This window comes from Triturus cristatus, chromosome 12 (assembly GCF_964204655.1).
Source record: "Triturus cristatus chromosome 12, aTriCri1.1, whole genome shotgun sequence".
Classification (NCBI taxonomy): domain Eukaryota; kingdom Metazoa; phylum Chordata; class Amphibia; order Caudata; family Salamandridae; genus Triturus; species Triturus cristatus.
The window spans coordinates 171,623,369-172,776,801 of NC_140595.1; the positions used below are offsets into that span (position 1 = coordinate 171,623,369).

General features: G+C 44.7%; 1 protein-coding gene across 3 annotated transcripts; it reads left to right on the forward strand.

The window, feature by feature from the left end:
- Positions 1–144,274: 144,274 nt before the first annotated feature.
- On the forward strand, positions 144,275–679,729 carry ANKRD34A (ankyrin repeat domain 34A). 3 transcript variants are annotated; one of them, XM_085636968.1, is made up of 2 exons: positions 144,275–144,601; positions 670,254–679,729. In XM_085636968.1, the coding sequence occupies exon 2, from the start codon at positions 670,357–670,359 to the stop codon at positions 671,983–671,985; it is 1,629 nt and encodes a 542-aa protein (XP_085493094.1). In that variant the 5' UTR covers positions 144,275–144,601; positions 670,254–670,356; the 3' UTR covers positions 671,986–679,729. The 3 variants fall into 3 exon arrangements, 2 of the variants coding, with proteins under 2 accessions (XP_085493094.1, XP_085493093.1); XR_014971938.1 differs by lacking the exon at positions 670,254–679,729 and adding an exon at positions 288,101–289,840 and having other exon boundaries at positions 144,401–144,601; XM_085636967.1 differs by lacking the exon at positions 144,275–144,601 and adding an exon at positions 516,712–516,998.
- Positions 679,730–1,153,433: the final 473,704 nt, after the last annotated feature.

The following is a 1,153,433-nucleotide window of genomic DNA, read 5'->3' on the forward strand; positions in this document are numbered from 1 at the left end:
TTTTTAAAAAAAGAATGCAGCGTCCCGCTAGTGGCACGCTGAAAGTTTACCAAAAAAAACAGTGACGTGAAACTGATCGTGATCATCAATAAAGGGGGACGGGAAGAAGGTTGAAAATGAAACTGACGAATGGGAGAAGGGAGAAAAGTAAATAAAAAACAAGCAAAAGTGACGTGAAACTGATCGCGATGATGAAGAAAGGGAGGCGAGAGCTCGCATCAGGAGTAACAAGCATTGATCTTGATCAAAGCGAAAGTCGTGCGGCCGAGTGGTGCTAATGACTCGTGAATGGCGGCTGCACGCGTTCACGCTCGCGTGAACGCAAGCGCTAGGCCAGCCAGTAGCACTTTGAAAACTCACCTACTAAATGTCTCTCCAAGCCAGCGCATGCGCTGGGCTCAGCGAGACCTAAAAAGGGTGGGCCGGGGATGTGTTCATAGTCGGATTGAATCAGCATTTTCAATATGAAGTTTGTTGTAGCTTGTAAACATCCAGTGCAGTCGCCTCGAGAACAGAGGGGAACTCAAGACATTTTTACAGAAAGCACGCACACCTCGACAAAATGCTGGAAGCAATCAGAGCTGCTTCGTTGTAACTCATTTCTATCAGTAGCAGCCAGTGGTGGGAGTGCTGCAGGGCGGTGAGGCGGGCGGGGGTGCAGCAGGGTGGGGGGTAGTAAACTACAGCATATGGTCGAACAGAGGTAGGTAAACAAATAAATAAATTTTAAAAATGTCATTGCGCGCGCTGCATTGCAAAATGCGAAGCAGCGCGCGCAACAAAATTAGTTTTATTTATTTATTTGTTTATTTACATCCGTTGGGCCGTATTCCATAGTTTACTACCCCCAAACCCTGCTCCACCCCCGCCTCAATGCCCCGCAGCACTCCCACCACCGGCCGCTACTGATTTCTATGTGGCGTGCCTTCCGCCGAAGAGGATGTTGTGAAATGTGCCGAATTTGATGGGACACCCCCAATTGATATAAACCGAGGGCTCTGGCAACTTCTTCAACACAAGCATTTTCAATGTAATAGGTCTCGCTTTTGCGAGCGTTTAAGTGATTGGCATTGTAAATTACAATGCCCTTTATTTATGTGTTTTAAACCCAACTCATGTATAAAAGGCATTGTTATTTTTAATGCCAAAAGCTCAAACTACCGCAAACGTGAGAGCACTTTAATGTTGGCCGTGCCCATTTACTTAGACGCTGTTCACAGTATTCAATTTACAGTGAGAAGCATCTAAACAAATGGGCACGGAAAATATTAAAGTGAAAGCGCATATGGTGCGCTTTCACACAAAGTAAAAATAAAATATTTAAGAAACGTTCCGCACGGCCGCTGAAGTGAAAACGACTTGCGCTATTAATTAATAAAATAAAGGAGCACAGCCGCTAATGTGAAAGCGGCCGCCTGTAAAACAAGCATTTACAATGCAATGGTCTCGGCATTGGTAAAGTTAGAGCTATTGGCATTGCTCATGACATTATTTTTGTTTATGTTTTTGTGTTTAAAACATTTAAAGAAACGGCATTGTCATGAGCAATGCCAATAGCTCTAACTTTACCAATGCCGAGACCATTGCATTGTAAATAGCTCTGTACATTTAGGTGTTGCTCCCATAGATGATAGGTAGAGGTGCATATTAGATTAACAATTTTGGCAAGGTTTTTAACCCCTTCAGTGCCCATGACGAGCTGGACTCGTCATGGGCCGCGGTTGCGCTGTGCCCATGACGAGTCCAGCTCGTCATAGACCCCGCCCGCTAATGCAACGGCCGGCACAGGGCGGGGAAAGGGGCGGGCACTGAAGGGGTTAAAGAAGGATGTGGTGCGTTAAGGTGCGTGTTATATAACACTTCGTGCATTAAATGAGGTTGTGGCTGTAACAGTAAGGTGCGCCGGTGAGAGTGGGGTAGTTTAGTGAAGTATTGTGGAGTTTTCTGTCAGTCTCTTATCCAGCAGGCCTTCTCCTCCTCCACCCCTAACGGACAGACAGAGTGAAGGAATGTGGCATTTACAAGATGTAGAGTTGGCAGCATGGCAAGGTCATCGTGGTCGATCCAAGTTTCAGTTTTGGCAGTGAAGGTAAGTTTTAGAGGGGTCAGTATTAAAAAGGTTTTTATTACAGAACCATCTAGCATTCCATAGGCTGAGTAAAATGGCGCTGGAATTGGCAGCGAGGCTGTAAGCATAAAGTACAGGCTCTCAGTTCACAAAGGTGGTTCTCACACGATGGCCACATACATGGTGTAGGTCACAAATCACAGGTGGTGCAGGGAACCAATCGGTCAGTTCTTTAGAGGAGTGCAAGGCAAAATTAGAGGGGTTTGGGGCACCAATCTCTCGAATGCGTGAAGGCCACATGGTTAAGACGATATCAAGTGGGGTGCATTCCAATGATCAACTGGGATACATGAGGGGTATAGGTTACTGGCAACATTCATAAAAGAGGACAGGCTCATATCACCAATCACTCAGATTCCTGGGATCGATTTATGAATGAATGCGTTTTGAATTATGTGAAACACAAATATATTTTCCGGATTAGAAGCGTTCCAAGCAATGAGTACCTTCTGTAATGACTGGTGAAAATAAAATTTTCGGTATTGGATGTTCAAAGATCGGATGAAATACACCTCAATTTACAAGGCAATGTTCATGAAATACAAGCAGAGAAGACGCTCAGTGTCATAGTACTGAGGCACACAAACCTTAAACATGGCATTCAAATTGACACAAAGCTGAGCTGAGCGTGGCCCTCTGTGAAGCACTGCTAGTATCGGTGAACCACGTACACCGGTTTCATAAACCAGCAGACGTTGCTGCAGGAGATTAGGGCCCAGGCAATCTTCATGTAACCGGAAACCATCGGCGCACTTCGAGATAACAATTTCAAGCGGTGCTGCGGTGCCATGCGAGCCATGAATGGAGCCGGGCTGGTGCGCAGCGGTGACATAAGTGGCGGCAACACAAACCCCATCTCTCAAAGAGCATGGTTAATAAGGCCATCGTTTCTTCCTGTGTAATTAATGGAAGCATGCTAACAAAGCGCCATTGTGCTGAGGTGACAAGTGACAGAGGAGCGGCCATCCCTGGCCGGGTCAGATAAACCACGGGAGGCATGTCTTTCAGACACAGCATCGCGCCTTTAACAAGGGGGAAAGGCGTCCAAAGCACGGTGCGGATCCCGATAGCAAAACAAGGAGATCAGGTGAGGGAGCAACGCCGGGACACCACTGCCTTTCTCCGAGGCAGAGAAGAACTGCCTCGGAGAAACGCAGCCTCAGTTTCGGGGGCGTGTTTCTTTTTCTCTCCTCTTGCCATTGGCTGGAGGAGAGAAAAACACGCCCTGCGAAAAGCAACGAAAAAACACGCCCCCCGATCCGAAAAGGACGGGGCTTCAACGGAGTGACTGGACCTCTTCTCCAGTGGCTGGCCAGCATTTAAGAGGCCAGCCAATGGAGAACAGGAGAGAAGAGGGGCGGGTGCAAGCCCCTCTTCTCAAAGTCACTCAAAGTCATTAAATCTCGGAGCGAGACTGCGCAAGCGCAGCCTTCGCAGCCGAGACCTAATGAAGAGGTAGGCAAACAGAAGATGAGTGAGTGGAAACAGTGACAACACCGCAAAAACAGGAGGAAACGGTTTACCATTAATTTTGAAAAATAACATTTTGACTGTGGTTTTCTGGTGCTTTCCATAGCACAGAGGCCTCGTGTGCACGTGTGCAAATCGTCGTGAAGTCCGTGTGCACTTCAACACCTGGGCATGCTCAGATCTGCCTCTGTGTCCCCCTCCCCCCCAATCCCCTGTCTCCTGGCTGCGGTATCTCTTGTGCAAATACCTTTGCAGGGTGTTTAGCGGATGGCACCGTGTGGTGTCTCCTCACACCACGAGTATATGTTCAGAAAAGGACATCTGGCGTCCTGCCTAAAATATGCAAATCAGAAAAAATCTAGCGCTCCTCCGCCCTCCGCCCAGAATAGGCCGGAATCCGGCTAGATTTCGAGAAGTTGCACTCTCATGTAAACAGAATACGTGATTTGAAAACACTAGCTGAAATAACCATGTTGCATTCGTATGATTTGCGTTCTGTGTAAACCGTGCTAAGGAGCACGTCATAAAAGGAAAACTGACTTCACAAATGTATACAATGGTTTTGTATTGTTCTTAAAACGTGTGCCTAGCAGTTTTGGGACTTTAATTATTAAAAAAAAATCCTCACAAAACTATTTGAAATTTAGTCAATTATCAAAATATGCCCTTTAATATTAGCCTAAAAAAATCATATTTTATATGATGTCATCGTTTGATGACTGGTGGTAGGTAATACTGAACGTATTAAAATGCTAACGTGTTCATTGTCTACTTACAAACTTAAGCCGTAAATATATCACCCGTCAGCACGTTACCCAAGGGCGCGCGCGGCGCTGTGGACTTCTTGGCACACCCAGCAGGCCTTAACGCGACCTTGGACTCCCCCGAGAGATCACAGACTCTTTTCACCGGTCTCGAGGCTCGGAGGACCCGCAGGGCCGGGTCCAGCACTCACTTCTGATGGCACCGCTTTTACAGCGCTTGCAACGGTCAGAAATACTACAAAGCGCTACATGAAAGGGACAATAATTATTATTGTATTATTACCATTATGATTACAATGAATAATACAGTTCTAATAATAATAATAAGAGCACCCGTCCTTCCTTGTTCCACCCTGGAAACGTCATGCTGTTTTATAGACATTTTGAGGTCACCTATACGTAGGGTGACCAGACCTCCCGGATTCGCCCGGACAGTCCCGTTGTTCCACCTGCAGTCCCGGCAGATTTCGGCAAGTTTAGCTCTTGTCCCGGTTTTTAGAGGGGGTCGACTGAAAACAGTAAGAGGCACATTTGGGGGTTTTCTCAGGCTGAGCTAGTTAGCTGCTGTTATAAGTCAGCAATTTGATTAATAGGTGTGATGTTGGTTGTAGAAATTACATTTTATTTATTTTCTTAATGCATCGTTTGTTATCCTATGTTGATGAGAGCTGTCATTCTGCGCCATTCCGTGGATGAAAAATTGGAGTCCTTCTTCTATGTTTCCGAAATGTCCCGGTTTTTTGTTCTCAAGATCTAGTCACCCTACCTATACGTGAGTCAAGTGCGGTACAGCCAAGCGTCGAGGTGCAGTGAGTGTTTTTTCGCCCTAGCCGGCCTCCGTCATACCACTGACGTCACCAAGGCCGAATGGCTGGCCCACGACGCCCCCCGTGCGGTGGGCGACGCAGCCAGTGGGTGACTCATGGGTGGGTGCTGTCCCTACGCGCGAGTGCATTAGATAGAGGGGTCCCTGTGTGTCCAGATCAGGTGTCCACTGCATCCACCCCACCCATTCCCAGTGGCGGCGCCTTTCTGGGTAGGGTGCAGAAGGAAAATGAGGGTGCACGCCGCCTCAAGCGCCTTGAGGCTTCCTGCGCCTAACAGCTGTGTATAAAAGTATATTTAACCCAAAATAGAGCTGCAGCCCTGGTTCCTGTGGTGCCAAAGCGCCACGCAGGACAGGGGGCAGACGGGCCTTTCATTCTTGTACACACAAGCCCACCCAAGCCCCCTACGCGCACAGCACAGCCTTATCAGCCGGGCCAGAACGAGGGAAACCCTTGGGCGAGATATGAAAAGCGCCCATTGTTCTTCGAGGCGCACTTAGGGTCCCTGCGCGCCCCACGTGCGCTCCGGGCCGGGGATTACTCGGCGCTCGCTGTGTTTTTCCAGCAAGTTTATGCAGAATACATGAGAGTTCCAGGGCAGGATATGTAAATATTTAGACGTTTTCCAATTCTGGGGGAGGGAGGGTCTTTGCAGCGGCGAGGCTGCCAAGGGCACTGGACGCCAGAGCAGAGCGCAGGGCATGAGCCAGGGAGGTGTGCGCTGCGCTGTGATGGAGCGCCCCCTGGGGGTGAGCTGGGGTTACAGAGAACACCCACGGGCCGGCACTGTTTCAAGCTGCGGCACAGACACTTCTGACTTCACTCTCAGCACATTTCTTCATTTTGTACCGATTTTAGACATTTTAGAAATAAACCATAAATTCTGTGTCTGCCTAAATTTCCGGGTCGAGGGAAGGCGTGTTGAAATATCAGAGGAGAACGAGGAAGTACAGAAGTACAGGGGCTAATGACGTGCAGAGACATCTATTACCAGAGGCTAGCAACCCTACAAGCTAGCCAGGAACCCTACAAGCTAGCCTGAGGTACTACCTGAATTTAACAGCAGGCCAACACACAGCACTGCGCCGGGACACCACCGCCTTTCTCCGAGGCAGAGAAGAACTGCCTCGGAGAAACGCAGCCTCGGTTTCGGATTCGGGGGCGTGTTTCTTTTTCTCTCCTCTTGCCATTGGCTGGAGGAGAGAAAAACACGCCCTGCGAAAAGCAACGAAAAAACACGCCCCCCGATCCGAAAAGGACGGGGCTTCAACGGAGTGACTGGACCTCTTCTCCAGTGGCTGGCCAGCATTTAAGAGGCCAGCCAATGGAGAACAGGAGAGAAGAGGGGCGGGTGCAAGCCCCTCTTCTCAAAGTCACTCAAAGTCATTAAATCTCGGAGTGAGACTGCGCAAGCGCAGCCTTCGCAGCCGAGACCTAATAAATAATTTAAAAAGTGAATAAGTGCGGCCACTATAGTTAAAGCGGACCGTGTAGTAATTTAAATAAATTCAGTTGTAAGCTTGCGGCGTGCTGCGATGTCATGGGTGGAATAGAGGAAGAGCATTAAGGAAAATAGTGCTCACCAACTTATAAAGCCGGGCATGTAACAACAGCAGTAAAAGGTCCAGTCCGTTTAAAGGAGACAAGAAGGTACCAAGGGGGGGTTAACAAGCTTCATAATGAATCAGAAGGCAGCATTTACGAAAAACAATGGCACAAGCTAATTCAAACTATGGGCAGAGAGTGGACGGGGCTTCTAGTGCATACCCTAATACAGCATGCCTGCTAGGCTCGACCTAACAAGAGCATGAGTCCGCGTATATTTTTTGTGCCACAGATTCGCGACTCCTTTGTGTTTCTGTGTCAATTTTTTTTTAAGCGTCTTTTGGCCCTGTCGGGGTCACAGGGGACACCAGGTCCACAGTTATGTGGTCAGGGTACTCCTACACTGCCCCTATTTCTTTTTTTTTTAAAGTTTTCTCAGCTGATACAGAGTCCCAAGATGGCTGCCAACACTTCCTGGTTGAACTGTTGGCAGCCAATCAAATTTGAGCACGGGGACTGTCAGATCCTCAGAGGATTTCCTCCTCTATGTATATCCAAATTTGAATTATTTGTAATATCTCCCAAACTACTGAATGGATTTGCACCAATTTACAAGAAGGTTGCTTTCTAGACCAACAGCTACCTTTGTGCCAAATTTGGTGTAATTCCGTTTAGTGGTTCGAGCTGTAGTCGTGTCTAAAATTCCTAGGGGAATTAACAAGGAAAACACACTTTTTTTTACTCTCCCCCCCTTTTTCTCTGCCCCTGCTTGACGGATCGCCCTGAAAGTTTCCATGCACAACAAGAATCACCAGCACACTTTTTTTTGGAAACTTTTGTGAAGATTCGTGAAAGAGCATCAAAGATATAGTCAAGTCAAAAAATGCTTTTCCTATGGAAACTAGGTCCTAACTATAACTACCTACTAGCAACTGCTAGTAGGTAATATAGGATATATATTTATGTATGTATATATTTTTATACACACACATATACAAATATATATGGGTGTGTGTATGTATTTTCAAAGAGAGGCGGAGCTAGGGATCTTATATCTACCTCCATATATGCACTTACATCCTCTATGTTTAGTCCCTCAATATTCTGTCCACGATATTCTTGTATGTCGATATTCTTGGGCTCTAAATTTAGTAATAGAGCCGCAAGCTTTTCTCACATGGACCGTACTATAGACCCACAATCTGCCACCAAGCCCATAAATAACGAAGTGTCGTACCTGTCTATTGAGAAGTGCTTTGAAGCCTCCCCAGGGTAGCCAGTGCTATACAATACAACGTAATTTTAATACTAAAAATATGGGTTCATGAATCACAGCATGCACAGTGCTGCAGGTTATGCAGCTGAAGGTATATGATTGAAGGTATCATATATGATATGGGGCAACACTAAAGTGTGTGCTGTGTTTGAAAGTATAGCCCACAGAACCAGGCCAGCCATTAGGGAAATCGAAAAATAGCACAATGTAGTCGTGTAACTATAGGCAGTAATACTGTTGTAAGAGTCCCTTGTGCTGCCGTGCTTGCCCTACTCAGCCCCAGCCCTGTCCGCCTTTAAATGACCCAGGCTGACAAAGAAATCTCTCACAGTACTTACACCTCCCAGCCCTGTGTTGTGCCACTTGACTGGCACGCTACTCTACGCAGAACTCTACTAACTGATGGCAATATGGACTTCAAATGTCCTCCACCTCAGAACCAAAACTAGTTGTCTGCAGATTCTCTGGGGAAATGGTAACATAGAATGACAAATCGTTGTTATCTCAATCAGGCACCCGCTTCCGCTTTTTAAGTGTCTCGAGTTAGCTGCATGCATTGAAGGGAGCTGAAATCACTCTGAGTCACAGCAAGAGAGTTCTCATTGGCTACCGGCGCTAAGCAGCCGCCGCCTGATTGGAGCAGCCACTTTTTCACGCGCAGAGCCACGCCGGACACATGCTGTGGGGTGCTGCAATCAGTTCCAACTGTTTCTTTTCTGTTGCCTAGCCTGGGGCTTGCTGTACAGGGAGACTGGGCGGGACTCTTTCACAAACGCCTTTCCTACGAGTACGTCTGTGGCTTGGCTCCTTCCCAGGTGATATCTCCTTCACACACCCTTTAACATTCGATCCTGGCAGCTCTGAGCATGCCTGAATTCCAGGAAACCCTGCATTGTACATGCAGTGCCCAGGAAGGGGTACACAATGCCCAGGTAAACACATCGCATCCGAGAGGCCGGGACTGGCTAAGGAGACCAAGCACAGTGCAAGAGCAAAGGCAGAGAGTGTCTGCCTTGAAGCTGCAGGTAGGAACATTAATGCACAGCAAGAAAAGAGACAGACCCAGGTGGGCCTTGCGGTCTAAGACACCTGTCAGCGTCAAGATGTGGGTGAATCCACCCTGTCGCAAAAGAAACGACTCTAGCTGCTCCCCCCCTAGCTAAGATGGGCCCTGCATCCAGAGCTATGAGTGGGATGCAAAAACTGAGGGGTCTCTCAAAGGGGCGTGGCCAATGTAAATAATGGCATGGCTTAAAAAAACTTAAGCTAAATATCTGTGCCACACACAGTGTGCCGCCCGACTGGTGTTTTGCTGCTTCTGTCATTGCATCCAGGGACATAACACAAGTAACGTTACACCTACAACAAGCCAGTACTATCGGCCTTGTCAAGGGCTGTTGGTTGCATAAGATAAATACGCAACTACTAGGGGTTTGTGGTATATAACATTGAAAATGCTTCAGTGCTGAAATGATGAGACTGTGAAATAACTAAAACTAGTCTCTTTGAAGTTACAACAAAGACAGTGAAGGGTGGTACTGATGCAGAGTTATAAAAAAAATGTGTTTTACCCTGAGGGTGAAAGCAAAAATCAAGAGCCGGAGAGGGACCCCTCTCAGCACCGCCTTTTTAGAACTGGCGGTACTGAGCACCGGCAGGACCCGGCCCACTTAAAGCCATTCCTGCCTGCACAATGCCACATCTACCCAAAGACTGCACGCTGTGGGGTTCACCCCTGGCTTCAAGGGAAGTGCGCTCACAGGAGCCACAGACTGACACCCAACAAGTGCCTAGAAGCAATTAAGTAATAAAATTGTGTGCTGTACAAACAAAATAACCATGAACATCTGGGCGCGCGCCCGGTCCCATCGGAGCCAGGCCATTGCCTCCACGTCCCTCCCTCGCTTTAATTCAGCACCAATGAGGCGTCATTGCCTCCTCAAACACAGTCCCAAGCCAACCCCAATCCATTATCCAAGCCCTCTTCCCTCGCCAGCTTCTCCTGTTCGTAAACAACAAGCTCGGGAACAACACAACTCCGCTGCTCCGGACTGGGAGAGCAGCTGGATTAAAGCGAACAGGCAGGGCTAGAAGTGAGCTATTGAAACATTCGCCCACACGAACGAGCATGGGGGCAACGAGGAACAGAGAATTACCTCCCTGCACAGCCTCATCCTTTCACGCACATTTTTCACTGCTGGCTTCGGGCACACCTGCACGCGTTCAATGTCCGTGAGCGCCAACGAAGGCTTCTAGCCGCCCTGGCGCACGAACAAGCCAGGTGGCAAAACCCTATCACATAATCTATAGGTCCAGGAATTCTCAGAAGCAGCGGAGCTGAGCTGGTAGCCCTGCTGCTTCTGAGAATTCCTGGACCTATAGATAGTGTCTTAGGGTTTTGCGTCGACGGTCACGTGGCGCGAAGTAACGCACAGCATTGCTTCAAGTTATTTACCTTTTCAAACTCCTGTGGGCATAATGCAGAACTGCGCACAGCCACTCAAGCAAACCTTAGCAATAAAACCTACACTGTCTCAGAGTGCTTTGAAGTGGCCATCAGGCACCATGACAGCGCTATATACAACTGTCCAACGCTCACATCTTTTCACTGTATGTCATTAAGATCCTTGTGTACTGTTTTCACTCATTTTGTTACATTAATACTCGTCGCATGTCAAATTTGATTAAAGGTGGGTGCCTCATCTTTGATGTCATTTGCACAATTTATTTTGCAAACTGCATTGCGTGAATCATAGGCCCGCTGCACTCCAGCCATCTGATCTCAGGAGAACTGCACTACCAGTGCAGGCAATCCCTGGCCACTGACCAGGTTGTGTTCCCCAAAAGTAGTAGTTTTCACCCTCTCATATATCAGGAGCCAGGCTGTGGCGTTGGTCATCTGGTGGAACCAAATGCGCAAGGATGGCTCAGTAAGCTGAACGTTGGCCTTTGACAATCCAGGTGATCCGAATGCCACAAGTTCAGTTCCCAGCAGGTCAGGCTCAGCCTTCCATCCTTCCGAGGTCCTGAACATTGAGTACCATAAACTCAAGTAATAATGACGTCTATCTCTTACACCCTATGTGGAGAGAATCTCTGCATTAGACCCAAATTATGCTTATCCCGTTTTAAGCAACATTAGTAATGGTGGAACCGCAGGCAGGTATAATGGCTACTAAATTGTTGAAAGAGAGGCATCTCACCACCTTAATAGCTCTGTGCACACACCTCAAACTAATGAGGCTCTTGGCATGCAATTAAACGATGTTATTATTTTTTTACGCAATCATGCCAATTTTATCTACCCTTGACGGATGAATGGCCGAGTGAGTCCTATCTGGAATGAGACGGCTGTTAATTTTTTTCTGAGTTTTTGTGCAGCACAGACTGCTCTCATAACAAGGGTGTCAGACTGCTTTACAAGAAGACAATGGCTGGTATGGTGCAGTACGGCAGTAGTCCCATTAGGTATGCAAGAGAAAGCATAGCATTTGAATCAAAAACTGACCCAGCTTTCAGAAAAGGAAGAAAGGCCTGGCTAGACCCTCAAACATGTTTTTCAGTTGGCCTCAGCCTACAAGAACTACCGGGCTGTTTACGCAAACTGCAATCCCATCTCTCACGCTCTTTTGGCCCTCACATCATGCAATTTGCTTGGTGTTGGTTGCCAGCCCTACAGCTTTTCCAATGCTTGTTTTTATGTTTGGTCAGGGTTTTAGCCAAACGTTATTGTTGGGGGATCTGGATTGTGCACGTCAATCTGAAGAAAAACAAAAGGTGGCTTAATGGAAAATATTTTGGGGTTTCAAAAAAGCTCACTTTGCAATTGTAGTCCCTGTCACTCACAGTGATGTTAGCCAATGGCTGAAGTGGGCTGACACCTTACCTCATGCGGTATGGTGTAGTGGGCGGAAGAAAAATGTGAATGACATATTAAAAGACCAGTGGGCTGAAAGCCCCTCTAAGTAGGTATAGTATACATATAATTTTACTAAAATCAAAAGGTGTTGGCTGGCGCCAGACCAAATAAAAATAATGTATGCCTGTCACAATGATCGGAGCACTTGTCAGACCTCGCCTCACACACTGCACCAAAACAGGGAACTCTTCCAACCAATGTAACTAATGGCTCTTCCAACCAATCGTAACTAATGGCGTTGCCAAAATTCCTCCATTCTAAAAACAACTTTGGGCCTTGAACGAGGTAGGACGCGCTTATTAAATGCAACAACTACAATTAATACGTCTGTGAATGCTTCACTAAAGTCCCTTTACAGCAGGAGCACAACCCGCTGAGCTGTAGACCGATACACGGATATTCAGATTGTTAGGGACCATTCACCACCTCAAGTTGGAAGAGAAGTTGAGAAAGTGCGTCATGGAAGTGCAATGTGTTTTTTTATTTCAGAAATCGGTCGGTGCTGGAATCTTCCCTGAGGGGGTTACACAATGCAGTTAGTTGCTTTAGCCTTTCCCAATGCTGAGCGAGTGATTCCCTGTTCCAGCAGAGGCCAATTGTGAAACAGAAACTGGCACCGAGAGTTTGGCGCCACAAGCCGTATTCGTCATAGAGAGATGACGGTCCCTCTCGCGGGTGGGTAGAGGACGGACCGCACCCCTCATTGTGTGAGCTCTGTGACCGATGAGTGTCAGGGATGGCTGGCATAACCGAAAAGTGGCATTTTTTTTCAGCATGTTATCTGTTAAGGGAAATTAGGATATTTGCGCGTGCACACACACATTCTCTCTCTCCCCCCTCCCCCACCGATCCGGTCCTCACAGTGCGGGGGACACGCGCGCAAACAAACGCACACTCCCTGAGTGCTTCTGAAAAACAGGAAGGACTAAGCCAAACTCAAGTACAGGACAGTCCTATAAGGATTTGGGGGGCAGGGCCGGCTTTAGGGCAGTGCGACTGGTGCGGCCGCACTGGGCGCTGACCTGTGGAGGGGGCTCTGACCTCAGGCGGGGCGATCTGTTTAGCAAAAATGTATGTAAATGTATGTGTCTTGTAAAGCGCACTGCTGCCCTGAGGCGTCGTGGTGCTGTAGACCGCTGGGGAACCTGTCCTGGCTATCCCTGTTCGATGGTCCCTCCTGGGTATCTCCAAGGTGAAACCAGGCATCCCCAGCGAATGTGGGGGGCCATTGTGGAGATGAGGCAAGCTAATGCCCAGAGTTGCTGAATGTGATCCCTGGTTAGAGTAGGCACCGAGGCAAGAATTATCGAGTCCGCTGGCCCTGGTCCACAACTCTGACGCGTCGGGAATTGAACCCTGGTCCCGGGCTGTCCTCTGCTTCCGGGTCTGCTGCCTCTAACCAGTGAGCAACACCACTAAGCAATAGCTTATGATTGGAGAGATGAGGGACACTTTTGATCAGTGGTAGTGAGAGATTCCGAGGAGGCAGGCATTGGGTGTGGGGGCGCCAAATATGATTGTCGCACCTGGCACCACCAGCGCTAAAGCCGGCCCTGTTGGGGGGGCAAGGTCTAAGACAGAGGGGTGCCTCTAAAATGCCAGTAGAGATGGAGAACCCCTAGCACATCTGCTCAGTAGAGAAATTCTGGAGAATTTAAGACTGGAGGGGGCCCCTTAAATGCCAGTAGAGCCCCAGGTTCTGTTACGTCAGCTCTATAAGGAAACCAGGAGATTTTCTCGTAGGAGGGTGTCTCTGAAAGAACCATAGGCCTTAGGCTCCCTAAAATATTGGTCTTAAGGAAAATGTAAAGATTTCCACTTTGACGGGTGCTTCAAAAACCAGTAGGGTTGAAGTAGGCGCTCTTTCTATGAAATTTGGTAGATTACCAGATTAGTGAAGGCCGCTAAAAGGGTCAGGTTGGCCACGTTTATATGTATTTATTACCATTTTTATATGGTGTCAACTTAACCGGAAGGTATAGGACCCCTTTATATGAGCACCAGTTACATTACACAAGTACACAATCATAATTTTTAGGCACAGGGAGATTAAGTGATTTGCCAAGAATCACAGAATAAAACCTGGTTCTCCAGTCTCAAAGTGGACAGCTCCGGCCATTCTATCCCACACACAGATATAACATGTCAGCTCCACAAGGAACATGAGAGATTTCTTGATAGGAAGCAACTGTACTACATGTTCTTCACTTCTGGACTGAAATGGGCCAGTGCTTAATTTGAGCCAGTGGTTTCCTGTGCTCTGCACCAGAACTTCATCATCAACACCGGAGCTTTCCACAAGCACCAATTAAGGACACATTTATTTACGGGGAGATTAGGTGATTTGTCCAGAATCACAGGCTGTTGAGCCAGCACCGAGACTCGAACCTGGTTCCCCAGCTCTCTACATTGCGCCACACCCTCACTCCACTTTCATAGTTAGTAGTTGGTTCTGTTTTAGGTGATGCTAACAGGAGAAATGGGGAGATACAAGCTGCCTCCTGACTACAGCCCTGGCACTTCTTTTTTTTTTTTTACAATTTAACCACTGCAACGGGCCCAGTGTTTTTAGTGTCACAGTCTCCCTAAAGGCTTCTAGCAGTACTTGTGCCCTTATAGGCAGTGCCACTAGAATTATGCGATCACTGCATTTTACACTCAATTATAAATTTGCAGCATTTGCCATACCATCCAATCGCTGCAGCATAATGAGCAGACTTTAACAAAAAATATTGATTCTAGCTCAAACGGGTCAAAAGTTACCAAACAAACCTTCAACCTGTGTCAGTGGAGCGGAAGGCCCTTCGTAAAAGTTGCCTGTTCCCTATTCACTTGCTTGTTGCTGGTTGTAAAACTGTTATTAATGTGGCGAAACCTTTGTTCAGGCTATGGTAACATATGTAAAATGGCATTAAAGTGAAGTCATACAAGATGTGCCATATTATGAAATATAATAAGCATTTTCTTGCAGCATAATTTAGTGCATCCTTTCTTTAAAAAATTGCTATATTTTTACGGAGTTTTATATAGCGCGAACTTGACCCGAAGGTATCGGGTATCAGAGCGCTTTACACAGCACCAGTTGCGTTACACGAGGACACATTCATTTTTGTTAGGCACTTGGGGGCATATTATCAAGGACGGCGTTAAAAATTATCGCCGGTTTAGCGGCAGAAAACTGCCGCTAAAGCGGCGATAATGGACTTGATAATATGCCCTTGAGAATTCCAATAGAAGTCCATGTTGACACCAGAACATGGACTTCTATTGGAATTCTCTGCGGCATATTATCAAGCCCATTATCCCTGCTTTAGCGGTAGTTTTCTGCCGCTAAACCGGCGATAATTTTAATGCCGTCCTTGATAATATGCCCCTTGGAGATTAAGTGATTTTCCCAGAATCACAGGATGTGCAGCGTCATTACCGAGACTCGAACCCAGTTCCCAAGATTCGAGGTTGACCGCCCTAGCCGTTAGGCCAACGCCTCTCCCCTCCTTGCAGAATTTGGTGCTCCCCGGACACATATTTCCATGGCCTGGTTCATAGGACACTCGGTTCATGGTGCATGCGTTCTGGAAGTCCTTCTTACTGAATTTTACCTACATTGAGTAGTGGACTTAGTCCCATGAAGTTAAGCTTTTATGGAAATGGGGCATTCAAGGCCATCTGTGACCGTTTGAGGGCCACCAGGAGGACCTGGGCGCCACTGGGGAGCCTGAGCACACTTTGATGCACGCTGTTTACTCTTTTGTGTGTTTCCTGTCGAATCCCCCTTCAACCGGTGGTGGTTTGGACTGACACAGCAGGCCTAAAGGGAAATTTGGAGACATCCAGACCTGTATTTGCCTCTAAAGGACCAGATGGCAGCGATGGAACCTAGAAAGAAAACTGGTGATTGACAGACAGGAAGGCACTCCACAAAGCATAAAGGCCTTGCTGAAAAGTGGCTAATGCAGCAGACCTTTATCCTAATTGAGAGTCCCCAAAAAGGAGTCCGTCAAATCCCAAATGTGGCATTTAGAGGAACCTAGCAGATTTGTGAATGGGTAAAACCCCTTAGTCGGATTGTGACGGTGTTTTCCAATTCTGGCCTCAACATTCGAATTTCTGGTAAGGCGAAATGACCTCTCTCTAGATGCTTATAACCACACTCATTTCTCCAGGTACACCTTGAAAGAATTTGCATGGGGAAAGCAAAATATGCAGAAAGAAGGTGCTGTGACTTTGGTTATGAAGATTAACACTCGTTCCGACCTACAAAACTCAGACTAGCGTGTAACAGTCACTGCGGGATGATCCTGCAAAGGGCTGTATCTTATTTTCCAAATGGGGAATTTGTGGCCTCGTAATTGCCTCAAACTGCGAATAGCCCCATAGAATCCACACTATTTTGACCCAACTCTTAAGGGCGTAGATTACTCGCTAACATAGTCAGGCCTGGGGTCTATAATTTATAACAGAATACAGCAGGTACCTCTGAAAGGCCAGTAGGTTCGCCAGTAGCAAGGATTCTGGGATTTCTCACATTCTTCTGCCTCTGTCCCTGGTTCTAGGGCCATATTTGATATTAGTAGGTGCACCCTTGCTTGAGAAGATCTAGGCAGGTACCTGGTTTGAATTTAACTCAATTCAACTGTCAATAGGGCTGGGAAAGAGTCGGTCACATTGTAGCTCTAAAATGGGACATTTTCAGACAAGAGTCTGCACTGCTAAGTCAGAGTGGTTGAGGAAAAGTCAGTGAAGATAGCGCCTGGCATTCAACCCACTCCCCACCAAGTTTTCGGTAGCGCATTTTCATAGCTGAACATGTTCCTTGTAAAACGTAAAAGCATTTTAAGACGGTGTTAGTTGAGTCTGGAAATCCAATACAGTTAGTGGTTATTCTTTTAAACTAACCGAAATTAAAATGCATGGATGTCACAATTCGTAAATCAACCGAGTGACGCCTTCACATGACCGTGGAGCCTCGCTGCCAGACACATTCTTCCCAAAGTCTTCAAGTGATGATAAACAAGGTATTTTGCGAAACTCCCCCGATACTTCTCCTTTTCCTAGCATTCTAGGTGCAGGCAGGCTGCACGAGCCACCGACTCACTCCGATTGGTTGGCACTCCGCACTTGCTGCACGCGGATTGGCTGGAGGCCGGCTGTGCACGCGCTGCCTTCATGCTTACTGTACATTCCGTGCCAAGCCACGCTTTGTCTGTCTCGTGTTGCTGCAGCTGGGGTTTGATTTCCTGTGTGAGTCATGCTGTATTCGAAGGCGGTAGAGGGCACTGTTTTCAGACTACGCTGTAACCTGTACAGCCCATAGCAATCCTGACACGGGCACCGTTTGATGATAATTATTTATTTTTCGTGGGTTTTAGCTGTACAAACATGCCACCATTTTAACGAGGGCGAATATTGCAACCAGAGACTTCAGAAAATTGTTGCAAACAAAATGGCCCTGTAGGCAAAATAAAGACAATTCTTAAGCGAAATATCTCCTTATTCGTAGATCTCGGGTTAACCCGTGTGAGGTGGGATCATCGAGTTTTCTTTCCAGTACCAATATTTTTAGCTTTGCCATCAGGTTTATGAATGGAAGTTACAACTGCCCCAGTACAAAAGCAGCAAACATTGGCAAAGCTATTAGGATTCGCCCGCACAAGAGCTAGAGCTATTGGCTTTGCCAGTGTCTTTTAGGCATGTTGTACAGCGTTGAGTGGAGTACAGAGGGGAGAAGTGGATTATTATTTTTTTGTGCATATTTATATAGCGTGAACTCAACCCGAAGGTATTGGAGCGCTTTACATAGCACCGTATTTACATTACACCTTCAGGCACGGGGAGATTAAGTGATTTGCCCAGAATCACAGGATGTGGACGAGACCTCGAGGCTCGAACTCTGGTTTCCAGCACCAAAGTCGGCCGCGTAGCCGTGGTGTGGAGTGGTGTAGAATAAAGTGGCGTATATTGGAGTTGATGAGAGTGGCTTGGAGTGGCATAGATTGAAGTGGCGTAAAGTAGAGTGGTGTAGCATAGAGTGGCTTACAGTAGCCTACAGTGAAGTGTCATAGAGTGGAGTGGCGTAAAGGGGAGAGTAGGGTGTAGAGTGCAACACATAGAGTGGTTGTGGCATAGAGAGGAGTCTCGGGTCTCTTTGTCCTTTGTTGTAAGATGTTCGGATCTGAGGTTATGGTGCCAGGGGAGCCCCGTAAATCCTACATTCAGGGTTGTTAGGGGTGTGGGTGCTAGTAGCCAATGGGCTACTAGCCTCCACGGCTAATCCATCCCTGAGGTGACCTCATCCGGGGGTGTTGGCCACCTTTTCTACCCAGAAGCCTCTATTCTGCAATGTTTAGCAATGGCAGAACCCTTCTTCGCTGTGTGACCAGTTAGCCCGCCCTAGGGGTGTGACTAGCCTTCTGGGGGTGTACGCCTCCTGACTATCTAATTTCCTACCTGCCCGGGTTGCCGAAGCAGCTGAGGCAAGGGATTGGCATTTCTTCCTCTGGGTGGAAGCTAACTTGCATATCAGAGGCGGTGGAAGCTTCAAAGCTAACCACTGTGATATGCCACTTCACTAGCCATCCTGTCATGGAGGGAAGTGACACCTCCCGCCCAAACAGGTCTTTGTTTCTGCTTCCTGGGAGAGTTCACATCTCCAGGCAAGGGGCCAGATTCCTGTGTTGGGGCAGCAACTGCAGGCTGTCAGCCAGGGCACAGAAAAGGCTGGGGCAATGAGGTGGGCAACATCTAAGATAGTCACCTGGGTGCATGTCACATTAAATCTGACCTGGGGATCAAGTTTAGTTTGATGAGCCAAGATGTTTGAAAGCAAACATGACACGTTTCAGTAGGACCATAATGGAGCTGGCTACCTCAGATTGCCCAGGTTCTAGCCTGTATTATTCTATGCCCCCCTGATCACTTATAGTAGCCCCTAATGGAAGGATGCCACTATAGGGACATATAGATTTGTACTTATATGTCCACACTTTTAATATAATGCACTCTGCCTTTTGACCTCAGGAGGCCTACCTTAGGAGTGACTGGTACATATTAAAAATAGTGCTTGGGCCTTGCCACACAAGGTGAGGGCAAATTGGCACTGCTCATGCAGTCTTGCAATGACTGCTGGCATATGTTTACTTGGGTCACTCAGGGTAGCACATTCAGGCCCTGGTGAACCGTTTAACTCCCATGCCCTGAGTACCACAGGTACCACTTAACAGGGAATTATAAGGGTGCTAAAGTTCTTGCCAATTGGGGATCCAAATTCACTTACGTCATATTTTAGGGAGAGAGCACTAGCACTGGGGCCTGGTTAGCAGGCTCCAGTGCACTTTCACAGTCAGTCAGTCAAAATAAACTTTATTGATTTAAAAATAATTCATAAAAGCGAATCAATAAATGACATTATTAAAAACACAATCCATTCACAGAGCAATAAAGGCATTAAAAACAATTTAACAACCACTAACGTGTAGAGCATACGGTATGGCATATATATGCCGAAACATAATCCGATAACAAATCTAGTGGTTACATATAATTCCTACCCACTGCTATCCGTACTGCTTCCTAATAGAAATAGCTCCTCTAATAAAGCTTAAAACTGCTGAGCAAATATCTAAAGAGTGCAAAGAGAGCAAATAATTAAAGCCATCTATATAAGCCCATTAACGGAGTGGTCTCAACAACGGGAACAACATTGTCGCTCTTACATTCTTATACAAAGGGCAAAACATAACAAAGTGCAAATTGCTCTGTTTTGTTATATTATTAAATGGACACATGACAAGGTTATCAGACCAGCACTCCCAGAGTCAAAACCATGAGCACTGGAAAAAAAAGTAAGAGATGGCCATACAAAAAGGCCACTTTCTTACAATACTGAGCTCGCATGGTGGGTTTTTGCGGATTTCAGTGCTTGTTAATGTATTGACAAATAGTGTTTTCAATTGTGAACCAATTCCTTCTGGTACAGTTCTTGTGTACTTTTACATAACTAATAACATAGCAAGTTGTTCTTTCAAACCTGTTTAGCAGAGTTGTTAACTGCATATTTTATGCCTCTCATTTTATGCCAATTAGCTCTCTGTGGCAGCCGGCATTGCTCGTGGGTGGTGAGGCAGGTGGGGGGGTGTAGCCGGGCAGTGGGGTAGGGGGCGCAGGTCACAATAAAAACACTTACCTTCCAGCTGGGTTCCGCACATTTCTACTGCTACTCTCGCATTCCAGGAACAGTAAGCAGGCAGCCAGGCTCCCCCCTGATCAATCACAATGCTGCAATGCAGCGGTGTGATTGGTCTGAGCGCCGTGACATGGCGCTCAGCCAGGGGCTGTAGGGGTGGGCATGTTCGCAATGCAGGCTTTAATGCAGCCTGCGTGGAGAACAGGGAAAGTGCGCATGAATGTTTTGGGCGGCCTGAGAGGGCTGGTCAAACAGTCATTGCACACTTAGGAGGGTGTGCCTCCTCCCCTGCTCTTCAGCCCCGCCCACCCCTTACACAAGCCGCAGCAGCAGGAGGAAAACATAAAATTATAATAACATTACTTTATTATCATTTTATTTTTTCCTTTCTTTTCCTGCCTAAAGGCAGTGGGGCGATGCTCCTCCGCCTTAGCAGACGAGCCGCCACTGTTAGCTCTATCATACCACATGTCAGCAATACATTGGCGTTGCTGCTAAATTCTATCTCTACGTCCATGTTTGTGTTCTCTTATTGATGACCTTATTTCATGTTTTTGCTTTGAGATATTAACGGCATATTGTCCACTAGCATGACGGAAATGACTGGATTTTAATTCCATGGCTTGGAACAATAACTGCAAAGTCAACAGAAGAATGTGGAAGTATGCAAACAACAATAGAATTTTTGCATGGCTTTACAAACATTAGATTGAAAAGCAACTCACCACAAAGAGCTTGCAAAATGTAATTATGGGTAAAGGTTTGCCTTCACTTCAAAATTAAAATGTCACTTTCTACACCTCCAGTTTTTTTTTTGACATTTGTGCTAATTCCAGAATCGGTAATTGAGCATATCTTCTGATGTTGCATTGTAGTCCGGAAACATTGTATACAATATTTACTAAACCACTACTTTATACAATAGAATTGTAAGTGGAATGAATGCATATTGTATTTATGGACCTGGTAGTAGCATTTTCCGTAAATTGGCAAATCCGTGTAAGTCAGGTCGGGCAGAGCTTGCTGAGTTTCACTCCGTGGAATTACTTGAAGTTTCCAAAAAGCTCTGCAGAATTCCCTGGAATTCCGTGAACGGGCAGAGTATCTCTCGGCCACCCTTAATTAAGTCCCCTTGGCTACTAAGGGTCGTTGGGGGCCAAGAATCCCTATTGTTGCCACAAGTAAGTCCTCCACAATGGACTGCTTAGACGTTGTCAGAGGCCTGCTGCCTTTCTCCCCCACTCTGCAAAGGGGCCTCCTGGCGCTCTGCTTATTGGGGGATGAAGTCCCCTTGGCTGCTGAGGGTCATTATGGGCCAAGAATCCCTATTGTTGCCACAAATAAGTCCCACTCAGTGGGATTGCTGGGACGTCATCGGAGGCCCTGCCACCTTTCTCAGTCACTCTGCAAAGGGGCCTCCTGGCTCATTACTGGTTGGGGGATCAAGTCCGCTTGGCTGCTGAGGGTCATTGGGGGCAAAAAAACCCGCATTCTTGACACGTAAGTCCCCCACAGGGGGATAGCTGAGACGTTGTCAGAGGCCCCGCCACCTTTCTCAACCACTCTGCAAATGGGCCTTCAGGCACACTACTGGTGGGGGATGATGTCCCTGTGGCTGTGGGGGGTCATTGGGAGCCAAGAACCCCCATTGCCACAAGTAAGCCCCCCACAGCGGGATTGCTGGAACGTCGTCGGAGGCCCGACCCCATTCTCAACCACTTTGCAAAGGGGACTTCTGGTGCACTATTGGTTTGGGGATGAAGTCCACTTGGCTGCTGAGGATCGTTGGGGGCCAAGAACCCCTATTGATGCCACAAGGAAGTCCCCCACAGCAGAATTGAAGAGACGTTGGTGGAGGCTCTGCCCCATTCTCAACCACTCTGCAAAGGGGCCTCCTGGCACAATACTGGTTGGGGGATGAAGCCCCCTTGGCTTCTGAGGGTCGTTGGAAGCCAAGAGCCTCAATAGTTGCCACAAGTAAGTCTCCCATAGCGGGATTGCTGAGACTAGGGGTTAGCGTGCAGGTAAACTTCGCTCTGCCGGCGGGTTGGTGGAGTATTTGCCCAACTCCATGTTCCAAGCGGAGCGCGGAGTTGCAAAACTCTGCCCGCGGAGCAAAGTCTACCTCCCACCGCTAGTGTAAGATAGAATTGTAAATGGGTGAAGCACATACTGTATTTATGGACACCATAGCATGCCTGCATTAAAAAAACTCTGAATCAGAAAATACATTACAGGCAGTGTAACCTGCAAACATTCACTTCCTGAGTCCAGCTATTGGACTACAGGCACATTTAGCTTTTTGAAAGAATTAGCATTGAAGTACTGGCCTTTATTCTTACAAACATTATTTAGATTATTATCTATGAATGGTTTGCAGGAAGGACAAAGACAATTAAAAAACAATTTAGCAGCCTCATGGAATGCAATGCAAGAACTTCCTGGTATACACCAGGCATTAAAAGATATATCCAGTGTTTAATCTGTAAAACAGTAAGTGCCAGGAGCCAAGTTATTTCGTGGGAGGCCACTGCAGCGTGCACACTCTGCCAGTGCAGTCAAATGCTGTGTATGTTGAAGTTTTAAAGGCCTGCTGATGTACTAGATATATCAGAAGTCATGAGACAGAATGTATGCTCTGGCAATGGCACCGTATTTGAGTTAGACATGACATGAGAAAGCAACTAAAGTAATTTTTTCACAATATACAGCCTGAAAAGGCAAACAGTAAATCTATAATTCCTAGACAATGCTGTAAAAGACTGTACAAGACAGATTTTTAAGGTGCATTTTGCAATGCAAGACATTGCAGCACAAGTGGCTGAATGACATAATACCATTAATACATCTCTAGAGGCACACAGGTCGGTTCTTGAAAGCATGGAGACATACATGTTGAGAAACCTACAGCGAAGATGGCCGAACGCAGAACTGAGTACCACAACACCATATTCTAAAATAACAACTTCATCAAACTCAGATGTATCAAATCCAATAACTCATGTCAGATCAAGCATGAGACGTACATCATAAAAAGTGAAGAAAATTGTTGACCCACATGAGAAGGAAATACATGATACTGACTAGAGATAGGAGATGTTATTCTTAAAATAGTTCTTAACAAAAAGTTACACATTGTATGATATATGTATACTATCAATAGTTTAAAATATTATTATCTGTTTCTTTATTAAGAAAAAGTTAAGAAGAATATTCTTTATAGTCATTGAACACTTCACTTATGTTTTAATAAAAGCATTAATAGAAGTGTATAATGTTTAAATAGCTATGCACAAAAATATTAACCTTCAGAAATAAAAGTGAATGCAGCATAAGTAAATGTTTGTCTGTACTTATTAGGCTTGTTTTTAAATGATTTTTATTGAAATGAAAGACGTTATACAATGTATAAAAATAAAACATTTTATCAGCATTTCAGGTGACAAGAGAAATGTTGGTGTACACCAGTAGGATGCGTACTGGTAGTAATAATAAGAACAGTCCACTGTCTGTCGAAATTTTCCTGGGTGATCAGCAAGGGGGAGAGTAGTCACTCCCATGCTCTCAAAGTTGAGAAATTCATCCTAATATGTAAACAAAACGAATGAAAGTAAACCACTTCAAATAAATGTCTTCAATCCATAAAATAAATCTTCTTTCATGACAGACATCTTTGAGAAGGCAATATTCTAGCCAATCAAAACGTGTTTTGTTAAGCAAGAGTAGCCAAATGGTAGAAACATTTCTTTCAGCCAGTATATGAATGCATGTATCTGTTCTAATCAGTGTTATCTTGGAATAAAGATTTATCTCTAACCTTGTAGAAAGTTAATTACCGGTACCTAAACTCATTGATATCCTGACACGATCTGTTTATCTTCACATTAGCTATTTTTTAATCTTGATTAAGTTGTCTAATCCTTGTATAACTGATTTTCTATCTTTGCACAAATTGGGTTCTTGTGGTGCAAACTCATTTTCATTCCTGGTATGATCTCATTTCCTGGTATAAACATTTTAACTTGATGTAAACTATTTAAACTAAGTATAAACTCATTTTTAGGCAGCTTACACATTTGTTAGCAGATATAAGATTCTTTCAGTCTGATGTAAGCTTTTTTTTATTATGATACAGACTCCATTTTTAACCTGCTATAAACTCACTTAAATCGGTGTAAACACATTTATAATTAGGTTACATTTTTTTCAGCCCAGTATACGCTTCTTTAAATCTGTTTCTTCTGTTCTGGTATAGAGTCACTCTTTAACCTAGTGTAAACCTTTAAAACTAGACATAAACATACATTCATCCTGGTATATACCTTTTTTAGGAAATCAAACAGTTCGTATCCTGATATAATCTCAATCATTTTTAATCTGGTTAAATATTTTAAACCTGGTGCAAATTTATTTTTGTCCTGATAAAAGCCTAATTATTTATCTGAAATAGATTTTTTAAATCTGGTATAAACACATTTTTTCTGAACTAAACATTATTATTACTACTAATAATTTTTCTTAAACCAGTTATAACGATTAATAATCAAGTGTGAAATTGTTGTATAACCATTTATCATCTGTTTAGTTTGCTGCAAGCTCATTTTGCATGCAGATCAAAAAGTTTTTGTTCTGGTCTACATTTCTATTTAATCGTGGTATTAATCTATTTTTTTCACCTCATATATACCTTTCTTTACCAGGTATCAATTCAGTTTTATCCTTCTTAATACTTCTTATCCTGGTATAAATGCATTTTTCCAACCTGCTTCAAAATTAAATTACCTGACCTACACTAATTTTGTAACCTGGTATGATCTATTTTTCTTCACACAAATTAATTTTTCATCCTTGTTAAACTGTTTTATCCTAGGATAAACTAAATCCCTAACCAGGTATACATTTTGTTAAGGTGGGTCAAAATACATTTCAGTCCTCGGATTATCTCTTTACCCTAGCATAAGCTGATTTTTTAACATGGTGTAACCTTCTTTTAATCAGGTATAAGATTTTATTTAACCTGCTTTAACTCATTTTAAACTTTTTGAATCTAATGTAAATTCATTTTTCTCCAGGTTAAATTTTCATACCCTGACATAACATTCTTTCAACCAGCTAAAAGATTAATTTTGATCCTGATATAAACTTGTTTTGAACCTAGTGCAATGTGTTTCATCCAAATAGGAACTTTTTTTTCAACTTAGTATAAATTTCTTTTGCTGATGTAATTATATTTTTTAACAGCTAAATATTTTTAACCTGGTATACATTTACTTCTGTGCTGCTATAATCTCAGTTATTTACATGGTATGAACATTTTTCCACTGGTGACATTTCATTTTTCCACGTGCTAAACGTTGTTATCCTAATATCAAATGAATTTAAAACCAGGTATAACAATTATTAAAGTTGTCTGAATTGCACAGGTCTGTCTAGAGAAGTGGACAGGTCAGATCACCAAATAGCAATCCACAGAGAAAATGTATTTGATGATATGTGTAATGGTACAATCAAACAACAATACAATCAATGAAATAAATAACTTTAAGGTGCACATCAAAATTGGTTAAACAAACATGATTTTTTAAACAAAATATTTTTGTTGAACTTAAGGATACAATTCAGAGGATATAGGTTATAAGAAAAAATACATTGAAAAGCTACTGGGAGATAGTCAGAAATGGAAAGGAATGAGGAGTAGAAAAAACCTAGATGGCAACAAATCAGTCTAGGTCACTTTCTTGAATACAACCACGTTTTTTCAGTTGTCTTAATTCTGTAACGTCCTTGGAGTACACCTGTGAAAGCGCAATTCAATAAACACTCTTAGGCGTGGAGGTTCTCTGAGAGCGAAGTGTTTTATTCCAGCTGAAAAAACAATTTAGGTCAACATTGGCAACCACATCTAATACTTCATCACCAAGCATGGAAAGATATCCCCTTCCAAGAAATTGAGATTTCCAGGTGGTGAATACAGAAAAACAATAGGAATTCATTAGTAATACATGCAATACCTTATTCTGGCTCAGATGATACAACTAATGAGAAAAAAACCATACTTCCCATCGAAGATTCAACTTTGAAACACAGCTGCAAGTCTGGGACCAGAATACTGTGAGCATCTGCCAAAAATGATTCGTACAGGAAAGCCGAGCTCTGCAAGACACACTTTTACAATTTCTAATGTTAACCCGGCTGTGTGTCCATGTGCTATAGTGTTGTGGCTATGTGCTCTAAACAAGATGGAGTCAACGAGGTAATTATATGACACTTAAATGTTCACACTCACAGCCATCTCCTCTTCCTCTTTCATGGCATTTCTAAAGGACTCTTTCTAGATATGGGTTTTAGTAGTGCAGCTGTTAAACAGACCAATCGCAACAATATGCAGAGAGTGGGCTTTGGGTCCTTCCCTTTCAACCACTGGGCTTCTACCACCAGCCCTTTTCATCCATTGACTGTCAATGATGCTGTGACTCAACTCAGTGTAGCATTCATCTCTCACCGAATACTAATGGCTGTTTGTGTGTATCCCTCCAACTGCACTCAAGTGCTTGCATTGAATTGCATTTGAGAAGACTCTACACTTGTAGCCTTCTTTGTCTTTTACTTGCTAGCTCCTGTCTACCTCACTCTAATGTGCTATTGCTATACGTGTCAGCACATTAAGCCTAGACATTCTAGCTTTGCCAGTAATTTGGAAAACACAAACCTTCCCCCACAGACAACCCACACTGTCTCAGGTAGAACTAGCCTGATTGAAGTACTGTGAGAGAGAAGACAAAGTTTGAATTTGAAAAACATTAAATCTGCAATACCTGCCCTTTAGGCTAGAGAGGCACAGCAAGTTTGCTCTCATAGTGTCAGAGAGCTCCTGTGTCCTTTCTGGTTGAAGCATATGAAGTTGTTATGTCAACATACCATGTTTAGAAACGGATAGTGAGACCAGTCTTGTTTATTTGAATGGATAAGAAAATGACCTAATGGCCCTATCATGTGGAAATACCCAGAACCTTGCGCTGGCATTGTGTGTAGCAAGTGCCTTGGTGAGTGTAGTGTGCGTATAGCACACGTAACAGTATTAGGACTTTGTGGGCGTATGAATCTGAGAACTGAAGGCATTGACATTCATTTTGGATGCCATTGATTGACTCTGGCTCCAGGTGGAGGATAAGTATCTACTTCCTAATGCAGTAAGGGTATTGCCTACTTTCCTACCCCTAGAGGGTGGATACTGAAGTGAGGAAGATAGAGCAAGGGCTCTCTTTAGACAATCTATGAATACTTTGTTAGCACCGGGCTGCTGATCAGTTCTTTTTGAGCACTGCAGGTTGGTGAATGATAGGGGTGAAGGGTGGAACTTCAGGTTCTGCTGGTCACGGTGATAAAGTTCATAGGTCAGGCCTACCTTTTGTCTATCTCTTTTCAGGGTAGCTGATGACAGCCAGATGCAGTATTTTCACACTTTACTGTGTCCTTTTGCTCGGTGCTCCAATTTGGAGACAGATCAAGTGCTACCTCCTATGAGAAGCATCATTGTATTCAATGGCTGTGTCTGGAAAAATGTCCGAGAAGGACACTTGAAAGCGGACCACTCCAAACTGTTCCTGAAGTTTGAGGCAATGGATCCACATCGCTGTATAGAATATGTGTATAAAAATGGAATGCAAAGCCCCGTACTTTGTTCCTGTTCCAGGTACTTCATGACCAAGAAAACAAGTGTTCTGCGGAGCAATTGAACAACTTCTGTGTGACCAGTGCTGGTGTCTGTGCGGCAGCCAAACCAGAAGAGAGTCATCATCACCTAATATGTGCACTTACTCCTGGAGGAGCTGATGGTCTGCCGAGTACCTAGTGCCTTGAAGCTGTCTGCTGAGAGACGGAGAAAACATCTGTCTGGTCGTCCATGAGAAGATACTGTCAAGGAGGATGAGCCCAGCGTGGAACACCCTGAAAAAGCAGACCACCCAACAGCAAAGCAATGAGTGACTCATACTGTAGAAGGTCTTCTGATCTCTCTGCGGTTTTCCTCTACACCACTACAAGTGTATTTGTTTCCAGGCCATGCGGTCATGGCTGCAACTGCTTTGGGAATCGCATTGGCCTAGTTTTGGGCTGTAACTACCATGGTGATCATATTGCGCATTCGGAGGCTTAACTTGCTTTTGTAACTATACCTGCTCGATCAGAGCTGCAGATCTGTGGGTGATCTCATTGGGTCCACAACCGCCTTGGTGTTCGCTTTCGCCCATTCAGGGCCGGCACCTGCCTTCGTGTTCTCATCATCCCAATGGGGGACTGGTTTGTCTTGTTGTACTCACTGGCTGGGACACGGGTAGGATGCTAAACCCACACCTGTATGGTGGCGCAGGAGCCACTGATTTATCTGAGTAGCCCAGTAGAGACAGATGCGTGTAGAGTCCGACCTCCTCCGCAGCCCCCAAGTAACTGCATCGGTTTAATGGGGGCCTTTGCATTCACTGGAATCAAGCCGCTAAGATCACTCTAGATGAGTGCAAAGAACTAAGAAACTGAATTTCTACCCGATCCAACACCATGGGTCAGAACTGAAACAGAGTGTATTGATTGTGCATTTGACTTGTAGGATAATAGAATCTGCACTTAGGCCTTATTCATGCCTCTACATAATTTCTGGGTGACCAGTTCATGTGGAGTGGGAGAGAGCACAGGGGGAAATTAGGGGTGTGCCGCCACATTAGATTTACAGATATGATCACTCCCTGTGTACGGGATTGGCTTCTGTAGGTCAGGCTCCCACACACCTAAACAGCTGATTTGCCAATAGCCAATCAATGATAATAATGACTAGCCTCAGTGTCAGCTCAGTGTCCTGAGTGAGCATACAAGCATAATGTTATTAGAGAAAATATGGGTTTGATTGCCAGGTTATAAGCAGAGCCAATGAAATAAATTCTGTGATTCTGCAACCAGCAAATCTTCCACATAATTGTGGATTTATCACTATTTGGATGTAATCCATCATTTGCAGCATAACTTCAATATTTCAACAAAATATGTTTTTAGTTGCATAATTTGAAGATGTCAACAAAAAAGTTTCTAGCTCAGACATTTCACAAGTCACCATACAGTGTGGTATGTGCTTCACTCTTCACAGAGTGACCGGTTGCACAAGCAAGGGTTAATTGGCCACGTTTCAGTTGCTGATTGCTGTGTTCAAGAGTTAAACTGGTGCTAATGAGCTGAAACCTTTGACCAGAGAGTATTCACGTTCTTTTTTAAGCGCTACGCTCACCCCTGAGGGGTATCTTGGCACTAGAAACAATAACCAAGTAAACAACAACCGACTATTGTGAATCTACACAGGAGGAACACCTTTAATAAAGTTTAGAGAACAGACACGTCTTACGAGCTTTCCGGAATTTACGTTGATCAGTTTCCTGCTGAAGATAAAATGACAAAATAGTGGTGCCACATAATATGATTCATTATACCGCACAATGTGCCTTTCCTTTCTGCACAATTGTAGTCAAGTCTGTTGAATAAATCGGTCCTTCTTGGTCACACGAATAAAATAACCTTGCTTTAATCATAGATGATGTAAAAAAAAAGTAGCCAATTGGTCTTACTTGTATATAAAGTTATGATAAACCGATTGGCATTGCCAATACTTTTTAAGTCTCGCCTGAGCCAGCGCATGCGCTGTCTGGCGAGACATTTAGGAGTGGAGTTTTGAAAGTCCGACCACAGCTTTGTGTGGCATACAGTGTGTGGTTACACGCACAGGCATGAGCAGAGGCGCCATCTGGTTTTCCTCTCGCTCGGCCAATCGCGCGCGCCTCACTTCAATGCCCCTCCCCCACCACAGAGCACGTCTCGCAGCTTGTTTGTAATTGAAACTTTCATCGCGTTTTCACACGCGCATTCCTTGTATTCTTTTGTTGTCAGGGAGAAGTTTTACAAAGCTATTGATGTTCGCTTTTCACGGACTCTAAGGACCCCAGCATACCAATTTTCCTGCACTGATAAAAACCTTTCACACCTTGGGCAAAATTGTTCATCATGTTCAAGGAATGGAGCATTCTGTGGAAGTTTAGCTGGGGGAGATTCGAAACACTCATACCAAAGCATTGCCCATTCCTTACAGCTTTATTTCTAATACCAAGTCCGTTTGGTTCAAAGGCGGATAAAAATGGAAAAGCAAAGCGTTCAAATTCACTGTTAATTAAATTACTTTACTGCCACCTGCTGGACAAACATAAAATTATACAAACTTATTTCAATTCACAGCGCCTATATTCATTGCATCTTATTTATTATTTTAACTTGACAATGATACGTTGGGAAAAAAAAATAGGAAACCTAAGAATTAAATAACTTGAAAAAAATGACTCATTTTAATCGACACCCTTTCTTCATCATATCCCTTATCGAGATATTACATATTCATATTGCATGCAAATTGGGCACAGGCTGTCATTACCCAAAGCTGACCACTTACATATGAAAGAGGCAGTTGTTAAGGTCCCCAATCTAAACTTTATGTAAAGCATTTTGGCTGTGGGAGGTTGTATCAGGTCCATATAGTCTTCAAAATATAGTCCAATTCAACTGACCCAAAGTGCACGCCACTGGTCGTTAAGGCAACACCAAAACCTTTCCTTAACGAAACCGTGTGCTCCTGCCGAAAAAATGTCCACATCGGAGCAATAGTTTAAAAGGCCAAGGTTTACAAGTGACTGCCATAGCTCAACCACAGTATTGTACTCGCATTTCGCCTCCCTATCACATCTGGCAAACTCTCCCTGTAGGACACCAAGTCTTTACTAGTTCACACCCAAACCCAGTACAGGATTGGCCTCAACCTCACGTGGTCAGCAATAGATTTCATGGACAAATCAAATCTCAAAGGGAGCAGAGGAGTATTGTAGTATTTACATAGTCTTTATACTGGATTCTTCATAACAAGTAATCAAGGCAGAGCAAACACTGCCCTTCTGAAAGCGTTTTCAGCTTTCTCAAAGCTAGATACTTCACAATGCCCCCATAAATCTAATCCATAAATGGCTCCGCTTACTGCTTGAGCTCTATACATCGAGAACAGGTGATATAGGCTAGTATAATGTTTGCCTAAGGGATTTACAGACAGGCCATGGTCTGTTTTTTAGTAAAACTGTACTTTTCAGCATTTGCTTAGAACACGAGTAAGTCAGATATCGTGACCCCAGGATAGTCAAGCTCCCTCACTGTTTAAGTTACTCCCACCTATCATTTTTTTACCTTTAGATTTCTTGTGTGGGTTTAATGTCATAAGCTTAATCTTTTGGACATTAACCACTAACCCATAGGTGGAACATAAAGCAAATCTCTCAAGTAGAATCTCAAGCCCTTCTCAGTCTTTGATGTTAGCAGGGTGTCATCCACCAAAAAGAGGGGGATTTAAAAAAATGTTTTTATCAGCCAGTAAAGAAGCATAATTCGCACAGTTTAAACAAGCATTGGCATAGCCAATAGGTCTCGCCTTTAGGACCTTAGAAGTGTTTACGTATCCAGCGCAATATCCTTGGTGGAACAACATCAAGTGTTGCATGGCTAAACACTTATAAGGTCCCAAAGGCGAGACCTATTGGCTATGCCAATGCTTGTTTTTTTTGTTATTCCCTCCTCTAAACTCTTATTGTCTTTTTTTTTTTTTACTTTCAGTGTCTTTCTCTTTCCGGTTCATTATCCTATTTTTACTTGTTATTACTGACCAAAATCTTTGTCATTTTTTCATATAAATAATATACGCCCAAAAGGATATTGTATTTGATTCCTTCTTGACAAATGAGGTATTTGCTCTGTAATTCTGAACTAAAATAACAGGGCTCCAGTTCAGAGAAATAACTCGCTCCAGTTCAGAGAAAGTTTTTAATGGTTTCAATCCAAGAAATGTGATTACTGCACCAGTGGCCTGGAATCTATTTCTGGCAGCAGCTTTTATAGACATGTTATGCTCTCTTGCACTTTTATGGTGCAGTCAAGGCAGTGGTTACTCAAGGACGCGCCATTGAGCAGGAATGTGGCCACTTTTGAGTTTTAAAGAGAGGAGAACAATTTGATGAGAGCAGTAAAGCTGGCCAGCCACAGTATCATGAATTTTGCTTTATTCTTGCAGCCTGTAACACTCTTTTGAAAGGTGTTCGTGTTTTAAGAATTGCATCTTTTTATAATTTTTTCTGGTATTTAGCAAGGGTTTGTTTTTAATTTATTTGCCTTTAGGGGCAAATGGCTCAACTAAATGTGATATGAAACATGCAGTAATCTCAAGCAGGCATGTGCGTCCAGAGGCACGTGAGTGTACCGTACTGTGTGTTTACATTTGCTTAGTAAAATCTTTAAACTAGGCTCTCACTGCACTGATTTTGTCTCATAAAGGAGTGTGCAGTGTCACCGAGACTTATCTCTTCGACTTTATAAACTTTTCCCCCTAAATAAGCTGTAAGATGATGAACATGTATCTTAACCCCTTCTGTGCCACGCCCTTTCCCCCTCCTGTGCCGGGCGTTACATTAGTGGGTGGGGTTCATGACGAGATAGTCTCGTCATGGGCACAGCGCGACCGTGCTCCATGACGAGACTATCTCGTCATGGGCACAGAAGAGGTTAACTTATTAAACCGGGGAACCTATAGAAAGTAACTTTTTCTCTCAGCAGTAGAAATGATGTCTACAACCTAATTTGGCAGTGGCGGACAGCAATGGTAAGCGCGGTGTGGCGGGGCAGGGGGGGGAGTCAACAGACAATGGAATAGATTATTATTATTTTTTTAAAATATACCTATTCGTCATCTGTCGACTTCCAAGCCCTGCCGTACCTCCCCACTGCGTTTACCTGTGCCAGCCACCGCTGTAATTTGACTCAGGTTCCTCAATAGTCGGACACATCTGTTGCTGTACTATGTGTGAGCTTTGTATATGTAATGTTGGTTATCGTTTTTAAGTTGGAGAACTGAATTTAGGGCCTGATTTAGAGTTTAGTAGACAGACTATTACTCCATCACAACGAAACAGACACCCTGTCTGCCATATTACAAGTGTGATAGGATATAATAGACTTGTAATACCACGGATGGGATATCAGACACGTTTGTGATGGAGTAACCGGTCCATCAAACTCTAAATCAGGCCTTTAATTACTTACTTTTAGAAATTGGAGTAATTTATTTACTTTCTCAGAGTACAACTATTTATTGAGTGTAACCTCCTGTTTTATTTAAAGTTGGATTTTTAAATGCTCACTTTTTTCCAGAAAGTGATATTCACCGCACACAGAGAAGAAGAGCTGTCTTGCACATAACTAACATTTCATTTCAGATTACATGCAGTGTACCTGCTGGAACATATAGGCATAAAAATGTGGGGATACCAATGTGGGCGGTGAACTCCGCTCTGTTCACGGAGTTTGCGGAGTTATCCGCACTCCAAATTTCACGCGGAGTTCTGAAAAATCCCGCAACGCGTAGCAGAGTTTTTTCTTTGCTCGTGTTTGCTAACGTCATGTTGGTAGGCGCGAGCGAGGAAAACCCACCCTCGGTGAGATTTTTCAATGCGGGTGGTCAGATTTCTCAACGGGGCAGTTGTGGATGGTCGCGAATGCTTGCATTGAGATGCCTTCCGTTCGCCTTGAGAAAGCTGCCGCTCGGGCAGACAATCTACGTGAGCGGCAAGAAAAGAAGCAGCGCCCCCTTGAGATGTGCATGATGCCGTTCCAGGTGATATAATAACACGGGACAAACACCGAGCACTAAAAATCAAATGTGAACGGCATGACCAAATGCAGTCCGCCACTTGGGGAACTCCACACACCGTGGCAGAGTGTTTTGCTTACTTCACGGAGAACTCCGCAAACTCTGCCTAGGCCTTCTGATGACAGCATGCCATCATTATTTCTGAGTTAACACAGTGCGGCTGTCAAGCAGACTTCGGTCCTGTTTTAGAGTCTGGAGAAAAGGGTACACTGTCGCAAAGCCAAAGGAATACCCTCTCCGCCAAACTGAAGTTCCGCCCGACTAACAAAGTTGGGCGGAACCAAATTGTATTAGGGGTGGAGACAACTCTGTCTTTGCTGCTGACATACATCTCTAACAACCTGATGGAGGACCAGCTGTCTGCAGTTTCAGTTGATCAAATGGCCAGTTTTCAGTATCCATCACCGCAACGTAAAACCTGCCGATAAGGGGCAGTGAAAACTTGTGCATGACCCCCACAGCATAGGAGCAATCTCGTTTGGTAAGGGGGTCATTGCTTTTTTATTTTCAAAATGCAAATCCCCAAATGGGATTTTCTATTTTGAACTAAAAAAAAAAAAATGGAATAATTGCTGTATGGCTCCATCATGTTGACTGAGCCATCCGCCAAACTTACAATGCATTAAATGGAACCACTGCGATGGCGGTTCTTGCTAATGCAAGAGATGTCCGCATCTCTAAATTCAGTGGGCGGGTACTCCATCTTGACCAATCACTTTACTCTGTCCCTATGACAGAATAAATCCCTTCCTCTGAAGTTTAAATCAGGCTCTAAGATACAAAACATCATGGACTAACCAGCATTTACACCAGTTAATTACTGACTACAATAGGCTAGATGGATGCATATATTTAATTTTGTACCCACATTATTTAAATTTGTCTTTTGCCTTTTTTAGTTTTGTATATACACTTGTTTTCCTGTATATAAACACACAAGCACGAACACTAAATTTAAAAAAAATTGTGCGAGTTATAAAAAATATATATATATTTGTTTATTGCTCTATATATATATCGTTGCATGGCCATGCCTCCATTTTGTTTTTTTGAAAACGCTTTTACGTCAACGGTAATTTTTCAGTAAAACACATGGGTAACATGATTTGTTCTTAATGCCGTAATGTGATCAAACATACTACTAACAGCAACAGGTATGCACTTTTATGACTTGATGATTGTGTGTCACACATCTTGTTTGTTGCACATTGGGAAGATCTTGATTAGTTTTTTCACACGTTGAGTTAGTAGTCAGGGTCAAAATGCAGTCTCGCCAGTGAATGCACTTCCAGTCAGGTCTTTGAATCCCAGGATGGGCTGCACACATTTTCATCCTTCCACGTTAGATAAACAGAGTATTATTTAAATTAGGAAATAGCAACACATATTATACATTATACAAATTACAAAATGGCAGTATTTTGTGTGAAACAAAAACAAGTTTTCTTGCTCCAAACAAATTGTGCCTTTTTCTTGTGAACCTTCTATTTTCATCTGTCTATTCTTGAAGTATAATAAGGGCTCCCTATTTTGAGGTATTTATTTTTTTACATTTCCGTCGGTATTTAACCATATTTATTTTGTGTTTTGCGTATAAATGAAGTTGAAAAACTGTACATTTCCATATTTATTTAACTGATAGATGCGCACTCATACTTTGATGTCTGTCGTGTTTTAGCTATTTAAGCTGTCAAAGATGACATAATAATACATCATCTGGTAAATACTAGCATTATACCATAAATGTTTGATGACATATGCCGTTATTTAAATACATTTCATCCTGTTTTGTAATTTCCATGCTGTCCATATGCTCAGCTGCTGGCCTATAACTCATCAAAGACAGCATGGAGAGTCACTTAAAAAGAGTGCAATTTTCTGTATTTATCCACTTTTAAAAATGAATGCAGACAGAAAACACATTGTTTTCTGTCTGTATTTATCTGTAAAAATCCGTAAAAACGGAAAAACAGGAGCCTTAAGTATAATCTATAAGAGAGCCCTAAAGTGTTTTCAAATACAGTAAATTTAAATTATTGTATTAGCATATGGTTTAATGAACGGCCACTGAGTATCAAATGGTACATCGAAGAAAATGGCCACAGTGCATTCCATGCTGTTGTTTCGAGAGCTGTTCTAGATTCATGATTACTTTGGGTGCCCAAGAAAACCCTTATCTATGTTTGAAACCATCTTGCCACCAAATTTCTAGGCATCTCGTGGGTCAATAGGTAAAAAAAAATTCTATGATGAAATGATTGTTCTCTATCCAGTATTGAAAGTATTCAGCTTCGGAACAGGCAACATGCACCCATTATCCTTGATACCCTGAAGGGTACGCAAGTCGGTATCGCCTTGCCACTACATCACTCCCATGCATGCTGCAGATGACCTCTAGTAGGACCTTTTAAGACCAAAAAGGCCAAAAACCTACAAAAATGGGAGCCATGAATTTACAGACTTTAATAGACATATTTGTGGACTATCAGGGGTATCCTTAAATTAGTGAAGACATTTTCCCATGATCGTTTCTGTGAGACTCTACCTCCATTGGCTGCTGATTTGCCTTTTTGTGCTCAGCCTGTTAACCAAGCATTGGCAAAGCCAATAGGTCTCGCCTATGCATGCTATGGGTTTATAGCAACACTGCATAGCATCCCCTATGATGTGCAATGTGGCTAAAAATGTTTAAAAAAAATAAGACTTTGACACGGTCACCATTTTGTAGCCTCGTTCCTACGAATTGATGCAAGTTTTTTTTTCCATTGCGGTTAGCAATACGAGTTGGATCTGTGAAAAAAAGGAAATAAAATACGGAAAAGTGTTTTTTCTTTATTTTAAAAGAGCCGGGGTGGGGGTGGAGACAACGGGGGAGCAGAATCAGCACAAGTAGGACTTGGGAACATGGAGGCAACACGGGAGGGTGGGCAGAAGGCATAAGCAACACACGGGAGGGTAAGAGAGAGACAAAAGCAACAAGTGGCATGTGGGAGGTACGAGGAAGCAACACAGAGTCCCGGGTGTGATAGAGGAACAATGGAGAAAGAGGAGAGTGCGAGTGGGTGGAACCAACACAGAGAGTGTGGGGAAGCAATGGAGAAAATCACAAGGGCAGGTGCAACAGGGACCGGGGCAGGGAGAAGCACTTGGGCAACAAATGACAACATGAGTGCAGGGGGAAGAAATACATGAGAGACAGCAGTAAAACACATGCATTCTCATGGAGTGCTTAACACAAAAGAAACAAGTAGTGCTTGAAAAACAGTGGAAGCAGAGTATCCAGCCTATCAGATAGTAAAAAGACAATGCTCCATTGGAGGGACAAACACAAGATTAGCAAATAAGAAGCTGTCAAATGAGAGTGCCAGGAAAGGAAACAAATGGTAAGCAGTGGGCCACTCCAACCCTCTCTATTTTCGTGGTAAGACACAATATGCCTCACAACAGACAGCTCATGCACTGTCTAGTAGGCTCGACCTAAAAAGGAAGTAGGAGGAAGCATATAAAATAAATATAATTTCTGAAAAGGTCGTAAATGATATTTTTATCAATTGCCATATAAAGGGTGTATAACAATCTTACTTTGTAGCTGGGATCAATATAGTATTTTCAGCTAACCTGTAGGTGCTAAGAAAAGAGGTATGCAGCTTACAAAAACATCCTTATACTCTTTCAAACCAAATGACAATATAAAAGGGAAAGTTGTCTAACTTGCCTGACGACTGTAAGCAACAACTGTGATAGGCTCAGGTAGGTCTGTTGCTTGTACCAGATGGGAATGGCTGTTAAAGATTAACACAAGCTATTGTTCGAGGAGGAGCTTCATGGCTAGATTAACAGCAGATAAAATGTGCATTGCTGACAGGGCGCATCATCAGTACACATAGACTAAAGGTACAAATGATATGGTTGCCATGGAAGGCAAGTAGTGGCAAACTCAATAAGTCTGACCCTGGCAATCCTGGTTCATTAGTTCCTTTTTATTGCAAGCATATGCCATATCATTAAAGAAAAAGAAAAAAAGTAACCATGCTGCATGAACACAGGGGCCATAACATTCAATTCCTGTGGACCACTGACTATTCCCCAGCCAGCTTCTATTTTTTAACATTCACAAGGGAGAAGGGGTCCTGTCCCCAAGGGACTTCCTCCTTGTAGTTAGTGCATGGTTTACTATTCCATCTTGAGGCTGAGTAGCTTTTCAATGATTTACAACCGCGATTTCAGACATAAACCATTGATACACATTGATAGGAATAGCTCTTTGGAAGGGACACCAACTACACCCTCCTTCCAAATGGTGATTCCTTACACATTTGACAACCCATTTTGGGAGTTGGTACAAAGTTACTGACTCTTAAAAAGGGTTTGGTATATTGCCAAAAACATATTTTCAGGGATAAACTGTAAATTGGAAGGTTTGCAACTGGAAAAATGTTTTCTACATCTGGCCCTATAATTCTAAGTGCTTAAAAATTTCAAATATCCCTCACATAGTTTTTGTTTACAGAGTATATTCCAAGCTGCATCATCTTGGCCAATTTAGATGTTAGATTAATTTTAAATACTGGTCTGAATTTAGATCTGAATTCACTATCATCATGATAATTATAGGGATCATTTATACAGGTTACACCTGAAATGAAAATTATATCTCAGTGCTTAAACCATGGCTGTTATTAATAGCAGACGTAGAGCCTGCTGAGTTTGGTAAACAGAATACTCTGCTGCTGCAAACGCAATGGAGCACCTTGCCCTCAAAACCCTCATTTAGAGGGAGGGTGGACATACAGGGGCCGATTCCGGTCTTGGTCGGAAGGGCACCGAAACGGGATCGGCCGGAAAAACTACGAGCCGTACACGTGTTTTCCGGCCGACTCGTACAGCTGTACGAGCGAGCAAGTACGATGGGAGCTACATGAAACTCACCGACCAAGTCGTTTCCGGGTCCGAACCACTTAGTACGTCCCGGTCGGAAGCTAACCGTGGTGTGCAATGGATGCCAGTACGATGCACGCGTCGGACAGCCTGTGCGAGCCGGAGTGTCCGGCTCACAAAAGCTCCCAGAGTCAGACTTTGGGGGTCCGCGTCGGACTCCCTGACACCCGCAGCCCTATGACTCAGACACAGGGGGAGACCTATGGGTCTCCCCAACACAGGCATGTACGGTGCGGGTGGCACCGATGCATACCCACTGAAGGGGGCGCACTTGTTCGAGACGTACCCATTCAGTCAATGGGAGCCCATGTACGCGTCGTAAGACCGGCTCCCATTGACTTCTATGGGAGTCCGACTGAACCGAGTCCGACAGCATACGTGCGCATCGTACTCGCTCGGTTGGACTGTAGGGTCCGGCTCGGTCGGAAAACACTCCGGATCCGACTCGGTCGGAGTGCTTTCCGACCCGGATCGGAATCGGCCCCTAAGTATTCTTTTGATGGAGCTCTCATTGCCTCCTCCGAAATAAGTCCTCCTCAGGTGACCCAACATAGAAGGGGCCATGAGAGGTATGATATTACACTACATATCTTATTTAGGGTAGACAGTGTAATGTAATTTGTTTCCTCTCTGCCTGGAAAAACCTGATGGTGAAGGACAGAATATTTTTTAATAACCCCCACACCCTGCGGGAAAGCGACCAGGGTGTGTGGGCATTCGTTTTTTGTTGTTGAAAAACTCTCTCTCACTTTGTGAGTTTGCTTTTGAAAAACAAAAAAAACTGTTTAGTTTGGTTCATAGTAGTTGAAACTGATGGCGGGCATCTACCAAACTCTTAGGACATTGAAAGGAACTGCCGTGATGGTAGAAATGTCCGCTGGCCATCAATAGATTTGGTGGGTGGTAGTCGGTCAGGGTGGTGTAGATGTCCGCTGCCACCATGACCGACTGCACTCTCTCTGCCAGACTCTAAATCAGGCCCTCTGTGTTATTATTTTTATCAGCTTCGGAACAATGGTAGGGACCTACACTGCTAGGATTTAGTCAGTCCTGTGTCCTGCAGGTCACATGCCCGGTTTTAGTAGCCAAATGTATCATTAGCCAGATCAAATCACTGCACAGTGTTCACGCAGCTTCTTTGATGCAAAATCGCCACTTCTCTTTGCAGTTTCAAATGGTGAAGATACTGTCTGATAACGGCAGAGCATTTAAACGGGCAGATCCTCAGCTCCCGTGCATCATAAACCTTAGATCTGATGTCCCACCCACAACATGGCTGTCAGGTCACTATGACAGTTGCATCATTTCATTGAGGGTGGGTCAAGTCCCTCGTTTCTCGTACTTGGGACAGTCATGCGAGACACAATGATCCCTCGTATGGAAAAAGTACGATCCCGAAATACAGGTTGAACTATCCCTGTGCATTAGGATCAATGGGGCATATGTACAAAGGGCTAACGCCGCCTTAGAGGCACTTTTCCAACGGTTTTGCGGCGAGATTGCTATCGCCATATGTACAAGCTGTAGCTAACCTCTGTTAGCTGCAGTTTTCCGGGGAAAACGTCCATTCTGAAGTTCGCCACTTCTGTTACCGATAATTACATGCAAGGGAGGCGTTCCTGTGCAAAAACGGCCGCTAACCCCACTTCACTATATTTACAAGGGGATTCCTAAAGTCTGGAGGACCCAAAAAAACTGCCTCTAACTGCAGTTAGAAGGAGTTGTTTAAGACCAGAAAATAGATGGTCTTAAAAATGGAGATAACACTTGGGGCCTCTTTCCAGCAGGTTTGGGTGCTGGACAGCGCTGCAAGTAATGTTGCAGTGCTGCCCTGCGACAAAACTACAGGGCAGGAATACGCACCATCAATAGGATAGTGCACATTCCTGGGCCTCAGTCATGAAAAGTGTTGCAGAGCTGCGACAAGACATCATTGCAACACTTTTCACTACGCCCTTCTTGCGACACCACGGATCCGCAGTATTCACTGGACAGCGCTCCATGAGGCAAGTAATGACAGATACGTCTGGAATCCTGACGAATCTGTCTATGCTAAAGTCACGCATTGATGCAGTCGTGTCACAAGCATGATGCAACTCCAGCAATGCATGGGGCCAGGCGATACCTGTGGCTCTGCGTCACCCTTACGCCTGCCATCAGGCAGGCATAAGGTACTGATGCCGTGCCGTCCTACAATTGTTGCAGTGAAATCAGAGGGATTTCACTGTGCCACTCCTATGAGGCCTTGTTGTGTGGAAATGCTCACCCTGGGTACATCATACCTGATGCAGGTATGATGTGGCACAGGGGTTCACAAGGTCACGCATATGCCTACATGCGTCACTTTGCAAATATGGTGCAATGTGGTGCTAGTTTTGCCTGGTCCATTCTTGAGGGGTGCCAAGGTGTCAGCACGATTGGAGATCCATCAGTGGCGTTTGCGCGCTGTGGTGTCATCGTCTGTAAGCGTTGGCAGAGTGATGATGCTGAGGGAGTTGAAGAGACATCGCATTCCATTACAGCGCATACGGCCAGCGCAACATCATCCGGCCTGTGATGAAGAGAGGCACCTCCCACTGTTGGTAATGCCCTCCATGCACCTCGGTGTAGTGGTGGATCGTAGTATGCAATGCAGACCTCCCTGCATTGGTACGCAGGCGCGCTTCTACCATTCACAGCTCCAAAGGGCTCAAGGAGGTCTTCTCACACAGGTCAGCAACGTGTCTCCATGCGACCTGCCAGACTTCACCAGCAGATACAGGCGATCGCTGCGCCTCAATGTCTGCCACCACTGCTCATCGGCTCCACAGCTCCTCCGCATCCCACTCCAGGCTCCAGATGCAGGTCCAGCGAGGCATCCAGGCTCCAGACGCACTTCTAGTGAGGCATCCAGGCTCCAGAAGCAGATCCAGGAAGGCATTCAGGCCCCAGGCGCAGGTCCAGCCAGGCATCCAGGCTTTAATCCTGGTCATCTTGGATGTTGGGTCGCTTGAGGGGGTTGTTGATGTGTGCTGCTCTTGGCCCTGGCTGCTCCATTCTGCATTTCATTGCTTTTTTTGCCTATTTTCTATTGGAGGTCGACTGATAGGCTATTTTTTCCAATAAAGGCAAAAAAACTCACATTGGGCTGACTAACATGCGTTTTTTTTGCCGCTAAGGGGCCTTTCATTGGTTTTCGCCCGCTAACGCCGGAATTCCTATCCCCTTCATGCTAATGTTAGCTGCAGTTTTCACCGCTGATCCCTGAAGCTATCGCCTTGTAGCGACGTCTTGTACATACGTCGCTAACAAGGCGAAAGTTGAAAGGGGAAGTCGTTGCTTTTGCCCACCTACGGGATGCGTACAGCATGGCACCAACGGAAACATTCCGATACATGCAGATCAGGCACGCACTAGTGGGAGCTATCCCACCAGGAACACAGTTACCAGAGACCTCACCTTTAGAGGACAGACTCCTTACTGATTATATGTGTAAAAAGGCCTTCTCTCGGACCTACAGAAAATTAATCAACAATTAAACAGACCCCACACTGACCCTGAGGACCCGGTGGCAAATAGATGTCGACGACTTAGACGACACTGACTGGCAGGAGGCACTCGCGTCACCGCGAGAGATTGCGATCTCCTCCAAATTCAAATTAGTGCAGCTAAAAATCCTTCACCACATATACTACACATGCACTACCCTACACCGACTAGGAAGATCGCCCACTACCCTCTGTCTGCGACAGTGTGGCCTGCCGGGCACGTTCTATCATATCCTATGGGAGTGTCCACAGATCGCACCCTATTGGGCATCGGTCAAGCTGTACTTGCTTTTTGGGGTCCAAGATTTTTTGCAAGGACGGCGTTGCACACGGAAGGTGGGACACTCTTCCCGGACTGTATCTCACGAATTTTGGGTCGACCATGACCTGATGTCACCTAAGGGGTGCCTTCGATAAACACCGGCCAAACCTTGGACTTTAGTACGCAAAATATCTTGGACCCCAAAAAGCAAGTACAGCTACGTGATGCTGCTATTATCACAAGATAAAAAATACAGAAGAGAATTTTAAAATACGTTTTCGTAACTGGGGACTACGATATCCCAGTGATACAGACAGGATAAACTCGAGGTGGCATCCAAGTTAGGAGAACAAGTATATCTCCCAGAGGACAGTCTATGAGCCCTGAAGAAGTCCTAAAATAGGACAACACGCGTTGGCTACTGTGAAGAAAGAAGTCTTAATAAAGGAATATGTAAACTATGATATTTTGGTGGAACTGTCTGCTTACTTCTTATTGTGTGCGGATCAAATTCTTTATGCAATTGTTTGTTGTGAAAGTTTCTTTCACTAATTTAGGAAACAAAGGGGTCTTGTTTCCTTTGATCTTCGCACCAATAGCCTATATTATTCCCAAGTTGCAAATAAGTGCGGTATTGTATCCTAGACCTCTACTGTAAATACTTTGCCAAGCTGGCACAGCAAACATGGCACCCCCTCACAAAGTTCAAATACAGAGATCGCCACGTGCCTGGTTGTCCACACCCTCCACTGACCTAGCAAGTGGGCTGGGCACGACATGTGCTAAAGTATAAATGACAACAGTGCATGTGCCAAAACTGGAGCTCCTCAGCCAGTCTCTGGCCTTCTTCAGAGCCATGCGGGTTATGAACTTCATACCATAGGATACTTCAGTTATGAAGAATGAGGAAATACATTATTTTAGTATGTATGTATATATATATATATATATAGAAATATGTGTATATATGTATATATTTATATAATTGTAGTATTTCACTGCTTCTAATTTCTCTTGAAGCAGTAGAAATGAAGCGGCACTGCAGTGTCAGATTTTCCGAGTTTTTTATATATCACTGTTAGAGCAATTTCACTGGGACAGTCAACACGTTTAGGCACTTGCCTTCCACAGGACCATGTATATACATACATGGGTACAGTCCAGCAGTTATTTTCTATGGGTGTAGCATTGGCACTCCGGGTAGAATCGCCAAGTTCTCCATGGGAAGATCCTCATGCACACAAAGCACAGGGAACTTTCCTGCAGTGAAGTCCTTGTCTAATATTTCATTAGCCCTTCCCTTGTCCCCTTCTGATTGCCTTTTTTATGGGACATCCCTCTCCGGAACTTTGTTGTTCTGAAGAAGCTCAACATCGAATGGCTGAGTAGGGACAGGCCAAGATGTGGAAATGAAACTTTGAATACCTTCCGTATCCCACTTCGATATTTTGTCTCTGGGTTATCACATGTTTATTTCAGTTTATTTTGTGGCCTATGCTTGCATTAAAAATATACACCAGGCAGGTGATTCACAAAGTACATTTTGTAGTGCTACAAAATGTACTACACAATGCTATACAAAAAACTTACATGTGGAGTTTCCCGTTCTCCTTTTTCTGAGGATAGATCTCCTCCTGACTGCGGTGTCTCCGCCAAATGTAAAATATGGTCAAAAGTTACATGCAGTGACTATACAGTTGTATGTTTAGATTCTTCGAAATCAACGGAGGGGGTGGAGACATGTAAGTTACAAATTTGTGATATATTTACACTCGGATTTTGTAAATAAGCAAAAAGTAGTAAACTTACTCAAAAGTGTAAACTACTCAAAAGTGTAAGTTACCTTTGTGAGCCAGGACCCATGCATTCACATTATTGTAATCTGCAAGAGCAGTTTCTTCGACTAGTCATTTACTTTCTGGATTGATTATTGAATGATTCTATTTTCTAGCTTTTATCAGCACTAGGCTTTTTATGAACTATGGTGATGCTCCATTTAATGTCTGTTGGGTAGGGATGGGACAGGAGTTGTTGGAATTTATTTTAAAATTTGGTCACATTAATTTCATATTAAATTCACATAGGCTAACCAATATGATCAGCGCATGTTCTCGTGTTAAAAAGTAATGCATTGTATTGGAGCATAGCAAATCCATAGGATAGAATAGGGAGCCCACCAGTGCGTTGTTGACTGCCCTCTAATTCTAGTCTGTCTCAAAGAGGCCTCACTTTGAATTAGATTAATACTTGACAAAGGGAAACCCGTAAGGTAGGAAGGACCCAGGGTACTTACTAGTTTGAAAAACAAGAGGTCCTTCAAAAACAATGCAGCATGCGATAAATATAGACCAGAATCGGCTCTATATCATTTGTACAATGCCCAGCCGGACATTGAAGTTTTAATGATCAAATAGAAGTAATTTTTGACATACGTTAGGATGTAGAGTGGGACACAGTCCTGTGTCCTTACAAACTAAACAAAAAGTACAGACAATCAAACACATGAAACATTCATCAGGCTGAAGAGTGAAGCTTGTAGCCAATACGAGATACAAGGGCAAGCTTTCTTAAGGGTACAGTGTCATGCACAATTTTTAACAAATGCGTTTAAAATGCATGTTTGTACATGGGGTCGACGACGTTTCGATCTATTCAACCAATACATAGATCATCATCAGGACTAGAGAGAGTGTAAGCCTGAATTTACAATTCCTGTAAGAATGGAAGTGGGAGAGAATAAGGGAGAAAGGAGAGGTACATTAAAACCTAACAAATTTGAGAAGAAACAATGATGCCAGTTGTCATGCACGGCATGCCATACGTGAGGAATAAACCAGAGAGGCTGGTTGTTGAAGCGAAGGAATTTGTGAGATTTCACGGTGAATTAACCGGATGATCGAGGCAAGACCACACAAACGGACTGTGAAGAGTACGCGTGAATATGTGCAGGGGGCTAAATATGGTCCGTAGTTGACCTTGTGGTGGACCGCAAGATGGTATAATTGTGCGGTGAGCTAGTGCATGATTGAGCTAGCGAACGGCGTGAGGACTGGAAGGTGTGCCGGTTAACGTCGTGGCAGAAAACGCGAGGGAGGCGGGAAACTAACCCATTTCGGAGACGAGTAACTCCTTGAATAATTTCACAATTTCCAGGTAAGGAAGTAGTTGCGCGGAACAGCCGGCCAGGACAATACCATGGAAGGGTACAGCTGAAAAACTAAGGACGGGACAAATTAAGGAAGGATCAAAACACTGAGGGAAGGGCGGAATAAGGGAGGGGGGACTCACCAATGGTACGCTGCAGCTTATCGAGGGAATTAAGGGAATGACCAACTACCCAGCGTAGCGGCTTGAGAATCCAAGGTCCGCCTGTGGAAAAAACGTAGCGCGGGAATTAGAGGTGAAGGGAGCAGGGTCGTGGAGAGAGAACACGCGCCGCTAGAGCACTTACCAGCATCAGGGGGAACTGCACGATCGCAAGTTGGTGGTGACTGGCTCTGCTAGTTGGTTAAGACAGCCAAGGGAGACACGTGACAACCGAGCCTTAGTCATGTGACAGGAAGTGCACGGTGTGCTGGGACGTGATTGCGCGAGTGAGTTAACAGCGGACATGTTGGGTCAGTGTTTAGTGATTTAGGAAGCGAAGAAAGTAATTGGGAAAGGCAGATCAAGGTTGAGTTAGAACAATGCCGATAATTGTACAGTTGTTACAGGCAAGGAACAATAATTAAGTCACAGAAAATTCCAGAAAAACAGAAAGGTCTAAATGAGTGAAAGCCAATCCTCATTCCTGTTTAGACCATTACGAATTGTGTCAAGTTGAATAATAAGTTTCAACTCTTCTTTATTAAGGATTTGTGCCGGATCGCCACCTCTTGGTGGCAGCTTGATGATTCGTAAAACAGTCCATTTGATCTCATTGTCCTGGTGATTAGCCTGTTTGAAATGTTCAACCAGTGGTGCGTTACGGACATTACAGCGAATCCTGCTGCGGTGTTGACCGATCCTCGTTTTAATCTTCTGGGTAGTCTGCCCAATGTAGTTCTTCTTGCATGGACATTGAATCAGATAAATCACATTACATGTGTTGCAGTTTGAAAAACCATTGGAGTTAGTGACAGTGTCGCCAAACGAGAAAGTTTTGCCTTCTAACGTAAGATCACATAAATTACAATTGCCACATTTCGCGTGCCCCACCAGTGGTGTAAGACCCCAATATGAATTAAGGGTTGTGGGAGATGTTTTTTTGGGGATTGCAGCGCTCACTAGGTGGTCTTTTAAATTGCGGTTTTTACGGAAGGCAAATAATGGTCTTTCCAGATTGAGGCTTCCCGCATTCAGTATGGGCCAGTGTTTCAGAACAGATTTACGCACATGGTTGGAGATGACAGAAAAGGTGGTGACACATGCAATTCTTTTGGTTTCTTTTTTGGGGTTGAATTAGTTCACGATTTTTAGCGGAAGATTGTGCTCAAACAGATGGGCCCGATATATTAGCTGTTTTTCCAATATCTCATAAACCCTACACTGCACGAAGTAGCAGCGGCGGCTCCTCAGCTAAGGCGGAGGAGCGTCGCCCCACTGCTTTGACGCAGTGAAAGAAAGGAAACAAAATGATAATAACTCGAAGTTATTATCATTTTATGTTTTACTGCTGCAGCAGGTTTGCGGGCGGGGCTGCTCCGATGATAGAGGAGCAGGTGGAGAAGTGGTTTGCCCGTTCTAAGTGCTCATGAACGTCATCAAAGAGCGATTTTGTTCTAATAAATGGTAATGATATTATGTTTGCAGTGGGCATGTTTCGAGTTATATAAATACATAATAATAAAAAAATACATGTCTTACTGCTATTATCTCCTGTAATGCAGTTTTATTTTGAGTGGCTAAATACTCATCTTAAAGGGATTTTTTTTTAAGAATGCTGGAGCGCCGTCATTAATACAGGGTGCCAGTGTACCTTCTTAAAAAAATGTGTATTAAAATATTCACACAATTTTCTTTATGCTGAGACCCAAACGGGGGCGCAAGCGGCCAAGTACTTTGGTAGCACTGCTGCTTTATTACAGAATGCTTGAATGTTCCATCCGGCTATCTTCCTTATTACATAACTCTCTCAAACATGTGTACATCTAAAAGGATGATAATAAGGGTGTACATCTGCCACCAAGAGTACTGTAGCTTGGGTGCTTATTTACAATTGAGTACAGTGAGATGAGCTTACACAATATGGCACACCCATCAAATAGCAGAGCAGGCCAACACCCCTAAGGCCACTCTCACAATGTGTGTTGAGGAGCTACTGAAGTGTTGTCTTCTCAGACCGTGTGAAATGGGTAGTAGAATGTCAGTCCCACGATACTCTGCAGATATCATAGTGAATTTATAGTGGTAGGTTTTATAAAACCCATTTGTGTAGGCTACTTTGAGGTTAGTGCATCAGCAGTGCATCCCGTTCCAACATGGCGGTACGCACTTGCATAAAACATATCACTTCTCAATGCTACAATGTAAATGTTGTGCCCTTGAAGTTTTCTCATTTAAGAGTTTTATGATGTTTAGGACTTTAGTAACAAGCTGATCCAATGTTGTCCCAAAGACTGTTGCTGCACTGTCAGTGAACCTGGCAGACGCATACCTGGGTCGCCAATAAATACTGTCAAAACGTGGCGCAACATGCGCTCGCTGTAACAATGGTACCAATTTCAGGACTATTTTCTGGAGAAGTATAGGTTTTGCAGGAGGGTTTGAAGCGAGGTAGGTGGATACAGTTCTTCGACTCACCTCCATGCCTGAGGCCCCTATTATCACATCTGCAGCACCCACTGTACCTGGCACTTGGCACCCAAACATAAAATGGGGATCCAGTGGGGTTCCTCCGGTAAATAGGATATGATAGGATAGGGTTTTTTAAAGGGCTTGAATGCCGAGGCGTCTTGGCACTGAAGGTGAGATAAAGGGACTGCATCAGCTATACCAGTACCTTAGATCGGGGGCGAACAGCCAAGTTTTTAACAATTTCCTAAAATGCTGCCTGTTAGATAGTAGTCTCATGGTGATCGGCAACTGATTCCACTGCTTTGCTGCACAGTGTGATAGACTCCTGCCTCCCCATCTGACTCTGTGAATTTTAGAGATACAGATGAGACCTGGGTTTGTGGATCTAAGGTTTCTCATGGGAGTGTACCAAGAGAACAATTTCTGGAAATAAGCAGCCCCTCCGCCATTTAGTGCCTTATGAACCAAGCGAAGGGCCTTAAATTCTATACGTTGTTGAATAGGGAGCCAGTGTAGTGACCTTATGGCAGCAGAGGTGGGATGGCCTGAACCGACCAAGGGTAACTTAACTCAGTGAAATCTCCCAGAGTGATTCATTTGATCCAAGGTATGCAGCCCTCTTGGGTGTTTTAAAGGTAATTTGTGCTTTTATGGTGAGGCACCGGTGTTGCATTATTGTTTGTAAACACTACATATTAAAGAGCATTGGTGACATTGAAGCCTGTAATTATTAGGCAGTAGGAACAAGAACTGCTGAGCAAGGAGTGAACTATATATAGTGAGAGACAGCAAATGAGGCTTAGGTCATTCTTGTGAAATTTGTCATCCAAGAAGCACTGGAGAGCATTATAGATGCGGTACGCAATGTATGATTCATACTGTAATAACGATAACAGCAATTAGAAGAACAACAATTATCATGTTTTATATAATATTTCATACTTCATATCTGGCATTTTCTTTAAAGGGTCAGTTTCAAGGTGCATCTGTGCCTCGAGACTGTCCTATCACAGTCGGCCACTCAGGGAGGTTTGTAAAAGGAGGAATTGTTTAGAGAATCTTAGGGCCAGATACATCAACAATCCATTTTGCGATTTTCTAATTGTGAATTCTTGCTATTCGCAATTAGAAATCGCAAAATGGAATGCATGAAAATGTGTTTAACACTTTCTGTGATTCCTAGAAGATCGCAAATGACCTACCTCATGAATATTAATGAGGTAGGTTGCAATTTGCGACCCCCTAGGAATCGCAAAAATCACGGAGATGGAGGCCTGCTGGGGTCAGCAGACCACCATGTCCGTGATTGCTCTTGAATAAAGCAATCTTTTTTTTTGTAAAGCAGCCCTTTTTCCTTAAAGGAAAATGGGATGCTTTAAAAGAGAAAATGAAAACTTTTCCTTTCATTTTCTAAGAGCAGGCAGTGGTCCGTGGGACCACTGCCTGCTCTAAGAAAATGCATTTACAGATATTCACAAAGGGGAAGGGGTCCCCTGGGGACCCCTTCCCATTTGCGAATTGGTTTCCACCTAGTTGAAGTGGGTGGTAAAATGTAAATGTTTTGCGACCATATTTCGGTCGCAAAACATTCAAGTATACCAATGCGATTCAGTATTAGGAAGGGACGCCCTAAACACGCCCCTTCCTAATAGCGAATTTCAAGCCCATTTTGCGATTCGGTAACAGGTTAAAGCATCGCAAAATAGGGTTTGCTGCATCTGAAAGGCATTTTTTTGCGTTCTCAAATGGCCAATTCCCTCTGTGACCAGAGAGCACTCTTAAGCGTGACGCCTTCCCATGGCCATTGTAGCCGCCAACAGCCTTGCTTGTTTGTTTTCCCAGGAGGGGAGAAGTTGCACCTGGTTCAAGGACTCCGCAGGGTGGGACCATGCTTCCCGTCACCCCCTGCGACCAGAGAGCGCTCTTAATTGCGATGCCTGCCTGCGGCGTGCGCTTGAGGTATGCACCCGGGCCTAGGGTGGGCCTGTTGGAACCCGGAGGAGGCTGATCTAGGCCCTCTCTCTGACAAGTTAAGTTGCTTAAGGATCTTCCAAGCTCGACACAGAAAAATATAGCGGATCCAGGAAATGGTTAAGCGGAAAGCTACAAATGATCAAGCGGGGGAGAAATAGTGAACACATTAGATGCATTCCTATTGTGCGCAGCAAACGTTCTCTCACAGGAGATAGAGCTTACAGAGCGAAGACTATCATTGGAGCTCTCTCTTTCCCTGAGGCGAAGCTCCCTAGGGGAAAGTAGACTGAATACTGATTTTACACATCCTCCATCAGATGTACCCTCTGAACTGCTTGCAAACAGGGGACCTGAACTTCCTTCTGCTTCAGTAAATAGTCCCATAGTATCTATGAGCGAAGCTGAGTACTCCCTCCAGCTTGAACCAAAAACTCAATCACTGGTTAAGAGAAGAAAGGGCGGCAGGAGCTAAAAACCAAAGCCCGCAAGAACTACCAGAGTGGCGAAGGCGGTAGTGTCCACAGACCTTGAAAACAGTAGGAGTTATCCTTTCCCCTCCAACCCCTCATCCCTACAAGGCCATTAGGAAAAAGCTAGAAAACATGGCCACCCTTCTAATTGAGCCACTCCTCCACAAATTGACGGAGATAGAAGGAAGACTATCTCACCTTGAAAATCATCGAGCAATCAGCTTGCAACCTCCAATACATCCCCGCACAGGGAACACTCATCAAGTGCAAGGGAGGAACCAAATAGGGGAAGTTGACCCAGATTATGTATATATTGGAAATCCTTTGCCCCCCACATCGGACACCATTCTGTGTGCACAACTTCCGGCACCCCCCACACAACAAGAGAAACTAGCAGAAGCAACAAAATAACCACCCCACAGAGTCCAACTGATCCTAAGGGGGAATAATGAGGGGTGCGGTACGGAGGCAAGAAGAAGATAGGCAGGGGTGGAATATTAGTTTATACCAGACATTAGATCCCCCCCCCATATCCTCACTTCTTGTAATGATTTGGGCAAAGGTACCAGTCTTACGGGAGGGGCAGGTGTAATCAACGACTGAACTAATGGCTAAAAGTCTACACTGGCTATCCAGGCAAACAAACAACTTTGAAGATGGGGGCGGGATTTTGTCAAACCATATTATCATGGCCAGGAGAGTGGGGTGGGTGGGCTCTTCTAGATAAACACTGTCAGGGGATTGTGTGGTAGTCAATTTTAATAATACATTTGTAGTCCGGTTCCTCCTAGGTCAGATTCATAAAGCAGTTCTCTCCGGGACCCAGATCTCCGCCCTACCGTTGGAGTATTTCTATAGCCACATCACACTTTCTATTAACAGGCTCAGGAAAGACCCGATGGCAGGGATGGTGGGTAACAGAAAAGATAGAAACATGGGGGATTGTGAGCTGAGATTGAAGAATAGATTTGCCCCCTTGATAGATTTAGAAGCCTACGATTGACTACCCTTGGCTGGATATGGCCACGATAAGGGGCTGGCACGATCCCATGTCAATATCCAAGGGGGTGAAAAAAAACCAGATAAGCAGATAAGGTTCCATAAAGAATGTATTAAACTAGGCTCTTGGAATATGGCTGGCATCGGCTCGAAGCTAGGCAACCCACATTGGCAATCACACTGGCAAAACCAAGATATCATATGCCCACAGGAGATATGGGCCACTGACCATCTATACTTAGATGGATATCACTCATTTCAAACAGAAGCAATGTCACCTTCATCATCTTCGCCAGGTAGGGCCAGAGAGGGTCTATTAACTCTAATCTCAAACACCCTACCAATAGAAATAAAAAGGTTTGAGCACCCTAGGCCCCAATTATATTTTCTTCTGGCTGAGGGTGACAGCGGTCAAGTATGGCTCCTAATAAATTATTATAGCAATTTGAGGGGGTACATGCAGTCAGTGGTGGTTGCACTGGACAGAGAGATTGCTAAAATTACCAGTCATGCTGGCAAGGGAGGACTTAGAATTATATGGGTAGGTGATTTCAATGTCCACCCTTTTAAACACACACAAAATCAGGTCTGAGGCTTAGAAGACATTACTGGTGACCCTATTTACCATTTTGCCCACCATGAATATGGAAACACCTTAAATAGGATGTTATATACGCCAGATATATGGTAATAGCTAACAGGGCAGACATAATAACAGGAACCTAAAAAAACTTTCAGACCTAATGGCCACAAAACCACAATTGATTTTATATTAGTATCCAATTCACTTAGCGACAAGCTTACTCACGTGGATAGACTATTTACAAGTTTCAGTGTTCACGCAATCCACCTTACTCAGTTGACCCTGGAGTTTAGGAAAGCAAGGCCACCACCAAAAATACAAAGGCCAATTTTAGCTGGAAAGAAGGGATATCAACTAAAGTGGAGCCAAATTGACAAGATGAAACTGATCCCGCAAATCTTACTTAATACTATGGGGAATGTTTTAAACTGCCTAGAATTAGAAAGCGGCCCTGCCTCGTTGTTACAGCAGTTTGTCAACTTGCTTGAAAAAGTGAAATTGGCCCTCACCCGGTATAAACCAGCGGATAAAGCCACAGTAAGCCGCTAGTTTGATCGCCCATGCACAAAATCTTTAAAAGCTCTCTAAAAAGCCCTGAAAACCCAGCTCTGAAATAGCACCCTGATAAGCGCAGGGACTATATAATTGTCAAGAATTCCTGTCATGCGAGGGGAGGAAAACGGTAACCAGCGAAAACGGACTACATCTCCCAGGATGCTTAGCGGTTGAGAGGTTATGTAAACAGGAGAGCTGTTACATAACTCAAGGAAAACACGCCCTTATGTAAACAGGAGAGCTGTTACATAACTCAAGGAAAACACGCCCTTATGTAAACAGGAGAGCTGTTACATAACTCAAGGAAAACACGCCCTATAAAGGGAGGAACCGGGAGGTACAACGCTGTCGGATATTGTGTTTACACCGACGTACCTGCTTAGTGAAGAGCAGTGTTCCGGAGTGGTGCTCCAGTAAGGCAAGAACGGAGGTAGGTCGAGTCGTTACTCCCTGGGCCGTGTCTTGCCCCATCGTCACCTGTGAAGGACCCGGAAGCTCTACCGGATAACCATTGAGCTTCGCTTTTTGACTCGGCTGAGTCAAAGTGCAGTGGCGCTTTTGCTGGTTGGAGTCGTAACTCCCAGCCCGACCAGAGATACAGGGACTGCCAGCTGTAACGCACACCAGGAGGTGTTTGCCGGGTTACAGACTCGGAAGTCCACAGGATCGATCGAGCGGCTGCTCTCGGTTCAGTCTTCTTTGCTTGTGATTGGGGTATTGGTGACGCATCACCAGGAGGTGACTCCGCGTCCCGGTGCAGTCTGAGGAGGAGGTTGAGCGGCTGCTCCCTTCAGGTAGAGACCCCGGCTGGGTGTTTCCCTGACTCCTCGATTCTCCCCAACACTCTTCGTGCCCCTCACAGCCTACCGATTGGCATTGTTGGCCATTTCATTTCTGCCCTCTGTTGGCATACGCCGGGATCGGCGTATATGCAGAGGACGGTTAGGACCATCCGTGCTGTGGGCTGGTAACGTACTTAGCCTGGAGGATTCCAGTGACTATAACCTTTGTTTATTCCTTGTATTGTTTTTGCCTTCATTAAAATAACTAAACCTTCACAAGTGGTTGCGTTCTCATTATCGTGTCTGTTAAACGATCCTGAGACGTTCAGGGCGTTACAATAATAGCCAGGAAGACTAGAGAAAGGGTTATGAAGGAGGAGGCATGGGCAGAACTCGAACAAGCTGCCAGTACTAGAAGTAGCAGAGACTTTTGGAAGGTAATCAATGCTCCACTCTTTAAAAACCCCAAGGATCCCACGCTGGACGCCCCCGTTAGCGAAGCATGGGTGGCAATATTTAAGCATATTTGTGCTTCCGATAATTACTCTCCTAGCCCAGATATAGCCTTGATTGACCACCTAACATTTTCATTGGCAGAAGTAAGAAGAGGGTTGGCCACCTGTCAATCAATCAATCACAGAATTTGTAAAGCGTACCACTCACCCGCGAAGGTCTCAAGGCGCTGAGGAGGAAGAGGGGGGGTTGCAGCTGCTGGTCGAACAGCCAGGTCTTGAGTCTCTTCCTGAAGGTCAGCAGGTCTTGGGTCTGTCGTAGGTTCAGAGGAAGGGTGTTCCAGGTCTTGGCGGCGCGGTGGGAGAAGGATCTGCCACCGGTGGTGGTTCTTCGAATGCGCGAAGTAGGAGAGTCGACTGTTGAGGTAGGCTGGGCCGGTCTTGTGGATTGCCTTGTGTGCATGGATGAGGAGTTTGAAGCAGATTCTCTTTTCGACGGGGAGCCAGTGCAGGTCTCTCAGGTGGGGGGTGATGTGGCATGGAATGTCGAGGATCAGGCGTGCAGAGGCGTTTTGGATTCTTTGTAGTCGTTTGATGAGCTTGGCCGGGGCTCCAGCGTAGAGGGCGTTTCCGTAGTCGAGTCTGCTGCTAAGTATGGCCTGGTTGACTGTTCTTCGCGTGTCCGTGGGGATCCACCTGTAGATCTTGCGGAGCATGCGGAGGGTGTTGAAGCAGGAGGAGGAGACTGCGTTGACTTGCTTGGTCATGGAGAGCGTTGAGTCGAGGATGACTCCCAGGTTGCATGCGTGGTAGGTAGGTGTCGGGGTGCTCCCAGGATCGAGGGCCACCAGGAGTCATGCCAGGCTGATGGGTTGGAGCCGAGGATGAGGATCTCTGTAATTATGGGAAGGCTTCGGGCCCAGTCGGGGTCCCTATAGACCTTTTTCTGGAACTTCAAGATTTGTGGGCCCCCTCATTAACAAAGTGTTTAACGTGATAGCCAAAGTTGGAACCTAACATCATGGAAGTCTAGTGTAATCGTTCCCATACACATAAAAGGTGATAATGAGAATCTGCAGAACTATAGGCTGATTTCCCTGCTGGATACTACTGCAAAGCTCATGGGTCAATTGTTGTTACATAGGCTGGAAGAGTGGGCACAAGAGAAGAATATGTTAATTCAGGCGCAGTATGGTTTCCAAAGAGGCTGGGGCACAATAGATCAGTGTTTAAATCTATCTTTGACCATAGACAAATACACTAGAGCAAAGGGTGGTAAGATCTTTATGGCCTTTATGAACCTATCAGCAGCATTTGACTGCTTGAGCCACTCCATGGTATACAATGGAGTCAATGGGGATTGAGCCTGCCGTAATCAACTTTATTCGTCAACTGTACTCCCATGCCACTGCTTCTGTTCGCTATGGCAAACACGGGGAGTGCACTCGTCGGTTCAAGATCGCAAGGGGAGTCAGGCAAGGGTGTGTCCTTGCCCCATTTTTATTTTCCATCTACACAAATGGGGTTGATGCAGCACTCTTGGATTCAACTCCAGATGTCCCTGTGTTTGACACCCTCCCCATACCAATATTTGGTCTACGCTGATGACACAGTATTAATTGCCATAACGGGGTGGCTCTCCAACGTCCAATAACGGCATATGCAACGTTTATGGCATCACTGGATCTGAGAGTTAATGAAGCTAAATCCTTTGTCCTCGTAGCACCGGCCGGTATCCGTGATAGAGTACCATATTTCTATAAGGGCTCAAGTAAACTAGAGGTGGTAGATACCTTTCCATACCTGGGGTCCTGTTCGACAAAAAAAAAACTTGGTCAAGCTTGGTGGCAGGCAGGCAACTGGTTATGGAGAGTAATATGGCAGCTACTATGTCATTTTCAAAGAAGCTGGGCTCTAGACCTTCAGATCCAATAAAAAAGATCTACCAAGCAAAGACTATATCAGGTGCTACTTATGGGGCAGGAGTATGGGTATGTTTTCTATAGATTCCCTCCAAATCCTTTAAGACAGATTCTTTAAGAGAGTGGTTTCCCTCCCTGTTTTCTACTCAAATTATCTCTTCCATATAAAGGTGGGATTATTTTATGTGTCAGACAGCATTAGGTTAGCACCGATTTTATTATGGCATTCCATTTGGAGAAGGGACACTGAAAATGTAACACAAACTATAATAAAAAAACTGCTTAAAATTGGATAATAAACATAGCATCAGGTGGCTGCAATATGTAGTCAACCCTGACCGCCCATGGGTTAGCGGATTTATTAAACGACCCAAGTGCGTGCACGAAGATTACGAAACAAAAATTAAAGATTACCTTTATATCTAGGGCCACCTATGTCCGACAGGAAAAAAAACGTGCAAAATAAACAGTTCTTTTATATCAGTTAAATCTGCCCATCATAAAGGGGGGTACTCCTAGCTTGAGAGTATTAGATTACTACAGCATAGATATATTTTACTGAGGTTCCGACGGAACCTAATCCACCTGATGTTGGGTTTTCCTGTGAGAAAATGTAAGCACTCTGAATTGACACCGTGCTCATGCGATAACCAATCACAGAGTCTGACCTACATATATTTCTGTTTCGTGCGCGGTATAGGATAGGAACAAGAGAATTTTATTCTACCGATTTTAAGGCGCCACAATTTTTGGCAATGTCAAACAGCATTATATTTTTTAAAGAATCTCTCTGAATATGTTTCTCGATAGCTGTAGTCTTATGAGCTTGCATAAGGAGGAGGAACCTCATGGCACCCTAGCCCTCTTTAAGGCTACTAGGTTATAATAAGCTGAACCGCAGAGACTATTATATATTGTTATTATGTAGCCCATAAGATATGTTTATAAAGAAAGTTTTGAAGGTTTTAGTGACGCACTGCCTGTTCCTATGTCATCTTTGACTTTTACACTATGAATGTTTATGAGTTATCTAGTTAATTGTATTGCATATACGGGCAAAGCTTAAGAGGCACACAAGGGGTCTTTTATGAATTGGGCCTAATATGTTTATTATTGTTTTCTTTTGCATTTGTACTTTTTATGCTCTGTATTTTAAATGGATCGAATAAAAGAATATTGAATGAATGAATGAGTGAGTGAGTTCGTGTATGAGTGGCTGTATGGGTGATAGAGTGGATGTGTGTGTAGACCTATGAATCAGTGAGTGGGTGTGTAAGTATGGGTATGGGTGTGTCAATGGTTTTGAGAATGGTAGTGTGAGAGTGGGTATATGAAAGGTTATATTGGGGAGTGAGTTGGCGCATCAGAGATTCTGTGGATGATGTAATCAGTGGTGTCATTTGAGATGTCATCAGTGATGTCACTGACCATGTCATGAGTGATGTAATATATGAGGTCATAAGCAGTGCATTGCAGGGGCGCAAGTTATAGTTAGCTCAGTTAACTATAACTGCTAAATTTCTCTGAGCCTAACTATAATGTCTCTGTAACCTTTCTTTTTTTCAGTGAATTTCTAAGGTATTTTTTAATCCCATTTTCTAACTATAACTGGCTTACTGGACACAACAGGAGGTCTTGTTGGCCCCTAAAAACCCTTTGCAGCCAAGGGGACTTCATCCCTCAACCAGAAGGGCACTAGGAGGAGCGTTTGCAGCGGAATGAAGAAAGAGGGTGGGGCCTCCGGCAAGTTGGCAGCTTTTTCCCCACCTATTTTACAAAGGGGGCCACATGTCCCCCATCCCCGGAAAATGTCAGGCCCCGGGGAACCCATCCCCTTGGGCCCGGTCTTTATTTAATTTTTTCACAATTCCAAGGGAGGGACCCCATCCCCTGGGCCTGCCCCCCTTTTTTTTAAACAAAAAAGGGAGGGGGCCGTATGCCACCATCCCGAGGTCGATTTCGGCCCCGGGGGCCCCATCCCTCCCCGGTCCAGAACTTAATATATCTTTTTTCTAAATGCGGAGTGGGTCTCGCACGGCCTCCCTCCCAGGCCCACATTTCCCCAGGGACCCAATCCCCTGGGGTCTCACCACTTTGTTGGGGACCACAGGAGGAACTGAAGGGCCCCACAGTCTCTGTCAGAACTCCGCCTCCTGCAGGAGCCAGCATTGCTTTGAGACCCAGGGAGCTGCTGAATATGCAGCTCCCCGGATCCCAAAGCAATGTCTGTTTCCTACTTGCTTCACAATAGGCAAGGGAAACAGACATGCACTGGAGGAGGTCTGCGATGCCCCCACATAACGGAATTAGCCGGGGGGAGGTGGCATGCTCCAGGGCTTTAATAAGCCCTAGGAGGGGAGCCACATGCGTTCCTCCTATATTTATTATATGCCCCTGGGACCTTGCCCACCCGGAGTTAATCTAAAGCAAGCGCCAGAGCTTTAAAAAAGAAATGTTGCTGTGAATTCGCAGATCCACAAGTCCGCATCAGAATATTTAAAAAAATACTTTTTTACCCCCGGCGTGGTCCCTGAAGGACCCTTCCACCATATCTGGGGATCAGGGTATTCCTACCTTGTCCCCTTTTCTTTAGTTTTAACTTTTGTCTGGGAATCGTCTTCAAGCAGAGTTCCAAGATGGCTGCTAACACTTCCTGGTTGAAGTATTGGCAGCCAATCAAATTTTAGTAAGATCCGCACATCCATTGCAAGTACTCGCGTCCCCAAATATCTATTATTCTTGAAGTTAGATATCTCAAAAACTACTGAACGCACTTACAGCAAATCACAATAAGCATGCTTTCTGGACCAACATCTAGCTTTCTGCCAAATTTGGTCTAAATTTCAGCAGTTTCGTCTGTTGTCGTGTTCAAAAAATTTAAAACTCCTACAGACTTAACATGGGGAAAACATGTTTTTCGACCTCTTTTCTCCGCGTCCGCTTTTCGGATCACCCTGAAATCTTACAAACAGCAGCTGAATCAAAAAGGGGAAGTTTTGTGAAAATTTTGTGAAGATTTGTCAAGCGGCGCCAAAGTTATTAGCAAAACAAAAACCGCTTTTCCTATGGAAACTTTGGTCTTAACTATAACTACCTACTGGTGACCGCCAGTAGGTAATATATTCACTGAAAAAATAAAGGTTACAGGTACGTTATAGTTAGGCTATAAATATATAAATACCATATACATATATTATATATATAAATATATATATATGTGTGAGGTGGCAGTATCAAGTTACCAGGATCTCCATTCCTGGCGCCAGAGCCCACCCTGCAGGATCGGGGGCCCCCGGTAAATGGAGTTGTTTTGGTGAGATATATATCCCGCGGGAAGTGGCGCACACGGCGGCGGAGCGCGCCGGAAAAGTAATCCTCAAAACGAAAAGAGTCAATAACGTGCGCTCTCAGTAACAATAAACTCCACATAAATCCAAAGTTCCAAGGGTGTTTTTCACAACGCGTTTCGGCTTGCTGCAAAGCCTTGTTCACGGAAAATGCTGTGCACAAACAAGTGACTGATAAAGCATTGGACTCTAGTCATGAAAGAAGAACATCGTAAACAACGTGACATCTAAAAATGAAGCGCAAATACGGCAGACATCTTAGAAAGGTAAACGTGAGTAATTGTGACACAATGTAATCTCAATGAAATTCATAATACATTGTATAAACTGTCCTGGATAGCATGCTCCCACAATAAGAAAAGCAATATCATCACAATGCAGTTCATAATAACACATGTCGACTTTCCTGAATCGTGTGCAATTGCGTGAGTGATGTCAAAAGAAAATCCTCGTAAATTGCATCGACCGAAGTATCTGAAAGTGCAGATATGTGACTTGAAAAATAAAACCAAAATGGATGAAAGTAGTCATACATAGAGGAAATTATGAAGGGCCAGTGCCCAGTGCAGATCATGAAAGTACAGGGATCTAGAAAGGTCAATTAATGGCCGCAAAATATGCAGTTAATGGCCAAATGCCCGAGGGTGGAGAGAACTCTGATCCAACATATCAAGGTCAAAGCAGAAAAACAACAATGATTACATATAACACATGCTCATTTCGAAACCGCAGAGAGAGCATGGTTAACAGGCAAATGCCTGTGCATACCCAAATTGATAGTAAGTATTGTAATTACAATGACTGGCCGTGCCCAATTTGTAAACTATAGTCCAACGATCTCATGTAACACATTCCCACAGTACCCATCAGTCAGCAATATTAGGTGATAAGGGGAAAAGGGTAGGTTGCACATGAAAGGTGAGTGCTGGTGTCTGGGCCCCTTCCTTTCCTCCTGTATCGAAAATAAAAGATAAAAGGAAAGAAATTAGAATTACAAAAGTTTAAAATCAATGCAGGAAATCTTTCTCTGATGCACAGTGTTGAGACATGGAAGGACAAAAGGAAGTGACTGGAAAGCTGCCACATAAAACAATACAGTTAATGAATACAATGAGGTGACTTGGCACCGCTATATTAGTCCCTAAGATCTATTGCCAGTTCCTCATCATGATTGAGGCCCCCTGGGTCTTTGGTCTGAAAGTCCACAATATATTTAGATTCTCTCTGCCTCAATTTTAACACTCTATTTCCACCCCTAGGACTGTTAAAGATTTATTCCAAAATGAAGAATCTGAGTAGGGTCGGATCTCTAAAGTGGCGCACAACCGGATATTTTTCGTCCTTATGTGTGATTGCTCGGCTATGCTCTAGTACCCGTTTCTTGGCCTGAAGAATAGTACTGCCTGTGTACCAGAGTTTGCATGGGCACTCAATCACATAAATGACGAAAGTGTAACTGCACGTAAGATATTGACTAATCACTTTGTCAACCCCATTGTAAGTGGTCTTATTAAGGAAAGTACTGTTTCTGCAGGCCTTACAATGGCTGCAGGGAAAAAAATCCCTTGAGACCATGTTCGTGTCTTGTGGGATAAGTGGTAACATCGCTGTGTACCAACATGTCTCTGATGTTTCTACCTTTCCTATATGTGATGCTGGGACAAGTAGGAATATTTGTACCAATGGTGTTATCACATTTGAGGATATCCCAATTCTTTGCAAGGATCTTTTGAATGTTATTCGAATCAGCATTGAATGTCATAATGATGCGGGTGTTACTCTCATCTTCTGCTGTGGACTCCACAGATTTGTCAGCTAAGGTGAGAGATCTAGACACCCCATCTGCTCTTTCTTTGGCTCTGAGTAATACCGAATTGGGATACCCTCTGATCCTAAAGCGGGCCAATATCTCCTTGCTTTCAAGTTCGTAAGCGGCTTCAGTATTACAGTTCCTCTTTTCCCTCAATAGTTCTCCATACGGAATACTAAATTTAAGGGTCTCAGGATGACTACTGATGGCATGTAGGAAACTGTTGCCAGCAGTGGTTTTTCTGAAATGGGTGGTATGCACTTGGTTATTTTTGATGTCCAACCTGATATCTAGGTACTCTGCCTGTGTTTTGCTGATGTAACCTGAAAGAACAATGTTGTTGTTATTGATTTTCAATTCGTCAATGAATTTGTGCGCTTCCTGTTCACTGCCCCTCCAAACAATAAACAGATCATCAATGTACCGCATCCATGTAGTCACATGTTCAAGATGTTGCGCATAATCAGGTATATATTATATATATATATATATATATATATATATATATATATATATATAAATATTCACTTAAAAAACCATAGGTTTCACACAAGTTATAGTTAGGTGGACATTTCCCTCGTAAAAAACCAATGAAATTCCCCCGTTATAATTAGTTCAGATAACTATAACTCGCGCGCCCGCAATCCACTGCTCATAACGTCACATATTACATTACTCATGACATGGTCAGTGGCATCACTCATGACATCACTGATGACATCATCCTTGTGATAGAGTGGCGGTCGCGCGAGTTATAGTTATCTGAACTAACTATAACGGGGGAATTTCATTGGTTTTTTACAAGGGAAATGTCCACCTAACTATAACCTGTGTGAAACCTATGGTTTTTTAAGTGAATTTGCAAGGTTTTTTAAATGCTAATTCCTAACTATAACGTGTGGGAAACCTATGGTTTTTTAAGTGAATTTGTACGTTTTTTTAAATGCTAAGTTATGTATTTATAATTTTTTTTTTTTCAGGTTTTACACCGTGCGCGCACCGTGTGCGCGCGGTGGGCGCTCGGTGCGCTTCTCACACTGTGCGCCCACGATGCGCTGTGTGTACCGTGCGCGCACCCCACGATTTTTTTTACTAAAAATTTTTAAAAAATCACCCTTGGGGGTCCTTCTGTGACCCCCTGACAAAGGCTAGGGGGTCAGGAACTGTCCACCCTGCCCCCTTTTCACGTTCTACACCTTTGTTTTTCACTGCCTCAGACTGCGAGAGACAAAATGGCGGCCGACACTTCCCGATTTCGACCGATTCGAATGTTTGCTGACATCTAACAACCAATCAGAATTGCGCTCGCGCACGGCACCGTGCGCGCACCGTGCGCGCGTATAGATGTTTATATGGTTTTAAATGCTATTTTCTCAGGAAATACTGAACAGATTTACACCAGACCTGCAAAAGGCACTTCCCTGACCTGAGGACTACCTCTCTGCCAAATTTCAAGTAATTCTGTTCAGCCGTTCGGGCTGTACCTTCGCCTAAAGGTCCCTTTGGAAAAATGCACGGGGAAAACGCATTTTGGGCCCCCCCTTTTTTCTCGGCCCCCGCTTGACGAATCACCCCGAGACTTTCAGGGTAGGAGCTGAACGGAGAGCCCCATTTGTTTTGAAAATTTCGCGAGGATTCGTCAACCGGCGCCCAGTTATTCAAAATAGAATGTTGAGGTTTCCCAGGGTATATATTAACCCTGGGCGTAGCACTACGCTTTGCCCACGTAGTGTACGTAGCGCTGCCTGCTTCGCAGTTTTCGAAGTAGGCGAAGCAGGCAGCACTACGCACACGCCAGGGCGAAGCATAGCTGCCTGCCGCCCACCACCCGCCTCCCGCCCGCCCTCCTTTTAAAACATACCCTGAATGTATAATTAATAAAAGTAAAGACACTTACCTGAAGCGCGGCGTCTCCGGGGCTCTCTCTTCCTGGTTTCCAACTTCTTGCGAGAAATGCGCATGTGCGGACGCCCACGCATGCGCATTTCTCGCAAGACACTTATTTCCCCATTTATTCTTCCATTAACCTTTAGCTATACATATATAACAAATATTTATTTTACAGAAAGACACATATGTCATCAGTGATGTAATATCTGACGTCATCAGCAGTGGATTGCGGTCGCGTGAGTTATAGTTACCTGAACTAACTATAACGGGGGAATTTCATTGGTTTTTTACGAGTGTAATGTCCAGCTAACTATAACATGTGTGAAACCTATGGTTTTTTAAGTGAATTTGCAAGGTTTTTTAAATGCTAATTCCCAACTATAACGTGTGTGAAAGGTATGTTTTTTTAGTGAATTTCAAAGGTTTTTTAAATGCTAATTTATGTATGTATTATATTTTTTTTTATATATATTTTTTTTAATTTAGATAAAGTTGAACAGAATAGCTAATATCTTCTATAAAATTATAAACAGTTTTTTATGGGTTTTTCACCGTGCGCGCACCACGCGATTTTTTGAAAACGCACCGTGCGCGCACGGTGGGCGCACCTCGCGATTTTTTGGAAAAAAAATAAAATGTTTTTTTTTCACCCTTCGGGGTCCTTCTGGGACCCCCTGACTATGGCTAGGGGGTCAGAAACTCTCTACCCTGCCCCCTTTTCATGGTTTTATATGTTCTTTTTTCGTTTTTTAAGGGTTTTTCACTGTGCGCGCACCCCGCGATTTAAAAAAATAAATAAATGTTTTTTTCACCCTTCGGAGTCCTTCTGTGACCCCCTGACAAAGGCTAGGGGGTCAGGATCTCCCTACCCTGCCCCCTTTTCACGTTCTCCACCTTTTTTTTTTCATAGCGACACACAAAATGGCGTCCGACACTTCCTGATATCGGCCGATTCGAATGTTGACTGACATCTAACAACCAATCAGAATTACGCTCGCCTATAGATATTTATGTACTTTTAACTGCAATTTTCTCAGGAAATACTGACCAGATTGACACCAAATATGCAAAAGGCACTTCCCTGACCTGAGGACTACCTCTCTGCCAAATTTCAAGTAATTCTGTTCAGCCGTTCGGGCTGTACCTTCGACTAAAGGTCCCTATGGAAAAATGCATGGGGAAAACGTGTTTTGGGACCCCCTTTTTTCTCAGCCCCCGCTTGACGAATCACCCCGAGACTTTCAGGGTAGGAGCTGAACGGAGCGCCCCATTAGTTTTGAAAATTTCGCGAGGATTTGTCAACCGGCGCCAAAGTTATTCAAAATAGAATTTTCAGATTTCCTATGGAAACACGGTCCTAACTATAACTATCTACTGGCGACCGCCAGTAGATTATATATATATATATATATATATATATATATTTTTTTTTTTTTTCAAAACAAAAGACGCCCGCACTCTGGAACCTTGTAAGAATTTATTTAGTTAACAGAGCCCAGTCTGTCACACCAACGCGTTTCAGCCTTTTCGGCCTTGCTCACGGCTGTTGAGCGATCCGGATTAAGCCACATTGAAAGAAAAAAAAAAAAATATATATATATATATATATATATATATATATATATACAAAAAAAAGAAGAGAACTCTGGTTAGTTCTCAAGTTTAGGTGGAAAGCAGCTCTTGTATAGAGCACTCTCAACACCAGCGACACTCTAGATCTGCTCACCTCAAATGTCTGCTTTTCTATCAAAGTCTTTAAGCATAGGATTCAAAGCTGTAATACTGTGCCTGGAGTGGTAAACGGCTTTTGTCATTTTACAGCTCGGCAAGGTCAGCACTGTGCTAGTCCTATGCTTAAAGACTTTGCTGTAGAAATGGCAAAAGACTTTGTCCATTTCTATCTCGGCATGGATAGCACTATGTTAATCCTATGCTTAAAGACTTTGATAGAAAAGCAGACATTTGAGGTGAGCAGATCTAGAGTGTCGCTGGTGTTGAGAGTGCTCTATACAAGAGCTGCTTTCCACCTAAACTTGAGAACTACCCAGAGTTCTCTTCTTTTTTTGCATAGTTTATTCGTCACTCTATGCCTAAAAGGGTGTCTTTTTGATATATATATATATATATATATATATATATATATATTGAATGCAGGCTGTGGGACGTACTACAATCCCCAGAAGACACTGGGGTCTCATCTGAGAGCCCATTGGAGGGCAAATATTTTAAAGATGGATGTCAAACAGCAACGCGATGAACTTGAGCCTCGCCTTTGATGAAGGAACTCTCCGAAACGCGTCGGCGGACCTACCTGTTATTTCAAGTCTGCCTCCATGTCTGATGGTAAATAAAGACATTGTCTTCTGCTTTCCGAGTGCGCCCTCAACTCGCTGAAGCGAACTGTGGCATGATGTATTCGCGGCGGTTTCAGGCCGCGGAGGGCGCACCACCCTAAGAAGACGATAGGGGCTGTGTGGCTCGGAATATTCCGGACCCTGTTGGGAAAGCAGCCTTTGGATTACAGACATTGTGGCACACTTGGCGGCCCATTGGGACCGTTGCTGGTATGTTTGGGCTCAATCCGACATGGTTTTGAATGCAGGCTGTGGGACGTACTACAATCCCCAGAAGACACTGGGGTCTCATCTGAGAGCCCATTGGAGGGCAAATATTTTAAAGATGGATGTCAAACAGCAACGCGATGAACTTGAGCCTCGCCTTTGATGAAGGAACTCTCCGAAACGCGTCGGCGGACCTACCTGTTATTTCAAGTCTGCCTCCATGTCTGATGGTAAATAAAGACATTGTCTTCTGCTTTCCGAGTGCGCCCTCAACTCGCTGAAGCGAACTGTGGCATGATGTATTCGCGGCGGTTTCAGGCCGCGGAGGGCGCACCACCCTAAGAAGACGATAGGGGCTGTGTGGCTCGGAATATTCCGGACCCTGTTGGGAAAGCAGCCTTTGGATTACAGACATTGTGGCACACTTGGCGGCCCATTGGGACCGTTGCTGGTATGTTTGGGCTCAATCCGACATGGTTTTGAATGCAGGCTGTGGGACGTACTACAATCCCCAGAAGACACTGGGGTCTCATCTGAGAGCCCATTGGAGGGCAAATATTTTAAAGATGGATGTCAAACAGCAACGCGATGAACTTGAGCCTCGCCTTTGATGAAGGAACTCTCCGAAACGCGTCGGCGGACCTACCTGTTATTTCAAGTCTGCCTCCATGTCTGATGGTAAATAAAGACATTGTCTTCTGCTTTCCGAGTGCGCCCTCAACTCGCTGAAGCGAACTGTGGCATGATGTATTCGCGGCGGTTTCAGGCCGCGGAGGGCGCACCACCCTAAGAAGACGATAGGGGCTGTGTGGCTCGGAATATTCCGGACCCTGTTGGGAAAGCAGCCTTTGGATTACAGACATTGTGGCACACTTGGCGGCCCATTGGGACCGTTGCTGGTATGTTTGGGCTCAATCCGACATGGTTTTGAATGCAGGCTGTGGGACGTACTACAATCCCCAGAAGACACTGGGGTCTCATCTGAGAGCCCATTGGAGGGCAAATATTTTAAAGATGGATGTCAAACAGCAACGCGATGAACTTGAGCCTCGCCTTTGATGAAGGAACTCTCCGAAACGCGTCGGCGGACCTACCTGTTATTTCAAGTCTGCCTCCATGTCTGATGGTAAATAAAGACATTGTCTTCTGCTTTCCGAGTGCGCCCTCAACTCGCTGAAGCGAACTGTGGCATGATATATATATTTATATATATATATTTTTTTTTTTTGTTTTGTTTTGTTTTCCTTGACAAAAAGCAAAGGGTACAGGGACGTTATAGTAAAGAAGAGAATTTTAAAAAGTTACAGAGATGGTATAATTAGGCTCAAATTTCCCTCATACAAATCCAGTGAAATTTAGCAGTTATAGTTACCTGAACAAACTATAACTTATGCCCCCACAATGCAATGCTTATGACCTCACATTTTACATTACTAATGACATGGTCAGTGACATCACTGATGACATGTACAGAACCACCCACAGACCAGCTCACACACCCACACAAGCTCTCACACACCCACTCACACACCCAAACAACCACTCACACCCACTTACTCATCCACAGAGCAACTCACACACCCACTCACTCACACATACAGCCATTAACACAGCCACTCACTTATCCATACACCTACTCACCCAGCCACTCACTCACTTATACAGTCACTTACACAGCCACTCACTCACCCATACAGCCACTCACACACCCACTCACTCACCAATACAGCTACTCACACACCCACACAGCCACTCACACCCGCATTCACTCACCCATACAGCCTGTCAACAGAACCACTCACTCACCCATGCAACCACTCATGCATCCACTAACACACCCACATAAGCACTTATATACCCATTCCCAAATCCATAGAAGCACTCGCACAACCACTCATTCACCCATACAGCCACTAACACAGACCCCTTTAATAATCTCTGCACTGGAACTGCCGCATCTCTGGAAGATCCACGTCCCTAGATATACAAATTTGGATTTTAGTTAATATCTCAAAAACTACTTAACAGATTTACACCAAGTAACAACCTGGGCTCTTTTTGGACCAAGATCTACCTATCTGGTGTAATTCCGTCCAGCAGTTCAGGCTGTTGTCTTGTTCAAAATTACTATAGGAAATAACATGGAAAATTCACCTTTTTATACCCCCCCCCCTTTTCTCTTGGGCCCCGCTTGACAGATCACCCCGAAACTTACCATGCACAACTAGAATCACAGCACACTTTTTTGGGAAAATGCAATGAAGATTTGTCAAAGGGTGCCAAAGTTATAGGCAAGTCAAAAAGCCCTTTTCCAATGGAAACTAGGTCCTAACTATAACTGCCTACTAGCAACCGCCAGTAGGTATTATATTTTTGGGTCCTCAGAGCCAATAATGGCTCGGGGGCTGCTCAATGCCCTCCACTTTATTTTTAGAAATGGCCCTGGGTAATGGGGTCCCCAGGGCCTAGCAAGGCTTGTGGGGGGTGCATGGCGCTCCTCCTCCTCCCCATTAATAAAAAAGCAAACAACTCTGGGGGATGCGGTCACCAGGGCTTACAAGACTCTGGGCGTGGTCCATCTCCCCCTTTAACATATATTCATGGCCCTGGAGGATGGGGTCCCCAGAACGTAAAGAGGCTCGGGTTGGGGGTCACACGCCTCCCTCCACTAATAAAAAAAAGGCTCTGGATGAAGGGATCCACAGGGCCTTATGAGGCTTGGGGACGGGGGTGAGGATGGGGTCCCAGGGCCTAACAGAGCTCGGGAAGGCAGGGCTGGACAGCGCGCCTCCCCTTGATTGAAATGAGTGTCCCTGGGAGAACCCAGGGCCTAACAAGGCTCAAGGACAGGGCCCCCCTCGACTTTATTTTTAGTAATGGCCGTAGTGGATGGGAAACCCAGGGTATGACAAGGCTTGGCAAAGGGGGAGTCCTCCACTTTATTGAAATGAGTGGACCCGGGGGATGGGCTCCCAGGGGCATTATAGGTTCGGGAGCATTTCTGTGGTATTTTGAGTTGAAAACTTTAATGTTCTCAATGACAAATTCACCTAATTATAACGTTATTTTAACCATTGCTTTTTTCAGTGAAAAAAAAAAATATGTATAAATATATCCACTATATATGAAGTGCTCTTCTATGCCTAGTTTTTGCTAGCGCAAAAAATGATGATCACAATTACATCAGATTTGGCAGCAAGCTAGATTTTGGACCAGAAAGAGAGCTTTTTGTGATTTGGTGTAAATCCTTTCAGTCATTTTTAAGAAATTGAGATAGAAAAATATTTGCATATCTAGACGGTTGCCTTCGAGAGACTCTTGCAAGAGTTCTGCGTACACAATTTAAAAAATATATAGCATACTGATTGACCCAAGGAGCTTTATTTCCCCTAGGCCAATTCACTCCTGTGGGATTCAGACTCCCTCAGTAGTGAGAACTCTGATTGGCTGCCGGCAACATGAAGAAAATGGTTGCTACCAGCCCTTACAGGACTAAAGGACGTAGTCCCCTGTCCTGAAGTTTAGAAGTAAAATAAAAGATATGGGGTCAGGGTAGGGATACCCTGCCCCCTAGGCCCTGTGTGGGGGACCCAAAGGGGCCGTCCTTGGCCCAAAATGTAAAACTACTGCTGTTTTTGACGTGATCCTAAGGGACTCCCGCAGGATTGCAGCAAAATCCCAAAATTCAAAACAAAACAGCATCCACCATTTTTTTTTAAAGTATTTGGAGTGTGAGTGGGGGCCCCCTTCCAGAGACGATTTGGGCCCTGGGACCCCCTTTCCCAGGGCCAACTCCTACAAAAAGGGGAGGGGGGCATGCAGCCCTGCTACCCATCGCCCTGTGCCAACTTACATATGAGAGAGGAGGGGGGACATGCGGCCCTTCTCAATGAGCCTTTGTACGCCCTGGGGACTCCAACACCTGGGGACGATTTCTTTGAAAAAAGGGAGCAGTGCTGCATGGCTCCCCCTCTTGAGCCATTAAAGAGCCCAGTTACTCGATCCCCTGGGGCGAAATGGTAAAAAAGGGCGGCCCGGGTAGTACTTCCCTCCAAGCCTTTGTAGGCCCCAAGGACCCCATCCCTGGGCGTAACATACGTTTTAAGGGAGAGGGGCCACCCAACTAAGTTATGGTAATTGGACCTGGTGGATGCGGTCCCCGGGGCCCAAGAAGGTCACACGCCCCCTTCCTATTTTTATGCAATTTGGACCCAGTGTGGGACGGGGTCATCAGTGTTGTCATCCCTGATGCCGTTTGAGATGTCAAAAGTGATGTCTTAAATGATGTCATAGAACATGTCATGATGAGTGATGTAATATGTGAGGTCATAAGCAGTACATGGTGGGAGCGCAATTTATAGTTAGTTCTGCTAACTATAACTGGTGATTTTCTGTGTTTTTTTTAGTTCAAACGTTATGCTGGCACTGACATATTCACCTAACTAAAACGTCACTCTAACCTTTGTTTTTTTTAATTGAATATGTATATAATTTGTGGTAAGATAAAAGATAACTCAATATATAAACCCTCCTGCTGCAGAAATCTTAAGTGTCATCCGAATCCGAACTCACTTTTAATCCTGTCCAAGATCCATAAAATGATATTACTGAGCAGCCCAATGGTTTTACTTCAGCTTATTACAGCGCTATGAACGGGAGAGAGAAAAACAGGTTTTCATTACAAACAAAGAGATTGTTTTGTGTTTGTTCCTTTTGTAGACCATCCAGAGTCTTGGAAGACAGTGGCTAGCTGACACCAGGTCTTTCTTGTGTTGATATTTCCATAAAAGTAGTCTCCCTTGAGTAATCTTGTGCCAAGAAACTAAGGGGCATATTATCAAGACACGGCGTTACAATTATCGCCACTTTAGCAGCAGAAAACTGCCGCTAAAGCCGCGATAATGGGCTTGATAATATGCCGCAGAGAATTCCCATAGAAGCCCATGTTCTGGTGTCAACATGGGCTTCTATGGGAATTCTCTGCGGCATATTATCAAGCCCATTATTGCCGCTTTAGCGGCAGTTTTTTGCCCCTAAAGCGGCGATAATTTTAACGCCGTGCTTGATAATATGCCCCTACATGATTTGGGCGTGGGGAGTGGGTTGCAAGTGTCAGCCTTTGGACTCCTATGGAGTCAACCAGTATGAATACTGATCTTGTAATAAGATGTTTTAGTCATTTCACAGCAGGGCGGGTAAACAAGAAGCAATCCCATAGTACCAACGTGTATGGTAAAAAGGACACAGTAGACCATATTTTAGCCTGTGTGAGCATTTATCTCATGTCAGGTTTGCCACTGCAACAGGGATGGAAATGTCGCTGAGAGGTCTGAGGGTTCTAGGTCAGATTTGTGAAGTTGTGTAACTTCAATGACTTGTATTTACGTGTAGTTTTTTTTTTAAACTATGGAAGCTATGTGATATGTGTATATTCATAATTTGAGTCCCGCCGACAGTTCTGAGTATACAAAGTAGGATGTTGATCAGTCGTGGCTCGTACAGGTAAAGAACAGTGGAGTGGTGGGGTCTGGTTGGGGGGGATTCGACAGACGACCACGAGGGAAAATTAATTTTCCCTCATTGTTGTCTGTCAAAATCTAACTGATATTGATGCCCTACCAAGTAATCTTGCTTCCTGTTTTCTTTCTTAGTGTTTTGATTACCTGAAAGCCTACCTCCCGCGTACCCCCTGTCCCGTTGCCGCCATCAGCAGCATACGTCAGTGGCGATTATAGTCACAATCCCAGTACCATAATGAATAGTCATAGCCGCACTGAGGTATAGCCCACATTATTCCCAATCGGGTGGGACAACCACCTTTAGGTGATGCACACAGTAATCCAACAGGGGTAAAATAGTCACACCAGGCTATTGTCTATAACAGTTTAGTTGGCTAAGCACCGCGGGATAGTCAGTTTTGGGTATTATACCATGGTTAATTGGTAGTTACTCTTGGGAATAATCTTATTAGGAGGTGAAGGGGCTAGGGATAACCACCACTGGCCATGATCATGGGCCTGCTCTCAGTTCAACAGGGAAAAGTAGTCACTGGTCTGTGGAATCCAACTTCACGTTCAACAGAGTGAGCCACTTCTCTATCACAGAAAGATAGTCATTCCGGGGTTTATTCCTACTGTTGGTGAAATAGACAATTCTGTAATGCTATCCCCAAAGAATTTGAAAACCTGGAGAACCCATCAAGAGTCAAAGTATCTAACAGTTCTCTCTCAAAAGACAGCATCGCCATAAGGGCAGACACAGTCAGCCAACTGTCTCGTCCCACTTCTAAAACGCTCTCTGAAAAAGAGTTGCGCGTACTCGTGAAGCCGAGGAGGCCATTTGGATTACCATTAGCTCTCAGATACTCCTAAAATCCACAAAGACGTTGCCCCGTGCCGTCTCACAGTGATCCATGATCTGTCTTCTTCTATTTTACCTTTGCTCTTAACCCTATTAGGAGACCGGATAAAATCCTTCAGCCTTATATGCTATAACTACACAAAACACACAATCCAAAAAACACTTACACATCAATACAAGATGAATGCCTTCATGCTTGAAAGCATCAATGACGAATGACCACCTGAAACGTAACACTGCAAGAGTAAATGCGGCCGTACGGCCAAAGGAACTTGATGCCCCATCACCAACATCAAGAGAAACAAAGAACCTCAGAGTGCCTATGAACTCATGTCTATCACTAATCCCAAGGACCAATGAAGTCTAAAGGACACAATTAAAAGACTGAGATGCATCGTCCACCATCTTGGATACCAAAAAAAAGCTACAAGCTGTCCTGGCCGTTGTGACCTCTGCAATTGATAATGCAAGATGTCTATACCTTGGCAACCCTTGCTTCTTGATACGCGCACTGCAACAGATTCAGAATACTGTAACCAGACCTTTCTTTTGCTTACGTCCCAGGAAACACATGGCACTAGTCTTCCAAGCCCTTCATTGGCTGCCTATAGCTAAAGGATCAATTTCAAGAGTACTCTGCATCCTCCACGGAGCCACTCGAGGACAAGTCCTATGATATCTCCAGAAAACATGAGGACAATACTCACAAAATAGAACGCTAAGCTCCAGAATAGCACCAGAAATCGATGTACTCCCAACTCTGATGCCAGTTTTCCTGAGAATAGCTAGGGCTCCCGGTTTCATGGTATTCATTTTTTAACATTTCCATCTGTATTTATCCATATTTTTTTGGGGCCACTTCATTGGTATTTATCCTATTTATTTTGTTTTCTGAGAATAAATGGAGTTGTGAATTGGTATGTTTCCACATTTATTTTCCTGATAAACATGCACTCACACTCTTGTGCCTGTCGTGTTTTAGCAAATTAATCTGCCAAATATAATGAAACACTACACCCACAGGTAAATAACAAGGTTATAATACAATTATAAGGTAATGTATGCCTGTATTTAGGGAAATCCCAACCTGTTTTTTAACTTTCCATGCTGTCTGCTCAGCTGTTGACAAAGACAGCATGGAGAGTCTCCCCCATGAAGCACAATATTCAGCATTTTTCCGCTTTTAAAAACAAATACAAACAGGAAACACATTTTTTTCTGTCTGTATTTATCTGTAAAAATCAGTAAAAACGGAAAACTGGGAGCCTTAATAATACCCCATAGGCCCCTCTGTTCATCTGCTGCCAGGACTGGTCCAGCTTCCTTCCACAGCTGATCGTGCTGTTCCCTGATGGTGCAGCTTATCCTTCCCAATTCCTGCTCCAGGAAGACCAGGTCAGGTACAACCAGGAGCAAGAAATGGACAGGAGTGTTGCTACTAATGCTTAGTCATAGGAAAAGGGGAAACTCTTGATAACATGTAAATCCAAAATGTGCCAATTTCCAGGCAGCTACCCATCTATATGGTCCAGCTCCTAGGTAGGGTGTGGAAAGGTTTCAACTTTGCTCACAAGCGGAGTATTCCGAGAAGGTCAATTTTGGAAGAACTAGTAGAATTCTGTACTTCTGAGGTCCTGTTCACACTGTCTGATGGTGCGCTGGAATACCGGATTGTCCCATGGGCAGAAGATCTTGCGCTAGAAAATACAGAAGTCGGTAAGAGGTGTCGGATGGTGACGGGACAGCATTAGGGACCCGTGGAGTGAAGCTCCAGTGGTCTAGGAGTGGCATAGATGGAAATTCGGACCTCTCGGGGAGATGGAGGGGGAGGGGATACATCAGTTATGGACTCTGTGGGGAGGAAGGGACCCCTCATACACAGATGGGCAGGGACGAGGTCTTCCCCAAATGTTTTCTCTTGAAGCTTTCAAAGTTTTCGGAAAATACCCAACTCTGATGCCAGTTCCCACCTCTGTCCCCCGGGGGTAACAAGTCCAGCCTCCACGTCGTGTTTCCTGGCTTCCGCTGCCTCTCACACAGCCGGGATATGCTTCAGAGTGGTCTCTGCCGCAGTCAGCCACCTTGAACTTCATGAGTTGTTTGCACCTCTCCTCAGTCACTGTTTATTAACACTGCTATCCCCTAACCAATTACGAAACAAGCATTGGCATAGCCAATAGGTCTCGCCTTTGGGACCTTATAAGTATTTAGCCATGCAACAGTTGCATAACTAAATACTTATAAGGTCCCAAAAGCGAGACCTATTGGCTATACCAAGCGGCCGTGGGGCCGCGAAAGTGATCGCGATCAAACATCAAAGCGGCAGTGCGGCAGCGAAAGTGAAAGTAATTGCGGTCAAGCGCGGCGCACGCGCCCGCGCACATGCACTGTAGCTCTAGGCTGGCCTGGTAGCACTTTTTGGAGCCCTCTCAATAAGTCTCGCCAGACCAGCGCATGCGCTGGGTCAGGCGAGACCTAAAAAGCATACAGTCCTTTAATTGGGGTTAAACTTCATGTGATGTCACTTCCTGTGATGCCACTGTTGGCTAAAAAGTGTGTGAAGTCACTTACCGTCGTTAAAAAGGGCATCCTATCATTCCCACTCGTTTTAAGATTCTGTTTAATTTACAACATAATTTCAAATTGTATCCAGTGCTTTCAACGGGCCGGCACTGTCAGGTTCCGAGTACCTGCACTTTATGTTGTAAGGGAGTGAGAACACCTTGGGGCAGATTTACAAGCCACTTGCGCCAATTTTTTGCGTCACTTTTCCCATGTTAAAAGTGACGCAAAAGTGGCGCATGGGGCTTGTAAATCTGCCACCTTGTACTTAGCGCTTACGAGACGTCGAAGCGCTTTCATAGCATGCTGCTCTGCATTTCTCAACAGAGGTGCAATACTACATGCTGGAGAATACCGCCAGTTCTTAGAAGTAAGCACGCACCCGGGAATTCCGTACCAGCATGTCTATATTCCCATTACAAGTACTGATGGTATCTCCTCCTAGGGCGAAAAACATTCCCAGTGGGGAAGCACAGCGCGAGCCCACGATTTTCCGAGAGGCGGGGCACATGTTTGTCTACGTCATCAGGCGATATCAGGGCAGCTGGCAGCCCGGTGGTCGCTGTCACGGAAACTTTCCCACGAGCGCTGTTATCGCCCTGCGCAGCCCACAGTCTGCCCGCCCAGAGGAGCGTTCTCACCGGCAAAAACACAGCAGTTTCCCGGAACCCGAAACTAGCGTCTGCAGTGGGGTCCGGGGCTGGTGGCTCAGGGGACAGATACGCCCAGTGTAGGGGCTTGTGTTCGACCTCAGGGTCGGAGATTCAAATCCCAGACTTTCATCCTTCCGAGGTCGATTAAACGAGTACTGTGGGGTTAAAATAAGCATCTGTTCAGCGCCAAGATACCCTTGGGGGACGATTCGCATAACAAATGCTTCTGTTTTGTGTCTCTGGCGGGAGGCAGAATTCAAGTCCCTTGCAAAAATAAGTAGAATAAAAGAGAAGCATTTTGTGGTATATTGAGGGCTTGTAGCCATTGACTGGAAGTCCCACTCGAAATGCAAGATAACGTACCAGCAGGCCAGGGCCACTGGAATTATGCGGCAAGATAGGGCAAAATTATGCGACAGGCTTGAGTGAATGATGCATTAAAAAAGGCAAACTATGCAACATAATGCGCCACATTTCGTAACACTGTTACATCATTATTTCATCATTTTTAAACTTGGTAACACTGTTTGGGCATTGGTTGCACCTAATTAGTACCAGTTTGACACCCAAACATAGTGATAAGCAACAGATAGGTGACCAGTCCACCTATAGAAAAGGGCTTTTCGCAGTGCAGGAACATATGTCACTGCATTTTGAGTAACTTTTGACCAGTTTGAGCTCGAAACAATTTTTTTGGTTAAAATCTGCGGATTATGTGACAAATGCGGCAAATCTAAAATATGCGAAAATCGCAGAGGCCGCACAAACTCATAATTCCAGTGGCCCTGCATAAGGCACACATGTTGGGGCCTAACTTGCCTGTTCCCTCAGTCATACCTGTCTGAGTAATGCAGCCCCACCACCCAGACCTCTAGGATGTGCCCGGGGCCCTAAGTCCCTAGTCCTGCTGCCAGCAGGGTCACTGGTATTACTCCTCTGCCCACCACAAATAATACAACCAGGAATGATTCCAAGAATAACAACTGGAAAATTTTGTTTATTATAAGCTTGATTTAAATATTTTTTTAGTATTTCGTGTCTGGTGCAGCAAAAATTGCACATAGTGTGAATGTATGAATATCTCTTCTGTAAAGTTAGTAATGTGCGGTTTATGCAATTAGCACACAATGTAAAAAAAGAGAAATACAAGTATATTTAAGAGTACATTACTATTTACCTTTTATTTTACTATGATTATTATAGTCCCTAATCTTGTGAATATAATTTGCATTAATTTATACATTTGTAGACAAAAACAAAGAAGCAAAGTTTATAACCAAGTATATAAGTCTAAAAGCATTTGTACGGAATTATTATTAATCAATAACATAGTCCAGTGTGAAGAAGTTGTTGCTATACTTTTCGAAATAAATATTCCGTTGTGCTGAGATGGTGATTGAGAATTGCCGTAATCTGAGATAGAATTCCTGGCAAAGTTTTACTCAGTATACAAGGCAAAGGGGTCTTTCCACAATTTGTCCTTGAGTGCGTGACTAGCTTTTAAGGTTTATTCTCAACGAATTAGCCAGTTTGCACAATTTAGAGATCCAATCCTAATGGTTGGCCATCTTGTAGACTTCCTATGTCTCAGAGTTCCTCTTTTTCCCTTTTACCACTTCCTTTTTGATTTAAAGCTTTTGGTGTTAAGAAATTTCTGTGTCTTCTCTAATTGACTAAAGATTCTCACGGGTTTGTCTTTAATCTTTTGAGATGGTAATAGTTATTAACATTATTTTTGTTATGGGTCTCAGAAGCCGCTGGGCTACTGTTCTGCTGCATGATACGCCTTGCTGGTCCGGCGCCTGACACTTATATCTGGCTCACTGCCTATACCATCTATCAATACATACATGGGGAGGGGGGCAATAGGTGAGCCCCAGCAGCTATTGGTTGCTGGATGTGCCATTGCCATGTTGATCAGCACACGTTACAGTCAGTAGTTGCTGTGATTGCCATTCATGCCTTGGCAATGCCACACGTCCACCCGTGTCCTGCTAACATTAACCCGCGTGCCTCCGTTACAATGCATGGACTATTTAAACACATGGCCTTAGCATCTTACAATGGGATCATTGCCTAACAGTGGAAATGTGCCATTGGTTTTGGGGAAATGATGCTTTCAGTGGCGACATCATCAGTGCATGGTATAGATGTGGCTTGAGCAGGCTGCCACGCTCATCCCCTCTCTTCGTTCCGTGCCTGTGTCCCATTCTACAGCTATGTCCCACCTTTCCTTTGAGGCAGAGGTCAGTGCAGCATCCATCTTGTGGCACTCCAATGTGTCAGCCTTGGCCGCCTTTTCTGTCCTCAACCAGCACAAGTTGATGCCTGGTTTTGAAATGGCTGCCACTGCAGATACAGCTTTAGCCACCAATGACGTCTATTGAGTGCCTGGCTACAGTGATGACCTACAATACCCATAGCACCGTGCAGTCTTTATGCCACTGATGAAAAGAGGCACCATGGCTCAGTGGGAGCATGGTGCAGGCTTTGCAGCGAGGGTGGTGGCAGCCGCTGACCGCGGCATTTGTTTGTGGTATTTTGCCACACATCTCTGTCGATGCGTTATTTTCTTGAACCCTCTGCTCAAGTGAACGTTCTTTGACTCCTGTGGTGCTCCCCACTGCCATCTGGCAGCAAACTGCCCTGCCCACAGCGGGTGAGGGGACTTTCAGACATTTTCCATACCTCACGCTCCTCAAAGTCAAGAGCAGTGCCTAATTTATAAAAACATGACTGCCAGGGCTCTCGTCAGGAGGCCACTGCAGCTTGCACCACAGATTGGCCCAGCTATGCTGCCAATTATAGTAACAACACAACTACTAACCATCACACTGCTACAAGTGTGACAAATTAGACTATTTCAGTCTCCCAAAGCTACAACAAGCATTGGCATAGCCAATAAGTCTCGCTTTTGGGACCTTATGTGTTTAGCCATGCAACAGTTGCATAACTAAATACTTATAAGGTCCCAAAAGTGAGACCTATTGGCTATGCCAATGCTTGTTTCTGTTTATTACTGCTCTGTAGTAATGGCGGCGCACGGGTGCCACCATTACTACATAGAAGTAATAAACAGGAGAAAAAAAAACGGGCTCACGGAGAACGGCCGTGGGGCTGCGAAAGTGAAAGTGATCGCAATCGTGATCAAACATCAAAGCGGCCGTGTGGCCGCGAAAGTGAGGCGCGCATGCCCACGCACATGCACTGTAGCTCTAGGCTACAGCGGTAGCACTTTTTTGAGCCCTCACAAAAGCCTTGCCAGACCAGCGCATGCGCTGGGTCAGGCGAGACCTAAAAATGGCTTGGGCAGCAAGTGATGGTCATTTTTAATGTATATTGCATTCATAATTAACTGTTGTTGTGGTCATATCTAAACTAGCCAGACAGCACCACCTTGTGGCAGGCTGTCCCAAGCGCTGGTGCTGACTTTCAAGTGTCAGTGTCGAGCACCAGAAACCACCGGCTCAAATTAAGCACTGGTCAAGAGGAAATGCTTGAGCGCACATGGGGTGAAGCAACCTGGATGAACCCTGGGTAAATCCTGGGGCTGGAGCGGGAATGGCCTGAGCTATTTCTGACATGTGGGAGGAGAGAAGTGTTCAGGGCAATTCAGGATGGTAGCCCAAGAGGTCTTTATAGGGGAGCAGCTTGATAGAGGTACAATAGAGTACAGAACAGGGTATGAGGAGGACAGGTGGAGGAGTTAACTGTGTGCAATAGTGCACCTGGGTAGTGAGGGGAGGTTACATGGTGAGATCCGTGTGTATACAATCACACCAATTCATTCATCCACTCACACTCTATCTATTCTGCTATGTGCTAACACTGATGTGCTAATCTATTGACTTTGCATTCATGCACCCACTATTGTTAATTTCTACAATAATATGTGCCGGGTAGCAAAGTTTTGCTCAGAAACCAGATGCCGGCGCTATCGAATATTACGGGTGCTGAATGCTAAGGCTGCATAGTTTGGAATTCTCCTCATGCCTCTTTCATCCAACACCCTTTTATTCCAAGTTTTCCTGTATGTTATTCTTAATTCCTGCCTCTTTTCTTTGTCATGGTTTTCAATCTTTCTCTTCCTTTCCCGCTTGTGTGTTTTTCTCTCTCTTCCTCTGGGTTAAAGTGCGATAAGAAAAAATAAGAGTTGGTTCCCAAAAATGAGGGCCGGTGGGCCTCACTTGCAGCTACTGGCTCCAATTAAGCATTGTGTATCCTCATGTCATAAATGCACCCATATCTCCGCCCACTGAGTTGTGCATTCTTACATCTCAGTCTGTAAAAGCTTTGCATAAGGGTATCTGTATCTGTGCATCAAAGCATACCACACAATCCCCCAATGGTGGCTGCTAATGAATAGTACGGGTGAGGCGGGTGTTTAGAAACAAAAGCACTTACCTGCCTCTCGTCTGTCCTTCTAATGTCCATAACGCACGGAAGCAGGAAGCACACAGGCTTCCAGACTCCCCTAGCCAATCATGACGCTGCTTTCGCTAGCATGATAGCAGCATTGTGATTGGTCTGAACGCCTAGTTCGCTGCTGAGACAGGGATTGGGATCCTGGGACAGTTCTTCACTCGGCTGTACAACACAGCCAGGTGGAGAAATGCTAAAATGCACATGATGGTTTGACCGGTCCAAGACGGCCAGCCAAACTGTCTTGCACACTTATCAACACATCAACCACTCCTCCCGTGGCACAGCCCAGCCCTGCACCGGCCAGCACCAAAAAACAAAATTGAGTTATTATCATTTTATTTTTCCTTTTTTCAAGTGGGGCAATGCTCCTCCAGCTTAGTGGAGGAGCCGCCGCTACAATCACCATTAAATACAATTGAGAACCCATGCACCTAAAATAACCAAGACCTATTGGCCTTGCCAAAACTTGTTTATGTTTGTTGTCTGAATTAGTTTGCTTGCAATTGTATTGTGAAAGTCATGCTTCACATTTGTTAAATGTTGTCTCAACATGTCTATGTATGTCTCACTACCTACAGCACCATAAATCACTAAAGAACTATTATTTAAAGTAAGGTAAGGTAGCTCAGCAAGTTGAGTGCTCACTTTGAAATTGTTGTGACCCACAAGTTGGGGGTTTGAGTCCAGATTTAATCTTTCCTTCTTCCAAGTTCTTAAATTTGCAACTGAAAATGTGTGTATTTTGTGATGCTATGCACAGCACTGCTGTAAGAAGGTGCTGCACATTTATTCAATAAATGGGCATGCCAACAACAAGGGTCACCTGACCATATTGGTAGTGTAATTACTTTCGCATGGTCAGTCATGTTTCAGAGACACTCCTCTGTAATTCTATTTTCGGCTAATTCAAGCCGCGACGGATCAATGGTCCTCATATCCTGTCTGTCCATGGTTTGAAACACTATTTTAACTGGCACAGTCGATTATTTTTTTGTTGTTGTTGTTTGTTGGTACATAATCACATCATTACTGATCCCATTCATTTCGAGCTCTAATTTAATATGTTACACGCGTTGATAGCCACACTTCTGAAGTATGGAGTAAAACAGGATTCATATGTGTATTTCCTCCTGTCAGAAGAATATTTGCACTTGGTGAGCTCTGTGGGGTTTCTAGACCGAGTTGCACTGCTACTGCTCACACTAGGTAGCCAAATATGACCGTGAGGATAGGGGGGCAATGGACGCTTGCCTGCCAGGTGATGCATTTTCAAAATGGCCGCCACTCAACATTTCAGTGAAAACGCAGACGCGATAACTCCATGGTCACCATACATTAAACAGTGCAAGGCGTCAGGGCATTCACCAGATTGCCTAACTCTAACACTATCTGACTGTACCGGCCTGGCCGTGCTGGCATTTCCCCTGTGGGATAGAGGCCACTGGGCAGATTTCAGGATGGACTTCCATGACTAGATTCCTAGAATTAAAGGAAAAAGTCCTAGAGGCAGAAAGTGAAGGACATTTACTCCGAGATGTAGAAACGAGGAGAACTCTACCACGACCCAAGAATATATATAAACAGCTAGTTGCAGAAGTTGCCGAATAAAATATGGAGGAAAGAAAAAGAATAAATGAAATGGGAATTAAATCAGGAAAACTAATAGCATTGTAGGACACATATAAAAGGATAGATGAGATTGGAAACAAGGAGGAGAATTTGGGTTAATGATGAAAAGACTCCTGAATTTAGGCCATAATATAACACGCTAAACAGCATGAAAGACCAGGCTGATGACTTTCCTGGATTGTCTATACATACACAGGTTAAGACCCACAGGTAGGAGTAAATTAGATGACCCATTGAACATGGAAGAAATAGCCGCAGTCATAAGCCCGCTCTGGTCAAGTATTGCTCCAGGCCCCATAGGGCTTCCGATAGACCTTTAAAAACATCTCTCAAATACCCTTACTCCCCAGTCAGTGCAGCTATATGCGGACACAACATAGAACTGGTCCATGTCTCTCGATATGCACCGCACTATAATAGTGGCAGCATCCAAACAAAATACACCAAAAATTCATGGTCAATTGTGCCACTGACCCTTCTCCTTAATTTTGAGGCACAAATCATAGCAGGAGAGCTCAGCAACTGGCCATTGCCTCACCAACCATCTTTTCTACACCCGCAATGGCTGGGATTGATGCCACGTAGAACTACCGGACTGAACCTCTGCTGTCTCCACAATTATCTATTTTATGCTGAAAGCCTCGATGTGTCACTTGCGGTAAAGTCGTTTAATGCTGAAAAGGTGTTTGACTTTGTGGACTGGAGATACATGTTTTGGATAATGTATGTAATTTGCCTAGCTAGGGCAACAGCTTACTTTGGGCGCCTCCCTGCTGTATGGTAATATGACTGAGTCCATCCGAGTTGATGGTAGACTACTGACTAGACTACTAAGAAAAGTTATCATGGGTAGAGCTACAAAGACGATGCCCTCCCTTCCTCGCGGTGGAACCTCTGGTGTGCTCTGTGCGTCAGAATCTGAAAATACCTACTGCTTTGTCCATGGTACTGTCTAGTTGATCAAGATGTCCAGAGTGATAGGTTGGGACAAAAAAACTGAGAAAAGTTTTTGGGACAAATAAGTACCAAAATGAACAAGCATTGGCATAGCCAATAGGTCACGCCTTTGGGACCTTATAAGTGTTTAGCCATGCAACAGTTACATAACTAAACACTTATAAGGTCCCAAAAGCGAGACCTATTGGCTATGCCAGTGCTTGTTTTAACTGCTGCAATCTATTGAAGCCTCATGGAGAACATCAAAGGGATCGCGATCAAACATCAAAGCGGCCGCGAAAGTGAAAGTAATCGCGATCAAGCGTGGCGCGCGCGCGCGCATGCACTGTAGCTCTAGGCTGGCCTGGTAGCACTTTTTGGAGCCCTCACAAAATGTCTCGCCAGACCGGCGCATGCGCTGGGTTAGGCGAGACCTAAAAAGGATATAAAACGCGGACCTCACAGTTATTGTTAAACTAGGCCGTATGATCGGAGAGGTGTGCATCAATCCTTACCCGAATTATAAAAGTAATTTGGGTACCTACAAATTCAGTGTGCTCTAGAAAGTTACAGGATGGAACAGTGAGAGGTTCAAGATAGTTCCCCCTAGAGGCATAACTACTAATGGCTTTGATGAGAAAGGTTATGGTTTCATATACATACAATACTATTCTAGGGTTATGTGAAATTTGCATAAATTGCTTTTGCTAATATGCAAAACTTCTGCAAAATTACAGGAAATGCCAATCTGGCAATTTGTGATATATTTTAGCATAAAATGTGTCCGCATGTCTCTTTTGGGTGTGAAGATGCATTTAAATATATTAAATGAATTATCTATCAAAGTATAATTTCATAAAAACAGTGACTGGCGTTTTGTTGTTTCCGTGCATTTACTGTAAATTTTAACCTGGAATAGTGAGTAGTTAACCCCTTCCATGCGGGGCGGATTCCCCCGCTGTGCTGAGCGCTGCTTGCGCGGGCGGGGTCATGACGGAACGGTTCCGTCATGAGCACAGCTCAACCGACGCTCATGACGGAACCGTTCCGTCATGAGCACCGAAGGGGTTAAACAAAGTGGTGCAATGGCGTAATTTTGGGAATTTTGTGTAGCAAGCGTAATGTGAAATTCCTAAAATTATGTGTACTATGCCGGCGTAATTTAAATTTCGGACAGGCCTATACTATGCTAGGCAACCTGCCTGACAACATGCGGGTGCGATTTGAGAGATGGACAAGCGATCTGGGGTAGCTTCAAGATGAGGAATGGGTAAAATCCGTAGTTCAACCACGAGCAGTTCCTTACAAGCGACATACAGCTGATAAGTATTCCAAAAATTATACTATGCCGGTCTCAATTCTACACAATGGAACTGACATGCATCCTCACCTGTGTGAGATGCTGACCAGCGATGGACATGTTCATGTGCCCTGATCCAACCCTTCTGGATGGCAATACATGAGGAACTGGTAAGTGTGTTAGAAAGGCAGATATCTTTGACCCCACACATGACAGTACTGGACATAGAAGTGGAAACTGACCTTAACATATACAAATGTATATTCTGTTCCCTGGGTCTCATTGTGGTGCTTTCATATCTAACTACTTGGAGATGATGCATGGGTTGGAGCATGACTATTGAAAAACATATGAAAGTAGAGGGTGCCCAAGAAAATGGGAGAACATATGTGCAGCCTGAAGAAACTGTTGAATGTACACATGTTATATGACTTCAGCAATATTGTGGGTAGGACCAACCAAGCTAGTGACTGAGAGGGCGTGCAGAGAACCAAATGGAAAACTGTTTGGTTGTTCCTGAGGCATGTAAGCTTGTCTCCCTTATACAGCACAACATGATTCTGTGACAACGTGGAAAATTGTTTGTATTTCTTCAAGTAAAACATATATATATATTTTTTTAATTATGTGTTATTTTGCGGAACCATTGCGCTTCAATAATCGACCTCTTAATGATGAAAGTTGAATTGGGCATTCTTTGGCCTGCTGATTGCTCATAGATCTCTGTAAAGCACCCAGTCCTCTGAAATGTTTTAAGGGTCCATGAACTCAGGCACCTGAAGTTGCCCAAGCCTTTCTAGGTCAAATATTGGCCGTGATCAGGAATGAGTGGTAAAGGCTGAGGTTGCACCAGGCACGATATTTCAACTGGTCGATATGGTACTCATCAGCAGTAAACTAGCCAGTGTGTCATGGGCCCTAGTGCGAGGAAGGAAATGGCCCCACTGGCTGCTGTCTGTATTGTATAATGCAGCAAAAGTCAGAGTTCAGTGCAAAGCTTAATTAGAGCCGGTGGTTTCAGGTGCTCAGCAATGGCACTTAATAGTCAACACGGTGCTTGTGCATTCTGCCACTAGATGGCGCTGTCTGGCTAATTTAGAGATGACCACAACAAAAGTTATTGACTAATTCAGTATACATTAAAAATTACTATTACCAGCCATTCTTGGAACTCTGGGGGCTTGAAATAGTCGAAATTGTCACAGTTACAGGAGTGTGATGGTTAGTAGTTGTGTTGTATTGTCACTGGCAGGATAGCAGGTGTAATGGGTGCTGCAAGCTGCAGTGGCCTCCTGACAAAAGCCCTGGCACTTAATGTTCTACAAATTAAGCACTGGTTCAGCACGCCTCCTAAAGCCTCAACAATGGCCAAGGGTTGCGATCACTGGATCTGTAAGTAAGATCTCAGCGATCCATCAAAAGCCGCAGGCGACTTTGCTGTAAAAAGACAATAATGAGCTGTGATAGGGTTTTCATAGGGTAAGAAAAGAATACACGTGTAAATGTCGAGTTATTGCCTTAGCGTAAGTGTAACCGCTGCAACCATGTGTTCCTTCTCATGATCAAGAAAGTGCCCCTCTCTGATTCAGCCTCTCTTTCACATCTCGGCTCCCGGCACCAGAAAGTGTTAATTAACTAGCTCAGCCGAAACATTTTATATTATACTCACAACCTAATGTCCTCATTTTCCCTTCCTCATGATCTCAACCTTGGGCACCTGTTTATGTTTTTAACAAACTCACTTGATCCTTATTGGAAGCCTGGGTGTAAAATGCTAGAAATTTGTCCCAAGCTTTTCCTTTAGAAGTTTGCTCCAACATTTGATGTGGGGCCGAATCTGTAAGTCACATATAACTAATTATATATACTTAATTTTTCGCTTGTTAAACACATTCAGACCTTGATTGGTGAATGCAAGGATGTTATTTGCAACAAAACTCTGCCTATAATTAGGACCGCTCATAAATAGAGATCCTGCTGGCCTCGTAATTTTTGACAGAGTGTTCTTTGGTTATCCCAGAGAAATATATTTCAGCGCCAAGACACCTCCAGGTATACGTGCGCTTTATAAATCAAAGTAACATTAACATTAACATATAATCAGTCAATCAATGGCATTAAGACTATTGATACTTATATCAAAATGGCCTTACAAAGAAGAAATGTGTTGATTTTTCTAGATGACCTTAGATATAAAGACAATGAGCAGAACAAGGGTCTAAACTGTTAAAGTAGTTGGAATGTAATGAGACTGTGGCTACCTCAAACCATTTAATGCTGTTTTTATTATACATAAGTGATTTATTTTATGGAAGGTAAGGTATATCCCCATGCACGTAGCATGTAATGGACTTTTTAAAACATATTTGATCAATTATGTATCTTTTATGAATTTGCTTATAAATTCGAATAAAGATTGACTTGACTTGACTTGACATGATAAAACTATTAAAAATAGTATTTTGTAATTAACTTTAATGTGTTTGAAGAATTTTTAATTGCACCCCAAATAGGCTAAAAACTATAAACGTATTACAAATCTTCGAAAACTGCAGAAATTGTACTTCATTTCCATAACGCTATATTACTGAAAATAAGTTACTCACAGTGCACAGTAAATCCATTTTTTCCCTTCACATTTTAGTACACTTGGAATAGTCATATTTGTACAGTGGTGATAGTGTGTTCATTTTGATCATATTTATGTCTTTTTTAGCATTAAGACATCCTTTTCCGGAAGAAACACACTTGGACAAAAACAGCGATTGTTATCTGATGGATCATAAGCAAATTCATTTATATTTTGATGTATGAAAATCAAGAGTGCTGCTCGAAAAGCTTTCTTTTGATCAAATTGAGTTCCAGAAGTAAACTGGTAAAGAATCGTGAGTAACATAGTACACCAGGGCCCGGATTCATAAACAGTTTGCACTGTGTCTGCATCACAAAAGTGATGTGCACCAGAGCAATTTTTTTTGTTATTTGCTTTTTAGCACAATATGTGTTTTACTTAAGCCCGGGCGGGTAACTCCGCTCCACTAGCAGAATTTACGGAGTTCTGCCTACTCTGCGCTCCGTTGAGAAAGCAGAGTTCAGGCAAAACTCAGACTCCATGGCGGAGCGGAGTTAGCCGGCCCCTCCACACTTCCTAATTTAATTATAAATTTTAAAAAGGCACTTACCTGCTGTGGTTGCCTCCTCCTCGCCATGGTCTTTCTTTCCTTCCTCATCCTTGCCGTCCTCGTCCATGGAAACCCCTACGTTTACGTCTTGTGTGGAGGGTGGAGGGGAGTGGAGCAGAGTTCCACAGAGTTTCTTTCCAACTCCGTGGAACTCCGCGTAATGGCACAACGCCAGCTCCGCCCGGGCTGCATTACTTAGCGTTAATGGGGCGTTACATGGGTTGTACGTGGGTGTTCTCACGTAACCCTCCATGTTTTTTTAATGACAACCCTATCTACTAACATTAGTAGACAGGGTTTTGCGCCAGAAATTAACGCCGCTTTGAAGCAGGAATTAAAAAGGAGAAATGCTTTTATTTCTCCTAACGCTTCCCTCTTTGCATGTGTGCTGTACTGTACAGCACACATCTGACGAGGGAAGCGTTTTAAAGTTAGTCTATGCATAGCATTTTTTGCTGAGAGAGTATCCTTCCAGTACAAACCTTATGCTAGACTCATGCGCACACTCTTGCATTATGGCGCAAAGGTGTGTGCATCACGCTTGGCAGCCTGATTGTGTGCCAAGAAATCTCTGTAGATATGGTGCTCTCCCTCTCCTGCAAGGCAGCACAGCAGTTTTGGGAGCTACGCTGCGTTGTGTGAGAGTTTTGTAAATCTGGGCCCAGATATGCACATAGGTATAGAACTAGGCATACCAAATCTATGCAAGGCTAGGCAATAGTGAATATGAAGGCTGTACGCATGCAAACATTGGACTGGTGAGCTCAATGGGCTCAATCAGAACATACAGATCGTATGTTCTGATTGACTCTGACGATGCCGAGCTGGAGCGCTTACCCGGAGGTACTCACTTCTACCCAGCACATCTGGTCATCACCTGGAGGGCCACACCTCTAACCTGGGAAGTGGCAGAATACCCTTTTCTAGTGAGGTTTGGCCTTTATTATGGACTCTAACATTTGACCAGAGAAAATGACCTTTACCCTTGAGGGACCTTAACCCCAGGGTCCTGTGCAGAATGAAGGTTCTTGACTTAAAGACGAGGGCTGGGTTTTCACCCCAGGAAGCAGACATCTTGTTTATGTAAAGCAGCTGACCGTACTGACAGAGCTGGCCTGGACCAGGACCTGAACTTGACTGATCTTTGCCGAAAGACTGATCTTTGCCTGAAGACAGCGGCGTCTCCACCGCTATAGTGGAGGAGCATCGCGCCTCAACAACAGCAGGAATTGAAAAATAAAACAACGCTCATTGTATGTATCCTTTTTCCTGCAGAGTCGTGGGGGCGGGGCCTGGGAGCGACAGGCACTGAGGGGAGCGGTGGTGCACTCCCTTCACTGTCCATGACAGTTTGGCCGGCCACCTGCGTAATGAAAACTGTCTCCAACACAGCAATGCAGCTGGATTGGACAGAGCAGGCACAGACTCACAGTCTGTCCTGGAGCACCAATCGAGGGCACTTGGGCCAATCATGGAGCTGCTCTCATGCGCGAGAGCAGCTTCAGGATTGGCCGCAGGGTATTCTGAGGAGGTGAAGAGGAGCAGAAGAGCGCAACGGGATGGCTGCAGGTACATTAAGAAAAAAACAATGTATCACCCCCGGCGACCCTCAGTACCCTCCCCCTGCCCCCTTTCCCACCCGCCCGCCTGTATTCCGGCTCCTCCCGCATATGGCCGCTCTTACCTAAAGAATGTAGTTTTTTTCCAGGGGATCCCTGTCCCAAAAGGCAGCTGACATACACCCATGTGTAGCTGTAATTCAGCCATTAGGACACACCTTTGGTCCCAGAGGGACTGCCATTGACATGGACAGCCGTCCTTTACTCATCACCCTGAAGATGCTCCTTGCCAAGGAGAGGCAGCCTCCCCTTACCCCCCACTACACTAAGGCTGCCCTTCGCCTAGAGCAGAAGCCCTGCATCAAGAGGCTCTCCTTTCCTTAGAGCTGTCCTTCTATCCTTTAGAGCTGTTCTTTACCTGACCACTTCTTTTAACTAGAAGAAATGGAATTTAGGCAGAAAATCTGGTCTTACCCATGTGGAATTTGTCATTAGACGAGGATGGCATCCTCTAAGTATGGAGCTGGCCTTTCTTGGTGGAAACTGACCTTTACGCAGAGGGCAGCCTTTTAGCAAAAGGCAAACAATGGCTTCACCCATTGAGAGATGTCTGTACAGAGCAGAGCTGGTCTGTGGCCAAAGGAGCTCTTTATACCCATGTAGGTGCTGTGCCTTTACACAAGGGGAGGTGGTTTTTAGGTCGCGCCTTGGCAGTAATCACATTTCTTGGATTGAACCCATTAAATACTTTCTCTGAACTGGAGCGAGAGAAGTAGGCACTGTACACAGAAACATGGCTCTGTTATTTTAGTTCAGAATTACAGAGCAAATACCTCATTAGGTCGAGCCTGGGCATCACATGCGCTGCTCTGCGAAGCATTCTGTATTGGATTATGGAATAGAAGCCCCGACCACTCTCCGCCCATATTTTTCATTGGCTTGTGTCATTGTCCATCTTAAATGCTGGCTTCTGATTCGTTAATAGGCTTGTTAGTCCCTCCTTAGTACCGCCTTGTCTTCATTCGCAACCCCCGCATGAGGACTGGCCCTTTTACTTTGGTTGTTACAAGGTGAGCTTCTTTTAGTATGTAAAAACTATTTTCTTTAAATAGTTTCTCCTACTGCAGGCACGACATGCTTTCCATCACATTCAGCGCCATGTGCGCTTTGAGTTTCCAAGCAGCCTGGGACAATGGTGGCCGCTTCTTTGAACAGGGCTTGCATTTAGAAGAGTTTAAGCTATTGGCATTGTACATGGCGATGGCGATGCTTTTTATTTATGTGTCAATTATCAAAACATATAAATAAAAGGCATTGCCATTTACAATGCCAACAGCGTAAACTCTCACAAATGCGAAACCTATTGCATTGCAAATGCTTGTTACACTAGAGAACTGGCCTTACTCTAGGGAGCTAGAACTCACCCCCTATGAGAAGATAGTGTTAACCGAGAGAACTCGGCATGCAATTGCACTAAGAATGATTTAAGTAGCTCTTACTAATTTCTTTTTCATTTAATTTCTTTTATAACGCTACTCTCCCCAAAGTACAGTGTCAGAGCGCTTTGCATCACAGACACGCACATTAATCAGAAACAGTGAATCATTCGAGTATGCAAATCAGTGCCCAGGAACACTTACATAACACACTGTGCGTTACAACATGTAGAAGTCACACATCATCCATAATGGTATGCATTATAGGTTATGACCGCTTGGTCTGTAGAAACACAAGGTCAGGTTTTCAAAGGTACACAGTGACTGTGGTTATCTGTACTAATAAGGTGTTCTTACTAACCAATGTATCACTTTTAGCTATCTCCGATAAACGGAAGATTGAGAAAACAACAAGGTTCTAAACATATGCTCCTTCATAGCTCACTGTGCTATATTAGGATTGTAACTTGTGAACTGCAACCAATAAAATTAACTCTGTGACAAAAGCAGTAACCCACTGAGCTGTCCGCATCATAAAATATAAATCTTTGATCTGTATGTTAGATGCTGAGCTTTGTATAAGGTACTTTAACCGTATATGCTACTTTGTGAGTCAAAACTGTGACTAAACAAAACACAGATCTCTCCAGCACATGCGCATTAAACACCAGAGATTTCATACTGTGCTAAATAGTCCTGGGCATAAAAAGAGATGTGCAGGAGGCACCTTAACCCTCTAAGACAGTGATACTCAAAGTACGGCCCAGGGTCCGCTGGCAGCACTCTTGACCTTTACATGCGGCCCCACTGGTGAACAGTAGCACGAGCTACCGTTTAGTTGCTGAGGACTAATATTCTGAATAAAATGCTAAATAAACGGGCAAGGATTTATTAACCTACAAATAAACGCTTGCCCGTTTAGTTGAAAAAAAAAGACCTCCTTACACAATCTCTGACCCACCCAGACCCCCTACCGCCATCCTTATTGGTATCAGTGCGGCCCTCGGTCACACAACAGACTGTACTTTGTGTCCCCTGGCAAATATTTTGTGTGTACCAATGCTCTAAGAAGTTTTGAAATGCAGCATTTAGCGAGCCAGAACAGATTTACTGTCACATTTGTCCTTGTAGCCAATTTCATTTTGGCAGATGTTTAATACATGTATAAATTGACTGTCAGACTCTGCCTTTCATGCCTCTGCTGGCCATGACTCCACCCACTTTCTGTGCCTCATCTTGCAGCCTAATTTATGGCATCCCAGATTAAATGTTTTCCATTTCTGGCACTGCGGCAATCATGTGCCTGAACAAACCATCTAGTTGCCACCTTGGATTGAGATCACACTGTGAAATTACTTATGATTGGCTTAGACATTGACCAGCCAATCCTACAGCTTTCCAAACATTGATTACTTAATTGCACTCTTGGCTTGCAGTTATTTTGAGGCATCTCAGTGCCCCTTCTGACTCTTTTTTTGTTTTTCGGCAGGTGAACTGATAAACAATGGATCTGGACTTGCGCGTGACCAAACACGTATATCAGCGATGCAACTAGCTGCTACCAGCTCTCAACAGTATCAGTGGTGTGCCACCGCTGGTTGTGTGATGGAAAAACGCATGGCTCAACAACGCATGCCTTAATCACGCGGTCTAACCCCGACCGCGTCTTTACCACACATGCCTTTACCACGCAATTTTGTGGTAAAGACATGTTTGTTAAATGGGCATGTGCGGTAAAGATCACATTCCTGCCCCTCTGCCCTAAACCCTAAAAACACCCTAAACCTAAAATCCCTACCTCCCTCCTACCCCAGCCCAACTGCCCCCTCAACCTGAAAATTGCCCCTATCCTGTCCCCTACCCTGAGCCCTACAACTCAGCCCCCTTAAAACTACTCCTTCCCCAGCCCTACAACTCAGCCCCCTTAAAACTACTCCGACCCCAGCCCACTCCCTGAGCCTTAAAACAAGCCCCCACCCCCTAAAACCTAACCCCACCTACCCTCGCCCTAGCCCATCTGCCCCCTCAGCCTTAAACGTGCCCCTTTCCTGTCCCCTGCCCAGAGCCCTAAAACTCCTGACCCCCCAGCCCAGTAAACTACACCGACCCCCAGCCCCAAAACTACCCCCCTCCTGGCCCTGAAAACTACCCCACAACCTCTACAAACTACTTCCTGCTCTTCCGCCTGGCAGGAGCTGCAACTAAACCACGCATATGCGTGGTTAAGGCATATTCGTGGTTTAGACATGCGTGGTACCGCCTGCGAGGTTCAGCCCCGCGTGGTTCACGCTGCATGGTTAAGGCTGTTTTCCGCCATCACTTCACCGCAACCATACAGCCAGGGCTGCAGTCCCACCATCGCTTCAGAAGGACCCAGGGCATGCATTGCCAGCACTTAACTCTTACCCAGCAGTTCCCGCACTAGACCATCACTAGGGTGACACACTCATGGCCTGCCAATTAATACCCCTTTTGAAATGTTTGAATTCAGGCAAGGAGGAAAAGAACCCTCTCCTCTGAAGGTTGGGCCAACAACACTTCCTTTTTAGTTTCTAATGTCAGCACAAGTGGGTGTATCCTTCAAATATACCCAAAACAGTAGGAACTTGAGTATAAAAGGGAATATTTGGAAATAAATAGATTCCATTAAAGTTGCTTTTACAATTAGATACTTTATTGTTCTTCTTTTTCTTGCATGAATGAAAATTTAACCGAAGGAAATGTCTTCAGAGTAAGCGTTTGCTCTGAAGATATTTTCTTCGTTAATTTTTTCATTCAATCTGATAACTCTGAGTGTGGGTGCAATCGCTGTTGTGCAGAGGAAGTTGCCTACAAAGTACGTAACTAGCACAACAAATGTTGTTGACCACAACTTCTGCCAGGGGCATCGAATACAAGAGGCGTACCCATTGAGTGAATCCTGGACCAAACCCCATTTTTTGGAGCACAGCCAGAAGATAAGGCAATTCAATAGTATCAAACGCCACAGTTGCACCAGGGATACAAGTATGGCTGGTTCTTGTATCGTGGCTGCTCTACCCAACACTCCATGAACTCTGCGCAGGTTTAGAGCTGTGTTGCGGCGTGGCATGAAGCCGGACTGATCAGGGTGCACCAGGCCAGATATAGTTTTAACTAGATGGTTAGCCAGAACCTTGGCGAGAATTTTGGGTTCCGCGTTGAGGAGTGAGATTGGTCGGTATGAGGCACAGTCCGTTTTGGCTTTGCCCTCTTTATGAATGGTGACAATGGTGGCTACTCTTTGATCAATTGGAAACCACCCCCACTCCTTGCTTTCATCAAACTAGGCTTTTAGATAAGGGGCTAATTTATCAGGCCTGAATTTATAAAGCTCGATAGGAATGCCATTGGGACCAAGAGCCCTTCCCCGAGTCCAACGATCTGATCGCCCGCGCTATTTCGTCCGTCGTCAAGGCACTGTCCAGTAACTTACGCTCCTCTATAGAGAGGGTGGGGAGCGCAATGTCTCGCAAGAGCTCGGAGGAGTCTTCTTCAGTATATGGTGCCACGGTGGTGTACACCTCGCTGAAGTGTCTAGCAAAGCGATTCGCAATTTCCTGTGGGTCGGTTATGGAAGTGCTATCTGCATCCCTGAGTTCTGGGACTAGCCTGCTCGCCCACTCTCTTTTATCAAGCCAGGCTATTAGTTTCCCCGCCTCATCTCCCAGGCCGAATAGCTTGCCAAATTTCTCTTTCCCTAGGGTTTTGGCCTTATCAGTCACCAGAGCTTTATATTCATCCTGCTTGAGACGTAGCAAGTGAAGCGACTCTGACGTGGTCTCCACTTCCATCTCCCCTTCTAGGCGATAGATCTTGTCCTCTTCTTCCGAGATCTCCTTCAGTTTATCTTTCTTCTGTCGAGATGTGAGGGACAGGGCCTGACCCCTGATTACCGATTTAAAGGCCTCCCATAGCGTCTGGGATGAGTCCACCGTTCCCTCGTATTTACAAAAATAGCTATCCATGGCCTTAATAAGATCCCTACGAATTATGGGGTCCCAGAGGTACCAGGGGTTAATTGGGGCTAATCTCCCCATCCTCACTTGGTTAAGGACTATGTGTGCCCACACCGGGGAGTGATCAGAGATGCCTCTGGCCAAGTGTCTGATTTCATGGATATTTGGTATTTGCGGGCTGGGGACTAAAATATTGTCTATTCGGGAAAGGCTGTGGTGTGCCCCGGAGTGAAAGGTATGTTGTATTTTATCAGGATTATATGTTCGCCACCCATCCGCTAGCCCCAGGGCCTCAAGGAAGTCCAGTAGCCATTGAGAAGATAGTCCCATTTCGCGTGGGGGATGGCGATCCAGCCTACCCGAGACCACTGAATTAAAGTCTCCCCTCAATATATTAAAAGACTGTCCGGCAGTGACAGCAGGATGGCGCCCAAGTCCTTAAATGTGGTAGCCTGTAGGCCAGGTGGCATGTAGATTGACAGAAGTGTTATAGTGCGTCCCTCCCAGGAACCTGTGATTCCTATGTTCCTGCCCCTGTCGTCTGTCCATGTGGAACTTATACTGAGGCGGAATTCGTTTTTCAGCATAATACCAACCCCCGCAAGGTAGTTGTGAACCGCGCATGTGCTACTAGTTGTATCCCCATCTGTGCATCACTTTACAGGAGTTTCCTACCAAATGTGTTTCCTGAAGCAGGACAATGTCAGGGGCCTGCCTTTTGATATATTGAAGGACCACACTTCGTTTGATTTTATCCCCAAGTCCATTAACATTCCATCTCAGTATTCTAGCACTCTTATTCCACTGTGTATTCATTAGGTCCAGAATAAGTCTGTATGTCCTCTGTCATGCCGTCAATATGCATAGTCGAGAGAATTGCAACAAAAAACAAACTCAAACCCCCAAACCAATGACCCCCCTCCATGCCTCCCTGCCCTCTGGGCTTTGACCTGCCCATTAATAACTTGCAGAGTGCCTGTCGCCCCAAAGGTTAACTGAATGAAGAACTTCGTGGGGTGCCGCTCTTCGTCTCCCCGTCTCCCTCGGTGGCAACCATATGTTCCCCCAAGTAGAGTCACGTTCCATAGTTCTAATTTAAAAGGAACTGGAAGAGTACTCCCATCCGACGGCAGCCCCGGGGGGGCCCCGGGTACCTGTCTCAACGTGGCTGTGGATCCGCTCTGAGTTGATGGTGTCTCTTTGTATTATCGGGACCGTTCACATCCTGTTTCGGGAGGCTGATTCCTCACCTCTGTCTCGACTGTTGAGGTGTTGATCTGACCGGCTCTTAAGCCAGTCTGAGACTGTCTCTGGTTGCTCGAAAAACCGGGCTCTGCCTCCTGCCTCCACACGAAGTCTCGCTGGGAACAGCATTGAGTATTTAAACCCACCCTCTCTGAGTTTCCTCTTAACCTCCAGGAATGTCCGCCTTTGTCTCTGCACCATTTGTGTGAAATCCGGGAAAAAGGTTATTTCGGCATTGTCATATCGAAGCGGGGGTCCTTTCTGTGCGTTTTGAAGAATCACATCTCTGTCCCGGAAATTTAAAGCTCTTGCTAACAGCAGGCATGGGGGGGGCCCCGGCTTCGGACGTACACCTGGGACCTGTGCGCCCGTTCGATGAGGAAGAATTTGCTGAGGCCTTTGGGCTGCAGATGGTTCAGTATTAGGTCTTCCACAAAGAGATGCGGGGCCTGCCCTTCAGCTTTCTCCGGCACCCCCAGTATCCATCCGTTGTTCCGCCGAAGACGCCCTTCATAATCATCCAGTTTTCATTCAGTGGATTTGCTGAAGGTTTGTAATTCATGTACCTCACTTTGTAGCTGAGTGACATCACCTAGTAAGCTTGTCGTTGTGATTTCTACTTGCTTGACTTTCTCATTGATTTTGGTGAGGTCTGTTCTAATAAGGTTCACTTCGATCGAGATGGAATCCATTTTATGCTCCTGGGTGGTTTTAATTCCAGATATAGCGTCCATGACATCCTTTAGTGTCAGCTCCTGACTCTCTCCTCCCGGGTCAGCAGAGGATTTACTTTTGGCGTGGAGTTCTTGCAGAGCGTCCTTGGAGAGGGTGTAGCGATCCAACGTATTTGTTTGGGTTGTTTTGGGCCCTTTCGCCCCTGCTGCTTTGCTGCTTCTCAAGGTGCTTCGGTCTCTACCAACGAAGCCGCAGGGGTGCCAGTATTCGCCGTGGGGTGCCGCCCCCGTGGAAGAGTGGTATGCACCGCACATCCGCCGCCGCCAACTTGCTGTTTTCAGGAGGATTGCGAGGACGGGGGTGGGGTAATGTCGCGTGGTTCACAGTCCCAAGATCGGCTCTCTACTGTTACCCGCCGCCAACTCCAATGCGTATCCAGTGCTTTTCAAGGGTCTCCGCACCTCCACTAGGCGTCCAGGATCCTTTTAACTCCACTGTCGACCGGCCCCCGACCGGGTGTCACTCGCGGTGCCGTCATTACCCTTAAGTCGCACGCCACCACTCGTCGAGTGCCCAGCAGGTGTTTTTAGACACAGTGACGACGGCGCTTCACTTTTCCAGCAGGACCCGGGAGCCCCGGTTGGGCGGGGCCACACCTCCCAGTCACCTCCGCGGCCGCCGCTTGTACTCCAGTCCCCGGCCTCAGCACCGCCACAGGCCGCTGAAGAACGGACGGGATCCGTAACTCAGGCAGTATGCAACCCGCAGTCTCTGGAGTTGTTGGGATTGGTGCCCCTTGCTTCCTGGAGAGCTTCATCCCTCCTGGGAGCCGGATTGGTGTGCCGCATAGACGTCTAAGAGACAGGATCGACGGAGCCGATGGATCAAGCGGCCATCGCGCTCTGCTGCTTGGCCATGCCGGTTGTGTTATTTTAAGGATACTCCGTTCCAGCTTGGTCTTGGGGACTACTGGCCTGACAATCCAACATATATCCAAGGAAATGGTAGAGACCACTTTCTGGGCTAACAGGTGACACCAGGATGTGTGCATTGCTCTTATCAGTGGATTACTTGATATCAAGCTACACAATGTGTTTGAACCCTTTTTGGATTACATACTTATTCCAGCCACTAGACATTTGTATCTCAAATTTCGGCATGGCAGTGTACCACTCCAGTCTTTCTGCTCTGAATGGAAATCCAAATCTGACCAAGCATCATTTGTCTGGTATGCTTGCAAGCGGAAGAAACTTTACTGCACTTTAGTGCATTTCATTTTCTTCTGCCCTGGATACGAACGCCCAAGCAAGCATTGGGTCCTCCCGAACTGCAGACAACTCGGGTGTAGGCAGTGCTATGTAGTGCTCAGGATGTTACGCCAGCAGCAAAGGAGTCCGTTGTGTGTGCGGTTGCTAAGTACCTACAGTGGAGCAGGAGCATCAGAACTAAAGCGCTACGGTAACTTCTTGGCTTACATAGGGTAGATCTTTTAGCCTTTTTTTCTGCTTAGAAGTTTAAATTTGTGTTAGTAGTTTTGGCAGACTGTCACTTTGCATTAGTGCCAACTGCTATAATATGGTACTGTTGACATAAATAGCATTACCCCAAGCATTTCAGCTAGGACAAGTGTCATCTAAGCTCCGACACATAAGCTCTTATATCAATTGAGTACAACTGTTTTGCTATCTAATAGCAGATTCTCCACAGTATTACCCCTTTATGGTTTCTTCTTTAGCATGTTGAATGACTTACATGATTTTATATTTTTTACATATACTGTGACACTGATACCATGAAACGTTTACTGCAAATTTCTAAATTGGAGTATAACTAACTGTGATTTATCCTTGCTTGTCTGTGCTGTTACGTGTATTTTTATGCGTTTTATAATATTAAGAAAGTATTGATGATGATGATGACAAGTTTTGAGCTTTTGTCTGCGATCGAGGTTATTTGTTTTGGCGATGGACTACGATCGTTGCTGCAAGGTGGCCATCTTTGCAGCATGATGCGTGGCTGTGCTGTGTGGTGCAGGTCATCGTTGTGAGATGGCTGGTCTTAGTGCTACATCATTGGCCTTCTAGTATAGTTGTCAGCACTGTAATGAGGTGCGGAATTCCTTAATGATAAGGTGGTTGGCTTGGTTGGGTAGCGGTCAACTTTGTTGAAATAGGAATAGCTTTATTGCAGGCTTGGCAGCTTTGCAGTGAGGTACGGGTATTGTTAAAGATGCTAATTTTGAATATATGCTGTAGTAAAAGCTATTCACCTACAAAGTTCTGACCTCCTGCTGTGGGCTAATGGGATCTGGAGAAGACGTTTCCCAGAGAACCGTATGGCACATCCAGAGTTGTGCGGCTATAATTTGTTGTTGGGAAGTTGTGAGGTGGCTCATGAGTTAGCACTGAGCTAGAGCAGAGATTTCACTATTTGTGAGATGACATCCTTTGTTGTTCTTCCCCACTACCAATCCTGCAGCATTGTTCTGCATTACTTGGAGGTGGGAAGTTGTCTGTCTGGGCGGTCCACGGTAGATTGAATTGATTCAGGTCCGAGTTGAAGGTGGAGTACTTCTCCGAGGTGGCTTCAGGAGAGGATGTGTCCAAGAAAGCAGAAGTAATGGTGGACCACTGAAGTCATCTGGTTGTCAAGGATAACCCTGCAGTCAGGATCAACTCCTAATTTTTCACCTTGGTGCAGGTAGGTTGATTGACTGACAATGGTTGAATGCAGGGATTTGAGTTGATTAGAAGGTTGCGGTGCACTTGGTGTCAAGCAGCAGATGTTCCACTTTGCTGTCAGGGACATTTAGGAACCTCTCTGCCAAGTGTGGTCTATGACAGTCAGACAGGTTTCCTGGTCATGACGTTAGTTTTACCTGCTTATGACCCCCTTAGAACTAGATATCATCAGCACTGACGTGGGTGAGTGAATTAGCGGGTAAAACAATCATGTCCCATTCCAATGAGCTTCACTGCAAGCATAAATCTGCAGACAGCAACCAGAGTGCTTAATCCTTCCCCTCCATCAATTGCGACAAGGACATTAGAGGTGTTAATTGGAGGCAAACCTTACTTGAATAAGAGGAACAACCAATCAAAGAAGGCTTCCCGAGACGTCTGACCTGCACTCCCTCCCCCCTCTACAAAGTGAGTCATGATGCTCTGATCTTGGGCAGTACAAATATGAGTGATATTTTGATGTGTGTGAGCTTCACCTTGATGAGATCCATGGGGATAGTTTCCACTCTGGTGAGTTCGCTTGACATTGTTCCACATTTGTGGGTTACCTGGAGCTCACTTTCTTTTTTGGAGTTTATCCCATGCATGCTTTCCTGTTGTTTACCTTTTGGGCTTGCTAGACATATTTGCGAATTGATGGTTGAGCTGGTGTACATTTTCTTGTTGGCGTTTTACCTGGAACAATGTTTCCCTGTTATTTGCCTTTGGAGAGATTACCTCACTCACATTTCGAAACTGGCTGAAACCGGGAGCTCCTATCCCCATTGGACATTACATAGCATATGTGTCCCTTGCGGGCGGCTTCTAGCACACATTTTTTTTTACTTTGTTGGTTATTTTTTCCTGTTGGTGGTTTCCTAACGTGTATTAACCTGTCGGAGAGTCATCTGGCATGTACCTCGCTGTTGGTTAATTTCCTGGGTTGTGTTTCCCTTTTGTTACAGCATCTGGTACGCATTTTCCCATTGGTGGTTTCACTATATGAACTCCAACATAGATGAGGAACTGGTGTTTATGTCTTGTTGGCTCTACCTAGATGCATTCAACTGTTGGTGAGTCACCTGCAGCCCCTTTACCGGTTAGTGGGTAATCTGGCTCAGGTTTCCTGGCTGCCATTTCCTGATTGGTGTTTACTTGGTGTGGTTCACTCTGGCAGGTTATCACCGGCACAGAGACCCTCCCATGCCTCTGCCTCCTAGCCCACACCAGGTGAGTGCAGTCCAGTGCTATAGTGTTATGTGTTCCATAAAAGATACTAGCGAGGCGAAGGCAGACTAAGGGGTTTAGGAAGCTGGCTCTTTATATACTATACCAAAATGAGGTATAGGGTGTACAGAGTCCAGTGGAACCCCAAAGGTAGGCAGAGGTAAAAGTAGATATCACCTTACTCTCTATTTGGGGTAGTGTGGGCGAGCAGTAAGGCTTTATCAGAGGGTAGTGTTAAGCGTTTGATGTACACACTCAATTAGCAAACGATGTCACATATTCAAAGACTGAACTCAGACCAATTTGATTTGTATAAAAATATTATTAAGTTATTTTATTTCTAGAACCAAGCCAAGCCTGGTGCAGGTAAATGAAATATTACTTTGCAAAAACTTATACAATGTTTTACAATTGAATGCAGGTTCAAATGCAGTTGGTTGAATTACAGGTAAGTCAATGTTTTGAAAGTACTGTTCAGTTACTTTTCAGATTACTTTGTACATTACTTATTGGATTACTTTTCAGATTACTTTAGCTAATCAGTGTGATATGCCTAGATGTCACACTGAGACATTTCTTAGACAAAAGGTAAGTAAATCACTTTTAGCACATTTGCAGTTTTGTCAATGTTCCCTACAAACCAACTCCACACTTAAAACAATTTTCAAGAAAAGCAGTCAATGCACTCTTATGGAAGGAAATTGAGTTATTGGTTTACAGGTAAGTACATGTTTGTGGGAGTTGGTATTCTGGGGTTAGAACCAGGGTTCCCCAGGTTCAAGGATACACCCTTGAAAAACCCTCAGTGGCACTAGGACGGCTGGGTGTAGAGTGCTGCGGCCCAGTGTTATCCAATGGAGGTTAGGAGGCCTCCGGTTGGTGGTTGCAGGCCACAAGGTTGTGGGAGAAAAGCTCCTGGTGTTAGGCTCAGGGCAAAGGGGTATCTGAGTTAGCACCCAAAGTACACCTGCAGGGGCGGCTGGGTGCAGGGTGCTGTTTTGGCGTCGGGTGCCGGTTTGGGATTTTGGCTACAGGCTCAGTCCAGGAAGACTTCCGGGAGGAACCAACGGCTGGGTATGTAAGTTGGAGGGCTCCGAGACGCAGGTGCACCTTGGGTTCTCTTCTCTAGGGCGCAGGGCAGCTGGATGTAGGGGTGTCTTTTGAGGTCAGATTTCACTGTACCAGGCCACTTGCGGTTTGGGGGGGTCTACTTGCAGAGGCTGCAGGCGACGTCGGGGAGTCTAGGAGGGGTCAACCCATGGTGGACTCAGACTTTGGAGTGCTGAGGGACTTTGCTGGGACCAGTGGGTCACTGAAACTTGGGCTGTAGGCGACTGCTGCAGTGGTAGTTGCAGACGTCGGGTTTCTTTGTCCTCAGCAGGCTCAGAGTCTGTCTTGGGAGTTTCTTTTGAACAGAGCTGCTGTTCACAGGAGATCCGGTCTTTGTTGAAGGCAAGTCAGTACTCCCAGGGTTCTGGAGGTCGCTGGCTGCAGGACAAGGTGACATTTGGCGCAGGATCTCTGGAAACTGAAGACGGGCCGGTAGGGCTGGGGCCAAGTCAGTTCTTCTCTGTAGTCTCCTCTCCTGGGCATCTTCTTTCATCCTTCTTCGTAGGTTGCGGGAATCTGCCTTCTTGGTTCAGGTCTGCCCCCTAAATACTGTATTTAGGCGGCGTTTTAGGGGTCTCGAGGTCAGTAGCCAATGGACTACTACTGACTTTAGGGTCACTACACCCTTGGTGTGCTCACCCCATGTGGGGGAGTGGGCACAATCCCTAATCCTGTTGGGGAGTGCCTGCCATCTGCAAGATGGCGGGCACTGAAGAGTGGGCTTCACCTCTCCTCCCCCACCTGAGGTGTGGGGTTGGCAGAGGTGGGCACACCTTCTGGGCTGACTACTTTTTCCTGCCTGTCTTCCCGCCAAAAAGGAGGGAGGACAGGATGGGGACCTGCTCTTGCTAGCAGGAGAGGCTGGGGGTTGAATTACAAAGGCGGCAAGGCCTTCGAAGCTCCACTGCCACAGATGGGTCTTCCTGGCCTGGGGGAGGTGTGAACACCTCCTCCCAGGAAAGGCTTTGTTTCTGGGCTCAGAGAGCGGAGGCTCCCACCCCAGGGGTCCAGAAACATGTCTCGTGGTGGCAGGCTGGTGTGTACCAGTCAGGAAATCCACCAGAGGCTGGTCGTTTTTCAGGGAGCATCTCTAAGATGCCCGCTGAGTGCATTTTTCATTAAATCCCACACTGGCATCAGTGTGGGTTTAAGTGCTGAGAAGTTTGATACCAAACTTTCCAGTTTTCAGTAAAGCCATTATGGTGCTGTGGAGTTTGTAATGACAAACTCCCAGCAGCATATACTCTTAATGACAGTACTGCACTTACAATGTCTAAGAATTGGTCTAGACCGGCGGTACTCATAGTACATTCCGCGGGCCGCCAGCGGACCAGCAGGCCTTCATTGGTGGCCCACGGACTTTGCCTTGCCGTTTCTGTGTTTCCAGTGAGGCCGGCAGTAAACACAGAAGATGACCGCAGGAGCATACATAGTGAATACATATTAAATAGGTATTCACAATGTATGCTTCTGCAACCATCTTCTGAGTTTACTGCTGCCTCTGTGACATCACACACCCTTGGAAAGCTTCCCAAAAGGCCCTCAGCTGTAAGCTTTCACAGCGACTTTTAAAGGGCCTTTCCTTTTGGGAAGCTTCCTCTTTGGTATTGCCGACGTAAGCACATTCAGAATTTGGACAATAGCGCCTGGAGAGACAGTAAGACAGAGCCGGAGACACAGATAGAAAGACAGAGACGCAGATGGAGACAGGGAGAAAGAGACACAGATAGAGACAGATAGATAGAGACAAATAGATAGAGACAGATAGATAGAGATAGATGGATGGATACAGATAGATAGATACAGATAGATAGCTAGAGACACAGATAGAGAGAGATATATAGAGACAGAGACACAGATAGAGACAGATAGAGCGAGATAGATAGATGGAGACAGATAGATGGAGACATATTGATAGAGACAGACAGATAGAGACAGATGGATAGACACAGATAGAGACAGACCAATAGAGACAGATAGAGACAGATAGAGACAGAGATAGAGACAGAGATAGAGACAGAGATAGAGACGGAGACCAATAGCGATAGAGACAGAGACAGATAGAGATAGAGAAAGAGACAGATAGATACAGATAGGGGTAGAGACAGAAACGGATAGAAACAGACAGATAGATGGATAGAGACAGAGAGATAGTTGGATAGAGACAGACAGCTAGATAGAGACAGGCAGATGGATAGAGACAGACAGAGATAGATAGAGATAGATAAAGATAAATAGATATAGATAGAAAGATAGAAAGATAGATAGAGATAAAAAGAGATAAATAGAGATATAGAGCTAGATAGAAAGAGATAGATAGATAGAGATAGCTAGATAGAGATAAATAGATAGAGATAAATAGAAAAAAATATAGAGATAGATAAAGAGATAAATAGATCGATAGAGATAGCTAGCTAGATAGATAGATAGATGTGTTTATGCCGGGTCTGGTGGCTCAATGGACTGTGTTTGACCTCATGGTCACAGTTTTTTTATACTCTAGCCCCGCCCCCACTGACCCCGCCCCACCAGTGCGGCCCTCGGCCACAAACCACACTGTAAATTTGGCCCCTGGAGAAAGTTTGTGAGTACCATGGTCTAGACACTGTAGGGGTACAGGGCTCATTGTATAGTGCACCTAGCTAGAGGGGTGGCTGACCTATGCCAAGGCAGTGGGTTTTAGGCATGGCACATAGTAATGTGTGCCATGTAGACTCTTCACTTTGTTTTGCATCAAAACACGCAGCCTGTAATGGGGGGAGGGGGAGAGAGTGAGAGTGTGAGTGAGTGTGAGTGAGTGAGTGTGTGTGTGTACACACCCATAGCACCTTTTACTCGGGACTGACATGTGGCCAGATAGGTGCCAATTGGGGGCACAAGGTACAGTTTGGGGAAAGAACACAGGCCCTGGGAACCTGATTGGCAGGAACACAGGGCACAGCAAGTCAAAGTGCATCAGTAGTCTGGCAGAAAGTGAGGAGGAGGCTTCCTGCAACAGAAACCCAGCTTCCTACAAGGGGTACAGGCATATGTTTGGTATGTTTTTCAATCTTTAGGTAAGCAAAGGTGGATGTGAATGTTTGCTCAGCCCCACTATGTCTTATGCAAGCCAACGAACATACGCGTATTTTAACTTGTACCTATGCCAGACAGTTATTTACTTTTAATTTATCGCTTTAGATCAGCAGAGGTGCCATTAAAATGTACCTTTTTGCTGAATTTTTGTCCTGATTTTTACACTTAGTCAGTAATTTTACAGGCAGTGAGTAGCCAGAATTTGCCTCCACGCCATGCAGTCACCTCACTTAAACCTGAGGACCCAAGCTCTGCGGAGAGGCAAAAAAACACTGGCCTGAACCCAGTTCCTTCCACGGAGAGCAGTCAAATCATGTCTTGCTTCCCTGTCTGCCAAATACTTCCTCCAGCTGCCTCGCCTCCATCCTCCTCAGCACCACTGCGTGCCAGGCACCTCATTGGTTACCCCGGAAGACAGCGGCCTCTCGGATTGGATGGGCTTCCTTTTCGTGTGGGCCTGCACCCAGAGTCTGCGTGATCAGCTCCTGCCTGGCAGAATCCTCGCTGGGCAGCTTTCCACTTTGTTTCCAATTAAAGGCAGGGCTGTGGAGGCCAATTCTAGGATCTGAAATAGCCTGTTATTGTGAGAGGTGCTATGTTAGCAGAATCCAATCCCAGGTACATTGCAGCGCGGCCCCTCCCTGCGCCTTGGTTCACTCTGAGGGCCAGTGGCTTTTAATACTGACGGCGTTTTGAAGAGACCTACGCCTGCATGCATCTATCAATCAATCAATCATCCAATCTTCCATTCACCCAACCATCCATCTGTAACAATCTATAGCACCGAAGGTTTGCTGACTTAGTACATGTAACTGTTGCCGAAATGTGCCCATAACTGATAGCCCCAGTGCAGTTCAGCCTTTCATCTCAGCTGTGGATAAAAGGGGTGCCATTATCTAAAGTAAACCAAAAAGGACTACTGTGAAAAGAACTTCAAAGATGCAGGCCGTGTTTCGAAGCTCTCTTAAAAAAAATGCTGCTGTTCGCCTAACTCGGTTGTTCTCATTCTGTTCACTCCAGAAGAATGAACAGCTAAGTCAGTCTCGGTAGAATGTACATCTGCGACGCTAGAAGGTAAACACAGACGTGTTGCTGTGCAGCAGGGGCTAACGCCACAGAACGGGTCTACTATCTACGTGCCCGCGCCCCCGTCGCCTTAGCACGTAAACAGGAGCACCCTGTTGTCCAATCAGCACTGTTGCCTAAAGGTCAGCGCCCCGACGCTGCTTAAATTAGCCTTCCTTGCCCTTTCGCACCCCAGGGGTCAGGGGAGATACCAAACACAGACAGATCATTTTCAGGGGGCGCACCAAGGTCACACGTAGGAAGCGTGGAACGTGCAGCCGTTCGAGGCAGGCGACCTTTCACCCAGATCCTGGCTGCCATGACAGGCACGGTCTCCGGCACGTGCCGTCGCCGACCGAACACTCGAGGTGGAAGAACAGGTTTGCGCTAGAGATGACTTTGGCAGGCGGCCCAGTCATTTACTAGCACCAGTAAACACTTTTATACATAGATGGATTGGTAGATATTAGTAAGCACAACCACATACATAAATACATAGGAGCTGCAACTAAACGCAGGTCCAAGTTTAGAAAGATACGGTTAAAGCTAGCTCACCTCTTCAAATGCACAGTGAGAGTGATGGAATAACAAGCATTTGCAATGCAATAGGTCTTGCATTTATGAGCATTTGAGCTATTGGCATTGTAAATGACAATTCCTTTTATTTATGTGTTGTTTGTTAAACAGATGCATAAAAGGCATTGTCATTTACAATGCCAATAGCTTAAACTGTCGCAAATGCGAGACCTATTGCATTGCAAAGCTGTTCGGTGCCCCTGCTATAAAGATTTTTTTTAAAGCGTAATTGGGAGAATAGCAGGCAGGACAAAGCAATTTGAGAAAATAGTGCCCGGAGGCTGTAATTAAAGCCTACTGAGTAACAACACACGTAGCAGGGGGTGTCCTCATGGGAGGTTACAAAATGGGACACAGAGGTACTAAGGCGGTACTACTAAGCCTACTGACTAATGAAAAACCACAGTTTACAGTGGACAATGAGACAAGCCAATGAAAAATATGGGTGGAGTTTCAAGTCCATACGTGAAAAAAGCATGCCTTGCTGAGCAGCACACGCGCTACCCAGGCTCGACCTAAGAGGGGCATACACCAGGTCTGGATAGAGCTACATTGTGGGAGTTTGAGGGTGTGTATTGTAAAGGCAAAGGCACAGTCGATGTATTAGCATTGGGATACTTGTGAATGCTACAGGTGTTGGGTAGGGAGGAGTGGATCCAGTACTTGGAATCTACAGCATGAGGCAAGTTAAAATGGAGAAGCTTTAGGGGATCCCTGCAGCTAACTCAGGGTAAGGACAGTGCTACAAGACAGGTCAGGGTGGCTTTCCGTCAGTGATGGGATATCAGTGCATACTGATAAGGAAAGCAGTGAACTGTGAGGGCTCTGTGGATGTCTTTGTAGTGGGACAGTGATGCAATGCACATCGAGATATAGGTGTATTGTAAGAGCTCTGTAGATATCTCAGTATTAGGACAGTGGTACGTTGCAGATGGGTACAGACAAGTCTCAGTAGTAAGATACTGGTGCATGCACACAAGGACAGGGTGCATTGTGAGGGATGTGTAGAGATCTCAGCGGTAGGATAGAGGTGCACGACTAGTCTGACTAGACTAGAGGTATATTGTGAGAGCTCTGTAGATATCTCAGTAATAGGACAGTCGTACATGACAGGGGGCACAGACGTGTCTCAGTAGTGAGATAGTGGTGCTTGCACACAAGGACAGGGTGCATTGTGAGGGATGTGTAGAGATCTCAGCGGTAGGATAGAGGTGCACGACTAGTCTGACTAGACTAGAGGTATATTGTGAGAGCTCTGTAGATATCTCAGTAATAGGACAGTCGTACATGACAGGGGGCACAGACGTGTCTCAGTAGTGAGATACTGGTGCTTGCACACAAGGACAGGGTGCATTGTGATAGATATCTCAGCAGTAGGATAGTGGTGCATGATTATTCCGGCTAGAGGCATACTGTGAGAGCTCTGTAGATATCTCATTGTTTCATTTTGTACATGACAGGGGGCACAGAAGTGGCTCAGTAGTGAAAATTAGTGCACGCAGACATTGAGACCTCTGTACTCTGATGGCTCTGTGGAGGTCTCAGCAGCGATGGTGCTTCATGACAAGTTGGGGTAGTGGTATATTGTGAGAGTTCTGTAGATATCTCAGTATTAGGACAGTCGTACATGACAGACAGGTATAGACAAGTCTCAGTAGTTAGATACTGGTGCATGCAGACAAGGACAGGGTGCATTGTGAGGGATGTGTAGATATCTCAGTGGTAGGATACAGGTGCACGACTAGTCCGGCTAGAGGTATATTGTGAGAGCTCTGTAGATATCTCAGTATTAGGACAGTCGTACATGACAGGGGGCACAGACGTGTCTCAGTAGTGAGATACTGGTGCTTGCACACAAGGACAGGGTGCATTGTGAGGGATGTGTAAATATCTCAGCGGTAGGATAGAGGTGCACGACTAGTCTGACTAGAGGTATATTGTGAGATCTCTGTAGATATCTCAGTAATAGGACAGTCGTACATGACAGGGGGCACAGACGTGGCTCAGTAGTGAAAATTAGTGCACGCAGACATTGAGACCTCTGTACTGTGATGGCTCTGTGGAGGTCTCAGCAGCGATGGTGCTTCATGACAAGTTGGGGTAGTGGTATATTGTGAGAGTTCTGTAGATATCTCAGTATTAGGACAGTCGTACATGACAGACAGGTATAGACAAGTCTCAGTAGTTAGATACTGGTGTATGCAAGGACAGGGTGCATTGTGAGGGATGTGTAGATATCTCAGCGGTAGGATACAGGTGCACGACTAGTCCGGCTAGAGGTATATTGTGAGAGCTCTGTAGATATCTCAGTAATAGGACAGTCGTACATGACAGGGGGCACACGTGTCTCAGTAGTGAGAAACTGGTGCTTGCACACAAGGACAGGGTGCATTGTGAGGGATGTGTAGATATCTCAGCGGTAGGATAGAGGTGCACGACTAGTCTGACTAGAGGTATATTGTGAGAGCTCTGTAGATATCTCAGTAATAGGACAGTCGTACATGACAGGGGGCACAGACGTGGCTCAGTAGTGCGATACTGGTGCTTGCACACAAGGACAGGGTGCATTGTGATAGATATCTCAGCAGTAGGATAGTGGTGCATGATTAGTCCGGCTAGAGGCATACTGTGAGAGCTCTGTAGATATCTCAGTGATGCATGTTGTACATGACAGGTTGACACAGGAGTGTCTCAGTAGTGAAAATTAGTGCACGCAGACATTGAGACCTCTGTACTCTGAGTGCTCTGTGGAGGTCTCTGCAGCGATGGTGCTTCATGACAAGTTAGGGTAGAGGTGCATCGTGAGAACTCTGTAGATATCTCAGAAAGGAGACAGTCATATATGACAGGTCGGCGGAGGAGTGTCTCACTAGTGAATAGTGGTGCACGTAGACATTGAGAGCACTGTACTCTGACTACTATGAGGGGGTCTAGTGGTGCAGACACTTCAGGGTCGACGTACATTCTGTGAACTCCTTAAATGTGGGTTTGGGACACTAAGGGTCAGTGAAGGGAGGCCCATATGGGCTAGAATGGGATAGTGCCTTTATAATGCAAATTATATATGAATGTCAATGACAATATTGAAAATCTATCCATCTCAAAAGAATCCAAAGTAAGGCGTAACACTGCACTGCTTACCGCCAATTGTGAATTGTGGCTTACACCCGATTTCTGCACCTCCCAAAAACCCCTTTGATCCTGTGGCACAGCGCAAAGGATTGTGGGTGTTGTGAGGAGAAATGAGCTGTGAGAGTGAGATTAAGTTGCATGAGAGGTATAAACTCTCATAGCGCCCCTCGCCTTGTTTCTAGGCACTTGGAACTTTTGAACTAAAGCAGTGCTTTAAATGGGCTGGTACTGTCCGGTACGTAGTACCAGCACTTTGCTATTTTGAGAGGGAAAGTACAGGCACTTCTCAAGAGTGATGTAATACGTTTAATTGGAGAGTATCAGCACTTCTCAAGAGTGACGTAATGCGTTTAATTGGAGAGTACCAGCACTTCTCAAGAGTGACGTAATACGTTTAATTGGAGAGTACCTGCACTTCTCAAGAGTGACGTAATACGTTTAATTAGAGAGTACCAGCACATTTCAAGAGTGACCTTATACGTTTAGTTGGAGAGTACCAGTACTTCTCAAAAGTGACGTAATACGTTTAATTGGAGAGTACTGGCACTTCTGAAGAGTGACGCAATTCGTTTAATTGGAGAGTACAGGCACTTCTCAAGAGTGATGTAATACGTTTAATTGGAGAGTACTGGTACTTCTCAAGAGTGAGGTAATATGCTTAATTGGAGAGTACCGGCACATCTCAAGAGTGACGTAATATGTTTATTTGAAGAGTACCTGCACTTCTCAGAAACAAGCAGGTACTCTGATACAGAGTACCTGCACTTCTATTTTTCCATTTCAAGCACTGAACTAAATTAAACATTTAATAAAAAGTAACCTGTTTCTGAAAGAAGCAAAAAGCCCCAAGGTGGTTGATTCTTTGTCATACATTGTAGATACGAAAGTATGTCTTCTTGCCTGCGAGATTAAATTTAGAAAGGATGAATAGCTGCTTTTCAGATGACCCTAATGCTCTGTAGCGGCAAACATATGTCATTCCTACTTAAAGAATAAAAATCATCTTTTAATGCCCCCTCCCCTCAGTGCTTTACATAGAACATTTCTATTCATAATTCTTAGCACCAGATGATACATGTCTGACTCATTTCAACAACCTCCAGGGAATGAAGACTGGCTCACCTTGGCCAAGATGTTCATCTGTGACCTGCAAATATCATGCGTCTCTCCAAAGTTCAACTCACTGAGTTATCTCACCAGCACTTCCTGTATAGTGTAAAAGCACATAGAGTCTGCCTTTGACCAGCACCGCCATGCCCTTGTAACATGCATGAAACATCTACCCCCTCCCTTTATTTCATCTGCCATTGCTCCTCGATTGAGATGCCCCAAGAAGCTTGTTTTCAATTCCCCAGGACCAGCAACCCAAGGCCCAAAAATGAAACTCCTACGACTTAGATTGGCCAATAGGATTGTTCACACTGTGAATTAGTATGGTGAGGTTTCACTATTGGAGTTTAACAGACACTGCGGGTGTGTAAATGGAATCATTTGCCGTTTTTCAGGCCGTTGACCGGCTCCCTCCAGCAGCCGCGGGCCCTCCAGTCATCAGCAGGTCATACAGAGTCTCTGCTCGACCCCTGGTGCCCATGGATAAGAACCTCTCCCCATGACCTATCTCCAAACCCGTCACCTCCTCTCTCACCATCAATGTTCATTCGACTTTGCGTGCTGGCTCCGACTTTCAGGCACTTGTAACCGTGTGTTCTTGGGCTGCACCTACGTAAATTGATGGTGCTGCCCCTGCGAACACATTGTTTAAAGGAGGCCACTGTGCCTACCACGCGGCCTGTTTGTACCGGAATGCTGCCTGAACTCCGCAGGGGATGCTGGGGTCATTAATGCACAAAAACATGTTTTGCTTCTCAGTTGAGACGCCTGGTAACACGCTCCGCGTTCTCTCCCTATTGCAACACGCGAACTGAGCAGGAACCTAAGAGTCGGTTTGTGCCCGTTTCCTCTGCGGAGCGCGTCACTGCGGCCAGCGTGCACTGGGCCCCTGGGGCTATGAGAGAACTCGAGCCAGGCTTCGCCGAGGTGCATTCTGGGAAGATAGTTCTCAGACAGTTGCCAATTTCTTGCATGGCCTGCAGCGAGAAGGATGATTCTAGTCCTGGGATTTTCTAATACAACGCATAGTTATGAGGGCTGGATTGACCCTGTATACCATCGGGCATTTCCACGGTGGTTTGCCCGGTGGGCTGGTGCCATTGGAGGACAGGTTCGAAGGTCAGCTACCTGGCATTAATTGCAGTTTGCACCAGGAGACTCGAGAGGGGGTGGGGAAGAGAGCAAAACATCAGAGATGGATGGATGTGAAGAAAGAGGTGGGGTTAGCAGAGGAAAGGAGCAGGGCTATTTACCACATCCTTTCTTGGTTCTCCAGTCCTGCATAGCCACCAGGTGGGCCAGGTTGGAGGATTCACAGGAAGCTAACATTTCTCCAGCTAGCAAAAAGCCCCGTGTTTCTTGACCCTGTGTCTGGGGGTCTGAATACCCACTCCTATGGTCTTCTCAATAGTTTAATTCTAAAACCTTTTTTTTAACCCAACTTGAGGAAGTGCTTTTCGGTGCCCTGTGCCCTCCATTTCTGGAGATCTGTGTCTAGTGCTTCATTTGTAAAAGACTGAAGGGCAGATTTACAAGCCCTTGCAACACTTTTTGTGACGCAGCGGTGGCGTAAACAATGCGCCACGTTGCAGCCCATTTACAGCGTGACGCATCTAGGGAGATGCCGCATGTTGTAAAGCAGTGCGTCACATTATACCTGCGTCAGGTATAATGTATCTAGGGTGGGCGTTCCCACGCAGGAAAGCCTCGTACAAGTGACGCAGTCAAATCTACAAGATTTTGCGGTACCACTTCTAGGACACCACTGCGTCAAAACCCTACGCCTGTGTAGTGAGGAACTCTCAGCATACGAAGGTGTGCGCCAGGTGTGCAACGGCCATTGGGCTCAAAGGGCTTCAGCTCCCCCCGTTGTGTGTGTCAGCCCGGCTGAGAAAGCTACCCGGGCACACACACAGCCACACCCGAGTACTTCACAGGTCTTTAGAAGACCATTTACGCATTAACAAGGCTTTGTTGTTATTCTCCTCTTCTTCGAGCCCCTGCATCTCCACTCTGTCTATTGCTGGAAGAATCAGCCCCCTCAGAAAGTTTTAGTAGCCCCCCACCCAGAATTTTGGCTCTAGTTGCGCCTCTGGTGTGTGCCAACACGTAAGCTTTATTCCAGACAGGGACTGCGCGGCAGCCAGCACATGAGAGGTACAAGAAACGACTGAACTGAGTTGATGAGGGGCAGATCCATAGTTGAGAGCCTCCTGGGCCTATGAATTTGAACCTGGAGTTCAGTGAGAGCCAATGGGCTTCATGCAAACACTAAGTTGTGGCGTCTGTCTTCCCATTGAAGTCCAACCTTGCCACCTGATGTTGTTCATAGGGCTGTGCAAATTCATGTGTTTTTTACCTACATACTTTTAAGCTGTATGTAGTTTGCTGTGCAGACACACTTTCCATACAAAAGAGATACTAGCAGCAGACTGGTCTGAGCAGAAAATCTTAGCAAGCCATTTTATGCATGAATCCGTCTTTAGAATGCAAAACGTATGTGAAATCGCTGTGAGAAGTTGGCCTGGTATATGCTGTCCACTAGTTATAGTGGGCACCTTGTACCAGTCCAAACAACCCTTATTGATGATATGTTTAAAGACAACCTTTATTGAAAGCTATCCTAGTGGTAGCCATGGAGAGCAGCCTTCAGGCTAAGTCTCGAAGGAGTGTAAATCAGCTTGGTTTACCAGCTTATAACCTCTTGAATTACTAAAAGAAAGGAGAACCACACAAGGTATTTATAAAATATATGTATTTATTTCTAAACACTCACTACTAATCTCTTTATGAGATTAGAGTCCAAGATACACAATAATACAGTTCTAAAATGACAGTAAATAGCACAATATACAATGGGCCCTAGGGGCGGACCAAACCATATATTAAGAAAGTGGTATAAGAACCACGACTTGACTAGACACAGTGCCTAGAGCACGTAGAATCGCTGGGACCCCAAGGAACAACCCAAGGTGCACAGGAGACCCACGGGGGATGCGTGCAGTGTGAGAACACAGGAACGAGCCCTGTACTATTCTATGGGAAAGTCGTGGTTGGAATTTTAGAAGTTAAGGACACTTAGGAGCGGACTTTGAGCAAACCCCTTTAGACTTAGCGGGTTCTAAGGCCGGCACCCACGGGAGCACCGGAGTACTCGAGTTACCTCACCTAGGGAAGCTGGGTGCATAGGTGTCAAATGGTGTCGGAAATCGTTGTTGATTTCATTGGCGATCTGCTGCAAAGCGCTGCTACCGGGAAGGAGAAAAGTGTCCAGTGTGATCCAAGCCTGGATCAAAGATCAGAAGAACCTGAAAGCAGAGGGGACAGAGTCTGGGTCACTTGCCAGTGACCAGGGGCACGATAGGCGAATGCCAACCAATGTCGGGGGATTCAGGTGCGAAGAGGTGAAACTTGACTCTGCAGCTTCGAGGACCAGGAGGCGTCGATGACAACCAGGAGCTGGATTCGCGCTGTCTCACAAAGGATGTCAAGTGCTGCGGTGTCGGTGTCGGTGCTCGGATTGAACACAACAAGCCTTGGCAACAGCAACCCACGCAGGAAGGAAAAAGATGCTTCGGTGCGGACGAGCAAGGTCCTGGGGACTCCCCAAGCGATGGAGAGTCAGGGCACGTCTGGAGCAACCAGATAAGCCCAATTAAAGTTAAAGTTGCCTTCACAGGGACCCACCAGTCGACAGACTAGGGATCGCGAAGGGACCTCGAGAGAAAACACATAGGGCCAGCTCACGGAACACTCGTGGAGTGGAGGCGGGCAATCTTTGGTGCAAATGCTGCTCGGGTCAGGGCTACAAGTAAATCAAAGCTTAGCTGCAGGAGTCATTGGAAAGCTGATGCTTCTGCAAAGTGATGCGGTGTCCAGGGGTTCAGGTTGCATGGTCGTCGCGACGGATACTGGCCTCAGACTTGCTGTGGGCATTGATTGACCTCTAAGACCACGGAAACCCACCTCCTGTGTTGCAAAGTTCTTTGGAGTCCTCAGGAGCTTCGGAGATGCAAACCGGTCAGATGCGTCTCTGGTGCCTGCCTTGCAGGGGAGTAACTCCTTTACTCCAAGGGAGATTCTTCAGTCATCTAGTTCAATGTAGATCGTCGAAGTTCCAGGATTCTGTATCAGAGTTTCATCCAGGTGTAATCTAAAGTCCTGTAGCCAGGGGTTCCTATCTTATACCCAAGGAAGGGGCTAGGGACCCACCTATGGGAGGGTCAGGAAAGAGGGGTGGCTACACCCATTTCCTTTGTCCAGTTTCACACCAGAACAGGGGCTGGTAGCCCCTGCAACTGGCTTGAGCTGGACTATGCAGAGGGACACCAAATGTGCCCCCAGTGCAGACTTCAAAGCACTCTTGGAGTGCACCCACCCAGCCCCAATACACTAAAGCCTTTCTGGGAGGTGGTGACACCTCCCTGTGACAGGAAACCTATTGTCCAGGCCTCCCTCACCGGAGTTTCGTCCAGCAGCAGGAGGGCAGACTCGTGTCTGTGGCTGGCAGCATCCATTTTGTGATGCCAGGGCTCTGTTAGCTGGTACCGGGTATACCGGTGCTGTCATGTCTCTCCCTCTAGAAAGGTGGGATCATACCCCCACACCAGTCGGTGTGGGGATATGATTCCAAGGTGTTTGACACCAAACACGACATGTTTCCGTGCAGCCATCCCAAAGTTAGCATTTACCGTTTGGTTATAATGCACTTAAGAGTATATGGTTTGGCTGCATCACAAACAACCCCGGAATAAAGGTTCCGAAGGCTGCAGAGGGGCTCTGCTCATGCATGGGAACCCTCTCACATAAAACCCAGCACCCTGCCTTCAGGATTGGTAAGGCCTGCCATAGGGGTGACTGATAGGTTTATATGTGCAGAGATATAGTGAACCTATATCTCAGTAAGGGGTGCATGCACCACCTTGCCCAGGCTGCAGTAGCAGTCCTGTGGTGCCATTTTGGAAGGCTTCCCAGGGGTGCATAATACATGCTGCAGCCCCTGGTAGGCCTCTGGGGTGCCTATGCCCTGGGTACATAGTATACCATATACTAGGGACTTATAAGGGTACCCCAGAATCCAATCTGGAGTGTACCTAAAGTACTGGTAATCAATTTAGAGAGGAAGCAGCTAGGCTGGGGTCCTGTTAGCAGGGCCCCAGCCAGACGAAAAACAGTGAAACATCAGCAAAAAGTGGGGGTAACCATAAGAAGCAGATCCTACTCTCCTACAATCGCTTATCCTTGAATGTTGAAAAATTGTATGTTTCCCATAACACGAAATTCTGAAATTTTGTAGCTTTTGTAAGCGTCATTTAAATGTTAGCAAAGGCTATATCCAACGGGGTTTGGGGCAAGTAGCCACAGGTGGTAAGAGGAGCTTTGCGGGTGCCGCTCGGAGGCTTCGAGTATTTATTGCCAGCTCCTGGAGGAGCACGTTGGGACACCGACTTTGACCCTTGAACCAGCCAGGACATTTCACAGTTGCAGGGGGGTATCGGCGGACCGGAACACCGGACGGGACTGCGAGGTCCAGGGTGCACGCCTACAACCTCCACGAGCACACCTGGAGCCTCTTCCCTGCCCCGCCTCCTACACGCCCCCTCTCCTATAGTAAGGGCCAAGCAAACACGCGCTAGCGGTACGCGCGCGGTCGCAGCCGTTAGAGGACGGGAGAGGTCGGGCCTGGGCCACTCCCCCTGGATCTTCCAAATCTACCAGTAGACACAGAGGGTCACTACTGGTACGTGTCTGCAGGGATGCCACCAATTGAAACCAGAAGCAAAAGCGCCATGGCTGGCGCATCGACCTCCAAGGGTACACTGGACAAATACTTTGTAAAAGCTGGGTCGTTGCTAATAGAGGACATTACGTTACTGGAAAGACGAATCTCTCAAGAACTGGACTGGGTGCGGAGATCGTCCATGGGTCCTCTGGCACAGGCAAAATCTCCTGTGGTAAGCTCTGAACTGATTGTGTTGGACACAGGGGGGGAGGGCACAGGGGGGGATGACACGAATAATCTCACTGGGTCCCCAGATATATTAAATTACACCTCACAGTCAAGTCGAAAGGACCCTAGTGACTCTATTGATTTCAGCATGTTAACCCTCCCGCCTGCTCAACCCCTCCCTAAATCTATAAATCAAAGCCCCGTGACTAATAGGGATAATCCCAACTCTAAAACTGCTAAAGTGAATAAGCAAAAGGGGATTAGGGAAGGAGCTATCCCCAAAAAGAGCGGAGGATCTAAGACCAGGAGGGTGCGCAAATTAACTCCCATAAAACCTTGCACCAGCTCGTCAACAAGAAGCTCCGTTTTGAATGACAGGGAAATCCTACAAAAGGGCAGAGCTGGGCATACCAGCTCCAATGTAATAGGGGAGACAAACAACCATCCCGATTTAAATCCATGTGAGTCTGTTGAAGAGGACATTACCCTAGCTGACATCGGCACCCTTATCAGGAAACTCCTAAGCCCACTTGAGGAAAGACTGATAAAAATAGAAGCTAGGTTGGTGGCTATTGAGAAATCGACAGTACAACTAGCTGATAGTTTGAAACCAGCAAACAGGGGTGGAACAAAGGGTCCTAACGGGGTTACAAAAATTGGCCGCCCTCAGCTTAATAATCAGGCCAAAAGCCCCGCACACTCAATACAGCAGGCACTACCCACCCCGCCGACAAACACCAATACAAAATCGAGGGCAGTCGTTCAAAAAAACCATACAGACCAGCTTAATCACCCATCCTCCCCTCTAATAAGGGTTAGCAGATGCGGGCAAAGCAACCCCGCCCCTAGTGAACTATTGAATAATGTGGACCCATTGGGAGAGGGAGCGAAGAAGAGGCCAAACCCTGGGTTAATAAACCTACTACCAGAGGCAGCCCCATATACCGTTGTACTGGTAGGAGTGCCAGAACTGAATGCTTCCACTAATGAATCTACTCTTTCCCTTAAAAATAAGGTGATCAATTGGTTATGTACCTATAGACCGCTACCTGAAGGTATTTACAGCCCCGTTCTAATGGTACGAAGGGTCTCGTGGCTGGGCAGTCTAACCAAATCTATTAACGGTGACTGTATCATAGTCAATTTTAAAGACCCAAGGACAGTCCGTTATATTAATGGATGGGCTGCAAGTGAAGAGGGAACGACCATTCAATCCCTACCCCTCTCTTTCTTCTATCCTCCACGGACACACAATAGGGAAGGTGAGATTTGGGAGACCCAGATGCAAAGACAGGTTGGGTGGGGAGCCCAAAATGTAAGGGGAGTGTTCCACCACCCTAGTAGACAACATCAAGGGCATCCCGATCTCAACACAGTCCACTCCTACCCAGAGAGATTGGGAGGGGGTCCATTTAGAGGATGGAGAGCATCATCCAACCCTCGAAGAGAGGAGTCTGCCCACCACACTCCCAACATGGCCGAAGAGGGCTGGGAAATTTATCATGGGAAAGGAGGCAACTGGGGTGCAGGTGAGCACAATTATCCCTCCCGGAGGCCCCACCACCAATTCCATCTTCCAACCTGGAATAGCTACAGCACTTTAGAAATGGTCGATTGACTGCCCGCAGACCGCAGCGGGAAGTCTAATCCTGTAGCACAGGAGATTGAGGATGAAATAAATCAAGAACTAGAGCACCCCACCGACCTGGAACATTACGTCCCCCTGAGTAACCCCACCAGCAATACATCCCAGGATGCAAAGGGACAAATAAGTATGCCTCTATCGCATAGAGAGACCATGAGTAACAACAAAGGGAATGATTGTACCCGTAATATCTCCCGGAGTGACAGATCCTTGCCACTCAAAATTTTATCGTGGAACGTCGCGGGTTTGGGAAACAAGTCTGATTGTAATGAATGGACTGAATATACTGTTACCAAAGACCTCTGTATGTTCCAGGAAACCTGGGAGAGAGAGGTACATGAGAGGCAGGGTTTCGCTGTATTTTCTATCCCCGCTAAATGGGGCGGTAGGGGGCGGCCATCAGGCGGTCTTGAAACGTGGGTTGCTGCCCATTTGGGATGTAAAGCAACACAATTCCCTGTGGCCTCAGATGATATTCTAGTGGTTTTATTGGAATGGTCCTACCACTGCAGACTAGCGGTGGTGAATGTCTATTCGAGACCGGTTCCAACCTCGCAGGAATCGCCTACTATTGACAAGCTCACAGACCTTTTAGCTGAACTGCCCCCTGGGTTCCCATTCATTGTGGGAGGGGATTTGAACTCACACTATGAACCCCTACCCGGTCTTTTAGATGGGGCAAGTCTAGAGGAAGAGGCAAGATGGCAAGTCCCACTGATCGAATCTATTCCCCCAAAAGCTTGGAGCCCGCTGGCAGTACAGATTACAGCCCTAACCTTGAGACATGGACTTAGGGCTTGTAACGGGCGAGCCAAGTCTGATATCCCGAGTAAACCCACATTTAATCGGAAGGGCAGGGAGTCAAGACTTGATTACATTTTAGTGCAACTCTCCTCATGGCCACATGTCGTTGATTTTAAGGTCACCGACAGAGAAGACAGCGACCACAACGCCCTAGAATTGGACTTTCTTCTCCCCGGCCGGGGTCGTGGGGAAGGAGAACATCACAAGATACACCCCGACCTGGTCGTAGAAAATAACAGGAGAAGAATTAAGTGGGAAAAATTAGTAACATGTGTAGACAAATTACCTCGGCTTTATAATAGCCTCATTCCCACTTTGGAAAAAATGGCGCTCTTGGGTGTTGAACCTAGTACAGGGGCTAATAACAATCAAATATGGCTACTCCATGAAGAACTCGTAAAGACCCTATCTTCGGAGTTATTCAATAATGGTCCTAGGAGGGGCAGAGGAAGGAACCACCCCACTTGGTTCAATGTGGCGTGTCGTAGGGCAAGGAAGGATCTCTTGTCGAGTATCAAGAACCGCAATAGCAGGTCGGAGATACAAAACAAGAGACACGAATATAAGAAATTAATTACTAATGCCAAGCTCGAGTGGGACCAGAACAAATGGGAGAGAATTGCAAGTGCTCTAGCCTCTATGGACTCGCGGAAGTTCTGGAGAATTGTGAATTCTGGCTCTGAGGAACTTGTCTCGGCTATAGAGCCAAATATTTCTCCAAAAGCCTGGCAGGAGCACTTTCAGTCACTATACTCAGAGGTGCCAGGCAACGGTAGCACTAGTATTATCCCGCAGGTCCGTAATTGCAAGGAAGGGGATCCATTTACTATAAGGGAACTCCAGCTTGCTATATCAGGCTTGTCAGCGGGAAAGGCACCTGGTCTGGATGGTCTCCCAGGTGATCTCTTCAGGCAAGAGCCAGATATATGGGCCCCTTATTTTATGGTGTTGTTTAATGCGATTTTAAAGGGCATGGAAATACCTTGTACTTGGCTGGGCGCAGAGGTGGTCCCGATTTTTAAAAAAGGCTCCCCCCTGCTCCCATCCAACTACAGACCCATTAGCTTGATAGACGTGTCGCAAAAGCTTTTTGGGAGGGTTATTCTCGACCGTCTTTTGAATTGGATAGAGGACACCGCTACCATGAGCCCTTATCAGGCTGGGTTTAGGAAGGGGGTATCCACCATTGATCAAATTTTTCGCCTTAGTCTCATATATTGGAGGACTGCGCATTTGGAAGGGGGCAGCCTGTACACGGTATTCGTGGATCTAAGGGCTGCCTTCGACCTGGTGCCTAGATCAAAACTTTGGAACGTCCTGGGTGATATGGGAGTCCCGCATGACATCCTAGCCATACTGATTAAATTACACCAGAATAACTTTGCGCAGGTCAGGTGTGGCAGGATGGGAGGCTTAACAGAAAGATTCCCCGTTGATAGGGGGGTGAGACAGGGATGTGTATTAGCACCCACCCTGTTCTGCCTCTTTGTCAACGGGGTAATCGCCCACTTGTCTAGGATAAATGACATTGATGCTCCTAAATTAAACGGCAGCAGGGTGCCCGCTGTAATGTTTGCAGACGACACCCTGCTGCTCTCCAAATCCCCCATGGGAATTCAAAGGATAGTGGACGGGTTTTTGGAATTTTGTATTGAGAGGGGTTTAGAAATTAACGCCTCCAAAACAAAGTTCATGATTCTGAACCCAACACCTTCAACACGTCCAAACCCTCTCTTAGGTAAGGTGAGACTGGAGAGGGTCACAACATTTGAATATTTGGGGGTTACCCTGAATGAGAAAATGACATGGGGGACCCATTTGGCTAGGGCAAATTTGAAACTATCGCAGAAGACGGGGGGAATTCTAAGAATGGTGGGTAAATCCATATATCGCCCTCTGGGCCCTATGATACAGATCTACAAATCTCAAGCACGGGGTTCAGTTGTTTATGGGGCGGAGCTCTGGGGCCATGTATCTACAGATAATTTAACAACAACTGAGAACAGGTTCCTCAGGCAGTTAGCGGCCCTTCCTTCGAGTACCCCACTGGTGCCCCTAAGACTGGATCTAGGCCTAAGGCCAATCGCCGAGGAGCTAGGACTTAAGCCCCTGGCCCTTTGGCGAAGAATATGGAGCAGCCAAGACCTCGAGGATTATAGAAAAGAGCTCCAAGAGTTCATGGCCTTACCAATCATTTCTAGAATCCCATGGCTAAAATATATAAGGAGTACATGTGAAAGTCTAGGTCTTTCCGAACTTTGGATCGACCCTCTAAACTCATGTAACAGGATTTCTAGGAAGGCACTTTCACAATTATACTATCAGTTGAAATTGTCAAATAGTATAGCCAATACACGGATGGGATCTTTAACCTACGCATTTATACAATTGAAAGATTCCTATAAAATGGAAAGTGTACTGGATGGAATGGGTCCTGTGCTGGCAAGAAAGTTATACCTACAATGGAGATACGGATCTCTCCCACTGAGGGCCTTTACGAGTTCCTGGTTTAGGCCCCCGGGGGTAGAGCTGTGTCCTGCCTGCACATACCCTCATGAGAATGATTTACACGTGACTCTCTTCTGTAAAGCTTATCAAAGAGCGAGGAAATATTGGCTTTTACCTATTCTTAAAAACATGGGCTTTAGGAATTACTCACAGGCATTCAGAATTCTCAAAACTGATTTGTCACCCCCGATCGTTTTTGCATTATCAAAGTATCTGATGGCAATGTGGCATGTTCGATCTCGCATTTTAAAAACAGGGGCCTCTGTATAAAGTTTAAAGTATAACTTACTGGTGTACTTTTTAAGATTATTTTAATGCTTTTAAATGTTTTGAAATATGGAATTTTTTTAAGGTATTTGATTGATTGAACTTGTTTAAAACATTGTTAAATGCTCAAAGTTCTTTTTTATGTACTTTTATCTTTGATGGTCCAAGAGACCGAGAATAAAGATTGAAATCGGAATCGGTAAGAGGAGCTTTTCAGAAATGGGGCATGTAAGTGGCTGGTGGGGCTCACTGTCCGATGTACTCCAGTTAAACAGCACCCTCTAGTGGCCCATTGGATTTACTCCTTACATTCCAGAGGCCGTTGTTCGGAGACCTCAAATGATCCATAGTGACATTTGGTTTTCAATGGAAAATCTGCAGCCTTTAAGATCACCCAGTTTACATTTCCAGCAGGCTTGGTCCCAGATGCGCAAATTCCATAGGGCCCAAAGGGCTTCAGCCCCCCCCCCCCCTCCCCCATCATGTGTGTCAGCTGAGACATCTTTCCGGGCACACACACACAGTTTTTGAGCTGCTGTGGGCTGGCTGGTCTGGAGTTTGTCTTATTGTAGCCGCACCTGAGTCCTTCACAGGTCTTTAAAAGACCATTTACTTGTTAACGAGGCTTTGTTGTTTTTCACCCCTTCTTAAAACCCCTGCATCTCCACATTGCCTATTGGTGGAAGAATAACACCCCCACCCCCGAAATTTTTATTAGCCCCCCCCCCCCTGAAATTTGGCTGTAGTTGCGCCTTTGGTTGGTCACCGTTGTGCCTTCCCTCTCCCCACGGCATTCTCCTTAAAAATAACTCAGTGTTCCTGTCAGTGTTTGGAGAATGAAAGGGCGCTCTGCTATAGCAGTTACATTGGATGAGTCGTGCAGGGCCCACTCAGTCATTCTTACTTTCAGTGTTGATAAAATGAAGAACTTTATGCCATGTGCTCTAGAGTGTATACCACTCAGTAATGAGGCAGGGAGGGTATATTCCTCGCTATGCTATCTTTCAGATTTAAAACAGATCTCTGTAACAACTGAAACTCAAGTGCTAAATAAACCTTGTGTTTACCAACGCAGGGTAACAGCTGAAACAGCATAACTGCAAGCCACACTGCCTCGGGTGACTTTAGAGACTGCACAGTTATCCCTCAGCTTATACTGGCAGGGCTGGGGCAGTGTCAGCCACACAATCATAGTTGAGGGGCATGTTGTGAACAGTGGCAGATTGAAGAAGTTGGAGTCCAGAGTCTATCTCAGTCACACAAGCATCTCACACTCATCAGCAGTGAACCTCATATCTACTCAGGTGTGCAAGAGGGATGTTCACACTCCACACCCATTCATTCCTTGGCCTCTCTGCTCAGAATGCCTACACACCTGTGAAACGAACTGTTAAAATAGAGCAGACCTGATGTGCTGGTACTGTCCCATAAAACGCATAGCAACCCTTCTAAGAAGTGCATGCACTGTCCTCTTATCAGTATGGCAGCCAAGCTGTGAGGTGCATGATCACTTCAGAAGATATGTTTGCTCACTTGAGGACCTTCTGTGGTGCAGTTCATTAGCCCTAACTGGACTTCAGCTTCAAAACTGAATTACTTACATGCTGCTGCATCTTAAAAAATGTCATAGGCCTTTTTCTGTTCCAAGCGAAACACGTGTTGGCTGATCTCTCAAATCTATGGTCCTGATTCACAAATGATCTTATGTGTAGAAAAGTTATTAGTTCGGAGTCGCTGCACTCGGGGTGGAATGTCCGCATTTCAGTTCTCAGAGTGGAGATTCCTCCCGAGTTTACAACACATAAGTACCTTCCTGAATGAGGCCCACATTGTGCAGTGCCATGATGAGTAAATATTAGTAAAAGTTTAGAAATAATGGGCTATTTTCAGAGGAAAAACAGAACAGTCTGCCAAATCGCTTATTGTGAAATTTCAAACTAGTGTACTTGACTGAGTACCTGCAGTATAAACTCTTTAACTCCTCTGTACTATTTGTGTTGCATATAAGGTGTTTCTAGGCCCCTGACACTAAACCAGACCCAAATAACTATGATCACCCACGGGACGCTTCCTCCTGCAGCCAACTATCAACCCTCTTATCTGACATCAAACATTCATCTATGTAACACCGCTGACCGACGCTGGGAGTCTGACCTCAAGACCTTCGTGCTACGCAAGCGTGGAGCGCACAGAGAGGACGCACGGGCGCGCGCTGTCTTCCACTGATAATCCTATCATGGCGGCTCTTCTGGCGCACAGCGCATGCGCAGATGGAGGTGCTTCAGGGATGCCGCCTTTTCACGCCAGCCGGCCTTATCACATAAGGAGAGGGCGCTCTGCTATCAGTGCATAGCATGCACTGCTCTGACACGCACACACGCTGAGGACACGGACACGTAGTCAACAAGTAGTGGGCACAGACACAAATACTGTGCACAAAAGAAACGCATCCAGTACCCATACTGCATAGATACAAACGCATACTGTACACAGCACATTGTACGTGAACACAGGTACTGTGCGAATACCCACAGAAACAGAGGAGCAGCTGGAAAGCTAAACTACCCCCCACTTTGAACCACGTGTGGCATGACCTTGAGTGAGTGAACATGCGAATTGTGCAAACCCACATTTATCCAGGGAATATCAAGAGATGGGCTTTGTACAGTAGAATTATTGAAGAATTTAGAGAAAAAGCTTCACGTCTTCCAGCTATTTCTCTAGGAATTGGATACAACTTAAAGCCTGCTTACTGAGGCTCACCATCCGCAGGGTTTTTTGTGGGTTCCTTCCAAGAAAGTAGTGATGCCTATAGCTTCCAAAAACTTAAATCATGTATCTAATCAATGTATACCCAGATCACACATCTAATCTGCTGTCACTCACTACCTTTTTTTTATTTCCTGTTTTATAAGTTTAAAATGCAGCAACCAGCGTAGATGAAATTATTATTTGTTACATATCAGTAATTAAATACCCTGGCTAATCGATCTTTAAAGACCAATATCTTCCCTTTCTTAGTTGTTCAAGGCAGCGAGCTGTTGAAGAGGAATTTCAGTATTTAAGAACCATATTACTTTCTGGTAATGGGCTTGCACCGCAGATTTCAACACTCTGTGGGGCATATAACCTCAACTGCAAAATCGGGGGGGAAGAATAAAAAATAACCTTTCACCGTAATCCAGCCATATATGTGAGAGGATACAGTTGTGCAGAAGTAGATGTATGTTTAGTTACAGTAGCGGCCAGCAACATTAAAATATGGTAGGGCGCCAAGCCCAATAAACTCACCATGTTTGTTGCCCTGGCACGCAGGGTCCCGCTGCTCCTCAGCTCTCCTCAACGGTGACTAAGGGTGGTCTGGCGGAAAGGGAAGGACTTCCTCCCTTGTGGAAAAATGAAACCAACCAATCCTGGAGCTGAAGCGCAACTCCAGGATTGGCGGGGGCAGGCTAACCCAACACTTATTTTGAGGATGGAGGCCCTGCTGCTGCAATCCCTTGGCTGTTTCTCAGCCATGGGATTGCAGGCTCTGATGTGCGCATGTCAGATTGGCTGGCTGTAGACCCTGGCCAATCTGACATGCGCACTGACAGGGGGCTAAAGTAATAGTGCAATTGCACTAATCAGCCCCGCCTCCTGCCCTCTTGCTGTAACAGCGCAAGCCTGGGACGCCTTATAATAAAATGGTACTTATTGCCATTATATTATTAATGTGTGTGCCTGCTGCGCTCGCAGCAGGCCGGGGGCGACGCTCCTCCGTTATAACGGAGAAGCCACCGCTGTTTATTTATGCCAATAATTAAGATAGAATTTTTTTCCAAACGAGAGAAATCATTGGACAAATGAGTATTGTTCATCTCTAGTGTGGAGTGGCGTGTAATTTGGCAAGGAAGGGCGGGCCCCTGCTGCACCCCCATTCACAAAAGGAACTTTGGAATATGCTGTTCTGCTTGTGCATTACAACGTCTCGGTCACTCGGGGGTGCAACCCTAATTGCCACTGGTAGTGTTGCTCAGTTTGGCACCTGGTCCTCTTTTCCTGTCATCAGCGCCTAAAAGTTTTGGTAAGAGTTTACCGCCCCCCGCCTAAGCTGGTGGAGCAGGGGCCTGACGGCGCCACTGCACAGAAACACACATAGGACCAGTGGTTAATTTGTAAAAAACATAAGTGCTGGGGCTTTCGTCAGGAAGCAGCTTGCACCAACCTATTTCTCCTGTTGGCGAAGCCTTAAACAAAGCCAACTACTAACCATGAAAGTGGGGAAAGGTTATAGTGTAATGGCCAGAGCTGCAGACTTTGGAACTTGAGATCCAATCTTGAGTCTCGGCTTCGGCTCAACATTCTGTGATTATGGGCAAATCACGTAATCTCCCTGTGCCTAGTCTACCATAAATGAATGTGTCATTAACTGGTGCTCATGAAAAGTGCCGGTGTTGACGATTAAATGCTGGTGCTGAGCACCGGAATTCACCGGCTCAAATTAAGCGTTTCATAGGACATACATGAGACAAAGTGTGTGCACAATACCTACACCTAAAGATAGTTGTGTAAGAGTAGAGAAACCCTCTCCTGTCCATAAGCACACACTCTAAATATACAGGCGTATAGGCCACAGGACCAAACTGTAGGCATAGTGCACAACCCTGTAGTGTACGTGCGCACACACTCATGTGCACTCTTTACATGAGAAAGGCGAGGGCACAACCCATGCACTAATGCATACTATACACCCAGGTTACTTAAACTCCTGAAACACATAAACAAGCTGCTTGTATATGCTGCACACTCCCCTAATAACACACACACACCTAACTGCATGAGCCCACCTGCGGAAGTCTCCAGGCTCTGCCATCTCCTATCTGATGGAGTCAGAGAGGTTGCTGGTGTTGGTTTTTCACTCTGTCCAGTACTGTACTGCAGGCCACGATTTTTCATCAGTGTTTGGAACAGTTAAAAGCACTTTGTGTCATGACTGCGGAGACAGAACAGTCCAGGCCATGCTTGCTCCTTTAAGAGTGGCTGCTTGTAGACACTGAATGTGCCAGAAAGGTGCAGAAAATCCAAATCTCTTGTTTTGAATTCGTGCTTTTGGTTTTAGGCATGCCAGAGGGGTTGGGGCTGCTAATTCACACAGGGACCTATTGCACGCTTCCCTTTCCAGGTCTTGCAGTGCTTTAAATGGGCTGGTTCCGTCCTGTAATGAGCACCTGCACTTCTTTCATTTGAAAGGGAGAGTACCTACACTTTTCAGCTCCGCTGCAATACATTTAATGCGAGAGCACCGGCCCCTCTCAGGCGCAAACAGGTGCTCTGGGATAATGAGTACATGCACTTCTATGTTTCCATTTAAAGCACTAAGGCTTAGGGAAGGTCTCTAGGATTCTGGGTTTCTCCAGATCCAGGGGTGTTCGTGATCAGGGGCTGGGATCAGGCCATGACCCCCTCCACATTGGTTCTTCGATACCCAAACACTGCTGGGCCCCAGGAAGTGCCTGAACTTAGACAGTGAAGAGGGACTGGGTACCTGCATGCCTCTTCTTTATTGGTTTGTAAGGTCAGGTGGGTCCGTGAGATCATCAGACTGCCACATGATAAATTGAAATCTTCAGAGACTAGTTGGATCCTAGGGGCATGGGCCAACTCTAGGCCAGGTCGCGGCAGCCAGCCCTGGACCACAGAAGTGGAAGAAGGCCCTGGCTGGTGATCGGATCTTTTACTGATGCCTGTTGCTGAAGAAGGAAGACCTCTGAGATGCTGTGGCTACATAAAGAGGAAAGATAGGCCAAGGTGAGACCTGTCACTGTTGTTTACGTCTCTCGCATTGTTTACTGCATTTTCTTCGGGTGGGTCCAAGGAGATGTGGCCTCAGAGGGAACACACGTCGAAGTGTCCTGGACCCACGCTGATCAGGGCTCGTGGACTGCTTATGCCCCCGCATTTTAGAGCGTCCCGCAACCTGTGGCCACTGGAGTTGGGATGGGGGTCCAACTGCAGTCGTTGCGGTAAGACTGTTTATTGACCACTCTGCCACCAGGGAGGACTCAGAGCTACTGACTATTCAATATCAATGTGGTGTGGATCCCTCCTTAGGGTATTGCAAAACTTTCTGACACGCTGGCTGAATTTTTCTGTGATTCAAATTTGAAATGCACCCATATTCCTTTACATACGTAATTTACCTCTGCAGACAGTCTGCCCCTGACTGAAGCTGGGTCAGAGGGCACCTCATTTATCAGTTTGTCCCATAAACCTTGTGGTACTTATAGACTCATCTTCAAACCTTGTTGCCCTTACAAACTTTGGCCTCTCGGCTATCCCTCTGCTGCTAATTCAGCACGTCCCTCCTCGCAGCGCATGTTCCATACAACGCCAAATGGGCCTCCAGTGTGCACCATTGGCCTTTAACAGTAGGGACTAGTTCTGCACTAATTTGAATAGACCTAAACAATAGTTTGACTACTGGTTCTTGCATATAATTGCCTGCATGCCTACCTTTTGCATCTAATAGTAATTCCTTCCATTTTAGTCAAAATAAATAGAGTCTTCAGTATATGTTATGTTATTGAAAATTTGTAGAGCACACGTTCACCAACAGGTCTCTTGGCGTATATGTATTTATGTAGGATGATATCTGTCCTAGATATTAAGTATCCATTGTACCGAATAACGCAGACCAATCGAGAGGGTGGAGGGATTTTTTTTTAGCAAGGGAACTTTTCCAAAGATTGAATTTTCACTATTGGGGTTAACATCCTGGAGTCTGTTCCAAATTCGCAAAACACTGTTGACTCTGAAACCTTCCAAACATTACATTGACCCTCTGCCATCGAACTTCTTCCCGGAAGTGAGATCCTCCTTACTGACATTGTGGACTAAGATCGTCAATGCATCACGTCAGCAAGGGGATATTCCGGACTGCCTAAAATCGGGGCAAGTTACCCCGATCTTAAAGAAACCAACAGCTGATTCCACGGACCTGCATAACTTTCACCCAATCTCCAACATCCCCACCCTGGCAAAGCTCCTGGAGAAATGTGTGCTGGCCCAACTCTGCAACCACATTGATAGTTTCCAACTCCTGGACCAATGCCAATCTGGTTTCCGCCCGGGCCATAGCCCTGAGTCAGTTCTAATGCATATTGATGATGATGCGCTAAGAATGCTAGACCACAATGCGTTGTGCCTACTGATTTTTCTCGACCTCTCATCAGCATTTGATACTGTCAAACACGATAACTTAATTGACCTCCTGGAACACTGTATGGGGTTGCCTGGGCCGGTGCTTAACTGGTTCTCTTTGTTCCTCCTGAATAGATCTCAAACCTTCAAGATGAACCAATCCTGTCCCATCCTGCACCGGTTACGCTGGGGGTTCCACAAGGTTCAGCACTCTCCCACACTCTTTAACTTGTTCATGGAGCCTCTAACAGAAATTCTGAAATCATCCAGCATTCACTATCATATGTATGCTGATGACATCCAACTTTATTTGAAGGCCGCCTCCCCTGAGGACATTCAGTCCCTCAATTCAGTCCTGCTGGAAACACAAAGCTGGCTGACAAGGAACCACCTGAAGCTAAATGCTCTGAAACCAGAATTCCTCCTAATCTCACCCCACAAGCAATCCCCGGTCATGGAACATTGGCTGAATCAGTTTACTGCTCTTAATTGTAGACCTCACCTTGTGGATTCGGCATCCTCGCTTGGTATTATATTAGACAATAGTCTGAAAATGCAAAAGCACATTAGCTCCCTCACCAAAGGAGTGAATTACCAACTCTGCATCTTAAGGAAGCTGAAACCCTTTCTCCCTGCCCAAGACCTAAAGGTTGCAGTGCATGCATTAGTGATCGCAAAGCTGGACTATGGCAGCACAACGCTGTGTGGCTTGCCCAGAGGGAAAACGGCTCCGCTTAGGGTGCCCCTCAATTCTGCCCTTAGGCTCATAATGGGAACTAAAAGATGCAACCACATCTCTCCGGACCTGCTGGCCCTGAAGTGGCTCCCATATGAAGCTCGGATACAGTTGAAAATTGCATGCATGGCACACCAAGCCATCCACTTCAAGACCCCACTGTACCTCGCCCAGAAACTGGAGCTCTCATGTGGTACAAGAGCCTCCAGAAGTTCCAGCATCCTTTTACTCAAACCACAAAAATTCGAGAAAAAAAAGGACTTGCAATCGATCCTTCTCATGCATGGCGCAGAGGATCTGGAACTCTCCCCCCGGAAGGTCAGGGCGATCCCTTCCACTGTCCGCTTCAAAATGGAAGTTAAAGGACTCTTGATGACGAAATATCTGCCTCAGTCCGCCTTTCCCACTTGACCTGGATCCATAGCTGCTGTTTGTAACCCAGGGGCCTTGCTGGCATGACTGCTGGACATTTCTTAAAATGTTGTACTTTTCGCTTTTTTGACTCTGTATGTTTACCTATACCCTCCTGGCTGCATAATCTGTAAAGCGCTCTGATACCCTCGGTGGTCATGCTCGCGGTATATAAAACTTTATAAATAATTAAATAAATAAATAACATTCATAGTTCGGTTTACCTCTACCTGTGCAAAGTTTCTTCCAACTATGCGGTAAATCTTTTAGCTCATTGTGAGATAAGTTTCAGCTAAGCCGTAAATATATACTTTTTGGAAAGCTTTTCTATGTAAAATGACACTGTTTGCAGATTTTTCCATTTACCTTTTGCAGAGAATGTCTTTGCTTAGTGGTATTGCACAGGAAACAAACACTTTTAAAAAAAAGTTCTCTGTGAACCAGAACTCTTGGGGAGAGGATGGAGCCTTCCGGCTAGAGCGGTCGACCTCAAAGCTGGGGAACCGAGTTCGAGTTTGGGCAATGACACAACTTCCTGTGATTCTGGGCAAATCACTTTATCTCTCCGTGCCTAACAAAAATGAATCTGTCCTTGTGTAACGAAACTGGTGCTCATGTGAAGCACTCTGATACCCGATATCTTAGGGTCTAGTTCGCGCTATATAAAATAAAAAAAAATAAAAAACATTTTGTTAGTGTTGAATGAGGAATGGATATGTAAACATTTCAAGATTTTCACGAATAAGTAAAAAAGGGAATTAATATGGTTTGCAATCTTCGAAGGGTAGCAAAAATGACAGCTTGTAAACAAAAAGCAGTTTCCCAAAGTCGATTTGTGATTTTTTTTTATGTATAGAGCACATATGTCATTCAAAAGGCCTCAAAGCAGTTTCTCCAGCCTGGGGCAGTTTATGCGTGTCTCTGTGGTTGCTCCGAAGTTAAGCGAGTCCATGTATTTCTGGGCGTGAAACCGTCGACTTGCTGACTCCAAAGTGTCCTCACTTGTGCTGTGTAAACCCTGTCAGCAATAACTCCACTGCCCCGCCTTAGAAGTAGTTCACCATGGAGTCACGCGGGCCTGGACACCACAAACTCTAAAATAAGTCGAGGAAGCCATTTTGGGGCATTCAGCACATTTGAGCGTCTTTCGTCATACAATGGCCTCAGAAAAGCCTGCGGTGAGCACACCCCGTACTTCAAATGTGTTCATCGGTCGCCATGTGGGCAGCAGCGACGCCTCGGCCCCTGACGCATGTTCGAGGTAAAGATTCAGAAAGCACGTACTGCTGACCAAAGAAAACATGAAGGGAAGGGCCATGCCCAAGCTGCTGAGATAACTGAGCGGGTTGGGCAACTGCTGCTCAGAAAAGAGTATACTACAAATCTGATTTTCATCCCATCAGGGCAAATAAAGTGACAGCTGTTTAGTTTGGTGGTAATGGCATTGCATGTTTAGGTGGCCTCACAAAAGCATAGCTGTCTCGCCAGCCTTATGTTTTTCCGACACTAGAGATATAAATGTACATACAGAGAAATTTGGTCAGCCCTTTTGAGCCATTGATCTGGTCGAGTGATATTCACGTTTTACTTCTGCCAACCACAGCCTACAGCTTGGGCACTGGCCCCGCCCACTTCATCCAGCTGTCAAGAACTGTGGGTATTGACACTTTGCCTGATCACATGCGGCTAGCTGCCTGAAACGGAGTGCACATCAGGGCTGGTGTGCCTGGCGCTCTGAGCCACTCCTTTATTTTTATACATGTTTTAATATGTTGCCAGTTTATTTGCATTTTGCATATATTTGCACAAAAATAAGTGTAAACAAGCAAATCTAATAGGTCTGGTTTTAATGTCAAATCAGATGTAAACACAGGCCTTCACTGATGCTGTTTACATACATTGTTTGGTCAAATTCTGCATTAAAGCCTGTCCAGTTGCCTTTGACAATGCTGGCAAACAACACCAAAAAGGGTTTGCTTTGAGTACAAAATGCATACATGTTATAAAGATTTGATTGTGACAAATCGAGTGATGACTTAGTGTACTTCTCTGATGAAAAATAGTCTGTTACAGTCAGATGGAAGCCTTTCGGGAAGGCGGAATGATACACCAAGTAGCCAACAGGAAGGGGCGAGACAGTGATACTCTTCTGGCTGTACCTAAAGCCCATACTATATATTTGTTTAAAGAATTTATCGCAGCGAGAAGGAACCATTGTTGCATATGCAGGCAGAGTCAGCCTCTGTGAACAAGTTGAAAGTGCCGGACGCCGAATCGCTTCCCCCTCTGATACTCCGGATTGTGGTGAGACAAGGTGCTGAGCCGGGAAGTGTGTCAGGGCTAGCACGGTGGCTGTAGTCAGCCACTGCAGAGAGAGTCCGGGGGCCTCACAGAAGGGAGAACGACCTTCACATCGTGGTTGTTACACCGCGGTATGTTTACATCGTGGGCATTACAACGCAAGTCGTTACAACGACTTGCGCTGGATGGCGCTCTAAGCTAAGGGATAGTATGATTTACTATTCCAACACCTTCCCTACTGTGACGTAGGCTGGAGTTGGAATACTTAATCATACTATTCCTAATTCCAGCGCCCTCCAGTGCAAGTCGTTGTAACGACTGGCGTAAGGAACGCGACGTACAATACCGTATTGTGAATGTATGCGTAGTAACGTCATACATTCCACAGAAGCGGCCCAGCTAGGTCTGGTGCAGCTTGCTGGGTTGTCTGGCAAGCTCCTGCTTGGACCCCATCTCTTTCCTCCCTTGGGGCCGCCTGACGGCTGTAGCTGATGGCAGTATGCTAGCAGTGTAGTGGTCCTGGGATTTGGAGCACCTGGAGGAGGCTGATAGTGGGGAATGCAGGAAACCCCGTTGGCAGCGGCGGCTCCTTCGCTATGGCGGAAGAGGGTCACCCTGCTTGCTGCGAGCGCTGGTTTGCGCTGTTACAGCGCGAGGGCAGGGGTGATTCATGCAATTGCACTGTTACTGCAGCCCTTTTCAGTGCGCATGTCAGATTGGCTGGCTGCCTACAGCCGGCCAATCTGACATGGGCACTTCAGCCTGCACAATCCCAGGGCTGAGAAACAGCCGAGGGATTGCAGCCACAGCCCCCCAGCTGCAAAAAGGGTTAGCCTGCTCCAACCAATCCCGGAGCGATTGGTTGGAATCACGTTGCACGAGGGAGGCAGTCCTTCCCTTTCCTGCTGCCTGCTAGAGTCACTGCTGAGGAGAGAGACACTGGACCTGGGTCCATTAAATACATGGTGAGATTTTTGAGCATCGCGCCCCACTGTATTTTAATGTTATCTGCTGCCAGGGCCAGACTGAGAACACAAAGTAGCCCTGGCAATTTTATCAGACTGGTCCAGGGGTGTGGGGGGGGTTTGGGCGAGAGTGCAAGTGTGAGGCACTGCTGCTTAACTAACCAGCCCTCCTACCCCCAGCACTGCTGCTTTTGTTACTGGGGGGGCAATATGGCAGCACTGCTGCAAAACCGGCCCCTAGTAAGAAAACTGGCCCCCACTCCTCCAAAACTGGCCCCCATCCTTCCAGCCTCTCAGGGAAATGCCTGATGCCCGCTATGTCAGTCAGGCCATGCGGGCTGCCACTACCAGCTGGGTGAGCAGAGGCCACCTCGGAAACAAAAGGGGACAAGTTTTAACAAGATTTAAACATATTTTTGTCAAATCAATCGACCAAAAAAACAGTTCCAGTAAAAATGTCCAGTAAAGATGCCCTGAGTACTGGCATCCAACTGGAATTCAACTGACACATAACGTATAATTTAATAGGGAAGTATCAAAGCCAGGGTAGGGCTGTGCTTTGCCAGTATCACCCAGAGAGTATAGCAACCGTGCTGCCATTAAACACGAATTAAGCACAAACCTAGCAATCATCCAGAGCACACAGAGGCAGGAAGGCGAGAGCCCCTGACCCAAAGTAGGTAGTGGCGCTTACACTTAATCACACTCAATCACCTCCAGCCAAAAAACTCAAAGAATTCAAATCCAAACTGGAGCCAAGAAATTCTGCAAACAACAGAAAACCAGGTTTAGGGGACCAGCATGGCACACAATCCAAGGAAAGGCACACAAACAAAGTCCAAAAATCTAAAGCCCCGTTTCCTCACTCCCCCACTGGGCACATGTGTGCAAACCTTTTAAATTCCCAAAAATGAGAACCCGTAGCTCTCTTCTGTTAATGGCCCATGATAGCGCGCAAAACATGTTTAGGAAAAAGAAATTGACGAAGGATCCCTCTCGCGCCACATAAAGAAGCATTTGCAATGCAGTAGGTCTCGCATTTGCGAGAGTTGAACCTATTGGCATTGTAAATGACAGTAACTTTTATTTATGTTTTAAAAACCAACACATAAATAAAAGAGATTGTCGTTTGCAATGCCAATAGCTCAAACACTCGTAAATGCGAGACCTATTGCACTGCCACAGTGAAAGCGCACACCCCCTTATCCGCCAGCATTGCAAGAACTTCTAGGCGCTCTCTTCAGAGAGCAAATATTCGAACTCGCCCAACTCGGGCTCGTATGTGGATTACCTCTTGGTGCCCCCATAAATTTCACATTAGCTAATGCACATTATGATACTGGTAACTAGGACACAAGCCATTTCCCAGAGGTTTAACGCCTCCAGCTAGAAATCGTTTTTACGCAAGCGCGCCCTTTGTCGGGCAGTTGTAACCAGCGCCAGCTCGTATACTTTATTTATAAGACGTCTGACGTATCCCAGGTACCTGAAAGAATCAATCACCAGGACACAATAGAGCCCTTCCCAAAGAAATCTAGTCAAATGCCGATCCCCGATGCTGAAGCAGAAAAGGTAACCTCTAAAACTGAAATCTGAGCCGCGTCGTTTAAGAGATGAGGGAGATATCCATAAAAATACGGCCCTAGACCTCCCAAGTGCCAAAGATTTGAGTAGAATTGGGCCAAAGGGAGGCGCAGCACAGACCACAAACAAGGCTTGTTAAGTGTGAAAAAGGCCGCTTTATTGAAGTCAGATGCTCCTTACAACAAATATCCTTGGCCTGTGCTGTACAAAACTAAACCTCACTAAATATTTTCTTCCTGCTTTACCCCCCACCCCCACCCCTAAAGTTTCCCCCTTTGCAAACATTTATAAACCCCCAACTCGGTCATACCTGCTGACCCATTAAACTTGTAAGCTCTTACCAATTCCTAAGATAACTATCTAAGTAAACTTTCCTATGCTACTTCCTCTTCCTGTCGGCTCCTGTAGTGACTTTTCCCAACCAATAAACTTAAACTGTAAACAATCTAACAACTATTACCACGAAAAAACACCAAATTAAGCTCTTCCCAGAAAAAACACCAGCACCTGCGTCAAGCGACAACCCCATTTACACCTTTCCCCCACCCAGTGCACCTGTCCCCAACAAAACAAACCAGGATAAATAACGAAAACAAAAAGGAAAAAAACCCTTTTACTCCTGCCCCCCCCCAAAACCTGTAGGCAACTGAAAAATGGGGAGGGAGGGACAAAATCTTTCTACCCTATCCCTATAAAGCTGACTGTTGTGTCACCCACCGAAAATGGTGTCTGGTGACCTAAGATGGCCGGTCTTATAGGGCCAGCCCAACTGTAGCCCAGCCAGACCAATTGGGCTCTGGGCTGCACCAATGGCCCAAAATACCCGGGGGGGGGTCATGCCCGGGGGGGGGGGGGGGTCAGGCCTCCCGATGGTTGGCCTCCCCCCCAAAGCCCTATTGGGCCAAAGGGGGGCACAGCACAGACCACAAACAAGGCTTGTAAGTGTGAAAAAGGCCGCTTTATTGAAGACAGGTGCACCTTACAACAAATATCCTTAGCCTGTGCCGTACAAAACTAAACCTCACTAAATATTTTCTTTCTGCTTTACCCCCCACCCCCACCCCCAACCCTAAAGTTTCCCCCTTTACATCCATTTATAAACCCCCAGCGTGGTCATTCCTGCTGACCCATTAAACTTGTAACCTCTAACCAACTCCTAAGATAAAAATCTAAGTAAACTTTCCTATGCTACTTCCCATTTCTGCCTGCTCCCGTAGTGACTTTTCCCAACCAATAAACTTAAACTGTAAACAATCTAACAACTATTACCACGAAAAAACGCCACTCAGAAAAGACTCTCCAGCTCAGACTTTTCTGACCCCTAAAAACTAGGGTCCAGGCTGTTTCGGATGCCGTCTAATATCCAAAGCTCTGTCTAAAACCTCCTTGATCTGTATGATGTATAACTTCAAACCAAAACACGACAAATGTACCCCATCCTCTCTGAAAAAATATATTGCAGCATACCTAAGCTCCAGATGCTCTACTCTCCCAATGCCCTCCTTGTCACAAAAGCTTATCATGTCCCGGTTAATCTTACACCTGGACTTATTTATTGCTGCTGGCCGCTCCGCCCCCCTCCAATGCCTCCTAGGGATGAATTCCGACCAGATAACATAGCACCCTGACCATTGCTGTTTTATCTCAAGCAGATTCCTCTTCATTTGTTTCAGCAGTGCCAAACCTTTACACAAAACCAGGTCCTTCTCCCCCAAATGAATAATCAAAACGTCAGGACAAATACTGCCTCGCACCATCCTGTTTAAGGCTGGAAACAACTCGTGCCACCGCATGCCCCCATTTCCTTGCCATGAACAATGGAACAACGTGTTGTCCAGACCCAAATTCACACCTTTCCCTTTTGACCGCTCATAACGCACTGCCCATTTAACAAACGAATGTCCCACAATCCTTAAGGACAATTCCGCCACAGCAGGCCCAGCCACCGCACCTGAAAAGACACCTATATGAGACAAGAAAATGCACAGAACTACGCTTCCCCCTCCCCAAGCCTCGCAGCTGAATGTATGTCTTAAAGCAGTCCGACTTCCAGCGACCCAAACGCATGATCTCGTCCTTCCCCCATCCCAGCTTCGCTGCTTCTGTTGTTGCCCCTATGCGAAAAGAATGTGTCCCAAACTGTCCAGGTGCTTCCCCCAGAAATAGAAGAGCTCGCCTCATGATCCATAACAGCAGCGCCGCCGTCACCCGGCCACCCGCCTCCCTGTTGAACACTTCCCTGTCACCTGAATCCAGACCCTTGGACACTTTCCTCCCCCAAAATACTGGACATACCCGTTTATCCCTGGCAGTACCTATGACCACCGACTTCCCAACTCCCTGGTCTATTTTGGATCGATTAAGCCGCACTTCTACCCCTTCATCCGGAAGCTCCACATCGTACCATTGCACCCCCTGTGCCCCCTTTCCACCCAGCAATTCAGAGACCCAAAAACCCCCGAAATACATCCAAGACATTAGGGTGGAAAACAAAACAACCTCCTCCACATTTCGGCAGATCTGCGGCAAAACCCAGATCAAGCCGGCCAAGAGCCCAAAGGACAAAGGCCTCCTCGCCCCTTTCCCGTGCCCAACCTTCCAGGAGGCGACTGCCCAGCTCCCCCGCCGAGGGCTTATAACCCCACCATAGTTTGCTCATGAACGTTATGCCAGACAACTTGCCTGCTATAGTGACCTTCGATAAACCCCTGTCAATCATGGACAGTATAACCTGCACTACCTCCTCCTCCCTTGCCCATTGCTCTGATTTTCGCTGTGCCCCACCCTCCAGGAATTCCTTCCAAGCCTGTTCATATGCCGTCCATGTGGATGCGGCCAGTGACCCTAATACCAGCTGGAAAACCCTTTGTCTCCTACATACCACATTCCTACTGGAACCGGTGTCCTGCCTCTGTCCGCATCCATGTCTAGACCATGGAACCTCTGCCACTGCGAACGAGACAAAGCGTCCGCAATGTCATTGTCCTCGCCCGGCACATGCTTGGCTTGAAACAAGATATTGCGTTCCAAACAGCTCAGCACAAAACCCCGTAACAACTTCAGCACCTGGGCCTCCCTCTCTGACTGCCTGTTCACCACCTGCACCACTGACATGTTGTCGACATTAAAAATCACCTTCTTGTGGGCCAAGTCCCATGCCCATACTGTCACTGCCACCACTAGGGGAAAGAGTTCCAAAAAGGCAATGCACCTCCACCCATTCTTCCAATGTTGAGGTCACTCTTCTGCGCACCACCTCCCTTGCTAGTAGAGACCAAAACCTCCCGCCCCTGCAGCATCTGAGTAGATCGTGACATCCCATTCCTCCGGCGGCACCATTGGGATGCGTTAAATTCTGCCAGAAATGTGCCCAACTGCACAAGTCTTCCTTAGTTCCGGCTGACAGCCTCATGTGGTGATGCGCCATTGTCAAACCTGCTAGGGACATCCCCAATCTCCTGCAAAAAGTCCATCCTGCCCTTACCACCCTACACGCAAAATTTATATGCCCTAGAAATACCTGCTCCTTCCTGACTGTCACCTTCTTTTTGACCAGTAAACCATCGATCAGCAGCAACATGTGCAGTTTTTTGTCCATCGGAAGGCGTGCCTCCATTGCCCCTAAATCTAATTCAATGCCAAGAAATCACAACACCGTACTTGGACCGTGCGTCTTCTCTGGTGCCAGGGGTACTCCCAGGTAACCCATGAGCTCTTTAAAACTTGTCAGCTGCTGCTGACAGTCCGCAGAACCAGGCTGGCCCACCAGGAAGAAGTCGTTGAGGTAGTGTGTCACCGTCTCCTTACTAGTGTGCCATGAGAGAACCCATTGCAAAAATGATCTAAAGTGTTCAAATAATACGAATGTTATGGAACATCCCATCGGCAGGGATGTACGATGTTACAACGTGAGTTTTTACAACGCGTACCGTTACATCGCGGTCGTTACAACGACTGCGATGTTACCGCGCCATGCCTTTACAACGCAAGTCTTTACATCGACTTGCACTAGATGGCGTGCTAACATTAGAAAAGCGTAATTTACTATTCCAACTCCAGTCCACTTAACAGTAGGGAAGGTGTTGGGATAGTAAACTACACTATTTGTAATGTTAGCACGCCATCTAGCGCAAGTCGATGTAAAGACTTGCGTTGTAATGGCATGGCATGGTAACATCGCAGTCGTTGTAACGATTGCGATGTAACTGCATCGCGGTGCACTAACCGCGATGTTAAAGCTGTTCCCCCATCGACAGCGCCTTGTCCACAAAGATGGAACCCTCAAACTGTATGCCTAGCAACTGGTAATCATCAGGGTGTACTGGCAGTAAGCGAAACACAGATTTAATGTCGCATTTTGCCATGAGAGCACCTGGCCCTACCGCGGCAACCAATTCTCGTGCCACATTCACCGAAGAACAGGACACAGACGTCAAGTCGGCCGTTATGAAGTCATTTACCGACGCCCCCTCCGGCCAGGAGAGGTGTTGGATCAGCCTGCAGTGCCCTGGGTCTTTCTTTGGCACCACCCCAATTGGGGAAATGATCAGGTCTCTAATTGGGCTAACCGTGAAAGGGCCTATCATGCGTCCTTCCTGTATTTACTTGAACAATTTGATGCGCACTACTGCCCCGTGTGTCTTCGCAGATTTCAAATTCTCCGCCCATCTGTCAACCCGAGGCCCTTCATACCCTACTCGAAAACCCTCCTTAAAACCGCATCTCAAAAGCTCTGCGTCTTCTTTCCGTGGATAAGACACCAACCACTGTTCCAAGCGATCCTGCCTAATGGGTGTATGAGCCTTTTCCCATAGTCCCTTGCGCTCCTCTGCCACCCCAACCCCCCGCGGAATGCTGTGTGCCCTGGTTGGGCTGCTGACCCTGTCCGCTGAACCCAATGGCTTAGTTATCCCCATGTAAGGCAACTTCTTCAGTTGAACTTCGTGGCTCTCTTTCCTCCCTTCTGTGGTTCCCCCGTCTGACCCTTTTTCTTCTGTAACTGGGACCATGCTTGGCCCCGCCGTCCGACCCTTCCCTTGTCCGGGTGCCGCAGCCCCCTTCTTTTTCTCCTCCCTGCTCCCTTGTTGCGCCTCTGGGCCCACCCCTTTATCTTTGACGTATGCACCTCTCAGCAAGCGAACTTCCTCCTCACCTTCCCCCTATGCATCTGTACCCACGGACACCCTGCCCTGCGTTTTGTTACCCTTCTGTGTGCCTGCCTATTCTATGCCTGGCTTCAAGGCTGGCATCCTCCACAGATCCCGCCGCCCTACCAGTCCGCACCCTGATACCCTGTTGTTGCCCCAACTCCACGCCTGCACCCCCACCACCTCCCCCATGCCTCTATACCAACTGCCGCACCGCCCCACGCTGTGCTGTTCCTCTGCGTGCGTGCTTTAGCCTTACCTGGTGTCAAGGTTGGCGTCCTGACCGGATCCCGCTGCCTATCCAGTTGTGCAGGAGGTGCCACCACTCTATCCGTGACCGTGTACGAACTGTCTTGACCCTTCTGCAAAAGACTAGGCACATCTGCCCCTCTGTCCCCTACCTTGGTGCAAGAAGCCCTGTGACTAACCCGGAGCCCCTCCTCGGTGCCCCCCGCTCCCCCCTCCTCCCCATCACTCCACTCCAACATGTCTATGAGCCTCTTCCCCGTTCGGCCCACACCCAACCCTCTGTACTGCGCTGGGGGTACCCCGCTACCACCTCCACCGGCGCCCCCCGCTGCCGGGAAACCCCCCCCATGCCCAACCTCCGCTCTCTGACCAGTGCTGCCTGATCCCCTCAGGGGCCCTCTCTAACCACCCTCCCTGCTCCAGGGACGGCATAGGTACCCTCCCCCCTCCCTCCCCCTCCGAACAACCTCCCCGGGGTACCTGAAACCGCCCCTGGATGCCCCTCCAGCTCCCCCCTCACCTGGCTGCCCCATGCCTGTCCCCACCTCCCCGCCCACCGTGCAACCCTCTGCCTGATTAAGGGTTACAGCCTCCCCCACTCCCCCCCCCCCCGGCTGCTTCCTGGTGCGCTTCCCTCCCGATGGGGCCTCTCCCCTCTCCCGCCCCAGGTACAAACTCCAGAATGGGCTTGGGTGCTGCGCCCCGCCCCCGTGTTTTCTTCCCATGCGGTGCCACCTTAGTAGTGTGGCCGCGTCCGCCCCCAGCAGTATTATCCCGAGGTTTGCAGGTCCGCGGCAGCGAGCATGCTAACACCGCAGCGACCCAGCCTGACGCCTGCTGTGAAGGCCTCACCTCAGCTGCAGGACGCAGCAAATCCATGCGGCCCGCTTCCGCGAGCAGGCGCATGGCCTCCGCCACCCTGGGGTCATCTCCCGTGGCCGCCATCGTTCGTCCGCCTGCACACGTCCACAGGAGCCTGCCCCACGCTGCCTGTATTCCAATGCCTGACAACCGCGGGGACCTACCACCGCCTATAAAAAAAACCCACAACACTACAAAATCTACAAAATCTTTCTACCCTATTCCTATAAGGCCGGCTGTCGTGTCACCCACCGTAAATGGTGTCTAGTGACCAAAGATGGCCGGTCTTATAGGGCCAGCCCAACTGTAGCCCAACCAGCCCAATTGGGCTCTGGGCTGCACCAATGGCCCAAAATCCTCCGGGGGGGGGGGGGTCAGGCCTCCCGATGGTCAGCCACCCCCCCAAAGCCCTATAAAAGTTCAACTGAAATCGTGAGATTATTTTTTTTTATTCATTCTGAATGGATTACTTGAGTCTGAGGGTGTATTTTAGCAAGATGATTCAGTGCCTTTGTAAAAGTCTGATTGATGGACAATCCCGATGAATTGGTCAATCAGTTTGTTTTGATATTACAGAGATGTTAGCGAGTTGACCAGTCCGCTGCAGCTGGACACATTAAGCTAACCCTCAGGTGTAACTAAAGAGCATGCTTCAAGAAACCAAGCGCTGAAATCAAAGACTTCACTGACTTGTCATAGTGATCTTGTGGCGTACTGCTACTATATAGAAGCGGCCCCCTTTTCCGGTGTCCCGTGAGTGCCGGGGGGCTGGGATGGGGGGCAGCCACAGCGAAAGCACGCATGGCGAGCAGATAATACATAGAAGCGGCCGCCATAACCGGTGTCCCGCAAGTGCTGTGGTGGGGGCATGTAGGGGGGGACACATTCACAGTGGAAGCACCCCTGGTGTGCTGGTAATACCTAGAAGCGGCCGCCATTGCTGGTGTCCCACGAGTGCTGTGAGGGGTGGAGGGTAGCCACAGAATAAAAGCTTGCATGGCGCCCTGATAATACATAGAAGCGGCCGCCATTGCTGGTGTCCCACGAGTGCGGTCGGGGGGTAGGTGAGTAGGGGGGACACAGTGGTAGCGCCCATGGTTCGCTGGTAATACATAGAAGCGGCCGCCATTGCTGGTGTCCCGCGAGTGCTGTGGGTGGGGCACACACAGCCACGGTGGAAGCGCCCATGGCGCACTAGTAATACATAGAAGCAGCCGCCATTGCTGGTGTCCTGCAAGCTCTGCATTTAACTGGATCAAGTCATTCCTTGAGGGCAGAACGCAAGCAGTTCGTCTCGGCCCCTTTACCGCACCCAGGATGGACTCTTCTTGCGGGGTCCCTCAAGGATCATCCCTCTCCCCTCTTTTGTTTAACCTTTACCTCAGACCCCTCATCAGTTTCCTAAAACACATGAAGGTCACCACATTTAACTATGCTGACGATCTCCAACTCGTCTTCACACTCAGTGGACCTAACTCAGCTTCCGAATTTCAAGACACCATGCTCCACATCCAGCGCTGGATGAACTCTAACCACCTTAAACTTAACCCCGGCAAAACCGAACTTGTCCTGCCAGGAAACAGCGCAACCATGTGGGGCCCTCATTTTTGGCCCTCTGATCTCGGCCCCCCCCTACTCCCTCCTCCTCAGTGAAAAGTCTAGGAGTGATATTAAACTCCGATCTCTCGCTTAGAGGGCAGGTAGGGTCGGTGGTCTCCTCTTGTGTCTTCCAGCTCAGGAAAATCCTGAAAATAGCACATCTTCTTACCCCCTCGGCCCTCATCCAGGCAGTCATTGCTCTTGTTCTTTCACGCCTTGACTTTTCTAACTCTATCTACCTTGGCCTGCCCATGTTCTTGCTTAGACGCCTCCAAATGGTACAGAACCAGGCAGCCAGGCTAGTTTTTAAACAGCCCAAATGGCATTCTGCCAGGCCTCTGCTGGCTAAATTACATTGGCTCCCAGTCGCACAGCGCGTGGCTTTCAAGACCGGGTGCCTCCTCTTTAAAGCCCTTCATTGCAGAAGCCCTAAATTTCTCAGTAGCCGCATTGTGAAATACACTCCTAGTCGCACCCTACGGTTCGGCAACCTTAGGTTGCTTGCCATCCCTAACATCAAACTCAAACGACAAGGAGGGCTCAAATTCTCTTATCTTGCACCTTGCCTTTGGAACTCGCTGCCCCTAGACATCAGAATACAGGATAACCTTATGGGTTTCAGAAAAGCCCTCAAAACACAGCTATTTGCACTATCACATAACTAGCTTCCCTGCCGTGTCACTGGGCCTCAATTTAGCGCCATGAAACCTTCTGGTGTACGTGCGCTTTATAAATTCGTTATAACATAACATAACATCATGGAATATCCGGGCTAACCTCCTTCGCGCGATACAGCTCTTGTATTCTGAAACCTGGGCAAAAGTTAGCCTGGGCAAGAACAAGGGCCTTACTCTGCCAATCTCAACTTGAGGAGGCCTTAAACAGGGGTGTGTACTTGCCCCAACATTGTTCCACCTCTTCATTTCAGATTTGAGTAAAGCACTGAACCAGGCGCACTCACACATCCTAAAATTGGGACAACGTCTGCTAACATCACTCCAATACTCAAATGATATAGTCCTCATGAATTTAACACCTATTGGCCCACAGAACTTGCTGAACACACTTGCTCCCCAATGTGTAAGAAATCAGATGACAGTCAATCTGGACATAACTAAAATAGTTATTTTCGGAAATGAAGGGAAAGTGGTAACTAGTGGGTAATCCGGTAGAAAAGAGTTCCAGCTACATATGTTTAGGGGCCTGGGTCCAAATTCACCATTCCCCCAGACGCCACCTAAACACACTAAACCTTGTCCTGCTTCACTCATCTTGTGCTTTTTAAAAACTTGAAACTGCGCAGTAAAATCTCCACACCAACCAAAACTGGCGGCAATCAAAGCAAAACTGATCCCAATGTTAGCTTACGGTTCAGTATCCTTCCCGGGAAAGCTAAGCCTATTTTTGAACAATGCTCAGAGTAAGGTTTTTCACCTCATATTCCACTCCAGCAGAGTACCTCACCCGCACAAATTTGTTACTGAGCCCATGCTAGAAGTGAGGCTTTAAAGGCGCTGGACTCGTGACATGTCTGGGCGACACATTTACCTCATAAGGCTTTTAAACTCGCAATGAACAAACAAACACAGCGAATGGAAAGGGGGGGCTCTGGGCCCCCCCGCCTGCATGGCAGTGCGGCGACCTCCCCCGAACTTCTCGGTGGTGGGGGCGTGTCCACTGGGGCGCGCCCTACCACCGATTGGCTGCTTACGCGACCCGGATGTCGTTAATCGACATCCGGGTCGGAGGGGAGGGGGGGCGGGCCACTGGGGGGATAAAGAGGTGGGGAGCGCCCAGGTGACCCCCTTGTTGCCTGGACGCTCCCCCACAACGGACGTGCCCCGGCGTTCAGGGCGTTAAATTTTGTGTGCCTCCTCCCTCGGGAGGACCTTTAACCTTTTTTTTTTGTATTTCTTCTCTGCTTTTAGGACCGGAGTCCGAGGCCGGGGATCCGCGTTTGAGCCTTCGTCAGGAACGTCATCATCGGTGGGGAGCTGCGAGCCTGGGAGAGCACCGGAGGAATTCTATCCTCCTCGATGGAAGTGTGCCAGCCGGTTTGGGAGCTGCGGAGCCCCGGAGACCATCAGTGTTTTTTTAGAGGCTAAAGTTAAGTCGTGCGACCACGCTCTATGCCTGCAGCCTGCTTGGCTTATATAAAGCAAAGTTTTTTCAAAGTTAATTTCCACGCTACTTTGGCACTCGGTGTAAGTGGTGAGCTACACGCAGGGACGCCGCAGCTGTCCTTTCAGGGACCTCGAGTTAGTTGGCACAGGCGCAAACGGGGTCCAGTGGCAGGCTTTGCAGCCAGCTCCCGCCTCGATGTCGCTGTAAAGCTTCCCTGGCCGGAGAAAACGACCGGCTTTTGAAGCGAGTTTTTGATTCTCCGCTAGTATACTGAAATGTTTCCCGCTTGTTCTGAACGGGGTTGACTGGCTTAGCACGAGTAGTTCACTCACCGGAACCGGTCTCTCTTGGCCCTGCTCACAGTATTCCGCCTAGGACGGGAAATACAGGCTGTGCTCATTCCAAAACAGGAGCAGTCTAGAGGGCGGCGAGATGTGAACAGTATCAGGTTATTTCGGCGCACAGGTGCTTTGCATAGATTTAATGACTTCTCCAGCTATTTCGGCAAACTGATGGGGTCTGGTTAAATATCCCTGGCATGTGAGGAAACTGTACTTGAGAGCGGAGAACAGAACACGGCATTCGATCTAGGTGAGCACTGCGTTTTGCACAAGCTTAATATTTAAGTGGTTAGCGATTTGTAATAGCAACAGAAATGAGTCATATGGGGCAGGACGTGACATGTTATGGAAGAAAGACTTGCAAACTCGTCTCCTTGTGATGGAGGCATGTATTTCTTTGTTATGAACTTTCCGACTGCTTCCTAGGCGTATCTTGGCGCCCAATAATATCCCGGCAGATGGTCTATGCTACACTCTTTCCCGCAGGGTGCCTTCTAATAGTTCATTAGCACCGCATTTTAATGCCTCTCGGGAGAATAAACTGTGCACCTTCATTTTGTCTGTGGCTATAAAGATTTATTTAGCTAAACAATCCGCAGCTGGCGAGCGTAAATTATGGGATTCTAAATCGCGTATGAAATGTCTATTTTGTGAATTGCCACGCAGTTCCAAATGAAGTTTATGCAAGAATTTTCCGATGGTTTTTCCCGAAGAAGCATTGGGTTGGAATGCTTTGATATCGGGCTGCTAAATATGACCGTATTTTGGGGAAATGCACGCGTCTGCGTCGAGGCATGCACCTTGCAGAATTATAGTTCTAAATATATCACAGTACATACATCAGGTGTTAAAACTGGTAGCGCAAATATAGTTGTCTGTCTATATTTAACCTTCATGATGTGGTTGTTGATAAAATGTTTTGACACATTATTGAACACCTTTGCTGCTAGGCTTTTTGTGCTATCAGCGCGCGGACTGTACAGCCCCTGTTGTCATTAGAAGCATTCTGATTTGTATGTTAAGCGCGAGGCAGGAAGTACATAGTACAAACAATGTCGCTGGGTCGGATATATATAGTAACTGTGTGTGCATGTAACCACTTGTATTCATACTTGGTCTTTGCGTATATTTTTCCATATCATGAATTAGCACAAGATGCGCGTTTACCTGCGCAAAGGTCGCATATTGATAGCAGCCAAAAAGACCTGTTAATCCTCTAATTACTAAAGTGCAGCATGGGAATCGCGTTTCTTTTTTGTGGTATACAACCCTTTAGCTATCAAACGTACAGGTCTCCTGTGTTTGTGAGTGCAGGATTTACAACAGTTGTAGTTGGTGTCCACCCTTAGTAAGTGCCTGTGAAGCGACGAAAGTGTGATATGGAACGCTATATAGGGGCGCAACAGTAGGGCAGGCATTTCGCTGCAGGGTAATTACCGGGCCCGGCTGCGCATGCGCACACCAGTAGGGGAAGCGCAACAAGTAGGACCTGACACCGGTTAGCGACCTTGCCATATGGCCCAGAAATGTTAGTATACAAAAATGCAGAGGAGGATGTTAGACTCGGTTAGGAAACAACCTGTATTAGAGTCTTTGTTAAAGATAGTCACTCACACCTGTTGACAATAATGTATCTAATGTCCTGCTGATTTTTGTATAACTGTTTATCATTTATTGTTTTGTACTTAATAAATACGGCCGGGGGGTCTCGCGACCTCCCGCCTTCCAAAGATACCACGTCTATGTGCTGTGTCCGGGGGTGGTGTGGTCATAGGGGGAGGGCGGTAGCCAGTCACTGACCATGTATCGTGGGAGCAAAACAAGGCTCGCTTACGAAATACTCGGGCTATGCACACAAAGCGCCTACTCCACAGTTATCTATTTGAATCAATCACAGGTTTCTACAAATCCCGGTTTTTAGCGCTAAGATTCGGCCTAACACCAACAAATGATGCGCTGCCGCTGTGAGCCCCAAAACCTAGTTTGCCGCTATACAGGCTGTGTCAGGATCCAGAAGAAACTCTTTTGTCTATACTGTGCATATGTCCCATTTTGCAATTTGCTCACAGAAAGCTGTTAGCTAACATCTTTAATACTCGCGGAATAATATTTTGCTCACCTGGAAGGCTTGAGTGCCCAGGTAATAGTCTGCCTGGTAAAGTTAACCATTATTGCTGGCATTCAACCAACCTCATGACCATACCGCCAAGCGCATCTGCTTTTGCAATTTGTACGGCTCATGCACTGCCACTTTTTTATACTCATGTTTTGCACTATTAAAGACAATATTGAAATGAACTGTTGCCACTGGTGTGCGAGTCTTTGAAACATGGTATCGGTTTGATCTTGATAGCATATCGTTTTTTTAGATACATGTTTTAAAAGAGTTCTTTGCTAATGCACTTGCTTTTTATCTGTTTTTACAATTGTAATTATTATTATTTTTTTCCTGTAAAGGTTTTAATTAACTGTATCATTATTTATAAATACAATACAATTTAAAGACTTTATTAATTGTGTCTTGCAGTCGCCTGTGCCGTCAAGAGCGACCTAAACACCTTGGCTAGCATTCCAGTGCCAAACCGATTAGCTTTGCCAATGCTGGTCTAGGATGTAATTTTGTTTTATCATACGAAAACACATGAAGTCATTTCATGCGACATTGTGGCGTAATATCAAGCCATTAGAGCAAAACAAAGTTTATTATTATAACGTTATTTCAAATGTAACCTAATATGTTACATGTGACCTAACATGGTATTATCTAATATTAGAACCTGGATCTACAGATAATGAAATGTAGTCACAATATATTGTATTTGAACATACCATATCACATAACACAACAAAATATGACATGTAATGCAACGGCACGTTTCAAAGAACAGACTACAATACACAACACTATTTATACATAACAGCTGAGGTCCAAGATAAATTGGATAGATACAGAAACCTTTTTTTAGCCGAACTGTTGACACTGTATCAACAGCCTACCCGCCCTCCTGAACACACACTTGCTGAACATAAGTTTACATTCTTCACGTGCCCTCAGATAGAAAGGGCGCAGATTAGGAAGATTAGCATCGGAACATTGTGAGTACTTCTGGTGTTTACAAGGCCATTGGCTTTCAATTTCACCTCAGCAGCTCGGCGGAGTGTTGCTGCTAGGCCTCAGAGGCGTCGGGCGCAGGCGCAGAAGGGCCAGGCCTGTGCCAGAATTACACGATAACCAGAACATAGGCAAATCTAGATGTATCGGGAGGTAGAAGTCAAATTAGAGCTAAGAGATTTGCGGTAAAACCTGAGCCATCAGGTTTTAACCCGGTTGCTGTTCACTGGCAAAGTATTGTGGGGGGAAAACTACTCAGAAAGAGGGGAGCATGTGCAAACTAAGTATGGGCAGTGAACTCCACTCCGCTCGTGGAGTTTGCAGAGTTTTCCGCACGCCGTGTTTTTTCCTCGTTCGTGCTCGTTAAGTTGGCGAGCGCAAGCGAGGAAAATCCACCTTGCGGCGAGATTTGCCTCATTCACGCACATCGACGTCAAGTTGGCGAGTGCGAGCAAGGGAAATCAACCTTCTGGAGAGATTTCTCATTGCTTGCGGTCGGATGTCTCAATGTAAGTGGTTGCGTATGCTCGCAACCACACGCGTATAGAAACCATCTGTCCATGTTGAGAAAGCTGCCGCTCGAGTAGAAAATCTATTTGAGCGGCAGAAAGGAAGCAGCGCCCGCTTGTGCCCACTTGGGTTGTGCATTGTGCCGTTCACGATAATTCCACAGTGGGGACAAACACCCAGTGCTGAATATTACAGCGAATGAATTTTTCTAATGCACTCTACCTCTTGCGGAACTCTGCGTAGCGCGGCAGAGTTTTTTTTGTACTTTGCATTTTTCCGCATAGCAGACCTCCGCGACCTCCGCCCAGGCTTAGTGCAAACACCAATTTATAGTCACTCCCCTTTCCATTCCGAGGGCCAAAACATATAATCTGCATAAATGCCTCAACCAACAATTGCTGTATCAATTTCTGCGTGCAATATTATTCATCGGTTTTCAAGCGGGACTAAAGGAGTCCCAAACATAGGACTCACAACAGCACAAAACCCTCCCTGCTCAAAGGGCTGTTAAGTCAAAGGTTTGCATCTTCCACCTTACCTAGTGCCGAGAATTGAGGGAAGAAGCCAGCGATATGCAAAGAACAATTATTAAGCATTGGCAAAGCCAAGAGGTCCGAAGGGGACAGAGAAGGCTGAGTCTGAAAAGAAGTCTCTCATTTAGTTCAATGTAATTCCACCAGTGGAGGTGGAAGGTGTAGGAGAGTAGGGTCTGCAATCCTATGATCACCCAGATTTTTTGCTTTTGCTTCATTGGTTTGCGACTTTCCCTGGCTGTGGGCCTGCCAATCCGACCCACAGCCTAGCTTTTCTCTCTCGAAATTAACACACATGTACATTAGGTGCATCCACTAATTGGAACTGGGCCGCCTTGTCAGTCCCTGTCTCAGCATACCACAGGTATCCAGGGCATCGGTGTACCCAGGGCCTACCAGGGGCTGCAGCATGTATTATGCCACCCCTGGATGGCCGCCCAAATCTGACACAACTGGCTGCACGACAGCTGGGGCAAAGTGGTGTAATCACCCGTTGCTGTAGGTGTAGTATTCCTACACCTAACCCTAGAATGGACACATGGATTCCTATCAGTCACTCCTATGGCAGGCCTTATCAATCCTGAAGGCAGAGTGCAGGGAATCATGTGGGACGGTGCTCTGGCGCGAGCTGAGCCCGTCGACGGCTGGCGGAACCAAGTCCTAATAGCCGTTCCATGGTGACGCGGGCCAACTACTTAAAAGGCATTATAATCCTTGCGGTTATTTGCTAACTTTGGCATCGCATCACCCACACATGTCGAGTAAGGTGTCATACGAATTGGAATACGAACCCCTCGCCAAGTCTGGCGACGGGGTTAGCATTCCCCCCTTTTAGAGGGGCACGACATGGAAGTAAACCTTGAACCCCGTTTAAAGTTGACTCAAGCCTCAGCATCACAAAATGGATGCTGCCACCAGACACAAGTCTGACCTCCTGCTGCTGGGAGACCTTCCAGCGAGGGGAGCTTGGACAAAGGGTTTCCTGTCGAGGGCGGTGTTAGCACCATCCCAGACAGGGTTTGTGTATCCCAGGTAGGCAGGGCTGGAAGGAAGGTGATTGCAAGTGGCACCCCGGTGCTCACTGTGCATAGCCCGGCTCAAACCAGTTTCGGGGGCAACCCTGCCCCTGAGCTGGGGCGAAGCCGTACAAAGGATAGGGGTGTAACCACCCCCCTCCTGGCCCCACCCATAGGTAGGACCTAGTCACGGGCCAGCCCCTTTTCTTAGAATAAAGGTAGGAGCGAGTCCCCTTCCCAAATTGGATAATTCTGAATCTTGAACTACTTTCCACGAAAGGAACTCTTGACTATTTCTGAAGACTCTCCCTTGTGGCTAAGGAGTAGCCACCCTGCACCAGCAGGCACCACCTAAGCGCTTGCGGTTTGCTGTACGTCTCTCCCACGGATCAAGACTGCCCAGCTCGACGAGACCCGAGTCCCTGCCATCTCTGACCTCTACCTACATCATCAGCCCAGCTGAGAGTCGTAGGTGCGACGAGACCTGCGGGACCGGCTATCTTCAGAACCTGCACGACGCTTATCTAGCACGCCCACCGAGGGACCCTCGAGTGAGTGCACCTAGGGTTTGAGAAGCCCTAACCCTGAGCAGCTCCAGCACCGAAGTCTGCCTCCCCAGCATCCACGAGATCTGCGTGGGGGCCCTTCCGCTCCTTGCTGTTCACCGCGTTGTCCGACCACTCGCCGACCGGCTTGTGGCCCTCTTCACGACGCACCGCAATAGTTTCATCACCGGTCTGGTTGCTCCAGACTGGTTCTTGCTCCCCTGCAACAGAGGAGTACCTCGGACCCTCCTGGTCCACTCCCGACGCCATCTTGACTCCACCACGTGGGTTTGCCACTGCCAAGACCTGCTGCCCCACTCCTGGGCCCAGCATCATCGACAGCAGACACCTTCGTGGGACAGCTCGCCCTCCATCCTGGTCGCCGCCGCGCCTCCTGGTCCGAGGAACAGCCGAGTCCGACGTCATCCACTCACCTGGTCGAGGTGACTTCAGCCGGTACCCTCCTGGTGCCCACACGATCGCTGGCTAGCGGTTGAGAACTGAGTCCCCTCTGCTTTCAGGTTTCCTTCATCACCGATCCAGGCTTGGATCTCGCTGAACATCGACACTGGTCGCCTGCCAGCAACTTCTTCTTTCAGGCTCCTGAGACTACAACGAGGACTCCCGACATCTTGCCGAACTTCACGCAGCCGCAGCCTCTGGGCTAGGTAACTCGAGCATTTCGGTGCTCCATCGCAGGTTCGCTCTACAAGTGTCCAGTTCCTTTTTCGTTTAGTCCCACTGATCGGATCACTTCGGAATCAGTAACTCCAGACTCTAGCCATTCGCATTTCACTGTTAGTGTAGATGGTTTCTCGTGCCCTCGGGCATTTGTGTAAATTGTGCAACTTGAAGTATTTTCGTAAGAGTTTTGTAGTGTGCTTAGCTCCCTGACTCATAAAGAGCCAGGGTAGTCTTGTTATAAATAAATATCCTTTATTTTCATAACAACTTGTGTGGTGTCCTTTCACGTGGTGTTCAAGGGGTAAATGTGGTGGTAAAACAGCTGGCTTAACACGCCCTCTAGAGTTTAGCCTAAAGACTGCTCGTATCCACGCTACTAGGATAGCTGGTCTAAAAGGTTGACTTACAACCAATCATCAATAAGGGTCGTTTGGAATGATACACAGTGATCACTAGAATAGTGAGCACTACATATCAGGCCAACTTCTCACATTGGTGAGCAGCGGTTGGGATTTGAGCTTGCTGTTGTTTTACCACACACGTATCCTAAGAATATCGAAGTGAAAGATCACATAAGTACCCAGGTACATATAACTTAACTTAGAATACTCTGAGTTCTACTGAACCAGCTGTTGTAGTGTAACAGGGCTTAGCACACCCTGACTACAACTCTTAGCAAGGGATCAGTAGGTAAACACATAGTGTAGGTAGGTGCATCACTTACACCTCACTAGAAAGCATGTCGGTCCACGGAGAGTCTGCAGAGACTCCCTTAGTGGTCAGTGACCCTCCACAGGTCGTGTCACGATATGCCGCTCTTAGCTTCAAGGAGATGAGACAACTGTGTGCCTCCAGGAAGCTAAACCAGGGTTCTAACCCTACCATCGCAGTTCTGATAGGTCTCTTAGAGGCGTACGATGCTAGGAGGTCCTCTAACACAGGTCCCCCCAATGCTGATGGGAACATGCCTCCCTTAGAGGGAACCCTCGGTGACCCAGACCTCGACCTCCATACAGAGGAGGAGGACGAAGAGGAGTTATCAGAAGACGAGGCAAACAAAGGTCCAGTGGTAGTCCGCAGGCTTACGAGGACCAACTTAAGCAGGCATGAGAATGGAACTGGGGGAGCCCCGGGCCCACGCTCAAGCAGGCCTAACCTTGGGAACGGACGAGCTAGGTCTCTCTCCAGAGGCTCTAACGGATCTGTTCGTACACATGTCTCTCAGGCATCTTCTCAGAGAGGAATGACGTCCCCTCAGAGAAGGGAGCATGAAGCGAAGATGAGGGAAGTCAATCTGAGGATCGAGCGGGAAGAACTTGCCCTCGCCAAAGAAAGACTTGCCTTGGCCCGAGAGCAGAAATTAAGTGGGTTAGATCCCACTGGTGGCAGCATTCTCACTAGAGAGAAAGACAGGGGTATAGACACTAGACACCTGAGTAAAATAGTGCCCCCCTTTAAACAAGGGGACGACATCCACAAGTGGATAACTGCTTTGGAGAGGGCCTGCACTGTCCAGTGCGTCCCCCCAAGTCAGTGGGCAGCTATACTGTGGCTCTCCTTTGAAGGTAAAGGGCGAGACAAGCTCCTCACTACTAGAGCTGAGGATGCAAACAACTACCAAGTCCTGAAGAACACACTGATTGATGGGTTCGGCTTAACCACGGAACAGTACAGGTTGCTGTTCCGGGACACCCAGAAAATTCAGTCTCAGGATTGGACTGACTTTGTCGATTGTGCCACTAAGGCTTTGGAAGGCTGGTTGCTGGGTAGCAAGGTTACTGATTACACAGGATTGTACAATCTTATCATGAGAGAACAGATTTTAAACAACTGTCAGAACCAATTGTTGCATCAGCACCTTGTCGACTCGGATCTGACCTCTCCCCAAGAATTGGGAAAGAAGGCAGACAGATGGGTCAGAACAAGGGTCAAGCAGAACCAGAATCAGAACCAGGGTGGTCAGAAGAAGGCAGACCAAAAGGGTAGTAACAAGAACGAACAAAATGACCAGAAGTCTTCGACAGGTCCCCAACAAACCAAAGAGGGTGGGGGTCAGGCTTCACAGAAGAAGAAGACTCAAGAAGGCCAGTCAAAAAGGTGGTGCCAATACTGTAAAAGTAAGACTCACTGGTTTAGTGAGTGCACCAAGAAAGGAGGGCAAACTCCTGCCACTGCAGCCCCTAAGGCACCTGCACCCCCTAGTACAGTCAGCAGTGGTAGTGCGCCTCCCAAGGCATTAGTTGGGTTAACCTTGGGAACCGAGGGGAGTGACGACTTAGTCAGCACGCTCACTCAGGCCGTCCTTGTCTGTACAGGGGATATGGATATGTCCCCTGATGCCAGTCCCAATACTTTGGGCAAATACAGACAGACACCTTTGATCAATGGAAAAGTGGCTCAGGCCTACAGGGACACTTGTGCCAGTGTCACCATGGTGACGCCTAACTTTGTGGACCCTGGACAGATCATGCTAGGTACCGATTACCTAGTGACCAATGCCAGCAACGTCACTACCAATCACAGTATGGCAGTTGTTGATTTCTCCTGGGGAGGGGTAAGTGGCCCGAAAAAGGTTGTGGTTAGTTCAGACCTCCCCGTAGAATGTCTGTTGGGCAATGATTTGGAAACGTCACAATGGTCAGAAGTGGAGCAGAGGACTCACATGGAAATGTTAGGCTTGCCAGCACATGTCCTTGCTGTGACGAGGTCACAGGCCAAAAGATGCCCCACTAAACAGGTACTGGATCCTGGAAGAACGGACCAGACACCTTCCAAGAAAAGGAGCAGTAAGGGTAAGGCTTCGCCTTCCCCTTTGCCCCAGGTCGTGGATCAAGTCTCTGAGGAGGCTGACCTTAAAGAACTGAGGGAGACTGAGCCGAAAGAACTTGAACCTGGTCAGGTTGAGTTTCTGGGCTCAGGGGGACCCTCCAGGGAAGACCTGGGGAAGGCACAGTTAGACTGCCCCTCACTTGAACCCCTCAGACAGCAGGCTGCTGCTGAGGCTGCAGGGAACGCCACAGGTACCCACAAAGTGTACTGGGACGATGGACTCCTGTACTCCGAGGCAAGAGACCCCAAACCTGGCGCGACCAGGAGGCTGGTCATCCCCTTGTCTCTGAGAGGTTTCCTTCTCACCTTGGCCCACGAGATTCCCCTTGCAGGTCACTTAGGCCAGAATAAGACTTGGGACAGAATTGTTCCACACTTTCACTGGCCCCACATGTCCGAAGATACGAAGGAGTTTTGCCGCTCCTGTGTCACCTGCCAAGCCAGTGGTAAGTCAGGTGGCACGACAAAGGCCCCCCTCATACCACTACCGGTGGTGGGGGTACCCTTTGAACGAGTGGGGATCGACATTGTCGGACCAATGGAACCCCAGACAGCATCAGGGCACAAGTTTATACTGGTGGTGGTGGACCACGCCACCAGGTATCCTGAAGCTATTCCCCTTAGGACCACTACAGCACCTGTGGTGGCACGGGCCCTAGTTGGAGTGTTCTCCAGAGTGGGCTTCCCTAAGGAGGTCGTCTCAGACAGAGGTGCAAACTTTATGTCGGGATATCTGACTGCAATGTGGAAGGAGTGTGGTGTCAACTACAAGTTCACCACACCCTATCACCCACAGTGCAATGGGCTTGTTGAGAGATTCAACAGGACCCTAAAAGGGATGATTCACGGACTACCTGAAAAGCTTCGGCGGAGATGGGATGTCCTGATACCCTGCCTCTTGTTCGCCTACAGAGAGGTCCCGCAGAAGGGGGTTGGCTACAGCCCTTTTGAGCTTCTGTTCGGACATCCTGTAAGGGGACCCCTTTGTTTGGTAAAGGAAGGATGGGAGAGACCTCTCAGAAAGCCGGCATCAAACATTGTGGACTATGTGCTCGGTCTCCGCTCGCGGATGGCGGAGTACATGGAAAAGGCATCTAAAAACCTTGAGGCGAGCCAAGAATTACAAAAAGCTTGGCACGACCAAAAGGCTGTCCTGACTGTGTACCAGCCTGGACAGAAGGTGTGGGTGCTGGAGCCGGTGGCCCCAGCAGCACTCAAAGACAAATGGTCTGGGCCCCACACGATCATTGAGCAAAAGGGAGAGGTCACCTACTTGGTAGACCTGGGAACTCCCCGGAGCCCCCACAGGGTGCTCCATGTAAACAGGCTCAAGGCATATGTCGACAGGGAGGGAATGGGCTTGCTCATGGCCACAGATGAGGGACAGGAGGAGGAGAGTGACCCTCTCCCGGACCTGCTCTCTCAGAACCCTGACGATGGGTCAGTAGATGGTGTTGTCTTTTGTGGCAGCCTCTCTGGACATCAACAAAAGGATTCTAAACAGGTTCTTCAATCCTTTCGACATATGTTCTCTCTGACGCCCAGTCAGACCAATTGGTGTACCCATGAGGTCGACACTGGGGACAGTCTGCCCGTAAAGAGTAAAATCTATCGGCAGCCTGATCATGTCAGAGACTGCATCAAGACAGAGGTGCAGAAAATGTTGGAGCTGGGAGTCATTGAACCCTCGGACAGCCCCTGGGCTAGTCCCGTAGTTCTCGTGCCGAAACCTCACACCCAGGGCGGTAAGAAAGAGATGAGGTTTTGCGTGGACTACAGAGGTCTCAATGCAGTCACTAAGACTGACGCCCACCCGATACCAAGAGCAGACGAACTTATCGACCGGTTGGCTTCGGCCAACTACTTAAGTACGTTTGACCTGACAGCTGGGTATTGGCAAATCAGGTTAGCTGAGGAGGCCAAGCCCAAAACAGCACTTTCTACCCCGGGTGGGCATTATCAGTTCGTGGTAATGCCCTTTGGTTTGAAAAATGCACCTGCCACCTTCCAAAGGCTGGTGAATCGAGTTCTCACTGGGTTGGACGACTTCTGTGCGGCGTATCTGGACGATATCGCTGTCTTTAGCGCCACCTGGGAGGATCACCTGGTCCACCTGAGGAAAGTGTTAGGGGCCCTGCAAAAGGCAGGCCTCACTATCAAGGCCACTAAGTGCCAGATAGGGCAGACACAGGTTGTATACCTGGGCCACCTTGTAGGTGGAGGCCAGGTTCAGCCATTGGAGAGCAAAATACAGGCCATCCAGGACTGGGCTCCTCCAACCACCCAGACTCAGGTTCGAGCTTTCTTGGGCCTGACTGGTTATTACCGGAAATTTGTCAGAAATTATGGATCCATTGTGACCCCGCTAAACGACCTGACAAGTAAAAAGATGCCAAAAAAAGTTCAGTGGACAGCAAGCTGTCAGAAGGCATTCGATGACCTAAAGCAGGCCATGTGCACAGCACCTATCCTAAAGAGTCCAGACTACTCCAAACCATTCATTGTCCAAACAGACGCTTCGGAGTTGGGTGTGGGAGCTGTTCTATCTCAACTGAATTTTGATGGTCATGACCAGCCCATAGCTTTTATTAGCAGGAGGCTGACCCCCAGAGAGAAGAATTGGTCAGCTATTGAGAGGGAGGCCTTTGCTGTGGTTTGGACCCTGAAGAAGTTGAGGCCATACTTGTTTGGCACTCACTTCAAGATTCAGACCGACCATAAGCCCCTCTTGTGGCTAAATCAAATGAAGGGTGAAAACCCCAAACTACTTAGGTGGTCCATTTCCCTACAGGGGATGGACTTCACAGTGGAGCATAGACCTGGCACTGATCATGGCAATGCAGATGGGCTGTCAACAAAAGGAGGGATAGATGGGTAAGTTTAACGAGGTCCAGTGTACATACCCAAGCGACTAGTAAGACAAAAAGGGTACAGAGTTCCTCAGGTCAGTTAAGAACAAGTAGTGATTTCAGCAAAAAGTTTTCGTCTGTCATGAAAAAAAGGGGGGAGACCCTTTAGTCGGAACTAGGGCCCTCACACACCCAGCAAGCTAGGTGTCATGCTTCATCATTTGAGCCTGCCCCTCGTCAGGTCGGCGCTGCAATTCCTGACGGGCTCCCAATATTGGGGCTCTTTGGCGGGGATCTTCTGTTCCTGCCGAAGGGTGCTGTGGGGGTAAGGGGCCCTAGAATGTGTAGATGTGGTGTACGGATAAAATAGGTACTGTTAGTCCACAGGAAATGTGTTTAATAAAGTGGTAAACAGCCTAGTTAAAAAGAAAGTGAGGTGGGGATAGCTACTAGTGATTATGATGCTAGTTGTGTATGCCCTACTCTCAGAAGGATCAACATGTTTCTTGCCCTTAAAGCCAGTAATTGGTCACGGCAATTCGTCAGGATCAGGAAAACATAAACTATCTACAACAAGGTATGTGTGTTTTACATACCCGAAAGGTGCTCTGGAGTCACCTATGGAAACATTGGAGACAGAAAACAAATGACAAAACTGTGAAGATAAACAAAACATACATAACAACTTCAGCTGAAATCATCGAGAGTCTCATGGGGTGAAGCTCTCAGGGTGAATACTGGAAGGTCTCGAAGGACAGAATAAATCAAAAGACAGGACTGGGGGCGGAGACGGAGCGGAGGTTGTGAACTCACCTCTTGCGTTAGCAAGGCAATCTTGCTGCAGTCTCCGGCGGGTAAAAAAGGGGACTCCTAACGTGGGTCCTGAAGTAAAAAACCGGGAGGAACAATTAAGAAACCAGGGAGGGATGAAATTAAAGGTGGCATGGTCAGCCCGGCAATCCATGTGGTAAGAGCAGTGTCGGGGGGTAATGACAGCCTTGAATATCAAAAGATGCTAACATGAGCGATTAGGTGTGCAGCCATGGTGACCATCATGCTCAGGGGCCAGGGTGTGTCGCTGCCCAAAAGTGTTCAATGAGGTCAGTAACAGGTTGCCACGAGAGACTCAAGAGCAAAGTAGGGGGCGACCGCCATCGCCCCTGGTAGCGGATGGATCAGAGCAGGACGTTCTCGCTCAAGCTGCCAATGAAGTCATGGAGGCGTCACGAATCCCCCTTTGCAAATACCCAAACTCACCTTATGGAAGACGGCTTGGATGAACCCTGATGCACTCACCTGCGTCAGGCGACGCGTGGGATGGAAGACCTACCCCTACCGCCGGACCTGGGATGGGTTCCGAACGGAGTCGGTGTTCGCCAGATAAGGATATCGGGGGGTATGGAATGTGTCACATGACTAAGGTAATCACAAGCCCATTGGTCGGGGAGTGTAAAGCGGGTCGGCCATTTTGGAACAGGTAGAGAGAGCAGCCATCCAAATCCGGTATGACTCTGGAAGTAATACTCAGTGGGTTGGTGTGCTCACAGGGATTGGTTACCAGAGCGGTTGTATCAATCCCATTGGTTGGGGAAAGAGGGGCGGCCATGTTAGAGCAGGTAGTGTGGGGAAACTATCGGCATCCGGTCTGAATCCGGAAATGATTCTTCGTGGATAGATTTACTCACAGAGTTGGTTGCCATGGTGATATAATTAAGAACAGGCAACGTGTAGGTGACCAGACTAAATGTCAAGGGTAACACATGGGAATGTGGAAAATAATAAAAAATAAATAATAAAAGCGGTGGTGATGGGGTTCGCGGGGGCCGTGATGAAGTATCAAAGTCCCACAAAATTGTACGGGGATGTAACCCGTGAATGGGGGTTTAAAAACAGAGCGGCAACCATCCGCATCGGAGACCGGCACATAAAAACACACAGAGGGAGGCACATAAAAAGAAATTGGATACCAATAAAGTGTATCTATTCTTAAAGCAGTGGAAAAGAGATCTAGATGGTTCGTGATCTGTTAAAAAGGTGTATTTTCAGAGAACATCACTGCTAAGGATTAAGGATCCGCATCCAAGTTAACAGGTATGGCCAAGGTGGTCGTAGGCGTACCAAGGGCACGTAGTGAAATCCGGAAGGGTCACAGGTCCTACCAAGGAGTATGTTTACCTAATGAGTGTAGACCATGGGATGTCGTCGTTAAGACCAGTCAGGTGTGAAGATATTCTAAGGACCCATCTTTGCTCAAGTTTAAACAATGCATTTTGGGACATCTGTGGGTGTGCTTCTAGGACCAACCAGTTGATGGAGTCTGTCTGGTGTTGCATCGTTTTAAAATGGGTGTAGAGTTTGGTGGTCACTTTCTGACATCGAATATTACTCTTATGTTCCATGATCCTGGTCTTTACCATGCGGGTTGTCATGCCTACGTATACCAACTCACACGGACACCTGATCATATATATGCAGTTCTTAGTGTTGCAATTCGTGTGTCTATTTAGTGTCCAGTGGAAGTTATTCGTGAAAGTTATGTCCTTGTAGGTGTTAGTCAGTTTGCACACTACACATGAACCGCATGGGAAATGGCCCTTTACCGGTGGAAGCTCCCATATCGTCCTTTGTGGACCAATGGTGTGCAGTCTAGGTCTAGTGTGGACAAGTAAATCTTTGATGTTTTGTGTGCGTCTGTAGGCAAATCTGGGTTTGGGTATGCTAAGATTCCCTTTGTCTAGAATACCCCAGTTGTTCAAAATGATCTTTCTGATCCTGCTTGAATCAGATGTAAAAGTCGTGACACAGGTCAGAACATCGGCATCTGGTTTGGTGTGTGTTACCAGTAGTGTCTCCCGTGGGTTGTTCCTGGCCCTTTTCATAGAGTTACCGACACACCTCGGTGGATAACCCCTAGCCCGCAGATTTGATGCTAATAACTTAGCTTCTGAGTTATAGTCTGTTAGCTGAGTGCAATTACGTCTGATGCGTAGGAATTGCCCAACGGGCAGGTTGTCCCTCAATGCTTTGGGGTGGTGGCTATCGTAACGTAAAAGACTATTGCGGTCTGTGGGTTTTTTGTACAGTGTGGTGGTTAGGGTGCCTTCAGAAAGAGTGATGTTCAGGTCCAGGAATGGTACCGAATGTTCTGATATAGTGTGGGAGAACTTCAGGAACTCATTCTGCTCATTAATCCACTGTATGAAATTCATACACTCAGTATGTGTGCCATGCCAAAAGACGAGTATATCGTCTATTGACAATGCAGATGGGCTCTCCAGGTATTTCCACTTAGAGCAAGAAGACTCACCTGGTCAAGGTTAGCTTATTGTCCCAAAGTTTGTGGGGGGGTCATGTTGGAGAGTAGGGTCTGCAATCCTATGATCACCCAGATTTTTTGCTTTTGCTTCATTGGTTTGCGACTTTCCCTGGCTGTGGGCCTGCCAATCCGACCCACAGCCTAGCTGTTCTCTCTCGAAATTAACACACATGTACATTAGGTGCATCCACTAATTGGAACTGGGCCGCCTTGTCAGTCCCTGTCTCAGCATACCACAGGTATCCAGGGCATCGGTGTACCCAGGGCCTACCAGGGGCTGCAGCATGTATTATGCCACCCCTGGATGGCCGCCCAAATCTGACACAACTGGCTGCACGACAGCTGGGGCAAAGTGGTGTAATCACCCGTTGCTGTAGGTGTAGTATTCCTACACCTAACCCTAGAATGGACACATGGATTCCTATCAGTCACTCCTATGGCAGGCCTTATCAATCCTGAAGGCAGAGTGCAGGGAATCATGTGGGACGGTGCTCTGGCGCGAGCTGAGCCCGTCGACGGCTGGCGGAACCAAGTCCTAATAGCCGTTCCATGGTGACGCGGGCCAACTACTTAAAAGGCATTATAATCCTTGCGGTTATTTGCTAACTTTGGCATCGCATCACCCACACATGTCGAGTAAGGTGTCATACGAATTGGAATACGAACCCCTCGCCAATTCTGGCGACGGGGTTAGCATTCCCCCCTTTTAGAGGGGCACGACATGGAAGTAACCTTGAACCCCGGTTAAAGTTGACTCAAGCCTCAGCATCACAAAATGGATGCTGCCACCAGACACAAGTCTGACCTCCTGCTGCTGGGAGACCTTCCAGCGAGGGGAGCTTGGACAAAGGGTTTCCTGTCGAGGGCGGTGTTAGCACCATCCCAGACAGGGTTTGTGTATCCCAGGTAGGCAGGGCTGGAAGGAAGGTGATTGCAAGTGGCACCCCGGTGCTCACTGTGCATAGCCCGGCTCAAACCAGTTTCGGGGGCAACCCTGCCCCTGAGCTGGGGCGAAGCCGGACAAAGGATAGGGGTGTAACCACCCCCCTCCTGGCCCCACCCATAGGTAGGACCTAGTCACGGGCCAGCCCCTTTTCTTAGAATAAAGGTAGGAGCGAGTCCCCTTCCCAAATTGGATAATTCTGAATCTTGAACTACTTTCCACGAAAGGAACTCTTGACTATTTCTGAAGACTCTCCCTTGTGGCTAAGGAGTAGCCACCCTGCACCAGCAGGCACCACCTAAGCGCTTGCGGTTTGCTGTACGTCTCTCCCACGGATCAAGACTGCCCAGCTCGACGAGACCCGAGTCCCTGCCATCTCTGACCTCTACCTACATCATCAGCCCAGCTGAGAGTCGTAGGTGCGACGAGACCTGCGGGACCGGCTATCTTCAGAACCTGCACGACGCTTATCTAGCACGCCCACCGAGGGACCCTCGAGTGAGTGCACCTAGGGTTTGAGAAGCCCTAACCCTGAGCAGCTCCAGCACCGAAGTCTGCCTCCCCAGCATCCACGAGATCTGCGTGGGGGCCCTTCCGCTCCTTGCTGTTCACCGCGTTGTCCGACCACTCGCCGACCGGCTTGTGGCCCTCTTCACGACGCATCGCAATAGTTTCATCACCGGTCTGGTTGCTCCAGACTGGCTCTTGCTCCCCTGCAACAGAGGAGTACCTCGGACCCTCCTGGTCCACTCCCGACGCCATCTTGACTCCACCACGTGGGTTTGCCACTGCCAAGACCTGCTGCCCCACTCCTGGGCCCAGCGTCATCGACAGCAGACACCTTCGTGGGACAGCTCGCCCTCCATCCTGGTCGCCACCGCGCCTCCTGGTCCGAGGAACAGCCGAGTCCGACGTCATCCACTCACCTGGTCGAGGTGACTTCAGCCGGTACCCTCCTGGTGCCCACACGATCGCTGGCTAGCGGTTGAGAACTGAGTCCCCTCTGCTTTCAGGTTTCCTTCATCACCGATCCAGGCTTGGATCTCGCTGAACATCGACACTGGTCGCCTGCCAGCAACTTCTTCTTTCAGGCTCCTGAGACTACAACGAGGACTCCCGACATCTTGTCGAACTTCACGCAGCCGCAGCCTCTGGGCTAGGTAAGTCGAGCATTTCGGTGCTCCATCGCAGGTTCGCTCTACAAGTGTCCAGTTCCTTTTTCGTTTAGTCCCACTGATCGGATCACTCCGGAATCAGTAACTCCAGACTCTAGCCATTCGCATTTCACTGTTAGTGTAGATGGTTTCTCGTGCCCTCGGGCATTTGTGTAAATTGTGCAACTTGAAGTATTTTCGTAAGAGTTTTGTAGTGTGCTTAGCTCCCTGACTCATAAAGAGCCAGGGTAGTCTTGTTATAAATAAATATCCTTTATTTTCATAACAACTTGTGTGGTGTCCTTTCACGTGGTGTTCAAGGGGTAAATGTGGTGGTAAAACAGCTGGCTTAACACGCCCTCTAGAGTTTAGCCTAAAGACTGCTCGTATCCACGCTACTAGGATAGCTGGTCTAAAAGGTTGACTTACAACCAATCATCAATAAGGGTCGTTTGGAATGATACACAGTGATCACTAGAATAGTGAGCACTACATATCAGGCCAACTTCTCACAGAAGGATACACCTAAAACAGCCAATAGCTTTAGGCAAAATATACATACTCCCATGGGCTGAGTCAAGACAATGGTTGACAAAGTCTTAGGCCATTAGCATAAAGAGTCTGGTCAAGAAAGTCAAGGGTTGATATTGATGGATCCACAAACTCACTCTAGCAATAGGTCATTGTTGCAGATGTGCTGTCAAACCCAGACCTACAGATTCCAGTGCATGTTACAGGGGGAGTTTATACATATTTCTACATGCCATCCTGTAATAATGGGGTTTATTTCTGTTTTGTAGAGTTTAAATACATCGAATCTCATAGCACTTTGTGGGAATAATGAGACATGTTATAAATATCAGTGATTTGGTGCTTGATGTTACTGCATGAATCTGACTTTAAAGAGAGAGCTGAGAATCAAACTTTACACCTATACTTCTGACCACTTCCACAAGTGTAAGTGGGAAGCTGGGTGCATGTGGTCACCATTGGTCAGTCCATGATCCATGATTGTTTCCCAGAATGGTCTTATCAGACTTCAGTTTTAGATGTTTTTTCTTTATCCAGATTACAATAGAGATTAAACAAGCTCTGAATATTTTTTGGTTCTCGGGGGTAAGAATCCTGCTCAGCAAGAGACAGGTTCAACTGTGTGCCATCCGCAGATGATAGCACCTCGATGCCATTATTGCGAATCAGCTCGGCAAATAGAGACATATAATTGTCAATCAGCATGGGGCTCAGGGCAGACCTCAAGGGAACACCACAATCTACAAAAACAGATTTGGAGTAAAAACGAGGGAGTCTGACCGCTTGGTGCCTGTCTGCCAGGAAGTTTTTGATCCAGTCAAGTGCAGAGCTCCCAATACTAATCTCGGCTAGACGATTAATAAGTATAGTATGAAATATGGTATAGTATGAGATATAGTATGGAAGGCGGCAAATAGATTTAGGAGAATGAGGGTGGACATGGCCCCAGATCACATTGTCTGCCTAAGATGGTCTGAGGCTGCGAGAAGAATCAACTCCGTGCTATGGGCAGCTCGGAAGTCAAACTGCGTAGAGTTTAGAATTGTATTCTCATCTAAAAAGGCAGAAAGTGTGGTGCTAATGTGAGCCTCTAGCATCTTAATTGGAGCAGGAAGCAGAGATACGGGTCCACAGCTAGAGGGACTACAGGGATCAGTATTGGCTTCTTCAAGAACGCGGATATCATTGCTAATTTCCAGGAATTAGGTCATGTAGGGGCCTGAATGGAGGACTTAAGTAGATTGTTGATAATGTGCATTGGTATTGGAGCTGCTAGTTTAAGAATGGACAGTGGGCAAGGATCATACGGTGAACCTGAGGTACACTTGTTTAAAACAGTAGCTTTATTTGATTCAGAGATTGTAACTATTTGCTAAGAAGTCACCAATCTTTGCCACATTGGCGGACACTGAGAGGCTCGTTAAATTTCTCAAGAGAGTCGTGGATGGCGAAAATGTTGTTTTTGAAAATGTTCACTAATTAGTCACAGGCCTCTTGGGAGTGCACAGTCCTTTGATTAGTTACTAATGGTTGTGTCATCGCTTGGATGATAGTAAAATTCTCCGTAAGAAGAATTTGCAGCCTCCGTCTTGGAAGAATAGGATTCTGTTTTTTCTGACCTAATCGCGCTGTGGTAGATGATTATAGCAATGCTGTTTTCTGTTTTTCATCAGGTTCCTCCTGCTTAATATACCACTTTACTTCAAATTTTAGGGGCTAAAGCATCAAAGGGCAGATCGTATCTGATTCTGATAGGAGTCGTTATCTTTCAAAACATAGCCAGACATGTCTTCTAATAGTTGAGTTAATTCCCAACTTTTGATCTGGTGCCACGCTTGCCGGGGAGCAAAATGTTAATGATGGTCTGTGTTATCTGAATGGAAATGAATTAATATGCTATAGAAAAATGCTGAAGGAAGACAACTGGTGCAGGAAAGATTCTCTTCATTGGAAAAAATAAGGTCCAATAAATGTCCCACCAGGAGAGTAGGCTGGGTTACCACTTGGGTAATATTCATGAGGACAAATCTTCAAGGCATCGTTGTGCTGGCCCATCAGTTGCAATATCAATGTGGTAATTAAAGTCTCTAAGTATTGTAAAATCCAAGCCCTTTATTAAGTGAGGAGTGATCACTTGGGCTGCTTCTTTGACGAAATCTGTGGCATAGCCGGTGCTCTATACATCAGTGTGCCTGAAAAGGTGTAATTAAGTGTCACATTTAGCGAAAAGATCAGGCCCTCCGAATTTTTAAGATTGGTGATGGGAGTGCCTATACTGGTATAGATTTGTTTAAAAACAGTAGCCACTCCTCCCCCTTTCTGAGCTGCCCAATTATGGCGGTTCCTAGAAAAGCTGGGCGTCTGTGAGATCTAGGGCTGGGCTGGCTCCCAGCCAGGTTTCTGTCAGAAAGACATCAAACAGTGTGTTGTCCACAATAAATGTGTCTATTTCTGGTTTAAGTTTTGGCATGGATCTAACATTTGTTACGATCATTTTAGGAGTCTTACCGCACTTGTAACCCAAGGAATCTGAAAAGGTTTCTAATTATTTTCCTGGCAGAGGAGGGCGATGACCAGTTTTAGGACATAAAGGGTAAATACATTGTTTGTTGAATGCCATTATCTCATCGAGTGGCGTGCACTTACCATGAGGTCGGAGAGCAAGGCGCGCCAAACGGGTATAGGACACAACGTCTTGGGGAACCACCACGAGGGGGCGGTGGTTTGGGTTACAATGGGGAGCAGCTGTAAATGCAGTCCAGGCGCAGACGGGTTGAGATGGGCTTGCATTCGGTATGTCAGCAGCACAGCTGCTGTATGGCAGTGGAGTATGGCACTTTCTATTTATGTTCATGAAGTGGAGAGTTGGAACGCTAACCAAAACGGGGAGAGAAAGTGTGCTGAATGATGGGAAAAGGGAATTGGGCCAGCGTGCCCTCCACTGCCCTAAGAGTAGGTCAGGGACTTAGATCAGATAATAAAATACATATATGGTGCTGACTGACACCCTGCAGACTTTGTAGAGGCTGGCAAGGCTCCTTTGTATATTTCACTTCTAAAACCTAAGAAAATCTAATATAGAAGTTTAGTACTGATGTTGCTGGTCAGATTTCAGGTTTTCTGCATGGATACAAGTATAGTTGATACATGGAAGCGTGCCTGTTTCCTCAGGCATGGTCCCAGGGGACAGATCAAAGATTTGGATCACAGAAGAGAACTTACCCAAATGGTCACAAGAGTCAAGTTGGTCATTGAGATCCTCTGTTCTACTCAATGTTGCCTTTAAAGAAATTGATACTCATTGTGAATTTTCCATGACAAGAATTTCACCTCAATTTCCTGTGTTCTGAACATATCTAACCAGACTACCACTTCCTACAATGAGAAGACACCTTATCAATATCTCAGCCAGAGCGTCCTGTAAAAACAACTGCTTTGTGGAGATGGTGCGGCAGAATAACTATTAAATACCAGAGGTGGTAACTCTCTTCCCAGGGAAGGGAAGGAACGATCAAGGACAGAGCAATACAACAGATGTTCTATTCAGGGCCGGCTTTAGAGCTGGTGGCGCCCAGTGCGACAATAATTTTTGGCGCCCCACCCCATGACCACCTCTGTGAATTCTCTCACCACCACCAGGCAAAAGAGCCCCTCATCTCTCCAATCATAAGTTATTACTAAACACAGCGCCCCCCCCCCCCACCTAAGGTCAGCGCCCCCTCCACAGTTCAACTCACAGTGCGGCCGCACCAGTCACACTTCCCTAAAGCCGGCCCTGGTTCTATTTACTGGGAACCAGAGTGCCTAAATCTGACTTCACCGAGTTACATGAACAACATCAAAAGTTGAAACTCTTTGAATATTAAAATCTGGGTTTCTTTCTGCCCCCACTGGCTCTTTCTCTGACATAACTCTTTCTTATCCGTGCAGAAGATGCTGAACCACAAAGAGGAATGAAACTCTTTGCTGATTCGTCTGATGCGACCCTCCCCGCTAACAAAGCATTGATACAGCACATGTATATGGCTGACCCGCTCATCCTTTCGATAACTTCAGCCCCAGGGAATACTGACTCCAGGGGCACCTGTAATCAGGGCATTACAAGGAGGACCCCGGGGGACCGCTTCAAAATAAGCCAATCATCAAACTTTATACACAAGAACAATACACAATCAGAATAGTGTACAAACACATAAACATGCCGAATGCACACAAATCAACTCTCATACGAAAAACAACTCATCCGAACAATTAATATACAGCAAATCATTTAAAATGCTCAGCCAGTTCATTATAGGGTGGCCAATAAAACCCAGTTATAATAAATAAGTAAAATACATTAATAAATTGGAATCACCATTGCAAGTTTGTATCCTTTCCTAACTGTTGAAGCAGCATATATGAAGATAATTACTGCAAAACATATTTCTGGTTTTTCCTGTTGCTCCCAGTGTTTCTTTGCAAAAAATACATCCATTTCTGATTGCATTTAAAAGGAGTTTGAGAGACATATGGCCCATATGCAGGAAATAAAGAGCAACATTACAATCCGTGAATAGGGTATAAAGTGCAGTGAAAATGACTTCCATTAATTGGTATCAAAATGGCGTTTAAGATTGATTTAAACTGACCATAGATTCCAAAATGTAAATGTCAAGTGTATTGCTACAGTGGTAGTCGGGCATTGATGTCAGGGGTGATAGTCAAGCCATTGGCCAATTTAGTTCCATTTACCTGTCAAGTAGGAATTTGACAACCACTTTCTCTAAAGCCCGTACTCAGCCCCAGGAACAGCTAAACTGCAAAAAAGGGCAAAACCTAATCATTAAACAAAAACCTTTTTTCGGCATTTGCTATTAAACAATAAGGTTTACGCACCACTATATTAAGGCATTCTAAGAGAGGCACTTGAGTTGTGGAGATTCCTTCTCTACGATCAGATCATTAGACCATGAGCTATTTTGTTTGTGTTTGGCCTAACAAGGCTCTCCGCTTTATAATCCACACCCTACCCAAAAATGTAGCTACTGCACAGCTATAAAGTGGTCTAATCAATCAATCAATCAATCAATCAAATAATTTGTAAAGCGCACTACATAGCCGCAAGGGTTTCAAGGCGCTGAGGGTGGGGAGAGGGGGGGTGCTGTTGCTACTGGTCAAACAGCCAGGTCTTGAGTTGTCTCCTGAAGGTTAGAAGGTCTGTTCTTGATAGTCTTAGGGCCTCCACATGATTCAGTGTACCCACATGAGTGCATACTGGTTTATCCAAGTGAGCCTGCGTCGCGTATAAGCTACGCAAGCAAACAGAACATGTGTAGCCTATAGATACAAATAAGCAAAATCTGAGGAGAATTGAGTGATTACCAGTGGAATAGGACTGGTATTTTCCAATGCCCCTGGTAATCCTGTATTCTTGTTTTTTTGTCAAGGTGTAGTAGAAAAGGTTGTAAAGAAGAAACATAAGAAATTTGATGATGTACATGAATACACTTAAATACACAGCATCATGAAAATTTATCTTTCTCCCAAATCAAGTTAGCAGCTGCTCAGTGTTAAACTTCTGGCGCTCTGCAGAATGTGTGAATGCTTCCTCACATATGTGACCACCTGCACATATCAGTCCAATATGTTGCAACTAGGTTCACATTAGGGTTGTGGGAGACCACGAGATACATGTTAGTGCTGCACACAGCCACCCAATACGTTGTGCATCCCTCTTCTATGGATCTAACCATCCATCCACGGATTCGTCCATCCATCTGTCAGTTAATTCATCCATACAACCAGGATATGCATCCATCTATCTCTCTAACCTTTCATTCTGCCTCTCATTCACTCTTTTAATCAAACCTTCATCCATTGGTTGGCCTGACCATCAATCCATCCATCGACCAATACTGTTAACCATGTATCTGTCACCTGTCATTTAATGTGTCTGCTTGTCAATCCCTTGTCTCAAAGCCCATCTTCAGATCCATCAGTACTTCTAAACATTCATCCACCTATTAGTCCATTCTTGCCTCTGTTAGTCCAGCCTTCCATCAGACAAGCCATTTGTTCACCAATCCATCAATCATTCTCACCTCTTTTCAGTCTGCTTGCCCATCAATCCATTATGTCAACCTGGCATTAGTCTGTTCATTGATCTTCCCTCAATTGTCTACCTGCTTGTTTATCCATTCACCAATCAATCTATCGTTATATCAATCACCCACCAATCAATTTTGTCCGTACGTCCAGTCCATCTTTCAGTCTGTCCATCCATGCACACCTTTTTACTTCCATCGAAATATGAAATAATGCCCTAAAGGTTTTACACACTGCTGAAATCGTGCAATTTTTCATGTTTTTTCTAAACTTTGCAGCCAAATTATTGTTTTGGCGAGTGTAGTGGTATTCTGCGAATACATTAGGCCTATTGTAAAGCCTGGGTGCGCATTCCTGATTTCTGTAAGCAGGTGTGCATATATTTATGCGGCCGACGTGTAAGTGCACTCCAATGTTTTACTCATGGGTGCATGTTTAGTAGAATGTATGTTCTGCATTTATGCATGTGTGCTTGCAGCTTTGTCTGCTTGTGCTTCAAGATCATGCAGTACACGAAAGATGGGCTTTATCAATGCTTGTTTTATCTCGTAGCATGTTTCTCTGTTTCCTGCTTTTGCTGCCAAACTCTCATCTCTCACCTTTCTTCGTCTTCCTGACTAGTTCGGTATTCTTTCTCGCTCTCTGAATTCCCAAACGTTTGCTGTCCATTTTCAGTGTCGCCTGCACATATTTCTGTGCCCTTGGCACAATCTAGCCTGCGGACTCTGCAGAGTCCGGGCATAAACATGACATCTGGCATCAACAGCACAGCGGAATGTCGATGTTCTTGATTGTTAGACCCAAACAACTACACTCAAGTCCATCTTTACCATAGGTATGTCAGTTTCAGTGCAGGAAGCACCGAATTCCACGTTTTGGAATATTTCCAGGCTTGATCTCGGAACAAGAGGTATTATCTGACACAATAAACACTCCATGCGTACCTTATGCCCATCCATCACACGCAGGATTAGAGCTATGGCGCACAACAAAGGATCAAACACCTTCTTTTATAGCAGGGACGCCAGGATTAGATCTGCAAGGCCCTTTCTTTGGTAGAAGTCAACCCACTAACTAACTAACTTACTGGACACCCTCAATCATGAGAATAGTACATGCACTAAGCACATACCGTCTCCGATCATCGATTCCAGGTGCGCGTGCACATTCGGCCTACGCATCTGTGCGTCAGGGCACGTAGAGTACGGGGTACACGCGGCACGCTTCCGGCACAGCCTGGACGTAAACATGTTTTCTTTCTTGGGAGAAATCCAGCCACAACTGGATCTTACATGATAGAGGGAGGAGGCCGACGTCACAGCCCTTTTCTCAAGCGGAGGCGCGCCTCCTGGTGTGTCCTAGTGTTCAAACATGTCGTACCCTCGGAGGGGAGCCCGCCCCATCTTGGGGCCTGGAGGCGGGGACCCGTGGGAGCAGACAATCCTGCACGTAGGCCGGTCCAGCATGAGGGAGGGGGCGGCTGTGGAACACCACGGCTGCCGCCCAAGAGGCCAAGTGAAGGTGGAAGTGGCTGAGAACAAACATGCTTCGCAGAAAAACACATGCCTCAGATCATACGGCGCGAAAGTGCAAACATCTGCCTTAGGCCGTGTGCAAAATGTACTCAGCGCGGACGGTTCCTGTCACTGTTACGCAAACGTTGCAGTGTGCGTGAATAATCGCCGAGCAAATCGCATGCCTGTGCTTTTAGACCGAATTTGTCAGGTCAGGAGGCCTCGCTTTGTTTATAATAGATTAAAAAGCACGACCTTAGTCATAAACCACAGCGGAAAGCCGCACAAAGCAAGTACCATACGTGTCCGACATGCAAGTATGTGTATTATTGGAAATCCCAAAACATGGAGTTAGAATTGGCAGGGAAGGGAGATGCTTTTGGATGGCTAGAAACTTTTAGCAAACACAGACAAAGCTAAAAGGTCTCGCCTTGGCAAGCATGTGTTTTTGTTTTGCAGACATATGCTACTGGCATTATAATTTAAAATGCTCTGGTCTGGTTATGAGGTGGATATGTTTTCCAAATAAATAAGCCAAAAAATCCATCACAAATATAAATTTAAAAAAACGAAGTGTAAACAGAGATAAGGGAATTAACTTTGGCCTATTAGGTTGTAATGCACATGTACACAAGCAAATTGCCACCAGCCACAGTAAAAAATGCCAATGGCTGAAGTGGACTGACCCACAGCCCCCGAGGCTATAGAATTGATTGCAGAAAAATATGAATGACACTTGAACAGACCAATGGATGAAAAGGGCTGGCAAAAAGCCTTGAGAGTGGAGTAGTCTCTTTGTGCCCATGGGCCCCCATAGCGCATCCTCAAATGCATCCTCGAAACAAAGCCCTCCAACCATTCTCTTGACCCCATCCCTAGTGCCATTGCCATTGCCTTCTATACTCATTCTCTTTCCTATTGGACCACTCTGGTTAACTTCTCCCTCTGTCAAGGTTCCCTTCCTGTTTCTTTCAAAACTGGGCAGGTCACCCCTCTGCTTAAAAAACCCACCGCTGATGCGAAAGACCTCAACAACTTCTGCCCCATCACTAACCTACCTTTACTTGCGAAAATCACAGAAAGATGTGTAGCGAAACAACTCTCTCGTCATATCAAGGACAATGATCTTCTTGACAATTTCCAGTCCGGCTTCATTCAAAACTGCAGCACTGAAACAGCCCTGCTGCAAGTGATTGATGACGCGCTGCGGATTCTCAATTTGGGAGAGTCTTGTCTTCTAATTCTCCTTGACCTTTCTGCAGCCTTTGACACTGTCAATCACAACACTCTTCTTAACACTCTTCAACAGAGAATGGGCATGGAGGGCACTGTGCTTAAATGGTTTGCTTCCTTCCTCTCTGATAGATCCCAGATGATCAAAATAGCGAACAGTCTTTCATCTCCTTTGGCGGTCGGTCAAGGTGTTCCTCAAGGCTCTATACTTTCACCCACATTGTTCAATCTCTATTTAGAACCACTGGGAAATCTCCTAAATAAATCTGGGATCCCCTATCATTTCTATGCGGACGACACTCAAATCCACCTTAAGGTGGCCTCCACTCACAATCTCTCCATCCTAAGCTCTACTCTCGACTCCATTCAAAACTGGATGTTAACTCATCAACTGATTCTGAATCCCTCCAAAACTGAATTCCTCCTCCGCACTTTCTCCTCCCCCGGTTCAACCATGGATGGATCAGATGAATCTAATTAACAATAAACCCATCATTGTCTACAGCGCAAAATCCCTTGATGTCATACTCGACAGAAAACAATCTACTCTCCCACATCAATTCCATTGCAAAGTCTGCTCGATACCAACTGCGCCTTCTTTGGGGGATTCGTCGCTTCTTCCCGGAGCAAGACCTTAAAACCCTGGTCCAATCGCTGGTTCTCTCCAGACTGGACTACTGCAATTCTCTTCTTACTGGCCTCCCCAAATCCCACCTGTCCCCCCTTAAATCTGTTCTCCATTCAGCAGCTTGTTTCATATATGGGGCCAAAAGAAGCGACCACATCACACCCATTTTATCCACCCTCCGTTGGCTTCCCATCGAGGCAAGAGCTATCTACAAGACTGCCTGTATCACCCACAAAGCCTTGCACTCTTCCTCTCCTCGCTACCTGGCAAATAAACTGAAACTCACTGGAGGCTCTAGACCATCACGTAATGCGGAAAATGCATTGCTTGAACCTCCCACTTTCAAGAAGGAAAGATCGATGGCCCAATCCTTTTCAGGCAACGCGGTGAGAATCTGGAACTCACTTCTGCCTCAGCTCCGGACCACCACCTCTTCCCAGGCCTTCAAAACTGACCTCAAAGTTCTCCTCCTTCAAAGACACTTCCAAACTTAATTTCACGCCCTCTCTATTATCTGAAGGAAGTCCTTCCATTATAGGAAATTCGGTTCTCCATGACTATAGAAGTGCCTTCCCAGTGTGTTCTTGTGGTTTGAGTGTCTGCCATTTATTGCAGTATTATACTTCTACTTGTATTTTGTACTCTTTTGTAACATACACACGTCACTTTTCCTCTTGTAACGTATCGTTTGCTACCTCTTGTATTTTGTTTGCTTTTGATACATGCACAATTGTCACCATTGCCTCATGTAACGTAACGTTTGTTCTTGTGTTTTGAGTGTCTGCCATTTATTGCAGTATTATACCTCTTCTTGTACCTTGCACGCTTTTGTAACATGCACACATGTCACTTTTTCCTCTTGTAACGTATCGTTTGCTACCTCTTGTATTTTGCTTGCTCTTGATACATGCGCAATTGTCACTATTGCCTCATGTAACGTAACGTTTGCTTTTGTAACATGCTCACTTGTAATTTTCTCCTCATGTATCATTACTGTTCCTATTGTGAAGCGCTCTGACACCTTCGGGTATAGTCCGCGCTATATAAAAACGCATTAAATAAAAAAATGTTTTAAAAAATAGCTGCCCCCTTTCAGTACCACGAAACAACAGAAAACGAATGAAGGGTGTACAGTGCCGGTATATGTAAATAATGGGAAAAAAACTTAAACCACTGAAGGTCCCTGACTTCCACCTGTAAACATCTCTTCAAGGTCACTCAGAGGATTCTAAAGCTACCAGGAGGCCTCATGGCTTTACCCTCAAAGGACCCACCAAGTGAAGCCGTCCTCTTTTCACAGATTCCCCTACCCTATCCAGCATGTCTCTTTACAAAACGTGCCAGTTTGAGGTCATTCAAGGACTATAAAGTTGAAGGTGTGTAGATTAGTGGTCATGATCAGATGGCAACCCAGCCGACGCATTTCAGCCAGGCTTTCTTATTGCCACAGCATACATGAGAAGAAACTAAGAAGGAAAGATCTGGCATGGTTTATATTGACCTCGTGAAAATAGGCGATGCCCTGGATTCTTATAGCACCTAACAATTGTGCTGTGACCTGCTTCTAGGCACAACCAGCTTTATAGTCAGGAGAAGTGAGCCACATCCCTCACCTACATCTGATGTGACGCAGAGAGACAATAGAAGGAGGGACGACGTGGAGGGGGGTTTATACATGAAGGAATACAGTATGGAAAGAGTTTGAACATGAGGGGAGAACAGCAAGTTGACACTAAGAGTGTGAATGGAAGTAAGGGTTGCAAACGGGCATTGGACATCAGGGGTGAGACAGAAGAATGGCAGCAAATTAGAAATAAAAAATAAGAGGGAAACTGATGACAAGTGTAGAATATAAGGAAGAAATGAGATGCAAGGGAGAACGGAAAGCGATTTAACATGGACAGAAAATGGAGGGAAACTGACACTTGGAGAAGGGTAGACGAAGAATAAATTGATGACAATTAGTCAAACACATGGGGAGAGTAAAGGGAGAGTTGCATGGATAGAAGGTATTTTTTATTTACTTTTAACATTTATAGAGCGCTCTGTCACCAGCTGGTATCCTGACGCTATCCACTAATACGGAGAAGACTAGAAATTCGGGGATTTGTAAAGAGCTGCATATTAAGAATGACAAGACAGAAAGACCAACGTCGATACTGAAAACTCAGTTATTTCGGAAAAAGCCAGGTTTTGAGGGTCTTTCTAAAATTAACTGAGGATCTCAACGAGACAGGAAGTTGATTCCAGAGCTTGGCCACTCCAACCGTAATGGCCCGGCCACCTTGTCTGGATTTCTTAAACTTAGCCACACAGGCCAAATTGGCTGAGGAAGAGCAAAGAGATCTACTGGAGATGTATCTTTTTAGCCTCTTTTGTAGGGGAACTGGACCCCATCCCTGAATAGCTTTGAACACTATACAAAGTGATTTAAACCAAATTCTCTGTTCTAGTGGCAGCCAAATAACCTCCTTCAGAGCTAAAGAAGCAGAATCTATTCTGGGTCCACTCACAGCAAGTTTAGCTGCCGCAATCTGAACTCTAGACAAAGGATGTAACAGATATTTTGGTGCACCCAGCAGTAAAGCATTACAATAATCTAAGCGACTAAGAATAACACTGCAGATTACCAAGGCTCTCGCAGACGCGGGTGGCACCGGAAAAATCTTCAGAAAGGCTCTCAAAAGAGCAAAACAGGTGGCTGCGGTTTTGTTAACATGTCTCTCAATACTGAGATTATCATAAAAAATAACTCCCAGATTCCAGACTGAATCGGCGGGAACAATAATCCCGTCGGAAAGTACTGCCCAGAAATCAGCTGGGAGTACGACCGGATCTTTATTAGCTGAGCAACAAATTAGCTCCGTATTATCCCCATTAAACTTCAGGGAATTGAGATGGAGCCACGGGATGATATCCGCCGTGCAATCATGATAGGAGGAAGCTGCTGATTACTTCCAAGCGAAAAGATGAGTTGAGTGTCATTGGCATAATTGACCAAATTCACCTTGTGAGATTTGATAAGTGTAATCAGGGAGGCCATATAGATATAAAATAATATCGGGCTGATGGCTGAGCCCTGTGGCACACCCTGTCTAATCGCCCAGTACTCTGAGTGAACAGAGGGAAGGTAGAGGTGATTAGACTTGCAGTCGATGGGTTAGGGACACCAGTTAAGCAACTGAACAGATCAGGGATTAATTGGGAGGAAGGAAGTGAACTAGACAGGAGCGATATATGGAGCAAGAGATTAGACAGGAGCGATATATGAAGCGAGTGATTAGACAGGAGCAATATACAGAGCGAGAGATTAGACAGGAGCGATATATGGAGCAAGAGATTAGACAGGAGCGATATACAGAGCAGGAGATTAGACAGGAGCGATATATGGAGCAAGAGATTAGACAGGAGCGATATATGGAGCAAGAGATTAGACAGGAGCGATATGCAGAGCGAGTGATTAGACAGGAGCAATATACGGAGCAAGAGATTAGACAGGAGCGATATATGGAGCAAGAGATTAGACAGGAGCGATATACAGAGCAGGAGATTAGACAGGAGCGATATATGGAGCAAGAGATTAGACAGGAGCGATATATGGAGCAAGAGATTAGACAGGAGCGATATGCAGAGCGAGTGATTAGACAGGAGCAATATACGGAGCAAGAGATTAGACAGGAGCGATATATGGAGCAAGAGATTAGACAGGAGCGATATACGGAGCGAGAGATTAGACAGGAGCGATATACGGAGCAAGAGATTAGACAGGAGCGATATACAGAGCAGGAGATTAGCCAGGAGGGTGGGGGCAGTCATGTTTCACCATGCTTTGCTTTACCCGTCAAACACTCTACTGTAAATGCTACCATTCAAAGGTGGTCCCAAAGGGGGACCTGCTTTACTGGTCAACATTTTGGGGTGACATATACAGATAAAGAGTAGGCAAGGCACACCAATTAAAACTCAGAAGTGAGGCCTAGTTCGGGAAAACATTCTCATATTGTCTTGATACCGTTTACACTGTTGGAAAATACCCAAAGACCCGGGCAGAAGGAGATGCACTTGTGCAGTGTTAACAGGCAATCGCACAAACATGTCTCTAGGCATGTTTAATTGAACTGTGCTCAAATGGTAAATATTTCACACAGACTATCCCTTCATGCGCCTTCATGATGTGGAATCAATCAATCAGTAGATTTGTAGAGCGCTAGTTGTCACCCATGAGGGTATCCAGGCGCTGGACAACACTATAGATCACTTACCCTTGCAGGCAAATATTGGAATATGCCTGGCACTGTAAACTGTCAATGATGAAGAACTGAATACGACTTGTGGGAGCTGGGCATTAAGCCCCACCTTCGTTAATGTGGTTGCCTCCTTCCTTTGCAGACGGTGGTGTAGCTATGAATGGTGAAACATGTGCAGTGGCACCGTGGCCCCGGAGTCTGGGAAGCCAACATGTATCACGTCCCTCAGCATTGGAAAAAACGTCTGTCTGATACTACCCAACCAGTTGAATGTTGGACAATTTGCCTTAATTACATTACAGAATCCATGCCACAGTTTGCAGGTGTCTAGGTTTCATCTGTTTGTGGGACTGCTTGCCCCATTGCAGCCTCGGAGACCGGACTTCCTGTAACCGTGCAGGCATTCTGGTCATTTATGATGACTGTCCGAGTTCACGCCACATCTGTGGATTGCTCATCTGCATCCTCTGGGCGGGCTTCAAAAATGTGCTGTGCCTGCCTGTATCCAGTCTATGCCTGAGAGTCTTTAGAGAACCTATACACCCTGAGTGGGTTTAATCGGTATGTTCCTTTCAGCCGTACCTCTACCACCAACCACTCGAAAGAAGCAGAACCTTAGCAGCGCTTGGATGTGAGGCAAGTCCCACGCACAGCTATCTCTCACCCCACCTCATTGAACTCCACGCATGATTGCAGCTACATGATCACACCAATATGAGGCATGCATTCCGGTACCCATCACTCGTGACACCACAACATCTCCCTCGGGAAACAACCATTACAACGCAGTCATTACAACGCAGCCATTACAACGCATGTCACTACAACGCATGCCATTACAACGCATGCCACTACAACGCATGCCACTACAACGTATGCCATTACAACGCATTATAAGCCAAGTAATGGAAGTAGTAATTTTTACCCCTACACTATCCAACACTTACCCTGCTGTTGCACTCATTGGAGTGGGAATAGTAATTTTTACTCCTACACTATCCAACACTTACCCTACTGTTGCACTTACTGGAGTGAGAATTGCAATTTTTACCCCTGCACTATCCAACACTTACCCTACTGTTGCAATCACTGGAGTGGGAATAGTAATTTTTACCCCTACACTATCCAACACTTACACTACTGTTGCCCTAAAAGTATTATGCGTTGTAATGGTATGCGTTGTAATGGAATGCGTTGAAAGTGTATTTTCCAAAAATGCGTTGTGATGGCATGCGTTGTAAAATCATGCGTTGTAATGGATGTTGCGATGTGAAAACCGTGTTGTAAAGGCATGCGTTGTAAAGGTTTGCGTTGTAACGTGTCCTATTCATCTCCCACATAGACCACATCCATAACCCACATCCTTTCAACTAGATACCAATACATGAAAGTAACCTGTATGACTTCCGTCAATTGCACGCCTTCCATCCTTTTTATGCCGAGGGCCAACAACCTGTGGGTCGGCGTAAGGGCAGGATCAGGTTGATCACGCATGACATCGCTACAAATGACTTTTCTTCCAACAAAGCTGTCCTCGCGGTATAAGGTCTGATAATGTGCTGAGCCATCTAGTTAGTGGTATGAAGCGCTATATAAACGCAACTGCAGTTCAAGAAAACTGACCTTTTAAGAGCTCTTGAAAAAATATTTTTGGCTGGTCTATGCATAATAATGATGCCAGTCTTACTAACTCAATGGGTAGTGATTCAAGCTACTGTCTGCAGTGCTACGAAGTTACAAGTCCGCAGCCCCAAGCACTATATTAAAGTAGTAGTCCTAAAATATTGGGAGCTAACTGGAGATCCTCTCCAAATGGCTACTTGAAGGTAGCTTAGCCAAAATTCCAAGTTTCTGATTTAGACAGTTTTAAATCTACCAACCTGATCAGTGAAATGCTAGCGCGGTTTCTTGTAAAACGGTGATTAGTTTACCAATCATATCAAACTGTTGCTGGAGGTTTATGTTTTTTTCTATGGTTGCTGGTTAATCCCACGAATTGTGCTGATTAAAGAAGAATAAAGAATATAACGGGACCTCAAATAAGTTTATTGCTCGTAGAAATTGGGGTGGGTATAAAAAAACCCATCTTTTATGGGAAAAAAAAACCAATGTTTTCTCCTTATTGGGCTTTGGGAATGCTAACCAGCTAGCCCATGTTACGTCTGATTGCTAAAAAAAACCTCCCTGGCTATTATTATACCATTAAGTTGTGTGTGAGCCTCGAGCCACTCGAGGGACCGTGTGGCTGCAATGTCTATTATCTGGACAGCTTCTCTACGTCTGCAGCGACCTTTTCCTGGAAGGAATCAGAAATACCAGTCCCAGGGACAGAGGCGATGCCAGCCTTGCCCTGCAGCGGGGCACAGCTTTGTAGTAAACAGCCCTGCCCAACAAACGCCTGGCACTTGCCGGCACCAAGGTGCCTCCGCTCTAAGAGCACGCGGCTTGTTTTGCTTCTGTTACGTCAGGCAATAGAATCTTCGAGAACGCCGCGTACCACAAGGCCGGAAGCAGAGAATGATGTAAACACACTAAGACAAACAAGCCTGTGTGTCATTAGCTCGCAAGGACTTAGTTGTACTCAAGGTATGTTATGATGGGCAACGGGTCATTCTTAGGTAAAGATGCAGGGACGATTCGCTAAGCTGTTTACCGTGGCTAATGGCTCCCTTTACACCTGACAGCTTTACACAAAAGAATATAGGCTATCATCAAACAGATTTACTATTGCTTACACACACGAGTAAAGAATGCAAAAGGAGCGAACGGGGAGGAACAAGATGTGGTGTGCCTCGTAAATCTGTGGTGGGCCACAAACTTGTGAGTTTGTTTGTGACAATCCACGTACTGGTATCTGATCCTTTCCCAGTCTGTGTAGGGTCGGGGATTTTACGCCTGCAAATCTTAGATTTACTCCCTGTCATCAGTGAAAAGGGGAACAGACTACCCCATATGTTTTCCAGACATGTAGGGGAAGAGCTTCGTCTACAGGGAATAAGGAATTCCCCTTGGAGGAAAAAAGGGAAAAAAACTTCGTTTCAACATTGCATAATTACGCACCATGTACAATTTCATTCTGGGAAATGTCAAATCGTAATTCTTTGACATGCCACTACAAGTAGTATTTCCTAGAACAGTGTTTCTGGTTTTTCAAGCACAGTGATTGGAATGTTTTTGAGTTGCAACAAGAATGTACATATTAGTTCAAGCGAAGGTGTAAAACGTTTGCATGGACTTTAAGACTTTTTTTGTGAGTAAGGCATACCGTGTTGTTTGTGGGGCAGACAGAACTACAGCACTTCAATCTAGACTTTCTCATGTGACCAAACTGTGTGATCGGAGTAAAACATCTTCAACTTTCTGTGGCACAATTCTCCAATCTGCCACTAATTGTGACCACCTTCCTGCCTTCTGGGTACAGTACGGAAAGCTGGCATACACGATTCATTCATAGAAACCAGGTACATAGTATGGGTAACAACAGTGCACGTTTTTCTACACCTACACGTACTGGCAAAGACAATAGGTCTAGGTTTTGGAAGCTATTAGCTTTGCCAATGGTCTTCACATGTGCTTTATAGCATCTCCAATGCTGTGCAGTATAGTTAAATTAAATAAAAGGAGCTATGATGTGGCAGACACATCATTTTGAAGGTTCTCTCATCATGCATGTGCACAACTACAAAAAGACGCAAGCTTTTTTTTTAATTTACTGACTAGGATCAGTAAATTAAAAAAAGAAGTAGGATTTTTTTTTTAAAGAACTTATCAGAGTGGCAACAATGAGGTTGTGGGTGGGAGAAGCAGCAGAAAGGACATGGGTGTGATGAAACAACAGAGAGGGCCTAGGTGAGGGTAACAACTCGGAGGGTAAGGGTGGCAGGACAAAACATGGAGGTTGCTGGGAATGGAAGTAACATGGAAGGCAGTGTGAGAAGCAATGTGCAAGAGAGAACAACAGGAAGCTTGTGGTGGAGATTCACGCGGTGAGGAAGCAAAACAGGTGGGGGAGAAGAACACAAGGGTGAGTGCAAAATGGAGGGGGTGGTGGAGAATAGGTACACTGGTGACAGAGAGCAACATGAAGTGCGACTGGAGTAGAGAAGTACTCGCGGGAGGGCTGGAAAGCACACGCACTCTCATGAAGTGCTTAGCTCTAAGGAAAACGTAGCGCTTGCAAGAATGGAGTGGAACAAAACAAGTAATGCACAGATTCTCTAGGGGATGGACAAATAAAAGAACAGGATGGAAAGCATATCTAAGCGGACAAATGAAAAGAAAGCATATCAGAGTGACAGTAAAGCCAACCAATAGTAAGCTATGGTGGGATCTAAGGCCACAGTAATCTGATAATAGGGGTATATTTAGAAGGGGATATCGCCATCCAGAATGTCACTTTTAGTGATGTTCTGGTGGCGATATCTCCTTCTCCTTATTTACAAAGTGGCGTTAAGCCACTTAACGTGGTTTAAGGCTGCCTTGTAAATAAGGCCACTTTTTTCACTTTATTTAGAGTGAAAAAGGCAGGCAATGGCTGTTGCACTGGGTGTTCCGCCGCAAAACCCATTGATATTTTTATGCTGCTCCCTATTTACAAGCCTGGGGCAGCTACAAAAACTAAGACTAGGGTCTTATACTGGCGATACGACGAGAAATTATTAATTTCTCCTCGGTTTTTGCTCTTTCTGAAGCACACATAGAAAGAGCAGATCACCTTTTAAGATTGTTTATGTGCAGGAAGGTGTCCCATCCTACACATAATCAATTGCCCCTGTAGCGCAGGCACCCTTGCAACATGGCGCAAGGGTGCCTGCGCTGGCTCTAGGCAGCTTTATATGCTCCAGCACTATGGGAAACACAGAGGTGCACCGTATTTTTGTAAATATGGCGAATCCCTGCGTTTTAAAAATGTCAGAGAGCGGCATTACAAATTTTGGCCTAACACCACGCTCCGACATTTTGTTGTAAATTTCCCCCCTTAGTTTTTTTTTACAACAGACAGCTTCTGTAGGCGAGATCTAAAAACGCACAATAATGCCGAGGCGTACAAGCCCCTTCTCACCAATTATATTAAAAGTGCAACCTAGACAGCAGCATTGCATGCTTCCTTAGATTATATACGCATACATACACAAAACTAGTGTGGCACACACACTACTACACCAAATGATCACCACCTCCTCAGGTACACTACAGAGATCATGTTTTATATTGGTGGTGACAGTGTGAAACTGAAACAAACACACACACACACACACACACACACACCACCCCCCCCCCCCAAAAAAACCCATAAATGATCCATCCCAGAAAAGGTGATATGTGAGGCAGCAGTATCTAATTTATAGTAGATCGAGTATCCATCAGAAATGCTACTAAAATTAAGAAATTTGTCTCTCTTGTAGCCACATTTTACAGGAATTCATCGCATTTTAGAGACTCTCAAAGGTGTGACCATGCCTAAGGCGGGTCTGAGGATAGACGACTACTCTGACACCAGCAATTTCCAGAAACTGCTGAACGGAATTGTAGCTTCAACCTCATATCCAAGTCGAGAGAGAACACCTTGTGAAGGTGTGCACATATACTCAGGTGACTGCCTAGCCAATCAATCAGATCAGATCAGACAGCATTGTTCAAAAATTAGAAATGATCAGAAAAGCAAATATATCAAATCACACTAAATTTTAAAACCATTAAAACGGTGTGTGAAATTCCTGGCCGTGTTACGTTTAAAATCAAAACATCATATGACTCCTAACACGGAGAGCGGTTTTAAGACATGTGCTGGCGGGCTCGGTGACTGTAAGTACAGTAGGGCTGGTCTACATCTGGTTATCCCTGAAGCCCTCAAAACTGGGATTAGATAGGGTCTTGTAAAACAAGAGCAACATCTGCAAAGAAACACAAATGCAACAAACTCTGTGGGGAACATTCGTTGCCTGGGCAAACAGGGATAGAAGGGTATTCATACGGCGCACCACTGCCACCCAATATACCCAAGCCTGAATCTAGTGCAAAGAAACCTGTCCAAAGTGGCAGTAACGAACTTCAAATATGGTCCGAGCCCTAGCTGTAATCTGCATTTTGGTGTCTTAATTAATTCTCCTGCTTCCCTTTCCCACTACGCAGCCTTCCCGGCAGTGGAAGCAATTCTGCCTACCTAGTAAGTAACACATCCGCTTTACGTATGCCAGCCATGGACTTTGGAGACCCATGCTATATGATAAACACTCCTCAATGATTTCCCTGTTAAGTAGGGCTTGAGGATTGCTCCGTATAGAGCACCACAGTAGCAATAGGGCCACGAAGATGTGATCCTCAACATACTCCAAGCCAAGCTCCTCGCGTAATTTAAAACCTGGGCTACATAGCAGGAGGCCTAAAGTCCTCTACATACCCTGTTTTTCTCTGCTTGGAGGCTTGAGACCTTTTTGTAGCCCCAAATGCTTGAGCCATAAAATAAACCTGGAAGACTTTTCCTCCTATAAACCTCTAAAAAGGGGCAATGATTTTTTAACAAATAAAAGAAGCCAGGTTAGAAATGAACTCAGTGCAATTAAGAAATCGGATTCTACCCTGCATATACACACCAACCAAGAACCTTGTGAATTGAAAGTAATCCCAAGATTAGAAGATCCATTAACTCTTGTTATTGGTTTCCCATCTATAGGCAAGGTCCGCATTTTGACATGCCTTGGGCTGCAGGCCATTGAAAGGTCACAGCCAGCTTCAAAGAGGCCATAAAATCGATGTAGCCTTCTACTAACAGTTGCAGGGCTTTTGGAGTTCTGGAAAGTAACACCGCTTCATCTGCATAAGTTAGGGCAGGAATAGGGATATTTTTAATCATGGGAATGTCTTCTCCCTTGGCCAACGGTGCCTCTTCTAAGCCACTGACATACAAAGGGAAATGTATCAGGGCAAGAAGACACCCTTGACACACCCCACGGCCTGAGAAAAAATTCAGTGCATTCACCCCCAGGTCCATACCTGACAAAGGCAGAGGGATCGTAATGTAGGGCCCTCAAGAACTCAGCTAGACCCTTATTGATTCCTAAGCCCTCCAGTTTAGCCCACCATTCGGACCTCACCACCCTATCAAAAGTGCAGGTGAGGTCCATCAATACTGGAAAAATAGACCCTTGCTTTGCTACAGTATATTTGTTAAATATGAGACACAAATTGAGGCATTGCTCCATGTCCCCGGCACTGCTCTAAACCCATACGGAAGCCTACAGAGAATGCCATTATCCTCCACTCAGACCAGCAGCCTTTCTAAATTTATCCTGCCCACTATCTTAACCGTGGAGTCTATAAGAGAATTTGGCCGATAACAACTGTGATTAATTTGAGAGCCTTTTTTATATACTGGAACAAATATGGCTGTTCTCCACGATTGAGGCAGGGCAGTTTTGCACGCCGGGTTAATAACATTCGTAACAAGAGGGGCCCATAGTTCCATATTTGACTGATATGGATCCTTTAGTTCCAGGAAAAGAACTATAGCATATGATTTAACATATTCTAGTCAACTATTAACTTTGTTTCCCAGCGAACCCTGTGATATTCCAACTTGAAATCGTGATCTCACTGAACCCCTTATTTGGACTTACTGACTCCATAGGATTGGAACTTGGCGTGCGGATCTGAGAAATTACATTTGTCACAGGAATTACAGAGGCTGGGCCATTTGATTTGCTAAGGGTGAACTGAAGAGTTATTGTTGGTGGTTCCCTAGCTGCGTTACCATCCCCCTCTGCCACGTGGCACCCTTGCTCCTGTAAACCTGAAAGAACCAAAAATCTACTATTGGTTAACAAAAGTAAACACTCCCCCCACCCAGCAGGAGCTGTAGTATTTACTGCATGTGCCGTTAATGTTTGGACTCCCCCGGCCCCCAGTGTCCTGAAATAAAAACCCCAGAGGTAAGACTAATATTTCCTAGGCCAGTTAATTTGCGATTTAAGATCTGTAACAGTCACAGATCATCAACCATTTGTGGGTTTCTAAAGTTCACAATGATACAGTCACTTCCCAGTTTGTTGGGTCCAGGCCCCACCCAGTCAAATCCATGAGCGAATAGGGTGCCCCCGAACACCCACAGGCTATTATTGGTATGTTTATGTAGGCAGTGGGTCACTTTGTTCTTCAACTGTTCTGTAGACTCAGAGGTATTGCTAGATAACCTAGGCATGTGAGCTAAAATCAATATAAAATGGCAGGCTGCTGGGGACAAATGGCAAACTGAGATCTTCTTTCTGCTACTTCTTATCACGTTAGAGATACTGCTATAGAGCAATTCAGGTCTGCCTTGAATTCGCAGATCACCGGGCATGTATCAGGCACCCTTGGGTCCTGTCTCCAACCGATCTGTGCTCGTCTGGAGAAAAGTGAATAGTTCTTGTTCTGGAAATCACGCACAGAGGGGTGGAACGCCCATAAAGCGGCAGCCTCTGAATTCTGTCAGCCTGGAGTGACAACCGTTGTTGACTCCTTCTACTAACTATGAGGAGCAGACGAGCAACAGCAAAAGAGCCGCAGTCCCAAAATCAAATGCTACCCCTATCAATGTGAGCGGAGCATCTGTGCAAGCTAGGACCCATTCATATGCCACCACCAACATGCCGCCTCTTTCTCTGGATCTTCAGACCTGGTTGGCTAGCTCTACCCCTCCCCCAACTCTTGTAGCGACTGCCTGGCCAAGATAGGGGCGCCCTTCAGAAGTGCAGGAGTGCCTGCCTTTCCTTGTGTGGAATGAGCCCTGGAACCTTAAGGTGGGTCTTTTTATGACAGTTTTCAGCAAAGCATAACACATATGGCTTCCCTTCTGGACACTGTCTTCTTAATTAAGCCTTTACCTTTTTTGGGCCTGTGAATTTGCTAATTTGCTGTATTCTCTTTGTCACTCCGAACCACGTCCAAGGGAACGCACCTAAGTGGCCTTGTGCTCTTCTGTGATGGATGCAGAGGTGGGAACAAATCTGGAATCAACACCTGAGAGATATGGGGCATAGGATCGACCTTAGACAGTCCCAAAAACACTTGCATTCGCCAAAAAAAGGATGTCACGTGATTGGAAGATAATACCTGAAACACTCCTATCCTCCTCGCTAAAGTAAGTACCACCAGGAAACTATTTCCAAAGTTCCAAGGACAAATATGGAAAAGTTCAAAACGGGTCCCCAAAATGAATGTTGATACCAGATTAAATCCCACACAGGGGACACAAAGGGCTCTGAAGGGAAATAATTTTGAAGATCTTACTGAAAACTGATCATGATAGGCTGTTCAGATAGAAAGGAGAGATAGCCTCATGCCCTGTAAGTAAACCTGACGGCCAGAACCAGGCAGGATAACAAAGATATGCTAAATGCCAAAAAGTCAGAAGTAAAGAACTCTTTGGCCAGAGCATACTGCTGTAAAAGATTCCTTGACCAGGACAGAGGTAAAGTTTTAAGCTTTGTTCTGCTGAAAATGCTGACCACGAAGGGAGGTATAGTTACGGCGCAATTCCCTTCATTGCGCTGTTCGTACCTTTTTAAAGGTGCGCCCAGCGCAATGAAGGAAAATGTGCAGTATTATAATGAATGTGCTGCCCCCAGGGCAGCCGCGAACTCACGCTGCCATGCGGGCAGCGCATTCATTTGAAAATTGGGGTGGATGTAAGCAGCCGCCTCCTGTTTTCACAGTGCAGGCGGCAGCCCGCCTGCACTTTTAAAGGGGTTTAGAGTTCCTATTGCAGGCGGGTGCAGTCAGTGACTGCACCCGCCTGCAAGGGGATGTCTGGGGGGGGTCCATAGGACCCCCTTTGCCTCCTGCAGAGGGCTGCTCTCAGGAGGCGCACTGACAGTGTGCCACCTTTTAAATTTGGTGCACTGTCAGGGCGCCTTCAGAGGGCTTCTTTGCCACTGCGCCTGCATCTGTTATACGGCGCAGGGGCACAGGCAAAGGAATTCCCTCATTTGCATAGGGCACCCAAATGAGGGAACGCCCCCTTGAAGATAGCACTGGCGCTGTATGTGTGCCAGCGCTATCGGTATGAGAGAAGGGACAGCACAAGTGTCTGCGGCCCCTTCTTTAACCCCTTCCCTGCTCATGACGGAACCACTCCGTCATGAGCCACGGTTGCGCTGTGCTCATGACGGAGTGGTTCCGTCATGCGCGGCCGTTGGCTGCCGCTCCGCCCACGCGGCGCCTTTTCCCCGCCTGTGCGGGCGTCTAACGTAAGTGGGCGGTGCCGTGACGGAACCACTCCGTCATGAGCACAGCTCGCCCGTGACTAATGACGGCGTGGTTCCGTCATGAGCACAGCGGCGCCGCGCACACTGAAAATACCCCCAGCGCTGCGGCGGAATTCGCGCCGCAGCGAAGGGGTAATACCAAAGTGCCCCGGGACACGTTGTGTGATACGGCCCCAAATCTCTTGGGTGACAGGCCAAGGGGACAGGTCAGGTCATGTCAAGGGAATTTGGTTCTATTGGTCAGAAGGGTCGCAGTTCGGGGGCAGCGCAGTGTATGTCACATGGTTCTTCAAGGGCCTAGTTAAAATTAAGCAATGGCTTTGAGGATTCTTCTGAGAAAGCACTCATCTCAGGTAGATAAGCATTATTACCAGGCTATGCCAATGGCATCCTGTTGTGTATGAGAAGGGGCCACTGTCCACTTAATCATAGGGTGGGAGCGTGGGAGAAATATATTTCGACACCTCTACTGACTTCCTAGCAAACATTTGATGATCCTTCATTAGAATAAATCTTAGCTGCCCTCTTTATAACTGGTCTGAATTTGAGATTGTTCATTAGAGGTGCCAGACACTGCAGAACCCAAAATCAGTGTTTATAAAGTAAGCACTAGTGCGGATGCGTCCCACACCTTACATCGGACCAGGCATCCTTGAAGCCGACCTGCTCTCTAGCAACACTGGGGGCAACTGAGTCAATGTGAGGGAGAAACCTGGCTCTGACCAGCAGCCAAAGTCATCGCGACTTGTGGGTCATTACAATGCCAGTTGTTCCCTAGGCACTGCCAGGGGATCGGAAATGTTTGAGGTATTACAACTTTCAAGGCTTTCATCTTGGGGAGATCAACACTGTAGAGGGAAGGGCCATATGAGCTTGGGATGGAAATGTGTGAAGAACTGAAATAGACACAAAGGAGGAGTGAAACAAGTTGCCAGGTGTCCTAGCACAATGTTTATAATCCCTGAGCGTGGCTTATGGTGCAAGTAGGAGGAAGAATGATATTGCTTGTTGTGTGTTTTTTATGGCTTGGGTGGTGACAAGACTGCCCCTCACTGAAGGGTGTTTGACTCACAGAGGAGACCCATCTTGGTGTTCCTAAGAAGGGGAGCGAGAGGTAATCCTCCACTCTTGCTGGTATGATGCCAAGGAAATCTTTATTATAACCAATTTTATTGATTTTCCACAATGCACAACGAAACATACAAAACAAAAGAAAAGAGGCCGCAACCCTTCCCGCCAAGAGGGATGACAGACAACATGGTCAATAATCAACAGTATACCAGCACAATGATAAACAGCCAATATCGGCATCCGGTCCATGGTGACACCTCCCCCCCCCCCTCACCCCCCCCAACGGACTTCTCATGTTTACGAGGACAACCTGGGCCTCATAGATGGGTTGCTCCTGTTGAGCACACCAATCTACTCCCCGCTGCCACTCCACCAGTGTGGAGGCATCGGGGATCTCCATTTATGAGCCATATCCAGCTTAGCCGCCAATGCCACCACCCCAGTGAAGAAGCGCTCCATCCTAGGTGCACCCACATCTTCTAACAGTCCCAACAGCGCCGCTCTGGAGGTAAGAAGACTTCAGCCCAGAATGACCGACATCTCACTCCCGATCCCATCCCAGAAGGGTATGATACCCGGGGAGGACCACACTACATGGACAAAGCCAGTTAGGAACATCTGGTACAGTTGACCTGGGGAGCCCTGCATGCTCAATGGGACTGCAGGGGAGTCATGTAGGTCACATGTAAGTAGTTGAGGTGGACCAAACGGAGGTGTGTGGAGCTAGCCAGCTCCCGGGACGCCATCCGAGCCTTGTGCCAATCTGAATCCTTGAGGTCTCCCACCCAGGCCTCCCATCGCCAACGCAGCCTGGAGAAGTGACCTGGAGCATTGACAAACAAAGAGTGGTAAATCACAGAACTAGCCCCAGCCTGCAACCTTCCCATCAGTTGTTTAGCTTCCTTGGGACTGAATTCCGGGGTTGCATGTCCGGGGGAACATTGGCCAACAAGGCATGACCACCTGTAGGTACTTGTGGAATTGTGTGGTGGAAAAATGATAATGTTCCTGCAGCTCCTGAAACACCCGTAGGTATGTGCCCAACCAGTCACCCCCAAGGTGTGTGATCCCAATCCTATCTCACTGCACAAAGCCTTCCAACCCCGCGGTATCGTACAGCCATGTTCCCTGCCACAGGGGAGTCAGCCCGGTAAGCTGACGGTCCCAACCCACAAAACAAATCATCGCCCTCCAGCACAGCTGTGTTGCATGGGTACAGTCAGGGGAAGAATGGGAAACAGGGCTCAATAGAGCAGTCGCAGCAGCTTGTCCAAGCCAAGTGAAGTTAATTCCACTCAGTAAGTCGGGTTGTCACACCCCGGTGAACCAGTCATTGATCACGACCAACTGTGAGACTAGGTAGTAACAGTAAAGATCTGCGATCCCCCTTTGGCGGAGGAATGGGGAACACCGGCAGTTCGCAAGGCCACATGGGGGCGGCTAGGCCCAAAGGATAGTACAGATCTTCAAAGTAAGAGACTGGAACCCGCGCCGGGGGATTGGAAACGGAAAGCTCGATAAAACATATAGGAACCGGGGTAGAACCATAACTTTAAAGAGGGCCCCTCTCACTAGGACATGCAGAGTCAAGTGACCCCACCTCCGCAGGTTCTGCTTCATTTTAGTAACTAGTAGTGTCAGATTAAGACTCCAGGCTATGTCTGGGAGGCGCAAAATTGGTATCCTAGGTGTCCTTAGTATCTGAAGGACAGGTGACGGAAAGGGACGGTGGAGTGCCACGGGCAAGTGCTGACATTGCCAGCAATGAGGTCCAACAGGGATTTAGCCTTATTGACCTTAAGACCAGATGCCACCCCGTAGATCAGGGGAATTTTCAAGCATCGTGGGCCGGAGGTCTGGGGGTTCGCAAGGAACACCAAAAGATCATCAGCATACAACGTGATCCGCTCCTCAAGGCCACCGTCCCAAGACCACCCCTGGATACCGGCATCACAGCGGATAAGGGGCGCACATGGTTGGATCGGCAAGGCAAACAAAAGAGGGTAAAGGGAGCAGCCTTGAAGGGTGCCCCGAAAAATAGGAAAGGAAGATGACAAAATGCTGTTGACCTGGGCTCAAGCAGCAGTGCAAGTGCACAAAGGAAAGGCCCCAGCCCTGACCGCTAAAGCACTCTGCTCAAGTCATAAAGGACCAGCCTATGGTGTCGAAGGCCTTCTTGAAATCTACTAAAAATAAAGCTGTGGGCAGTGAAGACAATGGGCCTGGACAAGGGCCTCCTAGACCCTATGGATGCAGTGTCACGTGCCACGGGCAGGCATAGAGCCACACTGGTCTGGATGAACCAGATAGGACAAAGTGCGATGCAATAAATTGGCTAAGACCTTGGCAAACACTTCCACTTCATTGTTAATGAGGGAAAAAGGCTGGTTTGAAGAGCACTTGTCGAGTGACTGGCCCAGTTTTGGGATCAAAACGATCATGGCTTCATCTAGTACCACAGCAAATGCCCCACTGTCCGCCACCTCGTTCTACGTTGCTAGCAGGTGAGGAAACAGAAGACCGGTGAACCTCTTGTCCTGCAATACAGGGTGTGTCATCTCCTGGGGAGATCAGGGTCTATTTGCATAAAGCGAGCCATAATTAACTGCAAAGACCTCTGTGATGTCAGTGGCTCATTTGCGCAATCATTCCTCATTGTCCCTAATTGAAAACGCCACCCTAGAGACGTCTCTGCTGGCAGCCAGTAGAGCAGTCCACCTGATTTATCATCATGTTTGTAGGCCCTCTGTGTGGAGGCCCTCCAGCACTGCCGCACCTCCTCCAGCGAAATCTGACACAGGCAGTCCCACGCCAGCACCAGCCGATGGTCTTGCTCAGTGGATGTCCGCCTCAGTGCCTGCCACTCTACAGGAAGGATCTGAGTCTCTAAGTCCTTTGTATGCTCCAGCTTTACGGCCTCTTGACTCTGAACATATCCCTTAACCAAGCCTTGTAAGGTGGGTTTGCTAGCAGCCCACAGCGTGCCCCCGACATGACCGTACCGCAGTTGAGCTCCAAGTAGGAGCGAATTCCCTTCTCAAAAAAGTCGGGTATGCCAGATCCGTGAGATACCAGGCGTTAATCCTCCACAAGGGCCACAACACTACTGGGGCCCGGCCACTCTGGAACAAGAGGGGGCGTGGTCCGAAATACCCTGGTGGAGGACCTCAATATCCGAGAGGTGGACAATGTCCATCGCAGAAAACCACACTAAGTCAATATGGGACATGGTTTTATGCACCACTGGGGTATGGGTAACAATAGAGTCATGGGGATGCCATGTAAGCCGCAGGTCACAAACTCCCACAGAATCCACACAAGCCATCAACTGATGGGAGCGCGTCTTGCCACCCGGCCAGGGGAGGGGGCTCCATAAGTGTCTACTGCAGGATTGGAGAACACATTAAAGTCGCCCCCCCACTATAGTGACACTGTGCGGGAGGGTCGCTCCAAGGGACTGCAGCGTGACCTGAAGTTGAGGCTGTGGAATGCAGGCGACCATGAAATGATAGTGCTGGCCCTCCAGCCGACCCTCTATCCCAATGTACCTTCCCTGGGGTTCACATGAGCCTCCGACACAACTGATGGAAATCCCCTAAGCAGCAAAATGCCCGCCCCGACCCCCAGGGAGAACACTGCATGAAAAATGCTATCATAACCAAAACGACCTAAGAAGGGAATATGTGTGTCTAGAAGGTGAGTCTCCTGAAACATGAGAACCTCCAGCTGGAATCACTAAACATAAAGGACAGAAGATCTCTTAATGTGATCCAGTAGGCCGTTCACATTGCAAAATAGTACCTTAACCGCCTCCATAAAGAAGGAAGAGCAGTCGGATTTGGCCCGCGTGGAGTGGTACCGGGGGGGGGGTCTCAATGAGAGCAGAAGTACTACTGGTAGGAGCATTGCATGGCTTAGAATGCTGAAAATTGACAAAAAAAGGTGTGGTCGGTCTCTTTAGAACAACAAGAACACCAGAACACCCCCAATGTCGCCCACCCCATTTTTCAACCCTGGAAGCATCTGTCACCATAACCCCACTCATAACGTTAACAAGCACGCCGAAGGTTAACAGCCCGACAACCCTATAGGCCCTCCATAACCATCTGATTCTAGAGCCTGGCAGCAATCAAGGATACAGTCCTTTATGAAACCTGCAAGGAAAAAGCATCAAAAGAAACTACTACAAACCAACACAGAACCTGGACCAAAACGAATGGAGCTCCAAGGGAATATATGACGTTACAATGCAAACATTTACAACGTATGCTTTTACAACGTGGTTTTTACATTGAAGCATCCATTACAATGCATGATTTTACAACACATGCCATCACAACCCATTTTTAGAAACTACATTTACAACGCATTCCCTTACAACGCATTCCATTACAACACATACCATTACAACGCATACCATTACAACGCATAATACTTTTAGGGCAACAGTAGGGTAAGTATTGGATAGTGTAGGGGTAAAAATTACTATTCCCACTCCATTGAGTGCAACAGTAGGGTAGGTGTTGGATAGTGTAGGGGTAAAAATTACTATTCCCACTCCACTGAGTGCAACAGTAGGGTAGGTGTTGGATAGTGTAGGGGTAAAAATTACTATTCCCACTCCAGTGAGTGCAACAGTAGGGTAGGTGTTGGATAGTGTAAGGTAAAAATTACTATTCCCACTCCAGTGAGTGCAACAGTAGGGTAAGTGTTGGATAGTGTTGGGGTAAAAATTAATTACTAATCCCACTCCAGTGAGTGCAACAGTAGGGTAAGTGTTGGATAGTGTATGGGGAAAAATTATTCCCTCTCCAGTGAGTGCAACAGTAGGGTAAGTGTTGGATAGTGTAGGGGTAAAAATTACTAATCCCACTCCAGTGAGTGCAACAGTAGGGTAAGTGTTGGATAGTGTAGGGGTAAAAATTACTATTCCCACTCCAGTGAGTGCACCAGTAGGGAAAGTGTTGGATATTGTCTGGGTAAAACTAACTATTCCTATGTACCCCAAAACCCATTCCCACCCGAAAACTTAAAAAATCCCCATTACTTAGCTTATAATGTGTTGTAAGGGCATGCGTTGTAGTGACATGTGTTGTAATGGCATGCGTTGTAGTGACATACGTTGTAATGGCTGCGTTGTAATGGCATGCGATGTAAAGGTAGTTGTGTTGTAACAGCCACGTTGTAAAAGTAGTGCGTTGAAATGACGGTGTTGTAATGGATGTTTCCTGCGCCAAGAACTTACACACATCCCCCCACTCCCTAGTACCAGCAGGAGTCTAGGCAGAGCCCAATCACCCACGCGGGTTCATGGAGGAATACCAGAGTCCGCATCATCATCTGCGTCTCTGAAAAGCTCCAGTGTATCTGCCAAAGTGTAGTCAGGGGCAATGCGCACCAGTTCCACACTCCCGGTGTCTGAACCAGAGGAGTCCCGAGACTCACGGGGGCGCAAGAGAGTACTCTGGGAGTGGGCATGTTTCCTCCGGGCCAGCTTGGGGGCAGACGCGGAGCACCTTTAGCCGCGCCAGTAATAGGAGCATGGATTGCAGGTTAAGGGCCAGAAGTTTCTGTGTGACCCCCTCAAAAGACCCCTGGCGTTGCTGGACTGCATGGGTGTGGTCGGGGAAGATCATAATTCTGGGGACCTTTGGGAGCAAAGGTCAGGGTGTGCCCCCGCCTCTCGGTAATGGTATTTTCCTCTTTCCCTTGCGCACATCCACCAAAAAATGAGTCCACTTCAGTGCCATGAGTGACATTTATTTCTGAATGAGTCATTTTCTACTTTTAGTTTTTTGCAAACATATGCAAGTCATTATATTGTGAAATGTGTACTTTTTATTACTTGTACACTTGTAATATTCATTGCATATAGTTCCAAAAGAAGAATTTTTTAAAACTGCGTCAAAACCAAGGTCAGGCCTTTTTTTCCAGTGCTTATTTTGGCTTTGGACTCTGTCTGGACAAAGTTGTCCAAGACGTCAGTGTAATGATCTAGACCCACACACCATCTTCAAGTTGTTTGTGAACTCAGACAATGTGGGCTTGCATACCCAATAGGCTTGGTACCTCAGTGGTTTTTGGTGAGGAAATGGAGTAACTGACATATATATATATATATATATATATATCACCACAAAACTCCTCCTCACAAAAGAGCAGAGGCCACAACGGGGGACAGCCATGAAAGCACTTTATTATCAAAATATTGGCGAATGTATTTCGGCACAGAATTGCCTTCCTCAGCGCCCAAGTGTTCAGGAGGCTTCCATCGTCACAAGGTGTCCTGCTGCCTTCTTATTCATACAAGACGGCTCCGCCTCCTGAGATGTAATTTCACCTGTTTCAGTTCACGGGGTATTCGCGGACTGCAACACCCAGAATGCAGAGTTCTCATTCCAGTTAGGTGATGTGTGGAATTTTAGTTGAACCTAATATATATATATTTTTTCTCGTAATTTTATATAGCGCAACCTTGACCCGAAGGTATCGGGTATCAGACGCTTTACATAAGCACCAGTTGCATTACTCAAGGACACATTCCTATTTTGTAGGCACAGGGCGATTGACTGATTTGCCCAGAATCACAGGATGTTGAGCGTCATTGCCAAGACTCGAACCCGGTTCCACAGATTAGAGATCGACCGCCCTAGCCGTTAGGCTATATCCTCTCCCAATATATTAATATAAAAGACATGCAAAAATAATAATGGAGCTCTGGACTCATGAGGCTCTGGACCAAAGAAAAATGAACTTACGTTACTGGCATGAGCACCGCTCATATGGACTTGTGACATCACTGCTGGTAAAAGTTAGAGATCTAGTGGGACGCTTGGGGTTATTTATAAGAAGAGGTCTCTTCAGGAAGAGGCAAACATCAGAATGAGTTTTGTTAATGGCATGCTCTTGATGAAGCATGGCTTGATGGCTAGGCATCTGGTGAACTCTCAGACACCAGTGGTGATGGGTGTCCTTTGTAAAATGTGATGAGGGGATCCACAGAATTTCTCTTACAAAGGCCTTCAATTGAGTTTGGTCCTCTGAGAGGTGTGTGATTCCCCTTATCACATGGGCTAAAGGCCTAGGTAACCCAATGGCAGATATGGTAATTGTATTGGAAAGAAATATAAAAATGCTTTCCCATGTTACAAAATTAAAATAAAATAATGATTTCTAGTTTGCAGCACTCTTGTCATATCTTGTTCAGAGCTTAAAAAATCACAGGCTCATGTGTCAAATATTTTGTTTTAGCTTAAACATTTTCTAGTCAATATATAGCTTATTAATTGCATTTGAAACGCCTTTAAAATACTACCGTATGCATTTGACAGCGGACAGAAGCTGGATTTTTAATCTATGACCGCAGCCAGAGATGATCAGGTGAGTCACACTTCCACAACATGCTTGATGGAAAGTGAGTGGCAGAGAGCCCAAGTGTGTATTTGTGTGCATCTGAAAGGTACCCAGTTGGCTTCTCAACAGACATTATATATGGTTGCCGGCTGCCAGCTTCTGTGCCAGCTCCCCAGTCTGTCGCGCCAGCTTCCTGCCTGAGACTGTTTGGAAAAACACTGTGCCGGCTCATCACAATGAGGCTGCCTACAAATCTGTCCCAGCCCTTCGGCCATGATGAGTTGCTCACTGACTGCTCATACCACGTCATACTACTGTGCGTTTATGAGTTACCAGTGTGTGCCTCCTCCGAAGTCTGTAAGGGTGTGTGGTTGCGAGTCTGGGCCTGCCCAGTGGGCAGTGTGCATTGCTTATAGTCACAGCTTGTACCATCTAAGAAGAGTATACGGTGCAGGATGTTATTTGACACTTGCATTACCGACAACTGCCTCAAGTGGGACTGTCCAGAGCGATTACTGGCGGAACAGTATGTTTGGGTTCTAAGGACCTTGCGTTAGTATGACAAAAGTGTGAAGAGTTGCACGAGGTCCTGGAAGGTAATCTAGTGTTGTTGCTTCAAGCATGGCACTATTTGATAAATTCCCAACTTTAAAGAGTATAAGATAGATCCATACAGCTTTATTTTACATTAAAGTTGTTGAGTTCCTGGTGACCGGCAAGATGGCGGCTGCGTGACCACTGTGAGAGTCACTCCGTGGCCGTTGTGCTGTTTGATCGGTATCTAACGTAACCTATGCCTAGCTGATCTTAAAAAAAACCCGATTGAAACGGATCTGTAACCTTGCTCATCGCCCCGGATGATTATCCCACAAGATTTACATGAACTATTGATACGCGCAGCAGCGGGGTTCAGTATCGGCGTTCTGAGAAGCCGGGCTTACCTGCGGACATTGTGGGCGTGGCTTGCCAGGAGCCAGTGGTCGAGCGTGATCGCGAGGCATAGCAGGATGGCTCCACGGAGAGTTGCATCGAAGGAAGGAGTGACTGGCTCCAAGACCGCTGTGGCGTCTAAAAAGTTGCCTGCCCCATAGGAACTGGAAGCTGTTCGAACTCCCGCTCAGGAAAGAACAGAGAGGGTGGGAGCAAGAATGGGACTCCCGGTAGTGAACGGTGCCTTCCCGACAGGAGTATGAGAGCAAAGATTCCGACGGTTCCGGGGATGTTTTCCGGCGAAACGGTAAGCGGAAAACAGGCAAAATCTTTGCTGGAGGAAACACCATGTAATTTGAGAAGCACAAGCATTGCTACTAATATTGTCTGCAACAATGTATCGGATATAGTGGAAGGGGTTGTTACATTTGATCTTCCCAGCATTTTAGAGACATGTAACCTGCCTAAGATTTCTGACGCTTTATATGCCCTAACAGGGGAGGCAGAAGCAATGTTTGACAGGAAAGAACAGGAGGGGGCAGTGGATAAAATTGCTCTTTTAGCCCGCAGCGAGTGCGTTAGCGAGCAGCAGGAATCAAGGGGTATAGTGCCCGGAACTCCAGACGGAGAAAACTTCTTTTCTTTGGCAGAGGAATCCGACCTTAACAATGCTAGTGACCCTGCCAATACAGATGTAGATGCCTCGGGGGATGACAGTGATAGCCCCCCCCACGACAATAGACACTCTGAGGAGGGTTATTAGCCGGTCTAGAAGGGAAAGGAAAAGCTCTGACGGTTTGCGGCATGAAAGCTCTCATTCAGAAACCAACGAGCACCTGCAATGGAACTATTCCACTTCCCAGCTGGGAGCTGTGGGAGGGGCAGGGCTTGGATTTCAGGATGATGATCCCAGGGCGTCTGGCAGTAAACCTGAGCCGGTCCCTTCTATAGGTTTAATATATGCTACACTTAAGGCAATGCAGGTAGAGGCTCGCCAGGAGCATAAAAGAGCTCAACTTGCGACCCAAAAAATCCTGGGCGCAATTCGCAAAACAACAAAAGCCTGCACCGAGATTGTAGCAAGAACTACTGCCTTGGAGGAACGCGTGGTGGGACTGGAGGCTGGCTTGGAAAGTACAGAGCAAAAAACAACTGCAAATGACGCCAGAATTATGGATATTTTGTGGAAGCTGGAAGAATCTGAAAACAGACAGCGGAGAAACAATCTACGCCTGCTGGGTGTTGAAGAGAAAGCCGAGGGGAGCGATGTGCGAGGATTTGTGCTGAAACTTTTTAAATCTGCCTTTCCTGAATTATCGCACTGGAACTGGGAGGCAGAGATCCAGCGAGTACATAGATTTCCTTTGATGTTAAAGAGCAACCCTGGCCCGAACCCAAAGCCCCGAGCAATTTACATTTTTGGGGGGAACTTTCTACTGCGGCAGACGATATTCGAAAAGGCAAGACCGGACGCAAAGAGAACAGCCGAGGGGCAGACATTTTTCGTGCGCCCAGATTTCTGCCACACAACAGTGGAAAGAAGATGGCGGCTGCGGCAGCTGATCAGCCACTTCCAAAAATTTGGATGTGAAGTGTACTTAATGAACCCTGCTCGGTTGAAAGATATTTACCAGGGGAGGGTCAGGCTGTTCACCTCCGAGATCCAGGCTGAGAACTACTTACAGGAACTAACTGGTTGTTGATCGAGTCTGAGTCTTCTTGCTTGTCTTGTCTCTTTAAAGAGAGGGGTGGAAGGAAAGTGATACGGGCGTGATATTGATTATTGTATTTTTAGGTTGTTCTAAAATGGGCTAGGTTTCTTTCCTTTGTTTTTTTTTCAGATAGGTTGGGGAGTGACAGGGGGTGCACAGTGTAACGCGGGAGGCATCACAAGGGTCTGAGGACCTTTCTTGCCTCAGTGAGGGGTGTGGGGGAGAGCGGGTGGGGGAGGTGGATCCTATTGGGAAGGAGGGGATTTCATGTGGTGTTGTTCTGAATTGTTTAGATGTTTTTCTTTTTGAGTGTCAGGGATATAGTGTATCTAGATGTGTTCTCCACTTACAATGGGGTGCATTAGGATAGCCTCTATCAATATTTGTGGATTAAATGACCCAGTAAAAAGGCTCAGGATAAGGGAAGATATCCGAATCTTGAAGGTAGATATCATCTGCCTCCAAGAAACACATATAGAAGCTAGTAGAAATAAAATTATGGATCTCGATGGGTTTAACTAATCTCATGGACAAGGCAAGAGGTTAAAATTAAAGGTGTTGCTATATTTGCACGTCGGGGTATGGCTAATTTTACGCTATCTCTCTCGGATAAATATGGCAGATGGGTAATTGTACAATGTTCAATTGACAGCAGTATATTTACACTATGTTCCGTTTATGGACCGGTATTCAATGACCCTGAACTGTATAATTGGTTGAGCTTGGAACTGGTGGGTTGGCCATCCCCAATTATATTATGCGAGGATTTCAATATAAATTTGGGCTGTGCGGTATCTAACCACCCTGAGATGATTTACCAAGGGCGGAAACCGAAAGTTTATAAGTCTCTTTCCCAATTAAAGGCATTGCATAGGTTAGTAGATATATGGGCACAACTAGAAGGAAACAACCCAGGGTTTACTTATTTTTCTGCTCCACACAGAACCCACGCAAGATTGGATAATTTTTTTATTTCTCATTATATGGTTCAGGGCAGTAAGATTACTAAGTTTCCTAGAGTTATGTCCGACCATAACCCTTTGGTACTTGAAGTGAATATTAAATGTAAAAAACAAGTAACCAGCTGGACTTTCAACAGGGCCTTGTTAAATGACAATTCCTATATAGATCATATGGCAAAGTGGACAACTAGGTCTTTAAATGAGAATATGGGAAGTAAGGGGATTCAAAATGTTTGGGACACTCTCAAGGCAGGGATCAGGGGTGAGACGACGCAGTTTGGTTGGGAGACCCAAAAGAAAGAGAGGAATAAGATCAATGAGCTGTATGAAGCATTGGGGAAAGCTGAGACCAATCTCGTTAAGGTGCTATCAGAGGGTGGGGAGGCCGAGAAAGCACAAACTAAAATTACAATTGCGAAATCTGCCATAACCCAAATTTCATTTGCCAAATCTGCGGGTAGATATCTAGCTTGGCGGTCTAAGCTCTATGAGAGCAATGAAAGGGTGGGTCATATGCTGGCTGTCTGGGCTAGAGAAAAGGAGGCACAAACACGGATTACAGGAATCTTAGATCCAGATATTGGTTTAGTAACTGATACAGGAGCAATTATTTTGGCCTTTCAGAGATTTTATCAGAAGTTATACTTGGAAGATATAAGTGATAATTGTGGGATCCAAGCTGAAATTAGGAGATATCTTAGGGAGGTTAAATTAGACCAGGATATGTTGGATGCTCCGATTAGGTTGGAAAAAATACAATGTGCTATAGATTCACTTCCACCAGGCAAAGCTGTTGGGCCCGATCTCTTACCAGGCGAATTTTATAAGATCTTTCGAACTCAGCTGGCTTTAACTGTGCTTGAGATGTTTAGCTTAGTACAGAGTGGAGATACTCCTCCTGACTCCTGAGTCCTGGAAGACGGCAAAGATTGTTATATTTTTAAAGAAAGGGAAAGTGGCGACTGACCCAGGGGCATATAGGCCCATTACTCTGATAAATAGTGACATAAAAATGTATTCCAAGATTTTAGCAAATAGATTGGCGTCAGTTATTAAAAAAATGGTTTCTCCCCAGCAACACAGCTTTGTGCCCGGTCGCGAAACTATCGATCATATTCGCCGGACAATAGCATTATTTGATTATACTAAGGTTACAGGAGACCCCATGGCCTTAATTCTGCTGGATGCAGAAAAGGCATTCGATAGGGTCTCCTGGCCTTTTTTATGGGCTGTCATGAAGTATAAGGGTATTGGGGAAGGATTCATAAGAGCTATTCAAAGTTTGTATAAAGATCCAATTGCGAGAATTGCGTTGATGGGAGCTCAGTCGGGGATAATTAATATAACACAAGGTACGAGACAAGGTTGTCCGTGCTCCCCCCTGTTATTTGCCATCTACATTGACCCTTTAATTAGGAAGATTCTGGAAGATCAAAAAATTCAACCTGTTCATGCTAGAGGGGGAAATGTCAAAATGTTGGCATATGCCGATGACCCAGCCATTATAACCGCTGATCCCCGCTCTGCTCTAGAAGAAATAAATAACTTAACATCGCAATTCGGTAATATATCAGGTTATCACTTGAATGAATATAAAACTCAAATTGTCATTAATGACAAAATCATTTTAGTGGATCAGCGGATAGTACCAAGTGCTAGATACTTCGGCATAGAAATAAGCTCTAAATCCGAGGATATCGTTGATATTAATCTGACACCATTATTACAGAAAATCAAATCAGATTCCAGAAGAATGAATAATTTACATTTGACACTAATTGGGAGAAGCAATGTCATTAAAAGGATATTTTTGCCTAAAATCTTATATTGTTTTAGAGCAATCCCTTTAGATATAAATAAAACCTGGTTCCAGAAACTAGACCAGTTAGTTTCATGTTTTCTATGGGCGGGGCAGCGCCCCAGAAAGGCTCTTAGATAAATGACTCTAACCAGAGACAGGGAGGGTGGTCTGTCCCTAATTTTCAAACTTATTATTGGGCAACCGCGCTGAAATAGATGGGGGAACTGTTAAAAGGGGGCAATCCGGGATGTGGGGAAATATCAATTTACCATCTAATTTATGGGATAGAAGCTAGAGGACTTCTCATGCGCCACATAGATTTTTCCTATTTCAAGAGGGTCAAATTTAAGGTTTTGCTTGGTGCTTATAGGGTCTGGACAGCAGTCAGGAAAAAGGCTGGGATTGGGCGGCTGCATATATATTCCCCTCTAGCAAATAATACATTACTTCCGGAAATATTTCAAGATGCATATTTTAAACACTGAACTGAGAAAGGTATCCTGTGTATAGGGACGCTTATATTCAATGCCGAAATACAAATTTTTGAGGCTATAAAAGAGAGATTCGGGATCAAGAACAAATATTTTTAAAAATATTTATAGATAAGGGATTTCCTCACTAAAAAACTCATTTCCCGGAACAGAATTCCCTTATTAAATTTGATCATTGGGGGTCAATCTACATCATCTTTATATAAACTTCTAAATGGGAAGATGGGCGATGATTTAGCCAAACATTTTGACAGATGGCAAATGATTTTACAAGCCGGCAGGGAGAATGTGAAGATTCTCTATTGTTCAGCCAAACGGCATGTATCTCAGCAAGTCTGCAGGTACAATGTTATAAGACATGGTGCAACTTATATATAACTCCGGCGCGCATTCATCGATGGGGGGGTCCTCGGGATACACTGTTCTCGGTGTGGGTTGCTGGCCGCAGATAGTGCACATATGTTTGCCACCTGCCCTGGTCTTTCTCAATTGTTGGCTAAAATCGAACCGCGTCTAGAATCTGTACTGGGATATTTAGTCTCATTGACCCCCCAGGTTATAATGTTAGGGATCTGTAGTCAGGAAATGGAGGAGGCCGATAGGAAGTTGGTGTATATTGCAATGGCTGTATTGCGGCTTTGCTTGGCTACTGCGTGGCTCGATCAGGATCCTCCTTCGATACATGTGTGGTTTGGTAAATTAGTATTCCTTTACAACTGGGAAATTTCTGTGTTTAGGAGAAGAGGAAGTACGGCAAGGGCAAAGGGGGAAAAGATATGGGAACCATTAACTAAGTGGTTAAATAAGGATTAACTGTTATTGTGATGTGAAGTACCCCTATGTTTGCTTGGTGTATTTTTTTCTTTTTTTGAGGAGATCCACCGGGGTGGGGGGGGGGGGTTTAAAAAATTTGAAATCCGGACATCGGATATGTTTTTCTTTCTCTATGTATTTATGTGCAACATTTTAATTCTTGTCTCTGTTGTCCTAATTAAAAAACTAAAAATTAAAAAATAAAGTTGAGTTCCTGTCTGGGGACGCAGTGTACCTCTGCTGCTTGTTTTTGCCTGGACTGGGGGGACCCCAATCCCCAGATTGCACTGCACGAAGGAGGAGGGGCCGCTTCCCGCAACGCCGCCATAGCGCTCTAAATAGGGCGACCAGATGTCCAGGATTTCCCCGGACGGTCACCGTTTTTGGAGAAGTGTCCCGACACTTTTCTTCAAATTGAAGAAATTTCCCGTTTTTTGGGTAGTGCCTGGGTTATTTAAAGGAATGTCCCGGTTTTTAAGGGAGGGTCGGGTGAACCTGCACGTTAATCACACTGTTATGCAGGCTCACATTTTGACTGGCCCTCTTAGAAATGGGGACAGAAGTTCACTTCTTTAAACTCTCCTGCTGTGCTGCTTCGCCTCATTTAAGAAGTACAGCAGGATTTAATGAGGTGTGAATCAGGGCTGCAGAGGCCATAGGGCAAGGCCAGGCCCAGCAGTAGCCGGACCCTGGAGCTCTTCGCAGAAAGGGCGGTAATGTGAAAATACATATTTTTTTAAAAGAACACAATTATATATAACTATATATATATATATATATATATATATATATATATATATATATATATATATATAATATATATTTGTATATAAGAAACCCTGAGACCTAATAGGACATTTAGTCCTATTTCTATGTCTGTGCCGTTCCGGCTTTTCATTCTGAAACTCTAGTCACCCTAGCTACTTAGCGCTGGTCAACACTCCGCTGGATGTGTGGGGTCGCACCCAGGCTAAGCAGACGCCAAGGGCGGGCCTGTCTGGGCCCATCCGTGGTTGACCAAAGCCGTGCCGAGTCCCCCTCTTGGCTTCTGGTTTTGGAAGAATACGGTGAGACTATCTCCTGTTCCCATTTGTTTAAGAAGAGATTTGGTGTGATTATGGGGGAATGTAAACAAAGCCAAGAATTTACAGGAAATAAGACTAAGTCTGCTAAAACGTCTAACGTGATACCTAATTACCTAAGAGATGCCATGGGCAGAGTGAATGAGGACATCGTTGATATTAAGGCCAAGCTCGTGGCCACAAAACACGCACTACGAGAGGTCTTAGCCGAAGTTCATGTTGCTGGGTCTAGCAATCCAGCAATGTAGTAATATCAGACGCTAATCCCAACATTATTTCAACGCTGTCCGTATTAAATGACAGTCTAGTTATAACAGAGTTACCAATTCCTGAAGACCCCGCTGAATTTGCCATATCAAGTAATCAGCCAGTGAAAGCTCCCACCATTAGACCTATGAGATTAGCAAAGCAGAAATCATAGGAAACATCAAACCAAGATGGAAATGATACATTGTATCACAACATAGACCATGTCAAGGATTACCCCTACACTAAATAATCTAGAGCCTTTGTTCAAAAGATTGCATAACAAAATTGTTAATATTGAGCAAAAGCTCCAAACAGAAATAAGGTAGATAAAAGAATGTGTAACTGTAATTGAAAAATCAATTAATGACTCCCTAGGGAAACATAATACATTGGTTAGCACTTCGATAACTACCATTGCGTCTGGGTTGGCTGCAACTAGTTCTCTACCAACGATGGTACTGACAGAAGGAAGGGGGGGGGGGAGTCAAATGAGCTCATCAGAAGATAATGAAACGGCAACACGGAAGAGGGTGCTAACAGCACCCGTCCCTGTCCCTGTCCCTGTTTGTGAGCCCCAAGCACGGGTTTTGGCAGAATCAGGGAAATATAAGGAGACAATCTCTGCTCAAGCCCACCTACATTTGCCCCCAGAGGCCACACCTTATGTACTTATTGTGAAAAATGTACCATAATTGAAAGCATGTACATCAGAGTCGTGGGCAGGACAACGTAACAAGGCAACGCACTGGATGCCACAGGGCATATGCTCCTTGGATGTGTTAAGTCAAGATATCATCATGTTTCGACGATTGGCATGGGTTGGACACTCCAGGAAACAGGAGACTTTATTGTGAAAAATGTCCAATGTCTAGCATTGGTTAAAATACTTTTAACTGATCTCTATCGTAGACAACTAAATAAGCCTACGGCTAAAGAGTATAAAATCGCTCCTGTACTTCTGGGTTTCTTGTATAAACCGAACATGAGACAAGACGGAGGAATATCTCATTGTTCAAAACCAGTTATGAGCAGTCAAGCTTGTAGCACCCCCCCTCATGGGAATGTCCAAATAGAATATACTCTTCTTAGTGGTTGTGAGGAGCTAGAGTGACGCTGATATTAATACGAATCAGTTAATTTTCCCGACAGGAAACATTACAGAGGATGTTACTCTTATTCATTCAGTAGGACCTCCCATAGCATCGGATAATTTGTATCCAACTTCACAGAATAAGAATTTTACATTTATGTCATGGAATATTGCCGGAGTAAAGAACAAGATAGAGAACAATGAATGTCTTACTTTTTTTTAAAAACATCAGATGTAATTTGTTTACAAGAGATGTGGCATACCGATAATTTTTTTAATAAATGTTTATACTTCAGTTATCACTAACCCTGGGCGATGTGGTAAAAAAACTCCACCGCACGACGCGGATCTCCGCGAGTGGCGGAGTTTGAGAGAAAAATGCTGTTTGCGGTGATTGCACAGTGCTGGATGCTTGTCCGCACTGTGTGATCATCGCGAACGGCATCATACATAGCGCAGGCTTTCCTTTCCTTTTCTGCCGCTCGAGTAGATTTTTACTCGAGCGGAAGCTTTCTCAACACGAACTGGCAGTTTCTCAACGCGAGTGGTCGCGAGCATACATGACCACTCGCAATGAGAAACCTGACCCCCGCGATGATAAATCTCGCCGGGAGGTTTATTTTCCACGCTCGCGCTCGCCAACTTGATGTTGACGATCGCGAACGAGGAAAAATCTCGCCGGGAAGTTGATTTTCCTTGCTCACGCTCGCCAACTTGGCGTTGGTGAACACAAGCAAGGAAAAAAACTCCACTCCGCTGCACAAAGCAGAGTTTTTGGGAACTGCGCGATCTCCGCGTAACGCGGAGTGCAGAAAACTCTGCAAACTCCGCGAGCGGAGTTCACCGCCCAGGCCTAGTTATCACACCGTCTGACCCTTCACCTAGAGGAAGAGCAAAAGAAGGCCTGTTGGTATTGATTTCCACCTTAAGCCCGTACACGTTGATAAAGTCATACACATGTTCCCCAACTTTTCAGATTTTGTATTTTCGGTTACATAACGAGCCGGATGTTGTATTGATTCATTATTACAATAAAAAGCTTGACAATAACAAGAGTGCAGTGGTGCATTCCCTCCAAAAGACGCTAAAAATATTTGTAAAAGACATAGCCACCCATATTAATATTTGGGTGGGAGATTTCAATATTACTGAATGCTAAATCCCAACTGATAAAGCTTGCGAGCATATAGACGAGCAGGGAAATGGCCAACCACACTTCACGCATGATGTATATGGGGAGTCTCTAAATGAACTAAGGTTTAAGTAGGATTTGGAATTGATGGTACAGAATACAGGCAAAGAAAATGTAGAGTTACCGACCTTTCGGGGAGGCGGGTCATTTCTGAATTATTAACCATACCCTAATCTCTAGATTTGGTCTTATAAGGCTAGATTCATATAGGGTTTTACCAACCCCTTTTAATGCCAATCAACAACTTTCCCTTGTCTATAAAGTCAAGATTAAAGATACGATAGAAGCCCAGACAGTGAGTTGGCTCAAAGTGGAAAATGAGATCACCCTAAGATGGGCTAGTATAAATGAATCTGAGATGTTGGGAAAAAAAACTAGAGAAAATAGAGAAGAATTTATGGAACGTACAGAATGGAATAACTGTTAACGCCAAATACTCATAGCTTTCCACAAATTGACTCACGCTATAACAGATAGCTTGAAAATTAAGACTAAAAATAACAAAGCTAGCAAAATGGCATGGTTTGACCGCCATTGCACATGGGCGAGTAATAAGCTTAAATTTACCTTACAGGCGATGCCTATGAATAGGAAAGAAGTGAGAGAGTTGCGATTGACATAGAAACATACACTAGAGAAACAGAAAAAATACTTACGAGAGAAATCATGGGAAGACCTGGAACCAGCAGCTACATTGAGGGACAGCTCCTTATTCTAGAGAACAATTCATAAACCCTTCCTTATGGATATTACCGCACCTGTTATAGCGACTCACATTCACCCAGATGATTGGTTGACGCATTATACTGAGATATTTAACCCAGAAAAATATAACTGTGGGACCTATCAATGATAAGAATATCTCACAAACCCCCTTTTTAACTTTGATTAAGGAGGGCAAAGTAAATGTGGCCTTAGGGAAATGTGCAAATAAGAAGGGGTCCCTGTAGACACATATAAGTCACACCTCATGCTTTGGGAACCTATATTAACTCAAGTATATACAACAGCTACAAAGGAATGTATACCTGTCACGTGGGCAGAAAGCATAATTGTCCCCATATATACAAAGGGAGCTTGAGGGGACATGAAATGCTATAGACCAATTTCCCTCCTTGATACCTCAGTTAAGGTGCTTGGAAGGATATTAATGGAGATGTTGAAAACATGGGCCGAGGGCAACAATATACTCACAGATGCACAGTTTGGTTTTAGACGAGGAGGTCTTCACATTAGAACAATGTATCAACCTAAACCTGATCGTGAATAAATATACAGTAGCAAAAAGGGTAGACTTCATTTTTGCTTTGCAGATCTAAGCAGCACCTTAGACCTTTTTTTTTTGGGGGGAGTTTTATATAGCGCTAACTAGACCCGGAGGTATCAGAGCGCTTTACATGAGCACCAGTTACGTTACATACGGACACATTCATTTTTGATAGGCACGGGGAGATTAAGTGGTTTGCCCAGAATCACAGAATGTTGAGCATCTCTGCCGAGACTCGAACCCGCTTCACCACCTCCGAGGTCGCCCGCCCTAGCCGTTAGGCCACATTCTCTTCCCACCTTGTCAGTCACTCAAAGTCTTGTAAAATATTGGTTGATTTGGGAGCCCCACCAGATATAATATCCTTTCTCTTGCAATTATATAGCTATCTGACTGCACATGTTCACTATGATGGTAATGGAGAATGTAACCCAGGCTTTAAGATTATGAAAGACATTCTGCAAGGGTGTATTCTCGCACCACTCCTATATCTTTATATATTAATGAGTTTGATTTATTACTTCAACAAATAGATGCTGACCCCCCCAAAATAGGAAAGCGGCCAGTCAACCCTACTGTATGTAGATGATGTAGTTTTGTTATCATGAACTGCAAACGGCCTATACTCCATGACTGAAGCCTTTAACACTTTTATGGAAGAAAGGGGTAGGAGACTCAATCCATCTCAAACATTCGTGAATGTGTGTGGCACAGGCAGCATAAAGAGATGGACCCATCAACTAAAAGGGCGGATAACTACAGAGGTCGCAAACTTTACATATCTGGGTGTACATTTTTCAAATAACAATGTGTGGAATGCTCACTTAAAAATTGCTTGTATGAAATCCGCCAGAAATGTAGAAGACATTTTCAGATTTGTGGCAAAAATTGGAAATAAACCGATACCAAAAATATTACAAGTGCAGAAAAGTAAATGCAGTTCTAATTATGGGGCTACTTTGTGGGGGTTGTCAACAACAAAAACACTACAAATTCTGGAGAATACCTTTTCATGTAGGCTCCTTGCTGTACCCCATTCTACATCAGCATATATCGTTCATAAAGAACTTGAACTCCATATATAGGAGATAACATTTATACTAGTGCTCCTTTGACCTAGTATGGAAATTGGGCCAGGAACAAAATGTACTTAAAATACTAGGGACTGTTTGGCCTACGGTGGGAGGGATAAAATCCCTTTGTTTGCTCACGTGAAAGATCTCATAAAAATTATATACATTAATTTTAATCTTGATGGCCCTTACAGAGTATTAGCTTATAGTAAAAATAGAACTAAAAACGATTGTCATAGGCCAGAGAGAAATTCTGAGAGAAACCAGAGAGTATATTAAACCATCTGTAAAGTGCTACCTTAACTGTTACATGCCTAATATTATTCAGAGTTATTAAACAACTGTAACTTGTACAGAGGATAGGTTTTATCTTACTTGGCGCCTTCTATGCACTTTGCACTTTATTGTTGTATTTCCACAAATGGGGTCATGGGCTAAGAATTTATCAAGTTGGCAATGCAATACCAAATTTGCTGTCTACCCAACATTGCACTCTTTTTTGTAAATTTTTATCAGGCTCTTAACTTTGTATGTAATTTAAATACCATAAACGTTTGTTATGTATAAGCTGCATCTATTATATTGTATTGTATTGTATTGTAATTGCATTTATATAGCGCTTACTACCCCTGACGAGGCGTCTATATGTGCAATAAAATGAAGGAAAACTCCTATCTAGAAAACTTCTTGTATAAGAGAGCTTAACTGTATATATCTAACTAGTAAACTATGATTAGAGTATAATTATGATATGATGTCTGGATATTTTGAAAATGATTTGTTTTATATTGGTACAATGCTGCTAGAGAATTAGAATGTATACGAGAATTTCTTGTATGGATTTTTATGTCCGAATAAAGATTCATTTGAATTGAGTTTGTTGGGAGAACACAATTAAGCAAGATGTTGTGTTCAGTCTCTTTGTGGCATCCATCATAAAACTGCACAGCCGCCACCAGGCCAGCTCAGCCGTAGCTGCCTCACTGTTGCCTGGGAGGAATAGCACGCTAAGTGATGGGTACAAAGATCGAAAGGACCGCATAACAGTTAAAGTGGCAAGAACATATGTAAGAACTATAGACCACAAAAGAGTTCTTGTCTGGAAGACCTCTTATCTTGTTCTACATTGTGGTTCAGTTGTTTTTTGATTGAGGGGTTTGCCTTGGGGCTTACTCGTCTTGTTACCGATGCTTGCCAGCCATCACATATCTACATGGCAACGACTATAGCAGTCTGTGGGGTTATGTTCATGTGTGAGACGTCTGTTTAAACTGGTCTAATGGTGTTATTTATTGATATATTTAATAACCTATGTAACTGTATTTTTGTAAGCTATTTGTATGCAGTAGTTACTTCGCTGAAATACTCTTAACTTTATGTAAAAATTGAAAATAAATATATCAATAAAAAAATCAAATGGGAGTTTTCTTGGAGGTTGTCTATGTATCACATAGAACCCGACATCGGATAACTACAGTCTTTGAAATTAACGATTATAGTGTTTTGCATTCTGATTCCCTAGTTTGCTGGTGAGTGGGTGTTTTCTTGGAGATTGGGGGACCGAAAATTCCAAAAAGTTAGGTGTTCTTGTAGTTCCGAAATGTGTGTGGGAGAGAGTTCCATAGCTTGCTGGCTTGGAAAGAAAAAGTTTAAGGTTTTTTTGAAATATTGTACTTTTAGCTTCAGCAGTGCTTTGGAACCGCGGCTACGCCCATGGGAGAGGGTCTCACATTTTTTTTAGCTGGAATGTTGTTTGTATTTTGTACTGTACTCACTGTGTCATAGAACGTGCTTTGTAGAAATTGGGCACCAGTGAAAGGTCAGAAGGCAGTGTTTCAGGGTTTGAAGTGTCGGCAGACCCCGGGCCCCAGGGTTTGCCCTCATAATTTACTTAGGAGTGAGTTCTAGGCTCCTAGGTATAGTCTGTTTGTGTAGTACTAGTGAGCAAGAGCACACAATTAGCTGTAGCTTGTACATGTGTGGAAACCTAGGTAGGGGAAAATCCATCCTAAGATTCGGAGTATATTTGTTAAGGTTGTCTCCAAAGTGTCTAGTTGCGATTCTTGTGTAAAATCCAAATCTGGGAACAATCCTTTGCTTTTTGTTGTGTTTGTTTGTGGAGACATCTTCTGGTCTAAAATCAAGTTGGGATCACTTGTGCTGGTGGCCAATTTCCATATCTAAGGATTTCAGTGGTGTCCAGGTTCAGCTTTAGGTGGTTAGAAGTCCCCCAGTTCTTCACCAAGATCAGGAAGCGTGCCAATCTCGATGACATATCTTCATGGAGGTCGCTGAAATTTCAGGCTAGTCTTGTATCATTGAGTGTAAAAAAAATAGTTCAAAGTAGTGAAGCAGCACAGAGAAAACGCAGAGGTAGATATTGAAAAGAAGGGGAAAAATGGGTGAGCTGCGTGATAATGTTAAGAGGAAAACAGTGGTATTAAGAAGACGTTTCACCGACTGAATGGGAAAGAGGAGTTTCAAATCAAAAGCTTATCTTGGAGAGCCTTCACACAACGAGCTTGGTGTTCTTTCAATATCCTCATTTTACACTCACCTTAAAACTGCACAAACTACTGAGAGCGACTTCAGTGAAATTACACTGAAAAATACCCCCTTGCCACTCAATCATATATGACGTGTTCAACAACGTGGATGTGAGATCTAATTTAAATGGAGGACAAAAATTGATATTTCCATGAAAAATGTTCCGAGTGTTTCACGCGGCCTTGCATGAAGTCTGCTCACATTTAAACCACTTTGGTGCCCAAACTCAACCACAACCAAGCTTGACACAAGGAAAGACGTGCAAGCTGAACTTTGGCATAGCTCCTCCTCGGAATGAAAATTAGCACTCCCTGTGTTGCTGATATAGTGGGTTTAGCAAGTTAAGTCAAGCGAGCTACCTCAGTGAGTGAAATGCTCAGTTTAAATGTCTGAGGGCGCTATGTAGGTTGCAGGTTTGTATCCTGGCTAATGCACCTCAGCCTTCTTTTATTTTTCTGAGACTGATAAAATTAACAGAATGTCGATTGAATAATGATAATTGTATAGCAAATAGCAAAGGAAGTGTTTTGGAAAAAGCAAGCTATTGGGGATGGATTAGTTGGTATGTTGCAGATCTTATGAAGACCTGTTTGGAGCCACAATGTCATGGGGGATCCAACAGTTCATAAAACCAGTGAACCGTATCCTCACGTCAAGTATAAACGGGATAGGTCTGAACCAGAGGAAGCTGGCGTATTGACTGAGCTCTGGAGCCTGTCGGGAAGAACCACTCCTCTGGATCTCAGCAAAGGCGCTTTCCGAAAGAGAATGCTATGGTTGGCCCAGTTGCGAAGTTCTACTCTTTTGTACACAACCAGATACGATTGCTGCTCAAAGAGAATCTTCAATGATGCCATCACGGTCGAAATGAAGACCGGGTGACTACACAATAAATGCCTTAGACTGGCACACCGAGGGAAAACAAACACTCGTTCTACGTCCATGAAAGGCAAGTACACGTTAAAACATACTAAGGCAAGATTATATCAGAAAGGGGAATATCTACAGGAACCAAACAGAAGCCCCTCCTTCAAACCCTAGCAGCGTAACAAGACTCAACAGCTTCCATGTGAGCCCAAAAATGGACGACTTTGTAACACAACTCTCAATGACAGCTGGATCCACTTACACTTACCTTGGGTTAAAATATTGCCTCTTCTGGTATGTGCAACAAAGAGGCAGCGAAAGAAGGGTTGTCCTGGTTTCTTTGATAGCATCTCCATGGAAATGCAGAGTTGACAGGCCACTATGCGGAGGAGCCATTTTGAATCAGGATGCAGTTCTCTTTGTTTTCATCAAAGGACTACAGAGATAGATGCTCGGCACATTCAGGAACCCCAGAAAATAAGATCACGAGGATCATAATTAAATGTCAGCAGTGTCCGTTTAAGGATTTTGGGGGCCCCGGGCAAGAAGTATTTGAGGGTCGTATGTGAGGTAACTAAATGAATTTTAATGCACATTTTTTGCTAACTCAAGCCCTCCGTTGCTTAACAATATTGAATTATATAATACATATTAAAATACAAAAATACACAAAAGTGAAAGTGAAAGTGAGCTAGAGAAAAAGCTCACTTTCCCAGGGGGGGGGGTCCTTGGAAGATGGGGGCCCTGGGCAACTGTTCACTTTGTCACTGCACTAAAACGTCTCTGATGTCACATAGAAGGTATAACGTCTGAAGGATGTAATGTTTTTTTAACACAAGCAGGCTGACAAATATTCAGCAAAGTAAATGTGTGACAAATTGCAAAAACCTGCTCTTTTGTAGAAGCTGAAGAAAAAAAGAAAAACCAAAAAAATCTGTACTTTTATATTCTGCCTACACTCATATTAATGTTTAAAACCAAAACACAAAAAAACCAACTTCAGAATGAAAAAATACTCCAAGGCAAAACCCCTGACCGAACAGTCAAAGCCAGGCATCTGTTGCAGGTGCTACAGCCACAAACACCTATGTTTGGAGCTTGTTGGTGAGCTCTTGGTCACGAGATTAGTAGGGAACTAAGTTTAAGAGGCAGCTGGTACCACCCGATTTTAATGTTATGGTGAATAAAGAAAAGAGGAACAACCCCCTACAAAACGCAGGCTAAACAAATATTCTCCGAGATGAACTGATAAATTGTATGATATTTCTTCACGAATTCCAGGAAGACAAAACATTCCAGTCACAACATGTTTTTTTTATTAGAAAATATGTGCCGTTCTAGTCTCAATCATACCAAGAGACTCTAAAACATGAAGTGGCCTGAAGTTTACTGACATCCAGGCGCTGTTGCAAGTGGGTCTGAAGTGGAGACTATTTTCACAATTAAAATAATAATAATAATATACCTCAAAAATGTTGGGGTTTGGCCTCCGACTGCTGGAGAGCGTTTCTTTCCCAAGCTTCATGCAGTCGTTAAAAACGCGAACCCCAAGGCACATTGGCTGACTTTCAAACCGTTACATACACAGAAAAAAGCTATTAAAATAAGGTGCATAAGCAGTTTATCGAAACAGTTCAGAGAAGAAAGGTTAAAAAAAGAGAACTCTATTTTCAGAAGATAGGAATAAAGGCTAAGATGGGGAAAGTAAAACATTTGTTATTTTCTGGTAAAGAATACACATAACCATGTGTATAAGATACGGAGGAAGAAATCATTCAGAAAATAAGTACATCTGAAACGTTCTTCTAATCCAAAATTGTGTTCAGTCTCAAATGGCAAACACAGTCACCATCTGCGACATTTTCTACACTTGCGATGGGGGTCGCACTTCGGGGTATGTATTCTAGGACTCTTAATGAGGATGATGGACTGTCCACCCGCTAAAGAGAATCATAGATTATCCCACCCCGTCCTTCTTCTCTACCCCATGTACTGCCTAGAAGACAGAATCAAAGACGACGCTACCTTGTTTTGCTTCCGATACTAGGGAGAAAACACAAGACAGAAAATACAATGGTCCAACCGCATCCATCACCAAGTGAACAGCTCCCTCTACTGGTTTTGTCTGAGAATGGAGCGTTAAGTATTTATTTCTAGTCTTTGTCCAAAGATGTCGATAATATATAATTAGCAAGTTCTATTTTCATCACAGAAAAGACCACCTTTGTTTCACTTTGTCAATGAGAAAGACAGTAGTTGGTTTGAGGCAAATACCCGCCTTGTCCGTTCCTTTTTACGTAAGTAAACTAATTTACTCTAGCTGCAAATTCATGCCGCTCCCTTTTGTGCACCGTGCAAGGTATTTACACAAAATGGCACCCCAAGCCACAGAGCTAGCTTTGTCTCTAACCAAACGAGTCAATTTTTATAAAATCACCTCGCTCACTTTTGCCCCATTCGAAAACATTTTAAAAGGGGTCTTCTTTAACTGTTTCTCATTTACTTCTAAACCAAATTAGATTTACTGGAGCAATCCACAACTAAAAAAGCTGGCATTAAATTAAGGCCTTTTCTGAGACGCAAAGTCTGGAATTTATTAGAACTGGGTAGGCACATCCAATAACAAGCTGTAGACCCCCTGTCGACGGGCAGATCTTTAGTGCACATTGGCAATGCAGAAGTCAGGCACAAACAGGGGCTCATCCAAGCTAACAACATTTTAAACGCGCCTTTGTTCTTCAAAGACAGACATCACAGCTCCATGATGTTAAAAAAACGCTGACGGTTTGGGGCTCATTGGTGTAACTGACCTGGAAGGGTGTATGTCAGTCACATGGTGAATAAAAACAAACAACCTTAATGTTAAAACCAGCAGAGAAGATGGAATATGTGCAGCTCTTATGTGCAACTGAAAAGTTAGAATTTTCTTTGGTTTGGCACTTCAGGATGCTGTAGTCAAAGTTGTTTCAATAATGTTACTTTAAAATGAAATAGGATTTTTAAAAACACTCTTGTCTCGGTTTAGTGGACCGAGTTCTGAATGTCTCAAATGATTCAAGAATCTCTGTTGGTGGCTTGAATTCTGAGCATCAGTCTTCCCACTGGGCTCTGTCCTCGGGGGCTCTTGCTGCCCCGGTTTCCAGCCAAACGTTGTGTTGAGATGGGCACTTGTTTTTGTGGTAGCCTCGCCAGACTTCCAGATGCATGAGCTGCCAAGACATCTCCAGTATTCCCAACAGTCTGGCCTGCCTCTGGGGGGCGCAGCAACCAGATCCAGCTGCTGAGGGAGAATGAACTTGTAAAAGAGAAGCAGCCCTTGCCATTAGATCAAGTTACTGCACTGAGGACATACCTCATGCCAAAAGGCTTTGAATAAAAGCAGACATTTTATGGAGTAAACTACAACTCCTCAGTAGACCTGGGCCCCTACACTTACATTGAAATGCACCTTGGAAAGGATGCCCAAGCTTAAACCAGGTGGCATCAATATGGTCACCTTCACCACTCGTACTGCCAGTGGGATGTCCTGAGTGGGCGCCCTTCTAATGCTTAATGTGTCCCTTCAAAGACCATAAACTCCAAGTTAATTCAAAATAACTTATTTTGCTAACGGAAGTAATTGAAATATACCTTTAAAAAGTTGACGCTCCTCAGTTTCGAAGAATACATCCCTTACGTTTGTCAACCTTCTCCCTGATGGACCCTGAAGTCACAAAGTCCTCCAGTTGACTCACCCTAACCATGCACAGCGCACCGACCACCAGTTTATTGTCAACCACCCCAATGTCGTAAGCTGCATTTCCGCTTCTATGGTTTGTGAAATATTTTTTAACTTTGTAACCATTTTAACCGCTTGTATATATCTGTGTTTGTTCTTTTATGGCGAATAACCGAAATAAAGAAATATTGGATTGGATTGGAAATGTTTTGATGCAACTGCACTATTATGTTAAGCTTCCCAATACCCAATACCTCACGGTCCCAGTGGACTATAAAATGCTTCGAAAACATAAAAACGACTGGATGAAGTCCTTAAAGACGAGTGCGAGTGCTGAGGAGGAAGGAAGCGGCACCCATGGTGGCCTCTGCAAGCTCCACTTCCATAGGAAAATGCAATCATTCTGGTGCTTGCTGTGGCTATAGAACTGGCTTTCTGAACCACCATTTGTATCCATGGAAGTGGAAGTTGCATTAATTCTGGTGGAACTGGCATGGTAGACAAGAAAAATCAAGAATGCGGTCTATACCCTTCCTCCTTTTAAATCTCCTCAGGGACTTGTTTTCTCGCCGCACAGCCTTTGCCAGTACAGAGGTATTTTAATAAGCCTGGGATGGGCCCACCCGAAAAATCACCCATCCCGAAAAATCTCTCCTCAGTACATCATCAATAATAGACTGCAAAAAAAATGGACTTTCCAAAAGGTTAGGTACACTTTACACATCTAGTTCAGTCAATTTCCAAATCATATGGAAGCGTTGGCCCATTGGGCAAGTGTCATTGTAGGCGGCCAATGCTCGGATGCCTCGGGGGAAGACCTTACCAGTCTATCCAGTTTTGGTGACTGCCCCTCCAAGGGTACGCATTAAAATGCATTTGGTCTTTGATTGGCTCTCGGGGTCATGAGTGCTAATAAGAAATGCTGGATCCAGTGTGGGCATTCTATGCTTTACGAACACATTTCTACACTTGGGAGGACTGACATGTGGCTTGACCCATGCTATAAACATAATCGTAATCAAAGACGCAGAGAGAATAATAAGGTCATGTGGTTGCTGCATCCTGAAATTTGTCGCTAAGAATGAGTGATGACGCTGGACTTTACGATATGGAATGTAGCGGCGGCTCCAATGTTCTAATTTTAGTAACAACACTCATCGATCGCAGGACATTTTCCCTCTAATTAGCCATGTCCAAGAATTTGAGAAGGAGGGAATCTGTCTGCTGCCCAGCCTCCTTCTTATCCCATGATGGAACCCTGGAGGCTGTGCTGGGACAAGATGCCAGGAAACATGGAAGCTGCCACAGAGCCAGTGATATTCTTGATTTACACCATTTATTCCTCAAGTAGGTAGTTGGCCACTTACTTTTTGGAAGTAGGTGAGTAGAGGTCAGTTTGAATGTGAAAGCTGGTGGCCTAAAGGTGTCTACCAAATGTATGGACCTCGTACAGGCGCGATGGCATCTGACAGCGACAGTATAAAGATATGAAGGCTTCAGATGCCAAGACTTGAAGATACGGCATCACATAGGAGCCATTGAAAGCTGCTGGCATCAGCAGCAACCCTAATGGGGATGCAGAGGTTGAAGGTTTATTTGGAAATAAATAAAGTCCTGCGGATCTTTGCCATAACAATCCAGTCTGATATAGGTGAGCTTGAGCTTCAATATAAGACATAAAACCACATTCGAGCACGCGGAAAAGTTCATGACTAATAAGGATTATTAGAATTCCAAGTAAATAATTATATGGTTCACAACAATGGAAATATGTGATTCAGCAGTCACAAAGATTTCGGTTTGATTATGGATTCACCGCACAAGCCACAGAACAAAGCATTCATCCCATAATTTTCAGATTTCGACTAAATAAGTCATTTCTAGCCCAAAAAAATCAAAAGTTACTAAACAAAAGTGGCATACAATGGCAGAAGCTATTTTGACCATGATGCTCACAGCCTACTGAATAAGCATCAGAAACGGTGCTCCGTCTGTGTACAAAATGCTTACAAGTCCTTTCTGTTCAAGCTATGCAAAAAACCCTTTACGCCTCTCGCCTCATGGTGGAATTTTTCTCCCGCCAGGCTCCAGAATCTAAGAGCTGGTGAGAGTGAGTGAGATTTGGCATCCCCTAGCACGATTTTCTAACATAGGCAGTGTCGGTCACAGGGCTGCCTCTCGAGTAGATTTGCTACGGCTCTAGTACATTTTCAACTGGAGCAGCAGAAAAATAAACACCAATGGCCACGCATGGCGCATGTTCAAGCTTATTTTGTAGTGATGCACGTGCTACCGGCCCTAAATTGAAGCACGAGCGGTATTATATTCTGCCCGCTGGCGGAACTCCGCGGAATCTTGCAGAGTTTTTATGTAACTCAGCAAGTTCCACCCACCCCTACATTTTACCACTACACGATATCTACAAACATTGCGCTGTTTTATAAGGGTTCGACAGCGAAAGCCTGCCCTCTTCATGCTCCTGGTCATCATAGTCCTCTTCTTCTCCCTTCTCCTCCTCCCCTTCCCTTTTCTTCTCCTCTTCTTCATCAGATGTCACTTTCTCTTCTTTCTTTTCCATAGTCTACATAAAAAAGGGGAATAGCCAAAATCATCACATGGTTATAGATTTATAGTTGTGTGTTTTAAAATAAATGTAGTTTACAGACAACTGTTCTCTTCAGCCTCCTACATGATAATCAGCCAAATTGGGTGAATCGGGCACTGCATGGAGAAGTGCGTAATTAGACCAAACCAGCGGCACAACATTTAGAATCATCAAAAAAGCAGATCGTCTTCATTTCACATGCAAAATAAGGAAGAGTCATTTATTTTGAAAGTTTTTGGGCTATATTTACTCCTGTTTTAAAAGGCTGGGAACTCTTGCCACGTGCCAGAAATGGCCCGCTTCGCGAAGCCCTTTAGGCTTGTAAATCTGATTTATAAGTGCACATAGATGGATTCAAGATGGCAAGGGATTCACAAAATGTGACATTGCAATCACAAATCCTTTTTATTTTCCTCGTGTTAACTCTCTGTCGTGTAATATCATGCTGGACTAAATCCTCAGCAAGCAAAGGGAGTTTCTCTTGCCAGATTGTGAACAACCACAAACTTATCTCGACCCCTTTCACACCACAGAAACTGTCGGAGACATGCTCCTATAGCAGAGTAGAGAAAATCCCTCTCCGGGGCAAAAAGTGGAACAAACCATCGCCCAAAACGCTCTTAGGGGAGCAACCTTTACATCGCGGTTAGTACACCGTGATGCAGTTACATCGCAATCGTTACAACAACTGCATGTTACCACGCCATGCCATTACAACGCAAGTCTTTACATCGACTTGCGCTAGATGGCGTGCTAACATTACAAATAGTGTAGTTTACTATCCCAACACCTTCCCTACTGTTAAGTGGACTGGAGTTGGAATAGTAAATTACGCTTTTCTAATGTTAGCACGCCATCTAGTGCAAGTCGATGTAAAGACTTGCGTTGTAAAGACATGGCGTGGTAACATCGCAGTCGTTGTAACGACCGCGATGTAACGGTACGCGTTGTAAAAACTTGCGTTGTAACATCGTACATCCCATTCTTAGGATGCACAACAGGGGCTTTTTCCACTTAGGAAAAAAAAAGAAAAATTGTGAATCTGCACAGAAGCACTCTTCTATATATATCTGACGCACTTCAATAGGTGAGTTACATTAAACTTCACACTAAGTAACATGAATCCCTTTAAGGGCAACTTGACCCCTTCGGCACTGCGCAAATTCTCCTGCTGTGCGGGAGAATTAATAAGTGGTCATGTTTCGGATGGCCAGGGGCTGTCCTTCGCACACGCCCACCGTGACGTCGGACGGCTGGGGGCTGTCCTGAAAACCGAAGAGGAGGATAAGAGGAATAAACAAGATGATGAAAATCCACCTAGGACCAGTGGAACACAGAACATGCTGGATCGCCTAAATCAGTGGTTCTTAACTTTTTGACTTCTGCCCTCTTAATCCCTCCTGGAACCTGGGACCCCAACTGAACCATTACTGTAGTCCGGGGACCCGGCCTCAGCATTTTCGCTTGAGTTGCAGAACAATACACATGAAATACAGAAACAAACATTCATCAAACAAATACACAAATTATGAAATAATTTATTTAATTCCCAAATATAAAAAAAATCCTAAATTTTCATTTTAATGGGAAGGTTGGAGCTTTTCCAAATTCAATTGAGGTCACCCAATATCGATGCTATATCTGAGGATCCACTTAATCGTTAGCCTTTGAATTTACATTTTGCTTCTTTATTTATCCCCCTCCTCACCGCAGGGCTGCAGGGGGTGCATTACGCCACTCACACTTCATTAATCTGTTAATGTTATTTAATTTCCTAAGCAGTCACAGACCCCCTGAGTAGCTTTTGCGAACCCCCAGAGTCAACTAAATACCACCTGGACAAATCACGTTTGTCACAGGGCAATGGTAAACTACATATCACATAGTAAAAATTAACAAAACACCTAAACCAATCATAGTCGTTACATAAATCTAGCCCTAGAACTCAAACTCTAGCTCTGAACCTATTCCTAAACCTAAACAGCATATAATACTTTAATGCTCACTTGATGACATTTTTTCAAACAATTGTGGTCACCCAGCTTTGGTTAATTTGCCTTTTACAAGGTTCTTAGGGCCAGATGCCCGGAGCGGTGAATGATGCACTTTCCAAAAGTATTTCCATTCCTTTCGACCACTAATATTATGGTCAAATAATACAGAAAACATGATATTTCAATAATACATCCCAGAAGATGATGGTGAGGGTTCAAAAATGCTATGTACGCACAATGTAGATTGTGTGTGTTTAATATAATTTTTTAAGTAAAGCAAATACAGACATTCTCAGATCACATTATTTAAATGAAATTATGGAGTCACTTGAAAGCACAACTGATCTAAAATGTCCTGGATAGCTCTGTGGGGGATCCGAACCCAGTGGCGTAACAAAGCCCCCTGCAGCCGGGGGTGCTCCAGAGGGCACTCTCAACACAGTAGCCTGGCCTGAGAGCTGCTGAGTGAGTCCCGAGGAGGGGAGGCTCCATGTACTTTGCAGGAGGGTCCCCTTAAGTTTCATTAAACAACTCTCTATATACCATGCTGCCAGGAAAAGAGTACATTTGCCATTATAGCATTACAGACATCACTTCACCACCAGAAGTGCATTATCTCTGATGAGTCTACGGTATATAACAATTTACACTAATTCCAACCATAAAAGAATTACACCATTCGAATACATTTTTTAATGAAAGAAGCAAATGAGGAAAAATAAGCATTAATCTAAAAAATAATCAAAGGGGCATCAAGATAAGAAAATAGCAAGAGCCGGCCTTGGTAAGTTGCCAGCCATGATTCCTGGCGCCTCTTCAGTGCTCGTGACGTATGTACTCAGGGTCCATGGATTTGATTTTTATAATTATTGAGGATGCTCCAGTCAGGCCGGCTGACTGAAAATTCACATTTATTTGTGTTGACATTTTTCTTACTGTATACATTTTAACAGTTTAGGTTGGTGTACTCTGCTCTCACATGACTTTCATTACTCAGTGGAGTGGTTGCCTGTATTCCACATTTTTAGAAACTGATGTGGGCGTGACCTGTGTGTGGAGACTACATTGAATTTTAGGGGCTCAGACATTATGTACTTAATGCACCATGATGGGAGCTCAGTCGGGGATAATTAATATAACACAAGGTACGAGACAAGGTTGTCCGTGCTCCCCCCTGTTATTTGCCATCTACATTGACCCTTTAATTAGGAAGATTCTGGAAGATCAAAAAATTCAACCTGTTCATGCTAGAGGGGGAAATGTCAAAATGTTGGCATATGCCGATGACCCAGCCATTATAACCGCTGATCCCCGCTCTGCTCTAGAAGAAATAAATAACTTAACATCGCAATTCGGTAATATATCAGGTTATCACTTGAATGAATATAAAACTCAAATTGTCATTAATGACAAAATCATTTTAGTGGATCAGCGGATAGTACCAAGTGCTAGATACTTCGGCATAGAAATAAGCTCTAAATCCGAGGATATCGTTGATATTAATCTGACACCATTATTACAGAAAATCAAATCAGATTCCAGAAGAATGAATAATTTACATTTGACACTAATTGGGAGAAGCAATGTCATTAAAAGGATATTTTTGCCTAAAATCTTATATTGTTTTAGAGCAATCCCTTTAGATATAAATAAAACCTGGTTCCAGAAACTAGACCAGTTAGTTTCATGTTTTCTATGGGCGGGGCAGCGCCCCAGAAAGGCTCTTAGATAAATGACTCTAACCAGAGACAGGGAGGGTGGTCTGTCCCTAATTTTCAAACTTATTATTGGGCAACCGCGCTGAAATAGATGGGGGAACTGTTAAAAGGGGGCAATCCGGGATGTGGGGAAATATCAATTTACCATCTAAATTATGGGATAGAAGCTAGAGGACTTCTCATGCGCCACATAGATTTTTCCTATTTCAAGAGGGTCAAATTTAAGGTTTTGCTTGGTGCTTATAGGGTCTGGACAGCAGTCAGGAAAAAGGCTGGGATTGGGCGGCTGCATATATATTCCCCTCTAGCAAATAATACATTACTTCCGGAAATATTTCAAGATGCATATTTTAAACACTGAACTGAGAAAGGTATCCTGTGTATAGGGACGCTTATATTCAATGCCGAAATACAAATTTTTGAGGCTATAAAAGAGAGATTCGGGATCAAGAACAAATATTTTTAAAAATATTTATAGATAAGGGATTTCCTCACTAAAAAACTCATTTCCCGGAACAGAATTCCCTTATTAAATTTGATCATTGGGGGTCAATCTACATCATCTTTATATAAACTTCTAAATGGGAAGATGGGCGATGATTTAGCCAAACATTTTGACAGATGGCAAATGATTTTACAAGCCGGCAGGGAGAATGTGAAGATTCTCTATTGTTCAGCCAAACGGCATGTATCTCAGCAAGTCTGCAGGTACAATGTTATAAGACATGGTGCAACTTATATATAACTCCGGCGCGCATTCATCGATGGGGGGGTCCTCGGGATACACTGTTCTCGGTGTGGGTTGCTGGCCGCAGATAGTGCACATATGTTTGCCACCTGCCCTGGTCTTTCTCAATTGTTGGCTAAAATCGAACCGCGTCTAGAATCTGTACTGGGATATTTAGTCTCATTGACCCCCCAGGTTATAATGTTAGGGATCTGTAGTCAGGAAATGGAGGAGGCCGATAGGAAGTTGGTGTATATTGCAATGGCTGTATTGCGGCTTTGCTTGGCTACTGCGTGGCTCGATCAGGATCCTCCTTCGATACATGTGTGGTTTGGTAAATTAGTATTCCTTTACAACTGGGAAATTTCTGTGTTTAGGAGAAGAGGAAGTACGGCAAGGGCAAAGGGGGAAAAGATATGGGAACCATTAACTAAGTGGTTAAATAAGGATTAACTGTTATTGTGATGTGAAGTACCCCTATGTTTGCTTGGTGTATTTTTTTCTTTTTTTGAGGAGATCCACCGGGGTGGGGGGGGGGGTTTAAAAAATTTGAAATCCGGACATCGGATATGTTTTTCTTTCTCTATGTATTTATGTGCAACATTTTAATTCTTGTCTCTGTTGTCCTAATTAAAAAACTAAAAATTAAAAAATAAAGTTGAGTTCCTGTCTGGGGACGCAGTGTACCTCTGCTGCTTGTTTTTGCCTGGACTGGGGGGACCCCAATCCCCAGATTGCACTGCACGAAGGAGGAGGGGCCGCTTCCCGCAACGCCGCCATAGCGCTCTAAATAGGGCGACCAGATGTCCAGGATTTCCCCGGACGGTCACCGTTTTTGGAGAAGTGTCCCGACACTTTTCTTCAAATTGAAGAAATTTCCCGTTTTTTGGGTAGTGCCTGGGTTATTTAAAGGAATGTCCCGGTTTTTAAGGGAGGGTCGGGTGAACCTGCACGTTAATCACACTGTTATGCAGGCTCACATTTTGACTGGCCCTCTTAGAAATGGGGACAGAAGTTCACTTCTTTAAACTCTCCTGCTGTGCTGCTTCGCCTCATTTAAGAAGTACAGCAGGATTTAATGAGGTGTGAATCAGGGCTGCAGAGGCCATAGGGCAAGGCCAGGCCCAGCAGTAGCCGGACCCTGGAGCTCTTCGCAGAAAGGGCAGTAATGTGAAAATACATATTTTTTTAAAAGAACACAATTATATATAACTATATATATATATATATATATATATATATATATATATATATATATATATATATATATAATATATATTTGTATATAAGAAACCCTGAGACCTAATAGGACATTTAGTCCTATTTCTATGTCTGTGCCGTTCCGGCTTTTCATTCTGAAACTCTAGTCACCCTAGCTACTTAGCGCTGGTCAACACTCCGCTGGATGTGTGGGGTCGCACCCAGGCTAAGCAGACGCCAAGGGCGGGCCTGTCTGGGCCCATCCGTGGTTGACCAAAGCCGTGCCGAGTCCCCCTCTTGGCTTCTGGTTTTGGAAGAATACGGTGAGACTATCTCCTGTTCCCATTTGTTTAAGAAGAGATTTGGTGTGATTATGGGGGAATGTAAACAAAGCCAAGAATTTACAGGAAATAAGACTAAGTCTGCTAAAACGTCTAACGTGATACCTAATTACCTAAGAGATGCCATGGGCAGAGTGAATGAGGACATCGTTGATATTAAGGCCAAGCTCGTGGCCACAAAACACGCACTACGAGAGGTCTTAGCCGAAGTTCATGTTGCTGGGTCTAGCAATCCAGCAATGTAGTAATATCAGACGCTAATCCCAACATTATTTCAACGCTGTCCGTATTAAATGACAGTCTAGTTATAACAGAGTTACCAATTCCTGAAGACCCCGCTGAATTTGCCATATCAAGTAATCAGCCAGTGAAAGCTCCCACCATTAGACCTATGAGATTAGCAAAGCAGAAATCATAGGAAACATCAAACCAAGATGGAAATGATACATTGTATCACAACATAGACCATGTCAAGGATTACCCCTACACTAAATAATCTAGAGCCTTTGTTCAAAAGATTGCATAACAAAATTGTTAATATTGAGCAAAAGCTCCAAACAGAAATAAGGTAGATAAAAGAATGTGTAACTGTAATTGAAAAATCAATTAATGACTCCCTAGGGAAACATAATACATTGGTTAGCACTTCGATAACTACCATTGCGTCTGGGTTGGCTGCAACTAGTTCTCTACCAACGATGGTACTGACAGAAGGAAGGGGGGGGGGGGGAGTCAAATGAGCTCATCAGAAGATAATGAAACGGCAACACGGAAGAGGGTGCTAACAGCACCCGTCCCTGTCCCTGTCCCTGTTTGTGAGCCCCAAGCACGGGTTTTGGCAGAATCAGGGAAATATAAGGAGACAATCTCTGCTCAAGCCCACCTACATTTGCCCCCAGAGGCCACACCTTATGTACTTATTGTGAAAAATGTACCATAATTGAAAGCATGTACATCAGAGTCGTGGGCAGGACAACGTAACAAGGCAACGCACTGGATGCCACAGGGCATATGCTCCTTGGATGTGTTAAGTCAAGATATCATCATGTTTCGACGATTGGCATGGGTTGGACACTCCAGGAAACAGGAGACTTTATTGTGAAAAATGTCCAATGTCTAGCATTGGTTAAAATACTTTTAACTGATCTCTATCGTAGACAACTAAATAAGCCTACGGCTAAAGAGTATAAAATCGCTCCTGTACTTCTGGGTTTCTTGTATAAACCGAACATGAGACAAGACGGAGGAATATCTCATTGTTCAAAACCAGTTATGAGCAGTCAAGCTTGTAGCACCCCCCCTCATGGGAATGTCCAAATAGAATATACTCTTCTTAGTGGTTGTGAGGAGCTAGAGTGACGCTGATATTAATACGAATCAGTTAATTTTCCCGACAGGAAACATTACAGAGGATGTTACTCTTATTCATTCAGTAGGACCTCCCATAGCATCGGATAATTTGTATCCAACTTCACAGAATAAGAATTTTACATTTATGTCATGGAATATTGCCGGAGTAAAGAACAAGATAGAGAACAATGAATGTCGTACTTTTTTTTAAAAACATCAGATGTAATTTGTTTACAAGAGATGTGGCATACCGATAATTTTTTTAATAAATATTTATACTTCAGTTATCACTAACCCTGGGCGATGTGGTAAAAAAACTCCACCGCACGACGCGGATCTCCGCGAGTGGCGGAGTTTGAGAGAAAAATGCTGTTTGCGGTGATTGCACAGTGCTGGATGCTTGTCCGCACTGTGTGATCATCGCGAATGGCATCATACATAGCGCAGGCTTTCCTTTCCTTTTCTGCCGCTCGAGTAGATTTTTACTCGAGCGGAAGCTTTCTCAACACGAACTGGCAGTTTCTCAACGCGAGTGGTCGCGAGCATACATGACCACTCGCAATGAGAAACCTGACCCCCGCGATGATAAATCTCGCCGGGAGGTTTATTTTCCACGCTCGCGCTCGCCAACTTGATGTTGACGATCGCGAACGAGGAAAAATCTCGCCGGGAAGTTGATTTTCCTTGCTCACGCTCGCCAACTTGGCGTTGGTGAACACAAGCAAGGAAAAAAACTCCACTCCGCTGCACAAAGCAGAGTTTTTGGGAACTGCGCGATCTCCGCGTAACGCGGAGTGCAGAAAACTCTGCAAACTCCGCGAGCGGAGTTCACCGCCCAGGCCTAGTTATCACACCGTCTGACCCTTCACCTAGAGGAAGAGCAAAAGAAGGCCTGTTGGTATTGATTTCCACCTTAAGCCCGTACACGTTGATAAAGTCATACACATGTTCCCCAACTTTTCAGATTTTGTATTTTCGGTTACATAACGAGCCGGATGTTGTATTGATTCATTATTACAATAAAAAGCTTGACAATAACAAGAGTGCAGTGGTGCATTCCCTCCAAAAGACGCTAAAAATATTTGTAAAAGACATAGCCACCCATATTAATATTTGGGTGGGAGATTTCAATATTACTGAATGCTAAATCCCAACTGATAAAGCTTGCGAGCATATAGACGAGCAGGGAAATGGCCAACCACACTTCACGCATGATGTATATGGGGAGTCTCTAAATGAACTAAGGTTTAAGTAGGATTTGGAATTGATGGTACAGAATACAGGCAAAGAAAATGTAGAGTTACCGACCTTTCGGGGAGGCGGGTCATTTCTGAATTATTAACCATACCCTAATCTCTAGATTTGGTCTTATAAGGCTAGATTCATATAGGGTTTTACCAACCCCTTTTAATGCCAATCAACAACTTTCCCTTGTCTATAAAGTCAAGATTAAAGATACGATAGAAGCCCAGACAGTGAGTTGGCTCAAAGTGGAAAATGAGATCACCCTAAGATGGGCTAGTATAAATGAATCTGAGATGTTGGGAAAAAAAACTAGAGAAAATAGAGAAGAATTTATGGAACGTACAGAATGGAATAACTGTTAACGCCAAATACTCATAGCTTTCCACAAATTGACTCACGCTATAACAGATAGCTTGAAAATTAAGACTAAAAATAACAAAGCTAGCAAAATGGCATGGTTTGACCGCCATTGCACATGGGCGAGTAATAAGCTTAAATTTACCTTACAGGCGATGCCTATGAATAGGAAAGAAGTGAGAGAGTTGCGATTGACATAGAAACATACACTAGAGAAACAGAAAAAATACTTACGAGAGAAATCATGGGAAGACCTGGAACCAGCAGCTACATTGAGGGACAGCTCCTTATTCTAGAGAACAATTCATAAACCCTTCCTTATGGATATTACCGCACCTGTTATAGCGACTCACATTCACCCAGATGATTGGTTGACGCATTATACTGAGATATTTAACCCAGAAAAATATAACTGTGGGACCTATCAATGATAAGAATATCTCACAAACCCCCTTTTTAACTTTGATTAAGGAGGGCAAAGTAAATGTGGCCTTAGGGAAATGTGCAAATAAGAAGGGGTCCCTGTAGACACATATAAGTCACACCTCATGCTTTGGGAACCTATATTAACTCAAGTATATACAACAGCTACAAAGGAATGTATACCTGTCACGTGGGCAGAAAGCATAATTGTCCCCATATATACAAAGGGAGCTTGAGGGGACATGAAATGCTATAGACCAATTTCCCTCCTTGATACCTCAGTTAAGGTGCTTGGAAGGATATTAATGGAGATGTTGAAAACATGGGCCGAGGGCAACAATATACTCACAGATGCACAGTTTGGTTTTAGACGAGGAGGTCTTCACATTAGAACAATGTATCAACCTAAACCTGATCGTGAATAAATATACAGTAGCAAAAAGGGTAGACTTCATTTTTGCTTTGCAGATCTAAGCAGCACCTTAGACCTTTTTTTTTTGGGGGGAGTTTTATATAGCGCTAACTAGACCCGGAGGTATCAGAGCGCTTTACATGAGCACCAGTTACGTTACATACGGACACATTCATTTTTGATAGGCACGGGGAGATTAAGTGGTTTGCCCAGAATCACAGAATGTTGAGCATCTCTGCCGAGACTCGAACCCGCTTCACCACCTCCGAGGTCGCCCGCCCTAGCCGTTAGGCCACATTCTCTTCCCACCTTGTCAGTCACTCAAAGTCTTGTAAAATATTGGTTGATTTGGGAGCCCCACCAGATATAATATCCTTTCTCTTGCAATTATATAGCTATCTGACTGCACATGTTCACTATGATGGTAATGGAGAATGTAACCCAGGCTTTAAGATTATGAAAGACATTCTGCAAGGGTGTATTCTCGCACCACTCCTATATCTTTATATATTAATGAGTTTGATTTATTACTTCAACAAATAGATGCTGACCCCCCCAAAATAGGAAAGCGGCCAGTCAACCCTACTGTATGTAGATGATGTAGTTTTGTTATCATGAACTGCAAACGGCCTATACTCCATGACTGAAGCCTTTAACACTTTTATGGAAGAAAGGGGTAGGAGACTCAATCCATCTCAAACATTCGTGAATGTGTGTGGCACAGGCAGCATAAAGAGATGGACCCATCAACTAAAAGGGCGGATAACTACAGAGGTCGCAAACTTTACATATCTGGGTGTACATTTTTCAAATAACAATGTGTGGAATGCTCACTTAAAAATTGCTTGTATGAAATCCGCCAGAAATGTAGAAGACATTTTCAGATTTGTGGCAAAAATTGGAAATAAACCGATACCAAAAATATTACAAGTGCAGAAAAGTAAATGCAGTTCTAATTATGGGGCTACTTTGTGGGGGTTGTCAACAACAAAAACACTACAAATTCTGGAGAATACCTTTTCATGTAGGCTCCTTGCTGTACCCCATTCTACATCAGCATATATCGTTCATAAAGAACTTGAACTCCATATATAGGAGATAACATTTATACTAGTGCTCCTTTGACCTAGTATGGAAATTGGGCCAGGAACAAAATGCACTTAAAATACTAGGGACTGTTTGGCCTACGGTGGGAGGGATAAAATCCCTTTGTTTGCTCACGTGAAAGATCTCATAAAAATTATATACATTAATTTTAATCTTGATGGCCCTTACAGAGTATTAGCTTATAGTAAAAATAGAACTAAAAACGATTGTCATAGGCCAGAGAGAAATTCTGAGAGAAACCAGAGAGTATATTAAACCATCTGTAAAGTGCTACCTTAACTGTTACATGCCTAATATTATTCAGAGTTATTAAACAACTGTAACTTGTACAGAGGATAGGTTTTATCTTACTTGGCGCCTTCTATGCACTTTGCACTTTATTGTTGTATTTACACAAATGGGGTCATGGGCTAAGAATTTATCAAGTTGGCAATGCAATACCAAATTTGCTGTCTACCCAACATTGCACTCTTTTTTGTAAATTTTTATCAGGCTCTTAACTTTGTATGTAATTTAAATACCATAAACGTTTGTTATGTATAAGCTGCATCTATTATATTGTATTGTATTGTATTGTAATTGCATTTATATAGCGCTTACTACCCCTGACGAGGCGTCTATATGTGCAATAAAATGAAGGAAAACTCCTATCTAGAAAACTTCTTGTATAAGAGAGCTTAACTGTATATATCTAACTAGTAAACTATGATTAGAGTATAATTATGATATGATGTCTGGATATTTTGAAAATGATTTGTTTTATATTGGTACAATGCTGCTAGAGAATTAGAATGTATACGAGAATTTCTTGTATGGATTTTTATGTCCGAATAAAGATTCATTTGAATTGAGTTTGTTGGGAGAACACAATTAAGCAAGATGTTGTGTTCAGTCTCTTTGTGGCATCCATCATAAAACTGCACAGCCGCCACCAGGCCAGCTCAGCCAGAAAACTCTGCAAACTCCGCGAGCGGAGTTCACCGCCCAGGCCTAGTTATCACACCGTCTGACCCTTCACCTAGAGGAAGAGCAAAAGAAGGCCTGTTGGTATTGATTTCCACCTTAAGCCCGTACACGTTGATAAAGTCATACACATGTTCCCCAACTTTTCAGATTTTGTATTTTCGGTTACATAACGAGCCGGATGTTGTATTGATTCATTATTACAATAAAAAGCTTGACAATAACAAGAGTGCAGTGGTGCATTCCCTCCAAAAGACGCTAAAAATATTTGTAAAAGACATAGCCACCCATATTAATATTTGGGTGGGAGATTTCAATATTACTGAATGCTAAATCCCAACTGATAAAGCTTGCGAGCATATAGACGAGCAGGGAAATGGCCAACCACACTTCACGCATGATGTATATGGGGAGTCTCTAAATGAACTAAGGTTTAAGTAGGATTTGGAATTGATGGTACAGAATACAGGCAAAGAAAATGTAGAGTTACCGACCTTTCGGGGAGGCGGGTCATTTCTGAATTATTAACCATACCCTAATCTCTAGATTTGGTCTTATAAGGCTAGATTCATATAGGGTTTTACCAACCCCTTTTAATGCCAATCAACAACTTTCCCTTGTCTATAAAGTCAAGATTAAAGATACGATAGAAGCCCAGACAGTGAGTTGGCTCAAAGTGGAAAATGAGATCACCCTAAGATGGGCTAGTATAAATGAATCTGAGATGTTGGGAAAAAAAACTAGAGAAAATAGAGAAGAATTTATGGAACGTACAGAATGGAATAACTGTTAACGCCAAATACTCATAGCTTTCCACAAATTGACTCACGCTATAACAGATAGCTTGAAAATTAAGACTAAAAATAACAAAGCTAGCAAAATGGCATGGTTTGACCGCCATTGCACATGGGCGAGTAATAAGCTTAAATTTACCTTACAGGCGATGCCTATGAATAGGAAAGAAGTGAGAGAGTTGCGATTGACATAGAAACATACACTAGAGAAACAGAAAAAATACTTACGAGAGAAATCATGGGAAGACCTGGAACCAGCAGCTACATTGAGGGACAGCTCCTTATTCTAGAGAACAATTCATAAACCCTTCCTTATGGATATTACCGCACCTGTTATAGCGACTCACATTCACCCAGATGATTGGTTGACGCATTATACTGAGATATTTAACCCAGAAAAATATAACTGTGGGACCTATCAATGATAAGAATATCTCACAAACCCCCTTTTTAACTTTGATTAAGGAGGGCAAAGTAAATGTGGCCTTAGGGAAATGTGCAAATAAGAAGGGGTCCCTGTAGACACATATAAGTCACACCTCATGCTTTGGGAACCTATATTAACTCAAGTATATACAACAGCTACAAAGGAATGTATACCTGTCACGTGGGCAGAAAGCATAATTGTCCCCATGAGTGGGTGTTTTCTTGGAGATTGGGGGACCGAAAATTCCAAAAAGTTAGGTGTTCTTGTAGTTCCGAAATGTGTGTGGGAGAGAGTTCCATAGCTTGCTGGCTTGGAAAGAAAAAGTTTAAGGTTTTTTTGAAATATTGTACTTTTAGCTTCAGCAGTGCTTTGGAACCGCGGCTACGCCCATGGGAGAGGGTCTCACATTTTTTTTAGCTGGAATGTTGTTTGTATTTTGTACTGTACTCACTGTGTCATAGAACGTGCTTTGTAGAAATTGGGCACCAGTGAAAGGTCAGAAGGCAGTGTTTCAGGGTTTGAAGTGTCGGCAGACCCCGGGCCCCAGGGTTTGCCCTCATAATTTACTTAGGAGTGAGTTCTAGGCTCCTAGGTATAGTCTGTTTGTGTAGTACTAGTGAGCAAGAGCACACAATTAGCTGTAGCTTGTACATGTGTGGAAACCTAGGTAGGGGAAAATCCATCCTAAGATTCGGAGTATATTTGTTAAGGTTGTCTCCAAAGTGTCTAGTTGCGATTCTTGTGTAAAATCCAAATCTGGGAACAATCCTTTGCTTTTTGTTGTGTTTGTTTGTGGAGACATCTTCTGGTCTAAAATCAAGTTGGGATCACTTGTGCTGGTGGCCAATTTCCATATCTAAGGATTTCAGTGGTGTCCAGGTTCAGCTTTAGGTGGTTAGAAGTCCCCCAGTTCTTCACCAAGATCAGGAAGCGTGCCAATCTCGATGACATATCTTCATGGAGGTCGCTGAAATTTCAGGCTAGTCTTGTATCATTGAGTGTAAAAAAAATAGTTCAAAGTAGTGAAGCAGCACAGAGAAAACGCAGAGGTAGATATTGAAAAGAAGGGGAAAAATGGGTGAGCTGCGTGATAATGTTAAGAGGAAAACAGTGGTATTAAGAAGACGTTTCACCGACTGAATGGGAAAGAGGAGTTTCAAATCAAAAGCTTATCTTGGAGAGCCTTCACACAACGAGCTTGGTGTTCTTTCAATATCCTCATTTTACACTCACCTTAAAACTGCACAAACTACTGAGAGCGACTTCAGTGAAATTACACTGAAAAATACCCCCTTGCCACTCAATCATATATGACGTGTTCAACAACGTGGATGTGAGATCTAATTTAAATGGAGGACAAAAATTGATATTTCCATGAAAAATGTTCCGAGTGTTTCACGCGGCCTTGCATGAAGTCTGCTCACATTTAAACCACTTTGGTGCCCAAACTCAACCACAACCAAGCTTGACACAAGGAAAGACGTGCAAGCTGAACTTTGGCATAGCTCCTCCTCGGAATGAAAATTAGCACTCCCTGTGTTGCTGATATAGTGGGTTTAGCAAGTTAAGTCAAGCGAGCTACCTCAGTGAGTGAAATGCTCAGTTTAAATGTCTGAGGGCGCTATGTAGGTTGCAGGTTTGTATCCTGGCTAATGCACCTCAGCCTTCTTTTATTTTTCTGAGACTGATAAAATTAACAGAATGTCGATTGAATAATGATAATTGTATAGCAAATAGCAAAGGAAGTGTTTTGGAAAAAGCAAGCTATTGGGGATGGATTAGTTGGTATGTTGCAGATCTTATGAAGACCTGTTTGGAGCCACAATGTCATGGGGGATCCAACAGTTCATAAAACCAGTGAACCGTATCCTCACGTCAAGTATAAACGGGATAGGTCTGAACCAGAGGAAGCTGGCGTATTGACTGAGCTCTGGAGCCTGTCGGGAAGAACCACTCCTCTGGATCTCAGCAAAGGCGCTTTCCGAAAGAGAATGCTATGGTTGGCCCAGTTGCGAAGTTCTACTCTTTTGTACACAACCAGATACGATTGCTGCTCAAAGAGAATCTTCAATGATGCCATCACGGTCGAAATGAAGACCGGGTGACTACACAATAAATGCCTTAGACTGGCACACCGAGGGAAAACAAACACTCGTTCTACGTCCATGAAAGGCAAGTACACGTTAAAACATACTAAGGCAAGATTATATCAGAAAGGGGAATATCTACAGGAACCAAACAGAAGCCCCTCCTTCAAACCCTAGCAGCGTAACAAGACTCAACAGCTTCCATGTGAGCCCAAAAATGGACGACTTTGTAACACAACTCTCAATGACAGCTGGATCCACTTACACTTACCTTGGGTTAAAATATTGCCTCTTCTGGTATGTGCAACAAAGAGGCAGCGAAAGAAGGGTTGTCCTGGTTTCTTTGATAGCATCTCCATGGAAATGCAGAGTTGACAGGCCACTATGCGGAGGAGCCATTTTGAATCAGGATGCAGTTCTCTTTGTTTTCATCAAAGGACTACAGAGATAGATGCTCGGCACATTCAGGAACCCCAGAAAATAAGATCACGAGGATCATAATTAAATGTCAGCAGTGTCCGTTTAAGGATTTTGGGGGCCCCGGGCAAGAAGTATTTGAGGGTCGTATGTGAGGTAACTAAATGAATTTTAATGCACATTTTTTGCTAACTCAAGCCCTCCGTTGCTTAACAATATTGAATTATATAATACATATTAAAATACAAAAATACACAAAAGTGAAAGTGAAAGTGAGCTAGAGAAAAAGCTCACTTTCCCAGGGGGGGGGGGGTCCTTGGAAGATGGGGGCCCTGGGCAACTGTTCACTTTGTCACTGCACTAAAACGTCTCTGATGTCACATAGAAGGTATAACGTCTGAAGGATGTAATGTTTTTTTAACACAAGCAGGCTGACAAATATTCAGCAAAGTAAATGTGTGACAAATTGCAAAAACCTGCTCTTTTGTAGAAGCTGAAGAAAAAAAGAAAAACCAAAAAAATCTGTACTTTTATATTCTGCCTACACTCATATTAATGTTTAAAACCAAAACACAAAAAAACCAACTTCAGAATGAAAAAATACTCCAAGGCAAAACCCCTGACCGAACAGTCAAAGCCAGGCATCTGTTGCAGGTGCTACAGCCACAAACACCTATGTTTGGAGCTTGTTGGTGAGCTCTTGGTCACGAGATTAGTAGGGAACTAAGTTTAAGAGGCAGCTGGTACCACCCGATTTTAATGTTATGGTGAATAAAGAAAAGAGGAACAACCCCCTACAAAACGCAGGCTAAACAAATATTCTCCGAGATGAACTGATAAATTGTATGATATTTCTTCACGAATTCCAGGAAGACAAAACATTCCAGTCACAACATGTTTTTTTTATTAGAAAATATGTGCCGTTCTAGTCTCAATCATACCAAGAGACTCTAAAACATGAAGTGGCCTGAAGTTTACTGACATCCAGGCGCTGTTGCAAGTGGGTCTGAAGTGGAGACTATTTTCACAATTAAAATAATAATAATAATATACCTCAAAAATGTTGGGGTTTGGCCTCCGACTGCTGGAGAGCGTTTCTTTCCCAAGCTTCATGCAGTCGTTAAAAACGCGAACCCCAAGGCACATTGGCTGACTTTCAAACCGTTACATACACAGAAAAAAGCTATTAAAATAAGGTGCATAAGCAGTTTATCGAAACAGTTCAGAGAAGAAAGGTTAAAAAAAGAGAACTCTATTTTCAGAAGATAGGAATAAAGGCTAAGATGGGGAAAGTAAAACATTTGTTATTTTCTGGTAAAGAATACACATAACCATGTGTATAAGATACGGAGGAAGAAATCATTCAGAAAATAAGTACATCTGAAACGTTCTTCTAATCCAAAATTGTGTTCAGTCTCAAATGGCAAACACAGTCACCATCTGCGACATTTTCTACACTTGCGATGGGGGTCGCACTTCGGGGTATGTATTCTAGGACTCTTAATGAGGATGATGGACTGTCCACCCGCTAAAGAGAATCATAGATTATCCCACCCCGTCCTTCTTCTCTACCCCATGTACTGCCTAGAAGACAGAATCAAAGACGACGCTACCTTGTTTTGCTTCCGATACTAGGGAGAAAACACAAGACAGAAAATACAATGGTCCAACCGCATCCATCACCAAGTGAACAGCTCCCTCTACTGGTTTTGTCTGAGAATGGAGCGTTAAGTATTTATTTCTAGTCTTTGTCCAAAGATGTCGATAATATATAATTAGCAAGTTCTATTTTCATCACAGAAAAGACCACCTTTGTTTCACTTTGTCAATGAGAAAGACAGTAGTTGGTTTGAGGCAAATACCCGCCTTGTCCGTTCCTTTTTACGTAAGTAAACTAATTTACTCTAGCTGCAAATTCATGCCGCTCCCTTTTGTGCACCGTGCAAGGTATTTACACAAAATGGCACCCCAAGCCACAGAGCTAGCTTTGTCTCTAACCAAACGAGTCAATTTTTATAAAATCACCTCGCTCACTTTTGCCCCATTCGAAAACATTTTAAAAGGGGTCTTCTTTAACTGTTTCTCATTTACTTCTAAACCAAATTAGATTTACTGGAGCAATCCACAACTAAAAAAGCTGGCATTAAATTAAGGCCTTTTCTGAGACGCAAAGTCTGGAATTTATTAGAACTGGGTAGGCACATCCAATAACAAGCTGTAGACCCCCTGTCGACGGGCAGATCTTTAGTGCACATTGGCAATGCAGAAGTCAGGCACAAACAGGGGCTCATCCAAGCTAACAACATTTTAAACGCGCCTTTGTTCTTCAAAGACAGACATCACAGCTCCATGATGTTAAAAAAACGCTGACGGTTTGGGGCTCATTGGTGTAACTGACCTGGAAGGGTGTATGTCAGTCACATGGTGAATAAAAACAAACAACCTTAATGTTAAAACCAGCAGAGAAGATGGAATATGTGCAGCTCTTATGTGCAACTGAAAAGTTAGAATTTTCTTTGGTTTGGCACTTCAGGATGCTGTAGTCAAAGTTGTTTCAATAATGTTACTTTAAAATGAAATAGGATTTTTAAAAACACTCTTGTCTCGGTTTAGTGGACCGAGTTCTGAATGTCTCAAATGATTCAAGAATCTCTGTTGGTGGCTTGAATTCTGAGCATCAGTCTTCCCACTGGGCTCTGTCCTCGGGGGCTCTTGCTGCCCCGGTTTCCAGCCAAACGTTGTGTTGAGATGGGCACTTGTTTTTGTGGTAGCCTCGCCAGACTTCCAGATGCATGAGCTGCCAAGACATCTCCAGTATTCCCAACAGTCTGGCCTGCCTCTGGGGGGCGCAGCAACCAGATCCAGCTGCTGAGGGAGAATGAACTTGTAAAAGAGAAGCAGCCCTTGCCATTAGATCAAGTTACTGCACTGAGGACATACCTCATGCCAAAAGGCTTTGAATAAAAGCAGACATTTTATGGAGTAAACTACAACTCCTCAGTAGACCTGGGCCCCTACACTTACATTGAAATGCACCTTGGAAAGGATGCCCAAGCTTAAACCAGGTGGCATCAATATGGTCACCTTCACCACTCGTACTGCCAGTGGGATGTCCTGAGTGGGCGCCCTTCTAATGCTTAATGTGTCCCTTCAAAGACCATAAACTCCAAGTTAATTCAAAATAACTTATTTTGCTAACGGAAGTAATTGAAATATACCTTTAAAAAGTTGACGCTCCTCAGTTTCGAAGAATACATCCCTTACGTTTGTCAACCTTCTCCCTGATGGACCCTGAAGTCACAAAGTCCTCCAGTTGACTCACCCTAACCATGCACAGCGCACCGACCACCAGTTTATTGTCAACCACCCCAATGTCGTAAGCTGCATTTCCGCTTCTATGGTTTGTGAAATATTTTTTAACTTTGTAACCATTTTAACCGCTTGTATATATCTGTGTTTGTTCTTTTATGGCGAATAACCGAAATAAAGAAATATTGGATTGGATTGGAAATGTTTTGATGCAACTGCACTATTATGTTAAGCTTCCCAATACCCAATACCTCACGGTCCCAGTGGACTATAAAATGCTTCGAAAACATAAAAACGACTGGATGAAGTCCTTAAAGACGAGTGCGAGTGCTGAGGAGGAAGGAAGCGGCACCCATGGTGGCCTCTGCAAGCTCCACTTCCATAGGAAAATGCAATCATTCTGGTGCTTGCTGTGGCTATAGAACTGGCTTTCTGAACCACCATTTGTATCCATGGAAGTGGAAGTTGCATTAATTCTGGTGGAACTGGCATGGTAGACAAGAAAAATCAAGAATGCGGTCTATACCCTTCCTCCTTTTAAATCTCCTCAGGGACTTGTTTTCTCGCCGCACAGCCTTTGCCAGTACAGAGGTATTTTAATAAGCCTGGGATGGGCCCACCCGAAAAATCACCCATCCCGAAAAATCTCTCCTCAGTACATCATCAATAATAGACTGCAAAAAAAATGGACTTTCCAAAAGGTTAGGTACACTTTACACATCTAGTTCAGTCAATTTCCAAATCATATGGAAGCGTTGGCCCATTGGGCAAGTGTCATTGTAGGCGGCCAATGCTCGGATGCCTCGGGGGAAGACCTTACCAGTCTATCCAGTTTTGGTGACTGCCCCTCCAAGGGTACGCATTAAAATGCATTTGGTCTTTGATTGGCTCTCGGGGTCATGAGTGCTAATAAGAAATGCTGGATCCAGTGTGGGCATTCTATGCTTTACGAACACATTTCTACACTTGGGAGGACTGACATGTGGCTTGACCCATGCTATAAACATAATCGTAATCAAAGACGCAGAGAGAATAATAAGGTCATGTGGTTGCTGCATCCTGAAATTTGTCGCTAAGAATGAGTGATGACGCTGGACTTTACGATATGGAATGTAGCGGCGGCTCCAATGTTCTAATTTTAGTAACAACACTCATCGATCGCAGGACATTTTCCCTCTAATTAGCCATGTCCAAGAATTTGAGAAGGAGGGAATCTGTCTGCTGCCCAGCCTCCTTCTTATCCCATGATGGAACCCTGGAGGCTGTGCTGGGACAAGATGCCAGGAAACATGGAAGCTGCCACAGAGCCAGTGATATTCTTGATTTACACCATTTATTCCTCAAGTAGGTAGTTGGCCACTTACTTTTTGGAAGTAGGTGAGTAGAGGTCAGTTTGAATGTGAAAGCTGGTGGCCTAAAGGTGTCTACCAAATGTATGGACCTCGTACAGGCGCGATGGCATCTGACAGCGACAGTATAAAGATATGAAGGCTTCAGATGCCAAGACTTGAAGATACGGCATCACATAGGAGCCATTGAAAGCTGCTGGCATCAGCAGCAACCCTAATGGGGATGCAGAGGTTGAAGGTTTATTTGGAAATAAATAAAGTCCTGCGGATCTTTGCCATAACAATCCAGTCTGATATAGGTGAGCTTGAGCTTCAATATAAGACATAAAACCACATTCGAGCACGCGGAAAAGTTCATGACTAATAAGGATTATTAGAATTCCAAGTAAATAATTATATGGTTCACAACAATGGAAATATGTGATTCAGCAGTCACAAAGATTTCGGTTTGATTATGGATTCACCGCACAAGCCACAGAACAAAGCATTCATCCCATAATTTTCAGATTTCGACTAAATAAGTCATTTCTAGCCCAAAAAAATCAAAAGTTACTAAACAAAAGTGGCATACAATGGCAGAAGCTATTTTGACCATGATGCTCACAGCCTACTGAATAAGCATCAGAAACGGTGCTCCGTCTGTGTACAAAATGCTTACAAGTCCTTTCTGTTCAAGCTATGCAAAAAACCCTTTACGCCTCTCGCCTCATGGTGGAATTTTTCTCCCGCCAGGCTCCAGAATCTAAGAGCTGGTGAGAGTGAGTGAGATTTGGCATCCCCTAGCACGATTTTCTAACATAGGCAGTGTCGGTCACAGGGCTGCCTCTCGAGTAGATTTGCTACGGCTCTAGTACATTTTCAACTGGAGCAGCAGAAAAATAAACACCAATGGCCACGCATGGCGCATGTTCAAGCTTATTTTGTAGTGATGCACGTGCTACCGGCCCTAAATTGAAGCACGAGCGGTATTATATTCTGCCCGCTGGCGGAACTCCGCGGAATCTTGCAGAGTTTTTATGTAACTCAGCAAGTTCCACCCACCCCTACATTTTACCACTACACGATATCTACAAACATTGCGCTGTTTTATAAGGGTTCGACAGCGAAAGCCTGCCCTCTTCATGCTCCTGGTCATCATAGTCCTCTTCTTCTCCCTTCTCCTCCTCCCCTTCCCTTTTCTTCTCCTCTTCTTCATCAGATGTCACTTTCTCTTCTTTCTTTTCCATAGTCTACATAAAAAAGGGGAATAGCCAAAATCATCACATGGTTATAGATTTATAGTTGTGTGTTTTAAAATAAATGTAGTTTACAGACAACTGTTCTCTTCAGCCTCCTACATGATAATCAGCCAAATTGGGTGAATCGGGCACTGCATGGAGAAGTGCGTAATTAGACCAAACCAGCGGCACAACATTTAGAATCATCAAAAAAGCAGATCGTCTTCATTTCACATGCAAAATAAGGAAGAGTCATTTATTTTGAAAGTTTTTGGGCTATATTTACTCCTGTTTTAAAAGGCTGGGAACTCTTGCCACGTGCCAGAAATGGCCCGCTTCGCGAAGCCCTTTAGGCTTGTAAATCTGATTTATAAGTGCACATAGATGGATTCAAGATGGCAAGGGATTCACAAAATGTGACATTGCAATCACAAATCCTTTTTATTTTCCTCGTGTTAACTCTCTGTCGTGTAATATCATGCTGGACTAAATCCTCAGCAAGCAAAGGGAGTTTCTCTTGCCAGATTGTGAACAACCACAAACTTATCTCGACCCCTTTCACACCACAGAAACTGTCGGAGACATGCTCCTATAGCAGAGTAGAGAAAATCCCTCTCCGGGGCAAAAAGTGGAACAAACCATCGCCCAAAACGCTCTTAGGGGAGCAACCTTTACATCGCGGTTAGTACACCGTGATGCAGTTACATCGCAATCGTTACAACAACTGCATGTTACCACGCCATGCCATTACAACGCAAGTCTTTACATCGACTTGCGCTAGATGGCGTGCTAACATTACAAATAGTGTAGTTTACTATCCCAACACCTTCCCTACTGTTAAGTGGACTGGAGTTGGAATAGTAAATTACGCTTTTCTAATGTTAGCACGCCATCTAGTGCAAGTCGATGTAAAGACTTGCGTTGTAAAGACATGGCGTGGTAACATCGCAGTCGTTGTAACGACCGCGATGTAACGGTACGCGTTGTAAAAACTTGCGTTGTAACATCGTACATCCCATTCTTAGGATGCACAACAGGGGCTTTTTCCACTTAGGAAAAAAAAAGAAAAATTGTGAATCTGCACAGAAGCACTCTTCTATATATATCTGACGCACTTCAATAGGTGAGTTACATTAAACTTCACACTAAGTAACATGAATCCCTTTAAGGGCAACTTGACCCCTTCGGCACTGCGCAAATTCTCCTGCTGTGCGGGAGAATTAATAAGTGGTCATGTTTCGGATGGCCAGGGGCTGTCCTTCGCACACGCCCACCGTGACGTCGGACGGCTGGGGGCTGTCCTGAAAACCGAAGAGGAGGATAAGAGGAATAAACAAGATGATGAAAATCCACCTAGGACCAGTGGAACACAGAACATGCTGGATCGCCTAAATCAGTGGTTCTTAACTTTTTGACTTCTGCCCTCTTAATCCCTCCTGGAACCTGGGACCCCAACTGAACCATTACTGTAGTCCGGGGACCCGGCCTCAGCATTTTCGCTTGAGTTGCAGAACAATACACATGAAATACAGAAACAAACATTCATCAAACAAATACACAAATTATGAAATAATTTATTTAATTCCCAAATATAAAAAAAATCCTAAATTTTCATTTTAATGGGAAGGTTGGAGCTTTTCCAAATTCAATTGAGGTCACCCAATATCGATGCTATATCTGAGGATCCACTTAATCGTTAGCCTTTGAATTTACATTTTGCTTCTTTATTTATCCCCCTCCTCACCGCAGGGCTGCAGGGGGTGCATTACGCCACTCACACTTCATTAATCTGTTAATGTTATTTAATTTCCTAAGCAGTCACAGACCCCCTGAGTAGCTTTTGCGAACCCCCAGAGTCAACTAAATACCACCTGGACAAATCACGTTTGTCACAGGGCAATGGTAAACTACATATCACATAGTAAAAATTAACAAAACACCTAAACCAATCATAGTCGTTACATAAATCTAGCCCTAGAACTCAAACTCTAGCTCTGAACCTATTCCTAAACCTAAACAGCATATAATACTTTAATGCTCACTTGATGACATTTTTTCAAACAATTGTGGTCACCCAGCTTTGGTTAATTTGCCTTTTACAAGGTTCTTAGGGCCAGATGCCCGGAGCGGTGAATGATGCACTTTCCAAAAGTATTTCCATTCCTTTCGACCACTAATATTATGGTCAAATAATACAGAAAACATGATATTTCAATAATACATCCCAGAAGATGATGGTGAGGGTTCAAAAATGCTATGTACGCACAATGTAGATTGTGTGTGTTTAATATAATTTTTTAAGTAAAGCAAATACAGACATTCTCAGATCACATTATTTAAATGAAATTATGGAGTCACTTGAAAGCACAACTGATCTAAAATGTCCTGGATAGCTCTGTGGGGGATCCGAACCCAGTGGCGTAACAAAGCCCCCTGCAGCCGGGGGTGCTCCAGAGGGCACTCTCAACACAGTAGCCTGGCCTGAGAGCTGCTGAGTGAGTCCCGAGGAGGGGAGGCTCCATGTACTTTGCAGGAGGGTCCCCTTAAGTTTCATTAAACAACTCTCTATATACCATGCTGCCAGGAAAAGAGTACATTTGCCATTATAGCATTACAGACATCACTTCACCACCAGAAGTGCATTATCTCTGATGAGTCTACGGTATATAACAATTTACACTAATTCCAACCATAAAAGAATTACACCATTCGAATACATTTTTTAATGAAAGAAGCAAATGAGGAAAAATAAGCATTAATCTAAAAAATAATCAAAGGGGCATCAAGATAAGAAAATAGCAAGAGCCGGCCTTGGTAAGTTGCCAGCCATGATTCCTGGCGCCTCTTCAGTGCTCGTGACGTATGTACTCAGGGTCCATGGATTTGATTTTTATAATTATTGAGGATGCTCCAGTCAGGCCGGCTGACTGAAAATTCACATTTATTTGTGTTGACATTTTTCTTACTGTATACATTTTAACAGTTTAGGTTGGTGTACTCTGCTCTCACATGACTTTCATTACTCAGTGGAGTGGTTGCCTGTATTCCACATTTTTAGAAACTGATGTGGGCGTGACCTGTGTGTGGAGACTACATTGAATTTTAGGGGCTCAGACATTATGTACTTAATGCACCATGATGGGAGCTCAGTCGGGGATAATTAATATAACACAAGGTACGAGACAAGGTTGTCCGTGCTCCCCCCTGTTATTTGCCATCTACATTGACCCTTTAATTAGGAAGATTCTGGAAGATCAAAAAATTCAACCTGTTCATGCTAGAGGGGGAAATGTCAAAATGTTGGCATATGCCGATGACCCAGCCATTATAACCGCTGATCCCCGCTCTGCTCTAGAAGAAATAAATAACTTAACATCGCAATTCGGTAATATATCAGGTTATCACTTGAATGAATATAAAACTCAAATTGTCATTAATGACAAAATCATTTTAGTGGATCAGCGGATAGTACCAAGTGCTAGATACTTCGGCATAGAAATAAGCTCTAAATCCGAGGATATCGTTGATATTAATCTGACACCATTATTACAGAAAATCAAATCAGATTCCAGAAGAATGAATAATTTACATTTGACACTAATTGGGAGAAGCAATGTCATTAAAAGGATATTTTTGCCTAAAATCTTATATTGTTTTAGAGCAATCCCTTTAGATATAAATAAAACCTGGTTCCAGAAACTAGACCAGTTAGTTTCATGTTTTCTATGGGCGGGGCAGCGCCCCAGAAAGGCTCTTAGATAAATGACTCTAACCAGAGACAGGGAGGGTGGTCTGTCCCTAATTTTCAAACTTATTATTGGGCAACCGCGCTGAAATAGATGGGGGAACTGTTAAAAGGGGGCAATCCGGGATGTGGGGAAATATCAATTTACCATCTAAATTATGGGATAGAAGCTAGAGGACTTCTCATGCGCCACATAGATTTTTCCTATTTCAAGAGGGTCAAATTTAAGGTTTTGCTTGGTGCTTATAGGGTCTGGACAGCAGTCAGGAAAAAGGCTGGGATTGGGCGGCTGCATATATATTCCCCTCTAGCAAATAATACATTACTTCCGGAAATATTTCAAGATGCATATTTTAAACACTGAACTGAGAAAGGTATCCTGTGTATAGGGACGCTTATATTCAATGCCGAAATACAAATTTTTGAGGCTATAAAAGAGAGATTCGGGATCAAGAACAAATATTTTTAAAAATATTTATAGATAAGGGATTTCCTCACTAAAAAACTCATTTCCCGGAACAGAATTCCCTTATTAAATTTGATCATTGGGGGTCAATCTACATCATCTTTATATAAACTTCTAAATGGGAAGATGGGCGATGATTTAGCCAAACATTTTGACAGATGGCAAATGATTTTACAAGCCGGCAGGGAGAATGTGAAGATTCTCTATTGTTCAGCCAAACGGCATGTATCTCAGCAAGTCTGCAGGTACAATGTTATAAGACATGGTGCAACTTATATATAACTCCGGCGCGCATTCATCGATGGGGGGGTCCTCGGGATACACTGTTCTCGGTGTGGGTTGCTGGCCGCAGATAGTGCACATATGTTTGCCACCTGCCCTGGTCTTTCTCAATTGTTGGCTAAAATCGAACCGCGTCTAGAATCTGTACTGGGATATTTAGTCTCATTGACCCCCCAGGTTATAATGTTAGGGATCTGTAGTCAGGAAATGGAGGAGGCCGATAGGAAGTTGGTGTATATTGCAATGGCTGTATTGCGGCTTTGCTTGGCTACTGCGTGGCTCGATCAGGATCCTCCTTCGATACATGTGTGGTTTGGTAAATTAGTATTCCTTTACAACTGGGAAATTTCTGTGTTTAGGAGAAGAGGAAGTACGGCAAGGGCAAAGGGGGAAAAGATATGGGAACCATTAACTAAGTGGTTAAATAAGGATTAACTGTTATTGTGATGTGAAGTACCCCTATGTTTGCTTGGTGTATTTTTTTCTTTTTTTGAGGAGATCCACCGGGGTGGGGGGGGGGGTTTAAAAAATTTGAAATCCGGACATCGGATATGTTTTTCTTTCTCTATGTATTTATGTGCAACATTTTAATTCTTGTCTCTGTTGTCCTAATTAAAAAACTAAAAATTAAAAAATAAAGTTGAGTTCCTGTCTGGGGACGCAGTGTACCTCTGCTGCTTGTTTTTGCCTGGACTGGGGGGACCCCAATCCCCAGATTGCACTGCACGAAGGAGGAGGGGCCGCTTCCCGCAACGCCGCCATAGCGCTCTAAATAGGGCGACCAGATGTCCAGGATTTCCCCGGACGGTCACCGTTTTTGGAGAAGTGTCCCGACACTTTTCTTCAAATTGAAGAAATTTCCCGTTTTTTGGGTAGTGCCTGGGTTATTTAAAGGAATGTCCCGGTTTTTAAGGGAGGGTCGGGTGAACCTGCACGTTAATCACACTGTTATGCAGGCTCACATTTTGACTGGCCCTCTTAGAAATGGGGACAGAAGTTCACTTCTTTAAACTCTCCTGCTGTGCTGCTTCGCCTCATTTAAGAAGTACAGCAGGATTTAATGAGGTGTGAATCAGGGCTGCAGAGGCCATAGGGCAAGGCCAGGCCCAGCAGTAGCCGGACCCTGGAGCTCTTCGCAGAAAGGGCAGTAATGTGAAAATACATATTTTTTTAAAAGAACACAATTATATATAACTATATATATATATATATATATATATATATATATATATATATATATATATATATATATAATATATATTTGTATATAAGAAACCCTGAGACCTAATAGGACATTTAGTCCTATTTCTATGTCTGTGCCGTTCCGGCTTTTCATTCTGAAACTCTAGTCACCCTAGCTACTTAGCGCTGGTCAACACTCCGCTGGATGTGTGGGGTCGCACCCAGGCTAAGCAGACGCCAAGGGCGGGCCTGTCTGGGCCCATCCGTGGTTGACCAAAGCCGTGCCGAGTCCCCCTCTTGGCTTCTGGTTTTGGAAGAATACGGTGAGACTATCTCCTGTTCCCATTTGTTTAAGAAGAGATTTGGTGTGATTATGGGGGAATGTAAACAAAGCCAAGAATTTACAGGAAATAAGACTAAGTCTGCTAAAACGTCTAACGTGATACCTAATTACCTAAGAGATGCCATGGGCAGAGTGAATGAGGACATCGTTGATATTAAGGCCAAGCTCGTGGCCACAAAACACGCACTACGAGAGGTCTTAGCCGAAGTTCATGTTGCTGGGTCTAGCAATCCAGCAATGTAGTAATATCAGACGCTAATCCCAACATTATTTCAACGCTGTCCGTATTAAATGACAGTCTAGTTATAACAGAGTTACCAATTCCTGAAGACCCCGCTGAATTTGCCATATCAAGTAATCAGCCAGTGAAAGCTCCCACCATTAGACCTATGAGATTAGCAAAGCAGAAATCATAGGAAACATCAAACCAAGATGGAAATGATACATTGTATCACAACATAGACCATGTCAAGGATTACCCCTACACTAAATAATCTAGAGCCTTTGTTCAAAAGATTGCATAACAAAATTGTTAATATTGAGCAAAAGCTCCAAACAGAAATAAGGTAGATAAAAGAATGTGTAACTGTAATTGAAAAATCAATTAATGACTCCCTAGGGAAACATAATACATTGGTTAGCACTTCGATAACTACCATTGCGTCTGGGTTGGCTGCAACTAGTTCTCTACCAACGATGGTACTGACAGAAGGAAGGGGGGGGGGGGGAGTCAAATGAGCTCATCAGAAGATAATGAAACGGCAACACGGAAGAGGGTGCTAACAGCACCCGTCCCTGTCCCTGTCCCTGTTTGTGAGCCCCAAGCACGGGTTTTGGCAGAATCAGGGAAATATAAGGAGACAATCTCTGCTCAAGCCCACCTACATTTGCCCCCAGAGGCCACACCTTATGTACTTATTGTGAAAAATGTACCATAATTGAAAGCATGTACATCAGAGTCGTGGGCAGGACAACGTAACAAGGCAACGCACTGGATGCCACAGGGCATATGCTCCTTGGATGTGTTAAGTCAAGATATCATCATGTTTCGACGATTGGCATGGGTTGGACACTCCAGGAAACAGGAGACTTTATTGTGAAAAATGTCCAATGTCTAGCATTGGTTAAAATACTTTTAACTGATCTCTATCGTAGACAACTAAATAAGCCTACGGCTAAAGAGTATAAAATCGCTCCTGTACTTCTGGGTTTCTTGTATAAACCGAACATGAGACAAGACGGAGGAATATCTCATTGTTCAAAACCAGTTATGAGCAGTCAAGCTTGTAGCACCCCCCCTCATGGGAATGTCCAAATAGAATATACTCTTCTTAGTGGTTGTGAGGAGCTAGAGTGACGCTGATATTAATACGAATCAGTTAATTTTCCCGACAGGAAACATTACAGAGGATGTTACTCTTATTCATTCAGTAGGACCTCCCATAGCATCGGATAATTTGTATCCAACTTCACAGAATAAGAATTTTACATTTATGTCATGGAATATTGCCGGAGTAAAGAACAAGATAGAGAACAATGAATGTCTTACTTTTTTTTAAAAACATCAGATGTAATTTGTTTACAAGAGATGTGGCATACCGATAATTTTTTTAATAAATATTTATACTTCAGTTATCACTAACCCTGGGCGATGTGGTAAAAAAACTCCACCGCACGACGCGGATCTCCGCGAGTGGCGGAGTTTGAGAGAAAAATGCTGTTTGCGGTGATTGCACAGTGCTGGATGCTTGTCCGCACTGTGTGATCATCGCGAATGGCATCATACATAGCGCAGGCTTTCCTTTCCTTTTCTGCCGCTCGAGTAGATTTTTACTCGAGCGGAAGCTTTCTCAACACGAACTGGCAGTTTCTCAACGCGAGTGGTCGCGAGCATACATGACCACTCGCAATGAGAAACCTGACCCCCGCGATGATAAATCTCGCCGGGAGGTTTATTTTCCACGCTCGCGCTCGCCAACTTGATGTTGACGATCGCGAACGAGGAAAAATCTCGCCGGGAAGTTGATTTTCCTTGCTCACGCTCGCCAACTTGGCGTTGGTGAACACAAGCAAGGAAAAAAACTCCACTCCGCTGCACAAAGCAGAGTTTTTGGGAACTGCGCGATCTCCGCGTAACGCGGAGTGCAGAAAACTCTGCAAACTCCGCGAGCGGAGTTCACCGCCCAGGCCTAGTTATCACACCGTCTGACCCTTCACCTAGAGGAAGAGCAAAAGAAGGCCTGTTGGTATTGATTTCCACCTTAAGCCCGTACACGTTGATAAAGTCATACACATGTTCCCCAACTTTTCAGATTTTGTATTTTCGGTTACATAACGAGCCGGATGTTGTATTGATTCATTATTACAATAAAAAGCTTGACAATAACAAGAGTGCAGTGGTGCATTCCCTCCAAAAGACGCTAAAAATATTTGTAAAAGACATAGCCACCCATATTAATATTTGGGTGGGAGATTTCAATATTACTGAATGCTAAATCCCAACTGATAAAGCTTGCGAGCATATAGACGAGCAGGGAAATGGCCAACCACACTTCACGCATGATGTATATGGGGAGTCTCTAAATGAACTAAGGTTTAAGTAGGATTTGGAATTGATGGTACAGAATACAGGCAAAGAAAATGTAGAGTTACCGACCTTTCGGGGAGGCGGGTCATTTCTGAATTATTAACCATACCCTAATCTCTAGATTTGGTCTTATAAGGCTAGATTCATATAGGGTTTTACCAACCCCTTTTAATGCCAATCAACAACTTTCCCTTGTCTATAAAGTCAAGATTAAAGATACGATAGAAGCCCAGACAGTGAGTTGGCTCAAAGTGGAAAATGAGATCACCCTAAGATGGGCTAGTATAAATGAATCTGAGATGTTGGGAAAAAAAACTAGAGAAAATAGAGAAGAATTTATGGAACGTACAGAATGGAATAACTGTTAACGCCAAATACTCATAGCTTTCCACAAATTGACTCACGCTATAACAGATAGCTTGAAAATTAAGACTAAAAATAACAAAGCTAGCAAAATGGCATGGTTTGACCGCCATTGCACATGGGCGAGTAATAAGCTTAAATTTACCTTACAGGCGATGCCTATGAATAGGAAAGAAGTGAGAGAGTTGCGATTGACATAGAAACATACACTAGAGAAACAGAAAAAATACTTACGAGAGAAATCATGGGAAGACCTGGAACCAGCAGCTACATTGAGGGACAGCTCCTTATTCTAGAGAACAATTCATAAACCCTTCCTTATGGATATTACCGCACCTGTTATAGCGACTCACATTCACCCAGATGATTGGTTGACGCATTATACTGAGATATTTAACCCAGAAAAATATAACTGTGGGACCTATCAATGATAAGAATATCTCACAAACCCCCTTTTTAACTTTGATTAAGGAGGGCAAAGTAAATGTGGCCTTAGGGAAATGTGCAAATAAGAAGGGGTCCCTGTAGACACATATAAGTCACACCTCATGCTTTGGGAACCTATATTAACTCAAGTATATACAACAGCTACAAAGGAATGTATACCTGTCACGTGGGCAGAAAGCATAATTGTCCCCATATATACAAAGGGAGCTTGAGGGGACATGAAATGCTATAGACCAATTTCCCTCCTTGATACCTCAGTTAAGGTGCTTGGAAGGATATTAATGGAGATGTTGAAAACATGGGCCGAGGGCAACAATATACTCACAGATGCACAGTTTGGTTTTAGACGAGGAGGTCTTCACATTAGAACAATGTATCAACCTAAACCTGATCGTGAATAAATATACAGTAGCAAAAAGGGTAGACTTCATTTTTGCTTTGCAGATCTAAGCAGCACCTTAGACCTTTTTTTTTTGGGGGGAGTTTTATATAGCGCTAACTAGACCCGGAGGTATCAGAGCGCTTTACATGAGCACCAGTTACGTTACATACGGACACATTCATTTTTGATAGGCACGGGGAGATTAAGTGGTTTGCCCAGAATCACAGAATGTTGAGCATCTCTGCCGAGACTCGAACCCGCTTCACCACCTCCGAGGTCGCCCGCCCTAGCCGTTAGGCCACATTCTCTTCCCACCTTGTCAGTCACTCAAAGTCTTGTAAAATATTGGTTGATTTGGGAGCCCCACCAGATATAATATCCTTTCTCTTGCAATTATATAGCTATCTGACTGCACATGTTCACTATGATGGTAATGGAGAATGTAACCCAGGCTTTAAGATTATGAAAGACATTCTGCAAGGGTGTATTCTCGCACCACTCCTATATCTTTATATATTAATGAGTTTGATTTATTACTTCAACAAATAGATGCTGACCCCCCCAAAATAGGAAAGCGGCCAGTCAACCCTACTGTATGTAGATGATGTAGTTTTGTTATCATGAACTGCAAACGGCCTATACTCCATGACTGAAGCCTTTAACACTTTTATGGAAGAAAGGGGTAGGAGACTCAATCCATCTCAAACATTCGTGAATGTGTGTGGCACAGGCAGCATAAAGAGATGGACCCATCAACTAAAAGGGCGGATAACTACAGAGGTCGCAAACTTTACATATCTGGGTGTACATTTTTCAAATAACAATGTGTGGAATGCTCACTTAAAAATTGCTTGTATGAAATCCGCCAGAAATGTAGAAGACATTTTCAGATTTGTGGCAAAAATTGGAAATAAACCGATACCAAAAATATTACAAGTGCAGAAAAGTAAATGCAGTTCTAATTATGGGGCTACTTTGTGGGGGTTGTCAACAACAAAAACACTACAAATTCTGGAGAATACCTTTTCATGTAGGCTCCTTGCTGTACCCCATTCTACATCAGCATATATCGTTCATAAAGAACTTGAACTCCATATATAGGAGATAACATTTATACTAGTGCTCCTTTGACCTAGTATGGAAATTGGGCCAGGAACAAAATGCACTTAAAATACTAGGGACTGTTTGGCCTACGGTGGGAGGGATAAAATCCCTTTGTTTGCTCACGTGAAAGATCTCATAAAAATTATATACATTAATTTTAATCTTGATGGCCCTTACAGAGTATTAGCTTATAGTAAAAATAGAACTAAAAACGATTGTCATAGGCCAGAGAGAAATTCTGAGAGAAACCAGAGAGTATATTAAACCATCTGTAAAGTGCTACCTTAACTGTTACATGCCTAATATTATTCAGAGTTATTAAACAACTGTAACTTGTACAGAGGATAGGTTTTATCTTACTTGGCGCCTTCTATGCACTTTGCACTTTATTGTTGTATTTACACAAATGGGGTCATGGGCTAAGAATTTATCAAGTTGGCAATGCAATACCAAATTTGCTGTCTACCCAACATTGCACTCTTTTTTGTAAATTTTTATCAGGCTCTTAACTTTGTATGTAATTTAAATACCATAAACGTTTGTTATGTATAAGCTGCATCTATTATATTGTATTGTATTGTATTGTAATTGCATTTATATAGCGCTTACTACCCCTGACGAGGCGTCTATATGTGCAATAAAATGAAGGAAAACTCCTATCTAGAAAACTTCTTGTATAAGAGAGCTTAACTGTATATATCTAACTAGTAAACTATGATTAGAGTATAATTATGATATGATGTCTGGATATTTTGAAAATGATTTGTTTTATATTGGTACAATGCTGCTAGAGAATTAGAATGTATACGAGAATTTCTTGTATGGATTTTTATGTCCGAATAAAGATTCATTTGAATTGAGTTTGTTGGGAGAACACAATTAAGCAAGATGTTGTGTTCAGTCTCTTTGTGGCATCCATCATAAAACTGCACAGCCGCCACCAGGCCAGCTCAGCCAGAAAACTCTGCAAACTCCGCGAGCGGAGTTCACCGCCCAGGCCTAGTTATCACACCGTCTGACCCTTCACCTAGAGGAAGAGCAAAAGAAGGCCTGTTGGTATTGATTTCCACCTTAAGCCCGTACACGTTGATAAAGTCATACACATGTTCCCCAACTTTTCAGATTTTGTATTTTCGGTTACATAACGAGCCGGATGTTGTATTGATTCATTATTACAATAAAAAGCTTGACAATAACAAGAGTGCAGTGGTGCATTCCCTCCAAAAGACGCTAAAAATATTTGTAAAAGACATAGCCACCCATATTAATATTTGGGTGGGAGATTTCAATATTACTGAATGCTAAATCCCAACTGATAAAGCTTGCGAGCATATAGACGAGCAGGGAAATGGCCAACCACACTTCACGCATGATGTATATGGGGAGTCTCTAAATGAACTAAGGTTTAAGTAGGATTTGGAATTGATGGTACAGAATACAGGCAAAGAAAATGTAGAGTTACCGACCTTTCGGGGAGGCGGGTCATTTCTGAATTATTAACCATACCCTAATCTCTAGATTTGGTCTTATAAGGCTAGATTCATATAGGGTTTTACCAACCCCTTTTAATGCCAATCAACAACTTTCCCTTGTCTATAAAGTCAAGATTAAAGATACGATAGAAGCCCAGACAGTGAGTTGGCTCAAAGTGGAAAATGAGATCACCCTAAGATGGGCTAGTATAAATGAATCTGAGATGTTGGGAAAAAAAACTAGAGAAAATAGAGAAGAATTTATGGAACGTACAGAATGGAATAACTGTTAACGCCAAATACTCATAGCTTTCCACAAATTGACTCACGCTATAACAGATAGCTTGAAAATTAAGACTAAAAATAACAAAGCTAGCAAAATGGCATGGTTTGACCGCCATTGCACATGGGCGAGTAATAAGCTTAAATTTACCTTACAGGCGATGCCTATGAATAGGAAAGAAGTGAGAGAGTTGCGATTGACATAGAAACATACACTAGAGAAACAGAAAAAATACTTACGAGAGAAATCATGGGAAGACCTGGAACCAGCAGCTACATTGAGGGACAGCTCCTTATTCTAGAGAACAATTCATAAACCCTTCCTTATGGATATTACCGCACCTGTTATAGCGACTCACATTCACCCAGATGATTGGTTGACGCATTATACTGAGATATTTAACCCAGAAAAATATAACTGTGGGACCTATCAATGATAAGAATATCTCACAAACCCCCTTTTTAACTTTGATTAAGGAGGGCAAAGTAAATGTGGCCTTAGGGAAATGTGCAAATAAGAAGGGGTCCCTGTAGACACATATAAGTCACACCTCATGCTTTGGGAACCTATATTAACTCAAGTATATACAACAGCTACAAAGGAATGTATACCTGTCACGTGGGCAGAAAGCATAATTGTCCCCATGAGTGGGTGTTTTCTTGGAGATTGGGGGACCGAAAATTCCAAAAAGTTAGGTGTTCTTGTAGTTCCGAAATGTGTGTGGGAGAGAGTTCCATAGCTTGCTGGCTTGGAAAGAAAAAGTTTAAGGTTTTTTTGAAATATTGTACTTTTAGCTTCAGCAGTGCTTTGGAACCGCGGCTACGCCCATGGGAGAGGGTCTCACATTTTTTTTAGCTGGAATGTTGTTTGTATTTTGTACTGTACTCACTGTGTCATAGAACGTGCTTTGTAGAAATTGGGCACCAGTGAAAGGTCAGAAGGCAGTGTTTCAGGGTTTGAAGTGTCGGCAGACCCCGGGCCCCAGGGTTTGCCCTCATAATTTACTTAGGAGTGAGTTCTAGGCTCCTAGGTATAGTCTGTTTGTGTAGTACTAGTGAGCAAGAGCACACAATTAGCTGTAGCTTGTACATGTGTGGAAACCTAGGTAGGGGAAAATCCATCCTAAGATTCGGAGTATATTTGTTAAGGTTGTCTCCAAAGTGTCTAGTTGCGATTCTTGTGTAAAATCCAAATCTGGGAACAATCCTTTGCTTTTTGTTGTGTTTGTTTGTGGAGACATCTTCTGGTCTAAAATCAAGTTGGGATCACTTGTGCTGGTGGCCAATTTCCATATCTAAGGATTTCAGTGGTGTCCAGGTTCAGCTTTAGGTGGTTAGAAGTCCCCCAGTTCTTCACCAAGATCAGGAAGCGTGCCAATCTCGATGACATATCTTCATGGAGGTCGCTGAAATTTCAGGCTAGTCTTGTATCATTGAGTGTAAAAAAAATAGTTCAAAGTAGTGAAGCAGCACAGAGAAAACGCAGAGGTAGATATTGAAAAGAAGGGGAAAAATGGGTGAGCTGCGTGATAATGTTAAGAGGAAAACAGTGGTATTAAGAAGACGTTTCACCGACTGAATGGGAAAGAGGAGTTTCAAATCAAAAGCTTATCTTGGAGAGCCTTCACACAACGAGCTTGGTGTTCTTTCAATATCCTCATTTTACACTCACCTTAAAACTGCACAAACTACTGAGAGCGACTTCAGTGAAATTACACTGAAAAATACCCCCTTGCCACTCAATCATATATGACGTGTTCAACAACGTGGATGTGAGATCTAATTTAAATGGAGGACAAAAATTGATATTTCCATGAAAAATGTTCCGAGTGTTTCACGCGGCCTTGCATGAAGTCTGCTCACATTTAAACCACTTTGGTGCCCAAACTCAACCACAACCAAGCTTGACACAAGGAAAGACGTGCAAGCTGAACTTTGGCATAGCTCCTCCTCGGAATGAAAATTAGCACTCCCTGTGTTGCTGATATAGTGGGTTTAGCAAGTTAAGTCAAGCGAGCTACCTCAGTGAGTGAAATGCTCAGTTTAAATGTCTGAGGGCGCTATGTAGGTTGCAGGTTTGTATCCTGGCTAATGCACCTCAGCCTTCTTTTATTTTTCTGAGACTGATAAAATTAACAGAATGTCGATTGAATAATGATAATTGTATAGCAAATAGCAAAGGAAGTGTTTTGGAAAAAGCAAGCTATTGGGGATGGATTAGTTGGTATGTTGCAGATCTTATGAAGACCTGTTTGGAGCCACAATGTCATGGGGGATCCAACAGTTCATAAAACCAGTGAACCGTATCCTCACGTCAAGTATAAACGGGATAGGTCTGAACCAGAGGAAGCTGGCGTATTGACTGAGCTCTGGAGCCTGTCGGGAAGAACCACTCCTCTGGATCTCAGCAAAGGCGCTTTCCGAAAGAGAATGCTATGGTTGGCCCAGTTGCGAAGTTCTACTCTTTTGTACACAACCAGATACGATTGCTGCTCAAAGAGAATCTTCAATGATGCCATCACGGTCGAAATGAAGACCGGGTGACTACACAATAAATGCCTTAGACTGGCACACCGAGGGAAAACAAACACTCGTTCTACGTCCATGAAAGGCAAGTACACGTTAAAACATACTAAGGCAAGATTATATCAGAAAGGGGAATATCTACAGGAACCAAACAGAAGCCCCTCCTTCAAACCCTAGCAGCGTAACAAGACTCAACAGCTTCCATGTGAGCCCAAAAATGGACGACTTTGTAACACAACTCTCAATGACAGCTGGATCCACTTACACTTACCTTGGGTTAAAATATTGCCTCTTCTGGTATGTGCAACAAAGAGGCAGCGAAAGAAGGGTTGTCCTGGTTTCTTTGATAGCATCTCCATGGAAATGCAGAGTTGACAGGCCACTATGCGGAGGAGCCATTTTGAATCAGGATGCAGTTCTCTTTGTTTTCATCAAAGGACTACAGAGATAGATGCTCGGCACATTCAGGAACCCCAGAAAATAAGATCACGAGGATCATAATTAAATGTCAGCAGTGTCCGTTTAAGGATTTTGGGGGCCCCGGGCAAGAAGTATTTGAGGGTCGTATGTGAGGTAACTAAATGAATTTTAATGCACATTTTTTGCTAACTCAAGCCCTCCGTTGCTTAACAATATTGAATTATATAATACATATTAAAATACAAAAATACACAAAAGTGAAAGTGAAAGTGAGCTAGAGAAAAAGCTCACTTTCCCAGGGGGGGGGGGGGTCCTTGGAAGATGGGGGCCCTGGGCAACTGTTCACTTTGTCACTGCACTAAAACGTCTCTGATGTCACATAGAAGGTATAACGTCTGAAGGATGTAATGTTTTTTTAACACAAGCAGGCTGACAAATATTCAGCAAAGTAAATGTGTGACAAATTGCAAAAACCTGCTCTTTTGTAGAAGCTGAAGAAAAAAAGAAAAACCAAAAAAATCGGTACTTTTATATTCTGCCTACACTCATATTAATGTTTAAAACCAAAACACAAAAAAACCAACTTCAGAATGAAAAAATACTCCAAGGCAAAACCCCTGACCGAACAGTCAAAGCCAGGCATCTGTTGCAGGTGCTACAGCCACAAACACCTATGTTTGGAGCTTGTTGGTGAGCTCTTGGTCACGAGATTAGTAGGGAACTAAGTTTAAGAGGCAGCTGGTACCACCCGATTTTAATGTTATGGTGAATAAAGAAAAGAGGAACAACCCCCTACAAAACGCAGGCTAAACAAATATTCTCCGAGATGAACTGATAAATTGTATGATATTTCTTCACGAATTCCAGGAAGACAAAACATTCCAGTCACAACATGTTTTTTTTATTAGAAAATATGTGCCGTTCTAGTCTCAATCATACCAAGAGACTCTAAAACATGAAGTGGCCTGAAGTTTACTGACATCCAGGCGCTGTTGCAAGTGGGTCTGAAGTGGAGACTATTTTCACAATTAAAATAATAATAATAATATACCTCAAAAATGTTGGGGTTTGGCCTCCGACTGCTGGAGAGCGTTTCTTTCCCAAGCTTCATGCAGTCGTTAAAAACGCGAACCCCAAGGCACATTGGCTGACTTTCAAACCGTTACATACACAGAAAAAAGCTATTAAAATAAGGTGCATAAGCAGTTTATCGAAACAGTTCAGAGAAGAAAGGTTAAAAAAAGAGAACTCTATTTTCAGAAGATAGGAATAAAGGCTAAGATGGGGAAAGTAAAACATTTGTTATTTTCTGGTAAAGAATACACATAACCATGTGTATAAGATACGGAGGAAGAAATCATTCAGAAAATAAGTACATCTGAAACGTTCTTCTAATCCAAAATTGTGTTCAGTCTCAAATGGCAAACACAGTCACCATCTGCGACATTTTCTACACTTGCGATGGGGGTCGCACTTCGGGGTATGTATTCTAGGACTCTTAATGAGGATGATGGACTGTCCACCCGCTAAAGAGAATCATAGATTATCCCACCCCGTCCTTCTTCTCTACCCCATGTACTGCCTAGAAGACAGAATCAAAGACGACGCTACCTTGTTTTGCTTCCGATACTAGGGAGAAAACACAAGACAGAAAATACAATGGTCCAACCGCATCCATCACCAAGTGAACAGCTCCCTCTACTGGTTTTGTCTGAGAATGGAGCGTTAAGTATTTATTTCTAGTCTTTGTCCAAAGATGTCGATAATATATAATTAGCAAGTTCTATTTTCATCACAGAAAAGACCACCTTTGTTTCACTTTGTCAATGAGAAAGACAGTAGTTGGTTTGAGGCAAATACCCGCCTTGTCCGTTCCTTTTTACGTAAGTAAACTAATTTACTCTAGCTGCAAATTCATGCCGCTCCCTTTTGTGCACCGTGCAAGGTATTTACACAAAATGGCACCCCAAGCCACAGAGCTAGCTTTGTCTCTAACCAAACGAGTCAATTTTTATAAAATCACCTCGCTCACTTTTGCCCCATTCGAAAACATTTTAAAAGGGGTCTTCTTTAACTGTTTCTCATTTACTTCTAAACCAAATTAGATTTACTGGAGCAATCCACAACTAAAAAAGCTGGCATTAAATTAAGGCCTTTTCTGAGACGCAAAGTCTGGAATTTATTAGAACTGGGTAGGCACATCCAATAACAAGCTGTAGACCCCCTGTCGACGGGCAGATCTTTAGTGCACATTGGCAATGCAGAAGTCAGGCACAAACAGGGGCTCATCCAAGCTAACAACATTTTAAACGCGCCTTTGTTCTTCAAAGACAGACATCACAGCTCCATGATGTTAAAAAAACGCTGACGGTTTGGGGCTCATTGGTGTAACTGACCTGGAAGGGTGTATGTCAGTCACATGGTGAATAAAAACAAACAACCTTAATGTTAAAACCAGCAGAGAAGATGGAATATGTGCAGCTCTTATGTGCAACTGAAAAGTTAGAATTTTCTTTGGTTTGGCACTTCAGGATGCTGTAGTCAAAGTTGTTTCAATAATGTTACTTTAAAATGAAATAGGATTTTTAAAAACACTCTTGTCTCGGTTTAGTGGACCGAGTTCTGAATGTCTCAAATGATTCAAGAATCTCTGTTGGTGGCTTGAATTCTGAGCATCAGTCTTCCCACTGGGCTCTGTCCTCGGGGGCTCTTGCTGCCCCGGTTTCCAGCCAAACGTTGTGTTGAGATGGGCACTTGTTTTTGTGGTAGCCTCACCAGACTTCCAGATGCATGAGCTGCCAAGACATCTCCAGTATTCCCAACAGTCTGGCCTGCCTCTGGGGGGCGCAGCAACCAGATCCAGCTGCTGAGGGAGAATGAACTTGTAAAAGAGAAGCAGCCCTTGCCATTAGATCAAGTTACTGCACTGAGGACATACCTCATGCCAAAAGGCTTTGAATAAAAGCAGACATTTTATGGAGTAAACTACAACTCCTCAGTAGACCTGGGCCCCTACACTTACATTGAAATGCACCTTGGAAAGGATGCCCAAGCTTAAACCAGGTGGCATCAATATGGTCACCTTCACCACTCGTACTGCCAGTGGGATGTCCTGAGTGGGCGCCCTTCTAATGCTTAATGTGTCCCTTCAAAGACCATAAACTCCAAGTTAATTCAAAATAACTTATTTTGCTAACGGAAGTAATTGAAATATACCTTTAAAAAGTTGACGCTCCTCAGTTTCGAAGAATACATCCCTTACGTTTGTCAACCTTCTCCCTGATGGACCCTGAAGTCACAAAGTCCTCCAGTTGACTCACCCTAACCATGCACAGCGCACCGACCACCAGTTTATTGTCAACCACCCCAATGTCGTAAGCTGCATTTCCGCTTCTATGGTTTGTGAAATATTTTTTAACTTTGTAACCATTTTAACCGCTTGTATATATCTGTGTTTGTTCTTTTATGGCGAATAACCGAAATAAAGAAATATTGGATTGGATTGGAAATGTTTTGATGCAACTGCACTATTATGTTAAGCTTCCCAATACCCAATACCTCACGGTCCCAGTGGACTATAAAATGCTTCGAAAACATAAAAACGACTGGATGAAGTCCTTAAAGACGAGTGCGAGTGCTGAGGAGGAAGGAAGCGGCACCCATGGTGGCCTCTGCAAGCTCCACTTCCATAGGAAAATGCAATCATTCTGGTGCTTGCTGTGGCTATAGAACTGGCTTTCTGAACCACCATTTGTATCCATGGAAGTGGAAGTTGCATTAATTCTGGTGGAACTGGCATGGTAGACAAGAAAAATCAAGAATGCGGTCTATACCCTTCCTCCTTTTAAATCTCCTCAGGGACTTGTTTTCTCGCCGCACAGCCTTTGCCAGTACAGAGGTATTTTAATAAGCCTGGGATGGGCCCACCCGAAAAATCACCCATCCCGAAAAATCTCTCCTCAGTACATCATCAATAATAGACTGCAAAAAAAATGGACTTTCCAAAAGGTTAGGTACACTTTACACATCTAGTTCAGTCAATTTCCAAATCATATGGAAGCGTTGGCCCATTGGGCAAGTGTCATTGTAGGCGGCCAATGCTCGGATGCCTCGGGGGAAGACCTTACCAGTCTATCCAGTTTTGGTGACTGCCCCTCCAAGGGTACGCATTAAAATGCATTTGGTCTTTGATTGGCTCTCGGGGTCATGAGTGCTAATAAGAAATGCTGGATCCAGTGTGGGCATTCTATGCTTTACGAACACATTTCTACACTTGGGAGGACTGACATGTGGCTTGACCCATGCTATAAACATAATCGTAATCAAAGACGCAGAGAGAATAATAAGGTCATGTGGTTGCTGCATCCTGAAATTTGTCGCTAAGAATGAGTGATGACGCTGGACTTTACGATATGGAATGTAGCGGCGGCTCCAATGTTCTAATTTTAGTAACAACACTCATCGATCGCAGGACATTTTCCCTCTAATTAGCCATGTCCAAGAATTTGAGAAGGAGGGAATCTGTCTGCTGCCCAGCCTCCTTCTTATCCCATGATGGAACCCTGGAGGCTGTGCTGGGACAAGATGCCAGGAAACATGGAAGCTGCCACAGAGCCAGTGATATTCTTGATTTACACCATTTATTCCTCAAGTAGGTAGTTGGCCACTTACTTTTTGGAAGTAGGTGAGTAGAGGTCAGTTTGAATGTGAAAGCTGGTGGCCTAAAGGTGTCTACCAAATGTATGGACCTCGTACAGGCGCGATGGCATCTGACAGCGACAGTATAAAGATATGAAGGCTTCAGATGCCAAGACTTGAAGATACGGCATCACATAGGAGCCATTGAAAGCTGCTGGCATCAGCAGCAACCCTAATGGGGATGCAGAGGTTGAAGGTTTATTTGGAAATAAATAAAGTCCTGCGGATCTTTGCCATAACAATCCAGTCTGATATAGGTGAGCTTGAGCTTCAATATAAGACATAAAACCACATTCGAGCACGCGGAAAAGTTCATGACTAATAAGGATTATTAGAATTCCAAGTAAATAATTATATGGTTCACAACAATGGAAATATGTGATTCAGCAGTCACAAAGATTTCGGTTTGATTATGGATTCACCGCACAAGCCACAGAACAAAGCATTCATCCCATAATTTTCAGATTTCGACTAAATAAGTCATTTCTAGCCCAAAAAAATCAAAAGTTACTAAACAAAAGTGGCATACAATGGCAGAAGCTATTTTGACCATGATGCTCACAGCCTACTGAATAAGCATCAGAAACGGTGCTCCGTCTGTGTACAAAATGCTTACAAGTCCTTTCTGTTCAAGCTATGCAAAAAACCCTTTACGCCTCTCGCCTCATGGTGGAATTTTTCTCCCGCCAGGCTCCAGAATCTAAGAGCTGGTGAGAGTGAGTGAGATTTGGCATCCCCTAGCACGATTTTCTAACATAGGCAGTGTCGGTCACAGGGCTGCCTCTCGAGTAGATTTGCTACGGCTCTAGTACATTTTCAACTGGAGCAGCAGAAAAATAAACACCAATGGCCACGCATGGCGCATGTTCAAGCTTATTTTGTAGTGATGCACGTGCTACCGGCCCTAAATTGAAGCACGAGCGGTATTATATTCTGCCCGCTGGCGGAACTCCGCGGAATCTTGCAGAGTTTTTATGTAACTCAGCAAGTTCCACCCACCCCTACATTTTACCACTACACGATATCTACAAACATTGCGCTGTTTTATAAGGGTTCGACAGCGAAAGCCTGCCCTCTTCATGCTCCTGGTCATCATAGTCCTCTTCTTCTCCCTTCTCCTCCTCCCCTTCCCTTTTCTTCTCCTCTTCTTCATCAGATGTCACTTTCTCTTCTTTCTTTTCCATAGTCTACATAAAAAAGGGGAATAGCCAAAATCATCACATGGTTATAGATTTATAGTTGTGTGTTTTAAAATAAATGTAGTTTACAGACAACTGTTCTCTTCAGCCTCCTACATGATAATCAGCCAAATTGGGTGAATCGGGCACTGCATGGAGAAGTGCGTAATTAGACCAAACCAGCGGCACAACATTTAGAATCATCAAAAAAGCAGATCGTCTTCATTTCACATGCAAAATAAGGAAGAGTCATTTATTTTGAAAGTTTTTGGGCTATATTTACTCCTGTTTTAAAAGGCTGGGAACTCTTGCCACGTGCCAGAAATGGCCCGCTTCGCGAAGCCCTTTAGGCTTGTAAATCTGATTTATAAGTGCACATAGATGGATTCAAGATGGCAAGGGATTCACAAAATGTGACATTGCAATCACAAATCCTTTTTATTTTCCTCGTGTTAACTCTCTGTCGTGTAATATCATGCTGGACTAAATCCTCAGCAAGCAAAGGGAGTTTCTCTTGCCAGATTGTGAACAACCACAAACTTATCTCGACCCCTTTCACACCACAGAAACTGTCGGAGACATGCTCCTATAGCAGAGTAGAGAAAATCCCTCTCCGGGGCAAAAAGTGGAACAAACCATCGCCCAAAACGCTCTTAGGGGAGCAACCTTTACATCGCGGTTAGTACACCGTGATGCAGTTACATCGCAATCGTTACAACAACTGCATGTTACCACGCCATGCCATTACAACGCAAGTCTTTACATCGACTTGCGCTAGATGGCGTGCTAACATTACAAATAGTGTAGTTTACTATCCCAACACCTTCCCTACTGTTAAGTGGACTGGAGTTGGAATAGTAAATTACGCTTTTCTAATGTTAGCACGCCATCTAGTGCAAGTCGATGTAAAGACTTGCGTTGTAAAGACATGGCGTGGTAACATCGCAGTCGTTGTAACGACCGCGATGTAACGGTACGCGTTGTAAAAACTTGCGTTGTAACATCGTACATCCCATTCTTAGGATGCACAACAGGGGCTTTTTCCACTTAGGAAAAAAAAAGAAAAATTGTGAATCTGCACAGAAGCACTCTTCTATATATATCTGACGCACTTCAATAGGTGAGTTACATTAAACTTCACACTAAGTAACATGAATCCCTTTAAGGGCAACTTGACCCCTTCGGCACTGCGCAAATTCTCCTGCTGTGCGGGAGAATTAATAAGTGGTCGTGTTTCGGATGGCCAGGGGCTGTCCTTCGCACACGCCCACCGTGACGTCGGACGGCTGGGGGCTGTCCTGAAAACCGAAGAGGAGGATAAGAGGAATAAACAAGATGATGAAAATCCACCTAGGACCAGTGGAACACAGAACATGCTGGATCGCCTAAATCAGTGGTTCTTAACTTTTTGACTTCTGCCCTCTTAATCCCTCCTGGAACCTGGGACCCCAACTGAACCATTACTGTAGTCCGGGGACCCGGCCTCAGCATTTTCGCTTGAGTTGCAGAACAATACACATGAAATACAGAAACAAACATTCATCAAACAAATACACAAATTATGAAATAATTTATTTAATTCCCAAATATAAAAAAAATCCTAAATTTTCATTTTAATGGGAAGGTTGGAGCTTTTCCAAATTCAATTGAGGTCACCCAATATCGATGCTATATCTGAGGATCCACTTAATCGTTAGCCTTTGAATTTACATTTTGCTTCTTTATTTATCCCCCTCCTCACCGCAGGGCTGCAGGGGGTGCATTACGCCACTCACACTTCATTAATCTGTTAATGTTATTTAATTTCCTAAGCAGTCACAGACCCCCTGAGTAGCTTTTGCGAACCCCCAGAGTCAACTAAATACCACCTGGACAAATCACGTTTGTCACAGGGCAATGGTAAACTACATATCACATAGTAAAAATTAACAAAACACCTAAACCAATCATAGTCGTTACATAAATCTAGCCCTAGAACTCAAACTCTAGCTCTGAACCTATTCCTAAACCTAAACAGCATATAATACTTTAATGCTCACTTGATGACATTTTTTCAAACAATTGTGGTCACCCAGCTTTGGTTAATTTGCCTTTTACAAGGTTCTTAGGGCCAGATGTCCGGAGCGGTGAATGATGCACTTTCCAAAAGTATTTCCATTCCTTTCGACCACTAATATTATGGTCAAATAATACAGAAAACATGATATTTCAATAATACATCCCAGAAGATGATGGTGAGGGTTCAAAAATGCTATGTACGCACAATGTAGATTGTGTGTGTTTAATATAATTTTTTAAGTAAAGCAAATACAGACATTCTCAGATCACATTATTTAAATGAAATTATGGAGTCACTTGAAAGCACAACTGATCTAAAATGTCCTGGATAGCTCTGTGGGGGATCCGAACCCAGTGGCGTAACAAAGCCCCCTGCAGCCGGGGGTGCTCCAGAGGGCACTCTCAACACAGTAGCCTGGCCTGAGAGCTGCTGAGTGAGTCCCGAGGAGGGGAGGCTCCATGTACTTTGCAGGAGGGTCCCCTTAAGTTTCATTAAACAACTCTCTATATACCATGCTGCCAGGAAAAGAGTACATTTGCCATTATAGCATTACAGACATCACTTCACCACCAGAAGTGCATTATCTCTGATGAGTCTACGGTATATAACAATTTACACTAATTCCAACCATAAAAGAATTACACCATTCGAATACATTTTTTAATGAAAGAAGCAAATGAGGAAAAATAAGCATTAATCTAAAAAATAATCAAAGGGGCATCAAGATAAGAAAATAGCAAGAGCCGGCCTTGGTAAGTTGCCAGCCATGATTCCTGGCGCCTCTTCAGTGCTCGTGACGTATGTACTCAGGGTCCATGGATTTGATTTTTATAATTATTGAGGATGCTCCAGTCAGGCCGGCTGACTGAAAATTCACATTTATTTGTGTTGACATTTTTCTTACTGTATACATTTTAACAGTTTAGGTTGGTGTACTCTGCTCTCACATGACTTTCATTACTCAGTGGAGTGGTTGCCTGTATTCCACATTTTTAGAAACTGATGTGGGCGTGACCTGTGTGTGGAGACTACATTGAATTTTAGGGGCTCAGACATTATGTACTTAATGCACCATGATGGGAGCTCAGTCGGGGATAATTAATATAACACAAGGTACGAGACAAGGTTGTCCGTGCTCCCCCCTGTTATTTGCCATCTACATTGACCCTTTAATTAGGAAGATTCTGGAAGATCAAAAAATTCAACCTGTTCATGCTAGAGGGGGAAATGTCAAAATGTTGGCATATGCCGATGACCCAGCCATTATAACCGCTGATCCCCGCTCTGCTCTAGAAGAAATAAATAACTTAACATCGCAATTCGGTAATATATCAGGTTATCACTTGAATGAATATAAAACTCAAATTGTCATTAATGACAAAATCATTTTAGTGGATCAGCGGATAGTACCAAGTGCTAGATACTTCGGCATAGAAATAAGCTCTAAATCCGAGGATATCGTTGATATTAATCTGACACCATTATTACAGAAAATCAAATCAGATTCCAGAAGAATGAATAATTTACATTTGACACTAATTGGGAGAAGCAATGTCATTAAAAGGATATTTTTGCCTAAAATCTTATATTGTTTTAGAGCAATCCCTTTAGATATAAATAAAACCTGGTTCCAGAAACTAGACCAGTTAGTTTCATGTTTTCTATGGGCGGGGCAGCGCCCCAGAAAGGCTCTTAGATAAATGACTCTAACCAGAGACAGGGAGGGTGGTCTGTCCCTAATTTTCAAACTTATTATTGGGCAACCGCGCTGAAATAGATGGGGGAACTGTTAAAAGGGGGCAATCCGGGATGTGGGGAAATATCAATTTACCATCTAATTTATGGGATAGAAGCTAGAGGACTTCTCATGCGCCACATAGATTTTTCCTATTTCAAGAGGGTCAAATTTAAGGTTTTGCTTGGTGCTTATAGGGTCTGGACAGCAGTCAGGAAAAAGGCTGGGATTGGGCGGCTGCATATATATTCCCCTCTAGCAAATAATACATTACTTCCGGAAATATTTCAAGATGCATATTTTAAACACTGAACTGAGAAAGGTATCCTGTGTATAGGGACGCTTATATTCAATGCCGAAATACAAATTTTTGAGGCTATAAAAGAGAGATTCGGGATCAAGAACAAATATTTTTAAAAATATTTATAGATAAGGGATTTCCTCACTAAAAAACTCATTTCCCGGAACAGAATTCCCTTATTAAATTTGATCATTGGGGGTCAATCTACATCATCTTTATATAAACTTCTAAATGGGAAGATGGGCGATGATTTAGCCAAACATTTTGACAGATGGCAAATGATTTTACAAGCCGGCAGGGAGAATGTGAAGATTCTCTATTGTTCAGCCAAACGGCATGTATCTCAGCAAGTCTGCAGGTACAATGTTATAAGACATGGTGCAACTTATATATAACTCCGGCGCGCATTCATCGATGGGGGGGTCCTCGGGATACACTGTTCTCGGTGTGGGTTGCTGGCCGCAGATAGTGCACATATGTTTGCCACCTGCCCTGGTCTTTCTCAATTGTTGGCTAAAATCGAACCGCGTCTAGAATCTGTACTGGGATATTTAGTCTCATTGACCCCCCAGGTTATAATGTTAGGGATCTGTAGTCAGGAAATGGAGGAGGCCGATAGGAAGTTGGTGTATATTGCAATGGCTGTATTGCGGCTTTGCTTGGCTACTGCGTGGCTCGATCAGGATCCTCCTTCGATACATGTGTGGTTTGGTAAATTAGTATTCCTTTACAACTGGGAAATTTCTGTGTTTAGGAGAAGAGGAAGTACGGCAAGGGCAAAGGGGGAAAAGATATGGGAACCATTAACTAAGTGGTTAAATAAGGATTAACTGTTATTGTGATGTGAAGTACCCCTATGTTTGCTTGGTGTATTTTTTTCTTTTTTTGAGGAGATCCACCGGGGTGGGGGGGGGGGTTTAAAAAATTTGAAATCCGGACATCGGATATGTTTTTCTTTCTCTATGTATTTATGTGCAACATTTTAATTCTTGTCTCTGTTGTCCTAATTAAAAAACTAAAAATTAAAAAATAAAGTTGAGTTCCTGTCTGGGGACGCAGTGTACCTCTGCTGCTTGTTTTTGCCTGGACTGGGGGGACCCCAATCCCCAGATTGCACTGCACGAAGGAGGAGGGGCCGCTTCCCGCAACGCCGCCATAGCGCTCTAAATAGGGCGACCAGATGTCCAGGATTTCCCCGGACGGTCACCGTTTTTGGAGAAGTGTCCCGACACTTTTCTTCAAATTGAAGAAATTTCCCGTTTTTTGGGTAGTGCCTGGGTTATTTAAAGGAATGTCCCGGTTTTTAAGGGAGGGTCGGGTGAACCTGCACGTTAATCACACTGTTATGCAGGCTCACATTTTGACTGGCCCTCTTAGAAATGGGGACAGAAGTTCACTTCTTTAAACTCTCCTGCTGTGCTGCTTCGCCTCATTTAAGAAGTACAGCAGGATTTAATGAGGTGTGAATCAGGGCTGCAGAGGCCATAGGGCAAGGCCAGGCCCAGCAGTAGCCGGACCCTGGAGCTCTTCGCAGAAAGGGCAGTAATGTGAAAATACATATTTTTTTAAAAGAACACAATTATATATAACTATATATATATATATATATATATATATATATATATATATATATATATATATATATATATAATATATATTTGTATATAAGAAACCCTGAGACCTAATAGGACATTTAGTCCTATTTCTATGTCTGTGCCGTTCCGGCTTTTCATTCTGAAACTCTAGTCACCCTAGCTACTTAGCGCTGGTCAACACTCCGCTGGATGTGTGGGGTCGCACCCAGGCTAAGCAGACGCCAAGGGCGGGCCTGTCTGGGCCCATCCGTGGTTGACCAAAGCCGTGCCGAGTCCCCCTCTTGGCTTCTGGTTTTGGAAGAATACGGTGAGACTATCTCCTGTTCCCATTTGTTTAAGAAGAGATTTGGTGTGATTATGGGGGAATGTAAACAAAGCCAAGAATTTACAGGAAATAAGACTAAGTCTGCTAAAACGTCTAACGTGATACCTAATTACCTAAGAGATGCCATGGGCAGAGTGAATGAGGACATCGTTGATATTAAGGCCAAGCTCGTGGCCACAAAACACGCACTACGAGAGGTCTTAGCCGAAGTTCATGTTGCTGGGTCTAGCAATCCAGCAATGTAGTAATATCAGACGCTAATCCCAACATTATTTCAACGCTGTCCGTATTAAATGACAGTCTAGTTATAACAGAGTTACCAATTCCTGAAGACCCCGCTGAATTTGCCATATCAAGTAATCAGCCAGTGAAAGCTCCCACCATTAGACCTATGAGATTAGCAAAGCAGAAATCATAGGAAACATCAAACCAAGATGGAAATGATACATTGTATCACAACATAGACCATGTCAAGGATTACCCCTACACTAAATAATCTAGAGCCTTTGTTCAAAAGATTGCATAACAAAATTGTTAATATTGAGCAAAAGCTCCAAACAGAAATAAGGTAGATAAAAGAATGTGTAACTGTAATTGAAAAATCAATTAATGACTCCCTAGGGAAACATAATACATTGGTTAGCACTTCGATAACTACCATTGCGTCTGGGTTGGCTGCAACTAGTTCTCTACCAACGATGGTACTGACAGAAGGAAGGGGGGGGGGGGGAGTCAAATGAGCTCATCAGAAGATAATGAAACGGCAACACGGAAGAGGGTGCTAACAGCACCCGTCCCTGTCCCTGTCCCTGTTTGTGAGCCCCAAGCACGGGTTTTGGCAGAATCAGGGAAATATAAGGAGACAATCTCTGCTCAAGCCCACCTACATTTGCCCCCAGAGGCCACACCTTATGTACTTATTGTGAAAAATGTACCATAATTGAAAGCATGTACATCAGAGTCGTGGGCAGGACAACGTAACAAGGCAACGCACTGGATGCCACAGGGCATATGCTCCTTGGATGTGTTCAGTCAAGATATCATCATGTTTCGACGATTGGCATGGGTTGGACACTCCAGGAAACAGGAGACTTTATTGTGAAAAATGTCCAATGTCTAGCATTGGTTAAAATACTTTTAACTGATCTCTATCGTAGACAACTAAATAAGCCTACGGCTAAAGAGTATAAAATCGCTCCTGTACTTCTGGGTTTCTTGTATAAACCGAACATGAGACAAGACGGAGGAATATCTCATTGTTCAAAACCAGTTATGAGCAGTCAAGCTTGTAGCACCCCCCCTCATGGGAATGTCCAAATAGAATATACTCTTCTTAGTGGTTGTGAGGAGCTAGAGTGACGCTGATATTAATACGAATCAGTTAATTTTCCCGACAGGAAACATTACAGAGGATGTTACTCTTATTCATTCAGTAGGACCTCCCATAGCATCGGATAATTTGTATCCAACTTCACAGAATAAGAATTTTACATTTATGTCATGGAATATTGCCGGAGTAAAGAACAAGATAGAGAACAATGAATGTCTTACTTTTTTTTAAAAACATCAGATGTAATTTGTTTACAAGAGATGTGGCATACCGATAATTTTTTTAATAAATATTTATACTTCAGTTATCACTAACCCTGGGCGATGTGGTAAAAAAACTCCACCGCACGACGCGGATCTCCGCGAGTGGCGGAGTTTGAGAGAAAAATGCTGTTTGCGGTGATTGCACAGTGCTGGATGCTTGTCCGCACTGTGTGATCATCGCGAACGGCATCATACATAGCGCAGGCTTTCCTTTCCTTTTCTGCCGCTCGAGTAGATTTTTACTCGAGCGGAAGCTTTCTCAACACGAACTGGCAGTTTCTCAACGCGAGTGGTCGCGAGCATACATGACCACTCGCAATGAGAAACCTGACCCCCGCGATGATAAATCTCGCCGGGAGGTTTATTTTCCACGCTCGCGCTCGCCAACTTGATGTTGACGATCGCGAACGAGGAAAAATCTCGCCGGGAAGTTGATTTTCCTTGCTCACGCTCGCCAACTTGGCGTTGGTGAACACAAGCAAGGAAAAAAACTCCACTCCGCTGCACAAAGCAGAGTTTTTGGGAACTGCGCGATCTCCGCGTAACGCGGAGTGCAGAAAACTCTGCAAACTCCGCGAGCGGAGTTCACCGCCCAGGCCTAGTTATCACACCGTCTGACCCTTCACCTAGAGGAAGAGCAAAAGAAGGCCTGTTGGTATTGATTTCCACCTTAAGCCCGTACACGTTGATAAAGTCATACACATGTTCCCCAACTTTTCAGATTTTGTATTTTCGGTTACATAACGAGCCGGATGTTGTATTGATTCATTATTACAATAAAAAGCTTGACAATAACAAGAGTGCAGTGGTGCATTCCCTCCAAAAGACGCTAAAAATATTTGTAAAAGACATAGCCACCCATATTAATATTTGGGTGGGAGATTTCAATATTACTGAATGCTAAATCCCAACTGATAAAGCTTGCGAGCATATAGACGAGCAGGGAAATGGCCAACCACACTTCACGCATGATGTATATGGGGAGTCTCTAAATGAACTAAGGTTTAAGTAGGATTTGGAATTGATGGTACAGAATACAGGCAAAGAAAATGTAGAGTTACCGACCTTTCGGGGAGGCGGGTCATTTCTGAATTATTAACCATACCCTAATCTCTAGATTTGGTCTTATAAGGCTAGATTCATATAGGGTTTTACCAACCCCTTTTAATGCCAATCAACAACTTTCCCTTGTCTATAAAGTCAAGATTAAAGATACGATAGAAGCCCAGACAGTGAGTTGGCTCAAAGTGGAAAATGAGATCACCCTAAGATGGGCTAGTATAAATGAATCTGAGATGTTGGGAAAAAAAACTAGAGAAAATAGAGAAGAATTTATGGAACGTACAGAATGGAATAACTGTTAACGCCAAATACTCATAGCTTTCCACAAATTGACTCACGCTATAACAGATAGCTTGAAAATTAAGACTAAAAATAACAAAGCTAGCAAAATGGCATGGTTTGACCGCCATTGCACATGGGCGAGTAATAAGCTTAAATTTACCTTACAGGCGATGCCTATGAATAGGAAAGAAGTGAGAGAGTTGCGATTGACATAGAAACATACACTAGAGAAACAGAAAAAATACTTACGAGAGAAATCATGGGAAGACCTGGAACCAGCAGCTACATTGAGGGACAGCTCCTTATTCTAGAGAACAATTCATAAACCCTTCCTTATGGATATTACCGCACCTGTTATAGCGACTCACATTCACCCAGATGATTGGTTGACGCATTATACTGAGATATTTAACCCAGAAAAATATAACTGTGGGACCTATCAATGATAAGAATATCTCACAAACCCCCTTTTTAACTTTGATTAAGGAGGGCAAAGTAAATGTGGCCTTAGGGAAATGTGCAAATAAGAAGGGGTCCCTGTAGACACATATAAGTCACACCTCATGCTTTGGGAACCTATATTAACTCAAGTATATACAACAGCTACAAAGGAATGTATACCTGTCACGTGGGCAGAAAGCATAATTGTCCCCATATATACAAAGGGAGCTTGAGGGGACATGAAATGCTATAGACCAATTTCCCTCCTTGATACCTCAGTTAAGGTGCTTGGAAGGATATTAATGGAGATGTTGAAAACATGGGCCGAGGGCAACAATATACTCACAGATGCACAGTTTGGTTTTAGACGAGGAGGTCTTCACATTAGAACAATGTATCAACCTAAACCTGATCGTGAATAAATATACAGTAGCAAAAAGGGTAGACTTCATTTTTGCTTTGCAGATCTAAGCAGCACCTTAGACCTTTTTTTTTGGGGGGGAGTTTTATATAGCGCTAACTAGACCCGGAGGTATCAGAGCGCTTTACATGAGCACCAGTTACGTTACATACGGACACATTCATTTTTGATAGGCACGGGGAGATTAAGTGGTTTGCCCAGAATCACAGAATGTTGAGCATCTCTGCCGAGACTCGAACCCGCTTCACCACCTCCGAGGTCGCCCGCCCTAGCCGTTAGGCCACATTCTCTTCCCACCTTGTCAGTCACTCAAAGTCTTGTAAAATATTGGTTGATTTGGGAGCCCCACCAGATATAATATCCTTTCTCTTGCAATTATATAGCTATCTGACTGCACATGTTCACTATGATGGTAATGGAGAATGTAACCCAGGCTTTAAGATTATGAAAGACATTCTGCAAGGGTGTATTCTCGCACCACTCCTATATCTTTATATATTAATGAGTTTGATTTATTACTTCAACAAATAGATGCTGACCCCCCCAAAATAGGAAAGCGGCCAGTCAACCCTACTGTATGTAGATGATGTAGTTTTGTTATCATGAACTGCAAACGGCCTATACTCCATGACTGAAGCCTTTAACACTTTTATGGAAGAAAGGGGTAGGAGACTCAATCCATCTCAAACATTCGTGAATGTGTGTGGCACAGGCAGCATAAAGAGATGGACCCATCAACTAAAAGGGCGGATAACTACAGAGGTCGCAAACTTTACATATCTGGGTGTACATTTTTCAAATAACAATGTGTGGAATGCTCACTTAAAAATTGCTTGTATGAAATCCGCCAGAAATGTAGAAGACATTTTCAGATTTGTGGCAAAAATTGGAAATAAACCGATACCAAAAATATTACAAGTGCAGAAAAGTAAATGCAGTTCTAATTATGGGGCTACTTTGTGGGGGTTGTCAACAACAAAAACACTACAAATTCTGGAGAATACCTTTTCATGTAGGCTCCTTGCTGTACCCCATTCTACATCAGCATATATCGTTCATAAAGAACTTGAACTCCATATATAGGAGATAACATTTATACTAGTGCTCCTTTGACCTAGTATGGAAATTGGGCCAGGAACAAAATGCACTTAAAATACTAGGGACTGTTTGGCCTACGGTGGGAGGGATAAAATCCCTTTGTTTGCTCACGTGAAAGATCTCATAAAAATTATATACATTAATTTTAATCTTGATGGCCCTTACAGAGTATTAGCTTATAGTAAAAATAGAACTAAAAACGATTGTCATAGGCCAGAGAGAAATTCTGAGAGAAACCAGAGAGTATATTAAACCATCTGTAAAGTGCTACCTTAACTGTTACATGCCTAATATTATTCAGAGTTATTAAACAACTGTAACTTGTACAGAGGATAGGTTTTATCTTACTTGGCGCCTTCTATGCACTTTGCACTTTATTGTTGTATTTCCACAAATGGGGTCATGGGCTAAGAATTTATCAAGTTGGCAATGCAATACCAAATTTGCTGTCTACCCAACATTGCACTCTTTTTTGTAAATTTTTATCAGGCTCTTAACTTTGTATGTAATTTAAATACCATAAACGTTTGTTATGTATAAGCTGCATCTATTATATTGTATTGTATTGTATTGTAATTGCATTTATATAGCGCTTACTACCCCTGACGAGGCGTCTATATGTGCAATAAAATGAAGGAAAACTCCTATCTAGAAAACTTCTTGTATAAGAGAGCTTAACTGTATATATCTAACTAGTAAACTATGATTAGAGTATAATTATGATATGATGTCTGGATATTTTGAAAATGATTTGTTTTATATTGGTACAATGCTGCTAGAGAATTAGAATGTATACGAGAATTTCTTGTATGGATTTTTATGTCCGAATAAAGATTCATTTGAATTGAGTTTGTTGGGAGAACACAATTAAGCAAGATGTTGTGTTCAGTCTCTTTGTGGCATCCATCATAAAACTGCACAGCCGCCACCAGGCCAGCTCAGCCGTAGCTGCCTCACTGTTGCCTGGGAGGAATAGCACGCTAAGTGATGGGTACAAAGATCGAAAGGACCGCATAACAGTTAAAGTGGCAAGAACATATGTAAGAACTATAGACCACAAAAGAGTTCTTGTCTGGAAGACCTCTTATCTTGTTCTACATTGTGGTTCAGTTGTTTTTTGATTGAGGGGTTTGCCTTGGGGCTTACTCGTCTTGTTACCGATGCTTGCCAGCCATCACATATCTACATGGCAACGACTATAGCAGTCTGTGGGGTTATGTTCATGTGTGAGACGTCTGTTTAAACTGGTCTAATGGTGTTATTTATTGATATATTTAATAACCTATGTAACTGTATTTTTGTAAGCTATTTGTATGCAGTAGTTACTTCGCTGAAATACTCTTAACTTTATGTAAAAATTGAAAATAAATATATCAATAAAAAAATCAAATGGGAGTTTTCTTGGAGGTTGTCTATGTATCACATAGAACCCGACATCGGATAACTACAGTCTTTGAAATTAACGATTATAGTGTTTTGCATTCTGATTCCCTAGTTTGCTGGTGAGTGGGTGTTTTCTTGGAGATTGGGGGACCGAAAATTCCAAAAAGTTAGGTGTTCTTGTAGTTCCGAAATGTGTGTGGGAGAGAGTTCCATAGCTTGCTGGCTTGGAAAGAAAAAGTTTAAGGTTTTTTTGAAATATTGTACTTTTAGCTTCAGCAGTGCTTTGGAACCGCGGCTACGCCCATGGGAGAGGGTCTCACATTTTTTTTAGCTGGAATGTTGTTTGTATTTTGTACTGTACTCACTGTGTCATAGAACGTGCTTTGTAGAAATTGGGCACCAGTGAAAGGTCAGAAGGCAGTGTTTCAGGGTTTGAAGTGTCGGCAGACCCCGGGCCCCAGGGTTTGCCCTCATAATTTACTTAGGAGTGAGTTCTAGGCTCCTAGGTATAGTCTGTTTGTGTAGTACTAGTGAGCAAGAGCACACAATTAGCTGTAGCTTGTACATGTGTGGAAACCTAGGTAGGGGAAAATCCATCCTAAGATTCGGAGTATATTTGTTAAGGTTGTCTCCAAAGTGTCTAGTTGCGATTCTTGTGTAAAATCCAAATCTGGGAACAATCCTTTGCTTTTTGTTGTGTTTGTTTGTGGAGACATCTTCTGGTCTAAAATCAAGTTGGGATCACTTGTGCTGGTGGCCAATTTCCATATCTAAGGATTTCAGTGGTGTCCAGGTTCAGCTTTAGGTGGTTAGAAGTCCCCCAGTTCTTCACCAAGATCAGGAAGCGTGCCAATCTCGATGACATATCTTCATGGAGGTCGCTGAAATTTCAGGCTAGTCTTGTATCATTGAGTGTAAAAAAAATAGTTCAAAGTAGTGAAGCAGCACAGAGAAAACGCAGAGGTAGATATTGAAAAGAAGGGGAAAAATGGGTGAGCTGCGTGATAATGTTAAGAGGAAAACAGTGGTATTAAGAAGACGTTTCACCGACTGAATGGGAAAGAGGAGTTTCAAATCAAAAGCTTATCTTGGAGAGCCTTCACACAACGAGCTTGGTGTTCTTTCAATATCCTCATTTTACACTCACCTTAAAACTGCACAAACTACTGAGAGCGACTTCAGTGAAATTACACTGAAAAATACCCCCTTGCCACTCAATCATATATGACGTGTTCAACAACGTGGATGTGAGATCTAATTTAAATGGAGGACAAAAATTGATATTTCCATGAAAAATGTTCCGAGTGTTTCACGCGGCCTTGCATGAAGTCTGCTCACATTTAAACCACTTTGGTGCCCAAACTCAACCACAACCAAGCTTGACACAAGGAAAGACGTGCAAGCTGAACTTTGGCATAGCTCCTCCTCGGAATGAAAATTAGCACTCCCTGTGTTGCTGATATAGTGGGTTTAGCAAGTTAAGTCAAGCGAGCTACCTCAGTGAGTGAAATGCTCAGTTTAAATGTCTGAGGGCGCTATGTAGGTTGCAGGTTTGTATCCTGGCTAATGCACCTCAGCCTTCTTTTATTTTTCTGAGACTGATAAAATTAACAGAATGTCGATTGAATAATGATAATTGTATAGCAAATAGCAAAGGAAGTGTTTTGGAAAAAGCAAGCTATTGGGGATGGATTAGTTGGTATGTTGCAGATCTTATGAAGACCTGTTTGGAGCCACAATGTCATGGGGGATCCAACAGTTCATAAAACCAGTGAACCGTATCCTCACGTCAAGTATAAACGGGATAGGTCTGAACCAGAGGAAGCTGGCGTATTGACTGAGCTCTGGAGCCTGTCGGGAAGAACCACTCCTCTGGATCTCAGCAAAGGCGCTTTCCGAAAGAGAATGCTATGGTTGGCCCAGTTGCGAAGTTCTACTCTTTTGTACACAACCAGATACGATTGCTGCTCAAAGAGAATCTTCAATGATGCCATCACGGTCGAAATGAAGACCGGGTGACTACACAATAAATGCCTTAGACTGGCACACCGAGGGAAAACAAACACTCGTTCTACGTCCATGAAAGGCAAGTACACGTTAAAACATACTAAGGCAAGATTATATCAGAAAGGGGAATATCTACAGGAACCAAACAGAAGCCCCTCCTTCAAACCCTAGCAGCGTAACAAGACTCAACAGCTTCCATGTGAGCCCAAAAATGGACGACTTTGTAACACAACTCTCAATGACAGCTGGATCCACTTACACTTACCTTGGGTTAAAATATTGCCTCTTCTGGTATGTGCAACAAAGAGGCAGCGAAAGAAGGGTTGTCCTGGTTTCTTTGATAGCATCTCCATGGAAATGCAGAGTTGACAGGCCACTATGCGGAGGAGCCATTTTGAATCAGGATGCAGTTCTCTTTGTTTTCATCAAAGGACTACAGAGATAGATGCTCGGCACATTCAGGAACCCCAGAAAATAAGATCACGAGGATCATAATTAAATGTCAGCAGTGTCCGTTTAAGGATTTTGGGGGCCCCGGGCAAGAAGTATTTGAGGGTCGTATGTGAGGTAACTAAATGAATTTTAATGCACATTTTTTGCTAACTCAAGCCCTCCGTTGCTTAACAATATTGAATTATATAATACATATTAAAATACAAAAATACACAAAAGTGAAAGTGAAAGTGAGCTAGAGAAAAAGCTCACTTTCCCAGGGGGGGGGGGTCCTTGGAAGATGGGGGCCCTGGGCAACTGTTCACTTTGTCACTGCACTAAAACGTCTCTGATGTCACATAGAAGGTATAACGTCTGAAGGATGTAATGTTTTTTTAACACAAGCAGGCTGACAAATATTCAGCAAAGTAAATGTGTGACAAATTGCAAAAACCTGCTCTTTTGTAGAAGCTGAAGAAAAAAAGAAAAACCAAAAAAATCGGTACTTTTATATTCTGCCTACACTCATATTAATGTTTAAAACCAAAACACAAAAAAACCAACTTCAGAATGAAAAAATACTCCAAGGCAAAACCCCTGACCGAACAGTCAAAGCCAGGCATCTGTTGCAGGTGCTACAGCCACAAACACCTATGTTTGGAGCTTGTTGGTGAGCTCTTGGTCACGAGATTAGTAGGGAACTAAGTTTAAGAGGCAGCTGGTACCACCCGATTTTAATGTTATGGTGAATAAAGAAAAGAGGAACAACCCCCTACAAAACGCAGGCTAAACAAATATTCTCCGAGATGAACTGATAAATTGTATGATATTTCTTCACGAATTCCAGGAAGACAAAACATTCCAGTCACAACATGTTTTTTTTATTAGAAAATATGTGCCGTTCTAGTCTCAATCATACCAAGAGACTCTAAAACATGAAGTGGCCTGAAGTTTACTGACATCCAGGCGCTGTTGCAAGTGGGTCTGAAGTGGAGACTATTTTCACAATTAAAATAATAATAATAATATACCTCAAAAATGTTGGGGTTTGGCCTCCGACTGCTGGAGAGCGTTTCTTTCCCAAGCTTCATGCAGTCGTTAAAAACGCGAACCCCAAGGCACATTGGCTGACTTTCAAACCGTTACATACACAGAAAAAAGCTATTAAAATAAGGTGCATAAGCAGTTTATCGAAACAGTTCAGAGAAGAAAGGTTAAAAAAAGAGAACTCTATTTTCAGAAGATAGGAATAAAGGCTAAGATGGGGAAAGTAAAACATTTGTTATTTTCTGGTAAAGAATACACATAACCATGTGTATAAGATACGGAGGAAGAAATCATTCAGAAAATAAGTACATCTGAAACGTTCTTCTAATCCAAAATTGTGTTCAGTCTCAAATGGCAAACACAGTCACCATCTGCGACATTTTCTACACTTGCGATGGGGGTCGCACTTCGGGGTATGTATTCTAGGACTCTTAATGAGGATGATGGACTGTCCACCCGCTAAAGAGAATCATAGATTATCCCACCCCGTCCTTCTTCTCTACCCCATGTACTGCCTAGAAGACAGAATCAAAGACGACGCTACCTTGTTTTGCTTCCGATACTAGGGAGAAAACACAAGACAGAAAATACAATGGTCCAACCGCATCCATCACCAAGTGAACAGCTCCCTCTACTGGTTTTGTCTGAGAATGGAGCGTTAAGTATTTATTTCTAGTCTTTGTCCAAAGATGTCGATAATATATAATTAGCAAGTTCTATTTTCATCACAGAAAAGACCACCTTTGTTTCACTTTGTCAATGAGAAAGACAGTAGTTGGTTTGAGGCAAATACCCGCCTTTTCCGTTCCTTTTTACGTAAGTAAACTAATTTACTCTAGCTGCAAATTCATGCCGCTCCCTTTTGTGCACCGTGCAAGGTATTTACACAAAATGTTACCCCAAGCCACAGAGCTAGCTTTGTCTCTAACCAAACGAGTCAATTTTTATAAAATCACCTCGCTCACTTTTGCCCCATTCGAAAACATTTTAAAAGGGGTCTTTTTTAACTGTTTCTAATTTACTTCTAAACCAAATTAGATTTACTGGAGCAATCCACAACTAAAAAAGGTGGCATTAAATTAAGGCCTTTTCTGAGACGCAAAGTCTGGACTGTATTAGAACTGGGTAGGCACATCCAACAACAAGCTGTAGACCCCCTGTCGACGGGCAGATCTTTAGTGCACATTGGCAATGCAGAAGTCAGGCACAAACAGGGGCTCATCCAAGCTAACAACATTTTAAACGCACCTTTGTTCTTCAAAGACAGTTGTCACAGCTCCATGATGTTAAAAAAACGCTGACGGTTTGGGGTTCATTGGTGTAACTGACCTGGATGGGTGTATGTCAGTCACATGGTGAATAAAAACAAACAACCTTAATGTTAAAACCAGCAGAGAAGATGGAATATGTGCAGCTCTTATGTGCAACTGAAAAGTTAGACTTTTCTTTGGTTTGGCACTTCAGGATGCTGTAGTCAAAGTTGTTTAAATAATGTTACTTTAAACTTAATAGGATTTTTAAAAACACTCTTGTCTCGGTTTAGTGGACCGAGTTCTGAATGTCTCAAATGATTCAAGAATCTCTGTTGGTGGCTTGAATTCTGAGCATCAGTCTTCCCACTGGGCTCTGTCCTCGGGGGGCTCTTGCTGCCCCGGTTTCCAGCCAAGCGTTGTGTTGAGATGGGCACTTGTTTTTGTGGTAGCCTCGCCAGACTTCCAGATGCATGAGCTGCCAAGACATCTCCAGTATTCTCAACAGTCTGGCCTGCCTCAGGGGGGCGCAGTAACCAGATCCAGCTGCTGAGGGAGAATGAACTTGTAAAAGAGAAGCAGCCCTTGCCATTAGATCAAGTTACTGCACTGAGGACATACTTCATGCCAAAAGGCTTTGAATAAAAGCAGACATTTTATGGAGTAAACTACAACTCCTCAGTAGACCTGGGCCCCTACACTTACATTGAAATGCACCTTGGAAAGGATGCCCAAGCTTAAACCAGGTGGCATCAGTATGGCCACCTTCACCACTCGTACTGCAAGTGGGATGTCGTGAGTGGGCGCCCTTTCCAATCCCTAATGTGTCCCTTCAAAGACCCTAAACTCCAAGTTAATTCAAAATAACTTATTTTGCTAACGGAAGTAATTGAAATATACCTTTAAAAAGTTGACGCTCCTCAGTTTCGAAGAATACATCCCTTACGTTTGTCAACCTTCTCCCTGATGGATCCTGAAGTCACAAAGTCCTCCAGTTGACTCACCCTAACCATGCCCGGCGCACCGACCACCAATTTATTGTCAACCACCCCAATGTCGTAAGCTGCATTTCCGCTTCTATGGTTTGTGAAATATTTTTTAACTTTGTAACCATTTTAACCGCTTGTATATATCTGTGTTTGTTCTTGTATGGTGAATAACCGAAATAAAGAAATATTGGATTGGAAATGTTTTGATGCAACTGCACTATTATGTTAAGCTTCCCAACACCCAATACCTCACGGTCCCAGTGGACTATAAAATGCTTCGAAAACATAAAAACGACTGGATGAAGCCCTTAAAGACGAGTGCGAGTGCTGAGGAGGAAGGAAGCGGCACCCATGGTGGCCTCTGCAAGCTCACCTTCCATAGGAAAATGCAATAATTCTGGTGCTTGCTGTGGCTATAGAACTGGCTTTCTGAACCACCATTTGTATCCATGGAAGTGGAAGTTGCATTCATTCTGGTGGAACTGGCATGGTAGACAAGACAGATCAAGAATGCGGTCTATACCCTTCCTCCTTTTAAAACTTCTCAGGGACTTGTTTTCTCGCCACACAGCCTTGGCCAGTACAGAGGTATTTTAATAAGCCTGGGATGGGCCCACCCGAAAAATCACCCATCCCGAAAATTCTCTCCTCAGTACATCATCAATAATAGACTGCAAAAATGGACTTTCCAAAAGGTTAGGTACACTTTACACATCTAGTTCAGTCAATTTCCAAATCATATGGAAGCGTTGGCCCATTGGGCAAGTGTCATTGTAGGCGGCCAATGCTCGGATGCCTCGGGGGAAGACCTTACCAGTCTATCCAGTTTTGGTGACTGCCCTTCCAAGGATACGCATTAAAATGCATTTGGTCTTTGATTGGCTCTCGGGGTCATGAGAGCTAATAAGAAATGCTGGATCCAGTGTGGGCATTCTATGCTTTACTTACACATTTCTACACTTAGGTGGACTGACATGTGGCTTGACCCGTGCTATAAACATAATCGTAATCAAAGACGCAGAGAGAATAATAAGGTCATGTGGTTGCTGCATCCTGAAATTTGTCACTAAGAATGAGTGGCGACGCTGGACTTTACGATATGGAATGTAGCGGCGGCTCCAATGTTCTTAATTATAGTAACAACACTCTTCGATCGCAGGACATTGTCCCTCTAATTAGCCATGTCCAAGAATTTGAGAAGGAGGGAATCTGTCTGCTGCCCAGCCCCCTTCTTATATCATGATGGAACCCTGCAGGTTGTGCTGGAACAAGATGCCAGGAAACATGGAAGCTGCCACAGAGCCAGTGAAATTCTTGATTTACACCATTTCTTTCTCAAGTAGGTAGTTGGCCACTTACTTTTTGGCAGTAGGTGAGTAGAGGTCAGTTTGAATGTGAAAGCTGGTGGCCTAAAGGTGTCTACCAAATGTATGGACCTCGTACAGGCGCGATGGCATCTAACACCGACAGTATAGAGATGTGAAGGCTTCAGATGCCAAGACTTGAAGATACGGCATCACATAGGAGCCATTGAAAGCAGCTGGCATCAGCAGTAACCCTAATGGGGAGGCAGAGGTTGAAGGTTTATTTGGAAATAAATAAAGTCCTGCGGATCTGTGCCATAACAATCCAGTCTGATATAGGTGAGCTTGAGCTTCAATATAAGGCATAAAACCACATTCGAGCACGCGGAAAAGTTCATGACTAATGAGGATTATTAGAATTCCAAGTAAATTATTATATGAAATATGTGATTCAGTAGTCACAAAGATATCAGCTTAATTATGGATTCACCGCAATTGCCACAGAACAAAGCATTCATCCCATCATTTTCAGATTTCGACAAAATAAGTCATTTCTAGCCCAAAAAAATCAAAAGTTACTAAACAAAAGTGTCATACAATGGCAGAAGCTATTTTGACCATGATGCTCACAGCCTACTGAATAAGCATCAGAAACGGTGCTCCGTCTGTGTACAAAATGCTTACAAGTCCTTTCTGTTCAAGCTATGCAAAAAACCCTTTACGCCTCTCGCCTCATGGTGGAATTTTTCTCCCGCCAGGCTCCAGAATATAAGAGCTGGTGAGAGTGAGTGAGATTTGGCATCCCCTAGCACGATTTTCTAACATAGGCAGTGTCGGTCACAGGGCTGCCTCTCGAGTAGATTTGCAGCCGTGTTAGTAGATTTTCAACTGGAGCAGCAGAAAAATAAACACCAATGGCCACGCATGGCGCATGTTCAAGCTTATTTTGTAGTGATGCACGTGCTACCGGCCCTAAATTGAAGCACGAGCGGTATTATATTCTGCCCGCTGGCGGAACTCCGCGGAATCTCGCAGAGTTTTTATGTAACTCAGCAAGTTCCGCCCACCCCTACATTTTACCACTACACGATATCTACAAACATTGCGCTGTTTTATAAGGGTTCGACAGCGAAAGCCTGCCCTCTCATGCTCCTGGTCATTATAGTCCTCTTCTTCTCCCTTCTCATCCTCCTCTTCCCTTTTCTTCTCCTCTTCTTCGTCAGATGTCACTTTCTCTTCTTTCTTTTCCAGAGTCTACATAAAAAAGGGGAATAGCCAAAATCATCACATGGTTATAGTTTTTATAGTTGTGTGTTTTAAAATAAATTTAGTTGACAGACAACTGTTCTCTTCAGCCTCCTACGTGATAATCAGCCAAATTGGGTGAATCGGGAACTGCATGGAGAAGTGCGTAATTTGACCAAACCAGCGGCACAACATTTAGAATCATCAAAAAAGCAGATCGTCTTCATTTCACATGCAAAATAAGGAAGAGTCATTAATATGGAAAGTTTTTGGGCTATATTTACTGTTTTAAAAGGCTGGGAACTCTTGCCACGTGCCAGAAATGGCCCGCTTCGTGAAGCCCTTTAGGCTTGTAAATCTGATTTATAAGTGCACATAGATGGATTCAAGACTGCATGGGATTCACAAAATGTGACATTGCAATCACAAATCCTTTATACTTTCCTCGTATTAACTCTCTGTCGTGTAATATCATGCCGGACTAAATCCTCAGCAAGCACAGGGAGTTTCTCTTGCCAGATTGTGAACAACCACAAACTTATCTCGGACCCTTTCACACCACAGAAACTGTCGGAGACATGCTCCTATAGCAGAGTAGAGAAAATCCCTCTCCGGGGCAAAACGTGGACCAAACCATCGCCCCAAACCTTCTTAGGATGCACAACAGGGGCTTTTTCCACTTGGGAAAAAAAAGGAAAAATTGTGAATCTGCACAGAAGCACTCTTCTATATATATCTGAGGCACTTCAATAGGTGAGTTACATTAAACTTCACACTAAGTAACATGAATCCCTTTAAGGGCAACTTAACCCCTTCGGCACTGCGCGAATTCTCCTGCTGTGCGGGAGAATTAATGAGTGGGCGTGTTTTGGACGGCCAGGGGCCGTCCTTCGCACACACCCACCGTGACGTCGGACGGCCAGGGCCCGTCCTGAGCACCGAAGAGGATAACAAGAGGAATAACCAAGCTGATGAAAATCCACCTAGGACCAGTGGAACATAGAACATGCTCGATCGCCTAAATCAGTGGTTTTTAACTTTTTGACTTCTGCCCTCTTATTCCCTCCTGGAACCTGGGACCCCAACTGAACCATTACTGTAATCCGGGAACCCGGCCTAAGCATTTTCGCTTGAACTGCAGAACAATGCACATGAAATACAGAAACAAGCATTCATCAAACAAATACACAAATTATGAAATATTTTATTTAATTCCCAAATATAAAAAAAATCCTACATTTTAATTTTAATGGGAAGGTTGGAGCTTTTCCAAATTCAATTGAGGTCACCCAATATCGATGCTATATCTGAGGACCCCACTTAATTGTTAGCCTTTGAATTTACATTTTGCTTCTTTATTTACGCCCCTCCTCACCGCAGGGCTGCAGGGGGGTGCATTACGCCACTCACACTTCAATAATCTGTTAATATTATTTAATTTCCCAAGCAGTCGCAGACCCCAATGAGTAGCTTTTGCGAACCCCCAGAGTTAACTAAATACCACCTGCACAAATCACGTTTGTCACAGGGCAATGGTAAAGTACATATCACATAGTAAAAATTAACAAAACACCTAAACCAATCATAGTCGTTACATAAATCTAGCCCTAAAACTCAAACTCTAGCTCTGAACCTATTCCTAAACCTAAACAGCATATAATACTTTAATGCTCACTTGATGACATTATTTCAAACAATTGTGGTCACCCAGCTTTGGTTAATTTGCCTTTTACAAGGTTCTTAGGGCCAGATTGCCGGAGCGGTGAATGATGCACTTTCCAAAAGTATTTCTATTCCCACTAATATTATGGTCAAATATTACAGAAAACATGATATTTCAATAGTACATCCCAGAAGATCATGGTGAGGGTTCATAAATGCTATGTACGCACAATGTAGATTGTGTGTGTTTAATATACATTTTGTAAGTAAAGCAAATACAGACATTCTCAGATCACATTATTTAAATGAAATTATGGAGTCACTTGAAAGCACAACTGATCTAAAATGTCCTGGGTAGCTCTGTGGGGGATCCGAACTCAGTGGCGTAACAAAGCCCCCTGCAGCCGGGGGTGCTCCAGGGGCACTCTCAACACAGTAGCCTGGTCTGAGAGCTGCTGAGTGAGTCCAGAGGAGGGGAGGCTCCATGTACTTTGCAGGAGGGTCCCCTTAAGTTTCATTACACCACTCTCTATACCATGCTTCCAGGAAAAGAGTAAATTTGTCATCATAGCATTACAGACATCACTTCACCGCCAGAAGTGCAGTATCTCTGATGAGTCTACGGTATATAACAATTTACACTAATTCCAACCATAAATGATTTACACCATTCAAATACATTTTTCAATGAGAGAAGCAAATGAGGAAAAAATAAGCATTAATCTAAAAAATAATCAAAGGGGCATTAAGATAAGAAAATAACAAGAGCCGGCCTTGGTAAGTTGCCAACCATGATTCCTGGCGCCTCTTCAGTGCTCGTGACGTATGTACTCAGAGTCCATGGATTTGATTTTGAAAATTATTGAGGATTCTCCAATCAGGCCGGCTGACTGAAAATTCACATTTATTTGCGTTGACATTTTTCTTACTGTATACATTTTAACAGTTTAGGTTGGTGTACTCTGCTCTCACATGACTTTCATTACACTCTGCAGTGGGTGCCTGTATTCCACATTTTTAGAAACTGATGTGGGCGTGACCTGTCTGTGGAGACTACATTGAATTTTAGGGGCTCAGACATTATGTATTTAATGCACCATGAAGATGTGACTACTCACTTCCTATGTCACCAGTTCTTTGATGCCCACAGTTATTGTCTGCGATATGGATATGTGATGTTACCCCACATGCATTTACCCTGCAAACTTTTACCCCGCAGTTTTCACTCCACAAAATCGTTTACAACGCATGGCTTTACAACACGCAATTTGTTATAACGCATTCCCCATTCCAACGGAAATTACTATTCTAACTCTTGTGGGGGGGGAACGTTAATTTGGGTAATGCTTTGAAAAAGTTTTGCGGTGTAAATCCCTGCATTGTAAAAGTTATTGTGGAGTAAAAAATGCAGGGTAAAGCCATGCGGAGTAAAAAATACGGAGTAAACGACGTTTCCCCTGCAATATATATGCAGTTATTCAATATGGGCTCATGATTTACAAATACGTCTTCTTTCATGGTTATTTCTAGTTCAATATCATTGTAAATTGGGGAGTGAGTTTTACTTTAAAAAAGGTTAACTCAAGTTTCTTTATGGCCTCGTCTTTGCCCAAAGGCATGTTCTGCTTGTGTTTAGGGAGAACGACAGTGGTTCCTTAAAAAAGAATACAGAAATTATCACCAGGAAGAGACTCTTCCAGGGTAGGCCACTGAAGCCATACCAGCTTCTTAGAGTCATGCTAAAATGGCACTAGATACAATACTATTCGCTTACAACATGAATATTATTTAGAATTGAATACCATCTCCATCATTCCATGAGTTATCAAAAATATTCCTGAAAAACAGAGAGACTTTATGTAAGGTGGGTGGATACCCATCTCTTACTATATGGAAAATCTGCAATAGTGTTAAACGTGTAAGATTATGTGGGTTTCATCACTACGCTCTCTGACTGGTTTACTCATTTGGCAGTTTTTGTCATGAGAGTCCCATTTAAAGTCAAAATGCAGTATCTATAGCCTTGGCCGGCCTGAAAAACAGCACTGCATTGGAAAACCAACAACAAAATATTGAAGGCACTGAACAAAACCATTGTACAAAGTTTCTTGTGGGAGGGAAAGTGGGGGGAAAATAAGAACAAGTGAATGAAGTATAAAAAAGCGGAAAGAAAACAAATGTGATTGGCTGTGCGGGATACAAAAGTGTAGCGGCGTACTATCAGGCACATGCATCAAGCACAAAACCGGTCGCAAACGGGCAGATTCTCAGAATCTGCCCCTTTGCGACCAGTATTTTTGCATTTGGGATGCATCATCCCAAATGCACAAATCGCTATTTAAGGAATCTCAAAATAGCGAATCCTTAAATAGCGATAGCATTTAAGGAATCCCTAATTGAGATTCCTTAAATGCAATGCATTACAGTTTTAAAAATAGCGATTTCGCTATTAGCGTGAGCAAATTACCATGAAGCTGGACTTCATGGTAATTTGCGAAAACTTAGAAAAATGCACTTATTTACATTTTTCTAAGTTTCATGTTGCGCACACACATGCCCTTAGAGCATGTGTGTATGCAACATATGTGCAGAGTTAACATACATGGGTGCAATAGGGTGTCATTTTGACACCCTTGCACCATCGAAATTGCGGGAGCAATTTGCGAGTACCTACTGGTACTCGCAAATTGCTCCCGCAATCTCTAATTCATTCCTATGGGCCTGGAGGTCCATAGGAATGTATGGGAAGACATTCCTTAATTGCGACTCGCAATTTGCTAGTCGCAATTAAGGAATTTGTGGGAATCGCTATTTCTTTAGCGATTCCTACGTGCATAGGGTTTTGCCATTCCTTAATTGCGATTCCTTAATAATCGCAATTAAGGAATCGCAAAACCCTATGATGATGCATGTGCCTGTTTATGTTTTACGATGGGGGTGAAACTTTCAAGCAATCATTTTTGGCCTCGTGCACGGCATATTGTGCCACGGCAAGCGCTACCAGGGAGGGCAATGAGCATCAAACAAAATTCAAAACATTTAGATAGTTTAAGCCAGGTATGTACAAAGCAGGTCATGGATGCCTGGATCCATCTCAGACTATCTTGACATCCATGCAAGATAAATGTACATAAAATAAAAGTAAATGGAATTAATTTCCATAGAAGTTACCCTCAACACGGAATGATAGTTATAGGGCTTTGGGGTTAAGATATCCAATTTAAAATATCATTTAAGTAAATCTGTATGTATCCTGATTGACGTGTATTGACTGGGATGGTTGAGTCCCTGGAAATATGGCTAAAGTTAGAATGGTGCTTTTAAGGTGTATGCACTTTACAACTCATGATAAGATAAGCAGACAGGAGATTGTCTATACCTGTGCTAAGTTTGGCCACAAACAGTTTTCCCATAGAAATATAAACAGACAGGAGATTGTCCATATCTGTACTAAGTTTGGCCACAAACAGACTTACACCACCAAGTTCTTTACTACTGGTAGATATGGAAACAATGCTCAATTCAAGCATAAATTTGACCACCAGGGGTCACCATAACAGAAATAATCTTCACTTTCAAAAAACAACAATTCTGCTACTCAAGTTATAAGAAAGGTCATTTTACAGGCAGCAGTGCAGCCTACTTGAAAGGTATTACTGAGCGGATTAAACTGAAACTGTGCTGTGTTACAAAGCATCCAAAATAAAAGGGAACCGGCTCTTGTTTGAGTGATTTAACAAAGGCTTAAATGCAATCTGAGCTCCAAAGAGACATTTTGTGTTCAGGTGATGGCTCACATTTTGGGGCAGCGCCAGGAACTAAAGCGAGGCTTTGTGGCAGTTTCACATAAAACCAGCTACAAGCGCGGATCCAAGACTTGTCTGCGACGTGGTTTTAAATAGGTGCGGGAAAATTGTTCATTATAACGGCTTAATCTTGTGCAATTTCGGGTATTGTGTGTCGCTCTGGTTAGGCAAAATTCAGAAAACTACTCAATGTTGTATCATCTCATATCCGTTCGTGTAGAAATCCTATCGCTGCACCACGGAAGAAAACCACAAACAGACAGAACATAAACAGCTCTTGCTCGAGTCACTTGACATATTTGGGCTATATTTTAGAGCGAAAGGTGCATCTCGCACTAAAATACAGCACTAAACACACGGGGCAGATTTACAAGAAACTGGCGCGTCTCTGCATTATAGCAGAGATGCGTCAGTTTACTTGCGTCGCGCAAAAAAAATCTTGTGCCACCATGGATGCGTCCCATTTACAATGTGGAGCACCATGGCGCAAGGATTGACACATGCGTCATGCATCTGTTGACACATGCGTCATGCATCTGTTGGCACAAAGATCACGCATTGCTGGAGTCGTGTCGCATGCACGACGCAACTCCAGCAATGGTCAGGAAGGCCTATACCTATTGTGCTACATCACTCCTTACGCCTGCTTCAAGCAGGCGTAAGGTTTTGACTCAGTGGCGTCGTAGAAGTGGTGCAGTGAAATCTTGTAGATTTTACTGCGTCACTTTTACGAGGCTTTCCTGCGTCAGGTCGCCCACCCTGCGTACATTATACTTGACGCAGGTATAATGTGGTGCAGGGCTTTACAACGTGACACATCTCCATTGATGCGTCACGTTGTAAATGTGTCGCAACGGGGCGCACAAGTGTCGCTAGGGGCTTGTAAATCTGCGTCTGGATTTGCATTTTGTGTAATTTTTCTGAAATGTCACATTATTATGCAAAAGGAAATTACTGGTATTATGCACCCCACAAATTTCAAACTAACTGGTGTCATATTAAGTAGGTTAAGTGCTAGTGTTGTTAAGATACCAGTTCGGCAGTGGTAAATGGTTGTCTTTCACTGCCAATTTAATGAAATGTGCAGCAGGAGACTGAAAATACAACAGCATTCGTTAAAGTTCACAAAGAAACTATACAACACACCAGAGCACAAGCAAAACACTGTCACACAACAAAACATGACAAGTCGCAACACATCAAACCACAACGAAATGCAGCAAAACACAAAAATGCACATAACAACGCAACTTTACTGTACTGTAGTATTGTGTTTTTCAAGCTGTTGTGTCATTGCACCTCAGCTGCAGTCTGTTTAAATACACACAAACATTTTTGCCATGTTCCCACCACTACAACCCTGATTTGAAGATACAGAGGAATTTTCTTTGCACCAAGCACTCCCCTATTTACCATCATGGCCATGTAATAATACCAAACCACAAATGTATTCTGCTCTGCCATACAGGGCTGGACTAGGAACCGAAAGCGGCCCTGGCAAACTGCTCAGCTGGCTCCGGAGGGGGGGTGGGGCGGTTGCTGATCTGTGTGCTAGTGCCGGTTTCAGATGATTTTATTACAGGGGTCGATTTTGCCGGCCCCTGGTAACAAAAATGCTCCCCGAGGGGCCCACCGGGGAAACGCCCGGTGCCCACTACGGCCAGTCCAGGCCTGCTGCCATTGGGTATTTAACAAGCCCCTTTCGAAGCCGGATAAATGTATACATGATATTGTATAGAATACTGTGCAGTACTTTGCAGCAAGAAGTCCCATTATGTAGATGGAACATTTACCTGGGTTATGTACCTCTTTGATTTTGCTGCTACCTTTTGTCTCCATTGACGTTCCCTTCACAAACCCAATGGACCCCGTCCAATTCCTTGTGGCTGCTGTCAGAACACACAAGATCACTCGTCCACAAACACGAACTGAAGGTACAGCTATGTGAGTGTTGTGAAGGTCATTCTCATTGCTTGTCCACTCTCCTTCCATCTTAATAGGTCAGAATCTGATTTCAGAGATCTTGATGTGAGGGTGGCGACGAGGGAAGATCACAATACGACTCCACTCAGCTTCATGAAAACAAGGTGCACAGAACTTCCAGATCAGATTCAGCCTCTTGGGAGATGTTTCTGGAGCAAGAGTTGTGAGAACAGTGCGAGAGAAGACGGAGAGTATATCTGCCTGTCCTATGAAAATTGGGAAAGAGATTGGAGGCTCGGCAGCTAAATTCCAGTTGTTGGAGGACCAAAGCATGGGGCTAGATGGAATGACAACTTTTAAAAATGGTGCCAGGGAAAGCTAGATAAAGCTGAACTTGAAAAAAGAGCTACTGGACAATCTCAGGAGAGATGGCTCATGATGATCTGGAACAACATGTGCGGAAATCATATAGAGTGTATTCCAGTGGCGGCTGCCACATACACAAAGTGGAGGGCCAGGGGAAGGAGGTAATATGGGATGAAGCGCAGGAGGGGGCACAGGGCAGGGTGGAGGGGACATAATAAAAGTACGAATATTAAAACATTAAAAGAAAAGTTACGTTTACCTGCCGCCAGCCGCCTCCTGCGTAGCACCTTGGTGCTAGGACTTCCTTGTCCCACCAGACACTGCAGGATAGTCACAGACTCCCTGTCCAATCCCTGCGCTGCAGAGCAGCATGGGGATTGGCCTGCACAGGCTAGAAAGACACCCTGCTTAGACCAGGGAGTCTGTGGAGTTTCTCTTTCTCGGCTGTTCCATACAGCCGGGTTAGAGAAACCTAAGTGTGCATTTGAGGTTTGGTCGGCCTGAGACAGCTGGCCAAACACACAAAGGCACTTATGGAGTGCACTAGCACTACTCCTCCCCCCTCCGGTGCCTCAGCCCCGCCCCTCCCTACACACGCTGGCTGGGTCAGCGGCTTAAAAATAAAACAATGGTGTAATATCGTGTTATTTTTTTGCTGCTGGCTCTGAGCCAGTGAGGCGACGCTCCTCCGCCATTGCGGAAGAGTCGCTACTGGTGTATTCAGCAGCCAAACGAGGGTGGCCAACCACTGGTGAAACAGGGATGTTGACCTTTATGTCACTACAACAGTAGTGACAGTGCTGCATGTTTTGATTCAAAGAAAGATGGTGTTGTTAGAGAACAACTGGCTCCTCCCGTTTCCAGAAATAAATATTAGAAACACCTGTAAAGAATAAAAAACTAAAAGGAGACGAAAGGCACTTTGTTGACTTCGTTGCCTTCAAGTGAAATTGAACGTTCGTTCTCCTCCAGGGCAGAAAATAAAATCTGTATTTTGTCGAGTTGAATCTGCTAAGACCTTTTCAGTGCAGTTTCTGAGACATGATTTCCCAATGACCCCTTTGCTGAGGTTAGTTGGTGTTTCCCTGTTTTTTGCTGCATTTATGTCTCTGGGGTTGTTGGGGAGTATGTCCGTGTTTAAAGATCCAGAGGTTCACAGGTGATTCTTATCTGCAGAAGAAACAAAGGGGAAAGTATATTCTGTCTTCTTGTTTTGATTGAATGTGTCTGTGTCTCTCTGCTGTTCTTCGTCTTCCTCTTTAAGCTCCTAGCAAATGGCTGTGACTTGTGTTATGTTAGTTTCTGACTGCTGTGAGGCGAATATGCAACAAAAACATGACAAGGGCTCTGTGTGCAGTTGTGTATTAGGATACACGTTTCTAAGCGTAAGTGCAAGTGTTAGATGTACCAATAGCATATTTGAGGACTTGAATTAAATTGTTTAAAACACGATTTTTCAAATGATATCCCATTTTTGGCAAACATTGTTCATTATGCTGTTGAACTTCAGAGTGAACATAAGGCAAAATGGGAGGCCATATGAGGAAACATCAATGTGCGCCCCCCCGAAAAGAAATCTCCAAGTGATTTGTTTACCCCGTTTAAATTTGAAAACAAACTCCAGGCACCAAAGATGGTCCAGGGGCTTGAAGACAATCAGTAGGACATTTTGACAGGTCGCGCACTTATGTGGAGCATTAAACATTTCTTTAAGAAAACCTTCCTCTATATTTCCCTTCCTCTGAAGAGGAGCCGCTGTCCAAAGAAGACTGTTCTCAAAAGGTAAGGGGAATTGCACTGCAGTGTTGGGAGGGAGAAGCAAACTTCTCAAAGTTTTCACAGAGCTGAATATTACAATGAGCCATAATGTGCAGTTTCTAATCTGTCTAAGCACAACACAAGCATTCTGGTAAGATGTTTCCCTTTACTCTTACATAATCACTTCCTCTTAACAAAGAAAGATAAAGGAGGAGCTGGATGTTTACTGTTGTAATCCAAATGAAGTTCTGTACTTCTAGCGTAGATTAGTTAAATTCTTTATTTAAGTTGTTACAAGTCTAAATGAGGAAAACTCCACCAGGAGCAGCTGTCCTGCTGCTCAGCCCATACCCAACTCACATTCACAGACATCCAACATTCCATCCATCCAACATTCCACAACACACTCATTCTGGCTGGGCAGCAGGGAAACCTAAGTTACAATATATCTCCCTTCTTTACGGGAAAAATATGCATTGTGAAATAGTTTAGATGAAACAATTAAAATAATTACACTATGGCAAATAGCATATAGTCACGAAATTAAATACAATGCACTAATAATAAGAAAATCAAGCAATACAATATAAACACCTCACATCACAACCTGTCACACAATACTACCACGCATCAAACTCACAAATAAGAACATCCTATCACAACATACTACATCTCATCTCGCACACAGTGAATAATTAAAAGAACACTCTTCCACACCATACTACCTCTCATCTCGCACACAGAGAATACTTAAAAAAAACACTCTTCCACACCATACTACATCTCATCTCGCACACAGTGAATACTTAATAGAACCAAAAGAACATCCTTTCACACCATACTACATCACAACTCGCACAAAAACTATATTAAAATTCCACACCACATTACATTCTGACCAAAGTATCACGTCACTTCCTGAATTAAACCACCATCCAACATCATACACCAAAACCCATATGCTACAGATCACACCAGTTGGCCAGACCGGTACGACCAGCAACATACAGGGACAAACCTTACAACAATATATATGTATCAGGAACAATGTAAACAAACACCCTCATAACACTTCTACCCTCACTTCCAATAAAACTACTACTCTCACTTACCACGAAACTCAAACACTAAGACAATGGGTGTCTCATTCACGCATTATACAACAACCAACACCTAATAATGAGTGACTCCCAAAACACAGCCATCTCATACACAACTCAAACCAATGAGTGGCCTAATACCTCAATGCCAACTCATACACAACAATCTTTTGCTTCCGGGACCGTTGTCCCTGTTGTGGATCAAGTTCTGGGACCTTTGTCCCAACATGGGCTCTTTGACCACATGTTTTGGGCTTTCCGTTGTGTTTCCAGTTCCGGGACATTGTTCCCGACACGGTCACTAAGACCTGCTTCCATTACTGGGACCTTTGTCCTGTTTAAGCTTCTTCTTGGCTCTCAGACCCGCTTCCAATACTGGGACCTTTGTCCTGTTTAAGCTTCTTCTGGGCTCTCTGACTCATTTGTGGGATCACTGTCTCATTTTTTTTTCCCTCGCTGTTGCCATACTGCTTCCATGGAGCTCACCAACCCACTGGCATTATTCACGGAGTAATAATCCACAGAATCGTGAGCTTTGTGGTTGACATGCGTGGGCAAGAAGAAACTGCTTTCATGCCATCTCTCAAACCTCTTTTACCAACTGCTTTCTATTAGCTTTATTGTCAGTACCTGGTTCTCTACGCAGTACGAGACCCCCCTGCCGATTTTCGGGCAGCGACATTCACAGTAATTTTCAACGAAATACCTGGCTTGACAATATATGCCTGGATTTAGCATAAACAAAATGGAGGCACGCACGTCGACGTAGAGCCGGCTGGTTCTCGGCACAAACATGCACCAGTAATGCCCCCAGGAGTACAGACGTGAATGGAGTGAGGAGTCGTCACAGAAGATGACGCTGAAAGCCACTGTGGGAAGGTAAACCAGCACATATGTTGATTCTCTCGTGCCAGATATTTTTTTTAAAAAAACTGTAATCGTCAACTCGCTTTACTGAAGACAACGGTCATATCCAATGAAAAACAACAACTTGCTTCTTGCCAATGACTTCAAATAAAGCGTCGTTTTTTTTCCCACTCTCACAGTATCCGGGTAGTTCCTTCTCCTTTCCACTTTCACAGCGTCCGGGCAAATTCCACAGCGATGTCACCACATCTTGAGCCAACAACTTAAGCACACCCCTCTTGCTCCTCAATCTCGCTTCAGTTCTTCAATGCAGTAATGGGACCGATCTCCACTCTCGATCACCACATCCCAAAGTGCAAAATAACCCTGCCAACATCAATAGTCAGCACCAGGGCCCGATCTCTTCCTTTGAACAATCAGATGTGTTCAATTCATGGTGCATATTCTCCCTGCACAACTCCCAATTCAACACCAGATCGTCGCATTAATTAACATATTTCGCACCAAATCATCACGTCGTGAGCAGTTGACACCGGAGTTCAAATTTTTTTTTCCATCACGGTACTTCAGAGTATGAACTCACATAAAGGCAACCCGTCACATCGTAAGCACGTCACACCGAGGCTCGGGTTTTTTTTGCCCCCGAACACATATACAAAATACACTGTGGCTGGTACTATGCCGTTGATTAACACAGCTGAATCTGGCACACCTGGGTTTTAGGGCGACCGATAGCAGGGTCACTGGTGGGGTTTGGGTGCCAAACAGCGTTACATACTTAATTTCCACAAAGAAGTCTTTTACCTTGTGATTTACTTGGCTTCTATTTTCTGTACCTGTCAGGTTTCAATTTTCCAACAAGCTTGGACATCTCTTTTCTGTTTCAGTCAAGTTTCACTTTTTTCTTTAAGTTCCTTTAGGTGGCACACGTGGATTCTTCTTCTAAATCGTCGCCAAAATGTTGTAATCCAAATGAAGTTCTGGACTTCTAGCGTAAATTAGTTAGGTTCTTTTATTAAGTTGTTACATGTATAAATGAGGAAACCCCACCAGGAGCAACTGTCCTGCTGCTCAGCCCATACCCAACTCACATTCACAGACCTCCAACATTCCATCCATCCAACATTCCACAACACACTCATTCTGGCTGGGCAGCAGGGAAACCTAAGTTACAACATTTACCTATACCCCAGTGGCGGTCAGCACGGATCCGGGGTGGCGGGCGAGAGGGTAAAGGGGTGTAAAATAAGAAAAAGACACTTACCTCCTTGCCGCTTTCTCCCATGCCGTCTCTCCTCCGCATCGGCCAAACAGGAAGCAGCCAGACTCCTCTGAGCAAATCGGCTCCTCATAGGTCAGTGCTCAGACAAGGACTGGGGGCCTGCATATGTTCTCCATTTGGGCTGTAATGCAGCCTGGTATGAGAACATGCTTAGTGCGCATGAATGTTTGGCGGGCCCGAGATGGCCGGGCAAAGCGTCATATGCACTTCAGTGTGCCCACCACTCCTCCCCTGCACTGCGAGCAGAGCTGCCCGCCCTGCCCCCATGCTGCAGCAGCAGGAACAAATAAAATGATAACATTAAGTTATTATAATTTTATTATTATTTTCTTTCACTGCTGCAAAGCAGTGGGGCAAAGCTTCTCCGCCTTAGCGGAGGAGCCGCCACTACTTTACCCAGGATTCCGTTAACCACAAACGATTATGCAGGAGGAGCCGCAATAACCACAACAGGTTAATTTGAGGCCATTCTGTGTTTTTGTCTATGGCTTTAGGTAAAGAAAGGTTGAGAACTGTACCTAATCAATAAAGCTATGCACTGATCCACGAGAAAAGGCCCACTTTCAAGTGAAGGAGGTAGCAGGACGGTGGAAAAGAACCTGAATAGGTGTCCTAAAGAGACAGGTTGAGTAACAGGAAGCATATGCATGGTTTCCATGACTTTCTGTATATGATAATGCTTTGTGGGATGCACAGAACTCCGTACTATTCTCAGAATCAGGAGAATCCATATCTGTGTCCAATATTTGCTCTATGAACATGGAATGACAGGTTGGTTCATGCCAGTTTAAGGCTGAAACAGAATCTGGAACCAGCAAAGGAAATGTTGTGTGTTTCAAGCAAGCGATCATGACGTTCAGAAACTGGTCTGAAAATATTGACTATAAGACTCTTTTTGATATTCTGAGCTAAATCAAAACTTCTCTCAGCACCAATTCTTCTGGAAGAGCTGTTGCTTGAAAAACATAGCATTGTCTTCTTAACCGGAAGTAGTGCAAGAGGCATTAAAATTATCAGGAACAGTATTGATGGAATGATCAAATATATTATTCCCTACCAGTCTTGGAAACATTTATGTTCATTAGCAAACTTGGGAGCGGCTTAGAAGAAGGACAAATGTCATGTTAATATTATAAAGCACTATGACTGAGACATAGGTGCTTAGAATGCCATGGAGGGAAATGAAAGCGGTGGAGAAGGCTCAAATTCCATCCACTGGAGCCCTTAACAATTTTCACAAGGAACTAAAAAGATAGTTACCAAGCTGCCCCGTGAAAATATGTATTGCCTTTGAAAGACATTGTACTACAGGCTGTGAGACAACCTCTGCTATCAGTCTCTAGATCCCCTGCAGATCAGTGCCCAGCACCCATATTCAAGAAAATCCTCTTCATCATCAGTCCTACCTCCTTTTTATCCAAGCCAATCATCAAAAGTCCCTAATTAATAGAAAAAAATCCTAATGATTTGTCGACATCCTATACCGGGTTTAGTGGGCTAATGTGTCCACTGTAAGGGCTCGTGTTTGACCTCATGGTCATGGGTTCAAATCCTGGTGGGTCCACTTAGCCTTTCATCCTTCTGAGTTCGATAAGATGAGTACCATTGGGTTGGGTATCAATAAACATCTGTTATTCAGCGCCAAGATACCCTTGGGTGAGCGTGCGCTTTACAAATACACGTTATGTTATACCAGGATGATCCAAAAGAAACAAAGTCTTGACCGGAGAGACCTGTTCCAATTCTACCGATCTCCAACTCTCTGTAAAGTCAGCGAAAGATTATCCATCCAACAGATCTCAGCTTTTTTGTAAACAAACAAAACAACCTTCTATCTGACATTCAAAGAGATGGCAAACTAGGAAAAGGGACTAAATCTGCCTTAATCACCACTTGGAACGACCTGAGGACAACCGTGGCCACACTACAACTACTGGGTTTCCATTCTATTTCTGGCAAGGAACATCACCTCCTCAAGGCTGAGTGATCTTGATATTCAAGAAACTGTCCTGACTTGTTTTCTCCTACCCCACTATAAGATCCAACATCATTTCCCATCTGCCTTTTTCATCAGCTCCTTTCCACTACCAGTAGCTACGGGAACGGATGATTGTTCAATTGTACAACATCCCAAATAAGCCCTGCCGCTGACAAGCAGACTGAGGAACAACTTGGGAAGCAAATGTCGAATAATTTAATAAAACAGTCTTTATTTATATCCAAACAGGTTCTATCTGGCACATACAGCTCTCTCGGGAAACAACCTTTACAACACGGTTGTTACATCGCGTTAGCATTACAACGCGGTCGTTACAACGACTGCATCGTTACAACGTGATGCCATTACATCGCAAGTCATTAGATCGACTTGCTCTAGATGGCACTCCAACCTAAGAAATAGCATGATTCACTGTTCCAACACCTTCCCTACTGTTGCACAGGGTGGAGTTGGAATAGTAAATTATAATATTCCTAATGTTGGAGCGCCATCTAGTGCAAGTCGATCTAATGACTTGCGTTGTAAAGGTATCGCGTTCTAACAAAGCGGTCGTTTTAACGACCGCGTTGTTATGGAACGCGATGTAAAGGCATACTTTGCAGCATGCTATATTCAGCCCTCCCCATCTTTTAGCCCACATACGGAAAACCCTCTAACACTTTCACCTTGATGTACCTTTGAGACCAGCATCATTTTCATTCTTTCTTTTCCTGCCTACCTGAACCAGAAATTGCATCACCCATTAATTTGATGTGTTTGGCCAGTGCATGAGCAGGAAACAAAGCACATCCCTTTGCACATATCCCCACTTACACCTCACCTTCTATGGGTTGAGTCATTTTCTGCCCTAATTAGTATAACTCAACTCACACCAACTTTGTAAAATCAACTGGTTAACAAAAGCAACAAACTAACTCAACCTACTACTCGTGGAAAAACCTCAATAATTCTGAAACTACAAACTAAAAACAGGAACACCCAAAGTCGATTTCTACGACACTGGGTTTAATAAAGTGCCCTTCCTCTGAGGTCACAAAAATAATAGTGCACCTACCGAATGACACGGCATAAAATCAGTCACAGAGATCCCCAAACTTCTAAATGCAAGTGCTGAAAACGAAAACAAAAGAACAAAATGTGCTTATAGTTTGAGTGCTATATCAGCACTTTCTGCTGTTCAAAAACGAGTATGGGCATAGACCTGATCTCTCCCCCAAAAAGACTGCACAGTTAGGGCTTTAAATGGAAATATAGAAGTGCAGGTACTCACTATTTAGAGTACCTGTTTGCTACTTAGCAATCTCCCATGAAATATATCGCAGCAGTGTTGCGAAGTGCATGTACTCTCCCATTAAATATAGTGCAGCAATGCTGTAAAGTGCAGGTACTCTCCCTTTCAAATGAAAGAAGTGTAGGCACTCAGCACCGGACAGCACCTGCCCATTTAAAGCACTGCAGTTAGGAAAAAGTGAAATCATTCCACTATGTATATGACACAACCACCCACCACGGTGCACAAAAACAGGAGTCATAAAATCGTTGCTTTTGTAATTCATGGAGCGTTAAAAACAAATTTCAACATCAAAGAGCAAAAAAAACTATACTGTCTTCAACGCCTCTAAATGAATATTACTCCCAGCAAAAAAATAAAAAATAGATCATGCTAATTGTGTACAGAATTTTTTCCCCTTCTCAAAAATGTAAACAAAAATTTAAATGCGGATATGACGAAAACAGCTGCACAACAGACTAGGGAGGAAACAAACACACACACTACTACAAGCTTATGCTGAATTAAAAAACAGTGTGTTAATGGACTCTCTAGGGCACATGTCAGTTTTTTAAGCAGTGCTTGCTAAAAAAAGTGCATTGAAAATATCTTGCCTGTCGTTAATGACCTCTGAATACTTTATTTCTCAGTGTAGCCTGTTCGAATACACAGTGCTTAATTTGTAAACAATATAAGTGCCAGGGCCCTCTGCAGCAGTCCACTGCAGCTTGCACCACCCCTGCACCTGCCAGCGCTGCCCATCATAGTATCAACACAACTATTAACCATCACACTGCTACAAGTGTGACGATTCAGACTGTTCAAGGCCCCCAAAGCAATAGGAATGGTTTAGCAGCAGGTATAAGTTGTTTTAAATGCATATTGAAATAATAATCAACTGTCCTTCTGCTTATCTATAAATTACACAACCAGCGCCACCATGTGGAAGCTGTCATAAGTGCTGGTGCTGACAATTAAGCGCTGGTGCCGAGCACCAGAAACCACCAGCTCAAATTAAGAACTGTGAATACAATAATGTACTGTTTTCTTATTGCCAAACAGTTGGTTGATAGAATTTAAGCCACAAAAAAGGTAAAAAGCTGTTTATTTCGTTTTCAACAGCAAAAATGCTGCGGGACTGAATCACAAAGGTAAACTTCCACTTTTGTGGAAGTTTACCCTTTTTCTGTATTCACAAACTCAGATTTAATATTAACTTTACGACTGCAGAGACTCCGTACACAGGCCTATCTTATTATGTGAGGAGCTCTCTGCCCTGACTGAGGAGTCTCCACATAACGCTACTATTAAATAAAAATGTATGAATACCTACAAAGAGTAAATATCGACACAAGTGTAAATTTACCTTTGCTAATCAGACCCTAAGTAAATGTAGCAAAACTGCAACAAAATTCGTGTTTTGAATCCACGCTACTTTACTATTTGGATTTTTTGTACCACCCAACCACACTCATGGATTGCTTATACCTAGGTTGTAAAAGATGTACTTACCTTCTTTTTGCGGTTTTTCACCTATCTTTCTGTTTTAAGAAATGTGGTATGGGGGTCCCGTCTGTCGTATTTTTTATTTGAACAATTTGTAAAGTGAATCATATGGCACGAGTCTCTGGGCCCTACATAACAATTGTGAAAATAATAAAAATTGAAAAAAGAGTAATTTTAATCCACAAATCACCAAAGGTTAACTAAAGGAAAGCAACTACACATGTAAAACAAGATAATGTAATAATAGGAACAACATCAAGAAGTGTGGTAAGAGTGTACACAAACTAACAATGCGGTGCGGTTGTTGGCTTCAACAACACTGTGCACCAGTACCTTCACAGATGGCTTTTTACTGATGCGTAAGTCACAGAACCATGCTGACGTCCTTCATGAACCTACCCGGGTTCCAGTCTATTGCGTTGTCGATGGGTCCAGAAGTTTGATATTTATCCGAGTAAGGCTCCACATCTAAGAAGGGATATCCAATCCAATCCAAAAAACTTTATTGCGATTGTTTAGAATCATAAAAGTACAATATAAAACAGTTCATTTAGAATACATTTAGAGTACATGTTCCAGTTAATACAATAGCCCATGTTAGAGAACAGGGTGTTAAAATAATTTATCAGTAGTCAGACCCCTTTTAAAACCAGTAAATCAATCAGTATTATTGCTTATTAGTTTCCTACGAATTAACCACATCGCAAACAAAAACTTAGAAACTACAACCACAACAAGTGGATTTGAATCGCTTCGCAGGATTCTAAAGAAATCGAGGTAACTCCTAAAACCCAAGTTTAAACATAATTGTATGATCCATTTTTTCCGAATACCGACATATGCTGGCCAGAAAAGCACGACATGGATCATAGTTTCCAGTTCAGTTGAACAACCAGGACAAGTGTGCTGGGAACCGCCCACCCATCGATCAGTAAATGAATAAAGAGGGAGGGTTCCATATCTGAACTGTAAATATAGCTTCTTTGCTAGAATGGGCTGGATAGCATCAAGGTCAGGTACAAAGGCGTAGTGAGATTTAACATCTAGGAAAGCATCTGTCAGACTAGAAGGTCTAACTGAACTGTAAGCTTTCGTTAAAAAGTAGTCTTTAAATGTTGAAGCAAGAGTTTTTTTGGAAATGCCTAGAGTAGAATTCTCTGGGTTAACCCAGAGATGGGCAAGACCAATATGGGTTAATGTCTGTCTAACATACTGGAGCCAAGGGATCTTATCGGCCCGAGTGAACCCAGGATTACTTTCAATTCGTCTCTGTAACATTCCAGCTCTGGTGTACTCCAGAGCCTTTTCCAGTACATCACCGGTCTGGCGGCAACAACCTCAGAGATGGGACGGATGTTAAGATCCAACCTCAATGGCATAAGCGGCGTGTTATTTTGAAGGGATAAGAGTTTCCTCATAAAGTTATTTTCGGTAGTAACCAAGTCATTTACACGGGTATGGCCCCATAATTCAGCCCCGTACAGTGTAGAGGATCTAGATTGCACACAGTAAATTTCTAAGGGGGCACTTATAATTTTTGAACGACATTTCTTGTAAACTTTAAGGATGCCCCCCACAGCCTGGTTAAGTTTTAAATTGGCTTTACGCATTTGTGGGGACCAACCCATTTTATCGTTCAAAGTCAGACCTAGGTACTCAAATATAGTGACCCGGTCCAGGGCGATACCTTCCATTTTAGGATGTGGGTAATTGGAGGGTTTTACATTAAAAGCCATATACTTTGTTTTACCTATATTCACCACCAGGTTCCTTTTTTTGCAGAAATTAGTAAACTGATCCAAAACCCGCTGCATACCCATTGGGGATTTTGACAGCAGCAGGGTGTCGTCAGAAAACATGAGGGCAGGATATTTTCTAGAGGCCAATTTTGGTGCGTCGATGTCAGTGGTGTCCAAAAGATCGGCAATGAGCCCATTAAGAAAGAGAGAGAACAGGGTTGGGGCAAGAACACAACCCTGTCGTACTCCCTTTTCAACAGGGAAAGGGCCAGTCAAATTGCCGTGTTTTCCATAACGGACTCTAGTGTAAGTCCCATCATGGAGAATCTTCAATTGATAGCATAGGTATGGCGGGGCCCCCATGGCTAGAAGTAGATTCCATAACTGGTTACGATCCACCAAATCAAATGCGGATTTCAAATCCACGAACGTCATATATAGGCTACCCCCATCCAATATCACATGTTTCCAATAAAGGATCTGGAGCCTAAATAGTTGGTCCATGGTTGATATTTTGGGTCTAAATCCCGCTTGAAGTGGGGTTAGTATATTATTCTCTTCTATCCAGTTCTGTAGTCGTTGCAAGAGGTGCCTAGAATACATTTTTTGGCTCACGTCTATTAGGCTTATAGGCCTGTAATTACCTGGATCGAGGGGGGATCACTTTTTAAAGATGTGAATAATTTCCGCTCCCATCCAGGTTGATGGTACCGGTGAACCTTGTAAGATGGCGTTGAAGAGGATTTGAAGGTAAGGGGCCCAGATCTTCCGTTCGTCCTTATAAAGGTCCCCGGGAATACAATCTAGCCCTGGGGCCTTATTCGCTTGAAGCTGATCCAATGCCAGGTCCACTTCTGATAGGGTCCAGGGGGGAACAAGCCAGGAAGGATCCATGGCCATTAAAATAGCAGGGGGATCAACCCTCCTGGTTGTATTAATCGAATACAAATTTTCAAAATGAGAAGCCCAAGCGTCTTCGGAAACGCTTGGGTCAATCAAGGTATTGCCCTCCGGTTTCCCAAAGTGGACAAGATTCCAAAAGGATCTTAAATCTTTTGCCACGAGAGCTAATCTCATAGCAACCCATCTTTCCTCTTCCCACTCGGTCTTAGCAATAAGAATTATCTTTTTGTAAGCCCGCCTTGCTTCCCGAATAAGTGGAAGATTGCCCACCCTGATGGCCAGTAATAAGTCCTGTTTAGCTAGCCTACAGTCCTTTGTGAACCAGGAGTTTTTATTACCCGGCTTCTTTGCATTGACTGGACCTATGGTGTAAAAAGAGCCACGCAGTATTTCCACAAGTTCCTTGTGGATTTTAACCAAATCCAAGGTGCCGTCAGCTGCAGTATTGTTAGCATCCCCTTTAAACACCTTATCAAGTAAAGGGAGTATTTTTAGGTACAAGCTGGCTAATGCCGTATCGGAGTGTTTTATAGTAGACCAGCGAATCCTCTTCCCCCCTTGTATGACTCTTAGGTTACCTGCTGGAGGAATGTCTATAGCTGGCCCCATGTTCAATAGATGAAAATTTAGAACAACTGTCAAGGGGTCATGGTCACTCTCAGTTCGTCTAGTTATCTTAAAGCCCAGCACATTGGGCCATAGATCTAGACTGACCAAAACATAATCAATCACAGATTCGTGACCCATTCCCCTATAGGTTGGCTGGCCCGGTATATCCCCGTTAAAATGACCATTACACGCTCTCATAGAGAAGGCGTAAGTAAGGGAGGTAAGCTGGAGAACCACAGGGGTCCAATGTTTGACTGGGTACATACTAGTATATGGTATAGATCTAACCTCATCTTCCTCAAGTGAAAATGGGGTTACTCCAGACAGAGGCTCGAAGTGACAATTAAAGTCTCCTCCGATCATCAACACAACATCGTCTGGGAGTGATTCCAAAAGGATTGACAAAAAATCAAAAGTGGGTGATGAGCCACCCCCACGAGCAGAACGCGAATAAATATTGATAAGTGCAATCTTAGGGGTCTTTTTATGAGACAAAAGAATGCAAATTATATCATTACTATTCGTTACAACCCTTTTGATGTTAAAGCCAAGATGAATACCCACCCAAACACACAGGCCCCCCGAAGGCCTCCCCCGATGACCTTTTATGGCAGGTTGTATATAAGTAGTATACCCCAGTCTATGAATAGGTTCAGTTGACCAGGTTTCCTGTAATAGGCAGATCCCGAAAGGGTCAATAAAAGAACACCACTCTGGATTGCCAATGTTGGTAGCTAGACCCGCGATGTTCCAGCTAAGAATTTTAAACTGACTGTCAGAATTAGGGGGGACATCTATAGAATTAGGCTGGGCGGGTAAAGTGTCAGTAGTTACTAATTGGTTCGCAGGGACAATCTTCAAAACCGAAGGTTGAGTAGAAACGTCCCACATGGAACCTAAAAGGATGGGAGATATAGTTTCAACTGGCAAAGATGCAGGACCCACAAAAGTAGTCACTGGTAGGACACCTTGGGCTCCCTTACCACCGGTCTCGTCTACAAGGGAGGTGAAGGATGGTTGGTTGTTAGCTTGTGTCTCTAGTCATTCCACCTCATCCAGCAGGCTAAACCTGTTATAAGTTGGAAAGCCTAAAGCTTCATTAACAGGCGTCCTACCCCACGTACCATCACTAGATTGCTCTCGGTCAACATAATTATAAGACGGAGCAAGGAGCCTTAGGCAAGGAAAAGGAGGTTTGATAGACGGGGGTTAGAAATAACCTAAATGAAGCGTTTTAATGTTGGAAGATAGGTTATCAAAGGCGGGACTACATATATGACCAACCACCTCAGGGTTTTTAAAGTTAACAATGACACAGTCACCTCCCACATTTTTTTGTTTATGGCCCACCCAACCAACTCTTCTGACAAACAAGATAGAAGATCGTACGTTCGTAGGCAGGGGTCTATAGGTGTTCAACCAGAACATTACTTTATTTTTAAGTTCCTGGAAGGATTCTGGTCTCTTGGAGGTCAGTTTGGGAACATTGGTCAAAACAGCCACGTAAGGGGCACTTTCAGGGGGAAGATCGATACATGGAGGTCCAGAGGAGGAGGAGCCTCGACAGGAGGCTCGGGACAATGGTTGGCTGTTGGAAGGAAGCTAACAGACATATTTTTGGCATGTAATTTAGGAAGAAGAAACCCCCCGTCGAAGACTCTGGTGGGGATTACGTATGACTCCCCGTTGTTGGATAGGCTGAGTATCAGATAGGTCTTGCGAAATTAAGGGGGTTTCAAGAATTTTAGCCTGATTTTGGCATGAATGTAGACAAAGTGTAATAGATTGTATATTTTCGTCATTTTTAGCTAAGGCTGCCTCCAATACAACCAACCTATTTTCTATAGCAACTAATCTAAGCTCGAGCGGCCGGATGGCTAGAGCTAGCACAGTAGACATTTTCCCAAGTAACAGGTCTATATCAAAAAGCGGTGAGACTACATCTGGGGAAGGACGCTCTGTGCAGGTTAGCTGGGTAGTAGCTGTAGATACAGTCAAAGAAGTGTCCAGGGTTTCAGAATTAAGTTTCTGTATTTTATTCCTCCTACGTTTTGGTGAAATCCCAGTTTTTTTCCTTTTGGGGATGGTGCCCACATCCCGAGCTGGAGTTACAGGCATAATGGAAGGGCCCTGTACGGAAGCAGGAACATTGGTGGCCATGTCTATAGATTTATCAGCAGGGACGATAGGTAAAGTTGATAGGCAAGGATAACCTTTATGAGTGATCATAGTAGACCTGGTGGAGGGGGAGGCAACAGGAGAGCAGCTAGGTGCAATAGTGCCCAATGAAGAGCGTTTAGAAGAGAGTGGTTCCATAGACAACCGACGCTCAGTAATTGCAATTTCGTGCTCGAGTATTGACGAGGCTCTTACAATGAATTTGTCCAACGAGCCGGCAACATGATCAGTGGCGCTCGATTTCGTGCCCCTTTTATTCACCATTGTTCTCCAGCGTCTGACTTTATGACTTTGAGCAGAATTTAAATGTACTCACAGGATTGGTGCAGTCAGAAGGTAGGGCCGGACCGGACTCTCGCGGGCACGAACGGGCATAAACGGGCCCGCCCTTGGCCCGGGCTTTGCCCAGGCTGCGTTCCGCGCTGCGGAAATGCGTGTGCGGGAATATGAGGGTGGGCTGGAGGCGGGGTTTCGAGGAAGAGGCAGGCAGCGGGAAGGTGGAGGGCTGCTGGGCCTCGCAGTCCTCAGTCCAGGTACGCCAACACCAGCTTCAGGTTAGCGAGCGGCACCCGCGAAGCGGGGGCCGCGAGGATTGAAGTAATCACCGAGGGCGGGGACTCGAGGAAGAGGCAGGCAGCGGGAAGGTGGAGGGCTGCTGGGCCTCGCAGTCCTCAGTCCAGGTACACCAACACCAGCTTCAGGTTAGCGAGCGGCTCCCGCGAAGCGGGGGCCGCGAGGATTGAAGTAATCACCAAGGGCGGGCACTCGAGGAAGAGGCAGGCAGCGGGAAGGTGGAGGGCTGCTGGGCCTCGCAGTCCTCAGTCCAGGTACACCAACACCAGCTTCAGGTTAGCGAGCGATTTAACCCAGATCTCTTGACTGGGGGAGAATGTCTGCATTGTCAGCATTCCGTCCATCATTTGTTTGTTGTAACGCTTTTCGCCCTAAGTGGGATGGGTATTCACAGACGTGGGACCCGTGCTCACTACGCCACTGGAGTCAAGCTATCCTGGCTGATGACGGCTGATAGCCAGAAACCGGTCCTAGGATGCTTGATTCCGGTCCAGGGAAGACATGGCTTGGCAGTTCGGGCTGGACTGTTCCCATGAGGCACAGGGTCAAGACTGATTTGCATATGGCCATGTCCAAACTGGGGTGGTGTAGTGGGCAAAAGAACGATGGATTTAACCCAGATCTCTTGACTGGGGGAGAATGTCTGCATTGTCAGCATTCCGTCCATCATTTGTTTGTTGTAACGCTTTTCGCCCTAAGTGGGATGGGTATTCCCAGACGTGGGACCCGTGCTCACTACGCCACTGGAGTCAAGCTATCCTGGCTGATGACGGCTGATAGCCAGAAAACGGTCCTAGGATGCTTGATTCCGGTCCAGGGAAGACATAGCTTGGCAGTTCGGGCTGTACTGTTCCCATGAGGCACAGGGTCAAGACTGATTTGCATATGGCCATGTCCAAACTGGGGTGGTGTAGTGGGCAAAAGAACGATGGATTTAACCAAGATCTCTTGACTGGGGGAGAATGTCTGCATTGTCAGCATTCCGTCCATCATTTGTTTGTTGTAACGCTTTTCGCCCTAAGTGGGATGGGTATTCACAGACGTGGGACCCGTGCTCACTACGCCACTGGAGTCAAGCTATCCTGGCTGATGACGGCTGATAGCCAGAAACCGGTCCTAGGATGCTTGATTCCGGTCCAGGGAAGACATGGCTTGGCAGTTCGGGCTGGACTGTTCCTATGAGGCACAGGGTCAAGACTGATTTGCATATGGCCATGTCCAAACTGGGGTGGTTTAGTGGGCAAAAGAACGATGGATTTAACCCAGATCTCTTGACTGGGGGAGAATGTCTGCATTGTCAGCATTCCGTCCATCATTTGTTTGTTGTAACGCTTTTCGCCCTAAGTGGGATGGGTATTCCCAGACGTGGGACCCGTGCTCACTACGCCACTGGAGTCAAGCTATCCTGGCTGATGGCGGCTGATAGCCAGAAACCGGTCCTAGGATGCTTGATTCCGGTCCAGGGAAGACATGGCTTGGCAGTTCGGGCTGGACTGTTCCCATGAGGCACAGGGTCAAGACTGATTTGCATATCGCCATGTCCAAACTGGGGTGGTTTAGTGGGCAAAAGAACGATGGATTTAACCCAGATCTCTTGACTGGGGGAGAATGTCTGCATTGTCAGCATTCCGTCCATCATTTGTTTGTTGTAACGCTTTTCGCCCTAAGTGGGATGGGTATTCCCAGACGTGGGACCCGTGCTCACTACGCCACTGGAGTCAAGCTATCCTGGCTGATGACGGCTGATAGCCAGAAACCGGTCCTAGGATGCTTGATTCCGGTCCAGGGAAGACATGGCTTGGCAGTTCGGGCTGGACTGTTCCCATGAGGCACAGGGTCAAGACTGATTTGCATATGGCCATGTCCAAACTGGGGTGGTGTAGTGGGCAAAAGAACGATGGATTTAACCCAGATCTCTTGACTGGGGGAGAATGTCTGCATTGTCAGCATTCCGTCCATCATTTGTTTGTTGTAACGCTTTTCGCCCTAAGTGGGATGGGTATTCCCAGACGTGGGACCCGTGCTCACTACGCCACTGGAGTCAAGCTATCCTGGCTGATGACGGCTGATAGCCAGAAACCGGTCCTAGGATGCTTGATTCCGGTCCAGGGAAGACATGGCTTGGCAGTTCGGGCTGGACTGTTCCCATGAGGCACAGGGTCAAGACTGATTTGCATATGGCCATGTCCAAACTGGGGTGGTGTAGTGGGCAAAAGAACGATGGATTTAACCCAGATCTCTTGACTGGGGGAGAATGTCTGCATTGTCAGCATTCCGTCCATCATTTGTTTGTTGTAACATCAGGTTAGCGAGCGGCACAAAAATAGTCACCGACCTACACGATGTTCAAGAAAACAAATATTGATCCTGCTGAGAAGGAAAGATACAGAGATGGCACAAGACAGGTTCACAGAAACCGAAGAGTTGTTTCGCGTGTCGTGTGAACGAGAAACGGCCTTTACAACGCAGTCTGAGCCATGCGTGCTGTTTCCCCGCAAGCGGAACCACGCTTGCCTTAACCACTCATATGCCTTAACCATGCATATGCCGTAACCATGCATATGAGGCAGTGCGTGGTCTAGATGCACGGATGGGTGTGCACAGCAAGAGGAAGGATCGGGAGACGTGGACCTGATCTGGTACGTTTTTTATTTATTAGGTTTAGGTTTTTGGGGTTAGCGTGTAGTTTTTAGGAGAGAGTAGTTTTTTGGGCTCAGAGGGGGTCTGGGTTTTTTCTGGGTCGGAGTTGGTATTAGGGCTTGGGGGGTCGGGTTGTTTTTAGGGCTCAGGGGGTAGGAGTTGTTTTTAGGGCTTAGGGGGGTCGGAGTTATTTTTGGGTTTGGGGGGTCTTGGTTGTTTTTTCAGCTTAGGGGTTCGGGAAGTTTTTAGGGCTGGGGAGGGGTTGATTTTATTTTTAGATCTCAGGGCGGGGGTGTGATCTTTACCACACATATCCCTTTACCAGTCATGCCTTTACCACGTAATTGCGCAGTAAAGGCATGCGTGGTATAGGAATGCGTTATTAAGATGCATTCGTCGCTTGGGCAGCGTTGTAGAGGCACGCTCGGTTTAGCCATGCATGCCTCTGTCATACAACCACTGTGAACAAACATGTAAAACAAAAAAAATGCAGCTTGTACTAATTAAGGTCTTTGCTAAGGGAAAATCTGCAGTGTAAGCTTCTCAAATAAAAATGCCCAGTTTGAAGTTATTGCAGTAGCTTCAGCTAATAAGGCCTGCAAAGAAATTACTTAAAGTGCATTATTTATATTTGTTTTGATATCGATGGCCCAAGTATTTTCCTTGCAGTAACATTCAGACATTAAGGTGTCCTTAATTTTTCCCCATCTACTTCAAATGGCACCTCACCTGCAGATTGGGCCCACAATGATATGGGAAATGTAACACTGCGAAGGCATCGGGTGGGGCAGAGATGCATTTGAATACCGCCCAGACAACGCCGAAAATGTTTCTTCTCCGAAAGTAAAGACCAGTGCTTAATTTGAGCAGGTGCTTTCCGGTGCTCAGCACCGGCACCTAAGCACCGGTGCTTATAGCACCAGTTAAGGACACACTCTTTTGGAAGGCAGGTGATTTTCCACAGAATCACAGGATGTTGAGCCACGCCGAGACTCAAACCCGCTTCCCCAGCTCCGAAATCAGCAGCTGTAGTTAGTAGGCCAAGTCCTCTCCAGAATAATCAGTGCCAGGGCTCTCGACAGGAGGCAGTTTGCCCCAGCACATTTCTCCTGCTAGCGCTGCCTCCTGAGGAGAGCCCCGGCACTTTTTATTTTACAAATTAACCACTGGTAAAGACATCTCTAGCCCAGGTTGATAACAATGATACTCTGAAGGAGGAAGAATAACTTCGAAACACGAAGCTTGGGCTCCAATCCTGTGCCATCCCCGAAGCGATAAACTCCTGCCTCAAACTGTGTGAGTGCCAGGGCCCGGTTAGGGGTCGGCAGAAGCCCTTGTTCGTGCTCACCTTGCAGACAGCGCAAACTGTCTGGTTGCGAAACACCTATTGTGAACTTACAGTGGGCTTGGAGCTATTGATTGTTCAACATTGGTTGGCTCTTTTGTCACTCTTATTACCTTGCTTGTTATTTGTGTCTTGTGTGGGCTTGCCTTCCTCTACTGTCTTTGTCCTTCCATTGGAGCATAGGCTTTTTACTTGTGTCCTTCCTCTGCCTACTTTTCGTTAACTACTTTTTGCTTTTTGGTTAAGCACTTCAAAAGTGTGCATGTGTTTTTTGACTGTCACTTTTGTCTGCTTCTCTTCCCCCTCTCCACCATCAAGGTAAGTGCTGCTCTCTCAACTGAGTGCTTCTCTCGGTCCCCTTCGGCGTTGCACTCGATCTCGTCTGCCTCTCCCACAGCATTGCTTTCTTTTCTCTCTGCCTTCCACCTCCCAATTGCTGCCCACTTCTTCCTTCCTGCTCTCCATTGCTGCCAACCCCCACACCCCTTTTCTGAAAAATGTATTAATATTTTCATTCCAGAGAACCATGTTGCAAATTGCTGCCCGCCCCTCTGCCTTAAAAGCGCGGTTGCACTACATCTATATATTTCTTTTATTTACTGAACTGACTTGGTTTGGTAAATAATTTTTTTGAAAAAGACACCTACATCATTTTAGTGTTGTATAGGCATAATAAAGCAAGTAGGCACCTACAAAATGACACAGGCGCGTCAGCGCATTGCACACCTTTTTTTTTTTGCTTTTAGCCACGTGGCTCAGTATATTGTGGATGCTGTAATGTAGTGGGGCCCTAGGCCCCTATGCACACATAGGAATGACACGGACACTGGAATATGCTTACGGGAACTGGCCCAGGGCTTGTGCGCCAGGCCCCATTTATTAGCATGGTCATATGTCCTGTGACGCCTGTGCTGGATGGGTGTGGGGTGGTATGTAAGCCAGCCCTCGGGGCGTGGCTGGCACCACAAACACTAGAACGGTGACCAGCCGGTCACTCCAGCTGCTGTACCGTGTGGCTAAAAGGCACTAGCAAAGCCCATAGGTTCCAAAGGTTCCAAGGTCAGAAAGTTGCTGCTCTTCTTTTACCTCCTTGCCCAACACAGCACCTTTGGTTACTGCACCGTGTTGCACTAAAAAGTAATAAATATGGCTACCAGAAGGTATGAGTAATGCGATTTGGCCTAATAATGCTTCTAGGATATTTCAGAGACCTTATAGATGGGAAGGATAAAAATAATATTTTTTTGGGTGCATGGCAAACATGCGCCCCAGAGGCACTCAGTTGGGGATGACTGGGGGAAGTGGAAAGCTCTGATTGGTTACCTGCTTTTGTACACGATCAGTGGAGGTGCCAGGGTATTAACAGAGGGAAATCTTCAGTGGTCTCTGAATGGAGTGTGCTTTTTGTCAAGATGAGGTGTTACATCTGTTGAATTTCCCTGTCTGCTCATACCCTACAGTCTCCTGTACGAATATGAATGAACTTTACACATGCGAACTCACAGTGCAGTCTTTTTACTCTTTCAATTTTCAGAAAATATGATATGCCCGAGACCAAACAGTTTCTCCAAATATTAGAGGGCTGGGGTTGCAGCAGAAAACAACTCTTTTCTCGAATATTGGAGCTTATTTATTTCCCTCTCTTGTGAGTTTCCGGGGTAGCATTGAAATATAAGCCCTTCAGAGAGAGACAGACAGACGGGGGACCCTGGGCACTTCCGGCAGGACCTGGTTGGTGGGTGTCATTGTTAGGCACAGAGCTTGAGCGATATCAGCTTCCTATGCGTTGGTTCATGCTAGGAAAAGGCCTCATGATGTTGAGAAGGTGCTGAACTCAGGGACCGATATGTGAGTTTGAGGGAGCATGTGCCTCCTTTGACTGAGAGGGGGGGGGGGGTCAGTAGGCATGTCAGGCCCTGTGGCCTGAACAGTGATATGGACTGGACCTCAATCAAGGTGATAGGGGTTCAGAAGTGTTTTTCAGCACGATTTGTGCCAGTCAGTGTGAGAGAGAAACCCTGTTGCTGTCAGCTTGAGGGTTGGGGCACATCCGGTGCGGGCAGCACCAAGTGAGTGTTCAGTGTTTTGGAGTGGACCCTCTTTGTAACCATGAGGGGTGGGATACAATGGGCCAGCAGCTCCCTGTGAGATGGTCAGGGTTTGGCTGGGGATCTCTTGCGGTCTGACTGAGTTAGAAGGGTCAATTCTTCTTTGATTGAGTCTTGATTGTAGGGAACAGGCAGGAACGTTTCCAACCCCAAGAAGGAGCGCAGTTAAGAAAAGAGCGAGCACCAAGGACTGATTTGCTGTCCGGGCTACTGAAGCAGGTGAACAATAGTACGTGCTGGTGTGTGCCCTAGACAAGCTTCACCGCAGACCTGTGGTGCCCTAGACAAGCCTCACCGCAGACCTGTGGTGCCCTAGACAAGCTTCACCGCAGACCTGTGGTGCCCTAGACAAGCTTCACCGCAGACCTGTGGTGCCCTAGACAAGCTTCACCGCAGACCTGTGGTGCCCTAGAGTGGTGTTGGTAGTGTTCTGCTGCTAGAAAGCAAGGAGCCAGCAGCCAGAATCAAGAGTTTGGTGTGTTCTTGAGCATGATTTATTGGTAGTGCTCAGAAGTTGGAAACCTAAACATTAGGTTTTCTGATTTGCTGGCTGGAGGTTCTTGTGGACAACTTGTGGTTAAGGTAGTTTTCCTACTTTTTCCCTGCCTAATTCTCCTGCTCTTTAACCCCAACTCTTGGCTCAATTTGTTATCCCCGTGAATGGGCAAAACGCCCTAAACTGGCATCTAGTGAAAGAGCGGTGAACGCATTTTAGGTTCCTGATGAAGATATCCAAGGGGTTCACCCCAAAATAGCTCCTGAATTAAGTCCCAACACCCAAAAGAAGGACGTAACAAAAATGTATCTTAGGAAATGGAGATAAAAAAGAAAGAGAAAGAAATAACGGCATAGGGATTTGGCAAAATGCTGCTATTGCTGGCAGCGACACCTTACTCCTTCGTCAAATCTGATGCGCCATATCAAGCATTGGCAACAACCCCCCCCGCCTTGTTGGTCCATGAAACACCGAAGGACACAAAAACGAGACATGGTAGTAAAAGTAAAGCCCGCTGCCCCAGGCAGACCAAGCAGAGTCGTCAGAGACCATACTTGCCACAGTGTCAAACGCAAATGAGAAACTTTTATGTTTCCCCATCAATAATGCTGACAGTGACCAGAAGAATGAATAATATGTTCCCAAGGGGAGGACCTAGATAAATTGCGAGAGGAAACAACGACTTAGCTTTCCTTACACTTCCCCATCTTCTTGCTACCCAGGCTTGGCTTTCCTACACTTAACCCTTTAAAACTTGCCATAGGAAGAATAGCACTGAGAAAGAACCAACATTTAAGAAACCCAAGCAGGGCCAGACAGTCAAATGCTATTAGCCAGGGAGGAGGGAAGAGCCTCGCCTATTTCATCCATAAAAGTAACTTATTGGCAGACCTGTATAAGTCCTGTTTCAGAGTCACAAAATTGTTTGCCACCTGTTCATTGGGAGTACCTGACCACAACCAAGAGCTGGTAAGCTTTCTGGTATGTAAACTAATTGGGTCCAAAAACGACTAAGCAAAATGATAAGCCAAACATGGAGGACTGGATTAAAAAGAACAATCATATCTTTCTGAAAAAATTAAATAGTTCCCTAAATCGCTAAACACTAAACAAGCCAGAAAGAGATAGAAAAAGTAAGCAAGGCCTAGTACTGGTGGTTTTAGCCATACTGGAGCACTTGACAGCCTTACATCCCTAGCTCCATAGATACCCAGATTTCTGTAATCTGGGTACCAGTGTTGAATAATATGTCATGCTTGAAAAGTGAAAAAGTCCAAGTTCTGTTAAGATGAGCTTCCTTATTGCTTATATCCACCCATCTGACCGGATTGTAGTGGGATGGTTTCAATTTACTCTTGTATGGCCTAAAACGCTCTCTCAATGTTCCCATGTTGAGGAAGAATGTATGATGTTACAATGCAAACATTTACAACGCATGCCTTTACAACACAGTTTTTACATCGCAATATCCATTACAATGCATGATTTTACATCACATGCTATCACAAAGCATTTTTAGAAAATACATTTACAACGCATTCCATTACAATGCATACCATTACAATGCATATTACTTATAGGGCAACAGTATGGTAAGTGTTGGATAGTGTAGGGGTAACAGTTACTATTCCAACTCCAGTGAGTGCAACAGTAGGGTAAGTGTTGGACAGTGTAGGGGTAAAAATTACTATTCCCACTCCAGTGAGTGCAACAGTCGGATAAGTGTTGTATAGTGTAGGGGCAAAAATCACTATTCCCCTTTACTCACCTTATATTGCGCAGTAATGGCATGCGTTGTAGTGACATGCGTTGTAATGACATGCATTGTAGTGACATGAAATGTAATGGCTGCGTTGTAAAGCATGCGCTGTAAAGGATGTTGCGTTGTAATGACTGCGTTGTAAAGGTAGTGCATTGTAATGACTGCGTTGTAAAGGTTGTTTCCCGTTGAGGACAATAAAGACATGAGCTAAGTAAGGTGTCATTTAGGTCAAGGTTAAGGCCTCACCTTTGTGCATCCCTCAGAGCACTGATGATCTTCTAGGCCAAATCATCATTGGGGGACACCTTGGTACAAAATCTGAGTGCAAGGGCTTTGCAGGCTCCAACCTTGAAAGCATTTGTCATCCCGACTATTTTTGATCTTAACTCCAAGCTGGTGCCCCCACTTTGTTCCTCCATCATTTCTTGGTCACTTAGGGGCTGATTCATATGTTGGCGGTAAGGACGGATTATCTTCACTGTCAGCATAATTTTGGAAACGTAGATGGGGCTAATACTGAAGTGCCTTTTAAAGAGTGCCTAGCAACAAAAGTGAAAGGGATAAGTCTAAAATCCTTGAAAGTAAACACCAATCACAAGGCATAACTGAGTCTGACGCCTGGTCAACCGGGAAGATGTGTAAGCTCACCACCACCCCAATGGGATCTTCCCTTCATATTTGACTGCACACTTGTTTAGGCCATAGGTCAACAAATTCTGCCCAGCTCTTAGTTCTACCTGAAAGCTATACATAGAATAGTGTCTTTCTCCTGATTAGGTAAAGCGCGACTGTAAAGCAGGCAATAATAGCCATGATCTTGACTACAGCACTTGCTTATATTTGAGCCTTCACAAATATTTGAGACTGCACTTCAGATGCTTCACAGTGCTGCAGCAAAGCTCATTTTCGTACTTACTTGTTTGTAGAAACCCCTTGTATCAAACCATCTGCTTGTAATTATATTTCTTCTAGTAGTTAAAGTAATTATGCTTATGCATTTTTCTCTGGGCCATACAGAAATTGGACCCTGGATTTCACCAAATTTCTGAGCAGCATGCACCTTTTGCCTATCTCATCCCTGCATCAGCCACCTTTCACAAGTTGCCTTCTGTTCATCAGGCATGTGCCTCTATTTCCCTATACAGGCTTAATCAGGTGTACAAACCCATACGAAAAGTGCATCAGCGTATTAATGTTTATGCCTATATGTATTTTAATGCTGTATCCTACAAGAATACTAAAATATTGAGAAAAAAATCTCACCCACCAAATGGTGGCATGCTTCATCACTGGTGTATTTTCTCAACCTAGTAGGACAATAAAGATAGGGTGGGCTCAACCGCTTCTGGAATCCAGTGCTTAATTTGAGCCAGTGGTTTCGGGTGCTCACAACCGGCACTTAATCATCAACACCGACACTTTTCTTGAGCACCAATTAAGGACACATACATTTATGGTAGGCATGGGGAGATCAAGTGATTTGCCCAGAATCACAGGATGTTGAGCCGATGCCGAGACTTGAACCTGGTTCCCCAACTCCGAAGTCGACAACTCTGGCCATTACGCCCCATTCACTCCTCACTTTCATGGTTAGTAGTTGGTTCTGTTTTAGGCGGTGCTAATAGGAGAAATGGGCTGTTGCAAGCTGCCTCCCAATGAGAGCCTCAGCACCTATTTTTTTTACAAACAACCATTGCCGGGAGCTCTATTATATTCATAACTTCTGGACATTTTCCTGACGTCCAGTTACAGATTACAAAATGGTTATAAATTTACCCAAATATTTTTATTAGTGGGAACCCATACCACAGTTATAACTTAAAATGTAGATGCCTGCTAGGAATCCAATGGTTCTGGCATCTCTAGCCTGCCAACATGTTGAGGCAGATTCTCATATGCCCATATGGTTCACTCTGCCTTCTTCAGGGCACCTAGACCTCCTTGTCTACCCTCAACTATGTGTAAGAAAATTGTGAACATAAGGCGGTCTATTCTTCATGAACCTGCATGGCATTCATAAATAAGAAATCATTGTTAGATACGTCATTAAAAATTGTCAGCATTTCTGGGCACTACACCTCGCTCGTGTTTATATCAAAACTTGGACAAACTTGTCCACAATAAAAGTGAGACTAAACTCCACTTCAAGCAGCACACAGCATGCTAAGAAAGTCACTTGTATTGCATATACTCACACAAACCCGTAGGGAGTACCTATGGGAGAAAGATATATGGTTGCTACAATGCATGGGTTCTTATTCTGACCTAATTTATGTATCTACATGTCCCATTGGCTCTGAGGGGGTAGACCCTTCCCTGTAGACACAGTATTGGGAATGATATATGTAATTAAAAGTTAAATAGTCTCTACCAAATGTGTTTGTATGTATTATCTAGTACATACATATAAACATTGATGTAACCTTATTGCATAATGCTGTTGGTTAATTCTAATTTCCCTATAAAAAGAGAGGTTATGCCCTCTTGGAGACGTTCAAATCCATGTGTATTAGCATGTTGTACATGTAAACAGACAATTTTTCACACCCCTGGGGCTTGTGTCATATTAGTTTTCCAATAAGTAATCATATCATAGGTATTTCGAAAGTTGCTCTCTTGTAAATAAGTGACAACACGTAGAAGCAGGAAGCCCATTGAGTAAGTAATTCTAATTGTTGTATGAAACACCCTCATATCACAAGACAAAAAAACACTGTACAAATAGATAGTTTCATCCCCCCGAAGTGAAACAGACTCCTTGTATTATCTGTTGGTGGTGGTATAACAATGATACACACATCAACAGACAACAGACAAACAAATATGTCATTGGTATTTATATGACAAGTAAAAAGTGCTTCTAAGTAACAGGAATTGTGACATATGACACGTGAGTCGCGTCAACTCTTTCAATATCAATATCCGTTTCAACAATCTTAATTGCTAATTGGTGCTGGTAGCTACCCCCGTACCCCACTTCAAATTCAGTGAATTGCCATGGGTTCTGAGCCCACTGTGAAACTATAATGGCAGAGCCCATTCCCCAATTGTTCACTACTCCGAGAGTACAGTGTCTCTGTTCAACCTGTGTTGCCCGCTTCAGCTGTGTCCGACAAGCACGGAAGTTCTGGTGGCCATTTTGACAAACCAGCGTGTCATCAGGCAACTCGCTACCATGTTGTTTGATGCTCTCCCGGCATACCGCGTGTCACCTGGGAAATGTAGTCTCCTTTATATTTTACAGTGGTGGTATCATTGCAGATCTGCACAAGCACATTTTCTTTATTCGAAGTTGTAATCCTATCCTTGAATTTAAAATAGAGATATTTAAAAAACATTAGACTGATAAAGAAGTCACTTATCACTTATGTGAGCAGAGTGTATTATCCATTGGAATACATTCCAATTGAAATGGAGTCTCTCCTATTGTCTATCATTCATTATTCACGCCATATTATTTGTAAGAGTGAGTATCCGATGGATCCAATCTATTCTGTAGGTACGGTGTCAAACCATGGGAAACACTAATTTCATATAACCAATTTTGGTGGCACAATGTATATGGTGACTCAAGGGCAGAAGTTTCGATATTTATTTTTACTATGTTTGTACTAAAACATGTAACCGATTGTTAAACGGCTCGATGTCCATTAGCAAAACATAATCTCCATTACTTCTATTTCTTACATCTGATCAGTTCTAATTAAAATATTCATTGAGTGTGATTACTCAAGGGTGAAAGATATTGTGCAAACAGTGATAATGCACTAACTTGTTTGCAGCTGACTCCAAACAATATCATTGAGGCCTTGAGTATCCGTCGTCAATCTGTAAATCCAGCACTGTTCATAACAGAGCAGTTTATTTGGTAGTTGGATGTTACTACTCGAAACCTTTTCCTAGATCACCCATCTCAAATCATTATCAATATGGCCCATTTCTAAAAAATGCCTAGTAAGCTTGGTGTTATCCTTCACAAATATTATATTGCTCTGATGTTCATTAATTATCCCTTTGGCTTTTCTGGTGGTCATTGTTACATATCTCAGGTTACATGGGCAAGTGAAACTGTAGACCACATTAGTTGTGTTGCAATTCATATGGGTATTAAGTATCCGAGGGGTGTTAAGACCCAAATCCACAGTCTTTCTTTTAAATGATAGAGCACATATGTTACAACCTCTGCACGGGTAATGGCCCTTAACCGTGGGGATATTCCATAGTCCATGAATAGTAGTGTCTTTCTTTTTTTCTTGTTACCTAGGCCTTGTAGGGACAACCATATCTCTAATAAACGTGTTCCTTCTGAATGCAAACACTGGTGGTGCTAAATTCAATGATACCGATGTTAGTATCTTCCAATTTCTATTCATAACCTTTTCACTGTATTTGACTAGGGATCGTAAGTGGTCACACAGATGAGATTGTGTAGTCCCTGTTTAGTATTCGTCTCTAGTAACACATCTCGTGGAATGTTCTTTGCCCTTTTCTTAGCTTGTTTGATTTGATGTATTTCTTCAGATATTTTCTCTTTCTCAATTTTATGGATAGTTTATCTGCATGTTTCTGAAAGTCTATATCCCTAATTCAATTCCTTTTGAAGTGTGAAAAGTGACCATAACCAAGATTTTCCCTCAAGGCTCGAGAATGGAATCGATCGAACCTTAATAAATTATTCTGTGTCATCTGTTTATAAAAGACATACTAGTGTGTCCTTCTGAGCTTTTATTCTTAAGTCAAGAAAGGATTGTTCCTCATGACTGCAAGATATAGTCAATTAAAAAAAAATATTGAGATTGTTTATCCATTGTTGAAATAACTGCAGGGTTTGTTAATCGCCGCTTCAGATCATAACGATTGGGAAAGGGGTGCCATCTAAAGAACTGGGGGGTGATACATTTGTCCATAATGGTGTGGTGCTGCCCCCTCTCGCAACTTCTACTGCAGGGTCTATGTCTTGGTTCATTTTCTTCAACCTTACTCCAATCTGAATCTATAGTTGTATTACCCTTGAGGATCTATCTCCTGAAGAGTCATCGAACTTGCGATTGGTTAATGGTTTGTAACTGCTTTTTGAGTGAGCTTCCAGTGAAAACTTCTTCAGGTCTTTTTGGAATCGGGTTATTTTTGTCTGTGTTAAGAATCCCTTATATTTGTTAATTGTTTAATTGGTTTCATCTAGTTTCTGTCAGGCTCTTGCTTTGCAGGATCCGGATGCAGCGAGTAATGGTCCACCTCCTGATATCACCAACACCCCGGGTTATACCTATAGGTACGGGGTGTTCGAGGGATCAGGCGAGAGAAGGGTAAAAGGGAAGGAACAGCGTGGGATTTGAAAAGACCTGCAACATCAAAGAACACAGTATAAAAGGGGCGCATTCAATGGTCTACTCTCATTAAGTCTCGCTAGGTGGCTTATATACCTTTCTGGGCTGATGAGAATTCCTCAAGCACTCCAAAGCCTTCTGCAGTTCATGGCAGCCATCTAGAACACAGAACTCATTAATGTACTGCTCAACCTATGATGCAAGTCTTCTATATAATCATCACTCATCCCCCCGCATCATACATACCCAGGGTTCCAACCACCTCAAACACTGACTGGCATGAATCAGGTGACAACCAACAGACCACCAGTAGCGCTCCTCCCTAATATCCTTAAAGAATAATGACCAAGTCCAAAACAAAAAAGAAGGATGACACAGGTTCCAGCAGTGATCAGTACAGTCAGGTGTTTCGAGTTCACATCCACTCTACTTTGCTGATCTATCATCCACAATAGTTATTTCCCCTGTAAGTGTTATCAAAGAGCGCCAAAGCGTGGTTTTATTCACCACATCGCTCCGATAGCGGAAAAGTCAAAACTTCTGGCCATACACGGCAACGCGTGGTTAGGTCACCACTGCGCTCCGCTATGTGAAACGCGGAATCCAAAGCTCGTTACCCCCACGAGCAGCAATGATCACAGCCCTAACCCTGAAACGGTAATGCGCGGCTCCAACACTTACACCGCTGCATTCCGCTCATGAAGTCAAGACCCTAACTGCACTCTAGTCCGCTTACATACCTTCAGTCCGCGAACTCCAGCACCGGGGCTGAGGCACTCACAACGAGGAAGACAAAACGGCTCCAGGCTCGCCGCGGGAAACCCTCTCACTCCGCCGAGCGAGAGCGGAACGTCAGGAACGGAATTACGCACCCGGACGACCACGTTGTGTCGTCTGAAGTACTTCCTCCCGCCCGCGGCCTTCTGGGAAGTGTAGTTCCGGGACAATGTAGGCACCGTTATGCTGGAATCCTGACAGTAGGCCCCCCCACACCTAGCGCCTCCTAGGACCAGGCTTAGAGGGGTACTTTCGGTGGAAGGTGCGAACGGCTGCAGGTGCAGGAACATGTCGCCATGGCTCCCAAGAATCGTCCTCCACCCTATACCCTTTCCATGAGACCAGGTACCAAAGAACGCCTCTGCTCAGTTTGGAGTCTTTAATGCTCTTCACCTTGTATTCCAGAGTCCCATCGCGCCACACCGGGGGAGGAGCGCGACGTCTTGCAGAGAGGGCTGGCTTTAAGAGACTACAATGAAACACCGGATGTATCCGAAGGGAGCCCGGCAACCTCAGCTTATATGCCACCGGATTAATCTGCTTTACCACCGTGTAAGGTGCTATGTACCTAGGATGAAACATGCTGCGTAACCTAAACCGGATATTCTTGGTGGATAGCCACACCCGGTCATCCACAAGGTATGTAGGCCCGTCCATTCTGTGACGATCCTCCCACTTCTTGTAAATCTGTTTGGCCTTCATCAGATGTCCCCGCACCTTTCGGTGTAATCCGCGTAGATGCTTTACTTGTTCCAACACTGTAGGTTGAGAAGCCACTTCCTCAGGAATACTGAGGGGCAGGATGCGGGCATCGTACCCGTAATTAGCCTGAAAAGGAGGTACCCCTACAGAACCATGCCAGGCATTGTTATAAGCTAATTCAGCCATCCATAACAGGGACACCCACGAGTCCTGAGCCTCTTTCGCATAGCATCGGAGATATTTTTTCAGGGACTGATTTAACCTTTCGGTCTGCCCATCGGTTTGTGGATGGAAGCTGGTAGACAGCGTGGTCTCGATGTGCAGGGCTTGGCACCACATTTTCCAAAATCTAGCTACGAACTGAGGCCCTCTGTCTGACACTATTACTTCCGGCTCTCCATGCAAACGGATGATGTTACTCAACAGCAACTGAGCTGTTTGTCCCGCTGTGGGAAGATTAGAGCAAGGAACGAAGTGACCCATTTTAGTGAGTCTGTCAATCACCGCCAGAATGGCTGAACATCCTTGATCACTTGGTAGCCCTGTGACAAAATCCAGGCTGATGTTCTTCCAGGGTCTTTGCGGGGTGGGCATTGGTATGAGTTTTCCTTTCGTTCGAGAGGTAACATGTTTGGCTCTTGCACATTCCTCACAACTGATCACCCATAACCTGACATCGGTACTCAGGGTACGCCACCAGAAATGTCTTTGTTCCAGGATGACCCACCAGGGGAGACACATGACACCAAGTGAAAGCCTTTTTCTGTAATTCTTTGGTAGGCAGGTAGAGTTTGTCATTATAGAAAGGTAATCCCTGCTTCACGGCACGCCTGTCTTCTTGCTTTGCCCACTTTTCACACGTAGATCCTGTCTTGTGGAGTCTTATTTTTTCCAGGAAGTCTTCCGCTCTGATGGCACATACCACCTTAGATGGTTCAATTATGGCTTCCATGGCCTTGTGGTTGTCGGCCACATCTCTCGTTTCCTGCCTGGACAAGGAGTCAGCCTTGCGATTGTCGGCCCTTGGACGAAAGGTGATGACAAAGTCATATTCGGCAAAAAAGAGCATCCATCTCATTTGGCGTTGAGAGAGGTGTCTAGCCGACTTCAAGTACTGCAGGTTCCTGTGGTCTGAATAAACAGTGACTGGATAGCATGCACCCCATAGGTAGTGTCTCCATTCCAGGAACGCCTTTTTTATCGCCAGGAGTTCTTTCTTCGCGATAGTATAGTTCCATTCTGCGGGGTTCAATTTTTTGGACAAATAGGCTACCGGATGGAGCTGGCCAGTGGTCGGATTCCTCTGTGATAGAATGGCCCCAATAGCCTCATCTGAGGCGTCTGCTTCCACCACAAAAGGATGCTCAGGTTTTGGATGAGCGAGTACAGAAGCAGTGGTGAACGCCCTCTTCAGATAAGAAAAAGCGCCTTCAGCCTCACTAGACCATTCAAAGGACACCTCCTTTTGGAGCAACCTGGACAGGGGGACGGCCACCTCGGAAAAATGAAGTATAAACCTGCAATAGTAATCCGCAAAGTGTAAGAAACACTGTACATCCCTCATGTTCTTTGGAACCGGCCACTCCTGCACCGCCTTCACCTTTCTTTCGGACATATACAAACCCTCTGGACTGAGCATAACCCCAAGAAACTCGACTTCTCTCACCCCAAACTCGCACTTGCTCAGTTTGCAGAACAGGTTATGGTCACGCAGTTTTCGTAACACGCTAGCGACCTGAGTCTCATGGTTTTTAACATTGTCTGTATAGATTAATATATTATCTATATACACCACTACATAGAGATCCACAAACTCCTTCAAGACATCGTTAAGGAAATACTGAAATGCCGCCGGGGCGTTGCACAGACCGAACGGCATTACAGTATATTCATATAATCCATAACGAGTCTTGAAGGCAGTTTTCCACTCATCCCCTGAACGGATACGCACCAAATGGTAAGCCCCTCTCAAGTCTAACCTGGTGTAGATTTGGGCATCCCGTACCTGGTCAAGCAACACGGAGATGAGGGGTAGTGGGTATCTATTTCTCACAGTGTTTTTGTTTAACATTCGGTAGTCCACACAGGCTCTCAGATCCCCATTTGCTTTCACTATAAAAAAGAGTGGAGAGGCTACAGGAGACCATGAAGGTCTGATGAAACAGATTTCAAGGTAATGGTCTAAGTATTCCCTTAAATGCATTGTTTCAGGTGCCGATAAAGCATAAACCCGGCATGCAGGTATAGTAGCCCCTTCCACTAAGTCTATACGACAATCGTACTCTCTGTGAGGGGGGCAACTGTTCGGCCTTGGCTTCACTGAATACATCCCTGTAAGCTTCGTACTCTATGGGCAACTCCACTACCTTTTCCGCTGCTGTAGCTACTACAAAAGGATATGACAGGGCCGCAGCCTGTGTATGCTTGTCCTGACTGAAATGCCTCTCGCATTCCCCCGAAAGGAACTGTATCGCCTTGTTTTTCCAGTCTATAGTAGGGTTATGGTGACTCAGCCATGGCATCCCCAAAATCACTTCATACTGTGGAGCATCGATGATGTTTAGCCTCAGCTTCTCCGTATGCCTGCCTTGAGCCACTATCACTGTTAACCATACCGCCTCCGTTTGCTCGATGATAAGACCAGATTTAAGTGGTTTACCGTCCACTGCCAACACTTCTTCAGGGGTCTCCCTAGGCACCCGCTTCAAAGCCAGACTGGTAACCAACCCGCTATCTATAAAATTTCCTGTAGCTCCTGAGTCAATCATTACTAACACCTGGTGAAGGTGCTGGTCGCATTCAAGGCTCATAGGGAGCACGATATGGGATTCCGTGTCCCTTACCGCTGTAGTAGCCAGCGAGGGGATTCTCCAAGCCGTCTCTTCCTCTACCGCCCCTCCTCCACTCACTACCGGACTTGAAGTGGACACGGCCACCTTCTTATTCCTCACCCAGTTACCTGAGGTCTTAGGTTTAAATGGGCATTCTCTGACGTAATGGCCTTTTTTCCCGCAATACATGCACAAGCCCTGTATCCTACGGGTCTCTCTCTCTTCTCTCGTTAACGGAGTTCTAACCGCCCCTATTTCCATGGGTTCCACTCCGGTCTCCGGTGTTCCCCCTATTCTTCAAGGCGTCCTGTCTATCTTGAAAGAACTTCCCCCTCTTCTCTTCTCTCCCACTCTCTCCGCCATTCTACCGTCCAATCTCAGTGTAAGATTTATCATGTCAGTACATGTCGTGGGTTGGGGGTCTATCTGAGCCAGTACGTCCTTCATTTCCTCTCTCAGTCCCTGATAAAATAAGGACATTCTCTTTTCTTCAGGCTAAGCGGTTTCTGCCACTAACCGATTGAATGTCGTCAGGTATGTCACTAGGTCAGATCTGCTTTGCTTAAGTTCCAACAATTCTTTGTCGGCGCTAAATGTAGTGGCGCTTCTATCAAAAACCCTCTCAAATTCGGCTCTGAAGGCTGCCCAGTCGGATAGCACTACGTCGTTATTCCTAACTAGAGGAACCGCCCAGTTAGCTGCGTCACCCACTAAGTACGATATCGCAAAAGCCACCCGCGAATGGTTATTGGGGAAAGAAGCGGATTTCCAGGAAAAATGCAACATAATTTGTGTTAAAAAAACCTAGATTTTCAGCGGATCCCCAGCATATCTTTCTGGACCTGCTAATGGGATAGGTGGTGGTACTGTGACCTGCATTTGCGATGCCACAGGCGTTACATCAAAGGGGTTTCTGGACATTTTGTCTACTTTTTCTCTCAGGGACGCGGTTTCACCCTTAGAGGCTGCCAATTCCTGCTAACCAATACTAATGCCTGCAGGATGTCTTCCATGGAGGCCATGATTCGAGACACCCGGATCGGGCGAAGCAATACTTCTTGGGTGCGTAATTCTGTCAGGCTCTTGCTTCGCAGGATCCGGATGCAGCGAGTAATTGATCCACCTCCTAATATCACCAACACCCCGGGTTATACCTATAAGTACGGGGTGTTTGAGGGATCAGGCGAGGAAAGGGTAAAAGGGAAGGAACAGCGTGGGATTTGAAAGGACCTGCAACAACAAAGAACACAGTATAAAAGGGGCGCATTCAATGGTCTACTCTCATTAAGTCTCGCTAGGTTGCTTATATACCTTTCTGGGCTGATGAGAATTCCTCAAGCACTCCAAGGCCTTCTGCAGTTCATGGCAGCCATCTAGAACACAGAACTCATTAATGTACTGCTCAATGTACTGCTCAACCTATGATGCGAGTCTTCTATATAATCAACACTCATCCCCGGCATCATACATACCCAGGGTTCCAACCACCTCAAACGCTGACTGGCATGAATCAGGTGACAACCAACAGACCACCAGTAGCGCTCCTCCCTAATATCCTTTAAGAATAATGACCAAGTCCAAAACAAAAAAGAAGGATGACACAGGTTCCAGCAGTGATCGGCACAGTCGGGTGTTTCGAGTTCACATCCACTCTACTTTGCTGATCTATCATCCACAATAGTTATTTGCCCGGTAAGTGTTATCAAAGTGCGCCAAAGCGTGGTTTTATTCACCACATTGCTCCGATAGCGGAAAAGTCAAAACTTCTGGCCATTCACGGCAACGCGTGGTTAGGTCACCGCTATGTGAAACACGGAATCTAAAGCTTTTTACCCCCACGAGCAGCAATGATCACAGCCCTACTCCTGAAACGGTAATGTGTGGCTCCAACACTTACACCGCTGCATTCCGCTCATGGAGTCAAGACCCTAACTGCACTCTAGTCCGCTTTCATACCTTTAGTCCGCGAACTCCAGCACGGGGGCCGAGGCACTCACAACGGCCGTAACCCAGGACGAAGAAGACAAAACGGCTCCAGGCTCGCCGCGGGAAACCCTCTCACTCCGCCGAGCGAGAGCGGAATGCCAGGAACGGAATTACGCACCCGGACGACCACGCTGTGGCATCTGAAGTACTTCCTCCCACCCGCGGCCTTCTGGGAAGTGTAGCTCCGGGGCAATGTAGGCGCTGTTATGCTGGAATCCTGACAGTTTCTTCTTAAAAACAGTGATGAAAACCTGGGTCTTCAATGAAGTTTCATTAGTTTTATTTTTAACAAGGATGGTGTCTGAACATCGCTTGGGAGTTCTTATAATTAACACCAACCAATCTTGGGTGCATTTCTGTGCAAACATGGACCAATCTTTTTGGAATCAGCATCCTCCAAAAATATGTGTGGTTCATTAGATACAAACAACCCACTTAATCTGTAACTGGACATCTGGGAAGTGTACAGAAGTTATGAATATATAAGAGCTCCCAGAAGCGGTTGAACCCACCCTAGCGGTATAATTCTACAAGTGAGAGAAAAAAATGGCAATGATGAAGTATGCCACCATTTGGTGGGTGAGGTGTTTTTTCTTAATATTTTAATGGTCCTGTAGGACACTGCATTAAAATACATATAGGCATAAAAATGCATAGGCCTTTGCACTTTTTGTGTATGTTTTTGTATTGGGAGGATGTGCAAAGGCCTTATTGCCTCTCACTCTCCCTTGAGTGTGTTTGAGTAGTTAATCTGCTGTACCCCATTCTTTCCTTAGTGCTGGAACAGCCCACATGGTCCATATATGTGATTACAAACCTTATATTCATTCATCCTTTTACTGCGCCACTCTCCTTTTGTAGCTAAGTGCATGCGGTATTCTCTTTGCAGCTGGTGTCAGTATGGGTATGGGAAAGAAGTTATGGATACGATTTGAATTTGGAGGTATTCCTCACAGTCAAATTCAAATTCAAATTTAGCTTTATTCGATTTTAGTCATTTAAAATCACAAAAGCATACATATTCATAAAAACAAGATAAATAAAAACATTTGATAAAATACATTAATTAAAATACAATTATCTGTCATAAAGTGCAAAAGGTGCTTTCAAGTATAGGTGAGTTAGCCTGCAGAGCAATGCATTCCAAGCGTTGTGCATTTACACTTTTTCTAGCTCTCAGTGTGTTTTTCAGAAAACCAGTCATGACACATACAGATAGTACACTGTCTAAAAATTGTAAATATAAAAATGCTGGTTTACATTGTCTCCAACCTGCCTGTTTTAGCAAGGGGAGAATCGATCTTGTTCTTTCATTTGCATAAAATTTACAGAACAGTGTCACATGGATAGTAGATTGTGGTGACACGTTATCACAGGGGCAAGGAGAAAGCTCTCTAGTCCAATCGTTCATTCCTGGGTAACTAACCAGACGATGAAAAGTGTTAAACCTAAAATGAGTTAAAAGATATCTATCATATCCCTCACAGTCATTGCATCAGGATATTCATTCTACACAAGATTTAATACACTGCTATCAAGGGCAAATCTGTAGTGTAAATGTATCCAGGTCTAGAAACGCCAACACTGCAGTTACATTTATGTAACTAACTACAGTTTGTAGCAATTGTGAGATATGGCACATATATGCACTAAGGTCAACTGAAGTGCGTTCCATTGATCTACAAATTTCTCCACCAGAGTCCTTGACATAGACCCACGCCAGCGGCCGCACGTGCTGCTATCTCCAACTGTAAGGTACTGTGACAAAAGGACCCGCGCGGTCCCAGCCACTCGAGGGCACTTTGATTCTGACAACGTATACCCTGGCCTACAGCACTTTCCATAGTGACTACATAGTTGCCTATCTCCTCGTGGGCCCCTGAGCTCCATACGGGAGAGTATATAAACTGTGATCTATGTCGGGGGACGACTAACTTGTGTTTTAGATTCATGGGTGGAGCCGCTCCAAATCTCCCCGTCCTCAGAAGCAGAGACAGCTGTATGGTGGGGGGGCCTGAAGAGGTACCATTAACTCCCTTAAAAGGAGTGCCTGCAGTTTGTGTTTGGAACTACAAATCTGTGAGACACATTGCCTGCTGTTGAAACACACTAGTGCTGCTAGCTGAGATTTTTGCAATACATGAGGACAGACTGCTTATCTTTACTTTCAAACCGAGTGGTTCCAATGTGCTTCTTTGTACTCTTCGCATTGAATTCACAAATACAGTAATTACTTCACAAGAAGCGCACTAGCTTCAAGAGTCATCGTTATCCATGCTGTCCTAAGTGTTGAAGTATTCTAAAGTATAACAAGAGCATTCCTGCTTGAAAGAAGTGATATCTTTGCTTCTGTATGTTGGATTTTTGTTGTTTTTTGTCTTGTTTCATTCAGATAAATATCGGTTATTTTTCTAAACTGGTGTGGTGTCCTTGTGTAGTGTTTTCATTGTGTTACTGTGTGGGTTTGTACAACTGCATTACATATTGCCTTTGAGATATGCCTGACTGCTCATGCCAAGCTACCAACAGGATGAGCATGGGTTATCTTAGCTGTTTGACTCCCTTACCCTAACTAGAGTGAGGGTCCCTACTTGGACAGGGTGCAAACCACTACCAACTAGAGATCCCATTTCTAACACTGATGAAGAGCGGCCTTGTTCCATGTATCGCTTTGTGGGTGATACAAAGCAGCTTGAATGTGGTTCTTTTGGCAACCGGTAACCAATGAAGGGCCTTCAAGGCAGGGTAGATGTGGGCTTGTGACTTTACATGTAGGAGCAGTCTGGCAGCAGAGTTCTGAAGCCATTGTAGTCTTTTCATAGTTGTTAAAGATGATCCCTGGTAGAGGCTATTGGTGTAATCAAGTTTAGACAGTTCAAGAGAGATAGTCACAGAGTTTTTAGAGAAATTAAGCTTGATCTTGTTAGTTTGTCCACTTGGGCATTCATCAAGATTTCTTACTTCTTGTTTTAACCAGTGTTCCCAGATTGTCAGGCCAGGCGGCTGGTGTGTCATAATTTTTCCAAATGCCGCATGTGAGTATTTCCATTTGGAAGCCTTCAATTTGAGATGCTCCATGTCATCCCCTGATCAGCTTCATCCACTGCCTAAATTTCACAGAATCGTCTAGGATTCAGTTCTTTGTGCTTTGTTCAAGGATGAGTTGCATATTAGTGCGCCAGAAAAAATAAAATTTTGCCAGCATGAGCATTTACCAACAGGGCCGGAATAGGAACCAAAACCGGCCCTGACAAAGTGCTCGGCCGGCGCCCCCCGAGGATTGGGGGTGCAGCCGAGCTCTATGCCAGGGACGGTTTTCTGCCGAGTTTGTTACAGGGCCGATTTTGCAGCTATGCTGCAAAACGACCCTGTAACAAAAACGGCCCCCAGGGGACCAAAACCGGCCCCCACCAGTGCGGCGCACAGGGGGATTGCCCGGTGCCCGTTACAGCCAGTCCGGCCCTGTGTGCCAGGTCCATAACTTTTTGGGTTGTTTGTGCCATAAAGCTGATGACTAACCTCGCTTTAGGGGAGTACCAGATCTGATTCAGGACTTATAAAATTCAAAATACAAAATACAATGACTACAGTACAAAGTGCCGAACTTTATTTGGCTGCCACAAAGAAATATGTTGTGGAACAATAACAAGGCTGCCACCATCACCCATCTGATGTTCTCGTCTTGGACCGCCATGTTGGAATGGTACACCCTACCGTTCAAAGAGCTTGTCCAATTTCGATAATGCTGTGCAGTTGAGCGGTTTCTTAATCAGTGTGGAAAGCGGCATGGAAAGCGGACAACACAGCACTGCCGTCAGCACACAAATAATCCTGGCATCAAACCTTACTTCCGAGGAGTCTTGTATGCGCGTAAAGCAAGGCAGCTCTCAAAACCAAATTGCCACTTTCGCGTTTTTCCCTGATAACAGGGCTAGACGACAAACATCAAAAGAAATCATTATGCTGTAAAGCGTGTTGCTGGGAGAAAGTCTGTTGTTGGTTTCAACGGTAATGTGTTACTCTCTGGGGAGAGGAACATGTAAAAAAAAAATAGGGTGAAAAACACCTTCAAATGTCAGATGGGATAATCCTGGAGTTGAAAATGAAAATATTTTAAAACATCAAAGTGAAAAACATGCGACATATGTTGGGAGTTCCATTAGTGACTTCAGACGGCCTTTCATTGCTTTTATCCTTCAGCGCAGCTGAGGGGACAGCTTGTTGAAGAGAAAAAGAGAAACGCACGGACATAGTTGCAGAGCCAGGCCAAGCTCCTTCAGTTAATATTTCTACAAAGGTTTTTTTTAATGCACTTGGCCAGGTTCTTCCAGCTGTAAGAAATCAGGACATTGTACGTCACTAAAGAAGTCCTATGATTGTATAAGCACGATGCAACAGTCCGAGTGACTTCATAAGGACGTGAAGTTCTGTGGTGCATAAACTAGGGAAATTAACCATATTTTGAGATACATTAATATAATCAGATCCACTAGAATTATACAATTTTGCAGCTGTGCCATTTTCTGTGTAAGTGTGTATTTACCACCTTTGCCACATAATCCAGTTCCTGCTTCATAATTTGTAGAATTCAAACAGTGGCGGCTGGTGATATTTTAAAGTGGTAGGGCGCAACATTCGTCACGGTTTGCCCGTAACGAGCGAGCAAACCCAAATCTTCCAAAGGGGCAGCGATTGAGGGATTCTCCCCCCAATAAATCGTTTAAAACAATCTAGACTAACTTTACTAAAGAAATAGTTTCAACATCTATAGGTATCAAAGCAAATACTATTGGGGTAGCAACAAGGGCCTGACATACTTAAAGAAATATTTCCAGCAATTTATCAACTGCCAGGTGTAACTACATCTCAATAAAATGCTACATTTGCCAACGTTCTGTCTGCCACTCCTGCTGTTTAGACTATATATCTAGTTGTAGGAGAGAACTTGTGGTGCAGCATGGTTTTTAGACCGAAGCCTACCACCCAGAAGAGCTGTCTGATTTACTAAGGACATTTTGGGGCATTCGGAAAGCTTCCCTGGGAACAGTGCTTAATTTGAGCCGGTGCTTTCCAGTGCTCTGCACCTGCACTTAATTGGCAGCACCGGCACTTCTGACAGTCTGCCACATGGTGGGTTGTTTGTCTGATTTAGACTGAGTAGAACGACAGTTGTTTACTAATTCAATATTCGTTAAAAATGACTATCACCTGCTGCCTATGCTAATTTATAGCTTTGGGGGCCTGGAATAGTCTGAATTGTCACACTTGTAGGAAGGAGTGTGATGGTTAGTAGCTGCTTTGGTACTGTCAATGGCAGCATTGGCAGGGGCTAAGGGTGGTGTAGGTGGCAGTGGCCTCCTGATGAGGGCCCTGGCACTTTATTTCTTTCACAAATTAAGCACTGCCTGGGAATGCATTCTGCCCATGGCTTTGTGGTTTGTAACTCACTTTTTCTGGCTTTGTATTTGCTGGCTTTATTTGTTTGAGGCTGTCCAGAGGAATATCACTTGTTACTTAGCATGCGTTTAGGACGCATGCCATTACAACGAGGTCGTTAGTACGACCGCGTTGTTTGTTCGCATACCTTTACTACGCAATTCGGAACAACGAATTGCAGTAGGGGGCGCTGGATGTTGGAATAGTATAATTTACTATTCCAACTCCAGTCTATGCGGACACTAGGGAAGGTGTTGGATTTAAAATCCAACACCTTCTCCCCCCTAACGCAAGTCGCTGTTCCGACTTGCGTAGTAAAGGTATACGAACTAACAACGCGGTCGTACTAACGTCCGCGTTGTAATGGCATGCGAAGAATCGTATGCGAAGTAAACGCTGTTTACCGTCCAGAGTGAGTACATCCCTCTCAAGGAGCAAAGCCTTTTCACACCAACTCCTCTTGTATTCTTCAGCGAGTGCTCCGTTCAGTAATCAGGCCTGTAAAAAATATTGTTCTGATCTTGTCGCATTTGCTGTACATTCAATGACAAAGGAGAGGAGGGAAGAACAGAAGGAAAGGAAGGTAGGAGGGAAAGAAAGTTAGGAAGAAAAGAAGGAAAGAAATAATGGACTGAAAGAATGGAAAAATGGAATGAAAGAAGCATTGGGACATGGAATTTATTATTTATTTATCAAATTTTGTATAGCGCAAACTTGACCCAAAGGTATCGGAGCGTTTCACAGCATTTGCACATCCGCAACTGCATGAGTTACATTTGCAGTATAGATACATAGTGAAAGTATGAAAAAAATATATACACTAGACATCAGGATGTACAGGTGATACAGTTTTGAGGAATATATGGTATAAGTGTATATGGCGCTTTACAGAGTTGGCAAGTCAGCAAGTGCAACGTGCTCTATGTGGAGTAAAAAAAATATATACATAATAATGGTGTGTATGAATATATTTGAGGTAGCTATGGGATATAAATATATATAGGACACTTTTGAGGTAGATACAGTACATATATAAAAAGTCCAATACAGATTTAGCATATCAGCAAGTGTACAGAAATAAAGTCAGAAAGAGGGGACTGAGAATGAGAGAAAAAAGCAGAGAACGAAGTGGAGAGGAGAGAAATAAAAAAAATACAGCAAGAAAGACACAGACAGAGAAAAAGGGAAGAAAGAGGAAATAAAATAGAGAGAAGAAAAAGAAAAACCAAAAGAAAGTAGGAGAAAGAAGAAAGACATTTAAATGTAGTGGTCCTCGCAATAATGCATGCAGTCATTGAAGCAATACTTTTTAGGGTGGCTTTCAGAAATGTTTTCCCATGAAGGTATTTATTGATTGTCAGGCTTCTTAGCTGGCATCAGTGGCACTCTTTGACAATTTAGATAAGGGCGGTCTGTAAACTGCTCCTGCACCCAGTCTCTGCATGTTCTCAAGGGCAGAACAGGCAGTGAGACAGGGAATCGAAGACCCCTGAACTCCAGGCACTGATCTGCTCCAAGACAGCCTGTGAGATTCTGTCATAGCCACTGCCAGCTGTGCTTAGCCTGACTCTCTCCTTAACAAAGCCAACACTGGCCAAGAGTCCACAAGCCAGCTGTTTTCTGCTGAAGAGAGCACAGTATGTCAGACTGTTTCACTAACTTTCAAGGAGCGCGTCACTGGTTGCTGGGAGCTCAGTGGGGGGCAGTTAAGGAGGCATGGGCATAGCGTGGTCAGTAAGATTGGCGGGTGTCAACATCAGATTTCCCAACAGTATAATGTTAAAATATATTGGAGCACAAGCAGGGTGCATGCATGAGAGGGGCTTAAGGGGCAGTGGAAAGGGAAAGGAGTGTGAATCGGTAGGGGTACTAAGTGAGAGAAATCACATTTTGTACAATAACCAATATATTTGAAGATGTTCGAAACAGAGATGGAGAGTGTGTGTACGTTTTTGTCTGTGTATATGAAAAAAGTACTGGTCAAATCTAACAGATACCTCACCAAACCTGACTGAAAACACTTGAGCGCAACTATTTACCAGAAAATATATTTATTAGGGGGGTGTACCACCCCGAAATCCCGTCTCCCTCTCCCCTGAAGCTACGCCCCTGTGAGGAGGTTTTTATTGTCCTTTGGGCCTGCCACGAGTCTGGATAGCATTTTACGGTATTCACAACCAGGGTACACTGCTGTGGAACCAGGGTATACTGCTGTGGAACCAGGGTATACTGCTGTGGAACCAGGGTATACTGCTGTGGAACAAGGGTATACTGCAGTGGAACAAGGGTATACTGCTGTGGAACAAGGGTATACTGCTGTGGAACCAGGGTATACTGCTGTGGAACCAGGGTATACTGCTGTGGAACAAGGGTATACTGCTGTGGAATCAGGGTATACTGCTGTGGAACCAGGGTATACTGCTGTGGTTCGTTGTTAATGTGTTTTACAGTTGCTGGAATGTGCCTGCCTTGAACTCTGTGAAGGAAAGCGGAGGCTCATTTCAGGAGGCCAGAGCCCTCACAAGTTTAATTTGGAAATTAATCAAATGACCTTACCTGAAAGCAACCACGGGAACGTATGGTCTGCTCTGACTGACAAGATGCTGCCGCACAGAGGCAGGTGGAATGTGTTTCACATTTTTAGACATTGTCGCAAGATGAAAGGCTGCTCCAGTCTTCTTAGGTGCAGGCAATTGGAATTAGCTCCTGTCTGGAGAGCAGCATGTGCTGCTGAAGCGTCCGCACTTTGATGATGCAACAAAACCCATCTCGTCCCAGGGAGAGGTGGGATCAGTGAGTCTTGCTGATCCCACCCTCCCCTGTGACAAGATGGGAACAGTGCTTAATTTGTAAACCAGTAAGTGCCGGGGCTCTCTACGGGAGGCCACTTCAGCTTGCACCACACATTGCTCCTGCCAGCTGGCAATGACAGTACAAACACCGCTACTGACCATCACACACAGCTGTTGTTGTGCTAATACCTAAATTAAATGATCAAAAAATCAAAGGAGGGAGTGAAGAGGAAAAAGGTAGAATAGTCCTCTTCTTGATACTGTTATCCAACATAGGGATTCTACAAATTAGGAGAAGGAGCTCTGATCCTTTTGCACCATTTTTCACGTATGACTAAACACTTGAAATAAAAATAAAAATAGCAGCACACACATAGGTGCATATATATTCACATAATACATGGTAGAATCCCTATGTTGGATAATAATACCTAAATTAGCCAGACAGCGCCACCATGTGGCAGACTGTCATCAGCCCCAGTGCTGGCAATTAGGTACCGGTGCTGAGTACCGGAAACCACTGGCTCAAATTAAGCACTGGATGGCACACAGCCTTTAAAAGCACCTGGCTGAAGCCTGATGCACACTGCCGTTGCTCAAATAGCGAGGCTGCATTACCTCACAGGGGATGCGGTTCTAAAGACTGGTGAGCCACTGAGTGCCAGGGTTTATGAAAGGTAAGCACAGCAAATAATGTGACGCCAGGCACATGCGCACTAGTGCAAGTATCTGCAAAAATAGTAAATAAGAAAAGATTTCCCAATTGACCTGTATTTCTTCTCCTGTATCTTACAAATGCTATTGTTTCTGATCCCCAAATACATTCCTGCAACATATGCAATATCTTTTTACAGACCATATTTATTGATTTCTCACGTTATTCATCATCGTCATTGTTCTTGATAAACATGTCATAGAAAAGCCTACAAGTACATTGTAACATTTATTATATGCTATTGACACCTTAAATATTTCGGTGTTGCCCCAGTTTGAAAACCAGATGGTCAAGCTCTAGAAGACATTCCTGCCCCTGGAACAGGGGATATCAATTGAGGGATTCTCATAGACCTTGGACGGTCAGTATGCAGTTTAAATATTACACATATAATCTAGTATTGGTATGCTCTTCAGCAAGCACCTAGATGGAAAATAAAATCTATACTTCCAGAAGAATTTTAACAGATGCCGCTAATCCATATACCTTTAAAATGATCTTAACTACATCACTGAGTAGATTAGCATTAATGAAGAATGATGTTATTAATATAACATCTAAATAAGTTTTAAAACAATGATTGAAAGAAAGGATTATACACTCAAGCTTTGAAAATGATTATACTCCTTGAAGTAAGATCCAAGTTTGCTTTGCTGCACATCCAAGAAAAATTACATTTTATATGCAAACTATTCTTGAATCCGAGGTGAGATGCTTTTATATTAGGTTTAGGATAGGTGGATTGCAAATAAAAGAAAACTATTGGACTGGTCAAATTCGGGGTACCATCAGAAAGGAATGTATTCTATAGGGATGTCCTTTGCAGGACAATATGCACATGGAGTTTAGTTGGCCAGAGTTATCCAAGGCTAGACTGTCATTACTTGCTTATGATTTCACATTCAATAATGTTATTTTATGAACCAGATTCTAAAAATGTAGGTTATTGATTTTTTTTTTTTTTAAATTGTATTTTGTAAGATGAAATATGTTTTTTAATGTCCTTGGTACTGTTCTGTTGAACTTTGCTAAATAAATAAGTATATACAACTCTTTAAACCACTAACAAGGTTGTGAACAGTTACAAGGTGACATTTGGTGGGCATGGTTGAAGGGCATTGTTTGACGTTTTTCTTACAGGAGACAAGTTAATGAGGTGAGTGTGGTATGAAAGATGTGGTGAAAGGACAGCGAGCTGATGGCTTGCAAAACCCATGCGATCTTGTCCCTGGGTGTACCTAGATGGATCTGAAGTGGTGTAGCCTTGAGATGGACTTTGGTGCTCCCCACTGGACCTGTCAAAATTTAAGAAGTTAAAGGTAGCAATTTCAAATGACAGAACTGCACGTTTTCTCTTACAGGAATTACAGTCAGTGAAGTCTCAACCTTAAAGGTTTTATTTTAAGAAATTCAGTCATATGGGGATCTGTTCAATGCAATCAAAATCGATTAGTCAATGGAGTGGTGTGGCTCACTGGTTAGAGGCGGCAGACCCAGAAGCAGAAGTCGGCCCGGGACCAGGGTTCGATTCCCGACGCGGCAGGGTCTTGGGCCAAGGTCAGCGGACTCGATAATTCTCGCCTCGGTGCCTACTTTAACCATGGATCCCACTCAGCAACTCTGGACAATAGCTTGCTTAATCTCCACTTACGGCCCCATCAGCGCCGGGGATGCTTGTCTTCACCTTGGGGATGCCCAGCAGGGACCATCTCACAGGGAAAGGCAGGATGGGTTCCCCAGCAGCACACAGCGCCGGGACACTTTCGAGTAGCTGCGCGCTTTACAAATTAAAATAACATAACATCATAGTGCAAAGCCCAGGTAAGGTAGAGAATAAACCTAGAGCTCAGATCAGCAAAATACCAGAGTATGAGATGCAGAAGGATTCTAGCATAGATTCACTTTCTAAGGTTAAGGGAAACATCAACAAACACACTGTTATATAGGGTTATGAAAAAAGGATTTCATACATTCACAACAGTAGCACATGCTCACAGGCTCTTAGCCAATCAGAAACAAGGGAAAGGGAAACATTTACAAGTGAATACATTCAACAAGATGTTCAATATTCTACTACATTGAGCTTCTCATGAGCAACATCTGCACATGGAACAGTAAAGTTACATAGTATTTGATTCTCTATGAATAGCTAGATTCAACCTTGAATTGTATACTTTATTCAGAATGGCCTGTTCACCCTCCTTTGTGTGGAACACTCAATGTTTATTGTAGTGAGACTTGAAAATACAGGTTTAGTCACATGTGTTAGACCTGACATCTTTGGTGTTGTTTCCCCTAACGTTTTGCCTTCAGATCTCCGGTTTTAGCTAACTTTGTTTTTAATGGGCTCAGGACTATGTGCATTTTACCAGTGCTAACCAGTCCTAAAGTGTTTGTGCTCTTTCCCTAAAACATGGTAACATTGGCTCATACCCAATTGGCATATTTATTTACTTGTAAGTCCATAGTAAAGTATGACTGCATGTGCCCAGAGCCTGTAAATTAAATGTTACTAGGGAGCCTGCAGCACTGGTTCCGCCGTCCACTTAAGTAGCACTTTATACATGTCTCAGGTCTGCCATTACAGAGTCTGTGTGTGCTGTTTAAACTGCCATTTCGACCTGGCAAAATAAACCTTTTTCCAGGCCAAACCATCCTTTCTAGTACAGATAAGTCAGCCCTAGGGTAGGGCCTGGGCAGCCCAGAGATAGGGTGCAATGTAATTAAAAAGTTGGACATGTACTATTAAGTTTTACGTATCCGGGTAGCGAAAACCTCTATCACATATCACTTGTTATATGGTCAAAAATCACTTGTTTTCTGCATGGGCAGCAGACAATCTTGTATACAGCATGTGGCTATACGAGAATTGCCCACAGATCAAAGTTCACTCACTAGTGTGTTGGTATGCCTGACTTCTTGAACAGGAACCACTTCCATAGGCACTAGACAAATGACCTCCTCGGGGCTTATGATTATGAGATATGCTTTGCATGCTCCACAGGTTCTGCATGGCTTGTAAATTGCTATGATCTAATACTTCAAGAACTTGACATGAATATTTCCCTTAAAACATTTCTTCTTTTTTTACTCTCTGTCCCTCTCCCCATTCCCTCTTTACCATAACAGGTATTAATCCTGATTGTACTGTTGAGTTATGAGCAGGCAAATTATTAGTTGTCCTGATGATGATCCCAGATTGCTATGGGATCGAAACACTGTCATCCCACACTGACCAATTAGACTCTATATTAACTTTTTGTTTGGGTGCAGAAGTGATTGGTTTCTGAAATAAGTGACCCTCATTTTGCATATAATTACTGGTCACACCTACTTCCTTTGCCTGTATGTTGATTGTTTTGTCTTTTTTTAACGCTTGTTCTGGAACTACCCTGGTGGGGGTACATTCCCCACTTTTGTTGTGTTGTTCATTCTCAATGGAATAATCATTGGGAACTATTATGTGATTCTAAATATCGTATGTATATTTAATGCTTAGGGATCACTGTTCCTTTAACTAGTGGGCCTGCAGCACTGGTTTTGCCGACCACCTAAGTAGCACTTTGAACAAGTCTCAGGTCTGCCATTACAGAGCCTGTGTGTGCAGTTAAACTGCCATTTCGACCTGGTAAAATGCACCTTTTGCAAGGCCCAAACCTGCGTTTTTAATAAATGTAAGTCACCCCTATGGTAGGCCATGGACAGCCCAGAAGGTAGGGTGCAATGTAATTAAAAAGTAAGACATGTACATTTAAGTTTTTCATGTCCTGGTGGTGAAAAACTCCTACATTCATTTGTAACTACTGCAAGGCAAATCTTTCCCAAAGATACCATTGGAGTTGAATTAACAGAGAAAAGATAATCACTCAATGTTTGGTGTCTCTGGAATCCCAATTTAAATCCTAATTTATGACGAAGTTGGATTTTACATTACAATTCAGGAAAAAACACTTTTAGAAAGTTAGCATTTTCTTTCCTTAGGCATACGGTGCCTGCAGCATGTCTCTGGATCTCATGACTGGGCGTGGGTGACAGTTGGACTTTGAGCATTCTTACTAGACAGCCTCGCACAATGGGATCTTAGGTGTGGCTGGATGGCCAATCACTGGCAGGATGAGAGGGAGTAGCAGGCCACAGCACTCTTACACTTGAAGAGGCAGTGTCCTTCCTCCACACAAAGGACTGCATACCCCCTGTAGTTAGCCAGGACCAGGAAGCCAAGGCATCTGTGTCCTTCAAAGGCATGCCTCTAGAACCTTATCCCCACTTCAAAGACATAACTGTGTATAAAAGAAGGACCTCAGACATCAACCCTTCAGTACTCTTCTGGATCTGTGGATACTCTGCCAGGAAGATGGACTTCTGTGCTGCTAGAAGGACAGCCACCTTGCTGGACTGCTGCCCTGGTGTGCTGACCTACTGCCTGCTGCTCTCTTACATGGGGAAGAAGAATTGGAGCTGCAACTTCATCTTTAACCCAGGACCCCAGAGTGACTCAAATGGCTAATATGCTGGCCTCCCAAGTGGTGCTTCTCAGTTCCTGGACCCCTGGTGTGGCTCACAAGCTCTTGAAATCAAGGTTTTGTGCTCTTGGCAACCACAAACCGGCCCATTCGCACACAAACCGCACTGCTCTCACTGAAATCCAGCCTGAGCCGCCGCCAGCCCATCTCTTCGCAATGCAGTATCGACAGCCTGCCCGTCCGTGATGCCTGACCTATTCTTTACACCACGCTGACTGCCTCCTGTGACAGTCTCCTTGATCATCTCGACCCTCTCCAATGAGAACGTGACTCTTGCCACAAAGTGTGAGAAAATAAATCTTCAGTGGGACTAATCTGGGACTGTACTTGACCTGCACTCCATCACAGTCGGTCTGATATTTGGACTTTGACACATTCCAGCGCAAACAGATAGCCGCAATTGGCACTTTATGCTTTTAGGTGCTATTGTACAGTTTACTCTTTAAAACAATCATAACTCTGGGTCAACTGATTGGATTTTTGTCATTTTGGTCTTGTTTTATTTGCAAAGGTAAGCTCTGTTTTTCTAACCTGGTGTTTTCTCTGTTTTACTGTTGGAAGTGTTGCACAATACTTTAAACATCGCCTCTAAGTTAAGCCTGACTTCGCTGTGCCTGGCTACTAAGGGGGTGAGCACAGGTTAATTTGGGGTTCGTTTGTGCCTTACCCTGACAGGGATTGTGGTTGCTGCTTGACCAGGGATGACACCCCAGATAACCTGTAGCCCAATTTCTAACAATGTAGTGTAATAAAATGTCACAGTAACGATGGAGTCTGAAACTTGGTTGGCTTAAGCTAGTTTAAATATGAGTTCCATTACTCCAAGGCATTACAATTCATAAGAACAGGTATATCAGGGCTAATATCACTGTGCAAAAGTATGAGGTGTGGTGCAAAGTGTATGAATAGATTCTAGTTATGGTTGTTATGCAAAATTCCAAAATGTCTGCCATCATGTCACATTCTGTAATTACGTGCCGTTTGTTGCAAACATCTATCGTAAGTAGATGGGAACAATGGAAACGATCAGCATGCAATCAGTTGATGTTTGCAGCATGTTTCTTTTTGATTTATTTTTAGCATCAAATACGTCAGCAAGATTCATATTGCGCTAAATTATGGTGCCAAATCCTGTTTTTACATTATGCATAATTACTTGTAATGTGGCATATTTTTTTTTTACAAAACTGCGTGATTGCGCTAAAGCACATTTTACACGTTTGGCACACACCCAGCTGTATGGAGCCCATTAACAAGAGACAAAGACCCGCTTTTAGGAGGTGCTGTTATACAACCAAGGTTGTGCTATGTGGAGTCTGCCCAGAAGCAACAAAGGGCCCACCCACTGGAGCACTACTAAATCCACCTGGGGAATGCTATATGGATGCACTTAAGAGTGACAAGGGGCTCACCCAATGAGACATTGTTATCTGTTATGCTAGGATGGAACTGTATGAAGTTAATCCAAGAGCTATAGCAGACCCACCAATTGGACGTGCTGCTAAATGACTAGGGAAGTGCCTTATGGGACGACAAGAAACAATGGAAGGCCACAGCCACTGGAAATGCTACATGATGTGCACCCAAAAGTAAGGTGGAGACACTGTTAAACCAGCAGATATGACATGATGTCCACCAAGTGGTCGCACTGTTAAACCATCTAAGGAGTGCTATATGAAGTTGTGATCTATCAGAGCAGCAGATGACCATCCCAAAAGGGAGAGTGGCGAGCCATGCACAACCAGGCCAAAGCATGCTTCTGCACCTAGCACCTAGACACTCCCTTCCACCATAGGGGTGATCTCACTCACTATTTCCCATTTTAACCTTGATTACTATTGGCTATGTGCAACCATTTGTGCATTTTCCGAACGCAAAAATGCTTTTTCTTATGTACAAAGAACAAATTGCACATACATCAGTGGCGGCTGGTAAGTTTAGGAGGGAGGGGATGGATGGGACACACACACACACATACACACTCACAGCCATGCATTTACACACACACAAACGCATCCATTCACAACACTCATTACCAAACCTTCTTACATACATGCACGCACTAAACATTAATTTGTTTTAGAACACACGCTTAACTACAGCTCTCCCTTGGAGGTCCCAGAAGGCTTAAGACTGCTGCCTTCCCTCATTGGCTGACCTAAGGTCAGCCAATGAGGGAAGGCAGCACTCCCAACGTCACCACAGAGTGGGCTGGGGTCAGTGAGACTGCTGACCCCACCCCACTGTGAGATGAAGTGTCACTGATTGACACTCAACCTTGAGCACTTTAGAGCTTGAAACTGAAGCGCCCAGGTGTGAGGCAATCAGTGACGCTACCCCTCGTCACTCACGGGAGGGTCTCAGGGACCTTTGCTGAGCTGAGGAAGTCACACCCACAGAAGCTATGACTTCCTCAGCCCAGCAAAGTTCAACTCAGGCAGCCAGGAGCCTGCACATTTAGCTCATGCCTGGGTCCTAGCTGCCTGACCTGAAAATGAACAGTGTCTGTCAGGATTACCTTTGTTCAGCCTGACAGACACTGTTCGTGAGGGGCAAAAGGGGGGGACGTGGCCCCTCAGCCCCAATGGACCGGCTGCAGCTGGCACACATACCAATTTGGCATTTGAAAGGGGTGTGTTAAGGGCATCCCTTCCAAGTACAGAATCGTTGTGTCACGTATGAATGTTTTGCGACCGAATTACGGTCGCAAAATATTCCTTTTTTTACTGCCTACTAAAAGCTAGTGGTATCCATTCATAAAAGGGAAGGTGTCCCTAGAGGACTCCCTAGGGACCCCTTCCCTGTTGAGAATGTAAAAAAAAAAAATTAAGAGAAGGCAGTTGCCTACTTTTCAAAAGTGAAATCCCAAGGTTTCATTTTTTTTTCTTTTTACACTCATCCCGTTTCCCTTTAAGGAAAACAGGCTGAATTTTTGTTTATAAGTTCGCTTTACTAAAAAGTGATCACAGACATGCTGGTCAGCAGCCTCAGCAGGTCACTATCCCTGGGAGGACTGTGATTCCTAAAGGGTCTCAAAATGACACCTTCCTCATTGACATTTATGAGGTAGGTCAATTTGCGACCCGCTATGAATCATTATTCAAAATATTTACGTTTTCTTACATCAAGAATTGCAATTTTCTAATTGCGATTCTGTAAGAATCGCAGTTAGGAATTCGTATTCTAGATTTTTGAACTTATGGCCCTAAAGCCTGTAGTCCACATCAGATAATGGCCTTTTTGAGGCTATCACTGCTATGCTGTGCCTGCTGCTCCACTGCCAAAGGAGTAAGTGCCATACATGTGCATAATTATTGCTCTTTATGACCCATGGCCATGCTCTCAATGGCTCCTCCCTGGGCCTATGTAGCCCACAGTAGTAAGAATTAAGAGCAGAAAACAGTGTCAGGGAGTAGTGCGTTGTGGAAAGTAAACAATACGATTACAGGATTTTGCCTGGATTCTATCAAAGGATTTGGTAGTGATAATTTACAAAATTATTTTATGCCTAGTTTGCACCTTTTGGTATCTATTGTGATTTATTTCATCATCGGCTAACAGCTGGAATTAAATCTCAGCACAAAACCCAGGCGATCAGCTTCCAAATGGGTGTAAAGTTAAAAAGAGACAGAAAAATAATTTTCAAAACATTTTACCTCTAGTTCCAACATTTACACGGACGCCCTTGGCACGCCCCTTCCAGATAGCGACTCGCAAAACTTATTTTGCTAGTCGGTAACAGGTTAGTTACCGAGTCACAAAATCGGTTTGGTACATACCAGTTGATTTCCCGTCCGTTCATACATCTGGCCCTAGGACAGGCTAAGAAAGGATGGCCTTACCTCAGGATTGATGTTCTTTGAATGAACAGGGTGTTTAATGTGCAGGATTGGCAGCGGGGCTTCATGTCAAGATTGAGATGCATTCATTTTTTATCTCTGAGGGAATTTCTACTAGCAGAGCATGTTGATATAACTTTGTCCATTTATAATGCAAGCACACATGATTTGGACACTACTATCCTTGCTCCTAACACTTATTTTCCATTTCAAATAAAACTATGGGTCCCTTTTGGTGGTATACTGATGTTCAAAACCATTTCTCACTTCAAGATGCTGACGCATCGGTTAGTCCAGTCCCCTCTACTTGTCTGGCCTTGTTTGTTCTTTCCTTATTCCCATTATTTGTTATAACCCACGATGACATCGGAGAAGAAGCTGAAATACTATCACTGAAAGATATTGAATGGTGTAGATGGATGTTACTCCTCTCGCTCAAAGATTGAGGAACATTGGCCGACCCGATCTCTTCCAACCTTTCCGATTCTTTTACTTTGACTATTTCATGCTCCAAGTTGGTAGAGCTTACTGATGACGTCTGTTTGGTAGGAGATAGGTTTATCTCATGGACTACATGATGGAAGGACTGCTCATGTAACTTTTAAATAGATACAAATCCTAGCTCCTAACAGGATAATTTGCATTGAGAGCACTGTACAAATTTGAGGAAATAAAAACGGTCGTATATAAATCTGTCTCTAAAGGAGCGTTCACCACTAACTTCAGTATTGAGGGAATACATAGGAAAGACCCTCTTATTACGTTTTTGCCCTGAAAAAGTCCATAAGGACGAAACGCGTTGGCTACTAAATAAAGAATTTCGAAACCAGACCTACTGATTGGACTGATATTGTTCGATATGCAATATCGCATTACATACAATGATTGTGTGGTGTGCTGGATCATAGTGCTTTGTTTATGATTCTCTTGGAGGTTTAGAGGTATTGAACCTCAGATCCTTAGCACCCTAAGAAAGCAATATAGACTTTGACCCCACTAAATAATAGGTGCAGTCAGTATTGCCTCATACCTCATCGTTTTGTGCTAGGAGATAGGTTTATGCAGCTTTGGAAGAGGTCCGACACACACCCACTGAATAATGTAAAGAGCATATGTAATGTCCTTCCTACCACTCCCCTCTCATCATATGCCTCTTTTGGGGGCTCCGGGATCACAGCTGAAGTGAGACGCGCAGGCACATTTGTGGTGACTGTACTGAAACCCTGACTAGGCAAGGGGTGTAAAGAGCATGTGGTATGATCTTTTGTACTGCTCCCACCACCCCACAACCATTGTATCGCTCATAGGAGTCGCACAGATCACTTTAACCCCAAGGAGGTGTGCTGTGATCCTCAGAAGGCTAGGCCGGAAGATCGGCTTTGAGGTGTTGTCTTGCAGTGGTTCTGCCACTCCGCTCGTATCGCGTCCCTTTTTTGGAGGATCCCGGGATCACATTTGAGGTGAGACAAGCTGTTCCGATTGCAGCAAATGTCCTAGTGCCCTCATACCACTAGGACTGTAGAAAGACACTGATACGTCTTTTTCACTAGTTCTACATTTTGGAGGCTCTATGGAACATATGAGGTTAGACAGGCTGGCCCATGCACTCAAAGGTCGTGTGGACTCAGTCAAGAGCATTGATGGAGAGAGGCTTTGAGAGATTCTCTAGTTTGGCTCTAGCACTCTTCCCACATATGCCACTCTACCATCATCATATCCACTTTTGGGTCTCCATGGACCACATTGGATGTGGTATGGTCCTCTGTCGCGGTAGCAATATTCCTGGGCCTTCTCAGAAGTCCGAAGATGGAGACAGAATTTGCAGCATTGGTGTTCTCTTATCCTTTCGCCTTTCTACATCATATTCCCTATTTGGTCACAAGACGAATAAGAGCTCCTTGTGGTATCTTCCTTTTCCCAAAAGGTAAAGCAGCCATCTTTGTTTTTTAGCTCTCTGCAATGCATCACACTTTCAAAATGGCTGCACCTGTGTTATGCAGAGTTGTGATACAACCCTTTTTCTGGGAGTATTTCCTACCTGGTTGTGCTGTAACCCACTCTGCTGGCCCTCAGCCCCTAATAGCTTTTTCTGTAAATTGCTGTCTAATACCCACACGGACCAGCGATAGTAAGGCGAAGTCGCACATATAGCCGATGCTAACAAAAAAAGAGACAATTAGCCCGCACTACACTGTAATTTTCAAGTAAGACTGTTTACAAAATGCAGATTAAATGATAGTTAACAATTACTGCAGCCTAGGTATTAATTATATCTCCATTCCTGCATAATAAACCACATGCTGTGCCTCTGCTGTGACAATCCCTGTCTTCCCACTGAGGATTCAAAGGTCACCCTCGGCAGGGGGCGGGGCCGCTGGGCTCTGGAACACCAGGAGGCGGTATTAAGCAGGACACTGATCTGATAATACGCTTATGTTTGTAGTGAAATATGGCTTTTAAAAGCGTAAGTATCTACAAAATAGCAAAAACTTCAGTTCGTATTTTGACACCCTCAAAATCCCTGGCATACACATAATTTTCGTATTTTTAATTATTATGCTTAACATGTGAGGATGTATTTCGGTCTTCGTAGAATGGAAGTAGTGAAGACGTGCACTTAAATACTAGTGCTTTTGAACTGAGTTGGCCAATAGAGCAGAACGAGAAGCTCTTGTGTTAAAAACAACTCGGAGTTATTTCTTCTGGGAGTAGATCCCAGCTTGGTGATCTAGTGAACAGTCCACAGAACCCTAGAATTAAAAGATCTTTACAGAAAGACATTTTAGTGGCCGATTATGAGGAGGTCGGAATAGCGAGTGAGATTTTTTTTATCACACGTAGTATGTACCGGTATCTCAGAGAGGGGTATTAATTGTCATTTTAATGTATATTGACTTAATAATTACCTGTTGTTGTTGTCATCTCCAAATTAACCAGACAGCACTACTATGTGGCAGACTGTCACAAGCGCCGGTGTTGGCAATTTAATGCCGACACTGAGCACAAAAAACCACCGGCTCAAATTAAGCACAGAACTGGTCACACTAAAAAACCTCTTAGGCCGAGTTTGACCCTGGAAATAAGCTGAACATACGGTCTCGGTGTATATCTTACCGAAATCTGCATGTTTTTCATTTCCTGGTCCCTTTCCCTTAATTAACCTCATCAGGTTTTTACTCGCTAAAGAAGTTTAATAAAAATATCGCCCAACTCGGAATTCCTAACTTTGAACACATTTCTCTGGGCTTGGAATTCCCCCCAGAAAATAAGCAGAGGCTCATAGGTGAAGAATGACATATTCAACATTTACTGGGTTATGGGTGGTATTACTGCATTACCGTGCTGGTATTACCACCAGTAACAAGTGAGATGGGCAGCGTGTTTGTACCATGTGGTAAAAATGGCTGGAAACCTGATTACCAGACATTTTTGAGCGCTTAGTAACTGCTTGTTAGTAATGAGCAATCTGATTTTCTATGATGGGTAAAACTGACGGTTAATATTTTATTGTGGTAAGAGTACTCCATTTTTCTATACTGACCCCAAAGTACCAGGTGGTCATATCTTACATAACCACGTTCTTTTCTGCATCATGTTTAGAGCAGTTGTGAGTTGTGTGTTAACAACTGCCTGTGTGACTGCTGCTTTACGCAATCTCTTACTTTGTCCTTAGTAGGTTGAACATCTGTTAGTTTGCATTTCCTGTTACACTAAAGGCCTGCAATTTTCCCCAGAGTTCCATCCTGGAATTACCAGGAGCACTGGTATTAACCAGTGTACCAATTGTCGCTTTTTTCGCGAGCATAAGATATATGTGCAACTTCGCCTTACTATCGCTGGTCCGTGTGGGTATTAGACAGCGATTTACAGAAAAAGAGATTAGGGGCTGAGGGCCAGCCGAGTTGGGTTACAGCACAACCAGGTAGGAAATACTCCCCAGAAAAAGGGGTGTACCACAACTCTACATAACACAGGCGTGGCCATTTTGAAAGTGTGATGCCTTGAGGAGAGCTAAAAAACAAAGATGGCTGCTTTACCTTTTGGGAAAAGGAAGATACCAGAAGGAGCTCTTATTCATCTTGTGACCAAATAGGGAATATGACGAGGGATGGCAAAAGGATAAGAGAACACCAATGCTGCAAATTCTGTCTCCATCTTCGAACTTCTCAGAAGGCCCAGGAAAATTGCAACAGAGGACCATACCCTATCCAATGTGTTCCCTGGAAACCCAAAGGTGGATATGATATAATAGCCTTAGACAAAATTGCTGTTTATTAAAATTTTGGGGGGGGGGGGGAATAACAAGTGATTCTGTATTGCAGTGCCAATCCTCACTTAATTTGCCCCCTGCACTTTGCCAGAGTGTTTTCTTGCTTCCACCAGGTGAGGTCTCTGGGTAAAAAACAGTACACGGGCGATTTACCCATAAAATATGTAATTTCAAAAAAGCGGGTAATTCCTATTACTAGCCCAATCGGAATTGCCAGGACACTCATAATGATGGCCTTGGGAGAAGGGCCACTCTTGACAAACAGATGTTGTGAACAATCCACTTTATGGGAAGCAGGCAGAGTTTAAAACAGGTTCCCAGTGCTTAATTTGAGCCACTGGTTTTCGGTGCTCAGCACCAACACCTAATTTTCAGCACTGGCACCTTTCACAGTCTGCCACATGGTAGTGCTCAATCAATCAATCATTTGTAATGCGCACTACATACCCGCGAGGGTCTCAAGACGCTGGGGGGGTGGGGGCGCTACTGATCAACCACAGCCAGGTCTTGAGTATCCTCCTGAAGGTCAGCAGGTCTTGCGTCTGTCGTAGGCTCAGTGGGAGGGTGTTCTATGTGTTGGCTGTTTGTCTGATGTAGAGATGAGCACTACAACAGCTGTTTACTAATTCAATATACACAAAAAATGACTAATATCTGCTGCCCACGCTATTGTTACAGCGCTTGGTGGCCTGGAAGAGTATGAATTGTTACACTTGTAGGAATGCGATGGTTAGTAGTTTTGTTGGTACTGTCATTGGCAGAACAGGCTGGGAAATTGGGTGGTGCACGCTGCAGTGGCCTCCTGGCGTGGGCCCTGGCACATATGTTGTTTTAACAAATTAAGCACTGCAGGTGCCTGCTCGATAGAGCGAAACATGGGTAACTATCCAATGTTCATATAGTTAACCATCCCATTGCTCCTCACCTTGCAGAACCATGCAACTTCCCCATACACTTCCTTGCACGCCTTCTTAATGAGTTTCTTGTACCTCCATGAGACCTTTCTGGCCAGAGGCTGTGCCCATATAATGCCAGTCCCATACAACCGCTCCTGTATCACTTCCAGATCCTTCTCCTTCATCTTTATCAGCTCTAAGCCTATCAGTTGTGTAAGGCCATTTTTATCCAAAGTGTATTAGAATCATGTCAGGCCATGACCTGATTCTACTCAAAAACATGGGCAGCAGTTCACCCCATCTCAGCAGTAACGTTTGCCATCTTGTAGTTATCCAACTCCAGCTCCTAGCCATAGGATTCCCTATTGCATGGTCGTCTGTTCACTTTACTGTAAAGTCGATGTAAAGTCGCACTTTTTTTCTTTTCACAGCCTGTATGCTTCCTGGATAAAAACACAACCCATTACGGACCACTGTGTAGCCACTGCCCCGTGCAGATCTTCCCAGAACTTGCCCTGCCCAAGCTTTTCAGCCTCACTTACCGCAGGCCAGCCCATGCTTGCCATTAGTGGACATATCTCTTTGTTACCCAACCGTTAAACTTGGCGTCCTTGGTGTGGTTTCCCCCTCTAACCGTTTACCTTCTGATCTTCTGATTCTGCTGCCTTAGATTTTGCTGGCCTTAGGACTCTGGGCGCTTTACCATTGCTAACCAGTGCTAAAGTGCACGTGCTCTCTGTTTAAAAAATGATGGATATGGTTTATACCCAATGTAATTTGCTTATAAGTCCCATTAAAGTGGTATTGTATGTACCCAAGGCCTGTAAATTAAAAAGAACAAGTAGGCCTGCGGCTGAGCCACCCACTTAAGTAACCCTTTAAACAAGTCTCAGGCCTGCCACTGCAGAGCCTGTGTGTGTAGTTTTAAACTGACATGTCAGCCTGACAAAATTAATCTTTCAATATATCCTCTACATCCACTCTCTCATTTATCCCAAACCCCATACCACTACTATGATACCCAAAATAACCCTTTCTAGACTCTCCCATACTCTACCCCTCCTTGCATCATCCAACACCTCTTTTACTAAACAGATCCCCCAAAACAAGCCTTTCCAAACTCTTGCCTTTGACTCTTCCCCTCCACATCCCTTTTTACTCATCCCAAAGCCTCTTCCTACTGCTATGACCTCCCCCCCAAAAATCCTTCACTCTTCTATCCCTCCACTATCCTTTTCAATCAAAATAACAGACTAACATGTTCACTTCTCAAATTTCATATTTCACTGTACTAATTTACCACTAATTCTTTATGGGTTCCAGAGTAGTGTGCTACTCACCAAAAAAGCGCTTCAACACCTCATCAGAGGTAGCAAGCACTATATAAATGCAAACCTTTTTCCCTCTGCTATCCCCCCACTACCCTTCTCTATCCAAATAACTGAAAAACGTATCCACCACTCAAATTACTTTCATATTTCACTATACTAATTCTACACTAATCCTTATGGGTTCCAGAGTAGCATGCTACTCGCCAAAAAAGCGCTTCAAAACTCCATCAGGGGTAGCAAGCGCTATATACATGCAAAAACTCTTTTCCCTCTTCTATCCCGCCACCTACCGTTCTCTATCCAAATAACTAAATAACATATCCACCACTTAAATTACTTTCATATTTCACTATACTAATTTTCAACACTAATCCTTTATGGGTTTCGGAGTAGCATGCTACTCGCCAAAAAAGCGCTTCAACACCCCATCAGGGGTATCAAGCGCTATATAAATGCAAACCCTTTTTCCCTCCGCTATCCTTCTCACTCCAAATAACTGACTAATATCCACCACTCAAATTACTTTCATATTTCACTATACTAATTCACCACTACATCCCATCATGGTTAACAAGCGCTATATGAATACAAACCTTTTTTCCCTCTTCTATCCTTCTGCTATCCTTCTGAATCCAAATAATTAACTAACCTATCCACCACTTAAATCACTTTCATATTTCACTATGCTAATTCAACACTATTCCTTTATGGGTTCCGGAGTAGCGTGCTACTCGCCGAAAAAGCACTCGGAAGCCTCGTCATGGGTAGTAGGCGCTATATAAATGCAATTACAATACAATACAATCTTTTGCCAGGCACATACCTTCCCTTTTTATACATTCAAATCACCCTAGGGTGGGCCCTTGACAATCCAGAGGGCAGTGTGCAGTGTATTTAAAAGGTATGGCATGTACTTTTATGTTGTCTATGTCCTGTTAGTGAAAAATTCTTATATTTGCTTTTCACCAATTCAAGGACTATCCCACCCATAGGATAACATTGGAGTTACCTTGTTACATTTTATAAGTGTAATTTCCAAATGGGAAGAGAAAACCCCTTTAAGCTTGGTGTCTCTTGAATAAGAATTAAAAAATCTAACTTATGGTTGAGTCAGATTTTGAATTGCAATTCTGAAAATGCCACTTTTAGAAAGTTGGCATTTTCTTGCCTTAGCCACTTGGTGCACGCATACTGTTTCCGGTCACTTGGCTGGATGTAGTAGGCAGTTGGGTTTGTGTATTCCTCCTAGACAGCTGCACACAGTGGGATCCTAGGTGTGACTAGATGGGCATCACTGACATGATGGGAGAGAGGAACTGGGCCCAGCCTCACGTACACCTGAATAGCCTTTGTCCTGTCTCCACACAAAGGGTCTAACGATCCTGCATTGTCACTTCAGCCAGCTTGGAGCCAGGGCAGAGGAGGTAGGGAATTCCATGCACTTCAAACACACTGTCTAGAAGCTTCTCCCACCTTCCAGAACCAGGGTACCAGTGTAAAAGAAGGACCTCAGACATCACAACTTCAGAACATTTCTGGACCTGTGAATACTTTGCCAGGAAGGACTGCGGTGCTGCTAAAAAGGAGTACCTCTCTGCTGGCTGGACTGCTACTCTGAATTTGCTGCTGCCTCTCTAAGCTGACCTTTTGCCTGCTGCCCTCTTGCTTGGGGAAGAAGAACTGCACCTGCAACCCATTGTGAACCCAGGACTCCAGAGTGACTCAAAGGACTAGTCTGCTGGCCTCCTGATGTCAGCCTCAGGGACATAACAGGCCCCCCCTCAGCTCCTGAACCAGTTTTCAACACATTCCTGACCCCCAAGAGGTGCCTCTCAGGTCCTGTTCCCTTGGTGTGGCTCTTGAGCTCTTAAAGCTAAGCTTTTGGGCTCTTCGCGACCTAAGGTTTACCATGTGATTTCTTATTTCAGTAAAAGTGAGGGCATTAGTACTCAAATCCGAGGTATATCCTGATTTATAGGAATGGGATAAGGAAGTGGTCCCAGGATTAAATGCTTTTATTACATATGGCAATCTTCATTGCGCATAGGTCCCGCCTCGCTGGTTTCATACCGTCTCCTCTTCCCTCATTTGTCATAGGTTGTCTCAAACCGGTGTTTGGCTTGGTGTAGACAAAGGGAGTTCTGGGAATGGATGTCATATCTAGCTTCACCTGAGGGGCCAGGAATGGGCAGGAAACCAATTACCCCTGCAGAGTACCTATTTATCAGGGTTCTGCCTTACCCACATTTATTAACAATGGGGACGAGGAAGGTGGAATCAGAAGTAATGAGATGACTGCATGGCAGGTGCTGTATTAATGCCATTGCAGACCGCTGTCTTAAGGGGGTCACAACAAATGAGTAAAACAAGGCACCAGACTGCAACAAAATACCAACACATTGACTTTCTTGCCAGGGAAAAGGAAGGCACAAATGGCAATATATCATTTTGCTTAGGGTTTTTAAAATTTGCACTTGGGAGGTTATGATGCGGATTAAAATGTCTGGTGCTATGAGGTATGATATTTTGTGAATAAAAGAGGAATTCGCTCTGCGAGTTACAAAAAAGTGCGATGTGTTTCCCAGCGAGGATGGAGTAGGGAGTACTACAGTGAGGAAGGATCAGCGTTGAGGTATAGTTAAAGAAAGGTGGAAAAAATAAAAACTACTGCTTCCTGTTTTAATGGACGAGATGCATTATGGGCCCTACAAGTCAATTTGCACCTATTTTGCCAAGTGTCTTTCTTTCTCTTTCCTTCCACAGTGGTGCTTCTTCCTAAAGGTTGCCCAGCATCTGCCCAGCTGGAGAGGAGAGCTCTTTGTCACAGGTAGTAATTCCACAGAATGTGTAGCCTGCGTCAGAAAAGGTCAGACCTCAGGAGAAAAAGAATGCTGAATTTCCCAAGACTGCAGCCCCTGAACGTAAACCCTACCGTAGAGAGGCCTCTTGCTGAAGTGGTGAGCAAAATGGCGGACACCCGGATTTGTGACTTCATGGAAAGCAGAGACCTAATACCTGGCCTTAATGAGCTTTAGACCACGCGCAGCCTTCAATGCTGCTTATGAAGCAGGCGAGTTTCAAGATGGCGGATGCAACCTTATGAGTAATAGAATTAAGAGCTCCGGCATGTGACCCACTGGGCCTGGGAGCACAGGTAAGACTTTCCACTGGTGCTCATGAGATAGACCATATGCAAAAAGGCAGAGATGCAGATGCTGCACCTTAAGGAAAGGCAGAGGCCTGATTGGTTGCTCAATGGGCTCTCAAAGCTTGCAGGAGCAAGGTTTGTTTTCTGCTGATGAGGTAGGAAGTATACAAGATGGCAGAGAGGCAGTTTTGTTATTTAAAGGGAAGTTTAGCTCCAACATGCAGACCTGCTGATTCTCAAAGCACAGGAAAGGGACTTTCCTCAAAGCATAGGGCAGAAGTCCTGGCTGCAGTTGCGAAAGATGGTGGAGCTACAAGGTTGTGACTAAACACAAAACAGAGCTCTGCATACCTCATAGTTAGCCCTCCAATCAAAAGGCGGCCTTTGACTTCATGAACTCAGAAAGTTGCTTATACCTTACTCATATTTTCCTGATCCTGACGGTACCTAGGATTTTGGACATTGAGTTTTGCAACTGATAGAAGATTAGGACCCCTCTTGCCACCTCAGAAAGATGGCATTCATGCAGCTCTGCAGTGAGACCCCAGGCCTCACTCATTGAGAGTGAGACTCACACATTTGGAGATAAGGTTGAGCCCTCACTCAAAGCAGGTTAAATCTCACATCCGGTAAGAAGGGCTGGAACTGGCACACTTAATGCACCTCTTTTTAAAGTTCTGCTGTGTGCAGAGCTTCTCATCTAAGCTGAAAAGACTCCAGAAGGCAATTCCACTACAACTGAAACCATCCTACAGATTGATTTAGCACATGAAAGGTCACATCTGGGCACTGCTCCCCTACTTTTAATAAACATAAGTGTACTTTAGGGAAGTTTTGCTGACACTTTCTTCATATTACTGTTATTGTTATTATTTGTTATTATTTAATCTTTCAATTCTAATATCATTAATATCAAGGTTTTTGTGACATAACTTCCTGTGATATCATCCAATATGCTAAATATTTCTCACTCCTAAAATTCTCAAAACTTGAGAGCTTTGTTATTCACACAATAAGCACAAGGTGTGTAGAAGTGCCTGTGAGTGGCCAGTGCTTTTGCCACTCCAGACCTGGAAAAAGGAGCTAAAAAAGATGTCCTGTGAATTGCAGATATAGATTCAAAATTATATCTAATGATTCTATTAATCACAGGGTGCACAGATTTTCAAAAAATTGAACCTAACCTAAGACAGGCCAGACATAGAATTAGGACTACTGTACGGCAGCGAAGACAGCGACTGGGCATAGAAGCACTGCAATGGAAGGGTCCCTCAGCATAAAAGAAGGAAATAAAGAAAACTGCCTTTGTGAAACATTGCCCTTTACACTTCACTTCCAAACATAAATGATGCATCCAGTCAAGAGGTAACAAATAGTAGTGGCAAACCTTGTAATCACATTGGAGAGATGAAATCAATTATTTCGATCCATATTTTGACACAAACACAGACATGACAATGGCTGACTTACTGAATAAGGTGTTGCAAAACAAGGACATGGAGATCTGCATATTTCAATCACAGAGCAATGGGTCCATCGGTCCAAGTGTATGTATGGAATCTAGACACCACCCCAAACCAGTGGGATTATTTTAAAATACAGCCTTTAGTTGGGTGCATTAGACCCCAAACATGGGCCCAAGTGCAACAATACGTGCTTCCTTACTGATAGTGAGAGAGCTCAGGCCCACTTAAACATTCCTAGTCAACAAAATGGTCTTTTTAGCTTTTTGAGAGGTAAGAGGGAGAAACAATCACATTCAAAGTCTAAATACAGAATAACCAATTTAGTTACACAACAAATTGTTGACAACTAGAATTGAGATTAGTAGGGATTCATTATAATTTCAGAAACAGATTGATACAAATCAGTCTCAACATTACAATGTAGAAATATAGGACAAACAAAATGAGTCCAAATCTCCTAAAGATATTTACCATATATAACAAAATGCATACAACTAATTTGGTTATGACGATGCCAGTAATAAGGAAAAAGAATTGAATGGTATATTACATCAATTGATTATCAAATGTAAGCATGAGCACGCTATCTCTCCCTACACTACCTTAAAAGGGACAACCCTAAAATAAGAAACATTGAGTACGCATGACTAATATCAAAGGTGTCAGCTGTCAGAGTCTTCAGTAGAAGAAACTCCAACCAAGGGTCAGTTAGCATGAAGCCACACAAAGCAGAAGAGGTCTGTACCTCATGAAGTCATAAGATGTCTTTCTGACCCTCACTACATTACAGCATAAGATATTAGTCTGTATTCAAGGTAAATCACGTGATCAGCTCCAGTAACTTTCCACGATTCAGGCACAAATTTTGGCTAGCAGAAACGCGGTAATGAGCAAGGAGGCGAGTTACCATTAAGGAGGAGAAGAATGGCCAAGGACGTATGAAGTAGCAACTTACCGATGTGGGAAAGATGGTGCCAGTAGCCAATTTGTGCCTGAATCGTGGAAAGTTACCAGAGCTGATCACGTGATTTACCTTGAATGCAGAGTAATATCTTATGCTGTAATGTAGTGAAGGTCAGAAAGACAGCTTAGGACTTCATGAGGTACAGACAATAAAAAACATTGTGTAAGCATGACTAATATCAAAGGTGTCAGCTGTCAGAGTCTTCAGTAGAAGAAACTCCAACCAAGGGTCAGTTAGCATGAAGCCACACAAAGCAGAAGAAGAGGTCTGTACCTCATGAAGTCCTAAGTCCTGGCACACAGTTTCAGACTCAGATCTCAGTGGCAAAGCTCAATATTATAAATTAAGACGCAACTTCACTGACTGAAACCACCTAAGCAGTAACATCACATTTCAAATGAATGTTATTTAGAGATGACTTCTCTTGCTACCACACCCAAATGACTTATTTTCTACTCTCAGCCTGTAGTTCCATTTCAGCAGCATACAACACAGCGGCACTATAATGTTGTCACCAAAACTATGCTCATAGACCACGCTTTAAACCTACACTCTTCCATCCAAGTGTGTCCAACAGAGTGGGGTGCTATGTTTTCACAGAAAAGCGTGCAGAGTATGAGGCACTATGCAAATGCAATTACAATACAATTATGGAACCTGGCTTTCTGCACCGGCTCCCGCCTTCTTACTTCTATTTGTAAGCATGCACCATGTTTTCGAACGACCGTCCTGGAATCACATCAAATTCATGTTTATTGCATCTGTGATTATTAGAAGTCTTTGGCAGATGTCAGTCCTTGGCTGGCAGAGCCTAATTAAAGTGACACACTAGTGACATTATTAAGAGTTTTCACTTGGAATTGTTAAAGACACATTAAAAGATGCAAAGATCTGCGTGCTGCACTTGTCATGATTCAAGGCGTAAGGAAAGCTTCCCTTATTAAGAGGAGCATAGTGCACACCTCCACTCCTGGTCAGCATAAGCAAGTGAGGTGCAGTGAAGATCACAGGCATGCCCCTTTACCTAATGAATGCAAGAAAGGGGTTATTCGGAAGGCAAGGAGGAAGCAGGGGCAATCCGAATCAAAGTCACACTGGAGGGATCAGTATGAAGGACAAGCGGTTTCAGAATTTAGGACAGGTACGAGGAGTAAGAATGAAAATCAGACATGAGGTATCAGTGTGAAAGACAGACCAGGTATAAGATTCAAAAAGAAACATGAGGTATTGGAATGAAAAAAACATTCATAAGGTATCAGTGTTTAAGACAGACGAGGTATAAGAATTAAAAACAAATATGAGGTATCAGAATGAAAAAAACAGACATTAGGTCCCAGAGTGGAAGACACACGAAGTATAAGAATTTTAAAAAGACATGAGGTATCACAGTGGAAGACACACAAAGTATAGGAATTAAAAACAGACATGAGGTATCCGAGTGGAAGCACACGAAGTATAAGAATTAAAAACAGACATGAGGTATCAGAGTGGAATACATACGAAGTATAAGAATTAAAAACAGACATGAGGTATCAGAGTGGAAGACACGCGAAGTATACAAATTAAAAAAAGACATGAGGTATCCGAGTGGAAGACACACGAAGTATAAGAATTAAAAATAGACATGAGGTATCATAGTGGAAGACACACGAAGTTTAAGAATTAAAAACAGACATGAGGTATTAGAGTGGAAGACATACCAAGTATAAGAATTAAAAACAGACATGAAGTATCCGAGTGGAAGGCACACGAAGTATACAAATTGAAAACAAACATGAGGTATTGGAATGAAAAAAACAGACATGATGTATCATAGTGGAAGACACACGAAGTTTAAGAATTAAAAACAGACATGAGGTATCAGAGTGGAAGACATACGAAGTATAAGAATTAAAAACAGACATGAGGTATCTGAGTGGAAGGCACACGAAGTATACGAATTGAAAACAAACATGAGGTATTGGAATGAAAAAATACAGACATGAGGTATCATAGTGGAAGACACACGAAGTTTAAGAATTAAAAACAGGCATCGGGTATCAGAGTGGAAGACACACAAAGTATAAGATGTATCATAGTGGAAGACACACAAAGTTTAAGAATTAAAAACAGACATGAGGTATCAGAGTGGAAGACACACGAAGTATAAGAATTTAAAAAAGACATGAGGTATCAGGGTGGGAGATGCACAAAGTATAAGAATTAAAAACAGACATGAGGTATCGGAGTGGAAGGCACACGAAGTATAAGAATTGAAAACAAACATGAGGTATTGGAATGAAAAAAACAGACATGATGTATGATAGTGGAAGACACACGAAGTTTAAGAAGTAAAAACAGGCATGGGGTATCAGAGTGGAAAACACACAAAGTATAAGAATTAAAAATAAACATGAGGTATCAGAGTGGAAGACACACGAAGTAGAAGAATTGAAAACAGACATGAGGTATCGAAGTGGAAGGCACACGTAGTATAAGAATTAAAAACAGACATGCAGTATCAGAATGGAAGACACACAAAGTATAACAATTTTAAAACAGACATGAGGTATCAGAGTGGAAGACATATGAAGTATAAGAATTCAAAACAAACATGAGGTATCAGAGTGGAAGGCACACGTAGTATGAGAACTAAAAACAGACATGCAGTATCAGAGTGGAAGATACACAAAGTATAACAATTTAAAATCAGATATGAGGTATCAGAGTGAAAGACACATGAAGTATAAGAATTAAAAACATACATGAGGTATCAGAGTGGAGAACCGACCAGGTATAAGAATTAAAAACGAACACAAGGTATTGGAATGAAAAAAACAGACATGAGGTATCAGAGTGGAAGACATAAGAAGTATAAGAATTAAAAACGGATGAGGTATCAGAGTGGAAGACATACGAAGTATTATATTTAGAAACAGACATGAGATATCAGAGCGAAAGACATACAAAGAATAAGAATTAAAAACAGACATAACGTATCAGAGTGGAAGACACACGAAGTATAAGAATTGAAAACAGACATGAGGTATTGAATTGGAAGGCACACGTAGTATAAGAATTAAAAACAGACATGCAGTATCAGAATGGAAGACACACAAAGTATAACAATTTTAAAACAGACATGAGGTATCAGAGTGGAAGACATGCGAAGTATAAGAATTAAAAACATACATGAGGTATCAGAGTGGAAGGCACACGTAGTATGAGAACTAAAAACAGACATGCAGAATCAGAGTGGAAGACACACAAAGTATAACAATTTTAAAACAGACATGAGGTATCAGAGTGAAAGACACATGAAGTATAAGAATTAAAAACATACATGAGGTATCAGAGTGGAGAACCGACTTGGTATAAGAATTAAAAACAAACACAAGGTATTGGAATGAAAAAAACACACATGAGGTATCACAGTGGAACACATAAGAAGTATACGAATTAAAAACAGATGAGGTATCAGAGTGGAAGACATACAAAGTATTATATTTAGAAACAGAGATGAGATATCAGAGCGAAAGACATTCAAAGAATAAGAATTAAAAACAGACATAAGGTATCGGAATGAAAAGGAGACATGGAGTATTAGAATGAATGGCAGATGCCTTGACTCCTCTGATATCTGTTATGCTGTTTTGAATGTTATAAGAAGAGCCCTTTTAATACGAAAGCGTTATGGTTAAAATATTGAATTAACTCATCTTGGGTTGTTCACGTAGTTACTGTTTTTTTCTTTTAATTATTTTGTAACTACATTTTGCACATGCCCTTTAATTATTTATTGGGGTCCCACCTGATTTGTTAAAAATTCAAGGGAGTGCCAATAAAAAATGAATGCTGGGTTACACTTACCCTTGTCTTCTGTTTTTAATTTATTATTACTCTTGTCATTGTAATGATAGATCCAATTACTGAAGAAATGTTGTCTTTTATTGTACTTTTATGATTTTCTTGTAAAACCGAATAAAGTTTTTATGATGATGAATGGCAGATGGGAAGTAGGAAAATGAATGACACATTAAGTTTAGCAACAAAAGATAGGCGGTAGGAGAACGAAAGGCATATGGTCGGTATGAGAATGAAGCACAGTCAGGAGGTATCAAAATGAAAGACTGATGAGGATATTAGAACGAAAGACATAATGTGAACTAATTAAAGATATGATCGATCTATCAGAAAAAAGACAGGTAAAGTGTAATAATTTCCGCACTGATCACCTCACGCGTTAAAATGACAGAAAGACAGAGGGGAATTGGAATGAAAGACAGATAAGAGGTACAAAATGAAAGACAGACAAGAGGTGTAAGAATGAAGTAGAGACCTGGGGTATGAGAATGAAAAACTGAAAAGAGGTGAAAGAAAGAAAAAGAGACAGGAAGTATTAGAATAAAAGATAGACAAGAGGTGTTAAAAGAAAGAAAGACAGAGGGTGTTGGAATGAAAGACAAATAAGAGGTGTAAAAATGAAAGAGTCAAAAGATGTAAAAAAAAGAAAAAGAGAAGTGCTTATCAGGATAAAAGACCCAGAAAAAATTCAAGAATGAACGGCTGTGAGAAGTTGGCCTGGTATATGATGTTCACTAGTTAAAGTGACCACCTTGTACCATGCCAAGCAACCCTTATGGTGTGGTTGTAAGTCAACCTTTTCGGACTAGCTGCCCTAGTGGTAGCGTAGGCTAAGCAGTCTTTGAGGCTAAACTCGTGAAACGTGTTAAGCAAGCTGTTTTACCAAATGCAACCCCCTTTTATACCAATGAAAGGACACCACACAGATATATATTCAAAATATATATGTATTTATTTCTCAAAGTAACCCCTAGTCTCTTTATGAGCACAGGAGCACAAATCGTCAAACAAGATTACAGTAGAATACACAGAAGTTGCACTTTATATGGATAGGCCCTGGTGGCCGCTCAAACCATATACTAAAATAGTGGTATAAGTACCACGAACAGAAAAGGGAAAAGGCCTAGGGCCTCTAGAATCGCTGGGCCTACAAGGAGCTAACTTCAGTTAGTGACCAGGAGGTCCACGGGTGGCGTGTGCAGAGCAAATAGTCACACGCGAGCTCCCATAGGTTTTCAATGGGTGCGTAAAAAGTACAAAGTTACTGCAAAAGAAATCTTCCGGATGGACTATGAACTCAAGATTGGAAACACAGACTCTAGAGATGATACTCTACACTTGGGCACCGGAGTGCCAGCTTTACCTCACCCACAGGAAGCGGGTGCGTAGGTGTCGAAGTGCGTCGGGTTTCTTCTATCTGTTCAAAGGAGCCTGTGGACAAAGATGCTGCAGGCGGTCGGTCCGGAAGGGATGCGGTGGATCCAAGGGTGGATCAGAGTTGTAGAAGACCTGTAAGCAGAGGGGACAGTGTTCACAGTCACTAGCCAGTGACCAGCGTGGCACCAGGTGGGTACCAGGCGATGTCGGGTGCAAACAGGAAGGAAGGTGTAGCTTGTCTCTGCAGCCACATGGTCCCTGAAGGTCGACGACGTCCAGAAGTCGGTTCACGAGCTGTCCCACGCAGGCTCTCGCTGTCGGCGGTGTCGGCGACTCGATCGAAGCAAACAAGCCTTGGCAAAAGCAATTGTTGTGGAAAACTAAATAAGCTGATGGCTCTGACCAGCAAGGTCAGAGGGATTGCTCCTTTGGAGGGGAGCAAGGGCCAGTCTGGAGCAACCAGACCAGTGGTGTAGTTCTTGAAGTTCGTCGCCAAGATGGCCACTAGCCAGCGGGCCAGCAACCGGTTAGGCGCGTCGAGTGGCAAAATGCAGAAGGGCCCCACGCAGATCGTGGAGATGCTGGAGGGCTCACCTTTGGTGCAGATGCTGCTCGGGTGTTGGGCTTCTCAGATCCCAAAGCACAACTTGGAGGGAACCTCGGTTGTTGCGCTTGCAGCTTGTCGTGGTCTTTTCAAGATGGCTGGCTCCACGTGTCTCGGTGCCTCCACGGGTCTCCTCTTCTCAGGGACTGTGGATCGGGCGGTGAGAGGTCTGGAGGTCCAGGTCTTGTCAGTCTCTGGGCTCGGGCTCCGGCGGGAGGCGGCGGCAAAGCAGACGCTGATTCGCTGGATGGTGCTTGCGTTAGCAAGGTGGTCACTCCCTGACCACAGGGGAGATTGGCTTCAGTCCTCTGTGCGGCAGAGCGTCGAAGTTCCCGTGTTCTTCTTAGTTTCAAGTTGATTCCAGGATGTCTGAAGTCTTAGGACACAGCTCCTACCTTTAAGCGGATTCTAGGGGCCGGACTACCTGCTAGGTCCCTCCCTAAGGGTGGGACCAGGAAGGGGGGTGGTTACACCCCCAATCCTTTGTCCAGCTCGCCCCAGGCCCGGGACTGGTGTGCCCCAGGACCGGATTGAACTGGCATATGCACCGAGGCTCCTTGTGAGCCTCAGGCATGTCTGGTTTCTTTCAAGCCCTACCTGACCAATACACAAAACCCTGTCTGGGGTGGTGCACGCACCTCCCCTGGCAGGAAACCCTTTGTCCACGTCTCCCAAGCTGGAAGGACTCCCAGCAGCAGGAGGGCAGACTTGTGTCTGTGGTGGCAGCATCCATTTTGTGGAGCTGAGGCTATGTCTGATTTTACCCGGGTTTCAGGTACTGTACATGTCGTGTCCCTCTAGAAGGGTGGAATGCTAACCCCGTCAACAGAATTGGCGAGGGGTTAGTATTCCAATTCGTATGACACCTTACTCGACATGTTTTGATAAAGCCAAACCAAAGTTAGCATTTAACCGCGAGGTTCATAATGCACTTAAGAGTATATGGTATGACGATATCTGGAAACAGTAGAAGGAAGTTGTTCCGACCACTGCAGACAGGCTCAGCTCATGCCAGAGCACCATCTCACATGGAACCAAGCACTCTGCCTTCAGGATTGTTAAGGCCTGCCATAGGAGTGACTTATAGGTTAACATGTGTCCCATTTAAGGTTAGGTATAGGTATACTACACCTAAGTAAGAGGTGGTTACACCAACTTACCCCAGCTGAGTGATCAGCCAGTTGTGTCAAATTTGTTAGGCCAAGCCTGGGGTGGCATAATACATGCTTCAGCCCCTGGCAGGCCTTAGATACACCAATGCCCTGGGTACCTAGTGTACACCGGTACAGGGGCTGACAGGGTGATCCACTTCCAATTGGTTATGCACCTAGGGTGCATAGTTTTAATTTAGTAGAGAGAACAGCAGGCTGGGGGTCTGATTGGCAGGCCCACAGCCTCAATATGTCAAAAACCAGTGAAGCAAAAAGCAAAAATTTGGGGTGACAATAGGATAGCAGACCCTACTCTCCTACACAACCCCCCCCCCCCAAACGCAGGGACATTAAACTAGCCTTGACCAGTCTCGTCTTCATGTCCTAAGTGGAAGTACCTGGAGAGACCATCTGCATTCCCATGGTCAGTACCTGGCCGGTGCTCCACTGTAAAGTCCATACCCTGTAGGGAAATGGACCACCTAAGCAGTTTGGGGTTTTCACCCTTCATCTGATTTAGCCACAAGAGGGGCTTATGGTCGGTCTGAATCTTGAAGTGAGTGCCAAACAAGTATGGCCTCAGCTTCTTCAGGGCCCACACCACAGCAAAGGCCTCCCTCTCAATAGCTGACCAATTCTTCTCTCTGGGGGTCAACCTTCTGCTAATAAAAGCAATGGGTTGGTCTTGACCATCTACATTAAGTTGTGACAGCACAGCTCCCACACCCAACTCAGAAGCATCTGTTTGGACAATAAACTCTTTGGAGTAGTCAGGACTTTTCAGGATAGGTGCAGAGCACATGGCCTCCTTCAGGTCATCAAATGCCTTTTGACAGCTTACTGTCCACTGAACCTTTTTGGGCATCTTCTTGGATGTCAGATCATTAAGAGGAGTCACAATGGACCCATAGTTCTTAACAAACTTCCTGTAGTACCCAGTCAAGCCCAAGAAAGCTCGAACTTGAGTCTGGGTGGTTGGAGGGGACCAGTCCTTGATGGATTGTATCTTACTCTCCAGTGGTTGAACTTGGCCTCCACCTACAAGGTGGCCCAAATACACAACCTTACTCTGCCCTATCTGGCACTTAGTAGCCTTGATAGTGAGGCCTGCCCTTTGCAGAGCCTCAAGAGCCTTCTTCAAGTGGATCAGGTGATCCTCCCAGGTGGAGCTAAAGACAGCAATGTCATCAAGATATGCTGCACAAAAGTCATCCAACCCAGTAAGGACTTGGTTCACCAGCCTTTGGAAGGTGGCAGGTGCATTCTTCAGACCAAAGGGCATCACCACAAATTGGTAATGCCCACCTGGGGTTGAGAATGCTGTTTTGGCCTTAGACTCCTCAGCTAATCTGATTTGCCAATAGCCAGCTGTCAAGTCAAATGTGCTCAAAAACTTAGCAGAAGCTTGTTTGTCTATGAGCTCATCTGCCCTTGGAATAGGGTGTGCATCTGTCCTGGTGACAGCATTGAGACCCCTGTAGTCCACACAGAACCTCATCTCTCTCTTGCCATTTTTGGTGTGAGGTTTGGGGACCAGAACCACTGGGCTAGCCCAGGGGCTCTCTGAGGGTTCAATGACACCTAATTCCAGCATTTTATGTACCTCAGCCTTTATACAGTCCCTGGCGTGGTCAGGTTGTCTGTAAAGCTTGTTCTTTACAGGCAGACTGTCACCAGTGTCCACCACATGGGTACACCAGTCAGTTTGGCTCGGTATTAGGGAAAACAGATGTTGAAATGATTGTAGAACTTGTCTACATTCAGTCTGCTGATGGGCAGTGAGGTTGCCTCCAAGGGTCACTCCTTCAACTGAGCCATCTTCAGGGTTCTGAGACAACAGGTCTGGGAGAGGGTCACTCTCTTCCTCCTGTCCCTCATCTCATCTGTAGCCATGAGCAAGCCCATGTCTGCCCTGTCAACATATGCTTTTAACCTGTTAACATGGAGTACCCTGTGGGGACTCCTGGGAGTTCCTAGGTCTACCAAGTAGGTGACCTCTCCCTTCTTTTCCAGGATTGTATGGGGTCCAGACCATTTGTCTTGGAGTGCTGCTGGGGCCACTGGCTCCAACACCCACACCTTCTGTCCTGGCTGAAACTCAACCAAGACAGCCTTTTGGTCATGCCAAGATTTCTGTAAGGCCTGGCTTGCCTCAAGGTGTTTGGATGCCTTCTCCATATACTCAGCCATCCTGGAGCGGAGACCAAGTACATAGTCCACTATGTCTTGCTTAGGCTTTTTGAGAGGTAACTCCCATCCTTCCTTCACTAAACACAGTGGGCCTCTCACAGGGTGCCCAAACAACAATTCAAAGGGGCTGTAGCCAACTCATTTTTGTGGGACCTCTCTGTAAGCAAACAGAAGGCAGGGTAGAAGGATGTTCCATCTTCGCCTGAGCTTTTCAGGTAATCCTTTGATCATACCCTTTAGGATCTTGTTGAATCTCTCAACAAGCCCATTGCATTGTGGGTGATAAGGAGTGGTGAACTTGTAGTTGACACCACATTCCTTCCACATAGCTGTCAAGTATCCTGACATGAAGTTGGTACCTCTGTCAGATACTACCTCCTTAGGAAACCCCACTCTGGAGAATACTCCCAGCAGGGCCCTGGCCACAACAGGTGCTGTAGTGGTCCTAAGGGGAATTGCCTCTGGATACCTGGTGGCATGATCCACTACCACCAGTATAAATCTGTGCCCAGATGCAGTGGGAGGATCCATGGGACCCACTATGTCTATTCCCACTCTTTCAAAGGGGACCCCCACCACAGGTAGTGGTATTAGGGGGGGCTTTGTTGTGCCACCTGATTTGCCACTGGCTTGGCAGGTCACACAGGAGCGACAAAACTCCTTTGTATCTTCATTCATATGAGGCCAGTGAAAGTGAGGGACAAGCCTGTCCCAAGTCTTGTTCTGGCCTAAGTGTCCTGCTAAAGGAATATCATGGGCCAAGGTAAGAAGGAAGCCCCTAAATTGCAGAGGTATAACCAACCTCCTGGTTGCACCAGGCTTGGGGTCTCTAGCCTCTGAATAAAGGAGCCCATCATCCCAATACACTTTATGGGTACCTTGAGCATTCCCAGCAGCCTCAGCAGCAGCCAGCTGTCTGAGGGGTTCAAGAGAGGGACAGGATAACTGAGCCTGCCTCAAGTCAGCCCTTGAAGGTCCCCCTGTCCCCAGAAACTCAACCTGATCAGGTTCAAGCTCTTCAGGGACAGTTCCTTCAGGGTTCTCTAGATCAGCTTCCTGGGAAGGTTGATCATCACTCTGAGGCAGGGGGGAAGGCACAGCCTTTACCCTCCTGTTCTTCTTCTTGGTAGGTGCTTGGTCCATTGTTCCAGGATCCAAGACCTGTGGTTCAGTAAGGCACTTTTTGGCCTGTGACCTGGTCACAGCAAGGACATGTGGTGATATACCTAACATCTCTGCATGTGTCCTGTACTCCACTTCTGACCATAGAGAACTCTCTAGGTCATTGCCCAACAAACATTCTACTGGGAGGTCTGCACTAACCACAACCCTTTTGAGGCCAGTTACCCCTCCCCATGAGAAGTTAACAACTGCCACACTATGTGAAGTAGTGGCATTGCTGGCATTGGTCACCAGGTAGTTCTCACCTGGTATGTACTGTCCAGGATCCACAAAGCCTGGTGTCACCATAGTGACACTGGCACATGTGTCCCTGTAGGCTTGAGCCACTTTTTCATTAATTAAAGGAGTCTGTCTGTACTTGCCCAGGTTACTGGGGCTCACAGTCAGGGACAAATCAATGTCCCCATCACAGATCAGGACTGCCTGTGTCAGGGTTCTGTCTAAGTCAGAATCTCCTTCAGTTCCCATAGTGATTCCCACTACACCCTTTGTCTGGGGACCAACACTGCTAACAGTAGTACTGGGAGCAGGTGCCTTAGGGGCAACAGTGTTGGGGGCTCCACCCTTTTTGCAATCACTAGTCCAGTGAGTTGTATTCTTGCAATGATTGCACCAGGGTTTCTTTTGACCTTCTTTCTTCTTTTTGGACTGTTGGGACCCACCCTCCTTAGCAGTAGTTTGGGGCCCTGTTGAAGACTTCTGGTCTTTAGGTTTCTGATCTCCACCCTTTTGGTCTGTTTTCTTCTGATCACCCCCTTGGCCCTGGTTCTGGTTCTTTTGCTTAACCCTGGTTCTGACCCATTTGTCTGCCTTCTTTCCCAATTCTTGGGGAGAGGTCAGATCAGAGTCAACCAAGTGTTGATGCAGATGCTGGTTTTGACAGTTATTTAAAATCTGTTCTCTCATCATCAAATTATACAATCCTGTAAAATCAGATACCTTACTTCCCAGCAACCAACCCTCCAAAGCCTTAGTGGCACATTCAACATATTCAGACCAGTCCTGAGTCTGTGTCTTTTGGGTGTCTCTGAACATTAACCTGTACTGTTCAGTGGTTAAGCCTAACCCATCAACCAGGACACTCTTCAGGACTCTGTAATTTCTGACATCCTCTTCTCTAACAGTGAGGAGTCTATCTCTGCCTCTCCCCTCAAAGGAGAGCCATAAGATTGCTGCCCACTGGTCTTCAGGAACCTGCTGCACTTTGCAGGCTCTCTCAAGAGCAGTCATCCATTTGTGGATGTCATCCCCACTTTTGTAGGGGGGCACAACCTTGGACAGGTTCCTATTATCAAAGACCCTATCTTTGTCCTTATGGACAACGCTGCCACCAGTGGGTATAGACCCACTCTCTCTAGGTTGCCTAGCCTTGTTCAGTTTCTCTTCCATCAGGGCTACGTCTAGCTCCTGCTTCCTGATCCTCAGCTGGGCTTCCTGCATTCTGGCCTCATGCTCCCTCCTCTGAGGGGTGGTCATCCTTCTCCTGGAGTGACCTTGAGAGCCTCTAGAGGTATGAGAAGCATTAGATTCACCTGAGTGATTCCTTTGCCTCCCAGACCCCTGGTTAAGTCCACTGGGGAGATCCAATGGGGTGATCCCATTGATAGTCCCCAATAGCCTTAAGTTAGCTGGGCCACGTATAACAATTGGCACTGGGCTAGTTCTCCCTTCATCCTCACTACCTTCTGTATCCCCACCACTTTCTTCCTCTGTAGTATGATTCTCTGCTAAGGGAGGACCATTGGAAAGGGGTACCTCAGTAGCATCTTCAGAAGGGGGGCCTCCTGTTCCTGTCCCTAAGGGGCCTAACTGGGAGGCTTTCCTGAGAGCTTTCTGATCTTCATCAGCCTGTAAAAGCTCCCTGAGTTCAGCAGAAGTAGGATTCTTGGGCTGTTTAAGGCCCCTGATATTTGCCAACTGCCTGTGCTCATTTTGATTAAGGGTAGCAAAGATGGATGGTGCCCTCTGGGGGTCACTCTCAACAGAGATGGGTACATTGGACCCCTCTGCCCCAGCCATTGCTCTTAAGTGTGGGTGGATGTGTTGCAATCTACCTACACTTGGGTTTACCTACTAAACCTATCTAGTAGTTGTAGTCAGGGTGTGCTACTCCCTATGCTCTACAACAACTAAGTTCAGTAGAACTTAAGTATATCTAATCTTGTTTTATATGTACCTATAGGTACCTATGTGATCTTTCAATTGGTAACCAAGAGATTACAATGGTAAAACACAGCAAGCTCAAATCCAAACGCTGCTCACCAATGTGAGAAGTTGGCCTGGTATATGATGTTCACTAGTTAAAGTGACCCCTTGTACCATGCCAAGCAACCCTTATGGTGTGGTTGTAAGTCAACCTTTTCGGACTAGCTGCCCTAGTGGTAGCGTAGGCTAAGCAGTCTTTGAGGCTAAACTCGTGAAACGTGTTAAGCAAGCTGTTTTACCAAATGCAACCCCCTTTTATACCAACGAAAGGACACCACACAGATATATATTCAAAATATATATGTATTTATTTCTCAAAGTAACCCCTAGTCTCTTTATGAGCACAGGAGCACAAATCGTCAAACAAGATTACAGTAGAATACACAGAAGTTGCACTTTATAATAGGATAGGCCCTGGTGGCCGCTCAAACCATATACTAAAATAGTGGTACAAGTACCACGAACAGAAAAGGGAAAAGGCCTAGGGCCTCTAGAATCGCTGGGCCTACAAGGAGCTAACTTCAGTTAGTGACCAGGAGGTCCACGGGTGGCGTGTGCAGAGCAAATAGTCACACGTGAGCTCCCATAGGTTTTCAATGGGTGCGTAAAAAGTACAAAGTTACTGCAAAAGGAATCTTCCGGATGGACTATGAACTCAAGATTGGAAACACAGACCCTAGAGATGATACTCTACACTTGGGCACCGGAGTGCCAGCTTTACCTCACCCACAGGAAGCGGGTGCGTAGGTGTCGAAGTGCGTCGGGTTTCTTCTATCTGTTCAATGGAGCCTGTGGACAAAGATGCTGCAGGCGGTCGGTCCGGAAGGGATGCGGTGGATCCAAGGGTGGATCGGAGTTGTAGAAGACCTGTAAGCAGAGGGGACAGTGTTCACAGTCACTAGCCAGTGACCAGCGTGGCACCAGGTGGGTACCAGGCGATGTCGGGTGCAAACAGGAAGGAAGGTGTAGCTTGTCTCTGCAGCCACGTGGTCCCTGAAGGTCGACGACGTCCAGGAGTCGGTTCACGAGCTGTCCCACGCAGGCTCTCGCTGTCGGCGACTTGATCGAAGCAAACAAGCCTTGGCAAAAGCAATTGTTGTGGAAAACGAAATAAGCTGATGGTTCTGACCAGCAAGGTCAGAGGGATTGCTCCTTTGGAGGGGAGCAAGGGCCAGTCTGGAGCAACCATACCAGCAGTGTAGTTCTTGAAGTTCGTTGCCAAGATGGCCACTAGCCAGCGGGCCAGCAACCGGTTAGGCGCGTCGAGTGGCAAAATGCAGAAGGGCCCCACGCAGATCGTGGAGATGCTGGAGGGCTCACCTTTGGTGCAGATGCTGCTCGGGTGTTGGGCTTCTCAGATCCCAAAGCACAACTTGGAGGGAGCCTCGGTTGTTGTGCTTGCAGCTTGTCGTGGTCTTTTCAAGATGGCTGGCTCCACGTGTCTCGGTGCCTCCACGGGTCTCCTCTTCTCAGGGACTGTGGATCGGGCGGTGAGAGGTCTGGATGTCCAGGTCTTGTCAGTCTCTGGGCTCGGACTCCGGCGGGAGGCGGCGGCAAAGCAGACGCTGATTCGCTGGATGGTGCTTGCGTTAGCAAGGTGGTCACTCCCTGACCACAGGGGAGATTGGCTTCAGTCCTCTGTGCGGCAGAGCGTCGAAGTTCCCGTCTTCTTCTTAGTTTCAAGTTGATTCCAGGATGTCTGAAGTCTTAGGACACAGCTCCTACCTTTAAGCGGATTCTAGGGGCCGGACTACCTGCTAGGTCCCTCCCTAAGGGTGGGACCAGGAAGGGGGGTGGTTACACCCCCAATCCTTTGTCCAGCTCGCCCCAGGCCCGGGACTGGTGTGCCCCAGGACCGGATTGAACTGGCATATGCACCGAGGCTCCTTGTGAGCCTCAGGAATGTCTGGTTTCTTTCAAGCCCTACCTGACCAATACACAAAACCCTGTCTGGGGTGGTGCACGCACCTCCCCTGGCAGGAAACCCTTTGTCCACGTCTCCCAAGCTGGAAGGACTCCCAGCAGCAGGAGGGCAGACTTGTGTCTGTGGTGGCAGCATCCATTTTGTGGAGCTGAGGCTATGTCTGATTTTACCCGGGTTTCAGGTACTGTACATGTCGTGTCCCTCTAGAAGGGTGGAATGCTAACCCCGTCGCCAGAATTGGCGAGGGGTTAGTATTCCAATTCGTATGACACCTTACTCGACATGTTTTGATAAAGCCAAACCAAAGTTAGCATTTAACCGCGAGGTTCATAATGCACTTAAGAGTATATGGTATGACGATATCTGGAAACAGTAGAAGGAAGTTGTTCCAACCACTGCAGACAGGCTCAGCTCATGCCAGAGCACCATCTCACATGGAACCAAGCACTCTGCCTTCAGGATTGTTAAGGCCTGCCATAGGAGTGACTTATAGGTTAACATGTGTCCCATTTAAGGTTAGGTATAGGTATACTACACCTAAGTAAGAGGTGGTTACACCAACTTACCCCAGCTGAGTGATCAGCCAGTTGTGTCAAATTTGTTAGGCCAAGCCTGGGGTGGCATAATACATGCTTCAGCCCCTGGCAGGCCTTAGATACACCAATGCCCTGGGTACCTAGTGTACACCGGTACAGGGGCTGACAGGGTGATCCACTTCCAATTGGTTATGCACCTAGGGTGCATAGTTTTAATTTAGTAGAGAGAACAGCAGGCTGGGGGTCTGATTGGCAGGCCCACAGCCTCAATATGTCAAAAACCAGTGAAGCAAAAAGCAAAAATTTGGGGTGACAATAGGATAGCAGACCCTACTCTCCTACAACGGCAGAGAAGGGGTGTCAGAATAAAAGATAGGCAAGTGGTATGCGAAAAAAAGGGATCCTTTTAACAACCAAAATGAAAGCAAGATGCAGGCAGTCAGAATAAGGTGGGTCCGGGTGCCAGCATTAAGAAGAGCAATTTGAGTACAAGAAAACTGTGAGGGGCAGCTTGCACCAATTACTACCAGACATTCATATGTGAGGAAGAGTAAGAGAGACATCCGGCAAACTGGGTTTAAACTTATTTTTAGATCTTCTCTAAGGACAGTTTCTGTTTTCTTGAGATGACATGCAAGGGTCATGTTTGGGTCAATCCTCTTCATCCATCGGTCTGTTCAACTATCATTCATATTTTGCTTTCACCTACCACAGCATACAGCATGGGGATAGGGTGTCAGCTCCCTTCAGTTATTGTTAAGTTATGTAATACATTTTATTTAGCGCTTAATTACCCGTAAGGGTGTCTTGGCGCTGATTACTGGAAAGCACTGTTATACTAAATTGGAGAAGCCTAATGAGGAAAATTTAAAAGCCAGGTCTTAAGGGATTTTCTGAATCCTAAAAGACTGAGGGAAGATTTTATGAAGAAGGGAAGTTCATTCCAAGCGATGGCGGCGGTCTGCACAAAACAGTGTTCACCCCAAGTAGCTCCCTTGATGCTGGAAACAATAGCTGTTTTAGTAGTGGAGGATCATAGAGACCCGGTGGGTTGGTACCACTTAAAACCGTTTTTGAGGAATAAGGGACCTTGGTCGTTCAGATCCTTAAAGACAAGGCACATCTTTGAAGGTTACTCTTTGCCTAATCGGTAGCCAATGGAGTTTCCTTAAATGTAAGGCCACCGAGTGATACTTTGGTATCTTCAGGAGGAGCCTAGCGGCCGTGTTTTAATGCATCTGCAACCTGTTTAGCACATTGTGAGAAGTTGGCCTGGTATATGCTGTTCACTACTTATAGTGGGCACCTTGCACCAGTCCAAACAACCCTTATTGATGATTAGGTTAAAAACAACCTTTATTGAAAGCTATCCTAGTGGTAGCTATGGAGAGCAGCCTTCAGGCTAATTCTCGAAGAAGTGTAAAGCAGCTTGGTTTACCAGATTATAACCTCCTGAATGACCAAATGAAAGGAGAACCACACAAGGTATATATATAAAATATATGTATTTATTACTAAACACTCTATACTAACCTCTTTGTGAGATTAGAGAGCAAGGCACACAATATTACAATTCTAAAACGACAGTAAATAGCACAATATACAATGGGCCCCGGGGGGAGACCAAACCATATATTAAGAAACTGGTATAAGAACCACGACTTGACTAGACACAGTCCCTCGAGCACGTAGAATCACTGGGATCCCAAGGAACCACCCAAGGTAGTGACACAGGGGACCCACGGGGGACACGTGCAGTGTGAGAACACAGCCGCGAGCACCGTACAATCCTATGGAAAGTCGCGGTTGGAATTTTAAAGATTAAGGACACTTAGGAGAGGACTTGGAGAAAACCCTTTTAGACTTAGAAGGCTCTAAGGCCAGCACCCATGTGGGGCACCAGAGTGCTTGTGTTACCTAACCCAGGGAAGCCGGGTGCATAGGTGTCAAATGGTGTCGGGAATATTTGCTGTCTTCAATGGCGAGTTGCTGCAAAGTGCTGCTGCCGTGGAAAGGAAAAGTGTCCGGTGTGACCCAAGCCTGGATCAAAGATGAGACGAACCTGAAAGCAGGGGACAGAGTCTGGGTCACTTACCAGTGACCAGGGGCACGATAGACGAATGCCCACCGATGTCGGGTGTTTCAGGTGCGATGAGGTGAAGCTTGACTCCACTGCCACGAGGACCAGGAGATGTCAATGATGACCACAGTCCCCAGGCGAGCTGTCCCACGAAGGATGTTGAGTGATGGGAGGTCGATGTCCGGATTGGAGACCAACATGCCTTGGCAACGGCAACCCACGCGGTGAGAGTAAAAAGGCTTCCGTGTGGACCAGCAAGGTCCTGTGGACTCCCCAAATGATGGAGAGTCAGGGCACGTCTGGAGCAACCAGGTAAGCCCATTGAAAGTTAAAGTACCCTCCTCAGGGACCCACAAGTCAATGGACAAGGATCGCAAAGGGACCTCGAGAGGATTCACTAAATACCAGCCCACGGGACACTCGACGAGTGTAGGCTAGTAATCTTCAGTAGAATCACTGCTCAGGGTGTGGACTACAAGTAGCCGATAGCACAGCCTCAGGGATCGCCAAAAAGCATATGCTGCTGCAAATGTGCACGGTGTCCAGGGGTTCGGGTTGCACGGTCCCCACGAGGGCTTTGGATCTCAGGGTTGCTGAGAGCACGGATTGGCCTCGGGGAAGCTTGGAAACCCACCTCCTGTGTTGCAAAGTCTTCGGAGTCCTCCAAGAGCTGCGTAGTTGCAAACCGGACAGATGCGTCTTTGGTGCCTGCCTTGCAGGGGAGTAACTCCTTTACTCCAAGGGAGATTCTTCGGTCATCCAACGTCGTGTAGATAGTTGAAGTTCTGGGATTCTGTAGCAGAGTTTCGTCCAGGTAAATCTAAAGTCCTGAAGCCAGGGGTTCCTACTTTATACCCAAGGAAGGGGTGGGACAAACTCCGGGGACCCACCTATGGGAGGGTCAGGGCAGAGTGATGGCTACACCCATGTCCTTTGTCCAGTTTCGCGCCAGAGCAGGGGCTGGTAGCCCCTGCAACCGGTTTGAGCTTGACTATGCACAGGGACACCAAATGTGCTCCCAGTGCAGACATCAAAGCACTCTTGGAGTGAACCCACCCAGCCCCAATACACATAAGCCTGTCTGGGAGGTGGTCACACCTCCCTGTTACAGAAAACCTATTGTCCAGCCTCCCCTGCCAGAGTTTCGTCCAGCAGCAGGAGGGCAGACTCGTGTCTGTGGCTGGCAGCAACCATTTTGTTCTTGCCAGGGTTCTGTGAAGCTGGTACCGGGTGTACCGGTGAAGTCATGTTCCTCCCGCTAGTAGGGTGGAATCATACCTCCCACACCAGTCACTGGCGGGGAGGTATGATTCCAAGGTGTTTGACACCAAACACGACATGTTTCCATGCAGCCATTCCATAGTTAGCATTTGCCGCAAGGTTATAATGCACTTAAGAGTTTGGCTGCATCACAAACAACCCCGGTACAAAGGTTCCGAAGGCTGCAGAGGGGCTCTGCTCATGCAAGGGCACCCTCTCACATAAAACCCAGCACCCTGCCTTCAGGATTGATAAGGCCTGCCATAGGGGTGACTGATAGGTTTATATGTGCAGTGATATGGATAGATATAGTGAACCTATATCTGAGTAAGGGGTGCATGCACCACCTTACACAGGCTGCAGTAGCAGACCTGTTGTGTCATTTTGTATGGTCTCCCAGGGGTGGCACAATACATGCTGCAGCCCCTGAGAGGTCTCTGGGGTACCTATGCCCTAGTTATATAGGATACCATATACAAGGGACTTATAATGGTACCCCAGAATCCAATCTGTGGTGTACCTAAAGTACATGTTATCAATTTAGAGAGGAACCAGCTAGGCTGGGGTCCTGGATAGCAGGATCTTAGCCAGACTAAAGTCGGAGATCAGTGAAGCATCAGCAAAAAGTAGGGGTAACTCTAAGAAGCAGATCCTACTCTCCTACACACATGCTTATGGGCAGTTAGATACAGGCCATTGCAGTAATCCAGTTGTGAGAGAGCAAGGGAGGTAACCAATGTCTTCTGAAGGTGGGGAGGAATGAAAGGAAGGATCTTCTTCAAGAGCTTTAGAGTGTAGAAAACCTGGGAAGCGACTGTACTCCCTTGATCTGCTAGGGAAAGTGTGTTGTTAATTAGGATAACAAGATTGCGAGCTTGGTTGACAGGGAGTGAAAGGGAGCCCATATCCTGAGGCCACCAAGTGGGCATCAAGGATTGGATGTCCCCAAAATGGAAAACCTCTGTTTTGGCTGAGTTCAGTTATCTGCCATTGAGTGGTTAACGGCCTGCATACACTTGTTAAATTTGAGTCCAGTTTCTATCGAGTCATTGGCTAGGAAAACCACGATTTGAGTATCATCGACGTAGGACCTACGGCTGAAGCCAAACAACGTGATCTGTTGCACGAGAGGGGTAACATAAAAGGTGAAAAGCGTAGAACTGGGTGATGAGCCCTGTGTAACTCCACATGAGAGGGAAAAGGAGTGAGATACAAATTTTTCCAGTCAGACTGTTTGTTCGCGGCCCTGCAGATACGAGCTGAGAAGTTTCGAGGCCCTGTTGGTGACCCAGATTTGCTTCAGATGGTTCAGTAGTCTGCCATGATATATAGTATTGAAAGCCGCCGATCGGTCGAGAAGTATCAAGGCGGCCTTGCCGCCGTGATCTAAAGATTTCCTTATTTCCTCGGTTGCTTTAATAAAAGCCGTCTCCGTGCTGTGCCTGGAGCAAAACCCAAATTGAGTTTCATCCGAAAGATTGTTGTCCAGAATAAATTTCACTAGCTGACTATTCATTTCTTTCTCAATAAGCTTTGCTGGTAGAGGAAGACACGATATGGGGCGGTAGTTGTTTGGCTCTGTGGGATCGAGCGATGGCTTTTTTAGCAATGGAGAATCAATGCTTTCTTCCAGAAGGATGGGAAAACGGCCACATAAAACATATGATGGAAAATTCTGGTCAGGATGGGGGCTAAGGTCTCAACGATAGAGGTTGCTATCATAGATGGGCAAGGATCCTGAGCTTGCTGATGTAATCAGTCTTGTTATAGTTTCAGTGGATGGAGGAGAAAAGGATTCAAACTTGGATTCATTGGGTATAGCTTTGAGACAATTGTCGGTGATACAGGACATATGTGTTGGAAGGGAGAACGTATTGTAGTTGCTAGATACTTTTGGGAGAAAAAAGTTGGCTAAAGAGTCACAGAAAGATTGGTTAGCAATTAAGGAGGATCTAGTAGGTTCTGTTGTGATCTTGGTCACTGTAAGAAATTCCCTGGAGGAGTAAGAAGCTGGTTTGATTTTTTTGAGAGTAAGCAGTTTTAGCATAAAAGATCACAGCCTTATAAGTGTTTAGGCAAGATTTATACTTCATTCTTTGCTCTGAGTTGTAGTGGCAGTGTCACTCCTTTTTTTGCCATCTGCAAGTTTGCTTGTGCGTTCTCAGCTCTACGGAGAACCATGGGGCTCTCACCTTATTTCTTTTAAGTTTATTCAAATTAATAGGGGCTAGCGTGTGTGCTGCTGAGTAGACCCAGGCAGTATATTGTGTGGCTGCAGTTCCCGGGTCTTCTGAGAGCGTAGGTTGTGAGTGATGTAGAAGATTCGAAAAAACCTCAGTATCAATTTTGTGCCAAACTCTAGTAGTTATTGAGTGGGGAGTTGATTTGCCGGGGGAAGGAGATCCCGTTCCTGTAATCAGGAATAGGATGGCCGAATGGTCCATCCAGGTTAAAGGTAAAATACTACTAATACTCAGAGTGGGATGGTTGGAAAAGATTCTGTCAAGTGTGTGTCCCGCTGAGTGTGTTGGACCGGTGATCAACTGAAAGGGACAGAATTTCACCTGATCATACATGTGCATCCCCCTGAAAATGAGTGCTCTTCTGTGCTATAGCTGGTGGGTCAATACCTGACTATGCTTATGTCTTTTTCTTTCCATTCATTAACCTTTTTATTGTTTTTGTTATTGTTGTATGTTTAAACCATGTCTTCCTCTTACGGTTATTCAAAGCCACTCATATTTTCCTCTGATGTGCATTAAAAGTAAGAAGAGTTTCTCCATGTTGTGTCCACCAACAATCATTTGTACTGTTCTTTTAAAATTATAACTGATGTTTATTTTTTTATTTTAAATGTATATTTATACACATTTAGCTTCACTTTTATACAGAAGCTTAATTATTAGTTCCTTCTTTTTATGTTTGTATTATATGCTTACAATAAAAGCATTAATAATTAACCATTGTAATAGCTTGCAGAGGCTAGGCCTACTGGCTTTGCCAATTTTTGTTACGCCGCAGCTTTGTTTTTCGTGGAGTGCTGATAATCCATGCAGCGCTTCTGATAACCGCATCAGAAAACTTTGTCCTCACCTTATAAGGGACCCATTCTGAGGCAGACAGAGAGTTATCTCAGGTTGGTAAAACTACCCCACCCAATATCAAGTTCTACCAGATGCTGGAAAGCTCCCAGTAAAACCAAATGGTTCTCTTGCACACTTGGATGAAACTGTGCATAGGAACAGGCTCACACTCATGGGTGGGATGTGGGGTAGAATCGGATTTGTCGGTTCTGGGTCTAGAATGTTATTCCTGTTTCCTAGTCCAATAGCTCCCAACGTCAAGTAATTGCCGCAAAAATACTTGTGCAGCTAGTATCTTTGGCCCTGGTATCCCCACCGGGAATACCCTTCACACACTTAATGAGGCCCCATGTGTCTATGAAGTTTGAGAGCATGTAATTGTAAGGTGATTTTGCGGCTGCAGCGTTTTCCGCATAATTATGACCTTGCAGCATTTTATCTCATAATTTATCATCTACTGCATAATATGCAGATTTTAACAAAAAACATTTTTAGCTGACACAGTTCAAACGTTACTAAAAACGTGGTGACACATAATGCCAATTCAATGATAAGCCCTTCGAACTGGTTGACTGGTCAACTTTCTTTTGTTTATTGCTGTGCTTGGGTGTCAAACTAGTACTAATGAGGCAATACCTTTGCCCAGCCAGTGTTAACATGTAAAAATAGTAAAATAATGAAGTAATACTATCACAAAATGTTCCCACGATATGCTGATTAATTTGATATGTCTTGCCGCATATTTTTTCCCTCCCCGATGCCTAATGTGGTCCTCCTCTTCCTGATAATTCCGGTGGTCCTGGTTGGAGGGTAAGCGAGGCAGGAAGTGTGAGGATGTCGTGCCATGCGGCCGTGTAAGTAAATAGCTCTGCGTCACGCGGCCCAGCACCAGCAGCGCCGCCATTAGCAGCTGCCTGGTAATCCCATGCGGGCTCCAGGCGTGAAGCAGCCCTCCCAGGGCACAGTCATCCCCGGGAAACGCGACTGCTCTTGTTCCAGCTCGCCAACCCGCTGCTCCCAGTAGGACAACGAGAGCGAGCGGAAAACCAAATAACTCCGGATCCATCTTCGCGTTGATTCTTCGAATTAATTAATGTCAGGTAGTATTTTTTTTTTTTTACATTTGTTGTTCGCACGTTTTTCCCCCCAGGGGCCACATCCGGTCTTTACTCCCAAAATGGACATAGTAGAAACCTTTTTATAGCTCCTCAACTTGAACCCGCACTAGAAGACAGCAATATCAATACCTGTGATGGAATGAGGAAGTACATATTTTATTATGTGATAAGTGTGAGCTATTTTACACGAGGACGAATTATCCTGCCGGACCCCCGATACCACAAGGGAGCACGTGTAGCATTGAAAAGAAGGTTGCGACAGGATGCTGTGTTATGTAATCTGTGGGACACCTCAGTTGGTTGAGCGGCTATGTGTGTAACCTGCAGGTGACGCATTTACATCTAGGCAGGCCTACTCAGCGTTTCATCCTTCCAGTTTCAGAAGAAGCACTATTAGATTGGTTATTAGTAACACCTACAAGAAAAGCACCACAACACGAAAATGTGCTATACAGTAAGCGCTACATAAATACAATTTATACGTGGATGGTTAACCATATATACAAGCCTATCTTCAATCTGAACGCTTTGTTTAGCTTAAAAGAGAGAATGACCACAAGAAATGTAATGGTTCCCACAGAGCAAGGCACCTGTGAAATACTGGTAACGTTGAGATTGAGTCAGTCACATTTCAAACATGACAAACATCTAACCCTTGTCCTTTTCTTAGCAGTGCTTAATTTGAGCCTGGTGCTTTCTGGTGCTCAGCACCGGCACCTAATTGTCAACACCATATTTAGAACAGTCTACCACAAGGTGGCGCTGCTCATCTAATTTAGAGATGAGCAGAACAACAGTTGTTCAGGAATACAATATACATTACAATTGCTCATACCTGCCTCCCCAGCCATTCCTTTAGCTTTGGGGACCTGGAATAATCGGAACTGTCCCATTTACATGTGAAAGAGATGGTTACTAGTTGTTTTGGCAGCAATGACAAGGGCAATGGGTGGTGCAAGCTGCTGTGGACTCCTGGTCAGTGCCCTGGCACTTAATATTTTACAAATTAAGCACTGTTTCTTAGTAAGCATTAGAGGAGGGCATCCAACAAAGTAACAGGGCGAGCCGAGCCAGACCCGGCCCGAGCTAAAGGCCCGGCGGTGCTTTCAGAGTCCATGCAGAAGGCCAGCACCGAAAATGTTTTCAATGTACACTGTGCTTCAAACACCATATACACATACTATAAAGACTTTCAAATTCAAAAAAGTGTATTTCTTTACCCTGCAGAGGCGTTTCAAATTAGTACATCAGGAAGCATTTATTAAAAGTGACATTTGTAAAACATGAACCAAAAAATATTCCTGCCTCCACACTGTTACAACAATGCCATCTGTGAATTAAGAGGCATACCCGTTGTAATCGTGCACCCTGCATGTGGCTTACACTTTTACATGGAGCAATATTATAGTCTATTTAAATGAGGCGAAGGCGTGTGCTTATATAGCACACACCCAAAACAGACATATTATAAATCGGGCTCCCGGTTTTATGGTATTCATTTTTTTTAACATTTCCGTCTGTATTTATCCATATTTATTTTTTGACCATCTTATTGGTATTTAGCCGTATTTATTTAGGGTTTTCACAATAAATGGAATCATAAAATGGTATATTTCCACATTTATTTAGCTCTTAGATATGCACTCATACATGGATGCCTGTCACATTTTAGCAAATTAAGCAGCCACATAACACTACAATAAAACTCTACTCCCACAGCTACATATTAGTGTTATACTACAAGTATATGTTAATATATGCCTGTATTTAAGCAAATCTGATCCTATTTTGTAACTCTCCATGCTGCCTATCTGCTTAGCTTTTTCCTGAAATTCATGAAAGACAGCATGGAGAGTCTTTCATAAAAAGCACAATCTTCAGTAATTTCCGCTTTTTAAAAAGGAAACACATTGTTTTCTGTCTGTATTCATCTGTAAAAATCAGTAAAAAATTGAAAACTGGGAGCCTTAATTATAAAGTGCCCTCAAATGCAATAAGGAAAAACAAAAGCACAATTAAATAACACATTTGCCTAGGATCACACAGTTTGATCAAGCAGGGAATCTGGGGAAAAATCACAGATTTTCTGATACTTCATTGAACCATTCAGCCACTAGATGGGCATATCTTCTCATCTCCTGTTTTACATCAAAGGTTAATGTTTTTTTTTCTATTCTATGTGCATTATGTTCGAGCATGGGTGGTAGGTAGAAGCCACGTGAAAACTCTACTAGTTTTGAGGTCGAGGGTCCAGGAGGTACATGAGCTGAACCAGAGTCAGGTATCTACTAGAGCTTTCTGTGACTGGCCCACCTCTAGTAAACATCAACCTTTTCAGAACAGTGCCCAGTGTCACAAATTACTTGGAATGTCTGACCTTAAATGCATAGCAGGGGAAAAGGCTGACTTAGTGGGACTGCCTTTCAACTATAAACTGGTCTAGTTTAGTTTATAGAGGACGAATAAGTGTTTACAACAGTGATACTTAGAATACGGCTTGGGGGCCACTTACGGCCCTCTTGACTTTTACATGCACCCCCCCCCTTGGTGAATAGTTGTACGACCTGCTGTTCACGTGCTGAGCACGAATATTTAAAAAAAATACTAACTAAACGGGCACGCATTTATTTGCAGGTTAAATGGAGTAACTACTGTGGAGTCCTGCACCACTTAACTTTAATTAACCTGCTAATAAATGCTTGTCCATTTATTTAACATTTGTTTTAGACCTCCTTACACAATCCCGGACCCACCAGGACCCCCTACCGCTACAGTGCAGCCCTCGGTGACACCACACACCATACTTTGTGGCCCCTGGGAAAATGTTTAAGAGTGCCCATGGTTTACAACATGCTCCACCAGGATCAGGCACCAGCTTCCAAAAGCCCAGTGTGTGCCAAGTACGGAGACAGGCACACCAAACCGTACCTCACATTCAGTTCCATGACACTTAGCCTAGAAGGATGGTTCACTTAATAGCATGCTTTAGAAAGAAGTGTCAGCCATTAGTACAGCTGGAAATGATGATTATCGGCTCAAATAAATTCTATTAAGTTCAATTTGAAATAACAGCATCTGGTCTAACCAGAGCCAGTATTATACCATCAGAGATCTAATTAAACAAATTATGCCCAGCTAATCTGTTAACAGTGATTTGGGAACGTTTAGCTCACTCAAAAACACAAACTTTGATATTAAGACCTACACATCTCTAACTCTGCAGCCTTAGTTAATCACAATAAAAAATAAAACATCAATACACGAGGTTATGTTTCCAGCTTCAACCAATAGCACACATCACAGCCAGCTTGAACAGATATAGCAAATATAGACTTAGATGTGTGTGCCCATGTAGAGGTAAACAGAGTCAATATCTCAACTACTTTGTGTGTGCCCACAATTAAAAACTATTGCATCAAATTACTTAGGCAAATGTTCTGGAAATATAATATTCGGACAATTGCAGATGTTGTAAAATTATATGTGTGAGGCACCGAGCCGGCAGAGACACAATTTATTAAACTTACATTAAGAATTTAAAAACAAATGTCCAATGCAGCCCATCACACCACTTGTACATATTGGAAGTAGTGCCTATGTGTTAAAACGAAGCACTATTTGTAATTTGTGATCCTTCTTCTGCCCCATATTAACTAAAGTTCAAGATTTCAAACAGGAAAAAAAAATTCTTACATAGTATTTATTTATTTACATTCTTAGCAGAATTTTTTTTTAAAAATGTAACCGACTTTTATGTGCTAATGAAGGATGTACTATATTACACTAACTGAACATATTTTCTGTTTCTTTAATGGTTTTAAGTAATCAAAAAAGAACTCAATAAAAAGAAAAAAAAACGAGGCGGCTCAATATTTTAACATGAGGATTCATCAAATCTCATTACATCCTAAACCCGCAAGCTTGGGTATGTTGCCCTTTTCCTTTTTGGACCCAGTCATGGCCTCCTGGAACAATCTATTTGTTGTATGCAACAGTTGAAATAGCGTTTCTAACTTTGGTCCGTAGCATTGTGCTGTATAGAAATTAATTTACACAAATGGTCGCGGTATGGAGAGTGAAGCAGTTTCAAACAAAAACGCCTACAATCAGGACTTTAAGTGGGCCGGGTCCTGCTGATGCTCAGCACCAGTCGTTCTAAAAACCATGTGCTGAGACGAGTCTCTATTGGGATCTCCATTTTTGCCCTCACTCTCTGTGAAGGAAAGTAGGATTTGCTTCTTATGGTTACCCCCACTTTTTGCTTCATGTGATAGTGTTTTTGACTAGTATGGCAGAAATCCTGCTAATCAGGACCCCAGTCTATCTGCTTTCTCCTTAAACTGTCATGTCATGTACTTAGGTACACTCCAGATTGGATACTGGGGTATGTCAGTCCCTAGTATATGGCACCCACGTACCCAGGGCATAGGTACCCCAGAGGCCTCCCATGTGCTGAAGCATGTCCTTTGCCACCCATGAGAGGCACTGCAAAATGGATCTACAGGCCTGCCATTGCAGCCTGTGTAAGTTGGTGCATGCACCACTTACTGAAGATATAAGTTTACTATATCGAAGGGTCCCTACACTTAAAACCTATGTCACCCCTGTAACAGGCCTTAACAGTCCTGAAGGCAGGGTGCCTGGTTCTAAGAGATAGGGTGCCACTGCATGATCAGGACATCCCTTAAGCCTACGGAGTCCATTCTCCTGGGTTGTTAGTGCTGTAGCCATTTACGTCATTTAGAGTGGCATTATACGACAGCTAGATGACCAACTCTAAAATGTCTGACAGTAACCCTATCGTGTTTGGTGTCAAACATTGTCGAATCATACCACCACACAGGTAATACCCCCACACTGGTAACTGGTGTGGGAGGTATGATGCCACCCCTCAAACAAGTTTTGTGAGGTCCCTGGTGTTACTGGTACCAGCCTTCTAATCCCAGGCAGCCCAAAATGGTTGCTGCTGACCGGAGACGCATTTCTGCCCTCCTGCTGCTTAGCCAAGCTCGAGCCATTCCAAGTCTATCTAGAGCCGCCGGCAGTTACTAAGCAACCGCGCCTGGCTACTGAGGTGTACTTGTGGCACCAGCACTTTCTACTCATTTTCCCAAGAGCTTACGGGCCCTCATCTTCAAAGGAAAGCCAGATTCCACAGGCTGTTACTTAATGGTGCTCCCTCCCCTACTTCACTATTTCGCAGAGTCCTGATGAAGACCCCCCTAATAAGGATGAAGCTACCTTTATGTCAACAGGGGTCGAAACGTTGACACACCTTTTGTTTTCATCAAACATAGGCAACAGAGACATGTTTATCTTTGCCTTGAATGTTATGTTTATAATTATATGATTTTTTTTGGCTGAGCAAGAAGGCGATTTGGTTCCTAAGATTTGGATGTATTTGAACCACATTACCTTTCCGTACCCGCACATAATCACTCAACTTTCCCTGAGCACCCACTTTTTCCCCTCCCCTCTTTTTCTGAGCATCAATGTGTACCAATGAGGATTAATATCCTATTGTTATGTTATGTTTTGTTTCATTCTATATCTGCAATGAAAAATTAAATCACAAGCATTTACCTGTTTTTTGTAGTGACGTCTGAACTACTTAATGCATTTGATTTAAGTTCGATCTTTTATGAAATCAGAAAAATACTTGTCCACTGTGACCGTTTTTTCTGTACCATAGCCAAGCTCGAGCAGGGGAAGGCAGAACAATAGGCATCCTGTCACAGGGAGATGTGACCACCTCCCAGACAGGATTAAGGGCCAGATGTACGACCCGTTTGAGAACCCGTTTGCGCATGCAAAAACATCATGGGCCATGTACAAAGCCTATTTAGCGAGCCTCAATTTATTTGTGTCTCGCTAAAAAGGTTTTGCGACTCGCTATTTGGAAGGGGCGTTCCCTTCCAAATAGCAAGTCTCAAAACCATGTGCTAATGTTTTGCGACCGCAATTGCGGTCGCAAAACACTCACAATTACCACCTACTTCAAGTAGGTGGTAAGGCATTCGCAAATGGGAAGGGGTCCCCGGGGGACCACAGTCCCTTTGCAAATGAATGTGAAAATATTTTTTAAGGGCAGGCAGTGGGCCCAGGGACAACTGCCTGCCCTTAAAAAATGAAACAAAAACGTTTCTTTTTTTCTTTTTAAATGCATCTTGTTTTCCAATAAGGAAAACTGGGTGCATAAAAAAAACTGCTTTATTTCAAAGCAGTCCTAGACATGGTGGTCTGCTGAACCCAGCAGGCCACCATCCCTGGGAGGGCCTGTCATTCCCAATGGGCTCGCAAATTGCGAGAGGCTCATTTATATTAATGAGCTTCACAATTTGCGTCCCCATTGGTAATCGCAAACAGTGTTAAACACACTGTTTTACATTTTATTTTGCGCCTCGCAATTAGTCGCAAATTATGAGGCGCAAAATAAAATGGTCGTACATCTGGCCTTTAGTGTATTAGGCCTGGGGGGGAACGCTTGCCAGCAACCGAAAGTCTACATTAGGGGCACATTTGGTGTCCCTGTGTATAGTCCAGTTCAAAGCAGTCCTGGGAGCTGTTGGCTCCTGCTCTGGCGTGAAACTGGACAAAGAACATGGGAGTTACCGCCCCACTGTCCACACTCTCCCCTGGGAGGGTCCCCTGAATCTGTACAACCCTCTCCCGTGGATACAAAAGGGCTTACCTGGCCGTAGGACCCTAAATTCGACGTGGACAAGATTTTGAACCAGAAACCACTGAACTTCGACTGTCTGGACACTCTGGACTTAGCTTTCGTCTCCCTCTCAGTCTGAAGCATTGTCTGTGCCTGTGCACCATACAGGCTCCATGCAGGACCTGTTGAGCATCAAGGACAACTAAAGATATCTCCTTTGGAGTGATAGAGTCACTCCCCTGCAACCGCAGGCATGACATCCCGATTGAACGGTCTGCTGCTCCTGAGCTCCTACAGACTCAGAAGGCTCCAGCAACACAGGAGGTGGGTTTCCAAGTCCCTCGAGGTCCAAGCTACCCTGTCACCAAGTTTGAGGTCAGAATCCCTCATGGGGGCTGCAATTCCCATACCCCTGTCTACCGTTTTAATTTGCAAGTGCATATGCTTGTCGGTGTCTCCCGAACAAGTGCACTGGGCTCCAAGTAGCCCCAACCTCTGGCACCATTTCCTACAAAGAACTCTGGCCTCTTCGCACCGAGTGCCCCGTGGGCTGTTGCTTTGTGAAACTGCTTGAGGTCCCCTCGCGAGTCCTGTGCCTCCGACCTGTGGGTCCCCTTGAAGGTCAACTTAGCTTTTCTTGGACTCCCCTGGTTGCTCCAGGATTGCCTTGACTCCCCTGTGTTTGGTGAGTCTCCTGGACCTTGCTGGCTTGAACCGTAACCTTCTTCGACCTTCTGCGTGGGTTTCATTGCCAAGGCGTGCTGGTGCTCCAGCCGGACACCAACCCCTCAGTACTCAACATCCTTCGTGGGACAGCTTGTATCCAGCTCCCAGTCATCCTTTAAGTCTCCTTGTGCCGGTAGCTGCAGTGTCAACAATCCCCTCAACACACCTGAAGCACCTGACATCGGTGGGCATTCGTCTACCAAGCCCCTGGTCACCCCTGAGTGACCCAGACTCTGTCCCCTCTGCTTTCAGGTACCCTTCAACAAGAATCCATCTTTGGATTCCAATGGACACTTTTGTTTCTTCCAGCAGCGGCTCTTCTTCGAAGTCCTCCATTGGGTTTGACGGCAGTTTCCGACACCACTTCAGACCTATGCACCCAGCTCCCCTGGGATAGGTAACTCTGGTACTACAGTATCCACGGGTGGGGTGGCTCTCCAACCTCCTAAGTTCCACTGGGTTTCTTCGAAGTCCACTGGGAAAGGTCCTTAAACTTTAAAACTTCAACCGTGACTCTCCCATAGAATTGTACATAGCACGCGGTCGTGTTCTCACACTGCACCCGTCCTCAGTGGGGTCCCAACTTACTCACCTTGGGTGGTTCCTTGGGGTCCCAGCAACTCTACATCCTCTAGTCGTGGTTCTTATACCACTATTTTAGTATATAGTTTGGTCTCCCCCAGGAGCCCAATGTGAATTAGTGCTATTTACTATTGTTTCTGTGCTACAGTATTGTGTGCTTTGTGAGTATCCTCATGCAGAGGGTACTGTGTCATAACTTAAGAGTGTTATATCAATAAATACATATTTTTATAACTACTGTGTAGTTCTCCTTTCATTTGACCATTACAATAAGATTGCATTCTGGTAAAACAAGCTGCTTAACATTCCTTCAAGACTAAGCCTGAAGGCTGCGCTCCACAGCTAACATTTGGATAGCTTTCGGTTGTCTTTGGCCTCTTAAATCACCATAAGGGTTGTTTGGACTAGTACAGGCTGCCCACTTTAATTAGTGGACAGCATTTACCAGGCCAACTTCTCACACTCAGGATGGAAAATTCTTAACTCTGCAGCAGTACCACCCTTCACTGCCACTGATGTAACTTCAAAGAGACTCGTTATAGTTCTTTCGGAGACTCATTTCAGAACTGAAGCATTTTGTAATATTCTTTACAACGAAGGAAGAGTTGTTGCTTATTTATCTTATGCAACTAACTATTGGCAAAAACAGTCCTGGCTTGTTGGAGGTGTAATGTTACTTCTTGTATTATATATCTGGATGCAATGTCAGAAGCATCAAATTACCAGAGGGGCTACACACTATGCTAAGCACAGACTTTTAGCTTTTTTCTAAGCCACGCCCTAATTACATCAGCCACACCCCTTTGAGAGACGCCCCAGTTTTTCCATCCCACTTAAAGCCCTGTCTACAGTATACTCAATAAGTAAGTTGCATTTAAGAAGGGAAAAGCAACTACAAAATCTGAACAAACCACACTTACTTAACAGAAACAAAGACGCTGCTAACAAGCACAGTGCTTCAGAAGAACTAGGAAGTCTCAGGCTGGACAGAGCCAGTCGCAAGACTTTTCCATGCGACTGTCTCTGCCAATGCCTTTGAGTTCCTTTAGAGGCAATAGTCTCTCTGAGAATGTCTTGACTTCCCAATAAACCTACTGACTTGTCTCACATCAAACAGATGCAACACCAGCAATCAAAAGCAGCGGGGAACGGGGGCTCCTTGGAAAAACTTTGGACAGTAAGACTGATACATTTTTATTCGTATATGTATGTATCTATTATTTCATTCATTCAAGTTAAGCCATGCTCCTTCTCATACCTTCCAACATTTCGCACTTTGAATAAGGGTTGTGCGCACAGCTATTTCCATCTTTTATTCTAAGGCCCCCTCCCATGGAGACTTGAAAAAAACACCTCCATCCTCTCTATTCCCAGTACTGCCTTTTTTTCACGCTTGTCGCTGGCACATCAATAGGCCATCTGTTCTTGGATAGGATTGTTCTGCTGTACTGGTTGTTGTCGTTCCAATCAGTATTTCTGCTGCATTCGTTGAACGTGTAAATAACAGCTAAATCCCTTCTGAGAAATTTCCCAGGACTCTTGTGCCTTGCTTCCAGGCTAAGCTGGATCCGATTGGCCCAGGTCTAAGGTGTCTTCTAGTGTTTAAATGGTAAAAAAATATAAAGAAAAGAAAAATTAAGTGCAGTGGGTGAAAAAAATAATTAAGGAGTTGTTCCCCCTGTCATCTTGGTCCAGTGTTGAGATTTTCTCCTGAGGCCCCATGACTCCTTCCCTGATTCTACTTCCCTATCAAGACCACATTTACGTTGATTTCGCGTTTGGATTTTAGAATTGCTCCACCTGACTCTGGCTCTCCGAAAGTATGATGGACCACCACCAAATCCAGCCTGCCTACAGAGTGTAATATATGCAGTCCTCCTATCTTTAAAGATATAATGGATCCACTGGAGTTTACCAATGGGCATTACTCAAACTTACAGCACACTTGCTTTATTCAGAGCCGTAGGTGACACTGGGTTTACACCAGCGAGTCTCAGCTGGGTCTGCCAACATAAACCTCTGACAAGATGGCCTTTCCATCACTTGGCTACCAGGACATTGTGACTCTTGATCCATCCAATTTAGTTTATCATCACTTGTTTTCACTACACTATCTGGAACGGGAAACATCCATCACATTGCATGCGATTACAACGCAGTCGTTCCAACGACCGCGTTGTTACATCACTGTACCAATACAACGCAAGTCATTACAACGACTTGCTCTAGGGGCACACTAAACTAAGGAATAGTATAATTTACTATTCCAACACCTTCCCTACTGTTGCACACACTGGAGTTGGAATAGTAAATGATACTATTACTAAGTCCAGCGAGCCCCCTAGAGCAAGTCGTTGTAACGACTTGCGTTGTAATGGTACTGCAATGTAATAACGCGGTCGTTGTAACCACCATGTTGTAATTGCATGCGTTGTAAACACATGCGATGTAAACGCCTATATTCCCTGGAACTGCCATGCTAGGCAGAGCAGTCTTGGGTAGAGCCCTAGACAGAACAACTATAATGCTATTAAAACATTTCACCCACTGAGAGTATAATGTTCTAAATTGAAGAAGGAGGATAGAAAGACAAACACTGGACTGTCAGAGCTGAAGGTCTGTATACGCCATTATTGGCCCTGAGCTAGTCAATTGTCTTCAATGAAGCTTTCAAAATACTGATGTTCTAATGCAGCGCTTGAGAGCAAATCACTAGTCAAATGCATTTTCTAATCTAACTGTATTCAGCACTTCACTCCTACATTGTCCAATAATGCATCAAGAGATTGAATTGAAATTATTTATCATTCAGGGAAAGTTCAGTTCAAAATAGCATTATAGTTAAAAACGTCTTGGTAGAGAATCACGAAGCAACCATATCTTGTTAACAATGAACTTGGTTTTTATTCAAAACAAAACAATTAAAATACCCTTTTACAAAATTAATAGGAGAGTAAAATAAATGTCATAAATATGAGCGCAAATGTATAAACATAAAATAATAATGGCACTTGAGATGACAATGTCCACAGGGGTTCATTTCTGGTTCCTGCGCAAACGTGCTAGAATAGGGGTTGGAATACCGAGTACTGTGATACTTATTGCATCACTGCTGTTTTCTTCTGAAATTTATCAGGGAAAAGGGGCCGATCAGAAGGCAAAACGTGGACGTTTTGGGGCAATAAAAAGTGACTTTGCATATTGGCTTCACTTCAAAGGCCAACATATGGATTAGGGGGTATTTACCGTACTAGATAAATACCAAACACTGGGTATCTGTATTTACCATGAAGATTAAAAACCTCTCCACATTTTAGCACATTTGTAATAAAGGCCTTAAACAGAAAGCCAAAACAAGAATTGGCAAAGCCAATAGGTCTCACCTATGTAAGAACTATTGTGCTTGTCAATATCTTTTGCAGCGTGGCTGCTGTTCAACATAGTTAAGCATGTGTGATGTGGGATAGAGTAGAGTGGGGTAGAGTAGAGAGGCGTAGAGTAGTACCTTCAAAGTAACAAATCATGTTTAATGTAAAAAGCAGCAGTTGTAATTCAGAGAAAATAGGAGGAGGAATATTTTTTAGTTTTAGTTAGTTTATGCCTATGAGCAAATGAGTTATGTACAGAAGTTGTAGTTCTACAGTTCAGAGATCTAGCACAGCCTTCTAGGACTGAGATAAAGTCACCTCTCTCAGAAGGCTTTTCTTTCTGTAGGAAGTTTATAACAAGAAACTGTTGAAGTAAAATCAGGTATTGCGTCTGCTTGAAGCTTTCACACGTTTATTTAGGCAGAAATCAATAGCCTTTGAGTCATAGAATTAGGCAAAAAGGACCCCCTCTGCCTACACCAGTGAGCATAATGCTAAAGTTCACATCCACATAGAACATCATACACAGGCACCAATGGAGATCACATGACCAAAACCTATACTAGGAAACTGTTGCAAATGCAGTTGGAACCTTCTAAGACAGAGCATATTCCCCCTTCAAAATTATACCGCAATGTAAACTCTCAGGTGCTATACCGCAATGTAAACTCTCAGGTGCTGGCCAAGCTATTTGAGAATTCTTGTTAGCTCTTGCAAAGCATGAAAGTGAGGCTTGAGACGTGACAAGTGGTACAATTGGTATTACAGGGAGCACAGGAAAAAAACGTAGCATTGGACCACAGTTGCACTAAGGCGAATCTGGAAAATTTGCATAAGGCAAAGCTTGAACCTCCACTCACATGGCAAACATTATATTGGATGTTAACTGTTAGTAAATGTAAATGTAAATGTTGTATACTTGTAAAGCGCACAGCTGCCCCAGCAACAGGGCGTCCCGGCGCTGTATACCACTGGGGAACCCATCCTGGCTTTCCCTGTGAGATGGTCCCTACTGGGCATCTCCAAGGTGAAGACAAGCATCCCCGGCGCTGATGGGGCCGTAAGTAGAGATTAAGCAAGCTATTGCCCAGAGTTGCTGAGTGCGATCCATGGTTAGAGTAGGCACCGAGGCGAGAATTATCGAGTCCGCTGACCTTGGCCCAAGACCCTGCCGCGTCAGGATTCGAACCCTGGTCCCGGGCCGACCTCTGCTTCTGGGTCTGCCGCCTCTAACCAGTGAGCCACACCACTCTCAGGTGCTATACCGCAATGTAAACTCTCAGGTGCTGGCCAAGCTATTTGAGAATTCTTGTTAGCTCTTGCAAAGCATGAAAGTGAGGCTTGAGACGTGACAAGTGGTACAATTGGTATTACAGGGAGCACAGGAAAAAAACGTAGCATTGGACCACAGTTGCACTAAGGCGAATCTGGAAAATTTGCATAAGGCAAAGCTTGAACCTCCACTCACATGGCAAACATTATATTGGATGTTAACTGTTAGTAGAGGTGAACTGTTGTTTCCAACACAGCACATACACCTAAGTGATATACTTCACAAAGTGCATCTTAAATAAAGTGTGGCACACATATTTACACACACACAGAGCACGTAGACATACTTTACAAAGAGAAACTTCAATAAATGGTGGGTGCAAAAACACACACACAGGGATGTATAATCGCTAAGCGTACCTATAACAGTGAATACACACATACACAATCAAAGGTTAATTTATATAACTCAAAAATGTCGCTTTGAAAAAGTGGTGCACACAGTACAAAAATATACGCACATTGAAGTTCACATATATATAAATCACTAAGGGTATCTTAAATGGTGCGCACACACACATACACCCTCAAGTGCACATACATTTAAATCACAAGAGGTGCTTTAAAAATTAGGCGGCGCTGGAGGGTCAGAAAGTGGCAAATAAGTCATTTGGAGAAGGAGTGGGTGAAAGGGGGAGAAGGATGCGACGCAATGATCATAGTGTCGTCATTGGCATCCATTCCCACCCCTCCAACATAATATACATGTCAATAAATAAGCACACAACACAATTTTTTGTTTGGGTAAAGTTGCTGCAGGTTTATTAGATACACCGTTATGTGATAGGTGGGTTATCTTACGGGCGATCCAAGGGCAGGCAACCAACTGGGCCGCCTGCCCGCCTGATGAGCCAGGCAGCACTGGGGCGAACCTCACCTGTGCTGCCCTTACTGGTGATCCTCTTCCCGGATCACATGACACTTGGTACCTTCTTACTCACGCCCCTATCAGGGCGGAGCGTAGCATAGCAAACCGCCCGGTTGTTCAGGCCTACAACTGCCCAAAGGACTAGCGGGGTGCCGACACGGTTTTCCAGGGACCTCCCATGAGTCTCTTAGGATTTGGCTCTGGCACCCACCATGGTGCCACGCAGAGGTACCCTTCTGTACCCCTTTGCTTCCAGCTCCGCCTGTAACTCCGCCACAGCTCTGGAGGCGACCACCGTCGCCGCCAGAGCCCCCCACCAAAACAGCTATAGTCTTACCCGCAACCTCTCCTGTCTAGAGCCTCCTGCAAATCTAGATGAAAGAGAACCATCCCTACTGGTTATAGATGACCCCATCTATATCCCAATAGCCCTTGACGTTAGCCTGGGTCAGCTAGTGTCTGATGAAACAAAAAGCCCTTTTGGCCTATGAAGTTGTGCCAAGAAGTATTCACCCTCATGGGGGAAAGTTCCACTGCATCACATGCCTCAGCCCCGCGCCAACTCTGGGCGGGACGAATGCAGACACCATGGCTCACATTGCCCCATCTATTTGCTGATCTCACCTAGCTGCCGTCCTTCTAGCACCGTGTGCGCCTGAACACCTGCGTGCCCCATCTATGGGACAGCAGCCCACTTGTTAGGTGACCACTCCCCCACCTGCCTGCCTACTTTGGCTATTATGGCGAGGAGGATTATACTTAACCTTTGAACAGTCCCTTTGCTTGCTAATTCATGACGCACAGGAGTGTTCATCACTATCAGTGTGTGACAATGGGCAAGGGGCCCTCCTGCCCTTGCCATGTATCTCTTATTCCTTATGGGAATTTTGCCTGTTCAGTTCCCTCTGTGGTGGAGCCCCCTAGGCATACCAGCTTAGAGAATCTGCCTGATTTAAGCAGTGCGCCCTTGACGTTAGCTTGGATCAGCTAGTGTCTGATGAAACAAAAAGCCCTTTTGGCCTGTGAAGTTGTGCCAAGCACTATTTACCCCACGCGGAAAAGTTCCACTGCGTCACATGACTCAGCCCCGCCCCAACTCTGGGCGGGACAGTTTCAGACACCCTGGCTCACAATGCCCACCAATTGCTGATCACACTAGCTGCCGCCCTTCTAGCACCGTGTGTGTCTGGAAACATGTGTCTCCCATCTCTGGGACAGCAGCTCACTTGTTAGGAGACCGCTCCTACCCCCGCTTGCTATCAGGGAGAGAAGGATTATACTTAACCTTGCACAGTCCCTTTACTTGCTAAATCAAGGCGCTCAGGAATGTCCATAACTAGGCGTGTGAGACAATGAGCAAGGCTGCCCTCCAGCACTTGCCCTGCATCCCTTATTCCTTATGGGAATTTTGCCCGCTCAGCTCCCTCTGGTGAAGCCCCCTAGGCATACCCGCTTAGAGAATCTGTCTGATTCGGGACAGGGCGCACTGTCTGTAATATGGTGCCTAACATTTGATGTGGGAGATGCCACACACTGCCTAGGTCACTAAGGATTGACTAAGTCCTACTTTACCCCCATCCTAGAATACTCCCAGATAGGGGGGTGGGGGTTCACACTGCCCACCCTGAGCAGCCCCAGCGGTGGAAGATTCCCCGCTCCATTAAATTTAAATTTTTCTTGAACGCTGGACATGCCAAATGTTCTTTTTGCATAGTAGCCTTTTGTGCTTGACACCTTGTTTCCCCATTTCTAGGGACAGCAGCACACTATTCTGGCTGACATCGTCCCTACCCAGCGGGCGGATATAGCTAACCGGACGGGGCATTAGAGCTTAACTGCAGGAACAGGTCACCTACCCTTGGTTCTGGGGTGCCCTTACTTCGCCCCGTTTACCAGATGATTGCACAAACTCCTTTGGTTGCTAAACCCTTGTGAACACTTTATTAGTGTCCAATCTGGTTTGAAACAATATATGTTGTGCCCACTATTGGCGACTCCTTACCCTTTTGTGCAGTGACAACTTACGCAGCGCACCCTGCTTGCTTAACTGTCGTCGGATCACAGATGCACAGTACCTACTGTCCATCTCTGACCCTGGATGCTTTCAATCCGCAAAAGTGTCGGAATCCCAGATTCCCAGTTTCATGTTTAGCAGCAGTACACCTTCCTTGGATCCAATGGGAGATACCCCAAACTGCATTGGGCATGCGAATTTTAAGTACACACATTTTTTCTGCTGTATTTTTACCCCAACGTAACAACCCGCTGTAGCTCAGCGGACAGTTGAAATTGTATCCCAAGCCTTCCTATGTGTTGTGCAAATGGTGACAATTAGGGGTCCTTTTCACTAATACTGATGGGAGAGAGCTGGTGAAGTGCTGGGCCTACTGCCAGCATCTCCCCTGCTCCGTAAGGGTTTCTTAAGCACCAGTCCCGTACCCTCCTAGTCCCCCTAGGTTTTAACCAGGGTGACCCCTTAACCTGGGCTGCGATGGCCCGGTAGCCACTGGACGAGTATGGGAGTACTATCGGGGACCTAAAGCTATCATCTATCTCAAGCAAGGAATGTCCACCAGTCCCGCTCAATTGCTCCCCGATAAAATTATCTTCACCGACAGTTAGCATAGCTCAATTACTTGATGCAGTCATTGGGAACAGGGGGGGTGAACAGTACGTCCAGCTACCTGCCGTTACCATGATCTGGGAATGTCTAGTGTTCCTTACTACGTTATTGCCTCTTGTGTTTCCCCAATTTTCAAAAATCACAGCGCACTTGTAAGGTGACAACTCCCCACACCCGCCATGGCTAAAGGGCGGGAGATTATAGCTTAACTTATGCAAAACTGCCCCTCGTTAGTGGTATCGACCAAACCTCAGCGCAGGCCTCAGCGCAGGCAATTTGGGAGATACTACGGCACCAATTTAATGGTGCCCCTATGATACATGACAAACAACTGAAGCATTGTTGTACGAATATTGCTTTCCTACAGTAAACCAATAATTGTCCTGCACCATTATCAAATTCAATGACATGGGCGCCATATTAACCAATTCTCGCCTTCGTGGTCAACAAAATTCCATATGCCGGGATTTTTCCACTAGTACCTATGATGCTGAACCTGGATTTGTAAGGAGACCGTGAGGTTCGGCGATCGTCCAAATGCTAGTCGCCATGTTTCCAACTTATCAATTTCGTCCGACTTAGTGAGGGCACTACGAGGACTCGTGGGACGGAATAAAGGTCTAAAGCATTAGTGCCAATCATGAAACCGCCAGAAAACATTGACATCATGCAAGAACTAGCCAATGGGGCCACTTCCCTGAAAAACCGGCCACAATCCAGTAACCCCCATAATACCGCAACCCAAGGCATACACCCGGGAGGCAAACAGGCGACTCTGGTAAAGGTGAAAGAACGTGCGAATTCCATCCCTGCAACCCGGGCATAATACTAATTGGAACCGCACATCAATATAGTCAAAACAAAAGGACAGCCAAACACATCCGCGCCATATCCAAGAAACATCTACAGTTTAAAGCCCAGTGGGGGGAGAAGTACAGTTCCCATGTACTCCGAAACCAACAATACTAAAGAGAAGGTGGACCTCTCTGGAGTGCCACACATTAGTATTAATAATTGTCCTGCCCCATTATCCAATGTGCCACATGTACACCTAAAAGTACTCAGGCAAGCCACCCAATGTCTAATGATTCGGGCTTCTTACAATTGCATATAACACTGTGCTACCAGACCTCTGACTTTTGTGGCAGGGGTGAAATATGATTGTGTCCCTCTCTCTGCAGTATTAAATTTCCAATTGTCTCTAAAATATACTCTGTGGATAAGTGTCAAATCATCCTTGTAAATCACAATGTAAATCCATTAAAGGGACAGGAGACTAAGGTTGTATAACTAATTCACACCTTAATATAGACTTACCCGCAAATGAGAAGCTCTAGAGTTTGACATCCCTGGGCCTGGATACTAACCAGGTTAAGTTTATGGAGTAGCATGGTATTGAGATGCACACAGGGATGTAAAATTGCTAAGGGTACCTATAACAGTGAATACACACATACACAATCAAAGGTTCATCTATATAACTCACAAATGTCACTTTGAAAAAGTGGTGCACACAGTACAAAAACATACGCACATTGAAGTTCACTTATATATAAATCACTCAGGGTATCATACACCCTCAAGTGCACATATATTTAAATCACAAGGGATGCTTTAAAAATTAGGCGGGCGCTGGAGTGTCAGAAAGTGGCAAAGAAGTCATTTGGAGAAGGAGTGGGTGAAAGGGGGAGAAGGATGCGACGCAATGATCAGAGCTGCAGAACTGGAAAACCAGGTTACAGGCTTGGCGTCGGCTGAATCTCCTGTGATCCTGGTCAAATCACTTAAAGTAGAAATCATCAAATTCATTTGAACTTGTGTAATGTAACTGGTGCTCACATAGAGCGCTTCAATGCCTTCAGGTCCAGTCATTGTTGTGGCTATTTAATACAAGAAAAATAAGAAATTTTACCTCAATGACGTCGGGAGCAGAGGACGGGCACAGAATTAACTCGAATTAAGCTGTGCTTGGTCTCTGCTCCACAGAAGTACCCGGAATTTATGTCCCATCTACAGTGACCAATTAAGGAGGCTATAAAGAAGACTGATGCGCAGCCAACAAATGGTAAGCAGCGAGTGGGATCCAAGCCCTTTTTCGTATCCAAAAGTGTTTTGCAAGTGAGATGCGTGCGCTAGTGCATGCACTCGTACGCTTAACCCTAGAGGGTCAGATGTCCACAGGTAAATCTGTGTTGGAACTAATAATGAAAAGAATCTAAACCAAGAAGGAGTACTAAACTTTTCCCACTGACCGCAAGTTACAAACTGATTGAGAAAGACTGAAAAGATCAAATACTTTGCACATTTGAAAATAATTTAGCATTATATCTTTTCTGTTGAGGGCTATACTGATTATAGATAGGCCTCTACAAGAGTTATGGACCTAACGAGGTAAAGGACTGTTAGCGATCAGTTTGGGGTCATAAAAGGAGGACTAGACGCGATTAGAACATTCCACTTAATGAGGGTAAGATGTTCTAAATTGAATAGTGAGTACCAGATTACCAGTCGAGAGTTTAGCCACTCCATTGTTTTTTTTAAAAGAACTTTCAATTTTCCAAGTTATAATACATGAATGATGAAATTGGAACATAACACAACAGGTAACCACGGTCATCTACAAATCGTGATGTGGACGGAAGTCTGCGACCAAAAAAGAATTCGCGCCGGATGCCGCCATCTGCAGCACAGGGCCCCACGTGACCGCCTGCCGCAGAAGCAATAGCCCTGAAGTAAACAGGGTATGACCCGGGAGACGTAGGGACGTTGCGGCCAGACGCGGTTACGCAAGAGCTTACGCAGAAACGAAGTGATGCTGAGATGCGCGGTACATTTTTAGACATTGATTGTGGTTAATAATAATGCCTCCTGTTCCGGCTAACCTTTCCACGCTTGCGTATTCAGCTTCCCCCCCGAGCTGAGTGGGCTGAAACCGAGGCTGCAATAAACGCGAAGGATCCACAGTTCTTTACATAACAGCTAATTAAAAGCAAAAGAGAGAGAGAGAGAGAGAGACTGCCAGAGAGAGACCTCATTCGGGGCACCTCAGCGTCTGTGCTCCTGCAGCAGTCGTCTGAGCATATATTTGCACTGAATTAGCATTTAAAAGATAGTGAGTGTGTATAAATAGACACCTGCGCACCAATTCGAGCAGAGAATGAATACCCTGACTGCTGCGTAGGTGTGGGCTGAGGGAGCCAGTGCATTTACTCTCCTCACTGTACATTCTGTGTACCTATCGTGGAAATGAGAGGTGCTCAGCAAAATACTTTATGAACCTATTTCTACATCCACGACTTCTCCCCCACCCCCAAATACATACCAGCACTTCTGCTAAATGTTAATACCCACAGATCAATTAAAACGCCTCTCCATCACCCCTTTGTAACCTTTTTAAACCCAGGGTCATAGCTACCATTCGTGCACCAAGTGCAGTGGGACCGGGGCCCAGTGCCCTGAGTAGCCTATTGAATCGTGACCATTATATTTACTACCCCAGCAGCAGCCAAACTGGTCATTTTCGTTGCTTGCATCAGCGCCCTTGGCGTCCTTGGTACATTAGTGGCACACATAATGAGGTAACTGTGTAGGGGCGTTTTCGCATGAGAATTGTATATTTTTGGTAGGAGAGGCTTCAATATCCTGGTGGCTGCAGATGGTGTGCCCCGACACTCATTTTTGTGACCAGAACTTATGTTCAATCATCATACTTTGACCCAGAGCAAGAGGTGGAAAGGCAGAAAAGGGAGAAAGAAGCCAGAGGAACACATGAATGCCGTGACAGCAGAAGAAAGCAGGGATGACAAAAACCTGGAAGCAGTGGTGGCTGCTCCCGGGAAGCAGTGAGGCAGGGAGTGGGGGAGGGGGGGGGATCAAAAAAGATCACTTACATGTTGGTGGGCCAGCTGGCCAGCCGCTGCCTCTCGCAAGTCCTCTCCGTCCTCTTCCTGGCTTCTGTTCGAACAGGAAGCACCCAGACTCCTCTAAGCCAATCACAACGCTGCAATGCAGCATTGTTATGAACCACAGCACTCAGATGGGGAATGGGAGCCTGGGATGTTCTCCATCCAGGCTGTAATGCAGCCTGGGTGGAGAACAAGCAAAGTGCGCATGACTGTTTGGCTGGTCTGAGACGGCTGGCCAAACATTCATGAGCACTTAGGAGGGTGTCCACCACTGCTCCCCGTGCTACCCAGCCTATCCCAGCCCCACCCCACAAAACTGCCCCAGCATGGAAAAATAAAATGAACATAACAGCGCGTTATCATCATTTCATTTCTCCTTTTTTGCAGTGCGGAACGGCAGTGGGGTGACGTACCTCCGCCTTAGCGGAGGAGTCGACCCGGCCTACAAGAGACAGTAAGTGTAGGCAAATGGATGAAGGAGACAGGAGGTGGAATCAAGACTTACACCCATAGTATTTTTCAGTCCTGGCATCTGGAAGCAAAGATGGCAAGCGCTTAAGATTTTTTGTTTTTAACTAAGCACCGGCTTGACCGACCAAAATATCCTCTAAAATATGGTATTGTGCATTATTTGTGAACATAAAAATAAAGCTGTTCATGCATCTAAAAAAACGGCGCCAGAAAAAGTTTGTTGATGCAGCAGACATTTGAGCTTGCGCACTACGGACTTCTCATTAGGGCCATTTTCATTTCCACTGTAAGGTTACATATCCACAGGCATCTCCTTCATGAAGGATGAATGACTGGAGACTTCATAAGGGGATGGATTTGTATATGACAGTGGGCTTGGAAGCATTTGAGTGGGATTTTTCAGCAGGTTTTATTTCAATTGGCGGCCTGTTCACAAAGGCATTTTGGTGTACACAAGAGTACTCATGTTACGTATTTTTACGTGCCTTTGTAAATTAGACATAACACATCCAAAATGGGTATACATGAGAGTATTCAAGGGATATTTGTAAATAATTAGAATGATTAGAATGAATAGAAAGAACTGCCCTCTTTTCACATTTACTAAAAGAGATCTGGTTGTGTAGTAATGTACAAAAAATGGAAAAGGGAAAAAAACGTAAATCTAAGTTTTGAGGTACAACCAAAGAACTTTTTTTCTATGAGACATTTAAAAAATGTATGTGCACAGTTAAATATTTTAATTGATAATGGAATCCTTTTGATGTTCGAAATTAATTAATTGTCCATAGTAAATCAATATATTGACCATAATCCAAACATATCATAAGGTTACAGTTTTCACAGTAAATATCTTGTTTCACAGAAGATCCGCAAAACATTCTTACAAAAGCTTCTTCAAATAGCTAACATAATTATTCAATTTTGTTTCTAACTCTTAAGTTCCTAAAGGTTATCAGTGACACACTTCTTCATATTAATCTGGTTCCGTGAATCTGTTCTATTAACAACCCCTGATAAGGCCTACAAGTGAGGTTCAATTTTGTGGCACAACTTCCTTCTTAGACAGTTGAAAAACAGTGGTTTGTGTAAAAGTACACTCTTTAACTTTTGTAAATGTAAATAGTGAAACACATGAATCAGTAGGGTAACAGATGCTCGTTGGTACACACCACCAGGAATTTTCCCTCTATACCTTACAAAAACTTTCAGACATTGTATTCTACAAATGCGATTTTTTTAAATTTTCTTTCCACTCAGTTTTGTCTATAGACATGACAGGCAAAATTAAAGCAACACTTGAGCTTGTCTCTTCTGCCTACAAGTTTAAATAAATAGGTGTAAACTCACTAATACAGTTGTATCTTCCTTTCTATGCTAACTTTACATCTTAGTGATTTCCATTAAAAAAAAATTCTTTCCTCATTTTTTTTAGTCATCAAGAATTAGGCACCTCCTCTGGGAGCTCCTACAAAGAACGTGTTCTTATGATTAGTTGTATGTTTTCTGTGTGTGAAACCTATGTACTTACACACTTCTCTTTTAAATATAATGTAAGAAATTGAGTTATTATTTTAGAAGGTTGTTAGTCCTTCACAATTAATAAGTCTGCAAATTTCTGTTTACTGGGAACACATTTCTCCATTTTAGCACTTGCTTCTCTCATGGTAGCGAAACAGAGCAGTCTAATGCCTACTCGGGGGGAAGTGGGTGGCTAATACCGCTACGTACTGGTACAAACAACGACACCGAATAAATCATTCTCCAGTAAGTCCCTTTTCTTATTACAAGAAAAAGTACTTTACTAGGCACACACAACTAAATAGTATACATTAATGACAAATATATACAATTAGGTGAATGGAAATACCTTTGGTGACAATGTCAGAACAGTTCACACCACAAGCAAATCCTGAACCCCTAATTACAACCCTGATGTTAGATGCCAACCTATATTAGATGCACTATTACAATATATAGTACCATCATTCAATACTATTCATTATGATTAAAAACCTTGTCGTTCAAGCATTGCATTGAATTAGATTTGTCCTAGTGTCTTGTTTGTACCTCTACTATGCTGTTACTGTAAATTCAGGAGCAACACACAGGGATCACTGAACTCCAGAGCCTATGCTCAAAAGTACAGGCTCCAGGAGTGCTCGAACTAACACACAGCTTCCCCAGGTGGTATCGGTGCAACCCTTGGTGTGACTTAGGAAATGTTTTGGGTAATTTCCAGGGAGCTGCTGCACTGCCTACAGCACCCAAACACAATTTCTAAATGTTAGTGGTGCCCCTGCCCTTTCTGGTGCACCATGGCAGGAATATATTGAAAGTTCAAGGCCTCCTAGGATTTATGGGGGAACTCATGCACCTGAGGCTATGAATAATTCTTCCAGAAATGTTCTTGAAAAGGTTGACTCGACTTAAACATGCTGCTTTTATTCAAAATGGATATATTTACCAACTGGATTAGGCCAATAATGTTCAGCTATTTTGTTGGGAACACCGAGGCCTTACTCTCCTTAATGCCTTTAAACATACTTTCTTGTTTTAAACCAGTTGATATGGAGGCTTTCCAAGTCACAGTCAGCAGAATCAGCAGCCAATTTTGAGTCTTGCCACGGTGCTATAAATGTGTGCTTTCTTAATTCCAGAAAAAATATCTACACATCCAGCTACTGGAATGGACAAGTGCTGGTACCTTTTGAATGAAGGCTAGAAATTCCCTTACTTAAGAAGTCATCATTTGTTACCAAGGTTTCTGTTATGTTAAGGCTAAACACTATCTTGCCACCTGGATTACACTGATTGAAAAAAACGTTAATGGAGGAGTTCAAGGGCTACCTGAAGGAACTCTGTCCGCTTCCTCCAATTAGGTAGGATTTGGTCCTGTCCACAAGGGTAAAATTCCTTCAATGGAGCTCAGGGATATATCGGACACTACAGGCAATGGGGTGTAGGTCGATTCATTAAAACTAATGGCTGGGTTGAAGGTTTGAAACAAAATGGTCATGCTGTTATTCTAACCTAATTGGCAGAGGTTGCGAAAACATCCAAGAAGTTCATATGTGCGAGTAGTTTCTGATTGAAAGGAGCTCAGATATTGACACTAGGTACATTTTGATCTATTACTAATAGCTGCACGTGCCGTGTTCCACAACGGCCCCATCCACATCACATCCTTTGGAGTAACTCTATGACACTCTTTGCATACAATATCATCTATGGGTCTAGAATACCACTCATATACTGATGAATTTCAGTTCTATTGGGCAGACAGTTATGCTGGGGGACAAATGTTCTGCCAAAGAATAATATAATACATGGGATTCTGCAATCTCTGTATAAAAGGCAGTCAATCATTTCTTTATAATCAGTGACTTGTGATGCACCAAGTCACCAGACATCAGAGCTTGACTATTAAAGGTTATTACAGTCGAGTTCTGATGTCACATTTCTTGCTGCCAGAGCCATTAGTCAAAGTGAGAAGCAGGTCACCATAATTAAAGCAGCTCTTTAAAGCAACTAACAGATTCTGCTTTTCTTTCTTCTGCTCCATTTTAAAAGCCTACATTGACAAGTAGAGAGAATACGTTTTATTTTTTGTACTTCTTAGATAGGGAAAACTAGGATCTTTTTGCATGTTTCTACAAGTTTCAAGCTATTGCAACTTTTGTAAAAACTAACTTGTATTCAACTGTTCTAATATCTGTTTACAACAAATATCTATTAGTTTTTTGATGTGTTTCATTTTGCACTGGAGATTTTATTTTTATTCTTCATGTTTCCAGACATGCTTGCTCTTTCATATGAAAGAGCTATGGCCCAAGGTTTTAATTGGTTTGTGGGAAAGGTGATGGTGTGATCACGTATTATACTGGATAAATTATCCCCTGGAATACATGATAAGGATATTGCAAGTCACCTTGGGTTTCCATACCCTTGCAAAGGAACTCTTCAGTGACTTGGCGTATCCTTATAATGTACAGTAGGATTTTTTTGTCCTTCATATGTTTTCAAGATTGAACAATGAATGACCTTTGGCTAGTTAGAACTGAATGCAAGTAATACTGAGATTTTCCTGTTTGAGTCTGCAAACACATTGGTGAGAAAAGGCGGGCTCTCCTGCTTCCCTTCTTCATTAGGATGCCACACCCAGTTGTCTATCCGAATATTGTAGTAAAAAAATTTGACGGGGCGATAGACTTGTAAAAAATATTCAGGATACAATATTTGTATCTGACAGAATTCTATAATATGCAGATTCCACACCACTAAGCCCAAAGTGAATAACTTGTGACACTGAGAGCTGCTATTTGAAACCTATACCCACTTGTGTTAATAATAATTTTTTTTTAAAAGTCACTGCCTTAAAAGAATGTAGGTAGAGGCCTCACCCAGTAATGGCTGATTAACATATTTCTTCCCATCACATCAATGTGCTACTGTTTTGAGGTCTGTGGTGTGAAGAGTAGTATCTAGGAGCTGTAGAGGGGCCAGGAAGTAAAACTACCATAGTGAACACTCCAACCCTGCTTCCTTTGATGTTGGTCCTACTTTGGACACCTCAGACTGCTGCCCCACACACGAGGCTGCCCTAGTTAGGCTTTGGTTTTATTTGATTAATTTGACATTAAGTTGAATTAGTTATGTGGAGAAGTGTGGCTCAATGGTTAGAGCGGCAGACCTCGATGCAGAGCACTGGTCCGGGACCAGGGTTCGATTCCCGTCGCGGCAGGGTCTCGGGCTATAAATTCCTCGGACCTGATATTCTCGCCTCAGTGCCTATTCTAATCATGGGTCCCACGCTGCAACTCTGGGCAATAGCTTGCTTAATCTCCACACCGGCCCCAACAGCGCTGGGATGCCTGGCTTCACCATGGGGGTGCCCAGGAGTGGACAGGAAGGGTTCCTACAGCGGTATGAGTACAGCGCTAAGATACCCCTAGGGGTGATTCGGCGCTATATAAGCACATACACATTTACATTTACATCTCTGTGGCGTCACTATGATGTCAATGACTTGAACGTTTTTGTAACATCACTTCCTGTGTTATCATCAGTATGTTAATTAGCTCTCATTCGAATGTCAGAAACTTGAGCGCTCTTCTGAGACCTGTCTGCACATGACCGGCCTGAAATAAGTGAAGGGTCAAGGTGTGTAAATCTGAGTGCACATCTCTAGACTCCGGCATAGATACACAAATGCAGCGGCATCTGCGCCCAACGGCCTTCTTAACTACACCAAAACAAAAGCCCTGAGCACATGTACAAAGAGTATCTATGAACCTGGAGAAACATCATACTCTCTGCCAGCCTTTGGTGTGGTGGCTTTTTCAGACATTGTGAACTACACTGCACATATTCATGGCTTGCCCCAGCCAACCACATCCGGCTGAATAGGTCGGCCAAAAGGAGTTAGGTGTGGGTGGGATAGACCATAGCTTTTTTTCCTTTACATCAGAAGCTCTGTTGTTGTCATCCTGCGTGCCGTGGGTAACATATGGGGCAGAATAATGTGTACCTGCCTCGAAAAGGAGTTCCGGTGTCCACCTCCGAAAACACCTCCACAAATTAAGTAATACGACTCAAATTCCTACCCCGAATTTAATAGTACTAGAACAATTTTTCAAGAACTTTTGATGGTAGACTATAACCTTGTAATCTGCATAATCATCCTTCAGCAGGTCTGAAGTTCCGAAATACATTTCTCATTGGCCAGGGCGTCGACTCTTCGTGACGCAATTTGATAAATAAACTATGCGTGCAGGTTTAGTGATTGTGTTTGAAATGTTTCAGAACCTTTTCAGCTCCAATATGGACGATTGTCTGTAGGGATATTTTGCAGTATCATTAACAGCGCACCCTCCCATCATTCCTTCTGCTTCCTGCAGAATAAACATATATTTATAGGACAACAGACATGGAAAGTTCCACTGTGGCAAAGGCCCTGGGGAAAAATAAGCGTCTGGAAACCTCCCCGAGAAACATGGACCAGCGGAAGAAAAAATCACAAGGGAGGAGGCTGTGAGCCTTAAAGGCAAATGAACCGACAGGTGAAATTTCGATTTCAAACCGAACTGATGTATGTCATAGCTGAGTGCCATTTGGGATAACACTTCTAGAAATTATGCGTGCTACAACAATCCACTTGCAGTCATATGTAACAGTAAATAAATGTTTCAATTTTTGAAATTTGTTTTAAAAGGAGAATTTGTGCTATAACCTTTTTTTCCGGACTGTGGTTGTAGTTGCTTTAGAATTTATTTGGGGGACTTGTGTTTTCAGATTCAAGGCCTTGCTTAAAGTGTAGTGGAAGGAATAATCCATCACAAACGTGGCAGATAGCCTGTTCGCCACATTACAGGTGCATTATAGACAATGGTGCTTGCAATATTGGCAGCAGTCGAAATCTCAGTAGAGAAGGGCAGGCCACCAAATTAACAGGGCAGACAGAGTCAAAGCCAAGCCAGGGTGCGGCTCTGGATCTAAGTGCACAGGTCGAGCTCTGAAAACATTTGGCATGTAAACTATGCAACAATTATCGTGTTAGAGCAGTGATTCCCAAACCTTTTAGAATCACAACCCCATTTTTAGAACAACAAACTTTCGCAACCCACTAAGCTTTAATGGACATAAAGTGGGTGTTTTTTTTGTTTTTTTTAATGTAACTAACGCATCGTGCGGTAGCCATTGTCATTTACAGACAGCCGGTTTTCCAGTGAGATGGCCACAAAATTTACAAAGATATATAGTTTTACTGGTAAGGCTATATTGAACACACATGATAATGTGTGGAAAGCAGGTTCCATCGAATATGTATCATTTCTGCATCGCCAAGTAATGTTTCTTGATTTTAATTGATCCTATTAAAATCTTTGCTCCCATCCCACTTCAGAATTACCAAAATGTGCTCCATTTTTGCTTTCCAAACTGCTGAATGTGTAGATTTCATTTACAGGTATTTACATTTTCTTTTGTGTTACAAACCAATACATCCTTTCAAACATCTGTACCCCAGGAAGAGCGTCCCATAATTCATTTTACTTTTCTTTCTCTGAAGGCAAAGTAAAGGAGTTTGTATCACCAATCCACATGTTTAAAAAGCAACAATTTGTCAGAAGACACAGCCTAACATTTGGCTTCTGCCTTTGAAGCGTGGTAAATGTCATAAGATAAATAGAATAGGCATCTGTATTGCTTGGACTTTGGCGACCACACAGTTTGGGAATCACTGTGTTCGAGTGCGATAGTGTCTTCCAAATTTAAGAAGTGTATTTCTTTAGCACGCAAAGCGTTTAACCTTAGTGCATCAGGTTACTCAAAAAGTATTTATAAAAAGTGAGTTTTTTAAACATGAACTGAAAAATAATTTAGTCCCCACCCTGATGACAAGGCAAATCAGTTGTCATATATACCTTAAATGTTTGCTATTATAGATGAAAAAACAATATAGAATATGAAATCAAGTTTTTTGTGTGAAAAAGCAATGCTGAACTTGCGCACTTGAAGGTGCTCACATGTGTGATAATGAAATAACAGGAGGCTTGGCATATTAAAGTATTTGCCTAGGATCACACAGTTTGATCAAGCAGTGAAGCTAGGACTGATACCAAAATTTGAATATTCACACTGCAATTCAGGCACTGGGTGGGTATCTCTGACAATAAGGGTTAATGCTGCGCCGTTAGGAATTTGAGAAGAAAGAGAAGGTAACAGGCAAAATACACATTTTATTTTGGGCAGTTTTAGATAGTGCGAACCTTGCAGGACATCAGAGCACTTCATAACAAACATGTACTTTCACTTTTTGTTTTCGACACAGGAAGATTTGCTGGGATTCACAGGATAGTGCTGGGATTCACAGGATTTTAAATTGAGGCCAGGATTGGAACCACGTTTCTGAAGTGGCATGATCTGCAGCCGTAGCCATTAGGCTACATCATCTCCGGTTCAAGCTTTGCTAGTTTTGGGCTTAAGCCTCCAAGAGCCAGACATCTGGCGAAGCCTGGCTCGATCTTTAAGTTGGTCACCCACCTTTAGCAGCCGCGCTTGTAATGGAGCATCCCATCTGCTACACTTATAGTTTGTTGGTTCCAGGGGGAAAGGGAACAGAAGACATGAAGCCAGGTATGTTGGATAAACTATATTTGATTGTTTATGTCCTCCGCATGCTCTTCAGATGGATCCCCATCAACACCAGAAAGACCGTCACAGACCCATGTCACCAGCCTCCTCGACTGCGGCAACGCTCTCTATGCTGGCATCTCCACCCAATTCCTCAGACGACTCCAGACCATACAGAACGCTGCAGCCAGACTCACCCTGGACCTCCCCAAACAGTCCAACATAATCCCACATCTCAAAAACCTCCACTGGCTCCCCATCCAGAAGAGATGCCAGTTCAAGATCCTCACGCATGCCTACAAAGCTCTACATGATCAAAGACCCTCCTACATCAACCATCAACTGAACTTCCATCTACCGACAAGACACCTATGCTCCTCCTCTCTGGCCCTCACACTCAGTCCCTGCATCCATCGCAGCAACAGCGGGGTCGCTCTTTCTCCTACATTACCGCCAACACCTGGGAAAACCTGCCACTCCACCTCCATAGAGCACTCACCCTGGCGGACTTCAGAAAGAAACTCAAAACCTGGCTCTTCTATAGAGACACTGCACCTTCAGGACCCAGCTACCTAGCTATAGCGCTGCACTATATAAATGCTGATTGATTTATTACAGTACTTGTTTCTTTAATTCTGAGATTGCTTGTCTCCCACATTCAGCCCTTGCTCTCTCATACCCTAGAATGCCCTGCTGGTCCCTCAGTTTCAGTCCTTGGTTTAGCAAGTGGTGTCCAGTGTGGTGAATGTGGTCTATGGAGTATTCTATCATGCAGGTCCTAATGCCCTACCTATGAGTTGAAAGAACAAATAGGGGTGGGCGGGATTCGCAGAGTATCCCTCTGCAGAATTCTGTGGAGTTACATGAAAGCTCTGCGAGATTCCTCGGAGTTCCATGAATGGAAGGAAATCGACACATCATTGCTCACAATGATTTTTGGCGCCGGGAGCTTGTTCTGCACTGAAAAATCAGTGTGAGCGGCACCACGAAGTGCGCCAGAGGGTGCTGCTTTTCGAGCTGGTTTTGCTGCCACTCGAGTAGATTTTCTACTTGAAAGGCAGATTTCTCATTGCGAATGGTTGTCACTGCCTATGTTGAGAAAATATTGCCGGGTGCCCTCCTAGCAACCGAAAATCGCACTAGGGGTTGCCAATTCACACATGGCAGATAAAACTCCGCCAAGCGGCAGTTGGCGTAATTTGGCCAGAACTCTGTGTTATATGCGTAACACAGAGTGGCTAAAAATCTGCCAGCTTTGCCGGGGGAGCAGAATTTATTGCCCACCCCTAATAACTATCTCTTAAGTGAAAATGACACATCTCTGAGTTTATATACATACAACTAATATGTATCCTATTCGGGTTAAGTTTCTTTGAAAATTAGCTTGTTTTTCCAATCTTCAATATCTTTTTCCAGTTATCTACCTCGTACAATACAATAACACGTAAATATTTGTATCGCCACTCTAACAACATTGACATTTTTGAAATATCATTCTTTTCTTTAAAGTCCGGTGTTATCACTTCCCTAACTAAGCTTCAGGTGTTGGGAATGCTACAAGTGCCTTGCACAGACAAAAAGTACGAGACTCACGAGCAAAGTGGAATTACTGAAAATTCTTGAGGTAATGCAATGTTACGGTTGCACCCACACTAGGTACGCATGCACCAAAGACATTAAAAAAATAAATGAACAGATACATTTTCATTAACCCTACTGATACGTGAGATACAGCACACATCATCTCCATACAGGTAATGTTATTGTTACAATGCAAAACAAAAACACCTAAATTCATGTAAAAATTACCCATAGAGTACTATGCAGCTATAACTCAACCAGCAATTATATTGTTCACAACATTACATGAGACAAAATACATGGCTTCACTCACAACATCATGAATGACATCACTGATGACATCTCGAAAAGATAAAAAGGATTAAAAAAGGTTATACCCCTATGGTGTACTACTGACAATCATGCGACCATGCACACCTGAGATGAAGCAACCAGACAGAATACAGTACTCAATACAGGAAGTAGCCTGGCCATATTTCTGTACAGGTAGGAACCTGGTCACACACAATTATTCACAAATTTAATATTAAGATCCGGTTGGGATTTTCATAATGACCAGGAAATACATATATGACTGTCAGTGAAATTAATTACAATATATTAGTTCTCATAAATATTCAATATGGTTGTACAAAAAAAGACATCAACATTTCATCACTGTTGCGAGAAGCTGGCCTGGTATAGGATGTCCACTAATGTAAGTGGGCACCTTGCACCAGTCCAGACAACCCTTATGGTGATTTAAGAGGTCTTAGACAACCTTAGAAAGCTCTCTAAGTGGTAGCTCTGCAGAGCAGCCTTCAGGCTTAGTCCAGAGTGTAAAGTAAATTGTTTTACCAGAATGAATCTTATGACCAAGTATTTATAAAAATATGTATTTATTATATAATACTCTCTTGTACATTCAAATATCCTCAGTATCCACCAACAAGCCTTGGCAAATGCAACCAACGCAGGAATCGAAGAAGGAGCAATGACCAGCAAGGTCCAGGGGTCTCACTAAGAAAAGGGGAGTCAGGGCAGGCCCGATCAATCAGGGGAGCCCAAAAGAAACAACGGTGACCCTCAAGTGGACCCACAGGCCGGAGTCACTGGAGTCGCGAGAGGACCTCAAGCAGCTCACCGAAAGATGCAGGCCACGATGCATACGATTCGGTGTGGCTGAAGATTCTGGTCACTTAAGGTGCTCGAGGTTGGGGCTACTTGGAGCCCAAAGTTCTTCTTTGAAAGAAGTCAACAAGCCTTTGCAACTTCAAGTTGACGCAGTGCACAGGGGTTCGGTTATTGCAACTCCCACGAGGGATACTGGCCTCAAACTTAGTGAGAGGGCAGGGCAGGCCTCGAGAGCTGTGAAAAACCACCACCTGTGTTGCTGAGCTTTTGGAGTCCAGAGGAGCTCAGGATCAGCAGACCGGTCAACTTAGTTGCAGTGCCTGCGGATGCAGGGGAGTGACTCCTTCACTCCAAGGGAGATTTCTTCCAGTGTCTTTGATGCTTCACAGGCCTTGGAGGTTCCTGTATGATGCACCGGCACAGACGATGCAGCAGACTGGGAGACGAAGTCAGGCCCAAATGAAGTCCAGCGAAGTCCAGAGTGCACAGACGGTAGAAGAGCAGTGGTGTCTAATCTGAATCTTATCCCACGAAGAATCTAGGTACCTACACCCAGGTAAGCCCTTAAGTCCCTAGGGAAAGGGTTAGGAAGATTCAGGGGGCCCTCTCACGGGAGGGTCTGGACAGGGGAGAGGTTACTCCCATGTCCTCCGTCCAGTTTGGCGCCAGAGCGGGAGCCAACAGCTCCCAGGACTGGTTTGAACTGAACTATGCACAGGTACACCAAATGTGCCCCTCATGGAGACTGAGTTGTGCTGGCAAGCACATCCACCCCATCCCAGTACACTAAATCCTGTCTGGGAGGTTGTCACACCTCCCTGTGACAGGATGGCTATTGTTCTGCCTACCCCTGCTTGAGCTTGGCTCAGCTGCAGGAGGGCAGAATTGTATCTTTGATCGGCAGCAACCATTTTGTGCTGTCTGGGTCAAGAAGGCTGGTACCGGGAACACTGAGAGCCTAACGGAGGCTCTCCCAGTGCTTGGAATCATACCTCCCACACTATTTATGGTGTGAGGATATGATTCCAATATGTTTGATTCCAAACATGATAGAATTCATTGCAGCCAGTTTCGAGATGGTCATCCCATAATTACCTGGTGACCCTCTAAATAATATATGGCTGCTTCACTGACAAAACTGGAGAATGGACTTTGTAGACTGCAGGGGTATCCTGCTCATGCAGGGGCACCCTCTCACTTAGAATCAAGCACCCTGCCTTCAGGATTGCAAAGGTCTGCTACATGGGAGACTTATAGGTTTTAAGTGCAGTGACCCTAGGTATATGAAACCTATATCTTTAGTAAGTGGTGCAAGCACCAACTTACGCAGGCTGCAATGGCAGGCCAGTAGTGCCATTTTGAATGGTCTCTCATTGGTGGCATAATACATGCTTTAGCCCATGGGAGACCTCTGGCGTACCTATTCCCTGGGTACATGGGTGCCATATACTAGGGACTTATAAGGGTACCCCGGTATCCAATCTGGGGTGTACTTAAGTACTGAACATAACAGTTTAGGGAGAAAACAGATAGACTGGGGTCCTGATTAGCAGGATTCCAGTCAGACTAGTCAAATACAGCTTAGCACCAGGCAAAACGTGGAGGTAACCATGGAAGCAGATCCTACTTTCCTACAACTGTTCAGTAGTTTGTCTATAATTGGAAACTCTACAGATAATGATGTATCAACCTAATCCTATACAACTGACTGTATGCCAACCTGACCCAATTTCCTTGTCTGCTTTGAGGCCTGATCATTTTCTTTAGGCAGTAGCATCCAGGCCACATTTCTTTAATTATGTAACAACCTCTCTTTATACTTTGATTGTGTAGTAGCCTGTTTAGCCCACGTATCTACCAAGTAGGCATGTATCCTGATTTGGTAATAACTTTGACCTAAACATTAATTGTGTGACATACATCTTCAATATGTTTAACGTGTAGGAACCTTGTCCTTTGGTGTTGTATTAACCAATTCACATAATTTGAGGTTGACGTTGTTTGCAGTATGTTGCTGACAATGTAGTAGACTGCTAGTATTTAATGAGCTGCTAATGATTCTATCTGCTAATCATGCTGATCAATGGTGATACTAAGCTACTAATGTGGTGGAGCCACAGGACGAAATGCGTGACACTAAGCGACTGCTGAAACTGACCTATAATTGATTCTAAACTATTGATAACAACATCCTATTCAAAATGTCTCTTAGGGATCCTCTCTATTTAGAGGAGGTGCAGCTTTTCTTGCCTGTCTTTGTTTGCTTCTCTCCTGTGAGAGTGCGCTTCAAGTGATTGGACTTTGCACAGAATTTCGTCAAGCATTGATCGTCCCAGAGAGCCTCAAAGATGCTTTGGCATAATTATACAGATCAAGTAGCTCAGTGACTGAAGTTACAGCCTGAGGCATCCTGTCCTGCGTGAGCCCACTAGGTTGACCAACCATCCGTAAATATCACGGACCGTCCGTTATTTGGATCTCACGTCTGTTGTCCATGAGCATCCCTTTTACGGACGGCTTTTGTCCGTAATTTTGGGCATTGCAGGGAGCAGCACTGTTCCCTTGCAAGAAGCCTCAATTCCATGATCGGGTCACCTCACACTCCTCCTCTGAGCACAGTCTAGTCATTTTAAAACTGAAACCTTTTCAGTATTATATACAACGAAGTCTTAGTTGCTGCTTTTTTATTTTATGCAACAAACAACCATTGACACAGCCTATAGTACTGGCTTGTTGTAGATGTATTGTATTATATATCTGGATGCAATAATAGAAGTAGCAGAATACTAGTCGGGCTGCACACTATGATAAGCACAGATTTTTAGCTTATGTGTTTTAAGCCACACTCTTAATTACATAGGGCACACCCTTTGGAGAGACCCCCACGTTTTTTCAACCCATTTAATGGCCTTAAAGCAACACCATGTCACAGTCACCTCACATCCTGGCACTGTGCATCATGCATGACTCATGTCTTCCAAATTTTCAGATTGTCTATGTGCAGGGGCATAGTGAACCTTCCCTCACCCCATACAGCAGAGTGGAGTTCTTGATGGGCTTCTTCTGTCTGCAACTCTGCAGACAAAGGCTCAGCTCATAATTAATGTGAAAAGGTGGGTGAGTAAGCAAGTGAATGCATAGGTCAATAGCTGGAAGGATTAGTGAAAGGATGAATGGATGAGTTTAAAGGGTGAATCGATGGATAATGAGAGAAAGGATGGATGGATGAGTGAGTGGAAGGATGGATGGGAGAAAGGGTAAATAAATAGATACATTGGTGGTATTGTGGATGTAAGGGTAAAAGGGTGGAAGGGTGAGTAAAAGGGTGGATGGATGAGTGAAAAGGTGGATGATGGGCGAGTGAATGGGTGGATGGATAGGTGAAATGATGGATGGATTGATAAGTGAGAGGGTGAATGGATGGATAAATGAGTGAAAGGGTGGAAGTAAGGATGGAAAAGTGAGTGAAAGGGAAGGGAAGGTAGATGGGCAAAAGAATGGATGGATGAGTGAAAGGGTGGATGGATGAGTGAAATGGATAGATGGGTGGCAGTGTGGATGGATGAGTGAAAGGATGGATAGGGTGAATGGATTGATGGATGATGGATGCATGAGTGAAAGGGTGGATGGAGGGATGGATGAGAAATGATGGATGGAAGGATAGATGATGGATAGGTTTGGAAATCATTGAATAGGTTTGGATAGGGATGGGCACACAGATGAAAAGACAGAATGAATGGTGAAATACTGAATGATGGATGAAAGAATGAATGGATGCCACACCCTGGGTGACTCAACTCGCCATCCCAAACCAACACATGACGTCAAGCAGCAAGCGGGGAACTCGGGCTCGAAATGCTCCTGCTTACCAAAAAGCAGGAACTAATTCCTTGTACGGCGCCCTGGTACCACAAGATGCGTTCCGCTGTAGTGCCACTGGGCGTCGCTGCTCCCATGCCACCGAGAACAGGTGCGAACATCCCTCCACCTGCCCCGAGGCCATGAGAGATGCGTGAGGGCATGGCTCCGTGCAGCAATTCTGCGGGGAAAGGCAGGCAAGACAACATACCCTGCACTTGCAGACAACAACACTGACGTGATTTGAGTCCCTTCCACCACAATTCTTTTTCTTTTTACATTTTGCACCCCTAAGAATATTGTGCCTGGGGCAACCGCCCCTGTGGCCTTGCCCACTGTACGCCACTCCCAACAGTATGTATGACATCTGACTCTTACACCTTGTAGCCCTCATTGTCTTAAGTAACATTGCCTATACATTGACTTTCAAATTTAGGAGTCATTGTCTCTATATAATATGTCTGTGATGTAACGCACTCCGACACCCTGCCATACATACTTAGGAGGAGTAGCACTATATACGAAATTAAATACACATGAGAGAGGGTCTATGTAAATATGAGGGGCCCATTGGAGGGTGGTAGCAAGGCCGAACTGGCCGTACCTCGCATTAGGCATTTCCATGGAAGGGTGGGTGGAGTGGTTTCGTTACTGGGGGCTGGCATTGCAAAGTTCCTCGTATATCCAGCAGTTTTCAGGCAACAATAAAAGTGTGAAAATAACTTTGGTGACTAATGTACCTGCTGGAGAGAGATGGGAGTTTTGTTTAGTGGCAGTTTTGAATCATCTAAGGTAGCACAGAGGAATAATATGCCTGCTGCATATTATTTTGAAGTTTTATATAGCGCAAACTTGACCCAAAATCAGGTATCAGAGCGCTTTAAATGAGCACTAGTTTTGTTACATGAGGACACATTCATTTTTGTTAGGCACAGGGAGATTAAGTGATTTGACCAGAATCACAGGATGTTGAGCGCCCCTGCCGAGACTCGAACCCGGTTCCCCAGCTCCGAGGTTGACCACCCTAGCTGTTAGGCTACATCCTCTCCCCGTTGAGCTATGAACTGCCATCAAAGAGCTGCAAGCAAGCTGCATGGTACAGGTTAGAAAGTTATGTTTTCTTCCTGGTTTTTCATTCTCCTGATGTTGCTAATAAAGGTTTCTTTGGGTAGTAATACATTCTTATCATTGAAGTCAACGCTAACTACTGTGTTATGTTCTGAATCTTGAGTTTGAGCTTCTTCAGACCAAGCTCTCTTACAAAATGCCTACCAGTATGGATATTGGGCATCCTACACCTTGTAGGCGCCGTTGCCTTATGTAACATTTTCTATACACTGATTTACACATGCAGGAATCATTGTCTCTGTATGTGTGTGTGATATAAAGAGCTCTGGCACCCTACACTGGTATGAGAGGAGCTATAAAATAAATAAAATACAGGTGGGAGAGAGACACTGTAAGTGATAGTGAGGGAATCAGTGAAGAGCCCCATCAAAGATTGTCGTACCTGGTGCACAGTAAAGTCATCATTAACTATGCTTTAGTAGCTAATACAATTTATATATAATCACAAATGTGTTGTAGAGTGTGCCATGTTTTCCGAAATGTTCTTGGGGTGTGAAAACAAAGGCTGTAAGTAGCAGTTTGTTTGTAACACACAACTTTTAAATATCTGTAAATGAACTGTGCAAATGTTTCAAAACATATCGGCAGTTAGAAAACCACAAATGGACCACTGGTTTGTAATTCAGAAGTGTGCTGGAAACAGAGTTTTAATATGCTATATAGTTTTATCAGTAAAACTGCATGTTGGCATTTTGCTTCCATTCAATAGAAAATGTTCTGCATGTAAAAGACAGTGCCTCCCTCTGCAATACAATTATGCTTTAACAGTGTATACTGTTTCCAGTCTGTAGCACATTTCTGTGCATTAATGAGAATCTGCAGTTTACAGCTCACAGAAATGAAACAGCCCCAGCAGTATACTAGTTCCAAAATACAGGTAAAATAAGGAGGGCTGATATATGGCTAGCCACTACACAGGTCATTAAATGTCAACTCCTATCTAACCACTATGACCCGCAATAATACCATACCCTCAGCAATGGGCAGCCAATTATAGCTCATGCAGGCTGGTTAATAACTCCCTTTTCCTGCTTAATGCTCTTACCCTCACACAAGACCTGTCCACAATGGGTCTTATGCATTACTCAGTACTGTACCAGCCCCTATGCAAGTCATCATCACCAGCTGAACAGAAATGGAATGCTTGAAGCGATCTGACACCTAAAGCTGGCCACTGTGAGGACTGCATTCTAGTCCAGCACTGCAGGTCCCAATTAACTACATCCTATGCGTGCCACTTTACATCTCACAGTGGCGCTGATGTGTCTGTAAAACGTACCTTTTGTCCCGAATTTTGTCCTGAATTTTGACCTTCTGTCCTGAATTTTTGTCCTGGATTTTGACCCTTTGTCCTCAATTTTTACACTTGCCATGCTGAATTTGCACTCATGCAGTTAGGCACCGTAGAGCCCACATAGTTATGCCCCATTCCCTGACCCTCAATACACTGCCACATCCTCAGTTTATACTACACAGGTTTTTTTTCTCCTTAATTCAGTCACCACATTCAGCTCTCAATTAACTCCATCTCAATTCTAAGAGAAATTTAATTTTATGCATCTAACAATAATTCCCATATAATCCTTTTTAAACATGTCTGCAAATGCCCCATGTCCCTTTGGCTCTTGCAGTGCACTTTCCGCGAATGATAGATATTCTATGGCATTCACACAGTGACGGTGCTATCAGCAGCAATGGCATTTTGCTGATCCAGCATTGCTCTGCTTTTTTCTCTCTTCCGAATATCAAAGGGCGGGACTTCCGGCAAATGGACCCTGGCTAGTGATGCCTATTGTGTTTCCCCTCTACCACGCATGTGACACCCGGGAAATGTATGCAAACCGGCTGCAGGGGATGGGGGCTGCGGGGGATGGGGTTCAAGGCGGGCAGAGTGAAGCCATGGCAGCCACAGGTGAAGTCAAGGAACCTTTAACTTCCTCACAAATTTCAAAGATGCCTGACTTTGCCCAACTCTGCAGAAAAAATAAAGCTTCACCCACACACAATCTTGACATGGGTGTGCTCTTGAGTGTTGGATGCAAACAGAACAATTGATGCACAGAATGCAGAACAATGTCATAGATTCATCCCAGTACAGAGATCTGGGCCTAAATTCTTGATTTTTTGCTCACCATGCCATTCCAGTTTGGACCCTGCCATATGCAAATCAGTCTTGACCCTGCACCCAATGGGAACAGTCCAGCCCGAACTGCCAGGCCAGGTCCTCCCTGGACTGCAAACAAGCATCCTATGACCGGTTTTGGGGTTTCACCCCTCATCAGCCAAGATAGCTTGACTCCAGTGGCATGGAGAGCACGGGACCCACGTCTGGGCATACCCGTCCCACTCAGAGTCACAAATGCAAAAAGAACAATTGATGGACAGAATGCAGAGCAATGTCATACATTCACCCCAGTACAGAGATCTGGGCCTAAATCCATCATATTTTTGCTCACCATGCCATTCCATGTTGAAACCAATTATATGCAAATCAGTCTTGACCCTGCTCCCAATGGGAACAGTCCAGCAGTGTTGGATGGCCAACGTGAAGGGTCACACTACAAATCCCTTACAGTGTGGTAACGGGAACAGAAGTACAGGGGAAATACGCTGGCCCTAGTTTTTGAATTTTTTATTTTGTCTTTAAAACTCACTGCTCATGTACCAAATGACATGATCCTTATCTTTTTCGCACTGCCATGATTTCCTTGCCTTTTAATTTATAACTTAATTTTTCAGTCTTTTTTTCTCTTTTTTCCGCTAGTAAGCTCCAATGTTTCTTCTTAAAGGTTTTCCCCACATTTAAAATTCATTTTGGGTATTTGTATCACATGATGTTATGATTTGCAACAATTGTGATCTTTTTTGTTTTAGAGTTTTATATAAATCCTGACCAAAATCGATAAAGGAAAATTAGCCAGAACACTATCTATAGTTAAGAGTGGTATCGACTACAGTAAATGTTTGTACCAGGTCATCTCTAATTTATGTTCTATGTAAGTTGTGAATATCATATTTAATAACAAACTGTTTCTTTTCCTTTTGAATGTGTTTCCATTTAGTCCTTGAGCCTCTTTTCCAGTTACATTTAGTATTGCACAACGTGTTTCCCTTCCCTGGTGGCTTTTTCAAGGCGCTTAACGCCTTCATTGCCACAGGGCTCTGCTTGCAGACCTGAAGGTTTGAGGTGAGTTTCTCACTGGTGCGCGCTTATTCCTGCATTTGCCTGCACCTACTAAGCAATGAATATTATGTCTACATGCATGTTGTGCACACATGGATGCCAAACTTGAAAATGTCTCTGTGAAAAAGTGGATAAATCCGGTTTCCAGGGAGTTTAAGCATCACATGACAAGCTTTGTCCATGTCATAAATATCTATATGGTCGTTATGCGTACGTACAGCTTGGCCTGTAGATTACGCGTTGCAAATAAAAAACATTTAAAAAGCACACTCAGCTTGTTCAATTGAAAGTGTCCCTTTAATGATCTCTTATAGATACTCTATCTTGTCGTTACAGCTGGAGCGGTGGCTTTATCAGCTCTTTCCTTTTTCCATGATCCGCGAGGTTCATAGACTCCATTGATTTACTATTGATCAATTCGTGTTTTCATGGAGGTGTCACTTCGCCACCAGTAAGCTTGCTTAGCAAACAAAAGAGGACAGGCGGCTTGTTGGAAAGCTGTCTATCAGATGCTGCCAGACCTCCCCACAGCAAGATACTGTCTTCAATGAAGTGCCCAAATCCAGCGGCTTAGTAGTGTGATCCTCGGTGAGTCTGTCGCGGGTTCTGATACTCGCAGTAGCCAGGCATTTTACTACTGAAACCTCTCTCTCTAACCCAATTTTATTTCAAGCACAGATCTCTGCTCTTATTTGGTTTTTAGATTTCAGTGCACATAACAAAAAATTAAAAGGTGAACACGGAAGTAGAAAAACACAAGAGACGCCAAAAGTCGAGATTGCTCTGCCGCGCATGGCTAGATTTGTCTAATGAATTAATAGAAGGAGAAATTGCATACAGTGAATTTCATTGAAGATCATTTGCGCAGTTGTTGATCAATCTCAAAATGAGACTGGATTCTACTATTCGGTGGATAGAAGAGTCCAGCCATAAAGGTGGTCAATTTGCCAACATAGCAATAAGGTAAGAGTTACCCGTTTGGCAACAAGGCAACCTCCAATCCTACCTCGTAGTTACTCACAAGATTTCTGGGAGGTCCCCAGTACCAAATGATGGTCCGAGTCTGGTGAGTATTCTCAATCAAGTTCCCGGCTCTCTGAAATTTTCTCCTGCATTACCTCGCACTATCTGGCATCTAAACCTCATTTCCTAATTCTCTGAAAAAAGGTGCCGATTTTGAAGTGGAGGGGGCTGGTTTTATTACCAGTTTTTGCAGCAGTGCTGCTATGTCGGCCCTCAGTAACAAAAGCAGCAGGGGGGCTGGCTCGCCCAAATTGCTAGGGCTGCTCTGGGTTCCCAGTCCGGCCCTGCACGTACACACAGAAGTGCATTGTATAACTTTATCTGTGTTCCTTGCCAGCTATCTAACATGCAATAAATATCCTATATGCTTTGCCATTCTCATTCCTACTTCTTTAATGAAGGTGCTTATGCCACATAACATAGCAAGAACATACCCAGGGGGACTTCTTGGTGACTTCAATGAGCAGTGGTTTGTTTGCCAATATACAAAATTGATTTGTAGTATGTAAAGCAAGTACTACAATTGTACTACTCACATACCACAAAGTACTATTCACAAACCTATCCGTCTCTCCTATCTTTTCTGCGGGGAGGTCCCTGCCTCGTGTGCATGTTAAACTCTACCTCTCTAAACAGTCCACCGTGTTGCACCTTTGGAACTTGAATCTCCGGGCTACATTCCCATTGGGGTGCACTCAGAGACGAAGCGCACGTTCTTTATAAGTTCTTTCGAAGTCAAAGAAAACCCAAAGACTTTTTGAGAGGGAAACAATAACAAATACTGGTAAAGCAGACATTTTAATGTTAAAAATTTTAAACAATCACGCTATTTTAAGATATTTCCATCCCAATAAGACACTGGAATTACAGTTTGGTTGGAGCAACCCCGGGGAGATAGCGGCACCAGTAACCCGTTCCACAGTCCTCTAGGGAAGGATGCCCGGTGAACAACCAGTGGGCTTTTAGACCATGTTGGGCACCTCCCTCCGAATTTGAAACGTAACAGAATGGTGGCGAATTTGCTGGATGATGGGGATAAGAATGTTTGAAGCAATAAAGACGCCAACATTTATGAGCAGTTGTATTCTTCAGGAACGCAAATGTCGTTATCATTTGTAAAGCTCTCTCTGTCCAAAGGTTGTTGCCGTAGACTAGTCAACTTCAGAATCATGTAACTTTGAGATCAACCGGGGCACCCTAACTTCTGTCTAAGGGTGCTGGATGTACGCCCTATTATAGGTTAAGCAGCAAATAGGCAAACCGTATGCTCTCATTATATGGTTTGGGCGTAATTGTGAACTTCAATCTAGAAGTATATTGCAAAGAAACTGTTATATTGCAGGCAGTTTTCCAAGGTCACAGTTCACTAGGTAATATCAACCCTGCAATTTGGTTGCTACCTGGCAGAACTGGTACAGTAATAAAGATTTTGCCAACAATTCAATAGTTTATAGGACCAAAGTTCTACTAATGAAATCATTTTGCATCCCGGATTCGCAGATACCACGTGTTCAGTAAATTCATGTGTAAAATGACTGCATCTGTCGTAAAATCACTCCTAGAATGAGGGCCCCAGTATATGTAGATTTAGCCACAAAACTGGTACAGTAATAAAGATTTTGCCAACAATTCAATAGTTTATAGGATCAAAGTTCTACTAATGAAATCATTTTGCATCCCGGATTCGCAGATACCACGTGTTCAGTAAATTCATGTGTAAAATGACTGCATCTGTCGTAAAATCACTCCTAGAATGAGGGCCCCATTATATGTAAATTTATCCACAAAACTGGTACAGTAATAAAGATTTTGCCAACAATTCAATAGTTTATAGGATCAAAGTTCTACTAATGAAATCATTTTGCATCCCGGATTCGCAGATACCACGTGTTCAGTAAATTCATGTGTAAAATGACTGCATCTGTCGTAAAATCACTCCTAGAATGAGGGCCCCAGTATATGTAGATTTATCCACAAAACTGGTACAGTAATAAAGATTTTGCCAACAATTCAATAGTTTATAGGATCAAAGTTCTACTAATGAAATCATTTTGCATCCCGGATTCGCAGATACCACGTGTTCAGTAAATTCATGTGTAAAATGACTGCATCTGTCGTAAAATCACTCCTAGAATGAGGGCCCCATTATATGTAAATTTATCCACAAAACTGGTACAGTAATAAAGATTTTGCCAACAATTCAATAGTTTATAGGATCAAAGTTCTACTAATGAAATCATTTTGCATCCCGGATTCGCAGATACCACGTGTTCAGTAAATTCATATGTAAAATGACTGCATCTGTCGTAAAATCACTCCTAGAATGAGGGCCCCAGTATATGTAAATTTATCCCATGGGATTGCCCTAAAAATCTGGCATGGATCCGGCCCTCATGCACCTACAATGGACACCATCAGTTCAAAGGTGCTCAACGGTGACTCGAGACGCTGGGGACCTGCGGGCTGATTGCGTGGAATGGGTCTTCTGCAACAACTACTGTCCCTGATTGAAGTGCGCCATGTCAGCTTGAAAGACTTTTTAAATAGCCTCACGGCTCCTGCTTACGTGATTCATTTTTCGCGTTCAGATGAGCTTCTGAAAATAGCTCGCAAGGACAGCAATACACTGAAGTGTCTGTATTCTGCCAGGAAGCAGAACAGAACACTTCACCTCTTTCCCGCCTTTTCTCTTTGAGGGGGCCAAGGTTTCTTCGCCATTCAGCAGTAACGTCGCCCTGGGATACCTTGTTCAATATGCCCAGCTGTGTGGTTGCCTTGACAACTAAAATGGAGAAAAAAAAAGTACTTGCCTCTCCATATTACCCTCCCGGTTACTAAATTGCTGTTTACAGCGCCGGAACAAATTGTTTGTTACTCCACCTCATTAAAAATACAAAGCTGCTTTTTGCCAACAATTCCTGGGAAGTCATGGTGGGCTTAGAGTAGAATGGAGTGTGCAAAGACCTCCTCGCCTTTTTGTGTTGTTACCGGAAGTGGGGGTGGCTGGCGTGGTTGGAGAGTAGAGCATGGTCCAAAGGCCAGGCTATAAGAAGGTGCAGTTATTACTGAGAAATAGAAGCAGAATAGGAAATACTTATTCATTGCTAGAAAGTCAAGGTGTAGCAATGAACCACTAAACAAGCATTGACCAGGCAAATAGGTCTGACGTTCGCTGCCAGCCCTTTGGCTTTGTCAGTGATAGCTTTTGTGCAAGTTTTTTGCAAAACTTTATTGTTGAGGAAGCCCTGTTGCCACGGTCAATCTAAAAAAAATTGGCTAAAAATAGAAATATTTTTGGGTCTCAAAAAGCACACATTGTGATTATATGCCCTGCACCGGAGGGAACAACTTTCTTTGAAAGGGCAGATGCCGTCAGTCACAGTGAAGTTAGCCAACTGGTGAAGTGGGCTGACCAAATGGGCGCAAGGAAAATGCGAATGACAAGATAACAGACCAATGGATGACGAAGGATGTCTCAAAGTAACTATATTATACATTTATTTTAGTAAAATCAAAAGGTATTGGCTAACACCAGTGCTTTAAATGGGCCGGTACTGTCCGGTACGGAGTACCAGCACTTTTTGTTTTTGAGAGGTAGAGTAGCGTCACTTCTCGAGCGTGACGTAATACATTTAATTGGAGAGTACCGGCACTTCTCAGAAACAAACAGGTATTCTGGTATCGAGTACCTGCACTTCTATTTTTCCATTTCAAGCACTGGCTAACACCAGACCTAAAAGTTGTGAATGACACAATAACAGACTAAAGAATAAAGAGGACTGGGTGAGAGCCCCTTGAGGTAAGAATATTATGCACATATTTTGGTAAAACCATAAGGTCTTATGCATATCTAAAAGATACTGATGTGGCTACAATCAGGCTGTGAGTAGTGAACATGACTGTATATAGGAAGCACATGTATAGTTAGTAAAGCATGGAATGGACAAAGGGAATTTACAAAGGAAAGGATTTAGGACGGGACAGGTATCTGCACCAACAAGGCCTTCTTCTCTGGAGCACTCTTTGATCCGGAAGCAAACATCTCATTCTTCCACAAAAACCCAATGACTCACATCTCTTGCCAGTGCTGGTGTCCTAATAATACTTCAGTGCTTTTTTATTCCCACATTGCTTTATCACTGGCGATTCGTGACCTGCTTTCATTGCAAGACCGCATTCCAAAAATAATAAAACAAAATAAAAATAAAGTACATGGATAAAAAAAAACCTAAGACCCGCGATAGCCAGGTGGAAAGTAAATGGATAAAAAAAAACTAAAACCCGCGATAGCCAGGTGGTAGCCAGGTGGGAAAATGCAGCCTCCCTCGCCAAATTGTATCAAAAAAGACCTGTTAAATGGCTCCTCACCTAATGGAAATCCCAGTTGACCTGTTACAGAAATGTTGTTTTGGGTTCAGTTGTGACATTCGAAGCTTTGGAAATTGAACTATATACAGCGGAGCAAACATGAGAAATTGCATTGGCTAAATTAAAGTATTAACTGAAACTACTATAAGCCAATAGGCTGTGCCTGGTGGCTTTACAGCAAGGACCAGGAAGATAGATAGGCAAACTAGCCAGGGAGCAGGCGAGCAGATCTGTGGAGCAGCAACTCTCCCATCAACAAAGACAATATTCTTAAGGATTCAACTTTGCAACCACTGCACGGTGTAACCACCATAATATTCAAGCCCAAAAAGTACTTGAACCAGATGATACATGTCCTGAGAGTTTCCACCTTCATAAACAATATCCTGAATCTATTTAGGCTTGCTACCAGGAAAATCGCGGGTTACCAGTGCCTCCATGATTTTTAGTGAAATACTATGGCCATTTTCTTCAAGTTTTGATGAATTGACTTTGATTCTGGACTGGCACCCTAGAGGTGAACCTCCACCAAATTGATAGGGAGAGCCAAGTCAAGTTTCTTGCTTGAGCCTGAACAAAGCCGTCCAATTATTTACCACGTAAATTGTGTAATGAATGTCATGTAATAATATTATAAATACTCTTCAAAGTTCAGCAAGTGGATTCCCAATAACATTCATATTTTTTCATGTTATTATTTTAGATTATAACACTAAGGTGATCCTGTCTACTGTGTTACAAGTGTTACAAGTGCCATAGGCTATGCTGCACTTGTGGTATGGCGGATGGGAAGTCACCATGTTTGAGATGGAGTATCCCGCCCTTCAAACTCTAAATATGGTATATGATTTCCAAACATGGCCACACATCGTGTCTTGTTCGTTCATGTTGATGTCAGACTTACACTTCTCAAGTACTCTCACCCATATTTAGAGGAAGTCTGGTCACTCTATTGTCGCTTTAATGCTTGCAGTTTGTAATTCTTCCAACAAGTGAAATTCGCCTACCTGGCTTACCCCCTGTGAGAAACTTGGTTGTTGGTTATGTGTGGTGTTAACCCTGCTCAGGAAAAAGCCATAAACCCCATCAGGGTGAACCACAAAAGTCACTAAATTAACCTGTACGTAACCCTCTTGTAGCTTGGCACAAAAGTCATCAGGCTTAACTGAGAGGCAATGTGTAAAATATTTTTGCAGCACACAAACGGCAATAAAGTGAAAACACAACACAGAACAAATCCCTCACCAATTTGGTAAAATAGAGTAAATGTGAATAAGTTATTTGACACCAAAATTACAAAAGTCCTAGAAGTAGAACAGGAGTTATGAATTTTTAAAGTGGTAGCTCCTAAAAGATCAAAGCACCAACAACAGACACCTAGTTGCATGAGATCGGGTTAAAGTCGAAAAATATGGCGGACCGTGATCAAGCATGACTTGGATACAAAAAGTGGATTGAGCCTGGTAACAGCCTACCCTCAGACTTCGAAGAAATTTGGACAAAAATTATTTGAGAAGCTAAAAGTTCAGCAGAGGCATTGTCTTTGGGGAGCTGCTGGATGAAATTGCGGTGAAGATTTCCATGTGCAGACTTAGGGGCTGATTATGATGGTGAAATGACTGCCATCGCAGGGGCCCTGCGGTGGCGGTCCTTCTGCCATCGAACTGATATTTCCCACCGCCAGATCAGGATGGCAGTGGGAACATGAATGTGTCCGCAGCGGACGCAAAGACCGTCCGCCGCCAGCAATCGACCCGATTGCCTGGCGGATGGTCCAGGGAGCCCAAAATGGTGGTGGTGCCTAGCAGGCACTGTCCACCAGATTAGGATGCCATCTTTAACCGGCCTTTCTATGATGCCGCCATGGAAAGTCATACAGTATTTTGCCACGGAGCCCGTTGTGGGCCCCCGGGTGGCTGCACTTGGGGGGTAACTATGGAACCCCCCTACATTGCCATGCTGAAGGTGGCAGGCACTGCGCAGTGCCTGCCACGTTGTGCATCGCAATGCAAAACATGGTATTTTAACATTGTGGACAGTGCTGCAGGCAACAGCACCGACCGCAATGTTAACCTACCAGGATGCACTCGCCAGTGTGGCTGGCGCATCCTAATACGGCGGGTGGGACCGGCGCACCTATGGCGGACGGTCCCAGCTCCGCACGTCCGCCCGCCATCCTAATAGGCCCCTAAGTCTCTTTGAGAGGATTTGCTGCTGCAGAGAAGAATGTAGCGGGAGCAGCTGCAAAGTCAGGCCAACCAACGATGCACCTTGGGCGGATAGATGAGGTGGTTTGGCCCCAGTCTCCTCTCGATTCACAGAGCAACTTCAACCCAAAAGTTTCCAAGTCCTAAGTTTGGGATTTTGCCTATCTGGACACCTGTAATACCACCACCAAAGAGTCCAGGACTGTAGGGGCACCACGTGGGGGTTAGGAATCACTCAGGCTGGGGCTGGGTCCAGGTATGAGTTCAATATGGTTGAAGCCCTTTCTGTCCCTGAGTCTTTGATCAGAAGGCCAGCCAACTAGCCCTTGGAGTCACTCTGGTAGTTCTGGGTTCAAGCAGTGGAACAGGGCTCAAGCAGCAGGGCAGGCCACTGAGGGTTCAGGGCAGGCTTCAGGCAGCAAAGCAGTGCTTCCAGGTGCAGCAGACCAGTCTTGTGGAGTACACAGCAGGCCACAGCAGCAGGCAGTCCTCTGAGAGTCCTTCTGCAGGTCCATAAAGTGAACTGAAGAGTGGGTCTAAGGGTCCTATTTTTATTCTTGGTCCCTCCTTTGAAGTAGGAGAATTCTAGAGAATTCCAATTGAAATGCTTGAAGTTTCCTGCTTTCCCTGTCCTGGTTGTCTGCATGAACAATGCAGGGGTGAAAAGCCCTGTGTGTGAAGGCATAGCACAGCTTATTCAGTTGCAAGTGGGTCTGTGCATACCTCCGCCCCCCATCCTGCCAGTTGATGGCCCATCCAGGCACACCCAATTGCTTTATTGTGTGGCTGTCTGGGAGGAATAAACAAAGTCCAACTGACAACTATGCCCAGTCATGCAACCCAGAAACTAGCTGCAGGCACCAAATAGTTAGGGTAGGAAATGCCAAAAGTGGCATTTTCAAAATTGTAACTTAAAATCAGACTACCATTAAAGAAGATTTTTAATTACAGTTTCTCAGACACCAAACATAAAATGATGGCCTGTTACCAATCAAACATTAGCACTTATTAAATGTAATAAGATAGCCCAATGTTATCCTTTAGAAGAAGTAGGCCTCTCAGTAGTGAAACACGAATGTAGGAGTTTTCCACTATCAGGAAATGTAAAACATATATATATATATATATATATATATTCACTTAAAAAACCATAGGTTTCACACATGTTATAGTTAGCTGTACATTTCACTCGTAAAAAACCAATGAAATTCCACGTTATAGTTAGATCAGGTAACTATAACTTGCGCGCCCACAATAAACTGCTGATGACGTCACATAGTACATCACTCATGACATGGTCAGTGACATCACTCATGACATCAATGATGACATCTGAAATTACACATTGTGGATTGCGGTCGTGCAAGTTATAGTTACCTGATCTAACTATAACGTGGAATTTCATTGGTTTTTTACGAGTGAAATGTACAGCTAACTATAACATGTGTGAAACCTATGGTTTTTTAAGTGAATTTGCAAGGTTTTGTAAATGATAATTCCTAACTATAACGTGTGTGAAACCTATGGTTTTTTCAGTGAATTTGTACGGTTTTTTAAATGCTAAGTTATGTATTTATTTTTTATTTTTTTTTCTGGTTTTTCACTATGCGCACACCCTGCGCGCACGGTGCGCTTGACGCACCGTGCGCGCGCTCTGGGCGCTCGGTGCGCTTCGCGCACCGAGCGCCCACGTTGCGCAGTCCATGCCATGCGCGCCTCGCCTCTTTTTTACGCAGTAACATTTGTTTTTTTCTCCCTTGTGGGTCCTTTAATTTATTTAATAAATGTGATTGTTACTTCTTTATTTTTTTTTTTTTTTTTTTTTTTTTGCCGTGCGTGTACGGTAAGCTTACCGTACGCGTACCCCGCGATTTTTTTTTAAAATGATTAAATTTATTTTTCGTACTTTTGGGTCCTTCTTGGACCCCCTGAGAAACACTAGGGGGTCTGCAACTCTCTTCGTTGCCCCTGTTTCACGTTCCCCACCTTTGTTTCTCAGTGCGAGAGACAGAAAATGGCGGCCGACACTTCCTGATTTCGACCGATTCGAATGTTTACAGTCATGTAACCACCAATCAGAATTGAGCTCGTGCACGGCACCGTACGCGTACGGTAAGCTTACGGTAAGTGCACGGAGCGCGCTTACAGATGTATATATTGATTTAAATGCTATTTTCTCAGGACCTACTGAACAGATTTACACCAGACCTACAAAAGGCACATCCTTGACCTGAGGACTACCTCTCTGCCAAATTTCAAGTAATTCTGTTCAGCCGTTCGGGCTGTAGCTGTGTCTAAAGGTCCTATGGAAAAATGCATGGGGAAAACGCATTTTGGGACCCCCCTTTTTTCTCAGCCCCTGCTTGACGAATCCCCCCGAGACTTTCAGGGTAGGAGCGGAGCGTAGCACCCCATTAGTTTTGAAAATTTCGCGAGGATTCGTCGACCGGCGCCAAAGTTATTCCAAATAGAATGTTGCGGATTTCCTATGGAAACACGGTCCTAACTATAACTATCTACTGGCGACCGCCAGTAGATAATATATATATATATATATATATATATATATACACATATACATGTCCAACCTTTCAATTACATTTTACCCTGCCCTACGGGCTACCTAGGGCATATCTTAAGGATGACTTATATGCAAAAAAAGGGGAGGTTAAGGCTTGGCATGGGGTTTATATTGCCAAGTTAAGATGCATTTAAAACTGCATACAGTTTGTAATAGCAGGCCTGAGACATGTTTTAAGGGGCTACTTAAGTGGGTGGCACAATAAGTGCTGCAGTCCCACTAATAGCATTTAATTTACAGGCCCTGAATATATGGTATACCACTTTTCTAGGGACTTATAAGTAAATTAAATATGTCAATCAGGTGTATGCCAGTTTTACCATGTTGTAGGGAGTGAGCACAAGCACTCCCTAATACCCCTTTCCCACACAACGTTGCTCACCCATCATACTTTTTCATCTCCATCAATTTTAATGGGCTCATCCTCTAAATCCACCCTTTATTGAGGCACAAAAGGATGATAGGTAGGAGACCTTGGAGAAAGACATCTGGCAACCTCATGACACCAATGGTGTCCTACGAATGTAAACAGTGGTGTGCCGGGGGGAGTGAGTGAGGGCAGGGGTTGAGCGTGGCAGGGGGAGGGTGGGGGAGAGAGTGCAAGTTAAAAAAAAATAACTTACCTGATGCTACTTCTGCCCCCTTGTGCCTCCGTTCTTTGAAGCTTTCTCAGTCCCAGAGCCCCTGGGTCAGCATCAGAGACTCCCTGTTCAATCCCCACGCTGCTCTCAAGCATGAAAGCAGTGCGGGATTGGCCTGAGTGGGCTGCTCTGACGCTCCACTCAGGACAGTGAGTCTGTGCTGTTTCTCCAGCCCATCTGTTCAATACAGCGAGGTTGAAGAAACCTAAGTGTGAATGTATGTTTGGCAGGCCTGAGAGAGCTGGCCAAACACATATGCGCACTTACAGTGCAGAAACCAGTCCTCCTATGACCCCGGCCGGTCCCCTTTCTGCACACGCTGACTAAGCAAGCAGGTAAAAAATAAACAATAGTAAAATATAATTTTATTTTTCACCTGCTGGCTCTGAGCCAGTGGGACGACGCCCCTCCACCATGACTCTTTCTCCAATTGTGCCATGTTTAGGTTTAAATGATTAGTTCTCCAGGCGTACAATTAAAAGAGATGAGACTGATTTTGATTTGCATTTTGCACACTAATCTCTTTCATGCACCGAAAATGTCAGTTTTATTTGATGAAATGACCTATACTTGCAAACGCAGGACAATGATTTGCCATCTTTTGCTGATTTCATGGTGCACCATAGCATGCCTTGGGCCAATCAGGGACATATAAAATATATGTACTTTATACTGAAAATGTGAATTATAGGCTTACTGCAATTGACACTTTTGTTATTTTGCAATAGCTTCCTAGTTTTGCAAAAATGTTTTTATATGTCTTAGTACTTAGGAAATGTTTGTTTTAGGTCACAACTAGACAGCGCTTGCGCTGTCTCGAAGAGACATGCTGTGTCTACTTTGTGGGCTTCAGCCAGCCCATAGGCTTCCCATTTGCTGGCTCCATTGTCACTCTCCTATTCTTGCTCTCCATTTGTCCATGGCATACATTTGTTATTCCTCTCCCTCTGTTTTTACTCCTCTCCGAGAGCAGGGACTAAGTACCCTATCCCTCATTTTATGACCAAATCAGGAACTTCTTTTTTTCTTTGTTAAAGCACTCTTGTCAGGAGTGCTGGTGTTTTCACTCGCCCCAGAGATCAAATGTCAGACACTGTTTTCTTTTCTTTCTCTGACTTCAAATATTGCTTAAATGCCAAAGTATACCAAGGGCTGCTGTTTATGTTTAATCTTGAGATCTAGAGGCTCATTAGGCTGGCGGGCGGACGTTAGTCTGCCCGCCACCCTAGTGGTGCTGGGACCGGCCACCAGTGGTGTGGCGGTCCTGCACCTGCAATTAGGATGCCACCGTGGTGGTAGCATCCTCCATTCCCAGCATTGTGGCGGGCGGTGCTGACAGCACCGCCCGCCACAATGCTGGGAATGCACTGTGTGGATTGTCATGCACAAGGTGACAGGCACCGCGAGGTGCCTGCCACCATGTCCATGACAATGCAGGGGGGTGCACCCCCATCCCCAAAACACCCTGGGGGCCCACAATGGGTCCCCTAAGCCAAAACCGTCTGCCTTTCCATGGCGGAGTTTCCGCCATGGAAAGGCAATTCCCCGCCATCATCCTAATATTCCTGGGCTTTACCGCCCGGTAGGCAATTGGGCAGATTGCCTACCCGCGGAAAACCAGCGGACGGTCTTCCCGTCCGCCGGGGTCCCCCCCGCCATCATAATGTGGCGGGGGGGAAATCATGCGGGCGGTAGGTTTTGGCGGGCGGATCGCCACCGCCATACGGGCGGTGGCGATCCGCCCGTTATCATAATGACCCCCCCTAGTCTCTGAGAATCCAGACAAACCGCTCCCATTCCACAAGGAAAAAAGGAATAGTTTAACATGTTCCACAAGAAAGCGATAAGTGGAGATTGAATGTTTAGTTGTGCTTCAGGCTGATGTGTTTTATTCCTTGCACTGTCATTCCACTATTAAAAGCACATTGCATTGATGTGATGATCGTTCATTTCAACCAAGACCTACCTGCACGTTTGTCATCATCACATAATGCATTTCGTTGTTAAGCTGATGCACCTGCATAATTTAAACTCCTTGTTGTTTGATCATGTTTTAATTGGATCACTGACATAATATCGATTACCAAAATATCCCCATACACAAATATCGACACATAAATATCGATGAAAAATTTCGACATGCTATCTTTATAATGTAAAGTACAAAAATATTGAAAAAATAATATTGATTTAAAAAATATCGATGTAAAAAATATTGTTTTTTTAAAATATAAAAAATAATGTTAAATAAATGAAATAATGAAATTAACTTAATTTTTTTAATTTAGATGCAATGTACATTTTAACAAATATAATAAATAAATGTAAATGAAAAAATTTAAACATACATATATAAAATATAATATATATATGTATATTTACTTTAAAACAATTAATAAACTAATAATTTTCATTTATTTTAAAATGTTATAAATATATAAAAATGTACAACTATATATATATATATATATATATATATATACACACACACATACACCTATAACATGAAATCTAATAAAAAAATATATATTATAAATGAAAACATTAAAATATCTAATAATTTTCAAACTTACATTTTGCACTCTATTCAGTGCAACAGTAGGGAAAGTATTGGATAGCGGAGGGGAACAAATTACTATTACCACTCCAGTGAATGCAACAGTAGGGAAAGTGTTGGATAGCGGATAGGTAAAAATTACTATTCCCACTTCAGTGAGTGCAACATTGGGGAAAGTATTGGATAGCGGAGGGGTAGGAATTACTATTCCCACTCTAGTGAGAGCAACAGTAGGGAAAGTGCTGGATAGCAAAGGGGAAAAAAATACTATTCCCACTCCAGTGAATGCAACAGTAGGGAAAGTGTTGGATAGCGGATAGGTAAAAATTACTATTCCCACTCCAGTGAGTGCAACAGTGGGGAAACTGTTGGATAGCAAAGGGGTAAAATTCACTATTCCCTCTCCAGTGAGTGCAACAGTAGGGAAAGTGTTGGATAGCGGAGGGGTAAAAATGACTATTCCCACTGCACATTTGTTAAAAAAATGTGATATTTTGTATTTCATAATCTAAGACTCAAAAGGGTCTCCAGACGGCCATTGTTAGATTTGAGGAGTTTTGTCAGGACCACGACCGTATAGTTAATGTGGAGAAAACCACATTTATGATTTTACATAAACATAAGATCATAAATGGTAGAGCAGCTATGAATGAAGTCACTTTAGAGCAGACTCATGTTTTTACATATTTGGGCATTACTCTAGGTAGAAAACTCGATTGGAAACAGCACATTGACAAATTGGTCCTCAAACACGCCCAATTGTCTGGTGCCCTTTTATAGGAACAGCGTCTTTCCCATACTAAGCCTGTAGCTCCAGTCCTAAAAATTTACAACTCCAACATTAGTGCCTCGGTTTTATACGGGGCTGAATTATGGGGATTTGACAACCTAGCCCCATTGTCGATAGCCCAAAATAAGTTCCTGAGGGGCATAACTGGTCTTCCCTAATCAACTCCTTTGCTGCCCCTCTATATAGATATGGGATGTTATCTTATAGAGGATAAGGCACGATATAGACCAGTGGCTTACTGGAGAAGGCTCTGGGTTACAACAGAATTGTCCCTGTACGCTCAGGCCCTTCGCGAAGTCAAGGAGGCAGACCGTATGCGTAAAATCCCCTGGCTGAGACAGGTTAAAGTCATATTGAGCGAGATGGGGATGAGCCGACTGTGGGAAAACCCTGTTGATAATGTCTTTCCCTCAAAGAAGGAATTCAAGGCAATGTATTGGAGTATGGTCAAAATGAAGCGCTTTTCCTCCATAACAAGGCCGTCACTAACAAGGGAGTTCTTAGAGCTTAAACATGATACAGAGTATGAAGGGTACTGGGATTTTATCACTGTTTTTAATGATAGGAAACTTTATCACCAACTAAGAGTGGGTTCACTCCCAATCAATTCGTTTGTTAGTAAATGGCATGCCACGAATCACAGCAAATGCCCCTTTTGTCCAACTCAGAACGAATCTCTAGTACATATTTTATTCATTTGCCCCGTTTATAAACTTCCTAGACACAAGTGGCTAAAACCAATTTGTTTGTCTTTGGGCATTAGCTCTGGCAACAAAGCATTAAGGATCTTATAAACAGAAACTGATGAACCTATAGTGATTGCAGTTGCCAAGTTTCTAAGTTGGATGTGGGCTATACGAGCTAAAAAGATGAGGTCATTTTAATTTGTTTTAAGTGTACCGACCTGGTCAATTTTACTGACAAGCTGAATCTACTGTTATAGATATTTGCAGTACAACCGTCAGAAGTTTTATTTATTTTAAAATATCTATTTATCATATATCTAAGCACTGTATCATTGTGGATCTATTTTCCTTGTGACTAATATTTTATTGTATTACTATGTAACGCCCTACGAAAATGAACTGGATAATTATGTTTTAAATGTCAACGTCTTTTATGATACATACTAAAATACATAAAACAAAAAAAACAAAAAAAATCGATATTTTAAACAACTATATTTCTGCAAACAATATTACTAACTTCGATATATTAAAAAACGATATTTCTTACCTTAAAGTCGATATGTTTTCCACGATATTCTTGCTGTCGATATTTCAGTATCACGATATTTCCAACTCGATATTTGTGTATGTCGATATTTAAAACTCGATATTCTGACTGTTCGCCTTGATAATTAAACTAATGCTTTTATTGAAATAAATTTGTACCTTTCATTTGTGGCAAGCACATATCACTGGCCTATATTTTAGTATGCCTTTCCCTGGGTGTAATGCCGTTTATATGGAGCATGGGACTGGGACTTTGTAAACTAGCCGAGAACCACAGCTCAGCTTCCATGTTGGTAGACTGTTGTTTACGTGTTTCGATAATGCTTGGGTGACAATTGCATGTTTCTGGTACCCTTTGAATATTATACTGTAACTCTGTCAAATGTATGGTAGTCCGGTTTAGCCCTTGTAGCTTGTAAACCGCAAGGCAAAACAATTTCCATGGGGTTTAACAGCTGTCCTTCACCAGGCTCTGTTTAATGTGGAGCCTCGCCGTGGGGGTGGGTGGGGTAAGCAGCAGGGTATCTGTAGGGGCAAATTACTCAGAGGTGCTGGTGTTCGGCTCCTTATGGGGGACAGCAGTGAAATACTATAACCAGATACTGACCCCAGAGGCCTTTTCAATGCTAAGGGCCCCTTTCTGATGGCCCAGAGATCACCAGGGTTAAAGCAGCCCACAGGTGAAGGTTTAAGGCAAAATAATTAATTTTTGCAGATTGGGAAGCCTTACCAAATCTACATAATAAAATCCGCGCCAATTCAAACTCCTGGCAAGGACTATTTAAAGAGAAGTTTGCATCTTGCAAAACATTTTTTTTACAGTTAACTTTCTTTTATTTTGTCTTTATTTCTCACTTTGCTTTTCATTTTCTTTTGTTTTTTGCTCATGGGCGCTGTTCTCAAAAGATGAGGATTACCTTGTTCTAAATATTGTTTCTATTGCGAACCAACACTGTTTCTATCTTATGTGTAGTTTCTGAAATGATGCTTTAACACATAATTGTGCAGAACACCGCAATCCACCCAACTCCAATCTGCCCCACTCCAAACCTTGCCAATCCACCCCACCTCAAACCCATACCAATCCACCCCACTCAATCGAGTCCACCCAAGACCAATCCAATCCAAAACAATCTGCCCCACTCCAATCCAAAACAGTCTGCCACACTCCACTCCAAAACAGTCTGCCCCCCTCCGATCCAAAATGATCTGCCCCACTCCAGTCCAAAACAATCTGTTCCACTCCAATCTAACACAATCTGCCCCAATCCAATCTAAAAGAAACTGCCCCACTCCAATCTGCCCCATTCCAATCCAAAACAACCATCCCCACTCTAATATATTCCCACTCCAATCCAAAACAATCTGCCCCTCTCCAATCTGCTCCACTGTATTCCACCCCACTCCAATCCAAAACAATGTGCCCACTACAATCCGCTCCACTTCAATCCAGAAAATCTGGCCCACTCCAGTTTTTCCCCCACTATGATCCAATACAATCTGCCCCCCCTCCAATCCAAAACAATCTGCCCAACAATCCAAAACAATCTGCCCCAATCCAATCTAATCCACTCTGATTCCAAAACAATCTGAACCACTTCAATCTGCCTCACTACAATCCAAAACAATCTGCCCCACTCCAATCTGTCCCACTCCAATCTGCTTCACTCCAATCTGTCCCACTCCAATATGCCCTACTCCATTTTTGCCCCACTTCAACCCAGAACAATCTGTCCCACTCCAATCCAAAACAATATGCCCCACAATCCAAAACAATCTGCCCCACTCCAATCTAACCCACTCCCATTCCAAAACAATCTGCACCACTCCAATCTGCCCCACTACAATCTAAAACAATCTGCTTCACTCCAATCTTCCCGCTTTAATCTGCCCTACTCCATTTTGACTCACTCCAATCTGCCCCACACCATTTTGTCCCACTCTAATCTGCCACACTCTAATTCACTCCACTCCAATCCAAAACAATCTGCCCACTCCAATCCACCCCACTCCAATCCAAAGCAATCGGCCCCACTCCAGTCAAAATTAATCACCCACACTTCAATTCATCCTACTCTAATCTTCCCCACTCCAGTCCAAAACAATCTGCCCCACTCCAATCCAAAACAATCTGCCCCACTCCAATTCAAAAGAATCTACCCCATTTCAATCCAAAACAATTTGCCCCACTCCAATTTACCCCACTCCAATCCTCCCCACTCCATTCCCCCCCACTCCAACCTGCCCTACTCCACTCCAATCCAACCCACCTCACCCCAATCCACCTCAATCTAGCCAAATCCAATATACCCCACTCCCTCCCAATCCTCCCACTCCAATCCAAAATAATCTGACCCTTTTCAATCCAAAAAACCTGCCCCACTCCAATCCAAAAGAATCTGCCCCATTCCAATCCAAAACAATTTGCCCCCTCCAATCCAAAACAATTTGCCTCACTACAATTTGCCCCACTCCAATTCAACCCACTGCAATCCACCCCACTCTGATCCAATCCAATCCAGTCCAATCCACCTCACACCAATCCAACCCACCTCAATTCAGTCAAATCCAATATACCCCACTCCACGCCACGCCAATCCACACTACTCCAATCCACGACACTCCATCCCACCACTCCCCACTCCTGTCCACCCCACTCAATTACATCCCAACCCAATCCACCCCACCTCAATGCAATCCACCCCAATCAAGTCCCTCCCACCCAATCCACCCCACTCCAATCCAACCCAACCCACTCTAATCCAATCTACCCCAGTCCATTCCACCTTACTTCAGTCCACCCCACTCCACTCCAGTCCACCCCACTCCAATCCAATCCACACCATCCAGTCCAGTCTAATTCACCTCACTCCAATCCAAACCACCTCACTCTAATCCACTCCATCCAGTCCAGCCTAATCCACCCCACTCCAATTCACCACACTCCAAAACAACCTACTCTCATCCAATCCACCCCACCACAATCTAGTCCTATCATTCCAATCCATCCACTCCAAACCAATCTAATCCAACCCACTCCAATCGACCCCATCCATTCCACCTACTCCAGTTCACCCCACTCCACTGATCCAACTTACTCTACCCCAACCCAATCCACTCCCTCAATCACCCCAACCTACTCCACCTTTTTCACCTCAGTCCACTGTACGCCACTCCACTTTATAAACCATGCACTCTACAACACTCTCTGCCACTTAACCTATGAACTCTACATTCTTCTACTCAGATCTCCGAAACTCTACCCCCCCACTCCATTTTACAAGACTCTAGTCCAACAAATCCACTCTACAATACTCTACTCCCCCCACTCTAAAACACTCCACACCACTAACTTTTAGCCATGATGAACAGCAGCCACACTGGTATACAACTTGGCAAAAACACATTGCCAAATCCAATCGGTCTTGTATAGGCAAGCTCTATTGACTTTGCCAATGCTTGATTTTGTTTGGACTTTGTGCCACATTGCAGTGTCACTTCCTGTGATTTCACTTCCTCCGCGTGGCAGCACATCCTGTGAGGTTCTGCTCTGCCCAGTAGAAGATGAAAAAATTGTAACCTGGCCTTCACTAAAAAAGGTTGGAAACCAAATTAGAAACTATCTGTTCTGAATAGTTCCCTAAAGATTTATTCAGTTAAGTTCAAATAACTATATTTCGGCCTCCAGGGCCATAAACGAGCAAGTGCAAATACAGCAGTGTATAATAAATAAATAAGTAAAAACAATAAAGTTCAGTACAGTCTGACATGAAGCAATCAAAGGTTACGAACAATGGCGGCTCCTCCGCTAAGGCAGAGGAGCGTTGCCCCACTGTGCAAAAAGGAAAAATAAAATGATAATAATGTATCATTATTGTCATGTTATTTTTCCTATTGAATGCAGCCTGTGTGCAGTGTGAGGCGGGGCAGGCTGGCTAGGGGAGGAGTGGTTTGCACTCCCAAAGTGCGCATGAAGTGTTTGCCCGGCCCTCTTGGGCCGACCAAACAGTTCATGCGCACTTTGCATGTTCCTACTAGGCTGCGTTACACAGCCTGGTCAGGAACATGCACAGGCTCCCTGTTTGAGTCTGAGCACCGATCCACAGCTCTCTGACCAATCACAACGCTGCATTGCACCGTTGTGATTGGCTCAGGGGAGCCTGTGTGCCGGGTGCTTCCTGATGCCGGCTGGAGTGCAGAGGAAGAAGGAGGAGATGTAGGGGACATGGCGTCCGGCTGGCCGGCTGTTCGAAGGCAAGTGTTTTTAATATTTATTAATTAACCCCCCGCCTCCACCCCCTGCCCCACCACCCTCACCCAGTAGCAGCCGCTACAGGTTACAAATAAATGCTGGAAGTGCCGTAATAAAATCTGTTATCAACTTGCATAGACAAGATAAAATACTAAAAGTCAGTCAAAGGGAGTTAGGAGTGGGTAGTGTCTTTCTACGAAGTATCCACATGCCCCCCAGGAACTTGCAGGTATGGCAAGCGATAAACTGCAATCAGACCTCAAATTATGAATTGCAGCCAAGTGGTTATGCTGTTGTAAACGTCTACAGGTGGGAGCTAACCAAAGTCTGCGGGGCAGGCATAGGCTGGGCAAGTGAAGAAAACAAGCGCAACACTCACAACCGAAGAAGAGCATGCAGGACATGCATCAATAGCCCCAGCAGTCAAACACTTGGTGAAAGCTTTCAACGGGAGGGTGACCACTCTAAATTGAAAGTATACCTTCCTATCAATAGGGACGGTAACTTCCCCCAGTATGGCTAATAACCTCTCAAAGACTTGAAATCAAGAAATTCTTGGGCCAGTTTGGGTAAGTCTGCTCTTCTTTGATCGTTTGCCTCTATCGCTGACCAAAAAAGCTTCTTCAAGAATGTTTAGATGGGAACCAGGTATTGTAAGCATAATTCAGGTGCCCCTATAGTGTGGAGTAACTCTTAGATGTTCAAAAGCCAAGGTATGTCAGTAGGATGGCCTGCTTGAATGACATCCTGGAGGGCTAAGGCATAGTGAGCTAGTTCTGGGGTACACCACAGCCACGTCCAGTATACCAGAGGGCGTCACCTGGTGTTACCAGGAAGGCTTCTTACAACAATGTCCAAAAAGAGTGGTACCAATGGGGTACTTGGGGAAAGAAGCGCAAGATGGTGAAAAAAATATTTTCGGTGCTAATAAGTTTATCAATATTAGAGAAACCCCACAACTCAGCTCCGTATAATGCTGACCGCAAGGCGCTGGCTTCATAAAGTTGAAGCACAGGTGGGATAGGCTTGGTATAATAGGCCTTGTATTCTGTAAGGACTGCCCCTGGTGCTTGCTTGAGTTTTAGGGCAGCTTTGATGAGATGAGGTTTCCAGGACATGCACCAGCTAAAGGTTTTTCTCAAGTAAGTAAAGTTGATCTCCAGTCCACTAGTGAGACAGAATTCAAAGCGTACCAAGAGTTTCTATAGCCCACTCTGAGTCTTAGAGACCAAAAGTATATCATTAGAAAATAGGAGTCTTGGGGTTTTAACATGGGCCAATGAGGGTGCGTCTGCTTCAACCCGAGAGAGAAAGGATACATTGTCATTGATGTATAATGAGAAAAGTGTGGGAGCCAGGACGCAACCCTGTCGTACGCCTCTACAGACTGGGATCTTGTCAGTCAGTTCATCCTGCTTCCCCAATCTGATACGTGCAAAGTTGTCCTCGTGGAGGTGAACTACCAATGACAGTAAATATGGGGCCGAATTACAGTATGCTGCACATTTTCCTGGTTAGCGCTGGGTGCACCTTTCAAAAGATGTGCCCAGCGCTAACCCGGAATATGTGCCACATTATAGTGAGTGCTGTGCCCCTGGGGCAGCCATGAACCTGTGTTACCCTGGTGGCAGCGCATTCAGGTGAAAAATGGAGCAGTTGCTTTGAAGCCACTCCATGTTTCACAGTGCAAGTAGCAACCCGCCTGCACTTTGAAGGAGAATTAGAGATCCCCTTGCAGGCGGGTGCAGTAAATGACTGCACACACCTGTAAGGAGATGTCTGGGGGGGTCCATGGGATCTCCTCTGCCCACTCCAGAGGGCTGCTATCAGGGGGCACACTGATGTTGTGTGCGACGCACTTTCAGTACGCCTCCTGACAGCTTCTTGGCCTCTGTGCCCGCGTCTGTAATACACCACGGCCACAGAGGTAAAGGGATTGCCTCAATTGCATGAGGCCACGCCCCCATGCAAATGAGAGAATGCCCTCTGATGATAGCGCTGGTGCTTTATGTGCGCCAGTGCTACGGTATTACAGAAGGGGACGCATAAGCGTCTGCGGTACTATCTGTAATACCAAAATGCCCTGAGGGCATGCAAAGTAGACGCAAATGCCCGCTGCGCCCCCGGGGCACTCCAGTAGTTTGGCCATCATTTAAGATGGTCGTGAAATTTGTCCCTCCCTTCCTGTTCCTGTCCCACTAGTTGGTGATCAACAAGTGCTGGGCGGACCAATACCACCTTGTCCTCAGTGCCTTCAAAACCGAGTTCCAATGCACTCTGATGCTTTTTTGTATTTTGCCTTTTTGGGTAGTAGCTTCTGAAAACCTGATCTGGAAGAGGATGCCCATCTTTGATGTTCAGGTGAGATCATTAGTGTCTGTTTTGGGCCAAGAGCTGATGCAAAGTCATTGATGAGGAAATTGTGTTATCTTATTCCAACTTATGATTTGATTTTGTAATATCAACACCCTACTCCTTCTTGTATATCCCGTCTGTCATATTTCGTTGTACACTAACACCTCACCACCATTGCATCCTACATGTCTTCACGGTCTTCTTTTATTAACCCTACTCTACTATAAATTAATGAAAATTTCACACGGCACTGGCAGAAGACTTTTTATATAAATGTTCTCATCACAAATCTCACATTTTTGATATCCTGATCCTAGGTCCACAGTTGCTGGATTCCTTTAAACCAGTAGCTATCCACATGTTGGCACAGCCTCAGTAGAGATCTCAAGTCAGAAAGCCACAGGAGTGAGATTTGAGGTTTGTTTTTGGTTATTTAACAACATTTCTGGTGTCTGACTGCATTTACGTCAAAGGTAATATTGAAAATGCTCAAGAAGTCTGACTATCCTCCTGTGAGTGAGTACCGACTCTAAGTTGTGGGACTGAAACTAAATGAGTGAGGCTGCGCACAAAGTTGCGGTAATCACTTCCAAAGAGTGAAACCAGGTTATGGCACTCTAACACTATGAGAAAGATGTAACATTCACAGATGGCGGGTAATTGTAAGAAATTGCATTATTTGGTGTGGGCAACTGCCCACCACTATGTCAAAACACCAAACAAACAAAAATCTCAAACCGAATTTGGAAAATAGAGTGAAAATGAATACAAATTTTTTCTCCAAAACTACAAAAAAAACAATAAATGAAAGCATATATATCCATTTTTTAAGTTTTAAGTGGAATTAGCACTAAAAATATCCAAGCCCTAATGATAGTCTATGACAGTGGTAGACAGAGACCTAGGCGCAATTTTAGTCCTACCACAGTGAAGCCATGGTAGGATACAACATGTTGATTGGTCCTGGTGAAGTGTTTTAAAAATGTAAGTCCCAAGGCATAGAGGACTTTATCAATTTTCTGAAGAAAAAAGTTGAAGTTTCCTCCAAGTGACAAACAACCATAGGTGTATAGGTTCTATAGCCCCAAGGACATCAGGGAAAGACTTTCAGGGTATGAGACAGAGACCGACAGCAAAATCCAGTCTAAGCATAGTTTCCACTGGTCTCATGGGCTCTTTTGTAAAAAAAACATCTTGAAGCTGGTTGTGTCCCTATAGCTACACTGGATGTCAGCCAAATGACCCTTGGAGTCTTCGTTTTTTCTAATGGTGTGCCTTCAGTGCTGCATTAATGGTTGTCACTAGCTTTATGGTGAGGATAACTCTGGGGCACTCCCTATCTAGTGGACTAAACATTATTGGGGGGCAACCCAACCCACTTTTTCCTTAGTTCCAAAATTTCATGTGTCAGGGTATTTTCGAGATGGTAACAGTCTTCAGCCATACTAAACTTGGGATCTGAGGGTTGTCAGTGTGGAGGGAAGTACACTATGGTATTCACTAGTGCCCCCTACATCTAACACTAAAGTACAGTTTGAAGCAGACCCTATACCCACAACAAATTAGGAAACATGCCTGGTAGGACAAAGACAGGGTCGTACAGCATCCAGACAGGGAATACACAAGAATTGTGACATCATGTTTTCTTCTCTTTAAGTGCACCAAGTGTTACATTTGGCTCAAACAGACATATCAAGCAGAATTTGAAACTGTGTCATAAACAGGAAGCCCACATTCTAAAGACTCTGAATAGTTCAGAGAAGTCATCCCTTCCAAAAAGCTCATCGGAGGAATTTCACAGGTCGTTCACATCTCATTCAAGTCTGAGTATTGGCTGGGAGTTGACAATGGCTAATGATAGTTATCTTCTGAAACCTCAGGAAGGTAAAGGGTAACTATCTAAAAGTTACTTTTTCTTAGTAATTAGTACAAATCCAACTTACCATTAAATTGGATTTTTAAGAAATATTAATAATAGTGGAATCTTTTTTTCTAGCTGGTGTCTTACCTGAATTAGCAGTATTAGTATTTTAATCTGTACTCGGCTTTTCTAAATTGGACAGGTAGGCCTTCCACAGTGAAAGCAGCTTTGCTTGGCCTTGTCACTCACTGTAGGACATGGCAGTATTAATTTCCTATCTCCCCCACGTTCATATACCATGCACTTTGCCTTGTAGTCTACAAGACTTACCAATATTTAAAAGGTAGTTCTTTACCTGTAAACTGCCAACAATAGTTATTTTAACAGGGCACCTCGCAGGTTTTACACTGTAGCAGGCTTGCAATGTCACTGTAGTGGATGACACAATAGGTGCCTCAGTCCAAAAGTCGTAATTACTCCTAGGCCCTGGATACATTTTATACACCATATACTAGGGACTTACATGCAAGTTAAATGTACCAATCAGACCAAATAGGGAAAAGCCAATTGTTAGACCTGTCAGCCCTTTGGGTGGTCCCTCCTCATCATTATTTATTTTGTCCCACTTTTGCCTCAAACCCTGTTAGTATTTTTCCTTTTTGGGAACCACCAGACTTTTTAGTATTGATGCAGATTCAGGGAGCCATTTTATCTACCCCTGGAACTTCTGTCTGAGGGCCTGGAGCACAAAATGGTGGCCACCTGTGACATCATCAGAACCCTCTGGAACCTACTAGAACCTTCTGCAACATTCTGGAACCCTGTGACAGTTGGAGGCGGTTTAGAATGTTGGGAAGCTAACCCAGGGTTGACAGTTGGAGCTGGCAGTTGGCACCTGACTGGTGAAGAGAGAGCAGCAGAAACCTGAAGGAGGAAGGAGTGAGGCAGCAGGGGTGGAAACTTGTGCCTGGAGTGGGGTCCATAAACCCACCCTTGATACTAGTCCCTACTGACTGAGCCCAGCCTGGAGCCCTGTGTGGGAGAAAGCAAGAAAAAACATCTTAAGGACCTGGACAGCAGGAACAGGCCTTAAAAGTAAAGAACAGCAAGTTCCTGACCTGGTTACTGGTAACTACCTGAAGTCCGACGTCGAGAAGCCTAGAGACCTGGAGCCCGAGGTGGAGAAGCGGCGCTGACTGGAAAGCAGACATCGTACCCGGAGCTGCCAGAGGTCGAGAGAGGGCGCCGACGGAGGTCGTAGAGAGTACCAGAGGTCGAGGAGGAAGTCACCTGAGGTCGAGTGTGCGGCGTCGACGGGGGAGTGAAGTCCGCCCTCCAGAGTCGCCGGAGACCGAGGTGAAGCGTGCCGGAGGTCGGGAGTGGAGATCGCACTCCGGAGTCGCCGGAACCTGAAGAGAATCGTGCCGGAGGTCGGGAGTGGAGGTCGCACTCCGGAGTCGCCGGAACCCGAGGAGAGGAGCACCGGAGGTCGGGAGTGGAGATCGCACTCCGGAGCCTACGGAAGTCGACATCGAGCCAAGGCCGGCCGACGTCATCGAACCGGAGCCGCCCGAAGTCGACATCGAGCCAAGACTGCCCGACGTCATCGAACCGGAGGTCGACATCGAGCCGAGGCCGCCGACATCGAACCGGAACCGCCTACCGGCGTCGTCAAGAACTGACATCGAGCCGAGGCCGCCGACATCGAACCGGAACCGCCTACCGGCGTCGTCAAGAACTGTCATTGCGCCGAGGCCGCCGACATCGAACCGGAACCGCCTCACGGCGTCGACACGACTCCAGCGGCGTCGGAGCTTCATAAAAAGGGCAGTAAGTGGAATAGAGGGCGCCTAAGGCCCTGTGGAGCTCTAAGAGACCATCCTAGGGGATAAAGAGGTGTTAGGACCAGCCTGGAAGTGCCAGGGGTGGACTGAGACTGATACAGTGACCTGTGTGAGGGGTTGTGTAGTTTGGGAGAGCCAGATTCCTAGATTACCCTTGATCTACCTCAGTTTTAGCCTCAGCCTTACCCAAGCTAGGTGAGACACCCTCAGGCCATCCACCTAACCACAAGCTGTGCCTGGGCCAAATCAGCCCATAGTATTTTAAATGTGATCTGATTTTACAAATGTCATTGTTGGCTGATATTATTTATTGAGGGTACTGTATTTATTGTATTTATCTAAGTTATTCCTGTAATGTATTTATTGACCTGAGCTAACTTATTCCTGCACAGTATTTATTCCCTCACAGTATTTATTTGACCTGATCCTATTTATTGCACCTGTGAAGTGTTATTATTTATTTGACCTGCACTTTCTAAGGAGAAGCTTGTGTACTGTGATTGTATTATTATTTATTTAATCAGCAACTAAGAGAAAAGAAGATAAACACAGAGATATTTTCATAATTTTTAAGGTGTAGTGTCGTTTTTGGAACGGATGCACGCATGGTTATTGTGTGGGTATGTCGTATGCTTAACACGGTGCCTTCCTTACCGCTCGAGCCAAGCTACCACAGCGTGTCTGGGAGAACACCACCACCACCCTTCCGGTGTGGGAGTGGGTTTTTCTAACATGATTGGTGTTCAGCGGCGGGATTGAGCTGTGCCTACGTATACTCGACAATAACTGTGGGTAGTCCATAGGCCTACACCGGGAGTTTTCTCAAAGCGGCCTTCCTAATTGTGAGTTTTTGTTTTTCCAAATTTACTCTGGTGGTGGGAGGAGGTATTATATAAGGTACCCCCCTGCATTGCTTCTGTAAAAACCTGTCTTCTGTTCTGAGTGGGCAAAATGGAATTTGTCTTAGAAAATGTGGAAAGTTATACTGTGGCCCAACTCAGAGAGTTCTGTCAGAGAGAGGGGGTGTACTGTCCCCCAGGTGCCAAGAAGGCTGAATTACAAACCAGCTTAAGGGCTTGGGGGGAGGCACGACGAGAAAGCAAGGCTGAGGAGGAAGACAGGGATGGAGAGCCTGACAGCGAGGGGGCTGGGATGTACCAACCTGAGGTGGGGAACCTAGTAGCGGGGCCCAGAACCATTTCCAGGAAGGGCAGCACTGTCTCTAGCGGTGGCTTATCTGAAGTGGAGTTAACCGACCGTAGGGAGAAAAGACAGCTCACATGGGACTTAGCAAGGCTGGAGAAAGAGAAGGAGGAACAGAGGATGGCTCACGAGTTAAGGCTGAAAGAGATAGATCTTCAGATCATAAGAGTCGGGGCACAAACTGTTCCTAATGGTGGCAGCAAAGACCAAGAGTTCACCAGGGAACCCAAACCCTACCTGCCAAAGGACATAGTAGCTAGCTATGGGGCGGGTGATGATATCGCCAAGTGGCTAGCGGCCTATGAGGTCTCGTTAAGGGCCCATGGGGTTCCAGAGAAGTACTGGGGAGGGGGATTGTACAAGTACATGCCTCCAGCTGGTAGGGATGCATTATTGGCCCTAGAGGAGGATGAGCAGACCCACTACCCCACCATGAAACTGGCGCTCATAAGAAAGTTTGGACTAACACCCGAAAAGTACAGACAGAAGTTCCGGGGTAGTCACAAACTGGGCACACAGAATTGGGTGGACTTCCTGGACTATGCAAAGAAGGCACTAGAGGGTTGGATTCAGGGCAGTGAAGTGAGGAACTACGAGGGGTTGTTTGATTTAGTACTGAAGGAACACCTGCTCGAAAAATGTTTCCCTGAACTGCGTCAACACCTGGTGGATAGCAAGCTGACCAGTCCCCGGAAGCTTGCTGAGGAGGCGGACATTTGGGCTAGTACCCGGGTGTCCACAAGGGGGACTGGAGGGGATACTCAAAAGGCCGGACAGTGCGCCCCCCAGAAGAAAGAGGGAGGGGAAAAGAAAAAGGAGTTCTCCAAAGGCCCCCAAAATAATTTCCAAGGAAAGGGAACAGGATTCACCCCTAGGGCTACCCCACCCAGAAACCCTAATCCTGGCCAGAGTCAGCAGCCAAGGGTTGTCCATTGCTACGAGTGCGGTGGCGTTGGACACTATAAGGGAGATGCGAAGTGCCCGAAACGACCACCCCCTCCCATTGGAGGAAAGACCCCCGGAGTAGCTAGTGCAGTGCTCGGGGAGGAGATGCCCTTAACTAAGGGAAGGGAGTGGGCGGGTGTCACTTTAGTGTCCCTGGGAGAACGGGAGATGGTTCCTAAGATCCAGGTGCCCGCAAATACCGTAAAGTAAGGGCAGTGGGTCACCATCAACGGCCAAAGAGGGGAGGCTCTGAGAGACACAGGAGCCAGTATGACTATGGTACGTAGCCAACTGGTGTCTCCAGAGCAGGTAATTCCCGATGTACTCCACCCAGCCGCGATGGCTGACGGCAGAACAGGCCACTATCCAGTGGCCGAGGTTCCCTTTGAATGGGAGGGGGTTGCAGGTTCACTTCGAGTTGCCGTAAGCCCTGCCGTGCCAGTTGATTGTCTGCTGGGGAATGACATGGAGCACAATGCTTGGAAGGAGGTGGAATACCGGACTCATACTGAGATGCTGGGTACACGTGACTGGGCCTGTGTCAGCACAAGGTCCGCGACTACCCGGAGAGGGAGTTCGTTTCGGCTGGAGCCTGGAACAAAGGCCCAGCCAGCTGCCAGTCAAGGGAAGAACCGAGGACAGGAGGATCCTGCCTCGGCGTCCACACCCCGTAGGACGGATAGGCCACCGGAGGTGGTGGACCAGGAGTCTGCGGTGGGGGATGTTACCAAACTGGAGGACCTACCCATCCCGGCCGAGTGGCACGTGGAGGGAGGCCCGTCCAGGGAGGAATTCTGCCAGAGGGAGTGCCCTACCCTTGAGGGGCTAAGGCGTCAGGCCCAAGCCCAGGCAGCAGGGAACGTTGAAGGGAACTACAGTGTTTACTGGGAGGATGGCCTCCTCTACAGTGAACCCAAGGCACCCCCACATGGATCGTCACGAGCCTTGGTAGTCCCTCAACGTTATCGAGCCTTCCTTCTGGAGTTGGCTCACGAGATCCCCTTGGCAGGACACCTGGGGCAAGACAAGACCTTCGCCCGTCTTGTCCCACACTTTTATTGGCCTCAGATGAAAGTGTCGTCCGATACCTACTGCCGGACATGTGTGTCTTGCCAAGCCAGTGGGAAAACAGGGGTGAAGCTGAAAGCTCCCCTGGAACCACTTCCTGTCGTTAGCACCCCCTTTGAAAGGGTGGGCATCGACATTGTGGGTCCGTTAGATCCGCCAACGTCAGCTGGTCACAGGTTTATCCTGGTCCTGGTGGATCATGCCACACGGTACCCAGAGGCAATACCTCTGAGGACCATAACAGCACCTGTTGTGGCTAGGGCCCTGATGGGAATCTTTACCCGAGTGGGTTTTCCCAAAGAAGTTGTGTCCGACAGGGGGACCAACTTCATGTCAGCGTACATGCGGGCCATGTGGAAGGAGTGTGGAGTGACCTACCGGTTCACAACTCCTTACCACCCCCAGACCAATGGTCTGGTGGAGAGGTTTAACAAAACCTTGAAAGGCATGATCAGAAGTCTGCCTGAAAGCCTGCGGAGGAAATGGGACGTCCTCCTACCCTGTCTACTCTTTTCTTACAGGGAAGTGCCACAGAAGGGAGTGGGCTTCAGCCCCTTCGAGCTTTTGTATGGGCACCCTGTACGTGGACCTCTCAACCTGGTGAGAGACGGATGGGAAAGAACTCCCAGAAAGCTTCCCCAGGACGTGGGGAGCTACATGCTGGCCTTCCGGAGCCAAATGGCTAAGTTGTGGAAGCAAGCTTCTGACAACTTGGAAGCCAGCCAAGCAGTGATGAAGGCGTGGTATGACCACAATGCTCACCCGGTGGAGTTGGAGCCTGGCCAGAAGGTGTGGGTGATCGAACCAGGAGAGCTTAGCGCCCTCCAGGATCGCTGGTCAGGACCCTTTGAGGTGTTGGAGAAGAAGGGTAAGGCTACCTACTTGGTGGATCTTAAAACCCCTTGTCAGCCCCTACGGGTGCTGCACGCCAACCGCCTCAAACCCCACCACGAGAGGCCCGAAGTCATCTTGATGATGGTGACTGACGGAGCAGAGGACGTGGGAAGTGAGCCTCTCCCCGATTTGTTTGCGTCTCAAGAGAAGGATGGGTCGGTGGAGGGAGTGATTCTCTCCCCATCTCTAACTCCTGAACAGCAGGAGGACTGCCGCCAGGTCCTGGGGCAGTACTCTTCGTTGTTCTCCCTTGTCCCGGGTAGGACTCACCAGTGCGTCCATGACGTGGACACAGGAGACTATTTTTAAGAAACAAGGTCCCATTCAATTTAAAGATAGGTATAATCTCACAATTTTCCAATCAAAAATTGGATTATATGTTTTATTCAAAAAATGATTCAGATATAGTACAGTTGCTACGAACCAAAATACATGTGGTGAAATAAGTGAGCAGCCCGTGAGTTGTAAAAGGAAATCAGCCGATTTCCTAGCGGCAGGCAAGTGACTTAAAATGTGACTTTTTGTGTTTGTGAAAATAAAGGTTATTGAAAGTCACAGTTGAACAACATCTCGTACTCAAATAAGATTTACAATGTATTATTAGGAGATTAGAGATGTGAGTCGACGACGTTTCGATCCCCAAAGTATGGTGGGATCTCTTCAGGACTAACCGATTGATGAAATGCCTGGGAAAGTATGCCTGGGTAGGTAGGGAAGGAAGGGGGGGGAAAAAGAAGGGGGTAGAAAAAAAGAGAGGAGGGAAAGGGTTATTAAAAATAGAAAGGAAAGGCTAATATCAAAATGAAGCATTCCAGGGTAAGGATGCACTGGAGAGGGAGAGCAATGTGCATGCTAGGGATATATACGCAGGAAGGGTGAGAAGGATTGGGGTGGAAGGAAAAAAATGTGAGGGAGCAGCAAGGGGAGGAATGATACCAGAATTGGGGTGTGAGTATAAGAGATAACGGAGGGAGGAAGTGAAGGTGGAGTGGGATAGTGCCTTGGGAAGGGTGGAGGGAAGGGGAAAAGGGAAAGGAACTTACTGTGCGTTATATCGCTGGAGAGCGAGAGTTACAGCAGGTGAAAGAGCTAAAAGGTTCTCCTGTGCCACAAGGGAATATCTGTTGGCGAAACAATGGGGGGAGAATGAAGGGGATGAAGTGTCAAGGAGCCGCAAGGGGACCGGAGGAAGTGGAGGGTAATAATTACCTGGAATTAGCGGAATAGGACTATAGGAACCGTCAAGATTGAGGATGGTGGAGAGTTAAGTCTAAGTGCACTCATTCCGTGTGGCCGGACAGCGGAAATCCAGTCTTAGGTAGTTAAGCAGTGGAATTCCTGGAGGCAGGAGAAATTAATTAGGGGGGGTTGGTGTGCCGGTGAGCGGCGTAATGAGTTGTAGCAGGCCAGCGCGGTAACCGTTAATGGGGTGGGAAAGTAATTACCTGGGAATTAAGCCAGGAACTGGATAGGTCCTGGTACGGGAAAAGCGGCAGAAGATTCGCCGCGATTAAGGAATCCTTCGTGCTGGAAATCGAAGAGCCAAGACTGTTCACGTCAATGGTGGGTAATCTGTGGGCGGGAAGGGGGGGTAAGTGCTGGTAGTGCGGAGAAGGCCGAGGGTTAGTGGGGGGCCGATGAACGTTAGAGGGGCGATCACAGTACCTGAATGGTCAGCTGGTTCTCCGTAGCGAGACTGGGCTCGAGTAGAAGTTCCCGGGTCTGCAGCGAGTGTCGGACCGGAAGGGGCAGGTCATATGCATTCTCCTACGTAGGAGAGGGTGTGTGACGAGGGGGGCGTGTCCCGAGTAGTGAGTGCGATTGGAAGGGAGAAGAGACACGGGACGGGGAGAGACGGACGGCGTTGTGAGGTTTAGAATGAAGAAGAAGAAGTAAATACATACGGATAGGAAGGCAAGGAGGGGAATACATGTGGAGAGAGGGAGAGGGGGCCCGGAGCAGGGAAGCGATGAAAATCAGAATTGAAGTAGATTCGGGAAAGAACAAGGTAGGGTAATAATAGGGAGGAGTACATTAAGAGTAAGAAAGGCAAAAGTTAGCCGATCGTGCTACAAGAAGTGAGGGGTGGAAGGAGGTACAGGGGGTCCCAGGCGGGGTTGGGGGGGGGGGGGGGGGGGGGTTTGGGGGTGGGGGGGGCAATTGGAAATCAGGCACTGTAGGCGAGGGGAGGTGTAAGGTTGAAGAGTGAAGGTATAGAGAATTGGATATATTGAGAAAGGGTAAAAGGAATAAAAGAGATAAAAAGAGGGGGGGGGGGGGGCAAGACAGTCACAGTGTATGGACAACATATTCATACAAGGATAGCTTATTACAGAAGATTGGACCAGTCCTCCTGACGATTAAGCCCGGTGTGCAAACTGTCAGTACGAATTATCCATTTTAGTTCCTCTTTGTCCAAAAATGCAGCAATGTTAGTGTTCCTTGGGGGTTGTTGGACCACGTTAATGACTTGCCATCTGATGTCGTCCTCAGTGTGGTTCAGGTTGGTGTAATGATCCACAAGAGGCGCATTAGGTGTTTTGCAGCGTATACGGCTTCTGTGCTGGCAAATCCGGATCCTGATCTTTTGTGTCGTTTGTCCAACATAAATCAAATCACAGGGGCAGGTAATAGCATATATCACATTGATAGTGTTACAATTTGAGAAATGTGAGAGAGTGACATCAATGTTACCATGCACAAATTTTTTCGTGTCTTTAGTGAAATTGCACACACTGCAATTTCCGCACTTGAAATGGCCTAGCAGTGGTGGTAAACCCCATGCGCCTCTAAGGGATTGGTCCTTTGTCTTGTTGGAAAGTGCTGCCCTTACAAGGTGGTCTTTTATGTTTTTGCTTTTTTTGAAAGCAAAAAGAGGGCGTTCAAAATTCAAAGTGCCGGCGTTAATTGTTGGCCAGTGTTTTAGAATGCATTTCCTAACTGTGTTTGAGATGGGTGAAAAGGTGGTCACGCAAACTATCTTGTCGTCCCTTCTTTTCTCTTTGGGGCTAAGTAGAGTCTCCCTTGGGCAATACCATGCTCTTTTAAGGGCTTTTTTCACTAGTTTGCGTGGGTAGCCTCTATTGGTCAATTTTTTGGAAAGGATGGAGGCCTCCGCAAAATAATCTTTTTTAAGATAACAATTGCGGCGTATCCTAAGAAATTGTGAGTAGGGAAGGGAGTCTCGCAAGGCTCTGGGGTGATGGCTGTTGTAAGATAGTAAAGTGTTCTTTTCTGTGGGTTTGCGGTAAAGCGTAGTATAAAGACCGCCATTGTGAGCTTTGATAGTTAGGTCAAGAAAGGCAATTTCGTCTCTACTATTGTTAACAGTGAATTTGAGGCCATTGCAGTGTGAGTTGAGCCAGTCTTTAAGTTCAGTGAGGAGCTCCTCACTGTTGTTCCAAATCAGGAAAATGTCGTCAATGTACCGCTTCCATTCCAGAATAGAGTTTCTGAAAGGGTTCATGGGAGATAGTATGCGGTATGTCTCCAGCCAATCCATATAAAGTATGGCAAAATTTGGAGCAAAAACGGCACCCATACTGGTACCCTTCACTTGTTGATAGTAGTTGCCATCAAATAGAAAGAAATTCTTAGTCAGACAAATTTTGAGGAGCTTTATGATGAAAGAAGTAGGGACAGTGTGGGGTTGAGGTCTAGAGTTAAGGGTAATACCAATTATGTGAATGCCATCCTCTTGAGGGATATTCGTGTATAGAGATTCCACATCAAGGGTACAAAGTAGATTGTTAAGAGGGTCAAAGGGGAGTTCTTCTACAAGATTGACCATGGCCATGGTGTCCTTAATGTAACATTGGGTTTCGGGTACAAATTCCCTGATAAAAAAGTCAATGTAATTCCCTAGGGGTTCAAGTATAGAGCCGCAACCGGAGACGATAGGTCTTCCAGGTGGGGTAGTAACATTTTTGTGAATCTTCGGTAGGGTGTAAATAACCGGTGTGCGTGGAGACTTTGTGTTAAGGTACAAAAATTCTTTTTTACTCAGGAAGCCTTGTTGAACGCCCTCCTCTGTTGCATCAAGGATTAGTTTTTGTATCTCATTGGTGGGGTCACAGGGAAGTCTTAGATAGTGTTCAGGTATAGATAGTTGTCTTAAAATCTCTTGCTTGTATATATCTATGTCTTGGAGAACAATACCACCACCCTTATCAGCAGGCTTGATAATCAACTTGTCCATATGTTTAAGTTCTTGTAACGCAGACTTCTCTTGAATTGTAAGGTTATATGGGATAAATCTACGTGTGTGTTCAAGCCCTGAGATTTCCTTAAGAATCAATTTTTCAAAGGCGATTATCTCAGCTGGAATGCTGTTGTTGGGTGGGGAAAAAGTTGAGGGGGGACGAAATGTCGTGAAAGCAGGAGGAGGGATATAAGGGGTATCTTGGAAGAATGCTTGTAGGCGTATTTTCCTAAAGAACCGTAACAGTTCAATCTGTAGTTGTAGGAAGTCAGGTCTGGTGGTAGGGACGAATGAAAGTCCTTTGCTTAGTATTGCGATTTCATTCTCCGAGAGTTGGTGATTGGAAAGGTTGAAAATCGGGATAACCTCAGGGTCAGACATGGTGGTAATAGGCACGGTGTTGTGGTGAGGTCTAGTGTTAGTTGTTCAACTGTGACTTTCAATAACCTTTATTTTCACAAACACAAAAAGTCACATTTTAAGTCACTTGCCTGCCGCTAGGAAATCGGCTGATTTCCTTTTACAACTCACGGGCTGCTCACTTATTTCACCACATGTATTTTGGTTCGTAGCAACTGTACTATATCTGAATCATTTTTTGAATAAAACATATAATCCAATTTTTGATTGGAAAATTGTGAGATTATACCTATCTTTAAATTGAATGGGACCTTGTTTCTTAAAAATAACTTCCTACCCTTGGTCCCTTCTGATCAATAGGGTTTCCTTGTTTCTATTGTGGACACAGGAGACAGCCCACCTGTGAAGTCCAAGATCTACCGGATGTCAGACAAGGTGAAGGCCAGCATTCACAGTGAAGTCACTAAGATGCTGGAGCTAGGAGTGATCGAACCTTCTAGCAGCCCCTGGTCCAGTCCGGTGGTGTTAGTACCAAAAGCTGCACCACCGGGTGCCCGACCGGAACTGAGGTTCTGTGTGGACTACCGGGGACTGAATTCAGTAACCAAAACTGATGCACATCCGATCCCTAGGGCGGATGAATTGATTGACCGGCTGGGAGCTGCCCAATATCTAAGTACCTTTGACCTTACTTCTGGGTACTGGCAGATCTCTTTGACTGATGGAGCAAGGGAAAGGTCAGCCTTCTCCACACCCAATGGCCACTACCAGTTCTGTGTGATGCCCTTTGGGCTCAAGAACGCACCTGCCACGTTTCAGCGCCTGGTAAACCAGATCCTCACCGGAATGGAGAGTTTCTCTGCTGCTTATCTGGATGACATAGCCGTCTTCAGTAACAGCTGGGAGGATCACTTGCGTCACCTGCAAGCTGTTCTCCAGGCCCTGAGACAAGCTGGATTGACGATCAAGGCCAGCAAGTGCCAGATCGGGCAGGGGTCGGTAGTGTACCTTGGACACTTGGTGGGTAGGGGAGCGGTGCAACCCCTCCAGGCGAAGATCGAGGCCATCATGGCCTGGGAACCCCCCAAGACACAGACTGAGGTCCGAGCTTTTCTGGGCCTCACGGGATATTACCGTCGCTTCGTGAAGGGGTACGGTACCATTGTAGCCCCCCTCACGGAGCTCACGTCCAAGAAACAACCTCGACGGGTAGTCTGGACGGAGGCTTGTCAGCAGGCCTTTGTGAGACTGAAGAAAGCCATGTGCGAGGCCCCGGTCTTAAGGGCCCCAGACTTTTCCAAGGAGTTCATTGTCCAGACGGATGCATCAGAACATGGCATTGGGGCAGTGTTATCGCAACTCAATGAAGAGGGTCTGGATCAACCCGTGGTCTTCCTATCCCGGAGACTACTTCCCAGGGAACAGAAGTGGAGTGCAATAGAGCGTGAAGCCTTTGCAGTGGTATGGGCTCTGAAGAAGTTGCGGCCATACCTGTTTGGCTCGCACTTCCTAGTTCAGACCGACCACAGACCCCTTCGTTGGCTGATGCAGATGAAGGGGGAGAATCCCAAGTTGTTGAGGTGGTCTATTTCCCTACAGGGAATGGACTTTCAGGTGGAACATCGGCCTGGAGTGGACCACGCCAATGCAGACGGTCTCTCAAGGTATTTCCGCCTTAGTGATGAGAACTCCCAAGGGGTTGGGTAGCTCTCCCCACTTTCAGCTGGGGGGGACGCGTGTTAGACCTGTCAGCCCTTTGGGTGGTCCCTCCTCATCATTATTTATTTTGTCCCACTTTTGCCTCAAACCCTGTTAGTATTTTTCCTTTTTGGGAACCACCAGACTTTTTAGTATTGATGCAGATTCAGGGAGCCATTTTATCTACCCCTGGAACTTCTGTCTGAGGGCCTGGAGCACAAAATGGTGGCCACCTGTGACATCATCAGAACCCTCTGGAACCTACTAGAACCTTCTGCAACATTCTGGAACCCTGTGACAGTTGGAGGCGGTTTAGAATGTTGGGAAGCTAAGCCAGGGTTGACAGTTGGAGCTGGCAGTTGGCACCTGACTGGTGAAGAGAGAGCAGCAGAAACCTGAAGGAGGAAGGAGTGAGGCAGCAGGGGTGGAAACTTGTGCCTGGAGTGGGGTCCATAAACCCACCCTTGATACTAGTCCCTACTGACTGAGCCCAGCCTGGAGCCCTGTGTGGGAGAAAGCAAGAAAAACCATCTTAAGGACCTGGACAGCAGGAACAGACCTTAAAAGTAAAGAACAGCAAGTTCCTGACCTGGTTACTGGTAACTACCTGAAGTCCGACGTCGAGAAGCCTAGAGACCTGGAGCCCGAGGTGGAGAAGCGGCGCTGACTGGAAAGCAGACGTCGTACCCGGAGCCGCCAGAGGTCGAGAGAGGGCGCCGACGGAGGTCGTAGAGAGTACCAGAGGTCGAGGAGGAAGTCACCTGAGGTCGAGTGTGCGGCGTCGACGGGGGAGTGAAGTCCGCCCTCCGGAGTCGCCGGAGACCGAGGTTAAGCGTGCCGGAGGTCGGGAGTGGAGATCGCACTCCGGAGTCGCCGGAACCTGAAGAGAATCGTGCCGGAGGTCGGGAGTGGAGGTCGCACTCCGGAGTCGCCGGAACCCGAGGAGAGGAGCACCGGAGGTCGGGAGTGGAGATCGCACTCCGGAGCCGACGGAAGTCGACATCGAGCCAAGGCCGGCCGACGTCATCGAACCGGAGCCGCCCGAAGTCGACATCGAGCCAAGACTGCCCGACGTCATCGAACCGGTGGTCGACATCGAGCCGAGGCCGCCGACATCGAACCGGAACCGCCTACCGGCGTCGTCAAGAACTGACATCGAGCCGAGGCCGCCGATATCGAACCGGAACCGCCTACCGGCGTCGTCAAGAACTGTCATTGCGCCGAGGCCGCCGACATCGAACCGGAACCGCCTCACGGCGTCGACACGACTCCAGCGGCGTTGGAGCTTCATAAAAAGGGCAGTAAGTGGAATAGAGGGCGCCTAAGGCCCTGTGGAGCTCTAAGAGACCATCCTAGGGGATAAAGAGGTGTTAGGACCAGCCTGGAAGTGCCAGGGGTGGACTGAGACTGATACAGTGACCTGTGTGAGGGGTTGTGTAGTTTGGGAGAGCCAGATTCCTAGATTACCCTTGATCTACCTCAGTTTTAGCCTCAGCCTTACCCAAGCTAGGTGAGACACCCTCAGGCCATCCACCTAACCACAAGCTGTGACTGGGCCAAATCAGCCCATAGTATTTTAAATGTGATCTGATTTTACAAATGTCATTGTTGGCTGATATTATTTATTGAGGGTACTGTATTTATTGTATTTATCTAAGTTATTCCTGTAATGTATTTATTGACCTGAGCTAACTTATTCCTGCACAGTATTTATTCCCTCACAGTATTTATTTGACCTGATCCTATTTATTGCACCTGTGAAGTGTTATTATTTATTTGACCTGCACTTTCTAAGGAGAAGCTTGTGTACTGTGATTGTATTATTATTTATTTAATCAGCAACTAAGAGAAAAGAAGATAAACACAGAGATATTTTCATAATTTTTAAGGTGTAGTGTCGTTTTTGGAACGGATGCACGCATGGTTATTGTGTGGGTATGTCGTATGCTTAACACGGTGCCTTCCTTACCGCTCGAGCCAAGCTACCACAGCGTGTCTGGGAGAACACCACCACCACCCTTCCGGTGTGGGAGTGGGTTTTTCTAACACCAATTAAATAATGTTTACTCATAGTTAGCAGCAGTAAAGTTCACAGAATTCTAAAGTCAGCAAGAATAGTGTCCAGAAAAAAGTGAAAACCTTGTTTGGCTATCCAGATAAGGTGGATTTCCTACAGCAATATTGTGCTTCAAGAAGTAAAGCACATACTCATTTAGTGAGACTGTGCGTCAAGACATGACACACACACCTTATGAGAGACACTGCACAACACATAGTGCTAACACCAAATTAATTCATTTATGCTCCAGTGCGTGAGACACACTGCAAATAAGTGAGCCTCTGGAATAATGGGTTACAATTGCAAAAAATCATGGATTTGTGTTCAATGAAGGTAGAGACTTGCAATTAGTGAAACGGTGGAGGAATTACTGGACATTACAGTGAGATTGTACTGAAAAAGTGGCCCTCACCCCCTATGGGAAGATAGCTCTCCCAAGTATGAGACTAAAAGTTAATATGAGTGAAAGAGGGGTGGCGCAGAGGCCAGGGCAACTGACGCCAGAACCCCGGGGCTCACGGTTCGATCCCTGGTGCCGGCGGCAGATCAGCAGAGGACCATGTGACTCTGGGCAATAGCTCGCTTAATCTTCCCGAGGGCCCCCAGTGCCTTGACACCTTTGGGTAATTGTTCGCGCTTTACAAATACTGGACATTTACATTTACATTTACAGTGTAGCAAGACATGAAACTCCCATCTAGAAAGGATGAATATGTATTGTTAACAAAGATACATCTAAGTAACAGGTGTAATATAAGGTGGCACGAGTTATCCAGATAGACTGTCATGGGTAGAGAACTTTACTATATCCAATAGGCAAGAGTACTTCAACACATGCATAGATAGAGATATAAAATATAGTCATAGCTAGAAACCATGGGTATTCCTAGGTACAATCCTCCTAAAAACTAGCATGATTATTGCTAAAATGTGGGTTTAAAGGTAAGAAGGAAGCTAATTCAAACATTCAGACTAATGAGCCGTAGAACTAGAAAGTGGCTCCCGACAAAATATGGAAGCCAGGCTATTACATACCAGTACTGACATTTCTAAAAGCCAGACTATTGCTAGTATTTATTTGTAAAACTATAAATATTTTTTTCAAATTTAATGAAATTACATTAAAATTCCGTATGTTTTTGCGAAAATCTCTTTCGGCATTGAGCGGAAAATTAACACAGGGGCTACCTCAAGTTCAATAGTCACACACATTTCCGGAAGGCATTTGCCACAAGAACCAGTCTCCCACCTGCAAAAATTATGTAAAATTGTGCTCCTGGGAAATCTTGCGAGATGCTGCAATTTTGCACATTTTGTGGTTGTGAAACATTTTCACCCAGACATTACAAGTATTGACACAGATATCAAGCATCAGTTCAGCAAGCATGTTTCGGATAGTCTCATCTATATATAGGACTGCATAGTTTGTTCTGCTTGGTTTGTGGGCAATCGCAGTATCAGCATGTAAAGTATCACCCGCAGTCCTATAACAAAGTTTGGAGATGGAATTGAACATTGTACTGGAGTTGTTTAACATTTGTGTCAGAGCAAATGTGGCCAGAAGGCTTTCCTGATTACGTTTGCAACCGTTATGTAAGTAATATTCCTGTTATCATGGGGTTAGAGATGGCTTCAGCGTGTTATTGTTGTCTTCAGGAAATGACAGTGCTGTTATTCGTGGTAGTCAAGTATATGGCTAATATGAACCATGTTGGGTGTATAGGAGCAGGCTTGTCTTAAGTGTTCTGTTGGGTGATGTAAGTTGGTTTATACTGTTGAGAGCCCTTTGATAGTCAACTTCTTAAAGTTTTGTTGTGTGTATAATGAGGATTCGGTTTAATGTGTTCTGTTGGATGTTACATGTGGTGTGTTTTTATTTACGAGCACTGTTGTGGGTCTGCTGTAGCATGGGTGCCATTGGCCTATCCTTAGCCAGTTACATTGTCCCTGTGGCTCCTAGTTACCCTGGACACAGCGGCTCCACACATAAATGGTTGTGGTGCTACTGCGCCTCCTGCACTACTGATATCTATGCACCTTGAATGACATCATAGCAAACTACAAGGCATATCTGTGTTGAGTTGGGTGTATGTGGACTGTTCTCTTGGGTGTTTGTGCGTTGTCTTTCCTATTGGAAAGCAGCATTGGCAATTGCATGATTGGCAGTCAAAATAAATAATTTTTGCTTTTTCGTTGTCTAAAATGATTTCTGAACTGATAGATGCTCTCCTGCTTTGTAATAATGCAAATCTTTGTTAGGTTTAAGCATTAAATAATACATTCAATCACCAGTTCATAATACAGGAAGTACATGAAAGAGCATGTTAGTTGATTGCCAGCATACATGTTACAATAGCCTGTTGGGATCTTTAATGCAGTATTGCACTTGGATTTGACAGGCACTTGATTATACCAGCTAAGGCTTTGAAGGTGCTTTTCACACATGGAAAGACCAGGTTGATCAGTGGCGGCTGGTGGAATTTGAAACTGGTGAGGCGTATGCAGAACGAATCAACGTATGCGAGCGCAGCGAGCGAGCCAGACGGCAATAAGGGGGGTTCGGGGGGGTTCTCCCCCGTGAATTTTTTTTAAAAAAAATGGCATCTTTTTGGTGCGAATTTCAGCTCTATTTCTGTGATAAATGGACTAAAATTCAGCTCTTCTAGGCATTCATAAAAGAAAACTCACATTATTTCAGAGAAACTCTGGATTGCCAAGCAAGTCTGACTTCTGAAGAGGGCTAGGGTACTAAGTAAGACTGCTTTGGCTCTACCCTTTCCAATAGAAAACACTAGTTAGTGATGTGAACAAGTTCAATGGACAAACCTGGGGTCTAGGGAGAGTCCCTCTCCTGAGAAAGAAATTTAAAAAAGATTGGAAAATGGTGCATTTTAAAGCAAATGAATGCAGCGATAAAGCAAGGCTTATTAAGCAGTGGGAACGTATAGTATTTAAATATTAAACACATTAAAAACTGCCCGTATCTTCTTGCATTAATTTGATCAACAGTTACTGTAATATGTAAATTGTTCTGCATGACAACTTAAGCCCTCTTTGGAAAACTATGCTCTAACCCAGGGGTCTCCAACCTTTTATGTAGTGAGAGTTAATTCTGCTCAAGGAAAGTCTTGCCGAGCTACTAGCATATTTTATCACTGTAAAATGCTGATGATATGTATTAACATTACACTATGACCACCCTAAGCACAATTATCAGTAGTAACCACCCAAACATTCCAGGTGAAGTTATCAGCAGAATGCTAGGAAAAGGTTTATCAATATTAAATGCTTGGAATCAAGTAACATTTTAATCATCAAATGCTGTATGCCACAAAGGGTATTACCACAGCAGTAAGTCTTCCCAACTGAAATTGAATTATCATTCAGCTAACAACTTTAAATGTGTTTTAGAATTGCAATATTTTGTCTTCATTAGCATATTAGTTTTTAAAAATACACATATTTTGCTATCGAAACCACTTTCCACTTTGAGCAATCTAACTCAATATTCCAGAAGAAAAACCTTTTCTGAAAAAGCATATTTATTCCTTTAACAATCAAATCAGTTTGCATTGTTAGAAAATACACAGTCCCTAAACATCAGCTTTTCGTTTTCATTGAGTACTGCCATGTAAAAATGCCTCTCATGAACAAATTCAGGCCAGTCATGCTCTTAATATGTCAGTGATGGCAGCAAGAATGTAATTACTAGACTTGTATGCCCAAAATAGTCAAGGAGGAAAATATTATTACTATGGCACAATTATACCATGAACGGGCACAATTGTATCAGAGATAATACTCTTATGACGGGGACCAGCATACATATTTGTCAGTCCTTGACACTAGGAGTAGCTTTAAGGAATCAACACTGTTTATTAGGGAAGGCCACAATGTCACACACCCACACAAAAATGAATGTGATGCTTCTAATTTTCTTTACCCTGGATGCATACTCACTTCCCTCAGCTCTTTGGTTGATCGTTCACCCAACTAACACATTTTCACTCTAGTTCTTGCAGTCACACACTTTGGTGGGTCAGCCCTGGTTACTGCTCCCACTATTCTTTGATGTCACACACGGTGTGACTGATAGAGCAGGGTGTATAACATGGCCAATCTCCGTCTTAGGTAGATTTAAAGTGGAGATAGATGGTTCATGTTGCAGACCCATTGGCCAAAGCTGTTGCCTCCACATGCTTCAACACCCTCCACATACTCCGCAAGTCCTTCAAAGGGATCCCCCCCGGAATCTATCACCCATGCACTCCTCACCAGCAGGCTGGACTATGGGAATGCCCTCTAAGCCGGAATCAACCAATCTCTGCTCCATAAACTCCAGATCGTCCAGAACACCGCAGGCAGACTCGTCCTCAGCATCTTATTTATTTATTTATTTTATTTGTAAAGCGCCTGAATCACCCTCGAAGGGTTATCTCTGCGCTATGAAGGTGCATGTGTAGGCCATGAAGGGGGGCATGTTAAAATAATGCAGTTTTGAGGCGCCTTCGGAATTGAAGGTGATTAGGACATTGTGCCGCAGATGAATAGGAAGCTGGTTCCAGTAGAGAGAGGCTAGGTGAAAGAAAGCTTTCCCTCCCAGTCGCGATGTTTTGAACCGTGGTACAAGAAGCAGAGATTTAGTTCCCAATCGGAGAGACCAAGTGGGTATGTAGTGGTTAAATTTCCTTGCAAGATAGCTGGGGCCTTTTCCGTTCAAGGCCTTGTGTACAATACAACAGATTTTAAATTTGATTTGTACCGGGAGCCAGTGGAGTTGTTGTAGGAGAGGAAGAGAGGCAGTTCTAGGGGGAGCATTCGAGACAAGGCGCGCCGCGGTGTTTTGGACCACCTGTAATCTGCTCAGCGAAGACTCATTAGCTGAGACCAAAAGGGCGTTACAGTAGTCTAAGCGGCTTAGTACCAGTGCCTGGATGAGAGTTTTCCGTGTGGACCAAAAGGGTGTTACAGTAGTCTAAGCGGCTTAGTACCAGTGCCTGGATGAGAGTTTTCCGTGTGGACAAGGTAAGGAAGGGGAAGATTCGCCGTAATAAACCAAGTACATGGAAACAGTGGTGATAGCAGCGTGCTCTTTAATGGTCAGTGCCTGGTCTAGGCGTATGCCGAGGTTCTTGACTACGGTCTTAGGAACCGGGGGATCACCTGGATCCCCTGGCCACCAATCTTTTGACCAAAGCAATGGTGCATCCCCCTCAGCAATTCTAGCATCCCACGCCAAGACTACATCACCCAGCAACTACGAGAACTCCACTGGCTCCCGTCGAAAAAAGAGTGACCTTCAAGCTGCTACAAAGCCCTCCACAACACCAGACCCCAATACCACAACAAAAGAATCTCCTTCTACGTCCCCAAGAGAAACCTCCGCTCCCCTGACCAGGCCTTGGCCAAAATCCCCCGCATCCACAGAGCCAGAACAGGAGGCTGATCCTTGTCCTACATCGCGGCCAAAACCTGGAACGAACTCCCCCCTCAGCATCAGAAGAAGCCCCACACTGCAAGCATTCAGGAAGAGGCTCAAAACCTGGCTTTTCGAATGACCGGAGCTGCCCAAATGCATCCCTCCCAGCGCCTTGAGACCCTCAGTAGTGTGCTCTATAAATCCCCGATTGATTGATTGATAGGCCAACACAGTGTGTGTTTGAGTGTTATCAAGAGGTCCTGCCATTGGATTGGATGTCTGTAACTCTTACGGGTAATGAAACAAGCAGTGCTGCCTTCTTTAATATACTCAGAATCTCTGAGATGAGCTTGGTATGGCTTCACCTCTGAGAGCTACTGTGAGGGTGCTGGTGAGCTCCTGAGCTACTGGTTGGAGACCCCTGCTCTAACCAGACTTCGGGAAGCACCCACAGCTGCTGGCTGTAACCAGTCATATAGAAATATGTGCAGACAGGTCTTTAAGTGAGATGAAAAAAGTGGGTGCTCCCTATAAAGGAACATGCCAAATACTTTTCTGTGATTCCCATAGTGTGCCATCAGACCGGTATTTTGGTTTCTCTCTGAGATGTAATTTTTCCAGATAAATGGCACAGCAATTAACATACGTCTAAATCCTGTCAGTACGATTGGCTTTGTCACTGGGTGTTAGCTGTTTAAGATAAATGAGTAACAACAATGATTTCTTATAACTAATTAACATTGAAAATGTTTACATTCTGAAATAGTGAGTCTGTGAATTAAATAGCATTGAGGCCTGTGGAAGGAGTTTTGGCCTTCAATTACGTGTGCTTTATTTTAGATATGTATCCTCTTTATCTCTGCATATCTTGTCCATTTGCACATCTTCAACCCCCTCTCTTTCCTCTTTAGCATCCTCTTTTCACTCTTCCCCGAATGCCCTGCCTCACATCTCTGTCACTTCACCACCCCCAACATGCACTGCACTCCCTCAAATATAAGCACTTTAATTTCTCTTACTTTTGCCTTGCAAATATTTTGACATCAGTGTACCCCTTCACACACATTTCCACAGAATTTCAGTTGCAAATGGAATACACAAATATTGTTTTATGTGCTCTGCAGAGAGGCCAACCCACTGACAGGCACTTTGTTTGGCTTTAGCGCCTGCATGCCATGTACCACGAGAGGTGATGTGCCCCCCTGGTGCGGGCACAGACCGGAAACTGCACGTGTGCAGTTCCTGTGCTTGCACGCGGTGCAGTTTCACAGGTGGCCAAGGGCACTCGCTTGAGAGTCACTGACTGGAGGGAGTTGCAAGACCATGCAAAAAAACGGATTAACCATATTCTGGAACTTGGTAATAAAACTACAATTGGTGACATTTATTACACTAATTTGTTAACCCCTTCGACGCGCTTGACGGAACGGTTCCGTCATGCACGTCGGTTGGGCTGTGCTTATGACGGAACCGTTCCGTCATGGCCCCGCCCGCGCACGGAATCTTCAGCGTGGCGCGGAAATCCGCGCCGCGCTGAAGGGGTTAACCAGCTTATTGGTATCCAGCAGCATATTGCTAGCGACCTGTCACGCATGCCGCTCAGCCTGTCAAGTTCTGAATGGCAGATCAAGGACCCAGCACACTCCGGTCCTCCAGCTTGACGATCCTTTTGGCATGCACTGGACCGATGAATAGTTTAGGGCACAAGCAATGAAATTAACTTTTATTTGTTTAAAATGTGTTATGAAATGCTAACAAGATGCTTCCAACAAGTTACCCATGTGACTTACATCTATTTTGCGAATGGGAGCAGCAGACTTAAAAATGCTGCTCCAATATGAACGTGCAGCTGAAAGAATTGCGCCGAATCTTGGTAGATGTTTTTAAAGATTAAGGCAGGTAGCGGGACGTTTTACGACTGAAATGTGCACCACGTGAGAACTTGGCCTGGCATGAGGGTGCTGAAAAGCTTGTTTAATTTGATCTTTCCACTGAAGTGTTTGGACTGAGTGTATAGGGTCACACCAGGACAACCGGTCATTTTTTTTTAGACTAGCCCCCCTCAAAGCAGGGTCACTTGAAAGAAATGCCGAGTTGCCCAACTTGAACTTGTTTTCATCGAAACGCACTGTGACTGCAGGAATGTCTTGGAAGGTCGCAAAGGGGCCACGTAATAGAGTAAAATGTGGGTCAGACCCTGCAAAGGACGCTCATGCGAGCTTCGACACTGCAGGTGATGCGTCATACAACAAAGCATGTTGAAAAAAAAAATATATGCTTTTTTTTTTTACGAAAGCATGGCAATCTATTTTGTGTATATATAGGTTGCGTTGAATGTTGCTGCGAATAAGAGAAGCACCTGTTGTTGAAATCTATAAAACAGGCACATGTTTACAGAGGCATCTACCTATTTTTGCTTACAGTTTTATATAGCGCAAACTTGACCTGTGAGCATTGGAGCGTTTTACAGGAGTGCCAGTCACATTAAACAAGGACAGATTCATTTTTATTATTACTTTCAGGCAGGGGGCGGTGAAGTGATTTGCGCAAAATCACAGGCTGTTGAGGCAACGCCGGGGACTCGAGCCTGGTTCCCAAGTTCCAAAGTATGAAGCTCTAGACTTAACAATGCCTGTGCTTCCCGAGAGAGAGGCATAGCTCGTTCTGATGGTCCTGGTGTGAACAATACAATGAGGACTATAAACACGCAGCCTTCAGGCCTAGGGATTAACCCGCACTGTGATAATGACAAGCAGTCTGGTGCCTTTTTCTTCCTGGGGGTTATTGGTGATAACTCAGTGGGCCTCACAACCTCGTTCTTTTTTACCTCTAAAATAGCATATCATTCAGTCGCGGCTGGCATGACTCGGGGGGTACGTGCGGGGAGGGGGGGGGGGGTTAATTTAATGAATAAAACTTACCAGGCATCTCCTCCGGTCCCGCGTCGCATCACGTCTTCTCTGCAACGTAACTTCTCCCCTCTCTTTTCTTTTGCCGCTCAACAGGAAATACTAACTGCCAAATCAGGAGACTGGATGTGACAGGGTGCCGGGCGGCTGACCCTTGTTTACTCTGTATTCTGGCATTGATAGAGCATGGGGCGACTTTGCAAAAAACACGTCACCGTCCGAGCAGGAGCCTATCTTCAGGCGCCTGCACTACACTAGGCATGCGCAGCATACCTAATGGTTTGTGAATGTGATTGAGGAGCAACGCTCCTCTCTCACATGTGCAGTCAGACCATCTTCTGGACTCCTGCTCTCGCCTGTGTGCGCTGTGCCTTGACATGCGCACTTTCACCCGTGAAGCACAGGCCGGCCCGGAAATGTAAACTGATTAATTGTGAAAGCTGTCAATTCGTCTGCTTACATTCCTGTTGCCCGAACTGCAGTGAGCAGTTTCCTTTGTGGGGCGCTGCCCTGGCGCGCCTATGGACCAGCCGCCCCTGGTTGATTGGTGTTTGGTCCAAGCATCAGGTCAGACATACATTGTGTCTGTGCTAAAAGGCAACCAGATTTTAAATTGGCACACTTTTTGGTGGTGGGGAAGGTGCATTTAGTGTGGCAAATGCATTCATAGGTTTGAAGGCATGTGTGTGGAAGCCTGTGTACTCTTCTGTATTTCTGGGTCTAGCTGAGGTTGAAGGTGTCCATTTTATTCTAACATCTTCTTCCAACTCGTCTGTGTAATCTTTCAGCATATAAACATAAATTAATGGGGGAAGCAACCATTACAATGTTGCTGTTACCACGTATTACCTTTATAACTGAGCCGTTACAACACGAGCGCCATTACCACGATTTGCCATTACCACGCTTGATTTACAATGCGCATGTCTTTACAATTAATTTAGTTGTAAAGGCTTGAATGGTAAAGGCATATGTGTGTTACGTGTATTAGGTAAGTATTACGCATTTTTAAATATATACACACACACACGTGTGTATATATATGTGTGTGTGTATATATACATTTATATGTAGTAACTACTGGTGTTCGCAGTAGGTATAGTTAGGACCATGTTTCTATAGAAAAAAATATGATTTCCAATGTTAATTCCAAAAGGAGCTTTGAGCACGACTACAGAACACGACTGGATGGAATTACACCAAATTTCAAATTTGGCAGAAAGGTTGATTTTGGTTTGCAGATCACGCTTTCAGTTATTTGTTGTAAATCCATTCAGTAGTTGTTGAGAAACTAAAGGGAAATCAAATAAGGATATCTGGGTGGAACCTAAGCACAGATCTCATGGTGAGATCTGATTGGCTGTCATCGCTTCAACCAGAAACTAATGGCAGCCATCCTGGGACCAGTATACATGAGAGCATTAAGTAAACACAGATACCACGTGGATCTTCAAAGAAAGATGTATTTCTGACTCGAGCCTCTGGCTTGAGCACCTCCAGCACAGAGGCCTTCCTTCTCTGACATCCCCTCTCCAATGACCAAAGTCACTGTGTGACCTCATGACATTCTATGAACTCGGGGATTACTCGATCTCAAGAACGCGCACGAGCGAGCACAACACAACACTTCCCACAAAACAATAACATAAATCTTAGTCTTAACACAATAAATAATACAGAAGATACTATGGTATTATACTTGACTACCCATATAAATCTTAACATGTTATCACAAGAAAACTCAGGAGAAAATAAACCATACACATGAAATGATATACATACAGTCATAATGTAATCATTCAAGTGTTTAGGCTTCAAGCTCATTCTCCCAGGCATAGTTGTCTTCTGAGGAATTTCTTTCATATTTGTACAATTCATTGAACCCCCATCCTTGGATGACTCACAAACCTCCTCTCCCACAATTGAACATTGTGGTAATGGAACTGAGATAGGATTCATACCTGAGCCAACTTTAGTGGATACATCATCCACCCAATCGTATTTTCACACTTTAGCACCCAACTCAGAACTTTTCCCTCTCGAACTAGAAAAGAAGTCCCCCTGAATAGCGCTAGTCTCTTGGCATGCCACACTTTCCTATCTCTTAGAAGAGCAGCATTACACAAAATTTAACGACCTTCAAGGGTGTGGAACATTTGCTTTCGCCCTTACACACCAATCTCTCTGTTTCAACTTTCACAAGGTCCCCAACACTAAACTTGACTTTTTTTTTACACCATGCAGATAATCAAATCTATACTTTACTTGCTTTGACTCCAAGAGGTTCATTACCTTCTTGGGTGACAATGAGACAATTTCTGTGCTCTCCAACCACCCCATGTTGTCCTTGGTGCGTCGTGACCTCCACCGTATCAAATTAAAAGGGCTATCCTCTGTTGACTCACACTGTGTAATCCTGTAAGCACCCGCAGTCTTCCTAAACTCATCTCCCCAGTCCACCCCACTTCTGTTATATAATTCAATTATCCCTTTTGTGACCTTGTTGAAATGCTCAACATTTCCAATGCCTTCAGGATGATAGAGGGATGAGGCCCTGTTGATAATACCTGTACGTTTTGAAGTTATCCACTATGAATTGTCCTCCATTTTCAGAGTCTATTACTTTAGGTAATCCCTCTCAAGAAAACACCTCCTCTAAAAAATGTACCATAGACCAAGAATCTACAGCTGGTACCTCCATGACCTCAGGCCACTTTGAAAAATGGTCGATCAATACAAGTATATATTTATGCAGTCCACTCACATCTTGCAGTTGACCAAAAATGTCAATCACCACTCTTTCCCAAGGAATATGAGGAATCACATAAGGATGCATAGGAGGCTTAAAAGTGGCCATGGTTTTGTATGAAGTTATACATTTTACACATTCCCTTACAATCTTCTCAATCATCCTAACCATTTCCGACCACCAAAACGATTGTTTCACCCTGCACTTTGTTTTCACTATGCCAAGGTGGCCTTCATGACACAAATTTACTACCATGTCCTTGGATTTCTTGGGAGGCACTAGTTTGCCTCCTCTCAGCAACAACTTTTCTTCCATGGATAGCTCTTTCACACCTCCCAGACAGGAAAAAGGTCTTTACTCAATTGATTTTTCTCTGGCCAACCCTCCTGAATATGCTTCAAAACGGTACATAACACGCCATTCTGATTGATGGCATTGGTGCATTCTTCAGGGCCTATGGATTGTAGTTCTTCTGTAAAAACCATTGCAACCATACAGTCATCCCAGTAACTTTTGACCGTATCGGCAGCAGGTAGAGGCAACCTGCTCAAGAACACTGCTATCCTGTTACGGGCACCAGGAACGTACTGCACATCATACACATAATCTAATAGTTACATTGACAATCTGGATATCCTAGGAGACACATTATTCAGACCTTATGATGTGAGGACCTTAGTAAGGGCGTAGGATCAGTCCAAACTATGCCTTTGGTACCCCAAATAAACTGTCTAAAGTTCCTTAATCCCCACACACACCCCAAGGTCTTCCTTTCTATAATGGAGTGCTTCTCCTCGGTAGGAGTGAGTGCACGGAACGCAAAGGCAACATTACCTTCTGTTCCATCATCCTTTCCTTGAGAAAGTACTGTCGCTAACCCCTTCCCGCTAGCATCTGTGGTAATGGAAATCCTAAATTTGGGTTTGAATCTCTGAAGGGCAGGACCAGAGCAGATATCCCTCTTAATGATATCTAGACTAAACTTGCATTCTTTAGTCTACGCAAACTTGCAACTTTTCTTGAGTAACTGATGAATATGAAACATTTCCTCTGAAAAGTTATAAACAAATTTGGAGTAAAAATGTTTTAATCCTAAAAAGGATCCCCCATCGTCCTTATTCTGGGCTACAGGAGCTTTCCTAATGGCATCGACTAATTCAATCTTCATCTGATCCCTGTGGAACTGATCTCATGGCCCAAATATGTAACAGTGTTCTTCCCAAATTTGCATTTGGACGCCTCGGCTGTCGACCTGTAATGTTCCAAAATTCTTAGTACATCACCCAATGTCTCACTGTCTTCCTTCTCATTTCTCCCTATTATTAAAATGTCATCCTGATTTTGTAAAATATTTTTCTTGCTTTTGAACAGTTAATACATCAGACATTGGAACATGGCGGCAGCGGAGGCTAAAACAAATGGAATACTCTTAAATTGGAAAACACCAATCAGGGTAATAAATGAGGTAAGGTATCTACTACTGTTATGTAGATGAACCAGGTGCTTTTCTGATGTTAGGTCTATTGTAGAGTACCACTCCATTCCCTTTGTAACAGACAACAATTCACTAATCCTGAGCAGAGGAAATATATCTACAAATATGTTCTTAGTTTTCTCAAATCCACACACAAGCGGATATGGCCATTGACCTTTCTTGCCACAACAAGAGGTGCCACATAGTCCGGCAATGCAGCCTGTATAGTCACCTCACTCTCAATTAACTTATTGAGTTCCTCGGTCACCTCATCCTTTACACTCATGGGAATGTTCCTTATTTTATGTGTGCAGGGACAAACACCTTCTTTCAGAATAATTTTGTGGTTGAAACCTTTGAGCTCTCCCACCCTCCCAGAAAAAAATCTAGTATTTGTTTTTGCAACATCACTACTCTCTTTCCTTTTGCCACACACACTTAAAACAGGATCTGAACTATTGGGGGTCAAGCAGAATGCCTAGTTGCCCCTGACACCACCATCTCAGGACGCATGGACCAGATAAAGATACATACAGTTTACATTCTGCTTCTCTTCCTTTAAATTTGAATAACAGTTTATGGTAACCCAATAAATTAATGTGTTTACCCGTCAAACTCTGTGGGTGATGATCAGGCTCGTCCAACTCACAGCCTATTTTACCAGAGAAAAAACTTATTCATGTGTCCTTGTTCATGATGGTGTAAGGAGAACCGAAATCAGCTACTAATGTGACTTGAACACCATCTGCTACTACTTTGTATACTGTTTTTTTCCTGGTCATCCCAACTGCACCCTACGCACCCTGATGTATACATAGAACTTGAGGGTTATCTGTGTCAAAATTAGAATGTTCATCCTCCTGATCAAATTCCACATTCTACAATGAACTTGACAGATTTCGATTTGCAACATACACAAGCATATTTCCCAGTTATTCCGCATTTAGTGCATTTCTGACTCAAGGCAGGACACCTTTTATCATGGGATAGATGAAAATGCTCCCACACCTGTAACACTTCCCTTTCAAATCAACCATTCTTGACCTGGAAGTGTTTCTCCCTGCATTCTTCTCTTCTTTCATAAAACTCTCTTGGTTACTTTTCTAATACATTTTCTTTTTAACAATTTCAACCACATCATCACCTCCTTTTTTTCTAGTAGACACTACAGCTTTGGTGCATCTAGAGGTAAGCACAGACTTGCTGAGAATAGATGTGACTTCTTAGAGACTAGACTCACCATGGACCCACAATTTATTCTGCAGATTAGGGTTATTGCAGTGCATAGTAACCTGATGACGCACCATTTCATCTTTATCACACCAAATTTGCAAGACAAAGCTAATTTCCTTAAAGCAACCACATAGTCCTCCATCTTCTCATTAGGACCCTGTTTCTGATGGTAGAATTTGTAAAGATCAAAAGCCTTACTCACTGTAGGGGTAAAATACGCATCCAAATCCTCTAATGCCTGTGGAAAAACATTCCCTTAATCTCCAGAATGTTTTTTTTCTCAAGAATATTGTACACTCTGAGACCCCCAGGCCCGAGGCAATGTAGAAGTATTTTTTCTTCCTGTCCAATGTCATTTCATCACTTTCAAATGTGTCAATGTAATTAATAAAATAATCGTTCCATTCTTCCCCTTTCAAATAATTTACCTCATCATCCTTCACCATAAAGGGTTGTGGTGTGGGATGATTCATTGTAGTCATGGCAAAATAGCCTTAGGATAAATGCAGACAAATCGAATAGTCACTTGGAGATTGGCAGAACAAGTGTGTAGAGTGCTGCTTATTTCTTGGTAACACGCTTTCTCTGAGGTATGCGTGTCACCGTGCAACCACCAACGACTTGGATTTGAGTGTGTGACACTGTGCAACCACTAAGGACTTGAATTTGACTATGCGGTATGTGTATCACCAGTAAATGAATGGGGGATGCGCTGCTAGTGCTGTAGCAACACTCTCCTCATTAGGTTTGTACTCCACCATGTAAAAGCTAATGCACAGATCAGAGCACAAACTGTTGTGACTGGCCCAATCCAAGTTTGTTGATGGTACCATACTAAGTTTAAGAATTGTGGTTTGCTATAAGTTAAATTAACCCTGTGAAATAGCTTTCTGCTGGGAGTACCTCATTCATGTTTGAAGGAAAATAGTTTTCTCATGATTTTACCATAGAGGCTATAGAAGATGCTCCAGAGGCTAAAATGAGAGCAAATTTTCAGTAAATTCACACTGTGTTTTTCAGATATAGGAGAATGAAGTCTAACATTCTCAGTAAAACGTACTTCCAACAGGAACAGCCTGTGAGTTGATTCCTGTGTGTTCTACTGCAGCCTCCTGAAGATACTGCAGTAAATGAGGAGATTCGGAGCTTCATAACAAATGAGGCTCCCAAGATGGCCATCAGAGAAAAAAGAGCCCAAATGCAGCACAAATATCACACAAATGTAGCCCAAGTATAGCCCAATGTCAGAAGTGTGCAAAACACCCACACATATTGGGCTTCTTTATAAAAGTACATAAAAGTGTTGACACATACTAACCATTCAGGAATGGAGTGAAAACAATAAAAAAATGAAAGACATGTTTTTATTTGCTGCCTTCCGCACTATCAGAGGGTGTAATGTTGAAAATGCTGCCATTAATGGTTGCTTTGTGTGAGAGTGGTATGCGATTCTTTATGCTTAGTTTCTACATTTCCTAACGCTATTGTAACCATCTGATAAGACCAAAAAATAATATTTGATTAGCAAACTCAATTTTCATTTATGTGAATTACATTTAATTTGGAGAAAAATGGTTGAAAAGGTATATGTGTAAGTGAGAATGTTTTAAGAGAGTATCAAATATTTTTGAGAAAATATTGGAACTAAATGAGGTAATATATCAGTGGTTTTGTGAGTGGCTCTGTATGTTTAATAACAGGGGAATAAGATGCTTTATGAGTTTATGAGAACGTGACAATTTCTCTGATTTGCAGACTAGGGGCCAGATGTAGGTGGCCAAATACCGAGCGGTAACGCAGAAATTCGCAGAATTTCTGCATTACCGACCGGTATTTGGCTGAGTGCAATGTAGGTGAGTTGAAATCTACTTGCAAAATAGGGAATCGCAAAATAGGGATTCCTTATTTTGCTCTTGCATTTAAGGAATCGGAAATACCGATTCCTTAAATGCAATGTACGTAGCATTAAAAATAGTGCACTTCAGCCTCAAGGAATCGCTAATTACCACCAACTTCAAGTTGGTGGTAAGTAGTGACTTCCTTTGAAAAAGCACTTTTTTGCTTTTTAAATGTGCCATGTGGCACACATCCATGCCCTTAGGGCATGTATGTGCGCCACATGTGCACACATGCACATTTCAGCGGTGCAACAGAGTGTTCTTTGGACACCCTGGCACCCTTGAAATAGCCCCCGCTATTAGCTATTCGGTAATACCGAATAGCTAATAGTGAATATCTTCCCAGCCCATAGCCCATAGGAATGAAAGGGTTGGTATTCCTTAATAACGAATCTCAATTACCGATTCGTTATTAAGGAATGTTAAGGAATCGCTAATATTTTAGAGATTCCTACCTACATTCCATTTAGCGAGTCCTTAATAGCGATTCAGTAAAAATCGCTATTAAGGACTCTCTAAATTGAAGTTACCTACATCTGGCCCTAGGTGCCTGAGAAGTTGGTTTACAATCTGTTGCTTTGAATTAGTATGTTGCACATTTGCTCCTTACTACATGGTGGAAATGGGAGTAAAATAACTGTAGATTAAGAGTTAAACTTTTAGTTAGCAAGGCATTGGAAGATGTAGAAATATTTACACATGTATTTATGATGTGCTGTCTCAAAGAGTGTTTTTCTTTGAATTCTGGGTGTTGTAGTTCTGTTACACTGCTTTGTTAGACAGCTACAGAAGCACATATACATTCAGTCACTTACCTAGAAACTACCTATGCACGCCTCGCCACAGTCCCTCGCATCCGAAAAACCACCGGCGGCGGCAGATCCTTCTCCTACCTCGCCGCCAAGACCTGGAACATTCTCCCCACCATCCTACGACAGACCCAGTACCTGCTGGCCTTCAGAAGACTCCTCAAGACCTGGCTCTTCGACCAGTAGCACCCCCCCATCCCTAGCGCCTTGAGACCCTCTCGGGTATGTAGCGCGCTTTACAAATGCAGTGATTGATTGATTGATGTAGGATATTCAAACATAGTTGTGGTCACATCAATATTGCTCTCTTTTTCTTAACACAGGCACTGAGATGTGTGTTTATAGCCACTTACATAGATATTTTGAGAGTCATAGAGATACTTAAATAGTCAGTCACATACTGGCACATTTACTTAAACGTCTCATGTCACTTCTACAGGTGTACTCCTACAATTTCTCAGATATGTTGGCAAGTACTGACACAACCTCCTTATTCATGTAGAGAAATACTCTTTCAAACATGGATGATGCTTGGTAGTACAGGTATTGTGTGTGCACTTTCACTTGTAGCTTGATTTGCCATGTAAATGCTGTTTCTCAAGTCTTAAATCCAAGTTTCAGTATGCACAAATCACATTTTAGAGATGCTGTTGGTGTCCTGTAAAGCATGCTGGTTTGTGCTTAAAAGTTGAGAGATGTTCTTTTCAGTTCACTAAGTTATTGTACACTTGCATGCCCCTATGCCAAGTACTTCGCAGCATCTAGGTACAATGAAACTCAGGATACAGTGGCAGTTTCAAACGGTGTTTATTCCTCAGAAGATCCAATCCATTATCCACCAAAGCTAGAGTAACTGACAACCCCTACATTCCATGACACATCCACATATTATGACATATGTATGTTCCATACAATAACTCCATGACCTGTACAGTGTTCCAATAGGAGATGTTCAATACCACAGTGAACAAGCACAGGTACCACACACCTCCCTTCCTCAAACACACCCAAAAATCTATTTAGAAGAATGGCTTGAATTTAAATATATCTATTTGGACACAAAATACATTTACAGATAGTCCTCTAGAAAAGTAGGTCGTTTTACAACCCTCTTAGATTTTCTAACTACAGCATCTCTTTTCATTTCATCCTCACCTCCAACCCCAGATTCATTTCTCCTATTCAAATTGCCAGTCAGTCAGTCAGTCAAAAAGCTTTATTTCGATAAAAATTATCATAAAAGCATATACAGAAAGATCATTGTAAAAATAAAAGTTCATTAGGGAGCAAATTTTTACAGGAGATCGTAATAATAGCTTAATGGCCGAAATTTAAAAATATAATTTTACAATACAGTTAAAAGACAGTTTTAAAAGACATATATAAGGCAATACAATGGCTCAACTTGTACAACTGTTAAGTTTGTTTCTAATGGTCCAGGACCAGGCTAAAAATTTGGCTACTGCACAGACTAGCACCAAACTTGTGTCGGTACGAAGAATACGTAGAGCGACACGGTAGTTTGAGATGCCCAGAAGACGGCAGGCAGGAGCGAGCCATCTTTTTCTCGGATTGCTATGCGCTGGGCATTCGAACATGATATGAGCTATGCTTTCTACTTTAGCGGGACATGTCAGACAGGTGGCAAGGGTCTGATAGGGAGGCTTCCATTTACTGGTAAATTCACGGGTGGGAAGGATCTCAAGTCTGAATTGAAAATACAGTGATCTGTCCCTGGGTTTTTGGATAAACTCAAGAAACGGCTCAAAACCAACTGTCTGCTTAAATCTAAAAAAGTCTTCGGTTAATCTTCCATATCTTGAGCTACCAAGATCCCTATTGTCAATCCAGTCCCAATATACTTTTTTGAGATCCATCTTGCTGATTGAAGCTCCATGCTCCCAAAGATTGGTTAGGCCAAGTTGGCTGAAAGATTTTTTGATGTTACGGAGCCAACTTATTTTGTGGGAGCCGGCTGTGTGCATGATTTCTCTCAAGCCCTCAGTGAATTTGGCTAGCTCCGGGGTGCGCCAAAGGCGAACCCAGAATAGCAGAGGACGTAGTCTGACAATATCTTTAAATGAGCGCCTACCCAAGTCGCTAAAGAGGGGTTTTAAGGGAGTACCTCTTGGCATTGAAACTAATTCTCTTAAAATTTTATTCTCGGATAGAGTGAGCTCTTCTGTGTTTTCGAAGCCCCATAGTTCGGCACCATAGGTGGCCGAACCTACTGCTTTGGCCTGATAGATCATGAGTGCGGGGCTAATTGGCTTGCTCGTTGAGGAGCGGTGTTCTTTGGCTATTACCCCCGTGACACGTTTGTGGTTAAGCAGCATTTTTTGAATGTGGGGCTTCCAAGTCAAAGTGTCGGAGATTCTGACACCTAGGTAGTCAAATAGTTTGACGTATTCTAGGGGAACACCGTCAGACATAATGGGTACTCTAGGTGATTTCCGAGATTTGAAGGAGAGGAGCTTGGTTTTTGTAGTATTGATAACCAGTCCTCTCGTTGAGCAGAACAGGTGGAATCTATCTATCAGCTTCTGAAGCCCTGCTGGTGTTTTAGAAATCAGCAGGGTATCGTCCGCAAATAAAAGAGTTGGAACTTTTTCCCCCGCCAAAACCGGGGCGTCCGCCGGGACCTCTAACAAAAATTTCACCACTCCATTAACAAAAAGGGAAAAAAGAGTGGGCGCAAGTACGCAGCCCTGGCGGACTCCTCTGTTGACTGGGATCTTGTCAGTTCTTTGGGCCTGACTGCCCCATCTCACCCTGGCAAAGTTCCCCTCATGGAGGCGTACCAATAGATCGAGGATGTAGGGCGGAAGACCTAGGTCATGGAGGACAGACCATAAGCGATCACGAGGGACCAGGTCAAAGGCGGATTTTAGATCGATAAAGGCTAGATGAAGATTGCCCCTACCAATCAATACAGTTTTCCAGTAAAGCAATAGAAGCCTAAAGACCTGGTCGATCGTGCTCGTGAATGGCCTGAACCCAGCTTGATAATGTGACAGAATATCATTGTCGGTTACCCACAGTAGAATACGCTCTAACAGAACCCTGCCAACCACCTTCTGACTAACGTAAATAAGGCTTATAGGTCGGTAGTTAGCAGGGTCCTCCCTATGGCCCTTCTTGAATATTGGTATAACCTCTGCCCCCCTCCATGACTCGGGAATAGGAAACCCTTTAAGGAAGGCATTGAGTAAGATGGTAAAATACTCTGCCCAGGGTTTAGGGTCATAGCGGAACAGGTCTCCTGGTAGGCCGTCTGGGCCTGCAGCCTTAGCAGGGACCAGTCTATTAATAGCCGCTATAACTTCCGTTTCAGTAAAAGGATCAATGTTAGGCGAGGTTAGATCTGTGGAAATGAGAGGAGAAGGAGCACTAGTACATTGCGTGCTATCATCCGAGTAGAGTTTCGAGAAATGGCTAAACCATTCAAGGTTGGTAATATGATTGGGAATTATATCAGGATCTTGACCTTGGGAGTATCTACAAAGGTTCCAAAATGTAGTCCCGTCCCTTGCTAGGCTAGCGTTTTTTAGGGCCAGCCAATGGGATTCTTCCCATGTGCGTTTGGCGTTAGCTACAGCTCTGTTGTAGGCAGACCTAGCATTTTTAATTAAAATGCAATCCTTAGATTTAATGGCGGTTGCAAGCGTTTTCCTGCTGGACCTGCACTCAGAATTAAACCAGGAACCTGATGTTTCTGTTTATGGGGTTTAGTAGCAGAGGAGGATATAAAGAAAGACCCAATTGACTCAATGGTGTCTGCGTGAATAGACACGGCCCTTGGGTTCACATTGACATCTGCACATGCTTGCCTAAGTTCACCAGTTTTTGTTAGCAATATTTCTTTGATGGAGGACAGTTTTTGTTCGTCTATTGCAATTTTAGGCCATTCAAATTGCCAAGTGAGTCAGCATTCCTCTTGAAAACCACAATTCTGTTGACATTCCAAATGTGAAAATCTTGAGTTCTAACTGCATTGTTAAAAATCTTTACAACACAAATAGGTTTGGAGAATTTGGGACCAGAACCAAACATAACAGGACGTTTTATCATCGCCATTTCTCCAACCCCACTTTTGTTTTGCTCGCTGCCTTCTTATTGTCAAAATAAACGTTTCTTTTCTCCACCTTCATCTGCTCCTTAGCTCGTGCTTTACTCTCACCACATGTCTTCCCATGCAAGCTTCATAATTGCTAATCCATGGTGGGTCAACCGATGTGCTTGGCAAACTTCCATGAAAAAGTTCAAAAGAAGTGCTTCCAGTAGTACTGAGGTGTGAACCTGTAAATTTCCACCCTTTTGAGTACCTCCTTCTTCCAACTCACAGAATTGAGCTTGGCCATGCTTATATTCTCCTTGAGCACCCTATTCAACCTTTCAACCATCTCATTGACCTCTGGGTGATAAAGTGCACATTTATTTTGCCAAATTCCCCTTTTCTTTAAAAATTCTTCCATCTCCTTAGAAACCAGTTGCACACCATTGTCAGTTAGAATAGTCTCTGAAATCCCTTCTCTGTATATTAGTTATTCCCGAAATCTGATACAATTGTTTTGTTTCTAGAGAAGTTGTGAAGAAAAACACTGGCCAATGTGAGAAAGTGTCTAATACTACAACTATGTACGTCAGCTGTCCTTCCCCATGAATGGGTCCCAGAATATCCAATGCTCCATCTTGCCAGGGATAGGTGGGACGCTCCCTTATAACCATAGGTTGCACTCTTGGACTCTAAGACTTAATACTCAACACACAAGGATAACATTCATGTACAACTCTCTCCACCTGTTTATCCATTCCAGGCCACCAATAAGATATCCTCAACCTTTCCTTGGTGTTCATGATGCCCTGATGTGTCTCGTGTGCTGCATCAATCAATTCCTTTCTTAGATTACATGGAGAAAATAACCTAGTGCCCCAAAATAATAAGTCTTTATAGACACTGAGTTCCTCACTCATACTCTAGAAAGGCTCAGAAGCATCAGTCTCCCAAAAAACACCCATTCCAACTCATCCTCAAGAATTCACTGTCCACCATGTCATAATCCTCTTCATCAAAAAGTCTTGAAAGAGTATCTGCTACCCCATTCTTCACACCTGGAATATACAGTAAAATTTTGTATTCCGCCCAGGTACCAGGTCAAGACATTTTTTATTAAAAATTTCCACCATTGGTTCTTATCTCAAACTCAACACCCCATACACACTTTTTTGATTTACTGATTGTCCAAAAACATCAAGAGCTTCTCTCTCTACCAAGGAATATCTTGACTCAGCATCCTTTAAGCTCCTTGAGAGGAACAAGATAGTGTTCATACCATCAGAACCATGCTCTTGCAGGACAGCTCCCAGTCCTTTCTCATTGGCATCAGTGGTTATGATTAGCCTTCATTAGGGTTCAAAGTTCCTCGAAATTGTGATGCACTAGCAGGTTTTTCCTTTATTGCACAAAATCCATTCTCACAATCACTATCCCATACAAATTCCACACCAAGAGCCTTTTTATGTGCATTCTAAGATCAGCAAAATTCTTAACAAACTTACTATAATCTTTCACCATTACCAAATACATCATCAACTCACTTTTGACTGAAGGAGAACTTATTTTAGAAAATGGTGGAAAGCAATTTGGCCTTTGATTTGATACCCTCTCCGGTGATATTATGGCCAAGATAGTTAATGGGATCAGTGCGAAATTTGTATTTTTCCAATTTGACTGTAAGATTATAGTCACTTAATCTTTGCAAAACCTCTCTGAGATGTTTGTTGTGCCCTGTCTCATCCCTACCAAAAACTAAGATGTCATCCTGGTAAATGCACACCCCATCAATACCACTTATCAATTTTTCCAAAACCCGTTAAATAACAGAGGCCGCAGACACCAGCCCAAACGGAAGCCTCACAAATCTGTAGGTCTCAAAAAGGCATAATAAATGCTGTAAAATCCCTTGAGAACTACTCCAACTCAACTTGATTGTACTCTGAGGTGAGGTCAATAGTGCCTAACACTTTTGCACAATTGACCAAGAACAAAAACTCAGTAATGTTGCACCACAACATTTTTATTAAGCTGTCTTACGTCTATGCATAGGCGCAAACTGCCATTTGGTTTTCTGGCTGCTACAACAGGAGCCAGCCATTCTATACTTGCCGCCTATTTTATAACCCCACCACGCAACAGCTTCAAAATCTCAGCATGCATCTCCCCCTGGAATATCAATTGGTACAATTCTGTCCTTGCAACAACTTGCTTGAACATTTTGTTTGAGTTTTATATTATGTTTGTAGTCTTACAGGCAACCAAGCTTCTCTCTAGAAACCTTTGGAAAATCATGTTTCAGATCCTGCACAAAATCATCAACAGCTTGCGATTGAACAGTACATAAGTCAACACTCTTTCTCAATATAATAGGTGGATCACTATTGGGATCCAACATTAACCCAAGATCACCCTGTGCATCCAGCTAATGATGCTATCACCTTTTTTCAAAACGTACATTTTCCTAGTAACCAACCTTTGCTTGATTATTGATCCTATAAAATATCCATGCAAATTTATCGGTTCACCACCATAGGCACAGGATTTTATATCTCTTTTGAATAACGAGACTTTGTCCTGGAGCTTAGTATGAAAAAACCTGTTGAAAATGATGGTGATTTTAGCACCTGATTAAAAAATCAAATGGGTAGCTTCCCCTTTCAATAGTATGCTTTCCAAATGACCAGATTTGGTTTTATTTTCTCCAGCCACCTGTAGCACAATCTGCCCAAAACTCAAAATCATCTCCTTTGTCATTACTGCCAAACTCAGCTTCCACATCAACCTTCCTGACGTTGAGTTTCTCTTTGCTCTTACACGCAACCGCAAAATGCCCTTTTTTCTTACATGAGGATTTCAAAGCTGTGTATGTTTTGTCATTTGCCTGATGGCCAACCTTGTCACACCTGTAACATTTATGTGCCACCATTTTACTTTTGGTCAACACACTCTCCCCTTGATCCCTTATCTTAATGTCTTTAAGTTTCTCTTTTATTATCAGCATCTTTTGATCTTTCTCGCAGTCTTTTTTGATAACCAAGTCTTTTTTGATAACCGCTACTCATTTCATGGAGTGGTCAATGCATTTTGCTACCACCAAAACCTCATCAATAGGCTCATCACATCATCATAACTACTCCCTCTCTTTTTCCATGTTACATCCTACCATAAATTGGTTATGAATACAGTCTTCAACAAAACCTGTAAATTTACATGAAGAAGCAAGTTTCCTCAAATCAGTTATATAATCTTACACAAATTCACCATCCAATTGCATCCTCTTGGCACAATGGTATCTTTCTAAGATAGTACTGATTTTTGGAATAAAGTGTTTGTCTACTTTTTTATGAATATTTCATATTTATTTAGCTCTTCAGCCTCCAAAACTAGGCGATCAGAGAGATGATTAAAAACATCTTGTCCTTCCGAACCTAAACAGTGTAAGAGTAAAGATGTTTTCCTTTCCGCACTTAATGTGGTTCCACATTCTCTGACATACCTGTAAAATACCTTTCTCCATTTTTTCCATTTAATGAGAGGTGTGCCTGGAGTAGACATAAAGAACGGTGCAGCGGTAATATTCTGCATACTTCCTCATGTTTGTTCTTCTATATGCCAGTCACAGCACAAGACGAGAATATTAAGGAATATTATTTTGCAAATAAATGTAAGATCACTAAAATAACAAAAAAATAATTAAGAGATATAATCAATTATATAGTAAGAGGACTTGAAAATGTAGTCAGTGTGCGTGTCACAGATGTCAAACTCAAGAACACACTGAATTACAGGCAAAATGTGCGTGTCACAGCTGTCACAATAAACAGAAAACGCAGAATTGCCAAAAGTGTGCGTGTCACTGCAAACATAATGAACAGGACATGCTGAATTATGCCATGAGTGTGCATGTCACTGTAACCTCAAAGAACAGGACAAGCAAAATTATACCAAAAGTGTGCGTGTCACTGTAAACACAACAAACGGGACACGCTGAATTATACCAAAAGTGTGCGTGTCACTGTAAACTCAAAGAACAGGACACGCTAAATTATGCCCAAAATGTGTGTGTCACAGCAATCCTAAAGTAAAGGAATTGCTGTATTACAACCAAAGTGTGAGTATCACTGCAGTAATAAATCACCGAACACACAAAGGGCAGGACACGCTGAATTATGCTCAATATGTGCGTGTCACTGCGTTATTAAATTACTGGACATGCAAGATCCCACCTATAGTGTGCGTGTCCCTGAAAATGCCTGCGCAAAACAAAGATGTAGATGCCTCTTTAAGAAAAATGTTTCTGCAACTCTTCTGAGGTTGACAGAGCACGTCTTCAGAGATGCCAACACGCCACCGGAGGAGCGTAACTGAAACGGGAGCGGAAGAAGAAACAGCTTCCAAAGGAAGAGAAGCTGTGACAGAAGCCGCAGAGAAAAAGTAAGACTTCCACAACTAATTCACAGCTGAGTGCAGTGTAGTCTGAGAGTGCACACTGCGCTAACTTAGCACACGGGAGCGCTGGCCAGCGGGAGCAACGGTCAAGGGCAAGACCAGACACGCGCCTATGAGGTCCTTCAGGCAGTCTGAGACATGCGCTTACCGATACACAACGGGGAAGCCCCCTTCAGGCTAAAGTTCAGGTTGCAGTTCCCTTCAAGCTGGCACACAAGGCAATAATAGATAATAAGTTCACAATAGAACGATCTCACCCAATACATAGGCTGAATCTGCAGGTCCACAAAACAGACTGGTAGTGTCTGTTGGATTCAAGAACATAACCTGTGTTGAGATCTTAATGAGGCCTGCTGACTACGCCAACTGTAGCATCTAGGTACAATGAAACTCAGGATACACTAGCAGGTTCAAATGGTGTTTATTCCTCAGAAGATCCCATGCATAATCCACCAAAGATGGAGTAACTGACAACCCCAATAATCACAAAAATCAATTGGAGAGTGAATCACTAGTCCTGAAAGAACCAGGGTATTGCAAAGTCAGTACTTGGTACTGTTTAAGGAACCCTCATTCACGTTTTGCAAAGATCGTGTAAAGCGGTATATCTTGATTCTCCGCTCAATTGTTGTTAACGTGACAGCATCATCATTGGGTTGATCCAATGCTTCCTCCACCCAGAGGTTGTACCACTGGTGGTCTCAGTAGTGATCGTGAATAAAAAAAGAGTGAAGTGACGTGTAGTGAAAGGGTACTAAATAAAAATCTCTTAAAACCAGTAGAAGTCTTTATTAGTACTGGGGTCAAGATGGTTTTTAAAACAGATTATGTTGCAGGTGTGCACGTATAAGACTTGTTATGGTCTAGTGCACTGTTAAAAAAGTGTCCATAAAAAGGTCGACATGTTTCAGCCCTTATAAGCCCAGAAGGGTCAGGCGGGCTTTCTTCAGGACCTAGCGTAGTGAAGAGTACCCTGAATTTTGGAGGGTCTCTTGTGAAAAGAATTTTTTGGGAGGGGATAATGATATTTCCCTTGTAGGTACGTTCAACTTGAACCTGGTATCCCTTGTTGTGGGTTACAGCGGGTACTCTAGGGGGGTCGCAGAGTCAGCACTGGTCACAGACCGACGCCTAAGAGAGCGTGAAGCGACCCCCCTAGAGTACCCGCTGTAACCCACAACAAGGGATACCAGGTTCAAGTTGAACGTAGCTACAAGGGAATTATCATTATCCCCTCCCAAAAAAATCTTTTCACAAGAGACCCTCCAAAATTCAGGGTACTCTTCACTAAGCTAGGTCCTGAAGAAAGCCCGCCTGACCCTTCGGGGCTTATAAGGGCTGAAACATGTCGACCTTTTTATGGACACTTTTTTAACAGTGCACTAGACCATAACAAGTCTTATACGTGCACACCTGCAACATAATCTGTTTTAAAAACCATCTTGAACCCAGTACTAATAAAGACTTCTACTGGTTTTAAGAGATTTTTATTTAGTACCCTTTCACTACACGTCACTTCACTCTTTTTTTATTCACGATCACTACTGAGACCACCAGTGGTACAACCTCCGGGTGGAGGAAGCATTGGATCAACCCAATGATGATGCTGTCACGTTAACAACAATTGAGCGGAGAATCAAGATATACCGCTTTACACGATCTTTGCAAAACGTGAATGAGGGTTCCTTAAACAGTACCAAGTACTGACTTTGCAATACCCTGGTTCTTTCAGGACTAGTGATTCACTCTCCAATTGATTTTTGTGATTATTGAGACAAGGAAGCTGAGTGGATCTAAGCCTCTTCTTTCTCCCTCTTGTCTGATTTTATGAAGTAACTGACAACCCCTACATTCCATGACACAGCCTATCTAACATCCACTCAAGACATATGTGTGTTCCATACAAGAACTCCATGACCTGTACAGTGTTCCATTAGGAGATGTTCAATGCCAGTGTGACGAAGCACAGGTACCACAGTATGCCATCCCTAAAGCAACTAACATTCATGTTCAGAAAAACATAAAGCCTTTGTTTCCGCTATTGAGACAGCTACAGAAGCATGTACAGATTCAGTCATTCACCAGAAACTATTATTACATGCAGCAGACTTAAAGGTAGTTTAAATCACACTAAAGTAGCTCTCTATTGCCTAATAAAGGCACAGAACTATTTCTGCAGCCACTTACATACACATTTACACAGCCATAGGGGTATTTTAGCAGGCAGTTGCATACCAGCACATTTACTTAAACGTCTCATGGCACTGATAAAGATGTGCTTCTACACTTTCTCAGATATATAGGCAAGTACTGACACAATCTTCTCAACCATGTAGAGAAATAGTATTTCAAATTGGGTGGTGGCTACTAGTGCAGACCCTGTCCGTACACTGTCACTGCAAGCTTCACTTGGCATATTATAGGTGTTTGTGAAGTGTCAACCCCAAGTTTTAATGCACATAACACACGTCTAAGATATGCTGCACATATGCCATAAAGGATATTGTTTTGTGCTTATAGATTGACAGATATCCTTTTGAGTTGAATATGTTACTTGAGCACTTGTAGGCCCCATATGCGTAGTACTACACAGATTATGCATCCCAAAGCAACTGATATGCATTTTCCAAAAGTATAGACCCTCTTTGCAACCTAATCAGACAGCTGCAGTAGCACATATACATGCAGTCACTTACTAGAAACTATTTATGCCTACAGCGGACCCAAAGGTAGTTGCAGTCACACGTTCATAGCTCTTGGTTTCCTTACAGAGGCACTGAAGTATTTGTGCAGCCACTTACATACACATTTAGGCCTCCATATAGCTACTAAAGCACACAGTCACATTCCAGCACATTTACTTAAATATCTTATGGCACTCATACAGTTGTACTGCCACAGTCACTTACATATGTAGGAAAGTGCTGACACAACCTTCTGAAGCTTGTAGAGAAATCGTTTGGAAATCAATGGTGTTGGCTACTAGTGCAGACACTGTCTGTATATTCTTACTCCAAGCTTCACTTGGCATGTTATAGGTCTTTCTCAAGTATCAAACGCAAGTTTTAGTGCACATAATACACGTCTAAGATATGCTGTAGGTGTGCAAAAAAGGATGATGTTTTGTGCTTAAGAGATTGAGAGATGTCCTTTTGAGTTGAATAAGTTACTTTTGCACTTGCAGGCCTTTATGCTAAGTACTACCTAGAATATGCTATCCCCAAAACAATTGACATACATGTTTGCAAAAGGATAGAGCCTGTCTTTCAGTTACAGAGACAGCTACAGAAGCACTTATACATTCTGGCACCCACCAGAAACTATTTATGCATGTAGCAGACTCAAAGGTAGTTGAAGTGACACCTACAAAGCTCTCTATTGCCTAACATATGTACTGAAATCTTTGTGCAGCCACTTACATACACATTTAGACAGCCATAGAGGTATTATAGCAGGCAGTTACATATCAGCACATTTATTTAAACATCTCGTGGCACTAATAGAGGTGTACTTCTACACTCTCTCAGATATGTAGGCAAGTACTGACACAACCATGTCAACCATGTACAGCAATAGTTCTTCAACCATGAGTGATGGGTACTAGTGCAGACCATGTCTGTGCTCTCTCACAGTAAGTTTCACTTGGCATGCTATAGGTCATTGTCAAGTGTCAGATTCACTCAAAACTCACGCACCAAGTCACTGACCCACTCAGACACTCATGCACCCACTTAGACATTTACTTAAACAGTCAAAGACTCACTCTAGACAGTGATGCACCCAGTCACTCACCCAGTGAGACACTTATGCAGGTAGTCCCAGACCACTCACACATACACACACACCCAGTCACACACCCATTGAGACATTCACACACTCAGTCACACACCACTGAGGCACTCTTGCATTCACTCATTTTCAAAAGTTACAGGTGAAAAAAATAATGTAAAAAAACCTTAGAAATTTACAGAAAAAAACAAAGGTTACAGAGACATTATAGTTGGGAAATAGAATTTAAAAAACAGAAATTCACTGAAAAAATCAAAGGTTACTGGGATGTTATATTTAGGCTCACATTTCACATTTAGAGAGCTTTGTAAGTGTCACTTCAACTACCTTTGAGTCTGCTGCATAAATAATAATTATGTGTTTCGGACCTGTTCCGCTCCACTAAAGGAGTCCCTCAGGGCTACATCTTGAGCTCCACTTTATTCAATGTATATTTGAAGCCTCTGGCAGACATTATCAAAAGATACAATGTTCAAGTGGTGTCGTAAGCCGACGACACCCAACTAATAGTGAATCTGTCCGAATCCACCTCCATCTCAGCTGAACGGTTTAAAGCCTGCCTATCCGATGTTGCCTTTTGGATGACAGACAACTGTCTAAAATTAAATGCCAGCAAAACAGAGATTCTGATGGTCGATAAGGACATTAGCTTGGTGGCCAGCATCTCGGAGGGAACCCTAAGCAAAAAGCCAAGAATTTGGGAGTAGTTTTTGACTCGAAACCCTCTTTCGAAGCACAAATCAGGAAAACAGTGGTAAAGTGTTTTGGCACCCTCAAGACGTTGATTAAAATTCTTGGACCTAATTCCAACCAAGGGCTTGATTACGATGCCATAGGAAACAGCTCCGACTCTCAGTCAGAGCTGTTCCTATGGCATTGTAATTGGCTGTTTGGATTCCTTTCCGGCTGACCCATTTTGATGGGGTCGGTCGGAAAGGAATCCGAACCGGATTTCCAAATGGCCTCCGATGTTCTCGGAGAGCCCGTCTGCCATTCGTAAAGCCTCCTGTAATTCCTCGGTCCGAATGCATGCTCCCATTGAAAAAGAATAGGAATGCAACCAAATAGTCACATCCTAATTGCTGAGTTGGGACAGACTACAGGAGGTCATTCTATCTCCCAGTTCCCAAATAATGTGGGACGGACTCAGGTCCATTCGCCATCGTAATCGGGACCTAAGTCTCAGAAAACCATAGTTCATTCACTCATCACTTCCCAACTGGACTATGGGAATGTACTTTATCTGGGTTGTTCTAAAGGTAATCTCAACAGGCTGCAACATGTCCAAAATGCAGCAGCAAGACTGATTCTGAATCTCCCCGAAAGATCATCAGCGTCAGGCAATCTTGATCAGCTACACTGGCTTCCGGTGTCCAAAACAATCGGTTTCAAAGCCTTGTGCATATGTCGTTGCATACTAAATAAACAAGGCCCCAGCTATCTCCACTCCCTGATCCAAGCCTACATACCTAACTGGAACCTTAGATCCTCTGATGCGAAACTGGCAACCATCCCCAAAATTATGAAATCGAGACTGGGAGCAAGATCGTTTGCTTATGTAGCTGCTAAATTAAGAAATTCTCTTCCGTTTGTCCTCAGAGATTCCCCCTCTGAAACTGACTTTAGGAAGAAACTGAAAACCTAGTTGTTCAGTAACAATATTCATTTATAAACAGGTCCTGACGTCCTTTGCTCCCCGGTTCTTTCTCTAGGTGATCATTGGTCCAACGCGGGGACACACCGATTAGGTGTAACCAAGCGCTATACAAATGATCTTATTATTAATGCACTCGTAGAAAACCAGTGAAAATGAGCTGTTACAGTTACCTAAGCTAACTATAAGTTAGGCACCCTCATTGTACTTCTTATCACCTCACATATTACATCACTGATGACAGGGTCAAATGCTTGGATAATTCTCACTGGACAAAAATACCTTAAATACTGTGATTAATTATGTATTGCTAAGGATGATTTTAAGTGCTTTTTATATTCACTTTTATGCAGTTTAAGTAATTCAAATAAAGTTTATGATGATGATGACAGGGTCAGTGACATCACTGATGACATCATCCAATGAGCGTGAGTGTTTTCTAAAAGTTTCTGAGTGTTAAGGATAGATACTAAGATACTACAAAACGTAAATAAGTATAGTTTGTGTACTACTAAAGAGTAATCTTAATTATAACACATATTATGTGAGTGGTTGTTTGACTGTGTGTATCCGTGTGTGAGTAGGTGTCTGACTGGCTGTATGGGTATGTGAGTGGTTGTAAGAGGGAGTGAGTAGCTGTGTGAGTGGCTGTATGGGTGAAAGTGAGAGACTGTGTGTTGTGTGGGTATGTCAGTGGTGTATGGGGGAGTAAGTGGGTATGTGAGAGGCTGTGTAGGTGAGTGATGTGGTGTGTCAGTAACTGTATGGATGATGAGTGGGTGGGTGCATAAGTGGTGTATAGATGAGTGCATGGGTGTGTGAGTGACTGTATGGGTGAGTGTGTGCTTGTGTCAGTGACTGTATAGATGAGTCAGTACATGTATTAGTTTCTGTATTAGTAAGTGAGTGGGTGTGTTAGTAACTGAATTGGTGAGTGAGTGGCTGTATGAGTGACTATATGGATGAGTGAGAAGGTGTGTGAGTAGCTGTGTGGGTGACTGACACAGTGTGTGAGTGGCTGTCTGGGTGTATGTGTGTTGGTGTCTGTATGTCTGTATGGCTGAATGTGTGAGTGGCTGTATTGGTAAGGGAGTGGGTGCATGGGTGGCTGTATGGGTGACTTAGTGGTTATGTGAGTACTTGTATGAGTCTGTGAATGGGTTTGTGAGTGGTTGTGTGGGAGTGGGTGAATTTGAGGATGTATAGGGGTATGAATGGGTGTGTGAGTGGTTTTGTGGATGATTTCATCAGTGATGTCATCAGGGATGTAATCTGAGATGTCATCAAGATGTCATAAGTACCATGTCATGATTGATGTTATATGTGAGTTCATAAGCAGTGCATTGAGGGGGGAGTCATTTATAGTTAGCTATAACTGCTGAATTTCACTGGTTTTGTACGAGTGAAATGTGAGCCTAAATATAACGTCGCTTTAACAATTGGTTTATGCGGTGAATTCCTAAGTTTTTTAAAATTCTATTTCCTTTCTACAAAATCCCTGTAATCTTTGTTTTTTTTCAGTTTATGTGTATATACAATGATAAAGAGCGTGATGGCGAAACACGTTTGTGAGGTATGGTGCAATAAAATAACATTTTACGGACTCCGGAGTGCGCTACATTCTTTTCCTGTCAGGGATTTGGTTTGCTAATTCATGCAGAATCTCCTCTGGGAGGCAGCGGCACACGTCGTATTTGTGAGCAGCATTCATGGCGCACAGAGGAAACGTGTATATATATATATATATATATATATATATATATATATATATATATATATATATATATATATATATATATATATATATATATTACCTACTGGCGGTCGCCAGTAGGTAGATATAGTTAGGACCTATTTTCCATAGGAAATTCGCAACATTTTATTTGGAATAACGTTGGCGCCGATTGACGAATCTTCGCGAAATTTTCCAAACTTTTGGCCAGCTCAGGTCCGCTCCTATCCTGAAAATTTCACGGTGATTCGTCAAGCGGGGGCTGAGAAAAAAGGGGGACCCAAAACGCGTTTTCCCCATGCATTTTCCCATAGGACCTGTTGACGCAGCTACAGCCCGAACTGCTGAACGGAATTACACCAAATTTGGTAAAGAGGTAGTCCTCAGTTCAGACTCGCGCCTTTTGCTTAAATGATGTAAATCCGTTCAGTAGTTCCTGAGAAAATTAGATTTAAAAAGATATATATATATATATCTATGGCCTCGGAGGATCCGCGCACCCTCCCCGCACCCTCCCGAGCACGGGCTGAATGCTAATTGGCTGCCAACACTCTGAATCAGGAAGTGTTGGCAGCCATCTTGTGCCTCGGTAGAACCGAGGCACAAGAAAACTGAAAAAAAGGGGCAAAACGCGACAAGGTGGCAGGGTAGAAACACCCTGACCCCCTAGGCCTGCTCAGGGGGTCCCACAAGGACCCCCAAGGCCTACAATTTTTTTTTAGTTTTTTTAAATCGCGGGATGCGCTGACGAAAAAAACCCGAAGCGCGGGCTCCCGCGCTTCGTTTTTATTTAGCCCCCGGGGGGGCCAAGTCCTGGGGGTAATATGTATATGACCGCCACCCCTGGGGTTTATGTGAATTAGGGGGGGGGGCTCTCAGCCCCACCCCAGCCCCGGGGACCGCCACCCCCGGGGCTTTATTAAACATGGGTGGGGGGGCTCAAAGACCCCCAAGCCCCGGGGACCGCCACCCCCGGGGCTTTATGGAAATGTATGCTGCGCAGCCCCCTTCCTGGAGCCAATGATGGCCCTGGGGACCGCCACCCCCAGGGCCGGCTCCTGCAGTGTCCCGGGGTGCCCACCTCCGGGACAGTGCCGTTTGCCATGGCAGGGTGGGAGCCTCGTGGCTCCTACCCTGCCATTGCAAACTGCTTTGCTTCATTGAAGCGAGAGCAGAGAAACCTGCTCTCGCTTCAATAAAGCAAAGCAGATTGCTTTTCCACATGGGGAGCAGCATTTTAGCTGCTTCCCATGTGGAAAAGCAATGCCGGCTCCCGCAGGAAGCGGGGAGCCGGCTGGGACCATGGGGGGATTGGGGACCCCCCCATGGTCCCCAACGAGATGGCCATGTGGTGTGTTTTAAGTTGGGGAATTCATTCCTCTTCAATCCAAAGGTCCCTATGGGCCAACTAGCCCACCAGGTACTTCCACTAAGCACCACGGAGCTGCGTTGCAGAGTGTTGTAAAAAGGGGCGTGGCCTCTGAAGACCTCTCTGCAATGCAGCCCCCTGGCGCATACTGGAGGTACCTGGTGGGCTAGTTGGCCCCCAGGGGACCTCAGGATTGAAGAGGAATTAATTCCCCAACTTAAAACGCGCCACAGGGCGTGTTTGCACAGGTCACCTCAGACCCCGCCCCCTTCCTTCACCATTGTACAAATATTCCTCTAAAATCAGCCGAACTACGAATTCCGATTTACTCACCTGTTATCAGGAGAGAACCCAGGGCTGCATCTTTTAGCCCAGCACTGACTCTGAAAAGTAATTCTAAGCATACTTACCAGTAACTTGTATTTCCTTCCATAGGAATCCATTGTGTGGTTTTCACCAGAAAAGTTTGTAAGTGTCCATTTTTGAAACGTCCAAATATTCCTCTAAGATCAGCCGAACTCCGAATTCCGATTTACTCACCTGTTATCAGGAGAGAACCCAGGGCTGCATCTTTTAGCCCAGCACTGACTCTGAAAAGTAATTCTAAGCATACTTACCAGTAACTTGCATTTCCTTCCATAGGAATCCATTGTGTGGTTTTCACCAGAAAAGTTTCAGTGTCCATTTTTGAAACGTACAAATATTCCTCTAAAATCAGCCGAACTATGAATTCCGATTTACTCACCTGTTATCGGGAGAGAACCCAGTGCTGCATCTTTTAGACCTATTTTTTTGTTGTAACGCATCTTTTAGACCAGCACTGACACTGAAAAGTAATTCTAAGCGTACTTACCAGTAACTTGTATTTCCTTCCATAGGAATCCATTGTGTGGTTTTCACCAGAAAAGTTTCTAATTGTCTATTTTCACAAACTAAAAATAGTCCTAAAAAATCGTCTGTATGCCTTAAACACATTCTTTCAACTGTTTACAGGAGGTTGGCCAGTGCTGGATCCAGGATCCACCACTGAGTAAGAAAAAGTAACAATAACACTACTTACCTGCTAAGTGAATTTTCTGCCATAGGATAACATTGGTGATTCTATGTGAAAAAATTTAGAAGTGTCAACTTTTAAAATACAATAATATTCCTTAAAAATAACTACTGTAACCAAAACGCTTTTACTCAACTGTTTACAGGAGATGTCCAAGGACTGGATCTAGGATCCAGTCATGTGGATAGAAAAGTAATCCATAAAGTAACTAATTGCATTTAACTAGAAATTCAAATTGAGCTCAATGTTGCTTTGTGTTTGAAATTGTGTTGCCCATTGCAACAACTGTAATTAATGTACTTAAAAGTCTGTTGCCTATTTGCCAAGTATTTAAACTAAAGTAATTCATTCTGAGAAAGTATATTTTGTATTGTAATGTATAATGTAATTATAGTGTAATTAAAAAAAATATTTCTAAAAATAAATAGTTTAAAAAATGTAGTAAATAAGTATCAAAAAAATCAGTACAACAATTAATACATTAAAAATTGTCATCTACAAAACCTTTGAAATTCACTGAAAAAAGGATAGGTTTCAGGCCTGATATAGTTAGGAATTAGCATTTAAAAAACCTTTGAAATTCACTGAAAAAACCATAGGTTTCAGGCCTGATATAGTTAGGAATTAGCATTTAAAAAACCTTAGAAATTCACTGAAAAAACAATAGGTTTTAGGGGTGTTATAGTTAGCTGGACATTTCACTCGAACAAAACCATTGAAATTTCTCCGATATAGTTAGTTGTACTAACTACATCTCGCGTGCCCGCAATCCACTGCTGATGATGTCACATATTACATCATTCATGACATGGTCAGTGACATCACTGATGACATCTCAAATGCCGAAAGGATTTCCGAGCCTGGGGGTTGATGCGGTGTGGGGACCAGAGGAGGCACCAAAATTCAAGCAGTCACACAGGGAAATGGCTTTAAACATCACGGACTGTCCTGCAAAAGCCCGTACAACCACAAGGTATGATAAACGCCCCCGCATTACTTACCTGGATTTGAACTGAATTCTGGGACTTGCAGTTCATGAGAAATACGTGACCTGCTTTGGGTGAGCAAACACACTGGGGGTGGAGCGAGCCATGACCAATCAGCATGAGGCGGGACATAATTTAAGTGATGTTTGCAATGCCTCCTGAACACTTTGGGCGCTGATGAAGGCCGACTGGGCCGAAATTCATTCGCCGCTGCTAATGTGAATAAAGGTGTTTCCGTGGTTTCCAACATTGCGGCCTCTACTCTTTCTGTTGGAGGAGTTTTTTTGGGTGATATTGCACGCGCCGGCCAGAGGCGCGTTTCAGAGACCCCAGCATCACAAGCTGGCCTGGGCGTTACTGGCTTTTGCTACGGCAAAGAATGTGTTTTCCGAGGGATTGAATGGTCCCAGGCCCACCTCTGTGTTCGGAAGGAGATGGGGCGGTGTTGAAGTGATCAACTTCACGCTGGGCGGGATGGATTGCCATTCCTGCCCCCGCCGAAAGGATTTCTGAGCCTGGGGGTTGATGCGGTGTGGGGACCAGAGGAGGCACCAAAATTCAAGCAGTCACACAGGGAAATGGCTTGAAACATCACGGACTGTCCAGCTAAAGCCCGCACAACCACAAGGTATGATAAACGTCCCTGCATTAACTACCTGGATTTGAACTGAATTCTGGGACTTGCAGTTCATGAGAAATACGTGACCTGCTTTGGGTGAGCGAACACACTGGGGGTGGAGCGAGCCATGACAATCAGCATGAGGCGGGACATAATTTAAGTGATGTTTGCAATGCCTCCTGAACACCTTGGGCGCTGATGAAGGCCGACTGGGCCGAATTGCATTCGCCGCTGCTAATGTGAATAAAGGTGTTTTCGTGGTTTCCCCCATTGCGGCCTCTGCTCTTTCTGTTGGAGGAGTTTTTTTGGTGATATATATATATATATATATATTCACTTAAAAAACCATAGGTTTCACACATGTTATAGTTAGGTGGATATTTCACTTGTAAAAAAACAATGAAATTCCCCTGTTATTGTTAGTTGAGATAACTATAACTCGCGCGCCCGCAATCCTCTGCTCATGACGTCACATATTACATCACTCATGACATGGTCAGTGGCATCACTTATGACATCACTGATGACATCATCCTTGTGATAGAGTGGCGGTCGCGCAAGTTATAGTTATCTCAACTAACTATAACAGGGGAATTTCATTGGTTTTTTACGAGTGAAATATCCACCTAACTATAACATGTGTGAAACCTATGGTTTTTTAAGTGAATTTGCAAGGTTTTTTAAATGCTAATTCCTAACTATAACGTGTGTGAAACCTATGGTTTTTTCAGTGAATTTGTACGTTTTTTTAAATGCTAAGTTATGTATGTATTATAATTGTATTTATATATTTATTTCTCAATAAACTACTTATTAAAAATGTTTTTTTTTAATGGTTTTTCACCGTGCGCGCACTTCCGCGATTTAAAAAAAAAAATGTTAATTTTTTTTCTGCCTTCGGGGTCCTTCAGGGACCCCCTGACCAAGGCTAGGGGGTCAGGAACTCTCGACCCTGCCCCCTTTTCACGTTCGCCACCTTCCTTTTCCACTCTCGCACTGAAAACAAACAAAATGGCGGCCGACACTTCCTGATTTCGACCGATTCGAAGGTTGACTGACATGTAACAACCAATCAGAATTACGCTCGCGCACGTTAGGGTGCGCGCACGGTGCGCGGCTATAGATATGTATGTGCTTTTAACTGCAATTTTCTCAGGAAATACTGAACAGATTGACTCCATATATGCAAAAGGCACATCCCTGACCTGAGGACTACCTCTCTGCCAAATTTCAAGTAATTCTGTTCAGCCGTACGGGCTGTACCTTCGACTAAAGGTCCTATGGGGAAATGCATGGGGAAAACGCGTTTTGGGACCCCCCTTTTTTCTCGGCCCCCGCTTGACGAATCCCCCTGAGACTTTCAGGGTAGGAGCTGAGCGGAGCGCCCCATTAGTTTTGAAAATTTCGCGAAGATTCGTCAACCGGCGCCAAAGTTATTCAAAATAGAATTTTCAGATTTCCTATGGAAACACGGTCCTAACTATAACTATCTACTGGCGACCGCCAGAGGATAATATATATATATATATGTGTGTGTTAGGGAGAGGTTATTAAGGGTTTAGAGTGGGGTTTTTTGGGGTTTAGGGTGGGTATAGGTTTTTGGGTGGTGAGGGTAATTTGAGGGTTTAGGGTGGGTAAGGGTTTTTGGAAGGGAATTTTTAAGGTTTAGAGTGGGTATGGGTTTTTGGGTGCCAAGAGAAATTTTAGGGTTCAGGGTGGGTAAGGGTTATTAGGTGGCAAGGGAATTTTTAGGGTTTAGAATATGTATGGGTTTTTGGATGGCAAGGAGTTTTTAGGGTTTAGAGTGGGTGCTGGTTTTGGGGTGGCAAGGGAAAGTTTAGAGTTTAGGGTGGGAATAGGTTTTTGGGTGGCAAGGGTAATTATAGGGTTGTTGGTGGGTATGGGTTGAGGGGTTGTGGAGTGTGTGTGTGTATATATATATATATATATATATATATATATATGCGTTTCTGAATTGCAGGCATGAAATAACGATTCCTCTCTCCTGCTCATTCTTTTTTTCCATCTCTCATATATTCCTGAGTGCTTTGAAGCATCCTTACGGTTACATAAAATGCTACACAAATGATCAACGTACTATGACATAATATACGGTCTTAACATATATTATTTAACTGTGAGTGGCAAGAGTTAATGGAAAAGCCAGAACTGTAGGTTTTGCAGGAAGACCACATCTCTGTGGTGTTGAACCCAGAGACTTTGCCCACTGCCGGCAGACGTCATATCCAGGTGGGTAAAAACATGTATAAATCATCACGGAATGTCAGATATTCACAATTTATTTCATAAAACCTCATAATTCGTTTTATGTCCCCAACCATGGAATTCCAGGACCCCTGATAACAGTATTTCCATGATGGGGAAATAAATACAATTATCACAGGCCACTCACTCTGTTGGGCTCAATTTAACTTTCATCTATTGGAAACAGATACAATTACTAGCCTTAAGTTGGGTAAAACATCTTTTTTTATAAAGGCATCAGTTTGAGATATGTGCTATCGAAGTGGACAGACAGACAGTATCATATTTATAATCTGAGGTGTTTTCTCAACAGCACTGGCAAGGGTGAGGAGCCCTTCAACAGATCCTCAACTGGCAAAGACAGGGCAAGCAATGCAATTAGTCAGCAGGTAACCATGGCGACTGCAGGCGGCAGGTACCAGAATTTACAGAGAGCTCAGACAAGAATTGTGTGTGTAGGGAGGGGATAGCCCATCTCAAGCAGGGCATAAATAGGACCTGTGCCCCCTCCTGCACTCTGGTTGTATGTTACCAAAAATGTCAGCTAACAGACATATCTTGTCGCCCTGACGCCCATGGAAAATACTCCCTACTTCTCATGACCATGAGTGTTTTTGTTGTTGTTTAGAGAAAGCGAATTACAGCTATGGAAGTTTCTTTTCCCTAACCAAAAAAAGTTTGCTGAAGGGGTTCTTTAAACATGGCACATTTTCGGCAAACGTTCAGCACTGTGAGGGGAGCCATGGTGGCTCTAGGCAGATAGTCCTATCTAAGTAGGTCAGATGGGTCTCTGCCTCTGGTGGACCGTCCATCATGGCATAAATGGCCCAAATGTTTTCTTAAGCAGTGTGAGCTGAATTGGACGCTGACAGGTCTTGCTAGCTGAGTTTGAGTGAGGTACCGGGGTCTTTTAGATGGTTTTAGCTGGTTTTGCAGTTGATGGATTTGGATAGCTGACGTGTGGTGTACATTTAAAGGCAGTCTACATGATAATTTAGATTAGGTAGAGAGAGTTTGGTTGGGAGTTGGCAACATTGGGTTAGTTGAGATGTACTAGGTGTAATTTCAATTGTTCTAGTGTCAGCTGGTCTGGGAGCTGACAGTATTGAGCTAGCCAAGGCCCCAGCTCGTCATTGCAGTGCATCAGAAAAATCGCCGAAGCATGAGTCCCGAGCCCCATGTCACTGACATCCTTGACACTTGCTCCTACTCCAACCCAGGACCTGCTCACAGCTTGAGAATCGATGCAACGCCTGCATCGTGGCTGTGAAATTGACACACCTGCATTGCTGCTGCAGCATCAATGCTGAACGTCTGGATTTTCAATGCATCGTTCCTCGACGCGACTCTTCATTGACACCGTGCCGCAATAATGGAACTGAGGCCGCGTGTCCGGAAACTGATGCATCACCTTCCCTGTCAGTAAGGAACCGACGCATCACCTCCCCTGTCATTAAAGAACAGACGCATCACCTCCCCTGCCCGCCGCAAGGAACCGACGCATCACCTTCCCTGCCAGTAAGGAACCAACGCATTACCTCCCCAGTGTAGTCCGATGCAACGCTTTGCTTTTGCGGCGCCTCACATCCCCTGCACCTTCTATGATTTTTGATGCATCTAAGGTACTTTGTGCTTAAACTAATGCATCCATTGATTTCTAGGGCCTAAACTTACTTAACCTTTTAAAAGTGATGTTTTAACTTGTGTATGTTGGATTTTTGTTGTTTTGGTCTTGTTTTATTCAGATACATATTGGCTATTTTTCTAAACTGGCATGGACTATTTTTGTAGTATTTTCACTGTGTTACTGTGTGTATTTGTACAAATGCTTCACACATTGCCTCCGAGATAAGCCTGACTGCTTGTGCCAAGCTACCTAGGGGTTGAGCAGGGATTATCTCATCTGTGTGGCTCTCTTATCCTGCCTAGAGTGAAGGCCGCTTCTTGGAGCGGGTGCAAACCACTGCCAACTGAAGACCCCATTTCTAACAGTTACAAGAAAATATTTTTTACATTTCACTCTTTTTGTATTGTGCTTGGTGTATAGAGACAAGAAGAGGACTGATTGCAAATACCGCACCACTTATATAACGTCATTAGTGTAGGCAGATGTATAGAGAGACTGTACATGTTTTACTGTTTTTACTATGTGCTAGTTTACTGAGAGGCAGAAACAGATTCTAAACTCTCAACTACTTTTTTATGATGTACTTACAGTTTTCTGATACACGGATTGTAAACTATAAGAAACTTGCATTGTCACACCTCTAAAGTTACCTATGAGTAGCCCATTCAAAGAAGGGCTTTTGTAGAATGGGATTTGTAGTCATGTTTAACCCATTATAAACCCAAGGCTAGCAGTCCCAAAATATTACAATTAAAATTCCAGTCCTGGATGAGTTACTCAGGCATGGAAGTGGTAAACTTGGGAGCTCTGGTATTATATGCTTACTGCAGCTAGACACACAGAAAAAATGTAAACACTGTGTTGTCTATGTGAACTGTTTAGTATAGGCCTACAGGCAAACACTACAGAGACTTAGCACAACATACAGATAATGCAGTATTTACTGTCTGTGTGCCCAATGTAGGTGACTGCACTGAGCTCCTGAAGCAAACAGTGTAGCTGCTTGCACCCAGTGTCTTCTATAAACAGTGTGGACCGGCGCGGCAAAGGCATGTAAGAGCGGTGGGCGGGGAGGGGCATGCTGGGGCTGGGAGGAGTCGACAGACGACAGGATAAAAAAAATAAAAACACTTACCATGTGCTCCCCGCGTCGCCAATGCGGCGAGCGCACGGTAAGTGCTTTTATTTATTTTTTCATTTCATTTTACCTATCCGGTCGTCGGTTGACTTACCCCCAACCCGCCCCACCCTACTGCTCTTACCTGTGCATGCTGCGCCTGAGTGCAGAAACCCCCCATGAACAGAACTCCTGCTGTTTGGTAGGCATATTTTTCACATTTCCAACTGTATTGCTGTATTCCAACTGGAATGGTCTCCCTTTAGAGATTAAGGCCCAACCGTCAATAACTCTCTTCAAAAAAGCACTCAAAACTTGGTATTTTGGTAAAGCCTATCAGTAAGCATTCTCTATTTTACTCATGATTTAATTAGTAATCTTTTTTAGGCGCCTTGACGCCCATTGGGCTAAGTAGCGCGTAATAAATCGGATTTCATTTCATTTTCATTTCATTTCATATTTCCCGATATTAATTTTTTTCCCTTCATTTCATATTCCTCCATATTTGTTTTGCCCCCAGAGAAAAATGAAGTTGAAACCTGTTTATTTCCACAGTTATTTCAGTGATAAACATATATGAAAGCTCGGACGCCTGTGAACGTTTTGTGGCGTAAGTGCTATGTAGTTAATGTACACAAACATAGATCTTAACCCCTTCAGTGCCCGCCCCTTTCCCCGCTCTGTGCCGGCCGTTGTATTAGCGGGCGGGGTTTATGACGAGCTGGTCTCGTCATGGGCACAGCGCAACCGCGGCCCATGACGAGACCAGCTCGTCACGGGCATTGAAGAGGTTAAAATATTTATATTGTTGTAGACACAGCTGTGCATGTGCAGTTATTTAGGCTCCAGTAGGAAAGCGCGCCCTTTTCTTTAACTTATGTTTGCTAATTTGCACAAGCAGTGACCTCGCAATCATGATCAAGAGTCTCTCAAAGGATCGCACAGTTTTCGTATTTTACCTCATTTAAAAATACTTACACAGGCGAAAGCAAGTTGTTTTCTACCTGTATTTTTGTGTAAAAATCAGTAAATATGTCGAATCTGGAACTTTACAAACAAACTGTAAACATTTGACTATGTGTATCACACACCCAGGACTATTGGAATTATGCTTTTCTGCTGCTGCAGTGTTTTCCGCATAACTATAGATTTGCCTCACTTGTCACAGAATTCATTATCTGTGGCATAATATGCAGATTTTACATTTTTTTAAATTATAAATGCAGTGACGTATGTTGCTGGGCAGTGGAAGCCCTTCACAAAAATTGACTGGTCACCTTTCAATTACCAGTCCCTTCATTGGAGTGTTACATTGTTACTAATGAGTGAAATCTTTTTCCAGACTGTGCTAATTTGTGTCAAAAAAACAAAATAATGTAGCAATACTGGCACAAAACATGCCACAGTAAACCGCATTATTTGCCTTTTCTTGCCACATAATTTACTAACTCTGCCTCATAATTTTCTCCTCCAATGTTTCATAATTCCAGTGCCTGCACGTACCATAACAAGATAACTGCATGTCTGTGGTTATCCCTCACAACATGAAAGCACTTTCCACTTAGGATCAAATCAAAAACACAACTTCCACCACACCTCTACATAGTATAGCTTGCTATCCATGTGGATAAGTGCTTCAAAGCCGCACATAAGAGTAGTACGCTCAATGCAAATGCAATAATACAATACTGTGTAATACAATACAATAAAATACATGAAGCAGCCAGAGAGTAAGACTGTAAAAGTGAACAAACTATATTATTTGCTTACTGCTGGCAGCAGACACAAGTCAGTCAAGAAGGAACGGGACACTTGAGAACTCCTTTGTATAGGCCATGTTAGTCTTGACCACTCCCTGCTTTGATATTCACCTCTCTTGGGGGCATATCAACAAGGGGCGGCGATAATATTATCGCCACTTTAGAGCCCGTTTTCGGGCAAAAAGCGGCGATAATATTATAGCATTATCAACAAGGACACGCTAGCGCGTGTTTCCTTGCATTAGCGCCCCTTGTCAGCACGCCTCCCATCGCATCGCTAATGAGATGCAAAGGAGGCGTGCCTGACAAACCAGCATGGGAAAATATCGCTAACCCAGCCTCGTCATATTAACAACGAGGGTTAGCGATATTTGAAATCGCGTTAAGTATGCCTTAACGCAGGAATTTAACGTCTGTTAAATTCCTGACTAAGGCATACCTACCATGGGGGGGTCGATTGTGTGGCTAAGACCACAGGCCCTATCACCAAGGATATCGCCATATTCCATTGAACATCGCTGGAAAACCAGCAATATTCCATGGAAAACACCGCTATCACTGGAATAATTATCACCATTGCGCTATGCGTTGTTGATACAGCGCTACCTTGGCAATAATTTCCAGCGATAGGAATCCTCACGCTAAGAGCGGCCAGCGATAATTATCGCTGCCGCTTGATAATATGCCCCTTGGTCCCTTCCTATCACTTTAACATTATTTTGTGTGATTGAAATAATAACGCTGTTCCCAACCAGACATAATTGAAGGTGAATCGAATTTATAATACTCACCTACTTGTTGTGTATCACAGACTGTGCCGGCTTTAGCACTGGTGGCGCCCGGTGCGACAATCATTTTTGGCGCCCTTAGACCCCATGACCACCTCCTTGGATTCTCTCAATACCACGGGCATAAGTGCCCCTCATCTCTCCACTCATAAGTTATTGCTAAACACAGCGCCCCCCTTGAGGTCAGCGTCCCCTCCACAGGTCAGCGTCCAGTGCGGCCATTCCAGTCGCACTTCCCTAAAGCCGGCCCTGATCACACACTCCTGGGTATGCTGACTCCTTTTATCCCTGTGGCTGACATAGCATTTACCTGTGATGCTTGCTTGGTATGGTACCAGAATATTATTATCAAAATATCATCTGACGGAAATGTTGTGGTCTAAGTTTATTTTGCAAAATATTTATATCCAGTTGCGTATTCCTGTAAACAATATTTAGTTTACAATATTTCTGTCATAATATGTGTGCTAACAATATTCTGACACACAGCCGCCAAACATGTCATGCATGCGCACCTACAAATTGACAAAGCATTGACTCTGTAACTAAAAACAACAACAAAAACACAAAGGATAGGTGCAAAAGCAAGGACTTAAATGGGCTGCGAAGCAAAACAGTAGAAACAAATGGTACAGAAGCAAAACGTGGATGGAAACAACATGGGCGGGGCTGAGAAGCACATGATGAGACAAAGCAACACGGGTGGGAGTACAGGAGACCAAATGTCGAGACAGGGAAACAGAGATGGGTGGAGCACAGAAGCAAAAGGTGAGACAGACTAACACGGAGACAGGGCGGGAGCAACACTGGGGATGAAACAACTTGGAGGCGTAGAGAATCATATGGTAAGCAAGACAGAGCAATACAGAGATAGTGAAGCACAGAAGCACACGGTGAGATAGAGTAACCCGGAGATGGAGGCAGAGAAGCTCACTGAAAGTCAGAGCAACACAGAGATGCGGAAGAGAGAAGCACACTTGGGCAATCGCTGAAAACATTAGAGTGCTTCACTAAAATGAAAGAAGTAGCACTAAAAAACGAGCAGTGAAAGGAGACAGTAATGAGTCTGTGCTCCAGGGGAGGGACAAATTCACGACGGGAAGCAAAGCAAGCAAATGAGAGTGACAATGAAGCCAACCAATGGTAAACAATGGGCGGGGGTTTTATTTTTTTGGGGCGGGTTGTAAGTCACTCTAAGCTAACAAAATATCTCGCAGCAGACTGTGCACATGCTGTCGTATATGAATCCTAAAAAGGCGCAAAACTTCGCTAGTAAAAAGATGAAGACCGAATAAAGGAGCCCATTATATTTTAAGCTAAGAAGTCATTGAGTTTTCTGAATGCAAATCTTGCTGGCTTTTCAACTAGACCACATGTTTGTGAAAAATGTTACACAATTGAAGTAGAAATTAGCATTAATATTAGTCATTCCACATTTGAATTCACATATGTGTATTAACATATAGGTATTGTAATAGAAACAAAATCATTATGATGTGTTTTCGTGGGTTTGTCTTGCATAGACTACACCAAGCCTCAGGCCTCAACGCCATCTTTGTTAAAATGGCTGCTGTATCATGATGTTCATTCCACGTTTATATCTCTTTCTTAACATAATATGTAACAAGATGTGCATTGTTTATTTGAAGAACTCGCTGGAGGAAGCCTTTTGCTACGTTCCAAGGCTGTTCATGCTAGCACGCTGTTCTGCATTAATTCAGAATTGTTTTCTGTTGTTCATGTAACTCGTTTCTTTTAACACCTTTAGATGACATTAGGTCCGAAAGGGTGAATCAATATTTATCATGTGGATCAGTGATAAGATGCTAGGGTTATGTGATTTGCTGTGATAATCCTCACACCATTCTGAATTTGCAGTTTCTATGATTTCTTATGCTGCAAATGGCTATATAAACTGCTGAAATTGTGGGTGAGCCAGTGATCTTATTGGCTACTAGGGATACTTCTGGAATTTCTATTGATTTGATGCACATTTGAGACTCACTCTGTTGAACTGATTTTTTCGCTCATTACTGCGTTTTGTTCTGTTTTCGAGAGCCTTTATGGCAATTGACTTCTATGTACTTTATGGATTCAATGAGATTCTGTTGCATTTGCACTTTTTATTTTTTTATGTTGTCTACCTAAAATTCTGATCTCAAAGTTACTCTTTGAGTCAGTCCTTTCTTATTGATTATATTCTGAAATTCTGTTTTAATCTCCTCTCTAAGGACATTACCTCACAGTTCTTAAAGGTATCACCGTCCCTGACACCCAAAAATCAGGCACTTCACAATCATGTGAATTATCTAACGATTGATCACCCACATATTTCGCCTGTGAAGCATACTTTAAGTAATACGCCATTGGGATTGCACCAATCAATGCCAGCCCCCTGTGCAACGTGATACAATCCCACGCACATCCCAGCTACCAATTCGCCTTTCATTCAGTAGACCACACCTCTTGACAGAATAGCACCTGTCTGAAATCTGTTTCTATTGTGACCATATAACTCCAGGTCAGTAGGGACACTGTTTCCCGTCTGGACCTACAAATCATTGATTTCAGGTGTGCTAGTCTAATTAGTGCCAAGGAAACAAAACAGACTACATCACCCAGATTGTACCGGTCCATCACACAAAAATCCAGGACTGGAAACAATGTCTTTAATGACCTGGAGGTAGGTGGCCCCGTACTTGTACCATGTAACACCCTGCACCATTCTACCACAATACATCAGAAAATCAGATCTTCTGTTAGACCACGCCCCATGCCAGTAGCCTGCTCACTGTTCTCTTAAACTACATGGCGGGTTATTATAAAGCAACATCTTCTGTTATTAGCTCACCACTTTCGCTTTTAGATCACAACAATGGCACTAAGTTGCACCTTCTCCGCTGCAAGACTACTTCTGGAATTAGACCACTCCTCCTGCTATTAGAATAGACGACACTTCCTTCTTGTATGTTAAGTTTAAGGTACAAGCCTTCCTTTTAGACATTACCGCATGACTTGCTGTTAGACGACTACACCTCCTGTTTTAGACCCCATGTCCTCCCACTTACCATGGTCATCTGCCTGGAGACCACAGATCAAGGCATTAGACCACACCTCCTGCTATCTAGTCACCACCTGTGCCTCTAGCACACACCCCTCCTGTCCCGGGACCACACCCACTATCACTAAACCATTTATTCTGGCTCAAAAAGCACGCCATGATGCCACGGAACCCCTGCTACTAAAGCATGCCTCTTGCAGTAGGACACATCTCCGGCTACCAAATATCTCTTCCCACCAGTCGAACAAACCTTCAGTAGTTACACTGCACTTCCTACTTTTCGATCAACCCTCCTACCACCACACATTCTATCAATAAATCACTTCACTCTAGGATTTAAAAAATATATATATTTGATCGGGTGATTAGTGACTCACATTTTATGAGACAATAAACTAGGGTAAAAAGCATTAGGAATCCAAAAACTTGAGTACACTAATTTGGAGGGAACAGTTAATAATGAGGGTTACATTTAAGGGCCGGATAGGGAAAGAAACCAAGGAAAGGCAGCGAAATAATGTTAAGAGAAGGGTGTACACGTGTCCACTGTAAAAATAAGTCACAAAACTCTTAAAAAGTGGCCAAGGTAAAGCGGAATCTTGGGGTGCCACCCCGCCCTTATTTAAAAAACTCGCTAAAGAATAAAAGCAAAATTAATTCGTAAGAAAGTGATAATAATAAAACAATATTAATGAAATATCACATCAAATATAGGATCTCACTATTAATCACTCTAAACCTGATAAAATCAAATGTTTCGCCTTACCCTGAGGTAGACGTGCAAATCGAAAACACCTCTAGCTTGAAATTCTAAGAGATTGTGGACAATCCTTTAGGATTGGGCATTTTTCAGGACAATGTTTCACACGGTGCATGTCTAAAGCACTCCTGAACCATTTTTATTGGATAATTTGAATTTAAAAAATCAAGATGGTCCCCATTTTCTGTCTATAAGTAGGATTTTAGATGCAAAAAATCATAAACAGGCATAGGTGCTGGTCTCTTCATAAATCCTGGAAAAAGAACTGAATGGTCACCATTTAACAAAGTAAACTTTTTAAAACAGTCATTTGTTGCTGCATTTGATCCATAACGTAGGCCAGACACCAGCACCCCGCCCCATGTAAGCCCCAAATAACCATAAAACCATTTATCAGAATGAAACTACACTTCGTGTAATCCACCCTAAAGTTGACTGAGCCTGAGATATTCCTGGATTACCCGTCCACTAATGTACACATGTATTCTCCATTACACCTCTCACACTCAGGCAGGCGGAGAATTATATGGGAAGAGAGAACTGCAGGCACTCAGCAATGTTTGTGGGTGGAGGAGGTAGGCGAAGGGACAGGGCTAGGGTTTAAGTGGAGGCACTTGGGGTTAAGAGGTGGGGCTTCTCATAATCCCACCACCCTATCACAGAGGCATCCATTGACACTGTTCACCCATTCCTCTCCCTGCCTCTCATCCCACTGCATAATCCCCAAGAAAGACATGAATAATTCATTAATACCATGTTCACACACCATATTTATTTGAAAACTGCCACCTATAGTGGAGCCAAAAATAAAACTATACATACCAGAAAGTGGAATCCAGGACTGGATGAAACATTCACATCTAACATGGTATGAACTGCATAGCAAGAAATGATTAGAAGCCCCGTGTAAAGGGCACGAATAACCCCACTGTACTGGCTACAACAGAAATGGTAGATATAAGCTTTGCTTAATTTGTGTCAGTGTTTTCTGGTGCTCAGCACTGGCACTTCTTTGTAAACACTGGCCATATTTATGAAACGCAACCACATGATGGCGATGTGTGTGTATCCTTAAGCAACATTCATTAGTTAAGGATTAAGCTATTTAATATATGCTATATAAAGGATAAAACAAACGTAAACATGCAATTTAAAGTGATGTGTGTTATGCCAGCTGCAGTGAACCATTGAGTAATAATACCTTGGGCCCTGGCACTTAAGTTTTTTACAAGTTAAGCACTGGGCACAAGATTTTATAATTTAAAATCATAATACAACACCCTGTTTATAAATAACACACACTCCCTTGTGTAATATTGTGCCAAGCATGAGTAAACCGTCCCAATCTACTTTTTATCTTTGTCTTGTGGTATCTTCATCCCTGTTATAATAGTAGCAGAATGCAAAGGGGAATATAACATTGGATCCTAGACTCAGCCTCCTGTAGGTGTGGCCCCTGAATATCGAAACCAAAGTATCAGTGGGGCACAATATCCAGCACAGAATATCGAAAATAAGATATCGAGAGGTAAGTAAGTCTAGATTTTCTATAGCGAACTTCACGTATATGGTGTGGTACACATATCTTCAAGGTGTGTACATGAGCAGTTACAAGTAGTAAATCTATACTTCCCTATATGCACTTACATTTCGATATATTGTGCCTTCGATAGTCTTGTACCACAATATTGTTGACGTTGAGATTCGGTAGCACGATCCTGCACTATAGCACTGAGCCATCTCCAGAGCTCACAGTATCATCTTCCTTGATGGTACTCGATGATGTCTCCACACAAAAAGACATCCTGAGATCCTGACCAGCACCTTGCATTACAGGAGTCATGTAATCAGCAGAGGCCTTGCAGTGCAGCTGTACCTGGACTTACGGTGCACCCCGGTATCACTGTATTATAACATAAAAAATCATTAACAAAGCACCTCTATCCCAGTTTTCACCATGCCTTGATGTCTCTTTACCCGACCGCACACAAGGAACCCCGGTCTGACTTACTGCGTGTTCTGGAGCGCAGCACTCCTTGAAATGCATTTGACACAACACATTCGAGTCGAAGTAAGCCCCTCTTTCTGGTAAGATGGTTCATGGAGTTATCATCCTGGATACAGAGATTGCTCAAATAAATCCGGACAGTGGTATTGAGTTTAGGTATAACGGCGCCTCTTGGAATTATCGCACACAATATCGTGAAAGAACCAATTACTAAAGGGTGCTAAAAGGTGAGGAGAACCACAAAACTCCCCAGGACAAGCCTCAGCCCTCAAGAACAAAAAACACTCCTTAGCACACGTATATCAATTTTTTAGGAGTACCACAGGTACGCAACATATTTAGTAAGTACACACATAAATAATAGGCAAGAAATGTTTCTTCTTTCTTCTTTGTCGTTCAATTTAATATGTGCAAATCTTCAGAAATTGTTCTCTTACAGCCAACACATGTTTCGTCGCGACCGGGAGGTCATCCCGCGACTTTCTCAAGGCTATTTCTTGTGTAAATGCTGTTTTTTCTATGTGGTGATATTTCCAACCACATTGGTGGCATCAGTGTTCAATATATTATTTAGATGGTATCTAATCCTTCAAATGAAAACTCTTCTCAGAGCTCGCACCAATATAGAAAATCTCCTCCGCGACGCCACCGCGTTAATAAGATGCCGAGTACACTCCCCTTACGGTGCACCCTGGCATCACTGTATTATAACATAAAAAATCATTAACAATGCACCTCTATCCCAGTTTTCACCATGCCTTGGTATGTCTCTTTACCCGACCGCACACAAGGAACCCCGGTCTGACTTACTGCATGTTCTGGAGCGCAGCACTCCTTAAAATGCATTTGACACAACACATTCGAGTCGAAGTAAGCCCCTCTTTCTGGTAAGATAATTCATGGAGTCATCGTTCTGGATAGAGAGATTGCTCAGCCTGAGTCTTCACTGATTCAAAACCCAGAGAGAGACACTCAGCTTTTCATCCTTCCAAGGTTTATTAAAATCAATGCTTCTCACTAGAATATATAATACATGCTATTAACTGCTTTGAGGCAATTCAGTTACAGTGTAATGCACAAATGCAACAATTTTCTTGTGTGTACACAAAGAGTTATGCAAATAAGTGTATAAGTACAGGTGTGTGTATATGTGTGTTTATTCTACTTGCTATAGGTTTCGATGGCTCTGTGACAGCTAAAATGACCCCAAAAATATCTCCGCCATGTTACTAAACAGCAATAGTTAGGCTCCAACTATCCAAACAGAACCATCTGAATAATGTTTTGGCCCTGGGTAAAATATGCTTTGGAGCCCCTAGTTTTGAACCGCTTTTAATTCATGAACTACTTCAGTCATTCCAGGTTCGTGTGATGCTGAGCAATAGGACATGAGACATTAATTCTCACCGTGTACAGCATCTGGCAGCCTAATATCACAGAACGAAAGCTTAAACAAGCATTGATGAGCCCATTGGTTTTTAGGTATCGCCTAGGCAACGCTTGCGCTGCCTCTGCGAGACATGCTGTATTCAGGATATGGGCTTTAAAAGCTACGCCCATTTTCGGGGACTGTCCCTGTTACATGTGTTGTTACTCAAAGCTTGTGAGCACTATTTCTTTTTTTAAAGTGGAGCACAGGAGACCAGTGCCCGTGGTTTACAGAGCTCTGTGGTAAAGAAAAGTGTGACACCCATGCTCTTATCTTGCCACATTTGTTGTGCATTCAAAAACCAAGGTATGTTTTGGCTGCAGCTGCCTAGCCCTCCCTCCTGCTTTTAAAACGCATGGCCTGGTGTCATGGTTGCTGCCTTCCTATGGCTGCTGCTGCCTCCGTTCCAGAGCTCAACAAGCATTTGCAATGCAATAGGTCTCACATTTGGGAAAGTTTGAGCTATAGGCATTTGAAATGCCAATGCCTTTTATTTATGTGTTTAGAAAACCTGCAAGCGGTGCATAAACATGCATTTTGTACTTTAGTCATTGCTTACAAGAAGCAAGACTGGCAGTAACTGTGCCTCTTTTACTGCCAGCTTTGCTTCTCAAAAACAAGGACTATAAGTACAAAGTGGATGTTTACGTACCACTTGCAGGTTTTCACAACATTTCAATAAAAGGCAGTCATTTACAATGCCAATAGCTCAAACTCTCACAAATGTGAGACCTATTGCATTGCAAATGCTTGTTGAGCTTGGATCTAGAGTTTTTTTGTCCTCAAACAACAAAATTTGACATGGCATTTGGTACCTAACCCACCTGTTCCTCACACAGTAAGAAAGGCATGGTAAGGGTAAGTTGATGTATGTTTACCGTACTAGTGCATAATATTGAAATACAATATATACACAGTGATCAAATGTAGCTTTGATTGCATGAAATTAGTAGTCCCAAATAAATCTTTATTCACCACTGAATTCTCACTGCAACTGTAAAAATCAACAAACAACAAAGTGATGGAAGGAATGCTCGGATGCATCTGAGCCAGTTTCGATAGCTCATGCCACATTCCAGTCCAAAGGAATGTATGTCGATACAACGTGAACCAAAACAACGTATACTTTTACATCGTTGTTTTTAGTTCGCATGTACCGTTACTACGCCATTTATAATTGCGGATACCATTAGTTCGCATTTCTTTGCAAATGCATTAAAAGTGCCATTACATTGGATTGAAATACACCGCATAGTTTAACATCGCATTTTTTCTTTTTATAAATACTCCAACACTTAGAAACTTAATAAAAATATGTTTAAAAAAATAAATAAATAAACACCCCAACACTACGCTAAATACTAAATGCAAATACACTACCCTACACAACACAAACTTCACAACACTACTCTAATCTGGCTTATGAGGGAGTATTTCAGGAGGACGCTGTCGTGCCCGCGCAGCATCTGATCGCCTAGCGAAGCAGTGTTTAATGCTCGCTGGCGGCGTTAGTGACGAAATTTGAAATTGAAATTGAAAACACTGTGAGCATTTTTTATCTTCATTTAAAACTTACCTGTTGGTTTTAAACTGTATTTTTAATCATTTTATCTTTGTTTGGAGTGGGGAGTGGGAGTTGCTGCTACTTTGCACCGCACTTTCACGGAACCTGCTTCCGGCGATATTGACAACACCACTTCCGCCGATTAGCGGTCTAGTGGCTTATGGGGGAGTATTTCAGGAGGACGCTGTCGCGCCCGCGCAGCATCTGATCGCCTAGCGAAGCTGTGTTTAATGCTCGCTGGCGGCATTAGTGACGAAATTTGAAATTGAAATTGAAAACACTGTGAGCATTTTTTATCTTCATTTAAAACTTACCTGTTGGTTTTAAACTGTATTTTTAATCATTTTAACTTTGTTTGGAGTGGGGAGTGGGAGTTGCTGCTACTTTGCACCGCACTTTCACGGAACCTGCTTCCAGCGATATTGACAACACCACTTCCGCCGATTAGCGGTCTAGTGGCTTATGGGGGAGTATTTCAGGAGGACGCTGTCGCGTCCGCACAGCGGACGCGCGCAGCGGGCGCGCCGCTGGCGCGCCGAAGGCGCGCCTAAGGCAAGCCCGTCTGCGCCCGTCCGCGCCCAGGCCGGGCCTAGGGCCAGTTCCCCTGGCTCTTCTAAGTCAGGTGGAAGGTACGTCTATACTGGTAAGGACCTACATACATGGAATCACAGAGATAAGGGTCTATACTGTCACAAACTGACTCTAGGCTCCACTCCTGATGTTAATAATTCTGCTGACAGAGCTGATGGCCCTCTAAAGTGTAGTAAATGTATGCTTCCGCTTCCAACATTACTGAACCTACCTATCAAATATAGGACACTTGCTCATGAAATGGACAAAACGGTTGGAAGGGACAATCATCTTAACTGTGTCCTATTTAATGCGAGATCGCTTGCTAAGCACTCAGAGGAATGCGCTCTTCTCTTGGAAGATAATAACATTAAATTAGCATTTATCACAGAGACGTGGCTGGATAGCACGTCGGGTCCTGACCTGGTGAAGGCTACTCCAGCTGGTTTCTGTTGTTACTCCCTTGAGCGAAAGCACAAACGGGGCGGGGGGCTTGCAGTGATATATCACGATTCTCTGACCCCGTATTTCCTACCTATCTACGATCAAGGCTGTGAAGCTTTGTCTTTTAACATTTCCTCCACACCCTATAAACCTTTCAAGGGGATATTGATCTATCGCCCTCCGGGAGGGAGGTCTGATTTTTTAAACTCTCTGAATATATTATTGGAAGAGGGCGTGAGCCAACAAACATTTGTTCTTTTAGGAGATTTCAATTTCCATCTGGAAAATTTGGAAGATCCTGATACAGCTAGGCTTAATAGTACTATGGCCTTAGGAGGCCTTGAACAACGGGTCTCCTTTCCTACCCATATAAAAGGACATACCCTTGATGGAATTTTTTCAAATAACTGTGACTTGGTGAATATCGCTGGCCTCCCGATTACTTGGTCCGATCATTTCATAGTTACTTTTGAACTTAAGCCTGCTAGGAGGGTACCTTTGGGATCCAACTATAAGAAGGAAATTACGACCAGGGCCTGGGGCAAAGCTGATGTTGAACACTTAAAATCCTCCCTCATAGAATCAATGCCTACAGTTTCAACTGACCCTGAAGCAGCAACGCGTTCGTATAACAATTGGTTAAATGATGCGTGTCTTCAGGCAGCCCCCCCCAGAAAATGGGTACCGAAAAGGGCCTTACCCACTGCCCCTTGGTATTCAGAAGAGCTTAGGAAAAACAAATTACTATGTAAACGGGCCGAAAGATTCTGGCGAAAAAACTATGCTACGGGTGATAAAATTGAGTTTAAATCAGCGATTGCGAATTATAAACAATCCCTCCTGGCAGCTAAGAAAGAATACTTTTTGTCACAAATTACAAAAGCTAAATCAGACACTAAGGAGCTTTTTAAAACAGTCATTAAATTATCAAACCCCAGGACGCCTATGGCTCTGACTGCCCCTGGCTTTTGTAACACTGTTGCTGCTTTCTTTAAATCGAAAGTGGAAATCATTTTTTCCTCTTTGTCAGATCTAGTTGATAAAAATCAAAATGATTTTACTACCAAAACCCATCCTCCTTCGGCTAGTACCCTGGATCATTTCCTTCCTATGAACCTAGAAGACACTACGAAACTCATGAACAATATTAAATCAGGGGCTCCTAGCGATCCCTGTCCTACATGGATTATCAAGCAGTTTGCTGACATAACCTGTAGGGTTTTAACCCCACTGTTTAATAATGTATTTCTTACCGGAATCTTTCCCAGTTCCTGGAAAAAAGCTTCAGTGCTTCCCTTACTAAAAAAACAATCCTTGGACCCTAAAGATCCTATCAACTACAGGCCTATTTCCAGACTTCCCCTACCAGCCAAAATGCTTGAAAAAGCCATTAACAAGCAACTCGCTGATTTTCTTTTGCTGAATAACTCTTTGGATCACTCTCAATATGGCTTTAGAGCCTATCATAGCACTGAGCTGGCACTTCTCAAATCCACCGAGGAGATTAGAGGGGTGATGGACAAAGGAGGAAACGCTATGTTGATTCTTTTAGACCTATCCGCGGACTTTGATACCGTGCATCATAAGGTACTGCTCAATCGGTTGTCAGAAATCGGGATAGGAGGACAAGCATGGAAGTTGCTGGTTTCCTTCTTGAAGGATAGACGACAATCAGTTGAACTTAATAGAGACACCTCAGAACCTTTCTCTCTGCCATGCGGGGTGCCACAGGGCTCCTCTCTAAGCCCCACGGTTTTTAATATTTATGTAGCACCCCTGGCTGGCATCATTAGATCATTTGGGTTCCAGCTCACCTCCTACGCAGATGACATGCAAATTGTGCTGTCTGTGAAGGAGGGAGCTGAAAAGGAAACAGGAGAACGTTTCTCAGACTGTATGATGTCCATTTCTAGGTTGATGTCGGCCAATTGCCTTAAGCTGAACTCAGCTAAGACAGAAGTGGTTAGGTTTGGAAGTAATCCCCGTATGTGGACACCTGATTGGTGGCCTGACTCGCTCGGCCTCTGTCCCACACCCTGTAGGACAGCCAAAAACCTGGGAGTGGTGATTGATGAGAAACTCAACATGGGGGACCAGGTGAGCAAGGTCACCTCAGGATGCTCCATGGTACTCAGATTGATTAGAAAAATTAGGTTATACCTTTCTGAGGGATGTCTTCGTACAGTGGTGACTGCACTCATATTATCACGTCTCGACTATTGTAACAGTCTTTATGTCAATATGCAGTTACAACACCAAAACAGATTGCAGGTTATTCAAAACGCCGCCGTCCGACTTCTGACTCAGACTCCTAGGTTTGTGTCAGTCAAAGAAGATTTGAAGAGACTGCACTGGCTCCCTATTCATTTGAGAGCTCGGTTCAAAGCCTCATGTATAGTGTTTAAAGCCCTGAACGGGACTAGTCCCGAGTTTCTCAAAAACAAATTTTCCTGGTACACTCCTGGTAGACTACTTAGATCTACCGGAGCTAAGCTAGTGAAAATACCTTGCATCTAAAAGGTAAACTGGGGAGGAAGGAGTTTTGTTCACTGTGCGTCAAAAATTTGGAATGAACTCCCTTTTATGTTGAGAAATGCATCTGACTTCAGCATTTTTAGGAAAAATCTCAAGACCTGGTTCTTTTCTCAGTTCTAATTTTCTTCACTTTACGCAGGCTTTCAGTGCTTAGCGCCAGGACACCGAAAGGTAATCGTGCGCTCTACAAACACTAATAACATAACATAACATAATAACATAACATAATCTCTCAAACACTACCTCAGCAAGACCCTACCCTGTGCCCCAGTCCTGCCCCTACACGCAAACACTTCCCTGCACGACCCACCCGACACTACCCTAATCCCTAAACGACTACCCTACACTACTCAAACACCACTACACTACCCTTAACCCTAAACTAACCCCTGCACGACCCTCACCCTTCCCCAGTCAGCTCCCTACACTACAACACTACCGTGCACGACACCCCAACACAACCCTAAAACACTACGCTACACTACGAAAACACCACAACACTACACTAAACCCTAAAAAACTACCCTCTGCACAACCCTCCACTAAACACTACTCTTCCCTAAACACTACCCTAAACCCCAAAACACTACTCCTCAAACACAACACTACCCTTTTTCCTAAAAGACTACCCCCTGCACGACCCTCCCCTTACCCTACACCCTTTAAAACAGCCCCTCTTACCTCTCTCTCCTTGTGTCCTCTATTCTCCTTCCTGCGTCGTCAGAGGGCCGGTGATTGTTGCACATCGTTGTGAGGAAACGCCTCAGTTTCCTCACAACAATGTGGTTTGCATTACAACGTTTGCGTTGTTACAGCGCATGCGATGGAATAACATGCATAGAAATGGCTACGCGTTGTTACAGCGCATGCCTTGGAACGCTTGCGTAATAATGGTACGCGGTGTAATGACAGCATAAAAATTGATGTTTACCGTCCAAAGCAAACTTCCTAGGGTTTTGAAAAGTCCATAGGGTGAAATCGAAGAATGTTCTCCTTAATTATTTTCCCTGACCTTCTCCAAGCTCTCCACTTCTATGGTGCTGATTCTGATCCGGGTCGGAAGGCTTTCCGACCGAGACGGATCCAGAGTGTTTTCATACCGAGCCGGAGGCCTGCAGTCCGACCGAGCGAGTTTGATGCGGCCGTATGCTGCCGGACTCGGTTCGGCCGGACTCCCATAGAAGTCAACGAGAGCCGGTCGTACGACGCGTACATGGGCTCCCATTGACTGAATGTGTACGCTTCGCACAAGGGCGCCCCCTACAGTGGGTATGCGTCGGTGCCATCCGCATCGTACATGCCTGTGTTGGGAGGACCCTTGGGTCTCCCCCTGTGTCCGAGTCGTAGGGCTGCGGGTGTCAGGGGGTCCGACGCGGACCCCCAAAGGCAACCACCCGGACGTTTTGCGAGCCAGACACTCCGACTCACACAGGCTGTCCGATGCGTGCATCGTACTGGCTCGGTCGTAAATCGCATCCATTGCATGCCACGGTTAGCTTACAACCGAGAAGTATGGAGCGGTTCGAACCCGGAAACGACTCGGTCGGTGAATTTCACGTAGCTCGCATCGTACTTGCTCGCTCGTACAGCTGTACGAGTCGGCCGGAAAACATGCGTACGGCTCGTAGTTTTCCCGGCCGGATCGTGTTCGGTGCCCTTCCGACCCTGATCGGAATCGGCCCCTATGTGTACAAATCCCAAACATGTTAGAGGGCAGATAACAAAAGAAGCACAGAAAAATAAAGAGAATGTTATACTGAGATTGGAGTGGGAGAGTGAGAAGGAGTGTACAAAGTAAAGTAAATAGAGAAATCAGAGAGTCAGGAAGAAATAGATAGAAAAAGGCATATGGTAAATGTTTAGAGAGGTAGAAAGGGAGACAGCTGGAGATAGGGAGAAGACAATGTAGATAGAGGGAGGGCTGGGGTAAACCTAGGGGTGTGATAGAGACAGAAATAAGGTGGGAAGTGACTCGATGATTTAAAGAGAGAGCCAAATACACAGAGAGAGGTAGAGGGGGGAGATAGTGACAAACCTGGATAGGGAGATGCATGGAACAAAGAGGTGAGATAGAGACAGGGGCAGAATAAGAAGAGGTATTGAAAAGTAGGTCAGTTAACCACTAATGATACAATGAGGAAGTTACAGGGCAGCGACTGAAGAGTAGACCAAGAGATGTGCAGTGAGAACAGAGGTAAGAAAGAGAAACTGGTGTGAAGGAGAAAGAAAACCGAAGCAGGTAGAGGGTAGAGAAAGGATGAGGTTTACAGCTAGAGCTGAGGTAGAGATAGAGAAGAGGGGTAAAGAGGAATGGAGAAAAGTATAAAAGTCTGGTGGAAAAAGTGAGTTAAAATGTGAAAGATGTGCATAGAGTTGAGAGAGAAGGTAATGCTACAGATAAAGAGTCAGAAGTAGAGAAATGGGTCAGGAGTAAGGTAGTGAGAGTGGTAATCTACAGGCAGTGCTTGATTCATAAAAGAGAGAGTGCCGCAGCCCAAAGCCCTGGTCAGAATGCCGCGGCCAGTGCAAATAAATGTTGTCGTGACCGGGGTCGTCTTAACAGCATTTTAGGCCCCCAGGCAAAGCAGTGCACTGGACGCTGCCTACACAACCAGTCACAGAAAAAAAAATGTTTAACTGAAAACTAGTGTTCAATTCTGGTCTGCATGGGGCCCCTATGCTCGTGGGGCCCCCAGGCAACTGCCCAGCATGCCCAAGCCTTAAGACGGCACTGGGTGTGGCCAATACCAAGGCTTCGTAGTCTTAAACCACCCCATGCTTCTTTAACCCACCACCACACACTCCCTGCCCCTTTATCTCACTCATGCAGGTTCTGTTTTCTCCCTTTGTGATGGTTTTCCCATCTTTGTCTTCGTCTGTCATTACGCTTTTTTTTACTCTCGGTAAATGTCTGATGAAGAAAAAAGTGCCGGTCCTCAAAAATGAGTACCGTTGACCCCCACTTGGCAATCCTGGCTGAAATAAAACACTGTGTTGAGGAAATAGGCAAAAAGACAGAGAGAGGTGGAGAGATGAGGAAGTGATCCAAATGTGAGAGAAATTAGGAGTTTAGGCAGTGATAGCAGTGAGGTTGTGAAAGTGAGGGACAGAAAGATGGGGTACAGCGAGGGAGAACTAAGAAAGAGAGAGGTGAAGTGAAGTGAGGAGAGGGACAGGAGACAGAAAGATTCTCCTTGAAATGACCCGTCCTCAGCTCCCTGAGAGCGCAGGGCTTGGCCAGGCTGAGGAGTGAAGGTCCAGTATTCAAGACAGTCAAACAGGGAGTTCTGCTACGGTCAGCACTTCACACAGTGGGTCACGAGGAGCACAGTTATGACAATCTTTGTAGACTTTAACAGAAAAGACAATGCAGACAATCTGCAAACCTTTGGGTGCAGGTAAACAGAGCTCTACTGCCCACGACTGACCGGACCAACCATTACTTGTGCCCCGGCAGTGCTTAATTTGTGTATGTGCTGGTGCTCAAAGGTTTTTCTCAGAAGCCTGTGGCCGGTGCTGCCGAATATTGTGGTTGCAGAAAACAAAGGGTGTTTCATCTTGATTCCACCTAATGTCTCCTTTATTCGTCACCCTGAACCCTCTTTCGCTTAATCGTACTCTTGCTGGTTCTTTTTCATCCCTGCTTTCTCCATTTTTCTGTCTTCCGCATCCCTGGTCTTCGCCTCCTTTCTGCCTTTCTCTGTCTCTTGTTCTGGGTCAAAGTCTGATGATGAAAAACAAGTCCTGTTCATGGCTGTTGTGAACCCCTCGCCTTAGATGCTACGGCGGGGGTGGGGTTCTATATGGACCTCTTCTGTCTGCGACTCGGCAGACAAAAGCTCACAACGAAAGCTTTAAGGAAGAAAAGGTAAAAATCAGGGTCAATGAAATAAAGGTATGTGTCATAGGATGAATGAGTAGGTGGATAAATGAGTGAGTGAGTGAATGGCTGAATGGATAGATGGTAGGACGTGTGTGAAGGGATGGCAGAGTAAATGCAAATGTGAAAGGATGGATGGATGGCAAAGAGGATCAGTTTCCGAATTAAAGGCTTTACTGATGGATGTATACGTCAAAGGATGAATGTATGGGTGGATGGATATATGGATAGGTGCCTGCATAGATGGTGGATTTGTGTTGGAATGGTGAAAAATGAAATGATAGTTGAAAGAATTAATGGTCGACAGCATGTAAAGGTGAAATGGTAGATTGCAATGGGTGGATGGAAGGGTGAAAGTATGAATGGGTAGATGCTTGTGTGGAAGAGACAGGAGAGGTCCTCTGGGGAGGGTTGGCCTTCCTTCACTTGCTTGCTGCCAACAGAGCTTTGCAGTAGCAGCCCGCCCCCTGCCAAAGTGACTGGGCGGGCCGTGCCGGAATAGGGGAGATGGAGGGGGGTGGGGGGGGGGGGGGGGGTAGGGGTCAGAGGACAACAACAAAAATTAAGAAAAAAGCTCACCTTCACGCAGTCTCTCGTCGCATCACGCTCTTCCTGGTTCTCAACACAGGTTTCCAGAATGCACTGCGGACAATCCTGACATTGCAGGAAAGCTGTGTCAGGCTTGGCCTAAATTCCAGCAACTTGGGCTCCCAGGCAGACTGGGAGCCCCAGCAACGGCTGAGACAGCCGGCCAAACACCTCATGCGCAGTGAAGGGAGTGCCTACCACTCCTCCACCAGCAGTGCCATCCCCTGGACACGCCCAAGACTGGTCAGCGTCCCGGGGCGGCTAGAGGAGATTATAATAAAACAGGTTTAAAACCAGTTTTATAATCTTTTTATTTGCTGGTGGAGGTTGGGGGGGGGGGGGCTCCTTCTTCGCTAATGGAGCGGCCGCCATGCCCCAGCTTTGTTGAAAGGGAGGGGGGGGGGGGTAATGTTCTGGCTTCACCCGTGCCTTTGGTCTTGGTCCCCTGAAAACGAGTTCTGGTGGGCCCACCTGCAACCAGTGACTCAAATTAAGCTCTGTGCCATGGCCAGTTCATGGGACATTATTCGCCCTTGTTAAAAGGAGTGTCATTTTGGGTGGACTGCCACAGTCCAGCTGAGTCTGGAACGGTTGGTGATTGGCTGCAAAATCTTGTAGAGTTGCTTACGGGCGACCCGTGGCATGGGTCATGTGTGCTGGGAAACATGCCAGGACTTTAAACACGATGAGATGGGAAGCAGGGTGACACCCGGCTGCTGGGACAGTGGCTTTAAACGGCTTTTAAGACTCTCGGCGCTAGGCTTAGGAAGCAACAGGCCCCATCTCTTCCGAAGCAGTGTCATGCGCCGGGCACCGAGGCCGGGCCTGAGGCCGCACACTTGAGGTCCGTCTGCGGCTGAATCAAGTAACTATTAGAAGAATAGCTTATTGCGTGGGTAGCGCTTCTTTTCGAACTACTGGTGTTTCTGGGCGCTGTGCACGGTAGGTATTACAAATGTTCAAATTAACGATGCTCAGTTGTTTGACTTCGGAAGGCTGGTAGGCCGGGCCATGCCCACCAGCTCAAGACATTTCTCATGAGTGTGTGCTTAACCCACAATGCCCCAGGCTGGTTGCCTTTCAATTCCCCTCCGACTTAGAAAAAAGCGCAGAATTTTGTGTAAGTGCCTTGAGGCCATACCAGTTGCTTTAGGCGCTATGTCAATGGTACACATCATAATTCTGATGCCTTCCAAATGGTCAAAGTTCATATCATAAAACAACTACTCTACAGTCACCCTTGTTTTCGTTTTTTTTTTAACAAGAGGTGAATGAGCAACTGAAGCCAGGCACAGCTGGAGTTCTCTTGCCGCTTCGAGCCCATTGGGAGCCGAGCTTGCACGTGGCTTCTGCCTGCCACCCGCCCTCCCCACGTGCCAAGAGATAGCACTTTAGAGGCTGAGCTTCACAATGCGAAATCAGAACGACTGAGATGAATCCCAGCTTCCCCGTTTGACGCAACTGGGTGATCCTGGGTAAATAATTCTCGTCTTTTATTTAGTATCTTACGATGTTGCTCGACGTATAAAAAGAGTCTAGTAGCCCACATATAGGGTCCAGATGACAACTAACTTCCCACTTAAATCACTATTGCATTGGCGCCCGGGACATGAATGTTTTTAACTTGGGGTTTAAAGGCTGTCTCTTTTGTAACTGCCTCTCAATGCAGTGTTATGATGTCTCGTACTCATGCGAACCGCTACACGTTTTCGAATTTTAATCAGGCTTTATCATATGATTTCATGATTTGTGTAGCACGATTTACATATGAAACGTTTCAGGCCTGGGCTCGTGTGCCGGCTCTCAGAGCCAAGTCAGACGTTTGGCTCGGCTCTGGCTCGACTCTCCCTGTTAGCTTGTTGGCTCCACTCCGCCAACCTCTGTCTTCACCTGAACGTTCCAGGACACCCCGATTTTTGATTTACGGTGAAAAGAACGCATTGTTTTCCATTGTCAAGGCCTATAGCTTCACACCTGTGCGGGAATGTGCGTATGGGAACGAAATGGCACATCTCGAATGACTGACTGGTCGTTGTGCGGGCTGGTTGGCCTACCAACGTATACATGTACGTGTGGACCCGCCCATCCAGGCCCTCGAAGCAAAGTGGGGTGAGCGTCAGATATCTCATTTAATAAGGCAAGGGATCCAGGGGCCCGCCCGGGGCTCTGTATAACTCATAACTGCAGCCAGAAAGGGACGGCGGAGGAGGAAGGAGGGAGGTGGGGGGCGAAGGAAGAGGGGCCCTGCACTATGAATAGTGCTGCAGTGTTATGGCTGTGGATTTTAATGGGATATCTACTTCTGCTCTATGGGAAAGGAGCTAAAAATAGCGCCGGTCGGTCTCGGAGGGCTGATCAGTCTGTGACAGTAACTGGAAGACACCGGAGCTCGGGCACAGCACTGCGGGGCTGCACCGGGGGAAGCACAGCCTGTAGCGCCCGGTTTTTATTCGGTTGGGTATTTTAGCGGGGATACTTTAGCCCTGCTGCAGAGACGCCGGTCTAGGCGCGCGCTTCTATAAATAACGCCGGCGCGAGGCATGCACCATCCGAGGACCTGGAGGCCGGGGATGCGAGAAGATGTAGCCGGGATGAGGTGCCGGTGCATCCCAGCGGGTACCAGAGGGCGGAGGACAGCGGCCAGAAGGTACGGATCTCCGAATCAATGAGCTATGTTAAAAACGCTTGCCTTTCCCGGTGATTGCGACCCGGCCCGTACCGACTGGAGGGACTTTGGGGGTGGAAAGGGGGCAGCGGCTGACATATTATAGGGACGAAAAGCTGCGGATTCGGACCCGGCCCTTTGCGGTGCCCCTCAGAAAATGGGAAGTCCTGGCTCGAGGATGGTGCTTGGCAGCAAGGTGGCATAGGCAGGGCTGCGGTCATACCTCTGCAGGCTGTGCCAGCTGCACCCAAGGTTAATACTATACAGTGGCACCGCTTTCTGTCATCTAGGAATCTGGTCGGCAATCCACATAATCTATAGATACTCTCATTTGTTCTGTCCTTCCAACTGCTGGCTTGATTGTATAATTATCTATGTATGCATGCTCGTGTGCTCATAGGCATAGCGCTTCAACGCCTCCTGAAGGGCAGTAAGCGCTATATAAATGCAATTTGAATGTAATATATATCTATGTGTATACAGAGCATATATAATTCAGATGCATACATTCATTTGACAAAAATACACGTTTCTGAAAGTGCACACAACACGAGCAGCCTAGCGGCGCTCCTTTATCCAGAGCCCTCTCCCTAGAACCAGGGCACCCGCAGAAGCAGTGGGCAGTCAAACTCGTATCATAGGGGGATCATGGTAGCATGTGTGTGTGCACAGAAAGAGAGAGAGAGAGAGAGATCTTAATGAATACATGCATCACATACATAGATATAGGGATACAGAGAGCTAGGTGCAGCGATGGCCAGAAACATTGATTAACTGACAGTCACACAGCCGGTTTAAAGATAGATAGATAGATACATAGATAGGTAGATAGATAGATAGATAGATAGATAGATAGATAGATAGATAGATAGATGACGTAAGGATATATAGATAAAGTGACTGGTGGGTGGTTGACAGATTAATGGAGGAATAAGTATAGATAGATGGATGGATAGATATACAGATAGATAGATAGATAGATAGATAGATAGATAGATAGATAGATAGATAGATAGATAGATAGATAGATAGATAGATAGATAGATAGATAGATAGATAGATAGATAGATAGATAGATAGATAGATAGACGGAAAGACATATGGAGGCAGTGACTGGTAGGTGGTAGGCAGATCAACGGAAAAAAATAGATAGAGAGATGGGTAGATAGATTATATATATATAAGACAGATAGATAGATCAATAGATAACTGAATGACATATGGATGATGTGACTGGTTAGTGGGTAGACGGACTAATGTACTGACAGACAAGCAGACAGAGACAAACAGACAGATAGATAGATAGATAGATAGATAGATAGATAGATAGATAGATAGATAGATAGATAGATAGATAGATAGATAGATAGATAGATAGACAGGCACAGAGGTTTCATAAGCATCTCTTCTCCCTTGGGGTAACCCTTTGCTGCTGTCATCGGCTGCAAGCCTCTTTCGCTTCTCTTTCTCCTCGGACTTGGCCAGTCACTCGAGAGCCCATGCACCCATCTTTTTAACGGTGCTGTTATACGCCGGTGTAATGCATCACGTTCCTGCCCTAAATCCGTAGGGCTATATTTGGTCCTGTGTTGTCGGATTGCTCAGTAATAAGAGAGATTCATGCATGCAGCATTGTCAGACGCGTTGTTATCTAACTGGTCCTATATTCACATAGAATGAAAACGAAATTCGACTTCAGAGAGGATAGAGGAAAAATGGAAGCTCTTGGAATGGAATCTCCCCTGATGTGTCCAGGGGCGCCAGCCCTATTTTTAGCAAAGCGTTTGCAGAGAAAACAAAGAGGTCTTGGATTTTGAGGCAAATCCTTTTTGAATACATGTGGATCTGATCCCCTGTTCAGTTCTCTTTGCTTCGATTGTTTTATTATCAATTATGGGGGATTTGTACATACATGAGGGCATGAAACATGTGTATACTTGCTACATGTATGAATATGTAGCGCTGCAGTCGTTTCCACTTAAATCCAATGTTGAGCGTAATCTGTTGAAACTGACTTTCTGCTTGAAAAGTAAACTTTACCAGCATTTCATTTTATTTTTATTGGGAAATTTACGCACCACACGTCATAAGCTACGTTGCCCCTGGAGGCCCAACATGATTGCTGTTATGTGTATCGAACTCAATGTTAAAATTTTAACCAAGCTCAGATTTCTAAAGCCTGACTCCACTCTGTCCAAATGTCAGGGAAAGACCCGGGCGTTGCAGCAGAGCTCCGACGAAGGCGCTTCTCATACCATATCACCTCAGACTGCTTTTCATGCAGCCCTAAATGAATCAAACCTTTGGATGTTTCTTATTAATGGGACAAGTGAGGCTGGAAACGTGTATAGTGCCCAGCCCTTTACGTGCCCTGGTCCTTATGCCGTAGTCCCTGGCATTGGTGACATTATGCCTCCTCCTTCACCTCTATGGTTGCATTCACCACCCCTTATCTCCAATAAATAGTCATCTGCCCCTTACCTCTATGATTGTATGCACCCGTCCATTACCTCTATGACTATATTCATCCATCCCTTACCTGCATGATTATAGTAATCTGCCCTTTACCTCTATGATTGTATTCACCTGTCCCTTACTTTTATGATCATATTCATCCATCCCTTACCTGCATGATTATATCCATATGCCCATTAACTCTATGATTATATTCACCCCTCCCTTATCTCTATAATAATATTAATCTATCCCTCACCTCCATGATTATATCCATGTGCCCCACACCTCTAGATTATAGTCATCCGTCCCTTACCTCTATGATTATATTCATCCGTCCCTTACCTCTATGACTACAGTCCTCCGTCCCTTACCTCTACGATTATATTAATCCGTCCCTTGCCTCTGCGGTTATATTCCTCCTTCCCTTATGCCCCTTGTGTCTGTGATTTTATTACTTGGCCCTGTTTTCTGTGAATGTATACCTGAATCCTTTAAGCCTGTCATATTATTCCTCGGACCGTGATATTTATGATTTTATCTCTTAATGCCTTACGTCTATGATACTGTTCTTTGGTCCCGTATAGATGTTTCTCTCTCTCACTGCTCTTTAAGCCCTTAGTGTCACTCCCAGGCCTCTTATGTTTAAGTTATTCCCTGCTCTCTGACATTATTCCTCAGTCTAATACTTCTTGAGCATTGTCCAGTGGCACCTGAAGTCTAAGACATTATAGGTCACCTTCTTACATCTATTCCATTATCCTCAGTCCTTTACCTCTATGATATCACTCCGCCATCCTTTACGTCTAAATCCTTATTGCTTGGTGTCTTACACGTATGAAAGTATTGCTTGGTCCACTATGATTATATCGCGATCACTTACCGCTGTCATATTACCCCTCAGTCCTTTTCACCAATGATATCATGCCTTGGACCTTTACCCTTTTTTTGTTTTCTTTTGTTAAATAAATGTTATTTTTTTTTGTCAACAAAGAAATCCATGAACAAAAGGATCAAGTCGTACGATGTGATCTGATTATATAGAAGTAGGTGTAGTAACCAGTATAGCACAACAACTATACTTAACTCGCAATTTTAAATGTAAGGTACATAAGGATGACTTGTGCAAGAGAGAAAATAGGTCAAAAGAAAGACCAAGGGACAAAATAAATACAATATTCAAGAACCAAACAACCACCCATCCCCACAACTCAACCTGTCCCCACAATTCCATGTCTCCAAGGAAATTATAACCTCGTGGATGGGGTCATCTTATTGCAATAAAGAGGGCCATGGGATACCACATGAGCTGCTTAGATATTTGTGGAGTATGTCAGGTGGCAGAAACATGGAGACACCGATCCTGCCCCACAGGCATTCTTCAGTTTGTATCAACATCTTGGAACTTAAATTGTTCCAGCAAGGCATCCCAAACCATTGCTATAGGGTGTTTGTGCAAACCACAATACTCCTCCCTGCACAGGGCATAACCTTCTGCTGTGCCCCGGTCTATCACTTCTCCATGCCAGCTCGAGACAGAGGGCGCTTTTTGGGATTTCCAGAGCTGTGTAATCTGACGTTTAGCCAAAAGAAGGGCCAGGTCAACAAAGCGAGCCATAGTCTTAAAATGATTGGGCCAAGTATATAGGTTCAATAGGCAATGCCGAACAGTGTCCCACTGTGTAAGTCCTGTAAGTGTCGACAGCAGATCTTTAATTTCCCCCGATAAGATGCTTATAAAGGGGCGTGCCCATAACATATGCAGCAAATCCATGGTGTCTGCCTTGCATCTAGGGCAGGCATTTGAGGCTGTAGGAAATATCCTGTGAAGTTTCTATGGTGTAAAATATGCCCTGTTCAAGAGTGAGAACTGTATACATTTGAAACAGGCAACACGAGACACCACACTCGGGTACTCTATGAGAAAATGCCATTCTTTATCATGGAAAACACAGTTCAGGTCGTCATCCCATTGTGCCCATAAGGGGTTTAAAGAGACACGTCGATGAGTGCGTAGCCCTTTGTAGAGTCATTTGACTAAGTGTCTCCCAGTTCCCATTTCATAAATGTGTCGAATCAGGGTATGTGGGTCAGGTTCAGACCCCTTCGGTGACCAGTGTGTACGGACATAGTGCAGTATGTTGGCGTGTGTCAGAAAAATGGGAATTAGGGATACTGTGTAAAGTCATGATGGGTCATCAGTGCTCCATCAGCAAATAAATCTCCTACCATTGTGATCCCCTAAGTCTCCCATGGTAATAGTCTGGTTGAGCGTGCCTACCGGTGTAGGCAGGGCCCTTAGTGCAATATTAGGAGGGTAATGCAGTGCAGTGTTCGTATACTGGAGGGCGCAGCTCCAGTGTATCATGGCATTGTGAAGCAGGGGTGGGAGACAAAGGGGTCGTATCACTCCTGGTAAAAACAATCTGTGAAGTCTGCCCCCTCTCAACATATGTGCAGCATAACCAATTTCATTCAGCTGGAACCCTTCGAACCAATAGGACAGCCATTTTAGCTGCCAGGCCAAACAATAGGCCTTAAAGTCTGGGTACTCCCATCCCCCCCATCCTCGGAGGCAACTGTAACTTGTGTAGTCTAACTCGACGTCTACCTCTGCCCCAAATGAGGTCAGTCATCAGGGAAGTCAATGTTCTAAATATAGCCGTGGGATCACAATCGGTAGGTTGACGAAGGAGTATAATAAACGGGGCATTATCGCCATTTCAGACAATCCTATCCATCCTGAAACCGACAGGGGCAGAGTAGGCCAGAATTTAATCTGGGATTTTAACGATGTGATACTCTTCAACAAATTGCTGTCTATCAGGTGTGTGGGTGATCTGTACATTTGGATGCCCAGGTACTGAAATGTGTGGCATGCAGCTGGTATAGACTGATAGGCTGTGTGCCCAGTAGTGGTAATTCCTGAGGCACAGCATAGTGAAATGAGCATGCATAAGACTTAAGGTCTTATTATGCGTTCGGCGGTCCAACCACCAATGGACCGCGTCCACAACGGCTGGGAGACCTCTGCTCCTGTGGCCTTCTGACTGCCGTATTAAGAGTGTCCCGAGGGGTCAGCGGTGCGGCTGCAGTGGTCTTGCAGTGTTGTCAAATGTATTTCCATATATATCAATGCCTGTGTGTACATTCTACCTGCATATGTGTCGATTGAACACATATGCATGATATATGTGGAAAAATACAACCTACCCATTGCAGGAGTCCGACCCATATGTGAGCAGTCCTTGTAATGGGTACATGATAACAAAGCACTTACCTGTTTTTCTTAACCGTAGACAGGGTTGCATTCCTCGGAGTGAAGATGCTTCTGTGTAGGGGGGACCTAGTGAAAGGGATCCATGTTGAAATCTGCTAGGAAGAACTGGAAAGGGGTGAGTATGCACCGCAGATCCTTTGTTTCCCTCGATCTTTAGGCGGTTGCTTGACCGCCACGATTGGCTCATCGAGAAGTCAACTCGTAATACAGACAGCGGTGTCATGCCTCTGTACCGCCCAATGGAGGATGCCTTTACCTGATCACGGCCCTAGCGGTCGGCAGTGTTCTGGCAGTGCTGGCGATCCAGCTGCGGTCTTCGCAAGGCCAATCTGCCAATTCGTAATACGGCGGACAGCTCACCACAGTCGGACCGCTACCACCTGGACGGCAGTCCATGGACTGACAAACTCGTAATAAGGCCCTTAGTGTAAATACCCTGGAGTCCAGATAGGGCGCCAAATGAGTGGAGTAAATTAGAGATAGAGCCAAAATCCATACCCAGATAGTGAGCATAGATTATCAGATCATCTGCATACATGGAGACTGCATGGATCTGAGGGGCCTGTGGAATATTCCCAGCCTTGGACCTTCACTTGTATGATATCATTTCTCTGTCTCTAACTTCTATGGTACTGATCCTCTACAACTTACCTCTAAGACAGTACTCCTCAACCCCTTAAATCTAGCCCTTATTTCTAAGACATGGCTCATTGGTCCCTTACATCCATGGTATTATTTATCTGTCCTTTCCTTCTATTATACTGTCTCTCAACACCTTACGTGTAAGGCAGTATTCCTCAACCCCTTAGCTATGTAATATTATTTATTGGTCTCTAATGTTTGTCAGAGTCATTCATGTATGATGCTATTCTTCAGCTCCCTTATTTCTAAGACGTGGCTCCTCGGTCCCTTGCCTCTGTTATAATATCGCTTGGCACGTTATGTGTAAGAAATGTCCTCAACACTTTACATTTATAATATTATTCCTTGATCCCTTATGTCTGAGACATTATTAATCAGTGCCATGCATCTGTTATAATTTTTCCCTCTGTTTTACTTCGATAAGTAAAATGGCTGCTCAGACCTGTATATCCATTATATAATCCCTCGACTGATTTTGTTTATAACATGATTCCTGGTGGTGGCAGAAGCTCGGCAGATGTCGGCGTACAGCAGCAGATGAGGCTTGCGGTCCCTTGGCAGCTACTGTAGCATCACCTTCCCTCAGGGAGACATTTAGAGAAGAGCTTGTTACTCTGTACCTAGATATGTGTCCTTGAAAATATACAGGTTTCTGTACCCTTGAGTGCTCAACTCAGAGATGGACCAACCTATAGGGAAATCTGGAGACCAGCCAGAGCCTCTGAAAGACCGTCCACCCTTTCTGGGGCAGTTAATAGAGCAGGTGGACCAGTTGGGACGCAACAATTGGTTGAGTGATCTCTACGGGTGTGCAAAGCTTTTTTTTTAGCAGGCGAGCAATTTATTTGAAAGATCACAATGATTGAGTTTGGGATAGTTCAGGGATAGAGGTGGACAAGCTAGTAAATGGATCCTCAAGCACAAAATGAGCCAAGCTTTGATGTGGCCCTGCCTGCCAGCCGCGCTGTAACCTTATGCCCCAAGAATTACAATGAAACTATTAACCTTGAATGTGCAACTGAGGAAAAAAAGATACACATATGGGGGCTGAATTGCACAATGTGAAACTAGAAAACCCAGGATCAATTCCGGCTTCCCCGTTGACCAAATTGTTTGTTCTAAGGCCAACATATTATTTCGCTCCGACTTCTTTTTCTTCGTTATCATATATGAGAGCCCCTTCAAATAAATGACTTCATGATGTGTGCTGTACAAAAACCTACCTGGTGTTAATAGACTACAATTCTGCTCCTGTTATAATAGGTAGAAAGGCTATATATAGGGTTTACTAATGGCATTGTTCCCAGTTTGTGCGACGAAACACGTGTTGGCTGATCAGGAAGGAAAAGAATAAAAGAAAGAGAAGTTATCTGAAACTATGTTTATAATTTGTGTATACTTGCATTGGTATTTATTATTACTCTACAGACGTGTGCCGAGGATTTTGTGAATTTCTATGTTGGCCTTGGCGACAACTTTGGGGGAGGTTGGTGGTTCTCCTCACCTTACAGCACCGTAACTCAATACTATCCTTAACTGATATATGCGCGATTGTTCCTAAGGCCCCGTATAACCTATAACTGTACCACTGTCTATTAAATTACCATGGGAAGGTATGAATGTTAGTAAGTTCATGTTTAAAAACTATCACTTTTAATAATTGACCCTCAATGCAGTGATATAATCTGATGTACTAAGGTGAAATACTTACACCTGTAAAAGGACTACATTGAATTTGAATAGACTTTATCAGGTTTTTACATTATTTTTTTTGGCGTGATTTACACTCCAAGCATTTTCATGGCTCAGCTGTAAACTGGCTCTTAGAGCCAAGCTAGTCTCTGGGCTCTCCTCTGGCTCGCCTTTCCCCATTCATTTATTGGCTCGTCGCCATGCTATGTTCCTGCTTTTTATTTTCGTGTATGCATTGGCTTAGTTTTTGCACTCAAAATGATGGTGCTGAAAACGGATGTGCAGCTTACAGGCTAAGTAATTTGAAAACTGATTTGGTCATGACTTCAAAAATTGATGGAAAATGGTGATCTTTTTTTTCTTGTGACCACTGAAAGGGGCAAAAAGTCAAGATTGTCATGTGCCAATCCATATGCAGAGAACTTTGCAACCAAAGTGTAAGTAGTTGTAATGTTTAAGTGAACTAGGAGAAGTTCATGATTGAAAAATATGGCAGATCACTCCATATAGGCCAGTCTAGCCACAACAGCCATTAGGAGGTTTGAATGGTTGAATAGTGGCAAGAACTTCCAGTGGGCCCATTCAGCCCTGCCAGGCTTTGGGAGTCACTGGACGGGTGACTAGTCTCTAGATCGCTATGTAGTCATATGGCGCTACACGGAATATGTCTTGATGTTCATTCATTCGGTTATTCATTCATAGCTCACACCACCTAGACAGGAGTTGGCAATACTGGGTGCTATTGAGTCCGATACTGCATATCAGGGTAAATGAAATCGTCACTTTGACTGAACTTCTGTTGTACTTGCGCTATCCCCAAAACAGCAAATAAATGGTAAAAAAAAATTACATTTGCGAGTCAACAGTTTTCGCAACATTGCGAAATTAAAAACATTTTTCCTGTGAAACTTCATGAAAATTGCGCACATCTATATGAAATTTCCAGTAAAAATTATACACAAGGACATACCTCGCGAATAAAACACACTTGGAACACTGAGGAGGGACTGCATTGAGGAGAAAGTGACTCTTGCTTGAGAATTTCTGCTTGAAGGAGTCTCTAGGAGGGAATGCCCTACTTGAACCACTTAAATCAAATAAGAGGGACAGAGAGCCGTGTTAGGAGGTCTTGCACACAGGCTCCAGGGTAAGACTAAGAATTAGAAAGGAGTGTGCAGTTCCTAAAAAGATGAGTGGGGAAGACAGGTCTTTCTTCGTGATGCCCTCACGCACCCCGAGAGGTGTCATGCTTCATCATAGGGCGTATGCCCCTCGTCAGGCCGGCGCTGCAATGCCTGATGGGCTCCCGAAACCGGGGCTCTTTGGCGGGGATCTTTTGAAGAAGCAGCCGTACGGTGCATGCGGGTGTGGGGGCTAGGTAGTGCACAAGGGAGTGAGGTAGTTAAAATAGGTATAGAGAAGTCCTATTGGGTCAATTTTAATAAACTAGGTAGCTCTAGCCTAACTAAAAGCAGTGTGTGTGCCCCTGTATGGAAAATAATGTTCCTCAAGGGTCAAACTAAATGTGAGTGGTCAACATGTTTCGTGCCCAATTTGCCCCTAACGGGTCAATTGGCACTTCGCCAGGACCGGTAGAGTGTGAAGGAGTGCGCTACCGCCAGGTATTTAGTGAAATGACATGAATTACCAGGGGTGGTAGCGGAGCCCTAGTAGACGTGTAATGGGGCCTTCTGTAGACCCTAGTGCATGCGTCTTAGGCTGACGGGCCTGGCCAGAGCACATTGTTGCTCCGGTAGTAGGCGTCGGGAGGCAACTTGCTTGCATCCTACCCTAGCTCCGGGACATGTCATTTCACTAAATACCAGGCGGTAGTGCACTCCTTCACACTCTACCGGTCCTGACGAAGTGCCAATTGACCGGTTAGGGGCAAATCGGGCACGAAACATGTTGACCATTCACATTTAGTTTGACCCTTGAGGAACATTATTTTCCATACAGGGGCACACACACTGCTTTTAGTTAGGCTAGAGCTACCTAGCTTATTAAAATTGACCCAATAGGACTGCTCTATACCTATTTTAACTACCTCACTCCCTTGTGCACTACCTAGCCCCCACACCCGCACGCACCATACGGCTGCTTCTTCAAAAGATCCCCGCCAAAGAGCCCTACTTGAACCAGTCCCATAAGGAAATAATTGTGTGGAATTTCGAACTTTTGAACTTTGTGAAATTTGGCACATTATGTGTAAGTTCAAAGTTGTTCGTTTTACACATTGCAAGGGCGTAGTATTAATTTTGCACACATCTAACCCCATAGTTATAGAGTACTGCTGTCTTGGATTATACAGAACGCAGAAAGCACTAGACTCCCACTCAACTGATTTACATTGCATCAGACCCTGTAGGAGTGCACTTTAGCAGTGACTCACAGAATAAGTTTAGAGCTCCGAATCATAGATGTCTGCTTACACTTTAAGGTTTGGGGTTCACAAAAAGCCCCGAAGTTCTTGTGGCCATCCACGAAATAGGAAGTTTTCCAGGACTAGAGGAGGCATAAATTTGCTCTCCTGTGTCTGCCCATATATGGACTTTCTCCCTGCTCATGTGAAATGTTTCCATTTGGAGGAGAAATCCTTTCAAAAGTAGGAATCACCCAGAACCAGATTGGATCTTTATTTGGGATATAGGTGGACAGCTTGTAATGGGGGCGAAGGGGAATACTCTTTGGGCCTGATTCACAAAAGGCGTCAGCACTCGTGGCCGAGGCCCCAAAGTTGTGGGGGAGACTTCACACTCAGGGTGAAATCTCTGCAATGAGAATTCTCATTGACCAGATTCTGCCCTGTGTGCGGAGACTCCTGCATGACTGTGGGGCCTCGGCCACATTGTGAATCAGGCCCGTAGTGTCTCGAGTATGAGCTGATGATTTTTAGGGTAGGGTGTGGGGTGAAGTATAAACACAGGGTGCTCGATCTAGAGAAAGGGGAGCTGCGTAGAGGTGGAACGGGCTATGATAGAGGTTCTGTCTATGATAGCCCCCCTCTGGAGCCCAATGCTTCATAAGTCTAAAAATAATAGGTATGGTAGATCTTTTTTTAGAGGAAAACTGATAAACTTTCTCATAAAAGCATATTCCTGTAATTGACAGGTGCCATATTAAGATGCTAGATCATAACCCACCAACAGTTCACTCCTCCCTCTGGCCGAGAAGATTTTTGAAGTGGGTGGTTTTGCCGGCAGGAGATATTAATGATGAAAACCAGGTAGAGGACCTGGTCACCAAGCAGCAATTATGGAATAACACTGCATCCTTGGTCTCTTATGATTTTAGAGGACCCAGGGACCTCCAATTGAAATGAAAATGACTTGGACACCTTTTATTCCCATCTCCCTAGGGTAGGGTTAAAAGCATATAAGACCATGAGGTTAGTACTGATCCCATTTCGACATGTTTCAGCCACTACGAAAGCCCCAAGCGCTGCCTCTGGCTTTCTTCATGACAAGGTGCCTCTGAAAATTCCGCTGCCAATTAATTGGATGTATGACGCAACAACGAAAGCCTTTACAACAAAGGTTTTTACAACAAATGCGAAACAACAGCACTGGCTTTAACCCGCCATTTTCTACATCGAATATCAATATCATGCCATCACATAGGATATCATTTAAGGCACAGTAACAACGAGCACCATTGTAACGCTTACCTTTTCAGCGATTGCCGTTTTAACGCCAAATGAAAATTAGTGTTGAAAATATTGTGAAGCCGAAACAAATTGAGCTGTGAGTCGGTATGAATGGGGTTTTAGTGGACTGGTGGGTTGAGGAATTCGAGGTAGGTGATTGGCCTGTGTTGGAACCTATGAGGTGATTTTGAAGAAGTTTCCCTGTTCACTGCTGCTGATATCCTCCCACTTCCTGTGGGTGCAGTGGGAATGGAGATATACGATGAAAATATGGGGCTTAGCAACTTGTAAAATGATTGCCGTTATCGGACTTCTTTGCTCCTGAGGTGCTGCTGTGGCTGCATATTGTATTCCTCCCTCCCTATGCCTATATTTTCTCTTAACCTCTTCAATGCCCATGCCGAGCTGGTCTCGTCATGGGCCGCGGTTGCGCTGTGCCCATGACGAGACCAGCTCGTCATCAACCCCGCCCGCTAATGCAACGGCCGGCACAGGGCGGGGAAAGGGGCGGGCACTGAAGGGGTTAAACAATGAAAGCTTTGCTGGCTGTGTAACATGCATTTGTTTTCCCATTTTTTAGAGCCTTTCAGCAGTTTCTTTGCTCCCTTGTTTGACACAGCAATTCTCTATAAAAACGGGTTGCAATGATATTCTCCTACACAACTGGCATGCCCCAGTGAGCTGCTCTTAACACTAGACATGACATCACAGATGACATCACTGTTGATATCACACATGACACCAACAGTCGCATCACTTGTGAATACTGCTGGGTCTGGTGGCTTAGTGGACTATTGGGTCCACTGTAGGGCCCTGTGTTTGGCCTCATGGTCACAGGTTCAAATCCCAGTGGGTCCACTCAGCCTTTCATCCTTCTGAGGTCGATAAAACGAGTACCATTGAGTTGTGTAACAATAAACATCTGTCATTCAGTGCCAAAATACCCTTCTTGGTGAGTGTGTGCTTCAAAAAATACATGTTGTGTTACGGGACATATATTTGCCCATTTTCGCTTTTTTGTTGGCAGTAGAACTATTGTCTTTCTTTTCTAGATACTCACTGCCAGGGCATTTCTTTGATTAACATTGGACAACAATTCTATATCTGAATTTACTGGATGTGATGGCATCTATTACTTCAGAGAGTAACCATAGCAACCTTTATCCACTATATAATCTTGTCAATAACATCTGATGCTGACATTGCTACTGTAAACCTATACCTATTGCATATTGCTTATATCTATTGTATTTATTGTATGTGATGATAGAGTAGCTGTGGCATCCTTTGCTATCCATAGCATCTCCCCAAAGGCATTCTCATGATAAACGTATACAGCGTTCTAAAGTGTGTCCTTAACAGCAGTGCAGACATGTTTTACCACTGAGCTGAACAGTGATTGACTTACTCTCTATACAAACTCTGAGGCCACCTGGTTGCTGTCATTGGTACTGCAATCTTCACGAGGACACCAAATTGTGTCTAGAAACACATCTGTCCTCTCTATACAGTGCCTGAGAGGACAGCTTTTAACCAGTTATGGTCCTATTTGATGTCAACTGGAATATATACTGATAATGCCATTCATTGTTATCACAGTCTATAGAACCACTTTAACTTAAGTATTTGATCGGAATTGTATTGTTAAAAATATAACAGATCTTAGTTGAGAGACCCATAAAAAACTTTTCCAGTGATGCTTGGATCTTGTAATGGGTTATTTTAACAGCTACCTGGGATTTGCTGGTACCCCTCCCCTTTGGGGTGCACTGACCCTGTCCACATATCCCTCGCCCTAAGTACTCCCTGTGCCCAGTAACCAAGTTTCCACCAGGTGCTGGCCACAGTATGGTGATATCCTTTCTAAACATATCCATCGAAATAAAAGTTGACCGGATGCAAAGATAGGTGTATCTGTATAAGGGCAAGTAAGGTCATCAAAAAGGGACAGTGGCTTCCTAGGGCACGCAATGCAGTCCACAATATTTATTCTAGCTACACCATACACCTGGAAATGCTACACACAACCAAACAGTACGAAAATACAATACATGAGATCCTGCAATAGCTTGTTATGTTTTGAGCTTTTACAATTGTAGAATTAGGTTCTGTGTAGGCATTCTAGATTTCCAGAGTACTGCATCCTTTGGAAGGAACAGTTGCAAGGTGGATGCAGAGGAAGGATACAATGTCACCTGGGCTGTGATAAAGAGCAACTGGAAATACCTACTTCGCTGTGTTGGTTACGTGAAATATAGGAGATTTGGCGACGAGGATGGGAATACATGATATTTGCATAGATCATCCAGAGTCAAATGTGGCAAGGTTGAAGAAGGAAGGATTTAGTTGGCTTGGACCCATGCTGGAGGAAAGGAGAGAAGATACAATGAGATCTGATGACGGTGAGAGTGTGGAAGAAAGGAAAGAGGGAGAATTGAGGGATGATGCGGTTGAGAAGGTGTCTATAGAAAGTAGTGGAGAAGATAGTGACTCAGGACTCACCCGAAGGTTCGGAAGGAAGAGGACGCAGCCTAAGAGGCAGGAAGATTTTATTTGCAAATAAAGGTTAAGAATGAACCTGTAAGATTTTATTGCATATTTAGTGTGTTAATATATTTGGGCATCAACCTTACATGTTAGTGTTGCAAACATGCTGTTGTGAAAAATAATTACTTTTATTTTTATTTGTTATCTGTTGTAAATGGAGGGGGATGTGTTCTATGCCCTTAGCTTTTAGGGTTGTATAGGTACGTCCTATGTAGGTATTCTAGATTTTAAGAGTAAAGCATCTTTTTTCGAATCATTTGCATAGAGGAGGAAGAGGAAGAGGAAGGATGCAATGCAGTCTGGGCTGGAGTAAAGAGCAACTGGTAATGCCTACTTTGCTGTTTAGTGATGTGTAACATAACAAAGTTGCATAAAAACATGTCTCTAATTTTCTTATGACAGACAACTTGCGACTCACCTATTCTCCTGTAATAAAGAAATAACGACGCTGCTCAACTGTAATAATTTATTACAGTGGAGTTCTGAAGTCACAATGCCTGGAAACAATATGGCTTTGCCTTCTTCTGCTCTGTTTTTCTAGAGGAACAGAAAGGAGATATTTATGGGAACATATTTATTTTTGGCACATCTTAGGTAATTCCAAAAAAGCTAGACTCTTCATTCGTGTTTCTACACATACCCAGTTACAGTATTTTTTTTTTTTTTTTTAAATCTGAAATGTATTTATGTATTAATGTATTAATGACTAATATTTTTTAAACAAATATCTAGCTGCTTTTTTGGTGTATTTAATTTTGCACTAGAGATTCTACTTTTATTCTTCATGTTTGGAAACATGCTATCTCTTTGTTATGAGGGAACAACACACCAATGATTTAGTGGTTTGTGGGGAAGGTGGTGATGTGGTCATCTTTAATAAGAAATAATGTATCAACTGCAAATCATAATAAGAAAATTGCAAGTCACCATGAATTTCCATGACTTTATAGGGGAACTCCGCCTTCCACCTTGCTCCTCTGTTAGGTCACCGAACTCCTCGTGACTTGCAATATCCTTATAATATACTGCAGAAGGTACTTTAATTCATATATAAAGACATTCAGATCCTACATTATATAACATGTATGCAACCATATCATTGAGCACAGCCAGAAAAACAATAAAACCAGAATTCCCCTGAAAAGCAGAGGCAAAAAGGCTTGCTTATGTTTATTTGCTTTATTTCCTAGCACTTGTTGTACTATTTTGTGCAAAAGTCTTAACATTATGAGAATTTAGCTAGCGTAATTTAAATTTCAACCGGTCTAGTGGTCAAATGCAATCCAGAGAGAGATGCAATGTGTAAATTTGCCGATCATTTACAACCTATGCTTCAGCAGGATGAATAACTGAAAAATAATTTCACAAATAAACTACTCGAAGCCAGTTACACTGAACTGGACTCAAAAAAGTTGGGGGAACTTCTCACTGGCGGAGGCAAATGAAGATTTGCAAGTTTACTCGCCTTTGGTTGAGATGAAATACATCTGCTGGGCCTTCTAATGGATGATGTCCCCCCTGTGAGATGAACTGAGCTGCATGGGGTGTCCCCAGGGCAGGGCTTTAGCCTGGGCAAGCTGGCTACCGGCCTAGGGTGCCAGTTTTCAGAGGGGCACACAGAGCCGTCTACATTTAGATCATGCAGTTAAAATAGAAGCATCCCTCTCAATTGGATCTAGTGACACGGTTTAAACTGCTTTTAATTATTGTTTAACATGTCACAGAAGCCCTGTCAGTCCACTCCTTGACCTCCCATGTCCACCTCTCACTCCCTGCTGCCACACACATCAGCAATCCTCCTCTCCCTCCAAATAAACAACTTAGCTCCAGCGAATCAAGAGAGTGTGGGAAGTGCGGAGAGATTTGTGTTCAGAGGCTATTGATAGTATGTATGTATGTATAGGTATACTTGTATAGCGCATTGACTGTCACCCAACGGGCATCCTGGCGCTTAGACTTTTGATGGAACCTGCACGATGTTATCAACCACTGTATGATTTACGCCACTCTTGGGAAGAGATGTGTTTTCAAAGCTTTCTTAAAAGAATGAAGATCTCCCACACTCCTCAAAGCCAGCGGTAAAGAGTTCCACAGAGTTGCTGCTGAGAACTTGAAAGACCGGCCTCCCAACCGAGTCCTCAGGATTTTAGGGACTACCACCAAGCAGGCTGTGGCAGAGCGGAGAGATCTAGACGGAGTGTACCATGAGAACATGTTTTGCAAAGGGATGAGACCTTGTTCATGAAGGGCCCTAAAAACTATGCAGAGGGCTTTAAATTCGATCCGCTGAGCGATTGGCAGCCAGTGGAGGTCCCTGAGCACAATGGTAGAGGAATCAGCACGCTGGCATGACAGGGCCAAGTTAGCAGCAAAATTCTGCATGCGCTGCAATTTTCCCACCAGAGTCACCGAGGCTCCCAGAAGTAGTGCGTTACAGTAGTCAAGTCTACTTAAGATGATGCTGGGAGCAGTGGTAGGATCTTCCTCAGCGTGCGAAGCAAAGCCATGCATGTTGCCACTGTTTTGTTAACGGATACATCCAATTGAAGATTGGAGCCGAAAAATACTCCCAAATTCCGCACACAGTCTGCCGGTGCACTAGTGCCCTGGAAGGAAGGGGGCCAAAAGTCAGACGGAAGAGGCCTGGGGGTACGGTCTATTTAACAATGTAAAACCTCCGTTTTGGAACTGTTGAATTGTAAAGAGTTGTGGCACAACCAATCTGCCGTAGAGGTCATGCAACGGTGGAAGACCTCTTGCGACACCGCCTCCTTACCCTCAAACGAGAAGATAAGTTGGGTGTCGTCCGCATAGTTGGTGACTGCGATGCCAAAAGATTTTATCAGCTTGATCAGGGGGCGGAGGTAAAGATTGAAGAGGATAGGACTGATGGCTGACCCCTGAGGCACGCCCTGCCCAACCCTTCTGATGGTAGATTTGAACGGTGGCAGGGCCACTACCTGGTGTCTGTTATCCAGATAAGACACCAGCCAATCAAGGGCCAAGCCAGTCACCCCCACTTCCTCCAACCTCCTGATCAAGATCGTGTGGCTGACCGTGTCGAAAGCGGCCGACATGTCGAGCAGCACTAAAAAGGCTGCCCGTCCTTGGTCGGCACACGTCCTGAGGTCATCTAGCACAGTCACCAGTGCTGACTCTGTCCCATGGGCTGGTCTAAATCCAAATTGGGCCACATCCAGGCATGCATTGGTCTCCAGATAGCTGGAAAGATGTTTTGATAGTGCTGATGCAGTGTTTAGTTTGAGCCGGTGGTTTCCGGTGCTCGGCACCTGCACTTAATTGTCAACACCAGCACTTATTACAGTCCACCACATGGTGACACTGTTTGTCCAATTTTCAGACAAGAACAACAGGAGTGGTTTAGTAATTCAATATACATAAAAAATAACTAATACCTGCCAACCAAGCATTCAATTGCTTTGGGTGCCTAGAAAAGTATGAATTGTCACATTTGTAGGAGTGTGATGGTTAGTAGTTGTGTTGTTACTGTCATTTGCAGTACTGGCAGGAGCAGTGGATGGCGTAAGCTGCAGTGGACTCCTGACAAGTGCCCTGGCACTTATGTTTTTTACAAATTAAGCACTGCTCCGATGTAATCAGTGAGGGGCTGACCCGGAAACACAAAGGGACAGCCCGCTGCCTCGTTTCATTCACCAGTAGAGTAGCAGCGAGGTAACCACATTTCTGTTAAAAAAGAGCGCCATTTAATCAAGGACCTGGTCTGGGTGCCACCACAAGTCCCTTCATGTTGGGCAGAGGGCAGTACTCGTGTGGAGTGTGAGGTGTCATGAGAGAGAGGGGGGATGAATTGAACGCTTGCTGCTGAAACATGCGGTTTTCCGAATTTCCTACTTTCAAATTCTGTTACTAGCCACCCATCCTGACAAGATTGGTCAATTTAGTACCATTAAATGGCTTACTATTAGCATCTGTTAGTTTCAGTGCCTTGAAACGGCAAAAGTGTGCTATGAAGCACTATACGAAAATCAAGCTTTGAGCAAAACCTTCAAGTGCAGAACATTAAGCAGCATAAGATACCACTTGATTACATGTGAAGCTCTGGCATTTGTAATCTTGCAAAATGACTTTGTTCTTATGAAAAAAACCTTCAAAAATAAGAAACCTTGTCTACTAAAAAAGTGTGGCAGTCTAAAGTCCACATATTTTTAAACCAGAAAGCATTTGTTTGTAGCACGCCAGCTTTGAAGGTTGCCAATTCAATGCACTTTTTATGTTATGTTTGCCCAATATAAATGTCCCTTTAAAAAATTACAAAAGTATCTGGAAAATTAAAATCAACACTTCCTTTCCCAACTCTGACCCTTTGCAGCTGTTTTATGCGGAAGTGACAGATGCAAAAAGAACAATTGATGGACAGAATACAGAACAATGTCATACTATCACGCCAGTACAGAGATCTGGGCCTAAATCCATCGTTTTTTAGCACCCCATACCATTCCAGTTTTAATCCAGCCATACGCAGTGTCTGAAAAGTTTCAGCGCTCCGTCCATCATCTCTTTTTGTTTTATTTGTTCACCCTAAGTTGTCAGGGTATGCCCAGACGTGGGTCCCTTGCTCACTTTGCCACTGGATTAAAGTTATCCTGGCTGATCAGGGGTGTTACCCCAAAACCATTCCCAGGATGCTTGTTTCCGGTCTAGGGAAGACCTGGTATGGCAGTTCCGGCTGAACTGTTCCCATGAGGCACAGGGTCAAGACTGATATGTGTATGGCTGGGTCTGAACTGTGGTGGCGAAGTGAGCTAAAGAACGATGATGGATTCAACCCAGATCTGTGACTGGGAGTGAGTGTCTGAAAAGTTTCAGTGCTCCGTCCATCATCTGTTTGTGTTTGCTATGTGGAAGTGAAACATTTTAGACTAGGCACAAGAAGGATTTAGGCAAGGTGTCAGGAAACACGTTTTTTTATACAGCTTCAAAGCTATTGTAATCAAAACGATCAGCAAAATATTCAAGCTTTCAGGGTTTTTAATGGGAATGTGTATTGTTTGTAGTATCTATCTATTCAATTCATGACGATTCCTTCAAATAATTAAATGTACTTTATTATTATTCCAAAAGGTGAAGGGATATTTCTATTAGCTTTATATACTACATCATTTTACATTGTTTTATTAATGTGGTTTCCAGGCAATCCTAGAAAACAGTATTTAATTTTCATGGATAGTTTATCATTTAATTTTGGTATGTACTGTGGAATATTTTATATAAATTATATTGAAGAGATGATGTATGAAAATTTTTCAAAACACAGGGCCTAATTCACGCAAGTGAACGGACATCTACATACACAAGGTTACACATTTGTATAAGTGCAGATGTAGGACAAAGTTTCTGGACATATGGCTTAGGGCACCCATGTCTATCACACAAACACATAACATACATATAACTGCCATTGACGAAGTAAGCTAGGCTGGCGCCGGCTGCCAGGCTTTCGCCTTTGCCAGTGCTTGTTATGTCAACGTTTTTTTTTGTTTAAGTGAGCACATATTGCCACAGTAGTCTCTGGCACTGAAGTGAATAACTTTGATTGTGGATGTCATGCCCCTTTTAACTCCTTCCCTGCTCATGACGGAACCACTCCGTCATGAGCCACGGGCGCCGTGTGGTCATGACGGAGTGGTTCCGTCATGCTGCGGCCATTGGCGGCCGCTCCGCCCACGCGGCACTGATTCCCCGCCTGTGCGGGCGATCAATGCGAGTGGGCGGAGTTGTGACGGAACCACTCCGTCATGAGCACAGCGCGCCCGTGGCTCATGACGGAGTGGTTCCGTCACGAGCATGGTGGCGCCGCAAACCCCCAAAACCACCCCAGCGCCGCGGCAAAATTCGTGCCGCGGCGAAGGGGTTAAAAGTCTGAAGTGGCCTGACCCACTTACAGATCAAACTGTATGCTGAAGTGGGTATAAGAAAATGTGAATGACACAATAACAAACCAGTGAATGAAGAGGTCTTGCTGGAAGCCCCAGTATATAAATATACAGACAATGACACTAAAACAAGCAGGCACATGCATCAAAAGAAAAACCGGTCGCAAACGGGCAGATTCTCAGAATCTGCCCCTTTGTGACCGGTATTTTTGCATTTGGGATGCATCATCCCAAATGCAAAAATCGCAATTTAAGTAATCTCTAAATTGCAATTACTTAAATTGTGATTGCATTTAAGGAATCCCAAATTGAGATTCCTTAAATGCAATGCATTAAAGTAAAAAGAATTGCCATTTTGCTAATAGGGTGCGCAAATTACCATGAAGTTGAACTTCATGGTAATTTGCAAAACCTTTGAAAAAAGCACATTTGTGCATTTTTCAAAGTTTCATGTTGCGCACACACATGCTCTTAGGGCATGTGTGTGCGCACCATATGTGCACAGGTCAATTCCAGGGGTGCAACAGGATGTCCTTTTGACACCCTTGCACCCTGAAATTGCATGTTCAATTTGGGAGTACCTATTGGTACTCGCAAATTGCGCATGCAATTTCCCATTCATTCCTATGGGCCTTTAGGCCCATAGGAATGAATGGGAAGCTATTCCTTATTCCTTATTTGTGACTCGCAATTAAGGACTCGCAAAATCCCAGCTTGATGCATGTGCCAGAAGAGTTCTTGGTTTACGAGAGCAAAATAATCTTAAAAATGTCAGCAAAAAAACTACATCAAAATAGAAAGGAGGTGGAAACCTAAAAGAAAATGGAACAGGGAATTAACGAGGCAGACATCAAGGGAAGGTAGTGGGAACACGGAATGCTTACTGATTACCGTTATAATGAATCTCAAATCTAAGGACTTTAGCTACAATGAACATTGAAGAAAGTGAACTCATTGGAACTAAAGAGTACTTGCGGTCAGAATATGTAGGATTTAGAAAGCAAATAAAAAGGATAGTGGTCATGGTCCAAGGCAGCCTCAGGTGTACAGTTTAAGTAATCAAGCAACAGGGTTAGTGTCTATCCAGTAGTAGCAAATAGGTGTTTTGTATGAATTGTCCACTCAAAGACCTGGGAATTGGGAATGTGCAATTTCAAGAACTGAAATGATGACCCCAGTATAGAGCTGGCCACAGCTAAAAAAAACGAAAAGCCATAAACATGCGTAGAAAGTGGGTAGGTATGCATAGTCCCTCCTACAAGAATTGTTCCCACAGGTCCCACAAGTAAGGGTGTGTGAGAAGCTGGGTTACTGGTTGACTGGGGTGTGAGCCTCGATCAAGGAGCCAACCACAATCGTAGTAAGGGGAAGGCACAGTTCATCCCCAAATTCACATGTGCTCAACCCCCTGGTAGCTTGGTACAGGGCTGTCAGGCTTAACTTAGAGGCAATGTGCAAAGTGTTTGTGCAACACTTCAAACGGTAAAACAGTGAAAACACCACACAAAAAGTGCCACACCAGGTTAGAAAAATAGAGGTTAGTTTAACAAATAAAACAAGACCAAAACGATAAACTCCAATTAGTAGAACCGGAGTTATGAATTTTTAAAGAATAAAGTGAAAAATAGCACCTAAAAGCAAAAAGCGTCAACTGAGGATATCTGGTCGCACTAAACTGGGTCAAAGTCAAACATTCAGGTTGACCGCAATGGAGTGCGAGTCTGATAGTGTCTCAGATTAGGCCAGCTGAAGGTTTGCCTTCCTAAGGTCTGTGCCAAGAGACTCCTTTGCATTGGAGAGGGTTGTGAGGAGGAAGCAGAGCATCATGGGTGGAAGTCAGCGTGGTGGGAAGAGCAGGCCAGACTTCGTGGATGGGCAGTCTGGAGCTTTACGTTGGCAGTCCCTCGCAGGCTTTTGATGCTGCTTTGTGAAAGCAGCACAGTTCTAGTGTGAACTGGCCCTTTCGCGGTTGCAAAGAGCCTAGGCCACACCAAGGGTCTAGGACCTGGGAGACACCACTTAGGGGTCATGAACTCACAGAAGATTGGCCCAGGATCTATTGGGGAGTATTTTATGTCCTTGAGGATCAGATCAGGAGACCAGCAGACTAGCCCTTTGAGCCACTCAAGAGTCCTGGTTTCAAGGTGAAGTTGCAGGTCCAGTTCTTCCCAAGACAAGAGGGCAGCAGGTAGCAGGTCAGCACAGCAGGCCAACAGTTCTTTTAGAACGGGAGTCCATCAGTGTGGCTGTCTTTGTAGCAGCACAGGAGTCCTTCCTGGCAGGGTATCTACAGGTTCAGAAGTATACTGAAGAGGTGGTGCCTGAGGTCCTTCTATTATACACAGTTTTGCATTTGAAATGAGGATAAGCTTCTAGAGGCTTGCCTTTGAAGTGCACAGATGCCATGTCTCTACTGCCCTGGCTCCAGACTGACATACAGCCATTTGTGTGAGGACAGGACATAGCTTCTTCAAGCGGGGCTGTGCCCAGCTCCTCCCTCCCATCCGGCCAGTGATGGGTCATCTAGTTACACTTAAGCTCCTATTGTATGCGGCTTTCTAGGAGAAATACACAAAGCTCAACTGTTACTCGCACCCAGTTATTTGACTCCGAGATAGGCTGCAGGCACGAAATTGCTAAGGCAAAAAAAAAATATTCCAGCTTTCTAAAAGCAAAAGACAGACAGATGATGGACTGAATACAGAGCAAATCAAACATTCACCCGAGTCTATGAATCTGAGTTAAATCCATCGTTCTTTTGCTCACCATGCCACCTCAGATTAGACACAGCCATATGCAAATCAGTCTTGACCCTGTGCCTCATGCGATCAGTCCAGACCGAACTGCCAAGACAGGTCCTCTCTGGACCGGAAACAAGCACCCTGGGATCGGTTTTGGGGCATCACCTCTCATCAGCCAGGCTAGCTTGAATGCAGTGGCACAGTGAGCCCGGGACCCACGTCTGGGCATACCCGGCGCATTTAGGGTGAGAAAGCAAAAGACACACAGATGAATGACAGAATGCAGAGCAAATCAAACATTCACCCCAGTCAATAGATCTGGGTTAAATCCATTTTTATTTTGCTCACCATGCCACCCACGTTTAGACCCAGCCATATGCAAATTAGTCTTGACCTTGTGCCTCCTCACCAGCTAGCCTACCTTGAAGCCAGTGGCACAGTGAGCCCAGGACCCACATATGGGCATACCCGGCACACTTAGGGCAAGAAAGCAAAAGACACACAGATGATGGACTGAAAGGAAGAGCAAATCAAACATTCACCCCCAGTCAATAAATCTGGGTTAAATCCATCGTTTTTTTGCTCACCATGCCACTCCAGTTTAGACCCAGCCATATGCAAATTAGTCTTGACCCTCTGCCTAAAGGGAACAGTCCAGACCGAACTGCCAAGCCAGGTCCTCTCTGGACCGGAAAAAAGCATCCTGGGACCAGTTTTGGGGCATCACACGGCATCAGCCAGGTTAACTTGAATCCAGTGGCATGGTGAGCCGGGGATCCATGTCTGGCCATACCCGGCGCACTTGGGGCGAGAATGCAAAAGACACACAGATGATGGACGGAATGCAGAGCAAATCAAACATTCACCCCCAGTCAATAGGTCTGGGTTAGATCCATCATTCTTTTGCTCACCATGCCACCCCAGTTTAGACCCTGCCATATGCAAATCAGTCTTGGGACTGTGCCTCATGGGAACAGTCCAGACCGAACTGCTGAACAGGCATTTTCAGAATTGTAACTTAAAATTTGACGTTAGGATTTTAAATTAGGATCCCAGAGACACCAAACATGAACTGGTTTTCTCTTCCCATGTGGAAATTACACTTCTACAATGTATTACGGCAACTCCAATGTTATCCTATGGAACAGATAGGCCTTGCAGTACTGAAAAACGAATTTAGGATTTTTTCACTTCCAGGACCTGTAGAGCTTAAACTTTTTAAATACAATGTACCCTGCCCTTTGGGCTGTCCTAGGTCAACCCTAGGGGTGAAGAAAGGTTTTTGACAAGTGGAAATGGCAGTTTAAAACTGCCCACAAAGGCTTTGCAGTGGCAGGTCGGAGATGTGTAAAAGGCTACTTAAGAGGGTGGCACAATCAGTGCTGCAGGCCAACTAGTAGCATTTCATTTACATGCCATAGGGACACGTAGTGTTACTTTACTAGGGACTTACAAATATAAAATGTGCCAATTGGTGACAAGCCAATGTTACCATGTTTTAGGGAAAGAGCACAAGAACGTTAGTACTGGTTAGTACTGGTAAAGTGGTCTGAGTCCTAAGTCCAGCAAAAACAGGAGATCTGAAGGCATAAAGTTAGGGGTTAACGCATGCCAAGGATGCCAGGTCTAACAGGGATTAATAAAGCAAAGTTCCGGAAGTGGCATCAAACAGAGGTCAGTCAGTACTGTTCTTCATTGACATTTACAATGCTAATTCATAGAATGATCTCAGTGAAATGTTTTTACACGATTTGTAGCTTCAAAGACCATTAAAGAGCCATTTGAGAGCATATGTGTTCTTGCCTAGAGTCAGGAACTCCCTTCAGCACCATGGTCCTGCTGGAGTATTGGTTTGGTTGTAGCAATCTTTGGAACTACAATTTAAGTTCCTCTATATAGTGCTTCTTGGGAGTTGTATTTGCTAGTTAAGGAATTGTGAAAGTTGTAGGTCCCACTTTAATAGTAGCTTTACGCAGTTTGCCTTGCTTGCTGTAGTTTCTAGTTGCATAGTACAGCATCTGGTTAATATCCTGAAAAAGAGTGGGTTCTGACTAAAGGTCCTGTGGTAGACCTGAACTGCCTATTAGTGGAGGTGTAATGCCCGGCTTCAAGGTGTCCAACATCAGGTACAGATTCTGCTTTCAGGCGTTCCATTAGACAGACTAGTCTAGTGCATTATGGGATGCGTAGTACTTTTGTCTTGTGAATGTCAGATAGGATTGAGAACTGACAAAGGTTCCAGATAAGTACTTCATTTGAGTTGAAAGTCCAAAACCATTAAAATCTTTTTGACCATGGACTGGATCCCAACAGTCCCTTTAGCCGTCAACACAACTTAGAGGCGATTTAGGACACAGTGTACTTTTCACAAAGAGAATGAGGTAATTTAGAAACCCACTTGTGAGTAAAAATAAATGTTCATCAAGGAAATGAATGACCCATAGCTTATAATGGGAGGACACCACTTCTCTTAATGACATACTGCCTTCCAGTAACTATACACATACACACACAAGAGAAAAAGGAGGAAATGTAATATTTTATTGAACCAATAATGCCAAATAAGAAAAATGCAAGGTTCTTTAAAAAGGCCCTCACCCACTAACTGTGGCATGCTTCATCATTGGACGTGCTGTAGCGTCCCCACGCAGACCAATATAGGAGATGGAGCTCAGGGAATTGGGTAAGACAATACACACATTTATTGGGATCTTCTCTGCAGAACAAAACAAAAAGTGGGTAAAACTACCCCAGGGGCATCCTAACCTCTCTTTATTATTCCAATAACTCGTAGATGTCCTTGGTTTGGTGATTTCAATAATGGTCAAATTTACTACTCTGTGTACAGGGAGAGGGGGAGTTGCGACGTTAACCTAAACTGCTGTTCTTACTGAAGTTTGTGCTTGGAATTGAATTAGAAGCATTTTGATGTGACAGTCTCTCCACTTTGGCTGCCAAGACATGTATTCTTTAGCCTTAGACAGCGGATCGTGAAAATGTCAACAACGCCTATGGACCATAAGGTTCCTATGGATACTTATAAGAAGTTACAAATGAGAATAGATCGGGCATACATTTAAACACTGGTCTTAGGTTTGTGATAATATACGTTAGTCTTGTGCAACAGACACAAATTGGGGTACTTGGCATTCATTCCTCAAATGGATCTGATCCCGGGAGCAGGCAAATTGAATGATCGTTTGAATGGTCAGATTCACAGTGAAGCGCATACACCCCCTGCCTCCTTTGGGTGAAATCATCAGTGCAATATTTCTATTTTTGATATCAATCCAATTTGCACTATTCAGTTCCAGAAAGTTATTCCTTTATTGGTGTTTTTGATTAAATAAAGATTACAAGGTAACATTCATGACAATTGTGCCAAATGTAAGTTACTCTTTAGTGAAATTATGACTCCAAAAATCGATTGATAAACTATGATTGTACTTTGTTTGTAATAATATTTGGCTCACATGCAATAGCTTATTACGCCCTTTTCTTACAAAGCATCACATATATGCAGTGAAGAAAGGCTGTCTTCACTACATATATGTGATGCTTTTTAAGAAAATAAAAAAATTACAAGAACCACTTAAAGCTCATGTGTTTATTTGGGGTCTCTTCCCCTTATCCAATTTTGGGATATAGATGTGGTGAACCCCTACATTCTATATTTCACTTGAAACCTATGCTAGTACATGCACCTTGGCAGTAGGTGCTGGTAGCGTGTGCACGCACTTCTCATAATTGTGTGAATTGTATTCTGGGAATAGGCCAGGTGTGGTCCCCATGGTCCGCTGCCCTGAGCTTTTCATGGTCATCAGCTTATTATGGCCCACAATGTCTTTGGCCGTGAGTCGATAATGACAGGCATCACGCATAAACCCTCATTAAAAATCTGATGGAGTGGAATCAAATCTGGTTGGGGAAGGAACAGAGCTTTGCTAGATCAGAACTGGGCTGAGGATCCCACACAATAAAGTAATAAGGCCAAAACAGTCTGCCAGGTTTTCATGGGCGCGGCTCCTCACCCAGTGAACCACAAGTCCTCCGGGTAAAGTTCATGGGCACCAGAACAGCCTGGCTATCACTCACTGCCTCCAGTCAGGCAATAGCCTGCCATGGCCATCAGCCAGACCCCGGACCCACTCTGGCACCCTGTTACCATTTACCACCTGCCTAAGGCGGGTGGTAAATAGCGGCGGAATAGTCCCATGCAGATGCTTACCTAGTATTTTTGGGTATGTATAGATGGTCCATATTAGAGGCACTGGAACGTGTAATACCTGCATTAATGAGGGAATACTGACCGCAATCGGAGAATTTGCCCCCACCATACCCCCTGGTAGCCGGTTCTGGTGGTTTAGTGGACTGATGCACTCACTGTAGGGGCCAGTGTTTGACCTCATGGGCACAGGTTCAAATCCCGGCGGGTCCACTCAGCCTTTCATCCTTCTGAGGTTGATAAAAAGAGTACCATTGAGTTGGGTAACAATAAAAATCTGTTAATCAGCGCCAAGATACCCTTGGGTGAATATGCCCTTTACAAATGCTCGTTATGTTGTGTAGGCCTGCACCTGAATCCTGCTAATATAAATGACATGTGTGACTGTCTTTTTATAAGTTTCTAGTGTTCCAAGCAAAAACAGACTAGGTTGCTTGAATCATGTCCTCAACATTTTTTCATGCAGATGCTGTTCGTGCAATATGTTATCGAAGGCCTAGGAGCAGAAATCAGGCCATTCTGCTACTAAAGCTAATACACGTATGCTTTTAAGTGCCTTAATTCTCCTAACTCGTGCTGACTAGACCAAGAAGGAAAAGTAGGAGGACACACCTTGTGTGTTCTGTCCTGTAGGAAGAAGGAAGGAGAGTAGCAGAAACCTGCTGTGGACCTCTTAGAACACAATGTACTGCTGAGGTAGCCTGTAATGCTACAGGAGCCGAGCATGCGCATACCCCTTCTCACTTCAGTGAACGCCATGACTAGGAAAGGTAGACCATGGATTAATACAGGTGCTGGGTGGAAGACACTGACCGCTCACTGCAGGGTGGGGATTGCTGAACCATGGAGCTCCAAATCCAGCCTGACCGCCTCCTAAGGCATGCATGGAGGCGTTGCATGGCTTGGCTTAAAGGCCTCTTAATGTTTAACTACAATGCACCCAACTATGCCATTAGAAAGTGGGTTACAAGCAATTAAGGTAAAACTAGCACTGTAGTGACAAGTGATCAAATATGATTGGGGCAATGTGTCCTTTCCCCAAATACGCATAATTGACGCTGAGCTCTTTATTGCATTTACAATCATCATAGTACACGTTGGCAGATCACGAATTTATAGTAAACATATAATAAAATACCCACTATATGCGTTTGTGGACGCATTTATGGTATACAGGGTAAGGCTGTAAATATGTAAGATGTAAATTAGAGATTCTCTGACAGGATTGTCTGACTCCAAACACTCCATTCATCTTGTTCCTGATTCAGTGAGGGCACAGTGACAGACACTGGCAGTTCTCGTTTCGTAGCATTTAGGAGGCTTAGGGCGGTTAAGGAATCTACCGGGTGTGACCCAAATAAACAGAGTAAAAGGACTTAAGGGTCTCAGATCTTTAGCCATGATTGTACAACACCCCTAATTTATATTGTTAATTTCTTTGTTTCTTCTGGTGCTGGTCCTTCAGGAAGACTATGTCAAATTTTTTAGCAGGACTCCTTCCTGGCTCCCGGTCACTTCCATCCTGCATAGATGTCCCTATATCCTTGTAACATTATATTCAGGCCACGATGTACGAGGGCTCCCTATATCTATGTAACATTAGATTGTGGCATGGAGGAACGAAGGCTTTTGTATATTGTTGTAACATTAGGTTCCGGAACGGAGGAACAAGTGCTCCCTATATCTTTGTAACATTAGATTATGGCATGGAGGAACAAGGGCTCCCTATATCTTTGTAACATTAGATTATGGCATGGAGGAACAAGTGCTCCCTATATCTTTGTAGCATTAGATTCCAGCATGGAGGAATGAGGTCTGCCTATATCTTTGTAACATTACATTCCGGCATGGAGGAACGAGTGCTCCCTATATCTTTGTAACATTAGATTCCAGCATGGAGGAACAAGGGTTCCCTATATATTTGTAACATTGGATTCTGGCATGGAGGAATGAGAGCTCCCTATATCCTTGTAACATTAGATTACAGCATGGAGGAACGAGGGCTCACTATATCTTTCTAACATTAGATTCTGGCATGGAGGAACGAGGGCTCCTTATATCTTTGTAACATTGGATTGCGGCATGGAGGAACAAGGGCTCCCTATATCTTTGTAACATTAGATTCCAGCATGGAGGAACGAGGGCGCCGTATATCTTTGTAACAATGGATTGCGGCATGGAGGAACTAGGGCTCCCTATATCTTTGTAACATTAGATTATGGCATGGAGGAACAAGGGCTCCCTATATCTTTGTAACATTAGAGGACGGCATGGAGGAACGAGGGCTCGCTATATCTTTGTAACATTAGAGGACGGCATGGAAGAATGAGGGCTCGCTATATCTTTGTAACATTAGATTCCGGCATGCAGGAACGCGGGCTGCCTATATCTTTGTAGCATTAGATTCCGGCATGGTAGAATGAGGGCTCCCTATATCTTTGTAACATTGGATTACGGCATGGAGGAACAAGGGCTCCCTATATCTTTATAACATTAGATTCCACCATGGAGGAACAAGGGCTCCCTATATCTTTGAATCAGTAGATTGCAGCATCGAGGAACAAGGGCTCCCTATATCTTTGTAACATTAGATTGCAGCATGGAGGAACGAGGGCTTCCTATATCTCTGTAACATTAGATTGCGGCATGGAGGAACGAGGGCTCCTTATATCTTTGTAACATTAGATTCCAGCATGGAGGAATGAGGGCTCCTTATATCTTTGTAACATTAGATTCCAGCATGGAGGAACAAGGGCTCCTTATATCTTTGTAACATTAGAGTGCAGCATGGAGGAATGAGGGCTCCCTATGTCTTTGTAACATCAGATTCTACCATGGAGGAACAAGGGCTCCCTATATCTTTGAATCAGTAGATTGCAGCATCGAGGAACGAGGGCTCCCTATATCTTTGTAACATTGGATTCTGGCATGGAGGAATGAGAGCTCCCTATATCCTTGTAACATTAGATTACGGCATGGAGGAACGAGGGCTCACTATATCTTTCTAACATTAGATTCTGGCATGGAGGAACGAGGGCTCCTTATATCTTTGTAACATTGGATTGCGGCATGGAGGAACAAGGGCTCCCTATATCTTTGTAACATTAGATTCCAGCATGGAGGAACGAGGGCGCCGTATATCTTTGTAACATTGGATTGCGGCATGGAGGAACAAGGGCTCCCTATATCTTTGTAACATTAGAGGACGGCATGGAGGAACGAGGGCTCGCTATATCTTTGTAACATTAGAGGACGGCATGGAAGAATGAGGGCTCGCTATATCTTTGTAACATTAGATTCCGGCATGGAGGAACGCGGGCTGCCTATATCTTTGTAGCATTAGATTCCGGCATGGTAGAATGAGGGCTCCCTATATCTTTGTAACATTGGATTGCGGCATGGAGGAACAAGGGCTCCCTATATCTTTGAATCAGTAGATTGCAGCATCGAGGAACAAGGGCTCCTGTGACAGTGCCGGACATGTGGAGGCCTATGACTGTACCGAGTGGTGGACTCCGATACCCGTCTCACCCCCTCTTGTAACCCCACAGCAGGAGGAATGGTTCCCCTTCGTGGACCAGAAGCACGGGTCAGGCCCAGGAGGAACTGGTCCCTTTAACTGGAGCGGCTACGAGACACTGAGCCCGCCCTCCCCTGACGTCACCGAGTGGGAGCAGCCAAAACAGGAAGAACCTCGCATATCGTCGTACGGCGTTTCCCGGAGGAGTGTTGGTGTGGAGCAGAGTGAAGGAGAACGAGGACGAGGAGAGGAGCGGACCGAACGAGGACGAGGAGAGGAGCGGATCGAAGGAGGAGGAGGCGAGACGGACTTCGAACGGCCAGGAGGCCCAGGATCCCGTGCATCGCCCAGCCACGTTCCCCGGGGAGGAGCGTGGCTCGGTCAGGTACGTGACCGAGTAGCGGGCTGGTTAGGCAGGGAAGGCAGACCGCCTGTGTAGGAGAGGTTTTCCCTGTGTTCCCTTCCTTTAGTAGACACTTGGCTAGGCACGACGTGGGGAGCGCTAAGGGGTCAAAGCACTGGTGTTATAACTTCCTCACACCCGGTCCTGGAATTAGGGAGAGACTATAGTAAAACGGTCACCTGACATCGCCTTTCTCTTTGTTTCTTCCGGCTGGGGGACCACCTTTTCCCGGGGAGAACCTACCCACAAGACGCCTTGCGGAGAGTAAGAGCCAGGACGGTCAAGAGGGAACAGGAGTGATTTGAGTGCCAACGACGGAAGCCTCTGGAACTGTAACAGACCTAGAACTCTGGCTGACCGGGGAAAGAGAAAGAGATACTTATCAACAAAACCCAGTTTAAAACACTGTTGTGTCCCGCCTGTCCCTGACACCCCGTTACAGCTCCCTATATCTTTATAACATTAGATTGCAGCATGGAGGAACGAGGACTTCCTATATCTCTGTAACATTAGATTGCGGCATGGAGGAACGAGGGCTCCTTATATCTTTGTAACATTAGATTCCAGCATGGAGGAATGAGGGCTCCTTATATCTTTGTAACATTAGATTACAGCATGGAGGAACAAGAGCTCCTTATATCTTTGTAACATTAGAGTGCAGCATGGAGGAACGAGGGCTCCCTATATCTTTGTAACATTAGATTACGGCATGGAGGAACGAGGGCTCACTATATCTTTCTAACATTAGATTCTGGCATGGAGGAACGGGGGCTCCTTATATCTTTGTAACATTGGATTGCGGCATGGAGGAACAAGGGCTCCCTATATCTTTGTAACATTAGATTCCAGCATGGAGGAACGAGGGCGCCGTATATCTTTGTAACATTGGATTGCGGCATGGAGAACTAGGGCTCCCTATATCTTTGTAACATTAGATTACGGCATGGAGGAACAAGGGCTCCCTATATCTTTGTAACATTAGAGGACGGCATGGAGGAACGAGGGTTCCCTATATATTTGTAACATTGGATTCTGGCATGGAGGAATGAGAGCTCCCTATATCCTTGTAACATTAGATTACGGCATGGAGGAACGAGGGCTCACTATATCTTTCTAACATTAGATTCTGGCATGGAGGAACGAGGGCTCCTTATATCTTTGTAACATTGGATTGCGGCATGGAGGAACAAGGGCTCCCTATATCTTTGTAACATTAGATTCCAGCATGGAGGAACGAGGGTGCCGTATATCTTTGTAACATTGGATTGCGGCATGGAGGAACTAGGGCTCCCTATATCTTTGTAACATTAGATTATGGCATGGAGGAACAAGGGCTCCCTCTATCTTTGTAACATTAGAGGACGGCATGGAGGAACGAGGGCTCGCTATATCTTTGTAACATTAGAGGACGGCATGGAAGAATTAGGGCTCGCTATATCTTTGTAACATTAGATTCCGGCATGGAGGAACGCGGGCTGCCTATATCTTTGTAGCATTAGATTCCGGCATGGTAGAATGAGGGCTCCCTATATCTTTGTAACATTGGATTGCGGCATGGAGGAACAAGGGCTCCCTATATCTTTATAACATTAGATTCCACCATGGAGGAACAAGGGCTCCCTATATCTTTGAATCAGTAGATTGCAGCATCGAGGAACAAGGGCTCCCTATATCTTTGTAACATTAGATTGCAGCATGGAGGAATGAGGGCTTCCTATATCTCTGTAACATTATATTGCGGCATGGAGGAACGAGGGCTCCTTATATCTTTGTAACATTAGATTCCAGCATGGAGGAATGAGGGCTCCTTATATCTTTGTAACATTAGATTCCAGCATGGAGGAACAAGGGCTCCTTATATCTTTGTAACATTAGAGTGCAGCATGGAGGAACGAGGGCTCCCTATATCTTTGTAACATCAGATTCTACCATGGAGGAACAAGGGCTCCCTATATCTTTGAATCAGTAGATTGCAGCATCGAGAAACGAGGGCTCCCTATATCTTTGTAACATTGGATTCTGGCATGGAGGAATGAGAGCTCCCTATATCCTTGTAACATTAGATTACGGCATGGAGGAACGAGGGCTCACTATATCTTTCTAACATTAGATTCTGGCATGGAGGAACGAGGGCTCCTTATATCTTTGTAACATTGGATTGCGGCATGGAGGAACAAGGGCTCCCTATATCTTTGTAACATTAGATTCCAGCATGGAGGAACGAGGGCGCCGTATATCTTTGTAACATTGGATTGCGGCATGGAGGAACTAGGGCTCCCTATATCTTTGTAACATTAGAGGACGGCATGGAGGAACGAGGGCTCGCTATATCTTTGTTACATTAGAGGACGGCATGGAAGAATGAGGGCTCGCTATATCTTTGTAACATTAGATTCCGGCATGGAGGAACGCGGGCTGCCTATATCTTTGTAGCATTAGATTCCGGCATGGTAGAATGAGGGCTCCCTATATCTTTGTAACATTGGATTGCAGCATGGAGGAACAAGGGCTCCCTATATCTTTATAACATTAGATTCCACCATGGAGGAACAAGGGCTCCCTATATCTTTGAATCAGTAGATTGAAGCATCGAGGAACAAGGGCTCCCTATATCTTTGTAACATTAGATTGCGGCATGGAGGAACGAGGGCTCCTTATATCTTTGTAACATTAGATTCCAGCATGGAGGAATGAGGGCTCCTTATATCTTTGTAACATTAGATTCCAGCATGGAGGAACAAGGGCTCCTTATATCTTTGTAACATTAGAGTGCAGCATGGAGGAACGAGGGCTCCCTATATCTTTGTAACATCAGATTCTACCATGGAGGAACGAGGGCTCCCTATATCTTTGAATCAGTAGATTGCAGCATGGAGGAACGAGGGCTTCCTATGTCTTTGTAACATTAGATTCCGGCATGGAGGAACGCGGGCTACCTATATCTTTGTAGCATTAGATTCCGGAATGGAAGAATGAGGGCACCCTATATCTTTGTAACATTATATTACGGCATGGAGGAAAGAGGGCTCCCTATATCTTTGTAACATTATATTCAGGCCTGGATGAACAAGGGCTCCCTATATCTTTGTAATATAAGATTGTGGTATTGGAGGAACGAAGGCTCCGTATATCTTTGTAGCATTAGATTCCAGCATGGAGGAACGCGGGCTGCCTATATCTTTGTAGCATTAGATTCCGACATGGAGGAATGAGGGCTCCCTATATCTTTGTAACATTAGATTCCACCATGGAGGAACAAGGGCTCCCTATATCTTTGAATCAGTAGATTGCAGCCTGGATGAACGAGGGCTCCCTATATCTTTGAATCAGTAGATTGCAGCCTGGATGAACAAGGGCTCCCTATATCTTTGTAATATTAGATTGTGGCATGGAGGAATGAAGGCTCCATATATCTTTGGAACATTAGATTGTGGCATGGAAGAACGAGGGCTCCCTATATCTTTGTAACATTAGATTGAGGCATGGTGGATCGAAGGCTCCGTATATCTTTGTAACATTAGATTGCAGCATGGAGGAGAAAGGGCTGCCTATATCTTTGTAACATTAGATTACGGCATGGAGGAACAGGAACAAGGGCTCCCTATATCTTTATAACATTAGATTCCAGCATGGAGGAACAAGGGCTCCCTATATCTTTGTAACATTGGATTGCGGCATGGAGGAACAAGGGCTCCCTATATCTTTATAACATTAGATTCCACCACGGAGGAACGAGGGCTCCCTATATCTTTGAATCAGTATATTGCAGCATCAAGGAACAAGGGCTCCCTATATCTTTGTAACATTAGATTGTGGCATGGAGGAATGAAGGCTCCATATATCTTTGTAACATTAGATTGTGGCATGGAAGAACGAGGGCTCCCTATATCTTTGTAACATTAGATTCCAGCATGGAGGAACAAGGGCTCCTTATATCTTTGTAACATTAGAGTGCAGCATGGAGGAACGAGGGCTCCCTATATCTTTGTAACATCAGATTCTACCATGGAGGAACGAGGGCTTCCTATATCTCTGTAACATTAGATTGCGGCATGGAGGAACGAGGGCTCCCTATGTCTTTGTAACATTAGATTGCGGCATGGAGGAACGAGGGCTGTCTTTAACTTTGTAACAATAGATTGTAACATGGAGGAACGAGGGCTCCTTACATCTTTATAACATAGGATTGCGGAATGGAGAAACGAGGGCTCCCTATATCTTTGTAACATTGGATTGTGGCATGGAGGAACGAGGGCTGTCTTTAACTTTGTAACAATAGATTGTAACATGGAGGAACGAGGGCTCCTTACATCTTTATAACATAGGATTGCGGAATGGAGAAACGAGGGCTCCCTATATCTTTGTAACATTGGATTGTGGCATGGAGGAACGAGGGCTCCTTATATCTTTGTAACATTAGATTCCAGCATGGAGGAACAAGGGCTGCCTACATCTTTGTAACATTAGATTGGGGCATGGAGGAACAAGGGCTTCCTATATCTTTATAACATTAGATTCCAGCATGGAGGAACAAGGGCTCCCTAAATCTTTGTAGCATTAGATTGCGGCATGGAGGAACAAGGGCTCCCTATATCTTTGCAACATTAGATTCCAGCATGGAGGAACGAGGGCTCCGTATATTTTTGTAACATTGGATTGCGGCATGGAGGAACGAGGGCTCCCTATATCTTTGTAACATTAGATTCCGGCATGGAAGAATGAGGGCTCCCTATATCTTTGTAACATTCGATTCCAGCATGGAGGAACGAGGGCTCCTTATATCTTTGTAACGAGAGCTCCTTATATCTTTGTAATATTAGATTCCAGCATGGAGGAACAAGGGCTCCCTATATCTTTGTAACATTAGATTCCAGCATGGAAGAGCGAGGGCTCCGTATAGCTTTGTAACATTGGATTGCGGCGTGGAGGAACTAGGGCTCTCTATATCTTTGTAACATTAGATTCCGGCATGGAGGAACAATAGCTCCTTACATCTTTTTAACATTGGATTGCGGCATGGAGGAACGAGGGCTCCCTATATCTTTGTAACATTGGATTGCGGCATGGAGGAACGAGGGCTCCCTATAACTTTGTAACATTAGATTCCGGCATGGAAGAATGAGGGCTCCCTATATCTTTGTAACATTAGAGGACCGCATGGAGGAACGAGGGCTCGCTATACCTTTGTAACATTAGAGGACGGCATGGAGGAACGAGGGCTCGCTATATCCTTGTAACATTAGATTACGGCATGGAGGAACGAGGGCTCCCTATATCTTTGTAACATTATATTATGGCATGGAGGAACGAGGGCTCCCTATATCTTTGTAACATTATATTACGGCATGGAGGATCGAGGGCTCCCTATATCTTTGTAACATTATATTCCGGCATGGAAGAATGAGGGCTCCCTATATCTTTGTAACATTATATTACGGCATGGAGGAACGAGGGCTCCCTATATCTTTGTAACATTATATTACGGCATGGAGGAACGAGGGCTCCCTATATCTTTGTAACATTAGATTGTGGCATGGAGGAAAGAGGGCTCCCTATATCTTTGTAACATTAGATTACGGCATGGAGGAACGAGGGCTCACTATATCTTTCTAACATTAGATTCTGGCATGGAGGAACGAGGGCTCCTTATATCTTTGTAACATTGGATTGCGGCATGGAGGAACAAGGGCTCCCTATATCTTTGTAACATTAGATTCCAGCATGGAGGAACGAGGGCGCCGTATATCTTTGTAACATTGGATTGCGGCATGGAGGAACTAGGGCTCCCTATATCTTTGTAACATTAGATTATGGCATGGAGGAACAAGGGCTCCCTATATCTTTGTAACATTAGAGGACGGCATGGAGGAACGAGGGCTCGCTATATCTTTGTAACATTAGAGGACGGCATGGAAGAATGAGGGCTCGCTATATCTTTGTAACATTAGATTCCGGCATGGAGGAACGCGGGCTGCATATATCTTTGTAGCATTAGATTCCGGCATGGTAGACTGAGGGCTCCCTATATCTTTGTAACATTGGATTGCGGCATGGAGGAACAAGGGCTCCCTATATCTTTATAACATTAGATTCCACCATGGAGGAACAAGGGCTCCCTATATCTTTGAATCAGTAGATTGCAGCATCGAGGAACAAGGGCTCCCTATATCTTTGTAACATTAGATTGCAGCATGGAGGAACGAGGGCTTCCTATATCTCTGTAACATTAGATTGCGGCATGGAGGAACGAGGGCTCCTTATATCTTTGTAACATTAGATTCCAGCATGGAGGAATGAGGGCTCCTTATATCTTTGTAACATTAGATTCCAGCATGGAGGAACAAGGGCTCCTTATATCTTTGTAACATTAGAGTGCAGCATGGAGGAACGAGGGCTCCCTATATCTTTGTAACATCAGATTCTACCATGGAGGAACAAGGGCTCCCTATATCTTTGAATCAGTAGATTGCAGCATCGAGGAACGAGGGCTCCCTATATCTTTGTAACATTAGATTGCAGCATGGAGGAACGAGGGCTTCCTGTGTCTTTGTAACATTAGATTCCGGCATGGAGGAACGCGGGCTACCTATATCTTTGTAGCATTAGATTCCGGCATGGAAGAATGAGGGCTCCCTATATCTTTGTAACATTATATTACGGCATGGAGGAAAGAGGGCTCCCTATATCTTTGTAACATTATATTCAGGCCTGGATGAACAAGGGCTCCCTATATCTTTGTAATATAAGATTGTGGTATTGGAGGAACGAAGGCTCCGTATATCTTTGTAGCATTAGATTCCAGCACGGAGGAACGCGGGCTGCCTATATCTTTGTAGCATTAGATTCCGACATGGAGGAATGAGGGCTCCCTATATCTTTGTAACATTAGATTCCACCATGGAGGAACAAGGGCTCCCTATATCTTTGAATCAGTAGATTGCAGCCTGGATGAACGAGGGCTCCCTATATCTTTGTAACATTAGATTGAGGCATGGTGGAACGAAGGCTCCGTATATCTTTGTAACATTAGATTGCAGCATGGAGGAGAAAGGGCTGCCTATATCTTTGTAACATTAGATTACGGCATGGAGGAACAAGGGCTCCCTATATCTTTATAACATTAGATTCCAGCATGGAGGAACAAGGGCTCCCTATATCTTTGAATCAGTAGATTGCAGCATGGAGGAACGAGGGCTTCCTATATCTCTGTAACATTAGATTGCGGCATGGAGGAACGAGGGCTCCCTATGTCTTTGTAACATTAGATTGCGGCATGAAGGAACGAGGGCTGTCTTTAACTTTGTAACAATAGATTGTAACATGGAGGAACGAGGGCTCCTTACATCTTTATAACATAGGATTGCGGAATGGAGAAACGAGGGCTCCCTATATCTTTGTAACATTGGATTGTGGCATGGAGGAACGAGGGCTCCTTATATCTTTGTAACATTAGATTCCAGCATGGAGGAACAAGGGCTGCCTACATCTTTGTAACATTAGATTGGGGCATGGAGGAACAAGGGCTTCCTATATCTTTATAACATTAGAGTCCAGCATGGAGGAACAAGGGCTCCCTAAATCTTTGTAGCATTAGATTGCGGCATGGAGGAACAAGGGCTCCCTATATCTTTGCAACATTAGATTCCAGCATGGAGGAACGAGGGCTCCGTATATTTTTGTAACATTGGATTGCGGCATGGAGGAACGAGGGCTCCCTATATCTTTGTAACATTAGATTCCGGCATGGAAGAATGAGGGCTCCCTATATCTTTGTAACGAGAGCTTCTTATATCTTTGTAACATTAGATTCCAGCATGGAGGAACAAGGGCTTCCTATATCTTTGTAACATTAGATTCCAGCATGGAGGAACAAGGGCTCCATATAGCTTTGTAACATTGGATTGCGGCATGGAGGAACTAGGGCTCTCTATATCTTTGTAACATTAGATTCCGGCATGGAGGAACAATGGCTCCTTACATCTTTTTAACATTGGATTGCGGCATGGAGGAACGAGGGCTCCCTATATCTTTGTAACATTGGATTGCGGCATGGAGGAACGAGGGCTCCCTATATCTTTGTAACATTAGATTCCGGCATGGAAGAATGAGGGCTCCCTATATCTTTGTAACATTAGAGGACGGCATGGAGGAACGAGGGCGCCGTATATCTTTGTAACATTAGAGGACGGCATGGAGGAACGAGGGCTCGCTATATCTTTGTAACATTAGAGGACGGCATGGAGGAACGAGGGCTCGCTATATCTTTGTAACATTAGATTATGGCATGGAGGAACGAGGGCTCCCTATATCTTTGTAACATTATATTATGGCATGGAGGAACGAGGGCTCCCTATATCTTTGTAACATTATATTACGGCATGGAGGATCGAGGGCTCCCTATATCTTTGTAACATTATATTACGGCATGGAGGAACGAGGGCTCGCTATTTCTTTGTAACATTAGATTCCGGCATGGAAGATTGAGGGCTCCCTATATCTTTGTACCATTATATTACGGCATGGAGGAACGAGGGCTCCCTATATCTTTGTAACATTATATTACGGCATGGAGGAACGAGGGCTCCCTATATCTTTTTAACATTAGATTCTGGCATGGAGGGACAAGGGCTCACTATATCTTTTTAACATTAGATTCTGGCATGGAGGGATGAGGGCTCCCTATATCTTTGTAACATTAGATTCTGGCATGGAGGGATGAGGGCTCCCAATATCTTTGTAACATTAGATTCTGGCATGGAGGGATGAGGGCTCCCTATATCTTTGTAACATTAGATTCTGGCATGGAGGGATGAGGGCTCCCTATATCTTTGTAACATTATATTCTGGCATGGAGGGATGAGGGCTCCCTATATCTTTTTAATATTATATTCTGGCATGGAGGGATGAGGGCTCCCTATATCTTTTTAATATTATATTCTGGCATGGAGGGATGAGGGCTCCCTATATCTTTGTAACATTAGATTCTGGCATGGAGGGATGAGGGCTCCCTATATCTTTGTAACATTAGATTCTGGCATGGAGGGATGAGGGCTCCCTATATCTTTGTAACATTATATTCTGGCATGGAGGGATGAGGGCTTCCTATATCTTTTTAACATTAGATTCTGGCATGGAGGGATGAGGGCTCCCTATATCTTTGTAACATTATATTCTGGCATGGAGGGATGAGGGCTCCCTATATCTTTTTAACATTAGATTCTGGCATGGAGGGATGAGGGCTCCCTATATCTTTGTAACATTAGATTCTGGCATGGAGGGATGAGGGCTCCCTATATCTTTGTAACATTAGATTCTGGCATGGAGGGATGAGGGCTCCCTATATCTTTGTAACATTAGATTCTGGCATGGAGGGATGAGGGCTCCCTATATCTTTGTAACATTAGATTCTGGCATGGAGGGATGAGGGCTCCCTATATCTTTGTAACATTAGATTCTGGCATGGAGGGATGAGGGCTCCCTATATCTTTGTAACATTAGATTCTGGCATGGAGGGATGAGGGCTCCCTATATCTTTGTAACATTAGATTCTGGCATGGAGGGATGAGGGCTCCCTATATCTTTGTAACATTATATTCTGGCATGGTTGGATGAGGGCTCCCTATATCTTTTTAATATTAGATTCTGGCATGGAGGAACGAGGGCTCCCTATATCTTTGTAACATTAGAGGACGGCATGGAGGGACGAGAGCTCCCTATATCTTTTTAACATTAGATTCTGGCATGGAGGAACAAGGGCTCCCTATATCTTTGAATCAGTAGATTGCAGCATGGAGGAACAAGGGCTCCCTATATCTTTGTAACATTAGAGTGCAGCATGGAGGAATGAGGGCTTCCTATATCTTTGTAACATTAGAGGATGGCATGGAGGAACGAGGGCTCCCTATATCTTTTTAACATTAGAGGACGGCCCAGAGGTGAGAGGGCTCACTCTGCTTCTCATCCGCCTGGAACTCCAAGTGTCTTTCAACTCCACATTCTCTTCTATTCTGTTCGATGGACTAAAAAGTTAGGGTCGGGCTCTAGGAAAGCCTTGGATTGATCTCAGCGCTTTCTGTCTAGATAAGAGCAGAAGTTTAAATAAGGGTCTTTTTTTGGAAGTCTAAACTTCTGGGATATGGTCCCTTGCAAGGTACTCCATCAGACTTCCTTGCCTTAATGCGGTACAGCGCACTCAGACATCCGAAGCGCCATGAACCACTATGTATACTACTGCGTGATTTCTTTGATTCTACTGCGTTACTGTGTGATTTTCCTGACACGTATGTTGTAAAGCGCTCCAATACCCTCGGGTCTGGCCAGCATTATATAAATAATAATAAATAACCAGCAGCTGTTGTTAGTCTCATTAATTGGAAGAAAGGGACCTTCATGTCGTTGCCATGTTCACTTCATGAAACCTGTGCTAAACAAAACACAAAACACAAACCAACGTGGAAAGCACTGGAGATGGTGTATTTTTGTGGGGAAAGGAAGCAAAGGTTCATTGAAAATATTTGGGGCGCATTGTGTGAGGGAGGAATGCTCCACTTTCACAGCCAATTATTTTTAGGAGTTCTTATAGATCCACTATGATAATTTTACACTTAGTACAGAGGGTCACTTTTCTAGATGCTCAGATGCTGCATTCTGGGCCTGCAAACAATAGGACTCCATGTAAAATATTTCATTAGATGTACATCATTGACACCACTAAAATTGTAAGTGTAAACAGAGCCTCTCTATTTCATACAACCCTGCAGCAAAATGATTACCACAATAGTGCCGAAAACGCCCAGGGCCAAGAAATATTAGCCATTTGCCACAGCTCACACATGACAAGCCTTGCCACACACGTTCAACACAGGTCAGATCTACCAAAGAGTCGTAAATCAACAAACTACCTGCAGCTTTTATGAATGAATCAATGAATGAAGAGGATGAGGTCCGTCAGCTACGCTGCAGAGTTTGGTGCTGAAAACCAGAGTTCGAGCCTCGAGCTCGCTTCCACATCCTGTGATTCTGGGCAAATCACTTATCTCCCCGGGCCTGAATGTGTAATGTAAATACGGTGCTCATGTAAAGTGCTCCAATACCTTCGGGTCGAGTTCGCGCTATATAAATATGCAAAAAAATAAATAAACAAGCATTTACAATGCAATGGTCTCAGCATTTTTAAAGTTAGAGCTATTGGCATTGCTCATGACATTATTTTTGTTTATGTTTTTAAAACATTTAAAGAAACGGCATTGTTATTTACAATGTCAATAGCTTAATTACTCAAATGCGAGACCTATTGCATTTGCACCCACACAGAGCCACCCACCCACACACACACACAGAGGAACTTCATACAGTATGTCAACAGCGCCTTGACGCCCTTCATGTGGCTTCTCTACAGTTTTCGCGATACAGACGTAAACCTTGAATGTTCTTTGGACAGACCCTGCGTGGAGTGACAGCTTCGTCGGATACCTGTATCTGCGCTCCACTGATGCGTATCACCCACTCACTCAAAGCACTTTAAAGTTTTGCCATATTTCAAACTTGGAACTCGCAGCAAAAACACCGTTTTGTGCCGCGCTATGCCTGAAAAATGAAATGTCATCACCCCCGAGATAGGTGCATCAAAGCCCCCTTTATGTCCTATGGCGTGACAAAAAAATATATGCACTTCAGCATTCAGGGTGGGAGGACCCCCAGCAAAAAAGACGACTGTCTGGTGGCAGAAAATCAAGCAATCTGCCTCTGGAGTTAAGTGCTGGAAGGGTTGGGGTTGTGTTCAAGGAAAGTTATTCTGCTCTACGTTCAGCAACCACAGTAAGTAGCCCCGCTCCCTGCCACTAAATTTGACTTCAAAGCTGAAGAAACATTCAAGCCTCAGGTAACTGCCGGGGGATGCAAGTCAAAACAAGATGCAGGGCAAATGGTGCATTCAAGCCCTCTTTTCGGCGGCCAGAAACTCACACAAAACAGGACAGGGGTGGCAGAGGAGAAAATCAAACAAAAGGCAGGGGGGGGGGCACCTGGAGGAGGAGCTCTTCTCATACCTCGCCCCGCTCCACCGAGGAGTCGCTGCCGTACTTCACCCCTATCCCAGAATTCATGATTTCACTTTCCAGGCTTCCCGGATTTGAACGGCTTTCCTGTTTATGCTCCACACTTTCCGCGCTCCAGGCATCCCCCACGTTTTCCTGCCGCGCACACTACACTCCTGAAAACCCTTTTAAACCACATTGTCTCAAGTTGGGCGCCTACAAGTGAGAGACGGCAGCGCAGGGAAGGCTTGCACCCGCGCAGGGGGCTGGCATCTCTGGAAGGCACACGGCGGCGGCGAGGAGCCCCGCAGGCTGCAGCGCCCATGTGCAGCCTCCGCAGCGCCGCCTCGCTGCCCTCCTCCCGGCAGGGTCTGATACGGCCGCCTCCCCTCCCTGGGCAGGCAGGGGGCACTCGCAACTTGCCGGGAGGGCACCGCCGAAGTTTCCCCTCACCACACCCTGCCCACCGGCCTGCACTTGGAAGTGGCTCCTGAGCTGCCACAGCTGGCTCTGGAGTGCACCGAGAAGGCGGTACCACCGGAGTCTGTGTGAGAGGGGCGGGGGCGGAGGAGGGAGAGATGTGCGTGACGGGGGAGCCGGGATTCGGTTTGAAATTGCCGGCCCTGGACCACTCTGCAGCCACAATTACACACTGGGTTACCGACCTGGGGACAGCCAACCCCCGGAGTACGCGCGGGGAGAAACCGGAATTTGCTTTTGAATGATTACCGATAAAAGGCACCTTTTGGTACGTGCGCCCATCATCGATTTGCAAAAAAAGTTCTCAAAGCTTCACACACCTGTACGCGTGTAGGGGGCGGTGGGATGTGTTACAACTCTGTCGCGGTGTCCTGTGACCGGCTAACTTAACACAATCAGTTTGAAAGAAGCGCGTGGCGCTTTCTGTATTTCACAGCGTAACAACGTCTGTGGTGGAGGCTGAATGTGTCTGCGCATCAGAGGCCGCAGGTGAGAACACACCTGTTCTATCCTTTCTGCTTCTCGCTCTCGTGTAACCGCCGGTCCTGGTGGGAAGGAAGCCCAGGGCTTATCAGAGCCGGGAGTGTCTTGCTGCCTGCATGCACCAGTAGGCTCTCTGATTGGTTGACAAGGTCCACCAATCACAGTGCTTATTTGGTAGTTGCCAACCAATCAGAGAGCCGACTGGCGCGTGTAGGCAGCGTGAGCAAGACATGCCGTAGACTCGCTATGTTAAAAAAGAGAAAGAATCGAAAAAACACGTCCACGAATCCACGAAAGAGACGGGGCTTGTTTGAAGAGACAAAGCTCTTCTCCAATGGCTGACCAGCATTTAAGAGGCCAGCCAATGGAGAAGAGGAGAGAAGAGGGGCGGGTTGAAGCCCCACTTCTCAAAGTCATTAAATCTCACGAGCGAGACTGCGCAAGCGCAGCCTTCGCTAGCCGAGACCTAAAAAGGAAGAAAAGGATTTAGAAAGTGCATAGATAACCAATGGTCACTACAGCACAAATGAATCAGCACCTCTGAGAATGGCGGGAGTTTATAAAGTTAAGTGGAACAACCAGGTGTTGATGTGCTTCCTGGACAGTTCATGGTGGGGAAGAGGCCGTAGATGAAAAGAAAGGAGAACGTTTGGTAGAGAAAGGTCTTCATTGGTTGATTTTAGGGTTGATAAGCTGGCACCGTGCAGCTGAATGTAACGTCTTGGCTTGTGAGTAGAACATGAAGGGGAGAGGTCGCGATCCATACGCTGATTACTTCGCGCTTGGATTACGCGAACGCTCTCTATCTAGGAGCGGTGGAGGCTTTGTGGTCCAATTGCGCTGCTAGGCTAATTTTGAGCCTGCCTAGGCATTCCACTATTAAGTTGGTTTTAAAATCCCTCCATAGGCTATCCATCAGGAAACAAATTTTATTTAAAGCCCTGGCCATGGTCCATAGGGCAATGTTTCTGTCCAGTCTTGGGTATCTGGTGAAGAGATTTGTTCTGTCCTTCCCCTCCAGAATGCTGCATTCACCTTCTTCTCCAGGGATGTATGACGGAACAACGCATTCCGTTGCCACGCATCCTTTACCACGCATGCATTGCAAAGTGAATGCCTTTACCACACATAAACTTTACCCTGCATTTTTTTAGAACGAATATTCTTTTACCACGCATGCCTTTACAAGTAATTACAACAAATTTAGTTGTAGAGGCATGGGCATGTATGATAAAGGCCTATGCCTGGTAAAGGTTTTCCCTGGCCCCTGCCCTCAGCCTTCAAACTGGTCCCCGGTGCCCCGCCGGCCCCCAGCCCTCTTTAAAAATACCAGACCACCCCTAAGCCCTAGAAAAGGACCCTATTGTGACCCCTCCAGCCCCCAGCTTTAAAAAAAAAATATTCTGACCCCTGCCCTGAGCCCTAAAACTAGATCCCAGCATGCCCCTGGTCCCCAGCCCTTGTTATTAATAACCGTTCCCTGTCTTGAACCCTAAAACCGGACCCCTGCGCGACCCCTCCATTGGCCCCCAGCCCTTCTCAAAATCATCCGGCCCCTGCCCTAAAATCAGAACCCCTCCTCTGACCCTTCCGGCCCCCAACCCTTTTAAAAAATACCCGGCCCCTGCCCTGAAACCTAAAGCCATACCCCGGCGTGTCCTCCTTTTGGCCCCCAGTCCCTAAAGAAAAAGCCAACCCCAGTCTAAAACCCTAACTCCATACCCCCACGCTCCCAGTCCAATCCCCCTTACCTTAACACGATGACGCAGCAACTCTTCTGAGGTGCGGCACAGGCCATCAAGAGAAAGCGGAAGGGTCTCTCCATTTCCTCCAACGATGCTGATAGCCTTGACCATGCCAGTACCTTTACCACCGTTACCAGCATAGGCCCTTACCACAAGTACAACATATATGCCTTTACCATTCATACCTTTACAACATTAATTTGTTGTAAAGGCATCCGTGGTAAAGGCATTTACATTGTAAAAAGTGAGTGGTAAAGGCTCTGCATGGTAACAGTGCATGTGTTGTAACTAATGCGTGGTAAAGACTCTGCATGGTAACAGAATATGCATTGTAACACATGTGCAATAAAGGCTCTGCATGGTAACACATTATGCGTTGTAACGCATGCGTGGTAAAGGCTCTGCTTGGTCACAGTGCATGCGTTGTAACACATGCGTGATAAAGACTTTGCATGGTAACAGATTATGCGTTGTAACACATGCGTGGTAAAGGCTCTGCTTGGTAACAGTGCATGCGTTGTACCACATGCATGGTAAAGACTCTGCATGGTAACAGATTATGCATTGTAACACATGCCTGGTAAAGGCTCTGCTTGGTAACAGTGCATGCGTTGTAACACATGCGTGGTAAAGACTCTGCATAGTAACAGATTATGCGTTGTAACACATGCGTGGTAAAGGCTCTGCATGGTAACTGTGCATGCCTTGTAACTCATGCGTGGTAAAGGCTCTGCATGGTAACAGTGCATGCGTTGTAACGCATGCGTGGTAAAGGAGCTGCATGTTAACAGATCATCGGTTGTAACGCATGTGTGATAAAGGCTCTGCATGGTAATAGCCACGTTGTAATGGCTGTTTCCCCATCTTCACTGCTAACTATTCCTAGTTTTAAGTGTGTTTGGAGGAGCAGCAAAGCCTTTTCTTTTTGTGCCACCAAAGCTTGGAATGAGTTCCCTCGAGACCTGCATCAGATCCCCCTTGACAGACATTTCATAGAAAACGAAAAACTTGGTATTTTTCTGTTGGGCAGTAAGATTTTGGCTACTGGGTGCCTACCATCTGTTCTTTCTGCTAGCGCCAGGACACTCTTTGGAGTAGCCGTGCGCTTTATAAATTCTCTCCATTCATTTGTTCATTCATTCGGAGGATGTGGTATAACAGCTAGAGCTGCCAATTAACCAGGATCAAGTCTCACGCTGGTTCAACACCCTGTGATTCTAGGCAAATCACGTAATCTCTCCGTGCCTAAAAAAATGAATGTGACCTTTTGTTATGTAACTGGTGCTCATGTAAGATGCTCTGATACCTTTGGGTCAAATTCACGTAATATAAACCTGCAAGAAAAAAAAGACGTTTTAAGTACAATGGCCCCATGTTATGAAGGGCTATGTGCATGAAGCACAACACATTAAATGTAATACATTTAGGGTCCTATAGGGGGTGCAGAGCACCTTGATGCTTAACGGCAGACTGTGTAAGAATAGCAAGAGCTAGTCTAGCTGCTGCGTGCAGATCGAGCTGTAGTGCGTAAAAATGAGTAACGAGGCCTCCACATACAGGGGGTACCTGTAATCATTCTGAGAGGAGATGAGTGCTTGAAGACCTGCTCACTGCGCAGCCGGTGGAAGTAGAGGAAAGATTTTATGGAGCGTTCGCAGGATGTAGAAGCTCAAAGTTGCAACCCTTGTTAATCTGAGCAGCAAAGGATAGAAAGTTATCAAAAGTCACCCCAAAATCGTTGGCTAATTACAGCAGCAGATTGGGGGAGTCAATCTCTTCCAGCCACCAATCATGGGTCCGAGTCCCAGACTAGTTACTAAAGACCGACATATCTGTTTTGTCTCCATTCTATTTTAAACAGTTGAGACTCATCCATTGTGCTACAGAAGGACACACAATTCGAGAAATTGATCTAAGCACGTTCAAGATTTTTAGAAATTGACACAATGATTTGTTTTTCATGTGTATACGATACTAAATGAAAGGCAAAATATCTCAACAGAGGAGTCTCAGAGACATTTATATGTTGAAAGTGTTGGGCTCAGGAAAGATCCCTGAGGAACTCCACAACGGAGGGAGAAAGAAGCTGATTGAAAGGCAGTGAGACTTGTCAGAAAGAAACAGTTAAATAGGGATGGATGGCACTCACAGAATTCGACTCCATGGAATTCTGCAGAGTTACATAAAAACTCTGCAAGAAACTGCAGAATTCTGCCAATGGGCGGAAAGACACGCCGCACCGCTCGCGCAGTGATTTAGCACAAGAGCACGTTCTGTGCTGAAACATCAGTGCAAATGGCACCATGTGGAGCACCAGAGGGTGCAGCTACTGGAGTTGATTTTGCTGCCACTCAAGTAGATTTTCTACTCGAGCGGCAGCCTTCTGACCACGACCGCCTGCGTTACAAAAATCTCACCAGATGTCCTTCTAGCGACTGAAAATCGAGCTAGTGGTCAGCAAATCTCACTCGCTCGCGCTAACTACTGTTTTGGAGCTGTGTGCAAGAACAAATTCTATTACAAGTGGATTGGTCGAATTTGGCTGGAAGTCCGCATTACGAGTCGCCAAAACTCCACCAATTCCGCCCGCGGAACAGAATACTTTGCCCACCCCTACAGATCAAGCCATTACAGGGCTTTTTTTTACAGAGGACAATTTCTGTTATTCTAGACAGCAGTGCGGAATAATATACAATCTTAAAGGCTGATGAGAAGTCCAAAAGACTAGAGTGGCCATGCCTGCCTGGTTCAAGATAAGTCTGAGATGATAGGCAATTGCAAAAAGTCCGGATTCCGTGCTATGTGCTGTTCTGAATTCACACTCAGTAGGCTCAGGAAGTACGTTATTCGCCATGTAATCAGATAGCTGAGCATACACTTTTTTTTTTTAATTATTTTATCCAGGAGAGGCTAAAAAGATATTGGCCTAAAGTTAGCTAGCAGTGACAGATCCAGATGAAAGCATAGTGTTAAAAACTGTTTTCCAAGCAAACAAAACATATTTTTCCATCATGTCCTGTATCCTTATAATTTATTGGAATCCAGCAGAATACATTATACAGACCTGACAACTGTAGGCATACAACTTGACACTGACGCCATTAGCTGGCACAGCCTTCCCAACTAAACAGCAAGTCCAATTCATCACACCAATAAACACCTTAGAAACACTGTGAACAAGCGGGCTGAAACAAGTGACACCCTCCTGTGCACAAGGGTCCAGATTTAATAAGCTTTTACGTGTCCGAAAATGGACTCATTCGCCGAGTTGGCACCCTTGCTACCACAAGAAAGCCTCTTGGTATGTATGAAACCCAAACTGGGATTCAGGAACACGTTACCGAATCGCAATTTGGGTCTGCGACCAAATACAGATTCAGTATTTGGAAGGGGTGTGTTTAGGACATTTTGTTTACTGATTAAACTTGATACAGTAAATCATGTTCCAGAAACTTATGGAAAGCACACCTATACTCAGACAGCACTAGAGTACTGTAGAAATGCTGAAAGTATGCAGTCGAAATACTGAAAGCAAAACATAACACATCATACCTTTTAACATTTTTTACATTTTGCTAGCAACTGTGGGAAGAAGCTCTCTGGAGCGTTTACTGTAAAACACATCCTTCAGTCTGAGTGAAAATATTTTAAGAGAAAGGACATACAATCAGTATGAAAAATAACATTTTTATTCACTATATTTGTGAGTTTCCTTTCATAAATTGGGTGGGTTAGCCCAGTGGGTAATTTGTAAAAAGGTAGGTACTGGGGCCCAACTTACACAAGTGTGACAATTTGAACTATTCCTGTCCACCTTGAGTGCTAAAGATAGACCATGAACAATAGTTGATTATAGTTTTTAACTACTTGGAGGTGTGAAACAGTTTGCTGGCCTTAGAAATATACAGACAGTGCCACCATGTGGTAGACAGTCATAATTAAGAGCCGGTGTTTAGAAATAGGTGGCAGTGCTCAGCGCCGGCAAACACAGACACAAATTAAGCATTGAGTAGTAGCATAATCACATGGAATTACCTAAGAATTCGGCAAGATTACACAGAATTATGCAAGAATAATTATTCTGCATTTAGCACTTAGTTCATAGTACAAAAATGCCAGCTTGTGTCCGCAATGAATGCGAGGATGCATTTTGCTCTGCGAAATAGAGCTCAGTTGAACAGATCACAAATAGCGAGCGCAATCAGCCTCTCGCACCCACTCACTTCGCTCTTGGGGTAGGATTTTTCCCCCGCATGCTCCCGGCATTACGTGCTATTTCTTAGCACAAAATGCACCCTTGCACCCAAAATGGATGCACGGATGCATGTTTGCACTAAGAAATGGTGCTTAATGTAGCAGAACACGAATTGTGAGCAGATCCCCCAAATCATGCGAGCAGGTGTAATCATATAACTAGCAGTAAGAAAAATGTGAAATTACCCAAATTACTCCAGTGTAATTGAAAATCTACCCTGGCCATATATATATATATTGTCCGTAAAAGCATATGGGAAGTGGGATATAAATAACAATAAAATAAATATAATAAACCATAAAATACAAACCATTACAATACTTTTCTCCCTCCGCAGGGATGAGAGGGACCTTTTTACACGAATTACAGTAATACTAGTCGTTTAGGAGGCGCGAAGAAAAATCCTGGCAAAATTTACAATGTGAGTGTGCCACATGTGAAACATGAGGAGAAACAGCAGACCCACCTGCCACTCCCTGCAGAGCCTAAAGTGTAAATGTACCATGTGATTCATTAATGAGGAACAGCAGACCCACCCATACTCCCTGCAGAGCCTAAAGTATAAATGTGCCATGTGATTCATTAATGAGGAACAGCAGACCCACCCACCTACCCTCCCTGCAGAGCCTAAAGTATAAATGTGCCATGTGATTCATTAATGTGGAACAGCAGACCCACCCACCCTCCCTGCAGAGCCTAAAGTATAAATGTGCCATGTGATTCATGACGTGAAACAGCAGACTCACTCGCCCCTCCCTGCAGAGCTTACTGTGAAACGTGATACACAACGTGGAACAGCAGACCCACCCGCCCCTCCCTGCAGAGCTTACAGTGTAAACATACCATGTAATTCATTAATGTGGAACAGCAGACCCACCCACCCTCCCTGCAGAGCCTAAAGTGTAAATGTGCCATGTGATTCATTAATGAGGAACAGCAGACCCACCCACCCTCCCTGCAGAGCCTAATGTATAAATGCGCCATGTGATTCAAGACGTGAAACAGCAGACCCACCCGCCCCTCCCTGCAGAGCTTACTGTGAAACGTGATACACAATGTGGAACAGCAGACCCACCCACCCTCCCTGCAGAGCCTAAAGTATAAATGTGCCATGTGATTCATTAATGAGGAACAGCAGACCCACCCACCCTCCCTGCAGAGCCTAAAGTGTAAATGTGCCATGTGATTCATTAATGAGGAACAGCAGACCCACCCACCTACCCTCCCTGCAGAGCCTAAAGTATAAATGTGCCATGTGATTCATTAATGAGGAACAGCAGACCCACCCACCCTCCCTGCAGAGCCTAAAGTGTAAATGTGCCATGTGATTCATTAATGAGGAACAGCAGACCCACCCACCTACCCTCCCTGCAGAGCCTAAAGTATAAATGTGCCATGTGATTCATTAATGAGGAACAGCAGACCCACCCACCCTCCCTGCAGAGCCTAAAGTGTAAATGTACCATGCGATTCATGACGTGAAACAGCGGACCCCACCCACCCTCCCTGCAGACTCAGAGCTTACAGTGTAAACATACCATGTGCTTCATTAATGTGGAACAGCAGACCCACCCACCCTCCCTGCAGAGCCTAAAGTATAAATGTGCCACAAGTGATACAGGACGTGGAACAGCAGACCTAGCAGCCTCTCCCTGCAAAGCTTGCTGTGAAACTTACCATGTGATGCACAACGTGGAACAGCAGTCCCACCGTCCCTCCATGGAGAGCTTACAGTGTAAACATACCATGTGATTCATGACGTGGAACAGCAGACCCAACCACCCCTCCATGCAGAGCTTACAATGTGAATGTATCACATGTGATACATGATGTGCAACAGCGGACCCACCGCCAACCATGCAGAGGTTACAATGTGAATATGCCACATGTCATACATGACGTGGAAAAGCAGACCTATCGCCCCTCCCTGCAGAGCTTACAGTGTAAACATGCCACATGTGATACATGACGTGCAACAGCAGATCCACTCGCACCTCTCTGCACAGCTTACAGTGTAAACATGCCACATGTGATACATGACGTGCAACAGCAGATCCACTCGCACCTCTCTGCACAGCTTACAGTGTAAACATGCCACATGTGATACATGACGTGCAACAGCAGATCCACTCGCACCTCTCTGCACAGCTCACAGTATTACAAGCCATACAGGCACAACGCGTGAGAGGGACCTGTTCTTACTGCTTACATAACTTATGAAAACCTGCACAGAGGAGCGGAAATAATGCATATCAGGACTAAAATATATATATTTATCCCTTCTCAGATGAAGACAGGCTAGGCTGGTGAGCCTTAACTGGACTCGACCCTGAGACCTGCACTGAGACCCCTGTATAGCAGCGAACTGACAACCCCTGCTGTTTCAAAAAATGCATTTATTTCAATTTTGTTCAGAACTGCAACAGACATACTCTAGACTATCATTCTCACTGTCTCGCCGATTTCAGACTGTGTCTCTGCCCGATCACCATAGCAACGTGAAACCAGTTAGTGATGGGCACTGGGCATTTGGGGAGGCCTGGTCTGAATACCGTTATGCTGATAGACAGATCTGATGAGAGGAGATGGAAGTCAAAATCCTGAATCAAGCTGCAATTACATTTCCGGTTGCCCAATTGGCTCACCGTGCGATCTGACACTATTCCCAGCTGCTGTGACGGTGATACTACTCTCGATATAGGACGCAAGCACCTTACCTTATTAGGGGAAAATATTTAGTGTTGATCCTGATTCACAATTTACTGCGTCAATAAAATTACAATAATCTGTACTGTAACAATATCCTTATAAAATCATTTAGAAGCTTATTTTATTTTTGCTATGCATTTATTTGTGCTGGGATAGCTACTGATCGCTGATGATATCTTAAGCCCGGCAGCCGAAATATGAAAATGCTAAACACAGCGGGTACAGCATGTTTATTTTCGTGCATGCCTCTGAATTCTTAAACAAGCTATTCCAAGCCTCTTTGATAGTCGGGATCACGCTACAGTGCCTTCAGCCCTCAGATCTTCTATTTCCCAGAAAATCACCATAAAAAAAGCTGCCCAGCTGCACACTGATGGCAGCCCCTGCAAAGTCTAGTCTTGACTTCATTTTGAGCAAAAGAGGCCATGTTGGAGAAAGAGCTGGCACTGGTGGGTAGTGCATGAAGCTGGCACCGGTAGACAGAAAGAGGAGCTATCAGTGTGTGAAGATAGCACTGGTGAGCGGCATAGGAAGGTAGCACTGGTGAGCGGCATGCGAAGGTGGCACTGGTGAGCGGCATGCGAAGGTGGCACTGGTGAGCGGCATGAGACGGTAGCACTAGTGAGCAGCATAAGAAGGTGGCACTGGTGAGTGTCATGAAAAGGATGCACTATTAAGCGGTATGAGAAGTTGGCACTGGTGACCTGCTTGAGAAGGAAGGTGGCACTGGTGAGTGGCATGAAAAGGATGCACTATTAAGCGGAATGAGAAGTTGGCACTGGTGACCTGCTTGAGAAGGAAGGTGGCACTGGTGAGCGGTATGAGAAGGTAGCCCTGGTGAGCTTAATGAGAAGGTAGCACTGGTGAGCGGCATGAGAAGGTAGCACTGGTGAGCGGCATGAGAAGGAAGGTGACACTATTCAGCAGCATAGGAATGTAGCACTGGTGAGCAGCTTCAGAAGGTAGCTCTGGTGAGCGGCATGAGAAGGTGGCACAGGTGAGCAGCGTGAGAAGGTGGCACTGGTGAGCGGCATGAGAAGGTGGCACTGGTGAGCGGCATAAGAACAAAAGGTGGCACTGGTGAGTGACATGAGAAGAAAGGTGGCACTGGTGAGCGGCATGCGAAGGTGGCACTGGTGAGCGGCATGAGACGGTAGCACTAGTGAGCGGCATAAGAAGGTGGCACTGGTGAGTGGCATGAAAAGGATGCACTATTAAGCGGTATGAGAAGTTGGCACTGGTGACCTGCTTGAGAAGGAAGCTGGCACTGGTGAGTGGCATGAAAAGGATGCACTATTAAGCGGAATGAGAAGTTGGCACTGGTGACCTGCTTGAGAAGGAAGGTGGCACTGGTGAGCGGTATGAGAAGGTAGCCCTGGTGAGCTTAATGAGAAGGTAGCACTGGTGAGCGGCATGAGAAGGTAGCACTGGTGAGCGGCATGAGAAGGAAGGTGACACTATTCAGCAGCATAGGAATGTAGCACTGGTGAGCAGCTTCAGAAGGTAGCTCTGGTGAGCGGCATGAGAATGTGGCACAGGTGAGCAGCGTGAGAAGGTGGCACTGGTGAGCGGCATGAGAAGGTGGCACTGGTGAGCGGCATGAGAAGGTGGCACTGGTGAGCGGCATGAGAAGGTGGCACAGGTGAGCAGCGTGAGAAGGTAGCACTGGTGAGCGGCATGAGAAGGAAGGTGACACTATTCAGCAGCATAGGAATGTAGCACTGGTGAGCAGCTTCAGAAGGTAGCTCTGGTGAGCGGCATGAGAAGGTGGCACAGGTGAGCAGCGTGAGAAGGTGGCACTGGTGAGCGGCATGAGAAGGTGGCACTGGTGAGCGGCATAAGAACAAAAGATGGCACTGGTGCGTGGCATGAGAAGAAAGGTGGCACTGGTGAGCGGTATAAGAAGAACGTACCACTGGTGAGCAGCATGAGACGGTGGCACTGGTGAGTGGCATGAGAAGGAAGCACTGGTAAGCGGCATGAGAAGTTGGCAATGGTGACCTACTTGAGAAGGAAGGTGGCACTGGTGAGCGGTATGAGAAGGTAGACCTGGTGAGCAGCATCAGAATGTAGCTCTGGTGAGCGGCATGGGAAGGTGGCACTGGTGATCGGCATGAGAAGGTGGCACTGGTGAGAGGCATGAGAAAGTAGCACTGGTGAGAGGCATGAGAAGGTAGCACTGGTGAGCGGCATGAGAAGGAAGGTGGCACTATTCAGAGGCATGAGAAGGTAGCACTGGTGAGATGCATGAGAAGGTAGCACTGGTGAGCGGCATGAGAAGGAAGGTGGCACTATTCAGGGGCATGAGAAGGTAGCACTGGGGAGCAGCATCAGAAGGTAGCTCTGGTGAGCGGCATAAGAAGGTGGCACTGGTGAGCAGCATGAGAAGGTGGCACTGGTGAGTGGCAGAAGAAGATAACACTGGGGAGTGGCAGAAGAGGGCAGCTATAGTGAGTGGCATGAGAAGGTGGCACTGGTGAGCAGCATGAAAAGAAAGATGGCACTGGTGAGCGGTATAAGAAGGTACCACTGGGGAATGGAATGAGAAGGCAGCACTGGTGAGCAGCATGAGAAGGTGGCACTCTGTGAGTCGCTTGAGAAGGTGGCACTGGTGAGCGGCATGAGAAAGCACTGGTGAGCAGAATGAGAAGGCGACACTGGTGCACGGCATGAGAAGGTGGCACTGGTGAGCAGCATGAAAAGGTGGCAGTGGTGAGTGGCATGAGAAGGTGGCACTGATGAGCAGCACGAGAAGGTAGCACTGGTGAGAGGCATGAGGAGGTGGCCCTGGTGAGCATCATGAGATGGTAGCCCTGGTGAGTGGTATGAGAAGGTAGCACTGGTGAGCGGCATGAGAAGGTGGCACTGGTGAGCGGCATGAGAAAGTAGCACTGATGAGCGGCATGAGAAGGTAGCACTGTGAGCGGCATGAGAAGGTGGAACTGGTGAGTGGCATGAGAAGGTGGCACTGGTGAGCGGCATTAGAAGGTGGCAGTGGTGAGCAGCATGAGAAGGTGTCACTGGTGAGCAGCATGAGAAGGTAGCACTGGTGAGCGGCATGAGAAGATTGCACTGGTGAATGGCATGAGAAGGAAGCACTGGTGAGAGGCTTGAGGAGGTGGCACTGGTGAGCGGCATGAGAAAGTAGCACTTATAAGCGGCATGAGAGGGTAGCACTGTGAGCGGCATGAGAAGATGGCACTGGTGAGCGGCATGAGAAGGTGCCACTGGTGAGCGGCATGAGAAGGTGGCACTGGTGAGCGGCATGAGAAGGTGGCAGTGGTAAGCAGCATGAGAAGGTGTCACTGGTGAGTGGCATGAGAAGGTAGCACTGGTGAGCGGCATGAGAATATTGCACTGCTGAGAGGCATGAGAAGGTAGCACTGGAAAGAGACATGAGAAGGTGGCACTGGTGAGCAGTAGGAGAAGGAAGGTGCCACTGGTGAGCGGCATAAGAAGGTAGCAATGGTGAGCGGCATCAGATTGTAGCTCTGGTGAGTGGCATGAGAAGGTGGCACTGGTGAGCGGCATGAGAAGGTGGCACTGATGGGCAGCATGAGAAGGTGGCACTGATGGGCAGCATGAACAGGTGGCAGTGGTAAGCAGCATGAGAAGGTGTCACTGATGAGTGGCATGAGAAGGTAGCACTGGTGAGTGGCATGAGAAGGAAGGTGGCACTAATCAGCGGCATGAGAAGGTAGCACTGGTGAGCAGCATCAGAAGGTAGCTCTGGTGAGCGGCATAAGAAGGTGGCACTGGTGAGCAGCATGAGAAGGTGGCACTGGTGAGTGGCAGAAGAAGATAACACTGGGGAGTAAGGTGGCACTGGTGAGCAGCATGAAAAGAAAGGTGGCACTGGTGAGCAGTATAAGAAGGTACCACTGGGGAGTGGCATGAGAAGGCAGCACTGGTGAGCAGCTTGAGAAGGTGGCAGTCTGTGAGTCACTTGAGAAGGTGGCACTGGTGAGCAGGATGAGATGGTGGCACTGGTGAGCGGCATGAGAAGGTGGAACTGGTGAGCTGCATGAAAAGGTGGCACTGGTGAGAGGCATGTGGAGGTGGCGCTGGTGAGCATCATGAGAAGGTAGCACTGGTGAGCAGCATGAGAAGGTAGCACTGGTGAGTGACATGAGAAGGTGGCACTGGTGAGTGGCATGAGAAGTTGGCACTGGTGAATGGCATGAGAAGGTAGCACTGGTGAGCAGCATGAGAAGGTAGCACTGGTGAGTGACATGAGAAGGTGGCACTGGTGAGTGGCATGAGAAGGTGGCACTGGTGAGTGGCATGAGAAGGTGGCACTGGTGAGTGGCATGAGAAGGTGGCACTGATGAGCGGCATGAGAAGGTAGCACTGTGAGCGGCATGAGAAGGTGGAACTGGTGAGTGGCATGAGAAGGTGGCACTGGTGAGCAGCATGAGAAGGTGGCACTGGTGAGCAGCATGATAAGGTGGCACTGGTGAGCAGCATGATAAGGTGGCACTGGTGAGCGGCATGAGAAGGTGGCACTGGTGAGCGGCATGAGAAGGTGGCACTGGTAAGCAGCACAAGAAGGTGGCAGTGGTAAGCAGCATTAGAAGGTGTCAATGGTGAGTGGCATGAGAAGATTGCACTAGTGAGAGTCACGAGAAGGTAGCACTGGTGAGAGGCTTGAGGAGGTGGCACTGGTGAGCAGAATGAGAAGGTAGCACTGGTGAGTGACATGAGAAGGTGGCACTGGTGAGCGGCATGAGAAAGTAGCACTTATGAGCGGCATGAGAGGGTAGCACTGTGAGCGGCATGAGAAGGTGGCACTAGTGAGCGGCATGAGAAGGTGGCACTGGTGAACGGCATGAGAAGGTGGCACTGGTGAGCAGCATGAAAAGGTGGCCAGTGGTAAGCAGAATGAGAAGGTGTCACTGGTGAGTGGCATGAGAAGGTAGCACTGGTGAGTGGCATGAGAAGATTGCACTGGTGAGAGGCATGAGAAGGTAGCACTGGAGAGAGGCATGAGAAGGTGGCACTGGTGAGCAGTAGGAGAAGGAAGGTGGCACTGGTGAGTGGCATAAGAAGGTAGCAATGGTGAGCGGCATCAGATTGTAGCTCTGGTGAGTGGCATGAGAAGGTGGCACTGGTGAGCAGCATGAGAAGGTGGCACTGGTGAGCGGCATGAGAAGGTGGCAATGGTGAGCAGCATGAGAAGGTGGTATTGGTGAATGGCATGAGAAGGAAGGTAGCACTGATGAGCAGCATGAGAAGGTGGCACTGGTGAGTGGCATGAGAAGGTGGCAATGGTGAGCAGCATGAGAAGGTGGCACTGGTGAGCAGCATGAGAAGGTGATACTGGATATCAGCATGAGAAGATGGCACTGGTGAGCGGCATGAGAAGGTAGCACTGGTGAGCAGCATGGGAAGGTGACACTGGTGAGTGGCATTAGAAGGTGGCACTGGTGAGGGGCATGAGAAGGTGGCAGCAAGAGACGCTAGCTCTACTGGGCAGTGTGGGGAGGAGGCACTGATGGGTAGCGTAAGGAACCTGCACTTGTGGATGGGAAAATCTTGCATTTGTGGGCAGGGTGAGAAGTTGTCACTGGTGGGCAGTTGGTGATGATGGGAATGCTGGACAGAATGAGAAGCTGGCACTGATGAGCAGCATAACTCGTAGGCCATTGTGGGCAGGTGGTGAAAGACAGTACAGGTGGTCTGTATAAGAAACAGGCACTGGATTGCAGCATGAGAAGGTGGCACTTGTGAGCGGCATGAGAAGGTGACAATGGTGACCAGCATGAAAAGATGGCACTGCTGAGTGGCATACGAAAATGGCACTGGTGAACAGCATGAGAAGGTGGCACTGGTGAGCAGCATGAGAAGGTGGCACTGCTGAGTGGCATGGGAAGGTGTCCCAGATGAGCAGCATGAGAAGGTAGCACTGGTGAGCTGCATGAGAAGGTGACAATGGTGACCAGCATGAAAAGATGGCCCTGGTGAGTGGCATAAGAGGATGGCACTGGTGAACAGCATGAGAAGGTGGCACTGGTGAGCAGCATGAGAAAGTAGCACTAGTGAGCAGAATGAGAAGGCGGGACTGGTGAGCGGCATGAAAAGGTGGCAGTGGTGAGTGGCATGAGAAGGTGGCACTGATGAGCTGCACGAGAAGGTAGCACTGGTGAGCGGCATGAGGAGGTGGAACTGGTGAGTGACAGGAGAAGGTGCCACTAGTGAGTGGCGTGAAAAGGTGGCACTGGTGAGCGGCATGAGGTGGAACTGGTGAGTGGTATGAGAAGGTGGCACTGGTGAGCGGCATGAGAAGGTGGCACTGATGAGCAGCATGAGAAGGTGGCACTGATGAGCAGCATGAGAAGGTGGCAGTGGTAAGCAGCATGAGAAGGTGCCACTGGTGAGTATCATGAGAAGGTGGCATTGATGAGCAGCATGAGAAGGTGTCACTGGTGAGTGGCATGAGAAGGTAGCACTGGTGAGCGGCATGAGAATATGGCAATGGTGAGAGGCATCAGAAGGTAGCACTGGAGAGAGGCATGAGAAGGTGGCACTGGTGAGCGACATAAGAAGGTAGCACTGGTGTGGTGCATGAGATGGTGGCAGCAAGAGATGCTAGCTCTACTGGGCAGTGTGGGGAGGTGGCACTGATGGGTAGCATAAGGAAGCTGCACTTCTGTATGTGAGAATCTCGCATTCATGGGCAGGGTGAGAAGTTGTCACTGGTGGGCAGTTGGTGATGATGGGAATGCTGGACAGAATGAGAAGCTGGCACTGATAAACAGCATAACTAGGAGGCCGTTGTGGGCAAGTGGTGAAGGACAGTACAGGTGGTCTGTATAAGAAACAGGCACTGGTGGGCAGCATGAGAAGGTGGCACTGATGAGCGCCATGAGAAGGTGTCAATGGTGAGTGGCATGAGAAGGTGGCAGTGGGCAGTGGTGAGAGGAATGAGAAGGTAAAAATTGTGACCAGCATGAGAAGGTGGCACTGGTGAGAGGCATGGGAAGGTGGTGCCAATGAGCAGCATGAGAAGGTAGCACTGGTGAGCTGCATGAGAAGGTGTTACTGGTGAGTGGCATGAGAAGGTAGCACTGGTGAGAGGCATGAGAAGGTAACACTGGAGAGAGGCATGAGAAGGTGGCACTGGTGAGCAGAATGAGAAGGAAGGTGCCACTGGTGAACGGCTTAAGGTAGCACTGATAAGCGGCTTCAGAATGTAGATCTGGTGAGCGGCATGAGAAGGTGGAACTGGTGAGGGGCATGAGAAGGTAGCACTGGTGAGCAGCATGAGAAGGTAGCACTGATGAGTGGCATAAGAAGGAAGGTGGCACTGGTGAGCGGCATGAGAAGGTAGCAGTGGTGAGCGGCATGAGAAGGTGGCCATGGTGAGCTGCATGAGAAGGTGACACTGGTGATTGGCATTAGAAGGTGGCAGTGGTGAGTGGCATGAGAAGATGGCACTGGTGAGCGGCATGAGAAGGAGGCAGCAAGAGATGCTAGCTCTAATGGGCAGTGTGGGGAGGTGGCACTGATGGGTAGCATAAGGAACCTGCACTTGTGGGTGGGAGAATCTCGCATTCGTGGGCAGGGTGAGAAGTTGTCTCTAGTGGGCAGTTGGTGATGATGGGAATGCTGGACAGAATAAGAAGCTGGCCCTGATGAGCAACTAGGAGACCATTGTGGGCAGGTAGTGGAGGACAGCACAGGTGGTCTGTACAAGAAACTTAAATAACATAGGCTAACACAACCCAAGCTTCTCAACCAAATTAAGAACACACAGAGAGCGCTGCTCAGATAAAGCAGGTACTAACCAAACGTATAGTTCAAGCTATGCAACACCTCAGTGAGTGCACTGCTCAGTCAAAGCAGGAGCTCAAGGTAAACGCTACTCATACCAATCAGCTGCTATGGGAACGCTCTACTCAGCAGAAGCAGGTGAGCAAGTAAGTACTGAGTGAGTCACTCCTCAGGCGTAGCAGGTAATCTTAACACATACCACCCACCTGAACCACGTGTTACTACCAGGAGCGGCCAGTGCAGGTAAAAGCCTGTGGAGTGGGGGGGGGGGGTGGTGGTGTGGGGGGTTTAGTAGACAGATGATGAGGAGGTAAAATAACATTTAAAAAAAAAAAGAAAAACACTTACCTTGTGCTCGCTGCATCGCTGACTCCGTGAGCGCGAGGTAAGTGTTTTTGTTTTTTTAAATTTTGTTTTCACTTTCGTTGTGTGTCACCCCCCTACTACCGCCCCACTACTCTTACCTGCACCACCGCTCCTGGCTACTACGCACTCACCAAGAATGGTCATCCAAAAACACATGCATTTTCAAATCACCCTGCCCAACTAAATAAGGTTTTCATGACATATGCAATGAAACAAACTCTGGCCAACCATAGCAGGCACTCACTGAGCTGAACACCACAAAAGCATACACTGCTCAAGTCAACTACTCATAGAGGAAGAGCTCCACCAAATATGCTGATCTTTTAAAATTTGAGATGTATAGAGATTAAATTGCCCATAAACACCCTACGCTTCTCATTGCTAGAGTCTTATTTTTATTTTGCTGCTCCCATGATAATCCAAATATGTCGTACATATCTGAAAATGTTTAATAATTATGTGTTTATAGTTCTCAAAAACAAACTCCGATCAGTGAAATGGTCGTCTGGTTTTAGCTCCGGAACTGGCACTTCAGGATATTGGATGTTGTGCACCTGTCTGCAGATGACAATCAACTATACCTAAAAACACAGACATTTGAGGACAATGTCCACCTTCAGCCCTGTCTTGAAAGAATGCAAGCAAGAACACTGCACAATTTGCTTCTGCTAAACCATTAGAAAGACAGAGTTCATCCTGTTCATCACCTCCGCCTCAGGAAAAAAATTACTCTCTCTCTACTAGACTCTTTGGACCCCATTTCGAGTTTGATGGCCAGTGTACCATGTCTTTAAACCCCTAGTTTACCGGTCTATATTGAGTCGTGGGTACCGTCATCTTTCTGAGGGTGATGCCGATGTTGGCTCTGCAGTCGAAACGGGCAATTGGAGTAAGGACATCAGACTGACACCTGATTTACAGCAGATAGCCTGATGTATGTTTTTCTGTCCATTACTGCCAAGAAAAACATGGTGGTCTTCAACAGAAAAATAAATAAATGTGTCCCGCACACTGGGTGAAAACTCCCTGAGTATGGGTGTCCTTATGGTTTTGATTTTCAGTAACATACTCACACTTTGGGATTTTGTTTTTGAATTACAATATTGGCTGGTACGCACCCTCCTGAAAGAAGGCAGCCGCACAACAAGCCGCTTCAGTGGAACTGCCAAGGTGGCTTTTACTTCTGAAGGCACGGATATCACAGCTGGCTTGGCGGTGATATCTCGATGTGGTGGGCGGCAGTCTGTTCGGGTCGTAGATGTAATGTCCTCTGCCACCCTGGCGCATGATGAATCGCCCACCAATCTTTAGATCAGGCCTTTAAAATTTTAAAGCTTCTCTGCCTCGCTCTCCTTCATGGCAGAATAGGTTGTTTCACTATCATGCCTGCCTGATGATGCAACACTTTCACTAGGTAGCAACATTGACTCATTTTTATCTCCAAGTCTACTAAGGCTCATGCCCTCTATATATATAGAATGGATTTTGGGAAAGTTGTCCTTTGTAGGAACTCTTGGTCCAGTATCACACTACACAAAGCAGCAGTACATTAACCGGCTGGTCTCATTAACACCTTATGTAAAACCGACTATATCGCCACCATATTTCATGAACTTCACTGGCTTCCTATCAATGCCACGATACAGAACAAACTTTACAGCCTTACAAAGTCCTCCAAAAAAGCAACACGCCTTATTTAATACAACTGCCCTATATTTATGGTGATCTGGGAGGCCTAAGAAGATAAGATAATGATATTTGATATTTATTATTTGTAGAGCATGACAAATGCCCGAAGGCATCTCGGCTCTAGCGTCTGAAATGAAGAAATGCTGCAAGTGAAGAGGAGATCTATGATTACTAGGGAAGAGAGAAGATCCATGTTTTAAGGAGCTTCCTGAAAGTCATCAGATTTGGCTGGTTCCTCCGGTGCTAGGAAAGCTGATTCCAGAGCTTGCATGTGGAATGGCTTTACAGCTAGAGCAGTCGACCTCGAAGCTGGGGAACCGAGTTTGAGTCTTAGTAGGGACGCTCAACATCCTGTGATTCTGGGTCAATCTCCCCGTGCCTAACAAAGTGAATGTGTCAATCTGTAACACAACTGGTGCTCATGTAAAGCACTCCGATACCTTCGGGTTGAGTTTGCGCTTTATATAACTCACAAAAAAAAAACACGAAGCTTACGCCTTCCCACGAGGCAGTGTAAATTCTGGGGCACCCTGATTGTTTTGGACGACACAGACCAAAGGCATCTTCTGAGGAAATACCAAGAGAATTTGTTGTTTAAATAAGCTGAGCCAGTGAGATGGAGCACTCTGTGCACAGCGCTTTAAAAGCCACTCTCTTTTTAATTGGACGCCAATGCAGCTCCTCTAGGGCTATTGAGACAGAGTCAAATTTCCTGATGTTTTTAATGAGCCGTGCGGCTGCATTCTGCACTCTCTGTAGTTTTGTTTAGGGAGCCTATCTTCATGCCCATATATAGGGCACTACAGTAATCCAATTGTGATAAGATGAAAGCAACGATGACAGTTTTACGCAAATCTGGCGGGATGAAAGGTAGCATTTTTCTCAGGGTTTTCAACTGCTAAAAGCAAGTTTAAATCAGTTTGTTGGTCTGCTCTATGAAAGCGAGCTTGGAGTCGAAAATAGCTCCAAGCTTTCTCATTTTGGGAACCGGGGTAGAAAGAGGCCCTAGAGTTTGTGGCAACCAAGTATCTCTCCAAAGAAGGTGTCCCTACCAAAGAGGAGAATCTCGTTTTATCAGAGCACAGTTTAAGGCATTGGCTATTCATCCAGCAAACCACTGCCCGCATACAGTTGTTGGACCAATGCGCCACCTTTTCGATGTTGCTAGAGACGGACACCACAATTTGTGTGTCATCCCCCATGGAGATGGTTGAAAAACCAAAGGATCTTATACGTTTGGTGAGTAGGGCCACGTAAATGTTAAATATGGTGTCTAAGTGTTGACCCTTGCAGGATGCCACACAGCAACGAGAAAGGACTGGAGATTAAGTCTCCCAGGGAGACCGAATGCTCGGAGCGTAGGAGATTGTGTGCTATGCCCTGAATTCCTATCTCAAAAATCTTTGCCTCAGGACAAAGTGGCTCACCGTATCAAAGGCTACTGAAAGGTCTAATACAATCACCGCAGCCTTATGTCCATAATCTTCTGAATCAGGATCCATAGAGGGTTTTTTCAACAGTGGCAACATGGAGACTTTTTTCCAGTCTAGTGGGAAAATGCCAGTGTTGATAATGGATTTAATAATAAGGTAAGTGGGGTAGTCACCATGCTTGGTACTTCCTGGAGGATACCAGGTGGGCAGGTGTCTGGTGGGGCACCTGAATTCGTCCGTTGAGAAGCAGAAGTGTCCTTCAGTTGTAGGTATCGCGCCCAGTGCTATCTTTCACAGGTTCCACCATTGCCTCTGCCTAGAACTTCCTACCTCTCGAGGTCAGAACACTGCCCGCTCTCCTTCCTTCAAAAAACATTTAAAACATATACCAGTTCAGAACTAAATCCTAAAAATATATTTGACATACTATTTTATTCTCCGTCTCTACCTTCATCATAATTCACTTCACGTATTCTTCCAGTGTGTGCCTTTGGTTATTTTACATAGAGCTTTGTGCCGTGATTTCTGCTTAGAGCTACACGATATGGCTCAATATGATCTGAAATAAGTGAAATGTGAATTCCCTATACCTTGCAGGCCATTGTGTTACATACATTTTTCAAATAAAATAAACGAATTCATAAAAATACCAACATTATTATGAGCACTGGTTTAAATAATAGAACTTTGATTCACAAATGTATTTACATTTGTAAGTTCAATGTACACCTGGTAAAGCTTGATTTATGGGTGGACAAAAGCATTATTTTCCACCTGTAAATCGGTTTATAGATGCAAGACAGCACCCCTCGATGGTGTAATATTCTGGTTGTGTGCATGTTCTACCGTTTTGAAGTTTATTTTTATTTGCAGAGTTACTTAAAACCAATGCAATACATACAAAATTAAAAACCACATGTATAATATAATATACGACCACCGTAAAATATCATCACCCTGTTAATAAAAGCGCTTCTATTGACTTTACAAGTTAAAATACAAATTTAAACGTACAGTGGCCACCTTTACAAGTGTCCCAGATGCCTACATCAATTGGATCACCCCCAACAAAAAGCTGATGGGTCTAAGGCTGTGGTGCCCGAAGATCTTGATGTCAGTTTGGTATTTTTGCCCGGGCTGCTTCAAGAAATTTGACTAGTCTGATGTTCAATTGTGGGGATGCTGGGTCAAAGCAGGCAATACTGCCTGCCTCCTTGACCGAATCCCCCTTTGATTAAAGGGAATTTTTAACAGTTGCCTCCTTTCTTGAAGTGTTTCCGTGCAAGAACAAATGGTATGGGTAATGTCCCCCTGTACTTTTTTACATAAACTGCATACTGTGAAGGTCGGGTCCCTTTTCCATGGGGGGAGATGCTGTGTGCATGGCATCACTCCAAGTCGTAGCATTAAAAATTTTAGTTTCAGTGCTTTTGAATAGCCCAAGTTAAAATATTGTTGCAGGGCTAAAGTCCTGTACAAATTCAAAGTCATCCATGCATGCGCTCTGGCAGAAAAGGCAGCTTTGTCCTCCACCAAATGACTGTATTTTCAATGCCTTCCACACTAATTTTTTGAAAATTGAGTGGTGACTGTGTGTCCCCCATAGCGGCAGTAAACCAGTGTTTGTCAGAGCCTCCTGCAAGTAACGTCTAGCTGGCGAGTTCTCCCTCTGTTGTAATTCTTGCCACAGCAGGTGGTTGAAGGTTTTAGGGTTAGATGTTCTAATTTTGTTCCAACAGTTAATAAATACTCCGTAGCTGGCCCAAGTTTGCTTTATAAGGCCGAACTCCAATCGAATTTGTGCAGGGGAGGTATAAGTCGGGAGGCTGAACATAGATCTATAGGCTTTTACAAGCGTGTTGTCCAAAACGTTGGTGACTCTCCCGCGCAATGCTTCACTACCATAGGTAATGGTAAGAAGGATTTTTGCCCACGCTACCACTAAGAGAGGACTCAGTGTAGGGCCCAGGAGTTTGGTTGATAGGCCTTTCATGGTTAGAGCAAGAATCATCCCTTTCCTTTTAATCTCTTTATGTTGACGCCTGAATGATCCTTCTTTGTCAAAGTAGACTCCCAAGTACTTATAAACCTCCACTGATTCAATGTGATTGTCACCCAGGTACCATAGATTGTTCTACCGGGGTGGCGATTGATCCGTCCAGGCTGCCATGGAAAGTTTGGAACTTGACCTGAACACATTTGTCCACAAACCATTTCCACTTTGGAAGCAGAATAAAGACTTCAGGGCAAAGCCATTTTCTGGATGGGGTGTAGGAAGGGAAGATCCACTAGACTGTTGGGTTTACTGGGACCTCTAACCCTTTAACTCAATTCCGATGATCCCCGGGTGGACCGGGTTGAGTTGAAAGTGCTGTGCCTGTTCTCCTGCTGGGTTACTTCTCACACTCGAGAGGCACTTCACGGTAGTTGTTCACATAACCTATTAACAAACCTAACAGCAAACCCTGATTCTAAAGATGCTATCTGAAAGGGTATCTTCTTTAATGAAGATATTCCAAGTTACTTTGTAAATTAAACCTGGATCATAACAGGTGCCTCTGCATAGTTGATGCTCACAGCATGTTGGACTGCCCAAGGTTTCTCAGGCCACAGTGGGTGGTTGTAGAAGGGAAGTGGCCTCTCCAAAGCAAAAAATAAATACAAATTTTTACATTTTCAGAACTGGTATTGACTGAATGCAAGACACCGCTCCCGCATGATTTTGCCATTTCAATGAATTATTTGTAAACGCGTTCCTTGCAGTAGGGACTGCTACCGGATGGGGGTGGTGGAGAGGAATGTAATTAAAAAATGACTTAACTTTAACATCCGGCCGCCGCCTCTCCTCTGTCCTCCATCCTCGTCATCTTCATCTTCCTGTCCCAGCCGGCAGCAGGAAGCACCCGGGCACACACATTCCCCTGAGCCAATCACAACGCTGCAATGCAGCGTTGTGGTTGGTCTGAGCACCGTGGTTCAGCGCTCAGATGGGAACAGAGAGCCCATGCATGTTCTTCACCAGGCTGTGTAATGCCACCTGGTGGGAACATGCTAAGTGCGCATTAACTGTTTGGTCGGCCCAAGAGTGCCTGCCAAATGGATCATGCGCATTTAGGGAGTGCACACCACTCCTCCCCCTGCTCTGGCCAGCCCCACCCGCCTCACCACTGAATGCAATAGGAAAAATAAAATGATAAAAATTATAGGTTATTATCATTGTATTTTTCCTTTTGAGCAGTGGGACGACACTCCTCCACCTTAGCAGAGGAGCCGCCACGGGTTCCTTGTGGTTATTGTTCAGGAGAAGCACAATCAGGTACAAAAAATACCTCTGTGCAATAGATAAAATTGCCAGTTTGATACAAGGGTTTCAAGAGGTGGCAGTACTGCCTTAAGTGGGATGATAAGCAAGGGGTGGGCACCTAAATTATTTTGAAAATATTTTCTACAGGGCATGTCATAAGGGTTGGGTATAAACTAAAGCATACATTTTGAAAGAATCAATCAATCAATCAGGTATTTGTGAACCACGCTACTCACCCGTGAGGGTCCCAAGGCGCTGGGGAAAAAGAGGGGGGATTTCGCGCAGGTCCGTATCAACCAAAGAGTCAGGTCTTGAGGCTCTTCCTGAATGCTTGCAGAGTGGTGGATCTTCTGATGCTGAGGGGGAGTTTGTTCCAGGTCTTGTCCGTGATGTAGGAGTAGGCTCTTCCTCCCGATCTGGCTCTGCGGATGCGTGGGGTTTCAGCCAGGGTGAGGTCGGCAGTGTGGAGGCTTTTCTCGGGTGCGTAAAAGGAGACTCTTTTGTTGAGGTATTGGAGTCCGGTGTTGTGGAGTGATTTGTAGGTGTGAGTGAGCAGCTTGAAGGTCACTCTCCTTTCGACGGGGAGCCAATGAAGGTCTCGCAGGTGCAGGGTCATGTGGTCTTGTCGTGGGATGCCGAGGACGAGTCTGGCAGAGGTGTTCTGGATTGTCTGAAGTTTGTGGAGTAGGGATTTGTTGATCCCTGCATAGAGGGCGTTTCCATAGTCCAGTCTACTGGTTATGAGTGCGTGGGTGATGGCCTTACTGGATTCGGGGGGGAATCCATTTGAAGGTCTTGTGGAGGATGCGAAGGGTGTTGAAGCACGTGATGAAGGAGACAGCGTTGATCTGTTGGGTCATGGTGAGGGAGAAGTTGAGCATGATGCTGAGGTTGCGGGCAAGATCCGTGGGTGTGGGGGATTGCCGAGGGCGGTGGGCCACCAGGTGTTCCATGTGGAGGGGGTGGATCCGAGGACGAGGACTTCATGTTTCTCTGAGATGAGTTTCAGGCAGCTTCTGCTCATCCAGGAAGCGACTTCTTTCATTCCTTCCTGGAAGCTGTGTTTGGTGGTGTCCGGTTCCTTGGTGAGGTAGAGGATGAGTTGGGTGTCTTCGACATAAGATACTATGCTGAATCCATGCTTTCGGGCGATGGCGGCAAGGGGGGCCATGTAGATGTTGAAGAGCGTGGGGCTGAGCGATGATTCTTGGGGTACTCCGCAGCTGATCTCTGTAGATTCGGAGAGGTAGGACGGGAGTCTGATTCTTTGGGTTCGGCCGGTGTGGAATGAGTGGATCCAGCCTAGGGCAGTTCCCGGTATGTTAGCGTCGTGGAGTCTGGCAGTGAGTGTGCAGTGGGAGACGATGTTGAAGGCTGCAGAGAGGGCCGCCATGTGGCCCTGGTCGGGGAGAGTGCAGAGGTAGTCTGTGGCAGCTAGGAGGGCAGTCTCGGTTCTGTGGTTGCTGCGAAATCCAGATTGGGAGGAGTCGAGGATCGAGTTAGCTTCTATGAAGGTCGTAAGCTGGGTGTTGACGATCTTCTCAGTGATGTTTGCTGCAAAGGGGAGAAGAGAGATGGGTCTGTAGTTCTTGAGGTCCCTAGGGTCTGCGGAGGGTTTCTCGAGGAGGGGGTTGACTTCTGCACGTTTCCAGTCGTCGGGGAACGTGCCGGTTTCGAAGGTGGAGTTGATGGTGCATCGTAGTTCGGGTGCTATGGCGGCGGCGGCTCTGTGGAAGATGTGCTGTGGGGGGGGGGGGTCAGTGGGGGCTCTTGAGTGTATGCTGTTCATGGTCTTGGCGGTGTTTTCTGTGGTGACAGGGGTCCAGGCGGTGATGGTGTGCTGGCTGGCGTTGCTGGAGATAGTTGTGGTGTCAGTGCCTTGCTTCTGTTCGTTGAAATTGTTGTAGAAGGACTTGATCTTGTGATGGAAGAAGGAGCTGAGTTTGTTGCAGAGGTCCTGGGGGGGGGGGGGTCTGAAGCTTCGCTGGGGGGTTTGGAGTATTCTTTTATCATGCTGAAGAGTTCCTTCGAGTTGCGGGAGTTGGTGAGGATTCTGTCCTGGATGAAGTTCCTCTTTGTGGATCTGATGCGTTGGTAGTATTCTGTCCTGGTGGTTCTGTAGAAGGTGAAGGACCACTATAAGTGGAGTGATCTGTGCTGTTAAAGGGAATGCCTTTAAGCTGTGGAGGCGTGCAAAGTGTCTTTGAAAAAAAAAGAAAGAATTATAACTTTTCTATAGAGAATATATCTGAAATGTGCAAAGCAGTACATTCTTTATTTTCCACGGATTGGGCATCCTTAACGAGTGCCACTAGCAGCAATGCATTCTGCAGTTCATGAACACAACACATAGGTCGACACAAGAGACATCAGATATAAAACAGTAACCAGACAAGAGGACCTCATTACCCAGCATGCGTCTTGACAGGAAGTGACATCCCTGCATTTCCCTGCAGCTATCTCTACAGAAAGTGACATCACTGCAACTGCCACTACTACGCCTGCCCACCCTAACAGGAATTCAAATGACAAAGTTGTACCCCCATGTGGGGTTTCAGATAAGGGTTTGAAACTGAAGTATTGAAATTCCAACTTGTGGATGTTGGGTGCAAAATAATTTCCTTAGGTAGCAAAAAGGTATTTCCATTCCAGCTAGGAGACTTATTTAAAGGTAAAATATATTTCCATTATTAAATGTAGGACCTTCAGCAGGAATCCGTTTTCCCTGTAGTCAGCATGGAAAACAGCCCCTCTTCGGATCTGGCCTTCCTGTGGCACGTCATTGCTGATGTCACCATTCTGGATATATTACTAGGTTGGTGTGCATAGTTCATGGGGCAGGTTCCTGCATGAGCAATACTCATAGTATGTTCTAGTCTGGTTGAATGTATGTCCAAATGCATGTATCACCCACCTCACCCTTCCATTGCCTTCATTCATATCTTTTCCTGATACTTGTCTCTCACCCTTTTGGATTTTAGCGAGAGCCTGCTTGTGCAATAACATACTCTTTGTGCTTGAACCTTCCAATGAAATGCATTGGACTAAGGGGACTTTTTTTGTACGATTTTAGGCTTGAAAATATCTTATCCAGGCATTATGCCTTGACCTGACACACAAGTGGCACAGCTATTTTTTTCCAGAATCCATTGTTAACTTCCAAATATGCACAAAACTGTCCTCAGAAATAATTTTACTTGCTTTTATATATTGTCCCAGACTTGAAGTTTAATGGCACTTTAAAAATGTGTTATTTTCCAGCTCTGTGGTACTTTTATCATCCTTAAATGAATGGAAGCTGACTTGCCACAACAAGGTTTGACCTCTTGGCCGTCAAGTTGTTGCCAGATTTCCACACTATGAACATGAACCAACTGTTCTGTCCTAATATCTGTATCAGCTGGCCAGTTGTATGCGCTGGGAAGATAGTTCTGAAGAAGAAGGCACCCAAGCTTCTATCATTTGTAAAATGGCGTCGATGTATGTTACGTTACGTGAAGGCTTCATGCTGGGTCCTACCAAGACACCCAGTGTGTTCACTGTTCCTGCATGTGTTACAGAGATCCAGGTGCAACATGCAGCACTTCCAATCATGGTAATGTACCTCAGTGGGGCTAAATGTAGACCTTTGATTAGCAGGAGATTTTAATGCCAAGCTCCCCCTGCAGGCTTCCTCTCTGAGCACCCACCGTATCGACATCCTAGACGCATCAGATTTTTTTTTAAATAGCACTGATATAGAGGGTCTGAATTGATGGAGTGCCTGGCTGCGCATGACTTAAACAATGTAATGGATACAGCAGGTAGGAATTACTTTTCCATCTCCACCTTTAAAGGTAGAGGCTGATGCACTACAATAGATTGTATTTTTATAGCATCTAGATTGGGGCGTCATTGCTGCATGGGAAAGTTGTCTCAACGCACTATGGAGACCACAACCCCATTGAGGTAGTATTCCAACTATCCCATGCCCAATTACAGGATAGATTGCGCAGATGGAAACCTGCAACTGACCACTCACAATTTAAGATTAGTATGGAGAGTCGAAGAACTTGCCCAACGTTTTTACAAAGTGATTAGGCAGAAACCAATATTGATTGAGGCTTGTTTAGTTGAGTTTGATACCGAACACCATGTAACTGGTGCTTTATCTAGGTGTGTCTTAATATAAGGTGGATTTTACTGAGACCTCTGCGCCCAACCGATAATAAGCACAGGTGATTTGACAAAATATGTTCTAAGGTTAACCAACAGTTACGTAGGGCCCTTATGGCAGAACCTAGGCACCCACAGGAAGTTACAACTCTACAAAAGAATTTTAAAGTAGTCACCACTAGGAGAAAGAGGGAAGTTCTGACTAAACAGTGGGACTCCCTGGAGTCCGTGGCTCATACAAAGAACAACAGACTTTTTGGGCCTGCTGAATCGGATATGAGACGCATGAACCAGGCACTGACCCTGAATTCTTGTCGCATCACTGGTGAGTCATGGGAGGAGATGTTTTCAAATATTTATGCCGCCATTCCAGAGGGCTCCGAATTCCGTATGGCCCCAAGATGTACGGGAGTCCCAGTTTTATTGGGCTAAGTAGAGAATGCAATAGAACAGAGTACAGGTGGTAAAGCCCCTGGCCCAGATGGGGTTACAATCGACCATAATAAGCATAGCCCTAATTGCTGTTATTAACTAACGTTTTTTAACATTCTTGTCCACTCCCCATTGCCTACCTCATGGCCAACCTCTATTAGAGTGCCTATCTTCAAAAAGAGTGACCACATGTAGGCAGGGTGTTACAGGCCCATTTCCTTAATAGTCTCAAAATTAGAAATATTAGGAAGTGTTTTGTACAGTTGGACAGAGGAGAAGCACATTCTTTACCCTTGCCAATATGGATTCCGAAGTTGGGTCGGGACGATCGAACAGTGTTTTCATTTGACCTTGATTATAGGGTAGTGTACTGTGGCCACCAGACAATGCCCTATGTATTTGGCTTTTATGGATTTGACCAAAGCATTTGATTCTGTAAATCGTTCAAAGCTGTGGTCAAACCTTCTTTTATGTGGTATGGATGAAGCACTGGTGCACATTTTAGCGTACTTGCACAGGGACATGAAGGCACAAGTCAGACACAATGTTCACGGGGTGGTCTCTAATGATATAGGAGTCTTTTGAGGAGTAAGGCAGGGGTGTGTTTTAGCCCCGCTTTTATGTATTTTATATATAAATAATCTCCACCCTAGCCTAACTACTCCCTAACTACTATTACGCCTGAGGTCCCATAAGCCAAAGGCTATCCCCTTCCTTCCCTCTTGTATGCGAATGATGCCGTGTTGATGGAGCGCACTCCAAGAGCCTTGCGCCTCCTAGTACATGGATTTGTGGACTTTATGGGTGACTTAGACATGCATACAAATTATGCTAAATCTTACATAATGTCCTGTGGCCCCAGAAAATGTCAGTTGTCCACTTTGCCATTGGGGAGAACAAATGAAAATGCACTAACTCTTTTCTTTACTTAGGACTTACTTTCGATGCTACACGTTAATGGTCAGTGCACACTACCCACTGCAGAGCCACAATGATTAAAACTATTGCAACACTTTTTAGTCTACCTCAACCTATTGGAGAGGGAGCTCTTATACTCCTGCTGCCAATTCACAAAATGCAGTGTGTCCCGACAGCGACATATAGCACAGAGATCTGGGGAATTTCTATATGCGACTCCATCCAGAATGAAGAAAATAGGTTTGGCGGAAAAGTTTAGTGGTCCCGATCTCACCATTCCATTTTATTTGCCACAATGAACTGGGCCTTTCAAATATAGAAGATTTTATTAAAGCACAACCCCCCTTACGTTGGTTAGAAGTGTGGAAAAATAAGGAGGCAAGTCTAACAAGAGATATTATTAAAGACGTTCTCAGTTGTGACAAAGGTCTTGCAATCCACCGGTTAGCAGAAGTGGGGGAAGGCCTTCACAAGATTGGCTATCCGCAAGTATTTACGGACCCTGAGCACTCCATTGTTATTGGCAAAAAACATCTTCAGCAAGCTTTGTATGATTTCGCTCACACTGAAAGAATGATTACAGAGACGAGGAAGTAGACTGTGGTACCCCATCTGAAGATGACAACTGATAGCCCAGTCACAAGATATCTGTTTGGACAAATGGGTCTCTGGGGGCACAGATTATTGTTCTGAAATAGGGCTGTAACAATCAGGTACCTACTGTGCTTCCCTCTGGGTTTTCAAAGAAATCTTAACTCAACACCTTGCCCTTGTGATGGGAGATCAGGGCAGACTACACTGCATTTCCATTTTTTTTGTGGCTTTTATTTATTGTACACTAAGCAGTTCTTACTTCCCCTTAGAAACAGACATAATATTAATGATTTTAAGTGTACCTGAATAAAGATTTTGAACTTGAACCTTAGTGGGGCTTGAATCCCATGCACAGGCCAGCAGAGATATTTTAAAAGTTCTGTTTTCTGAGTTCGATAAAATGATCAAATTTATTGGTAGTAAATATCCTTTATTATTAAACACCAGAAAACAACTAATTTGGTATTGAATGCTATATACATGTCAATACCGACATAATTATTCCACTTCATCCACAATACAAGACAAAGACATATAATGTAGATTGAGTAGTCATGATACTTAACTTACACAAAGTGCGTCAACACCTTGTCAGTGCTAGTAAGGTCTATGTAAATGCAATTACTTCACAATGCTTTCCTTGCTTAATCAAATAAAGTAGATGGCACAGCTTCGGTATCTGCTTTTGTTGTACTGTACATTTCTGTTCATCTTTGTCAGGAATTTGCTGGCATTTAAGAGCGATGTCACAGTGTTTTGCTTTCATAAATCTGTTTATCTCATGTTTGACTTGTGAACTGGGGCACGGTGTATCATCAGAGGAGTCTGACAGATTTCCCCTTTGGTCCAGTCTCCCTAGTCCTCATCTCCTAGCTCTCTTCAATTCTCATCTCCTAGCTCTCTTCCATTACTTCTCGTCTCCTAGCTCTCTTCCATTACTTTTCTGCTCCTAGCCGTCATCTCCAAGCTCTCATCTCCTAGCTCTCTTCAATACTTATCTCCTAGATCTCATCCTCTAGCTTTCTTCTCCCAGCTCTCATCCTCTGTCTCTCATCTCTAGCTCTTTCCCCAGCTCTCATCTCCTAGATCTCTTCCCCTAGCTCTCATCTCCTAGCTCTCTTCCATTACTTCTCATCTCCTGGCTCGCGTCCATTACTTCTCCGCTCCTAGCTCTCATCTCCTAGCCGTCATCTCCTATCGCTCATCTCGTAGCTTTCATCTCCTAGCTCTCTTCCATTACTTCTCATTACCTAACTCTCTTCCATTATGTCTCATCTCTTAACTCTCTCTTCCTAGCTGTCATCTCCTAGCTCTCTTCTCCTAGGTCTCTTCCCCTAGCTCTCATCTCCTAGCTCTCTTATACTGGGTCTCATCTCCTAGATCTCTTCAGTTATTTCTCATCTCCTAGCTCTCTCCTCCTAGCAGTCACCTCCTAGCTCTCCTAGGTCTCTTCCCCTAGCTCTCATCTCCTTACTCTCTTCCATTACTTCTCATCTCCTAGCTCTCTTCAATTATTTCTCATCTCCTAGCTCTCTTCCCCTAGCCGTGATCTCCAAGTTCTCTTCTCCTAGCTCTCTTCTTACTTACATCCTAGCTCTTATCCCCTAGTTTTCTTCTCCAAGCTCTCATCTCCTAGCTCTCATATCCTTAGCTCTCATCTCCCTAGATTTCACCCCCTATCTCTCATGTTGCTAGCTCTCTTCTCGTAGCTCTCATCTCCTAGCTCTCATCTCATAGTTCTCATCTCCTAGCTCTCATCTCTAGCTCTCTTCCATTACGTCTCGTCCCCTAACTCTCTTCTCCTAGTTCTCTACCCCTAGCTGTCATCTCCTAGGTCTCTTCTGCTAACACTCTTCCCCTAGCTCTCATCTTCTAGCTCTCTTCCATACTTATCTCCTAGCTCTCATCCTCTAGCTCTTTTGTCCAAGCTCTAATCTCCTAGCTCTCATCTCTGTAGCTCTCATCCCCAAGCTCTCATCGCCTAGCTCTCATCTCCCTAGCTCTCATCCCCTAGCTCTCTTATCCTCTCTTATCCTAGCTCTCATCTCCCTAGCTCTCGTCTCCAGGCTTTCATCTCCTAGCTTTCATATATAGCTCTTTGCCTAGCTCTCATCTACTAGCTCTCATCTCTTGCTCTCTTCCCCAGCGCTCATCTCCTAGCTCTCATGTCCTAGCTCTCATCTCCTGGCTCTCATCTCCTAGCTCTCTTCCCCTAGCTCTCATTTCCTAGCTCTCATCTCTAACTCTCTTCCGCTGGCTCTCATCTCCTAGCTCTCTTCTCTTCTCCTAGCTCTCATCTTTTAGCTCTTATCTCCTAGCTTTCTTCCTCTAGCTCTCAACTCCTACCTCTCATCTCCTAGCTGTCGTCTCCTAGCTCTCTTCCATTACTTCTCATCTCATACCTCTCTTCCATTACGTCTCATCTCCTATCTCTCTTCTCCTCGATCTCTCCCCCTAACCGTCATCTCCTAGCTCTCTTCTCCTAGCTCTTCTCTTCTAGCTCTCTTGTCGTAGCTCTTCTCATAGCTTTCATTTTCTATCTCTCATCTCGTAGCTCTCTTCCATTACTTCTCATCTCCTAGCTCTCATCCCTTAGCTCTCATTTCCTAGCTCTCTTCTCCTAGCCGACATCTCCTAGCTCTCATCTCCTAGCACTCCTCTACTAGCTCTCTTCCATACTGATCTCCTAACTCTCACCCCTAGCTCTCTTCTCCTAGCTTTCATCCCCCAGCTGTCATCTCGTACCTCTCATTTCTCTAGCTCTTATCTCCCTAGCTCTCATCCCCTACCTTTCTTCTCCTAGCTCATCTCCCTAGCTCTCTTCCCCCTAGCTCTCATCCCCTTCCTCTCTTCTCCTAGTTCTCACCTCCCTAGCTCTCATCCCCTAGCTCTCTTCTCCTAGTTCTCATCTCCTATCTCTCTTCCCCTAGCTCTCATTTCCCTAGCTTTCATCTCCCCGGCTCTCATCTCCTGGCTCTCTTTACTAGCTCTCATCTCCCTTGCCCACTTCTCTTAGTTCTCATCTCCTACCTCTCATCCCCTGGCTCTCATCCTGTAGCTCTCTTCTCCTACCCTCTTATCCTAGCTCTCACCTCCCTAGCTCCCATCTCCTAGCTCTCATCTCCCTAGCTCTTCTCTTAGTTCTCATCTCCCAGCTTTCTTCTCCTACCTCTCATCACCCTATCTCATTCGATACCTCTCTTCTCCCAGCTCTCATTCCTCAGCTGTCATCTCCCTAGCTATCATCCTCTATCTCTCATCTTCCTGGCTCTCATCTCCTAGCATTCATTTCCCTATCTCTCATCTCCTTTCTCTCATCCTTAGCTTTAATCCCCTAGCTCTCATTGCCTAGCTCTCATCTCTCTAGATCTAATCTCCTAGCTCTCATCTCCCTACCTCATCCGATACCTCTCTTCTCCCAGCTCTCAATCCTCAGCTCTCATCTCCTAGCTCTCAACTCCCTAGCTATCATCCCCTATCTCTCATCTTCCTGGCTCTCATCCCCTAGCTCTCATCTCCTAGCTCTCTTCTCCTAGCATTCATTTCCCTATCTCTCATCCTCTAGATCTCATCTTCTAGCTGCCATCTTCTAGCTCTCATCCTTAGCTTTAATCCCCTAGCTCTCATTGCCTAGCTCTCATCTCCCTATCATCCCCTAGCTCTCATCTCCCTAGCTCTCATCTCCCTAGCTCCTCTCTTCTCCAAGTTATCCTCTGCTATCTCTCTTTTCCTAGTGCTCATCTCGTAGCTCTCATCTCCCTGGATCTCATCTCCTAGCTCTCTACTCTTAGCTCTCGACTCCCTAGCTCTCATCCCCTAGCTCTCACCTCCCATTTTACTGGTTTCACACCGAAATAATGTTACTGAGTAGGGGTATACAAAAGTGCATATTTCTTTGCCTGAAATTTCATGAAATAACATCATCTCGCGTGGGGGTATAACTTGCGTTCAGAAGGAACACACAATGCCAGCTTGAGACCGGTTTGAGGCTAAAGGTTTATTGGATGCAGTATTACCGTTCTTGTATTTCATTTTATGTGAAAACCAGTCTCTTGCAGTGTGAAAAGGACGCAAGATTTCATGAATTTTGTAAATTACAGGTGATACAGAATTTGACCAATTTCTCCAGGATAACTAAAATTATGTGACTCCCATTTACATAGTCCATTGTATTGCTATTGCCTCTCAACTCCAAACATAGGGGCATATTATCAAGAAACGGCGTTAAAATTATCGCCGCTTTAGCTGCAGAAAACTGCAGCTAAAGCGGCGATAATGGGTTTGATAATATGCCCGTGAGAATTCCCATAGAAGCCAATGTTCAGGTGTCAACATGGGCTTCTATGGGAATTCTCTGCGGCATATTATCAAGCCCATTATCGCCGCTTTAGCGGCAGTTTTCTGCCGCTAAAGCGGCGATAATTGTAACGCCGTGCTTGATAATATGCCCCATTATTTGTTACGCCACCTTTATTGAAGAAACAGATAACCTGGAGGGTGATACAGGATACTGAACGCAGTGTTGATTTACACAGTGCTTAATCTGAGCTGGTGGTTGCTGGCAGGAGCATCAGCACTCATTTTTGTGGCCGGTGACGCCCACCAGCACTCAATGTTTGGGACTGGCATGTATATTGCCTCATTCAACAATTCTTGAGAGCAAGAGAGGGAAAACGCCCAACGGAGCCAGAATGAGAACGAGAGAGAAAGCAGGAACCTGCATGAGAGAGATAGAGAGGCTGGAGGTGTCTGGTCAGGTAAAGACACATGGTTGATTCCAGACTATGCAGCCCTGGCATTCTGTGCGCCGGTGCTGGCCGCGGGCTTCGGAGCAAAGCTTTGAGCACCGGCCCTCGTCTTCAATAAATTAAGGACTGGATGCCCACATTGGATAAGCTTTGAGCTCAACCTTTTTTAGCCTGAGGAAGAAAATATATTATTTCCCTCCATTTATTGATTAGGTCCACCATAGAGTAATTGTTATAGCCGTCATTGATTCCATCTCATATTACTGGAATGCACGGACGTCATTCTACCTACATTTCAGATAGATTAGCTTCAGTAAGAGCAGAATGCTGCAGCATGACTGATCTTAAATATTAGATAGGTTAACACCCTCTCCCATAGTGTTCTGATGCCTTCTTTATCGACTTCTGTAATAGCGGACGATAGGAGATCGTCTATAAAATATTAATCGTGAAATACAATTGTCAGGCAGGAACAGCCCTATTAGTAGTTCCACTTTCACATCTCAACCAAACGTGAGCCAATTTTTTCTAAACGTCTCCAGCAAAGCAGGGAATGAGGTTTTAAAAAACATTAATTCAGCCTTACAATGAATGAAGACTATTTGTTTCACAAATAAAAGTTTGTCGATCACAGGAACAGGGGAAAATGGTAAAACTTACTTGGCGACAGAAAAAACGAGATTAGTTGTGCGTGCTGGAAACACCACTACATCTGCAACCCTACGGCAGTGGTTCTTAACCTTTTGACTTCTGTTCGACTGCACTTCGACTGAACCCCAGCGCTCAGACGGATCAGCAGCTGCCCCCCAGCGCCTTCAGACCCTTACAGGTGAGTAGCCGTGCTTTTCAAACCTTGATTGATTAATTGGCTGCTGTGGATCCTCACTTCATCATTATTGGAATCCAGTGACCCCACTGAATCATTATTGGAATCCAGGGACCCCCATCAAGTCATTATGGGAAGCTGGGGACCGAGGCTTAAGCAATATCGATCGTTTGAACCACAAAACAATACACAATAATACAGAAACAAGCCGTCATCAAGCAAAAACACAAATGATGAAATATTTAATTAACAAACATATAAAAAATCATTTTTGATGAGAATATTATTTTCTGTTTGATGCATTTGCACTGCTCCAAAGAGTTAGCCTGAGGACACCAACTTCATTTATAGCCTCCAGTTTCAAGTTCCTTCCCATTTACAGGATGTTTTAAATTTGGCATTTTTAGGTCTCGCTGAGCCACAGGCTCGAAGAGACATTTTGTATGTGGGATTTTCGAAGTGCTACCCACAGTCTTTTGGCTGGCCTAAACCTTGAGTGCACGATCACATGCACGTGCACAGCTGCTCCCACTCCCCCCTCCCTTCTCTATAGCTTTGGCTAATTTGTTTTTTATTACACCCTCCCTTCTCTCCCCGCTGTTTTCACACTACCCCCTCCCTTCTAATCAGTTTCCTTTCTGCTCCCTTGATCGCGTCTCCGATCACTTTAACTACTTCAAATGCAGCGCGCGCACCCCTGCTTTCACTTTTGCCGTGTCTCGGCGCTTTTATGTCTTATGTTTCTTAAGGTCTTGAACTTGAATGCCAGACCTATTTGCTTTGCAAGTTCTAGTTTTTTATGAAGTACTCTTTGAAATGGCTATTGTTAATACAATCCAGTCAACACGCTGCAAGAGCCCAAGGAAGATTAGATTCTATCTTCATTTTTACCAGGTTGCCTGCGAGGTTATTTAAATAAAGCGAGAAGTATGGTGTGGGTACTCATTAAGGGCCTCATGTAGGTAGCTAAATACCGGTCGGTAACGGCCGAAATTCGGTAAATATCCCGTTACCGACCGGTATTTAGCTATTTGAGATGTAGGAGGCATAATTTCAGGATTCGGTAAATTACCGAATCGGTAAAATACTGATTCGGTAAATACCGAATCCTGAATGTAGGGAGCACTCTAAAGAGTGAAAATTAGTATTAGGAATTCGTTATTTACCACCAAATACAGGTTGGTGATAAATAACGAATACCTTGTAAAAAGCAAAATTTTGCAGATTTAAGAGTGCCATGTGGCAGACATACATGCCCTTAGGGCATGTATGTGCGCCACATGTGCACACATGCAAGAATCAGGGGTGCAACAGGGTGTCAATGTGACACCCTGCCACCCTTGAATATGCTCCCTCCATTACCGAATCGGTATTTACCGAATCGGTAATGGTGAATGGCTTCCCATTGATTCCTATGGGCCTCCAGGCCCATAGGAATGAATGGGAAGGGATGCATTATTACCGATTCGGTAAATACCGATTCTTAAATACCGATATTTACCGAATCGGTAATAATTACCGATTGGTTACATACATTACATTTACCGATTCATAAATACCGAATCGGTAAAATTCGGTATTTATGAATCGGTAAATGTGATGCTACCTACATATGGCCCAATGTGAGAGGAGATATCCAAGCTATACCTATAATCATTTTTAGGTTTCAACTAACACTTGCCATGCACGGAGGTGACACATTTTGGCAGAGTTGTCATTACATTAAGCCTCTGCTATTAAATTCTCAGTTTATACCACGGCTCGTAGTTTGTGTTCCAGCAAAGCTCTGATATTTCCACCTTTCTGATTATACTGTACTTACCAGAACTCTGTTTCCGGTCGCTGAATATTCAGTCTCTGCATATGTAGATGCTCTGTTATGCCAGCGTAATATTCACTCTAGAGCTCTGCATATGCCAGCACTTTCATCCGACAAGCGTTCTAATTATAACTGAGTTAAGGCTATACAAGTCTTACAATTGTACCATTGCACTCTTTCTCACTTTCCGAGGAAGCATTTTATGATTTGTTTTTCTAGTTTTGCTTCTTTTAGGCATGCACTCGGTTTCATAAAATGTTACTGTAAATAAACACAGATTACACTTGTGGTATAGTGCCTGTGTTGCCAACTGATGACCCTTTAAATACTGACTGTTTTCACATAATCACGCTGTTAATTCTTGGACATATCACTTCTTCTCACTGCCTGCCAGTACTCAGGTTTGCCATAATGAGGAGCATATAAAAAGCACTAGATTAATGTCTGGACATTTGTATTTTTCTAATAGATGACCTCTGCAAAGTCTTTTGAGAGTCAAATTAGTATAGGCGCTATTCGCAATGCATTTACAAGTGTAAGTTTAGCTCACATGTGCAAATCTTGGTTTGGCTTTCATAAAATGATTTACTCTCACAGAGATTTTCATATGACCAAATATACGCCCAGGGCCTAAAAGTGGACAGAAGTGGTACTTTCAAGGCTAGAATGCCCTGTGAGTTTGTGAACTCTCCTAACTTAAGAGCGGATTGCATGGCGAGCACACGCACAATCACGTGCATCGTGCTGCCATGAAATCCGTTTGGCATCCTACTTCAAAGGGTCCGCTCCCCCGCCTGGAATGCGCTCCCCCGCCCCCGCCAAGCGCGCGCGCCACGCTCCGCTGGGCTTGTCTTGTTTGGAGCAAGCAGAGATGTCTTTCATAAATCCTGCAGCAGCACCTGAATGTCCCCCTTAGTCGACGGTGCCCAGAGATCTAACAGTGTGGGAAAGTCACCTGTGCTGACTCGGGCACCTCTTTTTTCAAGGTCTTTCTAGAGCTTTATTCTTAGCAGAGGCGTATATCTCGCCTCATCAACTTTGCCGCACCTATCAGGATCTTACGCAGTTGTTCGTGACACCAAGACTCAATCAACCAATGTTTGGCGCTCATGCATCGTAACACTGCATTTAAAATAAAACCTATGCTGGGAATATATGTTTATAAATCAGAATTAGGAGGGAACTTCACTCTGCCTTATGTAAATATAATCCCACCGAACTTCTTTGTTGCTCACATCCCGTTCTCGATTTTCCCAGAGTCCAGCTTCTTGCTGCTGCTGCTGACCAACCTCTGGCTTGCCATAGGTCGGGCCGAGTCGAGCTTCTTTCTTCTGCTGCTGACCCACCTCTGGCTTGCCGTAGGTCGGGCCATATCTTGTGCCGGTATCCTGTAGTGTCCTCGAGGACACTGTGCTGGCAGAGGGGCTTCAGCTCTGGCCGTCTTTCTCCTTTCCTCACTGAACTTCGCCTGTTGTCACACGTGTTTTTCATACTGGGCTTCAGTTCCTCTTTAGGTCAGTATGCTTTTAATTAAAATATCTGTGTCTGTTCAGTCTCATGAGCCTCACCAGTACCAGCAAGGATATAGAATGTCGGGTCCTCGCATCAGACAGACCTCTGTCCTGTAATTGAGTACTCCAGGTGAAGCCTCACTAACATTGTATACAGCTGGACCACGAGTTCCTTCTTGCTGCTGGTTATACCTGCACCCATGCACTCCTCATGCTCCCTTCAATGAGCACACCATGAATTATTTGACCTCTAAATTCACAAGATAAAATTCAGTGGCAACTACCGTAAATAAACAAGCATTTGCAATGCAAAAAGTCTCGCATTAACACAAGTTTGAGCTATTGACATTGCAAATAATAATGCCGTTTATTTTTGGTTTTTAAAAAAAAACATAAATAACAGGCATTGTTATTTACAATGCCAATAGCTGAAACTCTCGTAACTGCGAGACCTACTGCATTGCAAATGCTTGTTTTATTTTCTAAGCAGTCGCGGCCACCCTGAGTAGGTTTTGTGGATTCCCAGTGCCCCCTTCCCGATCCCAGGTTAAAAAACGCTGCCCTATGGAACTAGACAGAACTCCTCACTCAATTATTTTGGAGAGAAAAGAGAAAATAGAAAGAGGTCTTGCAGAAGATGTCTTGATCCAGAGCAGGATTATGACCAACAGCTAATGGAACAGGATTGTCAAAAACTGAACTTTGTAGGGGAACTCGATATTTTTCACTCCCTGTGTACAGTTTATGGATTTCGGCCTCATACAATAGCACCAAAAGCTTTGAAATAGCTACAGGCTTACACTGCACAACTATCACCCAGGACATATCCAAATGTTACAGGCTTTAGCTTAAGACAGTAAAGATATCGTCCAGGTTCTGCAGCTCTTACACGCATAAGGTCAAACGCCTTACAGGTTTAAGCCTTACACAGGAGAGCTATCCTTCAAGTAAAAAAGGATGCATTTTGAGTTTAGGAGCTATGTGCCACAGCTTACAGGATCTGACGGATGTCCTGTGACAGTAGAGCTATTCCTCAGGTAAACAGAATTTAACTGTATTGGCAATAAGCAGAAGTGCAGTTGTTCGGAGTGTAAATAATGTAATTCTACAGGCTTAGGGTTTATACAATCAACCAGTCTTACAGGCTTACGGGGCAAAAGTGCCTCTCTCAAGGTATAGAGATGACAGTCTGAGTCTTTGAAACCCAGTGCTGTACGTCAAGTTTCACAGAATAACACGCCCTGCATTGCACAGAAAAGTGATCCTTCGTGTTACACTCACATCAAGTTGCTACTTTTAGCCATTAGGGGCCATATTACATAAAGTACCCCGGGAGCGCAACAGGTGTTTGCGCCCGCTCTGCATGCCCGCCCTGGCACTTTGGTATTACAGAAGAGGCCGCAGATGCTTGTGCGGCCCCTTCTGTAATACTAATACAGCTGGCACACAAAGTTCCAGCGCAATCTTCAAGAGGGTGTTCCCTCATTTGCATGGGGGCGTGCCCCATGCAAATGTGGGAATCCCTTTGCCTTTGCGCCATGTCGTGGGCGCAGAGGCAAAGAAGCCCTCAGGAGGAGCTCTGTCAGTGCTCCCCAAGAGCAGCCGTTTGGAGAGAGGAAGGGGGTCCTATGGACCCTCCAGACATCCCCTTGTTGGCGGATGCAGTCACTGACTGCACTCACTGCCTGCACAGTGAAACACGGAGCAACTTTAAAGCAGCCGCTCCATATTTCACGTGAATGCGCTGCCCCCAGTGCAGCACGAGTTTGTGGATGTCCTGGGGGCAGCTCATTCCCCATAATGCGGCGCATTTTCCTTCATTGAACCGGGCGCACCTTTTTAGGTCTCACCTGACCCAGCGCATGCGCTGGTCTGGCGAGACTTATTGAGATGGCTCCAAAAAGTGCTACCAGGCCAGCCTAGAGCTACAGTGCATGTGCGCGGGCGTGCGCGCCTCGCTTCACCGCAATTACTTTCGCGGCCGCTTTGATGTTTGATCGCGTTCGGGATCAATGCTTGTGCTGTTTGCCATTGCTAAGTCGGTTCTAGAAGTATACTTGTTTTATTTTAAAGTCCCGACTCTACTGCCTAAATTTTGCAAATGGGAAAGGTTTTTTTTTTTAAAGTAACAACTGCGACTTGGAACCCTAAATCAACCCGGATTAAGTACTGCAAGATTATTACACGCTTGTTGGTTTGAAGACAGAATACCTTCCTGTCTTGAATTAAAACGGGGCATAGCTGTCCCATGTCTTGTCATCACAACGCCTTCTTTGCAAGACAAACCTTTTGTGCGAAAGCAGCACATTTAATGAATTTGGCTGACGTGTCAGCAAGGCACCTTCTGTTTCAAACCCATAGAGAATCTTGGTCACACACCTTCAGGACTGTGAGAACAGCTGCTGCAGAACTCATGTAGTGAGATCTAGATCACCCACTTCCAGTAGGGTGCGTGAGTAGAGCTACTGCACGACCTTTGGCAGTAACTTTTGTGATCTACTTTCCGAACTGTGAGCAGAACAGTTTCCGAATCCCCACGGAGAGATCTAGGTAACCCCCTGAACACTTGCTGCACTGCGAGCACTTTATGATTATGTTTGGAACGAGGGCTAAGCCTTCCGTATACATTTACAAGTGAATACAGCAGCTTCACAACGTTTGAATTAACAGCCAGGTCTCACGCCTTCAGCAGTCTACAAGCACATCCGCTTTCAGTACCTCACTTTAGTTGAAATACCTTTGTAAGAAAATAGAAACTTCAACCGTTCCAATTGTTAGCTAGGTGTGTGCCAAAAAGTATTAATGGGAACACAATAGCTTAAATGGCCCAAAAGATAAGACCTGACTCCTCATGTAGCAATGTGTGCAGAACAGTTTTCACAGCTCTGGCTTAAGGGTCATATCAGATTAGCAGTCTCGACTATTACACCACACTGTTAGCCTGGGTATTTCAGGGTTATTGGTAAGTGATGTATTCTCTTGTTTTGTACAGCTATGTGTCACAGTCCCTACCGTCTCCTGAACAGATGTCATTCTTACAAGTCTGGCAACATGCTAAGTCCCTGAAACGTCAGTATTATCTCTACCCAAGTCATAAATACCAATCTGTGTCTGTTTGAGGCTCTTTGGGCAGGGTTTGTCTACTCTATTGATAGGCAGTGGGTTGCAGAGTGTAAAGACCAATGCCTTTGGTATGACACTAGTGCTTTGAGTACTTTAATATTTGATGTTGTTGAGAACTGTAGTTTGAGGTGGGTTTGTTGAATCTGAAGATACTGGGGCCAAACAGTGCTGACACTAGACACAGCAGATTTAACTTAATGTTTTTCTTTGTTGCTTTTCCTGGGTTAGTGTTTGTCATTGTTGGTGAAGCTATATTTCTGGGCATGACATTGTGCACTCAGGTGGGGGTTCCTGGCATCTTTCGTTACTTTCATAAATGTGTACAAATCAGTGGTTGTCGGTGCTTATATTTATAGCACTGTAAAACAAGCATTGGCATAGCCAATAGGTCTCGCTTTTGGGACCTTATAATTATTTAGGTATACAGCACAATACCCTTGGTGCACCAACATCAACTGTTGCATGGTTAAACACTTATAAGGTCACAATGGCGAGACCTATTGGCTATGCCAATGCTTGTTAAAGGTGAGCCCGGTGCAATGAAGGAAAATGAGCCGCGTGTGTAATGTGGCCCCATAGCAAATTTTTATCTCAGGGTTCACAAATGTTAGTGGCTTAGGGCCATCATTCAAGTAATAGTTAACATGCATGAGTGAAGTTAGCTTTTAGGCAGCAGAGCTATCTCTTAGGTTACACATAACTAATAAGATCAGGCCTCTGAGAGCACAGCGTACTCTCAGGTTACACGTATCTGGCAATCAGAGGTCGCGTCCAGCAGAGAGAGCAGGCAGGTTGCACCGCTCCTAGGAAGCAACTGATGAAATGTAATCAAAGAGTTGTTTACAATCATAAGTGTCAACAAGAAGCTCATTGAAAACTCATTCTGTGACCTGCCACAACCCTTTGGGCCATGCATACCTATCCCAGGGACTTTTCTATTTGGTTCTATGTAGAGACGAGACAGTGAGGTCATCCTAGGGTGACCAACCGTCCGTAAATTTCACAGACTGCCCGTAATTTGGGCCTCTTGTCCGTTGCCTGTGAAGAATTCTTTCAGGGATGCCTTTTGAACATAATTTGGGTCTTTAGACTGAGCTGCCCCCTACAAGTAGCCAGAGAGTCCTGAAACTCTCCCTGCAGGGCCAGCTCGTGCTCCTGCTGTGATCAGTGGCCCTCAGCAGCCCCTCCCCGAACTGGCACAGGCTGCTATCGGCCCATTATCATTCTGTATGTCGGCCTAATTATCACATACTGAATGATAATGGACCAGGGACAGCATTTGCTGGGCCGCCTCCTGCCAGAGCCCAGGGCATGGCAAGCTGCTTTTGTTTATGGGCTCCTGTCACCTCACCAGGCGCCATGCTCTGGGGTGGGTGGAGGGTTCATTTTGGCGCATGTTACCCAGGTGCAGCCAATATGCAAATGCAGGTATTTGAGTTTCACTCAGGCACACAAAGGATGCAGTGCAAGGAACCTAATAAAAACTTATTTTGACTTATACTTGTGTTGGTTGTCTATTTACTTATGTAATATTGCGCGACCTCCTCTGATGTGTCTGTAAATTGTACCTTTTGTCCCGAATTTTTGTCCTGAATTCTGACGCAAGAGGTCCTGATAAACAAACATTCTGTACCCCACACGTTTATTACTGTACACAGCTCTGTGGCAGCATGCCGTGATACAAAACAATACGTAGTCGCATTTGTGCTACACTTCACGTTTGTTGCTTTTATAATAAAAATACCGCCTTTCTACCCAAATCGCAAAGGTTTTTTTTTGGAAGGGAAGTGAATGAAGCCCGACTTACTATGGAATTTCCAGGAGTAAAACAAAACTTCTCACTAAAGAAAGTTTGTGAATCAGGCACTAACAGCATACAATAACGCCAATCCCGTGTGTGGCACAAGAGTTTACACTTCATATGTCCGTTGACAGTATGCAGTGATACCAGTGCAATCCCATACCAGTGTTCGCTAACAGCAAACGCTACCAGTGTAACACACAAGCAGCTAGTGGCGTAGCAAGGGGGGGCGATCCGCCCCAAGTGGCACGCGCTTCGGGGCGGAGGCCTCCACCCCCCTGCTTTTACCTACAGCTGTCGGAGTGATAAACACCCCCCAAATTCATTGTCAACAGACCCCGTCTTAACGGTCTACACACCCCATATCCACTGTCTACACCCCCCAAATTCATTGTCAACACATCCCATATCCACTGACTATACACTGCATATTTATTGTCTACACACCCCATACCGTCTGTCTACACACCCCATAGCCTCTGTCTACACACCCCAAATTCATTTTCAACACACCCCAAATTCATTATTATACACCCAATATCCACTATCTACACACCCCATATTCATTGTGTACACACCCCATATCCATTGTTTACACACCCCCAATTAATTGCCAACACACCCCTAATTCACTATCTACACACCCTATATCCACTGTCTACGCAACCCAAATTCATTTTCTACACTCCCCATACCCACTGCCTACACACTCCAAATTCATTGTCTATACGCCCAATATCCACTATCTACAAACCCCATATTCACTGTCAACACAACCCATATCCATTGTCTACACACCTCAAATTCATTGTGTACACACCCCATATCCACCGCCTACACACCCGAAATTAATTGTCCACACACCCCATATCCACTGTCTACACACCCCAAATCCATTGTCTACACACCCCAGATCCAAAATCCATAAACCAGATATCCACTCTCTACACACCCCATATCCACTGCCTACACACCCTATATCCACTCTCCATACACCCCATAATCACCGTCTACACAACCCATATCCGTTGTCCACACACCCCAAATTGTCTATACACCCAATAACCACTATTTACACACCCCTTATCCACTGTCTACACACCCAAATTATTTGACAACACTCCCCATATCCACTGTTCATATACCCCATATCCATTGTCTACTCGCCCTATATCCACTGTCTACACACCCCATATTCTCTGTCTACACAACCCATATTCATTGTCTACACACCCATTAATAATTGTATACACACCAAATATAATAATTGTCTACTTACCCCATATCAATTGCCTACACACCACAAACTCATTGTTAACACACCCCAAATCCAGTCTACACAACCCCAATTCATTGTCAACACACCCCAAATCCACTGTATACACCCCCCAAATTAATTGTCAACACACCTCAAATCCACTGTCTACACACTCCACATTAATTGTCAAGACACCCCATATTCACTATTTAAATACCCCATATCCGCTGCCTACACACCCCATATTAAAAGCCTACACATCCCATATTCACTGTCTACACACCATATCCACTGTCTACACACACCATAAGAACTGCCTACACATCCCATATTTACTGTCTACACACCATATCCACGGTCTACACACCCCATATTCACTGTCTACACCCCCAAATGTATTGTTTACACCCCCAAATTCATTGTCTATATGCCCAAAATCCACTATCTACACACCCCATATACACCGTCCACATACCCCAAATTAATTGTCAACACACTCCATATCCACTGTCTACACACCCCATATCTATTATCTACACACCCTATATCCAATGTGTACACACCCCATATTTACTGTCTACACAGCCCATATCCACTGTCTACACACCCTATATCCACTGTTCACACACATGTCTACTGTCCACACACCCCATATCCACTGCCTACACACCCCATATCCACTGCCTACACACCCCATATCCACTGCCTACACACCCCATATCCACTGTCTACACACCCCATATCCACTGTCCACACACCCAATATTCACTGAATACACACCCCATATCCACTGTCTACACACCCTATACCCACTGTCCACACACCCCATATCCACTGCCTACACACCCCATATCCACTGCCTAGACACCCTATATACACTGTCCACACACCCCATGTCCACGGTCTACACAACCCATATCCACTGTCCACACACCCCATGTCCACTGTCCACACACCCCATGTCCACTGCCTACACACCCCATGTCCACTGTCCACACACCCCATGTCCACTGTCCACACACCCCATGTCCACTGTCCACACACCCCATGTCCACTGTCCACACACCCCATGTCCACTGCCTACACACCCCATGTCCACTGTCCACAAACCCCATGTCCACTGTCCACAAACCCCATGTCCACTGTCTACACAAACCATATCCACTGTCTACCTCCCCAAATTCATTGTCTATATGACCTACATCCACTATCTACACACCCCATATTTACAGTTTACGCACCCCATATCCACTGTCTATACACCCCAGATCCACTGTCTACACATCTCATATCCACTGTCTACACACCCCATATCCACTGTCTACACACCCCATATCCACTGTCTACACACCCCATATCCACTGTCTACACACGCTATATTCACTGTCTACACACCCCATATTAATTGTCTATACACCCAATATCCACTATCTACACACCCCATATTTACAGTCTACACCCCCCATATCTACTGTCTGCACACTCCATATTCGCAGTCTACACACCCCATATCCACTGTCTACACACCCGATATCCACTGTCCATACACCCCATATTCACTATCTACACACCCCATATCCACTGTCCATACATACCATATCCACTGTCTACACACCCCATATCCACTGCCTACACACCCCATATCCACTCTCTACACACCCCATATCCACTGTCTACACACCCCATATTCACTGTCTACACACCCCATATCCACTGTCTACACACCCCATATTCATTGTCTATACACCCAATATCCACTATCTACACACCCCATATTTACAGTCTACACACCCCATATCCACTGTCTACACACCCCATATCCACTGCCTACACACCCCATATCCACTCTCTACACACCCCATATCCACTGTCTACACACCCCATATTCACTGTCTACACACCCCATATCCACTGTCTACACACCCCATATTCATTGTCTATACACCCAATATCCACTATCTACACACCCCATATTTACAGTCTACACACCCCATATTCACTATCTACACACCCCATATCCACTGTCCATACATACCATATCCACTGTCTACACACCCCATATCCACTGTCTACACACCCCATATTCACTGTCTACACACCCCATATCCACTGTCTACACACCCCATATTCATTGTCTATACACCCAATATCCACTATCTACACACCCCATATTTACAGTCTACACACCCCATATCCACTGTCTACACACCCCATATCCACTGTCCATACACCCCATATTCACTATCTACACACCCCATCCCATATCCACTGTCCTTACATACCATATCCACTGTCTACACACCCCATATCCACTGCCTACACACCCCATATCCACCATCTAAACACCACATTTTCATTGTCTATGCTCCCCTTATCCATTGTTTACTTGCCCTATATCCACTACCTACACACCCCATATCCACTGTCCACACACCCCATGCCCACTGTCCACACACCCCATGCCCACTGTCCACACACCCCATGCCCACTGTCCACACACCCCATGCCCACTGTCCACACATCCTATATCCACTGCCTACACACCCCATGTCCACTGTCCACAAACCCCATGTCCACTGTCTACACAAACCATTTCCACTGTCTACCTCCCCAAATTCATTGTCTATATAACCTACAACCACTATCTACACACCCCATATTTACAGTTTACACACCCCATATCCACTGTCTATACACCCCATATCCACCCTCTACACATCCCATATCCACTGTCTACACACCCCATATTCACTGTCTACACCCCCAAATTCATTGTCTATACACCCAATATCCACTATCTACACACCCCATATTTACAGTCTACACACCCCATATCTACTGTCTGCACACTCCATATTCGCAGTCTACACACCCCATATCCACTGTCTACACACCCCATATCCACTGTCCATACATACCATATCCACTGTCTACACACCCCATATCCACTGCCTACACCCCCTAATTCATTGTCTATACACCCAATATCCACTATCTACACACCCCATATTTACAGTCTACACACCCCATATCTACTGTCTGCACACTCCATATTCTCAGTCTACACACCCCATATCCACTGTCTACACACCCGATATCCACTGTCCATACACCCTATATTCACTATCTACACATCCCATATCCACTGTCCATACATACCATATCCACTGTCTACACACCCCATATCCACTGCCTACACACCCCATATCCACCGTCTAAACACCACATTTTCGTTGTCTATGCTCCCCTTATCCATTGTTTACTCGCCCTATATCCACTGTCTACACAACCCATATCCAATGTCTACACACCCTATATTCACTGCCTACACACCCCATATCCACTGTCCACACACCCCATGCCCACTGTCCACACACCCCATGCCCACTGTCCACACACCCCATGCCCACTTGATGAATACAGGCCCCAGCTAGGCCAGCAGGACACAAGGGTTCACTCTCCTGCAAATGGAATCTACAAGGAAGTTGGCACGGAAACTGCAAAGTACAAAGACAAAGTTTATTAACCCTTAAGGGTGGTCCTACAATCCATACAACACCCTTCAGTATTGCATAGAGTAGCACAAAGAACTTGCGAACACGGTCCCCTTTTATACACAACAGAGGGGCTCATAAGTGGGTGGATACAACATGAAGCAAGGAATATTGCCTTTTATGGACATTTTCAATACAGAATCAATATGTGGGCGGAGTTGACACACTCCTTGAGCCCGCGAAAACATGGTCAAGTAAGGACTAACTGATAACAGATGTGGTCAAGTCTGGGCATGCGCCAGACGGACAAAGGAGCTATTTATAGACTGTTACTAGGCAGATTGCAAGAGCAACTAACACGAAGATAGGACTCTTCTCGTGCTACGCACGTGGAGGCATGACAATACAAAATGGAGTCCAGACTTTAGTCAACATAACGAGAGAAACTCGGTCATATAAGGGGAATTCATGTCTTTAGTAAATGCTTACTCACACCGCTATTTCAATTTTCAACAGACGACCCTTTCAGCATTTACTGAAGACATCCGGTTTGTTAGGATAATCATCGTATATATCAATCTTCATCATTTCTTCTATTTCTTTAGTCAGATGTTTCTGGTAAGTGACATTGGCAATAGCTTTCTTATCAGGAATGCAGAGTGACACACATAGGGAACAGAGTAAAGGACCACATTGAATACAAATGCAACAAGAAAACAAAACTGCCACAATGATACAGAGACCAGTTAAGACCTTCCACCCCCATGTGGTGATCAACGCCCAAAACCATCCAGAAAAGGTCCAAGTACCATTTTCTGTATGGATTTCAGCTGCAATTTTATGCAGTTTATTAATAGCATTATAAACTGATGGCGTGTGGTCAGGAATAAACACGCAACAACTACTTCCGATAATTTTACAAGCTCCACCTCGGTCAGCTAACATAACATCTAACACCATGCGATTCTGCAATGCAACAATTCTAGTAATTTGTCATTCTTCCGTAAGATTCCCAAGAGCAGCAGCGGTTTGATTTGTCACAGCCTCTACCACTCTTGTTAACCTTCGAACTTTCCTACTATTCAGGGCAGCTCCAACAAAGAAAAACAATCCTAAATTAAAATCAATATACTGCTGCAGACTGGTGTCAGTCTGGTCCACGTCATCAATCGATAGAGTACGTTTATACCTATTTACAGTCACATTATTCAACAACTTCAAATCTTTATGATAAGATGCAGGTGCCAAGAATACAGGGGGTAATAGGAATGCTACATAACATACTCCAGACCAACCGGCTGGCAAACGGTAATAACCTTTATTTCCACATACGAAATATGTATTATGGGATGCTAAGAAGGTACTGTTATTCAATCCGTCGATGTTTAAAATAGTGATGCAATCACTAACACCAACAGGAATATAACCCACACTCTGGACACACAGGTCCGCTTGAGCTTGTGCCACTTGAATCACAAATCGGGCTTTCCCCGCAGTGTCTCTGGTGTTCGTGAAAATATAGGGAATCGATTCATTGTCTGGTCGATACTCTTCCCATTCCCAAATTGTCCCATTCGCTTGCGGATATCCATCTTTATCCTGATGACATTCCCTATTAAGTCTGAAGAGTAATCGTCCCACTGTAGGTTTTCCGGGTGGCAAAAAGCAAGGTGTACCATGCTCTACAGGAGCCGTTATGAGAGAAAGGAAGAGGTATGAACGGAGTTCCTCCTTTCTTCTGGTGAGCTGGCATCATACCACATATCCAACAGTTTGTAGCATTGGTGGCAACATGGGTGTGATGCAACATCTGGATGAAAGTGTTATTCAAATAAGACTGACGATGCTTCAACTCTTGATACGGCAGTGTATAGAAATAGTGCTCCTCAGGCACTGGAGTAGTCAAGACAAGTAACTTTCGAGCAGGAGTCACATCCTCCACAAACCATGTGGTTATCCCAACAATAGCTACTGTAAACATAAAACCTGTTGCACAAAGGATTTTCTTTTTCTCCATGTCAGAATAAAAATCAATATCTTGCTGAAACTAAAAGGTTGTCAGAACTCTTCCCCTTAGGCAGCGGTCGATTTCTTCACCAACGGGCCAAGACGGGTGTCGCTACACTAATGCAGGGCTGATCCCCCCCCCTTGCCTCATTGGCTCTCCGTTTCACTAATCCAAGGGCCGTTCTGACAACGTGTCCTGAAACTGAAGAATTCACTTCCTCGGTCTGAGATGATATCGCCTTCCTCCAGGAATCACGTGGTCCGGAAAGAGCTCCTTAGTGTCGTTCGGTTCCACAGCACGGCCTTTCTCTGCAGTCAGAATTTCTCGATGGTCGGTCAATACAGCAGGCTCCACCAATCCGGGCGGTACTTTGTGACAGTGCAGGGAATGGATCCAATTCTTTCTGTTGGAAACCCGCACAGCCGTCCTCGTTGCAAGTAGGACTTGCTCAGGACCAACCCATCTCGGCTCCAAGCTGTTCGTCCTTTCAAAAATCTTCACCATGACATAGTCTCCAGGCCGGAGACTGTGACCTTCGCCGGTGGACCGATCAGGGAGCGCCTCCCGGACCTGTTGATGAATAGAAACCAAGTTATCCGTTAACTGTGCCAGATAATCATTCATCATTACACAAGGTACATCATACACAGCCTTAGGTCGTGGTGGACCCCAAATATTCATTGGGCGTCCAAAGACAATCTCGTACGGTGTAAGACCAGTTCGAGAGTGCGGTATCGATCTAATTGACAATAATGCCAGCGGTAGAGCATCTGGCCAAGTCAAAGACGTCGAAGCTTGGATTTTAGCGATCTTGAGCTTCAGTGTACCATTATACTTCTCGACTAGTCCTGCAGACTGAGGGTGAAACACTGCGTGAAACTTCTGGGTGATGCCCAGACCCTTCAAAACATACTTTATAACATCCGCTATAAAGTGGGGTCCGTTATCACTCCAGAGCAGTCTACAAACACCATGTCGGGGGAAGAACTCCTTCAATAGCATCTTGGCGGTAGTCATTGCAGTATTGTCTTTCGTAGGGTATGCCTCGACCCATTTACTAAAGGCACATACCACTACTAGAACGTACTTCAAATTGTTACAGCGCTCAAGCTGGATGTAATCCATCTGCAAAACCTCAAAGGGTGCAGTAGGTGTCGCAAATCCTCCTGCTGGAGTTCGAGTACCCTTTCCTGGGTTGTACCTCAGGCAAATCATACAGGTCTGCACCACCCTCTTTGCCGTGCTAGCAATCTCTGGATGCTCCCAGACTTGGGTAAGCAATTTTACAATTGCGGAAGCTCCAACATGTGCTAGCCCATGTGCCATCTGAACCATAGGTTGTACAAAAGCTGTGGGTAGCTTCCATCTATCCATCTGCTTATTTCTCCAACAACCCTCATCATCCAATTCTCCATCATTGGACCATTGCTCCCGTTCTTTGTCAAAAGCGGTCCTCTGTATTTCCAGCACCTCTCTTTTCGCATCGTACCATCTTTCTACCTGCGACTTTACTACATACACGGCAGTAGCACCGGGCTGCATCGCAGTCTCCCGTGCCACCCGGTCTGCCAAAGCATTTCCTTCTCCAACTTTATCAACTACTTTCTTATGGGCACTACATTTAATGATAGCAATTTTCCTCGGATATGTCAATGCAGTCAAAAGGTTGTGAACTAACTCTCCATGCATTATTTGTACTCCATGCGACGTTAGAAACCCTCTCTCCTTCCAGAGTAGGCCGAAATCGTGCGCTACTCCGAAAGCATAGCGGCTGTCTGTATAAACATTCACACACAATCCTGTACTGAGCTCACATGCTCGTGTTAATGCTATCAGTTCCGCTGCTTGAGCTGATTTCTGTGGTATGCGTGCTGTCTCCACTATTGTTTGCAGTGTGGTAATTGCATACGCTGCTGAAGTCGTACCATCTGGTAGCTTCAGGCATGATCCGTCCACCCACAGTTCTCCATCTACATCTGGAAAGGGTGTATCCTGGAGATCAATACGACCCTTTGTTTGTTCCTCAGTCACAAGAATACAATCATGTGCTTTCCGTGCTTCAGACTGGGTCTCGGGGAACGGCAACAATGTGGCCGGATTTAACGTTACACACCTCTTTAACGTAATATGAGGAGCCAAAAGCGTCAGCTCATATCCCGTTAAACGGGCACTGGTCAAATGCTGCGTCTTTGTCTGATTAAGCAGGGCATCAACAGCATGGGGGACTAATACCAGCAGCTTATGAGATAACACAATTCCCTCGCTTTGGCGTATTGACACAGCTGTCGCCGCAACCGAGCGAAAACAACCAGGCAATGCTCGGGCAACAGGATCAAGTACAGCCGAAAAATATGCACAAGGGCGCTGCTTGTCGCCGTGCATCTGCACTAAAACTGATAATGCACATCCATCTTTCTCATGCACATACAGCGAAAAAGGTTTTGTATAATCAGGGGTCCCTAACACTGGTGCTGAACAAAGGGCCTGTCGCAATTTCTGGAAGGCAGTGTCACACTCATTTGACCAAGGAAGCGGAATAGGTGTGTCTTTTGTCAAAAGGGCTAACAATGGTTTGGCTATATGTGAAAAACCCAGTATCCGTTGCCTACAAAAAGAAACAAGACCCAAAAATGCACGCACGTCCTTCTGCGTGGAAGGCACTGGCGTGTCCAAAATTACTTGAATACGATCTGGTGTGAGTGCACGCCCCTCCTTAGACAAAAGGTGACCCAGATAAGTCACCTTTGGTCTACAGAACTGCAATTTCTTCCGAGATACTTTGTCATTGTGGAAAAAGGAAAGCAAGGACAACGTACTCTTCTCACACAACTCCGGAGTGTCAGCCGCCAACAAGATGTTATCGACATATTGAATGAGGGCGACACCCTCGGGCAGAACAAAGGAGTCCAATTGTCTTTTCAAAGCTTGACTGTAAATGCTAGGGCTTTCTGTGTAGCCCTGAGGAACTCTACAAAATCGATAAGACCTATTATTCAGAGTGAAACCAAAAAGGTATCGACTATCGGGATGAATAGGAATCGAAAAGAAAGCATTTTTCAAATCAATGACTGAAAACGTCATCGCCGTAGGCGGGACCAAAGTAAGCAACGTCGTGATATCAGAAACCACTGGATATTGAGGTATCACGATCTTGTTTACTTCTCTCAAATCAATTATAAACCGATAAACTTTGGCATCCGTATCCTTTTTCAAAATGGGTAGAATCGGACTGTTACAGACGTTGTAGGGAACCTCCTCCACTACTCCCACCTTAATCAAATCCTGCACAATCTGTATAAGGGCCTCCTCCCCCTCCTGGGAAGTACGATACTGCGGGAGGCGTGGTAACACCGCCCCCTCCTTGACACTAATATGGACAGGCGGAATCACCATCTGTCCTACATCGGTATCCGAAATGGCCCACAAAGTACGGGGGAGAGTTGCTAACACGGTATCCTCTGCAACCACACACATCCGTTCAGACAGAGGGTGATTATCATTTAATATCACACGCACACCAGCGGGGGAGCAGCAGATCGTAGCTCTGAAGTGCTTTAGCATATCAAGACCCATAATGTTGTCCGGCGTGTTCGGGGCAAGCAAAAACGGACAGGGTGCAGAAAAAGAATCAACCTGAAATGTGAGGGGTCGAGAAAGAGGGCTTCGGGAGAGCGTACCATCAAACCCTACCGATGTAACCATTAAGCCAGATGGGGGAGCCCTCGGAACCAATTGTTTAGACAGCGCACTACGAGTCGCTCCTGTATCTACTAGGAACTGATCAGTAGAACCCAAAACCTCCGCTGATACATAAGGACCCTTCTGATCAACCGGCACCTCAACTAATTCCAACCCCCATCCAACGCATTCCTATGCATGCTGTGAATCATGGTACCCAGAGCGGTCGGCCCCTGACACTTGGTACTGGTTCTGTCGATCAAAGACATTAGGTCTATTTCGTTGCTGCCCGGTAGGTTCAAAGCGGGCGTGATCATTAGAATTCCCTCGAAAATTCGAAAAACCCCCTCTACCTCTCGGTCCACCCTGATTATGCCCCTGACGCGATGCATACAACGTCGGGCAATCTCTGGCCCAGTGTCCAGATTGTTTACAATACGCACATTGATTCCTATTCAAATCAGATCGGCCCAAAGGAGGACCATAAGATCCTCCCCTACCTCTATTGATACCCCGACGAGGCGGACCATACACTTGCGCTAACATCACCTTCGTTTTTAAATCTTTCGACTTCTTCTCCTCCTGCCCCTTCGCTTCTTGCTCCTGATGCTCATAATACTGAGCTATAGTCAGGAGGGCTGTTGGAGACGCCGTGGACCAAGAACTTTCACTCGCCTTTAGGCGGGCCGCTATTGCCGGTAATAAATTCGCCACATATTTATCAGCAAAAAGGTGCCGACCCGTATCATCCGTAAGGGACTGACCACTAAAATCATGAAACGTCTCCTCAAAGCGCGTAAAGAAATCTGCAACTGATTCATCGGCTTTCTGCTTACACGAGGCTAACATGTTCCAGTCAATCTTTTTAGGGGGAATGATTGTTTTCAACTTAGTCAGAATAGCAGCAGGGAGATCTAAAATAATTTGAGGTGGTTTCTGCGCGGGCTTCCTCTCCCTATCCTCATCCTCAAGCTCAGACCACCGAGCCTTAAAAGCGGCAACATCGTCCACCTTCCGTACGGATCGCCACATATCCGGTGGTAAAATAAGCCCAAAGAACAGATCTATATCTGCTAAGGTCATAGTACAAGAATTCAAGGCCCCCTCGACTTCTTCGTAAAAGGCCGCTGGATTCTTGCGGGGATCAGGCAACGCATTCTTTAATGCCATAACGTCAGCCCTATGCCAGGGAGTATAAACCCAATTGTACACAAAATATCCTTTAGCGTCAGCGGAGGTAATATCCGCACTAGTTCCCGCTCCTTTAGGAGGAACATACAAAGGTGCCGCCTCTCGCATTGGTTTAGCATGCACTAGGTCGCTCTTATCTGAGTGGGAGGTAGATGATTGGTCATCACCGACACGTGAAGCCGACTGCTTTTCCTCCTCTGCTTTTAGGCGCACTCTCTCTTTAAGGTCACTCGCTGCGTCCCGCAATGCAAACAGCCGTCGAGCCGCATCAGGCGCCTTAGAGGGAGAAAAAACACCGTTACGCAATGCTTTAGCATCTAATATTACATCATCAGGCTCAAAAACTGCCGAATATTTCCGAAAGACAGTAATCACTTCATCAGAAAAGTAGCCCAAAAAATACAACTTCTCTCTATCCTGCCACGTTTCCCAAGAGTCCAACAATTCATCGAGGGATAACTTGCCCTTAAGTGCACGATAGGAAACTTGCCGAAGCTCACCCATTCGGTCAACCGATAACATGGACCGCGTGTCTACCTTACCCGACGCCGATCCAGAATCCTGTGGCCCCGGGGCAGACGCACCAACATAAGGGGGCGGAGAGCGATCTAGTAAATAAAAATCATCGTCAGGATTATTAAGGACAGGATAAAGTGACTGACGGACAGCATATTGACCCGAGACTTGCAACCTACGCTCTTTCTCTTGTCTCTCCGTCTGTTCTCTGTCCTCCCGACGCTTCGCTTCTTGTGCTCGCACATGATCATTCTTCCGTTGCTCTTTATCAAACAGCGCTTTCTCACGTTTCTCTCGCTCACGCACTTCCTTCACCCATAATCGCACACATTCAAACATGTCTTGACGAGCACGCCGTTTACACATACACTGTTCCACATACTCAATCTTACGCATATCAAACGACCCATACAAAGGCCATCGTAACTCAGGATCCTTTCTGGTATATTTCCTCCATACTGTGCTGTACATTATGGAAGAAAGACCATGCTTCACATACATATCCCTATTAGGAGTCCCCTCTGGGGGAGCTGGAGCAGATTCCTCGAGGTTTAACCGGTTTCCAAAGCAGCAGCACCACTTACGGAGTGCGCTAAAAGCAGGCATGCTCAAAAATAATGCAAAATATGCAGTATTATCAAAAAAATGGCACTTAAACGTTGTGCCGTTCAAAGTTACACAGCTCCGGAGAAATATCTCCACATTACCTGCCTATATGTGTTGCAACGCATATATTCTCACAATAATCAATACAAGATATGACCGGTCATCACAAATCAAACTCAAATAGCCAAACCCGGCTTCAAAAACTCGGAGCAAGTACCGTATAGCGGTTCTTACCAATCAAGAGTGTCCAGATTCCAACTGCCAAGCTCCACAATTCGCCCAAACGGCTGTCACGGCAGGACCGACAGAAGAGGTCTCAGTCGAGGACCGGCGCCACCCAGATGGTCAGCTCGGAAGGGAAGGAAGAAAACCTCGGGATGCCAGGACTAAAGTGCCTCTGGCAGTGATCACATCCCCGGCCAAATTCCTCACCTTCGTCACGACCAATCCTTCGAGCATCCGAGTCGCCGATGAGCCCCACGTGACGGGCGCCAATTGATGAATACAGGCCCCAGCTAGGCCAGCAGGACACAAGGGTTCACTCTCCTGCAAATGGAATCTACAAGGAAGTTGGCACGGAAACTGCAAAGTACAAAGACAAAGTTTATTAACCCTTAAGGGTGGTCCTACAATCCATACAACACCCTTCAGTATTGCATAGAGTAGCACAAAGAACTTGCGTACACGGTCCCCTTTTATACACAACAGAGGGGCTCATAAGTGGGTGGATACAACATGAAGCAAGGAATATTGCCTTTTATGGACATTTTCAATACAGAATCAATATGTGGGCGGAGTTGACACACTCCTTGAGCCCGCGAAAACATGGTCAAGTAAGGACTAACTGATAACAGATGTGGTCAAGTCTGGGCATGCGCCAGACGGACAAAGGAGCTATTTATAGACTGTTACTAGGCAGATTGCAAGAGCAACTAACACGAAGATAGGACTCTTCTCGTGCTACGCACGTGGAGGCATGACAATACAAAATGGAGTCCAGACTTTAGTCAACAAAACGAGAGAAACTCGGTCATATAAGGGGAATTCATGTCTTTAGTAAATGCTTACTCACACCGCTATTTCAATTTTCAACACACTGTCCACACACCCCATGTCCACTGTCCACACATCCTATGTCCACTGCCTACACACCCCATGTCCACTGTCCACAAACCCCATGTCCACTGTCTACACAAACCATATCCACTGTCTACCTCCCCAAATTCATTGTCTATATGACCTACATCCACTATCTACACACCCCATATTTACAGTTTACACACCCCATATCCACTGTCTATACACCCCAGATCGACTGTCTACATATCCACTGTCTATACACCCCAGATTCACTGTCTACACATCCCATATCCACTGCCTACACGCCCCATATTAAAAGCCTACACATCCCATATTCACTGTCTACACACCATATCCACGGTCTACACACCCCATATTCACTGTCTACACCCCCAAATTCATTGTCTATATGCCCAAAATCCACTATCTACACACCCCATATCCACTGTCCACATACCCCAAATTAATTGTCTACACACTCCATATCAACTGTCTACACACCCCATATCCATTATCTACACACCCTATATCCAATGTGTACACACCCCATATTTACTGTCTACACAGCCCATATCCACTGTCTACACAGCCCATATCCACTGTCTACACACCCCATATCCACTGTTCACACACATGTCTACTGTCCACACACCCCATATCCACTGCCTACACACCCCATATCCACTGTCTACACACCCCATATCCACTGCCTACACACCCCATATCCACTGTCTACACAACCCATATTCACTTTCTACACAACCCATATCCACTGTCCACACACCCAATATTCACTGTATACACACCCCATATCCACTGTATACACACCCCATATCCACTACCTACACACCCCATATCCACTGCCTACACACCTTATATACACTGTCCACACACCCCATGTCCACTGTCTACACCCCCATGTCCACTGTTCACACACCCCATGTCCACTGTCCACACACCCCATGTCCACTGTCCACACACCCCATGTCCACTGTCCACACATTCTATATCTACTGCCTACACACCCCATGTCCACTGTCCACAAACCCCATGTCCACTGTCTACACAAACCATATCCACTGTCTACCTCCCCAAATTAATTTTCTATATGGCCTACACCTACATCCACTATCTACACACCCCATATTTACAGTTTACGCACCCCATATCCACTGTCTATACACCCCAGATTCACTGTCTACACCCCCAAATTCATTGTCTATACACCCAATATCCACTATCTACACACCCCATATCTACTGTCTGCACACTCCATATTCGCAGTCTACACACCCCATTTCCACTGTCTACACACCCCATATCAACTGCCTACACACCCCATATCATCGGTCTACACACCCCATATTCACTGTCTACACCCCCAAATTAATTGTCTATACACCCAATATCCACTATCTACACACCCCATACTTACAGTCTACACACCCCATATCTAATGTCTGCACACTCCATATTCGCAGTCTACACACCCCATATCCACTGTCCATACATACCATATCCACTGTCTACACACCCCATATCCACTGCCTACACACCCCATATCCACTGTCTACACACCCCATATCCACTGTCCATACACCCCATATTCACTGTCTACACAACCCATATCCACTGTCCATACATACCATATCCACTGTCTACACACCCCATATCCACTGCCTACACACCCCATATCCACCATCTAAAAACCACATTTTCATTATCTATGCTCCCCTTATCCATTGTTTACTCGCCCTATATCCACGGTCTACACAACCCATATCCAATGTCAACACACCCTATATTCACTGCCTACACACCCCATGTCCACTGTCCACACACCCCATGCCCACTGTCCACACACCCCATGCCCACTGTCCACACACCCCATGCCCACTGTCCACACACCCCATGCCCACTGTCCACACACCCCATGCCCACTGTCTGCGCACACCAGATCCACTGTCTACACACCATGCTTATTGTGCCTTACAGTACTGTTAAAGCATGCACTAAGAGGAGTACAATGAACAAGTGGAAATAATCTGCATTTGACATGTTCCTTCTTTGTATCAGCAGGCAGTAAAATGAATTAGTAAATTGTCTTCACATGTTCTGTAATAGCAGGAGTAAAACGGTGCAGTCCATAGGCATAAGTACTCTACACACCCCACATTCACTGCTCTATAACAATTCTGTGTCAGCATGCAATAAAGCAAATATAATGCAGACGCATGTACTTTCTATACATCACTTGATCGTTTTTTGCTGCAACATGTCATATTTTTAACACAAGTGCAATTACCCCCGTTACATACAGCACATGGCTGTTGCAGTCAGATCCTATGCTTTACTTCTCATAGGCGACCTGGCTTATCCTCTCCCAGGCTGCTCACACCAGAGCTGGCTCCCCAGTTGGCTCTAATGAGCACAGGCACCATCATCCGTCTTGAGAGACTGGCGGCCATCTTAGCTCTGGGAAAATCATTCTCTGTTAGGCTGTCTGGCTCTCCGGGAAGCTTATAGCTGCAAGCACCGCAGCCCTATAAAGGAAAACAAGGTTAGCAACTACTTAAAACACACTCATGGTTTTTAAAGTGGATCATTTCTCTGCTTTTTCATGACTTATTTTGTAAATAAACTGGGGTTGGTACGTGGCAGTTGCTGGTGTTGTCAGTTTCCTGCCCCTGTTTCAACTAAATAACATATTCGTCCTGTATATAGGATGTGCAACACTGTGCAATATAATTATGCAATATTTAGGCAGGGCCTCGTGTGCAGGTCAGAGATTTGGAGGATCATGTCGGCATCAACTTGTGCGCAGGTCAGAGATTTTGGGGATCCTGTCGGCATCTACTCGCGCGCCGCTTTATGACAATGGCCAGTGCAGGTATATTTGCCAACCTAGGCGAGGTTGGACATTTTGCTGGCCTGTTATGCCCATAGCCACAGTCTGGCTCCCCCTGCTGGTGTCTTCTATGGTGGCCGGATTGTAAAGACTTCTCCTGCAACTGGCCTTGTTTGGGACATGGAGAAGGTTAAAGATAGGGCTACCCTTTGGATAGGGGTCAGTCAGTCACAGTCACCTTCTTCGGTTCTGCTGAGGTCAGAGATGATCATTCTCTGAAGTCATTGCCTCTTCTTTGCTGCACTTGGGTTTCCTTCTTCAATACCAGGTGGGCGTCTTGTGTGCATCTCTAAGATCGCAACTGGTACTCCCGTGTTTTGTCTGCCTCTTGCCATCTTCTTTTCACCTATTCTGCTTTACAGTTAGTTTTTATTTTAGAATAAATTATGAGCATGGATCCAAAGGCTTCCTTCGGAGCCCACGGTAAGTACTGTTGAATCCAGCACCTCGGAGTAGCACTGCTGCCTACTCTTGATTCAACCTCACATGTTTTTCTTCCACCACCCTACACTTCCTGCCGTTTTCTCTCCTTTTAAATGCTCTATCACCTTCCCGCTGTGCATCTTTTTGTCTTTTTTTGTTATCTTTTAATTCCCCCTTCTTTCTTCCATTTCTTCCATTCTCTCTCATGCTCTGGATCAAAGTCTTATATTAAAAAAATGTGCCTCAGTCTCCAACAACGAGCGCCTGTGGCCACCGCTACAACCACCAGGTCAATATGGCGTTAGAGACAGCTCTCCTGGAGATTCAGCTTACCTTCCTTGATCCACCTGTCTCAGCTACAACAGACTTCAAAACTGTGCAGTCTTTTCTGAAGAGGAACTTGAGAGGTCACTCTGGGAACCTACACAGACATTTATGTAAGGTTCTGTGCCTCACCTGCAATCAGAAAGGTGAACGCAGCAAAGATTATTGGGCACCCTGCAAGACAGAGTTGCAAGACGGCACAAATCCTTCACTCTGTGGCATTGCGGCCATAAAGGAAGCCGCATTCAAAATCATGGTATCTGTGTCTGGCAAAAGGGTAGTATCTTTGCCCATCAAAAGGTTAATATATGTGCCAAATATATGTCTAGTAAAATGATAATATCTGTGACTAGCAAATGGAAATTGAGTGCCTCCAGCAAAGAATAGTATATGTATCTAGCAACAGGATACCATCTGAGTCCATCAAAAGGAAATATGCGTCTAGCTAAGATATTATCTGCAGCTAGCAAAGAGATTATATCTGTCAATATAAATGGATAGTATCTATAGCTAACAAAAGTATAATATAGTATAGTTTTTCTTGAGACTGACATTCTTTTGCTATACACAGATATATTTTTGCTAGACACATATATTATCCTTTTGCTAGACAAGATTCTATCCTTATGCAAGACATATGTTTGACACATATATTATCTTTTTGCTATAGACGGATACTATCCTTTTACTAGACCCAGATCATATCCTCTTGCTAGGCGCATATATGTGTCAAGAAAAGGGATAATATCGGTGTCTAACAAAAGGACAGACTCTGTGTCTAGAAAAGGGCTAATATATATGTCTAGCAAAAGGATATTATGCGTCTCTAGCAAAGGATAGCATATGTGCCTTGCAAAAGTAGATTATCTGCGTCTAACAAAGGTGTATAGAAAAAGGATAGTGCCTATGTCTAGGAAATGAATCGGAACAGTGTTTTGTCTGACAAAAGGATAATATATGTGTCGACCAAAAGAATAACATCTGTGTCTTGCGAATGATATCTAAGTCGACCAAATGGTACGTGTGTCTAGGAAAAGCATAACATATGTATCTTCTGAATGATATCTGCGTCCGGCAAATGATATGCGTGTCTAGGAAAAGGATAACATCTGTGTCTTCCGAATGATATCTGCGCCTGGCAAGTGATGTGTGACTAGGAAAAGGATAACATCTGTGTCCTCCGAATTATATCTGCGTCCAGCAAATGATATGTGTGTCTAGGAAAAGGATAACATCTGTGTCTTCCGAATGATATCTGCGTCTAGCAAATTATATGTATGTCTAGGAAAAGGATAACATATGTGTCTTCTGAATGATATCTGCGTCCGGCAAATGATGTATGTGTCTAGGAAAAGGATAACATGCGTATCTTCTGAATGATATCTGCGTCCGGCAAATGATATACGTGTCTAGGAAAAGGATAACATCTGTGTCTTCCGAATGATATCTGCGCCTGGCAAGTGATGTGTGACTAGGAAAAGGATAACATCTGTGTCCTCCGAATTATATCTGCGTCCAGCAAATGATATGTGTGTCTAGGAAAAGGATAACATCTGTGTCTTCCGAATGATATCTGCGTCTAGCAAATTATATGTGTGTCTAGGAAAAGGATAACATCTGTGTCTTCCGAATGATATCTGCGTCTGGCAAATGATATGGGTGTCTATGAAAAGGATAACATCTGTGTCTTCCGAATGATATCTCCATCTAGGGAATGATATGTGTGTCTAGGAAAAGAATAACATTCGTGTCTTCCGAATGATATCTGCATCCAGCAAATTATATGTGTTCTAGAAAAAGGATAACATCTGTGTGTTCCGAATGATATCTGCGTCTAGCGAATGATATGTGTCTCTAGGAAAAGGATAACATCTGTGTCTTTCGAATGATATCTGCGTCTAGCAAATGATATGTGTGTCTAGGAAGAGGAGAACATCTGTGTCTTCTGAATGATCTCAGCGTCTAGCGAATGATATTTGTGGTTAGGAAAAGGGTAACATCTATGTCTTCCGAATTATATCTGCGTCCGGCAAATGATATGTGTGTCTAGGAAAAGGATAACTTCTGTGTCTTCTGCATGATATCTGCGTCAGGAAAATGATGTGTGTGTCTAGGAAAAGGATAACATCTGTATCTTCCGAATGATATCTGCGTCCGGCAAATGATATGTGTGTCTAGGAAAAGGATAACATTTGTGTTCTCTGAATGATATCTGTGTCTAGCAAATGATATGTGTGTCTAGGAAAAGGATAACATTTGTGTTCTCTGAATGATATCTGCATCCAGCAAATGATATTTGTGGCTAGGAAAAGGATAACAGCCGTGTCCTCCGAATGATATCTGTGTTTAGCAAAAGGATACCATCCATGTCTTCCGAATGATATCTGCGTCCGGCAAACTATATGCCTGTCTAGGAAAAAAATGACATCTTTGTCTTCCGAATGATATCTGCATCCAGCAAATTATATGTGTATCTAATATGGTGCACACATAACTATTATTTCACTAATGTTATCATTTTAGCACACTTACTACTGTCTGGACAAACATTTACCCTCTTTGATATCAGTCTCACGCCTGAATACAGAACTCAGCAATGGTAAGATGGCCAGTTCACCTCTCTGCCACTCCAAAGCACCAGGAGTGGACGTGTACTGTAAACTTTGATCTGTTTCAGTTGGACACATTCTTTTCGTTTGAAATCTGAAATGTATGTGGCATATGATAAATTATGTGGCATGCTTGGTAGATCCGCAATGAGACAGAAAAGGCTAGAGAATAGCAGAATTCCAGTGGCCAGGAGTATAGGATCTTGGAATGAGATTTCCAGCAGCAGCCAGCATGCTGATGTGTTTTGATTGGTGGCTGGCTGACTTTTATGTGAATCAGTGAAGTAATATTGGCTAGGTAGTTTGTCTGCAATATTTTCAATTTTCTTTACAGTACAATCAGTGTCGGCTATTTCACCCACACCCTACGAGTTGTTGCGCGTCCAGGCTCATCGGATCCTCAGATTTCCAATTGGATCATAAAGAGTGAGAGAAGCTCTTCCACTCCTTGCTTTTTTCTATTGCATTCTGGTACTTGTAGTTCTCGTTCACTACCAAGGAAGCATCAAACACAATTTCTCTCTTAGAAGGTGTGAGTAGTGAGTTCAGTCCTTTTTATTGTTACTTTCTTGTTCATGTAGATCAGTTCTGCCCACAAAAACCATTAGCAGAAGTGCCAGAATGCCTTAAAGAAATACGGCTGAGCGCACTAATTCCACCTAAGAAGGGATAATTTATGCTCTATGGATATGATGTTCAAATTGTAGTAAGTTCCAATAGACACAACTTTACCTGATAGTTATGAGAGGAATTCATACTAGTCAAAGCCTATGATTTCTGAAGTTGACTTATTTCCATTTTTGAAAACATTGACCGATATATGTCCATGCAAAAAATTCTTAAAGGAGAGAACATGAATAATAAAAATAAAGATATGGAAGTCATGATATGGGTGGCAGCCAATCAAAGTCCACTGCCATGACTTTCTTTCTGCCCTGAGTGCACAGAGAAGGCAGAGCAGGCCCAAGGATCTCATCCTCCCATCATGTAGAGGCAGTGCTTAATGTATGCCGGTGGTGGGCGCAGCATTCAGTCTTAGGGACCTGGACGTATTTTTCATCCTCAGACTTTGACCACGAGCACGAGAAGGGGAAAACAATGAGGACCATAAATACAGGGAAACCGTGGCAGAGGAAGAGAGCGGGGATGAAAAGGGACCTGCAGGAGTGAGATCATGCGATCAGAAGTGGACGGTGATGGAACACGGCGCTATGAGATGGAATTAAGCCTAGCCAGCCTTTCATTCAGCAGACCTAGCATTTCAGAGGACTGTGGCAGGCTCCGAAGGAAATTTTGGGCCCTATCCCTACTTTTGACAAATTAATCACTGGGGGATTTGAGACATTCAAACTAAAGCGGCTAGGTTGGCCCTTGGCATACCTCAAAACGCTTCCTTTTGCCCCACATGATTTAGTCCACTGACCTCCACAAAGTAACATATCTTACCATCCCATCCCATAACATATGATAATATAACATACCATAGCACAGCACAACACACCACACCATAACATACCATACTTTACGTAAGGTAACATAACGTAACGTAACATACAAATAAAATTGGGCGCCCAGCAGTTAAGAATACTTCTAAAGAAGGTAAAGCTGGTCATCATATTGTAAGCACAGATGAATCTGCAGACGTCTTTGACTTCCCCAATCACACATTTTGAGGTTTTTCAGCTTTTGTGTACTGAAAACTTCCAAAAGAAGATTAAATTAAACACTGCCCATGGTGGGACACAATCGGGGGGGGGGGGGCGAGGGGCATAATGTGATTATAGGGCTGGGATTTCTAGGGATTGGTGAACACTGAGAGACGTTACTGGTCGACCTCAAGCTAAAAACAAGAAACCTTATTTTCAAAAGGCAAATCCACCTCTCTGTGGGTCAAGCCCACTGGCACAACTACTGTTTCTCATTTCCCAACATATTCAATGATGAAGGCCGCACATGTTCAGTTTCCATGACAGCGTGAGATTCGTGAAAATGAATTAGAAATAGGATAGTGGGAAAACAACAAAAAAACAGTTAAAGAACAAGGGGCGAGAGCTATTTGAGAGAGCGGGAGAGAAACATATAGCTGGAAAGAGAAAGAAAGAGACACAGAGAATGGCGTGAATCAAGGGCCAGTTTAACCTGTAGTTGGCAGGTAGGAGTCATTTAACCTGCAGTTGGCAGGTAGGGGTTGTTTAACCTGTAGTTGGCAGGTAGGAGTTGTTTAACCTGTAGTTGGCAGGTAGGAGTTGTTTAACCTGTAGTTGGCAGGTAGGAGTTGTTTAACCTGTAGTTGGCAGGTAGGAGTCATTTAACCTGCAGTTGGCAGGTAGGGGTTGTTTAACCTGTAGTTGGCAGGTAGGAGTCGTTTAACCTGCAGTTGGCAGGTAGGAGTTGTTTAACCTGTAGTTGGCAGGTAGGAGTTGTTTAACCTGCAGTTGGCAGGTAGGAGTCGTTTAACCTGTAGTTGGCAGGTAGGAGTCGTTTAACCTGCAGTTGGCAGGTAGGAGTCGTTTAACCTGTAGTTGCCAGGTAGGCGTGGTTAATATCACATAGTACGGTCAGACTGCTCATCGTACAGTCTTCTTGAGGTATCTTTGCTGCGCGCCACCTATTGCTACACTCTATCTGAACATCTTGAATTTGGTCCCTGCTGTAGTCATATGTGAAAGTTGCACACGTACAATGTTTTTGGAATTGATGCACTATTTCTATCTAGACTAGAGCACACGCCGCTAAAAGTGCGGTTTCTGTAGGGCACAGGTTAATCGAATACAATGTCAATTTGTGTTCATCAAATCAATATTTTGCATCCATTATGAGTTTGCACTGAAGCCCTGATGATTGGTCATTTCCTGAAATAGCCTCAGAAATTGAGTATGAATAGTGCATTGTGGTTCCTTAGGCGCCAAATGTTGTTCGCAAACGAATAAAAGCACAACATAATTACCAAGACAACTAGTCAAAAATGAGAACAGTGGTGGGATGGAGGTGGGAGCTAGGAGAAGCTTTTATTGACACTTGAAGTGTCACTTTACAAAGTTCGAAGTCATCAAGCCCAGGGGTCATTATTTTGTATTTCTGGCGCTCAGTGTGAGAATGGTTCGCTCCATTGAGTGGTGCCTACAAAGTAACCACCATCTTTTTAGAAAATCTTTTTGTCCTGGCCCTTCCCATCATGAACTCTCTAATTATCTGTATCACTGTTAATTTTATAGAGCTAGGACAGGACACCTTTCGGGTAAGAGAGAGCAGATAAACATTTCTAATCAAATAGTCCAGTGCATCCTGATGGGCGCAAGTAGATTACGCACTCCAGAGGAAGTCAATGACAAAACGTAATTTCCTATTGTAGACCAGCTTGACCAGACTGTCATTCTGGCCAATGGATTCTATTGTTGCATTTCTCCATCTGGATGAACAATTCGCTTTCTTGTGGTTAATTGAGAAGTAAAACATTCTGGGAGAGAAAGGAATATTTGTGGGAGACCAGAGAGAAGTATTTTTAACCATGTATCAATAGAGGAATCAACTTTGACCTGTACATATATCTATCTGAACTTGTGCCTCAACTGGATGCAAAATATACCTAAGGAAAATAGCTGGTGGTGATGGAAATCACTGAAATTTATCAATTTGGAAACCAAAATTGGGAAGATAACACAAACTATGTGGCATGGCAAGGGTGCCTAACAAATACAGATTCATGGCGGGTTTTCTGGATTTCCACATGGTTGCTTTCCATACCATAAATCTAAATAGAACTCATTTACCTTGCCAATGGTTACCTTAAAAATCTGTCACAGATTTGCCCTCCTGTACCACCTTGACTTTTAGGGCACAGGTCTGAGAGACTGGAAAGCAAAGATAGACTAACTAGAAGGGAAATCAGGAGCCACAGCAGGAAAAGATTGAAGAAGTCTAATGCTACAATGGTAGAAGCACTGGTTCCCATTTGTTTTCAGTCCGTATAAGAGCACATACAAATGTTATAAATTATGAGATCACAAATATAACACGGGAGCAGAGAGCCAGGTACCTTCACACATAATGATACTGTAACCTGCTGAATAAATTCTTAAGGACTCTGCAGCAAGACCAATACACTCAACACATCCAGTGAGATACCATTAGAAAACTGGCCTTCTGGTTAATGTAGCCATCGGAAAACTGGACTTCTGGTTAATGTAGCCATCGGAAAACTGGACTTCTGGTTAATGTATCTATTGGAAAACTGGCTTTCTGGTTAATGTAGCCATCGGAAAACTGGCCTTCTGGTTAATGTAGCCATCGGAAAATTGGACTTCTGGTTAACGTAGCCATCGGAAAACTGGACTTCTGGTTAACGTAGCCATCGGAAAACTGGACTTCTGGTTAACGTAGCCATTGGAAAACTGGACTTCTGGTTAATTTAGCCATCGGAAAACTGGCCTTCTGGTTAACGTAGCCATCGGAAAACTGGACTTCTGGTTAACGTAGCCATCTGAAAACTGGACTTCTGGTTAATTTAGCCATTGGAAAACTGGACTTCTGGTTAAAGTAGCCATTGGAAAACTGGACTTCTGGTTAATTTAACCATTGGAAAACTGGACTTCTGGTTAAAGTAGCCATTGGAAAACTGGACTTCTGGTTAAAGTAGCCATTGGAAAACTGGGCTTCTGGTTAATGTAGCCATCAGAAAACTGGACTTCTGGTTAAAGTAGCCATCGGAAAACTGGACTTCTGGTTAATGTAGCCATCGAAAAACTGGACTTCTGGTTAATGTAGCCTTCGAAAAACTGGTCTTCTAGTTAATGTAGCCATCAGAAAACTAGTCTTCTGGTTAGTGTAGGTTTGCCACAGCTCTTGCTGAGTTACACAGTTCCTGATTCCGCAGTGGACATAAGACAATACGTTTATATTAATAAAACTCCAAAATAAATATACCCATATCATCTCACTTGTAATGTGCAATCATTGTAGCTGCGATGCAGGTCCTACACTAAAGCATGGAACATAGCGCAATGTTGAACAGCCACCTACGGGTAACTGTGCACAGCATACGTGGAAGTTAGATGAAATCTGTGTCCTGCTACTACAGTGCGGAATATTTTTATACACACATGGCCAGGACTATAGAAAGAGTATCTTTCCTACCACTGCAGGTCTGCACAAAACCAAAAACTTGTTAAAGAATGTAATTCCAGGAGAGATCCTGAAAATAAAATAATATAGCATCAGTTAAATATCTGGTGCAGAAGTGCTTATATAAGATTTTTGATCATACCTAGACGTGGGTCCTGTCCTCAATGCAGACGTCATCTCTGATGTTATGTTGATACAAAACTTTAACAAAGACCTGGCAAAGGGTCTGAATTAGAGTTTGGCGGATGGGTTACTGCGTCACAAAAATTACAGACATCCTGTCTGGAGTATTACAAGTGCATTATATTCAATTGCACTTGTAATACGGCGTACGGGATATCCGTCATGCTTGTGAAGCAGTAACCCGCCAACCAAACTCTAATTCAGGCCCATAATGCTTTATGGTTTGGTATGGTTCAGTATGGTATGGTATGGTATGTCATGCAGTTGTGTACTGCATGTCTGTCATTTCTTTGACCTTGCAGTGCTCTGGAGATACTAGTGGAATCTTTCCACAAGATTCCACGTTTGCACCCTATCAATGAAAATGTACAACAAAAACCTGTATAAAATGTATATGATCTTTCATGAATATCAATAATGTATTTATGAAAGGTAGGGTATTTAGAGAGATGGCACATAGCTGAGAAGCACTAAAGGGAGGATCACAACGAAAAGCCTGGGGTTCTGTACGGGTGCGGTAACAGGGTTGTGCCAGGAGATATGTCTTCATTTACTTACTGAATTGCAAGAGGGTAGGAGCCTTTCTGGTGCTGATGGAGATTGTGTTTCAAATGCCGCATGTGTAGACTGAGAAGGCCCACCTCTTGGTCTTTTCCTTCTTTAGCTCTTTATATACAGTCTGGTTAAGTCTTAGGAGTTGATTTAGAGTTTGGCGCACCGGGTACTCCATTGCAAAAATGACAGAGTCCCTTGTTTGCTAAAATGTTGGTCTGCCCGCCCTATCTGGGATTAGAAGGACCATCAGCTTCCTGTTGCCAGAGTCTCTGTTCTGCTCAGAAAGCTCTCAACCATGGCCTGAAGGAGCAGGGGCCATCGGAGAAAGGACATTACACTGCCTGCTCCTATAGTGCCTGCCACGTTCAGGGATTAAGCCCCGGCTTGTGTGGGTTATTAGCTTTTTATTTTTCAATAACAAACTTTCACTTTGGGAGTTTGCTTTTGAAACACAAAGCTTGTGAAAGTTTTGTGGATGGTTTTCAAAACTTACGACAGCCGCCCATCAACTTCTGGTAGCTTGACAGGAACCGCCATAATGGCATTTCCTGCTGGGTACCAAGATCATTGCTCGTCCAGCGGTCATTTCAAATCTGGTGGATAGTAATCCTTCCTGGTGGCAGATATAAAGTCCTCTGCCACCCTGAAAGATGGAGTACCGTCCAGCAAACTCTATGGCAGGCCCTGCATTTCCGATGTGTTGTCTGCCACAGACAGCTTATTTCTCATCCAGGTACAAAAACGTTGATTGCACTTAGTACGTTTGAAGCATCTGGTGATGGTAATGGAAAAGGGACCCACAGTGCAATGATCACCATTACAGGATGCTGGAGTTTAGCATGAACCGCCTTTTTATCCTGGTTCTCCAACCAGTGCTTAATTTGTAAAAGAAAAATAAGTTCCAGGGCTCTTACCATGAGGCCACTGCAGCTTGCACAACACATTGCCCATGTTGGGCTGCCAGTGATAGTAACAACACAACTACTAACCATCACACTCCTACAAGAAGCCCCAAAAGCTGTAAGAATGGCTTGTGTAGCAGGTAATAGTTCTTTATAACGTATATTGAATTAATTATTACCTGTTGTTGTAGTCATCCTAAATTAGCCAGACAGCGCGCCACCTTGTGACAGACTGTCACAAGCACTGGCGTTGACAATTAAGTGCCGGGCGTCGAGAACTAGAAACCACCGGCTCAAATTAAGCACTGTCTCCAACACAAATGCGAAGACATAAGGTTGGTCGAAACCAGCTCAGCGTCTAGAAAGATGATGATTCACGGGACTCCGATGGTGGAAGAAGTGGTGCAAAATCATGCAAAAGCAAAGAAGGCAAAAGAGGGGGGAGCAGCAGGGAATCAGCAGTATGGGAGGAGCTCTGAGGGGTTGAACACCAGATCTCTTCATGAAGACAAAAGACACCAAAATGTAAACATCACTTTAACAGAAGCATTCCTACTAGAACAAATGCATCGGTATATAATGTATCCTTCATTAATGTGTCTTCTTTCCCATGAAGATCCATGTAGGATAAACGTTCACACATGCCATGCCTCAAATATGGGATTTCATTTTGCCATGGCATTTATCAAACGCACAATCCAGTTTGAGAGACACAAACCATGCAAACCAAAGAGGGAAGCTCATCTCAATCCAAGGAAATTCGACAGACTCTATATCCGCAGCTGGTATTTCTGCAAGCGTGATGACACTCCCCAGCTGCAAATAAATCTAGCCGGATTACTTGCTATAAATTTCAGCTGCGGATCAGTCTTTTACTAATATGAGAATTATATATTTTTATGTTTCATTAAGTTCCTAAATATCTGTTTCATTCAGGAGTCAGTGGAACCTATCATCATGGTTAGTGCAGGCTTCAATGCCACGAGTAAAGAGCTACTTGCGTTGAATGCCTACGCCAAGCAGTGGGTGAGGGTGGGGGAGGGCTCAGTGCGTGAAGGTGGGGAGGCCTCAGTGGGCGAAGGTGGGGGAGGCCTCAGTGTGTGAAGGTGGGGGAGGCGTCAGTGGGTGAGGGTAAGGGAGGCCTCAGTGGGTGAGGGTAAGGGAGGCCTCAGTGGGTGAGGTTAGGGGAAGCCTCAGTGGGTGAGGGTGGGGGAGGCCTCAGTGGGTGAAGGTGGGAAGTCCTCAGTGGGTGACGTTAGGGTAAGCCGCAGTGGGTGAGGTCAGGGGAGGCCTCAGTGGGTGAGATTAGGGGAGGCCTCGGAGTGTGAGGTTAGTGGAAGCCTCAGTGGGTGAGGTTAGGGGAGGCATCAGTGGGTGAGGGTAGGAGAGGCCTCAGTGAGTGAGGTTAGAGGAAGCCTCAGAGGTTGAGGTCAGGTGAGGCCTCAGTGTGTGAGGGCATGAGAGGTGTCAGTGGGTGAGGTTAGGGGAAGCCTCAGTGGGTAAGGTTAGGGGAGGCCTCAGTGGGTGAGGTGCCTCAGTGGGTGAGGTTAGGGGAGGCCTCAGTGGGTGAGATCAAGGGAGGCCTGGTGTGTGAGGTCACAATGTGTTAAGTGTTAAGTAGCGTGCTACTTCTGCAAGCAAAGAGCAGAGCTGGCAGAAGATGTTGCTGCAACACTATTCTCAATGTATTTAAGTTCATTTAGTGGGTGACTTATGTTTGTAATAATTTGGGCACAAGTTATGGTTTATGTAGCTAACCATAACTGGCCAATTTATGGAGTATTTTGGTTTTATTTCATAGCCATAGTTTTAACATAAGTTTAATGCGCAATTTTTTTGTAAACAACTATTAAGGTGTTAGGAACAGGCAACAACGTGAACTAACTTACGCCGAAGAAAGTTTTTTAAATAATGTATTTTGTTGCCGATACAATACACCAGCCTCTATAATGGCAGAGGGGTGTTGGCTGCAGGGGCAGCACCATCACACCATAGATGATCAACCCTCGCAGAATGCAGCTTTTGAATGTGCAGAGCAGCGGTCGGCCTCAGGACTGTGTCCAATGTGTGCGAACCACCCTGAGCACAGCCTTTGGCCATATACTGTTGGGGGTGAGTCTCAGAGCCTGGCGATGCCACGCTCTCATACCAACTCTTCGTGGAGTGAGAAACCCCTGCTGTGCACGGCCTTTGGCCTCCATGCCCGCCATGGTTACTGTGCGTGGTCTTACTTGAAACAAGATTTAAATGTGGTTTTAACTTTTCAGAATTTGCAAGAAAAAGCTATCTAGATTTTTAAAAAATATGCCAGCTGTAACCGCAAATTCTTTTATTCATAGACCCAAATTTAAATCTATGAATCCTAGGAGAAAAAAAAATGTTTTTTTTTCCTTTAAAATGTTGGCAGCAGTATATCCCTTCTTTTTCAAAAATGACAAATTGATTTACACCAAACCAGGCAAAGTCACATCTCTGAACAAAATCTTTCCTTCACACCCAGTTGGGTGTCATTCCTTCTGTGGTAGAGAGCACATTTTCCTAGAGCAGCTAAAATTGTAAAAACAGAACTTTTTTTTACCCCTGCCCTTTTATCTTTAACTCCCTGGAAGGATCTGCGGAAAACTTGCCATGCCGAAACTAAACTTTGTGATTTATGCTATTCCAGTGGAAGGTTCTGTGGAGACACTTGAAACAGGGCGACATTTAAAGGCAAACGAATACGGGATTTCCAGTAGAAGTAAATTCTAACCTCATCACCAGTTTATAATATACATCAGGTTTTCTTTAAGATATTAATTTGGCAGACAGAGAAAGAAATAAGACAGACAGACAGATTTAAGATAGATTTATTTCCTGCTTTTTTGTGGGCTTGCTGACTGCTGGATCACTCTCCTTCGATCTTACAGGCCTTTCGCAAGCACCTGTCATTTCCCTTGCGGTCCACAGCGAAGGCCCCAGCATCTGCCCTCTTCTCCTCAGATCTCGCGAGGCGCGCTCCACGTATTGTCTGCGCTATCACCAGCAGAAAGCAATAAAAAGTGCCAGTGCGGTAAAATGAGTGTAAACGGCTCCCCAGTAGACGATGGAACCACCTGGGCTGCAGTTTTATGAGTCAGTAATGAGGGGCTTGACACCTGAAGGGAAGCGGGGGGGGGGGGGGGGGGGGGGGTCTCCAAGCCTGGCTTCCATGCTCCCGACAAACCCTTCTGTTTTCCTGGAAACGAGAGCGGCCTCCTGTTCCCGATCGAAGGCAATATTCAGGGTGCGTGAGATGAAAGCAATTTATTTTGCGCGCGCAGATGCAATGGGGAACCACATACACCCCGTGTTTTTTTTCCTTCTAGCTCTTTGAAGCCTTGTCACTGCTTACAATGGACGTGTTAGATGGCGCTCTCAGACACCTGGGGTGTAAAAGCAGACACATGCATCTCATGAGGAGCAGATGTGCCCCAAACCTTTTCAGGGACCCCCATTCCGCCCAAGGCCAATGATGATCTATGGGATATTGGAGACTCCGGGGCTCCTCTTCATATTTTGCAGGGGTGTCCCATCATCACTGCAAGGCATTTACATATTACAAGGCACTATGGCCATGTGCCATCACGCGCTGCGCAGTCACATATATGTTCACCTGAGGCATAAAGAGCATGACTGTACCGCTCTGCGAGGCGGAGTCCATGTTCTCCGCGTGATCAGTGAGCTCCAGGGCATTGGTAAATCATTTCCGGTTCTAGGTTTGCCATGCACATATCATTGAAATGTTTCTTCCGCACAATACGGCACACAGGATTGTGGCAATGGGTCACCCTCCTTCAGCCACTGGCTAGCTTCAACAGGAGTGTGTTCATTGATTTAACTTTCGAAGCCAGGACTTGGACTTTCCAAAATTAATTCAGGAAGCCAAGATGTAATCACACAACTCAAATTTGTGATCAACAGGGGACAATGAGAAGCTGTCACAGGCCCAGGAAGAAAAAGCCATAGGTATAAAAAATCCTCCTTCCAGGATGTGCAACTCCAGAATGCAGAATGGGGGATTCCAGTATGTAGGACAAGAATTCCAAAAGATGATCCCCCTAGCACAAGAAACAGGAACCCGCAGGGGCGAGAGTGAAGAACTGACAAAGGAACACTGCTGCGTTGTGACGAACCTTCACCCAAACTGGAAAACTAGTATATGGAACAAACGGGAAATGATGAAACTCCCCATGCTGGACTGGGAAAGTTACTAGAAACCAAATAGCCATTTTATAAGGGGAAGATACTGTAAATAAAATAGTCTGGACCAGACTACCTTCCTTTAATGCCCACCTGCAAACTTTCAAGCAAGTGATTGCCTTTTTGGGGTCAAGCCCCTTGGAAGACAGCCAAACATGCCCATCATTAGCAAGCAGCTCGGAGCCACCAGGAACGTCTTTTATCGTGCCTCGGCCCCAGGATTCAAAAAGCGCCTCGCTTCTGCGGTCGATCTCCAGTTTTTAGTTTTAACAGGGATGCCCCCTGGTCCTGCTGTTTTTTCTTTTTTTTTTTACTTTACACTCCTTGCCTCCAGATCCTGCCACATTGCCACCTGTAAGTTCTGTTTTGTTTATGTATGCTGAGCAGGAAGCAAAATGTCCGGAAGTAGGGATTGTGTGGCAGATGGGCTGCAAACTGAGTACATATAAAAGTTTGCTGTTGTTTATTATTTAACAACCTTAATAGGTAGCAAGTTGTTGGCCCCATAGACTTAAGGATTCGAGAAGCTCAGAAGTTGCTCTGATTGTTGTAACCATTGGCTTGTGTTTAACTGACACCGGAGATTAGTTGATATTTCGATGATCATTTTCCTTAGTGTAGTCACTTTCAAGCTCCTCACCCACTCTTACAAAGCCTTCAACAACATCGGACCCAAATACCTCAACGAGTGTCTCCTTCCATACACCCAAGAGAAACCTCCGCTCCGCCGACCTCGCCCTAGCAGAAGTTCCCCGCATCCGCAGAAATAGAACCGGTGGAAGAGCCTTCTCATACATCGCAGTCAAGACCTGGAACAAGCTCCTGGTGAACATCAGACGCTCCCTGACCCTGCACACGTTCAGGAAGGACCTCAAGACATGGCTTTTCGACTGATCCAGAGCCGTCTTCTTCCCCCCCCGGTGCCTTGAAACCCTGACGGGTGAGTAGCGCGCTATATAAACCCCTGATTGATTGTGGTCCCCCAAGAAAGGCTTCTACTGCCAAGATAGTTGGTGGTCTTCAGCTCTTGTTTTCTTGAGTGTTTGCCAGGATTAGTGTTGGCATCTTGTTTTTAGTACCAGTATATTGTGATGGAAAAGAAGCAAGTTCAACATACAGATTTCAATAGACCGCTCGGTTGCGTTTAACAGCCCTGGAACATACAGTTGTTTGAAACTGCCTTCCGCAATCTGGGATTGGGCGTTGTATCTGGCACTGGCAGTGTTCGTTATAGAGGGACCAGAGCCAGTCAGTAGCTCTCCTTGTTCAATTTTCAGTCAAGTGTTCATTCCTGCAGTGTGCCTGTGGCTACCCATTGTGAACCTCACATTCATCAAATCTAAGCATCTCCTGGCTCAACTTCTCACCTTCTGGTGTTGTGCAAACGTGCATTGATGACACAGATCATGCTCTGGTTGAACAGTGATGAGAGGACACAGGTGCTGAAGCTGAGATTATGTCTCAGTATCATCAGTCAAAGGGTTGACTTGATTGGCTGAAAATAAATATTGATGAAACTAGACAACGTGATAAGGCGTTGCCTGATCCCTTTGTAAACCCCTGATTACGCAAGCCTTCTTCTTTCGGCTGTGGTAGCTGCAACTTCTCATTAATGTTGCTGAGTGTGCGCGTTCTGCCTTGCAGTATTACTGCATCATTAAGAGCTGAACCCATAGGAGTAGGTAATAAGCCTGGACATTGGTGTTTTTGCATCAATTCCCAAATGTTTTCCTACATTATGGACTCCTTTATTCTGCACACGTTTTGCAGGATTTTCCTGGAGAAGAGTGTGCATCTGTGATTTTGGGGGATGGGGAATTATAAGTGTGGGGTTCCAGGACAGCTTGTATTTACAATTCAGCTGGTTTTTTCTGTTACCTCCTTATATGTGTTAATGAGAGTGAACCTTGAAATCAAAAGTTATCATTTACATTAGAAATCAATGGCGTAACCAGGCCCTTCTTGTTAGTGTTAAGGGCATACTCTTTCTCTCGCTAACAAGGGGTCTGTGGCAAGTGTAGTAATTTCATCTAGACTAAAATATTGCTGCATGTTGTGGTTTGGTGGGTTGGCTCAGATTGTGGCTGCACATTTGGTACCTTGCACCAGAAGGCAGAAAGATCTTCTGAGGTTCTTATGCATGCGCTCTTTGCTGATGTCCATCCTGTACCACCCAACAGGCATACTAAGCTATTTGACCTTCTTTCCTACTCCCCAAATTATATAATTCTTGGTCCCCAAATACTGTCAAGTATTCCCACACAGGCGTGTCCAAGTGCCATGTTTCCAAAGATCCAGAACAAGAATCATTTCCTTCCCAAAACCCAAGTTGTGTAACTTATTTCCAACTCCATTTGTGAGACAGAAAACTGTTTAACATTAATACTGTCCTAACCAATAGGATGTATCCCGTTATAATAGTCAGCGCTTGGCTTCAGTATTAGTTCTGAGGTTTCAAACCTATTTAAATTGAGCCCTGGCTTAATTGCCTTTACGCCGGCTTGTTACATGAAATTCCCCAAATTACGCTATTATACCATGTGGCGTAATTACTTGATGTTCTCTGCAAACGTTTAGTGTAGGAGCACGGAAACAACGCAAACTACCAGAGGGCAAAGGGTTGTTGTTACTTAGGCTTGGGTTCCCCCCCCCCTATTTTTAAACTTGAAATGTGCCCTCATGTCCACAATAGACATAAGGATGTAATTTGCGAAACAATAGCGCATTAAATGCCATTTTGTGTAGTTTTAATATTTCACATAATTCGTGTGGAATTTTGAGTAATTACTCTTACACAATTTATGTGTATTTTGCCCATCCCTAATTAAAATAGGTTTCTACATTTCCCACATTTTTCTTCTACAATACAAGATGAGTGAAGAGTGGAAATAAAGTACTCACACAATGGTCAGCTCAGTAACAAATGTAGACCAACATATTCAGAACGTTGAACTGAGTATGCAGTTGGGAGAACAGTCATTGGTTTGATGTGCAACTCACAAAAATAGGAATGATGTATGGGGTGCGTATTATCCTTTTTTTCACCATCTGTAAGCATTAGAATATTATAATTTGAAGTCAGAATATTAGCTTAATACTCACTAACTGTTTATTCTAAAAAGAAAACAATTTTCTCAAAAGGGACGTTTAGTTAAAAATGCCCACTGTGTTGAAAGGGAGCAGCTATATTGTGGAGTGGCACAACAGAAGACGTTTCAGCACTATCCCTTGGCCATAGTTTTATATATATATATATATATATATATATATATATATATATATATATATATAAATATATATTGGTGTGATCAAGGGCACAGGGTGCTCGAAACGCGTCGCAGAGGGAGTCAATAAATTACATCTACTGCCTTACCTGTTTGGGTCCGTCCTTCTCTGTTCGCCGTGAAAGGAAGTACGAGGAGTTTTGGAATATATATATATATATATATATATATTAAAGGTTACAGGGACTTTATAGTTAGGCTCCGATTTAACTCCTACAAAACCAGTGAAACTCATCAGGTATAGTTACCAACTTACTCACATTTTACATCATTCATGACATGGTCAGTGACATCACGGATGATATCTCAAATGACATCACTGATGACATCAACTAGGAAAGTAAACTTCAATATACTTCATAAAATACCATTTAGATTTTTTTAGAGTAAGAAAACGACATAGGTTAGTAGGTATCGGATTAGCTGTATGGGTTTGAGAGTGACTATGTGAGAGGCTTTATGGGTGGGTGAGTGTGTGTGGGTGGCTCTGTGGGTGATTGACTGGGTGTGTAAGTGGGCATGTGAGTGAGTGGCTCTTTGAGTGGGGGTATGGGTAAGTGAGTGGATGTGTGAATGGCTGTATTGCACTCTCAGTGTCTGTGTGTGTGGCTGTATAGGTGAGTGAGTCAGCTGTGAGTGCTTGTATGAATGTGTAAATGACTATGTATGTAGTTGTGTGGGGGAGTGAGTGGCTGTGTGAGTAGCTGTATGGGTGAGTGACTGTGATTCCCTGTATGTATGAGTGAGTGGCTATGTGAGGGGCTGTATTGGTGTGTGAGTGGCTGTATGGGTGACTGAGTGACTTGGGTGAGTGACTGGGTGTATAAGTCACTGGGTGTGTAAGTGATTGCATGGGTGAGAGAGTGGCTGTTGGGGTGGGTTTTTGGTAAGTGATGGAGTATGGAACTAGCTTTATTGGAGAGTGTGTGTCTTTGTGAATGGTTGTATGGGTGAGTAAGTGGGTGTGTGAGTGTGTGTGTATAGATATGTAGGTAGTTGTGTGGGTGAGTGAATGGGTATGTGTGTGGCTGTATGGGTGAGTGAGTAGCTATGTTAGTACCTGGATGGATGAGTGACTGGCTATGTAAGTGGGTTCATGGGTGAGTGTCTGTATGGATGAGTGTGGGTATGGCCGATTCTATGGGTCTGTGAATGGGCATATGACTGATTGTGTAGGTGTTTGTGTGGGTGTTTGAGAAGTCGGTTGTAGGTATGAGTGGGTGTGTGAGTAGTTCAGCGGATAATGTAATCAGTGAGGTCACTTACCATGTCATGCGTGATGCAATATGTGGTCATAAGCAGTGCATTGCGGGGGCATAAGTTAAAGTTATGTCAGGTAACTAGAACTGCTGATTTCACGGGTTTTGTATGAGTAAACTCTTAGCCTAATTAAAACCAACTCTATAACCTTTGATTTTTTACAGTGAATTTCAAAGTTTTTTAAATTCTATTTCCTAACTATAATGTCTCTGTAAGCTTTGTTTTTTTCAGTGAATATCTATAGTTTTTTCAAATTGTATTTCCTAACAGTAACCACTAACCGTTGACACGGAGTGTTTGAGTGAGTGCATTAGTGTCTCAGTGGGTGTATGAGTGTCTGAGTAGGTTTGTAAGTGGGTGTGAGACAGTGTGAGTGGGACTGTAATAGGTATGTAAGTGTCTTAGTGGGTCTGCGAGTGGGTGTTTGAGTCTCTGAGATAGTCTGCGAGTTCTGTGTGAATCTCTGAGTAGATGTGTGAGTGGGTGAGAGAGGGTATGAGTGATTCTGAAAGTGGGTGCATGAGTGTCTGTGTTTCTGAGTGGGTGTATGTGTCTGAGCTCATCTGATTGGGTGCATTAGGGAATGGGTCTGTAAGTGGCTGTGAGAGTGTCTGAACTGTTCTGTGAATGGGTGCATGAGTTCCTGAGTGGGTTCTGTTCATTTTCTGTAGGCCTGGGAAGAGCTTCCAGAGTTTCAGTCGCTGGAATACCGTGGAGTTACAGGAAAAACTCCACAAAATTCTGCGGCATTCCATGAGCGGCCAGAGTATTGGTGAGCCAGCCCAAATGAAATCCCCGTGGCTGCTGCGGGTTGTTGGGAGCCACGATCTCCTATTGTTGCCACTAGAAGTCTCCCACAGCAGGACTGCTGATACTGATAGAGATCAGGGTGTGTACAATATTCCCACTACCACGGATAGAGTAATCTCAGTTACACGCACATGCATACATCATACGCTAGGGCTCATTTCACTAACATACGCTCAAATACTCTACCAGCAATAAACCTGTGGAAGGAAAACACTCCTAAACACCCTGCATCTATATCGAGGTCGATAAGACCTGGTTTTTGTGACTGTCCCTAAGCATAGTCTATACAATATATACAACAATAATCAATAATGCAAACTCAATAATTGACAAGAAAGAATATCCAACACCATGTTTAAAATTATATTGCTTTATCTAAAATTAGTCAAGAAAATCAATCAGAGTAAATCATTTCTCATAGTTACCTATTCTAGCTAAATGTCAGAACGGGTCAGGACAAGTCTCTCGGTAAATGTCTCTCAAGACGAAGTCCCTTCAGCATCAATCCTCAGCAACGCAGGTTCGATACGCGGCAAAGGCAAAATGGCAAGTGGCAAAAGACCCTCTCTAGGCTAACATCTTATAATACTCTAAACAATAGAAAGATACATTGGGAACATAGAAAAAAACCATAATGTCCGCCGGACTTGCTGAGCAGAGCGAGAAGGAAAGGATGTAACATTGCTACATTTGAGAATCTCCGCTCAGGAAAAATACACATAGCGAAAACTACGGAACAGGAACCAAGAAAACAAAACATGTATCACAATTATCCTGCTTCTCCTCGGCCATCGAGCCACAGTTCAGAGCTTCTTTCTAAGGCTCCTTTGTTTCCCAAGGCTGCCAAGGACACTTTCACTTCTCTTGGAGATCTCCCAAAAACTGCTGCCGTCCTCATGGAAAGTTTTTCGACAAGGACCATGGTCAGTTAGCTTCAGGACCATTTCCAGCAGGGGTCTCCCTCGTCTCAGTTTTCAAATTATAATCACAGCCAGGCTCACTATTCAGCCTTCTTTCTCAGGCCAAAATAGGCCTTAATAGACCATCTTAATTAAAAGAGACAAAAACAACGTTACTACAGCATAGTGATTAAACAGTGTTAACCCCACTAATACCCTTATGTGTATGCATTTATCTAGCACTTGCAACATGGAAAAGCATTAATTCAAAAGCGTTTTGTGCTCAAAAATAAACAGCACATAGCAACGTTTAAACATGAAAACACATTTAACTCTTTTAACACGCGCGTTATTATCAGTCAGCACATTTAAGCACACTCACGTGTAACTCTTTCTTGTTAAAACAAACGGATTGATTAATATAAACGCACTTGCACAAGACAAATAATTAATTATTAATTATTAATAAATTAATACAACGAATAGACATGCCAGAGCTTCAAAAGCCCCAGAATTTTCAAACTGAAAACTCTGCTCCAGCAATCCCCCCTTTGGTGATTTTATCACCAAATAAACCCAAAAAAAAAAATTTGTGAAAATTTAGTCCCATTTTAGGAGAAATCGGAAATGTCTTTTCCCCTTTACACAACATTAAACACCAGTCACTCTTTCATCATCCCTTTTTGTCTCTAAGTAAACACTCTCCCTCAATTCTTCCAATTCAATTTCTTGAGGTTCTCTCTTCAACCTCTTGTTTTTCTTTTCTTTATTCAATTTCTTCCTCCCTCCCCTGTTTTTACAACACACACACACCAATCTTATTATTAATAAAGCCACAATTATACAAGACAAGGGAAACAATATTCTACCTATAATAGTACTACCTATCTTTGCAATAAAATCCTTAACAGCTATCATTTTATTAGCTATTTTAGTCCACAAACTCTCAGCTTCAAGTGGTACTAATTCTTCATGCAAATCAGTAATATTTTTGATATAGACCTTTAGGTCTCTGCTTTCGTCTGGAATGTAAGTGCAACAATGTTGAACTTTCAGCATTCCACAGACTCCACCCTCCTTGGCCAATAGAATATCAAGGGCAAGTCGATTTTGCATAGACATGGCACGTACGGCACTTAATTCCGTATTCACCAAAAGAAACCCTCCAGCGGTATTTGTCGATAAGCGATCAACCACTGTAGACAGCTTCCGAATTCCATAAGCATTCAAAGAAATTCCCACTGCTGGAATCAAAACCCCAAAAATATCACCCACTATTTCAGACCAAGTTTCTCTCTTAAAACGCATTAGTAAGTTAATATGTTCTACATCTGTTACTTTATCTATATGAAAAATCTTTGGAAAAACTAGGCCCACATAACACGTGCCATACCAATGGTCAGGCAACTTGTAATAAGCCTTATTCCCACAAACATAATATACTCCTGGAAAAATCGTATCTTCTCCACCTCTGAAACCCCAACCTGTTGCAATGAAGTATGTATCATGGCACTCACTAGTCCCGACAAAATATGTATCATATTGGGATTTCCTTCTTGTAATACAAAGTTTACCCTTCTGTGGTGCATCTAGAGCTAAAGTTGGACTAGCCCCATTCTTCAACTCTTTTCCCATCTCAATGTCCCAAATTGTCTCACTCACTTTATATTTTCCTGCTTTCTCATGCATGTTCAATCTCCTTTCTTCTACCATATCCAGGAAAGCTTTCTCCTCTCCTTTCAAACTGCAAGTTAAATTATTCTTAAAAATGTAATCTAATGTTAATCCTTTTTCTTCAATAAAAATCTCACCAAAAGTGTTAGCTTCTTTAGCTGGATTCAGCTCTTTGTTCATTGGCAAGTGCCCAAAAATACTATCTCTGTTAGACATCTTATAATCTACTTTCCCTAACAAATAAAAAACACTACTTAAAATACTACAGGAAATACCATATGTAGCTGGTAAATGATGATAAGTAACACCCTCTGAGACGGATGCAGGTAATTGCATACAGACGTAGCAATCCCTTACTTCCATTGTCTTCACATATTCATATAACAGTTTCGAAAAAACATTACTAGAAAAGTTATTAATTGACCTATCTTTGTGTGTGTAAGCATTATTAATTCTAATTGGAACTACTTTTTGTGAATTCTTCTCTACATTTGTCACATTCTCTGTATGCATCTCAAACTCTACTTTAAAAGTAACTAATAAAACTAAAACACCCCATAGAAGCATTAATAATCCAGCACAGCAGCAGCACACCCTACACCACCTCTTAAAGAAGGCACATCTATTTCTATTATCCTCTATGTTAGCCATTTTAGTTTAGCCTCTACTACTTCACTACTGTTTGAACTTTTCAATTTCAATCCTCCGGCAATTCTTCAGCTTTCAGTTTATCCAAATGATCTCTCTGTTCACTTGATCCAAGTGAATCCTTCTTTCACTCAGTTTGGATACTTGTCATTCTTCACTTCAATTTCTTCAACATCAAATTGTATCAGATCTCCAACATCAAAATCCTCAGTACCCGACTCTTCTCCAATGTCAGTCAAGAGTACTTTCAGAATTTCACCAGTATCTTCCTCAACCACTTCTCTCAAGATCTCTTCCGGATTATCTCGAGTCACTGCTTCTTCTTTTCCTCCTTCAGACAGTGCCACATAAGACCATTCCGGTGATCTGTACTTTTGGTTGGGTCTTCTTACTCTTTTTATTTCCACTGGTTTGTTTGACTCCTTTGATTCTTCTCCTTCAGCTTTTGAACTTTGACTCGAAACTTCATTCACCTGTTCAGCTTTCGATGTATTTGCTCTTATTATTTTGTATCTCAGCCTCTTAACTCTGTTGTTAGGCCAACAGTCTCCTCTTAACACCTTTTTCGGCTTTATTTCTTTATTACTTCTTTCTCCGATCCAAGTTCTCTTTCTCAGAACTCGACCCTCTGTTTGTTCATCTTCATCATCTGTTTCAAGTGCCTCTTGTTTCCGTTTTCCAGCAGCTCTCTTCTTCTCCACAGATTTTTTCACCACTGTTTGAGACTTCCCTACTCCTGTCCCTCCTCGGGTCTCCGACACGCAATCTTCTTGCTGTCTACTTGTCCCTTCACCTAACTCATCAAGAATGTTCCCTACACCTCCTCGGGGGTCTTCCGCAATCTGTCCCTCTCTATCTTTTTCTGACCCTACTTCTTCAAGTATAATCTCAAGTGGTTCTTCAATCTCCTCCTCTTCTGATTCAGGAGTAGTCTCTGTGTGATTTCTCTTTTCTTTTCTTTTTCCTTCACTGCTGTTTGAAACTTCAGGCTCTCTTACAGAATTTGATCTCTTTTCTGATACTCGCAGTGGTTCATTCGAAGCTCTTCCTACTTCTTTCCCCACTGATTCTGTATCTTCATCATCGCTGGAATCTGACTCTTCAAAATACTCTTTACCAGTCCCTTCTTTTGGGTTTGGAACTCTCAGAGTATGACTTGCATGTACCCAGTGCTTCACTCCAGCACACTTTACTGCAGTCGTCGTAGTCAGAATAACTTGTCTTGGCCTTCCCCACCTTGGAATCAAGCAATTTCTTCTTCTGTGAACTTTTATCCACACCCAGTCTCCTGGACTCAGATCATGGGCTTGCTTCTTCTCAAGTGTGGTAGCTTCTTCTCCAACCTGGTGAAACACAGAATGAACTGCGTCAGCCAGGCCTTTACAGTAATCCAAAATCATGTCATCAGTTATTGTCACCAACTTATTGACAGGCACGAATGCATGGCGCATAGCACGTCCCATGATTATCTCGTGCGGACTCAAACCAGTAGTTCTATCTGGAGTAGATATCATTGTCATCAGAACTAGAGGCAAAACATCTGGCCATTTCATGCCAGTGGCTAAGCACATTTTTCCAATCCTATTCTTGATTGTGCCATTAATCTGTTCAACCAGACCAGAAGCCTCTGGTCGGTATGCACAATGTAGCTTCTGCTGTATTTTCAATGCTTCACAAATCAAACCCATAAGCTCATTTTGAAAGTGTCCACCTCTATCAGACTCAACTGTTACTGGAAACCCGTACCTAGGAATCAACTCCCTTAACAGTAACTTTGCCACTGTTAATCCATCATTTCTTCTAGTCGGGTAAGCTTCCACCCACCTTGAAAACAAACAGACTACCACTAGAACATACCTCAGTCTGTTTACTTGGGGCATTTCAATGAAATCAATCTGCATTCTTGTAAAAGGGCCTCCTTCTCTGCCTATTGTTCCCAGACTCACCACTGTCTTTTTCCCAGTGTTAAATTGCTGACAAACTAAACACATCTGACAGATGCTTTCTGCAATTGTCCTGAACTTTGCATTGTACCAGGTCTGCTTGAACGACCTAACCATCGCGTCCCTCCCCAAATGTCCCTGGCCATGATACATCCTTGCCATTGACGACAAGATTGAATTGGGCATCACTGGTCTGCCATCTCTGTAGACCCAAACATGGTCTGTTTCTCTTGGAGCACATCCTGCCTTAATCCAATCTTTTTTCTCTTCCTCTCCTGCCTCATCTTGCAACTGTTTCACTTCATCCCAGGTCTCTAGGACATTAGTAAACATCACAGAGAGAAAAGACATTTCCCCTTCTCTGTCCCTGTTGATGGACTGATTCGTCTTGGCACAGTATTGCGCAACATCGTTGGCATATCTGTTTCCAACCGTGTAGGAAGGTGGATATCTGACTATGGTTACCCCCAAATTTTTGCCTAGTGTCTAGCTGGTTTTTCGACTTAGTTGGCCTGAGATCCTGCCATTCAGGCTCTCAGGCTATCTGCTCTCTCTGTAAAATGGACTCCATGTACCCTAGGTACATACCCAATTGGTTGGATCACCCTGTCAGCCCCTGTACCAGTGTACACTAGGTACCCAGGGCATTGGTGTATCCAAGGCCTGCCAGGGGCTGAAGCATGTATTATGCCACCCCAGGCTTGGCCTAACAATCTGACACAACTGGCTGATCACTCAGCTGGGGTAAGTTGGTGTAATCACCTCTTACTTAGGTGTAGTATACCTATACCTAAACTTAAATGGGACACCTGGTAACCTATAAGTCACTCCTATGGCAGGCCTTAACAATCCTGAAGGCAGAGTGCTTGGTTCCATGTGAGATGGTGCTCTGGCATGAGCTGAGCCTGTCTGCAGTGGTCGGAACAACTTCCTTCTACTGTTTCCAGATATCGTCATACCATATACTCTAAAGTGCATTATGAACCTCGCGGTTAAATGCTATCTTTGGTTTGGCTTTATCAAAACATGTCGAGTAAGGTGTCATACGAATTGGAATACTAACCCCTCGCCAGTTCTGGCGACGGGGTTAGCATTCCACCCTTCTAGAGGGACACGACATGTACAGTACCTGAAACCCGGGTAAAATCAGACATAGCCTCAGCTCCACAAAATGGATGCTGCCACCACAGACACAAGTCTGCCCTCCTGCTGCTGGGAGTCCTTCCAGCTTGGGAGGTGTGGACAAAGGGTTTCCTGCCAGGGGAGGTGCGTGCACCACCCCAGACAGGATTTTGTGTATTGGTCAGGTAGGGCTTGAAAGAAACCAGACATGCCTGTGGCTCACAAGGAGCCTCGGTGCATATGCCAGTTCAAACCGGTCCTGGGGCACACCAGTCCCGGGCCTGGGGCGAGCTGGACAAAGGATTGGGGGTGTAACCACCCCCCTTCCTGGTCCCACCCATAGGGAGGGACCTAGCAGGTAGTCCGGCCCCTAGAATCCGCTTAAAGGTAGGAGCTGTGTCCTAAGACTTCAGACATCCTGGAATCAACTTAAAACTAAGAAGAAGACGGGAACTTCGACGCTCTGCTGCACAGAGGACTGAAGCCAATCTCCCCTGTGGTCAGGGAGTGACCACCTTGCTAACGCAAGCACCATCCAGCGAATCACCGTCTGCTTTGCCGCCGCCTCCCGCCGGAGCCCGAGCCCAGAGACTGACAAGACCTGGACCTCCAGACCTCTCACCGCCCGATCCACAGTCCCTGAAAAGAGGAGACCCGTGGAGGCACCGAGACACGTGGAGCCAGCCATCTTGGAACGACTACGACAAGCTTACAAGTGCAACAACCGAGGCTCCCTCCAAGTTGTGCTTTGGGTCCTGAGAAGCCCAACCCTCGAGCAGCATCTGCACCAAAGGTGAGCCCTCCAGCATCTCCACGATCTGCGTGGGGCCCTTCTGCATTTTGCCACTCGACGCGCCTAACCGGTTGCTGGCCCGCTGGCTAGTGGCCATCTTGGCGACGAAATCTACGACAAACACCGCTGGTCTGGTTGCTCCAGACTGGCCCTTGCTCCCCTCCAAAGGAGCAATCCCTCTGACCTTGCTGGTCAGAACCAACAGCTGATTTCCGAATCCTCCTGCAATTGCTTTTGCCAAGGCTTGTTTGCTTCGATCAAGTCGCCGACACCGCCGACAGCGAGAGCCTGCGTGGGACAGCTCGTGAGCCGACTCCTGGACGTCGTCGACTTTCAGGGACCACGTGGCTGCGGAGACAAGCTACCCCTCATCACCGGTTTGCACCCGACATCGCCTGGTACCCACCTGGTGCCACGCTGGTCACTGGCTAGTGACTGTGAACACTGTCCCCTCTGCTTACAGGTCTTCAATATCTCCGATCCACTCTTGGATCCACTGCATCTCTCCCGGACCGACCGCCTGCAGCATCTTTGTCTTCAAGCTCCACGGAACAGATAGAAGAAACCCGACGCACTTTGAGGCCTATGCACCCGCTTCCTGTGGGTGAGGTAAAGCTGGTACTCCGGTGCCCATGTGTAGTAATACATCTCTAGTGCCTGTGTTCCAAATCTTAAGTTCCTAGTCAACCCGGAAGATCTCCTTTGCAGTAACTTTGTACTTTTTACGCACCCATTGAAACCTATGGGAGCACGCGTGTGACTATTTGCTCTGCACACGCCACCCGTGGACCTCCTGGTCACTAACTGACGTTAGCTCCTTGTAGGCCCAGCGATTCTAGAGGCCCTAGGCCTTTTCCCTTTTCTGTTCGTGGTACTTATACCACTATTTTAGTATATGGTTTGAGTGGCCACCAGGGCCTATCCATATAACGTGCAACTTCTGTGTATTCTGTGATAATCTTGTTTGACGATTTGTGCTCCTGTGCTCATAAAGAGACTAGGGGTTACTTTGAGAAATAAATACATATATATTTTGAATATATATCTGTGTGGTGTCCTTTCATTGGTATAAAAGGGGGTTGCATTTGGTAAAACAGCTGGCTTAACACGTTTCACGAGTTTAGCCTCAAAGACTGCTTAGCCTACGCTACCACTAGGGCAGCTAGTCCGAAAAGGTTGACTTACAACCACACCATAAGGGTTGCTTGGCATGGTACAAGGTGATCACTTTAACTAGTGAGCATCATATACCAGGCCAACTTCTCACATTGGTGAGCAGCGGTTGGATTTGAGCTTGCTGTGTTTTACCATTGTAATCTCTTGGTTACCAATTGAAAGATCACATAGGTACCTGTAGGTACATATAAAACAAGATTAGATATACATAAGTTCTACTGAACTTAGTTGTTGTAGAGCAAAGGGAGTAGCACACCCTGACTACAACTACTAGATAGGTTTAGTAGGTAAACACAAGTGTAGGTAGATTGCAACACATCCACCCACACTTAAGAGCAATGGCCGGGGCAGAGGGGTCCACTGTACCCATCTCTGTTGAGAGTGACCCCCAGAGGGCAACATCCAGCTTTGCTACCCTTAACCAGAATGAGCTCAGGCATTTGGCAACTCTTAGAGGCCTTAAACAGCCCAAGAACCCTACCTCTGCTGAGCTCAGAGAACTCTTACAAAATGATGAGAATCAGAGAGAACTCAGGAAAGCTTCCCAGTTAGCCCCCTTAGGGTCAGGAACAGGAGGCCCCCCTTCTGAAGATACTACAGAGGTACCCAGTTCCAATAGCCATCCCTTAGATGAGAACCATACTACAGGGGAGGAAAGTGGTGAGGATACAGAAAGTAGTGATGATGAAGGGAGAACTAGCCCAGTGCCAAGTATTATACTTGGCCCAGCTAAACTAAGGCTATTGGGGACTGACAATGGGTTCACCCCATTGGATCTCCCCAGTGGACTTAACACAGGGCTTGGGAGGCAAAGGAATCGCTCAGGTGACTCCAATGCTTCTCATGGCTCTAGAGGCTCTCAAGGTCACTCCAGGAAAAGGATGACCACCCCTCAGAGGAGGGAACATGAGGCCAGAATGCAGGAAGCCCAGCTGAGGATCAGGAAGCAGGAGCTAGAAGTAGCCCTGATGGAAGAAAAACTGAGCAAGGCTAGGCAGCATAGAGAGAGTGGGTCTATACCCACTGGTGGCAGCAATGTCCCTAGGGACAAAGATAGGGTCTTTGACAATAGGAACCTGTCCAAGATTGTGCCCCCCTACAAAAGTGGGGATGACATCCACAAATGGATGACTGCTCTTGAGAGAGCCTGCAAAGTGCAGCAGGTTCCTGAAGACCAGTGGGCAGCAATCTTATGGCTCTCCTTTGAGGGGAGAGGCAGAGATAGACTCCTCACTGTTAGAGAAGAGGATGTCAGAAATTACAGAGTCCTGAAGAGTGTCCTAGTTGATGGGTTAGGCTTAACCACTGAACAGTACAGGTTAATGTTCAGAGACACCCAGAAGACACAGACTCAGGACTGGTCTGAATATGTGGAATGTGCCACTAAGGCTTTGGAGGGTTGGTTGCTGGGAAGTAAGGTGTCTGATTATACAGGATTGTACAATTTGATGATGAGAGAGCAGATTTTAAGTAATTGTCAAAACCAGCTTCTCCATCAACACCTGGTAGACTCAGATTTGACCTCTCCCCAAGAATTGGGAAAGAGGGCAGATAAATGGGTCAGGACCAGGATCAGGCCTAAAAACCAGGGTGGTGACCAAAAGAAAGATACCACCAAGCCTCAAGAGAAGGGTGGGGATAAAGAAAAAGAGAAACCTTCCTCAGGGCCCCAAAACTCCACACAGGGTGGTGGGTCCCAAGCTCCCTCCTCTACCACAGCTAAAAAGCCCTACTGCCATGAGTGTAAAACTCCTGGGCATTGGAAAACTGACAGCGGTTGCCCAAGGGCTAAAAACAAAACTGTTCCTCCAATTACTCCTGTCACACCACCTATTACTGTCAGCAGTAATCCCCCAGGTGGTGGGAGTGCCCCCAGAAATCTGGGTGGGTTTACTTGGGGAACACAGGGGGACCCTGGCTTAGCCAATTCCCCTACAGCAACCACTCTTGTCTGTGATGGTGGCATGGGGTTTGCCAACTTCACTGCCTGTCCCAACACTTTGGGTAGGTACAGACAGGAGCCCTACATCAATGGTACAAAAGCTGAGGCCTACAGAGACACTGGGGCTAGCATCACAATGGTGGCCCATTGGCTAGTTCCCTCTGAGCAGCTTTTGCCCGGTTTCTCCTACCAGGTGACTAACATTGATGGCAAACAGAACAGTCATCCCATGGCAGAGGTATGTCTCAGCTGGGGAGGGGTCACTGGCCCTAAAAGGGTAGCAGTGTCCCCAACCTTGCCTGTAGACTGCTTACTGGGGAATGACTTAGAACTCTCAGCTTGGGCTGGAGTTGAACAAGACACCCATTCTAAAATGGTAGGCCTTTCACAAAAGGGTAGGGGGGTTGTGCCATTCACAACCCCTGTCCAAATAGATTTCCTCCCTGAAAAGGTTGGAAGGGCAGTGGTAGCCACAGCCCAGGCACAGACAGACTTCCCTGTAGGGACTGGCAGAGCTGTGACAGTCACAGCTCAAACACAAACTGAGTGCCCCCCTGAAAAGGTTGGCAAGGCTGTAATGGTCTCAGCCTATACTCAGACTGACATAGGTGTAGTGAAGCCTGAAACAATGGATCACTCCACACAAACTGAGAGTAGTGGGGAGGAAGAAAAGTCTCCCTCTCCCCAGACATTAGGAAAAGGTCAGCCTCCTCAGGGATCTGACCTCACCCCTTGTGAAGGAACTGCCCCAGAGGTAGCCAGGCCTGGCCTGGCAGAGCCTCTGATGTCAGTGGCCCCTTCCAAGGTGGGATCCAGTCTGGTGCAGGTAGCCTGCCTCTCTCTACCCTGCCTCAGTCAGCCCAGGGCTGCAGAGGTCAGGGAGGCCAGTGGACCCCCAGAGGGCCCCTGTCCACAAGAACCCCCCCATCAAAAGAATGAGGATTGCCTGGCTAGTAGCCCTAGTCAGGTGATGGGTAAAAACATTCCTGAGGGATCTCCTTTACAGGTAGTTAGGGACCTCCCCCAGGGGGATTCTGTTGGGCACAGGCAAACATGGGACCTTAGGGCCCCAAACCTGACCTGTCCCTCCAGTAAGCCCACAAAAGGGACCCAGCCTCCAGCTTTAGGTAGCCAGAGGCTGACCCTGAGAGCACAGTGCAACTCAGTTAAAGGAAGAAAGGCATCCATGGTGGAGGATGATTGGAGGAAGCTGAGGCCTCACTTTGAGGACACTCACTTCAGTACTCCATCTCAACACCAGCCTTTTACTTTGCCAAGACACACCACAGGTAGAGATTCCCTATGGTGGAGACCCTCTGATACCCTTAGGGTGAGGGATTGCTTAGTGGACCATGAGACAGGGGGTAACCATGCCAGTGCTGGTTCCTCCTTATATGGCCACTTGGGCAATATAGGCTTACCTGGTCAAGGTCAGCCTTATCTCCCTTCGTTTGGGGGGGGGGGTTGTGTAGGAAGGTGGATATCTGACTATGGTTACCCCCAAATTTTTGCCTAGTGTCTAGCTGGTTTTTCGACTTAGTTGGCCTGAGATCCTGCCATTCAGGCTCTCAGGCTATCTGCTCTCTCTGTAAAATGGACTCCATGTACCCTAGGTACATACCCAATTGGTTGGATCACCCTGTCAGCCCCTGTACCAGTGTACACTAGGTACCCAGGGCATTGGTGTATCCAAGGCCTGCCAGGGGCTGAAGCATGTATTATGCCACCCCAGGCTTGGCCTAACAATCTGACACAACTGGCTGATCACTCAGCTGGGGTAAGTTGGTGTAATCACCTCTTACTTAGGTGTAGTATACCTATACCTAAACTTAAATGGGACACCTGGTAACCTATAAGTCACTCCTATGGCAGGCCTTAACAATCCTGAAGGCAGAGTGCTTGGTTCCATGTGAGATGGTGCTCTGGCATGAGCTGAGCCTGTCTGCAGTGGTCGGAACAACTTCCTTCTACTGTTTCCAGATATCGTCATACCATATACTCTAAAGTGCATTATGAACCTCGCGGTTAAATGCTATCTTTGGTTTGGCTTTATCAAAACATGTCGAGTAAGGTGTCATACGAATTGGAATACTAACCCCTCGCCAGTTCTGGCGACGGGGTTAGCATTCCACCCTTCTAGAGGGACACGACATGTACAGTACCTGAAACCCGGGTAAAATCAGACATAGCCTCAGTTCCACAAAATGGATGCTGCCACCACAGACACAAGTCTGCCCTCCTGCTGCTGGGAGTCCTTCCAGCTTGGGAGGTGTGGACAAAGGGTTTCCTGCCAGGGGAGGTGCGTGCACCACCCCAGACAGGATTTTGTGTATTGGTCAGGTAGGGCTTGAAAGAAACCAGACATGCCTGTGGCTCACAAGGAGCCTCGGTGCATATGCCAGTTCAAACCGGTCCTGGGGCACACCAGTCCCGGGCCTGGGGCGAGCTGGACAAAGGATTGGGGGTGTAACCACCCCCCTTCCTGGTCCCACCCATAGGGAGGGACCTAGCAGGTAGTCCGGCCCCTAGAATCCGCTTAAAGGTAGGAGCTGTGTCCTAAGACTTCAGACATCCTGGAATCAACTTAAAACTAAGAAGAAGACGGGAACTTCGACGCTCTGCTGCACAGAGGACTGAAGCCAATCTCCCCTGTGGTCAGGGAGTGACCACCTTGCTAACGCAAGCACCATCCAGCGAATCACGGAGCCCGAGCCCAGAGACTGACAAGACCTGGACCTCCAGACCTCTCACCGCCCGATCCACAGTCCCTGAAAAGAGGAGACCCGTGGAGGCACCGAGACACGTGGAGCCAGCCATCTTGGAACGACTACGACAAGCTGACAAGTGCAACAACCGAGGCTCCCTCCAAGTTGTGCTTTGGGTCCTGAGAAGCCCAACCCTCGAGCAGCATCTGCACCAAAGGTGAGCCCTCCAGCATCTCCACGATCTGCGTGGGGCCCTTCTGCATTTTGCCACTCGACGCGCCTAACCGGTTGCTGGCCCGCTGGCTAGTGGCCATCTTGGCGACGAAATCTACGACAAACACCGCTGGTCTGGTTGCTCCAGACTGGCCCTTGCTCCCCTCCAAAGGAGCAATCCCTCTGACCTTGCTGGTCAGAACCAACAGCTGATTTCCGAATCCTCCTGCAATTGCTTTTGCCAAGGCTTGTTTGCTTCGATCAAGTCGCCGACACCGCCGACAGCGAGAGCCTGCGTGGGACAGCTCGTGAGCCGACTCCTGGACGTCGTCGACCTTCAGGGACCACGTGGCTGCGGAGACAAGCTACCCCTCATCACCGGTTTGCACCCGACATCGCCTGGTACCCACCTGGTGCCACGCTGGTCACTGGCTAGTGACTGTGAACACTGTCCCCTCTGCTTACAGGTCTTCAATATCTCCGATCCACTCTTGGATCCACTGCATCTCTCCCGGACCGACCGCCTGCAGCATCTTTGTCTTCAAGCTCCACGGAACAGATAGAAGAAAACCGACGCACTTTGAGGCCTATGCACCCGCTTCCTGTGGGTGAGGTAAAGCTGGTACTCCGGTGCCCATGTGTAGTAATACATCTCTAGTGCCTGTGTTCCAAATCTTAAGTTCCTAGTCAACCCGGAAGATCTCCTTTGCAGTAACTTTGTACTTTTTACGCACCCATTGAAACCTATGGGAGCACGCGTGTGACTATTTGCTCTGCACACGCCACCCGTGGACCTCCTGGTCACTAACTGACGTTAGCTCCTTGTAGGCCCAGCGATTCTAGAGGCCCTAGGCCTTTTCCCTTTTCTGTTCGTGGTACTTATACCACTATTTTAGTATATGGTTTGAGTGGCCACCAGGGCCTATCCATATAACGTGCAACTTCTGTGTATTCTGTGATAATCTTGTTTGACGATTTGTGCTCCTGTGCTCATAAAGAGACTAGGGGTTACTTTGAGAAATAAATACATATATATTTTGAATATATATCTGTGTGGTGTCCTTTCATTGGTATAAAAGGGGGTTGCATTTGGTAAAACAGCTGGCTTAACACGTTTCACGAGTTTAGCCTCAAAGACTGCTTAGCCTACGCTACCACTAGGGCAGCTAGTCCGAAAAGGTTGACTTACAACCACACCATAAGGGTTGCTTGGCATGGTACAAGGTGATCACTTTAACTAGTGAGCATCATATACCAGGCCAACTTCTCACAAACCGTTATAAAATCCTCCCCTGGACCATGGGCAGCACATTTTACAACTGCTAACTCCTTAGGCAGCTGTATCGCCTCAAGCAATTTACCAATCATTTCAGCATTCTTTATTGGAGTTCCACTCGATGTCAAGAAACCTCTTTGTAGCCAAAGTTGGCCAAAATCATGCACCACTCCAAATCCATACTGACTATCAGTCAACACAGTCGTCCTCAAATCTTTCCCAATTTCGCAAGCTTTTGTCAATGCTATCAATTCAGCAACTTGCGCAGACTTCACTCCTTTCAATGGTGATGCTTCCATGACCTCTGAAACTTTGCATACCGCATATGCTGCACATAGCACACCATCATCATTTCTCAGACATGATCCATCCACAAACAACACATGATCACTCTCATTCAAGGGTAGATCTCTTATGTCTGGTCTTGGTTTTGTACAGTACTCAAGCACATCCAAACAATCATGATCATCTTCCATTTTCACACCCACATTTTCAATGTCTGGCAAAAGCGTTGCTGGATTCACATTCACACATCTCTCGAGAGTCACATTTGATGCTCCCAGAATCACTTTTTCATATTTGGTCAAACGACTATGTGACATGTACTGAGTTCTGCTTCTTGTCAAAAGAATTGCCACATTGTGAGGTACGAATACCCTTACAGGATATCCCATTATGATTCCCTCACTCTGTTCCAGACTCCTGCATGTTGCAGCCACAGATTTCAGACAACCTGGTAAACCCACAGCTACAGGGTCAAGTGTCGATGAGAAGTACGCAATAGGCCTTCTCAGTAATCCATGCTTCTGAATTAAAACTGAAAGTGCACATCCATTTCTCTCACTACAGTACAGCTCAAATTCTCTCATAGTCAGGCATACCCAAAGCTGGAGCCTCACACATTTTACTTTTGAGCTCTTCAAATGCTGCCATTTGTTCTGCATCTAGATCCAATGGATCCGTCATCTCACTTTTTGTCAGTTTAATCAGTGGCTTTGCTATCAGGGAAAAATTAATTATCCACTGACGACAATAACCCACCATACCCAGGAACATTCTCACTTCTCTCTGGGTCTTTGGAGCTTTCATTTCTCTGATTATTCTGATCCTGTCAGTAGTCACTTTTCTCAGACCTTTTTCAATATTGTGTCCAAGATAATGCACCTCTTTCTTGCAAAACTGTAATTTGGCTGGAGATACCTTTAACCCTCCATCCGCCAGATGATTCAGTAAAGCTATGGTATCTACTTCACAAGCTTCACGTGTTTTTGATGCCACCAGTAGGTCATCAATATACTGCACTAGCACTGAATTTTCGGGCATGATCAAACTTTCCAACGATTTCTTCAATAACTGATTGAATATCGAAGGACTCTCCGTATACCCCTGTGGGATTCGACACCATGCTAAGATACGCTGGCCAAACCTAAATGCAAAAATTGGCTGGCTATCATGATGCAATGGAATTGAAAAGAACGCATGACACAAATCAATCACTGTATACCACTCAGCATCATGTGGAATTTGATACAGTATCACTGATGGATTTGGCACAATAGGACAACATGCCACCACAATTTGATTAACTTTTCTCAAATCCTGTACGATCCTAAATTTCCCATTGGGCTTTTTTAGTCCCATTATCGGTGAATTACACGGACTACTCAGTAGTTCTCTCAGGACTCCTTGCTGAATCATTTTCTCAATTATAGGAGTTATCCCTTCAATTATTTCTGGTGTCATTTTGTATTGAGGAATGTTAGGATATGTGATTCCCTCCTTTACTGCAATTTTCACTGGATCTACATTATTCATCAATCCCATATCCTCTCCAGTAAAATCCCAAACTGTCCTTTTCACTGTGTCTCTCAGCTCTTGAGGCAAATCCTCCGGATTAAACACAGCAAATGCACCAATTAACTCACTCTCTCTATTTTCTAGAGTCACTCGGTACAAAGCATCTTCATCTGGTGTCTCAAAGGCTATTCCATCCGGTGTACAAAAAATTGTGCAGTTCATCTTGCACAACAAGTCCCTACCCAGTAGGTTCACTGGACTCGTGTCACAGACAATGAATCTGTGCATGTCTGAAAATTTCCCTATCTGTACTCTTACCGGTTCAGTAAGACGTGTTTTGATTTGTGTATTGGCTACACCAACTACTTGGATTGCTTCATCCGAGAGAGGAAGATTTCTAACATCTGTTGACCTGACAGTTGATCTTGTCGCACCTGTGTCTACCAAAAAAGTAACACTCTCCTCATTTATTTTCCCATCCACAAATGGTCCTGCCTGGTCTATTTCTAGAGTTGCACCAAGTATGCACTCTTCTTCCTCTCCTCGGCACCGTCAATAATCACCCTCAGACTCACTCCCTTCACTCTTTAACAAGTACTGCTGTACTTTGTTAGAACGTCTTGGTTTGTTTACCTGCTCATCATTGTAGAATCCTGAATCCTGATTATACTTTTGTAACCCTCTATTCTGCGGCAAGGGCGGTTTTGGCTCTTGACTCTGCTGTCTCACAACTTTCTGTTGTTGCTGTTGTTGATTATTTCCTTCGTTCTGGTTCTGCACCTGTTGATTTAAAGGTTTACTCTCATTACTCACTAATGGTGGATTAGGACACTCCGATCTCCAATGCCCCAATTGGCCACAGTTGTGACAAGGGAACTTTTTCTTCGCTTCCTCAAGACTTCCTTTTCCTTTTCCTGCATATCTTGGTCTATTTCCTGCATTATTTCCTGGATTATTCGCCTGTTCCACTAACTGTGCTTCCTGTCTCTCTGCAACTTTCACTTGTGCCCACATTGCTTTCTCTTTCAGCTTTCTTTGTTTTGCTTCAATTTCATCACTGAAGTATTTTGCATGTCTCAGGATCTCATCTACTTTCTTACTCTGCCAATCCACTGTGTGCTCACGAATTCTCTCACCAATTTCAGGTCTAAGGCCATATACAAATCTGTATACAAAGTGACTCAAATCTTTGTCACCCAGGTGTTCATCTCCACTGAATTGTTTAAATGCCAGTATCAGCCTCTCGTAAAAAGCATGAACTGATTCTTTCGCTTCCTGTTGTGTTCGATCTATCTTTACCCAGTCTGTCTCTTTTGCAGGTACTTTACTCTTCAGGTATACCATCACCTGATCATACTTCCTCATTACCTCTGGATCTGGTGCCCCTGTTCTTGGGTCTCTTGGATATTCCTCAGTAGGCCAACTCACAACTATTTTACATTCAGTCCACAAGTCTGCTGGAACAATTATATCAAACAGACTATTCAGGTCAACCCACAGCACTTTTGACAATTTCACAAACCTATCTACCTGCCTATACCACTCGACGGGCTTTTCTCTCAATCGAGGGAAATCATTCGTAAATGATAAAATATCCTGTCTAGTCCATGGAACATGTACATATCCTCCTCCAGGTATTTCTCTCATGGGATAATTATCCACTGGTTTCTCCTTTTCTCTCACTGGAAATGCTGAATAAGTTGTTCTATCTTCAGTCTCATCTCTTTTCTTGTACCATCTATCCTTCCACTTTTCAACATCACCCCATCTTCGCAATAATGCTACCATTTCCTTAATCTGTCCTGTTCTACCAGTAGCATTCAAATGTTCAATGTCCTTCTCTGTAAAATCCATCCTGTAAGTTCTTTGTAAAGCTTTCACTTTATCAATGTCAACTCCCTGTTCATTTGCTATTGCTCTTAGCCTGTCATGTGTATTTCTTGCTCTCCAGGTAACACTCTTACACATAAACATTAGTTCACCATCATGATGACTCTTCAGAATCTCTGTTGGAACTGTTCCTGTAACAAGCTCTTCTAGTTCTACACGTAACTTAGCTACATCAATTACTTGTGAATCTTTATCTTTTTTCTGTAGAACCTTCATCCAATCATTCAAATCATCAACTGTTATTTCAGCAGTTTTTCTCACTGGAACCACTCTCTTTTGCGGTTCTAAAATTGGCATCCCTGAACAACTAGCTTCACTAGCATCCAATATTTCACTACATGTGTCATGTCTTGATTGTCTCAGGTCATTTCTTTCTGCTCTTTTACCTGAATCTCCTGAAGGACCAACTAAATTTGTCAGATTATTCCCAACATATGGAATCACCAGTCCATTCTCACCTGCTCTCTGTTTGTCAAACACAGGCATAACTGGACCTATTGTTACAGGCACCGTAACAGCTTCTAGATTTTTCGTTAACTCCCTAATCTTCTCAGTCAACTCTGTTGTAGTTCTGGCTAATTGTCTGGCATTCTTATCAAGGTAATGATCACTTCTCACTTCAGGTGTCTCATTTTCTGTCTCACTAACACAAACTGTATCTCTTATCGGAGAAACAACTGGTGTACTTTTGTCCGGTTCTGGTCTATATGGAGGTGGTCTTTTGTAAATCATGTCATTTAAGACCTCATCCTCATACTCATTAATTCCATATTTTCTTATTTCTGACTCAGGAACCCTTTCCGCTCCTCCTTCAACTGTTCTCATCGGAAATAATCCCTCTGACATACTAGCATCTCGCCACCTTTTCATTCGATCATGATGAGTTTCACGATCATGTCTCCTCCCAAACATGTACCTATAGTACCCCCAGATCTTTGTTTCTCTCTCTCATGTACTTCTTCTTCCCATTCCACTAAAGCCTCGAACTGTGTAGGTCTCGGCTTCGGGTCAAGACATAACATCTTTTCCCGTAGATTTCTCAACACGGCCAGATTAAATGAACCATGTTCTGGAAATGCTAGAACACCATCTTCTTTAGTATACCTAACCCAATTCTCCAACCATATACAGGTATGAAACCCATGTCTCGCAGCCATGAAGGATGCAGGTGTTTTCGGTGGAGGTAACAACTCGCCCTCTGTTTTAACATCTTTATCCTTGCTAAACCACTTTTTAACTCTACCAAAAAATGTTTTCTTCTTCTTCTCTTCTTGATAATACATTTTAACGTTTACAAAGAACTCTCTACTCTTTCCGTATTATAAATATACAATACGAATTTTCAACCAATTGCAGCGCGACTCACACTAACGCACCAATCCTGGAACGTCTACGTCACTAAATAGCTCTTCCAATCCTTGCGCGGCTCACACTAACGCACCAATCCTAGCGCAAGCACTATTCTGATCTACCACCCAATCAGAGCGCGGTCTTTCTGACGTCAACAGTCGCTGCAGTTTGTCTCTGTCTTCTGTCACTCGTCTACCCCTCCTTTACAAAATCTTTTCAGTAGACTTCGTGTCAAAATTTCTACAAAATCTATTAGTTACAACATAAAAACATCTCCATTGTCTGCTTCGCTAACCACAGAATAGTAAAAGAGAGTCTATTTCATAAGAAACCTTTCATTGACACAGTAGCACTTCTTCTACTCTGCCCTACTAACATACATTCATTAACTGTTTCCTCTAGGACTTGTCCAAAGAGTCTTACAATCAACTAAATGTACAAACATTCACGCACATTCATACAAAGGAAATATAGTACATACGCACAGAATCCTGCTTCCCAAGAACAGACAATCTGCTCCACTACAGAATTATAACACACATTAACTAAGCAAGCTTTCTTTGCCCAGTTCTTCAAATAAGCTCAGAGAATACCTATTACTCCTCCCGCGATAAGCTTTAACGGAAATCCTTACAGATCCCTGGGACTTAAGACCTGAGTTTCACAGATAACCTTCACTATCATACACACTCCTTATATACCAGAAATATCTAATAGTAACATACGACGATGTCACTAATTCCGAACCCAGACAATGTGACGCGCAACTTCAATTGTCACACGTTATTCCTTACAATTCCGTCTTTCCCGAGAGCAGCATTTACTTCCCTCTGCCCTACTACAGAACTGCTACAGCTTCCAAGTTCCAGAAGCACTACATATAACTCAACATTACGACTCCAACATATAGTATTAGTACATATACCAACATGAACCAATAATCAATAATCAATAAAAACAATCTTATCTAATCAAGACAATCTTCAAAAACCATCCTCTCTCTGCAACCAGGAAATTGATAGAGATCAGGGTGTGTACAATATTCCCACTACCACGGATAGAGTAATCTCACAGTTACACGCACATGCATACATCATACGCTAGGGCCCATTTCACTAACATACGCTCAAATACTCTACCAGCAATAAACCTGTGGAAGGAAAACACTCCTAAACACCCTGCATCTATATCGAGGTCGATAAGACCTGGTTTTTGTGACTGTCCCTAAGCATAGTCTATACAATATATACAACAATAATCAATAATGCAAACTCAATAATTGACAAGAAAGAATATCCAACACCATGTTTAAAATTATATTGCTTTATCTAAAATTAGTCAAGAAAATCAATCAGAGTAAATCATTTCTCATAGTTACCTATTCTAGCTAAATGTCAGAACGGGTCAGGACAAGTCTCTCGGTAAATGTCTCTCAAGACGAAGTCCCTTCAGCATCAATCCTCAGCAACGCAGGTTCGATACGCGGCAAAGGCAAAATGGCAAGTGGCAAAAGACCCTCTCTAGGCTAACATCTTATAATACTCTAAACAATAGAAAGATACATTGGGAACATAGAAAAAAACCATAATGTCCGCCGGACTTGCTGAGCAGAGCGAGAAGGAAAGGATGTAACATTGCTACATTTGAGAATCTCCGCTCAGGAAAAATACACATAGCGAAAACTACGGAACAGGAACCAAGAAAACAAAACATGTATCACAATTATCCTGCTTCTCCTCGGCCATCGAGCCACAGTTCAGAGCTTCTTTCTAAGGCTCCTTTGTTTCCCAAGGCTGCCAAGGACACTTTCACTTCTCTTGGAGATCTCCCAAAAACTGCTGCCGTCCTCATGGAAAGTTTTTCGACAAGGACCATGGTCAGTTAGCTTCAGGACCATTTCCAGCAGGGGTCTCCCTTGTCTCAGTTTTCAAATTATAATCACAGCCAGGCTCACTATTCAGCCTTCTTTCTCAGGCCAACATAGGCCTTAATAGACCATCTTAATTAAAAGAGACAAAAACAACGTTACTACAGCATAGTGATTAAACAGTGTTAACCCCACTAATACCCTTATGTGTATGCATTTATCTAGCACTTGCAACATGGAAAAGCATTAATTCAAAAGCGTTTTGTGCTCAAAAATAAACAGCACATAGCAACGTTTAAACATGAAAACACATTTAACTCTTTTAACACGCACGTTATTATCAGTCAGCACATTTAAGCACACTCACGTGTAACTCTTTCTTGTTAAAACAAACGGATTGATTAATATAAACGCACTTGCACAAGACAAATAATTAATTATTAATTATTAATAAATTAATACAACGAATAGACATGCCAGAGCTTCAAAAGCCCCAGAATTTTCAAACTGAAAACTCTGCTCCAGCAATACCTCATCGGAGGCTCCGTCCCCTTTCTCAACCACTCTGCAAACTTGCCTCCTGGCATACTACTGGTTGGGGGATGAAGTCCCCTTGGCTGCTGAGGGTCATTGTGGGCCAAGAACTCCTATTGTTGCTACCAGTTATTCCCACAAAGTGGGATTGCTGAGACCTCGTCAGAGTTCCCGCCCCCTTTATCAACCATTCTGCAAATGGGCCTGCTGGTGCATTACTAGTTGGGGGTTGAACTGCCCTGGGCTGCTGAGGGCTGTCTGGGGCCAAGAACCCCTTTTGTTGCTGCAAGTAAGTTCCCCACAGTGAAATTGCTGAGACCTCGTCGAAGGCTCCACACCCTTTCTCAATCACTCTGCAAAGGGGCCTCCTACCCCACTACTGGTTGGGGGAAGAAGTCCCCTTGGCTGCTGACGGTCGTTGTGGGCCAAGAACTCCTATTGTTACCACCAGTAAGTCCCCCACAGTGGAATTGCTGGGACCTCATCAGAGGACCCGCCCCCCTTTCTTAGCAACTCTGGAACACTACTGGTTGGGGGATGAAGTCTAGGGTGACACGCTGGCAGAGGAGAGTTTACCTCCCACCCCTAATTTTCTGCCTTTTTTCTGCTCGTTGCTGACCTTTATTTTTCCTCTTTCTGCTAATTTCTGACATTTATTTTGCCTCTTTCTGCACGTTTCTGACCTTTATCTTACCTCTTTCTGCTGGTTTCTGATCTTTATTTTGCCTCTTTCTGCTGGTCTCTTACCTCTATTCTGCCTCTTTCTGCTCCTTTCTAGCCTTTATTCTGCCTCTCCATGCTCGAGTCTCACCTTTATAAAGCCTCTTTCTGCTCACTGTTGACCTTTACTCTGCTGCTTTCTGCTAATTTCTCACCTTTATTTGCCTCTTTCTGCTAGTTTCTGATCTTTATTCTCCATCTGTTTGCTTCCTTCTGAACTTTCTCTTGCCTCTTTCTGCTCCCTGCCGACCTTTATTGTACTTTTCTGACCTTTATTCTGCCTCAATCTGCATGTTTTTGACCTCTATCTTGCCCCTTTCACATCTTTTCCCCCCTGGACCCCTCCCCGCCTCCTGCGGGAGCCGGCATTGCTCTCACAGAGAGGGAGCTGCTAGACATGCAGCTCCATGTCTATCGGAGCAATCCTTTCATCTGTTCCCCGGGGCCATTATTGGTTCCAGGAAGGGGAAAGCCTGCTCCCCCTGCTTTGATCTGCACAGACTGACACCGGGAGGTGGTGGTCCCAGGACCATATGTAGCCCAGGAGAAGGGGCCACGCGGCCCCTGACCCCATTAAAAAAAAATATTTGGCCCCGGAGAGGTGGTGATCCCTGGGGCCCAGGGGGTCCTCGAGGCCCCCATATCAGGTGTTATTTAGCTCCATGTATGTGGTGGTCCCCGGGGCTCAGGGAGGTCTGTGCACTCCCATCAATCCTCCTTTAACCCTGAGGAGGTGGTGGTAGTCTCAGGGGCTTATAGAACTCATGGAGGGTCCCATGTGCACCCCTTTTTATCGATAAAGCTCCGGTGAGGTAGCGGTCCCCAGGCCTCAATAAGCCTTATGAGTAGGGGCGTAACACAGGCCCCCGCAACCCCTGTGTTGCGGGGGGGCCTCCGCGCTCCAGTGGCCCCCTCAATCAGCGAAGCCAGCAAGCGGCAAGCCCCTTCATCATGATGGTGCGCACGCCCGGCCTTGTAATAAATTAAATGGTGCGCACGCCCTTCAGAGGCTCTTCATTAAGTAAATGGTGCGCTGCGCACACCCGGACCCCGGCCGGGCCTCAGAGGCTCTTCATCAATAAATTAAATAGGACTGAATTAAATGGTGCGCAAGTTCAACTGCGCACGCGCGGGCCCCGGCCGGGACTCTGAGGCTCTTCATTATTTAAATGCTGGGTGAGCGGAGCGCAGTTATCTCCGCGGTCTTCTTGGTGCGTGTGACTTGTGAGGCGAGGCATCCCAGGACCCCGCCGCCAGAGACATGGAGACAGACTGCCCAGGCAAGGCCTTTCTCTTATGTTCGAATGCGTGACACGTGCAAAGAGTAGATTTTACACAGTGCCTCGCGCATCACTTCTGCAACTTCAGCGCGCTGTAAGTATTATAACGTTTTACCAATACAATGGTGTCAGGACAGGTGCACAAATAGATTGCTGAAATTCTTTTACTGCACATTTTGTTAATCTTTAGAGTTCGACTGTGAGGAATCTTGCGCGGCTATCTTGCTGCTGGGGGTTCACAAGTGGAAGTTCTTTTTCATGAAAAAACACAGTGTTGAGGTGCGGGTTGTGAATTTTTTGTTGAAAAGGTGAGATTTCTTTTGAAATACTGAGATTTTCGTTTTCGTACATTGGCACTCCTGACTAGAGAGCTCATCCCTGTGAGGTATTTCAGTCACAGGGGCATCTGTTCCGGAGAGTAAGGGCGTCTATGTTACTTTGCCAGGAAGGAGAGACAGTGGCATTTACTCAGACTGTCAGAGGTGGACTGGGAGAGTTTTGACACCTCAGCAGTCCTGATTGAAGCAATGGGAGTACCAATGGGAGTACCAATGGGAGTACCAATGGGAGTACCAATGGGAGTACCAATGGGAGTACCTATGGGAGCATCAATGGGAGCATCGAACGTGAGGTTCTCTTGCTCTTGGGGCCACGTTCCTTCTAAAAATTTGGAGCCATTTTTACTTGAAAAACTTCTTAGATGTTTGTATGTTTTCCGTTCTTTTTACATAGTTCAAAGTTTTCTCTTCACATCTGCCAATTGAGCCTCTGCTACGAATTGGAGATGATGTTTTCCTTTAACACGACTTTTGGGACAATGCCCTTTTGTTAGATTCTATTTTTTTGTTGTAGAGGTGTTTCTTCTTTGTGCTACATAATGTTAATGTCACTTCAGTTTTATTTTTAAGGCCTAGTATTCCACTTGAGGATTGCTGGGTCGCCTGGCACAAGGGGCTGTCTTGTGACTCCCTCAGTGTCCCTCTGGACAGGTCTCTCTTAAGCTCCTTTGAGATGCTGGTGTGATCTTCCAAGATTTAGAAGAAATTGTTTAGTACATCTATCCATACGGTAACTCACGAGCAAGCAGTTTCCATCTTGAAGTGATTTTCAGACCCATGGGATCTGGACTGGTGGGAGCACTGGCGTCTCTTAGAAAATGTGGGTCTCACAAAACATGTGATTACAAAGGCAATGCTCAGAAAAGCACAGGCGCCCTCACTGCAGCTTCCCTTCATGCACTGCACATGAAGAGGAACAGCATGGGCAGCACCAGCACAATCTTCCCTCACACAGGTGACATCATGCAATTCTCCCCCCCACACACACACTGAGTAGGAACAGCATAGGCAGCACCAGTGCAACATTCCCTCACAGAGAATCTCCGCATCACAGGTGGCTTCATGCAACCCCCTCAAACTGGAATGGCGTGGTGAGCAAAAAAACGATGGCTTTAGGCCCAGATCTCTGTACTGGGGCGATTGTATGACATTCTTCTGCATTCTGTCCATCAACTGTTGTTTTTTCATGCAACCCCCCTCCACACACACACCAACACACTGACCAGGAACAGCATTGGCCCACCTTCCCTCACACACAGAGCAGTATGGGCGGCATCAATTGAAGGTTCCCTCACACATAGATCAGATACAGTATTGAAGGGGCATATAAACTTGAAAAGTTAACAACTTGTTACTTTGCCACTTTCAACTTTACCAGCTTTGCAAAGTGCAAGTTGGTGACATTTAAAAAAAAAAAAAAGGGTTCGAAAGGGATCGTGGGTGGCAATGGCAACATTGCTCTTCGCACCCTGAGCCACAGACGCGAGGCATCTGGTGGGTCCATCCCATTGTATGTGGAGGATGCACACAAAGGTCTATATTTACTAATCTTTCACACAACGCAGTGCAGCAAGGCAACTTGTTGTGCTGCATTAAGTGAAAGGGAGAGAGTAGAAATGTGCCATTTCTAAAAAGATGTAGCACACTTCTGCACTCTCATGGCACTGACACTCTTCAGGCATCCTATCGCCAATGTGAGCACCCTTGCACCATGTAACAAGGGTGCCCAAGTAATGGGCAGGATTGTTTTTGTACAGGAAGGCATACCTTCCTGCAAAAAAAACATCCCTTGAGGCATTTTCCACCCCCAATGTGGCTGCTCGCTGCACAAGCAGTGGGCCCTCTTAAAAGGGCAGCGCCTTAGTGCCACACACTGGCACACTCATCCTCGCTCCACTCATAAGGACCCCCGTGGGAGTCCCTCTCTTCCGGTGCTCTCCCGCATCATTTCCGGCACCTGTGGGGCTGGGGCCAGTTACTTACACCTGCCCCACCCAGGTGCCGTCCTCTTTGTTCTCCCGCTGGACACGCTGTCCTCAGGTGCCGACCTCATTGTGCCATGTCTTGTCATGCTCTTGAGTCAGGTGGCAGCATCAATGATTTCTTGCGGTGAGTCTGGGGCCCATTGGGGCAGTTTCTCTAGCCTCCTGGCTGCACCCTCTAGGGCTGAATGCTCCTGCCTCTGGGAGTTTTGGGGCACGCCTGGCACAGCGCTATGGGGAGGAACAATATAAGCAGAACATTTTTCTGCCCAGGGCTGTAGGTCTGAGGCAACTTTTTATGCATTTGGTGTCACAGCCCCCCCCCATCCCCCCACCACAAGACGAGGGTTCAAGCCTCAGCTAAAGGGCAAGGTCATCTTTCTGTGTAAACGTGCACTCTTCAGTCAGGGTATAGCACAGTGCTAATGCTGCCAGGCTGTGGTTCGATGCAGAATGCAGCACACATAGAAAGAGGAAGTAACAAGGAGAAATAAGATATTTCTCCTCCTTACGCCATCCTCTGGGAGGTGTAGCTATTTGATGCAATCCCAGATTTACAAACCTTTGTAAATCTGGCATGGCATGAAATCCGTGGGTGGATGCACGGTAATGCCCATGATACACTTGTGGAACGCCTCTCAGAATGAAATGTAATGCAGTGCATCGTAAGCAACTGTGTTGCATTACATTTCTTTACAAAGCCACATAATGTGGCGCAAAGTGCCCTTTGCATGGCTCTGTAAATATCTACTAAGATTTTGCGTAGTGGTTGTGCCACCAAAGTGGCACAACCACAAAGCAAAATGTTAGTAAATATGGCTCCAAGTCTGTAAACTTGGGCCAATATTTTTGAAGCCCTTGAGTTGCCATTATATCATGCAAAGTGGCACAAGGCAACACAGGGGCTTTAGTGAGATTTACTAAGCCATGCAAAACCAGCCTGCATGGCTCTTCATAGCTTAGTAAATCCAGAGTAACACAAAGCAGCGCAAGTGGATGCCTTGCATTACTCTGCGTTGGGAAGAGGAATAATGTACCTGACCAAAACAAAGGTGTAATAGGGAGAAATATCTTTATTCCTCCTCGTTATTTCCTCTTTCAAGGTGTACTGCATTCTGAACCACAAGTAGAAAAGGGGAAATGCATCTGAAAATAGTTTCTGTGCTGAATATGTCCTATCCTGCACCAAAACATACTACCTGTAACACAGGCATGCTTCCCCCATGGTGTAAGGGTGCATTTGCGCTAGGTTGCAGTGTGTGCGCCAGCGCAGAGAGAAAGCAGGAATGTGCCATAGATTAGTAAATTTGACACATTCCTGCTCTCGCTATTTGATGCAGTGCATCAAGTTGTGATGCTGCGCTGTGTTGCGCCAAAATTAGTCAATTTATGACTTAGTGTTGTGCACCACTCAGTACCGACCACATACCTCATAGTGTCTATACCCGACACGTGTATGGATCTGCACACTCGCTTGCATGACCCTATGGCTTTCCGCCATTTGACGGGGACATGCTGGATTGCTTGCCTTTTTATTTATGGATGGATGAGATCCTACGCACTGAGGGTAGGACTCGTGAATATACTCTGATAAGCTACAATGACACCTTTTCAATGTATTTTGTAAACAGACCGATCGATTCACGAATCCAGCAGCATTCTCTTCCACCCGCAGCAATGTCATTGTTTAAAGATCGGGGGGCATATTAGCAAGGGCTGGCAATATAATTATCGCTGCTTTAGCGTCCGTTTTTGGGCGAAAAGCGGCGATAATTATATCGCAATATCATCAAGGACACGCTAGCGCGTGTTTCCTTGATGTAGAGCCCGTTTTTTCACAGCCTCGCATCGCTAATGAGATGCAAAGAAGGCATGGCTGTGAAAACAACACGTTAATATCGTGAAGGCAGCTTCGCTATATTAACAAGGAGGTGCAGCGATAAAAAAAAAATCGCGCTACCTCAGCCTTAACTCAGGAATTTAACGTCTGTTAAATTTCTGACTAAGGCATACTTTTAATGGGAGATGGATTATGCTGATAGGACAGTTTGTTCAGCAATGCTATCGCTGTTTTCAATGGAACATCACTGGAAAACCAGCGATGTTCCATTGAAAACACTGCTATCGCTGAAATATTATCGCCATAATGCTATGCATTGTAAATATAGCGTTATCATGGCGATAATATTCAGCGATAGCCGGCGATAATATTTCTATCGCTATGTACGGCCAGCGATAATTATCGCTGGCCGTTGATAATATGCCCTTAAGAAAGTTTCCTGTACTAAATGTGTTCGCTGTAAAGCGCATATGGGTGTTGAAACATCTGAGAGATAAGTGATCAAAAGATGCACAGGGGCGTAACGAAGGCCACCGCAGCCCCTGCAGTAGGGGGGGAGGGCGAGCTCTAGAGGGCCCCTTAGCACAGTACATGGCCTGAGAGCTCTGGATTAAGCCCGGAAGGCGGCCCCTCCATGCATTTTGCAGGGGGGGCCCCTGAGGTCTTGTTATGCCACTGCTTAAGAGAGTGGCCCCATAATCCCCCTCATTTTTTAAAAAAATGCCCCAGAGACCTGGCCCACCCAGGAGCTGAATTCAAAACATTTGCATCAATTATGTAATTTCAGATGCCATTAGGGATGCTATCAATGCCAATATTGAACATTTTATGAGAAATGTAATATGTGAAGCTACAAGCAGTGCATGGCTAGGGGAGTGAGGTATATTTACTTTTAGTGACTCTGATTAGGCCAACATGCCTTTGACCTTGTTGGTGTGTCACTGCGTTAATGACAGTGAAAATATACAGAGTACTCAACCGGAGAGGCTAAATATCATGAATGGGTTATATGAAATTGTTCTCATTATACAATCAAAAGAATTTGAAATGAATCTTAGTAAAGTAGAATTGCCTTTGTAGCTGGGTATGCTAAACATAAAATGTTTAAAATGTTTAATAAATATATATTTTACACAGAAACTGACATATTATAGGTATATGAAACACATCAATAAAACTCAACTATAAAGAAGTCAAAAGCCTTTGAAGAAAGTGTACATGTTCATTAGATTTATGCATAGCTCCTCAAACTTCTCGTTGATGTGACCGCATTTTCCCAGTACCCCAACTCTATAATGCCGAGACCAGTGACCTCCATTACCAAAATTGAATTGTTTCTAACTAACATGTCAATGATCTGGACCACCAGAAAAAGTCATAGTAGCATCTAACCAATGTTGTCTTGGGTAACGTCTCAGAGACCTTACATCAAACGGACACCTTTCATAGTCCTCGAAATGTAAATACTTTTTAATAACAGTTTTGACACACGGTGCTATGTATTGATGAAATTGTATCTTGCTTACCTAGTGACTGTCTCTTCTTCTTCCTTCCAGGAACATCACTGGACTGTGAAATGTTCTGCTCCACTGTCAAGAAGTGCTACCACACTTGCACAACATCTAAAGATCATCCTTTTACCAGCTGTCCTTGGCACCGATGAGCAAAGCCACCATGCTCCACACGGAAGGGAATGCCCTGCTGAAAGCTGTGTGGCAGGGCAAATTCAGACTCACACGTCTACTTCTGGAAGGTGGAGCCTACATTAATGAAGGCAATGCTCAAGGGGAAACGCCCCTAATGGCAGCATGCTTGGCCAAGTATGATGATCCCCAGAACAAATCCAGGATGATTAAGTACTTACTGGAAAATGGAGCCGACCCCAACATTCCTGATAAGTTGGGCAAGACTGCTTTGATGCATGCCTGTGCGAACCAGGCTGGAGCAGGCATTGTATCTTTACTACTTGAGCAAGGCTCTGACCCCAGCATGAAAGACTATTCAGGTTCCTCTGCTTTAGTGTATGCAATCAACCAGGGTGACCGTGAAACACTCCAGGTCTTGTTGGATGCATGCAAAGCCAAAGGCAAGGAAGTCATCATCATTACCACAGACACATCTCCTTCTGGGACAAAAAAGACAAAACAGTATCTGAACTCCCCTCCCTCACCTGGGATCGTTGAGAAGCAATCCCCAGGACTGTGTATGTCACCTTCAGAGATTGAAATAAAGACCTCTCTCTCACCAGCAAGTGAGAAGGAAGAGGAACGTGATGTCTTCAACTTCAATATGGGAACCAGGCTCACGTGCCCTACTTTATTAAAACCGGAAATTGAGTCTTCTTCAGAACAGATACCCACAAAAAGTAGAGTGGTCCACCTTAAGCAATTGAAAAGGCTAAATTCTGAACCATGGGGCTTGGTGGCTCCATCAGTTCTGACTGCGTCCCACCTCTCTGCCCCACAGGAGGTCTCCACCACAGTCACTGCTGAAGAAAAGATCACCAGTGATCTCAATGGAATGACCATTACCAAGAGGCCTTTGCTTTCTAGGAGACACAGTATTGAAGGCCAAGACCCGTCATGTTTCAAGATGGCCAGTCATGCATCTGGTGAAGACTCGTCAATACAGATAACATCGTGGGCTGACAAGGTCCAGTTTAACCAGCTACACCAACCATTATCCAGGCGTAACACTGCTCCTGAAGCACAAGAGAACACTACTGCCACAGTGGTCCCTACCATCGGGACCAACCTGCGTGCAGGGGCGCACCACAAGTTGACTCGTATGGAACATTATGAGTCAGATTCCCACCTTTGTCCAGACTCCATACCTGGGTCACCAGATTCAGGACGTGTGTCCATAGAAAGGAGAAAGTACAATGCTTCACCATTGACGCTTTTCACAAGCTCTTCTCGTGAGTCCTTAGAGAGTATACCCAGTGCTGTATCACCGATAACAGTACGCCGCAGGACACCTGGCCTTTTGGAACGAAGAGGATCTGGGACTCTTCTTCTTGATCACATTTCCCACACCCGGCCTGGCTTCCTGCCTCCACTCAATGTCAACCCACACCCCCCCATCCCAGATATCCGAGCCAATGGCAAGGCTACCTCCCCTGTCCATGGAGGCCAGAAGGGTCTGATCCCTGTGGCTCCCAACTCTCCAAAACATCTTGACACCAAAGCCAAGAAAAAGCTTGTGAGAAGGCATTCTATGCAAACAGAACAGATCAAACAGCTAACCAACTTCCAGAATTTACTGTCTCATAATGAGTCTGTGAACTGATACCATAGCAAAAAGCAAAGAAGGCAAAGGTTTGGAAATGTTTCATTCTCTTATGCTTTATGCCTTTTGGATCTCTGCTGCTATAGAAAGGTTATGTTCCCCACAGCAACTAAATGCCGATCAAGTCATTGAGTCTTTGATGCTGAAGGAGATGGTGACAGGAGGTTGCCCCTTCGAGAGCACAATACTGTGGTTCTGATTACAAATTTTATAGAAGTAGATCTGTGCTCTTGGCCACACTATATAATCCTTAGCAAATCACTGTATCTAACTTCCAGTTTTTTTGTGGAGAGTGCCTTAGAAAAAGCGGATGCTTAAAACATCCTGATGTTTCAAAATTGCCCGATATGATCCCTGTTTTTTTTCTAACTAAGCATACAAAATACTTGGGTAAAAATAGATGAAACAAAGCAGAATCCCTATACCCGCACCCTTTGCATCTGGGTTAAATAACTATTACAACAACTAGGAATATTCTTGATAGACTGTAAGTCAATGAGGCAGTAAAGTGACCATCGCACAAGGCATTTCATGGTACTTGGCTCAAAGTGAAGAAGAGTTAGGACCCGAGGCAAAATGTATGCACTATAAGTCGCTGGATCATTCACTAATAGGAAGCACTGAACAGAGGCGCTTAAAAACATTTTAAACAGTGAACTCACAAAGTAGTTACAACTTTTTCAGAATGCAGTAGCAAGACTAAAGAAGGATAAAACCCAACAGGTCTTCATCACTGAAAGTTTAGTTTAAAGCTTAATGTAAAATAGAGTTGATCAACTGTGCTTCCACAAATATTGCAAAATATATTTGCAAATTTATTAGAAATTCATTCCACGAATGCTATTATTTAGCATTTTCTTTAGAAATTGTATAAGAAGCACTGATGGCCAGGTATATCTATTCGCTTATCCTCGAAGGAATCAAATATTAATTGTAAGATATAAAGTAGGGGTGTGCAAATGTTTGAAAGTTCTTTTCTGTGCAGTGTTAAGAAACTTTTTTAAACTTTACAATTTCTTGATAGTCATCAAACTTGCAAAGTAATGAACATATGGAATAAAAAAATATAACGTTCTCTACAAAGTATTGCTGCGGGACAAAAACTCAGCAAAAACACTTTTAGAGGGAGAATCTGGACAAACAAGGCTGTGTTAAATTGATAGGTGCAGGAAACTTCACAAACTGGGCAAAGTGCGTACTTAGACGACTTTGGGGGCAAAATCGATCACACCGTATAAAATAATACACTCGCTGTGCCAAAATAGGGACACGTTAGCAAAAAATACAGGTCTTGTCCTGAAGAGAATGCAATATTTTGTATTTATTTATGTATGAGAACATATTAAATAATTAGGAGTTTAAAAATAATACAATCCAAGAATGCCACCGTCTAAAGTGGCATGCATATTTTTGAATTTAAAAAAAGGTATATAAAAGTACATCACAAAAAAACACATGAGTTGAAATGACAGATTGGACCAACAGTCTTTGCACTGAAGTGGACTATATTTTAGGAGGATGGGCACATGTGCATAAACAGAATGCCGTGCCTCACATGGAAGGGAGTCAGTGGCTGATGGTGGCATACGTCGTCTCAAGCTGTACGTGGTGGTGAGAAGACGCACAATGCAAAGTACACTTCAATAGACCAGTGGATGAAGAGGGCTGACCGAAATCCCCATATGTCCGAGTGTAAATGTATTAGGATTTTTGGGCAAAAATAAGGTTGACAAGACTACTAAAACAGTCTACTGTCCAGACAGAAGAAAAAATGTTGGAAGGATGATCATTTAATGTGTTGGGATCAAAGAAAAAGGACAGCACAAGCTAAAACAAATTAATTGAAAATAATTTCAAATGTGTGACGGGTGCTCAAACCAGGGCTTTTCAATAGCATGAAACTCTGAAATCTCGACAATAGCAATATGGCATACTCACTGCCCTATAAATCGATAATCAGCTGCTGACATAATGAAAACAAAATGCAATAATTAGCTTCAATCTTTAAAACTAGTCATTATCCTCCAAATTAAGGCCCTGGTGATCACTTTTAGCCATTCATAGGTGAGTGCCGGTGGCATCTTACCAGTAAGATTGACCATGTCTTTCATGGGACCGGAGATGTTCATGCCCTATCGTCAGAGTCCTCGGAGAACAGCTGAAGGGGGTAGGAGATCTAATAATGGAAAACTGAGCTGCATCGCCTTCAGTGTGAACCAGGGATGTGCAAAGTAGGTCTAAGGACCAGATCCATACCATTTTTTTCACTATAACCAAAACCTACTTGAATTAGTTCTGTCTATATCTATCATATGTAAATTAATTTTAGGTAGATATCCAGAAAATATGGCCAAGACCGATGTTGCACATCCCTGGTGTAATGCATATCTGTAGGCCAAGGACTCAAACGTTAAATACACGTCACTCAATTATTTATCTTATTGAGAGAAGGATCACCTGAAAGGGGGGGGATTTATTTAGCTGAATTGCTTTATGTTGAGCCAAATACTATCAAGACTGCTTTCAGAGAGCTTTTTGCATATTCTATTTATAAGGGTTTTAGTGAGCAGGCCGAAAATTTACGAAGTTCTGTAGTCCAAGTGGAAAACAAATTTTAATAGTCGGTAATACACTATCATTTTCAAAGGAATTTTTTTTTAAGGGCGCTTCTGGCAATAAGACACTTTTTAGAAAGACATTTACCCATATGGACAAGAACTGTGGCACATTTGGATCATTTAATATAATTTAAAACGATTCGTAGGACCTCTGCAAGTTTTATCAAATGTAGGCAGTGGCCCTGAGCCTGCTTTTTTTAGACTAAGCACCCACCTAACCAACTGAGTGAAAACAAACCTGGCGGGATCCCCAAATGGATCTATAGCATATTTCTATACCATGCACGTAAGCCACAAGGCTGCAGAGCTCTGTATAGGAGAGGTAACTGGATTGTGGGCAAATGCCATAAAAGCTAATATTTACCACAAAATGAATGTGTGTTAAATACACATGTCAACTGAAATGTAGACAGAAAAGGTATTTTAACTTACTACAATAATTCTACATTTCATGGGGGGAATAAGGATCAATCAAAAAACAACATCCTGTGTGTTTTCTCGAAAAACAAATTCAGCCTATGAGATGGACATATATTGTGAGTTAAGGGGTCTACTGTGGTTACGAGTATATATAATGTATGTAGTAGTTCCTTCAGAATACCATATTCAACGCTCGTGCGAAAATATGTAGATTGAATGATACTATCCGTTTAATGGCATCTAAAGGTTTTGATATTTTTAATACAGTACTGGTATTACTGGTCCATTGAAGATTCTCTAAGAATGTAATGATCCCCAGAACTGCTTTTCAGACAGTACTAGCAAAAGATTTAGGACATAAATTCCTCAACCAACTTCCTTATCTTGTCCACTAATTTCATAAGAAGCCACTACAATCCAACCATGATCAGATTGAAGCTGATCCATGTAAGCTTTTCAGCAAAACCACTGTCTGCATAAACCACATCAGTTTAGAGTTATTGTATGCAATTGTATCGATCGAGAACATTGAGTTTACGTTGGCCATATTGAACGAATGTTGGACATCGCGGAATTTAGCAAAAAAAGCAGTGATCAGACCAGCTGCCTTGGCAGGCATTCTTCCTTTCCTGTCGGCTAATGCAAGAACAGCATGGACTCATAACCGCGGTGTCTTTAGTACAACTTCCAATTGGTTCACGGAGGATGAAACATTTCAGAACCAGATATATGTATACATATGTAAGACAACTCTGCAGCACTGCATTGAAATCGATCACATCCACAAAATGTTACAGATTGTCAGGCACAAGCGTATGATATTGCGATCTGTGAGACCACGAAAAGGTGCTGTACTTCGTTGCTGGATAGAGATTTTTAATGTGTCTGTTGATAGATGACACAGCAACAAATTACATGACTTTTCATGGTGTCATGACACTATCTAACTGACCCTTCTTCAATAGGTCAAAACCAACATTTTCAAAGACCCCTACAACTAATTAGGTGGATCCAATGGGACTATCCATCTTCCAGCAGGACTGGTCCTATTAATTCTACCTTGCATATGTTCAAGCTTCCCTCTTTTGCATTCTTTTTTGCTAACTTTTGGCTTCATTCCCTCGGCTGACTGTTCATTTATCACTATGAAGCTGCCTATGGAGACATGTGTAGCACAGTACAAATCCAATGAATAAACTCTAATCCTTGAGGTCATGACCTTGTCACAATCTGCAATAGTTTGTTTATGTGATCGATGTTGAGTACAAACCTGCTTACACATTGTGTTTAATTATACACACACATATAAAAATGTGTTGAATATGTTATTTCTGACACCTGTAACTCTTACAAACATGAGATTACAAAATTGATAGATTGAACAGAAACAAAACATAACCGAGCATTAGAAAAAAGTTTTTTCAAAGTGTATGGGCTGACACGATTGATCCGATGGTCCTGTGTGTCAGCGTATTGTGTTTTACTCTTTATGTACCCAGTTCCTTATCATTTGGTTAGTGTATCATCATTCAAAATCCAAACAGCTGAAGTGACTAAGGTAATTTTAAATAAGATGCATAAATCGATGCCCGTGAAATTCTTAGAGTACTTTCTAGAATGTGACCACTATAGTCTTCTATAATGTAGAGAGGAATACAAGGAACTAGTTTCTGAGATGTGTAACAACCTATCTGTATGTAGGTATGTATGCATAGAACCTGTCCATTGATATATTGTCTTTGAATGTAACTTCTGGAGATTTATGTTTAGTGGGAGGCCACCAAAGCCTTCATCTCCAACATGCACTGCCCTTACTGCCACAGCATCCGTACACTCCTCTTCCACTGTAAAGAACCACATCACTTATAACTAAATGGGACTATGTACTTGGGTATATTCGAGATTGACACCGAATTGTCCATACGTCACCGAGGTCTGGGCAATATCACCATGGACCAGTGAAGCAGACGTTGGATCCTTCAGCCTACAGCCCATCACAACCCAAAACTTCCTGAAGCATTTTCCCTCACCTTTGACCCATCGCATTGCATTCTCAATTCTGGGATTCAAGTTCCCACCTCCAAAGGGCATCGGCTGTAGTCGAGTGCCCAAGAAAACTAATATCTCACACCTGAACTACAAGGCACTGCTGCCTCACCTCTGTACATTACTGAATTGATTACTGTATGGGCACTTATGGATGATATCACATTATAACTATCTACTTATAGATGTATTTGTATCGTTTTAGGTACGTGTGTGTGCATAGATATATACCATAAGTGTGTGTCTGTGCATATAAATATATATGTATGTATATAAGTGTATTTATATACATATACATTCTGCAATTTACCAAGATATATGCATTTTTTCTCATTACTGAAGTCTCCCTGCCTCTCAGTTAAGCCGTGGTATTATTTCAAATCCTCGATAGCCAGTCACGTTAATCGCCATTCTAAAAAGCAGACTCTTCCAGTCGCAGAGAACCACCAATCTGAACTTTTCATACATGGACCGTTTCTGGTCTTTAGAGAGGAGGACTTCATCACGACAAAGGAATCCCAGGATGGAGAAGGCATCAGGCTTAACTCGTTGTCAGGAGTAAAAATTCAACACCATCAACATCTAATACAACAGAATGTCATTTACAAAATACTATTATTTAACTAGCATGTTGCCCAACAGTGAATGGACCAGATACAGAAATTCTGCTGCAACTTTTTTTTAGCACATATTGGGAAATAGTTGGGCCTACATATTGTCATTGCGTAAGATTAACAGGTCATTCTCCCAATTCACTAGTTCAACTCGGTCCTCTAACGGCAGTAAATATCTAGTGACTGCTGTGTTTGGTGGTGCTTGTGCAATAAGTTCCAACTGGTCAGGCACAATATTCTGAAGAAGCAAACCACCCACATGAGTTTTTATTCCAAGCACTGACCTTCAGTAATATTCTAAATTCTGTTGTATGCAACACGGATATCAGCTACGGTACAGGGGCAGACATCATGGCTGGTGACGCAGTAGATATGTACTGCATCTCCAGTCCTGTGCCTCCTCAAGAGGGTCACATAAGGTTTTAGTCACCCTCTAACCATCATCTAAGTTACATCCAACCAGCAAAAAATGCATTGCCAGCCCGTCCGGTAATCCCACAACCATACAAGCTAAGTACCGAAAAGTGCAACCAGACAATAATAGTTTAAATTGATCCCAGCGGGACAAAAACTGCCACCAGGCCTGGCTTTAGAGAAAAGATATACTAGGCATCTACCTCCAAGTCCAGTGCTTGCAGGGCTACTTGTGTCTATAAGCTGCAAAGACATCCCCAATTAGGGCATAAGGAATGGCGAAACGTCACTTAGCCTAAGATGCATAAACACACTTTTGCCCCTTAACGACCCCAAATGTGCGATTAGTATTTCCCAAAGTGTCTGCCATGCTAAATCTAAAAAGAATACCACTATGGCAAAAATGTGATGAAACAAACGCAACAAGATGTTAATGCGGCCTAAAAGATGCTGGATATTACGACCCCAAAGCAATATATCCTGAGCGTAAAAACTATCCACCAGACTCCCCCAAAAATACTTAATCCAAGTAGTAAAATACTATTACCATGGTACTGTACGAGTCAAATACCTGATACAGCCGCTTAATGCAATGGGTTGGTCCCAGTAGTCAATAATAACTAAATGATGCTCTAAGTTTATGGGCCCGATGAACAGAAAATTCATTTTGGGACTATGTAAAATAGTACTTCAATAGATTGACTTCACATATTACAAACTGCAATTCAGAAACTTAAGGTTGGATATCTCCATCCCGATCTGCCCTAGCTTTTTGGTATGGAAAATGTCCACACCGTTACTAGAGATCTCCACACATGTACCTATAGGAATTATCAGTAAAATTGGGATGGACAAGGGGGAGTGGGGAGAAAATAGGGAACAACTGCTATAAAATTGGTCGGAAAGGAGGGGTTGGGGGGGAAATATTCTAAAACCAATGGCACATTCACTCAAGAGAAAGACAATTACTATTCATAAAATACACCTCTAATTCTACCTTAGCATTGTAGTGCCAAAACATGTTTCAATATACTCCAGCCCAACCTTGGAGTAAGCCAAGCGCTATACTTGGCCAATCACTGGTACTGCGGAGGTATGCTTTAATAAAAACACTCCAAGGAAATAATATAAAATGAATGAATTTGATTAAAAAAAAAATAAATAAAAAAATATATATATATATATATATATATATACACACACATACATATACGCATACTTTAACACACGTACATGTATACATACATAGTATATAGTTTCACAACTTAAGTGTCAGTAAGGCTTCATTGCTAGTTTTCATACTACACATAAATCGAAAATAATTGAAATATCTTTGTTCACAAAGCCTGAAAATGTCTGAAAAATATTACAATTAAAACTATAACTTGGAAATATTTTTTATAACAAATGCAACAATAAATGTTGATGAGGGTGGGTGACTTTAATTTAAAAAGTACTCTTAAAAATAATATGTAAACAATTAATGTATTCTAATTAATTTTAATTTTTGCGCAAACTTAATTATAAGAGGGAGTATGTTGTATATTTTTTTAAGTAGTCGCAGGTTAAATTTATTTGTATGAAAAGATGTTACATTAATTTTTTATAATAAAATATTTATTTATTGTTAAATAATAAACGTCATTCAATTGCCCAATATTTTCCTTTAAGGAGATCTTTGCTACGGTGGTGGAGATCTCCACAAACAAGTGGAAATCTACTAATAGTAACTTTACAGTTGAAAATGTAGTTGTAGGACTCCATGACCGCACAGGAGGGGATGGAGACTCTTAATTCTACATGTGCGTGTACATCTCCACTCAGAAATAGTGAAATGGGGAAAAAAAGGAGATTTACATCTAGATATAGAAGTAGATCTATACATGCAAACTCACGTTTTTGAATTGTGCTAAGTATATCACCGTGCTTCCACAGTGTCCAAAAAACTGCAAAACCTTTAATTGTAGCAATCTTGCAATGGTGAAAACAATAATGAACATATTTAAATTCTTTTTTAGCTTTAGATTACTGTTTACCAGGCCCTAAACCCTTCATTAGTTTATTTAAGTGTGCTTTTATATATTCATTTATTATGAATAGCAACCACATTCACGCTATGGTCAGGACAGTCAATGGTCAGGCCCTAATATTGAAGAAACAGAAAAATGAACCAAATTTATCACAATTCTCATAATTTAACTCTGCGTCATGCACAGAGTGGGATTAGAGCAGGGGTCTCCAACGTTTTCTATAATAGGAGCCACTTAAATGAATAAAAATCTTCCCTAACTACTAATATTAAAGATGTAGAAATAACCATAAGAGACAGGATTGCATTAGTGGACAACATATGCAAGATTACTAGCAATGATCACCTCTGAGCTTCACGCTCAGTTGCCAGTAGTAATGTAAAAAATGATTTTTCAATGTGGAACGACTCTACGTGGGTAATGCATAACAGCCATAACTGAAATGCTCCTGTCACTAAGTTAATAATATTAGTTATAGTCTCCCAAACACCATTTAATTTTTATCACTCAAATATCAACTTTAAATCAGTCGCGGCGGCTCCCGTGAATCAGTAGTGGGGCGGGGAGGGAGGAAAGGGGGGAGAATTTTTTTTTATTTTTTAAATATCACTTACCTGCCAGCCGGCCAGCACACCGGCTGCAGACTCTTTTCTGTCCTCTTCCTGGCTTCTTTTGGAAAAGGAAGCAGAAAAGGCTCCCCTAAGCCAATCACAACTCTGCAATGCAGTGTTATGATCGGTCTGAGCATCGTGGTTTGATGCTCAGGTGGGGAATGAGAGCCTGAGCATATTCTCCACCCAGGCTGTAATGCAGCCTGGGTGGAGAACATGCAAAGTGTGCATGAATGTTTTGCTGGCCCTAGAGGGCCAGCCAAACATTCATGCGCACTTAGGAGGGTGCTGCCACTCCTTCCCCTGCGCAGCCTAGCCCCGCCCCCCAAAGCTACCCTAGCACAGAAAAATAAAATGATAATACCAGCTTGTTATGATCATTTTCTTTTTCCTTTTTTTTTGCCGTGCTGAAAGGCAATGGGGAGACGCTCTTCCGCCTTACCAGAGGAGCTGCCCCTGCTTTAAATATATTTTGGAAATTCAACTGTTTTTATCCAAATACCAGCTTATGAATTCTGAAAATATACTTTTTTAATTTAGCATACACACATACATTCATTCAAATAACCACAATCTTCTATTTTAGTTCACTGGGCTGTGCACAGGAGAGCTGCTTACGGGTAGCTGGAGAGCCACCAGTATCTCCCGAACTACTCGTTGGAGAAGCCTGGATTAGAACGATAGGAGGCAGAGGGCGAACTTTCTTCTGTAGTCAGCCTTATCCCCACCATAGTTACACCCAGTGCTTTAAATGGGCCGGTACTCACCGCTACTGAGTACCGGCACTTCTCATTTTTACCGCTCTGAGTACCGGCACTTCTCTGCTGCCAAGGAGAGTACCGGTACTCATCAAAGGTAGGGTCATTGTTGCTTTGGCTCACGCGCACGAACGAGGCTGTCTGACAGCCAAAGCGCCTCTAGCCCAAGTTGAGCCATCTATAAACAATTCAGCAGGGCTCAGCTGCATAATGTCCGGTGTTCACCACCACGCTGTGTTTGACAGAGCAGGGTCCATTCTGGCCCTATGCTGTCAATCACATTCACACCATGGTGTGCATTTGTGCACACACTCGAATCCAGGCATCCCGCTGACAGTAGCAATTAAGAAAGCCATGGGAGATAAGGGGTGTAAAATGGCCTTTATCCCACCTGAGTCTTTTGTGTAAGAGTGTCTGTCTTTTGTGTGTCTGGGTGTTTGCCTGCTTGTGTGCGCTTGTTTGTGTGTGTGTGCGAGAGAAAAGCAAGTGAAAGAGGGGGAGAATCCAGACACTAGGGAGGTATTTTAAAGGGCATTCTTGGAATGCTTTGTGTGAGCATTGCTGCTTGTTTCTGTGAGTGCGCACTCAAGAATATATAAGTAATCGGCCACATAGTAGAAGTGTCTTATATGTCTTGTCCTTAGCCCCGCCCCTAGCCCCGCCCACTTGATACACTCATAGCTCATTTTAAGAGTACCTGCACTTATTTTCTCCCCATTTAAAGCACTGGTTACACCTATTCATTGAAAGTGACGTAGAAGTAACTACTAGTCCCTACTTATCTGCCCATCTCCCCAGATTATGCTCCATGTTTTTATCCCCTCAAGTCCCCAGCTTTCCCTGACTACAGTCAAACTTCCACTGCTCCTTGCTCTTTGAAATAAATGCAGGTTCCTGACTCAGAACATAGTCCACATACACCGCGTTTTCAAACAAGCAGAATGTTACCTGGTGCTTCTTACACAAGAGGCAACAACTCGCTTATCTTATCTCATATAGCTGGACCGGGCAACAATATTCAAATACCTGATGTTTTCCACATTTCTGTTAACTGATTCCTATTCCGACGTTCACTCTGTTTGCTGTGCAAACGGACGGAGATGAAGCCCTCTCCCTCTTTCGACGCACTTTATAAAAACATTCCCTCAGTTATCCCGACTTTGAAGTCTCGAGCGCCCGAAGCCTCTTTTGTAAAGTACCAAGATGTACATATATTGTGCGCTGCTCTCGGGACTTCGCTTCCTCTATTCCCGTTCGGCGCCAATGTGCAGCTCCTCACTACGTGTGTGCTCACAGCTGAGAAGGACCTATTCCGCTATGCCTCATTCTCTAGGACTTCCGCATCAATCTTCCAATGACGTCACATGTGCTGCATCAGGACGCACTGCCATGACGTAATATACCACCGCCTCAGAGTTTAGCGCTGTTTTCACGTGACATTGGACGAACAGGGATGTTTAACTGTGACTCTGCTATTTATTCCTCGTAGGATTCTGTCATGTGTTAATGAGTTGTTTATAATGTAAATAGTATGTAAATAATATAGTATATGTTAATATTAACAATAGTATTCAAAAAATAAAATGTGGCTAAATACCGCGTTTCGTGTCCCAATGTTATGGAGAGTACCACGCATTAATCTTTTGTGTTACACAATAAAATGCCCTTGTCCTGTTACTCCAAGTATTGCTAGCCCAAACAGATGTTGCACTTTTTTTTCTATTATTATTATTAAAAGATGTAAATAGGACTTCGCAAAAACAGAGGGCTGTTCCGACAGGTCGACCGGTGCCTGCAGAAGCCGGTAGGGGGCGAGAAAACGTAAACCACGTGTCAAACAGGTGAGTGATTTCTCGACAGGACGGCAAAAGTAAGACAAGTCAGTCACTTGCAAGGTTGTCAAGAAGATTTTTGGAAAAGCCGGTAGAGCTGGAGCCTGTGGCAGAGTCAGTATTTCTAGAGCAGCGATTCGTAAACTTTTGACTTCTGTGAGCCCCCACTTAATCATTACTAGAACCTGGGGACCCCCACTGAGTCATTATTGGAAACTGGGGACCCCGACATAGGCAATTTCTATGATTTGAGCTACAAAACAATGCACAAAAATAAAAACAAATGTACACCACACAAATGCTCAAATATTTTTTGTAAGAGGTATCCACAAAACTGCTGACAATGCTGATAAAATGTTAAAATAAGTTTTATTGATGGAACTACCAATAAAGTAAATACACAGGAAAGAGCTCACGGAAGGAGTGTCTCAAGTAGTCAGAAGTCAGAAGCAACTGTCATGGGCAGCAGAGAATCAAACATGACAAAGCCAGATTCTGACCTAGGATTCCATAAATTAAAGAAACAGTAAAACCCCAATAACAACATGTAAATACCACATACCCTCCCCCCATACAAAACAAAACTGATTAATACAATACATAGGGGCATATGTATCAAGCCCTTTTCCCGTTCGCAAACGGGCCGATTCTCAGAATCGGCCCGTTTGCGAACGGGAAAAGGCCTATTGGGATGTATCATCCCAAAAGGGCATCGCAAATTAGAGAATCGCAAACTTGCGATTCTCTATTTTGCGATTTCATTTAAGGATTTGCAAATTGCGATTCCTTAAATGCAATGTAACAAGCACCCAAGTCGTGCGATTTCTCCTTAAGAAATCGCAAATTACCACCAACTTCAAGTTGGTGGTAATTTGCGATTTCTTTGAAAGATGCACTTTTTGGTATCTTTCAAAGTGCCATGTGGCGCACATACATGCCCTTAGGGCATGTATATGCGCCACATGCGCACACATGCTCATTTCAGGGGTGCATCAGGGTGTCCTTATGACACCCTGATGCACCCTTGAAATTATTCTCCTATTGCGATTCTATAATTGCGAATTGTTAATTGACGAATGTCTTCTCATTCATTCCTATGGGCCTCCTGGCCCATTGGAATGAATGGGAAGGTATTCCTTAATTGTTATTAGCAATTTGCTAATCGCAATTAGGGAATGCTAAGAAATCGCAAAACATTTGCGAATTTTTTATTACATCCCGTTTTGCAATTCTCAAATAGCGATTCCCTAAAAATCGCTATTTGAGAATTGCAAAAACGGAACTTGATACATATGCCCCATAGTCATTAAATTTTACTGGCATCCTACAAATACGTTGGTCACGTCCAGGCACAACATCAAAAGAGATACAAGATTGACTAGGTGAGCTTGTTGGTGAATTTGCAGTAGGATTGGACATAACATTAGATGCATTGGAAAAATCTACCATGTCCAAATCCGGTCCAAAAATGAAACCATCATCATGTTCATCAGATCTGTTGGCATAAACTTTGTTAAAAATCTTAACTTGGTTGTCAGTAATTTTTATAACATTGTTCTTATTCCACAAACCTCTGTTTTCTAAATGAACAGAAGATTTGGTGATTCTGACAACCCGAACAGGTAAAGTGAACTTAGATTTGCAGACTTTGAAAGGCTTCTTAATAAGAACCCAATCATTTACTTTGAGAAGATGGTCATGAAATACAGAAGAACCATCATAAGAACATTTTTGTAATGACTGCTAGCAGCTACTCTAGATTTAATCTCTTGATAATCTGTTGCAGTGTTTCTCCTATCATGTAAAGCAGAACCAACAGCTAAACCATTGAACCAATGTGGCATGAGTTTAGATCTAACTTCTCTGCCCCTGAGAGCTTTGAAAGGCGGTATTCCAGTGGTGGAATGAGGTGTTGTCAAGTAGGCCCAAACCTTCCTCTGTAAAAATTCACTTTCAACAACATTGGTTGCAAAAGCAGTTTGAACTCCTTCCTTAAGAAAGCGATTGGCCCTCTCAACAAGTCCATTAGAAGAAGGACTATATAACGCAACATGGCAGTGTTTTATTTCAGAACTCTCTAGAAAACTAGTGACTTAGTGAGAAAGGAAAGGTTGACCATTGTCGGTGACAACACAACTAGGAGTACCCTCAATTTTAAAAATGCTTTGGAGAAAAGAAACAACAGTAGATGAATTGGCTGCTTGTACAAATGAATAATATAACCACTTAGAATGGTAGTCTATGGCGACTATGCAGTATCTTGTCCCAGGGGAATTCAGGGAATGGAACAGGAATTTAAGGTTTCTTGTGAACCTTCCAATGTTTGTCAGAAACAACACAACTAGGACAGTTGTCTATGAAAAGAGCTACTTGTTTGTCCTTATCTGGCCACCAATAAATAGTTTTAAGTGTCTTTCAGATTGCAGAAATACCCAAGTGACCTTTGTGGGCAATATCTATGATCTTCTCTCTGAGAGAGCTAGGAGGAGCAAACAAACCATCCTTCACAAAAACTCAATTTTCAAAGGATAGTAGTTCACTAATCTGTGCAAAGCACTTTCGGCCATATGTAGGTAGCCTCACATTTACCGATTCATAAATACCGAATTTTACCGATTCGGTATTTATGAATCGGTAAATGTGATGTAGGTAATGATTCGGTAAAGTTTACCGAATCGGAAAAATTCAGTAATTATGAATCGGTATTTACCGATTCGGTAATGAGGCATACCTTCCCATTGATTCCTATGGGCCTGGAGGCCCATAGGAATCAATGGGAAGGTATGCCTCATTACCGAATCGGTAAATACCGATTCGGTAATGGGGGGAGCATATACAAGGGTGGCAGGGTGTCACATTGACACCCTGTTGCACCCCTGAATCTTGCATGTGTGCACATGTGGCGCACATTCATGCCCTAAGGGCATGTATGTCTGCCACATGGCACTCATAAATCAGCAAAATATTGCTTTTTGCAAGGTATTCGTTATTTATCACCAACCTGTATTTGGTGGTAAATAACGAATTTCTAATACTAATTTTCACTCTTTAGAGTGCTCCCTACATCTGATTTCAGGATTCGGTATTTACCGAATCGGTATTTTACCGATTTCTTAATTTCCGATTCGGTAAATACCGAATCCAGAAATCAGCCCCCTACATCGCAAATGCCTAAATACCGGTCGGTAACGGGATATTTACCGAATTTCGGCCGTTACCGACCGGTATTTGGCTTCCTACATGAGGCCCTTAATGTCATTGCTCAAATTCTTGTTGGCTGGCCATTCTCCTTTGATGAAAAGTTCCACTTTCTTAAGAGTCTCATCAAGTGCCATGGCAGAAGCCCATTCATCTTGTGAAATGCTTCCACTGCGCATGGAGACAGCATCTACAAGACCTACCACGCAATCTTTATGGAAATCATCTTCACCCTCACTACAATCTGGGAGGGGAATACGAGAGAGACAGTCAGCACGGATGTTTTTTCCCCCTTGAATATATTTGATATTGAGATTATACTCTTGTAGTTTTGAAAGTAACCTGACCAGCCTTGCGGAAGACTTTCCCAGACCATTGCCACATAGCAAAGACATCAGAGGTTTGTGATCCATGAAAACCTCACACCGAGTACCCCAAATGTATGTCTTAAATTTCTGAACTGACCAGACAATGGCTAGTGCCTCTCGTTCAATTGTGCTGTAGTTGCACTCAGTAGAGGTCAGAGCGTGGGAGGCGAAAGCAATAGTGTGTTCTTTACCATCAACCCATTGTCCAAAAACTGCTCCAAGGCCTTTCTGACTAGCATCTACAGACACAAAAGAACTAACATTGGATACAAATGGATGTAAGGCAGGGGCATTAATGACTAAAGTTTTTACTTTTTCAAATGCATCACGTAAAGTATCACTCCATTCAAACTTAATACCTTTCTTAAGGAGACACCTCAGTGGTTGAATCAATTGTACATAACCAGATACGAACCTGGCATAGTATTCACACAGGCCAAGGAACGAGCGTAAAGCATCTTTATCAGAAGGAGGAGGAGCATTACGTATTGCTTCCACATTACAAAACTTTGGTTTGATGCCTTCGCTTGAGATATTGTGACCTAGATATTCAACATCATTAACCATTAATTTACATTTACTCGCTTTTACAGTCATGCCTTTATCTTGTAAAATGGTTAATACTTTGTGGAGAATTGGTATGTGTTCTTCTTTGGTTTCAGTATGGATTAAGACGTTGTCCTGATATGCTTGTACTTGGGAAAGATCACCAAATAGATTGTCCATCAGTTTTTGAAAAACACTTGCAGCTGAAGCAAGCCCAAAAGGTAATCTTAAGTATTTAAAGGCCCCAAAAGGAGTCACAAAAGCAGTGAGTGCTTGACAATCCGGGGAGAGTTGAATCTTTTGATAGGCGGAGTGTAAATTTATGGTAGGAAAAAACTTAGACTTTCCAGCATTTCATGTATCAGGGGTAGAGGGTGACAGTCTACAAGAATATTTTGATTTAGAGATCTTAAATCCACACATAGCCTCAGATCCCCAGTCTTTTTTTCCGTAAAACCACCGGAGAAATCCATTCTGAGGAGTCAATTGGGGAGATTATTCCTTCAGCTTGTAGGTTATTAAGTATAAACTTTAAATCCTCTCTGACAGTAAGGCGTAAAGGTCTAACTTTATGTATTATGGGAACAGCATTTTTCTTTAACACAATAGTGTGCTCATAGCCTTTAACAGTACCTACTGCATTATTTAACACATTTGGGAAAGATCTTAAGAGGTTTTCAATATATGAATCAGGTTGGTTGACGGCTAAAATATTGGAAGGAAGATCATCAAGTACAATGGGAGGATCTTGTCCAGGGCGTAATATGATACTCAGAAGGGCCAGATCCTTCCAGCTATGATGTCTCTTCCTTTAATGGCTACATACATTTTTGTCCTAACAGATCTGCCAAGACATTCTACTCTGTCCCAAAAATAACCCAAAAGATCGATGTCTTGTTCTCCAAAGGCCTTGGGGTTAATATCAGGAGTGTGAAGTGACATATCATTAGGCCAACTTTATAAAATGTACAATCTGCAAGAATAGTAACAGGAGCACCTGAATCTGCCACTGCTAGAATTATTTTCTCATCGATGGAAATGTCAACCAACGGCCCTTTAATAGGTTTGTCAGAAGATTCCGGGACTTCAACAGTGACCACAATATTAGCGAATTGTGTAGTGCAATCTTGGACATCAGGAGTCTCCAAGGAAATATTAGAAATCCTAACTCTGCTTGTAGCTGAGTTCATACCACTTCTACACGCTCCTTGAAAATGACCAAGTTTCTGGCATATAGTACACTTTTTCCCTAAAGCAGGACAATTAGGATTATTTCCTATGTGGTTCTTAGAACAACACCGAAAACAAACCAACTGCCCTCTGAAAGACTGATTCTTATAAGGTCTATTTTTGTTAAAAGTCTGTTTTGTATTAACAGCATACACAACATTGTCATCAGAAATTAGGCTTACATTAGAAGAACCCGTAGGTTGTACCGTTGACTGGGTAGGAGAAATCATAGTTTGGTTAGTCTGACCAGATAACACTTTAGATGTAACAATTGACCTTTCAATGCTCTTGGCAATATCAATCGTTTCAGCCAAAGTGGGATTACGTGAAGTGAGAAGGCGCTCTTGAATTTTCTTGGAAAAACAATAGAAAACAAATTGGTCCCTAATGTAAGTATCAATATCGGGACCAAACTCACACTTCTCAGCCAAAACTCTTAAAGTCGCTATGTAATCCTCAACTGATTCTTCACAGGATTGTTTGCACATGGCGAAATTAAACCTTTCTAACATAACACTTGTGGAATCAGAATATTGCTTGGCCATGAGCAACTTTGCTTCGATGAAGACATTCCATACAGCATCTTCAGATGTAGGGGCAGGATGGTGTGGTAAATTATCAAAAACCCTGCGACCAGGTGTGCCTAAATGATTCACCAACAAAGCTAATTTCCTTGTAGGGGAGTAGCCATCTGCATCAATGGCAGTGAGGTAATTTTCAAAGTCTCTAAGCCATTCTGACCATTTCATTTCAGGTTTGCCTGGTTCCAATAGGAACGTCGCCGGCTGAATGACGCCCTGATTGGAAGCCATGAAAATTGAAAGAAAGACAAAACAATACAAATACTGTAAAACTGAAAAAAATACTGTAATATTGAAATATAATAGAATGCTTGATCCACCTGAGAATAGCATAACATTTTGAACTCACTGTCACTCAAAATCAGGAACAAGCAGGTGTGTGAATCCCCGTGTGTCACACTTATTGGAAAATGTAGAGTAAACTTACTGTCATTCAAAGGCAGGAACAAGCAGGAGTGTGAATCACCGTGTGTCAAAATGAAGAAAATGCTGAGTAGACCTAAAAACGATGTTAAACTGAGTAAGGTGTACGAATCACTGAACGCAATGTCGCACTTAATAGAAACTTGCAATCAAAATCAATGTGGGAAAAGCTCGGTTTAAATTGCGGTTGAAGACATGAGGAAAACACTTCCTGACTCATCCAATATGGCCGCTGACATGCGCGTGACGTCAAAGCACGTCCCAGGATGCAATGCGGTGAAAGACGTCGTCCGGGAAGAAGGAGAGAAGATGGAACTCCAGAGTTGCTGGAGTCTGGGATGGCGAGGTAAGAGCGAGCCAGGCTGCAATGTGTATTTTTAAATGGTGACGCGAGGTCAAACTGAACAAGACCTGCGAGTAGAAAAATCTGAGAAAGCAAGCAAAATCAGACTAACCTCAAAGTAATCTGAAGAGGTTGTCGATGCTTCGCATAAGGTAAAGCTAGTCCGGTGAGCTCCTGGACGTCGTAGATCAGCGTAGATGTAGAAAAGTTCGGAACCCCACTCCTGGTACCAACTTGTAGTAAGGGGAATCCACAAAACTGCTGACAACGCTGATGAAATGTTCAAATAGGTTTTATTGATGGAAATACCAATAAAGTAAATACACAGGAAAGAGCTCACGGAAGGAGCGACTCAAGTAGTAAGAAGTCAGAAGCAACTGTCATGGGCAGCACAGAATAAAACATGACATAGCCAGGTTCTGACCTAGGATTCCATACATTAAAGAAACAGTAAAACCCCAATAACAACATGTAAATACCACAATATTGAAATATTTTCTTTAATTTACAATCAAATATAGAAAATGTTTTCACATTTTCATTTTTGGTTCTTTCATTGTATATACCGTAATTTTAGTCTATTAAATTGAATATCATTTATTTATGTAGGACAGTCGTGGTCTGAATGTCCGTCTCTACTTTTACATGCTTTCTTGGAACCAAAATGGTGCTGAAGCTGCCTGTGGTTGTGATTCAAAGGTACGTCACAGCTGGGATGTATATAAGGCTCCCTGTTTTCCATTTTTACGGATATTTACAGATAAATACAGACAGACAAACAATGTGTTTTCTGTCTGCATTTATTTTTAAAAGCGGAAAAATACAGAAATTGTGCTTCTTTTAAGTGACGCTTGGTGCTGTCTTTCATGAATTGTAGCCCAACAGCTGAGCAGATGGACAGCATGGTAAATTAAAAAACAGGATGACATTTCTATAAATAATGGCATATGTCAACATACATTTGTAGTGCAATGCTAATATTTAGTGAATGTATTGTTGCATAATATTTGGTACCTAAATAATGACAGACATCAAAGTATGAGTGCCTGTCTATCAGTTAAATAAATATGGAAATGTACAGTTTTACAACTTCATTTATACACAAAATACAGACGGAAATGTTAAAAAAATAAATACCATAAAACAGGGAGCCCTAGATATAAATAAGTAAATACAGAAAGGTTCAAAACTGGAAACTACAGGAAGAAAATGGAGAAACCCACCAATCTGATTGTAGCACAGAAAACAAATAAACATTGACAGATTGGCAAAACATTCCCAAGTACAGTGTAAAACACAAAATTAAAATGCAGTGAAAAGAAAAATCAATAGTAAGTCATTCGACTAAACAGAGTACAATTATAGACATAAAATAACTAAAAAGGAGATCCATTCCTAGGGCAATCTACATATCCAAATTCCAAGACATATTTTGAACAATTTAAATCCCATAATCAAGATGAAGCTGAAAAAATGTTGATAAAAATGCTTAAATGTAAAGCTTCACCTTTTCATTTAGGGGTTTACAGTCAAAAGATTGAAGTTCTTTCAGACTATTACCGGTACATGTGAATCTAATCATTTTTCATTTATAAAAGTGGCATACAATGCAGTAGAAGAAATAAAAAGTGTGAAAAAAATTATTTGAAATCAAAGTGGTTGTAAAATTTGTTGTGGGAGCGAAACTGGCAAATGCAACATAGCTACAAGTGTAGAATAATACATACTAATGTGGAAAACACTTAAAAACAAGCATTATCCATATTATTTAACAAGATGTACATCAAATAATTGTTTTATTTATGAAATCGGCATGCAATCGAGCAAAACAAATATGAAAAAAACATATTTGATATTAATGTGTTTGTAACATTTGGAGTAGGAGGGAAATAGGGCAAATGCAATAGATCTACAAGAATTTGTTGGATATTTGTCTGGATCCAGCTAGGGGATATGAAGGTGGTCGTCAGGTTCAAAATGGATGGGTCCTGTATAGGCCCTTTTCTTTTGAGAAGTGGTGTTAGTCAAGGTTTTATAATGGTCCCTTTTTTGTTGACCAGGTACGTGAATGATTTAGGGGCTAGGTTACTTGATAAGCAGGTGGATTGCCCCGGAATAGGTTCCCACCAAATGTCTGCATTGCTAAATGTTGATGATACTGTTTTATTGGCTAGAACAACACAGGGACTTGAAACCCTGTTAGACAGATTTGTGAGTTATATGAATCATTTAGATCTTTCCACCAATTATAGCAAATCACAGGTAATGGTGCTGGGACCGAAAAATACCAAATCTAGATTATTCCATTTACAGGGCCATTGTCTGTCTAGAGTGAAGGTATACACCCATTTACATGTGGTTTTTGATGACCGGAACACGTGGACCCTCAACTTAAAGCTAAGAGATTAGCTCTTCCCAAAACTTTGCCCGGACACTTCTCTTTCTCCACGAGAATTGGCAACAAACCAATGAATGCCCTCATTAAAATTTTCCAGGCCAAATCTCTCCCAGTAGCTACTTATGGTAGCGATGTATGGGGTTATGTCAATCTGAGGTAACTCCAAGTAGTCAAAAAGGGCCCTTGTAGGTACCTACTGGTGGTACCGGCCTCTACTTCTGTTTTTATGGTCCACGAGGAGGTTGAGTGGCCCTATCTTTCAGACTTTATTGTACTTCGCCCCTTGATTAGATGGCTTAATGTTTGGGTACGAATGGAAATTCAACTGGGCAGAGAAGTAATTAAGGACTTTCTGGAGCTTGACAGGTGAAGGTCAACCAAATGGTTGATATATATTAGGGACACCGTTGCTAGGTTAGGCAGGCCTTCTTTGTTTGACTCACCTTCTTCCATCTCTAAAGTTGACATTGTCTCGACCAGGGACAACATTTTGCAGGGGAGATCATCTAAGAGGGAAGCCATTGAGCCGGGAAAACCCATAGTTCATACACTGATCAAAACAGGTCCTGCCATTGAGCCCTATTTGCTAACCACTATTAATGGACATCATATATTTCTCCTTACTAGATTCAGGTTTTACCAGTTCCATATGTTGTTAGCCTTTCCCAAACCTGATATCTAGTGTACAAAATGCCCTTGTACTTGTGATAATTGTTCCCCTCAGGCCCTATTGCACTTTGTATTTTATTTTAGCTTTTATGAGACCCCCCCACCCCAATGGGTGTTTTTGCTTCCATTATTGAAAACTTTGCACTTTGTTCAAGTAAAGCCTGCCTTAAAGTACCTACAGTCATTCCTGGGTGCATATTATTCTATATGTGTTATAGAATGCTTTCTTGCCTCATCTTTGAGGTTCAGAGAGTCGTTGGATGAGGGGATTGATTTTACTTAAACGATTTTAGAACTTTGGGGCTAAGTCAATTGTGGATGTGCATTGCATTCTGTCTTTGAATTTTTTTTTAGATGTGCTGTATGAATGTTTATTATTTTTTATTGTTTTTATTGATGTGAGCAGATCATTGATAAAGTTTTGGGAATGTTATATGAATCTGTATGTTTCCATTGATATAAGCGGTTTGTCATAGTACTTGGCATGTTTTTATTTTTTGTGCGAATCATTGTGTGTATTTTTTAATGTTTCTTGTACTTTTATGGTCTTATCTGACCGAATAAGGTTACTTTTGACTTTAAATTTACAAAACAATATGCTAAGACACTAAAGAAAGAAACATAGGCAAAGCCACTGGTGCTCACTGTTATATGTGTGTACCAAGCAATAGGCTCTGCCAGTGCTTGCTTGTAAAGTGTTGTTAAACAAATGGAAAAAAACAAAATACTGAGGTAACCCAAATACACATCTTAAGAAATTTTAAGCCGACGACACACAGCTGGTAATCACCCTCACTGAGGTGCCCTCTACCCCTGCCACAAGATTTAGGGATGGGTTGGCCGCAGTCGCCAACTGGATGACTGCAAACTGCCTACAACTGAATGCAGGGAAAACCGAGGTGCTACTTCTGGGCAAGAACACCAGTTGCTGGAATGATCACTGGTGGCCCCCCTTGCTGGGCCCCATCCCCCTCCCAAATCTCTGGTTAAAAACCTAGGAGTATGGCTGGATTCCGCGCTGAACTACCAAACTCACACCAAAAAAGTAGCAGCTACATGCATTGGGCTGCTGAGAAGCCTCAACCCCATTCTAGGCTTCTTTGACCCCAAAACACGGCAGCTCATTGTCCAATCCACCATCCTTGCCCGGTTGGATTATGCGAGCGTCCTATTATTAGGCGCTAACAAAGCCGAGACAACCAGGTTTCAGCGAATTCAGAACTCAGCGGCCAGGGAAATTGTAGGCCTTCCCAGAAGGTGCTCTGCTAGAGCCACCATACAGAGACTCCACTGGCTTCCTGTGGAAGCCCGCATTCAATTTAAGGCCCTTACCATTGCTTTCAAAATCCTTAAAACTGATGGCCCCGAACTCCTCCGATCGCTGCTAACACCTTACACCCCCCAACGCAATCTTCGTTCCATGGGTCAACACTTAGTAGTGGTCCCCCGCACGAAGCTCTGCCGTATCGGGGGTCGCTCCTTCAGACTATTGGGAGCAAAACTATGGAACTCCCTGCCCCTCCACATCTGCCGCCTCGACAATCTGTCCGCTTTTCGCAAAGCAATAAAAACTCACCTCTTCCCACTTTTGTAGCCTCTACTCTCCCTACCCCCCCCCAGTAGGTTGTGCTATGGTTCTTAGCGCCGGGACGCCCCGTTGCTGGGGCAGCTGTCGCGCTCAACAAACCTATAACATAACATAACATAACATAACAATAGATTTTAAAAAACAGTAAAACATCCTAATGAACGATTGCTCTTTATTCATTCCTGGACAAAAATATACCCAAAAAAGGCACTGGTAAGCAGTGCTCAGACAAACTAGGAGGGGCAGGGAATAAAATGAAGAGCATGGGGCTTGAGATATGAGAGGTATGCAGCACCTGAGACAGGAGCAAAAAATCAAACGTGCACTCCCATGGAGTGGCCAAGAGAAACGAAAAAAAGTTTTGAGCAGGGCATGTCTCCAAGTCATCCACTCAAAAGGATAGTAATGAAGCCATGCTCCAGGGAGCGTCAAACAAAATTAGAGGAAGGAAAAACGATTGGTTAAGAAGCAAGCAAATAACAAGAAAGCCAACAAATCATAATCAATTTACTGACTCAACGCTTACGCTAACAATTGGTACTGTACATAACAAGCTTTTCATAAGAGACATCTAAAAGATGCCTGTAGGTGAGACCTAAGAAAAGAGGCAGGAAGGAGGATAAGGGTAACAAGTTTAAACATGGATGAAAGGACTTAGTATGGGAGAGAGAAGAAGGACACAGTACACTGGATTGAAACACCTACTGTGAGAAGTTGGCCTAGTATATGCTGTCCACTAGTTATAGTGGGCACCTTGCACCAGTCCAAACAACCCTTATTGATGATTAGGTTTAAGACAACCTTTATTGAAAGCTATCCTAGTGGTAGCATGGAGAACAGCCTTCAGGGTAAGTCTCGAAGGAATGTAAAGCAGCTTGGTTTACCAGATTATAACCTCTTGAATGACCAAATGAAAGGAGAACCACACCAGGTATACATATAAAATATATGTATTTATTACTAAACACTCTCTACTAACCTCTTTATGAGATTAGAGAGCAAGGCACACAATATTACAGCTCTAAAACGACAGTAAATAGCACAATATACAATGGGCCCCAGGGGGAGACCAAACCATATATTAAGAAAGTGGTATAAGAACCACGACTTGACTAGACACAGTGCCTAGAGGACGTAGAATCGCTGGGACCCCAAGGAACCACCCAAGTTAGTGACACAGGGGACTCACGGGGAACGCGTGCAGTGTGAGAAAACAGCCGCGAGCTCCGTACAATTCTATGGGAAAGTCGCGGTTGGAATTTTAAAGATTAAGGACACTTCAGAGAGGACTTGGAGCAAACCCTTATAGACTTAGAAGGTTCTAAGGCCAGCACCCATGTGAGCACCGTAGTACTCGTGTTACCTCACCTAGGGAAGCTGGGTGCATAGGTGTCAAATGGTGTCGGGAATCTTCACTGTTTTCAATGGCGAGTTGCTGCAAAGTGCTGCTGCTGTGGAAAGGAAAAGTGTGCGGTGTGATCCATGCCTGGATAGAAGATGAGACAAACCTGAAAGCAGAGGGGACAGAGTCTGGGTCACTTGCCAGTGACAAGGGGCATGATAGACGATGTCGGAGTGTCAGGTGCGATGAGGTGAAGATTGACTCCACTGTCACGGGGACCAGGAGGCATCGACGCAGACCACAGCCAGCAGGTGAGCTGTCCCACGAACGATGTTGAGTGCTGGGGGGTCGGTGTCCGGATTGGAGACCAACAAGGCTTGACAACTGCAACCCATGCGGTGAGAGTAAAACGGCTTCAGTGTGGACCAGCAAGGTCCTGTGGACTCCCCAAGCAATGGAGAGTCAGGGCACATCTGGAGCAACCAGTTAAGCCCGTTGAAAGTCAAAGTACCCTTCTCAGGGACCCACAAGTCGACGGACAAGGGATCGCGAAGGGACCTCAAGAGGAATCACTAAATACCAGCCCACGGGACACTCGAGGAGTGTAGGCCAGTAATCTTCAGTGGAACCACTGCTCGGAGTCTGGACTACAAGAAGCCCAAAGCATAGCCTCAGGGATCACCAAAAAGCATATGCTGCTGCAAATGTGCTTGGTGTCCAGGGGTTCGGGTTGCACGGTCCCCACGAGGGCTTTGGATCTCAAGATTGCTGAGAGCACGGATCGGCCTCAGGGAAGCCTGGAAACCCACCTACTGTGTTGCAAAGTCTTTGGAGTCCTTCAGGAGCTGCGTAGTTGCACACCAGACAGATGCGTCCTTGGTGCCTGCCTTGCAGGGGAGTAACTCCTTTACTCCAAGGGAGATTCTTTGGTCATCCAACGTCGTGTAGATAATAGAAGTTCTGGGATTCTGTAGCAGAGCTTCGTCCAGGGAAATCTAAAGTCCTGTAGCCAGGGGTTCCTACTTTATACCCAAGGAAGGGTTGGGACAAACTCTGGGGACCCACCTATGGGAGGGTCAGAACAGAGGGGTGGCTACACCCATGTCCTTTGTCCAGTTTTGCACCAGAGCAGGGGCTGGTAGCCCCTGCAACCGGTTTGAGCTGGACTATGCACAGGGACAACAAAATGTGTCCCCAGTGCAGACATCAAAGCACTCTCGGAGTGCATCCACCCAGCCCCAATACACTAAAGCCTATCTGGGAGGTGGTTACATCTCCCTGTGACAGGAAACCTATTGTCCAGCCTCCCCTGCTGGAGTTTCATCCAGCAGCAGGAAGGCAGACTCGTGTCTGTGGCTGGCAGCATCCATTTTGTGATACCAGGTTTCTGTGAAGCTGGTACCGGATGTACCGGTGAAGTCATGTTTCTCCCTCTAGTAGCGTGGAATCATACCTCCCCCACCAGTTACTGGCGGGGAGATATGATTTCAAGGTGTTTGACACCAAACACGACATGTTTCCATGCAGCCATTCCAAAGTTAGCATTTACCGCGAGGTTATAATGCACTTAAGAGTATATGGTTTGGCTGCATCACAAACAACCCCAGAATAAAGGTTCCAAAGGCTTCAGAGGGGCTCTGCTCATGCATGGGCACCCTCTCACATAAAACCCAGCACCCTGCCTTCAGGATTGATAAGGCCTGCCATAGGGGTGACTGATAGGTTTATATGTGCAGTGATATGGATAGATATAGGGTGCTGTAGCAGAACTGTTGTGTCATTTTGAATGGTCTCCCTGGCGTGGTATAATGCATGCTGCAACCCCTGAGAGGCCTCTGGGGTACCTACGCCCTAGGTAAATAGTATACCATATACATGGGACTTATAAGGGTACCCCAGAATCCAATCTCTGGTGTACCTAAAGTACATGCAATCAATTTAGAGAGGAAGCATCTAGGCTGGATAGCAGGATCCCAGCCAGACTAAAGTCGAAAAACAGTGGAGCATTAGCAAAAAGTGGGGGTAACTATAAGAAGCAGATCCTACTCTCGTACACCTACAACCAGTTCCAAAATAGATACCCGTCTTTTAAAACAAATTAGTAACTTTTTATATAGCACTTGCCATTTTGTAGTGCTGTAACTAACGGTGTCCCTGTTACTCAACTTTAAGATACTCAGTTTATCAACCATGGAGTGATGACAGGCAGAGCTAGCCCGACACACGTTCAAAAATTAGATTTTTGGGTGACAGACAGATGTTAACAGCAAGCACTTTATGCACCATGTCAATATATTAGATGCTCTGGTTTACTTCTGGGGGTATTCAACTGAAGGTCAGACGGGCCAGATCAAAGGCAGCTTTTCTGAACATCCATGTAAGATAAATGTACATGCAATTCTAAATTTAACATGTTTATTGCAGACCCATGATTTGGATATTTATATTTTACCTCAATGACTGCTTACAGCTCTCTTTAGTTTCTTGGTACAGGACTACCGGTCCCAGAATTCATTTTGATTGTGCATACTCACCTGAATGTGATTTGTTAAAATTAAATAAAAGGGGGAGAACACCGGATGGTCTTGATGTCGGCAGTCATTTGCGGAGCAGATAACCTCTGAAGAAAAGCACATGCCTGAAACGCGTCAGGTCTCTGCTGGAGCTAGGTGTCCTGGTTTCTTCCCTGACCTGATACAAGCCATTGGGAGAGTGTGCCTCACTCGTAGGGTGCAGTGTGGACTTGAATTTTGAACGGCTGGCTCGGTCGTGAGGCACACCGCCGCAGATTCAAGCGGCTTCGCTGCTGGTGTTATTATCAGCGGAGCGGAACCTACTGGCAGATGGCTGAATGGGGGAAGATTTTAAAGGTACACCCGCGAAATGATATTCATATTTTACCTCAATGACTGCTTACAGCTCACTTGAGTTTCATGGTACAGGACTACTGGTCCCAGAATTCATTTTGATTGTGCATACTCACCTGAATGTGATTTGTTAAAATTAAATAAAAGAGGGAGAGCACCGGATTGTCTTGATGTCGGCAGTCATTTGGGGAGCAGATAACCTCTGAAGAAGGGCGCATGCCTGCAACGTGTCAGGTCTCTGCTGGCGCTAGGTGTCCTGGTTTCTTCCCTGACCTGATACAAGCCGTTGCGAGAGTGTGCCTGGCTCTTAGGGTGCAGTGTGGACTTGAATATATATATATATATATATATATATATATATATATATATATATATATATATATATATATATATATTCACTGAAAAATCCATAGGTTTCAGGGGCGTTATAGTTAGCTGGACATTTCCCTCGTACAAAACCCTAGAAATTCCCCCGTTATAGTTAGTTCAACTAAGTATAACTCGCGCCCCCGCAATGCACTGCTGATGACGTCACATATTACATCACTCATGACATGGTCAGTGACATCACTAATGACATCACTGATGACATCTCAAATGACATCACTGATGACGTCATTCATGTATTCATGTGATCATTTGATGCATCTTCTCACAATCTAATATAACCTTTGATACACCCACTCTTAATTACATACTGCCACTTTCAAAACCATAGACACTCCAACACCAATAAGTACATACCCATCACAGAGTCTTAGGTCTACACACCCATCCACTCACTCACCCGTACAGTCACTCATACTTATGGTCACTCAGTACAGGCCTATCATATGCACTCATACACTTATATAGACACTCACACACCGCTACTCATCTATAGAGGTACTCACACACGTACTCAGTCATGCAAATAATTAATCACACTGCCATTTACTTACCTATACAGTTATACACACACAAGCTCAATTACTCATACAAATACTAGCACATTCTTATGGTCTTACACAATCAATGATACAAGCACACACTCATCCATACCGCCACTCACACTATCACACACTCTCAGTTATAGTCATTTCTGTACTCCAACATACATATATACTGCCGTTCACATATGTAGTAAATTACACATGTACTAATGAAATATATATTCACTCACTAACACAACCATACACATATTCACCCACCCATACAGTCCATTACAGACCCAGTGTTGAAACCATGCTCCCAGTGAACCACCCACTGACACATCTATGCACAGAGTCACCCACGTCCCACCCACACAAACACTCAGGCACCCATACAGATACTCAGACAACCAATCAATAACTTATATAGACACTCATGTACCTATTTACAAAACCATGCATCCGCTTACACATCAACAGACAGACGATTACAGACATTAACACAGTTTAGTCACTAACCCATGCATTCAGTAAGATACGTTTAATCACTCACTTATACAGTCAGTCACACACCTACTAAATCCTCCATACAGACACTTATACACCCACTCATTCCCCAATACAGCTTGGCATCCATATGAAACAAAATTAAACTTTACAGAAACAGACAGACACTGAATGATGTCATCAGTGATGTAATCAGTGATGTCATTTGAGATGTCATCAGTGATGTCATCAGTGATGTCACTGACCATGTCATGAGTGATGTAACATGTGACGTCATCAGTAGTGCATTGCGGGGGCGCGAGTTATAGTTAGCTGAACTAACTATATATGCAGCTCCCCGTGTGGAAAAGCAATATGGTTTGGATTTTGAAAGAGAGAGCAGGTTTCCCTGCTCTCTCTTTCAAAATCCAAACGAAGTATGCTATGGGAGGGCGGGAGACTCCTGCCCTCTCACAGCAAACAACAGTGTCCTGGGGGTGGGCACCCCAGGACACTGTAGGAGCCAGCCCTGGGGGGGGTGGCGGTCCACAGGGCCCTCGAAGGCTCCAAGAGGGGGGCCACGCAGGCCCCCGTTCCTCGATAAATAAAGCCCCGGGTGGTTGTGGTCCCCGGGGCTTGGGGTCCTTCTGGGACCCCCTAAGCAACACTAGAGGGTCAGAGTATTTCTACCCTGCCCCCTTTACATCTTTCACACACTTATTTCCCTTACTTCCTCAGCCTCGCTTCTACCAAGGCACAAAATGACTGCCAACAGTTACTGGTTTTGAATGTTGACAGACACTTGACAGCCAATTAGCGTTCAGCGCGCGATCGGGAGGGTGCGCGCACGGTTCGCAGAGGGTGCGCTCAGGGTGCGCATAGGGTGCGCAGGTCCTCCGAGGCCTTAGATATATATGAACTTTTAACTCTAATTTTCCCAGGAACTACTGCACGGATTTACATCAATTAAGCAAAAGGCACGAGTCTGAACTGGGGACTACCTTTTTGCCAAATTTGGTGTAATTCCGTTCAGCAGTTCGAGCTGTAGCTGCGTCAAAAGGTCCTATGGGAAATTGCATGCGAAAAACGTGTTTTGGGACCCCCCTTTTTTCTCGGCCCCCGCTTGACGAATCACCCCGAAACATTCAGCATAGGAGCGGACCGGAGCTGGCCAAAAGTTTGGAAAATTTACCGAAGATTCGTCAACCGGCGCCAGATTTATTGGGAATAGAATGTTGCGGATTTCCTATGGAAAATAGGTCCTAACTATAACTACCTACTGCCAGTAGGTTATATATATATATATATATATATATTCACTTAAAAAACCATAGGTTTCACACATGTTATAGTTAGGAATTAGCATTTAAAAAACCTTGCAAATTCACTTAAAAAACCATAGGTTTTACACATGTTATAGTTAGCTGGACATTTCACTCATAAAAAACCAATGAAATTCCCCCGTTATAGTTAGTTCAGATAACTATAACTCGCGCGCCCGCAATCCACTGCTCATGACGTCACATATTACATCACTCATGACATGGTCAGTGGCATCACTCATGATATCACTGATGACATCATCCTTGTGATAGAGTGGCGGTTGCGCGAGTTATAGTTAACTGAACTAACTATAACGGGGGAATTTCATTGGTTTTATACGAGTGAAATGTCCAGCTAACTATAACATGTGTGAAACCTATGGTTTTTTAAGTGAATTTGCAAGGTTTTTTAAATGCTAATTCCTAACTATAACGTGTGTAAAACCTATGGTTTATTAAGTGAATTTGTAAGGTTTTTTAAATGCTAAGTTATGTATGTATTATTATATTTTTTATATATTTATTTTACAATAAACTACCTATGTATATAGTTATAGATTGACTGTATCCTGTAATATGGAATGGCTCGTTTAAAATGTTTTTTTCACCCTTCGGGGTCCTTCAGGGACCCCCTGACAAAGGCTAGGGGGTCAGGAACTCTCTACCCTGCCCCCTTTTCACGTTCTCCACCTTTCTTTTTCACTGTCACACACAAAACACACAAAATGGCGGCCAACACTTCCTGATTTCGACCGATTCGAATGTTGACTGACATGAATCCACCAATCAGAATTATGCTCGTGCACGATTTGCGCTTATAGATATTTATGTGCTTTTAACTGCAATTTTCTCAGGAAGTACTGAACAGATTGACACCATATATGCAAAAGGCACATCCCTGACCTGAGGACTACCTCTTTGCCAAATTTCAAGTAATTCTGTTCAGCCGTTCGGGCTGTACCTTCGACTAAAGGTCCTATGGGAAAATGCATGGGGAAAACGCGTTTTGGGACCCCCCTTTTTTCTCAGCCCCCGCTTGACGAATCTCCCCGAGACTTTCAGGGTAGGAGCTGAGCGGAGCGCCCCATTAGTTTTGAAAATTTCGCGAGGATTCGTCAAACGGCGCCAAAGTTATTCAAAATAGAATTTTCAGATTTCCTATGGAAACTCGGTCCTAACTATAACTCTCTACTGGCGATCGCCAGTAGAATATATATATATATATATATATATATATATATATATATATATATATATATATATATATATATATATATATATATATATATATATATATTACCTACTGGCGGTCGCCAGTAGGTAGTTATAGTTAGGACCACGTTTCCATAGGAAATCCGCAACATTCTATTTTGAATAACTTTGGCGCCGGTCGACGAATCCTCGCAAATTTAGGTGGGGCGCTACGCTCCGCTCCTACCCTGAAAGTCTCGGGGGGATTCGTCAAGCGGGGGCTGAGATAAAAGGGGGGTCCCAAAACGCGTTTTTCCAATGCATTTTTCCATAGGACCTTTAGACAGGGCTACAGCCCGAACGGCTGAACAGAATTTAATGAAATTTGGCAGAGAGGTAGTCCCCAGGTCAAGGAAGTGCCTTTTGTAGGTTTGGTGTAAATCTGTTCAGTAGATTCTGAGAAAATAGCCTTTAAATCAATATATATATCTGTGGCAGCTTACGGTGCGCTTACCGTGCGCTTACCGTAGGCTTACCGTACGCGTACGGTGGCGTGCGCGAGCGCGATTCTGATTGGCTCTTAGATCTTAGTAAACATTCGAATCGGTCGAAACCAGGAAGCGGCGGCTGCCATTTTCTCTCTTGCTTCCTGAGTTGGGCAGCAAAAACGAACCCCAAAAATGTGTAAAGAGGCAGTTTCATGAGATCCTAACCACCCAGCATTGATACAGGGGTCCCCAAACCACCCCAAGCCCAAAAAAAAAATTTTTTTTTTTTCGGAAAATCGCCGATTACACTTACCGTACGCGTACGGTAACAAATTGTAAAAAAAAAAAAATTATCCACATTCTCCCCACCCCGTGTGCAAATGGTGCCCAAAGGGCACCATTTGCGCATGGCATAAAACATGTAAGAAGTTAACAAAGAATACATTTCACAAAGATGCGCAAAATATGTCCCCCATGTGCGCACGGTGCGCGAAGCGCATCGTGCGTACATGGCCCATCCCGCTTAACGTGGGCACGCGGTGCGCGCAGCGCACCGCGTGACCACTGTGCGTGCACGGCACTAACTGCGTAAAGTGGGCGCGCGGTGCGCGAAGCGCACCGCGTGCTCACTGTGCGCGCACAGTGCGCGAAGCGCACCGTGCGCGCACGGAACGAACTGCGTTAACTGGGCGCGCACGCCACGAATGGCGTAAAGTAACTTAGCATTTAAAAAACCTTGCAAATTCACTGAAAAAACCATAGGTTTCACACATGTTATAGTTAGCTGGACATTTTACTGATAAAAAACCAATGAAATTCCCCCGTTATAGTTACTGCAGGCAACTATAACTCACGTGACCGCAATCTTCTGCTGATGACATATGTGTCTTTATGAAAAAAAAATATTTGTAATATATGTAAAGCTAAAATTTAATGGAAGAAGACATGGGCAAATAAGTGTCTAAATACAGTATTAGCATCAGCAGAGGATTGCGGTCGCGTGAGTTATAGTTGCCTGCAGTAACTATAACGGGGGAATTTCATTGGTTTTTTATCAGTAAAATGTCCAGCTAACTATAACATGTGTGAAACTTATGGTTTTTTCAGTGAATATATATATATATATATATATATATATATATATATATATATATATATATATATATATATATATATAGTTTTTTAGAACTAGAGTAGTCTGGCTATAGGTTTTACTCCATCTTCACATTGAACTATAAATCATTTTAACATTTTGAACTAATGTATCAACCAGCTCCTCTAAACCATGGATACAGAAGAGGTTTGTACATGAAATAAAGGCAAGGTAAGAAAACAATGGCTTGACAACACACAAGAGGTATCTGGGTCCCTGAACGAAATTCAGAGAATTTATCATGTTTCTTCAGGGAAAAAAAAGATGTCCTATTTCATTTTGAATATCAAATCCTAACCTTAACCTTGTCTATATGGATACAAAGTTTATATGCGAAGAATTGTTTTAGAAATGAACTTTGTATTTAATCTGTGGATCTGATGCATGCTCAAGACATATTATGGATAAAGCATGCCTACTTACTGTGACATAGTAGTGTTCAGATTCAAAACTTACCATAAGAGCAGCCAGAAACCAAATGGGCAGCACGAAGACCGGGCACTGCTCTGCACAGGAAGTGAAACAGCATCATCTTGTTCAGCGGTCAAGTGCCCTGTGGAATAGTCCAGTGAAGAGTCCTCTGAAACATAAACAAGCATTTACAATACAATAGGTCTCGCAGTTACGTGAGTTTGAGCAATTGCCATTGTAAATGGCTATGACTTGTATTTTGGTTTTGGTTTTTAAAACATAAATAAAAGACATTGTCATTTACAAAGGCAATAACTTAAACTCGCTTTAATGCGAGACCTATTGCATTGCATTTATACAGTGCTTAGCAGCAGTTTATTTCTAAACGCACCTGTATTTTGTTAATTGAAAGGTTCGTGACACGAGTAAATGCAGCGATTTGCCCAGGATCACACAATTGAAGCCGAGATTAGAGCTCCGTTACCACTACTGGTTCTCTGGAAATGCAGTGCTAGCTTTAAAGGCCCGAGCATTTTTCCACTGTTAACCGGAAGTCTAAAGATTCAGTTTCACCAAAAGGTGTTCCTTTACCCCGAAGTGTGCAGGAAATAAGACAGTGATGCACTGGGCTGGTCCTGGGACGGCCATTGAGCTAAAGTCTGAGAATCTAGTACTTTTACTTGATGAACATTAATCAAGGCTGAGGGCGATTCCTATTGCCACGTGCTTTCTTGTTCACGGTAATGTGAACTGTTCACACTGCTCACCACAGAAGAGGAAGTGGCTTTTGGTTCGCGTGCGGTGTTCCTTCTAATCATTCTGTGAGGGTGGTAGGCGAACTCCGCAGCAGGCGTCTGACCCTCTGAGGTAGCCTACCGAATTATCCTATGTAACCAGAGCTCTGGACTGTTATATCAGTAGAGACCGATAATGGAGCAGACGGGCCTTATGTGAACTCCCCTCGCCCCCGCTAGCACCGCCCCCCTTCTTTCTTCCCAGCCTGAGTGTGTAGATAATGCTTCCTGACTGGCTGAGCCAATTTCAGCATTTCATTGGTGGTGGTTAGGCCTCTATATTTCTCGAGTCACAGTTTCTGAGGATACCGGCTTTGGAAGGATGTAAGCCTAGTCATGGTCTGAACTTGTAACGTGTGGATGTTTCCAGCACGCACCAAACCCACTAAGTTACCCACAAGCAGGCACGGTATTCGCAAAGAGGGTTGAAACGGGAGAACCCCCTCGTGCCTATGACCTTCCAAACAAAGTTCGTGGGGCCCTCGGCGCTGTTCTAGTGAGGCCCACGTGGCTGCCGTGCCCTAACGGGGTGCACACTCATCTCTGGCCCCCACCTCTCCTTACACAGCGCCTTGTTATTATTAAAGGCTCACTGGCAGCCTTCACTGGAAATGATAATGCTTCCTGACAGGCTGAGCCAATTTCAACATTTCATTGGTGGTGGTTAGGCCTCTATATTTCTCGAGTCACAGTTACTGAGAATACCAGCTTTGGAAGGATGTAAGGCTAGTCATGGTCTGAACTTGTAACGTGTGGATGTTTCCAGCACGCACCAAACCCACTGAGTTACCCACAAGCAGGCACGATATTAGCAAAGAGGGTTGAAACGGGAGAACCCCCTCGTGGCTGTGACCTTCCAAACAAAGTTTGTGGGGCCTTCAGGGCTGTTCTAGTGAGAACCACACGGCTGCCATGCCCTAACGGGGGCGTGCACTAATTTCTGGCCCCCACCTCTCCTTACACAGTGCCTTGTTATTATTAAAGGCCCGCTGGCAGCTTCACTGGAAATGGGATAGGTTTGTTTAGCTGCAGTAAAAAGTCAGTGCCTGCAGCACTTTGCCCAGGATCACACAATTGAAGCCAAGATTAGAGCTCCGTTACCACTACTGGTTCTCTGGAAACGCAGCGCTATCTTTAAGGGCCCAAGCCTTCTGTTCTTTGAATGCATCGTAAAAGGGCTTTGCTCAGACACACATCTCTGGCAAAGACAGTTTTTATTGCCCTGCTATATTGCACATCATAAAGATAAGAAATACCCTCACGACAGCCGAACAGCAGATGATCCAGTCCAGATGGGCCGGACGAAAAGGAGAAAGGGCGGAAACCAAAAAGGCTTAGTTTCAATCAGAGGCCTCTGTTTTACATAAACGATGATGCCACCCAATGAAAATGAGGGGTGGAGCTTCAAGTCCCCTTCTGAAATCTCCTCATCCAGAATATGTCTTGGAGAGCGATCAGCACATGCGCACTGCAACGCTAGGTGAGACCTAAAAACAGTAGTTATGGTAGGGTCAGTACTGATATGCACAAGGCGGGCCTTTGTCTAGTGTGGCACAGTTTGTGAAAAATGATTGGCTGGAATGCTATCCTGAGCAAATTGCCAGTGGTTAGATTGTTTGCAAGCATTCCGCCTATCACCTTTTTTTATGATTGAGGATTTCTTACTCCAAATATCTCTACGAGATGTACAAGTGTGTTCCTGAAGGTCAGAAAAGGGGGCGAATCATCAAAAAAAGAGAGCATGAGCAATCCCAAAACAGCAGGACACATAGGATGTAATTTCTTAAGATAGGTGTGCCACCCTAAGGCTGGCAAGAGAGCTTCACCAACAATGAAGACAGCCACCTATCCTTAATTTATGCAGGGGGTTGCCATCTACACTTATTTTTGTGGGCCTTGGCTTATATTTTAATAATTTACTGTGACAGATGGCAAGAGATAGAAAGACAGAAAAGGGAGAATGAAGGATGGGCAGAGTGATAGGAAATCAGTGACAAAGGGAAATAAATAGCTTGGATGAAAAACACCCCGCTTAAGCGAGATAAAAAAAAGCATTTGCAATGCAATAGGTCTCGCATTTGCGAGAGTTTGAGCTATTAGCGTTGTAAATGACAATGCCTTTTACTTTTGTGGTTCGAAAACCTGCAAGCGGTGTGTAAACACACACTTTGTACTTATAGTCGCTGCTTATGAGAGGCAAGGCTGGCAGTAAGAGGTGCAGTTACTGCCAGCCTTGCTTCTCATAAGGAACAACTATAAGTACAAAATGCATGTTTATGCACCGCTTGCAGGTTTTAAAAAACACAAAAATTAAAAGCATTGTCATTTACAACGCCAATAGCTCAAACTCTTGCAAATGCAAGACCTATTGCATTGCCAATGCTTGTTAATATTTGAAAATCGTGACTGATTTTGAACAAACAGCTAATACTGGTTGAAAAGAAAACTTGTCAAAGCATCTCAATTGTTTCCATTCTCTTTCTGTACTGCCTCCATGTAAACTGCAGCATCTGCCACACCCCTAGTTCCAGCACCCTTGGACGGTTATCAGGCTGTTTCACAAAATTAAACAGCACCAAGTGATTTTAGCAAATGGTACTAAATAATTAATTGTTCTATTCCCTTGAGCTCAATAGTACAACAAAACTCTCATCATTTTGTATACATAGATATTTGTTCACTGCACAAATATTAAGTAAGGATAAGTGCAGATAAAGTTAGAAAAATGTAACTGTGGGCGTATACAGGTGGAAATATCAAAATATAAATGCCAGAAACCGGGGGCCTTAAAAATAGCATCTTCCTTCTTGCAGCATTCATAACACCGTTTTTGAACTCTATGGCACATATTTTCTCACTTTCAAAGATAAAAGACTTAGAGATCAGGTTTTAAACCTCTGAATTCAGCTATGTGCATTTACTCTTCTCAGTGCACACACAATTCTGACAAACATACCCATGGATGCAATACAAAGAGAGCACACTCCAGCTGCACTGCACCTTTAACCTCTCACTATTTACTTTAGCTTTAAATGAACTTAATGTACATTTTTTTTGTTTCAATAATGGGGTCTTAGCATTACAAAAGAAGCAGTAGAAAGTTATCTAGTAGAATCTGACACTATTGTATCCACGTTTTGTGAAATATTTTCTGTTTTTAGTGTCTTGTTACAGACAACCTAAGTTCTCTGTTGCTAAGGTAATCTGAACTGTACTACAGACTGTTGTAGATGGGTGCATTGTGTACCCATTGTGTTGTAGGTACACCTGCTATATTTTCTACTTACAATTTTTGATAATGGGATATTGGTACCTCCATGTATCTTCTTTAAATAGACACATGGGAATTGCCAAATCATGTTTTGTACATACCTCTTAAATGTCTTGATGTCAGTCATCCTGAATTTTAAACCCACACAAAGAAATGTACATCAAATTGCTTTTTTCTTGCACCATCATGACATCACTCCCAGCCACTGTTTACTCCCACCAGCCTCTATAGTGCACAGCATCCTGACCTATAGCAGCTATGTGGCCAGTGTTGATTCCACAGAATTCTGTCCATCGAGATGAGTACTTTGATTCCAAATGAATATCAGCAGCCACCGTAGTTCGTAGACCCCAGTTTGTATAGCACGCACCTTAGTTTGTAATTAAAATGAGCAATTTTTCTTTGGAAAAAGTACTGCTAAGTCCACTCACAAAGATCGATTTTAAAAACTTTATATTTTTTACCATGATCTGCCTAGCACTTGCACGCCATAGGAAACCATTCCAACAGGATATCGTTGGCAATACACTTTAACTCGGGTATTGCCCATCATATCGAATGAGGTCGTCCAAATCTACATTACTTACCATTGAAAATGACAAGCTGTAAGCTGGCTTAAAACAATATCATAACCAGCTGTTTATCCCTGAACAGTACAACAGGTACTGGGGATGGTATCTGTCTCCCGTGTTCTGTGCATGCTACAGACTCACAAGCCCCGGCTACTATTACAAAATAAAATGAATAGGCATTTCGTTATCCCACATAAGACGACCAGGAAGCATAGAAGCACTGCAGTTCCATTACAACGGGTACCTGTAGGTTCAGATCGGACGCCACTGCACTTCTACCGTCTGGGCACTCTGGACTACGCTGGACTTTGTTTGGGTCTGACTTCGTCTCCCTTCCAGTCTGCTGCATCGTCTGTGCATCATATTTATTTATTTAATGCGATTTTATATAGCGCGAACATTACCCGAAGATGTCAGAGCACTTTACAAAAGAACCAGTTGCGTTTCATAAGGACTTTGGATTACATGAGTTACATAAGAGATACAGACAGAAAAAATTGCAAATATACAAATTGTAAAGTCACTCAAGGAACCTTCCAAGGCCTGTGAAGCATCAATGACACCTGAAGAAATGTCCCTTGGAGTGAAGGAGTCACTCCCCCGCATTTACAATCACAGCAACTAAGTCGACCGGTCTGCAGATCTGGACTCCGTAGGCTCTGCAACACAGGTGGTGATTTTTCACAGCTCCCGAGGCCTGCCCTGCCCTCTCACCAAGTCTGAGGCCAGTATCCCTCGTGGGGGTTGCGATAACCAAACCCCTCCAACTTGCAGTTACAAAAGCTTGTTGGCTTCTTTGGAAGAAGATCTTCGGGCTCCAAGTTGCCCCAACCTCAAGCACCTCCTGTGATTAGAATCTTCAGCCACACCGCATTATGTGCATCGTGGGTTGCATCTTTTGGTGAGCTGCTTGAGGTCCTATTGCGACTCCAGTGCCTCTGGCCTGTGGGTCCAATTGAGGGTCACACTTGTCTCTTTTAGGCTTCCCTGATTGCTCAGGCCTGCTCTGACTCTCCTGCCTTTGGTGAGTCCCTTGGACCTTGCTGGTCCCAACGTTGCTCCATCTTTGATTCCTGCATTGCTTCCCTTTGCCAAGGTTTGTTGGTGCTCCCACCGGACACTGACTCCTCAGCACTCGACATCCTTCGTGGGACAGCTTGTGCATGGCTCATGGTCCTCCTCAGCATCGCCTGGTCCTCACAGCTGCAGAGTCAAAGTCCTCGTCATCCATCCTGCAACACCAGACGTCGGAGGGCATTCGTCTTCCAAGTCTCCTGGTCACCCTTGAGTGACATAAACTCTGTCCCCGCTGCTTGCAGGTACCTCTCATCAAGAATCCACACTTGGATTCCACCGGGCACTTTCTCCTTCTTAAACAGCGGCACTTTCCTGAAGTCCTCCATTGGGTTCGAAGGCAGTTTCCGACACCACTTCACACATATGCACCCGGCTTCCCTGGTGTAGGTAATGTGGGTACTATGGTATCCACGGGTGGGGTGGCTCTCCAACTTTCTGTCTTCCATGAAGCTTCTTCAGGGTCCACTGGGAAGGCTCCTTAATCTTTAAAATTCCAACTGCGACTTGCACATAGAGTTTTACGGAGCACGTGGCCGTGTTTCCACACTGCACACCCTCTCCATGGGGTCCCTATCTACTCACCGTGGGTGGTTCCTTGGGGTCCCAGCACTTCTACGGCCTCTTGAATCCTGTCATGATCCAAGTTGTGGTTCTTATACCACTTTCTTAGTATATGTTTGGTTCTCTCCCCTGGGGCTCACTGTGTATTTCATGCTATTTATTGTGTTTCTTTGCTAAAGTATTGTGTGCATTGTGTTTATCTCGGTGTTGGAGATATTGGAACGTACTAGAGAGTATTATATAGTAAATACATATTTTTATAAATACTTGGTGTGGTTCTTTTCACTTAATCTATACCATAAGATTGCTTTCTGGTAAAACAAGCCGCTTAACACTCTTCTGGACTAAGCCTGAAGGCTGCTCTCCACAGCTACCACTTAGAGAGCTTTCCAAGCTTGTTTAAGATCTCTTAAATCACCATAAGGGTTATCTGGACAGGTGCAAGGTGCCCAATTACATTAGTGAACATCATATACCAGGCCAGCTTTTCACAGTACCCCATGCACACAACTGTGCAGAAGGCCGTCTACGCTCCCAACCTGTAATATGGTGCCCAATATTGGTTGTACTGTGTTTATAGCCAGTGCTCAGACCATTCCTGTATGCTTGATATGTTTGGAAATGAAGGAAAGAAGGTATTGGAACACACGCTCAGGATCACTCTTCGTGGTTAGCAAGGGAGCTGGGATTCTCAGTGTTTCAAGGTGATTAAAAATCAAACCTGCGAATGGAGACAAGGAAAAAAGTAACCAAAGTTGGCTCCTTACTGCAAACAGGTTTTTGGACTTCTAAGCAGTTCCCTCTCTTATTTTCGTTAGTTTGCAATACAATTATCGTTTATGTGCATGAAAAACGTTTTTGTATTAATTGCAACATTTATGCAGCAGCCCTTTGTTGTTGACTTAGTGGTGTAAAAAGCTGCCAAAACAACCTTTAATGTGTACTTTGTTTGATAAGTGAATTTCGGCTTACAACAACTGTGAGAGCTTGACTAATAATCAAGGGCTGAGAATGTGCACTCCTGACCCCACCACACCCACTCCACCTACCCCAACATAACAGATTCTAAGTGCTCCCTCAACGGAAGTACAGCAGGTTCAAGCCTTGCATGCCGTGCATTGGTTTAATATACACTGGAAGGCAAAGTGTAGACAGACCTAGGAGCACAAAGATAACACACAATCTGCAGCAAAGAGCTCTATACATTCAAGGGGAGGGGCATGTTGTGTGCAAGGCCCTGCCTCCCCTTTGCTATTCATACCTTATCTGCGGGGCAGGATCCTATTGGTCTGTTCTCCGATCAGCTGGGGAGCGCTTTTTTGAGTCCTCTGGAGTGAGAGATGCGGCTCGGTGCAGGCAGGCAGCCTGTAATGGCGGTGCAAGCAGCAGCCCTTTCTCCTGAGGGGCGGAGGAAGGAGGCAGCTCGAGCCGCGGAGAAAGTGGGCTGCCAATCATGGTGTGATGCTGCCTAAGAAAGTTCAATTTTTGATAAAGTAACGGTTCAGGGGAGTCTGGCTATTAGAAAGGCGTGCAGCCGTCATTGTTCCAACTGAAATGCTGCATGGCAGTGAGCCACACTTAAATAAACTAGAAAAAGGCGTGGCCAGCATTCTTAAAGCTTAACAGTAAAGTGAAAAGCAGGTGCCGTGCTTTAAGTTAAAGAGCGGCCCCTGGTGCGGGACGGGGATGAGGGGCTGCAAGCCTCTGGTGCAACTGTTGACATGTTGGCTGATTTGGTTGAGCGGTGAATAACAAAAGAAATGTGCGGGTGCCAAGCTTTAACCTAAACCTGCCTTGGGCTTCAAAAAATAACACAAAGCACGTATTAAAATGACTGTGCTTTAAAGAAAATATATTATGGTGTGAGCAGCGTTAATAGTGCGGCCACCACTCTTGAATCAAAAATTATAAAATAAGTTAAAGCGTGGCTGCAGCTTGAATGATAAAGCGATTGCTGGAAAGCATGTCTTGCCTGCAAAAAGGAGAATGTCACTTAACAAAATAGTCCTCACAGACTGTAAATAAAACATCCCAAGTAACAACACACTAAGAGGGCCACTCCTCATGGGAGGTTACAACAACAGAAAAGGAGGTACCAAGGATGAAAAGCCACCATTTACATAGGACAGTAAAGGAGCCAATTAAAAAGATGGGCGGAAAGTGGGAGGAGCTTCAAGTCCATACCTTAATGCAACATGTCTCGAAGAGAAAGCGCAAGCGCCGCCTAGGCGAGACCTAAAAAGGAATTGTAGATGGTGAAAGGAAGAGGTGTGAGGTTGAATCGTGGCTAGGCAGTCTTGGCATTTGCCAATCCCAGCATTCAGCAGTGCTGGCTGCAGGCTTCTAAGAAAAACTTTGAGCCACTGCCAATTTTATGTTTACATGTTAGGCACTGGCAACTGCAGATTGCAAGACAAAAGGGCAGCGGCAAGCCTCCCATTATGAGACTGGTCCAGGACATGCTTTTGGCTTTCACTATGTAAAAGCCAGGAAAGAAAGCTGAGCCAGCCTACTCAAATTCACGCTTCTAAAATCCAGCTGAACTCTTCCCAAAACACTGTGTTTCTAGTACTCAGTATTAAAGCCTCAAATTCTTGGAAATGTGAGTTTCAACTCCCATGCGCATAGCTCCCGCTACCTAATAGGCAGAACACATTTCAACTCATAGTATCCGCAACTGTGTGCAATACAATGTGTAGGTTTATGTAATGTGCCTAGACCAGTTAACGGACCATAACATCTCCGCTTCTGAGATCAGCAGTCTTGAAATCTCTTGCATCTAGGGGCGTAGCTTCCCCAGGTGCAGCAGGTGCAGCGGCACAGGGGCCCAGAGACTGGAGGAGCCAACTTAACCCTGATTATTACTGTATTTCATATTTAAAACAGCAGCCAAGGGTCCCATTTCATCACTTGCACTAGGGCCGGTGACATGCTGGCTATGCCATGGGGGTAGCAGGCATCTCAGTAGTCTCTTAAAGCAAATGTGTGACCTTTGATTGCCACCCTAAACCTAAGGGTGACAGATCTGCTTCGTGACACAGTAAAACGAATGAAGAACATTCTATTTCTCTAAGTGAGCCAATTTTTGCATCAGAAGTGTGCACAAGATGGCATTACAGCCAGGGCCAGACTGGCCGTAGCAGGAACAAGCATTTCCCTGGTGGGTCGAAGGGTGGGGGCCGGTTTTGTGCCCGCAGTGCTGCAATGTCAGCCTCCTGTAACAAAATCGGGAGCAGTGCTTCTTGCTAGCACACCCCTCCTCGCTCCCTCGAGCAGCAATCTGCCAGGGCTGGTTGCTGTTCCCAGTCCGGCCCTGATTACAGCTGTGAAAGGAACATCCCAGCAGATTGGGCCCCGGCATAGGTGCAATTGGTGCAACAGGTACAGTTGCACCAGGGCCCAGAGCCCGAGTGTCCATTTAACACTGATAATTGCTGTGTTTTATTCCCCGAACAGCAGTCAATGAGCCATTTTCCTTGCTTTCAGTAGGGCCCATGGCATCCATTCTGCGCTAATGCTGGACCATAACAAAGGACCACAGGCCATGTTTTATTTGTCAAACCTTCTCTCATGTAAGTGAGAAGCTTAGATGATTTTCCTTTCTGAAACAGCACCCTTGAGATGCCTGGACGCCGATTCTGCACACGAGGCATTTTCTTACATTCTCCAATGGGGCTGGAGGGGAGTGGTTTAAGGATTTCGACACCATACAATACATTGGCATTTGCATGTGTGCTTCTGCAGAGCGCTGGCTGAGCTATATATAGATTTTCTGCACACATCACACGGCGCGAGTGAGGAGGTTGAGACGTAGCAATCATGTGGCGCGCGGCGACGCTCTCTCCAAGAACGCACGCTCTCCTATCGCTCCACCCGAGCGCGCGCCGACTGCGCACGCTCCTCTGCCCCTTTGCTCCACTTAACCATCTCTTGCATGGCGCACGCAGCTCTAAATACAGCAGCTCTTTTCAATATACGTCCGACCTCACCTGAGACACTGAAAATAATTTGTGATTCTAGCCCCCCCCCCCCACCCCCCCAAGAAAAAAACCCGAGCCTTAGACAGAAATATCAGGAAGTCCAACGGAGACCGGTCCTTTTCCCAGACAATGGAAACGCCAACTGCATGGGTGCTGTGTCGCACTGTGTCGTCAGATACAGCGCAGCGTAGGTGGGTGTTGGGAACACCGACCTAAAGGCTGCTTGTTTAGTGGCTAAAAATATATTCCGAACAGGTGGTGCCAGAAAAAAAGAAAGCCTTGGCGGGGGGGGGTGGCGGGGGGGGAGGGGGGGTTTGGAGCTGAGGGAACATGAACAATCCTTGACAAAGCCAATGGGGTTCGCCTAGAAGACCAATTGGCTTGGCTAATCTTTTTGAACGATGCTGTCCAGCATCAATAAACCTAGTGGCTTGGCTAATCTTTTTATAGCCATGCTGTACAGCATTGTGGCTGCTGTGAAGCATTACTTAAAAAAATAAGAAGCACAGCAGTGCTGTGTCATTTTGTTGGCGTTTGCCATGTGTTCATCATGCATGCACACTTCTACAAAATGATGTGGGCATTGTTTTCATTTTATTTATCCATCTGAGATGAATGGGTAAACAAAAAAAAAAGGGATCTCAGGCGTTGTTTTTAAAATGTAGTGCAAAAGCACATACAAAAAAATAAAAAAGGATGACCAGGTTGTGGGAGTGGGTTGGAAGAGTTGGTTGGGAAGAAGCAACATGGCTACTGGGTGGAGAAACAACACTAGCAAAAAATATGTAGAAGCAAACAGTGGCAAAAGAGGTCAACATATGGAGGCTGGGAGAAAAACACGTAGGAAGATAGCTGGAAAAATTTGCCACCCTCTCTTGGAGTGCTCACAAAAATAGTAGTTCCCTAGAATCAAGAAATGGAGCACGGAAGCCAGCAAATCAAAGAGATAGTTATGCTCCATCTGAGGGAAAAATACAAGACTGATAAACTGAGACACAAATAAGAAGCAGGCAAATGGCAATCACAGTAAAGCCAACTACTCGTAATCAACGGGCGGGCTGCAAGCCCCTGTATGTTCTTGGTAATCCCACAATATGTCTTCTTCAACCAGACAGCGTTGATTGCTAGACAAGACCTACAAATGGTATTTATAGCATCATCATGCCTCCCTAAGCACCTGTTGTGAGGCATTGTTTTTTTTAATACATTTTTATTTTGTCATAAAATGGCAATCACTGATGAGCAAGTTTCACCATCACACTTTTTTAACAATATACATTAAAACATATTTAAAAAGTACACTATGACTCTAAAGGAACTAATTATGGAGAGGTGTGCGTAAGTTGTTGGATACAGACTTGACACTGAGCAGGGCAGAATTTTGCCATTTATGCTTCCTAGTTCAGTCAAATCAATACCATTGACTTGGACAATAATAACACCGTTAATTTGAAATATATAGATACAGATAATTGTCCGTGTGTTGTGCTATAAACATTATAACTTTAAATAAAAAATAAATGTATATGTCCTGAATGCAGGGTTTTCAGAATGTGTGTGTCGGGCGAGGCAACTAGACTGCTAACCTTCACCTCTAATGGAAGTCTATGAAAGCCAAGTGCCCCTCATACAAAATACTGATCTACAGGAAAACAATTATTTTCACCTGTTAGGCATCTGAAAGGGAAATTCTACGGCGGCTCTAGGATCAAAATAGTAAAGTGCCATTAAGTGAAATTTTGGCTTCAAAATTTAGGTCGATAGATATTGATGGCAGGTAAGGGCCTTCTCACCAATCTAGTTGGGCAAAAACAAGCATCTGTTTAATGTGGACCACTGCAGCCTGGTGGAGCAAGCTGAGCCCCCCTAAGAGCTGTGCGTTACCCAATGTCTTTGTATATCTGTAAGGTAAGCAACCTATAGGACCTTATTATCAGTGTCCTAGAGATTGGTTCAGTATCTGCACACCAATTAGTTTCCAATACCAGGGACTTAGGTAATTGAAGTGTGGGGGGGGCATTAGTTTCTTAGGATAGGCTTAAAATGATGAATTACTAGATTAATTCTGCTCCTGATTCCACTAGTTATCCCATATTTGCCCACAATTTCACCTGTAGACTACCTGCTTTTAGGCGGTGGAATCTCTGGAAGACAGACCCCGTATCAACAGAGTTACAGTGGATCTTGCAATTCTGATGGGATGGCAACTCCCGTTGGATTGAAGAGGCCACTCATAACTTGGTCATAAGGTTTGTAGTGATCTCACATCAAATGTTGAAGAGGGGTTGCTATTGTGCATTACTCCACTAAAGGCAATGGACATGTCAACAATTTCAACAAGAAGTCTCAAATTGCATGTGGAAGGTGCTTTTGTGCTCCTCCGGATTACCATTACCGGGGCATAGTTGTTTCAATATACTCAGAATCCCCCAACTCAGATCCCCTCCAGCCTTACACAGCGCCAAAGGGAGGGCGGTGAATGGGAAATGAGAGGATGGGTGAGGAGGTGATAAACATCACCCACGTATTTCATGATTTGAGGCAAATTTGTTCTGGTGAAGTTGTCTATACTGACAGATTCTCAAGTCTACAATTTTAGAGAGTGAGGATGAAAGTGTGAGATGCTGTTGGTGTTTTAAATTATGAACAAAGGACGACTGCACAATATTGTAATAAAAAACAAACAAACACAAATATCACTAATTGGCACTCCCACAGAGCACTTTAAGGTATGCTAAATTGACAGTCTAATAATACTGCTGATCTGGGTTCTGACTCGTGTACCACTGTTACGGCTATCTGCAGCTATCACTCACTCTTTTGTGTCTTCTGACTGGCTTCCTCATCTGGCAGCCTCTTGCAGGTCATGGCAGGAAGTGATGCAACAAGGAAAGCGCAAGATCCAGAGAGAACACACTGTCACACGACAGGCCAGTATGACACGATGACATCAGGGGCCACATTATACGTGCTGCGCATTTTATTTCATTGCGCTGGGTGCACCTTTAAAAATATTATGATGAATGCACTGCCCTCAGGGCAGCCGCAAACTTGCGCAGTTGGGGGCAGTGCATTCATGCGAAAAACGGAGCCGCTGTCTTGAAGCCGCTCCGTGTTTTCACTGTGCAGACGGCACCAGCCTGCACTTTGATGGGGAATTAGAGATCCCCATGCAGGCGGGTGCACTCAGTGACTACACCCGCCTGCAATGGGATGTCAGGGGGGTCCATGGGACCCCCTTTTTCCCTCCAGAGGGCTGCTAACAGGGGGCACACTGACAGCGCGCCACCTTTTACTGCACTCTCAGATCGCCTCCTGAGGGCTTATTTGCCCAAGCGCCCGCATCTGTAATACGGCATAGGTGCAGAGGATTCCCAAATTTGCATGGGGCACACTGATCCAGCGGGTTACCAGCCTCAGGTACTCAAACACCATATACTCACCTGGGCCCATAAACACACACGTTCACATAGCTAGTAAATACCACTGGGGGTCAATTTTATAAATGCTTTTTTATAAGATTAGTTACCTGACATTCTTAACTAATCTTTCACTGATCAAAAAGTTCTTTCCTCTGGTCAATGGACCTATTAGCTGGAACTAGTTGATGGTGAAATGACATTAGAATGATATTCCTTATTATATTAAAATAACCACAGACTTGGGAAAAGTTAAAAAGTTTTATCTAGTTAAATTTATGTGAGCCAGAATCATAATTCAGTACGAACTCCGTTTCTCCAAGGAAGGAAAAGTCAATTAATTCAAATAATCAGTCACCTAGATTAGAACGAAGTTTCATCAATGACAGTACTCAAGAAGGAGAGGATAGAGAGAGCAGGCCAATGACATACTAGACTGAAGTATATTTACCTAGAATGGTGTGGAAACCAACGCTTTGGCCAAGGAGCTGTAAGGGTCCCCTAGAATAGATCAGGTGACAAAGACATCAGGACAGGTTTCAGGACAGAACTCAGGACAGGATAGATGACCTCTTCTAGATCCGACGCCTGCGTCACACCCCTCTCTGACACTATCTTCTGCCTCGATTCTTCTGCGATCTTCTTCTAATTAATTTGTCTTCTTTCCCTCCTCGATTCTTCCGCGATCTTCTTCTAATGAATTGGCTTAAATTCTAAGTCTGCAATATGATTCTTCTTGAGCATTCGCTCGTTACTCCGACAGCATCCCGAGCTCTGCAGCATTCCGGTCTCTCTGTTCTAACTAATTAGCTAAACTACCTCAGTTATACTTTTCTAATGGCATGTACCACCCCTTAATGTTTCAGTTTCATGAAACCCCTAATTCTGATTGGACAGGCAAGGGGATATGATCATCACACCATGCTAAGTTTTAATAAATTTCTTTGGTTCTTTGTTTAATGTTCCCACCCCTTAATTTTTATTCACAGATTTTTATTTCCCACCCGTATTCACATCTTTATCAACCAAAAAGTATACATGTGACATTCGTTCTATTCAATATTCAGGATGTTCAGCAGGTTCCCAGGACATGTTGCAAAAACGGCCTTGGACGGGATTCAAGAACGACATCATGGCTTCTGGCTTCTCATTACTGCGCCTGCGTGGGGGGGTCACGTGTGGTACAGGCTTCAGTCTCGCTCTTAGGCCCAAATACAAACTAGTAGAGAGGTCAAAAAGAAACATATTAATTTCAAAATAAAATATTTTCACTGTATACCACCTATCTCTACTCTAATCCCCTTTACTTATAAATGTTCTCCCCGCATTAGCACTTAGTAAATAACTTGTTTTAGTTTCAGCAAAGCAGATGCTTAGCATGTGAGCCTTAAAGCGGCCATTTTAGATGCGTTTGCACAGGTGCAAAAATTTCCCTCCAAGCAAAAGCTCGACATAACAACGTGGACGTAGTTGACGCATGCGCAATACAAATTCCCGCGTTAGCAGCCATTTTAAGTTTCTCTCGGGTTATTTCTTAGTAAGACTCGTAAGCAAGCTTCATCTTGCTAAAATATGAAATGTAGTGCATATTAATTATACTATACACAATTAGTACAGTGTTACAAATTATATGAGAGGTTTGCTTCCAAGCAAGTCTCTTTTATACGAGCCCTTGCTCCATCAATCCCCTCTCTGATGGCATTTGTGCCATCACAAAATTACCCATCACCAAACCAGATGCCAACTTTAACACATCTCAATTCCCTTTTTGTTCTTTTCATTTCCTTCCTCATTTTTGTCTTTTAAGTTTTTCATTTTCTTATATAGATCGCCTTTCATTTCTTCTAACTGGATTTCTTCATACTTTTTTTTCTTTCCCTTTTCATTTACTTCATATCTTTTTCTCTTTCTACAACATTTGCACCATGTCATTATTACTAAGACTAATATTGTTATCCCAAGTATAGGTAGTATTATTTGTCCTATAAAACTTTTGCCTATATAAGTAAACCAAGTCCCTATTGAGGTAATGCTATTTGTTAATTTTTTCCATACACTATCAACTTCCAGTGGTTTCAAATCTTCCAGTTTCGAAATATTTTTAATGTATCTCCAATTTCAACACTTGTTTCTGGTATATAAGTGCAACAAAGTTGCGCCTTCAACATTTTACAGACTCCGCCCTCTTTTGCCAATAATATATCAAGAGCAAGACGATTTTGTAAAACCATTGATCTAATTGCAACCATTTCTGTATTGATCATTAAGAAACCCCCAGCAGTATCAGTCGATAGACAATCAACTACTGTGGACAACTGACACATTTTTCGTGAATTCAGAATGACTCCCACTGAAAGTATCAATGCACCAAATATATCACCTACTATTTCAGAAAAACTAGCTCTCTTTCTGCGGGTTAGTTCTTTTGTGTTTTCATTGCTTCCAGAGATTCTTTTCACATGGTACACCTTTGGAAATACTATCCCGAAATAACAACTCCCGTACCAACGTGCAGGCAACTTAAAATAAGCCTTATTCCCACATACGTAATAGACTTCAGGAAATACTGGATCTGTTCCCCCTTTTAGTCCCCATCCACCAATAATCAAAAAATTATGTTCACATTCACTAGAACCAATAAATATATTGTTATAGTCAGTTTTTAATCTATGGAGGCAGATCTTCCCTTTCTTTTCAAAATCTAGGGACATCGCAGTATCAGTCTTGCCAGCTGTATAACTCCTCTTTCTCAGCCCATTGAGGAATCTGAGGTTTCTTTTCAGAAGCTTTTCTTTGGAAGTTCTGTCTCCTTTCCTCTACTAAATTCAAAAATATATTTTCTTCTTCGTGTAATGAGAATGTTAGAATATTTTTGTGTGCTTCTGCTATATCTATTGTTTTCATAGTTAAGAAATATTTACCCATAAACTGTGAATCTTTAGTGCGAATAGGAACCTCTGAAAATATCACATCTATGTTTGAATAATAATACTGTAATTTTCCTGTTCTATAAAATAAACTAGTTAATATATTACATGAAATACCCTATGTTAACGGTAAATGATGGTAAGTGACGTCTTCTGCTACTGAAGCTGGTAATTTCATACATACATAACAATCTCTAATCTCCATAGTGTCTACTTATTGTTCTAACAATTTTGAGAATACATTTAAAGCAGTATCATTAGTTGTTACAGTGTGATGTAAGTCTAACTCATCTGGTGCTTCTAATTTCCCTCTTTCTCCCTTGATGTTAGCTCCCCTTTCATTGGTATATGTGTTATTTTTCTTTTCTGTCATCATCAAATAAGGAATTGCTATGGTTAATACTAACCATAATATGAGTACTAAAAATATACTACATATACATATTCTACAACATTTCTTTATACAATTTCGTTTTGGTCCTCCAGTAACCCTATCTTCAGCCATTTTAGTTTGAGAAGATTTCTCTTCTTTACTTCACTTTGCTTTAGGAGTTTTTATTTCTTAGATCTTCAAGGGGGTCTCACTTCTCCTTCGTCAATCTGTTCTCCAATTATTTCTTCGTCACTTTCTTCATTCAAATCTAGATTCTCGAATTTTTCAAGAATCACATAGATTCAGGACCTTTGAACTTATTGTTCAAAATTCTCAGTCTTTGGCTTCTTCGCCTGGGTTTCTCAGTCAATTGCCCAGACTGGCTAATGACTTAATTTACTTGTTCAGGTTCTTCACTTATTGTTTTTAAGTGATATTTTAATCTTTTGACACCACCTGGCCAATTATCACCCTTTCTGACCTCTATGGCTTGTACTGCACTCTCACTTTCCTCGTCTCTTTCGAGTATTCTTTTATTTTCATTATGTTGTGGCACAATTTGGTTATCTTTGTCTTCAGAGTCCCTCTTTCTCTCTGTCCTTGTTCAAGGCTTATTATTGTGGCTTCATCTGCCTGAACATGTTCTTCTTCCTCTATCTGGTCGTGTTCAGGTCTTAATTCGACTTGTTCTTCTTCCTGAACTTGTTCTTCTTTTCCTAACTGGTCTTTTTCAGGTCCTAATGCAATTTGCTTTTCTGCAGCCTGAACGTGTTCTTCTATACCTTTCTGTCCCTCCTCAGATCTGTGAATGTGTTGGTTCACCTCTGCCTGAGTATGTTCTTCTCTCCCTGTCTGATCCTGCTCAGGGTCTCCAACAGTCTCATTCACCCTTTCCTGAGCTTGTTCTTCTACACCTGTCTGATCCTCTCTAGTTCCCTGTCTTTCTAATCTGGTTCTGCTTCTCGTTTTAGTAATCACATCTGGTACGTCAACCACTGGTGTCCAGTCTTCCTGACTTATGCTCGGTTGTTCTTGGTCAGCTACTTCAGCATCTGTTATTCTAGATCCCTCAGCTGTACAACCTTCAGCAGCCACAACTGCTTGAGTCAGTTGTGGTTCCCTTTCTTCCGGAGCCGGAACTCTTTTGGTATGACTGGCATGTATCCAGTTAGGGAAACCTGCACATTTCACTGTTGTTGTTGTAACCAGTATGACCTGTCGCGGCTCATCCCACCTGGGTTCTAGGCACGACTCTCGGGTGTGATTCTTCACCATCACCCAGTCTCCGGGATTCAGATCATGTGCTTGATCCGGCTGCCTGACAACTGCGTCTTCTCTAACCTGGTGAGAGAAAGAACGCACCAGGTCAGCCAATCCTTTACAATAGTCTAGTACCAGATCATCAGTTATATTCAACAGTTTGTGTCCTGGTATAAATGCTAGTCTCATTGCTCTTCCCATGAGAATTTCATGGGGACTCAATCCTGTGTTTCTATCAGGAATGCTTCTGAGTCCCATCAGAACAAGAGGTAATGCATCTGGCCAACATAGTGATGTGGATGCACACACCTTTGCCAGTCTTGATTTGATTGTGCCGTTCATTTGTTCTACCACTCCAGAAGTCTCTGGGCGATATGCACAGTGCCGTTTTTGTTAAATTTTAAATGCTTCACAGATTAACCAAATTATTTCATTATTAAAGTGAGATCCTCTATCTGATTCCTCAGTCACTGGAAAACCAAACCGCGGAATTAGCTCCCTCAACAGCAGTCTGGCAACTGTAATGCTGTCATTTCTTGTAGTAGGGTATGCCTCCACCCTCTGTGAAAACAAACAAACTATAACAAGGACGTACTTCAATCCCATGCATGGTGGTAGTTGTTTAAAGTCTATTTGCAACCTCACAATTGGTCCTTCTGCCTTTCCAATTCTTCCCTAACTGACCACTTGTTTCCTGCCTGGGTTTATTTGTTGACAAATTAAACATCTCTGTCAAAGACTCTGCGACGGCCCTAAATCTCGGATTGTACCAAACCTGTCTAAAGAGCCTGATCATGGCATCCCTGCCTACGTGTGTGTCTCCATGATACATTCTTGCCATTTGTGAAAGCAGACTATCTGGCATGACTGGTCTGCCATCTTGATAAATACACACATCATCCACTGTTCTTCTTTGACACCCTGTTTTTATCCAACCCTCCTTTTCACTCTCTTCCAACTTATCCTATAGTTGTCTCACTTCATCCCATGTTTCTAATGCTGAGAGTAGCATAAGTTGGCAGCTGATTCCACTTTTTTCAATTTTCCTGTTCAATGCCATTTTATTTCTGGCACAGTACTGGGCAGCCTGGTCAGCGTATTGATTACCAGCTACCACATAGTCATCTCCTGACTGATGAGCAACACACTTGATCACCACCACTTCTTTTGGCAATTGCATTGCTTCTAACAGTTCTTTCACAAATTTTGCATTATTAATAGGGGATCCTGAAGAAGTCATGAAATCCCTCTGCATCCAGAGCTCACCAAAGTCATGCACAACCCCGTAACCACACTGGCTATCAGTGTAAATGGTTACTTTCTAGTTCCTCCCAATTTTGCATGCTTTAATTTAAGCTATCAATTCGGCTACTTGTGCAGACTTGACTCCTGGTAAATAGGATTCTTCGACTATTCCAGCCAATGTGCATACAGCATAAGCTGCACTTAAGCCTCCTTCCTCATGTCTCATACACGAGCCATCTACAAATAGCTCATGTTCTGATTCTTTCAGAGGTTTCTCCTGTATGTATGGACGAGCTTAGTACATAACTCAGTGACATCCAGACAGTCATGCTCAACTTCATCTCTCACTTCTTCCCCACGTACATCTGGCAATAAAGTTGCAGGGTTCAACACTACACCTGACCACTGTCACATTCTCGGCTCCCAAAATGATTCTTTCATACTTAGTCATCCGACTAGGAATAAGGTACTGTGTTCGAGTTCTAGTTAAAAGAATCTCCACTGAATGCAGGACATACACCTTCACAGAATGTCCCATCATAATTGACTCCCTTTGTTCCAGACTCTAACAAGTAGCAACTACTGCCTTTAAACAACCAGGTAATGCTCAAGCTACAGGGTCCAAAGTAGCAGAGAAATATGCCACTGGACGTTGCATCAAACCATGTCTATGGGTTAACACAAATTTTCTCTTTCACAACAGAATAGTGCAAATTCCTTTGTATAGTCTGACATAGCTAGGGCTGGGGCTTCACACAAACAATTTCGTAATTTCACAAAGGCTTCCACACTTTCATCATCCAAAACTATTGAGTCCTTTACTCTCTTCCGTGTCATCTGGATCAATGGTTTCACTAACAAAGAGAAGCCTACAATCCACTGTCTACAGTACCCCACTACACCAAGGAACATTCTGATCTCTCTTTGAGTTTGTGGTATCTGCATTTGTTTTATTATCTTTATTTTTTCAGGGGTCACTTTTCTCACTCCTCTTTCTATTTGGTGTCCTAAATATTTGACTCCAGTTAGACAAAAGTGTAATTTCTCTGGAGATACCTTATGTCCACCATCAGCCAAATGATTTAACAATGCAATCGACTCAGTAACACAATCATCTCGCGACCTTGATGCTATAAGCAGGTCGTCTATGTACTGGACTAGAACTTAATTTTTCGGCATAACTAGTGCTTCCAGACACTTTTTCAAAATCTGATTAAAAATTGATGGACTTTCTGTATACCCTTGAGGAACACGATTCAGTACTAAAATACGGTATTCAAATTTAAAAGAGAAAAGGTACTGGCTGTCTGGGTGTAAAGGTATGGAGAAAAATGCTTGACATGAATCGATTACTGTAAACCATCCTGCATTCCATGGTATCGAATACAGAATCACTGCTGGATTTCACACTACAGGATAACAAGGCACAACAATTTTATTAATCTTTCTTAAATCTTGTACTATCCGATATTTTGCGCTAGGCTTCTTGATACATACAATAGCTGAATTACAAGGACTGCTCATTATTTCTCTTAAAATGCCTTGTTTAATCATTCGATCAATTTCTGATGCAACACCTGCTTTAACTTCAGGGCTCATTTTGTATTGCCTGGTATTTGGGTAAACTGCACCTTCCTTCACAGTCACTTTTACTGGATCTACATTTGCCATCAACCCCACATCCTTTCCAGTGAAATCCCACACTTCTGGATTCACAGTAGTTTTTAATTTGTCTGGTAAATCATCTTTTGTCATTAATGAGTACATCTCATCTATCTCTGTGCCTTGTTTTGCCAACATTATTTTCTTCATCAGAGGTCTGAATCGCAACACCATCCGGTGTGCAATAAATTGTGCAATTCATCTTACACAATAAGTCTCTTCCTAGCAAGTTTACTGGACTAAAGTCGCACACCACAAATTTGGGCATTTCTCTAAAATTGACAGTGCGCACCTCCATGGGTTCAGTAACTGGGGTCTTAATCTATTTGTTTGATACACCTACAACTTGGATGGCTTCTCCCGAGAGGGGTAGGTTTGGGATGTCTGCTGTTCTCACAGTAGAACGGGTAGCACCAGTGTCCAACAAAAAAGTAATATATTTTCCTCTTCTTTCCCATCAATATATGGACCTGAGTGATCTACCGGTAAGGATGCGCCAAGTACGCACTCCTCTTCCTCCCCCCTCAGGCCCCGTCATTGATCATCTTCGTGAATGTAACTATCCTGCAAAAGAAATTGTGAAGTTACAGAATTTTACTTACCACTTCCTCTGGGAAATCCGGTGTCTGCACTGTACTCTGCTCTGTTAAAAGAATTTGGCATAGGGGCAGGCGGCACCTGACTCTGCTGATTAACAACCTGCTGCGGTTGACTCATTATTTAAATTTTGATTTGGGCCATTATTATTCTGAATCCTTTTACACTCATTTTCCAATGTCCCAATTTTCCGCACCCATGACAAGGAAATTTCTTCTTTGCTTCCTCTCTACTGATTCGTCCTCTGGGGTTTACCCCATTCGCTGCATTATCATTCTGACCCTGTCCTTTCAATTGGTCATCAGTCTGACTATTTAATTTTAACTCTTGATGTTCTGCCAATTTCACTTGTGCCCACATCACTTTTTATTCCAACTTTTTACGTCTATTCTCAATATCATCTCCGTAATACTTGGCATACTTTAGAATTTCATCTACAGGTTTTCCCTGCCAGCACAACATGTGCTGCTGGATCATCTGGCAAATTTCTGGTCTTAAACCATACACAAAATGATACACAAAATGACCCATGTCCTTATCTCCAATGTTTTCAAATCCGCTATATTGCTTGAATACCTGTAATAGGCATTCATAATAAGCATGTACAGACTCATTTAGTTCTTGGGTTGTTCTATCTATTTTTACCCAATCTGTTTCTTTTGGTGGGATTTTCCCTTTCAAGAAAGCGATCACCTGGTGATATTTCTTCATTACCTCATCTGAAGGGGCTCCTGTTTTTTCGTCTCTTGGGTATTCATCACTAGGCCAATCAACCATGATTTTACATTCTGTCCATAAAGCAGCAGGCACCACTATGTCAAACAGACCATTCAAATCCTTCAACAAAACCTTAGAAACCTTCACAAACCTTTCAACTTGCTTGTACCATTCAACTGGTTTGCCTCTCAGCTTGGGAAAATCATTGGTAAATGCCAAAATGTCTTGTCGACTCCATGGAAAATGTACATATCCTCCTCCTGGAACTTCTCTCATTGGGCACAATCCCTCTGCTTTTCCTGATTCTTTCAGCAAGAATTCAGATATTGTTTGACTTGCCTGTGCTTCCTTCTTTTTCCTCATCCACCTAGCTTTCCATTTGTCTAAATCTCCCCTCTTTTGTAGGATGGTCATTAACTCCTTAATCTGCAATTTTCTTCGAGACACATTCATATTTTCCAAATCCTTATCAGTAAATTTGGCTCTATATGGCTTCTGTAATAATTTTGATCTCCCTATTTCAATTCCCATTTCGGAAGCAAGATCTTTTCAATTTCTCATGAAATATTTTTGCATTTCTGGTGATGCTTCTACAAATGAACAGTAATTCTTCACTGTAAGCATTTAGCCTATCTAATCCCACATTTCCAGCTATCATTTCTTCCAATTCCACTTTCAATTTATAAATATCTGAAATATTTGGTGGTGGTTTGGTTTGTCTATTCCTTGTGCCCATCTCTCTAATTCTTCCGGGGATACTATTGTTGCACTTTTGACTCCTCTGGATGTTACTACTCTTGTCTCTTTTGAACAGCTAGGCGTAACTCTTTTCTGGGTTTCACTTATCTGTCTTCTTATCGGCAAATCCATTAATGAAATTACTGAATCGCATTCACTTACCTGATTATCAGTTATTACAATTTCTTTTCTAGGTTCTGTTATAGGAGTTGTCATACTGACGGTTTGGGACAATTCACTTTATCCCCATACAATGGAACAACAGGACCTATAGTCACTGGTGTAGTTAATGCTTCAGGGTGTGTATTCAACTGAGTTATTTTCTGTATTAGCTCTCCTCGGTTTATATTTATTGCTTCCCTTTCTTTTTCCTGGAGTACCTTCCAAATATTGGATCATGTACAACCTGTGGAACCATAGGTGTTCCCAAGGCAGGGGCACTTGGAGTAGTTCTACTAGGTCTTTCCTGATATGGTGGAGGGTTTTTCATTAGAATGTCCTCCATAAATTCATCTTCTGATTCCCCACAACCTGTCATTGTTAAATGCTTAGTTTTCTCTGTACACTTGCCACCTGACTGTTCCTTAGCCATTAATACAGGATACAGTCCTTCTGTAATCATTGCTTGTCTCCATTGTTTCATCTGATTTTCTTGTGAATCACGCATCTGTTTAGGGAAAAATCCTCTATAACTCCTACTACTTCTAGATCTGTCACGCTCAAATGACTCAGTTTCCCATTCTTCTAATGCTTCATACTGTGTTAATCTAGGTCTAGGCTCTAATTCATTCATCCGCATTCTCAAATTTTGAAGGATTCTCCCATTGAACGTACCATTTTCTGGAAAAGCTAACACTCCATCATTTTTGGTGTATTCTATCCAATTTTCTAACCACACACGGTATGGTAGCCTCTCTCCATCATCATAAATGATGCAAGTGTCTTTGGCGGTGGGATAAGAATTCCCTCTCTAGTCTTAATGGGTTTATCTTTCTTAAAGTAATTTTTAATTTTCTGCATAAATAACATCTTTCTCTTTTCTCCGTACATTTTAGGAGAGGATCTTTTTTATATATTTGTCTCTGGCAAATCCTAAATATCTTCTGTCTGGGCGATTCCCTATTAATGTTGGATCGTATTTCCACATACAAACTCCACTGTCTAATATTATTATAGCCTCTATTATTGACAACCAATTAGATTCTTGCTCACACTCGGGGTTTCACCAATCCTAGTGCGGCTTTTATTCTTTTATCCAATCAAGCTCGTGCTCATGCTGTTCGTTTAGCCAATACTAGCGTGGCGTTTTTATGATGACAGTATCACTCCTCACAACTGACTCCTCCTTTACAAATTTGCGTCAGTCACACACCCGCTGTTTCAACCAATCCCAGCACGACCCTCTGTGACATCAGTGCAACTTCAGCAACTGACCCTCCCTTCACAAGGTAACACAAAAACTTATTTTTTTACAATTTGGCAATTAAAAGTTTCATTAATAACAACGTAAAAACATTCGCTATTCTGTCTGTTCCGCTAAAACCAAAGAATAGTTTATTTCTGTTGCTGCAAGTAAGACCTTCCGCTTACTTTTCATACACTGCGAGTAAAGCCTTCCACTTACCCTTCATTTAAGCTCAGACAAACTTGTTATTCCTTCAGTGTTACCCTTTCTAGGTGATCTAAGACCAAAGTTTCACCAGCAAACTCTTTTGCTATCAATCACTCTCCCTTTTATGTGAAAATAGCAGGAGCGGTGCGTCCATTAGGGCGTTGGGGCGTAGCCTCACCGCCCGTAGCGTCGCCCGCAGCATTGGCGTCTTTGAACTTAAGTAAACTGAATCAGTTTGCTCAAGTTCAAAGAAGCAGAGGGAGAACTGACAATCATGTCAGTCAGCATGACGTCGGACCGCCCACCCCCGGTGGGCGGTCCGGCGTCATGTTGACTGACATGATTGTCAGACGGACCAGGCAGGGGCAACAGGCAGCAGCACAAGTGCGCATGATTGGGGAAGGTGAACGAATTTTCGCTCCGTGCCCAGTCATGCGCACCAGTGTCTGCTCTGGCTGGCGCATGCCCATTAGGAGACCGAGGGTTGAGCAAAGGCTCAAACCTTGGTCTCCTAATGGGCAGGCGGGCGAGCAGTAACCGTGCCCTAAGCCAATCCTGGCGCTGAGAGGGGCTGTAGGCGCCAACGGACGGACTCGAGGCGGCGCGGACGTGCTGAGGACCTCAGGTAGGATTTAAAAAAAAATTATTTTAACACTCCCCCCGCGCGACAATAAGTCACACATGTTGTGGAGGTTCCTGTGAAATGCCTTTTAAAAAACGTTTTTGTACTATAAAATCAGCCAGACATGCAATATTCCACGTTGTCTGCTTACATTTTGGAGAAGGGTGATTACAATCCCCTCTCACTAAAACTACTACGCGCTGTAGGATGTGGTTAACTGGTTGGATGAGATTTTCCGTACAAATAGAAAACAAAGACCTAGCTTTATTATATTGAAATGCGTTTTAAAAACAGCGCGCGCGCTGTGTAGCACGAGACACAAAAATATGGTGACCGCCGAAGTATGCCGAATTGTTCAGAATAGAAGCGCCCCATAGAGTTATGTAGACCGCCTGGCGCGTGCACGCTGCCCCAGTTCACGTCTGGGACGTTCTTTAATGAGCAGTATATGCAAGTGTACAAATTTACACAATACAGAAACGTGTCACTAGGAGCTGGGGTGTAAATATGTCCGCACTCCTCTCTAAGGTGCTTTTAAAACCCCGTTGACTTAAGGGGCAGGCCCCAGGAGACTCGTTTTGTACATTAGTCCAATTAAACCCCCCATTTAATGAGTGTGCATGAATGGGCCAGGCTGGGAATGTGCAGAGGGGTCGAGGGAGGGGCGAGCGTGTTTTGACAGCTGTACACTGCGGCCCCAGGCCTCGGCTCGGAGTGCCACCCGGGTCAGACGGGCCACGTACGGCGCAGCCAGGCCGATGTACCGCTTGCTGAGGGCATCTTGTTCAATGGAGGGATGGATATGGGTGGTAACAAACTTTTAGGGTTGGGGGTGTGGTTAACATGGAATGAGGCAAGGATTGAGGCATTACACCCAGACCAACAGACTGATTAAGTGGGCCAGATACAAAGGGGCCAGTTTCCGCATTACTTTGCCGCACCCTTGAAGCCCCGCAGAACAACCCTTGCCTCATAAATACTCTCCATCGAGGTGCCCTCCTCGTCGCTTCCCCCCGCCCACACCTCGCAGTAGGATCAGAGCACCCAGGGGGGTGTCCACCAGCGGTGTCTCGAGGGTCCCCTCCCCCAGATCTTGACTTATATCGGTTGGGCTCACTTGGGGCTAACTTTTTTACACTTTGATAAATCACCACCTGCCACTGCTTTACTTATTTTAAGAGCTCAAACAGATAAGATGAATGCTTTAAAAAAACAAAAAAAAAGCATTTTGATGTCAAATGTGCTATGTATGAATGGTACTCAGCATTGTTATCTCGAAGTCTGTTATGAAGTTCTGTGATTATAGTGAATAAGCAACTACCTATGTTATTATATGACATTGACTTCTCTTTATTAATGTAATAACTGTACTTTCAAAACTGCTTTTTTAACCTTCTTGCTTTCTCAAATTTGCTTGAAAATGCACCATTTGCCCACTCTTTTTTTCAAACTTTTCTCGGGGGAAGCCCCCGAACCCTCCTTATGCCGATCGGGCTCGTTCGCTTGCCGCGGTGCGCTCCACCACACATTTTACGCCTCACCACTTTCCAATGTCACCAGCCGCCCCTGGAAAATAGTCCCTAATTTTAACACTGCCAGCCCTGCATAGCTTCTCAGTGCTATTCCAACAGATGAGTAACCTCACTGCAGTGTGGCTTTCATTTACCACCTGCTATTCACTTCCCGGGAATTTTCAGACAACATAAAACAAAATACGAACGGGTTTGTTAAAACATAAATCAATAATCAATTTATCACCACACTAGTCAATAATAACCATAGCTCTGCTACCAGAAAACTGATCCAGCGGGTTACCAGCCTCAGGTACTCAAACACCATATACTCACCTGGGCCCATAAACACACACGTTCACATAGCTAGTAAATACCACTGGGGGTCAATTTTATAAATGCTTTTTTATAAGATTAGTTACCTGACATTCTTAACTAATCTTTCACTGATCAAAACGTTATTTCCTCTGGTCAATGGACCTATTAGTTGGAACTAGTTGATGGTGTAATGACATTAGAATTATATTCCTTATTATATTGAAATAATCACAGACTCAGGAAAAGTTTAAAAGTTTTATCTAGTTAAATTCATGTGAGCCAAAATCATAATACAGTACAAACTCCGTTTCTCCAAGGAAGGAAAAGTCAATTAATTCAAATAATCAGTCACCTATATTAGAACGAAGTTTCATCAATGACATTACTCAGGAAGGAGAGGATAGAGAGAGCAGTACAATGACATACTAGACTGAAGTATATTTACCTAGAATGGTGTGGAAACCAACCCTTTGGCCAAAGAGCTGGAAGGGTCCCCTAGAATAGATCGAGTGAACTTAGCACTTAGTAAATAGCTTCTTTTAGTTTCAGCAAAGCAGATGCTTAGCATGTGAGCTTTCAAGCAGCCATTTTAGATGTGTTTGCGCAGGTGCGAACATTTCCCTCCAAGCAAAAGCTTGTCATAACTACGTGGATGTAGTTGACGCATGCGCAATACAATGTCCCGCGTTAGCAGCCATTTTAAGTTTCACTCGGGTTATTTGTTAGTAAGACACGTAAGCAAGCTTCATCTTGCTAAAATATGAAATGTAGTGCATATTAGTTATACGATACACAATTAGTACAGTGTTACGAGTTATATGAGAGGTTTGCTTCCGAGCAAGTCTTTTATATGAGTCCTTGCTCCATCAATCCCCTCTCTTATGGCATTTGTGCCATCACAAAATTACCCATCACCAAACCACATCTGTAATACGGCATGGGTGCAGAGGTAAAGGGATTCCCTAATTTGATTGGGGCACACACCCATGCAAATGAGGGAACGCCCCCTGAAAATAGTGCTGGTGCTTTATGTGCGCCAATGCAATCGGTATTACAGAAGGGGCAGCACAAGCGTCTACGGCCGCTTCTGTAATAACAAAATGCCTGGGGCATTTGCATGCCCTGGGGGCATGCAAATCAGGCGCAAACGCCTGTTGCACCCATGGGCACCTTGTGTAACATGGCCCCATGTGGCCTTTGTTCTACCAGAATAGCATCACAAAGGAGCTGACGTGCCCAGATGTGAATACAGGATCATGACAGGAAGCTGTTGTTCATTAGATACATGGGCAGTTCAATGGGGGTCAGTGGTGTGGGTGGGTGGCAGTGAGGGTGCCTGAAGGAAGTAGACCCTGTCGGCTCTCGTTGAGCACTGTCTGCTTTCTGTGAGTTTGAAGGCTTTCACAAATTCCAATCTGGTCTTTTCCCACTCTGGAAAGGATCAGAGTTTGCCTGAGTGGATTAACTCTATTTCCACAGTGGGCACAGGATCAGAGACCGTTCAAATGTGTTTTTCTATGGTAAAAATGTTTATTTTCAATGGAGAGAAAAGGGAAATCAAAGTGTATGTGCGCAACAAGATTCCTTTCCTCTGTGTGTGATTATACACTATGTATCGTGAATAGCAACCTTTAAAAAAAGTACTGGCAATGCCAATATGTATGTCTTGAAAGTTAAAGAAGCAAGCACGGATAAATGTGCACTTTTACACAATTGTGCTTGGATGAGTTAGCACTTTACAGATTTATAACACTATAGCTAGGTCTGGTGAATCAGTGGACAACTAGATCCTCTGTACGGGACAATCACTGACCTCATACTCACAGGCTCAAATCCCAGTGGGTCTAATTAGTCTTTCATAACTTTGAGGCATAACTTTGAGGAAATGAGCACCATTGAGTTGAATAGCAATGCAAGATGCTATAAGGGTTGAAAGTGTGCTGTACTCATGCACATGTAATACAACCAGACCTAATACATAGACAATACTTGGTTTTCTCTGCCCATTGCTGTGGGAAGACTTGACAGCAATTCTTCAAACTACAATTAACATACTGTTGCCCTAAAAGAACAACATATACTGCCAATGCAGAAAGCAGCATGCACAACAGATAACAAAACATCAAAAACGTGCATATATAAAATCAAAACATAAATTAATGAACTTCTTTGTGTGTAGTTGGGGCACCAGGTGCTTGTGGATAGCTGAAGCTGTCTGCCGCCAAACCTTAAAAAAAGCATAACTCAATCAGCAGTGCACATGGCAAGATTCAACTTAGTAGCTTTTCAGAGATTCTACTACTAAGTTTGCTGAGTAGGGGTAAATTGTAAATTTACAGTAACATTTTAGTGAATTCAGTTTTACGACTCCCTATTAGACTAGAGCTCAAAGCCTCTACCCTTGTCTTACATTGGAGACCACAATACCAGCACATTTTTCTCAGTAGTAGGCTTCATTGAAATCAATTGAATTGCCATAAACATATTTTTGCAGAATTTGAAATTTGTGTTTTTTTTGTTTATTGTAATATGTTTGGATGAAAGAATAAGTCTGAATATAGACATTATGATAATAATTTATACACTATTTTCTCCTTTACTACATGGCGTTCATATTATGTATTAGAACTTGTGCCTGTTTTTTATGTTGAACGGGTGAATTAAGTAGTATTTATGATGCAAATCCAATATGGCGCATTATCGCGAAAAAGGTTGCGGTGTGCAACTGAAACGCGTTGATTTGTACTCTTGCCACGAAATAAATTTGCAACTTATAAAGCGTCCTGGAGTGCCGTATTCATGTTCATACTTGGAACCAAGAGTTTTTTATATATATATTTATATATATATATATATATATATATATATATATATATATATATATATATATATATATATATATATATATATACACACACATATATATATATATATATATATAGATAGTGACTACGACTGTTGCCCTGACCGGAGTGGCCCAATGCAATAAACAGTGATGATTACCTTCCATCCCAGTGTGCTGTTTCTATCTCTGATTGGGGAAGTTTTGTGGTGATGCCGGGAAGTAGCCTAACGCGTTTCAGAGAAGAGTCCTTATTCATAGGCTGGTTCACAAAGTTCGCAGTGTTTCTTGCCACACCATATATTCAGTCATCTGCCTCCCAATAGGCCGATGAGCTGCTCCAATGAGCTTTCACCAAGGTGTTGTGGGAATCGTAGTGCGGTGATTCTACCCTGGATGGGTGCCGCGTGACTGGTGCCCCCAATCTCTGCCCTCAGATGGGCCCCAGAATGTGCATGGTCTTAATTTCTTGGCGATGCTACCCCATGAATCGAACTTGACATTATTCCAAGCTCCATGGCCCGCATTTCTCTCTCAGTGGTGGTGCATTCCCACGGCTGGTCCGTCGTGTAAAATTAATGCTCAAAGTTTGCCCACAGGCAGGAAGGCACTCAGGCCGCAACAATTCCTCTCAGACCAAAACTCACATGCCGGGAAGTAGCCTGACGTGTTTCGGAGAAGATTCCTTATTCATAGGTTGGTTCATGCTACCCCATTGTTGCGGCCCGAGTGGATTCTCGCCTGTGCCATGAAAGATGCTGTTTTGTGCTCAAGACATTCACAGATCTCCTTTTCAGTTGAATAAATTACTTGTGGACTTGCAGGCCGCTATGTATAGTACTATTTAGAGTATGCCAACCCTAAAACAAGTGACATAGATGTTAACAAAAAAAAAGAGCCTTTTGTTTCAGTTACAGAGACAGTTACAGAAGCACGTATACATTCACTCACTCACCAGAAACTATTTATGCATGCAGCAGAATCAAAGGTAGTTGTAATGACAGCTACATAGTTCTCTATTGCCTAGCATAGGCACTGAAGGATTTGTGCAACCACTTACATGCACATATAGGAAGCCATAGAGATATTACAGCAGACAGTTACATACTAGCACATTTACTTAAATATCTCATGGTACTGACAGAGGTGTACTACGCGCTCAGAGATATGTAGGTGTCAGGAATCCCCTCCCGCACATGGATTCCCTCCCACGATGCCACTTCCGTGAACCTGGTGCGCTTGGAGGAGAGCGGACTACAACTCCCACAATGCCCTCCGGCAACAATTGCCTTATGCAACTCAAGAGTTCTGGTTACATAACACCAAGGGTAACGCCTAGTTTTCATGTTATGCAACTCAAGAGTCATGGTTATACAACGCCGAGAGTACTACTTAAGGAGAAGATCACTGGGACTCGGCGTCGGATATTCTGATCTTTGCCGGAGTACCTGGTTGAGGTACACGGACCCGTTGGTGAGTTGAGCGGCAGAAGGAACATTCTAAGGAGCGGAGGAGAGGTGCTGGCGTGTGCTTCCTGCCCGTGTCCTGTCCCGTTCTGAGAGCCGTATTCAACGTCATTGGGCACAAGTCCCGTTGGTAGAGCTGAAGCTCCCAACGGCCTGACAATTTGGAGAAAACGAGGTTGGTGCGAGCCGAAGCTCCCAACCCTCGTTCCTTGGGTAAACAAACGCTTAGAGCTAAGACGCTATCCCGGAGGTGTTTCCGCGTCTTAGCCATCGACACTCGTAGGAGAACTGGGATAGGTAGAGTGGCTGCTCCCATCCATTCTCTGCGCCACCTTGGGTATCATCACTTAAACCCGGATACAAGAGACGCACACTAGGAGGTGTTCCCAGCGTCTTTGTGTTGTGGCAGTACTCTGGGGGATACTGGTAGAGCGGCTGTTCCCAGGTGGTAGAGAGCCCGGCCGGGTGACTCTCACGTGCCCCCCGTAGATTCCACAACCTTGGAACTACCCTTCACAGCGGTCGAGTGGCATTGTCGGCCACTGCTTAGCACTGTGCCCTCCGTTGGAGAATACCGGGTCCGGTGTGCATGCGGAGGACGGTTAGACGAGCTGTGAATGGGTATCGTACTTTAACTGGTGATTCCAGTACCGGTATTCTTTGTTGTCTGTAGTTGTTTATCTGTTTATTAAATCATCCTTAAACCTCCATTTCTCTTCTGGTCCGTCGTCTGTTTGTCCCAACCCCGAGAAAGCCAGGACGTTACATAATATCCGACCTCTTCCATAACTATCTCCTGGTTGGGCGAACGACATGGCCACGATTGAGGATGTGTTGGCCGTCTTAGCCGCGATGCAAATCGAGCTCACCGCTTCCAGACAGGAAACAGCAGACGTTAAGGTTAGAGTGGACGCTCTGCAGAACGATCCGCTACAGGCGGGTGCCTCTCACACGGCCACGGCTCCTGCGGTTGTGGTAGAGATGCCCGTAGCCATTCCTTTGGCGACACCAGAGAGGTACAGCGGAGACCCCAACACAGTGCACGTATTCCTCACTCAAGTAGCACTGCATCTGTCCTGCAAACCAAAGGCCTTTCCTACCAGCCAAGCCAGAGTGGCCTTTCTGATCTCGTATCTTGCTGGGAACGCGGCGCAATGGGCAGTCCCACTGGTGAGCAGGGACGACCCTATCCTATGTGATTGGGGAGCCTTCCGCGAGGAATTCTTGAAGGTGTTTGATCGAAGGGCGGACTCGTATACTGCCGATCGAGAGATGTTGGAGCTGAGGCAAGGCAACAATGATCTGGTGCAGTACCTTAATGCTTTTCGAAGGTTAGTGGCCGAAACCAAGTGGCCCATAGCCAAACAAACCGCGCTGTTTCACCAGGGCTTGAGCGAAGAGCTCAAAGATGTCGTAGCACAAATCGACCCCCAACCCAAGACATGTGAAGGCTTGATCAACCTGGTGCTACGGCTGGACCATAGATTGAACGAAAGAAAGGGCGATCACAAGAGGAAAGGGAAAGCGCTGCCATCGTATGTTTCGATGGGTGGCCCTGAGACCAACTCCTCCACCAGGACGGAACCCATGGACATAGGAGCTATAAGGGCGAGCCTTACAGCCGCTGAAAAAGAATCACGCCGCAAGCAAGGCCTTTGCCTTTACTGCGGGAAAAAGGGGCACTATGTACGCGAGTGTCCAGCCAAGCCAAAAACCTCACGATACCGAGCGAACAAAACGGTGGTGGAAGCACCGGCGGAAAACTGAGGGACTCCGGGTCTAGGGAAGGGGCATCTTGGAGTCACACCCACATTCCTTCCATGTTGAGCCCGAATCAAAAAGGGCGAAGACATTTGTTTATTACCTTACACGTAGGAGTGCAGGACCAGTGGATACCTGTGGTAGCCATGATTGATTCAGGAGCCACGGGCATGTTCATGGACTATAATGAAGCACAGAGACTGGGTCTCACTCTCCTTCCCAAACAGATACCAGAGGAGGTGTATGCAGTGGATGGGAGAAGTCTGGTGACCGGACCTATCGGACAGCACACAGGAGAAATACCGGTGAGGTTCGGAAAACTGCATAACGAACGTATCGATTTTAGCATAATCAGAGCCCCGCAGTACGGGGTCATATTGGGTCTACCCTGGCTCCAAAAACATAACCCAACGGTGGATTGGCCTACGCATCACATTGAGATGACTTCCCCGTTTTGTGAACAATGGTGCGGCATGCGGCAGGACCCCCACGAAGGTGAGGTAGGCGAAGGTCACACGGTCGCCACGGCAGCAGAAAAGGACGTAAAGCTGCCCAGAGTGTATCACAGTTTCGGGGACGTCTTCGATGAATTCCGAGCGGAGGTGCTCCCTCCACATAGACCGTTCGACTACCAAATCGACCTGGTTCCGGGGGCTAGCGTTCCCAGCGGCAGACTGTATGCGCTCACAGAACCCGAAAACATACATCTACGGGGATATTTGGATAAGTTACTAGGGCTGGGGTTCATCAGGCCGTCGAAATCCCCTTCCGCATCGCCTCTCTTTTTCATTCCGAAAGCGAATGGCGAATTGAGGGCCTGCGTGGACTTTAGGGCCTTGAATGCGATAACCATAAAAAACCGGTACCCCCTGCCTCTCATAAGCGTTCTCCTGGAACAGGTAAAAAAGGCCCAAATATACACAAAGCTTGATCTCAAGGGGGCAAACCATCTTGTGCGCATGAGGGACGGCGACGAATGGAAAACCGCCTTTAAGACCAGGTTCGGGCTCTTTGAGTACCTCGTCATGCCGTTCGGACTATGCAATGCCCCTGCTGCCTTCAAATACTTCCTCAATGAGGTGTTCCGGGAGGTATTGGATATCTACGTGGTCGTTTACATAGACGACATACTCATCTACTCCAACTCAGAGGAAGAACACGTACAGCACATATCCGCAGATCTCAAAAAACTGAGGGAAAACATGCTATACTGCAAACTCAGCAAATGTGACTTCCACGTCACATCAGTGGAATTCCTTGGGGTGATGCTGAGCCCCAACGGACAGGAGATGGCGGAACGCAAGATCAGAGCGGTGGAGGAGTGGCCGGTGCCCCGAGGAGTAAAGGAAGTCCAGAGCTTCATAGGCTTCGCCAACTTTTATAGGCGTTTTATTGAGGGGTTTTCTGGCTTGGTTGCCCCGATCACGCAACTACTAAGGAAGTCTCAGGAGTTCGTGTGGGGACCGGAAGCACAAAAAGCATTTGTGGCCCTCAAGAAGGCCTTCAGCACCGCCCCGGTGCTAGCTCACTCGAATCCGGAATTACCCTATGTGGTAGAAGCGGACGCCTCTGATGTGGCGCTGGGTGCCATTCTATCTCAGAGGAATGAGGTGTCGGGTTTGCTCCATCCTGTGGCGTACATGTCTCGTAAATTGAACGACGCGGAACGCAATTACCATATTGCAGAGAAGGAACTACTCGCAATAAAGGACGCATTTGCTGAGTGGAGGCATTTGTTAATGGGGGCCAGACACGTGGTTACAGTGTATACGGACCACAGAAACCTCCAGTTTCCGACGGCGGCGCGGCATTTGTCTCCCCGTCAAATGAGGTGGATGATCTTTTTCTCCGGTTTCAATTTCCACATCACATACCGACCCGGTACGGAGAACAGGAAAGCGGACGCGCTTTCGAGGCAATCGAATGCCAGGGATACGCAGCCGGTTGCCGAACATTCCATCATCCCTCCAGGAGTTGTGATAGGGGTGATTCAACCACAGACGTTTCTCAGGGGGGTCCAGAAGGGGACCCATACCTTCATGTGGCGGAGGTGGCTTCGCCGTCACAAGGAGTGGCAGATGAAGGACGGGATTCCGGTGAAAGGATGATGTATGTTGTTACCCACGCCTAGGCTTCGAAAACAGGCCTTCACCTGGTGCCACGTGTCTCCCTGTGCCGGCCATCTGGGTGTCGAAAAGACGGTAGCGAGCCTAGGACGGCAGTTCTGGTGGCCTGCCATGAGAACAGACGTCCGGAATTGGTGTTCATCATGTACCGTTTGCGCATCCATGAAATCAGACCACAGAAGATCGCAAGGACTCCTCCAACCCCTTCCTACACCGACCAAACCCTGGGAAAACATATCCTTAGACTTCATTGTCGGGCTACCAAAGGATCAAGAAAAGACGGCCATACTGGTGGTGGTGGACTGTCTCAAGTAGATGGGGCACTTCCTCGCTTGCAAACAGGTACCTTCGGCAGGAGAGCTGGCGTCGTTGTTATTGAAGAATGTAGTGAGACTACATGGCCTACCCAACGTGATCGTGTCGGACAGGGGGTCTCAGTTCACGTCGCACTTCTGGAAAACTTGGTGTTCGGCGTTACACGTCAAGTCTGCCATGTCCACGAGTTATCACCCGCAGACGGACGGCCAGACGGAGCACCTGAACCAGTCGCTCAAACAATATCTACGTTGTTTTGTAGAGCAAGGGAAGGATGAGTGGGTGGACCTACTTTGGATTGCGGAAATCGCGTACAACAACGCCACACATTGTTCCACCAAGGCCTCCCCTTTTTATAGTAATTACGCCCATCATCCCCGGTTCTTGCCGTTTCTGCACCCGGTCAGGGAAGACAGATTGCCGACAACAGCCAAGAGGGTGGCCCGCATCAAGGAGGCCTTGATGAGTTCTCGAGTTGCCCTGGAGGGGGCTAAGGCCACGTACAAAGCCTTTTCTGATAGGAGGAGAAGGCCTGGACCGGTCTACAAACCTGGAGATTACGTCTGGGTCTCTACTCGGCACATGAGATTCAAGAAAAGTAGCGTGTTCCATCCCCGCTTCATGGGCCCATATAGGATCAGCATCAGCCCGGTGAACGTGAAAGTGTGCCTGCCCCAGTCCCTGCGGATCCATCCCGTGTTCCACGTTTCTCTCTTGAAACCCGCGAACGCGGTGAGGCCTCGTACGCCGGTGTCGGTGACTGTGGATTCGGAGGTGGAGTACAAGGTGGCTGGTATCTTGGATTCCAAGTGGCGCAGGGGCAAACTATGGTATCTGGTGGCATGGAAGGGGTACGGACCCGAGGAGCAGTCATGGGAACCTGCGGCGGGGGTTCACGCTCCTCGTCTGGTATCGTCATTCCATCATCGATATCCTTCCTATGCTGGTCCTGAAGGGGGGCGCTGATGGGAGGGGGATGTACTGTCAGGAATCCCCTCCCGCACATGGATTCCCTCCCACGATGCCACTTCCGTGAACCTGGTGCGCTTGGAGGAGAGTGGACTACAACTCCCAGAATGCCCTCCGGCAACAATTGCCTTATGCAACTCAAGAGTTCTGGTTACATAACACCAAGGGTAACGCCTAGTTTTCATGTTATGCAACTCAAGAGTTCTGGTTGCATAACACCAAGGGTAACGCCTAGTTTTCATGTTATGCAACTCAAGAGTCATGGTTATACAACGCCGAGAGTACTACTTAAGGAGAAGATCACTGGGACTCGGCGTCGGATATTCTGATCTTTGCCGGAGTACCTGGTTGAGGTACACGGACCCGTTGGTGAGTTGAGCGGCGGAAGGAACATTCTAATGAGCGGAGGAGAGGTGCTGGCGTGTGCTTCCTGCCCGTGTCCTGTCCCGTTCTGAGAGCCGTATTCAACGTCATTGGGCACAAGTCCCGTTGGTAGAGCCGAAGCTCCCAACGGCCTGACAATTTGGAGAAAACGAGGTTGGTGCGAGCCGAAGCTCCCAACCCTAGTTCCTTGGGTAAACAAACGCTTAGAGCTAAGACGCTATCCCGGAGGTGTTTCCGCGTCTTAGCCATCGACACTCGTAGGAGAACTGGGATAGGTAGAGCGGCTCCTCCCATCCATTCTCTGCGCCACCTTGGGTATCATCACTTAAACCCGGATACAAGAGACGCACACTAGGAGGTGTTCCCAGCGTCTTTGTGTTGTGGCAGTACTCTGGGGGATACTGGTAGAGCGGCTGTTCCCAGGTGGTAGAGAGCCCGGCCGGGTGACTCCCACGTGCCCCCCGTAGATTCCACAACCTTGGATCTACCCTTCACAGCGGTCGAGTGGCATTGTCGGCCACTGTTTAGCACTGTGCCCTCCGTTGGAGCATACCGGGTCCGGTGTGCATGCGGACGGTTAGACGGGATGTATGTCCTTACAACGCACACTTTTACAACACATGCACTTACAACGCATTTTTTACAACGCAACATCCACTACAACGCATTCCATTACAACGCAGGACACTACAACGCATTTTTAAAAACTACCTTTACAACACATTCCATTACAACGCATACTACCTTTACAATGCATACCATTACAACGCATAATATTACATTGGATTTAAGGTAAGTATTGGATAGTATAGGGGTAAAAATTACTATTCTTACTCCAGGGGGTGCAACAGTAGGGTAAGTGTTGGATAGTATAGGGGTAAAAATTACTATTCTAACTCCAGGGGGTGCAACAGTAGGGCAAGTGTTGGATAGTATAGGGGTAAAAATTACTATTTCTAACTCCAGGGGGTGCAACAGTAGGGCAAGTGTTGGATAGTATAGGGGTAAAAATTACTATTCTAACTCCAGGGGGTGCAACAGTAGGGTAAGTGTTGGATAGTATAGGGGTAAAAATTACTATTCTAACTCCAGGGGGTGCAACAGTAGGGTAAGTGTTGGATAGTATAGGGGTAAAAATTACTATTCTAACTCCAGGGGGTGCAACAGTAGGGTAAGTGTTGGATAGTATAGGGGTAAAAATTACTAGTCTAACTCCAGGGGGTGCAACAGTAGGGCAAGTGTTGGATAGTATAGGGGTAAAAATTACTATTCTAACTCCAGGGGGTGCAACAGTAGGGCAAGTGTTGGATAGTATAGGGGTAAAAATTACTATTCTAACTCCAGGGGGTGCAACAGTAGGGCAAGTGTTGGATAGTATAGGGGTAAAAATTACTATTCTAACTCCAGGGGGTGCAACAGTAGGGCAAGTGTTGGATAGTATAGGGGTAAAAATTACTATTCTAACTCCAGGGGGTGCAACAGTAGGGCAAGTGTTGGATAGTATAGGGGTAAAAATTACTATTCTAACTCCAGGGGGTGCAACAGTAGGGTAAGTGTTGGATAGTGTAGGGGTTTTAATGTAATATTATGCGTTGTAATGGTATGCGTTGTAAAGGTAGTATGCGTTGTAATGGAATGTGTTGTAAAGGTAGTTTTTAAAAATGCGTTGTAGTGTCCTGCGTTGTAATGGAATGCGTTGTAGTGGATGTTGCGTTGTAAAAAATGCGTTGTAAGTGTAGTGCGTTGTAAAAGTTGCGTTGTAAAGGTTGTATACCGTTAGACGAGCTGTGAATGGGTATCGTACTTTAACTGGTGATTCCAGTACCGGTATTCTTTGTTGTCTGTAGTTGTTTATCTGTTTATTAAATCATCCTTAAACCTCCATTTCTCTGGTCCGTCGTCTGTTTGTCCCAACCCCGAGAAAGCCAGGACGTTACAGTAGGCATGTACTGACACAACCTTCTCAACCATGTACAGAAATAGCCCTTCAAACATGGGTGATGGCTACTAGTGCAGATCCTGTATGTGCTCTACAAGCTTCACTTGACATGTTCTAAGTGTTTATCAAGTGTCAAATCCACTCAAAAACTCATTTAGCAAGTCACTGACTTACTCAAACACTCTTGCACCCACTTAGACATCTACTCAAACAGTCAGAGACTCAGACAGTGATGCACCCACTCACACACTCACTGAGATACTTAGGCAGGTACTCCCAGACCCACTCACACACACAGTCACACACCATTGAGACACTCACACACTCAGCCACACACCCACTGGGCAACCTTTTCAAAGTTATAGGTAGGAAATAGAATTTAGAAAACCTTAGAAATTCACTGAAAAAATATACCAAAGATTACAGGGACGTTAAAGTTACAAAATATAATGTAAAAAATCTTGTAAATTCACTATAAAAATCAAAGGTTACAGGGACCATATAGTTAGGAAACAGGATTTAAAAAGCCTTAGAAATTCACTGTAAAGAACAAAGGTTACAGGGACATTATATTTAGGCACACATTTCACTCATACAAAACCAGTGAAATTCAGCAGTTATAGTTACCTGAGCTAACTATAACTTACGCCTCCGCAATGCACTGCTTATAAACTCACATATTACATCACTCAAGACATGGTCAGTGATATCACTTCTGACATCACTGATGACATCTCAAATTACATCATTGATCACATCATCCATTGAGTGTGAGTGCTTTATAAAGGTTTCTGAGCTTTAAAGGTATATACTAAGATACTACAAAACTTAAATAAGTAGAGTTTGTGTACTACTAAAGAATAAGACTATTTGTAACACATATTATGTGAGTGGCTTTGTGTATCCTTGTGTGATTAGGTGTCTGAGTGGCTCTATGGGTATGAGAGTGGTTTTATGAGTGAGTGAGTGGCTGTGTAATGGCTGTATGGGTAAGCATGGGACTGTTTGTATGGGGGAGTGAGTGTGTCAGTGGTGTATGGGTCAGTAAGTGGGTATGTGTGAGAGGCTGTATAGGTGAGTGATGGGATGTGGGAGGGGCTGTATGTGTGAGTGGGTGCATAAGTGGTGTATGGATGAGTGTGTGGGTGTGTGAGTGACTGGGTAAGTGAATGAATGTGAGTGGCTGTATGGGTGAGTGTGTGCTTGTGTCTGTGACTGTATAGGTGAGTGAGTAGGTTTGAGAGTAGCTGTATGAGTGAATGATGCAGTGTGTGAGTGGCTGTATAGGTTTATGAGTGGATGTGTTAGTGTCTGAATGAATATGGGTCTTTACAATGACTGCTTTAACAACGCATTCCATTACAACACGTTTGTTACAACGACCGCGTTGTTTCTACGTGATCCATTACATCACAAGTCGTTTCAACGACTTGCTGTAGGGGGCGCGCTCGACTTAGGAATAGTATAATTTACTATTCCAACTCCAGCATGTGCAACAGTAGGGAAGGTGTTGGAATAGTAAATTATACTATTCTTAGGTTAGCGCACCCCCTACAGCAACTCGTTGAAACGACTTGCAATGTAATGGATCACATAGAAACCACGCAATCGTTGTAATGGAAGTGGAAGCGTGTTGTGGAAACAGAGCTGTAAACGCTGTTTCCCATCTGGATGTGTGAGTGGCTGTATTGGTGAATGAGTGGGTGCATGAGTGCCTGTATGGGTGAGTTAGTGGTTATGTGAGTGGTTTGATGAATGAGTGGATGTGTGAGTACTTGATTGAGTCTGTGAATGGGTTTGTGAGTGGTTGTGTGGGAGTGGGAGTGAGTGTGAGTGTATGTGAGGTTGCATAGGGGTGTGAATGGGTGTGTGAGTTATTCTGTGGGTGATGTCATCAGTGATGTCATTTGAGATGTCATGAGTGATGTCATGAGTGATGTAATATGTGAAGTCATAAGCAGTGCATTGCAGGGGTATATGTTATAGTTAGCTGAGGTGACTTAACTGCTGAATTTCTCTGATTTTGTTTGAGTGAATTGTTAGCCTAACTGTAACATAACCTTTGCTTTTATCAATAAATACATACTGTGGTGGGACTGCGGGGGCCTTCAGGCTCCCCCTGCGGTACCCGACCAGCTGGAATGCCCCGGGGGATGCGGTCCCCGGTGGCAAAAATGGCCCGGAAAGGAGTCTGCAGGGCCCCCATCCCAGAAAAGAAAATTACTTTAAAAAAAAGAAATGACTTGGCCCTTGGGGATGGGGTCCATGGGGCTGATAATGGCCTTGGAAGGGGGCCACTAGGCACCCGTCCCTTGAAAAACAAAGTAAAAAATTGGGTGGGCCCCCAGGGAATGGGGTCCCCTGACCCGAAATCGGCCTGAGGAGGGAGCGAGGTGGCCCCTCTCCCCAGAAAAAAAATGAATAAAAAAAAAGAAATGTCCTGGCCCCAGGGGATGGGGTTCCTGGGGCCAAAAATGGCCCGGGAGGGGGTCTGCCCAGCTTACCTCCTTTGAAAAAATAAAGAAAGAAATTGGCCTAGCCCCGGGGGATGGGGTTCCCGGAGCCAAAATCAGTCTGGGAAGGGGGGGTCCCACCACCATCAGGCCGTCTATGGTGGTCACACTGCCACCGGACCCTAAAGGACCGCCCGCCGCATTACGATGGTGACAAATGCAAAAAACACAATTGATGGACAGAATGCAGTACAATGTCATACATTCACCCCAGTACAGAGATCTGGGCCTAAATCCATCGTTTTTTTGCTCACCATGCCATTCCAGTTTGAACCCAGCCATATGCAAATCAGTCTTGACCCTGTGCCCCATGGGAACAGTCCAGCCCGAACTGCCAAGCCAGGTCCTCCCTGGACTGGAAACAAGCATCCTAGGACCGGTTTCGGGCTTTCAGCCCTCGTCAGCCAGGATAGCTTGCTTCCAGTGGCATGGAGAGCAAGGGACTCACGTCTGAGCATACCCTTCCCACTCGGGGTGACAAATGCAAAAAACACAATTGATGGACAGAATGCAGTACAATGTCATACATTCACCCCAGTACAGCGATCTGGGCCTAAATCCATCGTTTTTTTGCTCACCATGCCATTCCAGTTTGAACCCAACCTTCCTTCCTTCTGTGGTTGTAAAAATGAATATCAGTAGTGGGGTAGAAAGATCTCTGATCCAGCGGCAACATGCCTGCGGGAACACTAGCACTTCAAAAATACACAAGCGTCATGCTCCAACAAGCGCTATACACAGCTAGCTGGGGAAGGAAGTAAGGCGGGCTGGATAATTTTTTACTTCTCCCTGCATTGGCACATCTTGTCAGGAGTCAAAGGTATTGCACTTCAGTCAGGCAATGTTAACACCCAGCCACTCCAAGCCGATTATTTAAGGTCTTCTTAAGCCTCCTATTCACAGCCCAGGATTAGGCCCCTGGGTTTGTCAGCGTCGTGAATCACTAAATTCAACAAGAGGCGTGATCGTGGTTTACACTAGCAGAAGTTTGGGAGTGCAAACCTCCACCTAGGGGGGTGGCTGGCTGAATTTGATGGACTAGTCCAAAATGTTTCACTGCAACTGCATGTGGGAGAGTGTCAGTTACCTGTACATAGTTCTCGCAGATACACTATCATATTAATTTAAATAATCGCTTTGGTTGCAAGTGGTAAGCGTGAGATGCCCTCAATTTCAGCATCTGGTCACATTGTCAGCAACAAAGCTGCCTGGGAGGTCTGGGTGCAGTCACCACAGTTTAAACTGAACAGACAACAGCTTGGGTAAAAGATGGGTGTTTCTGGCCTTAAGGCGGTGTAGATTATGCCCAGGTGAAAATTGTGTGCTGCTTAAGGTTCTAATGACCAGTGCGGTTTGTGGTATCTTCAAGGGGAAGAGATATGTTAGGCACTTAATTGCTTACAACGTAGCACATTCAAGCGGGCGTTGTTTTATTGCAAGTTGCAAATGGAGATTCCCTTATTATGCCAGCAGCTGCGCACGTGGCCAGCAGTACGCAGCCTGGGAAGTCTGGGGCGAATACCACAATTAAACTTTAAAGGCGAAATTACCATACGACAGGAGGGATAATGGTGAGTACACAAAGACGCCCTTGCTAAGTCACATATTCCATGGCGGGATAGTCACCACTTGACACTGGCAACCTTAGATCCTAATAGTATCATTGGTAAGATACACACGACTCCGTGGTCTCGTGGGTTATGTAGTCCCGCTCTGAAGTGTAGAATGCAAAAGAACTGCACATTGCCACTATGTTGAGTGTGACAAATGCAACAATTTGATCCCTGCCAAAGCAAACCATAGTTCTTAGGGTCAGATGCACAACATACAACCGTTCACTCCAGCCTCTGGAGGTAGTCTATTAGCAGAGGTATAGAGCGGGACATCTTGCGCCAGGGTGCGGTCATTGCACGGGCAACACTGCAGATAGTCTGCTGTCAAGTGAGGGTGCTTGCGGGCTAGGAGGCCAGGCAATCTAGCAGAACCAATGCTAAGGACCCCCCCCCCTCCCCCACTGGACTGCCTGAGAATGTGAGTGCTGTGGGATTTGCAATGTGGGATTTGAATGTCTGCATTGTCAGCATTCCGTCCATCAATTGTTTGTTGTAACGCTTTTTCGCCCTAAGTGGGATGGGTATTCCCAGACGTGGGACCCGTGCTCACTACGCCACTGGAGTCAAGCTATCCTGGCTGATGACGGCTGATAGCCAGAAACCGGTCCTAGGATGCTTGATTCCGGTCCAGGGAAGACATGGCTTGGCAGTTCGGGCTGGACTGTTCCCATGAGGCACAGGGTCAAGACTGATTTGCATATGGCCATGTCTAAACTGGGGTGGTGTAGTGGGCAAAAGAACGATGGATTTAACCCAGATCTCTTGACTGGGGTAGAATGTCTGCATTGTCAGCATTCCGTCCATCAATTGTTTGTTGTAACGCTTTTTCGCCCTAAGTGGGATGGGTATTCCCAGACGTGGGACCCGTGCTCACTACGCCACTGGAGTCAAGCTATCCTGGCTGATGACGGCTGATAGCCAGAAACCGGTCCTAGGATGCTTGATTCCGGTCCAGGGAAGACATGGCTTGGCAGTTCGGGCTGGACTGTTCCCATGAGGCACAGGGTCAAGACTGATTTGCATATGGCCATGTCTAAACTGGGGTGGTGTAGTGGGCAAAAGAACGATGGATTTAACCCAGATCTCTTGACTGGGGGAGAATGTCTGCATTGTCAGCATTCCGTCCATCAATTGTTTGTTGTAACGCTTTTTCGCCCTAAGTGGGATGGGTATTCCCAGACATGGGACCCGTGCTCACTACGCCACTGGAGTCAAGCTATCCTGGCTGATGACGGCTGATAGCCAGAAACCGGTCCTAGGATGCTTGATTCCGGTCCAGGGAAGACATGGCTTGGCAGTTCGGGCTGGACTGTTCCCATGAGGCACGGGGTCAAGACTGATTTGCATATGGCCATGTCTGAACTGGGGTGGCGTAGTGGGCAAAAGAACGATGGATTTAACCCAGATATCTTGACTGGGGGAGAATGTCTGCATTGTCAGCATTCCGTCCATCATTTGTTTGTTGTAACGCATTACGATGGTGGGCAGATGTAGGGATGGCGGAGAGACCAACCGACATGCATCTGACGGGCTGAGACCCTCGGACCGTTGGATGGACTGCAATCCCTACAACAGTGGCGGTGCCTAATCAGGCACCTCTGTAGGGATTACAATGTCCCTTTCCACCATCCGTTTCATTGCGGTTAACCCACCATGAAAGGGCAGGCAAAAAGGGACTTTGGGGGCCCCTAGCGACCACCCTTCACCCTGGACCTCCCGTATGGGGCCTGGGGGGCACATATGGTGCCCCCTAAACACCCCTGCACCGTATGGCAGGCAGTGCATGGTGCCTGCCACAATGTGCAGGGATGTTCACAAACATGCCTCTTAGTTTTGAGACTTGTGCTGCAGCCCTTGTTTTGCCACAGAACAAGCCTCAATGCTGAGAAGCATGTTTCTGACCACCTCCGCGACGCTTGGATCGTAATTCCCCTGGCAAGACCGCTGACTCCCTGTCTGCCGGTACTGTTCCCATCATAATCAGGCCTCTAGTTTCCATATGAAAATCATTTTTTGATTTGCCTATAACTTTGGTGTCATTTGACCAATCTTCATGAAATTTTCCCAAAAAAGTGTCAAAGTAGATTCTGTGTGTCATGGAAATTTTGAGGGCGATCTGTGGTGTGGGGACTGAGAAATAGGGGCGCAAAAAAGGGTGCGTTTGTAATGTTAATTACCATAGAATGCTTTGTCAAACCTACAGCCCAAACCGCTGGATGGAATTTGCAGAAAGGTAGATGTTATTACGCAGATTGCGCTTATTGTTATTTGGTGCAAATCCGTCCAGTAGTTTTTGAGAAATGTAAGTAAAAAATTATAGATATATCCCTGTCTGTGGATATTTTGCAGTAGTTTTGCAATGAATCATAAATTTAACCTAAACAGAAAGTTGCGGCCACCATTTTATCATTTAGGAATGGTTCTCGGGGCTGAAAATGTGCATGAAAGCTAACACAAGGGGTAAGGGTGGAGATACTCTAACCCCATGTTTGAGAAATGGGTGTACTAGTGACACAAGTTATGTGTTTAAAATTGATTTGTTTGATTGTGTGTGATATTCGTGATGACGACGCAATCGCCAGCGTGGCCCCCCATGTACCGGCAGAGGGACATTGCGAATATCATGAAGTTTTCAGGAACATTGATGGAAACTTGAAAAATATATATATATATTTGTACACACTTGCTGGTCCATGTCACACACTCATGTACACACTCAGACACTTATACACCCATTCACATTCCCACTCACATACTTATACATCCAGTCACATATCCACTCAGATACTCATGCACTCACTCACTCACTCACATACCGGTACTTATGCACCCACTTATGGACTCATTTGGAGAGTAACGCATCCATGTACAGACCCACTCAAAGACTCATGCACCTACTTTGTGTGTCAGTTTTAGACTCATGTGTACAGTTTCATACCTATCTAGTCACTCTTACACCCACTCACAGAACCCCCTGGGCACTCATGCATCCACTCACAGACCCACTCGCATACTCATGCACCCAGTTACAGACTTACTTGGAGAGTCATGCATCCATGTACATACCCTCTCAGAGACTCATGCGCCCACTTACAGACCCACTCACACACTCATGTATGTATTCACAGACCCACAGAGACACTCATACACCCATACACCTACTTTCATATCCACTCAAACACCTTCTTACATGCCCATACTTTTGTTCTCAAAATCAGTCACATACTTATGGACTTAGTCATTCACTGATACAATCAGAAAGTCACACACCCACTCACAAACTCACTCAGATATACATGCACCCACTCACTCACCCACTCAAGGCACATGCATCCACTCAAAGACCTACCCAGAAACGTGCCCCCAGTCACAGACCTACTCAAAAACTCATGCATGCAACTATTCACTCACCCCCTCAGAGACTTGTGCTCCCACTCACAGACCCATTGAGACATTCGTACACCTACTCAGAGTCACTCAGACACTCATAAACCCACTCAGACACTCACACACCCATACAGTCACTCACACACCCTCTCACAGACCCATTCAGAGATGTATGCACCCAGTCATACATACACTCAGAGACTCACACATGCACTCGCAGTCCCACTCAGAGACCCACGGACCTACTCACAGAACCACTCAGACACTCGCTCCCAGTCACAGACCCACTGACACACTCATGCACCCACTCACTGACCCATTCAGACACCCACTTAGACACTCATGTATACACTCACAGATCCAGTCAGACAGTTATATATTTACTTAAAAAGTGCACGATGGCACTCATGCGCCTATTCACAGATTGACTGAAAGTCATGCAACGAATCACAGACCCATTGAGACACTCATGCACCCCCTCATAGATGCACTGAGACAGTCATGCAGTTTGTTACAAAGGTATTGATAGGCTGCTGCACCATGTTACAGATTCACCGAAATAGTTATACAGTGAATGAGAGACTTACTGATACAGTGATGCATGCAGTTATAGATTAGACTGAAAAAGTTATGCACTGTGTTATATAGAGATATTAAGGGAGTTGTACATGCTATTATACAGTTATTTAGATAGTCTGTTGGTCATAATCAGTGGTCGAAGTGGGGGGAAAAAAGTATTGGAACTGTGGGCGGAGAATTAGAGGGCGGGAATAACCCAAGGACTGGATCAGTCAGCGGAGTCAGAGGTGTGGCCAGAATGCACAAAACATTCCAATTTTTAGTATTCGTTTGGCATTACACTACCCATTTACACATGCTTATTTAAGGTTTAATTTGAGTTATTGACATTAAAATACATTGACAAAGTGGGATATGTTTCCAATCACAGAATGTCCTAAATATGTTAACAGTGGAAGCACAAGCTATTTGTCTCCAAGCCATAGAGTTTCTGTCTTCAGCACTTCTCTTTCTTTTTTCCACAATAGCAGTTCAAACATGAGCGGCAAAATATTATAGTTTGCAAATATTTTCTATATAATTATGGCTCTGCTGTATTTGCCACATAATACAAGATTTGCTGCATAATCTGACAATTTTAACTACTAAATTGTTTGTAGCTCAAACGCATCAAAAGTTACTAAAAACTGACTTGTGTTGCTGCGAAGTGGACAACCCTGTACAAAGGTTGACTGATCCCTTTTCTCACTGCTGCATTTGTATGTTACACTGGTACTAATAAGGCAAAATCTTTCCAGAGACTGTTAGCATGTGTTCAAATGTCAAAATAATAAAATATTAAAAAGTATACTGCATTACGCTGCAGCCTTTTTGTTTGCTGCACAATTTAGTTAACACAGGGGCATAATGTTGTCCTCCTTTGCTGCATAATTCCAGTGCCCCCAAAGCATGCAGCAAATGTTAAAAATGAATGAAGCAGAGAGACTATGAGGTTTGCAAACTAAGGGGCAGATTTACAAGCCCCCTGCGCCACCGGTAAGGCACTTTTTGTGACGTACTGATGGAGTATTTCTCTGCCCCATAATTACAAGGATAGGAAAAGCCACCCTGCGTGGCTTTTCCTGTCCATGTAAATATGGCGCCTTCACACGCAGCACTTTGCGTGAAAAGTGCATTCCATGGGTGTTGCTGTGGGTATTCCCTACTCTGTCTTGCTTTATTTCGTTATTTATTTTTCATATTTTTAACCTTTTATTCCAGAGGCTGCACTTTGAAATAGAAAAATGTCAGAAAAAGACCACATTTCCAGCAAAAGTATTTTCCTTTTTTGGATACATTTCACAGGAGAACAAATAAATGAAAGGAGGATAGAGAGGGTGAGAACTGTTTCTTGAAATCACGTTTTCAATAGAGAGGAGGAGCTGCTAGACAGAAAGAAAGGGAATAAGAGGAAGAAAGAAAGAGGGGGAGGCAGCTGAAGCGGTAGAGCTGAAGTGGACACAGTCGTTGTATTCTCAGGGCAAGAAAAGAGTCCTTTTCCTTCTCTGCCCGCCCCGCCTGTCCCCGAACAGCCACGAAGGCTGAGCCTTATCTGTAGGCCATGGCTATTTCTGCCGTCCAGGGACACATGTTTAAATTGAAAACGTAGGGAATGGAATCTATTGATTTAAAGAAGTAGGGGCACGCCGTGCCCTGTCAATCCCGCCCACTTGACCACTGGTTATAATTCATTTTGCAGTTATAAGTTTTGAATGTGGTGTTGGCTATTAAATGTCTGCACTTGTTTTGTCATTTCACGACGTTGTCGCGGCAATCGCGGCTACCGATATCATCGCAACATCTGAGGTCACCATGAAAACAGAAAATCGGTTTAAATGGTTGTTTTCATACAAACTCCCTACAAAAATATGACTTGAAACAGTGCATTATTAAACCCCTACTGTCTAAAATACTGAAAAATGTGTGTATATTATGTGTTATGCACCCTCTAAAAAAGGTGTGATCGTCGCGGTTACCGGAGTCATTGTGACTCTATGCGTAGTCGTGAAAACAGGAAGTAGGGTTCAAATACAGTTTTTAAAAAGTTACTACCAAAATGTATGTACAAACATGTTCTTTAAGTTAGTAATGTGTGTTTTGTAATGGTTAGAATGATTTTTTTAAGTAAAAATTTTGGAATGTTATGGTGGTCGTTGAATGTCTGCTTTTGTTTTGTGATTTCGCAACATGATCACAATCATTGTGACGTTGTCATGAATATAAAAATCTAAAGGACAACAATACGCTTATTAATCTACTGAAAAAATAAAAAGCTTGTAAAAATACACCTTACAGAGCAATTTCGGATAGAAAATACAAATTAAAAACTATAAAACATGTAATTAGAAAATCATAGGTTACATTGACGTTATAGTTGTGAAATAGAATTTGAAAACCCTTAGAAATTCACTGAAAAAAGAAAGGTTACAGGGACGTTATAGTTAGGAAATATAATTTTTTTTAAACATAGAAATTTACTGTAAAAATCAAAGGTGTTATTTGAGATGTCATGGGTGATGTCACTGACCATGTCATGAGTGATGTAATATGTGAGGTCATAAGCAGTGCATTGCGGGGGCGTGAGTTATAGTTAGCTCAGCTAAATATAACTGTGAATTTCTCTGGTTTTGTACAAGTGAAACTTGAGCCTAACTATAACGTCGTTGTAACCTTTGTTTTTTTTCTGTGAATATATATCAAAGCTCCAAGGTTCCCACCTGTGGAGACGCACTCTGACATCCACTGCAGAAACTTTCATGAGGTAAATGCCAGATCAGAGAGCAGATCCAGTTTACAGCATGCCTGTCAATAAACGCCTGACACGTTTTGTGATCATTGCACTCTTCAGAGAAGCGCGACAGTCATTTTGGCATAGGGGCCACACCTCCCACTTTGAAATATGAGCCCTCCAATGGGCGACTCGAATGAGTCCGCGTTGGTTTGTGGGTCTTGTGGTGTGTGCCTCAGTTATGTGCCTCTGTCTGAGACATTTCAAGCCCACTAATGGGCCTCCACTCGCACATCCAGCTTGTCAATCCTCCATGGATGCCTCCACATTGAGACTCCGTGATACTGAGCCCCGTGGCCCCAAATTTCTGGGTGGTGCCACTCCCGAGGCTGGGAGGCCGCGTGTAAATCAAATCTCCAAGGTTCCCACCTGTGGAGACGCACTCTGACATCCACTGCAGCAACTTTCATTAGGTAAAATCCGGATCGGCGAGCGGATCCAGTTTACAGGATGCCTGTCGATTCACGCCTGCCAAGGAGATGATGAACGGAGTGATGAAACTTTTCAGACACTCACCCCCAGTCACAGATCTGGGTTGAATCCATCATCATTCTTTAGCTGACTTTGCCCCCTCAGGCCCAGCCATATGCAAATCAGTCTTGACCCTGTGCCTCATGGAACCAGTCTAGCCCGAACTGCCAAGCTAGGTCTTTCCTGAACCGGAAACAAGCACCCTGGAACCGGTTTCTGGGTAACAGCCTTCATCAGCCAGGCTAGTATGAATCCAGTGGCAAAGTGAGCAAGGGACCCACGTCTGGGCATACCCTGCCAACTTAGGGTGAACAAAGCAAACACACTGTAAAGTACATTTAATAATCATCTTATGGCAGAAAGTGCAAGTGCAGTTTTTCATTTTTAAAGGTAAAATAAATTTATAAATTATACAATTTATAAAAGATAAAAGATACTCAATTAAAAGGATATCGGAATAAATATATATCGCCACCAATTTGCCACACTGCTACCGAACAAGCTCATGGGCGGTGCTTCCGGCGTGACTGTGGCAGTCACGTAATAAAATTGTCACCAAAAGTCCTCCCATGGATAAGGTGGAGCACTCACGGTATTCATGCCTTAAATTAGTTTTATGTAAAATTAGCAGGCGCGTTTTGGCAATCCTTGCCTTTTTCAATGCCCATTGTATGCCCATAATTTGTTACGCCCACATTTCTCACGGTATGGATGACGGACATGTATATCATTAAGTTTGTGTGCTTTTCACGTCCGTCATTGCTGCATGATTTGTATTTACACTGTCCCTTAGTGAGTGTGGCTTAGATTCCAATTGTCAAACTCGTAGTGAGTATGGAAGCCACAGTTTACACTTCCATTAAAAACAACAAGACTACTAACTTTTCTTAACACGTCACATTCTTGACTCCATTTTGTTTCAAGATAACTCATTCATTTTCTAAATTTTGGTAAAGTACCCACATTTAAAAAAAATTCTGTGCCACATCAAAGACTTATTAAACAGACATGAAAACATCCAACTTGTAAGTAGTCAATGATGTATTATCACATGAAGTTTTATTTAATTGTTTTACAATTTGTCAGCAATTTCTCTCTCCTATTTTTAACAGTTTTCACAGTTATTTTAATAATTCTTGGGATTTGAATATGTTTCTCTCCAATCGCAAAGATTACTACATTGAAGAGAACAGGTTCAGAGTAAAAATGGGGGAGACAAAGGGAGTAAAATGGGAGGGATGGAAGTGGAGGAATATATAGGAAGAAACAAAGATTCAAGACTTCAGGGAGATCGTAGATTCCAAGATTCAATATGCAGCCTCATTTAGGGGTTTGCAAAATGTCCAGAACTAATCACTACTACCTCACATATCTTTAAGGAGAAGTGTTAATAAAAGCTCCAATGCAAGAGTTCTTACACGCTGTACAAGGTTTACATACCTATTTTCTCAAGGCAATTCATCAATATATTCATAACTAAAAATATATTTAGAAATGTAAATTTTGTATTTACCATTTTTTACTATGTATTCAAGAGGAATATATCTATATTTGCTTCTATGTGTAGAATGAAAGGAGTTTATATCGCTATCTCTTTATCAAATATTTGGTGATTTTATGAAATAATTATCTCATAAAGTATCTCCAAGCAATGAAATCCGCTGGATCTTCTAGGAGCATCAATATCAGGTATGAGTTGTTTACTATCATAACTTATAAGACAGGTTCAAAAAGTGCAAGTGCCAATTGGATTTTATAATGTGCAAATATTTTTGTCCAAGAAAGTACAATAGCTATGTAAACAATAGTCAATGTGCAACATTTGTAATTTTGAACTGTATCAAATCCTCTCCTGATGACCCGATAAAGTGCAAAGTGGCAGTATTTCTCAACTGATTAGATTCCATCCAATACTCTTATAGATTTCATAAAATGCACATTCATTGTAAACAATAATCCATGTGCAGCATTCGCATACAGTAACAGTAGTTATAAATACATTTATAAAAAGGTTTTCACAGTGTGATAACTTTCATACGCAATTTGTAAATATCTAGCCTGATCCAATAGGATAGTTAAAGATTATCACAATTATATTAAATGGTTTTCAACCCCGTATTTTAAAAAACTAAAACCCCTTAGCCTGGAACTTGCACTCTCAATGATTTTGTCCCTGGATGACGATGAACTTGTTTTTCGGGTGAGCTCTTTTTTAAAAACTGCGGTTCGAGCCCGGTTAACAATGTCCTAAAGTAATATGGTTTACTCCCCATGCGCAAAACTGCATTTTCTGATTAATTGTATGATTTTATAAATGTTTTGTCTTTTTTTGTACTTTTATGGATTGTAATGATCCGAATAAAGTTTTCATTGATTGATTGATTGATTGATTATCACAATTTATGTCCTAGATTTGTTCTCTCAGACCCCACACAGTTTCATGGTTATATTTGTATTCCCTGTTGTCTATGATTCAATTGATATATCTATAAATATAAATCTATATATTCTTCTGGTATGCGTGTATAAATGACGTGTGGCCAAAGCATCAGGGGTGCCTCCGTTAGATCAGTAACAGAATGGCACTCCTTGTAGTGCTGGACTTGCTGAGTACATGTGTGCTGAATCTAATTGAAGTGTCTAGATATATATATATATATATATATATATATATATATATATCCCTCCAATGATCAGTCCTTAACCTCCATACAACAATATGGCGATAAGGAATGCACAAACTCCTCATTTCTTGTGCGATTAGTCTTTTTTATTTCACCCTCATTGATGTCATGATGGGTTTCGTCTGGGAAAAACTGGCCTTGATCACATAAAAGACTGTTATGCGGTGAGTCATTGTTATACTTTTTTTAGCCCTTTTTCTCCACTATGTCATGTGTCCCCAAACATGGAAAAAAGACTGTGGATAGACTTAAACGCAAAAAACAATACTACATCTTGTTTTGCATAGTTTAAATTGCAACCCATAAATCTATTGTATGCTTTCATAAATATCTTAATGTAACATCTTGGAACATGCCCATATACACATTTATTTATTTATTTATTTATGGTTTTATAGAGCGCGTAGTCACCCGGTGGGTATCCCAGCGCTGAACCTTTTTACTCGCAAAGGGGGTTTGGTCAGGAGAAGTGACAGCTTAGGGGAAGAGTAGGGTTTTAAGGGATTTTCTGAACCGAAGGAGGTTGGGTTCTGCTCTGAGGCTCAGAGGGAGTGCATTCCATTTGTTTCCTGTGTTGACCGAGAAACGGCGGCCACCTATGCGGGCCTTTTTCACCTTGGGGATCGTAATGAGGTTTCCGTGCTCCGAGCGAAGCGATCTGGTGGGTCTATAGGGGGTGATCCAGTTATTTAGTATGGGAGGGCCGGTGTTGTGTAGTACCTTGTGGGCGAGACAAAGGGCCTTGAAAGTGACCCTTTCCCTGATAGGGAGCCAGTGCAGCTTCCTAAGTGCGGGTTTGGCAGATGATCTAGCCTGGGTGTTCGTTAGGAGTCGGGCTGCGGTGTTTTGAACTTTTTGCAGAGTCTGAAGAGTGGATTCTGGAGAGCCCAGGTAAATGGCATTGCTGTAGTCCAGCCTGGATAAAATTAGGCCCTGGATCAGCATGAGACGCGGCTGGAAAGGTAGTAGCGGGAGTACCTTCCTGCAAGATTTAAGTAGACCGTAGCATATGCCGGCCGTCTTTCTTGCCTGTGTCCTGAAGGTAAGGTCGGTCTCCAGCCACACTCCGAGACTCTTGACCTCCTTCTTGGGAGTGGGGGGTTCACCCATGCAGGCAGGCCAGATGTTAGAGGGGAGGTTCGTGGTTTTATGTCCTAGGAGCAGGATCTCCGTTTTGGAGCCGTTTAGTTTCAAAGCAGAGTCACTCATAGACTGATGTACGTTGGAGAGACAGTCGTGGAGATTAGAGGGCTCTAGCTTGGGGTGGGAGAGTGTCACCACCAGTTGTGTGTCGTCAGCATAGCTGACGATAGTGACTCCAAAGGGTGAGATGAGTTCCTCCAGTGGGGCCATGTAAACGTTAAACAACGTGGGGCTCAGGGATGAGCCCTGAGGCACGCCGCACTGGAGGGGGATGGAGGGGGAGCGGCTTTCGCCTTCCCATACTTGGTAGGAGCGTCGGGAGAGAAAGGACGATAGCCATTTCAGCGCTCTGTCTTTGACCCCAATATTCTCCAGACGTTGGGTTAAGACCTGGTGGCTGACCGTGTCAAAGGCCGCGCTTAGGTCTAGGAGGACCACTGCCACTGATCCTCCTGTATCGATGATTTCCCTAGTTCTTTCTACTGCTACGAGGAGAGCAGTGTCCGTGCCCTGACCTGGTCTAAAGCCTGTCTGTGAGTCGTTGAGGAGTTGGTTTGACTCTAGGTAGTGAGACAGTTTTTTATTCGCGAGTTTTTCAGCGACTTTACCTATCCAAGGGAGGAGTGAGATAGGTCTGTAGTTGGAAAGGTCTGCTGGGTCAAGCGACGGTTTCTTGAGAAGCGCTTTGACGACAGCCTCCTTCCAGTTTGAAGGGACCTCTCCCTGTTCCAGCGAAGTGTTAATGAGGGCTGTTAATTGGGGAACTATGGTCAGCGGGATGTTTTTAGCGAATCGTATGGGGACTGGGTCGCTAGGGGCTCCGCTCTTGGTTGTGGTGAGTATGATACTTACTTCCTCTTCTGTAACTGGGCCAAGCGACTCCAAAGAGGGCTTGTAGGGAGGGGGCAGCTGCTCCTTGGCTCTCTCTATGGAGTCTGAGTTGGCGGTCGGGAGGGAGGTGAAGATTTTTTTTATTTTTTCGTCAAAGAAGGTGGCCAACTTGACGCATTTTTCCTCTGCTGCTTTGGGGTCCATGGGTTTCTGTGGGGGGTCAGGGACATGGAGGAGTTCTTTGAGAATGGAGAAAGTCTCCTTGGATGACATACAAGAATAAGGCCATAAAGTGCATATATTTATCATATATGTTTAAATTACCATCACAAGTCCAGTGACTCCATACTGTATATGAATAAATAAATAAATATACATATAAATATAATTATATAAATATATTTTATAAGACGGTAATCTAAAAAATCTTGTCTTTCCCTTTTAAATACATGAAATATCTATTGAAGTGCACTATAAACATAACTCTATGAACTTTTATTATTTCTGCATAAATGCAAGATTGAATGTTTAATGATAATGGTCAGTATTCTCTCATTTTCCAAAGTTGTTAAATCAATAATCATGTGTTGGACATGTATCACAAATTCCCCAATTCTTATGGACTCTCTGGTCTCCTTCTGCGCATACAATGTCTTTTCTCTCTACAACCTCCTAAAGTGCAAAGTGCTACAGTATATTATAGTGTGCAAAAAGTGCTGAATAAAATGCTTAGTACTATACAGTACCTAATTAGTGCAAAAATTGCTAATATAAAACACACATCTATACACTCATTTTTATGGGGATTTTAAAGTTTTTTATATTAAAATATTTATTGTTTTCTTTTACTTCTTCCAAATTATAGATTGTTTCTAAGGCGGCTGCTGATCACATATCTAATCATGTCTTGACTATACTGAGTATTTTAAGATGCTTCAATTTGCTCCCAAATGGTTCTATTATAGAAAATTGTGCAGGTCTTCCGTTTTTAATCCTCCTGGGGCCTTACTGTCAAATTCAATGATCCTGCGAGTTTCCAATTGTCTCAGCATGTGTTCTCTATTGCCCCCATGCCGTAGTTTGGGAATGGCTTTTATCACATAATATGATAAGCATTCTAGTTTGTTGTCATGTTCCTTCTTAAAATGACGTGCTACTGGGTAAGTACTGTCATTGTTTACTATTGCCCTTAAATGTTGGAGTATACGTACATGTAACTGCAATTTGGTACCTCCAATATAGTTCAGACCGCATGTGCATGTAAGAACATACACCGCATATTCGTTGTGGCATGAATAGTGGCCCTTGATGGGTATACTAGTAGGGCTGAAAGGTGTTACATAGTGGGTCTTATTAGTACCAAACTTGCAGGCACGACATGATGTGCATTTGTTAAAGCCAGGTTTTGGTTGAAGCCAAGTTGTCCCCAACGTTAATTCAGGGCTATTTTTAACCAGTTGTGACCTCATGGACACTGCTCATCTAAATGTTACAGTTGGTTTTGTAGTTAATGTAGGGGCAAGTACTACATCAGGTAACAGAATAGGCCAATTTTTATTTATGGTAGCTTTCAATTGTCTTTGTTGCCTACTGTAAGTAGTAATTAAGCGTGGGGCTGTACTTTCTTTGTCACTACCTACAGCAGTAGACTCTAGATCTGGGATATTCTTGTTTTTTCTGCTAATCAGTAAGGAGTTCCTAGTTATCAAATCTATTTTCTCACACGCTTCTTTGAGAATGGCCTCACTATACCCTCGTTTTCTAAACCTCAATAGTGTTTCCTGTGTGCATTTTTCCAACTCTTCTCTAGTGCTGCAGATTATTTTTAGTCGAGGGAGTTCCCCATAGGGGGATGCTCCTAATCAGATGTTTTGGATGGGAGCTCCTTGCATGTAGAGTAGCGTTACCGGCTGTAGGTTTTCTATGTAGAGTGGATTCTAGCTTGTCACCGATCACATATATTGTAGTATCAAGAAAGGCTACACTCAGTTAATTTCTGAGATAAAAGCCTCAAGCCTTTGGCGATCCCCTTTCCTTACTAGAAATACATCGTCTATGAATCGTAGCCAATGTAATACATGAGTTGTGAAGATTCCAGCATATGTTCCTTTTAGGACCTGCTCCTCCCACCAGCCTACGTGCAAGCACACATAGCTGGGGGAGAAGCAGGCCCCCATAGCTACTCCGCGTTTCTGCAAATATAGGTCTTTATCGAACATGAAGAAATTGTTAAAGAGGCACCATTTTACCAATTCAAGAAGCATCAAATTGTGTTGATGAAATGTCAAAGATCTGGTGTCAAGATAAAGCTTGATTGCAATTAGTCTCACTTGGTGATCGATGATCGTATAGAGCGATTCTATGTCCAATGTTATTAAAAGCATATCATCATTCCATTTAATGTCCTGAATCTTGTTTAAAAAGTCACTTGTATCCCTTATATATGAAGGGAGCTCTTGCACAAAACTTTGTAGGAAATAATCCACATATTGGCTTATGTGTTCACTCACTCCTCCAATGGCAGAAATTATTGGTCTGCCTGGTGTTGGGATTATTTCTTTATGTATTTTTGGAATGAGGTATAATGTTGGAATCACCGGGAAATAATTTTGTAAAAACGTATGTTCTTGAGTGGAAATTAGTCCTTGCCTTTTCCAAGAGTGTAGATCTTTTTTTAAATTTTCAATTGCTTTTTTGTATTCTGTCATGTTGCTTTTATCGTAGCATTTGATGTCACTCATTTGTTTTTGTGCTTCTTGAATTTATTCTCTACGGGTCCAGATGACAACATTTCCTCCTTTGTCGGATTCATTTATTACAATTTCGTCATTATTCTTCAATTTTTTACTCAAGTTTTCATATTGCTGATTCCTGTATCTCAGTCTCTTTTTACATTGCATGGTTCTGCTGTATAGTTCTTTGACATCCTCCGTTATTCTCTCATGAAAAATGTCTATCGCATCTTTCGGCATCATGGGATAGAATATAGATTTAGCTTTAAATGGGCTACTGCCCACACTAGCGTGAGTCAAATTCAGGGCTGATAATCTGTCTTGTGTAGAGCTCGGTTCTACTGGCTCACTTTGTACTTGGTTAGTTTCATCATTGAGTTCATATAGAGTCAACAATGTCTGTGCATCAGATACTTGAAGGTTTATGTTTGTAGTTGTATCATTGTTTTCTTGATTTGCAACTTCTCCTTTTTGTTTGTTGCCTTCTATGATCGTGAAGAATTTTCTTAGTTTTAATTTTCGGATAAATTTATATATCGACTCTAGTACGTCCATGATTAAAATTGCTTTCAGGGCAAAAGGATAGTCCAAGGGCTAGCAACTGCGTCTCTGCTTTAGATAGTGCCACTGTTGACAAGTTAACCACAGTATTGTCTTTCTCCATTATCGTCTGCGCCATTGGGGTTTCTTTGGTCTGGTTCCGCCTTCATTTGCGCCTTGCTCTGCGCCTCTGGTTTCTTTACTGTTTGGCTGTTTTTTCTGATTCCTGGGGTGAAGCGTTTGCTTGTGATCCCATAAAAAATTCAATTCCTCTGCTGGGCTTAGTCTGTTGGCTTCACTTGGTATACTCCGCGCATTCGATCTCCCATCTTCAGACTCATTGTCACTAGTTAATGAGCTTTGTTCAGAAGTCGAAGTTTCAATAATAACTGTGCTTGTACTCGCTGCTTCATCGATTGGTATTGATTTGGTGGTGTTGCCTTATCTTGATTTTTTGACATTATCATATTTGCGTGAAAATGTGAATACTTGACACAGTTCATAATCAGCCTTATCGCGGGCAAATTTATAGGCTTTTCTTGTCTTTATTTTATCCTGTCATTTCTTTCTTTCCTTGTTTTAATGATGTATTCCGTTTCTTCCAATTTGCCCAGCTGCTCATTTATTTTTTCAATTTCGTTCAATATTTCCTCACAATCCGACTGTGCATATTTTATTAAGGTCTTGATCAAGTTTATTGATGCTGTTAAATTATTATTAGCTCTTTCTTTCAACTTGTTGGGAATTGGGTTTTCAAAACTCAAGCCTGTAAAATGTGCAGCCCTTGGTGAACTTGTTCTGCCTCCTCATATTTCTCAAGGGACTTCTGTTCCCACCATTTCGTTACCTCACTGCGCATGCATTTCTCTAGTTGTTTCAGTAGGGACTTTGCATCTGTTTCGTCAGTATGTGTTGGTGCTGTTTGGCTTCGCACCGTAGTGTTTGGCAAGTTGCTAAAGAGCTCTTCAGCTGCTGCCTCGCGCTCCCGCATAACGTCCGCTGACATTATCAAGCTTTGGAGAGCCCTGCGATTTACTTTGTTACGTCAGGGTAAATCTCAATCGGCAATACCTCCCCACCTGCGTTTCCATATAGATCACTCACCACCTTTGAAACCGCCTCCGGTGTGTCCTCCAACTCAGCGGTTGCCGCTTCGTGGCTGATGAAAATCTCCTTGTTGAAAATCTATCCTATTGGATCAGGTTGAAAATCTAGCCTGATCCAATAGGATAATTAAAGATTATCACAACACGTCTTAGATTTGTCCTCTCAGACCCCACACAGTTTCATGGTTATATTTGTATTCCCTGTTGTCTATGATTCAATTGATATATCTATATATATAAATCTATATATTCTTCTGGTATGCGTGTATAAATGACTTGTGGCCTAAGCGTCAGGGGTGCTTCCGTTAGATCAGCTGGTCAGGTATTTGTACCAGGAAATGTTAATAATTGTTTTCTTTGGAGGAGTAAAACATATATTCGTCGTGAATCAGTAATTGACTTTTCACAATATGAATTTAGGTATTTATACCGTCATTTTTGTATTAAAGTCTCTGCACAAGGGATATTCATGAGCTCATAATACAAGGATTTATCCATTATTTTAGAGATGTATTTATTTATCTATATTTATATATTCAAATATTTTGCAAATATTTTATTTATGTATTTAAATGGAATTGTTTGCACTATTATGAAACCTCCAAAACCAGTTTTTGATTGAAACAAGATTTTCTTCAACGTGTAACTGTGTCAACATGCGCACTGTTCTTCTATGTCCATGGTTAAGAGTGTTACAATGTTACAACATTGCACAGGTCACTTTAAACAAAATCACGTGGGTAATGGTGAGAAAAAAAATGATTATTTAAACGAATCAATCTGCTAGGAGCGCGGCATGTGATCAAGTCCCCTGTGAAGAACGAAACACGTCATGGCTACCATGGTCTGTTGGGAGCAACAATAAAATAGCCAGTAGTAAAAACTACGTGGTCCGTGCTCTTTCTTGAGCCGACGAGAGTGAACGAGACTAGAAGGAGTTCTTTGGATATATATAAAGAGGAGAGCGCAATCCAACGGTGGTGAATAGATTGCATCTTAATGCATCATAATGTGTGTGCCAGTATATTGTATTTGTACATAGAAACATTGTTTTGGAATCTTGATCAATTTAAAATTTGTTATGCTCTGTGTATAAGATATATATGTGCATAGTATTTTTTCTATGTTTTCCAGTGCTAATCACGTCATTTCAAAGCGCCATTTTCCCTTTAAATTCCGTTTCTGATACCTGTGAGTCATGTGATCAAGGACACTGTCTTGTGTCCGAAACGCGTCAGAGACAGCACCGTTTTTATGCACTGTAAATAAAAAATCTGGCACCAGCTATTTATCGAGTCCGTGTCCCTGCGTATGCACAATTGCATTTGGGAGTTTTGCTTTGGATATATATATATATATATGATATATATGATATATATATATATATATATATATATATATATATATATATATATATATATATATATATATATATATATATATATATAAATTAGCAGTTATAGTTAGGACCTATTTTCCATAGGAAATCTGCAACATTCTATTCCCAATAAGTCTGGCGCCGGTTGACGAATCTTTGCAATATTTTACAGACTTTTTGCCAGCTCCGGTCTGCTCCTATCCTGAAAGTTTCGTGGTGATTCGTCAAGCGGGGGCCGAGAAAAAAGGGGGGTTCCAAAACGCATTTTCCCCATGTAATTTCCCATAGGACCTGTTGACGCAGCTACAGCCCGAACTGCTGAACGGAATTACACCAAATTTGGCAAAGAGGTAGTCCTCAGTTCAGACTCATGCCTTTTGCATAAATGGTGTAAATCCGTTCAGTAGTTCCTGAGAAAATTAGACTAAAAAAGATAGATATATCTATGGCCTCAGAGGATGTGCGCACCCTCCCCGCACCCTAAGCGCACCCTCTGCGAACCAAGCGCGCACCCTCCTGATCATGCACTGAATTCTAATTGGCTGTCAAGTGTCTGTCTACATTCGAAACCAGGGACTGTTTGCAGCCATTTTGTGCCTCGGTAGAAGCGAGGCTGATTTAGTAAGGGAAATAAGTGTGTGAAAGATGTAAAGGGGGCAGGGTAGAAATACTCTGACCCTCTAGTGTTGCTTAGGGGGTCCCAGAAGCACCGGACAAAAAAAAAAAAAGAAGCTTCGTTAATAATTAGCCCCCGGGTGGGCCAATTCCCGGGGGCAAAATCTTTACAAAAGAATGGGGGAGGGGGGCTGCGTGGCCCCCCTCCTGGAGCCCTCGAGGGCCCTGGGGACCACCACTCCCCAGGTCCGGCTCCTACAGTTTCCTGGGGTGCCCACCCCCAGGACACTGTTGTTTGCTATGAGAGGGCGGGAGTCTCCCGCCCTCCCATAGCAAACTTCGTTAGGATTTTGAAAGAGAGAGCAGGGAAACCTGCTCTCTCTTTAAAAATCCTAACGATATTGCTTTTCCACACGGGGAGCTGCATGTCAGCAGCTCCCCATGTGGAAAAGCAATTCCGGCTCCCGTAGGACGAGGGGAGCCGGTTGGGACCGTGGAGACGGTGGGGCTCCCCCCACGGTCTCCAACGTTTTTCTATAAGCCCTGGGGGAAGGGGCCCCCCGGGGATAATAAAAATTAGTGATAGGGGCTATTTATTTTTTTTACGGTAAAATTAGGAGTCGTGCATCCTAACACATTGGGTGCACAATTTCTCTCGTGTAGGGTGCGCGGATCCAAGGAAAAATACCAGAAATTTTTGGGAGATAAATATCAAGCTTAAGTGTTTTGTTCTTGAGTGGCTATAAAAAGAGCCGTTGTGTTAATTGAGAGTTTTTGGTAATTATAAGTAAGTACCTATACAGAGTCTAAAGTTGTAGAGGAAGACTGTTTCCTTCATCAGTAAAGTGTACTCCATCTCTCCTATACATCTCTTGCAAATGAAAGCGCAGATTGTTATTGTAAATGGACCCCATTCTATAGTCTCGGAGAAAAGCAGAAACAGATTTATTCACATGTTTCCTAGCTTTCTCAATTTGTGGACAAAAATTATTGGACCAGTTCCATTTCTGCCTTTGGCATATGTTAGAATACACAAAGGCAGTTTTGGGAAAAAGTGGAATCAATTCTGCAAAGGTGTCCTTCATAAGCATTTCCAGACCTACCCCAGTCAAAGTGCCTAGGTCATTGCCACCACAGTGCACTATTATGAGGTCAGGGTGTTGGATATGCATAAAGGATTTTACCAATGGCATCAATTGGTGCCACTTTAACCCTCTCTGTCCAATCCATTTAATGTCTACATTTGGCAAACCTAGGTCTTAGTGAATGCCTTTGTTTTCTGCATACCTTTGGCTCCAGAAAATATAGCTGTGTCCCACAATCAACACTCTAAGCATCTTGAAGGGAGGTCTGGATGCACTCAGTTGGTCTCTGTAAATGAAATGGCAGTTTAAAAAGTAAGATTTTTGTAAAATGGTGGCTAAGATGCAGTTTTGAAAAAAGACAAGAAATCATTGGTTGGTTGACAACCTTCGAAACTGAAAACCAAGGTGCATGTTTCTGTTTTTTAAACGCATGATTCTGATTGGTTAACAAAAACTGATTGAAAGGAACATTATATATGATAAGCTGATATGTTAAAAAGTCAAGCACACTTGCTGTTTTGATTAGCAACATTGTGTGCTGAACTTGTGACCTGTGTGCTCAGTTCAGTGTTCCATGACCTGTTTCTATGGTAACAGGCAGAAGGCAGATTGGGGCTAGGGTTCAAATTTATGTCATTTGGAAAGGGTTGAAATATTTAACCAATAGAACTGTGTGTTAGCTTTTGAATTAATGTGGGAAGGAATGTGATTTGATGTTTACATGTATATGTGTGGAAAATGAGAGGGAAACTTTGCCATTCTTTGGTTTTGCTGACAGGTGCACAGAGCAGAGATTTTGTATAAGAAAAACTGGTGTGTGACTGATATACTTCTTAATCTACAAAACAACTTGAAAGGTGAGTTATTTAATTGTGAGGGGATGTATGTGGTCTATTTTGGTTTTAATCAAACTAATGTGCTTCCCCTGCTAAAGTGCTGGGAGTACTTTTTTGTGTCTACAATCTTATTGACAGTGTGTGTGCATGTAGAAACCATTCTGTGATAAGCATTTGTGTTTTTCATGTTTTTTCCAGACAGATAACTGTGCTGTTTTTATATTTTGGTACAATTAGAAACCAGTCATTGTTTATGAATTTGCAAAATGAGTCATGTATCTACACTAAAATGTAGTACTCGTAGATTAAGAAATGTGTTTTGGTGTAGTGCAAGGGATAGTGTTGTTTGTCTAGAATCACACAGTGAGTCTGTGTGTATTTAGGAATCATTTTGAGAGAAACATTTTGGTACTAATCTGTAGTAGAAGATTTTCTGCAATGTGTGCAGTCACCTTAGATCTTGTAGACTAGTAAATGTATTTTGTACAAGGGATAGTTGGCTGTCTACAATCACACTGGGAGTCTGTGTGTATTTGGGTAAGCATTGTGAGAGAAGCATTTGGTAAAATCATGTATTTGCTGGCAGATAATTGTTTTAAAACCTGTCATGTTGTCAAGTTTTAGTAGCATTAAAAGCCAGTCTTTGCTTGTGCATTGATAAAATGAGTCAGGCTTTGACACTAAAGTGTATTACTTAAATATGTAGATTGTGTGCCGTACACTTACCCGATCCAGAGTAGTTAATGAGTTTTGGTAAACTCCTAGGGATAGTGTTGCTTGTCTAGAATCACACTGTGAGTTTGTTTGCATTTGGGTAACCATTGTGACAGAAGCATTTGGTAACATCATGTATTTGCTGACAGATAACTGTTTCAAAACATGTCATGTTGTCACGTTTTAGTAGCAATAAAAGCCAGTCTTTGCTTATGCATTGATAAAATGAGTCAGGCTTTGACACTAAAGTGCAGTACTTAAATATGTAGATTGTGTGCAGTCCCCTTATCCCTTCCACAGTAGTGAATGAGTAGTTTTGGTAAACTCCTAGTGATAGTGTTGCTTGTCTAGAATCACACTGTGAGTCTGTGTGCATTTGGGAACCACTGTGAGAGAAGCATTTGGTAACATAATGTATTTGATGACAGATAACTGTTTTAAAACCTGTCATCTTGTCAAGTTTTAGTAGCATTGAAAGCCAGTCTTTGCTTATGCATTGATAAAATGAGTCAGGCTTTGACACTAAAGTGCAGTACTGAAATATGTAGATTGTGTGCAGTACCCTTACCCCTTCCAGACTAGTGAATGAGTTTTGGTAAACTCCTAGGATAGTGTTGCTTGTCTAAAATCACACTGTGAGTCTGTGTGCATTTGGGTAAGGATTGTGAGAGAAGCATTTGGTAACATTGTGTATTTGCTGACAGATAACTGTTTTAAAACCTGTCATGTTGTCAAGTTTTAGTAGCATTAAAAGCTTATGCATTGATAAAATGAGTCAGGCTTTGACACTAAAGTGCAGTACTGAAATATGTAGATTGTGTGCAGTCCCCTTACCCCTTCCACAGTAGTGAATGAGTTTTGTTAAACTCCTAGGGATAGTGTTTCTTGTTTAGAATCACACTGTGAGTTTGTGTGCATTTGGGAACCACTATGAGAGAAGCATTTGGGTTCTTCATATCTTTGCATACGCATAACTGCTTAAAAACATTTCCTGTTCTCAAGTTTTGGTAGAATTAGAAGGCAGTCATTGCTTATGTATTCACCCAGGAACTGTCCTTGCAGTACTGTAAACATTCAGTTAATATCCAAGTAGTAACGGAGTGAGGCAAGCCTTAGCACATGCATTGATTAAAATGCTTATCCACTATGCATGCAGTCCTCTAACCATCTACACAGTTCTCTTTCACACCTTTAATTCCACAGTCAGTATCCATACACTTCCAGCAAAAATCCTGTCACTCCCCTTGTACTCCTCTAGTGACCCATTCAGCACCATATACTAATCCATTCACTGCGCCAAAACCCAAACACTTATAAATTCACCAAGGCACTCTCCTTGTAGTACTCTAATGATTCAGTTAGTACCCAGGTACTTATGTAGTGAACCTGGACTTAGCACATGGACTACTTGAAACGTCTATCCACTATGCATGCTTGCCTCAAATCACCTATACCATTGTCTTTCACACCTTCAATTACCCAGTTAGTATCTATATACTCTAATAAACATCCTGTCACTCCCCTTGCACACCTCCAGTGATTCATCAAGCACCATGTACTAATCTATTCACTGCGCCAAAATCCAGAAACTTAAAAGATTCATGCAGGCACTCTCCTTGCAGTACTCTAATGATTCAGTCAGTACTCAGGTACTCATGCAATTACCCAGGCCTTAGATAATGGACTGCTTCAAATATCTGTCTAGTATGCATGCAGATTTCTAACCACCTACACACTTGTCTTTCACACCTTCAATATCCCAGTCAGTATTTATACAGTTTCCGCAAACACCCTGTTACTCACCTTACACTTCTCCAGTGACCCATTCAGCACCATGTACTAATCCATTTACTGCGCCAAAAGCCAAACACTTATAAATTTGCTGAGGCACTCTCCTTGTACTTCTCTAACGATTCAGTCAGTACCCAGGTACTTATGTAGTGAACCCGGTTTTAACACATGGACTACTTCAAATGACTATCCATTATACATGCAGGCCTCTAACCACCTACACAATTGTCTTTCACACCTTCATTTGCCCAGTCAGTATCTATATACTCCAATAAACACCCTGTCACTCCCCTTGCACACCTCCAGTGACACATTCAGCAGCAAGTACTAATCTATTCAATGCGCCAAAACCCAAAATCGTAAAAGATTTATCCAGGCACTCTCCTTGCAGTACTCTAATGATTCAGTCAGTACCCAGGTACTCATGCAGTGACCTATGCCTTAGGCCATGGAGTGCTTCAAACGTCTGTCCAGTATGCATGCAGGCCTCTAGTCACCTACACATTTGTCTTTCGCTTTTTCAATTAACTAGTCAGTATCTCTAAACTCCAGTAAACACTCTTTCAGTCCACTTCCACACCTCTACTGACTCATCTGGCACTATGTTATAATCTATTCCCTGCACCAAAACACAAACACTTAAAAAGATTAACCCAGGCACTCTCCTTGCAGTAGTGTAATTATTCAGTCAGTACCCAGGCAATCATGCAGTGTCTGAGGTCTTAGCTCCTGGACTGTTTAAACGTCTATCCACTCTGCATGCAGGCCTCTAGTCACCTATACACTTGTCTTTGACTTCTTTAATTAACTAGTCTGTATCTATATACTTCAATAAACACCCTGTCACTCATCTTGCACACTTCCAGTGACTGATCCAGTACCATGTACTAATCTATTCACTGCGCCAAAACCAAAAAACTTAAAAGTTTCATGCTGGCAGTCTCCTAGCAGTAGTTTAATGATTCAGTCAGTACGCAGGTACTCATGCAGTGAACTGTGCATTACCACATGGACTGCTTCAAAGGTCTACCCAGTATTCATGCAGGCTTCTAACCTACTATACACTTGTCTTTAACAGCTTGAATTCTCCAGTCAGTATGCATGTACTTCCAGCAAACATCCTGTCACTCTTCTAGCACTCTTCCAGTGACTTATTCAGCACCATGTAGTAATGCATTCACTGCGCCATAACTGAAACACTTATATATTCTCCCAGGCACTCTTCTTACAATAGTCTAATCATTCAGTCAGTACCTAAGTGCTAATGGAGTGAGGTAGGCCTTAGCACATGGATTGATTCAAACGTCTGTCCAGTATGCATGCAGGCCTCTAGTCACCTACACACTTGTCTTTCACTTGTTCAATTAACTACTCAGTATCTATAAAGTCCAGTAAACACTCTTTCAGTCCACTTTCACACCTCTACTGACTTATCTGGCACTATGTAGTAATCTATTCACTGCACCAAAACACAAAAACTTAAAAAGATTAACACAGGCACTCTCCTTGCAGTAGTGTAATGATTCAGTCAGTACCGAAGTAATCATGCAGTGTCTGAGGTTTTAGCTCATGGACTGTTTATACGTCTATCCAGTATGCATACAGGCCTCTAGTCACCTACACACTTGTCTTTCACTTCTTTAATTAACTAGTCAGTATCTATATACTTCAATAAACACCCTGTCACTCATCTTGCACTCATCTAGTGACTGATCCAGTACCATGTACTAATCTCTTCACTGCACCAAAACTGAAAAACTTAAAAAGTTTTACCCAGGCACTCTCCTAGCAGTAGTCTAATGATTCAGTCAGTTTCCAGGTACTCATGTAGTGAACCATGCATTACCACATGGACTGCTTCAAATGTGTATGCAGTATGCATGCAGTCTTCTAACGTACTATACACTTGTCTTTAACAGCTTCAATTCCCAAGCCAGTATCCATGTACTTCCAGCAAACACCCTGTCACTCCCCTTGCACTGTTTCAGTGACTTATTCAGTACCATGTAGTAATGCATTCACTGCGCCACTACTGAAACACTTATAAATTCACCCAGGTATGCTTCTTGCAATAGTCTAATCATTCAGTCAGTACCTAAGTAGTAATGGAGTGAGGCACGCCTTAGCACATGGATTGATTCAAACGTGTTTCCACTATGCATGGAGGTCTCTAAGTACCAACACAATTGTCTTTCAGACCTTCAATTTCCCAGTCAGTAACTATAAACTCCAATAAACACTCTGTCACTTCAATTGCACACCTCCACTGACTCATTTGGCACTAAGTACTAATCTATTCACTGCACTAGAACCCAAAAACTTAAAAAGATTCACCCAGTCACTCTGTTTGTGGTACTCTAATGATTCAGTCAGTACTCAGGTAGTTTTGCAGTGATCCAAGTGTTACTCTATGGACTGTTTCAAACGTCTATCCACTATGCATGTAGGTCTGTAGCCAGCTACACACTTGTTTTTCACACCTTCAATATCCCAGACAGAATTCATACAGTTTCCACAAACACCCTGTCACTCTCCTTATACTTCTCCAGGGACTTATTCAGCATCATTTAGTAATGTATTTATTGCACCAAAATACAAATACTTATAAATTCATCCTGGCACTCTCCTTGCAATACTGAAAACATTCAGTCAGTATCCAAGTACTATTGGACTGAGACAGGCCTTAACATATGGATGGATTCAAACACGTATCCACTATGCATGTAGGTCTCTAATCACCTACACACTTGTGTTTCACACCATCAATATCCATGTCAGTATTCATACACTTCTAGCAAACACCCTGTCACTCACCCAGTGTGTCTCCTTATAGTACTGTAATCATTCAGTCAGTTAGCATGTAGTCTTTTAGTGAGGTAGGCTTTAGGGCATGAACTGCTTCAAAGTAGTATGTACTATGCATGTAGTGTTTTAACCATCGTCACACTTGTGCTTCAGTGCTATAGTTTCTTAGTCAGTATTATTATAAAATGTGTTTCTACAGTAATAGAATTGTATAAATTTGAAAGTTATTAATATACATTTATTTGTGATTCTTTTTTACAGATACTGTTTTTCAATGTTAAAATAGAGAAATCATGCCAGAAAAAAAAAGAAAAAGAAAATAACAGAGACAGGAGAATTACTTGAAGAAACATCAACCACAAGTATTGAATGAACAAGATAATGTGGCTAAAAAGAAAAAATCTTCTGGTAAGATCACAAAGAAATGTATTAAAAATGTTTGTAGGACCAAACATAATGTACAGAATGCTGAAACCTCTGAGAACGCTTCAACTAGAAAAAAAAATCAAAATAAGAGGAAAAGCAAAAAATCAGATGGACAGTCAAAGGAGACAAAGTATGGTAAAAGAAGGCAAAATCAGTAAAAGGAATTACGCAAAAAAATATTTTACAAGAGAGTAGTACATAATTTGCTGAAAGATGTGAAGAAATATAAAAAGAGAGCTCTATTTTATAAAAAGAAGAAGCATATTGAAAACATTGTTGAAAAGGCTATTGAAGTAAAAAGGAAACTATTCATTTTAGTATTAAACAGAATTCGATCACTAGATAAACCAATCCATTTAATGAAGGCCAAAAGTAGGAGGAAAAGAGTAATTAATAGAAAACATTTTTGTGATTTTTTTTGGGAGAATGGAAGCACAGTTCCAGTTCAGAGCCTTTCTTTAATGAAGAGAGTTATTTACAGAGCAAAAAATTATTGTATGCAGTTGACACCAGTGGTAGAGGTTATGAGGTTAGAGATGGTTGTCCAATTGAGAAAGAAATAATGGTTGAAAGAAATGCAGAAGAAGTGATAGCTGATGAAGTTCTAGGGAGACGTCCTAAACACCCTGTGTACACTTGGGATTGCAGTAGTATTTGTAGTGTACGACAAGAATCTATTATGTAGTTTTTTACGAGCATATAGTAAAAAAAGTGTTAAACAAAGGGTTAAGGTGTTGAAAGGACTAGACCCTTGAGAAAAATACTGGTTTGCAAGGTCATTCTCTGGCTTGTCTTTCTAGAAAAGTTTGTCAAAGTGTTTTTCACCATTTCAGGATGCTGGCAGTACATCATACTCAAATGCGGGAGTTAGTGAGAAGATTGTATTATGTAAAAAGTCCAACACTAAAGTTAAATGAGTTGAACAGTGCTCTTTTGCGTGGGTCAGTATTAGATGTGAAGAAGGTTTGTGATGATATTGAGTTTTGTTACTTTGGTCCTCAGCAAGAGAGTGCAGAAACTGACACATTAGTAGAACAAAATGTTGAAGACAATGTAGAACCCGTAATTACAAAACATTTTGAGGATGAAATCACAAAGTTTAAGGTAATTTCAGGTGAAAGACAAAATGTTTCTTGTATTTGTTGTCGGCGAAGTCACTATAAAAATCAGACTTGGGGTGTCCATCTGTATTTAAAAAGTGAAATAGAAGATAATGATAAGTGGAAGGAATTTGCAACTTATTTGTTGGTAGAGGATTGTTTTGATTTGGGATCTGAGCAGCGTATTTGCAAATATTGTTATAACAAATTAGATGAGAATAAAATGTCTGCTAGAGCTGTTCATAATAATCTAGAGTTGGTTGCTATTCCTCCAGAGCTGATAGATTTAAATACGTATGAATCTATTCTCATTCAATGTATGCACCCGTCTCAAGCTATTGTTCGTATGGAGCCTAAAACAGGTAAATTACCTCCATCAGAGTTACAAAGAGGATTGAAAGGAAGAGTTGTGTATTTACCGTTAGATTTAAAGAAAAATATTGAAACTATTGGTGTAGACCATGCAGAAAATGAACCACTAGTCATTCTAGTTAATGATGTTCCTATTAAGAATAAGAAAATCTGGCAAGAGTTAGTGGATGTTAGAAAAGTGCAAAAGGCATCATTGTATCTGATAAAAAATAATGAGTACTATAGAAATGTGTTTGTAGGAGAAGAAGAAATAGATTTAGCAGAAGATACTGAAACATTAAGTGGACAAATTGAAAAAGTGGACATGTCCAGATGTGAAGAAATCTATGAACATTACAGTGTACATCCACTTCATTCCAAAGAGGTGATGGGGAATACGATTGAGTTGTTCCAAATGAAAAAAGCAGGAGGAAGTCCCATGAGTGTATGGGAAGAGAGCTTGGAAGCTCATTGTTTCCCGCAGTTGTTTCCAACAGGAAAAGGTGGACGATATGATGAACGTTCTGTGCAGATTCCTGCATCTGAATATCGGACAACAAGATTATATGCAGAAGATCCAAGATTTCGACCATGTATCCCTGATATGTTTCATCTTCTGTTTGAAAGTGACTTGTCTGGACTTTCATATGCAGTAAATCACATTTTAAAAACTAGAATGCATCTGCCAAATGTAACTGCAAAGGATTTTATGGATAAAGTGCATCAGAGAGATGATCATTTAGAATCTCAGTTGATTAATCTGATGGCATGTCAGCGTGGGACTAATGAATATTGGTACCGTCGTCATGGAGAACTGAAATGTATGCTACGGAACTTGGGAACTCCTACATGGTTTGTTACACTAAGCTGTGCTGAGTATGCTTGGGATGATTTACATGAATTTCTTCGAGAGGCAACTTCCAATATAAAAAATATTGAATACAAGACACCTGGAGAATTGTGCTCTTTGGATCCTGTTAATGTATGCAGATATTTCAATCATAGATTTGAAGCTATGATGTCTTTCATCTGCAATAAAAAGAATCCTCCTCTTGGAGAAGTTGTGGATTTCTTTTGGAGAAAGGAGTATCAAGCAAGAGGTGCTCCTCATATAAATATGTTGTTATGGATCAAGAACGCCCCCAAATTTGGAACAGATTCAGATTAAACTGTTTTGTCTTTCATTGAAGATTATGCCACATTTGCTGTACCCAATAGCAAAGAAGATAAAAACTTAAAACAACAAGTCTTACGATTCCAAAGCCACAGGTGTGTAAAATACTGTCGACAAAAGTATAAGTCAAAGGATAAGTTCTATACCAAATGTCGTTTTGGATTTCCACGTCCTGTATTATCTAAAGGAAGATAGAACAGTTTTATGTCAGCTATGCGACATACCATCACAAGAAAGTCTCTGAAAAATACCTACAACTTAAGAAGAAGCGAAGAATCAAAATACATAAATGACTACAATACAGTTATTTTATCCATGTGGAATGCTAACATGGATATTCAGTATGTTGCGGACAATTCCATTGCTGTTGCTTACATTACTAAATCAGAAAAGACTGAATTGAAAGAAATGTGGGAAGAGATTTCTCATGAGAAGACTCTAAGTAAGAAATTATACAGTTTCAGTTTGAAGATGTTATCACATCGTGAAATTGGAGCATATGAATGTTCAGATCGGTTATCATCTGCAAGTCTATATTCCAAAAGTAGAAGAATCATTTAGGTGAGTCTAGGTCTTGCAGGAATGCGAAATCCGGTTCTGAAATCTTTTCAAGAAATTGAATATTTAGCAGAAAAAGAACCAGAAAGTACAGATATTTTGAAAACGAATATGTTGGACACATATTACCCTAACAGAAGTCATCATCTTGAGAACCTGTGTCTCTATGAAGTGCTGCAAAACTACACTTTTAAACGGAATACTACAGAGAGCATCAATGATGGAAAATATGCAGTGATTGATTCCGAAGGATGTCTGGTGAAACAAAGGAAAGGATATTTAATTAATCACAGGAAACTGAGTTGCGACACTGCTGACAAAAGGGAATTTTACTATTTAGCCCTTTTGCAAATGTTCAAACCGTGGCGTTCAGAACTGGAATTACTTGGAGCTTTTCAGAGCTATGAAGATTCATTTAATGCTTGTAAAGATAGCATACAATGCAGTGCTTTTGCAAATTATGTGAAAATGTTGAATGATGAAATTGATCAAGAAGCTACAATTGCAGCTGAGATTGCTAGAGACAGTTCTCAAGACAGTCAAAGTTCTGCTGCACTGAGTCAAGATCCACTTGGACAAACAATTGTTGAAAATGAAGCAGCAACTGCCATGAATGAGGTGGAAACAGCAATGTATCAAGCTCAAGAAGATGTAATACAGTTAGGAAACTTGGAAGAACAACTAAATGTTGAACAGAAACAAATATATCAACAAGTGAAAGAGCAGATTGACCATGGATTACTTCATGAAAAGAAAGGGTGCTCATGTACATCATTTCAACCTATCCGAATGTATGTGAGTGGTCAAGCTGGAACAGGAAAAAGTTTCTTAATTAAAGTAATTACAAGTTATCTGCAGAAAACAACTGAGTCGCATTTGTCTTGTGTTGTCACTGCTCCAACTGGGTTGGCAGCACATAATATTAAAGGAATTACTTTACATCGTTTACTAATGCTACCAGTAGAGCATGAGAACAAATTGGAATACCACAAGCTATCTGGAGAAGCTTGTTGTGAAGTTTCAAGAGTCCTGAAGAAAATGAATCTTCTCATTATTGATGAGGTAAGCATGGTCTCAAACTTGATGCTTGCCTTTGTGCATTTAAGAATGCAGCAAATTCTTAAAACAGAGTATGACGTGTTATTTGGAGGAAAACACGTCATAGTTTTTGGAGATCTACTGCAACTGACTCCGGTAAAAGGACAACCGGTATTTAAAACACTTGCACATGAAGATACCAGAAAGTCTCTTGATAGTGTTGGTAATGTGAACATTTGGACTTATTTTGAATATATAGAACTGACATCAAATATGCGACAGGCAAATGATGCTGAATATGGAAGTATTCTTCAAGATATAAGAATTGTAATTCTTACAGAACATGGCAAACAATCTTTGGAGAGTCGATTACTTTGCAATGTGTTTCCAAATAAAAATGTAGTTCCTGCAAAAGTGTACATGAAAATTGCAGAAAATAAATCAGTGATCTGTTTAATGCCAACACTGCGTGAGTGTTCCATATTCAACGAAGAACTATTGAAACTGGAAAATGAAGAAATTATAAAAATGGAAGCCATCGATAAAATAGAGCATGAAGGAATCACTATTATTTTGACGGGAAAGTTGAAAACAAAACTGGATTCTTTAGAAAAAATCATATCTAAAACAGCTGGTTTAGAAAAGACACTATATGCGTGTGTAAACTGTCGGGTAATTTTAAGGTATAATTTGGATGTAGGAAAAGGTTTAGTTAATGGCGTAATGGGTAAAGTGGTGGATTTTGTTAATTATCAGAAAAAAGAAGGAATTGAATTTTAAAAAATGTAATTTGATCAGATTGAAGAAGTTAAAGAAATTGGTCGTTGTTTCGTTCATTTTTTGCTTGTTAAAGATTTATATGTCCATAGGAAACAATTTCCTATGTTCTCTGGCATATGCAGTGACTATTCATAAATCTCAAGTATTAAGTGTAGACAGTGCATTGGTGAACATCGGATCTACCGTATTTAAAGAGGGTATGGCATATGTTACTTTGTCGCGAGTCAGAACATTATCTGGTTTGTTTTTGATTGATTTTGATGAGACAAAGGTTACTGCAGATGCAAACTGTGTAAAAGAGTATAATAGGTTAAGAAGGGTGTATGCTCCAAATTTAAGTCAATATCCTGTATTTGAAAAGCGTGTGGTTGGTCGAAAAAGAAGGTTTGAGAATATCTGTTCTGAAGGTGTCGAGAAGGGAAAAGAACAAGATTATGTTGTGATTGCAAGTAAAAAGAAATCGGACACTGTTGAAGAGATTGTTGGTTATCAGTTTGAAAATTTTTCAGGTGTATACGGCTATGCTAATGTAGTGGTCAATGTTGTTTTTTATCTTGAAGGTTTGCAAGAACAAATTATGCAGAATCGGCAAAAAAGATTTTGTTCTCTGTTGCATTCTGTTTATGAAAAATTGACAACAGATACAAGTAAAATACAATCTGTTTCAGATGTTCGTAATCTTTTGTATGTGTGTTCTGGTTCTACACAATTTACACAAAACATCCAACAAGATGCTCAGGAATTTTTAATGTATATGCTTACCATTTTTGAAAATGAAGGTCTCGAAATAGAAAATATTTTTGGCCTTTCTTACAAATGGGAACATCATTGTGAAAATTGCATGTATACATGTACCACTAATGTAGACACTGAAATATTTCTGTATTTAACATTACCAGACTGTAAATCAGTGTCTTTCAATAAATTAGTTAAAGGTGCAAATCAAAACATGGAGTGTAGCCAATGTAAATCTGAAATGTTATCCACATTATTTTTAACAAAATATGGACAATACATAATTTTAATGATGCAACGTTGTACAGCTGATGGAAGAAAATTGGATACTTTAATAAAGCAATTTGTAGCAACACAACTATCAATATCAGGAAGGACTTTTGTAGCAATTGCAATAATTTTCCATGATGGTCCTTCCACAACATCTGGACATTACACTGCCTAAAATGTGACAAAGGCTGGACACTTTGTAATGATTCCCAGTTGGTTTTCAAACAACGTTTGCCTAGGGAATTACCAAATTCCTACCTAATATTTTTAAAGTCAAAGTTTTAGGAAGATAATTCACTCTCTGAGGAATTTATTATTATAATTTAATAGGACTACCATTGGACAATTTACATAAAAAGGAGTGCAAAAATACAATTTGGCCTCAAGGAAAGGTATATGTTTGAATTATGGACTTTTTGTGCTCATTGACTCGGTGAATATTTTAAAGCGACAACATTTACAGTTAAAGTTATAAAATTTTGTTAGCCATAAGCATTTCATATATGTGTGATTTGTATTTTCTGGTATTTTACTGAGAATAGCATGTTGTTTTTTTTTAAACAATCTTTTTGATTGTTTTTTTTTTTTTTGCCCGCTGTTAAGTGATGAGTACGATTGAAATCACTATTTCTAGTGAAATTCAATATATTCTGAGAACAGCAAAAAAGGCAAACAAATTACTTTGTTGAAATTATGATGTGTTGTAAAAAATGTATTATTACATGTTATAACTATTTTTTCTTTTCTTTCACAGATCCTAATTCTAAGATAAGCAATTTACCTCAAATTGCATTACAAAAAAACATCTGAAAAAAATGTGTACCATTTTTAATTTCTATTACTGTGAAGGTAAGTTTAACTAAGTATTAATATGCAGAATGGGCAGATCTGCAAGAAGCTACAAAGTTTCAACACGTTTTTAAAAACACTCTGTTTATACCTATGTAGTTTTGAAATCTCTCTGTTATCGGATATCATGTGACCTCCAAAAAAACAGATTTGAGTGGATCATAATATTTCCCATTGTACCTATTGAAGGACCGCAATCATTTCAATCATTCTTCTTTGAGCATCTTAGCAGACAAAACTCTGTGCTCATCTTCTATCATTCGCAAGCAATTTGAAAAACTGAAATATGTCACTTTTTGTAACATAGTTATTGCGCAAGACACTCTTTCATATTTGCAACCTCATCATACACACCACTTTGCGTTGAAAGGGTGTTCTATAAGTGTTGTTGTGCGTGATTGCACTGAATACTCATAGAACAAGACACATCTCCAGATTTATCAGAAATCATAAATCTCGATATGTGTGCGAATGCTGCACCATTCTCCAATTCGTGTAGGAAAGCACAACAAGGAGAATTACTTTCATTTCTCATTTTTTAATCTTCAATGCATGCTAAAATGTTCAGCATACATTGAAGGAGAAAAATGTGTTTCCTGATTGTTTTTGTGCAGAAAGGTGTGTCTTCCTGCACAAAAACAAACAGCACATGACACAGATATCCTTGCACCATGGTGCAAGGGTGCCTGTGTCACCACATGGCTGCAGTTTAAGCAGCCGTGCAGAGAGAAGCATAGATTTGCAACATATTTACATACATATGTTGCATCCCTGTGCTTCGGAAATACCACAGCACACTGCAGTTAAAGAGCTTACTGTGTGATGCTGCAGCACTTTCTCATAGTTCTGCACTTATACATTCACCATACACTACTAATGCATTTATTCAGTCAATTACGTACTACACATACATTCATCTATACTTTCACACACTAACAAACAAATATAGCTCTTTTTTTAAACCAGGAAAGTTAGTTCTTAGAAGAACTTTATTTTTTCTTCTTTTTCTTTTATATTTCTATTTTGGTTTTTCAACGATTTTGGGATTTTTTTTTTTAAACAAAAAAAAGGGAACATGAAGAACAAAAAAGTGAACTTTAGGACAAAAAAAAAAAATTAACAGTGATGGTTTCTCTGCTGATTGAAATGGGTGGGGTCTTACAATAGTTAGAATAGGAAGTGTAGTGAACCAATCAAATCTCTTTTTTTCAGGTCACATGGGATCCGCGCACCGTGCGCATACGCAGCATGCACCCAGCGCGCATCCGCGAAATTGAATTTAAAACGAATATAGGATTAGAAGTAAAAATGTATTACTTTTATGAGTAGTTTAGAGTTTGTCTTCAATTAATATTCACATGAAATACATATATATATGTTTTTTTAAAATGTAAAATGTTTCGCGGGATTCGCGCACCCACCGCGTCATACACGCACATGACGTATCGCGGAAGCGCGCAAGCGTCGCGTAAAGTACATCGTACGTGTCGCGTATAGGCTTGGAGTTGCGTACCGGTCGCATTGCAATCGTGCACCAAACACGTACCCAACGAATACCGTACGCGGGTACTTTCGCGCAGGGATCGAGAACGGTGCGCATAGGGTGCGCGAATCCCCAAACAATGGAAACAAATAAAGTTTTGAAAATATAATTTAAAAAATATTTTAAAAAATATTTTAAAATATTTTTTTTAAAATTTACAATTTTTTTAAAAAAATCAATAAAACAAATAATATTTTTTAATTTTTAAAAGAATTAATTGAAAAAATAAGTTAAACATCATAGCTTTAGAGATAAGTTATAGATAGGAATTAGCATTTAAAAAACCTTTGAAATTCACTGAAAAAACCATAGGTTTCAGTGATGTCATTTGAGATGTCATCAGTGATGTCACTGACCATGTCATGAGTGAATTAATATGTGACGTCATCAGCAGTGCATTGCGGGGGCGCAAGTTATAGTTAGCTGAACTAACTATAACGGGGGAATTTCTAGGGTTTTGTATGAGGGAAATGTCCAGCTAACTATAACGCCCCTGAAACCAATGTTTTTTTTAGTGAATTTCTAAGGTGTTTTAAATGCCAATTCCTAACTATAACGTGCATGAAACTTATGTTTTTTTCAGTGAATATATAAATATATATATATATATATATATATATATATATATATATATATAAATTCCAGAGGTGCCACGGTAAACCCACCGCCTCCAAAACGAAGGGCGCGTCGACGTTACGGACCTCCGAGACTAGGTCCCAATATGCCACAAAAATCCCAGTAAGGAGAGTCGACGCCGTGTCGTTCAGTTAATTTGCTTTAATGTCAGCTGTTACCGTTAGACGCGTTTTGCCTGTCCAGCAGGCTTGCTCACTAACATTTCAATAAAGTTTTTTACACCATTTTAACTGAAAATGTTGCCGTGTCATGTAAGAACTACAGAACATAAAGGGTGAAGACAGACTTGTAGTTTTAACTCAAAATTCATCATTTAACCAAAACAGTGTTGTGCCTTGTACAATTTAAAGATTACTCAAACAATACAAATGCAAGTGCAATACGTATCGTGGCTTCGATACACCCAATCTATTGAGTATTAGATTATTTGAATTTTTAAATTTTATAATCTTTTCCAATTTGCTCTAACCATGAGCGGGCAACACAGTTTATTCACAAAATTCATAGAGCTATTTCTAATTATAATGCTCTATTAACTGCCCCAGTGGGCCAAAATGTTATTGTCAGTCATGCATTGCTAACATCACCCGGTCCTATGCCCACATCACCGTTATTACTAGATAGGTTAACGCCCGATAGTATCATTTTGTTACCTAACACATAACCATATTGACAATATCTGTATGTATTGCCCCAGTGGGCTATTATTCTATTCCATATTGGGTGTAATCTTAATTATTTACAAGGAGCTCTTCTTTGCAAAAACAATTCGCTGTCTTCATTACCCTCATGTTCATAGTATAAGTGAAATAAAACAGTTAAAAAAAGGAAATAACAGGATCGATAGGATAGTTACAAATATGTATGGAGATCTTCTTCCATATTCAGCCCCATTGGGGTCTTCGTATTAAGTTTGATAATGTAGCTAGATTCTAGCCTCCGTAATGCTTTTTGGCGATCACCTCCCCTGATGTTCACTGGTACAGCATCGATCACATAATATGACAACTCTTTTGTATCACTGTTATGGCATCTCTCAAAGTGTCGAGCAACTGGATAAGCTTTATCCACATTTTTAATTGCTCGTATATGCTGCAACACTCGCTTGTGGACTTGAAGAATAGTGCTGCCTATGTACTTCAGGCCACAGGGGCACTGAAGCACATAGACAGCAAAATCGGTTTTACAGGAAAATTGGCCTTTTATTTTCTGTTCTTTCTTCATAAAACCTGGGATGTAACTAGAGGTATTTTTCCCAAAGGTACAGGCCTTACATTTTGTGCACTTCAAAAACCCGTCCTTTCTGACTAACCATGATTTACTCATTTTTACCTGAGTTTTAGTAGGCAGCATATTACTCACTAGAGCCTGCTTGAGGGAACGAGCCTTTCTGAAAGTAATAAGAGGCCTTCTTTGCACAACTTTTTTCAAGATTGGGTCATTGCGAATGATGTGCCAATGCTTTTGCAGGATGTGTCTCAAATCATTATGTTGGTTATTGAATGTGGTAATCATTCTGCATTGAGAATTCTCTTTCTTTTTGTTCTTATTTTTCTAGGGTTAAAGAGTACTTCTTCCCTCGATTTCTGAGTTGCCTTCCTTATCGCTTCTTGAATGCACTCCTGAGAGTATCCTCTCATGCAGAATCTACTTTTAAGACATTCTAATTCTGCATCCAAATCTTTTTTCGTGCTACAGTTCCTCATTGCTCTAAGGCATTCCCCATAGGGGATACTTCTGACTAGGTTAGCCGGATGGAAACTCGTTGCATGAAGCAGCGTGTTCCCATCTGTCGGTTTGCGAAACAACTTGGTATGTAAATGCCCTTGGTAGGTATAGACTGTTAGATCTAAGAAATTCACCTCTGAACTGCTGATAACACTGGTGAACTTCAAATTTAATTGATTGATCTGAAGTTTATTGACAAAGTCTTGGGCGCTCTTTTCATCCCCCTTCCACACAATAAAAAGGTCATCGATAAATCGACTCCACATGATCACATTTTCTTGCTCTTCTCGTTGGAAAAGGGATTGGACCACCTGCTCCTCCCACCAGCCCATATGCAAATTAGCATAGCTGGGGGCGAAGCAGGTGCCCATAGCTGTCCCACAGAGTTGGTGATAAAGATCACCATTAAAAAGAAAAAAGTTATTTTCTAAGCACATGGTGATCATGGTTAACAACATTTGTGTGTGGTGCCAAAACTTTGCTGGTCTACTCCCCAAGAAATGTTTAACAGCATTCAGCCCATCTTTGTGCCGAATGCTGGTATACAAAGTTGTAACGTCAATGGTCATTAAAAGGAAATCAGGTTCCCATCATATACTCTTCGTAGAAAGTCCCCTGTGTCCTGGATGAAAGAAGGAAGCTTACTAACTAGAGGACACAAAAATGAATCAACATACTTCGATGTATGTTCAAAGCACTGTTGATTGCTGAAATAATAGGGCAACCTGGGGGATTTGGAATGTCCTTGTGGACTTTGGGAATTAGATAGAACACTGGGGTGGTGGGATTAGAAATTGTTAAATAGGACCATTCATCTTGGCCAATAAGGCCCTGTCTACGCCACTCTAGTAGTCGTAAATTATACATGTCAAAACTCTTAATCATCACATCTTCTTGCACTTTGACATAGTTGACTTTATTACCCAGTTGTTTATAGGCTTCTGTAAGGTATTGCTGCCTACCCCACAGGACTATATTGCCCCCCTTATCCGCATTCCATACAATGCAATCGTCATTGTTAGACAGTTTCTCAACCAGCCTGTAATGATCTCTCGCTTGTTTCGTGCATGGTTTTTTCTTTGCATTTATTTGTGTGCACAATTCTTTGACCTCATTGACAACCAGATCATTGAAGACATCCACAGAGTCCCTTGCTGTTATTGGTGTAAATTTAGAAGGCATCTTAAAATTCGTCAATTCACTGCTGTTGATTTGACTTGCCTCAGATTCTGCCAATTGTGTAACTTTACTCGATGTGTTCAGTAGATCTTGGGTGACTGTGATTTCACAGCTTGCATCATTTCCCAATTGCAGTTCTTGTAAATCAATCATTAAATTGAGATCACTCACAGCAAAAGTCTCTTCTCCATCATAGACTGCACTTGTTGTGAGATTGGCTGTATTTTTAGGAGTAACTGCAAAGAACTTTTTCAGTTTAAGTGACCTTACAAATTTGAACACATCTACTCTCGTATTAGTATAGTCCATGTCAGTTTGCGGACAATATGAAAGACCTAGTCGTAGAATTCTTTCTTCCTCATTCGAGAGAGTGATATTGGTTAAGTTCACAATTGTTACGTTTTCATCTTCATTTACTTCTTGCCTTTGAACTTGGGTTTCTCTCCTGATGTTGCATAGCTTGGCACCTTTGCGCCTCTTCCTCCTCTGCCTCTTGCTCTTTGAGGTCTGGAGTTTAATGGGGGTCTTGGACGCAGATTCAAACGTCTCTCTTTCCTTAAAATATCAAATTCATCGATTACTGATGGAATTGCTGTTGGTCTTATATTGGACGCACCTTCCTCAAGATCGGTATCAAGTTCAGAACTCTGTATACTGCTGAGATCCGATTGTTGAGCCTGTATTCCTTGACTGCTGATATTCAACCTTTGTCTCCTCATGTTCTCGAATTTCTTGGCGAAAGTGTAAATTTGTCCCCGATCATAGTCGATTTTGTCTCGTAGAAATTTTTGCGCATTTCTTTCCTTGATGGTAGCTTCTAACTTGCTCAAACGATCTTTCATTTCATTCATAAATTTTATGATTGGTTCTTGTTCAATCTCCTTACTGAGCATGTCTGAAATCTGTTGAATCTCTTCCATCATTTTAGCGCGATCTATTTCCGCATATTTGATCAGAATCATTAGCATTCTGCTAGAGGACTCCTGATTGTTATCAGCCCATTCTCTGAGCATGTTCGGGTTGGGGTCTTCATATGTGGGTGCCACCAATATTCTGAGTCCCCGTGGAATTCTCTTGACTTCCAGGTAATGATTCAGCGACTTTGCCTCCCACCATTTAGATAATTCTGCCCGCTTCAATTTCTCCAGACGTTTTAAACGGGATGCTACATCACTTAATTTAGTGTTCTCACTTGTTGCCTCCGTTCTCTTGCTGTTACTGGGAACATTATCATTGAAAATTGATAGTGATGCTTCCTCACGATCCTTTAATTCTGCAGCTGACATGGTATTGCAATTTAATGAAAAGCTTGTTAATTTTAACGCTCTGAGCGAACCGCCAGTTGCCGCATGCAGAAAGTACCTGCGGTAAACAAAGTTTCACTGGCTTTCCCTTCTCCCCACTTCCGCATAAGCAAGCGCTTACCTCAGCACTGTCCACGGACTCCTCGGGTCCTCCGACTCGACGGGGTACGTAGGTAGCCTTTCCGGTAGTTTCTCACTACTCTTCCAGGTCGCATTGCCGCTTTCCTGCATCCACGGCTGGGGGGGTCGGTGGTATCAAACAAATTCCACAGGTGCCACGGTAAACCCACCGCCTCCAAAACGAAGAGTATATGATGTGCCATGGGAACCTGATTTCCTTTTAATGATCATTGACGTTACAACTTTGGATACCAGCATTCGGCACAAAGATGGGCTGAATGCTGTTAAACATTTCTTGGGGAGTAGACCAGCAAAGTTTTGGCACCACACACAAATGTTGTTAACCATGATCACCATGTGCTTAGAAAATAATTTTTTTCTTTTTAATGGTGATCTTTATCACCAACTCTGTGGGACAGCTATGGGCACCTGCTTCGCCCCCAGCTATGCTAATTTGCATATGGGCTGGTGGGAGGAGCAGGTGGTCCAATCCCTTTTCCAACGAGAAGAGCAAGAAAATGTGATCATGTGGAGTCGATTTATCGATGACCTTTTTATTGTGTGGAAGGGGGATGAAAAGAGCGCCCAAGACTTTGTCAATAAACTTCAGATCAATCAATTAAATTTGAAGTTCACCAGTGTTATCAGCAGTTCAGAGGTGAACCTCTTAGATCTAACAGTCTATACCTACCAAGGGCATTTACATACCAAGTTGTTTCGCAAACCGACAGATGGGAACACGTTGCTTCATGCAACGAGTTTCCATCCGGCTAACCTAGTCAGAAGTATCCCCTATGGGGAATGCCTTAGAGCAATGAGGAACTGTAGCACGAAAAAAGATTTGGATGCAGAATTAGAATGTCTTAAAAGTAGATTCTGCATGAGAGGATACTCTCAGGAGTGCATTCAAGAAGCGATAAGGAAGGCAACTCAGAAATCGAGGGAAGAAGTACTCTTTAACCCTAGAAAAAATAAGAACAAAAAGAGAGAGAATTCTCAATGCAGAATGATTACCACATTCAATAACCAACATAATGATTTGAGACACATCCTGCAAAAGCATTGGCACATCATTCGCAATGACCCAATCTTGAAAACATTTGTGCAAAGAAGGCCTCTTATTACTTTCAGAAAGGCTCGTTCCCTCAAGCAGGCTCTAGTGAGTAATATGCTGCCTACTAAAACTCAGGTAAAAATGAGTAAATCATGGTTAGTCAGAAAGGACGGGTTTTTGAAGTGCACAAAATGTAAGGCCTGTACCTTTGGAAAAAATACCTCTAGTTGCATCCCAGGTTTTATGAAGAAAGAACAGAAAATAAAAGGCCAATTTTCCTGTAAAACCGATTTTGCTGTCTATGTGCTTCAGTGCCCCTGTGGCCTGAAGTACGTAGGCAGCACTATTCTTCAAGTCCACAAGCGAGTGTTGCAGCATATACGAGCAATTAAAAATGTGGATAAAGCTTATCCAGTTGCTCGACACTTTGAGAGATGCCATAACAGTGATACAAATGGGTTGTCATATTATGTGATCGATGCTGTAGTGAACATCAGGGGAGGGGATCGCCAAAAAGCATTACGGAGGCTAGAATCTAGCTACATTATCAAACTTAATACGAAGACCCCAATGGGGCTGAATATGGAAGAAGATCTCCATACATATTTGTAACTATCTTATCGATCCTGTTATTTCCTTTTTTTTACTGTTTTATTTCACTTATACTATGAACATGAGGGTAATGAAGACAGCGAATTGTTTTTGCAAAGAAGAGCTCCTTGTAAATAATTAAGATTACACCCAATATGGAATAGAATAATAGCCCACTGGGGCAATACATACAGATATTGTCAATATGGTTATGTGTTAGGTAACAAAATGATACTATCGGGCGTTAACCTATCTAGTAATAACGGTGATGTGGGCATAGGACCGGGTGATGTTAGCAATGCATGACTGACAATAACATTTTGGCCCACTGGGGCAGTTAATAGAGCATTATAATTAGAAATAGCTCTATGAATTTTGTGAATAAACTGTGTTGCCCGCTCATGGTTAGAGCAAATTGGAAAAGATTATAAAATTTAAAAATTCAAATAATCTAATACTCAATAGATTGGGTGTATCGAAGCCATGATACTTATTGCACTTGCATTTGTATTGTTTGAGTAATCTTTAAATTGTACAAGGCACAACACTGTTTTGGTTAAATGATGAATTTTGAGTTAAAACTACAAGTCTGTCTTCACCCTTTATGTTCTGTAGTTCTTACATGACACGGCAACATTTTCAGTTAAAATGGTGTAAAAAACTTTATTGAAATGTTAGTGAGCAAGCCTGCTGGACAGGCGAAACGCGTCTAACGTTAACAGCTGACATTAAAGCAAATTAACTGAACGACACGGCGTCGACTCTCCTTACTGGGATTTTTGTGGCATATATATATATATATATATATATATATATATATATATATATATATATATATATATATATATATATATATATATTATCTACTGGCGGTCGCCAGTAGATAGTTATAGTTAGGACCGAGTTTCCATAGGAAATCTGAAAATTCTATTTTGAATAACTTTGGCGCCGGTTGACGAATCCTCGCGAAATTTTCAAAACTAATGGGGCGCTCCGCTCAGCTCCTGCCGTGAAAGTCTCGGGGTGATTCATCAAGCGGGGGCTGAGAAAAAAGGGGGGTCCCAAAACACGTTTTCCCCATGCATTTTCCCATAGGACCTTTAGTCGAAGGTACAGCCCCAACGGCTGAACAGAATTACTTTAAATTTGGCAAAGAGGTAGTCCTCAGGTCAGGCATGTGCCTTTTGCATATATGGTGTCAATCTGTTCAGTAGTTCCTGAGAAAATTGCAGTTAAAAGTACATAAATATCTATAAGCGCGCACCGTGCGCGCACCATAACGTGCGCAAGCGTAATTCTAATTGGTGGTTACATGTCAGTCAACATTCAAATCGGTCGAAATCAGGAAGTATCGGCCGCGATTTTGTGTGTTTTGTGTGTGACAGTGAAAAAGAAAGGTGGAGATCGTGAAAAGGGGGGAGAGAGTTCCTGACCCCCTAGCCTTTGTCAGGGGGTCCCTGAAGGACCCAGAAGGGTGAAAAAATTTTTATTTTTCAAAAAATCGCGGGGTGTGCGCACGGTGCGTGCACCCCGAAAAACCTTTAAAAAAAAATAAATAATTTTAAACGAGTCATTCCATATTACAGGATACAGTCAATCTATAACTATATACATAGGTAGCTTATTGTAAAATAAATATATAAAAAATACAATAATACATACATAACTTAGCATTTAAAAAACCTTACAAATTCACTTAAATAAACATAGGTTTCACACACGTTATAGTTAGGAATTAGCATTTAAAAAACCTTGCAAATTCACTTAAAAAACCATAGGTTTCACACATGTTATAGTTAGCTGGACATTTCACTCGTAAAAAACCATTGAAATTCCCCCGTTATAGTTAGTTCAGATAACTATAACTCGCGCGACCGCCACTCTATCACAAGGATGATGTCATCAGTGATGTCATTAGTGATGCCACTGACCATGTCATGAGTGATGTAATATGTGACGTCATGGGCAGTGGCTTGCGGGAGCGCGAGTTATAGTTATCTGAACTAACTATAACGGGGGAATTTCAATGGTTTTTTACGAGTGAAATGTCCAGCTAACTATAACATGTGTGAAACCTATGGTTTTTTAAGTGAATTTGCAAGGTTTTTTATATGCTAATTCCTAAATATAACGTGTGTGAAACCTATGGTTTTTTAAGTGAATATATATATATATATATATATATATATATATATATATATATATATATATATATATATATATATATATATATATATATATCAAAGAAATACCCTTTCAGGCATAGAGTGACGAATAAATTATGCAAAAAAGAAGCAGAGAACTCTGGGTAGTTCTCAAGTTTAGGTGGAAAGCAGCTCCTGTATGGAGCACTCTCAACACCAGCGACACTCTAGATCTGCTCACCTCAAATGTCTGTTTTTCTATCAAAATCTTTAAGCATAGGATTAGCACAGTGCCATCCACGCCGAGATAGAAAAGGACAAAGTCTTTGGCCATTTGTACAGCAAAGTCTTTAAGCATAGGACTAGCACAGTGCTGTCCTTGCCGAGCTGTAAAATGACAAAAGTCAATTACCACTCCAGGCACAGTATTACAGCTTTGAGTTGGTAAAATACCAATCAAGCCAACCTGAAATGAGTAAAAGCAACCCCTGACACAGTGTTTCGCTCTAATTAGAGCTCTTCAGAGAGGTATAGCTTTGTCCAGACACAAGGGAGCACCCAGTATAAGTCAAAGAAATACCCTTTCAGGCATAGAGTGACGAATAAATTATGCAAAAAAGAAGCAGAGAACTCTGGGTAGTTCTCAAGTTTAGGTGGAAAGCAGCTCCTGTATGGAGCACTCTCAACACCAGCGACACTCTAGATCTGCTCACCTCAAATGTCTGTTTTTCTATCAAAATCTTTAAGCATAGGATTAGCACAGTGCCATCCACGCCGAGATAGAAAAGGACAAAGTCTTTTTTTTGCATAATTTATTCGTCACTCTATGCCTGAAAGGGTATTTCTTTGACTTATACTGGGTGCTCCCTTGTGTCTGGACAAAGCTATACCTCTCTGAAGAGCTCTAATTAGAGCGAAACACTGTGTCAGGGGTTGCTTTTACTCATTTCAGGTTGGCTTGATTGGTATTTTACCAACTCACAGCTGTAATACTGTGCCTGGAGTGGTAATTGACTTTTGTCATTTTACAGCTCGGCAAGGACAGCACTGTGCTAGTCCTATGCTTAAAGACTTTGCTGTACAAATGGCCAAAGACTTTGTCCTTTTCTATCTCTGCGTGGATGGCACTGTGCTAATCCTATGCTTAAAGATTTTGATAGAAAAACAGACATTTGAGGTGAGCAGATCTAGAGTGTCGCTGGTGTTGAGAGTGCTCCATACAGGAGCTGCTTTCCACCTAAACTTGAGAACTACCCAGAGTTCTCTGCTTCTTTTTTGCATAATTTATTCGTCACTCTATGCCTGAAAGGGTATTTCTTTGACTTATACTGGGTGCTCCCTTGTGTCTGGACAAAGCTATACCTCTCTGAAGAGCTCTAATTAGAGCGAAACACTGTGTCAGGGGTTGCTTTTACTCATTTCAGGTTGGCTTGATTGGTATTTTACCAACTCAAAGCTGTAATACTGTGCCTGGAGTGGTAATTGACTTTTGTCATTTTACAGCTCGGCAAGGACAGCACTGTGCTAGTCCTATGCTTAAAGACTTTGCTGTACAAATGGCCAAAGACTTTGTCCTTTTCTATCTCGGCGTGGATGGCACTGTGCTAATCCTATGCTTAAAGATTTTGATAGAAAAACAGACATTTGAGGTGAGCAGATCTAGAGTGTCGCTGGTGTTGAGAGTGCTCCATACAGGAGCTGCTTTCCACCTAAACTTGAGAACTACCCAGTGTTCTCTGCTTCTTTTTTGCATATATATATATATATATATATATATATATATATATATATATATATATATATATATATATATATATATATATATCAAGCACCTCGTCACCACTCCAACTCCTTGGAAAAACGAGCGCGGACCCAGGTAAGTGCTTCAATTATTTTATTTTATTCTGCCAAAGTCTGCCATGTGGGTCTGTGAGTAGGTGCGTGAGTGTTGAAGCAAAAAGTCAAAATAAACAGCCGCGGTCCGTGCAGGTAAGAGCGGTGGGCACAGTGCGGGGGGATTTTGACATACGACCACGAGGGAAAAATAATTATTTATTTACAATGGATTTAACCCAGTTCTGTGACTGGGGGTGAATGTTTGATTGATTCAGCATTCCGTCTTTCATCTGTTCTTTTTGCATTTGTCACCCTAAGTGGGAAAGGTAAACCCAAACGTGGGTCCCGTGCTCGCTACGTTATGTTATGTTATGTTAAAATGCGTTTATATAGCGCTCGGCTACTCTAAAAGAGTGTCCCGGCGCTTTCCACATACAGCTGCAGTGTATAACAACATAACAAGAAAAACAGGAGCCCCGAAAAAGAAAGAGAAGAAAATCCACCTAAACAGAAAGATTAAAAAGCCAGGTCTCAAATTCTTTCTGAATTGAAGCAAGTTGGGAGTACTACGAAGTACCAGTGGGAGCGAGTTCCACAGCTGGGAGGCCTTGAAGCTGAAATAGCGCCCCCCAATCCGAGCCACCAGATTCAAGCTATCCTGGGTGATGAGGGGTGAAACTCCGAAACCAATCTTAGGATGCTTGTTTCTGGTCCAGGGAGGACCCGGCTTGGCAGTTCGGGTTGGACTGCTCCCATCAGCAGGGTCAAGAATGATTTGCATATGGCTGGGCCCAAACTAGGATGGCATAGTGAGTGAAAGAAGGATGGATTTAACCTAGTCCTCTTGACGGCAGTTGAATGTTTGATTCATTCAGCATTCCATCCCTCATTTGTTGCCACAGCACTTCTCCCCCTAAGTGGTATTGGTATGCCCAGATGTGAGTCCCTTGACTGCTGTGCCACTGGATTCCAACTAGCTTGGCTGATGAGGGGTGTTACCTCGAAACCAGTCCCCAGATGCTTGTTTCCAGTCCAGGGTGGACTCGGCTTGGCAGTTCGGGCTGAACTGTTCACATGAGGAGCAAGGTCAAGACTGATCTGCATATGGCTGGGCCAAAACTTGGGTTGGCATAGAGAGCAAAAGAAGGATGGAGTTAACCCAGATTTCTTGGCTGGGAGTAAATGTTTGATTCTTTCAGCATTTCATCCATCATTTGTTGCCACAGCACTACACCTCTCTAGAGAACTTGGCATCAGACTCTAAAAGATGGTAAATAAACAACATTGGGTCTCTACTCCCTCCAAAACGGCAACCAATCACTAAAAACTGTCATCAACATATACAACTATGGCTATCTCCAAACCTAGCACATGAGCTCTGGCTCAGTGCTGTCACCTAAAGCCAGCCTGAAAAACTGAAACTTCAAGCCTCCTACACAATTGAAATTCCTAATAAACTATTTTGCAGCAAAATTACCGAAAGATTTGGTTGTACTAAAATATATTTTAGTGAAAACTAAAAGCAAGTTTGAGATTACACAGGACAATAATACAATGCCAAAGAAAGATCACAAAACTTGGAGGTACATATAAATAATGTAGAATTACACTTCTGGCCTAAGATTGTATTCCATTCCAGTTTGATAGCCAACTTACTTCCGTTGCACACTTGACCCAGCGAAGGTAGCAACAGCAAGTAGAGAAGGCTTAGCCCAGGCTGCAGTTGAGGGATAGTAACTTTGGTTCAACATAACCCTGTATTGTCACATCTATGACTAGCAGCTTAATTTAGAGAGTAGTATGGAATGAAACTGTAAAAATATCTCCACAATGCAGTGTCAGGAACATATACATACGTCGCTGCGCCTATGCCCATCTTAAATCTCCCCACGCAGCCCTCACTTTGGGAGCTTCAACATGGCTCTTGGTCACGGCAAATACCATACTTTTTGGCCCCTAGAAATATGTTTGCAAGTACACATTTACTCTACAAATGCACCTCCTATATCATAAATTCCCCATGTATTACATCATATTGATGCCCTGCTGAAGGGTCGGTAAAAGCGAGGGGCATGTCCAGGATTAGAAATATATTTTGTGAGAAACGGGGTTCTTGTTGCAGTAACCCATCCCCCCCCACACTATTTGCTTGGTTTTTTAGGCAACTTTGACTGAGGTGTACTGGGTTAATGCTAACCAGGTTCCCAGTACCATTGTTCTTTCCCTAAAACTGGGCCACAATTGGCACAACTTCAGCAACATCTATAAGCCCCTAGTAAATGGTACCTAGGGCACTGAGGCTGAAGAGGGTCCACTGGAACTGCAGCACAAATTGTGCCATCCCAGAGACCCCTCACCAAGACCATGCAAGCTGCCATTGCAGGCTGCGTGTCTTGGTGCAGAGAAAACTAAAGAGTCAACATGGCACTGAGCCCTCTGTGCCATGCCCACATACACTGAAGGAGGTATATTTAAGTCGCTGTTACTGCAGGCCTTACAGCCCTAAGGAAGTTTGCAGTATATCTCATGTGTGGACATATCTGCATGAGCAGGTATGACCCTACAGCATTAAGTCCATTCTTGGATATTGTAAGTGCACAGGGAAGCCATAGAGAGTAAATGGGCTGGATACTTACGACATTGCTCACTGGTAGGAGCATTGTCGCTACCTGTTTTTTTGTGCACTAACTGCTTGTTTGTGTGGTCCTTCACTCAATCTCTTAATTTCCCTGTATAAGTGCACAGAGGTGCCTGGCTCCGGTGGAGGGCTTGGTGGCATCTGAGCAAGAGCACCTTGAACACTTTTTAACTTTGTAGATATTGTTTCTCTCCCTTAAATATATTTTAAAAATGTATATTTTTACCACGATAATTTTTCCAGTATCACCTGCCTGGAAGGGAAGCTTTCCAGACAGGTGCGTGCTTGTTTTTCTTTGCCCCTCCTAGGTCTCTTCTACCTTTTGCCTACATCACAGCCACGCCTCTTGGAGAGCGGGCTACACATTCATGTCCAGCGCGCGGACGCACTGCTGTTGCGCAGAAGGCGTGACAAAGGCAAGCCTGTCTATGCCCGTCCGCGTCTGACCCCCAAACCAGACGGTATACGGGCTAAGAGCTTTTCTGACTGGTGCCCACCCTAGCAGTGGAGTGCCACCACACCCTGGATGTTGCTCAGAAAACCAGCAAGAAAACCCTGGGATGCGGTAAGTGCCAGATTTACTCTTTCTATCAGAGACCAGGCTTACAGAATATTCCACCCTAGAGATCCATAGCTCGATCCCGACAGGCTATCAAATAGTCAGACAGGAACATATTGCCCAAAGAGGGGGGATTGCGATCATATTTAACCAATCTACCTGCTGTACCATACATGAACCTGGTATCATAGATTGTGAAGCAGTCCTTTTCACTTAACCATTTCTAATAACAGTATGGTAGCTGGATTTATAATTTATCCTCCACCTGGAATAGCCACAAATCTTATTTCTTCACTAGCAGACATCCTGTCCTCTTACGCGCTGCGCTACGCTAACCTGACAGTTACAGGTGATCTGAATCTGCATTGTGATGATGTAAACCTGTCATCGAGCCTCCACCCTCATTGAGGATTTAGAGATCCTTCAGATTGTGCAATGGGTGACTGCTCCCACCCACATCCTTAGCCATATGTTGGATCCGATTTTCTCAAATTCCACTGCATTGACAGTTGAGACCCTATCCCTGTCATTTGGCCGACCACTACATTATCCTATTTAATTTCCCTCTGGCCAGTCCCATTTCAACCTTCAAGGAGAGTGTGAAATATAAAATAAGGAAATGGGCAAAGGTCATCCCGAAGGCCTTTATTGACACTCTTGCAAATGAGGGATCTCAGCTTAAAACCAACATCGAGTCGGCCAACCAGCATCTTGAAGACTGGATCACGGGGCCTTTGATAGCATTTCACAGCTGACAGAATATCACGCCACCCACTCCAAACCATCTGCAGAATGGTTCAATGAGGAACTATGTTTATGAGAGAAATCTTGTAAAGGTCTAGAACGCATATGGCGTTAAGATTTCAGTGCCAATAGTAAAGCCAACTACTCTGCGGCCCTAAAGGAATACCATAAGCTTTTCTGGACTAGGGTAAGCACATTCTATATGCATAAGATCAGAGTCCTCGTCCAGCTCCTCATAGGACGTTTCCTCAATTGTTAAATCCCTATAATTTCTGGAACATGTATCCATTCACAGAGTTCCATCCTTAGAGAGCTGTCACCCGATTGCCTGCTTCTTTTTTTACAAGGTCGCAAAAAATCTACTACTCCTTTCCCGAGACAGTAAGAGATTTCTGATGCCAAAAGGCCTGGTTTGATACTACTTCATAGAAGGATGGCCTTGGCAATTTCACCACTCCCTCCTTAGAGTAACTTTGCATGCTTCTTATCAAGGTAAAAGCTGGATTCCCCTCTGATCCGGCTCCACCTAGAATTCTAGTTCTGGGAACAGAGATTATTTTGTCTAGGTTGAGCTCAAAATTTCGGTTTCAACAGGCGTAGCTCCTACCAAGTGAAAGCATGCTACTGTAAAGCTGCTCCTTAAAACACCTTCATTAGATCTGTCCCTTCGAGAAACGTTTAGGCCTGTTTTGCTCCTCCCCTTACTCAAAAATCGCTTTGAAACATGCTAATGCTCAACTGCTAAGTTTCATGGAGTCAAACAACGTAAGCCACGAAACACAATCAGGGTTCCGGGCTCAGTACAGCACTGAATCAGCCTTACTGCTGGCCTCTAAATCTCTTAGATTCTGTACTGACCAAGGTCAAACAGCCGCATTGATTAAGGTGGACCTTGGCGCAGCATTTGATACCGTATTCCATGGCTTTCTGTTAGAATGACTAGGGAGTTACAGCATCAGTGGCTAAGCCCTGACATGGCTGGCCTCTTTCCTCCAGGACCGCACATTTCAAGTGGTGCAAACTCCCTTCTCCTCCAAAGTTCTTGCTCTGCCTCAGCGGGTGCCTCAGGGTTCGAAATTGTGCCCAGTGCTGTTTAATTTTTACATTTGTCTCCTAACTGATGCCATAGAGCGACACAATGTCACCTAAGTGTCTTATGCCGATGACACACAGCTTACTGTCACTCTCTCCCAGGAGGAGGGGGCGGCACCCCTATTTAGATCTTGCCTGAGGGATCTTGCGGAATGGATGAATAGGAGTTGCCTCCAGTTGAATGCAAATAAAACAGAGGTACTCATTGTTGGGAAACAACCATCGGTTTGGTAATCACCTCAGTGGCCAAAGGAAGTCTCTCCTACTCCAGATCCCAAGCCCAGGGTGAAAAATATGGGTATCCTGTTTGATTCCAACCTTACTTTTAGGAGCCACATATTCTGCTTGGCCAGGAAGTGTTTTGGCATTCTCAAGACTCTGAACAAAGTCCTTCACCTCCTTCCTATATGTGCCAAGAAAACAGCAGTTTAGGCTCTCATTATGTCCAAATTGGATTACTGTACGATACTTTATATCTGAGCCACACAAGGCAGATTAAAAAAACTGCAGAGAGTGCAGAATGCGGCATGTCTATTGCTGAAGCTCGAAAGGTGGGTACCCAAAGGCCCAGCCCTGGAAAATCTACATTGTCTTCCATTGAGCAACAGAATTTCCTTCAAAGCTGTGTGCTTCTGCCACAGAATTTTTAATGGCAAAGACCCTCGTTATCCTTCCTCGTTAGTCAAACCCCACCAACCCAGTAGAAGACTCAGATCGACAGACGCCACACTGGCAGCAATGCCCGTCATAAAAAGATCCCGCTTGGGTGGTTGCTCCTTTGGTTTTCGGGCATCGAAGTTGTAGAACACCCTGCCAATTCACATGAGACAAGAACCTGTAGAAAAAACCTTCAGGAAGAAACTTAAAACGTGGTTTGTTAGGCTAACCTAACTTTTTTGCTCTCCTCGTTGGCTGTCTTTCCACTTCCTGCTCTGTTTTTCTTTTCCTTTTTAAGTAATCTTCTCTCTTTCTTTTCTTATGACCGCTGCATCTGGATAGGGCAATCCTAGTGTGGGGCACTCCATTGGGAGCAGCCACTGCGCTTTGAATACTTTTAATATAACATAACACACGTGTTTCATAGCACTATGATGGCTTCACAGTCCCCTAAGATGTTTGGTTCCAAACATCTTGCCTTAATAAATCCTAACAGTGATGGATCTACTAATAAATGCACATAGTTCAGAGGGTCCCCTGAAAACCTACCAAGTAATGGTGTGGTCTCTGACTATTCTTAGCCTGCCTGCCACCACCCAACATGTTTCTGGCCTCATGGGGTGAGGGTCAGCGCTCTCAGAGGCCAGAAACAAATCCTGCTCTGGGCGGGATGCTTCACACCTTCCCCAGGACAGGATGGCCTTCCTAGGGGGGAAGCTTAAAAGGCGATGCTGACTTTGAAATGCGACCCAGGCAGCCCCAGCTAATGGGGGATGCCAGCCCTTCTTTCCTACTCCACATTTGGTGTGAGGACAGTTGGGGAAATTAGGTAAATTAGGAGGTGGGTCCCCATTTAGCCAGCACCAACCCTAAAGTGAGCCAGGCGATGTGGACCCCACTTTTTATTTCCCTCCATCTTGGTTTGAGGGAAAATTAGGGTCAGGGTAGTGCCCCTTCCCACAGGAAATAGTCACTTAGAGAGTGCATATAGCCTAAAGGTAGGTAGCCCATTAGCTACTACCTGTCACTCCCTTTTAGCACCCCTAAATTTAGTATTTAGGAGACATCCCTGCACCCTGAACTTGATAGATAGATAATGAACTTTATTCGATATGTATAAAAACAGTATCATAAAAGTACATACATATAAAAATCCAATAAAAACAGGTTAAAATTTCATTCTAATTGTAACATAATTAAGATCAGAGTAAAAAGTATGAATACAGTCAAAGCAACAAGATACGGATCCACTTAAGTCTGCATTGATATCCTTAGCCTCGTCGTCATTTTCAGGTAGGATGAGATGGCTGCCAGGGCTAAAGGTGTTTCCAAAATTTTTAGTTTTTGATAAGCCAGTTTACAAGAGCGTAATCCCCATGATTTAAGCAGCGGTTTTAAGAAAATGATCCTTGGGAGTTGATAAAATCTACAAAATAGGATGCAATGAATGTTAGATTGGGTCGAAAGGCCATCACATGGGCATTTCAATAAGTCACTGGACCAGCAATTTGAATTGGGAAAAGTTAAAAGTCTAAAAAAAGTGTTAGTACGAAAGCGGGTCAGGAGCATGCGGGTAAACGGTGATGGTTCTAAGAGTAAATATTGCTGTATACCGCTCGTAGTGATCAAATGTTGATAGTCAGCAATTGTACTCTTCTGTTTTTCTAGGGACCATCGTTGGCAGCTCAAGTGATTTAGAACAAGTCCCTTTAGCTTGGCTTTTGCAACGTTAACTAGGGTTGAAGGGTCATTAAAAAATTCAGGATGCCCTATGTCAATGGATAACCTCTTGACGTAATTCAACCATTTGATGTTCCTGACCTCTTTCAGTTTTAGACAGTCTGTAATAATTTCCCTGTTAAAAGGTGTCTCTTCGTTGGTCCAGACTTTATGCCATAATATGAGTGGGGAAGAATTAATAGTATCCGCAATGTAAGTGAGGCCCAATTCAGTATGCACCATATAAGTGGAAGTGCCAGGAGGAACTGCCAGAAGGTAACGTAAAAAAGCATTCTCAAGGCGTTGGATGTGCTCAGCGGGTTCAATCCCCCAGATCCCCGATCCATAGGTACCAGTTGAAATGCACTTCGCCCGGTAGATCTGAAGTAAAGGGCTTATTGGACGACCCCCTAATTTTTTGGAAAAGTTGGTCAGTGCTCCTATGGCTTTAGACAATGCTAAACCTCTGGCTTGGGCCGCGGCTCGCCAAGTGCCCCTCTTATTAAAGGTAATGCCCAAGTAAGGGAAACTATCAATGTTAATTAATTTTTTGCCATTCAGAAAGATGGCACATGGTTTTTTGCCAATCCCTAGGCCGCAGGACATGGTGTAGGTTTTAGAGGTGTTGACATTTAAGCCTCTCTTTGACATGAAGTCAGTGAATTCAGTGACTGCCCTTTGTAGCCCCATACGAGTCTGGGACATAATTGCAGCATCGTCTGCGTAGAGCAAGATGGGAATAGGTTTACCATTAATTGTGGGGTAATCGTGGAAAGTTCTATTCAGATGAAGGCTAACAGAGTTGATATAAAGGGTGAAAAGTAAGGGGGCTAGTATACAACCCTGTCTAACACCTCGTCTGATGAAAAACTTGTCAGAGCATTCTCCATTATTACCATATCTCACGCGGGCCGATGCGTCCCTATACAGTTCTTTAATGAATAATATAATGAGGGGATCTAAGCCAATCTCTGCAAGGGATTCCCATAGCTGCATGTGGTCAACACAATCAAATGCAGAACTGAGGTCTACAAAAGTTATAAAGAGGTTACCTTTTTTTGCCTGGGTATATTTGGCTATTATTAGGGTCAGGTTAAGGCCCTGTTCTATAGTACCCTTGCCTTGTCTGAAGCCATATTTCAGGTCAGAGATAATATCTTGAGTGCTTAGCTAGTCATGTATTCTATTTAAAATGATTCGCCCAGCTACCTTCATGAGGGAGTCTAAAAGTGAGATTGGGCGATAATTGGCGGGATTATCCCTTGCGCCTTTTTTAAAGATCGGGACGACGATTGCCTCTGGCCAGGTGGAAATAAAACCGGTGGTATTCAAAGAGTTCAATACATTGGTAAGCAATGGGGCCCATAAGTCAAGTTGTGACTTAAAAACATCTATTGGGACGCAGTCTGGGCCTGGGGCTTTCCCGGAGGGGCTGTCTTTTAAGGCCATCAATACCTCAGCATGCTCAAAGAAAATATTTAAAGGGAAGGGGGTGGTGATAGTTGAGTTAGGAGGGGAGTTGAGATCATTTTCCCACTCAAATGATCGATTATCCGAATCGATAGGGTTATATAATGTACTAAAGTGTTTAACCCAAGTTTCTGGGGTAATAGCTGAGTCCAAAATCGGTGGCTGAGAGGATCGGAAAAAGGGGGCGTTGACTGCCCTCCAGAAAGCAGTGTTATCCCTCTTCCCAGAGGCTTCCACAAGAGCTGACCAGGCCTGCGACTTCAGCTGGTTTTTCCTTGCCTGACGCTGGATACGGTAGTTGTGTCTGGCTTGCTGGACCTCTACACGATTTCTAGGGTTAGACTTCAAAGCTGCTTTCAAAAGTCGCAGGGCTTTGGAACAATCCCTGTTGAACCAGCCGTGGGTGAGTGGGGTAGTTTTATTTGGAGCACGTGCAAACAGAGTTTTAATTTCAGACAAGATTACAGAAAAGGAATCTGTTATTGTCTGCGGATTTTCTGTGGATGACAAACAAATTTGGATATGGTCGTAAACATTATTAACCAGAGTGTTAAGAAAAATAGGGGGGACCACTTTGTCCCATTTAAGAAAAAGGCCCATAGTGGTTCCCAGCTGCAGGGAAGGAGAATAAAGGGGATTCTGCCTGGCCTTGTCATTAGTGTGCGAGGTTAACTTAAAAGTTACCTCGATCGGATAGTGATCACTAATAGCAGTGTCGAGGGTCTCCCAGGTAAGTATCGACCCTGAGTACCTGGAAGATATAAGTGAGAAATCAATCGTAGTGTGGCAGCCTCTCCCGTTGTAAGTGGGTTTGAAGGGCTTAGGTGGAAGACATAGGTCATTGACGAAGGATAAGTTAAAATGGGATGTTAGGCCATTTAGAAGATCTTCCAGTTTAGTGTGGCGAAAATGGCTGGGAGAATCGTCCATATCAGTTGTCAAGCCACAGGTGCCTTTAATACTCTGGGGACATAGAGGGCAGTTGAAATCGCCTACCAAGATGATTAGGGTGTCAGAGTTATTATGGGACTCTATTTTAATTAGGTCGGATTTTAATCCATTAAGCACCAAATCCAATTGTGAGTTTGGGATGTTATTATAGAAGTTGGCCAGGACGATGTTTTTAAAAAGGCCACCGGTCAAACTAATTAACTGTATGGGTGAGCCCCCTGCCCCCAAGGAAGCTATTAAGAGCCTTGGAGTCTGGTTAGAACCGGACCTGTCCCTCCGTACCCATGCCAAGAAAACAGCAGGAGTGTGCTATGCCTTACTTAGGTCGGCTCGGAAAATCTTCCCTCTTCTCCCGTTAACATCAAGGAAGTTGCTGATCCAGGGTCTCATAACATCTCGACTTGACTACAGCAACGCTATCTTCTTGGGCGCCCCTGAATCTACCTTTAAGATCCTGCAACAGGTCCAAAACGCGGCGGCAAGGCTGCTCATGGACATTCCGAGGATGCAATCTGCGAAGCCGGCACTAAAGGCATTGCATTGGCTCCCTGTGCGGGAGAGAGTGACTTTTAAGGCACTTTGCCTGGCTCACAAAATTCTTCAAGGGAAAGGCCCCCCCATCCTAAGGAATCTAGTTACGGCCCATAAAGCAAGAAGAGAGCTGCGCTCAGATAGGCAACACCTCCTATCCGTCCCTAGAGTCAAAAAGGCCCGCACTGGGGGCAGAAGATTCTCCTTTAATACAGCAAAGCTCTGGAACTCGCTCCCGCTTAAACTGCGCGCTGAGACCTGTACATTGCGCTTCCGCAAAGATCTTAAAACCTTTTTATTCCCTGGATAACGTTCTATTGCTGTTTCCCATCTTGGATTGGATGTGTCTGGAAGCGCCGGGATGCCCAAGGGTAGCTGCGCGCTATATAAGATTTTAATAATAATAATTTAATAATAATAATAATTTGAGGACCCTGTGATATAAGTTGGTTTAAGGCGACATTCTACAGAGATGTAGGTCATGAGTCCTCCCTTGTTTCTACCATGGGAGCTGGGAGAAGCTGGGGTGTGAAAAGTCTGATACCCTAGGAGATGGAGCTCTGTGGTAGTCCAAGTTTCCTGCAGGCAGATGATACTATGTCCGGAAACGATTTGGATCCATGCGGTATTAGTCAATTCGTCGAGGAGTCCTGCCACGTTCCAAGACAAAAGGCTATTGCCCTGCAGGGGCTCATCCATACCAATGTTACCATTCATAGGGTCAGTTACAGCCTCAACAATTCCTGAAGAGTGCAGTGAAAATTTTGGGAGAGGAGTATGTCTGTGGGCCGCATAAGTGAAAGGAAGGTTGGTGATCAAGCAATCTGGAGATGGCATTGACTCTAAAGATGATATGTAAGGGACAATGTCAAGGGTTGACTTCCACCCCATATTGTCAGTGGACAAAGTATTGTTCTTGGGATTAAAGTTATCTGATGGTAGAATAGATGACGAGGTACTCATGGTAGGAGGATTATCAACCATGAGTCCGGGAATGAGAAGTCAATCCTGTTCGTCCAAACCTGAAAGAGTGGCGTATCTGTTTGAGGTTGGGATAATGAAATGAGGTTTCTCAGTGATGACCCTCGCTGGTGAATATGATGACAAGAGAGAGCGGGGATAAAAAAAGCTTAAGTCGACCGTTGAGATTCCCGAACCCCTGCCTGGAGTATACCAATCCACTATGTGGGGTAGCACCCTACGATCTCGGAAGTTAATTATAATGACATCACCCTGTATGTCCTTGGGTCTGGGGCTCAACCATTTCAGTCTCCTGACATGTAATATTTCGCCATTAATTTCAGGGGGGAGTGGTCTATTTTGAGTCAGCCAGTGTACTACTTTGTTCTTGAGTTCCTGGTATCTCTTCGTTTTACCCTGAGCAAGTGCAGGGACACCAACAAGAGTCACTACGTAGGGAGCCGCTTCGGGTGGCAAGTCGATGTAGGAGCTTTTATCCAATTTATAGTCTGGGGAGGGCTGCCAATTGATGTTATTACCCGGAGGCGCTACTAGGTTAGAAGTTTGATCTTCTCTTAAAGGCCTATTAGCAATGAATTGTTTCTCTGGTATAGGCAGGGAAACTTGTATCTTCTTTGTGTGATTGGGTGTATTTGATTGAGTAGGTATTTGGGTAGAAGGGGGGGCGTGGTAGACACAGTGGTATTTTTGCATAAATGAGGATTCAAATCATTATTTAGTGCAATGAAGGAGGCGTGAGATGCTTCCAGACATGTTAGCTGTGTTGCAATGTTCTTAACTCTCTCTATTAAGGGTGAGAGTAAAGATCTTACCAAGTGCTCTATATCGGTCAATAGGTTGGAATAAGGGGAAGTAGGAGGCTGTGTCGGGAGTGCTGAAGGGCTGATTCGTGTAGGAGTCAATATTGACTGGGGCGGGGATTTGGGCACATCCTGGTGGCAGTCTTTTCTCCTTTTTTTATTGGAGCAGTAAGAGTGTTTTTTGCTGTAATCTTGGGGCCACACGCTCTAATTTTAGTAGCTTTTCTCTTAAGTGTCTTAACAGTATGAATGTGAGTTAGATCGATGCAGGGAGTGCCCGTTGAAAGTTGTAAGTTGGGGGGACGTATATCGGGTTCATTTAAGGTGGGCGCTATGTCTATTGGGTCACAAGATTGCACAAGGATCCCGTCGTCATTATTTAAATCAGGATCAGGAGTCCTAGATGGTGGTGAGGGAACCTGTTGAATGGGACCCAAAGAAGAACGCTTCTGAAAAACAGGGTCCAAGGATAAGCGGCGTTCCGTAATGGCAATCTCTTGTTCTAAAACGGAAGCGGCCCTGGTAATAAAATGGTCTAGGGTCCCCCTAACTGAGCCCCCTACCAGGGAGGGCCTTGATTTTGTAGAATGCGTAGTCATGTTAATTTGTTGTGTGGAAATAAAACACTAAAAACAAAAACAAAAAAAAGAGAGCCAATGCTAACAAGCAATGGGAATAATATGACACATAAAACTAAAAGACAATCAGCGACTATGAGAGACAATCCCCCTTATACCCACAATAAGGCAGTAAAAATGTCAATCACCTTGCTCTGGAACAACTTGTAGCGTTTGAGTAGCCTACAACAGGGGGGGTGGCCCAGCCCAGCCTCAGTCGGCCTTGGACGGCCGTAGACAGCCCGCCCTTTGCCCGGGCTTAGCCCGGCGTGTCCCGCTGCGCGTCCCGCGAAGCGGGAGGCACGAGGTCTTTTTGAAGTCCGCCGCCGGTGGAAAGGGAGGGGCTGCTGATTGTGACACTGCCCCCAGCTGCTTCTGGTCCAGGTAGTTCTGCGGTGGTCAGGTCAGGCCAAATCGCTCACCATACGCTGCGCGTCCTGCGAAGCGGGAGGCGCGAGGTCTTTTTGAAGTTCGCCGCCGGTGGAAAGGGAGGGGCTGCTGATTGTGACACTGCCCCCAGCTGCTTCTGGTCCAGGTAGTTCTGCGGTGGTCAGGTCAGGCCAAATCGCTCACCATACGCTGCGCGTCCCGCGAAGCGGGAGGCGCGAGGTCTTTTTGAAGTCCGCCGCCGGTGGAAAGGGAGGGGCTGCTGATTGTGACACTGCCCCCAGCTGCTTCTGGTCCAGGTAGTTCTGCGGTGGTCAGGTCAGGCCAAATCGCTCACCATACGCTGCGCGTCCCGCGAAGCGGGAGGCGCGAGGTCTTTTTGAAGTCCGCCGCCGGTGGAAAGGGAGGGGCTGCTGATTGTGACACTGCCCCCAGCTGCTTCTGGTCCAGGTAGTTCTGCGGTGGTCAGGTCAGGCCAAATCGCTCACCATACGCTGCGCGTCCCGCGAAGCGGGAGGCGCAAGGTCTTTTTGAAGTCCGCCGCCGGTGGAAAGGGAGGGGCTGCTGATTGTGACACTGCCCCCAGCTGCTTCTGGTCCAGGTAGTTCTGCGGTGGTCAGGTCAGGCCAAATCGCTCACCATACGCTGCGCGTCCAACGAAGCGGGAGGCGCGAGGTCTTTTTGAAGTCCGCCGCCGGTGGAAAGGGAGGGGCTGCTGATTGTGACACTGCCCCCAGCTGCTTCTGGTCCAGGTAGTTCTGCGGTGGTCAGGTCAGGCCAAATCGCTCACCATACGCTGCGCGTCCCGCGAAGCGGGAGGCGCGAGGTCTTTTTGAAGTCTGCCGCCGGTGGAAAGGGAGGGGCTGCTGATTGTGACACTGCCCCCAGCTGCTTCTGGTCCAGGTAATTCTGCGGTGGTCAGGTCAGGCCAAATCGCTCACCATACGCTGCGCGTCCCGCGAAGCGGGAGACGCGAGGTCTTTTTGAAGTCCGCCGCCGGTGGAAAGGGAGGGGCTGCTGATTGTGACACTGCCCCCAGCTGCTTCTGGTCCAGGTAGTTCTGCGGTGGTCAGGTCAGGCCAAATCGCTCACCATACGCTGCGCGTCCCGCGAAGCGGGAGGCGCGAGGTCTTTTTGAAGTCCGCCGCCGGTGGAAAGGGAGGGGCTGCTGATTGTGACACTGCCCCCAGCTGCTTCTGGTCCAGGTAGTTCTGCGGTGGTCAGGTCAGGCCAAATCGCTCACCATACGCTGCGCGTCCCGCGAAGCGGGAGGCGCGAGGTCTTTTTGAAGTCCGCCGCCGGTGGAAAGGGAGGGGCTGCTGATTGTGACACTGCCCCCAGCTGCTTCTGGTCCAGGTAGTTCTGCGGTGGTCAGGTCAGGCCAAATCGCTCACCATACGCTGCGCGTCCTGAACTTAGATTCGACAGACGCAGAGAAGAAAAGGATCAAGAAGAGCTGCTGACCCGAAGACTGAAGACCTGCTGCAGAAAATTGGTGCCAAAACCTGTCTGCTGCCTTCAGGACTCGACAACCATGGTGCTGTCTCGTCCTGTAACTGTGAGGCCTCCAAGAACTCCGGATCTCCTCCAGCCTTCTACAAATCACTAAAAAGCTCCCTTGGAGTAGATGTACTACTCCCCTACAGTCCACAGGCACCCAACTTGAGAAATCTGGTTTGTCGACTTTCTGTTCCCCAGCGACTCTGACAGAGCACTCAAACCAAAAGTAGTACAACAGCTCTGGAGGATTAGCTCTGTCTGCCCACCAAGTATGGAGACACTAGGAACTAACAGAGCCGTCCTGCACCAATGCCCTGTGTACCGGACCTCTCACAGCATGCAGCAAGCACGTCCATTCTGGACTCCAACTGCCCAGGAAGCAAGCACCAGTTGAGGGACATTGAGTCCCCTGAAACTCACTTTGAGTAGCCCAGCTGTTTTGAAATCGCCTTTCCAAACTGCCTGTGACCGCGAGGACATCTTGACGCATGCTGCCTGGCTGACCTATCTGCTCTGCACCCGTCCCGGCCAGCCTTAGGAACGACGATCTTGCTGTGCTCCCGCGGGTCTGAGCAGCCACAGTCCGTGCAGGTAACAGTAGTGGGACAGTGGGGCAAGTTAAGGGGGGATTTTGAGGGACGATGCAGAGGGAAAATTAAATAAATAATTAATTTCCCCTCAGCATCGTCCCTTGAAATCCCCACTTACCCTGCCCCACCGCCCCACTGCTGTTACCTGCATGGACTGCGGCTGGTTCTGAGGCCCATGCAACTTCCTCCCTCGAGTGGGACCCCTCGGACTTACCTTTAAGTCCCTTTGTGCGATCTGTTTTCAAGTGGCCACCTTCTTCGTAGCGTACCAGCTACCAACAACCTCAGCACCCTGCTCCCGGCTGAATCCGAAATGCTCCCAAGAATCCGCTGGTGAAATATTGGGCCTGGCCTTGGTACTTACTTAAATTCTGAAATTGAAATTAAACTGTGTGATTTTATATGCATTTTTCTCCGTTCTCCCATTGAATTCAATGATGCATAATTGCGCACAAAAGTAATTAATTTTGTGAACTTGACAAATTCATGACTTAAAGAGTACTTACTATATAATGAAGTTCTTAGTCTGAAATATTATTTTTATAAATTGGTCTCAGATTTATTCTTGAGTGTGTGTCTCATTTATTGCGTCTATGAGAACCAGAAATGCTTAGCACTATCCTCTGATAAGCCTAACTGCTCGCTCACACTACCACAAATAGAGCGTTAGTATTATCTACTTTTGCCTCTGTGTACCAATCTGTGTCTCACTGGAGTCTCTGCACAGTGCACTTCATTGCACTATATAAAGAGCCAGCATCTTACACTTGGTTCAGTTCCACAGACTCCTTCCTGCCTCACTAGGATGCAGGGCGGCAGGAAAGGGTTAAACCCTTGCAGAACAAACGCTGTCAGAGCTTTCTACAAATCTAGCCTGGAAGAGGCAGCTGCGTGACAGGTACAGCCCTGGGACTTCGATGATGACTGTGGGGACGGCGATGATGCACCCACGAGGTGCCAGGTGGGTGGGTACCGTGAGATGAGAGGAGGGGGGTGGGGGCGGCTCTCCTTCTACTCTGCGGAATCCCTGACTCAGCCGCAGCGCGCAGTCTGCTCACTGCCTCGCGGCGTCTCCTCACGGCGCGTTTACGTGCAACTTATTCAGGGCGGCGTTTTCTAAAAGGAAAAAAAGGAGAGGGCGATAAAAAATAAATGAATGGGCATAAATATTAATAGCAAATGTTGCTGAAATTAATTATACATTGCTATGGACCGCGTCTAAAATTAGCAGGGTCGTAGTAGTGCCCACGGGCGCCATATTGATGAATCCACCCTTAGTGCAGTGTTTCCAACCTGTCACTCTGGAAAGGTCTTTTTCTGTTGATTGGAATGTCCGCCGTGGGATTGTAGAGGTTAATTATGTATAGACAGAGCAACCATTCTAAAACAGAGGATTAATTAGCATAGGAAATGTGTAAGGAAGTAAAGACAAAAAGTCTCTGGTGGCCCTCAGTTAAACGAACTTGCTCGAACAGTGAGTGAGTAGTCGGTTTACTCGCTTTGATATAAATATGCCTGCACATTTCATTTACAGTTTTGTCTTCATTTCTATTTTTTGTTACATAGCACTGAAACCCTGCACAATATTTTCTTAAAACTCGGGGAATTCACAGGCCCTGCGTTCACCTGCATGTGACTTTCAGTTCACGGTATTTTCAACGTAATCTTTCTACATCTCCTAAATTTTGAAAATTCTTTGGAGTGAGAAATAGTTAGCATATTTGATGACATCATAGAAATTGATGTCACACAAACCTTCTTAACATCAATGACAACATTGGATCTGATGATAGTTAAACTGTACAACAATCTAACTTAATGCAAAACCCAGGAGTAACATCAAAACCTCATTACTGGAGACCAGTGGATGACTAAACTATGGAGCATTAGGAGTGGAGTGGGCAGTAGGTGTTTGCGGTGGGCGTTTCACCACAACACCCAATGATTTTGACGCTACCCCCTATTTACAAGGGTCGCGTAAATAGGAGGCAGCACCAAATTTAAGACCAGGGAATTCCTGGTCTTAACTGGGCGAAACAAGGAGAAATGCTTTATTTCTCCTCGTTTTTGCTTTTTCCATTTTTGTTGCCTTGTGCCGCACACATGGAAAAAGCAAAACACCTTGGATTGTTTATGTTCAGAAAGGTGACCCTTCCTGCACATGAACAATCTTTAAAAAAAGATGACATTTTGTAAGTTCCATGTATGGTGCATTAAGCAGCACACATAGAAGTGACAAAACGGCATTTAAAGATTGTTTATTTGCAGGAATGGACACCTTCCTGCACATAAACAATCTTCCCCTGCACGCACACACCCTTGCACTATGGTGCAAGGGTGCCTGCGTTGGCATTAGGCTGCTAAGTGTAGAGCCATCACAGGGGGAAACGCAAGGCTGCACCATATTCTTGTAAATATGGTTCAGCCTTGTGTTTCTGAAGTGGCAGAGTGAGGCGTTAAGCCATGACGGCTACCGCCTCACTCCGCCACTTCTTTGTACATATGCCCCATTGTTTTCTCACAGCTTTAGGCACATCAGAGTGTTTCCTGTCCACTCCTCCACTGACAAAGGAGATGGCTTCACCTCCCCATAAATAGTAAGGGTACCCTTTGCTTGTATTCACCATCCATTTGCCCCATACAAACATAGATTTTTGTGTAGGTTTAACACAGCAGTTTTACCTCCTTCGAAGCTCTCCTATGTTTGCTAAACAAGGGATTCATGTTCAAACAACATGGTCACATGTGAATGAAAGAGTCAAATACATACTCTTTGCTCCACAGTTCATGACTTAGCTAGTAAACCTTGGGCTGCATTATACATGCGGTGCATTTTCCTTGTTTGCGCTGGGCGATCCTATAAAAGGTATGCCCAGTGCAATGTATTATAATGAATACACTGCCCTCTGGGCAGCCATGAACTCGCGCTGCCCTGGGGGCAGCGTATTCATGTGAAAAAAAGGAGCGGCTGCTTTGAAGCCGCCCTGTGTTTTCACAGTGCAGGCGGCAACCCGTCAGCACTTTTAAGGGGGATTAGAGATGTTCTTGCAGGCGGGTGCAGTCAGGGACTGCACCTGCCTGCTAGGGAATGTCTGGGGGGGTCCATAGGACCTCTTTTTCCCCCTGCAGAGATCGCCGTCAGGGGCTCCACTGACAGTGCACCTCCTGAGAGCTTCTTTGACTCTGCGCCCACGTCTATAATACGGCGCAGGCAGAGGCAAAGGGATTCCCTCATTTGCATGGGGCACGCCCTCAAGCAAATGAGGGAACACCCCTTGAAGATAGCGCTGGTGCTTTATGTGTGCCAGAGCCGTCGGTATTACAGAAGGGGCTGCACAAGCATCTGCGGCCCCTACTGTAACACCAAAGGGACACCGGGGAGCGCAAATGCCTGTTGCGCTGCCGGGTCTCTTTGTGTAACACGCCCCCATAGCTCCAAACTTCTTTGAGCATTATTTAGAGTTTGATGGAACAAGACATCTGTCAAAATGGGCCGGAAGACCCACCTGCCATATTAAGAATGCGTTCATGTCAATGGTCTTCTGTATAAAACAGGTTCAGTACTGCCATATTTTTAAAACACAGGCCTGGGCTGCCTAGTAACTTTTGAAAGATGCAGGTAACATCTCATTTGTGCACCCGTACAGTACTGTTGCATACATTTTAAGTTGACTTACCAAAGTGATAAATATGACAACTTAAATACAATTTTCCGTTTTTTAATGCAGAGCAATTGCAGCTGGGAACTGGTTTGCATCCCACAATAGTTCCACTTGTTAAGATGTCAGAGGTCCAGAGTAAGGAAGGGAATACAAGCAGCAAAATAAGTATCTCCTGCTAGACAGCATAGTTCACTCAAGGTAGAATCATGGAATGCCAGAGTTCAAGGTGGTGCCAAGGGAATGCTAGCGTCCTTTGACTCCATCCCATTAGGGACCGAGCGAAGCTGTGTTGAAGGCTCGCAGGTGACGCTACCTATAACGATTACTCTGGCGAAAACTTATGTTTTAACTTGTTATTTGCACTATTGAATTCCACTGATTTTACGGTTTTAAAGGCTTACTTCATTTGCTGCATTTGTTGTATTTGCCTCGCTGCACTCCGCACTTTGTCAGGAATCCCTCTTCCGGCCTTACAATCACCACTTCCGCCGGTTAGCGGTCTAGTGGCTAGGTGGGGTATACTTAAACAGCATGCTGACGCGCCCGCGCAGCATTAGTCACCGAGCGAAGCTGTGTTGAAGGCTCGCAGGTAACGCTACCTATAATGATTACTCTGGCGAAAACTTATGTTTTAACTTGTTATTTGCACTATTGAATTCCACTGATTTTATGGTTTTAAAGGCTTACTTCATTTGCTGCATTTGATGTATTTGCGTCGCTGCACTCCGCACTATGGCAGGAATCCCTCTTCCGGCCTTACAATCACCACTTCCGCCGGTTAGCGGTCTAGTGGCTAGGTGGGGTATACTTAAACAGCATGCTGACGCGCCCGCGCAGCATTAGTCACCGAGCGAAGCTGTGTTGAAGGCTCGCAGGTGACGCTACCTATAACGATTACTCTGGCGAAAACTTATGTTTTAACTTGTTATTTGCACTATTGAATTCCACTGATTTTATGGTTTTAAAGGCTTACTTCATTTGCTGCATTTGTTGTATTTGCCTCGCTGCACTCCGCACTTTGGCAGGAATCCCTCTTCTGGCCTTACAATCACCACTTCCGCCAGTTAGCGGTCTAGTGGCTAGGTGGGGTATACTTAAACAGCATGCTGACGCGCCCGCGCAGCATTAGTCACCGAGCAAAGCTGTGTTGAAGGCTCGCAGGTGACGCTACCTATAACGATTACTCTGGCTAAAACTTATGTTTTAACTTGTTATTTGCACTATTGAATTCCACTGATTTTACGGTTTTAAAGGCTTACTTCATTTGCTGCATTTGTTGTATTTGCCTCGCTGCACTCCGCACTTTGTCAGGAATCCCTCTTCCGGCCTTACAATCACCACTTCCGCCGGTTAGCGGTCTAGTGGCTAGGTGGGGTATACTTAAACAGCATGCTGACGCGCCCGCGCAGCATTAGTCACCGAGCGAAGCTGTGTTGAAGGCTCGCAGGTAACGCTACCTATAATGATTACTCTGGCGAAAACTTATGTTTTAACTTGTTATTTGCACTATTGAATTCCACTGATTTTATGGTTTTAAAGGCTTACTTCATTTGCTGCATTTGATGTATTTGCCTCGCTGCACTCCGCACTATGGCAGGAATCCCTCTTCCGGCCTTACAATCACCACTTCCGCCGGTTAGCGGTCTAGTGGCTAGGTGGGGTATACTTAAACAGCATGCTGACGCGCCCGCGCAGCATTAGTCACCGAGCGAAGCTGTGTTGAAGGCTCGCAGGTGACGCTACCTATAACGATTACTCTGGCGAAAACTTATGTTTTAACTTGTTATTTGCACTATTGAATTCCACTGATTTTATGGTTTTAAAGGCTTACTTCATTTGCTGCATTTGTTGTATTTGCCTCGCTGCACTCCGCACTTTGGCAGGAATCCCTCTTCTGGCCTTACAATCACCACTTCCGCCGGTTAGCGGTCTAGTGGCTAGGTGGGGTATACTTAAACAGCATGCTGACGCACCCGCGCAGCATTAGTCACCGAGCGAAGCTGTGTTGAAGGCTTGCAGGTGACGCTACCTATAACGATTACTCTGGCGAAAACTTATGTTTTAACTTGTTATTTGCACTATTGAATTCCACTGATTTTATGGTTTTAAAGGCTTACTTCATTTGCTGCATTTGTTGTATTTGCCTCGCTGCACTCCGCACTTTGGCAGGAATCCCTTTCCGGCCTTACAATCACCACTTCCGCCAGTTAGCGGTCTAGTGGCTAGGTGGGGTATACTTAAACAGCATGCTGACGCGCACGCGCAGCATTAGTCACCGAGCGAAGCTGTGTTCAAGGCTCGCAGGTGACGCTACCTATAACGATTACTCTGGCGAAAACTTATGTTTTAACTTGTTATTTGCACTATTGAATTCCACTGATTTTATGGTTTTAAAGGCTTACTTCATTTGCTGCATTTGTTGTATTTGCCTCGCTGCACTCCGCACTTTGGCAGGAATCCCTCTTCCGGCCTTACAATCACCACTTCCGCCGGTTAGCGGTCTAGTGGCTAGGTGGGGTATACTTAAACAGCATGCTGACACGCCCGCGCCGCGGGCGGGCGCAGCGGGCGCGCCGCTGGCGTGCCGAAGGCGCGCCTAAGCAAGCCCGTCTGCGCCCGTCCGCGCTCGGGCCGGGCGCAGGGCCTGTTCCCCTGGTTCTTCGTCATTGGAGAGAAGATACTACTCAGGTGAGGAACTGCACAGATTAGATAAGACGGACAAAGTCTTTCACTGTCACAAATTGTCCCCCTGTCTCCTCTATAACAAGAACATTGCTGCAGTTGTAGCTAGGGGGAGCTCAGTGTGTAGGGAGTGTCTCACCCCCCTCCCTAAGTTACTTAACCTACCTATCAAACCTAATTTATCCAATCAGGTTTTGGATGAGGGTACTGGAAGAGACGCCAAACTGAAATGCGCTTTATTGAACGCTAGGTCATTGGTGAAACACTCTTCGGAATGTGCCCTGTTTCTGGAGGACAATAACATCAAGCTGGCTTTTGTCACAGAAACCTGGCTAGATAGCACTTCGGGTCCGGATCTGGTAAAAGCCATTCCATTGGGTTTTTACTGTCATTCTCTGGATCGCACCCAAAAAAGGGGCGGAGGGCTCGCGGTAATATACCATGAATCGCTCACCCCACATTTCTCACCTGTTTGTGTCCAGGGTTGCGAAGTACTCTCTTTTAAAATCTTTTCAGTACTATACAAGCCTTTTTCTGGGATCCTAATTTATCGTCCACCAGGAGAGAGGAAGGGATTTATGGATTCCTTAAACGGGATATTAGAAGAAGGTTTGAGCCAAAAATTATTTGTAATGCTAGGCGATTTTAATTTTCATCAAGAAAAGTCTGATGATCCAGATACTGTCAGGCTTAATAAGATCATGGCCATAGGAGGTCTCGAACAACTGGTCTCTTTCCCGACTCATAACAAAGGACACACCTTAGATGGGATTTTATCCAATAACAGTGACCTAGCTAATATCTCCACTCTTCCGATTACTTGGTCAGATCATTTTATAGTGAATTTCGAAATAAAATGTGCTACGAGAAATCCTACTGGCCCCAAACCTAAAAATGAAATTATTACGAGAGCATGGGGCAAATTAGATATTAAAAAACTGGAATCCTCTCTCACTGACACTATGTATACAGCTCCACTGGACATTGAAGAGGCCACGTGCACTTATAACAGCTGGATAATGGATGCATGTCTTACATTGGCACCTCCTAAAAAATGGATACCGAAAAGGGCCTCTCCCACTGCCCCTTGGTACACAGGAGAGCTCAGGGAGAAAAAACTGTTATGCAAACAGGCTGAAAGGATATGGCGGAAGAACTATGCCATTGTGGTAAATAATTTAATTACCGGAACTTAATTTGATACGGAAAATCTATAACAATAGCTCAGTAAAATAAGAGGCAGAATCCGTGGTATTAGAGGTTCGGAACGGGCTTTATTCCAAAATCAATTCGAATCGATGGACTCCATGTTCCATCACCCCGAAGGTTCAGGAAGTGAAGAACCATCTTTATTGACAAGTAATCATTTTTATACAATAGGCATTACAGTGAAACAGATGCAGGAGGCGTAACAGTTGATAATAAAGATAAGAACATACATGCGTAACTAAAATAGGTGTAACTGGGCGTAACTTAAAGAACGTCATTGGATATGATGTCATAAATGGGTGGTTCCACGAAAGAATTTCGCAATGTCAGCAGAAATACTTGGCAGAGATGCGCGCGCAGCAGCATGACGTGTGATTGACGTGCAACTAGGGGGTGAAGGGGACTTGACATTTAGCTCTACATGTGGAGACAGAAGTCTGGGGTTATGTCAACCTAATCCCAAATCATATCTAACATCCTATGTTTAAAGAACTGTGTTATCCAAAAAAGAAAGGTCTCTTAGGATAGAATCTTATTCTATACTGACTATACTGACTGTTAGTGCGTGTACAAGCGTCTAAGTGTCTACACTAGATGCGAGGGCAGAAATCTTCCATAGTAACAGGGCTATGAATTACTTGCATAAAGACAGAGAAGCCGGGCCTTTTGCTCGGTAGCTGAAAGAATGTTTACTTAAACTACTAGACAGGAATGCATTGGGTGAAGAGCGGAGCAGAGCAGATAATCTTGAAGGTGAAATACAGTTTTTGGCAAGCAGACAGGTCGAGTCAGGCACCGTTAGCCGCGCAGGGAGTAGGACAAAGTTCATGGGTACAGATGCGAGCTCAGACTGGAGCTTTCAGAGGCAGAAGGCAGAAAAAGCTTGATGGCAGAATCAGGGCCTACTCGCCTGGACTGTAAAATGGGATAAATGAACCATATAAAGCCGGTGGCCTTTCATACTTAGGAATAGAATATCCGGCCCATTCATGGCGGATCTGAAAGAGGACATGTTGACGGTGGACGCACATGTGTTTGCGTCTTCATAACTGGAACTGGAGGAAACATACATGTACTTATGATTTATACATGAAACCGTTGGGGTCCAAGATAGGGGACATAACTGATCATAAAAATCCATATTTCCACATTCCCTCCTTGTCCCCTACTTGCCCTTAAGAGATATCAATCCTCATCAATCCGTTGATTTGTTCATATAACATCATTTGTTCTTCTTTCTTCTTCCGGAATCTTGAGTGAAAACTTGGAGGTGGGATACACGAGGTGGCACATAGACCACAAATCGCTGGCCCACATTGTAGACATAAGCAGCAACTGAATAGTATGAGAAAGCCAATACCTAGGAAGGATAGGACCCTCCATCCAAAGGTAGATAATACACTCCAAAACCAACCGGACCAAGTCCAGGTGCCTGGATTCTGGTGTATCTGGCTTACAATCTTATGAAGGCGAGTTATAGCTTTATATACTGACGGCGAATTTTCTGGTATGAAAATGCAACAACTTGATCCGATGACCCTGCAAGCTCCGCCCCTATCGGCCAGGATGACGTCAAGGACAAGACGATTTTGAAGCACAACAATCCGCATAGCAGACTGTTCTTCTGTTAAATTGCCTAAGGCGGAAATAGTTTCGTTTACTACTGCTTCAAGGGTTCTGGTTAATCTACGTATCAGCTTACTATTAGTGACTGTACCTATATAAGGAAAGAGACCTTTATTGAAATCTGTGTATTTCTCCCATGCTGTTTCAGTGTAATCGACTATTGGGAGATCTCTCTGCTGTCTATTGTGTATTAAATGAATATTTCTATGATAATCAGGAGGAGCTAGGAAAACAGGTGGCAAAAGAAATCCTATGTAACAGGTACCATCCCAATCTAAAGGTAGGCGTATATATGCGGTCTGTCCACATATAAAGTAGGAATGACGGGAAGCTCTAAATGTAGACTTGCCTTGATCACTGAATTCTATTACAGTGGTGCATTTACTATGGCCCATGTGTATGGAGCCATTCTTTTTTATACATAGTTCACCTTTAACTGGAAATACTGACATAGCGGGCAAAATTGGTGCAGCTTCGGATTCGACATTCAGGATCATGAGATTAAGCGTGAAATTACCTAATCCATATACTTCATTTTCTAGATCAGTTCCTGTTCTTTTGGGAAGTCCCTCCTTGTTAGGGTAGCAGACTTTAAGCAAAACTAAGTTCAGGTTTCCCCAAACCCAGTTGTCTTGATAAACTGCGGAATTCGAATCTAGGGAATTAATTAAACTAAACCATGCTCCACAGGAGCCATTGTGTGTGAACGGATATGGAAAGAGAGGCAGAATTCCCTTATAGTTCTGATAGGGAGGGAGTCGGCCACATATCCAACAATTTGTAGCATTGCTAGCCTGATGGGAATGATGTAACATACTAATAAAAGTGTTATTGCGCAGCGCAAATCTATATGACAACTCATGCGGGGGAAATTCACTAAAAGAATGTTCAGCAGTAACATTATAAACATGTTTAGAAATAGGATAATATATGTGCAACAATATACTTGTAGCTATTATTAAAAGACATAAGAAAAACAGAATTAATAACGTCACTGTGCAATGACTACGCAGTGATTTACAGTACGCATGTTTTTTCAACTGGATTTGATTATTTTTTCTCTATTCCGGTCACGAGGATACATGTCAGAGACAAATTCAACCGATTCACCTTGGAGAGGACTTAAACAATCAAATTGTCTGACTTATTGGACCGTAGTTTTAGTCTATACAGTTCTGAGTTCGTTCGTTCAACCAAAGGAAGCTTTGAGTCTGTCTTTGAGGAAATACAGGGTTTAGTCTCTATATCGGATGGTAGTCCATGAAATTTCTTGATATGACTTGAATGTATCCAGCCTTTTCGACCTTCGATCTTCACGGCTGTCCTCGTGGTTAACAGTACAAGTTGAGGCGATTTCCACCTAGGATCCAGCTGAGACTTCCGGTCAAAGTTCCTCACTAACACCAGGTCCCCCGGAACTACGTCGTGGGGTTTCACCTCGGTATTGTCAGGAAAGGCTGCAGCTACCTGTGAACGACAAGATTGTAGTGCAGACATCAAGGAAGCCAGGTAATCTGTCAGCATATTACAGTCAACGTCAGTTATTTTACGAGGTATAGGCGTCCCCCACATATTTGGTGGTCTACCGAAGATCACCTCATACGGGGATAGCCCTGTTCGAGAATGTGCTACCATTCTCATGTAAAAGAGTGCAACTGGTAAGGCTACTACCCAGTCGACACCTTTCTCTCTACATATTTTGGACAATCTAATTTTCAGAGTTTGATTATGTCGTTCCACGAGACCTGCTGCCTCGGGGTGTCGGACACAGTGAAATCTCCATTGATAACCTAACAAAAGTGAAACGTGTTTCATTAGTTCGGATGAGAACGGCTGGCCGTTATCTGAGTAGACAGCACGTGGTAAACCGTACCGTGGGAAGAATTCTCTAACTAACCGTTTGGCAGTAGTCGGGGCAGTGTAATCTGAAACCGGGTATGCCTCTGTCCAACGGGAAAGAGCACAAACAACTACAAGAACATATTTGAATCCTCGACATCGTTCCATCTGGATATAATCCATCTGGAGGACTTCAAAAGGGTGATCAGGAGGCTGAAATCCACCTTGTTCTACGGGAATGCTTTTACCTGGGTTAAACTGACAACAGATCATACAGGTACGAACTTTTTGTTTAGCTGCTGCTCGTAAATGTTTGTTGAACCAAATGTGTTGAATGCTGTCTAGCATAGCCTTTTCTCCTAGGTGCGCTGGACTATGTATTGTATTAATGATAACTTGGACCATTGAGTCGGGAAGAAACCATATAGGTTTTTCCTTCGTCATCCATCCTTGATCCGTTTGGATCCCTCCTAATTCAGTCCATTTCTTTATTTCTTCTGGTGTAGCATGTGTCTGTATGTCAATTACGTCAAGAGCGGGATCCTTAACCATCATGCAATGTGTTGGTGTCGGAACTATTGTCTTTGTCATGTCAGCTGTGTGAGTTTGAGCAGTCTGTTTAGCTGTTCTGTCAGCTAAATCATTGCCTTGGGAAATGATATCAGTAACTTTCGTATGAGCTTTACATTTCATAATTGATATTGCAGTGGGTAGATGTATTGCATCTAATAAGGCATGAATGAGGGGTCCGTGCTGAATGTGGGCACCGTGAGAAGTTAAATAACCTCTCTCTCGCCACAGCACGCCGAAGTCGTGTACAACTCCGAATGCATAACGTGAATCTGTGTATATGTTGACTTTCTTATTGGTGGCTTGAATACAGGCTTGTGTCAGAGCGGTGAGCTCTGCTGCTTGAGCTGACAAGGTATTAATACGATTTGTTTCAATGACTTCAGTGTCTGTTGTGACTGCATACGCGGCCACTAGCTCTCCTGTACTTGTTCTCATACATGAACCATCTACATACAACGTCAGGTCTGGGTCTGACAATGGGACGTCTGTCAAGTCTTGTCTGGGTTTCGTCGTGATAGTAATAACTTCAATACAATCATGTGCCAGTGGGTCTGTTCCGTTTACTGGTAACAGTGTGGCAGGATTTAATGTACTACAACGTCTGATTTCTATGTGTGGCTGAAACAATGTTAGTTCGTAACCGGTGAGTCTCGCTATAGTCAAGTGTTGTGTTTGTGTGCGGTTCAAGAGAACCTCTACTGCGTGTGGTACTTGTACTGTCAATGGATGTCCTAACACTATGGCATCGCTTTGTCTGATTGCTAAAGCTGTCGCTGCCACTGACTTCAGGCACGCAGGCAGAGCCTGAGCTACGGGATCTAATGTACTAGAAAAATAAGCACATGGTTTGTGTGATCCTGCTTGTTCCTGTGTGAGTACTGACAAAGCAGTACCTTCGCGTTCTGTAACAAAGAGTGTGAACTGTTTACTGTAACATGGTGTTGCTAGGACAGGTGCTTGACATAAAGCTTTCTTTAAACTTTCAAAGGCGTGTGTATGTTCCTGAGTCCAAGGGAGGACAGTCGATGTGGCTGCCTCCTGTGTTGTCAACTGAATGAGTGGTTTTGCTAGAAATGCATACTGAGGGATCCACTGCCAACAATATGAAGTGAGGCCTATAAAAGCCCGCACCTCCTTTTGTGTCTTGGGTACTGACATGTTATCAATTAACTGTATGCGGTCGGGTGTAAGCTGCCTTCCCTCCTTGGACAGCGAGTGACCAAGGTAAACAACTCGCTGGACACAGAATTGCAGCTTAGAAGGGGACACCTTGTGCCCCTTTTCGGCCAAAAAATGTAAAACCGTCAGTGAGGCTTTTTCACATTCAGGTTCGCTTCTAGCGGTGATCAGCAGATCATCGACATATTGAAGCAGGGCAGTGTTGACTGGCATGTGGATACTGTCAAGTTCTCGTTTCAGTGCTTGGCTATAGATGCTGGGGCTTTCTGTGAATCCTTGAGGTGCGCGTGTGAATTTAAAGCTTCGTCCATTTAAACTAAATCCGAACAAGTATTGGCTTTCCGGATCTATTGGGACGCTAAAAAAGGCATTCTTGAGATCAATTACAGTAAAGAATGTTGCTTCAGAATCAATGGCTGTCAGTAATGAAGAAATGTCTGGAACTACGGGGTATTGTGGTACAATACATTTATTTAATTCGCGCAGATCAATAACCAATCGATATACTGGCGGGGCTTTTGGATCAGTTCGTTTAAGAATCGGAATTATCGGGGAATTACATACATTGGAGTCTGTTTCCACAACCACTCCTTGGCCAATGAGCTCGTCAATGATTTGCAGTAAAGCCACTACAGCATCTGGGGGTAACTTGTATTGTCGCATTCGTGGTAGTACCACTCCTGCCTTTAGTGTGACTCGATATGGTGTAATGTTCATGCAACCAACATCTGTGGGGCCTTGTGCCCATAAGTATGTGGGTAAAGTCTGCAGTCGGTGATCCATGTCTCGGGACACATAGTGCCCTTTGAAATCACGTAAAAACAATCTTACTCCTTCCGGAGAACAACATATTATAGCTCCTAGAGCTTTCAATGTTTTGATACCTAACAGGTTTTCTGGGCATGATTTAGTAAGCAATAAATCTGTAGTTCGTGTCAAAGGACCAATCGTAAGGGGAAGAGGCTGTGATACTTCGTTAATGATAGGTTTTCCTGAAAACCCAAGGGAAATATTCTGTGAGCCTGAGAGGGGTGCCCCTGGAACTTCACTACGTTTTATGGTTGTTCGGCTTGCCCCTGTATCAAGTAAAAATTTTCTATCCTGGCCTAATAGTTCACTGTGTACATAAGGTCCTTCTTGATCTACAGGGACCTCGATAAGGGGTAAGCCAACTTCCCTCTCTAGGCTGTTTCATCAGTATCGTTGATAATCAGGATAATCATACTGTGCGGTCTGGTACATCTGTCGTGTCGTTGTTGGTGTAGCAGCAATAGGCTGCTGTGGTGGAGCTGGCATAGACTGTTGCGGAGCTGGCATGGCCTGTGCATGCTGCGGAGCTCCTTGTTGGTTCTGATCCTGTCTAAGTGGCCGTGGTCTTTCTTTTGTATTACCTATGGCGATATTATGTTTTAAAACTGGACAATCGTGTACATAATGACCTGGCTGTTTACAATAGTTGCATGTCCCTTTTACAGGACCTGCTGAAACACTAGACTGTGTCATACCCTTTTTATGACCGTCAGCTGGAACTGTCTGGGAAACGAGCATTTTCATTTTCGTATCTTTCATGCGTCTTTGTTCATGTTCTTGTTCCTCTCTAATTCTATTGTGATGGTACTGTAGCATCTGTAACATTTGCGACGGAGTGTTACCTTGCCAGGTACTCTCGAATTTCAATACTCTATTCTTAACTTGGGGCAAGGCATTTTCAACTAATTTTGTCACAAACAGATGTGGATAAGATTCGCTACTTGCTTTTATTCCACTATTTATACCAAAACATTTTTCGAATCGGGCATAGAAATCACTAGTGTCCTCATCGTGCTTTTGTTTACAGGCTGAGATTGCACCCCAGTCTTCCTTTTTCGTAGTTAATAAACGTGGCAGTACCTGTACTAGTAAACCTGGTAGTGTTTTGGTCTTTTCCCCAAGCCCTGAACCTGGACCTCGAGCTTTTTCTTCGTTTTCTAATGCTGTCCAATCTATCTTCTGGTCTCCCACCTCCCAGTCCTTTTCCTTGAGTTTTTCGTAAATGCCCGCAGGCATTAATACCTTCAATATTGTCATAATGTCGGGATAGGTATATTCTCCCATGAGCAACATGTCTTTAATTTCACGGTGGAAACCCGCTGGGTCTTTGTCATAACTGGGTACCACTTTCTTCATTTCTAATAGTTCTATTTTAGATATGGGTGTGTATACAAACACACGTTTAAACTGATTGTCATCACCTTTTATCGGGTGTACTTCGCGTAAGGGATTCTGTCTATCCATATAATACGTCGTTCTTTTCTTGATGGGCAGTGAGACATGTTCGGGGCATACAAAAAGAATGTACTGCTTTCTGCATTCTAGTATTTCTCTAATTAACTCAGTACCTGAACCTCTCCATTTATTCGTGAGTAATTCAGTCAATATATCAGGTAAGGGACCAGGATCGGAGTGTTGGCTTTTATATAGTACGAGGAGTTGTTGAACCATATAGATACCAGCTAAACGCTGTTCATCTGGGGTGAGGTTCAAAAACGTGTGCGCTAATGTATCATCACTATATTTTCCGGGACTGTCAACCCAATGAACGGCTGACCTGGCTAATTCTTGTTCGTCCATAGAATCGAGTATATGATAACCCCTTCGTTCTCGGAGCAATTTGTCAGCGGCTTGGAACGAATGTTCGGGGGACCTTATATTTATTATTGGGTTTTGGAAGTTTCTGTTATTATCTGGACGTATCGGACGTATCGGATCAGTAAAACCTCTAGTATTATTACAAGATCTTCCTCTACCTACATAGGCCATGGTTTCTAACTGTCCTGTGGGCAGTTCTAATTCTTCCTCCTCCTCGGTTTGTTCAGGCTCGTCTACTGCTAATCTTTCTTCGTGTATTCGTTCTACTTCTTTGCGGATCTTGCGGCACATAGCTACTATACATGATCGTTTATCATGTCTCCCCTCTGATATATTCCGACTCCATGTGGTAAGAATTTGCATTTCTTCCGGATTTACCCCTGGTCGGTCTTGATTTCTGATCACACAATTTATGAGGAAACGTAACAGTTCCCCTTGTATCTCCACTTTCTGGTACTCCAAGGCTCTATTAATACTTTCAGAATCTCGTCCTGACTGGACAAAGTGATATATATTTTCTAAATGTGTAGTCATTCCTGGTAGCCTCCCTAAATATATTGCAGCTCGTCGGATACGTAATGATGCCAGCAGCATTTCGTCCCCTTTTCCGGGCACCGGGTCATATCTACAATCTATTAGAAGTTCCTTAAGCGCGTCGGGAGTTACTAGTTTGGGCGTACGTTGGTGTGCTAATTCTTGAAAGGAAAGTTTATTTACTCTGGGTGGCGTGGAAAAAATGTTTGTTGTACCTCCCGTAGCACCACCTGGGGTGCTGGATGTGAAAGGATTCGTTGAACGTGATATAGCAACCATAGTTGTGGGTACAGCTGTAGAAACAGATGTGCTTGCCGGAACTTGTGTCGGAGTTTGTTGTTGCGGCGGTACAGACAGAGGAGGGTCTTGGCGTTGAACCCCCTCGGCAGGCGGTCTATGTGGCGCAGCATTAGCATACTCGGGAGCTGCGTCGTCTAAATAAGAGGAAAGAAAAACATCTTCTGCGGTTCTGGGATGCCCTTTGGGATGTACTTTTATCGGAAACAATGGGGGTGGCAAGTCTTTTGGTATCTCCGGAGTAGCCTTAGGTAACCCTTCGGCCAGAAGAGGATACATACCATTCATAAGGGCATTTCGTTGTCTGTCTACTTGTTCTGATTTTACTCGAGTACCTTCTTCAATTAATAGATTTTCTCGAACTTTATTTGAATTCTCCTTACTCTTCTCTTCCTGTCTACGTGCTTTTTCTGTACGTCTATACGATTCTTTACGCCATAATTCAATGGCATTTTTCTGTGATTGTCTAGCTTTCTTTTTCCATAATTCTTCCTCTACTTTCACGATGCAATCTGCATCCCAGGTCCCAGCTGCGGGCCACCTCTGACTTTCTGGTAATTCCTTGGTGTAGTCTACCCATAAATCAAGAAATAATATGGCGTCTAGGCCATGTTTATGATACATGAAGTACCCTGGAGTGTCCCTAGGAGGAATGGGAACAGCTTCTTCGAGTACCCCTTTTCTAGTTTTTATCTGTCTTAATTTCGAAAAGAGCGGCATTTTTGAGAACTGATCTGATCTGATACCTAATTCTGAACACGTTTAATACAACAAAACACAATAATGAACAGTCATTCACACCACAATATACAGAACGTATTTAAAACATTTTAACATTTAACATTTAATGAACAACAATGATGGCCATTTAGGGAACTAGTCACTAAACATGATACTCGGCACTAACTAGGTAATTCTGGATTATATACTAGGCATACTTGATATACTGCTAAACAGTACAGATACACTGCTGAAACAGTGCAGACCGGATTTGTGTACCCAAACCCGTCTTGACCGGCACAACCTATGTGCACGTCAGAACGCCTCCCCGACAATGGTACTCACCGGGTAGCTCGGAACGGAAGGCCTCGGAACTGAACTGGACTCGGACCGGACTGGACTCGACTCGAAACTTCGGAACTTCGGAACTTCGGGACCTGGTGGGCCTCTGTATACCTCGGATCTTGCTCTCTCAGCTAGGCTCTGGTCGGGATACTTCGCACTTCTCACCGCCTCGTCTGGGTGTTGATCGCAGCCTCAGTTACCCCCGCTGGGCAGGAGGGAGATACAGGAAATCCTGTGGGTACGCGTAGTTGTCCGTCCAGCTGTGACAGGAGACCGGGCCTGCAACGCACCTCCGGCGCGTGAGATGAGAAAGTGTCCCTGTTCGGGCGCCATTTATGTGGTAAATAATTTAATTACCGGAACTTAATTTGATACGGAAAATCTATAACAATAGCTCAGTAAAATAAGAGGCAGAATCCGTGGTATTAGAGGTTCGGAACGGGCTTTATTCCAAAATCAATTCGAATCGATGGACTCCATGTTCCATCACCACGAAGGTTCAGGAAGTGAAGAACCATCTTTATTGACAAGTAATCATTTTTATACAATAGGCATTACAGTGAAACAGATGCAGGAGGCGTAACAGTTGATAATAAAGATAAGAACATACATGCGTAACCAAAATAGGTGTAACTGGGCGTAACTTAAAGAACGTCATTGGATATGATGTCATAAATGGGTGGTTCCACGAAAGAATTTCGCAATGTCAGCAGAAATACTTGGCAGAGATGCGCGCGCAGCAGCATGACGTGTGATTGACGTGCAACTAGGGGTGAAGGGGACTTGACATTTAGCTCTACATGTGGAGACAGAAGTCTGGGGTTATGTCAACCTAATCCCAAATCATATCTAACATCCTATGTTTAAAGAACTGTGTTATCCAAAAAAGAAAGGTCTCTTAGGATAGAATCTTATTCTATACTGACTATACTGACTGTTAGTGCGTGTACAAGCGTCTAAGTGTCTACACTAGATGCGAGGGCAGAAATCTTCCATAGTAACAGGGCTATGAATTACTTGCATAAAGACAGAGAAGCCGGGCCTTTTGCTCGGTAGCTGAAAGAATGTTTACTTAAACTACTAGACAGGAATGCATTGGGTGAAGAGCGGAGCAGAGCAGATAATCTTGAAGGTGAAATACAGTTTTTGGCAAGCAGACAGGTCGAGTCAGGCACCGTTAGCCGCGCAGGGAGTAGGACAAAGTTCATGGGTACAGATGCGAGCTCAGACTGGAGCTTTCAGAGGCAGAAGGCAGAAAAAGCTTGATGGCAGAATCAGGGCCTACTCGCCTGGACTGTAAAATGGGATAAATGAACCATATAAAGCCGGTGGCCTTTCATACTTAGGAATAGAATATCCGGCCCATTCATGGCGGATCTGAAAGAGGACATGTTGACGGTGGACGCACATGTGTTTGCGTCTTCATAACTGGAACTGGAGGAAACATACATGTACTTATGATTTATACATGAAACCGTTGGGGTCCAAGATAGGGGACATAACTGATCATAAAAATCCATATTTCCACACCATGCCGGATAAATCAGATTATAAATTAACCATTTCTAATTATAAACAAGCTCTGATGTCAGCTAAGAAAGATTATTTCTGTACCCAAATCATGAACGCTAAATCTGACTCTAAAGAATTGTTTAAAACGGTTATTAAACTGTCAAATCCTAGGATGCCGAATGACACTGTTGCTCCGGACTTTTGCAACATCATTTGGGCGTTCTTTCAATCTAAAGTTGAATCAATCTTTATCTCTTTGACAGAATCGATTGATACAAATGATGTCAAAACGGAAGTTTCTCATCTCCCTGCCAGCACCTTGGACTGTTTCTCGCCTTTGCAACTTGAGGACACCGTGAAACTTATGAAGAGTATAAAATCTGGTGCCCCGAGTGATCCCTGTCCCACATGGATCATTAAACAACTAGCAGATACCACTTGCAGGGTTTTGACACCCCTTTTTAATGGCATAATTCAATCAGGTTTTTTTCCAAATACCTGGAAAAAAGCTTCAGTGCTTCCGCTACTAAAAAAACAGTCTCTTGATCCTAAAGATCCATCAAGTTATCGACCCATCTCTAGACTCCCATTACCAGCCAAAATATTGGAAAAGGCCATAAATAGGCAACTAAGTGACTTCCTCCAGCACAACAACCTGTTGGACCCTTCACACTTTGGCTTCAGAGCTATTCATAGCACTGAGCTGGCGCTCCTTAAGTCAACAGAAGAGATCAGAGAGGTGATGGACAAGGGAGGCAACGCGATGCTGATTCTCCTAGATTTATCTGCGGCCTTTGATACCATGCATCACATGGTATTACTTAATCGGCTATCAGTGATCGGAATCAGAGGTCAAGCATGGAATCTGCTTAACTCTTTTCATAAGGACAGGTTACAAACCGTTGAACTCAACGGTAATACCTCCGAACCCTTTTCTCTGCCTTGTGGGGTGCCGCAGGGATCATCTCTTAGTCCCACTCTCTTTAATATCTACGTGGCACCCCTGGCTGGTATTATTAGAGCTTTTGGATTTCAGTTTACCTCCTACGCGGATGACTCTCAAATTGTACTGTCAGTGAAGGAGGGAGCTGAAAAAGAAACTGGAGCATGCTTCTCAGACTGTATGGGCGCCATTTCTAGGTGGATGTCGGCCAATTGCCTCAAGCTGAATTCAGCTAAAACTGAGGTTCTGAGATTTGGCAACAACCCCTTGATGTGGACCCCAGATTGGTGGCCTGCGGATCTTGGCCTCTGTCCCACACCCTGCAGGAAAGTCAAAAACCTGGGCGTTGTGGTAGACGAAAAACTCAATATGGGAGACCAGGTCAGCAAGGTGATATCTGGATGTTCTATGATACTGAGAATGATTAGGAAAATCAGGTTCTTTCTCTCTGAAGGGAACCTGAGAACGGTAGTGACTGCATTGATATTGTCACGTCTTGACTATTGTAATAGTCTTTATGTCAATATACAAGCTCAACATCAAAATAGGCTCCAAACTATTCAGAATGCAGCCGCCAGACTGTTAACCAAGACCCCTAGGTCGGTCTCAGTCAAAGGAGAACTTAAAAAGTTACACTGGCTCCCTACTCATCTGAGATCTAGATTCAAGGCACTATGTATTGTGTTTAGAGCCTTGAACGGGACCAGTCCACAATTTTTAAGAAACAAGTTTTCCTGGTACATCCCATCCAGAACCCTGAGATCAATGGGCGCTAAACTGGTGAAAACCGTTTGCTTTAAAAAAGTTAATTGGGGAGGCAGAAGCTTTGTAACCAATGCGTCCAGATTCTGGAATGAACTTCCTTTCTCGCTAAGAAACTCTCCTGACATCTGTGTGTTCTTGACACCACCTTCTGTCTTGAATTAACCTGATATTTCAATTAAGTTGTTGTTCATTATGCTTTTACTTGTTGTTATCTTCCTTTTCCGCAGGTGTGCTCTTTTATCTACGGTACCACACTTTTTTAGGGTGCTGTATGCGTGTCCGCAATTGTTAACTCTTAGAGTTGGTGGGCACCACCAAAGAGGTGTAGGTAGCCGCAATATTTTCCTCGGTCCTGATGAATTGCCATTTAATATATTCTAAGGCAAGAAACATGTTGACCTATTGATCCCCCCAGCACATGCACTCACATAACTAACGGTGAAAAATGTGCGGATTATATTTTTTGTTTTAACCAGGATGGTGACCATGCTTTATTAAAATATTTAGTGGATCACCTACCCCTGTTTTAATATACTCACTTTCACCTCATCTGCACCTACACTCACTTTTGTAATTAACTCTCCCCCCCACACACACCTCACTCATCGGCGTTGGAAAAAAAGATCTCCGCTAGGAAGGCCCCATTAGGTGCCTGATCGGGCATTGCACCTGCCGGCCCAATAAGGAGCAAAGACCCGGTGATGAAGCAAGACACCCGCTTGTTGGGTGTGTGAGGGTCTTCTTTTCCAAATAAGGAGTTATCTTAACTCCTGTTTTTCACATCAGTTCCCTTACACCACCTTGGTACCCTCTAGTTAGTCTATCACACCTTGCATCAACTTTAGGAAGTGCATACCTTTTGCTTTCACTCAGTTAATGCTTAGCGCCAGGACACCGGAATGGTAATCGTGCGCTTTATAAATTTTAATAACATAACAACATAACATCCCCTTATCGCTCTGGTTTTCCGAATGGGAACAGCAGGTATTATTTAACAAGACTACGAACCAGTCTATTCCACCTGATAGTTGCTTTTCCTAGGAATATAGTCTGGGGAGAACCACTGCCTAGATATTCGTGCAATAACACTGCCACTCAAAGCACATTGCACTTTATTGTAATTTACACTCTATATGCTTCTGATAGGCAGCGATTTCTGTGCCCTATTTTACGCTCTTTTAGTACGAACTCCCATAAGGAGGCCTGTGTGTGATTGCAAAGAGTGGAGAATGAGAATATTTGCATGGCAGTGGGAAATTTTGCCATCCTTTCACTGGGAGTTAGAAACAAATATGGCTCAAAAGAACTACCCCGCCTCTTTCATATATGTACGTTAGGATCTGACTCTCATTTTCTAAACGTAATTTAAAAAAAAATCTTTATCCTGAGACCCATTGGCCCTTTTCTATGTTTTATACATTGGATCATTGGTATGTACTCTATGTAGTTTCTTCCTTGACACTAACTGTATTATCCCTGGATTTATTTTATTTATTTGAAAGGTTTTATATAGCGCTGTCTAAACCCGGAGGTATCGGAGCGCTTTACATGAGTATCAGACCATAGTTGCAGGTTACATCATTACAAAGGTTACACAGTTACTAGAGCATAGCTACATAGTTACTTGATTGGTCGAGACAAACAATAAGGGCATATGCGTAAGGGAAAAAGTAGGCAAGGGAGCGATTCAGGGGGAGGGGGTAGGAGCAGTAGAAGTAGACAGCGAATGAAAGAGGGAAAGAGGAGGGGGAGGGTGAGAGACACAGCATGAAAGAAGAGGGGGAAGGGTGACAGGGGCACATACTGGTAGACGAGTAAAAGCTGCGTCCAAAGTCCAATAAGCTGTGATCCCAGGGGAAGTGATATCATTCCCCCAACTCAGATGCGAGAGGCTCCCTTTACACAGTGGACTCTCTCAGAGGGGTCTCTGAGACTCCAAGGCCTACCTACTGGATCCTTCCCCAAAAAGGGGAGAGGGAGTGGTTTGGCAAGGGGCGCCATACCATGCCTCAACTGTGAGTGGCTCCCTTGGCGCTGTGGACTCTCTCAGAGGGATCACTGAGACTCCAGAGTTTAAGTAGTTGGATCTTTCCCCAACAAGGGGAGAAGGAGTGCTTAGTTAAAGGGCACAAGGGACAGGGGGCTAGGGGGTGTAGCAGGCAAGGGGAGAGATAAAGGGGGGAGGGGAAAGCAGCAGGGGAAGTAGACAAAGGATGAAAGAGGGAGAGCGGTAGGGGAGGGTGAGAGAGCATGAAAAGAGGGGGGGGAGGGTGCTTTACGTGGTTGACTCTGTCAGTGTCTTGAACGTGTCTTGAACCTTGAAATGCTGCTCTATGTATTTATGAAACGTTTTTCATTATCTTTACTTTTATGGCTGCAATTGGCCAAATAGAGTTTTTGTGACTGACTTACTCTACACCACATTTCTCCTTACCTAAAATCTTCTTTCTTAAGACTACCAAGGGTCTTGGTTAATGGGAATGGATTGTCTTGAACCGAAAGTCTCCCTAGCCTGCTTTAAGGTCAACAAATATGTTGGAAGTGGCAGAGATGGACCTGTCTTGGAGAGCACAATTTCCCACCAAAGATGGGACACTTCTGAATTTGGTGGTAAAGCTTGCGGTGGGCGCATCCAAAGACATATACCACTATCTAATCTGACCCCATATGCAGAGACATCTCCTTGAAGGCATCCATCTGGATTCTTAACCAAAAGTCGAAAATTTGCATCCACAGGTTTCTGACCTTGCACGGGATGTATTTCTGAATTCACACAAGTTTTTCAAGGAAACCCTGAAAACGCGGGACAATAGCAGGTGGTAACCCTTTGTGAAACCCATTTTTGCCTACATTTATACACCACTATTTTTTTCCTCAAATGGGGAAAGTATTTTTTGCCATGAGAAATTCTCTTTGCAAATACCGTCAACATTTTGAGAGTCTTCGCTTCACCTACCTATCATTAAAAAGGATTTATTTGAGCACTGAACAAGAATAAATCTCTGACAATTTCCAGGGTGGGGATTGGTCGCAAATAGTTTGTGAATGCACATAAATGTATAGCTTTGGTGATGTTAACAACATTCCATGGCATTCTTGACACTTCTGTCACATCTGTCACATTGGATGGGATTTACTCGCATTGAAACCTCCCTGTAAGTAAATCCTTTTGCAAGTGTGAAATCACCTTCTGGGAATTACATAAGTGGTTTGCATCCATAAAAATATGTCCATGCCTCAGTCTGGCTTGCTCTTGCCAATAGCTGTGTGAATCACTGCATTTCAGGTCCCTCTTGCATTCATTTGACCAATCAAGCATAGGATTGCAGCCAGTGTTGTGGTTGTTAGTTCCAATTTTATAGGTGTACAAGAACTTTATCAGCAGAAATGTAGATGATAGTATCTTTCAATTGGTTCTGGGGGAAAAAGATTCCTTTTAAGATTATGGAGAACTCAAACATTTCGTTACCAGAATCTTCTAGTTTGGGGTTGCAATGGACATTGATGAACTTCTAAACTTGATTTAAAGTAGACTTTTATGGGTTTGGCGACGTCTACCTATAATACACCATGGTACAGAAAGTAATTAAAGACCCTGGATCTGATGTAGGTAAAGGAAAATATCCTTATGTTTTACCCCTGATTTTTTGTCATTGCAGGACAATCATATATTTCTTGTTTTGCACCACTTCAGACTCCACCAATTCATCTGTCATTGCATGAGATTTGAAATCCAAAAACATCCGCGCTCTTTCAAAAAGGAGATTTTCCTGTAAGGCTCATCCTCCACAAATGTTGCTGGACAAGAGGTAAAGGGGATGGTTATATCTTATATACTGAAGATAAAGGTGCTTTTTCACAAACTGCCTCCGCACTTATGGTGGAGGCTCCAGAGAGACGTGGAAAGGCTCCACACTCGGGCGGAATCTCCACCATGAGAATTCTCATTGTGAAGAGTCTGCCCGAGTGCGGATGCTCCCCGACGACTGCAGGGCCTCTGCCACGAGTGCTGTGGTTTGTGAACCAGGCCGAATATATGACGTTACACACATACAATTACAACGCATGCTTTTACAATGTAGTCTTTACATCAAAACTGCCATTACATTGCATGATTTTACAACGCATGCCATTATAACGCATTTTTCAAAAACTACCATTACAACGCATTCAATTAAAACGCATACCATTACAATGCATAATACTTTTAGGGCAACAGTAGGGTAAGTGTTGGATAGTGTGGGGGTAAAAATTACTATTCCCACTCCAGTGAGTGCAACAGTAGGGTAAGTGTTGGATAGTGTAGGGGTAAAAATTACTAATTGTTGGATAGTGTAGGGGTAAACATTACTATTCCCACTCCAGTGAGTGCAACAGTAGGGAAAGTGTTGGATAGTGTGGGAGTAAAAATTAATATTCCCATGTACCCCAAAACCCATACCCACACTAAGACTAAAAAACTAAATTACTTATCTCATAATGCGTTGTTATGGCATTCTTTGGAATGGTATGCGTTGTAATGGCATTCGTTGTAGTGACATGCGTTGTAATGGCATGCATTGTAATGTCATGCAATGTAAAGGCAGTTGCGTTGTAAAGATTGCATTGTAAAGGTAGGTCGTTGTAATGACTGTGTTGTATTGGATGTTTTCCAATCAGGCCCAATGTCTCTGTTCCACCATAATGAGTGTACTATGCAACCTGAATTTTCTCGAGATCCATCAACAACTGAAGAGACATTGCTTCATTCACTGGATTTTGAGAGGTCTATTATGGCCTTGTAGAGAATAATAGAATGCAGATTTTTAGAACACTTGCTTATTGATTTCAGAAAAGCAAGTAGAGACTAGAAACAATCTACTACGCCCTTGGGTCACTGGGCAAAGGTGGCAACTTGTGCTGCAGAACCCTCTGTAGCACAAATATTTCTTCAGCTAGATGTGCTTCCATATGCATAAATGCAGTGCAAGTAAGGCCATCTGGTTGAGGTGCTTCCATGTGACTTGATGCTATGTAAGGAATGCCATTGCTAAAGGTTCTTCAATTTTCAGAAGTGCCGTGTAACAAAGGACATTAGCTAGACGTGCATCTATGAAACTAGATTCTGTGTAAGGCAGTACATCAGCCAGACATGGCTCCATATGCACAGATGCAGTGTTAGGAAGGATATCTGCTAGAGGTGCTTCCATAGGATGAGATTCTGTGCAATAAAGGATACCAGCTAGAGGTGCTTCCCTATGCACCAATGCCGTATTTGGAAGGACATTGGTCAGAGATGCTTTTATGCCCATTAAGGATCTCTATGGACAGAATCGGCCAAAGATGGTTCCATGTACACCGATAGTGTGTGAGGAAGCTTACTAGCCAAAGATGATTCTATGCACATTCATGCTGTGTTAAGAAGGGCATCCATCAGTAATGCTACCATATACATTGATTCTGCAGTGTGAATGACATTGGCCAGAGGTACTTCCATATGCATTGATGCTGTGTGAGGAAGAACATCATCTAGAGAAGCATCCTTGTACATTGATACTGTGTAAGGAAGGACCTCAGCCAGATGTGATTCTTTGCACATTAATGATCTTTAGAAAAAGACATTCACCATAGACGAGTCTACGCACATAGTGCTGTCGGGAAGCACATCAGCCAGAGATGCCAAGAACATTGATGCTGTGTAAGGAAAAGCTTAATCGGCTGTGGTGTAAGGAGGCATATCAGTCAGAGATGCTTCCAACACATTGATGCTGTGTAAGGAAGGGCTTATAAGGCTGTGTAAGGAGGCATATTAGTCAGAAATGCTTCCAAGAACATTGAGGCTGTTTAAGGAAGGGCTTATGAGGCGGTGTAAGGAGGCATATCATTCAAAGATGTTTCCAAGAACATTGATGCTGTGTAAGGAAGGGTTCATAAGGCTGTGTAAGGAGGCATATCAGTCAGAGATGCTTCCAAGAACATTGATGCTGTGGAAGGAAGGGCTTATGAGGCGGTGTAAGGAGGCATGTCAGTCAGAGAAGCTTCCAAGAAAATTGATGGTGCGAAGCAGCTGTGATAAAGCTCCTTCAAGGGGAGTGACAACGTCACAGCGGCTAAACGTTGTCACTCCCCTTGAAGGCCGCCGGCTCACATCGATCACGCACTAGCTCCATTAGCAGGACCACGGGTTTCTTGTTTGGATCACGGAAATATCGTCCTTTCCTTGACCACGCCAATTTTGCCACAATACGCTACCAATTTCCAAAATACTTGCTATACATTGGCCGTAACTGTAAGGCAGATCTCCTCCTTTACCACAGCTGCTTCACACCAGCCAGCATCCTGGAATTCTTCTCCACTTGAATTGAGCCACAGCCTCTGCTCGTATATGGGCCCTTGACTCTAACAGGCATCTGTCTAAGGCACCAATTGTCTAGTCCTGAAGATGATCCCAATAATGTGTTAAAGGGATCGAAACGCCGTCGACTTTTTGCACTCAGACACAATCTTAAACTCTCATTAGTATGTGCTAGGGTGCCTTAATGTATCTCTCGCTGGTCTAACTGATGTATAACTTTTTACCATGCTCCATGGAATGCCTGAGTTCTTCTTGTTTTAATGTTGTACATGTTCCCAATTGTATGTTGTTCCCTTAATTCCTTACAATAAACAATCATGTCCAATAGGACAGTCAAATATAGACATCATTGTATTTCTAGATAAATCATTTTTTTAACACAGTATCCTTGTTAGGGACTGTTGTTCCTGAAAAACATTCTACACCCAAGGTTCCTGACCACAATTTGGGTTCCCTTGTTTTTGTAAAATGTGTCAGAAAGATCAGCAGCCACAGACACACCTTAATGATGTGCTAGAGAGGACATCGGTCAGAAGAGCTCCATGCACATTGATGTGCAAGGAAAGACATTGCTGTGCATAGCTCCATGAACACTGATGGCACTAGCCAGAGATGATTCAAAGTACATTATTAGTGTACAAGAAAGCCTTCATAGACATTGATGCAATGTAAGGAAGGCATCATTCAGAAATCCTCCAGGTGGGCTGTGCATTGGAAGATGATTCTTTGTATTTAGATGCCATGCCAGAAAGGTAATCGATTAGAGAGGATTCTTTGTACAATAATGATGTACAAGAAGTACATTGGTTAGAAAGACTCCTTGCACATTGGTGTTGTGTGAGTGAGGACACTGGTTAGAAAAGATTCTGATTGCATTATTGATGTACAAGAAAGCCTCTATGAACATTGATGCATTGTAAGCACGGACGTTAGACAGAGATGTTCCAAGAACATTGATGCAGTGTAAGGATGGACATCGGTCAGAGATATTTCATGCGCATTGATGATGTGTTAGGATGGACATGAGTCAGAGATGTTTTATGCACTTTGATGCAGTGTAAGAGTCTGCCGTGTGCGGATACTGTGAATCAGGCCGAACATATGACGTTACAACGCATACAATTACAACGCATGCTTTTACAATGCAGTCTTTACATCGGAACTACCATTATATTGCATGATTTTACAACGCATGCCATTACAATGCATTTTTAAAAACTACCATTACAATGCATTCTATTACAACGCATATGATTACAATGCATAATACTTTTAGGGCAACAGTAGGGTAAGTATTGGATAGTGTAGGGGTAAAAATTACTATTCCCACTCCAGTGAGTGCAACAGTCGGGTAAGTGTTGGATACTGTAGGGGTAAAAACTACTATTCCCATGTACCCCAAAACCCATACCCACCCTAATACTAAAAAAATCTCCATTACTTACCTTATAATGCGATTTAATGGCATGCGTTGTAATGGTATGCATCGTAATGGCATGTGTTGTAGTGACATCCGTTGTAATGGCATGCATTGTAATGGCATGCGATGTAAAGGCAGTAACAGTTGCGTTGTAAAGGTAGGTCATCGTAATGATTGCGTTGAATTGGATGTTTCCCAATCAGGCCTAATGTCTCTGGTACACCATAATGAGTGTACTATAATACACTATAATTGTACATAATAATGATGTACAAGACTCCGTGCACATTGGCATGTGTGAGTGAGGACACTGGTTAGAAAATATTCTGATTGCATTATTGATGTGCAAGAAAGCCTCCATGAACATTGAGGCATTGTAAGCATGGAAGTTAGTCAGAGATGTTCCAAGAGCATTGATACAGTGTAAGGATGGACATCGGTCAGAGATGTTTCATGCGCATTGATGAAGTGTAAGGATGGACATCAGTCAGAGATGTTTTATGCACGTTGATGTAGTGTAAGAGTCTGCCCGAGTGCGGATACTGTGAATCAGGCCAAATATATGACGTTACAGCGCATACAATTACAACGCATGCTTTTACAATGCAGTCTTTACATCGCAACTACCATTACATTGCATGATTTTAGAATGCATGCCATTACAACGCATTTTTAAAAACTACCATTACAACGGATTCCATTACAACGCATACCATTACAATGCATAATACTTTTAGGGCAACAGTAGGGTAAGTGTTGGATAGTGTAGGCATAACAATTACTATTCCCTACCATTACATTGCATGATTTTACAACGCATGCCATTACAAAGCATTTTAAAAAAACTAACATTACAACGCATTCCATTACAACACATTCCATTACAATGCATAATACTTTTAGGGCAACAGTAGGGTAAGGGTTGGATAGTGTAGGGGTACAAATTACTATTCCCACTCCAGTGAGTGCAACAGTAGGGTACGTGGTGGATAGTGTAGGGGTAAACATTACTATTCCCACTCCAGTGAGTGCAACAGTAGGGGAAGTGTTGGATACTGTAGGGGTAAAAACTACTATTCCCATGTACCCCAAAACCCATACCCACCCTAATACAAAAAAATTCTCCATTGGTTAGAAAGACTCTATGCACATTGGCGTTGTGTGAGTGAAGACACTGGGTAGAAAAGATTCAGATTGCATTATTGATGTACAAGAAAGCCTCCATGAACATTGAGGCATTGTAAGCACGGACGTTAGTCAGAGATGTTCCAAGAATATTGATGCATTGTAAGCACGGACTTTAGTCAGAGATGTTCCAAGAACATTGATAAAGTGTAAGGATGGACATCGGTCAGAGATGTTTCATGCGTATTGATGAAGTGTAAGGATGGACATCAGTCAGAGATGTTTCATGCACATTGATGAAGTGTAAGGATGGACTTCAGTCAGAGATGTTTTATTCACTTTGATGCAGTGTAAGAGTCTGCCAGAGTGCGAATACTGTGAATCAGGCTGAATATATGACGTTACAACGCATACAAGTACAGCTCATGCTTTTACAATGCAGTCTTTACATCGCAACTAGCATTACATTGCATGTTTTTACAACGCATGCCATTACAATGCATTTTTAAAAAACTGCCATTACAATGCATTCCATTACAACGCATACCATTACAATGCATAATACTTTTAGGGCAACAGTAGGTTAAGTGTTGGATAGTGTAGGCGTAAAGATTACTATTCCCACTCCAGTGAGTGCAACAGTAGGGTAAATGTTGGATAGTGCAGGGGTAAAAATTACGATTCCCACTCCAGTGAGTGCAACAGTAGGGGAAGTGTTGGATACTGTAGGGGTAAAAATTACTCTTTCCATGTACCCCAAAACCCATACCCACCCTAATACTAAAAAAATCTCCTTACTTACCTTATAATGCATTTTAATGGAATGCGTTGTAATGGGATGCATTGTAATGGCATGTGTTGTAGTGACACGCGTTGTAATGGCATGCGATGTAAAGACAGTAACAGTTGCCTTCTAAAATTAGGTCGTTGTAATGATTGCGTTGTATTGGATGTTTCCCAATCAGGCCCAATGTCTCTGGTCCACCATAATGAGTGTACTATAATACACTATAATTGTACATAATAATGATGTACAAGAAGTACATTGGTTAGAAAGACTCCATGCACATTGGCGTTGTGTGAGGGAGGACACTGGGTAGAAAAGATTCTGATTGCATTATTGATGTACAAGAAAGCCTCCATGAACATTGAGGCATTGTATGCACGGACGTTAGTCAGAGATGTTCCAAGAACATTGATACAGTGTAAAGATTGACATTGGTCAGAGATGTTTCATGCGCATTGATGAAGTATAAGGATGGACATCAGTCAGAGATGTTTTATTCACTTTAATGCAGTGTAAGAGTCAGCCAGAGTGCGACTACTGTGAACCAGGCCGAATAAATGACGTTACAACGCATACAATTACTACGCATGCTTTTACAATGCAGTCTTTACATTGCAACTACCATTACATTGCATGATTTTACAACGCATGCCATTACAAAGCATTTTTAAAAAACTAACATTACAACGCATTCCATTACAACACATTCCATTACAATGCATAATACTTTTAGGGCAACAGTAGGGTAAGGGTTGGATAGTGTAGGGGTACAAATTACTATTCCCACTCCAGTGTGTGCAACAGTAGGGTACGTGGTGGATAGTGTAGGGGTAAAAATTACTATTCCCACTCCAGTGAGTGCAGAAGTAGGGGAAGTGTTGGATACTGTAGGGGTAAAAACTACTATTCCCATGTACCCCAAAACCCATACCCACCCTAATACAAAAAAATTCTCCATTGGTTAGAAAGACTCCATGCACATTGGCGTTGTGTGAGTGAGGACACTGGGTAGAAAAGATTCAGATTGCATTATTGATGTACAAGAAAGCCTCCATGAACATTGAGGCATTGTAAGCACGGACGTTAGTCAGAGATGTTCCAAGAATATTGATGCATTGTAAGCACGGACTTTAGTCAGAGATGTTCCAAGAACATTGATAAAGTGTAAGGATGGACATCGGTCAGAGATGTTTCATGCGTATTGATGAAGTGTAAGGATGGACATCGGTCAGAGATGTTTCATGCACATTGATGAAGTGTAAGGATGGACTTCAGTCAGAGATGTTTTATTCACTTTGATGCAGTGTAAGAGTCTGCCAGAGTGCGAATACTGTGAATCAGGCTGAATATATGAAGTTACAACGCATACAAGTACAGCTCATGCTTTTACAATGCAGTCTTTACATCGCAACTAGCATTACATTGCATGTTTTTACAACGCATGCCATTACAATGCATTTTTTAAAAACTGCCATTACAACGCATTCCATTACAACGCATACCATTACAATGCATAATACTTTTAGGGCAACAGTAGGGTAAGTGTTGGATAGTGTAGGGGTAAAATTTACTATTCCCACTCCAGTGAGTGCAACAGTAGGGTACATGTTGGATAGTGTAGAGGTAAAAATTACTATTCCCACTCCAGTGAGTGCAACAGTAGGGGAAGTGTTGGATACTGTAGGGGTAAAAACTACTATTCCCATGTACCCCAAAACCCATACCCACCCTAATACTAAAAAAATCTCCATTACTTATTTTATAATGCATTTTAATGGCATGTGTTGTAGTGGTATGCGTTGTAATGGCATGTGTTGTAGTGACACGCATTGTAATGTCATGCATTGTAATGGCATGCGATGTAAAGGCAGTAACAGTTGCATTGTAATGACTGCGTTGTATTGGATGTTTCCCAATCAAGCCTAATGTCTATGAGTGTACTATAATACACTCTAATTGTACAAAATAATGATGTACAAGAAGTACATCGGTTAGAAAGACTCCATGCACATTGGCATTGTGTGAGTGAGGACACTGGTTAGAAAAGATTCTGATTGCATTATTGATGTACAAGAAAGCGTCCATGAACATTGAGGCATTGTAAGCACGGACGTTAGTCAGAGATGTACCAAGAACATTGATGCACTGTAAGGATGGACATCGGTCAGAGAAGTTTCATGCGCATTGATGAAGTGTAAGGATGGACATCAGTCAGAGATGTTTTATGCACGTTGATGCAATGTAAGAGTCTGCCCGAGTGGGGATACTGTGAATCAGGCCCAATATATTACATTACAACACATACAATTACAACGCATGCTTTTACAATGCAGTCTTTACATCGCAACTACCATTACATTGCATGATTTTACAGTGCATGCCATTACAATGCATGTTTGAAAACTACCATTAGAACGCATTCCATTACAACGCATACAATTACAATGCATAATACTTTTAGGGCAACAGTAGGGTAAGTGTTGGATAGTGTAGGGGTACAAATTACTATTCCCTCTCCAGTGAGTGCAACAGTAGGGTAAGTGTTGGATAGTGTAGGGGTAAAAATTACTATTCCCACTCCAGTGAGTGCAACAGGGGAAGTGTTGGATACTCTAGGGGTAATAATTTATATTCCCATGTACCACAAAGCCCATACCCACCCTAATACTAAAACAATCTCCATTACTTACCTTATAATGCTTTTTAATGGCAAGCGTTTTAATGGTATGCGTTGTAATGGCATGTGTTGTAGTGACACACGTTGTAATGGCATGCATTGTAATGGCATGCGATGTAAAGGCAGTAACAGTTGCGGGTTAAAGGTAGGTAATTGTAATGACTGCGTTGTATTGGATATTTCCCAATCAGCCCCAATGTCTCTGGTCCACCATAATGAGTGCACTATAATACACTCTAATTGTACATAATAATGATGTACAAGACTCCATGCACATTGGCGTTGTGTGAGTGAGGACACTGGGTAGAAAAGATTCTGATTGCATTATTGATGTACAAGAAAGAAAGCCTCCATGAACATTGAGGCATTGTAAGCACGGACGTTGGTCAAAGATGTTCCAAGAATATTGATGCAGTGTAAGGATGGACATCGGTCAGAGATGTTTCATGCGCATTGATGAAGTATAAGGATGAACATCGGTCTGAGATGTTTCATGCGCATTGATGAAGTGTAAGGATGGACATCAGTCAGAGATGTTTTATGCACTTTGATGCAGTGTAAGGATGGACATCGGTCAGAGATGTTTCATGCGCATTGATGAAATGTAAGTATGGACATCGCTCAGAGATGTTTCATGCGCATTGATGAAGTGTAAGGATAGACATCAGTCATAGATGTGTTATGCACGTTGATGTAGTGTAAGGATGGACATCGGACAGAGATATTATATGCACGTTGATGCAGTGTAAGGATGGACATCAGTCAGAGATTTTCGAAGCACATTGATGCAGTGTAAGGATGGACATCAGACAGCGATATTCCAAGCACATTGATGCAGTGTAAGGATGGACATCGGATAGAGATACTCCATGCACATTGATGCAGTGTAAGGATTGACATCAGTCAGAGATGTTCCAAGCACATTGATGCAGTGCAAGGATGGACATCAGACAGTGATATTCCAAGCACATTGAGGCAGTGTAAGGATGGACATCAGACAGAGATATTCCATGCACGTTGATGCAGTGTAAGGATGGACATCAGTCAGAGATGTTTTATGCATGTTGATTCAGTGTAAGGATGGACATCGGTCAGAGATGTTCCATGCATGTTGATGCAGTGTAAGGATGGATATCAGTCAGAGATGTTTTATGCACGTTGACGCAGTGTAAGGATGGACATCGGTCTGAGATGCTTCAAGCACATTGATTCAGTGTAAGGATGGATATCCGTAAGAGATGTTCTATGCACATTGATGAAGTGTAAGGATGGACATTGTTCAGAGAAGTTCCAAGCTCATTGTTGCAGCGTAAGTTTGGACATCGGTCAAAGGTATTCCATGCACATTGATGAAGTGGATGGAAGGATATGGATCAGAAATGTTCCATGCAGATTGATGGAGTATAGGGATGGACGTCAGCCAGAGATGCTCCATGCACATTTATGTAGTGTGAGCAAAGCCAGTAATTTGTTTCTATGCCTGTAGTGCTGTGTAAGGAAGGGGATTGACCAGAGATAATTCGAGGCACATTAATGATATGTAAGCAAGGTCATTGGCCGGTGTTGACTTTATGCACATTGATGATGTGTAATGAAGGATATCTGTCAGAAATGCTCCATGCCCATAGATACATTATAAGAGGGACGTTGGCCAGAGATGCTCCATGCATATTGATGCTGTGTAAGGAAGGACATCGGTCAGAGCGATTCAATGCATACTCATGGTATGAAAAGACAGACAATGGACAGAGATGCACCATGCACATTGATGCTGTGTAAGCAGTGGCGGCTCCTCTGCTATGCGGAGGAGCAGCACCCCACTGCTTTTGAGTAGTGCAAAGTAAAGGAAACTTGAAAATGATGATAACTTCCTGTTATTATAATTTTATGTTTCTTTGCGGGCAGGCGGGTGGGCAGGGCTGCTCTGCTCTCAGAGCAGGGGAGGGGGGGAGTGGTTTGCTCACTCCTAAGTGCCTTATGACTGTTTGGTCGGCCCTCTCGTGCGACTCAAACCAGTCATGCGCACTTTCCCCATTCTCCATGCATTGGATTATGTTGTAGATGAGAGAGGTGTGAGTATGTGGGGGACTGTTTAATTGTTTCATTATACAATTTCAGTTGTTGCTATACAAGTATTGAAATTAGATGGAATATATGGATCATATTAGCTTTTTAGATAACAATGACATTTACAGCAATGTACATGCAGAGTTTTGGAAAAAGAAAGGAAATGATTATATGCAAAGTGTGAAATATATGAAAAAAAGAAAAAACTAAATAAAATATGAAATAATAGTAACAAATACATTTTGTGTGGAGAGGAACATTATTAATGCCCCGTATTTGAGCTTGTGAGAGCCAATAAGAAAGAAATATAGGTCAAGAGGGAGTGTGTTCTTGTACTTTTGATTGTTTTTTCCCCCTTTCTCCCTGAACATTAAAGCATTTTTTTTAGGGGGTCGCCTTGTCAGCTTAATGAGTTAGTGGTTATTCAATCATAGGCCTCTCAGGTTGTCTCATCACATCGATGAGGTAAGTGAATGCGTCCACCCTCACATCGTGTCTAGTTCACGATTTCTCTCTTACAGAAACACAGCGGTGTGTTCCTTTTGCACTATGGGGATTCTTTGGTTCTGTCACTCTATTCTAGATGTATTTATTGTTTTGATATTTTTTCACAATCCATACAGAAGTATTTTAAGGTTGCGAGTGATAGATCTTGCTTAGAACCCCCTTATAAGAAATCATGGAGGTCCGTAAGACCTTTGGTTTCACAGACGCAGACTTCACAGCACTGAAAGGTGACACTCCTAGTACTAATCAGAGAGTGACACTATCGGGTGCTGAAATCAGTGAATGGACATCACTGTTTAATTTAAGGAAAAAAGCAAAAAGAATAGACTCACATGCTACATTCATGCTGGAGTACCTTCGGGCAGGCGTGATTCCATCTGGATTGCGGGTACGTAATGTGCCAGCACTCTTTGTGGAACTACGTAAATTCCTAGAAAAATGGTCCCACATAGGAAATAGATGCTCCAGAGATTGAATGATTCTTATTGTGGAGACAACTAGAGAACTAGTAGCTGCTCTAAATCAAGAAATCCAAGAGTTAGAGGATAAGTTGAGGAGAACAACAGCGGTGTAGGAAGCAAAACATAAATTGGAAAGCCTAAGTGGCAAATTGCATGACTTTGAGCAGTATTTGATAAAAAAAAGATGGAAAAGCTAAAAAAAGATATGAAATGGTTTACGCAGGAAAAAGCGTACCCATATTTGAGGGCAAACTATTATCCAGAGTCGCAAAATTAACCCGAGGCCCAATCATATGGATACAATCAAAACAAGAAGGTTCTAACATTTTCAGACTCAAACTCGTCGGATTCAGAAGCAGAAGGACCGAATAACTTTGAAGGACAATTCTGAGGATATCGACCCCAGAGAAGCAGAGGTGGGGATCAGCATCAATATTATCAAGAGCCACTGCCTTTTTTAGTGAGAGGCTGGAATCAGAGCAGGGCCCGATTTCCGAGACCAGACAGGAGATGGTACCAGCAGATGGACCCACAACCTCCACAAATGTACATGAGGACTCGAAATTAAACAATACTGGAGATCTTAAATGGTAGATCCATGCCAGGAACCATACCGATTTTTAACTTGTCCAAATACAGCCTCAGTCATGATGAGACAGCAGTACTGATCAAAGGTTTATCCTTTGTGCCAAGTACTTACTGCGATAAGTTTAAACTAAATCAAGATATTTTTGCTTTCTTCAGAAAGATACGTTTGAAGAAATTTTTCTCTCAAAGTGAGGTACAAAATGAAGAGGGTAACCTCTCAGGGTGTAAACCTAAATCAACATTCACACCCACCCTGGAGATGGTAGGCCCAGAGATGGCAATTTTTGAAAAATCTGTATTGAATGAAATAAAATTTTTTACAAAATATACATATAGTAGCAGACCTAATCTGTCACAATCTGAGAAAGATGCACTATTGAGACTTCAGAATATACCCGACCTGACGATAAAACCCTGTGATAAGGGAGGGGGAATAGTCCTCATAGTCACCCAAGAATATGATGAAAAAAAATCAAATGCTGGCAGTACCAGACCATTACAGACCCATAAGAGTAGTGGCTATAACTAAATTGAATGACCAGATAGGCACCATTACAAGAAAAGCTTTTGAAGACAACATTATCTGTGGTAAAGAGTATCAGTTTTTAAACAAAACTAATTCAGTCATGCCGGCCATGTATGGAGTACCAAAAATGCACAAAAGTATCATTGACCCGCCACTGCGTCCCATAGTATAATCTATAAACTCTTGTACAGAACCCCTGTCTAAGTACATTGATACATTTTTGTGTCCTCTAACTACTGAGTACCAGTCATACCTTAGTGATACTGGAAATTAGAACATGCACCATATAATCCCCAATGTGAAATCTTGGTGACATTAAACATTGAGGCGTTATATACTAACATACCTCAACAACATGCCATAGAGGCAGTAGCGACCCTCTTATGTAGGACACCAGGAGACAGGCCGAATCAATCTATTTTAGAATGTTTGAAAATTGGATTGATAAACAACTATTTTGACTATAAAGGCAACCTGTACCATCAAATCAAGGGGACCAGTATGGGCGCATCCTGTGCCCCTAGCGTGGCTAATATATACATGGGCGAATATGAATTTAAACACATTTTTAACGAGGTGGCCCCTTTCTATGAGAATGTCAATAGGTGGCACAGGTTTATTGATGACATCTTCTTTATTTGGCAAGGAGATGAAGCAACCCTGGCATTTTTCATTGCATGGCTTAATGCCAGTGATGATAATTTGAGGTTTACAGGCCACCACAGCACGAAGTCCGTTGAGTTCTTAGACATTGAGATCAGTGGCCAGGCTGGTAAAATCCAGGGGAATTCTTTCCGAAAACCCAAGACAAAAAATACGATTTTAACACATGACAGTTACCATCCAAACTGCCAGAAAGACTCTATTCCATTTGGGGAATTTTTAAGGATTAGACGGAATTGTTCAGACATAAAAAGGACTATGACAAACATGAGGAAGAGTTGAAAGAAAGACTGTTACAGAGAGGATACCCAAAACGTCTGATTAGGACAGCTTACAAAAAGGAAAGCTATTATGATGCCTTGCTGTCAGGAAACACTCGCCCGAAAAAAGAGAATCTAGTTTGTGTTATAAATCACTCGCCTTTGAATTTTAAAGTCAAGAAAGTGTTGGACAAAAACTGGCACATATTAAATATCGGTGACGATCAAGAGGCACTACAAAAACCTCTTATAGCTTATCGTAGAAATTGGAATCTTAAAGATAAATTGGTGCACACGAGGGACAGACAGACCCCTCTCGAGAGACAAACAACCATCACAGGCCCCCCCATTAAGGCGAACCACAGATGTGGAACGTGCAGGGCATGTGAAACTGCCGTGGTTACCCAATACTGGGAATACGGAGGAAGGAAAGGCAAACTAGGAGATTTCACCAATTGTAGGAGCTCTAATCTGGTTTATCTTATCCTCTGTCCCTGCAAAAAGGGCTATGTGGGTGAAACAATCCGCAAGTTCAGAACACCGTATAGTGAACATAGATCGGCGATTAAAACTCGCAAATTAACATCTCCCATGGTCCAACATTGCATTGAGTTGAATCACAAAGAAAGTGAGCTCAGATGGCTAATATTGGAAAAAGTTAAAAGCATCCCTGGAAAAGATATTACAGAAGTATGTAAAAGTCGAGGACTTTTTGGATTTTTATGCTTGATTTAGTAAAGGAAGGTCTCAATGAGGAGATAGTATGGCAGGTAACTTGATATTTGCAGCAAATTTAGTCGACCGTGCATCACGCGAAAACATATAATTCATTATGTTAAAAGCAGAGGTCAGCTTTGCTTGGCAACTACATCATAGTAACCCCAATCTAAAATTGTGCCCGATAATATCATTGTAAAGCTTTTAGTAATGTATTGACGTGAACTATGCAGAGTGGATCTGAAATGAATATGCATGTGGACTTTTTCAATCTGTGTGGTTTTTAGACGCACAGCTTATCTAGATGACGACCAGTGATTATTAATACGCTACAACAGTAAAGTCCAATGAAGCATAGGACACTAGTTCAATATGGTGCAAGTTATGGAGCAAGCGAGGGGCGTATACATGCATAGAGAGTGTCAGAAGTGACTTTCCTTCCAAACCCGGAGCTATTGCAATCTCGCGTTTTGGCACAAAATCAGTTCTGGAAAGCTGCATAATACTAGATACAAAAGACACCAGTCACCACTAGATACAACTTTGCCTAATTGGAGTAGCAGTAGAAATATTCGTTCAAGGCGGAGCACCGTAGCTGGTGAGTACTATTGAGATGAGAGACCCTGAAGGGACACGGGTTTTCCTTAGTGTTAGATTAAGTCTAATGAATATGGAAATTGCGGCATAGAAGAGGCAATGGTTCTGATATGACTACTAATATAGTTAGGAATGGCAGTACAACTGTTATGAGCAGGTATTTTTTACCATACACGCATGGGGTGGATGGTGCAATACATGAATCGTAGTCAAAGATGGACAGTATTTTCAACGCACTTGCTCTGTTTTGGGGAATTTCTTTGACTTCTTTGCTATCTCAAGGAGAGTAGTAAAACTACTGTGTGTTCTTTCTTGTAGAACACTGACCACACAGAGTCAAAAGTGATAAGAAATAAATATACAAATAAGCGACCATTGCCTTCATACAGAGAGCTCATTGAAGCAGGGAGAACCATGTCCCATAAGGAGTAGTAAGCGGTAAGGAACGTGACTAACATTTGAATACGTCTTTGTTGTAAATTAGATTAAGGCTATTGATACTATTGCCTCCTTTACAAAAATTTTAGAAGAATACCAGCAAGAATACTGAAGTATTTTGTATCAAAAGCCCAGGATCTTTAGGAGGGTGGTGGCAGTACCCCCTTATGGACTACTGTGGAAACTTATAGGATCCGTATAAAAGGTAATTGATATACAAACATTTATTGTCGTTCGACACAATCACCATTATTAAATCAAGGTGACTTGCTAAACAAAAGAGAGGCCCTACCGTTTTTCCTGTTATGTATATCCTAGATATTTGAAGGCTCTTACTTTGAGGAGTCCGGTTCTGCAACTATAAATTTACAGCACTCGGACACTATTGTTGTCCCCAACACCCCGGATGGAGTGTCTTTAGCAGGTTGACAGATATAGTAGTCACAAGTAATTTCCTACACTATGGCTAGGTGCTTGAGCACAACGCATCACTGGGTGAGGATATTGGAATACAGAATACCCACACGGGAGGTCCACAATATGACACTTATACTATCCAGCATGGCTCTGCCTTTTCTTTCTTTCTTTCTGTCTCACTCAATGTGTATGTTTGAAGGTTGATTCAATATACACATTTTGGGACCCCTAGTAGTATAATATATAGGTCGCATTGGGTCTCATTCTCTAAAATAACATACATGCCCTAAATTTTTTGGGGCGCATGTCATCAAATATTCTCTGTTTGGTGAGTAGCAGAGAATCTTTGGGTATTCCTTTCAATCTGTTAAAGCGAAGCCCCGGATCGTATGAATGTGATTATTCTTTTTTGCATTGTTTGCACTTGAGGTGATGGTTCTATGACACGGACTAATGAGGAGCATGCTCTTGTTTTTTTTTTTTTTTTTTTTTTTTTTTTTTTTGAAACCGTTTATTGCAATCTCAAATATATACAGGTATGGGCCTACAACCTTCCGGCCGGCCGCTAAAGTGACGATAACAAATGACATACATACAATGAGGCACTTAGCTTTACATAGACACTAAGGCAGGAGGTATCCACAACGCGGGCCATATGGCTCTGAGCCCACAATACGGTTCCATTTTATACAACACAACAACATACATAAACACACACCCGCAAGGCAACCCACGATCGAAAGTGGCAGCACGTGCTCCTCGAATGGGGGACCCCAAACCATCCACTGAAAACACTCGAGAGGGGAAGGGAAACAGGTCCGGGACTGGGAGAATACTGTGCTCGGAACTGAGGGAGGGAGTAAACTAGGGGGATGGAGCTGGTGAAGCGGGAGGCAACAACGGCGGCTCGCAAATATCCCCGCGGTAGGCGTTCCAGGGGCCCCATATCTTCACCCATGCCCCAGGCTTAGCCCGCGCCACATACACCACCTTTTCTCGGAACATGCACCAATCCATGTGTTCTTTCCAGGCCGACACCGCCGGGGACCTCTGGGATCCCCACAGCTGTGCAACGTCCCGTTTAGCCACCATATAGCCCAGAGTCACCCATCGCGTCTGCGGAACCGAGTAATCGGTCGGTTCCCACACATTCAGCAAACATCTCCTCGCTTCAGGCAACAGCGCGACATGCGTAACCGCTCGCAGGACCTCATGCACACCACGCCAGAATCGCTCCACCCTCGGGCATTCCCACAAAATGTGCAAAAAAGTCGCTGAAGCACCACACCCACGCCAACACAATCCGTCCTCGGCATAGCCCATACGCAGGAGCCTTGGCCCCGTCATGTACACCCGGTGGAGTATCTTAAGCTGGACGAAACGAAGGCGAGCCGGGATGGCCACCTCCTTCGGAGAGGCCACCGCGGAAATCCAGTCCTCGTCGTCCAACTCCAGCCCATCGGCAACCCAGGCCTCGCGGAGGCCAGTCAGTAAGCCCGAGCGATCATTTATCAGTTTCTTGTAAATGAGGGAGATCGTGCTGTCCGGAACATGGCCATCTAGCACTCGATCCTCCAGGGGGGAGGACTCCGGGATGGAGGCCACATCTGGGAAGACGGAGCCCAGCGCGTGACGGACCTGCAGGTACCGAAAGTATTCACTGCCCCGCAGCTGAAACTCCGCCTGCAACGTCTCGAATGTTTTAAATCCTCCCCTCGTCCAGAGATCCCCCACTGTACTGATGCCTATAGTGTCCCACTGCTCAAAGCCTTTCGAGGTCCACAGAGAGCCCAACCTCTCAGACGCATACAGCGGTGACGCCCGGGTCAAACGGTCCTTCCAGCCCATAGCTGCATTAGCCGCGTGCCAAACTCGCACCATGACACGCGTGGGTCCCGTCAAGCGGGAATCGGGCACACTAGCGTAGAGCGCTCGGTTGTAGTCGCCACCGGGGAGGAGCATCTTGTCCATTTCAAATGCCGGGTTTAGGGCGGGCCCATAGAGGCCCTGATTAATTGCAGCTAACTGGGAGGCCCAGTAATACCGTTTAATATCCGGGAGGGCAATCCCTCCGTCGTACCACGGGAGCGTCAACTTTGCCAAGGCTATACGCGGCCTCCCATCCCAGAACAGGCGGCGCTGTAAACCTTCCACTTCACGGAAGTAGCGCGCTGGGACCAAGTCCATAGTGTTCTGGAGAGCGTACAGGAAGCGCGGCAGTGACATCATCTTGAACAACGCCGCCCGGCCGAGCGGCGAAAGTGGCAAGCGCCTCCAGCGCGCGACATCCTCCTTCAAGCGCTGGAGGGGGGGAAGCAAATTTCGCTCGTAGCGGGCCACCGGGTCCAGCGTAATGTAGACACCCAAGTATCGAAATCCCTCCGAGGCAATCTGGATCGGACAGCCCCGCGGGAGGAGAGGAGCCTCCCCGGAAAGCACATAGACACAGGATTTGGCCCAGTTGATGACAAGGCCTGAATTGCGGCCAAAAGAGTGCAGAACATCGACCAGGACAATCAGTGATTTGCGCGGGGAGGCTAAGTACAAAAGGATGTCGTCTGCATAGAGAGACACGCGGTCCTCATACTCAGGGGTCCAACGGAGACCTCGGATAGAAGGGTGCCACCACAGCCACTCTGCCAGGGGTTCCAAGGCCAGTGCGAACAGGAGCGGCGACAGGGGGCAACCCTGTCGCGTGCCCCGTCCCAGCACGAATGGGGCCGAGACTCGACCATTCACCACCACCTGCGCAAGTGGGTCCGAGTACAGCAATTTGACCCAGCTGATGAAACCCGGCCCAAAGCCAAATCTCGCCAGCATCGCCCAGATGTACGGCCACTCGAGTGTGTCGAACGCCATAGTGGCGTCCAAAGACGCCAAGATGGCCGGCTCCCGCACGAACGGAACACGCGCTAGCACGCCGTGCAGGCGTCGCAGATTAAGAGCCGTATTGCGATGGGGGATAAAGCCGGACTGGTCTTGGTGGACCAGGTCGCCCACCACGCCGACCAGCCGGTTGGCGAGCACCTTGGCGAGGATTTTAGGTTCCGCATTCAAAAGCGAGATAGGCCGATAGGATGTGACCCGATCTCGAGGTCTCCCCTCCTTGTGGATGACCACGATGGTAGCCAGACGCTGGTCCGGCGGGAGGGAGCCCCGCGAGTGGGCCGCAAGGAACATTGCGCGGAGGTGGGGTGCCAGTACATCCGGTCGCAGCTTGTATAACTCGATAGGAATGCCGTTCGGGCCCATGGCCTTGCCAGAAGCGACCGAGCGGATGGCGAGGGCGATTTCGTCCGAGGTGGGGGCGGCATCCAGCAACTCCCTGTCCTCCACAGAAAGGGAGGGGAGCGCGATGTCACGCAGCAGGGCATGGGAATCCTCCTCCGAGCAGGGAGAAACCGGGGAATATACCTCGCGGAAATAATCCGCGAAGCAAGAGACAATGCCTTCCGGCTCAATGACACGCACGCCATCCGTCCTCTCAATCAGCGGGACCACACGACTCGCTCTCTCCTTCTTATCCAACCACGCAATCAACTTGCCCGCCTTATCACCCACATCATACAATCGCCCCTGTTGCTCTCTGCTGAGGCCCCTGGCCGCCTCCGTGACGAGGGCCCTATAGGCCGCCTGCTTAAGGTGCAGAACGTGGAGCGCAGCGTCAGTCACCCCACTCCCCAAATCACCCTCCAATTCAGTAATTTCGGCCTCCACCCGGGTCACCTCCTCCTGTGCGCGCCTTCGGGCATGGGAAATAAAGGAGAGGGCCTCCCCTCTCAGCACTGTCTTGAAAGCCTCCCACAGGGAGATAGCCGACAGGACTGACCCCACATTCTCCTCGAAATACCGTTGCAAGGATTTAATCAAGTCAGCGCGAATAGTGGGGTCGCGCAGGTACCAAGCGTTGATTGGAGCTACCCTGCCCTCCCCCCTCGGGAAGACACCAAAGTGCAACAGGAGTGGGGAGTGATCTGAAATGCCCCTCGCCAAATGGCGCACCTCCCCCACCCTCCCGGCATAGGCCGCAGGGACAAGGATATGATCAAGCCGCGAAAGGCTACCATGGGCACCCGAATGGAAGGTGTACTGCAGCTGAGTGGGATGCTTTAAACGCCAGCAGTCCACCAATCCCAGTGTGTCCAAAAGGCCCGACAACCACGCCTGCGCCCGGGGGAGGTCCCTAGGGGGATAACGATCCATAGTCCCAGAAACCACCGCGTTGAAGTCCCCCCCAACCACCAGAAGCCCCCCCGGAAGGTCAAGAAGGAGGCGTCCCAGGTCCGCAAAGGTGGTGGACTGTAACCCCGGTGGGACGTACACTGAGACAAAGACGACTACTTTGCCCTCCATTCTCCCCACCAAAACAGTGTAGCGTCCCCTCTCATCATGGCGCACCTCGTCTATTTCTAGCGGGAGCGAGGTCTTGACCATAATGCCCACCCCTCGTGAGCCTGACGTAAAGCCCGAGTGGGCCACCAAACGATAACCACGTCGATTCATGGCACAAAAGGAGTTACCAATAAGGTGTGTCTCCTGCAGAAAGACCACATCAGGCGAAATCCGTTTCAGATACTGCAGGACCACACCCCGCTTAATCCTATCCCCCAGCCCGTTAACGTTCCAGGACAACAAAGTCAGGTCCCTACCCCCCATCACATACAGAAGCCATCATTTGTCCCCCCGAGAGCAACTCAAAAACACCAGTACAATAAAGGGTTTGCCTTGCGGTAGAAACGAACCACACCCCACCCCAACCCACCCATCCCAACAGAACTCCCCCCACCCTGCACCCCTGCATGAGCCCAAACAGCCCCCCCAAAGTGCAGTGTGCCTGTCGCCCCATAGAAAGAAAACTAACTAGTCCCCCAGAGGAGGAGGGAGATCCCCCAAGAGACCCCGCACGACCTCCACAGGAGGGGAACTTACCCTAACAGTCAATGGTGACAATAACACAGCCCGGAGCAAGGCCTACCATTAGTCCCTTAGTCCTGATCCGGCGGGCCCTCCCCACCAACCGCTCCCCCCCCGCCCCCCCGGCCCCGATCTCCGGGCAAAGTGTCCAGCCAGTCCCCGGCCGCCTCGGGACGATCAAAAAAGTGCGTGCGGCCATCTACCTCCACCCTCAGCTTAGCTGGAAAAAGCATCGAATATTTGAGATTCAGGTCTCGTAGGCGACGTTTGACACCCAGGAAGCTCAGTCTCTGCTTTTGGACCGCCGGGGTAAAGTCAGGATAGAAATTAATATCCATGTTGTCAAGTCTGACTGGCCCTTGGAGCCTAGAAGTCTGCAGGATAGCGTCTCTGTCCCTAAAATTGAAGATCCGGGCGATGAGAGGCCTCGGAGGGGCGCCGATCTTAGGCCTACCCCCGGGGACCCTATGGGCCCGTTCCACTGCAAAGAATTTGCTCAGCCCCCGAGGCTGTAGGTGGGTGAGGACCAGGTCCTCCACGAACAGATCCGCTGCCTCCGCCTCTCGTCCCTCCGGCACCCCGATAATGCGGACGTTGTTTCTCCGGGCCCGACCCTCGGAATCCTCCAGTCGACGATTCATCAGGGCGCTCGCCTGGCCAAGCCTGCGCACCTCCTGTTGGAGGGCCGCCACGTCAGTTGTGAGGCCCGAGGTAGAGTGGGCCAAAGAATCGACCCGGTCATTTGTTTTAGACAGATCGGCTCTCACGAGGCCCACGTCCACGAGGACCGAGTCGATCTTCTGCGCCAGAGTGTCAAAGCGCTGGTCCACCGAGGCCTTCATCTCGGCGATGGCGCCCATGACGTCCCGGAGGGTCAGGTCCGTGGGCGGAACAGGAGCATCAGTCGGGCCCGTGGGGGACCTACGCAGCACCTCTGGAGATCCCTTCTGGAGGGTGTAGCGGTCCATGTTATTGGATTGTTGGGCCGTGCCACGACGGGTCGACTTCACCTTGGCCCGGTCGCCATCTTGTTTTGTGGCCATGGTCGCAATCCCCAAATCGAGCCAATCTCCTCAGAAAGGGGGCAGACAATCCCGTTCAAGGGCTCCGGGGGGGGGGGCGACCACCGCTCCTCAGGACGGATCGCAGCCGGCGGGCCGGCAGGGCAGCCCAACGAGGCCACAGCACCGCACACCGCCCCGCAACCCAACCTCGCCTGGCAGCAAGGAGGGCGCAAAAGCGAAAGTGAAAGTGCGGGGCACGCGAGCCACCCAGCCTTGCCCGCCGCTGTTGTTCACTTTGTGTCCGGATCGCCCCACAACTCCAGTACGGGGGGCCGGCGTGGAGAAGGCCGCAAACCTCAATCGATGCTCCTGCCGGTGTCCGAGGTCCGATTTAAAAACGGAAAACGGGCGTCACCTCTGCTTGGGCTCACAAATACAGTCCCCTCATCTGGGACAGGATTCTGTCAGGATTTATGCAGGAGGTCGCGGAGGTCCTCGGGAGCCTCGCACCTACGCGGCCATCTTGGTTGCGCGCTAGGCTCCTCCCCCCCATGCTCTTGTTTTTAAAGTAGATACCAGCACAGCAACCGAGGGTTGATGTTATCACCCCGTTTTTTCCATCTGTGCATGCAGTGTTGTTCTGGGATGTGGAGTGACAGTGTGTAGTGTGCTAGTGATATGGTTGTAGATGAGAGAGGTGTGAGTATGTGGGGGACTGTTTAATTGTTTCATTATACAATTTCAGTTGTTGCTATTTAAGTATTGAAATTAGATGGAATATATAGATCATATTAGCTTTTTAAATAATGTTTAAATTTATAGCAATGTACATGCAAAGTGTTGAAAAAAGAAATGAAATGTTATATGCAAAGTGTGATATATATGAAAAAAGAAAAATCAAAATAAAATATTAAATAATAGTAACAAATACATTTTGTGCGGAGAAGAACATTAGTGATGCCCCGTATTTGAGCTTGTGAGAGCCAATAACAAAGAAATATAGGTCAAGAGGGAGTGTGTTCTTGTACTTTTGAACATGCCAAGGCCCTCATTTCCTGGTTGAGCGTCAAACCAGGACGTTCAAAACCAATTACATCGCTGCATTGCAGTATTGTGATTGGTCAGGGGAGCCTTGGTGCTTACCAATCACAACGCTGCATTGCAGTCTTGTGATTGGTCAGGGGAGCCTGGCTGTTCTTCCTGGCTGCTGGCTTCCTGTCATACGAGGAGAGCAGGAGCAGAGACGTGGGACCCAGCGGCAAAGTAAGTGTATATTTAATTTTTTTATTATTGCGCAACCCCGTGCCCCCCGCACTCCCTACCCACCCCCGTGAGTTATGCCGGCTGCCACTGTGTGTAAGGAATTACATTAATCAGAGATATTCCAAGCTTATTGATCCTGTGAAAGGAATGACATTGTAAAGAAATCCTTCATGCACAGTGAAGCAATGTAATGAAGGATATCGGTCAGCGATGCTTTATAAGGAAGTACATCAGTGAGAGATGCTCCATGCAGACTGATGCTGTGAAAGAAAGAACATCGGTCAGTCATGCTCGGTATGGGAAGATATTAATTAGAGATGATCCATGCAAATTGATGGACTGTAAGGAAGGACATAGGTCAGGGATGCTCCATGCAGGTGGATGAAGTGTAAGGATAGACATTGATCAGAGATGCTCCTTGCGGATGGATGCAGTGTAAGGAAGGGCATCGGTCCGAGATGCTCCATGCAGATTGATGCAGTGGAAGGAAGGGCATCGGTCAGAGATGCTCCTTGCGGATGGATGCAGTGTAAGGAAGGGCATCGGTCAGAGATGCTCCATGCAGATTGATGCAGTGGAAGGAAGGGTATCGGTCTGAGATGCTCCATGCAGATTGATGCAGTGGAAGGAAGGGCATCGGTCAGAGATGCAACATGCAGATTGATGCAGTGGAAGGAAGGGCATCGGTCAGAGATGCAACATGCAGATTGATGCAGTGGAAGGAAGGGCATCGGTCAGAGATGCACCATGCAGATTGATTCTGTGTGAGCGAGGACATCGGTCAGAGATGCTCCATGCAGATTGATGCAGTGGAAGGAAGGGCATCGGTCCGAGATGCTCCATTCACATTGATGCAGTGGAAGGAAGGGCATCGGTTCGGGATGCACCATGCAGATTGATGCAGTGTTACAAAAGACATTGTTAGAGATACTCCATGCAGACTGGTGCTGTGTAAGGAAAGACATCAGTCAGAGATGTTCCATGCAGATTTATGCTGTTTAAGGAAGGACGTCGGTTAGAAATGCTCCATGCTGGTGGGTGCACTATTTTATTTTTTTAAATAATTTTTTATTAGTTTTGCTAAGGTAACATCATTAACATCTGCATGATGATTCAATCTAGCATTGACAGTATATAATAACAGTACATTTGAATGGCATAGGCAGAGTACTGGAAAACATTCAGCTAAGAAGCATTAAAGTCCACTTCGTTGGCCGGTTCACCGCTTCACTCTGCAGTGTAGCACAGTTGCCAAAGGGGGAACCCGCCATTGTTCCTCAAAGCCATTTCTCCATTGAGTCACATACATTTGCAAAGTAAAATTAACCTGAACAAGAGGAACAAAGAAAATCAAGAGAAAAAAAGAGAGAAAGGAAAAAAACTATCTCTTCGTGTAATTGCCAGTGTAAGTGTGTCTGTTAGTCTGATGCATCAGTGGATAGCGTGCGTGTAGTTGCATGGGCGTGCTAGGTCATGTATTGGTGGATGTCCCTGCGCGGGGGTGGTAAGGAGACGGAGGGCAATGGGGGAAGAGGCGGGCAGGGTGCGAGAAGAGAGGTAGGGAGCGGAGGACCAAGGTATCTAGTAGCCGCGGGCATGTGTACTCGCACATCAGTGTAGATCTCAGGGATCCCAGGAGACCCAAGGGTCCTACGCCAGTGAGCGGATCTAAGAGGTAGGGGGTGCTGCGGACAACTTAGTCTCGATCACAGACCAGTAGTCCTTCCACTGTGTGAGGGTCTGTCGTCGGGGCGCTGTTGCTCATGCTGCGACCGCCAGTTGGTTTGTGTGTTCCAACACCAATGCCCTGCGGAGATCTCATCCACGCATGTACATTGGGGCCCAGTTCTGCCTTCCATGCCATGGCAATCCTGTGCTTGGCCAGGCCCAGGGCAAGGTCCAAGAACGTATTTAGGCTCTTACGAGACGCTCTGCATCTCGTAACACCCAGCAGAAAGTGAAGGGGTTCCGCCTCTACCTGTGTGTCTGACGCTTCTGCGAGCGCAGCGGCCACCGCGGTCCAGAATATTTGAATACTGGTGCAGTTCCACACCATGTGGGTGAATGTGGCTCCCTGGTCTCGGCATCTAGGGCATATGTCCGTGGTGGCCGTGTACATGCATGCCAACCTGTGGGGAGTGAGATACATGTGGTGGAGATAATTAAATTGAGTGCACGTTATCCTAGCATTGGTTGAGATGGTTAAGGCATTGCAGCCACTGCTTATCAGAGAGGGTGATGAACAGTTCGTCATCCCAGTACCCACGCAGTGCCGCCAGTGCTGGCAGATCGTCCTGTCTGAATGAAGTGTAGATGGCTGTTGCGGCATGCCTACCTCGGCTGTGCGTGCGCAGTGTTTGTAGCAGGTGTGACGTGTTAGGTTCTGCTCGGTCAGTATCCCATGTTTGCAGGGAATGGCATATCAGCAGAGCATGTAATAGGAAGGAGCCCTGTGGTACCCCATATGTGTCTACCAGGTCCTCGAATGTTTTCAACTGCGAGTCTGCATACATGTATCCCCATATGTCTAATCCTCTCTCCCTCCATAGTCTCAGTTACAGGCATCCATGACAGGAGAATGTGCCAGGAAGGAGCTCCAGCAGTAGGCCAGGGGCATGTGGCACTGTTCGGCTCTTAGGTATCACATATTTGAACCAGTGCCATCTGGCCGCTGCCATTAAAATGTTGCCTTGCTGTTTCTGAGTCGGGGTTGTCGTTCCTGACACCATTCCACTAATGTGGGGGGATCCCGAGCCAAGGATCCCGTAACCATCTAAGTAAGGTTGCTCTTAGCGAGCCACTGCATTGACCATTGCAGTTGAGCTGCTGCATAGTATCGCTCATAGTTTGGGGCACCCAGGCTGCCGTCCGACAATGGCAGGTATAGTTTATGGAGAGCCACCCTGGCCCTTGAGTTTCCCCATATCAGGGAGACCAGTAAGGATTCCAGTTCCTTGAAGATTCTCCGAGGCAGGCGGTAGGAAAGAATGTAGAAAAAGTACAGGAGGCAGGGAAGGTCCAGCATCTTCGAGATGGCCACCCGGCCATGGGGGACAAGGGAAGGCCCAACCAAAATGGGAGAGTCGATCGGGCTCGAGTTATGGCCCGACCGAGATTCCCATCCACAGTGTCAGCCCCTAGATGATAGACCTGGACTCCCAAGTATTTAAAAGTGTCGAACGCCCATGTCAGTGGTGTGTCCGGTGCCATTCGTCTCTGGGTCGGTGACATTGGTGTCATTGGGAACACTATCGACTTAGTCCAGTTAACTTGGAGCCCAGAGACTCTTGCATGTATATTTAAGAGGTCCATAATCGACTGCAGTATCTCAGCCTTGCCGCGCAGGTATATAAACACATCATCCGTGTACAGTGACACTATGTGCCACTGTCGATCGACCTATAGGCCCCAGTCAGTGACCCGTTGCCGCAGTCTGCATGCCACTGACAGTCAGTGACAGGGGGCAACATTGGCGTGTGCCCCGGGTTATCGAGAGAAAGCGGAGAGAAGGTGCGACCTGTCTTCACTCTAGCTTGCAGTCCGAAATACAGCAAACTTATCCATCGTATGAAATTGGCGCCGATGCCAAACCACACCAATACCAGTATGAGATAATCCCAGCTCAGAGTGTCGAATGCTTTCTCAATATCTAAGGAGGCAACCCAAGGTTTCTCTGCCTCACCCTGTGCCCAGTCTAGCAGTGCAAACAGACGGCACAGATTCAAACCAGTGCTAAGGCCTGGTACGAAGCCATTTTGGTCTTCATGGACCAGCAGGTGAACTGCAGTGATTAACCTATTCGCTAGTAATTTCCTGAGGATCTTATAGTCGGCGTTCAGCATCGACAGAGGGCGAGAGGAGGCCATTTGGAGAGGGTCGCAGCCCTGCTTCGGCAGAATCACTAGCGTTGCTTCCCTTAAAGTGGGTGGGAGTGCCCGTCTCCAAGGCTTCGGCGTAGACATTGGCCAGCCTAGGTGCTAGTTGTGTAGAGAAGGTGGAGTAAAATTCCGATGGCCACCCATCTGTCCCCGGTGTCTTGCCCGTTGCCAGCTGTCCAATTGCATCTGTGATGTCGTCAAGCACAATGGGATCCTCTATGGCATCGTAGTGAGCCGGTATAATCTGTGGGAGTTGTATCCCAGTGAGGAAGTCCTGAATAGAGGTGGCATCATGCGTGGCCGGGGCCACATACAACGCTGTATAGTATTTGTAGAATGATTGGTTAATTGTGTCCTGTGTGTTCACTAGTGTCCCGGCAAACGTGTATATGGCAGTGATAGGGGGTTGTGTAGTGTTGGACCGCAATAGCCATGCGAGCAGCCTGCCTACCTTGTTGCCCTCCTTGTATCTGCGTGACAGGTATGTTTTGTAATCTAACGCGCAAAGGTCATTCATTGCGCTCTTATATGCCAAGCAGGCCTGGGCTAGTGAGGGACCAATCTGGGGGTAGGTGGGGATACGTTGCTCGCAGATCTGTATAGTTAACTTGTGAGTGCGAAGCGCAGCAGTCAGCGTTTTCTGGGCGCGTGTATGGTCTTGATGGTGTGCCCTCGGAAAACAGCCTTGAAGGCATCCCATTCCACGTCTGCCGACGAAGCAGTTCCTATATTCGCCAAGAAAAAAGATTCAATGGAGTCTAGGAGGGTGTCCCGGTAACATGAGTTGGCGAGCGCGGCACTTGGTAGGCGCCATGTCGAAATCACGGGGCGCTTCACGCCCCAGGACAAGCTCAATTGTAGCAGGGTGTGATCGGAAAAGCGCATGCGCCAAATAGTCAGCGTGCAATACGCTGTGAAGTGCGTGGTCTGAGCAGAATACCGTGTTTATCTGTGTATACAAGTCATGTAGTGCCGAGTAGTGTGAGTAAGTGCGTATCTGGGGATGCATCCTGTGCCATATGTCATGCACCTGCATATTGGAGACCCACTCCGACATGTGTTGTGCTAGTTTAATAGATTGTGCCCCTAGGAGGGGGGCGAGAATGATTCAGGTCAAGGTCCCGCACACCATTAAAATCGCCACCCCAGTACATGGGGACCGTGGGATCAGTGAGTAAGGATTGTGTAAGCGTTTGTAGGAAGGTGCACTGGCCTGAGTTCGGAGCATAGAGAGAAACCAGTACCAAAGGGGACCCATTCAGGAGGCCCTCCATGGTGATGAAGCAGCCCTGTGTATCCACTCTGGTTTGTGTGATTAGTAATGGGGTCCCCAGTGCCATCCAAATAAGCGCTCCTTGGGCATATCCCGAATATGCCGTACTCAGGATTGTGCCCCTCCAACGTTTGTGGAGCGATGCAAGTGTTTGTGTAGTGAGCTGCATTTCCTGTAGCGGTGCAAACGTGATCCCGTGGCTGTACAAGTACTGATACACTTTGTGTCGCTTAGCACATCCCGCCAACCCCCTCACATTCCAGGTCAGTAGAGAGTAGTCCCCAGCTGCCATCTACTTGGTCGTAAAGTGCAAACGTGGTGTGTAGCAGGCCACAGACTGATAGTCTCCACCCCACCTGTGTACCACCGCCCTCACATAGTGCTGACCAGATATGGTCAATCCTCAAGCCCCACTGTTTGCAGGCATGCAAAGAGATCAACATAATAATACAAAGATCCCAACTTCCCACACCAGGCCTGCTTGCCAACGGGTAATGGGCCATTCGCACTAAAATGTAGGTCAAGTAAATCACAAAATATAACATAGAACAAATAAGAACAAATAGTTTGCTGTATCAGCTACTCATCGCTCGTTGGGGAGGGTGGAGCAGAATTAGTGTGCAATGGCCTTGCCGCCTCCCGTAAGTCAGCCTAGCACCCAGCAAGCATGTGCAGGCCGTCCAGCTGCTGCAGTTGAGGGCATCCCAGAGTCCGGAAAAGTCAACTCAGTGCATTTGCAGTTTGTGGGGTGAGGGCCGGGCTGCCCCCGATAACGCTTCAAGCAGCAAGGCTGTGATGAGCAGTGTCTGGTCCATGATTGTGTCGGAGTCTGAGTCCTGTCTTGGGGAGGAAGTGGGGGATCCCATGTATTCCGTCGTCTTGATGGCTTGTGCCCATTCCTGGGCTGCTTTCGCTTTTGTTGGGTGACGTAACCGGCCTTTGCCTTGGCTCCTACGTGGTTCGACTAATGTCCAGGATTGGTAGGGATCCGTCAATAGTGTGGGGGGCTCATGAGCCAGGCCCCGTTGGTTGATCCAGGCCCATGCCTCCTCTGGCGTATTGCAGAAGACTGTGCCTCCTTGTGGCGGATGGAAAGACGCGCCGGGTATTGGAGGGAGTATTGAATATCGTGGTCCCTCAAGCATTTCTTGACCTCCAGATATGAGGAGCGGTGGCGCTGCACAGCTAAAGTATAGCCTGGGTAGATGTGAACCATGGTGTTGTTTATTTTCCAAGGGCCCCTGGCACGGGTGACTTGCAGTATGTGATCCCAGTAACGATAATTAAAAAATCTCACCACCACCGGTCTAGGGAAGGCGCTCAGAAGGGGGGGACCCCCGGGTACCCTGTGCGCTCGCTCAATGGAGGAGAACTTCGACATCTTACCCTGCAGAATGTCTCATGAGAACCAGTCTTCAAGGTAGAGTTCCATATTATGGCCCTCTGCCCATTCAGGAAGACCCACGATGCACATATTTTTCCTGCGCGAGCGCCCTTCCTGGTCCTCCACTCGTGCTCTCAGGAAGTCCACCTCCTGTTGGAGGGATTGCAGTTGGGTGGTCACCACATTTACCATGGGTTGCAACGACGCCACTCGGCCCTTCAGTTTCTTGTGGTCCTCCTGCAGGTACCCCATATCGATGCTCAGGGAGTCAATCTTCGTGCCCAGAGTGGTTTTGATGTCAAGTATTGCCACCAGCAGCTCATCAAAGCGGTGCGAGTGATCACTGCGGTCTCCCTGAGCGGGAGACCCCGGGGCATCTGCACTCCTAGTGACCCGGGGTGCCGATTCCACTTTCAGAGGTTGTGCCCGGGACTTCACTGCCCTGGGCTTGCCCATTGCACCGTCTTCAGGGGGCGAGAGGCCGGGTGCTGGTCTATGCGTCTCCCAAGGGGTCGGGATTTGCTGAAATTCTAGAAGTGGGGCACCTGTGCGGCACAAAGATGGGTGGAGAGGGTATCACAGGTAGCTGGATTGGGGGTATGCACCTTACCAGACGTGGGGTGTCTCACAATGCAGTCCACCACAGCAGCAACCGCCAGGTCGAAAGGTATTCAGAGGTACCCTTCACCATGTAATGCCAGCAGTGGGCCCAGACCACGAGGTTCAAGCCCATTGAAATGTGCAGCCCTTTCTTCCCAGGCTCCCCGATCTCACCTCATGTGGTTTGCAGGCTTTTTGCAGGATATTGTCGTGTTGACTTCCCTGTGGTCCCCAGCGGAGCGTGGGCAGCTGGTGATGTCCTGGGGGATGCACAGCCATCACAGGTCGCCCCCGTGTGCATCCAGGTGCGTGGGGCTATCCAGTCCTGGCTCACTTCGCTCAGCCCAGAGTCATGGGGGGAAAAGGGGGCTCAGGCGCACCCCCTCCGTCTCCAGGGGGAGCCACAGCAAGTCAGCAGGCTCTTGTTGGCCCCGGAGTTCCCCTCGTCTCTGGGCAGGCTGCCGCCGGCTCCAGAATCAAGCGGACCCGCTTCACTGTATGGTTTCCCAAAATGCCGTCCCCGGCTTAATGGCCCTTTTTGGGTTGGAGGCTACATATGTCTCAATTCAATTCAGGCCCCGGTACTGAGCCAGCGGGAGCAGGAGAAGCCAGGGGTCCCACCTGCCGTCCACTGGTAGGGCTGGCGCAGGCCGGTCGAGCAGTGGCTCACGCCGAGTCGTCTCGTCTCCACCCGGGGTCTCCGGGCCTTAAAGGCATCTCGCCAGTGTGGTCAGGGAACGGAGCCCGCAGCGGTCCCGTGCAGCCGCCGACAGCTTCAAAATCGACAGGAAGCGGTCCGGGGAGCCTTCCGCCACCGTTCCTGTGCAAGATGTTGAGCCAGGCAAGGAGGAATCAGGATTCTTCCTGTGGGCGCAGAGTGAAGCTCAGAGCTCTGCGACCGCTCTCGCCGCCATCTTTGCCACGCCCCCATGGATGCACTATAAGGAAGAACATCGATCAAAGATGCTCCATGTAGATTGATGCTGTGTAATTGAGGACATCAGCCAGAGATGGTTCATGCAGATTGACATAGTGGAAGGAAGGGCAATGGTTTGAGATGTTCCATGCACACTGATGCTGTGTAACGAAGGGCATCGGTCAAAGGTGCTCCATTCAGATGAATGCAGTGTAAGGAAGGTTAGCCATCAAAGGTGCTCCATGCAGATTTATGCAGTGTAATGAAGGCATAAGTCAGAGATGCTGCATGCAGATTGATGCAGTGTTAAGAAACACATCATTAGAGATACTCCATGCAAACTAGTGCTGTGTTTGAGAAGGGCATCGGTCAGAGATGCTTCATGCAGATTGAAGCTGAGGAAGGAAGGACATCGATCAGTCATGCTTTATTCAGATGGATGAAGTGTAAGGAATTATACTCGTCAAAGTTGGCTCCGTGCAGATTGAAGTTGTTTAAGGAAGGCATCAGTCAAAGATGCTCCATGCAAATGCGTGCAGTGTAAGGAAGGCATCAGTCAGAGATGCTCCTTGCAGATGGATGCAATGTAATGAAGGATATTGGTCAGAGATGCTTCATGCTGATGGATGCACTGTAAGGAAAGACGTCAGTCAGGGATACTCCATGCAAATGGATGCAGTGTAAGGATGGACATATGTCAGAGATGCTCCATGCAGATGGATGCAGTGTAATGATGAACATTGGTCAGAGATGCTTCATGCAGGTAGATGCAGTGTAAAGAAGGACATTGGTCACAGATGCTTCATGCTAATGGATGCACGGTAAGGAAAGATGTCAGTTAGAGATACTCCATGGCTACAGTGCAAGGAAGCATAGTGGCCAGATGTGCTCTGTGCAGATGGATGCAGTGTAAAGATGGACATTGGCAACACATGATTTTTTGCATATAAACACTGTATGAGGAAGGATGTATGATTACGAGTGGGCGTGCACCAGGCAAAATAAGTCCAAGGCAATCTTGTAATATGTAAAGTCTTTATTTGAGTTTATATTTTTAGGTTGCAATGACAACTTCAGCTCAACCTACGCGTTTCGTTCTCCTTGGAGAACTTCATCAGGGCTATATTGTATATGTACAGATCCTCCTCTTTAGTATAACAAACTCCAGATGACAGGATATCAGTTGCCTGTATCTTAAATTAGCATCTGACAGGAGAGTACTCCAATCATACGTGTGTACCGGCGTGGTATATAAGGAAGGATGTTGGTCAGAGATGCTCCATGTGGGTTGACGCAGTGTAAGGATGGACATGGGTCAGAGATGCTCCATGGAGATTGATGCAGTGTAAGAATAGAAATCAGTCAGAGATGCTTCATACAGATGGACACAGTGTAGGGAAGGATCTCAGTCAAAGATAATCCATGCCGGTGCAAGAATGGACATTGGCCACAGATAATGTTTTGCAAATAAACAGTGTCTAAGGAATGACATCAGTCAGAGATGCTCCATGCAGATTGTTGGTATTTAAGGAAGAATATCGGTCAGAGATACCACATGCAGAGGGATGCAGTGTGAGGAAGGAAATCAGTCAAAGATGCTCCTTGCAGATGGATGCAGTGTGAGGAAGGAGATCAGTCAGAGATGCTCCTTGCAGATGAATGTAGTGTAATGAAGGACATTATTTAGAGATGCTGCATGCAGGTGGATGCAGTGCACGGAAGGACATTGGTGAGAGATGCTCCATGCAGATGGATGCAGTGTAAGAAAGTACGTCAGTCAGGGATGAGCAATGCAGATGGACGCAGTGTAAGGAAGGACATAGAGTCAGAGATGCTCCATGCAGATGAATGCAGTGTAAGGGAAGGATATCAGTCAGAGATAATCCATGCCGATGGATGCAGTGCAGGAATGGACATTGACCACAGATAATATTTTGCATATAAACACTGTCTAAGGAATTACATCAGTCAGAGATCCTCCATGCAGATTGTTGGTATTTAAGGAAGGACATTGGTCAAGAGATGCCCCATGCAGAGGGATACAGTGTGAGGAAGGAGATCAGTCAGAGATGCTCCTTGCAGATGGATGCAGTGTGAGGAAGGAGATCAGTCAGAGATGCTCCTTGGAGATGGATGCAGTGTGAGGAAGGAGATCAGTCAGAGATGCTCCTTGGAGATGGATGCAGTGTAAGAAAGGACATCGTTCAGGAATGCTCCTTGCAGATGGATGCAGTGTAATTAAGGACATTAGTTAGAGATGCTACATGCAGGTGGATGTAGTGCACGGAAGGACATTGGTCAGAGATGATTCATGTTGATGGACTTAGTGTAAGGAAGGACATTTGTTAGAAATGCGTCATGCAGATGAATGCAGTGCAAGGAAGCATATTGGTCAGAGGTGCTCTGTGCAGATGGATGCAGTGTAAAGATGGACTTTGGCAACAAATGATTGTTTGCATATAAACACTATCTAAGGAATGACATCAGTCAGAGATGCTCCATGCAGATGGATGCAGTGTAAGGAAGGACATCAGTCAGATATGCTTCATGCAGATGGATGCAGTGCAAGGAAGGAAATTGGTCAGAGATGCTCCATGCAGATGTGTGAAGTGTAAGGATGAACATCAGTCAGGGATGCTCCATGTAGGTGGATACAGTGTAAGGAAGCATATTATTCAGAGGGGGTCTTTGCAGATGGATGTAGTGTAAGGAAGGACATCAGCCAGAGATGGTTGATGCAGATGGATGCAGTGCAAGGAAGGACATTTTTTTTTTTTTTGGTTTGTTTTTTTCAAAAACCTTTATTGTGCCATCCAAGTGTACACTGCTATTTAGCCAACAACCCGGAGGCAGGCAGCGTGTGTTCGTAGCGTCACGCCGTTAGCGCGGATCTATGACATACACTTATTGAATTTATAATGATGGAACATTATACAATACAAAAAAACAAAACAACAACCTTGCCAGGTAGCATCATTAGCGTGGAACATACAGCTCGCTAGTCGGTGCCATACAGGAAAGGAAATATTGCATTCGTTGTCTTATCAATACCGTGATAGGGACCACACACCAATAAACCCAGTCCAGGAGCCCACAAGACCATCATTCTCAGCAACGGCACCTAGATAGAGCAACCCTGGAAGGAAATACGGATCGCCAACAAGGCCACGCAAGTGTTACAGGCGTCGCCTCCGTGGCTAGCTAGGAGTGAAGCGCCTCGCCCTCCCACCGCCTCCCCCCCGTTCGTATCATTCACTCTGGCCACCAGCCTCTGATTCCCTGTGCTGATGTTCACGAGCCCAACACACAAACGATCCCAGATGTCTCTGGGCCTGGATGCAGCCGGCATCAACTCCCAGAACGTAGTGAGCTGCGTGCATCCATATGTTACATCCGCCAGCCAACCCTTCACCGTGGGCACCCCTCTCCGGCCCCAATGGATAGCCACCCGCCTCTTGGCAAACAGTAAAAGCAAAGCATGCAGCTTACGCGACGGTGGCGGGGTGTCTCTGACATAACCTAGCAGCCCAATAAGAGGGGAAGGGACGTCTGCTCGGCCCACAATCTGGTTTACCAATATAAAGACCTGAGACCAATAGCTATCTAGTCTGGGGCAGGACCACGCTATATGTAGAAAGGAAGCTGCGGCAGATCCGCAACGCCAACAGTCATCCGTCTCCCTAAGTCCCATCCTTTTCAGGCTGATGGGGGTCCTGTAAAATCTATGCAGATATTTAAAATGTATTAGACGCAAATTATAGTTCGGCGAGAGCTCGGTAAGCTGCCCGCAACAGAACTCCCACTGTTCCTCCGATATCTCAGGTTGGAGCTCCCCATTCCAGAGCAGCAGAGCGTTCGGCGCCTCCACCGAAGCCACGTCTTGCATATGGCGATAGATACGAGTGACCAATTTACGGGGAGACGGGGAGCCCACCACCGCCTCCAAAGCTGGCGGCTCGACAGGGAACTCCCGCGACAGCGCCCGGCACGCCGCACAGAGTTGGTGGTACAAAAATAACTCGGAAAAGGGCACCAGACCCCCGTCCCCGGGCGTCGGGGGAGGCATGAACTTGCCATCGGGGAAGAGGTCAGCCAGTGTACGAAGACGCAGCTTCTCAACAAGATGTCCGGCTATCCCATCCGCAACACAGGGCAGCAGCGGGTTATGCGGCAGAGGGAGCGAAGGGGCATATAACAACGGAACCTGTGCCCTCCGACGCAGCTCCTCCCACACCCATTGCAACAGCCCCGCTGTATCGACGTCCGCCCCAGGGCGGCGCGCCCTGGCGCAGATTGCTACACCCAGTGGAAGGGGCGGCACCACATCTCGCTCCACCGCCACGTGGGGCTGAAAGGGAGTAGGGTGGGTCCAGAAATGCAGGAACTGTGCCTGAGCACAGAGAGCATATAGCTTCATATCCGGTGCACCCAGCCCTCCCCGTCGCAGGGGCATCGTCAGCGTGTCCCACGCCACCCTGGCCTGCCCGCCCGCCCACACCAGCTCCACCAGGCAGGAGCGCAAAGCAGCAAAGAAATGTGATGTAAGTGGCACAGGTATATTAGCAAATAAATAAAGGAATTTGGGCAGCACGATCATTTTTGTTAACGCAATTCGCCCAGTCAGCGTCAGGGGCAGGGAAGCCCATAGTTTCACCTTTGCTCTGAGCCACATCATCGCCCTACAAAAGTTGAGATTCCAGATCTCCTGAGTGTTACGGCTAATCCAAATCCCCAAATATTTGACCTCCTCCGCCTCCCAACGCAGGGGATACTCGGAGGTCACCTCCGTGGTGCTGTCCGTGAGGGGAAAGATCACCGACTTAGACCAATTTATGGAGATGCCAGCAAGGCCCTCAAGCGGACGAATTCCCGCAAGATGGGATCAAGGTTGTCTGCGGGATTGATAAGATAAAGGGTCACATCGTCCGCATAGAGCGAGACCAGAAGGCTTCTAGAGCTAAAACCTATACCTCGCGCCGTGTGATGTTGCCGGATCCTGGCTGCCAGCGGCTCCATAGCTATGGCAAACAGCAGCGGGGAGAGAGGGCACCCCTGCCTGGTCCCACGCGATATAGTGAATGGGTCAGACACCAGGCCATTCACCCGCACTCTGGCAGTGGGCAGAGTGTAGAGCAATCGAATTTTCCTAAGCAGCAGCGCGCTGAACCCCATCCTCTCCAATATTCGGAATAAATAGGGCCATTCGAGGGTGTCAAAGGCCTTCGTGGCGTCCAGGAACACCACCACAGCCTTGACCTCAGGATGTAGGTAATGCAGTACAGCAAATATCGTGCGCAAGTTGTGGGAGGTCGCTCTCCCCGGTATAAATCCTGATTGATCTGGAAGGGCAATCAGCGGCAGCATTGGCTGCACCCAGTTCGCGAGTAACTTAGCAAGGATCTTCACATCTACATTAATCAAAGATAGGGGCCGATATGAGTTGAGGTCATCAGCGGGTTTATCTGGCTTCAGCAATGTAATGATCAGCGCTTCACGCATGGTAACAGGTAACACTCCTGTTTCTAAAGCCTCCTCGTACACTGCCAGCAGCTTGGGCGACAGCTCCTCCACATAAGCCTTATAGAAGGCCGTCGCAAGGCCATCTGGTCCCGGCGCCTTATCAGGCGGCAAGCTCCGGATGACCTGCGCCACATCTCCCGCGTCTATCGGGAGGTCCATATATTCCCTGTGTTTATTATTAAACCATGCCAGCGCGATGGAATCCAGGAAGGACGTGAGCCCCTCCGGACACGCATCTTGGGTGTTAGTATATAATCTGGAGTAGAACTCGGAGAATGCACCTACTATCTCCCCCTTAGTATGAAGCAGTTTGCCCGTGGTCGAGCGCAGTTCATGGATATATGACGTGGGACGCGGCGGCCTGGTCATATTAGCCAACACCTTCCCCGGTCTCCCACCCTCGCCATATCGCCGAGCCTCCGCATATTTCCCTAGGAATTTAACTTCCCGCATCGCCTCCTCGTCGTATGCCAGTAATTTAGTTTTCAGCAACCCAGCCACCTCCGATTCACCGCCCTCAAAGAAAGTGCGTTCGAGCTGTTTTATATCGGCCTCCAGCGTAGCTAGGGTGCCCCGTATTGCCTTCAGCACGCCTGCCTGACGGGCTATGCACTGGCCTCTAATGACGACCTCGAAGGCCTCCCATAGAGTCGCCGCCGCGCTCACCGATCCCACATTTCGCTCGAAATAGTCGGTTACATCCGTACGTATCTCCTCTTTAAAGGCATCATCAAGTAATGCGTGAGGCGGGAGCCGCCACGAGAACGCCGGGAGAGAATCACCCGGGATCAGCAGCTTTAGCATGCATGGCGCATGGTCGGACAGCGAGCGGGGCATGTGCTCTACCTGCGACGTCCACAATGCGATGTCCCGCGACACCAGCCAGAAGTCCAAGCGGGACCACGCTCCACCATGGGCCGATATACAGGTGCCCTCCCTCAGACCCCCATGACGACCACGCCACACATCCACCAACGCGCCATCCATCATAATGTCACGCAGCGCGGGGCTCGCCATCGGATTCAGCGTGCGAGCCACCCCCTGCCTATCTGCTCTGTCATCAATCACGGCATTAAAATCACCCCCCCCATATAATTGTATCGCAGCCGGTGTTCTTCACCTGCCCCCAAAGCTTGTGGAAGAACCCAGGGGAGTCAACATTAGGCCCGTATACAGCTACAAATACCACCTAAAGGCCACACACAATACACTGAACTAGAACATATCTTCCCTCTGGGTCACACAGAACGGAGCCCTCCCGCCAGTTCAACCCACGACGGATCAATATTGCCACCCCTCGGGCATAGTTGGAGTAAATAGCAGAATAAACATGTCCCCATCTGGTGTGTCGCAGCCTTGGGGCAGGGGCGGTATTCAGATGGGTTTCCTGCAGCAAGCAGACATCAACACAGTGCCGTACCAGATATGCATGCACCAACCTGGCCTTCCTATGGTCATTGAGCCCCCGAACATTCCAGGTAATACAATTCAATGTTTTTTCAGTTCTGGGCATTCCCCACACATATTAAGTAGATTGCGATAAGACATATTGACGAGAGCCGACCTGCACGGTCATGACACCACATCTAGAGCAGAAGATCAAGCCTGGCAGTGAACATCCGAACAAGAACCCCCCCCAACCTCCCCCTCCCACTCCAACCCCCCAACCGGGTCGCAGAATAGCCCTCCCCAACCCGCCCCCACAAAACCCTTAAATGGACACGGGAACATTCCCTATGGGGTGTGGCTATGACAGCTACTCCCCTGTGTGGAACAGGGTGGCCGGAAGATCTGCAGGGGATGCGAGCCGCCCAAACCCTAATACAGGAAAACTTCCTACACTTGCAGTTGGTAAGTACAGGGCGTCCCTAGTGCACAACCCAGTAAAACGGAGAGCAGACCCCAGATAAACATGAGCCCCCTTCTCAAAGATACCAGAATGGGGGCCCGCAGTTACTCAATGTCACTGAGACCGCCAGGCACCGCCTCCGCCTCCGCAGCACCCTTTGATCGCTGTCCGGATTTGCGACCCACATGTTTGGCGAACTTCATCGCTTCCTTAGCATCAGTGAAGATGTGGGCAGACCCCTCAAAGGACACCTTTAACTTGGCTGGATAAAGGAGCGAATAGAGAACCTGCACCTGCAGAAGGAGCCGCTTGGCCGGTAGAAATTCCCGGCGTGCAGCCTGGACAGCCGGGGTGAAGTCAGGGTAGAATGAGAGCGTGTTGCCCTTGTGCGTGATAGTTCCTCTCTCCCTAGCCAATTTAAGGATCAAGTCGCGATCTTGATAGTTCAGGAGTCGAGCAATTATGGGCCGGGGCGGTGCACCGATAGGAGGTTTCTGACCCAGCGACCTATGCGCCCTCTCGACAGCGAACACCGCTGAAAGGCCGGAGTCAAACAATTCGCGAAGGAGGTCGGTGACATACGTTTCCATTTTTGACATGGCAGTGGTCTCCGGGACCCCAGTGATGCGCAGATTATTGCGCCGAGAACGCGCCTCTAAATCCTCGTTCTTGGCGCGAATGATGCCCAACAATTCGTCCATATGCAGGAGCTGGTCCTTCGTCTCCACTTGAAAGTCATGGAACTCCGTTTGTCGAGTCTCAAGCGTGTCCAGTCGCGTCTCGTGCGACGCCACCTGCGTTTTCACGGAGTCCAACTGACTTGTTAGGTTGTCCAGTTTAGTGTCGATATTACGGAGACTAGAGCGCATCTCGAGCATCAACGTGCGTAAATCTTCGCCCTGATCTTCAGAGGGTGAGTCTAGCCTCTCCACCTCCTGGGGGCCCCGCTCCGACTCGACATGCCGCGCCGATCGTTTGTGGTCAAAGTTCAGCTTCGGCTGCTTAGAGTCGTGTTTACCCATGGCGGAGAAAGCGCGAGCGACTCGCACCACGAACCACCAACCGCCTCTCCGACCCGGGTCACCTTCGCACCGACTCAGGCCCACACACCAGAAACTCGCCTCTGTGAAAGGCGGGGGGCCAGACAGCAACCGTTCCGCAGCACTCCCCACTACAGGTCCACGTGATTAGGCCCCCGCGACCAACGTCAGCGCCACTTCCAGGCCACCCCGGGGCTGCAGCACAGGGCGAGTCAGCCCACAGCTCAGAAACAGGCAGATGTCCTCCACACTCCCCCAAGGCACCGGGGGGAGGAAGGGGGGGGGGAGAGAGGGCAGCCTCTCAGTCACCTCCAATGGCCACCTACCACCTGGCCAGCTCGAGGCAGCATCCACCCCTGCACTCGCCTCCCGCCGACATGGGGTTCACACTCCTCCACACGCACCCCGATTCCGGCTCACGGGCCCGCAGGCCTAGCGCCACCAATCCCTCTGCGTGTGTCTCTCGTGGCGCTCAGGCGGGTCGGGCACTCACCACCATCCCGGAGCTGCAGCGGGCGTCAGCCAGTCTCCCCGCGGCTGCCTCAGGGCCTCACAGCAGCATCACGCAGTCCACCGGTCCGCACTCCATGACCATCAGGCCCCGGGCATCGTCCACAAGAGGGCGTCAGCCCCCGCCGATAGAGACCAACCGCCACCCGATAATGGGGCCGAATCAGCAGCACACTCTCCCCAGGGCACGCCGGGCCGCCGCAGCCACTCCGCACAGGTCGCGGCCGCCTGGAACAGCAGCGGGCACCCCGCGCTACGGGGAGCAGCGCATCGATCTCCAGTCCGCCTCTCAGCCCCCCGGCTCACCGCCGCTCCCCCCGGCACCAGCTCGGGGTCCGCTCCTCCTCCCCAGCGCCCGCAGCGCGAAATCGTCGGCTCCGGTGAGGCAGGGACTCCGCCGCGGCCCTTCACCGCACCAGCTCCGGCCTGCTCAGCTGCGTCCACCTCAGGCTCGAGTTCAGCTCACCCCCGAGTGAGTACCAGGATGCACCTCCTCCTGGGCCGCCCACTGGTCTCACGGGCCCCGATCTCCGCCAGGACAGTTGATAGCGGGCTCAGCTCGCCACCGCCGATGCTCCGTCTCCCCCTGCACAGTGCCAGCTGGTTAGGGCAGCCCCCGCTCACCCCGAAGTGCAGGATAATGGCAGGATTACTTTCCGGCCGGCGGAGCTCGCTCACAGAGCGGCCATTTCGCTGCACGGCAAGCCACGCCCCCCGTGCAAGGAAGGACATTGGTCAGAGATGCTCCATGCAGATGTGTGCAGTGTAAGGATGGACACCAGTCAGGGATGCTCCATGTAGGTGGATACAGTGTAAGGAAGCATATCATTCAGAGGGGGTCTTTGCAGATGGATGTAGTGTAAGGAAGGACATCAGTCAAAGATGGTCCATGCAGATGGATGCAGTGTAAGGAAGGACATCAGTCAGAGATGGTTGATGAGATGGATAAAGTGGAAGGAAGTACATTGGTCAAAGATGGTCCATGTAGATGGATGCAGTGTGAGGAAAAATATTGGTCAGAGGTGTTCTGTGAAGATGGAAGCAGTGTAAGGAAGGACATCAGTCAGAGATGCTCCATTGAGATGGATGCAGTGAAAGGAACAACTTCTGTCAAAGATGCTCCATGCCAATGGATTCTGTTTAAGGAATGACATCGGTCAGACATTCTCCAAGCAGATGCAGTGTCTATTCTCACCTGTGTTTCCGCATAAGCGATTGGAAAATGTGAAGCAATAATCCCAACTTCCTCTCACCACCAGTTCTGCCCAAATAGTGTCAAAGCTAGTCGTGAGGAAAGAGGAAATAGGGAAAGGGAACAGAAAAGACACGTGTCCCACGGATTCAATGGAGGGAGGCAAGCAGTGGCCTGAAGTTGTCTGTATGTTTCCTGTATACAAGGAAGAGAATAAGGAATATTAGTGTATGTGTAGAGTTTGTCTGGTAATACAACAAGGTATATAGTGCTATACATATGCCCACACTTTATATAGAGACTACCTGTAAGGTTCCCCCTGCCAAACTTAAAGAAATGACTGCATACCCAGGATTGATACACAATCTATGGGAACAGTAAAGAGAAAAAAGCATATGGTTACAGAGTAAAAAAATTATAGTGTTTGTTTCATATGAAAAGAAATGGAACATGTAAACATACTTAAAAGTATTCTGTAGCTTGCTTTAACTGAAAGCCCCAAAAGTACTGCGAAAAATAGGATGAGTGGATACAATAACCTCCTGTACATGACACTCTAAGAACAAAAATAAACAGAAAAATATGTTTAGGGCTTTATATCATCAGAACTATATGTTTCATTCAGTAGCAGTTAACATGCTCTCTTTCTTTCTCTTTTATATCCATAAAACCAGTAGTAGAAAAGAAAGCAACCTCCACATGCCAAGAGCCCCAATCAGATGAGTATATCTTTAATACTGAATGCAATGTAAGCGTGGAGCACGTTACTGCCTTAATGTCGCTGCTGATTCCTTAAATGTTGTTTTGCGTATTTCTTGTTGCAGAAATCCCAGGAATAAAGACCAGAGAAATGCAGCCAAGGACGCTCACACAAAAACGAGGAAAAAGAGGAGCCATCAAACAGTAGCCCGTCAGGACGACGATGTGACGCTCGGTGAACCCTGAGGCAAAGCTCGGTTTCACAAGGGCGGAAGAACACTTGCGTCCACTAGGACGCGAAGCGGTCTTCCACCTGGGCAGGCAGGTTTTATGCTGGCTTTGTTCCACCCCACCTCTCGGGAGTGGAGCAAGTCCGACAGTATACCCCTCAAGAACACCACCACCAGTCTTTGATTTCTAAAGATATTGTCTGTGGAACAGGTGCTGTAAATGAGGGGCATGGATATGACCAGCAGGTTCCCAAGTACGATCCTCTGGCCCATATCCCTTCCAATGCACCAGATATTGTAATCGACGGCAAACTCTCCTGGAGTCCACAATCTTCTCCACTTCATATTCAGGGTCATCATCCACCAATACGGTTGGCAGTTTGTCTGGGCATTGGGTCCCAGATGCCACTGGTTTTAGCAATGAGACATGAAAACCAGGATGTATCCTTAGAGAGGAAGTAAGTTCCAATTTCATGGCAACAGGATGTATTATCTTGATGGTTTTGTTTGGGCCAATAAAGCGTGGCTTGAACTTATGGGTACCCTTCACAGCAATGTTGTGTGTAGATAATCACACCCAGTCTCAGTAGCATAATCAGGATTGGGGCGGTGATGGAGATCCATATTCTTCTTGTACTTAGCCTTGGCTTTGTCTAAATTACCCTAAGAAGTTTTCTATACATCGTGCATGTGATCTACTAGATCTTGAGCTGCCGGAATGGAAGAGGTGAAAGTAGGGGACCGAATCAAAAGCCTAGGGCGAAACCTATAATTACAATAGAAAGGAGACAAGTTTGTGGAAGAATGCAAGCCATTGTTAAAAGCAAACTCTGAGACCCATAAAAATGTATCCCACTCTAGGGAGGAGTGTAGTAACTGCCATCTCAAATACTGCTCACGGCATTGGTTCACCCTCTCGGTTTGACCATCTGTTTGAGGGTGGTGACAAGATGAGAGGCGAATATCCTTTTCTAACTAGGTGCCCAATCCTTTACAGAATTGTGACACAATTTGGGCACCCCGTTCGAAAACCACAACAGAATGAAGACCATGTAAATGCACAATATGTTGCAGAAATACCTTAGAAGTAGGTATCTCTTTCATAGGAATGACATCGGACATCTTGGTCAACATATCAACCACCACTAGTATACCTGTGAACCATTGCTTGTTCTTTGGGAACTCTACAATGAAGTCCATGGATATAGAATGTCAAGGAGCAGGAGGAGTGGGCATGAGAGTCAATAAGCCCGCAGGTGCCTGATGGGAACTTTTGCTCTGAGCACATATATATGACATTTTTGAACATATTGTTTGGCATCAGTTACCATTGTGAGACACCATAAATACCTTCTAGGGAGTTCGATATTCTTTTTGTACCCAGATGGCCTGTGAGGAGATGTGTATGGCACCATTGCAGAGCTTGCTGCTGCAATGGCACAGTAGGAATAACTAAGCACCCCTGTATGTAAAGGAGATTCTGTGCTCTCAATCCCTTGTGTGTTTATTCAAGGACCCTCACGTCTTTGGAATGCTGAGCTTTTAGTACTTCCCTTGTGAACTTTTCTTCCGAATACAAGGCTCCTAAAATACGTTCTTTGGCTATGATGGGAGGATAGTCACTAGGTGTCTCCACAACCTCATAACCCAACTGTGATAAAGCATCACTTCCCGCCTCAAATTGAATGGCAAAATCAAATTCACTGAAATACTGGGCCCATTGCAATTGCCTCATAGATTACGCGGGTGCTGATTTTAAAAACTGCAAATTCCTGTGGTCTGTGAGAACTGTGACGATATGCAATGCTCCTAACAAATACTGAAGCCATTCTTCAAAAGCCTTTCCTATGGAAAGCAACTCTTACCCACTGAATAGTTTTGTTCTGTAGGACTGAGTTTATGGGAGTAGAAAGTAACAGGATGTAAACAACCTGATGATCTATCTCTTTGGGAGAGGACCCCCTTATAGCCCCCTGAGTAGCATCAGCCTCAATAAGAAATGGCTGAGATAGATGTTTCAATGTGACTAATCTGGTAAACCCTCCTTTTAACTCCTGAAAAGCTGCTTCACCACAAGAGTCCATGGTAACGTGATCCCCTTACGTAGAAGCTTAGTGATTGGAGAAGCTAGGGTTGAAAAATCATCAATGAAGTGCCTATAAAAATTAGCAAAACCTAAAAAGCTTTGTACTTCTTTTACCAACTAAGGCGACTTCCAACGTGTTATGGCTGATACTTTCTAAAGACACAATGCAGAAAACAACAATTGGCAATCTAGATTCTATATCACAATAAATGTAAAAAAAATATCTCAACATAACGACCAAGCTACACATAACATTGACAAGTAAAATCACAGTTTAATCATGAAATGGAATACAATGATTGTAAAAAAGAGGGGATCCTATCCTATGTTTAATCTCAAAGGGAGGATGTACATATCTAGCTCATCATGTAAATATCAAAATGTAACTGAATATAAGAAAAGGATAAGAGAAGAAATGAAAAAAGGAATAGATGCAAGAACATTACCCAGACTTACATATATTATTACAAATATTTTTTCTCATAAAATCTCAAAAAGAGTGGCTTGAATCATAATGAATTTCGATGAAATGTAGCCTCAATTTCATCGAAATAAATGTTTATATTTATTGTGATATAGAATCTAGATTACCAAATGTTGTTTTCTACATTGTGTATTTTCCCTGCAGTTGGAGTCGTGAGCATTAGCAGCCGGTCCTGTTTCTTTACATTGATAACTTCTAAAGATACATGCTCACTCCTTCTGGAGAGAACACAAACTCCAAAAGGGTGACATATGACATGTTGAATTCACATTTGTCTAGTTTTACGTACAGCTTATTGGGCCAGATGTACGACGATTGCATTTTGTGACTCGCAAATTGCTTCGCTTTGCGGCTCGCAATTTGCGAGTCGCAAAATGCAAAGTACAACAGTGTCTCAGACACTGTTTGCGATACCCAATGGGGTCGCAAATTGCATGCCTCTTCAATATTCATGAGGCAAGCACTATTTGCGACCCCATTGGGAATGTATAGCACTCCCAGGGATGGTGGTCTGCTGGGGTCAGCAGACCACCATGTCTGTGACTGCTTCTTCAATAAAGCAGGTCTTTTTTTTTTAAATGCAGCCAGTTTTCCTTAAAGGAAAATGGGATGCATTTAAAAAAGAAAAATTTAACTTTTCAGTTTAATATTTTAAGGGCAGGTAGTGGTCCCTGGTACCACTGCCTGCTCTTAAAAAACTATTTACGGGGACCCCTTCCCGTTTGCGAGTGGTTTACCACCTACTTGAAGTAGGTGGTAAACTGCGAGTGTTTTGCGACCGCAAATGCGGTCGCAAAACAACAGTACATGGCATGTTGACTCGCTATTAGGAAGGGACGCCCCTTCCTAATAGCGAGAGTCATAAATGCTATTTTGCGAGTCAGTGACTCCCAAAATAGCATTTTTTACATGCCTGGAACCCTTTTTGCAGTCACAAATGAGCCGATCTCCTGATTGCGGCGGCAAAAAAGGTTTGTACATCTGCCCCATTGTCTTGTAGTTTCTCCAAGATAGCTCTGACATGCTTAGTATGCTCTCCCACAGACGATGAGTAGATTAAAATATCATCTATGTAGGCAATAGGACATTCATCCAGCAATCCTCTCAGGACTTTATAAATAAAAAATTGTAAAGCAGCAGGCACATTACAAAGCATCGAAGGGCATCACTGGGTATTCGTACAGTCCAAACTTAGTTTGAAATGCTGTTTTCCATTCATTGCCGTCCTGAACCCTCACCAGATGGTACATCCCTCTCAGATCAAATTTAGTGAAGATTTTTGCGTCGTTAACATGGTCAAGAAATAATTGGATCAATGGCAAGGGGCATCAGTTCTTTATAGTGATGTCATTAAGTGATCTGTAGTCGATGCAACACCTCGACTTTCCCGTTTTGGAATTAAAAAAACAGAGGAGAGAAAGTGGGGGAGCGAGAAGGTCTAATGAACCCAATTCGCAGCATCTTGTCTAAATAGTTGCAGAGATAAATGTTTTCCTTCTCAGTCAAAGCATAGATTCTGCTGCAAGGAATATGCGCTCCAGCAATCCAGTCAATGCGACAAACATAAGGGCATTGGGGGGAGGCAGAAGCCTTTTTTTATCAAACAATTCAGCCAGATCCTCATAGCACAAAGGAAATTCAGGCATGACTGTTTCACTTATCACAGCTATTTCTCTCTGACTGTCTACTCCCTGAGTACAATGATCATTACAGAAGGCAGGGCGGAATGACAAAGAGTGACCACTCCAGCCAATATCAGGGAATGTGTTTTTACCAACATGGGATACCCAATATGGCTTGAAACTGTGGCAATTGAATTAGATCAAAAAATACACATTCTATATGTGACTACTATATAATAAAGCTCAAATCCACAGTGGCATGAGTTATAGGTCCTGATTGTATAATACTGCCATCAATGGTTTTGACCTCATCAGCAACCTCCTTGGTCACAAAAGGGATTCTCATTTGCTTAGCCCATTTTATGTCCATACAATTGCCTGTTGCTCCTGAATCAATCATGACCTGAACACCAGTTGACTGTTCACCCCAAATAAGGTGGGTACCAACCAAGAAATGATGATGAGAACACAAATACTTACTTGGTGCAGCAGTGTGTGAGATGAGTAAACCAGAACTACCCAAAGCGCTTGTCCCAACAGGCTTCAGGCTTATTAGTTTCCCAAGTCATCTCGTCTCTTGGGTTTAGCAGGACAATGTTGCAAGAAATGTCCCTGTTTCCCGCAGTATAAGCATACCTTCCTGTCTCTATGCCTTTGACGCTCGGTTAAAGGGCCACTAATTCTCTCCATCTCCATTGGTTCAGGTTCATCAGGTGTTTTTTCAGGATCTGTTCTTTTCTCTTTATAAAGCAGAACTCTAGTCTCAGGATGCCCTATCTATCTGTGTCTTTCACTTAATCTATGATCTAGCTTAAATACGGAATCAATTATAGCACTACAAGAATCTGCAGGGTCTACTACTTGGGCTAACAAGTCTTTTAGGTCATCTTTGTGTCCTCTGTAAAATAGGGTACAATGTTTGGCCTCCAACCATCCTGCTTCTGCAACCAGTCTATTAATGCTGGATATATAGGTCATCAGGTCTTTGGTTCCTTGTTTTAAGTTTAGCAATTCTGTGTCCACAGATTGCATAAATGAGTGACGGTCAAAAAGTCTTCTTAACTCATCCTTAAAAGCAGTGTCATCATATAGCATTAGGTCATTACGTTCTGCTAAGAGGTGAGACCAAGTGGCTGCAGTTCCACCCGAATAGGATAAAACAAATGCCACCTTTACCTGCTCTGTAGGAAAGCACAAGGCCTTGCACATGAAGTGCAACTGGCATTGATTAAATGAAAGAAACTAATTTTGTGTGGTCTCCCATAAAGCATTCAGGAGGAGCCAATGGAATAGCAAGAGGGTTAGTGACATGAAGGACTGGATTGCCTGTCCCAGAGGAGGAGGCCGGAGAAAATATGTTCCCAGCAGCCCCCTGATTTGTCCCCGTAGCTCTATTAGGGGAACTACTCTGTGCATGGGGTAAGGGTTTGAGTTTCCTTCTGTGAATTCCCTATCATATGGGCTAGATCTTCAAGGGTGATTTGGTGTTTTTCCATATTGCTCAGGCGGAAGATAAACGTGGGCTTTGCGTTCTGTCAATTCTCACCTGTGTTACAGCAGGAGCGATCGGAAGAAGTGAAGCAATAATCCCAACTTCCTCTCACCACCAAGATTACCCAAACGATGTCGAAGCTAGTTGTGCGAGAAGGGAAGAAAAAAGACACTTCCCATGGATTCCATGCAGGGAGGCAAGCAGTGTTTTGAAGTATCTCTATATGTTTCCTGTATACAAGGAAGAGAATAAGGAATTTTAGTGTATGAGTAGAGTCTTTCGGGTAATGCAACAAGGTATACAGTGCTATACATATGCCCACACTTAATATAGAGACTACCTGTAAAGTTCCCCCCTTCTGAATTTAAAGCAATGACTGCATACCCAGGATTGATATACAATCCAAGGAAACAGTAAAGAGAAAATAGCATATGGTTACAAAAACAACAAATATAGTGTTTGTTTCATATGAAATGAAATGGAACATGTAAACATATCTAAAAACATTATGTAGCTTGCTTTAACTGAAAGCACTACAAGTACTTCAAAAAACAAGAAGAGTGGATACAATAACCTCCTGTCCATGACACTCTAAGAACAGAACAAATATAAACAAAAAAAGATGTGTAGGACTTTATGTCATCAGAACTATATGCTTCATACAGTAGCAATTAACATGTTCTCTTTCTTTCTCTTTTAGATCCATAAACCCAGTACTGAGAAAAATGCACTCTCCACATGCCAAGTGCCCCAATCAGATGAGTATATCTTCAATACTGAATGCAATATAAGTGCGGAGCGCTTTGCCGCCTTAATGTCACTGCTGAGTCTTGAACGTTTCTTGTTGCAGTAATCCCAGGGATGAAGACCAGGGAAATGCAGCCAAGGATGCTCACACTGAAACAAGGAACTAGAAGGGCCGCCGAACAGCAGCTCACCGGGACAACAACACGATGCTCGGTGAACCTGGCAGCAAAGGTAAGGTGCCACAAGGGCAGAAGAACGCGTGTGTCAACAAGAACGCGAAACAATCTTCCACCTGCAGGCCAGCGTTATGCTGGCATTGCTCCACCACAGACTCAGTTGGGAGCAGAGCAAGCCAACACATGCAGTGTAAGGAAGGACATTGGTAAGAGATTCTCCATGCAGATATCTGCAGTGTTAGGAAGGACACTGGGCAGACATGCTCCATGCAGATGGATACAGTTTAAGGATGGACATTGGTGAGAGATACTTCATGCAGGTGGATGCAGTGTTAGGATGGACATTGGTCAGAGATGCTCCATGCAGTTGTCTCCTTGTGTTTTCTTTGCAGTGTAAGGATGGACATCAGCCCAAGATGCTTTATGCAGATAGATGCAGTGTAAAGATGGGCATCAGTCGGAGATGCTGGATGCAGTGTAAGCATGATCATCTGTCAGGTATGCTCCATACAGGGCGACCCTTGTCCCTGTCACCAGGCAGGTCGCTCCCCTCACCACCACACAGCCCCCTGTGTGACTTGAGCACCGCCGCTGCTGCCGCCCGTTGACCAGTATCCTGCCTGCTCTTTGCTTTTACTTTGTTTTTGCCTCTGTACTGCCTGCCTCGAATTGCTTCTGCCTATATCTCTGTGCCCCCACTGTTGGTTTTTTGTGTCCGTTTTCTCCCTTGTGCCCCCTTCTCTTGTTGTCACTTTTGCCTTCTGTGACCCCCACCCGCTCCCCCCCAAAGTTTCCCACCACTGCGTCCCCTGCGGCCTTGCCCCCCTCCAAACATTCACCACCCTGCTCCCGCCTCCCAGCTGCTCCTCCCTCCCACAGCCCCTATGGAGGCCACGCAGTGGCCGCGCAGCGGGCGCGCCGCTGGCACGCCTAAGGCAAGCCCGTCTGCGCCCGTTCGCGCCTGGACCGCGCCCAGCGCCAGGACCACTGGCCCCCGCGCACACCACGACGCCTGTCTCCGCTACGACTCCAGCACTCTCCACGCACTCAACGCCAGACGATCTCGCACCTGCTGCCAGGCCACCCCAAAACGCACCCAAGGACCCTTCTCCTGCCGGAACTGCAGCTTCACCAGCATCCGGCCCACCAACCCGCCCAACAAGGAACCCAACTTCCTCAGATGTATCCTGCTTAACACCCGCTCCGCCCGCAAATACGCCGTCGAACTCTGGGACCTACTCGACACCAACGCCATAGATGTCGCCTTCCTGACAGAGACCTGGCTGACCCCCTCCTCGGCACCTGACATCGCCATAGCCATCCCGGAAGGCTACAAGATCACCCGCAAGGACCGCACCAACGGAATAGGAGGAGGAATTGCCATCGTCCACAGGAACACTCTCAAAATCTCAACACACGCCGACAACACCCTCAACACCGCTGAACACCTGCACTTCCAGATCCACACCGACCCCAACACCACCCTCAGAGGCACCCTCATCTACAGGCCCCCCAGACCCCGACCGCAGTTCAGCGACTCCATCACCGACTTCATCAGCACACATGACCTCGCCTCCACGGACTACATCCTCCTCAGGGACCTGAACTTCCACCTCGAGAACAACAACGACGCCAACTCCTCCACCCTGATTGACAACCTGGGCAACCTCGGACTTTGACAACTCGTCACAACACCCACTCACTCCGCCGGCCACACGCTTGACCCATCTTTTCAGCGAGCACTCACGTCTTCTTCGACCGCACCACCGAACTCCACTGGACAGACCACCGATGCATCCACTTTACCTTCCGGAAACCCACCACACACCACCACACCCAGCAGATGCCTTGTTGCAGCTGGGGCAAGATCACTGAGGAACAGCTAACCGCAACCCTCGCCCAGAGCCCACCCAGGGACCCGACCGACCCTGATGCCGCAGCATCAGACAATGGATCAATGACTGCGCCAACACCCTCGTCCAGCTCAAGAAGCCCCCCCAACACTTACAGCAGCAAGAGAGCCAGCTGGTTCACTGAAGACCTCCAGGCCTCCAAGCGAACCTGCCGAAAACTAGAAACAAGCATTTACAATGCAATGGTCTCGGCAATATTATAGGTAGAGCTATTGGTATTGCTCATTATTTTTTTTATCATTTTTGTATCCCTAAATAAATGGCATTGTCATTTCTGACAAGAGCGAGCTCTAATGACAGTTCCATTAGTCAACGCAAACTGCGATGTATCCGACTGATGCCAAGTTCAGCACAAAACATTAAACTGGCATTCGCTGTGAAGCTTTGCCAGGATGCCAAGGAAAGTATCTTTTTTTCTGACAATGATTACTCTTGTCTGGTGAATAGCTGGAAATGAGGGCCCTGCAGGTGTTTACAACACGGTGCATGGGAGTTGTGGCTGAAGGCAGCGCCAGTTTCTCTTAGTGTCTGTCAGGGGCAAAAAGGTGCTCAGAATACGTGCTCATCCAATCCTTGGCCTCTTTAGAAAGCGCACAGAGCCATGATCGCGTATGCCAGTCGCAGTTGCGATTCTATGAAAATGTGTGGGTAGGGTGGTACTCTATGGGAATTTTAGTGAACATGTTTAAGCCATGATCATGATTATATAGACCTTGCCCGTTTCAAGGACCGTCACTTATTTTATTTTATTTATTTTTTTTTTTTTTCCAAATTTTTTTATTAAAACAATAAATCAGTTACAAGCATGGGCCTACAACCACCAGGGCCGGCCGCTAGACTCAGAAAGGATCGTACATTAGTTAAAGCAGTAGGCGACACCTGGGGCCCAGCCCCGTAAATGGCTCAGGATAGCTCGAGAGAAGCAGGAGACATACATTTAACATAAATAACAACAAAAAACAAAAGGCGAGGCATACGGGCAAAAAGCGTGGGTCAGGCTACATCCGGGGGACTTTTACTCCAAACCTTCAATTAGCTATCAACAGGAGGGAGTACTGAAAGATCGGGGGGGGTAACGGGAAAGGAGCATCTATATTCGATTAGTACAATCAGTTGCAAGGAACCATCAAGGGTCAGGGGGACAAGGCAATATCGGTGTCCACTAGGGGGGGCGTACAGATACCCCCACGATACACGTTCCATTGCCCCCAAATTCTACCCCATGCCCCGGGTTTACCGCGGGCCACATATACAGTCTTCTCCCTGAACATACACCAGTCCATGTTTTCCTTCCATACTGACACGGTGGGTGGCCGCTGGGAGCCCCAAAGCTGCGCTATATCCCTCTTAGCAATCATGTAGCCCAGGGCCGCCCACCGAGTCTGCGCCGCGTTATAATCATTGGGCTCCCACACATTCAAGACACAGCGACGCACCTCCGGCAGCAGCGCCACCCCGGTGACTTGTCCCATGACCCCATGAACCCGACGCCAGTATTCCGCCACCTCCCGGCACTCCCAAAGGATATGGAGAAAGGTGGCACTGAGCCCACACCCCCGCTTGCAGAGCCCGTCTTCCGAGAATCCCATCGAGACCAGACGGGGGCCCGTCACATACACCCGGTGGAGAATCTTTAACTGGACCAGGCGGAGACGGGCTGGAACGGCGACTTCCTTGGGGGACGATAGTGCGGACTGCCAGTCCTCGTCGTCTAATTCCACCCCGTCCCCCGTCCACGTCTCCCGAAGGCGCACCAATAGGTCAGCCCGATTATTAATGAGTTTTTTATAGATTAAGGAGATAGTACTGTCGGGAACATGACCATCAAGTATGCGGTCCTCGAGGGGCGAAGAGGCCGGGATCTTGGTCCCCTCCCCAAAGACAGAGAGCAGGGCATGCCGAACCTGGGCGTATCGGAAGAACTCCTTTTCCGTGAGTTCGTATTCGCTCTGGAGCGCCGCGAAGGTCTTAACCGCGCCCTTCATCCATAAGTCTCCCACTCTACTGATGCCAATCGTGTCCCAACGGTCAAACCCCTTCGTTGTCCAGAGGCTTCCCAGTCGGTCGGAGGCAAATAAAGGAGTAGCGCATGTTAGTCGCTCACTCCAGCCCATGGCTACATTGGCCGCCTTCCAAATCCGTACCGCGATCTTAGTGGGGCCCGTCAGGGTCCGTCCAGCCGAGCGGGAGTAAAGCGCCCTGTTATAGTTACCGCCGGGAAGCAGGAATTTATCCATCTCATACGCCGGGTTCAAGCCAGGCGCATACGTGGCATGGTTAATGGCTGATAGCTGTGAGGCCCAATAATACCTGCGAATGTCGGGAAGCGCGATGCCCCCGTCGTACCAGGGGAGAGTGAGTTTGGCCAGGGCGATACGCGCCCGTCCGTCCCACACCAGTCTCCTCTGCAGGCTCTCTACTTCCCGAAAGTAGGCCACTGGAATGATGTCGAAGGAGTTCTGAAGTGCATAGAGGAACCTGGGAAGGGACATCATTTTAAACAATGCGGCCCGACCCAGTGGGGACAGGGGCAGCCTACACCACCGAGCCGTGTCTTCCCTCAAACGCCGAAGTGGAAGCAGGAGATTGTGCTCATAGCGAGCTACCGGGTCCAACGAGATGTGTATCCCCAGGTATTTAAAGCCGGACAGAGATATTTGGATCGGAAGCCGAGGCGGCAGGAGAGGGGGGCCACCGGAGATAGGATAGACACAGGATTTAGACCAGTTAATCGTGAGACCCGAATTTCTCCCGTAGGAAGTCAGAACATCGAAGAGAACGTTAAGCGACTGCCGCGGCGAGGTAAGATACAGGAGGATATCGTCAGCATATAACGAGACCCGATCCTCAAAGCCCGGGGCCCACCGGATCCCCCTGATCGAGGGCTCCCAGCGGAGCCAAGCGGCGAGTGGCTCCAGGGCGAGAGCAAAGAGCAGAGGGGACAACGGGCACCCCTGCCTCGTACCCCTACCGAGAGCGAAGGGCCGAGAGACCCGCCCATTAACCACCACCTGAGCCATGGGTCCCGTGTAGAGAAGCTTCACCCAGCCAAGAAACCCCTCCCCGAAGCCGAATTTGGTCAAGACAGCCCAGAGGAATGGCCACTCGATGGTGTCAAAGGCCATCGTGGCATCTAAAGAAACCAGCACGGCCGGTTCGGAGAGGTACTCTGCCCTGGCGAGGGCGCCATGAAGACGCCGCAAGTTGAGGGCGGTGTTGCGATGTGGGATGAAGCCGCATTGATCAGGATGAATCAGATCGCAGATGACGCTCAACAAACGATTGGCAAGGACTTTAGCCAGGATTTTAGGCTCTGCATTTAGCAGTGAGATAGGCCTGTAAGAGGCACAGCGGTCCCGTGGCTTACCTTCCTTGGGGATCACGACTATCGTGGCCAGTCGCTGGTCGACCGGAAGGGAACCGGCCTCAAGGGACTCCTGAAACATACGACGGAGGAAGGGCGCTAGTTTATCCGGGCGCAACTTATATAATTCGATAGGTAGACCGTTGGGACCCATGGCCTTGCCCGAGCGAAGGGACCGAATCGCAGTCGCGATTTCATCTACCGACAAGGGAGCGTCCAGCTGCTCACGGTCCTCGGCAGAAAGGCCAGGCAAAGCAATGTCCCTCAGGAGAAGGCGAGAATCTTCCTCATCCCTATCAGTCACCGGGGAGTACACAGTCCGGAGGTGGTCGGCAAAACATTCCACAATCTCACCAGGCTCAGTCACACACACTCCATCCGAGACACGCAACTCCGGGACCACACGATTCACTCTCTCCTTCTTGTCCAGCCACGCAATCAGCTTTCCCGCCTTGTCCCCGGCATCATACAACCGACCCTGCTGCTCCCTATACATAGTTTTGGCAGCGTCGGTGACAAGAGATCTGTATTCAAACTGTTTCAGGCTGAGGGCATGGAGCCCGTCCGGAGTGACACCCGCCTCCAAGGCCGACTCCAGCCCCGAGATGTCAGTCTCCAGCTTCACCACCGCCTCACTCCTGAGCTTCTTAGCCACCACTATCTGGGAGAGGGCGTGTCCGCGGATTACGGTTTTAAAGGCTTCCCACAGGGACATTGCAGACAACACAGACCCCTCGTTTTCAAGAAAGTATTGGTCCATAGCCTTAACCAGACTCTCGCGGGTCGTAGGGTCTCGCAGGTACCACGGGTTAATGGGAGCGATCCGCCCTGCAGACCGCGACTCGGTGTCAAAGAGAAGCCACAGCGGGGAATGATCGGAGATACCCCTCGCCAGGTGCCTGACCTCTCGAATTCGACCCGTCTGCGCCGCGGGCATAAGGAAATAGTCTAACCTAGAAAGACTCCCATGTGCCCCAGAGTGAAAGGTGTATTGACATTGGGTCGGATGCATTAATCGCCAACTATCCACCAGGCCGAAGGTCTCCAACAGACCACCTAGCCAAGCCTGGGCAGCGGGGAGGGCCCTGGGTGGGTGACGATCCAGGTCACCCGAAACCACCGAGTTAAAATCCCCGCCCATAAGCAAAAGGCCATCCGGAAGTTCAAGCAGCATTCGACCCAAGTCCGCGAAGGTGGAGTTCTGGAGGCCCGGTGGGACGTAAATTGAGACCAGGGCAAGGGGATGCCCCTCCCACCTCCCAGTCAGACAAACATAACGCCCTCTGTCATCTGAGACCACCCTCGTGATCTCCAACGGAAGTGAGGATCGCAGGAGAATGCCCACCCCCCTGGAGCCAGTTGTGAAACCAGAGTGAGCCACGAGGCGGTATCCCCCCCTGTTCATTGCATGGCAGACATTGCCAACCAAATGCGTCTCCTGGATAAACACCACATCAGGAGTCAGACGACGCAAATACTGCAGAACTACACCCCGTTTGATACGGTCCCCCAACCCATTGACGTTCCATGACATCAGCTTCAACACGTCCCCCCCCATCCCCTCCAATAGATCAGAGGTCCCCCCGCAAGTAGCACAAGTCCCAAAGGTGGCAGAAAATCAATACCTCGCCCTGCAAACAAAAACCACACTACAAAACAACCCCTCCTTCCCCCCCACCCCCCCCAACACCCAACTCCCCCCACCCTGCACCCCTGCGGGCCAAAAAACCCCCCCAAATTGCAGTGTGCCTGTCGCCCAACTAACCCCAGTCTACAAAAAGACCCCGGAGGAGGAAAGGGACCCGTCCCCGCCCGCCCCCCATACAGGTACTAGCAAAACACACTGAACCAAAGAAGTACAACCCAGCTGAGCAGTGCAAATTGGCAAAATCAAGGACCAAGAGTCACTCCAAAGGGGACCCGTCACCGCTGGCACCCGCAGAGGGCCCGGGACGGCCACCCCTGTCCGGCAGCGAGTCCAACCAGTCACTCACGGCCACAGGAGAGTCAAAGAAGGCAGTCCGATCCTCATGTTCCACTCGGAGTTTGGCAGGGTAGAGCATAGAGTACTTTAGGCCCAGCTCACGAAGACGACGTTTCACCCCCTGGAATCCCATCCGCTGTTTCTGGACAAGTTGAGTAAAGTCCGGATAAAAGTTAATGGATGAGTTCTCATGTCGAACCGGGCCATGGACCCGCGAGGCCTGCAGAATCGCATCCCGGTCTCTGTAGGAAAACAGTTTGGCCACGATAGGCCTCGGGGGGGCCCCCGGCCGTGGCCGCCCGCCCGGAACTCGATGAGCCCGTTCAACGGCAAAAAATTTACTCAAGCCCGCAGGGGTCAGCTGTTGGAGGATGAGTTCCTCGACCAGGAGGTCAACCGGGCGGTCGTCGGAGGACTCCGGTACGCCGATGACACGGATGTTGTTGCGTCGGGCCCGTCCCTCGAAGTCCTCCAGCCGCCGGGCCATCTGCTCATTGACCACCTTGATGTCGCCAAGCGCGGCCTGCAGGTCCGACACATCCGCACCCAGGGTGGAGGTCCGCGCATCGAGAGTTTGAACCCTCTCGTTTGTTTTGGAGAGGTCCGCCCGTATTAAGGTGACATCAATCGCCACCGTATCGATCTTGCGGGCCAGGGCCTCGTATTGCGTGGCGATGGTCTCCCTGATGCCATCAATGGCGCCCATGATGTCCTGTAGGGAAAGTTCCGAAGAGACGGATGTGCCACCACCGGCGACGTCTGAGGGGGGACCGGCCGTTCCAGGAGAGCCTCTGCCCTGAGTGTAGCGGTCCATGTTGTTGGTCTGGACCGATCCTCCACGGAGGGAGGATTTAGTCTTGCGCCCCTCGGGGCCCCCCTTGCCCCCCATGCGGCCACGGACTCCGAGGGGGACCGCCGATCAAAAGTAGTTGGGATACCGGCCCTGGAAACCAGCGCCTCACCCGAGGCCACAATATGGCGGTGCGGGGGGACCCAAGGCGATAGGCACTCTAGTGGCAGGTGGTGACAAAGCTTTGTGCAGAGGTCAGGGAAACACCCCGCCACCTCAATCGCTCCACCGGCCAGCCCCCTGAGGTCTGAAAGTGAAACCGAAAGTGGCCGATCGGCCCCTGGCACCGCGCCGCAGCCGCTGTTGTTCAACTGCGACACGGCCCCACGGCCCACCTTCGCCCCGGGCACCTCCGTCGGGTGGGTCCCAAAAGTTCAAACAACGATAACTCAGGATTCCCGGGTCCGATTAAATTTCTGAAAAGAGATACGTGCTCAGCCGGTCGTCATCTCCCAGATTCCATAAACCAAATCAGGATATTGTCAGGATAAATTCCGAGGAGCAGCGAGGGTCCGGGGAGCCCTGTGCTCACGCGACCATCTTGGATGCGCGCTAGGCTCCTCCCCCCCCGTCACTTATTTTTAAAGCACTTAAAGCCCCGGCGACCCGGAGTACCACTGTTTGCACTAGTACCTACTACCATGTGTCTGAGATGCAGCGGGGCTCTTTAAGGAGGACAGTGCAGGAGGAGGGTGGACTCGGGGCAGGAGGAGCGCGGACTGGGGAGGGGGCAGGAGGAGAGCGGGGCGGGAATCGGAGGCTCTGTGCACGGAAGGAACAAATACGTACTCACTTCACAGCTCGATGTGTTCTCCGGAGCAACCAGGTGAGGGAGGGTCACATGGGAGCGGCTGTTTACCGCCTCCGGACATGAATAGACCAGGCCCCCCTGAACCCACACAAGGGGGGGGGGAGGGGCGGGCAGGATCGATAGGGCTGGCCCCCAAAAGGGGGGGGGGAGAGAGAGAAGAGTCTTCAACGGGTCTGTGCTGCTCAGGAGGTTTAGAGCAAGGACGAACAAACAGGCAAAATGCCTTTACTAAACGCACAACAGCACGAAGATCCTCACGGCCCGAAAGTAAACACACGGCTGACTTTGACACGGCTGACTTTGCTAAAGTTGAGTGGAAAAAGAGCAAGGAGGAACAAACAGGCGAAATGCCTTAACTGCCACGATCATGATTATATAGACCTTGCCCGTTTCAAGGACCGTCACTTATTTTTAAAGCACTTAAAGCCCCGGCGACCCGGAGTACCACTGTTTGCACTAGTACCTACTACCATGTGTCTGAGATGCAGCGGGGCTCTTTAAGGAGGACAGTGCAGGAGGAGGGTGGACTCGGGGCAGGAGGAGCGCGGACTGGGGAGGGGGCAGGAGGAGAGCGGGGCGGGAATCGGAGGCTCGTGTGCACGGAAGGAACAAATATGTACTCACTTCACAGCTCGATGTGTTCTCCGGAGCAACCAGGTGAGGGAGGGTCACATGGGAGCGGCTGTTTACCGCCTCCGGACATGAATAGACCAGGCCCCCCTGAACCCACACAAGGGGGGGGGGGGGGGGCGGGCAGGATCGATAGGGCTGGCCCCCAAAAGGGGGGGGGGAGAGAGAGAAGAGTCTTCAACGGGTCTGTGCTGCTCAGGAGGTTTAGAGCAAGGACGAACAAACAGGCAAAATGCCTTAACTAAACGCACAACAGCACGAAGATCCTCACGGCCCGAAAGTAAACACACGGCTGACTTTGACACGGCTGACTTTGCTAAAGTCGAGTGGAAAAAGAGCAAGGAGGAACAAACAGGCGAAATGCCTTAACTGCCACGATCATGATTATATAGACCTTGCCCGTTTCAAGGACCGTCACTTATTTTTAAAGCACTTAAAGCCCCGGCGACCCGGAGTACCACTGTTTGCACTAGTACCTACTACCATGTGTCTGAGATGCAGCGGGGCTCTTTAAGGAGGACAGTGCAGGAGGAGGGTGGACTCGGGGCAGGAGGAGCGCGGACTGGGGAGGGGGCAGGAGGAGAGCGGGGCGGGAATCGGAGGCTTGTGTGCACGGAAGGAACAAATATGTACTCACTTCACAGCTCGATGTGTTCTCCGGAGCAACCAGGTGAGGGAGGGTCACATGGGAGCGGCTGTTTACCGCCTCCGGACATGAATAGACCAGGCCCCCCTGAACCCACACAAGGGGGGGGGGAGGGGCGGGCAGAATCGATAGGGCTGGCCCCCAAAAGGGGGGGGGGAGAGAGAGAAGAGTCTTCAACGGGTCTGTGCTGCTCAGGAGGTTTAGAGCAAGGACGAACAAACAGGCAAAATGCCTTAACTAAACGCACAACAGCACGAAGATCCTCACGGCCCGAAAGTAAACACACGGCTGACTTTGACACGGCTGACTTTGCTAAAGTCGAGTGGAAAAAGAGCAAGGAGGAACAAACAGGCGAAATGCCTTAACTATACGCACAACAGCACAAAGATCCTCACGGCCAGAGGACAACAATAAAATGGCGGATGGAAGAATCGTAACTTTTTCGGATTCGGGGGCGTGTTCCTGCTGTTCTAAAAGGGTGTGGCTAAAAAGTGGAAAGAACAGCAAGGAGCACGCCCCCGAATCTGAAAAAGACGGAGCCTATTTGGAGGGACAGCTCTCTCCTCCAATAGCTGGCCTCCGTTTAGGAAGCCAGCCAATGGAGGAGAAGCTAAAAGAGAGGCGGGCTAAATAGCCACTCTAGAAAACATTAAATCTTCCGACTTCCGGTTCTGCCTTCGGCAGACCGGTAGTCCTCGACCTAAAAAACTGGACACGCGAAAGAACACCGGAAAGCTACTCAGCCCACAGGAACGCCACCCGCCAACACCACCAACTCATCAGATCCGCCAAAAGGACCGCCTTCAGAGGCCGCATAGACAACAACGCACACAACAGCAAAGAGCTCTTTAGCATCGTGAAGGAACTCTCCAACCCCAGCTCCAACACCAACGACATCCCACCGTCACAAGACCTGTGCGACTCGCTGGCCACCTTCTTCCATTGCAAGATCGCAGACATCCACGACAGCTTCGACGCCGTCACCACCGACACCCCCGCCCCTACAATCACCACCCGCACCAACCGCCTGCTCACCTGGACCTACATCAATGACGACAACACCATCAAGATCATGAACACCGTTCACTCCGGATCCCCGGAAGACCCCTGCCCACACCACATCTTCAACAAAGCCAGCAGCATCATCGCACCCCACCTCCGGAAAACCATCAACATCTCCTTCGAGACAGCGACCTTCCCAGAGAGCTGGAAGCAGGCAGAGATCAACGCCTTACTAAAGAAACCCAAGGCAGACCCCAAGAACCTCAAGAACTTACGTCCCATCTCCCTACTCCCGTTCCCGGCGAAGGTCATCGAAAAGGCCGTCAACAAACAACTGACCAGCTTCCTCGAAGAGAACATCCTGGATCTGTCCCAGTTCGGGTTCCGCTGCGACCACAGCACTGAAACTGCCCTCATCGCCGCCACCGACGACATCAGGATCCTGCTCGACAACAGAGAAACCGCGGCCCTCATCCTCCTGGACCTGTCAGCCGCGTTCGACACCGCACACTAAGAGCATGCCTCCACGATGCCGGAATCCAAGAGAAGGCCCTGGACTGGACCACCTCCTTCAGTTCCACCCCCTCGGCCTGGGACAACTCCTGGTGGCCAACGGCACTAGGAGCACCCCCTACAGCCACCAACCACGCACGAAACCTGGGGGTCATCCTCGACTCCACACTCTCCATGACAAAGCAGGTCAACGCCGTCTCCTCCTCCTGCTTCAACACCCTTCGCATGCTTCGCAGGATCTTCAAGTGGATCCCCACCGAAACTATAAGGACGGTCACCCAGGAGATTTGGGCACCAGTGGCCGCTTGGCGCACTAGTAGATTGTCGTAACTTTACTGATCTTCAGAATATGGCTACGTTTATACTCTAATATTTATACCTTCATTAGCTATACCTTCCTTCTCTCTCTCTTTCTTCCTTTGATTGTGGCAGCTGGCATTATGTTTATCACATGCATTTCAATTTCAATATCATATTTACGCCACACAATTTTATGATTTACAACCTCCAATCTAAATTAGATACTAGAAATGCAATTTGTCAACCGACTTCTACATGCCTTGTTCTTGCTTTATCTATATTTCCTTGCTATTTCTGTAATTTGCTTATATCTCATTTAGCTTTTTTATTTAGTTAAAATCTATTCATATTGTATTGATATAATGTAAAATGAATTCTCAATAAAAAATTATTTTTAAAAAAAAGGACGGTCACCCAGGCCCTCGTCAGCAGCAGACTGGATTACGGCAACGCACTTTACACAGGAACCCCGGCCAAACTCCTGAAACTACTCCAACGCATCCAGAATGCCTCCGCATGCCTGATCCTCGACATCCCCCGCCGCAGCCACATCACACCCCACCTGAAAGACCCGCACTGGCTCCCCATCAACAAGAGGATAACCTTCAAGCTCCTCACCCACGCACGCAAAGCACTCCACGACACCGGACCAGCATACTTCAACAGTCGACTCGGCCTCTACACCCCCGCCCGCCAGCTCCGATCCGCAGACCACGCCCTCGCCACCGTCCCCCGCTTCCGAAGAGTGACCGGCGGCGGCAGATCATTCCCCCACCTCGCCGCCAAGACGTGGAACACCCTCCCCATCCACCTATGGCAGACCGAAGACCTCCTAACCTTCAGGAGACTCCTCAAGACCTGGTTCTTCGAATAGTAGAAGCATCCTCCCCCTAGCACCTTGAGACCCTCACGGGTATGTAGTGCGCTTTACAAATGCTATGATTGATTGATTGATACAGGTGGATGCAGTGTGAGGAAGGACGTCAGACAGAGATGCTTCATACAGATGGATGCAGTGTAAGGAAGGACATCAGACAGAGATGCTCGATGTAGTGTAAGGATGATCATCTGTCAGGTATGCTCCATACAGGTGGATGCAGTGTAAAGATGGACATCAGACAGAGATGCTCCATACAGATGGATGCAGTGTAAGGATGGACATCAGTCAGGGATGCTCTATGCAGATGGATGCAGTGTAAGGAAGGACATCAGACAGAGATGCTCCATACAGATGGATGCAGTGTAAGGATGGACATCAGTCAGGGATGCTCCAAACAGATGGCTGCAGTGTAAAGAAGGACATCAGACAGAGATGCTCCATACATATGGATGCAGTGTAAGGATGGACTTCAGTCAGAGATGCTCTATGCAGATGGATGCAGTGTAAGGAAGGACATCAGTCAGAGATGCTCTATGCAGAGGGATGCAGTGTAAGGATGGACATCAGACAGAGATGCTCGATGTAGTGTAAGGATGATCATCTATCAGGTATGCTCCATACAGGTGGACACAGTGTAAGGATGGACATCAGACAGAGATGCTCCATACATATGGATGCAGTGTAAGGATGGACATCAGTCAGAGATGCTCTATGCAGATGGATGCAGTGTAAGGATGGACATCAGACAGAGATGCTCGATGTAGTGTAAGGATGATCATCTATCAGGTATGCTCCATACAGGTGGGTGCAGTGTAAGGATGGACATCAGTCAGAGATGCTCTATGCAGATGGAAGCAGTGTAAGGAAGGACATTAGTCAGAGATGCTCTATGCAGATGGATGCAGTGTAAGGAAGGACATCAGTCAGAGATGCTCTATGCAGATGGATGCAGTGTAAGGAAGGACATCAGTCAGAGATGCTCTATGCAGATGGATGCAGTGTAAGGATGGACATCAGTCAGAGATGCTCGATGCAGATGGATGCAGTATAAGGAAGGACATCAGGCAGAGATGCTCCATACATATGGATGCAGTGTAAGGATGGACATCAGTCAGAGATGCTCCATGCAGATGGATGCAGTGTAAGGATGGACATCAGTCAGAGATGCTCTATGCAGATGGATGCTGTGTAAGGAAGGACATCAGACAGAGATGCTCCATACAGATGGATGCAGTGTAAGGAAGGACATCAGACAGAGATGCTCCATACAGGTGGATGCGGTGTAAGGATAGACATCAGTCAGAGATGCTCTATGCAGATGGATGCAGTGCAAGGAAGGACATCAGACAGAGATGCTCCATACAGATGGATGCAGTGTAAAGAAAGGATATCAGTCAGGGATGCTCTGTGAAGATGGATGCATACACATGATTGTGTGCATAGTAACTCAAGGGCTCGGAGCTCTGCCTTCCTGCACCCTGATGCTGTCCAAGGAAGGACCATCAGTCACAGATGATCTATGCAGATGGATGCAGTGTAAGGAAGGACATCAGTCAGAAATGCTCTATGCAGATGGATGCAGTGTAAGGATGGACATCAGTCAGAGATGCTCTATGCAGATGGATGCAGTGTAAGGAAGGACATCAGACAGAGATGCTCCATACATATGGATGCAGTGTAAGGATGGACATCAGTCAGAGATGCTCCATGCAGATGGATGCAGTGTAAGGAAAGCCATCAGACAGAGATGCTCCATACATATGGATGCAGTGTAAGGATGGACATCAGTCAGAGATGCTCCATGCAGATGGATGCAGTGTAAGGATGGACATCAGTCAGAGATGCTCTATGCAGATGGATGCAGTGTAAGGAAGGACATCAGACAGAGATGCTCCATTCATATGGATGCAGTGTAAGGATGGACATCAGTCAGAGATGCTCCATGCAGATGTATGCAGTGTAAGGATGGACATCAGTCAGAGATGCTCTATGCAGATGGATGCAGTGTAAGGAAGGACATCAGACAGAGATGCTCCATACAGGTGGATGCAGTGTAAGGATGGACATCAGTCAGAGATGCTCCATGCAGATGGATGCAGTGTAAGGATGGACATCAGTCAGAGATGCTCTATGCAGATGGATGCAGTGTAAGGAAGGACATCAGACAGAGATGCTCCATACAGGTGGATGCAGTGTAAGGATGGACATCAGTCAGAGATGCTCCATGCAGATGGATGCAGTGTAAGGATGGACATCAGTCAGAGATGCTCTATGCAGATGGATGCAGTGTAAGGAAGGACATCAGACAGAGATGCTCCATACATATGGATGCAGTGTAAGAATGGACATCAGTCAGAGATGCTCCATGCAGATGGATGCAGTGTAAGGGTGGACATCAGTCAGAGATGCTCTATGCAGATGGATGCAGTGTAAGGAAGGACATCAGACAGAGATGCTCCATACAGGTGGATGCAGTGTAAGGATAGACATCAGTCAGAGATGCTCTATGCAGATGGATGCAGTGTAAGGAAGGACATCAGTCAGAGATGCTCTATGCAGATGGATGCAGTGTAAGGAAGGACATCAGTCAGAGATGTTCTATGCAGATGGATGCAGTGTAAGGAAGGACATCAGACAGAGATGCTCCATACAGGTGGATGCAGTGTAAGGATAGACATCAGTCAGAGATGCTCTATGCAGATGGATGCAGTGTAAGGAAGGACATCAGTCAGAGACGCTCTATGCAGATGGATGCAGTGTAAGGAAGGACATCAGTCAGAGATGCTCTATGCAGATGGATGCAGTGTAAGGAAGGACATCAGTCAGAGATTCTCTATGCAGATGGATGCAGTGTAAGGAAGGACATCAGACAGAGATGCTCCATACAGGCGGATGCAGTGTAAGGATAGACATCAGTCAGAGATGCTCTATGCAGATGGATGCAGTGTAAGGAAGGACATCAGACAGAGATGCTCCATACAGGTGGATGCAGTGTAAGGAAGGACATCAGTCAGAGATGCTCTATGCAGATGGATGCAGTGTAAGGAAGGACATCAGTCAGAGATGCTCTATGCAGATGGATGCAGTGTAAGGAAGGACATCAGACAGAGATGCTCCATACAGGTGGATGCAGTGTAAGGAAGGACATCAGTCAGAGATGCTCTATGCAGATGGATGCAGTGTAAGGAAGGACATCAGTCAGAGATGCTCTATGCAGATGGATGCAGTGTAAGGAAGGACATCAGACAGAGATGCTCCATACAGATGGATGCGGTGTAAGGATAGACATCAGTCAGAGATGCTCCATACAGATGGATGCGGTGTAAGGATAGACATCAGTCAGAGATGCTCCATGCAGATGGATGCAGTGTAAAGAAAGGATATCAGTCAGGGATGCTCTGTGAAGATGGATGCATACACATGATTGTGTGCACAGTAACTCAAGGGCTCGGAGCTCTGCCTTCCTGCACCCTGATGCTGTCCAAGGAAGGACCATCAGTCACAGATGCTCTATGCAGATGGATGCATGCACGTGATTGGGTGCACAGTAGCTCAAGGGCTCCGCAGCGCTGCCTTCCTGCACCCTGATGCTGTCCAAGGAAGGGCCATCAGTCAGGGATGCTCTATGCATATGGATGCATGCACGTGATTGTATGCACAGTAGCTCAAAGGCCCCGCAGCGCTGCCTTCCTGCACCCTGATGCTGTCGAAGGAAGGGCCGCGGCCGCAGACTCTGCCTCCCGCCTCCCCTGTGATGTCTGCTGCCGCATCGGTATGCCGGGCGCGAGGCGTTTCTTGGAGATCATCTGAGCCTGCATCGATTGCCGAGTTATTTTTAGCCTTTCTCTGGTCAGAGGTTTCTTGGCTCGGCAGCAGACCCGGCTGTCGTTTATCTTTCCTAAGTCTGTGCTGACACCTGGCGGCGCAATTCCGTCAATTAAAGGTGTAGCTATTTTTAAGGTGCAGGGATAATAGCTTCAGACGTTTGATTTATTGTGCTTTTCAGTTATTTTTTTTACTACTGAGCACAAGGAGAAATACAGGTGATAAACTGCAAATCAGTTTAATAAATAAGGCGGCAGAGCAAAAGTTTTTTATTTTTTTTAGAAACATGCGGTTTTACTTCTTAAACATTTTGTAAAAGGCAGGCGTTGGCAGGGCATGTAGGTGCATTGCAACGGAGATGCCAGAAAATCGAAATCCCCCCACTTGGACTTTCCCTCTAAGGCATTGAGTAGCGGCGCGAGTGAGTCATTTCGTCCCAGCTTTGAAGAAGTGGACGGGCTGGGTCCTGAGGGGATGTTCCTCTCCTTACAACTTTTTTTCAAACGGCCATATAGGGCATTTTCCAGCACCCTTTTTAAAATAATTTGTTCAAAAGCAAAATATTGTCTTGGAGGTTCTGTCGGTGCTCTCACAAAATCATAGTTAAAAAAAATAATGTTCTACCAGAGGGATGTGGGTGCCCTATACTGAATTTTAGAGGGTTCCATTACCCTTACCTTCTTTTTCCCATTTTCTATATTGTTTTTTTCCCGCAATTTCTTTTTCTGATCTCTATAATTTTTGTTTCTTTTCTGTCCTTCTCTTTTATCCTATTCACTCTCTCTCACTATTTCTCTCTCTCTCCTTTCTTCCCACTGCATTTCTCTTTCCTTTTCTCCATCACTGTAGCTCTATCAGTGTAGCTCCTTGACACCCCCCCTCTTAGCTCTATTAATGGATGCTGGTGAAATTCCACTTATGAGTTTCCTCCTCAGTAGCAGATTGACGAGGTCCCATGAAGCAATAGTTATAGGTTCACAGCTTTATTCCCTAAAAAAAGTCAAATAGTTTCTTCCAGAAAGCAGCTTAAGAACTACTGTTTGAGCCCTGGTACTATTACATCTGGGTGTGGCAATGTCCCACTACATGGCCTTCCAGACTCCACTCTGGCACCCCTTAGGGACATCCAACACGCCGCAGCACATCTCAGTCAAGGCCTGAAGAAATTTGATCAAATCACCCTCATCTTGATGGAACTCAATTGGCTTCACTTTTTGGCGCGCACCACCTGCAGGACCAGCCCTCATGACTAACATTCGGCTAATCTTCAAACATGTTCACCCTCTCTGGTGGTTCTCTACACACCCGCAACCATGACACCATCAGACTGCAGACTAAAAAGTGTAAAGAAAACACACACTAGGGGCTAGATGTACGACTCACCAATTTGCGACTCGCAAATTGCATCGCATTTGCGACCCACAATTAGCGCCTCGCAAATTGGGATGTACAACAGTGTCTCAGACACTGTTTGCAGTTCCCAATGGGGTCGCAAATTGCATGCCTTATGAATGTGAATGAGGCTGTCCCCATCTGGAACCCCTTTGGGAATGGCTAGCACCCCCAGGGAAGGTGGCCTGCTGGGGTCACCAGACCACCATGTCTGGGACTGCTTTTAAATAAAGATGTTGTTTTAAAAAATGCAGCCCGTTTCTCTTAAAGGAAAACGGGATGCATTTAAAAAAGAAAAAGAAAACTTTTCAGTTTCATTTTTTTATGGGCAGGCAGTGGTCCTGGGACCAGTGGCTGCTTTAAAAAAATATTTCCTCACATACTCACAAATGGGAGGAACCCCTTCCTATTTGCAAGTGGTTTACCACCTACTTGAAGTAGGTGGTAAATTGCAAGTGTTTTGCGTCCGCAAATGCGGTCACAAAACAATTGTACATGCCAGTGAGTCTCGCTATTAGGAAGGGACGCCCCGTCCTAATAGAGGGAGTTGCAAATGCTATTTTTCAAGTCTGTGACTCGCAAAATAGCATTTGTACATGCCATTAGCCTTTTTTGCGGTCGCAAACAAGAGGATCTCCCGTTTGCGGCTGCAAAAAAGGGTTGTACATATGGCCCTAGGTATTTTCCATCAATGCACTTAGAATCTGAAGCAGCGTCTCCATATCCAGCAGGACTGCTCCAACGCTGCTCTCATTTATTAAATAATTGAAGACTCACCTCTTTAAAGAACAATTCCTCACGATGCATTAATTGTCTACAGCACAGCGTTCTCTCTTATTACTCATTGACTTTGTGCTTGTGTTTGACCATGCACAGTGCTCCAGTGCCCCTTTGCCTATTGCCTGGTTCCCACTATAGAAATACTATACACACTCATTCATACAAGTTTATGCTGAAGCTTCAAAAACGTAAACACAGATTGTGGTATTACTGAAATAAAGCAAAATAAAACCTTTCACAGGGGTGTGCCTTCAGTAAAGCTGTCTTTATACAGGTCCCGTAGCATTATGGTATTTGTAGTCTTCGGATCTTTCACTTCCTTCTCCAGTTTTCAGTTGACATTAAAGTATTGATCAGTTTGAAATAGCATTATCTGCCTTCATTTAAACATTTAGTACAGTGGTAATGAGCAGAAATGCTCCCTTTATATTTGCGAGCAGAAACACTCTCTTCATATTAAATTCAGGTTGCTGATTTTTCCCACCTAAGAATATCTTGTGAGAGGTGCAAGTCTCTCTAATGGAAGTGAATACTGTAATTGTATGTTTGGAGGGAAGGAAAATATTATGCATCTTTTGGTATTCCGTAATAAATACGTAAGATTTCGCGAAATGTGGCTTCTGCCCTTGTTCAGGTTTAATAACACAAGATCCACCTCGAGCGCCCTGTCCCTGTACTATAGGGCCGGTGACGTGCATGATCTTTAGCTCTATATCTTCCTATCTACGGCCAGAATGGCCTTCAGTAAGGCATACAACAGAATATTGCAACAATCCTGGCCAACCTATATCATTATCACATCAGCTTCAACTACAAACTTCCACAAACAAATCCTCCGTAATTGAAATTTGGCTAGGAGGTGGCGATAAGCATGGGTGCTGCAAACTGGCATATGCGGTTGCACCCTGTTGTGTCTTCTTGCAGTAGTGGATTTGGATTACATGTCAACAATTACATGTTTCTGTATTTTATTGAATCACGGCGAGGGATTTTAGACCATGCAGGAGCTATACTCTGCTCCATCTCCCCACCCAGACCAGGGAGGTTAAGGGCATAACTAGCTTCTTGGAAGCCATCCACGGGATAGGGCAGGGAGCATTCTGCAGAGTGTAAAGGCAGCTAGGGAGCAAAACCATGTTCGCCAGTGCCACGCTAGCCATCACCGAGAGAGGGAGTTTATTCCAAAAACTCATAGATTACTCCAGTCCCTCAAGTACCTTTCCCATATTATAAGATCATCATCGCTCAGCGGTATTTGCTATCTGCATCGCCAGATTATGGAATTTGTCCACTTCCCAGGCCAACCCCACTTTTGCCAGCTCGTCCGAGGGCTAATTCGCATAGGCCACGGTGAGACACAGGACTGTTTTATGCACATTAAGGTGAAGGCCCATCAACTGGCCAAATGTGTGTGGTTCTTGAAGTAGGGTTGGAATTTCTGTCAGCGGGTTGGAGAGATAAAGGAACGTATCATCCGCATCCACTGAAAACACGCGAGTTGGGTGCCTGACCTGTATTTCCCATTCTCCCAGGCATTCCCTTAGCTGGATAGCCAGAGGCTCCACAGTAAAGGCAAATAATAATGGTGAGAGGGGACAACCTTGTCTCGTGCGCTTCTCAATGCCCCATCTCTCAGAGATGTTCGAACCCGACATAACTCTAGAAGTCGGGTCAGCATCGAGCAGTCTAATCCAAGTCCGAAGCTTTACACCAATTCCCATTGTCTCCAACACAATGTGCATGTAGTCCCAATCCAAGGTATCAAAACCTTTTTTGATATTTACTCCAACAAGGGCTGCCTCCAAATCAGTGTCCCTTACCGCATCCATTCAATGCTGGACTCTACGGAGGTTCATTTTTGTACTCTGCCCTGGTACTACACCGCACTGGTCTGGGTGGACCATGGCAGTCATCACTGGGCCCAACCTGTCCACCAGGGCCTTAACCAGGAGCTTCCCGTCTCTATTAATCATTGAGAAGAGTTTTTATAATCCTACTTCTCGCAGAGCGCTGTAGTGTCTTTCCCCATTGCCTTCTCATCCATATGCTTCTCCACTGCCTGTTTCTTTTTGCTCTCTCACCTGTTGTTTCCACTCCCCACAATGACCCTCCATGTTGCTACTGTCCCTCCTTATCTTTCCGGCTTCCATCCCCCTGCGCCTCCTTTCTATCATCGTTGCTTTTCATCCCCGCCCCCTGGCGTTGAATCAGTCCACTAGAGCCCTTCTTGTCGCCTGCTGCACTCCCACCTTCTGATTTACTTCAACTCACCCAAGCATAAGGAATATGCATTTGTGCAGTTTTTTTAATTTTATTTTCTTATCCAACTCGGATCAGAAAATAAATAGGAAAAAGGGGATTTATCATCTTGTAGACACAAAGGTAGACTTTAAAAAAAAGTTATTTTGCCATGCCGCACATCAGCTGGGACACTGTACAGCATGGCTAAAAACCATTGACAAAGCCAGTAGGTCTGAAAGGCTAGACTGTTTGGTTTCGCCAGTGCTTGTTAATGCTGCACTTGGGTTTCATTCCTCACAAGAGGCAAGAACACAATGATTCATTTGAGCCTGTAGCTGCAGGCGGGGCTCACCAGTACTCAATGTTTTAACTCATCAGACTTTGGCCTGGAGCAAGAAAGAAAACTACAGAAGTGGGAAAGAAGAAGAGGAAGAAAGACTGTGACAAAGGGAGTGATCAGGAACCCCCAAGAGTGAGATAAAGGGGGGCAGTGGATTAAAGAAGCAAGAGGTGGATTATAGACTTTGGACCCTTGGTATTCAGCACACACCGACACTCAATATTGCCGGCCGCTAGCTTCTGAGCAAAATCATGGGTCCCTTCACTAAAGCTTTTCAAATTAAGCACTGCGAGAACACGAACGCTGTGCTCGTTTTATAATTTATTGCTCCTTCAACAGTTGCTGCAGGGCCGCGCCTGCTTCCTAGGAATCGTATGGCGTGGTTTGAATTTAAATCACCTTGCAGGATTCCATAGAATGTGAATTCTGTTTTAGAACTGCTGTCTAGGAATCACAAACCTCTTACAGACTGATGCTAATAAAGGGGCTGCCAGTGCAGCAGCGCCATCTAGTGCTTAGAAATATCAATACAACATCTCTCCCATGGAAACTCGTAAACGTTGTTCTCACCGCCATTTTAGTAAATGTTCTTTCTATTTTGTCACATCAAAATGCCGAAGCAAAGATTCAGCTCGTATAGCCTCTCCTCTTCCTTCCCTTCCCTTCTCTTTTTTCTTCTCTTGCCTGTCCTTTCTTCTCCTATCATTGATCGCTTGGGTTAGACTCATGTTATCCATAAAGGCGCATTAGCTTCACTTTTTGACTACATATATAAAACTCGCCTTGGATACCTTATGCGTACCCTGCTTTATGCTTTCTGTATACATTGTGAAAATCAATAAAGCATTTTGAAATTTTAAAAAAACAGTTTTCAAAGTAGGGTGCTTGCTTTTAAAGTAGCATCGACATCCAAGGGATTTGTGAACATGATGAACTAACTAGAAAAAAACACATAATTTAGCAGGTCGGAGGGATGGCGGAATACGCATTGGTGCATTTTGTTCTGGAATCCATTTTGAGAAATAAAACGTGGTGCGGAACAGTAACTCGGAAAAGCATTATTTACAGGTATGAAGATCTCAATAAAAAAATATATTTTTTGTGCAACTAAATCGCCAAAAACAATGATCACCAACCCAGTTGTGAGACGGAAAGAGCCGGTCCATAATCACTTAGTTTGACTATAGGGATTTCAAAGTCAAAATAGTGAACCTTTCTACTCTACTTTTCTACTTTATTGCTTACTATCTTTCTTAAGAGAATTCTTCAGTTTCTTAAAACAAAGACATTGTGGCAAAATGTGAGATTACTAGCCATTGCCAGTGAAATTGTAGAAAAATATTTTCATAATCCTATGGTGCAATAGTTCTGTGTGCTGAAGAGATGCGATCCCAGGTTTTAAGTGGGCCGAGTCCTGCCGGTGCTCAACAGCAGCAGTTCTAAAAAAACAGATGCCGAGACAGGTCTCTATCGCTCTCTCTCCATTTTTGCCCTCACCCACAGGGTGAAAAAAAAATCTGGACTCTGGAGCAGTACCACTTTTCACTGCCTTTGATGTAACTTTGAAGAGACGCATTCTAGGTTTTTCATAGTCTCATCATTTCAGAAACAAAGCATTTTCAGTATTATATACAACAAAGCCATAGTGGTGGCTTATTTATCTAATGCAAGTAACAACCATTGACAAAGTCAATAGTCCTGGCTTGTTGTAGGTGTAATATGACTTGTTGTAATATATATCTGGATGCAATGACGGGAGCAGCAAAATACCAGTCAGGCCGCATACTATGCTAAGCACAGGTTTTTAGTTTAGGTGTTTTTTACATAGCCCACGCTCCTTTGGGAGACCTCCCACTTTTTTCATCCCACTTAAAGCCCTGCCTATCCTGAATGCACACAAGATCTCCAAAACTTAAAAAGCAACAGATCCAATAGGGATTCTGAGTAATCAAATCACCGGTAGGCAACGCATCCCATTACTGTACCAAGAAGCAGTCCTATAAAGTACCACGTATCAGGGGTTAGACTAACACATTTTAGTGCTGGTGACAGCATAATCACACTAAAATGCATTAGTCACTCATTAATGCCCCTATGGGACCATAGCAAGGTCCTCAAGAAGCTGATTATCAAAAGGAGCTCTCTCTTTTTTTGTTAAACATCACCCTCACATTTAGCCCCCTGGGCCCATGAGTTAAGGGAGGTGGGTGTCCCTCTCCAGTGGCGGCGTCCGAGCGCAACTTTTAAAGTTCTGGCCTGCTGCCCTGCTCCTAGTCAACTGCCATTGGACTCTACTCACTGGCTGTGACAAAGAGACCCTGACTGCACCCCTAGTATGACCCGTAGGAGACTGACACCATAGCGGAGAGCCTGGCGGCACCGTGACGATACTAGCAGCAGCTCTGCCAGAAATTAAGAGAGCAGAGCTGGGCTGATGTGAGCCAAGAGTTGCTGTGTGTGAATCAACGCTCACCCACAAGACTTCCCACCAGTCCTTCAAATGGAAACATAGTTGACCCGGGCATGCAAAAAAAAAAGTGGCCCACATTTACAGATTGTCTTTCCACAAAACCCTGCTTCGTTGAAGTTTTATGAAAAGAATGGGGAAGTCTCTGACAGAGGCATGTTTAGATTAGTTCACACTGGTGAACCACACCTGAATACAAGTGAGGCAACTTCTGCTCAGGCCTTCGGCCCCCGCTCAATCTGCACACATGAATGGGCCGGCCCAGCGAGAGAAAGGGAGTGACACCTCTACCCCGTTGGTAAAATGGAGGTAATTGAGGCCCATCTGCCTCCAGAAAGGCTGCTCAGGCACCCACTGGGCTGCTGGCGGCATCCGAACAACACAGACACCGCCCAGATCGGACCCCATGCTGCCCAAAAAAGCAGCCCACAGCTGTAATTCGGATTCTGGCCCCTCGGCCATTGCCCGAGTGCCCGCCTTACAATACAACCCTGCATAGATGTGCAGATACTCAATATCCAAAGTACCTGCTAGCTCCTGAGAAGTGTTGATACTCTCCCATTACATGTATTGCAGCAGCGCAGAGAAGTGCAGGTACTCACTCTGTCAAATTAAAGAAGTGCAGGTACTCAGTACCGGATAGTGCCTGCCCATTTAAAGCACCGCCTCCCACGCAGTGTCAGGGTGCAGCGTGGTCCTGACTCCAGTGACACAAGAGCAGTGGTTCATTTATCACTCAGTTAGCCAGTGAACACAGCAGAAGTCAGAGCACAGAGCAAGGAAGTCAGAACAGAACTGCATCACAGACATAAGAGTGCTCCTTGATGGGTGGATTTCCATCTTTTACCCAGCACAATATTTATTTGTCTGAAGTTACATATGTTCAATATTGTTTTGGGTAACTTTTTCATTGCCTGTAGTTTTGTTTTCAAAAGAATAGTGTGCTTTTTGTCAATTGTATGGTTGCACGTTTGAATGTGTGACACCCTGCAGTATAGTGGCCATTTAATCCAAAAACAACATATACGCTGGGACATAATACAACACACCATCAATGGAAAAAGCGAAACTACCTGTCCCATAATGGTAAGGGCTGCTGCCAAAACGTTCAGAACTGTTTGGTGTTACACATGACATGGGAGTAGGACATAAGGAAAAGCAGAATGATTTAGCATCACTTTAAAAACAGATTGATTTAGGTTCAGTTCACAAGGGATTGGTGTGCAATTTACATTGCAGTTCCTCCCTGTTTGTGTTCATTCTAATCTTCTCATAAACGAGTCTGTTTGAGGAGTATCTGTGATGCCAGCCACTTGAATAGTATCAGGATGGATTGAATACTTGTTTGGTGGTGTGCTGCCACAATACCTATTAATGATAAGTTAGCACACTAGATTATCCCTTGCTATGAAAAGTAGCTCATAAACTGGAGGTTTCACTTTCCAAATCCGGTGGGGCATGTTTTGCCTTTTATCTATCACAGTTCAATAAAACAACCATTGTCACTATAAGTATAATTCCATGTATGAGAGAGATACAGAAGTGCATCTTGGTGTGAGGAAGAGAAGAGTAAAGACAAGTGACAAGCCCCCGAAACAGATGTGAAGCAGCTTTGTGTCTTATTTGTGCATCACTTTAGGTACATTTTGGCTTTTCAGTGATGCATACTTCACACTGTGGGGTTTTTAAATGCAGGTTGGGAACCATCTTTGCACAAAAAGGGGAGAAACAGCAGTTTTTAAACCATAATATTGCAGAATATGCAAAGGTTTTGTAAGCTATCACATTACACGTAGATAAGAGTCACTCAATGTATCGCTACTAAGGCATTGACATGTTACACATAAGCACCTAGAAAACATAGAAATGTCACACATATGCAAATTGAAAACTTGGTAGCTTTGGTTGTCTTCTCATTATATTGTGCAAGGGTAAACTCATGAAATATTCTTTAAAATGCAATTTCCAATCAAAATCAAAAATCTCTCTAATAGGGTTGCCAAATTGGCCCATACCGGCACATCAACAAGTTTCTAGGATTTTCCTTTAATAAATCATGATTGTTAAGTGCATTAGTCTAAATTACTCCAGTGAAATCCAATGAAGAAAAGAGCTAACAGTAAGCACTGAGGTACTGATTATAAGTTTAGGTGCTATTGATTGCACCTCGTAATAATGATACCACGGGATACGTTATTTATCGACTACAATAAATATCATCCATTACGAGTTTCTGGAGAATAAGATGTGAATTTTGGTGATTAACTCACCCAAATCCACATGATGCTGTAAATACTGTAAGCTTTTCTGCTGTTAAATTTCTAAAGGTTTGACCAGGTGAAATCGAAGAAAAGTTGAGGTATACTACTTAGCGCAACCGATAATCATCAGATGCGTTAAATAAAACCCAACTTAAATACAACCAGACTCGTAATTCTGACCTGCACAAACTAGCGGTTTACACAGGGGTTGGAAAACTACAATCCATCCATAATTATGTCCTGACTTCTTAAGTGAAAGTCCAGGACTGCAAACATGGCGCACACTTGACATAGTGTTAAAGCTAGCAGCCCCCATTTTAGACAGCTATTGTATCCTAGAGCATACAATGAGTAGCCAAATGCAAAAGAAATAATTACTGCACACTTAGCAAACTCTGTGCTGGTAACATAAGATAAAGCCAGCTGGGATCCATGACATATCACATAAATATCGAAACACAATTATTGCATAACATTTTTGTCTACCCTAATATTGACTATACACTAAACCGAAAATAATGAATATTGATAAATAAAATATTATTATAAAAAAATAGGAACATATATAATTTCAAATTCAAAAATATAGAAGCCAACAATATCAAGTACAAAAAGCAAATACTAAAACCAATGAAAAAATACCAACAAAAATCCATAAAATATTCTAAAAAAAATAAATATACAGGCATAATAAACATATACAAAAATAATGTATTCATACTTTAAAGTAAATAGAACAAATCTTAATTAACTACCACGTATATGGTCAAAAGAATTTTGCTAAATATTTCACTAATGACATTCAAAAGAAAGGATCGTAGGAAATCAGAAAACATTCAGCTTTAAAAAAAGATTATAAATACAAAAAGAAAAGGTGCAACAAACTACTGCATATAAAGTCACCAGACCAGGAGAGTGCCACTATGCCTCACGAAAAGGCAACACAGAAGGATTACACCAAACAGGGAAAAAAAATACCACGAAAACAAAACAGTAAGCAGTAAAAATGACATTTCATTAAACATAATCTAACATGCATTAATACATTAAAGAAAGAAAGAACATAGCAATAAATAGCATTATTTCACTGATGTCTACAAAATACAGTTATGAAGACATGCTAAAGAAAACTATCCAATAAAAAGGAAAATATAAAAAAAACAATACAACCGAGTTCTGAACTGAAATATATTAATAAATGTGCCCTAAGGTAATGTCAAATATAAAAAAACATAAAGAAATAGCAAAACATATCACTAACTGAATCACATAAGAAACAGATACTCACTTTACCAATTAATTTCAAAAACAGAAAGAATAATAAGAGGAAAAAGTAGTAATTGCTAGTTATATGTTTAAAAGTGGACTACATATGTTGGAATGATTATTAATATTTTAAAATATAACATATGTATTCATATTCCGATAACTCGTAGATATAGTGATGACAATGTGCAACATATATTATGTCACAAAAAAGCAAGTCTGTGTTAAGCTATAGAGTAAGGAGAGTACTAGGCATGAAAGAACACTTTGAAAATTCACTAAATATTATTTCAGTGTATGCTGTGAGAGCTACGACAAAAGATGACGTAGCAGAAAGTGTAGGGGAATACAGCCAATCCCCATATGTAACAGAAATACACGTAAGACTTGTACTACATGAATTAAGATAATCAAGTACTATTTTCTCAAGCACCTACAGGAACCCTCTTCGAAAATGTTATGCCCCATGTTTCCGAAGAATCCGGAGCACAACCGCCAACCATATCAACCTAGAAAAAATCTAACAAGAACTAGCAAGGCAAAACTCAAGATCATTTGAAGTGCCAAAAATCCCAGAAAACCTTAAACAACACATCAAGAATTCATTATGCGTGATAATAATAATAATGAGAAAAGAATTACCTACCAACCTTAACACAATGCCAAAACTGGATGTTGGAGGTGCATCCAAATCCAAGTGTGCATGCTATTACTTATTCTGGAGAGAAATAGACTGGATATTTCCCACCACTGAGTGTCCTTTACCATAATTTCTTCCACCTTGATGCAATCCTAGTTCTTTTCTTTTTTGTTATGTCAGTGGTTAGGGACCAACCTAAGAACAGTGGCGGCTCCTCCGATAAGGTGGCGGAACGTCGCCCACTGCAGAAACACAGCACATTAAAAATAAAATGATTATAAAACTATTTTATAATCACTTTATTTTTAAATTTCTCTCCAGTTTGCCAAGTCAAGGGCGGGGCCATCTTCTCTATCTCAGCATTGTACGTTTGGCAGGAGGAGTGGAAGGTGCACTTTGTAGGAAGCTGGCTCTGTATATACTATACCAAAATAAGGTATAGTGTGCACAGAGTCCAGTGGAACCACAAAGGTAGGCAGAGGTTAAAGTAGATAATAGCTTACTTTCTATTTGTGGTAGTGTGGGCGAGCAGTAAGGCTTTATCGGAGGGTAGTGTTAAGTATTTATTGTACGCACTCAGTCAAGAAATGATGTCACACACTCAAAGACTGAACTCAGACCAATCTGTTTGTATAAAAATATTATTTAGTTGTATTTTATTTTCTAGAACCAAGCTAGGCCTGGTACAGGTAAATGTAATAATACTTTACAAGAATTATGCAGTAAAAACTAGTTTGAATGCAGTTGAATGTAATTGGATTGGTTACAGGTAAGTCAGTTGTTTCTAAAACAGTTTGAATTACTTTTCAGTTACTTTTCAGATTATTTTTCAAGTTACTTTTTATATTACTTTCTAAGTTACTTTTTCTACTCAGTCTGATATGCCTAGATATCACACTGGGACATTTCCTAGGGAAAAGGTAAGTAAATCAGTTTTTGTACATTTGCAGTTTCTTAGGGTTCATACAAACCAACTCCAGGTTTTTCACAGAAAAGCAGTCAATGCAGTCCAATGGGAGAAAACAGTGTTTTTTTTTTTTTATTCATATTTAACTTTATTGGTCACAGTCACAACATACAAGGAAAAAAAAGAGAGAAAGATACATGTCATATTTATCTTCTACCAACAAACTAAGAAAAAAAAAATCAAAAAGAAAACAGACATTTTCTATGACATTAAGTACTATTACATTAAATAAGTACATAAATACAGATGGAAACTTATAAAACTATCATATTAACATATCGAATCATAACCAAGCCAAGTTTCAGCAATAATAACTAAGAATACTTTTAATCCCACTGAAGGCAGGACCAGAGCCGTTCGAATTTGACCAAAGATTGTAGACCCCTTGCTTTTGACAATGCCAACTCCATTTCATAGACTCCCCTCAACAGCAGCCAAAATTCGTTAATAGTAGGGCTAGATTTTTCTATCCATACTCTAGCAATAGTCAGACGAGCACAAGCCATAAAGATTGACACAAAGAAATTTGTAACATTACCAGTGTTCAATAGTAACCCCAATAAGATTTCCTTTTCTGATAAAGCCGTTGTTTTACCAGTTAACTTACTCAGTTCATAAGCTATCTTGCACCAAAAATCAACAAGCTTGGAACATGTGACAAACATATGCCGCAAATCTGCAGCGAATTTGTTACACTTTGGACAGTAACATTTAATAGTATTATTTGGGGCAGTCCATTTGGAAATCACTTTTGGAGAAAACAGTGTTATTGGTTTATCACTAAATACTTAGGTTTTGGAGTAGGTATTCTGGGGTTAGAACCAGGGTTGAGGATGCACTCTCAAAGCACCCTCAGTGGCACTAGGACAGCTGGATGCAGAGTACTAAGGCCCAAAGTTATCCAAGGGAGGGATGGGGGCCTGTGGTTGGTGGCTGCTTACAAGAAGGCCACAATGTTGTGGGAGCAAAGCTCCTGTTGTTCGTCTCAGGACAAAGGGGTATCCGATTTAGCACTCAAGTTGCACCCACAGCGGCACAGGGGCGGCCAGGTGCAGGGTGCTGTTTTGGTGTCGGGTGCTCTGTTGGTTTAAATACAGATTCTCCGGTTGCAACAAACACTGCAGGCTCGGGGACGAAGATCTTCTGGAGGCGACCACTGGTTGGATAGGTATGTTGCGATGCCTGGGAATGCTGAGACACCGTCAGTTAGGCCACCCAAGGCCGTGGGACGTCAGGTGCAGGGATGTCTTTTGGCGTTGGGGTTTTCTTACCAACTCCGCTCGCGGTCAGGCGATTCTCCAGAAAAGGGCTGCAGGCAGGGCCGGACTGGCCGTAGCGGGCACTGGGCATTTCCCCAGTGGGCCGCCAGGCTTGGGGGACGGTTTTGGGCCCCTGGGGGCCGATTTTGTTACAGGGCCGTTTTTGCAGCTTAGCTGCAATATCGGCCACTGTAACGAAATCGGCCGAAACAGGCCGTGGCAAACAGCTCGGCCGCACCCCCAACCCCTCTGGGGGCCGGCCGAGCCCTTTGCCAGGACCGGTTTTGGTTCCCAGTCCGGCCCTGGCTGCAGGCATCGTTTGGAGGCTTGAGGCAGGTCAGGGATCACCAGTTCCCAGGTCAGGATCACCGGGGAGACCTCCACATTGTATTGGGCCACTCAAACTTGGGCCTTGGGCATCGAGTACAGAGTGGTGCAGACTCACGGATTTGGCCGGAGCCAGAGTCTGTGGGTGAGGAAATCCAGTTCTCATGGGGGACAAAGTCTGTTTATGGAAGGCAGGACATTTCCTCTGGGCTCTAGAGGGCTGCTGGCTGCAGGACACACCGGGACTTCCCTGTAGTCGGTTGAGGTCGGGACAGCCCGGTAGGGCTGGGGCCAAGTCATTTGGTATCCTCTTCTTCTTCAGCACAGCTCTTCAGTCCTTCTTCTTCTTGTTTCTTCTTGTCTGAGGAGGCAAGGTTCTGGGTTGCCTCTAAATCCTAATTTTAGGAGCGATACAGGTAGGTACAGTTCAGGACCAATGGGTCACTTCCTTGGGGTGGGAACACCCCCTATTATGCCACCCTCCAGTGGGAGGGGGCATAAGACTCACTCTGGTTGGCTGGGACCCAGCCATCTTCAAGATGGTGGGGACTGATAGTTGTGCTTCACCTCGCCTCCCCCACCTGCGGGGTGGGGTTAGCAAGGTGGGCACACCTCTCCTAACTTGGCATTCCCACCGATTCTACCACCCAAAGTGGGGGTCAGAACCGGTGAGGGCCAGTTGCTGTGAGCAGCAAATGGCTGGGGTAGCTTAGAAAGGGGCAGGCCCTTGAAGCTTCCTCTTTGTGAACCCAGCCCATCCTGGGGGAGGAGGCTTGGCTATGTTTCAGGACCCAGAGAGCGGCAGGACCAGGTGTCCAGAAACATGTCTGGTGGTGGCAGCTGGCGAGCAGCCACTCAGCCAGGACACTAGAGTTAGGTAATTTTTCAGGGGTCATCTCTATGATGCTATCTGAGTACATTTTTCATTAAATCACAAACTGGCATCAGTGTGGTTTTAATGTGCTGAAAAGTTTGATACCAAACTTCCCAATTTTTAGTAAAGCCATTATGGTACTGTGGCGTTCATAATGACAAACTCCCAGACCATGTACTCTTTATGGCATTACTGCACTTGTTTAAGAATGGACTAAGACACTGTAGGGGTACAGGGCTCATGCACCTGTACCCTCACCACTGGTATAGTGCACCTAGCTAGAGGGGTGGCTTACCTATGCCAGGGCAGTGGTGTGTAGGCATGGCATACTGGGTTGTGTGCCATGTGGACTCTTCACTTTGGTCTGCACCAAAACACGCAGACTGAAATGGTAGTGTGTGTGCGTGTGCAAAGGTACAGGGCCCTAAGGGTGACACAATAAGTGCTGCAGCCCTTAGAGGTCTTCCCTGGTCACAGTGCCCTTTGTAACTGTGGTACCTTTTACAAGGGACTTACATGTAGCCAGAGAGTTGCCTATTATGTTTTGCAACAGTTCAGTTTGGAGAAAGAACATAGGCCCTGGGTACCTGGTTGGCAGGAACCCAGGGCACACTCAGTCAAAGTACATCAACATTAGGGAAAATGTGGGGGGCAACCATGCAAAAAGGGGCGCTTTCCTACACACTTTAAGTGTGCATGTCTGTTTGGCTGGATGTCTTAGGCTGGCCAAGCAAACTTGCGAACTTACCATTTCTCCACCAGACTGTGTGCAGAGCCAGGTGGTGAACCAGTTCTGTCTCCCAGGCCCTAACTGAGCTGCATTTCAGCCCGCTCAGGCCAATCCCAAAACTGCTCTCATGTGAGAGCAGCATCGTGATTGGGTGGGGACGAGAGCAGAGAAGCATTGAGGCGGCGGGAGCAGAGGAGCACCGAGGCGGCGGCTGGCAGCAGCAGCATCAGTTACGTTCTTTCATGTTTTTTTTATTATTACCCCGCCCCGTTAAGTGTTATTCGCAGTCGCCGCTACTGCCTAAGAATGCACTTATCTCTTTCTAATTTAAGCGAGAGATGAGGAGAGGTATGATACCAACCTACAAGCTACAGTTTCTAATCCTAGCACGGTTGATTTAGCCTCTCATCTTTCTGAGGTGGAGGCCCCTTGAAGGTAAAATCTGTTACATATATCCATGGCCACTAGAATTATGCAGCAGGGGAGATCCAAATTATGAAACAGGGTTTTTACCAATTCATTTGGGAGGAAAAGGCAAATTATATAGCATAAGGCGGCACATTTTGTGATCAAATTATCTTGTTATTTTGTCATTTTTACCCATGTTAGCACAATTTGACCGAATGTTCCATCTCATTATTACCGGTCTGACATCTAAATCCCGCAGTAAGCAACAGAAAGATGAGCAGTAAGTCTTAGCGGTGGCCCTTCCACTGTGCTGCAACACATGGTGTATTTTTAGTAACTTTTGATCCATTTGAGTTAGAAACACCTTTTTCTTAAAATCTGCGTATTATGTAGCATATGATGAATTATGTGAATGGATCGACTTGCATAAGCAATTTATACCTGGCATCCAGAAGGAGCAAATCAGGACTGAAAGGCGGAGCTACGGGCAAGAACCGTTCAGCTGGCTCCTCAATAGCGGAAATGCTAACACGGGGAAAGGAGCCGCGAATAGAGGCGGCGGCAGAGGTAACTTCTGTGGCATCTGCTGTAGCGAAGGATCAAAGCTGGAATCAAAGTGATGAGGTGAGCCAGGCCACCGCTCAAGGCAATAACTCAGCTATATTAGATATTGTAATAGACCCCCTCTTTCTGTTGCTATGAATAAAAATGGAATCAGCAACACGGGGGTGACTGTTTTGCCTGATACACTGACTTGGTCAATGACCTCCCCTAGATTGTTGGAAAATAATGATATATTTGACAAAATGTCTATTGCTGGGGAAGGAGTAGTTGAAACGGGGCCTTCTCAGCCGGTTTCTGTGCTGGAAATCGGTGATTTGATGGTGGCTTCGGATCCTTCCTTAGGTGATAAGGATACACTGGATAAAGAAAAGGAGCCTAGTGACTGCTTTTTCTCTGTCTCTGAAGGGGCAGAATGGTCCCAAGATGATCAAAGCTCATCATTAGGGGATAGCAACAATCCCGAATCCGATCTTGAGGAAAGTGATTTAGACCCCCCCACAACAACTAAAAAATCTAAATTTCAAGCAGACATGCAAGACCGGGGGAGTAAAAATCTGAAATGGGACTATTCGTCTGCTACTCCACTCGCTGGTACTCCACTCTTGGAACCAGTAGCAAACACTTCCATGCTGGAGATAATACATCAAGGTATCCTCTCACATAGGGAAGAAACTCGCCAGGACAGTCGCAAAGCTCAAGCTGCCATGAGAAAGATGCAAGGGGTTGTAAGGAAGCTCTCCAAAGCGTGTACAAATATAGGGGACAGGGTGACGAACCTTGAGGAAAGAATAGTAGCTACTGAAGCAGAAACAGCTATGACCTCCACTCAAGCAGAGGCTCAAAACGCGCAAATCAAGGGTATCCAGTGGAAGCTGGAAGAATTTGAAAATAGACAGAGGAGGAATAATCTTAAGGTGTTGGGGGTCCCCGAGGGAGTCAAAGGGGGAGATACCAGAGCTTACATAATTGATATATTTAAATCCGCCTTCCCGGAGCTGCTAGAGTGGAATTGGACAGCTGAAATTCAAAGGGCACACCGTGCCCCGTTTAAGACATGAGCAACAACAGGAGAGGGAGGAAAGCCACAGGCGATCTTGGTATTCCTGGGGAATTTTCTCCTGCGACAGACTATTTTTAAGAAAGCTAGAAACGAATCAAGGAAATCAAGTGGGGAGGTTTCGTTCTTTGTCCGCCCCGATTTCTGCCACACAACGGTAGAGAGACTCTGGAGATTGAGGCAGCTAATCAAACCATTTCAGGACAAAAATATGCAGAGCTATCTAATTAATCCAGCACAACTCAAGGTGATTCATGAAGGACAGACCCGATATTTTACGTCCGAGATAAAAGCTAAAGAGTTTTTGGATAATGTGGGCAATCATAAGGAATAATCTTTTTTTCAGCTGGATCAGTATGATATTTGATTTAAGGTTATGGTGGAGGGTCGGAGGGGTGGGGGCTGGATGAGGCGGACAAGCAGCAGCAAGAATTACGGTTTGCTGTTTTATTTTTATTTTTTTTCAGGTCTATTTGATTTATTAGAACGGTGGGGGTATTGTTATATTGGCTGATTGGTTTTAGGTTTGACACAGCTCGCTATTGCTGTGTACATCACATGCACAGACCTAGGTCTGAGCGCTTCACGGGAGGGTGGGTGCAGTGGCGAGAGGGGGGGAAGGACGGGTGGGCAGGGGGTGGGAGGGAGGGTTGGGGCTGGTTGGGGGGGACAAGGGGAGGTAAAATCTAGAGAAAAAAAAATAATACCAGGTGCTATTTTTTTTTGTAATGCTTTTTGTATTGATACAGTGGTTTTGGTTTTGGCTGATGCTAAATGAAAAGATAATATAAAAGGTCTTAATGGGGAAACTTAAGATATGTTCAGTCAATATAGGTGGTCTAAACGATTGGAGGAAAAGGCAGAGATTAGGGCACTTTGTTAGTTCAAATTTTATAGATGTGTTATGTCTACAGGAAACACATCTACCGTGGGAAAAAAAGTATCTGTTAAACATAAGAGGTTTCGACTTGTTGGCCTGTTCCTCACAGACGTCTATAGTAAGAGTGGTGGCAGTCTTAGCTAAATCTTTGCTGGGAGGCGCAAAGCGTCAAAGTGCTGATACTTCGGGGAGATGGGCACTGGTCGAATTAGACGTTGGGTGTACAATCTGTGTGATTTACGGATCTAATCAGGATGATCCTGAAGTATTTGATTTTTGGGAAATTGAATTGGCTAACTGGCCTAGACCAGTTATAGTATGTGGAGATTTAAATATTCACGCAGATTTTACAAATAAGGGCCCCTACGTAGGGCGAAAGCCTAGGGTATTTCAAGCTGTCAGCTCGTTAATTAAATCACACGGGCTAGAAGATGTATGGGGGAACAAAGAGCCCAATAACCCGGGGTTTACATATCTCATGTCCTTTTCAGAAATATACTAAATTGGATTACTTTTTGTTATCTGCAACAGAATTGAAGAAGGTTGGTATCAATAAGCTACCGAAAATTATGTCTGACCACAGCCCTATGATTTTGCAATATGATCTAGAAGCTTTTTAAAAAAAACCTTCAAGATGGACCTTCGAGAGGAAGCTATTAGCAGATACTAGATATGTCGAGCATTTAAGGAAACGGGCCCACGATTATTTTGATGCAAATCGCTTTAGTGCCTCCAGAAATAGTGTTTGGGACTCATTTAAGGCAGCTTTGAGAGGTGAAACAATTAGTTTCTCTGCTAGGCTCAGCAATGATGATCGGTTATAAAACATGAGACTCATTAATCAGCTAACAGTAGCAGAAGAGCAGCATATGAGGGAAGTTGGTCAGGGAAAGGAGGGGGTGGGGAGTCGGCAGAGGATTTCTATTATTCAAGCAGAGCTTCATAAGCGGATAGCTCAGAAAGCTGCCGGCGAATATCAGACCCATAGGGGTAAACTTTATGAGACCGGAGAACAGGCGGGCAGATTATTGGCACTTCGGATTAGGCAGGGGAGAACCAAAAATATAATTTCAAGTTTATGTGAAGGTAATCAGAACTATTCGGAACCAAATGACATACTGAAAGTATTTAGACATTTTTTCCAAATTTTGTATAAAGAAGAGATTGACTCAGATGCTGGTAGATGTGAGTTTGTGGATAGTGGCCCTCAGTTGAGTATTGTCGATAAAGAAGTGTTAGATAAGGATTTGGAAATGGGCGAAGTTGTAGAAGCATTACAGGAGCTAGCAGTGGGAAAGGCGGCAGGGCCGGACAGTATGCCGCTTGAAGTCTATAAAAGCATTCAGAATGAAATTGCTCTAATACTGTTGGATTTATTCAATGGGATAATGTGTACCGGTGTAATCCCGGATTCTTGGAAGGAAACAAATATTATTGTCTTCCATAAAAAGGGGAAGCCTAAAGAGAACCCTGGATCATATCGGCCAATATCCCTCATGAACGCGGACACTAAGATCTATGCCAAGATTTTAGCTAAAAGGTTGGGAAGGATTATTGGTGGTCTGGTCTCCCCGTGGCAGCATGGGTTTATCCCGGGCCGAGGAACAACTGACCACATTAGGCGGGCCATCACTCTTTTTGATGTGCAGGCTGCCACGGGAGTAAGGATGGCCATGATCCTTCTCGACGCAGAAAAGGCTTTTGATCGCGTTACATGGAAGTACCTATGGGGGATATTGGACCGAAGGGGTTTTGGCTCTAAAATAACAAAAGCAATTAAGGCCCTGTATCAGGATACCAAGGCTAAAATCCAGTTAATGGGTGAAAGCTCAGAACAAATCCATATTTCCAGGGGGACACGCCAGGGGTGTCCCTGCTCACCTATTCTTTTTGCCCTGTATATAGACCCGCTGGTACGCAGGATTATGGGTTGTGATGATATTAAGTCAGTAGATTGTAACATGCTGAAGACCAAACTGCTGGCTTATGCAGATGATTTGGCTATAATCACTCCTGAGCCAGCTAGGGCTATGGCAGCTCTTATAGGGATAGCAGAGAAATTTGGTCGCTTTTCTGGGTATCGTTTGAATGAGGGTAAGACTCAGATAATTTGTACTACCAATATTAAGAAGGAGGATATAAGATATATTGATTCAGCAGTCTATTTAGGAGTTAGGGTTAGCTCAGCAATAGATTCAATTATAAAAGGCAACTTTACTCCGCTTTTGAAATAAATCAATAACGCCAGACCTTAAAAGAATAGATACCCTTCATCTCTCTATCATAGGGAGGGTTACTGTAGTGAAAATGACCATGTTCCCCAAGATTTTATATCTTTTCCGTTCTATCCCATTTCTTATAGAGGAGAGCCTAATAAAGACAATAGAGGCAGTTTTTGTGAACTTTATTTGGCAATATGACAAAATAAGGCGATCAATGAAGTACCTGTCTCTTCCACAGGAAAAAGTAGGGCTAGCAATGCCAAATATCAGACTTTATCATTGGGCTTGTCTGTTGACTCAGATGGCAATTTTACTCGATCCTGCAACCAATCTCTTGGAGACTCCATTTGGTAATCAAAACCCCCCTCCATTTTTGAACTTTTGTTGGGCAGAGAAGCACTGGGATTTTTGTTGCGGAAAACCGAGCGGCGATATTTTAAAACAATGAGGTATAAGGTTCTTGATGGTGTTTGGGAGGTCTGGAAGCTAGTACGAAGACTATTGACAATACCGAAAATTAACGGGTACTCACCACTTTGGAACTCCAAGGTTTTTCGACAATTTAGTGGCGATAGTATGGGGAAACTGTGGGAACATCACGGAATTAAAAGATTAAGTGACATCTATGAAGGGGAGGCCTTGATGAGATTTGAGAACATTCAGCAAAAATATGGCATTTCAGTGAATCAAGGGTTTAAATTTGTGCAGATTTATAGAACTATAATGGCCATAAGACCACGGATATCCCCAGGGGGCAGAATTAAATTGATGGATTATCTATTAAAAGGTGGTACTAAGATTAAATTGGCATATAGGTTCTTATTGCTAGGGATCCCAGATGATTTGGACAAAGTCGAAGCCGCTTGGGTATTGAAACTTGGAGATCCGGATGTTGACGTAGACAAAGCACTTCAGTTAGCCATGACATTGTTCCGCTCAACGAACCTGAGAGCCCAACAGTATAAAACCCTTTTTAATCTTTATTTTACGCCAGCCAAATTGTATGACTGGGGTAAAAGGGAGGATGATAGATGCCCCAGGTGTCTGGAAGGGCCCGCTAATTTATTACATATGTTCCAGCAATGTGTGAAATTAAATACAATCAGAGGGGAAATTGAGACGTTTTTGGAGACGCTGTTAGGTGTTAAGATCAACCTATCCCCTAACTTTATGATAATCGGAACTGATAGTAATCTGGGGTTGAATAAGGAGGAGGAAGCTTTTGTTTTTATTTTGGTTGCCGTCCTTCGGATTCTTATTTCAGCAGGCTGGAAAGACACTGTGGCACCGGCTTTTCATATGTGGCTGGCTAGACTTTTGGGGATACATAATATTGAATCTTCCCTATTTGTTTATTGGGGCAGGAAAAAAAGGGAATTAGGGCAGAAGATGTGAGCCCCTATGAAGAGATGGAGGGATTCGTGTTTATAAATACTCTGTTTTGATAAAATTATGTAGGTGTATCATTAACTCGGAGCAAGGTAATATTCTTTTGTTTCAGATGAAGCTCTATTCCTATGTATATTTTATATCACTGTTTTGTATATTTGAATAATATTGTAATGCAGAGTTTGTATATTGATCTCTGTACCTGGATAATAATTATTATTTTTTTTTTAAAAAGGAGCAAATCAGGGCTTACGTTGTGCTGTGATTGCAGGTAGTTTGTACCAGCATTTATTTTGGGGACCTGGGGCTGTATTATACAAGTGCTCTGGGGGTGCAACGGGCGTTTGTACCCGCTTTGCGCGCCCCGGGTAACTTTGGTATTACAGAAGGGCCCGCAGACGCTTGTGCGGCCCCCCTCTGTAATACCGATAGTGCTGGCGCACTTAAAGCGCCACTGCTATCATCAGAGGGCCTTCCCTCATTTGCATGGGGGCTTGGCCCTTGTAAATGAGGGAATCTCTTTGCCTCTGCGCCTGCGCCATATTACAGATGCGGGCGCAGAGGCAAAGAAGCTCTCAGGAGGTGCACTGACAGTGTGCAATCTAAAAGGTGGTGCACTGTCAGTGCACCCCCTGATGGCAGCCTCCTGGATGGGGGAAAGGGTGTCCAATGGATCTCCGGAAAATCCCTTGCAAGTGGGTGCAGTCACTGACTGCACCAGCCTACAAGGGGATCTATAATGCCCCTTCAAAGTGCAGGCGGATTGCCGCCTGCACTGTGAAAACAAGTAGCGGCTTCAAAGTAGCCTCCTGTTTTTCACAGGAATGCACAGCCCCCATGGCAGCGCGGGTTCATGGCTACCCTGGGGGCAGCGCATTCATCCTAATACAGTGCATTTTCCTTGACTGTGCGGTGTACATTTTAAAAGGTGCACCCTGTGCAGTAAAAGGAAATTGCGCTGTATGTGTATTACGGCCCCAGGACTTCTTTTTCAGCATCTGACTGTAAACCAGAGGAAGAGAGAGAGAAAGGCAGAATTGCAAATAAGGAAGAGAAAAATAAGAGAAAAGAGTGACCCAACAAGAAAGCAAGAATGAAAAATGACTTGAAACACTGATATAAAGTCTCAGGAACTGTAAGAGGGTGGAAGAAAGAGGCATGTGGTGGAATGCATACTTATTATTATAATAGTTGCCTTATTATTAAGGATCCCTGTTTTCTGTTTTTACTGATTTTTACAAATAAATAGACAGAAAATCATGTATTTTCTTGACTGTATACAATTGTGGATAAAAATGAAAATTGGGCTGCTTTTTGAGTAATTCTAAATCATCTCCACCATGACTACCAGACCAATAGCTGTGTGGATTGATAGGTAAGGGGATTAAAAAGAAAGGCATTTTAGTAAAGAGGCTTAAACAGCAGTAGATATGAACAAGGTTGATACTGAGATCTGCATATTTCCATACAAGTGCATTGATTTATATTCTGCGGGTATTCATATCACTGACACCTGGCATGCATTCAAGTATGGGTGCATATTTATCAGTTAAATAAATGTGGAAATATACCAGTATCAGCTTCATTTTTAACACAAAATCCAAAATAAATATGGATAAATACAGATACAATGAGCAAAAAAATAAAATCGATAAATACAGACAGATGTAAAAAAAAAACCCCATAGAAGAGGGAGCCCTACTTATTATTCAGGAACCCTGTGTTAAACAATGCTGGTGGTAGAATCATAAGTAAAACTTTGGGCTACTGCATTTACTGTATGGTACATGAGCAACTGAACCAGATATTAAATGCCAAAGTGCCACATGAGTAGACTTGAAGATAGCAAATCAATTGTGAAGTAATTTCACTGATCAGGTTGACAAGGAAGCAATTGAAGTCCTAAGGCATGTGCATTCACAGTGCAAGTACGAATGTGATCAGCCATCTACACAATCTGTGCCTGACAATTCCTCACCAAGGGCCAACAGAATAAGTTAGTAGGCATTGAGCAGGGAGAAAGTTATCGAGGCCTTTTAGAAAAGATGGATCTACAGGCTATTCTAATCTCCCATGTCGAACTTTTCAACTTGCTGATGCCAACCTTGGCATGTGTAGCTGGCACCAGAACCAGGAGGTACATGTGAATACAACTGTAGCATTTATGAGTGCCGGGGGTGAATGCGAAATTGGAAGGCGAGTAATATACAGAAGAGCTCTCAACTGAGGTTCCCATTTCTAGGTCACTGTCTGTTTAATCAGTTGGGATCACAGACATAATATTGACAGACATAATATCGACCTACCACAATATCGTGACAAAAATATCGACTACACTAATATCGACATACTATACTTATTTTAAAAAATACCAAAATATCGACAACAAAATATTGTTAAACATTTACATCGATATCAGTATTATCGAGCACAAAAATATTGTTACAACTAATATCGAAAATAATAAGAAAAAATACAAAGTAACAATAATATCGATAACATAAATATAGACAACAATATTATCGTTAAAAAATATATCGACATATTAAAATTATATATAACACAATACTTACCCCCAAAAATATTTTAAAAAATAATTAACACACACAACATACAAAAAATAAATTTACACATATTTTATTAACATTAAAAAATAATATCATAAAGATTATTAAATACACAAATTATTTACTACTTCCAACACTATACCTAAATTAAAAAAATATTATTTAACATTTAAAAGAATATTAATTACATGCAATGTACTATGCCACGTGTAATTTAAAAAAAAAAGAGTAACTGAAGATTAATTAGCGTTTTCCATATATGGAAAACAACTTCCAAATTAATTGAAACAATAAGAGTTAACTACTTTCCTAGGTTCTATTGACACTAATCAGATGATTATAGAAGGTGGGGACTTTAATTGTCAGTTTGAGCCGCTAGAGGGGTTACCTCCTGATAGTTTGTTTGATGAGGACCACTTTTTGAAAATCCCAGAGTCAGGATGTCCAAAAGTCAAAATATGGTCCCCACTAGTGATTCAGATGAGTTGTCTCACTTTGAGACACTCCCTCCGAGCTTGCAATGGGAGATCTCTATCCGAATCATCGAATGGTTATACGTTCCATAGCAAAAATCGTGGGTCTATATTAGACTATATTTTTATTAACTCACATTTTTGGGATAGGATGATGGATTTTACGATAATCCCACGTCTAGATAGTGACCATTCTGCACTAGTTGTGGAACTTAAAGCATTGAATATGGGGAGCCTGTCAGTTACAGATAACCCTTCTGATTCTAGGGTGGTGGTTTCGCATTGCAGGAAGAGAGTGAAATGGTCAAATTTTAGCCAATCCGAAGATAGATTGGCCAGCTTATATGATGCCTTGTTACCGGTTTTTACAGATGCGTCCAACTTATGTAGCCTGATTAAGGAGGGTATAGATCTACAGCAGGCCCAATTGAATCATGATAAATTAGGAAAAGTCACTTTTGAATTTTTTTCCCCAAATAAAATCTTGAAACAAGATAAATTGCCCCCCCCCCTCACCCTTGGTACAATACTTCTTGCCGTCAGGCTAAAAAGGCTTTAGTAATATCTATTAAAGCCAAAGATCGCCTCTCAATACGGTCGGCAAGAGTAAATTATAAAGCAGCTACACAAGAAGCTAAGCAAAGGGGGGAAGAAGAAAATTGGGCCACAATGAAAACTGCCTTAGGAGACAGAGACATGAGGACATTTTGGGGAATTGCTAATTCTGGTACAACCACCCTCCGAAGTGCGGTTGAGCCAAACCTAGACGAACAGGTTTGGCGGGAGCACTTCGAAACCTTGTATACTAAGGAGCCTGGTGATGATTCTGTTTATGGCTGTGATCCATCAGTTCCTTGTCCTGCAGGTAATTGGGATTTAATGCCCTTGACTGATAGAGATGTGGGCCTGAGCATAACCATAAAAGAAATAAAGGTTGCACTAGCAAGAATAGCTCCGGGGCAAAGCTCCAGGTTTGGATAAGATACCTGGAGACCTCTTCAAGAGTGAACCTGCTATTTGGGCTCCATATCTTTGGATGCTTTTTAATTCAATTATGCAAGACATGAAGTTCCTCCAAGCTGGCTTGGTGCGGAAATAATTCCGATTTTTAAAAAGGGCTCCCCACTCCTCCCAACCAACTATAGACCTATAAGTCTAATAGATATTTCTCAGAAAGTTTTTGCGCGATTCTTACTCCTTAGATTGCAGTCGTGGATGGAAGAGAGGAAGGTTCTGTCTGCCCTCCAGGCCGGGTTCTGGGAAAAGTTGTCGACCCTGGACCAAGTACTAAGATTACAATTGCTGTACTGGAAGACTGTATGTGTGCAGGGGGGTAGTCTCTTCTTAATTTTTGTAGATTTGAGATCTGCATTTGATCTAGTACCTAGGGAGAAATTATGGTTGGTTTTGGCTGAGATAGGGGTCCCAGTATATCTAATTCGACTTTTTAAACGTCTACATGAATGCAATTATGCGCAAATTAGGTATGGTAAGGACGGCAGTGGCGGCTGGTGCATAGGGGCGAATGGGGCGTTGCCCCACCAGCCTCTGGACGAGGATCGGGGAGGAAGACAAGACCCCACACGCAATGCAGCAGCACAACAATAGACAATAGTCACAAACTACAATACAAATTAAATAATTGTCTGTCTGACTGACTTTTTTTTTCCATGGCACGGACGACGACGAGGTCACAGCAAGTCAGAGACCTGCTGCTTGCATGTGCGGGCCGGGGCGAGGAATATTGCTCGCCCTGGAAGCACATGTGGAAAGAGTGATGTCAACATGAAGGGAGTGGCCAAAGAAAGCGGAAAATGCCTGGTTTCAACTGGGGCGCCTGTGCTGCGCCCCAGGCGTCTTCAGCATTGCGCCACTGAAATCAATGGCAAGGGGCAGGGCAGTGGGTGGCCTCACCGGAGCACGCCCCTTTCCTTCGCGCCAGTCCCAGGCCTCCTGATTGGACAATGGATGGGAGGCGGGAGCTTGTGCATTGCTCAGGACGGACACCGGCACCGGTGGCCACAGTCACAGCCCCGCACTGCACCACACTCTCCCTCCAGCCTCTCACACGCCACAGATTCGGATCGGATGGATCATTCGGAGGACGTGTTTCTTGAGCAGAGATCGATCGATGTGACTTGGTAAGTGGAATCGGATCTTGTCAAATAAACAGTGCAGTGGGTGGCGCAGAACTTTCACGAACGTGTGGAATAAGTATGGTGTCTACCAGCGCAGCAGATATCCCCGCCACGGCCGCCGTGCCCCCGACTCAGAAGCCACTGAATCCAAAAGTCCGGCTGGACACATAGGGCGGCACATCGACCCGAGTAGCTGTTCCCACAGACCTGGGTAGTGCGTAGCTGTGGTGCTGGATTCACTGCCATTTGTTTATGAACGGGAATCAAATGCATGTCTGGCAGATGCTGTTAAATTGGTAATCAGTGGGAGGCGGTGACTGAACAGCAGTTTGATGCTGCTTTTCTGTTTGTTCCTTTGGCCCCCCTGTCCTGCATCCCTCAATCAAGAATGGGACAAACTGTGTTTTTGTTAAAGAGAAATGTTCGCAGAAAGAAATCAGTAAAGCAGCCACTTGTAGGGAAGGATGTGACTTTATTGCATGGAATTCACTTGGTATTTGTTATTTTTAGGTCTGTGATAGGCTGTCTATGGTTCTAAGGTGAAATGGTGGGCTGAGCGGTGTTTATTCCCAATTATTATGAGACAAATTGGTTTACTGAATCAGTATTGTATATCAAAATTCATATTTTTGTGTTAGGGCATGGTGCCGGCAGAAGTTCTTGAGGTTGGTTGTTTGGCTGCCTACACACAAAATGAAAGCAGCAGCTAAAAATGTGTAATCCCAGTATTTGAAGAAGCCAGGTGTATGAGGGTAGTGAAACAGGTTTTCCAAACATGAGGGTTGCTAAGAAACCTGCAACAGGTGTGGCTGGCGACTGCACACCAAGCTTTGTCACCCAAGTATCGTTGTTTCAGTTTCCTTTACTTAAATTCAGAATATATTTTTCACAGAACTGTACTACATTTGCAGTTTGCAATTCTGTTTTAGGCATTCACTAATTATGATAACCATATTTGGCCCTTTGACTTTTGAGGTTGAATGCTTTTCAGTCGAGCATCTACAGACAATTTGAATTCTAGTGTGTGCTACGTAGTCACTAGTAATTTGCTTTAAAATGCACCATTTGTCCACTCTTTTTTCAAAATGTTCTCACCCCCGTAGGTTGTTCGAGCTCGCTAGCTACGCTCGCGCGCTGCAGTGCAGTACAATTATTATTTTACGCCCTACCACTTTCAAATCTCACCAGCCGCCCCTGAAGGACGGTAATCTCACAGCCCCTATACCCATTAACCGTGGTGTACGCCAGGGGTGCGTGCTTGCGTCAACTTTATTTAGCCTCTATATTAATGGCCTGATTGATGTCTTGCTTGTAGAAAAAGATCTTGACGCCCCCAAGCTAGCCTCCCGTAGAATCTCGGCAATGATGTTTGCCGACGATACCCTATTGGTAGCTAAATCGCCTATGGGGATACAAAGGGTTTTGGATAAATTTGAGATGTTCTGTAGAGATAGAGGCCTAGAAATAAACCTACAGAAATCCAAATTTATGGCATTTAATTGCCCAAAAAGAACACGCCCTAACCCGTCTTCAAATGGTAAACCCCTTGAGAGAGTGTCATCCTTCGTGTATTTAGGCATTACAATCTCCGAGTCTATGGAATGGGGGGTGCATATTACAAAATCCATGCTAAAATTAGCACAATCTTCAGGTGGCATTATGAAGGTCTTTAATAAGTCCAGCAAAATAATTGTTAGTCCAGCAATACCAGCAATAGAAATCTATAGGGCTCAAGTGAGAGGTGGGGCTTTATATGGCGCAGAGTTATGGGGCCACCTAAATTTGAAAAAACTAACACAGGTGGAGAACCAATACTTAAGACAGTTATTTAGACTACCACGTAGTACCCCGTTGGTCCCGCTACGTCTTGATACAGGTATAACTTTAATAGCTGAAGTAGCGAGTCTCAAGCCTATAATGTATTGGCGCTGCCTCTGGACTTCCCCCAAACTCATATCCTACAGGGAGGAATTACTAGAGGTACTGAGGGTACGGGTGCTGTAAAGATTCCGTGGCTCGACCACATAAAATCTCTGTTAATTAGCATGGGTTTAGGGGATTGTTGGTCTGAACCTGAGTCAGCCTGTCTGCTAATTTCTAAGGATTATATGAAGGCATGCTATAAAGAGTACAGACTGACTCAACTTCATACCCTTTCTGGGACTGGGAAACTCACTAATGGTTTTTTAGAAATAAAAGATTTTCCCTGCTTTGAGTCGGCAATAGATCTCATAACTCCACCAGCGGCTAGGAAGCTCTATTTACAATACAGATATGGGGTGCTTCTACGCTGCTTTACATCTAAGTGGAGAGACCAACAAATGATTCAGTGCCCGGCATGCGACCACCCCGAGGAAACTGAGCTTCATGTTTTTTTTAGCAGTTTAGGGTATCAGAAGGCAAGGAGACGTTGGTTGGTCCAGATTTGTAGGAATCTTGGCAATAGGCGCTGCCTCGAAGTATTTAGGATACTGAAATCTGATTCAAGCATCCCAATAGTATACTCGGTTGCAGGTTTCTTGTTTTCAATGTGGTGCACTAGAAGGGTTTACCTGAGATCTCGAAATAATGCATCAATTGCCCTGTAGCAAGTGTGATAGTACAGTAAATCCACTAATTATTTTTGTGCTTCATGTATAGTTTTACATTCAAGAGCTTTTGCTTCTTTCTATATATATGTTTTTTTTAGTTAATTTATGTATTTATTGCACCACGCACTTTTCGAAGTCAATTGTGTAACCCTTGTCCAATCTTATATCTCAAAATCCAATGTATTCTAAATATGAAAATGTGTGTACAATTACTATTGTTTTTATCTTTTCTCTTTTAATCATGACTGGCAGCATGATGTAATTTTAGATGTAAAATGTTTGCTGTGTGTTGTACTTTTTAGGTCATTTTGTCCGAAATAAAGTCTTTTTGAATTGAATTGAATTGAAACAATAAATAACAACCAATGAAATACACATACAACTGAAATAAGCCAATAAAATAAAACAACAATTAGTGAAACACTATATAAACACACGAAAATTCAACATAATCTTACACTGCAACCAAAAAAGCAAGAATAAGGAGAAACTCTGCCAGATTGCTGCCACAACATTGGACTGCATAATAGAAAACTCTGATTCTAGCTCCACAAAGTAAGTAAAATGGCAATTTAAAACTACTGCTACTAAAAATAGTCTCAAAGCACTTTGAAAATAAAAATAACGAATATATATTTTTTACATTTTATCTCCTCTACAGAAAAGTCAGAAGACGCTCTAAGAACTACAGAGCAGTGTGAAATATCAACTTGGAAATAAAGTAAGTATTAAACTCAAATAAAAGAACACAATTTTCAAAAATGCCAAACAGAAGTCCAAGCTAACGACAACTCCCCCCCTAAAAACACATATAAACACATTTAATAAAATTACTCTTTTTTTCCACAGGAATTTCAAAACAAATACTAAAAGCAAACAGCAAAGAAAATTCATCAGAATTGCATAAAGTCTTCAAATTCAGCATTGTAAGTATTAAATCGACAATGTACATGTTTGAGATAATAAAACACCACAGGAATAATTTTAATAATTTTTATATGAATTTCTCTTAGCATTAGAAACATCACCATGACTGAAGGGGCCCAATTCATTACTTCCCAGAAAGGAAAATGTTTGTTATGTTATATGGGGTTTGTGTACACCGGTGATCACGATGGGCTAACATAGGCCATTTTCGGACCGCCGCAGTGTTTCAGGCTCCGCACGTTTTTTCCTTAAGCAAGGGTGGCGGACGGAGCCAATAGAGCAAAAACTGCGTGCTGAATCATGCCCCGTCCACCAACCAGATTACGATGTATGAAACAGCCAATCCCACCGCGGCGGTAATACCACCTCATCACGGGTGGCGAAACCACAACAATGGAGAGGAAAAGTCTAAGCAGAACACCCGCACACGACCAGAGCCGCCATGGATCCTGCTGTACAGGCCTTTCCGCTGCTCTACCTGATGCATCACCAGCAGATAACACGCTGCCGCACTCTACAGCAAAGGTATGTCCAAAACATATCCACGTATGCAACCCCGGTACAACAACAACTCACAGCAAGCGTGCAGGCAGGGCCTGCTCTACGATGTTTGGGGAAACATGTGAAATGCAATGTGTGAGGCTCCCTTAATTTACATTAGTGACACCTTGAGGGCCCCGAAGGCTGCCCTATGCTGACTCTTCCTGGCACGCTGCTCCCCTCCCCCCACCTACAAGCACCACTCACACAGCTCCGATCGGGCTCAAGGTGGCAGATTTGCCTGGGGCCTGGGATGCAGATGGAAAAGTGATGAAGATGCGTGCCCAGGATGGGTAGCAGTGTCACAGCAAACGGCTACACACTTTTGCTATCACCTACTGCTACACAACCCAGGCATACATCCATGCTGGAACAAGACAGGAGGACTGTGCTGGCAATCCATTTGTACTGTACCTCAGCAACCATGACTGAAATCAAGTAGGTTCAAAAAGCACATAACACCTACTGAAACAGGGCTGATGACCACAATGCTTCTGCATACAAATCATGTGCACACAGTACAGTGTCACAACATGGAGTGGTGGGGAGGGTTAAACTGCATGGCATACAGTGGCACATGTTTTGACTGAAGTGGTGTATACCCGAGAATTGCACACATGAGGAGTGTACAGAGCAAAAAGCCGTAGTAGAGAATCTCACATTATGTAGGCCTCAATGATATGATTGACTGCTAGGAATTATACCAACACCTATTGGAGACCATAAAGTGGAAAGTGACAGCAATGCATGTGAAAACTCACATATCATGTTTGTATCCAAGAGACAGAGAGCACAGTGAGAACAAAGGTAAGCAAGAGTCAGGCCGGATCCCAAGACACACAACACAGACATTGCAGTGACACACTCTGCATACTCACAAATGATGTGGATAAGATGTAGGTGTACCCTAGGACTGCGAGGTTACAATGACACACTGCACACTGCTCCGGCAACAACCCCAACATGTCCACAAACACTCCACAAGGTGTTTGATCATGGAATCAAACAGGCACTCATCAACTGGATCATACATGTGTGAAAGTGCAATGCGCAAGGGCACATACACATTAATACCGCTGCTAATGACAAGACACTCACAATGTCTGATGACTCCAGTAAGCACATGTACATCCATCCATCTGACTATGAAGCCATACCTATCCAAGATGATAATACACCTACACTGGTGTGTAACACATCAAGATAGATCACACAGATATGTTGTACCCTGTCCATCCCTTAAGTCATCATGTAAATTGGAATAGATTCTATTGATGGAGATCAAACAAATCTGACATGTGTGAATAAGTAGAGCTCATCCCACATAATGAACAGGACCAGAGTAGACCATCACAGACAAGCAGCTCGCCCCCATCAATCCTCAGAGTCAAAAGTGAACACTAGTTGCCGTAACCTCTGGTAGCACATGCAATATCAACTTAAGTACATGCCAATGGGTAAGTATGAATTAAGAGCATGGAACCGATGTACATATACACATACATTGTACAGCATCATTAGTAAGGCTAGCGACAACGGTCAGAACATAAATATATTTTTATTACATAAACTCAGTATAAGCATGTAAAGTGCAAAACATTAAAGGCAAAGGCCAGTCCGAACTCAAGTCCGCACATGGGTGCTTTGAAATTCAACACAGATGATTTAAACACAGTCCACAGCCATGGGAATATCACCAGGGTAGGGCCAGCAAATGGGCAGCTCAGGCACCGCTCCAGGAGGAATGGGGTGGGAAGGGGGACTCTGCTTCAAATTTGTGGGGAACTGGAACTGGGTGGGGGATGACTGTCTGGGGGAGTCGGAGGACTGGACCTGGGAGGGGAGAACTGGTTGAGGTAGAGGGATCCGTGGCTGTGGGAGCCTGAGGGCTGGCTGGACCTGGTGGAGTCGTCACACGGGAGGTGGTGAAATGCACTGGGTAGGCTCAGTGACTAATGTTGCATGTGGAGGGCTGGGCCTCACTTGCTTGGGGATACGATAGCCCCCAAATGTTTTGGGCCAAGGGATAGGTGAGGTGGCCACAACAGCTTCCTCCTTCCCAGAAAGTAGAGCAGGTGCTCGTGGATCCTCCTGGGAAAAACCTTAGGATCTGGTTGTATGCTTGGGGGTGGGGCTTCTACACTGCCTCCCCTGTTTTGGAGCTACCACTACCTCACTGCTTCTCTGTCCATGCTTCCTTGGGGGTGGCTTGGTGGGAGTGGAAGTCCTGTGCACAATAGCCCTCTGAACTGGGGGGGTGCAGTTGTGGCACGCAACAGGCCCACGGCAGCCAGGGCAACTTCCTGTTCTGATTCAGGATCAGCTGTAGATCTTGTAGGGCTCTTGGAGGGCGAGGAATGTGAGGTCTGCAATGTGGATGTATGTTTTTTGTGTTTCGGCTTCTCTGTGTCTCGTGATGTGCTTGCGGTGGGGCTGGCATTTGTGCTCCTTGTGTGCCTTGGGGATGCTGTCTCGTGTCTTTGATAATGTCTCGTGCCTTGTCGCTTGGACTCCTGTTTTCATGTGCTGCGTGGGGATGACCTAGTGTGTGAGTGTACTGGTGTGTGTGTTCTCTGGGCAGGTGGGGTCACTCCCAGGGTGGTTACAGAATGGACAGGAGCCGGACTGGGAGCCTGTGACTGCAGAATGGCTGCCGTCAGTGTGGAGTCCAAAGACTGGACAGTCCTGTGCAAGCCACCGATGTCAGAATGGATGCCCTCCTTGAACGCAACAACCTGTGACAACTTGTTGCCATGATCCTGGAGGGCATTGAGGAGCAAAGTCTGCCCCACAGACACCTGAAGCAAGATGTCTATGGCCTCCACACTGAGGGCAGCAGGGGACAAAGGGGCTGGGGCAGCGGTGCCTGGGGGAAAAGATACCCTACCCTTCTTAGGGCAGCGGGCACGGATAACATTTGGGGAAGCATCAGGTAGGGTGGACACAGGACGGGGTGTGGTGGACGATGAAGCAGAGGTCGATCCTCCTTTGCCCGACAACACAGAGGAGTCACCGCTGGAGTGTGATGAAGTGGAGGTAGGCGTTTCTGGAGCGGACTCCTCCAGGGCACTCCTGTCCCCCTTCAATGCGCTGGTCCCGTCAGTGTTGCTGTACTCCCGGGCAGCAGTGATGCCAGTAGCTTCACTGACGGTTTCGTGCCCCTCTCCTTCTCTGACCCCCGTAGATTCTGTAGGAGACAGAGACACTGTTCAGTGAAGTGGCCAGATCACAAACATGTTAAGCAATACCAACTAAAAAGCTTGAACTCCAGGCACACATTTGACTCTCCATGTACTGTCTGCATAAGTCTAAATATTGCTATGATCAGCTGATGCATGTTAACATGCTTATTGGACAGTCCTGCTCCATGTTGCCTTCATACTGCCAAATTGCTAGGCATGTGTTGGCATTTCAACATCAAATCTCTTCCTTTTTAAGATCCATTGGAGCAATGTCGAGGATCCCATAATCATGCGTCTCATGAACCTCCTAGAGATTAATGATCTCAAACAACTATGTCAACATCCTACCCACATCAAAGGAGCAACCCTTGATGCTATTATTACTAGCAATGACCTTGCGTCCCTTTCCAGCATCACCCCCACTGACTGGTCGGACCATCACCGCATTCTTTTTAAGATCGTAACAAATCCCACTCCCCCTACAAAAATCTCCAAACCCTTAAAATGGACCAGAAACCTTAATCAAATCACCTCTGACGTACTTGAATCTGACCTCCAAGCCCTACTCCTTCTCACCCCTCTCTCCCACAATGCCAACGGGCTCACTGAGCATTTTAACGAGACAGTCAAAGAGGTGCTAGATCACTTAGCCCCTCCCAAACTAAAAAAACAAAGAAACATCCCATCCAAATTTTGGTTCAACTCTGATCAAAATGATGAAAGACGTTCTCTTAGACAGACTGAAAGAACATGAAGACTACACCCCTCTCCCTCCCATCTGGCCCTCCTCAGATCAGCAAGATCGAAATACAAGAAACACATCTTCAAGGAAAAAGGCCAGTTTTTTCAGAGCATAACTTGATCGTGCCAAAAATCGGCCTAGAGAACTTTTCAATATTGTTAGAAAACAAACATCTTCCGCCCCCACTGAGCTGAATGCCTCCTCTGAGGGATGTGCAGAAAATGCTAACTTCTTCTCTGAGAAAATCACCAAAATCGAACTATCTTTCCTCCCTACCCAAGCTTCGCCTTCCCTTCAACCTGCTAACGATATCTTTTCAGACCTGCCGCCCACGTCGACCCCGCCCTGTCATCCCAACACTCCAACACATTGTCCTGTTCCTACCACTCCTGATTCCATCCCCCCCTGAAAAATAATGCCTCTTGGCTAAGTTTTCATCTGGTTACTGAACATGAAGTCCTCAACATCATCTCCAAACTTAATCCACTTCGCACTCCAAAGATCCCCTCCCTTCCAGCCTCGTCCATGACCTCAAACACATAATTGCCCCTTACTGGACTTCAATCATTAACTCCTCTTTTGCCACGGGGTGTGTCCCTGACTCTCTCCAGCTCGGTCAAATCACACCCATCCTCAAAAACCCATCGGCCGACCTGAATGATCCTAACAACTTTCGCCCCATTTCGAACCTCCCTCTGCTATCTAAAGTACTGGGAAAATGTGCTCTCAGACAACTTGACAATCACATCTACAATTTCAACCTACTTGACCCGCTGCAAATCTGGTTTCAGAAAAGGATGCAGCACGGAAACCGCCATGCTCAAGATTGTCGACGACCTCCACCGGTCCCTTGACAATGGGGAGTCTTCCCTTCTCATTCTCCTTGACCTCTCCGCTGCCTTCGATACAGTTAACCACGCCTCTCTACCTAATTCACGCAAAACCCGTTGTGGCATCAACAGTCTAGTCCTCAAATGGTTCTCCTCCTTTCTACAACACAGAACACAACAAATCAAAATCAAGGACTGCCTCTCCAACCCCACTCCGGTCTCCCTAGGCGTACCCCAGGGCTCAATTCTCTCTCCCTCCCTCTTCAACCTCTTTATGGAACCCCTTACCCTCATTCTGAAACAAGCAGGAATTAACTACCATATCTACGCGGTCGACACCCAAGTGTACTACAAGATCAAATCCCACGCTGATATTATTCACCTTAACAATGCCCTGAGCATGATCCAATCCTGGTTCATATCCAATCACCTCAAACTTAACCCCAATAAAACCGAAATCATCCTCTTCTCACCTAAAAACAACAAGCTCCCCATCCAAGGCTGGCTCCCAGACCTCAATGCCCTTAACTGTTCGCTCTCCTTATCTAACTCAGCAAAATCACTTGACTTCAACATCGACAACAAACTCACTCTTAACGACCACATCAGAAACGCGGCAAAAGGAGCTCTCTGCACACTCCGACATCTTAAGAACTCAAACCCTTCATTCCTGCTGACGACTTTAAATGGGTTATCCAATCCCTAGTCCTCTCCAAAATAGACTATGGTAATGCTATCCTCACTGGAATCCCCAAAACACACCTTGCCCCCCTCAGATCTGTGCTCAACTCAACCGCAAGGCTAATCACCGCCTGCAAACGCTTCGACCACATCTCCCCAGCCCTCAAGGCCCTAAACTGGCCAGCTGTGAGGGAAGATCTGCATACAAGACCGCCTGCATAACACACAAAGCCCTCCACCAACAAACTCCACTGTATCTCGCCAACAAACTCGAAAAAGCTGGCTGCTCCCGGCAGGCGAGAAGCTCAAATGCCCTACTTCTCGTCCCCCCCTATCAAATAGGAGCACCACACAATCCCGCTCCTTCTCGGTTAACGCCCGAACATCTGGAACGCCATCCCCAGAGACCTGCACTGCAACCCCTCGTACCACAGCTTTAAAAAAAGCCCTCAAATCCCACCTTCTCTCCAAATACTGGGGTCCTTAATCGATGCATCCAACCCTTTATTCATTCCCCATTATGCATACCCCCCTTGACAGTCTTTTTTGTCCGACTCTTTTCCCCTCCCCTCTCTCTCTCTCTCTCTCTCTCTCTCTCTCCTAGACTTTTTTCTACACTCTAACACAACCCACCTCTTAACCTTTACCTGTAGCCCCTCCTCAATCTCCCTCTAAATCCTTACTTCCTTTTTCCTCTTTTTTGCTCCCTCCCACTCGACTTTTTTCATCTCTTCCTCACTGAATAGCCCCGATTTCTCCCTCTCCCCCTCCCCCAATTTGAGCTGAGATGCATGTTTCTGACAATGTTTATATGATCAGACTTAACTGCATAAATGAAAGCCCTGTCCCGAGTAAACGACCCTTCTTTAGCTCCCTGGCCTTTTTTACTGTTTCTGTGTTAACTGTCTGTCGCGACTTTTTGTTCTCCTCATGGCCATAACTATTAGCCTATATGTTCATTTAAGAAGTGTTTTCTAATGTGCAATGTCTGTATATTTATTGATCCCGCTGAATCTACTGTACCGATTGGAATTTTAATGCTCATGTAAAGCGCTCTTCTACCCCTGGGTCTTGCAGCGCTATATAAAACTTTTCAAATAAATAAATAAATCCTATTGTCTGAAGGCACATCCACTTGCCTTCAGCCATGAGAGCTACACGTCTGAATTAACTGTGTGTGTCACAGTGGAAGTTTGAGGTGATAGAACCACACTCATAGTAAGTTAAAGGAAACTATTGTTGAGTGAAATGACATCCTAACATCCACTAATGTAGGATGCAACACAAGTACTTTTGAACATCGGTAAGCAATTGATACATTTACAGAGAAATGCACAACATTAATCTCTAAATTCACCCTGACATGATGCTCACTGATGTGCACCTCCAGTTGATGCCACAGAGACTGACACTTATGCTGATGTTACCTGGCTACATGACAATGCAGACATTGTACAGGCGCAGGATATCTGCACTCACCACTGAGTCAACTTAGAGGCAATTACATCGCACTAGAGACGACTCAGAGGTTCCTGCCTTGCTCTGGGCTGGGATTAGTGAAGTCTTTCATGCTCAACATCACACTTTGTACAATACTCACCCCAACTTGCTGCTGTTGGGCCCTCAGGCGCCCGTCCAGCTCTGGCTGTGTAACTGCCAGGATGCTGGTCAACAGTGGGGTCATGCTCCGGTGCACCAAACGACCAGTCTGAGGAACCAGGCCCAGCATCATTTCGGCAATGTTTTTGCTAAGACAGCAGATGTCATCTCACCTCTTGTGGCAGTGGTTGTGTCGACGGTTAGAGACCCCTAGGGCCTGCGCTTTCCGGGCGATGGCCCTCCATATTGCCTTTTGCTGATGGACCTTGAGCTGTAGGTATGGGAGACAAGAGGAGACATCTGTAACACTTTGTAGTGGTGCATTGTGTGTCAGTACACAGTGCATACACATGAGAAAGTCTACACATACAAAAGAAGGTTGGCATGTCCACTGTACATGTATCAGATGTGAGACATTATCTCACACTAATCTATACAGTAACAGGCCCTATACTCTCGTGCATACTGTGCTCACCTCCATACTATCTCTGTACAATGAGCACACCCCATAATCACTAACCCTTGCCCAATCAAAACGGAACATCTCACCAATGTACATATATACACGTAATGAACTCATAGAGGACATGGCACAGGGAATGTGTGTCCAAAAAGAGATTCCATGGACTCAACATTGTAACTGTACTACAGATAAACCAGGTTCTGGCTAAATCGTCATTGTATGCATTCAGGGCTTAGGGGGAACAAGGCTCAACACCATTCACTTGGACTCGTTTGGCTACATAGACTCCAACACGTATACATCATTCTTTCTGAGATTCACATGTGTGATGTTTCCCAACTATGGAGCTGCAACATTGACGAGTGTGCCATCCTCATTTTAAACTCAAGTGCATCAAGTTGTACGTCATGTATTCGAATTGCAGACAACTAAATCAGAAAGCACAAATATAGGCTTGCAGTCTGAGGCACAGAGCACTGTACAGTGACATGTGGTGAGCCGGTTAACATCGTTTACATCGCGGTGATTACACCGCAATGCATTTAGAACGCTGCCATTACAACGCAAGCGTTACATCGACTTGCACTGGAGGGCGCTATAACCTAAGGAATAGTAAGATTTACGATTCCAACACCTTCCCTACTGTACACAGACTGGTGTTGGAATAGTAAATCTTACTACTCCTAAATCCAGTGCCCTCCAGCGCAAGTCATTGAAACGACTTGCGTTGTAAAAACTGCGATGTTACATACCGCAATCATTTTGATCGCGTTGTAGCATCACATATTCGGTGAGCCTTCGGACCACCCTAAGTAAGTTTGGCATTCACTTACCAGTACCTCGGGAGCCCCATAGAGCCAGCCGTACTGTCTAAGGACCTCGTCCACCAGGACCTCCAGCTCCTCTGTGATGAAGGGACTGGCCCTCAGGTTCTCAGTACGAGCCATGACTGGTCCAGAGATGAGGTACAGCAGCAGTACATGGTGAGGAATTGCAGGCAGCAGTGTCTCTAGGCAAGTGACAGGTGTGGACATTTTGCAGGCATATATATAGTGCCCTAGGCTAGTTCCAATGTGTCTCCGCTGATACCATTGGCCAGCCTGGTTTGCATCATTCAATTAGGGACAATGCCGGGCCACACAGTGGCAGAGCACACCTTAGCCGGGTCTGGTGGCTTAGTGGACTAATTCATCCACTGCAGGGGCCTGTGTTCGACCTCAAGGTCACAGGTGCAAATCCTGGCGGGTCCCCTCAGCCTTTCATCCATTTGAGGTCGATAAAATGAGTACCATTGAGTTGGGTAACAATAAACATATGTTATTACGCGCCTTGAGACCCATGGGTGATAAGTGCGCTTTACAAATACAAGTGTTATGTTATGTTACCGCGAGTTCCATAAAATCAAGCCACTGGCGGTTCCCATTGGCTGATGGCCATTCCTCATAGGCGGTGACGAACCCTATTGGTAGCTAAATCGCCTATGGGGATACAAAGGGTTTTGGATAAATTTGAGATGTTCTGTAGAGATAGAGGCCTAGAAATAAACCTACAGAAATCCAAATTTATGGCATTTAATTGCCCAAAAAGAACACGCCCTAACCCGTCTTCAAATGGTAAACCCCTTGAGAGAGTGTCATCCTTCGTGTATTTAGGCATTACAATCTCCGAGTCTATGGAATGGGGGGTGCATATTACAAAATCCATGCTAAAATTAGCACAATCTTCAGGTGGCATTATGAAGGTCTTTAATAAGTCCAGCAAAATAATTGTTAGTCCAGCAATACCAGCAATAGAAATCTATAGGGCTCAAGTGAGAGGTGGGGCTTTATATGGCGCAGAGTTATGGGGCCACCTAAATTTGAAAAAACTAACACAGGTGGAGAACCAATACTTAAGACAGTTATTTAGACTACCACGTAGTACCCCGTTGGTCCCGCTACGTCTTGATACAGGTATAACTTTAATAGCTGAAGTAGCGAGTCTCAAGCCTATAATGTATTGGCGCTGCCTCTGGACTTCCCCCAAACTCATATCCTACAGGGAGGAATTACTAGAGGTACTGAGGGTACGGGTGCTGTAAAGATTCCGTGGCTCGACCACATAAAATCTCTGTTAATTAGCATGGGTTTAGGGGATTGTTGGTCTGAACCGGAGTCAGCCTGTCTGCTAATTTCTAAGGATTATATGAAGGCATGCTATAAAGAGTACAGACTGACTCAACTTCATACCCTTTCTGGGACTGGGAAACTCACTAATGGTTTTTTAGAAATAAAAGATTTTCCCTGCTTTGAGTCGGCAATAGATCTCATAACTCCACCAGCGGCTAGGAAGCTCTATTTACAATACAGATATGGGGTGCTTCTACGCTGCTTTACATCTAAGTGGAGAGACCAACAAATGATTCAGTGCCCGGCATGCGACCACCCCGAGGAAACTGAGCTTCATGTTTTTTTTAGCAGTTTAGGGTATCAGAAGGCAAGGAGACGTTGGTTGGTCCAGATTTGTAGGAATCTTGGCAATAGGCGCTGCCTCGAAGTATTTAGGATACTGAAATCTGATTCAAGCATCCCAATAGTATACTCGGTTGCAGGTTTCTTGTTTTCAATGTGGTGCACTAGAAGGGTTTACCTGAGATCTCGAAATAATGCATCAATTGCCCTGTAGCAAGTGTGATAGTACAGTAAATCCACTAATTATTTTTGTGCTTCATGTATAGTTTTACATTCAAGAGCTTTTGCTTCTTTCTATATATATGTTTTTTTTAGTTAATTTATGTATTTATTGCACCACGCACTTTTCGAAGTCAATTGTGTAACCCTTGTCCAATCTTATATCTCAAAATCCAATGTATTCTAAATATGAAAATGTGTGTACAATTACTATTGTTTTTATCTTTTCTCTTTTAATCATGACTGGCAGCATGATGTAATTTTAGATGTAAAATGTTTGCTGTGTGTTGTACTTTTTAGGTCATTTTGTCCGAAATAAAGTCTTTTTGAATTGAATTGAATTGAAACAATAAATAACAACCAATGAAATACACATACAACTGAAATAAGCCAATAAAATAAAACAACAATTAGTGAAACACTATATAAACACACGAAAATTCAACATAATCTTACACTGCAACCAAAAAAGCAAGAATAAGGAGAAACTCTGCCAGATTGCTGCCACAACATTGGACTGCATAATAGAAAACTCTGATTCTAGCTCCACAAAGTAAGTAAAATGGCAATTTAAAACTACTGCTACTAAAAATAGTCTCAAAGCACTTTGAAAATAAAAATAACGAATATATATTTTTTACATTTTATCTCCTCTACAGAAAAGTCAGAAGACGCTCTAAGAACTACAGAGCAGTGTGAAATATCAACTTGGAAATAAAGTAAGTATTAAACTCAAATAAAAGAACACAATTTTCAAAAATGCCAAACAGAAGTCCAAGCTAACGACAACTCCCCCCCTAAAAACACATATAAACACATTTAATAAAATTACTCTTTTTTTCCACAGGAATTTCAAAACAAATACTAAAAGCAAACAGCAAAGAAAATTCATCAGAATTGCATAAAGTCTTCAAATTCAGCATTGTAAGTATTAAATCGACAATGTACATGTTTGAGATAATAAAACACCACAGGAATAATTTTAATAATTTTTATATGAATTTCTCTTAGCATTAGAAACATCACCATGACTGAAGGGGCCCAATTCATTACTTCCCAGAAAGGAAAATGTTTGTTATGTTATATGGGGTTTGTGTACACCGGTGATCACGATGGGCTAACATAGGCCATTTTCGGACCGCCGCAGTGTTTCAGGCTCCGCACGTTTTTTCCTTAAGCAAGGGTGGCGGACGGAGCCAATAGAGCAAAAACTGCGTGCTGAATCATGCCCCGTCCACCAACCAGATTACGATGTATGAAACAGCCAATCCCACCGCGGCGGTAATACCACCTCATCACGGGTGGCGAAACCACAACAATGGAGAGGAAAAGTCTAAGCAGAACACCCGCACACGACCAGAGCCGCCATGGATCCTGCTGTACAGGCCTTTCCGCTGCTCTACCTGATGCATCACCAGCAGATAACACGCTGCCGCACTCTACAGCAAAGGTATGTCCAAAACATATCCACGTATGCAACCCCGGTACAACAACAACTCACAGCAAGCGTGCAGGCAGGGCCTGCTCTACGATGTTTGGGGAAACATGTGAAATGCAATGTGTGAGGCTCCCTTAATTTACATTAGTGACACCTTCAGGGCCCCGAAGGCTGCCCTGTGCTGACTCTTCCTGGCACGCTGCTCCCCTCCCCCCACCTACAAGCACCACTCACACAGCTCTGATCGGGCTCAAGGTGGCAGATTTGCCTGGGGCCTGGGATGCAGATGGAAAAGTGATGAAGATGCGTGCCCAGGATGGGTAGCAGTGTCACAGCAAACGGCTACACACTTTTGCTATCACCTACTGCTACACAACCCAGGCAAACATCCATGCTGGAACAAGACAGGAGGACTGTGCTGGCAATCCATTTGTACTGTACCTCAGCAACCATGACTGAAATCAAGTAGGTTCAAAAAGCACATAACACCTACTGAAACAGGGCTGATGGCCACAATGCTTCTGCATACAAATCATGTGCACACAGTACAGTGTCACAACATGGAGTGGTGGGGAGGGTTAAACTGCATGGCATACAGTGGCACATGTTTTGACTGAAGTGGTGTATACCCGAGAATTGCACACATGAGGAGTGTACAGAGCAAAAAGCCATTGTAGAGAATCTCACATTATGTAGGCCTCAATGGTATGACTGACTGCTAGGAATTATACCAACACCTATTGGAGACCATAAAGTGGAAAGTGACAGCAATGCATGTGAAAACTCACATATCATGTTTGTATCCAAGAGACAGAGAGCACAGTGAGAACAAAGGTAAGCAAGAGTCAGGCCGGATCCCAAGACACACAACACAGACATTGCAGTGACACACTCTGCATACTCACATATGATGTGGATAAGATATAGGTGTACCCTAGGACTGCAAGGTTACAATGACACACTGCACACTGCTCCGGCAATAACCCCAACATGTCCACAAACACTCCACAAGGTGTTTGATCATGGAATCAAACAGGCACTCATCAACTGGATCATACATGTGTGAAAGTGCAATGCGCAAGGGCACATACACATTAATACCTCTGCTAATGACAAGACACTCACAATGTCTGATGACTCCAGTAAGCACATGTACATCCATCCATCTGACTATGAAGCCATACCTATCCAAGATGATAATACACCTACACTGGTGTGTAAAACATCAAGATAGATCACACAGATATGTTGTACCCTGTCCATCCCTTAAGTCATCATGTAAATTGGAATAGATTCTATTGATGGAGATCAAACAAATCTGACATGTGTGAATAAGTAGAGCTCATCCCACATAATGAACAGGACCAGAGTAGACCATCACAGACAAGCAGCTTGCCCCCATCAATCCTCAGAGTCAAAAGTGAACACTAGTTGCCGTAACCTCTGGTAGCACATGCAATATCAACTTAAGTACATGCCAATGGGTAAGTATGAATTAAGAGCATGGAACCGATGTACATATACACATACATTGTACAGCATCATTAGTAAGGCCAGGGACAACGGTCAGAACATAAATATATATTTATTACATAAACTCAGTATAAGCATGTAAAGTGCAAAACATTAAGGGCAAAGGCCAGTCCAAACTCAAGTCCGCACATGTGTGCTTTGAAATTGAACACAGATGATTTAAACACAGTCCACAGCCATGGGAATATCACCAGGATAGGGCCAGCAAATGGGCAGCTCAGGCACCGCTCCAGGAGGAATGGGGTGGGAAGGGGGACTCTGCTTCAAATTTGTGGGGAACTGGAACTGGGTGGGGGATGACTGTCTGGGGGAGTCGGAGGACTGGACCTGGGAGGGGAGAACTGGTTGAGGTAGAGGGATCCGTGGCTGTGGGAACCTGAGGGCTGGCTGGACCTGGTGGAGTCGTCACACGGGAGGTGGTGAAATGCACTGGGGAGGCTCAGTGGCTAATGTTGCATGTGGAGGGCTGGGCCTCACTTGCTTGGGGATACGATAGCCCCCAAATGTTTTGGGCCAAGGGATAGGTGAGGTGGCCACAACAGCTTCCTCCTTCCCAGAAAGTAGAGCAGGTGCTCGTGGATCCTCCTGGGAAAAACCTTAGGATCTGGTTGTATGCTTGGGGGTGGGGCTTCTACACTACCTCCCCTGTTTTGGAGCTACCACTACCTCACTGCTTCTCTGTCCATGCTTCCTTGGGGGTGGCTTGGTGGGAGTGGAAGTCCTGTGCACAATAGCCCTCTGAACTGGGGGGGTGCAGTTGTGGCACGCAACAGGCCCACGGCAGCCAGGGCAACTTCCTGTTCTGATTCAGGATCAGCTGTAGATCTTGTAGGGCTCTTGGAGGGCGAGGAATGTGAGGTCTGCAATGTGGATGTATGTTTTTTGTGTTTCAGCTTCTCTGTGTCCTGTGATGTGCTTGCGGTGGGGCTGGCATGTGTGCTCCTTGTGTGCCTTGGGGATGCTGTCTCGTGTCTTTGATAATGTCTCGTGCCTTGTCGCTTGGACTCCTGTTTTCATGTGCTGCGTGGGGATGACCTAGTGTGTGAGTGTACTGGTGTGTGTGTTCTCTGGGCATGTGGGGTCACTCCCAGGGTGGTTACAGAACGGACAGGAGCCGGACTGGGAGCCTGTGACTGCAGAATGGCTGCCGTCAGTGTGGAGTCCAAAGACTGGACAGTCCTGTGCAAGCCACCGATGTCAGAATGGATGCCCTCCATGAACGCAACAACCTGTGACAACTTGTTGCCATGATCCTGGAGGGCATTGAGGAGCAAAGTCTGCCCCACAGACACCTGAAGCAAGATGTCTATGGCCTCCACACTGAGGGCAGCAGGGGACAAAGGGGCTGGGGCAGCGGTGCCTGGGGGAAAAGATACCCTACCCTTCTTAGGGCAGCGGGCACGGATAACATTTGGAGAAGCATCAGGGAGGGTGGACACAGGATGGGGTGTGGTGGATGATGAAGCAGAGGTCGATCCTCCTTTGCCCGACAACACAGAGGAGTCACCGCTGGAGTGTGATGAAGTGGAGGTAGGCGTTTCTGGAGCGGACTCCTCCAGGGCACTCCTGTCCCCCTTCAATGCGCTGGTCCCGTCAGTGTTGCTGTACTCCCGGGCAGCAGGGATGCCAGTAGCTTCACTGACGGTTTCGTGCCCCTCTCCTTCTCTGACCTCCGTAGATTCTGTAGGAGACAGAGACACTGTTCAGTGAAGTGGCCAGATCACAAACATGTTAAGCAATACCAACTAAAAAGCTTGAACTCCAGGCACACATTTGACTCTCCATGTACTGTCTGCATAAGTCTAAATATTGCTATGATCAGCTGATGCATGTTAACATGCTTATTGGACAGTCCTGCTCCATGTTGCCTTCATACTGCCAAATTGCTAGGCATGTGTTGGCATTTCAACATCAAATCTCTTCCTTTTTAAGATCCATTGGAGCAATGTCGAGGATCCCATAATCATGCGTCTCATGAACCTCCTAGAGATTAATGATCTCAAACAACTATGTCAACATCCTACCCACATCAAAGGAGCAACCCTTGATGCTATTATTACTAGCAATGACCTTGCGTCCCTTTCCAGCATCACCCCCACTGACTGGTCGGACCATCACCGCATTCTTTTTAAGATCGTAACAAATCCCACTCCCCCTACAAAAATCTCCAAACCCTTAAAATGGACCAGAAACCTTAGTCTAATCAGCTCTGACGTACTTGAATCTGACCTCCAAGCCCGACTCCTTCTCACCCCTCTCTCCCACAATGCCAACGGGCTCACTGAGCATTTTAACGAGACAGTCAAAGAGGTGCTAGATCACTTAGCCCCTCCCAAACTAAAAAAACAAAGAAACATCCCATCCAAATTTTGGTTCAACTCTGATCTAAATGATGAAAGACGTTCTCTTAGACAGACTGAAAGAACATGAAGACTACACCCCTCTCCCTCCCATCTGGCCCTCCTCAGATCAGCAAGATCAAAATACAAGAAACACATCTTCAAGGAAAAAGGCCAGTTTTTTCAGAGCATAACTTGATCGTGCCAAAAATCGGCCTAGAGAACTTTTCAATATTGTTAGAAAACAAACATCTTCCGCCCCCACTGAGCTGAATGCCTCCTCTGAGGGATGTGCAGAAAATGCTAACTTCTTCTCTGAGAAAATCACCAAAATCAAACTATCTTTCCTCCCTACCCAAGCTTCGCCTTCCCTTCAACCTGCTAACGATATCTTTTCAGACCTGCCGCCCACGTCGACCCCGCCCTGTCATCCCAACACTCCAACACATTGTCCTGTTCCTACCACTCCTGATTCCATCCCCTCCATCCTACATCTGAAAAATAATGCCTCTTGGCTAAGTTTCATCTGGTTACTGAACATGAAGTCCTCAACATCATCTCCAAACTTAATCCACTTCGCACTCCAAAGATCCCCTCCCTTCCAGCCTCGTCCATGACCTCAAACACATAATTGCCCCTTACTGGACTTCAATCATTAACTCCTCTTTTGCCACGGGGTGTGTCCCTGACTCTCTCCAGCTCGGTCAAATCACACCCATCCTCAAAAACCCATCGGCCGACCTGAATGATCCTAACAACTTTCGCCCCATTTCTAACCTCCCTCTGCTATCTAAAGTACTGGGAAAATGTGCTCTCAGACAACTTGACAATCACATCTACAATTTCAACCTACTTGACCCGCTGCAAATCTGGTTTCTGAAAAGGATGCAGCACGGAAACCGCCATGCTCAAGATTGTCGACGACCTCCACCGGTCCCTTGACAATGGGGAGTCTTCCCTTCTCATTCTCCTTGACCTCTCCGCTGCCTTCGATACAGTTAACCACGCCTCTCTACCTAATTCACGCAAAACCCGTTGTGGCATCAACGGTCTAGTCCTCAAATGGTTCTCCTCCTTTCTACAACACAGAACACAACAAATCAAAATCAAGGACTGCCTCTCCAACCCCACTCCGGTCTCCCTAGGCGTACCCCAGGGCTCAATTCTCTCTCCCTCCCTCTTCAACCTCTTTATGGAACCCCTTACCCTCATTCTGAAACAAGCAGGAATTAACTACCATATCTACGCGGTCGACACCCAAGTGTACTACAAGATCAAATCCCACGCTGATATTATTCACCTTAACAATGCCCTGAGCATGATCCAATCCTGGTTCATATCCAATCACCTCAAACTTAACCCCAATAAAACCGAAATCATTCTCTTCTCACCTAAAAACAACAAGCTCCCCATCCAAGGCTGGCTCCCAGACCTCAATGCCCTTAACTGTTCGCTCTCCTTATCTAACTCAGCAAAATCACTTGACTTCAACATCGACAACAAACTCACTCTTAACAACCACATCAGAAGCGTGGCAAAAGGAGCTCTCTGCACACTCCGACATCTTAAGAACTCAAACCCTTCATTCCTGCTGACGACTTTAAATGGGTTGTCCAATCCCTAGTCTATGGTAATGCTATCCTCACTGGAATCCCCAAAACACACCTTGCCCCCCTCAGATCTGTGCTCAACTCAACCGCAAGGCTAATCACCGCCTGCAAACGCTTCGACCACATCTCCCCAGCCCTCAAGGCCCTAAACTGGCTAGCTGTGAGGGACGATCTGCATACAAGACCGCCTGCATAACACACAAAGCCCTCCACCAACAAACTCCACTGTATCTCGCCAACAAACTCGAAAAAGCTGGCTGCTCCCGGCAGGCGAGAAGCTCAAATGCCCTACTTCTCGTCCCCCCTTTCAAATAGGAGCACCACACAATCCCGCTCCTTCTCGGTTAACGTCCGATCATCTGGAACGCCCTCCCCAGAGACCTGCACTGCAACCCCTCGTACCACAGCTTTAAAAAAAGCCCTCAAATCCCACCTTCTCTCCAAATACTGGGGTCCTTAATCGCTGCATCCAACCCTTTATTCATTCCCCAGTATGCATACCCCCCTTGACAGTCTTTTTTGTCCGACTCTTTTCCCCTCCCCTCTCTCTCTCTCTCTCTCTCTCTCTCTCTCTCTCTCTCCTAGACTTTTTTCTACACTCTAACACAACCCACCTCTTAACCTTTACCTGTAGCCCCTCCTCAATCTCCCTCTAAATCCTTACTTCCTTTATCCTCTTTTTTGCTCCCTCCCACTCGATTTTTTTCATCTCTTCCTCACTGACTAGCCCCGATTTCTCCCTCTCCCCCTCCCCCAATTTGAGCTGAGATGCATGTTTCTGACAATGTTTATATGATCAGCCCTATCCCTTTAACTGCATAAATGAAAGCCCTGTCCCGAGTAAACGACCCTTCTTTAGCTCCCTGGCCTTTTTTACTGTTTCTGTGTTAACTGTCTGTCGCGACTTTTTGTTCTCCTCATGGCCATAACTATTAGCCTATATGTTCATTTAAGAAGTGTTTTCTAATGTGCAATGTCTGTATATTTATTGATCCCGCTGAATCTACTGTACCGATTGGAATTTTAATGCTCATGTAAAGCGCTCTGCTACCCCTGGGTCTTGCAGCACTATATAAAACTTTTCAAATAAATAAATAAATCCTATTGTCTGAAGGCACATCCACTTGCCTTCAGCCAGGAGAGCTACACGTCTGAATTAACTGTGTGTGTCACAGTGGAAGTTTGAGGTGATAGAACCACACTCATAGTAAGTTAAAGGAAACTATTGTTTAGTGCAATGACATCCTAACATCCACTAATGTAGGCACTGCAACACAAGTACTTTTGAACATCGGTAAGCAATTGATACATTTACAGAAAAATGCACAACATTAATCTCTAAATTCACCCTGACATGATGCTCACTGATGTGCACCTCCAGTTGATGCCACAGAGACTGACACTTATGCTGATGTTACCTGGCTACATGACAATGCAGACATTGTACAGGCGCAGGATATCTGCACTCACCACTGAGTCAACTTAGAGGCAATTACACCGCACTAGAGACGACTCAGAGGTTCCTGCCTTGCTCTGGGCTGGGATTAGTGAAGTCGTTCATGCTCAACATCACACTTTGTACAATACTCACCCCAACTTGCTGCTGCTGGGCCCTCAGGCGCCCGTCCAGCTCTGGCTGTGTAACTGCCAGGATGCTGGTCAACAGTGGGGTCATGCTCCGGCGCACCAAACGACCAGTCTGAGGAACCAGGCCCAGCGTCATTTCGGCAATGTTTTTGCTAAGACAGCAGATGTCATCCCACCTCTTGTGGCAGTGGTTGTGTCGACGGTTAGAGACCCCTAGGGCCTGCGCCTTCCGGGCGATGGCCCTCCATATTGCCTTTCGCTGATGGACCTTGAGCTGTAGGTATGGGAGACAAGAGGAGACATCTGTAACACTTTGTAGTGGTGCATTGTGTGTCAGTACACAGTGCATACACATGAGAAAGTCTACACATACAAAAGAAGGTTGGCATGTCCACTGTACATGTATCAGATGTGAGACATTATCTCACACTAATCTATACAGTAACAGGCCCTATACTCTCGTGCATACTGTGCTCACCTCCATAGTATCTCTGTAGAATGAGCACACCCCATAATCACTAACCCCTGCCCAATCACAACGTACCATCTCACCAATGTACATATATACACGTAATGAACTCATAGAGGACATGGCACAGGGAATGTGTGTCCAAAAAGAGATTCCATGGACTCAAAATTGTAACTGTACTACAGATAAACCAGGTTCTGGCTAAATCGTCATTGTATGCATTCAGGGCTTAGGGGGAACAAGGCTCAACACCATTCACTTGAACTTGTTTGGCTACATAGACTCCAACACGTATACATCATTCTTTCTGAGATTCACATGTGTGATGTTTCCCAACTATGGAGCTGCAACATTGACGAGTGTGCCATCCTCATCTTAAACTCATGTGCATCAAGTAGTACGTCATGTATGTGAAATGCAGACGACTAAATCAGAAAGCACAAATATAGGCTTGCAGTCTGAGGCACAGAAAACTGTACAGTGACATGTTGTGAGCCTTCGGACCACCCTAAGTAAGTTTGGCATTCACTTACCAGTACCTCGGGAGCCCCATAGAGCCGGCCGTACTGTCTAAGGACCTCGTCCACCAGGACCTCCAGCTCCTCTGTGATGAAGGGACTGGCCCTCAGGTTCTCAGTACGAGCCATGACTGGTCCAGGGATGAAGTACAGCAGCAGTACATGGTGAGGAATGGCAGGCAGCAGTGTCTCTAGGCAAGTTCACGTGCCTGTGGTGGAACTGGGCCAATGTGGGTTCCGTCAATGGCTCCCACAACATGTGGGATGCATCCAAGTTCATAAAAATCCCCCTTCTCAGCTGCTAATTTATTGAGCCTTGGGAAGTGTATGTAGTTGTTCTTGTATGTCATCAATGCAGACAGGATATCACGCAACACCATTCTGAACATAGGCTGTGACATCCCACCGGCGCTGGACACAGTGTACTGGAAAGACCCAGTGGCAAAGCAATGCAGTGCAGCCATCACTTTGACTGTAGCAGACAATACAGCAGGATATGTTCTGTTGGGCTTCAAATGGGGCTCCAACTGCACACATAGCTCTTGCAGTGTGATGCGATCCAGACGGAATTTCTTAATGATTGCAATATCTTCCATCATTGCCAAGACTGGGACAGGGCGATAGATAGGTGGTCTCCTCCTACGTACTCTGGCAGGGGACACATGCAAAAGATAAGAAAAAGATATGTGTGAAACAGCTTAACCAAAGAATCACACAAACACAACATTGACATGACTCTTGAAAAGGTTAAATGCATAAGTGAGCTTTATACAGACCTTAATTTCCTCCACTCACTCGACATACTAACTACTACAACATAAAAATAAGTCAATGTGTATGACATGTGGGACACTGCTACATCAAAGTGTGAGAAGCCCAGTGAGTGTATGGCACAGCACATGTGGTTAACAGCATCAATGCTGAGTTGCATTATCTGCTAGTATTGCACGACCTCAAGCTTCAGTCCAACAATACACATCAACATTACGAAATGAGACCAGTGAGTGTCACCTGGAGCAACAATACTTGAATATGCAGCACAGTGGACAAACAAATATGAAAATGATGTGATCAGTACATCGTGACTGTGTGAGGATTTTGCGTCACAGACATTGCCATGTTCACCAAAATGGTAAACAAATACACATGGATTGTGTATACATGCACACATGGCTGAAAATCAGCAATTATGTCAGAAAAAGCGATGTTTATTTGTAACACATGTGCTCTCTGCTGACGTGTGTGAAAACATATGCAGGCAATGTCAGGTAGGCACACAGCATGCCACAGCAGTACATGTGTAGAAAGTGTACAGCTTAGAAGTATGTCTGATTTCCGTCCAATGGACACCACAAAATATCAGTCAACATCACTGGCCCTTCATGAGACAACCCATGGCCAAAAATTAGACAGTGAAATAGCAAGTGATATTCAAACAGTGTTCACAGGTTCAATGTTTCAATACACAACATCAGTACGGTACGAGAGGCCTTTGTCCTTTTTCGACTCCTTAACTCATTTCATACCATGCTGGCCACAAGACATAACAAAGAATGTTATTTCGTTCTCCTTTACTCGAACATACTATGTGTGTGAAGACTTAACTCAAAGGTCACACTCTATGATACCTTGACAGGCTGCACAGTTCACATTAGGCAAAAGTGTTGGGATGAGTGATGCAATCAGCAAAGCGAGAATGGAAATGCAAAATGTGTTTACAGGCACGGTAGCTGGCATCCACAGCGGTAACACGCATTGGCCCCATTTGAATGCTGCAGGATTGCGTGCTCTGCTTCCTGACCTCCGCGGTGCATCACCACCTATGAGGAATAGCCATCAGCCAATGGGAACTGCCAGTGGCTTGATTTTTTGGAACTCTCGGTAGGCATGCTCCGCCACTGCAGGGCCCGGAATTGGCCCCAATTGAATGATGCATTATTGTGTGCTCTGCTTCCTGACCTCCGCGGTGCGTCACCGCCTATGAGGAATAGCCATCAGCCAATGGGAACCGCCAGCGGCTTGATTTTTGGAACTCGCCGTAGGCGTGCTCTGCCAATGCGGGGCCCGGCATTGGCCCCAATTAAATGATGCAGGATTGCGGGCTCCACTTCCTGACCTCTGTGGTTCGTCACCGCCTATGAGGAATAGCCATCAGCCAATGGGAACCGCCAGTGGCTTGATTTTATGGAACTCGCGGTAACATAACATAACATAACACTTGTATTTGTAAAGCGCACTTATCACCCATGGGTCTCAAGGCACTGAATAACAGATGTTTATTGTTACCAAACTCAATGGTACTCATTTTATCGACCTCAAATGGATGAAAGGCTGAGTGGACCCACCAGGATTTGAACCTGTGACCATGAGGTCGAACACAGGCCCCTGCAGTGGATGAATTAGTGCACTAAGCAACCAGACCCGGCTAAGGTGTGCTCCGCCACTGTGTGGCCCGGCATTGTCCCTAATTGAATGATGCAAACCAGGCTGGCCAATGGTATCAGCGGAGACACATTGGAACTAGCCTAGGGTACTATATATATGACTGCCAAATGTCCACACCTGTCACTTGCCTAGAGACACTGCTGCCTGCCATTCCTCACCATGTACTGCTGCTGTACTTCATCCCTGGGCCAGTCACGGCTCGTACTGAGAACCTGAGGGCCTATCCCCCTCCCCTTGCTAGAAGAAGTCATGTAATGTATCACAAAAGCTCTTTGGCTTTTGTCAGTAGAGCCCATTCCTCAGCCCATAGAGGGTGAAATGTACTGTACTCCACGACAGCGCAGACAACAAGCTCTGCGGACATTTCTTATGTGAAAGACATAAACGAAGCTACTTGCAAAACAACAAAGCCATGTATTAACATGTGCCACAGCTGAATAATGGAAGCCGGGCTCGTACTAGGCGACAATGTCCACAACGGGCATATAACAGACTCCCCTTGCTCAGGTCTGTGGTACCAAGCGAAACAGACTGCAAAGGTAGACAGAGTCAAAGCAAATGCAGACATGGCCAAAGTTTGTGATAAATCTGATAGAATTTCAGAAGGAGGCGAGAAAAGGTCAAATAATATTGACTTAGTTCCAAACATTTGCGGATGCTGGTAAGTAGTTACTAATCCAAGAAAGCATTCGCAGCTTCGTAGGCAATCAGATCCAACAGACGTTCAGAATCAGCTTCAGCAAACAGGACTACAATCCAATCCAGTAGTATGAAGGACCAGGTGTGCTCCTCGCACCCCGTGGACGAAAGGAGCATTTCAGGACAAGCGGGAAGAGGTTCGATGTAGGCATGGCACAGGAGATGTTGTGCAAACGCACATGAGCAGCAGGCAGCCCGTCTGCCACGTTGTAAGGCAACCTAGAAACAGCTATCCCCGGAACAGTCCTGGTCGTGGGCCAACAAAGGACTCACCCACAGGTCATAATCCAGATCAGCAAGAGATGTGTTGGAAAGGCAGACATCCATGGCCCATTGAAAGGGGCATCTGCGACAGTGGAACACAGGTTGCACGCAGTGTGAAATAGGCATAGCGGAAGGGTATTCTATAACTGATGCGAAGCACAGCTAATGGCAAAGATCTTAAAATATACTGCATTCGTTTACGGTACAGCTGCAACTGACCGGGGTTAGGCTGGACCACAGGACGGGCAGCCATTGCGTGAGAACTGTAGGAGAACCAGCACTCTGCAGAACAGCCAAAAGATTGATGCTAAGCCGCCAAATGAACTACAAATATTGCATGAATGTCCCCCGGTAGTACTCCTAAAATAGTCTGAAACGAAGTAACAAGGCCATAGCCCACAAGTTAAAAATGATATGTGCAAGTCCTTCAGTATCAGAAGTTTTTGATATTTGGTGTATCAGTTCCCCAAAATGAAGTAGGGGAGTCTTGTTTAGCAGGGACTAGATCTTGTAGGATGATCGAGCCACCTGCAATTTGAATGTCTCATGGGCTGATGTGAGAGCGCCTTCTTGTAGAAACAAAAATCGCTTTCAGCCTGCTTAACTCTTTGAAGTATGCTTTCATAGTGGGAATGTGAGGCCACAACTTACTATCAACATTCACATATGGGGGAGTGAAAAGTACATTGCTACAGCAAGTGACACATAGTGAAACTGGTACCATATATGGGAGGCCTTCCCGTAAACCGCAGCTGTTTGGGTTATTAAGGATTAGATGACTTCCGTAAATAAAGGAGATTTCGCATGGAACTGTTGGCTGGGACTGGTGTTCATCTATGAAAACAGGCAAAAAAACAACAAGGATACCTTACAATCCCCATGGGACTGTACTTGACTTACTGACCACAACAATGTCCCCAACAGACATTTTACAGGATGTGTTTGGATGCTGGCTCTTGTTGGCACACTGCTAAGGGTTACATTGTGCAACGCTGTATGAGTTTTTACCACTTACGTCATGTCCATGTTGAACGTAATATGGGGATGGTAGGATACTGCTTCACCTCCTAGCACAGTTCACACCTTAGCATGCGGGTAAATGCACTTAAGTTAAATTTGCGTACTTGAAATGTAGTTGAAGTGTTTCACCAATGTTGGACAGGGAGAGGTACAGAGACCTGAGAGGATTGTGGCAGTTTTCTCAGCTGACAACAATTTTCAGTTTCTTATCTCTACTGATGAAGGATAACATCCAGGAACACATGTGACTAGAGATTCACAGCACTAATCGGCAACAACCTTGGTGAAACACTTCGCCGGAAAGTCAAGTGAGCATTGCAAATGGAGTGCATTTACCATGATGCTAAGGTTTGAAATGTGCTGGGAGGTGAAGTAGTGTGCTCACATCCCCCTTCTGTCCATGATGATGTGTTGTCCAGTGTGATCTGGAATGCTTCTTCTACAGTGTTGCCTAGTGCTGTGCTTTAGCTGTCATGTCATCATATGTCGACTCAATGTTATTTTCTTGTGTCGTTCTAGGTTCCTCCGCTCTCTCAATGGATTTTCACATTCAAATCTAGTGATACATTGCAATGTGAGTTAACATGCAAATTACTGTGACAAACATGTTAATGACACAAAGGCATAGTGGTGTGAATAGTGTTTATTTAGACATGAGTGACAGGTGAGGGATGAAGTTGAAAGTGCTGGTACATGGATACTCAGGGTAGAACACACAATGGTGGAATTCCACAGTCCAACAGAACACTCCCATCATTGTGACAATGTGGGATCGGATCTACAACAAAGTCAATGCTCTGTGCAACACTGGTGACATCAACAGTGGCTCATAGAACTGGTTTTGAAAGGTGCTTTGCCACATGATCCTCCGGTTGCCTTTCTCGGATGTCCCCTCTGCCGTTTGGCGGGCGAACCTGCTGCATGCTGCATGGTGTCTGAGGAGTCTGTGCCTTTTGCCTCACCCCTGCGTAGCACTTTTCACCCTTCCCTGTGGCCCCTGTTGAGGTGTTTTGAGTATCATCAGGCTGGCCACTGGGAGGGGGTGTTGCTATTTGAGCAGCATGGATGTCCCTCAGTTCACCCACAAGCTGGCCCAGGTACTATGCAAGTTGTCCCAAGCGTATATCCATGGACCTTTGCAGCAGGCGTAGCTCCCTCAGTTCTTCCACAACCTGGTCCATCTGTCCCCGGTTTTGTTGGTATGCACCAAGGACTGTATTGACGGTAGCCAGGGCCTCAGTCTCAGTGTCTTCCAGTGACTATCCCCCAGTTGACCTCCCACCTGCCCTGCAGACACGGACCTGTGGCATTGCCTAACGACGCCCCCACACACTGTCCCTAGTGTTTCCAGGCTGGCTGGTGGTATTGTTGGCAACTGCCACGAGGACAGTGTTGGAGGCAGCGGTAGTGATGTTGGAGGTGGCTGCCACACAGGTCGTTGTTGCAGGGGTCAGCTTTGTTGCTGCTGTTGTGGAAATTGTGGTGGTGGTGGGGACAGTGAGACCCTGAGACTGATCTTGCACGGCCACACCTGAGGTGCCAGGTTGGTCCTCCTCGTCCGAGAATCAGAGATAATCAGCATCCGAGAGGTCACCTTCTCTTGGGGGGAGACTGGCTCGGCTCGTTGGTCACAGTTTTGCCTGTTGTTGATAGTGAATCACCTGTTGAACCGAGGTCATATTGTCAGCATATTCATTACACAGCTCAACTTTGATGTTCATGTTTTGCACAATTCATTTGAGGTGACATGACTTTTGACATTGACATTACTTGGCCTTCATAACAGTTTGTCAGCAGTCGAACATGATGTAGAGGTAGATACATTGCTAGTTAGCAATGTTACATGGGGTAAGCAACAATTTCATATGTAGAGATATTGTATTTACAAGGACAGTCCTCTGGTAGCAAATTGTTGCTCATCCACTTCAGTTTATGCAAGGATATTTGTGACTTTTCTATGAGTATCTGTCTACTATGCCGCTACATCATGATTTCTGTTTTTTATTGACTCTGGCGGTAGACATGCTCCGCCACTGCGGGGATGGACATTGGCCCCAATTGAATGCTGCAGGATTGCGTTCGCCACTTCCTGACCTCCGCGGTGCGTCACCGCATATGAGGAATAGTCATCAGTCAATGGGAACCGCCAGCAGCTTACACATTTGAAACTCGCGGTAGGCGTGCTCTGCCGCTGCGGGGACCGGCAATGGCCCCAATTGAATGATGCAGGATTGCGTTTGCCGCTTCCTGACCTCTGCGATGCGTCACCGCCTATGAGGAATAGCATTCAGCCAATGGGAACCACCAGCGGCTTAGAATTCTGAAATTCGCAGTAGGTGTGCTCCACCACTGCGGGGAACAGCATTGGCCCCAATTGAATGATCATGTTTTGCACTTTTTATTTGAAATTATTTGACTTATGAAATTGCCATTACTTGGCATTCGTAATAGTTTGTCAGCAGTAGGACATGAAGTAGAGGTACATACATTGGTTGTTAACAATGTGACATTGCGTAAGCAACAATTTCATATGTAAAGATATTGTGTTTCAAAGGACATGTCCTCTGGTAGCAACTTGTTGCTCATCCACTTCAGTTTATGCTAGGATATTTGTGACTTTTCTGTGAGTATCTATCTAGTATGCTGCAAATTCAAGACTTCTGTTTTTTGTACTGACCTCCTGTGTTTAGTGATGTGTGACTGAGCCACCATGCATGTGTTGTTTTGATGTGAACCTTTCTGTTCTGAGACAATGTGAATTGTACATTGGATTTTGGCCATTACGATTCAGAGATTTGCTTTGCAGTTACATGTGACTTCATCAATGATACTGTGATTCATGTGACCTCTCAATGGCAATATCTGTGTGTGCACTGGCTACAACTTTTCGAGCTTTACAGGGTTGGCTGACAAGTGCGAGATGTGGTGGTCACGTAACTCCATGCTGTTTGGGAGGGAGTACAGGGTGTATGAGCTGACTACATACCTGTTAAGTGAAGCAGAGGAGGGTGATGGGTGTGACATGGCTGTGGGGTGGGGAGGGGGCTCCATGCTGTTTGGGAGGGAGTACAGAGTGCCTTGTGGGAGTTGTGGTATTGCAGTCAGGTCTCAACATCCCCCTCCCCAGTGAGATGGCTACCTACCTGTTAGTAGGCACTGTTGACGGTGATGGCTGCCACATGGCTGTGGGGTGGAGAGGGTGCTCCATGCTGTTTGGGAGGGAGGCCAGGGTGCATAAGCTGACTACCTACCTGTTAGGTGAGTCAGTGTGAGGAAATGCTAGCCTTGTGAGACATTCATATTGAAAGCGTGCATTCTACATGAGTTTGATTTGGTCTGGCAATTGATGCTCACTTGCTGTGCACAACAGTACATTGCAGTGGGATGTGATCATTTTGTTTGTACTTACCAGCCTCCACTCCCCCCCTCGATTTCGGTGAGACTCTTGGGATGCAGTATGGCAAGCACCTTCTCCTCCTATTCGGTAAATGTTAGTGGTGGAATGGAAGGGTTGCCACCAGTTCTTTGGGCTGCCTCATGGTTCCTCTGTGCCCGAGGCTTGACCTGGGGCTTGAGGTCGGTCCACCGCCTTTTGATGTCACGCAGTGTGTGTAGGGGGGTCCCTACTGCATTGACTTTGTTGTAGATCCTAGCCCACATCTGATTTTTGCGCACAATGGGTGTCTGTTGGGCCAGGTTCCCATACAAATGTGGTTCTACCCTGATTATCTCATCTACCAGCACTTTCAACTCTGTGTCTGAGAATTTGGGCATTTTGGGATTGGCCATGGTGCAAAGGAATGAAAGGTACAGGGTGCAAGGTGGTGATGAGGATGTGTGAGGTGTATCAGGTGTGTGGATGTGAAGTGGTGGTGTGTGGAATTGTGTGGGTGTGATGGTGTAATGTGTGCCAAAATGGTGTCCTGTCCCTCTCTGTGTCTTTGCCTCTCTCTGTGACTATTTTGCAAAGGATGCTGGTCCAGGAAGGGGTTGGTATAAATACTGTGATATGTGGGTGTGTCCACATGAGTGATGATCACCAGGTGTATCTTCCATGCTGACCATGGCTTTCATTTCAGGAATGCATTTGTGGTGTGTCATTGGTGTGTGTCTGATGTTATTGAGGTCTGCAGATAATACAGGCACACTTTGAGCATTGTAGTGAAGTTTGTTCTGTCCGCCATTCTTTTGGCCTGAGCGCGACTGCGGTGGTTGGAACAGCCATGATTGTTACATCAGCTCCGCTATCTCATAGTAATTGGCCGTGCGGTCATTCTGCGGGATGTGCGGCCTTTTCGGCCCATTGATCAGATTTCCCCAACCGCAGCGGTCGGATTTGCAGCTTTACTCACCGTGGCGGACAGACTTTTGTGAATTCCGTCCGTCGTGGTCAGACCTTACGTGCTTTGCATTATAATATGACCGGCAAGAATACCATGGTACAATCGGACATTTTTGTTCCCGCAGGCACGGCGGTCGGAGGGATTTTCTGGCCGCCATTGTAATCGGCCTCTAAGTGTAGAATATGCAACAAATAGCAATTTTGCATATGAAATTAAAAAGCTAATAGCACTAGCATACGTCCCAATAACGTACGTAGCCGAAGACTACAATTTAATAATAGACAGCGCCTTCTACAAAACAAATGAACAAAAACTAAGTCCCCTACTTGACTATTTTGAGGGTACCTGGGTAGGAAGGCTACACAGATCTGGACACAGAAGACAGCCTAAATACCACATTCCATGGTGGAATGTAAATAACAGTACCCTAAACAAAGAAGCTAAAAGTAATAATGCTGTAGAAGGATTGCATAACGCCTTCCAAGCTGCAACAGGCAGAACCACACCAACTCTACATAAACTATTACAATCTATCCAAAAAGAACAAAGCTACCAGCAACTAAGAATGGAACAATCTATAACACAACTACGCCCAAAACTAACCAAGCAAACAAAACAAATGTTTGAGTACTTACAATACAAAGTAAGACTCTACCCAACAACTAAAGGGCTAGAATATCTTGATACAATAGCTAGAATCCTACTTTAAATAAATATACCTCAAAATCCCCAAAATGCATAATCTAAAAACAAGCAGTCAAATAAATATTTTTTTTTAAACTCCAAAAATACTATTATTTTGTCAATTAATTTAATTAATATGTAAAAAATAAATTGACAGAAGAATGATATTTTATATATTTTAAACAAGAATAACAATATTAACATTTCCCTCCCAGAATAAATAATTAAAAATTACTTACAGTTTTCGTAGCTGAAGAAATGGAATCCAAACTGCCATAAATAAATCCATATTTATTAAAATTCGAATAAGTGAAAAAAATCCTACCCAAAAATTGAAAAATCCAACTGTATAAAAAGTAATCCACAGGCAATAGCTCCACAGATGATAAACCATAAATATCCCAAAAAACGTATTTAAAAAAAAGAAACGCTCCAGGAAAGCTCAAAAAATTAAGGAAGTAGAAAACAATTGTTAGTTTACTATAACTAATCCACACTTCCTTAAAAAAAAAATGCAGTCTTTTCCCAACAGCAACTTCCGATCAACAAAAACCTGTTAAGAAATAAAACAATCGCTCCCGCACAAATACACATATACATTATATCATAACACAAATAAATATAACACTAACACCACACTATAAACCTAATTTCACATAGCTATCAAACTCTAACACCGACCGATTAACAAACGAACCTAATTTCGCAAACGCATAAATAAAACATGCAACTCACCAACATTTTTTTAAACCTAACACTACATACTTCTAGACTACCTTCAAATTAACCCAAAATTAAAGTTTAAATAAAGAAAATTAAACTTACCTTACCTGATGCGACGCAGCTTCCAACCAAGAGCTTCTCTCCTCAGAAATGACCTAAAACAAAATCGATAGCTTACAAATATGTTACAAATAAAAAGGGCTGCCTTAAATAATAAAGATTTATATTTTACTTTATGAAACTTTTTCTACATTAGAAATATATTACTAAAAATATTTGTAAAAATACTACAAAATATTACTCATGTATAAAAAATTATTTTACATATCTTTTCGAATGTTAACTTATAATAATAAATATTATTAAACATGTAATAATTATTATTATAATTAAACAAAATATACATTTCATAGTCAATGTATATTAAAAATCTGTACTATTTTTAAATAACGTGAAAAATGTATAAAGGCTATGAAAAGTGTTTGTATTTCAAAATGATTTCTGTACTAGTTAATATTATTTATATGTAAAATATAAAAAATATTACCTAAAATATAACAATTTATGTTAAGAAATTGAAAGAATTGTAAAACCATTTACATTAAAAAAGTGTTACAACATATAAGTTATTAACAATTTACTCTATATGTCATACTGTAAGAAATATTTACAATATACATAAAAAATGCATCACTGTTACCAAAAACATAATTTCTGTAAAAAAATGTAGGAAAAGAAATGTATAACTACATCTTTTTATTTGTAAAAAATGAATATGACAATAACAAAAAGCACAAAAAAATGTATTCCTGAGTTCCCAAAAATATTATATATAAATGTATACATATCTACAAAATATATATGTTAAAAATGAAAAGTGTATTTTTCCCTATGTTTGACAATATACATTAAATAAAGTTAATAAAATAAAATGCTTTTTCTTCTTCAATGTTTGAATCTAAAAACATAAATAAAATATGAACATGTTTCTGTATTTACTTTACATTGTTCAAATCTTGCATATGTAATAAAATATTTGTGTCACATCAATCAACTTTAAAAACTATATTATTCTGATAAATATTTATAAATCAGTATGCTTACTCCAAAATATTTGTTTTAATTTTTCCCACTATACACTACATTAATTCAGAAAAGGTGCTGCACACGAAACATATATAATTTACTATACCCACTCCAAACTATATTAAGTCAGGGAAGGTGCTGGAAACTAAACTTATATTATTTACTATTCCCGCTCCAACTTATATTAAGTCAGGGAAGGTGCTGGACACTAAACATATATAATTTACTATTCCCTCTTCAATTTATATTAAGTTAGGGAAGGTGCTGGACACTAAACATATATAATATGCAATTCCCACTCCAAACTATATTAACTCAGGGAAGGTGATGGACACTAAACATATATAATTTACTATTCCCACTCCAAACTATATTAAGTCAGGGAAGGTGATGGACACTAGACAAATATGCTGCATGGTTGAATGAAGCAATGAGTTCCAGGCTTCTATTTTATTTTTGTCATTTTGCTGATTTATGAACTGGAAAATATCACACTTGTGGGGGTGTGGTCTGACACATACACATATTGTGGGAAGGCAAAATAGATACCTTCTGTACCTGTGCTGGCCTCGTCTTCTTTAGGCCCTTAAAAAGCAAGTCTTAGTCATAAAATATGCATGTCTCACCCTCCCAGGGGCGTTGTCAACAACCTCCCCACCCCGACTTCAGAAGCTATATGGGGGGGCTCTTCTGGCAGTTGAGCAGACAACTCTCATAATTAACGTAAAAGGGTGCAAGGGTGATTGACTGAAAGGGTGGATGGATGCAAGGATGAATTAGTGAAAGATTGATGTATGGACGGATGAATGAAAGGGAGGCAGGATGGATGATGCATGGATGGATGAATGAGTGAAAGGGTGAATTGATTGATGATGGGTGAAAGGGTGGATGGATGAATGAGAGAAAAAATTGATGGATGGATGAGTGAAAGGGAGAATAGATAGATGATGAGTGAAAGTATGGATGGATGAGTGGATGAGTGAGAGAAAGAATAGATGGAGTGATGAGTGAAAGAGTAAATGGAGGGAAGGATGGAGTGAAAGGTTAGATGGGTGGATGGACATAGTGAAAGGGTGGATGGAATAGATTAAAGGTGAATGACAAATAATGGGTGAGTGAAAGAATGGATGAGTGAAAGGGAGCGTAGATGGATGTCTTGATGAAAGAGTGGATGGATGAGTGAAAGGGTGAAGGATGGGCAGATGTGGGAAAAAGTAGATGGATGAGTAAGTAAAGGGATGGATGAGTGAAGGGGTAAATAGATGGAAGGATGGGTCAAAAAGTGGATGGATGAGTGAAAGGGTGAATGAATGGATGAGTGAAAGGGAGAAAAGATGGCTGTATTGGGATGTTAGATTGAGAGAAAGGGTGGATGGATGAACAAAAGGATGGATGGCTGAATGATTGATAGGGTGGATGGATGATGAAAGGGGATGGATAAGTGAAAGGATTGATGAGTGAGTGAAGGGATGGATGGAAAGGTTTGATGGATAGGTTGAAGGTGAATGCATAGGTATGGATATGGATATGTGAATGGATGAATGGACGGACAGAATGGTGACAGACTGAATGATAGATGAATGACTGAATGGATGACAGATTGTAAAGGTGAAATGGTGGATTTCAGCAGGTAGATAGAAGGATGAAAGGATGAATGGATATTAATAACAATAATAACAGACATTCATAAAGCACAACAGCTAATTCAAACAAAGGTGTCCCGGCTTTAAGCAGGCAGGCAGGATTGAGGGAGATGCAGGATTCTAGTTCTGGTTAAAAAGCCAGGTTTTCAGAGTCTTTCTGATCTCACGTTCAGACTGGATAAGGTGCATGTTGGAAGGAAGGAAATTCCACAATTTGGCCGTTACCACCAAGAAGGCTCTACCCCCAATGTGTGACCTTGCAAAGCGAGGTTCTGCGAGCAGATGTTGGGAGTTAGACCTCAATGGCCGTTTTTGTTGGTAGTTACCTAGTCGCTGCTTCAGGTAGCTAGGACAATTGCCTCGTAATGCCCGGAAGGCTGTGGTCAGGGCCTTGAACTTTATTCTTTCCACCACCAGAAGCCAGTGTAGATGTCTGATATGTGGAGCGATGTGGTGTTGATACGGTACTCATCTAATTAATCTCGCAGCCGCATTTTCCACCATCTGCAATCTCTTAATTAGATGGGCGGGTAATCCTAGGTACAGACTGTTTGCATAGTCCAGCCGAGATGTTACTGTGGCATGAACAATGACTCTACAACAATCATCTGGTAGTAGATGCAAACATTTCCTCAGGCTTCTCAACTTCCCGAAGCAAGTGGCAGCTATCTGACGTTCTTGGGCAATGAAAGAGAGATCCGTTTCCCATTTACTGCCCAGGTTTTTTGCCGTCGTTGCTGGGATACGTGGCAGGCCCATTTCGACTGGCCACCAAAGTCCTGCTGATGGACAAGATGCCTTACCAAAGAACAAGACCTCTGTCTTTTCTGCGTTGAGCTTTAGCTTATTGTTATTCATCTAACCGGAGATATCCTTCAAGCATCCCTTGAAAGGTAGATGCTTGGATGGAAGGGGCAAGCATGCTGTACTGGAGAGGGTTGTGATGACTTTCTTTGCTTGGTGCCTTAAGCGCTTAGATTCAAGGTGGGGGTAGTTACATTTTCTGGCTACTCCCTTGCTCCTTGCTTATGGCACTTTGAGTACCACAGTCACAAGGTGTACATTTAATAATATATGTGCTTTCCTGTTTCGGTGTTTATTCATTTTTTTTAAATTATGGTGGGTATTTTCCAGTGTTTTCCAACATTCTTGCAATCTGCACTTAACATTGTTTTTGACATCTCAAACATTTTCTAGAAAAAGTACTTTTCCAGCGGTTACAAAATGCATTCATTGGGAACATTTTTATTGCAGTTGGACCATCTTTAGCACGAAGTGTCGTACTTAAGAGTTCTTTATTTTGTTTGTTGATAACCTACACCGAGTCTCACTGGTAATCACAAAACATCCATGCTGACATGAGGATGACAAGACCATTCCCAGAATCAATAGCCCCATGTTCTGTTTTTGGGAAAGAGGGAGAAATGCAGGTGGACCTGCATCATAACATTGGGTGAGCATAGTACAATTGAGGTGGTGAACAAACCATTATAGTCAGGGCCTCTGGAATTAAGCAATTTTGCTACATTTTCTGCATAATTATGGATGTTCTGCATTTGCCACATAATTGATCATATGCTGTATAATCTGCAGATTTTAGCCCAAAAATGAGTTTCTAGCTCAATCTGATCAAAAGGCACTAAAAAGGCTGCTAAATGTAGTACTGCGAAGTGGAAAACCCTTCTTAGAGGTTGACTGATCATGGTTCTGTTGCTTACTTTTGCAGTTCGGTGTTAAATTGTTTCTACTGAGGCCAAGCACTTGTCCTGAGAGTGTTACCATTTGTAAAAATGGCAAAGTAACAAATACTATCGCGAAACGGACCACATTATGCCACCTAATTTGCCTTTAGTTGCCATATAATTTATTCAGCCCTGCAGAATGGCTTGGTCCTTCCCGTCTCATAACTCAATTTGCCCTAATTATAGATGAGACAGAAACTGTAATTGTGTTTTGTACCAAATGTACAGGTGTTGCAGTAATCATGTGATCTAAAGTATCCATAGGATCCTTCTTTGCACATCTCACAGCCCACTTCAGTTCTTCACCCACACAGATGCCGCAAGGATACCACTTACCAAGAGGTGGTGCTGGACAAAAACTGCGGAACCCCTGCAAAAAATGGGGAAAATGGCTTTGCATGAAAGGGGACGTTTATTCTGAGCTGGAATCAGTGGTGGCTTGCATAGGGCGTGCTGTGGGGCGGTGAGGCTGGGCGGGGGAGGGGCAGGGTGGGGGGTAGTAGACTCAGACTTACGACGGAACGAAGAAAATTGGGGGCATATCATCAAAGAGGCGATAAAACATTATAGCCGCTTTTGCGTCCGTTTTCGGACGAAAAGCGACGATAATTTTAACGCCCTATTAGCAAGGACACGCTAACGTGTGAATCCATGCTTCTTCGTACTTTCCCTTAACGCCCAGCTTTGCATCTCTAATGAGATGCAAAGTGGGCGTTCCTCCCCAGAATAACGGGAGAAATGTCGCTAAGAGACATTTCTCCTATTATCAAACCTCACGCAAAGCAGCATAGCGACAAGAAAAGTAGCGATAACCTCTGTTATAATGTGCAATAATCGCACAGTTGGCAGCTTGCGCTCTGAATTTTATCACTTTGGAGATAAGCATTGCTGATGGCACGCTATCTCCGCGATAAAATTCAGAGTTGGACGGCGATAATTATCCTCGCGCTAAGGGCACTTAGCGATAATTATCGCCGGCCCTTGCTGATATGCCCTGTAATTATTACTTTCCTCCGTTCCGTTGTATATCCGAGTTTACAACCCCCCCACCCTGCCCCGCCCACCGCCTCGCAGCACGCCCTATACGAGCCACCACTGGCCGGAATGATGAATTAAATAGCATCTGCTATTACACTATAGGTAATAACAAGCAGCTGAGACCTTCCTGCATCTGAACTTTGCATGTCAATGATTCACGTCCAGTGCCTGAAGGTTTGTGGCACAACATATGGGTACCTTGGTGAACTGGATTCCCCTTTTCCTGAACTCCCCTTACTATATTTAGTCACCATGCCAGTGCCTAAGAAAAGAGACTGCACGCTCAGTCTGGCAACTGCCTTTTGTGGATGAAGTGTTAGCTATGTGAATGTTGATAGTGACAGCAGCACTTAATCTACAGTTCATGTGCATTGACTTGTATTGTATTTTATTGCAGCATTTATATAGCTCTTGCTACCCCTATGTGTGGCTGTGAAGCACTTGCCTCTATGTGCAACATGCTGCATCGCGTAGGATGTATGGTTGGAAGGGTGTTGTCTTTGGATTTTTTTTTTATAACAAATGTTATTGTAATTTTTACAATCACAATGGTATATTACATATTACACTGCGTTTCTCCCTTGCAATTTGCCAGGCCTCTTGGTTACACCTCTTGTACTGCACTTATTTGCCAATACGAGTACAAAAAGTAGAACAACACAATAAGCCCAGGCTGTCCCTCGACCCTTCCCCTTATACATGGCACTCAGACAGTATGGGGGTCATTAGGATGGCGGGCGGACTTTGTCCACCCGCCATCCTCTCGGGGAACGGGACCGCCTGCCATCGGTGCGGGGGTCCCGTTGGTGGTACTAGGATGCGCCTGCCACACTGGCGGGTGCATCCTGAATACTTGACATTGCGGCGGGCGGTGCTCTCAGCACTGGCCACCACAATGCCAAGAAGGCATGTCGTGCACTTCCATGCACAACATGGCAGGCATTGCGCGGTGCCTGCCATGTTGTGCATGGAACTGCAGGGGGGTACCATAGGTACCCCCCATGTGCACCCCCCACCCCCCAAAATCCCTGATGACGAAAACCGCCTGCCTTTCCGTGGCGACGTCCCCGCCTGCATAGTAATATGGATGGCGGTGTCTACCAGACACCGCCACCATATAAACTGCTTTTCCGCCCGGTAGGCAATTGGGCGGATTGCCTACCGGCGGAAAAGTGGCGGACGGTCTTCCCGTCCGCCGGGGTACCCCACCGCCATGGTAATGTGGCAGGGGGAAATGTGCAGCGGGCGGAGGTTTTTGGCAGACGGATCGCCACCGCCATACGGGCAGTGGCGATCCGCCCGTTATCCTAATGAGCCCCTATGTCTTCGAACATACTCCATCAATTAGGTTCTTCCCTCGCCTCTCTCATGAATCATCCTCCTTTTCTGTGTTAGTCTGATTCTTGATGGGGCTTCATTTTTGTTGGTCAGGCATATTTTGGGACAGAGCGCTTCAGCAGTATGGAGGTCAGCTATACCACCCGGGTGTTGTCTTTGTTTTGATACTATTTGGGAAATCGTTGCATGTTATGCGTGAAGACCACTGAGTTGCACTTACTGGACCACATGTATCAACCAATTTTGCGTTCGCAAACAGGGCGATTCACAGAATTGACATGTTTACGACCGCAAAAAAGGCTTTTTACATGTATCACACCATATTTTGCGATTCGGTAACCTGTTACCGAATCGCAAAATGGGTCTGCGATTTGGTATTTGGAAGGGGCGTATTTAGAGCGTCCCTTCCAAACAGCACATCCTAAAGGTATGTATGAATGTTTTGTGACCGTGAATGCGGTCTCAAAACATTAGCATTTTACCACCTACTTCAAATACGTGCTAACCCATTCGCAAATGGGAAGGGCTTTCCCCTTTGGGAATGGTTGCAAAAACATTTTTTAAGAGCAGGCAGTTGTCCATGGGACCACTTTCCCTCTTAAGAAATGAAAAGAAAACTTTTAATTTTTTTAAAACTCAACCCGATTTCCTTTAAGAAAAACGAGATGCATTTAAAAAAAAAAGATTGCTTTATTTAATAGCAATCACGGACATGGTGGTCTGCAGACCCCATCCGGCCACCATCCCTGTGATTTTAGCGATTCCTAGGGGGTTGCAAATTGTGATCTATCTCATTAATATTAATGAGGTAGATTGATTTGCGACCCACTAGGAATCGGTATATGAAACTCATGGAAATTGAGATTACCTAATTGGGAGTCTCAGAAAATCGCAAATTCCAAATTTGATAAATGTGGCCCATTGTATTAAGGTCAATTTTTAACAAGTGTGGTGACTTGGGTGTGCTGCGCACTGTTCACACAATTTCTTCGCTCAAAATGTAACAACCTCTAGTAGTGATTCCATTAGAACATTTACTTTTATTCAAACATATTTTTTTCAAACATATTTTTAAACATATTTATGTTACAATTGCTGCTCCATCATGCACAGTGTATGTGCCAATATAACCAATATCATATTTTATAACATAAGTTTGATTTCACTATATAAAAATGTCTAACATATTACAATATACAATCTTGTATTGATATTCAGAGGCTACTATGATTTCGAGTCTGACGATGTTTTTTTGTGTTCCTTTTGAGTTTTTAGATTTAACCCATAAAGGATAGGATTTATTCCAGGAGGGTAAGCTCCAACTGTGGTTGGAGCTTGGCTACAAGTTACTTTCTTTTCATGAGGAGGTATTGCCACTCCCGGTTTTGTTATCTATGACACCTAACCCTAATAATCTGCATAGGGAAATCTATCCCGTTGCATGTACTTGTTGGGTACCGCCAAATGTTTAAGCTTGAGTACCAGTACTGGGAAATTGCCGCACGCTTCCGCTTATGGTCGAATTATACACGTTACCTTTTCCTGGTGCATGGATTGGATATAGATGGCAGCCATAACTTAGCTAAATCCTCACTTGTGGAAAATAGACACACTCTGGGATCACTAATTCAATTTAACCAAGCAAACCTCTTTAAACATTATAGATGTGACACGTTTCCACTGTGTCCAGCACTCTACATAATTCCTTTTTAACTTTTATTGTTTCAGTATACCACCTAAGATTTGTCCCGTCTATCTGGGGGATTCTTGGTCCCTCCGCTGTCTGTGAACAGGACGGTCTTGTTAAGGCGAATGACTGTGCCTCTAGCCACCTTTGTAGTAAGTCCTATTCAGTTCTTTAGGCAGTGTCTTGGTAGACCCAGCCCCTCTATTGTCTAGTGTTCGTTTTCTCTGCCTTTGGAGCTTTAAGGAGCCCATCAACCGCATTTTCCCGCCTGATTTCCCTTGCTGCTTTCAGATTAGGTAAATAACACTCTGTTTCATTTTGCATTTACATCCGGTCATGATTCATCACATTACTAATACAGAGTATTCAATTACTTTTAGGTGCTCCACCCTCTCTGTCCTGATGAAGACCCCATGCTAAGGACTTAACAACCTTGATTACTTGAAGAGGTCGAAACTTTGACTTTTGCTCCTTTTGAAACAAGCCTTGACGACTGTGATTTGTTCTCAGCGTCCGCACAATAATATGTGTTTTTTTGTAGTAGTTTGCCTGTTATAGGCTGGACAGGTTTCATCATGTAAATATAATGTATATATGGCACATTATGTATCCCTACTTAACAACCCTCACAAACGCACTTTTTTTCCCTGAGCACTCCCCTCATTCTGAGCACCGTTCTCTCATGTGTAGAAACGATTGTGATGTCTTTAATAATCAACTGATGTTTTGAGAATAAATTGCATCTGTTGCAGACACGTGGATGCGATTCCATGAATGCTTTCACCTTTTTTGCTGTGAAATTGTGGCTACTGTGACCAATTTTCTACTGTCCTGCAGTTTTACCCGGGTCCGGTAGCATTTCGGGTTACCCCATTGATACTTACCACTGCCCTAGGGTAAAAGCAATTTACTGTCAGCAGCAAATCATTTCCCTTAATTACAAAAACTGAAGTGTACAACCAGATAGCTCCTTAAATAATTCTTTAAAAAAGGGAAATGTGTGAAAATTATCTTAACTAGAGCCCAGCGTGGTTGTTTGTCGTTGTTAGTGTGCCCCCTTTCACAGATAGAGTGATCATCCCCTTATCAGTGGTATAGGGCACCCTTTGTCATGGATTTAAGTTCCTCTCATTATACTGCCCTTTGTAAAAAATCTAATTATGATGGAGGAGCTGTAGCATAGAAAATACAAGGCACACCTTTCGAGATGCAAAGAAAACCTACCTGGCGTGACACTTAAGGTGAGTTCACAACAGCGGCCCACAAATTGCCAGATATAATAAGGGCGACTGGAATTATGTGGCAGCTGAGTTTTTTGCATAGTTATAGATTTCTCGCATTTTCCACATAATCCAATATTTGCTGCATAATCAGCAGCTTTTAACAAAAACTTTTGTTTCTAGCTCAAACAGTTGGTGCGCAATGGATGCCTTTTGCTAAGGTTGACGGCTCACCTTTCTGTTGCTAATTTCAATATTGTGGTGTCAACCCCTCGCGTGCGCGCGTCAGCCAATGGCCGTCGCGAGCACTACCTTGGTAGTGCTGCGCACATACGTTGGCCGACGCCGCCCCGCCCGCGCAATAAATCACCCGCCCTGCGGCGGAATTTAAGCCACGGTTAACGGGTTAAACAGGGGCTATTGAGGTGGAACCTTTGCCCAGACAGTGTTAACAAGTGTAAAAATAACAAAATCATGAAGTAATACTATCACAAAATGTGCTGCATTGTATCATTAAAAAAAAAAAGTAACACATTTTTTGGATTGAACCCCCTCTTATTAATTACCCTTACCATCCTATACCCCTACCTACCCCAAAAACATTAATGCCACACAATACCCCTAACCATCCCTAAACCCTAATATACCCTTACCACCCTATCCACCTACCCATCCCTAAACTTTAAAATACATTTACCTCCTTATACCCTTAACCACCCTAAACCCTAAAATCTATCCTTTCCGTCGAATACCCTTATCCACACCTAAATGCTAAAAACACCCGTACAATCCAATACCCTTACCTACCCCTAAACGCTAAAAATATCCTTACAACCCAATACCCGTAGCCACCCCTAAAACCTAAAAATACCCTTACCACCCCATACCCCAAACCACATCAAGCCCTAGAATACCCTAACCACCCTATACCCGACACACCTCTCAAACACAGTGCAGTACCATTTCTACAAAGTCCGGCCTGTTGCTGGTGTTACGCGCTGTGCTCAAACAGATGCATTGTGGAAAGCACAGCCTCCCGCCATGGAAGGGAGGCACATGTGTAGGGTCTTGCATAGGATTTATACTGAAGGAATACCGATTTAATACAGGTGTCTGTGAGTTTCTATGTTTTGGCGTTCATACCCTGGCTCCTGAGCACATTCAGTCCTTGAATTGGGATTGAATGACACTGGAATTTCAATAAAGCCGAAGAATGAGTTTCTTGTCGTGTGCGTAGGCTCAAAAGCACCAATCAAAAGATTGGCTAAGGATGGCAGGAGGAGAGACACAGGGGCTAAAATTGGTGTGGCTCTGGGAGGAGTCCTGGGGACTCCACAACCAACTGCTTTAAGGCTGATTGAAAAAGTGACTTGATGACAGATTGTAAGTGATCATCTACAGAGGCAAGCCACTCCATCAGAATCTTTAATAGTAAAGAGGGGCAGACGACTGATTGGTGTTGTGTCAGACAACATGTCGAAAGCCGCTAAGAGGGCCCTCATGATTGCCACCAGCAGCAGGAATTCTACAGTTGTCCTCAGTTGAAGAAGCAAGTTTTGAGGGCAGGGTGCTGGAGGTGAGTGCAGTTTGACTTGCGAGAAGAAAATTCCCGCTTGTCTTTATGCTGATGCTGACTCACTCATCCATACCTCAGATTGTCAATTCCTTCTCAATGCACAAAGTCACTCATCCATCCATGCACTAGTTTATCCATGCATTCACATCAATCAATGAAGAAGCACTTTCAGCTATAAAACCAATCCAGACCTATTGGCTTTGCCAATGCATGTTTATCTCTCATCTTTGGCCACATTTATGTTTGCCTGTTTCCTGTTCACTCTAACAAATACTACTCCATGTGCATCACCCTGTCATGAAGGTTCTCATGAGATCCTCCCAACAAGAGAATGATGCTTTTAAGAAGCATAGTTGGCTTTTGCCAGATGAGCTGCAGAGCCTAGATCACCTGCATGGCTGGGCCATCTGTGCTTTCATCTCTTCATCAGGACCTTCCTCTCTGCAGATGATGTCCAATTGCAGCAGTCATACACTTTATTTGACTTTGGACCTTCATTGGGCCTACTGGGCTAGGTAGACCCAAGAAAGGCTCATAGGCAACATTTGCCTGAAGGCTCTGATGTGTGTTCAGAGCAGCCAATGACCTCAGACACTTGGAACCATTTGGAAGACCTATTGAGCATCTAGTGCCTGGTCTGTAAAAACACACGGCGCAAGGGCTGAAGCGTTTTCCATGTAGCCTGTCACAGGCGCTGGTGAATGCTTGTATCACTGACCACTAAGGGTTGACTAGTCCTACTTCTACCTCCTGTCTCTTTCATCCAGCACTCCATAGTTCTTATCTCTTTATCTCACTCTTTGCTGGTTCTTTATTATCCCTGCTTCCTCCCTTTTCCACTGTTCTCATATCCTTCTAGATCCTTTCTTTATTTTCTCTTTCTCCTTCCTGCCCTAGGTCCCCGTCTAAGGAAATGTGTGCCTCTGCAACCACCAGCTGACACCAGCACAAAATAAGCACTACATTAGAGAGCTAAAGTTTTGTCCTTACTCTTTTTGTCCCTTGGTGCTATGCAAGGGTCTGAGTCAACTTTGACTTACAGAGGTTTATAGATTCACGACTCTGAGTACCTGCAGTTTGATGTTCACCTTTGCTGCTTCTTTTTAAGTATTATGTCTTTGTCAATGACTCCTAATTTGACCTTTGTCCATCCTTTTGCGTCTCTTTATGCACCATCCCGAGTTATTTGTTGTTTGTTCTGTTTTTATGCACTTACTATTCCATCAATAAAATGCTCGTTTGGATTTTCCTTTTATGTGAACTTCGTTTAAGAATTATATGGACCCAGTTCATGAACAGCCCTGTTTGTGACCACTATTGAACTTTGGTAGTTTAGGCAAAGAGAAACACACTTTGCCTTATATTTTACATATGTCTGTTAGTTTCAAACATAATATTTTAGCAAAGTTTAGGCTGCATATTGGATTCAGCAAGTTTTTAGAGGTACATTGGTACTAATGTACTACAGCGAATAAATGGCCACATATACATATGGGATTTAAAAAGCGGGTGCAAATTGCACAGTTCCTATTTTTTTACCTGCCTAGCATTTTGCCATGCGTCCGATGTACTAATCAGGTGAAGTGCAAAATGTGGATTCTCTGGGGAGCTCCTCACATTTTCTGCCTAATGAATATTAATTAAATTGCCCGCATTTTGTATCCGCGTCCAAATGATTGGGAAAGCAGGAAGGGAAGGTTGCAGTGCTTAATTTGAGCCACTGCCTTCTGGTGCTCAGCACCGGCACCTAATTGTCAACCCCATATTTAGAACAGTCTACCACAAGGTGGCGCTGCTCATCTAATTTAGAGATGAGCAGAACAACAGTTGTTCAGGAATACAATATACAATACAATTGCTCATACCTGCCTCCCCAGCCATTCCTTTAGCTTTGGGGACCTGGAATAATCGGAACTGTCCCATTTACATATGAAAGAGATGGTTACTAGTTGTTTTGGCAGCAATGACAAGGGGGATGGGTGGTGTAAGTTGCAGTGGACTCCTGTCAGAGCCCTGGTACTTAATATTTTACAAATTAAGCACTGGAAGGTTGCAAGGGGCAGCAGATCTATATTCCTGCATTCCTATGCCTGAGACAAAACCTTATTTAAAGGGAAAAGCAGCTTATCTCCCTTAAAGAAACAAATACTGTTTTTTTTTTTTTTTTACGTTTACTCTCAGAAACTGCATTGGGCGAAGCATGCGGTATTCCCTTGGACCAAAGTCTGCTCCCACTGCCTCACAGGGACGGCTTTCACAATATGCATCAGATACCAACCCAAGTGGAAGGAACCTCCGTTCTTTAATAGTTTAAAAAGCATTAGTAACTGCAATAGGTTTCACCTATGTGATTAATAATAAGCTGTTTTTTGTTGTAAGTTGTAGCTTGCTGAGTAGTTGCACAATATAAGTTACAAAAAGTCTCTAATGACTTGTTTATGTACATAAAGGCACTATGTTGTGCTGTTACTAGCGGTATAGTGTAAGTAATAGCAACATTTGAAAAATGAAATGAAAACGGGAAAATAATAGAATTAATTGATGCAATAGCTATATTATGTGTTTAGAGGAGTTCAGACAAATTTTGGACGCGGTGCCACTGCACCTGCTGCAACATTCTAACCATGCCCCTAGTGCCTGCAAGATAACTACATTTGTGACTGCCTATTTAGTAGCACAATTTAGCAATATTTGGTCTTTAGAGGAGCTATGACAACTTTTGGCCGAGGTGCCACTGCACCTGCTGCACCATTCAAATCATTACCCTATTGCCTATAAGGTAACTGCACTTGTGACTGCCTGTTTAGTAGCAAAATTTAGCAATATTTGGTCTTTAGAGGAGCTATGACAACTTTTGGCCGAGGTGCCACTGCACCTGCTGCACCTTTCAAATCATTACCCTATCGCCTATAAGGTAACTGCACTTGTGACTGCCTGTTTAGTAGTAAAATATTGCCATAGTTGGTGTTTAAAGGAGTTCCTAGAGCGTTGGGCCCAGTTGTCACTGCACCTGCTGCGCCATTGAAATCATGACCCTAGTGCCTGCATGGTAACTTCACTCATGACTGCTTATTTAGTAGTGAAATATAGCAATATTGGGTGTTTGGAGGTGTTCTGACAACTTTTTGTCCTGGTGCCACTGCACCTGCAGCACCATTGAAATCATCACCCTAGTGCCTGCTAGATAACTGCACTTGTGACTGTCTGTTTAGTAGTAAAGTTGTGCCATAATCTGGGTTTAGTGGGGTCCCTAGAGCTTTGGCCCCAGTACCACTGCACCTTCTGCTCCATTCAAATGAAGCCCCTTTTAACTGCAAGATAACTGCAATTGTTTCTGTCTGTATAGTAGTAAAATATAGCAATATTAGGTGTTTCGAGGAGGTCATGACAAATATTAGGCCCGTGCCACTGCACCTGCTGCACCATTAGAATCTTGACCCAGCTGTCTGCAAGGTAACTGTACTTGTGACTGCCTGTTTAGTAGTAAAATATAACAATATTAGGTGGTTAGTGGGGTGCCCAGAGCTTTTGGTCCTGGTGCTACTTCACCTGCTGCATCATTCAAATCAAGTCCCTTTTAACTGCAAGGTAACTGCAATTGTGACTGCCTGTTTAGTAGTCAAATATAGCAATATTATGTGTTTAGGTGAGTTCTGACAACCTTTGGGCCCGGTGCTACTGCACCTGCTGCACCATTCAAATCATTACCCTGTTGTCTGGAAGGCAAGTGCACTTGTGGCTGCCTGTTTGGTAATAAAATATAGCATAGCTCTTGTATATTAACCTTATTTTAAACATGCAATGTTCATTGCAACATTTAGAATTTGATCATAATGACCGATAGATTAAGTTGAAAAACAATTAGCCGATAATGCTTACAAAGTGCAAAGAAAGGTACTAAGGCATGACTAGGAAATGTCACAAACACTCTAAGGCTAATGTATCTGCTTTACACAACTAAGTAATAAAAAGCAAGCATTCCAGCATACTGTTAGAAGATGTCTGCCTTTTCTGTGGAAAAAGAGCTTATCTTGACAGTGAATGGAGCTTAAACAGTGTGAACAGCTTTAGTAGAAGTACCGTAAATGCATGCGGCCAGGGGAAGTTAACAAAAAAAAGTTCCACACAAAAGCGAATCAACACTGTTATTCGCTTATGGGAACTGATTAGAGCCCACTTTTAAGATATATTAAATACAAGAGATTTCCCAACAAACCCTAAAAATGGCAGCCATTCTCTTTGCCAGCAGTACACTGACGAATTTGTCATCCGGCTTCAGCCCGCATTGCTCCACTTTTCGGTAAGAGGGCTTCCGAGCCCACACTGTTTTAGCACCTTTGATCATGTCTTTACTTTGGCCAAGCAGGGCCCGCATGTCTCTCGGAACCCGCAGGCTCATAAACAAGGGTTCCATAGCCCATGCCGCTATATCTTGCCAAGGCCGTACTGGGTACCCAAAGCAGCCCTGGCAAATTTTGTCAGACCAGCCCCAATATATTGTGTCGCAAGCGAGAGCAGCAAGTGAGCCTGGCCACTACAACGACCACCCAAAAAAATTGGGGGGAAAATGGCAAAAAAGGTGCTTCCTTCAACACATTTGTCATTATATATTCAATTGTACTAGATTTTAAAGCATAGTACATGATGACCTTACAGTGCACAGGGATACAACAATATTTTGGGGGGCTCTTCAACAATTCCCTCACCATCACCCTCCAACAGTGCCCCTCATCTCTCCATAGCCCCTCTCTCACATGTGTTTCATTTGTTTGATAGCGCCTCTCATACCAGATTATGGTGTTGGAGCACTTTACATCAAACACACATAGAGACAATGAATAATACGTGTGTAAGTCAGTGTAAAGAAAATGTTACATAATAGCACGGGCACTACAAGGTCTACACACGTTTTAAGATTGCTTGGGCTGGAGAAGCACAAACTCAGGATTTATAATGTAACACAGAGGTTACATTTACTAATGAGAATGTATTTCTACCCAAACAAACCCTTTTTTAGCAACATTAGGATAATGAAAAACTGAAAAAACACAACTTTCTAATCTCTACCATGTAGTTTGCATGCAGCTCTTTGATCGCAGTTCCTATCTCACTGTGCTAGATTACTATTCTAAACTATGAATTGCACAGTAACAAAAGGATCTCTGTGACAAAAGCAGTTACGCACAGAGCGATGCACTTAAAATAAACTTATGTGATCTGGTGGTACACATTCTTTGCAGCAGGTATATTAACCCTCTGAGCTACCTTAGTAGTGTCAAAACTGCCACTAGACAAAACTCCAGCTCACTCCAACAGGAAGAATAATCACCAGAGATATCTTGATAATTTTATTGTAGCTGAGAAGTGCTCAATATACAAACAACTCTGCAGAAGGTGCTTTTATAACTATACCATATTTCAAAACACAGGGAGACGGGAAACGAAAATGGATGCTGGGTGGATTATGCTGGCCTTCTGATTTTGTTACTGGGGGCCGACATAGCAGCAGTGCTGCAGAACCGCCCTCCTCCCCAGTAACAAAACCAGCCCTCCAGTAACAAAACCAGCCTCCCACTCTTCCAGCATCCTGGGAAAATGCTGGATGCCCGTTAAGGCCAGTCCAGCCTTGTTTCCTTCTGGGCAGAGTTTGTGGAGTTCCGCTAGTGACAAAAAACCTCTGTAGCTCACCGCTGAGTTCTGCAGGTGGCGGAGTGAGGTAAGTTGCGCTGTTCGTGCTGAATTTTAGCCCCGGGCATTTACCCCATGTTGCAAAATCAGAGCAAATGGCACCACATGCAGCGCAAGAGGGCGCAGCTTCTTTATGTTGCTCAAGTAGATGTTATACTCGACCAGCAGCTTTCTCAAAGCGAGCGGTAGTGTCCTGGCGTGACAGCCCACATTGAGAAATGCTGCCGGGAGGTGGTCTAGGGTTTGATTTTCCTCGCTTGCGCTCGTCAACTTAACGGTAGCGAGCCATGAGAGTGGAAAAACTCTGCTCCACACCACTCCGCTGAGTTTTTCGGAACTCTGCACTCTTCCTGGAGCGCAGAGTGGGGAAAACTCTGCAAACTAATTGGTGTTTACCACCCAGGCCTACTCAATAGCCACATGGACCCCATACGCCAAGATACAGTATTCTGTTCTCCAATTCTAGACTGCACTACAACTCCTCCATAACTTGAGCGCTGACAGAGCCAAGGCATGCGCTCTTTTAAATTTAATCACTGATTCGGCAAGTGATCATTTGAGCCCACACCGTCCTTTTTTTTATCTTTTACGGCGCCTGCTGCTCTCATTTTAGTCCAAACCACACAGACCCTCACTGCCTATATGCTTCTGATGGACCGAACATGGCCCTCCGGCACTTACATAATTTCTTTCCCTGCACTGCAATAATCGCTTCCTTATGGAGAGCTCCAGCTTTACTGCATTAATTTACTTCCCGTTGGAGCGAGCGCTCCGACAGAGCCCACCCAGCGCAAGCCGCGCTCTCAACACATAAATCCGTTGAGTCCACTGCCCCGTCAGAGACATGTGGTTAGTATGATCACTTCCAGCGCTCCTTCCTGCCCGCATCTCTAACTCATTTAAAACAGGTCATATTAATTAATCTTTGCTGCATTTTGACATATCACTTTCTCCTTTTCTGGTTCCACCTTCTCTCTTTCTGAAAACCAAGGGGCATATTATCAAGCACGGTGTTAAAATTATCGCCGCTTTAGCAGCAGAAAATTGCCGCTAAAACGGAGATAATGGGTTTGATAATATGCCGCAGAGAATTCCAATAGAAGCCCATGTTGACACCAGAACATGGGCTTCTATGGGAATTCTCAAGGGCATATTATCAAGCCCATTATCGCCGCTTTAGCAGCAGTTTTCTGCCGCTAAAGCGGCGATACTTTTAACGCCGTTTCTTGATAATATGCCCCTACATGTCTCCATACTTTGTGCAACCTGAATACGCCTTTCTAAGAGCCTGAGCGCTTGCCACATGCCACTAAACGTCAGCAGCCACCCTAAGAAGGCATACTAGGAATCACCACTCAATGTGCAGTTATTTCATGTTTGCTTTAACGTATATACTGACTCTGAGTAATATTAAACATTATAGGCCAGTTTTAGATTTTTACTTCAATTATCTGATGATGAAGCTATTTTGCACATTGCAGCCTTTCTAAGATCTGCTCTACAAGCGTGTAGAACTATCTTGCTGTAAATCCAGTTGCCGATATTGCTACATTTTATTTGTTTTATCGTTTTATCTTATTTTAATGGATTATATGTTTTTACTATGTTTCATTGTTTGCATCATATGATGTTTTTATGGATGTTGCTTGCATTCAAATAAAGTCTTTTGAATTGAATTGAATTGACTCTGAGCATATAAATGGATTTACCATCTCTTTACCAAATGTCCTTTTTACCTTTCTATGTATTAGATAGTTTATCTAATTTTTATAGACAGTATACCGACAATGTTTTGAATATTGCCTTAATACAGAATGATTTAAAGAACTGTAAAGAAGGATAAGAAAGTGAAGAGAACTAATTATTGTTGAAACCAAAATCTTACCCAAAAAGGTATTCCTACCTTGTCAATTGCATGATGTATGGAAAATATGCCACAATCGGTTATGGGCCACTCCTCACTTCACTACACCCCTCCATCTTTACCTGTATCCTTATTTTGTCCGACCCTAAACCTTTATAATGTTAACTCTTCAGAACATTCCACGTTAAAACTGAACTCACATCGCAAATAAAAGAATCGCAGGGCAGTACTTAACCACTGAAGAAGTGCCAAAGTAACTCAATTACATACCTTGACTTTACATGGTCCACGCATCATATTACACCCATAGAGCTTATGCAGGTAATATATACCACCGTTTGATTGAGATACACCTTACACAATTAATGTTTATATATTCACAAATATCTGACTTTACTAAATCACAAATTTTGACCCTTCTCACCCAATGCATGATGTTTGTCACATCTGCTCTTTGATAAATCCAGCGCTTTACCAGAAACACATTATTTGTATCAGTGCAGCCTTGAGAAAGCCCCAGGCAGTTGAGCCATCTATGGGGCGAAACACGTGTCGGCTGCTCACAGAACACCTTGAAAATATGTGTATAAGCATCTGATGGAGTAATCCATGCTGTAGGCACGTGATATATTCCCTATAAAAAAGGAATTTTCCAAGGGACAACAAAGGAATTTGAGCCTTCTTTATTCATGGGTAGATACACTTAATTCTTTTTCCACAAGTATATCAACCCAAGTAGTGCCAGTATCTCATCAATGGTTTGCGTTTCCTATCACATTCACAAAGCATTTATACATACCACTGCGACTCCCAAATACGATGGGAATGTCCTGTTCACGGCCTACTTTACCTGTGGTTCGCAATATGCTGCAAAAATGTGTCTCGTAAAAGGGCGTTTCGTACAGAACAAAAATGTATTTTGTGGCTGTTAGCTTTGTGATTTTGCAAATTACAGATTTCATGATCATAAAATCCTTTAGTAGGTGTGGCCCAAAGTTCCTACACCTATCCTAGTAGAAAGAATATTGCAAGTCATCTTAATGTTTCTTTACCTTTCAAAGGAAGCTGGCATTTGACCTGATTCTTCTACATGCCATGAGACTGTGAAAAACTCTCCCTATTTGACATCAGCTTGGGCCTCTATAGAGTGGGCAGGAGTTTGTCCGGCAGCTGAGGGAAATCTGAAGGGGCTAACAGGGTGACCATGGATCTTGCTTGAATTGGATGGAAGTCCACCTGGACCCTGGCACGAGGTTGTGCCAGCATGCCAGGGATGTGAATCATTTGCTTCCAGATGAGGACACAGAGCATTCAGCAGAGGAGAATTAAACACAAAAGGCACACCCTTCAGCCACTCACTATAATTTATAGCGGAGCCTATTCAAGCTTGTCGCACTCTTGGTTGTGGTACCAGTAGTGGTTAATTTGTAAAAATATTAAGTGCCGGGGCTAGTGTCAGGAGGCAGCTTGCACCAGCCCATTTCTCCTGTTAGCGCCGCCTTAAGTAGAACCAATTACTAACCATGAAGTGAGAAGAGGATGTCACCTAATGGCCAGAGCTGCCAACTTCAAAGCTGGGGACCCAGGTTCTAGTCTCGACATTGGCTCAACATCCCCAATCACTCAATCTCCTGTGCCTACCAAAAATAAGGGTGTTCTTAACTGGTGCTCATGAAAGTATAGCACCGGTATTGATGATTAATTGCCTGTGGTGAGCACTGGAAACCACGGGTTCAAATTAAGCACTGGGTACTAGTAACAATTTGGTGGCACCAAATTGTTAGGATGAAGCTGGGTAGAAAAAATTGAAATAATCTTGTTGGAGAGGATGTGACATAACAGCCGGGGATGTAGGGTGACCAGATTTGAACATCAAAAACCTTGGCCTGACCTTATATACATATCAACACATTTACAACCTACACTGACATAAAATTAGCTATGGCAAGACCTCTACCCTGAGCTGCACTCTGTGTTTCCCCTTAGCTACAGCAAGCATGAAGCCGACCTCCGGCGTTACCTGAAAGAATCAGAGAATTGCTTACAGAGAGCCTACCTTTCGATTGTCCTTTGCAGGGTGAATTGTTATTTGTCCCAAAAACCAGGACATGTGTTTAAAATTAAGGAAAGCTTTGGGACATGGGGACAGTCCTTGAAAAAACGTGACTGTCCCTGGCAATCCAGGATGTCTGGTCACCCTACAGCCATAGCCACTTTGTAACTGGAAAGCCAGGTTTGAGTCTCAGCGTCGGCTCAACATCCTGTGATTCTGATCAAATCACTTAATCTCCCTGAGCTTCATAGAAAAAAAATGGAATGAGTCCTTGTGTAATGTAGCTCATGTAAAGCACTCCAATACCTTTGGGTCGATTTTACGCTATATAAAACTGCAAAAAAATAGATAAAAAATAAAAATAATAAGAATCTTGACTTCAATCCTACTTGGTTCATGCTTAGCTGCCAAGTTTCTCTGGTCCGAGCGTAACAAGCTGCTCAGATCCAGTTTTTTTCTTTGCATTCTGGAACATGAAGCCCTAATCGGATCAACAAGACTACAAGTCCCAGAATGCAAATAAAGGACTGGGTAGGACAAATGGTGGAATCTGTGGTGCCTATCATGACACGGAGTCCCACAAGCCTTCTGGCAGGAGGAGGCGCCAGTGACCAGTTTTACCATGCTGCATGCTGAAAAGCACCCTACCACCTACTGCGGTGCAGGACGTCTGGTGGAATACGTGATGCCTTTCGGGACTCTCGGTCCCACAAGCCTACTGCGAGGAGGGTCCAGTGACCAGTTCCCCCATGCCGCACAATGAAAAGTGTCCTACCATATACCGCGGTGTGGGACGCATGTGGGTCAAGGGTGGGCTCATCCGCTCCTGTCAGAGCTGGAGGCAGCTGGGCTGGGTGCCCCCTCTTCGTTCTCGATTCGAGACGAGTACATTAATCTTGAAAGGTCACATTGCCTGCCCCGATTGGTGTTCCAGTTGTCACCACACAGTAGAAGAGTTCTTTGTTCGAGCAGTGGACATGTTTTCCAAGATTCTATCTTGAGCTACAGTAGCCCATCTAAAGGTACATTTCTTGTAGTGGTGTAAAGTTTGCATTTTGGAGGTGAGCGGCAATCCATTGTCCTTCTAGTTTTTTTTAGATTGTTCCTTGAGAGGATCACACTTGACAGAGGTCTAAAGGTACATTAGCTGAGGCTTTTTCACCCCACCTTATTCATCTTGATGGAGAAAATTAAATTATCTGTGCATGCTGTGAAGTCCCAGCCCAACACAACTATGGATGCATTTTTGTCACAAGCGGTGGCTATCTTTGATAAGGAGATCCAGTTGGCGGATCCATGTCTTTCTCTCTCTTCTCCTACTTCTCCGCTCCTTGGACCTCTCTGACCTGTCGCTCAGGCTCTCTATCTAAAGAAACAGAGGTTGTGATGCTGTCTGGTCAAGAAGAGCAGCTCCTGGTGAATGTCGAAGCCCCATCCTTAGTCACTACAGTCACCTTAGAACCTGAAGTAATGAACGTCCCCAGTAAGGATCAGGTGGTCCCTGGCAAAAGAAAAAGACAGAAACTGGGTAGCAAATCAAAAAAAAACAAGGGTTAATATTGCTCAGTCGTCCAGACTGAGGGATTCATCTACCAAGTTAGCAATTTTATTAGATTTTTTTTTTAAAACCCTGATTTCTACTTTTGGTGTGAGGTTGACCCCGATTCGAGACAGGCTGGCTGCAGTGGAGTTGGAGCTGGACAAGAAAAACCAATTGGCGCACGTCCTGGGTGGTTGTACTTCCCCTCCTGCACCTTCTCTCCCTGTTGCAACCAGTCGTAGGTCCACCCTAAATATGACGGGAAAAGGTAAAACAAATAGGGGTTATGCACAGGGTGGTTTTGTACCTGGTACAACGGCATCCATGAATGCGCAGCCCTGTCCTAATCCATATTTAAGGGGAGTCAACTCAGTTCCTGTGGTTCGATAGGGGGCAGCGGGGGCTGGGGGGTGCTGATAGTCCTCATGGCCCTGTGCAAAATCAAACAGCAACAGACCAAGCCATTGCTTCTGGAAGAGAGGTGGTGGCATCTCACTCTATTGCAGCCAACCCTAATTTGCCCCGAACATTGTTTTTGGGTAAAGTGCCCCCCCCCCTCCAACATCACGGATCACAGAAAGTTTCAGACAGTTGAAAAACAAGGTGACCCATTGGCTGGACTTGGTTTGGAGGGTCAAGTGGATTGGAACCAGAAATAAATCCTTGGAGGGCAACTGTGTGAATATTAACTTTAATATGCACTTAATGGCAAGAAGATACCTTGCCTCCGCCATGCGTACTGTTACCACCTCAATTTTAGCCCTCCCCATGGGTTTTCTCTATAGGCCTGGGCCAGTGGCTTGTGTTCAAGAGTCGAATCAGTGGCACACTACATTGGGTCAACCCTTAGCCCAGAATGACTGCCTAGCGGTCCCACGTGAGTGGACCTTAGACAACAGATTTGCTTCTTTGTCCAATCTGGATGGTTGTGATTGACTTGATGGGCTTGCTGGAGGTGGAAGGTCAATGAAGGTTACATCAAATAAAGCAGAAGTGAACATACCAGGCCCCGACATGACGGCTTTTAACCTTATTAGCTGGAACATTGCGGGCTCATAAGCAAATTTAAATTCCCCAATTGGCTGAATTTTTGGGGGGGTTTTGCTGCGATTTGTCTGCTGGAGACTTGGACAACATCCAATAGTTTCTTTATTGACGAGTACAAGGATTGTTTTACTCCGGCAACTGAATCTCGATTAGAAAGGGCAAAAAAGGGCCTGGGTACTTTTGTGTCTTTGACGATAAAGGAAAAGCTGAGTGTGATAAACACAGGGGCCCCCACTATCCCGGGTACAGCATTTGCCACCGTTGGTCACTCAAAGCTGACATAGTTGAATTTTTACAACACTCAACTTCATTCATATGATGGTAGTAACATTCAGTCCCTGGGGTCACTACTAAGGAAATTGCAGGGTTCTAACACACTCACAGTGGACAATATGTTGGCAGGAGATTTTAATGTTCCTTGGGGATCCCAGGGTGAGGGGGGAACAGAAGCGGGTTGTATGTTACTGTCGGGCCGACACTACGAACATCCACTCCAAGGTTTGTTATTAAATGCACTGCTGAATGAGTATAATCTTGTGTTTACCCTAGAGAAGATTTCCTCTAGTGTGAGCATCTTACATCCTACTTTTATTGGGTTGGGTTGTGAGTTGTTTATTGACTTTATTTGTGTCTCAGCTTCACTTTTCTCACTTATTGTTGAGGTAGAGATACCTATGAGCCCCTTCAGCGACCACAAACCAGTGTGCATGTTTTTAGGTTGGTACTCCTCGGTTCAAAAGTGCCCCATGGGATAGGGTGGTATCACCACCATTATATCGCAGGGGAGGAGATTGAGGTGGTCTCAGGTAGACCCTGATATATTCTATAGATCATTGTATACCTGTTGTGCAAATGTATTTAGAGCATTTCTACAGGGATAGCAGTTTGCCTGGGAAAGTATTGGGGGTATTTGAAGTTATCTCCAACCTGGCGTCTAGTTTTCTAGGGGCCCAAGTGTCTCAGGGGCCCAAGGACGGGCCCAGACGGGGTGATCAAGGTTATACCCTGGCGTGAAAGCAGCTTATGTATGTCCTGAATGCCAAGCCTAGAGATCCTACTCTTTTGAAGAATAGTTGTTTCCAGTACAGAAAAAGAATTCAAGAGGAGGAAGAATGTCTTAAGGGACGCGGCATGGAAAGAGCTGCTTGGAGCCAGTATCCTAAAAAATAGTTCTACATTTGGGAAATTAGTAAATAGTCAATTTCTGACTTTGGGATCCACAGCATCTCTGGGGTCGCATATCACACATGATTGCTGGGTTTCCTTCTTTAAGACGTTTTTTGAGATCTCAGATGTGGTTGGAAGAAGGGGAAGGGATGTTATTTGGGACTTTCAAACTGGTATTCTCCCTTGAGCAAGTGAAGACGGGAATATCATGGCCAGCTATGGGGAAGGCTCCTGGACCCGAGGGCATCCTTCCTGATCTGTACTTTGGTGACGCTGAGGTCTAGTCCCCGGTTTTAACCTCACTTGTGAATGTGGCGGTGAGGGAGAACCCGCCGTTGGCATGGGCTTCTTCTATTATTATCCCTGTCTTTAAAAAGGAAGATAGGGACAACCCGGCCTGTTACAGACCATTTTCCCTCCTCAATTCTGTTGTGAAGGTAGTTGGGCATATGCTAGTTAATAGACTGTGGAAGTGGGTTGAGGAGAGTGATGTCCTCCCAGACAGGGAGATCAACAGTTGACCAGTGTTTAAATCTTATTATAGTCCTAAGTAAATCAACTATTGTTTGCCCAGATTCTATCAATTTAGGTTTTATAGACCTCTCCTCCACATTTGATTGAGTTAATCGAGGGAAATTATGGCGGCTAATGTTGTCCATGGGGGTGGATGTGACATTGTCCTTCTTTAAAGAGATTTACATATGAATACCGCTGCTTTTGTTCATTATGCTAGTGATTTGAAATGTTCATGTCATTTGTTTATCAAAAGGGAGGTTCACCAGGGTTATATTTTGGCCCAGATTCTTTTAAATGTATATATTAACTAATTGGAGCAGGACTTGATTGACACTTGAGCAGTTTGCCTGCATGTGGGAGCCCCTTGTTTGCCGGTGCTCTTATAGGTAGGCGATGCTGTTCTTATGGCAAAAACAGCCAAGGGGTTACAGTCCTTGTTGGACTCTTTTGCCAACTTCATGGAAGACCTGGATCTGTCGATGAACGTTCAAAAATCCTATGTGATGGTGGTCGGTCCACTTAAGACTAAGACCTGCAAGTTTATGCTGGGGTCCAGCGCTATCCCAAAGACTGGAGTTTTTTCCTACTTGAGGTTGCTCTTCGACTCCGAAATGAGTTGGCGCCCATTGATGAGTAGAAAGAAGGGGGATTTTATAAAGGACAACTCATCAGTATTTAACTTTGCCTCTAGACATGGCAGAAGACCGATTCAGACCCTGTTATAAGTTTATCGGTCAAAGAGTATTTCTAAAGTAGTCTATGGAAGTCCGGTCTGAGGGTCAGTCAATCAGGATGACTTGCAGACAGTGGAAATTTATTTTTTAAGCAAACCCAATAAGACGATGGACGTCTCCTATGTGTTCAGCACAATGCCCCCACCTTTTCAGTGCACAATGAATTAGGGGTGGGCTACATAACAGATTTAACAGCATTTTGACCTATTTCGTTGTGGCTAGATATTTGGTCAAGACCCACAGCAAAACTAAATAAGGAGATTTTAAAAGACTGTATGTTCCTGGATCGGTCTCTGCAAATTTCTTTGCTCAAATATATTAAGGATCTCTCCCAGAGTCTAGGAAGATGTAAGCTGTATAGCTAACCGGAGGGAATTGTGAGGTCTGATCACAAGTGGGCCAAAGAAATTGTTTTCGTCTTATGCCCTCTGGTAGAGAAGAGGGTGCTCCTTTGAAACCTCATATACATGTCCATCTTTTATAGAATTCTACTCCCTTTATTGAGCCTTATTTGTGATTGTTAAAGCACATAAGAGCGATTTTTGTTGACCAGATTTAGGCTTGACCTTTTACATTTTATGTTGGCATATCCCCGAATGAGGAACTGGGGTCACCCTCTGGAGCCCTACGGCTGCGACGGACTGTTTCCACAAGACACTTCGCATTTTTGAGGGGGGGGGTTTGTCCATTTTATGAGGTTCCAAGGAAGGCGTTTATTATACCTTTGATAGCAAAAAACGGAACTTCCTTCACGTGCGGCCCACTCTACTGTATTTGCAATTGCTATCTGAAGACGTAAACAACTGTCACCCCGCCTCCGTAACCCCGCATGTTGTTACAACGCGGTCGTAACAACGACCGCGTTGTGACAACACATACCATTACCTCGCAAGTCATTACAACGACTTGCGGAAGGGGAGAAGGTGTTGGATTTAAAATCCAACACCTTCCCTACAGTCTGCACAGACTGGAGTTGGAATAGTAAATTTTACTATTCCAGCATCCAGCGCCCCTCTCCGCAAGTCGTTGTTACGACTTGCGGGGTAATGGTATGCGTTGTTACAATGGGGTCGTTGTAACTACCGCGTTGTAACAACATGGGGGGTAATGGTATGCGGGAAAAAGAGGCATATTCTGTTATTTTAGATGTGGTATGTTTTCTGAAAGCTACCTTGAGACTGAGGAAAACCTGTGATTGATTTTATTATTGATGGGTTTTTATGAGCCTGGATATTTATTTGTTTTTATAAATATGTATTTTATGTGTTTGGTTTACTGTTTATGCTTGCAAATTTTTTTATGGTATTGCTGCTGCACTGTGCTTTTATGATTTTTATGCAAAGAACCGAATAAAGCGTGCTTTGATTTGGACTGGAGCATCTAGTTGCAGGTGGGCCCGGGGAACTTGGCAGGGCGGGTTCAGGTAACACCTCTTGAGTCCACACAAGGTCGCACGAACGGTCCAACTCACAGGTCGGGGGGTGTGAACGGCTGTAATCAAACGCAATGCAGTCCGTCTTGTGCGTGGAAAAAGCAAGTGTGTAACTTTAATACCGAAATCTTGTGCGGTGTGCTTAGTTTTGGAGAGTAAGGTGGTTAATAAACTTTTGGTGACGCAACCGCTAGTGTTGGTCTGGTTATCTGGTTGAAACGAAGTGGTGACAGCGAGCCTATCACGGCTATCCAGTATCCACGTGACCACGTCCCTTAAATGCACACATCATAAGTAGCATGTTAAGAAAGCCTTTATCAGAACCGCATTTTATTATTGCGGAGTATACTTAAAACGGCAGTTCCGAAAAAGTAACGCTAGAGGGAGCCAAAGTCTAAAGTGCTAGAATCAGTCCCCGCACAGAGGCAGAAACATTGTGGAGCCACACTGTTTTATAAGGGTCTATTTTATAGTACAAATGCCTTTAATTAATTTAATTTAATTTCACATGCATCAAAACTTCTCCGAATGGCTGGATAATTCTAACACTCACGTGAATAACATACAAACGATCCTATTTATTCAAATTAATGTAACTTTTTAACTGTACTTTATCACTCCAAATTACAGGGGAAAGAAAGATTACATTGTAACTAAGCTTATGCACAATAAGAGTTCATGTTATTTCTTGTGTGAACGTTTTAAACAATGATAGTTAAGTTGAACCAGAACACACGGAGTCCTAATCGTTCTGTGAGATAACATGTTATTTGGACCAATTGTCCTAATAAGGACAGATTCCCTCCATTACTAGTGCAGTGCAGAGATCGAATCTTATGTTACTACTACAGTTCAGGTTGACAAGCTATAAAAAACGCTCTTTAATCCCTCGCCATCGAGGATAATGTGGTAACCCGGTAACCCTCAGAACCTGGGTATAATTGCAAAGCAAGGAATGGTTCTGTCGGGAATCAAGGAACGTAAGTTTCTCTTGTACTTAATACATTATGCAAATATTTACACTAAACAGTCAATGAGAGTAGAAAACACACCTAATAAATCATCACTGATAATCAATAAATGGAGAAATTCGCCAAGCCAGACGGACGAGGACGTCTCTTGCTGCTCTCACAACTACTTGGCGATCGCTACGGCGGGGCCTTCCTACAAGCAACCAATAGGACATATAAAGAGTAAAATAATTGCATTAGAACAACACGCTCTTTCAAGTTAATGGATGTTGTCAGCAGACACCCCCATTAGTGGGATATGACTGCACTTCCTCGCTACCAGGCTGTCTGATGCTTTCTGTCCTGATGAAGACCCGCAATAGATGCACACGAATCTGCACTACAATATAGGGTCGAAACGTCAACATTCTAAGTTCAATTTGTCCGTGCAAAACCACAACTTCAATAAGGAAATTGTATAACCCGGTGTGGTACATTTTTTTAGGCCTTGGACTTTTGTATATAGTCTTGTTGTGTAAATATATGTAATATATGTTACTTTTTGTGTATAGCACCTTATCACCAAACACAATAACGTCACTAATTGTCTTACTGCACTTGTTTTTGTGGACAGCCTTATGCTACTATAACTGATTAGATTAATTTAAAAAAGAGTAAAAAAAGAATTGCATTCAATCAATTTCTCCATTTATTGATTATCAGTGATGATTTATTAGGTGTGTTTTCTACTCTCATTGAATGTTTAATGTAAATATTTGCATAATGTATTAAGTACAAGAGAAACTTACGTTCCTTGATTCCCAACAAAACCATTGCTTGCTTTGCTTTAATCCCTCTCAGCATCACATTTCAGACGAAAACAACAAGAAATTAAGGGGCACATGCAATAAGCATTTTTGTTTTCGCAAACGGGCCGATTCGCAGAACCGTCCCGTTTCCAAACGCAAAAAATGCTTTTCAGATGCAGCAAACCCTATTTTGAGATACGGTAACCTGTTACCGAATAGCAAAATTGGTTTGAGATTCGCTATTAAGAAGGGGCGTGTTTAGGGCGTCCCTTCCTAATACCGAATCGCATCGGTATAAATGAATGTTTTGCGACAGAAATGCAGTCCAAAACATTCGCATTTTACCATCTACTTTAAGTAGGTGGTAACACATTCGTAAAAGGGAAGGGGTCCCCAAGGGACCCCTTCCCCTTTGTGAATGTCTGTTACAGCGTTTTTTAGGAGCAGGCAGTGGTCCCACGTACCACTACCTACTCTTAAAAAATTAAAAGAAAACTTTTCATTTTTGTTTTAGAAACCCATCCCGTTTTCCTTTAAGGAAAATGGGTTGCATTTAAAAAAAACATGTCTTTATTTAAAAGCAATCACAGACATGGTGGACAGCTGACCCCAGCAGGCCACCATCCCTATGATTTTTGCAATTTCTAAGGGGTCGCAAATTGCGACCTTCCTCATTAATATTCATGAATTAGGTAATTTGCGATCCCCTTGGAATTGCAAAAAGTGTTCAACACACTTTCATGGATGCCATTTTGCGATTTCCTAATTGCCAATTGCAAGAATTCGCAGTTCGGAAATCGCAAAACGGTTTCATCATACATCTGGCCCTAAACTCATAGTGCTTTCTGATTGCAAATCTACCTTTCCGCATCAATTCAGCTGTTTGTGCTATGAATTTGGTGAGATGCCTCTGCCTACAACTTCATAAAAGAGTGCGGCATAAACAAGAGGTGCGAGACTTCGAGCCACCTTTATTTTTCCGACTGGCATTTTGCTGCTTGCACTGGAGCACCTAATTAATTAGCACTGCAGTTGGAGGACGCAAATTTCCTGTGGGCAGAGTGGGAGTGAAGTGGGGGCGTAAAAAAATACAACGAAATGGCCAACAGCGACCATGAAAGCGAGCTGGTGTTTGCCCCAGCTGTGAAATGTCCGCTAATCACATGCTGATCCGCTGAGTGTAATATTAGTATTCTTGAGGGATGGGTGGAGAGTCACGACTAAGGCTCCCAATTTTCCGTTTTTACTGATTTTTACAAATGAATACAAACAGAAAACAACGTGTTTCCTGCCTGTATTTATTTTTAAAAGCGGAAAAATACTGAAAATTGTGCTTCTTGTAGGCGACTATGCTGTTTTTCGTGATTTCCAGGACAACAGCTGAGCAGATAGACAGCACGGGAAGTTAAAAAACAGGTTGGGACTTCCCTAAATACATACACATGTTAATATATATTTGTATTATAATGCTGATATTTGCCTAAGGATGTAGCGTTTTGCTATATTTGGCTGCTTAATTTGCTAATACACGACAGGCCGCAAAACATGGGTGCATGTTTATCAGTTAAAGAAAAGTGGAAGTATACCATCTTACGATTCCATTTATTCACAAAATACAAAATACAAATGGATAAATACCAATAGAATGGGCCAAAAATAAATATGGATAAATATAGACGGAAAGGTTAAAATAATAAATATCATAAAACCGGGAGCCCTAATCACGACCTACTCAAGGCTTCACCTCTTGGGAGTCAAGGCACTGCTACTTTCCACAATAATGCTAAAGAGCATATTAAAACCACACAGTGATGTAAGGGCTCTTCAAAATTAAACATAATTGCGGAAACTTTAACACATGCCTTTTCATTGGGCTAAAACCTCCAAGGAAGTTAGATGGCACCCCACACTGCTGCCCTGAGGTGTAAAATGGTCTACACTGCAGGCTGCAGGGCCTGCTAATGCCAGGGTGATCTTTCACTGAAGTGGAGTGCAAATTAAGGGTGTGTGAAGATGCGATGTTGGCCAATTTGCAACAATATGGTTAAAAAAATGTGCTAGCGTTGCAAGGTGTGAAGCTTGCAACGTTTTAAAGAAAATAGGGCGGCATTGTCAGCCATTTCCCATAGTTGGAAAGCAATTTTGCTGCCAGTCACAGCTGCTTGGGACCTCTGCACCATCCCTTGCCTGGAGCCCACCCTGCATCCCATGCCATCCTCGGTCCAGAGACTCAAGGAGCACCTTCTGCCTGTCTTAACTTCTTCATCTATAACCTCCTGCCACCGGTCACCCCTCCCTCCATGACCAGGACATCCTTTGGCAGGAGTTCATCAAGGATGTTGGGCCAGGTGGTTTGCCCTCTGACAAGGATGAACCTGGGCTTAGTGGGGAAACTTTGTTCATTTCCACGCAGGAAACATTTACCAACTCTGCAGACGACGTTTAAACTTTGCCCCAGCAGCAGCTGGCACAGATCAGAGGAAGAAGGAGTGGGGGTGGGAGGGGGCGAGGACGCGGGGGGAAGCATGTATAAATAAATAAAATAATAATTTACTTTCTCGCCGCTTCCTTGCCACGTCTCTCCTCCATAGTCCTCCCTCACTCAGCTTCAACAGGAATTACACCCCGGCTCCCAGTCAGCCAATCACACAGCTGCCTTGTGATTGGTCTGAGCACCGTGTTTCGGCGCACAGAAGCTGACTGGAGGACAGGGCAGACTCTCCACGAAGGCTGTGATGCAAGACTGTTTTGGGCTGCACTTAATAGGGTGTTGCCTACCACTCCTCCCCTGCCCCCTCACGCAAAGCTGCATAAGTAGGAGAAAATAAAATGACAATAACGTGAGTTATCATTTCATTTTCCCTTTGTTTCACTGCAAAAAAGTAATGGGGCGCTGCTTCTCCGCCCTAGCGGAGAAGCCACCACTGCTTTGCCCAGTCCTGCTTCAAGGCAGCAATATCTCCAGTAAGCTGGGGGATGGCGTGGTGTGTCCTTCCTTAAGTCTCTTCACCGGGGTTACAAATGCTTCCTTTTATCCTCTCAGCCAAAACAAGATATTTTATTTGGCAGCTCTAGGATACTTGACGATAATAAAAATGCCAGGAGTAGTGGAGTTGACTAGGCCTGGGCAAAAGTTTCATTACGCTGGAGTAACTGGCATAGTTTTGGTAAGTTTGTGTTACAAAAGCTACGTAAAACTAATAAGATTACGCCATTACTCTACATCGAATAATTACGGGGATACATTTTCACACAAGATGTAATGTTGGAGGAATTTTTAACTGTGAGCCCTATTTAAGGGAGATTTTTTTTACCCGAGCAGACCATTCAGGTAATTTTTGACCAGAAGACTAAAAATTTGAACACGGACAGCAGTGTATTGAATGCCAGTGGCAGTTCCTTTAATATGGGTGGTAAACAAACATTTCAGGTGGATTTTTTACCTGGGTGGATCGTTCGAATAATTTTAAAATGCAAAACTGAAATCCAAATGCAAGGGCCAGGTTTTTGAACGCAAGCAACCGGAAATCAACTAAAAGTTACATTTTAGAGTCTGATTTTTACCTGAATGAAATGTTCATGTATGTTTTCAGGGAAAGTTACCTTTTTATTAATTATGCATAATTTCACGTAATTTTTAGGAAATTCCACAGAATTACGCTACCTGAAATTACGTGATTTAAGCTCATCCCTAGAGTTGACACCATGTGTTATTTGACCTTGATGACGACATTGACTGTATGTTCCACCTTGACCCCTTCAACAGCTTCTTATTTACTAATCAGACCCTGACTATACGTGGGGTGAAGTGTTATTTCTGGGTGGGATACTGCTGTGCCGAGTGTTCGAGCATCAGGATTTCTTATGTACAGCAACACCAGACCAGATCCACGTTTGCAATCTAGAAAATATAGCCGATAAAATCACATGAAACTCAGGCTGTAAGTGTAGCTGGGTTTGGCCCCTGACCCCAGTACACTCCCTCTATAACCCACCGAGCTTCCGCCTGCGAACCCATAGCTCTGGATTGCCCTGACACACTCCATCCCCCTGTCTCCAGGTCTTTAGGTGGGCCGGGTCTTATCGGTGCTGAGCACTGGCAGTTTTTTAAAGGAGCCCTCAAAACGAGTCTCTATCGGGCTCTGTTTTGTACCCAGGCACGGGCGGCCCGTTTTTTTCCGGACTGCAGTGACAGCAGGCACATCGGTGTGCGCTGCTCACACTGCTCACTTCTCACTAGTGGAGAAGTTACGGCATGACGTCATGCCAGGTGAGCGTTGTAGGGGAAGGGAAATCCTTTAAAGAGAGTCATTTTCTCTCTGGATTTCCCTTCTCTTTTTGTAACTAAGGAGCAGCAACATTGTCGTGGTGCCACCAGGGCTTTAAGTAGAAGCCTTTTTAGGTCGAGCCTAGAGCAGCGCATGCGCTGCTGCTCGACCTTTAGTAAAGGGGTTTTCAAAGTGCTACCCACAAGCTTTTCCTGGCCTAAAGCTTGCTTGCATGTGCGCGTGAACGTGCGCAGCCGCCATCTGCCTTTCTTATCTCATTAAGCCTTATTTTACAGTTACGAGCCGTCATGGCTCATTAAGTGCTTTTGCGCACAGCGTGTGCGCACACAACTCCCTCTGCCTCTCTCTCCCGCTGCAGCCCCCATCTATGCATTCCGCGCGGCCAATGCTTGTTCAAAAGGCCCCGTAGCCAATACCTTTGAGATATAAAAGCAGCATTTCCCTGGGCAACGCCTGTGAGCTCGCAACGCCAGTCCTTCGGTGCCAAGCTACTTTTGCCACCTCTGATAGGAAAGCTTCCTTGCTTGATAACAGTAATGTGCCACCCTCATGCTTTGCCTGCAGCTCCTCTGCCACCAGACGCTGACATGCCTGGAAGGGCACAGCTTGAGTGGCAACGGGTCTGCAGACTTTCTACTGGCGGGAAGGTTGGCGAGGTCGTCGTACAACAAGTTCCAAGCTCAGAAAATCAGCAGTGCTCTGTGCTGCAAAACGCAGGTCCTGTAAACATAATGGTAGACTCGCCCGCTCGCCTGGAACTGCAAATTGCAGGTTTGTTTGGCACAGAGGCAGCAGAGAAACAGGGCTGCAACGTTCGTGATAATAATGCACGAGGCATTCCACGGAACATTTGACATCAAAGTCTTTCTGTATGAACACACTCTGCTACACGGCACTTATCAGTAGATATTGCAACCAGACGAATATTAATTGGTACTTTAAATATTGGAGCATATTTCGTACAAAGCCCTGTGGCCATCTGTGTGTCTCGGTGATGTCAGGGTCCAGCACAATGGTAGAAATTAGGCACTTTGAGAAAAATAACATTTCTGCCCGGGCAACTTTAAAACTAGATCATTGCTGTGCCTCAGAGCTGTTAAACTTAGTTCTTTTTCTAGGGTGTTTCGTACAGGCGGCAAGAGTTGATTCTTTTGTTAGATGCGCACGAGAGAAGGATCAGAGCACCCCCCATCCCCTCCCCGTCCCCGGTGGGAGGCAGACATTTCTGAGGGTCGCATAAGACCTAAACTGATCTTACAGCTTCTCTTCTTGAGGAGGAACTAGAGATTGCACCTTAAAGGGCAAATATTTGGATTCATAACTGACTGTCATCACATATTATTCTAAGCACTCAATCTGAAGGTTGGAGCAAGGATAGTGGTGAGAGCAGCACTTCTGCAATATAATCCACAATGTTTTAGTAATGCTTGTTATCATTGGCTGAAAAAAATGTTTTTTGATTCAGAATCCAGTGTGCAAAAATCCATTTTTGTCATGTTTCCCTCAACATTACAATAAGTCAAAGTAATGGCCGAGCTCTGAGCTTTTGGCTTTGTCAAAGTGAATGTTTTTTTGCGTAGGTTTGTGAGGTTGAGGATGTGTCATGTGTGCCTGTGTTAAATTGTGTTACCACTTTTGAGCTGGTGCCTGTGGCACATTTTTACATCATCTGATTACTCAAGTCAAAACTTTTTTTTTTTTAAACAAACACGGTAACGAATTTGCATTAGTACTCCTCGTTTCCCCCGCAGTGCAACCTTTTATCAACGCCAATACCCGAGTCAAGCTATTTACATGAAGTGTCAATCCCTCCACCCCGCCATATGACGAGCTCTTTACCAATCACCCTCCCTACATATACGAGGGTCACTCTGTTCCCAATATACCCTCGTTACCCTTTATCTTTCTTGATGTTTTCCTCTCTACACCCCCACCTAATCCTTCTGATTCATTAAGGTCACCATCTGTTTTTTTATACAGTCACGCAAAACCTCATGAACCCTTCATTTTCCTTCCACTCTAACACTCACCCTTTCCACTTGTTTCTCCCATATCACTGTGACTCCTACGTTCACTCCCTTGCCTGAATTTTAATGATCCTAATCACTTCAACAAACATTCTAACTCATCCCGTGCCTGCCGTGAAAGTTGAAAGCCTTCCGTTCTCACCATCATCATAAGTCGTAGTTAATCACTACTTTCTTCCTCCCTCTTATCAACACTCTGACCCTCCCTCCTTTCTCTCGATTGGCCTAATGTACACCATCTCCCACCATTGCACCTGTGTGTTAATTTAATCAAGCTACGTTGCTCCTGCGTGTGGATCAAACAAACTCCGTGTCCCATAATGCAATTGCCGGTGATCCAATTAAACAATGCACTTTCCTTACAAGTGTTTAAAATCGTGCACTGAATAACCATGGTGTTTTGTTAATCATAAGTTTTCTGACCGCTGACAGTACAAATAGTCCATTTTGTCCGCTCCAGCTTCGCTGTTTGTGATGAACTTGATGTATCGCCGACCTCGTGGATTATTAAAGCTGCTCTCTTATTCTCCTCGGGTTTCCATGCTTTAACAGCGGGTGCAACCCCTTTGGTAGGGCAAAGTATGAATCATTCAATCACGGGGGGTGGGATGCACACCATGGGGCAGATTTATGACGACTGGCGCATCCCTGCATATCAGCAGGGATGCGCCAGTTATTATGCGCCACAGCTGCGCCACCATGGATGCGCCGCATTTATAATGCGGCGCACCATGGGGCAAAAACGGCACAGATGCGTGACGCATCCGTGCCGAAAAGTGGCGCATTGCTGGAGTTGCGTCGCAAGCGCGACGCAGCTCCAGCAATGATCGGGGGGCCCTATCTGTACAATGCTGCGTCAATCCTTACGCCTGCTTCAAGCAGGCGCAGGGTTTTGACGCAGCATGGGCCTAAAAGTGGCTGAGTGAAATCTTGTAGATTTCACTCAGCCACTTTTAGGAGGAGTTCCTGCGCCGGAATGCCCCCACCTGCCCTGGAACGCCTACATGTGGCGCAGGGCTTTACAACGTGACGCATCTGGGAAATGCGTCACGTTTGTAAATGCCCCGCACCATGGCGCAGGATTTGCGCCGCTGCTGCGTCACAAAAGTGACGCAACGGCGGCGCAAAAGTGCCGCAAGTGCAACATAAATCTGCCCCCATGTGTTCAAAGTTTTATGATAGTAATCCAAGCATTCCAAGAATGCGTGCAGAATGGTAATGTGGCATGCCCAAATACAACTGGAAATAACGAAAACTGTTTGAAGTGGGGCAACCTCTTGCCCCCGACCAGACACACAGCTAAACACCGCCTTCTTTGGCGATCATATATACCTTATTTTGTCACAGTGATATGGGAGAAACAAGTGGAAAGGGTGAGTGTTAGAGTGGAAGGAAAATGAAGGGTTCATGAGGTTTTGCGTGATTCTATACAAAAACAGATGGTGACCTTAATGAATCAGAAGGATTAGGTGGGGGTGTAGAGAGGAAAACATCAAGAAAGATAAAGGGTAACGAGGGTATATTGGGAACAGAGTGACACTCGTATATGTAGGGAGGGTGATTGGTAAAGAGCTCGTCATATGGCGGGGTGGAGGGATTGACACTTCATGTAAATAGCTTGACTCGGGTATTGGCGTTGATAAAAGGTTGCACTGCGGGGGAAACGAGGAGTACTAATGCAAATTCGTTACCGTGTTTGTTTAAAAAAAAAAAAGTTTTGACTTAAGTTATTAGATGATGTAAAAATGTGTATTCGTGTCAAGAATATGAAGTGGTAATGATTTTTATTAGCATTTATAGTGACCCCTGATGAAGGGCGCTTCATGGCCCGAAATGCATTGGGACTTTTACTGAATAAAATACTGCTTGTGATGAACTTTGCACTATTCGTATTCTGTCCAGAGGTCCGGATGGTCACAGGTTGAATACTAGAAACTTGAAAAAAGGCAACACTTTCTGAGCGTGGATTCGAATTAAAAGAAGAGAAATGGAGGTTTAAGAAGATTGTAATTAGTTTAAAATTAATTACATGGATAAAAAATAAGGTATATATAAGTGCCAAAGAAGGCGGTGTTTAGCTGTGCGTCTGGTCGGGGCAAGAGGTTGCCCCACTTCAAACAGCTTTTTCCCAAATAAACAGCTGATACCAGTTCCACACACCCACAGCAGGTCGATCAAGCAGGTATTTGAAGCTTCTCTTGTGTAAAGGAACCGTTTATGCACTCTCACTTGGAGAGGGCTTGGCATATAAACACAAACACTTTTCACGTGCACACACACTACAAGCATCATCTACTTCATTAGGAACGCAGGGTCCACATCGGGATATTTTCTGATCCGCACGCACCGTTATTTAGGCACAATCCTGCTGGGAGGATTTCAAAGAAATTTGTTTAGGAATTCTCACTTTGGAGCAACATTCATGAACAGGGTGGTTCACACTCTAGTGACTACGGTGTCTTCGGTGAACAGCCAATTGTGCTTATGCATTGTTGTTGGAAATGTACTTGGTTATAGTTATTGCTCTTTAAGTGCTCCCTGGTAGGAAGGTCCTCACACATGAAAATGAATCAGTGTTTTTGTGCCTCCAGATGACCAAATGTATGCTTCAAACTTTTTTCATGGAATGAAACCACAAAATGGCCAACCTTCATGACATGGGAGCTTTGTGTGAACATTAGTGCCAGGCCCGGACTGGTGCTTTCGGGCACCGGGCAATCCCCCGGTAGGCTGGATGGGGTGGGGGCTGGTTTTCCAATAGGGGGCCGGTTTTGTGGCTGGGGGGCCGATTTTCAGTCCGACCGTCGTGGGACCGTGAGACTGTCTGACTCTCAGTCCGACAGACTGAAGTCAGTCAGACTTCCAAGTTCCCAGCAAAAGCAAGACTACTACTCCGACCGAGTCCGCTCTTGAGTGCAGCTGCAGGGAAAACAGCAGCAAGCCTGATTGACCCGTGCAGTGTGCAAGTGGAACCGAACTTTCAGGAGGAGGAGGTGCCTCTGCGCAGCGCGCAGAACGATGCACTGACTCCTCCTCCGCCGCGTCTGTGCGCCTCTCTAGGGTGCGGCTGATGTCATCCCCGCATGCGCATTGGGCCTCGCGCTATTTAAACTGCGCGCCTGCCTGCAGCATCGGGAGTGACGACGAGCAGAGGTGCGCACTTCTTGATCTTGGGCGGCCATAATTTAATTATTTTATCCTAGGCTAGCCCGCCGACGTAGCCCCCCTGTGTCTACAGACTGCCACCAACAGCAGGTGAGTACGTAACGTTTTTCTGGCACCAAATTAATTAATATGACATTGATTCATCATGGTGGGTGGCACAAACAGTTGGCGGGCGTCGCGCCTCGTGCAGTGGTGGTGACGGGTGGTGGTCTCGAGATTCCATTACCGTGTATGCACAGCTCTGTCCTCTGTGTACATGCTGAGGCCTCTCGCCTGCTAGCGCCTTGTTTAACCTTCACTGAGCTACCCATTCCTGAGCTGAGCGCACAACTCAGGCTCAGCCTGAGTTGTGCGCTCAGCTTCTCACGGGACCTTCGCGGGTGCAGGCAATAAATCAAAATGTGTAATTATGATGATGAATCAATCATCATCATGATTACAATTTTTGATTTGGTGGCGCGCATGGTGCGGGCGGGCAGGCCGCGATTAAAGTAGGAGAATTTAACTAAGCTAATGCAACAGGCTGGCTGGCTGCTTTTTTCGTTCTCCTACTTTAATCACGGCCTAGGCATGGGTTTGATTAATATTAGTGATCAGCAGTTGCTGTAACTTTGAGGGATTGGGCATGAAATCTGTAGGCTGCACCGAGCTATTTTTGCTCTTAGTTTGAGAAACTATTCAGTGAGATGCAGACACACTTTAATGTGGTAAATCACTGGCAGAGCTACGCATGAAACCTTTTTCATGGGCATTTAATCTCACTGCTTTCCTTCGATCCATACCCCATGTCTAACCTTCCCATGTCAACTCCTCCTTTCTGTCCCTCAAAACTTACACCTGTTTGTATCTCTTCATATTTTCGTCTCCCTTTCTCTCCTTTGCCAAGTCTGTCTTACTCTCCCCTATTCAGTCTCTTCCTTTTTCTCTCTCTACCTACGCTCAGTTGCGTTTCTTAATTCTCTTCCTCTTGAATTTACCGGGGGTTCTTTCGTCTCTTTTCCCCATCTTTACCTCTCACTGCCTCCTGCTTCTGCATCACTCTACCTTCCTTCCATCTCATTGGCGACTGGTGGCTCGGAATTTCGTAGCTATTTGTTTCTGTTTTTACACGAATTCAATGAATAAAATCGTGTTTCTGTGCCATCACAATACTTTTGCAATGTCTTCTCTCCCTCTTTTGAGCGGTATGTCAAGTCATACATTTCCCTATCTCGTTTACAATTGAACAGGGAACTCGCTGGCCGCACACAATAAATTAACTGATTGGTAAGGTTGGCAGCGTGTGATCGCGCACCAGAGCTTGCTCTCTGTTTGCCAAACAGGTGACCTACTGTATAATCAAGGCCCAGGAGGAGCGCGTGCACTGCTGCTGGAACCCTGTGAGCACCGGTATTCTCCCTGTCTAAGGAGAAGCTCCAGTCCTCCAGGAGAGAAAACTGATAAATGCTGGAATTCCATAACGACGAGTACCGGCCCATTTAAAACACAGGTCATGATGACCAGTCGGCATGGTTTCTTGACCCTAGGCCATCATTGTAGTACAACTGTACCCAGCGGTGCATCCTGTAAACCTGACCCCATGGTGTCCATTGAAATTGCCATATCAATCATGGGCCTTAGTGATAACTCCTAACAGTGAAATCTACTTATTTTTGACTAAAAACCGGAGGTAATCGTATGATCACACATTTGTTTTGCACTTTGAGGAGCAAAGGAAAGTGAGGCTGACAAATGTGATGTAAAAAAAGTTGTCTGTTACTTTGGATCTGCTGCAGTTTACAACAAGTTTTGAAATGCTGACTCGGAGGGGTCCAAGTTTGGTCCAGGAAGGCTGGATCCTTGGCTGGTGTTGGGATAAGCACAGACTGTGTAATGCGTTTCATTTCAGACTCGGTGGATGTGCATTTATCTCATGTCCATAACCTTAAAACGTCTCTATGACTATGGACCTTTTCGGTTAAGTGTTGCCTGCTGTCAATATTGGGACGTGCTCTGTCTAGCATGCATGTTGCCCCATAGGTGGCTGAAGTGGAGCCAGTCGGGGTGGAGAGCCTACTTGAGTGTGGGTAGCAGTGACTTCGTTTGGAGAGCCGATCATGCAGAGAATGAGAAGGCTACTGTGATTGCTGCCTCAGCCTCTCGGGACTGCAGGGGGATGGGGGGGGGGGCACCGAAAGTAAATCACAGGCCCAATTAAAAAATGTTTAGATGTTTAGATTACTCCTCTCAAATCGGAATGGTTGTATTAAAAATGCAGAAATGGCTGCTGTGTTGTGGTCGCAAATTAAACTCAGAAGCCACATAAACATGATTTGCCTCAGTAGTTCAGCTAGTGGGGAAGAAAGATGCTTGTGCGACCAGATACCGTACGGTGGCTGTAATAATGGCAGGCCAGGCTTAGACATACAGGTGTTTCACTGCGTAGAAGGGGTGGGGAATGAGAGATTGGGAGGTAATGTGTTTTTGTTAGTGTGTGAGAGCGAGACAGAGGTGCTAATCTGTGTTTGTGTGTGACAGCGAGACAAAGTATGTATGTATTTACATGTGTGTAAAAGCCATATTGTTTCTGTTCGTATGTTTGAGTGGGAAGCAGAAACACGCATACACAATGGGGGTGTGTGCGTGCAAGCGAGAGTGTGGGTGTGAGAGAGAAGATTAAGGGGAGACTGTGTGTGAGAGGGAGAAACAGAGAGAAATACGAATTGATTTTTTTTCGTTCTTTGGCTAGGGGGTTAGTTTACCTCTGTAAATACCCTTATATGTCACCTTCCACATTCTGCCTAAAGTGGTATTGAAAAGTGTGGCCATACCCTTAAAATAGTGCAGCACATGAACCTACAAGCAGTGTTTTTATAGTTACACACGGTTACATGAAACGCTTCGACAGCCACAGTCCCCAAATGTGAAGTGTATGTGTGTGGGTCTTCCTGGGAGGTCGTGCCACTAGACAATGCACACACTGCAGGAGTGAAAGCGACCAGAGAATGTTTACTAACATGATGCACTCCATGAGACTGCATACAGTGTTCACTATTTTGATATGAAAACGTTTAGCAGACAGACATGCCCCCAAACATGCAGTCATGAGTTGTCACTTCAAAGCAGCTGAACATATGTACTTATCCTTCCTTCTAGAACAACTATGCCATAACAGAGTGGCCATGCATGTGATTGCCCATGTATAGTCTTTGTGACATGTCTTGTTTGCTGTGGGTACCCGTTTCTATCAGAGAAACCACAAAATGTTACTGACTGGCAGGCATATGGGAGAGAGAACTGCCTTCCCAGCAATTCTAGCGCCTACACATTCTAACTTCTACCTGCTGCAAGTGCTTTTTTTGCTGAGAACGCCGCCCAACCAAACTCCTGGTGAAAGAGCACACTGGGGGAGTGGGTGGAGGGGGAGCTCATTCGCACTGCCTTCTACATCTATAGAAACGCAGGGGCCATGCCCTGCTGCAGGCTGGAAGGTCTGCTGTCACGCGCATCGGTTGGGCACACGGTACTGCGGACGCATTCAAAGGTGTAAACTGTACACAAGCACTCTCGCGCCTGCCAGTACAAATCCCCGTGCCAGGGACTCTGCTCACTACAGAAGATGGCTTGAAATACCGCACCTCCAGCCTGCGCAAGATCTGACTGACCCATCCACCTTTCGATGTCTGTAATTGTGGCATGGGAGGAGGGGGGGGGGGGCACTCTCTCCCCGCCGCATATCTGATGGAACCTCGTGCATATAACGAACACCCCAGCGTGCCCTGTCCTTACTGCAGGGGTGAGCCCGTTTTTGCCAATTCACTCTGATCCCACGAGGCACACAAGTCAAACTGTGATCGCTTTGGCAATTCCGACAAACTAAAATAAATGGCTTGTATTTTTTTTTCTTGCATTGTGAGCAGCCCTCCTTTTAAATGTACCTTTTTAGAGAGTGGCCGCCTGACTGTAAACCCAGCAGGTATAAGCAAATCTCCTTAAAAAGGAGGGGGGTTCCAGTTATTACCACATTGCCACTAATTAATCTCCAAAACGCCTCTCGCAAGAGTAGTAACGCAAGATCTGGGCTTGGTGCGTGTGCTCGCCGTTGTGTTCAACCAGGACTTCTCTGTGACGCAGACGTGACCTCAATTTCCTATTATCACAGGTGCATTACATATCTTATAAAAGGTGGCTCCAAGCTTATGGGAGGCCCCACCGGATACACCCATCGCACAATAACGCACTAGCTGGAGTTTGTGAGCCCACGGATGTGCCGATTCCAGTGTATAAAACATCTGTATGGTCTAGAGCGCCTTATTCGTTTTTATAGTAGCTTTATATTTCCTTTTCATATGAATGCATTTTTAATGCCGGCGTTCCTGAAATATTGAAAACCTAACACACAAAAAAGAACTATGTTTTGGAAGGCCCACCTCTTATATTTCGTAGCACTGTCCCTGGACAGCATGAAAAGATCTCATCATCGGTTTATTTTGATTGCAAGTTTCATCTACATTCAGGGGAAGAAACCACAAAAAGGCAAGTACAAAAGGGTCAGAGACAAAGAGAAGGGACCGAGAGTGAAACAAAAAGCGAAAATCAAGGTGGAAGAGAGATGAAAGTAAGAAGAAAAGACAAATGCGGACAGATAAGGGAACAGTGTGATCGCTCTCGCGCCCTCTCTCTCTCGCGCTCTCTCTGGCTCCATCACGCGCTCTCTATTTATCCCTCTCAATCTCTCTCTCTATACCTGTCCCCCTATCGCTCTGTCACTCTCGCCCCCTCTCTCTCCCTCCCTTGTCCTGATGTTCTTTAAGGTCATCATCTACTATTTACAGTGCTTTGAAAGTTGATACAATTTGAATATGTAATGAAAAATGTGCTGTAAAATTCACCATTTTGGTCTGTCGTTTTCCCAAATTTTCTTGGAGACCATGCCCCCCCCCCCCCCCCCTAGTGGCGGTCGGGCGCGCTCGCGACGCGCCGGATGGGGGCTGGTCTGGCAAAATTTGCCAGGGCTGCTTTCAGTTCCCAGTCCGGCCCTGATTAGTGCTGTCTCCACTGGGACTCTTTATGACCTGTTCATGTAAACTCGTAAATTGAGAGATTTTCGTGAATCGAACATTTTTAAAAAACAGATATTTATCAACATTTAACATGGAAAATCTTTACGAAAGTACATTTCCAATAGGAAAGGCATTGGAGACCAACCAGGAAAGGCATTGGAGACCAACTAGGAACCAATATTGTAAGTGCTTGAGTCAGCTGTGCCATATTTATAAACATGTAAAATAAGCAAATAAAAGATGGCGTGTTAACCTATGCAAGAGGCCTCCCACTGTGTGCAAACATATTAATTATCACGCACTTGCAGCTTTCCCCTGATAAGTTCGGGCAGGTCAAACATGCAGAAGTTCATCCGGGTGGGACAAAGGCCCAGGAAAAAGTCAAAACATGCTAAATTTATTGTGGTAAAACTGATTCCAGTATTATGCATCATTTTCATTTTAACAACTCAGGTACATGTGGCCCACCCTATTCCAACAAACTCATAATCTGGGGCACTGGAATTATGCAATTCTATGACCGCATTGTTTTTCACATAATTATGGATTTGCTGCTTTTGCCACATAGTCCATCATCTGCTGCATAATCTGCAGATTTTAACAAAAAAATAGTTTCTTGCTGAAACAGATCAAAAGTTATTTTAAAAAACTGTTGACTGCATCCATTTTTGATGCCTTTCTCCTTTAAATTTCCATTACAACGAAGTGAAGTGTGCTGGAAGATGAAGACAAATGAGATAATCACTGTAAAAATTAACCTAAACACAAAAAATTAGGATATGTCCATTGAAGGGAAAGGCGCCAGTCGTGATTGCAGATGTTTCTTTGTATGATGTTTGCTCACAAAAACGTGTTTACGCCCTACAAACTCATTGCAATAAGTCAGAGCTGCCCATGGGGTATGAACAACTTCTGATTTTCACGTTTTAGTCCCATATTGTTATTCTCAAAGGTTGCACATGGATGCTTTTTCAATAGAATGTACTTTAGCCTTCAGAGAGCTCGAGTATTCTTGCTTGAGAAGAAAGTTTTTATAAAATTAATTAAAAGGTTGTTGAACCAATGGGCTTTTTCTAATAAAATGGCTGCAGGGCTGGAGTTGAGTCTGTCACATAAAGGGTGTAGGTCAGTGGTCGAAGTGAGCAGGATCTGAGGGGCAAGGCGTGCCCATGCTTTTTAGGTCTCGCTTACGTAGCGCGCATGCGGTGCATAGGAAGGGACCTCTTGTAATCGATTCGCTTTTTCACCGAAAAACGTGCACGCGTTTCATTGCTTTCAATGGCAACGCGTGCACGTTTGGCGATTCCCTTGCGGGAGCTTTGGATGGTGCCCCTTCTCTCTCCCGCAAGGGAAACGCTCTTTGTGCTCTCAGCCCCACTCCCCCCCACCCCTCCCCCCTCAGCGTCTATAGGCGCTCAGCTTGTTTTGCTGTTGTTGTTGTTCAGCGCCGGGGTGCCCCGTTCCTGCTGTTGAGGACCATCGTACTTGTAGTTTTGCATGTTGGGGTGAGCTGCCGGTAGGTATGTCGATGTGCTTCCGCAAACAGTGCATCGCACCTGCAGGCAACCGGCTCTCGGGCGGCTCCGCCAACCTTGGCCTCGGACGTGGTTGGTTTATAAGTAACAAAAGTCCCGGGCACAAAGTCCCTCTCCCTGGCCAAGCCTGCGAGGCACCGATCAAGCTTTAAAAGTCTCTGGCACCGGAGAAAGCAGCTACAAAAGTTGTGTAAAGTGCGACCGGGGGTGTCCTGCGTACGTGGGTCTGCAGCCCCCTTCCCAGCTGGTCGGTGAATGAGTGGAGGTGAAGTGGGCTGGGTGGCAGCGCTGCTCTCTGCTGTACAAAGCCTGCCCGCTGGCGCTCTCTGGCATCAACAAACTCCACAAACAGGATGCTGCACTTTTTATTTCGGAAACTCCTCTGCACCCCCTTTAAGTTACTCGCCTCGGCTGGCTCTGATGGGATTTCAGCCGACAGCCAGCCCCCTTCCTGAGGCTTCCTTTTACATATGATAATTAAGACCACATTTCTTCCCTCTTTCCAAAACTTGGGAAATGCTGGCTCCGGAGTTAGGGAGCCCCTAGCGTAACAGGAGGGCAGTGACAATGGGGGATGGGTCACGAGAGCTACACTTCTAACAGATATACTTACTGTTGGAAAACCACTCCCACACTAGAAGGGGTGATGGTGGTCTTCCGGACACACTGTGGTAGCTTGGCTCGAGTGGTCAGGAATCAGGCTCCGTGCTAAGCATACAACATACCCAAACAATAACCATGCGTGCATCCGTTCCAAAAACGACTCTACACCGTAAAAATTATGAAAATAACTTTCTTTATCTTCTTTTTCTCTTAGTTGCTGATTGGAGAAAATAAATAACAATCACAATATACAAACTTTTTTTTAGAAAGTGCAGGACAAATAAATACTGGCTTAATGATTCAATAAATAGGGGTGATCATAAATACTGAAGGCATAAATAAAAGTGCAATACAGACAGGCAATTAAATATTCTGAGGCAATAAATACTGTAACCAATAAATATTGTGCATCAATAAATACTGTGGACCAATAAATACAGTGGAACAATAAATAGGTTAAATACAATAAATACAGTGCCCCTAATAAATACTTAAAAGCTGACAGTGACACTCATGGATTCAGATCACTTTTGAATTCCTAAGGGCTGATTTGGCCCAGGCACAGCTTGTGGGGATGTGGAAGGCTTGGGGGTGTCTACTCCCTGGCTTGGTCAAGGCTGAGGCCTAAACTGAGGTAGATAAAGGGGGGAAATACCAGAGACCTGGCTCTCTCTCTCCACACAACTTCTCTAGATTAGTCCCAGTTCACCCCTGGCACAGTCAGGTTGGTTCCAGCACCTCCCTAGCCCCTTAGAGCAGTCTCTCAGGTCTCCACAGGGCCTTAGGCGCCCTCTACTCCACTTACTGCCCTTTTTCTGATGCTCCGACGCCGCTGGAGTCGGGTCGATGCCGTGAGGCGGTTCCAGCTCGATGTCGGCGGCCTCGGCACAATGTCAGTTCTTTGACGACGCCGGCGGCGGCTCCGGTCTCGACGTCAGCGGCCTCGGTTCGATCTCGGCCTCCGATTCGATGGCGTCGGGCAGTCTTACTCGATGTCGACTTCGGGCGGCTCCGGTCCGATGGCGACCTCGGCTTCGATGACGTCGGCCGGCCTTGCCTCGATGTCGACTTCCGGCGGCTCCGGAGTGCGATCCTCACTCCCGACCTCCGGTGCTCCTCACAGGTTTCCGGCGACTCCGGAGTGCGACCTCCACTCCCGACCTCCGGCACGATTCTCACAGGTTCCGGCGACTCCGGAGTGCGATCCTCACTCCCGACCTCCGTTACCCTTCACCTCGGTCTCCGACGACTCCGGAGGGCGGACTTCACTCCTCCGATGACGCCGCTCACTCGACCTCGGGTGACTTCCTCCTCGACCTCTGGTATTCCTCACGACCTCTGACGGCGCACTCTTTCGACCTCCGGCGGCTCCGGGTACGACGTCTGCTTTTCCAGTCAGCGCCGCTTCTCCACCTCGGGCTCCAGGTCTCAGGCTACTCGACGTCGGACTCCAGGGAAACCAGCTTCCAGGTCAGGATCTTGCTGTTCTCTTGTTTCTAAGGCCTGTTCCTGCTGTCCAGGTCCTCAGGATCGTTTTTCTGACTTCTTCCCACACAGGGCTCTAGGCTGGGCTCCGTCAGTAGGGACTAGTATCAAGGGTGGGTTTATGGACCCCACTCCAGGCACAAGTTTCCACCCCTGCTGCTTCACTCCTTCCTCCTTCCCGTTTGCTGCTCACTCCTCACCAGTCAGGTGCCAACTGCCAGCTCCAACTGCCAACTCTCCCCCTTAGCTTCCCAACATTCTAAACCGCCTCCAACTGTCACAGGGTTCTGGAATGTTCTGGAAGGTGCTAGCAGGTTCCAGTGGATGCTGGTGATGTCACAGGTGGCCACCATTTTGTGCTCCAGGCCCTCAGACAGAAGTTTCAGGGGTAGGTAAAATGGCTCCCTGAATCTGCAGCAACACGAAAAAGTCTGGTGGTTCCCAAAAAGGAAAAATTCAAACAGGGTTTGAGGCAAAAGTGGGACAAAATAAATAATGATGAGGAGGGACCACCCAAAGGGCTGACAGGTCTAACACGCGTCACCCCCAGCTGAAAGTGGGGAGAGCTACCCAACCCCTTGGGAGTTCTCATCACTAAGGCGGAAATACCTTGAGAGACCGTCTGCATTGGCGTGGTCCACTCCAGGCCGATGTTCCACCTGAAAGTCCATTCCCTGTAGGGAAATAGACCACCTCAACAACTTGGGATTCTCCCCCTTCATTTGCATCAGCCAACGAAGGGGTCTGTGGTCGGTCTGAACTAGGAAGTGCGAGCCAAACAGGTATGGCCGCAACTTCTTCAGAGCCCATACCACTGCAAAGGCTTCACGCTCTATTGCACTCCACTTCTGTTCCCTGGGAAGTAGTCTCCGGGATAGGAAGACCACGGGTTGATCCAGACCCTCTTCGTTGAGCTGCGATAACACTGCCCCAATGCCATGTTCTGATGCATCTGTCTGGACAATGAACTCCTTGGAAAAGTCTGGGGCCCTTAAGACCGGGGCCTCGCACATGGCTTTCTTCAATCTCTCAAAGGCTTGCTGACAAGCCTCCGTCCAGACTACCCGTCGAGGTTGTTTCTTGGACGTGAGCTCCGTGAGGGGGGCTACGATGGTACCGTACCCCTTCACGAAGCGGCGGTAGTATCCCGTGAGGCCCAAAAATGCTCGGACCTCAGTCTGTGTCTTGGGGGGTTTCCAGGCCATGATGGCCTCGATCTTCGCCTGGAGGGGTTGCACCGCTCCCCTACCCACCAAGTGTCCAAGGTACACTACCGACCCCTGCCCGATCTGGCACTTGCTGGCCTTGATCGTCAATCCAGCTTGTCTCAGGGCCTGGAGAACAGCTTGCAGGTGACGCAAGTGATCCTCCCAGCTGTTACTGAAGACGGCTATGTCATCCAGATAAGCAGCAGAGAAACTCTCCATTCCGGTGAGGATCTGGTTTACCAGGCGCTGAAACGTGGCAGGTGCGTTCTTGAGCCCAAAGGGCATCACACAGAACTGGTAGTGGCCATTGGGCGTGGAGAAGGCTGACCTTTCCCTTGCTCCATCAGTCAAAGAGATCTGCCAGTACCCTGAAGTAAGGTCAAAGGTACTTAGATATTGGGCAGCTCCCAGCCGGTCAATCAATTCATCCGCCCTAGGGATCGGATGAGCATCAGTTTTGGTCACTGAATTCAGTCCCCGATAGTCCACACAGAACCTCAGTTCTGGTTGGGCACCCGGTGGTGCAGCTTTTGGTACTAACACCACCGGACTGGACCAGGGGCTGCTAGAAGGTTCGATCACTCCTAGCTCCAGCATCTTAGTGACTTCACTATGAATGCTGGCCTTCACCTTGTCTGACATCCGGTAGATCTTGGACTTCACAGGTGGGCTGTCTCCTGTGTCCACGTCATGGACGCACAGGTGAGTCCTACCCGGGACAAGGGAGAACAACGAAGAGTACTGCCCCAGGACCTGGCGACAGTCCTCCTGCTGTTCAGGAGTTAGAGATGGGGAGAGATTCACTCCCTCCACCGACCCATCCTTCTCTTGAGACGCAAACAAATCAGGGAGAGGCTCGCTTTCCACGTCCTCTCCTCCGTCAGTCACCATCATCAAGATGACTTCGGGCCTCTCGTGGTGGGGTTTGAGGCGGTTGGCATGCAGCACCCGCAGGGGCTGACGAGGGGTCTTCAGGTCCACCAAGTAGGTAGCCTTACCCTTCTTCTCCAACACCTCAAAGGGTCCTGACCAGCGATCCTGGAGGGCACTAAGCTCTCCTGGTTCGATCACCCACACCTTCTGGCCAGGCTCCAACTCCACCGGGTGAGCATTGTGGTCATACCACGCCTTCATCACTGCTTGGCTAGCTTCCAAGTTGTCAGAAGCTTGCTTCCACAACTTAGCCATTTGGCTCCGGAAGGCCAGCATGTAGCTCACCACATCCTGGGGAAGCTTTCTGGGAGTTCTTTCCCATCCGTCTCTCACCAGGTTGAGAGGTCCACGTACAGGGTGCCCATACAGAAGCTCGAAGGGGCTGAAGCCCACTCCCTTCTGTGGCACTTCCCTGTAGGAAAAAAGTAAACAGGGTAGGAGGACGTCCCATTTCCTCCGCAGGCTTTCAGGCAGACTTCTGATCATGCCCTTCAAGGTTTTGTTAAACCTCTCCACCAGACCATTGGTCTGGGGGTGGTAAGGAGTGGTGAACCGGCATGTCACTCCACACTCCTTCCACATCGCCCGCATATACGCTGACATGAAGTTGGTCCCCCTGTCGGACACAACTTCCTTGGGAAAACCCACTCGGGTAAAGATTCCCATCAGGGCCCTAGCCACAACAGGTGCTGTTATGGTCCTCAGAGGTATTGCCTCTGGGTACCGTGTGGCATGATCCACTAGAACCAGGATAAACCTGTGACCAGCTGTAGTTGGTGGATCTAACGGACCCACAATGTCGATGCCCACCCTTTCAAAGGGGGTGCTAACGACAGGAAGTGGTTCCAGGGGAGCTTTCAGCTTCACCCCTGTTTTCCCACTGGCTTGGCAAGACACACATGTCCGGCAGTAGGTATCGGACGACACTTTCATCTGAGGCCAATAAAAGTGTGTGACAAGACGGGCGAAGGTCTTGTCTTGCCCCAAGTGTCCTGCCAATGGTATCTCGTGAGCCAACTCCAGAAGGAAGGCTCGATAACGTTGAGGGACTACCAAGGCTCGTGACGATCCGTGTAGGGGTGCCTTGGGTTCACTGTAGAGGAGGCCATCCTCCCAGTAAACACTGTAGTTCCCTTCAACGTTCCCTGCTGCCTGGGCTTCGGCCTGTCGCCTCAGCCCCTCAAGGGTAGGGCACTCCCTCTGGCCCAGGCAGAATTCCTCCCTGGACGGGCCTCCCTCCACGTGCCACTCGGCCGGGATGGGTAGGTCCTCCAGGTTGGTAACGTGCCCCACCGCAGACTCCTGGTCCACCACCTCCGGTGGCCTATCCGTCCTACGGGGTGGGGACGCCGAGGCAGGCTCCTCCTGTCCTCGGTTCTTCCCTTGACTGGCAGCTGACTGGGCCTTTGTTCCAGGCTCCAGCCGAAACGAACTCCCTCTCCGGGTAGTCGCGGACCCTGTGCTCACACAGGCCCAGTCAGGTGTACCCAGCATCTCGGTATGAGTCCGGTATTCCACCTCCTTCCAAGCGTTGTGCTCCATGTCATTCCCCAGCAGACAATCGACTGGCACGGCAGGGCTTACGGCAACTCGAAGTGAACCTGCAACCCCCCCCCATTCAAAGGGAACCTCGGCCACTGGATAGTGGCCTGTTCTGCCGTCAGCCATTGCGGCTGGGTGGAGTACATCGGGAATTACCTGCTCTGGAGACACCAGTTGGCTACGCACCATAGTCATACTGGCTCCTGTGTCTCTCAGAGCCTCCCCTCTTTGGCCGTTGATGGTGACCCACTGCCCATACTTTGCGGTATTTGCGGGCACCTGGATCTTAGGAACCATCTCCCGTTCTCCCAGGGACACTAAAGTGACACCCGCCCACTCCCTTCCCTTAGTTAAGGGCATCTCCTCCCCGAGCACTACACTAGCTACTCCGGGGGTCTTTCCTCCAGTGGGAGGGGGTGGTCGTTTCAAGCACTTCGGATCTCCTTTATAGTGTCCAACGCCACCGCACTCATAGCAATGGACAACCCTTGGCTGCTGACTCTGGCCAGGATTAGGGTTTCTGGGTGGGTTAGCCTTAGGGGTGAATCCTGTTCCCTTCCCTTGGAAGTTATTTTGGGGGCCTTTGGAGAACTCCTTTTTCTTTTCCCCTCCCTCTTTCTTCTGGGGGGCGCCCTGTCCGGCCTTTTGAGTATCCCCTCCAGTCCCCCTTGTGGACACCCGGGTACTAGCCCAAATGTCCGCCTCCTCAGCAAGCTTCCGGGGACTGGTCAGCTTGCTATCCACCAGGTGTTGCCGCAGTTCAGGGAAACATTTCTCAAGCAGGTGTTCCTTCAGTACTAGGTCAAACAACCCCTCGTAGTTCCTCACTTCACTGCCCTGAATCCAACCTTCAAGTGCCTTCTTTGCATAGTCCAGGAAGTCCACCCAATTCTGCGTGCCCAGTTTGTGACTACCCCTGAACTTCTGTCTGTACTTTTCAGGTGTTAGTCCAAACTTTCTGATGAGCGCCAGTTTCATGGTGGGGTAGTGGGTCTGCTCATCCTCCTCGAGGGCCAATAAAGCATCCCTACCAGCTGGAGGCATGTACTTGTACAATCCCCCTCCCCAGTACTTCTCTGGAACCCCATGGGCCCTCAACGAGACCTCATAGGCCGCTAGCCACTTGGCGATATCGTCGCCTACTCCATAGCTAGCTACTATGTCCTTTGGCAGGTATGGTTTAGGTTCCCTGGTGATCTCTTGGGTTTGGCTGCCACCATTAGGAACAGGTTGTGCCCCGATTCTCAAGATCTGAAGATCTATTTCTTTCAGTCGTAATTCATGGGCCATCCTCTGCTCCTCCTTCTCCTTTTCCAGCCTTGCTAAGTCCCATGTGAGCTGTCTTTTCTCCCTCCGGTCTGTTAGCTCCACTTCAGACAAGCCACCGCTAGAGGCACTGCTGCCCTTCCTAGAAATGGTTCTGGGCCCTGCTGACAGGTTCCCCACCTCAGGTTGGTACATCTCAGCCCCCTCGGGGTCAGGCTCTCCATCCCTGTCTTCCTCCTCAGCCTTGCTTTCTCGGCGTGCCTCCCCCCAAGCCCTTAAGCTGGTTTGGAGTGCACACTTCTTTGCTCCTGGGGGACAGTACACCCCCTCCCGCTGGCAAAACTCCCTGAGTTGGGCCACCGTGTACGTTTCTAGATTTTCTAGTACAAACTCCATCTTGCCCACTCAGGTTAGAGGACAGGTTTTTGTGCAGTAACTATGCAGGGGGGTACCTTTAATAATACCTCCTCCCACCACCAGAGTAAATTTGAAAAAAAAACAAAAACCCACAATTAGGAAGGCCGCTCTTGAGAAAACTCCCGGTGTAGGCCTATGGACTACCCACAGTTATTGTTGAGTATGCGTAGGCACAGCTCTATCCCACCACTGAACACCAATTTATGTTGGAAAACCACTCCCACACTAGAAGGGGTGGTGGTGGTCTTCCGGACACACTGTGGTAGCTTGGCTCGAGTGGTCAGGAATCAGGCTCCGTGCTAAGCATACAACATACCCAAACAATAACCATGCGTGCATCCGTTCCAAAAACGACTCTACACCGTAAAAATTATGAAAATAACTTTCTTTATCTTCTTTTTCTCTTAGTTGCTGATTGGAGAAAATAAATAACAATCACAATATACAAACTTTTTTTTAGAAAGTGCAGGACAAATAAATACTGGCTTAATGATTCAATAAATAGGGGTGATCATAAATACTGAAGGCATAAATAAAAGTGCAATACAGACAGGCAATTAAATATTCTGAGGCAATAAATACTGTAACCAATAAATATTGTGCATCAATAAATACTGTGGACCAATAAATACAGTGGAACAATAAATAGGTTAAATACAATAAATACAGTGCCCCTAATAAATACTTAAAAGCTGACAGTGACACTCATGGATTCAGATCACTTTTGAATTCCTAAGGGCTGATTTGGCCCAGGCACAGCTTGTGGGGATGTGGAAGGCTTGGGGGTGTCTACTCCCTGGCTTGGTCAAGGCTGAGGCCTAAACTGAGGTAGATAAAGGGGGGAAATACCAGAGACCTGGCTCTCTCTCTCCACACAACTTCTCTAGATTAGTCCCAGTTCACCCCTGGCACAGTCAGGTTGGTTCCAGCACCTCCCTAGCCCCTTAGAGCAGTCTCTCAGGTCTCCACAGGGCCTTAGGCGCCCTCTACTCCACTTACTGCCCTTTTTCTGATGCTCCGACGCCGCTGGAGTCGGGTCGATGCCGTGAGGCGGTTCCAGCTCGATGTCGGCGGCCTCGGCACAATGTCAGTTCTTTGACGACGCCGGCGGCGGCTCCGGTCTCGACGTCAGCGGCCTCGGTTCGATCTCGGCCTCCGATTCGATGGCGTCGGGCAGTCTTACTCGATGTCGACTTCGGGTGGCTCCGGTCCGATGGCGACCTCGGCTTCGATGACGTCGGCCGGCCTTGCCTCGATGTCGACTTCCGGCGGCTCCGGAGTGCGATCCTCACTCCCGACCTCCGGTGCTCCTCACAGGTTTCCGGCGACTCCGGAGTGCGACCTCCACTCCCGACCTCCGGCACGATTCTCACAGGTTCCGGCGACTCCGGAGTGCGATCCTCACTCCCGACCTCCGTTACCCTTCACCTCGGTCTCCGACGACTCCGGAGGGCGGACTTCACTCCTCCGATGACGCCGCTCACTCGACCTCGGGTGACTTCCTCCTCGACCTCTGGTATTCCTCACGACCTCTGACGGCGCCCTCTCTCGACCTCCGGCGGCTCCGGGTACGACGTCTGCTTTTCCAGTCAGCGCCGCTTCTCCACCTCGGGCTCCAGGTCTCAGGCTACTCGACGTCGGACTCCAGGGAAACCAGCTTCCAGGTCAGGATCTTGCTGTTCTCTTGTTTCTAAGGCCTGTTCCTGCTGTCCAGGTCCTCAGGATGGTTTTTCTGACTTCTTCCCACACAGGGCTCTAGGCTGGGCTCCGTCAGTAGGGACTAGTATCAAGGGTGGGTTTATGGACCCCACTCCAGGCACAAGTTTCCACCCCTGCTGCTTCACTCCTTCCTCCTTCCCGTTTGCTGCTCACTCCTCACCAGTCAGGTGCCAACTGCCAGCTCCAACTGCCAACTCTCCCCCTTAGCTTCCCAACATTCTAAACCGCCTCCAACTGTCACAGGGTTCTGGAATGTTCTGGAAGGTGCTAGCAGGTTCCAGTGGATGCTGGTGATGTCACAGGTGGCCACCATTTTGTGCTCCAGGCCCTCAGACAGAAGTTTCAGGGGTAGGTAAAATGGCTCCCTGAATCTGCAGCAACACGAAAAAGTCTGGTGGTTCCCAAAAAGGAAAAATTCAAACAGGGTTTGAGGCAAAAGTGGGACAAAATAAATAATGATGAGGAGGGACCACCCAAAGGGCTGACAGGTCTAACACTTACGCACTACAACTTTGTGTTTTTCTAACTGTACTTTACATTTTTAAATGTTATTTGTTCTTTTTTTTTCATTCTTTTCTTTTTTTCGATTCATTTACTTTCCTCGACCACAACTGAAACGTGGAAACGGAACGGCATGTTATAATTCTGAAAATGTTCCTGACAATAATTGAGTATTCTAGCTAGAAAGATTTGTAGGGAACATTAAGGAAACAAGTTAATCTTTTGCTTGACAGATACTTGAACATCATATTTTTTAGGAAACGAAAGTTATAAATGCTTAATACTTAAAAGATAACGAGATTACTTGCATACAAATAGACAAATAGTGAAAGTTGCACTGCAAGGAAGGCTATGCTGTAATCCAGTGGCAAGTTATTTTATATAATATATATGCCATTTATTCAATGAGGTATCTTAAAAAGCAAGTATGCCAGGAAACAGCGCTTCAGGGCATTAATGTAACTTTTTGATAACATCTTAGCAACCAAGAATGGAAGTCTATAAAAAATAAACAGTCGGTTTTGAAATAGACATTTGCACCTGAGTGTTACAGAAGCACAAACTCAAAATCCAAAATGTAATGCAAATATAGCAGTAACAAAAACATTGCAAAGTTAAAGCAGCATAGCCCCTCATTATAAAACTGGGAGAGGAGCAGGCAGACGCGTTCTGTTCGGGGTCTCTTCCACCCCAGTAGACGGTGATGTGTGGGTATTTCTCAAAGATGTTCAACAATCATAGACACGCTAGAGCTTGTTTTGGACTTCCCTTTTCTGTAAGATAGTTTTCATACTTTCCCAAAAAGGGACGCACATGTGTGACTGTGTGTGAGGGGATGTACTCAAATATAGCAAATGTTTAATTATTATTAGACAGACAAAGGCTCGCACAGAACGCAATCACAGGCCCACCCATAATTTGCAGGTTCTCACTTTCTCTTTGCTTCTACCCTTGATTAATTTTGAAACAGCAATTGGCAATATTTTCTTATGGGTGCAGGTTGCAGCTGAAAATAGATGTGCTCTTATCTCCTTAGTTAATTTTGAAAATGATGGGACTGAATGGATGACAGAAATCTTTCTATTCTTGAAAAAAGCAAAACAGGTATGCAAAATTCATAATTTTAACATGAAATCCCATACCAGAAATCTATTCTTTGTTAACTATGGGTAATAACTGTAACAATTGCATACATTTCGGGAAGTTTGTCCTAGAAAAACTTCGACACTTAGCAGGACCTTAAACCCAGTAGGACGTTTTGTGCTTAAACCCTCCTCAGTAAAGGGCATACCTCAGTCTTTGTGTGCACTGTTGTGTAAATGTGAACACTATAGTGTATGGGTACTCACAAACTTTCTCTCGGGGGCCAAATTTACAGTGTGGTTTATGGCCGAGGGCCGCACTGGTGGGGGCAGGGGCAGTAGGGTGAGGGGGCGGAGTTAGAACAAAAAAAACTATGCCAATGAGGTTGAACACAGGCCCCTGCAGCGGACGCCTTCGTCCACTGAGCCACCAGATCCGGCATACACACATCTCTCTCTCTATTTATCTATCTCTCTCTCTCTCTCTGTCTCGCTCTGTCTCCCTCCCTCTCTCTATCTCTCCCTCCTTCTCTCTATCTCTCCCTCCCTCTCTCTCTCTCCGTCTCCCTCCCTCTCTCTGTCACTCTCTCTCTCCCCCTCCCTCTCCCCCTCCCTCTCTCCCTCTCTGTCTCTCTCTGCTTGTCTCCCTCTCTCTCTCTCTCTCTCTCTCTCGCTGTCTCCCTCTGTCTCCCTCTCTCTCTCTCTCTGTCTCCCTCTCTCTCTCTCTGTCTCCCTCCCTCTCTCTATCTCTCCCTCCTTCTCTCTATCTCTCCCTCCCTCTCTCTCTCCGTCTCCCTCCCTCTCTTTATCACTCTCTCTCTCTCCCTCTGTCTCTCTGTCTCACCACTCTGCTTGTCTCCCTCTCTCTCTCTCTCTCTCTCTCTCTGTCTCTCTCTATCTCTCTCAATCTCTCTGTCTCCCTCTCTCTATCTCCCTCCCTCTCTCTCTCTCTGTCTCCCTCTCTCTCCCTCTGTCTCCCTCCCTCTCTCTCTGTCTCCCCCCCTCTCTCTCTGTCTCCCTCCCTCTGTTTGTCTCTGTCTCCCTCCCTCTCTCTCTCTCTGTCTCCCTCCCTCTCTGTCTCCCTCCCTCTGTATGTCTCTGTATCCCTCCCTCTGTCTGTCTCTGTCTCCTTCCCTCTGTCTCCCTCTGTCTGTCTCTGTCTCTCTCCCTCTCTCTCCCTCTATCTGTCTCCCTCCCTCTGTCTGTCTCCCTCAATCTGTCTGTCTCCCTCTCTCTCTCTCTGTCTCCCTCTGTCTCCCCCTCTCCCTCCCTCTGTCTCCCTCCCTCTCCCTCTCTCTGTCCCCATCTGTCTCCCTCTGTCTGGCTCCCTCCCTCCATCTCCCTCCCTCCCTCCATCTCCCTCTCTCTGTCCCCATCTGTCTCCCTCTGTCTGTCTCCCTCTGTCACCTCACCCGCTGCTCCCACTCCCTGCTGTTCTCGTCGCCCTCTGTCACCTCACCCCGCGTGTGCCACCCCGGGCTGAGACTGCTTCCCGGGCACACACACAGCCACAGCCACACCGAGTACTTCATGGGTCTTTAAAAGACCATTCGCTTGCTAATGAGGCTTTGTTGTATTTCACCTCTTCTTAGCGCCCCTGCATCTCCACTCAATCAGAGTGGAGATGCGGGGGCGCTAAGAAGAGGTGAAATACAACAAAGCCTCATTAACAAGCGAATGGTCTTTAAAAGAATCACCCGGCCCCCACAGCTCCGCGCTGCTGCAACCAGCGGTGTTTGCTGACACTCTTTTTTTTTTTTTTAAAGCACAGGAACTATGTCTGCATGGTCCGCGGGCCACCAAGGAAGGCTTGCCGGGCCGCTGGCAGCCCGCGGGCCGTACTATGAGTACCCGTGCTATAGTGCAAGACAAGTGGAAAGTGTCAATAGTCTCACTGTCCGTCACCAAGTGCACTCACGTCTATGCACCTTGTCCTGAGTATGGGTCTTGATCGATGTGCACTGGTGCTGTTATTGCAAAAGTATCAAGACTTGTTACAACATCAAGCATAAGCTTTGTACAGAGTTGGAAGCCTGTGCATGTCTATTCCAAACTCAATAAAAATCATAACACTCACACACGCACACACCCACGCACACACACACATGCACGAGTGCTCACACATGCACACGCACACACACACACATGCCCGCGCACACACACACATACACACATCAAAGTCCACCCACAAGGTTTGTTACTCTGACATTACAAATTATTTACACTCACTTGCAATGTGCGTGTCACCAGTATTTCCGTCCTTGAACCTGCTTATGTCAGAGAATTATAAATGTACACTCTTTTTTTTTATTTTCTAGTTGTACTGAGGCCTCATTGGCTAGGTCTTGGATTCCTAAAAAGCTCTGCCTGTATTTCTTTTCCCTTTATTGTAAGATCGTTTTACTGAAGCGCCCGCATTACACCATTCCTTCTGACTCTAAGTATATATATAATGCAATTTAAAAATGGCGCCCAATTTGAACATCTGGGAACGTATCTAATGATTTGATTTGCCAGTAATCACTGCCTTTGGTAATTGCCACAGATTGGTGTAGCGCCACACTTAATCTCCGTTACTTCGCTGGTAGGCTGGCCCCAACAAGCCTTATCTGCATGGCTTAATGCCAACCTTTTAAATATGGACTCCAGAGGACTCTACCACAAATGGGTGCCAGAGGTTTTCCCCGGGGTTCACTGGCCGGCGGCCAGGTAGAAGGGAGGAAGCAGGTGCTCGGCATTAGCAGTTCCCGATGAGTGCGCGTGCAGGGACGGCGCGCGGCGAGAAGCACCCATGGGAGCTCGGCTGCGGGAGTCTGGAACGGAGCGGGCCTCTAGTCAGATGACTCTGGGTTGCCTGCGTTTGACGAACACTTGCCACCTCCCAAGTGGGAGACTCGGGAAGAAACGCCTGGCGCTCTTCTGGGAGGTCTTGCTGACAGTCTTTGCGTCTGACCAGTAGAACTGAAGCGTGTCCACAATGTATCCATTTTCCATCCCCATATGTTTTGGAGATGGGAATGCTGGACGTGTCACCAAGTTCGTTTTTGTTCTTTTTGTTTTGGGGGTATTTCTCTTTTGTGCTGGAGTTTTGCTTTCAATCTTTGGCTTCCAGGCATGCCAGGTGGAGGGGTTCCATGAGTGTAGCATGACCCTAAAGGTTTTGGGGCCTTCTCTTGCGGCACTTGGTCTGGGCTCCATCTTAATAGCCAAGTATAGAGCAAGGCTTTACCTCAGGCAGAGACAATTGCAAGGTGTTCAAGTGGAAAATGACAGCTTCTTTCTTTGTGGGGAAAACGACCAGTTTGCCCAGTTTCTGATTTTTGGCTTTCTGTTTTTAGCCAGTGGACTTCTGATATCTGAACATGGTAACCCGACCAGTTCACAGATTTGTCTTAACCAGATTAAGGTTAGGAATGGTACATGTCTCGGTGGCCTTCCCCCAACAAAAAAGGTACCCTGTCGGCCCTTGCCCGTGCGATGGTCATTCAAAACAAAGCAGCATGCACTTTATGCTTATCTGCACTCTCTTCTTGAATGTAAGGATCACATTTTTAAACCCATGTTTCTAAAATATGGTGTTTCTAATATGGAAGATGCAATGAGGTTGCTTTTTAATATGAACTCTCCAGATATATGTTTTTATACTGCCAGTTTTATCTGTAAATCTATTTATTACAGGAGAAGTATGACTTTTTAAATGTGTTTTTATTTCGTCTGTATTTTTTGTATTTCTGCATTTTGCCGTGTGCTTTTATGGTCATCACATGTTATGAACCGAATAAAGCTTCATGAACTGAACTGGGTGCCAGAGAGCAGCTTTGGCAAAAATTCAACAGTGCAAGCCACATTTTCAGCACATTCTGTGGCACGGGCACATTTGGCTGCACAAGGAATGGAATGGGCCACATTATGTGGCATTGCGGCACACGCTTCGAGATGAAGAAGAGGGGCAGTCGGGTCATAGTGGCCATTCTGATGTGCACAGAGCCCATTCTTCGTATGGGGCCAATTCTGCAGCTCGGAATGACGCATCCTGCCCATAGAGCACATTTCATGGCATGTCTTTAGAAGCATCTTGGCACCACTGTGGCACTGGGCACATTTTATGTCATGTCTTTGGAAGCATCGTAGCACCACTGTGGCACTTGGCACATTCTCCTGCAGGTGGAAAATTGTGTGGCATGAGACTCCTTTCTAGACAGGAAGCACATTTGCTGAGATGAAGCTCATTTTCTGGCATCAGACACATTATTGGCTGACCTTGGGCTCAGTCAGTTATTCGCAGCCAGCGTTTATCTCCCTGTGCATCACCGGAAGTGTTGAGCGCTGCACGTGCACGGCTCTCCCAGAAAGCTGATCTGAGTGGTAAATCCCAGTTGCTCTCTGAACCCCTCGATCCCGGAAGCTGGGCAGTGACTAAGTAGCATGATTGACAATAGCTGCTCCCCTGTGGTGTTTTGACTTTTCTGTCCCATGAGGACATGCTGGACCTGAGTCACGTGTTTTTGCTCGCCTAATTTCAATCAGGATGTGCAAAAAAGGCATCCGTTGCCCTGAATCCGAACCTCGATTCATTAAATCATAAACTGCTAACTTTATTTATCTCCTTGTACCAGGGAAACTTAGCCATCCACATCCATGTAGGCCTACTGCAGGAATAAGTTAAAAACAAGCATTGGCATAGCCAATAGGTCTCGCCGTTGGGACCTTATAAGTGTTTAGCCATGCAACAGTTGATGTTGTTGCACCAAGGATATTGTGCTGCATAACTAAATACTTATAAGGTCCCAAAAGCGAGCCCTATTGGCTATGCCAATGCTTGTTCAATATTATATACAAACCATAGTTGCTGCTTATTTGTCTCATGCAACTAACTACCATTGACAAAGCCAATAGTCCTGACTTGTTTTAGGTATGATGTTACTTGTTGTATGATATATCTGGATGCAATGACAGAAACAGCAAAATACAAGGCGGGCGGTACACGATGCTAAAGACAGATTTTTAGCGTACATGTTTTTAAGCCACGCGCTTAATTACATTGGCCACGCCCCTTTGGGAGACCCCCAGTTTTTTCATCCCACTTAAAAGCCCTGCCTGTCTCCTTTCGCCAGCCCTGCTACAGTTTGCTGTAACTGTGTTCTCACAGTTGCTTGTAAATCGAAGCAAACTTAATCCTCAGCTTGAGAACGCCAAACCCAGATTTGGACCCAGTAAATCCAGGTCTGCTTGTTATTCCACATTCTGGAGACAAGTGTTCATAATAGCTGGATTATGTGACATTTCCATCTGTATTTATCCTGGACATAAATCTAGAACCCTTCTGATCTGTGACTTAGAGTAACAAGGGGAAGGGGTGATAAATGAAAACTAAGAGTTCCTGCAGCACCCTATTTACTCACTCTCCAGGGCCAGTGTTAGGTTTACCAAAGAGGAAGCCATGGGCATGTGGTACCCCCATATTAGCTTTTGAATATCGACAATAATTTCGACTGTAGTATATCCACTTACACAATATTTTCACAATCAGTAGATTTGTAGAGTGCTGCTGGTCACCCGGCAGGGTGATATTTAAAACAGGAATTATCATCATTATCAAATAAGCTTTATTCGATTTTTGCATATAAAACCATAAAGGCGTACACTTTAAAACACATATACAGTACCAGCGACGGCCCGTATAGGGCGTGTTACCGGGGCGGTGACGTGGGGCAGAGGAGGGGCAGGGTGGGGGGTTGCAAAATGCGGCATACGGCCGATTGCAGGTAAGTTACAAAAAAAATAAAGAAAACAAATTTTGTTGCGCGCGCTGCATCGCATTTGGCGATGCTGCGCGCACAATGAAATTCGTTTTCTTTATTTTTTCGTAACTTACCTGCAATCGGCCGTATGCTGCATTTTGCAACCCCCCACCCTGCCCCTCCTCTGCCCCACGTCACCGCCCGGTAACACGCCCTATACGGGCCGTCGCTGTACAGTACATAGTTAAGGTTGATTGCAAGATATTGAATTATGCAGGATTTGGTAAAAAAACAATTAATACAACGCCAACCTGTATGCTTTACGCAATTCATATACAGATAGCTTTTCTGCATTTGATTGTGCTTTTTAAGAATAATGCAATTGATCTTGATAAACATTCGTTTTCTAAAAGTTGCAGTGCTAAAAATGCTGGTCGACATTGTTTCAGACACCACAGTTTTAAAATAGGTAAAATCCACCTCCTCCTTTGTGTAATGTAAAATTTGCAGCATAAAACTACATGCACGGAAGATTGCTGAGACGTTTCATCACACGGACAGTTACTCAGTATTTGTGACCAGTCATTCATTGCGGGGAAGCTTACCAATCGATGAAAGATACCAAGTCGAAGGCAAGTCAGTAGAAATCTATCGTACCCACTCGGTATAGTAAATAAATAAGGCTGAATACCGGGAGTACTTAGAATCATTTGATTAGATTGCACCAATGATTGTGATGCCTCAGCAGCGAATCTGATTGCCTCCAAATGTGACATAAAATATTTTGTAAAAACCTTTCTGGAGATGGAACACATAGAGGCTGGGTCGTCGTAGTATTCGTGGCAGCCCAGATCAGTCATAAAATCTTTTATATATTTTAGCCAGGGAATCTCTAGTACTCGATCTATCTTTTGTAATGTCACGGTTGAAAGAAGTTTTTATTGAGGTCCAGATCCTGTGTCATAAGAGAACCGGTTGGACTTTTATTAGGTCTGTAATGTATGGGATCCCTAGTTCTGCGTGGCAAATGTAAGTTGAAGTGCTACATGAAACTGCCAGCAGAAATTTTAAAAAGGCGTTCTCAACGTGCTGGGTAGGTTTTACATCACAGTATCCCCACACGCCGGCACCATATATGGCCGTGCTGACACATTTTGCTCGATAGATGTGCAGCATCTCAACGGGGGGTCTTCTTCCTAACTTCTTCACAAAATAAACCAGAGTTGCCGTGGTTTGCATGAAAAGTAGTTTTCTAGTCTTGACAGCCTGCACCATGATCCCTTGTGGTCGAACAATACGCCTAAGTAGGGATATGTGGTAGTAGTTTCCACCTTTGTACTGTCATTAAACATGTCGCTACATTTCGCACTGCCTTTACCGCATTTCATTATAAAAGTTATTGTGGTGTTCACTCTCAGATCCGGGTTTTTCATCTACTCAGTGTAGTTAGTGAGTGCCAGTGGTGGACCCAGTTGCGTTCGGGCCATTAGTACTGCGTCGTCCGCGTAGAGAAGGGCAGGTAGAGGGCAGTTATTTATTTGTGGCAAGTCCTGGCACTTCTCTACCATAGTTTTCCCCAAACCATTAGTGTAGAGTGTGAATAAAAAAGGTGCCAGGACACAGCCCTGTCTAACCCCCTTCTCCATGTTGAAGAACGCAGTACATTCGCCCCTGGCTCCATGCCGAACCCTAGCTTTCGCGCTACTATACAGCTGCCTCAGAAAGTGTATTAGTGGAGATTATCGGCTAAACTGTTCCATAATTTACCATGGACTACACAGTCAAATGCTGCCATAAGGTCCAAGAAAGCCAAATATAATCTTCCCTTTTTTGACAACATGTACTTTCCCAGTAAGATATTAAGGTTTAGTCCTTGTTCAACTGTGCCCAAGACCTCGCGGAATCTAAACTGTAAATCTGATAAAACATTATTATCTTCTGCCCAAGCCTGGAGCCGGTTGAGCACCCTTTGCCCAGCCACTTTAACCAAGGAGTCCAGCAGTGATATTGTCCGGTAACATGCTGGATCCTGTCGGTCACCTTTTTTGTATATTGGGACCACAATTGATTCCGACCAGGTCTTTATGAATCCAGTTGAACAGCAGGCTGCTAAGACCTGCGTTAAGAGTGGCCCCATAAATCTAGATTGGATTTAAAAAGATCTGTTGGTACTCCGTCCGGGCCGGGTACCTTTCCTCCTTTGCTAGCTTTTATAGCACGGTTTACCTCATCTAGGGTAAAGACTAGGGCTATGGGGTAGGTTGCCGGAAATTATAAAAAGGGGCTATGGGGATTATAAAATGTCTCTTTTTAAGAATGTAATATTTGTATTGGCACAACTGGCTTGAATCAAACTGAAATCCACTTGAAACTTGTGTGTAGACGATAACTTTACTGTGAAAGAAACGAAGGCTCTGAGGTACAGATGAAACTTAGGGGCATATTATCAAGCATGGAGTTAAAATTATCGCCGCTTTAGCGAAAGAAAACTGCCGCTAAAGCGGCGATAATGGGCTTGATAATATGCACTTGAGAATTCCAATAGGAGCCCATATTGTCACCAAAACATGGGCTTCTATGGGAATTCTCAAGGGCATATTATCAAGCCCATTATCGCCGCTTTATCAGCAGTTTTCTGCCGCTAAAGCGGCGATAATTTTAACTCTGTTTCTTGATAATATGCCCCTGAGTTTATTAACCAAGATCCTCACGCACCGACTGACGCTGGAGCTCACCGAACATTCTACTGGGAGCTTCACATGAACATTCCAAAGAACGGTAAGTACCAAGGGAGAGAAGGAGGGGGGAGGGAAAAGGAAAGGATGGGAGGGGAGGGGAAAAGGTAATCCCCTTTACAAAGATTACAACACTTACCCACAATGTTATACCTCATTTCGGTGTGCACTTTTGGAGACACCTCAGATTTAAGAAAAATTAACCCAATTCGATTTATGTTTCTATATGAGACAAAACATATATAAAAACAAAACAGTGATAAAAGAAATATAGGTGCATCAAAATGGCAAACACACTTTAAAAATTGACACAAAGTTGATGTTGCCTAGCGTCCCTGGGAAAAACCCCCTCAAGCTGTTGTTTTTAAAAATAATGTGAGCACTTCTGGAGGATGAAAGGCTGAGTATCACCGGTCGAATATGTAGCCTCATTGCATGTAAGTGTTTCTTAGCGCTATTATGAGTGGGGGCGCATTTTAGCGTGAGGAGTGCTACCAGCCCAATCCATATTGTGGGATGTGAAAAGTACAGTTAGTAGGGACAGCCAAGCTTGGAAAACAAAGCACTTAGAGCACATTTTGAGGTTTTGTACCATCTGCTAGAACGTAGACTTTGTGTTCTGAAAAAAATTGCACGCACACTTTCAAGGTACGCATCTCATGTCGACCATGCCGTTCGAATTTTGATTACCATGTTTTAAAAAAAATGTATGCTGTTCATTCAACATGCGTCGAGTGATGTCTTCGATTGAGACGCAAATCTATTCTGCTAATAGAAGGCTGTGCTTCCTGACATATACAGTTTCCCTTGAGGAAAAGAACTCTTTTGTGTCTGAATAAGATCTGAAGACAAAATGCAGCGCCGAGAAACCAGTGTTTTTTGTGTGAAGTACTTACCGCATTATGAACTGACCAGGAGAGGCTGGCAGGGAAGGGGGGCGGTGAGGGTGTGTCATGGTGAGACAAAATATAAAAATATTTAAAAATCACTTACCTCCTCGGCAGCATCCGTCTCTCCTCGATCACGGGCGTCTCCGTCTCTCCTCACCTCTCCTCCTTCATTGACAAATCTGGAAGCACACAGTCTCCCTTAAGCCAATCACAATGCTGCGTTTTGATTGGTCTGAGCACCGTGGTTCGGCGCTCAAACGCGAACATGCAGCCTGTGCATGTTACACACCCAGGCTGCGTATTACAGCCTGTGAAAAACATGCAAAGTGCGCATGACTGTTTGGCCTGGCCAAGATGGCCGGCCAAACCATCATGCGCACTTAGTGCATGAACCACTCCTCCTCCTGTGGCACCAGCCATGCCTCTCCCTGACCCAGCCCCCAAAGCTTGGAAAAATAAAATGATAATAATGATGTTTATTATCATTCTATTTTTCCTGTTCTGAAAGCAGTGGGGCGACGCTCCTCCGCCTGAGTGGAGGAGCCACCCTCTGAAACTAACACCTACCACAAGAGAGCAGGAGATCGCATTCGGCTCCAGAATAAACACGAGAATGACTAACTGATCAAAAACGCGCTTGTTTATTTTTTTTTCATTTTTGCACCGGATTTGTGGATCCTCTGCGATTCTGCAGCAAAATATTTAAAAAAAGATACAATTTTTGGCCCCCAGCAGGGTCTCTGTGGGACCCTACCACCAGGCCTAGGGGGCAGGTAATTCCTACCCTGCCTCCTTATGTGTATTTTCCCCTCTTTTCTTGGCACTCGGAAAAGCCAGAGTCCCAAGATGGCTGCCAACACTTCCTTGTTGAAGTGTTGGCAGCCAATCAGATCTTACCATGATATCTGTCAGATCCGCTGAGGATTCGCGTCCCTAGATATCTATAAATATTTTTCCTTCAATAGTTGCAAAACTACCAAACGAATTTACACCAAATTACAAAAAGGTCAGTTTCTGCTCTAAAATCTACCTTTCTGCCAACTTTGGTATAATTCCGTTAAACGGTTCAGGCTGTAGCTGTGTCTAAAATCCTTATGGGAATTTGCATGGAGAAGACATATTCCCCCCCCCCCCTTTTCTCAGCCCCCACTTGACGAATCACCACTAAACTTTCAAGACAGCAGATTAAGTGATTGGCAAACTAGTTTTGAACATTTCGCAAAGATTTGTCAAACAGCGCTAAATTTATTAGCAAAACCAAAAATGCTTTGTTCATGGAAACTAGGTTCTAACTATAACTACCTACTGTTGATATATATGTGATCAAGCACTAAATATATATACATATTTTTGGCACCACAACAGTTGGAGTCTGTGCCCTCTTCTTTTGAAGCTTGTTAAATTGGGATTTTTGTTTGATATATATATCTATATATATATATCTATACATATCTATATACATATATCTATCTATAGATACATATATAGAGATAGATATATATCTATATATCTATATACATATATAAAGGAAAGAATTAATATTTTTTTTATTAATGTTGTCAATTAATTATTACAACAATATATGTACATGTATATTTCCATACGAAGTTTAAAATATGAAATATTAATATCATGTAAAATAAACATATGTATTATTTATGTTACACTATACATATATGTATGTATATAAATACAGACACACACATACATATATATGTATGTGTTTATGTAAGTAAACATGTATATCTATCGTTAACTATTAGTGGAATACATTCAGATACATTATATTAAATATATAAATGCAAATATTTTAAAAGTACTACTTTGAACTCTATTTATATTAAAAGATCGATAATCTGCCTGCTTTTTGATGATGTTAGAGTTAGCGATATTTTTTCTGATATTTTTGTACGTATCATTATAAGTATCGGAGCAGAATATTTTGGTAAGCAATATTTTTGTCAACAATATTGTGTACCATGATATTGTGTGGGTTATCCGAATTTAGGAGTAGATTAGGCATTTACATAGTGACTAAAAGATAAGCAATCCCTTTACAGACATACATGACCAAATTCATGTTCTATAAATATCAATGAGTGTCTCCATTTTCTTTTTTGCCCCTAAAATCCTGCTAAAAGAGCTTTCCTTGATGATAATTTCCAGCCCAAGATCCTGCAGTTGATATATCTGCAGGGCAATAGTTGTGCGTTTGATTGTTTGTCATACAACCACCATGTGCGGCAGTCGCTATCTCCGATGGTTGTCCATGGAACACTTGACTTGCTTCCCTTCATCCATGAGTCAAGGCGCAGAGAAAGGCAGAGGCAGAAGACAAAGGAAGACGTGCTGCTGCAGTCCACCTGGAATACTTCTTGGCCGAAACTGACTTATGGCACAATCCATTGTTCTTCTCACAAGCTGAATCTGTCCAGGACTTTCTGAATAAAATTAAGAGTAGTTGTAAGCTACCTTAGTGAGGGAAATGGTCAACTGGTAGTTTAGGCTATTCATAATTCGCTCCTACAGTGACTGTCAGTCTAGTCTCCATCTGATGTGGACCATTTAATGACCCCTCCCTCTCACATCTTTTCCCTTTGACCCACACTCTGCCCTTCCCCAAGTGAGTGGACAAAGGTGATGTTGAAAATGCAGAAGCAAAGAGACCTGGCCAAGGTGAAGCGTGTGGCAGTGAAGGATCATAGTGAGCGTCACAGCGAGGAGAGGTCTATAGAAGTGCTTTGGGTGTTATCACCACCTTAACCCTGATGAATCTTTTTGGACAATGACAATAAACTGTTTTGGGTAAAAAAGGGCATTTGTAAGTGTAGAATGTGTTGGGAGTGAATGAAGTCATGAGTATAATTCGGAAAAGGGGTCTTCCAATTTGACTCACCCTTTAAATATGCAGATAAATTATATGATTGTCAAATAATTCTCATCAGACCTATTTTCTCTGCGTTAAATCCTTAATGCGTGTAATTCATAGCTTATGTTTATTGACCTTGCTTCCATTCCATTCGTCCTCAACATCTTGTGAATTCCCCTATCCACTCTGGCTTGTTTCTTGTGTGTTCCTGCCTTTGTCCTGGAGCCTTGTGATCTCAAGGTTCATGGATGAGGATGTGGCCTAACGGCTAGAGCAGAGACCTCGAAGATGGAGAACCAGGTTCGAGTCTCAGCAGGGACGTTCAACATCCTGTGATTCTGGACAAATCACTTAATCTCCCCGTGCCTAACAAAATGAATGTGTCCGTCTGTAACTCAACTGGTGCTCATGTAAAGCGCTCTGATAGCTTCGGGTCAAGTTTGCGCTATATAAAACTCACAAAAAAACACACAAAAATGGATGAGATGTGGGACAGAGCCTGGTGGGTTGACAGTGAGATGGTTGCTTGTTATTTGTCTTTCCTAATGCCTGTTGTACAAAGTCAATTTGAAATCAAAACCCTGCGATTCGCAATGCCACATAGTAAATGATAGCAAAGTAGCTTTTGATAAGCGCTAAACCTGTTTTGAGAGTCGGAAAACCATTTCTGAGTCAAAAAATTAAATTTTCGACTCATTCCGAATCGCATTTGGAAGGGGAGTGAGAGGGCCATCCCCTCCTAAGTGCGATTCGGTGTAAAATGCATCATAGGTCTGAGACTGCAATTGTGGTTGCAAACCATTGAAAAACTACTGACTCCTCTAAGGAGATAACAGAATCCCCTGTAGGACAGCTGCCTCTTTGGAAATCGTGATGGTACCTCACTGGAAGAAGAGGGGACCCTTGCCTGCTCCCAGTGGTGTAGCAACTGTTTCGGGGGCAGAGGGCTCCTCCCTCTCCTTCCTGCCATCTCGGGGGCAGCAATTGCCCACCCCCCTCTATATTATCTCACCAGCACCCCCCTACTCTTCAAGCAGCTGCTGAAGGGTGGCAAACGCAGGGACCACCACGGGTGGCTATAGAGCTGGCTACAACACTGCCTGCTCCCATGAATGGGTACTTAAGCCATAACATTTGTTTTCAAGCAGCCCTGGAATAGGAGCTGTTTTTTAAAAAAAGTTTCCTGTTTTGGCATGTAAACACATGGACACTGGTCTGAAGTTCCTTGCAGGCCACCATCTTTAAATATAGTGAGTCAGTGGGGTGGTCAGAAATAGCAAACACCTCATTATAATTTATTAGACAGATCGTTCTGCGACCCCTGTGACTGGGGATTAGTACATAGGTCGCATCACACAGTTACAACCTGCTCACAAAAATCTGGCGTACATTTGCAAGCAGCATTTTCATAGGCTGGGACATAATGTAGTCATCACCACTTCTCTTGCTAGAAGACATTCTTGCTTTATTTTAGTAGCCAGAGTCATGGCCTCCTACAAGACTTAAACTCTTATTCTGTCCTAGAATGAATACAGCTTAGACATTTGCATCCTCCAGCAAGCTACAGATGTATGTTTAAATTGAATACATTGTAGGTGTTTTTTGCATCACCTCCATGGGCCCAAATTGGCTTGCATGCCAGACATGTATCCATTATGCAGTACCTATTATGCATTAAGTACAGAGTAGCTCAGCCTATTAACCTGTAGTTTTTTCATCCTGGTCAAGTCCATGGAGGCTGAAACATAAGGCTGACCTTTCAAAGTAAACACGCATTGGTGTCCAGGGATGCCAATGACAGCAGAGGGTGGGGCTGCTTACAACCCCTGAAAGAAGCAGAATACGATCCCTTTTGTAATGTAGGTCACTGCAGATAAATGAGTGCGTGTTTACTCTCCTGGGAGGCCTCAGTGTGCCTTGGCAACTCCAAGCCCATTATAATGAGAAATCGGCATGGTGCAGCATCCTTGGACACTGGACGTGTAACACAGCCGCTGTCCTTGGTGCTGAAAGGGACCGGAAGTAAGACAAAGCTTTCTGACAACAAGGACTGTTTGCATTATGGGACGCTGTGAATTATATGTTTATTCTAATTAATTTGTAGTTTTATGAATCGAGAACAAGGCCCGAGAGGGTATATGAACATATGGTGTACACAGGGCTTTAAGTGATCCAGGTCCCGTCGGGCTCTCGTTTTTGCCCTCACCCTCCGGGTGGAAAACAAATATGAACTCTCCCGCAGTGCCAGCCTTCACTGCCTTTGGGTTAACTTCGAAGAGACTCGTTAACTTTCTTTCACAGTCTCATCATCACTGAAGGATTGTCATACTAAATTCAACGAAGTCATAGTTGTTGCTTGTGCAACTAACAACCATTGATAAAGCCAACAGTCCTGGCTTGTTGTAGGTGTAATGTAACTTGTATCATATATCTGGATGCAATGACAGAAGCTGCAAAAGTCGGACGGCACACTATGCTAAGTGTCAGAGGCGCAACTAAAGCCACATTTCGGGGGGGGGAGGCTAAGAAAATATTTGGGGGGGGCTGAATCTTTAAGCAATAGGCAGAGTGGAGCTGATTTCGGGGGGGGCTGAATCTTTAAGCAATAGGCAGAGTGGAGCTGCAGGAGCTCTTAGAAGGGGTGAAACAACTTCAAGGCATCTTCACATGCAAATGGTCTTTTAAAGACCTGTGAAGTGCTCGGGTGCGGCTGTGTGTGTGCCCGGGAAGCTGTCTCAGCCGGGCTGCCACACACGACGGGGGGTGGGTGGGGGGGGTGGCGGCTGAAGCCCTTCGCGCCTGCTAAGTACAGCATTTTCGCTGAGGTGTTTTAAGCCACGCCCTTAATTACATCGGCCACGCCCGTTTGGGAGACCCTTCATTTTTTTCATCCCACTTAAAGCCCTGGGTGTATATAATGCTGCCCAACACAAAATCTCCAAGCACTCTGCTTAATTTGCGGGTGGAAATAAGTGCCGCGATCTAAAGTGTTTCTTAAGAGCCTGCTGCTGGCTTGGATTTGCTAATATCCAGGCTACCTAATCTTGATTGCATCAAATACCTCTTTCTGCTAACACTCTTGTCTCTCCTTATCTCACTCTTCCAGGGACTTTTTCTTCCTTTTTTGCTGTTAGCCTTTCTTTTTCAACTTCTTCTTTCTCTCTTTTCTGCCTTTCTCCGGCTTGCCCCGGACACGACACAGTCTGATGAGGAACAATATGTTCCTGTCCCCAAACAGGAGCCTGTGCGCAGCTCCTGCAGCTGGCGCAAATGAAACGCTGATACAATGCGTAGATTGCGATTCTTTAGGAGTAATTCTGTTTATATCAAGGTTGTGCGAAATGTTCATAATTTCTTTTAGCGAAATTACATGAACTTTCAGAAAAATGATGCAAAAAGGCATTTAGCGCTATATGTCAGCGCAAAATGCATCCTCTCCTCCATTTTGCAAAAACACAAGCACAGCTAACAACAGGGATTCGTTTTCTGTTGTTCATGTGGGCTAAAGATAACCTTTTACCACAAGCGGCATGTATTATCTGATGTGGCGTAACACCATATCTGGTATATTACGCAATGAAAGTAACATGAAGTTACCAAAATGGCGCAAGATCATATCAGCTTCACGTACATTGCGCCGTGACTTGTTTTATCTTGTAATAGAGTCATCCATGCTTTCGCAGACTGCATGATGCCTAGGCGATTCTGGCAATTGTCAGTGCCCGATGGGGATGTAATTACAGACACAAAAGCTGATATTACAGGCACAATATCGACCTCAGCTCATTTCCTTACAGCGACAGTAACTGGGAGGGAGCACATGTTAACTGATGCATTATGTACCATATCTCATAGGACATGATAACTAGTAAAATGTTTGTCTGAATTACCATGATGATTGGCAGAAGGTTTGTCTAATGGAACATAATGAGGTTGGGAGACCTTATAATTAGCACAAAAACAGTTTTATTGGGGCCTGTTAACTGTTACAGTATTTTTCAGGTTGGGGTGGAATTTCTGCCAATAAAAATGTCTGTTTTTGGCTATATATTTGATTGAGAAATGATTCTTCACATAACACGAATCGGATGGTTGTCGAAGTGAGCAAACATAAACCCCCATTTAGGAGTGGGGGAGAATTTAAAATAAAGACTTGGCAAATATAAAAATAGCAAGCAAAGTTAACTATAAAGCAACACAAGTTTTTATGTGACAACAGAAACGAGTATCAGAATAACAGGCTTTTGCATATTATAAGGGGAGGGCTTTGGGCAAGGTACTGAAATAGCCCCTGAAGCCCCTTCTATGCGGAGGGCCCACCTCCTGGAAGACCCTGCTTACTCCAAGTCATGTTTCGATCTGTGTGGACAGAGCAGCTGTCGAAGCAATCTTATCTTTACTGGACTCTCGGCCCTGAGATCTCTGCTGATGTATTGCCTGTATCCACGTCGTCCTTGAGTTGACCTTGAGTTTGCCTCTTGAGTGCAAAGGAATCAAGCCCCTGATGCGTCCAGCGTACGATTTCTAAAGATATTTGTTCTTGGAGCGAAAAGGGCCCGATTCTCCTTAGAAAATATATGTTTATATATTTTCTACTAGTAGCCTTCTTCAGGGCTAGGATCTGCTGAATATGAGGAGTTGGGGGGACGAATCAGAACACAACAAGAGGGACATAGGAGAAACTATGCCCCATAAAATCAACAACCAGAGACTGCTGACCAGAGGCGCAACTAGAGGCAAATTTCGGGTGGGGCTGATAAACATTTCGGCGGGGGGGGGGGGGGGGGCTGATTCTTCCAGCAATAGGCAGAGTGGTGGTGCAGGGGCTCTAAGAAGGGGTGAAAAAACCAACTAATCCTCATTAACAAGTGAATGGTCTTTTAAAGACCTGTGAAGTACTCGGGTGCGGCTGGCTGCTCAAAAACTGTCTGTGTGTCAGTTGGGGAAGCTGTCTCAGCCCGGGCTGTCACACATGACGGGGGGGGGGGGGCAGAAGCCCGTTGAACCCAATGGGTATTGCGCGCCTGCTGCTGACACAAAATGGCGGCTGCAGCATTTGGGAAGTGGGAGGGACAACCAATACAAAGCGCGCAGGAAGGTGGAAGACAGATTTGTCAGAAACACAATTGTATGTGCATGTTTTGTGTTGTCTTACATTGCATTATAATTAAGGCTCCCAGTTTTCCGCTTTTACTGATTACAGACAACAGTGTGTTTCCGTCTGTATTTATTTTTAAAAACACAAAAATACTGAAAATGATGCTTCTTGTGAGTGACTCACCGTGCTGTCTTTCATGAATTCCAGACAAAAGCTAAAGTCAGAATGGGGACTTACAAAACAGGATCAGATTTCCTTAAATACAGGCATATGCTAACATGCATTTGGAGTATGACAATAATATGCACTTTTGGTTACAGTGTTTTGTTATATGTGGTTGCTTAATTTGCTAAAACGTGACAGGCATTCATGTATGTGTGCACATCTAAGAGTTAAATTACTGTAGAAATATACCATTTTACGACTCCATTTATCCTCAAAACAGAAAAATAAATGTGGATAAATTCCAATAAGATGGCCAAAAAATAAATATGGATAAATACAGATTGAACTGGAAGCCCTAATTATAATTCATTAGTTTGTGTTAATTTGCATTAGATTAGCTCTGGGTAGTGGGTTATATTACGTTGTTTTATGGCATTATATGTTGCATTACACTGTGCTAGAATGTCTTGGTTTGTTTTGCATTATGTTGAAATATATGTACTCTATAAAACATGTTTAAATATGAAGGCGACCCTTTGGCTTGCATTGAAAAAAACGGAATGGGGGATTCATATTCAGCACTAGTACATGGTGACTAGCAGGTTTTTAGGTCTGGCTTGATTTGTATTTTTTTTACCACAGCAGGTCTCTAATTGTTTTTTTTTCATCAGTTTATGTTTAAGTCAGGTTTGAAATGCTAACCAGGCCTATTGGCTTCACCACTGCTTATTAACTGATGGAGCATGGATTTCTTGCAGACCAGAAGAAGTTTGCTTTCATATTTCATGAAGATAAAGAAGAAGAAGAGAATACTTTTATATTCCATATAGGTACCCTAATATAGGCCCGGGAAACATCACAACCTTTCCCCTATATGCATCCCTTCATTACATACATAACGGCTGTTAGGGCTGACCTTTTATCTAGTTACAGTACTCCTTACAGAACGTGGGGTTTCCCTGAACAATAGCCTCACACATTATGCATGAGGATTCAGGATTCTTGGAAATTCAGCAGGATTATCATCTCCTGCATAATAACTATGTACAAGGTTCATTCCTGACGTCATCCTAAGTCCGACGGTGGCACAGCAAGGTAGAACCCATGGATACTTTTGGGTATATAAATATCAAATCCTGCTGAGATAGGCAGAAGAGAACACGACTTCCATGCCGACATACTGACGCTAGACGTTGAGATTCCTGCATGCAGACACTCCAGTTCGCAGCGGTCTGAACATCCCTTGCGGGGTGTCCAACTCGAGACCAAGGCGGGGTCCCACAGTCTCTCACTTCGGGTAATGGGGTTGATTCCATCCTAGAGGGATTCTTGGCTTTCACACCTACACACATGCTAGGTACACTTAGGTACATCTAGTTAGGATTGCATCGTAGGAGTACGCATTTTATTGTCATATATTTCATATACCTGAATGTATTCATGGGTATAACAAAATGGTAGAGATTTACTATCCTTTCAGTTTTCCAGTGCTTCTAATTGTTTATATCTGTTACTGACTGGTGATTATCTCAGCACACCTATTTTACACTAGAATGCCAACTGTTCAATAAATGCTTATTGAAAACGTCCCTATCATTTATTCTGTGTACATCTCTGAGACTAAGTGAGCACGAGTGACTGAGCGAAAAGTATCGCACTGTTTCCAGGATTCTGAGGGATCAGGGTTGTCATGTTCGATAGTTGCCAAGAACTAGTCTCTCCTTGGTAAAGAGGAGTTTCTAGTGGCACTGTGAGCTAGCTGGTACACAGGCCAACATACCCACTGGGGGTGTTTGGAATCGGTTCAAACACCAAGCCCGCAGTGTATGTTGCCTAAACGCACAGATCTTATATAGATTTATAAGAACTACATGACAATACTAGATTGTAGCACCTCAGAGGAAACCAGTCACCCTCTAAACCTGCATTTTGTGAGTGCAGGACTCCTAAAGACCTTTATCATCAAGGCCCAGCAGCCGGTGTTCGTTCGTTGCCGCAAAGTCTCAGAGGCTGAGATTTATCTAGGAAAAGAATAGGACCAGTCAGATCCTGACTCAAGCCACTAGCACGGGGCTCCTTGAGGTTACTGCTGAGGGGGTTGTATTCAGTCACACCTGTTTGTTGCCATAGAGAACATGCTGACATTAGTAGCGGTGGTGCTAGAGGGCCGCTGATTATTGTATTACAATCACACGGTTGGGTGGTGAGCCTGCACTAATGATGAAGATACAAATGAGGGACTGGCAGACCAAGTAAAGGCTACACTGCTGCAGACGTTTGTTGAGAGTAGGACGGAGTCTGGCTAAAGTGTTGGGTCCCTCTCGGGAGCTGGATCCGTCTTTGACAGTGATCACTCCCTTTACTCTATAAATCCTGGTCCAACCGTGCAAAGAAGGCTCAAGCAGGCCTTTCTTTGCAACATGGAAACTTCCCATGGCTTAGCCACTGCCAAGCCTGTGTTGTGAATGTGTAGTCGACTGGCTTCATGTTATTGGCGGTTCCTCCTTGATGAGAAGTGAGGTGAAATGGTAGACACTGAAAAATGACTAGAGCTTTAAGAGAATAATGGAGTGTCCAGGAGTAAGTTTGATGTTAGTCGTCAGCCGCAAGATCCACTCGAAGACAACATAGGTTCATGAGTTGTCCCTGCATCCAGGTTCATGAGTTGTCCCTGCATCCATGCAGACAGTTGTCTTTCAGAGTCATCATGTATCGATCTGTTTTCTTGGCTTGGTGCTTTAACATTAGACAACAAAGATGTGTTTATCTCTTCAAGGGGAGCGTCCCATGGTATTTGATCCTCAACATCAGTATTGGTTTCTGGAGGTGGCATTTGATACACAGGGCCTGATTCACAAAGGGCCTCCGCACTTGCAGTGGAGTTCCCACAGTCGCGTAGAAGTCTCCGCACTCAGGGCGGAATCGCCACAATGAGAATTCTCATTGTGGAGATTCTGCTGCGAGTGTGCAGAATCCCCCATGACTGCGGGGCTTCATAGGCCCTTTGTGTTATTTAGGGATCGTATGTACTGCATCGGTCCCTGCAAAGCAACCCACACTCCCAAACGATTGAAATCTATGAGTCAGTGTTGTTGCGATCCAAGGATGTCAGCAAGTATTGTCTAGCGGATGTGTTGTAGTAAGAGACCTTGCGATGCATGAGAGTGACAGAGTAGGAAGCAATCCTTGGCATCGATAGGCACCAATATTTATGATGGGTGATTGGTGGCATTGGCTGCAACTACTGCCACAGAGACTGTATTTGATATTTTCTGTCGCCTGAAGATCAGGATGTTAGAGAGGCCTGGAGTGAGGGTGTCAGACTTATTAATCTAGTGAGTAGAATTATTTGGGTGTTGCGTGTGATACATACACTCATTTTTAGTGAAGTTGTTATGTTGTTCTCAGTTGTAGTAACAGCATTACTAGTGGTAGTAGCAATAGTAGAAATAGTAGTAACTGTACTAATAATGCTTGTCATTGTGTAGTATGTGATGTAGTGGTTGCAACAAAGCTAGCACCATTCTTATTCGTCATGTAGTAATGTTACAGAGGAAGCAGTAGTATGAGTAATAGTAGTAGTGTGACTAGTAGTAGTATACATAATTGTAGTGGTAACAAAAAAACTTGAAGCAACTGTAGTAAAAATAAAATTAATAGTTGTAGAGTAGGAGTACCAGTGGAAGCAGTAGTAACAATAGTAGAATTACTCTTACTAGTGGTGGTAATAATGTTACAGTGGTAGTAGTTGGAAGAGTATTAGTAGTAACGCTACTACTAGTAGTAATAACACTTAATAGCTGTAGTAGTAGTGCACAAGTCAAAATTTTGGGAGATTATTATTCTGTTGCGCCTTCATTAGTGACGAGCAACGATTGGGTTCTTCGGAGGAGAATAATAGTTTCAGCTTCTTCTACCTTGACTATTTTAGGATTCGGTGAAAAGCGTATCATTTGTGAATCAAGCCCAAAGATTTCTGCACAGCTCTGTGGCCACCGACAGATCATTTTCCCCCTACAAAAGAGCCTTGAAACAGATGACTCAATAGAACCTCTGCAGGAGGTGAGCTTTTACAGAACTGGGCGGCGGAACTTAGAATATTTATTATAAATTTCACAGTTCTTGGCCACAGTGTTCCTGCTCAGGCTCATTATTCACCTCTGATAGATTGACGAAGATGCAATTGTCATCGGTCCATGGTGCGCGAGTGCGTGAAATCCTATCTCTAAAATTAGACCAGCTAGAAGCAAAAATCCACAGCCAATGGCTGCATTCAAGTTTTACAAATCCATCACCTTACCCTTTAAATTATATACGAATAGATATGAGCACCATCTCACACTGCTACTCAGGAAAAGCGCATTGATGCTAAAATCTTATGGCGCATCGTGCAAGGCCATGTTCCATCTTCACAGGGTCAAAGTTAGACCCTCCATGGCAATCTATTGTGGATATGTGACTAATAGAAATTGCCACATAAGGTGACACTTTCAGAAAAAAAAATATCCAGAGTCAATAAATGTGTGCAATGACCAGAAGACTGAGACTTTGTTACTTAGGCTCAACTCATGAAGGCCTCTTGCAAAGGGTGTTCTTTATTTACAGTGCTCTGTGGGTTGTGGCAATAGGCACAGCGAGGTTGCGATTGGCCATAAGAAGCAAGATAAGTGCCCTGCCCTACTGCTGAATAGTAAGAGAAAATCATATTTACGGGGCAGGACGCTTCTCAGATCACAAGGCTGGAGAGCTATAGTATCTGTTGCCGTAATGATAGCCATGACCCAGAAGTAGCGTCATCTCCTGGAACTTTGTAGCAAATAACCGCTTTCTTCTGTTAGACGCTGTCGAAACATTCCGCTACCGCTCTTGCTCTGGAGGTCCCTGAGCAATGGACTGTCCAAGCAAAGACAGTGTTGCCATGATGTTCCCACTCCAATAACCCACACTCAGACCAGTAGACCAGGACACTCAGATACTTCATCATTCTCTGTTACGAAAGAAAGCTGCACTGTGGGCGGAAGAGCCAGGATTCCTTGTAGATGCAGTTGTTGATGGTACAGATCCTGAGCAGGATCCTTTGTACTCAGTGAACTGAGAAGTGGGTGCCTGAAATAGGATGTTGACCGCTCTAACACCAAGAGGCAAGAGATGCAGGTTGACATATGAGAAGAGTCTTTTGCCTTCACCTCAGGCCTACATTTTGGGTAGGTGGGCCTGCCTATGTCATAGATTTTTAGAGCAGGCTATAATAGCTCAAGAGATCTTGAAATAAAAGTGTGGATAAATAGTCCAAATATAGAATTTAAACTATCAGAAAAGAGGCACATTCATAAAATCAGCCTAGTTAGGTTCTGTAAAATGGAATGCTATAGCAAAAATCTACCTGGGTTGGCAGAAAGCAGTTTGTTGTCAGCCAAGTAGGCCGGCCTTTGGGGATCCCAAATAACACAAAAGTCCTAGGTGGCAAAAATGGGTTTATCAGAAGGAGTACCCATAGGAGAGATATCAATGACTGTTGTTTGGAGATAGCATGATACGCCGATTAAAGAAGTTGTTGGGGTGCTGCTAGTGCATTTAATAGGTGGAGGCTGGGTGGCAGAATGTTTTGTGACAAATCCCTTTAGGATAGGGGCTGCGACTTTATGGTATGGCTTATGGTGGAAAGAGGGCAAGCTTAGGGACCTGTGCAGGTGGAAGTCGTGGTGCATGAGGCTATGTGAGGCCAGTGGATCGGCGAGATTAAGGGAGATCTAACAGGCATTCACTATGACGGGAGCCGAGATGGAAAGAGATAAGAGAGTGATTTGGCTCTATTGTCATTCTATAGTGAAAAGGACAGGGGAGCAGGAAAATAGTAGTCTCAGGTCCAGCACTATGGTTTGGATGAGGATGCAGTAGCGGTGCACTGCCATGGCAACGCGGTGATGCACTGGTTTAGCAACTGCCACCTCTGCGGGAAATGAGTGAGCGGGCCTCAGAATGGACATGATCTTAATCCACTTGGAGAAACTTATCTGGTGCAGTTGGGGGCTTGAAACCTTGAAGATGGTAAAGAGGGGCTTAAAGGTAATTTAGGACCAGTGGGAAAACCAAAGATATGGTTTGGACACAGTTGCTGCCCAGACGAGAATGGTGAGGGAGTGGTGGTGAGCCAGTGCCGAGCAACGGGTCTGTACTATGGTATCTGGTATGTAGGTCGTTAGTGTAGTGTCTGGTATGTAGGAATTTAGTACGGTGTTTGGTATGCAGGTTTGTAGTCTGGTGTTTGGTATGTAGGTCTGTAGTATGGTGTCTGGTATTCAGGTCTGTAGGATGGTGCCTGGTATGTAAGACTGTAGTATGTTCTCTGGTACCTGGAATGTAGGACTGTAGTATGGTGATGGGTATGTAGGTCTGTAGTATGGTGTCTGGTATGTAGGTCTGTAGTATAGTGTCTGGTATGCAGGTCTTTAGTATGGTGCCGGGTATGTAGGACTGTAGTATGTTGTCTGATATGTTGGTCTGTAGAATCGAGTCTGGTATGTAGGTTTGTAGTATGGTGTCTGGTATATAGAGTCTGGTAAGTAGGTTTGTAGTATACTGTCTGGTATATAAGGCTGTAGCATAGAGTCTGGTATGTAGGTCCGTAGTATGGTGTCTGGTATGTAAGTCTCTAGTATGGTGTCTGGTATGCAGGTCTGTAGTATGGTGTCTGGTATGTAGGACTGTAGTATGGTGCCTGGTACCTGGTATGCAGGACTTTATTATGGTGTTTGGTATGTAAGTTTGTGGTATGGTGTCAGGTATGTAGGTCTGTAGTATGGTGTCTGGTATATAGGGATGTAGTGTAGAGTATGGTATGTAGGTCTATAGTATGTAGTATGGTGTCTGGTATGTAGGTCTGTAGTATGGTGTCTGGTATGTAGGTATGTAGTATGGTGTCTGGTATGCAGGTCTGTAGTATGATGCCTGCTATGTAGGACTGTAGTATGTTGTCTGGTACCTGGAATGTAGGATTGTAGTATGGTGTTTGGTATGTAGGTCTGTAGAATCGAGTCTGGTATGTAGGTTTGTAGTATGGTGTCAGGTGTATAAGGCTGTAGTATAGAGTCTGGTATGTAGGTCTCTAGTATGGTGTCTGGTATGTAGGTCTCTAGTATGGTGTCTGGTATGCAGGTCTGTAGTATGGTGTCTGGTATGTAGGATTGTAGTATGTTGTCTGGTACCTGGAATGTAGGACTGTAGTATGGTGTCTGGTATGTAAGTCTGTAGTATGGTGTCTGGTGTGCAGGTCTGTAGTATGGTGCCTGGTATGTAGGACTGTAGTATGTTGTCTGGTCCCTGGAATGTAGAACTGCAGTATGGTGTCTGTTATGCAGGTTTATAGAATCGAGTGTGGTATGTAGGTTTGTATTATGGTGTATGGTATATAGAGTTTGGTAAGTAGGTTTGTAGTACAGTGTCTGGTATATAGGCTGTAGTATAGAGTCTGGTATGTAGGTCTGTAGTATGGTGTCTGGTATGTAGGTCTCTAGTATAGTATCTGGTATGCAAGTCTGTTGTATGGTACCTGGTATGTAGGACTGTATTATGGTGTCTGGTATGTAAGTTTGTGATATGGTGTCTGGTATGTAGGTCGGTAGTATGGTGTCTGGTATATAGGGATGTAGTATAGAGTATGGTATGTAGGTCTGTAGTATGTAGTATGGTGTCTGCTATGTAGATATGTAGTATAGAGTCTGGTATTTAGGTCTGTAGGATCAAGTGGTATATAGGGCTGTAGTATAGAGTCTGGTGTGTGCATTATGGTGTCTGGTATGTAGGACTGTAGTATGGTGTCTGGTATGTAGGTCTGTAGTATGGTGCCTGGTATGTCGGTATGTAGTATAGCGTCTGGTATGCAGGTCTGTACTATGCTGTCTGGTATGTAGGTCTGTAGTATGGTCTGGTATGCAAGTCTGTAGTATAGTGTCTGGTATGTAGGTCTGTAGTATAGAGTCTGGTATGTAGGTCCGTAGTATCGAGTCTGGTATGTAGGTATGTAATATGGTGTCTGGTGTGTAGGCCTGTAGTATCCAGTCTGGTATGTGGGTCTGTAATATGGTGTCTGGTATATAGGTCTGTAGTATCAAGTCTGGTATGTAGGTCTGTAGTATCGAGTCTGGTTTATAGGGCTGTAGTATAGAGTCTGGTATGTAGGTCTGTAGTATGGTGCCTGGTATGCAGGTCTGCATTATGGTGTCTGGTATGTTGGTCTATAGTATGGTGTCTGGTATATAGGGCTGTAGTATAGAGTATGGTATGTAGGTATGTAGTATGGTGTCTGGTATGTAGGTCTGTGGTATGGTGACTGGTATGTAGGTCTTTAGTATCGAGGTTGGTATGTAGTATGGTGTCTGGTATGTAGGTCTGTAGTATCGAGTCTGGTATGTAGGTCTGTAGTATAAAGTCTGGTATGTAGGTCCGTAGTATCGAGTCTGGTATGTAGGTCTGTAGTATCGAGTCTTGTATGTAGGTCTATAATATTGTGTCTGGTGTGTAGGTCTGTAGTATCGAGTCTGGTATGTGGGTCTGTAATATCGTGTCTGGTATGTAGGTCCGTAGTATCGAGTCTGGTTTATAGGGCTGTAGTATAGAGTCTGGTATGAAGGTCTTCAGTATGGGTTCTGGTATGTAGGACTGTAGTATCAAGTCTGGTATGTAGGTCTGTAGTATCAAGTCTGGTTTATAGGGCTGCAGTATAGAGTCTGGTATGAAGGTCTTCAGTATGGGTTCTGTTATGTAGGTCTGTAGTAGGGTGTCTGGTATGTAGGTCTGTAGTATGGTGTCTGTTATGCAGGTCTGTATTATGGTGTCTGGTATATAAGGCTGTAGTATCAAGTCTGGTTTGTAGGTCTGTAATATGGTGTCTGGTATGTAGGTCTGTAGTATCAAGTCTGGAATGTAGGGCTGTAGTATGGTGTCAGCTGATGTCTGGAATGCTGAGAGTGAATGAGGTAATAGATAGTTGGTGTGTGGGTGGAGTAAAATTCAGGAGAAAGTTTCAATTGTAGGGAGGATGGAGCCGTGACATGCCCTGCCTAGTGCTGCTGTAGCCAAAGGGCCGAACATGAACAAAGAACTTCAGGGCATATTATCAAGACAGACGATTAAATTATCGCCGCTTTAGCGGCAGAAAACTTGGGCTTGATAATATGGCAAAGAGAATTTCAATAGAAGCTCAGGTTAGATGTCCTTCACATCTAACATGGGCTTCAATTGGAATTCCATAAAGCATATTATCAAGCCCATTATCGCCGTTTTAGCGGCAGTTTTGATAATATGCCCCTTATCTCCTACTGTGAAAGACCCTGCACACTCACTTCTACATTTTTGCAGAGAGTTAGACCTGCAGGGGAGGAAAGCCATGAGAAGGAAGATGGTCATGTAACCCCAAAGGACTAGCTTCGGGTAGCCCACCCTCAAATACATGTGCAAGTGGTGTCAGCTCAAGCTGCTGTTCAGGGGAATCCAAGAGAAGCGGGAGGACAGGGACTGACAAGTGCAATGAGCCAGCTGCGGGGAGTTGAAAACAGAGGCAGTGTGTCCCAGTGCAGAGTCCTGAGCTTAAGGACAATGATATGTTGACTGTACTATAAGAAATGAAAAACAATGGGAGAGAAAGGGTTTTTTTTGGGGGGTACTCCTATTCCCCTTGGACAAATATTTAGCAAACAAAAGAAGGAGTATGCCCTCTGAGGTCAAATGATACCTCCAAGTTTAAGAGAGGTGTACTGAAAGGGACAATCCTTTTGTTGAAGACCCCTCACTCACCAACCTAGTTGGTGACATGCTTCATCATCGGGGTCCCACCCAGAGGCCGAGTGCCATCTGGGTGTGCTGCGACACCTGATTACAGTGGAGCTGGTGTTATTTGTGTGTGCAAGTGATTGTAGTGTTTTAAAAAATGGTCAAGTATTTAACTCAGTAGAAAATATTTAATCATAGAGCACTTGATCAATGTTAAAAGAGTAAATGGGGATACCCTATAGGGTTAAATTGGCCCGTGGTATCTAGTAATAAAGTGTGTAGTGAGTGAGAAAAAATATATATATATGTGTAGTTGGTCATATATATAAAAAGGTCAGGTCTACATGTTTCAACCCTGGTGGAGAAAGTCTCCGGGTTTTCTTCAGGACCGAAGGTGATGGTGCTAACCAGGGTGGTGTACACGCGCTAAGGTGTACCCTGCCCTTGGTTAGGAGTAAAAAAATTCCTACTGAAAATCCAGTGGGAATTAACCTGTGAAGGAAAACAGAAATAAAATATACATTGTATTTATATTCAGTAAAGCATTGTTGATTTCAGGTACCTCTCAATCACTAGAAAGTGATACTATGCCGTGGTTGTGAAGTTTAATCGGCTGATCCAGTCATCCACATTATGGTGAAATAGTGTGTATGTGCTCCATTTGTGGAATATGGCTTGCATCCATCAAAAGTGCGCTTACACCTTGCTCCAATCATACACTGTTGTTTCCAACAGGTGAGAGAGTGCATTCACACGGTAACTTACCGGGGTGCACGTGAATGGCGCTGTGATGATCAGGTGACTAACATCAAACATTCGTGTTGTCACTCCGTGTGTCCACCAATAGTCGTACTGGTGATTGTGTGCACTTACACGATACTATGCGTGGCGCACGTAAATAGCGACGAGTGATCAAGTGAAAATCACAAATGTCATTCGTCACCAATGAAAAACGCACCGTGCCAGTATTCAATTTATACCGAAAAAAAGGTTATAACTAACTCGCATACTCTACACAACAACACTCCCGACACAACCGTGCAAAGGGCGTAAAACATGAAAAGGTAACTCCAAAGTTGGGCTTACTGGTAATGCGGGGAAAAAATGCCTCGAAAATGTCGAGAGCACGGACAGAAAGTTCACCTTCAATCTGCCGGGGAAAAGACGTAGAACATAAGTGGATCGAAAGATCGATCCTAAACGATGCGTGGTGCCCACCCACGAGAAGTACATGTCTACTTACATGGTGAAAAGGAAGATCAGCTATTTCGCCTACAACCGTGTCCCGCCACCGCGTCCCGAGAAATGCCCGGGATGCGAAGAGGAACCGGTGGGGCGTGTCAAATACTTCCTGGTTGCACGCGATTGGCTAGGATTCCGCCAATAGCAATATAGTTAACATGTAAGGCCCAATGGGTGGAGGAGTATGTGACAGCCTAAGATCGGTTGTGAGTGGGAGAGCGTTATAGGCTTAAACCGAGGGGTGTGTGCTGGCGTAATAGACTATGTGAGAACACACGCATAAAGCGGTAGGCTTCAGAAGAGGTAAAGTTCTAACATCAGGTGTTTAATTGACGGAAAGCTTAGCGTCAGTATTAAGCTAAGGAAGGAATTGAAAATAATCCTCTCATAGGGGACATATAGGTTAGTGCACAGTAAGGTAATAGTAGGTGTCAATACCAGGCATACTTATCCTGATTTAACCCACACAAGACAACAGATATATCTATCGTACTTATATCAATCGATCCAGTATTTTTGATCCAGTATTTTGAAGGGGACAGAACTAATTTTCAGATGGAAAAGTATTAATTCCGTGCCAAAGGGAAGGTCATCTACTTGGAAAGAACTGAATTCCATGGGATATTATCGTTCAGCCCTTTCTTATGAGTGGAAAGTCTGTACACCCAGCGTTGCTCTTTTTCAAAAAGTCTTTCCTGTGATTTTTCTCCTGCTGTAATCTGTTCAATGACAGTCCATTTTAGATCGTTAGTTGTATGACCATTTACTAGGAAATGTTCTGTTAGTTTGGTCATTGATTTCTTGCATCTGATTGTGCTGCGGTGCTCGCAGATTCTTTGTTTGATTTTTCTGGTTGTCATTCCCACGTATTGTAGTTTACATGGGCACATGATTAGGTATACTACATTTGTACTATTGCAGTTTGTGTGAGCTCTCAAGGTCCATATTTTTCCTGGTTCCAGGTTTAGAGTTTTGGTGTTCTCAGTGAGATGACATACACTGCAATTGCCACATTTGTAATGACCGATGATACCAGGTAGACCCCATGCATTCAGAACAGTTGGTTGTTTTTGCAGATCCGTCGTTCTTGGGCGTGTATTCACCAGAGTGTCTTTTAGGCTCCTGGCTTTCTTGTAGGAAAACAAAGGTTTTTCCCAATTGAAGATCCCAGTATTGAGGATTTTCCAATGTTTATTGACAGATTTTGTTACTTGGTTTGAAACACTATTATATGTGGTTACACAAGTTAGAGGTGTGGTACCTTCTTTTGGAGGTCTGTTTTCCAGAAGTGCCGCTCTAGGTTGATTGCGCGCTCTTTTTTCGCATTTATTGAGGATCTTCTCCGGATAGCCTTTTGATTCAAGTTTCTTAGTCAAGTCAAGGGCTTGTTTTTTAAAATCATTGATTTTACTGCAATTACGTCGCAGTCTTAAATACTGGCCATAAGGGAGATTCTCTCTCAGAGGCCTAGGATGAAAGCTTTCAAATCTCAATAGATTATTTTTTGCTGTAGGTTTATAGTGGGTTATTGTCTCCAGGCGATCCTTTTCTTTCCTGATCTCAACATCTAGAAAGACCATGGTGTTTCTATCTGTGGTGTGGGTGAATCTCAGGTTCTGGTCACAGGTGTTGATCCACTGACAGAATTCCACTAGGATGTTTTCCGGTCCTTGCCAAATTGCAAGGACATTGTCAATGTACCGTTTCCAAAAAGAGATGTATTTGAGGAAAGGATTCTGCTCAGTGAATATGAATTTCTTCTCGAAATTGAACACATAGAGGCCCGCTACGCTCGGCGCAAATGTACTTCCCATAGAAGTACCCCCTATCTGCAAATAGAGGGTACCCTCAAATTCAAAGAAGTTTTTCTTTAGTGCTAGACTAGCACACTCCAAAATAAAGTTCTTAGGTGTTCGGTATGTCCAATTTGTAGTGTCAAGGGTATTCCTGAGTACTTCAATGGTATCATCCTGAGGAATGCTTGTGTATAAGCTCTCGATGTCAAAGCTTACTAGAATTGTTGTATCGTTGACTCTGATTTCTTCCAGAAGTCGAAGTAGACTCTTAGTGTCTTGAAGATATGTCGATGTGTCTTGTACAATAGGTTTCAGAAAAACATCACAAAACTGGGATAGAGGCTCAAGGAGAGAACCTATACCCGAGACAATTGGTCTGCCTGGGGGTGGCAGCTTATTTTTATGCATTTTAGGCAATGTATAAAAATACGGAATTTTTCCTTCACTGCCAGTAAGGAACATGGCCTCTTGTTTAGAGATGTCGCCTTGAGTTTCTGCTTCTTCAATTAGAATTGCTATTTCTTGTCTTAGAGTCCCGGAAGGGTCATTGGCGATCTTTTTGTAGTTCCTTGCATCCGACAGTAGTCTTAGACATTCTTCGCCTATTGCTATTCTAATTGAAGAAGCAGAAACTCAAGGCGACATCTCTAAACAAGAGGCCATGTTCCTTACTGGCAGTGAAGGAAAAATTCCGTATTTTTATACATTGCCTAAAATGCATAAAAATAAGCTGCCACCCCCAGGCAGACCAATTGTCTCGGGTATAGGTTCTCTCCTTGAGCCTCTATCCCAGTTTTGTGATGTTTTTCTGAAACCTATTGTACAAGACACATCGACATATCTTCAAGACACTAAGAGTCTACTTCGACTTCTGGAAGAAATCAGAGTCAACGATACAACAATTCTAGTAAGCTTTGACATCGAGAGCTTATACACAAGCATTCCTCAGGATGATACCATTGAAGTACTCAGGAATACCCTTGACACTACAAATTGGACATACCGAACACCTAAGAACTTTATTTTGGAGTGTGCTAGTCTAGCACTAAAGAAAAACTTCTTTGAATTTGAGGGTACCCTCTATTTGCAGATAGGGGGTACTTCTATGGGAAGTACATTTGCGCCGAGCGTAGCGGGCCTCTATGTGTTCAATTTCGAGAAGAAATTCATATTCACTGAGCAGAATCCTTTCCTCAAATACATCTCTTTTTGGAAACGGTACATTGACGATGTCCTTGCAATTTGGCAAGGACCGGAAAACATCCTAGTGGAATTCTGTCAGTGGATCAACACCTGTGACCAGAACCTGAGATTCACCCACACCACAGATAGAAACACCATGGTCTTTCTAGATGTTGAGATCAGGAAAGAAAAGGATCGCCTGGAGACAATAACCCACTATAAACCTACAGCAAAAAATAATCTATTGAGATTTGAAAGCTTTCATCCTAGGCCTCTGAGAGAGAATCTCCCTTATGGCCAGTATTTAAGACTGCGACGTAATTGCAGTAAAATCAATGATTTTAAAAAACAAGCCCTTGACTTGACTAAGAAACTTGAATCAAAAGGCTATCCGGAGAAGATCCTCAATAAATGCGAAAAAAGAGCGCGCAATCAACCTAGAGCGGCACTTCTGGAAAACAGACCTCCAAAAGAAGGTACCACACCTCTAACTTGTGTAACCACATATAATAGTGTTTCAAACCAAGTAACAAAATCGGTCAATAAACATTGGAAAATCCTCAATACTGGGATCTTCAATTGGGAAAAACCTTTGTTTTCCTACAAGAAAGCCAGGAGCCTAAAAGACACTCTGGTGAATACACGCCCAAGAACGACGGATCTGCAAAAACAACCAACTGTTCTGAATGCATGGGGTCTACCTGGTATCATCGGTCATTACAAATGTGGCAATTGCAGTGTATGTCATCTCACTGAGAACACCAAAACTCTAAACCTGGAACCAGGAAAAATATGGACCTTGAGAGCTCACACAAACTGCAATAGTACAAATGTAGTATACCTAATCATGTGCCCATGTAAACTACAATACGTGGGAATGACAACCAGAAAAATCAAACAAAGAATCTGCGAGCACCGCAGCACAATCAGATGCAAGAAATCAATGACCAAACTAACAGAACATTTCCTAGTAAATGGTCATACAACTAACGATCTAAAATGGACTGTCATTGAACAGATTACAGCAGGAGAAAAATCACAGGAAAGACTTTTTGAAAAAGAGCAACGCTGGGTGTACAGACTTTCCACTCATAAGAAAGGGCTGAACGATAATATCCCATGGAATTCAGTTCTTTCCAAGTAGATGACCTTCCCTTTGGCACGGAATTAATACTTTTCCATCTGAAAATTAGTTCTGTCCCCTTCAAAATACTGGATCAAAAATACTGGATCGATTGATATAAGTACGATAGATATATCTGTTGTCTTGTGTGGGTTAAATCAGGATAAGTATGCCTGGTATTGACACCTACTATTACCTTACTGTGCACTAACCTATATGTCCCCTATGAGAGGATTATTTTCAATTCCTTCCTTAGCTTAATACTGACGCTAAGCTTTCCGTCAATTAAACACCTGATGTTAGAACTTTACCTCTTCTGAAGCCTACCGCTTTATGCGTGTGTTCTCACATAGTCTATTACGCCAGCACACACCCCTCGGTTTAAGCCTATAACGCTCTCCCACTCACAACCGATCTTAGGCTGTCACATACTCCTCCACCCATTGGGCCTTACATGTTAACTATATTGCTATTGGCGGAATCCTAGCCAATCGCGTGCAACCAGGAAGTATTTGACACGCCCCACCGGTTCCTCTTCGCATCCCGGGCATTTCTCGGGACGCGGTGGCGGGACACGGTTGTAGGCGAAATAGCTGATCTTCCTTTTCACCATGTAAGTAGACATGTACTTCTCGTGGGTGGGCACCACGCATCGTTTAGGATCGATCTTTCGATCCACTTATGTTCTACGTCTTTTCCCCGGCAGATTGAAGGTGAACTTTCTGTCCGTGCTCTCGACATTTTCGAGGCATTTTTTCCCCGCATTACCAGTAAGCCCAACTTTGGAGTTACCTTTTCATGTTTTACGCCCTTTGCACGGTTGTGTCGGGAGTGTTGTTGTGTAGAGTATGCGAGTTAGTTATAACCTTTTTTTCGGTATAAATTGAATACTGGCACGGTGCGTTTTTCATTGGTGACGAATGACATTTGTGATTTTCACTTGATCACTCGTCGCTATTTACGTGCGCCACGCATAGTATCGTGTAAGTGCACACAATCACCAGTACGACTATTGGTGGACACACGGAGTGACAACACGAATGTTTGATGTTAGTCACCTGATCATCACAGCGCCATTCACGTGCACCCCGGTAAGTTACCGTGTGAATGCACTCTCTCACCTGTTGGAAACAACAGTGTATGATTGGAGCAAGGTGTAAGCGCACTTTTGATGGATGCAAGCCATATTCCACAAATGGAGCACATACACACTATTTCACCATAATGTGGATGACTGGATCAGCCGATTAAACTTCACAACCACGGCATAGTATCACTTTCTAGTGATTGAGAGGTACCTGAAATCAACAATGCTTTACTGAATATAAATACAATGTATATTTTATTTCTGTTTTCCTTCACAGGTTAATTCCCACTGGATTTTCAGTAGGAATTTTTTTACTCCTAACCAAGGGCAGGGTACACCTTAGCGCGTGTACACCACCCTGGTTAGCACCATCACCTTCGGTCCTGAAGAAAACCCGGAGACTTTCTCCACCAGGGTTGAAACATGTAGACCTGACCTTTTTATATATATGACCAACTACACATATATATATATTTTTTCTCACTCACTACACACTTTATTACTAGATACCACGGGCCAATTTAACCCTATAGGGTATCCCCATTTACTCTTTTAACATTGATCAAGTGCTCTATGATTAAATATTTTCTACTGAGTTAAATACTTGACCATTTTTTAAAACACTACAATCACTTGCACACACAAATAACACCAGCTCCACTGTAATCAGGTGTCGCAGCACACCCAGATGGCACTCGGCCTCTGGGTGGGACCCCGATGATGAAGCATGTCACCAACTAGGTTGGTGAGTGAGGGGTCTTCAACAAAAGGATTGTCCCTTTCAGTACACCTCTCTTAAACTTGGAGGTATCATTTGACCTCAGAGGGCATACTCCTTCTTTTGTTTGCTAAAAAAAAAAAAAAAAAAATATGTACTATAAGAAAAGCACTGTAGAAACAGTGCTGTGGAGGCAGTAGGAAGACACAGGTATTCTCCGTTACATTAACCATAATTCTGAAATGGCCCATGAAGCTTCAGACAGTAATACATTCAACATTCACATAAGGAGAGGTGTTGCTGTGTGCCGTATGACTTCCCAGTTAAGTTCGCTGCAGCACAGCCTCGTCTATGCCTGTGGAGCATGGGTACTCACAAACTTTCTGTCGGGGGCCAAAATTACAGTGTTGTTTGTGACCAAGGGCCTCACCGGTAGGGGTGGGGTCAGTGGGGGGTGGGGTCAGTAGGGGGGGTGGGCGGGGTAGAGTAAAAAAAATCAAACCTGTTTGAAAACATTAGACAATTCGACAATGCTGTATTTCAAAAGCAGATGTAACTACAAAGAGCACATTTTGATAATACATTTTTATTAGCAGACAACAGCAATCTTAAGAGGCGTTGTATTGCTTCATGCACACTTTGATCCCAATTCCATCACAGTCTCTCTCACTTAGTCAGTCAGTCTCTCTCAGTCAGTCAGTCTCTCTCTTTCTCAGTCAGTCAGTCACTCTCTTTCTCAGTCAGTCAGTCAGTCTCTCTCTGTCTCTCAGTCAGTCAGTCTCTCTCTCCCAGTCTGTCTTATTCTCTCTCTCTCTGTCAGTCAGTCTCTCTCTCTGTCAGTCTTTCTCTGTCAGTCAGTCTCTCTGTCAGTCAATCAATCTCTCTCTGTCACTCTGTCAGTCAGTCTCTCTGTCAGTGAGTCAGTCAGTCTCTGTCAGTCAGTCTTTTTCTCTGTCAGTCAGTGTCTCTCAGTCAGTTTCTCTCTCTCAGTCAGCTTCTCTCTCTGTCAGTCTCTCTCTCTGTCAGTCACTCTCTCTCTCTCAGTCTCTCTCTCTCTGTCAGTCAGTCTCTCTCTCAGTCAGTCTCTATCTCAGTCAGTCTCTATCTCAGTCAGTCAGTCTCTCTCAGTCAGTCTTAGTCAGTCAGTCTCTCTCTCAGTTAGTCAGCCTCTCTCTCAGTCAGTCTCAGTCAGTCAGTCTCTCTCAGTCAGTCTTAGTCAGTCAGTCTCTCTCTCAATTAGTCAGCCTCTCTCTCTCAGTCAACTCTCTCTCTCAGTAAGTCAGTCAGTCAGTCTTTCTCCCAGCCAGTCTTTCTCTCTGTCAGTCTCTCTCTCTCAGTCAGTCAGTCTCTGTCAGTCAGTCTCTCTCTCTCTCTCTCTCAGTCAGTCTCTCTCTCTGTCTTTCAGTCAGTCTCTCTCTCTCTTAGTCAGTCAGTCTCTCTCTCTCTCAGTCTCTCTCTCTCTATCAGTCAGTCAGTCTCTCTAGGTCAGTCTCTATCTCAGTCAGTCTCAGTCAGTCAGTCTCTCTCAGTCAGTCTTAGTCAGTCAGTCTCTCTCTCAAACAGCCTCTCTCTCTCAGTCAGTCTCTCTCTCTCTCGCAGTCAGTCAGTCAGTCTCTCTCTCAGCCAGTCTCTCTCTTTCTGTCAGTCTCTCTCTCTCAGTCAGTCAGTCTCTGTCAGTCAGTCTCTCTCTCTCTCTCTCTCTCTCTCTCTCTCTCTCTCTCTCTCTCTCTCAGTCAGTCTCTCTCTCTGTCTTTCAGTCAGTCTCTCTCTCTCTCTTAGTCAGTCAGTCTCTCTCTCTCTCTCTATCTCTCTCTGCCAGTCTCTCTCTCTCAGTGCAGTCAGTCTCTCTCTCTCTCTCCCTTATTCAGTCAGTCAGTCTCTCTGTCAGTCTCGCTGTCTGTCAGTCAGTCTCTCTCTCCCTCTCTCTCTCTCTCTCTCTCCCTCTCTCTCTCTCTCAGTCTCTTTCTCTCTGTCTGTCAGTCAGTCAAGATCTCTCTGTCAGTCACTCTCTTAGTCATTCTCTCTCTCAGTCAGTCTCAGTCAGTCTCATTCAGTCAGACTCTCTCTCAGTCAGTCTCAGTCAGTCTCTCTCTCTCTGTCAGTCTCTCTCTCAGTCAGTCAGTCTCTCTCTCTGTCAATCTCTCTCTCAGTCAGTCTCTCTCTCAGTCAGCCTCTCTCTTTCTGTCAGTCAGTCTCTCTCTCTCTTAGTCAGTCTCTCTCTCTCTGTCAGTCTCTCTCTCTCTCAGTCAGTCAGTCTCTCTCTCTCCCTTAGTCAGTCAGTCAGTCTCTCTCTATCAGTCTCTCACTTTCTGTCAGTCAGTCTCTCTCTCTCTGTCAGTCAGTCTCTCTCTCTCTCTGTCAGTCAGTCTCTCAGTTAGTCAATCTCTCTCTCAGTCATTCTCTCTCTGTCAGCCAGTCTCCCAGTCAGTCAGTCTCACTCTCTCTCTCCACTCTCTCTCTCCACTTTCTCTCTCTCCACTTTCTCTCTCTCCACTTTCTCTCTCTCCACTCTTTCTGTCTCTCTCTCTCTCTGGGAGGCCATGGGTACATTACCTGCAAGGTCCGCGGGCCGCCAAGGAAGGCCTGCTGGGCTGCTGGCGGCCGGCGGGGCGTACTATGAGTACCACGGCTGTGGAGGGTCCAGCATGCATTCCGCATAGTTTATGGCGCCAAGTGCAGATTGAACAGAGGACTTTACGCTTCTCCTGCTAGCGCTGTGGTCAAGGTGGTGGATGGAGGGCATCTGACAATACTCAGCACCAGGTAAATGCGAACTTTCCTCTTCGGCGTAAATCACTCGGTCAATCAAAACTATGTGGTGTATAGATGCATAGCAGCTCATCATTCTCATGAGAGAGCGTCTGCAATGTCTTGTATTCCAGACCTGGATGGAAGAGTGGAGGTGCTGGCTATGTAGATCTGACATCATGAAGGAGGGTAGGATGCTGTTGTTTGATTGTGAACAGTCTGGAGACGTTGAAGAAAGGCTACCCAAGGATTCATGGATCCTTTAGAAAGACAAGTAGAACTTTCTCCTTGGACATGGGAGATTGAAATAAGATTGTGCTGTTTGAGAGTATGCAATGTCCTGAAGTCATAGGAAGTTGAAACATCGCCTGCTTGGCATTTTTCCAACTGGGATGTTAAAATATGACATCCAGTTAATTATTCAGTGGGGTTATTTGGCATTCATGGAGTTTGTATTATTCTACATGCTTGTGCTCTGGTTAGCAGTTTAGGGCAAAAAGTATAGTACCCGTCTGTGTTTTGTTGTATAGATTACATGTTGTGCGTGACCAAGTGTTGCAGATGTATCGAAGAATAGTACCCGTTGCAAGAGGTATGAGTGTAGTACACTTGTGTTTGTGTTGGTGTGAACTGGTGGAGAGTACCACCTTGTCACTGGAGGTTGCATGCAAAGTTACAAGGTAGTTTGTGACGTAGGGGAGTTGTAGTATTCTCTTGTGTGTAGTTAAATGGTGGAATATCCCATAATGTGCTAATATATAAGTTGAATCGGAGTAAAATATGGTAGAAGAGAAGCACAATGTTTTGAGGGGGTGTAAGGGAAAGTACCCCATATGGTGGAATTGTGAGGACGTCTGGTACCCAGTGCTGCTGTTAGTAATAGCCACATGATTTTCCTGAGTCATCATTCTGTATAAATTAGAAGATATGACAGGTGTGTTGTTAGGCGTTGAAGCATGTTTGTTATTGTTTTGTAGTGCATTTTATTCAGTTTGCCTATAATGGAGTTGGTCAGCATTGTATTTGGATGTTAGTGTTCAATGTGGCTCTAGTGTGTTGTAAGTGAGAACCTATTTTCCTGCCAACGTGGTCGGGAGTTAATGGTGGCATTCCTGCACTGCTCTAGTGTTTGATTTTAGTGTGGTGTCAATAATCTTCCAGTAGGCTTCTACTGGAGGCGTCCATCATTCTGCTCTGTAGATGTCCCGGCTTTTTCTTGTGCAGTTTCCAGAGGGTGTGGTACTGGGTGCAGATGAAGTGCCTTCTTCTTCTTGGCATTTGGTCATGTTGGTTTGACCGCCTATTGTGACTGGGTGGGGGCACATTAGAGTGCTGGTCTTTACTTGTGGGTGACAGTGTGTGGTGGAGTCTTTTGTCATTTTGGGGTTGTGTGTTGATTGTGGAAGATGGAGAAAGTGTGATAGATCTGGTGTCTGTGTTGCTTTAATAGTTTTGTATTGTGAGGTGGATGTATGGTCCATTGTGTATGAGTATATTTGTGATGACAGGTTTTGTGTTGGAGTCTGGTCAAGGGAGTTGTGAGTTAAGGTGATGTATGATTAAATGTTTCATTTTTTGTTTTGTTTTGTTCCTTGAATCTGTAGACTCAGAGATATTGAGAAAACCTATCTTTGAATGAAGCAGATGAGCTCCGTGCCCAGGATGTCGCATGACTAATGATCCTTGACTATATATCGTGTGTGCATAAATGTTGTATGGTGAGTATGTAGACATGTGGTGATAGAGTCTCATGTTCGAGGTTATCATAAGATGTGCACATCTTAAACTGTTGTGCAATGGTAGTCACAACCTTGTTTCTTTATTTGTTATGAGGTGTGGTGTGCCTCATGTTTTGACCCATTGCTGAATTTCTGTGACTGCTAATTGTTGACGTTTTGTATCAGCATGATTATTTGAGAATTTAACAGGTTGTTGTTGAATGAACGTGTAAGCTAGACATACTGGTGACTTAGAGATTGAAAATGATTATCCCTGTACTTTGTATGTAAACAAATGACTGTTCTTTGTTTTGTAGTTTCTCAGAATGGGAGCCGTTGTTGTATCCCATGTGTACCCATTCCCTGTTTGTCTGAGCTGGTGTCTGTAATGCTGGGAGAGAATGATTTAATATAGGGTTGGTGTGTGGTGTGGAACCTAGGAGATAAAAACAGTTGGAAGAAGGATGGAGCCCTCACATGACCTACCTGTTATTGAATGTAACCTATGGGCCTAACATGAAATAAAGAACTTATCTCCTACCTAAGTGACTCAAAATTCCTATAAGAGGTCCCCGCACCATGACTTCCATGAGGTCCCACAAAGAGACAATAGGCTACTATCTGGTTTTTGCAATGCTTATGACAAAGGTGTAGATCAGTCTGGGGACACTGAGTACAAATGGTCTATGTAACTCAGGCAGGACGGTTACCCCTGTGCGTGTTGGGGAACAGGATGTACTTGATGAAGGTGATGGACGTGTTGGAAGATTGGCAGGTGAAGAAGGCTTCTGGATTGGGTCTGCCTGGTGGTGGGAAGAGAGAGCACAGGTTAAGGCAGGGGTGAGCATGGATTGATAGGAGCTATAGGTTGCAAAGGAAGCAAGTGGAGATTTCAGGACTAAAAAATAGTGAATAAAAAGTCCTCAGGTTTACTGAAACAACTCTGATTTCCAAAAGAGAGACCTTGAGGTTAATCAAAACTTTGAAGCTGATCCTCCCATCAAACAGATACATTACTGATAGGCCGGGTTCGTCTCTACCAATTTACTCCGGAACCCTTGGTCAATGAATCTTTCTTACCTGCCGAGAAGTGTAGAGGGGAGAAATAACTCATTAAGGCAAACTACCAATTTAAAAAAAGCTTGACTCTGAAGAATCACAGACTCCCGATTCCAAATTTGTGGGTTTATTACAAAGCCAAAAACAAATTGATGTACAGAGTGACACCTCAAGACGAGGTTGTAAAAGTACATTGGAACTAATGCAAATCCGAACCTACGGGCAAGGTTAAAATGCTGAAGCATGAACAGAGTGACAAATTCCAGAATCAGAACTCAGGCAATGATTGCCCCTACGTCAAGATCAGTCTTCATTTGGGATTGGTAAGTGAAAAGCATTAGTCTGTCCCTACACTACCACTGCCGTGACATCCCTACTTAACATTCCCCATGCAAGGTCACAAAAAGGTGTCAGCCCTTGAAGACTGCCTAAGAAGTGCACTACGTTGCATGGGTCAAGTAGCCAAATCTTCGGATCTTGTTCTAAGATGCTCCTTCCCTCCCCATCGATCTCCTCACCTCTTCTGACTAAACCCCCGGGACACTGTCCCTAATTCAAAATGTAAAACTCAAAACACACCTAGTGCTTGCATCTGGATCACCTCATCCTGCTGGGCACTTCTCATAGGTGATTTTCCATTTAGTTTCGATTCTCCCAGCTCCTGGCTCAATGACCTTGATTCCCAGGCCTCCTTCAGTGAGAAAGAACACCTTCTCCCAATTATCAGCATTCTTTGCATACAAGTATCCTCTCCTCCCTAAGCCTAACTCCTAAAACAAAAAGCGTAATTCTAACTTACAAAGACGACTTTCTTCACCTGCAACAGAAACGTGAGAACAGTACAGATTCAACAGGCACATGAAACTCAGCTTTCTACCCCTCTACGAGAGCTGGCAGCGAGAATACATTTCAGGCCTACAGAAATCGGCCAACATAAGAGTGAAGCACATAGGCCCTACGAGAAAGCATATAAATGAACATTCTACTTAAGCATTTCTAAACCATCAGGTTATATAATCACATCAATGCACAAATCATTATTCACAGTCTATAAAGTCTGACATTTTAAAGCTCAATAAACACATCCATGGGCAACTTTAATATTTTGCACGTTTAACTCTATGCATTACATTATAAATGAGCAATTTCGTTAATCGATTACCAACAAATGCTAATGGTTACATTATTCAAAACACAATTGCCACGTTTATTTCTTTGCATGGCATGTAATAATTTCTATCTTTTCACTTTTACACGTTATTACAACCACATTCTAATGACCAAATGTTAACATGACAAAAGAATAAATGTAGGTGCAGACCACTCGTGATTATGATGCACCCCTACAAATGAAAGAGCACCATTGCGCTCCATCATTACTTACAGAGAGCTTTTCTGATCAGATTTTTCAAATAGATAACAGCAGCACTGATCGCTGGATACTGCATTTGCTAATTGGCAAATATGGTAAATTAATTGCTTGAAAACCTCTTCTGCGCCAGCACTTCCGAACTACTAAAAATCTAGTATCTTCTCAAACCACAGCTCCCTTCATCTTCTTTAAATAGGATTTCCAGCATATGACAGACAACTGAAATCAACTGCTTTGAATTCCCAATGAGTTCTTCCACTCTCAAACCATTAGCATATACCGCCAGCAGCATTTAAAGTCTATATGCCGAATGACTAAATATCAAACATTTGAAATGCCAAGCATTTAATAATTGAGCTACCTCGGTTGTGCAAGCATTGATAATGCCATGAGGTCAGTGTCAGGTGTCTTTCTATGAAGTAATGGGGTATATCTTACTTCCTTTTGCTTAATTTAAAGAAAAAAGAAAAAATATATATATATTCATATATTCACTGAAAAAACCATAGGTTTTGGGGAAGTTATAGTTAGTTGGACATTTCACTCTTACAAAACCAGTGAAATTCCCCCGTTAAAGTTAGTTCTGCTAACTATAACTCGCGCCCCAGCAATGCACTGCTGATGACGTCACATATTACACCACTCATGACATGGTCAGTGACATCACTGATGACATTACTGATGACATCTCAAATTACATCACTGATGACATTACTGATTACATCATCCATGTGATAATTTGATGCATCTTCTCACACCCTAATATAACCTTTGATACGCCCACTCTAAATTACACACTGCCATTCTCAAAACCATAGACACTCCAACAGCAATAACTACATACACACTCACTGATTCTTAGGTTTACACACACATCCACTCACTCACCCGTACAGTCACTCATACTTATGGTCACCCAGTACAGGACAATCATATGCACTCATACACCTATATAAACACTCACACACCACCACTCATCCATAGAGGTACTCACACACCTAGTCAGTCATGCAAATAATGAATCACACTGCCATTTACTCACATATACAGTTATACACATACCAACTCAATCACTCATACAAATACCAGCACATTCTGACGCTCTTATACAATCACTGATACAAGCACACACTCATCCATACAGCCACTCTCACAATCACACACTCTCACTTATAGCCATTTATATACTCCAACACACATATATACTGCCTTTCACAAATGTAGTTACTCACACATGTACCACTGAGATATACATTCACTCACTAACACACCCATACATACACTCACCCACCCATACAGTCCATCACAGATGCACTCTTGAAACCATGCACCCACTGAATCACCCACTCACACATCTATGCACAGAGTCACACACACCCCACCCACATAAACACTCAGGCACCCATACAGATACTCAGACAACCAATCAATAACCCATATAGACACTCATGTAGCTATTCACAAACCCATGTAGCCGCTTACACACCAACAGACAGACGGATACAGACACTCACACAGTTTAGTCACTAACCCATGCATTCAGTAAGATACGTTTAATCACTCACTTATACAGTCAGTCACGCACCTACTAAATCATCCATTCAGACACTTATACACCCACTCATTCTTCAATACACCTTTCCCTATATATATATTAAACATATTTAAACTTTACAGAAACGCACAGTCACTGGATGATGTCATCACTGATGTCATCAGTGATGTCATTTGAGATGTCATCAGTGATGTCATCAGTGATGTCACTGACCATGTCATGAGTGATGTAATATGTGACGTCATCAGCAGTGCATTGCGGGGGCGCGAGTTATGGTTAGCTGAACTAACTATAATGGGGGAATTTCACTGGTTTTGTATGAGTGAAATGTCCTACTAACTATAACTGTCCCTAAAACCTATGGTTTTTTCAGTGAATTTCTAAGGCTTTTTAAATGCTAATTTCTAACTATAACATTCCTGAAACTTATGGTTTTCTCAGTGAATTTCAAAGGTTTTTAAAATGCTAATTTCTAACTATAACGTGCCTGAAACGTATGGTTTCTTCAGTGAATTTCAAAGGTTTTTTAAATGCTAATTTCTAACTATAACATACCTGAAACCTATGGTTTTTTTAAGAGAATTTCAAAGGTTTTTTAAATGCTAGTTTCTAATTATGCCTACAGAGGTAGGACATGTGAAGAAAAAAGAAAAAACGCACAGAAAGAAGCAAAAGAGATGCCAAAAGAAGCAACAGAAGTCCACAAAGACGAAGAAAAGTGCAGGAAGAAGCAAGACATCTGCAGAAAGAACCAACAGAAGAGCAGAAAGAGGCCTTGTTCCAAAATCATCCTGTGCCCACAACTTTTTCTGACGGGTACTGGTGGTAACTGACTCTGACTAACCAGGCCTAGAGCCAGTGCTATGCTAAATGACACTTAGAATACAGTGAAAACACCTACATACACTGGGGAACACTATGCGTTGGGGTACCCCTGTGATTAGCATGACCTCCTCTGTAAGTTCCTAGTACATAATAGGGCAGGGGGATTAAAATTACCTCTAAGTCAGAGGAGCAGAAATATGCTAATTTAACTAGTAGTCGCATTTGCAGAGTGGTGGAGAAAGGGTGCTGGGCGTCCAACCAACGCTCAGGAATTCCAGTGCGTAGGACTTACAGGAGGTACCAGGAGAATTCTTGGCCCCCAAACTCCCTCAGGACGAAATTGGACTTCATCCCCCATCCCGTAGTCTGTCACGAGGCACGTTTTCAGAGTGGTAGAAAAAGGGGGCCATGGCCTCCGAAGACGTCTTAGCAAACCCACTGTGTGGGTCTTATGGTAGGTAACTAGAGGGGTAGTTACCCCCAAGGACACCCTTGGGGGCCAACTTCCCAAACTATTACCTCCAGTCAGCCCACACAGCAGCATTGTTAAGTACTCGTACCAGGCCATGCCCACTTTGCCCACCACTCTACAAACACACTCCCTGGCATGCTCTTGGATGTGGATTGAAGTCCCCTTCACTGCTGGGGGTCCTTTAGGGGTCAACCAGCCTACCTTGTACCTCCAGTAAACCCCACGCAGTGGGATTGGTGAGAGGTAGACAAAGGCCATGCCCCCTTTCTCCACCACTCTGTAAACAGGCCCCCAAGCGCGTTGTAAGTTGGGGGTTATGTCCCCTTGATCCCTGAGGGTCCCTGGGGTCCAACTAGCCCTCCAGGTACCTCCAGTAAGAGCCACAGAGCTGTGTTGCAGAGAGGTGTAAAAAGGGGCGTGGTCTGGGCCACCTCTCTGCAACACAGACCTGTGGCGGTTACTGGAGGTACCTGGTGGGCTAGTTGGCCCACAGGGCCCCTCAGGATTGAAGGGGAATTAATTCCCCAACTTAAAATGCACCACAGGGCGTGTTTGCACACGTCACTTCAGGCCCCGCCCCCTCCCTTCACCACTGTGTGAACACGCCCTGTGGCACGTTTTCAGTTGGGGGATTAAGTCCCCTTGAATCCTGAGGGTCCCTGGGGTCCAACTAGCCCACGAGGTACCTCCAGTAAGCGCCACAGAAATGGTCTGAGGCCACGCCCCTTTTTACACCTCTCTGCAACGCAGCCCTGTGGCGCTTACTGGCGGTACCTGGTGGGCTAGTTGGCCCCCCCCAGGGGCCCTCAGGATTGAAGGGGAATTAATTCTCCAACTTAAAACGCACTACAGGGCCTGTTTGCACACATGTTACATCAGGCCCCACCCCCTCCCTTCACCACTGTGCAAACGCACCCCGTGGTGTGTTTTAAGTTGGGGGACTAAGTCCCCTTGAATCCTGAGGGTCCCTGGGGTCCAACTAACCCACCAGGTACCTCCAGTAAGCACCACAGACCACTTCTAGCCCCGGGGACTCCATCCCCCGGGACTGGCCCTCTCCGTTGGGGATCGTGGGGGAATCCCAATGCCCTTACAATCCCTGCTGGCTCCCCGCGTCCTGCGGAAGCCAGCATTGCTTTTCCACATGGGGAGCTGCTGACATGCAGCTCCCCATGTGGAAAATTCTGCTTTGCTTCATTGAAGCGAGAGCAGGTTTCCCTGCTCTTGCTTCAATGAAGCAAAGCAGTTTGAAATGACAGGGCGGGAGCCTCGCGGCTCCCGCCCTGTCATTGCAAACAGCAGTGTCTCGGGGTTGGGCACTCCGGGACTCTGCAGGAGCCGGTCCTGGGGGTGGCGGTCCCCAGGGCCATCACTAGCTCCAGGAGGGGGGCCGCGCGGCCTCCTCCCTCCAATTGCACAGCCAATTTTTTTAAAAAAATGCTTTTTTGGGCTCTGGTGGTCCTTGTGGGACCCCCGGAGCAGGCCTAGGGGGTCAGGGTGTTTCTACCCTGCCCCCTTTTCTTGTTTTGCCCGTTTCTTTTTCTCTTTTCTTGTGCCTCGCTTCTACCGAGGCACAAGATGGCTGCTGACACTTCCTGGTTTGAAGTGTTGACAGCCAATTAGAATGCAGCTCGTGATCGGCAGGGTGCGCGGATCCACCGCGCCTCTATATATCGAAACTTTTATTTTTTGATTCTCTCAGCAACTACTGAACGGATTTACACCATTTAAAAAAAAGGTCTCTTTCTGTACCAGGGGCTACCTTTTTGCCAAAGTTGGTGTAATTCCGTTCAGCAGTTTCAGCTGTAACCGTGTCTAAAGTTTCCTATGGGAAATTGATTTTTTTACCTCTATTTTTTGAATTTCTCAGGAAGTACTGAACCGATTTACAACATTAAAAAAAAAGGTCACTTTCTGAACCAAGGGCTACCTTTTTGCCAAATTTGGTGTAATTACGTTCAGCAGTTTGGGCTGTAGTCTTGTCTAAAGTTTCCTATGGGAAAAAACATGGAGAAAACACGTTTTGGGACCCCCCCTTTATTCTTGGCCATTGCTTGCTGATTCACCCTGAAATTTCAGGATAGGAGCTGACCGGAGCGCCCCACAAGTTTTGAAAATTTCGCGAAGATTCGTCAACCGGCGCCAAAGTTATTGGGAAAACAAAAAACGCTTTTCCTATGGAAAATAGGTCCTAACTATAATTATCTACTGGCGACCGCCATTAGAAAATATATATACATATATATATGTATATATCAAACAGTTCATTGGTGCGTGCGGTGCATGAAAAAATTATTTTATTGCTCTCACAGCGTGCTGCCCATTACGTGTTTCGGCCAATCCTGTGGCCTTGATTACACATCTATGCAGTGGCGTAACGAAACTTGAGAGGGCCCACCTGCAAAGTGCATGAAGGGGGCCCCCTCAGACTACACTCAGGAGCTCTGCTGACAGGGTATTGGGCTGAAGGGGCCCCCTGGAGCTCGGGGCCCCACGCACCGCGGGGGCTGCAGGGGCCTTTGTTATGCTCCAGTATATGAAAATATATATATATATATATATATATATATATATATATATATATATATATATATATATATATATTTTCACAGAAAAAACCATAAGTTTCAGGCACGTTATAGTTAGGAATTAGCATTAAAAAAACCTTAGAAATTCACTGAAAAAACCATAGGTTTTAGGGGTGTTATAGTTAGTTGGACATTTCACTTGTACAAAACCATTGAAATTCCCCGTTATAGTTAGTTCAGCTAACTATAACTCACGTTCCGGCAATGCACTGCTGATGACGTCACATATTACATGACATGGTCAGTGACATCACTCATGACATCACTGATGACATCTCAAAGGACATCACTGATAAACAAAAAAATCGGGATGGGGGCCGCGTGGCCCCTCTGCCGAGGACATAATCTGCCCCGGGGACCCCATCCCCCAGGGCATGGGCCTTTTTTTTTTTTTTTGGAGAGGGTCTGCCTTGCCCCCCTCCTTTGGCCACTTATGGCCGGGGACTCTATCCCCTGGGGCCGGCCCTTTTTTATTTATTTATTTTTTAAAAATTCATTTTGGGGAGGGGGGCCGCGTTTGCAGTTTGTAATGACAGGGTGGGAGCCGCGAGGCTCCCGCCCTGTCATTGCAAACGGCAGTGTCCCGGGGGTGGGCACCCCGGGACACTGCAGAAGCCAGCCCCGGGGGGTGGGGCGGTCCCCAGGGCCTGTACAAGGCTCCAGGAGGGGGGCCACGCGGCCCCCCTCCCCCATTTGTAACAAGCCCCGGGGGGTGGTGGTCCCCGGGGCTGGGGTGGCCTGAGAGCCCCCCACCCACTTTTAATAAGCCCCGGGGGGTGGTGGTCCCCGTAACTGGGGGGGCCTGAGAGCCCCCGTACATAATTTTAAAAATCCCCAGGGGGTGGCGGTCCCCGGGGCTGGGGGGCCCCTCATGGCCCCCCTTTACAGAATTCACCATTGCCCCGGGATTTGGCCCCACCGGGGGCTAAAAACCAAAGAAGCGCGGGAGACCGTGCTTAATTTTTTTTTTTTTTTATTGGTAGGATGCGCGCATCCAGCGCGCATCCTCCCGTTTTTTTATATATACACATACATAGAGTGGGCAAAGTTGTCTTAGGAGCCTGCTGGGATCCTCCTGAATGTCCAGGTTGGCCAATACCAAGGCTGCCAAGACTTGATCACACCTCAAGCCTCTTTCTTTGCCCGCCTACACTTTCTATCTATATCTCACACTTGCAGCTTCCTTTTCATCCTTGATTCCTACCTTGCCATTGGTTTCTTATTTTCCCCTCCCTCCCTTTTCTGCCTTTCTCTTGCTTATTTTGAGTCGAAGCCTGATGAAGGCAAGTAAGTCCTGGTTCCCAAAGATAAGTGCTGATGCCCACCACCTGCGACCACCAGCACAAATATACCACGTCCTTTCTTGCTAAGAAACTGTCATATCACAATAATGGCTGAGCCAATGGACTAACTCTTTCCTTTTTATTTAATTTGATATTAAATCCACCAGAAATGTTCATTTAAAACACCAAGGGAGAATGCCAATCAGGGTAAATGTGAAAGGTCTTGGTAACATCTAAATCCAATCGGATTTGCCCTGGATCCTAAAAGTTAGCTCCTCTGGTTAATGTTTCCTAAGGCACATGGCAGGTTTAAATGTCTCCCATCACATGCTAGCACCGGTGTTGGGTATTTCATGATGCGGGGCATTGCTGTCACGCAAACTGCCATTCATAACAAGGCATGGCACAGACAGAGAGAGGCACTGAGTGTGTGGAATTTGGTGGAGCAGACTCAGAAGGGAGACCAGGCATGGGTGGGTGATTGGAGTTATTCAGGGAAATGCAATTAATAGAAAGAGGACCAGCGATTGCAGGGTGGCAGGATTGGCATGACTGTAGGACGATGCTTAGGCCGGGGACTGAAGACCTGGTGATGCTGGTGGATCTGGGGCGAGGTCCTGAATTTTGTCAGGGAGAGGAGACCTTCTGTTTACTGAAAGGGTTCTGTGTGGCATTCATCTTTTACTTTCTCGCCCTCAATGTTTTCAAGCTTTTGCTATATTGTTGTGTTTATTTTTTAGTTTTACGAAAGACGTGGGTATTTGTAGTGATCTCATGTTTTGCTTTGGAATATTCTCCAGCATTCCACAATAGAAATTGTCCATGTCTTGTTACAGAATGCTGGCAGTGCGAGTTGAGCTCTAAAAAATGTCAAGGTACTGGTCGGCTGGTTACTGCCCAGCTGTCCATCTAGTTGCTTGTGGACGCTGTCAAAAATGTTTTTGGAGAAACCCATACAGTTTGTCTCACCCGTAAGCGCAATACTATATGCAACTGCTGAATGCATCGGTGAAGATGTGGTCTGTGCAGCAAGAGGTTAAAGAAGAAAATCTGTTGCCTGGGAAGGATAGAGACCTTTCGAATGAACAATCAGTCTGCCAAAAAGTGAAGTCTTTTGGAGGCGAGGGGGCTGGTTCACAAAGGGCTTACTGACTCGTGGCGGAGGTCCAACAGTCATGGGGGGACCTCCGCAATGGGTAACTGCAGCACGGTGGATCTGCCACGAGTCCAAGAACCCGGCCGAAGCGGGACCCTGCCACGAGTGCAGGCCCCCCAACCACGACTGCCGGGACGCTACCAAGACTGCAGGCCCTCCACCACGACTGCAGGACCTCCACCACAACTCAGGGACACCCGCCACGAGTGCAGGACTTCGCCACAACTGCAGGGCTTCCACCATGGCTGCAGGGCCTCCGCCACAACTGCAGTGCCTCCGCCACAAGTCAGGGACACCCACCACGAGTTCAGGACTTCTCCATGAGTGCAGGTCCCCGTCACAAGTGCAGGCCCCCCGACACAACTGCAGGGCCCCCGCCACGACTGCAGGGCCTCTGCCACGACTACAGGGCCTCTGCCTTGACTAAAGGGCTTCCACAACGACTGCAGGGCCTCCGCCACGATTGCAGGGCCTCCGCGATGACGGCAGGGCCTCCGCCATGACTGGAGGGCCTCCTCCATGACTGCAGGGCCTCTGCTACGATTGCAGGGCCTCTGCCATGACTGCAGGGCCTCTGCCACGACTGCAGGGCTTTCACCATGACTGCAGAACTTCCACCTCGACTGCGGGGCCTCCGCCATGACTGCAGGGCCTCTGCCACGACTGCAGGGCACCCGCCATGACTGCAGGTCTTCCACCACGACTGCAAGGCCTCCGCCACGACTGCAGGGACCCCGCCAGGACTGCAGGGCTTCCACCACAACTGCAGGGATATCACCACGACTGCAGGGCCTCCGCCACGACTGCAGGGCCTCTGCCACGACTGCAGGACCTCTGCCACGACTGCAGGGCCTCCGCCATGAGTGAAAAACCTCTGCCATGACTGCAGGGCGTCTGCCAGGACTGCATGGCCCCCGCCACGACTACAGGGCCTTCACCATGACTGCGGGGCCTCCGCCATGAGTGCACAACCTCCGCCATGACTGCAGGGCCTCTGCCAGGATTGCATGGCCCCGCCACGACTGCAGGGCCTTCACCATGACTGCAGGGCCTCCGCCATGAGTGCAGAGGCCCTTTGTGAATCAGGAGTCTCGTTTTGTTCAGTGAATGCCGAGACCCATAGAGTTTCTGCTCTCAAAGCTCTGATGTTCTGAGAGAAAGACAGGTAGTGGTTCAACTGAATTTTAAATTCCGGTACCCATAAGATCATGGAGAAGCTTTGCATCTCAGGATCTCTCAACAATACAGAACTGCATAACTGTGAACAGAGCATCAAAAGACCACATCCTTGCAGATCTTTAAAAAAATAATCATTTCATCATCACATTTTTACTTAAAAACCTGTGCAAAAATAAAAAAAGAAATAGAAAAATTGAAATAGAAATTTTAATGGAAGATTACCTCCAGGATAAGAGGTCTTAGAGAGCACTTAATATAGGAGAAGCAGATTAAAGATGTGATGCTGCACGCTTATGGTGAACACCACTAAGAGCAACATCCATCCTGCTCATCCCACTCTCTCCATCCTGCAACCCATTCGCCAGTGGCACACAAACCTTCCATGACGTCAATGGCCAGTTTGAGCAGAGCAAGGAAGGAGTAGCCTTTGCGGAATGTTACAACACGCCCACTTCTTTGAAACATAAAACGCGAGCTAGATTAATAACATGCACTTGCTTAGACAAGATGCATAGAAAAATGACACACTCCGATTGCGTACATTCTTTTCCACACACAGCAGATAACAACTATATTTTGGCATGAGAAGCAATCCAATTGAAACTACTATAATCAGCAATGGCTGTATGTCTGAGTATCGTTGAACAAAATATTGTCTGACATAAATAGTGTGTCCTAAATATCGTTTACAAAAATATCATCCGACTAGATTTCAGGAGCGGCTCGTGTCAGGGATAAGAGGCGGAGTGAAGAGGTTTGGTGGGGGTTGTATGGGGGATGACAGAGAAAAATAAAAACATAAGAAAGAACGTGCCTGCCTCCCTCCAGCAGTCTTCTGCTCCTCTACACTGCAGGCACAGTCTCCTAGACTGCCCAATGGCCAATCCCGAAGCTGTTCTTATACACAAGAGCAGCTTCAGGATTGGCCTGAGTGCTGTGAATTTTCCCTCCCAGTGAGACCGGGAGTCTGTGCCTGCTGTCTCCAACCCATCAAAGCAGCTCGGGTTGGAGAGAGCCTCAGTGCACATGTCGGTTTGGACATCCTGAGATGGCCGGCCACCCAGTCATGCGCACTGATGACAGTGCCCACCACTCCCCTCCAGTACTGTCACCCCTCCTGGCCTCACCCCCAAGACTCAGCACACAGTCACTTAGAAGAAAAATAAAACAATCATTAAGCGGGTTTTAGACCCGCTTTGTTTTTCAAGTTTTTGCAGGTGCTGGCAGCGGGGCAATGCTCCTCCCGCATAGCTGAGGAGCCGCCACTGCTAGATTTAATTTTTCCTCAAACAGAGCCCTAGTTTTAATACTGAGCGATAATTAGGATGAAATATTTTTGACATATAATTTTGAATGCATGATATTCTGATAGCAGACTCTGAACCGGCTGTGCTGCTCCACACAGAACCTGTGACACGCCATGCAGTCTCCACTGCCGACATGCGTAGGGATTGGCAGAGACTAGGAGGGGCAGATTAAAAGAGACAATGGTGCAGGGAGGGTGCCCTACCAGTAGGGGTCTCACTAGGAAGCAGGTGACCAGTCTTCTTCAATAATCCTCATCTACACGAACGGTTCTGGCCTCTGCTCTTGATTAACCTGGACGCTAACTCCCATTACAACTGATGTCCGCCCTAGAGCCTCCTATCTCAACATGAAAGAGCGTTACAGTACCAGCAAAAGCATCCATTCGCATTTTTAGATCTTTGTATCTTTGCCTATAATCCATAGCATGGTCCTACCCCAATATATGTCACATAGTCCTAACTTCTCTAATACGTTTTTGTGTCCAATATAACTTATGCTTGCTTATCTTCATGGTAGTTAGAAAATGGGGCCTACCTAATATGCAAATGACTGTGCTTGTTGATTGGCCCCTTCTCCCATGCTGAGCAGGTACCAGGCACTTTGTCTGCAGATTAAAAGCTTTATTAGGCCCCAATTTTCTGAGCCATAGAAGCACACAATATTACAGCAAATTATTACAGTATTATTGAAAACATTGATCTCTTAAAACCGGAGTTCACAGAGTGCCAAAGCAGTTAAAAGACTCTACCTTTATACAGACTAGCCTGTTTTAATGTTAACCACAGTCTGTCTTTGTTTTCTTTAATTATTATGTTTGGATCATTAGCAGCTCTAAAACACACTTTGAAGATATTTCTCCTTACTTTTTAAGTATGTACTTATAGACATTTACGTAGACTAAAGATGCTTCCATGCGGAATCTGCCTTCGATTGAGCAGGCCTGGCTCATCACGTGCGATCACGTGTTCCCCCAGCGATGATGTCCCCTTGCATCTAGTAACTATAGTAACTTGCTATTACCTTATCATGAGCTCTCGTCGTCTGCACACTTCAATCAAGGGCCTCTTATTGATTGCACTTGTTTATTCCTTTTGTGGCTCTGCTGAAAGGCCCAGGTTAGCCAGACTGACATTTGCCTCAGCCAGATCCAAGGTGGCCAATCATTCCCTGTTTAGGCGGCAGACTGGAAGACATAGATCATTAATGAAGCCATTCATGGAGCCGGGGCAGCCTGTGTCAGGAACAGTGAATCAAGGCAAGGAAGCAGTGTCAAAACTATAGTTTTCTCTTTCAGTATGCAGTGAAACCAGGGCCGGACTGGCCGTAGCAGGTACTGGGCGTTATCCCGGTGGGCCGGAAGGGTGTGGGACAGTTTTACACCAGTGGGGGCCTTTTTGGACAGGGTGACAGTTTTGCTACAGTGCGGCAAAATCGCCCCCCTGTACCAAAAGCAGCAGCAGTGCTTTCCCCAGACATCCCCTAACCCCCCTTCCCACCCCCCATGGCCGATCCGACTCAATTTCCCGGGCCGCTTTGCGTTCCCAGTCCGGCCCTGAGTGAAACGCTACCATGTATTGATCTTGGAGACATATTTTATGCTTTCTTTGTTGCTGCAACATTATTGTATTGTAGTGTATCATTTATATAGCACTTAATAACCCTAAGAGGGGCACCGAAGCACTTGCTTGCTTTAGTACCATGGTAGACCATGTAGGGTGTGTGGTTGGAAAGATGTCATTTTTGCTGTGATCTTGTGTGGGAAGTGTTTCCATGGGGCGCCAGATGACCACAGAGGAAGACACTGCATTGTTATAGAGGAGCATTAGCTGTAGAGCTATAAGGCTATAGGATGAGCAGGTGCTGTGCTAGATGCCACAACAAAAGCCAGCTTCCTAGCTGGCTCATAAAGGTAGACAATAGTAACAATCTTTGTTGGGCGCTTAGAATTATCCAAAGGACTTCCGTGAGGTTTACTCATTATATTAGAAATATAGAACTCTTACGTATAAGCAATATATTCTTGTCATTAAATTATACATTCATTGTGGGATTAAAACAGGTAGCAAATATCCATGGTTACAACATAAAGATAACTTAGTATCGCTCTATTGTGTAGAGCCAACTTGACAACTTTCAGCCAACACGTGTTTCGCGACAGGCTACACTGCTTCATCAGAGCAGGTTACATATGACTGTAGTGTATCATACGAAAAGATTCCCAATACATATTAATTAATAAGTTGTGTGTGGATGAGTTGATTGTAGGTGGAGTTCAAAGTGGTCTCCCAGGTACTCTTGATCTAGGTAAGAAGAGGTGAGAATGGATCGAGAGAAATTCTTAGTTCCAATCAGGATGGAGGCGGAAGCTTCGATAGGGATCGTCCTTGCGGCTCAAACCAGATAGTACAGCTCTGGATCGATACGGACACCCTGGAGAGCAATCCTTCTACATTTTCTTGAGCCTATTATACCCTCGTTGACGTACGTTTGGTCTACAAGTGATTTGTGCTACTCCATTTGGATGTTTGTGCCTCCCAGAAGAGACAGAAGATCATTGTTAACAGATGTGTCACCAGACCTTCTAATAGTTCTAATGATCTCCAGTGTGGGGCTGCACTCTGCCTGGCAAGACTGTCCTAGTGCTTTCCGTTGTTTGTGATGGTAGATATAGTCTCAGAAAGACACTACTCACATAAAACAGTAGTAACCGGACACTTCACACTCATCCCAGTGCTTAACACCCTTTGACATGTGTTTCATACTTTGCTAATCATCGGATGAGTAAGGTGGGGGATATATTAGGTCTAGCTTGACACCATAGCTTGAATGTAAGGGCCTGTCATACCCCACTTAGGGCTAGATGTACGAAGAGTTACCAAATCCGTAACCAGTCACAAACTGGTTACAAGCTGCAAAATGGCATTTTCGAATGTATCAAAAGCATTCGTTGCGCTATTTTTTGGAACCGCTAAGTTACTGAATCGGTATTTCAGCAACCATAGTTTGTATGTCCCTGTTACCGATCCCAAAATAGCAAATCACAAATAGTATACATAAACCATTCAAAAATACTGAATAGGCCAAAATGGGGATTTAGCACATGCAAATTACCGCCTACTCTGATCAGGTGGTCACCAGGTGCAACCCATATACAGTGGCCCAAAATGCATCAGGTTATTCCACAATGGCAGCTCTGTATGTGACTGCAAGGAGGATGCGGATTCCCAGTGCCCCGCAGAGAAGGAGACCGGAACAGATTTTCAGAGTAAGGCACACGCGCTTTCAACAAACAGAGGAGGACATTTTTGATAAGTACAGGCTGGGTAGTGCAGCTATTTTAGACATATTTTCAGAAATAAGGCCTCAGTTTGAGAGAAACATTCTCAGAAGCAATGCCATACTAATCCATGTGCAGGTACTATGCTCACTCCATCTTTGAAACCTCTGGGTGTTACCAAGGTGTCATTGCTGTTGCAGGTGGGGTATCACAGAGTGCCCTTTCTAGGCTTTTTAAAAATGATTTCCTAGAGGCAATGGTAGAGAGATTACGTCACCGTAATACTTTCCCCAGGACAGGAGTTGCAGGTAGCAAAACTGAATTTACCACATTCCCCAATTCCCCCATGTAATTGGTTGTATTGATGGCACCCACGTTCCCATGTGTCCTCCCTCTTACAATGAGTATATATTTAGAAATAGAAGAAACACCAATTCACTTAATATACAAGTGGTGTGTGATGTAAAACATACAATCACAGATCTTGTAGAAAAGTACCGTGTCAGTTCACATGGCTCTTTCATGTTCAGGTATAGCAGCATTTACTCACGTCTTCTCAGAGGAGAGTTTGAAGATGGCTAGCTACTTGGTAAATATTAGGCCTGGGCTAAAAATCACTTCCGCTCGCGGAAATTGCGATAATTTGACATTTTCGCGTTCCGCGGAGGGCGTGAAAATGTCAAAATTTCCGCAATCCGCATTTTATCGGAAATTTTTTGCTTGCTCGTGCTGTAAAATAATACATTCTCGCGTGCGCGCGATCGCCTTACCTGAATCCCCGCGTTCGCCGACAAGTTTTCCCGATCCGGTCGCGTTCTCCATGAGATGTTGGATTGCTGGTAGCCATTTGCGCTGTCTCGTGACAGTTCGCGCCCGCAGTAACGTCATGCGTCACGCGATCACGTCTTTCTTCTCGCGATCATGCACCGCGAGACAAGTGAAAACAAAATGGCCGCACCCACGAGCAACCGCATGGGTAAGTTAGCGAGCCGCGACCACGCAGAAAATACCGCGAACGGGCGGGAAAAAAACTTCCGCATCTTCGCGATATTTCCGCGTGTTTGCAGAGATTTTTAACATTTTCGCGATAATTTGCGAAAGTGAATTTCGCAAATTCCGCCCACCTATGTATATGACATAAATGTCCTTAATGTTTAAATTGTGTATATCGTAACCACATTCCTTAAACCTTTTGTAAGTGACAGTACATATGCCCTTAGGTAATGAATATTACCGTTATGTCTGCATCCAGCAAGCCAAAGGGAGATGCGCTACAAAGCAGCCCACAAACTGACCCAGTCTGTAATAGAAAGGGCATTTGGTCTACTGAATAGTAGATTTTGTTGTCTACAAAAAAGTGGGGGTGCCCTACAATATTCTCTAGAGACAAGTTGCAAGATGACTGCTACTTGTGCAATTCTCCACAATGTTGCAATGCAGAGAGGTTTACCAGAGATAATGTCAGAATCAGATTACGATGAAGAATAACCCCAAAACCCACCAGCACAAGCAACACAGGAAGGTACATTGGTAGCAGAAGGAAGAGCCAGATGTACGGCCATTGCAAACAATCACTTTTATTGTATGTGAATTATGCTGTTTACATTTTGCCCAAAACTAGACACAAGAAGTGCAGTGTTAAAGAAAATAACCTTTATTTCTCAGGTTGTAAACAGAGTTACAAACTACTTTTCACTCCTCAGAACGTTCAAATGTAAGTACAACATCAGTACTCATTACTAAAATAGCAAACAAATGTCAAAACAATATGTGGTGCAAATGTAAGAGTTAGTACTGTTTGTTTAGACTGGGAATTGAACTCTGTCGCACAGGTTTAGTGGAGCCTTCTGTAGCAACAACACCACCTTTTGATCTACTGCGACGCACATCAATTGCCTTATTCACAGAGGCACTACTTATACTGAATAGGTCCTCACGTTCAGCAAGCCCAGCTGCTCCGTTTTATGCTATTTGAGTGGTCTGTACACTTTCTACTATAGTAGTCACTTCCACGAGTCCCCGTACAACATCGCAACTATAGTGGCCCATTTCACCCTGCAGCCCTACAGTATGGCATGAAAGGGTTGATCTGGAGAAGTGTGGCTCAATGATTAGAGCGGCAGACCCTGATGCAGAGATCTAGCCCGGGACCAGGGTTCAATTCCCCGCCTCGGCGGGTCTTGGGCTCAAAAATTCCACGGACCTGATAATTCTCGCCTCGGTGCCATTCCAATCATGGAGTCCCACTCTGCAACTCTGGGCAATAGCTTGCTTAATCTCCACAACGGCCCCCACAACGCTAAGGATGCCTGGCCTCCACCTTGGTGGTGCCCAGGAGTGGACGCCTCACAGGGAAAGCCAGGATGGGTTCCACAGCGGTATTCGTACAAGCGCCTTGAGACCCTTGCGGGTGAGTAGTGTGCTATACAAGTATCAATTTACATTTACATGTAGCTTGTGCAAGGTGATTTATTGAGTGACTCAACAAATCCATACTGGAGAATAGATGGTGTTGAGTGCGTCTGTGTATTGCATTGCCTTCTTGCACTTGGCCACAAAGATTGTTCATAGCCTCTGTCATTGAGTCTACGTTTGCCTCCAGAGACTTGTGGGAATCATCAATGGTTGTTGCTGCATGTTTGGAGCCAGTTGTGATGCTACTTCCTATTGCAGTTCATGTTTTCATAATAATGCACATTTGCTTGTGTTTTAGGTGCTGTACCTTCAACATGGAGGCTTCGAGACCAGCAAACACTGGGGTGGTATAACCCATAGCTTGAGTGGACCCTGACCTGGGATTAGGCTGCCTGGACACACTGAGATGTTGGTGTACCCCTGTGCAGTTGTCTGCGCCCTCACTGTCGGTTCTTCTGGGACATTTGGACTCCCTGCATCATCGACTTCCTCAATGGGAAGTGTCTGACTGCCATGTTCAGGACTGCCAACAAAAGAGTCCTCTTTACCTTAGGAGCCATTTCAAACCATACTCAAAAGTAATTTTCCTGAGATCCAATAATCTCAATCTTTTTCACATCCCCCATATTCACAGGACCAGCGGAGATGGCAGATCCTTCACCTTTGTTACAAGTAAGCTGTGGAACACACTTCCTCTTAATCTGAGAAGTAGCACATCTAAAACTGCTTTCAGAAAGTCCTTAAAAACTTTTCTTTTTGGCACTTGTTAATGCAGCTGTTAGCCTATTTTCTGCTCTCTTTTCTGGGGATCTTTTCCGCTAGCACCAGGAAGCCTCATTGGAGGTAACTGTGCACTCTACAAATGAGATTGTATTGTATTGTATTGCTACTTTGTTTCTGGGGTGATGTATGTGACATTATAGACTCATTGCCTTCTTGACTGGGCATCTGTGTGTCTTCCTGACCCTTTCCTTTTGGCGCATGTTCTGTTGGTGTTGGAACATCTGCATAGAGATGCGATGCATAAATATTTGTACATAAGTGTTATGTTCACTTTTGTATGTATCAATTTCAGTATGATAGGTTTGGTTTGTGCTGCAGTTGTTCATAATGGAGTACTACATATCCCATAATGCAATACTAGGGTAGGCCTAACACTTCTAATGGTGTTATTATTATATTCTATCGTAGCTAAACATTTTCAAGCCTAACATGATTATAAAGTAACCCCACACATATGTTTCACTCTTACCTTTTGAAGTAGAAGGAAGGATCCTCTGAGGTGTCAATGTTTCTGAGTCCAGACACAGTTTTGGCTCCAGGGGGACTCAATCATTTCCTCCAGAGCAGTTGGTGGTGGTTGGGTTAGAGGTCCTCCTCCTGTGCATGGGCCTCAGTTCTGCAGGTTGCCATCTTTCTTTTGGTCCTGTCTCGGAAGTTGTGCCACCTTTTGCGACTCTCTTCGCTGGATCTCTGTGTGACCCCACTCACCCACAGAGTTGATGTGTTCCTGAATTTTTAGCCAGATTTTCTGAATGTTTCTCTGAACAAGGCATCATGGCTTGCCACACACTTCTCAGTGAGTATTACTAGCTCTTTTATTTTCCTCCCTTCAAGCTCCTTCTCCTTCTCACGATTCTCCCTGGACATGTTCCTGCTTTTTAGGGGTGGATGACTGTGATTGCTGAAGATCCCAATTGGAGTGTGCTGCTCTGTTTCCTGTTTGTGATGGCATCACTCACTGCCAGGTAAAAATCTGGTATTGGCGACTCGATTCGCTATTTACCGAATCACTATTTGCGATACCTCAAATAGTGAATGCAACTCATACCAGTAATGGCCAGACGCTCACATTCGTACATACCAAATATCAATTTGTAAGTTGCGATTCAGTAACAATCGCAATTCACAAATCCGTACTAAGTTGCTTCCTACATCTAGTCCTAAGTGGTACCATTACCATGAGTATTCAAAAAAAATTGCGGACTTTTTCCAAGGGCAAATTCCTCTAGGTTTGACCTGCAGAACCACTGCACTGTGGGAGACTGGAACTGATGTATGGACAAGGAGTCTTAATGTAGTTCGCCATGTTGTCTTTATTCAGAGAGTATTGCGTTATGTACAGGTATCTCTGAGAGTCTCTGGGTTGAAAAAATAATATAAATTGGGTTTCCGTCTTATTCTTTTTTCCTGTAGGTCGTCAGGTGTGGACAAGTTCCCCGGAAACTCGGTCAAAAGAAAGTAGCAATAAGTATATGTGCAATTTTCATGCAAATGGCCACCCACATGCAATTCACATTAACCTCTAATTCTTACAATAAATATGTGCATTATTCATGGGAAAAAAATCAACACTGTTGAACAGCCCTATATTAACCTCCAACGGAGCCCCTAAGAACCTCAGTCTTCAGAAGTCTTGTGATTATACATGGGATAAACTATCCCCTGCTGTACATTATAAGGGTATTGTACCTCACAAGGAGTTACATGATCATATAGTGGAACAAGGCCAAAGGATGAGTTCATTTATAAGGTAATGGAACTCAGAGGTAACTTGCAATATCCTTATCATGTACGACAGGGAGTACCTTATTCCTTATAATACATGGCCATGCCATCACTTTTCCCACCAACCACTTAAACTCTGGATCTGTAGATCTTTCTTATTAAAGAGAGTGCATGTTTGAAAACATGGAGAATAAAAATAGAATTCCTGGTGCAAACGTAAACACGTCACAATGTGGTTAGATAATTATTGCAAAATTATATTAGAATCAGTTCATTACAAGTCAGTTTAAAAAAAAGGCACAGTAGTTTAGAATGTTAACAAATATATAAGTATATGTGGAACTCCAAGGTAAATTGCAATACCCTTATATTGTATGACAGGGAGAACTTTATTCTTTTTAATACATGGTCACACCATCATTTCCTCACAAGCCACTTAAATCCTTGGTGTGTTGCTCTCTCTTATGAAACAGAGAGTGTGCTTGAAATCATGAAGAATAAAAATAGACTCTCTTGGGCAAGCTTAAGCACATCAAAAGCGCTGTTAGATAATTGTTGCAAAATTATATTAGAATCAGTTTATTACAGGTCAGTTTTTTAAAACGAAGGCACAGTAGTTTGGAATGTATAGAAACATATAATTATCTATGGAGTGCAAAAAAACGATTGCCATAAATATCTTCTTTCTGGTTGTCGCTATATAGCTTTAAAAACAGATCAGAAGAAATAAAATCCACGTTTCATTTTTGTTCTTAATACTGCTGCTCTAATTATGCTCTGTCACCAGACCAGTCTTTTGCCTAGGATGCTGACTCTGGCAGCAGGCATTTCTGACATCAGAACTCAACTGTAATAAGTTAGTACAGTTGCGTTCTGACTTCATTTCTCTATAATAGGTGCCTGGGCATGTCACAAGTTGCCTGCCATGCGTTATACGGATATTGCAGATCACCGAGGAGTTGAATGACCCTAAAGAGGAGTGAGGCCAAACGCTGAGTTCCTTTATAAGGTTATGGAAAACCGAGGTGGTTTGTAATATACTTATCATGTACGATATGGAATACTTAATTCCTTATGATGCATGGTCACACCATCACCCTTCCCTTAAAGCACTCAAATCCTTAGTGCATATCTCTTTCATGAGAAATAGAGAAAATATGAAGGCTAAAAAGTAGAATCTCCAGTGCAAACTTAAACACATCAAAAAAAGCTATTAGATATTAGAATCAGTTTATTACAAGTCAGTTTTAAAACAAAACAGGCCAGTAGTTTAGAGGGTGTAGAAATATGTAATTAACTGAGGAGTGCAAAAAATAAACCTGTTGCCATAAATATTTCCTTTCTGCTTCTCACTACACAACTAAAAATAACAGAGCAGAATAATGAAATACCAGTTTCATTTTTGTTCTTTGAACAGCCACTGGCTCTGGCAGCAGGCATTGTGATGTCCGAACTCGACTGTAAGAAGTTACATTTTGGCTTCCTTTTTTTATAATAGGCCACTAGTCACCTATTATCTATGGCATAAAGAATGGCTTGCCATACATTAGAAGGATACTGCAAGTCACCAAATAGTTACTTCACCATATAGAGGAGTGATACAGAAGGCCGAGTTTCTTTATAAGGTTATGGAACTTCAAGGTGACGTGCAATATTCTCATCATTTATGGCAGGAGGTTCTTTATTCATCTGATACCTGGTCACACCATTACCTTTCCCACAAATAACGTAAAATCATGGTGCAGAGCTCTTTTATGTGAAAAAAGAGAGCAAGCTTGCAACATGAAGAATGAAAATAGGATCTCTGGTGCAAAATGAAACACATCAAAATAGCTGTTAGGCATTTGTTGCAAAAAGATATTAGAAGCAGTTTATTACAAGTTAGTTTTTAGAAAAAAACAAGGTGCAGTAGAAACATGTAGAAAGATTTCAAGTTATAATAAGGTGTGCAAAAAATATAAAAGGTGTTCCATAAATATCTCCTTTCTTCTTTGTAATATACAGTTAAAAAACAGAGCAGAAAAAAGAAAGGTAACTACTTTTTCGTTATCTAAACAGCTGCTTAAATTATGCTCTGTGACCTGACCTGCTTTTCCCTTGGCTGCCAGCACTGGCAGCAGGCATTGTGACATCAGAAAGTTCAGATGTAATCGTCATCTGGGTGCGCACAAGTTACCGATTACAAATAAGTTAGATACAGGCTTTTATAAAGGGTTTTGAGAATTCCATGTGTTATAAAGAAATTAGAGACGAAGTTTTATACAGGGATTGCAGAATCCCATGTATTATAAAGAAATTAGAGACTAGGTTTTATACAGGGATTGTAGAATCCCACGTATTATAAAGGAACTAGAGACAAGGTTTCATACAGGGATTGCAGAATCCCATGTATTATATAGAAATTAGAGACGAGGTTTTATACAGGGATTGCAGAATCCCATGTATTATATAGAAATTAGAGACGAAGTTTTATACAGGGATTGCAGAATCCCATGTATTATAAAGAAATTAGAGACTAGGTTTTATACAGGGATTGTAGAATCCCACGTATTATAAAGGAACTTGAGACAAGGTTTCATACAGGGATTGCAGAATCCCATGTATTATATAGAAATTAGAGACGAGGTTTTATACAGGGATTGCAGAATCCCATGTATTATAAAGAAATTAGAGTCAAGGTTTTATACAGGGATTGTAGAATCCCATGTATTATAAAGGAACTTGAGACAAGGTTTCATACAGGGATTGCAGAATCCCATGTATTATATAGAAATTAGAGACAAGGTTTTATACAGGGATTGCAGAATCCCATGTATTATAAAGAAATTAGAGTCAAGGTTTTATACAGGGATTGTAGAATCCCATGTATTATAAAGAAATTAGAGACAAGGTTTTATACAGGGATTGTAGAATCCCATGTATTATAAAGAAATTAGAGACGAGGTTTTATACAGGGATTGCAGAATCCCATGTATTATAAAGAAATTAGAGATGAGGTTTTATACAGGGATTGCAGAATCCCATGTATTATAAAGAAATTAGAGACGAGGTTTTATACAGGGATTGTAGAATCCCATGTATTATAAAGGAACTTGAGACAAGGTTTCATACAGGGATTGCAGAATCCCATGTATATAAGGAAATTAGAGACAAGGGGCCATATGTATGAACACATTTTCCCATAGCCACAAAATTGGTAAAACCTTTTGATACTACTGGCCCCAGGTTTTATACAGAAATTGCAGAATCCCATGTATTATAAAGAAATTAGAGATGAGGTTTTATGCAGGGATTGCAGAATCCCATGTATTATAAAGAAATTAGAGACGAGGTTTTATACAGGGATTGTAGAATCCCATGTATTATAAAGGAACTTGAGACAAGGTTTCATACAGGGATTGCAGAATCCCATGTATATAAGGAAATTAGAGACAAGGGGCCATATGTACAAACACATTTTCCCATAGCCACAAAATTGGTAAAACCTTTTGATACTACTGGCCCCAGGATTTATACAGAGATTGCAGAATCCCATGTATTATAAAGAAATTAGAGATGAGGTTTTATGCAGGGATTGCAGAATCCCATGTATTATAAAGAAATTAGAGACGAGGTTTTATACAGGGATTGTAGAATCCCATGTATTATAAAGAAACTAGAGACAAGGTTTCATACAGGGATTGCAGAATCCCATGTATATAAAGAAAATAGAGACAAGGGGCCATATGTACAAACACATTTTCCCATAGCCAGAAAATGGGTAAAACCTTTTGATACTTATTGCCCGAGGTTTTATACAGGGATTGCAGAATCCCATGTATAATACATCTCTTGCATGCTACTTAATTACCTGGGAAGATGAGAAGTCTGTGGTCCTGAAATAAATTTCAAAATACAAATATCCATGTTGAAACAACATGTCATCAGAATTACCATGCCAGTAAGGTGGGCCATTAGCTTTTAATTGCAGTTCATAGAATAGCTGTAAAATCACTTCAGGTTTCTTTTCACATTAAAAAATTTGCACATGGTCTATTATTTATTCATTTTAATTATGAAAGGTGCTTCAACATTTGATCAATTTCATCAAGTGGGAAACATTTGATTTACATGAATTTTGTGCCAGCAGGTGCACCAATGAATTTGAGTTAGATACCTTCTTCAGGGGTCAGTACTAGATCAGTGTGTTATCGGAGTTACACCTTTGTGTATTCGATGGTTCGAAATGCATTCTGGGGCATTGAATGTCCTGGCATTCATCCACAAATTGCACAGTGCTTGGTCGGAGTTGCTTGTCTTCCCATTTAGAAGGCGCTAACCTGGAAAATTGGTAGTACTGTTCCTGTCGAGGCATGTTAAAATCAGATATTAATAAATTTGGTCCCTGTCTAAAGTGGCTTAGCAGGTAAAAAGCAGACTAGAGTGTGGCCTGGTTGATTGCAGTAGCTGAAATGTTTGCAAACTTTTAACGTATCACTTTTGCGTTCCATAGTGATGCCAAGATAGCAATGGTAAGCACAGATGTGGTCCCATGCACACTATGCCATGTAACTCAAGTTGTATCACATTGATGAAACCTAAACGAGGCTAAAACAGGTCTGTGGTTGCTGGTGGTTCGGTCCATGGGTACCTGACCAGGCAATTTAGAATGAACTGTCCTCAAGTTTCATTTGCATATTGTTGGTCCCTGTCAGAAGTGATGTCGTGGACAAGATGTCATGGTCGGGGGGGGGGGGGGGGGCAGACCATGTAATTGTCAAAGGCTGACACACTTGCAAACATTCCGTCCACACCTTTGGTTTCACTTCAGTGTGACACCGTGAGTGTGACGGCATACCCAGAAACTAGTATGAGGGACCTTGAATTCCCCATTAACGGAGACCTCTCCTGCCAATTCTTTCTGGGCTGTTCCTGCTGGAATAGGACCAAGCCTCATTTGAATAACTTTAGTTTCTGCCTGAAATGGCACGGCAGGCCAAAAAATGATAGACTCGAATGTGAGCGCCAAGTGTTTGTAAATGACTGAGACTTATGCAAACATTCCATTCCACACCTTTGTGTTTCAGTGAGATACTCAATTTGCCACAGATGTGTCCAGCCATGGGTCCATTGCTTGTTGTGGGAACTCAAACTGCACCTCCGTGATGTACGCAAGTGGGTATTTTTCGCTTGAGAGGGGGCGCTGAGGGACTGAGACCGCTGCAAGCATTTCACCATCACTTTTTTTGTTGTTGCAGATTTATATAGCGCAAACTCGACCCGAGGTATTGGAGCGCTTTACATGAGCACCAGTGACGTTCCACAAGGACACATTCATTTTTGTTAGGCGCGGGGAGATCGAGTGATTTGCCCTGAATCACAGGATGCCGAGCGGATGCTCGAGCCCGGTTCCCCAACTCCAAAGTCGGCAGCTCTGGCCATAATGCTACATCCTCTCCACCTTTATGTGTCAGGAATCCCTACGTTGAGAAGAGTGCCCTCCACTCCTCCCCTTCAACAAAATGGTCTCTGCCAGGGGTGGAAGAGCAGATTTCAGGGGGCACCTTTCCCTTTGTTTCCTTGTTTGTCCCCCAAGTCTTATTATCCTCGGTTCAGATCATGAGCCAACACGTGGACACAAAATATAATTGTTTTCCCTCCCATGCTTCGAATGCAAGAGCGCTCCAAGCCCTCTTTTTAATCAAGATTCATTTCTAAATCAATTACAGCAAACAAGGTAACTGTTTCATCCAGCCCTTCAGGTCAGACGTGCTTCCTTCAGACTTGCCGAGTTAGGAACTGTGAAGGGCAAACGCTGTGAGCACAGCCAGGGACATTAATTCACCTCTGATTATTTCTGAAGCGTGATGTGTATAATTAAGAGGGCTTCTAGGCACTGAAAAGGCTCAACTATTCGTCACTTGCTACCTACAACCAGGGGCATCACCAGAGGCGTAGATACCAATGGTGCAGCAGGTGCAGTGGCGCCAGGTCCCAGAAAGGCCCATTGAACCCTGATAATTGCTGTATTTACTACCACAACAGCAGTCACAGGGGGTATTTTTCTTGCTTGCACCAGGGCCCATGGCAACCTTGCTACGCTACAGGGCATAACGCGAGCCACTGTGGCACAGGCCCGCCCCTCCTATAGAAGGACCTTGTACAGCCCAGGCTTATGAATATCTGTGACATATGAGAATCTCAGGGTCCCCGCACCCCATTGTGCGGGGCGGCCCTATCATTTTGCATTACGTCACTGCCTACCGCTTTCACCACATAATATAACGAACAGGCAAGTCGCAACGACTAGTTGGAACTTTACGTGGCCTGAAATCCCATCCTTTAGATCTTTCTATTTGAGTTATTTTATTAGGATTAGTGTCTTGAAAAAAGAAATATTGCAAAATGTTTAAATTAAAAGGAGGGTTCTATTTTTAGTTGCTAAGAACAAAAAACTAAGCACGGGTGAGATATAAATTACACCAACAAAACTGACTTAACTTTAGGAATTTTGTGTTCCGCTTGTTATGCAAAATTCCTGAAACTATCTGCTAGTAAGCTGTGCTGCGTAATTATGCGTCGTTCGCATCAACATTTTACTAAGACCACTTGAAAATAACATGAATGGCCAGAACTCGTCTTTGCACCACTTGTGATTTACATGCACATTTTCTTTTACCGTGAAATGCGCCCTTGGATTGCAAATTAATGCGAGGGCGAATTTCACGTTAAAAAACAATGCCAAATGACGGATTTGCATTTTGTATAAATTATGTGAGTTTTGCACATCCCCGCAAAAAACCAAGACACAGGAGTAAAGTGGGTGTTGAGAGAGTTTAGGATGATGCATCAGGTACACAGTAGTTAGTCAGTCAATCAGTCAATCACAGAAGTCTTTTTTTTTTAGGAAGAGCAATCAAGACCTCGTGTATATACTTTAGTATATACTTATATGTGTATGTACTTTGTGGGCTCTGGAGATTCTTTTTTTCTGTTCAACTGCCTCTATTTAACTGTCTCGATAGCAAACAACCAGAAGAGGTCAGTAAAATACCAGAATTGCTTTCTGCTTAGGGACTTTCTTTTTTTTTTTTCTGGCAACTGCCTCTATTTAACTGTCTTGATAGAAAACGACCAGCAGAGGTCAGTAAAATACCAGAATCACTTTAGCATTCTCTAGATTCCAGTCCATAGAAATTGTCTTCCACGAGCACTCATAGACAATACTATTTTTTTCAAATCTTGTATTTTCTGTGATATGACCACCGGAGGCCCTGATTTTATGTTAAAAGCAGATCTGTGGACTATACCATTCCTGCTGAAAGGCAATATTTCTCTCCATGTGTTTCCATACCTGGCGTGTCATGCAGTTTGGTGCAACTTTCCCTCCATGTTAAAGAACAGTAGATGTTTCAGTATCCAGGCTAAGGTGCTGCATAGCTAAATACATATAAGGTCCCAAAGGCGAGACCGATTGCATTGCACATGCTTTTCTGGTTTACATGTGGTAATCCTCATCACACCTACTCTCCGTGACTTCACTCCCTTTCTTTCTTATTCAGGCATTTTACTTTCCTGGCAGACCTGTCAAAGCACCTTGTTTTACACACAGGCGTTACACAAGACCTTTTCATTTCATTAAAATAATATAAACAATTTACTTACCTATAAGGGCTTTTAGCCAGCCCCTTTCTTCCATTGGTCTGGTTTTGGGTCACTCTCATTTTTCTTTGGACTCTCACAGCATACAGACAGCCTGGAGCAATGGGTCAGCCCACTTCAGCCATTGGGTAACTTCACTGTGAGTGATGGTATTCTTCTCTTTTACCAGAAGCATGGGCACGCACAAAGTTGTTCCCTTTAGTGCTGGAGACTGCTAGACAATGTGAGCTTTTTGAGACCCAAAAATGTTTTTGCTTTTAACCAATATATCTTTTTTTATTGATGAGGGCACTTCAGCTTCCCAAACAATAAGGTTTTGAAAACACCATGGCACAACAAACCAGCATTGGCCAATCCCTGTGGCTCTATCAATGCTTGTTTTCTCTTCTTACTGTCCTCTTTACTTTTCCAGCCCTCCTCCTATAGGCGTGACCCACCCCTCTTGCAGTCTATATCAGCCAGGCACTACCAGGCATTACTTTCTGAAATATTCCAAAGAAAGATAGGCCACAACCTCCCTAGTGGGGAGGTGGGGACCAAGGAGTGGAAGACTTACCAAATGAGGATTACTCCAAGTAATCCAGACATGATTTCCACTTATCCTCTTCTTCTTTGTTCCATTCCTTTCAAAGTGAGGATATACCAAGGAAAGAGAAACACAAATGAGCTGTGGACACTCCCGTACCGAATCAGAAGCAAACTTAGAGAATGACATTAAACACCGAAACCAAGGGCAGGACGCCAAAGCAGTAAACACAGCACATCTCGCAGTTACATCAAACTCATCAGGGACCAACAAGTGAACGAAGAAACTCATATAACATAGCATAACATAACATTGTTAATATCAGTGAATACAGTGTCAATGTGCACCATGAAATGTGCAGGCCCAACAGCGACAATACCAGTAAATGCAATGTTGATGTACGCCATATCTATGCCAATATTGCAATGTCAAAAGTAGTAAAAGCAATGTCGGTGTACGCTATGACAACTGTACGCATAAGAATGAGAATGTCGGTAAATATGATATCAATGACCGTCATGTTCTATGCACACGCAGCAACATGCTCATATATAATTGCTGTCAAATTTACCCGAGATGACCTCACCATCAACCCTGAATCAAAAATATGTGGTCAGACAGACCCTGCAACCCAAACCCAGGGCTACTAATTTATAGGTCACAGGTGGGGTTACACTCAGTTCGAAGACAAATGCTCAACTAGGGAAAACCCTGATCGATTCCACAGATAGGTACCACAAACAGATCCAAGGAAATTGGCCCCAATAAAACACTTTTGGCCAAAAGGCTTACGTTCCCAAAATACCACAAAGTTAGATGCCACATGTAGTTATGAACACTCTGCCAATCAGGACACAGCAGGCACACCACATGCATTGATCATGCGGTCCTCATGCCGGACAACTAGACACATTCACACTGGCCCACACTAGTTCTCCCCGAAGTCGAGAGCCACCTGCGTCCCCATTAGCAGATGATTGTATTTATAATTTATGACTGGGACCGGGCCCACATGCTATCTAAGAATGTGAAATTGTTCTATTGTAACTCACAAACTGTATATATATTTGGCCAAAACTTCTGTACATTGAGACTCTCTTCAGATGCGACTCTGTTGATTCTCTCCTGGGCCGCTGCGTTTAATTAAACCAACTTGTTCCTGTGCCAAACACCTCTTATCTTTACATTTTTTCAAACTAAATTCATATCTGAGCAACAACATTACACGACATGACAAACCATAACATAACAACATAAATTAGCACATAGCATTACATAAAACATAATGGGGAGCTCTCCTCTGCATTTACATGTGTGGCTGACAGCAGAGAGGACACGGAGTCCCAGGAGACACCAATGTGTGACCGGGGGAGGTGGTGGACACCCCCCCCCCTCGCGATACAAAGCACGTCGAGGTCCCCCGCAGCGCAGGACGGGCCAAGGGCAGGCCTGTCTTCCCCCTTCATCTTCTGGAGGAGCCTGGGCTGGGCCCCCTTTGTTCATCTCTGATCTGGTAGGATTTTTCATATACTCTCCTAAATATCCTAAATCTGTATTTTCTGTTGACAATATTCTGTTCCCTGCTGCCTTACGCTCATTCAGCTTACTACGCTGTTGCCGGTGTCATGGATAAGCATAAGTTACAACACCCTAAAGACTCTGCTGTTAGACCTACTAACGGTACTACCACAGATTATTTCTTGGAACTGTCAGTGGGTGTCATTTCAAGGGAAATTGATCTAGCGAAACAGAGACTCTCTTTGAAGGCGGAGGAGGGCCTAAGCTCTCTGATTATGTTACAACCTGCTCAGGACAAACTCAACACACTTCAAACTCAAAGTGATATGGAGGCTATTCATAGATCCCCAACTGCCTCCTTAGGAACCTTGGAAAGTCTGGCAAAGAAGGATCCACCGGAAACGCCAGATAACAGCATTTGCCCAGCACCTGCCAAAAGGAAGCACCGACCTAGGTGTCCTGCTGCAGCAAAGCAGAAATCTCATTCCCCTAAAACACTGGACCAACCCAACACCACTTAGTCTTTGGGAGCCGGCAATATGGACTGGGGCTCGGTGTTTAATAAACGTAAGGACACCATTTTGCAATGTGTTACTCCTTTAAAGGAAAGGTTTTCCTCATTGGAGCTTGCACTGTCTAGTCTGACTAAGCTTATGGAGCCCATGGATAACCCTGCAAACTCTTCCTCTTGTACTGATCTTAGATCTACTACCCCTATAAGTGTACATAGTAGGGAACTTACTGGGGTGCCCAGACCATTTGATTCAGCATCTGACCCTTTGTCTCCAGATTTTTATTAATCATGGAGGCTCCTTTGTTGCCCCATCTTCCCCTTGTGGAGCAGGCCCCTGAGGGTATAGCAAGAGCAAGGAGGGCTCATAGTGATATTAATACTCCTACAAGAGATCATCAACTAGCAGTAGAGCTGCCTAATCTTCCCCCCGCCTGTTGTCCTTATCTTGCTATCTTGGCAGGGCTACCCCATATCAATTCTAGGGAAAAGGGAACCACCTCCCAACTGAAAGATAAAGTATGTCACTTGTTACGCTAGAATACTGATTTCAATGCTAGCAACGTTTTATGACGTACTCTTTCTTAGAAGTAATGGTTGGGTGAGACCTATGGGAAAAAATCTTCCTGGGGATTGTGTAGTGATTAATTGTAGGTCACCTAACTTGGCCAAGCGACTGATTTATAGTTTTATCCCAAAGTCTTTACGTAATACAGGAATTAGCATTCTTCCTCTCTACTATTTTTTATCGCTATTTGCAGCCTAACTCTTTAGCCACAGATACCAAGATGCACCCTGTTTTGCATCAGTTTGCAGTTCCTACTGCAAATAGATTTTCTGCCTTAGTGGGCTTAGATCACTATGATTGACTGTGTCCTCCTGCCCCTCATCTGAGTAGCTTCAGGGTCTATACTCCAGCTCTCTGTTTATTACCCACAAGGCAGCATGAGCCTCCAGCTTTAAATGATACCGTAGCAACACTTAGGGCCCGATTACAATGCGGTTAGGAAAGCATTCCCACCTAGCGCCTGATTACGATGCATTTAGGAAGGCCTCCTAAAGGCATTTGCTCCTTCCGAATCTGATCAGGAACATTTCTTCCCGACTGAGGGCCAGATTACGATGTGGTTAGGAACATAGGCTCTTATAGAAGTCAATGGGAGTCCAACCAAATCGTATCTGGAAGCATCCGAATGCATCATACTTGGTCGGTCGGACTCTCCCGATCCGAGTCGGTCGGAAACCATTTCCAAACCGATTCAATCGGGAAGATTTCCTAACCACATCGTAATCGAGCCCTTAGTGTCCTTAGTTTGAATGTTGCAGGGATAAGGGAGAAGATACCCTAAGAGGCCTAATTGTGTTACTCAGTTCGATGTTCTTGTGCTGCAGGAGACCTGGGCTCTGGAGCCAGTGGTATGGGATGGGTAATAGAGCTATACACAGTAGCAACCCCTTCGCCTGCCATAGAGCGAGTGATCACCTGGCTATCCTGATCCGTATTTCTAGGCAACTAAAGGTTATTCCTATCCCCATTAGTCATACAGGGATCCAGATTTTATTGGTTGTCTCTTCATGTGACTCTCATTTCTTTTTGGTAAATTTCTATATCTCAGTCAGTGAACTTGGTTGTCAGATCAAGGTGTTATTTCGAGCATTATCAATATTAGAAGCCAGATCACTTGCTTATTTGAAGGTTTCTAATGTTATTTTGGCGGGGGATTTTAGTGCAAAGCTGGGTGCATATTAAAATGGGGGTAACCCCTTTATTGTTGGAGATTCCCCTCTCACCACACCCATTCTGGACTGTAGGGGGCAGGGGTTATCTGAAGCCCTTGACCACGTGGGCCTTCGTAATGTAATGACAGGGAGAGGCTGTCTGACGAAATGTTTACCCACATTTGTTGGTTGGGGTAAAGGAACAATAATTGACTATATTTTTATTTCCAGGTCCCTTGTGAATTTTGTGAGCCCTGGAGTTGTACAATACTGGGTTTAGTGATCTTAACCCCTTTGAAATAAGGGTGACAGCTCTTTCAGGTCCAATAAAGCTCCCAGCCTGGATGGGATATCTTTATAAGGTCGAATCCTACTTCTAATCCTCGATTTTAACAAACGTTTTGAATGCTGCCTTGCAGATAGGTTTCCCTTTGACTTGGAAAGCAGCAGTTATAGTACCTGTTTTTAAAAAGGGGAGCAGACAAGATCCTACATGGTATAGACCCATTTATTTGCACAACTCTGCAGTGAAGGTGGTGGGCCGCATCAGATTACAGTGCGTAAAACTGAGGACTCCATCACATAATTTTCTCTGCCCAGTCCAGTATGGGTTCCAGAAAGCTACTATGGAACAGTGCCTGAACCTCAATCATATAATAGGAAAAGGTATATTTGCAAAGCAAGAGACTATCCACCTTGCATTTATGGATTTGAGTAGTGCCTTTGACCAGGGGAACAAGTTAAAGCTGTGGTCAAATTTGTTGCCATTGGGGCTACCCACTCCACTGATTGATTTTTTAAGGGCACTGCACCTGGATGTGAATGCTTCAGTTCGATACGGCATGAGTAGGGAATGTTCTGAATCTTTTTCCCTCCGACGTGGGGTTAGACAGGGCTGTGTGCTGGCACCATTACTTTTCCTCTTATACATTAATGGTCTAGAGACTTACTTGGCCGCACATGGGAAAGACCTGCCCAAGATAAAATCAGTCCCTGTTCCTTCCCTACTCGGCCAATGGGTTAAAAATTATTGTTAACCTTTTAGTCAACTTTATGGATGGGCTGGAGTTGGTGATGAATAGCAGCAAAACACATTACGTATTATGTGGGAGGAAAACCCCTAAAACTAGACCTAGACTATAAGGGTAATAAGGTTACTAAGGTGCCCGATTTCCCCTATTTTGGGGTTACTTTTGGTTACCTAAATAACTGGCTTACATGCTTATCTAAGCGGCGCTCCCACTTTTTTTTTTGCCTGTAGTGCTCTTTTCAGATTTTCCAAACAGATTGGCAATAAACCCACATTACCATCACTGCAAATCTACAAAATGAAATGCCTACCGGTACTTCTGTATGGTGCAGCTATTTGGGGATATCGAAATTCTAAGGTTTTACAGCAAGAGGGGAATCACTTTTGTAGGCGGTTGTTGGGCTTGGCTCCTAATAGCTTGTCTTTATGGTACATAAAGAATTGGGCCTTGACTCATGGAGGATTCTGTGAAGCTGGCTCCCGTGCTGCTGTGGATCTCAGTGTGGTCTGGGGATCACACAGGATTTAACAGGGATGTAATTGAGGACTGCCTTGGGTGCGAGTTTTTATGATGTAAGTATTTAATTCCTATTTTAAAATTGGGAGGTTTTCAACAGTTTCGGCCTGCCTTTTTATATTTAAAGTTATTACCTGATCATGCAGTGATCCTGTCTGTCTCGTCTTTCCTGAAAGGTGCTTTGTATTGGATTTTAAGATTATAAATTCTTAATAATGTAATGTAAATCTGTGAGCTTTATGGGTGCTGCATGTTGGAGAACTATTTAGTATTTATAAATATTTTTGGATTGTTATCATGCTATTTTTTAAAATATATATTTATGTATTGTGTTTTTAATCTTCCTCCTTTTAGGATTATATTGTATAATCGAATAAAGATGTATTCAATTCATAACACATAACATAGCATAACACATAACATGACACATAGCAGAATATAGCTTATCAAAATTACCATTCTGTAACACAATATAAGACAACATAACATAAACATGAAATTACATGACATAACACTGATTCGGTTCTGCATTGAAAAAGTAACACAAATTTGACATAAACGTTTTGTAAATCTCGGCACGTTGGTTCTGCAGGGGCGTAAGAATCCTGGAAAATGGCATTCCCCTTTTTCCATCAACACCCAAAATGAATGTCTTAAACTTTCCAAGCTCTATTTAAAGACACTGTGGGGTTTCTGCAGGTTTATAAATACCTGTATGTACAGAATAGCCCCTACACAAAGGCTGGCACCAGGGATAAATGTGGGACCTCCAGAGCCACTCATCAGAACAATCCAGGACCCGTGTAAACTACGGACTGCCCTGCTGCCAGAAGACCGCCCTGCTGCTTGATGGACTGACTTTCTGTTTAAGAAGAAACACTGAACCTGCTTGTCTTCATCCCAAGTTTTCCGAATAAACTCCGAGAGTCAGTTGACTGACTTCCTGTGTGAGCTACAGGGACACATCAAGCTTCATAGACCTCCCTTTAATTGCCCAGCTGACCTCCTGCAAATTGGAGTTGCCTGAGCGCTGCTGGCCTCTGCTGGAGGGCGTTATGATCACCAAGAGGTGCCACCACAGGTCCTGGAGCTTTGGCTAACATCAGAGTGTACTTCTCCTACAAAACAAGTACAAATCTTGAAGCTTGAGCTCCTTGCAACCTCAAACAGGCCCATTCACACCAAGACACTGAGTATCCCTGCTCTTAGCACAGGTGTCTGTCCCCGAAAAACCTGCCCTATCCCCAGATACCTGTACTTTGCACTACAGCAACGACTCTGTGTAATGCTTAGCCTCCTCCCAACGGCCTTCTCAACATGAGCCGAACTCCTCGTGCCAGACTTAGAAAGTAACTTTTCTAAGTCTGATATGAACAACAAGAATGCTATTTAATTTCTTTTGTTTTGAACGTTACCCTCTGCTGCTATCCCACCTAATTCACATGTTACTGTATGAAAACATTTTTCTCATTACCACTAAGTGCACTGATGCCCTTATATGCTCTTAGATGATGCTATCCCAAAAACTGCTAAATAATAAGAAAAAACAATATCCTGAAGACAACCATGAATCCATGGTAAAATCAGCCAAACCTCAAGATAAATCTCAGGTGGGAAAATGAGGGCAACAAACCTGGAATATCAAATTCTCTTATCGTTTTCCATTAGGGTTACACATGTAATCCGCGGGGAGCAAGACTCCTCATTAGACCTGACATCCCCGGCATTGTATTCCCCCACACTTTTTTTTGCTTTCTCGCCTCCTGTTGGAAGAATTTGTTTCTGTTGGCTTTAGGACTATGCACTTTACCACAGCTAACCACTCCAAAAGGGCATGTGCTCTCTCTTTTACACATGGTAAAATTAGACTACACATAATTGGCACATTTAAGTTACTTGTATGTCCTTAGTAAATGGTATTACCTATACCCAGGGCCTATAAGGTAAATGCTACTAGTCGGAGTTCAGCACTCATTGTGCTAAGCACTAAAGTAGCACTTTAAAACATGTCTTATGCCACTGCAGCCTGTAGTGCAGTTTTAAGCTGACATTTGGACCTGCCAAAATTAACTTTTTTCCAGGCGTAACCTTACTTTTTCATACTTATATTTCACCCCTAAGGTAGGCCCTAAAGGCTCATAGGGAAGGGTGCATTGTAGTTAAAAAGTAGGAAATGTGTATGTAAGTTTTACATGTCCTGACAGTGAAAGACTCCTAAAGTCATTTTTCATTGTTGTAAGGCCTATCTTTGCGTTGACTTCCATTGGGTTACCCTATTAAATTTAATAAAAGCTAACTTTGGCTTGGGAGCAGAGAGATATACACAAAGTGTAATTTAAAATCCTGTTTAATAGTAAAGTCAGATTTTTGGTCACAAATCTGAAAATGCCACTTTTAGACAGTGCCTTCTGCCAGTGGCCTAGGTCACATGACTGTGAATGGCTCAGCTGTTGGGGTTTTTTGTAGCTTCCAGTCAGTAACACAAAGGAGGGCTTAGGTATGGACCGGATGACCCATCCTGGCAGATGACTATTGAGGGACTGTACCCAGCCCCACCTTCAAAGATCTTTGTCTCCAGTACACACAGAGGAATCTGACAGCAGGACTGTTCCGCCTTTTGACATCCTCATACAGTCTGGAAACTTAACAAAGGAAAGGGAAGAACTTTTCAGAATCAGATGTGGGGGTAGGACAGAGTCCCCATACACAAAAGCTTGCACCCGGTATAAAGGTGAGACCTCCAGGGCCACTTATCTGAAGACTCCTGAACCTGTGGGAGTTACAGAAGAAGGACTGCCCAGATGTCAGAGGACTGTCTTGCTGCTTGAAGGATTGCATTGTTATCTGAGAAGGAATACTGGACCTGCATGCCTTTATCTCAGGCTATCCAGAGTGACTCAAGGGCCACTTAGCTGACCTTCTGTGTGAGCTACAGGGCCGCAACAAGCTTCACAGGCCTCCCTGCAACTGCCCAGCTGACCTGTTGCAACTGTAACTCCAACTCGAACCACTTGTACCCTACTGGCCTCTGCTGGAGTGAGTCCTCCTGATCCCCAGGAGGTGCCAGGAACCTTGGCTGGCATTGGAGTGATCTTTTGCTGAAGAAAATGTGAAACTCCTGAAGTTTGGGCTCCTGGCAACTGTGAACATATCTGTTTTTTGTGGGTTCACCCTGATAAGGGTTGTGGTTGTTGCCTGAGTGGGGCTTCCAACACCTCAACTAGTAACACAATTTCATACACTCCCAAACTTACAGCTAGAAGCGGGTGGTGGTATTATTGGGTCAGATTCCCTGAGCACTCAAAGTGAGGCCCAGACTGTGTCTCACTTCCGGGATAAAGGAAGAGAACCTAAAATCATAGGCAAGAGACAAAGACACGGCCATTTAACCATGGGTGGTGCATCTCTGTCATTGCAGCTTCAAGCTGCGCTCCATATGGACAGGCAAAAAAATGAGGTTGAGTTTGAGAGACTATGGTGCCGATTACGATCCTGGAAAAACCGGGTACGAACCGTCGGTCGGAGCGTTTTCTCCGTCCGACTCGTACCCGGTTGTAAAACTTTACAAACATGGAAGTACGATTCGCACGGAAACACCATTTCCGTACAAATCGTAAAAAACACCGTCCGACGCAAATATACATACGAATGTGATCCGGGAATGCCCCGACGTGACGTCGGGACGCTGTCAGGCAGCGTTTCACGACCCAGGAAGTACGATTCGAACCGACAGCAGTCTGGATAGCAATATTTTTACGGCACCCAAAAAGTGCCGGAAACTCGAAGTACGCCGCAAAACGACCAGAATAGGGGGCCCGGTACGTGCCGTACCCCCCCCCAGCCCCCGTGAGTACGCGCCATACCCCCCCCAGCCCCCGTGAGTACGCGCCGTACCCCCCCCAGCCCCCGTGAGTACGCGCCGTACCCACCCCAGCCCCCGTGAGTACGTGCCGTACCCCCCCAGCCCCCGTGAGTACGCGCCGTACCCCCCCCAGCCCCCGTGAGTACGCGCCGAACCCCCGTGTATGTACACCCCTGTACGTTCGAGTCGTACCCCCACCTGTGTATGTACACCCCTGTACGTGTCGAACCCCCCCGTGTATGTACCCCCTGTACGTGTCGAACCCCCCGTGTATGTACACCCCTGTACATGTCGAACCCCCCGTGTATGTACACCCCTGTACGTGTCAAAATCCTGTGTATGTACACCCCTGTATGTTCGAGTCGTACCCCCACCCGTGTATGTACACCCCTGTACGTGTCGAACCCCCCGTGTATGTACACCCCTGTACGTGTCGAACCCCCCCGTGTATGTACCCCCTGTACATGTCGAACCCCCGTGTATGTACACCCCTGTACGTGTCGAACCCCCCGTGTATGTACACCCCTGTACGTGTTGAACCCCCGTGTATGTACACCCCTGTACGTGCCGAACCCCACCCGTGTATGTACCCCCCTGTACGTGTCGAACCCCCGTGTATGTACACCCCTGTACGTGTCGAACCCCCCGTGTATGTACACCCCTGTACGTGTCGAACCCCCCGTGTATGTACACCCCTGTACGTGTCGAACCCCACCCGTGTATGTACACCCCTGTACATGTCAAACCCCCCCGTGTATGTACACCCCTGTACGTGTCGAACCCCCCGTGTATGTACACCCCTGTACGTTCGAGTCGTACCCCCACCCGTGTATGTACACCCCTGTACGTGTCGAACCCCCGTGTATGTACACCCCTGTATGTGTCGAACCCCCGTGTATGTACACCCCTGTACGTGTCGAACCCCACCCGTGTATGTACACCCCTGTACGTGTCGAACCCCCCGTGTATGTACACCCCTGTACGTTCGAGTCGTACCCCCACCCATGTATGTACACCCCTGTACGTGTCGAACCCCCCGTGTATGTACACCCCTGTACGTGTCGAACCCCCCGTGTATGTACACCCCTGTACGTTCGAGTCGTACCCCCACCCGTGTATGTACACCCCTGTACGTGTCGAACCCCCCCGTGTATGTACACCCCTGTACGTGTCGAACCCCACCCGTGTATGTACACCCCTGTACGTGTCGAACCCCCCGTGTATGTACACCCCTGTACGTGTCGAACCCCCGTGTATGTACACCCCTGTACGTTCGAGTCGTACCCCCACCCGTGCATGTACACCCCTGTACGTGTCGAACCCCCCGTGTATGTACACCCCTGTACGTGTCGAACCCCCGTGTATGTACACCCCTGTACGTTCGAGTCGTACCCCCACCCGTGTATGTACACCCCTGTACGTGTCGAACCCCCCGTGTATGTACACCCCTGTATGTGTCGAACCCCACCCGTGTATGTACACCCCTGTACGAGTCGTACCCCCACCCGTGTATGTACACCCCTGTACGTGTCGAACCCCCGTGTATGTACACCCCTGTACGTTCGAGTCGTACCCCCACCCGTGTATGTACACCCCTGTACGTGTCAAACCCCCGTGTATGTACACCCCTGTACATGTCGAACCCCCCGTGTATGTACACCCCTGTACGTTCGAGTCGTACCCCCACCCGTGTATGTACGGCGCTGGGGGTACGCACCTTACATACACGGGTGGGGGTACGACTCGAACGTACAGGGGTGTACATACACGGGGGTTCGACACGTACAGCGGTGTACATACACGGGGGGTTCGACACGTACAGGGGTGTACATACACGGGTGGGGGTACGACTCGAACGTACAGGGGTGTACATACACGGGGGTTCGACACGTACAGGGGTGTACATACACGGGGGGTTCAACACGTACAGGGGTGTACATACACGGGTGGGGGTACGGCTCGAACGTACAGGGGTGTACATACACGGGGGGTTCGACACGTACAGGGGTGTACATACACGGGTAGGGGTACAACTCGAACGTACAGGGGTGTACATACACGGGGGTTCGACACGTACAGGGGTGTACATACACGGGGGGGTTCGACACGTACAGGGGTGTACATACACGGGTGGGGGTACGACTCGAACGTACAGGGGTGTACATACACGGGGGTTCGACATGTACAGGGGTGTACATACATGGGGGGTTCGACACGTACAGGGGTGTACATACACAGGGGGTTCGACACGTACAGGGGTGCACATACACGGGTGGAGGTACGACTCGAACGTACGGGGGCTGGGGGGAGTGTCGGGCGCGTATGCGGGCACATGTCTCCATGGTTGCTATGGGAGTTCGGCGCGGACGGTGTTTTTTCCATACGGTTGTAACATCGGACGCACGGGATGGATCGTAATTCCGCGGTCGGACTTCACTTTTCACATTTGTACGGTAAATCGTCCGTGGACGTGTCGGACACATTTTCCGACCCGAGGACGTGTGGGGAATTATTCCCAATGCGATTCGTATGGACTTTTTCTCATGCGAATCGTAATTGGCAGTTTGTACGGCACTTATACGATTCGTACGGTAAAAAGACCGGATACGAGTCGTACGGGGAATTTCTTTACCGGATCGCAATCGGCACCTATGTCTTGCTCTAGAACTGCATTTCAGAAGGAGACCTGAGGTCCGCTATGAACTCCGTAGCATGATCTGAACTGAACTCTGGATCCACTCACAGGGCAAACACATGCAAAGACCAAGCAATGTACTCACACCTGAGCCATTTGTCTTCGTGAGTTTCCCTGCAACAAAATGAATTCCTGGAGACGGGTAGAAGCATCAGCCACGATGGTAGACTGCCTTCGTGGGGCAGGAACCGACACTCCTGAATTAAGACTCTGTGGTGGGTACGGGTACATCATAAATTAGTTCTAGCCTGCAGCATTGGCTCTGTGCCCCTGTATCTGAACAGCATTTCTGTAAGTAGTACCTTGTTTTGCAGTTCTAGTAAAGTACTTCTTTTTTTCCTAAGACAAGCACCAGGCTGAAGAGTATATTACTGTGTCTATTGGTTTGCTGTTGACTTCTGAGCTCTTGCCCCACTCTACCTCCCAGAGAAGCCTTTGACTTGATGCCCTTGCTATCCAGAGAGAGCCTAGAGCAGATAGGGTGTACTTGGCCCAGTTTACAGAGCACATCAATCACAGCTGCCAAGGTTTCAGGTTGCTAATGTGTGACATCATAATGTCAGTGTACGTATGACTGAAATTCAACGGCTATGTGTGACAATTAGGGCATCATTTCGGAATGGACTGCCGGACAAGGAGTCGGACAAATGTCTAACCACGATATCAGTCTGTGGACTCTCTGTCCCACGTGGGAACTGACAACCCCAATCAAGCTGAGAGGTCCCAGAGCGGACCTCAGCTGCTATCAATAATTAATGTAGTCAGAGTTAATTCACCACTGTTAGTAGCCAGTGGCGGCTGTTGACCTTTAAAAGTAGTGGCCGTAATCCTTGGCTCGAATTCCAAAGAGCTTTTTTCTTAAGGGTTCTCTCATACTTTCTTGCAATAAGTTTACTGTCTCACTCTGACTCACTCAGTCTCACTTGGTCTTAATAATTCACACAGTCTCACTCCTTCTGCTGTGGCCAACTCTGTCTCAATCAGTCCCACTCATTCTCACTCATTCTACATTACCCATTCTTTCACTCATTTATCCATCCTTTGACTCCCTCCATCCATCCAACGTACATCCATTTATCCTTCCATCCATCCATCCTATCACTTTTTCTACCATCCATCCATCCTTTCTCTCATCATCCATCAACCCATTATTTCACTCCATCTTTTCACTTCATCCATCCACCCTGCCTTTCACTCTTCCATTCTTCCATGCATCCTTTCACTCATTCGTCCATGCATCTATCCATCCACCATTTCATCCATGCGTCCATCCATCCATCCTTCCTTTCACTCATTCACCCTCCCAATTTAATTATGAGCCTTTGTCTGCCAAGCTGCAGTCAGACGAGGCCCATCAAGAACCCCACTCCATCTGTAGCTGCTGGAGCGGTGGGGTGGGGGGGGGAGGGGGGGGGAGAACGCCCCTGATGCAGGCAGAAGCTTAACTGCACACTTACCTCTTAGTCCAGAAGTGCAATTGTTGTCAGCAGCTGGTTACTTCAATCTGCACCCTGTGTGCTCAGCTCCATGACTTTTTTCCCAAAGTTAAACCAATTGCAGCACTGAACACCTGTTACTGCAAGGAGAGCAGCCCCCATGGACTCCTCCTGTAGTCTGCCCCTCTGTGACGACCAACAATTTGTTGCCATCCACACCCTCCTTGTCTCATCCGCCTCCCCACCGCCAGCCATTGAAGTGGATAGAGTTTTGCAACTTCTCCCAGGACCACTTTTTATGCACCCCAAAAGAAGCTGGATCACTTGCTTTCGAATTCAGCACTCCCTCTCCTGTGATGTCACTGCTGCAGCTTGTGCCTGCAGGTCAAAGAAAACCTTGCCTGGCTGGCACTTGCACAGTAGGATATCTGCAAAGTTCACTAGAGTTCACCCAAAGGTGTCAGCACACTGTCTCAGAGCAGTGATTTATTTTCCGCTGCTCTGTGTTTATTTCCCTATTCTTGTCTCTTGTGGGAAGGTGGCAGGGCAACGCCCCTTTTGCCCATGAACACCAGGCGCAGTCCATCCCGCTGGCAACCTGAGGGCAGTAGTGAGCTGAGGCCCAGTCAGGCTGGAATGTTCCAGAACTGTAATGCTAGCTAATAATTAAAATCAATAATTTACCAACTACACACACTGTCAGCTGAGCGGTCCCATCCGGAGCGCTTCCCAGCCCCACCACAGCACCAGCGCAGCAGTAAACTACAGCCAGGCTCAAACAGACAGTGGTAAAAATATTGTACTGTGCATGAAAGTTGGACCCCTCATGACGAATAAAACAAATTGTAGTGCGACTACTAGTACATTCCAATCATGCAATAATAAATGATTATGAGATGATCTCATGATCTGACTCATACAGCTCATCTGAGTGGAGCGCAGCCCAAGCGCGCTGCTGCACTGTCCCCAGCGCCGCCTGAGCAGTGAGCAGAGTTGCCTGTAAGAGGCTCAGCAGTGGTGATGATGCTTTAAAAAATGGACAAATTGCCTGAGACTGATGAGTGACAGTCTGGTGGCAGGGGGGGGGGGGCGAGCCAGGGTGTGCGCAAACCAATGTCAGAGGCTGCAGGCACCAAGGCCGGACTGGGAACCAAAACCGGCCCTGGCAAACGTCGCCCCTGGAGTAGGGATTATCCAATGTAACTAGGATGAAATTCAGAATCAGTATTTGTATTGAACTGGGCATCAGAATTGTGGCATTTCCTAATTGTACATATGTATCATATTTTATTGATCACATCACTGCAATTATGAGCACCGTCCCATCTGCACTTTTTTGAATTATGAAGTACCGACTGGAGGAATAACATTTATGGTTATTGACAATTAATGTTTGAGCGTAGTCTAACTTCATGGGGCTTTTGTGAATGAGATCGACGGATCCAGTTGTTCCAATTTCTGGCTTAAAGGGCTTGTGCATCTTTCTATGGGTGGTATACAGCAAACTTCGCTTTGCATCGTGCTAGAGTGGCACAAAGCCTTAGCAAATCCGGGCCTAGGATTTTGTGGTGGATTCCCTTATACAGATAAGTGATACAAGTTGCTCTGTGCGAAAAATAGTTGGAAAATAAGTTGGGGCAGGCTCTGTCTGTCATACCCAGAGGAGCAACTAGAGTCAAATTTCGGGGGGCGGGCGGGGCTAATACAAATTTCGGGGGGAGGGGTAAGTCTTCCAGCAATAGGCAGAGTAGAGCTGCAGGGGCTCTAAGAGGGGGTGAAACAACAACAAAGCCTTGTTAACAACCAAATGGTCTTTTAAAGACCTGTGAAGTACTGGGGTGCGGCTGTGTGTGTGTGCCCAGGAAGCTGTCTCAGCCCAGGCTGACACACACGAGGGGGTGGGGGTGGCTGAAGCCCTTTGAGCCCAATGGGCGTTGCGCGCCTGGTCATACTTGACAGGGCGCTGAGCTCCAAGTCATATGTGACACCACCATTCAGTCAGTGACATATTAAACCCTGTGGAGGCCCCCAGGCAGTCAAAATGTCCCCCCCCCTCCCAAATGATCTACTAATAAGTTTTTAATTTTACAAAAGAACAATTTTAATAAATCAATTTTCTTACACAGAACTAAACATTAACAATAATTAATTTTATTGAAATGTTCAACAAAAAAAATTAATATACCAACAACACATTAAATATTAACTTTCTTCAATTTTTTGTGGTGAAATTTTTGTGGATATTTTGGAACATTACTTTGTTCCCTTGGGGTGGGCCCCTAAAAGGAGTGGGGCCCATAGGCCGGTGCATACTTTGCCTGTTTGATAATCCCGGGCTGCATTTCATCCTAGCCTTTTGGCTAGCAACTCTTTACATTCTAGTATTTTTGAGCCACCCTTAAACCAGAATTCAAAATGGCTGAAGGTACCAGAACTCTGCGTGGGGCCATGTGAAGGCGACGCGAACTATGGAGCCGTAAAGTCATCGTTCTCTTGTCTTTAATAGGTTTTCCTCGCACAACAAGGGACAGGCGCTTAATTAGCCCTTCAGACAGGACCACCTGCTGGGTAATGTGATGTCACCTTGCTCACATCTCCTTCTCTCAGTGTTCCTTGATGCCAGTGCCATTGTTATCCAGCCCCCTGCCTCCCCGTGACAATTGTGGAGAGCTGGTGGCGGCAAGCTGTGTGTTTGAACATCTGCTAATAGGGGAAGAAGGCCCTGCCTTATGAGAGCCCTTTGAAATTCCAAATAATAGTCTAATGCTAGAATTATGTCACCATCCTAGATAGATCGCTTAGACACAGAAATATGAAAAAACTTGTGAAAATATTATTTCTTAAATTACTCCACCTTTATTTGCAACAAGAATCCCCATCAAAAAGTTGGCGGCAAGGTATGCTCTGTGATGACGTATTAGTGCATTTTCACTCTGTCATTCGAATGTGATAAATGTGCCGTGATCCTGTTATCAGCCTTTGAAAGATGAAAGGTGGAGTCATTGTGCTGAGGATACCAACCTGCAGTTTGCTAACAGACATGTGTAGTGAACGCGTTAAACCCTCTGAGCTACAGTACTGCAAATATGGTCAGGTACAGCCGAGTCCCCCTTCTCCCTTATCATCCATCCAAACACGTGGGGTGGGGGCCCTTCCCAGCTCCAGCGCGGCTCACCGCCCCTCTTTCCCCAAGGCAAAGAACTTAAACAACCCACCTGCTTGGATTAAGGGTTGTAAACCCCGGCCGTATTTATTACTTAACAATAATCAGACATTAATATTATTTTCATCATGTACACAATATGCAGAAATTCCGGTACATTGCATTGATAGATACAGTATGTCATTTGGCTAACCTTAACATGTTTCTAATACATAGCCATTCCTATCATAAGCTAAGTGTTAAACAATATTATCTTTCTGCGTATCCCTGTTTGAGCCTACGGTAAGGTCAATGACTGGCCCCAGATGCAGATCAAGCTATGTCACAAGCTCCTACCAGAGTGACCTTGCGCAGGGGGCCCAGTTCACCAGAAGGTTACCTAACACCCGGGCACCCCCTACGCCCTCAACATTATCTCCATAAGGAGCCCATGCAGTTATGCCCAGCTCACTTGGGCCCTTGTGCGCGTGCGGGGTGGCCAACCAGCCTACCGGAAGTGAAACTTCCCTTCCCCCTGCACCATTTCAGCCTACCGGCTGTAACTGCCGCTGGAGTTCCATGAGAGACCATCTGTCCCCCCCTCGCGTGTCCCATTTGACAATGGTGATGCCTGCTAAGAACCGTAAACTATGCTCACCAATCATGAGCTTAACGCCATAGGCCAGTATAGTTGCCCGACTATCTGGCCTCCCCCCTCTGCCCCAAAGAAGGTCATGCCCTGTTTTGTGCCTCCACCAGCATGTGTGCCAGTAAATATTTCCTGAACACTCATTACCCTGTTTAGAGAGGTGCACGCCATCCTGTAAGAAAAACGTCTCCCCCCCTGGATGCCCCCTGAACTATTGTATGTGGTTTCAGGGTTTCAAATAATTTATCAATCCAATTATTAAGCCTGTTCGCTGGTTCAGAGCCCACGCTGACTCACCCCCTCTTCACTGAGATCTTGAAATCATGTGTGGCCATACCAGTATTGCCTCAGGGCATCTTTTGCCAGCCACCCAACTTCTGTGATCCGGGTCTCAACTACCTTTCCTACTCAGGTGCACCAGGTCATTACCTCCTAGGTGTAAGAGACCACTCCCGCCGCTCCACCGCCTTTTAAAGGCACTTAGGGGCTGGCAGCCGGTTCCAGCCGGCTTCACCGGCGTTTTTGCGGACGTGGGACCTGGAAACACTAACAAGCGCTTCCGGGCCACACGCATGACAACCAATCAGCGGTGGCAAGGAGGCGAGGAGCTCCTCGTCACTGCTGTGATCGGCGCAGACCAGCCTCCCCGACGGCTGCGGAGGACCGGCACGACCGCCATACTCGCGGCTTGTCCGTGTCCGTCCCCGCCTTGGAAGGACTTTGAGGCCTTCTGGAGGGCTTGTGTACAACTAGGTTGCATAAGTGATTGTTAGTTATAATATGTCAGTCAGTCAAATTATCTTTATTCTACCAAAATCTGACCATAAAAACACAACATTAAAAGCCATTTACATTATGCACATAAAGGTTTAAAAAAAGAAAACACGTTATTTTAAAACATAAATAAATCACGTTCATTTAAAAAGACACCATACTAGAATTCATCTTTAAAGTGCATATATTCACTCAGTTTGCTAGCAGCAGCGATATAGCTAAATACAGCAGTACAAATATACATTATTGTATGATTTTAGATTGGTCGGTGGATGACTGAGCAGGGGCAAAGCCACCAAGTGCAGGGGTGTCACCAATATGTCCCTGCACCTTTCGTGCACGATCAGGCAGTCCCAGGAAATTGACAATGGGCCAGGAAGGAGCTGGGATTTAGGCACAGTACTGAAAGCTACTATAGCCTTATAGCCCGCCGTAGCGGGCTATACCGGCTATTAAAGGCCCGCTGCAGCGTTAAAGGCCCGAGCCGAAGGCGAGGGACTTTAACTAACGCAGCGGGACTTTAATAGCGGTATAGCCCTGCTACGAAGGGCTATAAGGCTATTAGAACATTCTGCCACTAGAGGGCAGAATGTTCTTACAAAACGAAGCCTTCAGGGAGCGCGAGGGGATTCAAATCCCCTCAGGCTCCCTGAAGTCTTTGTTCACAGCCAGAGTTGTGAACAAAGACACATTGGAATGTTGGCGCTCCGGGCTTATACCAGCCATTATAAGCCCGGAGCACTCCATTGTTTTCAATGGAGCTCCCAACATTCCAATGTTCTAATGATGTTTTAGGCCCGCTGCTTGTAATATATTGTCAGAAAAGTAAAATTGGAAAGCAAACGTGTGAAACTGAAATTGGTGTAAATAGTAGTAGATAGCCATAATTTCTTGTCGGGGGAGTGTGAGCTTCAGATTTCCTAACACCCCCTCTGGGATATCTTGTTAAAATACATTATATGAGAAGCAGGACATGGGGGGCTTAAGGGACAGCGGAAAGGGAAATGAATGTAGATTGTTAGGGGGAGCTTAAAACAATTTTTTGCAAAATATTCAACATTTTTGAAGATTTTCAAAAAAGAGACGTGTGTGTGTTTTTTTTTTCCAGTGTGGGCAAGTAAAGAAAACCTCAGGTGAAATCTGTCAGACACTTCACAATATCCGACTGAAAGCACTTGTACCCAACTATTTACCACAAAATAAAAAAAATTCGGGGGTGCAACACCCCGAGCACCGTCCCAGAAGCTCCGCCCCTGAAAGTCTTTAAATTGAGGAACGTGGGTGGATAGAGAAGAGGATGCAGGGCACTTGTGACATGCACACTCATTCAAATATTTTAGGGTGGCCCTCAGAATAGTATTCTGAAAAGGCCCCATTCTGGACTGCAGGCAGGGAACCCTGGTTGATTACCATTTGAAATGAGGGTCTTGTAAAGTGAGGAAAATGGCCCTCCTTGTAAAAAGTGCTGGGAGACTTGTTACCCACAAAAGTGTCCCAGAAACTCTTGTCTTATGACATGGGAATATAGTGTCTAGCACGTGCTGCACCTGTTCAAGGCTGGGCGAATCGCTATGGCGGTGCACCCAATCGCACCAGCCTCTAGGCTGATGATAGGCTCAGGAAGATTACTACCAGCATATTGGTTTTCCATTCTTTCTGAGATTGGACAGGGCGCAATTTAAATTACAAAGGCGTAATTTGTGTAATTATGGGGAATTCAATTTACGCCCGTTATGAAAAATTCGAATTACGACACATCGCATAATTTGTGTGCCATTTTTTAATAAAAATTTCCCGAAATACGCTCCTTTTGCAATAAAAATGTAATGCGTAAACACTAAACAACAGAATGCGCCTGGCTGTTGTGTACAGTGCTTTGTTAAAATGCACCCTCTGACCACAAATTGACTTGAGGAAGCATTTTGTGCTAAAATAAAGCAGAAAATTACAGATTTGCACTTCCCATGATTACACGTAATTAATTCCCCCAAAATTTCGCTGAATTATGAGAGCAAAACATGTGAATTTTGCACGCCCATACTTGAGACGCATACTGCTGGTGGTGCTCAAATTAGTGAATAACATATGTCCCTTTGTTTTTCCAAGGCGTTTTATTATTAGCTCATTAGCCAGTAAAGTGTTCCATTCGCATTTGAAACGCTAGCTCTGCATGCTCAGCCACCGGCCTGTTTACCCCCTGTCTGCCTACATACATTAAAGAGGAAAAGCATGCAGTAGATTTTAATTTGCATTTCTCAAGTTTGCTAATCGTGGCTCCATAACCCATTCCTGGCATTTTAGTCAACAAAATGTTGCATTGTGGGGCTTGTAGTTTTGCTTTTAACAGCCTCATTATGGGTTGAAATCCCCCAGCATGCACAATGTTGGTGGCTAATATGCAAGAACCGGCTGAAGGTCTTGTACATAGCATGAAGCCACTTGTTAGCTATGTTTTAAAATTTTACAAAAGTCGTCTGGGCCATTTCAAAAGTCAGTCCTGCTTGTTACACACCTAAAAAAGTAAACTCTGACCACATATTTTATGAGGATTAACTCTTTCTTTCTCCTCGTGTATTAAAACTAGCATTGGCAAGGCAGACCATCTTGCCTTTTGTGTAGTGGAAAGTTTTAAACTGAGCTTCACAACAAAGATACAACACGGACAGGAGAAGAGCAACTTTCTCCAACAGAAAGAGTATGTAAAGGACAGTGGAAGTAGGAACATCACACAATTCTCTCACATGTAGGACGGGCACAGCATAGGTTCTTAACATACTATAGCCTTATAGCCCCCCTGTATCTGGCTATACCTGCCATTAAAGGCCCGCTCCAGCGTTAAAGGCCCGAGCCAAAGACGAGGCCCTTTAACAAAGGAGTGGGACCTTAATGGCCGGTATAGACCAGCTTCGAAGGGCTATACAGCTATTATAACATTCTGCCACTAGAGAGCAGAATGTTCTAACAAATAAAACAAAGGCTTCATGTGCCCGAGGGGATTGAAATCCCCTCAGGCTCCAAGAGGCCTTTGTTGAAATAACATTGGAATGTTGCTCTGCGGGCTTTTACTGGCCCGTAGAAGCACGGAGCACGCCATTGTATTCAATAGAGTGCTCCACATTTCAATGTTCTAATAAAGAGGGAGCGTGAAGGATCAAGGGACTGTTGTATGCGCTCTGTAACCAGACACAAACATACCAGAAGTACAAAACTCCTGTAAGAAACAGCTAACCCTCTTAAGGAAGTAGCATACCTTCATGCACTCACGATGGGATAGAAGACCTCACCTAGCTAGAGTGGTATGCTTCATCATTGTCTTCCCCATCTAGAATTGGAAAGCATCCAAGACCCAGTGCTTAATTTGAGCCAGAGGTTTCTGGTGCTCAGCACCTGCACCTAATTGTCAAAATCGATGACGCTTGTGCCACAAGATAGCGCTGTCTGGCTAATTTAGAGATGGCCACAACAGCAGCTAATTATTATTTCAATATACATTAACAATGACTATTACCTGCCGCCCAAGCTATTCTTATAGCTTTGGGGACAGGAATAGTCCAAATTGTCACACTTGTAGGAGTGCAATGGTTAGTAGTTGTGTTTTTACCATCACTGGCAGCATGGTAGGGGCATTGTGTGGTGCGAGCTCCGGGGACCTCCTGACGAGAGCACTGGCACTTATGTTTTTTTTTTTTTAATTAAGCACTGGAAAGGACTATTGTTCACAAGTAATTTAGCCTCCTAGTTATAGGTTCCGTAGTTTCAGTAAGGTCATGCTTCTTTCTCAGGGTTCATATTCTCCCGTTTTCTGATTTATATTAAAATAATATGTGGGTTAGCAAACCATGCTTTTGCTGGTGTCACCAGTCCACAAGATCACAAACAGGAGGGTTGAACAACGGCTTCTCTTTTCCGTTCACAAGTTTCGACACTCAAAGTTTGCCCATGAGGGGTCAGGCACTTTCCTCAGGACTATAACCATCTCACAACCAATATTGCCAAACAGTTCCTGGTTCATAGGGCATGCTGTTCAAGTGCATTTGATATATCCTTTGTTTTTTCATAATATGAGGCAACAGCCGTGGAAACGCACCTTCTTCATAAATCAAGCGCAAGCTTCCTTCCTTGAGAGAACTGCTACAGCTGCTGGCAGAAGAAGCACAAGCGTTCTCCATCCAAGCACAGCAGCAAATCAGGCAACAGCAGTCCAAGCTTTGCTTCTTCACCAAACATGTGCAACTAGACAGCAGCAAAGCATACTTCCCTCTCTCACAGAAGGCAACCAATGATGTCTTCCATTCCAAACAGGACAGACCCTGGAGTGCAGACTAGTGCATGCCTCCAACCTTCTTGTAATATGTACCGTTCAGGAATGAGTGACATGTCGGTTACAGACAGATGTCTGGAGTGGGTGTTTAAGTCATTGAGAGAAATGTAAAGGTGGATGAGTGGGTGAACATGTAAGTTCCAGTGCTTAATTTGAGCTGGTGATTTCCGGTGCTCGGCACCGGCACATAATTGTCAACAGCAGAGCTTGTGCCAATCTGCCACAAGGTGGCGCTGTCTGGCTAATTTAGAGATGACCACAAGAACAGGTAAATATGAATTCAATAGAAATTAAAAACATGTATTAACTGCATCCCAAGCCTTTCTTATAGCTTTGGGGGCCTGAAATAGTCCAAATTGTCACACTCGTAGGAGTGTGCTGGTTAGTAGTTGTGTTGTTACTATCATTGGCAGCGCTGGCAGGGGCAATAGGTGTTGCATGCTGCAGTGGCCTCCTGACAAAAGCCCTGGCACTTATTTTTTAACAAATTAGGCACTGGTGAGTTCTGACACTGTTCTTGCTTAGATTATATCCCACGCTCCTTGGGGACCCACTGTTTCTGTTGACTCTTTGGTTTTCCACCTATTGAGAAGTACCCATTACAAAGCAGGTAACTTTTTTGGAGAAGTTCAGCTACAGCGTAAGTAACTATGCTCTACACAGACACAGAGGAGGTGATCCCTTCGAATAGGCTTGGCAAGCGCATTTTCGAACAGCCACTGTTCAGTTGGCCACCTAAGACGCCCAATAACAAAGATATAGTTACAAAATGGTTGGGATCCACCAACTCTTAGCTGCAGGATTCTTATTCTTTAAAGGGCTCGCAGCCTGATTTGCATGTGAGTTGGATGTGAATGCTTAGGCATTGGATGCACGAGGAGCAGATCAAGGCTATCGACCTCCTCGAAAAAATACAGCCCATACTCCGGAGCATGTGCAGGCAGCACTGGAGTACAGGGAAGCCAGACAGTGTCATAACACAGGCCCCTGCAGCCCCTGTGGCGCGGGGGGCCCGAGCCACAGGGGGCCCACTCAGCACAGTGCTCTGGCCTGAGAGCTCCTGATTAAATCCGGAGCATGGGCCCCTTATTGTACCTTGCAGGGGGGCCCTTCAAGTTTCGTTACACCACTGAAGCCAGAGGGTGTCTTTGGACAGACAGTGCCATGACACAGGCCCCTGCAGCCCCTGTGGCGCAAGTGGGGCCTGAGCCACAGGGGGCCCCTCAGCACAGTGCTCTGGCCTGAGAGCTCCTGATTAAATCCGGAGCATGGGCCCCTTATTGTACCTTGCAGGGGGGCCCCCTCAAGTTTTGTTACACCACTGAAGCCAGAGGGTGTCTTTGGACAGACAGTGCCATAACACAGGCCCCTGCAGCCCCTGTGGAGCAGGGGGGGCCCAAGCCACAGGGGGCCCCCTCAGCACAGTGCTCTGGCCTGAGAGCTCCTGATTAAATCCGGAGCATGGGCCCCTTATTGTACCTTGCAGGGGGGCCCTTCAAGTTTCGTTACACCACTGAAGCCAGAGGGTGTCTTTGGACAGACAGTGCCATAACACAGGCCCCTGCAGCCCCTGTGGCGCAAGTGGGGCCTGAGCCACAGGGGGCCCCCTCAGCACAGTGCTCTGGCCTGAGAGCTCCTGATTAAATCCGGAGCATGGGCCCCTTATTGTACCTTGCAGGGGGGCCCCCTCAAGTTTTGTTACACCACTGAAGCCAGAGGGTGTCTTTGGACAGACAGTGCCATAACACAGGCCCCTGCAGCCCCTGTGGAGCAGGGGGGGCCCAAGCCACAGGGGGCCCCCTCAGCACAGTGCTCTGGCCTGAGAGCTCCTGATTAAATCCGGAGCATGGGCCCCTTATTGTACCTTGCAGGTGGGCCCATTCAAGTTTCGTTACACCACTGAAGCCAGAGGGTGTCTTTGGACAGACAGTGCCATAACACAGGACCCTGCAGCCCCTGTGGAGCAGGGGGGGCCCGAGCCACAGGGGGCCCCCTCAGCACAGTGCTCTGGCCTGAGAGCTCCTGATTAAATCCGGAGCATGGGCCCCATATTGTACCTTGCAGGGGGGCCCCCTCAAGTTTCGTTACACCACTGAAGCCATAGGGTGTCTTTGGACAGACAGTGCCCTGGGTGAAACCCCATTTGGCGCCCACACCCACCCGTTGTCGGTGTGTTGAAAAAATGAGAGTTGTGAGGGGGAAAGTCAGGGGGATAAGACAAAGAAGGGCCATGAGAAGAAGACAGACACAATGTGGACATGGGTGCCAGTGCCTAACACATTTTTCTTCACAGCCAGGTTAAAGAAAGAATACTGCAGACAACTCTGGTGTGCCCAGTAGTGTAACATTAGTCATGCAGCCCCCATGGTGCGGGGGCCCCTGAGCTCCAGGAGCTCCGGCACTGTGCACAGGCGACAGGCCCCTCCCTGAGAGCTCTTGACTGGGTTTGGGGGGCCTCTGTGTACTTTCCAGGGGGGCCTCCTCAAGTTTCGCTACGCCACTGGGTGTCCCTCTGAAGATCAGTGCCCTGGGCGTGAGCCGAGCTCACCTATTCTATAGGTTGACCCTGGAGACAGACAGCATAGGAGTGGTTTACCTCCTACTCTGTGTTTTTGTGCAAGCTAGAGTTGGAAGAGCAAACAAACAGGCAGGGCAAGCTGAGCCAGAGCCGAGCCAAGGGTCTGTAGTGTGTCTAAGAGCCAGTGCACGAGCCGAGTTCTGAAAATGTTTCCATGTAAATCATGCAACAAACCTCACGTAAAATATGATAAAGTCTATTCAAATAAATAAAAGTGTATTACTTTAACACATGGAAGCTTTGAATATCAATACATTACACTATATCACTTCACTGAGAAGTACTTATTGAAAGTCAAACGTCAACTTAGAACCGTTCCTGCCCTTGCCCTGGCGACAGTGCTATCAGTGAACTACGAGGCAAGTCAGTGGTCACGTGCATCTTGTAGGGGTACCAGATTTTTATAGAGCAACATTATAGTCTTTAAATTAAACATAATACATGTTTTTTACAGCTCGTATTCTGAACTCGTGTATTTGAAGGTGCTTTCCTACGGGATGGGAGAATATCATATTTGCATAAGATCACACAATTTGATTGAGTGGGAAAGCTGGGATTACATCATTGTGTTCTAGTTTCAACACGTACAAATTAGCCACTAAATGGGTATTTGACTTTCATTTTCACCTCAAATTTTAATGCTTTGATTTCAACTTTGTGTATGAAGGAAGAAGGTGGAAGGAAGGTAGAAGCCATATGTAGGAGAGTAGGATCTGCACTTATGTTGCCCCCACTTTTTTTCTGATGTTAACACTTGTTTCTGGCTATAGTCTGTCTGGGTCCCTGCTAATCAGGGCCCCAGTCTCTCTGTTCTCTCTAAACAACTTGGAGTGCATATTAGATGCACTAGTGATTGGATATTGTGGTACCTTATGAGCCCCTATTATATGGTACCATAGGTACCAAGGGCATAGGTACTTCACAGGCCTACCAGGGGCTGAAGCATGTATTATGCCTCCCCTGGGAAGCAGACTAAATCTGACACCACAGGCCTGCTACTGCAGCCTGGGTGAGGTAGTGTTAGCACTCCTCACTGAGGTATAGGTTCCTATATCTCACCTTACACACACATATAAACCTATCAGTCACCCCTAAGGCAGGCCCTATCAATCCTGAGGGCAGGGTGCTTGGTTTACAATGTGAGGGGGTGCCTCGGCATGAGCAGGGCCCCTCTGCAGCTGGCAGAGTCTATTCTCTGTGGCTGTTTGTGGATGCGGTTAAACCATATACTCTTAAGTGCATTATAACCTACCGGTAAATGCTAACTTTGGAATGACTGCATCAAAACATGTCGTGTTTGGTGTCGAACAACTTGGAATCATACCCCCACACCAGTAACTGGTGTGGGAATATGATCCCACCCTTCTAGAGGGGACGACATGTACCTACTGTGGAAATACGGTAGAAATCTGAAAGAGCCCTGGCATCACAAGATGGATGCCACCAGCACAGACACTGGGCTGTCCTCCTGCTGCTGACTGAAACTCGCAGTGGAGGAGGCCCAACCATAGGCATCCTGTCACAGGGAGGTGTCACCGCCTTCCAGACAGGATTTAGTGTATTGGGGCTGGGTGGGTGCACTCCTAGAGTGCTTTAAAGTCCTGAACTGGGGGAGCAGTAGGCTCCTCTGTGCATATGCCAGCGCAAACCGGTTCAGGGGCTACCTGCCCCTGCTCTGGCGCGAAACTGGACAAAGGGAAGTGGGTGTAACCACCCACTCCCCTGACACTCCCAGAGCAGTGGTCATAGAGCTAGTCCCTCCCTTTTTTTTGGTATAAGTTAGGGAAACCTTGCCATTGCAAATCAGATATCCCTGGACGACGCTCTACAAGAAGAATCCTGGCCCTTCGATGTTCCACTACCTTTCGAAGACTGAAGGATCTCCCTTGGAGTCAAGGAGTGACTCCCCTGCTTGCAGGCACCAAAAACTTGAATCAACAGTCGCAAACTTTCCCGCTCCCGCCAGAGTCCGAAATCCCTGCAGCCCAGGAAGTGGATTTCCTGACTTCTCGACAACCATTGTGAGTCCCCAGCAGAGCTGAGGCGAGTGGACCCCACGAGTGATGAGGAACAGCAATACGCGGGTACAGTGCACTATTGTCAAGTGCAACCCCTTCACGACATTCTACGAACTTGTGCATTGGACCACGTGTGGTCTAAGCCTCCAACAGGATTTCCCTTGAAAATCAGAGACCTACCTTGTCCCGAGTGACCGTGGGCTCCTGTGAAGCGAATCCTCACGAGGCGTCTTTGCGATCCCTTGCCGGCTGGCTTGTGGGTCCCCTGATGACTTTCTCATCAAACCAAAGGGCTTCTCTGGTTGCTCCAGGCCTGCCCTGAATTACCCTTGCTGGGTGAGTCCCTCAGACCTTGCTGGTCTGCACCACTGACTTTCTTCAATTTCCACGAGACTTGCTGTTGCCAAGGCTTGTTGGCTCCAATCCAGTTGCTGACACCTCAGTAAGCTGCAAACTTTGTGGGACACTCCGAATCCAGCTCCTAGATGACGTCGACGGCTCCTGGACCTCGTGGCTGAAGAGTCAAAACACCCGTGATCACCTGAAATCACCCGACATCCGTGGGCATCCATCTTCCTGGCCCCGGGTCAGTGGCAAGTGACTGTGAACACTGTCCCTTCTGCTTTCAGGTCTTCTTCATCTTGAATCCAGCCTTGGATCTCACCGGACACTTCTCCAGTCTTCACAAGCAGCAAAACTTCTTCGGCTTCCATAGAAAACGACGATGCGACCCAACACCAAAAAAGACACCTATGCACCCGGCTTCCCTGGGTGAGGTAACTCGTGCACTCCGGTGCTCCTGTGGGTGTTGGCCCTCGAACTACTTACCTTGTAAGTGGCTTGCTTGTAACTCTCTAGAAGTACCCTTAAACTTTAAAAATCCAACCGTGACTTGCTCCATTGAAATCAATAGGGAACCCGCGGCTGTGTTCTCACACTGCACACGTCTCCCGTGGGTCCTTTACTTACCTGCCTTGGGTGGATTAGTGAAGCCCCAGCGATTCTACAGGCCCTAGGCCTTGTCCCCTTGCAAGTCGACTTTCCTAAACCTCTTTTTTAGTATATAGTCTGGTACGCCCCTAGGGCCCCAGCCATATTTGTGCTTAACTTATTGTGAAACGTTGATATTTGCATATGTTCCTGACTGCTAATCTCATAAAGAGATTAGTAGAGTGTGTCTAGTAATAAATACATATATATTTGATATATATATACCTGTGTGGTGTCCTTTCATTTGGTAATTCAAGAGATTATAAGGTAAAACAAGCTGCTTTACATTCCTCTGAGACTTAGCCTGAAGGCTGCTCTCCACAGCTACCACTAGGATAGCTTTCTTTAAAAGATTGTCTTAAACCTATCTACCATAAGAGTCGAATTGGACTGGTGCAAGGTGGCCACTATAACTAGTGACCAGGCCAACTTCTCACACCACATCATAGCTCAGCTCATTTTTGGGACCTTCAAGTGGCTCTCCCACTTCTAGTGCATGTGGCCTCTCTGTCAACTAACACTGTCATATCCTTGTTGAATGTGGGTTCTGTGACAGATGGCACATACTCATGGGAGCTTTCAGGCGAACGTCAGGGGCCTAGGTGCAACGGCACCCCCACTGGTACTAGGAACACCTAATGCTTTACATGGGGCCATGGACCTCACTCACCACTTCAGGTTTCTCTGAATTCTTTCTACCCTCTTTCGAGGTAATGTGCCGGCCATCTTTAAACAGGATTCCTTCATTAGAATAGAGCCACCCTCCCATGTTAAAGAAGGAATGGCCTCTTAATGTTGCATTGGCACTATCTGTATGCCTGCGCAATGGATATTACAGATGGCTCTGCAAGAATGATTGGCAAACTCTGTGAAATAAAATTGCCCTAGGAAAACTGTTCTGTTTGTTATGGGGATAGGAGGAAATGTACATAAAGAACTATTTCCCACATATAAACTCTTTGTTTGAGCTGTCTTCAAGCCATTTCAAACCACAAAGACTGTGCACGCAGGGGCGTAGCTATCAGTGGTGCAGTAGGTGTAGTGACACTGGGCCCCAGAGGCGTAAGGGGCCCTCTGAACCCTGATTTTTGCTGTATTTTACCACACAACCAGCTCACCTCAAGAAAACCACAACAGCGCTCCAGAATTTCTGACCCATCTCCCTGCTCCTTTCTCCAGCCAAGGTCCTCGAGTGGGCAATCAACGCCCAACTCTTCGAGTTCATCGAAGCCAACCACATCCTGGACTCCTCTCATTCTGGCTTCTGAAGCAACCACAGCAGTGTGACTGCCCTCCTTGCCGCCACCAACGACATTCGCTTCCTCCTCAACCAGGGAGAGACAGAAGCCCTCATCCTCCTGGACCTCTTGGCTGCCTTCGACACCATCTCCAACTGCACCCTAAGCATGAGACTCCACGATGCCGGAATCCGTGACAAAGCCCTGGGCTGGGTCCGCTCCTTCTTCACCGGTGGAACACAGCGAGTCAGACTACCACCGTTCCTCTCAGAACCCAAAGGGATTGGCTGCGGAGTCCCCCAGGGTTCCTCCCTGAGCCCCACCCACTTCAAAGTCTACATGGCCCCGCTCGCAGACGTAGTGTGGAACCACAGACTCAACATCGTCTCATCGACACTCAGCTGATCCTCTCCTTCACCAATGAACCTACAGTTACCAGAAACAACTTCCACAACTGGATAAAGGCCGGATGAGAGACAGCTGCTTCAAGCTCAACTCGGACAAGATCGAAGCCCTCATCCTGGTTCCCATCACCTCCCCTTAGGAAGATTCCTGGTGGCCCACTGCATTAGTAATGCCCCCCCACCCATGGATCACACACGAAACCTCTGCATCACACTGTTCTCCTCTCTCACGATGAACCACCAGATCAACGCCGTCTCCTCATCATGCTTCCAAACTCTTCGCCTGCTTCGAAAGACCTTCAGATGGATCTTTATTGAGGTCAGAAGGATGGTCACCCACGCATTAATCAGCATCAGACTCAACTAGGGCAACGCACTCTACGCAGCTATCACCGAGATGTTCCTCAGGAAACTACAGAACATTCAGAACTCCACAGCCAGACTAGTCCTCAACATCTCCCACCGCAGCCATTTCTCCGAACACCTGCAAGAACTTCAGTGGCTCCCAGTCAACAAAAGAGTCACATTCAAGCTCCTCACACATGCCTACCAAAGCCCTCCATGACGCTGGAACACCTCCGCTCTGCCGAACTGGCCTTCGCCACAGTCCCTCGGATCCGCAAGGCAGCAGGAAGAGCCTTCTCTTACCTCGCTGCCAGAACCTGGAACACCCTGCCTATCCACCTCAGGCTACACCCGTGGCTAACCCAATGAGGAAGGATGTCCAGACATGGCTCTTTCACTGAACCTCAGTGTCCAGTAGGAACTGCTGCCCCCACCCTCATCCCCCCCCCCCCCCCAGCACCTTGAGACCCTAGCAGGTGAGTAGTCGCGCTTAACAAATATTAACTTATTGAACCAGCAGTCACGGCGTCCATTTTCCTTGTTTGCACAAGGGCCCTTGACACATTTGCCATACCACTAGGGCCGGACGAGCCAAGAAATTAGCAGGGAGAGACAACCCAGAGCCAAACCATGGATGTGGCTTGGCTCGTAGAGCCCATGCACGAGCCGAGCCCTTAAAATGTTTGCTATGTAAATCATACAACAGACTTCCGGTAAAACATGTTAAAGTCTCTTCAAAATTCAAACAAATGTATATCTTTAAAATGTTATCGTCTACATTAGTACATCACTTTATAGCAGTGCACTGTGAAGTACATATTAAAAGTGAACTATGAGTCAACACAGTAGACCCTGTATGTGACGCAGATTATTATACAAGAACATTATCGGTCTATTAATTAATACAAAAGGTTTTTTGCACAGCTGATATTGTGAACTCACATGTTTGATAATGCTTTTATACGCGAAAATTAAGCAAAAGGAGTTTTGGTGAAATATAATATATATGCCTAAAATCACACAATTTAAGGTGGGAAGCCGCGATTTACCCAGGATTTCTGGCTTCACTTTGTACAAATCTCCCACTAAATGGGTATCTATATGTCTTTCCTCTTTTAGGTTTGATGTTTGTTTTTACCTCTTTGTGCACTTTTTGGAAGATTTTAATAGCGAAAACTCGGTCCGAAGGCGTTTGAGCGCTTTACATGAGCACCACTTACATTACCCAACGACAAACTTTTTACAGGCACGGGGAGTTTAAATGATTTGACCAGAATCACTGGATGTGCATCCGACGCCGAGACTTGAATCTGGTTTACCAGGTCCAAGTGTGGCCGTAACAACAGCACATCCTCAGTAGAGGGAGGGTGTCAGGCAGAAGCCACTTGAAAGCTCGGCTCGTTATGGCCTCGAGGTTGGGACCTCGAGCTGGGTCAGGGCCAGACTCGAGCCTGGCTCGAGCTTTTCAGTGGCTCGCCTACCTCTACATGCACGTATCCACCTTGAAGTTGGCAATATAACATAACTAGACCACCCCCATCTCAATGTGATCAATGTTGTTGACCTTGAGAGGATGAAATGCAAGTCTACACGCTAAGACTGCCAAGAGACGCATCGACCCGGTGACTCACCACATCTCTGTCCTAATGTGGATCAGTCCTTGGGTTTGTGGTTCTGGGCAGTGTGGTTTTTTTTCAGACTCTATTCAGGACACATTTTGCCTGCCCTGCATTCAGTGCCCATGCTATTTTTAGCTGGTGAGAAGAAGTAAACAGACTCTAATCTATCTGTGAAGGAGGTCCCCAGAGCGCGCTGAATCTGCTGTTAGGATGCTGATAAACAAATACATTACAGATTGCTGGTGAAAGCACTCTCCATTTAATCTTCATGTGTGTGAGTGGTTAGGCGGGGCACGGGGGAGGGTGCTCTGTCCACTAAGTGCTGCTGCCCTGTATAGCAGAAGTGAGAGGGGGCTGCGAGTAAAGTATCAAACTATGAAACTATTGCACTCAATCCTGGTTGTCCTGTTAAGATATCACTCCAGTCAACCTCTTGGCTCAAAAATGAGGGTGAAGCAGGCCCGGTTCTAGCGGGTGGGCCGGGTGGGCCAGGCCCACCCAGACAGGAGCCTTGTCCCTCGCAGTGAGGGCTTGAAGTCAGGCGCACAAAGCACACGTCGTGTGTGTCAGCCCGGGCCGAGACAGCTTCCCGGGCATGCACACAGACAGTTTTAGAGATTATCGCAGCCGCACCCGAGTACTTCACAGGTCTTTAAAAGACCATTTACATGTTAACGAGGCTTTGTTTATTTTTTATCCCTTCATCTCCACATGACAAAGGCGACAATGTTCTGTTGCGTGGATATGAGAACGGCGGAGCTGGCATCCGCCACGCCAAAAGTATGGCGGTCGTGCCGGCCCCCTCCGGATGTGGAGACAAGCCTGTCGCGCACTTTGGTGACGCGACAGGCGCGCCTCCCCATGGATTGGTCCAGGCCCAGGGCATGACCCGGAAGTGATTTGAATCACTTCCGGGTCACGCGATGTGCTAACTCCAGGCCGGTTAGAACCGGTCTGTCATGAAACCCTGATAAAAGGCTGGGGAGCACAGGAGTCAGTCCCTTCGCTCCTTGCTCCCAAGCCTGCCACACCAGCATCGCTAGGAGGCTGTAATTTGACTTTTTCTTTGTTTTTCAGGGTCATCGGACGATCGTCGTTTGGAGTTCGTCGCCGTCGGGGAGCCGTGTGTTGTTTCCCTTCCTCTTTTTTGTACAGGTTAACTCTGAGTCAGGTTGGAGGACGTCCGAGATCGGCAGGCGGGAGAATCGATCAGAGCGAGAAGCGGTAGCCGGTGAATCGCAGAGGACCTGCGTTGGAGTGTCGGGAGAACGCGTCGACCATCTGGTGCAGGAGAGCACAAAGCGGTAGCGGGTGAACCACAGAGGAACGTGACGCCCATCCTGTGCAGGTACCCGGTAGAGGTGGCGCTGGTTTTTGTTAGAGCGCTCACCCCTCTGGTATTCGCCCGCTTTGTGTGCTGCGCGCATCATTAGCATCGTGTGCGCAGCAGTGAGTGTTCAGGGAGTAGCTGCCTATTGTCTCAACGCTAGGAGGATTTTCTCCTCCTTTTATTACAATTGAGCCCGCATTGCCTTGCAGCGTCACTGTGGAGAGTCACTGTGGCCTAATGGTTAAGGGCTGAGATTCTTACTCTCAAGGTTACGTGTTCAATCCCTGGTATTTCTGTTTCTACAATTAAAGGAGTAGGCAATGGTAATTTACTTGACTACATTTGGATTTAAAAAAAATAAAAACAAAAAACGAATGGTTAAGGTCTGAGACTCTTACTCTCAAGGTTAAGTGTTAAATCCCCATTGTTTCTGTTCTGTTACTGGGTTGTTTTAAAGCACGATCGGCACTCCGGGTGATTAGACTCACAGGGTGATTAGCCTCAGTCGTGGTAACGAGCGATCACCTCTCCAAGGTTGTGTTAGTCCAGTTAGTTTCTGATACCAGTGCCGTATATTGTTCATAAATAAGAAACGTTTAGGGATAATCACAGAGTTGGATGAGTGGTGGGTCTAAGTGCCCGGCAGCGTGTACTTAGCGCAATAGAGCCTCATGGGTGGGGACGCACTTGATCTGTTTTCTTCATATGTTATAGATCCCAAACAACATCATAGATCACTGAGAGGACCGCAGAGTCTTCATCGGGGTTTGGACAACTGGTGCAGCACACAGGATACCTGAGGGGACACAGACAGGCCCGCATTCCAGCGCTTCCGGGAGCCGCACAGGTTTGAGCTTAATCACCTGACCCACTGGATTAGCTGGTGGTGGGCTCTGGTTGCACGAATGCTTACGGCCGGTTTGTGTACCTCCAGCGTGTTAAGGTAAGCGCCTGGACTGTGGTCCAAGTCATTGCAGGACGTGGGAGTGCGTAAGTCAGGATAGTACACGGTTTTCGCCTGTTGGCTTATTATAAGAGGCCATTGTATAGATTTGGGGTGCTGGCCTGCATATTCCAGTAATACTGCAGTAAGTTTAGAGTAATGGCTGGGAAAGCGAAGAGGGGTGACCAGCGTTCTCGTATGGAGAGGCTGATGGAGGCAATGATGAAGAAGGTGGACGAATTGGGGTATGGTCTAGCTGATCTCAGGGAGAAAGTAGAGGGGCAGGAGGGAACAGAAGAGAGGGCTAGGCGTAGCACTGTGCCTCCCAAGGCGTCATTTCCTCCCATCCCAAAAACAGTTAGGGCAAAGAAGTGGTTGGAGGATGAACCAGTTATGCCTGTGGCCCCTGTTCCCTTAAGGGAAGTCCCACCTGTGCCACCTGTACCTCTGGGAGAGGTCCCACCTGCCCCAGTACCAGCCCATCCGGTGACACCAGTTGCCCCTGTGCCAGCTCCCCAGTCCAGAGAGGAACCTGCGCCCACAGGGGTTTTCCCGGTTGAACCAGTGGTCCCTGCGCCAGTCACACAGCCCAGGGAGGAGCCAGGGCCTGCAGAGGAGGCCCCATCAGGGGGAAGCCCACAGCTCCTGGTAGTCCCTCCAGCAGGGGGAAATGCGATCCCACAGGATATAATTTCCCATTTGGCAGCAATCCTTCCATGGTTGGGGAAGGCAGGCATCCTCTCTTCAAAAGTGGGGGCAAAAGACATAGGTACTGATTCACTGGCAGAGGCAAAGCGAATAGTTGCTCAGTTTCATACTGCACCTGTGGAGAAAACTGTTGAGGGGCCAGGTGCACCTTTCCCTGTCATTCCAGCAGGTGGTGTCAGCACACTTGAAACCAGCAAGGGATTGCCGCGGTGCAGCCTGACAAAAGAGAAGCAGTCGGAGTCAGCAGGGGCCCCTCCAGTAGGTAAGCAGCTGACACTGCCAATGCTGGATGTAGGGGAGTCCCACTCAGAGCAGGAGCGTTTGGGGAGACATGTTACGCAAGAGGTAAAAAGCAGGATTTGGTCTGGGGAGTACGTTAATATGTTCTCCTTGCTTATCTGCGAAAAGGATGGGGAAGATGCGAGAAAAAATAAAGACTGGATGCTCCCTAGGGAATGGGCAAATGAACTCCAGAAGTACAGGGTGGAAGAAAACTTGATTAATTGGATCAGAGGTCTTTCCATATTTATGGCAGTGATAGCCGAGCGTTTCCCTAACTTACAGGCGCAGATGGCTTGTTACCAGAACAGGATTGTCCGGGCACATGATAAATTTGCGGGGGAGGGGGGTGGATGGAATATGACAAAAGTTTCAGGAGAACTAAGGCATCTGACCCATCTCTATCTTGGGACCGCATCGACACGATTGCATGGTTAAATCTATTTGGTGGGGGAGCACAAAATATTGCCAAAAGCCAGTCCCCCTAGCCCTTCCAGCTATTTCAGTCCTTTCGGTCGTAGACAACCACAGGTTACGCCAATAAAACAAATGGCGGTGGGGGAAGGAAGGGGACATGTTGGGATTTCAATAGACAGACTTGCACTCGACCCCAAGGCATGTGCAGGTTCAAACATGCGTGTTCCATTTGTGCCAACCCATCTCACCCCGAGTTTAAATGTCTCAAAAAATCAAGGGATAAGGGTAAGAAGAAACAGGAGTGAGACGGATCCACCTCACAAGGCACGGTCACCCATTGATGTAACGGCACTGACACCCTGGCTCAACAAGTATCCTTGCCATCTCACCGCTAAAACTTTGCTGGACGGTTTCAGGTACGGTTTTAGGATACCAGCACTTGATTTGTGGGAACACCGGAGTGCAAGAATCAACTCTCGGTGCGGGCCAATCCCAGAGTAGCAGCCACAAAAATTGACAAAGAATTGCGCCTAGGCAGAGTAGCTTGCCCATTTGATTCCATCCCAGTGGAGAACTTTGTCTGCTCCCCTTTGGGGGTGGTCCCCAAGAAGGTAGAGGGTGAATTCAGACTCATCCATAACCTGTCAGCACCCGAGGGAAATTCATTAAATGATGGAATTAATGATGAGATTTGCAGTGTGCGGGAGGAACATGGCGGCCGCTGTTTGAACGGCCGCGGGTGCTCCTCTCCGGGCTCCGTGCTACCGGTTCTAATGGCTTATCCTGAGGCGAAAGCGTTGTGCTAATTATACCCTGTTTGCCCGCAAATCATGGTGTTTTTCCAGAATCCCTCTTTGTACTCACCGAAGTCCTTCTCAATGATGACGCTATCAGCGGTCACAGCAGCAGTCCCGGCGTGGACAGATTCTTTCCGATTTCCTGATTCCTGCGGTCGGATCAGCTGCTGTGGAGGCTGGGTCGTGTACGGAATTCCGGCGGGGAGGGGCAAACTCGGAGCTGCTGAATGCCCAAGCTGGAGGTGGGGGAATGCCGCGGTGGTTCTGAGACGAAACAGGCGGCTTCCAGGTGAATCGTGCTCCTTTCCTAAAGCTTCCTTTCTGGATTATCTCCCTCTTTCCCAGGAGCAGGTAGTAAGGGCTGGGACTGAGTATCAGAGAGGTCGGCGAGGATCACAGGTAGGAGTGAGAGCGGTGTCCCCCGTGGAAATACCTAGGTCGATTTTCCCGTTGGTGGGAGGAATATCCCTGAGTACGGGGGAGACAGTTTGTACACAATCAGGGGGGAGTCATTATTGTTTACCTCCAATACTAACGCCTACAAGAATCATACGTTGAGGAATACAGAGGGGGTAATATTGGTACAACATCCCCCCGAATGTATGGAGAATAGGATCCCTGTGCTGGCGGGTGCTTCCCCCCCTAAACTAACCAGATACTCATTAAGGGCCAGGGCGGCACATTTGGATTCTAACAAATTAATTACTCACTCAATCTTTTCGCAGCAGATATACCCCCCCCCAGTGGCCGAGATAAGTATTCTGGATAGGGAAGGGAAGCAATTTAAGCAGGAAAGATCCTCAGAGGCCTCAGAGATATCCGCTCATTTTCCAAAACCCCAAAGGGGCAAGCTGAAATTAAAAGAAAAGAAGCCTGCGCGTATCAAGGTAAGAATTACCCCCTCACTAAAATCCTACTACCAGGTCATGTCTCAAGCCTCTACAAAAGTGAATCCCCGACCTCAAACACAAATTTGTAGTGGCTCTAAAAAAGTATCCTTATTAGAGTCTACTACCCCACATCCACCTGCTAGCGCTCCTTCCTCCCTTCCCACGAAAGAGAAGAAAGGGCAAATATTGGAGGTCATTGACTCTGAGCAGAACAGTATGTATAGAGAAAATACTTTATCGGAGTCAGGAGACTCAGTAAATTCAGATGCACATTTAGAAGTACATCCTGCTATTACTTTGGTCAACAGATACTCCATTTTGAATTCCCAGAAAGTGGAAGAGCAGGTACAGGGAACGCAGCTAGCTAAAGGTCGGGAAGGAGAGCATGGAATGGATAATCAAGAACTATTAGAGGCATCAACGGAGAGTCAAAATAAGGAAAAGGCAAAAGCACAATCTGAGGATATGGGTTGTTCTACCAGCCAGTCTGCTAAAGGCTCTCCTCCCCTCTATATGGATATCAAGACCGGTCCAGTTACAAGCACGCATTCATTGGCCGACATCCTCTTAGCACTGAAGGATGAAATGGCAAATAGGTTTACAGTCTCTGAGGCTAATCAAGCGGATTTGGCGAATAGATTCTTGATCTCTGAGGCGAATCAGGCTGCTATCCAATCATCTTGTGAGTTGCTGGCTCAGAAATTGGAACTTGCAACCGCAAGGATAGATGTAATTGAGGAGGAAATCCCCAAGATTAAGTACACAATGGAGGCCACGGCAGCAAAACTGGAAAAAATATCTATCCAGAATAAAGATCTCAAAGACGATCTGGAGAGGTTAGAGAACCACTCAAGAAGAAATAATTTGAACATTTTGAATGTTCCTGAAGCAATGGAAGGAGACGATATTAAGAACTTTTTGATCTCCCTATTGAAGTGCACTGTTTTCAAAAATCATACTGGCATAGATTTAAGTTATGAAATCCAGAGAGTGCACAGGGATCCATTCAAAAGAAATCCTGGGCGGTTGAAACCCTGGAAAATTCTGGTTAACTTCTTATCTTATTCTGTGAAAGAACTGATTCTTTCCACCGCTTTAAAAGAAGGTGCCATCCCCTCGCCATTCACAGAACAATCCCCCTTCTCCTTTTTCATAAGATCTGACATTTCCCATATAACAGCGGAAAGACAATGGGAATTGGGGAAAAGACTTCCAGAACTGAATGGGTTGGGGGCAAAGGCCCAATTGAGGTTCCCAGCCACACTGATAGTGATGTGGAACAACCACATGCACATGGTACGCTCATCGCAAGAAGTTGACACCTTAATTGCAAAAATTCAGCAGGACAAACAGGGAGGACTGTGAGGCTCGTGAGGTGCCTCAGTTAAGTCAAGCTCCTAAGTTAATCAAATTGGTAGCCCGGAGAGGAAATTAGCCCGAATAGGCATTTGCCTTTTGGAAGGTAGGGTTCCTCAGGGAGTAAGGAAGGTAGGGGGTCACGAAGGGTGGAAGGGGAGGGTTGTGGGAGGTGGTGGGAAGAGGGGAGCACCGGGTGGCAGGAAAAATAGGAAAAAGGAAAAAAAGGAAAAAAATTAAAAATCCTCATTTCACCGATTATCTGGAATACATTGTAAGTGCTGTCTGTTAAGTAATGAATCAACTTCAGAAAAGGGAGGTAGTAAGATTCAAGTTATTTCATGGAATTTAAATGGTTTAAGATGTCCTAGGAGACAAAGACTGATTTGTAAGTATTTAGAGATGCTACCAGTCCAGGTCTATTTACTGCAGGAAACTCATCTCAATCAAGAAGAGTCTAAGAATATTTTCTCCAAACTCCCATGGATACAATCTTTCTGCCACTCCCAACAATCAGTGAACTGCCGTGGGGTGGCAATCTTGGTTAAGAGGGGAATGTCCTGTGAAATAAAATCAGTATTAACAGATCAAACAGGAAGATGGATTATAGCCCAGTTAGACTTTGGAGGGGAAAAACTGACTTGTTCTTCCTTTTATGGTCCCAATGTGGATGATCCCTCCTTCCTGGTTAAATTACAGGACAATCTTATTTTAGTACCCCCCCCCCCCCCCCTTGATCGTGGGAGGTGACTTTAATCTGTGATTGGACCCGGTTAAGGACAGGTCTAATCAGAGTCATATTATTGGCTCTCCAAGATCTCGAAGGGTCATGAAAAACCTCCTATTAAATATCAATATGGTGGATGTTTGGAGATCCAAGATGGGTAGTGTTCAGGGTTTCACTTTTTATAGTAAAAAGTATCGTCATTCGGCCAGGATAGATTATGTACTAATTAATAAAGAGGCTCTGGACAGGATTCTCAATATCTCCATCCTTCCGAGTCATCTTTCAGATCACGTACCCTTACTTCTGCAATTTTCTATGAGTAACACACACCCGCAATCAAGGTGGACCCTGAATAGAGCATTTCTCTCAGATTCAGGGATTTGCTTGAAACGCTACGAGTGGACCGTTATTATGGTCGGCATGGAGACTTTCCAGAAAAGAAACTTATGATTGGATAGGCCCGATATTCGTTCTATCGTGAGGATTACGTTCATCCCGTTATACTGGGAGATCAACGCAATTTTAGCTTTCAATATCAGGAAGTTAGAATGAAATGGACATATAGGATCTTTCTTAAACGGATGCAATAAAAGCCCTGACGAAGTTCCGTAGGAACGAAACGCGTTGGCTGTGCCGTACTGTAAAAAGAAAATAAAGATTGTGTCACAAGACCGAAACTACGTAATTTGTGCTATATTGTGCACCGTCCTTATCTCTCAACATTTTGTATCTGCGATTGCAGTGGAGCATAAGTGTAGCACGCTCCGGACGTCGTGTGCACAAACCAAGACTTCACCAAGTGACTCTGAAACGGGGTGTGCTTAGCCATGGTCAGCTACACTGTCTTTTCTTATTCAGATCCAGGGATTGTCCAGGCAGCTAAAGAGGCTATGACTGAATTTTTTGTTTTTAATATCGATTCTGCCTCAATTGACCAGGTTTGGGAGGCATATAAAGCTAATCTGAGAGGGGTGCTGGGTAGTCAAATTGGAATGAAAAATAAAAAAAAGATCCGGGAACTACAGTCATTAGAGCTAAGAATATCTGCCCTTGAAAAAGAAAGGAATTGTATTAACCCTGAGAGGACTAGGGATGTGGATAAGTTAGAGAAAGAACTCGAGGATGCTCGACAGAATCTCAGGATTTTTTTAGACGAGAAATATAAGGCCCAGTGGCGTGTACGGAATATGGAGAATTTCGAATATGGGGAAAGAGCCGGAGCACTACTGGCCTGGAAAGCTAGATTAGATTGGGCAAAAAACAATATAAATGAACTCATTATAGACAGTAGTGGTACTAAATCCAGCATACAAGTAGAAATGCAGGAATGCCTTCGGTCTCTTTTCTCAAAGTTGTACAGTGTAGACATTACTCCCTCCGCTGAATCAATCAGCTCATGGTTAAAGGATAAGTCCTTACCTATGTTAACTGAAGCCGCCAAAGGTCAATTAGAAGCACCTATTTCCATTGAGGAGATAAGAGCCCAAATTAAGAGGGCAAAAAATAAGAAAGCGGCAGGTCTTGATTCTCTCCCTAATGAGGTCTATAAATTGTTAGTAGAAGAACTCCTGCCAATTCTCCATACACTCTTTAATGCAGTTTATAGTATCTCTGGGGTGGTCCCTAAATCATGGAAAGAAGCCATAATAGTTTTAATATTGAAACCAGGAAAGAATCCTCTGGCGGCAGATTCTTATCGTCCAATCTCTCTGCTGAATGCGGACTATAAAATCTTTGTGGGCATTTTAGCAGAGAGATTGGCAAAACTGGCACCAAATCTAATAAATATAGATCAGAAAGGTTTTATGGTCAGGAGATCTATACAGGAACAAACTCAAATCTTGATTGGGAATATTGACTTGGCAGAGATCAGAGGTGATCCCTTGGCGGTAGTGGCCTTAGATGCCGCTAAGGCCTTTGATCGAGTATGTTGGAGCTTCCTATGGGGAGCGTTAGAGACAGCAGGTATAGGCCCGATATGTATTCAGACCCTAAAAAATTGCTATGCTGGGGCATCGGCGAAAATTCTATTAAATGGTTCTCTGATCCCCAGCTTTGAAATAAGGAGAGGAGCAAGGCAGGGATGTCCTTTGTCCCCTCTCTTGTTCAATATATATATTGAACCTTTGGCGCAAATGATTAGGCTGGATAAAGAAATAAGTCCATTTCTATCACAGGACTATGAAAGTAAAATTGCACTTTACGCCGATGATATTATTATCTACACCAGTGACCCCAATATAGCGATTCCCCGGATTGAGATATTGCTAAAAGAGTTCGGTGCATTGTCAGGATACCTAGCAAACCCGGATAAAACAGAAATTATGTGTTGGAACACTATATTAGCTTAGGTTCTGAGAGTGGGGAGTTTAAATATCTCGGAATAAAAATAGTGAAAGACCTGAAGAAAATACCTCTCCTAAATATAGCCAAAATCGAAAAAGACATAGATTATCTCTTTGCTAGGTGGAAGAACCTTCCTATGATGATATATGGAAGAGTAAACCTAGTAAAGATGTCAGTTCTTCCAAAATTGACATATCTCTTCAACACGATCCCCCTCACTTTTTCACTAAAAATTATTAGTAAAATTCAGGGCAAAATAGGAAGTTTCATATGGGCGCAGAAGAGTGCAAGACTTTCGTGGAAAAAACTAAGAAGAAAGCTCCTGAAGGGCGGCCTGGCCCTACCAGATATTAATTGGTATCTAATGGCATTCCAGTTCAAGGGCACTAGGATGCTATTAACAACCCTGGTGGAATCCAGATGGGGCAGGCTGTTGGGGGAAATGATTTCAGCTGAGGGGGACTTCGGACAAAGTGGGTTTCTGTATAAATTTGGGGCCCCCTGATTCTTTAAACGTGTACGCCTCAAAGTTCTAAAAACTGCTTTATTAAACTGGTACAAAATAAGGCGAACCCTAGGTATAGGCTATTACTCCCACTTTGCCCCAATTTGGGATTCACCGGGGACCCCAGAGTGTCTGAAGGACGGCCTTGCTATCCCTATAAGAAAAGCGGGTTTGGGGAGATGGTCCGAGCTCATAGACTCAGAGGGGGTACTTCCATGGGAGCTGTTAGAGGCCAAGATTGGCCCCACCCTTTCGAGGTTCAAATACCTTCAGTTAAGATCATGGCATGAGGCAGAAGTGAGTGAAATCAAAGGGAATTGGGACATGGAGCATCTATTTCAGGATCCTCACGTAAGGAAAAAAGAAATATCCCTATGGTATACAAATCTGCTCGAGGCGGAGGATAGAGAGATCCCGCCTCAAGCATCGGTGTGGAGCCCCCTCCCTCAAGCCCACCCCATCGAAGCACGTTATGAATCTTCCTTTAAGTTACTCTATAGATATATAAGGCCTGCTAGGCTGAAAAAAAAACATTTCTTTGTGCTGAATAGGCTTTATTATACTCCCGCCAGAATTGCTAGGTTTGCCCCGGTCCCGACTCCACAATGCCCCAGATGTAAATATAACAAAGCGGATGATATACATATGTTTTTTGATTGTATGGAACTGTGTTCATTTTGGAGGAATGTGGGGGATATTTTGACTCTTATTTTTGATATAGAATTGGAAGTTGATGTCAACCTTGTATTCTTTGGTTCAAACGATTCTATAAAGGAAGCACCGTCCCAATTAGAAAAGGGATTACTATTATATCTAATTATTTTGGCTAGGAGAGAGATATGTCTAAGGTGGAAGGATCCGACTCCTCCCAATAGAGAAGACTGGGTAAAAGCCGCGCTGAATATGGCATGTTTGAACCAGGAAGACAAGACAGAAGTAGACGGAAACATCTGGTCCCCCCTATTAGTATGGGGAGGTCATTTGCAACTGATTAATTGTTAGTGCCATGAAGGCTGAATCCTGGTCCAATGATTACACCTATCCTCAACAGCGTGGGGTAGCCCAAGGGGGCAGCGACTAAGGCAGTGAGTCGAAGGGCGCCCAGTTTCTCAATTCTTGGCTTGTTAAATCTGCCTAGGTTTAAAGGTGAGATGAGGACAAAAAAAAAAATAAATAGAGATTTGCAGTGTGAAGTATTCTTCCTTTGACCAAGCAGTAGAGATGCTCAGGGGTTTGGGCCCAGGAGCCTTAATGGCTAAATTAGACATAGAATCCCCTTTTTGTTTGTTGCCAGTCCACCCCTCTGATTTTCACCTACTTGGCTTTCAGTTTCAAGGGAAATTCTATATGGATATGTGTATGCCCTTTGGTCGCTCAGTGTCCTGCGCATATTTTGAAAAATTCAGTTAGTTTTTGGAATGGGTTTTTAGACAGGAGACAGGGCATCAATTTGTCATGCACTACCTGGATGAATTTCTTATCTTGGGGTCACCGGGCTCCCGGGAGTGTGTGTGGGCGCTGCAGGAATTTTGCGCACTCATGCGGGCTTTTGGGGTCCCCTTGGGCCCGGGAAAGACGGTTGGGCCAGCAACGACAATAGAGTTCCTAGGGATTGAGTTAGATTCCATTCAGGGGTGTTTCAGGTTGCCTGCGGACAAGATCACCAAGTTTAGGGCAGCGTTACAACAATGCTTGGGTAGGGAGAAGGTCACATTGCACCAGTTGCAACAGACTGTAGGACAACTGAATTTTGCCCTGAGGGTCATACCGGTGGCAAGGCCATTTTCCCGATCCATCTCACAGGCCATGGCTGGGCTCAAGGAGAAACACCACCACACCAGGCTGTCAGCTGAGGTTAGGCAGGACATGCAGATTTGGATGGCATTCCTGCAGGACTTCAATGGCAGGGTAGTGTGGCCCGGTCCGCCCACTACTTCTGTGGAATTAGGCTTAATGACTGACGCTGCGGGTAGTGAGGGATTTGGCGCCATACTCTGTACCGAGTGGGTGGCCCAGCGGTGGCCAGCATGGTGGGTGGAGACTGGCTTGACAGGTAACATCGGTTTCCTAGAACTGTTTCCCATCTGGGTGGCATTGACGGTATGGCCAGAACAACTGCGTAATCAATCAGTGGTGTTCTGGTCAGACAACATGGCTGTGGTCAAATGAATCAATCAACAAGCTGCACAGTGTAAAATGATTCTCCGTCTATTGAAGGAAATTGTCCTTTTATGCATGAAGCTAAATATGCAATTTAGAGCCAAACATGTTCCAGGTGTTTTAAACCATGCTGCTGATGCACTTTCTCGCCTTAAGATGCAGGTTTTCAGGGCACACCTCCCGGCTGCGGCGTCCTATGCCACCCCCTTCCCAGAACTACTTTGGCAGATTGCTGCCCCCAAATACCGGACCTCGTGGCAGCTAGCCTAGCACCCAGGACCAGGAAAGCATATGAAGGGGCATTTTGGGCATATTGTTCCTTCTTGGGAAGGGAGTGGGCTGAGAAGTGGCATGACACGGGATCACTCCTTCATTACCTGGGATTTTTGAAGGGGGAGAGACGTTCAGTGGCAGCAGCCAAACGGCATGTGGCGGGGATCTCTTTCTTTGCCCAAATTAGAATTAGGGGATCCCACCAACAGCTTTACAGTTAGGAAGGCATTGAAAGGTTGGCAACGCCTCCAAGGGTCTGCCCCAGATACGAGACAGCCAATCGGGGTGGAGCTGTTGACATCCCTACGAGCGGCCCTCCCCTTGATCAGAACCACCTCAGGGGAAGTGCTGTTGTTCACCGCTGCTTTTTCATTGGCCTTTTATGGTACCTTTAGGATTGGGGAATTGGTGGCCCAAAACAAACAAGATGTACACGGCGGCCTGCAGTTTGACCGCGTGAAGGTGTGAGGGGATACTCTACTGATATCAATTAGGAAGTCCAAGACGGATCAAGAAGCACGTGGGGAAAGGGGTAGTACTGCATCGGGCACATGGTAATCCTTGCTGCCCCCTCTCACATATGGAAGCTTACCTGCAGTGTAGACCCAGTGACTAAGGGGGGCCTTTACTAGTACATGCAGATGGTATCCCACTCACATGTTTTCAATTTAAGAGGGTCCTGGACATGGCAATTCAGAAGGCAGGTTTGAACCCAAGCTGTTTTGGTACTCACTCTTTTAGGATAGGGGCAGCCACTGAAGCAACGGCTAGGGGCTTACCTAGCAACAACGTCCAAAGGATTGGGAGGTGGTCCTCTAATTGTTATAAGGGCTATGTGCGGCTACATATGCTGTGAGTGGGATATTTTGCCAGACGCTGACGCATGTGTCCTTCTCTGCTTTCATTTATAGTTTCTCAAACCTGTCACGCAGGGGGGAAACTGGAAACGCCACTACAACAACTTCAGGCAACTCAAGGACTATCATCGCCAGATAAAGGATCATATGTCGTTTGGATTATTGGCCACTCGTATGTAAGGCGTCTGTCTAATTTTTTCCTTACAGGAAATTATAAATCTAGGGCACGGCAGGCTGGTTTTGAGATATCATTTCATAGAAAGGGGGGCCTCCGCTTTAGTCAGTTTAGGGGTGTCGTGCTAGACCTATTGAATAAAGGGGGGCTCTTCCCAATATTATTATTCTGCCCCTGGGGGGGAACGATCTGGCAAGCCTGGGAAGAAGGGGGTTAGTGGAAACCATAATCTCAGAAGTAGGTTGGTTAGCCAAAACATGCCAGGGGTGCACTATTGGGTGGTCGCAGATGATACCACGATTTCAATGGAGGGGAGGGGAATCTGTAAGAGTGTTGAATCATTCTGCGAGGAGAATAAATAATAAAATAGAGAGGCTCTTCAGGCCTCCTCGTCTACAGGCCATCGCCCATGGGTGCATCAGGGGAGAACCGTGCTTCTTGAAAGACGGTGTCCACTTGTCAAAAGTAGACAATGAAGTGTTCCTAGAGAATATGTTAGCTTGGTTGGGTGGCCTCAGAAGCAGGGCATGACCTCCTAGTGAGCGCGGGGGGGGGGCAGATAGTCGGTTAACTATGATGGCCTGTGGCGGTAAGGTCATGATTGGTGAGCAGTAAATTTAAGGTCCTTAGAGGGCGGCGCCATTCTTGAATGGGGTCGCCCTAGTGGGAGGGACAAGTGGTCTCTCCTAGAACTCCAGGGGCAGTTGGGTGGAGGGGAGGAGGGAGTCACACTTTCTCTAGGCTGGTTGGCCATCCCGCACGTGCATAACGGTGCCAGTAAATGGCGCAGAACTGCAAGGGCCCCTTTTATGGAGATAATATATAGAGCGTACGGGGGTAACCGGGGGGGGGGGAAGTACCCTCACGGTAAACGGGCCCTCTGTGCATGCGCACTCCGGCAAGAGGGCTTGCTTAAGTTGATAAGGATCTGACACCAGTTAGTGACCTTGCCATAGGCTCAAATAGGATAAGCAGAAAAGTAAATGCTGTAATGATTATTAAAGATATGTTAGATTTGGATAGGAAACCTTTGTATTAGAGTTATGTTAAGGTTAGCCATCTGACATCTGTACTTATCAATTGTAATCAATATAATGCATAATTTTCTGCGTAACTTTTGTAAATATTGTATATTTTAATCACGTTTATTAATTTTGTTTAATAAATACGGCCGGGGGGTTTTACGCCCCCCACGTCCAAAACTCCTCTCATGTCAATATCTAGGTCTGGTTAAGGGAGGAGGGGGTGTAGGTAGTACCTGGCCATATTCTTTTTCTATGCAGCACTGGAGAAAAGAAGGGGCATATTAGCAAGACCGGCAATAACATTATCGCTGTTTTAGCGGCAGGAAACTGCCGCTAAAACGGCGATAATGGGCTTGTTAATATGCGTTATAGAATTCCAATAGAAACCCAGGTTAGATGTGCAGGACATCTAATGTTATAATGTTATCGCCGGTCTTGCTAATATGCCCCGAAGTTTGTTTATTCCTATTCACCTTTCCTGACCCCTGCAGCTGCTTATCACATCAGGCTGTGACAAAAAGTTTGACTAATGGAGTAGGTAAGAGAATGTGTTACTATTTGTTTTTCTTTTTAAAATATGCACAGGCCCAGCAGGACACATACTTTGTGAGTGCTTCATTTAAACAGTTTTTATCATTATCATGGCCGATGCAGGACAACAATAAGACAATACAAAATGCCCAGATAACGCTGTTTATAAATGATCCTGCTGGAGAGCAATCATTTGTCTGTTAGTAGTTTTTAAATGCAGATGAACTGTATTTTATGTGGAAGCTCAGTGGGTTTCTGCCTTTGTCACGGAGATCCTTGTGCTACTTGCGGTTCAGAAGTTACAATCCTAACATAGGACAGTGACCAATGAACTGTCATCAAACAGCTGCATACAAACATGAATGGTATAGTTAGAACTTCGCTTTCCTTTTTTGTGATATAGTTAGAACATCCCCAGTCTTTCATTATTCTAATGTTGCTAAAATGAGTATGTTTGTGCAGATAGACATTTTTATCAGTAAAGCTGACCCCATGGAGTACTCTTTAAATTCTAAGGTTGTGTTTCCCCAGACCTAACCCTCTTAAAATATCCGGCCCAGCAGTATGGATGACATGTCATTCCTACACCTTGTAATCCTCATTGGCTTATGTGACATGCCCTGTAGACTGATTTACATACTTGCATGATTCATTGTCTCTGTATAATGTGTGTGTGGTGTAAAGTACTGACACACACTACACTGATATGAGTAGCACTGAACGACAAATGAAATGCACAAGAGGAGGTCAATAGGGGGTGGCCAGGGAGGGATGAGGGGCACTGTTGGAAGGTGGCAGTGAGGGAATCCGAGGAAGAGGTCATGGGGTGGAGGGGGAGCTTGGGAGAGATGAGGGGCACTGCTGGAGGGTGGCAGTGAGGGAGTCTGAGGTCATGAGGGGAATGGGCTACAGAGAGATGAGGGGCACTAGTGGAGGGTGGCAGTGAGGGAATCCGAGGAGGAGGTCAATAGGGGAGGCCATAGAGGGATGAGGGGCACTGTTGGAAGGTGGTAGTAAAGGCTATTTACGGAGAAAGAGATCATTGGTGCGGTGCCAAAAAAGACTTTCGAGCAGCAGCGCTGAAGCAGGTCCTGTCATGGCCTTTCTGTTTTTGTTTATTTAATTAGCCGTCGGGTAATAAGGGCTACTGTGGAACATACTTTAAAGTGCGTGCTAATTAAATTTACCGCTATATTGAATGTTTTAAGTTTGAAGGTGATTTTACTAATGGTTTTACCGGGAAAAATGAAAGTGGAGCCCGATGCCGCCTGATATGGGGCTGGGGCCCAAGGTCAGCTGTGAGATAAGGTGCACTGGAGAGGAGTAGTGGATAATCAAGCCTGTAAGGGAGTGCGTTGCAGAGTCCGGGGTCAGGTGGAGGTCGTACTGAAGAGGGATTCTCCCTGAATACTCGCACAGAGGGAGCCTAAGTAGTGTCACTTGCCTGATACTCCCACCTCAGAAACCTCCTCTTCCCATCAAAGGAACATTACATGGAAAAAACACTTTTTGAGAGTGATAATATTTATAAAGAGATTTGGAAAAGAGTGCGTTTTACTGGGCCTTGTAAGACTAAGAAGAGATAAAGGAGGGCCCTGAAGCAGGCCTGCCCAGACATATATGCGACAAATCGAGCCTGCAGGGGCCCACCCAAATAAAAATTCCTGGAGCCGGGCCTGGGGTGAAGTCTGGCATTTGAGAGGGTGGTTTTGCTAAGGTGAATGGAAAATGTGCATTTTTTGTAGGTTTGAAACTAGGCTGACCCCTTTGAAGGTTATGGAGGCATTTTGTATGCCAGGCGGGTGTCAAAAAAGGGTGAGACAGGGCAATGCGGGTGAGTTGACTGTATGAGATATGTGTCTTTTTGCTTCTGTGTTATACATGTAGTGAGCCCGCTACCTTTTATTGGCGTAGCAATAAAATAAACCTGTGGACTTAAGCCCCCACTTCTGCTGCCTGGTTATAGGGTCACTTCTCCCCTCCTCCCCAGTCCATTTGCTGGAGAGCAGAAGGGGGAGATTGTGGAGGTCTAAGAGGAGTGTGGGAATGATGCGCTGAGGTCCAAACGAATGGGACATTTTCTTCGCAGCTTCCTTGTTGGAGGAATGAGATCGCCCAGGGCAACTGCATCCAGGAATGTGGCGAGGACCAGGGCAGACATGATGGGCACTCTCCTTCAGGCAGGTGGCAGGCCAGAAAAAATGGAGAAAGACAAGTGTTGAATTTCTCTGGAACTAATGCTTGTTGCTCCCTGGACTTGATCTCTGCCAATTTTGTTGTGACCAACAATTCAAATGTAAGGTCTAGTTATGTTGCAAGAAGCATGATCAATATTTATGTAACTATCGTGAAATATCATGAAATACAGTGATTGCTGCTAAGCTTGTAGCTGATTCATCTTTCAAATGTTTTTATTGTCCCTATGTAAACTGCATGCATGCCTTGTCACTGTAAAACACTCTGATACCCACCGGCAAGGCCGCACTGGGAACCAAAACCGGCCCTAGAAAAGTGCTTGGCCAGCCCCCCGTTGGGAAGGGGGGGGGGGAGGTTGGGGGTGCAGCCAGGCTGATTGCCTGGGCCGGTTTTGGCCGATTTTATTGCAGGGGCCGATATTGCAGCTATGCGGCAAAAAACGGCCCTGTAACAAAAACAGCCCACCAGGGGCCCTAGACCGGCCCCCACCCTGGCGGCCCACTGGAGAAATGCCCGGTGCCTGCTACGGCCAGTCCGGCCCTGCCCACCAGATCTTCTTCAAGCTGTATACGCACCTGCAAAATGAATAAAATACATAAATAATAAACTAGTAGGTACTGGTAAGCTAGCTCAGTGAGCTGAATGCTTGTGGCTAAGACCTGTTTGTGATGGTAAACAACGTTTACCCTGAAAAGTTTTCCCCACGGGGAATTACAACGTGGTCGTTGCAACTACCGGGTTGTAACCACGCATACCATTACTCCGCTAGTCGGAACAACGACTTGCGGAGGGGGCAGAAGGTGTTGGATTTAAAATCCAACACCTTCCCTACTGTCCGCACAGACTGGAGTTGGAATAGTAACTTATACTGTTCCAACATCCAGCACCCCGCCTCTTCAAGTCATTGTTACAACTTGCGGGGTAATGGTATGCATGGTTACAACGCGGTCGTTGTAATGACTGCGTTGTAATTCCCTGCAGGGAAAAACAATGCGTAAAAAATAGGTACATTCGTCCTCCACAGGACACTAAAATGAGTACTAATTGTAATGTTAATTTTATATAAAAAATGTTCTCTGTAAAATTGATATAAATTAAAAAGTTATAATTCTTATTACATATGACTTAAAATGAGATTACACAGCTCTTTCCTAGTACGCAACAGAAGCTACAGGGCATGCTGAAATTCTGCCACTATTCTATAGCTTGGAATATCAAATGCTGTTGTGGCTGGTCTCCTGAATATTGATTATAAAACATCACTGGACCATAATATCATAGTGAAAATATTGTCACCACAGGAATATCATGAGACAAAATGTTTCTGCACGTTTAACTTCTTTGACAGAAAGTTTTAATATTGCTCACAGATTTGTACACAACATTGTTTTAATGTATCATCATTTGTGTATATTTTCTTATTATTTAACATGGACATATATGTTAAATTGAAGTTTTATCATATCATAACTTTATTTAGCATGTTATGTTTTCAGTTTGTGGTGTTTTATTCATTAAGTGAGTAGTGTTTTACTATGTAGCTATATCAATTAATATTAAATAATTGTATCAATTAATATTACATTATTGTTTGTTTAATGTTCTTAATAATTTTAATTCTCATTATTATCTTTAAGTGTGAGTAATTATAGTTCTATAATTTTTGATATGATAATTTTCTTGAATTATGTTTTTTTGGGGATGGGGTGGATGGTGACTCATTTAAAATATATATTATAGTAATAGCAAATTATTAGTTTCACCCTATTATATTTCATTAATTTTCAATTAAATAATCTTTATTCAATCGTAAATTGATCATAAAAGCACACGATAAAATCATTATAAAAAACATGTCGATAAAAAACTGATATTGTAAATAATACCTCTAATAACATTAACTATACTTTGTGCCCCTCCGTGCACTGGTTATGACCTCACATATTACATCACTCATGACATGTTCTATGACATCATTTATGACATCACTGATGGCTTCTGAAATGATATTATTGATGAAATTTCATGAGTGACGTAATATGTGAGGTCACAAGCAGTGCAAGGCAGTGGCACAAGTTATAGTTAGCTCTGTTAACTATAACTGGCAGTGGCGGCTTCTCTGCAATGGTGGAGGAGGGTTGCCCCACTGGCTCAGAGCCTGCAGCTGGAAAATAAAACAATATTTTAATATTGTTTTATTGTTCAGCTGCTGGCTGAGCCAGCATGTGCAGGTAGGGGCAGGGCCGGGCAATGGGAGGAGGGAGGATGGTTGGTGCACTTTTAAGTGTGCATGTCAGTTTGTCCGTCCGTCTTAGACTGGGCAAACTGACATGCACGCTTAGGTTTCTCCAACACAGCTGTATTGCACAGCCGGATTGGAGGAACAGCACAGACCGCCTGTGCCTGAGAGAGCATTAATCCAGCCAGCACAGGCCAATCCCTGTGCTTCTCTCATGCTTGACGGCAGCACAGGGATTGGATGGGGAATCTGTGATGCTGTCCCAGGGACTGCTGGGACCAGGAACAGGATACAGAGGAACGCGAGATAGCTGGCAGCATCAGGTAAGTCTCTTTTTTAATATTTATTATTAAATCCGCTACCACGTGCTCCTCCGCACGCTCCCCAGCTCCCCCTGCGCCACCTCCACCCGCCGCACCACTCTTTATCTTTGTAGGCCGCTACTGATAACTGGTGAATTTCTGTATTTTTCAAGTTCAAAACCTTAATGTTGTTTCAAATTCACCTAAGTATTACATTACCTTAACCTATTTTCAGTGAATTTCTAGGAATTCCTTTTTAATGTAAGGCAATATTTTATTACCATACATAAAGTCTTTGGCTGTGCGTGGCGGAGAGTTGGCCACAGGGCCTTATGTTTTGTAAAGAGAAGGAGGGCCACGTGGCCCCCACTCCACAAACCTAATTAAGCCCATTAGGCCCTGAGGACCCAGGCTCTTATGCTCTTTAAAGGGAAGGGGGGGTCGAGTCTTTGAGTTTTTAAAATGGCAGCTCGAACATTTCTGTTGATTCTGCAGCCAGGAAATCAGATGGCTCAGTCCAATGGTACCTTACTGATCCCTTTGGTCCCGAAGTGACCGACAGGAAAAGAAAACACCTTAGCAAATCAGAATGTGCAATTTTGTTTAATTTGCTGCAGAACTCCTGCAGGATGTGTCATCCTGATAGCTCTAACTTTTGAAACATAATTTCTCAAAAACGGCTGAACAGATTTACAGCAAATCACAAAAAGCATACTTTCTAAGTATAGGTTTAGCTTTCTGGCATATTTGGTGAAATTTAGTTCAGCCCCATTGGACATTAAATGAAGAAAACTTTGTGGAAAGCATTTTAAGATCCCCGTCCTTTTCTTGGCCATTGCTTGACAGATAACCCCAAAACTTTCCAAGATGGAGCTGAGGTTGGTGAACTTTTTTGGGGAAAGCTTTGTCAAGATTTGTCAAATGTCACTAAAGTTATATATATATATATATATATATATATATATATATATATATATATATATATATATATATATATATATATATATATATTCACTTCTCTTCTCCTCGGTACAGCCGCCGCTCACCAAACCAACGGGTGCGTCGTCACAAAGGACCACCCAGGCAGGGTCCGTAGTGTTTTTTCTTTCTTTCACACAACTGTAAAGATTGACGACGCTGTGTTCTGGCCAAATATTTTATTGGGTCAGCTTGGAAGGACGCGTTTCGCCTGCCCAGCAGGCTTGTTCACCAATAGTTTAACCATTTTGAAATCGGTCATTTTAAACCGCAATGCATAAATACAGAATCACGTGATACAACTACAATTCCAGTGTGTTGAAGAAAAGACTAGTAGTTCTTAATATCGAGCGCCTCTAGTCTTAGCTGATTGTTACATGCAAAATAAATCTATTACATCTAATGATACATTGGTGTTTGATACATTAACGAATACTAGTTAAAGATTCGAGCAGACCGTAAATCAAACTTTTGAAATTCATTTTTTAAGTTTTCAATAAAACTTTATGCAACCATTACAGGTCGCACATACTCCTCTTATTTAATCACGCTAACACAGACAATTCAACCCTAGTGGGTATGACTTACTGAGATGGGTACAAACAAACCAACCCTAGTGGGTATAACATTTGTTCTAGTTTTCAATAAAACTTTATGCAGACACTCACGTTGCACGGTCTCCCTGGTGGTTTTGTACTGTTTTTGTGTATTTTAGGAATGTGATAGAAAGTAGGCACCACTGGATTTAGGCATCGAAGGAATAAATATTCTTCCATGTCAAGCATGGATTTATCAAACCAAAATTTGATCAACTCATGGTATCTTTGTATACTGTCCAAATCCAGTGGTGCCTACTTTCTATCACATTCCTAAAATACACAAAAACAGTACAAAACCACCAGGGAGACCTATTGTCTCTTCACAGGGTGGACTGACAGAACATTTATCAACTTTCATTGATTTTTTCCTTTTCCCTTTGGTTAAGACATTGCCAGCATATATTAAAGACTCACGGGATTTCCTCATGCATATTGAGAGACAACAATGGAATCCAGAATACAAATTAATTGTATTAGACATAACAAGTCTATACACTCGGATCCAACATGAACATGGCCTTGAGGCAGTGGCACATTTTTTGAAAAAGAAGCCATTAAAATTCACTGAACACAATGAAATGATTCTTCAATTCACAGAATTTTGTTTGAAGAATAATATTTTTGTCTTTGGCGAGGATTTTTATCGTCAGATCTCTGGTGCGGCGATGGGCTCCTGCTTCGCCCCCAGCTACGCAAATTTATTCGTGGGTTGGTGGGAGGAGCAGGTGTCCAGAACGCCTGACGATGCCAATATGGGAAGGGTGATTTCCTGGTATCGTTATATAGATGACCTATGTATAATCTGGGATGGACTAGAGCAACTAGCCAGGGAATTTATTGATGATTTAAACAGGAATGTAGTGAATTTGGAGTTCAGTGGTGAAATCAGTTCAGAAACAGTGAATTTTTTGGATCTTAAAGTGAGTATCGATAACAACAAGGTATATGTGTCACTATATCGTAAACCTACGGCCGGAAACTCGTTATTACATGCGGCAAGTAACCATCCATCAGGGTTGGTCAAGAGTATCCCCTATGGGGAGTTTTTAAGATTGAAACGAAATAGCACTAGGGAAGTGGATTTTGAAGAAGCTGCACAAGCCAGTGTTATTAGATTTCTGATCAGAGGTTACAGTAGGGATCATCTGGACGTAACCCTTAATAAGGTTAGGAATATGTCCAGAGTAGACCTCTTTACCAAGGAGAAAAAGAGGAAAGATGAGATGGGAATAAACAAATTCAGGATGATAACTACCTTTTCAAGTGATGCCAATGAATTAAGACCAATTATGAGAAAAAACTGGCACATCTTGAAAACAGATAACATCATAGGTTCAGACATTCCATCAACCCCTTTGTTAACTTTCAGAAAGGCCAGATCACTAAAAGACAGTCTTGTCCAAAGTCATTTACATATTAAACGTAACACGGGGGGACCTTAAGGGAGCTTAAAGGTTTTTACCCTTGTGGTAAATGCAAGGCGTGTGTGAGTAGTAGAAGGACACTCACATATCAAGTAACTGGTCTTAAAAAGCCCAAGTTGATAAATAAGTTTCTCACGTGTAACAGCGCCTATGTGGTTTATTGTCTTGAATGCCCATGTGGACTGCGTTACATCGGCAGTACTATCCACCCAGTAAAAGTAAGAATCCTAGAACACATGAGAGCAATAGTAAAAAATGATGTAACCTATTCAGTGGCAAGACATTTTGCTGAGAAACATGAAAGCAACAGGGAGCTGTTACGTTATTACGGGTTAGACCAGATCCTTATGAATATAAGGGGAGGTGACAAGATCAAGCAGTTACGCAGACTGGAATCAAGGTATATCATTGATCTGGGCACCAAGATACCAAAAGGAATGAATGTAGGGGAAGAATTGGCAGTGCATCTGGGTGATTAATTTCAGTTTGAACAAGTAACTCTATGATCGCTCAGCATAACAATTGTGAAGTCAGATTTTTGTATTCTTTTTGATTGTCTGTACAATATGGTCTACAGTATAATATGGAAATGTAGTGTTTAAGCCGATACACGGCATAATGTAAGAGAACACAACTCAGGATCTACAGCCGATACACGGCGCGATTGATTTGATCCGGACAAACAAAAATCGTGAATTGTATGTAATATCTTTTAACTTTATCTGCAAACAATGTGATTTACACGTTTTTTGTTAAAGTTACATACTCTTTGTTGAAGATAACTCAGCAATGTTTGTTTTTACATATCGGGCCTGATGGGAGATTATACACACTAACATGGCGCCTGAATATGAGAGTTTAGTGGTCTCTCTTTGATTTCCATGGTAAAATGCATCATGTGACCATTGACGTATTTTTAAATGTCAGCCGCTTTTCGGCGCGAAACTTTAAAACATTAGACTAAGGCGTCAGCCGAAACGTGTCATGTTTCAAAGCGGATGAATAGAAATTAAAAAGAAACTCGAAAGAAAACCCCTGTGAGTGCTTTCCTTATGCCAGAAGGGAGAAAGGAGTGAGCGAGCATATATATATATATTTATATATATATATATATATCCACTGACAGCTCACAGCCTCCTTTCCTCCTGTAAACACGAGCCACACGAATCCAGTTAAATTTTAAAGTTTTATTTTCACGGGCAAAAAAAGACGCGTTTCGAGCACACAAGCTCTTGGTCACATGACCATAGGTTCCGGGTTCAGTGTATTTAAAGACATGGCAAACATGGTAAAAAGACTCATCAATTCATATGAACTCAGACAACAAAAGTAAAAGACGAAACCAAAATACAAAATAATATTTTGTCAAATTACTGCGTGATGATGTCAGATAAATTAGACATAGTTTTAAAGAATTCAAAAACATACAGTCACAGTATGGTGAACCACTGTGGTATACATAGATCTATGAGAATCATATTGAATGGGTATCATTAATTCAGCTGAAATTGTATATGTACATTATCAAACTTGTAGTAAGTATTTTCATATGGATAAGACGACACAGGAAAAGATGCACATTCCTTTGCTCATAAGACCCACAAACAATCAAGGTATAGTACCTTGTTCATAAGACCCACAAACAATCAAGGTATAGTACCTATATATATATATATATATATATATATGAAAATAGACGATCCTGACACGCTTATCTCAGCATTTAGCAGGTACGGACCACAACGTGCCTTTAAGGTTAAATGTGCAGGTTTATTACATCCACGAACAGCTACATTTCACACAGCAAGTATATATATACATTCAAATGTATTGCAACACAACCAAACCATGATGATATTAAAGGATTTTTTTAAATCAATCACAATTATATTTGTATTCTAATTTTAAATAGCGGTGTACGAAGTTATGCAACAATGTGTAAGTTACACATTTTTTTACGGCTATTCAAAACACTTTGAGAAGTCACTTGCAAGCTTTTGTGACAGGCAAGCGACATAAAAGACATAACATTAGCACTTTTCACACTTACGACCCTTTCAAGTCTTTTCTTTGGTTTAGTAAATTGGCCCATATATTTTTTTAGTTGATATTTTGGTAGTAGATATATTTTCTGTTTACTATATATTTGAATGACAATGTTTTTGTTGTAGATATATTTGTCATTTACATTATAGGTATAGTAAGTCTACATTTTGTATGAGGATAGTTTAACCACGATATTTGTGTATTTAGATGTTTTTGTGGCCTATAATGTGACCTATGACCTAGAGTGCCAAGACGTCGTCCCAATTGCATAGCTTCACTTTACAAATAATAATGTTACGGGAAGTGACGTTTCCATAACATTGGAAGTTCTTATGCTGCTCTTAATGAACAATGTGCCTTTGCATTATCTTTGCTGAGACATCAAATGGTTTGTGTGAGACCGGCCTCGTGGTGTGGGCCCTCCCGACCAGCAAGTCACACTACAAACACGCCGAACCTCGTGGGCACGGCCTTCCGGCCTCCGTGGACCAACATCCCGAGGGCCGACCAGATCCCCAACACGCATGCCCGGCCGAGGGAGGACGAAACCCCCCCCAAACCAGACCGAGAGGCGCCGACTCTGTCACACCTCTGGACTCTTCCCCGAGGGAGGTTTCGATCGGCCACCGGGCCCCCGGTGAGCGGGCGCCTCTCCTGCTGGGTGTCTGGGGTCCCTCCCGGACACATCTGAACAGATCAAGGGGCTGAGCGACAGGAAACCCCGACACATCGCCCCCCAGGCACGAGACCCCTCTCCGCGAGGACTCCGGACTTCAAAGAGGAGGGGGAGTATAACAAGGGGTGCTAAAGGGACGAGAGGCAGTGAAGACCTGGACTGACGAGAGCCTGCGGACCTGGTTGCGGCTCGATCGCTCACCGAACAGAAGAAACGCTATCCGAACTCTGAAACCATCTGAGCCCTGCTGACGCCGTCGCGGCTCCCCGAACTCTGAAACCAACTGAGCCCTGCTGACGCCGTCACGGCTCCTCGAATTCTGAACCATCTGAGCCCTGCTGACGCCGTCGCGGCTCCCCGAACGCTGAACCATCTGAGTCCTGCTGACGCCGTCGCGGCTCCTCGAATTCGGAACTATCTGAGCCCTGCTGACACCGTCGCGGCTCCCTGAACTACGACTCTCCGGTGCCTGCTGAGTGACTCGCGGCCCGTTCCTCCAAGAGAATCGGCAGAGATTGCCGAGAGAAGCAACATCCCCTCAGCTCAAGGATTGAGAGCTGTGCGCCGGATACCTCGCAGAGACACTGATTGAAAGACTGTCCCGCTACCCCTTTTCCCATCATCACAAGATCACTGCCGCTTGTGGCAATAATTCTGCACCTGCCTGGTTTATTGTCCAGACAACTACCGATAAAAGCTATTGCCTTATAACGAACTACTGTGTGGTGTCCCTCTATCCGAAGAGAGAGTAAGCGCAGCGCGTGCGATCCTAGGTGCGAGACCCTTCCAGGAAGGGCCTCCCCGCTCTTGCTCGGCCTAATTCTGGGAAAGGTGGGACTCAGGGTGGTCAGGAACCCATTCCGCAGCCTCCCCGGGGAACGCCTTCCAACAGTTTGGGTTTTAGAACTTGGTGCTTTGGTTCCTATTTTTAGTGGGGTGATAAGAGGCTAAACCGCCTGCGTGACTTAGTCACCAAGTGGCAGTTATTTCTCAAAGTCAACTCCTGCCAGCGTTGCACCAGTGGTGGATAGCATCCCCAGAAATCAACAGAGGGGCTGACAATATGGATGTACAAAGCTGCACAGCTTACATCTCCCAAACTTCATGCAACACTCTAAAAGGGATCTTTGGGGGCCACTACATGTTAATTAGGGACAAAGGATCCCCATCACCAGTTTCAACTTTTCAATCAAAACAGTTTCAAAGTTAACTTGTGAGTAAACTGCACTTCCATTTGCATCGCAAACTAGACATCAAAAAGTGGTATTTTCACTTTTTGTGGGAAAACTCACTGTGATCTACGGGTAGGCTAATAATTGGGGATCTATGCAAGATTTCAGTCATATAATATAAAATGTGCAGGTGTCTAGCAGTCAGATGGCAATTGGCAGGCTATTCCATGCCATCTAGTGTCCTCCTCTCGAAGCACAGCAAGCTGAGTTTACCCCAATACCAGTGTTATGTGAGAAATTATTTCTGAGACAGGGTGAGAAATGGAGATTCCACTGACAGCCACAAGGTGGCAATCTCCCTCTCCCTGAATCACCATGTGGGCCCTAAGTGTGATACCAATGCCCAGACAATTGATTTTGATACCCCCCGAATCCAGAAAGACCGTCACCCACGCACTCGTAACAAACAGACTGGACTACGGGAACGCCCTCTACGCCGGAATCAACAAATCCCTGATCCCCAAACTCCAGACCATCCAGAACACCGCGGCCAGACTCGTCCTCGGCATCCCACGACATGAACACATCACCCAACACCTGCAAAACCTCCACTGGCTCTCTGTCGAGAAGAGAGTAACCTTCAAGCTACTCAGTCACGCCTACTATTCCCTCCACAACACCGGACTCCAATACCTCAAGGAAAGAGTCTCCTTCCACGTACCCAAGAGAACCCTCCGCTCCGCCGACCTCGCCTTCGCTGAAACACCGCGCATCCACAGAGCCAGAACCGGTGGAGGAGCCCTCTCCTACATCGTGTCAAAGACCTGAAACAAGCTCCTGGTCGACATCAGACGCTCCCCCTCTCTGCACACCTTCAGGAAGAGCCTCAAGACCTGGCCCTACGGCTGACCCGGAGCAGCACACCCGCCCCCCACCCTCCCAGCGCCTTGAGGCCCTCACGGACGAGTAGCGTGCTTCACAATTCCCTGATTGATTGATTGATTGTGTCACAGGACTCAAACGATACCTCACTGATAAGGCTTAATAAGGCCGAAGCCAGTCTGGGGTGCTGCTGCTCCTTTAGAGAACTTGGCCTGGCAGCTCAGTCTTGACTGTGCCACTTGGTGCAGATTCAAGCATTATATGCATACTGCTAGCCTCTGTCTACAGTGGCACAGTGAATGATAAACATTGAACTGGAATGTGGCCCAAACCATTGCCAGTGACTGAGATCCAATCAGTCACTCTTCCCATGCCCATGTTCTCGTGCATGTCGTACCTATGAGCGCTATGCCCAGACTTTGGTCCTGTGGTCAGTTTGCCACATGAGTCAACGTTTACCTAAGTAAAGGGGTCGGACAAAGCTGAAACTGGTCTGGAGTTGCATGTGTTTCCTTTTAGAGGGACCTGACCTGGCAGTTCAGGCTGGACTGTCCCTTTTGTGGAAGGACCAAGACTGATTTGCATATGGCTGGTCTCTGAATATGGGGCACGCAATCACTAGTGGTCGAGAGTAACTCGTTCGAGGTAGCTGTGCGCTCTACAAATGACCTTTATTATTTCCATCTTCCATTTGTTGCAGGATTCCACAACTCAGCATCCACAGAGTTGAGTTTACAAAGGTTGTGTTCTCTCCCATCCAGCACAGCTTCACTAGCATGCTCTATTTATGGTCTATTGAAATGCAATAGGAGATTTAACTATTTTTGTTTTCCTTCAACTCCTGTTTTCTGCCTGAAATATTCCTCAGACTGCCAGCAAAAGTAATTCAAGCCAGGGCCATTCCCTCCCTGTAAAAAACAGGCAATTGTGTAAGATACCTCAGGCAAGATAAATAGCATATTCTTTGTCTACTACAGACAACTACATGACAGTATGAAAATGCACAGTCTGCAGTCCTGATTGTATGTAGATGATAGCTGGGGCGACGGATCTAAAACTTTTCCAATGAAGGGCACCTCTTTACACCTCCTTCTTGCAATTCCCAACGCAGAGCACTTTGGTATTATTGAAGGGGACATCCATAATATTGATCCCGCTGTCACACATTTTTTGCTGGCACAATGAGCGATGTGCGTTCGACTTATACTAATGCACCGTCCCAGGAGTCTGCCTTGACTAATGCACGGCCCCAGAGTCTGCCTTACACTAATGCTTAGCCCCAGGAGTCTGCCTTACACTAATGCACAGCCCCAGGAGTCTGCCTTGCACTAAAGCGCAGCCCCCAGCAGTCTGCCTTGCACCAAAGCGCTGCCCCCAGCTGTCTGCCTTGCACTAAAGCGCTGCCGCTAGGAGTCTGCCTTGCACTAAAGCGCTGCCCCTAGGAGTCTGCCTTGCACTAATGCGCACCCCAAGGAGTCTGCCTTGCACTAAAGCGCTGCTCCCAGGAGTTTTCTTTGCACTAATGCACTGCCCCCAGGAGTCTGCCTTAGACTAATGCGCTGCCCACAGGGGTCTGCCTTGACTAATGCACGGCCCCGAAGTCTACCTTACACTAATGCACAGCCCCAGGAGTCTACCTTGCACTAAAGCGCTGCCCCCAGCAGTCTGCCTTGCATTAATGCGTACCCCAAGGAGTCTGCCTTGCACTAAAGCGCTGCCCCCAGGAGTTTTCTTTGCACTAATGCACTGCCCCCAGGATTCTGCCTTACACTAATGCGCTGCCCACAGGGGTCTGCCTTGACTACTGCACAGCCCCAGGAGTCTGCCTTATACTAATGTGCAGCCCTGCGAGTCTGTCTTACACTAAGTAGCTGCCCCTAAGAGTCTGCCTTACAGTAATGTTTAGCCCCAGCAGTCTCCCTTACACTAATGTGCTGCACACATGGGTCTGCCTTGACTAATGCATGGCCCCAGAGTCTGCCTTACACTAATATGCAGCCCCAAGAGTCTGCCTTACACTAATGCACACCCCAAGGAGTCTGCCTTGCACTAATGCGCTGCCCCCGGGAGTTTTCTTTGCACTAATGCAATGCCCCTAGGAGCCTGCCTTACACTAATGCGCAGCCCCGGGAGTCTGCCTTAAACTAATGCGCTGCCTCCTGAGTCTGCCTTACACTAAGACACAGCCCCAAGAGTCTGACTTACACTAATGCACAGCCCCGGGAGTCTGCCTTAAACTAATGCACCACCCCAAGGAGTCTGCCTTGCACTAATGCGCTGCCCCAGGAGTGTTCTTTGCACTAATGCACTGCTCCTAGGAGCCTGCCTTACACAAATGCGCAGCCCCGGGAGTCTGCCTTAAACTAATGCGCAGCCTCCTGAGTCTGCCTTACACTAAGATACAGCCCCAAGAGTCTGCCTTACACTAATGCACAGCCCCAGGATTCTGCCTTACACAGATGCACCACCTCTGGAGTCTGCTTTACATTGATGCCAAGCCCTGGGACTCTGCCTTACACTAATGCGCAGCCCCCGGGAGTTTCTCTTAGACGGATGTGTAGCCCTCGGGAGCCTGCCTTACACTAATGCGCTGCCCCAGGAGATTACACTAAAGCACAGCCAGAGGAGCCTGCCTTACAGTAATATGCAGCCCCCGGGATTCTGCCTTATACTAATGCTCCAGCCCAGGAGTCTGCCTTCCACTGATGCGAAGCCCCGGGAGTCTGCCTTATACTGATGTGCAGCCCCTGGAGTTTGCCTTAGACTGATGTATAGCCCCTGGGAGTCTGCCTTAAAGTAATGCACTGTCCCCAGGAGTATTCCATACAGTAATGCGATGCCCCCAGGTGTGAGCCTTACTCTATTAGGCAGCCCCGGGAGTCTGCCATACACTAATGCGCTGCCCCAAAGAGTCTGCCTTAGACCAAGGTGCTGCCCCCAGGAGTCTGTCTTGCACTTATACGCTGCCCCAAAGAGCCTGCCTTACACTAATGCACTGCCCCAAGGAGGCTGCTTTACACTATTGCGCAGTCCCAAGAGTCTGCCTTACTTTAATGTGCTGTCCCCAGGAGTCTGCCTTCCAGTAATGCGCAGCCCCAGGAGTCTGCTATACCAATGCGCTGTACCCGGGTGTTTGCCTTACACTAATGTGCATTCCTCGGGAGTCGGCCTTCTACTAATGCGCTGCCCCCCGGGAGTCTGCCTTACACTATCGCACAGTCCCAGGACTCTGCCTCACACAAATGCGCTGCCCCCAGGAGTCTGCCTTACAATAATGCGCAGCCCCTAGATTCTGCTTATGCTTATGAGCAACCCCCATGAGTTTGCCTTACACTAATGCACAGCCCCCAAGAGTCTGCCTTACACTGATGAACAGCACCAGGAGTCTGTCTTAGACTAATGCACTGCCCCCAGGAGTCTGCCTTACTCTAAAGCTCTGCCCCAGGAGTCAGCCTTACACTAAGGCGCACCCCCAGGAGGCTGCCTTACACTAATGCGCTGCCCCAGAAGTCTGCCTTATACTAATACACAGCCCGAGAGTCTGCCTTACACTAATACGCAACCCAAGGAGTTTGCCTTAGAGTAATGGGCTGCCCGCAGGAGTCTGCCTTGCAGTAATGCACTGTCTCCAGATTTCTGTCTTACACTAAAATGCTGCCCCCAGTAGTCTGCCTTGCACTAATACGCTCCCCCCGGGAGTCTGCCTTACAATAATGCGCAACCCCCGGAGTCTTCCTTACACTAATGGACTGGCCCCAGGAGACTGCCTTACACTAATACACAGCCCTGGTACTTAGCATTACACTAATGCGCTGCCCCCGGAGTCTGCCTTACACCATGGTGAAGCCCAAGGAGTCTGCCTTACACTAATGCACAGTCCCGGGATTCTGCCTTACACTAATCAGCAGCCCCAGGAGTCTGCCTTACACTAATGCACAGCTCCGAGAGTCTGCCTTAGACTAATGCGCAGCCCACAGGTGTCTGCCTTACTGTCATGCGCAGCCCCAGAGGAGTCTGCCTTACACTAATACGCAGCCCCAGGAGTCTGCCTTACACTAATGTGCTGCCCCTGGGAGTCTGGATTACACTAATATGCAGCCTCCGGGAGTCTGTCTTATACTTACACGCTGTCCCTTGAAGTCTGCCTTACACTAATGTGCATCCCCAGGAGTCTCCCTTACACTAATGTGCAGCCCAAGGATTCTGCCTTACACTAAAGCGATGTCCCCAGGTGTCTACCCTACACTAATGTGCTGCACCAAGGAGTCTGCCTTACACTAATGTGCAGCCCCAGCAATGTGCTTAAACTAATGAGCAGCCCCAGGAGTCTTCCTTTATGCTCATGAGCAAATCCAAGAATCTGCCTTATACTATTGTGCAGCTCTAGGAGTCTGCCTTACATGAATGCGTACCCCCGGGAGTCTGCCTTACATGAATGCGGAGTACCAGGAGTCTGCCTGATACTAATGCGCTGCCCACAGGAGTCTGCCTTATACTAATGCGCATCCCCAGGAGTCTGCCTTACAGTAATGCACTGTCCCCAGGAGGCTGCCTTACACTAATGTGCAGTCCAAGGAGTCTGCTTTACACTAATAAGTTGCTCCCAGGAGTTTTCCTAACAGTAATACCAGTCCCTTGAGTTTGCATTATACTAATGTGCAGCCCCCGGAAGCCTACTGTACACTAAAGTGTAGCCACAGGAGTCTGCCTTACACTAATGTACAGCCCCTAGAAGTCTGTCTTACAGTAATGTGCTGCCCCAGAAGTCTGCCTTATACTGATGAACAGCACCGGGAGTCTGCCTTACACTAACGAACAGCACCAGGAGTCTGCCTTATACTAATGCACAACCCCAGGAGTCTGCCTTACACTAATTCGCAGCCAAAAGACTCTGCCTTATAATAATGTGTAACCCCCAGGAGTCTGACTTACAGTAATGCGCTGCCCCCAGGAGTCTGTCTTACACTAATGCACTGCCCCCAGGAGTCTGCCTTACTCTAAAGTGCTGGCCCCGGGAGTCTGCCTTACAATAAGGCACACCCCTAGGAGGCTGCCTAACACTAATGAGCTGCCCCAGGAGTCTGCCTTATACTAATGCACAGCCCAAGAGTCTACCTTACACTGATACACAGCCCCAGGAGTCTGCCTTAGAGTAATGGGCTGTCCGCAGGAGTCTGCCTTACAGTAATGCACTGTCTCTAGGATTCTGTCTTACAATAAAATACTGCCCCCAGGAATCTGCCTTGCACTAATGGCTGCCCCCACGAGTCTGCCTTACTCTAATGGGCATCCCCAGGAGTCTGACTTACACTAGTGCACAGCAAAAAGAGTCTGCCTTACACCAATGTGCTGCACCAGGATTCTGCCTTCCAGTAATGCACAGCACTAGGTGTCTGCCTTACAATAATGCGCTGACCCCAGGACACAGCCTTACAATAATGGGCTACCCTTAGGAATCTGCCTTACACTAATGCACTGACCCCAGGAGTCTGCTTTACACCAATGTGCAGCCCCAGGAGTCTGCCTTATACTAATGAGCAGCCCCACAAGTCTACCTTCTACTAATGCGTAGCCTCCAGAAGACTGCCTTACAGTAATGCACTGTCCCCAGAATTCTGTCTTACATTAAAATGCTGAACCCAGGAGTCTGCCTTGCGCTAATGTGCGCCCCCAGGAGTCTGCCTTACAATAATGCACATTCCCAGGAGTCTTCCTTAAACTAATGGGCTGGCTCCCGGAGTCTGCCTTACACTAATGCGCTGCCACTGGAGACTACCTTACACTAATGCATAGCCCCAGGTGTCTGCCTTACACTAATGCACAGCTCCAGGAGTCTGCCTTACACTAATGAGCAGCCCTCGGGAGTCTGCCTTACTGTCATGCGCAGCCCCAGAGGAGTCTGTCTTACACTAATGCGCAGCCCCAGGAGTCTGCCTTACATTAATGCGCAGCCCTGGGAGTCTGCCTTACACTAATGCGCTGTCCCCGGGAGTCTGCATTACACCAATATGCAGCCTCCGGGAGTCTGCCTTATGCTAACGCGCTGTCCCTGGAAGTCTGCCTTCCACTAATGTGCATCCCCAGGAGTCTGCCTTCCAGTAATGTCCAGCCCAAGGATTCTGCCTTGCACTAAAGCGATGTCCCCAGGTGTCTACCCTACCCTAATGCGCTGCCCCCAGGAGTCTGCCTTACACTAATGTGCAGCCCAAGGATTCTGCCTTGCACTAAAGCAATGTTTCCAGGTGTCTACCCTACACGAATGCGCTGCCCCCAGGAGTCTGCCTTACACTAATGTGCGGCCCCAGGAATCTGCTTATGTTAATGAGCAGCCCCAGGAGTCTGCCTTATGCTCATGAGCAGCCCCAAGAATCTGCCTTACACTATTGCGCAGCTCTAGGAGTCTGCCTTACACTAATGCGTAGCCCCCAGGAGTCTGCCTTACACGAATGCGCAGTCCTAGGAGTCTGCCTGATACTAATATGCTGGCCACAGGAGTCTGTCTTATTTTCTTTTTCTTTTTCTTTTTTTTTTGTCCTCATTTGCCATTACCCTCTTGAAGGAAAGACCAACCACCTTGTGTGTCACGAACTGAGAAAACGGCTGCAGATTTTAAAGTTAACTCTCGTTCCTGGACACAATTTACAGAATGGCGGGAGATAGTTCCACGAGGAGGGATGCTAGTTAGCAGAGTTACTCCAGCAAGGTATCTTTCAACCTGTTGAGCCGAATCATTGAACGGGGAGACCGGAGTTCAAGATCCGTAGAGTAAAGTAGGCATAATCATAGGACCCGGGGGGGGGGGGAAAAAAACCCCGGCGTACCTATTTCCACTTTGCCAACAAGTCCCAAAAAGCCAAACTTTTTTTGCTAGCACGTCTAGCCAGGTCCACCTTAGATGTATCATATAGGGATGTCAGCCAATCTTCGTATGAAGGAGCAGTTGCGTCTACCCAAAACCTGCATATTTGTCGTCTTGCCAAAAGGATAGCATAAAAAAGAAAGGATCTTGCCTGGCCAAGAGTGTTTTCATCTATGCCAAAAATGACTAGTGACAGGGTGATGGGCACGGAGAAGTTAAGTATGGATTCCAATGTCACCTTTATTTTCTCCCAAAAAATGCAAATATAAGGGCAATCCATGAACATGTGTATATCTGAGGCTTCAGGGAGATTGCATTTATTACACCTCTTTCCTGGCATGAATTTTGATAGTCGAAGAGGAGAGAGGTATGCACGGTGGACAGTAAAAAGGTGATTGCGCCTTAGCCAAGCAGGTTTAACTATTCTATGTAGAAGAGTAAATGAGGTTACCCATAGTTGCTCACACTGACGACCCATCTCCCTCCCCCATAATTGATCAGGGAGGTTAAAATCTCCATCCACCTCCTACAGGATACTCCAATACCAAAAGGCCACCTCTTTACCACCCACCTGCCTTACCACAAGCAGATGTTCCAGGTTACTGAATTTTCCCAGCTGTACACCTTTCCCGCCAAGAGCCCGGGCCCAACTAACAAGCTGCATATATTTAAACCTTGATAGGCCGGGGCCTACCATGTCCCGTAGTTCGTCCCATGTCACAATTGAATCCTTTACCAAGAGCTCTCCCCATCTTACAATTCCAGCATGTTTCAAAGGAATCGCCAACCCGTCCCTCAAGCACATTGGTAGACCCGGGGAGTCCCACACCGGGGCATAATTTGAAAAATAGGACAACCCTATTTTCTTTTTGATCTGTGCCCAGAGTCTGGCCATAGATTGGAGACTCTTTAGTTTAACTTTCTTAACCCTTTCGGTGCCAGGCCTTTTCCCCCTCCTGTGCCTGGCGTTTCGCCCGTGGGTGGGTGTCATGACGAGATAGTCTCGTCATGGGCACAGCGCGACTGTGCTCCATGACGAGACCATCTCGTCATGGGCACAGAAGAGGTTAAAGCACTTTTGGTCTCCAAACTTGAACAAAAAACCTTGAGGTGGTAATTCAGCCCCGGCTAGCATGGCCTGGAACATTAATCCTATCGAAGAGCTAGATGGTGATTTCAGAAGCATTCTAGAGTAGGACAATTAGAAGGCCCAAGCATAATACTGCAGGTCGGGTAGAGCCAAGCCCCCCTTTTCCCTCCTCCTTCTCAGTTTCTTCCGTGCCAATCTAGTGGCTTTATATTTCCAGATAAAAGAGTTAATTTCTCGCTGAGATTTATCTATTTGTTTAGGATCAAAGGCTAGAGGAATGGTGTTAAAAATAAATGTGTACTTAGGAAGGATAGACATCTTCACTAAATTAACTCTCCCCAATACAGATAAAGGAAGGTAGGACCAAGCTTTTAATTTTTTTTTACATTCCTTAAAGACCCGCTCTAAGTTATTTTGAGCAATGTTCCCAACTTCATGGGTGATACGAATACCGTGCAAAAGAGAGATCATCCAACAAAAATTGTCTCCAAACTTAAATTTTTTCAGAACCGCAGCCAAATAGGGCCAACTCACTCTATCAAAGGCCTTAGTTGCATCTAAAGTGAGAGTAGCTAACGGGAGGGAGAAATTAGAAGCGATGTCAATGGCCCCGACTAAGTCACGCGTGAGGTCTGCCAGCTGACGACCCTTTATGAAACCTTTCTGATCCTGATGTATAATAGAGCCGATGAACTTCCCCAACCTGATGGACATGATGGCCGCAAAAATTTTATAGTCATTATTGAGAAGTGAGATCGGACGGTAGGATCCGCACTCAGTCGGGTCCTTCCCAGGTTTAAGTATCAAAACTATAGTAGCTTCACTCCAGGATTTTGGAGGGTCATCACCTCTTAAAAGAATGTTATTAAAAAGGATCGTCAGAATTGGAATAATAGCTTCGCTCATAGATATAATTCTGCTGGTAGACCGTCGGGGCCAGCCGCCTTCCCTTGCTTAAGTTGCCCTATAACTTCTCTAACCTCTGCTTCTGAGATTTCAGATTCCAAGCAGCAACTTTGAATATGTGTAAGGCTTGGCAAGGATACTTTATTCAACCAAGAATCCCTTACGGAGTGGTCATCTATGATTTCCTCTTTATAGATGGCCTGAAAAAAATCGTGAAAAGCTCTCCCGATATCAGAATTTGAGATTCGAGGGGATTGTTCGCCTTCCATCTTTATCTCTCTAATATATTTTTTTGTTTGATCTGATTTTATTTTCCAGGCTAAAACCTTCCCTGCAGCTTCCCCGAACTCAAACTGGGAATTTTTCGTTGTCTCCCATCTCCTAGCAACCCTTTCTTGTAAGATATTCTCCAATTGTCTTTTTAAGTCTACCAATTTTTCTTGCTCTCTTTTAGACCCTATAGAGGAACTAAGTTGTTATTCGATTGAGTTCATCTCCACTTCTAGGTTTGTGATCTTCTCCCTATATATCTTCCGTCTCAGAGAGGCTCTACTGGTAATAGTGCCTCTCCAAAATGCCTTCAGAGCATCCCATACAATGGCGATTTCAGTGGAATCTATATTTACTTCTAAAAAAAACTTAGATTCCGTTAGTAAGAAACTAATTTCGTCCTCTGCATATAAGATAGACCGATCGAATGACCAAGAAGCGTGCCCTATCTGTTGGCCAGATTTCAAGGTAAAGCAGATGGCTGAGTGATCGGAGAGATGGGAAGGGAGATATGATATCTCCACTAATAGATCTTTAAGACCTAAGATCTTTAAACAGAGCATAATCAATTCTAGATTTATGCTTAAATTTAAGATTCCGAAATGAGACTCCCAATTTATCCCCGCCTTTTCCCTCCATATATCGGCTAGGCCCAATTGTGCCATTATTGACATCAAAGTTTGCCGTGATTTAGAGGCCACACAAGCTCTCGAGTTTGGAGACTTATCAAGCTTAGGGTTCAACACGACTTTGAAGTCCCCACACCAAATAATCGGGTCATTGACAATTACCAAGTGGTTCCGAATGATGTCTAAATATGAGGGATCATCTTGGTTTGGGCCATAGTAAGCGACCAGTGAATATATCCTCTCGCCTAATGAGGCTCTTAACTGGGCATTAAGCTTGCCTCATCTCTACAACGGCCCCCCACAGACGCTGGGGATGCCTGGTTTCACCTTGGAGATACCCAGAAAGGGACCATCTCACAGGGATAGCCAGGACGGGTTCCCCAGCAGTCTACAGCGCCGGGACGCCCCGTTGCTGGGGCAGCTGTGCGCTTTACAAGTCTACAACATTTACATTTACATTTAACAGAAGCCATCTCCCACTCTGATCCTCTTTATGCTCTAAAATTTGGGCATTAGCGCATTTTTTAAAAATAAGGACGATCCCTCTTATATTCGCCGATTGATCTGTGGCTGCGAATTTATCAATCCATTTCTGTTTTTTTAGTATATCCGTAATCTCTGCTTTGAGGAGGTGTGTCTCCTGTAAGGCAATGACCTGCGCGGGAGAGTCTCTTAGATATTGAAAAATGCGATCTCTTCTATGTTTTCCACAGGAGTCTGTCTTATAGTAATGCGCAGTCCTAGGAGTCTTCCATACAGTAATGTGCTGTCCCCAGGAGGCTACCTTACACTAATGTGCAGCCCCAGGAGTCTGCTTTACACTAATAAGTGACCCCCAGGAGTCTTCCTTACAGTAATGCCAGCCCAAGGAGTCTCCCTTATACTATGGCGCAGCCCCCAAAAGCCTGTTTTACACTAAAGTGTAGCCGCAGGAGTCTGCCTTACACTGATGCCCAGCCCCTGGGAGTCTGCTTACAGTAATGCGCTACCCCAGAAGTCTACCTTATGCTAATACACAGCCCCAGAAGTCTGCCTTATACCAATGCACAGCCCCAGGAGTCTGCCTTACACTAATGCGCACCCAAAAGACTCTGCCTTATAATAATGTGTAGCCTCCAGGAGTCTGATTTACACAAATGCAGTGTCCCCAGGAGTCTGCCTTACACTAATGCGCTGCCCCCAGGAGTCTGCCTTACTCTAAAGCGCTGCCCCCAGGAGTCTGCCTTACAATAAGGTGCACCACCAGGAGGCTGCCTTACACTAATGCGCTGCCCCAGGAGTCTGCATTATACTAATGCACAGAAAGGGCTAGTTGCAGTGGTATTTAAGTCGTAGGTGTTATGGCGCCACTAAGGAGAATACCACTAATTTATTTTCATGGGATAGCGATATCTATGTGACGGTGCTTGCAGGGTGGGGAGAACCACCAATCTCCTCAAAAACTTTGTGACCTAATGTCAACAAATACATTCAAAACATTTGACAAATCCCCAGCACACGTCAAACAATAAATTTC

Bases quoted from the DNA above. Each gene is read 5' to 3' on its own strand.
- ANKRD34A (XM_085636968.1), top strand. From the start codon at position 670,357: ATGAGCAAAGCCACCATGCTCCACACGGAAGGGAATGCCCTGCTGAAA.